Genomic DNA, 1,150,704 nt, shown 5'->3' with positions numbered 1-1,150,704 from the left:
CATCCTCCCCACAGGCAAAGGTCCCAGCAGACCCCAGAGAGCAGCCATGTTTGCTGGTACTGAGACAGACACCAGAGTGCAGTGAAATCTGATGCCAGCTGTGTGTTGTGGTTTGCCAAAATCTCAGAACCTCTGCCGGTGTGCAATTGCATGAACTTTTTCTGGGGCAAGCCAGCACCTGTCCATAGTCTCTGAACCTCTGCCGTAGCGTGATGACACAACATTCCCTGGGGCAAGCTGGCACCCAGCCATTGCTCAGCAAGACCCTCTCCCAGAGGGTCAGAATGGGGCCAAGCCGCAGGGTTCTCAGAAGTGAGGGCTTTGGAAACACGGCACCATCTGAGATAAAATTCAGGAAGGAGGTGCCACCTGGCAGGCTGATGGCTTGGACACAAACAGTGTAGAAGCAGGGAGTGGAAAGAAGCCTGAGACAAAGGAGGGGTGCTTGATTGTGGGTCGGTGAGAGCACAGAGTTCCAGTGCCAGAAACTAGGAAGCTGGGTGACACCATTTTCACATCTCCTGCACATGAACATACATACACATACATGTGCGTGCACACCACACTGATCTACCCTAGCTAAGCAGGGCCACCTAGAGGAGAACAGATCCATTACACCAAGCCCTGCCCAACTGCACCTTCTTAGCACATGCCCTACATGACCACCACAAGTCCCTCTTCCTGCTTAATGTATGGACTATAAAGTGCTTCATATTCATAGTTTAAGTTCCAGGGGAAACTGGATGTAACTTCATTTGGGTTTTATTCTGTTTGCTGGTCTATTTGTTTCTTTTTTTTTTTTTTTTTTCTCCTTTTTCTCGGATACAGAAAGAAAATTTTATTTTTATTTTCCTCTTTTTTAAAAAAAGTTTTAATTCTTTTTACTATGTTTTTTTTGTAAAATGTTTAATTCTGTTTCACTTTCTTCATCTCATTTTATTCTTTTATTACACATTTTTTTTAATTTTTAAAGTTTTTACTTTTTTCCTCTTCTTTCCCTTTTTTTCTTTCTATTCTATCAAGCTTCTTTCAACAACCAGACCAAAACACACCTAAGATATTGCTTCCTTTATTTTTGTTGTTGTTGTTTTTAATTTTTTAACTTTTCTTTTTTATTTTATTAATTATTTTTCTTCCTACAAAATGACAAAATGAAAAAATTCACCTCAGAAGAAAGAACAGGAAGATATGATAGCCAGGGGCTTAATCAACACATATATAAGTAAGATGTCTTAACTAGAATTTAGAACCACATAATAATACTAGCTGGGATTGAAAAAAGCATAGAATCCCTTTCTGCAGAGATCAAAGAAGTAAAATCTAATCAGGACAAGATTAAAAATGCTATAACTGAGATGCAATCTTGAATGGATGCCACAGTGGCAAGGATGGATGAAGCAGAGCAGCGAATCAGTGATATAGAAGACAAAATTACAGAGAATAATGAAGCAGAAAAAAAGAGGAAACTAAGGCAAAGACATGATATAAGAAATTAGAGAACTCAATGACTTATTTAAAAGGATAGCATCCAAATCATAGAGGAGTGCCAGAAGATGAAGAGAGAGAGAAAGCGGTACAACGTTTATGTGAGCAAATTATAGTGGAAAACTTTCCTAATCTGGGGAACAACACAGACATAAAAAAATCCAAGAAGCAGAGAGTACTCCCATTAGATTCAATAAAAAACATCCATCAACAGGGCATATCATAGTCAAATTCACCAAATACACAGACAAGGAAAGAATTAATGAAAGCAGCAAGGGAAAAAAGTCCTTAACCTACAAGGGAAGACCGTTAAGGTTCACAGCAGACCTATCTACAGAAACTTGGCAGGTCAGAAAGGAGTGGCAGGATATATTCAAATTGCTGAATCGGAAAAATATGCAGCCAAGAATTCCTTACCCAGCAAGGCTGTCATTCAAAATAGAAGGAGAAACTAAAAGTTTCCCAGACAAACAAAAATTAAAGGAGTTCATGACTACTAAACCAGCCCCATAAGAAATTTAAAGGGGTACTCCCTAAGGGTAGAAGAGACAAGAGAAAAAAAAAAATGACCAAAAGCAGCAAAGATCAGAAGGACCAAAGAACACCACCAGAAACTCCCAACTCTACAGGCAACACAATGGCAATAAATTCATATCTTTCAGTACTCATTCTAAATGTCAATGGACTAAATGCTCCAATCAAAAGACATAGGGTATCAGAATGGATAAGAAAACAGTCTCCATCTATATGTTGCTTACAAGAGACCCATTTTAGACCTACAGACACCTTCAGAGTGAAAGTAAGGGGATAGAGAACCATCTATCATGCTAATGGTCACCAAAAGAAAGCTGGAGTAGCCAGACTTAGACAAACTGGATTTTAAAATACTGTAACAAAAGATGAAGAAGGGCATTATATCATAATTAAGGGGTCTATCCACCAAGATCTAACAATTGTTAACATTTATGTCCCCAACGTGTAGCACCCAAATATATAAATCAATTAATCACTAACATAAAGAAACTCATTGATAATAGTACCATAATAGTAGGGGACTTCAACACCCCACTTACAGTAATGGACAGATCATCTAAGCAGAAAATCAACAAGGAAACAATGGCTTTGAATGACACACTGGACTGGACAAACTTAATATATATTCAGAACATTTCATCCTAAAGCAGCAGAAATACACATTCTTCTCAAGTGCACACAGAACATTCTCCAGAATAGATCACATACTGAGACACAATCAGCCCTCAACAAGTACAAAAAGATCAAGATCATACCATACATATTTTCATAGCACAATGCTATGAAACTTAAAATCAACCACAAGAAAAAATTTGGAAAGACCACGAATACTTGGAGATTACAGAACATCCTACTAGGGGCACCTGCGTGGCTCAATTGGTTGAGCGTCTGACTTCAGCTCAGGTCACGATCTCATGATTCATGAATTCGATCCCTGCATCAGGCTCTGTGCTGACAGCTTAGAGCCTGGAGTCTGCCTCAGATTCTGTGTCTCCCTCTCTCTCTGCCCCTCCCATGCTCATACTCTCTCTCTCAAAATGAATAAACATTAAAAACAATTTTTTAAAAAGAACACCCTACTAAAGAATGAATGGGTTAACCAGGCAATTAAAGAAGAAATTTAAAAATATATGGAAGCCAGTGAAAGTGATAACACGACAGCCCAAAACCTCTGGGATGCAGCAAAGGCAGTCCTAAGAGGGAAGTATATAGTAATCCAGGCCTTCCTAAAGAACGAAAAAAGGTATCAGATACACAACCTAACCTTACACCTTAAAGAGCTGGAAAAAGAACAGCAAAGCCCAAAACCAGCAGAAGACAGGAAAAAATAAGGTTAGAGCAGAAATCAATGATATTGAAATAAAAAAAAACAATAGAACACATCAATGAAACCAGGATCTGGTTATTTGAAAGAATCAACAAAATTGATAAACCCCTAGCCAAATTTATCAAAAAGAAGAAGGAAAGGACCCAAATAAAATCAACAAGGAAAGAGGAGGGATCACAAACAACACTGCAGAAATACAAACCATAATAAGAGAATATTACAAACAATTATATGCCAACAAATTGGGAGATCTGGAAGAAATGGACAAATTCTTAGAAACATATAAACTACCAAAAACTAAAACATAAATAAATAGGAAATGTGAAGAGACATATAACCAGTAAAGAAGTGGAATCAGTAATCAAAAATCTCCCAACAAACAAGAGTCTAGGACTGGCTGGCTCTCCAGGGGAATTCTACCAAACATTTAAAGAAGAGTTACACCTATTCTTTTGAAGCTATTTCAAAAAATAGAAATGGAAAGAAAACTTCCAAACTCATTCTACAAGGCCAGTATTACCTTGATTCCAAAGCCAGACAAAACCCCACTAAAGAGGATAACTATAGACCAATTTCCCCGATGAACATGGATGCAAAAATTCTCAAGATACTAGCCAACTGGATCCAACAATACATTAAAAGAATTATACACCACAGTCAAGAGGATTTATACCTAGGATGCAGAGCTGGTTCAATATCTGCAAATCAATCAATGTGATAAATCACTTAATAAAAGAAAGGATAAGAGCCACACGAGCCTCTCAATAGATGCTGAAAAAGCATTTGACAAAAGCATCCTTTCTTGATAAAAAACCTCAAGAAAAGTAGGGATAGGAGGATCATACATCAAGATCATAAAAGCCATATACAAAAGAGCCACCACTAATATCATCCTCAATGGGGAAAAACGGAGAGCTTTCCCCCTAAGGTCAGGAACACAACAAGGATGTCCACTCTCACCACTTCTATTCAACATAGTATTGGAAGTCTTAGCCTCAGCAATCAGACAACACAAAGAAATAAAAGGTATCCAAATCATCAAGGAAGAAGTCAAACTTTCACTCTTCGCAGATGACATGATATTCTATATGGAAAACCCAAAAGATTCCACCAAAACACTGCCATAACTGATCAATGAATTTAGCAAAGTCGCAGGATATAAAATCAATGCACAGAAATCAGTTGCATTCCTATACACCAATAATGAAACAGCAGAAAGAGAAATCAAGGCATCGATCCCATTTACAACTGCACCAAAAAACATAAAATACTTTGGAATAAACCTAACCAAAGAGGTGAAAATCTATACACTGAAAACTATGGAAAACTTATGAAATAAATTGAAGACGACACAAAAAATGGAAAAACATTCCATGCTCATGGATTGGAAGAATATTGTCAAAATGTCGACACTACTCAAAGCAATCTACATATTTAATGCAATCCCTATAAAAATAACACCAGCATTCTTCACAGAGCTAGAACAATCCTAAAATTTGTATGGAACCAGTAAAGATTCCAAATAGCCAAAGCAATCCTGAAAAAGAAAACCAAAGCTGGAAGCATCACAATCTGGGACTTCAAGACGTATTACAAAGCTATAATCATCTTAGGGGTGCCTTGGTGGCTCAGTTGGTTGAGCATCCAACTTCGGCTCAGGTCATGATCTCACAATTTGTGAGTTTGAGCCCCATTTCGGACTCTGTTGACAGCTTGGTGCCTGGAGTCTGCTTCAGATTCTGTGTGTGTGTGTGTGTGTGTGTGTGTGTGTGTGTGTGTGTCTTTGCCCATACCTCACTAGTACTCTGTCTCTCTCTCAAAAATAAATAAAAACATTAAAAAAAAATTTTAAGCTGTAATCATTAAGACAGTATGGTACTGGCACAAAAACAGACAGATCAATAGAACAGAACAGAGAACCCAGAAATGGACCCACAAACATATGGCCAACTAATCTTTGACAAAGCAGCAAAGAATATCCAGTGGAATAAAGACAATCTCTTCAGCAAATGGTGCTGGGAAAACTCGACAGCGACATGCAGGAAAATGAACCTGGACCACTTTCTTACACCATACACAAATATAAACTCAAAATGGATGAAAGACATAAACATAAGACAGGAAGCCATCACAATCCTAGAGAGAAAGCAGGCAAAAACCTCTTTAATCTCGGCTGCAGCATCTTCTTACTCAACACGTCTCTGGAGGCAAGAGAAACAGAGGTAAAAATGAACTATTAGGACCTCATCAAAATAAAAAGTTTCTGCACAGCAAAGGAATCATCAGAACTAAGGGGCAACTGATGGAATGAGAGAAGATATTTGCAAATGACATTTCAGACAAAGGGTTAGTATCCAAAATCTATAGAGAACTTATCAAACTCAATACCCAATAAAACAAGTAGTCCAGTGAAGAAATGGGCAAAAGACATGAATAGACACTTTTCCAAAGAAGACATCCAGATGGCTAACAGACACATGAAAAAATGTGCAACATCACTCATCATCAGGGAAATAAAAATCAAAACCACGATGAGATACCAACTCACACCTGTCAGAATGGCTAACCTTAACAACTCAGGCAACAACAGATGTTGGTAAGGATGTGGAGAAAGAGGATCTCTTTTGCACTGCTGGTGGGAATGCAAACTGGTGCAGCCACTCTGGAAAACAGTATGGAGTTTCCTCAAAAAACTAAAAATAGAACTACCCTACGACCCAGCAATTGCACTACTAGATATTTATCCAAAGATATAGGAGTGCTGTTTCAAAGGAGCACATGTACCCCAATGTTTATACCAGTGCTATCAACAATAGCCAAAGTATGGAAAGAGCCCAAATGTCCATCAACAGATGAATGGATAAAGAAGACATGGCACATATATACAATGGAGTATTACTCACCAATCACAAAGAAGGAAATCTTGCCATTTGCAACAACATGGATGGAACTAGAAGATACTATGCTAAGCAAAATTAGCCAGTCAGAGAAAGACAAATATCATAGGACTTCATTCATATGTAGAATTTAAGATACAAAACAGATGAACATAAGAGAAGGGAAGAAAAAAAATAATATAAAAACAGGGAGGGGGACAAAACATAAGAAACTCTTGAACAGAAAACAAACACTGGTGCTCAAGGGGGTTTGAGTGGGAAGATAAGCTAAATGGGCAAGGAGCACTGAGGAAGGTACTTGTTGGGATGAGCACTGGGTGTTATATGTAGGTGATGTATCATGGGATTCTACTCTTGAAATCATTATTGCACTGTATGCTAACTAACTTGGATGTAAATTTAAAAAATACATAAATTAAAAATTGAAAAAAGAAAATATAGGAGGGGCACCTGGGTGGCTCAGTTGGTTAAGCATCCAACTTCTGTCCAAGTCATGATCTCATGGTTCTTGAGTTTGAGCCCCACATTGGGCTCTGCACTGACAGTGTGGAACCTGGAGCCTGCTTTGGATTTTGTGTCTCCCTCTCTCTCTGCCCCTCCCCCACTTGAGCACACTCTCACACTCTCTCAAAAATAATAAATGAACATTAAAAAAGAAAAGAAAACATAGGAAAATGGGGCACCTGGGTGGCTCAGTCAGTTAAGCACCTGACTCTTGATTTTACCTCAGGTCATGATCTCATAGTTCATGAGACTGAGCTCCAGGTTGGGCTCTGTGCTGACAGCATGGAGCCTGCTTGGGGTTCTCTCTCTCCTTCTCTCTAAATAAACAAACAAACAAACATTAAATGAAAACAAGAAAATATAGGAAGAATCTTCTTGACATTAGCCTTCACACTGATTTCTTGGATATGACACCTACTACAAGCAAGTAAGAAAGCTTTTGCATAGCAAAAGAACAATCAACAAAATGAAAACGCAACCTATGGACCGGGAGAAAATATTTACAAGCCACATATCTGATATAGGGCTAATATGCAAAATATATAAAGAACTCCTACAACTCAATAGCAAGAAAACAAGCTGATTTTAAAAAATAGACAAAGAAATTAAATAGACATTTCTCCAAAGAAGAATAACCATCAAGTACACAAAAACATCACTGATCAGGGATAGGATATGCAAATCAAAAGCACAGTAAGGTATCACCTCATACTTCTTAGGATAGCTATCATCAAAGAAAAAAGATAAATATTGGTGAGGATATGGAGAAAAGAGAACCCTTGTACACTCTTGGTGGCAATGTAAATGGGTGAGACTGCTGCCAAAAACCATATAGGAACTACTGTTCCTATGTGATGCAGTGATCCCATTTCTAAGTATATATCCAAAGATAGTAGATTCAGGATCTTGAAGAGGTACTACACTCCCATGTTTCTTGCAGCATTACTCACAATAGCCAAGACATATGGACAACAAAAATGTCCATCAACAGATAAATGGGTAAATCCAACGTAGTATCATTCAGCCATAAAAAAAAAAAAGAGGAAAATCCTACAATTTATGACAACATCGATGAAACAGGAGGACTTTATGCTCACTGAAATAAGCCAGACACTGAAGACAAATACTACATGATGACAAAATACCACTTACAGGATGAATCTAAAATAGTCAAACCCATAGAAACAAGAGGGTAGAATGGTGGTTCCCAGAGGCTTGAGTGAGAGACAAAAGGAAGATATTAAAGAGTAAAGGTTTAGTTATATAAGATGAATAAGTCCTAGAAATTGACTTCATAGCACAGAACGAATACTTAACAATACTATATAATTAAAATTTTACAAAGGAAGATATTATGTTTTTTTTTAATGTTTATTTATTTTTGAGACAGAGACAGAGCATAAGCAGGGAAGGGGCAGAGAGAGAGGGAGACACAGAATCCAAAGCAAGCTCCAGGCTCTGAGCTGTCAACACAGAGCCCAACGCAGGGCTCAAACTCACGGACCACGATATCATGACCTGAGCTGAATTCAGATGCTTAACCAAGCCAGCCAGGTGCCCCTAGATCTTACGTTTTTAACATACTATGTATGTATATGTATATTTAAAGAAAATAGGAAACTTTTGAAGATTTATGGCATAGATTATGGGGAGTATTTTATATTTTCATAGGTGTATACCTATCTCCAAACTCATCAAATTATATACCAATGTAGAGCTTTTTGTATACCAATCATATCTCAATAAAATGGCTTAATAATAAAATCTAGGGAAACAGCCTGAGTTGGTAGTCACTGCTTGAGCAGTATCTTGAAAGAATTGCCTATACAGTTGACCCTTGAACAGCATGGGTTTGAATTTTGTGGGTCCACTTATACAGATTTTTTTTCAATAAATACAGTACTGAAAATGTGTTTTCTCTTCCCTGACTTTCTTAACACTTAAGCTTGTCTTACTGTAATAAAGTATATAATACATACAACATAAAATATGTTAATTATGTTATCTGTTAAGGTTTCCAATCAACAGTAGGCTATTAGTAGTTAAGTTCTGGGGGAGTTAAATTATACTCAATTTTCAACTGCAAAGAGGGTTGGCACCCCAACCTCTGTGTTGTTCAAAGGTCAATGGTATTTGCTGTTTTTACATACTTTCCTTTTTTCCTTACCCATTGTGGTCTTGGATGTACCTCTTAGATTATTCCACTTGGACTTCCATAACAAAATACCAAGGAATGGGTGGCCTAAACAACAGAGATTTATCTTCTCACAGTTCTGGAAGCTATAAGTTCCACATAAAGTGCCAGCAGATTGATTTCTGGTAAGAGGACTCTTTCTGGCTTGTAAACAGCCACCTTCCGAGCCTTCACTTGGCCTTTCCTCTATGCCCTCATGGGGAGAGCACTCTGTTATGTCTTGCTCTTTTATAAGAACAGTTCTACTAGATCAGGTACCCAGTCTTATGGTCTCTTTTAACTTTAATCTCTCCCTTAAAGATCCTATTCTCCAAATGTAGTCACACTGGGTGTTAGGACTTCAACATATGAAGCTTGGTATACAATTCAGTACAAAATATCCCTAGCAGTGCTCTTGCTAGGACCATCAGCGTTGCCATGGTTATCAAATCTAACAAATCCTTTCTCTCTCTCTCTTTTTTTTTTTTTTTTTTTTAGCATTTGACACTGTTGACCACTTTTTCATGAAAGATCCTTAGCAACAGATTTCATGACATTTTCCAGATGCTCTATCTCATTGGCTGCTCTTGCTTCCTCTCCCATGTAACTCTTGGCCTCAGTCCTTTAAATATCACTATTTCTCATAGTTGTGACTTAGACCTTCTCTTCACTCTTCTGTGTTCTCATTGACTTTTATGACCTTAAAGTATCAATACTCTGATGATGACAGCCCTGAATACTCTCCTGAGCCCTAGACTTTTTCACTTAGAATCCTGTGGGCATTCCACCATTCTATCCTGTTCTCAAGCAGGATACCCATCAGCATTTTTTTCATTCTAAAAATGGTGCCACGAACCACCTCAGTTCTGAGTCAGAAGCCTAGCCTGATCCCTCTCAGAAGCCCTCAGCTGCTCCTCCTGCGTGCTTCTCAATACCCAAAGCACGTATCACACTCTAAGGTGACTATTTCCTTGCCTGACTGCCCACTATCTGGAAACTTCCTGATGGCACAGACCATGTTCCCTGTTGTATCCTCAGCCTCCAACACTGAACGACAAATTGGTGTTCAATTTTATTGAATTGGTAGATTCTCCAGCTGGAACATGATTTTAAGTACCAGTTGCGCCACTTGTATCCATCCACTCAACCACCCCAGTACCAACCCCACCCATGCTGTTAGAAGGTGGAGGAGGGACAGTAAATTAGCCCCCAAAGCTGAGAAAGTACTTTGAAACCAAAAAACAAAGCAAGCAACACCATACTGTTTACAGAGTTTTACTTAGGGTGACTAACTGACAGGGGATCAAGTAAGGAAGGATCCAGGGAGCTACACAACTACTCTCCACAAAGTCCAGACCTCAGTCCACAGATTTTATAGTGTGAGGGGATGTACAGAGGGCACTGTAGTGAGGTCAAAGGCTCTAACATGTAGCAGACCTCATGACACAATCTGTGTGCTGGGGGGAGGGGTATAGAAAACTGTTATCTGTACTAGTTACCTAAAAAAATTAACTTCTTAATGGGGATATGCCCCAGAGGATATAGCAATTATCAGTGGCACAAAACATGTATGCCATGGTTCTAAGGTGCAACAAGTACGCCTGTTATTATACTTTATGTATAATACCATGAGATAACAGCACATTGGGTATACAAGCAGATAACCTTATCCAGCCGTGAGTGGGTACACAGGCCAGAGCTGGAGTTAAAGCAGTCCTGAGCTGGAAATTATGCAAACACATATCTTTACATAAAACTGCCCTTGGAAAACTACCTTTTGCTTGCCTCCACTATGATATCTACAGAAGTATTAGGTTAGTATAAGGAATTACAAATACAGGAAGTACATGTTCATAGAGCTTACCTTAGAGACAACACTGGATGGTACCATCCATGTATCCTCATATATGCCTATCTGGAGGCATTCTTGGTCACACATCAGTAAAATCCCACATCTGCAACACCATAGATGCTACCATGCCTTATTCTTTCAAAAGTTGGGAATATTCAGCCACATATATATCTTTTTTGATACCTACTCATATTTAACTTGCACCATTTATTGACAGAATATTGATTATAAGTTGACCAGATAGGTCCTATATTTTAAAAGCATTAAAAAAAATCATTTCCCTAAAGTTTCCTTTGTTTCAAGGAATACACTGGACATAACTACAGAACACACTACTCAAACCACATCTGGATATACACATCAGTGGACCTACTATATGCCCATTCTCCATTTATACAAAATGAATAAGGTATGGTCTCTATCCTCCGGTAGTTCCTATTTATGGGGAATCTTTTATCTATTTATTCTGTCCTCAGCTCTACCATACTTTTCCCCATATTTAAAAGTCCCTAGAGAGTATAAGACAGTAATATACATGGCAGGAATATTCCTGAATAACTCAACTCTATTGTTGGTGTTACTGATAATATGGCCATTTTTGGAGGAGAAGAAAATGTTGAGAATCACACACATAAGCAATTCAATTTATTTGCTATTTTATACCTTTTAATTCTGAAGGCTTTATAATATCACATTTTCTTGCTTCTAGTTATAATAGCTTTATTAGTTCAAATCAAGGGATAATCAGGTTCTAAACTGTCGTGGTGATGTAATTAGCTCTTCTATGTAGCTGGAACTCAGAAATTTCTTTCCTATGAAATAAAAATGACATAATACATTGTCTTAAATCAGTTGTATAACAGACTCAAGATATAGTGAGAGTCATTGCTAAGGTCTTAAGAGTCCATTTTAAGGATAAAGTCATGACATTTTTGCTTTTATCAGTCTTTACTTGATGACCACTGCAAGGCAGGAACAGCCAAGTCGAAGGGCCAATAACCTCTTGCTCCCCGACACCCCAGGGGTTGGGGGTTGAAGGTGTGGCAGGGATACTCAATGCAAGACTCAGTGTAAAGAGAAGCCTGTCATGCTCCTAGCCCCTTAAGGGAGAACCTGAACTTCCCAGTACCTAACTCTACCAGCTCTAAACTGGGACACTTTGAGTGAAACTACCAAGATAACTTACAAAATCCCATATAATCCAAATAGACTACCATTAACAGTACTGGGAATTAAATGTGGAAAACTGACATAATAATGACATTCCACAGGGGCACCTGGGTCAGTTAAGTGTCTGGCTCTTGATTTCAGCTCAGATCATGATCAATTGTTCCTGAGATCAAGCCCCACATCGGGCTCTGTGATGATGGTGCAAAGCCTATGTAGGATTCTCTCTGTCCCTCTCTCTCTGCCCCTCCTCTGCTCATGCTCTCTCTCAAATAAAAATTAATCATTCAAAAAAAAAAAAAAAAAAAGACATTCCACAGATTTGAAAGGCTTTGGCTCCAAACTACGTGTAAGTAAGGATCTATAGATACAGGTCTATTACCCAGTTAGAATGCTGCCATTTTTCACTGCCCACAAGCTGTGTTACTTTTAGAGGTTAGAATACACACTGAGTATGACACCCCAAACAAAGCCCTATCAATGAGACATCAAAACACACAATATAGATACCAACCTCTGTGCCTGCTGGCTGTTTCCTTAACTTTACAGCATCTGCATCAAATCTGTTTGAAACTTTGTAAGGTACTTTGGTTTTCCTTCTCTCACAGTTACCTGAGGGAAAAAATGATTCATACCATAACCCAAATTGCTTAAAAGCCAATGGAAAAAACAAATCAAAAGCACATCTTTCAAGAAAAATCTATTGTTCAAGATACTATCCTAGATCATTCTACATCCTTTGCCAGAAAAAATAAATCATTTGGCAAAAACAATAGTAAACATAATTTAGAGAATTCAGTTTGAAAATTACCATCTTGAATGCATATCCAAAAGTAAATTAAAGCTATCTTCTTCAGGTACACCTGGCTGGCTCAGTTGGTAAGCATTCGACTTCAGCTCAGGTTACATCTTGCAGTTCATGATTTCGAGCCCCATGTTGGGCTGTGTGCTGACAGCTCAGTGCCTGGAGCCTGCTTCAGATTCTGTGTCTCCCTCTCTCTCTACCCCTCCCCTACTCATATTCTCTTTCTCTCTCAAATATAAACATTAAAAAAAAAGTTGTCTTCTTCACAGGGCTGTGATAAGATGGAAAAAATGAATTCCTACACACTGAGGAGAGGCAAATGAGACCTTAAGAAGACTAAGGGCAAGATGGCCAGTGTTCTGGTTTAGGAGCTAAGACTGGAACTTAATTAAATTTTCTGGGGGCCCTTATACATCCCATTCTACCTTACCTGCTTCATTTCATTTTTGCACCCCACATATAATCATCCCCCAGGCTCTACTTTGGTCCTCGCACTCATATGAGCCCCCTCCCTAAACATACGGTGGACCAAATCCCACCTTCAACCAGGTGTGCATGACCTGCTGGTCCAGTCCTCCCACCAACAACCACACAGTAAAGCAAAATAACTTCCCTTCCCAAGTTTACTTTTCCACAGATGTTACCACTTTCACTAGTACTCAAGTTGGAACCCCAGATCTTAGATATATATCTTTTACTACCATGGGTGTTAAGACCCTCCTCACTTTATATCCAATGTTTACTTAAACTGACTTTATACAGGGGTTTCAGCCATATAGGCAGAGTTCAAATTCCTCCTACACTGTACTGCCAGCTGAAGATTCCTAGAGCATATTTCTTCCTGTCCTTTATTCAATTTGCTTTGGCACCTCCTTATTGCCTAGAGGAAAAACATCTAGAAAGGGAAATATCTACTACTTTAACCCATTCTGCTTAGACCTACCTTCTAAACTCATCACAGTTCTCCCCTCTGGCTGGCTGGTCTCACGCTCAATCCCTGGAACACACTTGACCTGCCCTGGCTGCCCATTTGATAAGCTCATGCTGCTGTCTCCATTCCCACTTCAAACCACAGTCCCCAAATTTGTATCACAATTCACTGCCTCCACTGGACTGCCCATTCTCAGCAACCACCTACCTCAATGTCCATCTCTCCTTTGCTCTCTCAACCCCACTGTCCTTTAAGACCAACCAGCTCTCCATCATCTGCTACAGCTCTTTATTTCAAATTACATTACAATTTCCTGGAATGCAGGACCTCAGACTTGGGATCTCTGCCAATCCTGCACACATGGGCATCTATAATTGTTTAAGAACATACTTTCAAAATGGAGAAATACTATTGATGTACGGCTGCCTTTGCCTCCAGGATGCAGTATGGAAACACCACAGACAACCAAATAGGATCAGCCCATTAGTCACTTACATTCCCATGACTTGTGAGAGGCTGTCTTAGACTCCAGTCCCTTCTGCATGGCCATCATACGTTCCCTTTGGATCCTGCCATCCTGTCCTGTCACCTCATACACCATAGGGATGCTCTCATATTCAACATGCTTTAACCTGTCCTTATTTCTGGTGGGCCAGACGATAAGTTGAGGAGGGAGAGACCACTCAGGTGGCATCCTGATTATCCTGCTGGCCTTGCAAAAAATCCTTCCTTTCAAGGAATTCACAGGGTCTGGTGGACTAACCTCTTCAAAGAGGCATTCCACCACATACATTTCATCTTCAACTTCCTCTTCCAATTCACAGTCTTCTAAATCCTCGGGAAGTACAGTGTTCAAGGTAGCATTTTTCTTCAATAAATATACTCTGTTACCACTTGAGGAGTTGTTCAGGGTTTTCTGCTTCCTGTCTTTCACAGTCTTTTTAATCTTGGCACACTTTTTGAAGTTCTCATGATACTCTTCCTCAATCTCATCATTCATGGTTACTTCTTCTTCATCTGTGTTCAATTTCCTATTCCTGATTGACTTTCTCTGTGATCCTTTAGCTCTGCAGTCTGGTGATGACTCTTCATCTTTGTAAGGCATTTGCTCAGGGGATTTCTCCAACTCTGCATCCTGCAACCAGATCATATCACACTGAATCCCTTCATCCATCCCTTTGCTGTACATCTGGGCCAACCTAGCAGGGCTAGGGACATACTTTGGGTAGCTGTCCCTCTCCACCACTTCATCTGATTTCCCACACCTGACTGACTTTTCTTGTGTTGCCTTTCTGCTTTCTGGTGAAGACTTGGGAGATTTATTGTGCTCTTCATCTTGCCATTGGCTCGTATCACACTGAATGCCTCCATCAGCCTGGTTGAACTGGGCCAGCAAGATAGGGGGAGGAACATAATTCTCAGGGGAGCTGTTGCTCTGTATCATGTCAACTTCATCCACATTCACAGGGAAGCCATGGCCCCCACTACCATTGTCACGCATGCTTTCCCCAATGCTAAGGGGACTCTGGGATTTGGACTGTAGGCTCAGGTCCTCAATGGCTTTATTGCTGGAACAGAGTGACCTTTCCTGCTGGAGCTTGTAGCCATCTCCAGAAGATGGGCACAGATTTGAGTTCAGGGTATTCTGGATTCTATCTCTGTCTTTTGCTTCATCTGGAGATTGGGGAGCGGTTGCATAGTTTTTTTCTTTACCCAAGTTCATATTCATGGTGGAGCCCAACTTTACCACATCATCATGTCTTACATCATGACACTGCTCCAACCAGACAGTGCTTTCTTCATCTTTACATGTAATGCCCTCTGTACCCTCATGAGGGAAAGTTCTACTTTCCCAAGAACTCTGTGAAATCCTATTGTGCTGCGCCATCTTCTCTGGCATGGCTTTACCATAAGCTAGGTCATACAAATGCATAGTTTCCTTCAAAGTCTTCCAGAACTGTGTTACAGGGGATCCTTTGCTCTGTTCTAGCCTCATTTTCTCTTTCTCACATGCGTAGCTTCCATGAGGTGATGTCCTATGCAGGCTGTTATTAGAAGGGCTCTTACCATGTAGCTCCCTCTTCTGGGCAACAGAAGACAAAACGCCATCTGTTTCTTCAGGAATGTCGTCCATTTCTATGTCAATATTAGAAGTAGGGATACTGGTCACCATATCACCTTCTGAGTGGGTGTCTTGTTTCTGAGTCATGTTCTCAGCCTGCTGAGGTTCAGTCTGAGTCTCTCTCGTTTTCATTTTCTTTCCATAGCCACTAGAGTGCTGGAACTGTGTCGTGCTATAAAACATAGGTCGTCGGTTAAGTGTAATGGGCAATGGTGACTGAGGAACAAGGAAGCCAGGATACTCACTGAGTACCACTGAATATGGAAAATACAGACTTCCATTTCTGAAACCTGGAAAGAGAATACAGTAGTCAGTGACTCTGTCTCCTGCAGCCGGTCCCAACATTCAGCCAGTACGTAGCCATGTGGCCACACCAATGATTAAAATATGGCTTCTTCCATGTCTTTTGGCAGCTAATGGCCCCACTTTCTCCCTGGATATCCTCAGGATTTTACAAGTGAAAGGGCAATGACCAGAACAGTGAGGCCTCCAGCACCCTCCTTCGCTACAATGGTGAGCATCTGATCTGACTGGTTGGTTGCCAGGCCATCAGATAGTGTATCATAAATCACCCCTACTTAGAGCAGCTCTTTTTCAAAGAGACCAAGCACCCACTAAGCATAATTCAGCATAGTCACTGCTGAAGAAAGAATATAATTCACTTCAGGTCTTACAGGGTAAAGAACAAAAGTCCTTTGTATGTATGAGCATTTCTAAACCTATTTATTCAGCACTATTCCCTCCCAGACACATCTTTCCCCATTTTCCATTCTACAGAAGTAAGCAGTGCAATGGTGCCAATAATGCCAGACACATTTCTCTTGTATAAATTCATTTTGGGAAAGGTATATACAATTGACAAATGAAGTTAAGATATAACCTCTAAAAAAAAAACTTCTAAATATATAAAAGCAATAGTTCTATTCAGATCAGCATTCACAAGGCAATTTATTCAATATGGTGAGATTGATCTTATGAACTCAATTTCACTGTTGTACTGCATCAAAATGCCTCTTGGACCTGGCCTAATGTATTTATACATTTTTATAATGTATGTTTATACATACAACCTTCATATAAGGGTTCTTCTCTTATTGAAAAGAAGCAGACAAGTCTCAGCTTGGAGTTCAAGATTGTCTACAGAGGTTTGAAGTCAACAGGATGAAGTTCATATACCTAAAGAGACAGATAACTTGCCACCATACATATTGTACTGTAGCATATGGTGGAACAAAATACCTTAATAGGACGTCCCTGCCACCAGAATCCACCACAGGAGTCACCCTTTGCAAAAACATAGATGTTAGAATTGGGTTTTTGTCTCCCAGTAATCAGTAAAATCTAAGTGATCTCCCACATTTTTACCTCAGTAACTACTAGTAACTTCCTTGACCCATCTCTTTGATATATTATCATAGATTTGTGATCCACACTACTACCAGAATTATTATTTTATAATTAAGTTTGTTTATTTATTGAGAGAGAAAGAGAACAGAGAGAGGGGCGGAGAGAGGGGCGGAGAGAGAGGAGAGAGAGAGAATCCCAAGCAGGCTCTGCACTGTCAGCATGAGCCCAATGTGGGGCTCAATCTCACAATCATGACCTGAGCTGAAATCAAGAGTCAGATGCTTAACCAACTGAGTCACCCAGGCGCCCATACCAGAATTATCTTTATGACTCAACTGTGATCCCTCCTCATTCCAGAGACAGTATTTGAAGGGCTTATCACTGCCAGTCAGGAGATGAGGAACAATGACCCCATCCCTTAGGATGCCATAAAGGCCCTCATTATCTGGTTTGTCACTGTATCATCTCAGTCTCCCACTAAGTCTATAGGCTCTAGCCATATGTGGGTTCCCCCTCAGGTCAACTACTCTTCCCTTTTCTGGGACATTCTCCTTCCACGTGCCTTTCCAACTGCCACCAAAATCTTGGAAGGAAGGAAAGAAAGATAGCGAGGAAAAGGAGGGGAGGGGAAGGGAAGGAAGGGAAAGAAGAAAAAGAAAGCCCACCATTCTGTAATAGACGGATCTTGAGGGCATTTTCTTAAGAGAAATTAGTTGGACAGAGAAAAACAAATGCTGTATATCTCCCTTAATATGTCAATTTAGTCCTCTATTTCAATTGTACAGCACTGTATACTACATATCTAATTAACATTAAAAGGTGGTAGACAGCACAACTTATATGGTTAACTAGTCTTCAAAAAAGCAGGAAAGAATATCCAATGGAAAAAAATGGTCTCTTCAACAAATGGTGTTGGGAAAACTGTACAGCAACATGCAGAACAGTGAAACTGTACTACTTTCTTAAACCATACACAAAAATAGGTTCAAAATGGATGGAAGACCTAAATGTGAGACAAGAAACCATTAAAAGCCTAGAGGAGAAGAAAGGCAGCAAAATCTTTGACCTCAGCCATAACTACTTCTTACTAGACACATCACCAGAGGCAAAGGAAACTAAAAACGAACTACTGGGATTTCATCAAGATAAAAAGCTTCTGCATAGTAAAGGAAATAATCAACAAAACTAAAAGGCAACCTATGGAATGGGAGAAGATATTTGCAAATGACATATCTGACAAAGGGTTATTAGTATCCCAAATCTATAAAGAACTTATCAAACTCAAAACCCAAAATACAATCCAGTGAAGAAACAGGCAGAACACATGAACAGACACTTTTCCAAAGAAGACATCCAGGTAGTGAACAGACACATGAAAAGATGCTCAACATCACTCATCATCAGGGAAATACAAATCAAAACCACAATGAGATACCACCTCACACCTGTCAGAGTGGCTAAAATTTACAACACATGAAAAACAGGCGCTGGTGAGGATGTGGAGAAATGGAAACCCTCTTGCACTGTTGGTGGGAATGCAAACTGGTGCAGCTGCTCTGTAGAGCAGTACGGAGGTTCCTCAAGAAACTAAAAATAGACCTACCCTACGATATAGCAATTGCACTACTAGGTATTTACCCAAAGGATACAAAAATACAGATTCAAAGGTGTACATGTACCCCAATGTTTACAGCAGCATTATTAACAATAGCCAAACTATGGATCGAGCCCAAATGTTCATCGACTGATGAATGGATAAAGAAGATGTGGTATATACATACAATGAAATAGTACTGAGCCATCAAAAAGAATGAAAGGTTGCCATTTGCAACAACATAAATGGAGCTAGAATGTATTATACTAAGCAAAATAAGTCAATCAGAAAGAGACAGATACCATATGATTTCACTCATATGTGGAATTTAAGAAACAAAACAGATGAACATATGGGAAGGGATGAAAAAAAGAGGAGAGAGGGAAAAAAACACAAAAGACTCTTAATGGTAGAACACAAACTGAGGTTTGATGGAGGGAGGTGGGTTGGGGATGGGCTAGATGAGTGATGGGTATTAATGAGCACCTGTTAATATATATATTGATATATATAATATATATAATGAGCGCCTGGGTGGCTCAGTCGGTTGTGCATCCGACTTCGGCTCAGGTCATGATCTCACAGTTCATGGGTTCAAGCCCTGCATCAGGCTCTGTGCTGACTGCTTGCTCAGAGCCTGGAGCCTGCTTCAGATTCTGTGTCTCCTTCTCTCTCTGCCCCTCCCCCACTCACACTTTGTCTCACTATTTCTCAAAAATAAATAAAAGTAAAAAAAATTTTTTTTTAATGAGCACTTGTTGGGATAAGCAATGGATAAGCACTTACATAAGCATCATGTAAGTGATGAAATCACTTGGTTCTACTCCTGAAACCAATACTGCACTGTATCTTAACTAAAATTTAAATTAAAAAAAGGTGGAAGACACCTGATTCTGGATGTGTAAGAAGGTTGGAAATCACTTACTCTGAACAAAATAAAAAAGCTGAACTGATAAACCAAGAACTCTTCTCAGATCCTTCACAGCAGTAGGTTATAGGACAAAGTACTATCCCCAATGCTGGAGAGAGATGTGAATGGAGATAACCACAATTTACAGGAACACAAATCCAATAGCTAAAAACTCTACAGAAACTAGTGATAGGGTAGGGAAACCTGAACTGTTATTGTCAATTTCAGGCTCAGTGTCAATACATCTGAGAGTTAAAAACTTCAAGGGGACCCTTTGCTTTTTTGAGTTTTATCTACAGTAGCTCAACCAGTTTCTCATGGTAAATCTAGGAGAAAAATTCTCTGTGCTTCCCCCAGGGAGAGTGGAAAAGAAGAGGCATTGTGACATATGCCAGGAAAACTCTACTCTTAGCAAGCCAGATCTCAGAACAAGCTAGTTAACCAGGGCCTAAATGACCAGGGGGTTAGGCAAATACTTATCTCAAACCCACCCTAGCCACCCTTCCTTACCCAATGGGAGGAGGAAGGTGAAGTATATGTGTAATTCATTGTCCAAAGGCACAAACCTAAAATCACAGTCCTTCTATAACTGTAAAACTATGATCTCTGTCCCATCTCCACAACTTAACACATCACTAAAGGCCTAAATTATTTAAGAGCACTACAACAGAATACCTACCAATCAAGAAAACATTACAAGACATACTAAAAGGCATAAACTGTGGTCTACAAAAAAATTCACATTAAATAAGAAGACAGGGATGAAAAGTAAACGCATGGAGAAAGATGTACTATACTAATACTAATTGAAAGAAATGGACAAGCTTTATTTCTTTCAGACAGAGCAGACTTCAGAACAAGGAAAGTGATCAGGAATAAAGAGTGGCATTATATGAAAGATCAATTCTTCACTGAAATTACTTCAGAAATAAGCAGAGTTATGGAGACAGTAAAATGACTAGTGGTTGCCAAGGGTTAGGGAGGATGGAGTCATTAACAGGCAGAGCAAAAAAGATTCTATTACCAGCTGGAAGCAATGACAAACTCAAAAGCACTCCTTGTCACACCAAATTTTCTACCTGGAAAACAAGTTGCATAAAGTACAGAACATGTTTTACGTATAGTATAGTAAACTGTGCTGCCTAAAGATCCCTCCCACCCTATAATGTATAGTAAACTGTGCTGCCTAAAGATCCCTCCCACCCTATAATGCATGAAATCCCAGATGTCTACCTTCCAAACTGCTAAGCCTCCTCATTCTTCTCCCAGAGTACTTTTTTGACCTCACATAAAAGCTTTTAGAATTTTTAGGCCTTGTTGAAAAAATTATAGGGACTAGGAGCTCTAAGGTACTTCTTCTACCAGACCGGTCTCATAACATAAAATTTTGGTTTGACTCCTGTGTAACTCTGGGCAAGTCCCAGACTCCGAGCCTCAGTTCCCCCATTTGTGAAACAAAGACAGCAATAATACCTAGTCCATCAGGTTGTTGAGGTCAAATGAGAGAACCTACGTCCAGTATTTAGCAGAATAACCGGCATATAGCTAGAAGTCAAATGTTACCTATTAAAATGGGGAACTTCAAACACTGCCCCTATGTGCTGCCATAATCTCTTCTGTGTCAGGACAGAGTGAGGAAAGGGAGATCATGGATTCAAGTATCAGAAAACCTCAGGCATTGCTTTAGGGGGTAGGGTCTCTAACCGCACTGAACTTCTTGGACTGCTTACCTGCCCCAGGAACAGAGAATGGATTATAGGTGGGACTCTGGCACCACGGACTCAGGTAAGGCTGCTGGCCCATGGCGTGCACATAAAAAAAGGGTCTGGCGTTACTGCCCTCGAAATGTGCGTTTTCTGAAGAGGCGTTCATGTCCTAGGCTGAAAGACAGGTGTTCATATTTAGGAAGGGGCAGTCGCACTCAAGTGTCATACACTACAGTTAACGGAGAAGTTCTCCTGTTTCCCTTCCAGAATTCCAAGTCTGGGTGGAAGGGTCCTCACCTCTTCTGGCTGGCCTGGGATCGCGGACACAGGGCTGCGCGGCGTTGGGGACCCGGGCAGCGTTGCCCACAAGCCCGGGCCGCATCTCGCACAAACAAGTCTCGGCTTCCCCAAGCAGCAGCAGCAGCAGCAGCACAGAGTGAAGACTGAGGCCAGGAGAGAACTTGCCGCAGCGCCTCGAACGTGACGGGCTGTGCCCAGGAGCTCCACTCCAGGGCCATCACTTAGGCCTGGCCTGCAGCGCCCTCGTCCTGTCTCTCGGGCGTGCCCACCGCGCCCCTTCCCCGGTCCAGAGGAACCCATCCCGGGGGACCCAGCCTCTCTTTACCTACGACTCACACCCCACTCCCTGTCCTGCAAGTCAGTCGCCTCCACTCCCTCGGCACCCAACCCCACCACTCACCGTGTTCGGTACGCCCACCTGCTCTAAGCCAACCTCCACAACCCGGAACGTCTCTGACACTGGGCCTTGGCTCCCACTTTTATGGGCTCCCACTTTTATGGGCTCCGCGCGCTGCGCGGGCCTCCCACAGATGGCTCACGCATGCGCCCTGGGCGAGGATCGGAGCCTGACTGCTCCTCCCAAGGACACCTGGAGAAGCCTTGGAGCAGTTTTCGGCACCATGCTCGCTCCGGCGCCTGGACGCCCTGGTGTTGGCGCTTCCAGAGGACGGGTCGGTTCCCTGTCCCACTCGCTCTCCCGGACTGTCCCTTCCATTTGAGTGTGTTCGGTGAAGACAGCTTGTCTCCCCTGCTCTGAGCCCCTGGTCTTCCTTCTTGGGCCTAACACCCCTGACACGAAGGAAGAGGAGCTGACGGAGGAGAAGGAGAGAGGAAGGAGGAGGCTAGCCTGGACCGTGGGGACCTGAAAGTAGGCGATTCATAAGGGAGGGGCGCTCCAGCCCCTACCGCTGCGGAGAGTAAAAGCAGGGGTGCAGAGGCTCTGGCAGTTAGGGCGCCATGGGTTGGGAGAGTGAGGAACAGAGGGCCTGGGGAAGTCGTCTGTGGGCTGGTACATGGGCAGTTGGAGAGAGAAGCTGGCACACACGGACTCCGCTTTTTTTGCATGGGAAAGAAAGGAAAGGCCTAGGATGGTAGTTAATGGGAGTCGTGGGGTTGTAAGGATTATTGTGAGTTTTTTGTTTTGTTTTTAAAGCGAGAGATTTAGGTATCTGTAAGGCCAGAATGGAGAGACAGGGAGATGTTACCTATAGTGGAGAGAGAAAGGATGTTAGGAGGCAGTTCTGAGGAAGCACAAGGTGAGGTTAGCTAAGCCTGGTTACAATGCTTTCCCTTGGACAGAAGAAAGTTACTGAGATAGGCGGGAAATGAAGTCCTGAAGGCAGGAATTTCGGTGCTTTAGCATCTGACGACCGTGATTTTTTTCAAAAGAGGGCAGGAATAAGACTTGCTGGGAGCATTGAAAATTTGGGATGACTGCATTACTTGGTAGAAATTGTGTTTCACAGAATTTGCCGTGGGTGAAACAGAAGAAAGATTTTCTTTCACATGAAGAACTCTGGAGGCAGACTGCTTGAGTGCTGGTTTGGTGGTGTCTTGGCATCACAAAGTACCCAATGTCTTCTCTTCCTACTCCAACTAAGTGCTAAGAATTTAGCACTGGTTTCCTTCTTCAACCTGCATCATGATCCAAGATTCCTGCTCCAAGTACAAAGGTAGGGAAGGTAACGGGAGAGGATAAAGAGCAGAGCAGATGGTGCACACAGCAACTTCTGCTCTGTCATTGATCTTTTTCTGAAGGAGTAATACTAGAAAACTCCTGCAGTTTCAGATCATTATCTCTCTCACTAGTTACCCACAGCTGAAAGGATTTTGAGGAGCTCTTATCTTTTAGCAGGGCATGTTGTCACTTATAATAAGGTGGGATGCTGTCACCAAGAACGAGGGGAGAATAGGTACTAATTAGGTAAATAACTGCTATATATTGCTTTAGTTAATGGAAGAATCAGTAATTTCCCACTTCCCTTCACTTATATGGAGTCCAATCATCATCATCCCTTCTTCCCTTCACAGCTAAATTTCTTTATAAAAGGTCATAAACACTCAGGCTTCTCCACCTCCTGCTCCTTCACTCACTGCAAATCTTGATTTTGTTACCACCGTGTTCACTCATCCACCCTCACCAAGAACACTAATGAACCCCTTGCTGCTAATGGCACGGAAACTTCAGTCCTCATGTCACTAAACCTTGCCTCTCAGGTACCAGCCCACCTCATTCTCCTTCCTCTCTGCTTGCCCTTCTTTTTTTTTTTTTTTTTTTTTTTTTTTTTTTTTTTCTTTTTTCCTGCTTGCCCTTCTTAAAGTCTTTTACTGGCTTCTCTTCTAAAATTTCTGTCTTCAGTGTTCACATCCTCTATGTTACGGTCCTTATGTTTCCTCTCTCTTATTCCACCTTCTCTCTCTGCATTTTCACACATCCTCAGGGCATCAAATACAACTAGCAGACTGCTCAATCCTAAATCTCAATCTCCACTGTATCTACCAGACCTTTACATCTCAGTAGAAGATTTTGTTATTGTTAGGACATGCACTAATGATGATTCTTGTTTACATCCTTGGGAGAAAGCAACATCCTAGCATACCGTTAACCTCCACACGTGGCATAGCAGTTGAGAAGCTTTTTTAGGTGTGTATGCGTAGGCAGTATGTTACCTAGATGGTTATATCCAACCCAGCCAAGGAGGTGGAGTTGTTGTAGGTTTGAAATTGTTTTCTGGCAGTATATCTGAGGTATAACTACTTTATGTTGCCAAATAGTTGGGGAACCATAATGTTTAACAATCATTAGGTATGGGGACAGGGTACCCAGTCCTTGAGAAACCGTATACTGTCTGAATAGAAGGCCTTTCCACCTTCTCTCGGTAGGAACTCAGAGTCCAAATTATACTTCAAAATAATGTATTAGGTGTTCAGTGCAGTTTAATCTCTCTTACTCTTCTTCTTTCCCTATTTAATTTTATTTTTTCAGTTTTCCCCCTAGATTCTGCTGTTTTCATTATAAACAAAAGAAATGGATGAGGAAAAACGGACTGTTTGTATATACATTGAACAATAGAGTTATCAGTTTGCTTTCTTAGTAGCCAGAGAGCTGTCTGGATTCAATCTAACTACTTTGAGCATTTTGAAAAAAAAAAACAAAAAACAAAAAACAAAACTTATGCCTGTAAATTTTAATAAAAAGCAAATACAAATTCTAAATAACAAGGATATAGAACTAAAATATTTTTATTATTTCTGGGGTGCTAGGTGGCTCAGTCAGTTAAGTGTCCACCTTTGGCTCAGCTTATGATCTTGCAGTTTGTGAGTTTGAGCCCCATGTTGGGCTCTGTGCTGACAGCTCAGAGCCTGGAGCCTGCTTGGGATTCTGTGTCTCCCTCTCTCTCTGCCCCTCCCCTGCTCCCTCTCCTTCTCTCTCTCAAAAATGAATAAACATTAAAAATTTTTTAATAAAATATTTTGATTGTTTTTAACTTATTTATTTCAAAGTTTGTTTATTTTGAGAGAGAGAGAGCAAGCAGGGAAGGAGCAGAGAGAGAGTGAGAGAGAGAATCCCAAGTAGACCCCATGCTGTCAATGCAGAGTTCAATCTTACTAACTGTGAGATCATCACCTGAGCTGAAATGAAGAGTCAGATGCTTAACCAACTGAGCCACCCAGGTGCCCCTATTTATTTATTTTTTTAAAGTAATCCTTACATCCAACATTGGGCTCAAACTTACGACACCAAGATCCAGAGTCACATACTCTTCCAACTGAGCCAGCCAGGTGCCCTAAGAACTAAAATATGTTAAAGATCAATTTTAAAACATAAAAAAATGCAGAAAAGATATTAAGTTGACTCATGTCCTCTTAAAATTCATGTTTTTTTTTTTTTAAGTTTATTTATTTTGAGACAGTGAGAAATAGAGGCCAGCAGGGAAGGGGCAGAGAGAGAGGGAGAGGGAGAATCCCAAGAAGGCTCTGCTGTCAGCGCAGAGCCCGAGGCAGGGTGCAGTCTCACAAACTGTGAGATCTTAACCTGAGCTGAGATCAAGAGTCAGATGCTTAATCAACTGAGACATCCAAGCGCCCCTTAAAATTCGTATGTTGAAGTCAAACCCCCAGGAGATCAGAATTTAACAATATTTAGAGATAGGACGTTTAATGAGGTAATTAAGGTAAAATGAGATCATTTGGGCGGGCCTTAATTCAGTATAGCTGGTGATCTAATAAAGACCCAGAGATATGAGGCAGAAAGAAAGTGTGAGGACATGGTGAGAAGGCAGCCATCTGCAGGTCATGGAGAGGCCACAAAAGAAACCAAACCTACCAAAACTTTGATCTTGGACATGTAGACACCAGAACTATGAGAAAATAAATTACTGTTATTTAAACTGCTCAATCTGTAGTATTCATTATGGCAGCCCTAGCAAACTGATGCAGAAGCAATTAGTATAAAAATAGGATAGTGTGTTGTATGTTGTTTTCAGTACAGTAATATGAAAAAGAAACAACTTTTATAGCCATCCAATAAGTCAGCATAATTCATGCTTTCTGGTATGATTGGTCCAACAAAAGGGAATATGATTATTCTTGTACAGTATTATGAAACAAAATTTCTTAATTCAAAATGTTTTTACTAGCTCTACCCTCACCAGATGTAGGTTTTTAACAAATTAAGCCAAACCTCATATTTTTCTTTGAATTCCAGCAAACTAATGTGTAAGAAGCGACACAAACCTATACCTCTCTCTAGAGAAGAGTAAGGTCCCTAGATAACTATAGGGTGAAAGCTGGTCACCAGAATGACCAAACAAGATTAGAGCTTTAAATTTCCCTCTCCACCTCCTGGCAGGGGGGAGGGGGAAGGTTGCTGAAGATTGAGTGGGAAAACAAAAACAAAAAACAAACTTGAACCAGGAGATTGAGAGAGCTTTGGGGTTGGTGTATCCTTTTTCCATTAAATTCGACTCTGTTCATAGTAGGCAAGAGAAATGATATGAAGAAAAATTGACTATTTGTATATATACTGATATGGCAGGAAGGTGATGCATCAAGAGAGGGCATGGACACTCTGTGCCATCCCCAAACCCCATACCTTTTCTTAGCTCTGTCTGCCATTTGGCTGTGTCCTTTATAATAAACTGGTAAATATGAGTAAAGTGCTTTACTGAGATCTGTGAGTTCTAGTGAATTTGCAAACCTGAGGAGGTGGTGGTAGGAACTACCAAATTGGTAGTTGGCTGGGCAGAAGTTTTGTGGCCTGGCCACCCCATTCAAAACTGGCATCTGAGTCAGGGCAGTCTTATGGGCTGTCTTACGGGTACTGCACTAACTCTGGGTGTTGTCAGAATTGAATTGTCCAATTCAATTGAACCCAGTTGGTGTAGAGAATTGGTTGTTGTTTCAAATATATATATTTGGGGGGTGTGTCTGGGTGGCTCAGGTCATGATCTCACAGTTTGTGGGTTTTGAGCCCCGCATCAGGCTCCACACTGGCGGCACGGGGTCTGCTTGGGATTCACTTTCTCTCCTTTTCTCTCCGCCCTCCTCCACTCACTCTCTCTCTTTCTCAAAATAAATAAATGAACTTAAAAAAAATTAAAATATACGTTTGGTGTTAAAAAAAGGTGAGATTCACTAGAACTTCCTTCACTTAGATAAACCTACAGTTTGGGAAGAGAATGCACAAAATGCCAGTGATGAGCCATCTTTGATTCCTGACTGACCATATGGTCACCTGTGGTACAGAACAGAGCTGTCCTGCTAAACTAAAAGGTACCAGTGGGATTTAGGGATGGACTCAATTTCCAGGGAGTTGGCTCACTTGATGCATAAGGAAATGAAGACTAATAAGAAAAATGCGAAATATATAATATCTTGGTTGTTGTCAGCTGTAATAGCTAAAATGAAAATAAAAGAGAATACTGGATTCGACCTTGATGCTGGACCAAGCTCAAATATTAGTTGGTCTCAGCTTAGTCCATAGGCTCAAAGCCATCCCCAAATAGAATAATTATTCTGGAACAACATAAAGTACTTCTTTTTTTTTTTTTTTTTTTTTAATGTTTATTTTTGAGAGCAAGAAAGAGTGCAAGCAGGGGAGAAGCAGAGAGAAAGGGAGACACAGAATCTGAAGCAGGCTCCAGGCTCTGAGCTGTCAGCAAAGAGCCCAACGCAGGGCTCGAATTCACAGATCATGACCTGAGCCTAAGTAGGACGCCTAGCCAACTGAGCCACCCACATGCCCCTAGAAAGTACTTCTAAAACCTCTGCTCACCAAGAAAGTAGTGCACACCGGAGGAGGGCAAAAAATGTAAATCATTGAAACCAGAGGGTTCCAAGTTATGAAAGTAATTGAAATTGACAAGTGGATATCCTTGTGTGTTTGCTTGTGGTGGCCACCTGGGTCAATGAGTGGGTGTTGAGGGGACTGCAGCAATGCAGAGATGGGCTGAATGTAGACCTATTCCTTCATGCCCTCTGAGGTATGAAATGTCAATGACTGTTCTGTTTGCCAACCAAGAGTCAGAGACTGCGGATAGCTATGTGGCAGATTCCCAATGGCAAGGCCTTGAGCATGGCTGACAAGTCAGACATGCCCAGCCCCCTGGGGCTACCGATGGGTCTTGATAAGAATGGACACTGTTTTGGGGCTGGACTTTGCTTAACCAGTGTTCAAAGCAAATGTATCAGAGTACTTTAATAGAATCTGAACAGAGGATATTACACCAAATTTGGACCACTGAATCATATTTTTTTTTTGAATCATATTTCTTCAGACCAAAGAAAATGCTTTACAGCCCATAATCTCTAAAATGGGCAAAGAGAGGGGCACTTACCTGGCTCAGTTGGTAGAGCATGCGACCCTTGATCTCGAGGTCATGAGTTCAAGCCCCACATTGGGTGTAGAGCTTACTTGCTTACTAAACATACAAATAATGAATAGAGAATTGGAATTCGCAATTGAACATTGGTTGTTTAAATCAGGGGGTGTGAAGGAAGATAGGCATGAGTGTGTGCTTACATTCAAAATGAAGGGGAGTATCCCTCCTAGATAGATTCCTTTGTCTTTCTGGTATATCTGGCTATGAGCATCTGAGGGAGGATGCTAGCAGGACTGTGCAATTCTTCCCAAGGCAAAAGACTAGAACTATATTTTTTTCATTATTGGGGTGCCTGGGTGGCTTAGTCAGTTAGGTGTCCAACTTCAGCTTAGGTCATGATATCACGGTTTACAAGTTTGAACCCCAAGTTGGGCTCTGTGCTGACAGCTCAGAGCCTGGAGCCTGCTTCAGATTCTGTGTCTCCCTCTCTCTCTGCCCCTCCCCTGCTCACATTGTCTCTCAAAAATAAAACCTTAAAAAAATTTTTTTAAAGTATTATGTTAGAATTCCTTAAGGGCCTGATAGGGGAGGATTGTGCTTTCATTCTGTCTGGCAAAATTAAGGTTAATAGTGAATGCAGCTATATTCCGTGGTGGTAAAAATAGTCCACCAGTTCTGTACCTATGTAACCCTACCTGTTACTGAAACCCAATTTCAACTGCCCTTCACTCAAAAAGCCAATACACAAGAGATTGATTGGAAAGAAATATGAGCTTTATTCAGGAGAGAATGGCTACCTGGAGAAAAGGCAGACCTGTCCAAATGCCAACTCTGAGGTTTCTGCCCAGCCCAGAGATTTTTTAAAGCGGTTAATCAGTTAAGGGAGTGCAGTGGTCTGTAACAATTCTTGATTATGTGCAGACTCGTGGTACCAGCTACAGATGTTATTGTGGTGCTCAGAGGTTGTGCAAGGGAGTCTGGTTCCTTGTTGCCCAGGAGTGGTACAACAGGGTCTGGTGATGTATAGAAGGTCTCTGTTCTTTTTTTTAGGAAAGAATGCATGATCTATAGATATAGAAAGAAAGGTTTAATTAGTCAATCATACAGGCTAAGGATGCTTACAAAAGCTAGTAAACTACTAGGTTGGCTGGAGGGCTCCAAGTGGCTTCATACCTTATGGTATGAATGGGGATGGACTGATGGGAGGTGCCTACCAAACTAGAACTGCTGCCTGCAGTACAGACTGGCACAGTGACCCAATCTAACTTTCAGAAGGTGGAAAAGTTTGGGTATAAATGGAGAGAAGGAGGAACAGTAGCTGAGGATAAATGAGTAAATGAGTTGTGTAAGTGAGGGAAATCCAATATTACATTAATACCTTGAAAGTAGATCAGAATAAAAGCTAACCTTGTCTCTTAGCTCCATTACACGTACTAGTTGCCTGAAAGGATGAAGCCGTTTATGGTTTTACAACAGTTAAGATCTAGAATGTGTGCCTATAAACCTGAGAAGCCTTGCCCTGGGAGACATTTTCATATGAAAGGATAATGGACTGGACGAATTATTAATTATTGAATGGACTCTAGTAATATGTTAGTATCTTTTCATTCTTATAATCTTTTTTGTTACAGATCCATGGCCTGTGGTATAAGAAAAACATACATGTTGTCTTTGTCTCTGGTTTCTGGCACAGAGCTCCTAAACACTCTAGTTATTTCCTTAGCGAAGAGTGTTTTTGTTATTCAAAACAAGCCCCTTTGAACCACACAAAAAGTGTATGCTAATGAAGTGGCTCAGGATAGAGCCTCTAGATAGTACAGATGAAGGCTAGTCACTAGAAAGACCAAATTGGTAATTAGAAAGTTGGAACTTTCAGTCCTACCGCACAGCCTCCAGGGAGGGGAGAAAAAGTAAGGCTGCAGATTGAGTTCAATAAAACTATTCAACCTGGCACTATTATGTACCCAATGAATGTTAATTCTTGATGCTATGTCCTTTTCATGGTTTTTCGAAAGCAACATTCAAGAAGAAAAAAAACAAAAACAAAGCCCAAATGCCCTTCAGTGTGTAACGGGTATATGGTGAAACTGGTATATCCATATCATGGAATACAAATCAGAAAAAAAAAAAAAAATGAAGCACTGATACACAGAAATTAGATGAAGCCTAAATAAGGACATTACACTGAATATATCAGTGGTTTCCAGGGGTTGGTTTTGGGTGAGAATGTGACTATAAAGTGGTCATATAAGGGAACTTCTTTGGGATGATGATGGATCCTGGTTCTGGATCCTGTTCTGGATCCTATCACCTGACAAAATTTCTTAGAACTGTATAACAACAACAAAAGAAAGTGCACGTGGAAACTGATGAGATCCAAGTAAGATGTGTAGAGTTTCTGCGTTGTACCAATGTCAACTTACTTTGTAATTGGGCTATAAGATATAGCTGTAAGATGGTATCACTGGGGAAAGCCTGTGTGAAAGGCACAAGGGAATTCTATGTACTATGTCTGCAACTTCTATGGGAGTCTAAAATTATTTCAAAATGAAAATTAAAAGAAAAAAACTGTAAAAAATGAAAGAAAAAAGGAAGGAAGGAAGTTTTTACTTCCAAGATACTTCCAACCAATGTCTTCTCTTTATGCTAAGAAGTAGAACTGAAGAAAAAATACATAGCAGATAAATAAATGTGAAATGAATATGAACATATATGGAAGAGTTTCTGAAAAACATTTGCATTGTTTATTATTGCTAATTGTGTTATATAACCATGCAGATCAGCAGATGATTAAACTTTCAGATCTTGGGGCGCCTGGGTGGCTCAGTCGGTTAAGCGTCCGACTTCACTCAGGTCACGATCTCGCGGTCTGTGAGTTCGAGCCCCACGTCGGGCTCTGGGCTGATGGCTCAGAGCCTGGAGCCTGCTTCCGATTCTGTGTCTCCCCCTCTCTCTTCCCCTCCCCCGTTCATGCTCTGTCTCTCTCTCTGTCTCAAAAATAAATAAACGTTTAAAAAAAAATAAAAAATAAAAAATAAACTTTCAGATCTGGCAGTGAGTCTTAAACAAATGCAATAAACCCTTAAAATACACCTTTATTGGGGCACCTGGGTGGCTCAGTCAGTCAAGTGTCCCACTTTTGATTTTGGCTGAGGTCATGATCTCACAGTTTGTGGGATCGAGCCCCACATAGGGCTCTGAGCTGACAGTGGATGAGCCTGCTTGGGATTCTCTCTCTCCCTCTCTCTCTCTCAAAATAAATAAACTTAAAAAAAAAAAAACTTAAAAAATACACCTTTACTGATCTTTTTAAGATCAACTACTTGAAAGAGAAGTACCAATATTTAATGTCCCCATATTCTCATTTGTGTACTCCAGATGCATAGGAACATTGTAATATGTGCTATTATTGGACCACCAAATATACATCATTCCCTTGCCACCCAGACCAGAATGTTCCCCAACTTTCCAGCCTGAAACATCTCCTAGCTCACTCTGAATCCTCTGATAACCCAGAATCAATGTTGATATTCTCATATTTTCCCTGGACCCACTTCAAATCACTTGGGCTCTTTTAGTGTAATTTAAAACTGAGATAGAATTACCAACCCCATTCCAACCAATGTTCAAGAGTCTTGCAGCAACCAAACTCCCAGTTCAAATGTATTCCATGACATTAGCCAGGGTAGATAAAAGAGTCATAAATAATGAAGCCATTAGAAAAAAGTAGGACAAGGCAGAAATTAGTGGAACTTAAAGTTGGCAAGGGAGATGAAATTTTAAGTCAACCTTCCTATTTACCCTATTTATATCATTATCTATGTTCCATCAGGCTACCAAATTACTTTTTTGGTGCACAGTTACTTTTGGTTTCATTCAGAAGCTAATTAACCCAATCAAAGACTACAATGGTAATTGTAGAAATAACAAAATCTCATTTGTTAAAAGATTTCATACCATTAATTTCCTTTTTAAAGAAACTGGTAGATTTAGGGGCACCTGCATGGCTCAGTCAGTTGGGCATCCAACTTCAGCTCAGGTCATGATCTCACGGCTCATGGGTTTGAGCCCGAATCAGGCTCTGGGCTGACAGCTCAGAGCCTGGAACCTGCCTCGAGCCTGGAACCTGCTTCGGATTCTCCGTCTCCCTCTCTCTCTCTGCCCCTACCCAGCTCACTCACTCTCTGTTTCTCAAAAATAAATAAATGTTATTAATAAATAAATAAATAAAACTACACTTAAAAGAAATTGGTAGATTTAAAAATCACAACATAGGGTGTCTGGCTGGCTCAGTCAGAGGAGCATGTGACTCTTGATCTTGGGGGCATGAGTTCAAGCCCCATGTTGGTTGTAGAGCTTACCTAATTAAAAATAATAACAATTTAAAAATTAAAAATCACAACATAGATTTCCCTTTTGGCTTCAAGATGGAACTGATAGTATATCTGAAAGACCTTACTTAAGGTTTCTGAATATCCTTGTCTTTAACAGGATTAATAAAGATCATTTGGTTCAAACAAAGCAAACACAAAACATTTTCCCTTTGTACACAAAAGGAAATTTTGGGTACAAATTTTGTGTGATTAAGAAATTAGTAATTCATTTTCTGAATCTTGGTCTTAAAATCAGCTAAATCAATCTAAACTGCTGTGATCCACAAAGTAGAGGGAAGTAGAAGCAATAATCCTATTGCAAGAAGGAATCATGAGGTATTAGTGTATGAATCCAACTTCATAGGCTGAAATTTGCTTTACCATTTGCTGGGGACTTGTTGAGTGTAGGTCACAGGGAAGGATGCTCAAGCAGCACATAACATTCTTAATGGAATACTTTAAAATTTGTGTCATCTTTTTCTCAGATATAGTTACAGGGTCTCACATATATTGTGCTTATATTAAAATGAACAAAAAGGCTAACATCCTTCCTAAGAAACTGATCACTCTATATCCCTCAAATCATTTTATGGCATCAGGGAATTAATCTTGCCCACAAAACAAGACATAGCACACTCGTGTACCTGATGTTTAATTCCAGACTTGCTTTCTTACCAGATGCCTGATCAGGTAGGCCCTCCTTTACATTTCTAAGAATGCTCTTCCCACAAATTGACCTTTAAGAACTCCTGCCGGGGTCCCAGATCAGGAATGGAGGGCACAGAAAAAAGCAACCTGTAGCTTCACTGCTCCCCCTTGTTTATTCCCCTACTCCAATTTGTTCCACGTCCCAGGCAAAAAAAAAGAGCTTCACCAGGCAGCACCACCAGCTCCAAAGAACCTCTCTGGATCCCTTCTGTGTCACCCATAGAGATCAGTAAAGGAAACTGCATCAGTCCCTTGCAAGAGACCAGGCAGGTGAGAATAAGTCCTGATGCTTACAAAGAGGATGAAATGATTTAAGAGGCAGTGAGTGGAATGTAGCAGAAAAGGACAGCAGAGGCGGACACTGCCTAACTTCAAACCATCTTTACCCTGTTGTCATTGCACATTTTTAAAAATTGTGCTATGAAACACATAAAATTTACCGATTTGTCCATATTAGAATATACAGTAGTGTTAACTATTTTTGTTTGTCTAAGGTCTCTAGAACCTTTTTCACCTTGCAAAACTGAAACTCAGTACTCAATTGAACAACTACCTCTCTTCTGCTTTCCCCAACCCCAGAACCACCATTCTACTTTCTAACCGTTTGACTATCTCATATAAGTAGAATAATGAAGTATTTGTCTTTTTGTGACTGGTTTATTTCACTTAGCATATGTGCCCAAGGTTCATCAGTATTGTTGAATACTGCAGAATGTCCTCCTTTTTAAAGGCTGAATAGCAAAGCATTCAATATATATACCACATTTTCTTTATTCATTCATCTGTTGATGGACATTTCAGTTGTTTCCACATTTTGGCTATTCTGAACAGTGCTGCAATGAACATGGGAGTGCTGATATTTGAGTACCTGCTTTCAATTCTTTTGGATATATATCCGCATTGCTGGATCATATGGTAATTCTATTCTTTTTTCCTAGTTTAAAATTTTGAGGAATGTCTGTGGTTTTCCATAGTAGCTGCACCAATTTACATTTCCAACAACAGTGTACAAGAGTTCCTATTCCTTCACATCCTCACCAACACTTGTAATTGTCTTTTGAAAAAAATAATGGTTACCCTAATGTGTGTGAAGTGGTATCTAATTGTAGTTTTGATTTGCATTTGCCTGGTGGTTAGTGATGTTGAGCATCTTTTCAATCTTTTGTCCCATTTTTAAAATTGAGTTTGTTGTTGAGAGAGGGAGTGCAGGGAGGGGAGGAAGGGCAGAGGGAGAGAATCTTAAGCAGGCTCCAGGCTCAGCTCTGAGCCTGAAGCAGGACTCCATCCCACAACCCTGGGATTATAATTTGGGCCAAAATCAAGAGTCGGATGCTCAAATGACTGAGCCATCCAGGCGCCCCTATAGGTGGCCTTTTTACTGTTTCTTTTGCTGTTCAGCAGTTTGTCATAGCACATACCACTGCTGAGGCCTTCTGGGGGCTGTAGTCCTAAGCGGCTGAGGAGGGCGGAAGGTAGAAGACTTTTTCTGCGTGGGTAGTGGTTAGAATCAGATTTCTACCGGACGGGCCTGGAGTGAACCACTTGCTGGTCCTCATTAGCAGAGATATAATTTATACCACTCCTTTTTCGGTCTTTGGATACTTCCTCAAACGGAGGCTCTGAGGAAAACCGACCCGGCGCCTCTGCTGGGGAAGCAGGCCACGCCCCTCCCAGCCTACCCGTCCCTGTGTCCGCTCACAGGGGCGGGGCTTTCCGCGGGGCGGAGCTCAGGCAGGAGGGGGCGGGGGCGGGGCTCCTGCAGAGAGGCGGGGCGGGGCGGGGCGTCCGGGCTTCTCTGCAGACCGCAGCCGCCCAGCGACCTCTTCTTTTCCGGCCGGGATAAGCAGGACACCCTGCTCATGGACCGGGCGGCCGTGGCGAGGATGGGCGCGGTGGCGAGCGCCAGTGTGTGCGCCCTGGTGGCGGGGGTGGTACTGGCCCAGTACATATTCACCTTGAAGAGGAAGACAGGGCGGAAGACCAAGATCATCGAGATGGTGAGTACGGGGGTTGGTGCGCCCAAGCGCTTGATGGGCCGCAGGGTGTTCCGTCCGGCCTTACCTTCCCGCGCTGGCGCTTCTGGAATGCACTGGGCACGCTGGGGACCCATTCACCCCACGAGCGGCCGCCCGAGGGCCAGTGACCCGGTCTGGACCCTCCGTGGTGTCACTCCTCTGGCCTTGGCTATGTCTCCATTTGAAACAGAAAGGCAGCAAATAGGTGATTCGGAAATAAGCCACCTCCTGCAGCCAAACCCGTTTCTCAAGAAATAAACTGAACGTTCTAGACTGGTTGGTTGTTCCCTAATTCCTGCAGCCAAACCGTTGTGACTGATCCAATTCGGACAGAGTTGTTTCTGCACCCTGGCTAGAATGACTTAGATTATGAAAAGGTGTAACTTCTCAGTGGTTGGAACAATGCCATTTAACCCAGTTGGAATTCAGAATAGTTTATTTTGTATTTGAGTGTTATTTCTTCTTGTCTCAAACTGCCAGGAAGTATCTTTGTGTTCGTTTTTCCCCAAAATCTCTTGCATAACATTTTTTTGGAAATTTATTTCCAATTTTATTGTAAGAGTGTTTCAAGATTGTACCTATTTAAGGTACATTATAAACAATATTTGCTTCAAAATTGGGGATGTTTTTAGAGTTTGTTTTTATTTAAAACCCATTCGTCAAGACAAGTTACTCACCAAATTGCGTTTTAACGTGCTTACTGGAGTGCATAATCCCATGTTTACTCACAATAATGTGCTATGCACATGAACATCTGGGGTCAAATATTCATGAAAAGTAAGTTGACAGTCTACCACCATATTAAGTAAGATCATTTTAGGTTCATATACTTGGAATACTTCAGCCTCAGTTACATGTTTTAATTGATTAAAGAAACTGTCCTGCTGGCCCCAGATTGAATTCAGAAATATTTTTCCATAACTAACATTATAAGATATGTCAATTCCCATGTCTCATATGCCACTAATATTGATAAGTTTTGTTTATTGCTACAATTAAATTATTTTTAATGTTTATTTATTTTTGAGAGAGAGACACACACATAGAGTGTGAGCTGGAGAGGAGCAGAGAGAGGTAGACACAGAATCTGAAGCGGGCTCCAGGCTCTGAGCTGTCAGCACAGAGCCCAATGCAGGGCTCAAACTCACCAACCATAAGATCATGACCTGAGCTGAAATCGGATGCTTAACTGACTGAGCCACCCAGGAACCCCTATTTTTTTTCTTCACCTCTATACCCAGCAAATATTTTTATTTCAGAAATTTCATTTTATTGTTGCTGTCCTGCTTATAGAACTGTGGGAGTTTCCTTTTGTTCCAAACCAAAAATTTATAACCCATGTGGTAGGGGAGGGGAACTAACTGCCACACACTTACTTGTGTGTACTTAAACTATGGATTGGTCTGTTATATCACTTCTCTAAACCAAGTAGAGTTAAAAATCAATGCTTTCATAAAATCCCACAGTGATACCATCCTAAGAACAGTTTGCTGTCTTTGTGAAAAATAATAAAAGCCCATCAGGCAGACCAACTTTACTTATGATTTGTAGTATAGAAATTAGTCTTTACATACACGTATGTATACATAATATGTTATATCAATTCAGAGTGTGATATATGTGCAGCTTGCTAGTAGCTTTTAAAAGGAAAACGTTGAAAGAGCTCTTTTTTTAATTTTTAATTTTAATAGGTTACTTTTTCAAAGGGAATAAACATTTGATTGGGATTCTGAAAATTTGGGTTCTTATCTTAGTTTTATCTCTTTGTAACAGCTGTGTTTTAGGGGTCATGTTCTGCCTATCCCCTGCCCCATCTTTCAAACCCCCACCCTAGAGAATCTGTACAAACCTGTGAATGTCTAGTGGACATAGCTTAAACTGGTCACAAATAATGGAACCAGCAGTAACTACCTAAGCAGGGTGGGCCTGTTAGCTGGTAGGTAAGCAAATGACTTCTGGCACTGGGCTTAGATTGTGCATTGCCTTAAGAATTTTTAACTAAAAGACACAAAGGTGTGGCTAGTGGGCTGAAACTGCTACAGCTGGAAGGTCCTTTAGGGCAGCGAGATAAATATACAGAGGAAGCCTGTCAGAAGACATGCTCAGGATGTTCAGAGTTCAGAGAGAAGAGAAACCATTTCTCATAGTCAATATACTTCATTATTAAATACTTATTTTAGAACAATTTTACATTAACAAAATAATTGAGCAAATAAGTAGAGTCCCAACCAGTTTCCCCTATTACTAACATTTTACATTAGTATGGTACATTTGTTGAAATTGATGAACAAATATTCATACATCTTTAAATATCCATACTTTGTTCAGATTTCCTTTGTTTTTACCTAATGTCCTTCTCTGTCCTAGAATTCCATCCAGGGCACCACATACATTTTGTCATCATGTGTCCTCATCTTGACTGTAACAGTTTCTCGGATTTTTCTTGTTTTATCTGTGATACAATAAGAAATATATATTTGGTGTTTGTCCCAGGTTCCTGCCACACAGCTCCTAAAACACTTGGACTCTGGGAAGCTTTAACAGTGTCTTTTCTATGCTAATGAGGTGGTCTGGTAGCTGGGGGCCCCCAAGATGGCTTCAAGATGTGGGCTGGTTGATTGAAAGATCAAGACATGATTAGAGCAGTAGAACTTTTAACCCCCTCTCCCTTCTGTGAGGAGAAGGGGTTGGAGTTCCTGGCCAATAATTTATTTAATCAAACCTACCTACATACCAACTGTCTATAAAGACCTCTAACTTTAAGTGTTTCATATTTTGCCCTATGCTTCTCTTTCATTTGGCTGTTCTGAGTTATATTCTTTATATTAAACCTGTAATAGTAATTAAGCACTCTCCTGAGTTCTGTGAGTTATTCTTGCAAATTATGGAACCTGAGGAGGTAGTTTTAAAAATCCTCAAATTTAGGGTGGGAGGGAGGGGAGAGTGGGTGATGGGTATTGAGGAGGGCACCTTTTGGGATGAGCATTGTCAAATTTATTTGACAATAAATTTCATATATTGAAAAAATAAATAAATAAATAAATAAATAAATAAAAATAAAAATCCTCAAATTTACACCCAATCCATCGGAAGTATGTTTGGCAACCTGGGACTCGTGACTGGCATCTGAAGTGGGGACAGACTTGTGGACTAAGTCCTTATCTCGTGGGATCAGACACTAACTCTAGATAGTATCAGAATTGTATTGAATTGTTGGAAGAGTTGGAAGATTGTTGGTGTGAGGAAGAGAACCCACACATTTGGGGTCAGAAGTGTTTATAAAAACTGATAAATGTAATTTAATAATATCCAACTCATGGTAACTGCTTAATAAGTAGTAGATGTAATTATTATACCAAAACACAGACTATCAGCCACTCTCATAGCCTACATTTTTTCCTTATGAACTCGATTAGGGCATAATTTCTAACCACTGGTATTATTTTCTATCTTTATCTCTCCTAAGCCTTCATTGTAAAAACTACTCTAATTATCCTCAGTAAGGATGGCTTGCAATTTTTATTAACTGGACTGAAAAGATTAAAGTTGCCAAGCATGTGTATAGAAGTTGATACATATGCAGTAGAATTTTGCACAAATGAAACTAGTATTGGTGATGAATTGTTTTAAGGAATGAATTCCCCCACCTCTCTTAAATTCTTGCAGGTTTCAAGTCCTTCCTCATTGCTATTGACCATCACTTACCACTTGCTACTGAGTTTTCACTCACTGTTCTAATCAAACATGCCTGCTCAGATAGGACCTGTTCTTTTTGCGGCCCTTTTGGTTACTCCTAATAAAAAAAAGATTCTGGAATAAAGCTTAAGTATTTATTGCTAGTTTCCTACCAGGCAGAGAAACCCATTCGAATGCAATGTTTAGGCTTTGATAGATATACTCTGAAGGAGGGAAATGTAAACATACATATATCTTTCATACAGGTTTTTTAAAAAAAAATTTTTTTTAACGTTTATTTATTTTTGAGACAGAGAGAGACAGAGCATGAACGGGGGAGGGCCAGAGAGAGAGGGAGACACAGAATCGGAAGCAGGCTCCAGGCTCTGAGCCATCAACCCAGAGCCCGACGCGGGGCTCGAACTCACGGACCGCAAGATCATGACCTGAGCTGAAGTCGGACGCTTAACCGACTGAGCCACCCAGGCGCCCCATACAGGTTTTTTTTATATACAACTTAAAAAAATTTTTTTTAATGTTTATTTTTTTTGAGAGAGAGACACACACAGAGCATGAGTGGGTGAGGGGTAGAGAGAGGGAGACACAGAATCCACAGCAGGCTCCAGGCACCAAGCTGTCAACACAGAGCCTAATGTGGGGCTCAAACCCACTAATCATGAGATCATGACCTGAGCAGAAGTTGGGTGCTTAACTTGACTGAGTCACCCAGGTGCCCCACAACTTTTTTTTTTTTTAATATTTATTCATTCTTGAGAGAGAGAGAGAGAGAAAGAGAGAGAGAGAGAGAGAGAGAGAGAGCGGGGGAGGGGGAGAAAGAGGGAGACCCAGCATCCGAAGCAGGCTCCATGCCCTGAGCTGTCAGCACAGAGCCTGACGCAGGGCCTGAACTCACAAACCATGAGATCATGACCTGAGCTTAAGTCAGTGAAGTGGGATGCTTACCGACTGAGCCACCCAGGCACCTCCATACAACTTTTTTAAATTGAATGATACATGATGGCTTTATTGTTTTTTACTTGATTGATTTTTATTCATGGTCATTGCTTCCATATTTTATTCTTTTCAGACAGCACTTACCTACTTTCATATTAATTTAGCGTAAGTATAAAAGCATTAACAATACACGTCTTCTTTGATTTACAATGGAGTTATGTTCCTATAAACCCATTGTTAAGTTGAAACTACAATAAGTCTGTAATGCATTTAATATAGCTACCAAACGTCATAGCTTAGCCTAACTTACCTTAAACATGCTCAGAACACTTACATCGGCTTACAGCTGGGCAAAATCATCTAACACAAAGCCTTTTTTATAGTGAAGTGTTGAATATCTAATATAATTTACTGAAAGTGAAAAACAAAATACTTGTATGAAACAGAATGGTTGTCAATGTAACAGTTGTTTATCCTTGTGACTACATGGCTGACGGAGCTGTGGCCACCGCCATTGCCCAACATTAGGAGAGAGTATTGTACCACACATTAGTAGCCCAGGAAAAGATGAAAATTCAAGGTATAGTTTCTACTAAATGCATATCACTCTCTCACCATAGTAAAGTCAGAGAATTACAAGTCAAAGCATTATAAGTTAAGGAATCTAATCAAATTTTAGGGAAATAGTAGGAACTGTAATTTTTGCTTTATAAAAGTAAAAAGTGCCTGGGTGGCTCAGTTGGTTAAGCATCCAACTTTGGCTCAGGTCATGATCTTGCAGTTAATTAGTTTAAGCCCCACATCAGGCTCTGTGCTGGCAGCTCAGAGACTGGGTCTGCTTCAGATTCTGTGTCTGCCCCTCCCCTACTCACCATCTCTCTCTCTCTCTCTCTCTCTCTCTCTCTCTGTCTCTCTCTCTCTCTCTCTGTCTCTCTCTGTCTCTGTCTCTCTCTCTCTCTCTCTCTCTCTCTCTCTCTCTCTGTGTCTCTCTCTCTGTGTCTCTCAAAAATAAGTAAACATTTAAAAATAAGTAAAAGTAAAACCCAGTGCTTGAAACTAAATAAAGCTAAGTGTTAGTGATTAAAAAAACAGCAGTGTACAAATTTAAGTGCTAAATGTGGCTTTTAAAAAAAGAGAATTTAAAAATATATGTGGTTAGCCATCAGGGCATTAGGGCAGCACCGATGAAACTCCTTACAAGATGCAGCCACTTTCAAATGACAATTATTTTAAAGTAAAAACATTTTAATCAGATGTATATATGTTTATATACACATACGCTGTTTTATAAGAATTCGTCTTCTTTCTGGATTATATTAGGAGAAATCTTGCAAGTGTTTTTACTAGTTATTCCTGAATGAATGCTAGCTTTCCTGTCCTACAGTGATCCACCACAGAACTTCCCTACAGTTTTAAGAATCTCAGAATCTCTGTTTTCCCCACTGTTCCTCTTTAGTCATCGTTCTTGTTAGATAGGTTAGCCAACAGTGTGGGTTTTATTTGCTTTTATAAAATTTTGCATTGAGCTGTCCAATACATTGATCTCTCAGTACAACAACTTAGGATTTGGTGTTCTGTTGTATTAATTGCAGAAACTAGTCCAGAAAATTTATTTAGTGTCATTGAGGACAGAAAATGTAATGCCCTTAATATATTGATAACAAATTGACCAACTTTTCAAATTATCAAAATACCATATATGTAATTTGTGGTTTTAAAGTTGTTTTAGAAAGCTGACTATATATATATATATATATATATATATATATATATATAATTTTTCAGAAATAGAATTTAGTGATTCATCACTTACATATAACACCCAGTGCTCCTCCCAGCAAGTGTCCTTCTTAATGCCCCTCCACCCATTTAGCCCATCCCCCCACCCAACATCCCTTCAGCAACCCTCAGTATGTTCTCTGTATTTAATAGTCTCTCTAGGGGTGCCTGGGTGGCTCAGTTGGTTAAGCATCGGACTTCAGCTCAGATCATGATCTCACAGCTCTTGAGTTTGAGCCCCACATCGGGCTCTGTGCTGACAGCTCAGAGCCTGGAGCCTACTAAAGATTCTGTGTCTCCCTCTCTCTCTACCCCTCCCCTGCTCACTCTCTGTCTGTCTCTCTGTGTCTCTCAAAAATAAACATTAAAAAAGGAAAAAGAGTCTCTTATGGTTTGTCTCCCTCTCTCTTTCTATATTGTTTTTGCTTCCCTTCCCATATGTTCATCTGTTTTGTTTCTTAAATTCCACATGAGTGAAATCATATGATATTTGTCTTCCTCTGACTGACTTATTTCACTTAGCATAATACACTCTAGTTCCATCCACCTTATTGCAAATGGCAAGATTTCATTCTTTTTCATAGCCGAGTAGTATTCCATTGTATATATATCTACCACATCTGTTTTATCCATTCATCATCAGTGGATGTTTGGGCTCTTTCCATACTTTGGCTATTGTCAGTAGTGTTGCTATAAACGTTGGGGTACATGTGCCCCTTCGAATCATCACTCCTATGTCCTTTGGATAAATACCTAGTAGTGCAATTGCTGGTTTGTAGGGTAGCTATTTTTAATTTTTTGAGGAACCTCCTTACTGTTTTCCAGAGTGGCTGCACCAGTTTGCATTCCCAACAGTGCAGAAGGGTTCCTCTTTTTCTGTATCCTCGCCAACATCTGTTGTTGCCTGAGTTGTTAATTTTAGCCCTTCTGACAGGTGTAAGGTGGTATCTCATTATGGTTTGGATTTGTATTTCCCTGATGATGAGTGATGTTGAGTATTTTTTCATGTGTTACATATATTTTTTTTAATGTTTTTTATTTTAAGAGAGAGAGAGAGAGACAGAGGTGAGCGGGAGAGGAGCAGAGAGAGAGGGAGATGCAGAATCTGAAGCAGGCTCCAGGCTCCAGCTGTCAGCACAGAGCCTGATGCAGGGCTTGAACTCATGGACCATGAGATCATGACTGAACTGATGTCAGATGCCTAACCAACTGAGCCACCCAGGTGCCCCTGTGTTATCTTTTAATCCAAAGTATTGAAAGACTGAAAACTGACTTTTTAATGATTATTATTCTCAAGTTAGCTACATGCTGTGTGTTCTTGGCTTCAGGGGTAGATTCCCGTGATTCATCACTAACATATAACACCCAGTGCCCATCCCAACAAGTGTTCTCCTCAGTGCCCATCATCCATATTCCCCAGCCCCCCCAAACCCCCACCCCTAACAACCCTCAGTTTTTTCTCATATTGGAAAGTCTCTTATGGTTTGCTTCCCTCTCTGTTTTTATCTTATTTTTCCTTCCCTTCCCCTATGGTCTTCTGTTAAGTTTCTCAAATTCCACATATGAGTGAAATCATATGATATCTGTCTTTCTCTGACTAGCATATTTCACTTAGCATAACACCCTCCAGTTCCATCCAAACAGCAAGATTTCATTCTTTTTCATAGCCGAGTAATATTCCATTGTATATATCTACCACATCTTCTTTATCCATTCATCAGTTGATGGACATTTGGGCTCTTTCCATAATTTGGCTATTGTTGAAAGCACTGCTATAAACATTGTGGTACATGTGCCCCTATGCATCAGCACTCCTGTATCCCTTGGATAAATTCCTAGTAGTGCTGTTGCTGGGTTGTAGGGATATTCTATCATTAGTTTTTTGAGGAACCTCCACACTGTTGAAAACTGACTTTAAAATTTAAGGCCTATCTTTTTGTGTTATTCTTCTATTTGCTATTAAAGTAAGTTGAAAACAGACCTTTCCTTGTAGAGTTTAAAAACTAAAATAAATTATGTTCTTGGAAGAGAACGGCTTCATTTGATTAGACTATTTAGTAAACAGAAAGAGCTGGCTAAGGAGACCAAACATTTCTAGCCTCACATATTTACTGAGGGAAATAGAATTATAATCTTTAAATTAGACAAAGATTAAAGGTTTTATTATGAAAAATGGAGTTAAATTTGATTTCTGTGATCTCTTCTAAAGATGTGATTGGCATGTGGACTATACATGATGCAAGGGATGTAAATAGAACATGCCTTTATTTTTCTTTCTTGTGGCCTCTTTCAGTAGTAATCTTTCTTGCCAGTGGTGAAAATGCTGATGAACCTATGATTTTTTGCTTACTCTCAGGTAAAAGACAGTCTTTTATTTAACAAAAAAAATAACCTTTTTTTTAATGTTTATTTTTGAGAGAAAGAGAGGCAGAGAAAGACAGAGACACAGAATCCAAAGCAAGCTCCAGGCTCTGAGCTGTCAGCACAGAGCCCGATGCAGGGCTCGAACTCGTGAACTGTGAGATCATGACCTGAGCCGAGGTCAGAGTCAGTTCCATTTCTGTAAATACAAGTGTCTAGTCATATAGTAGTCATGATTTCAATATTAATTCTGTGGTGAGACTTCTAAATGGACATTACTAGTATCACCGGTATTTTTAGTCTTCTCCCCTTTTTGCCTTTGGGCAAGCTTTGCTATTCTGGCCAATAGACTGTGTCTGGAGATGATATGGCTACTTCCAGGCCAGTATAGTTATGAACAGTTACACAGTTGTCCCTAGTCTTTCCTACTACTAGAGTAAACCCTGAAGCATCATGTTGACATGGAGACAACACAATATCAAAGCTGCCTGGACTACTGAGCCAATATGTGGAGGACAGCTGCCCTGGAGAGCCCTCTGAACCCATATTGGACTTTGTGTGAATGAAAAATCAACTTTTTTGTGTGGTAAGGAACTGAGATTTTTGTGTTGTTATAGCCCCATAACCTATCCTGACTAACACTTCTTCACTACCCCAAAGCGATGGCTCACTGCAGGTGGCTCCTCCCCTCCCTAGTTAATGGTGGCGAGTGATCTGAGATTGGATGGAAGGATGAAGTCACCCTCTCTGTTTCCCTGATGCTCTTCCTTCCCCCGCTAGCCATTGCTTCAGACTTTTGGGTTAATAGGGTAGGAGGAAGGCTGTCTTTTACTAGAAAGTAAAGAAATGTGAGTTCTTATTTGACTCGATAGGTTTGTGCTTTCTGGGCCTGCAAGATATTTAAAGTTGACTTCCTCGGGGCACCCGGCTGTCTCAGTTGGAAGAGTGTGTGACTCTTGATCTTGGGGGTCATGTTCCAGCCCCACATTAGGTGTAGAGATTACATAAATAAACTTTAAATAAAGTTGGCTTTTTCTTCTTCCACTGTAGCCCCATAATATGGGCAATTAATTTTTTTGGTACCCCACTCTACCTCAACCTGATTTTTTTTTAAGTGATCCATTCCATACAGGTTCATGCCTTTGAAGTCTCTCCCTCTCAGGTGGCTCTTGTGGGCTGGACATAAATAGGTTTCTGGCTGGTTCCCTCCTGCATTGTCTCTCTCCTAGTCTGTGGGAAACATTCACTTATCCCTGGCTCTGACAAACTCTAGGAGTACAGGCTATTACAACAAAGCCACTTTTTAACAATGTCAGCTTTACAGAGTTATGACTGACAAAATTATGAAATATTTGAAGTGTGCGTTGTGATTGGATATAATATACACTGTGGAAAGGATTCCCCCATCTAGTTAATTAATACACCCATCACCTTACCTATTTATCTTTGTGTGTGTGTGTGTGTTTGTGTGTGAGAACATCTAAGAACATTTGAGTTCTACTCTCAGCAAACTTCAATTATATAGTACAGTGTTAACTATAAAAAAGTTAGAATACTTGATGAATTCGCCATCATCCTTGTAACAGGGCCATGCTAATTTTCTTAGTGTTCCAAGTTTAGTATATGTGCTGCCAGTGGAGCATAGCAGAGCCCCTTCTGTCCCACTGAGTATCTTTTGTAGCTTGGGTCAGGTGGAAAACACATTTCAGGTTCTCCCAGAGACCCCACGAGAGTCCCCTGTTGCTTGGTGAGAAGGTAGCACTCCACCATCCCCATTCCCTTAGAAGCAGAGGGCACAGCAACAACTCTTCACTCTTTTCACTCTTTTGTATTCCTTAAGTGGGTGAGGGCCCAAGAGTCATCAAGCCAATTCTCCCCATTTTCCTCCCCTCACCTTGGTACGATACCTGTCACTGAATTGAACCGAAACAGGAAGATTCCTAAGTTAATATCCTATTACATAAGTTTAACATTCTGTGAATTTTTTTAGATGTTACTCATTGTTATGGGCTGAATTGTGACCCCTCAAAGGTTCTAACTGGACTAAGAATCAACAAGAAATCAATTGACAGATTAACAAGAGAAAATCAAATTTAATAGCGTACATATGGGGAATCCACCCAGACATGAAAATTCCAAAGACAGGCAAAATGAAGTGTACATGTCATTCTGAACTCAGAAGAAGGGAATAGGGGTCTGAGGCTTGAGAGGAATGCACTTCACAGGACAGAAGGAAGAGCAGCTGCATGGTAATTAGACGTTTGCCTTGCCACGTAGATGAGTCACTCACGTAAAATTTGTCTCCTTATTCTGGGAAGATCCCCCAATTTAGAGTTTTTCTATGTAGTTAAAGGATGGACAAAAGTTTCTCTTGAGCCCACAGGGTCTCGCTTGCCTTCAGCTCAAAATAATCTTCTCGCCAGAGTGGCCCATCTCGGGGCAGCCTGCCCTGGACTCCTACATGCTTTTGAATGATAAGCAAGCATTCCCATTTCTTGAGTCTAGGCTTATGTGTTCTGTGTCTTCCTTGGCTTGTTCAGCCTCCTTGGGTGATACAACCTCTCTCTAGTGTTCATTCTTTCATCTGGACTGACAAGATGGACACTGGCTTCCCCCTCACTAGAAGCTCCACAGCCAGTTAAAACTGTGATTTCTAATTTAAACACATCTCAACTATTTATGGCTTCCTTCTTGAAGTTTGTTTGTTGGTTGAGAGAGAGAGCATGCGGGAAAGGAGCAGAGAGAGAGAGAGAGAGTCTCTAGCAGTCTCCACACTGTCAGCTCAGATCCTGACTTGGGGCCCGAATCCACCAAACACGAGATCATGACTTGAGCTGAAATCAAGAATCCGATGCTTAACCGACTGAGCCACCCGGGCACCCCATTTATTCACGGCTTCCTTCTACACACCAACAATTACTCCTTAAATAGCTGGTGGTATTTTTGAAACTTGAGTGAGTTTCCTTCCTGGAGATAAACTTCTAACAAAAACTTCTTCCTTTCTTCTATTTTAAGGTAACATCAGATGTTCTCTGGGTACTATACTGAGTAAGTGTAAAGCCCACTATTGAATGTATATTTAGAAAAGGGAGAGGGCGGGGAATGAAGATTTAAACACAACTGCTTTAGTGGCTCAGCTGTTGCATAGGCTTTTGAAAATATCTTTATATCTCAACTTTTGTCTAATTTACATCAGTACACAGATTTATGACCTTTTAGGACCTATTTTGAATTAATGATTTGTTTTGTAAAGCATATTCCCTGAACTCCTGTGGTATTTCCTGATGATTTCTCATAAAGGAGCAATTTATACACTGTCTTGTATTGTTTACTGTTATGTGTGGTTTTTAAGGGTCTAGATTGGTCCATATTTGCCTTTTTTATTTGTTGCACCCAACTAAGAGAAACAGAGACCCCAAATCAGTGGCTTTAATAAACAATAAACATTTTATTTTTCTAATGTAAGAAGTCCAAAAAATAGGCAGTTGCTGGTGTTAATTAGGGGGCACATGGGTATCAAGACAGAGGTCTTTGAAATTCTCTTGGCTCTTCTCATGGTGACAAGATGGCTTCTGTAGTCCTGCCCAACATGTCCATCTTCCAGGGAGGAGAATGCTCATTTCAGTAAAGCAGAACTTTCTCCTCACTTGTCATTAGAGAGGACAGTGTCACATAGCCACCCTAATTGTGAAGCTGAGGAATTTTTTTGACTGAGAAATCACCCCCCCCCCAATAAAATTAAGATTCTATTAGTAAGAAAGAAAGGGAGGAATTAGGTAATAAGCAGTCTACCGTACTATACCATAGTCCCTATTCTTTTTCTGTATTACTTGCCATTCAGTAAATTGATTTAAAATTTGATCAAATATAAATGCATGTATATAATCTAGGGTTACTGGTGGTCAGTTGGCTGGTGGAAAAACAGAGCATTCCAACTGCTACAAGTCCTTGGCCATTCTGGACGGCAGTCCAGAATACAGACTCAGAATAGCTTTGCTCTTCTGTCTACCACAAGCATAAAGATTTATTCATTCATACCTGAAATACCTAGGTCTTCAGTAGTTCTGGAGATATCACACTGGGTTTATGCATGCTAAGATTTAGAAGCTAGTCTCCCAATTATGTGCCACAACTAGCTTAAAAGCTAGAGTCCTAACAGTACTTCTAGAATGAATAAATATAAATTTGTGAAAGAGATAGCAAGGAAAGGCTGTGTGGAATTCAAAGGAATAGGAGATTACATTGGGTAATGTTTTTTTTTTGTTTTTTTTTTTTTTTAATTTTTTTTTTTTTTTTTTTTCAACGTTTATTTACTTTTGGGACAGAGAGAGACAGAGCATGAATGGGGGAGGGACAGAGAGAGGGAGACACAGAATCGGAAACAGGCTCCAGGCTCTGAGCCATCAGCCCAGAGCCTGACGCGGGGCTCGAACTCACGGACCGTGAGATCGTGACCTGGCTGAAGTCGGACGCTTAACCGACTGCGCCACCCAGGCGCCCCTACATTGGGTAATGTTTGATGGATGTGGTGTTATTTGAAGAGTGACAATCATGATTGATCCAGTCTGAATAAAATATATATTGTAAAATAAGGGGAATATATTAAACCCTTGACATTGGCAAAGAATATGTCCAAGATCATTTTGAATCCCAAATTTGCAAGTGTGGAGATATTTGTACTAGGCATATGACTTTGTCTTTTCAAATCACATTTGCCATGTTACCTATGTGTTATCCTCATGTAGCAAGTTTCACCACATCAGCTTCAGCAAGTGTGAGCTCTAATCTAGTGAGCTGTTTTTATGTTAGTCAGAATACTTCCTGATACCATTGGAGTTTTTAATTCTTTTTGTTGTGAATTCATTTACACAACAGATGGAGCCACCCTTGAACCAGATACTATAATACTTTTCGGGTGTTTTTTTGTTTTTATATTTAAGTAAGGGCTAGGCCCATTGTGGGGCTTGAACTCACGACCCTGAGATCGAGAGTTACATGTTCTACCAATTGAGGCAGCCAGGAGCCCTGATACTTTAATATCCAAGAACTTTAATTATCCAAGAACCAATGATCTTTTCTAGCTAAAAACCATCATATCCGTAGATCTTTTTACTTTCTTTCTTTATTTTTTTTTAATTTTTTTTTAACATTTATTTATTTTTGAGACAGAGCATGAATGGGGGTGGGGGGGGCGCTCAGAGAGAGGGAGACACAGAATCTGAAACAGGCTCCAGGCTCTGAGCTGTCAGCACAGGGCCTGACACGGGGCTCGAATTCATGGACCGCGAGATCATGACCTGAGCCGAAGTCGGCCGCTTAACTGACTGAGCCACCCAGGCGCTCTTTACTTTCTTTAATAAGCCCTCCAGGTGATTCCAATGTGAGCTAAAGTTTGAGAATCATAGAAGTTAAAGAATTCAAATTTTTGTCCCCAGCAAAATTTCAAAGTTTACAAAATTTGTTAAAAAAAAAATCCAGTTTAATTGTTCACAAATAGTCACAATTAAGGGCTACCAAACAATTACCGTGTGGAAAGAGAAATCAGTGAGGAGCATTTAGAAAAATGAGCACTTTCATTTACTCTGTTGGAAATGATATATACACTGGTTAAATAAATTATAGTGCATTGGTTACTTGTGGGAAAGAAAGGCAAATGAAAAATTAAGTTTCCTTACTGCCTACAATGCATTGACAAGTCTTGAAACAGGCAGTGACATTCCTTTAAGAATTCAGCTGCCTCAATGATGACACTTTGCTCAAGGCAAAAGGCAATCTTAGCTTAACAGTATCCCAACTGCAGCTCCCCCACCCCCCACCCCAGGATCCTGTAAGTCTACTTTACATATAAAAATTCCTTTGGAACCCTCCTTTATAACCCATCCCCCCAAGATATATGATAGCAATCATGTGGCCCACTGATAATAAACATCTAAAGGGTCTCAAGACTGAATTTTTACTAAACAGTAATAAATGACCTTTTCCTAATAGCAGCTAGCCCCTTGAAGTCCTGGAAACCTTGTTTCCAAAATACCTTAGAGATTTATGCTATACCTAACACTCTCCCAACCTGAAGGTGTATAATCAGTCACTCTTCACAACCCCAGTGCAGCTCTTTCTGCCCACAGGTCCTGTCCCTGTACTCTAGTAAAATCACCTTTTTGGGGGTGCCTGAGTGGCTCAGTCGGTTAAGCGTCTGACTTCAGCTCACATTATGATCTCACAGCTCGTGGGTTCGAGCCCTGCATCAAGCTCTTTGCTGACAGCTTAGAGTCTGGAGCCTGCTTCGGATTCTGTGTCTCCCTTTCTCTCTGCCCCTCCCCTGCTTGCACTCTGTCTCTCTCAAAGATAAATAAGCATTAAAAAAAATTTTTTTTAATAAATAAAATCACCTTTTTGCGCCAAAGACGTCACAAGAATTCTTTCTTGACCATCAGCTCTGGACTCCCACCACTCCAAAATCAGTTACATTATGGTGCATTTGTATAATAAAATATTATTGCAGCTTAAAAAATAAGAAATCTGTATGAGTTAACATTTAAAAAAACTCGAAAGATAGTAACTAGGGAGAAAAGCATGTTCTAGAACAGTTGTGGTTCTGACAGAGATACACATGTATATGCTTGTATGTCACTTGAAATTCTTGAAAAACTGTACTAGAAGCTGTTTGCAGTTGTTACTAGTTATGGTGGAACTTGGGAGGATGAGACTGGGGAAGGAGATTTCTACTTTTTCATCCTTTAATGTTCGTAGTGTTTGAAGTAACATGACCATGTTTATTTTTTTAAGAACTGGTTAATTGAAAGAAACATTTTAAAACCTGTGTTGGGACCACAGTGTAGAAGCATCTTCATTATCAGTAGTAAGGTATTTGTAATTAATTTGCTGAAGAGCCTTTGCGTGTGTTATATTCATTTTAAATAATCAGTGGTAAGATCTGGAATGCATTTTAGTGTGCTTAATCTGGTAACTAAAGTATATGAAATTAGCATAACTAGAATCAAGAGATGAGCAGTGTGAGGAAAAGATAATTTTCCTTCTGCCTTTCTAAGTTCTGTGCTGGGACCCTATATCAAAAGTTAGAATTAACAAGAGAAAAACAAGTTTTATTAGCACATGTACATGAGAGATACCTTGGGAAAAATGAGTAACTCTCCTGGGTGCTTTAAAATTATACCATCTACAGCTAAAGACAAAAAGAGAAAAGGTCATGAAAGAGGCCTGTTGTGGGATGGGAGGAAGAAAAGTATGGTAAACTTGAGTAAGGGTTGATGTGCAGATTTAAGTGCATTCTCTCCATTGATTTGAGTTTGAGGTGCTTTCATCATCTTTCTCTTCCTTCTCTTTTGGTACCGAGATGGAGACACACACAGAAATGGAGATTTCCTTTATAAATGTACATTTCCCTTGCAAAACAGAACTTCTGCTCTTTTCAGAGCTTCTCCGGTGTCTACAGTTTCTCTGAAATTACCAGCTCAAAATAATCCTTGTGCCAAAGAGGCATATGTTGGGGCGATATTCTGTCACACTCAAGGAGCAGGAATTAAAATAAGCCTGGATTAAAGAGAATGAAGCCCGAGACTGCTATGGGCGTAGTAGTAAAAAGGGGACAGAAAATTGGTGGATTGCAGAGGTGAAATCTGTAGGATTTAAAAGGGAACAGGATTGGTAACCTCAAAATCTGCCGTCTTCTTTTTTTCTTTAACTCGAGATGGTATTGAAGATGGTGGTTTGGGCCATTTCAGGGAGTTACTTAGTTTTCCTGGGTATCTCCCATGTATACAGGAAGTATGCATGTTATTACGCTTGTGTTTGTTTTTCTCCTATTAATCTGTCTTTTTTTATAGGAGAGTTTTGGCCAAGAACCTAGAAGGGTATAGGCAAAATTATTTTTCCTCCCCCACAGACTTTATAATTTTTACAAAGTATCTTGGATTATCCTTAATTCATCGTAGCAGTTTGAATGTTTCCTACAATTTGTTAAATCATTTCCATATATTTCTTTTTTGTTTGCATTTAAAATAATTCAGACATCACTTTATTTAGAGGTACTGAATTAAGCCTATAAAGAACCTGAAATCCAGTTTTAATCCTTATTCTCTTTTAAATTAGGGATTGTAATTTGTCTCCTCAGTACAGTAAGTTATTTGAAATCCAGTGCCATGAACCTTATCTGAGGTTCCCCCCACCTTTAAAAATGTCAATCAAGGAAATCTACACAATTCCATTTTTGTGTCAGCAGGTGGCAGACTTCTCTCTGCTATGGCTTAGTGCTGGCTTTCTAAATTACCTTTCTTGTTGATACATTTTTATGTTTACTCTCTCATTGCTGCTTAAACCTAAAGGTTTGCCACCCCAAAATGTGCCACTTTGTCATGTGAATTATTGTGAACTGAAGCCAGTCAAGACCCAGAGGGGTCAGGAAAAGCTTTTTACTGCCCTTCTACCTGCCTAAAAGAATTTAGAAAGGGGCGTGTACCAGGAAGAGAGCTATTACCAGAGATTGCTTTTTTATCTGAGAGATTTACCTGCATGGAGGCAAATGTTGCTCTTCTCATTTTCCTGGAATTGCCTTCCTCCCCTTTGAAGCCCCAGACCTCTACCCCTTTCTCCTTAGCTCAGGATGGTTTATAAGCCTCAATTGCCTGACTGCTTTTAGGTCTCTTATCTTTGTGGGTTCCCATAGGTGTGAAATTAAGGATTTCTTTTCTGTTAATCTTTTTAGTTAATCTTTTTAGTGTGGGTGGTCTCAGCAAAGAACATAAAAGGGTAGAGGGAAAGTTATCGTTCTGCCCTTACAAACCATTAATCTATAAAATTTAAACCAACTGACACTCTTCTGCCATTATAGATGTAAATTCCATTGTCTATTTTTTTTCCATATATGTTGTTTATTTTCCTCATTTGCAAGGTGCTAGTAGATTACAGCGTTTTATTTAGTGGTTGATTGGAAGGTTGCTTAATTTGTTTGGCAAGTTCCTGCTTGTAAGTGGGTGGAAATAGATAGTCACATGTTTAACGTGATGTGGGTTCCCGCAAGATCCTTCCTGTCCCCATTTTATCTCTGAAGCCTTGTCATGGCACAGCCCTCTCGTTTATTTTACATCAAATGCCCCACTCAGAGCCTGGGTTCAAAACACCATCATCAAAAAAAACCAAAATTTATCTAGATTTCTCTGTGACACCATTAGTGTTGTAAGGTAATGAGACCCTCAGTCAATTTTGATGGAGGGAGATAGGAAAAGCGTGAGAACCTAAGCATAACAGCATAGTGAAAAGTGACAAAACAGAAACCCACTGAAGTTACTTCAAGAAAACAGGGGGCTACCCTGGGGCTAACACTAGAAAACACTTAGAAACTGATTCCCATTTGGGTTAGCTGGGCACCGCCCTATCATCCTGTGACCAGGAGAAAGGAACTAAGATTTGGGGGTGTCTACTTATGGTTAAATTCACTGTGCATGTTTACTTTATTTAATCCTTAAAAACACAGTCCAGCTAGTAATGTTGTCATAATATGTATTAATTTGCTTAGGAACTAGCTTAGTAAGTAGCAGACCAGCCCTCAGTATGCTTAAAGAAAGCCTGCTTCCCACTTGGGAATAAGAATTGCTTTAATGAAGTGTTGTGTTGCTGATCTTTAAAAATGTTATCTCTTTCCAGACGCCTGGGTGGCCCAGTTGGTTAAGCGTCTCACTTCTGCTCAGGTCATGATCTTGCGCTGGGCTCTATGCTAACAACTCAGAGCCTGGAGCCTGCTTCAAAGATTCTGTGTCTCCCTCTCTTCTCTGCCCCTTCCCTGCTCATGCTGTCTCTGTCTCTCACAAATAAATGTTTAAATTTTTTTTTTAATTTTTTCTCTTTCCAAGTTAAATACTTTATTCTATTTCATCTTTTTGATGGTTTTGTCACATGGCTTAGTTTTGGTAGGATGGGGAAATCTAGTGTTCCATAATTAATTCAGTTATTCTGTAATTTATAAGTATTGTATCTTATATAATAAAGATAAAATAATTTATTTAACAAGTTTCATAATTGCTGACTTGAACTCTAGAGTATCTGGTAAGGGAATGAAGTCATAACATATAATGTTTGAGAGTTTAGTAGTTGGTGAATCCTTGGGTCAGACTCAGCACTGCCACAATCTGATGGTTTAGCCTTGGAAAATTTTGTGGTTTTAAAAAAATGTTTATGTACTTTGAGAGAGACAGAAAGAGCATGAGTAGGGGAGGGGCAGAGAGAAGAAGAGAGAATCCCAAGCACGCTCCACATTCAGCTCAGAGCCCAATGTGGGGCTCAGTCTCACAACTGTGAGATCATGACCTGAGCCAAGACCAAGAGTCAGCTGCTTAATCGACTGAGCCACCCAGGCACCCCTAGCCTTGGACAATTTCTAAGTCTCAATTTCCAGTTCTCCAGAATGGAGAAGATTCACCTAAAAACTCCTCTGCCCCCTTGTTTCTTTCAGGGTATTATATTAAGAATATGTTCTGTCTTTGTGTTTGTATTGTTTATTTTACTTGGTATTTTAAATAATGCCTTTAGGAGAATTCCAACAGTGCATTCTAAATATCTACCCTGGGTTGTTAAGATTAAAAAGAGATGATATGCATATAGTGCCAAACTTTGTTTACCACATAGTAGTTATTCAATAAATGCTAATCCTCTTTTCTTCCTTCTTGAGGTAAAGCATTCTTTTCACAGCTGTCTTGTAGACATGATGTTCTCTTACAGGAGCTTCATATTAAGTAATGATTTAACAATTGTCTCTAAACAGTATTCTGTTTGAGCTCTCAGGCCTGGAGATAAAAGCAGAATGTCTAATTATATCATCATACATCTTTCTTAAAGTTATAAAGATTGGGAATGGAGGGGCACCTGGGTGGCTCAGTTGGTTAAGATCATGGCTCAGGTCATGATCTCATGGTTAGTGAGTTCGAGCCCCTTATCGGGCTCTGCACTGACAGTGCCACTGCAGAGCCTGCTTGGGATTCTCTCTCTCTCCTTCTCTCTCTGCCCCTCCCCATCTCTCAAAATAAATAAATAAAACTCAAAAGAAGAAAAAGAAAAAGATTCAGAATGGAGAGAGAATGTTGAGCAACAGTTTTTCACCTGAGTACCTAGCCCTCTAGGGCCTAATCCTTGCTGGCCTGCAATCATAATTTGTACGTGGTTAAATTGACCTGAGTAGCATACTTACAGGCTTGGCATATATAATTATAATATCATTTTCAGTTACTGAAATTTAATTTCACTAAAGTTGTATGAGAAACATGGGCTTTTATAAAGAATAAAGCTTCTACATGTATTTCACTAATTTTGAATCCCCTCTAATACACTAAAAACAAGCATATCATATGATAGAGTATAGATGTTTAAAAATTTATTCATGAAGTTCACATGTGTGGATTTCCAGTCATATGGCTCTGTTTTAGGGAAGTTTTAATAATTAAGGACTCATTAGTACCTGAATTAGATCCAGTTTTTTATAAAGAATTTCTCCCTTTTAATTTACCTGTTTTAAGCTTAATTTTCCCCTGATTATCTTTTTATTTTATATGATATAATGCATGCTGATATAAAAAAATTACTACATCTAGGTAAACAAAAAGAAGTAATCAGCAATTTTCACCAGCTTAAAAAAAAACAAACAGATTTTAGTATACTCCTTTGTTTTTCTATGCATGTAACTGTTGTCCTTTGTCTCAGCATGAGATTATATTGTAGCATTGTTTTTATTTTTATATTTTTAAGTTTACTTATTTATTTTGAGAGAGCTATAGCACTAGCAGGGAAGGGACAGAGAGAGAGGGAGAGAGAGAATCCCAAGCAGGCTCAGCACTATCAGTGCAGAGCCCAATGTAGCACTTGAACTCACCAACTATGACATCATGACCTGAGCTAAAATCAAGAGCCAGGCACTTAATGGACTGAGCCACCCAGGTGCCCCTGTAACATTGTTTTTAATAAGATTATTCATTTATTAATTTATTCCTTACCAGTTCTATACTTATTTTAGAGTATTATATTCCTTTATGTTATTATATCATAATTTATTTTAGCAAGTTCTTCATTGTTGAGCATTTAGATTGTTTTCCATTTTTCATTATGGTAAATAATGTATCAGTAAATATTCATGTAGCATCTTTGCAAATCAGTAACTGTTTAAGTAGAATGCTAGGTCAAAGGACATGCACAAATCTAAGGCTTTTGAATGTACTCTCGGGTTACCCCCTGAAAAGTTTGTACCAATTTACATTTCCACCAGCAGTATATACAAGTACCTAGCTCCCTGTTTTCCTGGGAAGAGGTGTCATTTTTTTTTTCTCATTTTTACCAAATAATATGTTTTTAAATATTCAGCTGAACCTTTAAAAATAATAGTGGCCATTTATTTTCTTCTTTTCTGAATTGTCTAAGTTATTTTTCTTGATTTGCAAGGGGTTTTATAATGATTTTAACCATGAGAGTATGTTAGGAATGTATTTTTCCAAGTCTTTTTGTTTCACTTCCATTTTTGAGTAGTCTAAGAGTGACCCTCCTTTCAAATCTTTAAATGTGTGCTATTGACTGCTGCTGCTTCTTTTTATTGAAGTGTAGTTGACATACAGTATTCTGTTAGTTTCAGGTGTATAACATAGTGATTCAACAGTTCATGCTCACCATGATAAGTGTAGTCGTCATCTTCACCATACAAGATTATACAGTGTTATTGACTATATTTCCTATGCCCTACTTTTCATCTCCGTGACTTTATTTCATAACTTCCAGTTGGTGTTTCTTTTTTTTTTTTAATGTTTATTTATTTTTGAGAGAGAGAAACAGAGCGTGAATGGGGGAGGGGCAGAGATAGAGGGAGACACAGAATCCAATGCAGGCTTCAGGCTCCGAGCTGTCAGCACAGCCCCGACATGGGCTTGAACCCACAAACCGTGAGATCATGACCTGAGCTGAAGTTGGACGCTTAACCGACTGAGCCACCCAGGCACTTTGTACTTCTTAATCCCCTTTATCTTTTTATCCCAATTCCCCACCCACCTAAATGCCTTCTTTAAACCAATGTACTAATTCTTTATAATGCTTTACTGAGCCTAATTTGTATATGACTCCTCATTTACACATTATGACTTCATTCGATATACAGAGTGGGAGGAGAATCTAACATAATGTTTAAATAGTTTGTGTAGCTTACTCATTAGTTTATCCTCCCAGCCAAAGAATGAGGAAGTTTTTCTTACTCCAGAAAAAGTAGTAAGGTAGGATTTTACCTCAATAGATAATTTTCATTTTACCTTCATAAATATGGCTTAACATATGGCATGTCCATTTTGTCCAAAGATGTAGTAGCATTATATGTATTTCTTAATTCTTACATTTTGCGACATGTAACTTTTTTTTATTAAAAAAAAAAAGTTTTTTAATGTTTATTCTTGAGAGAGAGAGAGAGAATGAGTTGGGGAGGGGCAGAGAGAGAGGGAGACACAGAATCCAAAGCAGGCTCCAGGCTCTGAGCTATCAGCAGAGAGGCCGACATGGGGCCCAAACTCACGAGCTGTGAGATCATGACCTGAGCTAAAGTCAGACACTTAACCAACTGAGCCACCCAGGCACCCCTAGAAAATTTTTTTTAATGTTTAATTTTATTTTTGGGACAGAGAGAGAGACAGTGTAGGTGAGGAGTGGCAGAGGAAGAGGGAGACACAGAATCCAAAGCAGGCTTCAGGCTCTGAGCCTCAGCACAGAGCCCAACTTGGGGCTTGAACTCATGAACCATGAGATCATGATCTGAGCTGAAGTCAGATGCTTAACCAACTGAGCCACCCAGGGCCCCAGGCCATGTAACTTTTTAAAAATAATATTTGTTTTCTTCTGGGCATAAGGTAGGTTCATTACAGAAAATTTAGAAAATACCAAAGAATATGAAGAAGAAAATACAGTCAGCTGTGATCCTTTATTCCTCTGTAATGACTGTTAATTGAGTTTTATGATATATTTGATTCAGCCATGTTGAGTGATTATCTATACTATTGAATTTAGCTTGTTACTGCATTATTATTTAGGACTGTTTTTTTACTTTTTTTTTTTTAATTTTTATTTATTTTTGAGAAAGAGAGATAGTGTACAAGTAGGGGAGGAATAGAAAGAGAGGGAGACACAGAGTCTGAAGCAGGTTCCAGGCTCTGAGCTGTCAGCACAGAGCCAGCCCTATGCGGGGCTCAAACCCACGAACTGCAAGTTCATGACCTGAGCTGAAGTCCGACGTTTAATGGACTGAGCCACCCAGGCGCCCCTAGGACTTTTGTATCTATATTCATATGTGAACTTAGGTTATGTATCCCCTTTTTGTACTACTTAAAAAAATTTTTTTTTAACGTTTTTTTTATTTTTGAGACAGAGAGAAACAGAGCATGAACGGGGGAGGGTCAGAGAGAGAGGGAGACACAGAATCTGAAACAGGCTCCAGGCTCTGAGCTGTCAGTACAGAGCCCGACGCGGGGCTCGAACTCACGGACCGCGAGATCATGACCTGAGCTGAAGTGAAACGCTTAACCGACTGAACCACCCAGGCGCCCCCCCCCCCCAAAATTTTTTTTTAATGTTTATTTATTTTTGAGGGAGAAAGAGACAGAGCATGAGCAGGGGAGGGACAGAGAAAGAGAGAGGGAGACATGGAATCCGAAGCAGGCTCCAGGCTCTGAGCTGTCAGCACAGAGCCTGACACAGGGCTTGAATCCACAGAGGTAAGATCATGACCTGAGCTGAAGTTGCAAGTTTAACTGACTGAGCCACCCAGGTACCCCCCCCCCTTTTTGTACTATTTTTGATAGGCTTTTGATTCAGGGTTTTATACTAGTTTCATAAATGGAATTGGATAGCTTAACCTCTTTTTTATGTGTTGTTAAGCAGTTTATATCTAGCATGGAGCCCTTTAAAAGTTTGAAAGAGATCACCAGTATGATGCCTGACTATAAAGTATAAAGCACTTTGAAGGCCATTCTCTGATAAACCTACTTTTATAAGTTCCATTCTGATGAACACATGTTCCATTGTTGAACATATGTTACCAAAACTTTTCATAGGTTAAATTAAGTACTTTGGTCTAACATACTGAGTTTATTAATATTTAAGGAAGTTTTTTTAGTCCTTTTAGGACTATATTTTGTGGTTTTTTCTATTTACATACTTTTAAAACTCAAGTTCTCATTCATCCTCCGTATAATTTCAAGTAATCCTTTGCTATAAGTTATTTATAAGTTTGAATCTCTTTCAAAATAAATTTCTTCATCATTTTCTTACCTTTCTATTTTTTAAATGAGTTTATCCTGCAGAGCAAAAAGAAGATAGTAAGTTTTTGTACTCTCCATTTAGAGGTATTGGATATAATAACATGAACAATAAAAGCATAAATAACATAACCATTTTTGCTATTTTTTTAGTATAACCCATACCAAAAGAACAATCTTAAACAATACTGTTTCTTTTCAACAGACAGAATACCAACTGTGTGATTGTGGAAGGAGTCCAAAATTAAAACAAAGTTTTTCTTCTTGTTCCATTTCAGGTACAGAGATCAGATATAATAAAATGGAAACAACAATTTCAGTGCTAAGCATCTTGGAATATTAGAACATAGTGCCTTTCAGAGGAGAGCCAGTGAAGACTCCCTTCATTAATGATACAGTATTACATCCAGTTTTCTTGAACTTTTTTTTTTTAATGTTTTTATTTATTTTTGAGAGAGAGAGATAGCAGGAACTGGGGAGGGGCAGAGAGGGAGACTCAGAATCCGAAACAGGCTCCAGGCTCGGAGGTGTCAGCACAGAGCCCAACAGGGGACCAAAGTCGGGTGCTCAACCAACTGAGCCACCCAGGTGCCCCCAATTTTCTTGAACTTGACCTACCTGTTGCAACATACATGTCATTTCCTCTAAAGGAGTTTAAACTACAGAATTTACTACTTTTTAAGTTAAAAAAGTTATAAACCATGTTTGAGAACTGCATTTGAGTTTCTGAAAATTAAGTTACTCAATCCTAGATTTTTGCAGAGTTTTTAAGAAATGCATTGAGATTAGAACCACAGGTTTTCCTCAGTTTGCATATATGCCTGTAAATTCATAAATGCAGCAGTCAACTTCACTAACAATCACCTAATAGGATAAGTTTTTGGAATGATTTTAAATGAGAAGAAACTTACAGAAGATCTTTACTTCCTGTTCATCCCAAAATGGAAGGATTCATTGTTCCATCTCTGATTTGGCTCCTTAAACATTTAAAATTGTATTCATATAAACATTAACAACATCTGTTTCAATTCTGTGTTGATCAGTCACAGTGTTGAAGTTAGTTGACTCTTGCCTTCTTTAGAGGAGTTATAAGAGAAGTCAAATGCTTAGATGGATGTTTTACATGTTTAAAAAATCATCTTTCTATATATATCATACAGCAATTACAGGAATTAGCAGGAACAAGTTTTGCAAGAATCCTTACAGAGAGTATTGCATCTCACCTCCTACTGAATGGTCTTTCTTATATGATTTTATTGTTTTGTTTGGAATACTTTCCTAGGGTGTCAGTCACATTCAGATTGGAGTTTAAAAATACATTCCATAGCCAAATTATAGGATCATGGTAAACTGAGTTAGTAGTTATGTCTTAGATTAAATAGTTGAGAAATAAAGTATACTTACTACAGGTTTTATGTAGAATTGTGAAAGGATTTCTTTCACATACAACTATGAAGTAATGGAGTACTTTTATTCCCTTTACTTCTCAGCCCCAAGATTAAAGGGAAAGTGAATCAATCAATAAATAAGTTATTAAGGTTTAAACAGATAGATTTGATTTTCTGTGGACTTTTTGTTTTTTCATTATTTCAAAATCTTGAGAAACTTTTTGATGGCAAATATGAAGTGATCATTTTTAGCTTTTCAAGTTGATTGAATAATTGACAGTATCTAAAAAGTTGTAACTAGTTACTCAGAAGTACAAATGCGTATCTTTTTTTCTCATTGATAAAGACAGCCAGTTTCAGTGTTATAAGGGGAGACAAATCTTCCACAGATTTGAGTCCTGTACGAGAAGTTCTGTGCTCTTTGGCATATCAATTACGAGCGTAGAGTTTCCTTTAGGAGCTTCATGAGTGATTTGTTTCTATGACCAGGAGTAAAGAAACTCCCAAGGCAACAGGGACCAGTCTTCGAGTCCACTACTGAATGGTCTTCATTGTGCTGCTAAAAAGCCTCCAACTTCTTACTTCTGAAACCTTTATATTCCCTTTCAAAAACAAAACATCGTATCTGAGAGCGATTTCAAACAAAATTCATTTTCTTTTTCTCTGTACTTTGATTGTGTTTGTGTTCTTGTTCTTTTTTTTTTTTTTTTTTTTTTGTGGCACAGTTTCAAAACATTATTCTTATTCACAGACATCTTTAGCCCTCTCGTGTGTTATGTGTATATTATTGCCTAGAAACAGCATGATGTAATAAGAGAAAAGTCACATAAGTAGTAAGTAACCCCTTCAGACCTTAGATTTCTTATCAACAATAAAGAGGGAATATTATCTTTTTTGTAAGGCTTTACTGAATACATTAAAATGGAACATGTTACCAGGGAGCAAGAATATCCTGTCCCCTCAAGGTCCTTTTCGCTAGGCTAAGAATCAAATTGACATGAGACAGATTAACAGGAGGAAAAATCAAACTTAATAGCATACATCTGGAGAACCCACAAAGACATGGAAATTCCAAAGACAGGCAGAATGAAGTATGTATGTCATTGTGAACAAGGAGAAGGGCTCTGGGTCTTCAAAGGGAAGGAATGCAAGCCTGAGGAAGAATAAACAAATACTTGCTGGGCCACTTAGAAATGGTGGGACAAAGAGAGAACTTGGATCAAAGAGGCCTTGCTAGGTTCCTCTCTGTCCACTCTACCTAATTTATAGTAGTGTAGTTATCTATGATGATAGCTGTCTTTCTGGAGAAGGTCTTTTATCTGAATTATTATAGGCAGTTGTAAGGGGTAGGAGGGTGGAGGTAAAGAGCTTTTCCTAAATCTGCTGGGTCTTGATTATTTTTAACTCAAAATAATCTTTATTCTAAAGTGGGCCATCTTAGGGTAGCCCCTGCCCTTGGTCCCACAATATATAAAAGGCCATTGCATGCTTCTGGGACTCTGACACACAAGGTAAGAAAGTGCTTGAAAAATGTTAGTCCCATTTGGAGGGATAGCCCACCAGACATCCCATCCAACCCCCAGTTCCTATACCCACTGGGTGGAATTAAACTGTGGGAAAAGTTCCCTGTAGTCAGGAAGCCGTACTCCTATTTCCTCTCTTCTCTCCTTTCCTTAGACTAGCAGGACAGAACACCAGGGCACCAAAGCTATCTTCTACCTCTTTGATAATATACTAGTCATCTTTCTTTTCATACTGTATTTTGTTTTATTTTTTTAAAAAAATTTTTTTAATGTTTATTTATTTTTGACAGAGACAGAGACAGAGTGCGAGTGGGTTAGGGGCAGAGAGAGAGGGAGACACAGAAGCAGAAGCAGACTCCAGGCTCTGAGGTGTCAGCACAGAGCCCGACACGGGGCTCGAACTCACGAGCTGTGAGATCATGACCTGAGCCGAAGTCGGACGCTCAATCGACTGAGCCACCCAGGCGCCCCTGTATTTTGTTTTATTTTAGAGCAAACTGGGTGAGTTCCTTGCTTTTGTCTCCCCATTAGAAATACTGTTTCACTAACTGACTTGTTTCGTTTAGCATAACACATTCTAGTTCCTCTACGTTGCAAATGGCAAGATTTCATTCTTTTTTTAACTTTATTTATTTATTTTGAGAGAGAAAGAGGAAGCATGCATGGGGGAGGGGCAGAGAGAGAGAGAGAGAGAGAGAGAGAGAGAGAGAGAATCCTAAGCAGGCTTTGGTCTATGAGTGCAGAGCCCGATGCAGGGCTCGAACTCAACAAACCCTGAGATCATGACCTGAGCTGCAATTAAGAGTCGGACACTCAACCAACTAAGCCACCCAAGCACCCCATGATTTCATTATTTCTGATCACTGAGTAATATTCCATTGCATATATATACCACATCTTCTTTATCCATTCATTATTTGATGGATATTTGGGCTCTTTCCATAATTTGACTATTGTTGATAGTGCTGCTATAAACATTGGGGTGCATGTGTCCTTTCGAATCAGCATTTTTGTATCCTTTGGATAAATACCTAGTAGCGCAATTGCTAGGTCATAGGGTAGCTGAATTTTTAATTTTTTGAGGAACTTCCGTACTGTTCTCCAGAGTGGCTGCACCAGTTTGCATTCCCACCAACAGCAGAAGTGTTCCCCTTTCTCCACATCCTCGCCAACATCTGTTTTTTCCTGAGTTGTTAATTTTAGCCATTCTGACAGGTGTGAAGTGGTATCTCACTGTGGTTTTGATTTGCATTTCCCTGATGATGAGTAATATTGGACATCTTTTCATGTGTCTGTTAGCCATCTGGATGTCTTCTTTGGAAAAGTGTCTATTCATGTCTTTTGCCCATTTCTTCACTGGATTATTTGTTTTTTGGGTGTTGAGTTTGATAAGTTCTTTATAGATTTTGGATACTAATATCATTGCATTGTCTGAAAATGCATTGCATTGTCTGAAATTTAATTTTGTCTGAAATGTCATTTGCAAATATCTTCTCCCATTCCTTCGGGTACCTTTTAGTTTTGCTGATCGTTTCCTTTGTTGTGCAGAAGCTGTTTATCTTGATGAGGTCCCAATAGTTCATTTTTGCTTTTGTTTCCCTTGCCCCCAGAGACATGTCAAGTCTGAACTTGTTGTGGCTGAGGTCCAAAGAGGTTGTTGACTGTTTTCTCCTCTAGGATTTTGATGGTTTCCTGTCTTATATTTAGGTCTTTCATCCATTTTGAATTTATTTTTATGTATGGTGTAAGAAAATGGTCTAGTTTCATTTATCTGCTTGGCTGTCCAGTTTTCCCAATACTATTTACTGAAGAGACTGTCTTTTTTCCATTGGATATTCTTTCCTGGTTTGTTGAAGATGAGTTGATTGTGATTTCATTCATATGTGGAATTTAAGAAACAAAACAGATGAATATAGGGGAAGGGAAAGAAAAATAAGATAAAAATAGGGAGGCAAACCATAAGAGACTCTTAAGTACAAAGAACAAATTGAGGATTGCTGGAGAGGTGTTGGATGGGGGGAATGGGCTAAATGGGTGATGGGCATTAAGGAAGGCACTTGTTAAGATGGGCACTGGGTTATGTAAGTGATGGATCACTAAATTCAATTCCTGGTACCCTTATTACACTATATGTTAACTAACTTGGATTTAAGTTAAAAAAAAGAAAGACAGAAAAGAAAACACTGTTTCAAATCATCTGTCCATGATATTGACTAGCTCCAGGTGTTTTTTTAATTTATTTTTTAACGTTCTTTTCTGATTATACACATTTGTGCTACTACTGTAACATTTTAAATCATTTTTTGTTCCCCATGAAATTCATTGTATAAAGCTCAGAAAAAAAAAAATGGTCCCATAATCCCATCACAGATACTGTCTTATGTGTTCTATTTTAGACTTTACTATGCTTGTGTAAAGAATTCCCCCCAAATTGGACTCTTGCTGTAGATATTCTCATAACTTTTTTCACTCAATAGTAGATCATGTACATCTCCATATTGATCTCATAGAGCAGTACTGTCCAGTGATTTACAGGCATGAATTCTGAAGTCAGAGACCTGAGTTTGAATCCATTTCTGTCACTTGCCAGCTATAGCCTTAATTAATTCACCTATCAAATGAAGATAATGATAACACATACATTATAGGGTTATGAGTATTATATGAGATGAAGTATGTCAAGGACTTAGAAGTATCTGACACATGGTAAACGTACAATAAATTTTAACAATAATGTTGGGAACTATAATCTTATATTTTATGTGTATACCACAGTGTATTCACCTCTTTTATATTAATGATAATTTAGATATTGGGCATTTAGGTTGTTTACAATTTCTCAGTATTATAAAACAAGTCTGTAGTATGTATCTTTGTGTACTAGATGGCAGCTGTATATCTTTGGCGACTAGATCTTTGTGTACTGCCTTATTTCCTTAGGATAAAATCCTTAGGGCATAAAATTGTTGTGTCAAAAGGAATGTATATTTCTAAAGTTTTTAATAGTATTTCTAAATAGCCCTCCAAAAAGGAACTCTGACTCCAGCATCCTGTATTGTTGTTGAGAATGACTTATCTTGAGTCATCTTTCTAAGTGGTGTCTTTAAAATTCTTATTATGGCTACCTATATTGATATATTGCAGGACAATTAAGTCATAATATTCATATATAATACAGAGTATTTTTAAAAAGGATCACCTGGTTGCCCTTGAGCCTCCATTAGTAGAGTATAAAAGATTTTCCTTGTAGAAGAATGTTTTGTTGTAAGTCTTCTCATCTTATTAAAATAAGATAGCTGTGCCAAGTTTTCAACCTTTGGTAGATACCAAGTTTGGATAATTTGTTAGTGGCCTTTTTAAAATTCGTTAACAAAAATTGGGAGTTTGTTTTTAATAGAGCATGCTACTTCACAAAATTTGATTACTGAAATGTTGCGTGAGTTCGATTTCTCTTGAACATAGAAAAGAGAGGGCAGATATAAAAATTTATTTACTAAAGTGTAGCTTCCTCATGTTCCTAATGATAAAGCTTCCCCGGGGGTAAGCATAACTTATCTATGAGGCCCTGACATATGGCATTAGCATATTGCAGTCCTGCTAGTCAAGTTAAAAACAAGACTTGTTCTCTTTAAAAGTTAAAAATATTTTTCTTCACAAAAGATTGACCACTTATTTCCAACAGGAAAGGCATGTTTTTCCATTTTTTAACAAAATTTTCAATGAAACTTAGTTTTCATTGTGTTCAAATTTTTTTTAGCAAATCTATGCATGGTCTTGATAAAATTTGCAGTATAGGCATATGAAGAAAAACATAAAAATAAAAATCACTTAAATCCCAGTGCCCTGTAGTAAAGGCTCATAACATTCTAGTGACCACTTAGCATGCATCATGTATTTTTTCATGTATCTTAAATGAGGTAATCTTTTAAAAATTGTGATAAAATACAACATCAAATTCACTATTTTAACTATTTTAAATATTTTTAACGTTTACTTATTTTTGAGAGAGAGAGAGAGAGAGAGAGAGACAAAGACTGAGCAGGAGAGGGGCAGAGGGGGAGACAGAACCTGAAGCAGGCTCCAGGCTCTGAGCTGTCAGCACAGAGAGCCCGGACACAGGGCTCGAACTCACAGACCACGAGATCACGACCTGCGCCGAAGTTGGATGCTTAACTGATCGAGCCACCGAGGCGCCCCTGTCTGTTTTAACTATTTTTAAGTGTACAGTTCAGTGGCATTAAATACACTGAGGTTGTGCAACCATCACCACCATCCATCTCTAGAACTCTTCATTTTCCAAATTGAAACTTTGTACTCATTGAGTCGTGGCTACCCATTCTCCTCTCCCCCAGTCCTTGGCAACCACAACCTAATTTTGTTTTACCTTCTGTTGCACTATAATTTCATACATAAAAATGCATATACCACAAGTACACTGGCAACCAAAAAACAGGATGAGGAAGGGAGTATTTGTAAGTGTTAATATGGAGGCTCTGTTTTTCTTTGCAGAGCAAGTTGCCAGCTCTAATAGTACAGATTTACCTTCTCTTAACTGTCACATTATTTCAGTTGATAATTTTCTGTTGACTGGCTGGGGACTAGCTCAGAGCTAGCAAGTGTCACCCAGAGCATAATAAAGCACTGTGTAGTAATGCGTCACAAGACTGTTTTTGCATAGAGCTTAGCCAAGACTTTTGGAACCGCCCTCAGTTGCACCTTGTGCTATATTAGTACTTCTCAGACAGGAAGAATTTTCTTTCGCTGGTGTAGCTGGTCCGGTTACATTCAGGGTAAGTGTGTACAGTTCATGGAAACAAATGAGTTTCTTTTGTTTAACTTTATCTTTTATTTGGTTCAGTATCTTGGTGAAATTTTAGGCATTTAAAAATACAAATTAGGGAAATAAAAATAGAATAAAGCAGTAAAATGCAAAACTTTAACATTTGCAAAGATATGAATATGTATAACCTTGCAGTGCCTTGGGTCTCAGAAATTACAATTTATAGGATCTAATTTTAAGAGCTTCTTGTTTCACATATAAATGTTAACTAAAAGCAAAGTACCCTCAGAAATCTCTTCTCAAAGGGGAAAAAAAAAACATTGTAAGATCCAATTTTGTTGTTCATTTAGTTGCTCTGTGACTTAATTTTGCTGATTGCTATGCTTTGTGTCCCTAGGATTAGGAAGCATTTATTATGGCTAGTAATAAAGATAATTTTTATTACGTGCCTGTGAGTTTTAGCCAAGATATCATGGAGTGTAATTATATTGGTGTGTTTTAGGAATTGATAAAAGCTGGATCACAATCTCTAAGGTTTATAACAAATTGTATATTGAAAATTAAGATTCAAACATATATTACTGTAAAAGCCTAGAATGTTGTGGTTAACTTAGATTTAAATAATTGAATTTACCTTATTTTTTATAGTTTTTTTTTTTCTTTTTTTTAATCAGGAAAATTAGGTAATACAGCACACCATTTCTTAAAGCAATTTACTTGGTTTTTATTGGCAGTGTATATCCAAGCCCTGCATCCCTGGATATTGCTTACCACCTATGCTGTTGTTCTAGGACAAATTCAAGGACAGAAGAACTCAGAGTACCGTTAGGGTAATCAGTATAAATTACTTAATTTCCATGTGCCTTGGTTTATTCCTCTTGAAAAATGCTATTAGATATTAAGGCAGTGGGGGTGGGAGGATATATGAATAAATTCTAAGCTCTGAAATTGTGCATTTTCTTAAGTGTCCATAAAAGTCTGACCGAGAAACCAAGTTTTACTATTTAAGGAAATTGGTATAAATTCCCAATTTTTAAATAACTAGCCTTTGAAATCTATTTTTCTTCTATCTCCTTCTCTTCCCTTCCCACCTTTTCCTATTCTGTTTCTTTTTTCTTTCCCCCAACAGGCTTAGGAAAGACCTGAGAATGTTCAGTTTCATTTTTCGTTTATGTCTGTATCGAGAAAGTTTCACTTTCTAGTTTGTATATATTTTTTTCACTGCTGCCTTGAAAATCTAATTAGGGAGAATTATTTAAATGCTTCATGAAACTGATTTACAATGCTACTGAAATAATAAACTTACAGTTTTATTCCGTGTCCTAAGAAAGTGTCATTATTAAAAACGTAAGCTATATCATAAGTAATACAGGTTGCTGGAAAAGTGTAGCAAAAATGGATTCATTTGGAAATTTAGTACTGTTGCTGATTGATACCCTGTCCATATTATAGTAATATGCATCTTATGTAAGTAGTGTGCAGTTTACCATTCAAACTTTCTTTACCTTATTCTTGTATAGTGTAAATGTTTCTGCAAGTATTACAATTAAAGCAGCCTCACAACTTTTTAAACCAATGTTAATGAATTTAATCTTGTTCACTTTTCCCGTAAGACAGAGTCAAGTAGGCCTTTAAAAAGTATTCAGTTTGCCTTCAGATACTTTAAAACTTGTATAAAGGCAAGTAAATTTTTTCATATAGATGTAGAAATTTTCAGTCATTGATTTGTAAATATCTTTTCAAGGTAAAGTTAATGATCTCAGAAGGAAATAACCATGATAGCTAATTCAGTTACCCAGTTTGTGCTATTCAAGCGAAGTTCTTACCTCTTGCTTCAGATTCTTTGTAATAAACACTGTTAGCGCAGAGACCTTAACCTCATAGTGAAGGCACACAAAGTAATTATTCCAATTTCCACATTTTACAGTCCACATTTAAAATTCCAAAGACTTTGAAACTTCAAAACTTCCCGTGAAGAGAGTTCATAGTTGCAGGGTAGTATTTTCTATTTTTGAACATGTCTTCTACACTTGATGTGTTTTTTCCAACAGCTCTTCTCTTGAAGCATCTGCAACAGATGACTGTTGGCAAAGTAAGCCAGAACATTATATACCAAGTATAGGCTTACAAGCCTATTGGTTTAAAAATACCCTGCCCTAATTTTCAATGTCTTCCTTAGAATAGTGCCAGAATGCTGGCATTTATGCCTTAGTCTTTACACTTTTGTAATGATAGAAACAATGGGGTGATTTTTGTATTAGGACAACAGTATCACTTTATGTGATATTATCTCTGAACAAGGATACATTCTGGTCAGATTGCCAGTGAGAATTGGGGAGAGCAAGGATGTTCAGTTGAAATTTACATGGTATCCATAAACTATTAGGTTTACTTATCAAAAATATGTCCTAAAATTGGCCATTGTCAAATTTCTGTTTGTGTTTTTTTTTTAATAAAATACGAAGAGACCATGAGAAAGACAGTTACTTTTTCGAATAACACTGGCTTTTTTTTCCTTTTCTTTTATTACTAAACGTAAATGCTCCAAAAAGAGCAAAATTGGGGGGTGGGGTGGTGAAGAGGAATGGGCTGCCTGGCTCTGTGTAACAAAAACATCTGAGATTCCCAGATATTAAAATGTATTCTGCACTGCTTGAATTCTCTTTTCCTTTGGGTTTTTCAGATGTTTCAGGGTACACGGTGTTTTTGTAAACTCTACGGTACTTTATTTTTTTTTAATGTTTGTTTATTTTGAGAGAGAGAGAGCATGTGTGCAAGCAGGGGAGGGGCAGAGAGAGAGAGGATCTCAAGCAGGCTCCACACTGTTAGTGTGGAGCCCGATGTGGCGCTTGAACTAATGAATCGTGAGATCATGACCTGAGCTGAAATCAAGAGTTGGATGCTTAACTGACTGAGCCACCCAGGCACCCCAACTCTACTGTACTTTAAATAGTGCTTTCAGACAAATGTAGACTCCTTTTCAATATTAAACATCAAAGGAAAACCATAAGCGTATTGTATGCTTTAGTTTCTATAAATGAAGAAACAGATTTGCAGGCAACTTCCGTGACATCTTCTTTGTTTATGAGAATTGACAGAAAGGAAGGGTTACTTCAGTTTGACCATGATCATCTAAAGACTACTAACCCCCAAACTACCATTACAATTACATTTTCAGGGTAGTGATCAAAGCTTTTATGAGTTATAGATACTTCTGCAGATAGTACATTATTTTTCACATGTGAAAAATTGGAAGTATCTTACTATTTGGAAATACTGTTTACTTAGCTCTAAGATGCCACCAATCATAAAACCATTAGCTTACAAACAACCTTTCGGGGAGGGGGGGGGGGCAGGAAATACCTTTTTATAAGACATTTCCTAATTTAATGCATTTAAAATGAAAGGGGGAGGAATGAATTTTAGAATTTGAGAAAATGCTACAATAAATTTTAATTATAAAGAACACATATATAATGTCCAACTTTTAAGAAAAAAGTTTTTTCCCCTTTTGATAAAGTTGCCCTTTTTATTTACTTTTTAATTTTTTTTAAGTTTTATTCATTTTGAGAGAGCGTGAGTGGGGGAGGGGCAAAGAGAGAGAATCCCAAGCAGGCTCTGCACAGTCAGAGCGCAGAGCTGAACATGAGGCTCAAACTCATGAACCATGAGATCATGACCTACGCAAAAACCAAGAGCTGGACACTCAACTGACTGAGCCACCCAGGCGCCCTTAACATTGGCCTTTTAAGTACTGCTTTTGTTAAAAATTTTTACTTACCTAAAGTAAAGTCATTGAGGAACAAAAGTATGTAAATGTCCCTAAGAGTGATACTGCAAAAATGAAAAAAAAAAAAAAAAGAATAATGATAAGTATTTTATTTTATTTTATTAAGAGATATTTAAAAAACCACTTTTTTTGGTTTAACAAACTGATATGTATAAATTCCACCCAAACCTGTAAAATGATCATTCAGTTAACAAACACTATCACATACTTATTCTGGGCCAGACACTGCTAGCTTCAGACACACCTCAGATATTAGTCACATCATTTCACAAAATTAAAGAGTTTAATATGGGACAATTAAAAAATAAACTTGACTTTTATGTATTATGTTTCTCCTTAAGTTCTATTCATATATTCCTTCATTGATTCAGTAATAGTAATGCATAATTTTCCCACAAACTTCATCTTTCTATGTAGAGACAATGTTGGTAAAATATTCTTGTAATAAAGCATTTTCTTGCAAATGTAGACTTTCACTTGAACTCTTTATTCAAATCTCATTAACACTATATAAGTCCTTATGGGAGAGCTACAAATTTTTCATACAGATTTTTAACTCCAGCCTTTGTGAGATAGAGAAAATCTTTGCTGAGCTTCTTAGGAAAGGAAAAAAGTTGCCTTCAGTAACTTGGTATTTAAATCAAACCAAAAGTACCACCCTACTATGTCATTAACATGCAGGAACAGCCTGAAATATATGTATGTCACGTGTACTTTTTTTCTCTCTCCTTTACTGTGACATCACCTGGGGAAATCCAGAAGATTGGATAACCAAGAAATGCCTAATCAAGACTCTGCTGTGCATGTGAAAATGGTGGGTATTTGAGTATTCCCAGTTCCATTTATTAATGGTGAATCTTCACCACTTTTACCTCTGTCTCTAACCAGATCATTAATTATGGGACTGTAACTTTATCCAGATCTCCCTTCACAATGTTTCACACACAATAGAACCTCAAGTATTTGTTGAATTGAATTTCACCTTACCTTTGAAAAAATGTTTGCTTGAAATATAATGTGTATTGTAGTGTTTCTCAGCATATGAAATGGTTACCCCATTCCTTTTTGTGCTAAATTTTCCTTGCTCAGCAAAAACACACTTAAAGCACACAGCATGAGTTATTTTATATTTAGCATCTGAATTAAAACAACAAATGTTTAAATTAAAAAAAAAAAACTTCTTGTGTCACAGTAGAGTTCATTGCATTGTAGACATTAGGAAAAGGAAGGAAAAATAAAGGTTTTGGAGTCAGAGCTGGCTTCAGATCTTAATGTAGTCCTTAAGAGCTGTGATACCCTTGAATGAGGGCAGCAGTCTCACCTTTAAGAAATGGTATGAAACCACCAAACTCTTGTTGTTTTATTCATATTCTTTCCCAGCTTTATTGAGATACAATAGACATTATATATAATTGTGAGATATTTAAAGTATACAATGTGATGATTTGAGATTTGATATACATTGTGAACCCATCTTGTTAATACATCTATCACCTCACATATTTACCCTTTGGGAGGTGGGGAGGAGAACATTGAAGTTCTACTCTCAGCAAATTTTAGTTATACAATAGAGTGTTATAAACTATAGTCACTGTAGCATACATTGGATTTTTAGACCTTATTCATCTTATAAATGAAATGTTCTTGTTTATATTTAATGGAAAAGTATGTAAAGTGCCTAATAGCATAAAGTAAGCACTCAGTAAATGTTAATTAACTATGTAAGTAGCATTTATTTGCATGTGTGGAAAAAATTATATCTTTTCCATATTCACCATGGTAAAATCCTAAAAATCAAAATTTCCCCCTCTCTTTTAAAGAGGACAACTGTCCCACGATCACCTTATATTTTCTTTTCTGTTTTGTTGTCCTTCTTCCTCTTCTCTATTTTTTTCTTCCTCTTTCTTTTTTTTTTATTTGAGTCTATAAACCAGAACATGACTTAGCATGCAAACAGCTTTGTGTCACAATTAATAAATCTCTATGTTCAGTTTAGCTGTCCTCATCCAGCGTGCAACACGAAGGGAAGGCTGCCTCAAAGTACTGATTAAGCTGCCATCGGTGTAGTTATTGCTATTAGGATAGAACATATGAAATTGCTGTGCTTTTGTATGTTGAAGAGTCCAACATGGGCAGTTTTGATTGGTTCAGCCAGATACATCATTCAGCATGGTCTTTGCTTCCATTGCCTGGTTAGCATTTGATTCTTTGCTATTGAATGTTTATGATATGTAGAATTAAGTCAGTCCAAACTTTTTTTTTTTTTGCTTGAGTTGATGTTTTTTAACCAAAATGAATACTAGTGATGTAGGAATGTCCTACCGTATAATGTGTTGTTACCTGGGTCCAAAACCCTCTAGCGTGTCTTCTTTGGAAGTAGCACTGTAGTCAACCCACAAAGAGACTGTTGAAGGAAAACAAGCCCAAAAACAGGTACATATTTATTTACTTTTTACTTTTCATTGCACTAATTTGCACAGTTTTTACCTTTGGTTTTGCTTTTCTAAAAATGTTGGTAACATCTTTTAGGTTGACAGCTCCTTTGGATGTTATTCTTAACTTCTTATGATCTGGCTCCAAATCTCTTTCCATACTTCACACACACACACACACACACACACACACACACACACACCTCCATGTACACTAAACTTCTAAACAGAGAGAGCTATTTATCTTTTTCCCACATTAGACCCTCCACTTTGACTCTTGATCTCAGCATATACAAGTCCTGCTTCTCTTTGAAAGCCTAGCTCAGTTGGTTCTTCTTTTGGCCCCAGCGGAAATAATCTCAGTGACTTCTGTTCCTCTTGCATTTTATCTGGACATCTGGGCAGTGGATTACTTATTTGGGCTCCTGTATTACAGACCATGTTAGAGAACATGCACTTGGAGCATAAAATGTTTATCTTACTAAAATTTTTGTATTTCTTACAGAGCTGCCTTGTACTTAATGATTAAATGGTGAATGAATCAAAGAATTTGGCCTACACTCCCTTAATATAGAGACAGGCCAAATATATGGTAGGCAGGGGGAGATGGCTATCACTATAATTTAGCAATGCATAATCTTCCAAATAAATCATAGAGTCATCTATGTATGAGGGTGAATGTACCAGTCTGAATAGGTGACTTTGGATCTAAACTTTCTATGTAGCTACATGAAAATTGTAGTGCCCCCTTCTTTGTATCAATGTAGCAATGAAATCTTTTGCTTGTACCCAATATGAACACTGGAAAACAAAAAATATTTCCCCTAAGAATTTTGGACAGAGATCTTTAAGTCATTTAAACTAATTTTTACTGGGCCATTTTCAGAAAATACAGGTAAAACTAGGACACTTTTGTAACTATACCATGTAGATCTCTGTTATATCTTGTCTCAGTGTATCTGCAAGATAAAGATAATATCAAATAATCAAATATTTCTGTAGAGTTGTGAATAAAACTGTATAGCTTTGAAATCAACTTCTTTAGAAATCACTGCTTTTTTGAGTGAGGAAGTAGACTAATGATTAGGAGATCATTTCATCTGTACAAATACATTTTATTAAAGATCAGCCAGAATACATGTATTTTAGGTTTTTATGAGGTCATCTTTAGCATTGATTCAGATTTGGCTCCAGTCAACCAAAATGCCCTGATTCTTGTCAGGAAAACTTTACTCTTTCAGCATTTTACATTATGGCCTTATGAAATGAATTTATTTTCTTTTGTTTGTAAGTAATGGACATTTTTAGCCACTTATTTATTTTCCATAAAATTAAGTTGAAAAGTTTTCAGACAATTCAAAATAACTCGCCTTTCAAATTTGAAGTATCATTATTTTAAGTGCTACCAAATAGGTGTGTTTTTGTTCAAGAGGAATATGGAAGAAGGGATTTGAGGAGGTACCAAAAGTGTGTGATGTATGATGAATGTATATTCCCGCAGTACACTTCTTAATGTTCTGGTATTCTGATATTCTTTGACACATTTCATATAGTATTTTAAAATTATATTTCTTAGGTTGAATTCTAAAATATTTGAGTAAAATGCCCAGTATCTCAAGTTCCTGAGAGATATTTATGATATACTTTGGTGACATTATATGTGTATCGTGGAACTGGGAGGGAGGGATGTAGGTATTATTGCCATATAACCCAAAGCAGAGATGTAATTATCATTTTAAAATTTCTTACACTTACACCCTCTTTCCTATTGTGTTCTTTGGAGAAAGTTGCTGCTCTTTCGTCTGTTTTCATCACTGTGATTTCACCTTGGTGCTATTTGGGTATTTCCTACTTATTTATCTGAAAACGAATGGCTGTGTGTTGCACAAAAGCAGGGATATCAATGCCTCCATCCTCTGGTTGTCTTTCTAATAGTTTTTAACCTGGCAGAAACTGGCTTCCTTTGAAGTAACCTTGGTACTTTTTTCCTATCCGTTATCTGAAACAGGTTATATTATCCTATTGGAAAAAAAATTGTTTTTTTAATTAATGTATTGTAGAATGTGATTTGCATGAGACAGGACATCTTTGTCAGTATGGACACACCGAAATGTTTAATTCTCTTGGTGAAAATATAGTTAGTGGCATATATCTGCTGTTGCTTTCATATCTTCTGTTTTCAGTAATGGGTTAGTTATTAAGTCAAACATGGGCTGACTACTACACATCTGCCAGTTAAGGCAGATGTAAGAGCAGAATTTAGTTGTTAGGAAGTGAACATACTAGTTGAGGTATTTGTAAGGGAGCTACAGAAGGGATGTTCCAAAACAGCAACAGTTTCTAAAACTCAGCGGGAAAGCAATAGCGTTGTAAGTACTGTTGATCATCATATCTCTGACATCTAGTGTCTGACACAAAGTAGATACAGGTAAATATTTGTTAAGCAAATTAAATGATTAACAAATGAAGAAAAGGAATGTAGGAATAAATGCCTATTTGCTTTTCTCATCTATTGAAAAATCACTATAAAATGAATATTTAGGTAACCTTTATTCTGTTGACACCTTTAACGTCCAATTAAGTTGAAGAATCTCAGTATGTAGGTTAGTTGCATTGCAGGTTATCCTATTCTATTTAAATATGGCTTTAAAAAAATTTTTTTAACATTTATTTATTATTGAAAGACACAGAGAGACATAGCATGTGCATGGGAGGGGCAGAGAGACAGGGGAGACCCAGAATCTGAAGCAGGCTCCAGGCTCTGAGCTGTCAGCACAGAGCCTGACGCGGGGCTCAAACTCACAAACCACAAGACCATGACCTAAGCGGAAGTCGGACGCCTTATCGACTGAGCCACCCAGGCGCCCCTAAATATGGATTTTTAAAATTAAGTATATTGTAGGATCTTTCATTAGTGGAAAAAAGTGTTAATGTTAGCATTTCTCTTTCCTGTGCACTTCTGCATTTATCTTTCAGTCTTAGGAAAACATTTTAGCCTTTTCTGATTTTCTAATTTTGGTCATTATGTAGAGAGAGCAGAGGACCTGAGAAACTTAACTGGTCACATGCTCTTGGAGCAGAGATGTAAGGTCTAGGGAATTTTTTATGACCATATCTGTGATACACATGACATATGCTACTATTGATGGTAACATACCCAGAATAATAGCATATGAAGTAAATAAAGGTTACTGGATACAACCCAGTATGGAACCTTGATTTGAGGTTCTCTTACTATCTTTTCATACTGTGGAGCTATTAACTGCCCCATAACCACAACCCCCCCCCCCCCCCCAACACACACACCCTGCATCTTCTTATACATGTGCTGTAAGAGCACTGTGCTTGTGCGTTTTACTCCGGTCAGTTTCATTCTCCCTGTGATAGGGTAGAAAAAAGAAACAATAATTAATGTTACATTGTTGAGCAACACTAAATCCTGAATAAACCGGCTTAGTAGCAACCTAAGCCCAGGTGGTCTAATATTTTTTTTTTTTTAAGTAGGCTCCACCCCCAACATAGGTCTTGAACTCTCCACACCAAGATCAAGAGTCTCCTGCTGGTGGTCTCATACCTTTTAGTAGTTGTCTTAACTTGAAATAAATACTTTGTAAAATTTAGGCCAAGAACAATGAAATTATTTAGGATTTAGCACAATAAAGGCACAAGATATTGAAGCACCTTTTCAAGTTAAATATATTTTAAAAACATTTTAGTTACCTATACAAAGGTACACTTGAGGACAATAATACTTTAACATTTGTTACCTTTCTGCTAAGATTTTTTTAATGTAAATATAAATAGAAGCTAAATCTTAAGCAGAAAGATCTTATAAGAAAACTATCATAAAGTTCAGATAGTCTCCATTCCATTCTGGAATTTTATTTTGATTAATGAACTCTGTGAAAAACATTTGTATAGCTGTTTATTAAATAATATTAATTTTAAAAAGCCAGATGCAAAAGTATATGAGAATGACATAAACTGTGCATATACATGCATGTTTGTAATCAAAGAAAATAATGAAAAATATATTTAAATGTTTACTAGCTTATCTTCAGGTTGTAGAATTCCAAACAATGTTTATTTTCTTTTTTATATTTTTTGTTATTTCTGTGGTAACCATGCACAACTTTTATAATTAGAAGAATTACACTTTCTGACAAACATAATTTTGTTTTAATCTTCCAGATGGAAACTGTTGATGTGCTTCAAAAAATTTTGTGTTTATAAATGGTAATTTGATATGATGATTTGCTTTTTTTTTTTTTTTTTTTAATAGTGCCTTACCGTTTTTATATCTTAATATAAGCTTCTGCTTGGTATCAAAAGAACCTGGGAAAAGGGGATTTAAAGGAGTTAATTAACTTCTTTTAATTTTTTAGATGCCAGAATTCCAGAGAAGTTCAGTTCGAATCAAGAACCCAGCAAGAGTAGAAGAAATTATCTGCGGTCTTATTAAGGGAGGAGCTGCCAAACTTCAGGTGAATAATTATCAAGAAGTCTTTACTATTAAACCTTTATTTTTAATGTTCAGGCACATGCGTTCATCTCATGTTTTGCTAAAATCTGGGTAATGCTAAGTACTAAGCTAATTAATGCTGTGCAAAAGTATTAAGCCATTTTTTAAAAATATTTATTTATTTTGGGGGAGAGCACAAGCAGGAGGGGGGCAGAGAGAGGGAGACAGAGGATCTGAAGCAGGCTCTGTGCTGACAGCTCAGAGCCTGGAGCCCCCTTTGGATTCTGTGTCCCACTCTCTCTCTGCCCCTTCCCTTCTCACACTTCATCTCACTCTCTCTCCCTCTCTCTCAAAACTAAACAAATATTAAAAAGCATTTTTTTAAAATAATGTGTATTTATTTTGAGAAGAGGGAGAGAGAGAGTGTCAAGAAGGCTCAGCGCTATCAGTGCAGAGCCCCATGCACGGCTCTATCTCACGAACTGTGAGATCATGACCTGAGCCGGTATCAAAAGTCAGATGTGTTAAATCGACTGAGCCACCCAGGCACTTCAGTTTCAAACCATTGTAAGAATAATACTCAAATTTCAAATCAAGTTCAAATTAAGATGTAACTTTATTAGTGAATAACTGATTTTTTTAATTCTTTGAAAAAAATTAATGTTTATTTTTGAGAGAGAGAGACAGACAGACAGAATGTGAGTGGGGAAGGAGCAGAGAGAGAGGGAGACACATAATTCGAAGCAGGCTCCAGGCTCTGAGCTGTCAGCACAGAGCCCGACGCAGGACTCGAACCCACGAACCGTGAGATCATGACCTGAGCCAAAGTCGGATGCTCCACTGACTGAGCCACCCAGGGGCCCCTCATTCTCTCTCTCTTTTTTTTTTTAATGTTTATTTATTTATTTATTTATTTTGAGATGGAGGAAGAGAAGGGGTGTGCAGAGAAGGGGCAGAGAGAGAGGGAGAGAGAGAATCCCAAGCAGTCTCCATGCTGTCAGCACAGAGCCGGGGCTTGATCTCACAAACTGTGATATCATGACCTGAGCCAAAATCAAGAGTTGGATGCTCAGCCAACAGCCACCCAGGTGCTCCCCCCCAAAATTTTTCCCTTTTTAAAACACTTCTGAAAAAGTATTTAACCCAGTCACCTAAGTTTCAAGAGCTGGTAAACTATCTCCATGTATCAGTATCATTCATTCATTGGTATGCTTTAACTACATAGCAAGTTAAATAAAAAATGTGATAGTAACAATAACTAAGAACTTCATTTTATTTATTTATTTATTTACTTATTTTGCACAAATAGTATATGCTTTTTATTATGGTAAAAAACACATTATATGAAATCTATTCTCTCAATAAATGTTTAAGTGTTCAGTACAGTATTGTTAACTCTATGTATATTGTTGTACAGCAGATCTCTCAAATCTCCTCATCCTGCCTGACTAAAACTCAATCCTCACAGGACAACAATTCCTCATTTCTTTCCCTCCCCACACCCCTCTCCTGCCAGCCATTGACAGCCACCATTCTTTTTCCACTTCTATGAGTTTGACTAATTTAAATACCTCACATAAGTGGAATCATGCAGTATTTGTCCTTCTGTAAGTGGCTTATTTCACTTAGCATAATGTCCCCTCAAGGTTCATCCATGTTGTATAGTATGACAGGATGTCCTTCTTTTTAGTTGAGAGCCTCATATAATTTAATTGCTTCCACTGAATTTTTGTACATTGACTAAGTAGTTTGAAATTTTGCAACATTTTATCTCTATCAAGAACAGTAGCCCAATCACCTGTAACTGAAGATTTCCCTACCAATTAATCAGATTTTATTTGGTGACAATGCTAGAGCACTGAAGGTATCACTCTGTGGTTAAGATAGCTCCCAGGACTTAACTGCACGGCAATACCTTCAGTGCCCTGGCATTGCCACCAAATAAAACCTGGTTAATCAGTACAGGGATCTGAGTTTGTAGGTGACGGGGCTGCTATTCTTGATCAAGAGCTGCAGTAGAAAGCAGAATGCAGCAAATAACCAATAGTGGATGTTAGGGACTGAGCACAGTCCCATGCCTCTAAGTGTAGTACATGTCTAGCCTTGGTGGCTGTATTTTCCATAATGCCTTTCCCCCCTTTTTTTTTACAGATAATAACAGACTTTGATATGACACTGAGTAGATTTTCCTACGAAGGGAAAAGATGCCCAACATGTCATTGTAAGTGTGGCGTTCATAAACAAATTTCATGAAAGTGATTCCGTTTTCAGATCCACTGTTATCTGTATTATCTATGAGATTGACTGCGGTTTGCTCTTCTTTTTGGACATTGAAAATAAGAGGACCTGCCTTTTTCTTCTTATATTTCGAGGGTTTGTTTTCCCCCATGTTATACAAATGGGTATTTTCAGGTATGGTTTTGGTTACAAAAGGAATGAAGACTTCTGAAATTTTTCTCCAAATGTGGTCTGTTCATTATTTAATCAAGAAATATTTAAATGGACTTTAAACTTTGGATTAACCTAGTATTTCTTAGAAATAGCATTTTTATCAACTACTGTTTTCTAAGAATGTCACTGAATTTTTGCAGTGTTGATTTATAAATTAAGTAAAAGAGTGACTAAATAAATATCAAGTTATGTGTTTTCCAAACTTGGCAGTCAGTGTTAAAAATAATCCTCTTCAACCTGACAAGCAGTGATACAAGTCCTCTCATTTACTGGCGCTGCATGTGTAGTTTGAGAAATTGTTTTGATAATTTATATTAAAACCACTAGAAATCATACCCTTTGGCCCACCGATTCTTGGAAAATTTTTAATGAAGTCCTTCTAAATGTAGGAAAAAAGCTTTAGATCCAAGGTTTGGATTTTAAAGCCATTGGATTCTCCAGCAATGTCACTTGTACCATAGCACTAAGACCAGAAGTTGTAATGACCATGCTAGTGGACTTGGCATTTAAACTTAAAAGTAGTGAGTTATTTAAAGTAGTGGTAGCATCAATCAGAATATTTCTTTTAATGCTAGTTTGCTTTCACTCTTCAGATGTCATTGACAACAGTAAGCTGGTTACAGATGAATGTCGGAAAAAGGTAAACACTAACAGTAATCCAGAGTTACTCAAAGACTTCATTAGCCTTTTTGCCTGAGAATTTCTTCAGGTTCATTCACACAAACAATGGATATAAAGTGCTTATCACCATACCTGGCACATAGTAAACACTGAATAAATGTTAGTTTTATTGTGTGGATTATACATACTCAACATTATTTTAAAGAAAAAATTAACTTTTTAACAAAGACAATAAAATTAACATGAGAAACTTTTAGTTGATTATCAAAATATTCTGATGTCCTTACATTAAGTGTACATTAAAACAAAAGTACTTTGATTTTGTGCAGATATTGCTCCTTTATTTATTTTTTTAAGTTTATTTATTTATTTTGAGAGAGAGAGAGAGAGAGAGAAGGGGAGAGACAGAGAGAAGGGGAGAGACAGAAAGAGAGAGAGAGAGAGAGAGAGGGAGAGAGAGAATCCCAAGCAGGCTCCTCACTGTTAGCACAGAGCCCGATGTGGGGCTTGATCCCACAAAACATGAAATCATGTCCTGAGCCAAAATAAAAAGTCAGATGCTAAACCAACTGAGCCACCCAGGCACCCCAGTTTTGCTCCTTTAAATTAATCAGGAAATTGCCTCAGTCCTCTGCTTTCCTTGAGTATGTGTCTATTGGTGTCTGTGTTAACAAAATAGGACTGCAGGTGTGAATCAAATTTAATACTTTGATATGAGAACAGAAGCTTTTTTGTAGTAATAATTCGATTATTAGTCGATTTCACTGAATTGCTGACCTGAAAGTACTTAAAAAAAGAAAGGTAGTTTTTTGCAGGTACATTTTGTTACATGTATAGCAAGGTCAACAAAGATCTTAGTTGATATATATATTAGCTAAGTACTCGTGATCTAATCTTTAACAGCCGTTTATAGCAAACATTTGTTGACATTGTTTTGCTTTCTATAAAACTATGCAATTTAATGACAATTCTGTCATCTTCATAATTAAGTTATTCATTTATTTCTAGTTAATGCAACTAAAGGAAAAATATTATGCTATTGAAATTGATCCTGTTCTTACCATGGAAGAGAAGTACCCCTATATGGTAGAATGGTAAGTATGTATCGGGTAAGGGGAGGTTTAAAAATATAATAACATAACACTGCAGTTACAACTAATGGCTTATTTTTTTCCCTATGGTGTATATAAATAGATTCATAAATTAAGGAGTTATAGCAGTGAATAAATACAACAAAATGAACCTAATTTTCTAATCACTGAGTGTAGAATTTGCTTTGTTCTGTTTGTTTGTTTTTTAATGGACAAAATGTGGGCTGCATGTGTAAAGAAAAAGAATTGGGATTTGAATTGACTCTGAACTCGTTTGGAGCCAGCAGGTGACATAGTTGGTAAGAAATGGGCCTCTTGATGTTGGCTGCGTTAATGGAAATGGAGCCTTCCAAGCTGACCACACAGAAAGCATTGTGTTGAGTCCTGAGAGAATGCTGTTAAGAGAAATGTTGAGAAACTTAGAGTGTGTCAGATGGGTCCACTAAGAAAATCACAGGAACTGGAGCCATCCCATTTGGGAAAGATTTCACTGAAGAGAGAAAGCTGTGATTTGAGAAGCAACAACTGTGGTTTTTGAATCTTAAGAGGACAGGAGTGATGTTCTTTACCTTCATTATCCTATGACCTAAACTGAATGCCTTGTACACTTAATCAATGTTTATGGTACAAAATGTTGAAAAGTTGGGCCTCTGTGGAAGCAGAACTGGAAGCAGACTTAGAAGGTTTAAGAAGACCAATTTCAGCCTGATGAAAGAAAGGACTAACTAGTAATTAGAATTTTCTAGCAATGATATAAGCTTCCCTGGAAGAATGAGCTCACCAACGTGATGGGAGCTGATCCAGAGTGGGGGGTCCCTTAGGAATATTGCACGATGATACTGGGTATCAGGTGGAGAGGTTCTAAAGGCCTGTTATGGAGATGCTTTGATTATAGGTACTTTGATATAATTTTAAATCATGTGTTTATCAAACTTGTCAAAACAAGGGTTTTCTGTTGTGTGTGCTAGAGAGCATCTTTAGTACTGAGGTATTTCACAACAATTTAGACTACAAACAGGTAAAACAAATGGCTTTGCACTAATTCTCATAATCAGAGAATGCCTCTCTCAGTTGGATTTAGTTCTTTGAAGACTGAGGAAAGGTGTACACGTAGTAGCCTTTCATTGTCTCATTAACACATTTAAACTAAAACTTTGGGGTGAACTGGGAAATACAATAAGAAGATGGTATATTGATTTGAGAACCATAGGGTACATGGTCATTAGTGATGAATTTAAATTTCTAAAATTTAAGTCCAAAATATGATGAATGAAATACTGCATTATCTGTCACTGAAAAATGCCTTTTAATAAAGATGATGGTTTTGATTTGCTTTAATTGATATTCTTTTTCTTTGGTCATGAACTCCAGGTATACTAAAGCACATGGCTTGCTTATTGAACAGGCTTTACCAAAAGCTAAACTTAAAGAAATCGTGGCAGAATCTGATGTTATGCTCAAGTAAGTTTCTAGGGTGTTTTTTGCTGTTAACTGTCTACAGACTTACATATGTACTCAAGTGTATATTTATATTAAAATAATCTATAACTATATTACTTATAAAAATGTAGCCAAAATATGCCACCTATCGCAAAATAATGATGAGGATTTAGAATGATATATTAGATGTTGGTGTAGGCAGTAAGAGCCTTATGAGATTTAAGTTCTAATCTACATTTCCTCTCTCTACATTAAAAATTTCAAGACTTGGGGTGCCTGGCTGGCTCAGTGGGAAGAATGTGCGACTCCTGATCTTGGGATTGTGAGTTCAAGCCCCCTGTTGGGTGTAGAGATTACTTAAAAAAAAAATACTTCAAAAATATTTTTTTAAGACTAACTTAGAAATTTATGAAACCAGGACCATTGTAGAGTTTTTTAGCAAAATTCTTTTGAAAGACATAAAATATAAAAGGAACATTTATAAATCAAGTTGAAAAGAAATTTTTTGCTCATACCCTGTTTATAAAGTTACATGAATCTACTTTCTGAATTCTCAAATTTCCTTGAAAACTATCTCTAGGAAAGGTGAATATGATTTAGCAAATGGTAAAAATATTTGTATTACATGAATGATAAGATAGAAACATTTTTAAGCTTCTTTTCAATACTGTTTACCACCTCTAAAAATTTTCAACTTATTAGGTAAATATGATGATGTCGTGGGGATTTTTTTGTTTCGTTTTTTAATGACCTACATTTTAAGGTGACCTACTTTTGTTGTCAGTTATTTATTTTGAGAGAGAGGGTGCGCACACAGTCAAGTGGGGAGGGGGCAGAGAGAGAGACAGACAGACAGAATTCCAAGCAGGCTCTGTGCTGTCAGCATGGAGCCCTTGCAAAGCTCCATCCCTTAAACTGTGAGATCATGACCTGAGCTGAAAATAAGAGTCAGGTGCTCAGGATGTTCAACCGACTAACTGAGCCACCCAGGCATGCCTCTAAGGTGATCTACCTCTAAGGAGGAAGGTATTAAATGTCAGAAAGAGTGTGAAGACAGCTAGTAAGCATTTCATTCCTTTGTAGGCAGCTTAACATATAGCCCAGGAAGAGTAAGGGAAGAAACTTAGATTAATAAGTTAAAAACATTACCTACAGCCACGCCTTAAGCAGGAGAGATGCCAGTTGTAAAGAGAATACATTCAGTTCCTGCCCCTCTGCTTTCCTGAGAGGAAATAGTTGAGCAGGATGGCAAGCGGGAAGTGTTTCAGCCCATTTCTCAATGGGTTTTCCAGGGTGTGCTTTTTTCCAGTTGTGGTTAATTATTTGCTGTTAAATGGTATACATTGTGAACTGTAGGCTTATGTCCATATTTAATGAGAGTCTAAAATCATCTAATTTGTATCATTAGAATTTATTAAAAGCAAGGCAAAGAGTGAACTGTTTGGAAAAACTTGTACTAAAGTTGTCATATACATCAGTAACCCTGCTCTGAGGCAGGATTCTGGAAAGGGAATATAAATGGGCCATGGAATTAGGTAGAAATGTTTTGCTTTTTTCATTTCTAGGTGAAAGGATATATATCTATATCTTGCTTTTTTAACAATCAGTTCCTACCTCCATCTTGCAGGGAAGGGTATGAGAATTTCTTTGATAAGCTCCAGCAATACGGTATCCCTGTGTTCATATTTTCGGCTGGTATCGGTGATATACTAGAGGAGGTGATCCATCAAGCTGGCGTTTATCACCCAAACATCACAGTAGTGTCCAACTTCATGGATTTTGATGACAATGTAAGAACATTTTTCATAATTACTTTTTAAATCTGAATATATCATTCTAAATAATTCTTCATAATTATTTTCTTCATAAGTAATTTTTCTTCATAATTACTTTTAAAATCTGAATATATTTTAATCATGTAAATGCAGTTGGTTTTTATCATTTAAGGTATATTACTTTATATATATATATATATATATACATACATACATATATATAAAACATATATAATATATAACGTATATTAAATTAGGTCAGGTCAATAGGCCTACTCTGAGGCTCATCTCCCAGTGTTCTATCTGTATCCATGTTTTAAAAATAATATGCCTTTCTTAAACTTTTGTTTCCCAACCTATAGACTAATATTAAAATTAAGAAAAGTTCTTTTAATGTAACTCAGTGCAGCAGCTCTGAAGACTTAATACCCATAGGTGGAAAAAAAGAAGTAAATTAGAACTGACTTTATTTGAATAAATTTTTGAATTCAAGACAATATATTGTGAAGTACATAAAATGGGACCTCTGGTTAGGAAACATGAAAAGTTAGAATTGGATGTTTAGCTCACTGTGTTTAACATTTAAAGTACCCTCTAGAAAGTCATTAACTTCTCAGAGCCCTTCTTACCTATCATGAATGTGAAAATAGAACAAACAGAATTTGCAGTTTGGAACCTACTGTTTCAAAGGATTTATGTTTTTATAGGGGGTGCTCAAAGGATTTAAAGGCGAACTAATTCATGTATTTAACAAACATGATGGCGCCTTGAAGAACACAGAATATTTCAATCGGCTAAAAGATAATAGCAATATAATTCTGCTGGGAGATTCCCAAGGAGATATAAGAATGGCAGATGGAGTAGCCAATGTTGAACACATCCTGAAAATTGGATATCTAAATGATAGAGTAAGTATACAGGTCTGTCATTTAATTTTCTTATAAGAAAAAATAAGGATGGAACTTAATAGGCAATTGTTACTAAAGGTACATGCAAAAGGAGTTAGATACAATTTGATTGCTCTTTATCCTTTTACTTTGGTGTGATTAAGGGAATTGGGATGTACATCTGTATGCCATCGGTATTAGGGTGGCTTCTCTGGCCTCTCCCTACCAGAAACCTTAGCACCCCCAAGTCATGAAAGTCAAAAATGTCCCCAGCATTGCCAGAGAGTTGCTTGGGCAGTCTCCCCAGTTGAGACCCACTGGACTAGAGAGAAGTGACTTTGGGAGTAAAGCCACCCTGTGGCTATGTTCATAAGTCTTCATTTCAAAAGTCTTATGAAAGTAAATTTGATTTACTTCATTTTAGCCCAAAAGATCGAATGTAATAATGAGATCCACACTGAAACAATTTACTTCTCCTCCCTGTATATCCTTTTAATTTTTCTGTTGTTGTTGATTAGGTGGATGAGCTTTTAGAAAAGTACATGGACTCTTACGATATTGTTCTAGTAAAAGATGAATCACTGGACGTAGCCAACTCTATCTTACAGAAGATTCTGTAAACAAGCATTCTTCAAGAAGACCTCTGTGCTGTGGGTGCAATTGATGCAGGAACTGCTCACCTGTTCATCTTGCTGAAAGACTTCTATTTATAATACATTCTTGCTCTTGAAGTTTTTTCTCTACGTTACTGAGGTATTTTCAGACATATTGAATCCATCAACTGGAAACTCCTTTTTTCCTCACCTCTCTCAACACACTCAACTATATTTTTTAACAGTTTAAAAAAAAAAAAAAAAACAAAAAACCTTAAAGGTAAAATTTGAAAAATAACTCCATGAATTAATTTCCAGAGTGAATTTTGTAGTTTAATGTTATCATGAGGTTTTTGAGGAAACTTTTTACTCTGGGAAAAAAGTCTGTATAAGTTTAAAAAGAAGTTTTATGAAATGGTGGAATAATGTGCATGATTTTAAGTGTTGCTGTTTTTGTCATGTGGGTGAATTATGCTGATGATATCACCATCTCCTGAAATTGTATTATGTTTGGTTATTTTGTTCTTGAAAGTCAGTATTTATCAGAAAATAATGGCACTTGGTGTTTGAAAAACCATTGGTATCCACATATCACTAATCATTACAAAATGTTCTATATTGATGCACTGATAATACACATGAAGTGAAAAGCCTTTTAAATTGTACTGTCAAGACCATTGTTGTTCATTTATTCAACAAATATTTATTAAGCTCTTGCAGTGTTTTTCTTGTGTGTGTGTGTGTGTGTGAGAGAGAGAGAGAGAGAGAGAGAGAGATGAATCCTATGTCATTGTTATAGTGGCTATTTAGATTGAATATTTTTAAATTTACGTATTATAAGTTTAAGGATGAAGGGATAGTTGCAGAGAAAATTTAATCAGCCCTTCAGAAAATACTGGGGACTGGGAAAATTGTTTTCCCTCATTGAAAATATCAGTAAAAGAGGGTACTTTGTTGGAGGTCTAATAGTTTCAGAAATAGCCACAGGCAGGGAACAAAGTGGAGCTGGGTCTCATGGTAACTGAAACCGAGTACTGCTGAGTTAAACTGACATTTGTCTTTGCACTCTGACTTCCTGTTCCAAATTTCTGCTGCCCCATAAATGGTTCATACAGAGTTTAGACTTGCCATTGTGATAAATCTGACCCTGGCTCTAACCATTCCACTCCAGAGTCTCCGAGCCACTAATTCCATAAAGCATCTGAGCTCAGATACACACAGAGCATGTTCCAGCTGGTTCCGGACACCCAGTGTGGTCGGCAATCTCTAGTCCCATTTGATGTGGCAGGTAGGTGAGGTCTTACAGTGAAAACCTTTTCCCTGGGGCTGCCCATCCTTACCCTCCACCACTACTCCTTTTTATAGTAAACAATGAAACAAAGTTTATAATGGCCAGAAGTACACTATTCTCTGTTGAAGTATTTCCAAAATCAAACTGGAAACCAAGCTTCCTTTTTTTTTTTTAATGTTCATTTATTTTTGAGAGAGAGGGAAGGAGAGTGCAAGTGGGGGAGGGGCAGAGAGCAAGGAAGACAGAGGATCCGAAGTGGGTTCCGCACTGACGGCAGTGAGCCTGATGCAGGGCTCAAACTCATGAACCATGAGATCATGACCTGAGCGGAAACCAAGAGTCGGACACTTAACTGACTGAGCCACCCAGGTGCCCCTCGAAACCAAGATTCTAAAAGAAAGAGAGAGAAAGAGAGGGAGGGAGGCACCCCTTGAAACCAAGATTCAGAAAGAGAAAGGAAGGAAGGAAGAAGAGAGGGAGGGAGGAAGAAGAAACCAAGCTTCTTGCTTTAAAGCAGATTAGCGTCACATGAGAGTATCAGAATTACCTGGAGGAGTTTTTCACACAGAAAAAAAGTTGGGCATTTCTGATCTAATCAGAACTTTTTATCCCATATTGCAGTTAGAGCTTGCCATATAGACTGTTTTCCAAGGAGTTTATAATATGCTTCTACAAATAAGCATAGTTCATGGTATAAATGTAAAGAATACTGAAGGTATGACCTCCATTCTAGTCTTGGCTCAGCCCTTTACTAAGACTATAGAAGTCAGGCACCTCCCCATCTAACAAAGGCCTTGAGGGCATGCAGTCTTTGTAGCCCCTTATAGCCACTATCAGGATAACTTGAATATCAAGCCAAGGCCCCTGCCTTTTCCACTGCATCCCTGGGACCCTATCACCTCTCACTGCCCCCTGTTCTACTGGTATTTGAAATAATTTGTTTTCAAGTTCCGTTTTCAGAGCAGTTTAATGTAGCCAATATAGAGTCAGACTGTTGTGATTTGGATCTTCCTTCTACCACTTAGTAGCTGTGTGACCAGAACAGATTATTTAACCTGTGCCCCAGTTTGCTCATCTGTAAAGTGAAGGTAATGATACGTCCTCCAGATACATCCCTGTGAGAATGAGATGTACTCATCTACATCTACGTATGCATTTAAATTTTGTATTTCCATTTAGAATGGCTTAGCGCAAGTATTCAGTATTGCTGGCTATTTGTCCGCAAGTGTGAGCACAGTCTGGGTGAACTGAAGAAACAAAGTTATTTTGTAGCCCTAGTGAACACCGGCAGTGTGGTAACTACCACATTTTCTTAAGAGTCTAGCATTAGCTGTTAAGAGTTTTGTTTTTTGTTTTTTATTTTGAATTTTACTTTAGGAGGTAAAGCAGTTTTGAGTGCCGAGATGAACAATTTTGATGAAACCGAAAAACAAAAACTGTCAGAGATACTACTTTGTTCCAGAGTGATTTCACAGGAACTCTGCTTTCCATGATATGTTTGATAAGACCAGAGTTAATTAGGTAGATTATTGAACACTTTTTTTTAACCAGACTTCAGGTTCAAGGCATACACCATGGAGAATCAGGAAATAAAAAAGGGGTGCCTGGGTGGCTCAGTCAGTTGGTTAAGCATCTGACTTTGGCTCAGGTTATGATCTCATGGTTCATGAGTTCAAGCCCCATGTCGGGCTCTGTACTAACAGCTCACAGTCTAAAGCCTGCTTTGATTCTCTGTCTCCCTCTCTCTCTGCCCCTGCCCCACTTGCACTCTCTCGCGTTCTCTCAAAAATAAATAAATAAATAAATAAATAAATATTTTTTTAAAAGGAAGAAAAAATTTCATGGGATCTTGAATAATTTGGAGACTTATCCAAGGTTACCTCAAGATTCACCAGTCCTGCTGTGTTTTATACTTATTTTTGTATTTCAGTACAAGTTTAATAGGTAAGATAAAGTGTGGCTGAGGTGTAAAGGGTACAGGCCTTCAAATCAGTCAAACCTGGATCTGAGTCTTAGATTCTAACTACAACACTTGGTAAGTTTCTAACTTTTCAAGGCCTTGGTTTCCTCATCTCTAAAATGGGGTATTAATTTGAGGTGAAGATTGATTCAATGAAGAGTCACTCATCCCACCAAAGATTGAAGTCCTTACTGTGGGCTAGGTTCTAGAGAAACAATTAACACACCAGACATGCTTCCTGCCCTCGTGTAGCCGAAGTCAGACGCTTAACCGACTGAGACACCCAGGTGCCCCTCAAACACTATTTTAATAAGCATGAAAGTGTGATATCTGCAACTAGCAATAAGTAACTGGGAACAGTATTCTTAGTTTATAAACAGACACCAGATCCCCAAGAAAGCCAAGGGAAAAAGACTTCAAAGAAAGCAACCTTGTTCCTAGAAACCTAAGACATTGAAGTGCTATATATAAGCACTTACGTGTAATTGCACTCAGGCCCACTCTGTTGCCAAAATGAAATGTTTTTTTCTGTCTTTTAAGTAATAATTTTGAAAGGTATTATAAATTCCTAAGTAATGAGAGATCAAAACTCACCAGGTTTCAACAAAATAATGCAGATTGCTTACGCTCGCAAGATAGCTTAAGTGGTGTTTCAAGCACACAGGTCACATGCATACTCAGATGTCATATTCTCTGAGATACTCTAATCTCCCACTGGGCATCAATGACCTACTTCATCTTTAGGGCCCAAAGTCCAAAATCTGCATGAGTCATAAGTTAGGTGATCCCAATCTACAGCCGATCCAAACTGCCTCAAGCAGCAACACAGAAAATGAGTATAAGATGTGATTGAGAAAAATGCTTTGTGGCATCCCTACCCTGTATTTGGCTCCCTAATGAGTACTCACAGTCTTGCCAACAGAGCTATAATCCTTAATCATAACGCAGATAGAAACAGGGTTGCAGCAGCATCATGAGGTGAGGCCATCTGAGCAGCTGGTTGAGCCAGAGATTAAAGCCTCTGTCATGGTCACAGATAATTGAATGCCTTCCTTAGCAGCAGGAAGAATCAAAGTGCCCCAGTAGTGCTCAACAACAAGCCAAAGGTTTAGAAAGATAAGTACTACACAGTATCATTTATATGTGGTATTAAAAAAAATAAGTTGAAGTTATAGAAATAGAGTAAAAAAAATGGTTACCAGGGGCAGGGGGATGAGAGAAACAGAGTTTGGTTAAACAGTACAAACTTCCAGCTATAAGATAAATAAGGTCTAAGGATTTAATACATAACATGGCAACCATAGTTGGTAACCCTGTATTGTATAGTTTTAAAATGCTAAGAGTAGAACTTAAATGTTTTCTCTCTCTCTCTCTCTCTCTCTCTCTCTGTCTCTCTCTCTCTCACACACACACACACGTGAAGTGATAGATGGAGAAATCCTTTCACAATGTAAACATGTACATATATCAAATCATCACATATGCATTAAGTATCTTAAAATTTTACTTGTTCATTACACCTCAGGAAAGAAAAAAAACACAACAGGTGGCAGGCTGGAGAACCAAGAAGAGCCAATATTTCCGTCTGAGTCTGAAGGCCAAAAAAGACCAAGGTTCCAGTTCAGCAGTCAGGCAGGCAGTTTAAAAACAAAAACAAGCTACCCAGCTCCCGGGTGGCTCAGTCAGTGGAGCACAAGACTCTTGATCTCAAGGTCGTGAGTTCAAGCTCCATGTTGGGTGTAGAGATTACTTTTAAAAAAAATTGGTTGAGGGGTGTCTGGGTGGCTCAGTTGATTAAGGGTCTTGATTTTGGCTCTGGTCATGATCTTTCGGTTCGTGAGATCAAGCCCCAAGTCAGGCTCTGTGCTGACAGCATAGAGCCTGGTTGGGATTCTCTCCCTCTCTCTCTGCCCTCCCGCACTAGTGCTATCTCTCTCTCTCTCTCTCTCTCTCTCTCTCTCTCTCTCAAAATAAATTTTAAAAACTTAAAAAAAAAAAATAAATGTTCCCTCTATTCTTGAAGCTCTAAGGCCCACAGTGCTTAATTTCCCCAGAGAAACATATCTTTTATTCAGCAAACCTGTCCACCACCAAAGAAAACAACCAGTGAAGAAATTCAGACAGGACCAACTAAAAACCTGGGACAGAATAAGCACAAGGTTTTTATCTTCATGAAGATGTGTAAGGATAATGAGGTGTTACAGATCAAGTGCATTCCAAAGGGCAATTCCATTTAGCAAAATTATTAACCTATCTCGTGCACTTAAGGAATTCTGTTAAAAAATCTTGAGTGACTATGTGCCAGGTAGAAGACGGTTAAGGAATGTTAGTTACCATGACAGCAACAGCCAGGAAGGCCATGGGCAGGCATCTCCTTTGCCTTCCAAAAGCATACAGAGTCCCTGAGATTGCTTCTGCAAAGAGTAAACTGTAACATTTGCTTTTTTTAAAAAATGTATTTTTCTCTATACATGTGCCAGTTATCCTCCATTTGCTCCCACTCCAATGCCTAGTCCTTCACCTTACTCTGCACCCCAAAAAGCTGACTCTGAGAATACCAGCCACTAAGCTCCTCTTCCTTTAGCTTCAGATTGGGTTCAGCGAATGGGAACGAGTCACAGGACAGAGAATGGGGTGTCTCTGCCCTCCTCTGCTGCAGCGCCAGCCACACTTCTGGGCGTGGCTGTGTCTCCCCTTTAACCTTTCAGCCCCAGGGGGGTAGAAGAGCCCCCTACTGCTGCTGGCCAACATCTATCATGGTACCTTGACATCCTAACTAGGTCTCTAGGCCCTGTCCACACATCTGTAAAGTCCTTTACATAGCTTCTCTTTGGAAGGCCCATATGTGGGTGTGTTTCCTGCCAGGACCCTGACTGACACACCCCCATACACTATCCGTCACACTCCTCCACCTTCAATGAGATGCAGCCCTCCTTGAGGTGATTCTCAATGGATAATCAAGACGTATTCTCATGGGATCCTCTCAGCCTTCAAATAAAACTCCACAACACTTGATATTATCATTCAATTTTTTTATATATGAAAAGTTCAGTTTTCCAACATTTATTCCATTGAAGGAGTGCACAGCATTTTCATGAACTATCTCAGGGCTACATCAGTACAAAACAGTTTAAATTAGTAAAAATAAAGCAGTTTCAAAAGGAAAATTACTGATTACTAAAGGGTGGACGCCACCACCACCTGGGAACAGAGGACATAAGGCAGCAAGGTTGTTGGTTACTGCATAACATGGGGGCAGGTTAACAGTGTCCTTGTTTTTCTACACAGAGAGAGGCCCATGGGCTTTAGGGCACCTCCCTCTCCAGGACACAAATGAGCAGAAATATGTCACCTTGTGTATGCTCATCTGTTGAGATGATACTTCCTATCTTGGTCACACACGCTGGAGCCTGGATTAGCCACAAGCCCTATACAAATCTATCTGATCAAAAGATTCAGGGAGGATAGAGCAATGGGAATAAGAAAGGGTGAAGCAGATAATCTTATGTGGCAAACATAGAATCAAATTCTCTACTCATAGTCCAAGATGCCTCTTGTTTGGTCCACTGATTTTCTTCTTAACTTCCAAGTCACCCAGCCAATTGGAAGACCACAACAGGTAGAGCATGATTAACTATCAAAGCACACATGTGCAAGTATGTGTGTGTGCATGTGCATGCGTGTGTGTGTGTGTGTGTGTGTGTGTGTGTAGCAGGAAAGTGGAAGCTGGGCATTATCAGAGCCTGTACGGGCCACTGACAAAAGGGCCCCATCCTGGGGCTTTTGGGGAAATACTGCTGGGGCATGCTGTTTGTCTTTTCTGCTCATCTGGAGAACACTTTTAAAACACCAGCAAGTTAAAAAAATTTTTTTAATGCTCTTTATGTAGATCTCCTGGACGCTTTTTCTTCTGTTCCCTCTAAAATGGTTATGACCTCTGTATGACACTATTTTCCTTTAATAACAAAACTACACAGAAGGCTCACAAAACAATGGTTGACAGTGCAGCTCTTCAATATTCTACACAGCCCCTGCTAAGGCACCTCACACTGATTTTCATATCACTGGCATTTGGCCTAAAATTCTCACCTTGTGTATCGACCCATCCCTGACATATGCCCCACGTACTATGTGACCATCTACTACTTGTGGACGATTCACCTTCTGAGAGACCCGCGGGCCTTCGCTTCACTTTCAGCCATGACCGGGGGCTTGGTATCACGCAGTTGGCCCAAGGCAGGTTTAGAGTTCATCATGTTTAGCCTCCTGGTCTTTGAGTTTGAATTCCTCTGCCGTGACCTTCCCATCTCCATTCCGGTCCTGGTTGGTGAACATATTCTTCACAATCATCTCAGCATCAAAACCAGGAGCGAGTTTCCCTTTGCCAGATGCCACCTGGGTATGAATGTATTCTGAGAACTGGAAAGAGAGGGGACAGGACAGACCATGAGATACAGCAGCCGAGCCAGGGTCTGAACAGAGCGTCCCGAGGGCAATGGGGCTGGAATTTGAGTCTAAGCTTGCAAAACAGACAAAATTTTGTGAGCTACACAACCTGCCTGGTGTTTCTCCCTCCAGATGCAGGTGTATAACCATAATGACTAGTGACTCCAGAAGTTCCTAGGCTCCATGCAGCAGTGACTGGAGCTATCCCTTCTCCCTAAATCAACACTTAGCTCTCCACCACAGGCTGATGCTCTAACCATCTTTGCCTCTGAGAACACTGCTGCCTCCCTCCCTCCCTTCTTTCCTTCATACAATGAAAACATAACCGTGCCCTTGTAATTCTAGCATATATCCTAGTGGGAAAGACACACAATTAGAAAAGAACATAAAAAATTAAGTAAGTCACATATTAAGTTCAAAAGTGCAATGCTCCAGAAAACAAAGGAGTGGAGTCAAGTAAGGAGGATCAAGAGTACAGGTCGGGGAGTGGGTTGAGGTCTCAATCCAGTGGTCAGGGTAAAACCCCAATGAAAAAGGGAGACCCGTGCAAAGGCTTGAAGGAAGGGAGGGAATGAGCCAAACAGTTATCCAGGGAAGTGTCTTCTGGGTGGAGGGACAGCTGGTGCAAAGGCCCAGCGTGTGCAATGCCTGGTAGAGAGGAGCAGCTGAAGAGGAAGTTACAGCAAGCAGGTCGTGGAGAACCTTCTTGGGGTCTTTGCAGGCCACTGTAAGGACTCTGGAAACAGAGGGGCTTCTGCAGGGTTCTGAGACAAAGCAAGCCATAATCCAATTGAAGTTTCAGAAGGATCACTCTGGCTGCCGTGAGGGGCAAGGCTGAAAAGCACAAAGACCTTCGTAGAGGTCCAAGCAAGACCAAGCAGACAGTGGGCCAAGATGCTACCGACTGGAGGTGGTGAGACGTAGATAAATTTTCAGGATAGAGCTAGGATGATTTCCTGGTGGGTTTACTATAGCCTATGTGAGAAAGAGAGGAGTCAAAGATTACTGAGTGCTCTCACCTGGCAACTGGAAGGACAGAGTTGCCATCAGAGGAGATGAGGAAGGCTTTGGGTGAGGCAAGTTCAGGAGAGGGAGGTAGCAGCATTCAAAAAATGAAGATGTCAGGTGGGCAATTAGATGTCTGAGTATGAGGTAGAGAGAGAAGACCAGACCAGAGCTACAAGTTTGGAAGTCATGGCATGTGGATGACAAAGCCACTGGACTGGTTGAGATCACCAAGGGAGTGACATGAGATGGAGGAGAGAACAAGCTCAGGACTCAGGCTGGGGACACTCCAACATGAAGAGAGGGAGAAGATTCCTGAGAAGGAGCTAGTGAGGTAGAAGGAACACCAAGAAAGTCTGGTCTGGAAGCGAGGGAAAGAAGGTGTCCTGCAAAGTAGTCAGCTGTGTCCAAGAGTGAGGACAGTGAGCAGTGACCACTGGCTGCAGCCACATAAAAGGCACTGGTCACCTTAGCAAGACCAGGTTCAGTGACACAGAAGGACAAATGTCTGACAGGAGTGGATTTAAAAGTTTTGACATTTTCGCTGTAAAGGGAGCAAAGAAACAAAATAAATGAGAAGATGCACCAAGAAAAGGGAAAATAATAGCATGTTTTTATGCTAATGTGAGCAATCCAGTAGCCAGGGAAATGTGGCTGATGTAAGAGAGAAAGGAGAGAAGGCTGGAGCCGTGTCCTTGAATAAGCAGATGTGGAACAGGCAGATACTGGAACTGAGGAGGGTGTGACAGGACAGCCGACTCTATTCTCCAGCTCCATGAAGGGGTGTCTGCTACAGAAGAATCCACTCAGGACCTAGATGATCAAGATGGAGATATGTACCATGGCTCAAACCACTAGGTAGCTCTGTGACCTCGGGCAAATCATTTATCTCGTCTGCGTACAGCTGCTGCTTCTGAAAAACGGGGATGATGATTACGTGGCTGCCACAAGGGCCAAGCAAGAGAATGTATATGAAAAACATTCAACATAATGCAGGCATACAGTGAGCACCCAGGAACTGAGAACCAAATCTAGATCTGTCAGCCCTAGGATCAAGCCCTGTACCTCTCAGGGCCTCAGTTTCTCCAGGGAGGAACTGTGAGCTTCAATTTAGAGAGTGTGTACAAAAGTGCGTCCTCCTCACTCTGAGAAGGCTTCACATCTGGAATGGATCCCCTGCCCCAATAAGGCTCCCCCCAGCTCATTTAGTCCCACTCTCTTTTGAAGGTCAGTTACCTCTTCGAGGAGGACTTCTCCATCACCATCCTTGTCGATTTCTTCGAACAGGTTGGGTGACACCTCGCCATTCCATATGAACATGTACCCCTCAGGCAGACCCGCCACGAGCTCCAGCAGCTCAATGTCAAACACCAAGACGGCACTGCCGGGTACTTCTCCATCTGCCTCACCAATAAGGGAGGAAACAGGGTTAGCACCACCAGGCAGCAGGCATGCCCATCTCAACCTCCCTCCCCCACCCAAGGTTCTAGCTGCCTCACAGATGGCAAGCATTTCCTGCTCAACACCAGGGGCACCTGAGTGGCTCAGTCAGTTAAGCATCCAACTCTTGATTTCAGCTCAGGTCATGATTTCAGGGTAGTAGGATCAAGCTGCTTGGGATTCTCTGTCTCCTTCTCTCTCTGCCCTTCTCCTGCTCGTGCTCTAAATAAATAAATAAACTAACTAAAAAAAAAAAAAATTCAAATAGTCCAGTGAAGAAATGGGCAAAAGACATGAATAGACACTCTCCAAAGAAGACATCCTGATGGCTAACAGACTATAATATAAACAAATGTTCAACATCATTTATCATCAGAGAAATACAAATTAAATCACAATAAGATGCCACCTCACACCTGTCGGAATGGCTAACATGAACAACTCAGGCAACAACAGGTGTTGGCAAGGATGCAGAGAAAGAGGATCTCTTTTGCATTGTTAGTGGGAATGCAAGCTGGTGCAGCCACTCTGGAAAACAGTATGGATGTTCCTCAAAAAACTAAAAATAGAACTACCCCACGACCCAGCAATTGCACTACTAGGTATTTATCCAAGGGATACAGGTGTGCTGTTTCGAAGGGGCACATGCAACCCCATGTTTATAGCAGCGCTATTGACAATAGCCAAAGTATGGAAAGAGCCCAAGTGTCCATCGATGGATGAATGGATAAAGAAGATGTGGTATATATATGCAATGGAGTATTACTCGACAGTCATAAAGAATGAAATCTTGCCATTTGCTACTACGTTGATGGAACTAGAGGGTATTCTGGTAAGTGAAATTAGTCAGTTAGAGAAAGACGAATATCGTATGACTTCACTCATATGAGGAACTTAAGATACAAAACAAATGAACATAAGGGAAGGGAAGCAAAAATAATATAAGAACAGGGCGAGGGACAAAACATAAGAGACTCTTAAATATAGAGAACCAACAGAGGGTTGCTGGAGGGTTTGTGGGAGGGGGGGATGGGCTAAATGTGTAAGTGGCATTAAAGAAGACACTTGTTGAGATGAGCACTGGGTGTTATATATAGAGGACGAATCACTGGAATCTACTCCTGAAATCATTACTGCACTACATGCTAACTAACTTAGATGTAAATTAAAAAATAAATTAAAAACAAAAAAGTTCAAAACCAGCAAGTGGTTTTTTTCCAAACTGTAAGTACTTACCATTAGTAAGTCATGAAATCTATTTACAGCATGGTGACCACCAATTTTTTAAATTCAGGAATAAAATAGATCAGGGTACACTGTCCATAGAAAGGATAGGTATGGTTTCATAAAACTTGAGTTTAAATTTTATATATAGAACTAATTGTGTATGAGTATATGTATAAATTGCCTGTTCATGTGTAACACAGATGGGGAGATAAAAAGTATTTCTTAACTCTATGTCTCGGTGAAAAAAGTTTGAAAAGCACTAGTAGAGACCACAATGGTAGAATTTTTGAATAAATCCTACAGCAGAACCTTAAAAATAAAACAGTATGCCTTAAAATCCTGACCTAAGATATGACTGTAAACACAAATTTGAGAACAGTATATATAGTATGGGCTCAAATGTAAGTATGTGAATATATATATGCATGTATATATAATATCTTTTTTAAAATTATTATGTTATAATTATTTATAATATATATCACAAGGTCTTCTAGGGTACCCATTTTTTGAAGTGTTTCTTCTTGGACTGGAGGAAGTAGCAGGCACTTTATGGTTTTTTTGTTTCTTTTTTAGTAAGTTCTACGCCCAACATGGGGCCTGAACTCATGATCCCAAGATCTAGAGTTGCATGCTCCACCAACTGAGCCAGCCAGGTGCCAGATTTTTTTTTTAATGTTTATTTACTTTTGAGACAGAGAGAGAGCCTGCACAACCAGAGGAGGGGCAGAAAGAGGGGACAGAGGATCTGAAGTGGGTTCTGCTGGTAGCAGTGAGCCCAATCCAGGGTTTGAACTGACAAACCATGAGGTCACAACCTGAGCCGAAGTCGGACACTCAACCAACTAAGCCACCCAGGTGCCCCTGATTCTTTGGGTTTTAAATGGAAGAAGCATATTGGGGCTCTAAATATGGTACCCCAAAAGCACAACACTCAGATTGTGAACGTGCCCCAAAACCCTTTAATGCTGGTGCTTACTCACCCACGCCAGCCTCCCCGTAGCCCAGGTGGGGTGGGATGATCACTGTCCGTTTCTCTCCAACACACATCTCTCGGAGACCCATATCCATTCCCAACACAACTTGTCCAGATCCCAAAACAATATTATACGTTTTGCCTAAATTCCACCTGAAAATGAAACAGAAGAGTCCCTCGTTAGGTCATCAACCCATTGATATTTGAAAGCGTTTTCATGAAAAGGACCATCTCTTCTGCCACAGACACAGAACCCCTATCTAATCAGGAAGAAACATCAGACAAGAGCAAACTGAGAACGATTCTGCAAAAAACGAACTTGTAATCTTCAAAAGTGTCAAGGTGAAAATCAAGGAAAGGCTGAGGAATCAGTCCAGAGTATTGGAGAATATGAAGTGTGATCATTTTGCTATAAAAGACCTTCTGGGAACAAGTGGCAAAACTTAGGTGGGGTCTGGGGATTAAAACGTGATAACGTATCAGTGTTAACTTTCTGGTTATAAAGTATGCGTTGAATTATGTAGGAGAATGTCGACATTTGTAGGAAATGGGTGATGGGACATCATGGTGGCAACCTATCCCCAGCGATTCGGGGAAAAAAGAAGTCCTTCCTTCGTACTGCTCTTACAACTTTTCTCTATATTTTAATAAATATCCTAGTAAGGAGTTTTCATGAGAATTTGAAAAATACATAACCCTGTGTTTTGGATTTATGTGTTTTGGATTTATCAAGACCTGACTCTGAATCTTGCTTCTGCCACTTGATTGGATGCTGAAAAATAAAATCTCTCAATTTCCTCATCTATAAACTGGTGATAATAATAGCTATCTCACAGGGATATTCTCAACAGTAAATAACTCATGATGCTGGCACGGAGGAGAACAAGTATAAAGAGCTCAAAAAATGGATGGCCTTGAGTATGCGAAGTGCTTGTGTCTGCATAGTTTTTGACTCTAAAAAAATGACCGAAAGTTTAACTTGAGCCACAGTTAAAGCATCCCTGATGTCCACGGTCCCTGAGACACCCACGTACAATAAAGTTGCCTCTATCACCTCACTCACTCCCGAAAATAAATCTAGTTCCAGAACGTATGGCGCTACCGCTTTCTTCTTCGATATCAAGGAAGAAAAACCTCCCCAGTATCTTAGGGCTCCCTTGATGCCCATTTCCGGATGGTGACAACATGGAGGGGACAGCCCCCTCGGGTCACATCCCCTTCTCAGGCTTCCCAGCTTCCCCTGGGTGCAGGGCTACTTTCTCTTCTCAAGCTGGTTCCCAGGGCCAGGCTGGCTCTCTGGCACCGACAAACCAAAACAGGGTTTGCCTTTGTCCTACCTGGGACGAAACCAAAACAAAGCCAGCTCTGGCACCAGATGCCTTGGCCCAAGGCCTGTGGGAGGGAGCAGGACATCCTCTGTCCTGCCCCACACACAATTCCTCCTTTGTCAGCAGCACAGAGGCACCTTCACCCTGCCTTTCTCCGGGGACCGCTGGGACCTCCCATGGGAATACTCTGTTTCAAAGTCTCCCGAATATTCAAAAACCTCATTTAGCTATCAAATAACAAATGTTTATTCTTCCTCTCTGAGGCCAGTTTAAACACACATGAAGAAAATCCTCCAAGCAAACATTTTGCTTTCACGTGTCATCTCTGAAAGCCCCACTAATTGTTTTTCCTCAGATCAACCGCTTGTTTAGTTATTTGTTTGTTTCCTGCCAGTTTTCCTCTGACATTCTTCTCATTCTTTCTGTGCATTCCTGGCTTCCCATCCACTGCAAGCTTCCTGCTTCCCACTTGTAGGCTGCCCTCTCTGGCTCTCCGCCCACGTTGCCCTCCATCCTCTCCACAGCCAGTTTCTCTCCGTGCTGATGAAAAAGCGCCCGCAGCAGCACCTGCCTCCTTGTTTACAACGCCCGTGGAAGGCTCGGGGTGGGACCAGGTCTTCCCTTCCTCTCCCACACACATCCCACCCTACATCCCATTTTCCCATTACTCTGAAGCTTACGCCCAGAACAGACCATCGGGGATGCCGGATGTTGCTCTTCATTGTAGATTTACACGTACCACAAACGACTCTCATGGTATAGAATGGAGTCTGATAAAAGGAAGGAGCCTCACATGGCTACCGGATGCTCTGTAGGAATGTTGTGAATCCACCAAACACATTAGAAGGCAGGAAGGCTGATTCTCCCCACCCTACATGAGAAGCATATCCTGAACCCACTGAGAAGGAATTCCTTTGTTCGTTTTCCACCCCCACTTCCCCTTCCCACCTACCCCCACCCAGCAGTCAGAGAACCAGACAAGAATATGAACATTAGCAAGACAATGACAGCAAGCCATTGACCTTCTAGACTACTCTAACCTTGTGGGCCATTTTCACGTGCATAAGCGTGCATAAACGTGCATAAGCGCGGGCTTAATCCCCCCAAACAACAAGGCATGCTTCTTTCCCACTGCCCTCCAAAGTCTTTTCATATTAATGCAATGAGGTTTGTTGTAAAGCAGGTCCGCGTAAATCTGCTCTCTGGAAGCTAGTATACACTTCACTGATTCTATAATGCACACATTTTCACATTTTAACATCTCTGTAATTGGGATACACTTCATAATTAACAGCATGTTAATTTGGGGGCATTTTTACTTTCTTAGAGATACATAACATGATGCTTCTAATAACCAATACGTTTTAGATTGCATGAAATACACGAAGTGCATTGGTATACGGGATCTCATAGCACCCAGAGAGAATGCTCTGAAGAGCACGTGTCCCTAGGGCTCTGTCTCCATGCCTGGCTCGCTCTCTCCAGCCACACACAATGTTGCCTGAAGCTAGAAGGCAGAGGGGCAGGTGCAAGGCAGAGAAGGCCTTCCTCATGCAGCATAAATGCAGCAACACATACTTATTTATGAAGCCCTTCTTTCTCCCCAAGCCCCAACTCAGGAGTCTAAGTCAGACTCGGTACAAAAATGGATAGATTTCTATGGAGATATAAAGAAAGGCTGAAAATGTTTCTTTCCCAGAGAATATTTTATTAACTTACAGCTATACCTAAAGATTCAGAAACATAAGAAGCAAAGCTCCTTTTACCAAAATTGGCAATGATATTAGATTATACTGTTGATTCCTATTAATAAAATTTCAGATTCATCTCAATCAGTTAACATTTATAAAATGCTCCCTTCGTGTTAAGACTCTGGGCTAGGTGTAAAGAATAAAAATGTAAATAAACATGCTGGGCATCTCTAAGGTATTCAGACCAGCAGCAGAGACAGAAACTAAAATAAATAATGAAAAATAAATAATTTTTGCTAATAAAAATAGTATCTTAAAAGATTATGAGACACAGAAGTGCGAGCAGTTGATTCTTCCTAGGAATTAAGGAAAGATTTTGTGAAAAGGGAGGACATTTTTGCCAGGGCAGAAGTTGGTCAGAAGGAAGGGTTTAAGCAGTACACATCTTGCGCCACTGCACATGGCAGCCCTAGAGGCAAAAGATGGGCCCTAACACAAGATAAGACCATTTAAGCAGAACAGAGCTGACAAAGAGGCTGATGTGCCAGACTGAGGAGTTTATAATGTAGCTGCGGGTTAATTTTTAAAGAAAGCAGTTATAAGATGATACCCGTTTTTCAGAAAGACAATTTCACAGGAGCAAGGTGAGACCATTCATAGGGAACTTATAGAATAATGCACCTGAGCAGTGATGTAGGCTAGCTCTCTGCAGTGGGGAAGCATGGAGAGAAAATCTCTCAACCAGTATCTGATGAAAGAAAAGGAGAATCATGGGGACCTATGGCTGTTATCCTCCAAGCTCCCTCCTCTACTGTCCCCAGTGGTCCTTACGTGGAATCCAGCAGAGTCCCATCCAGAAGGGAGGCATTGTAGTGATACTTGAGGTAATCCCCCTTCTTACTCAGCACTGAGCAGTCGGGGGGCTTGTAGTGGGAGGTGATGCTGATGGAGTCTGAAGGGTTGTGGAAGTCAATCACATGGATGTCAAACACCAGCACAGCCGAGCCAGGGATATTCCCTAAAGGACAGACAGAGGAAATTAACGAGCAAGCCCTCCAAGTGGCAGCACATGTGCCTCCCCAGCGTCACCAGGCACGTCCTCACAGACCTCCAGTGAGAAACACAGGGACCTAAATATGAAAATCTAGGGAATACTGGGAGAATGAATTGGAAGGGCGGTCAGAAGTAACCTAACCCTCATTCTATACATGGGGAAACTGAGGCAAAGATTTGCCCAGGGTCATGCAACCAGTTAAGAACACAGTTTGGAGGTGCGCCTGGGTGGCTCAGTTGGTAAGCGTCCAACTCTTGATTTCGGCTCAGGACATGATCTCACAGTTCCGGGGATGGAGCCCTGTGTCAGGCTCTGTGCTGACAGCTTGGAGCCTGCTTGGGATTTCTCTAAATAAACAAACAAACAAACAAACAAACTTTAAGAACACAGTTTGGACTATAATTCAAGATGATGAGCTACTGCCCCACGGAATCACTAAGCCTGAAAGATGCATGGCTAAGTTCATCACAAATGAGGAAACTAAGGCTTGCCTGGCTCCTACCAGAAGTAAGAGGTGAAGTGAGAACACCAGCCGTAGAGTGAAAAATCACTCCAGTCCTCTATCACTGTGCAGGAGGAGCTAAACTAACAGAAACTTCAGAGGGAAAAAAACACCCAGCCAAATTTGGCCCATACACACCCCTTGTGATAGGGCCTAACGGTTCACAAAGTACTTTTACAACACATCCTATCTGTTCTACACAAAATTATTAGTAAACTTTTCTTTTCCATTATCTCCACTTTTGAAAACATTACCTCACATCTGAATAATGTTTTACAGTCTACAATGTATTCTTCACATACACTATCTCATTAAATCCCTGCAACCGCTTTGTGGGGTATTACTATAAACCCAGCATTAGCAGATGCTCCATGAATTTAATGGCAGCTTCTCAGGAGGCTCGAGGGGGCCAGAGGGACACCTTAAACATACGCATTGTGGTTAAACACACCCCCAGATCATTTCAGAGAAGTTTATTTATTTATTTATATTTTTTAGAGAGAGAGAGAGAAAGAAAGGAGGGGGAGATGGAGGGAAGAGAGAGAATTTTAAGCTCAGCTCGGAGCCTGAAGCAGGGCTTGATCCCATGACGCTGGGATGGGATTGTGACCTGAGCCGAAATCAAGAGTCCACTGCTCAACCAACTGAGCCACCCAGGCACCCCTCATTTCAAAGAAGATTAAATGTAAAACTTTTGTAAATAGTACTACTTAGAATCAAGGATGTATAATACTTTCATTAGTGTTTTACAGGTAAGAAAACCAACTCAGATATAACTTGTTGAAGAAAATAACACAGCTATAGAAAGAATTCAAACAGAGATATGTGAACACCAATAGCCCCTCCCCCCATCCCTGCAATGGACTTTTCTGTGTCCATTTTTGGTTGCTCTCTATAACACACACACAGACACACGCACACACACAGACACACACAATGCTTATTAAGTACCAAACACTCTTCTACGTGCTTTATATGTAATTATTTAATTCTCATTATAATCCTATATTCCCAATCTAAGAGTACTTGGAAAGTAACCTGAAAGTTGGGGAACAGAAAATGAGGAAGTGATGGGGTGCCTGGGTGGCTCAGTCGGTTGAGAGTCCGACATCCACTCAGGCCATGATCTCGCGGTTTGTGAGTTTGAGCCCTGCGTCGGGCTCTGTGCTGACAGCTCAGAGCCTGGAGCCTGCTTCGGATTCTGTGTCTCCCTCTTTCTCTGCTCCTCCCCTGCTTGTGTTCTGTGTCTCTCAAAAATAAACATGAAAGAAAGAAAGAAAGAAAGAAAGAAAAGAGAAAGGAAGGAAGGAAGGAAGGAAATCAGGAAGTGATGCTTCCACAAGCCCTCAGGCAGAATCCATTCTTCCCTCCAGGGCTGCAAACATAGTCAAGCATCAAAAGTTCAGGGCTGACCCTGTGGAACAGAGCAGATAAGCAGAGAGGACCAGAGCCTTTCCAGAAGGCCTACTCCCTCCCCTCCACCAATCCTGCAGGGCAAAATGGCCTCAACAAAATGAAATGCCAAGAATGGAGCTGGAGAACCCCACAGAGGGCCCAGTATTTCATTCCTTCCACAAATACTTATTGAATGTTTACTATGTGCTTGTCCCCGTGGTATGTGATGAGGAAACCCCAAATTTCCTCTATGTCCTGACATCTTTCTTGGGTCAGTCCCTGAGGAATTAGCATTAGGCCCTATGCAAACATCACCAAGAGGCCAGGGAGATGCTATTCAAAAGAAGACAGAGGTGCTGCCCCCCTACCCCCTGCCCTTCTCCCCTGCCCCCATGCAAGAGCATGTAGACAGTACATATCTGAGTGCCCCTGCCCCACAGCAACATAGGATTTGGAATGAAGCAGTCTCATAACCACAGAATTTATGAGCCTTCCGATGATTTCCAGAGCCTTATATAATTCTTTGCAGAGCTCTGTCTCATACTTGATAGAAAGCCAAAAGGAAAAAAATACTTTAAGCAAATGTTTTCCATCAATATATTATTTTTAGAGAAACGAAGGATTAATCCTGAGGGCATAACAAAACATGAATACTCGGAAAGTATTTGTCTATTTCTGTATGTATCTGAACAGAATTTTACATGATACAAAACAACAGAGCATCAAGACACTTGACAAACAGGACAGGAAGCAAGATCTGTTGAACGTGTCTTAAGCTGTGACCTGGTATGACTTTATAAATCAGAAATTTAGGGGCACCTGGGTGGCTCAGTCAGTTAAGTGTCCGACTCTTGATTTTGGTTCAGGTCATGATCTCACGGTTGATGGGATCGAGTCCTACACTGGCCTCCATGCTGACAGCCCAGAGCCCGGAGCCTGGTTTGGTCCTGGGCATTTTTTTCTCTCTGCTCCTCCCCAACTCATGCTCTCTCTCTCTCTCTCCAAAATAAATAAACGTTAAAAAAAATTTTTTTAATAAAAAAAATAAAAAATAAAATAAACTTTAAAAAAGAAGAAAAGAAATTTAATGGGTGCCTGGATGGCTCAGTCAGTAGAGCATGTGACTTTTGATCTTGGGGTGGTGAGTCTGAGCCCTACATTGGGGGTAGAGTTTACTTTGAAAACAGGAACTTAAGTCCGGGAGAAAAAAAAGAAAGTTTCTCCATGGTACACTCTAGCTTCCAGCCAACCTGATACTTCATAGATCCTCTGAATAAACCCTACTAAGAAAATTCTGAAGATACATATTATCAGTAGTGGTTGGAAGAACAAAATTAATGTATACAGCCAGCCAAACCAGGCAGAATCCCACCAGCAAAAATAATACAAAAGCAAAATTAATACTGCATCCACTAGTCCTAAGCAGGTTAGCAAACAATGGTACAGGCATACCTCTAAGATACTGTGGGTCTGGTTCCAGCCCACAGCAATAAAGCAAATATCACAATAACACGAGTCAAATGAATGTTTTCGTTTCCCAGTGTGTATAAAAGCTTTGTCTGCACTATACTGCAGCCTATCAAGTGTGCAATTGCATTATGTCTATAAAAAACAATGCATATCTTAATTAAAAGTATTTTATTGCTAAAAAATGTAAGCCATCATCTGAGCTTTCAGAGTCGTAATCACCGATCACAGATCACCATGACAAATATAGTAACAATTAAAAAGTTTGAAATATTGCAGGAATTACTAAAATGTGACACAGAGACATGAAGTGAGCCAATGGTGCTGGGAATATGACACTGATAGACTTGTTGATGCAGGGTCGCCACAAACTTCAATTTGTTTAAAAAAAAAACCATAATACTATCTGTGGAATTCCATAAACCAAAGAGAAATAAAATGAAGTATGCCTATATATATGAGAAAAAACTTAAGAAGGAAAATATGGTTTGAAATACTATGCAATCATAAAAAAATACCTGTTGGCATAGATAGTTGTTTACAACAAATTAGGTGAAGAAGAGAAATTACAAATATGTATAGATAATCCCATTTAAAAAAATTTTTTTAATGTTTATTTTTGAGACAGAGCGTGAGTGGGGGAGGGGCAAAGAGAGAGGGAGACAGAATCTGAAGCAGGCTCCAGGCTCCGACTTGTCAGCACAGAGCCAGAGGCAGGGCTTGAACTCTCAAACCATGAGATCATGAACTGAGTCGAAGTCAGACGCTTAACTGACTGAGAAAGCCACCCTAAGCCTCCCAGGCGCTCTGATAATCCCATTTTTTAAGTTAATTTATTTTTTTTATTAATCTCTACACCCAACGTGGGGCTTGAACTCATAACATGGAGATTAAGAGTTGCACACCCCTCCGACAGAGCCAGCCAGGTGCCCCTAGGTAATCCCATTTTTGTTAGTATTTATTAGTTAGGTGGATATATATTTTCACTTCATGGTTGTTTCCTATTAGTTTCATTTGTTTCCTATTGTTACTATAACAAATTTCCACAAATTTGGTGGCTTAAAGCAATGCAGGTTTATTCTTATAACTCTGGAGGGTCAAAGGTCTAAATTCGAGGTATTGGCAGGGACTCATTCCTTTTGGAGGCTTTGGGGAAGAATCTGTTTCCTCGCCTTTTCCGGCTTTCTGTGGCTGCCCTTATTCCTTGACCTGTGACCCCTTCATCCAACTTCTAAGTCTGCAGCTGAGTATTTTCCCCTCTCTCTGACCTGCTTCCCTCTTACAAAAGCTCTTTTAAGTACATCAAGTCCACCTGTATGATCCAGGATAACCTCCCCATCTCAAGATCTTAATCACATCCCCATCTTAATCACATCCACAAAATCCCTTTTATCATGAAAGGTAACATATTCACAGGTTCTGGGGATAGCACAGGGACATCTTTGGGGCTGCTGTTCTGCCTACCACATTACAGTGTTATTCCTGCATGGTGAGATTGTGGGAGATTTTTGTTTTCTTTCTTTATCTGTATTTTCTTTTTTCTAAACTCAACATGTATCATTTGTATAATGTTCGAAAGGGGGTTTGCTATTAGAGTGACAAAAATGTTCTAAAATTAGATTAGATGGATGATGGTTACACAACTCACTACATTTACTAAAAGTCACTGAATTGTACACTTAAAATGGGTAAATTTTCGGGGCACCTGGGTGGCTCAGTTGGTTAAGGGTCCAACTTTGGCTCAGGTCATGATCTTGTGGTCTGTGGGTTCCAGCCCTCCATCAGGCTCTATGCTGACAGCTCAGAGCCTGGAGCCTCCTTCGGTTTCTGTGTCTCCCTCTCTAACCTTCCCCTGTTCATGCTCTCTCTCTCAAAAATAAATAAACATTAAAAAAAATTTTAATTAAAAAATGGGTAAATTTTAAGGCATATAAATTATACATCAATAAAATCGTTAAAAAACAAAAATCGATAAGGGGAGGTTTGCAATATATTTTCAAATGGCTCAACAACAACAACAAACAAACAAATGTGAGGAGAGAAAGAAAATAAACATAGCACGATGTTGGGGTACCTGGTGTTTCAATCGGTTAAGTGCCCAACTCTTGATTTCGGCTTAGGTCAGGATCTCAGGATTATGAGATCAAGCCCCAAGTTGTGCTCCATGCAAAGCACGGAGCCTGCTTGGAATTCTCCTTCCTCTCTCTCTCTCTCTGTCCCTCCCCCCATCATGCACACTCTTACCCTCTTTCTCTTTCTCGCTCTCAAAATAAATAAATACACTTTTAAAAAAAACATAGCAAGATGTTAACAATTGATGAATCTAAGAGTTCATCGCAAAGTTCTTCCAACTTTGGCATAACTAAGAATTTTCAGAGGGAAACTGGTAGCGGGGACAAGAGGAAAGAATAGCGCATGTCTAGAAACCAAAGCTATTTGGACATTTAAGTCTTTTTTTTTTTAAGTTTATTTATTTGGTTTGAGAGAGAGAGAGAATGCAAGTGGGGTAGAGGCAGAGAGAGAAACGGAGAGAGAGGGAATCCAAAGCAGGCTCTGCACTAACACTGCGGAGCCTAATGCAAGGCTCGAACTCATGAACTGTAAAATCATGACCTGAGCCAGAGTCGGAAGCTTAATTGACTGAGCCACCCAGGCGCCCCGACATTTAAGTCTTAAATGGGACTTCAGCTTCCATATTCTGGCTCTCAAGAAGCTCTGATTACTTGAAACCAGCCTAGAAGCAGCCAGCACTCACCTCTTCCTTCCTCTCCATAGCCGAGGTGAGGGGGAACCACAATCCTCCGCTTCTCTCCGATGCAAACACCAAGCAAACCTTCATCCATGCCAGCAATCACATAGCCCTGCCCAATGTATGTGTCAAAAGTGCGGTTCCGCGAGTAGCTGGAAAAGATGGAAGGGAAGAAAGAGGTTCCTCACGAGCGATACCACAGCAGCTGTGTGCATTTGTCAGTACCATGAGGCATCAGGAACGCAGAGGCCTCCAGACCCTGGAAAAGACCAAACCTTAGAATGTGAGGACACGGCCTGGAAACATGCTCCCCCGAGAACCCACACACAGCGTGGGAGCAGTCACGTACAGACACATTCCCAGGAACAAGCCCTCCAGCCCTCTGGGTTGGCCAGATTATGGATGAGATGCAAACACACAGAAATGCAGCTAACATAAGTTGGACTGTGCTTGGTAACCATGTGAAGTTAATGAAGAAAGCATCTTATTAGAAGCTAAGAATGTGTCACAAGGGCAATGTCTCCAGTTTCTAAAGAAGAGAATATCTGTATATGTCAGACATGAATACTTGGATTGCCTGAAAAGTAACATATAGAGAGTAATTTAACTCTGCAGTGTCTACCAGAGCCTGGATGAACCCTTCCTCCTGTAATTTCTGCTCACCAAGCTACCTTCTGATGAGTGCTTGGGTTTCCCAAGTGTCACTGGCAGGAGGCCCAAGCATTCTGCTCAGTGGAGAGATCCAGCCTTTGTATAAACTGCCAATTGAAGCCGATTACTGTGAGTTTGGTGAGGACAGGAATCAAGTCCTCACAGCCAGATGTTTCTAGGATAAAATAATAAAACTTCATCTGCCACGTCTACTACCAAAGTCTGAACCACGGTAATCTGCACTCATTACTCACCCCCACCCAGTGCAGATGTGGCAAAAAGTCTGTCCTGAAAGAGCCAGTCCGTTCCACCATTACCTCAAACATGATGACCACCTCAGAATAGATGGCCAGCCGAATGGTGCCAGGGGGATGAAAAGACCCTCTGTCAGGGGCTCTCCCTTCTCAATACCCCCAGAGACCAACCACAAAGTCAAGGGACATGAAAAAGGATAACAGACGATCCTCCTCACTCAGGAAGCAGATTATCTACATAACCCCTCAGAAGAGGCTATGGAGAAATACCCTTTTCCCCCCACACTGAGGAACTCCAGACTGCAGCCATTCACATGAGCCAGGAGGGCCAGGATGGGAACACAGCCATCAAGGAAGCCAGGCTTGGCTCCCTAGCATCCTCTAGCCATGAGCCAACCTCTCACCTTCCCCAGGTTACTACTCCCTAGCCAGTACTTGAGAGATCATCAGCAGAGAACAGCCACCACCAGGGATTCAGGGAAGAGGAGGACAACTGCCAGACAGGGTCCCTTATAAAGGGACACTAAGCAGTGGGAGCAGGAAGAGCCACTGGGTGGAACAGTCAGCAAAGGTTCCATGGGGGTGGGGGAGACAGTGGACACTGAGGAGGCAGGATCTGCACAGGGGAAAGGACTGGGGAAACAAAGAGGCCAAGGATGAGAGGCAGAAAAGAGCCTCAGAAGAAGAGAATGGATGAGCAGGGTGGCCATGACATGTAGAGAAATTCGAATATCTTTAAAAGAAGACTTAAATAAAAGCAGGGGGCAGGGGAGGGGCGCCTGGGTGGTTCAGTCAGGTAAGCATCCGACTTCGGCTCAGGTCATGATCTGACTTAGGTCACGATCTCGCAGTGCGTGAGTTCGAGCCCGCGTTGGGTTCTGTGCTGACAGCTCAGAGCCTGAAGCCTGCTTCGGATTCTGTGTCTTCCTTTCTCTCTGCCCTTCCCCTGCTCACACTCTGTCTGTCTGTCTGTCTGCCTGCCTGTCTGTCTCTGTCTCTCTCTCTCTCTCAAGAATAAATAAACATTTAAAAAAATTTTGTTTTAAAAAAGGGAAAGTACCATGTTTCCCCAATGGGAAAGTTGAGGACTAGAAAGTTGTCAATGCTCCCCCAAACTAATATATGAATTTTGAAACAATTTCAACCAAAATCTGAGTGGTGTGGGGGGAGGGGAAGAGGGACTCCAAAATTCATTTGTAAAAAGAAACTATTTAAAATGTTCTGAAGGTCCAGGATATAGCAAGTTCTCATTCCTGTAAAAAAATAAAATGGGAGAATGTGTATAAGTATTTCACTGTGTACATGTGGAGACCTATGAGGCTAAAAACACAGGCTCCCTGTGGAGAGGGGACCTGGGTGATTGAGGGACTGGATAGGAGGGAAATTTTTCATTGTACACCCTTTTGTACTTTTAGGATTTCGATCCACATCAATGTATCACTTAATTTTAAAAACCTGATATTTAAAAAGGAAAGAAGAGGGGCACTTAGGTGGCTCATTCGGTGGAGCGTCTGATTCTTGATATCAGCTCAGGTCATGATCCCAGGACTGTGGGATTGATTCCCCACATCAGGCTCAGCACTGAGTGTGGAGCCCGCTTAAGATTCTCTCTCTCCCTCTGCCCCTCTCCCCTGCCTGTGCTCTCTCTCTCTCTCAAATAAAATAATAAAAATAAAAATAAAAAGGAAAAAAGAATACTCTCTACCATACAAACTAACAAACAACAATAGTTAAAAGTGTGGTATTGGCCTATACATAGCTAGGTTAATAAAAAAGGGTAAAAATTTTAGACAAAGACCCAAAAGTATGTGTAAGAATTTAGTACATAATCAGGGTGCCTGGGTGGCTCAGTCGGTTGAGCATCTAACTCTTGATTTTGACTCAGGTCATGATCCCAGGGTTGTGGGATTGAGCCCCACATTGGGCTCTGGGTGGAGCCTACTTAGGATTCTCTCTCCCCTCCCTCAGTCCCTCTCCCCTGCTTGTCCTCTCTCTCTCTCTCTCTCTCTCTCTCTCTCTCTCAAAACAAAAAGAAAGGAAAAAAAAGAGAAGGAAAATAATTTAGTACACAATAAAAGTCACATTTTAGATGAGTGAGGGAAAGATAGCGTTTCTGGAAGAAATAAAGTTAGATTCTGACTGTCACACTGAATACCACAAAAAGTTCTGGATGGATTTAAGATTTAAACATGAAAGCATTTATGAGCATGGAGAGACACTGTGGAAGGCTATTAATATTTACCTCAGGTGGTAAAGGGGTTAATGGGAAATTACTACATTTTATTACACATCATTGTATTGTTTCACTTATACAATAAGAACATAATACTTTTTTTTAAGTAAGCTCTACATCCAACATGGGGCTTGAACTCACGACCCCAAGATCAAGAGTCATATACTCTACCAACTGAGCCAGCCAGATGCCCCAATAAGGAATATTTTAAAGGGTAAAACCTTAAAACCATTAAAAAGGCTTAAGGAAAATATAGACAAATGTTTATGTACTCCAGGGGAGGGGACAGATTCTTTATTTTTACCAAGCCCCCAAAGACAGAATATATAAGAATTTATGTAAGAGTAAAGGAAACCATAAAGAAGTTAAATGTATTTAACAACATAAAAAGTTTACATTTAAATAGGTCCAAAATCACAATAACAAAAATTAAAATGCAAAAAAATAAGGAATATTCCTTCAACAATATACAACCATAAAAGGGTTACTATCTTTAATGTATAGAGGTCTTCATATATTCAAACTGATAAGAAAAGGACAAATACCAGTATCTTTAACATAAAAACAGACAAAAGATACAAACAGGTAAATCATAAAAGAAGGTAACCAAATGGTCTAGTAATAAACATTTAAAACAATTTCAACCTCAGTAGCAATGAAGAAATACAGATGAAAACTATAAGGTTCCATTTTTTTCCTATGAACTGGCAAAGATTATTTAAAAATGATTCCCGGGGCGCCTGGAAGGCTCAGTCGGTTAAGTGTCCGACTTCAGCTCAGGTCACGATCTCACGGTCTGTGAGTTCGAGCCCCGTGTCGGGCTCTGGGCTGATGGCTCAGAGCCTGGAGCCTGCTTCGGATTCTGTGTCTCCCTCTCTCTCTGCCCCTCCCCCGTTCATGCTCTGTCTCTCTCTGTCTCAAAAATAAATAAACCTTAAAAAAAAATTTTAAAAAAATAAAATAAAAATGATTCTCAATGTCACTGAGTTTGAGGGAATGGGGCATTTTTAGATAGTGATGGTGAGTAAAGGCTTGGTGAGGAAAACTTAGTTGTGTATACAAAAACTATAACCCAGGGGTGCCTGGGTGGCTCAGTCGGTTAAGGGTCCAACTTCAGCTTAGGTCATGATCTCACCGTTCATGAGGTCAAGCCCCACACCGGGCTCTGCTCTAACAGCAGGAAGCCTGCTTGAGATCCTCTCTCTGCCCCTTCCCACATCTCTCTCTCAAAATAAATAAACTTAAAAAAATTCTTGAAAAAAAACCCCAAATACCTTTGTTCCAGAGATTCTTCTAGAAGTGTATCCCAAGGAAACAATCTTACACGTTAAGATTTAGCTGCAAAAATAATTACTGCAGCCCTACATAGAATGTCAAAAGGCAGGCACCTGGGTGGTTCAATCTGTTAAGCATCCAACCTGATTTTGGCTCAGGTCATGATCTCATGGTTCATGAGTTCGAGCCCCATGGCTCTGGGCTGACAGTGTGGAGCTTGCTTGGGATTCTCTCTCTCACTCTCTCTCTCAAAATAAATAAACCTTAAATTTAAAAAGAATATCAAAAGGTAGAAAGCAACAGATGGGACTATGATTATTGTGATGAGCACTGAGTAATATATGGAATTGTTGAATCATTATGTTGCACACCTGAAACTACACTGTACATTAATTATACTTCAGTAAAAGGTAGAAAACAATTGGGATTGATTACCTAAATTAAGGCAAATCCATATAAAGAATATTATGTAGCTATTAGGACAGACTAGATCCCAATGCACTGAAATGGAAAGCTTTTTTTTTTTTTTTTAATGTTTCTTTATCTATTTTGAGAGAGAGAGATACAGAGATAAAGCATGAGCAGGGGAGGGGCAGAGAGAGAGGGAGACAGAAAATGCCAAGCAGACTCCTCATTCACAAAACGCGAGATCATGACCTGAGCCAAAATCAAGAGCGAGATGCTTAAGTAATTGAGCCACCCAGTCACTCCAATGGAAAGCTTTTTTTAAATCTAATAAAATTATAGTTCTAATATGGAAAGAAATATGGTGTACAATAGAAAAAATGGTCTTAATTAGAAATATAATTCCAGAGGGGCTCCTGGGTGGCTCAGTCGGTTAAGTGTCTGACTCTTGATCTCAGCTCAGGTCTTGAGCCCCAGGGTTATGAATTCAAGCCCCATGTTGGGCTCCACACTGGGTGTGAAGCCTACTTAGAAAAAAAAGTATGTGTGTGTGTGTGTGTGTGTGTGTGTGTGTGTGTGTGTGTGTGTGTGTGTAGGACAGAACCAAGCTCATATAACAATAATACACACACACTGAATGTTTTCTGTAACAGAAAAAGACTAAAGACAACTCAAATGTTCATCAATAGGGGAATGTAACGTTAAGTAAGTTTGGAATATTCACTCAATGAAACCTAGGCAGACACAAAAAATAAATAATTTCTCTCTATGTATTAAATATGGAAAAAAAACAAGGTGAAAAAAAAAGCAAGAGGCAGAATAGTTGTATTTCTTTATATTTGCATTAGGAAAAAATCCACACACTGGAAGAATCAAATAGAAACTCATTAATAAAAGTGGGTGTCTTAGTTGAGCCTCCGACTCTTGATTTCAGCTCAGGTTGTGATCTCACAGTTTGTGGGATCAAACCCCATGTTGGGCTCCACCCTGTCAGCGAAGAGCCTCCTTGGGATTCTCCCTCTCTCTCTCTTTCTCTCTCTCTCACTCTGAAAGTAAATAAATAAACTTTTTAAAAAAAGTGGTTAATTCTAGGGGTGGCTGGCTGGCTCAGTCAGTAGAGTGGTAGAGTGTGCAACTCTTGATCTCAGGGTCGTGAGTTCAAGCCCCACATAGGGCATAGAGCTTACTTTAAAAAAAATAAATAAGTAAAAGTAGTTAATTCTAAGTGGCTGGAGGGGGGAGGGATATGTGAGGTAGGCAGGAGTAGGTAATAGGATATACCTTAATACATACTTTGTTTTAATTTTGAACCATGTAGCTATTACTTTTTCCAAAGAAATCAAATGAAAATTGTAAAAGAATAGGAAAGATAAATTATTCAAACAAAATAATACCATATAAGGAATACCATATAAAAATTCTTCTGTACTGTTTTTGGATGACTCAAGAAATTAGAAGCTTATTACCTCAGAGAGACAGGTAGATTGCTGTCACTACCTGTTTGCTCTACAGGAAGCTAGAGAGGTGGTTTCCAAAGAGCACATACCTACCACTTGAAAGAGCAAGACACAGCAACTGCCTGCTCCAGCCACTGGCACAACTGCAAGCTAAGCCCAATAAACAAAACAGGACTCTGAATAACAACAGAGGCATGGTAATTAGCCTCTGAAGCAACCAGAAGGAAGCTGAATGCACCCAACTGGCCTCCTGCAGTAGCCTTTGAAGTTCACAGAGCACTCTCACATCCCTTATCTCTTTAACCATCTCTGAGAAAGGTGCTAATAACAGGGAAAAAAACTGAAGTTCAGGGAAGCCAGACCATACACTGGGGCTAGAACCCAGATCTCCTGGCACCAAGTCTGTTCTCTCCTCCTCCTACCACCCAGACCTCAGTTCTGGCCACTTCCCATCCTGGATCCCATAGTTGGGTTCATACTGGATAGTCAAGAACACTATAGGGGGATGGTGGGAGTGTAAGCTGAGCCTCTCCTGTTTTCCTGTAGACTTCTATGCCCCAGGCCCCAAGAAGGAGACTGTTCCAACAGCCTCTGAAGGAATTCAGTGTCAGAAAACAGAAGTCTATACTGGAGATGAAAATACTAACTACAAATCAGCACTGACAGAGTATTCAGATCATGGTCCAGCCAGAGGTAGACTGTATTTAGTAAGTCATTCTGATGAGTAAAGGCTCCAGTTATTTCCTTACCTGGAATCAAAGAAGGTGCCATCCAGAAGTGTGCCATTGTAATGATACCTGAGAAAGTCCCCACTTTGACTTCGCCGCTCACAGTTTTCAGGCACTACCTTATTTTCAATGGAAATGCCATCCTTGGGGTTATGGAGGTCCAATAACGCAACGTCAAACACCAGAGATGCCTGTCCAGGAATGTCTTTCCCTAGAGGGGAATGGAGGAAGCTGATGAAATCAGGACACAAGATTTAGAAAGTATTTTTATTTTATTTTATTAAAAAAACATTTTTTTAATGTTTATTTATTCTTGAGAGAGAGACAGACAGAGACAGAGTGTGAGTGGGGAAGGGTCAGAGAAAGAGGGAGAAATAGAATCTGAAGCAGGCTCCAGGCTCTGAGCTGTCAGCACAGAGCCTGACACGGGGCTCGAACTCACAAACTGTGAGATCATAACCTGAGCTGAAGTCGGACACCTAACCGACTGAGCCACCCAGGCGCCCCTAGAAAGTACTTTTAACTACAACTCAATTCCCACTGTGTTGGTGTTACTCATTCCTTAAAGTTTTCAAGCCAAAGGAATAAATGTTCTTCTGCATGTTGGGTGGTCCTTCTGGTGTCCAACTATGTTCTGTCACCATTGTGTCCATGGTGCCCAACCATGGGCTGGCGGGTATATTTGAAGACTGACTTCTTCAGGAAAAGGAGCAAACCAATATTAATGACATGCGACACTACTACAACCATATTTTCTATGCTTGTGCTGACAAATCAAGGTGCTACGTGGGTGGTTATGCACCCACATGCAAACCCAAATGCTTCTGTGGGTCTCTGTTTGCATACAAATGCAAATCACAGACATTTGAAGGTATAAATTCCAAACCCTGGACCTGGTTCTGCAGAATATGACACAGACTTGTTCTTTGGAACCAACAGCCAATTTTTTGAAGCGGCAACATGCACAATTCAATGTATTAACTACATCTAAAACAAGATATAAATAAAACTAAAGCTAGCTAAGAGGGAAAAAAATGGCACCCACATTGCAAAATACAAATCCTCAAATCGCTTCCACCTCACTTCTGGATCATACTGCTTCTTTTGGATGTTCCCAGCAGTGGGGACTTACTGAGTATCTGCAAAATGATAATCTACACGAAGAGATTATTGGGCACTAACTCTTCCTGCAAAGATCAACATCAAGCAATAAATAACTCAATCCAGTACTTTGAGATAAAGGAAGTTAACTGACAAAAACCACCTACCTCCACACTCTTACTTGCCATTTGTTATACCTTGCAAAGGAGTAGGCCTGGGCAAGTGAGTAAGACAGTACACTATGACTGAGCTCCTTCAATGGCTCTGGCAGAGCCCACCCCTATTCCTTCCCCTCAGGGAAATCATGAAATCTTCTGAAAGCAGCTGCTGAGTCAGACTCTGGAATGCAAGGTGTGGTCAATCCCTGAAGTGTGTGTATGGGTGTGACAGAATATTAATCTTTTGTACTTTCCTGTATTTTTTAATTTAGTAGAAAAAAGAAAGCCTTAAATGTAACTCCAGAGTTTAAATTTTTCTAGCATTATCATGTACTAATTGCATCTATGTTTTTTTTTTAACAATAACTTTATCAAGATCTAATTTCCATACCATAGAATTCACCTATTTAAACTCATACCCAGGTAGTTGAGCACAGTATTAAAATACTAAATAATAACTATTTCAGTTTTTTTTAAATGTTTTCTTTATTTTTGAGAGAGAGAGTGAGTAGAGGGGGGCAGAGAGAGGGGGAGACACAGAATCCAAAGCAGGCTCCAGGCTCCGAGCTGTCAGCACAGAGCCCAATGTGGGACTCGAACTCATGAACTGTGAGATCATTCATGACCAGAGGTGAAGTCAGACGCTTAACTGACTGAACCACACAGGTACCCCTTCAGTATTTATTTAAAATAAATAAATAATACTCCTCAAATTAGGCCAGGCATCTAGTTTTACTATGTATGACATATGCACCTGGATGACGTCAAAAGGATTTGAGAGCCCTGGGAAATAAACTCCCCCTGGCTAAGGAGGAGACCATTTGAGTAATAAGAATAACAACATGTCTTGGAGACTGGAGAATTTGTATTTACAGATTACAATTATAGTTGTTTTCAAATTTTATTTTTCTTTTAGCATGGAATCCCTACCCCTGCTTTTTGAAGAGACTGTCTGCAGATCCCCAGCAATACAAGTAGAAGTGGACAGGAGAGAAGGCTGAGCCCCATTTCCTTCTCTCTCCTCCTGCTCTGTAGATATACAGAGCCAGGAAACACAGCTTAGAAAACATTATTTTAGGGTTATTATAAGTCAGGTACAACAGTCAGTAAACTCTTAGATGTATCATATTATCATTTCAATTCTTTGCTACGTATATCTACTTGATTAAAATGAAGTTTTAATGTTCATTATTTTTTTGAGAGAGAGAGAGAGAGAGTACACAAGTAGAAGAATAGGCAGAGAGAGAGGGAAACGGAGAAGTAGGCTCCGTGCTGTCAGCACAGAGCCTGATGCAGGGCCCAATCTCACAAACTGTGAGATCATGACCTGAGCCAATATCAGGAGTTGGACACTTAATGGACTGAGCCACCCAGGTGACCCTATATCTACTTGTTTAAATGCCGGGAGGTTGTCTTTGTTGTGTTAGCCTGCCAGGGTGATTAAATATGTCTGAAATTAAAATATGAGTAACTGTGAAATTCCATTTGCCAAACAATAGTCTGTTTTCTCTCTACAAAAAGGACACTAATTCAAATTAATGTTTTTTTTCTAACATGCTTTGCATCTGTCCACCTGGAACTAATGTCACAGGTAAAGCCCACTGTGAAGGAACAAATCAGGGGAAAAAATGGCAATTCTGGCATCATATACTAAATTTATACCTTGATATCTACAGTCTTTAGACTTTCCAGTTCATTTGTCATTTCACAGATGGGAAAATGTAGGCTGGAGAGGTTGGTGCCCAAGGTTACAGTTTATGGGGCAGTGGCAGATGCTTACTTATGAAAAGCCAATGACCATGAATAAGTGGAAGATTCTACAATTCAGTGATGAGACACTAGATGATTTAGACTAGCACTGCCCAACAGAACATTCTACAGTAATGGAAATGCTCTGTACCTGCACTGTCTAGGTACATGCAGCTCTTAAGTACATGCAGCAACATGCAGCTCTTAAGTACATGAAATGTGGCAGTGTAGCTAAAGAGCAGAATCTTAGATTTTATTTAGTTTTAATTTATTTTAAATGTAAATATAAATAGCCATATGGAGCTAGTGGCTACTATATTGGACAGTGCAAGTCTAGACCAAAAGGTCTGGCGGGTTTCATGTGGTAAATTGAATTAATCACTGCAATAAAAATAAGGAGAGATGAGAGTAGCTTAAAGAATGAGAAAGACTTACCATCTCCATCTTCTCCATAGGCCAGGAAAGGAGGTATGGTGATGATGCGCTTTTCCCCCACACACATCCCCAACAGCCCTTTATCCATTCCAGGAATCAACCAGCCAATGCCCACATATGTGTCATATGTTTTCATGCGATTATGACTGAAAACCAATGAGAAAGGGGAAAAGTTCCATGCTATGAGGGTGTTTCCAACTCATCCCTCAATAATGTTTTAGATACCCAATTATCAGCTAAATAGTGAACCTATACCCATCTCTGAAGAGGCATTTTTGGATCTTCACTCCCAAAGACAGCAGCAGTCTTCAAATTGAGAAATCATGTAATTAAACCACAGTGGTCTAATTGGCCTGCTATTCTATCTAACCAAATACACTGTAATGACAGGAAAGCCCAAAAGGTTCACTGTTTCTGGCTTAGCACCCTACTCTTGGCAGTTCTCCATAGCGTCACATACATTCAGGCTTCCCCTCTTCCTTCCACGGGAAAACTATTAAAATGGACCAAAAAATGCATCAACCTATTTGGAAATAGGGCTCTTCACTTATTGATGAGCTCTCAAGATACTGTTAATTTAGAGAAACACTGTTCTCACATTTCTGTAAAATATATTAAAGTTTTGATCTGGCTTTATGGAGCATGAAACATGTACCAAAAGCATTAAGGAAAGGGGTTGGTGCTGATGGAAGTTGGGAAGAGTCTGTCTTCTGGTTTCTTGATGGGCATAAAAAGCAGGTGAGACAGAAGGAAGTAAGGGGCATTTCACCAATGTTACCTTGAATGGCAGGACTTACCTTGAATCAAACAGTGTCCCATCCAAGAACGTTCCATTGTAGTGGTACCTTACAAAATCAGACACCTGGATGGTCCGAGGGCAACTGGGGGGTGTGAAGTAAGTGTGAATCTGAACTTGATCTTCAGAATTCCAAATATCCATTAGAAGTACATCAAAATGAAGAACTGAATCTGGGGGGATCACACCAGCTAAAAATTAAAGAGAATTCACACTGAGAAGTTGCTGCCTTTCGGGCCAGATGAATAAACACCTAGGATTCAAGGGGGTCGCTGAACAATTCTAAAATGGGCCATGCTCCCTCCCTCTTTCCTCCAAATGAAATAGAAAAGAGAAAAAAATGTTTTCCTCTCAACAAGGGTGACATTCAATATACCAGTGTTAATAACAACTTCTTTTATATTTAGAAAAAATTCACTGAAGATGAAATTTTAGTGCTGTGTGTGTATGTGTTCATTGCTTCTCATTTCCCCCCAATTTAAAGTCTCTGCAGATCCTCTGGTCTGCTTGACTGAACGCCCTTCAAATGTTCTGGTTGTATCTGCAGATACGTTTACAAATATGGAACAAAACTTACAAACTCCTTCACTTCCATAGGCAAGCTTTGGGGGGATCTTCACAAAGCGCCTCTCATTTACACACATCCCAACCAGAGCTTGGTCCATCCCTGCAATCAGTTGTCCTTTTCCCACAAACACGTTGAAAGTAGAGTCTCTGTCATAGCTGAAGACCCAAGAGGTAGAACAAGAATAAGAAAAGTACAAATTAATCCTTCCCTTAGTGAAGTCATCCAGTGAAAATGTACCCCTGGATAGAGTGAGGCCAATGCAACCCAAAATCAGCCTGTAGAGGAGTTACTGATACAGGAAACGTCTTCACCAATAGTACTTTCAGGGTTGGAGTTTTTTAATTATTGTGAATACTGCCAGTAAATCCAGTTAGATAAGCAGTGACATAACTCTCCCTAGAAAAAACATATATTATTTTTAATATATTATATTATTAAGTCTATTTTGCAAAAGAGCTATCAAGTCTTCCACTAAAAACAGTTTATTCAATTTCTATGCGATTGTTTAAATCTTTTTTTAATGTTTATTTATTTTGAGAGAGACAGAGACAGAGAGAGAGCATAAGTGGAGGAGGGACAGAGAGAGAGAGAGACACAGAATCCGAAGCAGGTTCCAGGCTCTGAGCTGTCAGCACAGAGTCCGATGAGGGGCTCAAACCCACAAACCATGAGATCATGACCTGACCCGAAGTCAGACGCTTAACCGACTGAGCCACCCAGTCGCCCCTGTGTGATTGTTTAAAAGCAACAACGTAGGGGCGCCTGGGTGGCTCAGTCGGTTAAGCGTCTGACTTCAGCTCAGGTCACGATCTCGCGGTCCGTGAGTTCGAGCCCTGCGTTGGGCTCTGGCCTGATGGCTCAGAGCCTGGAGCCTGCTTATGATTCTGTGCCTCCCTCTCTCTCTGCCCCTCCCCCTTTCATGCTCTGTCTCTCTCTGTCTCAAAAATAAATAAACATTTAAAAAAATTAAAAAAAAACAATAAAAGCAACAACGTAAGATACTAATGCTCCATTACCATATTTATCTGATTTTTCTTTTTTTAATTTTTTTTAACGTTTATTTATTTTTGAGACAGAGAGAGAGACAGAGCATGAACGGGGGAGGGGAAGAGAGAGAGGGAGACACAGAATCGGAAGCAGGCTCCAGGCTCTGAGCCATCAGCCCAGAGCCCGACGCGGGGCTCGAACTCACGGACCGCAAGATCGTGACCTGAGCTGAAGTCAGACGCTTAACCGACTGAGCCACCCAGGCACCCCTGATTTTTCTTTTTATCTTTAGGTCTGTAAGTTGGAGAAGTAGCATGATAGCATAAAGGATACTTAAACTCTCTTAACCGATTTCCTCCACCACAAAAATGGGAGTAACAATAATAGTCATCCCAAGATATATATGATATTACAATCGGTAACGTGCTCTGAAAACCTAAGAGTTATGCCAATATTGCTATAATTGTTACAGGTCATAGAAAGTCTGATACAGTCTAGGAATCACTAATACATGTGTTTTAAAGGCTGATTGGTGACGGCCTTAGGTTGGAAGATAAATAATGGAACCGTGACCAACATCTATGATCTCATCCTCTTTATGTCAAATTCTACAACCATCAAGGGTTTGCCTATTAGGAGACTGTGCTAGGTGCTTTGGGAGATATAAAAACATCCAAGGCATGGATTTTGCCTATTGCAAAAAAACCAGCAGAGATACCCAGAGAGTTTCAAATACTATGTTGAAGAAAACAACTACAGGGCTTGGTTTATAACAATGAAACACTGGAAATAAGAAGTTTCAAGGGTATGGCACTGATTGCATTTAAGGCAAGGTCGTGCAATAAAACGCTGTGTAGTCATTTAAAAATATCAGATTTATGTCCATTGGCACAGGAGGACATATACAGTAACAGAAAAGTACAGGCTATAGAGTCACAGCGTAAAAGGATTCCATTTTGAACTGACATAGATACATTCGAAATCCACAGGGTGACACATAAAAACATTACCAATGGTACTCTATGAGTACCATTTCAGGTGGCTTAACTTGTTTTCTCTTTAATTCTCTCTTAATTTTCAAAATGATGATGAAAGACACATGTAATAAAATATTAAGAGCTGTTAGAATTTACCTCATTGGGATGTGCTCTCTTCATTCGGTAAATTACTGCCACCTTTTCCTCATTTTCCTTAATGAACAATCTGGAGGAGCAGCACAGTCCACTTCCCCACCCATCAGGGCAGCTTCCTCAGACCCGCCCTTCTTATGCTTCCTCCTCCTGGTTTTACAACCCATTTTAATAACTTTCCTTTTGCAAGGTCGGTGAACAGAAAGCAAAATTCCAAGTTCAGGTCAGCAAGCCAAAGGACAAAAACACATGGTCAACTGTGTGCCCAAGACAGCTTTACACCTCCACCCTCTACCTCCAGGGACCAACAACCGCCCCCTGGAATGCCAGCTCTTTAATTTCACTTGGCTGGGGCCTTGCCATGCCCTGAACCATCATCCAACTGGCGGGTTTATATCAATAATGGACCAAAACTCGAAGCTTCAAAGACATCCCAGGTACAGAACATGTGCAAACAGCTACAATGCACAGGCTGGAAACTACCTTAGAAACAAGTTTTTCATCCATAGAACCTGAATATGGTTCCCAAATTTAATAAGAGTTTTTAATAATAATTACTATTTAGAGTGTTTATTATGTGTCAGGTACAGTGGCAAACTAAGCTTTTCCACATACTACCCCATGTAATCATCAGACAACACTTCAAGGTGGGTGCTGATACTCTGGCTCTCTGGAGGGGAAAGAATCTTCCAAGCTCACAGTTAGCCAACTGGGGAAAAAAAGCGAGAACACAGGTCTATCCGACCCTTAACCTCCTAGCATGGGGCCAGGCCCTAGATGATATATAAAAACAGTTGTTTCGGTGCCTGGGTGGCTCAGTCGGTTGAGCATCTGACTTTTGGCTTCAGCTCAGGTCATGATCCCAGGGTCATGAGATTGAGCCCCATGTCGGACTCCACACTGAGCATGGAGTCTGCTTAAGATTCTCTGTCTCTGTCTCTCTCTCCCTCTGCCTCTCTTCTTCACTTGTGCTCTCTCTGTCTCTCTCTCTCTCTCAAATTAAAAAAAAAAATTTTTTTAACTGTTGTTGCCTTGCAGTATTAATTTCTTCACTTGATGACTACCTAAGCAAAGTGCTAAAAACAAAAAACAAAAAAACTTTCTGAAGAAAAGTTTTAATTTACATATGTGAGAAATTAACAATGCAAGACTAGAATTATCTCCTGCTTAAAACTCTGACCATCTGGAAAAATAAAGTCTTTCTGAGTAAATCTGTGCTGATCAGCACAACTGGCACAAATTCACTTGCAGAGTCAAGCCCAGAAGTGGTTATGAAAATTACTTCTGCAAGCTCTGGAATAAGCACTTATATGGCCTGTCCCAGTATCTGACTGATTTACACCTTTTGCAGAAGTCCCAGTTGAGGTCCTGCGGGAAACAAATGATACACCCAAACTAGGCAGTTCCAGGAAAGTTTAATAAAGGGGCTGTGTGCAAAGGAGTGTGCAGAGTGCAGACAACCCAAGGGACAATGTAGTACCTCGGGGACAAGTATGGGGGTGCTGTTGTCAGACCTGGGCTTGAAGGATCCAGGTACAGAGAAGGTGATGGTTCAGGGCCACATGACAGAAGCTTAGCTAAGACCTCTGGTCCAGGGACACAAATGGTGGAGACCTACAGGCAGGGAGCCCAGGGAATAAATATCTCCACCTCACTCTCCTCCCTCTGATCTCCTGCTGATGCCCCACCGACTGAACCCAACCAGAAGCCAGGTGATGAGGGAGTCATTTATATAACCCATAGTATGCACACAGCAAAAAGCCAAGTGGAACAGAAGGACCTAGAAAGGCAAATGGAAATCATCTAGCACGTCCAAAATCCCCCTTTCCTCTCCATCAGCTTATTTTTCTCCTCTGCTCATTCGCTGCTATAGACCCTTTGATTGCTATCCCTGACACTTCTTTCTACTTTCCCTGCCCTGAAGGGGGGGGGTGGGGCTACAGCATCCTCCAGTGATGGTCTTCAAGTTTACCAGCCCAAGGATCACTAAAACAGGAGACATCACATAAAACCCATCATAACCAATTCATGAAACTGTCTACCCATGCACACACATGACTTGCAGGATATTCCTCAGGATAAGTAACTAACTCTGTGGCTGCATTCCTAAAGCATAAATACTGTGGCTCTATTTCTTTTTTTTTTTTTTTTTTTTGATGTTTATTTATTTTTGAGAGATAGAGCATGAGCAGGGAAGGGGCAGAGAGAGAGGGAGACACAGAATCCGAAGCAGGCTCCAGGCTTTGAGCTGTCAGCACAGAGCCCGACATGGGGCTCGAACCCACAAACCGCAAGATCATGACCTGAGCCGAAGTTGGACGCTTAACCAACTGAGCCATCCAGGCGCCCCACTGTGGCTCTATTTCTAAATGTAGGTTTCAATCTTCAATGAGGATGGACTTTCTTTTTAATGTTTATTTATTTATTTTGAGAGAAAGAGAAAGTGCAAACAAGGCAGGGGCAGAAAGAGAGGGAGAGAGAATCCCAAGCAGGCCATGCTGTCAGCACAGAGCCCGAGTCGGGGCTTGATCTCATGAACTGTGAGATTATGACCTGAGCCGAAATCAAGACTTGGATGCTTAATCGACTGAGCCACCCATGTGCCCCGAGGATGAACTGTTAAAAGAACATATGTTATGGAATGCCTGGCTGGTTCAGTCAGAAGAGCATTTGACTCTTGATCTTATGGTTGTGAGTTTGAGCCCTATGTTGGGTGTAGAAATTACTTAAATAAATATTTTTTTAAATAAATAAGTATTGGGGCGCCTGGGTGGCGCAGTCGGTTAAGCGTCCGACTTCAGCCAGGTCACGATCTCGCGGTCCGTGAGTTCGAGCCCCGCGTCAGGCTCTGGGCTGATGGCTCAGAGCCTGGAGCCTGATTCCGATTCTGTGTCTCCCTCTCTCTCTGCCCCTCCCCCGTTCATGCTCTGTCTCTCTCTGTCCCAAAAATAAATAAAAACCGTTGAAAAAAAAATTTAAAAAAAAAAATAAATAAATAAGTATTAAAAATAAATAAATAAAAGAACATATATCAAACTGAATGCACTCCCTCCCTAGAGTCCCCAAAGCCCATTCCCTCCCCAAGTTCCTACATTCTTCTTTGTGAAAAAACAAACAAACAAACAACAACTTAGGAAAAGGAGAGGAGACCATTGCTGTCAAGAGCTGGCAACAAAATTTTGGAAGACAGAAAGGGAACAGGTGTAGGATCTGACCTAGTAGGGAAGAAACAGAATCTAGGTGAAACAAAGGGGGATCTGGCCAAGCCCTGTGCATCCCAGAGTCTGCAGAGGTGAAGAGTGGCAGGTGGCAGGGCAGAAGGAAGCCTAGAGCTAAGTCTGCATCCAAAACTGCTACACCCCACCCTGAGCCCCTTCCCCACTCCTAGCAGCTTTGCAACTACAATTTTAAGCTTTATGGAATTATTTAACTGGTTTTAAAGACTCTGTGCATATGCAAAAATAATATATGATACTACTTTTTTTTAAGTTTATTTATTTTGAGAGAGACAGAGACAGCACAAGTTGGGGAGGGGCAGAGAGACAGGGAGACAGAGAATCCCAAGCAGGCTCTACACTGTCAGCTTGGAGCCTGATGTGGGGCTCGAACTCACGAAACCATGAGATCACGACCTGAGCCGAAACCAAGAGTCGGACGCTTAACCAACTGAGCCACCCAGGCACCCCTATATGATACTACTTTTAAAAATTTGGGGGGCGCCTGGGTGGCTCAGTCAGTTGAGCGTCCGACTTCAGCTCGGGTCATGATCTCGAGGTCTGTGGGTTCGAGCCCCACGTCGGGCTCTGTGCTGACAGCTCGGAGCCTGGAGCCTGCTTCTGATTCTGTGCCTCCCTCTCTCTCTGCTCCTCCCCTGCTCGCACTCTCTCTCTCAAAAATAAATAAAGATTAATTTAAAAAAAAATTGGGGGAGCCTGGGGGTGTCTGGGTGCCTCAGTTGGTTAAGCATCCACTTCGGCTCAGCTCATGATGTCACAGTTCGTGGTTCAAGCCCCATATTGGGCTCTACACTGACAATATTGAGCCTGCTTGGGATTCTCTCCCTCTCTCTCTGCCCCTACCCCTACCCCACCCTCACCCGCTGGCACGCTGTCTCTTTCAAAATAAATAAACTTTTAAATAAATAAATACAAATTAGGGGCACCTGGGTGGCTCGGTCGGTTGAATGTCCGACTTCGGCTCAGGTGATGATCTCATGGTTTGTGGGTTCGAGCCCCACATCAGGCTCTGTGTTGACAGCTCGGGGCCTGGAGCCTGCTTCAGATTCTGTGTCTTCCTCTCTCTCTGCCCCTCCCCTGCTTACACGCTGTCTCTCTCTCAAAAATAAACAATAAAAAAATTTTTTTACTAAATAAAATACAAATTAAATTAATTTTAAAACTATTGACAAAAATTTATATACACTTACACTACTTGTTGCTGAGATTATTTTTATCTCAGATGCAGAAAAAAAGGAAAAATGGCCATTACAAAAGGGAGAGAAAACCGCCCTCCGGTTAGAACTGAGGTCCTGATCAGCTATGACAGGACCAGTCAGCTGGCTCTGTATGCCAATTTTAGATTCAGCGTAGACAAATAAAAGCTGAATACGTTACTTCCCCTCCCATCTTCACTGATGTACAATTGCCAAATAAAAATTGCATACATTTAAAATGTATGATCGGATGTTTTGATGTACGTATACAATGTGAAATAATCGCCACAATCAAGCTAATTGATATATCCATCACCTCACACAGTTAACATTTTCTTTCTTTCTTTTTTGTGGTGAGAACACTTAAGGTTTACCCTGTCGGTAAATTTCAAGTGTAAATAAAGTATACTTTTAAATTTTAGTATACAATACAGTATTCTTAACTATATTCACAATACTATATATTAGACTGAATTCATTTCTTTGAACATTAAAGACACTACCATATTTTAAGAACTTGTAACTGGAGGGAAGCAAGATAATAAAGAGCCAGCCCACGGGGCATGGGAACCATGTTTTGGGTGCCTCAAAGTTGGTCCAGTCTCAGGCCAACTCAAGACGACTGGCTCATACAGGACCTGCCTGAAGAAGGGCTGTGGTCCTGCCAGAGCCATATGTGAATGGGATTGAAAAATGCATGAAATGCACAAAAGCAGACACCTCCCAGCTGTTAGCCTAGCTCTGGGATGAGCCAGGTAAGACCTTTCCCTGGCTGAGTTCCACCAAGGAGCCTGGGCCCCAGTGTAGACTTGAAAATGCAGGAAGCCATGGGGCACCTCGGTGGCTCAGTCAGTTAAGCGTTCAACTTCAGCTCAGGTCATGATCTTGCAGTTTGTGAGTCTGAGCCCACATAGGGCTCGGTGCTGACAGCTCAGAGCCTAGAGCCTGATTCAGATTCTGTGTCTCTCCCTCTCTCTGTCCCTCCCATGCTCATGCTGTCTCTCTCTGAATCTCAATAATAAACATTAAAAAAAAAAATAAAAAAAAAAAAAAGTGGGGGAAGCCAAGTCTGACTTTTCTGTCTCCCGTCTCTCTCCGCACACCATGTGCTTCCCAGACTCTTTGTCCAAGATTATTTCCCCCAAACAACTACCTCTACCAGCTGCTAATGAGCCGTGGCAGTGGGAAAAGGCAAGCCCTTAATGAACTGGCAAACCAGTTCCACTACCAGATGGAAAAATGAAGAACACTGCAATGGAGGAAGAGAGAGATGGTGAGGGACAAGAGAGGAAGGAGTAAGAGTGGAGAAGAGGGAAATGAGAAAGAACACATTCATTCTTACCTTCACAGAGGATCAGACCCTGAAATGTGAGCCGTTGGCCTGGATGATTTTTGGCACGCTAAAATATGATTAAGAGAAAACCTCTGCAAAGTGAAATCATTGCACTGCTCTTGCGGAGTTTTGTCTTTCAGCAACTGCTGAAGTTAAAATATTAGATCTCTATAAATCTTATTCTTAGTGAGTAAAATATAGCCAAATTAAATGATCAATATGCATGCACAGTCCCTCACAATGACTCACAAATGAAAGTTAAAAGCAATGTATCAAGGCTTTGCAGCTAAGTAAGCCTGCCAATGACCTCAGGAGATCCTAAGAAGAATTGCCTGGAGGGTAGGCTCTTTTCCTAAAGTCAGGAGAGCCACACTGGGCTAAGACTCCAGCAGCAGCTTCCCTTTCATCACGTGGCTTTTCCAGAGGAAGAGCTGCCATACAAATTCACACTTTAGGGGCACCTGGATGGCTCTATCTGTTAAGCTTCCCACTCTTGGTTTTGGCTCAGGTCATGATCTCACACTGACAGCAGGGAGTCTTCTTAGGATTCTCTCTCCTTCTCTCTCTCTCTCTCAAAATAAATAAATAAACTTTTTTTTTTTTTTAATTCAAACTTTTAAAATTTCCCTGCTTGGGGCGCCTGGGTGACTCAGTCAGTTAAGCATATGGCTCTTTTTTAAAATTTGTTTATTTATTTATTTTAGAGAGAGAGAAAGTGCCCGGAGTGGAGTGGGGGCAAGGGGCAGAGGGAAAGAGAGAATTGCAAGCAGGATCCATGCTCAGTACAGAGCCTGATGTAGGGCTCGATCCCACGACCCTGGGATCACAACCTGAGCCTAAATCGAGAGTTGGATGCTCAGCTGACTGAGCCACCTAGGTCCCCTGAGCGACCGACTCTTGATTTTGGCTCAGATCACCACCCCAGGGTCATGGGATCCAGCCCCATATCGGGCTCCACGCTGAGAGTGGAGCCTGCTTGGGATTCTCTCTCTCTCCCCTCCCTCCTCCCTCTACCCTTCTCCCCAACTCAGGCAGGAGAGCGCAGTTCCTCTCTCTCTGTCTCTCTCTCTCTGGGAAAATAAAAAGCTCCCTGCCTAAGTGAGCCTTGTCATGACCTGACTAGTCTCCCTGTCACTACTTAACTCCTCCAGTACACCTTGACACCATCTGGCGTGCTGCCCAGCTCCCTGGCTCTTCTCAGAACCAATCCTGCAGAGAAGGTGAGCCTTAACATCCCTTCACTCAATACCCACCAGGTGTTAACAGCAGGTACTCAATAAATATTTGTTGAGTGAATGGAATGAATAAATGAATGAATGAATATATAAAATTAATCTGATGTCTGTTAATAAGTCTTTGATTTTTTTAGAGCAATAGTTCTCTTTTATTTTTTTTTAATGTTTATTTATTTTTGAGAGACGGAGCATGAGTGGGGAGGGGCAGAAAGAGAGAGAGAGACAGACAGAATCTGAAGCAGGCTCCAGGCTCCTAGCTGTCAGCATAGAGCCCAATGCGGGGCTTGAACTCACGAACTGCGAGATTGTGACCTGAGCCGAAGTCGGCACTTAACCAACTCAGCCACCCAGGGTCCCCTAGAGCAATAGTTCTCAAAGTGTGGTCCTCAGACCAGCAGCAAAAGCATCACCTGTGCACTTAGAAAGGCAAATACATTCTCAGGCCCCACCCAGACCTAGTGATTCAGGAACTGTGTACAATAATCTCTTCAGATGATTGCGATGCAGGTACAGTTTGAACACCACTGCGTTAGAGCAGCCCACCCGACAGGACATGTGGTAGACACACGATAATATTTACTGAATATCGGGACCTTGAGTGTCTGCAGACAAGCCTGGAGGCTGTGAATGAACTGACGAGAGGCTAGCTTTGCCTGCTAACGATAACAGCAACATGGTAAATTTCAGTCTCCAGAAGGAAATCAGAGCAAAGAGACCATCCCCCTCACCTTTATTGCTAGGAATGCTATAGAACTTCTAAAAATGCTGAATCAGGAGTGGCTAACAAGGAGCTCCCAAGAGCTGGAAAGTGAGAGCAGGAGCCCCCTAAAAAGTGTAGCTGGGAAGCCGCTGTCGACTTCGATCTGGAGCTGCAGCCACAGGAACATATTAACAGGCCCACGGAGGCTCCAAAATAAAATGAAACCATGCCCGAGCCAGTGGCCCAGAGAAAGAAAGCTCTGTGGAAACAGAGGCCTTTGTGACTTACGACTCTGGTCAGGGTGACAGCCATTTTCTTCTGAGCAAAACCTCCAAATCAGTAGCCAGAACCCAAAACACCTTTGATTTCTCCTTCCCTAAGCTCGTTGGGCAGGAATAGCAAAGTTGTGCCTTAATACTTCATAAATTCCCAAAGGAATGGACGCCCTGGAGAAAAACTCACACTAATGAAACACCTACTATGCATCCTGCCCTTTCCACTCCACTGTCCACACAGCAACCACAGAAAAGTCTGACCCCTCACCCCCATGACTAAAATTCTTAAGTGGCTTTCCATTGTCCTAGACAAGTCCAAATTCAATAGCCAAGCAAAAAAGATCTCCCAAAGCTGGGCCCAGCCTTCCTCCCCAGACTCCTCTGGCCTTTTCTTTTCCCTCTCAGTCATTCCCCCACTGCCACTCCAAGCTGAGGCCACTGTGAACAGCTTTCACGTTCCCCTACACAACACTCCCACCGCCAAACCTCTGCATAGGCTCTTCCCTCCATCAGCCACACCCTCTCTTCTCTCCACAGCCCTCACCCCTCAGCTCAGCCCCGGTCAATTTTAATCATCCTCAGGTCTTATCTTTGCAATCCTAGAACTCCATCCCAACCACTCTCTCTCTTTCCATCCCCACATAACATACAGTTAAGCTTTCTGTGTGTTTTCCACAGCTCCTTGCCTTCTTTTCATTATATATATGCATAGACTACGGGCCATAGACTATATATACTGCCATAGACATTACACTGCCTAGGTTCAAAACCTCACTCTACCACTTAGTAGCCAGATCCCTTGAGCAAATTACTTGAACTTTCTGAGCCTCAGTTTCTTCGTTTGTTGTTGAGTTACCTACTTCACTGTTTGTGAGGTTAAATGAATTCATTTGACATTAAATGAATTCATATATCAAAAGGCATGTGGTAAGAACTGTGTGGACTCTACACGAGAAACAAAAGCGTATGCTATTATCCCTTCTGTACATATCACACTGTGTAATGGCCTGGACCATAAGCTGTAGGGACAGGGAAGGACACCTTCTTCAGGGGCAGACACTGCATATTGGCTGAAGGGATGGTAGTGCCTCTTTCCAATGTCTTCCATTGTCCCACACTGCCTCACAGTGGCTGCCAAGCTAGAGGGTAGAAAGTATCAGCTTGTTATAGTAGGAATTATTAATTATCATCAGCACAAGCAGGAAATTCTTCCTTCTTTTCTTTTTTTAAGTTTTATTTATTTATTTTGAGAGAGAGTGAGAGAGAGCAGAGGAGGAGCAGAGAGAAGGAGAGAGAGAGGATCCCAAGCAGGCTCTGCACTGTCAGCGCAGAGCCCAATGCAGGGCTCAATCTCAGGAACCATGAGCTCATGACCTGAGCTGAAATCAAGAGTCGGACGCTTAACTGACTAAGCCACCCAGGCACCCCTTCTTTATTTTCTAACTAAAAACGCAAATGAAAGAAGATATACAAATGACCAATAAACACATGAAAAGATGCTCAGCATCATTAGCCACTAGGGAAATGTGAACCAAAACCACGATGAGATACCACTTCACACCCCCTAGGAGAGCTAGAATAAAAAAGATAGACAATTACAGTTGTTGAGGAGAATGTGGACAACTAGGACCACTCATCCATTGCCAGGAGTGTAAAATAGTGAAACCACATTGGAAAACAGTATGGCAGTTCATCAAAAAGTTAAAGACAGTTACTACAGTACCCAGCAATTCCACTCCTAGGTATATATCCAAAAGAAAGAAAACCATATTTGCACACCAAACCCTGTTCACAAATGTTCATTAGCCAAAAAGTGTAAGCAATACAAATGACCCTTAACTAATGAATGGATAGGGGTGCCTAGATGGCTCAGTCCGTTAACTGTCTGACTTCAGCTCAGGTCATGATCTCGTGGTTGGTGAGTTTCAGCCCCGCATCGGGCTGTCTGCTATCAGCACAGAGCCTGCTTTGGATCCTCTGTCTCCCTCTGTCTCTGCACTTCCCCTGCTAATTCTACCTCTCCCACTCTCTCTCGAAATAAATAAATAAACTTAAAAAAAAAACCCAGTGGATGGATAAACAAAATGTGGAACCTCCGTAGAGTGGAATATTATACAACCATAAAAAAGAAATGGAGCACTGGTACATGCCACAACATGGATGAACCCTGAAGATATTACACTAAGTGAAAAAGCCAGATATAAATCACCACAAATTATATGATTCCACATAGATACAGAAAGTACATTAGTGGTTACCTAGGGCTGGAGGGGAGGGGAGTGACTGCTAATGAGTCCAGGATTTCTTTTCTAGAGTGATGAAAACGTTCTAGCTATCTAATGATAGCTGTGATGGTTGCACAACCCTGTGAATACACTAAAAACCACCAAATTGTATGCTTTAAATGGGTGGATTGTATGGTATGTGAATTATAGCTCAGTAAAGCTGTTAAAAATAAAAAGAAGCAACTGAAACAATAGTAAACATGACTATTTCTAAGCATTTGCTATGTGCCACTTGCATACTAAACAGCTTTTGTAAACGCACTCATTGTCTGGACTCATTGTCTTGACTCAAAGTCAAGAAAGGTAAGAGTATTTTTTTAAGATAACTTCTGGAATGAGCCTAGCACAGCCAAGGGCACACAGCAAATGCTCAACAAACAGTTCTCTTTGTCTCGTCTGGTGATTCACTGAGAGAAGTGCAGGCACAGACCTGGGTTTGGAACAATGTCTTGGGGAGGAGAGCTGACTGTAGCTGGAGGAAGAGACCTCTTAACCCTAAAGCTCAACTGGAGAGAAGCTGGGGGCAGGTATTGTGATCCCGGGGCAGAGTTAGAGGGAAGGAATCGTGGGCATGGTCCAGGGCCCCAGCGCAAAGCTGAGCGACCTGCTCTGGACTACCCCACACCCAGTAGCGGAGAAGGAAGGACAGTGGTAGCTTTATGCACAGACCCTGGCCTTGGACTGTCACTTGGTTTTCAGTTGGACTCCACTTAAGTTTCTTAGCCTCAGTGGCCTCAAGTAACCTCACTGGCAAAATAGTGGTAGCTACCTAAGAGAACTGTTGTTAAGAATTAAATGGGTTCATGATACGCAAAGCACTTAGAACTACCCTGGCACACAGTGTAATAGCTCCATATATGTAACGACTGCTATCGTCAGCTCATCATCATCATCATCATCATCATCATCAACTGCGAGAGACGTCGTCTGACTCAAGGGGCCTGCGGAAAGGCCAGTAAAGGGAGGTGGCAAGCAGACATCAACATTTACTCCTGGGGGGAGGGGGGGTCTACTTGCAGGGTGGCCATTTAACATAGATTTCGCGTTGTGTGAATGTGCTGGGAGGATGGGAACTGTTCCAACCCCTCTGTGCCAGGACCTATCCAAGGCTCCGGTCCCGGGCGGGCGGGCGGGCGGGCGAAGCGAGCTTTAGGGCGGGTGGACTTACCCCGCGGAGGACAGATTTAGGGTCGCGGAGCATTTGGGTAGGAGGAGGGAGAGGGAGGAGCGCGGGGATCGCTGGGCGGAGCTGGGGGAGGTCCGTCGGGAGGGAAAGGCCTGTCCGGAGAGAAGGAAACGGGAGAGTGGGCGCTGCAGCCTCGGAGGCCCGGCCGGGCGTCCAGGGCGCGGTACCTGGAGTCGAACTTCTGGCCGTCGGGGAATGTCCCCACGTAGTGGTAGCGCACGAAGTCGCCACTGCGCACGGTGCGCGGGCACTCGTCCGGCACGAAGCGCCGCTCGATCTGCAGCTCCGTGTCGAGGCCCAGGCCCGCCACGGGCGCCGCCTGCCCGGTCACCCAGAGCAGGAGCAGCAGGAGCGGCGGCGGCGGAGGCCTCCAGCCCCGGGCTCTGAATGCCATCAGGGGTGGCGAGGACAGCGGCGAGGGGCGGGCGCGGGGCGCAGCGTGGAGCCGGCGAGGGAGTGCGGAGCTCCGGCAGCGCGGGTCCGGGCTGGGCGCGCCGCGGCGTTTGCAAACGTGGAAAAGACTCCCGGCCCTCCCCGGGCGGCAGCCGCCACCCCCCTCTCCCACCCCCCGCCCCCCGGCCACATCCGAGCGAGGGGAGGAGCCGCAGCCGCGCGCCTTAGCTGGTGTGCTGCGCCCCGCGCTGCCCGGGTCTGGTCTGGCCCTGCCCTGCCCTGCCCCGCCCCACCTTGCCCTGTCCTGCGAACTGGCCCGCCCTGGGAAGAGCCTGGCAACTTCAGAGGGAACCTGTCCCCGAGGGAGAAACCGTGAACTCCTCGGGACGGGGCTCTGGCCCAAAGTTGGAAGAGAAAAGCATTTACTGCCCCGGCAGACTGGCCCGTCTCCGCCTGTCCCTGGAGACTCCCCAGATTTAGCGCCACCAGAAGCTCCTACGTGGCCGCGGATCCAATTACTTCTGGCTGCTTTGAGAAGGGAGGGAATCTTAGATGATTATGTTTTGTTTTTTACTTAGTTAAAAGAATGGATTCTACATGAAAAAGACTGAAACCATTCTTCAGGATTTTTTTTCAGGATTGTCTTTTATACTTAAAGAGAAAGGGAGAGGCATGTATTGTGATACTCCCCTGACAGCTGTCACGAGAAAGTTTCAAGTTACTGTGAGTGTTCCCGCAAGCCATTAGTGGATGCACTGTGAGCTGGTACTCAGTAGCAAACATCTCACGTGGCCCCACACACGTGACTAAGTTAGATTGGCCTTCACAATAGAGACCGAGAAGCCCCAAGAAATTCATTAGAGTACTTAAATGAATTCTTAGGATCGGTTGTTCTTATTTATTAAAATTTTGGACTAATGAGAGCAAATCACCAAGGGGTTCTCAGCTTCTTTTGGAAGTAAACAATCCTGATACCAAGATCTGGCCAACACAGGGGGAGACAGAGAGAGAAACTGGGCACCAATCTAATTTATAAATACAAGTACAAAATAATAAAATGTGAGCAAATTGAATTCATCAGTTTATTAAGGGAATAATACACCGTTATATGCACTACCTAGGTGACCTTCTGCAAATTAATAAACGGTCTCTGTGTGCTCTGTAAGATGAAGATAAAACATGGTAATTAGAAGATAATTATGGATTTCATTAGATCCCAGAATCTAATAAGAAACTACATGTAGTTCATTGTTCCCAACAGAGCTAACGCTATGGAAATAGAAAACCTATGAATATAATTCATCCTATTAACACTGGTTATCTGTAAGTGGTTGAATTTGGGGTGATGATTTGCTTTCTTCTTTGTACTTTTCAATGTTCCTTGTTGGTTTTTAATGACTGCATTACACGTTTATCAAAATAACCCAGTTTACACAGAAACAAACAGGAATCTTCCACCCCCTTCCTGTGACTGTGGGTGACACATGTCACCTGTCTGGGCCTCAGTTTCTTCTTCTGTAAAATGAAGTGGTTGATTTCTAAGACTTCCACCAATTCTAAAATCCTACGATAGTGTGAGAGAGCAAACACTCCAGGACAGAATAGAAGACAGATGTAGGAAGAGGTAGGCTAAGTGGTGACTGCCCCTTCCATTATGCCTTTTAGGGCTTCCTGGCGGTTTGATTTCTTGTCATTCCTTTAAAATTGTTAATTATCTAGGGGTGCCTGGGTGGCTTGGTTGAGCTTCCAACTCTCGGTTTCGGCTCAGGTGGTAATCTCACCAGTAGTGAGTTTGAGCCCCACATCGGGTTCTGTCTGCACTAACAGTGCCAGGCCTGCTTGGGATTCTCTGTCTCTCCTCTCTGTCCCTTACTTGCTCATGCTGTCTCTGTCTCAAAATAAATAAAATTTAAGAAAAAAACTTTATAAAAAGTTAATTATCTAATCAAACAGTATGTGCGCTTTTTAACATTGCTAAATCCCAACGTATATTCTTTGCATTGGATTTCTATAGCAATCTACCAAAGAGAAAATTTACCTCTTGGCTTTAGTGATAGCATTATCCTAAGAACTAATTAAAATCAAGCCGAAACTTTGTTTTAAACTGTTTATTTAAGTAATCTCTACCACCAACTTGGGGCTTGAAATCACAACTCCAAGATCAAGAGTTGCACGCTTACCTGACTGAGCCAGCCAGGTGCCCCCAAGCTGAAACTTAAAAAATATATATTTCCATTGAATTTCTGAGGGTGACTTTGTGAGGACTTCCCATGTCTCAAAACTGAATATATACTCAAGAAGAGTCAACAATGGGGTGCCTGTTGTGGCTTAGTTAAGCATCAGGCTCTTGGTTTCAGTTCAGGTCATGGTCTCACGGTTGGTAGGTTCGAGCCCTGTTCTGGGTTCCGTGCTGACAGTGTGGAGCCTATTTGGAATTCTCTCTCTCCTTCTCTCTCTGCCCCTCCCCTGCTCTCTAAATAAATAAATAAATAAATAAATAAATATTTAAATAAAGAAAAGGACAGAATAAGAGAAACATCCAAAAAGTCTGAGGTCAATGGAGGCATGGAACAGCAAAGAGAAGGAAGAAAAGGGACATCTGGCAAAGGGTTGGTCTGGATGAAAGTCAGAAAACTAGGTTCTGTTCTATCTCCTCTATACAGGAAGTTGATCGGGAAAATCAAGCTAGGCAATAAAGAGAGAATTCCACTTTTCATTGAGCCCGAAATAAAGAAGTCTCATGAATCAGATCTTCCAAGAGTAGTAAACCCTGGAGGCTAAGCTAAGTAAGCTGTTAACTTTAGCTTGGCACACACTAAGCAGGGATAAAGAAAAGGCCAGCATTAAGAAAAACATCACTGGAAAGTCCATCTGAGCTGGCCTGAGGCAAATGTGAAGCAGGAGAAACTCGCTTGCGGCAGCGCCCTCTCTCTTCCCTCCCCAAGAGCTTACAGCAAATTATCCCACCCGTTGTAATGACAACACTCCTGGAATTACCATATGCTCTGATGAAAAGCCCTAGACTAGAAATCAGATGCCCTTGGTTGTAGGGCCACCCATTCCCCTACTCTCTGAGCAATCAATTTTCTTATCTGTAAAATGTCTTGCCTACTTCCACAGAGTTTCTGTAAAGATCAACTGAAGCAGTTTATGAGGGTCAGAAGTCTGCAAAATACGATGTAAATGTGAGGAATCATATTTATCTATGAGTAATAGAAGACCCAACACAAAATCACTTAACCCAAAAAGAAATATACTGTCTCTCAGAATAGGAAAGCAGCTCCAGGACTGGTTATCAAATGTCTCTAAAACATCCTCAAGAGCTGAGTGGTCTCCTCTCCTCAGTCAGCCTGGGGTTTCACTGCTGTCCCCTCATGGCTGCCCCAGATCCAGCTACCACTTGCAAGGAGAACCATCCTGAGGGAGGAAGGATCATTTAGTATCATTCCAAGTATCATTTATTAAGATCAAGGAACTTTCTATAAAGCTTTCCTCGGACAAGACCGCCCCTCACGTCTCATTGGCTAAAATTGAATCTTGTGTCCATTGCTAAACCAATCAATGGAAGAGGAATAGGGTTACTACGTTTGCTTTAAGACTTATCAAGATTCACCTCCAAAAAGGATGGAAGGGGTCTCTACTCTCTAACCAGCCTCCCCTGAAGTAGACAGCTACCTTAGACTCCTGAACAAAATCAGAGTGCTTCCAGCAAGGAAGAAAAGGGGAAATGACAATTGGGTTGGCAACGAACAAGGTTTGGCACAGATTACCAATTACATTTGGTGTCTCCCCTTCTTCCCTCAGTCTTCTCTACTTGCAAGCCTCAAATAAAGCATATTGTCTGACATTCTTCCTGCAATCCGACTAGTTACTAAACTGTTACTGGAATACCAGTTAAAATTGTTAGAAATAATGCAGGGTCTCTCACATGTTTCCACTGTGCCGCAGAGAACTGTGAACATGTATTCCTGGGAGCTTACTGCCTACTTCACCAAGAGAATTCTTTGAAATCTGGTGTTTTTAATTTTTAAAAAGACAGATTTGCATCCTACCCTCTAAGCTAGCAGTGTTTCTTTAATATATAACAGAATGTGGTCTTTCTCTTTTACTCACCTTTTACCTTCCTCCATCTTCCCAGTGGAGAAAGGTCACTAGTAAGATAAAAACTAGAGAAATACACCTTGTGGACCACCACACCTCCAGCCAGCCCAAGTGCCTCCCTTCACCACTTTGCATTGGACCCCAAAATAGACCCAAACTCCTCCTGCCCCACCGGGGGCTCACACACCTGCACCAGCTCCTGCAAATGCACATCCTGTAGGAAGAGCTCCTGCTCCTGCTGCCCCACGGGCTGTGCCAAGTGTGCCCAGGGCTGCATCTGCAAAGGGGCATCTGACAAGGCAGCAGCTGTGCCTAACGTCAGGGAGAGCCTCCTCTCTGATGTAAATAGAGCAACATCTCCAAACCTGCAGGTTCTTTTCATACTACCCTGAACCTGTCGCTACATTCCTTTTTCTATGAATTATTTGAATGACAATACACTCATCTAGATTCTTCTGGCAAAAAATAGGTAGGTAAAATAATACACCTTGTGAGCAAAATAATGGTATCAAAGTTATGCTGCGAAAGGTGATCGATATAAGCAGGAGAAAGTCCAGTCTTTTTAACATCGTTCTAGTCTGGAAAGCTTAACACATAACCAGTAAAACAGAGTCAGCAGCCACCCCTCCACAATTGGGCCCACACTGAGGGCCTTTGGCTGGCCTTGAGAATGAATATGGTATCTTAGGATGGAGTAGTGGTTACAAAAAAACTGAGGCAGGGGGTACAGCAGGGAGGGAATACAAATAAAGCATCTCTCACCTGGGTTAAGTGCTTTAGTACAAAGTGAAGGCTGATTCCCTACATATTCATGGTTGGGCAATAATCACTTTACTCTCTTTCTGGAAAGAAACTGTACCTGCACACCCCTCCAGATTCTACAGGCACAAATAATGGGGGAAAGGTAAGAATAATGTTTTAGCATTATAAGCAATAGGGAAAGAATTCCTGTTTGTTTCCCTGGTTAATGAATGAGATGCTACTACATTGAGTCTATCATCACAACGAGGAAACGGGTCTGAGAGGTGGTGCTGTGTAATAAAGCATCTGACTCCAGTTTTGATGCTGACCACTGACAATTTTCAAGCCTCATCTCCACTTTCTGCTTCTGGCCCACATGTGGGTGAGCTGATAGGAAAGTCCAAGTGGCACCGGGGTGGGGGTGGGGAGTTCAAATTACACAAAGTCTTGGGCTGTGTGTGGGGTTGAACACTCACCCAGTTTCACCCCCTAAACACAATAAAACCCAGGGCCAGTCACCTTACTTTTGCTGAAGTCATTTTTGGACTAGCTTAGGTGTCTGAACTGCTCTTCCAGAAAGTATCAATATGTGAATAACAAATTTCTTCCTACTTTCTTGATGCATTTGTGGCATCATCAGTCTTGACAGTGAACCAGTTTTGGGTGGATGAGGGTCCATCAGGCCTTTGTGAAGTGACTGCAACACCCTGCATATCACACTGGGTTAATGACCAGGAAAATTCTGTCTGGTGTCAAAATACACAAAGAACCCAGACGCGCATAGAGGGAAGGATCAAAAGATTTTCACTGCTTTATAAGTTCTAACATGTTAATCATCAAACAGAGATGCCCAGAATGCAGACTAGGAGGTGGTATTGGGAGAGGCTGTCAGACTACCGAACTGTACATCTGCTATTTTTCCCTGTCCAGAATCCCTTTCCACTCCGTCTCTCTCTCTCTCTGTCTCTCTCTCCCTTGTTAACAGAACCTTGATTTCACTTTGAGGAACTCTCCTTCCCAGTCTGTTAATCCTGCCCCTGTGAATTAAGGTGGATGATACTGGTTTGGCCAGAGTACTACATCTCCTTGATCACAGTGACCGTTTCCATAAGAGCCACATAATCCTTACCAAGCCGATGAGTATAATACACGGACGTCTTATTGGAACTGAGAAAGTTTCTTTCATCTGGGGCTGCTAAGTTAGTGGCCATCTTTGCCCCCACAGTGAGAGAAACAACACAAAATTGAAGCAATACAAAAGAAACGTGAAGAGAGAGAAGCTGTTAATGATAGTATTTCAGCCCTTACATGCAGCCATTCCTGAAGTTCAACCCCATGACATTTGACATATATGATTCAATAAATTCCTTCATTTTTTTTTCCCCCTAAAACAGTTTGATTTGGATTTTGATCTGTTGGTATTTTCCAAAGAGTCTTGATTGATACTTGCTAAAGTGGCACTATCAATCCCTGGATCTTCTTGTATCCATCTCCCCTAGCACCACCTTACAGGGAGAGATCAAATCATTGTGTTAAGCAAATATTCGAATCGGTCGTGATTCCTTCGATTGCAAGTGACAGAAACCCAACCCAATTGGTTTCTGCATAGAAGTATATCCCAAGGTATTCAGATTATTTGCTGGATTGCTATAAGATCACCGGTTATGGTCGGAGAACATTTGATGTCTTTTATTTTTATCTTTTCCTTCTTCCTTCTTCTTCCTTTTTTTTTTTTTTTTTTTTTTAAATTTAGGAGCGTAGCTTGGCCATCAACAAGGCTTCTTGAGGAGGGGAGGAACAATTCTGCTTCAGCTTTGTTTGTTTGTTGGATTTACTCTGCTATGTACCATGGACTCATCTGACTAGGGTTTCGGGGTGGTTAGGCCACTGGGGTGTGGCCTAGCATTCCTCTGTTTATTGAGTCTCAAGATCGCTTCATGTGATCTCTCCTCATGAGTTAACTTGGGCTTCAGCACAGTATGGTGGCTTCAGGGCAGTTGAACAGCTTACGTTTCTTAAGGCTTTAGGGGCACATATTCAACGAGAACCAAGTGGAAACAATCGGATCTTTTCTGACCTAATCTTTACAATGATGAGGCATCACTTCCACTACTTTCTACTGGTTACAATCAAATCACTAAGGTTGGTCTAGATTCAAGAGAAGGGGCATAGACCCCACCTCTCCATGGGAAGAGTATCAAGGTCATTTGTAGAAAACAAGTGACATGGGAGAGATTATTGTAGGTGACTTGAATAATACCATTTGCCACAATAACTATAGTCATAAGATATTAAATTACAAATTGCAATGTCAAGTTATTGATCTACAGTAGAAGAACTACCTTTCTACTCACCCCAGTACTCAAATCTGACAAAAACACCTTTCTCCTCATATTAGGATCTGGTATAATACACTGTCAGGATGTTGTTGGGTGGGAATGGAATCAGAGCAGAGGAGCTTAGCTAGTCTTGAAAGGTTTTTCCCTAAGATAGGGCCAACTTTTGCAGCATTATTTACGACAACCAAGATATGGAAACAACCTGTCTCTATCCATAGATGAATGGATAAAGAAGATGTGTCACATACATACAGTGAAATCACTCAGCCATAAAAAGGAATGAAATCTTGCCATTTTCGACAACATGGATGGACTTAGAGGTATTATGCTAAGTGAAATAAGTGAGAGAGAAAAAGACAATACCATGATTTCTCGAACATGTGGAATCTAGAACACAAAAACCTAACAAACAGAAACAGTGTAATAGGGAACAGATTGGCGGTTGCTCGAGGGGAGTGATCGGGGGATGGGTGAGATAGGTGTAGGGGATTAAAAGGCACAAACTTCCAGCTATAAGTCACAGGGATGAAAAGTGCAGCACGCGGAATATTGTCAATAATATTGCCATAACTTTGCATGGTGACAGATGGTAACGAGTATCAAGATACACATTTTTAAAAAAATTTTTAGTGTTTATTTATTTTTGACAGAGAGAGAGAGACAGAGCATGAGCGGGGGAGGGAGAGAGAGACACACACAGAATCTGAAGCAGGCTCCAGGCTCCCAGCTGTCAGCCCAGAGCCCAAGAAGGGGCTTGAACTCACCGACTGCAAGATCATGACCTGAGCCAAGGTCAGACGCTCAACAGACTGAGCCACCCAGGTGCCCCTAAACATTTCTTAATGTACATAAACGTTGAGTCAATATGTTGTACTCCTGAAACTAATATAATAGCGTATGTGGACTACACTTCAACTAAAAAAAGAGATGAGGCCATGTTTGGTCAATTTCATGCCATATTCCAAATGATGGATATTTCTCCAGTGATCAGAACACTCATGTGTGTTTATATAATTTGTGTCTTTAGTGGACAATACTGGATAAACACCACCTGATTATTTTACCTTGGTTCTCTTTTCTAGGTTCTAGAGACCATCTTCCTTCTGTAACACGATTAAGTTACACTTTCTTTGTTTCTCAGTCACATCTCTTCCTTAGACAATATTCTTGACTAGATGAAGATGTCTTGCAAGGTATTTACAGGGTACTTATTGGGCCAGGTAGCTTACATCAACAGCTGGACTGGTTATATGTACCAGTTTTTCCCTCTCAAGGGAAACCTGATTTCCAAGTTATGGGACAAATGGACAAATCAGTGTAACATGTGTTTGTGTTCATAGCCTTTGTTTATTTGGATTTTCTCTAATAAATATGAAGGCACTCTTCATATATTTTCAGTATTAACTATATTGAACACCACATTTGAGGGATATATTCCCTATGCTGTTACTTTTACTTCCATTGTGGTTTCTTCCATTATGTTAAAGCTAAAACAATTATAACTTCACGTATCAGACACATTTTCAAAATGCAACCTAGTTAAGCACTTAACACTTTGCATCCTGGCTCCACGACTTATTGCCTGTGCATGTTATTTAACTCCCTGGGCTCCTTCCTATCTACAAGGGTAATAACAGCAATTGGTTTTTAAAGATTAAATCACCCGTTTTTAAGGGCTTAGCTCAATGACCAACACATAAAAAGCGCTCAGTATATACAGCTTTTCGCTCAGCACCCAAACGTCTAAATACACTGTACGCTATGTTTTCACCATGCTCCGGAAAATTAGAGAATTTCTATGGAGAGTCTTGCTTTCTTCAAAGCTGTTTGAATCCCAGCACCACGTAGCAGCAGCGCTCATAGTCTAATCCCACCCGGGACTACAAAGTCACCTCGCACCCGCTCCCAGGGTCCCGGGGGCGGGGCTTTCCGGCTGCCCCGCAGGCCTCCTCCGCCCGCCTGGCCGCCGCCTTCAGGGGTCGCGCGCGGAACTCCGGCACTGGCCGGCCAGGCGGCGGGCTCACGGAGCTCCGAGCGCCGACTTGGGGCCGCGGCCCGGGGAGGTGGCCGGCGGGCCTGGCGGGAGGCGGGGACCGGGAGGCCTCGGCGGAGACGGAGGGCGCTGCCCGGGCGGACGGCGGGAGGGGGCGCTGCGGGGCCGGCCCGGGCGCGGCGCGGCGCGGAGGAAGTGCCGTCTTCGCTGCCTCGGCCGCCTCAGGCGCGCCGCGGGTCGCCTCAGCCGCGCGGGCCGCGATGTCTTCCCGGCCCGGGCGTGACGACGCGCGAGCCGGAGGCGCGCGGCGGCCGCGGGAGTCGGCCGAGCAGGAGCTGCAGCGGCGCCGAGAGCAGAAGCGGCGGCGGCACGACGCGCAGCAGCTGCAGCAGCTCAAGCACCTGGAGTCCTTGTGAGTCCGCGCCGCCCGCGCTCCTCCGCGAGGCGTGCGGTCGGGGTGGCGCGGGGGCGCGTGAGGCTGGGTCCCCGGGGGACCCGGGCGCGGGCAGCGGGACCCCGGCCAAGCCGGCCGCCAGTTCCGGCCCCGCGCGGCGCGGCCACCCGACTTCCAGTGGCGCCTCCGCGGGGAGGGAAGGGCCGTTCCCCCCGCGCGCCGAGCGGCCGGGGCCGGCAGGGGAAGCGCGGGCTCTAGTTCCCCGCGCGAGGTCGGCGTGCGGCCGGGGCTCCGCGGGGCGGGTGCGGCGGATCCGGCGGCACTTAGTAAGCGCTCGGGCGCGATTTGGGGACTGAACGCGCGGCCAAGTGCAGTGAGCGCTGCGGTCGTGCCCTTTCACGGTGTCAGTTCAGAGGGCCCCCGGTGGACCGGGTCAAATCGCATTCTCTTCATCTGCTGCGAAGGAGGGACGAGAACCAGCCGTCCTGTACCGTTCGCGCGGCCCGGAGGGGAGGGCCGGAGAATGGGGTGACGGACTGTTCCTGAAGATTCCGAAGGTGGCTGTCAGGTGGAAGAGCGTGGAGACTTGTTCTCTTTAGTCCTGAGGATTTTGAGCAGCATGAAGGGTGGGGGCTACGAAGAGGCCGGTTCCAGCTGAGCAGAAAGAATGAGGACCGGGGTCTCCCGTTCCTGCTGGTCAACGTGGCCTGACTTCAAGAGGCCCCGTGCAAGGCCAGCTCCGGCGGGTTCGAGGAGAGTGCCCATGGCTGTGGGAGAAGGGCAGGTTGTAGAGGAGATGGAAACATCAGGCGGGAGGTGCATTTATGGCCTTTCGGTGCTTTTCTGTGATTGTCACTCTGTAATGAGCTCCAGAAGGCAAACGTAAGTTTGCTGTTCCCTGAGTTATTCAATAAATGACACGTTTTTCTTTCAGGCACTTCTGTTACCTGTACTAAGATGATCATGTAAAGAAAAGTCTTCAAAGGAGTCAAATCCTTTGTAATTAATCCTTTGACGCAAAATGCATTGCGTTGCTGGAGGCTGGCCTGCTCTTTTCAGTGGGACCCTTCAGCCATCAACTACCTTCCTTTAAATTTGTGAAAACAGTTGTAAATTGACTTTTTTAAGGGAATGTCATTGCTAATAATAGATTTCACAATGTGTAGTTCCATCACACTCCTTTTCATCTTGGCAATAACAATTACATATTTTTCAGGAATTTGGATTTGCGTTTGGCCATCTGTTGTTTTTGTACAACTCTTGTGGCTCAAAGGAGGTGTTACTGGATTATTGGGTTCATAGACTGTACCACCAAACTCCCTTTGGTCTCTTTTTTTTAAAATTTTTTTTTTAACGTTTATTTATTTTTGAGACAGAGAGAGACAGAGCATGAATGGGGAACGGTCAGAGAGAGAGGGAGACACAGAATCTGAAACAGGCTCCAGGCTCTGAGCGGCCAGCACAGAGCCCGACGCGGGGCTCAAACTCAGGGACTGCGAGATCATGACCTGAGCCAAAGTCAGACGCTCAACCACTGAGCCACCCAGGCTCCCCTGGTCTCTTTGCATCAATATTTCTAAAGAATGACTGCAGATGAACTGTATCATTTCCCCAGTTTGTGCAGATTTACATTGTTCTTGCTAGGTTATGCCACCACTTTGTGTTTGAAAATATTTTAAGCATTTGCTTTGGAAAATAACTGTAGCACACCTAAAAAGCTAAGTCTATTCATGCCTAGTTGTTTACTATGCAATCTTCATGGGGCAGATCCTCCTCTGTCTGCTCAGAAAAGCTCTAGAGTAGTCTTCTGGCATTTGTCATTTACCACCTGGCACGTTGTTTTCTTCTACCTCTGCTGGTCCAGATCTAGGCCTCTGTGATGCTAATGCTCCCTCCAGTCTTGAGGTGCCTCATGAAGCTCTTGAGAGCATGGACTTGTCTTCAACAGAAGGGACAAAAGCCAGCATTGTGAAGTGTATGGTGTGATATGTTCACCCATGTGGAAGTTGAGGCTCTGGGGATTAAGTAATGTGCCCTAAGTACACAGTGAGAATGAATCATAATTCAAAGGTTTTTACCTCCAAAGCCCGTGAAGTTTCTGCTCTGCCTTGCTTCACTTCTACAGGATTCTCATTCAACTGATTTGGAACTGAAAAATACTCCTACTAGAATTTGGGGTCTTATACTCCAAAAAGATAGACCATCTCCTTTTATCAGGGCAGTTATAAAGAGCTATTGATACTTATGAGAGTACTTTTCATTTTATGTGTTTCTTTGGATGTAACTAGTTACATCGTTATGCTCTTAGTTCTCCCTTCTAGTACCTAGCAACATGCCTGGGACAATAATTGATTGGTTACTTCGACAGGGAGCAAGTTTTTATGTTGAACACTTAATATTACCTGAATATCAAATTTAGTTTTGCCTATTGTGTACCTGCTCCCTTTTTGTGGGAGGAAACTATCAAGTTGGTTAGGGCTAGGGTGGGGATTATGTTCCTGAAACAATTACAGAAACAGCATTGTTAAAAGAGAAATGCAGCCTATATAACTCTATAGCTGATATGAACTCCTAATAGCATATTTTTGGCGCCATTTTTCTTTCTTAGTCCCAACTTATCTTTGGTTTTTCTCTCAGAGATACGTTAACCTGGGCTAATACCAACATTGCTGTAGATACCACTGATACCACTTTTCGTTTACAGTTAAAAAGCATTTTTTAGGTTGGTACATGTAGGTGTGAATACAGTGAAACACAGGTCTCTGCCATTAATGAACCTTAGTTCCTTTCCCTGGTTACAGGCAGGCATGTAACCAATTTCTTAGATATCCTTGTAGAGGTAACTTGGTGTGTGTGCATGCACATCGCTTGCACGTGGCCACATATAGTCTCCTTTTTCCCATACACACAAATAGAAGCTTACCAAATACACTGTTTTGTTCCCTCTGCCCTCCCCCTACCTTTTTTTTTTACTTAAAACTATAATGGAAATTGTTCCATATCAGTATCTAATTCACTCTTCTAAGATTTATCAGTGTTTATCGGTTGATAAAAGTAATACATATTCATTATAGAAAATTTAATTAGTCACCCTTGCTTCACCATCTGGGTGCAGCAATGTTAAAGCATTCACATTTACAACTTTCTGGAGTCTTCACGGTTTTAAACTAGCTAGCTGCTATGGCCAGATATCTTCAGTAAAATGTGCTTTGCAGGAGTTGAATAGACCCAGGATATTTGGTTATAATGTTTCTTTTTTTCATTCTTATTTTTGCTTTTGGTCCTATCAACATTCACAGTTAAAAGCCAAATAAATACCCACGCAGTGTGTGTTATAGCTAGTAGTGTGTCAGTACTTAAAAATGAACATGAGCATTTGGTGTTGATTTTCCAGATTTGGAATCCAGAACCCTTTTGGGGCACTTTGGCAGAGTGATAGGAAGTGAAAATGAATTGGGAGCAGACATGATGCGTATGTACCCTTAGGACCCTTGGGAGTCTGTGAGCTCCAAGGGAACGTACATTCCCACACATCATACATCTGCTTGCTCTAGCAGCATTCAGTAAAGTATGTCGTCCAGGCACCATGCAGGGGTCCTACACCCCGAGTCCAGTGAGGTCAGTATGGGCTCAGCGGGCTGTCAGAACTGAGGAATGGATGGCTCACTCTGCGGGCAGGGTGAGTGGGCAGGATTTGAACTGAGAGCTGCAGGGATATGGGAAAGGAAGCCTCTAGGACAGATCACCATTGCCTCCATCCCCTGCAACAGGCCCTTCCCTCCAGTTTTGTTCCTGCCCCCCTGCACTGCCTCCGTCCAGGTTAGAACAGATTCCTCAGCCTTCCCCACATGAGCCTCCATGCTGAGTAAGTGGAAGTTATGGTAGGTAAATAACCTGACAACCGTGACAGTCTGGAAGCATGATTAGCTCTTGGGTCTTCCCACACATTTCGCCTGCAATCTCTTGCTTTCTCTTCTTCGAAAATAAATTCATTGTGCTCAGACACCAAGTTAGTTACCATTTCAGTGAATTTTAGTTCTAGATCTCTGCAGGATGTGGTGTAGCATCAGTTTACTTATATAAGATCTCTGACTGCTGGGCATATTTTAATAACTGCTTTAGATCTAATGCAGTTTTAAGGTTTTACTAAAGATATTCTTTTCATTTTGACCTCTAGTTGCTTTTTGCTCATTAAAACGTATTGTGTTCCTGTTAACATGATTGACGGCAGTTTTTCTTTTCCTTTCTAGTTATGAGAAACCTCCTCCTGGGCTTATCAAGGTCAGTGTGAAGTTTGTACCTTTGGTTATTCTCTCAGACATATTTGACTCAGTGCTCAGACTCAGTAACTTGTTATGAAAAACTGTTATATAAGGTTTGGAACATCTTTTTCATAACCCTGCTTCTCCCTGCAGATGCCAGTCAGTCCATACACTTTGGGCTTTGTGTCTCCAGCCTGTGTCTTTGTAGCAATGTAATCAACCGTGTGACTGTTCCCTAAGAAACGGTGGCAGGCCCACGTGTTCCTCAGCGATCGGTCCCCTTCTCTGTCTCCTGCTGTGGCTGCATCTTCTCACTGCTCTGCTCCATCTCTGACTCACTCACTGCTGCTTTCCTGAGCGTCAGCTCAGAGAACAGTAGTCTGTGTGGAGACTGGAAGCTCCTCTAGTCCAGCCCCTGGTGTAGGAGACCCCCTACCACCTCCTGCCCACCTGGCCATGTTGTCCAGTGTCTGTGAGAGTGAGACTTAGAGGGCTCTTTAGAGGCCAGAGCAACCTTATGCATGCTCACTTTCAAATAAAAGAAAAGACTTTTAGGGGCACCTGGCTGGCTCAGTCAGTAGAGCATGAGACTCTTGATCTCAGGGTCAGGAGTTGAAGCTCCACGTTAGGGGTGGGGCCTACCTAAAATAAAAAATATATATTAAAAATTTTTAAATTAAAAGAAAAGAGGGGCGCCTGGGTGGCGCAGTCGGTTAAGCGTCCGACTTCAGCCAGGTCACGATCTCGCGGTCCGTGAGTTCGAGCCCCGCGTCAGGCTCTGGGCTGATGGCTCGGAGCCTGGAGCCTGTTTCCGATTCTGTGTCTCCCTCTCTCTCTGCCCCTCCCCCGTTCATGCTCTGTCTCTCTCTGTCCCAAAAATAAATAAAAAACGTTGAAAAAAAAATTAAAAAAAAATAAAAAATAAAAAAAAATAAATTAAAAGAAAAGAGTTTTAGAAAATGTTCTTCTGTTATAGATTAAATATTCATGGAAACTGAAAAAAAAACCCTCTTTAATTGTAAATGCATATATTCAGTGGTGAATATGCAACTCACACATATAGATAGCATGTGTGTGACTAGAAAACATGACAATGGTCTTCAAGTTATAATAAGCTATTTTAACATAACATTTTTATTCTAGATAATCCTGTTTTAATTCTTGAAATATATATGTATATACGCGTATATACATATGTTAAGTTTATTTATTTTCAGAGAGAGCGAGAGAGAGCACACACACAAGAACAGGGGAGGGACAAGGAGAGGGAGGATCCTAAGCAGGCTCCACGCTGTCAGCCCGGAGCCCGATGCAGGGCTTGAACCCACAAACCATTAGATCATGACCTGAGCCAAAACAAAGAGTCACATGCTTAAGCAAGTGAAACAGCCAGGCAAATTTATATTTTTTTAATTTAATTTTTTTCTTTTTAACATTTATTTATTTTTGAGAGGCGGCAGAGGGCAGAGAGAGGGGAGACAGAGGATCCGAGACAGGCTCTGTGCTGACAGCAGAGAGCTGAAACAGGGCTCGAACTCACAAACCGTGAGATCATGACCTGAACTGAAGTTGGATGCTTAAGTGACTGAGCCACCTAGATGCCCCTTAAATTTTGTTTTTAAGTAATCTCTACACTCAACGTGGGGCTCAAGCCTCAACCCCGAGATCAAGAGTTGCATGTTCCATCTCCTGAGCCAGCCAGGTGCCCCTACTTTAATTGTTATACCTTGCCTCATTTCACTAAGATTTTGTGGTCGTGGAACCTTTTTTTGATCTTTAAATCTAATTTACGTTAGAATTTGGAGCTCACAGATCATTCCTATATGAAGGGCAGATTTCTGCTTTACTAGTAACTTTTCTCTAAGAACAACTACTTTGTTTTCATGATATAGTCCTTCTGGTATATTTATTTCTGGTTTTTGTGTCAGGTATAATTTGTCTTTCTAGTACTGGAGAGGGTAACAGGATGACGTGGGCATTTCCAGCCCATGTGAAAGCCAGCAGTGCTGTGTTCTGAAGCAGGTAGGAGAGAATTCCAGTGCTCTTTTGCCACGTCGTGTACATGTTGTTTCCTTTTTTAGGAAGATGAGACTAAGCCAGAAGACTGTATACCAGATGTACCAGGCAACGAACATGCCAGGGAATTTCTGGCTCACGCACCAACTAAAGGACTTTGGATGCCACTCGGGAAAGAAGTCAAAGTTATGCAGTGTGAGTATGGGAGAGTTTCAGGTAACACTCCTCAGCACACACAAGTTATATACCACGACTTACAGAGCATGTTTACCTCTTTTTTTTTTTTCTCACCGAGACCTGTTAAGCCAAGGCGTGATGTCTGTTTCATAGTTAAGGAAGCCAAGCTGCGTATGTTAGTGAGTGTCTAAGAGGCAGAGCATGGCTTTGACTCCAGGGCTTCTGACTCCCAAGGGCAGTGGTTGCCCACAGGACCGTAGCTGCCTTTGGAGTACACTCCTTGGTAATATTCAAGTAACAGAAAGGATACTCTGTTGTAGAAATGCCACGAGGGACAAGGAGATACATTGGGATACATTGGAGGGGGCAGATCCCTTTGGGTCTTGCCTCAGTCCTTTGTACACCACCCCCCCCCCCCATCAGTGGTGTTAAGGTTTCATCCATGTGACCTGAGGTGGGGGGGGGGGTCCAGAGCAGGAGTGCTGTGTGTGCACGGCCCCACCCCACCAGAGCCGCAACACCTTCATCCAGCTTAAGTGGTATTTGGTATTTGAAGAAAGGGTACTGCTGCCTTTTAAACACGTTTGTTTGTATAAAGATTCTTCATGCACATAATTAAAATAGTTCCCAGTCTCTTTTTCTCCATTCCCACTTTTAGCTCTGTTAGTTGGTTATTTTGATATTTATCTTCATATGCCTAAGATCACATTTACATTGCATTGATTTTTCAGGTTTAGGTGGTATCTGTTAACATCATACAATGGAAGATGAGAATTTAGCTCTTACTACACATATGTACCCTTACTATATCACATCTTCCCCAAAATAGTTTTTTCATAATTTTGGTTAGATAATCCTGGGTACTTACTTTATTATAATTATGTCCAGAGCTGAGTCATGTAGTAAAGTGATTACTTTTCCTTTATGCATCCTGAATAATTACCTCTCCCTCCCGCCCCAGATTAACAGTTATCTTGTTTTTGGTGTGTGTTATGTGCATGTGTTTTGTTATTATTGTTTTTGGTTTCCATGTACTGATTTCTTTTTACTCAGTCTCAAATTGTTCTAAAGATTGAATCTTAAGACCTCTAAATGCCTGAGACATTGTATTAATTACATTCTTCTGAAAATGGTTGCTCCCATGCTTATCATCCAGGAATCTCCCTTCACTTTGTGTTGTTTGTTTGAGAGAGAGCGAACAGGGGAGAGGGAGAGAATCTTAAGCAGGGTCCACACCCAGTATGGAAGCTGACAAGGGCTCAATCTTAGGACCACGAGATCATGACCTGAGCTGAAATCAAGAGCCGTACGCTTAACCAACTGAGGCACTTAGGCACGCCTCACTTTGTGTTATGAATTGAATGTTTGTGTCCCTCCATAAATTCGTATGTTGAAGCCCTAATCCCCAATAGGATGGTATTTGGAGATAGGACCTTTGGGTGGTAATTAGGATTGGATAAAGTATTGAGGGTGCCTCTGATGATATGATTAGTTCCTTTTTTTTTTTTTTTTTGATGTTTATTTATCTTTGAAGGAGAGAGGGACACAGCGTGAGGGGGGAGGGGCAGAGAGAGAGGGAGACACAGAATCCAATGCAGGCTCCAGGCTCTGAGCTGTCAGCACAGAGCCCGACGCAGGGCTCAAACCCACAAACCACAAGATCACGACCTGAGTTGAAGTCGGAGGCTTAACTGAGCCACCCAGGTGCCCCTGATGAGTTCCTTTTAAGAGGAGACCAGAGAGCTTGCTCTCTTTCTGCTATGTAAGGACACACCATGAGAGGATACAGCTGTCTGCAAGCCAGGAGGACAGTAATCATCAGAAACCAACTCTTTTGGTACCCAGATTTTAGATCTCCAGTCCCTAGCCTATGAGAAAATCCTATTATGTAAGTGACCCACTCTATATTATGGGAGCCGGAACTAAGACACTCACTCTGCAGTTTCCCTTAGCTTCTTTCTTGTCTTGAATTTCCTGTTTTCCTATATGTTGACTCATCTTTGTTGTTTTAATTTCTTGTTTTGGTGGAGCCAAGACCATTAAATGGGGAAAGAGCAGTCTTTTAAAAAAAACTGGACATCCTCTTGCAAAAGAATGAAGTTGGGTCCTTATCTAATATCATACATAAAATTTAACTCTAAGTGGATCAAAGACTTAAATATAATACCTAAAACTATAAAATCTCTTAGAAGAAAACAGGGCAAAGCTGCACAAAATTGGATTTGGTAATGATTTTTTGGATGAAACACCAAAGGTACAGCCAACAAAAGAAAAAACAGACAAATTTGACTTCATGAAAACCACAAAATTTTGTGAATAAAAGACATTAACAAAAGAGTAAAAAGCCAACTAACAGAATGGGAAAAAATATTTGTAAATCATATATCTAATAAGGGATTATATCTATAATATATAGAGAACTCCTAAAAACAACAAAGAAACAACCTGATTAAAATTTGGCAAAGGACTTGAATAGACATTTCTCCAAAGAAGATATACAGGTATCCAGTAAGCCCATGAAAAGATTCTCAGCATCAGTAATTAGAGAAATACAACCTCATACCTGTTAGGATGGCTACTATCAAAAAAACGGGCACCTGGGTGGTTCAGTCAGCTAAGCATCCAAGTTTGGCTCAGGTCATGATCTCCCGGTTTGTGCATTCAAGCCCTGCATCAGGCTCTGTGCTGACAGCTCAAAGCGTGGAGCCTGCTTACGATTCTGTGTCTCTTTCGTTCTCTGCCCCTCCCCCATTCATGCACTATCTCTCTCAAGAATAAATAAAACATTTAAAAAACTTAAAAAGAAAAAAAAAAAACAAATGTTGGCACATGTGCACAGCCTTCTAGCTTCCCAGGATTGTGTCAGAATTTTTAAAAGCCCTCTGTGGACATCTCATTACCTGGATCATTAAAATCTTTAGCTCGGCTCTTATTTATCCATATCACAGCTGTTGGGAGCTGTGATATTAAACAATTGCAGGTAATTGTTTTCAACAAATATCCTGAGGGATTGGGCTTTTACTGTAAACTACATGACTGGTTAAATAGCAACAACACCCTGCCAGTGTGGCTCTGTGCTTTGGGGTTAGGGATTTTTGAGAGACTCAAAACCTGGCCTTACCCCATTGAGAGTGCAGGATTGCTGCTTTTCATAGTTGTCATGGTTGCACGGCTGCTAGTTTTCAAGATTATTCTGGCAATCAGGAAAGAGGGTTGGGAGAAGGCCTGGTTAAAATGCCAGAAACCCTTCTGTTCTTACCAAACTTCACTATCTTTTCTTGAATTAATGGTCCTCAGATTGTGGCAAACCTTTGATTAATTTACAGGGTTTCAAGTAAATTGATGTGGGAAAATTTGCAACTATTTTCAGTGCTTTTATGGAGGCTGTCACTTGGCCATTCTTGAAGTGCTTCTTGGCTTATTCCCCTTGGAAAGAATTCTCTTCATTTTCATTTTTATGACATGTCAGGAAGGGAATGAAAACAGGTAAATGTATTTAGTCTGTCATCTTTACCCAGAAGTCTACAGCTTTTTTTTTTTTTTTTAAGTTTGAATACCACTGCTCTCTTTTATGAGGTAGTTACTTACATTTCAATTACCATTTTATGGCTATGTACATTGACTTGGAAAATAAGTGTCAGAGTTGGGACCAGAGCCAGTTTGACTCACTTGTGATTTTCAAGGACCTGCAGAAGTTCCAGTGATGTGTTGATACGGTCATATGATTTTGCAAAATTTGCCAAGGCAAGGTATTTTTCTTTCTAAAGAGCCCCCTTCCACAAACACATAATTTAAGCTCAGGCCCCACAAAATTTGGACTCCTCCCAGACAGGATGAAAGACACATGTACATGTACATATTTTCATTGATTTTGTTGATTGTAGTGTTATCTAGAACAGTGGTTTTCAAACTTTAACATGTCTTTAAATCACCAGTTAATCTTTTAAAATTCTAATATGTGTCAGTATTTCTGGGGTGGACCTAACAGTATACATTTCTAACAATCTCCCATGTGTTGCTGATTTTGCTTGTCCATGACCACATTTTGAATAGCAAGAATCACCTTTCCTTTAATGATACGACAATTTTGAACACAAAAAAAGACTTTGGTTTGAAGGAGTATAATCCTTCTTTCCTGAATTTTAAATTAATTGGGAGAGTTAATGAAAGACAGGGACAGCTCGGAGGCAATCAATAAAGAATCTCCAAACTTCACTTTTTTCCAATGGTTTCCTGCCTCCAGCCCTCAAAATTAAAAAGGAAAAACTTCCCTTCTCATTCACTTCACGCTTTTAGTAGCTGTCAGCATGAAGCAAACCTGGCTGATCTTAGCTGTAATCCCTTTACCTGCTTCCTGACTTCCTTGGTTGGAGTTGCTTAATGTCCAAACATTTAACTCACTGTTCTCATATGACTTCCTGATTTACCTCAAATCTAGATGGTTCTAAGAGGACCAGGTGAGAGAAATAATAAGCATCTCACCCATTCCTGCTTTGTTCACCACTTCATTTTCCCTATATCTCAATGCCTGATGCCATGTCCATAGTCACTAAAATTCCACAAAGTTGTGTGCTTCCCTCTGTTGTCCTGGAACATGTGTATGTATTTTCTTACTGTGTTTCTTCCCCATTCCTCATCACGGCTGTCTGCTTCTAAATAATATACTTTTTACAAAGGACAATTTCCCTGTTCAGCAGGTGAAGCCATATTAGAGTGCTAATGAAATTAACATTTTAATTATTATTTTTTTAATGTTTATTTATTTTTGAGACAGGGAGAGGCAGAGCATGAACAGGGGAGGGTCAGAGAGAGAGGGAGACACAGAATCTGAAACAGGCTCCAGGCTCTGAGCTGTCAGCCCAGAGCCCGACGCGGGGCTCGAACTCACGGACCGCGAGATCATGACCTGAGCCGAAGTCGGACGCTTAACCGACTGAGCCACCCAGGCGCCCCAGAAATTAACATTTTAAGATAATTTGTGATTTGGTTTAATTAGAGGGGAGGGATTGTGCAGTTTTTGATTCAATCAGAGAAAGAAGCTATTTGCTCTGTGTCTGAAATTGTAAATGAGGATCAGAGTCACTTGATGAATAGAAAAGACCTTCTCTTTGAAAAATACAGTAAGCTACAGACAAAAAAAAATTCACTCTTCACAATACTTTTACACTGGATTGCTTAATACTTATCTGGTGAGGTAATATTTACTCCCAAAGCTACACGATTAAAGGATGCCTGGGAAGTAATCAGTTTCCCTTTATTTTCTAGGATTGTATATGATTCATCCAGTCATTGGATTTGCTTTTAGAATTGGAGTTTAATGAAGAAAAACTTTAATATGGTGTACTGATTCTTCATCTTCATTAAATGAAACTGTTACTTACAGAAATATTTCCTTTTTTCTTTGTTTTTAGGCTGGCGTTGTAAGCGGTATGGTCACCGAACAGGCGACAAAGAATGCCCTTTTTTTATCAAAGGCAACCAAAAATTAGAACAGTTCAGAGTAGTAAGTAGAACCCCACCTTGTCAATTTACATTTTTCAGAAGTAGTGAATATTAACAAACCAGGGAGTAATCGGTGAACTGGAAATTCACATAGAACACATTCTCAGAGATTTTTGGCCAGAATATCCGGTATTGACTACATCTCTTGTTAAATTACATTTGTGTGACAGATTAGTTAACAAAAAACTAACTTTTTATTAAAGTGTTATTTGTTTATACCTTGGGAATAGTGATTCTTTTTCTAAAGCAGACATTTTTATTTATTCAATCACTTGTTTTCAGTTATATATAACATCATAACTATAATTAGGGTTTTAGTTTCCCATTTTTTTTTTAATGTTTATTTATTTTTGAGACAGACGGACAGAGTGCGAGCAGGGGAGGGGCAGAGAGAGAGGGAGACACAGAATCCAAAGCAGGTTCCAGGCTCTGAGCTGTCAGCACAGAGCCCAATGCGGGGCTCAAACTCGTGAACCTTGAGATCATGACCTGAGCTGAAGTCAGATGCTTAACCAACTGAGCCACCCAGGCACCCCTCCCAGTTTTTAAAGAGTAGATGTCTTTATAAGCTATAAGTGTGTATATAAATTATATATGCTCTTTAGACAGTAAAATAGACTTATCATTTCTTCACTTTATTTTAATAGAGTCATCCCCTAAAGGTGTTAATTTACCATTCAGTAACTGCTTCTGCCAAGTGAAATATGCTACTGTCTGGATGTACTGAGGTTATCAGTATATGTCAAACTGGGGTCAACATTATTTAAGGTTTTAAGGAATTTAAGATGTTGTGTTATAATTTTAATAATCTGAAATAATTTCTTTTTGATCAATCATTCCACTTAAGTGGAATGTCGGTTTTTACAGATTGTAATAGAACATAGTTTGATGATAAATCTCAAAAACTTTGAACATATTCTTTTTCCTTTTTTTTGACCGGAAACCCCATTTCCAAGAATTTATTTTAAGGATATAAGAGAACATCAACATATACACTGTTTATGATTAAGGATATGTATGCATAATGATAACTCTCATAATTATATCATTGAAATGATGGAAACTGAAGAAAAATTGGAAACTTAATAGTCTAATATATCAACATAAATTTCTGTAACATACAAATGATTCAGTCATTAGGAATTATTATTTTAAGACTTTATTTTTAGAAAAAAAAAGGTTTTATTTTTAGGGGCACCTGGGTGGCTCAGTTGGTTAAGCATCTGACTCTTGATTTTGGCTCAGGTCATGATCTCACAGTCTGTGGGTTTGAGCCTTGTGATTGGCTCTGTACTGACAGCAGGAGCCTGCTTGGGATTCTCCATCTCCTTCTCTCTCTGCCCCTCCCCACTCACATGTGCATGCTTGCTCACTTGCTCTCTCTCTCTCTCTCTCTCTCTCTCTCAAAAATGAATAAAACATTAAAAAAAAAGATTTCATTTTTAAGTCATTTCTGCACCCAGTGTGGGCTTGAACTCACAACCCCCCCCAGATCATGAGTCACATGTTCTACCCACTGAGCTAGCCAGGTACCCCAGAAATTATGTTTTAGAAGACATCATGAAAAATGTTCATGAAGACACAAGTAAAAAATAATAGAGTTGTACATGTAATAGGATTAATAATTTTTCATAAATTTAATGATATTGATTGAAAGAAAGAGACCAAATATTAATAGTAATTATCCCCAGGTAAGAAGGTAATAGGTTTTTTTAACATAATTTTTTTTTAATATGAAATTTACTGTCAAATTGGTTTCCATATAACACCCAGTGCTCATCCCAACAGGTGCCCTCCTCAGTGCCCATCACCCACCCTCCCCTTCCTCCCACCCCCCCATCAACCCTCAGTTTATTCTGTTTTTACGAGTCTTTTATGGTTTGGCTCTCTCCCTCTCTCTTTTTTTTTTTCCTTCCCCTCCCCCAACATCCTCTGTTAAGTTTCTCAGGATCCACATAAGAGTGAAAACATATGGTATCTGTCTTTCTCTTTATGACTTATTTCACTTAGCGTAACACTCTCTAGTTCCATCCATGTTGCTACAAAAGGCCAGATTTCATTCTTTCTCACTGCCAAGTAGTCTTCCATTGTGTATATAAACCACAATTTCTTTATCCATTCATCAGTTGAAGGACATTTAGGCTCTTTCCATAATTTGGCTATTGTTGAAAGTGCTGCTATAAACATTGGGGTACAAGTGCCCCTATGCATCAGCACTCCTGTATCCCTTGGGTAAATTCCTAGCAGTGCTATTGCTGGGTCATAGGGTAGATCTATTTTTAATTTTTTGAGGAACCTCCACACTGTTTTCCAGAGGGGCTGCACCGGTTTGCATTCCCACCGACAGTGCAAGAGGGTTCCTGTTTCTCCACATCCTCTCCAGCATCTATAGTCTCCTGATTTGTTCATTTTAGCCACTCTGACTGGCGTGAGGTGGTATCTCAGTGTGGTTTTGATTTGTATTTCCCTGATGAGGAGTGGTGTTGAGCATCTTTTCATGTGCCTGTTGGCCATCTGGATGTCTTCTTTAGAGAAGTATCTATTCGTGTTTTCTGCCCATTTCTTCACTGGATTATTTGTTTTTCAGGTGTGGAGTTTGGTGAGTTCTTTATAGATTTTGGATACTAGCCTTTTGTCTGATAGGTCATTTGCAAGTATCTTCTCCCATTCCGTCGGTTGCCTTTTAGTTTTGTTGATTGTTTCCTTTGCGGTGCAGAAGCTTTTTATCTTCATGAGGGCCCAATAGTTCATTTTTGCTTTTAATTCCCTTGCCTTTGGTGATGTGTCAAGTCGGAAATTGCTGCGGCTGAGGTCAGAGAGGTTTTTTCCTGCTTTCTCCTCTAGGGTTTTGATGGTTTCTTGTCTTACATTCAGGTCCTTTATCCATTTTGAGTTTATTTTTGTGAATGGTGTAAGAAAGTGGTCTAGCTTCATTCTTCTGCATGTTGCTGTCCAGTTCTCCCAGCACCATTTATTAAAGAGACTGTCTTTTTTCCATTGGATATTCTTTCCTGCTTTGTCAAAGATGAGTTGGCCATACTTTTGTGGGTCTAATTCTGGAGTCTCTATTCTATTCCATTGGTCTGTGTGTCTGTTTTTGTGCCAATGCCATGCTGTCTTGATGATTACAGCTTTGTAGTAGAGGCTGAAGTCTGGGATTGTGATGCCTCCCGCTTTGGTCTTCTTCTTCAATATTACTTTGGCTATTCGGGGTCTTTTGTGGTGCCATACAAATTTTAGGATTGCTTGTTCTTGCTTCAAGAAGAATGCTGGTGCAATTTTGATTGGGATTGCATTGAATGTGTAGATAGCTTTGGATAATATTGACATTTTAACAGTATTTATTCTTCCAATCCATGAGCATGGAATGTTTTTTCATTTCTTTATATCTTCTTCAATTTCCTTCATAAGTTTTCTATAGTTTTCAGTATATAGGTCTTTTACATTTTTGGTTAGGTTTATTCCTAGGTATTTTATGACTCTTGGTGCAATTGTGAATGGGATCAGTTTATTTTGTCTTTCTATTGCTTCATTATTAGTGTATTAGAATGCAACTGATTTCTGTACATTAATTTTGTATCCTGCGACTTTGCTGAATTCACGTATCAGTTCTAGCAGACTTTTGGTGGAGTCTGTCGGGTTTTCCTTGTATAATATGTTATCTGCAAAAAGTGATAACTTGACTTCATCTTTGCCAATTTCGATGCCTTTGATTTCCTTTTGTTGTCTGATTGCTGATGCTAGAACTTCCAACACTATGTTAAATAACAGCGGTGAGAGTGAACATGGCTGTCGTGTTCCGGATCTCAGGGGGAAAGCTCTCAGTTTTTACCCATTGAGGATGATATTAGCTGTGGGCTTTTCATAAATGGCTTTTATGATGTTTAAGTATGTTCCTTCTATCCTGACTTTCTCAAAGGTTTTTATTAAAAAAGGATGCTGAATTTTGTCAAATGCTTTTTCTGCATTGATTGGCAGGATCATATGATTCTTTTCTTTTTTTTTCTTAATGTGATGTATCACATTGATTGATTTGCAAATGTTGAACCAGCCCTGCAGCCCAGGAATGAATCCCACTTGATCATGGTGAATAATTCTTTTTATATGCTGTTGAATTCGATTTGCTAGTATCTTATTGAGAATTTTTGCATCCATATTCATCAGGGATATGGGCTTGTAGTTTTCTTTTTTTGCTGGGTCTCTGTCTGGTTTAGGAATCAAAGTAATGCTGGCTTCATAGAATGAGTCTGGAAGTTTTCCTTCCCTTTCTGTTTTTTGGAACAGCTTGAGAAGGATAGGTATTATCTCTGCTTTAAATGTCTGGTAGAATTCCCCAGGGAAGCCATCTGGTCCTGGACTCTTATTTGTTGGGAGATTTTTGATAACTGATTCAATTTCTTCACTGGTTATGGGTCTGTTCAAGTTTTCTATTTCTTCCTGTTTGAGTTTTGGAAGTGTGTGGGTGCTTATGAATTTGTCCATTTCTTCCACGTTGTCCACTTGGTTGGCATATAATTTTTCATAGTATTCCCTGATAATTGCTTGTATTTCTGAGGGATTGGTTGTAATAATTCCATTTTCATTCATGATTTTATCTATTTGGGTCATCTCCCTTTTCTTTTTGAGAAGCCTGGCTAGAGGTTTATCAATTTTGTTTATGTTTTCAAAAAACCAACTCTTGGTTTCATTGATCTGCTCTACAGTTTTTTTAGATTCTATATTGTTTATTTCTGCTCTGATCTTTATTATTTCTCTTCTTCTTCTGGGTTTGGGGTGTCTTTGCTGTTCTGCTTCTATTTCCTTTAGGTGTGCTGTTAGATTTCGTATTTGGGATTTTTCTTGTTTCTTGAGATAGGCCTGGATTGCAATGTGTTTTCCTCTCAGGACTGCCTTCGTTGCATCCCAAAGCGTTTGAATTGTTGTATTTTCATTTTCATTTATTTCCATATATTTTTAAATTTCTTCTCTAATTGCCTGGTTGACACATTCATTCTTTAGTAGGGTGTTCTTTAACCTTCATGCTTTTGGAGGTTTTCCAGACTAACCCAGAAAACTGCCAGAAGACTAGCAGAATGGACTCTCCAGAGCCAAGCTTAACATGATTTTTTGGTAACATTTAAAATTTCTACAAATTAGATTTATTCTTTTTTAAAATTGAGATAGTTTACATACTGTAACATTCCTCCTACATGTATTCTTATTTTTTTTTTTAACATTTATTTATTTTTGAGACAGAGAGAGAGCATGAACAGGGGAGGGTCAGAGAAAGAGGGAGACACAATCTGAAACACGCTCCAGGCTCTGAGCTGTCAGCACAGAGCCCGACGCGGGGCCCGAACCCACGGACCGCGAGATCATGACCTGAGCCGAAGTCAGATGCTTAACCGACTGAGCCACCCAGGCGCCCCCATGTATTCTTATTTCAGTGAAATAGAGATTTAATTTTAATTTAACTAAACAGTCCATGAAGCCCTAATCCAACCTTACCCTTCTTTAACCCTCAAGGCACATGAAGATCCCATGTATGACATCATACGAGAGAATAAAAGACATGAAAAGGACATAAGGTGAGGTGGTCCTGGTGATAACAATACCCTCTTATATAAAGTTGGAAACATCCATCCCAGTATTAGATGAGTGGTTTGGTAAATATGGTACTTTAATTTAGTTGTGAAATGTGTGGAAGGCAGGAGAAATCACTGGAAAGGCCAGTATGTGGGGAATGAGCAGGCGAGCCTTGTTCTGTCTGGGTTGGCTTAAAGCAGTGGGCTTGGCCCAGCCTGCTCATACCACTGATAGTTGATGTTGGCAACCAACCGTAGTTTAGTTTATCTTCTCCAGTGTCTTTAAGGATTTGAGCTATTGTGAAAAATGATCCTTAGACATGAACAAAGATAGGGTGAAGAAACGGGAGAGTTTGTTTTTCCCAAAACTGGTGACGCCGAGTAATAATTGTTTTGAGGAGGTAGATTACTTGAGCAGCTGGGGGCGGTGAGTAAGGAAAGTAGGCATCTGTTAGAAGTTCTGTGGTAAGGACTCGAGAAACATGCAGAAATATTTAGGACAATGAAAAGAACACAGAATGGCTCATAAACTGGTTACAGTCCTGTCAAACAGGCATGGACGTGGACAAGAATGGGGAAGACATGCACAAATAAGTACCGTCTTTCGCAAGGTGGTTAATTCATGACATTTTTTACCCTCACTGCTGCTCTCACATCATTTTTATCTACAATTTTTTTTAAATATGGTTCTTTGGTCAAACTTCTGTTTAGGATACAGCAGTTAAAACAGTTACTGGAGGATTCCACCTCCGATGAAGATGGGAGCAGCTCCAGCTCCTCAGAATGTAAAGAGAAACACAAGAAAAAGAAGAAGAAAGAAAAGCATAAGAAAAGGAAAAAAGAAAAGAAGAAGAAAAAACGAAAGCATAAGTCTTCCAAGTCGAATGAGAGTTCAGACTCGGACTGACAAGGACTTGACCTATTCCATGTTCTCCTCTCAAAAATCAGACACCGTGGCCCCAGACCAGAGGGTGTGGAATCGGGGAGGACTTGGAGACCCCAAGAGAGCAGGGCATTCGGTGTCACGTGTATGAATTCTCACCTGCCTTCCAGCGAAGACGTGACCCCCGGAGGGTGAGTTGTGTCTTCCCTGGTGCTGGCTCTGGACAGCGGCTGATTTCAGGCAGGAAAGCGTGTTCATTGTCTTCCTCCCACTGATCCCTGCAGTTTGTGATTCCTTCCAGCTGCCACTGCCAGTGGAGTGAGACTGAGGGAATGAGTCTCTGAGGAAGCTACAGGTGCTACTTGCAGCCTTCCCCTCCCCCTGGGAGCGTTCCCAGAATTCCCAGAGACTCCAGGCATGGCTTTTCTCTGTTGTCGAGGATAATAAAAGCTCATTATTTATTTTTTAAGTGTAGTAATTTTTTATTTCTTAATAATGCATGCATGTGCTCCAAATTTAAAAGGTACATAAGGTTTTTAATCATGACAATTCTTCCTTTTCTCCCCCAGCCACTCAGTTCCCTTCCCCAGTGTCTAATGTTACCAATGTATTGTGAAGTCATCAGGAAATATTTATGTATCATAGAAAAAGTTTTTTCTCTCTTTAGCATAGTATGAACATTTGTCGGCACCAATTTTTTCATTTTTGAAAAAATGTTTGAGAGAGAGAGAACAGGACCAGGGGAGGGGCACAGAGAGGAGGAGACAGAGAATCCCAAGCAGCCTCTGCACTGTCAGTGAAGAGCCCCACTCGGGCCTCTAACTCACGAATCATGAGATCATGACCAGAGCCAAAAACCAAGAGTCAGATTCTTAACCGACTGAGCCCACCAGGTGCTCCCATTTTTTCATTTTTTAACTCAACAGTATAAAGCATGTTGGGCTTCGCTGCACTCAAAAGACCTATGCTCATAAACCCTGGCATGATTGCTTGAGGGTTTTTTGGAGGGGTGGGATACCCTGTAATAACATTGAAAAATTATGTATTTAACTTGCTTAGTTCTTACTGCTATTTTCCCACAACTATTATTATTTCTAGAATAGTAGATTCAGAAAAATTATAAGGTGATACAGATTACTGTACTGGGTCAGCTACCCACATCCTCAAATACATCCTCATCCTGTTGGCTAAGCACAGCCCACCTATGAACAGCTACAGCTGAGGCAGCTCAGCTGGTTGGGGTGGTGCCTGCAGCTAGGGGAGAGTGTCTGTTCTTTGCTGAGCCAAAGTGGGGCCAGATCTTGGTCATAAGCAAGTGTCCCTCCCTCTCCACTAGCATCTGTTGCTGCTCTCATCATTCAGGGTCCCTGGAACACATTATTCCTACTTTTTGCCACTTTCCCTGAGGTTTCCCCTCTCTAAAGAGTGGCTGATGCAGTCCAGGCTGGCTCCTTCTCTAGCTCCCTTCAGTAACTGTTCCTAGCCTTGGTCTTAGAAAGTTTATCTCAGTAACACAATTGGCCCAGATAAGAATGACCAGGATTTGTTATTTCTGAAAACTGTAAGGCCAGTTCATTCAGCTGTGTCTTACATTTACCCTAGGCATCCTAGCCGAGCATGCAATGGGAAAATTCTCCTTCCAGGAATTTTCTTTCTCCTGCTGGAAACCCATTCCTGATAAACATATTCTGTTACAATATGGGAGAATAATATCGATGATTCTTAAACTACGGAGCAGCAAAATCACCTGGAGTGGCTGTTGAAATAGATTCCTCTGTCCTGTTCCTAGAGTTTTAGAATTTCTGATTTACTAGGTCTGGAGTGGACTGGAGAGTTTGCAATTCTGACAAATGCCCAAAGGATGCTGACGCTGTTGGTTTGGGGGCCAGACTTGGAGAACCACTGCTCCAAATGTTAAACCTCTTCTTGAAGCCTTCTTCCACTTCCTGCTTTAACTGGAATCTTGCCATCCACTGCAGCCTTTGCAAGTTAATTCCTCCTCTCTCACTCCAGGTTTCTCTGTCTTCTGTTTCTGGCCTAGATTCTGTGGTCCTTTCCTTCAGTCTGTCATATCCCTTGACCTGTCTTTTTGCCCGGTTTACCCAGAAGAACCTCAAACTAACCTCTTCCTCCTCTGTTCCAATTCCCAGACAGCTGAGCCCATAAAGCTCATCAATCAAAAGTTCTTCATCCTGAAATCTCTCCCTTCAGACTCAGTACTCTCCAGTCCTATTTAGAAAATGAAGAGAAGTCACCAGAACTCCTTCTACCAAGGTATATGTCAACCTGTCATCATGGTTGTGGTAGGCAGAATTATAAAGTAACCTCCAAGATTTTTTGCCCAAATCTGTAGAACTTGTTACTATAATGGATTTTAATCCCATGATTAAATTATAATACACAATTGATCTTTTCGTAACTATGTGGATGGTCAGAACCAAATCACATGGTGTTTTTAAAACCAGAAGTTTTTAAATTTTCTGACAGGTAGCAAAGAGGAAGTCACATTCCGAGTTTGAGAAAGACACGATGTGCTGTTGGTGGATTTATTTTAAAATGAAGGGGTCCAGGCATCTGGCTGGCTCAGTCAGTAAAGCATGCAACTCTTGATCTTGGGGTTGTAAACTGAAACCCCACATTGGGTGTAGAGATTACTTAAAATCTTAAAAAAAAAAAAAAGTTAAAAAAAAGGAAGGGGCCATATAGCAAGGAAATGGGGCAGCTTCCAAGAGGTAAAAGCAATCGTAGTCAACAGCCAGCAAGGAAATGGTCACCTCAGTCCTACAGTACTTGCAGGGAACTCACTTCTGCTAAAAGTCAAAATGACCTTGGGCACATATTCTTCTCCACAGCCTTCAGGTAATAGCCTAGCCCTGCCCACACCTCATTTTGGCATTACAAAGTGCTAAGCTGAGAATCTATTCTACCCAGATTTCTGAACTACAGACCTATGAGATGATAAATGGGTGATGCTTTTATTTTTCATTTTTTAAAAAATTCAGACTTATTTTTTTCAGATCCATTTTAGGTTCACAATGGAAGTGAGCAGAAACTACAGAGATTACCCATATATTCTGTGTCCACAACCCCACCTCTCACATCAACACCAAAATGGTCCACTTGTTACATTCGATATCCTACCCTAGCGCACCTATCTCCCACAGAGGCTTCTGCTATGGGAAGTTGTGATTTTCCGTGTCTGCCTCTCTCTCCAATTTTTGGATCAGCGGTTTTGTCATGACCTCCATTCTTTGATGAATTTAGGGAGATTTGGTAATTTTTTAGTTCTTTTTACTTCTCAGGAAAGAGTGAAGACTCCCTTCTACTCCTGAAACCAATACTATCCTGTATATTAACTAACCTGAATCTAAATAAAAAGACTTCTTATCTCCTCATATGCTAGTCCAGAAACCGGAAGTCAACGGTTATTGTTTTAAGCCACTACGTTTGTTGAAATTAGTGACATGTCTGGAAGCTTCTTTTGGGCAGAGACCATCTTGTTTCATGTTCTAGTCTCAACTTTGTTTATTTTGAGAGAGAGTTGCATGTGCATGTTCGTGTGCAAGCAGGGCAGGGGCAGAGAGGGAGGGAGGGAGAGAGAGAGAGAGAGAGAGAGAGAGAGAGAGAGTGTCTCAAGAAGGCTCCATGCTGAGCATGGAACCCAACATGGGGCTCAATCTCATGACCATGGGATCATAACCTAAGCCAAAATCAAGAGTCAGACACTAAACTGACTGAGCCACCCAGGTGCACCTCTAGATTCAACTTCTTTTAAGTTTATTTCTTTTGAGAGAGAGAAAGCACAAGTTGGGGAGGGTCAGAGAGAGAGGAGAGAGAGAGAATTCCCAGCAGTCTCCACACTGCCAGCACAGAGCCCAATGTTCAAACTTCTGAGCCATGAGATCATGACCCGAGCTGGTCAGATGCTCAACCGACTGAGCCACCCAGGTGCCCCTAGACTTCTAACAGAATGTGAATTTATTAGAAGTACGGTTACATGCTCCAGTTGGAACCTGATTTGGAAGTTGTAGTGGATGCTTTGTTGTGCTACTGGTATCTGCCTAGTTCCCACTGCTGACTTTCGGACTAAAATATTTACCCTCCCACCTGCTGGGATGGCTAACAACTGACAACTTACAACTGACTTCCCCTATCCAGGGATTTGATCTTTCTTGAAGAAAGCCGCAGTACCCAAGGTCATGCTTCCTTTCTAAGGGTCATCCTGTATCAGTGACTGGTCAGTGCACAGGTATAGGGGTGTCCTCTTACCCCAGTTGAGAAAATTCTGCAGGATCATTGCAGCTCAGGAGCTCCCAATTGGATTGGCTGAGGTCTTTGTTGCTGCATCATATCCAAACTTCTTCCCTATGCTTAATCATTCTTTCTTTGCCCCTTCAGAGATTTTACTCCCCAAAGCACTCTCCATTAAAGCACTCCCTGCACACAAATCTTCATGTCAGAGTCTAAACCTAAGGAACTAAATGTGCCACGGGGTATAATAACCGCTTGGGAAAATGAAACGGAAGGTGGTATCAGGATGTACCCTTCATTTTGGACTCCAGTTTCCAAACCTATACTTGACTTCTCATCTGGCCTCTAGAATAAAGACTTCGAGAGGGATTACAAAGCAGGGAAGTGTTCATTGGAGTTGTCCTCTTTTTCTGTTTCCTCTTCCATATACCGGCATTACCATCTTTCCTAACTTCTAGGGTCCAATATCTTCCTACTAGCCAGAGAGCCCCAGTTATGGTCCATTTAAATGCCTTGAATTAGTTTACCCACACTTCAAACTCCTATTTCACAGGTGTCAAAAAAGCAATCAGATTCAACTCCTATTAACACATTAATGAAAAACCACACTCTTTAATCTTCTCATGGGGATTTATAGGTGAATGAATCAGACTGTTGGAATTTGAATGAACCAGAACTGTTGGTAGGGAGTTAGAGTAGTGGAATGCCTTCCTGTAGTTCCCAAATAAGCTCAGAAGTTGGATTATCTGGACTCAAGTGTTCCTTATTGTTCAGTTATTCCAGCCTTCCCATTTCAGTTATGTTCTGGGCTTGGAATGTTGGTGGGAACAGGGCCAAGGACAAAACTGTTCATTTAAATTGACACTAAGCCATTCATTCACAAATACTTGAGTGCATATGATGTTCCAGGCTCTATACTAACTATTCCATGGAGATAATCTACTGGAGACAATAACCTATAGCCCTAAGGAATACATGGTCTCAAGGTTGAAAACGTAACTCTCCTGTGATATGTCACATAATGGGCTATGAAAATGAAAATGCAGGTGTTACTAGAAGACACATAGCAGAGTCACATAATCCAGCCATGGGTGGGGATAGGGGTCACAGATATTCTCCTAGAATATCTACTCCATCTTTTAAATAGGAGTTAGGCAGGAAATAAGTCAGATCTTCTCATAAGACCAGCTTTAGAAACCATATCATCTTTTGCTTGCCTTTTTGCATCTCATCTGAAAACATGCAGTGCCATCACTTTTTACCATCTCCTTAATCCATCTTGAGAGATACTTTGTTACCATATGGAGTTAAAAATATAAAAATGTAGTAAAAAAAAAATATATATATATATATAGTTAAAATCACTGGACAACTTAGAGGCAATATTGAGTGGATCCATCCATATGTATCAAAATATTGTTGATACGATCACTCAGAGAGCCCTTCCAAGAGGTTACCCTAGCCTCTCCATATCTGCCAAATACCTATATCTTATAATTACTCTTAGGACAGCTTTCATCCACATGTAAACATTTTGGCACCTAGCCACAGACTTAACCTGTATCTTTTATTGGGAGAAGACTGGTTCCACAAATTTACCATCTAGGTCATAGGTTCTGAGTATAAGGAACTCTTGTTTGCCTAAAGTTTCCCTTGTTTCTACAAGTGTACACTGGAAGTAAGTAACATACTACAAACCACCATGGGACATACCCATCAGTGGACCTACCATATGCTTGGTTTCCATTTATAAAAAATGAAAAAGGTACCGTCTCTCTCTTCAGGGTAGTTCCTGTTCATGGGGAATCCATCTATTTAGTCTGTCCTCAACTCTGCCATCCTTTTCCCCATATTTAAAGGTCCCTGAGATTATAAGACAGTAATAGACATGGCAGAAGTATTCAGGAATGACCCAACTCTGTTGGTGTTACCAGTGATGTGGCCATTTTGAGACGGGAGCAAAATGCTTGAGAATCACACATACACAATTCAATTTATTTGCTGTTTTATATCTTTTAATTGCAAAGGCTTTACAATGTCATATTTTCTTGTTTGTTGGTGTAACAGCTTTATTAGATTAAATCAATGGATGATCACATGTTCTAAACCACCATAATGATGCAATATTTAGTTCTTTTATGGAGCTGGAACTCAGTATTTGTTTCCTGTAAAATAATAGAATAATACAGTTCCTTAAATCAGCTGTAAAACTCAAGATATCTTATACAAAGAATCATTACTAATATCTTTAATTTTCATCTTTAGGATAAAGCTAAAGGTCTTAACATTTTGCTGGAGCATGATTATCAATCTTTACTTTATGACTGCTGCAAGGCAGGAATGGCCCATTTAAAAAGCCAATAAGCACTTTCTCCCTGACACCCCAGGCCTAGGGGTTGAAGGTGTGGCAGGGATACTCAATGCCAAGACCCAGTGTGAAAAGAAGCCTGTCAAACTACTAGACCTTTAAGGGAGATCCTGAACTTTTAAGGGAGATCCTGAACTTCCAGTGCCCAGCTCTACTAGCTCTAACCTGGGACACTTTGAACCAGCAGGATAACTTACAAAATCCCATATAACATACAACACACTACCATAACAGCACTGGTGAATTAAATGTGGAAAACTGACATAAAAATGACACTCCACAGAATGAAAAGGCTTAGGCTCCAATCTGCTTGTGAGCAAGAATCTATATATTTTTTTTTTTTTTCAACATTTTTTATTTATTTTTGGGACAGAGAGAGACAGAGCATGAACGGGGGAGGGGCAGAGAGAGAGGGAGACACAGAATCGGAAACAGGCTCCAGGCTCCGAGCCATCAGCCCAGAGCCTGACGCGGGGCTCGAACTCACGGACCGCGAGATCGTGACCTGGCTGAAGTCGGACGCTTAACCGACTGCGCCACCCAGGCGCCCCAAGAATCTATATAGATACAGGTCTACTACCCAGTTAGAATGCTGCCATTTTTCACTGCCCACAAGCAGTGTTAGTTTTAGAGGACAGAACATGCACTGAGTAGGAAACCCGAAACAAAGCCCTAAAAGCTAATCATGACATTGAAAACTGGACACAGGATAGATACCAACTCTATACCTGCTGGCTGTTTCCTAAACTTTACAGCATATGCCTCAAATCTGTTTGAAACTTTGTAAGGTACCTTGCTTTTCCATCTCTCACAGTTACCTGAGGGAAGAAGTGATTCATACAGCAAATAACCCAAATTGCTTAAAAAAACAATGGCAAAAAATAAATAAATAAATAAACAAACAAATAAATAAATAAATAATACATCTTTCAAGAAAACCTATTTTTCAAGATCCTATTCTATATCATTCTACAGTCCTTAGCAATAAAAAAATGTAACAGACATAATCTAGAGGTTCACCCTGAAAATTACCATCTCCACTGCATAACCAAGAGTAAATTGAGGTTATCTTCTTCACAGGGCTGTGATAGGATGGAAAAAATGGATTCCTACACACTGATGAGAAATGACAGCAGAGGCAAATGAGACTTTAAGAAGACTAAAGGTAAGATGGCCAGTGTTCTGGTTTAGGAGCTAAGACTGAGCTTAATTAAATTTCCTGCAGGTCCTTATGCATCCCATTCATCCCTTACCTGCTTCATTTCACTTTTGCACCCCAGATATAATCATCCCCCAGGCTCTATTTTGGACCCTTCCCACTCGTTTGAGCCCCCTCCCTAAAAATACGGTGATCCAAACTCCAGCTTCAACCAGGTGTGCATGACCTGCTGGTCCAGTCCTCCCACTGACAGCCACACATAAAGCAAAACAAATTCCCTTCCCAAGTTTACTTTACCACAGATGTTACCATTTTTTCTAGGTACTCAAGTTCAAAACCCAGCCTTCTATTCTTAAGGAGTCAATTTCGTTAATGAATTCTCTGAGATGTAAAACTTTTACTCCCATGAGAGTTAAGACCCTCATCATTTTATATCCAAAGTTCACTTAAACTGACTTTATACAGGGGTTTTAGCCATATAGGCAGAGTTCAAATTCCTCCTACACTGTACTGCCAGCTGAAGATTCCTAGAGCATATTTCTTCCTGTCCTTTATTCAGTTTGCTTTGGCACCTCCTTATTGCCTAGAGGAAAAACATCTAGAAAGGAAAATATCTACTACTTTAGCCCATTCTGCTTAGACCTACCTTCTCAACTCAACATAGGTCTCCCCTCTGGCCGGCTGGTCTCAAGCTCAATCCCTGAAACACACTTGACCTGCTCTGGCTGCCCATTTGATAAGCTCAATGCTGCTGTCTCCATTCCCACTTCAAACCACAGTCCCCAAATTTGTATCACAATTCACTGCCTCCACATGGACTGCCCATTCTCAGCAACCACCTACCTCAATGTCCATCTCTCCTTTGCTCTCTCAACCCCACTGTCCTTTAAGACCAACCAGCTCTCCATCATCTGCTACAGCTCTTTATTTCAAATTACATTACAATTTCCTGGAATGCAGGACCTCAGACTTGGGATCTCTGCCAATCCTGCACACATGGGCATCTATAATTGTTTAAGAACATACTTTCAAAATGGAGAAATACTATTGATGTACGGCTGCCTTTGCCTCCAGGATGCAGTATGGAACCACCACAGACAACCAAATAGGATCAGCCCATTAGTCACTTACATTCCCATGACTTGTGAGAGGCTGTCTTAGACTCCAGTCCCTTCTGCATGGCCATCATACGTTCCCTTTGGATCCTGCCATCCTGTCCTGTCACTTCATACACCATAGGGATGCTCTCATATTCAACATGCTTTAACCTGTCCTTATTTCTGGTGGGCCAGACGATAAGTTGAGGAGGGAGAGACCACTCAGGTGGCATCCTGATTATCCTGCTGGCATTGCAATAAATCCTTCTTTTTGAGGAATTCATAGGGTCTGGTGGACTAACTTCTTCAAAGAGGCATTCTACCTCATACATTTCACCTTCAACTTCCTCTTCCAACTCACAGTCTTCTGAATCCTCGGGAAGAACAGTGTTCAAGGCAGCATTTTCTTCAACAAATACACTGTGTTACCACTTGAGAAGTTGCTCAGGGTTTTCTGCTTTCTGCCTTTCACAGTCTTTTTAATTTTGGCACACTTTTTGAAGTTCTCATGATACTCCTCAATCTCATCATTTATGGTCATTTTTTCTTCATTTGTGTTCAATTTCCTATTCCTGATTGACTTTCTCTGTGATCCCTTAGTTTTGTAGTCTGGTCATGACTCATCTTTGGAAAGCATTTGCTCAGGGGATTGCTCCAGCTCTGCATCCTGCCACCGGCTCATATCACACTGAATGCCTCCATCAGCCTGGTTGAACTTGGCCAGCGAGATAGGAGGAGGGACATAATTCTCAGGGTAGCTGTTGCTCTGTATCACTTCAACTTCATTCATGTTCACAGGGAAGCCATGGCCCCCACTACCATTGTCTAGCATGCTTTCCTCAATGCGAAGGGGACTCTGGGATTGGACTGTAGGCTCAGGTCCTCAATGGCTTTATTGCTGGAGCAGACCGGCCTTTCCTGCTGGAGCTTATTGCCATCTCCAGAAGACAGGCACAGATTTGAGTTCAGGGTATCCTGGATTCTATCTCTGTCTTTTGCCTCATCTGGAGAAGATAGGAATTGGGGAGCAGCTGCATAGCTTTTTTCTTTACCCAAGTTCATATTCATGATGGAGCCCAACTTTACCACATCATCATGTCTTACATCATGACACTGCTCCAACCAGACAGTGCTTTCTTCATCTTTACATGTAATGCCCTCTGTACCCTCATGAGGGAAAGTTCTATTTTCCCAAGAACTCTGTGAAATCCTATTGTCCTGCACCATCTTCTCTGGCATGGCTTTACCATAAGCTAGGTCATACAAACGCATAGTTTCCTTCAAAGTCTTCAAGAACTGCGTTACAAGGGATCCTTTGCTCTGTTCTAGCCTCATTTTCTCTTTCTCAGATGCATAGCTTCCTTGAGGTGATGTCCTATACAGGCTGTTATTAGAAGGGCTCTTACCGTGTAGCTCCCTCTTTTGGGCAACAGAAGACAAAACGCCATCTGTTTCTTCAGGAATGTCGTCCATTTCTATGTCAATATTAGAAGTAGGGATACTGGTCACCATATCACCTTCTGAGTGGGTGTCTTGTTTCTGAGTCATGTTCTCAGCCTGCTGAGGTTCAGTCTGAGTCTCTCTCGTTTTCTTTTTCTTTCCATAGCCACTACAGTGCTGGAAATGTACTGTGTTATAAAACATAGGTCGTCGGTTAAGTGTAGTGGGCAATGGTGACTGAGGAACAAGGAAGCCAGGATACTCACTGAGTACCACTGAATATGGAAAATGCAGACTTCCATTTCTGAAACCTGGAAAGAGAATACAGTAGTCACTCTGTCTCCTGCAGCTGGTCCCAACATTCAGCCAGTACACAGCCAAGTGGCCACACCAAGTGTTAAAATATGGCATTTCTTCCATGCTAGTTGGTAGCTAATGGCCCCCCACTTTCTCCCCTCAGGATTCAACAAGTGAAAGGGCAATGACCAGAACAGTGGGGCCTCCAGCACCCTCCTTCACTACAAGAGCAGGCATCTGTTCTGACTGGTTGCCAGACCATCAGATAACATATCATGAATCACCCCTACTTAGTAGTGGTGGTTTTTCAAAGAGACCAAGCACCCACTAAGCATAATTCCGGATTGTTGTGGCTGAAGAAAGAATAATTATGTCAGCTCTTATAGAGCAAAGGAGAACAAAAGTCCTTTGTATGTACAAGCCTTTCTAAACCTGTTCATTCAGCACTATTCATTCACACATACACACATCTTCCCCCATTTTCCACTCTTTAGGGGTAAACAGTGCAGTGGTGCCAGGAATGACAGACACATTTCTCTCATACAAATTCATTTAAGGAAAGGCATTTGCTTTTGCAAAACAGATGTATACGATTAACAAAGTTAAGATAAAACCTCTACTTAGTATATAAAAGCAGTAATTATACTCAGATCAGTGTTTATGAGGCAGTTTACTCAATATAGTGAAGTTGATCTTATGAACTCAATTTCACTGTTTGAGACTGCATCAAAATGCCTGTCGGACCTGGCCTGATGTATTTATACATACAAGCTCATGGGTTTCTTTCTGTATTGAAAGTAAACAGATAAGTCTCACGTTGGGAGTTCAACACTGTCTATAGAGGTTAGAAGCCAACAGAATGAAGTTCATGACTCAGATAACTTCCTACCATATGTTGTACCATATCATACAGTGGAACAAAATACCATAATAGCAGATCTCTGCCAGTAGAATCTACTACAGGACCCTATTCAGCCACTTACTGCAAAAACATAGGTGTTAAAGTTTTGTCACTCACTAATCAAAATCCATGGCTACTCTTTGTAATACCTTCCCTCTTCTACCATGCGAAGGACTTTGAAGTCCTCTCCTATGTTTTTACCTCAGTAACTACTAGTAACTTCCTTTACCCATCCCTCTGACATTCACAGGTCTGTAGTCCATACTACCTCCAGAATTATCTTTTTCTTTTCTTAAGTAATCTCTACACCCAACTGTAGAGATTACCCAACTGTGGGGCATGGGGCTCAAACTCATGACCCTGAGCATCAAGAGTCAGATGCTCCACCAACTGAGCCAGCCAGGTGCCCCCAGAATTTTATTTCTGACTCAACTGTGACCCCTCCTCACTCCAGACACAGTATTTGAAGGGCTTATCACTGCCATTCAGGAAATGAGGAACAATGACCCCATTCTTTAGGGTACCATAAAGGCCCTTATTATCTGATTTGTATCTGTATCATCTCCCTGTCCCACTAAGCCTGTAGGCTCTAGCCATATGTGGATTCCCCACAGGCCAACTTCTCTTCACTTTACTGGAAATCCCTCCTTCCCTACTTCTTCCAACTGCTACCAAAATCTTTTGTGTGTGTGTGTGTGTGTGTGTGTGTGTGTGTGTGTGTACAGATACATCTGTATCTGTATACAGCTGTATGTGTGTGTATAATATATATACATATATATATATACATATACATGCATACATATATATACATATATATACATACATATATATATATTATACACACATATGTATCTGTATACATATATATATACACACACACATTTTAAATAGGCTTCACACCCAGTACAAAGCCCAGTGCAGGACCTGAACTCACATCCTTGAGATTAAGACCTGAACTGAAATCAAGAGTCGATGTTTAACTGAGCCACCCAGGTGCCCTAAAACATTTCTTTCTTTTTTTTTTTTTTTTTTAACTTTTTAAATGTTTATTTATTTTTGAGAGAGAGAGATGAGTGGGAGAGGGGGCAGAGAGAGAGAGAGAGAGAGGGAGACACAGAATCCTTAGCAGGCTCCAGGCTCTGAGATGTCAGCACAGAGCCTGATGTAGGGCTCGAACCCACAAACTGTGAGATCATGACCTGAGCCAAAGTCAGACACTTAACCGACTGAGCCACCCATGCCCACTTGCTTTTTTTTTCTTAAAAATTTTTTAATGTTTATTTATTTTTGAGAGAGAAAGACAGAGAGAGAGGGCGCACGCGTGAGCTGGGGAGGGGCAGAGAGAGATACACACACACACAGAATCCAAAGCAGGCTCCAGGCTCTGAGCTGTCAGCACAGAGCCTGATGTGGGACTTGAACTCATGAACCATGAGATCATGACCTGAGCCAAAGTCAGATGCTTAACCCGCTGAGCCACCCAGGTGCCCCAACCTTTTGTTTTTTAAATGGAAATCTTGCCACTTGTGATAACAGATGGACCTTGAGGGCTTTTCCTAAGAGAAGTCAGTTCAATAAAGGAAGTCAAATGCCATATCATCTCACCTACATGTAAAATCTAGAAAAGATGAACTCAGAAACAGTAGAATGGTGGTTGCCAGGGGCTGGGTGGTGGGAGAAATGGGGAGATGTTGGCCAATGTCAAAAGAAAACTAATTCATCTTATTATACAAAGGAGGGAATGGATGCAAACAGAACTTAATATTGAATCAAAATCAGCCTATTTATAAAAGCATGAATTTGTCCCTCTATTTCAATTGCACACCTATGAGTACTGCATGTCTAATTAATATTAAAAGCTGGTAGAGTTTGATTCTGGATATGTAAGAAGTTTGGAAGTCATTTACTCCACACAAAGTAAAAAGGTGAACTGAAAAAATCAAGAATTCTTCCCAGACCCTTCATAGCAGTAGGTTATAGGCAAAGTGCTACCCCAGTGTTGGAGAGATATGTGAATGCAGATAAGTGCAACTTAGAGGGGTATAAACCCAAGAGATAAAAATTCCATGGGAATTAGTAGTGGGACAGGGAAGCCTGAACTATTGTTACTGACAAATTGCAGGCTCAAGGAGAACAAATCTGATTGTTAAAAACTTCAAGGGGATCCATTCATAGGGAATCCTCCCCCATCCCCTGCTGCCCTTTGCTTTTTTTGAATTTTATCTACAGTAGCTCAACCAGTTTCTTACATTAAATCTAGGAGAAAGATCCCACAGGAAGAGGAGAGAAGAGGAACCACTGTGACATACACAAGGAGAACTCCAGCCAACACTAACACCAGACCTCAGGACAAGCTAGTTGACCAGAGCCTAACTGATCAGGGTGTAAGCAAATACTTATCTCAAACCACCCTAACCACCCTTCCCTGCCCAATGGGAGAAGGCATAGTTCATAGTCCAAAGGCACAATCTCACTAAAAGACTGAGACCTAAAATCACAGTCCTTCTATAACCATAGCACCATGGTCCCTGTCCTACCTCCACAACTTACCATGTCACTAAAAGCCTATTTAGAGCACTTCCTTTTATGCAGTACAGAATGCCTGGCAATTAATAAAACATTACAAGACACCCTAAAAGGCAAAAACTGTATTGTCTACAAAAAAAAAAAAATTCACTTTAAATATGAAGACAGGAATGGAAAAAGATGTACCGTGTTAATACTAATCAAAAGAAAGGGGACAAGCTGTATTTCTTTCAGACAGAGCAGACTTCAGACCAAGGAAAGTGATCAGGGATAAAGAGTGGCATTACATGAAACATCAATTCTTCACTGAAACGTAACAATCCCTCCCTAAAGTGCATGCCCTTAACAGAGGGTGAAACTATGTGAGGCCAAAAGTGATAGAAATACATGGAGAAATAGAATGACCCACTATTACCACTAGGAGATTTTAATACTCCTGTATCAGAATAGGACAGATGTGGCAGGTGTACAAAATCAGTAAGGACAGCTGAACTCAACAGTACGCTTAACCAACTGGAAATAATGGACATCCACAGACTTCTTTATTCAACAGAATACACATCTCACACCCACATGGAGCACTCACCAAGACAGTACATACTGTGGGCCATAAAAAAACACTTTTACAAATTAAAAAGTATATTAATCATACAGTGTCTGCTCTTAGCCTACAACTGAATATAGAAAACAAGGATAGCTGTAAAATCACCTAATACTTTGAGATTAAATACTAAGTAACACTGAGTCAATGAAGAAATCTCAGGAGAAATTTAAAGATTTTGAGCTAGGGGTGCCGAGTGAGTCAGTCAGTTAAGCGTCCAACTCTTGGTCTCACCTCAGGTCTTGATCTCAGGGTCATGAGTGGCACTGGCACTGGGCTCTGTGATAAGCACAAAGCCTACTCAAAAAAAAAAAAAAAAAAAAAAAAAGGATTTTTGAACTAAATGAAATAGAACTTGTCAAAATTTGTTGGATGACATGGAAGTAATGATTAGAGGGAAATTTACAAAATTGAAAAGATTTGAAAATCAATTATATAGTCTCTATCTCAGAAACTAGAAAATAAAGAGCAAATTAAATTCAAAGAATAAGAAAATAAAAGTTAAAGCAGAATTAATGAAATTGACAACAGAATCAATAAAAAAATAAAATAAAAAAGCTGGTTCATTGAAAAGATCAATAAAGTTGATAAACCACCAGCCAGCTCACTGAGTGAAAAAGGGGAAGACACAAATGACTAGTATCAGAAATGAAAGAGGGTGCCACTTCAGATCCCATGGACATTAAAAAGATGGAAGGAATACTATGAACTCTATTACCACAGCTTTCATAACCTACACAAAATGGACCAATTCCTTGAAAGACAGAGTTTGCTAGACTCATACAAGTAGAAATGGACATCTACATAGACCTATATCTATTAAAGAAAAAAATCAACTGATAACCTTCTAGAACAAAAAGTACAGGCCCAGAAGGGCCCATTGAAGACTACCAAACACTTAAGAAGTTACCAACAGATCAATAGGATAGACTGGAGAGCCCACACCCAGACCTGTGTAATTAACCGATGTTTGACAAAGGAGCAAAGACAAAACAATGGAGCAAAGATGGTCTTTTCAATGAACCATCCTGGAACAACTGAACATACACGTGCAAAAAGTGATTCTAGAAAAAGACCTTAAACACCCTTCACAAAAATTAACTTAAAATGGACCACAAACCTCAATGTAAAATGCAGAAACTATAAGACCTAGAAGATAACAGAAAACCTGTATGTCCTTAAGTATAGTGATGACTTCTTATACAAAATACTAGTGGCATATATGATGCATGCAAGAAAGAACTGAAAGCTGACTTCATTAAAATTTAAAACTCTGCAAAAGATACTGATATTGTCAACTGAGTGAAAAGTCACAGACTGTGAGAAAATACTGATAAAGGACAGTTACCCAAAATATACAAAGAACCCTTAAAACATTAAGAAAATAACCCAATTAGGGGGTGCCTGGGTGGCTCAGCCAGTTAAACATCCATCTGACTCTTGATTTTGGCTCATCTCATGATCTTGTGGTTCATGAATTCAAGCCCCACATCAGGCTCTGTGCTGACAGTGTGGAGCCTGCTTGGGATTCTCTCCCCCACCCTGTCTGCCCCTCCCCTGCTCATGCTGCCTCTGTCTCTCTCAAAATAAATTAAAAAAAAAATAAAAATAAAAAAAAGAAAGAAAAAAGAAAAGAACCTGATTAAAAAAGAGGCTTCAGACCTTAACAGACATCTCACCAAAGAAAATACACAGATTAAACTTCCTAAATATACATATGAAAACATGCTTCACATCATCTGTCATCAAGGAAATGCAAATGTGTTTAATACACAATTTTATCCAGCTATTTGACAAGTTCTAATACATTCCTCTCATTTCCTACTTAACTAACTTTATCCAAAAATGATGTAAATTATCTTCAGTGAATCTATAGTCAACATTTATCTTTCCATACTGGCATCCATTCGTCTCTTGGCAATAGGCCCTTCAAGCTCCTTTGAAAATGGAGAGACCTTCTATGTCCAAATGGAATATGACTGGCTTATACACCTTCAACATGGGGCATATAACCTAGACTGATTAAGGAGACTGGTCCATATTCCTGGCTTGGTAAGTAGAACAAGGAGGGCATGTGACAAAGCCAGACCACTGACAGTGAGCTTTGGAACTCATTGAATCTACTGGAAGAGTGGGCTCTTCTCTGAGACCCCTAGCCATAAAATCATTACAGGCCTAGGAATGCTGTAACCATCTTTGCCACTTTGAAATGGCTAAGTATGAGATTAATACAGAGAAAGTCAAAACCTAGAAATAAAGGGAAATAAGTACTAATATGGATTATGTCTTTTGATTCCCTATTTAGCCAACCTGAAGTGGCTTCTTTCTTGCCGTTCTAGGTTACACAAGACAGTAATTCCTAAAATCTCTGAGTTTGATTGCAATTAAAACAAACAAGCAAATAAGCAAGATAAATCTGAGTCCTACTTCCAGTACTCACCACTTTAATTCTAAATCACAACTCTTAGGACAAATATTTTAAACCTGAAGGTGAAGGGCGCCTGAGTGACTCAGTTGGTTAGGTGTCTGACTCTTGATTTTGGCTCAGGTCATGATGTCACAGTTTGCCAGATCAAGCCTGCCTCCGGCTCTGCACTGACAGCATGGAGTCTGCTTGGGATTCTCTCTCTGCCGCTGTACTGCTTGTATGGGCACTCTCTCTCAAACTTTAAATAAATAAACAAACCTGAAAGTGAATCACATGAACAAACTGCACAAGTATGGAATCTCAGCCTTTTAATTCAAAGAAAGTTTAAGGTACAATATGCATTTCTTTTAGGAATTTCCCACCCTCTGACCTCAAGAGTTTTCCTCATATAATTCCTTCATCTACCATTCCAAAATCACATTTCAACATCTGTATTAATTAGGGGATCACCAGAGAAATAGAGCTAACGGAATGCTTATATATAAAAATTTCTTTAAGCTCATGTGGAGGTACAAGTCCAAAATATGTCAAGTGGGCCGTCTTGCTGGAGACAGTGAGGAGCTGAAGTCCGTAGACCATATGCTGGCAGAATTCCTTATTGCTCAGACTACAGCTATAAAACGGCTGCCACCAGGAGCTCCTTGGACTAAAAATTCTACTCATGTGGGATCAGTGACTGATGAACTCAAAAGAAATCCTTATCACACCTAGTTTTCTCCTTGGAAAACAGTTGCATAAGATACACAACATGCTTCATCTACAACAGGGTACACAGAAGAATAGGTTTAACATTATCTTTGCTACTGGAGGTGTGAGAAGGGAGAATCACCCCATGGATTCTCCTGCACTGCCTAAAGCCCTCTTCCACCCCGTAATGCATGAAATCCTAGATGTCCACCTCCCAAACATTTAAGTTTTGCCATACTTCTCCCAGAGTACTTTTTTTTTACCTTACCATAATAGCTCTTAGAATCTTTAGGCCTTGTTAAAAAAAAATTATAGGGACTAGGAGCTCTAGGTCCCTCTACTAGACTAGTTTAATAAAATTTTGGTTTGACTCCTGTGTAACTCTGGGCAAGTCCCAGACTCCGAGCCTCAGTTCTCCCATTTGTGAAACAAAGACAGCAATAATACCTAGTCCATCAGGTTGTTGAGGTCAAATGAGAGAACCTACGTCCAGTATTTAGCAGAATAACCGGCATATAGCTAGAAGTCAAATGTTACCTATTAAAATGGGGAACTTCAAACACTGCCCCTATGTGCTGCCATAATCTCTTCTGTGTCAGGACAGAGTGAGGAAAGGGAGATCATGGATTCAAGTATCAGAAAACCTCAGGCGTTGCTTTAGGGGGTAGGGTCTCTAACCGCACTGAACTTCTTGGACTGCTTACCTGCCCCAGGAACAGAGAATGGATTATAGGTGGGACTCTGGCACCACGGACTCAGGTAAGGCTGCTGGCCCATGGCGTGCACATAAAAAAAGGGTCTGGCGTTACTGCCCTCGAAATGTGCGTTTTCTGAAGAGGCGTTCATGTCCTAGGCTGAAAGACAGGTGTTCATATTTAGGAAGGGGCAGTCGCACTCAAGTGTCATACACTACAGTTAACGGAGAAGTTCTCCTGTTTCCCTTCCAGAATTCCAAGTCTGGGTGGAAGGGTCCTCACCTCTTCTGGCTGGCCTGGGATCGCGGACACAGGGCTGCGCGGCGTTGGGGACCCGGGCAGCGTTGCCCACAAGCCCGGGCCGCATCTCGCACAAACAAGTCTCGGCTTCCCCAAGCAGCAGCAGCAGCAGCAGCAGCAGCAGCAGCAGCAGCAGCAGCACAGAGTGAAGACTGAGGCCAGGAGAGAACTTGCCGCAGCGCCTCGAACGTGACGGGCTGTGCCCAGGAGCTCCACTCCAGGGCCATCACTTAGGCCTGGCCTGCAGCGCCCTCGTCCTCAGCCTCTCGGGCGTGCCCACCGCGCCCCTTCCCCGGTCCGGAGGAGCCCATCCCGGGGGACCCAGCCTCTCTTTACCCACGACTCACACCCCACTCCCTGTCCTGCAAGTCAGTCGCCTCCACTCCCTCGGCACCCAACCCCACCACTCACCGTGTTCGGTACGCCCACCTGCTCTAAGCCAACCTCCACAACCCGGAACGTCTCTGACACCTGGGCCTTGGCTCCCACTTTTATGGGCTCCGCGCGCTGCGCGGGCCTCCCACAGATGGCTCACGCATGCGCCCTGGGCGAGGATCGGAGCCTGACTGCTCCTCCCAAGGACACCCGGAGAAGCCTTGGAGCAGTTTTCGGCACCATGCTCGCTCCGGCGCCTGGACGCCCTGGTGTTGGCGCTTCCAGAGGACGGGTCGGTTCCCTGTCCCACTCGCTCTCCCGAACTGTCCCTTCCATTTGAGTGTGTTCGGTGAAGACAGCTTGTCTCCCCTGCTCTGAGCCCCTGGTCTTCCTTCTTGGGCCTAACACCCCTGACACGAAGGAAGAGGAGCTGACGGAGGAGAAGGAGAGAGGAAGGAGGAGGCTAGCCTGGACCGTGGGGACCTGAAAGTAGGCGATTCATAAGGGAGGGGCGCTCCAGCCCCTACCGCTGCGGAGAGTAAAAGCAGGGGTGCAGAGGCTCTGGCAGTTAGGGCGCCATGGGTTGGGAGAGTGAGGAACAGAGGGCCTGGGGAAGTCGTCTGTGGGCTGGTACATGGGCAGTTGGAGAGAGAAGCTGGCACACACGGACTCCGCTTTTTTTGCATGGGAAAGAAAGGAAAGGCCTAGGATCGTAGTTAATGGGAGTCGTGGGGTTGTAAGGATTATTGTGAGTTTTTTGTTTTGTTTTTAAAGCGAGAGATTTAGGTATCTGTAAGGCCAGAATGGAGAGACAGGGAGATGTTACCTATAGTGGAGAGAGAAAGGATGTTAGGAGGCAGTTCTGAGGAAGCACAAGGTGAGGTTAGCTAAGCCTGGTTACAATGCTTTCCCTTGGACAGAAGAAAGTTACTGAGATAGGCGGGAAATGAAGTCTTTGAGGGCAGGAGTTTCGGTGCTTTAGCATGTGATGACCTTGATATTTTTCTTTTTCTAAAGTTTTTTATTTTGAGAGAGAGAGTGTGTGTGTGTGTATGAGGGAGCAGGAGAGGAGAGAGGGAGAGAGAGAATCCCAAGCAGGCTCCTTGCTGTCAGCACAGTGGGGCTCAGTCTCACAAAACTGTGAGATCATGACCTGAGCTGAAACCAAGAGTCTGGCACTTAATTGACTTAATATGGCAGAATAAAGACTTTAAGGGAACACTGAAAATTTGGGATGACTGTCTGCATTACCAGGTAAAGTTGTGTTTGAGCAGAAATACTGGTGCCTGAAACTGGATAAAGTTTTTTTTTGTTTTGTTTTGTTTTTTTCACATAGAGATGGAGGTATTCCAGGGCAGGTCTGGAAGCTCCTTGCTGTCACAAAGAACCCAGTCTCCTTTTGTTTTGCTCTGCCATCCTTACAATGGCTTCCATCTTCAAAATGCCACTCGTTCCAAGATGCTTGTTCCAGGCAGAAAGCAGGGGGTTGAGAAGGGAAAGGGTAAAAAAGAGCACAACAGGTACACAGCAGCTTCTCTTCTGTCATCAGTATTGCTTTTAAGGAGCTTTACTAGAAGACCTACCCAACTTCAGTTTATACCACAATGGCTTCCCATGGCTGAAATGAAGTTGTCTTTTAGCTAGGCATATTGCCACTTGCAATAAATTGAGATGCTATGACTAAGGAAGAGAATGGGTATTAATTGAGCTGACAACTAACAATGTCTGCCATACTGCTGCAGGGAAGGGAAAAAACAGTGTTCTACAAACATGCAAAAGGATTGCTGGTAGAGTTGAGGGCTGACCTGGAATGAGGATCAGTACTTTGCATTTTCCTTCATCTGTAGTAGTGTATCACTTGCTCAGTCATATTCAGTTGCTTGGGAGAGACCTTGAATGATTGCATGAATCCAAACCAAGGACTGTGGTTTTACAGAGCTTGTGGACAGAAGAGCAAGGGTTCAAGAAAGTTCAGTGTCATGGTGAGAAATTAATACATCATGACACATAATGTATACCCTGTACTTGCATGACTGTGAACATGAGTGCCTCCTTAAAGTTTTACCCTAGGTGCCTCACCCCACCCTACTTAGTGGCCTAGTATATAGTCAGGAAGAGAAAGGAAGTAATGTCAGAGGGGAGCTGATCAAATGGAGAAAAAATTAATGGAAATCTTTTACATGACAGGGAGTTGTAGTCAGAGAATGGACAGTTTAAATTTAGGATTTCAGAGTTGGAACTGTTGCTAATTATAACAAGGTCCATCCGGTGATCAAGTAGTGCTTTGCTCAGATGCTGTGTGGTGAGAGTCATTGGCACTGAGGAAGGAAAAGATCTTGGAAGCTGGAGTTTTGGATGACTCACCCCCTCCTTCATATCGTGGTCATGTAGAGGTTTCCTATGTCCTCAATGAATGTGGCACAGTGACCCACAAGGTGAAAGACAGAAGTATCAGAAGATGTTTGTATTTATAATTTTATAATATTTTTCTTAAAGATAACCCCCAAAATTTATAATAGTCAGTCCCCAGAAAACTGGGATTTTCCACAAGCTAGTGGCCATATCTCAGTGCTGGGGTGCATGAACAGTGAAAGAAAGAAGAACCTCCTTACGAGGGCTGCTCAGAATAGGAGTGTCCTTGGGAGGAAACAAAGTTCAGCAACTATTCAGAAATAGGTTGAGGGATATAGTGGGTTGTGTTCAGCCAAACAGGGCTTCCAAGTTACATAATCGAGAGGGTTCGTAGGTAGATCAGCAGGGAGCAGGATTGGAATGAGAGTGTTCCAGAAATGCCAGCTAATTGGAAGCTTTGGATTTGAGGCTGTGCTGGAAGATGTCACAGATGAAACTACCCAGTTTTCTACTACTTGGTCTGTAGTGGTACTATCTGGCTCATAGATTCCACTAGACCTCTAATATAAAAATGTTTTTGTGCCAACTGAGGCATTTTGTGTGGGGTGGGGTGTCTGAGGTTAGGTGGTGGTTGCTATTTTTATGTTAAGGTCCAGTTAGTGAACTCTGTGTTCTCTGCTCAGGATTCCAAATGGGTATTATTATCATTGTCTCTATTTTAAGATGACGACACCTGAGATTCAGGGAGGTTAAGTAATCTAACCATATATATGAAGTTTCAATCCTAAATTGGAAGGAGATTGGGCTAAGGTCTTTGGATTCCCAGGCCCAGTGCCTTTTCTATTGCTTGGGCGGTCCCTGTTACTCTCCTTTTGACAGTCTGACAGTCTCTGTCTCATTAAAGCAGCCTGATTTATACTTTCCCCTCAGTTGACACACTGGATTTTATATTGAAAATTTAAACACCAAGTGTAATAATAATAATAGTCTTGTTTTCCATACCTTGAGCTTCCTCTTTAACATATTGGTGAGCTATAAACACATCATGGATGCTCAGCCTTACTAGTGAATCTTCATTCACTCATTTCCTCCACAGATATTTGAGTACATACAAAGGGACCAGCACAACTGTAACCCTAAGGAAACAGCAGGGAAGAAAAAATTATAATTCCTAGGGAGTCTACATTCTTTTGGGATTTGCAGTGAGATGCCATTTATAACTATCAGATGGTGGGGGTGGGGGGGGGTGGGGGGTGGGAATGTAACCAGTTTGACAACACGAGAGTTAAGGAGGAAGAAGTGAAGTGGTAGGAACATGTATAGACTGCTGCTGGTGATACTTCAAATCACTTTGGAGAGCAAGTTGACAATATCAAAAAGTTGAAAAAGGGTTGGGGCGTCTGGGTGGCTCAGTTGGTTAAGCGTCCACCTTCAGCTTGGGTCATGATCTCATGGTTTGTGGGTTCAAGCCCTGCATCGGGCTCTGTGCTGACAGCTTGTTGCTTGGAGCCTGGAGCCTGCTTCGGATTCTGTGTCTCCCACTCTCTCTCTGCCCCTCCCCCACTTGTGCTCTGTCTGTCTCTCTCTCAAAAATAAATAAAATGTAAAAAAAAAAAACAACTTTTTTTTAAGTTGAAAAAGGGTCATACTCCATAACTAGCAATTGTACATCTAGAAATATTCTGGAAAAAAATTCTGCATATGATCCCAAGGAGCCATCTATTAAAACTGTTTGTTGCAAGGGTGCCTGGGTGCTCAGTCAGTTAAGTGTTGGACTGAGGTCATGATCTCACAGTTTATGAGTTCAAGCCCTGCAGTTGGGCTCTGTGCTGACAGTTCAGAGCCTGGACCTACTTCAGATTCTGGGTCTCCCTCTCTCTCTGCCCCTCCTCCCACTCATGCTCTCTCTCTCTCTCTCTCTCTCTCAAAATAAATAAATATTAAAAAAAAAATCTTGTTGCAGTAGCATTGCTTGTAACATAAAAGAATTGAAAACCAGGGGCGCCTGGGTGGAGCAGTTGGTTAAGCGTCCGACTTCAGCCAGGTCACGATCTCGCGGTCCGTGAGTTCGAGCCCCGGGTCAGGCTCTGGGCTGATGGCTCGGAGCCTGGAGCCTGTTTCCGATTCTGTGTCTCCCTCTCTCTCTGCCCCTCCCCCGTTCATGCTCTGTCTCTCTCTGTACCAAAATAAATAAAAAAAAAAAAAAGTTGAAAAAAAAAATTAAAAAAAAAAAAAAAAAAAAAAGAATTGAAAACCACCCAAATGTCCATGAAACAAGAGAATACATAAATTATGGTGTAGTACACAGGAGTTAAATAAATGAACTAGGATCACATCTGTCTCCATGGATAAATCTCCTTTTTTTTTTTTTTAAAGTTTATTTATTTTGAGAGAGACAGAGACAGCATGAGCAGGGAAGGGGGAGAGAGAGAGACAGAGAGGGAGAGAGAGAGAGAGAGAGAGAGAATCCCAAGCAGGCTCTGCACTGTCAGCACAAAGCCTGACTCTGGGCTTGAACTCATGAGATCATGACCTGAGCCCAAACCAAGAGTCAGACGCTTAACTGACTGAACCACCCAGGCACTCATCCATGGATAAACCTTAAGTACAAGTTTCCAATTTATAATTTCCTTTATAAATATCTTTTAGAGTTATAAATTTCCTTGCTATTGAAAGTTAGTTCTTTCATTTAAATTACATTCTAACTGTATTGGTGGTATATAGGAATACTATTGACTTTTTTTTTTTTTTTTTTTAATTGAGTATAGTTGACACAGTGTTAGTTTCAGGTGTAAAACCTAGTGATTTGACAAATTGTTTTTTTTCTTAATGTTTATTTTTAAGAGAGAAAGAGAGTGTGGGAGGGGCAGAGAGAGAGAGTGAGAGAAAGAATCCCAAGTAGGCTCTGCACTGACAGCAACAAGCCCGACATGGGGCTCAATCTGAGCTGAAATCAAGAGTCAGATGCTTAACTGACTGATCCACCCAGGCGTCCCTTGACAAACTTATACGTTCACCACAAGTTCACCACAAGTGTAACTACTATCTGTCCCATTATATTGCTGTACAATACCATTGTATTCCTTATGCTCTGTTTTTATTCCCGTGATTTACTCATTCCATAACTGAAGGGCTGTATTTCCCTCTCCCCTTCACCCATTTTGCCCAACCTCCTGCCCCTTCCTCTCTGGCAACCATCAGTTTGTGTTTATAGTTCTGATTCTGCTCTTTGTTTATTCTTTTTTTTCCTTAACATTCCATTTATTAGTGGAATCACATAGTATTTCTTTCTCAGTCTGATTTAGTCACTTAACATAATACCCTCTAAGCCCATCTACTGATATTTTTATTCCAGCAACTTTGCTGAACTCTCATTAGTTTCAATTTTTGGTAGATTTGACCAGATTTTTTATGTGGACACTTGAATCATCTACAAATAATGGCAGTTTTACTTCTTTCTTTTCAATGAATGTATTCTCACATTTGTCTTAATCTTCTAAGACCTTCAGCACAATATTCAATTTTAAAAACTGATAACAGGGGCACTTAGGTAGCTCAGTAAGTTAAGCGTCTGACTCTTGATCTTGGCCCATGATCTTACAGTTCATGAGTTCAATCCCCCAGTCAGGCTCTATGCTGACAGTGAGGAGCCTACTTGGGATACTCTATCTCTGTCTCTGTCTCTCTGTTTCTCTCTCTCTCTCTCTCTCTCTGCCCTTCTCTCTCTCTCTTTCTCTATCTCAAAGAAAACATAAATAATTAAATTTAAAAATATTAAAAAAAAAAAAAGACTGATAGCAAACACTTCTTCATTTCTAATGATTTGCCATAAAGAATTATTGTAGGTTATTTTCTAGATACCCTTTATCAAGTTAGGAGAGTCTCTTTTATTCCAAATTGGCTGAAAATTTTTAAGTTTTAAAATTTTGAATGAATGTTGAGTTTTAGCAAATGGGTTTTCCTGAATCTATTGAAATAATCATATTTTTTCTCTTTCCCCTTTCTAACAAAGTAGATTCCTTAATAGGTTTTTCTTTCATTAAACAATCTTTGTATTGCTGGGATACACCCAACTTAGGCTTGATATTTAAATATACATTGTAGGATTCCATTTGCTGGTATTTTACTTAGAATTTTTAATCTAAGATTGTAAATGGAATTGTTTTACAATTTTCAATTCTTACATTGTCTTTTATTGGTTTCAAGATATCCCAGCCTCACAAAATAAGTTAGATAACTTATCTTTTTTTGTTGTTGTTGTTTTCTAGAACAGTTCCTGTAAGAGAAGTATTATTTACCTATTCCTTGAAAGTTAGGTAGAACTTCTCTGAAAGAGTGTGTTGTGTATTTTGTTTTGTAGGTACACTTGACTACTGATGCAGTTTATCCAATGTTCATAGGTTTGTTTGTTTTTTTTTCCATTTCTTGATTTAGTTTTGATAGCTTGATTTTTTCAAGGAAATTGTCCTTTTTGTTCATGTTACCCAATTCTTAGGTATAAAATTTTTCATAATTTTTGATTTTTAAAAATGCTTGTGATATCTGTAAATATGTCCTCATTTTGGTCTTTTTTTTTTTTTTAAGTATCTTCTACTCACAATGTGGAACTCAAACTCACAACCCCAAGACTGAGAGTGGCATGTTCTACCAAATGAGCCAGCCAAGTGGCTCATCATTTTGATTCTTTTTTTTTTTTAAGTTTTTATCTATCTATCTATCTAATCTATCTATCTATCTATCTATCTATCTATCTATCTATCTATGTAATCTTTATACCCAACATGGGGCTTAAACCCACAACCCTAGATCAAGAGCCATATGCTCCACAGGGGCGCCTGGGTGGCTCAGTCGGTTAAGCATCTGACTTCAGCTCAGGTCACGATCTCGCGGTCCGTGAGTTCGAGCCCCACGTCGGGCTCTGGGCTGATGGCTCAGAGCCTGGAGCCTGCTTCCGATTCTGTGTCTCCCTCTCTCTCTGCCCCTCCCCTGTTCATGCTCTCTCTCTGTCCCAAAAATAAATAAACGTTAAAAAAAAAAATTAAAAAAAAAAAAGAGCCATATGCTCCATCAACTGAGCCAGCCAGGCACCCCTCATTTTGACACTTAATATTTCTCCTCTTCTGTATTTTTTCTTGATCATTGTGCTCAAAAATATATCTGTTTAATTAGTCTTTCAAAGAATCAGTCTTTTGTTGTTCCTCTCATATTTTCTGTGTAATAAATTACTCTTCTTTTATTCCCGTCCTTAAATATTTTTGTACTTCTCTGTTGTTTGCTTTTCTAACTTCTTGAGTTGTACATTTAACTAATTAATTTTCCATATCCATATCCACATATATGTTTATTTTTATTTTATTTTTATTTGAGAGAGAGAACACACACATGAGTGGGGAGGGGCAGAGAGAAAGGGAGGCAGAGAGAAAGAGAGAGAGAGAATCTCAAGCACGTCTCGCCTGTCATCGCGGAGCCTGATGGGGGGTTCGAATCCACAAATGGCAAGATCATGACCTGAGCCAAAATCAAGAGTTGGATGTTTAGGGGTGCCTGGGTGGCTCAGTCGGTTGAGCCTCCGACTTCGGCTCAGGTCATGATCTCATGGTTCGTGAGTTCGAGCCCCGCGTCGGGCTCTGTGCTGACAGCTCAGAGCCTGGGGCCTGCTTCTGATTCTGTGTCTCCCTCTCTCTCTGACCCTCCGCCGTTCATGGTCTGTCTGTCTCTGTCTCAAAGATAAATAAACATTAAAAAAAAAAAAATTAAAAAAAAAAAAAAAGAGTTGGATGTTTGACTGAGACCCCGAGGAGCCCCCCATATATATGTTAAAGCTATAAATGTCCTTTTAAATACTATAGTTGTATTTCACAAGTTTTTCCTTTTTTTTTTTTTTTTTTAAGAGAGATAGCATGAACTGTAGAGAGAGAAAGAATCTTAAGCAGGCTACATGCTCAGCCCAGAGCCAGATGGTGGCCTTGATCTCATGACCCTGAGATCATGACCTGAGCCAAAATCAAGGGTTGGACACTTAACTGACTGAGCCACCCAAGTGCTCCACATTTGACAAATTTATTTGCTAATTACTTTAGATGTTCTTTATTTATAAATACCCCTTAGATCAAATTTTGTTCTGTTCAAATTCTCTATACCCTTATTAATTTTTGGTCTACTTAATTAACTGAGTGACATGTGTTTGAAATCTCCCATTATGAGACAGACTTCTCACTAGCAGGGGAGCGAGTTACAAATATGGAAAGGGGGATTGAACCCAGTGGTGTTAGATTTGAGTTAGAGAGTCTACGGCCATACCACCCTGATGCACCTGATCTCGTCTGATCTTGGAAGCTAAGCAGGGTCAGGCCTTGTTAGTACTTGGATGGGAGATTTGAGTTAGAGATATTAGTGTGAACTCATGTTTTTCACATATATGTACATGGACAGATATAGATATAATGTATGTTCATGTATACATGTGTGTGTGTGTGTGGATATAATTACATATTTTTCTGAGAGAGACTAAAGCAACAATACCTCAGGACCAAGGAGCACAGCCCTCAGATCTTCTTTCCAAATATCATTCTCCACTAAAAGGAATCAGAACTTGGAGAAATGGTTGATTCTAGGACAGGCTAATCCAGAGAATTATAATTTACAGGAGTAGAAACTCAAGAGTAGCAACCTTTGTGGAAACCAGGACCAAGTAAGGAAATCTGAATTATAACTGACAAATTGCTGGAGCCTCAGGGTTGACACATCTGAGAACCAAGAACTCCAGGGAGACCCAGTCATTGGCAGGGCCCCCAACCTTTAGGCAGTTTTGCCTTCTGCAGGTCTACCAGCTTCCAGTAAGTATATATTAGAGAATAATTCCTAGGTGCTTTCTGCAAGGGAAAAGGAACGATTTTTATTTTATTTTTTATTTTTTTATTTTAAAAAATGTTATTTAAATTCTAGTTAGCTAACATATAGTGTAATATTGGTTTCAGGAGTAGAATGTAGTGATTCATCACTTACATATGATACTGAGTCCTCAACACAACAAGTGCACACCTTAATACCCAGCACCCATTTAGCCCATCTCCCTCCCACTTCCCCTCCATCAACCCTCAGTTTGTTCTCTACAGTTAAGAGTCTCTTATGGTTTGTTTCCCTCTCTTTTATTTTCCCTTCCCCTATGTTCATCTGTTTTGTTTCTTAAATTCCACATGTGAGTGAAACCATATAGTATTTGTCTTTCTCTGACTGACTTATTTTGCTTAGCATAATAAACTCTAGCTTCATCCATGTCATTGCAAATAACAAGCTTTTATTCTTTTTGATGGTTGAGTAATATTTCATCACACACACTCACCACATCTTTATTCATTCATCAGTTGATGGGCATTTGATTTCTTTCCATAATTTGGCTATTGTTGATAATTTTTCTGTAAACACTGGGATGCATATGCCCCTTTGAATTTGTATTTTTGTATCAAAAAGGAACCATTTTTAAGTATACCTGCTCATTTTGGGGTGTTTGTTTGTTTGTTTGGACAATGTCTTCCTTCAGGAGAAACTATCTAACCAGTGCCTAATCTGCTGGAGTTTTATCAGAGCTTATAGTATCCTTGGGAAGGAAAATTCCCAACTCCAGCATGTGCTAGCTGTCCTATACCACCTAAAGGTTGGGGGTAGGGGAGGTATGTGTAAGACAAAGAAGCATGTGTGAAGTTCACCAGTGTTACAGCCTCACTAGAAGACTTAGACCTAATCATAGGACAATAGAATTCTTCCCTACCCTCACATTTTACTACTGCATTGCTAGTGGCCTATTTATAGCAGTTCTTCACCCAGGACCCATGATGTACTTTACCCAGTACATTTTGTCCAACTATCAAGAAAAAATTATAAGACACACTAAAAGACATAAAACAGTTTGAAGAGACAGAACAAGAATCAAAATCTGAATCCTATATAGCAGAGATCTTGGAATTGCCAAACTGGGAGTTTAAAACAACTATGATTAATATTCTAAGGACTCTAATACATAAAGTAGACAGCATGCAAGAACAGATGGGTAACATAAGCAGAGAGATGAAATTCTTAAGACAGAAATGCTAGAGATAAAAAAAAAAAACATTAAAAAATGAAGAATGCCTTTGATGAACTCATTGGTAGACTGGACGGAGCTGAGGAAAGAATCTCTGAGCTTGAGGATGTAACAATAGAGATTTGAAAAAGTGAGAAGCAAAGAGAAGAAAGAATGAAGGGGCGCCTGGGTGGCTCAGTTGGTTAAGCATCCAACTTCGGCTCAGGTCATGATCTCATGGTCCATGAGTTCGAGTCCCATATTGGGCTCTGTGCTGACAGCTCAGAGCCTGGAGCTGCTTTAGATTCTGTGTCTTCTTCTCTCTCTGCCCCTCCCCTGCTTGTGTTCTGTCTTTCTCTCTCTAAAATAGATAAACATTAAAAAAAATTAAAAAAAAAAAAGTAAATGGATGGAGAAAGATGTACTGTGCTAACACAAATCAAAAGAAAGCAGGAGTAGCCATATTTATTTCAGATAGAGCAGACTTCAGAGCAAGAAAAAATGATCAGGGATAAAGAGGGGCATTACATAATGATAGAAAACAAACAATCCTTAACATATATGTGTGTAACAGCAAACTGTCAAACTGTGTAAGGCAAAAACTAATAGAACTGTGAGGAGAAATAGATGAATCCGCTATTATAATTGAAGACTTCAATACCCCTCTAAATATAGCAGGGAGAAAATCATAAGGACATAGATAAACTCAACAACATTCTCAATCCCTGAATAAAATGTTTAACTATATACTACTTTATTCAACAACAGCAGAATACACAGCCTTTCCAAGCTTACATGGAACATTACATAGATAGTGGTGAGAAACATGAAGCTTTCCCACTAATATCTGCTACAAAGCAAGGATATCCCCTTTCACCACCACTTTTCAATGTCATATTGGAAGTCCTCGCTAAGCAATAAAATGAATAAAGGAAATTAAAAGTATACTAAATTAGAAGAAACACAACTGTCTTTGCAGATGACGTGATCTGCCATGTAGAAAATATGAAAGAATGGACAAGAAAACTCCTGGAACTAGTAAGTGATTATAGCAAGGTTACAGGATACAAGGTTATTCTGTAAGAGTCAATCACTTTCACATTTACCGGCAATTTAAAAGTTCACTTTGGGGCACCTGGGTGGCTCAGTCAGTTGGACATCTGACTTTGGTTCAGGTCATGATCTTGCAGTCTATGAATTCAAGCCCTGTGTCGGGCTCTGTGATGACAGCTCGGAGCCTGGAGCCTGCTTCAGATTCTGTGTGTGTGTCTCTCTCTGCCCCTCCCCTGCTCTCTCTCTGTCTCAAAAATAAATAAAACATTTAAAATAAAATAAAATAAAAGTTCACTTTGAAATTAAACACACATTACTATTTATATGAACATCTTCCCAAAATGAAATACTTAGGTATAAATCTGACAAATTATGTACAAAACTATAAAACTCTAATGAAAAGCATCAAAGAACTAAATTAATGGAGAGATGTTCTATGTTTATGGATAAGAAGACTCAATATTGTCAAGATGTCAATTTTTTCTCTCAAACTTTATGTATAGAACCAGTGCAAGGCCAGTCAAAATCCCAGGAAATTATTGTGTCTACAAACTGGTTCTTAAGTTTATATGGAGAGGCAAAGACCCAGAATAGTCAACTGATGTTGAAGGAGAACAACAAAGTTAGAGAAGTGACATTGACTTACTCCAAGATTTACTATAAAGCTACAGCAACCAAGACACTGTGGTATTGACAAATGAATAAACAAAAAGATCAATGGAACAGAGATTCCACAAAAATACCTACACAAATACAGTTAACTGATGTTTGACAAAGGAGCAAAGACAATAAAGTGAAGCAAAGATATGGTCCTGGAACAACTAGACATCTACATGCAAAAAAAAAGTGAATCTAGACACAGACTTTAGACCCTTCACAAACACTAAGTTAAAATCAATCTCAGACCTGAATGTAAAATGCAAACACTACAAAACTCCTAGAAGATCAGGGCTCCTGGGAAGCTCAGTTGGTTTAAGTGTCTGACTCTTGATTTTTGGCTCAGGTCATGATCTCACAGTTCTTGGGTTCGAGCCCTGAGTCAGCCTCTGTGCTGATGTCGAAGAGCCTGCTTGGGATTCTCTTTCCCTCTCTCTGCCCCTCCCACACATGCTCACTCTATCTCAAAATAAATAAACAAGAAAAAAAAAAACCTCCTAGAAGATAACACAAGACGGTATGGTGATGACTTTTTAGATGCCACACCAATGACACAATCCATATAAGAAAGAATTGATAAGCTTGACTTCATTAAAATTAAAAACTCTGTGAAAGACACAATCAAGTGAATGAAAAGACAACCACAGACTGGGGGAAACATTTGCAAAAGATATATCTGGTAACAGACTGTTACCAAAAGATACAAAGAACTCTTAACACTAAGAAAACAAACACCCCAATTAAAAAATAGTTTACAGGGGTGCCTGGGTAGCTCAGTTGGTTAAGTGTCTGACTCTTGGTTTTGACTCAGGTCATGATCTCAAAGTTTGCCAGCTCAAGCCCCGCATCAGGCTCCTCTCTGACAGTGCAGATCCTGCTTGGGATTCTTTCTCTCCTCTCTCTCTACTTCTCCCCTGCTTGTGCTGTCTCTCTCTCTCTCTCTCTCTCTCTCTCTCTCTCTCTCAATAAATAAACTCAAAAAAATAGTCTATAGACCTTAACAAATACCCCACCAAAGAAGATATACAGAAGGCAAATAAATGTAAAAATATGCTATACATCATTGTCATTAGGGAATTGCAAATTAAAAGAACGTGATACCACTATATACTTATTAGAATGGCTAAAAGCCTGAACACTGACCACACCAAAGCTTGGAGAGGATGTGGAGTAACAGGAATTCTCATTCATTCCTGCTGGGAATGCAAAATGGTATGCCTGCTTTGGAAGAAACTGTGACAATTTCTTATAAAACTAAACGTACTCCTAGCATACGATCCAGTCAAATTAAAAATGCACATTTTTGGGGCACCTGGGTGGCTCAGTTGATTAAGCATCTGACTTCGGCTCAGGTCATGATCTCATGGTCTGTGAGTTCGAGCCCCGTGTCGGGCTCTGTGCTGACAGCTCAGAGCCTGGATCCTGCTTCGGATTCTGTGTCTCCCTCTCTCTCTGCCCCTCATCTGCTCATGCTCTCTCTCTCTCTCTCTCTCTCTCTCTCTCTCTCTCACACACACACACACACACACACAAAATAAATAAATATTAAAAAAATTTTTTAAATGCACATTTTCTCTCTGCCATAGTAACAATTTTGCTAAGTAAAGTACTAAGGACTTTCACAAGTTTTAGAATTAGAATATTCTAGAATTAGAATTAGAATAGAATATTAGAATATTCCTTTGAGGGGCGCCTGGGTGGCTCAGTCGGTTAAGCGGCCGACTTCGGCTCAGGTCATGATCTCACGGTCCGTGAGTTCGAGCCCCGCGTCGGGCTCTGTGCTAACAGCTCAGAGCCTGGAGCCTGTTTCATATTCTGTGTCTCCCTCTCTCTGATCCTCCCCCATTCATGCTCTGTCTCTCTCTGTCTCAAAAATAAATAAACGTTAAAAAAAATTTTTTTTAAAAAGAATATTCCTTTGAAGCTAGGAAGAATTAAACTTAAGACAAAGTAGTACTTTACCAAGTCATCTCATTTTAATTGCGTGATAAACCTAGGAAGTAGGTACTATTATTTTTCCCATTCTATAGATGAGGAAACTGAGGCTTGAGTAGGTTATATAATTTGCCTCAGGTCACAGATCTAGTAAGTGACAAAGGCCTTTTTTCAATGTTTTCTTTTTGTTTTGTTTTTAACTTTTTTGGGGTAAAAATACATAACATGAAATTTGTCATTTGAACCACGTGAAGCATACAATCCAGTAGCATGAGGTACATTCACAATGTGGCACATCCACTGCCACTCTCCATATCCAGAACTTTTTATTAATCAGATCAGAATCTCTGTGTCCATTAAATAAGAACCTCACTCTTTCCTCCCCCCAGCGCTTGACAACCACCATTCTGCTTTTGTGTCTCTAAGAATTTGACTGCTCCATGTAGCTCATGTAAGTGGGGTTGTATAATGTTTGCCCTTTTGTGTCTATTATTTCACTGAGCATGATGTCTTCAAGCTTCTCCCATATTGTAGCATGTGTCAGAGTTTCTTTTTCCAGGCTGAATAATATTCTATTCTATTGCAATAATATTCCAGTGGTATATGTATGAATAATATTCTAATGTACACATGACATTTCATTCATCCATCAATGGACATTTGTTTCTACCTCTTGGCTCTTGCGAATAATTCTGTTATGTATGTACATGAGTGTACAAATATCTGCTTGAGTCCCTGCTTTCAGTTCTTTTGGGTATATACCTGGGAATGGAATTGATGTAATCATACGGTAATTTTATATTTAACATGTGGAAAGTAACATAACTTTAACAACTGTAACTTATTAAATGACAGTGTGCTAGGCACTTTGTATTGTCTTAAATTCTTATACAATCTTAAGGTATAGTATGCACAAGTTTTATATGAAGAAATAGGTTCAGAGAGGCTAAATAAGTTGCCGAGATCATGTAGCTACTGAACGGCAGATTGAGAATAGAATCCAGTCCAGTGCTCTTCCTGAAGTACACTCTCATTGACTGCATTGGTCTCATGGTTTGATTATGTTTGTGGCAGACATTGTTGGTGGTCTTACCAATGGGCTCATCCACTTATTCCTTGCTAAGAGAACTATCATTTGGTCCAGATAAAGAAAAGCAATGTACTCAGAGAAGGTGGAATTTTGCCCCTTCTGCTTCAACCCATGACTGGAAACCAATTATGGCAATCTGATTTTCCTGCCAAGAAGATGTAAGAGGAACTTTGCTGAACATTTTGGGAAATATTTTTATTGATAACCCAAGAGAAGGGAAAAGAAATATCACCTTCTTTTATTTCCTGTTCATACTACTTAAACCATGTTGCTGACATACTGGTAGTTCCTAATGTTTGAAGTGATCAAGGAAGCGATTGGCTAGGAGGAAAGAAAACAGAGTGGTTAATAGCATAGACTCTGGAGCCAGACAGCCTAGATTTTAATCCTAACTCTGTCAATTTATTACTAGTATAATCTAGAGTGAGTTAATTAATCTCTTTGCACCTCAGTCACTTCAACTGTAGAGACAATAACAGCAAATTCATATAGTTGTTGTGAGGACTAAATGAGTTAATATATATACAGTGTCTGCCACAAAGTAAGTACTCACCCACCAAGTGTTAGCTATTGTTTTGTCGTTGTTGTTGTTGCTGCTGTTGTTGTTGTTGTTGTTGTTGTTGTTATTGGGGCAAAACAAAATCCTTGGACACTCAGAGGCTGGTAGACATATAATCCCTAGAGTGGGATCTGCAATTATTAACAGCCTATCTTGTGTTCCTCTGGTAACATACAAACTACTCACATTGCATTTTGCCTCTTTGGAACATTGCTACATTTTGTATTGTTTATACTATCCTTTGTATTATCTTTCTGTAACCCAAAAGAAATCATCTTCTGCTGATAGTTTTCCATAACCTTTAGGATAGAGTCCAAACGTAATACATAAGACCCTTCATGATCTGTATCTATCTCTTGATTTCCTCTCTAGATATCCTGTCATTCCCCCACATTTACCCCCATGGCCAATGATCTCATTCATTCAACAAATAGTTATGAGTGCCTAGACAGGAACTATGTAAAGCACTGAAGAGTCAACAAGATATAAAAGTAGGGACCTGAGTGGCTCAGTTGGTTACGCATCCGACTTTTGATTTCGGCTCAGGTCATGATCTCATGGTTTGTGGGTTTGAGCCCTGCGTCAGTCTCTGTGCTGACAGTGCGATGCCTGCTTAGGATTCTCTTCCCCGGCCCCCCACTCCTCACCCCCGCTCACACTAGCACCTCTCTCTCTCTCTCTCTCTCTCAAAATAAATACATAAAATTAAAAAAAAGATATAGAAGTAGTTTCTGCCTTCACAGAGCTTTCATTACAAAACATTTAATTATAATCATTATAAGGGCTATGAGATTAAAAGTGCTCTGTGAAATGAAAACATGTAATAGTGAAACCTACCAGAGCTCATTTAAACCTCTATGCCTTGACCCATGCTGTGTTCCTTTGCTGGATCCCTTCTTTTTCCACCTACCCTGCTCTACTTTTTCTGAGAAGCCTTTCTTGACCTGCTTGTTCTTCAGATAGACTTTCCTAATACATATTGCTCTCATATACTGAAAGCATATTGCTTTCACAGAATTTATTCCACTCTTGGTTTGCTTGGGTCTTTTCGTACAACATTCCTCTTCCTCCATGAATCTTTTATCTCTGTACCCCAGGATACTAAAATAAATCTTTGTTGAACAAATGGTATCCACTTTTAAAAACTTTTTATCTTGAAATAATTATAGACTCAGAAGAAGTTGTAGAAATAATAGAATTCCTTGTGTACTAATCACCCAGCTTCCCCCAGTGGTAACATCTTAGATAACTATAGGACATTATAAAAAATAGGAGATTGACATTGGCACAATGAAATTAACTAGACTACAGACTTTACTCAGATTTTATCACCTTAATAGCTGTTTTATATATAGTTCTAATAAATGTTATCATATAGATAGATTCGTGATTATACCACAATCAAGATACAGAACTGTTCTGTTACCACAAAGAACTCCTTTGTACTCCCCTGTAATAATGATGTCCATTTTAACTAGATTTTCTCTCTATTATTACAGGGAAGCAAGATGGAGAGGATATATTGTATATTAGCTCTGGAATGCACTGTCCCCTTCAGAGATGGCCCTGGTAACTTCCTCTCCAAATCCAAGATTTTTAAATAGGTTAAAATGTTAAAATTAACATTAATAACATTTTAGATTACCTTACCATCTTAACTTATTATGATTTATAACATCCAGAAATGGTTGTTATAATAATGGTTTTCCATTATTTGTTTTCTAGAATCATAATGTTTCACATGCAGTCTTAAAAGGATACTGTTTCATGGTTTTTGGCATTTAGTTAGAAGAAAATGCCTTCTTAACTAAAAAGGAGAGCTTAAAACAATGTCATGTGCCTACTTTTGGATATAGATCACATGGGACCTGCTATACATTCCAAAAAAAGTTAGTGTAATTGCTAGAAATGCTGATTTATTATCTCCTTAAACTAGACACTGTAACTAGCTGTGATTGTTCAGTTTCCAAGCTGAGGGGCAGGATGTGTAAAAAAATGAAGGTGGTGTTGATACTAATAATGTCAAGTATCCTACAGTTGTATAATAGCAGCTGTAGACGGAAAGCTAAACAAGAAGTCAGCCTTCTCTGACTGCAGCAAGTCTCTTCTTGTTCTAATCCCCTCTGAGACTTAAAGGGATGGCAGCCTTGAGGGGAAAAAAAATGGCAAACAAGTAGAAATAATTTGAGGATAAATGTTCAACCTGTTCTTTTCCTAGCTAAAACACCAAAAAGATTGGACTTTTTTGAAACTCTAGAAACATCAATCCAGCCTGCTACCTCTGGTTAAATGTTAAAACTGATGCTTTAAGTAGTAACAAACTAGCAGACTGCTATTTGACCCAACATCCATTCCCAATGCTTGTCTGCCTTGTAGCCTCGTATTAGAGCTTGGAAAAACTAAGTCTTCACAGCTGCCGTTGGCCAAATTACAGTTCTGGAAAATGCGATGTATGTGAAGTCTGCTGAGATGGGGGTATGAGGTATTTATCTTGAGAAGGCTTCTACTTAGAAAAGAAAAGAAAAGAAAAGAAAAGAAAAAAACATAGATGGTTGAGGCCACTCCTTTCCCCATCTTCCTGCCTTCAACAAAGGTGTGAAGCTTACAACTGCTACAGCCAATCCTGCAACCAGAAATGTCAAGAGAATCACAGAAATTATGGCTCTGCTGTTTCTGAGCTGTTGAAATCAGGGTAACTGACCACCTACAGACTTAGGTGACCAAATAGACCCTTACTTAAGCCACTGCAATGGAATACTTTTTTTACTTGCAGCCAAATGTATTCCTACTGTACAGTTATTAAAACAAATTTTAGTCCTCTTTTTCATCCTCACAATTAGCTACTCTTCCTATAGTTACTGATATTGCTCTCTAATCACCCAGACTAGAAAACTCAGCCCTCTCTCACTTCTTATTTTCCCTCATCCTCTTAGTAAACAAGTGTTATTGACTCTATCTAGCTGGTTTCAAATCTATCTCTGCTTCACTATTCTCACTGCCACTAAATTAGTTTGGACACTCTCCCCATCTCCTACCTGGATTATTTTAACAGCCTTCTAACTAGTTTCCCCACTTTCCAGTCTGATTATCCACCATCCTTCAGAATTATTTTTCTAAAATCTTATCAAGATATTCTTCTTAAATATCTTAAATGACTCTGTTGTCTGCAGGATGAAACACAAACTCTAACCATAAGTATTGTTTGTTTGTGCTTTCTTGTCTGGCACTGAGTAGGTGCTCAAGCCTGCAAAGTGACTGAATCTTTGTTATAGCTTTTTTTGTTAATATCAAAACAGCATACGTGGCACTCAATAAAGATTTGTTGAATGAATCTATTTTCTAAATTCTACTGTAAAATCCTTTACCAGTATTCCCAAATACACACATCTTGGCGTGCATTCAGTTGATCTAACCTAGCCTACAGGAAGAAGCTCTTTGGTAACTTACATGCTTTTAGTTTATAATTAGTCATGTACATTTTCCAGATTGGGCTTGTGCCGAGAGTGTAAATTACGAAGGTAGGTGAAGTCTGTGTGGGCATTCCTGACAATTTTGCATCCATGAATAACTTCTATCAAATGAGAGAGCAAATCTACAACTTTCTGCTTGCTAGCAAGCTGTATGTACCAAGTTAACCAAACCAGCGTGGGCCACAGCCATCTGCTGCTACAAAAGCTTCGCTTGTGAGGCTAGAAGGCGCTCCTTTGGAACTTGCGGGGGGCGGGGTAGCAGGTAGCCGCCGCATTGCAGCACAAACCTATCTGAAGTCTTCGTATGCGGCTGCCTCCCCAACCCCGCACCCTGTAAACTGCTTCCTCCCCAGAACTGTGGGCCCTTTCAGGTGTTGCTTTTAGGTTTTCCTTGGCCTTGAAAGACGGACACGAAGCCTCTCTTGATGAGATCGGGAAAACCGAACAAGCTCTGAAAGTGGAAGGCGCGTTTGGAGAGCAGGGTCTGAGACAAAGCCCACTCAGCCAGTCACCCAACGTCTCCCCTTCTTCCTATGGTCTGATGTCTAGCCCTCCTCATTCTCAATTCCCGATCCAGCCTACAAATTTCTGTGTTTCAAGGGGGGAAAAACAGCCTCCGGCATAAAACTTGGTGCTTTGGGGTCTGGATTTCCTAGCATTGAATTTCTCGGGCCTCTCCTTTCGAGAGGCTAAGCCTGAGCCCCAAGCCCGCGCTTCTAGGAAGCGACCACCGCCTGGTCGCGCACGCGCCCTCCGCGGGCTATCCGCTGACCTTCTCCGGGAAACCCCTCCAAAAGCACCTCCCCGTCACCTCGCACCGCCCCCTCCCTTCCTCCTCTTTCCGCTTCCTTTTTTGCGCCTGCGCGGACCCAATTGTTTTGGCTTTCCGGTGGGATCCAGCAAAGGAAAAGGGCGGGGGAAGCTAGGGGAAGGGCGCGGGAAAGGGGTGGGGGTCTCAAGAACCCGGGAAACTGCAAAACTGCCGCTTGTGCCGCTAGGCGGGCGCAAGCGGCGGGAGTTAAAACCTGGCGAAGGCTGGCCCGCCGTCCGCTGCCCGCGCGTTCCCGGGCCGCGGAAGGGGCCCGCGAAGGGGGCGAGCGCGCGCCGCAGGGGCGGGGCGGGAGCGGCGAGCCGGGCGTCTCGCGGCCCGGCGGCGCGGCTCCCGGGGGAGGAGTCTGGCGGTGGTCGGGCCCTAAGGAGCGTGCGGCGGCGCCCGCAGAGGACGCTGCTTTCCGCGCAGGACGGACCGACCGAGGGAGGGCGCGAGGGAAAGCCGGAAGGAAGACGAGGCGACGGCGCCAGCCTTCCTCGGGGGAGGCGGAGGCGAGACCCCGGCCCTGGCCGCGGCGGGAGGGCCACGCCCCCGCCGCCGCGCCCGAGGGGCCCAGTGTTTTCGGGGCCGCCGGCCGCACCGGATCCCGATCCCTGGGACCTGGGGACACGGGTGAGCAGGCGTCTTCAACGCCGGGCGGGAGATAGGGGCGGGCGGGGGGAGCCCGCCAAGACCTGTGGAGGAATTGGGGAAGGAGGGCAGCAGTGGGAGGGGGCTCGGCCCTTTGTGGCTCTGCCGGCGCGGGGAGGGGGGGTGCGGGGGGCGGCGGCGGCGGCATCTTTCAAACCCGAGACGCTTCCGCCGCGGTAGGGGGAGGGGCGCGGGCAGCCGGCGCCGCCCTCCGCACCCCGCGGCGGCCCCTCCGCAGCCGGGCCGGTGTGTGGGGCTGGGGTGTGCGGGTGCGCCGCTCGCGGGGCCGTTTCCGGCCCCGGCCTCGGGGCGCCTCGCGGCCGCGGGGCTCCCAGGCGGCTCCCTGGCCCCGGCTGGCGCCCGCCTTTGCCAAAATAAAACCGTTTCCCTTAATGCCTCGCGACGTGTTCGCGAGGTGGTGGGCCGGAGAAGGGCAAGCCCTTCCTTGCATTTTTTTTCTTCCCAGTATATCTGAAGTAAGCAGGAGATGTGTAAATTAGCAGAGGTCCCATTATGATCTAACGATTTTAAAAAGAAAGCAGAAGCTGCCCTTTGAAACAAAATTGTGTACGTGTTTACTTTAGACTGTGAAATCGTTAACTTATTTGAACTCGACCACCTCCCTCTCCCTATGAATTGACAAACCGTGAAGTAGAAGAATATCCTTTGATTTGATTTGGAGCAGTTATTCCGGAGTTAACGTCTTTTGTATTCTAGTTTAGCAATCTAAGATCTCCTTTTACAGCGACCTTAAAGGGAGAGGAGTACATACTCCATGGGCTACAGATCCCTAGAATTGTCCGCTACCACTATGGTCCTTTCAAGTGAAAATAGAAGAAGAACCCAAATGTAAAATTAACTTTAAAAGGGCACGTTTGTATGCAGTATTTATCTTCTAGATCACTTAGCCTTATAAAAATGTAGGGTACAGGACTGGTCACGTGTTGTTTATACATGAATCTGTACGTCTGGCTCACTGAACATTCAGGCATCCAGAAACAAAACCCTATCAGTAATGTGGTCTGACCAAAATTACATTTTCTGTTATTGAAGCAACTAATTACCGGGGTGGTTTGTTTCTTCTCTTTTTGTTTTTTCCTTCCCTCTGAGTTGTGAATTTTTGCCTGAATTTGAGTATTCAAATCTCTTGGGTTGTGAGTGACTTAGTTAACCTTTGGTAACGTTTTTTCAGGAGGACTTTTTTTTTTCTGACCTGAAATAAATTGAAGAATCAAACTAGGCCGTTATTTTCTAGTTTTGGCCGTGTGATATTTGGTATTCTTCTCATCTGGTTGGTGACTAACGTTAAGCGTATTCTTCACACTTTGATCTTTTGTTCTACTGCTTGTTGAAAACCCTTTACATTGGGCCCTGAAATTCTCAAGAAGTTGTCTGTTGATCAGCTATACAGGACTGTAGCATTTCTGTTGTGCATGCTTTATCTTCCCACTCTGACACCTAGTGCTAATTTCTCTACGCGGAGTTTTGTAGGAAGGAGTTTTAAGTACAGTAACTTCTCCCCTTTTTGTTTGCTCTCATAGGAAGCGTTACCATAAATAAGATCTGTTAGCTTTAGTTATTCATGGGGCCTCTAAGGAGGTGGGTTGGAATAGCGGGTCATAGTGCTTAAGTCCACACAATTCTATAGATTCTCTTTCTCCTGGTTAATGGAAATGATGAACTGTTTCGTAGATTTTAAACATTGAACGTTGAATTCCTAGAAATTTGAATGCAGTCTGAAAAGCCAAGAGATTTTACACATTTATTTAGACAAGAGTTGTTTTTCTCATTGCCCACTTTTCTAAGGCCAGGAAAAAGGATTTGTCTTACTGTCCTAAAATATATGAATGAAAATATCAGAGTTCTTCATTATATATCAGCTTTATCGTTTTCACTTTTGTGCAGTTTGAATACAGCAAGTAACATTTAACTCAGTATAAAAAATGACAGGTTGATTGCAAGTAATTTTTTAAATATTTGAAGATTACTCCTGGTTCCTTTGCCCGGAATTTGCAGTACCTAGATTGTTCTCAGTGTGGGAGGAGAAGGGATTGTTGTGGAAGATTTGGAGAAAATATAATTTAATGAGAGAAGCTTTTAAAATTGTTCACTTTCTTTGCTCTACTTCCACACCTCTGACAAGTGGTGACATGGCGGTGGCTTCCATGGTAGGCAGAGGATTCTAAGTATTCCTCAGTTTATTTTTTGGGATATAAACTGAGAAACTTCAGTAGTCATAATCATAAACTGGCTGTGCCCTTAGTGACCTTATGAGTATGTTTGACTGTCTGGGAAATATTTTCTTCTGCTGTGATTGAAAAGATTTTTGACTTGATGGAAAGTGAAATCCTAGTGAAAAAGTTAAGGTCAGTTTTTCTTTAGCCTGTATTTCTCCAGCTTTCATCAGTCACTATGTAGAGCTGAGAGGAAAAATCGAAAAATGATATCCAAAGTACAAGGACATACTATACTCATATGATTATTCTATCACAGGTAGCATCTCCTTTGTGTTCTCGTTTAATATTTTGTTGTTCTTGTTTAATTTTTAAACAGTGAAGTAACTTACTAATCGTAATGTAGTATATAGGAGCTTATACTTGTGATCTGAATTTACTTAGGGTGCTGAGCATAATTGACTTGGTGGAGTCCTGTAGTCTTTTCATTGTGGTTGGAAAGGAATAGACCTGAGCTCTTAATTTGGTTAGAATAGGGGAAGCTATACTGAAATTTATCAAACTTTATAAAGTCTTTAAAAGGCAAGGTATTTTTTTTAATTGATGTTTGTCACGCCTCCAAAAAATACTGTTTGTGTAGTGGTTGACAATCAGTCTAAAGACCAAGCGGTCTTCCAAATATTCTCAACTGTCAGGATGGTTTTGTTAACTTGAAAGCAAGCTTCTTGGCACCAATCTTTTTTGTCCTCCCTGAGGAGAAATCTATTGCCTCATTGATACGAACAAAGTTTTGTTTTGTGACTGGTGCTTCCTGGTTCTCCTTTAGTTTTTTTGCACTGGCATCGGCCCTTTCAAGATTAGTCTTTGTTGAGCCAGTTTGTTCTGTGATTTGTACCATCAAAACACTCCCTAAATCTTTGAATGAATGTTTTTTAAGATCCCTTTCACCCCTGGTAAAAAGAGAACCGTGTTTGAGTACTGAGACTTTGTAATTGGGACGCCTGGACCTGTATAGGTGTGGAGATTCAGGAGTTGGGAAAGTGCCACAAAAAGCCTGGCCAGTGACTGCATTAATAATATAACTGCAGGTTTGTGTGGTAGGGTTCTGTGTCAAGCATCATCCGAAGATCTTTATGAAATTAATTTATTCAGCTCACTGAAAAGAGATTTGTTTTTATCTTCCATTTTACCAATTAGCATATTGTGGCACGGAAAGTAAATAACTTACAAAAGGTCACACAACTAGTTGAAGAATTGGGCTTTCACAGCTCCACAGTTCATGCTCTTAATTTTTTGGCAATACTTGACATTCAGAATGCCTTGGATCCTTTCCAAGAAGTCTTCAATCTTTTGTATTGGCATTTGTGGCATTGGAAGATGCAGCACCATCTAAGTTAAAAATATAAAACTGGAAAGTGCTTCATACATGATCTATAGTTCACTGCCCTTCCTCTCTATCATTATTTCATCCTTTATGTATTTTCTGTGTAGTCCTTGTTGGCAACCTCCTTCCATCTTTTAATTTCATTTAACATACACAGCTCACTTAATTGCTAATCAATCTCATTTTCACCTGCAGCAGGTATTTAATCCTTTATTCTTTCCTTTATCTTCTCGGTTTTGCCTGGTTAGCGTTGGAAAATGCTCTATTTGTGTTTCTTAGCTACTCAGTGGAAGGGTACTGCAAATGACACACCTGTGGGGTTGAAAACTAGGTTTCAGGGTGAAATTTGATACCTCCTCTCCCCCTAATAGAACCCTTAGCCATCAACCTCTGAAATCTTTTGAGTGTTTGGAGTTAACTTTTAAAATTTCAATATTTCAAGCCTTTCTCCAATTAATCTTGGTTTCTGTTCCTTTAAAGTCAATGTTCAGAATCTATACAATATAAATTGCTACTATTTCTTTCCAGTTTATTTATTTTGAGAGCGTAAGCAGGGGAGGAGCAGACAAGCAAGGGAGGGGCAGACGGCGGGGGTGGGGGGGGGCACAGAGGATCCAAAGTGGGCTCTGTGCTGACAGCACATATTGGAGGATGTGTGGCTCAAACTCACTCACTGTGAGATCATGACTTGAGCAGAAGTACTGAGCCACCCAGGCGCCCCTATTGTTACTGTTATCTCTTTAATTGTCATTATTACAGTGTGTACTTTGTGTAGGTTTTCTTTATAGATACATTTTGGGGCATATGTTGGCTTTTGGAGCCTCATGACTTAACCACCTTTTTTGTAGTACTGTTATTTTTTTAGGAAAATGAAGTGAGGATTTCAGACAACTAGATTAAACTTCTGGAGTACGAGTAATTTTAAAGTTGGATTTTCTATATTTCTGATTTAATGATGAAAGTGTAAAACAGGTTGGCTCTATGAAGATTTATTTTATAGTCATGTTGATTATTTGAGGAAAATCTGTTGAAATAATTTCTCATGAGGAGTTTCACATTTTTAAATAGAATTGTGTATATTAATATGGATTGCTGACTGATTTAATCCTGATGATCATGGAATAGCAGTGCTTGTTCCTTTTGAAACTATTTTGTGTGGTGGAATCCACTCAAAGTACCTTGGAAGCTTGGGTAGCCTAGAGAAAAAATGTATTAGAATCAAAACTTTTGCTTTTCTTTTTCTCTCTCAGTCACAATATAAATTTCCTACTTTTATAGGAAGTCCTTAGATTTAAGAATAAGTTGGACTTTGTCCCCTGATTTTGCAGAAAGTCCATGGGTAGAGAGTAGAAGAAAAGATCTCCTCCTGTACGTGGCATTCTAACATTATTCATTGTTGTTGTTCTCTGCTGTCAGGTAGATCACTGAAAAACGTTGAAATGAACCCATAAGTTAGGAAAAGAATTTAGAGGGGTGCCTGGGTGGTTCATTTGGTTAAGCGTTTGACTTTGGTTCAGGTCATGATCTTGCAGTTCGTGAGTTCGAGCCCTGCATCGGGTTCTGTGCTGACAGCTTGGAGCCTGGAGCCTCTTCAGATTCTGTGTGTGTGTGTGTGTGTGTGTGTGTGTGTGTGTGTGTGTGTGTGTGTGCGTGCGCGCGCGCGCGCGCGCGCACGTGTGTGTGCCCTTCCCCTGATTGCACTCTGTGTCTGTCTCTCTCAAAAGTAGACATTTAGGGGCGCCTGGGTGGCTCAGTCGGTTAAGCATCCGACTTCAGCTTAGGTCACGATCTCGCGGTCTGTGAGTTCGAGCCCAGCGTCGGGCTCTGGGCTGATGGCTCAGAGCCTGGAGCCTGCTTCCGATTCTGTGTCTCCCTCTCTCTCTGCCCCTCCCCCGTTCATGCTCTGTCTCAAAAATAAACGTTAAAAAAAAAATTTTTTTTTTAAAAATAGACATTTAAAGAAAATGTTAGAATATCCATAGTTTTTATGTCAAAGTACAGTGCACTTTAGTACATTCTGAATTTTTTTTATATCGTGTTTGTACAACTCCCATTTCTTACTCTCGTCATTTTTCGCTGTGGGATATTTCTTATGACTAGCTTTCAAACATAGGACTTTAAATTTTTTTTTTTTTTACGTTTATTTTTGAGAGACAGAGGGAGACAGAGCACAAGTGGGGGAGGGGCAGAGAGAAGGAGACACAGAATCCGAAGCAGGCTCCAGGCTCTGAGCTGTCAGCACAGAGCCTGATGCGGGGCTCGAACTCATGGACCGCGAGATCGTGACCTGAGCCCAAGTCAGGTGCTCAACCGACTGAGCCACCCAGGCGCCCCTCAAATATAGGACTTTAAAATATATCTCTTTACACAAAAATTATCTTGTATACATATTGTTTCTCAACTGCGTGTAGTTATTGTAGTTGATAAAATAGAAAATAAGTGATTTTGACTATATAGTTCTCACTGTGTTTTTTTCCTAGCAGATTATCTTGTAGACGAATGTACTTTATTTTTTATTTTTTTAATTTTTTTAAGTATTTATTTTTGAGAGAGCGAGAGCAAGGGAATGAGCAGGGGAGAGAGGGGTACAGAGTATCCAAAGCAGGCTCTATGCTGACAGGAGCACGCCTTATGCAGGGCTGGAAGTCTGGAACCATGAGATCGTGACCTGAGCTGAAGTCTCTTGCTTAACCAACTGAGCCACTCAGGTGCCCCTTGTTTGTTTTTAACCTTAATAAAGAGTACTCACACTGCATAAAAGAGAAAGTGTTTCAGAAATCCACTGAACCTGGGGAAAAGCAGGCGGGGAAAGCAGGTGTGTGTTAGGGAACAGATGTTAAAATATTTTCAATGAAGAGAAAGTGGAACATATACAGGTTAGATTACGAATTACATTTAATTCAACTTTTAAGCATTTAAGGTGTATGTTTTTCCCGTTATTGTGATGTAAAGGGAAGACCTTCTAGGAGATAACAACCTGAGTTATGTATTTTAATCACTGATTCTTAATATTTGATCAAGAAGCAGTCTGAAGCAGAGATTGGTACATGTGGTCTGCAGCCTGTTTTTGGAAATGAGTTTTATTGGAATAAAGTATGCCCATTTGTTTACATGCTGTCTTTTGCCACTTTGACACTACAAAAACACAGCTAAGCATTTGGGACAGAGGCTTTATAACTTACAAAGCCTCTGAAATATTTTGTCTTTGTGATAAGAGAAAGTAGTATACCCTTTAAAAGTTTTTTTTTTTCAAATTAGATAATCATTGCATATGTTAATAAACAGAAAGATTGAAAAAAGTCTTCACTAAGTTTTTTCCTCTTTCTGCAACATGAACCACTGTTAGTAGTGGAATCAAATGCCAACTACCTCCTTTGCTCATTTTACTTGTATTACAGTTTTTCTTATGGTAAAGAATAAAATTTCTTGTATTATCAGAAGTTTTGAAATGAAAGATCAAGACAGGTGGATTTTAAGAAAAGCGTTTCTTATACGCGGCTTGCTTTACCCATTTGCACCTTTTTAGCTTTTGTCTGCAATAACTGGTCTTTAAAACACCATTTTTTAAAATGATAATCATGGTTTTGGCTGTAATCTATAGTAAGAATAAATGCATATGGTATTTTGGAACTCTAGTGGTTGGCAACCCTCAGTCTGAGTACTTCTAGTACAATGACCAGCACTTAATAAATACTCAGTAAACATTTGTTGAGTTAAATTTAAGTAGCCATTGATTTGTGATAGAAAAATAATTCCCTGATACCTGGGAATTACTCGGTCTGTGGGTAACTAACTGCTAACTTCTTCAGATAACAAGATGTGTGACTTACTTTGAAGCTAATTTTAGGTATGACATAGAATGATACATGACACAATATATTTATTAAAAAGAAAATTCATAAAATATGTTAAATCACTGGTGAAATTAAGTAATACAATACAGGCTTTGTGAAATATTTTTAGGATATTGATTTCAAGTATTGTTTCTACGAGAAAAGGATTCTGTAAATATTCATGTTACGGGCGTTTGAAGGTTGTTGGTTGGTCATCTTAAACTTTGCAACTTTTCACATTTTTACATATTTTCACATATTTAAAGTCTCTGGTCTCAGAGAAGTTTTATTTTGAATTGTATTAGATACAGGTGTTCAAATTATTACACTTATTTAATATGATATCTAAATAACTTTTTCTGCCTATTTTACTTTATTTTTTAAAACATTTACTTATTTATTTATTTTGAGAGAGCACAAGCGAGCAGGTGAGGGGCAGAGAGTGGGAGGGAGAAAATCCCAAGCAGGCTCCGTGCTGCCAGTGCAGAGCCCAGCTTAGGACCCAAACTCAACAAAACCGTGAGATCATGATCTGAGCTACATCGAGTTGGGTACTTAACTGATTGAGTCACCTAGGTACCTCTTTTTTCTGCCTATTTTAATATTAAGATATCCTAAATAAAAAATGCCCTATCAGGAAGAAAATGTACTCCAGATTACAAAGTAAGGTGTGGGGACTAGGGGTGTATAATGCAGCCATACTGAGGCTTACATAAAGCTGGCTCATGGTGTAATTTTCTAAAAGCATCTTCAGTTGTTTTACTGTGGCATCATGCGTATGATTAAAAAAAAAATTACATCTAGTAAGAGACTTAACAAATCAGACCTAAAAAAGTCCTTTCAAAAAATCAAGTCACTACAAAAAAATCAAGTCATAATATGAAGTTAAAGAAATGACCAGAGTAAGTCTAGTCTGTACAGCTAGCCTGCAAGGAATTCTGGGGTCTAGCAGTGGGATCCAAATCCATCCTGGCCCAGACTGCCAGTTCTTGTCACCTGATTTAAATATGGATGAGGATGATTTTGGATCTTGCAGCTATGGTTAGGACTTTCAGTTTATCAATGCATGCATTTCTGTAAGATAAATTTCTAGAGGTAGAATTGATAGATTGGGGTAGTCAGCATTTACAATGCCAAATACTATGCTTTCTGTAATAGTTCACTTGCAGTTCTGAAATTCAGAAAGCTCTTAAAATCAAGTTTTAAGAAAAACTAGCAGAACTCAACCTGAAGTAACACCAGGCTATTTATAGTATTATTTTCACACTGTTCATATTTCCCACAGTAAAGATAGTAGTGTGTTCAATTATGGAGTGTTGTGCCAGACTCCTTGAGAGAGTCTTGTAATACATGATACATGTACCACGTTATCTCTATAAAACCTGAAAAATTCTAAATTCCAGAACATATCTAGCCCTAAGAGGTTTTTTTTTTTTAAATTTTTTTTAATGTTTATTTATTTTTGAGAGCAAGAGAATGCGTGCAGGAGAGGGGCAAAGAGGGAGACACAGAATCCACAGTAGGCTCCAGGCTCTGAGCTGTCAGCGTAGAGCCCAGTGCAGGGCTTGAACCCAAGAACCGCGAGATCATGACCTGAGCTGAAGACAGATGCTTAACCGACTGAGCCACCCAGGTGCCTCTCTAGCCCTAAGAGTTTTGAATAAGAGCTTGTAGGTATGACTTGACCTACACTTCTGTGTAAGAATGCTCATTTTCTCCATACCCTCACTGGGCCTTGCATTATTGATATGTGAAAATAGCCAGTGATTTTAGGTATTACTAGCTTTAGAGGTTATAGTAGTAGAACTTAGATTTATAGTGTAACTTTCAAATCTGGAAGAGCAAAGTCGTTACCTTAAATGACCCAAAGTCTCTCTCTGCCTTTGCACCTGTTTTAGTTACGTTCAGAGTTAAGTTGGCTGGAAATTTGACAGTGTATATCAAGTTAGCAGTTCGTGTAATAGTATAGTTTGGCAGGAAGTACAATGTGATCTTCTCTTTGACATATGGGAGATACTTTGTGAGAAAAAGTGTTAGTGGTTCCAATCACGGTATTATTTATAGGTTTCATGTCAATAGTACTTGATTTTTCTCATTATGGGAACTAAGAGTCATCTAATTAGAAAAGAAGTGATAGTTTTAGCTATTTAGTAATTCTGTGTGGGTTTTATCTCTTCTTTTCCTGATTTGTAATTCCTTTGCCAAAGTTAAATTTTAATTCAGTTGGAATTTCTTTTGATGAATGGTATGCAATAGGACTAAAATGTAGAGGTTTTTTTCCCCCCTCTTTCAAGTGGTTAGCCAGTTGTTCCAACATTATTTGTTGAAATAAGCCAGTTTTCCTATTTTAAAATGCCAGTGTTTAGCATATCTAATTTCTTATATTTACTTGGGTTTATTTTAGATTTTTAATACATTTTACTATTGACAAGAGTCACAAGGAAAAACTTGCCTTCCGTTCCCCTCAAATATCTTGGCAACTGCTGTGCATTCTTCCGGATGAATTTTCTGCAAATAGGATTTAGGTTGGATTTGTATTAAATTTATACATTTTGGAGAACGTTCATATTCGTATAATATAGAGTCTTCCATGTAGGAACACATGTCTCTTTATCATGTTTGGTTTCAAAAAGGGTTTTTTGTACCCCCCCCCCCCCCCGGAAAATTCTATATTTTTAAATAAAAGATTTCTAGGAAGGAACCACCACTGGACAAAGAGATATACTCCCTATGCTACCCTTACTGAACTGAACTACAGATTTAAAAAGTATATAGTTTTGGGGTGCCTGGGTGGCTCAGTCAAGTGTCGGACTCTTGGTTTTGGCTCAGATTATGATCTCACACTTTTGTGAGTTTGAGTCCCATAACGGGCAGCTTGGTGCCTGCTTGGGATATTCTCTCTCTCTCTCTCTCTCTCTCCCTCCCTCCCTCCCTCCCTCCCTCTGCCTCTCCCCTGCTCATGCTGTCTCTCTCAAAATAAATAAATAAACTTAAAATACACACGTATATATATATGTATGTGTGTATATATATATATGTGTATATATATATATATTTTGGAAATTAACAAATGGAATGTTTACCATATAGTTGATTTATATTAAATATAAAGCGTTTGTAAGTATATTTAGAATATATTTCCCAAAATGAGATTCTCCACGCAAGAGAAAGGGTTTCGTTTTGTTTTCTTTTTCTCTTAAATTATGGTCATGTATTGCCACTAAACAAATAACTAGTGTATTTGGCTTTGTTGGTAATTCTTTATTTTTAAGTAACTTTAAAATATATGCTTATTGATATGCTGCTTACTTTCTAGGATGTTTGTATTTTGTAGAGAAGACAAAAAGTTAATTTAAGAGTATAAATATTATTTTTTCCCAGTCTTTTTAATTTTAAATGTAATAGACTTTAAATATCCCTTTTCTCAAGGGGGCCCTGGGTGGCTCAGTTGGTTGAGCATCCAACTCTTGATTTTAGCTCAGGTCATAATCCCAGGGTCATGGGATCAAGCCCTGTGTTGGGCGTCGCACTGAGGATGGAACCTGCTTGAAATTCATTCTCTCCCTCTCTCCCTCCCCCTCCCTCTTTCTCCCTCTTTCTCTCTCTTTCGCTCTCCCTCTTTCTCTTTTTTGCTTTCTCTCTGCCCCCTCCCTGCTTGTGCTCCTGTGTGCAGTCTCTCTCTCTGAAAAAAAAAAAAAAAAAAACATCAACAAGAAATGTACCTTTTGTCATGTTTCGTTTTTATGGTAATGTTTGAAGTTGAACTTTGAATAAATATAATTTATATTTAAATCTGCTATTTTAAGCATTGTATTCTAAAAATGTACTGGCCTACATACTCTAACTGAACTTTTTTTTTTTTTTTTTTTTTTAGTTTCTCCAGAGGATCCACAAAACATAGGATGTCACCACAAAATCTACCTCGTGTGTTACTCTCTTTAACTCATGAGCTGCACAACAATTGTAAATTTGAGCAAGACGTCTGCAGACTGTTGGAAAACTGAAGAACCTAATTAACACAGGATGACCTAGGAGTGATTCTAAGCCTATAACAAGAAACTATTCATTAGTGAATGTGTCAGTCTTGATTCTGAATGCTACAGATAACAGCAAGCAGAGTTTCTCCTTTCTTTATTTCTGAAGCATTCACTTGACCTTCCATCAGTAAGACTGACTTTTCCAATCTGTTCCGGGAGATATTAATGGAATACAGTCATGTCCACTCAAGACGAGAGGCAGATCAATACTGAATATGCTGTGTCCTTGTTGGAACAGTTAAAACTGTTTTATGAACAGCAGTTGTTTACTGACATAGTGTTAATTGTTGAGGGCACTGAATTCCCTTGTCATAAGATGGTTCTTGCAACATGTAGCTCTTATTTTAGGTAAGTACTTAAATCTTGCTTGGCTTGTAATTTCAAATGTAGAATGTTAGCTTATTTTAATGTTTTAATGGGAATTCTTTTAAACGTTTCAGTTAAAAAAAAATGACATCTTAATGTTTTGCTTAAACTTTCTATTCCAATGGCATGGTGCTTGCCAAATCACTTCCTTGCATGTTTAAGTAAAGGACAGGAAAAAGAAGTTTTTGCAAAGGTTTAAATGCAAGAAATTTGTTGAAATTAACTCCGGTAAAGTTTTCATTGTGGGGAGGCAAAAAGATTCAGAATGCTGTTTTGCCATTAAAAGATAAAGAAAAATGAGGGGCGCCTGGGTGGCTCAGTCAGTTAAGTGTCCTACTTTAGCTCAGGTCATGATCTCAACAGTCCGTGAGTTCGAGCCCCGGATCGGGCTCTGTGCTGTCAGTTTGGGGCCTGGAGCTTGCTTCAGATTCTGTGTCTCTCTCTGGCCCTCCCCCACTCACGCTCTGTCTCTATCAAAAAATGAATAAACGTTAAAAAAATTTTTAAAAAGAAATGAATAATTTTTATTTACTGTTGAGATTTTAAAATATTCAGAAAAGAGTAGTCAGGGGCGCCTGGGTTAAGTTAAGGTCAATTAAGGGTCTGACTTCAGCTCAGGTCACGATCTCACACTCTGTGAGTTCAAGCCCCACGTCGGGCTCTGTGCTACAGCTCAGAGCCTGGAGCCTGCTTCGGATTCTGTGTCTCCCTCTCTCTCTGCCCTCTGCTCATGCTCTGTCTCTCTCACTCTCAAAAATGAATAAATGTTAAAAAAAAAATTAAAAAAAAAAAAACGAAAAGAGTAGTCCGTCATTGATGTAAGAGTTGTAGTAGGCTGAACGATAACTTTTCGAGGATAATTGTTGCTGTTTAGGTGTGTTAAGGACTTTATTTCCTTTGCAAAAATGTGTTTTTCTCACTCTTAGTTTACTATTATCATTTATGATCTCCATTTAGCCTTACCAGACTCCTTGCCAGATTTAAATATTTAGTAATTAATACTATTGTTCTCTATGCATCAAAATTTAGAAGCTGATTTATTTGTAATAGCAAGTAAATAAAGCTTAACTTTTCATTTTTATGATCTTCTGCAACTTTTAACCTTTTTAGTAGGTTTCTCTTTATTGTGTGTTTTGTGAGAAGAATGGAAGCAAAGTCATAGAAATTCTTTTATTTGTGTTTTGCCCTTAGGTTGAATTTTTACTTAATATTTGAAAGGGACAGGGTCAATAAAGATGAGTTAAATGTGGACCAGTATAATACTACCACAAATATTAGTAGTCATAAGTGGGGATCAGCTGTGAAAGTTAATTTCTGCTGTTCTTTAGTGTCAGCTATAGACAGGGCAGGTTTAATGTTGACTTTGTAAGGTTAACATACTTGAAGGTGTAGAAACTTCACATTTTTTTAATGTTTATTTATTTTGAGAGAGAGGGAAAATACCAAGCAGGCTCCACACTGCCAGTGCAAAGCCCAATGCAAGGTTTGATCTCACGAATTGTGAGATCATGACAGCTGAAATCAAGAGTTGGACTTCACCGATAGCCACCCAGGCGCCTCAGAACTTTACATTTCTTAATGTAGCACATCTCCTGATGATTCCCGAAGTTAAGGCCCAATGCTATTTATCTTTCCTGTGCCTGCGATTGTTTCAGGTTAAGCTGTGGATTTTTCATGCAATTTCAGACATTGATTTTCTTAGAAAGCTTAGCATATTTGCAAGCAGTGATTCTAAAACTTGGTTGATCATCAGAATCCTCAAGTGCTTCTACAAATAGAGGTTCTTGGATTTCAAACCTAGAAATTCTGATTCAGTGAGTCAGGGTTAGAGTTCAGGAATTTTTACATATTTAAAAACTTACTAAATGATTGTGATGGTCAGTGTTTTTTTTTCAGATCTGTTGGCTTAGTAGATGGTGTTAGAAATTTGAAGTTACAGATTCAGTCAATACCGAGAGTTATTAGCTGTCCCGTTTTAATGGCCATTAATTATAAATTGATTATCCATTATTAGAAAGAGTTTTATGCCTTAGTTGTGGATTTTCAGATTGATATTTTTAATCATAGAATAGAATCTTTTGTAAAGGTAATGACCTTAGCAGTCATCTAGTCTGATTTTTAAATCTGTGCAGAAATTCCATCATCTATAATACTCTCTGTATGGTCATCATCTTGATCAGGAAGTAAACTTGCGTTTTTGTAGATGTCTTCCCTTTTTTTTTTTTCCTTTCTCGTTAAGTTTATTTGTGATTGTATAGGTAACACACTGTTCTTTAAATTCTCTAGTCATGAGGCTGTTTATCTTTAACTAAGTGGGTTAGAATTGATTTTCCTGAAGACCAGGAGACTTAAATCTTTCAATAATGTTAGTCTTTAATTTTTTTTTAAATGTTTTTATTTATTTTTGAGACAGAACACGCGCGCATGAGAGGGGGAGGGGCAGAGAGAGAGGGAGACCCAGAATCCGAAGCAGGCTCCAGGTTCTGAGCTGTCAGTACAGAGCCCGACACGGGGCTCGAATTCACAGACCATGAGATAATGACCTGAGCTGAAGTCGGACACTCAACCGACTGAGCCACCCAGGCGCCCCTCAATAATGTTACAGTCTTAAAGACAACACAGTCTTCTTAAGGCTACTGTTATTTCCTTTTCAATGGCCAGTTCCCTTTTTTAGCATCCTTGGTCTTGTGAGAAAATATATTCTCTCTAAAGCAAATCAGATAATAAGTAGTAGAATTAAGTAGAAGTAATTATAAGTAGGAGGAATAGTCTGATACATATTTGTGATTAAAGCCACACATCTTTAAAATCCTGTGTCTGGGCTGCTTTTATAATCCCCAAGATGAAAACAGTCTTTTATATTTCTTCCTCCCATATATACCTTTCCTCTGGAGTGGGTAGATTATCCTATATTTCCACAATAATAATTTGATCTTTTCCCAAGTGTTCTTCAGTTGGATTCTTTCAGGTTCGTTGATTTTAGTATATCTTTATGTATAATACTAGTCAGTAGAAATTTACTATTGGAAATTCTTCCTTTTGGGTTACATACATCTTTCCTTGTAGTTTAAGTTACCAGTTACATCCCACCAAGAATCAGTAGAACCTCTGAAACAGTACGTCTTAGTAACATTTACAGTTCATTTTAGACCCCAAATGAGAGATTAACTTGAGAATTACTCAGCACCTCTTCCACTGTGGTACTTTTCCATATTTCATATATAATATGTAATTCAGTATTTACTCTTTCTTAAAAACGTTTAAAATTTTCATGTGGCGCCTGGGTAACTCAGTCGGTTAAGCTTACTCTTGGTTTCAGTTCTGGTCATGATCTCACTGTTTGTGAGATTGAGCCCCATGTCCGGCTCTGCAGTGATAGCCTGAGACTGCTTGAGATTCTCTCTCCCTGCTTCACCCCTGCTTGAGTGCTGTCTCTCAATCAATCAATCAATCAATAAACAAACAAACTTTAAAAAAGAAAATTTTTATAATCAGGTTGGCTAGGCTTCTATCTTTGGTCTTCAGCAAGCTTAGCTCCTTCACAGATGTCCATATTTCTGGTGTTATAAAACCATGATGTAGAAATAGCCAGTCTCAATGTTGTCTGTATAGTCAGCTGTTCTCTTGCCCTCTCTCTTTTCCAAAATTACTGCCTTCTGCTGGAATAGACATATAAACCACCTGATCCCTAGTCTTCCATTTTTACTCAGAGCTCTTACAGTTCTTTTTCAGGTTTCTTTTGGTTATCTCCCATTCTCATGTCAAACAGGTGAAGCCAGCTAGTTATAGGTGTTTTTAGGGGTGCCTGGGTGGCTGAGTCAATTGAACATCCCACTCTTGACTGTGGCTCAGGCTGTGATCTCATGGATCATGGGATTGAGCCACATGTTGGGCTCTGCACCAGCAGTGTAGAGCCTGCTTGTAATTCTCTCCCTCTCTCTGCCTTTCTTTCTCTCTCTCAAAATAAGTAAACATTAAATATATATATATATATGTGTGTGTGTATGTTTTTAAAGAGTTTGTTGTCATGTCTTGGATATTTTCTAAGAACACTTCCTCTTCTCCCGTACTCAGGTTTATTTATGCTCATCCTGTACTTTTGAGGAGGATGTCCTTAGCTACCCTGATTGGTTTTGTTTGTGCCACTCTTCCTCTCCTTCACTGCCTGAAGTTTAGCTGCTGTCCTTCCTCCTCATTCTGAGCTATACCATGAGAGCAATTAGGTAGTCACCAGTGACTTTGTGGTCCTTGATTCTAGTTTTTGACACCCCACCTCTCTTGTCCTAAAAAGCATGGTACTGGACTGATTTCTCTGATGAATCTTTTCTTGACCTTGTGTCATTCTTTTTTCTTTTTTTATCCTGATTGAACTTTACCTCAGGTTGGTCATTGGGATTCTGGATGCATTTTTCTTTTGAGTTTTTTAGTCACCCTCAGATACCTTATTCATCTTTAACACATGTCACTTTGTAGAGAATTCACAGCCCACCAATTTTTTTGTGTGCATTTTTAGAGAGAGAGCTTGCACAAGCAGGGGAGAGGGGCAGAGAGAGAGAGAGAGAGAGAGTCTTAAGCAGGCTCCATGCTCCATGTAGAGCCCAACATGGGGCTCAGTCTCACGACTTTGAGATCATGACCTGAGCTGAACTCAAGAGTTGGACGCTTAACCGACTGAACCACCATGCACCCCCACTGCTTACTGTATTAATTCCTGATCTTCCCCAGAGTTTCATTAATATTAAATACTTAACTGATTATTGTATTATTTCCATTTGACTCAATTGCCCTTACCTTAAATCCAAAATTTAACTCCCCCTTTTCCCAGGATTAACTTAACTTACAATTCTGTGATCTTAAAATTTTTCTCTCAGTGGCTAGCAGTTATTTTTTTAGGCAATTATTTGAAAATAAGTAGCTTTATTTCCCTATCTACTTCCTATTCTATTCCTTTCCCTATGTTCAGAAAAATCACCAGAACTTGATTCATTGTGATAGCTTTTGTATCCTTTTCTGCCACCCTGGGTCAGGTTCTTCTTACTCCTCATCTCGATTATTGCAGTAGACTCATAGCCCATTTGCCTGTCTCTACCCTTTGGCCACTTGAGGTCTGTCACTAGAGTATTCATTCTACAATACATTTTATTATGCTGATAAATTCATGCACAAAACCCTTCAGTGTTCTCACTATAAGAAAAATCTCAGACTCCTATGTCTCCATTTTTTATTTTGGAGAAAGAGTGTGAGCCAGGGAGAGGGGTAGGAGAGAGAGAATCTTAAGCAGGTTTCACGCTCAGCACAGAGTCTGATGCAGTCCTAGATCCCACGACCCTAGGATCATGTCTGAGCTGAAATCAAGAGTCAGGAATCTCAACCTACTGAGCCACCCAGGCACGCCCCTCCTAGGCCTCTAAAAGCCCTCTGTGATCTGACTGCCACTCATTTTTCCAGTTTGCTTTCCAGTCTCCTGCATGAACCCTTATGTTCAGCCATGCCCCTGGAAAAAACAGTTATGTTCTGCCCTCACTGTTTTATCCATTGTTGAAGGCCTTCCTCATCTTGTCCTTCAGGGGCCCAAGCTAGTGCTGTTGTCATCCCACTTTTGATCACCACAGACTTTTCTCTTTTATGCATACGGTAATACTCTTTGCATTGTTTTTTCATCTCTCACCTACGTTTGGGTGTTATGTTTTGTATTCTCTACAACACTGATTGCCTTTTGGCATTGTTTCCTGTGTATAATAGATTTTTTTCTTTTTTTTTTTTTTCTATAATTTATTTATTGTTTATAATTTACATCCAAGTTAGTTTGCACATGGTGCAACAATGATTTCAGGAGTAGATTCCTTAAGCCCCTTACCATTTAGCCCATCCCCCCTCCCACAACCCCTCTAGCAACCCTCTGTTTGCTCTCTTAAATATAAAGGGTCTCTTATGTTTTGTCTCCCTCCCTGTTTTTATATTATTTTTGCTTTCCTTCCCTTATCTTCATCTGTTTTGTATCTTAAAGTCCTCATATGAGTGAAGTCATATGATACTTGTCTTTCTCTGATTTCACTTAGCATAATACTCTCTAGTTCTATCCATGTAGTTGCAAATGGCAAGATTTCATTCTTTTTGATTGCCGAGTTATACTTCATTGTATATATTGTATATAATAGGTTTTTAGGAAATTGTCCCATATAGTTTTAGGAAATCAATTTGAGTAAATCACATTTTTAACAGCTTTATTGAGATACAATTTACATACCATAAAATCCCCCTATTTTAAGGGTATAATTAAATGCATTTTAGTGTATTTATAGAGATGCACAACCATTTCTACAATCTAACTTGAAACATTGCACTCACCTTGTGCCCATTTACAATGACTCACCATTCTTACCCATAGCCCTAGGTAACTACTAATTCCCTTTTGTCTCTGCATTTATTTGGGGGAGGGATATTTCATATAAATGGAATCATACAATATATGGTCTTTTGTATCTGGTTTCTTTCATTGAGCACGTATTTGAGGTTCATCTGTGTTATAATACATATCAATACTCCCTTTTTATTACTGAGTAGTATTCCATTGTATGAATATGAAGAATGAGTTTGATGTTTCCACTCAGATGGTGGAATAGTTATATCTTTGGCACTGAATTATTATGCTTTTCTCTTGTGTCCCTGAAAAGCTTTCCTTATAATGTGTCCATAGGCAAATACCCTAAATAAACATCCCATGTTATCTAGTTGTCCTTCTTAGGTCTACGCTGGTTTTACACTAAACCCATCAGCTTTGTTTCTCATTCTGATGTAGGGCCATGTTCATGAGTGGACTCAGTGAAAGCAAACAGACACACGTGCACCTGAGGAATGTGGATGCAGCCACCTTACAGATAATAATAGCATACGCATACACGGGTAACTTGGCAATAAATGACAGCACTGTCGAACAGCTTTATGAAACCGCTTGCTTCCTGCAGGTAAGTGGTTTTTCCTCTGTTATGTACATAAACTGGTTTATTTTGTCAAGAAACATTGTTTCATCAGTGATGTCTTCCATTGATGTAATTTTCTTATTGCAGATTTTAGAAGGTAAGTTTTCTCTTTATTTTTTATTTATTTATTTTTGAGACAGAGACAGAGCATGAATGGGGGAGGGTCAGAGAGAGAGGGAGACACAGGATCGGAAGCAGGCTCCAGGCTCTGAGCCGTCAGCACAGAGCCCGACGTGGGGCTCGAATTCACGGACCGTGAGATCATGACCCGAGCCGAAGTCGGATGCTCAACTGACCGAGCCACCCAGGCGCCCCAAGTTTTCTCTTTTTAAAGCATATAAGGGAGCTCCGCCTGGCTGGCTCAGTAGGAAGTGCAGATGGCTCTTGATCCTGGGATTCTGGGTTTGGGCCCCATGTTGGGTGTAGAGATTACTTAAATAAAACTTTTAAAAAATGTGTAAGGGGAAAAATAATAGGATTTGATTAGCCAATAAACTTTAGTTTTATGATGGGAACTTAATTAAAAAGATGGGTGAAAATTTCATACTGGTTTCATATTTTGCCTGGTTTACCTGAGAATTTAGATTTTAAGTAGAAGTAATTTTTAGAAGTGTTTATTAAATTTAAATGCCCTTTTTTTATTTTTGTAAAGCCTTAGAAAAGTAGGTACTTCATAAGTATGTGCTGAATGAGTATGAGTGACACTGAACATCAACATGGGTGAAATTCTGGGAACCAGAGTATAGTCCATGTCTTATGTAGCTTTCTTCCTTTTTTTATTCTGTACTCTTTTTTTCCTTAGAAAATTGTGCATTGTCCCACTGTACCTACATCTCTGGGGAAACTGAAGCCATAGTAGCTTCGTGGTGCCTTTTTTTTTTTTTTTTAAGTTTATTTCTTTTGAAAGAGGGAGAAAGTGTGAGCAAGGGAGGGTCAGAGAGAGAGAGAGAGAGAGGAAAGAGCAAGAATCCCAAGTGGGCTCTGCACCAACAGTGTGGAGCCTGATGTGGGGCTTGAACCCATGAACCGTGAGATCATGACCTGAGCCAAAGTCGGACACTCAACTGACTAAGCCACCCAGGGCGCCCACTGGTGCTTTAGAATCAAGGGCATTCATAACCTAGATCCAAACATGAAAGGGGGAAATGTTATAATATGTCCACTGTCTTTCTGTAGTTTGTAAGTTTTCAATACCTTTTTTAAAGCCAGGAATTTAAAAAATACGAATTTCAGAATACTTTATTACTGGAGGTAGGAACACTGTTCCTAACTTTTTCCCTAACATGTTAGTGAACTCATATGCATATGCTCACGAAATGAAAAACAGGACTCTTGTCTCTTTTACTGGGTTGCCCTGACAGGCCTGGGATGGGGCATTTTGTGACACCAACATGATCTTCATTATTAGACACAGGGAGTGGTAGTGTTTTTATATGCCACATACTGTTTTATCTAGGTTATGTATAATGTTTTAGATATATATCCTGCTTTATCTATATAGATGACATATAGATATCATCTAATCCTTACTGTGATCGTTGGTAAGGATCTCCCCATTGTATACAAGAGGAAGCTGAAGCTTGGAGAAGTAAAGCTCCCTAATACTATACAAGTACTGACCATCCAATCTTAGCAACCTGACTTCTCAGTCTAAGCTGCTTCTAGTTACCGTGCTGTGTGAATAGGTATAGTAGGTACCAGTTCTGATTCAGCCAAGATCTACTTCTCTTCCTTAAGAAAAAACAAATCTGAGAAACAGAATGGCTAAGGTGGGTCATTTAAATGTAGGTAATTTACAACGGCACATGAATGTGCTTATTGTACCTTTGGTTATGTTACCTCTCTAGATAAGAAAGGCAAATAGGTACTTAGTCATTGTGCGTGATTTTCTTGTTTTATAAATGACTATCTTGTCCATGTTGAGAAAACTAGATTCTGGTTCCTCAGTAATAACCATTTATGATGATAAATGATAATCATTTATGTACTATGATATATTTACATTGTTTTCCCTTTGGTTTTCTCAATCGTGTATTTTTTAAAGCCTAAACAATTATGCAGAAATTTTCCTTTCCTGTAAGGCTATTTTAAGAGCCTTTTTAATGTTACATTATTAGCTCTTAAATAGGGCACTTAAGTAGGCCACTGGACAAGAAGAAATACAAAACTATGCATAATCTTATAATTCTATTATTACTGGAAGGCATTATCTCTTAGCCCAAACATACATATCTAAAAACAAACTGTAGTATAGGGATCTGATTAATACACTTGTGTTTTACAATAAAAGTAAAATTTGTCTGTCCTGTCTTTATCAACATTTTGTTTCCTCCCATTTTAGGTAGAAGATGTATTACAGCGTTGTCGAGAATACTTAATTAAGAAAATCAATGCAGAGAATTGTGTGCGATTGTTGAGTTTTGCTGATCTGTTCAGTTGTGAAGAATTAAAGCAAAGTGCTAAAAGAATGGTAGAGCACAAGTTCACTGCTGTGTATCACCAGGAAGCATTCATGCAGCTGTCACATGACCTACTGATAGACATCCTCAGTAGTGACAATTTAAATGTTGAAAAGGAGGAGACAGTTCGCGAAGCTGCTATGCTGTGGCTAGAGTACAACACAGAATCACGATCCCAGTATTTGTCTTCAGTTCTTAGCCAAATCAGAATTGATGCACTTTCAGAAGTAACGCAGAGAGCTTGGTTCCAAGGCCTCCCACCCAATGACAAGTCTGTAGTGGTTCAAGGTCTGTATAAGTCTATGCCCAAGTTTTTCAAACCAAGACTTGGAATGACTAAAGAGGAGATGATGATTTTCATTGAGGCATCTTCAGAAAATCCTTGTAGTCTTTACTCTTCTGTCTGTTACAGCCCCCAAGCAGAAAAAGTTTACAAGCTGTGCAGCCCACCAGCTGATTTGCAGAAGGTTGGGACTGTTGTAACTCCTGATAATGACATCTATATAGCCGGTGGTCAAGTTCCTCTGAAAAACACAAAAACAAATCACAGTAAAACAAGCAAACTTCAGACTGCCTTCAGAACTGTGAATTGCTTTTATTGGTTTGATGCACAGCAAAATACCTGGTTTCCAAAGACCCCAATGCTTTTTGTCCGCATAAAGCCATCTTTGGTTTGCTGTGAAGGCTATATCTATGCAATTGGAGGAGACAGTGTAGGTGGAGAACTTAATCGGAGGACCGTGGAACGATACGATACTGAGAAGGATGAGTGGACAATGGTAAGCCCTTTGCCTTGTGCTTGGCAGTGGAGCGCAGCAGTTGTGGTTCATGACTGCATTTATGTGATGACACTGAACCTCATGTACTGTTATTTTCCAAGGTCTGATTCATGGGTGGAAATGGCCATGAGACAGACTACCAGGTCTTTTGCTTCAGCTGCAGCTTTTGGTGATAAAATTTTCTATATTGGAGGGTTGCACATTGCTACCAATTCTGGCATAAGACTCCCCTCTGGCACTGTCGATGGGTCTTCAGTAACTGTGGAAATTTACGATGTGAATAAAAACGAGTGGAAAATGGCAGCCAACATCCCTGCTAAGAGGTACTCAGACCCCTGCGTTAGAGCTGTTGTGATCTCAAATTCTCTTTGTGTGTTCATGCGAGAAACCCACTTAAATGAGAGAGCTAAATACGTCACCTACCAGTATGATCTGGAACTTGACCGGTGGTCTCTGCGGCAACATATATCTGAACGTGTACTGTGGGACTTAGGGAGAGATTTCCGGTGCACTGTGGGGAAACTTTATCCATCCTGCCTTGAAGAATCTCCATGGAAACCACCAACTTACCTTTTTTCACCGGATGGGACAGAGGAGTTTGAACTGGATGGAGAAATGGTTGCACTACCACCTGTATAGTTGGGGAGTTTAGGGAGTGCACGCCTGATTTATGTGCTTTGTCATTTTCTTTGCTAAACAAGAGAGGCTATGAAAGGACTAAATATGAGTACATAAAAATCTATCTTTGATAAATTTTATTTTTATGCCCTACTTAATATTTGCATCAGTATAATATATATCAGTGAGTCTTACAGAAAGATATGCTTCCATAATATGAAATAGATTATCCAATAATTGAGAAAGTTTTACATGTATCATGAGCGCATAAGAATCTGGATTATCTAACATCGTTAGCCCTGTGTTATGTACAGTTCAAAAAGTTCACTTATTAAAGTAGTTTCCTGTTCCTAGTGTGGTATATCACAGATTGTGCTGAGGTTATTTTTAGTATATGTATTTCATTCCCGTGCTTCTGTTCTGAAGTCCTGAAATACAGCTGTTTTTTCAGTGTAATTAATTCAGCTGCACTTAACACTAGTGTCCATGTTGGTATAGAAGTGTTGTCTAAATCCTATACTCTAGTTGAGGAAGATCTTCCATTTCACGGTATTGCACAGGGAGAGCTATGACTGCAGGATCAGTCTAACTATACTATTAGGTGCATGTACTCTCTTTTCACTAACTTATACTTGTCTATCTAGAACACAGGTCTTCCAATCAGCTGGTCATTTACCAGGTGTGGACTTAAGTTGCTGGGCTTGCAATAAGAATTGCTAGTCCCTTGTTGTGCGGGTCTGTGTGGAGCTTTAATCAATAAATGCCTCCACTCTCTGTATTACATTAACATTGGCTCATGCGTATAACTACCTGCTGCTGTTGTATTTCTCCATCTTAAAGATTTAGAGTGGGTTAACCAGGTCATTACATCTTAATTTAATAACAAGCATTACTGTAGAGTGATTGTGTATAGATATCCATTAGCTGTCAGGGTGTGTTTTTTTTTAACCTGTCGTGTGTGGGGGGGTGGGGTAGGATTAGAAAGGTGAACTGTTCAGGAATTCTCTGCACTAGCTGCAGGAGAGCAGACAACTAGTGCTGCTCTGGCATTAATCCCAGGAACCACTAGCAGTAGCGGGGGCGCCGCCAACCTAACATGAGCACAGGTGCTTCATGACGACATCACTAGCATGTTCAACTGCATCATGTTCTGGCACTGTATTTTGAATGACATTAATTTATTAAATAAATTGTATATATACGATATCTCTTGTGATGGCAACGGTGTGCTTTTAATTTTACTGGGGCAGTTTAACTTGTTACAAGTGTTTTTTTTTTTTTTCCCCCCAGAATTCTGACACACACACACACACACACACACATTTGGCTTTCCTTTATTGTCTGATTTGAACCTTACTGTATCAGCATCAACTTTAGAGACACAGAGCCAAGGCTTTAACCCTGGTCCCAGATTAGGATCATCTGGAGTACTTTTAAATTCAAGAGCCTCATCCCAAACAAAACAAACCACAATTTCTGGTGGGTGGACTCAAGGACCCAAGCAACAGTGTCTTTCAAAGCACTACAGGTGATTCGGGCAGTCACATCGAGAAAGAACCCTTGGTTTAGGCCTTAAATGAGGATCTCATTCTGGATTGCCAGTCTTCCTACAGCACATTGCCAATCAGGTTTACGAACTTTAACTGCCTCTCACTGCCTACTGAATAAAGTCCCAAATTCTTTAGCACTTTTAAGGCTCTCTGTAATTTGACTTTAAATTACTTTTACAGCCTTATCTTACATTGTTTTCCCCTATACTTTAACTCCTAATCGGGCTTTTGCTATACTTTCCTGCCTTTGCTTATGCTACTTGCTCTACTCACCGTGGTCTTTTTGTCTCTCTTCTGCCTGTACTGTCTTTCTGTAGTTAAGATCTACTTGGGGCAGGGTATTGTTTTGTGTTTTTTTTTTTTAATTCGAGTTAGTTAACATGTAGTGTAGTATTGGTTTCAGGAGAATTCAGTGATTCGTCATTTATGACACCCAATGCTCATCTCAAGTGTCCTCCTTAATGCCCATCACTCATTTTAGCCCATCCCCCCACCCAACACCCCTCCAGCAACCCTGTTTGTTCTCTGTATTCAAGAGTCTCTTACGGTTTGCCCCCTCCGTTTTTACCTTACTTGGCTTGGGGGCAGTTTCTAAATGAATGCTTCCCTAACCACCTCTTCCCCTGTGCTGGAAAGAGTCCCTTCTCACACGTCCTCAGTACCTTGTACCTTGACCTGTTAATTGTACCATTCTGTTGAGTGCTCTTACTGGCACTCTTCTACAAAACGATGTTTTTGAGGGGAGGGGTTTTCTTATGTACAGCTGCGTCCCCTTGCAGTGTAGCATAGTTGGTGATAAAAATGTTGAACAAAAGCTGATACATGTAAAGGGCCTTGAGTTTGAAATAGTCAAACCCAAATTATTCTCATCAGGAGTTCCACTAGTAGTCATCTCTTTTCTTCACTTAGCTCTCCATCCAGTTTAGGTCTGTCATAATGTTCCGGCCACTCTCTTGGCAATATCCCAAACTCCTTTGTTTTCCTGTCATTATTTTGTCACTGTGGGGCAAAACCTGAATCTTCGATGAGTTCAGCTCTCTCTGCCTCTGATTACCGTTGGGCTGCTGAGCACTGCCACAGGAAACCACATGATGGCACAGATTGGTGCCACTGTATCATCTGCGGTCACCATCCACAACCACTAGATCCTCAATAGTAGCAAGCTACCCTTCGTTATTCGAAGCAATTTGAAACCTCCAGTCTTAGGAAATCTTCACCTTCCCCAACTCTGTGAGCAGATTACTACTTCACAGGAAAATGATAGAGCGCAAACTTTCTGAACTGCATCGCTAAATCTGTACCTTCCTCCACTACAAGTTCTTCCTCTTCTGTTCAGAGAGAAAATAAAAGAGTCAAGGATCTGTATCAAAGATACCATCTTTTCCAAGCTTCTTGCAAAGTCTGCTCTATGATTACTCTGGCTTCCAAACTTGCTTATGCACCAGAATCTTGTCAAGATTAAATACAGATTCCCGGACTCTACCCAAACCTTAAGCTTGAAGCAATCCTCCCTGATTCTGAAGCTGCCTTCTCATCCCTTCACTGTCTTCAACTTCCCTAGTTGGCTCTTTTCCTTTCTCTTTAAACATGACCAAACCTTTTTGTAAAACAGTCTTTTCCTCCTCACCCCCTTCCTTCTTTCCCCCTTCAAAACCTAATTCCTTCCTGGAATTGCCTTTGACAAACCATATCTCACCATTTACCACTGAACCATGTGAGCCTGGTTTCTGCCACTATCACTCTACTGAAACTTGAACTTTGTTTTGTTTTGTTTGTTTTAAGTTTATTTTCAGAGAGCACGAGCATGCAAGTGAGCGGGAGAGAGGCAGAAGGAAAGGGAGAGAGCATCCCAAGCAGGCTCCATGCTGTCAGAACCCAACACGGGGCTTGAACTCAGGAACTGTGAGATCATGACCTGAGCTGAAATCGAGGGTTGGATACTTAACTGCCTGAGCCACCCAGGCGCCCCTCTTTTTCTTTCTTTCTTTCTCTTTTTTTTTTTTTTTTTTTTTTAAGTCCAGACTGGACTCTGCTGGTTTGCTTTGACACATAATAGCACTTTACACTGTTGAACACTTTATTTGAAAGACTCTAAACTGGACTTGTGACGTTACACTCGCCTGGTTTTCTTCCTACCTCTGGGGCCTTTCCTCAGAAGCTGACTTCACCTCTTTTACATCTTGATTTTGTATATTCACACATGCCTTAACCAGTACTGTTTACTTCAGTGACTCCTGTTGATTTCCTTCGGCCTAGACCTTCATCTGAGAGCCTGACTTGGATATTGTCTTAACTTGGGCTGCTATAACCAAGTGCCATAGACTGGGTGGCTTAGGAATTTGTTTCTCGCAGTTCTGGAGTCTGGAAGTCTGAGGTCAGAGTCAGATCATGGTCAGATTCTGATGAGGACCCTTTTCTGGGCTAATATAGACTGCTGACTTCTTGTATCCTCACGTGGCAAAAAAAAGATGGAGCAAGCCCTCTGGCCTCTTATAAGGGTACTAATGAGAGTCACGAAGGCTCCACACTCGTAACCTAATTACTTCCCAATGCCATCACACTGAGATTAGAGTTTCAGCAAATGAATTTTGGAGGGACACAAACAGTCCAAAACAAATCTCTAGCTTATTTCAGTTATCTCACACCCAACATGTCTTAAGATCTCCCCCCCACTCACACCTCACACATGCATCTGGTTCAGGTTCTTTCAGTAAACAGCACCATCATCCATCCTGCTGTTTAGGCCAGAATCTTGGGAGTTAATTGGACTTTCCTCTCTCCCTCATCTCCATATCCTGTGAGTCACAGGGCCTTCTAGTTTCTCTTAAATATCTCTTGAACTCATCTTCATTTCTAACACATCAATCTAAAGCCCCTATCCTTTCACCTTGAGAACTTAATTTCCTAAATCTTTTAAAAAACAAAACAGCTTTCTTGAGCTGTAATTCAAATAGCAAACACAATTACAAAACATTTCACGACTCCAAAAACCCATACATACTCTCCATTTCTCCCCAGATGATTGCTGCTGATCCCCTTTCTTTGTTCACACTTTTTCCACACCACAATCAACTTATCTTTTTCCAACAATTATGTCCTGACTTTGCTTTGAACTTTTACTGTCTTTGGAATACAGTGCTGCAGGTTCCTTTCTCGTTTACAAGGACTTTAGAATCTGATCTCTCCTTGCTTTTCAAGCCTAATTTTCTTCCTTACAGTTTATAAACTCACTAAATTGAGATTTTTTAGTTACTTTAATAGGCCTTGTCCTCTTTCACATAAAATTTTTTTCTCCCTCAAACACTCTTCCCCTTTGGTTAGATCTGAAATAACCATACATCCTGGTTTATACTTGTTCTCCCTTTGACTTTTAAAAATTCCTGTTTGGATGGTAAATGCTATGGTGATCCTGGTTAAATTCAATTCACATGTCAAGTAATTTCCTTTAGGTGGCGTAAAAAAATTCTATCTTGGGTTCCTTTTATTTAAATCTCAATTGTACCCAATATTGTACAGCATTCATCAAGCTATCTCATAACTTGTTTTGACTGTCTTCACCACTGCTGTGAGGGCAAGGGCTTGCATCTATCTACTCTATTTCTGTATCCTCAACATCTAAATGCCTAGCATGTAGTAGACACAAAATAAAAATCTATACAAAGGAGTGCAGAGGTCACAAAGGGAATTTGAATTCAGACCACTATTTTGGAATTGTAGTAGTTAGTCGTGGAGTATCTGACACTATGGAGAAAGGATTTATCAAATAAATTAACATCAAATGATTTGGCATTTAAAAAAGAAAAAAAATAACTCACCAACATATAAAAAGGATTTGGCCAAGGAGGTTTTATCCCAGGAATGAAAGGTTGGTATAACATCTGAAAACACATAATACACCATATTAGCAGAATAATGGAGAAAAATCATATGATCTCAGTAGGCATAGAAAAAATATTTGACAAAATCTGATACCCTTTTATGACAAAAACAGCAAATTAGGGAAGGAAATTTGCTCAATCTGATACTGAACATCTATGAAAAACATACAGCTAATGTCATGCTTAATAGTGAAAGACTGAAAACTTTCCCCCTAAGACCAGGAACTAGACAAGGATGTCTGCTTTCATCACTTCTATGTGGAATTGTACTAGCCACGGCAATAAGGCAAGAAAAGAAAAAGTCATACAGCTTAGAATTAAAGGGGGAAAAAACAGGCAACTAGAATGAATAAACTTAGCAAGCATCCTTAGGCAAGGATACAAGAACAATACATATAAACAAAAATCAGTTGTATTTTATATACTATCAATCATAAAAAAATCATTAACAATGACATAACAAAATTAGGAATAAATTTAACAAAAGATGTATAAGGCCTGTACACTGATAACTATACAACATTGCTGAGACAGATTAAAGACCTAAAGAAGTGCAGATAGAGCATGTTCATGGATTGAAAGAATATTGTTACGATAGCAATTCTGAGTTGTTCTACACATTTTTTTTTTCCAAATTTTTTTAACGTTTATTTTTGAGACAGAGACAGAGCATGAATGGGGGAGGGTCAGAGAGAGGGAGACACAGAATCTGAAACAGGCTCTGGGCTCTGAGCTGTTAGCACAGGGGCCCGATGCAGGGCTGGAACTCACGGACCGCGAGATCATGACCTGAGCCGAAGTCGGCGCTCAACCGACTGAGCAACCCAGGCGCCCCGAGTTGTTCTACACATTTAATGCAATCCCTATCAAAATGCCAGTACACTTTTTTTCTCAGAATTGAGCTGATTTTAACATTTTTTACAGAAAAGCAAAGGATCTGCAATAGCCAAAACCATTTTTACAAAAAGAACAAATTTAGAGCCCTTACACAAAAAATTTCAGGGGTGCCTGGCTGGCTTCAGTCGGTAGGGCACGTGACTCTTTGTCTCAGGGTTGTAGGTTTGAGCCCCATGTTGGGTGTAGAGATTAGTTAAAATCTTTTGGGGCACCTGTGTGGCTCAGTTGGCTAAGCATCCGATTTGGTATCAGGTCATGATCTCCCAGCCTTTGAGTTTGAGCCCCATATGGGGCTCTATGCTGACAGCTCAGAGCCTAGATCCTACTTTGGATTCTGTGTCTCCCTCACTCTACCCCTCCCCCACTCACTATCTTTCTCTCTCTCAAAAATAAACATTAAAAATTTTTTTTAATCTCAAAATTATACTATAATGAAGACAGTGTGGTACTACATGATGATGTAGATAGGCACAATATAGTAGAATCCAGAGACATATTTTCATGTGTTTATGATCAATTTTTTGACCAAAGTGCCAAGGTAATTCAATAGGGAAAGACAGTTTTTTCAACAAATGCTGCTTGAAAAATGTGTTCATGTTTTTATACATATGAATATTCATAGAATTACTAAAAGAAACATGGATGAGTTCCTCTATGTGATATTGTGACACCTGCTGGTATCTGAGAATATTTAAACTTGTTACTATCTTTGATATCTTTAAAGAGCTTTTAAAAATAAAAAGACCAAGGACTCTACAGGAAATCGATTCTGTGAGATAAACAATGAACAGGAAAAGAAATGGCTAACTGAAACATGCTCACCTCATTCATATTAAGTGAAACACACAAATAAAACCAACACTGAGATACTATTTCTTATATATTAAATTGGCAAAAATCTAAAAGATTGACATACTGTTGGTGGAGAAACAGGCACATTCGTACATTGTTAATGGTCCTGCAAATTATTATCATAGTTGTTGGGGATTTGGCCATACTGATAAAATTACCAGTCCTTTCAACCAGCAATCTCATATCTAGTGATCTCACCCCAAAACAAAATGACAAAATGTATTTTTCCACCTGGCAAAAAAAATATTTTTAACTGTAAATATGCACAAGGCTGTTACCCTTAGAACATTAATTGCAATAGCAAAAAAAAAAAAAAAAAAAGGAAGAAAGAAAAAAAAGGAAAAACAACAACAACAAAAAACCCAACCCAGAAACAACCCAAATGTCCATCAGGAGAGGATTGGTTAAATAATGTCAAATCCACAGAGATCTTCAAATTAATGAGCAAGGTAGAAAGTGTGTGTGTGTGTGTGTGTGTGTGTGTGTGTGTGTGTGTGTGGTAAAATATGTATTATTTTATCTATAATATTTGCTTATGTGTTTAAAGTAGAAAAAGAAATTACAAACATTTTTAAATGGTTAGAGGGAGAGGGAAGGAACAGAATGAGGGCCAAAAATAAAAGTCTTCTTCGACTTTGAATATATCTTGTTTGGTAAATCTGACTAGAACTAGGTAAACTTTTACATAATTATAAGGCAAAATTAAATTTTAAAAATTTAGGATGAAGCTAATGAATCTAAATTAGTATCCAGTGGGTGGCATAACCACACAAAAAATTACACACAGTAATTTGTGCATCCCTAATGGAACAAACCATAAGGAAAAAAAATCTTTCAGTGCTGTCAGTCACATTGTTAGTGGTAGTGTTGGTATCCGTATCCCGAGACATACTGTGTGTTCAAGCAAATGAATAATAATCTAATCTGTTATTACGAGAATCTCTTTAGAACTGGGATTCTCTGCGTGGGGGAAAGGAGAACCAGACGTAAAACAGAGGAGGGCAAGTAAAATCCCTGTGGTCCTGAGTTTGCAGTGCAAATATCTGTAGATACTCACCATACATCTTGAACAAAACATATGTTCCTCCTTTCTACTGAAAAGGCCTGGAAGCAATTACCAATCATGGCAGGGAGCATCCTAGCCCCTGGACTGTAGTTTTTGAGATAATATTTCCTAATAAAAGGAACCAAAGATTCTTGAAGAAAAGGCTGATTCTAGATATGAGGCAAGAAATGTACAAAGGAGGCTAGAAACACCTTACACCAGCTACCAAGGAAACTATCGAAGGCTGTTACAGTCACATCAAAAGACTTAGGAACCAACTAGCCAACATGAACCATTGGCCAGGCCTGACCAGGGCTCCGTCGGATGGGAAACATCTAAGATTCAAGATTGCTGGAAAGGCCCGAGGGCTCATATGGGGTGTGACAGTAATCACCATGCAAACCTTTTCCTCAATGGCTTAGTGCTATGGAACTGCTGGCCACAGGAATATGACCTGGTGGGTGAGGGCAGGCCCCATCCAACAGGCCAGGATGGCCCAATGCTTGAGGGAAGGTGCAGGGAGTAAATTGCACTACTGAGAGACGGCATGACTCAGCATCCAGGCTCCCTGGGATCAGTCCCCAGTCTGGCTTTGTAGGGACTGACAACATGCACAGAATTCTTTTAAAAAGAGAAAAAGGGCACCTGGGTGGTTCAGTCAGTTGAGCTTCTGACTCTTGCTTCTGGCTCAGGTCATGATCCCAGGGTCGTGGGATTGAGCTCTGCTCAGTGCAGAGCCTGCTTGGAATTCTCTCTAAAAAAATAAATAAATAGAATAAAATAAAAAAGAAAAGAACCATTGCAAAGAGAGGACAATGTGAGCAACAGTAAGAATAACTCCAAGAAGAAGATACACACGTTAATAATTTTTTGCGAATTAAAGCTTCTGAATCATAACACATCTCCCCTTCACTTATTGTGGTTAATTTTCGCTGCCTTTCGTCACTGTGCCAGAAGCAGTATTTTGGGCGGGGGATGGGGGTGGGGCAGTAAAATGCAAATATTAATATATGTATTTGAAAGTAGATCTTTTTCCAATACCAACCACATGTTGTGTCACATATCTTCTATGCTGAAAATATTCCTCTCTATGAGGGTGCCAGCTGTTTAATGGTACATAAAGGGACCTTAATTTTACCCTTAATCTACTGAACCTCCTAGTGGATACCACATAAAATAGGTCAATGCCTTTTTTTTTTCCTGGAAATGGTCTATTAAATATTTAACCTTTTTATCTTCTTCAAAAATAAAAACATTAGCATGAAAATTTTCAAAAACTCTCTTACTTTTATGTGGAAAAAGTGTACCCATTAGAATATTTGATTTATTAAACCCTAAATAAGAGGACTTTATGTCAAAAGAAATGTCATTAATCATCTAACATAATGAATGTCAAAAAATCTACTCATGTGTTCCTGCCAAAATATGGAAACTTACTATTTTTTAAAAATTTTTTAAATGTTTGTTTATTTTTAAGAGAGAGAGACAGAGCATGAGCGGGGGGAGGGCCAGAGAGAGGCAGACACAGAATCGGAAGCAGGCTCCAGGCTCTGAGCTGTCAGCACAGAGCCCAACGCGGGGCTCAAACCAGGAACCTTGAGAACATGACCTGAGCCGAAGTCAGATGCCCAACCGACTAAGCCACCCAGGTGCCCCTGGAAACTTATTTTGAGGGAAAAAAAAGAACTATTACAGAAAAACAAAATAACTCCAGTGGATTAGAATGTATTAAATACATTTAATCCACAAGTTCATTTTTTTTTTAATTTTTTTTAATGTTTGTTTATTTTTGAGACAGAGACAGAGCATGAGCAGGGGAGGGGCAGAGAGAGAGGGAGACACAGAATCCGAAGAAGGCTCCAGTCTTTGAGCTGTCAGCACAGAGCCTGACGCGGGGCTCAAACCCACAAACCCCGTGAGATCATGACCTGAGCCGAAGTCGGATGCTTAACTGACTGAGCCACCCAGGAGCCCCCACAAGTTCATTTTTAAAACCTACAAATAGTTGATCATTATTAGAGGGTAAAATAAAGGGAAAGAATCAAGCATTTTATCCTTCCTTTTATATGCAAATTGAATCATGTGATAATAAAAGAGGGGCAAATTTTTTCTTTATACATATTCTAGCTAACAGATAAAGAAGGAATGACCGAATGAGATATCACTACTTTTAAAAAAAAAATTTTTTTTAACATTTATTTATTTTTGAGAGACAGAGAGAGGCAGAGTATGAGCAGGGGAGGGGCAGAGAGACAGGGAGACACAGAATCCGAAGCAGGCTCCAGGCTCCGAGCTGTCAGCATGAGCCCGACGCGGGGCCCAAACTCACAAATCGCGAGATCATGACCTGAGCCGAAGTCAGACACTCAACCGACTGAGCCACCCAGGCGCCCGGAGATACCACTACTTCTTATTCCAAAATGGATCTAGGCAATAATCATTAATATCAAAATATCAGGAAAACAACAACAAAAAGAGAGAGAGAATTAGGTTGGTAGGATGACAGCCTACCTATAATCATCTTGCCTCTTCTCTCCATCAAGAAAACCTGATCACGACGTCTCTATACCCAGGTCCCAATTTATGAAACTATAGAAGTTAGAAGAACACGTTAAATTATGCAATCAACAAAATCCAGATCTTGGAAAACTGCACAGGACAAATGACTCCATTTCTTTAACAAATTGAAAAAATAAAGTTGTAGAAGGAGGAACCTATAATAGAGACTTAAAGGATTTATCCACTCATAGCATTATGTAGACTTTACTTTGGTCCTCATTCAACCAAAAATTAACATGGCTTCACACAGAAACTTGTACACAAATGTTCATAGCAACATTATTTATAATAGCCAAAAAGTGGATAAATAAAAATGTGGTATACCCATACAATGGAATTCAGCAGTAAAAAAAGATCCATGCTGCACTATAGATCAATCTTGAAAACTTTATGCTACGTGAAAGAAGTCAGACAGAAAACACCACATATGGTATTATTCCATTTATATGAAATGTACAAAATAGGCAAATCCATAGCGTGTATATTAGTGGTTGCCAAGGGATGAGTGGGAAATGGTAAGTGACTGCTATTGGATACAGGGTTTTCTATTTGGGATGATGGAATTAAGATAGTGATCATGACTGTACATCTTTGTGAAAATGCTATAAACCACTGAATTATACACTTTAAATGGATAAATTTTATGGGATGTGAATTGTATGTCAAAAAATATGGCATTCATGAGACAAATGGAAATTTAAATACTGATTTGTTACTTGATAATATTAAGTTATCAGCTTATAACATTACATCTTTGTTTTAGAGATACATCTTAAATATTTACAGATGAAATATACTGCTGGGGTTTGCTTCAAAAACAGTATAGGATATAGTTGGAAAACCGTTATTTTCCAGGTATCAGAGAAAGAACTGTATCAGGCAAGAATTATCAGTGGATGCTGTGATGATCCTAAAATATGTCCACAAATTCTTTGATAGTCTCCCTTCAAGAATTGGAGCTTGGGGAAAAAAAAAAAAAGTTTAGAGCTTATTGTTTCCTGTAATGTGGGTTGGACTTAGTCACTTAAAAAAAAATGTTTATTTATTTAGAGAAAGGGGGGGAGAGAGGGAGACAGAGAATCCCAAGCAGGCTCCATGCTGTCAACACAGAGTGTGATGTAGGGCTCGAACCCACAAACTGCGAGATCATGACCTGAGCTGAAACCAAGAGTCTGACGCTTAACCGACTGAGCCACCAGGCGCCCCTGGACTTAGTAACTCCTAATGAGTCCACTGTAGTGGAAGTGACAGTGTATGAGTCCCAAGAGTAGGTCACAAAAGGCATTGCTCTCTCAGGGATCACTTGCTCTAGAGGAAACCAGTCCATGCCACGAGGACACAGAAGCAACTCTAGAGAGAAGTTTGTGAAGCAAGGAACTGACAGTTTCAGCACAACTTGCCAGGTATATGAATGAACTGTCTTGGCAATGGATTCTCCAGCCCCAGGCAAGCCTTCAGATGATGGCAACTTCTGGCCAACACTGAAATGTAATCTCACCAGAGATCCTGAGGCAGAAACATCAAGCTAACCACTACCAATTTCCTGACCCACAGAAACTGAGATCATAAATACTGTTTTATTTTTATTTTTATTTAATTTTTTTTTTTTAGCGTTTATTTATTTTTGGGACAGAGAGAGACAGAGCATGAACAGGGGAGGGGCAGAGAGAGGGAGACACAGAATCGGAAGCAGGCTCCAGGCTCTGAGCCATCAGCCCAGAGCCCGACGCGGGGCTCGAACTCACGGACCGTGAGATCGTGACCTGAGCTGAAGTCGGATGCTTAGCCGACTGAGCCACCCAGGCGCCCCAATACTGTTTTAAACAACTAAGTTTTGACATATGTATTATGCAGCAACAGGTAAATACAGACGCTGAATCTAAGGGAAATGTTGCTGATAAGCAGATTATTTGCATGATCTTAAAGCATCTCCGCACAGACTGTTTCTTATTTGCAAGGGGGGAGGCAGTAACTGTAGAGTGATGCAATTGGGCAACAACCTTGACCAGTGATCAAGATCAACATCACCAATAAGGGGCAGATAGACATACGCCTCCACATGTGATATCCTGAGAGGAACACAACATAAACTAGGCGGTATTCTGGGCAAGAATGTGTATTTGGAATCTAATCATAAGAAAATGGTAGACAAATCCCCAGTGAGGACCATCTTATTAAAAAAAAAGGAAGAGGTATTTATTTTGCCAAAATGTCAATGCTATAAAAGAGAAAGTCTCTGGAAATGGAGGCTGACAACTGAATACAACACCTAGCCCTGAACTGGAAGAGAAAAAATGCTATAAAGAACATAATCACCAAAATTGGAATACAAAAGGTGGAACAGAGATATAATTGAGTCAGTGTTAAATTTACTGAAGTTGGTGACTGTACTATATGTAAGAGAATATCTTCATTTTAAAGAAATACATAATGAAGTATTTAAGGGTAAAGGGCTATGATATATGTAACTTGCCCTCAATAGGTGGAAAAAAAGTGTTTGGGGGAGGGTTGTGTGTGTGCGTGAGAGCGAGAGAGATGAAGGGATGAATCTGGGTAAAGGGTGATAGGTATTTGATTTTGTCTTACTATTTTCATTTTTTGTTCCTTACATGTATGCTTGAAATTATTTCCAAATAAAAATTTATTATTTTTTTTAAAGGTTTTGTTTTTTTTTGTTTTTGTTTCTTTTTTAACGTTTTATTTATTTTTGAGACAGAGAGACAAAGCATGAACGGGGGAGGGGCAGAGAGAAAGGGAGACACAGAATCGGAAGCAGGCTCCAGGCTCTGAGCCATCAGCCCAGAGCCTGACGCGGGGCTCGAACTCACGGACCGCGAGATCGTGACCTGAGCTGAAGTCGGACGCCTAACTGACTGAGCCACCCAGGCGCCCCCCAAATAAAAATTTAAAAGATAAAAATTCTGTGGGATTGAGGGGAAAAAGTAACGTTAAAAATGAAATAAAATTGGCTGTAAGCTGACAATTATCGAAGCTGAATGGTATATTGTAAAAGGAGGTTTACTAAACTCTTCTACTTTCGTATATATTTGAAATATTCCATAATAAACGGCGGTGAAGTGTAAGAGAACTGAAGTTAAAGATCCCAAGTGTCTCTTCCAGTGCCTAGTTCTATGGTCTTTTTAAATGCATTAAAAAAATTATTATTAAGGGGCGCCTGGGTGGCCCAGTTGGTTAAGCGGCCAACTCTTGATTTTGGCTCAGGTCACGATCTCATGGTTCATGAGTACGAGCCCCACGTGAGGCTCTGTGCTGACAGCGTGGAGCCTACTTCGGATACTTGGTCTCCCTCTCTCTGCCCCTCCCCTACTTATGCTCTCTCTCTTAAAAATAAGTGCTAAAAAATAAAAAAAAAAAAATTTTTTTTAGTGCATTCCCAATGTTACATAACCATCACCACCATCCATCTCCAGAACTTTTTATCTTGCAAAACTGAAACTCTGTGCCCAGTAAACACTATCTCCCCTCCCCACTCGCCCTCCTTCCAGCCTCTGGCAACCACCCCTCTACTTTCTGTCTCTATGACTAGGACTACTCCAGGTCCCTTATACAAGTGGAGTCACACAGTATTTGTCCTTTTGGGCCTGGCTCATTTCACTTAACAGTGACTTCACGGTTCATCCGTGCTGTAGCATGTGCCCGAATTTCCTTCCTTTCAAAGGCTGAATGATACTCCATTGTCTGTACACGGCACATTCTGTTTGTGGACACTTTGGTTGTTTCCACCCCCTGACTACTGTGAAAAATGCTGCTGTGACCATGGCGTACACAAGCTCGTTGAATCCCTGCTTTTAATTTCAAGCCTGGATTTTTACAATTTGTTAGGGAAAGAGAGTTATATTTTAAATTCCTCTTACCATCTGGGATCTAGTTTGTTTGATGTTTTTAAGTGATCTTCAAAGGGGTGATGATCATGCTTTTCCAGAGAAAGCACAGACGTGACTGGTCTTGACCGTTGCAGCTGAGCTCCAGTCTCATTTCAAACGAGTTCCTTCACGTGCAGTGCTATTCACGTGCCTATTTGACAGTTATTTCTGTTGGACGGATTGGATAATAGGAACCTTGTTTTCGGTTTTGGACACTGGGTAGGCACAGGGAAAAATGACCAAAGTTGGTCAAGTTCATGAGAAAGGGCTTGTGAGCCTGGCTTCTCTAGTAGCACAATCCCCTTCTTTGAGGCCTGAGTACTATTATTTTCTCACGGTTGCTTTTCCCCGTGTACCCCAGGATGGTGGCACTTCCTTCCCCTTTCCTAAAGGGTTACATAATTATGCAGACCAGCATCATGGGCCTTTTTCCACTTGGACAGTACTTTCTGGAACTGCTAGATTTCCAGATGAGAACTGTTTATTCTGGATCAGACTTAATTTGGTCAGCTGAATTCTCCTGGGTATGGAGAGTTTTTCTTACCCTTGGCCTACTTTTTGTGGTACTAAATATCCTTTTACAGTTTCACCAAGCACTTTGTAAAATAGAAATAGTTGAAAGTGCTGCTTTATTTTGCTTCCTTAGCTCCTTTTGCTGTTTCAGTACGTACATCAGTTACCCTGGGGCTGGTAAACTGTAACCAGAGAGGCTTGCACTGGAAGGGATGTCACAATATTCATCAAGTGCCTACTATGCACCAGCCCCTCCCCCGCACCATCCATTATAATACTAGATAGTTATTACCCCCAGAACATTAAGAGTGGTGATGGAGATGTGTTCAGGGCCTAATGGGAAAAAAAGAAAGACACAGGCAAAGCGAGAGGCTTTTACTTATGTGTAATGTCTTCCCTACCCTGATCACTGCTTGGATTGTCCCCTCCAACACATTACCATTCATTAGCAGAAGAAAATCACCGAAGTGTCATTGATCTCCAAAATCAACTCATTTTTCCATGTTCTCAAACCAGCATGGGAAAAACTGGGAAAAGACAAAGGAAGAAGAAGTGCAGAGGGAAACAAGTTGGGATTCCTGCCCTCCCGTGAACCGCCTGTATTCGTATAATCTTTTTTCTGTATCTTCCTCTTCTCTACATTACCTCACTTTTCAGTGATTAATAGCTAACATTACAAGTGAGCATCATACTTACTAGTATTAGTTTTTCTAAATGTTTATTTTATGTATTTTGAGGGGGAGAGGAGCAGAGAGAGGGAGAGAGAGAATCCCAAACAATTTCCATGCTACAAGCGCAGAGCCCATTGCACGTCTTGATCTCACAAACCGTGAGAATGTGACCTGAGCTGAAACCAAGAGTCGGACACTTTACTAAGCCACCCAGGTGCGCATTGTTAGTATTACTCTTAAGTGTCATAGCAATCCTTCTGTTGTTCCCAATTTTTCATTGTCCTTTACAGTGACATAAAACTCTATACACATACCTTTTTCCCCCTTTTGGATGACTTCCTTGATGTAAACCCTTAGGAATGGAATGTTGGCCAGGCTTAGGATGAGATTAAGTCCATTTAAAATGACTTCGATGCTCTCCCCTAATTAAGGCACAGGGCCATAAAAATGTTCATTCCTGTGTTAGTGACTGGGATCCTGCTTTTTAAAAGGGCACCTTTTAAAGCAATGAAACAAGTATTAGCTTAATGTTCAAACGCACTTGAAAAAACTGTTGGAATGCGTGAGCTTGCTAGACTACGGGAAGCATGGATACCCAACAAAGGAAGGAATAAATGGTCAAGTGCTGGAGGAGGGTGTCCACTTCTGTCAGAGTGGCCTTACTCATCATTCATCTGAGACTTTGAGCAGTTTCCCACCTCAGAGAGGAAGTTGGCCCCTGTCAGGTCCACTTATATGTGGGGTTTTTTGATATAGAACTGTAATATATATTTTCTCTTCCTTATGATTTTCCTCATAACATCATCTTCTTCTCCCTAGCTTACTTTATTGTAAGAATATCGTATTGAATCCATATAACACACAAAATATCCATCAATCGACTGTTTATGTTATCAGTAAGGCCAGTGGTCAACAGTAGGCTATTAGTAAAGTTCTGGGGGAGTCCAAAATTACACACACATTTTTGACTGCAAGGGTGCCCTTAATCCCGTTGTTCAAGGGTCAACTGCACTTCTTTTCTTTCATCTGCCGCTTGGGGTTTTCCCTCTCTTCACTGTCTTTTCCTTAAGCCTTGTATTCTCACCAAGAGTAACTCGGGGTGGTTGCTATGCATCTCAGGCTCCTTCTGGCTTTAGCATCTCCAGAGGTTCTTAGTTCTCTTCCATCATCACTCATCCCTTCCTAGAGCTTTACTCACTCTGAGCTTCTCCTTTTCTGCATCACAGGCGATGGGACCCCCTGAGGGTGGGCTAAAAATCTGCTCTCACCTTTACTGTCTCTATTCAGAATCTTACCTTCTTCACTCAAGAAACAGAGCAAATGCCACTTCCTCTGTTGGAGAAGTCAAGTACGCCAAAGATGGCCGACGGGGCTAAAACAAACTCTGGTCTCCAGCTTAGAGACCCCTCCTCTGGGTTCTTCTTCCTTTGTTTGCTGTGTGGGCAAACCCCCCCCTCCCCCCCAGATATGGAAGTTGTCGGCTATAAATTACCCTCCCGACTTGCATTCCGGGCTCAGACCTTTGGAGAAACAGTCTCCTCTGAGCCTGCCGGTGTAAAATAAATCTCCAATCCACCAAGATCTCCGAGTGCCGCTTGCTTCTTCCGCCATCGTTCCAGCCTGGTTCCATAACACCTCCAGGAAGCCTTCTCTGATTGTCCCAGCAGAAAGGACTGCCATGGCACTTTAGTGGACCTCTCAAGACACTCATCACTTTATATCAAATTTTAGAGGTCTCCTCTTGTCTTCTGGACTCCAGACAGGACCCTAGTAAGTTGGTTTGTGACTGAGTGCATCTTTACTTACTGCTGCTGGGGCTGCAGCCGAGGGGAGCTGTTTTTAGCCGTCAGGTTTTGGGGGGCTGCTACCCAGAGCATTTCGGTTCTCTAGCACCTTTATCCTGTTTTCATATATACGCTGTCTCTCTGACATGCAGGTTTCTATGAATGGAGACAGAGACCCCATAAACAACACTGTCCACAAGGAAACCCATTCCACATTCCCGAGGAATTGTGTTAGAAATTTTGGAAACACTGCCTGCTTTTCAAGGGAGAAAGGTCACAGGATTTAGCCTGATAACTTAGAAGGGAATAAAACACATATCTTCCAACCAGAGTAGTGGAGAGTATCCTTCATTTCCAACAAAGCGCCAAAAGAAAAATGCTAAGGATTCATTAAGCCCAGATGCTCAAAGGAGTGGAATTCATGGCACACAGAATAAAAATGTTTTAAACCTTGAGTCTCAAAACGAGGGAGCTATCACTAATACTTCAAAGGTGGGAAAATATGTAAGATGAAAAAATTCCAGTCCTGCTGGCCCTGTGATTTTGAACAACCATACAATGGGTGACACACACAAAATATTCATCTTTACCTGTGGAACTTAACCTGGGAATTTCCACTGTAAAAGCATTTAGTGACCTATTGAGGGCACGGAGGCATTGGTGTCTCATGGATGACCTTGCACAAAGGGCCAGTTCAGGGTCACTGCAGCTGAGGACGGTGTAGTTTAACTTCAGTCTCAGTGGTTTCTAGGAAGCGCTGCTGAGGGACCATCATCTAGGGCACAGCCAGGAGGGGCACGTGGAGAGGCTACTTTTCAAATCCTCTGCTATCCGACTTTGACCTAACCATTCCCCAGAGCAAAGCACTGCCTTCTGGGAAAGTTGATTGGGGGGTTAAAAAAAAAAAAAAAAAAAAAAAATCCATGGACTGGATCAAATAGAAATGAAAATCCAGATGATGACTGCAGATGGACTTTCTGAGCATACAAAGTACTCCCTGCCTGTCAAGTGTGTGAAGAAAAAGTGAGTTTTCTACACCGCGCTGGTGGGGCAGGTCTCCTGGGTCTTTACTTGGCCAGAAGAGTAACTGAGATGCTGGAGTGGCCCCCGTGCTCTCCCCAATCTCTCAGACTTGCTTTTCACTGACAAGCGCCGCTAAACTCTGGCAAAATCCATGGAAAACATGTTCTCACAGTGACCACTTTTTGACGGAGAGCGGCAGTCACAGTTTTGTTCTTGGGCCTATTGTTTGGGGCGAATGTGATTTAAAGTCGGCGGAAAGCTGGGAGACTGGACTGCTGAGGAAAGGGCAGGGTGGCTGCTGGGTTCCGATAAACATCACTGAATGTGTGGCCAAGGGCAGGGCGAAAGAGGGTGTGAGTCCTTCTCAACCAACTTTCTAATCCGCAGCACCCGACCCGCCTCGTGCCCGCAGCCAAGCCCTTCCAGGTATTCCCCTGCCTTCTCCGAGTCTATCCCCCTTCTACCGGCTGACAGGGCTCTCCCCATCCTGACCTAGCCGTGGAGGGCCCAGCCACACCGAAGACCATTCACCGCTTCCAAGTCTGCCTGTGCTGATCTCCCAGCCCCGGAGTCCTCTACAGCCTCTCCCATCACTGCACCTGACTCCCACCTCACCCCCAACGACTCTCACTTAGCCTTCAGGTCTCAACTTAGGCTCCCAGGGGAAGAGACTTTGACTCGTCCCTGTTCAGAAAGCAGCTGGCCACCTTGATGGGCTTAAACGCATCCTGGCCTTGGCCCTGGCCCTTTTTGCCCTCTGTGATAACTGCTCACCTGTCCCTGCTGAACAGCGGGCTCCAGAGGGCCAGGCACCACGTGTGTACATAGTAGGCCCTTAAATATTTGATGGGGAGCAGCTGGAGATTAAAATGCAGTATGAGGGACTTGGGTTAATCTTAAGAGGGGCTTCCCAGTGCGAGTAGCTAAAGAGGCACAAATCTTGGGTCTCTGGAGGCCAGTGTGTCTCTGATGTGTTAAAAGTCCTGAGAGTTTGTGGCTGCCTGGGAGAGTTCTGGAAAACACTGGACACTTATGTGATTTTTAGACTTGGGGAATGTCAGCCCTTCAGATTCAAAAAAATAAGGTTCCTTCATCCATCTCCATAAACCAGTGCACAGAACCTGTAACAAAATGAGAAAAATATAGACAAATTAATCAGTACAACTCAATTATTTGGTTTAAAGGATTCTCCTTTACTCTGACCCTATGCTCTTCTCTTGTTTGCATATTAAGATGTCTTTGTAAGAAGTGAGAGTCAGGGGGCGCCTGGGTGGCGCAGTCGGTTAAGCGTCCGACTTCAGCCAGGTCACGATCTCGCAGTCCGTGAGTTCGAGCCCCGCGTCAGGCTCTGGGCAGAGCCTGACGGCTCGGAGCCTGGAGCCTGTTTCCGATTCTGTGTCTCCCTCTCTCTCTGCCCCTCCCCCGTTCATGCTCTGTCTCTCTCTGTCCCAAAAATAAATAAAAAAACGTTGAAAAAAAAATTAAAAAAAAAATAATAAAAAAAGAAGTGAGAGTCAGAAGATGAAGTAGTTTATAGTAGTCCTTACATGGCAAAAGAAGAAATGTTAAAACTTTCTAGCCATGTCCGGGGGCTGGGGTAGTGGGAGGAATTTGACCTCTCTACTCTCTAGATCACCCTAAAAAGAAGTTCCAGGTGTCCAGGTGAATAAATATGAAAGGCAAAGCTTTAGAAACTCCTAGAAGATCATAGAGAATCTCATGACCTTGAGGTAGAGTAGTCTTATTTACAAATAAGACACAGAAAAATAGGATTTCCTCTAAGCCTAAGAGGAAAGACATATTTAACTACGTTAAGAATTCTAATCATTAAAACAGATCATAAAGAATGAAGATAAGTCACAGATTGAGATATTTGCAACACACATAAATGACAAATAGTATCTAGAATACAAACATATACATGCATATAAAAACTCATAGAATGCTCAAGCAAATAAACAGACAACCTAAAAGACAAATGAGTGAAAGACTTGGAACAGGCATTTAACAAAAGTAGAAATCTAGGGGCTCCTGGGTGGCTCAGTCAGTTAAGCGTCTGACTTCAGCTCAGGTCATGATCTCGCGGTTCACAGGGGTTCGAGCCCTGCCATCGGGCTCTGTGCTGACAGCTCACAGCCTGGAAACTGATTCAGATTCTGTGTCTCTGCCTCTCCTTCCTGTGCTCTCCCTCAATGGCTAATAAATAAATGAAAAGGCACTCAACCTTATTAGTATTCAGGGAAATGCAAATCAAAAGCCACAATCGGATACCATTTCACACCCACCCACCAGATTGGCAAAAATTAAATTCCTTGTGATACCTAAGCATTGGAGACAATGCGGAAAAACATCCAGCAGTTTCACTCTGGCATCTACACCCTGGAGAAACACATGCAGGTGCACTAGAATGGTCAGAGCAGCACCGCCATTCATGTCAGCCCTGAACGGGAACCGGCTAAGTCCACCTTTGGCAGACTGGATAAACTGTGGGATAGCTGTAGAACGGCACTGTATTAATAAAACAATGAAGGAGAATAATCTCCTAAAAACAAGAATTAAGCAGAAAAATACAAATGGTGATTCCACTTATTCAAGTTCAAAAATAGACACAAACTATGCAATTTGGGATACAAATGTAGGAACAAGGAGGTAAAATTATAAAGAAATAATTATCTCAAAAATGAGTATAAAATACTTCTGGAGGAGGAAGAATTATGACCATGGAGAGATACACGGAGTAGGGTTTTTAGGTGCTGGCTAATATGCTACTTCTTACCTGGGTCGTGGTTACATGAATGGTTGCTTTCGATTTATTTTAATGTATATTCCTTGCTCTTTTCTGTAGGTATATTTCACTTAAGTTGCCCATCTTTTTTTATTTTAGAGAGCAAGAGAAAGCATAAGCAAGGGAGGGGCAGAGAGAGAGAGAGAGAGAGAGAGAATATCTCAAGCAGGTTCCAAGCTCAGGGTGGAGCCTGACTCAGGGCTGGATCCCAAGAACTGTGAGATCATGACCTGAGCCAAAACCACTGACTGAGACACCCAAGCGCTGCCCCACACGTCTTCTTAAAAAAGTTTTACCAACTGCGAATCTCCAAGCCTAAGAAGCCCCTATATACGTGGTTCTCACTAAACCCTGAGTCCAATTGTTTTAGAAAGGACTCAAAGTAGCTCCAAGGCGGGGGGCACTTTAAGAAAGGAGAGAGGCTGGCGCTGGGTATTCAATTGTGGGTTCTCTCAGGAATGCTTCTCTGAACAATCAGGGGGTGGGAAAGTGAGGCACAGCAAAGGCTGCAGTCTGCCCCGGGGCTTGTGGAGACTAGGGCAGCAGTGGAGAAGCTAATGGGGCATGAGTTCCCATGTGGTGGACCTTGGGTGCCTGACTTAGGAAACTGGACTTAATTCTGTAGACAGTAAGTAGATATGGAGGGTTACCACGTAACAAAAATGCCATGTTTTGGGAAGATGTATCTGGGTGTGGGGGGTAGGGCTAGAAACGGAAACCGGTTAAGGGTCAGACGCACTGGGAATGTGGAAGCAGAGCTAGAAAGAGATGGAATGGAGACACATTACTGAGGAACAACAGTGAGAACTTCGTGACAGAGGAACACATTTTCCAAAAACTGATGAGCTGTCTTTTCCAGCCCTTCCACTGTAAAGCTAGCTCTAGGGGCATAAAGAGGAACTAAGAGAAATTCTGTTTTACAAGGACAGGTGGCTGGAACCACACATGGTCAGAATAGGACTGGCAGACACACTGACTTGATGCTGAGGGCCTGACCTGAATCTTTAAAATTCCCTACAGCTTTTGAGGAGAAATTGCCTGGGCGGGAATAAGCAGGAAAAGTAAAAGATGGTGGTCATAAGCCCAAACCAGAACGAGGAGTCTAATGAACCCCAACATCCTCATCACCTGGCTTCAACAACGATCCATATTTCATCATGTGGCTTTCGTCATTTTCCCACAGCTCTAGTCCAACATTCATGTGCTGCAGGAATGTAGCCGGATCCAGTGAAAGGTAAAACCCATACATTTAAATGGTTTGAATCTTGGTTCTTGTCCTATTGGGATGTCAGCAGTTCCAAATACAGGTGTTCACAGGTTATGCAAAGAGCATAACCATTCTGATCTCCTGCCCCAGGCTGCTCCCTGGCTTCTGACTCCATGATCATACAAAGTATGCTTAGTGTGGGGAGATTAAGTCCAGGCAGAGAAGACCTTCACGAAAGGCTATTCCTTGGAAAAAAAACTGGCCCCATAATCATACTCCTTCTAGATGTTACCAGATTCAATAATTGCAACTCCCATCTTATCGGAGTAAAAAACAGGCAGTTCTGACCTTGGAGAGGAGGGGGAACCATCACCCCACCACAGCAGAGCCTGACGCCCAGTTGGCAGAGGTCCTTGGAAAAGGCGAGAGGCCGGTGGCACCGAGCTCTACTGTGGCCAAGTACCTCATCAGCTCCGGGGTGTTAACGGTGCACGTCAGAGAACACTGGTACCTTAAATTAACCCTACACTCAAGTCAGCGCACGTTCCCATGGGGCAAAGAAATCTGTCTGCTTCTATGAAGCACATCACAAAGCTCATCTTTTGTACAACAGCTGTAAGAAAATCACCATACATGGAAATATATATGAAAATACGCCAGGAGCCCTCAGTGGAAATGCCAAGGGCTAGTCCGAAGCTTACCGGTCCAGATGGGAAAATGGGCTGCTTGCGACAATGTTCTATTCCCCTGGGGGTTTCTGTCAGTGAGCATGTGATATGACTGCACGACCAATCTCTGCTTGGTTATACTTTGTGCACTTAGCCTTCCACAGAAGCTAAGAGGCTCTTCCTGCAGAGGCCACCACCTTAAAAATAGAGGCACCACCATAAGCAACATCAACACGAGAGTTTAAAGGAGTAACGAGTCCTTTAGTTGGGTCTGTGTGCTGGTTTCTTACACGAAGTTGGCACTGCTGTCCAACCGTGGAGCGGGCCAGAGACCACACCGACAACATGAAGGGTATTTCTAGAAAGACAGGCCAAGTACAACTGTGTGCAGGACAAACAGGATAATTTTATTCTTATGTTTCCTTAAAATAAAAATACAGAACTTTTACAATTCACTATGATTAGACGTGATTTATATTTTAACATTTTTTTTTTTTTTAACAAATGACAACGGAAAGAAAGAACTAGTACAAATTATAAACCTACTGGAGCAAAGAGAAACTATCTTTCTGATCAAAACATGTGCCACAGCCAAACCTCCTCAGAAAACTTTCTAAGATTTCTTAGCTAAACTTTCTCAGAGGGTTTGCGGGAAGCCTTTAATCTCAAATATTTAAACTATTTTTGTGACCACTAAATGCCTTCACCAACTTGTTAATCAAACGCTTCCTACATTTAGGAAGCAATGACCAAGTGGCCTGAAACACATTAAGTCTTGATCCTAGTTTTCCAGCTATAAATTATTAATATTTCAAGAAAACAAAGTATTTTCTAAGCACAGAAGCTTTCTAAAAAACTTCAATTACCATTTCTGGCTCAGTACCTGACTGAAATGTTCAAATGTTTATATTGCACACAAAAAAATCTGAGCAGCATACTGTGTGTGTGTGTGTGAGAAGCTGATGAAAAAGACTGGGAAAAAACCCTAAATTGTGTCCCATTTACATGATTTAAATATATAGTTTCTATATCTTTAATTAATAGAAGTAAAAAGGTAAACTTTAGAACAGCACAGAAATACAAATCATTAGAGTTTTACAAAATATACTCAACCCCTATACGTGCACAATCTTTTTAATTCTGGAGTTACCATACAAGGGAGGAGCTAATTTCTTCCCCTTCATATGAAAGCAGGAAGTCACACGTACAAAGTTATTTATGTGAAAACAATAAAGATCCACATTCCTCTTCTTTGTCCTTGACAAATATTTATGGAATGTTGGAAATTATGAAAAAACAATTCCAATGTCACGAAGTCCAAAGACCTGGAATGAAATACTCCCAGTGGCACACTGCGTTGCACAGAATGACAATCCTCTTCTAGAAACCAGGGCTGCGCTCCCTGTCAGCTTTAATGGCTGCCCACCGACCTGGGTGGAAAGGCCACGAATGCTGGGCCACCTCTGGTGGCATGCAAATGTTGATGTCATCTCGAGTCCCAACCAGCTCCCTGATAAAATAATGGACAACATGTAGCAGCTACTGTCCTAACAGGCTACTCGCCCCAACCGCTGACAAGGATAAAAGTTCATGCGGTTCAAGATCAGTCCACTGCCCCTTCCAGAGCTGAACGCTCCCCAACTCGTCACCAGGCCCAGAGGGAAACACGGGCTGTAACTTCCACAAAACAAAGTAAGAACAAAACCTGCCTGCCGGGAAGATAATATTATAGCTTCATTTTCAAACTTGTAACCAGTAGATTAAAATCCTAACTTCTCTGTAAAAGAATTCTTGTAACTTTCAGCACATTAAATACTGTGTCCTCAGAATACCTTCATTCAGATTGTAAGTACCTTGTTCCTCAATTTTGTGACTTCTAACTTCTCTCCCTTCCAAATTTGCTTTCTTACGTTTCTAAAGTAAATTATCATAAAAAAAAAATCCAATGCTTAATATAGAACTGAGAAAGCAAGATAAGATTGAGGAAATCACGTCATATGCTCTGGTTTGCTGCCTGAGGATATTTCTGCTGTTTCTTAAAGCAAAAAGTAGCTAAGGATTGTTTTAGAGCTTGGGCACTAACTAGTAAATCACTAGGGGATCTGGAGATAGACTATTCATCCTGGTTATGTGAGCCAAATGCATACGCGAGATAACTCTGAGCCTCACTCTTGACATGCAACTTTTTCTCTTAACGCAGGTCGGGTAGCCTTAACTCTTTTCCTTCCCTATGTCAATTGTCATCACAATGCCTTAGTAGGAACTAAATGTCAGGGACTTTTCCCCAGCACTACTTTTAAGTTACCTAGATAGCAGTGAGGCCACCGCCAAGCTATAGATGCAGTCTGTGTGGCTGGCACACCCTGGAAAGGCCTGGCTGACCCTAGCTCCCCCAGGCCTACTTACCAATACTCAGTTCTTAGACACAAAGGGACTGGAGTAAGTGTGGCCAAAGCAGAACATCCACCTTTACCGGTGCTATGTCTAAAGATGGCCCCATGTTGGCTCCCGTGGCTCACAGAACCAGGAAGGCTACAGCTTCTGGGGCTGGCCACTCAGCTGAAGCCTGGAATCCAAGTCACAAGCACGTGGGCTCCCAGGACAAGGGGCCAAGCTTCCTGCCTTCAACTGTGCTGGCCGCCCTGGGGCCCCTGCCAACAACATATTAGCTTACGCTCCCTGAAAACTCCAATGCCTTCCAGAACCTGAAGGAAATATAGTTACAGTCTTTTGACTACTTCTCTGACAAAAGTTCTATCTTTTGAGATACTCACTTTATGCTGAAAGTCAGTTAAATGACCAGCTTAAGAGCTGAACTCTGAACTAGAAAAATTAATAGCAAGTTCATGTAAAGGTATATGTTAAAATGGGGAAAAAGTGATCTTAAAGCAAAGTTAAATTTCACGTAACCATTTTTATTTCAGTGGGATAGCAACGTGTAGATTGGCCTGCTTCTGAACAGTGAGAGATGAGAGTTTACCCCAAGCCTGCAACCCAAACAAACTGGAGGATGGACCAGCGGCGTGCCGGCCGGCCTCGCAGCTGCTCTTGGCGCTGTGAAGCTTGGGCAGTAGAGAGCTAACAACTGCACACTAACACTAGACACCCCGACTAATGATGCGGCCTCATGAAACAGGATGTTAGAATGAATTCTTTATAGTCTCAGTGCAACACTAATTAAAGTTACCTTTTAAGGTGTTGTTTGGTTATTACTTTCTTCTCTTCAAATAGTATTTCCTGAGAAGGCTAACTTCCCCAGCAGAAGTGGAGTTAATAGAGTTCTCACAATAAGCCCTTTCATTGATCATCACTGAATTCTTGAGTTATTGTGCTCAAAAGGAAGTGCGCTTTTACGTTTGTCAGACTTGTGTTAAAACACAAATAGGAGATTTTAGAGACATTTAGATTATATCCCTATGTCCATTTCACATGCCCTAGAAGAATTTACTTCTTACATCAACATTTTGTAAGGGATAATCAAATATAATCACGTGTTCTCCTTAATTAGATCCCTTATTTTCCCAACACCCTATCATATGTAGATCATACTCACAACATATTTGCCAAGTGTCCTTTGTTACTGAAAAAAGTCTGTCCCCTGTAAGTACTCCCTGAGAACACCCATCCAAAGTCCCCTTGAAAAGCAAATGAGAGCTGTGCATGGCAGATACGTGAGGTCCAGCTGTATAAAAATCTTCAGTACATAGCACACATGTGCATGTGTCTAAGGTGAAACCAGAGGTCCTTTGTGAAACAAGACTGATGTCACAGCTGTAGTTTTCTCCTCTTGCCTCTTGCTTTTCTAAACGTGAGTGAAGATGAGATTTCTATTTAATATTTATGGATCATCTCGTTTTTCTTTTATAAATAATTTTATAATGGGGTAGGGATTGATTACCGAAGGATTTTCCATCAGGGAAGTAGAAAGGCCAAGTGCCTTGAAAAGCTGTATGAAGATTAAGACTAAGAAAAAACCTGTTATGTCTGTAAACAGCCAATGGGAAACGGTTTAAAAGAAGAAATAGAAGGCACAAACTGCGGGTTAAAAAATGCTTGTAGAAGACTGCAAGATAACTAGAGTTGACAGAACTCACACCTAGGGCTTCTAAAGCCTTGCCCTAAATACACATTCTGGTTACACCACTCCAACACCACTGTGACATTCTCGATGCCTCAGAGCAAGTGCTTAGGACTGGGAAAGAATAAACTATAAACATAAAACAAAACACTTCATCCTCAGAACTACTGCCTCTGGCTTTCACGTTTCTGGGAGTCAGTGAATTGAGAAGTGTGTTTTGTGGGTAGAGAACCAACAAACAAAAAACCATCACATAATCAGCAAAATAACAACAAAGGGCTGGACTGTATGGCCCCTTAACTTTATAAGCACATTTTAGGGCCAACTTGAAATTAAAATAGTAAGATAACTTAATTTTACCACATATAAATTACAATGGCCACCTGGATATTCAAACAGCAAAAGAGAACAAAATTTACATAAGTAAAAACTTTTCTAAAGTAAACAAATGTAGAATATCAGGACTGAAAATTCATTAGAAGGTTCACTGTGTGTTTTAATCAGGCTCAGACTGAAATAAAAGTAGTCAATTTAAACCCCAACCTGGAAAGCCATCCCCTCTATGGCTGCGATTTCATCTCTCCAGCATCCTGTGAATTCGTTTAGACAGAGGGCAACCATCCATGTAAACAGTTCGACGTACTGGTCCCCTGCCATGGACCTGTGGCCAATGAAGAGGAACAGTCTGGGAACAGCAGACAGACAGGGAACACTTAAACTTAAGGAAGTGACCACGGCCTCTGGACACCTTGTCAGGGCTTCCCGTCGGGCGGCTCAGTGAGACTCTGGGGGGCGGGACTGGCGAAAGTGGAAAGCCAGGAAGACATAGCTGTCTTTGCACTGGAAAAAGCTCCTCCAACTGATTGGCCTGGAGGGAGAGGAGAGGAAAAACAAAAGGAAACATGTCTTCACTTTTGTTAGGAGATACTGAAAGACCAATGCTAATAAATGTTTATTTACTGTTACACATCAGTATGTTAATAGTTACTAAAACAGCATTAAAACATCTTTTTTAACGCTTATTTTTGAAAGAGACAGAGACACAGAGTGTGAGCAGGGGAGGGGCAGAGAGAAGGAGACACAGAATCCGAAGTAGGGTCCAGGCTCTGAGTAGTCAGCAAAGAGCCTGATGCAGGGCTCTAACTCACGAACTGCAAGACCATGATCTGAGCTGAAGTCGGACGCTTAACTGACTGAGCCACCCAGGCGCCCCACTAAAATACCGTTTAAGTTTCTAGGTTCAAAACAATCCCTTTCCATGGGCATATTTAGTAGGAAACTGGGTAACTTCTGGGTTAAGAGCCTACTCTCCTAAGCGTTCGTTCTGAAGGTGGTCAGCCAGTTCTTTCCTTTATATTTAGCATGCTAGGCCAGCGGTTCTCAGCACTGGCTGTGCATCAGAATCACCTGGGAGAGCTGAAAAAAAAAACAAAAAACAAACTATGTGCTCTCTCGGTGGCTCACATCCAAGTTGATAACTGATAACCACCTCCCCAGGCAAGAGTGGTTAGGCTGTTCTCAGGAAATGTGCTTTTGTCATCTGAGACACTGCTGCCAGGGGCGCCTGGGTGGCTCAGTTGGTTGGGTGTCCGACTTCGGCTCAGGTCATGATCTCACAGTTTGTGAGTTCGAGCCCTGTGTCGGGCTCTGTGCTGACAGCTCAGAGCCTGGAGCCTGCTTTGGATTCTGTGTCTCCATCTCTCTCTGTCCCTAACCCACTCACATTCTGTCTCTGTCTCTCTCAAAAATAAACAAACACTTAAAAAAAAAAAAATTTGAAACGCTGCTGCCATAAATGAAGATGCCGACTGCTCCATCTGCCTCAGGTCTGTCTGTTTTGTTTTAAAGAACCTTATCTCCAAAGCTGATGTACAAGTGAAATTACTGCAGTTAAATCATATACTCCCACTATTCTTAGACAGGGGAGTGGGGAAGAGAGCTGGCCTTAGCAGCACCATCACTAATAATGAAGTAACAATCGACATCATATACCTATATGAAGTAGAATTTTTCTATTAAAAAGAATTCAAAGTAAGTTAAATGCGTAATATTGTATGGAAATAAATGTTCACATCTTAAATTCCATTCCCTGCCATGAGACAGACCCACTGATGGGCTTTGTGCTCTATGTCTGTCTTTTAAAGGGTCCACACAGTACGTATGTAGCTCACTCACCCCGATTCTAGGTACACAGAATGTTAGAGCTCAGGCCTGCACAGAAATCACCTAATTCCAAGGCTTTTGAACTGTGTACAGGAAGGGTTAGTCAACCTTTCAAGGAAGCTAAGGAAGGAGATGGCACCTATTTTTACATATTGATGTGACAAAGCAAATATGGCAAAATGTAAATAACTGGTGAACCTGAGATAATTGGGAGCATGTACACTGTTGCACCATTCAAGTCTGAAATTATATAAAAAAAAAAGTTAAACATATAAAAAAGGAACGAGACTTTTTTTTAGAATGGATATGGAACAAACTGCAAAGTATTTTAAGTGAAGAACACTCTGCACAAGAATGTAATATGACACCATGCTACCATTTGACAGGCTTCAGTTCTCAGGGTAACGCTGGCCTCATTAGATGAACTGGGGAGGATCATATCCCATCCACTACATTCTGAAAGAGTTTGTATAAAATTAGTATTATTCCTGGGGTGTCTGGCTGGCTCAGTCAGTTAAGCGTCCAACTCTTGGTTTTGACTCAGGTCATGATCTCATGGTTTCATGAGTCTGAGTCCCGCATAGGGCTCTGTGCTTGGAATTCTCTTTCTCAAGCTCTCTCTCTCTGTCCCTCTCCTACTCACGCTGTCTCTCTCTCAAAAATAGATAAAACTTAAAAAAAAAATTCAGTATTATTTCTTAAACATTTGATAAAATTCATAAGTGAAGCCATCTTTACCTGGATTAAATAAAAAACCTTATGGCATGGTTTTTATTTTTAATTCAATTTATTTACTAGATATAGGGCTATTCAAATTCCTGACTACTTACTGCATCAATTTTGGCAATTTGAGGTTTTTTTTTTTTTTACTGTTTATTTTTGAGGTGGAGGGGCAGAGAGAGGGGAATAGAAGATCTGAAGCAGGCTCTGAGCTGACAGCAGAGAGCCTGATGCGGGGCCTGAACTCATGAACCATGAGATCATGACCTGAGCTGAAGTCAGACATTTAAGTGAGCCACCCAGGCACCGTGGCAATTTGAGTCTTTCAAATAATCTGCATATTTCATCTAAATTGTCAAAAAACTGGCATAAAGTTATTCACAATATTCCCTTATAATCTTTTTCATTTCTGTAAGATCTATAGTGATGTCCCCTCTTTCATTCCCAATACTGGTAACTTGTATTTTTTCTCTTATTAGTCTATGAAGGTTTTATTGATATTGTTGATCTTTTAAAAATCGCCTGTTCATTTCAGTGATTTTTTTTTACTGTATGTTAATACCTTAGAAGACAGCACTCTTAATGTCTGCTTTATTATGGTGTTCTACTACTTATACAAAAATGCAGGCAGCACAGGAAATGGGGACAAAACTCCAGTGAAATTTGAATCCTTGTAAGAGAACAGTGAATTCATCAGAAAATTGGTTTCTTTCCATCAGGTGTGGCAAAATTTGCTGAACTTTTGACATTACCTGATGTCACAAGAATTTTAACATTTTGTGAATATTTTCACAAAAACAACTTTTGTATTCAACACTCTTTTATTATAGGATACACAGATTTCTACAACTTTATGATTTTATCAATGACACACTGAGTACAGAGAAGAGATGTGTTATGATTCTAATCTGTTTCTGGCTAAGGGCATGTCTTACCAACAGCTTTTCCTGTTTGTACAACATTTCGGCTGGTTGTGACCATGACGTTTCCAATTTTTTTGCCACGTTCACTGTTTTGAACAGAACTGAGTAAAGCAAAGAAGTTTTAAGTACATTACAAAAATTCACACACAGCACCTTCTATAACCATCCCCCAAATTAGAATTGAGAAAAGAAGCTAAATTATTTGTTGTGCATCAATTAATTTAGTAAACTTTTAAGCATGTACATTTTCAGAAAATACTAAAATAACATGCAGATGAACCAAAAAAAAGGACATAAGGATGCATGGTTAATTCTCCCTACAGTTATGATTGGCTAAAGTTACTCCACCAGAATAAAAATGGCAACTCTGTTATTAGTTCACACCATTCTCTATGAGACAGCAGTGTTTTCACTCTGAAACATACACACTGCTGAGCTGAAGAATGTTATGCACATATTTGGTTACTATTTGAAGCACAAGTCTATCAAGTGGAGAAAAACAATTCCTAATTAGCAATGAAACACATGGCATAAACTCAGACATAAAAATTTTCCTAGTTTTTTTCTCTAAATACTCACTGTGAGAATCTTAACTTCATGTCTGACACTGAGTACTGGCCTTGAAAAGGATGACTGTAAAACAAAGTTTGAGTCTATTAGATTATAAGTATTTGACCAATAAAGCTGCAAAACAAAGCTGTCACAAGAAAGTATCAGTAAACCTTGCAGGGATGACTCAGCTGGGTGGTGGTGCTCTGCATGTGACAACAGGTCTTTGATCACAGCTCTCTATTTACAGTCTCGGGAGCCTCTCTGAGCTTAATTCCTCACTTGTAAAAAGGTGTTTTTTTTTTTTTTTTTTTTTTTTTCCTTGGAGTGCGGTGGGTGGTTTGTGTTAATGCTACACTAATGTTCTGATTTATTTGGTCTGGGGTTGGGCTAAGCATCAATGTTTATTTTTTTAAGTTTAGTTTTGAGGGAGACAGAGACAGCATGATTGGGGGAGAGGCAGAGGGAGGGAAAGACAATCCCAAGCAGGCTCCATGCGGTCAGCGCAGAGCGTGATGTGGGACTCGAACTCACAAACTGTGAGATCACGACCTGAGCTGAAACCAAGAGTCAGACAGACACTTAACCAACTGAGCCACCCAGGCGCCTGCCCCTATTTGCACATTTTTAAAACCACTGTCTTAGAATCCTTTAAAGCCCATTCCAGCTAAGCCTCTTATGAACCTGCATTAAAATCTGTAGAGTTGGTTCAGGGCACCTGGGTGGCTCAGTGGTTAAGCATCCGACTTCGGCTCAGGTTGTGATCTCACAGTATGTGAGTTCGAGCCCCACGTGGGGCTCTGTGCTGACAGCTCAGAGCCTGGAGCCTGCTTCAGATTCTGTGTCTCCTTCTCTCTTTGCCCCTCCCCAACTTGTGCCCTGTCTCTCTATGTCTCTGAAAAAATAAATAAATGTTAAAAAAAAAAAAAAAAAAAATCTGTAGAGTTGGTTCAAATTTGAGGCACCACAGCAAATGCAGAGACTGGATAAAGATCTGACCAGAAGGGGAGGAGACCAGATGGCCCTGCATGACACACTGCGGATGGTCGCAGTGGACCCCCCAAACCCCCCACCCCAGCACCACCACCACAGTGAGGGCCACCAGGCAAACAAACTCACATCTGTTTCCCTTCATCACTCTTGAAAATACAGGCCTTGTGGTTAGTGAGGGAAAATACTTTGAACTCTCAGCTCTTTCATTTAATACTATTAAGCTGTTTTTGCCTTTTAATTCTGTTTTTACCACATTCAAATGGCAACATAGGTTTCTGCTATAGCCCAGCGTGATGATTAAATCCACCAAAATCGTTGCTGAACCTAGTCATTTTTCTTGATAGATGATATAAAGGCTAACAGACATGTTCTTTACAACCCTGCTATACTTCATCCTTGCAGATGCTTCCCCAAGTTACTACGACATAAATATCTGGATTTTGGGGGGAGGGAGAGGGAATATTCTTCATAGCACCACTTATATCACATTCCCAGTCTAGTTAACTCTGGCTCCCAAATAATACAGTAGTCAGTACAAAGTTGATTTTTGTCTGACTCTGAGAAGTTTAAAATACAAATAAAAACAAACGTTCAGTGTACACCTGATAAACATTCTGTTCATCATTACAAAAACATTTTAATAGTTTAATTTAGAAAAGAAGTTCTCAGGATGTACAGTAGTTCCCCCTTATCTGCGGAGGATACACTCCGAGATCCCCAGTGGATGCCTGAAACCACAGACAGTACTGAATCCCATATAATCATTATGTTTTTTCCTGTACATACATACCTGCGATAAAGTTTAATTTATAAATTAGGCACAGCGAGATTAACAAAAATTAATGATAAAACAATTATAACACTACACTGCAATCAAAGTTATGTGAATGTGGTCTTTCTCTTTTCCTCTGAAAATCTCTTCTGGCACTACATTCACCCTTCCTCCTCTGGTGATGGGAGAGGATAAAATGCCTACGCGATGAGATAAAGTGAGGTGAAGGATGTTAAGTACTGTGATGGAGCGTTAGATTGCTACTGACCTGACAATACATCACAAAAAAGATCATTTGCTTCCAGACTGCGGGTGACCCGGAGTAACTGAAACCGGAAAGTGAAGCCACGGATAAGGGGGTACTACCGCACATGTTCTATCAATGGGTCTCCTTACACTCCTCTGTTCCATTCAAAGACAACCTCATGTCATAATGGCCCCACGCCACAGCATATTTAAATGTCTTTTATGCCTACGCGGATAAAGTCTGTCAACATTCAATACTGCGACAGGTATTAAATTTTGTAGGATTTTAGAACCTGCGGTGGAAGCTAGGCTTGAGCACACACCCAGGAGTTCAAATATCAACTTTAGCTTTTCCACACTTCATGTTTTAAAATAACCTCTCAGTGGTATTTCCTTCAAGGTTTCTACCTGGTTTGACCATTCAGCTAAAGTACAGATCCAGGGAAAGGGAGAGAAGAACTGTCATGCATCGAGTATCACCATGTGCCAAGATTTCCTCTTCTGAATTATGCCAAGATCTGGGAGAAATGCAAATCCTTCCAAAAATGTCTGGAGCATTTTGTGTAAGAAGAACAGGGAAGCAGTTTTCAGCTGCTTCTCTGTATCTGGGATTTTATAATTTACTTCAGGAGATTTTTGGAGATATTCACAATGTCCTCAAAGTTAAAATACAATCCTTCTTGACATTAGGGCATACTTAGTAAATCCACCATGTTACATTCTATCAACCTTCAGAGGACGTGCTTACTTTGGATTTATTTCTGCAAGTGCCGGATGCTTGTTGCTGTTCCACACCCTGTAGTTGTGAGTATTCTTCCATGCTGTAACAAAGGTTGTCCCATAGTCCGATAGTATCTTTTCGTTATCTGTCAATCAAATATTTGAAAGTTGAGCTGGACTGTAGCCAGTCAGGGATGTGAAAATTAACAACCAAAAAGGGTGAAGGAATGGCTTTGTCCCCTCCACCCCCCTGCTTTATAGGGGAGATAGCCTACCAGATATCAGGAAACTTGGGTCTAGTTCCAGAAATCCTGTTAAGAAGCTATGTGGCCTTTGGCAAGTCACTTAATCACTCAGAACTTCATTTTCCTAACCGGAAAATAAGAGGGTTGAGCCAGATATATTCTAAGGTTCCTTATAATTCCAAAATATTTCCACGTTCTCCTTACCAAGGTTAGGAGGCATAGTATTATTTAACAAAAACTGTAGGCTGGACAGTAACTGTACTGATGTATACATATGGAGTAGGCAATCAGAGCATCTTTCTGTCTTTTCACAAATTGTCATTTTTCTATTAAAAAATTAGAATGAATACATGAATTGGTTTTTTAGTCACTTTTTTCTTCTTTGCACTTTATCACACTATTTGGTGAAACTCATTCCTTAATTTCCAAGCATTTCACTGTTATTTTACTTAAAATAACAAAGGAATTTTCATATTTAATGTTGAAAACTTTTCAGTTCAAAAAAATTTTTTTTAATGTTTATTTTTGAGAGAGAGAGACAGAGAGAGAGAGAGACAGACAGACAGACCCCGACCCAGACTCTGAAGCAGGCTCAGGCTCTAAACTGTCAGCACAGAGCCCAACGCGGGGCTCGAACTCAGACTGCGAAACCATGACCTGAGCCAAAGTTGGACACTTAATCTTAACTGATGGAGCCACCCCAGGAGCCCCACGGCTTTTTCATTATCATGAGGAAGCTTTAAGAGAGCATTTGTTCTGCTTGGAAGAACAGAAAACGTTTGGAGAATGGATTCGAATGGCTTTTTCTTCACATACTAATTATAAGTTGCTTGCTTTGAAGGTGAAACGTGACTTTTGTGGCTGGGAAAAAGGAAGAGGATACACATGGCTCTAAATGCAAAATATACGGAACTTCTTTTAAGAACGTATTCCTCAAACAGTTCACTAGGCTGAATCTCCTTTAACAGCAGCATGGGCCTGAGTCAGATTATTTGAGTTTAAATCACAGCTCAGTCTCTACCAGATGGATGAGCAACCTATTTAACCTTTCTGTGTCTCACTGCCTCCCTGTAAAAAGATGACAGGGTATGTACCTCCAGGACTGTTGTGAGGTTGAAATTAGTTAGTAGACATAAGGTGCTCAAAATAAAACAGGTCCCCGCACGTATGAAATGTTCCAAAAGAAAAAGAAAAAGAAAAAAAGGCCAGTTACTACTATTATTCAGCACTTACAGCTATCGGGGCAAATATGTTTAAAAAGTAAATTACTCATGAAGCTAACATGACTGGTGGAGACTGGGGTTTTCTTACTAGATTACTGAATGATTCTGAACTTGAGCATTTAGTCTTGGGTGTCTCAGCCGCTAAATCTGTAGAAGAGGCAGATATCTAAAAATATCTCAAATAAGGACAGAGTGTTCCTTTATAAATGAAGCACACACCTGGAGCCTGGGTTCCAAATGTCACACACACTTCATGAACAACTAACCTGAGAGGTGACAGTGGTGGGTTGATTACAACATCTACTGACAGGACAATGTGAATGTACTTAATGTTACCACGGAACTACGTACTTCTACATGGCAAAGATGGTAAATTTTAGGTTATGTGTGTTGCACCACATTTTTAAAAACTTCCCCCAAACAGTGGTAGAGGTAATTGGAAAAAAAGGAAAAACAAAAGCTCAACACTCTTTTAACAACAACAAAAATCTACCAAATCTTTGCTACATATCCATGGTGGTAGGTGACCATGTTGCAAAAGCTCGTTGTGGAGCTTCACTTGCTTTTTATAGATTTTCTTCTCTATGGGGAATGAGATGGTTTTAGCACAGGGGTGAGTCTTTTAGCTGCTCCACCCTAACCATTTAGTAGGAATAGCTCTTAGAATGTGAAATTGGAAGGCTTAATCATTGGGAATGTGATTTCCACCTTTTATATTTCTCTTTTCTCCCTTCACAGATCTTAAAAACATGTAAGCAGTGTTTATAAATAGCCCCCACATCCTGACATGTCCTTCCTTCCATATGGCAGAGCACAAAGCAGCCACGTAAAAGCGATGAAGACCTGGATTTACCGTCTTGGAAAGTTTTGTTTTTTTTTTTAAATAAAGAAAAGCTAAGTTTCAAAAACTACTTGAAACGTGATCCACTTTTGTAAAAGGATCACCACAAATACCACAAAGCTAAAACCCAAAACATATAAACAGAAAAAGGTCTGGGAGGATATAAAGTACTCAAAATGCTAAGAGAAGTTATCTCTGTATGAGGGAGTAACAGATAAGGTTTCAAAATGAAAATGTATTTCTTATGCAATTCAAAACCTCACAAAGATTACAAAAGGAAAAACTGGCTATGTGCTCCTTACCTAACTGCAGCGTGGCAGCCAGCAGCGCGTGGATGTAGACTGCAAACTGGGCTCGGATCCATTCATCACCTCCTTCCCAGCCTGTGCCATCCAGGAAGACGTCATCTCGGTTCTCTGTCACGTGCCTCACTAGGTAATCTGCGAACCTGAGGTCTGCGGTGGTCGGGTTAAGCAGCTTCCTGAGTTCCGGATCGTGGATCTGGATCAGAGCTTCTTCCACCTAGAGGGTACCCGGGTACAAGTCAGAGTCTGGCCATTCACACAGATATCCATGTAACACTTTAAAGAGTCACTACTGGGAAGCTGAAGCTGGAAATAAGAAAATATGAATAACAGCATTCTCAAAAAGTGAGGCTAAGAGGTTTTTACACTGAAGTTTTTTCTTTACTTCGAAAATCCTCATTTTATGGTTTTAGAAAACAGATACATTAATATTTGATTCTGAGTTACAAAAGTAACACATGTTGATTCTAAATATATTAGAAAATGGAAATGTGCAGTAAAAATCACCTTTGTCACACAACCAAAAATAATTACAATTTGTAAGTACAGTTGCTAAAAATCCTTCGTTGAGTACATAGATCCTTTGGAATATTCTTATAATGTAATATTTGAGATACAAAGAGATATATATAACTTACAGGCTACTTTTGAAATTAACAATAAATCACATAACTATGAACCCACCAACCAACTTCAGAACCAGAACATAACCAGTAATATTGAAGCAACTCTGTCCTTCCATCTTTACCCTCTGCCTGGGTAGGTATGGACCTATTTTTTTTTCCCCTCAAAACTGGGACCCCCAAATTTTCATTTATCATACTATAAACATTTTCCCATGAAGCACGTTTTGGTACTTTGTATTAGATATTATATGGGGCACCTGGGTGGCTCAGTCAGTTAAGTGTCTGACTTGATTTCAGCTCAAGTCATAATCTCATAGTCATGAGATCCAGCCCTGGGTCGGGCTCTGTACTGGGCATAAAGCCTGCTCTCCCACTCTCTGCCCCACCCCACTCCTACTTTCTCTCAGACACAAAATAAACAAATATTTTAAAAAAGTTTTATTTTTGGGATGCCTAGGTGGCTCAGTCGGTTGAGCATCTGGCTTTGGCTCACATCATGATATCGTGGTTCGGTTCGTAAGTTCGAGCCCCATGTCGGGCTCTGTGCTGACAGCTCAGAGCCTGGAGCCTGCTTTGAGTCTGTGTTTCCCTTGCTCATGCTCTGTCTCTCCCTCTCTCAAAAATAAACATTAAAAAATTTTTTTTAAAGTTTTATTTTTAAAACAATTTTGAAATATTTTATGTTTATTTTTGAGAGAGAGAAAGGGAGGGAGGGAGGATGGTGGAGAGGCAGAGGAAGAGAATCCCAAGCAGGCTCTGTACTGCCAGCATAGAGCCCAATGTGGGGGCGCAAACTCACGAACCATGAGATCATGACCTGAGATGAGATCAGGAGTTGGACATCCAACCAACTGAGTCACCCAGGCGCCCCCCCCCCCAAAAAAGTTTTATTAAAAAACAAAACAAACAAAGTATAAAAATCCAGGCTGGGTGAAATTTTAAAAAATTACTTCAATTTAAAAAGTGAACACGTGATTTAAATTTCTCATATGTTGATGTCAAATATTTATCTGTAGCTACTTCCTCTTCATATCAGGAGCAAATTAAACAGGTTAGAAGTATTTAAATTATTTAAACAATAAACACATTTTAATTTGATATTGTAGTGGGACCAGACTGCCTGGCTTGCAATCCTGGGTCACTCCCACTTACCAGCCGTTTAATTTCCCTGCTCCTTATTTCCCAAACATGTTAAGATCTGGACAGCATCTTATATATCTCACAGATTGTTATGAGACTTAGATCACTTAATACACCCTAAGGTGTGCAGGATGCATGGGACAGCAATTTTTACCTTTATTAGTGTTATTCCCGTGCTGTTAGAATTCCAGTTAACAAAGAAACAGGACCAGCAGCGTCAGGGACATGTACTCATATGCAAACCCACCTCCACAATGGCATCACTGAGGTGCTTCTGTTGTCGGAAGAGGATGTTAGTAGCCCCGGCAACAAATCCGCGAACGGTGACGTCAGAGAGAAGGTGGTGCTGCTGCAATGCCATATATGGCAGACACAGATACCCCTACGAGTTACGAGAATAATAGACCACATCAGAAAATGATGGGGCAGCCACCTGTTTTCAAGCTGAGACAGCCAACAGCAGGAAAGGAAACTCCCAAACTTGTCCCACCGCCATACGGTCCCTAGCACAGTTGATCTCCGACTCACTACCTTACTTATTCCAGGGAACCCTCGGGTCTTGACTGCACAGAGTCCAGTTAGTCACTAACCTCTTCCATGTGTGCTGGTCTAACATGAAAATTGTCTTACTTGATCACTTTGTTCTCGGTTCAACTTAAAAGATTTCACGGTAACTAATGAAATGGATTTTTTCAGTTAGGAAATGAAATATTAAACCCATTAAAAAAGTATGTTGTTTAGTAGAAAGCTGTTAGTTCTTCCAGGAAAATTTGAAAACACATAACCAGTGACATACTGTTATGAGAACAGCAAAGCATTGCATATGGCATTTGTTTACTTGCCCTATTGTTAAAAATCATACGAAAATATTTCAAGATATTTGCTACATGTTTAAAGCAAAGAAAAAAAAAGACACTGGCAGTAGTTATATATTTAACTTCTGTTTGAACTGGTATTTGAAAATACTGCCCTGAAAATTATAGTCGAATTGCAAACCACAGCAGGCAGTTAAGTGTATAAAAGGCAGCATATTTCCTGAGAAATAAAGCTGTTAACACTGCAATGATGAAATGAAGGAGGATATGGCATTTCTGTTGGAAGACTATCAATCAAAATAGATATCCAACAAGTGGCACAATTTGTGTAATGAAGCCAGGAGGGCAGAATTGTTGAACCCCTGAACTTGTTTTCAATCTCAAGTCCTGTGACAGTTTTACTTTTTTTTTTTTTTTTTTTTCACTTCTCATCACTTTTTTTAAACAAACACTGAACTAGAGAGCATTCTCTGGATGATGTCTTATTTTTGAGGGCAGGAGACATCTCTTTTGCTACTTCATGTTCTTCACTGTGTCCTGCGATGTGCTTTGTACCTAACGGGTTGTTGTTAAATATCTTAATATGGGAGAGAAGACTTCCAAAAGTTGGAATATAGGTCCAGTAACCTACTTTTATTCTTTTTCTTCACAGTATCTTCCTCCATTTAATAAAATGCTGACCGATAGAAACAGCAGAAATAACCCATTTATGCATTAGAGATACTCAGTACAGCACTTCTCAACCCATGCCCCTCTTGGGACTAAAGGCTGGAAAGACCCCTGTTCCTCATTCAGAATGACTCAGCTGGTAAGGCTCAGGGTTCATGCTTTACTTTGTGAGCTCTGTATTTAAAAACAGACTCCCCCTGATCCCAAGTACCTGTTTCTAAACATAAACATTACAATATTGAACGCTCTTTATATATTACACCAGCATGAAAACAAAGAAGTAGGTTTTAAAAAATCAATAGTTCAGGGGCGCCTGGGTGGCTCAGTTGGTTGAGTATCCAACTTCGGCTCAGGTCACAATCTCGCAGTTGACGAGTTCGAGCCCCGCATCGGGCTCTGTGCTGACAGTTCAGAGCCTGGAGCCTGCTTCGATTCTGTGTTTCCCTCTCTCTGCCCTCCCCCACTCATGCTGTGTCTCTGTCTCAAAAATAAAATAAACATTAAAAAAATATTTTTAAAAATCAAGAGTTCAAAGCTTTTAGAAATATTAAAAAATTACATTCCTTAAAAAACTACATGTATGCTTCTTTGACCAGCATTCTACTTCTTATATTATCCTACAGATACACCTGCTCATATGTGAGATTTGTAAAGAGTTATTTATTGCAGCCTTGTTTTTTATAGCAGCAAAATATTCGAATCCTAACCATTCATGGGCAGGGAACTGAATAAATCATTTGTCTATACAATGGAACATCCTGCATTGATAAAGGATGCTCTATACAATGGAACATCCTGCACTGATAAAGGATGCAAGTCACTTCCAAGGAATAGTTGGTGAAAAAATATAAAAATGGGGTATAGGGGCGCGTGGGTGGCTCAGGTGGTTGAGCATCCGACTCAGGTAATGATCCCAGGGTTGTGAGATTAAGCCCTGTGTCAGGGCTCTGGGCTGAATGTGTGGCCTGCTTGAGATTCTCTCACTCTCTAAAATTAAAAAAAAAAGGGGGGGGGGGTTATCGTCTGGTACCATTTGTGTAAAAAAGGAGGGGAAAATATCTACACACTTATGCATATATAAAATACCCCCAGAGAAAACAAAAGACTAATAATGCTGGTTACCACTGTAACCATGCTTTGGAATCTTCTGAATACTGAACCATGTGAAAGTATTACATATTTATAAAATTAATTAAAATAGTTCAAAATAGTCTTAAAATTGTGTCACAGTTACTTTTAATAAATGATCTATTTTTCCCTAAATCTTTTAGAGCTCCTTATTGTACAGTGGCAACAAGAGCACAAATCCTTTCACATAAAGCAGCCTCCATACCCAAGCCCCCTCCTGGCTTTTTACTTTTCTAGGATACTTTAATTTCCGTATGTGGAGCTATAGAATAGTAAAAACAAAAATCCAGGGGCACCTGGGTGGCTCAGCCGGTTAAGCGCCGGACTTCAGCTCAGGTCATGATCCCAACAACTCAGAGCCTGAAGCCTGCTTCAGATTCTCTGTCTCCCTCTCTCTCTGCGCCCCCCCCCCCCCCTCACGCTCTGTCTCTCTCAAAAATAAACATTAAAAAAAAAATTCGAACAGTATTTGCACACCCATGTTCATAGCAGCATCATTCACAATAGCCAAAGCATGGAAGCAACTCAAATGTCCATTGACAGATGAACAGATAAAGTATGATATATGCATACAATGGAGTATTATTCAGCCTGAAAGGACAGAAATTGTGACGTATGTTACAGCATGGATGAACCTTGAGAATATTAAGTCAAACAGGCCAGTCACAAAAAGATAAATAATGTATGATTCATTTAGAGTAGTTAAAATCATAGGAACAGATGTATGGAAACCAATTTGACAATAAATTTCATATATTAAAAAAAAAAATCATAGGAACAGAAAGGGTGGTTGCCTAGGGTCAGGGGTAGGGGTAGGGGTAGGGGTAATGGGAGGTTATGGTTTAACGGGTATAGAGTTTCAGTTCAAGATGAGAAAGTTCTGGAGATCTATAGCACAAGGATGTGAATGGAACTTAACATTACTAAACTGTATGCTTAAAAATGCTTTAAAAAAACCAGATAAATACATATACATATATACATATACACACATATATATGTATATGTATATATTATATATTTTAACACAGTTAAGAACCAGACAAAACCCCTACATCTCTGCTTGGTAAATCTAGCAGAACTGTCATGAGCTAATAATCCATGAGCTAATAATCTGAGCTGAAAAAGCAGTGTGTCTTCTCTCTTGTGACTTAGAAAGTGCTATAGTATGATCAAGACTGTATGCCATCTTCTCACCTCTCCTTTGGTCAGGGATGATAAACATGTTCATGAATTGGAAGCCTCCCTGGTATAGGGATGTCCATTCTCTCCACAAACTCTTATCTAGAGTTTGAAGATAATCCTAAAATTGATGTGGAAATGCAAAGGACTAAGAAGCGCTTGAAGAACAATAATAAGAGGGGGAGAGCCTTTTCTCTGCCTGATAGGATATATGTACAGTGTGGGACCACCCCGGGGATAGATAAATATACCAATGGAAGAATAAGAGTCCAGAAAGACTCCTTCCTCAAACATACACAAACGAATTCCAGTTAATAATAACGAAATTGTGCAAGGCAAAACTATACAGCCTAAAATTTTTTTTATTATGTTTATTTATTTTGAGAGAGAGCGAGAGAGAGAGAGCGAACGAGTGCGAGTTGGGGAGGGACAGAGAGAGAGAGAGGGAGACACAGAATCTGAAGTAGGCTCCAGGCTCTGACTTATCAGTGCTGAACCCGACACCGGGCTCGAACTCACGAGTGTGAGATCATGACCTGAGCCGAAGTCAGACGCTCAACTGACTGAGCCACCCAGGTGCCCCAAAACTACAGAGCTTTGAAAGATAACCCAGGAAACTGTCTTCATGACCTCGAGGTGGGGGTGGGGGGGATGCTTAAATAAGATTCCCAAGGCACTAACCACAAAGTAAAAAAAATGATGAACAGAAAAGGTATTTAGAATATATTAAGTCCCACAAATCAGTGACAAGGAAGTTTTTAGTTTTTTAAAAATGTTTTTATTTATTTTTGAGAGACAGTGCGAGCATGAAGGTGGGAGGAGCAAAGAGAAAGGGGGACACAGATCTGAAGCAGGCTGCAGGCTCTGAGCTGTCAGCACAGAGCCCGATGCGGGGCTTGAACCCATGAACCTCGAGATCACGACCTAAGCCAAAGTTGGACGCTTAACTAACTGAGCCACTCAGGTGCCCCAAGGACGAGTTTTGAACACATACCACAAAGGATATGGAAAGATGCTCAGCCTCAAAAGTAATTACAAAAAAAAATGCAAACCAAGAGACACAAGATACTATCAGGTTGGCTAAGTGTTAAACTAAATATTAAAAAGGCTGGCAATACCAAGTGTTGGTGAGAATGAAGAGCAATGGGAACTCACACCCTGCCTTGGGAATGGAGGACATTGCCACACCACTTTAGCAAACAATTTGGAATTCTTCTAGTAAAGCTGAGGGCACCCATTCCACATAATCCAGTATTCTTGCTTTTAAGTACTGAATGCTACAGAAACTCTGGCATGTGTCTAGCAAGACTCCTGAGTAAGATTTTCATAGCAGCATTACTTATAGTAACCAGAAACCGGCAACAATGGAGATGTCCATCCACACATCTGATTAGTTGCAGAATAGCTGAAAATGGAAAACTACATAGAAATAACAACATGCAATGTCAGGCAAAAACACGGATGAAACTAAAAACAAGGTCAAGAGGAAAAAAAAAGTGTGGTTCCAGTTACTTAAATAAAAATTCATAAACATGCATCCAGGACTTTTTGGCTAGCCAATCAAGGTATTTGTAGATTCCCTAAATTTGAAAATGACAAGCAGAGTGCCTGGGTGGCTCAGTCGGTTGAGTGTCCGACTCTTAACTTCAGCTCAGGTCAAGATCCCAGAGTCGTGGGATTGAGCCCCATGTCGGGCTCTGCACCAAGTGTGGAGCCTGCTTAAGAGTCTTTCTCTTTCTCTCTCTCCTTCCCTCTGCCCCTCTGCTCTGCTCTACTCACACATGCTCTCTAAAATGAATGAATGAATGAATGTATGGATGAATAATGAAAGAAGAAAAGAAAGAGAAAGAAAACAAAATGACAAGCTGCAAGCAAGCAAACCAAATATAAGCTCAGAAGCAATAATTAAAGGAGGTTAATACATGTAGCAAAAAAAAAAAATCTAGTTTCCAACTATGTATGTTTTTAACTTTTTCATAAGTTTATCGTTTTACTAAAAAAGTTAAAATAAATTAGGAATTCAAAATCAAGTGATCTTCTGATGGAGGCAATATTTTAAAAGCCAAGGGTACCAAATAGATATAATTTAAAAACCTAAGTAACTGATCTCTGAAAAAAGACACAAAAGTCTCAAAAAGAATTTAGTGGCTGCCTAAAATTATCTTCCCTATTTCTTAGATACTAAAAATAAAAATCCCTTTTATTCAATTAGAGTTGCCTCAATTGAGGGGACTTTTCATCGGAATTCCATTTATGGAAAGACCTAATTTTTACCAAATAATAAATATTATCTCATACCTGGAGAAGAGGAGGCAGAAGTGGACTCATGACACTAAAACAAGTGGGAACCCTAACTCCCAGGGCCCCAGGCCTTCGGGCTGCCCCTAACCCTAACTGCTTTGTTCCAGTATGTAGACAATTCTAGTACTCTTTGTTTTTTTTTTTGTTTTTTTTTAAATGTTTATTTATTTTTGAGACAGAGAGAGACAGAGCATGAACGGGGGAGGGTCAGAGAGAGGGAGACACAGAATCTGAAACAGGCTCTGGGCTCTGAGCTGTCAGCACAGAGCCTGATGCGGGGCTCGAACTCACAGACCGCGAGATCATGACCTGAGCCGAAGTCGGCCGCTTAACCAACTGAGCCACCCAGGCGCCCCAAGTACTCTTTGAATAGTAAGGTAGGAAGATTTAAAATCAGGGAAAGACATAAGAAAAACCCTCAGGATGGTCTTCCACATCTGAAAATACTACCCCAACTTGTTTAGCTTTTTTCCATTTCCCTCATTCTCCTTCAACTTTTCTCTAGTTCTAAAGTGGTCTAGTCCAGCAGAGTGTATATATGATATAGGAGAATTCTCTAATTTTCCTCCTCCTTTGGTTCCCCTCATTCTTTCCCTTCACCTTATGGGTACTGTACCCAAACACTGCCTCTAATCCCATCTTCTCTCCCTCAGCACCCAGGTTTCTTCTCTACACTTCAGAAATCAACTCTCGGGACAGGTTCAAGCATATTTTAGCATCTGGGATAGATGGCAGTGATTCAGTAAGCCTCATTTCTGAGAGTGACATGAAAGGCATCATTCTCCAGCAATTTCAAGTACCAGAGAGAAGACTAGAAAGCTGGAGAGCTGAGGAATCTCTTCCAGACATAAATGTTTTTATTATGTAGAAATTTGTTTCTATTTATTCATATGCTAACTGAGTCAGGGGACTAGTCAGCTTATTATTCTCTTCAAAGCTCAATATCCTGGGGTGCCTGGGTGGCTCAGTCGGTTAAACTGCCGACTTCGGCTCAGGTCATGATCTCGCGGTCCGTGAGTTCGAGCCCCACATCGGGCTCTGCGCTGACAGCTCAGAGCCTGGAGCCTGTTTCAGATTCTGTGTCTCCCTCTCTCTGACCCTCCCCCGTTCATGCTCTGTCTCTCTCTGTCTCAAAAATAAATAAACGTTAAAAAAAAAAAAAAAAAAAAAAAAAAAGCTCAATATCCTACCTTCAGGAATATTCTGCAAGCTTCTCTCTGGCTATTTTTAAAATCACTTTTAAGAACTTTGGCTAACCTAATTCCTTCTGTATAATAAATCTTTCATAATCTTCAAGAGAAAAAAAAGCCTAAACACAATTCACTTTTAAGAATATTTCATGTCAACTATACTTCAACTAAAAAAAAGAATATTTCACACTCCAAAGTTACTGAAAGAAATCAGCGTTTGCATTTACAATTGTGATTAAATGACAAATTAATCAGTGCATAATAAAACATAAAACCAAAAAGAAAAATGATTTACCAGCATGATAGCAGTAAGCCCATCATACACTCAGTATTGGTATAATGCACACCAACAGACTATTCTGCCAAACATGGTTTATTGACAGCCCACAAAATATATGTTTATTTTGCTTTAATTCAGCAACCTCATGGACAAAAACAAAATCCCTCCCCAGTTAATCACCCTCTTGACATCTCCGCAATGATAAAAATTAGAGGGTCAGTGGGTAATGCAGCCACGTGAAGGCTTCAAAAATATAGGCAGTTCTTACACCCTCATGGGAGTTCAGAAAACCCACAACTGGTGGCTACTGACCATACCTAGTAGAGTGAGAACCCTGAGTTTTCTCCCCAGGTTCCTAAATCCCAGCTTTAGGAAACTGTGCATTAGTTTGATCATAAAATCAATTAAGGTAATTTCAGAATCCCCTAGCAGGCCACAAAATGAACAAAGCATTTCCCATTATCTATGCAGCATTACTAACACAGGGCAAATACTTATTTGTAAAGTTGGAGAAACCCAGGAAGAATTCATCCTAGAGGAAGAAATACATGTTCAAATCAATGCTACCCATCTTCCTTTTCCACATAAAGTTTTACTTCATAGATAAAGGATGCTATTTGGAGAAAATCATAAAATTTGCTGTAGTTACTAGAAAGGTGGATCTTGCAAGACACATGGATAGAAGAACTTAGAACCTAGTATGGTACCTGGCATATGTGACACTATGGTCAGAGACAACCACAGCACTATACATATGTATCTTACGGTTTTCAAGGAAAGTTTTCAGACCTGAAAATATGTTCAATACTGTAAGTTAAATTCCAAAAGGTTGTCAGTTTCTTTAAGGGCCTCAATAAGGAACACAAGCTTTACCTTTGTGAAGATGGCCAGGGGCATGCCATACTGGTCCTCTTCCAAACCAGAAATTAGCCCTGGTATCAGGACCACCTGGCCTGTATTAGCTTGAGGTTGTACAGTAATTGGAGGACTGTCCGAGGGCACAGACTCCTTTGGAAATGAGTTTGTCTGTTCTGACCCCGCCTGTTCCTTTTCTTTCAAGGTGGGGTCCTCCAAGACACTAGGATCCAAGGTCTCCCAGTCACTTTCTGAAGATTCTGGAGATGGGCGAGAAGGAGGTTTCAAATATTGACTGGTATCATTGGGTTCCTGTCCTTTGCTGCTGTCCTCTTCCGCTTGGAGCAAAGGTTCTTCAGTCTTGATGCCAGCATCTCCTCCATGGTTCCCTGTCATGATTTTCTTAACAGTTCCTGAGTTGGTATTTAACATTTCAGGCGCGGACATAGAAACCAAATCATCTGCAGGTGGATTACTTTCATGAAGCCCAGCATCTTCAGACATACTCTTTCGGGGTCTGTACTGAGAACAGTCACTGAGACCATGTTCAATCATGCCTACAACACACAATGTTGGAGAACATCTAGGCTTACAATAAGGTGGGAGAAAATAAGAGTTGCATATTCCATTTTAATTAGAACTAGAACTCTCCTATAAAAATTTTAATAAGTTATGCTTGCATATATTTTAATTAAAGGAAAAAAAAAAAAGACAAGAAAAATCTCGTACAAAAGAGAGAAACTCAGGGGTGCTTGGGTGGCTCAGTTGGTTGGATGGCTGACTTTTTATTTTAGCTCAGGTAATGATCTCGTAGTTCATGAGTCTGAGCCCCACACTCGGTTCTGTGCTGACAGGACTATAGATCCTGCATGGGATGTGTCTCCTCTCTCTGCCCCTCCCCTGCTTGTGCTCCCTCTCTCTTTTAAAAATAAACTTAGGGGCGCCTGGGTGGCTCAGTCGGTTAAGTGTCCGACTTTGGCTCAGGTCATGATCTTGCGGTTCGTGAGTTCAAGCCTCGCGTCGGGCTCCGTGCTGACAGCTCAGAACCTGGAGCCTGTTTCAGATTCTGTGTCTCCCTCTCTCTCTCTGACCCTCCCCAGTTCATGCTCTGTCTCTCTCTGTCTCAAAAATAAATAAACGTTAAAAAAAAAAAAAAAAGAAAACTATTTTTTATTTTTTTATTTTATTATTATTTTTTTTAATATATTTTTTTTTAACGTTTATTTATTTTTGAGACAGAGAGAGGCAGAGCATGAACGGGGGAGGGTCAGAGAGAGAGGGAGACACAGAATCGGAAGCAGGCTCCAGGCTCTGGGCCATCATCAGCCCAGAGCCCGACACGGGGCTCGAACTCACAGACCGTGAGATCGTGACCTGAGCTGAAGTCGGACGCTTAACCGACTGAGCCACCCAGGCGCCCCAAAAAGAAAACTATTTTAAAAAAATAAAAATAAAAAAATAAACTTAAAAAACAAAAAAAAAAAAGGGAGAGAAACCCACTGCCAAAAGAAAATCATGTTAAAATAGAAATATTTTCCCTAACAAGTTTATCCTTGAAAAATTTTTATCATTGAAAGTTCCAGTACAAGTTAAATAAAGAGTAGATACTGTTATCCTCTTACCTGGAAAAAGGGATAACACAGTCATCAGGGCACCCACCAATTTATTCACTGGAGAAATATAAAAGAGAACCTGAAATGGATTCAATCAAAATTAAATTAGAAAATCCTGGGTCTACAATATCAAAACAAAAAAGGTAGGGGGGAGTACAGAAGGGAAGATTCTTTACAGAAGAGTAACACCTAATAAATAAAACATTAATGAAAGAATCAAAAAAATCACCAAGCATCCATCATGATTCAGTTAAAAATTACCAGTGGGAGCTAAAACTATTGTGAAAGGTTGTTGGGCAAGGGGCTCTTCACATAGCTTCAAATTTATCATCCCACAGATTAGCTATTAGTTGCAAATAGAAACACAAGTACCTCACTATGAAGAAATCTGGCAACTACCACCTTAATCAAATGATTAAATTTCACATCACCAGCGATAGTACCAACAATTATGAGCCTCCTGGTGTGATAACTCTGTGGAGGACACACCACCACTTGTATAGTATCCTCGCTCAAAAAAGTTTAAGCTGCAACTAGCCACAAGAAAATAATCAGGCAAATATAATCTTAAACTTTAGCCTGGATTTGAGTGTTTGTTTATTTTTGAGAGAGAGAGTGCAAGCAGGGGAGGGGCAAACAGAGAGGGAGAGAATCCCAAGCAGACTCTGTGCTGTCAGTGCAGAGCCTGACGCAGGGTTTGACCTCATGAACCGTGAGATCAATGACCTGAGCCTAAATCAAGAGTCTGATACTTAACCAACTGAGCCACCCAGGTGCCCCTAGTCTGGATTCTTTGGGGGGGGGGGGGGGTAGGGGAGGGAAGCCAATGACACGAAAAACAAAAAGAAACAACAGCAAGGTGGTACAGCTGTTTGAGATTAAAGAGGACTACCATGCAGTACATGATTCTTAGTCCCCAAAGTGGAAACAGCAACTAGTTTATAGGACATTATTACAACAACTCAAGAATTTGAAAATGGACTGATTAGATGTCATTTATTGCATCAATGTTACAATTTCTTGAACGTGAAAATGGTATCTTATATGAGAATACACTTAGTCTTAAGAAAGAAATATATCCTAACGTATTTAGGGGTAAAGTACCATGATCTTAAAATTAGGATTCAGGGGGAAAAAATGAACCTATATAAAGCAATATAATGCAAAAGTGGCAAAATGTTAACAAATGGTAAATGCAGATCAAGGGTATAAAAGTTCATTATAGGATTCTATCAACTTTTCTGCACGTTTGACATTTTTCAGAATAAAAACTGAGAAAAAAATCACAAACAGGATTAGATATTGCATGAAATGTAACAATAGTCATCATTAAATTGGTTGGAAAAAAAACAAACAAAGATTTGCTTAGGTGAGTTTTTTTTTCCCCCATTACAAACAAATTATTTAGTGACACTCAAGTGCTATCTGACAGAGCACAGTACCCACAATTGTCTATGTTTTCCTTACAGAGTAATCTTGAGTGCTTTGCAAGTATGGAGAAACCAAATGTTGCATTAAAGGGCAGCCTGATTTCATCAAATCAGTATGAAAAGAGTATACCTGTGATTTGCCACATTACATAAAGATACATGATCATAAATGCCACTGCATGTAACTAGTTTAAGTTCTATTTTGCAAGACTGTTGTTTCAGATACGTACATCTATATGTGCTCTGGGTTGCAATGTAAAGCATTTTTTATTATGAATACCAAAGTTTGAAACCTACAACAACAAAAAACCTACAACCTGATCAAAAAATGGGCAAAGGACTTAAACAGACTTCAAGGAAGTCATACAAATGACCAATAAGCACATGAAAAGGTGATCAACATTACTAACCATTAGGGAATGCAAATTAAACCCAGGAGATACTACCTCATACCTATTAGAATGGCCACTATCAAAAAACTAAAAAATAGCAAATGTTGGTAAAGATGTAGAGACACTGGAACCCCTGTGCATTACTGGCAGGAATGTAAAATGGTGCAGCCACTATGGAAAACAGTATGGTGGTTCATCAAAAGAATTAAAAGTAGAATACCGTCTGGTCCAGCAATACCACTTCTGGGTATATACACAAAAGAATTGGAAGCAAGGTGTTGAAGAGATGTACACATACCATTCATGAGAGTCAGAAGGTGGAAGCAACCACCTTCAAATGTCCATCAAAGGACGAAGGGATAAACAAAATGTGGTATGTACAACAGATATTATTCAGCCTTAAAAAGGAAGGAAATTCTGACACATGGATCAGCCTTGAGGACATTATGCTTAGTAAAATAAGCCAGTCGCAAAAAGACATACTGAATGATTTCACTTATATAAGAACTTAGTGTAGCCAAATTCATAGAAACCGTAAGTAGAAGGGTCAGGGTCAGTGGGAATAAGAAAATGGGAAGTTATTTAAGGGATACAGTTTTAGTTTTGCACAATAAAGAGTTTGTGAGTGGATGATGATGATAGCACAACAATGTGAAGGTATGTAATGCCACTCAACTATACACTTAAATGGTTAAGATGGTAAATTATATGTTACGTGTATTTTACAACAATTAAAAATTTGGCTAAGAAGTTAAAAACATTGTTGGGGTACCAAATGAGCCACCCAGGCTCTCCAGGAATAAATACTTTTAAGGTAACAAACCATACTAGACTAAACCATACCAGCCATAAATGGCTGACTTTCAACAACTGTTCCACCCCTACTCTGCTTAGCACAGTAATATGGTATATAAAACTGGCCCCAGAGGTCCCTGAGTGGCTTAGCTGGTTAAGCATCCAACCTATTGATTTCGGCTCAGGTAATGATCTCCCCGTTTGTGAGATCTAGCCCCATGTCGGGCTCTGCACTGACAGCGAGGAGTCTGCTTGGGATTCTCTCTCCCTCTCTCTCTGCCCCACCCCCACTCAGGCTTGTGTGTGCTTGACTCTCTCAAAATAAATAAGTAAACTTAACACAATAACAAAAAACTGGCCCCAGACCCAAGGGTGGCTCCTGATTAGTCTCAACCAGAGGCGAAGCCAACGTTTTCTATAAAGGGTTATAAATAGTAAGAATTCTTCCTTTGTAGGCAATATGTATAGTCTCTGTCACAACAATTCAACTCTGCCACTGTAGTGCAAAAATACCCTTAGTGATAAGTAGATGAATGAGTATAACTGTGTTCCAATAAAACTTTATTTATAAAAACAGGGGTGGGCCAGATTTGGTAGAACCTTGGTTTGTAGAACCTTGGTCTAAAATCATAGCAATCCCATCTCTTTGTACTAGAGAGTGGTGTGGACCCCAAGTTAAAACCAATCAGTATATGTACTTCTTTGGCAACAATTTTTTATTCATTCTAGGCACATGGCCTCATGGGTCTAAACAAACTGAAAGGAAGATTCTTTTTAATGGTTTGGGAATAGGTATAGACCAGTTATCTGGCAATTAACTGGCAGTTAACCTACACTACAAGGGAAATCAGGCTCAGGATAAAGCTAGCACTGCAGACTGTAAAGCAAAGAGATGGAAAAAAATCTAGGTACTTAATTATACCGTAGAACCATTTAATCAACCAGTCCTGAAGTCTGCCATAAGCCAATACATATCCGTATTATTTAAGTCAGTTTAAAAAATTTTTTTTTAATGTTTATTTATTTTTGACAGAGAGACATAGCATTAGTGGGGGAGGGGCAGAGAGAGAGGGAGACACAGAATCCAAAGCAGGCTCCAGGCTCTGAGCTGTCAGCAGAGCCCGACGCAGGGCTCGATCTCACAAACCTCAAGATCATGACCTGAACCGAAGTCAAGATGCTTAACTGACTGAGCCACCCAGGCGCCCCTAAGTCAGTTTAAATTGTTTTTTATTTATTTATTTATTTTTTTACATTTATTTATCTTTGAGAGACAGAGTGAGACAAAGTTGAGAGTTGGGGAGAGGCAGAGAGGGAGGGAGACACAGGATTGGAAGCAGGCTCCAGGCTCCAAGCTGTCAGCACAGAGCCCGACGTGGGGCTCAAACTCACAAACTGTGAGATCATAACCTGAGCCGGAGTCGGACACTCAACCGACTGAGCCACCCAGGTACCCCTAAATTGGACTTTTATGTTCCCTGTAGTCAAAACTATTCTGATAACTGGATACTGTCAAATTGTCCCCAGAAAAGACTACACAAATTTATACTTCTATGGTAGTGAACAATAGGTGCTTCAGTATACCACAATTTGATAGACAAAAAAAGTCTTAATTTATAATTTACAATTAGGTTTTAAGTTTATATAGTATTTAAGAAATGCCAATAACTGTTAAATATTTCATTCCTTCAAATCTCACCTTTTTCTCAAGAAGAATTAGTTTAAACAGGATTAAGACCTAAAGAAAAAAAATACTATATTAAAATAAACTCATGCTTTTTATTTATTTCCCTTTTCCCTTCCTCAAACATAACCATAGATCATTTAATCAATAATATTAACTATAATGCTTAAAAATACACTGGAAATTATTAACTTATGCTGAAAAATAAAAAATTATGTGTCTTCTAAAAAATGTGAGAACCCCTTAAATCTCTAACAAATTGTGCTTTTTGGAAAGTTATGCATTTCTGCTTGAAATATTTGCAAGCTCCTTAAAGGGCAGGGACTATTCATTTATTTCTGGATGTCCAGGGCATTCACATAGCAGATACTCAATAAGTGTTTATTAAATGAATAATCAATGTGTATATGTCCCAGTCAGCATATACTTTAATAATAAAGATAAGTATAGATATTTTAAGGGAAAATGTTTCACTATGAGCAACATATAAAGTGTTCTGCAAGATTAAAACAGGTTTCTTTCTGCTCTAACTTCATGATATCTGAAATTACAAAGGCAACAGAAAAAAGTATCCTCTCCTGCACAGAAATAGACAGTATTCCTATGCAGTACTTTAAAAACTTTCTATCAGATAAGCACTAACACTACCAACACTTTCAACTTTTACCCTTATGAGTACTGTCTTAGAAGAACTAAAACCTAGTATGCCACAATCTCCATTTGACTTTGTAGCACATGGAATTTACTAAGTTAAATGAATACAACTTTAATACATCATAAGTTAAATAAGGTATCATACCTTATGTCGAAAATGAAGCACAAGATCTCGAGGAGACAGACCTACAATGTTAACAAGAAAGCTAATCTGTGATGACAACATATGGGTTTTGTTAAAGAAAGATTTTTCCCCATCAAAAGAAAGGCGGGTAAAAAACAGGAATGGTAAGAATATGCAAATATTAAAATACTTATGTAATATTCCATTATGTACACATATACTCAGGATTTAATCAAACAACTGGGGCACCTGGGTGGCTCAGTCAGTTAAATGTTGGACTCTTGACTTCAGCTCAGGTTATGATCTCACGGTTCATGAGGCTGAGCCCCGTGTCAGGTTCCGCACTGGAATTCTCACTCTCCCTCTCTGTCCTTCCCCAACACACATGCTCATGTGTGTGCACTCTCCCCCACCCCAAAATAAAAAACCCAAAACCAAAAAACAAAGAATTTCTCAAATAACTATTAACAGTCAAACACAGCATGGTCGAATGGAACTTTTTACAATGATGGAAATGTTCTACATCTGTCCTGTCCAATACAGTAGCCACATGTGGCCAATGAACATTTGAAATGTAGCCAAGTTGGGGTGTCTGGGTGGCTCCATCAGTTAAGTGTCCAACTTTTGGTTTCGGCTCAGCTCATGATCTTCAGGTTCATGAGTGCGAGCCTGGCACTGTCATTGCAGAGCTTGCCTGGGATTCTCTCTCCCTCTCTCTGCCCCTCCCCTACTTGCACACAGGTGCTCTCTCTAAAAATAAATTAAAAAAAAAAAAGAAATGTATCAAGTGTACTGACAGACTGACTTTTTAACTTTATTTAACTTTTACTAATTCTAATCCAAATGTAAATAGTCACATGAGGCTAATGGCTACTGCTCTGGGCAATGCAGCTCTACTGTTTCCTCCCCATTCTACAAGTATCTTACAAATCATACAAGTTTAGATATTACGAAGCTTATACTATAGTGGCAATCATTTAAATATGGTTTTTGTTCGCCACACTCCATGGCTATTATTTCTGCATCATAGTCTTCTCTGAACATCTGTCATAGGACTAGAGAAAATAATTCAGAGAAACATATATTCTTAGGAGTTTTGTGACCAGCTTACATTATACACAGGATTATAAAAGGGAACTACTACAGTTTAGCTGCTTCATGCTAAAATAGGAACCGAGTCAGTGAGCATAAATCACTGTGATGCAAATATTTTTTCTAATCATAAAAAGGATATTTATTGAGTGCCTATTGAGCAACATGGACACCAATGAATATCCTGGACTGTCAGAACAGTATAAATTAAAAAAAAACCCCTACTTGAAAAATCTTAGGATAAAAAGGAACTGAGCAGATCTCTCTCTCTCTCTTGCTCTCCCTGTCATGAAAGGGAATTGACTTGGCCAGCGTTACCATAAGGAAAAGAAAACACTTCCACTACTACTCTGAAAAGCAGAAATGTGATTTATACAGTAATAGTTCCAAATATCGCTACAATTACATTGTAACTCTTTTCAATACAAATACTAGTGAAGAAGATATTTAAGGAAACATCAAACACTGAAGAATTTAAGTTTAGATCACTTATAGAAAATTAATTTTGATTATGCAGTTTTACATGCAACTTGGTTTACCAAACAAAAAGAAATGAGGGCATTTCTTCTGATCTGTAGAAAAGCTACTTACCAAGATATACTTGGGATCCTTCTAATGAAGTTCCTCCCAAGGAACTATTCATATGTTCATAAAGCTCCTATAAAATATAGACTCAATTTAGAACATTTTACAATCATTTCAGACACTAAATTAGAGGTATGATGACCAGGAAAAACTTGGTTCTTTAACCTAGACAGTTTGTTTTGCCATACCCTAAATTTAGAAATAATCAAGGTCTCTCTGAAACCTTACCAGTTTCCAGCACTCCCTCCTTCTCTTCCTCTTCATTTAAGAGCTTAGTTCATTCACATGGTGGTATGGATTGTAGGCTAAGTTCCCTCTACTTCTTTGGTAAACACCTAATTGTCCTACACTCACTAGGATCCAGGAGAGATCCATGTTCTACACATTCATGGCAGCCCTGAGAAAAACATGTTATCCATCTTTAGTAAAATAGTCACGTAGTCTTTATTTATTTATTTATTTATTTATTGCTTTGGGAGATAGAAACCAGAAGACTAATATATAAACACACTGTGCAGTAAATAAAATAAGCAAGTTTAGAAAAGCAATGCCATAGCAAACGAGCTACTATCCATTAACAGAGGCACTTAATTGCACTTCTTTGTAGTCATTATTTAATAAAAGGCAGTATGATTAAATTTAATAAATATGATCTGTACATTTCGGGCAGATCCCTTGCCATTCTTAAGAAGAATGTCTTTCTTAAGCTAACAAAAGATTATCTTTACAATATTGTTGACAAGATTTACTTGATTCATGAAACAGTCTTCAGCCAAATACAGCTATAAAGGGATATAGTTACCTTTAGAATGGAAATTTGGGAAAAATCCTTCTCTTCAAAATATGCATGTGTAATGAGCTGAAGTTTTGCTTGAAGCAAGCCATAGAGAGGCTTAAAGAAGAAAAAATTACTATTAGTTTGGTAATAGGAAAAAATCAAACACCTTACAAACTTGTAATTGAAAGAGAACAGGGAGAAAAAGTAACTTCAACTTTAGTATCTTACTATTCACAGCTGAAAGCTGTTAAATAATCTGTTCTAGCTCTATGGCTGCTGTTGAAAAGCACCTGACCCTTGGAGTACAGTGGTTGAGCGTGTGTGGGCAGATGTCTTGGGTCTATTGCATCACTCAGCTACATGACCCTGGGCACCAAATTTCCCCACACCTGCTTGCTGATATGAACACCAGCATATGAAAAGACAGTACATCTTATGAGGTTGTTTCCAGAATTAATGTAACACAGGGTAAAAGCATTTAAACGGGGGCACCTGGGGGGCTCAGTTAAGCATCCGACTTGGGCCCAGGTCATGATCTTGTGGTTCATGGATTCAAGCCCAGCATCAGGCTCTGTGTTGACAGCTCAGAGCCTGGAGCCTGCTTCGGATTCTGTGTCTCCCTCTCTTTCTCTGCCCCTCCTCCGCTCATGTGCGCACATAGGCACGCGCTTTCTCTCTCAAAAATAAACATTGGAGAGATCCAACATGGTGGAGAAGTAGGGGAACCCAAAGTTCCCTTGTCCCTCAAACACAGCAGTGTTGAGGCCAAAGGACTTTGAATTCCAAGAGTCCAGGCTGCAGAGTGACAGAGCCTTCTCCAAGGGCCCACAGGGATAACCTGGAGGGCCACAGGTGCGTGACTGTGAACTGGGAGAGAGAAAATGGGCAGTGTAGGCAGGGATGGGTGGGATCCCCTTCTGCAGAGAGACAAAGGGAAGAGAAAGGCTGGGGAAGCATATCTGGACAAGAGAAAAACCACGGACTGAGAGGGACATAGATACAACCTCTAACTGCTGAGCTTTCCCCGGACTGGGGCCAGCTGCCCTGTTCGGGCACCTGGGGATGAGGGGAGCCAGCCCCAGGCTCAGTAAGTAGTTCAGAGGTGCAGTCCGCAGTGGGAGAAAGCAATCCTTCCCTGGAGTGCAGTGGGAAGAAGGTACATAACCGTTCAAAGGACAAAGACTGCCTGTGCCCGCTAGTCAGAGGCCATATATCGGTAGTATGGAGAGGCACTTCCCCAGAACTGGGGCATATTTAAGACATCAGGGTTTAAATCCAAGTCCAGCCTCAGGGAGGCACGGGAGTTGGCAGAGCAGGACAAACTGCCATATTCATGCCTGTGCCACTGTGAGGATGGCCTGAATAGACTGGTCTGGGACACCCAGTGCAGGTAAGAGAGACTGGGTTGTCACCATTTTTCTCCCCATCACCAACAAGGTAGGGCCTCAGGGAACAGACAGTGGGCCCACAGTGGAGGCGGGACCCACCTACACCAAACCACGCCCCTCCACACCTGGTAACTGTATCTACGGGAGCGGGATTGATGCTGATGAACTAGGCAGCCCCTCCTCCAGACCAATGCTGCCACGGGTTCCAAGGCACCCAGTGGTTTTGCATTTTCTGATTTAATTCCTGGACAATTCTTAGTATATACGTGTATATATATATTTTTTTTCTTCCTTTCCTGCTTTTTATTTCTTCCCTCCTCTAGTCTGATTATTTTGGTTGTTGGTTTAAGCAGACATATTTAATCTATTCTCTTTATACCTGTTCTGTATCTCCTTCTTTATTTTCCTCTTTTTCTCTCTGGATTAAGCTGTATAGTTTCTCTGGCTGGTATATTTTATTTTATTTTATTTTTCCCCCGCCCCTGTCATTTCTTTCTTTCTTTGTATGGGATAAGGCCTCTCACATCAACACTGCTCCCACCCCGATGTTTTGCTGTTGCTGGTGTTTATTTTTGTTTTGTTTTTTTGGTCTTTGTTTTTTGTTTGTTTTCTCTTCCAGGGCTACTTCAATGAACAAATCAAAGCACACCTGGTGGAAGGTCCAAAACATCATTATGAACAGGGAGATGAAGCAACCAGTCACAACAGAGAGCAAGTAATACACTCCAAAAAACACCTCCTGAAGGGCCAGGCCCTGGGCAGTGTATGACCCCTCTTTAATACAGTAGTGCTCACAGGTACAGGACACACAACAAGCTTTTTAAAACACATAAGGGACAGAAAACTAGCCAAAATGACGAAACAGAAGAATGCTCAAAAGAAATTCCAGGAAGAAATGATAGCTAAAGAATTGATCAAAACATATATAAATAATATAACTGAACAAGAATTGAATTTTTTAAAGTGTTTATTTTTGAGAGAGAGAGAGAGAGAGAGAGAGAGAGAGAGAGAGAGAGAGAGAGAGAATGCAAGTGGGTTAGGGGCAGAGAGAGAGAGGGAGACACAGAATCTGAAGCAGGCTTCAGGCTCCGAGTGGAGTCCAACACAGGGCTCAAACTCACGAGCTGTGAGATCATGACCTGAGCCTAAGTCGGATGCTTAACCAACTGAGCCACCCAGGTGCCCCTGAACAAGAATTTAGAATAACAGTCATAATATTAATCGCTAGGCTTGAAAAAAGCATAGAAGACAGCAGAGAATCTATTGCTGCAGAGATCAAGGAACTAAAAAATAGTCATGATGAATTAAATACTGTAAATGAGGTGCAAAATAAACGAGGGGCTGTGATAGCGAGGACCGAAGAGGCAGAAGGGAGAATAAGTGAAATAGAAGATAAAATTATGGAAAAAGATGAAGCTGAGAAAAAGAGAGATAAAAAAAATTCTAGACCATGAGGGGAGAATTAGAGAACTAAGTGATTCAATGAAACGTATTAATATCTGTATCACAGGAGTTGATAGAAAAGAGAAAGAAGAGAGAGAAAGGGGTGAAAATTGTACTTGAACAAATCATAGCTGAGAACTTCCCCAATCTGGAGAGGAAACAGACACTGAAATCCAGAGAATTCCCTTCAGACGTAATAGGAATTGATCTTCTGCATTGACATAACATAGTGAAACTGGCAAAATACAAAGATGAAGAGAGAATTCTGAAAGCAGCTAGGGACAGATGAGCCTCTACAAGGGCAGACACATAAGGGTAATAGCAGACCTATCTACTGAAGCTTGGCAGGCCCGAAGGGAGTGGCAGGAAAAACTCCAATGTACTGAATAGGAAAAATATGTAGCCAAGAATCCTTTATCCAGCAAGCCTGTCATTCAGAATAGGAGGGTTTTCCAAGACAAACAAAAACTGACGGAGTTCATCGCCACTAAACAAGAGCTCCTAAGGGGGACTCTGAGTGGAATGTTGCAAAGACCACAAAGGATCAGAGACATCGCTACAAGCATGAAACCTACAGATAACACAATGACTCTAAATCCATATCTTTCAATAACACTGAATGTAAATGGACTAAATGCTCCAATCAAAAGACATAGGGTATCAGAATGGATTAAAAAAAAAAACAACACAAAAAAACAAAACAAACCCAAGACCCATCTATTTGCTGTCTACAAGAGACCCATTTTAGACCTGAGGACACCTTCAGACTGAAAGTGAGGGGATGGAGAACCACTTATCATGCTATCAGACAAACTGGAGTTTAAAGGCTGTAACAAGAGATGAAAAAGGGCATTATACCATAATTATGGGGTCTATCTATCAAGAAGTGCTAACAATTATAAATGTTTATGCACCCAATTCAGTAGCATCCAAATATATAAAACAATCACAAATACAAACAATCTTATTGGGAAGAATGTGGTAATTGCAGGGGACTTTAATATACCACTTACAACAATGGACACATCATCTATGCAGAACATCAATAAAGAAACAATGGCCCTGAATCATACACTGGACCAGATGGACTTGACAGATCTATTCAGAACTTTTCATCCTAAAGCAGAATACACCTTATATTGAGTGCACATGGAACATTCTCCAAGATAGATCACACACAGTGGATCACAAAACAGCCCTCAATAAATATAAAAGAACTGAGATTATATCATGCACATTTTCAGATCACCATGCTATGAAACTTGAAATCAACCACAGGAAAAAGGTTGGAAAATCTCCAAATGCATTAAAGAACATCCTACTAAAGAAAGAATGGGTCAACCAGGCAATTAAAGAAGAAATTAAAAAATATATGCAAAGAAATGAAAATGAAAACACAACAGTCCAAACCCTTTTGGGATGCAGCAAAGGCAGTCCTAAGAGGAGAGGACATTGCAATCCAGGCCTATCTCAAGAAACAAGAAAAATCCCAAATGCAAAATCTAAGAGCACTCCTAAAGGAACTAGAAGCAGAACAGCAAAGAAACCCCAAGGCCAGCAGAAGAAGAGAAATAATAAAGATCAGAGCAGAAATCAACAATACAGAATAAAACAAAACAAAACAAAACAAAACCCAGAACAGATCAATGAAACTAAGCTGGTTTTTTGAAAAAATAAATAAAATTAATAAACCCCTAGCCAGACTTCTCAAAAAAAGAAAGGACCCAAACTGATAAGATCACGAATGAAAATGGACTTATCACAACCAATCCGTCAGAAACACAATTATCAGAGAATATTATGAAAAATCACATGCCAACAAATCGGACAACCTGGAAGAAATGGACAAATTCCTAGATACCCACACAATACCAAAACTCAAACGGGAAGAAATAAAAAATTTAAACAGATCCTTAACTAGTGAAGAAACTGAATCAGTTATCAAAAATCTCCCAAGAAGAGTCCTGCGCCAGATGGCTTCCCAGGGGAATTCTACCAGACATTTAAAGAAGAGTTAATACCTATCCTTCTCAAGCTGTTCCAAAAAACAAATAGAAGGAAAGTTTCTGGACTCATTCTATGAAGCCAGCGTTGCCTTGATTCTCAAACCAGAGACCCCACAAAGAAGGAGAATTACAGGCCAATATCCCTGATGAACATGGATGCAAAAATTCTCAACAAGATACTAGCAAATCGAATTCAACAGCATATAAAAAGACTTATTCACCAGGACCAAGTGGGATTCATTCCTGGGCTGCAGGGCTGGTTCAATATTCTCAAATCAATCAATGTATTTGCAAATACATCACATTAATAGAAGAAAGGATAAGAACCATATGATCCTGTCAATAGATGCAGAAAAAGCACTTGACAAAATACAGCATCCTCTGTTAATAAAAACCCTCAAGAAAGTCAGAACAGAAGGAACATACCTAAACATCATAAAAACCATATACGAAAAGCCCAAAGCTAATATCCTCAGTGGGGAAAAAACTGAGAGCCTTCCCCATGAGATAAGGAACACGACAGGGATGTCCACTCTCACCACTACTGTTTAACATAGTGTTGGAAGTCCTAGTATCAGCAGACAACAAAATGAAATAAAAGGTATCAAAATTGGCAAAGAAGAAGTCAAACTTTCACTTTTTGCAGATGACATGATACTCTACATGGAAAACCCAAAAGACGCCACCAAAAGGCTGCTAGAACTGATACATAAATTCAGCGAAGTCGCAGGGTATAAAATCAATGTACAGCAATCAGTTGCATTTCTATACACCAATAATGAAGCAACAGAAAGAGAATTCAAGAAATTGATCCCATTCACAATTGCACCAAGACCCGTAAAATACCTAGGAATAAACCTAACCAAAGATGTAAAAGATCTATATGCTGAAAACTACAGAAAACTTATGAAGAAAATTGAAGACACAAACAAATGGAAAAACATTCCATGCTCATGGACTGGAAGAATAAATATTGTTAAAATGTCAATACTACCCAAAGCGATCTCAATCAAAATTGCACCAGCATTCTTCTCAAAGCTAGAACAAATAATCCTAAAATTTGTATGGAACCACAGAAGACCCCAAATAGCCAAAGTAATATTGAAAAAGAAAACCAAAGAGGGAAGCATCACAATCCCAGACTTTAGCTTCTGCTACAAAGGTGTAATCATCAAGACAGTATGGTATTGGCACAAAAACAGACACACAGACCAATGGAATAGAGAACCCAGAATTGGACCCACAAAAGTATGGCCAACTAATGTTTAACAAAGCAGGAAAGACTATCCAATGGAAAAAAGACAGTCTCTTTAGCAAATGGTGCTGGGACAACCAGATAGCAACATGCAGAAGAATGAAACTAGACCACTTTCTTATACCATTCACAAAAATAAACTCAAAATGGATGAAAGACCAAAATGTGAGACAGCCATCAAAACCCTAGAGGAGAAAGCAGGAAAAAACCTCTCTGACCTCAGCCACAGCAATTTCTTGCTTGACACATCTCTAAAGGCAAGGGAATTAAAAGCAAAAATGAACCATTGGGACCTCATCAAGATAAAAAGCTTCTGGACTGCAAAGGAAACCATCAACAAAACTAAAAGGCAACCGACGGAATGGGAAAAGATATTTGCAAATGACATATCGGATAAAGGATTAGTATCCAAAATCTATGAAGAACTTACCAAACTCAACATCCAAAAAACAAATAATCCAGTGAAGAAATGGGCAAAAAGACATGAATAGACACTTTTCCAAAGAAGACATCCAGATGGCTAACAGACACATGAAACAATGCTCAACATCACTCATCATCAGGAAAATACAAATCAAAACTACAGTGAGATACCACCTCACATGGGTCACAGTGGCTAAAACTAACAACTTAGGAAACAACAGATGCTGGTGAGGATGTGGAGAAATGGGAACCCTCTTGCACTGTTGGTGGGAATACAAACTGGTACAGCTGCTCTGGAAAACAGAGTGGAGGTTCCTCAAAAATTAAAAATAGAACTACCCCATGACCCAGAAATAGCAATACTAGGAATTTACCCAAAGGATACTGGAGTGCTGATTCATAGGGGCACACGTACTCCAATGTTTATACCAGCACTTTTGACAAAAGCCAAATTATGGAAAGAGCCTAAATGTGCATCAACTGACGAATGGATAAAGATGTGGTTTATATATACAATGAAATACTACTTGGCAACGATAAAGAATGAAATCATGCCATTTGCAGCAATATGGATGGACTGGAAGGTATTATGCTAAATGAAATAAGTCAGAGAAAGACAGCATGTTTTCACTCATATGTGGATCTTGGAAAAACTTAACAGAAGACCATGAGGGAAGGGAAGGGGAAAAAAATAGTTACAGAGAGGGAGGGAGGCAAACCATAAGAGACTCTTAAACACAGAGAACAAACTGAGGGCTGATGGAGGGAGTGGGGGAGAGGAGAAAATGGGTGATGGGCATTGAGGAGGGCACTTGTTGGGATGAGCACTGGGTGTTTATGTAAGCGATGAACCACAGGAACCTACCCTCAAAACTAAGAGCACACTTTATACACTGTATGTTAACCAATTTGACAATAAATTATATTAAAAAAATCAATAAACGTTAAAAAAAATCTTAAAAAGGCACTTCAACATTAGTCATTATAAAAATTTCCATTTTTATTTATTTATTTTTATTTTATAACCAAGTTAGCATATAGTGCAATAATTTCAAGGGCAGTGACTCATCCCCCACATATAACCAGTCTTCATCCCAACAAGTGTCTTCCTTAATGCCCCTTGCCCATTTAGCCTATCCCCCAACACTCCACCAGCAACCCTCAGTTTGTTCTCTGTATTTAAGTCTCTTATGGTTTGTCTCCCTCTCTCTTTTTACGTTATTTTTGCTTCCCTTCCCTTATGTTCATCCGTTTTGCATCTTAAATTCTGCATGAGTGAAGTCATATATTTGTCTTTCTCTAATTTAGCTTAGAGTAATATACTCTATAGAGTTCCATCCATGTTGTTGCAAATAGTCATTATAAAATTTATGACATTTTAATTCTACAGTTACACTGGTTTGTGGTGACATTTAATCATCCTTATAATAGCCGGTTCTTATATCTAATTGAACATTCATGATTAAATTTAAGTTCATTTCCCTTTTTTGTCTTTTTTGGAGGCTTAGAACAACTGGTCTGTGTCCTTTATCAAAATATTCCTTTGTATGCTTCAACAAAATTATTCCTTAATTCTTACTTCTATTTAAGACCCTCTTATACCATTTCCATCCTTTTTATTTTCAATGTTATTTTCTAGATGTTTTCTGATTTCTATGTACTTCTTAGAATACAGAGACCAATGCTGTATATAATTATTATACAATTAGTTAATACAAGTAACACTGGAAGAGTCCCCTCCCACCACCAATATCCCTGTTACTATATCATTATTACCATCCAGAATATCTAAGTATAAAGTCATTATATTTTTATATAGAGACTACAATGCACTATGAACCATCAAACCTTTCTGCATAAGCTAGCTTTCCCTATTCCCTATGCTTAAAGACAGATAAAACCCGGATCTTCGCCCCAATTTTATCACTTAGTAGTTACACAGGTCTATGAGAGTTAGACATCTTTTCTCTATTCTACATGTTTCTTTGTAAAATGAAAGCAACAAATACTTAGATCTGTTTTTACATGAGGATTCAAATCACAATTATATCTAAAAAGTGTCTGGTATTGAATTAATACCTGACATATAGTCATCTGATAAATGACATTTATTATTATAATTGTTCTTTGAAGAAAGATTACTCAGGAAGCCTTTCAACATGTGTTTGCTTGAACATCTGGTACTCCTATGCTTTGGTTATCTGGCCCAGTATAAAAGAGTAATTCATCGATTTAAAAAAAAAAAAAAAGTAATTCATTGAAGTCTATTTTTCAGGCTACCATTTTAGAAACTGTGTACAATCTATTAATTTTCTGATATCAGGGTCTTTTACATCCATTCCTCTTTTTTTTTTTTTTTTTTTTTTTTTTTTTTTTAAAGGAGTCTATTCTTGCCCTCTATTTAAAACTAAGATCTTGGAAGAAATATCTGATCCTCAAAATCTTATTAAGGCTCACAGTATATTATTATTATTATTCAGGATTTTTTTTTAAAGCTTAGTACTGAAAAGTCAAAATAAATCCTATTTTACAAATCTTAACTTATATTAAGCAAACTACATTCAAATTGTCAGTGGATGTAAGAAACTGGACAATGTAGAAGACATAATGAAACAAAACCTACATACATTTGGTGACTAGGCAAATGAAATATTCTCCATTTTGATTTAGGTTAAATGCAGAAATGATTGTATTCAATAATCATATAGCTGTAAGATAATTAACATGATAGAGATCTGGATTTCTCCCCACAAAAGGTACTTGGGGGATAATATTTTATATGTAGAATTAGTCATTTGATGCTACCAGTAAAGGTGTTAATATCCTATTAGTAATAAAAATGGAATATTACAAATGATTTAATAGGGAACTATGGAAAATAAGAAGTGTTACACATTTCCTACTAAAAATAAAAAGTTAAAATAATTATACACCTGCATCTGATCAACTTGTACATGGATGAAACAACTGTAAAGCATTGCTATTGTACAATTATGTCATTTCCATTCCTCAAAAATCTTAAGTTTTAAAGAGCAAGTTAAGGGGCGCCTGGGTGGCTCAGTCGGTTGAGCATCTGGCTTCGGCTCAGGTCATGATCTCACAGTCCGTGAGTTCGAGCCCCACGTCGGGCTCTGTGCTGACAGCTCAGAGCCTGGAGCCTGTTTCGGATTCTATGTCTCCCCCTCTCTCTGCCCCTCCCCTGTTCATGCTCTGTCTCTGTCTCAAAAATAAATAAACGTTAAAAAAAAAATTTTTTTTTAAAAAGCAAGTTAAGGCTACCATTTTTCATAGCAAGAGTCATATACTTCTATATCAATACAATCTGAATGATTATGATATTCTGAGTTTTAGTAAAATATTATCCAAAGTCTTAAAAACAAAATAAAAAAGAATAAATGAAATATATCAGCTACTTCATTTTGGGCAAGTGTCAACCTCTTTCCCAAAAACCTATCTAGAAGATTTCCTTCCACTTATCTAGTTGTGGGTAATGGTGCAAATGAGAGTAAAACTGCTGAAAGGCAGAGAAAAAGCTGATGCACAAGAATAAAAAATGGGCCCCTGATGAATTTTAATCTATTACTGTCCATAAATCTCTCCTTTTTCTAATAATGCCTTATTCTCAACTAAAAATCTGCCATGGTTAACGAACACATTAACGAGTTATTTGGTTTCTTACCAACTTGCTTAGAACACAGACACTTTTCTGAACCGTCTCTCTGGTGATATCTGCTTGCCGCACTTTCAATGCCTATTATAAACAAAGAGTCATTATTAATATTTCATAGAAATATTTAAAAATCATTCTCTTTCAATGTAAAAATAGCAGTGAGATAGAAAAAAATTCTAACATTTAAATTCCAAATGTATTGAGAATCTCTGAAAATACCTATTGAATGAGTCAGCCAGGAAACTATGTGCCAGAATCTGGTAGGCACTGAGAATGTAACAGTGAGAGACAATTCCTACCCTCAAGGAATCTACCGTCTGAGAATACTTTTTGTGTAAGTTGCCACACCCATAATTCAAATCAAATGTCCTTGGTTCTGGTTTGAAAATGGGCACTCCGAGACTACTGTTTCTGGTGAGAAGGGCCTAGATTATACTGGAAAACTGGTATTATAGCCCAGCCCTGAGCCATAACTCATGCCTTGATGATTGTGAGAACGACCACGTTAAGAAGTCTACATTCTCTGCTAGTAAAGAACAAGCCTTGATTTAATCATCAGGTAACTCTAGGTAACTCTGTGAGCGAACTAAGAACTACTCTTCCCCTTTGTGGTATACAGCCTAACATCTCCTGGCACCTGTCCTGAGGACCAATGGGCCTCAGTGTCTTCAAGTGACTTACGACTGACGACTAGTCATTAAGTCAAGAATACAACCTTCCCTCAATCTGTTTTCTACCTCTCTGCCTTGACTGGATTCATCTGTCAGGTCTCACCCTCAGTCAAAGGGAATCAGTTTTTCTCCTAGGCTCTAGATCCTTCTCATATCTGTTATCAGGTGAGGATAGAAATATTTAGAGAAATGGGCAATGCCAATATACTGTGGAGTGGATCAGACCCAATGGGTAAGGGAGACAGATGGTATGAAATGCCATTTAAAGGCTACGTGAAGCATGAGAACTGTTGTTAATGTCGACAGTTTGAGGAAATAATTTTACTTGTGTCTGCGCAATCTATAGGGGACTAGAGTAAAAGGAACAGTCTCCAAGAAAGGGGAGCAATTCAGTTCATCTCATGTAAACATAGATTAAGGGTAATAGTATATGAGGCAATCAAATGCACAAAACTACCAAGCTAACTCTTACCCTCAGGTTTACCTTTAAATTCAGTTATTCATTCCATAGGTATTTACTGGGTGTGTCCTATATTTCAGGCCCTGTACATGAAGGACTATTTCACAGTAGTTAACAACTTTGGGTATGGTGGAATTTACACCTGCAATTTATTTCTAAATGGTTCAGGGAAAAAAGCAGACACACACTAAGCAAATGTGGTAGAATGCTGACTACTGTTGACTCTAGATGGTGGGTATATAGGTGTTCATTGTATAATTATTTTCATTTATCTGCATGTTTGAAATGGTCATTATAAAAAGCTAAAGAAAATTTTAGAAGATTTACTAACTTAATTATTCCCTGAGGAAGCCTTTTAAAACTTGGAGTTACCTAGGCTTACTCTCAGAGATTCTAATTTAGTAGAAGGAAAGGCCAGCTGTGCATTTAAAAAAAAAAAAAAAAAAAAAGGGTCTCCAGGTAACTCCAGTTAAAAAACACTGCGGTGGTTTGCAATCACCTGATAACCAGAACATTAAACCAGAATCTCTGGGGTTGGGACCCAGTCATCTCTAGTATTTAGAGGTCCCCAGGTGACTCCAATGTGCAGCCAAAGTTGAGAAACACTAGAGTATTAATGATCTAACGAAAGGCAAGAGATTTTTACTCAGAGTATCCTCACCACAAAAAACTGGTGAGACACAAAAAAAGTGCTGCTCAGAATCAAACCATGAAAGGGGAAGCTACCCATCTTGGCTTATTTGTATTAATTAGAGCTATTATAGTAATTCAGACATTAAGCTGGCAAGTAATTTAAGAATTAACAAAATCTGAGTTGTACATAATTAAGATAACATGCAAGTATTTCAAAGCGACTACAAGTACTTTCCACTAATTCTAAACAGCTGCTTAAAATACAACACACATTATCACTTAATTTTTCTAAATTACATACCAAACATTAGAAAAAGAAAATTCAAGGACACTGTAAAATTTAAATACAGCATTCTGAAGACAGATGGATAATTTAGGTACAACTATCTAGAGACAATGGATGCCTGGGTGGCTCAGTCGGTTAAGCACCTGACTTGGGCTCAGATCATGATCTCATGGTTTGTGAGTTCCAGCCCTGCATTGGGCTCTCCACTGTGAGCACAGAGCCCACTATGGATCCTCTGTCCCTCTCTCTCTCTGCCCCTCCTCCGCTCGTGCGCTCTCTCTCAAAAATAAACATTTAAAAAAAAAATGGACAAACTATTTTATGGCAATTATACTTACCATGTCAACTTACAAAAACATTCATGTGAATAAACTGGTACTACTGGGAAAACAACTTCAAATTGTTTATAAAAATTTTAAAAACACTATCAGTGTTTTTGTTGTTTTTCATTGTACTACCATACCTTGGCTTCAATTTGCCGATAGCAGGAGATACCATATACTGTAGCTCCATTTCCATTTCTGGGTGGCAAGTGAAAAAATACAGTATCTAAGAGACACACAGAAAAAATATAAATACCAAAGTGAATTACCCTTATTAATAAATAATGTAAATTGAAGTTATTATATACAGTTAATTAAAGCAAAAATGATGATGTAACAAGGAACCCATGTCATACTTAACACCTAGCATTGCAACCACTGGTTTCTTAGCATCCCTCTCACTGCCTGATTGTGTACATTCATTCAGGCATTCTCAAAAGACCAGGAGGCTGAACAGATTAAGTTGAAACTACAGTCACTTATCCCAGAAAATACTTTATTCCAGATTAAAAGTAGAGAATCATAAAAATGAAAGGCCACTCATGAATCTTGGATGGATCCAAGAAATTCTTGGAATAACTGGGGAAATTTGAACATGGATTAGATCTTAGATGATATTCTCGAATTACTGTTAAATCTCTTAGCTGTGATAATGGTACTGGAAGTTATCCTGAGGAATGATCTTATTCTTAGGAGTGCATACTGAAGTATTTAGAAGTAAACTGTCGTGATGTCTGCAACATGGTGCTAGACTTTCAGAGAGTAGGGCAAAACTGTACACACACATAAAGAAAACTTGTGGAATATTTGCTATACTATTTTTTCAAACTTTTTTTCTATTTAAAAACTTTCATGATAAAAAAGTACACCAAAATATTTGTAAGATTAAAAATAATGTATTTAGATTTTATGTTAAACTGCATAGTAACATTTTGTTTCATTTCATATGAAAATTATTAAATATTAGGAAAATAAGTAATTAAACCAAGTTTAATCTGGTGTTTTGGTAGAGCCCCTAATGCCATGATAAAACTTAGTTCTTTGTTAAGCCAGTCAAAACATGCATTTATAGGTAGGAGACTCAGTACTAACCTCACAGTGTTGCTTTCTCTGAGGATGTTAACATGCTTCTCTGACACATAAACTTTTATATTTTATTTTTTTAAGATTTTACTTTTAGGTAATCTCTACACCCGACATGGGGCTCAGATTTACAACCCCAAGATTGAGTCGCAAGCTCTACCAAATGAGCCAGCCAGGTGCCCCTTACACGCAACTTTAAGCAGAGCACGGCAATAGCAGTGGCTCTAGGGGTGGAGAAGCAATCCCAGGTGGACACAGGTGTACTAAGCTAGTTAAGTTTGCAGCTAGAGCCCCGAACAGTAGCTAGTATAGGTAAGCCCTGTAGCTTCCCTCTAAGAGGAGTCTCAAGAATAAATGCAGAAAAGTGCTACCAGTAACAGATGTCCTAATCTGGCCAAATACTTAATTTAGCCAGTGCTCCTGGCAAAAGAGTGGCCAATGTTCAACAACATTACCAACATAAAGCCCAGCACTCCTCTGGAAATCTTCCAGTGCCTGACTAGTCATCTCCAAACAAACACTTACGTGTTCTATAAATAGTTACAAGAAGCCAAAGGCCTTTCATTTACCAAAATATTTAGAATCTAAGATGTCTTGGTAAATTAAAAAGAAAAAAAGGGGGGGGGGCACCTAGTAATTGCTCCATTGTTTACATACCTTCCTGGTAGTTGTGTGCGCCATCTGGTAAGGCAAGGAAGGGCAAATATTTCCATTCTTCAGGTAAAGTGTGGCTGTCATGTCCATCTCCTGGAATCAGGGGTGGGTAAGAGAATTCAACCTAAAATAGTAAGCAATGGTAGCCAAAAGGTTGTTAATCAAAGGGAGCATTTTATCCTGATAGCCAAAAATAGTTTTAAACTCTACATACTTGTTGATGCCATTTGGCATTATCAGCAAACTTATGGTACACAAGAGGAAAAAGAAAAAAGGAGTAAAAGGAGGAAAGATTTTTAAGACCTTTCCCCTTTCTGACTTAAAGGTTTTTGGATTTTAATGTGCATAGGAGGAAAGGAGATAGTGGTGGTGGTAACTGGATTTACATTTGGAAACTGTCATCAAGAGATGGTAACTAAAGCCATGAAGCCCTGAGAAAAACCAACATCCTACTGAATTGAGCAGAAGAGGTCCAACAAAGAAGCCGAGAAGTATGAGCCAAGATCTAGGCTTGCTTCCATTCAACTGACTCCCTTGCTCACAATATGTGTAGCTTTGAGCTTTGTTTTTGCTGTGGGGTTGGTAGGAGGAGGAGTGGGCATTAATCAACATTTCAGGTTATTTTCTTTTAAGACTGAGAATTGGTCAGTGAAAAGTTCAATGAAATCTCTCCAACACCATGTCTTGTAGAAGTAACAAAGTTTCTAGTAAACACCCTCAGTTTCTGGTATTCTCCAAGTTTATCAGCATTTTCTCTGTTTCTATTTCTTTTTGTTATTTCAACGAGACTTGTGGAGAAGAAGGAAGAATTAAATGCATGAGACCTGGGGGGCACCTGGGTGGCTTAGTTGGTTAAATATTGGACTTTGGTTCAGGTCATGATCTCACAGTTTGTGAGTTCAAGTCCCACATCAGGTGAGCTGGAGCCCCACTTCAGGTAAAACACGAGCCGCGCTATGGGTGAGTCCCGCTTCTCTCTCTCTCACTCTGTCCCTCCCCTCATTCATTTGCACCCTCTCTCTCCCTCAAAAAAAAAAAAAAAAGAAAGAAAGAAAAGAAAAAAGAGAGAGAAAATCAAAGATATCTGAAGATGCTAAGGTTCAACATGCTTTGAAGGTTGAGGAACAGGCCAGGAGGCAAGGACTGCAGGTGACCTCTAAAAGCTGCAGAATGCCAGAAAATCGATTTTCCCTAAGTGTCCTGAAGAAACACAGCACTCCTTGATTTTAGCCCGGTGAAACCCATTTCTGACCTCCGGGACTTTCTATGTATTGTTTTAAGTCATTAAGTTTGTGGTAATTTATGATGCAGTAGAAAAGTAATACATCTGTTAAATAGAAGAAACAAGCAGAATATCAGTAAATGTAGTATAATTCTACTTATACTATGATTACATTTATGCAAAAAATTGTACTTCTATATCTTTGTAAATTAATTTTTTAATTCATCACTTGAAAAGATACAAGCTAACAGTTTACCTCTGTAGAGGTGAATAGGGTTGGGGACTGGAGATAAAGGAATATTCCTGTTAAGTTTTTTTTATCCCCATCTTCTTTTGGAAAAAAATTAAACTTACAGAAAAGTTGAAAGAACATAACCTTATAACCATCTATATTCACAAACTACTAATATTTTGGTCCCATGTGCTTTATCTGTGTTGCATGTATATTAGCACACACTTTTTCTGCATTACTTGACAATAAACTGAGATTATCGTTGACTTTTAAGTAAATGGGTATTTATTTCTAAATGGGTATGCATTACTTTTAGAGTAAAAAAAGGAGGGGGGCAAAAGATAACCACGAATAGTGACTGGCTTTCTAAGGAAATCTTATTTCCATTCTATCCTCTTGGACACAAAGGGAGATGTAGAAATCTATCTCCTTCTCTGAAGATTTAGTTAACAAATTACCAATAGTCAGACTTTAATATCTGATGCTTTGCTGTGTTCAATCTATTCTCCCAACTCCTCATTCTACTGAATGAAGATCTGTTTTGGACTCTAGTTGGAACTTAAAATGAAGTCAATTCATAAAATTGTTTTAAGTGTAGATGCTGCATATAATCCAAGAATTCCAAGGATAAAATTAAGTTGGCTTTAGGCTGAGCAGGGCCCAGAGTACTTACAATATTGTTTCTTTGAGGTGTTATAAGGAAACCCACAGGCCCAAAATGGAGCCACTTAAGCTAAGTCACCAAACAGGGCTTAATACCTAACCTAACCAGAGTTCCAACCCCCCTAGGAAATAACTCTTAACTGGTCAGTCAGGAACTTTCTGATTGGCACCAGATGAGGTAATCTGTCATATGGCGCTCTCCATCCCGCAAAGGAAGATGAGGTAACCCATGAACCCCCTTGCCCTTCTCATCACGGAAGAAAAAGGAGAAAAAGGGACAGTGCCTGGAACAATCCTTTTCTTTTGCTAATAACTTCCTCGCCCCACCCTCTTCCTATAAAACCCTTCCAAATTTTTGTACAACTCCTCGGAGCTCCCCACTACTTGCTAGATGGGATGCCACCTGATTCAACAAATCACTTAATAAGGCCAATTAGACCTTCACATTTATTCAGTTGAATTTTTGTTCCTTAACAGGGAGAATATATTCAAAATTTCAAGCAGCTAACTTTTGGAACACAACTTTTTCATAAATTATACACTGCCTGTGCTGTGTTGGCAGCTCTCTAGAATTCTTTTCTTATGTTGGTGTTATTTGCTACCAACAAATTGTTGCATTTGGAAACTGAAGATGTTAACCAAGTTCAAAACAGTTTACACAAATTCCTTTCTGTGCCTACATACACACAACAGTTTTAACAGTGATTTGGTATTGTTTCATTATTTAATCAATCTTCTACTGTTGAGCACTTTTTTTTTTTTCTAACATCTTTACAAACTATTCAGTACTATTCAAGTATGGTATAATAAAAAATATATTTGGTCTTTGTTCTTGGTCCTGGCCTAGAGCTCCTAAAGCCCTGGAAATTCCTGAGTGAAGGGAGTACCTTTTGTTATTTATAAGACAATTTCAACTGTACCTGAGTTTATTTAACAAGGGGACTTGGTAGTGGTGGGGCTACTAAATAGCGTTTGGATGGGGGCTGGTCACCAGAAAGGTGGACCTCCCAGGAAGGGAGAGGGGCTGGAGATTGAGTGCAATCACCAATAACTAATGACTTAATCCATCATGCCCATGTAATGAAAGTTCCATGAAATCCCCTAAATGATAGGGTTCAGGGTAATTCTAGGTTACTGAAGACAATGAGGTGCCAGGAGGGCAGCATGTCCACTGAGGACATGGAAGCTCTGTACCCCTTCACCACATCTGGTCCTACGCATCTCTTTCATTTTCCAGAGTTCTAGTTGTTCTAGCAAATTACAGAACCTGAGACAGGGGTGCGAGAACCCCCAAATTTGTGGCTAAATTGGACAGAAGTGCAGGTAGCCTGGGGACCCAGTACTGGCATCTACAGTGAAGGTGTCTTGTGGGACTGAGCCCTTAAACGTGTGGAGTTTGACACTAACTTTGGGTAGTTAGTGCAGAATAGGATTGACATACAGGATACCCAGGTTGGTGTCTGGGGACCAAAAAAAAAAAAAAAAAAAAACTAACAAGACTGTGTTATTTCCCAATCAATGGGATTTTAAAACCTTAAGTTGTATATTCTTCAAATTTTGAATACTGACTACTCTATATACTCCCCTTAGGATAAGTCCAAAACAATCCAGACAGACACAATTCCATGGCACAGAGGCTTAAAAGGAATTCTCATGGAAGTTACCAGAGTTTCTCAAATACTACTCAATTGAATCAAAAGGCAATTTGGACAAGAATGCCAATTAAACTAAGCAGTACCACAGAAAGTAAAGGTAGGGACAGCTGGCTGCCCCACTGCACAACTCCAGCAGAACCACCATCACTGCAGTTTACATGAAGGGCTCTTCCTGCAGCTACGCTGTGCAAAGTCTGTAGAGCTGTACATGGCAACCCTAAGTATATGTGAAAAATCATAGGCAAAAACCAAAGTCAATCTCCAAAGACTAAAAAGAAAAGAAACACTTAGAATGATTATCATCCAGTAGGGTTACTACTAAATAATGAAAGTCCCTACGGGCGCCTGGGTGGCTCAGTCGGTTAAGCGACCGACTTCAGCTCAGGTCATGATCTCACAGTTTGTGGGTTCGAGCCCTGCGTTAGGTTCTGTGCTGACAGCTCAGCCTGCTTTGGATTCTGGGTCTCCCTCTCTCTCTGTCCCTCCCCAGCTCGTACTCGGTCTCTCTCTCAAAAATAAATAAACGTTAAAAAATAAATAAAAACAAAAAAAGAAAGAAAAAAAAAGAAAGAAAATAATGGAAGTTCACAGCCCAAACTCTAACTTAAATTTGGGGATCAAATAAAGTGTCTGATAGGACATCAGTACATACAATGTACAACAGATATACCAAATGTCTCCCCAAAGGGTAATATTATTAATCCTGCAGATTTCAAATTTTTTTGTCAACTCATATTCATGTAACTGAATCTATCTTGATCCCAATTAGTAGTAATTTACATACTTATTTTTTAATTTTTATTTGAGAGAGAGGGGGAGGGAGGGAGGGAGAGAGAGAGAGAGAGAGAGAGAGAGAGAACATGCAAGCAGGGGAAAGGGGCAGAGGGAGGGAGAGAGAGCGCATCCCAAGCAGGCTCCACACTCAGCGCAGAGTCTCATGTGGGGGCTCGATTCATGACCCTGGGATTGAGACCTGAGCCTAAATCAAGTGTCAAGTGCTCAACCAAATGAGCCACCCAGGCGCCCCATACATACTTACATGATTACAACAGACGCAGAGGGAAAAACAATGGCTGATTTCTAAAATGTGAAAGCAGAATAAAGATGGTCTAATTATAAGGAAATAAAAGGCAACTTTTCTAAAGGCTAAGTGAACTATGTATGAAATGGTGACATATGTTTGTTCACCATGAATGGTAAAAATTACCACTCATTTTCAGAGTTTATAAATCAAATTGCAAAGGTGTGCTCTATAGGCGCCCTCTAGAGGTGCCTGGCTGGTTCAGTCCCCAGAGCATGTGACTCTTAATTTCTATGTCATTAGTTCGAGCCCCACATTGGGCCTGGAGCCTACTTTCTAAAACAAAACAAAACAAAAACAAAAGTGTCCCCCCAGTCAGACTGCATTTACTTGGTCCTCAGAAACAAAAAGTTGAAAAAACACAAAATAATAAGACAGTACCCTGGTGTAAACTCTGAGTGCTGTTCAAAAGTAGCCTTTGTTCACTTTCTAACAATGAAACATCCATTCCACTGTCAGAGAACAATAAAAGCCACCATGCCAAACAGCACATAAATTAAACACTAACACAGTGCTCACAGACACTGATGGCATAAGAGGTATGCCTCCTAGAGAAGCTGAGTCAGCTACTCTCTCTGCTCCCTTTCTAGGCCCCTCAGGGATTCCCCTGACCCTTCACTCAGAAGCATGGGTGCTTGTTTTCTTAATAGTCAAAGCATTTTAGGGACCAAAGTCAAGGCTCTGTCATGATGTTTTTCTCTTTGAAGAAAACCCTGGATATAGAAGGCAGGTCTTCTCAAAGTTATGTTTACTCGGCCAAATCTCTAGTCAACACTACAAGAGTACTGACACTCTATCTCTTTAGTCTCTTAAAAAGTTGGCAACAAATGACTATATTCATCAGCTGTTTATTTCTGTAATAGATTGTGCTTAATTCTCCTCTGTCTCAGCACCATACATTATTTTATAGTTTCACGAGTGCACTGGATGCCCAGAAAAATAAAGTGTGTACTGTAAAGGTGCAACGGTACTATTGAGACTTACCAGTTAAAACCAAGTTTTACTGTTTTTAATAAATGCAAACAAAGAAAACAAAAATTAAACAAAAGAAGTATCTTAGTTTAAAACATGTGCTTTTATATATTTAATTGAATAAAGACAGCTAGTTCTTTTTTTTTCTAGAATTAAATAACCATTTTACTATTCCACATTCCTTTTATTTAAGATGAGGTACTTGGGCCTTTTGGCTGGAACCACCATCTTCCAGTAATTCATCAAAATGATCAACACAAAGGAAAAGAGAAGAGGCACCCCCTATATTCTCTAGACCTCTTAGAAAACATGGAGTTTGTCCTTTGGCCACATACATGCAAATCTACAAGAAAGGTGATATTGCAGGCATCAAAGGAATGGGCATTGTTCAGAACAGAATGCCCAAATGTGGTCCCATGGCAAAACTCGAAGAGTCTACAGTGTTACCCAGGATGCTGTTGGCATTGTTGTAAACAAATAAGTTAAGGGCAAGATTCTTGCAAGACAGTTCATTTAAGTATTGAGCATATTAAGCACTCCAAGAGTCAAAATAGCTTGCTAAAGCGTGTGAAGGAAAATGATCAGAAAAAGAAGAAAGCCAACGAGAAAGGTACTTTCTGAAGTGTCAGCCTGTTCCACTCGGGCACATTTGTGAGAACCAATGGAAAGGAACCTGAAACTGCTGGAACCCATTCTCTATGAATTCATAGCATGGTAAGTGTAAAAAAAAAGACCTCAAGACTGTAAACAAAACAAAAAACAGATGAGGTACTCACATTATGAACAACAAAACAGATGACGTGTATTTTAATTTAAATACAGAATTTTTAGGGATTCCTGGCTGGTTCAGTCAGAAAAATATGCAACTCTTGATCTCAGGGTGGTGAGTTTGAAACCCATGCTGGGTTGAATTTTAAAAAATTAAATCAGCTCAGGTCGTGCATCATCTCATGGTTTGTGAGTTTGAGTCCCTTGGTCAGGCTTGTGCTGATAGCACAGAGCCTGCTTGGCATTCTCTCTTTCCCCCCCTCCCTGCCCTTCCTCCACGCTAGCTCTCTCTCTCAAAATAAACTTTAAAAAATCTTAAAAAAAAGTCATTATCCTGTTTTTCTACTTTAATTTTTTTGTTTTTAATCTTATTTTTGAGAGAGAGGGAGAGAGAGACAGAGTGCAAGCAAGGAAGAGGCACAGAGAGAGGAAGACAGAGAATCCAAAGCAGGCTCCAGGGTCTGAGCTGTCAGCACAGAGCCCAACACGGGGCTCAAACTCACAAGCTGTAAGATCATGACCTGAGCCGAAGTCGGACACTTAACTGACTTAGCCATCCAGGTGCCCCATGTTTTTCTACTTTAAAACCACTGAAATTCTGCATAAACATACATGTTCATTAACATGCAACTGTATACACACAGCTAATTAAAAGTCTGTAAGAGATTTTATAGAGCCATGCTCTTTTTAAAATTGTTTCTTCCAGGAAGGATAAATCTTTATTAATACATACGAATAGTGAAATTGAGAAACTCTACAAATATTCATCTCTATACATCTCAAAGATATCTGAGAATAAATAGTCCTATAAGGATTTGGCATTCATTAAGACAGTATTTGCAGATCTACAGCTCACAAATCAGAAATGCCATCAGCTATGGAGTCAATGCAGTTTGATTTGTGTTTCATATAAATAAGAAAATGCCATTTATTTCCAGTAATATCAGATTTGTTTTGTAGCACTACTTTATGTAAAGCTGGGTAAAGATAATTTCAAATGCATTTATTAATTACGAGCGCTTACTTAAAAGCAAAAAATAGTTTTGAAGGATCTTAAATGTATTGGGCTTTCTAGGATCTTTAATATTAAAAAAACTAAAACTCCTATATTATTTTAGGTCCCAAGTAAAATGAACACTTTGGTCACATAGCACAAATATGTATAAGTACATGGGGGAAAAATCCAACTTTCATAAACTTAATTTAAAAAAAAAAACACTTAAATTTCAAAGTAAAATGCTTTTTGTTATATTTGTAATAACCCAAAACTAGGAACAACTACTCATATGTCTCTTACCAGAAGAATGGGTCAATGATGGCATACAATTATAATACAGAAACTATAATATAATCAACAACATGGATCAATCTCAGACATAACACTGAGTGAAACAAGTCAGACACAAGAGACACAAATACATGGTGGCGTAGGTCAGAACAGTGGTAACCTTCAGGCAAGTAATGACCAGGAGGGGGCGCCTGCATGGATCTTCTGAAGTGCTGGAATTAATTCTGTATCAGGATGGTGGTTACAGGGGTGTATGTGTACGTAAAAATCAAGTCTCTCCCTTAAGTTGTGTGTACTTTATTGGTGATAAATTATACCTTAACTTAATAAAATACTTCTACACCTCAATTTCCTTATCTATAAAAGAGGGCTAATAAAACCTCAGTATGTTCATAGGAATGAGATAAACACACATCTAACAGTGCTCAGTATATAGAAAACATTTAATAAAGGGCAACTACTATTAATGCTAATAATATCTTCATAGAATAGCAATGATAAATTGCATGGTAACTAAACCTTATATTAGTACCACATAAATATAAATTATATAAATATAAATATTTAGGGCATACTTCATGGAGTTTAGAATATTTGCTGTAACTTGTTTACAAAGTGTAGAGACAAATCACTGTACTTAATGGAAATTTATGCTTTCAGCACGTAAGTTATATTAGCATCCAAGAGATGCCTGGGTTCTTGTATTAAACTATAGCTTCTATGTCTCCAAAGATATCATGCTTATTTAATACAACACATAAAGACAAAACATAAAAAATGAGCCACTGTTTCTTTGAGTTATTTTTGTCAATTAAATCCTTCTAAGGCTCAAAATTTAAAGAATACAGATGGAGAACTGTTGCTAAGCCCTAGCTATGCACAAGTAGGAGTTTAAACAAAGAAAATCATATGAATAGTTTTTGAAACAGCCCTTTCAAAAGTATTGAAGGATAAAGAATTTTGTGATTTGTTACAAGGAGAAAGGTTTAAAAAAAAACCTAGGATTTTATTTATTTATTTAGTTAGTTAGTTTGAAAATGAGAGAGAGGGAGAGAGAGAATCCCAAGCAGGCTCCGTACCATCAGCAGGAAGCCTGATGTGGGCTTGAAGTCGCAAACCATGAGATCATGACCTGAGCTGAAACTGGGCACTTAACCAACTAAGCCACCCAAGTGCCCTGAGATTTTTTTATTTTTGAGTAATCTCTATACCCAACATGGGATTCCAACGCAAAACCTTGAGATCAAGAGTTGCATGCTCTACAGACTGGAGCCAGCCAGGTGCCCCTAAAAAAGCACTTTTAAATTATTTAGACTTGGGGTGTTATTACAAGGTATGAAATGCAAAGATCTTAAATGTACAGAGTTCATAGGTTTTAATGATTTATATACAGCTGTGGGCAACCATTCTATTAAGACAGAATTATCATCATCCTAGAAAGTTTCTCCGTTCAGACTGCTACAACAAACACTATGTTCTGCCTGTTGAATTGAAGGGTATGTATCTGAACGTTGGCTCTGAGGATGGGTATTTAGCAAATGTGTGTTGATTTCATCTTATAATCATGCAAGTGAAGGGTGATCTTAGTAATCACCTATTTTAAAACCCTCATTTTACAGATGAAGAAACCAAAGTTCATAAACATTAGGCAATTTGCCCCAGGTTACACATCTAATAACCATTAGGGTCAAGCTAAAACTCAGATATCTTGATTACCAGATATCCTTTGTTATTATTCAAGCAGACAGTGGTAAAAGAGAATCTATCAGAGCTCCAAGTACAAAGGAATATTAGGAATACTGTATACAAAGTTCCTCTACAATGGAAGAGATAGGACAAGAATTTGTATAAAACATGGTAGAATGACGGAGACTGGTCTTTTGGATGAAATGGTACAATTAGAACACTGTTTATCTCTAGGTTATTGAAAATATATACAAAGATATCAAAATTTCAAAAACTATTTTCTTGCAGGAAAAAAATTAATTATTTCCTAACAAAAGATTGAAATCTATTTTAATGAACTCTACCTTAGCAATCTTTTATATTTAAATTTGTTTTTAACATTTTTATTTTTTGATTTTTAACATTTTAAAAAAGATTCCAATTTCTGGTAATGCACTATCTCCATCAGAGTCTAACAAGTTGCTAACATCACCAGCGAAAGCCATGGGGGCAGGAACAGATTTCATTAACAGCCCTGTTTGTCATTTCTTCATATACTCAATACACACTGTGACAACGAGCATCACTTGGGTGAAGAAAATTAAGTGCAGAGGCCATATATGAAATCGAGCCCAAACATAGTTTATTCAGAGATCAGACTTCTGACAATTACCTAGACCACTGCCAAAAACCAGAAATAAGCAAGAAAAGCATCTTTCAGCCTAGCCACCTGTCATAAAGCCCCTGATAATATTCCAAGGAGAAGGCTTTAGATTTTCTTTTAAAACGTCTAAGTCATTTTATTTCAAACACAGTTCTAATATATTTATAAGATGTGGTCTCCCAGTCTATGGAAGAAAAAGAAAGTAAGAAAGTAAGAAAGCAGGGAGGAGAAGCCAAAAACTACAACGCTGTGTTTGGGTCAACACCAAGAAGTACCTGCTAATTGCTCTGTCATCTCTTTCCGACTGGCTATCAAAAGCCCAACAACTGTCAGAAAGATATGTGAGAAATAATCTATGTTAAAATAAATTGAGAATGCCACTGTACAAGTGACAGTTCCTATAAAGGCAGAATCATCCAGGCTAACTTAAATTGTGTTCAGCACGTTCTGCTTCAAAATCCATTTTAAAAAGACCTCTGTGAAGAAAAAAGATGGCTTAAATGAAGTCTCCATACATAGGCAAAGAGGTGCAAAGATTTCATTGCAAGGATGTTATCTGTATCACTATTCAAAATAGCAAAAAATTGGGAGTACCAAAATTTTTAAAAAGCAGAGTTAAATATTTCCACAAACTACTGTTCAGCCATTTTAAAATGTTATAATTCAATATTTATTAATGTGGAAAGATATTAATGGCATAGACAAAAAGGCAGGCCATAAAAGTTGATTACAGTATAGTATGTTTTTGGGAAAAGGTATCCATATTTGTAAAAAAAAAAAAAAAAAGTAACTGGAGAGATATTCATCAAGGTCTTAAGAGCAGATTTCTTTAGGATATAGGATTTTAAGTGATAGTTTTTTTCTGTATTTTCTGGTTTTTACTAGTGAATACATATTATCCTGATCATTAAGAAATGTTATTTTTTAAAACAACTAGGGAGTGTCTGGGTGGCTCAGTCCATTGAGCATCTGGCTCTTGATTTTGGCTCAGGTCATGATCTCACGGTTTGTGAGATCCAGCCCTGTGTCAGGCTCTGGGAAAGAGCCTGCTTCGGATTCTCTCTCTCTCTCTCTCTCTCTCTCTCTCTCTCTCTCTCTCTCTCTCTGCCCCTCTCCCACTCAAACTCTCCTTCTTTCTCAAAAAATAAACTTAATAAAAAATAAAACAACTGGAATGATTTAAAAATTGCCCAAAGTACCAATTTAAATAGCATCCTCTAAAAATATCCTAGACACTAACTAAGGTTTTAATCTGATGGCATCTCAACCAAAGAATATAACAGGGCCAGGCGTGCTGGGCTCAGACACTTAAACAGCCGACTCTTGATTTTGGCTCAGGTCATGATCTCACAGTTCTGACAGCACAGAGCCTCCTTGGGATTCTCCCTCCCTCCCTCTTTCTCTCTCTCTCTCTCTCTCTCTCTCAAAAAAAAAAAAAAAAGAATATAATAGGGTCAGTCTTTCTCAAAATTATTAAGTAGGTAAAAACTCCTCTCCCTCTATGTGTTTATCTTCTTCTTGTAGTGCCCATCCCCAGTAGACCAGAGTTCTTCTGCAGTTTTCCCTTATCTAGAAAAATCCATGATCTGCAAAGGATCTGAATTATATTATATCATGAAGGAGAAGGTTACGAAACATAAGCATTTTACTAGGGAATCAAAGACTTAAGCCAAAGAAATAGGCACAATTAGGTACCTGGGGGGAATTATAGGAGGACAAAAGAATCTTCTAGTTATTTCTAAACTTCCCTTATACAGGTTGACACCCATCTTGCTTGGCTGTGATGCCAAGGCCTAAAAGAAAACTATCCCACTGCTCTGTTAAGGTTCCAGCCTTACAAAGCCAGAGATTTTCATCATTTCAGTATATAAAAAGCATGGCTAACATTAGGAAAAAACCTCCACCAAATGAAAGTGCCAGCAGAGGGCTAGAAAATATAATCTTGTTTCAGGACAGTTTCTCTGAGTAGCTAAAAAGAATCTTTAGACATTATTCTTCCCTAACCTCTAACTCCCCAAAACATTGTTCTTTCTGTTCCAAAAGACTTCTATTCCGACAAGAAGCACAAACAATACTCCACAGTCACCACATGATCGCATCAATAGCAGGTGCCAAAACTACATGCTTGTCAGGCAGCCATGTGTCACCAAAACCTGAATGGGTCAGGGTTTAACACTACCACCCTAACATAAATCAACCTCACCTATTTCCTCAGCCCAGCCCTGATTTTGCAATGCAACATTCTGCTACTACTGGAGATTTCCCCATGATCAGCCCACATGGACCAAGAGGAAAATATCCTTTTTCTCTTCAGTGCTTCATTTACTTTATTTACCTTGGAACTAGTGTAAACATGAGTTCTAGTTCTTTCATAATTCTACTTTTTAAAGTAGTATAGCCTGGTAAAACCAGTTTATTCAAGAACTTAAAACTGTTAGCTATGTACACAAAACTATAAATTCTATTAAAGCAGTAGTAAAAAATCAAGTAATAACTGCAGCTTTTTATGAGGTCACCTTGGAAAATAATGATTCTTTATTACTTTCAGTGTTAAAAAAAAGTCCAGTCTATTTATGAAAGAACCAAAAAGTTTGATATTCGCTTGTTTCACTAAAAACCATGCTTATCTGACAGTTTACGTATTTACAGCCACAAATAAGGACAAAAGTCTAGAGAACACATAATCTATAATAAGTAAACCAGGTGTCCATAAATTACATCACAAAGAGTTTTTGTCCTCTTATAATTTCCCCCAGGTATTGCACGTGAGGTTTTAAGGAAGAAGAGTCTTTTGCTAAATGCGAAATTTTAAAAAATTTCAGGGTGCACCTGGATGGCTCAGTCAGTTAGGTGTCCAACTCTTGATTTTGGCTCAGGTCATGATCTCATGGTTGGTGAATTCAGGCCTCGAGCTGACAGTGCTGCAGAGCCTGCTTGGGATTTTCTCTTTCTCTCCCTCTCTCTGCCCCTCTGGCAGGGTGCTCACACTCTCACTCTCTGCCTCAAAATAAATAAATAAACTTTAAAAAATTTTTCAGGAAAAGAGTTGACATGGATAAATATTTCAAAACTACTTTAAATGTCATGGTAGTACTTTCACTTAAAGTGACCTAATGTTAACTATATCAATAAACTAGAATAATCCATCACTAGAAACTAACCTGTTAACCTACAGAATTCATTACACAAATCAAAGTGAAAAAAATGATCAAGTGATAAAATTAAAGTTTCATCTTAATTTAAATGAAGGAGTTTTTCATTTAAGATACACCTGAAGGCTTCAAAGGTGCAAAAATGTAGGAAACAAGATGAATGACCATCTTCTATGTCTAGTTTGGGGACCCTCAACACAGCTGTGTTAGAAGATGGCTTTATGGCACAAAAACAGACACTCAGATCAATGGAACAGAATAGAGAACCCAGAAATGGACCCACAAACATATGGCCAACTCATCTTTGACAAAGCAGGAAAGAATATTCAATGGAATAAAAACAGTCTCTTCAGCAAGTGGTGCTGGGAAAACTGGACAGCGACATGCAGAAGAATGAATCTGGACTACTTTCTTACACCATATGCAAAAATAAACACAAAATGGATGAAAGACATAAATGTAAGACAGGAAGCCATCAAAACCCTCGAGAAGAAAGCAGGCAAAAACCTCTTTGATCTTGGCCGCAGTAACTTCTTACTCAACACATCTCCAGAGGCAAGGGAAACAAAAGCAAAAATGAACTATTGAGACCTCATCAAAATAAAAAGCTTCTGCACAGTGAAGGAAACAATCAGCAAAACTAAAAGGCAACCGACAGGATGGGAGAAGGTGTTTGCAAATGACATATCAGATAAAGTGTTAGTATCCAAAATCTATAAAAACTTACTGAACTCAATACCCCAAAAACAAATAATCCAGTGAAGAAATGTGCAAGAGACATGAATAGGCACTTCTCCAAAGATGACATCCAGAGGGCCAACCGACACATGAAAAAATGCTCAACATCACCAGGGAAATACAAATCAAAACCACAATGAGATACCACCTCACCCCTGTCAGAATGGCTAACATTAACAACTCAGGCAACAACAGATGTTGGCGAGTTTGCAGAGAAAGAGGATCTCTTTTGCACTGCTGGCGGGCATGCAAGCTGGTGCAGCCACTCTGGAGAACCGTATGGAGGTTCCTCAAAAAATTAAAAATAGAACTACCTTATGATCCAGCAACTGCACTACTAGGTATTTATCCAAGGGATACAGGGATGCTGTTTCGAAGGGACACATGCACCCCAATGTTTATAGTAGCCCTATCAACAATAGCCAAAGTATGGAAAAAGCCCAAATGTGCATCGATGGATGAATGGATAAAGAAGATGTGGTATGCACACACACACACACACACACACACACAGGGGTATTACTTGGCAATCATAAAGAATGAAACCTTGCCATTTGCAACTACGTGGATGGAACTAGAGGGTATTATGCTAAGCGGAGTTAGTCAGAGAAAGACTAAGTATCATATGACTGCGTTCATATGAGGACTTTAAGACAGAACAGATGAACACAAGAAAGGGAAGCAAAAATGATATAAAAGCAGGGAGGGAGGCAAAACCTAAGAGACTCTTAAATACGGAGAACAAACAGAGGGCTACTGGAGGGGTTGTGGGAGGGGGGGATGGGCTAAATGGGTAAGGGGCATTAAGGAATCTACTCCTGAAATCATTGTGGCACTATATGCTAACTAACTTGGATGTAAGTTAAAAAAAATAAAAGAAATTAAAAAAATAAAAGATGGCTTTAACCTGGTGGTTCATGTGAAACTACCTGATTCCTCTATCATAGCAGTACAGAACACCTTTGTAACAGAAGAGTTTACAAAGATTTAGTATATCCTCCCACGTAAAGTCATCATGCTAATTAACCCAGATGACTGCTGAAAGGCGTTACTTTTACACAAAGTTTTACTTTAACTCACTGCAATCTAAAAATTACAAACTACATGGGGCGCCTGGGTGGATCAGTTGATTAAGTCCTCAGGTCATAACCTCGAGGTTCCTGAGTTCAAGCCCGGAGTTGGACTCCGTGCTGGAGGTGCAGAGCCTGCTCTTTCTCTCTCTCTCTTCAAAATAAATAAACTTAAAACATAAATAAGTAAAATACAAATTACAAATGACAACCAAACATGGGAATTTTCACTATGCATAATAGAAAGTAATCAACAAGACCAGCAGAATTTTGAATACTTGGAAGAGCAGTTTAACAAAGTACCCTCACACAGCCTAAAATAATCTGAAGTCAGAATCACAATTCAATGAGCCATGCACTTTTAATCCTTTACACCTGGAATACAGTGGCTGATTAATCCATCCTGGGGGAAATTTTACATAATTAGTCTCTGAAACACTCAATATGCTGATTAAAGAAACAGCAGTCTCTAAAACATTCTTAAGAATTAACGCATGTTAACAAACTCACTTTCCAAAACAACTGGATTTTTAAACTCTGCTTAAGAAAGCAGAGTTGTAAGACATCTAAAAAGACACTGAGAAGCACCTGGCTGACTTAGTCAGAAGAGCATGCGACTCTTGATCCCAGGTTTGTGAGTTTGAGCCCCACGTTGGGTGTAGAGATTACCAAAAAAAAAAAAAACTTAAAAAAAAGAATTGGACATGTAAAAAAGATAAAAAATAAATAAAAAGACACTGATTTGTGGAAGTGAGGAACACTCTTAAGAACTAATATAACATACTGGAAATTTTAGTACACTTTATAATATTCCTCTCAAGAATTTGGCAAAACCAACATTCTTCTTGAAATTTTATAAAAACTAAGACAAAAAAAATAGGGCAGCCAAAAATGAAAAAAATATATAGTTGAACAAACTATTTTCCTATCTTTTCCAATACTATTACACATCCATTGGGCAAATTACATCTCTGACAAGTTTCATTGTTTTTGACAGAATTAACCTGTCAATTTTATCAACCAACTTAGTGGGAGAAAATTTTTCATTCATTTGTGCTGTTGTGTGAGTGCACTGGCTGTGTTAGCATGCCCTACATCCAACCTGGCTAACACCACAGAGGGTTTCCAATGAAGGTTTTTGGGATTATCCACTTATCCAACCATAACTCTCTCGAGTCCAGAAATCATAGTGTCATCTATCTAACCAACCTTCATCAGAGAAATAACAGAAAATTAACAAAAGATTAACAGTAAGCCAAAATTTTTCTGAGAAATAGTAAAAGTTCTACTAAAATTAAATGTTTGACTCTTGCAAGAGTTAGAAAATACTCTACATAAATATCTAAAAATCATTTTGCTCACTGTGCATTTTGATTTTGACTAAATATAGCAGTCTTTTTTCAAAAAAAAAAAAGTTTAAGGGGCGCCTGGGTGGCTTGGTCGGTTGAGCGTCCGACTTCGGCTCAGGTCATGATCTCACGGTCCGTGAGTTTGAGCCCCGAGTCGGGCTCTGTGCTGACAGCTCGGAGTCTGGAGCCTGTTTTGGATTCTGTGTCTCCCTCTCTCTCTGCCCCTCCCCTGTTCATGCTCTGTCTCTGTCTCAAAAAAAATAAATAAACGTTAAAAAAATAAAAAAATAAATAATAAATAAATAAATAAATAAATAGATAAATAAAAGTTTATTTATTTTGAGAGAGAGAAAGCATCCCTCTGCACTCACAGTGGAGAGCCCAATGTAGGGCTCAAACTCACCAACAGTGAGATCATGACCTGAGCTGAAATCAAGAGTCAACACTTAAGCGACGGAGGCACCTTTAAAAATAGCAAATTCTTGTTTGATTTGCAAAACCAAACAAGGTCTTCATTTTCTGTTATGAGAGGTAAGTATAATTTTTAAAAGCTGCTTTTAGTCAGCAGTAAGAAAATAATCCATTGGGAATGCAAACTGGTTCAGCCACTGTGGAAAACACTATGGGGAAAACAGTATGGAACTTCCTCAAAAAATTAAAAATAGAACTACCACACAATCCAGTAATCACATTACTGGGTATTTACTCCAAAAATACAAAAACACTAATTTGAAAGGATATATGCACACCTATGTTTACTGCAACATTATTTACAATAGCCAAATTATGTAAGTAGCATGGATAGATGAATGAATAAAGAATATGTGGTATGTATATAGTTGATATTATTCAGCCATAAAAACGAACAAAATCTTGCCATTTGCAAACATGGATGGAGGTAGAGAGTATAATGCTAGGAGAAAGAAGATTGAGAAAGACAAATACCATATGATTTCACTCATACGGAATTTAAGAATCAAAACAAAGGGGAAAAAAGAAAGCAAGAAACAGACTCTTAACTATAGGGAACTGATGCTTACTAGAGCAGAGGTGTATGGGGGTGTGAAATAGGTGATGGGATTTCACTATATCGTGCTATATTTGACTGTATTGAATATTGTATTGTATGTTAATTACATTGGAATTAAAATAAAAAACTTAAAAAATAGAAAAGAATCTATACTAGGTTTCTCATCTTTGAATGCACTGTGGCAGAATCCCTTGCATTTTCTTCCATTCTATCAGCAACCCAGACAACAGACACTACTAAACAAGTACATTTATTTGAAAATAATTGCCCTAGTCTGGGGCACCTGGGTGGCTCAGTTGGTTAAGCGTGGGACTTCAGCTCAGGTCATGATCTAGTAATTTGTGGGTCGGGCCCCAAATTGGGCTCTGCACTGACAGTGCAGAGCCTGCCTGCTTGGGATTCTCGCTCTCCCCTCTCTTCCCCTCCCCAGCTCACACTTTTTCTCTCAAAAAAAAAAAAAAAAAAAGAAAAAAAAGAAAGAAAAGAAAAAAAAAAATTGCCCTGGTCTCTGTGAAACATCATGTAGATTAAAAGATAAATAAAAAACAAGGTGTGTAGTTTCCCTTGCGACTAAGAGCCGACAACCTAAAAGTGCTCTTAAAAAAGAGATATGACTGGGGCTCCTGGGTGGCTGAGTTTGTTAAGCTTGGGTCGGGTCATGATTTTACCATTCTTTGGTTGGGGCCCCAAGTTGGGCTCCACGCCAACAGCTCAGAGCCCGTTCTGGACTCTCTCTCCCTCTCTCTCTGCCCCTCCCCAGCTTGTACACACTCTCTCTTCAAAAATAAACATTAAAATGGGGCGCCTGGGTGGCTCAGTCGGTTAAGCGTCCGACTTTGGCTCAGGTCATGATCCCATGGTTCGTGGGTTCGAGCCCCACATCGGGTTCTCTGCTCACAGCTCAGAGCCTGGAGCCTGCTTCAAATTCTGTGTCTCCCTCTCTCTCTCTCTGCTCCTCCCCTGATTATGCTCGGTCTCTCTCTCCTTCAAAAATAAATAAAAAGATTAAAAAAAAATTAAAAAATAAAATAAACATTAAAAAAATGTATGGTTGATAACAAAGACTAGGGACATCTGGGTTTCAATGTTAGTGCTAACAGTCTCTCAATCAAAATTTCGTCCGTCTCCTCAGAACTCTCTTTTCAACTAGGGCCTGACTTTTGGGCTTCCTTGTTCTTCTCTGCATTGTCTAATTTTAGCAAGAATCCTGTCAGCTGGGTTAAGCCAGAAGCCCCCCCCCCCCCCCCTTTACTCTTGATGTAGTAATTTTCCATCCATTGACTCCCCCGCCCCCACTCTGCTCCCTGGCTATAAACGTCTGCTTTTCCTTGATGTATTCAGAGTTGAGTCCAGTTCTATACCGAGGTCTGTTTTCCTCTATTGCAATAGTTTTTCTGAATGTTTTTATTGCATTAACTATTGTCCAGCTCTGGGTTTTCTGATATCATACTAAACTTTTTTTAAATGTTTATTTTTGAGAGAGAGAGAGAGAGAGAGAGCGTGCCAGCACATGAGTGGGGAGGGGCAGAGAGAGAGGGGGACAGAGGATCCCAAGCAGGCTCTGTGCTAACGAGAGAGAGCCAGACTAACTCGGGGCTCAAACTCATAAACCGTGAAATCATGACCTGAGCTGAAGCCATCAGATGCTTAACAAACTGAACCACCCAGGTGCCCTGCTAAGTATTCTTAAGTTGCTTAACCTTTCCGGGTTTCAGTAAACTTAAGGGAGACGGGAGTAGAATGATCTCCAGGGACCCTTGCCAGGTCTAAAATTCTCATGAAGAAATCTGGTAGAGGAAAAAATGTTACAGAAAAATTAAGTGATTTGGAATTGCTGGAGGTCATGAAGCTGTGAGGCCAGGATGTCATCCAGGTCTCCTGATTTCCAGCACAGTGTTTATTTAACAAAACCAGCTGCCACTACCTTAATGCTACAACCAAAAGCCTAACTAATCCAGTGAAATGCCAAGGCACCTAGTGTGCCACTTCAGCCCAAAGTGCCTCCTTCATGTCATAATCTGTTGTCCAGTTTCCTTCAATTTCTAAACAGCATTACATTTGTTTCCTAAAATAAATCATTTTTCCTTTCTGGGAATACAACTGATATTACTTTTGACAATAAAACTGGCATAAAACATAATTAATCTTGAATTTATAGGACAACAAAAAATTAAAAGATTCTATTCTTTCTCCTACCAATATTTCCTTTTTATTTTTAAAAGTCCCATTCAGTTTGGCTTGGGGTGCCTGGGTGCCTCAGTCGGTTAAGCATCCAACTTGAGCTCAGGTCATGATCTCACAGTTTGTGAGTTTGAGCCCCGCATCGGGCTCTGTGCTGACAGCTCAGAGCCTGGAACCTGCTTTGGATTCTGTGTCTCCACCTCTCTCTGCCCCTCCCATGCTCATGCCCTGTCTCTCAATAATAAATATTAAAAAAAATTTTTTTAAATAAATAAAAAAAAATCTTTAAGAAACAAATGAGCAAGGTATAAAAGACACAAACCTTTTTTAAAAAAGTCTCTTAACTATAGGAAACTGGTGGTTACCAGAGGTAGGTGGGAGGGGATGGGTGAAACAGGTGAAGGGGATTAAGATTATACCTATAGTGATGAGCACTGAGTAGAGAATTGTTGAATCATTGTATTATACATCTGAAACTAATATAACACTATGTCAAACTGGAATTAAAATTTGAAAAAGCATTAAAAGTCCAAAGAACACGGTTTGCATGCCATGGTACAATCTCAAATATCCATCCTTTTACTTGTAAATACACAGCCACATTAAAAAAAACCCAAAAAACAAAACTTCTGCTGCTGCCTGGACTTTTTTTAACACCACACTAAATAAGGCCACATCCTCGTTGGTATCTTTCTATGCTTTTCCCTGAGAGATAAAGAATACCTTCAAGTCAAGCAGTCGTTAGAACACATACAAACACAACCATCTTTTCACTCCACTTTCATCATCCTCTAACAAATTTAAATTTTGCCAGTAAGTCTTTCAAAATGTTACATTTTCTGTGAAACCCAAGAAACGAAATGCTACGTTACCTAGGAGTAGCAGTCAGTAGTTTTAATACTTCAAGCATTTCAATTTCCTGTTCACTAGCACATTATGACATCATTGCCTTCCAGTATTTGGGCTCATTAAATAATTCTGCTTCTATTTTGTTCCCTTGACTCCAAAACATATACTGCAAACGTTCCATTGTTCCTATTCACTATTTCAGTGAAGAAGCTTAAAAATAATTTTATATTTGCACATTTCTTTGCTAGATAAATACACTTTCTCTTACTGCAACTGAACTAGAAAGGTCAATCTCTCACCAAAAGGCAAGATTTGGACAAGATCAAATAGCAAAAGCAAGGCCCAATGGGAAGCGGGGGAGGAGTCAATACACCACCCAAACACGACGGATTCTAGGGCTTCCACAGATAAACAAAGAAGTGGATTTTCCCACGCCGCCGCCTGCTTCAAACAACCCGAGGCATTTGCGTGGAAGCCCACCGAGTTCATTACCTTGAAGACGCAGTCCAAGTGCTGAATTTTTCTAAAGCCTCCCATAATGGGTGTACATCCAGAAAGTCAACGGAGGCAGAAATGAATGAGGAACCGAATGGGGTTGACCTTCGATTCCTTCCTCCCACTCCACCAAAGAACCTAAACACCTACCACCCCAACATACCAACACGTAGCTCCTCGACTGCTCAAAACACAATTTTCAGGGCAGGAGAAATAGGGAGTGTGGGGGATGGGCTTCACGTGGGACAAGTGCCAGAGGAGGAATGGTATCAAGATCAGATGGGCCGAGCGCGCTTAAGGCAGCACGGAGGCGGGCTGAGGGAAGTGGGCGCCGGCTGAGCGCGACCGCACGAACCGCGGGAGGGGGGGGGGGGGAATTCAGGCCCCTTCCTCACCTGGCAGCCCTTCTTGTGATGAAAGCCAACCACCACGATGTGCAGTACAGGCCCCCGGGGGGCGCCATCGCCTCCCCGCCCGGACTTCTCCATGGGCGGCCGCCGCGGGCCCGCAAGACGACGACTTCAACCGCCAAGGGCGGCGGGCCAGGCGACCCCGCGGTCCCGAGGAGGACGGCGAGCGGCGGACTTCAGGTGTCAGCAGGGGCGCCGCATGAGGGCCGCGCAGTGGCCCGGAGGAGGCCGAAGCTCCTGCAGCTGCGCGCCGCCCCCCAGGGCCGGGGCCGCGCTTCCCTCATCCGCTTCCGCTGCTTCCGGGCTGTCACCTGACGCGGCCGCCGCCGCCGGCGAGGCAGGGCGGGGCAGGACCCTGAGGGAACCTGATGGGGCGGGGCCTGGTGCGGGGTGGGGGGGTGGGGGGCCCGAGGTTGGGGGCGGGGCTTGCGGGGTTATCAGGCTCTTCTATCCCCTACTGCTTGCGTTTGATCTTAACCCACTTTCTCCTCCTTTGCCCTCTCTCCTTCTCCTTAAAGTCTCCGCCCTTTCCCTCTTTCCTTGGCTTTCCTCCTTTTTTACTATCTTTTTTTTGTTTTCTCTCCATTATCCAATTCCTTCGTTCATTTCCTTCCCCTCTCTGGGATAACAGGGAGGCATATTAGTGGGACTCTATACCTGTGCATTTTACCTTTAAATTGCTTGCTCACCCAGGGTTTTTCTTTTGTTTCGTTATATATTTTTTCCTCTTTATTATGTATGGGAGTTTGGAAGCCTTTTAAAGCCTGAAGTAAGAGATCCTCGACAATAAAGGAAGTTTATAGGGAGACCTGTAAATGATTATTCCAGTACCGATATTTTAAAAAATACATATTTTCATTCTGTCTTTTTCTGGGTTTAGTACTCTGGTCAGTACAAAATATATATCATCTATTGTCACCAGGATTCTTAATTTCCTTACTGACTGTATTGTACTACTTAAATTTTATTTTTAAAAACTAAAGGATAGGTAGGGGCCTACTTCAAATAGAATTCGAGATTACTGCAATAATTGGCTGTGAAGTTTATCATTATTCGTGCATATCCTTAGTTTAGACAACGTTGGCAATTGATATTTTACACTCCTGACCTTGTAATTTAAGAACTTGCATTCTAATTGAAGTAAAGCTGAGAAAAACAGTAGGCTTCCTGTAATTAAGTTATTTTTCTATGATTCAGTACAAGTGTTTTAATGCTAATAAAAATACTATAGAGGGGCGCCTGGGTGGCTCAGTCGGTTGAGCCTCCGGCTTCGGCTCAGGTCATGATCTCACGGTCTGTGGGTTCGGGCCCGCATCGGGCTCTGTGCTGACAGCTCAGGAGCCTGGAGCCTGTTTCGGATTCTGTGTCTTCCTCTCTCTCTGCTCCTCCCCTGTTGGTGCTCAGTCTCTGTCTCTCAGAAGTAAATAAACATTAAAAAAAAAATACTATAGAAAGTTTTCATTTCTTTATTATATTGCAATATTCTTGGTGTTGGTTCAGAACTATGTGTAAAACTATATTATTCCTTGTATGCAGAATATATTACTGTTTTCTTTCATCTGTCTCTATTTTCCACAATTGGCATAGCCAAAATTAAACTCGAACAATCTTTTTTATTTTTTTAAAACATTTATTTATTTTTGAGAGAGACAGAGCATGAGTGGGGGAGGGGCAGGGTAAGAGAGAGAGAGAGAGAGAGAGAGAGAAACAATCTAAAGCAGGCCCCAGGCTCTGAGCTGCAGCCAACTTTGAGATCATGACCTGAGCCCAAGTCAGACACTTAACCGACTGAACCACCCAGGTGTCCCCAATTGAACAAACTTTTTAAAAAGATTGAAGGGCAGGGCATCTTAAAACTTTACACCTGGGGCACGTTGGTGGCTCAGTTAAACATCCGACTTCAGCTCGGTCATGATTTCACTGTCTGTGAGTTCGAGCCCTGCGTTGGGCTCTGTGCTGACAGCTCAGAGCCTGGAGCCTGCTTCAGATTCTGTGTGTCTCTCTCTCTGCCCCTCCCCTGTTCATGCTCTGTCTTTCTCTGTCTCAAAAATAAATAAAAAATATTTTTTAAAAAAATTTAAAAAAAAACCAAAAAACTTTACACCTGCAGTGAACACCAATTGTTCAATTCATCGTGCAGGAGACCCAGTAACAGCTTTATAAATATCACTTTGCATCCTAGACGGTCCAACTAAGATTACATCATCTATTCATAACTGTTTTGTTGCTTAAATGTTTAAAAAGTATGTTACTGGGAAATTCGGGAGAAAATGAGCAAGGGAATTTGCAGAATTTTTTTCCAACTCTAAATATACAGACTGGTCCGTCTAGAATAATAATTTTTAGGGGTGCCTAGGTGCTCAGTTAGTTGAGCGTCAACTTCGGATCAGGTCATGATTTCACAGTTCCAGAGTTTGAGCCCCACATCAGGTTCTGTGTTGATAGCTCCGAGCCTGGAGCCTGCTTTGGATTCTGTATCTCCCTCTCTCTTTGCCCCTCCCCTGCTTGCACTCTGTCTCTCTCCCCAACAAAACAAAACAAAAACAAAAACATTAAAAAAATTTAGAATAACTTTTACATTGTGTGTGGGGTTTTGTTGTTTTTTTTTTTTTTTTAAGAATGAGAGAGCAGTAGCTCACACAAACAGGGGAGGGGCAGAAGGAGAGGGAGTGAGAGAATCTTAAGCAGGTTCCACTTCCATCACAGAGCCAGATGTGGGGCTTGTTCTCACAACCATGAGATCATGACCTTAAGATCATGTCCTGAGCTGAAATCAAGAGTTGAATGCTTAACCAACTGAGCCAGCCAGGGGCCCTTTATATTGGTTTTTGAATAAGTTGTATTAATATAGAATGAATTCACTAACAAGATACTGTTTTTAAGGACAAATATCTATTGAGAAAAAAAACCAGAAATTTCTCTTATTTTAAAATTTTGGAAGAATAGTATCAAGATTGTGAGTAATTTGAGATAACAATACTTTCTGAACATTATTCTGAAAGGAAACTTTTGTTTGTATTTTTATGATAACATTTATCTAGAGGAGAAAAATTAGAAAAGTTTTTCTGAACATATAGTAAGTTGAAGAGCCTCTTTTGGTTATATATATTTTATGATGAATTATAGATTCTATTTTATGTTAGCTCTGTAAGTAAGGGCTAAGGGGAGAAAAACCCTGGAGACACAGAGCTATGACATGTTTTTAAGTTCATTAAAAATGAACTCTCCATCTGGAATTGGACTGTTGTTTCTTTTTGCCTCTTGCCTCAAGAGAGAACATGATAAAATAAAACCACTCTAAAGCAATCCCCATTAACTCTACTGTGTAAATGAACCATATTTCCTTTTTCAGAGTATAAAGAGACTTTATTCTTTATCAATAGTATTGAAGATTGCTAATGGAAACTTAAAGTATTGACTTTCTCAAAGCATATTTTTCCTGAATTGTAAACTTTATCACATAGGGACAATGTCTTGAATTTGGTCCCTATTCTCATTATGATATCGTGAAAACAAAACAAGGATAGAAATAGAAAAGAAAACCTGGGAAGGAACAGGATGTCACAAACAAATTTGGCATTCCTTTGTCTTTAGAATCCTATGAAGGTTAAGGAGGATATTGATGGGGATGAATAAATGGAATCAATTTAAAGAACATTCATTAGACCCTACAGTGTACCTGGAACTGTGGTAGGCACAGTGCATCAAAAGAAATTTAAAAAGAAATTTAAGGGGCACCTGGGTGGTTTGTCCGTTAAGTGTTGAACTCTAGATTTCAGCTCAGGTCATGATCTCATGGTTTGTGGGATCGAGCCCCAAGTGCGGCTGTGCTGACAGCATAGAGCCTGCTTGAGATTCTCTATCCCTCTTCCTCTGCCCCCCCCCCCCCCCCCATTGTCTATGTCTGGTTATAAAAACAAGATATATGTGAAGCCAGCCAGCAATGCTAGCGTTTGTAGCACTCACTCTAAGCCACCCATCATGTTAATAAGTATTAGGAAATAAAGATAAGCAATAATAGCTCACATTTAATGAATAAGCACTGTGTCCTCAGCTGGTCACTTCTCATCGATCATTTCATTTAATCTTCACAACAATCCTAAAGTAGATACTATCATCCTCATTTTTTTCCAGTGGGTAAATTGACACTTATGTTAAATAACTTGCTGAAGGTCAAATTAACTAGAAGGAATTGTGGTAGGGAAAGGATTTGAACCAAAGTCATGTAATTTCAGAACCAATGAGTTAAAAATATATATACATTTTTTGCATTTTATTTATTTGAGAGACAGAGAGAGCAGAACCCTAGGCTGAACCCTAGGAAGCTTTGAACTGAAGGACCCATCTGCTTCTGAACCCTTCTTGTTGATATTTGCCTTAAACCATACCAAGGATCTCTAGTTCTCTAGGATTTGCTTTATATATTTTTTATATTATATTGCTATAATTTAATTTGTATTAAATTTCTTGTGTCTTGTACATAATGTTTGTTAGTTATCTTCCTCCCCCATTCATCCTTAAGCTCCTACAAGGGAAGACCTTGTAATTCTGTTTTGTAAATTTTATACTCAGCGAAATGCCAACTAGTGTGTAACTAATGCACACTATTAATGATGGGTGCATCACAACTATCTGTTGTATGAATGAGTGATGTTCTTTCTGCTCTCTCCTGTTTAGACTCCTTGGCTTTAAGTTCCTGGGACACAAACAAAACAGACTTAAGGCAGAGAATTTGTCTGCTTTCTATTCTTTTCAAAACAAGTGCAGGGGTGCCTGGGTGGCTTAGGAGGTTAAGTGTCTGACTTAGGTTCAGGTCATGATCTCACCATTAGCGGATTCGAGCCCTGCATCCCGCTCTGTGCTGAATGCTTGCTCAGAGCCTGGAGCCTGCTTTAGACTCTTTGTCTCCTTCTCTCTTTGCCCCTCCTCCGCTTGCGCTCTCTCAAAAATAAATAAATGTAAAAAAAATTTTTTTTTCAAAACAAGTTAAAAAGCATTAAGGTTTTCTAGGTGTGATGGCCTTAACAAAGAGTGACATCTGGTGGTTGCTTGTTAGACAAAACAGTAAGTATCTGTTGAAAGTGAATACAAAGTCTAAAATAAATTAGACTCCTATAAATTAAATAAAGTAGCAGAAAGAAAAAGAAAACGTATTTTAAATTTCCACCCTAGAAAAGTTAAAAATAAATGCTGGTTGTGGGTTTTCAATTCACTGGACTTTTAAAAGCGGTTGATTCTTTAGAAAACAGTTTTTACAAAAATTGTAACACAGTGAATTGGTGGCGGGAAAAACGAATTGATTTGGTCCGACAAAAGATCCTGACTTGAGAGGAGATGCAACTTTATAGGATAAAATAAGACGACTCAAAGGTTTTCCTAATTTGCAAAACCTTTCAGGTTCAGGAAGAATTTATTCACAAGGCAGTACCTTTAAAGTCTGTCGGAAACTGCCTGGGGAATGCAGATATCTGCTGAGGCCGCACCACGTCCCTTGGACAGAAATACTTCCCGAGATTTCAGGACCGCGGAAAGAACTGACTGGGCTCGACTCGCGTGGACTGGCTGGATCGCATGTTCGGCCTCAGATTGGTAGAGCCTGGCCGGACTGCGCGGGTTGGGGGTGAGAGCGGAAGCGCGCTCTTTCAAACTCGCCGTCCTAACGTCGATGCACGCAGGCCACTTCCGGCGTAGCCATGGCGGCGAACGCTACTACTAACCCGTCGCAGCTGCTTCCTCTAGGTAATCGTTGTCCTGTATGGAGGGGGACTCGGAGAGCTCAATCTAAGCATTGGGAGCCGAGGGTCTGCAGCCGAAGTAGCCCTTAGCCAAGTGTTAGGGAATTGTGTCGGAACAACTGATTTACTTTTCCGGGGCTGGTTTCTAAGCTCCCAAGTCTCTGCTTTCCCCAACAGCTCATGCCTTTTAAGCGTGGTAGGAGTTTTTGAGGCGGGAATTTGTGATTCCCCAACGAAACCGTCACCCAAAAAGGTCCACAGTTAGTGAATGTGTCCTCGGCCTTCTTTGTTGTGGGCTCGCCTCTACAGTCATGGGTAGCCTACCCACTCCTCAACTTGGTATTTAGGCTCCGGATTAGACCCTGCAGTTAGTCTGGCTAGTTCTTGAGAGAAGCACTGGCGTCTGGAATGAGCCTAAAAGGGAGATCTGGAAACTAGTTTTGTCACTGAGCCTGTGTGCACTAGACGCAATGGCACTATTCGGGCACTATTCGGCAAATTTAAATCACATCCATTGGTTTCAAATAGCACATAGCACTGGAAGAGATAGAACACTGGACAAGTAAATAAACATCATGCCAAGTAATGCTAAGTCAGCTAAACTCAACTGCGTTCAGAGCACAGAAATAATGACAGGAAGAAATCTCTGGTAAAGACGGTTGTGCTTCTCTCTTCCAGTATTTTGTAGCTAAAGGGTTCATTTGAGTTATCCGAGGTGGCCATGATTTAAAAGTTTTCATTTCTTCTTTCGACAGACTCTCTTTGAATACTTAGTATATGTCAGGCATTGCCCATTGGGGAAATAGACATGCGAAAACGGGGTTTAGACTCTGAGGGGGAGGAGGTTCATAGGTTAATCAAACAACCTACAATAACATAAAACCACGACTGTGATAAATTTCAACAAAGGAGAGGTAAGTAGTGAATACAGAAAAATTTTCTGTTGATTATGCAACAGAGCTATGTAGTATAAGATGTACAATTTTTGAATGAATACTTTTCCCGGTTTATTTTTCACCGCATGCAAGGAACAAGTGCCAGTAGACAGTTAAATATTTGTTGAAGTAATGGTGAAATAATATTTTTTTTCTCTACCCCCTCTTTTTTTCTTTCTTCTTTCTTTCTTTTCTTTTTTTTTTTTAAATAAAGAACTTGTGGACAAATGTATAGGATCAAGAATTCACATTGTGATGAAGAGTGATAAAGAGATTGTTGGCACACTTTTGGGATTTGATGACTTTGTCAGTATCCTTTTAAAAGGTGGTGGTGGTGTGGGTTTTTCTTCAGTATTTAAGAACAGAAGTAAGAATATCAACAGTCAATTCTTACTGATTATTATAATAAAAATTTATTCTCAGGGAACTTGTGATAGTGTTTTAAGAGGTGCATATACTGAAAGAAGGTAAAGTTCCTACCACTGACATGTATTTTGCATTTGAGCTATTGTGTTAAACATTGTAACTAAAACTGAATAAAGGCAGAAGCCAGAGTAAATTCAACCTGGTATATTTATTTTCTTAACACCGAATTCCAGATATGGTACTGGAGGATGTCACTGAGTTGTGAGTAGTGTTAAAAATTAAAGAATTGGGGGAAATCTTTCTTTAAAGTAATTTTAGTATTAATGAGTTTAAAATGATTTGTGGGAAAACATTGCCTGTTAGAAATACCTTGAAGGTAGAAATTTTATCTACTGATAAAATTGGATGCTAGTAAAATTGGAACACAGTTATAACCATAATGTAATTATTAATGAATTGTTAGGAAGTTAATGGAGACAGAGCTTTAAAGTAAAAAATATTCGGGGCGCCTGGGTGGCTCAGTCAGTTAAGCGGCTGACTTCGGCTCAGGTCATGATCTCATGGTCCGTGAGTTCGAGCCCCGCGTCGGGCTCTGTGCTGACAGCTCAGAGCCTGGAGCCTGTTTCAGATTCTGTGTCTCCCTCTCTCTGACCCTCCCCCGTTCATGCTCTGTCTCTCTCTGTCTCAAAAATAAATAAACGTTAAAAAAAAAAAAATAAATAAAAAAATAAAAAATAAATAAAGTAAAAAATATTCAAAACTGCCAGGAATCTTTGGGCTCAAGCAAATCAAGGTACTGGTAATAAGAGCATTTAACTATGTATAGCATAAAACGTAAATGCTTGTTCCATTATATTAGTTACAAAGATCATGACTAGTAACTGCTTTCAAAATTGAATTGATTAAAGATTTGTTTAACAGATAGGGATTAGTGGTAAGTAATAGTAAAAAAAGTGAGGCTAGTAAATATTTCATTTCATATTTGATCTCTTTGGCAAGTTTCAGCTTTTATGAAGGTCAGTCCCAGTGAGTGTGGATCTTAAGCCAGTCAGTTCACTGTGTTGCCTTTGGGGAAGAATGTACATTATTCAGTCAATAACCATTGCCTCTTAAAACTACTTATGTAATTGCTTGACCTCACATTCATTTATATACAGGAAAAACCTTTTTAGGGGTCAAAATGTTGGCTTTGATTATCATTGTTTATCCTGACTCTATTTTATCTCTTCATTTAGTGAAATCACACCAGAAGGAAGAAGGATCACTAAATTAGATCAGATTTTGTTAAATGGAAATAATATAACAATGGTAAGACACAGTAAAGCTGTTTTATTTAGATGTTAGCGCATTTTTGTGGGGCAAGGATTACAGATTACCTTGCTTGGTGAGATGTTCATGTCTCGGTGGCGCTTAAGTTGGGAAGGAGATGCTCTCGTGATCAAGGCTCTAAAGCTGAGCTGCTGGAGATGACTTTAGGCTTAAAAGTTAGTTTGCTTGGGCTATTTAATCTTTTAGTTTGCCAAGAATCATTGTTTAGACTCTGAGTATTAATTGATGATGTTGGGAACTGTAAACAGAAGTGATGACCCGGAGAAAATGGGAATGTGAGGGAGGTGCAGAGAGGCGCAAGTGGCTTGGATTGATGAGGAAGGGTTTTTAGATGGTGCAGGTGGTGGTGTTATTAATAAACTCTTTTTCCTTCTATGCAGCTGGTTCCTGGAGGAGAAGGACCTGAAGTATGAATGGATTTCCTTGACTTAACTCTGTTTAGTTTTATAATGACAACAAAATAGAATTTTTTTTTTAACCTTTTAATGTTTGGATTCTGTAAATCTAAGTTTCCCGTTGAAGGGAAATGTTTTGAAGATGCATTGTAAATGCCCATTTTTGTAAGTTAATCATTATTATCTTGGAAAAAGAAGAACAGTTTGTTCTTTGAAGACGAAAATAAAAATGTTTTTGGTTAATTGTCATTTTATTTTTTGTACTGCAATAGCCAGTGTAACAAGTATTGTAGTTATTTTGTCACTTGCTTTCCTGTCATTTTATGTCCATTTTCTTACTCAGGTACGTGACCATTTGATTCTCAAAAATTGTTCCGAACAAAATGACACACTTTGATTTTGAACAGTTGTGTTTGAAAAACCTGAAATGATTACTTACAGAATTCCATTTAAACTCTTGATGCTTTGAAATGATTTTTCTATCGAACTTAAGTTCCATTAACTCCTGTTAAAAACAAGCAAACTGGGGCAGGCACCTGGGTGGCTCAGTCGTTTAAGGGTCTGACTCTTGATTTCAGCTCAAGTCATGATCTCATAGTTCCTGAGTCTGAGCCCTGCGTCGGGCTCTGCTCTGATAGGGTGGAGCCTGTTTGGGATTCTCTCTCTTGCTCCCTCTCTCTGCCCCTCATGCATGCGCTCACTCTCAAAAAAACACAAAACAACCCCCCACACCCCCCCAAAACAAGCAAACTTCTAGTTATAAAACAAATAAGTTACGGAGGTGGAAAGTAACAGCATAGGGAATATTGTCAATAATATTATAATAATATGATGACAGATGGTGTAGTCACTTATAGTGGTGAGCATAGTGTAATGTTTAGAATTGTTGAACCATTATGTTGTACACCTGAAACTAGTATAACTATTGTATATCAACTATACTTCAATAATAAAAAACAAAATATACAGGTAACATATGCACATTGTAGAAATGGAGATAAGGAAAAAGGAAAATATTCATTACACTTTGCTGTATACCTTCTTAGACTTTCTCAGTACACTCTCATACACATTATTTTTACAAAAACGTGCTCATCCTGAATACACCATTCTGTAGCCCCATTTAAGACTTCTTTAAAAAATTTAAGTGGTGCACATCTTTCCATGTCATTTCAGTAACATTAATGTTTGCACTGTATTTCATTAAATGATTTACCATAATTTAGCTGATTTTTATTATTGCCCATAGTAGTCTATATATATTTTTCTTTTCTATTTTTTAAAAAAAATGTCAGTGTTTGTTTTTGAGAGAGAGACAGAGAGTGAGTGAGGGAGGGGCAGAGAGAGAAGGAGACACAGCAGGCTCCAGGCTCTAAGCCATCAGCACAGAGCCCGAAGCAGAGCTCAAAATCATGAGCTGTGAGATCATGACCCAAGCCGAAGTCGGAGGCCCAACTGACTGAGCCACCCAGGTGCCCCTACATTTTTATTTTTCTTAGAAGAAATTCATAATGTGAGGTCAAAGGTTATAGTGTTGCCAACAAAAAGTTTGTACCATCCTACACTTTGCCAGCAGTTTTTCATGGTATTTTTTTCCGTAGTACTCTACGTACTTACCAATGTTGGCTATGCTCTACTATCTCGCTTTGCCACTGTGATGGGCAAAACCTAGTATGTTTAAAGTTTTCATTATTAATTTTGAACTCCTTTGTGTTTTGTGAATTACTTCTGAGGCTTTTGCCATTGAGATGCTTGTCTTTTTCTTACTAATTTGTAAGAATTGTTAAAGAGTTTACTCTTAGTCATGTATTTTGCAGGTAATTTCCCCGGTTTATAATTTGTCTATTTTTGGTACTTTTTTTTTTGGCGTAAATGTATTTTTATGTAGTCATGTGTTGATCTAATCCTTTATGATTTTTATCATCGGTACACATGGATTAGAAAGACCCTCTTTGCTATGATTAGATACAGTTTTGTTATTTTTGTTTCATTTAAATCTTGCATCCATCTTCAATTTTAGTGTTTCCACAACAAAAAAGGATCCACCTTTCTTTTTTTTTCTTAAAAAATTTCTTTTTAACATTTTATTTTTAAGTAATCCTTACACCCAAAGCGGGGCTCGAACTCACAACCCCGAGATCAAGAGTTGCATGCTCCACTGACTGAACCAGGCAGGTGCCCCTCTTTATTTTTCAATTCAAATTTATTTTCGAAAACAAAGCACTGCTTTGTGCCTCCCCCACCCTCACCCGGTATAAATACTCCTACTGTGGCTGATTTCAAGCTGCCAAGGGTTTAACCACAAGCTTGCAAACTTGATTTAGCAGTTGGTTCTCAGGAGCTGCTAGGAGTCTGTTGCCCCACCTCGCCACTTCTGACCCTTGTTGGGGAATGCTTTTCTCCTGTTATTTTTTCTCTTTGGAGTGGGGTCAAATGTAATAGTGCCCCCTTTTCACCCTTTTATTCACTATCCTATGAGAAATGGGTGGTCATACTCCACTCTTCATTTTTTTTCCCCCTGAGAATTAGCCTTCAAGGAGCACATGTTCTTAGTTCCAACATGCTAGGGGTTTTAGAGAAGCCTGACCTCACTTAGAGAGGCATACAATTACTTAGTCGGCAAGGTAGATGAGTCTATTTCTGGGGTTCAGTAACAGGAAGTTCACTAGCCTACGGGTAAATGATACCTCTTAATCTAGTCTTAACAGTAATAAAGATGATGGTAGGCCTCCCATCTGCTGCTGTTTTTGTCTTAATGCTGCAATTCGTTTAGAATGGGTACTACCCTAAATAAGGGTCTCGACATTTTTGGGTAACTCTTAGTTGTAGGGGCTGTCCTGTGTATTGTAGGATCTTTAGCAGCATCCCTGGCTCTATTCACTAGATCCCAGTAGCATCCTTCCTCTTCTTCCCTTTCCCCAGTTGTGACAAAAATGGCTCCAGATGGTGCCAGTTGTCATCTGAGAGCAAAATAATCATCCATAGTTAAGAACCACTGTTCTACAATAGAGATACTATTTATTGGGCCCTTTAAAATTCCCTCATGTTTGATGCATGGGTGAGGAGCACTGTGTCTAGACAATAAAATTGGGGAAGAAAATACTGTGAGTATTCCAGTAGAGTAGAATGGTTGGTTTGAAGCTGAAATGTTCTCGTGTTAGGTGTTGGCCATATAGGATTTTCACTTTGGCAGGTTGCTGGTGAGTGGCTGTTTTTACACAGGTGTTGTTTCCTCTCTGGAGACAGGGCTGCACGTGCTGGGCCCTAAAGTGATGGTGAGGCCTCAGCAAAAATGAGGGCAGCAAAGGCAGAAGCTATGCTGGCGTTGGTGACTTGTGTAAGTTTTTCTCAAATTTTGGTTTGAAAACTGCTATCAGAATCACTTGGAGAGCCAGTAAAGAACACAGAGGTCCAGGCTTATTGAAGTGGGATAGGGCCTTGGGCCTGTGTAGTTTTATGGAGTTCCCGAATTCCCCAGCTAATTCTAATCCTCATCAAAGCTTGAGACCCACAGCCTTAGTGTCGTAGACTCTAAAGTTCTCTCTTGTCTAGCAAGAGAGCGAAATGCAAGATGAAAAGCAAGAGATGGCTAATGTCTGGGAACAGAAAGAGCCCTGAATAAGGGTCCTTGCCCCATTTTTATTAGGATCAGAAGGCTTACAAACATGGCGATGGACGTGCACAAAGAGACAATGAATCTGTGAACATTAACTTGTGAACGTGAGGGAAAGGGGGTCTTGAAGATATTTGGGGTTAGGGGTTTGGGTTAATACAAAACAAAATCCAGGCACCGGGCAGTTGGGAGGAAGGTTGTTTACAGCAGATATGAGGCAGCACCTCTGTTTATCTTAGCTAGCCTAGGGGATGAGACAGATGGGGAAATGACCTCAGGGTGAATAAGGCACCTTTTCTTTGGTTAACCATCTCTGCTCTGGGCTGCTTTGCCTCCAGCACAGCGGTACAAAGTCCAATTCACCAATTTACCTAACCTGGCCCTATTCTGTGAAAACAGCTTTTCTGCTACAGTACTAAATTGGGGGTGCTTCCACCCTGGACATCTAATCTTGTTTATTTCATACACCTATGTATTGGGTACCTTTGCGCCTGTTCCTATTTTAGGTCTTTGCCTCTCTCTATGCTGGGGGCTCTGCACCCCTTCACTATTTTGGGGTGCCTTTGCACCGCCTATCCTTAGGGTGCCAATCTGGTTTACCCAAACTCAGGTGTGAGCATTTCATGAATTTGTATTTCTTTATGCCTTGTCAACCCATTGGTGTAAACCTGGGGGGTTCCTAAGCTTATCCCCACACCTTAGAGTGTAGATTGGTGCAGATACAGCTTTTAAAGCAGGTGTGACTAAAGCAAGGATCTGATGATAGAGAATCTGTATATGTTAGTGGTTGTGTTAGTGGAGAGAACAGTTTTTGCTGCATTTAAACTGCAAGGCAGCTAAGTTCCCTGTGTGCTATGGAGTACTGGTGGAGTTCTAGTTTACATTGTTAGTGCCAAGCCTTGGTAGGCAATGATTCGTCTGCTGCCTCAAATGTTGGACTTTGGACCAAGGAGGAATTTATCCATAGGTTTGGGGGTCACTTCCCATCCAGGTGGTCTCAATTTCATTCTTGAGCGTTGATTTGTTGATTACACAAGTTCTAATCATATCTTTAGATTTCAGGGCACAAAACTGCAGCTTCACCCACAGAGGTGTGGTAGATTTCTATCAGTTAAAAAAAAGGGGGGCCCTTATTGTAAAGGAAATATGAGATCTTCTAGGATTGAATGTGAGAAGAATGTTAGTGAAATTATTGTAAGTCAAAAGAGGGATGCCTATGCAGGGGGCTTTTTATTTTTCAAATTGTATTTTGTAAAATATACATTGTAAATATACACTTTACAAAACTGTATTTTGTAAAATAAAACCGTATTTTATAAAATATATATATTCAGACTCACTGAAGAAAAGTTGCAGGAATCAGAAACACTCAGACCTGACTCAACTTTCATCAGTTGCCGTAACAGTGTTCATGGCAAAAGGATCTAGGCCTGGATCATGTGCTGTATTCAGTTGTCACGTTCTCCAATCTCCTTCAATTTAACAGTTCTTCAGTCTTTCCTTAACTTTTATGACTCCGACATTTCTGAAGGTTGCAGACTAGCCATTGTAAAAGATTCCTCAAATTGGATTTGTTTGTTGTCTCCTCATGAGTAAGCTCAGAGTGTGCATTTCTGACGTGTGTCACAGGAGGAATGCTATCCTTCCGAGTGCATCTCATTGCACATTACATCGACTAGTTCCATTTCTAATGTTTTTAATCTTGAGCTTTGATATTTGCCAGCTTTTTCCGTTGTAAAGTTACATTTTCCTCCGTTTTTACTAAATATTTTATGTGGTGACTATCCAAGACCTGTTGCAAATATCCTGTTCATCCTTCCACTTTAACCCACAAGTTTTTGTATTCCTCAATGTTTCTTACTGAAATTAATTAACTAGTAATTGATTACTACTTAATAAGTAAGTCCTGTGTTAGACTAGCAGTCAGACTAATGGGAATAAGACAGAGGAAACTACTTGAAGGTGGTTGTTTCCAAGTATCAAAAACAGAATAAGGGCTAAATATTGAAACATTTTGACAGATTTAATTTACTTTTTTTTTTTTTAAATCTTTATTTATTTTTGAGAGAGAGAGAGACAGAGTGCGAGTGGAGGAGGAACAGAGAGAGGGAGACACAGAATCCAAAGCAGGCTCCAGGCTCTGAGCTGTCAGCACAGAGCCCGACGCAGGGCTCAAACTCATAGACCATGAGATCATGATCTGAGCCGAAGTCAGATGCTTAACCTACTGAGACACCCAGGCGCCCCAGATTTAATCTACTTTATCCAAGGTTGACCCTGACTGAATCTTTGGTTGTTGACAATCTCATTCTTAAATTTAGAAGTAACCATGAATGACACCAACTGGCCACCAGAGTGCATTGTGGAACAGGCAGTTTGTTGCTAAAGTCCAGGCTTTTGTGTTTTTCCCAAATCCAGCTTCAAAGTGAGGTTTCTGGGCTTCCACTCTGCTGTACTTACTGTTGAATCACACCACAAGGGTAGGTAAAGGGTTGAATTGTTATTATTTTACACTGATTTTTGACAAAGAGGAATCTGTTTTCATTCACATTTTCTACTTGAGGTGCCCTTTTTTTACTGTAAAAAACTTAAGTATAATGTAGATAAAAACAAGGGCTCCAGAATCAGATTTACCTGGACTCTAATCCCAATCAATCCTTTATTGTGTGAATTTAGGTGGCTACTTACTGTCTTTGGCCTCAATTCGCTCATTTGTAATTTGGGAAGAATAACCACCTCTTAGAATTGTAAAAATTAACGAAGATAATATATGTAAAGCATCCAGTATAGTTTCAATCATATAGTAAGTGCTCAATAAATGGCAGTAGTTATCACTACTATTTAAAGAGACTCTGGATCAACTTATTTTTTTATCATTTTTCCATCACAGCAATTCCATTTCAACAATTTAAGCTACCTGCCACTTAGTCCATAACATTTCCTCTGAGAATTGAGCTCTTAGTTATCTTTGAATTTTTTATCACAAAGCACCATGCTTGGGCAAAGGGACTCGAAAGATATTTGTTGAATTAAGTGGTGACAACAGAGTAGGAAGCTTTTTTATTTTTAGGATGAGACTGAGAAAGTGGCCTTTATTAATCAGAAAATGGCTGAACTTACAAAGCAATTAGTTTTAAGTTTGGAATGAAAGAAGCAGGGAGATTTCAAATTTTGTTCATAGTTATCATTAATTCATTAATAAAGCTAACATTTGTCGAGCACTTACTTTGTGTCTGCCTTTCGGAAGCTCCCTGCTTGGCCAGAAAGATAGGAGGGATCTCCTAAGTGTGATACAGTGTGATGAATACATTAGCTTTTGGAACATGTGGACAGGGGAGGGGGTGGGAGTGGGAAGCAAGGAAGCCATTTTGTCTCCTAATTGCTGCTCCTTGAGCCATGGGCCACATTAATACTTCCTCATGGCAACCCTATTATTTGTCATTAGTTATAGTCAGCCTCACCATCAACATCTCAAGAGGGTAGTAAGAAATGGGAAGGACCTTATTTTTGCCTCTACTGAATTGCCTGGAGAGCATCTCTTGGTGATTGCTGCTGGAAGTGTGACATTTAATTAGTGGAGAAAATTGAGTCAGGCAAGAGGCAACCTGTGCCAGCAAAGGGGTGAGAAAAGGACGGGGAAGAAGTGATATGCTCAGTGGGACGGTTTGGCCCAGGTTTTCTTCTAGATCCAGATTGGGTGCTCCCATTACTACAGGTGGAGATTGCAGAATCTTAAGGGATTTTCCATAGCTATGGGGACCACAAATGAGCCCCTATGGACAGCTAGAGGTGGAATGGAAAGAGGGGACTGTAGGTGCACAAAGGGAAGGGGAGAGTGATCACCTCCATTAGGAGGGGGTCAGGAAAGGCTTTCCAGAAAAGGTAATCATTGAGCTGAGTTTCAGTGGTTGTTTGCCCAGGAAGGGGAAAAGCATTCCAGGTAGTGGGGACAGACTATGCCAGGGCGCTGAAGTTTTCTAAAATGCCACCAAGGTGTTGTGCATAGTGTTTTAAAAGTTGCATGATGGACCTGTGAAAATACTGCCACACACACGTCACCCAGATTCTTTCCACTTAATAGGTGCTGAATTTCTGGGAACTGTCCCCCTAGAGGGAGGTCATGTAGCTTTCTGTCCTGTGGCCTGTTCCACAGCAGTTCCTCCTCATATAAACTCAAAGCAGCAAAAATAGCCTGATATGTAAAGGGCTTTGTGTTCAGTGGATGTGTATTAAAGAGTGGTTTATGTAGTTCAGGGGTCAGGTACAATTTCAGTATTAGTAAAAGATGTTTTGCTGGGCAATCAGGTTTATTTCACGCTAAGCTCTGGGAGAACTGGAGCTTTCTGAAGTTTTCAGGAATTATTTAAGCGGGGTCTCTTGATCTAGGGGAAATGTTTTTCCTGAGAGGTGAAGAGACTCTGGTTTCTCTTTATGTGTTAGGAGGAAAAGGCAGGAGGTTTTGGAGTTAAGCACACTTGGTTTGCTTGTTGGCATTGTCACTTTCTAGCCATTCGAGATGGAGTAAGTTACTTGTCTCTCCAGGTCTCAGTTTTCATATGTATATGTGTATGTGTATGGATATGTATACATATATAGAATTGGGAGGATATTATGTATGTCATAGGGCTGTTTTGAGCATCACCCTGAGTCTTTGTATGTATAGAATCTGGCCTATAGTGGGTATTTAACACATGTTAGGTCTTGTCCTTTCCTGAACTACTGCTGGGGGCTAGCCCAATGCACACTACGGGGAAACCACTCCCCACCCCATCACTGTTTCAATCCAGATAAAATCTAGTTAAAATAGACACCAAGAACATCTGAGAGAGGAGATTGTGGTTGAGTTGTGGAAGTTGAGGGGTCGGCCTGTAGAGTGGGTTCTGGGAACTGTAAAAGATGCTGTCAGTGCTCCCCGCAATAGCCCCTTGGACCACCATGGAGGTCACTTTTAACTTGGGTGGTCGGCTTCTGCGTCACATCAATTACCTACTCAAGCACATGATTCTGTTTGAAGGCTTTCTCTGGCCTCATGCACATGCTATGCCTGGAAGTTACTGCTCCCAAGAGTGACTCTTGACTAACGGGGACAGGAGCTGATGGATAAAAATTCCAGCTCTCTTGCTTCTAGGTAGGGGTAATTCTCAGGTGTGTTCTACTCAGTCTCCTGGAGGGATCTCAATGGGGTGGAGCCCTAGCTGTCATAGCAGCATTAACACATCCCTTCACATACTTCTCTGCTCCCCCACTTGCTTCCTGGGATGACCTCCAGAAGTACTATGTTCCCAAATAATTCTGTGCTTCCAGTAGCTGGGGCAGATCACATCACTACCGTGGGCCTACATGCTGCTCATCCAGGACTTCTTTGCCATCCCTGTGAGTGACTCACATGGGGAAACAAGAGAATATTGCCGACCAGAGGATGTGTGTTGTCATTTCTCCCAAAGCAGGAGGCTGCATCATTCATGGACAGACTGAATGTGGTGTTGGCCTTGGCACACAGAGAGAGAAGGAGAGCCATGGAGGTGGGTAGCATGATTCGGATTGGTGCTTAATTAAAGATCAAGTAGCCATCCTTGTGGACAACACATGCTATATACTGCAGTCAAGCCACTCTATCAAAGCCACTAAAGTTTATGCCATCTTTACTCACGGGATCTTCTCTGGGCCAGCTACTTCCAGAATTAATAATGCTGCCTCTGTAGCTATCAACATCACAGAGACCATTCTACAAGAGGACAAAACAAAACATTGCTCTAAGATGCAAGTTACGGGTGTTTCAATGATTTTGGCTGAGGCAATCAGAAGGGCAGACAATGGTGCGTGTCTCCTGCTTGTTTAGCCATGACCCTTCATATCTCCACGATATTATGATTTCATACTTGATATCTTGAATTAATTTTTTTTCACTTCAGAATTCAGTAAAATATAGAATGATGACTATTAAAGCATCAGATCTCTGTTTTAAGCCTTGGAACGGATCTTTGTGGTTTTAGGAAACAGTGGCTAGGGATACAGGAATGCTCTGGTTTTTAATTGAACTTGAATGAGAAATGTCAGTGTCAGAGCGCCTGAGTGGCTCAGTTGGTTAAACATCCAACTCTTGATTTCAGCCCAGGTCATGATCTCACAGTCGTGAGATTGAGCCCCACATTGGGCTAAGCACTGATTGAGCGGAGCCTGCTTGGGACTCTTTCTCTCTCTCTGTCTCTCTCTGCCCATCCCTTGTGTGCATGCTCTCTCTCACAAAATAAAAAAATAAACATTAAAACAACAAAAAAAGAAGTGTTGGTGCCATTTTGTCTTATTGTGACGGGGAACTTTTACCTTTGTTCTTACGATAGTCTTAGGCCACAATCATATAATTGCACAATTTTCTTATACAATATAATCCCCTTGAGAAAATTCATATTTTACATACTTCTGAGGTTGTCAAAGATAGCTTCCTATGAAAGCACTTTGTGTACTAGTTTACATGTAATAATAATATTATGAACATTCAAGTAAAGCCCAAATTAGCTCTCTCCTTTCAAGTGTACATTAGAAAATCATGAAATACCCCGAATGTTAACTTTCAGGGTTCAAATAAGCCAGTTAGCTATTTTGCTTAATTTAAACCGAATTTCATTTAGCTAAAAATGCAAGTGAATCATTTATTTTCTCATAGGAGTTAAACAAATCAGGCAATGTAGTCATAAATAAATGCAGTTTTATGAATTACCTCTAATCCAACCGGGACATCACCGCAATTTTTAAAACTACCACTTCTAAAAACACGTGGTAAGTACCCACACTTACTTCAACTTCTAAGTCTTAAAATACCAAAGTTCTGTCCAGCAATAGAGCTACTCTCTTCAAACTTATCAAATTGATGAGCAATTTCTGACTGCCTTAGTGGGTTGCAAATTGAAGCTGGAAGCTGTCCAGTATTTCTTAGTTTTTTGAGGTGTGCTCTAATATATGTATCATTTTTTCCTCAATCGTTTTACGTTGTGGATTTTCCTCAAAATAAAGACTACCTTAAATCCATTAACACTTATTCAGTCTGATCTTTTATTTTGGTTTTTGATATAAGAAGTAGATAAATTTGTTATGAGTGCTTCTAAAGGCATATTTAAACACTATCCCCTTTCTGTATTTATTTCATTCATATTAAATACCTATTTGCTTTTTGTATTCTGAAGCAGCAAGTCTGTTAAGCAAATGATTATTTTAACTGCAGATTTTGTCTGAAAGATATAGGTAAGAGAAAGTGAAGAAAAAGTATTAATAAGTAAACCTTAATTGTTCCATTGGGATAATGTTCAAAAATTGTCAAAAGAGAGGATGGAGAAAATCTCACTGAGGATTATGTGACCCACAGGCTGATAATATACAACAGTTCCCTAAGTGAGATGCTCTACTGCCACAGAGAAAAGTTGAACTTTAGATAAATATTGGCTGGAATATGCAACCTGAATAATTCAGATCAAAAAGAAAGGTGGGGATTTGCCTGACTAGACAAAGCCTGGGAACCTCCCTTCTGCTCTAATTTAATAAGGGAGACAGTATATCCTCTGATCTAAGTTCTGAATTAAAAATCCAAGCTAGTTAGCAAGGAGATTTGAATACCCTTTGCAGTTTTATTTATTTATTTATTTATTTATTTATTTATTTATTTTCAATGTTTATTTATTTTTGAGAGACAGAGAAACAGAGTGCAAGTGGAGGGAGGGGCGGAGAGAGAAGGAGACACAGAATCCGAAGCAGGCTCCAGGCTCTGAGCTTTCATCACAGAGCCTGACACGGGGCTCGAAGTCATGAACCGTGAGATCATGACCCTAGCTGAAGTTGAATGCTCAACCAACTGAGCCAACCAGGCGCCCCACCATTTGCAGTTTTAAAAATTTTTTTTTTCAACGTTTATTTATTTTTGGGACAGAGAGAGACAGAGCATGAACGGGGGAGGGACAGAGAAAGAGGGAGACACAGAATCGGAAACAGGCTCCAGGCTCTGAGCCATCAGCCCAGAGCCCGACGCGGGGCTCGAACTCACGGACCGTGAGATCGTGACCTGGCTGAAGTCGGACGCTCAACCGACTACGCCACCCAGGCGCCCCACCATTTGCAGTTTTAAACTCTGATATAGTAAGAGGTCAAAATTAAAGCTAGCAAGCAGCGTTTAGTTGTTATTGAAGACAAGGTGTGGAGCTTTCAAGTGAGAACTTTATTTAAATCTGACAAGCATTACAATGTAACAATGTATATTTGGAAATAATGGGTTTAGCATGATGAAAGGACCATGTTTTGAAGCCGTGTAGTATTTATTATTTTTGAGAAATACATGAATTCTGCATTTGAATATCTTTCCTTGGAGAAATGGAAATGTAGTTTTTGACCTGTTTATGAAGACATCTGACATGCCAATACAGACATGTTTTTTTTTTTTAATATAATTTATTGTCAAGGAGGAGTCAAGATGGCAGAACAGCATGGAAGTTTTTTGTGTGTCTCGTGTCCATGAAATACAGCCAGACCAACACTAAACCATCCTGCACACCGAGAAAACTGATCTGAAGATTCACACAACAATCTACACAACCTGAACCACAGAATTCAGCACGTACAAGGCGCAGAGAGGTAAACTGAGGGAGAGGGAAGCCGCGGAGGGCAGGGAGCCAATTTTGTGTGTGGAGAGAGGACGGAGATGGGGGTGGGGGGGGGACACAGGAAAAGCACGCCCCCAAAAAGCAGCTGGAGAGAAAGTGGAAAAGTGGAAACGGCCGCAGGGACTGAACTAAAAAGGGAGAAAGGAGAAAGGAGAGGGTTTAACTTCCATTAAGACTGTAAACAGGGGAGGGCAGAGTCTGAAATGCTGCAGCTCCATACCTGGCTGGCGGTGCTCTGGTGGGAAGGGTGAATCCCCAGGAGCAGAGTGGGGTCCGGGGTTCTTCAGGCCACATGGGGAGAGGCAGTTCCCCTGCTGGGAGGACACCTGGTAGCGACTGTGTGGGTCCCCCAAAGGCAAGACTCCAGTGGACCCGGGAGAACAGCCACATTCGCTGGTGCCGGAACAAGGTCGTTGTGGGTGAAGCCTGATGCCAGATGTGCATTGTGATTTTCCATAATCCCTGAAACGCTGCTGCTACACTGTCTCACGAACTTTTTCTGGGGCAGGCTGGCACCTGGCCACAGTCTCTGGACATTGGCAACAGCATGGACCTGCAAACGTTCCTGGGTGCGGCCGGCACACAGCCATTGCTTGGTGAGACCCTCTGCAGAGGGGCGGAAAGGGTCAAAACCATAGTCCCTCAGAAGTAAGGGGTCGGGAAAAACAGCCACATTGGAGACAAAACTCAGGAGGGAGGTGCTGCCTGGGGCTTTGTCACGGACTGTGTAAAAGGGGGGAGCAGATGAAGCCAGAGACAAAGGACGGGTGCGTGATTGTGGATCAGTGAGAACAGAGTTCCCATACTAGAGACTGGGTTGCTGGGTGACGCCATTTTCACCGCTCACGCACATGCGTATACGCACCTACAAGCATCACAACAAGCCGCCCCAGTAAGCTAAGCAGCGCCGTCTAGTGGAGAACAGAGCTGTTACACTAAGCCCCACCCAAGTGGGCCAACCTCACTTTTCAGGACCCCAAGTCTCTTCTGCCTCCTTTGTTTATGGACTATATAATGCTTCATAGTCTGATTTCTAGGGGAAAATGAAGTAATTTCAGTCATATTTCAGTCTGTTCGCTGGTCCATCTTTTCAATTTTCTTTCTTTCTTTTTTCTTTTTTCCTTTTCATTTATTTTCTTTTTTCTTGAATATGGAAAGAGAAAAAATTCATTTTTATTTTCAATTTTTATTAAAAATATTTTTCTTTAATTTTTTTCTACTATATTTTTTACTTTTGTGTAATTTTTTTCAAATTTTATTTTACTTCCATCATTTCATTTTAGTCTACTTCAGTGTATTCATTTTTTCAAATTTTCAAACGATTTATTTCTCATTATTTCTTTTTTCTTTCCTCTTTTTTTTTCCTAATCTATCAAGCCCCTTTCAACACCCAGACCAAAACACACCTAGGATCTAGCATAATTTATTCGATTTTGTGTGTGTGTGTTTGTTTTTAATTGTTTAATTTTAATGTTTTTTAAATTTTAATATTTTTAAATTTTAATTTTTTTAATTTTAATTTTTTACCTCATTAATTCTGTTTCTCCCTTCAAAATGGTGAAATGAAGGAATTCACCCCAAAAGAAAGAGCAGGAAGAAACAATAGCCAGGGACTTAACCAACACAGATACAAGCAAGATGTATGAACCAGAATTTAGAATCATGATGATAAGAATACTAGATGGAGTTGGAAATAGATTAGAATCCCTTTCTGTAGGGATAAAAGAAGTAAAAGCTAGTCAGGATGAAATAAAAAATGCTATAACTGAGCTGCAATCTCAAATGGAGGCCATGGCGGCAAGGATGGATGAGGCAGAACAGAGAATCAGTGATATAGAGGAAAAACTTATGGAGAATACTGAAGCAGGAAAAAAAAGAGGGAGATTAAGGCAAAAGAGCACGATTTAAGAATTAGAGAAATCAGTGACTCATTAAAAAGGAACATCAGAATCATAGAGGTCCCAGAAGAGGAAGAGAGAGAAATAGGGGTAGAAGGTTTATGTGAGCAAATCATAGCAGAAAACTTTCCTAACCTGGGGAAAGACACAGACATCAAAATCCAGGAAGCAGAGAGGACTCCCATTAGAGTCAACAAAAACCGACCATCAACAAGGCATATCATAGTCAAATTCACAAAATACTCAGGCAAGGAGAGAATCATGAAAGCAGCAAGGGAAAAAAAGTCCTTAACCTACAAGGGAAGACAGATCAGGGTTGCAGCAGACCTATCCACAGAAACCTGGCAGGCCAGAAAGGAGTGGCAGGATACATTCAATATGCTGAATCAGAAAAATATGCAGCCAAGAATTCTTTACACAGCAAGGCTGTCATTCAAAATAGAAGGAGAGATAAAAAGTTTTCCAGACAAACAAAAATGAAAGGAGTTTGTGACCACTAGACCAGCCCTGCAAGAAATTTTAAGGGGAACTCTCTGAGGGGAGAAAAGATGAAAAAAACAACAACAAATAAATAAAGACCCAAGGCAACAATAAAGACTAGAAATGACCAGAGAACACCAGCAGAAACTCCAACTCTACAAGCAACATAATGGCAATAAATTTATATCTTTCAGTACTCACTCTGTACGTCAATGGACTAAATGCTCCAATCAAAAGACATAGGGTAACTGAATGGATAAGAAAACAAGATCCATCTATATGCTGTTTACAAGAGACCCACTTTAGACCTAAAGACACCTTCAGATTGAAAGTAAGAGGATGGAGAACCATCTATCATGCTAATGGTCAACAAAAGAAAGCTGGAGTAACCATACTTATATCAGACGATCTAGACTCTAAAATAAAGACTGTATCCAGAGATGAAGAAGGACATTATATCATAATTAAGGGGTCTATCCACCAAGAAGACCTAACAATTGTAAACATTTATGCACTAAATGTGAAAGCACCCAAATATATAAATCAATCACAAACATAAAGAAACTCATTGATAGTAATACCATAATAGTAGGAGATTTCAACAATCTGTGCCCAGTCACAGCAATGGACAGATCATCTAATTAAAAAATCAACAAGGAAACAATGGCTTCGAATGACACACTGGACCAGATGGACTTAACAGATATATTCAGAACATTTCATCCTAAAGCAGCAGAATATACATTCTTCTTCAGTGCACATGGAATGTTCTGAGGAATAGACCACATGCTAGAATACAAATCAGCCCTCAACAAGTACAAAAAGATCGAGATCATACCGTGCATATTTTCAGACCACAACACTCTGAAACTCAAAATCAACCACAAGAAAAAATTTGGAAAGGTAACAAATACTTGGAGACTAAAGAACATCCTACTAAAGAATGAATGGTCTAACTAACAAGTTAAAGAGGAAATTAAAAAGTTCATGGAAGCCAATGAAAATGATAACACCACAACCTAAAACCTCTGGGATGCAGGAAAGGCGGTCATAAGAGGAAAGTATATAGCAATCCAGGCCTTCCTAAAGAAGGAAGAAAGATCTCAGATGCACAACCTAACCTTACACCTTAAAGAGCTGGAAAAAGAACAGCAAATTAAACCCAAAACCAGCAGAAGACAGGAAATAATAAAGATTAGAGCAGAAATTAATGCTATCGAAACCAAAAAACAGTAGAAGAGATCAATGAAACCAGAAGCTGGTTCTTTGAAAGAATTAACAAAATTGATAAACCACTAGCCAGTTTGATCAAAAAGGAAAGGACCCAAATAAATAAAATCAAGAATGAAAGAGGAGAGATCACAACCAACACAGCAGAAATAAAAACAATAAGAAGAGAACATTATGAGCAATTATATGCCAATAAAATGGGCAATCTGGAAGAAATGGACAAATTCCTAGACACATATACATGACCAAAACTGAAACAGGAAGAAACAGAAAATTTGAACAGACCCATAACTAGTAAAGAATCAAATTAGCAATCAAAAATCTCCCCCCAGACAAGAGTCCAGGGCCAGATGGTTTTCCAGGGGAATTCTACCAAACATTTAAGGAAGTGGTAACACCTATTCTCTTGAAGCTGTTCCAAAAAATAGAAATGGAAGGAAAACTTCGAAACTCTTTCTATGAAGCCAGCATTACCTTGATTCCAAAACCAGACAGAGACCCCACTAAAAAGGAGAACTACAGACCAATTTCCCTGATGAACATGGATGCAAAAATCCTCCACAAGATATTAGTCAACAGGATCCAACAATATATTAAAAAAATTATTCACCACGACCAAGTGGGATTTATACTTGGGACACAGGGCTGGTTCAATATCCGTAAAACAATCAATGTGATTCATCACATCAATAAAAGAAAGGACAAGAACCGTATGATCCTCTCAGTAGATGCAGAGAAAGCATTTGACAAAATACAACATCCTTTCTTGGTAAAAACCCTCAAGAAAGTAGGGGTAGAAGGATCATACCTTAAGATCATAAAAGCCATATATGAAAGACCCAATGCTAATATCATCCTCAATGGGGAAAAACTGAGAGCTTTCCCCCTAAGGTCAGGAACAAGACAGGGATGTCCACTCTCACCACCGTTATTCAACACATTATTGGAAGTCTTTGCCTCTGCAATCAGACAACACAAAGAAATAAAAGACATCCAAATCGGCCAGGAGGAGGTCAAACTTTCACTCTTCGTAGCTGACATGATACTCTATATGGAAAACCCAAAAGATTCCACCAAAAAAACTGCTAGAACTGATTCATGAATTCAGCAAAGTTGCAGGATATAAAATCAATGCACAGAAATCGGTTGCATTCCTATGCACCAGCAATGAATCGACAGAAAGAGAAATCAAGGAATCGATCCCATTTACAGTTGCACCAAAACCCATAAAATACCTAGGAATAAATCTAACCAAAGAGGTGAAAAATCTATACACTGAAAACTATAGAAAGCTGATGAAAGAAATTGAAGAAGACACAAAGAAATGGTAAAAGATTCCATGCTCGTGCATAGGAAGAACAAATATTGTTAAAATGTCGATACTACCCAAAGCAATCTACTTATTCAACGCGATCCCTATCAAAGGAACACCAGCATTCTTTACAGAGCTAGAACAAATAATCCTACAATTTGTATGGAACCAGAAAAGACCCCGAATAGCCAAAGCAATCTTGAAAAAGAAAACCAAAGCAGGAGGCATCACAATCCCAGACTTCAAGCTATACTACAAAGCTGTAATCATGAAGACAGTATGGTACTGGCACAAGAACAGACACTCAGATCAGTGGAATAGAATAGAGAACCCAGAATTGGACCCACAAACATATGGCCAACTCATCTTTGACAAAGAAGGAAAGAATATCCAATGGAATAAAGACAGTCTCTTCAGCAAGTGGTGCTGGGAAAACTGGACAGCGACATGCAGAAGAATGAACCTGGACCACTTTCTTACACCATACACAAAAATAAACTCAAAATGGATGAAAGACCTCAATGTAAGACAGGAAGCCATCAAATCCTCGAGAAGAAAGCAGGTAAAAACCTCTTTGATCTTGGCCGCAGTAACTTCTTACTCAACACGTCTCCAGAGGCAAGGGAAACAAAAGCAAAAATGAACTATTGGGTCCTCATCAAAATAAAAACTTCTGTACAGTGAAGGAAACAATCAGCAAAATAAAAGGCAACCGGCAGAATGGGAGAAGATGTTTGCAAATGACATATCAGATAAAGTGTTAGTATCCAAAATCTATAAAGAACTTATCCAACTCAACACCCAAAAAACAAATCCAGTGAAGAAATGGGCAAAAGACATGAATAGACACTTCTCCAAAGAAGACATCCAGATGGCCAAGCGACACATGAAAAAATGCTCAACATCACTCATCCTCAGGGAAATACAAATCAAAACCACAATGAGATACCACCTCACCCCTGTCAGAATGGCTAACATTAACAACTCAGGAAACAACAGATGTTGGTGAGGATGTGGAGAAAGAGGATCTCTTTTGCATTGCTGGTGGGAATGCAAGCTGGTGCAGGCACTCTGGAAAACAGTATGGAGGTTCCTCAAAAAATTGAAAATAGAACTACCCTACGACCCAGCAATTGCACTACTAGGTATTGATCCAAGGGATACAGGGATGCTGTTTTGAAGGGGCACATGCACCCCAATGTTTATAGCAGCACTATCAACAATAGCCAAAGCATGAAAAGAGCCCAAATGTCCATCGATGGATGAATGGATAAAGAAGTGGTATATACATACAATGAAGTATTACTCAGCAATAAAAAAGAATGAAATCTTGTCATTTGCAACTACATGGATAGAACTGGAGGGTACTATGCTAAGCAAAATTAGTCAGAGAAAGACAAATATCATATGACTTCACTCATACGAGGACTTTAAGACACAGAAAAGATGAACATAAGGGAAGGGAAGCAAAAATAATATAAAAGCAGGGAGGGGGACAAAACATAAGAGACTCTTAAATATGGAGATCAGACAGAGGACTACTGGAGGGGTTGTGAGAGGGGGGATGGGCTAAATGGGTGAGGGGAATTAAGGAATCTACTCCTGAAATCATCGTTGCACTATATGCTAACTAACTTGGATGTAAATTTAAAAAAAATTGTCAAATTGACTTACATACAACACCCAGTGCTTATCCCAACAAGTGCCCTCTCAATGCCCATCACTCATTTTCCCCTCTCCCCCACGCCCCTATCCACCCTCAGTTTGTTCGCAATACAGACATGTTGACATGGCTAAAACCAGTTGATTTAGAGATAAACATTTGACTTTGAGATATTTGGAGTCTAAGAATATACTGAACTAGTTTTACAATAATGATCCTCAGAAAGGAAACATGAGTTAGAAGTTTGCACTGTCTATCCCTGGCTTGAGAATGTATTGTTCTACCATTACTTAACATCACTTCTGTATTTTAAAGTATTTTATATACATTTGTGACTTAATTGGTATGAATTTGGCCATATTCAGGGGCCAAATTTTAAGATTTTCAGATTGCTACCCAACCAAGTTGATAAAGATCCTCTGTAATCAGTTGATCCCAGGCCTTCCCCAGCTCTTGCTCCCCATTGGTCCTAAAGACCAACCACATTTTCTGATCATGTCTAACTCTGTTGAATCAGGAGAGGCTCAGCCTCTATGTCGTCAAATAAAGGAGTCAGGGAAATAAGAACATGCAAAAGTCATTGAATCCCAAACTTAAATTATATAAAAACATTTACAGACATTCATATTAGACCATACTGTATGATGGCAATATCCAGGAATAGTGACACTCTGGTGTCTGTATGGAACACGATGTTTCTCAATACTGTGCTAAACATTTTCTTTAAAAAAAATTTTTTTTAAATGTTTATTTATTTTTGAGACAGAGAGAGACAGAGCATGAACGGGGGAGGGTTAGAGAGAGGGAGACACAGGCTCCAGGCTCTGAGCTGTCAGCACAGAGCCCGACGCGGGGCTCGAACTCACGTACCGCGAGATCATGACCTGAGCAGAAGTCGGCCGCTTAACCAACTGAGCCACCCAGGCGCCCCTATGCTAAACATTTTCAATAAAATCATGCAGTGAACTAAAAATGAGAAAAAAGAACATCCCTTTGTCCTTAAGAATATCTTGTTCCTTCTTGCTGAAGGTTTCATGGAAGTTGTTCCAGTCAAGCGTTCTTCATGAGCTGAAGGAGTGAAGAGGCATATCAAACACATTCTGGGATCCACATAGAAATATGTACAAGAATGTACATTACTCATTACTCATCATAGCAGCATTACTCATCATAATCAAAAGGTGAAAACAACCCAGGTGTCCACCAACAGCTGAATGGGTAGACAAATTGTGGTATATACACACAACGGAATACTATTCAGCCATAAAAAGGAATGGAGTTGTGATACATGCTACAACATGGATAAACCTTGAAAACATTACACTAGGTGAAAGCAGCCAGGCACAAAAGGTCACGTATGATTCCTTTCATATGATGCATCCAGAATGTGCAAATCCACTGAGCCAGAAAGCAGATTAGTGGTACCAGGGGATGTGGGTAAGGGCGAGTGAAGAATGACTTCTTAAATGGGTGCAAAGTGTTTTAATGGGGTGATGAGCGAGTTTTGAAACCACAGAGAGCTCATGGTTGCACAAAACTGTGTGGAAATACTGAATACAACTGATTGTCCACTTTAAAATAGCTAAATCTGGGAGTCTCCGTCAGTAAGCATCTAGCTGCTGAAAGCGCAGAGCCTCCTTGGGATTCTCTCTCTCTCCCTCTCTCTCTCTGCTCCTCCCCTGATCTCTTCTCTCTTTCAAAATAAATAAATTTTAAAAAATAGATAAAAAAATAAAATAGCTAATTGTATGTTATGTGATTTACCTCAATAAAAAAAAAATTAAAAAAACAAAACAAAACAAACACGGCTGGGAAGGTTTTCGAAAAACCTGAGCCTTGACCTTTCCCAGCCCACATTTGCCTCCTAGGGAGCATATTGACATGAAAGCTCACATTGTAAGGGATGTGAGGTGACTACCTAGCTAAGGGTGACTCATCACCATTTATTAAGCAACCTGGAGGCTTGAGAGCAGTGCATTTTGGGCAATTTGATGATTTCTTTAGGCAGTCTTAATGTTGGGCTCCGTGGGTAGCAAGAAATAGCATGTGATTAGAGCAGAAGCAGTTGCTCTTAGAAAAGCATCATTAATTTTAAAAGCTCTTGTCCTGAGCTATGTGGCTAAGTGGAAACAAATTAGGATGCTGTCTAGAGAAAAGAAAGTGAAGTTTTCCCCTCTTGAAGACAGAAGGGAAACCTAAAGTCATCTGTTCAAGTAGTTAATTCTTCCTCGGGGGTGGGAGTGGAAGGTTTGGGGGCTTGAGGGTGATTGGTGGTAGATTAGTCGTAGGAAGCCTAGGGTTTGCATCAGTTCTACTTTGAGCTGCTTCAGTCTTCTCAGCGATAAAAAGGAGCTGTTCACATTTCCCACTTGTTCCATCTTAGAGTCTTTCTGGGGTCTAATTAGTAAGGAGGAAAAGGCAGGGTACCATTCTCGAGAGACCTGGTTTCTCGGGTCTGTTCTGCGATCACCTTTGGGGGCCTTGCCCTTCAGTAAAGCAAAGCAAAGCAAGATCATCTCCCAGGTTCTTATTTAGGAACGGATCCTGAAATGCAAATTCTTACTACCAAGAATTCAAAGCCCTTGGACAGTGGGTACTTTTACTCTTCACTTCTGGAACCCCAGCCAGATGGGATGTAAAAAACAAACCAAACCTCAGTGAATGTCTCTCTGAGGCTTAAAATAATACATATTGAACAAATGATGTGTCCTAGACTTTATATTATGTTCTTTTATAAAGATTATGTCATTGAATGATATTTTGAGGCATTACCATACCCACCGTATAGATAAGAAAACTAAAGTCCAAAGAGATTGCATAGCAAACCCCAAATCTCGTAAGGAGGATCTGAATGCAAGGTTTGTGTGTTTTTTGTTTGTTTTGTTTTGCTTGTAGTCCAAATCCAGTGCTCTTTTTACATGATAATGTAGCTGGCTTTGCTTTGGGAAATGACTTAGCAGATATACTTACACTTTCTCTTTCCATCCTTCTCCCCTTTCTAGTTCTAAATTGAATTTCTACTCTTTGAAAAGAAAAAAACCACATCCAGCCTCTACAATTCTCTACCCCTTATTTCATTTTATAGCCCAGAATAAAATGACTTCTGCCTCTGTCTTTCCATGGAAACACTCTGCAAAATGTGGTTTCCAAAACATACGGGCGTATTTAATTCATATTCTTGCTGGACCTCTCCATGGTGGTTGCATTGTTGGCCAGTCCCTCCTGCTCTGATTGTCTTGTCTTGGTCCCTTCTGGTCCTTTTGCCTCTGCTGAATGTTCCTTCTCAGTCTCCTTTGAGGGCTCCTCTTTCATTCAGAATGATCACCAGTGGAAATGTCCTGGCACTCCAAGGGAAGTCCCACTGACACTCATAGTTACACAATGGTTGGACATCTGTGCATTTTCTAAAGTCTTGATGATTCAAGGTAGATAGCACACGTATAGTATAATTCCCAGGCTAGGCTGAGACCTTGTCTTTCTTCTTCACCTCTGAATCATTACTTCTTGGCCTATTATTGACGTAGAAGGAAGTATATGCTGAATAAATAGAAAGATGGGTATATTTCCAAATAGAGAGTGGGTCCATTCCATGCAGAGGGTACAGAAAGTGCACCAGAAATGTGAACAGAAGCACATGGGGCTTTCCTAGGCAGCTATGAGGAGCATAGTGTGGCAATAACATAGGGTGAAGGGCTGAGGAAACAGTTGATGATGAGGCTGGAAGGTATAAAAAAATGATCAGACTTTGAAATGGAAAAAAAGGAAAAAGAAAAGATTACTGGGTATCTTACAGAATGCTGGGCATTGTCCAGTGCACTCTTCCATATTATGTGGTTCTATAGTGATCTGTGCCTCCCACTGTCTGAGTTATTTACAACCCTGTAAGTTACACAACTCAAAGAGTAAGGCAAGTGATTCTTGTCTAGAGAAATGAAAATGAATTTTGTCAGGTGGAGGTATAGTTGATTCCCCACCTCCACCAACCCCAAGCCATACAGGTGGAAGGAAGCATTCTGTTTTGCTTCTGTTAAGAAATTAATTTCAGGGGCACATGGGTGGCTCAGTTGGTTAAGCATCCGACTGTTAGTCTCAGCTCAGGACGTGATCCAGCAGTTTGTGAGATCGAGCCCTGAGTCAGGCTTCCTGCTGACAGCACAGAGCCTGCTTGGGATCCTTTCTCCCTCTCTTTCTCTGCCCCCCTCTCAAAATAAATAAATAAACATTAAAAAAATAAATTCATTTCAGTATTCCTGAGTGTCTGTATATGTATCTGCTCTGCAGATACTCCTTCGAACTTGATCTTAACACCTTACCAGGTCCTTACTAATCAGTGGGCTAAATAAAATGTTCACTTCATATCTGAATGAGACAGGTGTTCGCTTCATATCTGTATGAGAGTCATGATTTTACTCTTTATAAAAAAGTACTTTTTAGTAGAAAATAGATGGGAGTTAGGTTCTGAGGGGTCTTGAAAGCCACTCTGGAAGGTTTAGATTTTGTACACTGCCAGAAGCTTTTGAAGCTGAAACAAAATGGGTTTAGTTTTGTGTTTTTGGACTTGGGAGCACATGGAGTTGGGATGGAGAGACCAGGTATTGGGCCATTGCTAGAATCCAGGTAGAGACGGTGAGAGATGGACTAGGGCTGAGCACAAATTCCTAGCGTGTAGAGTCATGCCTGATACTTCATGAACACTTACTGAAGGAATAAAGAAATGGATGAATTGAGTACTAACTTTAGAAAAGAGGCAGATCAGGGAAGCATGTCTGAAGACAAATTTCAATTAGGCACACTCATTACCTTCCAGACTCAATAATTTAAACCATCTGATTAAATTTGGGGGGTTTATGTTTTCACCGACCCTTTCTAATATGATTTTTTAAAGGTAACACCAAATAACAAATCTTCCTAAGACATATTCTGAAATCCTCTTTAACTCAATTCTATATTCACTGTTATTGAATTGCTTCTGGTGACTTAGAGTCTTCAGCCCATAGAGTCTCACAGTTGTCCTCCCTGAAGAGTATTATGTTCCCCAGAGGGGTAAATAGAGAAACTGGCACTTTGAGGCTGTGGTAGACAGTGAACCCAGTGAGCCACTTGTGGAGTCTCCTCCCACATCGGCCCTGTGGGGTTTTTTTGGCCAATGTGACATTAGTGAGCTTAAGATAGGCAGAGGCTAGATACACAGTTGCACACTGGGGCTTGTCCTCTGGACCACCCTTGCAACCCAAATACCATGCTGTGATGAAGTCAGGACTACCCTGTTAGAGGCAAGCCACAAGGGGAGATGCTAGAGTTGGAGATGTCACATAGAAAGAAAGACCATACGAAGGAGAAACAGGATCCCTAACTGAGCTTCCCGCTAAAAGCTGCATGAGTGACCCCAACTGGTCTCCCACAGACTTAGGAGAAATGATACATTGTTATAGTTTTAACCCACTGTGTTTTGGTGTGTGTGTGTGTGTGTGTGTGTGTGTGTGTGTGTTTCATCCAGCAATAGAAAACTGAAACAGGGTGAGAGAAGTTTGCCTGGAGTGCAACCAGAAAGAGTACTTCTGAGTGAAGTTTACTGTTTGAAAAAGTCTCAATCAGTGGTCTCAGTGATTCTGTTTAACCACTGTTCCTATCTCTAGTAAGGTAACAAGTGTACCTCCTTTGTGAGCTATTTCAGCTTCAGTTCTCAGCTGGTTAAGGTCAGTGGGTCTTTGAACACCTCACTTACTTGATCCCCAGTCTGTTTGGCCTACATCTCACTGGAGGGAAAGGTAACATGGCAAGCCCTTAGGTCCAGCGGATTCTAGAGGGATCCCAATAATTGGCTATGTCAGACAGACGTCTGTAAAATTGGTTTCACCACAGCAAGCTCTCAAGGGGTTTGGGGAATTGAGTCCATTTGGCTAATTATGCTTGATCTTTCTTTCTCTCTCTCTCTCTCTCTCACATGCACATGTGTGTGCGCGTGCACACACACACACAGTTTGAACATAAAATTAGAACTAATGAGAATGAGGTATGGCAACTTAAAGTCATTTGTCTTGTTCTTGCTTTGGGTATGTATTTCATCTCACAGAGACAGGAATTTGAATTGTAAGCTAGCTACTCTTGGGTGACCTAAAATGTGAATACCTGTCCCAAGATAAAACAATCAACACCCTGCTTCCAACATTCCCTATTAGAAATTACTCACTTTAATTCCTATGCTTTATTCCTTGCTCTCCTACTCACTCTATTTATCAACATCTATAATAGTGAATGATAATTTTAGTTGCTTTGCTTGAAGAATAATATTTGGTTGCAGATCCATGAACGGCCGTTGATCCTTTGGCCGAGTGGAAAAAGCAGGCTGAGGCAAGAGCAGACTACTTAGGGCAGTTTTTGTAGAGGATGTGTGAAGTAAGGGCAAAGAGGGAAAGTGAGGAGCTTCCAAAGTAGGTCTGAAAGTGTTATTCAAGGGAGACTTGTTGGGGTGATGACTCTGAGCTGAGCCTCTCCACTCCTCTGTTTCCATTTCCATGGAATCTTCACTAAAATACCCATGACTAGCAAATTTGTCATGAAATCAGTCTGTTTTGGAGTGTTCCAAAGTGCTGAGTCCCTGAGTGTAGGGTATAGCAGAAACTGCCCTGGGAGATCCACATTATCTGGGTGCCATGGGTAATGTTTGTGGTAAGAACTCCAGCGGTATAATTAGTAGAAATTGGTGCTCACACAATGTGCCTCCACACTCTTTGAGAAGAGCTCTCCTCTTTTCTTCTGTGAGCAGGCCAAAGGGATCGGATTCATCAAGGACCAGGTTCTTGGAGAGTGGAGAATAATGGGAGAGGGAGGGATAATGGGTAGGTTGGGAATAGGAGATGGAGCCACTGTTGCTTGTGTAATCTTTATTTAAAAAAATTTTTTTAACATTTATTTTTGAGAGACAGAGCACGAGCAGGGGAGGGGCAGAGAGAGGGAGACACAGAACCCGAAGCAGGCTCCAGGCTCTGAGCTGTCAGCACAGAGCCTGATGCAGGGTTCGAACCCATGAACTGGGGAGATCATGACCTGAGCCAAAGTCAGACACTCAACTGACTGAGCCACCCAGGCGCCCCATGTTGCTTGTGTAATCTTTAAAAGAAAACTGATTTTTTGGGAGGCAACCAGAAGCCCCAAGTTTGGCTTAAGCTAATCATGGAATCTCTCTCTCTCTCTCTCTCTCTTTTTGCTAGTGATGCAGTTTAGGGAACTGGGCATAGGACCTGGTTCTGGCCAGTGAGATGTAAAGGGGGCTGAGTTCTAGGGTACAATTTTCCTCCCTAATAAAAGAGAGATCTGTACAGAGAGGGCCCTTTCCCACTGGTCCTCTTCCTTTCTGCTTGGATTGCTATCGTGTGATGTTGCAATACTTGGAGTTTTGGCAGCCATCTTGTGACCCCAAGAAGAAGGTCAATACAATGGCAGAGAGGCTGAGAAACCTTGGAACCACCAATCTCCAGACATTTTGTTAGGTGAGATGCATAAATATGCTTGTGGTTAAGCTACTGTTGATCAAGTTTTCCATTATGTGCATTGGATACAGAACCCAAGTATTCCCCCCGACTTTTGTCATGGGCTGGATGAAATTGGATGCGTTGGTGTCCTCATCTTGAATGCAGAGTTGGAGTTTCCAAGTTGCAACCAGAGGCAGCTGAGGAATTGAGGTAGTGTCCTGGGGTTGGGAAGGGTTTGCTCTCCTTGCTAGGCAGCATACTGGGGTCTGGTCTCTACAGAGCTGGTGCCAATGTTCACTTTGGCACTTGCTTGCTTCTTCTCTCTCTCTCTTCCGGTTAGACTTGGGTGTGTCCCACTTTGTGTCTGGGATCCTTTCAACCTAGACAAGGCCCCACAATGTCCCCGTAGCTCATGGGCATAGATGCGGTGCACCGCAGGCAACTGCCGTGGGTCACTTCAGAGGAATGTTCCACTGTTGTGTCATCTGGCCCCTTCTTCCACTCCATGACGGTACTTAAGCTCCAGGACAAGTTCTAGCTACAGCCTTACTTAAAGGGGAAGTCATTTAACCTATTTATGTCGCAGTTTCCACATTGCCAGATTATTATACCTATATTTAATTGTTATTGTGGAGACCAGGGGAGGTGGAAATGTCCTGAACTCAGCCGGGCATTGCTGCTTCTCCTATTTTGACCCCCTGTACAGGTTAGGTTGCGACTGGACTCCCTGCTGGGACCCAGCCCCCTCCTCATACCCTTGACTTGTGACTCATCCCCTGTTTTTCAGGCCAGGGCTGGATAGTTTGTTGTGATCCTAGTTCTATTCTGAATGAATGGCTCTTTAGATAAACTGGCAAAAAAGTTCTCTAAAAGTTAAAAAATAGAATAAATGCACACAGATCCAAAACAATTCTGTCATTTTCAAGATGCTGCAGATTTGATAAATGGTGGGAGTTTGGCATAGCACAGTGGTTAAGAACATGCGTGGGTCTGAGTCAGAAAGACCTAGATTTGAACTTGCATAAACTTGGACAGGTAGCTGAACCTCGTTGAACTTGTTCCTTGACCATAAAATGGGATTAATACCATGCTGACCTTGCTGTGTCGTAGTGATGAGGTGAGATGATGTGTGCTAATGTGTTAATATTTGCTGTGGGCACGCACTTTATGCACAGCCAGCATCGTACAAATGAAGAACTTAAAGCATAGTATAGGTGAGATAATCCCCCAGCATTGTGCAGCTGGTGAATCACGGCACTGGGCTTTGAACCTAGGATCTTTGTCACCAGAGGTTCTGCTGTAAACCGTAAGCGAAGTGCCTCATCAACATCACCCAGCACATAGGAAGAGCTGAAGAAAGAATACCTTTGATTATTATTGTTTATAAATGCATATTAAGTCTGAAGTATCATTAGATGAATTTGTTTAAAATTCCTTAAAATGCTCCAAAGTTGGTAAAAGTAAGAATAATGCAAGCTGCAAGAACACTGAAAAGTGTTAAACATTAGTTTTAGTTTAAAATGTAATTTGTGGGGCGCCCGGGTGGCTCAGATGGTTAAGCATCCGGATGACTTCAGCTCAGGTCATGATCTCACGGTGGCTGTGAGTTCAAGCCGCGCGTCAGGCTCTGTGTTGACAGCTCAGAGACTGGAGCCTGCCTTGGGTTCTGCGTCCCCTTCTCTCTCTGCCCCTTCCCTGCTTGTGCTCTCTCTCTCTCTTTCTCTCAAAAATAAATAAACATAAAAAAATAAAAAAATGTAATTTGTAATCATCTGTAAATTATTTTAGACATACTGGGGAGAGTCCCACCTCCTATGGTCAGATGTGGCCTGCCTGCTTGTTGTTGTGTATACCACTTTTTCATAGTCTCCCTATTACCGTGTCACCGTGTCACTGTTTTTGCCTTCCTGCTGGGCCCCACTCATGCCCATGATGGAGGCTTCTAGACAGGCCCTGGGTGATGGGCTCCTCTCCCTGGCTGCTCTCTCCCAGGGCTGGTCACAGGGCCCAGCTCCTACAGGCTGCATGTAACGCCCCACCTGGTTTTGTTTGTCCCACTTTTGAGTTTCTGTTCTAATGCACATGGGCATGAATCTTAGTTTGCAGTTTTGAGAGCCAGTCTCTAATAAGCGAGTTTATTACGTGTAATTGTTAACTACTTCCCAGGCAGTAGCCCATTTAATTTGCACAATGAGATAGATACTATTATTAATTCTAATCTTAATATAGACCTTCAAACACTTTGTTTAAAATAAAAAAAAATCTAGCTAGAGTCAGGTTTTAAATAGCTTGTGCATGTGGAAGAAAATGAAAGTGCCATTAACTTTTTCTCCTGGCTTAAAGAAAATTTACAAATATTTTTATACTTCCCAGAAAACAAAGCTATCAATTTAGGTATCATCACCAAGGCAATACATTATTAGGAAAGATCGAGTAAAATTATAGACTTCAAGAAGTGAAAGCTTACTTTCACAGTCTAGCTGTCTTAGAAGACTCCTTTGTTAGAAAAGCCATTTGCAAGGGCAGTTTTGTGACATAGGCTCTTCGTTGCTTTTCTGAAGCTGGAGGGGTGGCCTATCTCGTGGAGATTTCTTTCATCAGCTGCTGGGAGGGCATTTGGTTTTCATAGCCGCGCCTGGTATTTTTCATTAGTTGGTACTGAGAGACATAAGGGCTGGCCTGAGAAGCCCAGAACCTACATTGAGGACAGGAAAAGGGTACAATAGGATTATTGACACCTTTATAGATGAGACCTTTTATTTAACTCTTGTTACGTTGTCCAGTTTGAGAGTGCCATCTGCTTCCTGCTTTACCCCAACTGATGAAAGACATGTAATGTTATTATCTCTATTTTGCAGATGAAAACAATGAAGGTCAGAGAAAGGTTATGTAACTTGCCCAGGATTTCATTGGTGTACACGATGAGAACTAGGGAACAAACCAACATCTGTCTATTCCAAAGCTCAGCTTACTACTATGCTGTGCTTTATTAATGAGCTTGAGGAGACTCAAAAGCTGGAGCTGTGGGACAAGTTACATGAACTTTATTGTTTATGCTTTTACATGAGTATGCAGAGGCAGAGACAGGTGCTGTGAGGTACATTATATCATTGGCCCTGATTCTTTCTCCTCCCTGTACTGGGGGCCTACTTCCCTGCCTTCTTGACTTGGATTTGGCCATCTGACTTGCTCTGGCCAATAGAATGAGTCAGAAGTGATGGATACCATTGATAAAACTCTGTGAGCACAGCAGGACTTGTAAGATCCAAGAAAGACAGATGAGTGGAGGAACCTGAAGTACAACAGGGAGGGAGAACCAGGCTACAGGTGGAAAATTGGGAGTTCTGCCTAATCGGATTGGGAAAGAGGGATATAATTGGGGTATAATAATTGCTACTTGACGGGTGCCGTTCAATATTCAAGAATATGTTTCTAAAAAAATCAACAAACTGGTTGTGGGAAGATGTTGCATCTTAGTTTAATCTATTTTTTATAGAGTTTTCACTCTTCTGGTTTGTAAGAGTATAAGTAACAGTGAATCAAAGAGATCCTATTGTGAGGATTTAAATTTAAAAACACATTAACAGGGGGGTTAGGTTAGGCGTCTGACTTTGGCTCAGGTCATGATCTTATGGTTTGTGAGTTTGAGCCCCGCATCGGGCTCTGTGCTGACAGCTCCGAGCCTGGAGCCTGCTTTGGATTCTGTGTCTCCTCGCTCTGCCCCTCCTCCACCTGTACTCTGTTTCTCTCTGTCTCTCGAAAATAAATAAATGTAAAAAAAAAATTTAAAAACACATTAAGAAATTCCATGAATTTATCTTTTTGCTGGGTAGGCTTTGAGAACATTGTCTTAAATGTCAGCAGGACAGATCTAAAAACAATTTCCTAAATCTAAGAGCCTGGCACTACCTTTGAAGGTGGTGGAGTCTCTTTGGGAAGGTTATGTGTCAACAGCTCTTTGTAGACAAGTTTTAATTCCATCTCTACAAGAGATAAGGGATAGACTGCCTTCCGTATAGATTTTGTATGTGCCTCCTTTCCCACAATGTAGGGCAGTGACGATGTCATCTTTATCTTTTATTCCTGGCATCTGATGTGGTTCCTGGCATATAGCTAGTGGTTGTGCAACGTTTGTGGCATTGAAGAGAACTGTAGCCTTTTGCATTTGAGAGACTAATATACAAACAACGATGAGACCATATATAAAAATACAACTTGGACCAGTTGTCTGCAGCAACCAGTCCAGGAAGCCAAACGATAACTCTTGTAGCGATTGGCCCCAAATTACCCGGACTTGATTAATAGCTGACAGCTTCCTTACTTTTTGCCCTCACTGCTAACTTGGGACCAACTGGAGAAAGCCAAATATGCTGCCCTAGCCAATCATGTGGGATACCCCGTTTCTTGTTAGTCTGCTTACAGCTTGTGCATGCCAACAGCCTCCAGTCAAGGCACGGCCACAACCTTCCCCTTTTTCTACTATAAAGCTTTACCATTCCTCTGCCTGCCTTTTGTCTCTCCAAGTGGAAGTCATGGTAGAGATGCCTTTGCTATCGCAAGCCCTGAATTAATTGCCTTTGTTTTTTTCTCATTTGGGTGCTCTTCGTTTATTTTCACACATTTGGAGCAACTGCTTCATTTAATGAATTGAAATAGGAAGAGTTAAACTATTTTAGCTAAATGCAACAAAAATTTATTGCATGCCTAGTATATGCCAGGTGCTAGGTGTTTCCTATTTAAAAAGGAAATGGTTATTATAATAATTTTTATTTAATAATTTCTAAAATTTAGAAAATTAAAATCATAATTAAAAGTTAAGAAATAGTTAACAATTTTAGTACAATAATCAATGTTTTTGTGACTTTGTGAAAAATTTAGACTGGTTTATCATTTATTAAGTTATTTTATATTAAGATCTACTATAATAGAAGTACATGGGTAGGAACAAACCCCAAATCACTTGAAATCTTACTTGCTTTTGGGTCCAAAATACAAGTTGCAATGCTAAATCTTTGAAAGAAACTATATCCTGGACATGATGACCACTACCCTTTAGTAAACTTTTTCCATAAATGGCCAGATAGTGAAAATTTTTGGCTTTGTGGGCCATATAGTCTCTGTCAAAAGACTCAACTCTGCTGTTGAATGCAAAAGCAAATATAGATAATATGTAATTGAGTATTGTTCTATTCTGATAAAACTTTATTTGTGGACCCTGAAATTTGAATTTCATGTACTTTTTATATTTTTTAATTTTATTTTTTTCAATATTTATTTATTTTTGAGAAAGAGAGAGAGACACACAGAGTGTGAGGGGAAGAGGGCAGAGAGCGAGAGAGGGAGACACAGAATCTGAAGCAGGCTCCAGGCTCTGAGCTGTGAGCACAGAGCCCAATGTGGGGCTTGAACTCACGAACCGCGAGATTGTGATCTGAGCTGAAGTTGGATATCTAATGGACTGAGCCACTCAGGTGCCCCTCATATTTTTATTTTTAAAATTCATTTATTTATTTTGAGAGACAGAGCGAGCAGGGGAGGGGCAGAGAGAGAAGGAGAGAGAGAATCCCTAGCAGGCTCTGCGTTGTCAGCACAGAGCCCAATGTGGGGGTTGATCTCACAAACTGAGATCATGATCTTAGCTGAAGTTGGACACTTAACTGACTGAAATATCCTTCTTCTTTTAATTTTTTCCCAACCATTTAAAAAATATAAAAAACATTCTTAGCTCACAGGCCACATAAAAACAGATGACAGGCCAGATTTGGGTCTGGGCCATCATTAGCTTTATATCATAAAGATAACACTGAATTTCTTTTAACTTAATAGGATACAGAAGATATTAAGATTAATCATTCCTTTCCCCATGTATTCCTACTATGATTTTATATGTCTTTATATATGGTATATGGTATAAGGTATCTGTCTCTCTTAGTACGGACTGATTTATATACATACACACATTTCATATAAAATTAAAAAATATTTTCACATACATATGTTTCATGTAATATTAAGTATAATTAAAAATATCATCATAATGTTTTCCTCTATCCTTTGGTTTCCTTTAGAATTGTGTTTCCTGTTTCTGATTAGACTCTGGCTCACAGTTGGGTGGGTGGGGATAAAACAGAATTATCAGCCCAGCACATGCAGATGTCCTTTGAAGTCTGAGGGAATTACAGACATTAGGTTTCCTTTTCTAGCTTTATTTCCTACTATAGGGTAGTGACAAATAAGAGCAATTGAAACACTCTTGCTAATAGCCTTTAGAGTTTGGTTATATGGCCTTTGGCAAAAATGCAACCACAGAAAAACCCATGGGTTTTTTTTTTTTTTTTTTTTTTTTGGCAAATTGGTGGCATACTTGCCTCTCTCTCTCTCTCTTTTTTAATGTTTTTTAAGAGCTCACTTTCTTAATTTTTTTTCTTTTTTAAAATTTACATCCAAATTAGCATATAGTGCCACAATGATTTCAGGAGTAGATTCCTTAGTGCCCCTTACCCATTTAGCCCATCCCCGCTCCCACAACCCCTCCAGTAACCCTCAGTTTGTTCTCCATATTTATGAGTCTCTTCTATTTTGTCCCCCTCCTTGTTTTTATATTATTTTTGTTTCCCTTCTCTTATGGTCGTCTGTCTTGTCTCTTAAAGTCCTCATATGAGTGAAGTCATATGATTTTTGTCTTCTCTGACTGACTAATTTCACATAGCATAATACCCTCCAGTTCCATCCACGTCGTTGCAAATGACAAGATTTCATTCTTTTTGATTGCCGAGTAATACTCCATTGTGTGTGTGTGTGTGTGTGTGTGTGTGTGTGTGTGTGTGTGTGTGCGTACCACATCTTTTTTATCCATTCATCCATCAATGGACATTTGGGCTCTTTCCATACTTTGGCTATTGTTGTTAGTGTTGCTATAAACATTGGGGTGCACATGCCCCTTCGAAACAGCATCCCTGTATCCCTTGGATAAATACCTAGGAGTGCAATTGCTGGGTCGTAGGGTAGTTCTATTTTTAGTTTTTTGAAGAACCTCCATACTGTTTTCCAGAGTGGCTGCACCAGCTTGCATTCCTAGCCTCTCTCTCTTTACCTCTGTCTTTGACAGACACCTTTAATCTTTTACCGCCCTCTTTCTTGCTCCACATGGATATGGCTCCATATTCCTGCTAAACACAGTGCGGCAGGCAGCCACCATCAGTCAAATACAGGCATACTAAATGAAACTGTTTTGCCGTGTCTGCTTTATTTTTGTCTCAATCTTAAATTTTTTTTTTTTTTTAATGATTACTTATTTTTGAGAGAGAGAGAGAAAGATAGAGCTTGAGCAGGGGAGGGGCAGAGAGAGAGACACGCACAGAATCCGAAGCAGGCTCCAGGCTCTGAGCTGTCAGCACAGAGTCCCACACAGGGCTAGGACCCGTGAACCACAAGAGCATGACCTGAGCTGAAGTCGGACACTTAGCCAACTGAGCCGCCCAGGCGCCCCTATTTTTGTCTCAATCTTGATCTAACAAAAGCTCAGTTGTTACAGTTTATGGTGTGAAGAATAGGGGAAGACACTGGGAAGGAAGAAGCTGGGAAGGAAGACTCTTGTCACTTTACAGATTTGGTCTTTTATATTCAGATCATGAAATCTAGTGTGTTCTTTTGTTTGTGTTTTGTAGGGTTTGTTTTTTTTTTCATGTTTTATTATTTACTTTTGAGAGAGAGACACACACACACACAGCACAAGCAGGGAAGGGGCAGAGAGAGAGGGAGACACAGAGTCAGAAGCAGGCTCTAGGCTCTGAGCTGTGAGCACAGAGACTGATGCGGGGCTCAAACTCACAAACCATGAGATCATGACCTGAGCCCAAGTTGGACACTTAATTGACTAAACCACCCAGGTGCCCCTGTAGGTTTTTTTGTTTGTTTTTTTTTTTTACTTCTTGGAAGTAGTTCCTTTCAATTTAATTTAACACAACTGGGGCAAAACATGAAATTAAATAGGAGTAGATTAAAAATTCTGCATTTAGGTTCAAAGGCCTATGTACCAAATGGGGGAAGCAGATTCCACAAAACAGGCCTGAGGTACGAGATATAACATTCTCAGAGCACGTTGTGGAAGGTTCAGGGTCTGCCACATCATAGGAAGGGACAATTCCAAAGTGTTCTATCCCGAGTAGACCACATCTGGATCATGGTCTTCAGCCTGGGAATTCAATTTTAAGAAAAACATTAAACAAAATAAACCCCACAACAACTAGAAGGTATTAGAAGGAGCACAATGGAGGAAAGCAAAGGGCCTGAACAGCCTGTCATATGGGGAAGAGCTGGTGAAGTGGAAAACAGTTGGCTTGAGTAAGAGAAGTCTGATGGAGCACAATGGCTGTCTTCTATATCTACAATTTTATCACCTAGAAGAAGGCACAGATTTGGTATTGCTCTGAAAGTCTTTCTTTCTTCTCAATAACTGAATTTAATAAAAACTGTGGTAAAATATGCATCAAATTTACCATCTTAGTCCATTAGAAGTATACAATTCAGTGGTATTAAATACATTCACGTGGTTGTGCACCCAATCTCCAGAACTTTTTTATCTGGCCAAACTGAAACAACTCCCCATGTCTCCTTCCTCCCGGGCCTTGGCAACTACCATTCTACTTTCTGTTCTATGAGTCTGACTATTCTAGGTTCCTCATACAAGTGAAATTATACAGTATTTGTCTTTTTGTAACTGACTTGTTTCCTTTAGCATAGTGTCCTCAAGGTTCACCCATGTTATAGCAGATGTAAGAATTTCCTTCTTTTTCAAGGCTAAGTAATATTCCATTGCCTATACATACCACATATGTTTTAATCTATTCATCTGTTAATGGTTAGGTTGCTTCCACCTTTTGGCTCTTGTGATTAATGCTATGAACACGGGTGTACAAATATCTCTTTGAGTCCCTGCTTTCAATTTTTTTTGCGCATATACTCAGAAGTGGGATTGCTGGATCAAATGTAATCCTATGTTTAACTGTCTGAGGAGCTGCCATACTGTTTTTTAGAGCAGCTATACCATTTTACTTCCTACCAACAGCGTACAAGGTTCCAATTTTTTCACATCTTTATCAGTACTTGTTATTTTCTGTTAGTTTTATTTGTTTTTGTTTTTAATGTTTATTTATTGAGAGAGAGAGAGAGAGAGAGAGAGAGAGAGAGAGAGAGAGAACGGGGGAGAGGCAGAGAAAGAGGGAGAGAGAGAATCCCAAGCAGACTCAATGCTCAGCCCAGAGCCCAACAAGGGACTCAGTCTCACTACCGGCTATGGGATCACGACCTGAACTGAAATGCTATTCAAAATAAATTGAATATCTAGTCCCCAAACAAATCTAAGCAATGGTAAATTTTAATGTGTTTTTACCGATCACACAGACTCCTGAAACCTCAGCAGCGTGATCTTCCTCCTTCCCACAATAAACCTTTCCGTTAGAAAATCTAGAGCAAAGGACAGGCCAAATCTAGCCTGCCCCCTGCTTTTGTATAGTCCTAGAGCTAAGAATGATTTTTACATTTTTCAATGGTTAGGGGAAAAAAATCAGAAGAAGAATATTTTGTGACAAGTGAAAATTGTATGAAACTCAAATTCTAGTATCCATAAATAAGGTTTTGTTGGGACATAGTCGTGCATATACACTTCTGTCTTGTGTATGGTTGTTTTTATGATCCAACTGCAGAGCTGAATAGTGTGACAGCAACTCTATGGCTTACAAAGCCAAAAATATTTACTATTTGGCTCCTTATAGAAAAGTTTGCAGACCTCTGCTCTAGAGAAATGTTTTCCAAAAAATTTGCACTATAATCTGGAGTATGAAATACAACTTATGTCGTGATCTGGGAAATGGACAAATACCACTCATACACACAGAATGAATGAAAAGATTCATGAAACAGTTCTTGACTTTACTTATTGTGATGCCCTCTAACTCTATTCTATTCTATTCTATTCTATTCTATTCTATTCTATTCCATATGAAACAAAGGTCAGTGGAGACCCACTGAATTCATTTCATGACCCAGTGGAGGATTACAACCACAGCTTGAACAGTTCTGCTCTAGACAATAGAACTAAAGCACAAAATGAAGTGAGACTGATTTCAGCAAAGTATTAAGACCAGCTTAAAAAAAACCTTTTTGTTATAGAAAATTTAAAACATAAAAAATAGAGAGAATGGGATAAATAACTCCCATGGACCATGGATAAATAACTTACCATGCTTCAATAATTACCCACTCGTGGCCAGTTTTGTTTCATCTCTATTCCCTCCATGCCTTCACCTGGGTTGTTCTGAAGCAAATCCCAGACCTATTGTTTCATCTGTGAATATTTCAGAAGGTGTCCTTAAAAGATAAGGACTGCTCATAAAAACTTAAGCATAAAATTTATTTAATCTAAAAAACTAATAGGGGCATCTGGGTGGCTCAGTTGGTTAAGCGTCCGACTTTGGCTCAGGTCATGATCTCACGGTTTGTGAATTTGAGCCCCACATCAGGATCTGTGCTGACAGCTCAGAGCCTGGAGCCTGCTTGGGATTCTGTCTCATTCACTCTCTGCTCCTCCCCTACTTGTGCTCTGTCTCTCTGTCTCTCAAAAGTAAATAAACATAAAACAAAAAATTTTTTAAATTAATAGTAGTTCCTAAACACCATCAAATAGCCAGATAGTTTTCATATTTTCCCGGTTGTCACATGAAGTTTTTTGGTAACTGTTTGCTTGAATCAAGATCCAAATAAAGTTCAGACATTACAATTGTTTGATATGCTTTTTAAATAGCTTTTATGTATAAGATTCCCCTCCACCTCTACTTCCAATGTACTTGTTGAAGAAATTAGTTGTTTGTCCTGTAAAATTTCAGAGTCTGGACTTTGCTGATTTAACTCTATGTTGTCATTTACCATGATCCTCTATCCCTTGTATTTCCAATAAATTGGTAGTAGATCTAGAATTCTGGTCAGATTCAGGTTTGATTTTTTGGCAAGACAACTTCTAGGTGGTGCTGTGAACTTACACCGGGAGGCATTGACTATTTGTTGGTCTTGTCTTTCTTGTGATATTAGGGGCCATTAAAGATTATTGCCTAGAAATATTGATAAGAACAACTTTTTTTTTTTTTTTAAGGTCTATTTATTTATTTTGAGAGAGACAGAGACAGCGTGAGTGGAGGAGGGGCAGAGAGAGGGAGACGGAGAATCCCAAGCAAGCTCTATACTTTCAGTGAGAGCCCAGTGCGGGGCTTGAACTCATGAAACCGTGAGATCAGGACCTGAGCCGAAACCGAGAGTCGGAGGCTTAACTGACTGAGCCGCCCAGACACCCCAGGAAGAACAGCTTTTTAAAACATTTGTGCTGCTTAATTGGTAAGTAGACTGTCTCAGAAAGCAATAATAAAAGCAAATTTATCAATTCTCCTTTGGCTAATCTGTAACATTGACTGTATTTCAAACAACATCTCATCTTTATAGGAGATGCTGAAAAGGTAAATCTAGAAAAAAATTTGTATAAGAAAATCCAAGGAGATTTTAGAAAGTGTTATTAAAACTTACTACAAAGTTGCAGTGAATAAACTATTTACATGAGCAGGCTAGTAGATTAATACTTATTCCATGTTATTTTTATGAAAGTGAAAAATGGAAACAACGTAAATGACAAACATTAGAGTAGAGGCTAAATAAGTTATAGTGATGTCAAGGAATGAACAAATATATCGCAGACATTTCAAGTCACATTTTATGACAAATGTAAATTAAATAAGACGATGATGTATTAAGGGAGAAAATCTGGTCCCAGGGTAGTATATAATATATGATCCTAATTTTGTAAAACATGGATATAATGGACTGGGTATTTATGATTAGATGGGTTTTTATGATTGGGAGACACTATTCCAAAAATAATATAGATTATGTCTTAGGTATCATCCTATGTAATACCACTAAAATAATCAACATAAACTTCATTTGTGTTTTAATAGCAAAAGGAAGATAAAGTGTGGTGGGGTTATTAGTGGTTTAAATTTTATTCTTTATGCTTTTTTGTAGTTTCCAAATTTTATCCCATGAAAATGTATCATTTTAATAATCACTGAAAGAATATATTATAAAAAGAAATGAACTCTCCATTACTGAGATATTAATTAGATGCCATAAGTTTTAATTTTACTTTTTTTTTTTTTGGCAGAGCCCTATAGAAGGAACTCCTACACTGGATGGTAAGTTGGAAAAGATAGACGGCCCAAAGATCCAACTTAAATTTTCTTTTTGATTTTTACAGTAGACAGAACATTTGTTGGAGTCAGAAGACATGAAAGCCAGAACTAGACTTGTATCTGTTCTTACCCCCACTTAGGTTTGGGCCATCCATTTCAGCTTTTAAATTTTTATTTTGTTTGGATATAGAATAGGGTGGATAATATATTTAACCTTTCTAATTTACTAGGATACGACAAAGGCAAATGAAACAGTGAAATTAGTGGGAAAACATCCTGTGTGTCATTGTTTTTAAGAACAATACTTGCCATGTTTATTCCTGTGTTGTACCCAGAGGCTTAGCAATGCCGTCACAGCGCCAGGGCTCCACATCCCAACCCTTCTCTGGCTCTCAGATTTCCCTGGAGCAGGTCATCCTCTGTGTTTTCAAGGTTGAGTTATAGGAGTTTTTCCTTTTACTTGCCAATGCCTGTGGTACAGCTCAGGTTTCCAGCATTGTATTATATTCCCATAGTCCCCAGCCCTGGGCAGAAGCCATGTTTAATCCTGTGTTTGGCTGACCATAACAAGCTGTTGGTACCCAATCGATGTTAAAGGAGCCTGACTGAATCGCTTCTTTGCTCCTGTGTGTTCTGACTTGACCTGAAATCATTCAGTCTCATTAGTTTGGGGTCTTTTCTGGAGACCCCTGAAGTTCCTTGGGAATTGTTTAGACCTCCTCAGCAGAGAGCAGTTAAAATAAGGTAGACGACAAGACTTCTGTGAAGCTGGTGAAAATGTTAACTGTGTTGTGTTGGGATGAGACAGTGGTTGGGGTGGAAGATTTGGGCTCTGCTGCCATTAACAAGCTGCCAGCTCTAGTTTCCCCAACATGACCAAGAAGGAGGCTAGACTCCGGGATCTTTAAGGTTCCTTGGGGGCTGTTGTCTGTGTAGAGCTGCTAATTCCAATTTAATGATCTAGGTTCCAGTCTGGCCTCTGCAGGGTATTCAGGAAATCATTTTACATTTCTGAGCCTCGGTGTTCTCATCTGTAAGATGAGGATAATAATACTTGTAAGATTGTGGTAAAGATTAAATGAGACAGGCGCCTGGGCAGCTCAGTCAGTTAAGCATCTGACTTCAGCTCAGGTCATGATCTCATAGTTCGTGAGTTCAAGCCCCACGTCAGGCTCTGTGCTGACAGCTCGGAGCCTGGAGCCTACTTTGGATTCTGTGTCTCCCTCTCTCTGACCCTCCCCTGCTCGTGCTCTGTCTCTCTCTGTCTCCAAAATAAATAAAACGTTAAAAAAAATTAAAAAAAAAAGATTAAATGAGACAAACCATATATATTATCTAGGGCTGTGTCTAGTGCCCTGTGGGTTCTCAAAATATTCTTGCCTGTCCTCTTCCTTTACTCAAACAGGGGTAAACGAATCTCAAAAAAACCCTTTAGCTAACTAAGGCTTGGAGTACTCTCTAATAGGGATACTTCTATTCTACAAGGGATTCTTTTTTTTTTTTTTTTTTTTTTTAAATTTTATTTATTTTTGAAACAGAGAGAGACAGAGCATGAACAGGGGAGGGTCAGAGAGAGGGAGACACAGAATCTGAAACAGGTTTCAGGCTCTGAGCTGTCAGCACAGAGCCCGACGCGGGGCTCGAACTCACGGACCGTGAGATCGTGACCTGAGCCGAAGTCGGACGCTTAACCGACTGAACCACCCAGGCGCCCCTCTACAAGGGATTCTTAAAGATGGTGCCAACGAAAACAAATCTGAACTTAGTAAGGAGAGGCTTTATTTGAAGGTTTGTTGCAAGGGGGGAGAGACTATTTTAATTGGGAGAATGCCCTGACCATGAGATCTGCAAGTGTCTAAAGAGTTAGGCAAAAAGGGGTCCCCTTTAATAGAAAGGAGTAAACAAAGCCAAAAAGAACTGCATGTGATGAAGTGGGATGAACGGGTTACAGGATCAGATAGCAGATCAGGGAATATTTTACCCTGAGCCCATCCGGTTCTCAGGAGGGCTTTGTGCTGGCTCAGTCTGAGGTTAGCCAAAGTTCAGGGGCCTGGAGGAAGGAGATAAGCTTAACTAAAGTTTAGTTAACAATCATTATATCCAGCTGATCAATGGGGATGAAATAGTTCAGCTAATCATTTATGAGGCAAAGAATGGAAGTTTGGAGGGAGGGTCAGTGTCCTAGCTCTGTCATAGATAAACAAAGGAGCATCCTTGAGTCTTACCTAAGTCATTTGATGAAGGGTGGTTTTTGTAGTAAGCTGTTTTCCAGAACATCATAGGGCAGGGGACTTCTCAACCTTCACGACTTTCCAGGAGTACAGGGCTCAGGTAAAATTCAACGTTGTCAGTGGTAAAACCTTCAGGATCCAAAGGCACCCAGTTGGTGACATCTTTGCAGGATGTTGATGGGTGAGTCAGAAGGTCTTTCCAATGCCCCTCAGTGAACACTTTGCTGAGCACCCACTGGTGGAAATCTGGAGGGAGCTCTCCTGTCCTTGATGGATGAGGTCAGAGGCCTGGAAGAAGAAAGGCAAGGGCCATGAGAATGTCACCAATAGCTAGCACATTCTCTAACATTTTCCTCTAAACTCTAGCTGACTGTACACAGCCGCATTTTTTGAAATGCAAGTGGAAAAGTGAGGATTATTTCAGTTTTCCAAGCTCATTTCTTCCCACTGACAAGAGAACTGGGAGATTCTGGCTATCAGCAGAAATGTCAACAACCAAGCCCAGTTGATCTCAACACGCTCCAAGAAAAGGGTGTGCATGTGTGTGTGTGTGTGTGTGTGTGTGTGTGTGTCCTGGGGCAAGGCCTGGATCGACTAGTATGGAGCAGGGGACTCTGGGGGCTTAGGGTAGCAGCTCTTTATCATCCCATTCAGAAATATTATGTTTATGTACTTTCACAATAGGTAGAGCCAAGTGGAATATGTCACACAGTCTAAGTCCAGAACATCTTACCTCTTTCTGTGCCCATCTTTATATTATTCCTAATGATGACTATGTCAGGTTTGCAAAGAAATCAAGTCAAGGTGCAAGGATAGGAAATGCCTACCCAGGGAGCTCCCTTTCTAAAAAGTCCTTTGCCCAGAGTGAGCATTTATACCAGGCTCTATTAATTCATCAGGTGAGCAAGGAAATAATGAAAAGTGATTAAAATTATTTATTTATTAAAAAAAATTTTTTTAATGTTTATTTATTTTTGAGAGAGACAGAGACAGAATGAGAGTGGGTTAGGGGCAGAGAGAGAGGGAGACACAGAATCCGAAGCAGGCTCCAGGCTCCGAGCTGGCAGCACAGAGCCCAACGCGGGGCTTGAACTCACGGACCGTGAGATCATGACCTGAGCCGAAGTTGGATGCTCAACCCACTGAGCCACCCAGGCGCCCCAAAGTGATTAAAATTATTAAGCAATTAATATAGCCATACAGATACCTGGATAGGTGGACCCTGTTGCATTCCTTTTGCCTGCTCTGAGAGGATGGGCTCATGATGTTGGCTGAGGTGAGAGGACACGGCATCATCCTTATATGGTAAGTGGATCACAAGTGTGTGTGGTGTGTGTTCTCTTAAATGGTAGAGGGTGGTGTAATGTTAGCTCAGGACCTATGATTTCTGCTTCTGCCCGCCTCACAGGAAACAATGCCAAGGACAGAGGGATGTGTTGGACCTGCAGCTGCCCCACCCAAGTTAATTCTGACTTGTCTTCTCTAAATACCCTTTGAGGATTTTAAGAACTTTTTTTTCTCTTTTCATCTTGGGGCTTGTTGATCTGGAAGCCACTTCCATGATAATACTACTTTACATATACTTATTTGTATGCCCCTTTACAGATGACAATGTCCAGTGTCATGCTGTCATAGAAAGGGCACTGAATGAGGAGGAAGGGAGGTTGTGTCCCAGGACAGCTGAGGAATCACTGATAAAGTCACTCTTTCTTCACAAACTCCAACCTTAGATATGCTGTGTATCACACAGTTGTTTCGCTTCACAATTCAATGCCTGAAAACCTTTGGAATGGGGAGCAGTGTGGTAGGAGGCTGCATCTAGAAAAAAGAGCCCCCCACACAAGACCCAAACCGACCACTTAACTGGCTGTGTAACCTTGGGCAAGGCCTAAAACCTATCTGGGCAACAGGATTTTAGCTGAAACATAATACCAGGCTGCCCTTCCTGATTCTAGAGACGTATTAGGCTTCACCACCCTCGCTTTGCAGTCAGAGAAAGGATGGGGCCGGCAGGGTAGGCCTATTAATAGGGCCCCTGGCTGCTCTGGCTTCCCGTCAGGAGAGCCTCCAGAGCCCGCTGGCGCCTGCCTCCCCGCATCCCTGCAGGGAATTAGCAGAGTGGTCTCCACTTGCACCTCCACCGCCACCTAAGGCCTAACCGTCCCACCCGCCCCCACAGGAAGGGTGGGCGGTAGTGGCTCCCATAGGGGGAGGCGCCCTGGGTGCGGGGCAAGGGCGGAGGCACGCTGGGGAGAGGGATTTACAAGTCTTCTTCAGGGACAGCTTCGATCCCTACTCCTAGGGAAAACACAACCCAAAAGGGTAGTGATATTGGCTCTAAGAAGAGTAATTGAGAAGGAAAAAAATGTAGGCTTCTCTTCCGCCCTCGCTAAATCCTCCATTCTCTCGCGGGACAAAGGAGAACTGGGAGTGTGGAGAGGAGGAGGAAGTACGTGCCAGACGCTTGGCCCCAGGCGAACCAAAGGCAGAAAGTAGAGAAAAAAAGTATCCCTAACTTAACGCCACACGTCTTCCTTCCCCCAACTCTCCAGTAGTCGCCAAACAACCTGTGTACGTCTCCCTCCCTCCAAGTGTCTCCATCCACCCAGGACTGTCGGACAGGAGCGGAGACGGCCCGGGTTGTCGTTGGTCCACTTGAGGTGGGCGCGCAGCCCTCTCTTCAGCTTCCTCCTCTTCCTCCACCAGGAGGGGCTGCAACCCGCAGGGTCAGAGGCGGAGCAGAGGCTGGGGGCGCTCCGGCGAGAAGAGGGAGTAAGTGTTTGGCAGGCAAGGAGTGTGGGTCTCCCGGGAAGACGTGGCCGCTCACCTGAGCCCAGCTTGGCCCGCTGAGATGGGCTCCTTCTCCTCCGCGCTGGCACGGTCCCGCAGCGCTGTGGTGCAGTTGGGCTCGTCTTCACCGCAGCTCGAGGAGCCACCGGCTGCTCCCGCTGCTCGAAGAGACCCGTTCGCCTTCCCCAAGACCCGGAGGCTAGGACCCGAGCGTGCGGAGACGCCAGACCCGCCGGCAGCCTGGGAGGCTCAGTCCGCCGCGGCGAGCCCGGAAGAGCGCGGGAAGTTAGAGAGTGTGGAGCTGTCCGCGGTGCTGAAGCGTGCAGAGAGTACGTCCCAGCCCTACTTGCCCCGGAGCGGTAGCGCCACGGGTGAGTCTTATCTTGCACAGGGATGTAGGAATCGCAGCGAGCTGCTGCCTGGAGACCTGTGGGGGGCTTCTTACCAGCAGAGGAAGAAATGAAGGCTCTGTTTCTCAACAGGATTTCAATTTCCTTGTTTTCTTGCCCATAACTTTTACAAGTTAAGATTCATTTCTGTCAATAGAGAGTTATTTCAGAAGGACCGTCTTTCACAGGGGTTTAAACAGTAGCAAGCAACGCAGTTTCCGCCATACGGATCCTTTCCCCCAGCTTTGTACTGGCGCTGGCACCAGGCAGCGAGGTCTCCCTTGTTGTCTTGGAAAGATAAGGATAAATGAGGTGCATCTTCCTATCTCCTCCCAGGGGAAATGGGAAAAGGGCAGGAGATTCCTGCTTGTCTAAGACCTTAGTTCCATGTGTGAAGAAGGAAACCAGTATTTGAACTAGTCTCTTCTGAAGGGGCTTGGGGTGTGTGTTTGGGAGAAGACATTGTTAAGGGAGGCAGCAAGGGAGAAGTGAAAAGAGCACACAGGATTCAGGACTTAGGTGGACCTAAGTCTCCACCTGCTGTTTTCATTGTGATTTTGGGCAGGATGCTGTCTTTGTGCCTCAATTTTATCATCTGTGACATAGGGATGATAATAACTTGAATCTCACTAGGTAGCTGGAAAATCTAACCAGACACAGTGCATATGGAGCTTTGAGCATATGGAGCATAGAGCTTTGAAACTCTAAAGTGCTGTGCAGATATTCAGTATTATGCCTGAACCTGATCTCTGAACCTCTTCAGCTAAAACTGAAGGGAATAGTGAAACTTTTCAATTTTTAGTTTGAAATATTCAAAGGCTCCATTTCATAAGGCAGGTCCTACTTTGTGTAAATGGGAAGAAAAGTCCTTCAGTTGGTACATGTAATTAAAAGAAAAATCTCTCACACTAGAAGTTACTAAATACATCAGCTGGCCTTTTGGTTTCACATGAATCCCCACTTTATCCCAGGCAAGGTTGTGATGGTCACTGCTATTGTCTGTTGAGTTTTCAAAAAGGACTCAATGGATCCAGTGCACAGTGTTGGTTCCCCTAAACAGAAAAAGATGAGGTTAGTGGAGAGGGAGATTGGCTTACACTTTGACTCATGAGAGGTAATTATACATGTATTCCTATTCCCTGGAGAATTTTTTTCTAAAAAATATTGTGAGTTTATCCATTAGCTTTTATTTGTTCTTGTGTTATTCAAACAACCTTCCTAAACAAAAATTAAAAGAAGATACATATACATTGCTCTTGCAAGAGGGGATTTATCACTGTAAAATATATTAGTTTTTTTTCCATTCATAGGACCTGTCTTTGTGGTATTAATGGAAAGAGAATGAGATTTGGAGTCAGGGAACCTGGGTTCTGCTAAGCTCTACATCCTAGGGCAGAAGACCTATATTTTCTAAGCCTGTACTATTTGCTCTTTAAAAATGAATCCAGGGGCGCCTGGATAGCTCAGTTGGTTAAACGGCTGACTTCAGCTCAGGTCGTGATCTCATGGTTCGTGAGTTCCAGCCCCGCTTCGGGCTCTGTGCTGACAGCTCAGAGCCTGGAGCCTGTTTCGGATTCTGTGTCTCCCTCTCTCTGACCCTCCCCTGTTCATGCTCTGTCTCTCCCTGTCTCAAAAATAAATAAATAAATAAAAACGTTAAAAAAAAAAAGTTTTTAAAAATGAGTCCAAATAGAGTTGTAACATCTCCTATGCCATGAAACTCAAAGGAAGTTATGGTGATAAAAGTGATTTGTAAACTGTAAGTACTCTACAAGGGTAAGGTATTATCAAAGTGTCTGGAAGCTTAATATTTTCTAATGTATAGGATACAAATTTAGTTTTTATATAATCTTATTATGATCTATCATAGTTACAGTGGATGGAATGTGGACTTCCTTTGTGAAACTCTTTAATATTAATTTGTGTGTGTGTATGTATGTGTGTGATATTAGTTGAATTACAAATATATATATCTACCTATGTATGTATGTATCTATCTATCTCCATGAAAGAATATTACCATATTTTTTTCTCACACTTTTGATGATGTGGGCAGAAGATTTGGATGTTGTGATTAATTCACACATTTACAATGCCTGGAGACCAATTCCTAGGAATTTGCATTCAGTTAGTTTCTGTTCTGGATTTGATGGACACACTTTTAAATGCTATTAACTTTAACTTTTTGAATGTATAAGAATTCATTTTTTCCATTCCTTCCATTTTATTTCATAAAGAAAATCACCAATTGAAAATGACATTCTGAGTTTTATATCACCTAGGATACATATGCAAAGTTATTTGATTTCTATATTTTGCTCTTTAAAAAAGTGGTATTTGAGCTTAAACCTTTGAAGTCTGATGAGTTTAGATACATGGAATTGCAGATCGGTCTCAGTTTTATCATCTTTAAAAATGAGGTTAGTTTCCTTTACCTGTGAAGCTGGGTGGCCCTTTCTTGGATTCGATTGGATTTCTCCAAATATTGGGTAGAACCAAACAGAACTGGTGAATCTGCAAGCAAAGTAACTGTGATGCACACTAAAACTTGAACTTTACAAGCCAAACTGATTGTGTGTGTGTGTGTGTGTGTGTGTGTGTGTGTGTGTGTATAAATAAGTGCTATGTGCCAGATGTTATTTTATGAGATGGTAGATGGATACTTTTATTATTATTTTACAGATGAAGATATTAAGACACAGAGGTAAAGGTTTATACACCAACTTAACAACAACAACAACAACAACAACAACAACAACAACAAAGAGGGGTAGTTCAGGGCTGCAGTGGGCAAGTATAGAAGGTTCTATTGTGCTTTCTGGATGCTAATAGGCAGCTAAATTTTCACAATTCCCAGTGCTAGGATCAGTCTTTTCTCACTCTGGAAACTCCCTCAAAGGAGGAGGGTCATCTGCAGCTGAACTTTTGGGAGGCTTTGCTTAAGTTTAGGTAATGTTTTTTTCTGTTGCTGCCAATCAGATATTTTTAGTTTAAAGCAAATTTTGTATAACTTTGGTGGGCTAATAATCTCTTCAGTATTATTTGCCTATGACTCAGTCCTCTTATATGTTAGCACCAGTGATTTTCAAATTTTGGTGTTTATCATAATCACCTGGAGAGCAAATCCCAGAAGCCCAGGCTCATGGGTATGGGATAAGGCCAGGGGTCTTAGTACTTTCTTTAATCAAATTTCCCAGGTGATTCTGTTACCACCAAATCGTGTATCACACTCACCTGGAGGCTTGTAAAACACAGAATCCTGGGCCGGAGGTGCCTGGGTGGATCAGGTTAAGCGTCTGACTTTGACTCAGGTCATGATCTCATGGTTCGTGAGTTTGAGCCCTGCGTCAGCAGCACAGAGCCTGCTTCAGATCCTCCTTTTCCTTCTCTCTCTGCCCTTCCCCCACTTGCACATACACTCTCTCTCTTTCTCTCTCTCTCTCTCTCAAAAATAAGTTAAAAAAAAAAAAAAGAATCCTGGGTTCCATCTCCAGAGTTTCTGATTAGCGAATCAGTCTGGCAAACAATATGAGAATTTCCGTTTCTAGCAAGTTCCCAGATGCTGCTAATGCTGCTGGTCAAGGGATCACACTTTGAAAACCACTGGTCAATGCATAGAAGCCACCTAGAAGGGACACTATTCTTAGGTGTATTTTATTAGCCATTATTGAGTTCTTGATTTTAGATCTTGGCAGATGCTATAGAGGAGAGAGACTCTGGATGCAAGGTAGCTTTTATTTACCTAATCTTTCTGCTTCATCTGCTTAACTCCGTAGGGCCACTTTCTTACAGTCAATTTCTAAAGTATCAAGATAATTATAATTCTTCAACAGTGATGCTTCCCCCCCCCCCCAATTTTTAATGTTTATTTATTTTTTGAGAGAGAAAGACAGAGTGCAAGTTGGGGAGGGACAAAAAAGAGAGGGAGACATGGAATCCAAAGCAGGCTCCAGTCTCTGAGCTGTCAGAATAGAGCTGGATGAGGGGCTTGAACCCACAAACCATGAGATCATGACCTGAGCTGAAGTTGGACACTTAACCGACTGAGCCACCCAGGCACCCCAACAGTGATGCTTCTAATTTGGGATTTTTTTTTTTTTTGAAAATTTTAGCTGAATTAAAAGGACTGAATTAAATTTTTTCCTTTACCTTCAAGATTCTTCTGGCTAGTCTGAAAATTAGATTGACATGAGACAGATTAACAGGAGAAAATCAAATTTAATTATGCATGTACAGGGAAGTCACATCAACATGAAAGTTTCCAAAGACAGTGGGGTAAAATGTGGTGTATATATATGTATATATATTTATGTATATGTATATGTATATGTATATGTATATGTATATGTATATGTATATGTATATATATGACTAAGGAGAGAAAGGGGTAAGGATTTGGGGCTACAAAGGAAAGGAAGGCAATTCACAGGAAAAATGAAAAGAGTAAATGTTTGGTATAAACAAATGTTTACTGGGCCATCTAGAAACAATGGGACATAGAGAGGAATGGTGATGGCTCCATTCCTGGAGCAGGTCCTCTGTCTAAATTCTTTTAGAAAGTAGCAGGGAGGCAAAAAAGAAAAACGTCTTGAGTCCTCTGTTTCTAAAAACTAATAGGCCTAAATTAATCCTCATGCCAAAAACACACATTTTGGGGGTGTCAAATTTTGCTCCCCTACAGACTGATTAATGCAAAAACAAAACAAAACTCTCATCATCTTAAAGGTCAGAGGGTGAATGGATGAAGTGGTGATGCCATTAGTGTCTTAATCTTCAACACTCACAGCATCTCTTAGGATATGTCCCTGTTCCAAATTAATTTAAACAGACACAAGCAGCCTTTTAAAAGCTTAGGTTAAAGACAGGGAATGGTGGTGCGCTGGGCAAGTACTGGGCCACTGTGGATTTGGCATTACCTCCAGGAACTGTCCTTTTCTGCCAAACTGTCTTTCTCTTAGAGAGGCAAACTGGAGTCCCAGTATTGTATCAAGGCTGAGAAGTTTCCAAACCACTTTCCTTTCATTTTCTTTACTGATAGTTACTAGAGGCATTGCTTCCAAAGACGGTCTCACCTTAGGGCAGAATTGAGACCTCTTTATCCCTGAGCCACCAGTATTTGCTCTTGCTGGGTGGAAGACTTGGGGAAGGATGCCTTATGTCTGGACAGCACTTTACAACTTAGAAAACCCTGAGAGAGTGTCTTTATCATTTGGTCTTCAGGACAGTTTTTTGAGATAGATGGAACAGATGGCCTTATTGTTCCCCTTTAATAAAGAAAGGGAATTGAAATGAATCAACTTTTTAATTTATTATTGATGACATGCTTTATCCTAGATCACTTGCAGTTAGTTAGATATTTAGGTAGTCCATTATTTTGTCCAGGAAGCATGGTGCCAGGGAAAGAGCCTCTGGAATCTTAATCCTTGACTCTCATACTTTCTGGCTACCTGAATTGAACATTCTCAGAGCCCACTTCCTTATGTAGAAATGGAAATAGAAATGGTATTAACCACATCTCTATAAGGTAATTTATGTAAGGCACTTAGCACATGCCTTGGGACATGATAATCATTTAGTAAATATTGGTTATCTATAAACAGGTCAGAGATGTAGGTATCTTTCCTGGAGTCCCAAAGTCAATGGACTGGCAGAGCTAGTGCAGAGACCTTTTAATTTCGAGTCCAGTTCTCTTTCCACAGTGCCATGTTGATTCTTCTGTGGAAATAAAACAATTAAGTGTAGTGAGGAAGGTAGGGAAGAGAAGGGTGTAGAACCAGAGAAGGATTGAAGGCAGAGGGGAAGCAAGCAAGAAAACACAAAGCAGTTCATTCGATGTTAGAGGATTAGAGCCCTAGCTCACTCATTTCTGGGATAAGGACATAGATCACATATATTTATGTTATCCTTGGTGTTATATTGTCTGTAATTTACTCACTGTTCAACCTAGATAGTGGGGTGTGTGTGTGTGTGTGAGAGAGAGAGAGAGAGAGAGAGAGAGAGGGTGTTTTAATCTGCCTTCTAGGGGTGAGCAGTTAACATTAGCACCCTGATCAGAAATACTCAATAAGAAGTATATTCCTACATTCTTCAATGATTCCTCTAACTGCTCCAGCTATGTTGTATCTAATTGCATTAAGGATTTTATTTTTTTTATTTTTTTTTAAATTTATTTTTTTTTTTTGAGACAGAGAGAGACAGAGCATGAACAGGGGAGGGTCAGCGAGAGGGAGACACAGAATCTGAAACAGGCTCCAGGCTCTGAGCTGTCAGCACAGAGCCCGATGCGGGGCTCGAACTCACAGACCGCGAGATCACGACCTGAGCCGAAGTCGGCCGCTTAACCGACTGAGCCACCCAGGCGCCCCAGGATTTTAAACAACATAAAGGTAATTAGAAATAATTTCTCACTGGTCAAAAAATATTCATTGGTAAGAAATATTGTCAGGCACTTCTGCCCTCTCATGAAGGAGGCATATGAACCTGGCGAGTCCAGAGATGTATACCAGCTCAAGTGGCACCCTACTCCTAGATTTCTGATTTGGTTCTGTACTTCACCTCTTAGCAGAAGATTTGGGGTTTGTTCCTGCTTGGATTGCTATCTGGTCCTCCTGATAGATGGCTCCATCTATGTGCAAGGGGCTGGATATGTAGTCTTCTGCATGTCTAGGAAGAGGAGCAGAACTGGAAATACTGTGAGCACTAGCAACATTAGCACATTTAGAGTTGATTTTCCTTGTTTTACAGCTGAGGAAACAGGCTCATGAAGGTCAAATGACTTGCCCAAGATCTCAGAGCTAGTCAATAGCAAAGCTAGGATTTAAACTTGAAATTGAGTTGGAGAGATGATATATCTAGTTTAAACAAAGGTGAACAGGGGCGCCTGGGTGGCTCAGTCGGTTGAGCATCTGACTTCAGCTCAGGTCATGGTCTCACAGTTCGTGAGTTTGAGCCCCACGTCCGGCTCTAACAAACAGCTCAGAGCCTGGAGCCTGCTTCAGATTCTGTATCTCTCTCTCTCTCTCTCCCCCTCCCCTGCTCATGCTCCCCCTCCCCTGCCTCTCTCTGTCTCTCAAAAATAAATAAATGTTAAAAAAAATTTAAAAAAAATAAAAGGCGAACAGTGCAAAATCGATTCTAACTGATTAAATTACATGGTATGCAACATAGCATACCATTTGGAAGTACATTTGGAAAACTCCTGACTCAGAATTACTTGGGGTTCTTGTTAAAATACATTCTCCTGGGCCCCTTCCTAGGCCTACTGAATCAGAATCTGACAGTGGGGTCCAGAAGTCTGCATTTTTACACACATACCTGGAGGATCTTACTTATACTAACTTTGAAAATTGCCTCCCTGCGGTGTTCTTGGCATTCTTTTGGGAGTCTAGGAGACTTGCTCATAGATAGAGGGGGGCCTAACTGGGACCCAATGAGATCTTGGCTGTTCAAGGGCTTATGACAGAATATGCATATGACAGACTTTGATTTGATTTTCATGGAATGGCTGAGACCGGGAAAATGGATGTGCATTTTGGGCCACAATTGGCAGCAATTGGATCTAATGAGCAAATATCACAGGAAACTGATGTGTGCTTTGTTCAGACTTGCCCTTCTCTGATGTCACGTCCACTTCAAAATCCCTGAACCTGAATAAAAGAAATAAAATCATCCTTAACCAGTTAGTGGTTTTAGTTTATAAAGGTTTTTTTTTTTTTTTTTTTTTTTTAAGTTTGTTTCTTTTGAGAGAGAGAGAAAGCACAAGTTAAGGAGGGGCAGAGAGAGAGGGAGAGAGCGAATCCCAAGCAGGCTCCACACTGCCAGTGCCTGGCCAGATGCAGGGCTCAAACCTCAAACCCACGAATGATGAGATCATGACCTGAGCCAAAGTCAGATGCTCAGCTAACTGAACCATCCAAACACCCCTGTTTTGTTTTGTTTTTAATCAAGATTGTACCTCTGAAGGAATGGAAGCTAACCTCCAGAAGATCGTTCCTGAGTAGGAAGGGAACTCTTAAAGGGGCTGGTCTTTTGCTCACTTGCTCTCTGTCATGTTTTCTCTCCATATCTACTATTTTTTTTTTAATTTTTTTTTCAACGTTTTTTATTTATTTTTGGACAGAGAGAGACAGAGCATGAACAGGGGAGGGGCAGAGAGAGAGGGAGACACAGAATCGGAAACAGGCTCCAGGCTCCGAGCCATCAGCCCAGAGCCTGATGCGGGGCTCGAACTCACAGACCGCGAGATCGTGACCTGGCTGAAGTCGGACGCTTAACCGACTGAGCCACCCAGGCGCCCCATCCATATCTACTATTTTTTGAGTATCCTTTTAACAAGATATATCTTACTAAACATTTGGAGGATACTAGAAAATTGTTAATTTGAACTATATATGAATTAAATTAGAAATCCAAATTCAGTGACAGACTCTTTCCTCCAAGTTCTGCTCCCCGGCACTCTCCACTCCTAGCTTACAGATTTCAGGAGGATTCCATCATGTTGCCATTTTTTCCCTGCCAGTTAGAGTGCTGGGCTTGTTACTGATATCACATCTTCCTAACAGACCTCAATAAAACTAAGACACGATGGGAAGAAAGGAACCATTAAATCAGTATGTGCCCAACGTATTCACTTAACCTTCTTTGTATAACGGGGAGATTTGCCAGTAGCTCAAATGCTCTAAGACTTGGGTGGACTTCATTTCCATGCTGTTTGAAGATTACGTGGCAGGGCTTTTTGGAAAAGGGTTTTTTTTTTTGTTTTTTTGTTTTGTTTTGTTTTGTTTTTTACTTCTCAAGCCATGTCTGGCTATTTATGTTGAATTAGTTTCTGGACTTTGACACCGTAACAATGAGCATTTTCTTTCAGTCCCGGAGGGAAGAAATGTTACTAATCTGAGAGCGCCCCTTCCAGAATAAAGCCTCTATTCTGAAGGAAAAACTGAAGCATAGTCTTTAATTAAAAATTTTTTTTTTTTTTAATTTTTTTTTTCAACGTTTTTTATTTATTTTTGGGACAGAGAGAGACAGAGCATGAACGGGGGAGGGGCAGAGAGAGAGGGAGACACAGAATCGGAAACAGGCTCCAGGCTCCGAGCCATCAGCCCAGAGCCTGACGCGGGGCTCGAACTCACGGACCGCGAGATCGTGACCTGGCTGAAGTCGGACGCTTAACCGACTGCGTCACCCAGGCGCCCCAATTAAAATTTTTTTAAATGTTTACTTACTTTTGAGAGAAAGAGAGAGACACAGTGTGAGCAGGGGAGGGGCAGAGAGAGGGAGACATAGAATCCCAAGCAGGCTCCAGGCTCTGAGCTGTCAGCACAGAGCCCAATTTGTGGCTTGAGCCCAGTAACCACAAGATCATGACCTGAGCCAAAGTCAGACACTCAATCGACTGAGCCACCCAGAAACTCCTGGAAGCACAGTCTTAAAATGTATATGTTGCTGTATCTTCCCATGTCTGAATCTTGTTATGTAATGGTGCTGCTCGGAAAGTAAACAGTGAGCTGGTTGTTGTTGTTGTTGTTAGTGATCATAAAAGTGTGGAGAAAAAATTAAATCATTATATTATATAGGAACAATAGAACTAACATTTATTGATCATTTACTGTGTGCTGAGAAACTATTCCATGCATTCTTTGTGTACCAGCATTACACCACGAGGTAAGTACTGTGTTATCTCCTTTTTTACCGATGAGGCACTGAGGCTAGGAGAATTATCCAAGGTCACGTATTTAATGAGTTCATACATCTGGTGAGCTCATACATGTAGTCAGTGCTGGGGATGGGATCTGAACCAAGGTCTTAAGCACTGTGCTAAACTGCCCATGGCACCAGCAGTTTGACGCTGATGAAAAAATTTGGGCAATTTGTTGCTGCCCAACAACAGCAACTATTTGTGGGGACAAATTGTATGTGAGGAAGGCAATAATGCTGTAAAAGTTTTCAGAAGAACATTTATCATTATCTTTCATTATTGTCAAGTTGTGGTCGAAATATAATGGTAAATATATTGAGAAGTTGACTATAGAAGTATTATTTCTGAATCAGATTATCTCTGGTTAAAGTTGAAATAGGAATATATATCTATATATCTTATAGATATATATTTTTGGTTGCAGTATAATAAAATTACAATATCTAGAAAAAGTTGAGATAAAAGAACAAGACTCCTAAAATATCATCTCCTTAATGAAACAGCTGTTTTGGCATCTATGTATACCTTCCCATTTTTTTTTTTTGTTTATATGCATAATATAATTTTTACCCAGTTGGGATTATAGTATTTTTAAAATTTTTCTCTGAGAGTCAATGTTATTTAGTAGCTAAAAGCCCAGGCCCTGGGGCGAGACAGATGGAGTTAAAGTCCTGGTCCTGCCCATTATTAACTGTGTAGTCTTGGGCAAGTTACTTAAACTCTTTGAAACTCAGACCCCTCATCTGTAAAATAGGGATGCAAACAACTGGCTTTACTGGGTTGTTTTGTGGGTGTAAGGACTTAAAGCAAAGCTACCACGGTGTCAGGCAGAGAGTCTGTGCTCAGTGGGCATTAGCTATTATTTTTATTATTACATGTAGTTAAAAAATTATTCTGATACTTACTAAAATAGTAAGGGAGACTTTACTCAGGACTACTGCAATAGGAATATTACAATCGGGGGTGGGCGCCTGGGTGGCTCAGTTGGTTGAGTCTGACTTCGGCTCGGTTCATGATCTCACAGGTAGTGGGTTTGAGCCCCGCATTGAGCTCTGTGCTGACAGCTCGGAGCCTGCTTCAGATTCTGTGTCTCCCCCTCTCTCTGCCCCTCCCCAGCTTGTGCTCTGTCTTTCCAAAAATAAACAAACTTAAAAAAAAAAAAAAGGAATATCACAATAGGGGAGAGAGTTCAGGCTCAGTTCTGAATACAGCAAAGATAAATGGGGATTTATAACTAACTAGCAGAGTCAGGGGATCAGTGACTAGAAATGACTAAATTTTACTAAATTACTAAAAGGGTAAGAGGAGTTTTGTTAAAGTGACCTAACAGGATTCTTGCTGAAGGCAGGAGAAGGACCTAGACATCAAGAAGAACTTGATCAGATATCAAGAGAGATCAGATGTTCAGGGTGGGAGGATTCTTGCTAGAACTGGGCTGTGTCTGGCAAGGACAAGAGGAACGGGCAAGGCCAAAGTTGAGGCCTAGTTGAGAGACTGAGAGGAGCGTCACCAAAGTTTGGTGAAGGAGAGGGTCTTCGTCAGGGTGTGATTTTATTAGACTACTAATAAAATTATACTAAGTAATGCATTTTTAGTATAACTTCCTTTTTTTTAAGCCTTCTTATTTTTTAGTGTTTATTTATTAAAAATTTTTTTTAAACGTTTTATTTATTTTTGAGAGACACAGAGAGACAGAGCATGAGCAGGGGAGGGGCAGAGAGAGAGGGAGACACAGAATCCGAAGCAGTTCTAGGCTCTGAGCTGTCAGCACAGAGTCCAACGCGGGACTTGAACCCACAGGCTGTGAGATCTTAACCTGAGCTGAAGTCGATCAACTGAGCCACCCAGGAACCCCTAGTATAACTTCCTTACAACCAGTACTAAGCGGTTGTCAGTGCTTAAAAAAGTGTCATTTTCTAAAGGAAACCAGTCAGAAGTAGGATTAACTCCTGCTCTGTACCAGCTTTGCTGGGTGCCTCCGAGCTTCTCTTCTTGCTGTTGGTGCCTGTGCCACAGAAGTGGTTATTCCGGTTGGGAGCCACTCAGCTCACCCAGAAAGCTTTGAGACTGAGTGGAGCAATAAAAGGCCCTGATGGGCGGGTGTCAGGCTTTACTCCTAATGTACTTGCTGCTCTTTAGAGGCCCAGAGACTGGGTCTTTTGCAGCTTTCAGGCCAGGTCAGTCTGCCCTGAGGCGGGGGCAGCAACATCTTCAAAAGTTCCTGTCCTCCTGACCTGGGGCAAAGTCTGCCAGCTGGGAGTGGGAGCGGAAGGCACGGATGGGGTGGGTGTTTCAGGCTAGCTCCCCTCTGTGGTTCTTCTCTGGGTCTATGTAGACTCACACAAAGCCAGTGGTTTCCCCTCCCCCTCCCCGGGTCACTCTCCGCACAGCTCCTCATTGTTGACAGTTCTTTCTCACTTACCCCCCACTAAACCTGTTATGATTTAGAGGAGTTCTGAGCCTGTCACCCAAAACCAGTTTTACCAAAGAATGCGCGCAGACCCCCACCCCAAGCCTGAGCCTCACCCCATCTCTCACCTTGATCCTGATGCTTGCTCATCCCCGGCAGCCTCCCTGAGCTTCAGCTTGTCATCCCATGCCCACTTTCCCTTACACTTAGAAGAAAATACAGGCTGAGTGAGGGTCAGGAATGGGGTGGGGCATGGGCAAGGGATGAGGCTAGCTGACTAAATTGTTCATATTTCTTAGTAACCCCAAGTTTCCAAAAACACCGGGCCACATCAATATAGCCGCATCAAAATGTCCAGCAAAGTGTCAGCTGGTTTCTTAGCAGGCAGTAACCACTTGGCCATATCCCTTTCTGGTTACATTTTGAGTTTCCTGGAGGAGCAGGGCAGGGATGTCTCCATATCTCTCTGCCTTCCAGACCATCTCTCTCCACTTCCAGGGAGTGCTCAGAGGCTCTTCTCACCGCTACCCCTGAATATAAATGTCCAAGTCACTCCCAAGCACACCCTGAGCCTCTGCATTGGAGAAGGAGGGAGAAAGGACAGGAGGAAGGGAGGAGGATGCTGGGAGGATCTTCTGATCTCAGACCAAAGATGCTCAGTGTGTCTTACCATCACTGCCCAGGGCTCCTTGTACATATCATCGTCCGTCAGTGTGAGTATCTGTACGCGCCCTGAAGGACTCCAGGCCTCAATCACTGGCAAGGCAGGTTGCCTCACAAGGCTCCTGGAGTGGAGTGGGCGGGCAGACTCCGCATCCGGGCCCTGGGCGCTGCTGTGGGTGGGGCGGGGATGGGTGAGGCCCAGCTCCGCTCTCTGGCCCCCCGCCCCCTTCTCCCCACCACCATCTAAGTCTCGGGTCACTTCCTTAAGGGCGGCCCCTGCCCAACTCAGGGGAAAGCTGCTCTGCGGTGGGTTTTCACCCACCACGTGGCCTTGGAGCTGACTAGCCTGTAAATCAGCCACCAAGACTTTTTTGCTTTTCCGCTCTGTCACTTTTTCCACAGCCACACTAATTGTGGGTTCCCCGGGGGAAAAGGAAAGGAGGCGCGTCCTCAGTTCCCCTGCCCTGCCCCGGCCTCCAGCCTTTCGCTTTGTTATCATCAGTCCTTGGATTCGGGCTTCACTGGGCCCGGAAAAAGAAGGTAGGAGTACCAGTTAAGTAGGGGCTCTAGACCTCTGCCTGCAGACCCCATACTGCTTCTCAAGCTGTCCTGTAATGAAATGACAAGGCGAGTACTCTTTTTCCTTTTGGAGAAAATGTGAAAAAAGATCTTTTTTTAAGTGGCTTCCTTTGAACACACACACTTTGAAGGGAGTAGAAAAACAAAGCCACATGTCTACTTTTAATACATATTTTTTGTTACTGTTGTTACACCTATTAAATATCAAGTTGGGGCACCTGGGTAGCTCAGTCCCTTAAGCATCTGACTCAGGTCATGATCTCATGGTTCGTGAGTTCCAGCTGTGTGGGGCTCGGCTCTGATAGTGCAGAGCCTGCTTGGGATTCTCTCTTTCTCTGCTCCTCCCCTGCTTGTGTCTTCTCTCTCTCTCTCTCTCTCTCTCTCTCTCTCAAAACAAACAAACCAAACCAAAACAAAAAACCAAACCCACAACCAAAAAAAAAAAAAGCCTTAAAAAATCTCAAGTAGCAGAAAATCATTAATTTAGAATATTACATTTTACACTCTTACATTTCCTAAAGCAAATTTTTGATGTTCATTTATTTATTTTGAGAGGGGAGGAGGGGCAGAGAAAGAGGGAGAGGGAGAGGGAGAGATAATCCCAGGCAGGCTCCCTGCTGTCAGCACAGAGCCCAACCAGGGGTTTGATCTCACCAACCCTGAACTCATGACCTGAGCGGAAATCAAGAGTTGGAGGCTTAACTACTGAGCTATCCAGGCACTCCTCGTAAAACAATTTTATTTAATCTTTTTACATGCATTTTTATCACTAGTATCATTGTCTTCACTAAAGCCATTTTGGGGTCATCTGACATTTTCCACAGCACATTATCTTCCCCATATCTAAGTTTGTACACCAGAACTCTTTGAAACTGTGAATTGTGCGGCCACTGGAAATTTTACAAGGAAGGCATTGACTGAGGTTTAGGTTTTAGCCATTCAGATTTGTCTCTCCTCCTCTTCTTGTGAAGTCTGAGTTCTAATCCACTGGAAAGGAGAGATTGGAGAATTCAAGTGTAAGTAAGTCTGTCTTTTTTGAGGGCTAATTTTGTACATACACAAACACCCAAACAAAACCCTTGTGTGATATAAGGGCATACACAGCATTAATGAATCTCTATAGCTGCAAGGGACCAAAAACATCGTCTGATAGTGGCTATTAATTTCTTCTAATGTCTCAGTATGATTTGAAAATGGCTTTATTATTTTTATAAAAATAATGCAATCTTTTGGCAAAAATGTGATAACGTAGAACAATACAAAGAATAAATCATCAACAAACTACTAGCCAAAGATAACTACTGTTTACATTTTGGTACACATCCTTCCAAATATCTCTTTAGGCATACACACAAAAACACACACATGCAAACATATATACATATTATATAAATGGGACTATATTACACATACTATTTTATAATGTAATGTTTTCCACTCAATATTTTGTGAGCATTTTTTATATCAATATAGTTATGCATCATTATTTTTAATGGGTGTTCTTCTGTGTACATAGTATAATTTACCTCTCACTCTCCAACTGATGGATTTTGGGGCTCCTTCCATTTTTCTTTGTTACCATCAATCCTGTGTCTTACTGAATTTTCCTGTTGATCATAGCAGTTTTTTTTGTCGATTCTCTTGTGGTTTCCAGATATATCACGTCACAGTAATAGTTTTATGTTGCTATTTCCAGTTTTTATACTTCTCATTTCTTTCTCTTGTGTAGTTAGGTTTATAATTATATTCATATTACTCCTGGGACCAGGTTAAGTTGTAATAGAGTGACCCTCTTGTTTCTGATTTTATTAGATTGCTGTCTTCAGAATAAGTGGATGTATGTGTACATATCATATATATGTATATGATATATACATACATATGAAAAATACTAAGGAATATATATCAAGGATATATGTATATGTGTATATGTATGTATATATGTTACCTATATACATATATGTACACATACCCACAGAATTATTCAAAGCTACTTATGTTATTTGGCTGTCATCTATTTATGTTTTTTTCTCCAAATTTTAATTTAAATCCAACCTAGTTAACATGCAGTTAATATTGGTTTCTGGTGTAGAATTCAGTGATTCATCACTTACATACAATACCCAGTGTTCATCACAAGTGCCCTCCTTAATACCCATCACCCATTTAAGCCATCCCTCTGCCCACCTCCCCTCTAGTAACCATCAGTTTGTTCACTCTCGTTAAGAATCTCTTTTGCTGCTTTTTTCTCCCTATGTTCATTTGTTTTGTTTCTTAAATTCCACATATGAGTGAAATCATATGGTATTTTTCTTTCTCTAACTTATTTCACTTGGCATAGTACTCTATAGCTTCATCCGTGTCATTGCAAATGGCAAGATTTCATTCATTTTGATGGTTGAATAATATTCCACTGTATGTGTGTTTGTATATATTTATATATAACCACATCTTCTTTATCCATTTATCAGTCAGTGGACATTTGGGCTCTTTCCATAATTTGGCTATTGTTGATGCTGCTGCTGTAAACATTAGGGTGTGTGTGTCTCTTTGAATCAGTATTTTTGTTTTCTTTGAGTAAATACCTAGTAATTCAACTGCTGCCTCGTAGGGTATTTGGCCTTTTTTTTTTTTTTTTAATCAAGACTAGGGGTAGAAGCTTATCAGATGCCATTTCATCCCCTAAGGAGTCATTATGACTTTTCTCCTTAGATCAATAAATATGAATAATATTATAATAATATATATAATATATACAATATAATATATATTATAATATAATAATTATATATATAATATAATTATATAATATAATATATAATATAATAATATAATATAATATAATATAATAATATAATAATAATTATGATTTCCTGATATGAAACCATCTCTGCCTTCCTAGAATCAACTTTACTTAGATAAGACATATTATTGTTTTGATGTGCTGTTGCTTTCTGTTGGTTAATATTTTATTTAGGATTTTTGCATAGATATGAAGTGAGATTTGTCTTTAGTTTTTACCATGTGTGAAACATTTACCAGGTTTTGATACCAATGTAATACTCTCTTTACAAAAAGAAGATTTTCTTTCTATACTCTAGACCAGTTTACATACCATTGAAATTACCTGCCCTTTGAAACCTTGGGCCTGCTGTTTTTGAGGTGTGTAGGGGGGCAAATTTTTGACAACTTGTTCTCTTTCTTCTCTAGAAACTGGATACCGCTCAAGATTTTTGGTTTCTTCTGAGGAATCTTTAGGCAAATTATATCTTCCTAGAAAATTCTCTCATCAGATTTTATAATGTATTTATTTAGGCTTGAGTGTTCTCTTATGTCTCTCTGAATTTTACTGAACGCTTAAGCAGGATGGGCTCGAGTCCCTCTACCAGGTTAACTAGTGGGCCATGCACAGTCCTCCCCACCACCCCAAGTTTCCAGTGTCCAGATTCTGTGGTGCTGTCTCTCCGTTTCTTCCCTCTGCCTGCTGTTGCCTGCACATCACCCCACGGCATCCCCACTGAACACAGCTCTGATTCCATGGTTTCCCAGAGTACCACTCACCCAAGATTGTGGGTGAAGCAGTTTATGGGCAGAGGAGGTGGGCAACATTGAGCTCAGCACAGCAAACAAGTTAAAATCGTACATTAAACTCCTCGGTTGTTTTCTTCACATTGTCTCTTGGCCTACCTCTTGTTGCTTTGCTCTTTTCTCTTTCTGACCTAGTATCACCTTCCCTGCCCCTCAAAAGTTTTCTTACTTTTTGTGGAAACTTTTTAGTTCCCTCAGTCCCACTTCCCCTCCAGCTAATGTGCTGCAGCTTACCTTTTACCTTATTCGTTAAATACAATAGAACCTGGCGATAATGGTGCCCTGGGATGATGAAATTCAGATGCAGCACAAAGTGACCATTTTTCCCTCCCTCTGCCCAGTTGGATTTTATTTAAAAAAAAAATTTTTTTTTAAATGTTTATTTATCTTTGAGAGAGAGAGCGCGCGAGCAGGAGAGGAGCAGAGAGAGGGAGACACAGAATCTAAAGCAGGTTCCAGGCTCTGAGCTGTCAGCACAGAGCCCGACAGGGGCTTGAACTCACAAAGCATGAGATTGTGATCTGAGCCAAGCTGGGACACTTAACTGACTAAGCCACCCTGGCACGCCTGCCCAGCTGGTTTTTAAATCCCATCACTTGTGGGGGTGGGGGGAATGTGGTGGAGGAATGTGATGGAGTGAGGGAGTGACTCCTTTGTGATCAGTTTAAAGCATTCCCGACTCCCATCAGGACACTGCCTGTCTTCCAGAGGAAGGAGGCCACGCCACGATCCTGGCTACACTAGTTGGTCAGTTAGAGTCTGGCACTTCCGTCTCTTCCCAATCAGCTCACAGGCGTCCTACACAGAGCTTTGACTGGAGGGTGTGTTTCCAGGCCTCCCTGTCTCAGTCAAGAAAACCAAACAGCTCTGAAGAGTGCTTCCACAGTCCCGCATGCATGCGCCTTGTACAGTAACTGAAAAGTATTGCTTTTCATTAACCTTGCAATAATGCAACTTCAGCATTCCATGCAATTGGATTTTCTGGATTTCATTTTTGGCATTATGGAGGGGTTTTACTGCAAACATCAATATGTTTTGCTGAACAAGAGGAAGTCTGCACCAGCTTCGAATAGCATTTTTTTTTTTTTTCCTTCGTATACTAGAAATAGAAGTCATCGATGGCATCTGGGCAAATTTGTGCTCTCCTCATTATTGTTCTCTCTACAGTTTGTACGTGAGTGTGTTGTACTTGAGGGTTTTACTTTATTTTCCCCTGCCAACCTAGGAGCCCCTAAGATGGGCTTTCTTTTCTTCAGTTTTTCAATCCCAGTGCCTGACTCTGGGTCTGGCTCACAGTAGGAGCTCAAGAAGTGGGGTGGAAGAATTCATGAGAGGCCAGGGGATCAGTCTGTGGCTGTGATAGCAGGCTGGTGGTGGAGGGGAAAGGCAGTGGGTGAAGCCAGGATGCTACTCCCAGTTTGCCTCCACTTTGCTTTTTGGCCCCTGTGAGGTAAGACACTTAGCTTCTCTCAGCATCTATTCCTTTTCTATAAAATGAAAATAATGATATTGTAGTATCTACCTTATGGACTTGTTGAGTTTACTGAAGAATATAATGGACCTGAAAGGCACTTTGGAAAGTATCCCGAGCTGCATAAACGTGATGACTTAATCATCCAATGCATGGAAGATGGATGTGCGTCTAATGGACACAACTATGCTAATAGGCTACTGACTTCCGTCTGATCTCCAGGGGTGGAGTAGGTATCCTGAAAAACTCATCTTATAAATTCCTAGAATAATTGATAAAGCACAGCAAACAGCTCTTTAAATGCAGAGCTGTTATTGCAGGAAATTAAGAGAACCTCTTAGGGGGCCGAAGAAGTGCAGTGGGGCTGCTGATCTCAGTAACCAGGTTTTACTTATTTATTTATTTTTATATATTTTTTTAATGTTTCATTTATTTTTGAGAGAGAGAGAGAGAGAGACAGAGGCAGAGACAGAGTACGAGTTGGGGAGGGGCAGAGAGAGAGGGAGACACAGAATCCAAAGCAGGCTCCAGGCTCTGAGCTGTCAGTACAGAGCCCGACATGGGGCTTGAACTCGTGAACGGAGAGATCATGAACTGAGCCGAAGTAGGATGCTCAACCAACTGAGCCACCCAGGAGCCCCTCAGTAACTGGGTTTTAAACACTGTGGCGGGGGGAGGTGGCAGGAGACCAGGCCTCAGACTTGGGTTAACTAGGGAATTGGAACTGAAACCCCTGCACAAAGCCAGGACCTTTGTGAATGAATGTGACAAAGGAAATTTTGTCTACCAGCAAGGAGAAAAAACAAAACAAAATGTTACTGGTTTTATCCTGGGTTCGGGCAGAGAAAAACAGAAATGTGTTTTAAGCCTTCATTTCTGAAGGTCTGCTATTGCTGGTGTTTGAGTTCCCAGTTCACATTACCGTCTGCTCTGGGACACTATAAAGTGAGCTTATAATAGTCAGCATAATATATAAATAGGTACATTTTTCTAATATACAATAGTGTACAAAATAAAGTTGACTTAGGTTGGTAGTTGCCCTGGGTTCCAGGCAAAGGAAATGTAAACGCTTGCTGGAGAGAGCTATCCTCAACCCAGGCCCCACAGGGCTCCCATAGATAAAGTCTTGCTGAAGTAAATGCTCCATTTAAAATTGTAAGTCCATGCTTATGAAGAAACCCACCTTCAGCTGAGATACTTCAAGTGAGAAAAGCAAGGTGGATAGAAATATATTATCATATGATTCCATTTTTAAGAAAGCAAACACTCTTTTGTCACATGTACACTCACACCCACCCCCTGTAAGTTTACATATGGTTAGATGGACATTAACAAAGTAAAGGATACATATCAGTTGTTAGCAAGGGTGATCTGGAGGGGGTATATAACGGGAAGAGGGGCAAGCGGCAAGCAAAAATGGAAAAGAGGTCTGCCCAATCCTGGCTCTTTGCTTCTTTCTTTTGCTCAAGTCATACCGCACTACGCAGGGTTTTGACTGGAGGGTGTATCTCCCTACTTCCTTGTCACAGCCAAGAAAAATGAGACAACTCCAAGGAGCACCCCTAGCCCCTCGCATATGGAGCAAATGGGCACGATGAATATGTAGAGTCATCAATGCCAGCGAACAAATAAATAACAGCTATTGGAAATGAAGTTAAACACTAGTGTGGATGCCGTAATTAACAGCACCCATTTATTGGCTGCTTGCTATGTGGTAGGCACTTTCTAAATCCTTTACATGTATAATTCCTTCAGCCCTCATAACATAAGGACCACCCTTGTTCCCATTTGATCCACAAGAAAAGAGAAGTGCACAGAGTCCAGAGAACTTGTCCGAGGTCTCTGGCCCACCTCCCTGACTGGCGGGGGGTGGGGTTGGGATTCAGCCCCCCACAGTTCACTCCTCAGTGCAGGTGCTTGGTCACTGGGCTAATAATTATGGATGCACACGGAGGGATGGATGCAATAGTGACAATTTTTGTGTTGAGGGTGGTAATGGTAACATGGGTAGGTTTTGAATTGTTGTAATTTAATTTTTCTTAACCTTGCTACCCTTAAAAATAGAAAATAAAAAAAAATGGAAAAAGGGCATCTGTCATCTTTTACAGCCCTCTCCCCATCCCCAGTCCCCAACACTGTGACTGGTACTGAGTAGAGTACTGCGAGCATTGTTGAACCTGTCGATGTAAAATGTGATTTAGGGAGCTCCCTGCCAAAGTGGAGGAGTAGAAGTGTTTATTGAATGGAATCAAACTGAATCATGGAGTGGTTTCCTGTTGACTGCAAATCAAATCAACAGCAAACAGTGAAGGGCAAACCAACCCAATAATCCTACAAATTTAGAGAGGACAGGGGTTTGGGGGTGCCTGGGTGGCTCAGTTGGTTAAGCACCAGCCTCTTGATTTTGGCTCAGCTCATAATCTCATGGTCCTTGAGATCAAATCCCAAGTGGGGCTCTGTGCTGACAGTGTGGAGCCTGCCTGGGATTCTCTCTCCCTCCCTCTCTTTCTGCCCCTCCCCCCCCACTCTCTCTAAATAAATAAACTTAAAGAGTGTGATTGTTGCAACCTTTATGTTTCCATACCTCAGGCTGCTTTTAATGATTAAAGTAATGAGTGATTTTAGTGCTAAGTTTATATTTATGATATGGCTTCTTCCTCCTGAGTATCTTCAAGCCTTAAAATAAACCCTGCTGGCTCTCACTGCTGGGGAGCAACGTTGATTGTTTTATAAGAGGGAAAGCTGTGGAACAGGGGTTTTAAGTGCCTCAGCTTTAGAACTTAGAAGAGGAAAAAGGGACCTTAGCAATTTGGGGAAGTGGAAGTCTATGGTAGAGAAATAGGGAAATAGATGATGCCTTGAAATCACACAGCTGTCCAGGCAGCGTGGGAGCCAGGTCCTTAGGCTTGTGATCTTTCTTCCACGTCTTGGAGTTTCAAAAGTGTCAATTTATTAATTTAGTTGCCCCGTTATAGAACATTAACGGTCAGTGAATTCTCTCCTCCATGGAGAGCTGAAATGCTTTCAGAAATTTGTGTATGACCGTGGAGTCAGGGAAGAAGTAGCTGATGATGTTAATCTGGAATCAGGTAGCTGGGAAGGTCCTAGGCTCCCACCTGCACTTCAGGTGGGTCTGGCAGGCAGCTCTGAAACCCCTGCCTTCAAGGCCACAGGAATAGGCAGGGCAGGGCACATACCCACACATTCTGGCCCTCTACTGGGCTACCTGCGGCTCCCTTCTTCCTAGCACCTTCTTTTGTCAGGGCTCAACGTGATTAACTTTCTACATATTCTTATTCTGATGACTTACCTTTGGCACCTTTTTGGGGACTTACCTGGGGGTGGGGGGGGGAGTCTAACAATTACTGCTAACATTTGTTGAGCCTAGGTGCTGTGCTCACATTATATAAATACTATTTATCTCCTCTTCGTAGATAAAACACCAGAGGCTCAGAGAGGGTGAGCATGAGAGGCAGTAGGGTGTGGTGCTCAGGAGTCAGGAATTTGGAGTGAGACAGATAGAGGTTTCATTTTAGGCAAATTCCATAGCGTTTTAGGGTCTTATTTTCCCCAAGTTATTAAATGGGGATAGTAATGTCTTCATTGCATGACAGATATAAGGATAAATAGGTTCTGTGTATCAAAATACTTAGCAGACTGCCTGACACCTAGTAAGTCCCTAAAAAAAAGAGAGATACTATTAGTACTAAATAGTATGTGCTCAAAGTCACATACCAGCAAGCTGATAAAACCAGAATTTGAAACGAGGTCCACTTCAAGTTAAAGTCCACTCTGCTGAAGTGCTTAACTGCTACAGGTTCTCCAATGAAGGCTAGTCACCCCTCTTGGAAGCAGGAATGGTCACGTTAGTAGAGCTCGTCCGCTCAGCTTGGGAGCCTGATGTAACCTCTACTTTCCCTTGTAACCCAAGGGCTGGTCTCCAAAGCAAGGGACATGCACACCGGGGGAGCCCAAGTTAACCTGCTGGGGGTTGTACGAAAACATTAGAATTTCTACTTCTGTTTATTTTGTTTCCTCACTTGATTTATGTTTATATTCTTCTGAGTTTAATAAAAGTCATATTAGAGGGGCGCCTGGGTGGCTCAGTCGGTTAAGCATCCTGCTTTGGCTCAGGTCATGATCTCACAGTTCGTGGGTTTGAGCCCCACGTCGGGCTCTGTGCTGACAGCTCAGGGCCTGAAGCCTGCTTCAGATTCTGTGTCTCCCTCTCTCTCTGCACTTCCCCCACTCATGCTCTGCCTCTCTCTCCTTCAAAAATAAATAAACATAAAAAAATTAATAAAAGCCATATTATATCAGGACAACAGAGCATGCCCATAATTTACAAATAAATGAATACGATAAATTGGGAGTGCACACCAAAATATTTTCCCAGGTTGATATGTACAATCAAAACACTTTGGAGGCTACTAGTTTAGATAATGGTGCAAGCAAGGTTATGACCATCAAATAGGTCAAGTCTATGGCAGTTTACAAAAGGTGAGAAAATGGGAAGTCTGTGTATACTAGGACCTCAGATGGAAAAAGTGATACATTTTACCCAGGAACCACTCAGGCAAAGTGAAGGTGGGTTCTGAATCACAGTGAAGAGCACAGGACATCTAGGTGACTCTGGCTTGCAAGGTACATGTAAGGGTGGGAACTTGCTCAGGAGTGACCCTATCAGGGATGTGTAAGGGGGAAGGGGACCTTCTGTATTATGACACTACAAATACAAATACCAACTAATAGCACATTCATGACCTCACTCTCTTAACATTTGTGATTTAATTTTCTTTCTTTTATTTTTTTTTAAAGAAATTTTTTTTAACGTTTATTTATTTTTGAGACAGAGAGAGACAGCATGAACGGGGGAGGGTCAGAGAGAGAGGGAGACACAGAATCTGAAACAGGCTCCGGGCTCTGAGCTGTCAGCACAGAGCCCGTCGCAGGGCTTGAACTCACGGACCACGAGATTGTACCTGAGCCGAAGTCGGACGCTTAACTGACTGAGCCACCCAGGCGCCCCTGTGATTTAATTTTCAACATCTAGCTTGAGTTTCAAATTCAGTTGGAGCTATTCTGTGACAAAATCATAAAACATCAGAGCACGAAAGAGCCTTGAACACCTTTCTAGTTCAGTATCCAATACTGAGAACAGGAAGATTTCCATGGACAAATGCATGTGGTAAGACAAAGTTAAACTGCTTTACTCACTGCTGGGCTTCTCAGATGCTTTGTTCTAGAAATGTGCTCTGTGACTCTAAGAGCAGAGTCCAACCTGATTTTTTCAATATTTTCCAACTGTCTTAATCACGCCCCCCCCCCCCCCCCCCCCCCCCCCCCCCCGCCCAGCCTTTTCTGTATAGAGCATGTCTTTGGGACATACTGGGGAAAAATGAAGGAGGACATTCAGATTTAGAGAAGGAGATTGCTTTGGCAAAGGTCAAGCCTTGAGTGAGAGGCAGATTGGGGTTAGAACTTAGGTTTCTTCATTTGTTCATTCATGCAATCCAAAAACCATTCTCTGTGATAGATACTTCTGTGTCAGTTACCATGGTATGAATGCGAGTAAGGCAGAGTCCTTTTCTCTTGAGGGCTCATACTCTTGTTGGAAAGACAATTATAAAACAGTGTCAGTTTAGAGACATACACAGCATGCTGTGTTCCTCAGAGACGGGAACAGGGAACTCTCCAGGTTTAGAGCTCTATGTATGATATCAGACTTTTCCAGGACTTTAAAAAAGAGTATCTTGTTCAGTATGTATAAGGATTCCACCAAAGTACTTGTGTTTAGTATTCCAATCATTCCACACCAATGAATTTAAGAATATAATGCAATATGGAGACAAGGCTTTAAGGAGAAGCAGCGGTGTGTTGGGGACGGCTTGTTGGCTTGTGAAAACTAAAATCCCAATCCCCCATTCAGTGGCTTTATGAAAGTAGCTTGAAAGCACCCATGCCAGAGTATTTATACCAGGGAAAACACTAGAAATCAAGGCCTCCTTCCCCAGTTGTTAAACATTTGCCAGCATGCCACTGAACAAAGGTGTTCACTGTTTATAATAGTCAAGAATTGGATACAAACTAAATGTCTGGGGAGAGGGCACTGTTAAATGATGTTGTGTTGTTTTATCCGAGGACAAAGGGTGCTTTTCCAGTTGTTCAAGTTAGGAGTGTTTTAAAGTTTTCCTCATAAAGATTTTTCTGGGAATCCTTTTTATTATCTCTCTAACAAGTTTTATTGTCTCTGTAACACATATCTCTGGCTGCTACTGGTGTTGATCAGTATTCTGCAAAACAACTTCCTGGTTTTGCAGTTCTAGCTAATTAAAATGTTTTTTCTTATATTGACCCAATATTTTTTCCCTATAATTTGTAACTTCACCCCAGGTTTTACTTTAGCTCCACTGAAATAGCATATAAGAACTATAATTTCCCTTCTCTGCTTGCCAATAAGAGTTTAAGCCCATCCTAATTGGCCTCTGTGCACCTGTTCACCTCCTGTATGACTGCCTCCTACCCTTACTCTGTACCCTCAATATGGAATCACTTATTTCCTCATACATCCCATCCCTTTTCATGCCTTTGTACCTCTTGCTCATGCCTCTTTCTGTAGTCTTTTTCCTCTTCATCTTTCTGGTAAACTTTGATTTCTTTCTCAGCTGAATAGCCACCTCCTCTAAGAAGGCTACCCTGATTTCCCATAGTGTATTTACTCTTACAGCACACTCTTCCCTGTACCTGTTTTGATTGCTGCACTTATTACATTGTGAGGTGATATGCTGTACATGTCTTTTCCTCCTTGATGCTGGTTTCTCCCTGTTCTTGTATTACTAGCATCTAATACAATTCCTGGCACAAATTATATACTCAAATGTTTGTTGAATAACTGAATAGTTATAGGCCAGGTTTATCACTTTTTCCATATAGCAGGCCTTCATATAGTTGGAAACCTCTATCCTGCCTCTCCTTCAGCCTTTTTTTCGTAGCCTTTTTTTTTTTTTTCCTAACAGTTTCTCCTCTGATGTACTTTCTGGATAATCTCTTACTGTTTGAAAAAAGCATTAACCAGAGAGACATTTCATAGTTTTCCACAACCTTTGCATCACTAGCAGACAATACACCTTAATTACCAAAACCCAGGGGTTCCAACGAAGCTTTTTGTGTACTTATTTCTCAACAATTAAAATTTCCACAAATAGCCTTGTATAACGACAGCTCTACACCGCGTCATTTCTGAGTCATTAGTAACCTGCATTTTTCCTTTTATTATTATTAAGCAAATCATAAGTTATACATTTCCCATAAATATTGAATTGTTTATGGCATTGAGAAAATATCTCATAAAACATTGGTTAAGGGAAGACATAAAATGGGGTGAGTGTTCATGATCTCCTGGCAACAGTAAGACAAAATAAATGATTTGAGTGTTGGCACAGATTCAGGCAAAATTGGCAGGGAATCTGAAGAGGTCTTCAAATAATTCAAGTAGCATAAGGTTATGTTTTTAGATTTTATGTCTAGATGTTCTAACCATTATTGAGAGTGGTATTGAATTCTCCTTCTACTATTGTTGAATTGTTGGTTTCCTCCTTCAGTTCTGTCAATTTTTGCTTCATGTATTTTAGGGCTTTGTTCTTATGTGTGTATGGTGTGTATATGTTTATAATGAAGATATCTTCTTGATGAATTGATCTTTTTATCATTATAAAATATTCTTTTTTGGCTATGGTAATATATATATTTAAATGTTTATTTTATATTATTTATATATTTATATTATTTATAAATTATTTATATATAAATTATAATATATATTATATATTTATTTTATATTATTTATATATAAATAATATATAAATATATATTTATATATTATATATTTATTTTATATTATTTATATATTTATATTATTTATATATTATATATTTATATTTTATATTTATATATAAAATATATATATATTTATATTTATATATTATATTATATATTCATTTTATATTTATATAATTTATATAATTTATATAATTTATATTTTATATATATATATATATAAATGTTTATTTTTGAGAGAGAGGGAGACAGCATGAGCATGGAAGGGCAGAGAGAGAGGGAGAGAGAATCCTAAGCAGGCCGCATGTTGTCCGGGCAGAGCCTGATGTGGGGCTCAGTCCCACAAACTGTGAGATCAAGACTGAGCTGAAATCAAGAGTTGGAGGCTTAGCCAACTGAGCCACCCAGGAGCCCTCAGCTTTTTTTATGACTACTGTTTGCAAGGTAATTCCTTTTCCTTTTTTATTTTTTTTTTCTTACCTTCAACTTATTTGTGTTGAAGGGGAGGAAGAAATTTTATTCCGTCCGAGGTTCTTCTAGCTGTACTAAGAATTAAATTTACTTTTCAAGATTTTTTTCTCTTTTAGTGTTTTACAGTTTGAATACAATGCATTTGGTATGATTTTCCTTTTGTTCACTCTGCATAGGATTTACTGGTCAACCTGGAACCACTTTAAACTAAATTTTTGACTTTGGGTTTTTCTGTCCCTACATGTAGTATAGATTCCAGTTCTGAATCCACGTGAGTGAAGCCTTGTGATTAAGAATTCTCTAGGGGGGCTCAGTCAGTAAAGCATCTGACTTCCACTCAGGTCATCATCTCATGGTTTGTGAGTTTGAACCCTGCATCGGGCTCTGTGCTGACAGCTCTGAGCCTGGAGCGTGCTTTGGATTCTGTGTTTCCCCCTCTCTCTGCCCATCCATGCTCATGCTCTATCTGTCTCTGCCTCTCAATAATAAATAAATGTAAAAAAAAAAAAAAAGAATTCTCTCTAGGGAGATTCCCTCCCCCCCACCCTCCCCATTTTTTTCATACTCTACTCAGAGTCAAGGTCAAAACATTTAATATCTCTGCTGTTTGCCCATACCATGGGGAAAGTTTTTTTAATTTTTTTATTAAAAAAAATTTTTTTTAATGTTTATTTACTTTTGAGAGACAGAGAGACAGAGTGTGAACTAGGGAGGGGCAGAGAGAGAGGGAGATACAGAATCCAAAACAGGCTCCAGACTTTGAGCTGTCAGCACAGAGCCTGATGTGGGGCTTGAACTCACAAACTGTGAGATCATGACCTGAGCCAAAGTGAGATGCTTAACCGACTGAGCCACCCAGGTGCCCCATAGGGAAGGTTTTTTTAAAAGATCTAGTTCATATAGTTGAGGATGGCACTTTTTTTTTGGAGATCCTAGTTTTTGGTGAGATCTCTATTTCAGCCTTCTACCTCATTCTGATTCCATCCTTTATTTCCTGTCCTCTTATGCTCATGAGGCCCATTAAAATCAGTCCCTAACCACTGGGGATGGGCAGATGCCTCCAGAGAGAATGTCAGTTTTAGTACTTGCTTATCTCTCTGGATTTATGGTTTCTCATTGTTTCTAACTTCTGAGCATGTCTTTTACTTTTCTGCCAGTTCAGCCATGTAGGTGGATTTAAAAATGTTTTACCAGCATTTAGGTGTCCTGTGCCAGGAGTGTTTTTTCCTTGAGAACCAAGTCAGTCATAGTGATGAAAATGAAAGTCAGTCTATTCATTCAGCAGACTCCGGCCATTGCATTTAGATGTTACCTTGCTATCATTCCAGTGCAGTAGCCATCTGGAGCTCACAATCTATTGAAGGAGGCACAGTATATATACACAATAAATTGATGTCGAGGATATGATGGTCTTCTATATCGAGTAAATGGGGACACCAAGGCAGGAGTGGAGGGTCCAGGGACGTCTTCTGGCAAAAGCTGACCTGAGCTAGATTTTGTAAGGAAAGGGTAGGGAGACAAAGGAAAGAATGGAGGGAGCTGTGTCAGTAAAGGTATGGATGTGTGAAATAGCATCTTTACAATTCCAGAACCAGAGCTACTTGGCCATTCTAGTCTCTGGAACAGGTCTCAGGCCTGATTTTGGGGTGTTAAGGGGCTCCAGGCTAGTAGCTTGGTGTGTCAACAAAGCAGCAACCTCACGCCTGGTTCCACAACTTTGTGCTATGATTTCCATAATTAGTCTGATGCACAAGGCCAGTTATCTCCTGGGAACTGGGAATATTTTTTATATTATTTTATTTAAAAAATTTAGCTATAATTGACATATAACGTTGTGTAAGTTTAAGGTATGTAAGGTATTGATTTGATTATATTGCAACATGATTACCATTGTAGCATTAGCTAATGCCTCTAGTATGCCATATAATTTTGTGTATGTGTGTGTGATGAGAACAGTTAAGATCTAGCCTCCTAACTACTTTGAAGTTTATTATACAGTATTGTTTACTAAAATCACTAGATATTCTTGACTTATTTATCTGCTAGTTCTCTGTCTGCACCCTTAAGCAACCTCTCCCCAATTACCTTATTGGTAATCTCCCTTATTACCCAGCCCGTGGTAACCACCGTTCTACTCCCTGTTTTTACAAGTTTAGTTTTATAAGATTCCACATATAGGTGATATCATACAGTACTTGTCTTTATCTGTCTGACTTACCTTTCTTAGCATAATACCCTCAAAGTCCATCCATGTTGTGCAAATGGCAGGATTTCCTTCTTTGTCGTGGCTGAATGATATTACATTGTATAACCACATCTTCTTTATCCATTCATCCTTTGATGGACACTTGGCTATTGTGAATAATGCTGCAATAAACATGGGAGTGTTGATATCTTTTTGATACCCTGTTTTCATTTCCTTTGGCTATATAGCCAGAAGTGGGATTGCTGAATCATATGGTAGTTCTATTTTTAAGTTTTTCAGAAAACTCCATACTGTTTTCCATAGTGGTTGAACCAATTTATATTGCTACCAGTAGTGCACAAGGGTTCCCTTTTCTCCACATCCTTGCCAACACTTGTTATCTCTTGTCTCCTTGATGATAGCATTCTAACTGGTGTAAGGTGATGTGTCGTTGTGGTTTTGATTTATATTTTGCTAGTGATTAGTAATGTTGAGCATCTTTTCATGTACCTGTTGGCCATTGGGATGTCTTCTTTGGAAAAATGTCTATTTAATTCCCCTACCCATTTTTTAAACAGATTGGGTTTTTCTGCTTACTGTTGTTTTGAGTTGTAGAAGTTCTTTATATATATATTGATATTAACTCCTTATCTGATATATGGTTTACAAGAATTTTCCCCCATTCGGTAGGCTGCCTTTTCATTTTGTTGATCATTTCTTTTGCTGTGCAGAAGCTTTTTAGTTTGATATAGTCCTATTTGTTGATTTTTGCTTTTGTTGCTGTCCTTTAGGTGTTTCATTAAAAAAATCATTGCCAAGACCAATGTCAAGGAGCTTCTTCCCTATGTTTTCTTTTAGGAATTTTATGATCAGATCTAATGTTTAAGTCTTTAATCCATGTCACATTAATTTTTGTGAGTCATGTAAGATAAGGGTCCAACTTCATTTTTCTGCATGTGGTTATCTAGTATTTGAAACACCGTTTGTTGAAGAGACTATTCTTTCCTTATTGAATATTTTTGGCTCTTTTGCCAAATGTTATTTGACCATAGATGCAGGAGTTCCTCCTGTATTTCTTGTTTCCCATGCTTGCTCCTCTCTGGAGCTTATCAGACCTCCTGGGATTTAAGTCCTGCCAAGTTCGTGCTGGCCCCTGGGCATGATACTGCATGTGACTATAACCTAGTTCCCTCTTTCCACTCTCTGCCAGGCATTGTGCCAGATATCCTTTGTAATCTTTCATTTCATTTTCTCAAATACTCTGTGAGGGAGATTGAGTTTGGATTTCAGTGGGGAGAAGCAGAGTCCCAAGATGAGCTTCCCACCAGGACTCTGTGAGGGAGCACTCTTCTTCCTGCACACCCCATTCATGTTTGCTTGTGGGGCATTGTGGGAGAGCAATGAATAGGCTCAAGAAGGGGAGTGCCATGGAGCTGCCTGCTTCCTGCTCCCTGCCCCTTGCATTGGAAGTACTTCAAAGGCTGTCAGAAGAAAGGAAATTGTATGGGGCGCCTGGGTGGCTCAGTCAGTTGAGTGTCTGACTTCAGCTCAGGTCATGATCTCATGGTGCGTGAATTCAATCCCTGCATCGGGTACTGTGCTGACAGCTCGGAGCCTGGAGCCTGCTTCAGATTCTGGGTCTCCCTCTCTCTCTGCCCCTCCCCTGCTTGTGCTCTGTCTCTCTCTGTCTCTCAACAATAAATAAATGTTAAAAAATATTAAAAAAGAAAAAGAAGAAAGGAAATTGTAGCCCTAGCTTCTTTGGCATTATAGAGAAGCAAAACTAAAAATCTACCTACTGATGGCTCCCAGATATGTCTTCAGTCTAGAATTGTCTTCTGAACTACAGTTCTGTATAGAACTACTCACTTGGTCTTTGTATTTTGCTGACAACTCAAAGCCTGCCTGGGATTCTCTCTCCCTCTCTCTCTGCCCCTTCCCTGCTTGTGTTCTCTCTCTCTCTCTCTCTCTCTCTCTCTCTCTCATAAATAAACAAACAAACTTAAAAAAAAAAAAGATGAATTCATCTTCTCACCCAAATTTGGTTTCTCCTTCTGGGTTCCAGTGTTGGTGAATGACACCTTGATTCACTCAGATGCCTAAGCCATGGACCAGAGCACCAACCTTGCCTTCTCCCCCAACAAATCCTGTAATATTCCATCTCTGCTCACCTATTTCTGTTCCCTTTGCCACTTCCTCAGCCCATTTCCTCACTATCGCTCATTCAGTTGGTGTATCTGCCTCCTTGGTCCTGCTATTTCCTCATCTGTTTTCCAAAACTGGTTGGAGTGACCACTCTAACATCTTGGTGCTCAAATCGTGGTCCATGAACATCATGTCCAATGACATCATCTGGGAGTTCATTAGAAATGCATGATTCTAGACTCCTAAAATCCTAGGTCCCACCCCAGATCTACTGAATCAGAATCTGCATTTAACAAAACCCTGAGGTAATACCTAAGTACATTAAGATTTAAGAACCATAGCTCTAAAATAAATATCTAATGATGTGTCTGCCTTTTAAAAGCCCTTAAAGGCTCCTTACTGCTCTCTGGAAAATCATGCCTCCTTACATGATCTTACAATGCCCTTTAAGAGTTACTCCACGTGTACCTGTGTAGATTTGTCTCTCACTGCTTATGACCTCTGAGCAACACTGAACTGCTCTCAGTTCTCTGATAGACTGAAATCTATGCTTTTCCTCTAGATTTGCATGTGATTTTTCCTTTGGAATATTCCTTCTCTGAAATATTTCTTCCTCAAGGAAGCTCTTGCAACCTTCCATGTCTAATTTGGTTTCCCTATTATGTGGTCCCATGGTACTCTGGATTTCCCTTTTCTTACTATTAATTTTTTTCTTTTCAAATAATATTTATACAGCACCTGTCTGCATTGTGCTGGGATGTAAACTGCTGAGAATACCTTGAATTGTAGATGCTGTTTTTATGTACTTCTTCCCCTCTCGACTTTGGGCTTGGTATGGATGGAAACCATGTTTATTCGCTTGTGAATACTTAGACCTAACACAACAGGATGCTCCATAGAAGCTTGTTAAATGAATGGGGAGCTCCAACTATACTGATGATGAGTATGGGATATAAAAGACCTATTTTGTGAGTTAAGAAGCTAATTTTGACTTTCTAGCAGTCCTGTGTGTGTACAAGCTTCTCAGATGTGTACATCTGTACAAGAATCTCAGATGTGTACAAGCTTCCTTTGATCTGAGTGTGGTCAAGTGGGTGTGTTCTTAGTCTTTGGCAAGCGGGGGAAATAGAGGTAGTAAGAACTATTATCTCATTTTAAAGATGCAGAAACTGAGGTTCGGGAGGTTAAACAACTTGCCAATGGTTGTAAGAGTTGGAGCTGGGACTCCAACCCAAGAGTGGCTGACTCCAAAGCTTGTGACTCTTTACAGAGTCAGGACTTGAGTAAAGGTTGGGTTGGCCATTTCTGTCCTGAATGAATGAATGAATGAATGAATAAATGCATGCATGCAGGCATTCATCATTCTGATAATTATTTTCACTAAATCAGGTATTTTACATTCAAAGGCCAACCATTTCTAACATAGAAGAGTCCTTCCTGGTCTTTCCCATGGACAGCCGACTCCCCAAAGAGACTTTCTTTTGGCCCCTACTGTGTGGGATCTGAAGCCTCTTTGTCTCTCTGTAGAATGCCAAATCTAGAGGAGACCTAGAAAGTCCAGTTGGTTCCATTCTCTCTTTTCACCAAGGCTCAGAGACACAGAGTAACTTACCCAAGATCACACAGCAGATAGGTAGCAGAACTGGGGTTCAAACCCGGACCTTTGAGTAGTCAATTCAGAGCCCTAGCCACTGGACTTTGCTACTTGGTGTGCAGTAGGGATCGAAAAAATGTTTGTGTCACAATGCTTGATAGTCTTGTGATTGTTGCTCACTGCTGGCAGCTCTTGCAGTGTATGTAATGACTCAGGCCTCAGTCATAGGCAAGTCCCCTATGATTTTTAGTAAGCAAAAGAGAAGTTCATGTCTTGAGCTGTAATTATCTGTTCAAATTCCTGCCATTAATGTCAAAGATAATAACTTGATAGTTATTATTAAATATAAATGTGGTTAGTCCTGAGATGCCCCAATGCAGCTGTCTATTAATTTTGAGTGGAGACATCAGCTGGCTGAGGCCTTGCCTCATGACTCCGTGCGCGCGCGCGCGTGTGTGTGTGTGTGTGTTTGAATGTAACAATTAGACAGCCAGGGGAATGTGTTTCAGAATTTTCTACCCCCTGTTGTCTTTGAGATGTATGAGGAACGAGCAGACACGTCTGCAGACTGGGAAAGGTCCGCCTGGTAATAACGAGGAAGAGTAGGGAGAACACAGGCGCTGGTGTCAGATGGGCTGGATCATGATCCTACCCTGACCTTGGGCAAATCTCTAAACTTTTAAAATTTGTAAAGTGGGTCTTAGAATACCTATCTCACAGGATTATATAAGGTAATGTGTGGGAAGTGCTATACACAGGGTCTGGCAAATTCTAAGTGACTTAGGAATGGTTAATGAACGGTGTACTAGTAACTAGTAAGGTTACCTGGTAGGGGCTTGTAGACAGGCTTCTTCCCAAAGCAGTTTTAGAGGCAGTTATTGGACTGCCAGCCATGTTCCTGACATGCCTGGACTGGGCTCTGTCCAGATAGTCTAGAGAGCTCCTGAAGGCTTCTCCATCTGTGACACACCTATAAGCCTACTTGTCTCTGGGGAGGGGTCTGGCAGGACCCACTTCTGGGGACAAGGATTATGGACAGGCAGGCCAAGTCAGAGACTTAGGACCCTTACCAAAGAGTAAAACAGAGATGAAGCAGAGATGAACCAGGATTAAGGCCCAGCTCTCAGCAGAGCAGAGCTCTGTAAGCAGAACTGGGGCCAAGGTCAGAGGTAAGGTGCTGAATGGTAAGTCCAGGCAGGATGAAGCCTTAAAAATTCCTCCAGATTGGGGGTGTCTGGATAGCTCAGTCAGTTAAGCATCCAACTTCAGCTCAGGTCATGATCCCATGGTTCTTGGGTTCGAGCCCCACATTGGGCTCTGTGCTGACAGCTCAGAGCCTAGAGGCTGCTTCGGATTCTGTGTCTCCCTCTCTCTGCCCCTCCCCTACTCGTGCTCTGTCTCTCTCTCTCAAAAATAAATAAATGTTAAAAAAAAAAAAAGTTCCTCCAGATTGGACTCTGAGCTCTTTAAGGGAGGTGTATTGTGGTGTGAGAAAGCAGGTGCTGGGGCCAGACTGCCTTCATTCAAATCCTGGTTCTGCCTTCTACTAGCTGTGTGATTTTGGGCAAGATATGCCACTTCTCTGTACTTCACTTTCTTCTGTGAAATGGGAGTGATAGTCATATTACTTATCTTGTAGTCTCTTTGGAGGATTAAATGAGTTCATTTATGTGAAGCACTCAAATCAGTGCTTGGCATATGGCAGTGCTCAGTAAAGATTTAGAGGGTCTCCTGTGTGCCAGGCACTGTTCCAGCCTCCAGGAACCAAACCAAGTCTCTTCTTCCAGTGGTGGGGGTGGTGGTAGGAGGGGTCAGACAGATAATAAATACACAAGTAAATTTATGCTGTTAAGGGATAATCTGCAGGGTGGGTAGGCAAGGCAAAAGGGTTGAAGAGGGGAGATATTTTGGATAAAGTCGTCAGGAAAAGCCTCTCTGGCTAGAAGACTTGAAAAGAGGCATTGATGATGGAGAGAATCACATGAATATTAGTGTTAGAACACTAAGAAAGAAACACTAAGAAGAAAGAGTAACCAGGCTGAAGAAAGAGTAACCAGGGCAGCCCTGAGTTGGGAGCATGCTTAGGCATCCAGATAACTGTAAGAAGGCTAGTGTAGCAGGAGTGGAAGGAGCCAGCAAGATGGCGGGGAGTGAGGTTGGAGAAGTAGTTGGGGCGAGTGTGCATAGACTCCGGGTGAGCCCCATTGAGGATATTGGACTTATTATAAGGGAGATGGAATGCCATGGGAGGGCAGGCAGTTGAGCAGAGCAGTGCAATTTCATGCGGGGTGCATTGGTAAGCCATCTCTCTGGTGCTGAGTGGACAGGAGACTGGTGGGGTGGGGAAGTGGGGCAACCTTTGATGCTATTGCAACAAAACAGGCAGAAAGAGTGGTGGCTTGGATGAGAAAAGAGTGGTTGGTGGTGAGCAGTAATCATATTCTACGTGTATTTTGAAGGTAGAGTGGATGTGGAGAAAGAACGGAGTCAAGGATGACTCCAACACCTATGGTCTGAGCGAAAAGAAAAATGGAGTTGCCATATCCCCTTGGATTTGAAGAAGATGGAGCAGGGGCAACAGAAGGTGTTGAGGGGAAAGCAGTCCTTCTGCTCCGAATGTGCTATGTTTGAGATGCCTATGAGACATCTAATTGAGTTTTTCCAGGAAGCTCATTTAGGGAAGAGTCTGGACCTGGAGATGTAAAACAGGGCATGTCAACATGTATGTGGGCAAGGTCACCTGGGCAGAGAGAGTAGAGAGAGAAGAGATTTCCAGGGATTCAGCCCAGGGGCACCCAGAAGTGGGAGGTCAGAAAGATGAGGACAATCCTCAAAGGAGGCTGGGAAGGAATGGACAGAGAGGAAAAACAGGAGCATGGTGTCTGGAAGGCAGAGGAGTGCATGTTTCCAGAAGGGGGTAGTGATCGAATGTGTCACAGGCTGCCGGAGGCTCAGTGAAATGAGGACTGAGGTTGGCCATTGATTTGGGAACAGAGTCACTGTTGAACTTGATAAGGGCAGTGCCAGTGGAGCAGGGGGGATGAGAGCCCAATCGGGGCAGGTTCAAGGGAGGATGGGAGGAGAGGAGAGGAGGCAATAATTATAGATTCATCTTTCAAGGAGTTTTATTATGAAAGGGAGCAGATAATTGGAGTAATATCGGGAAGAGTATGCAATCAATCAAGAGAATGTTTTCTTTTATGATGGAACAAATAACAAATTTGTGTGCTGATGAGAATGATCCAGGAAAGGGGATGCCGATAATGCAGGAGAGAGAGGGAAATTGGCAGGGGCCAAGTCCTTGAGTAGGCAACAGGGGTGGGCCTGCGTGCCCTGGGGAGGCGCTGGGGGTGGACACCAGCTCATGCCCCCAGCGGAGTCCCTGGCGCTGGCTGGGTGTTTCTTGGGCCAGGAGAGACAGCCGTGGCACAGTGAGTCCTGCAGAGAACGTTGAAAGTCTCATTCCAACGCTAAATTCTTTTTATAGCTTCAGATTTCTGGTTTTAGACATACAGTGAATTTGATGAACTTATTACCAGAAACCAGACAAGGCAGTCACTAATAGCAGCTGCAGAAAATCCTTGGCTCTCAAATTATGCAGTTGTCCATCAACAGCTCAATTAATGCTCACAGGAAGCAGTGGTTTGTCAACTGTGTTAGCATTAAAAAGAGGGAGAAACCCTCAGGAAAATGAATGAGATGAAAGTCCACCATGGGGCTGAGTTTTATTTATTCTGGGCAACTCTTGTAGGGGTGGAATCTCAGGCTGCTTTATTTCATCGTTCCTGGGAACTGACAGTCTGAGAGGGTGGCCCTTCAAATAACAGACAACTTCCTGAAGCTCATGGACAAAGATCCTACTTTTTATTTGAAGGCAGTTTATTTATTTATTTATTTTTCAGGAATCTTGAGTTGTAGGAAGTCTCTGTTTGCCAGCCCTAATTATGGTTTGTAACCTCTCAGTCCAGCTGAGATTGCTTGTGGTATTGCCTTCAAACAGGATGTTTGGAGATTTTGCTGTGGGTGAGAGTTTCTCTATGTTTCTGATATTGTTTTTTCTTTCTCATTGAAAGCCCAATCTTCCCTCTTTGTCCTTTTGGCTCGCAGCCCAAGGGATTGCCTTGGTTGGTGCCTCTGATCCTTGGGTCCTTGACTCAAGGGATCTCTACCTGTCGTGTTCTCAGCTGTGTCCTATCCTCTGGACTTGGGCCTCTGTCTGTCTTAGGCTCACTGTTGCTCTGTATGGCTGCTGAGTTTCTAGCTGCAAGTCCTATGATCTGATTGGCAATGGGATGGTGCTCCAAGCCCTACCTGCACCCTGAGGAGATCCATCTGACTGTCTGGACCAACCTCACACCTGTATTGAGACTCTACACTGCTTGACAGAGGGACCCAAAGATGACTGGGACATTCCCTCAGGGGGCTCACAGGACAGCGGGAAGACCAGCCACAGGGAGGAGTCAGAGGGCAAGATCCTTTTCAGGAATCTGCAAGTCCTGTGGTGCGGCTGGGGCTGAAGAGTGATGGAGCTGAAGCTGGGGAGGTAGTCAGGCCAAAGTCTGGACCTCTCGCTGAGGGCAGTAGAGAGCCCTCAGTTTTAAGTTTTAAGTTTTAAGAAGGCGAGTGACATGTCAGATTTGTATTTGAGATTTGCATGCAAGAATCTCTCTGGCTTTTGCTGCCTCCAGGGCTATGGACTGGATGGAACAGGAAGACTGGTGAGCAGCTTTTGTTCATCCTTGCCTCTGCCTGAGCCAGGGAGGTAGCAGAGGGGATGTGGGGGCTGACATCAAAGAATGTAATTACACTCAACTGGCAGGATCCCCACCTCGGCTTTAGAACACGATGCCCCTGAGGTAACTTGCACAAATCTGATTCATTTCAGCCCCCATACAAACCCCTTACTCTCCCAAACATATGGGCTGAGTAGTGGTATGACTTTAAATACTGCTTCTTCCTCCCAGAAATATTCTCTTCGTAGAGATTGGGGGAAGGGATTATCTGGTGGACTCTTGTGCACCGGAAATCACAGCCCCTTTTGTGGGCCGTTGAGACGGATCAGAAGATGAAACCCACATGCTGTTTTCCTTGGTAAGTGGGAGTAGATTATAGCGTTGGAGAGCATAAATTTTGTACCTAGACTACCTGGGTAGTGATTAGTGATTCTGGGTCAGTTACTTAACCTCCCTATGCCTCAGTTTCCCCATCTCTAAAAAAAAGATAATAATAGCAACCTATTTTATGATGTTACTGTGAAGAGTAAATGAAATAGTACCTGTAAAATAGAATAGAGCTTGGCAAGGTAGGATTTAATATCTCTTAGCTATTGTTAGTGGTGACTTGGAACATTTGAGGATGGGAGGGCAAGCCTGAAATGCTCCTCAATGTCAAAACTACTATAAAGAGACCCTCTAAAATTGTCCTTCCCAACTGGGGTACCAAAGAGGTAATGGCAGGGCCCAAAGACTATTTTATTATTTATTATTTATTTTTTTAATATTTATTTTTGAGAAAGAGAGAGAGAGAGACAGAGTGCAAGCAAGGGAGGGACAGAGAGAGAGGGAGGGACAGAGAGAGAGAGAGAGAGATACAGAATCCGTAGCAGGCTCCAGGTTCTGAGCTGTCAGCACGAACTATGAGATCATGACCTTAGCTGAAGTCCGACACTTAGCCGACTGAGCCACCCAGGCAAACCGCCCCCTGCCCACCCACAGACTATTTAAAAATAGCTAATAGAAAGTGCACATTAGTCTAAGGCAAGTATCACCAGCTAACCGTGATATTGCAGTGCACTGTGCTTATAATGGTGGTAGGAACAATGTGCTTTGGTGGGAGGGATGGGAGCAGGGAAGGAGGTTAATCAGGCTCCCACACTCCTTTCTGGTGATCTGCCTTGCACACTTGTGACTAGATGGGCCACCTCTGGGCAGCTCCTATTTTACTCAGCTATTGAATGTCCTGGGGTCATTATCTAATCCTTTCCATTTCACTCTCTAGATTGACTGGGAAGTGGAAAGGTAGGGGGAGAGATGGCTGCATCAAAGAGCCCAGTAATTTGTATCTGGGCCCATGAAGGGGTGCCCAAACTAGACAAATGCTTATAGGATCTTTGGAAAGGGGAAGTCATCATATTTTTATGTTCATACAAAGAGGCATGGGCTCAGGAAGCTCAAGCAAATGCTGATTTAGTTCATTAGATTAACTGCCATGGGGGATGCCCCATGGAAAGAGATGGCTTGAAAATTAGGGAGAGAGAAAGGGCAGAGAAGTCCCTGGCATGGTGGTTCTACCGAGAGCAGCAACCCTTCTAGGGGTACGGGGCTCGCCTGACCCTCCCAACAGCCCCAGCGGGCAGGGGAGAGTAGATGCAGAGGCATTGCATTTGATGAGAATGTGAAAAGCATGATATAAAATATTAACAAAATCTTACTTTATTCATGAAATTAATGTGATTCTCTCAAGTGTAAAAATCTATCAGGAGTCACGTAATTTCGAAGCTGGCTGGCAGATGAAATTACCAGTGGTGTTTATGCTAATGCCCCATGGCTGCATGGGTTCAGCTGGTAAACAGAACTGTCTGCCACTATTTGTAAGGATTGGTTTTGAATTATTCAAGGTTTAAATTATATCAAGTCTTCAAGAACACGTCCTTTGCACAAACAAGCACGGTCCTATGTTATCAAGATCCTAATCTGACAGATGTGAAAGAGGCTCAGGGAGGTTGTGTCACTGGTCCAAGACACAAAACTTCTGGCAGCACAGCAGGGGCTGGAAGTCAGGTTGCATGACCCCAATGCCAGGGCTTTTCTGAGGACACCCATAGCAAGGGTCCTCAGCCCGGGCACTCTTGATGTTTTGGGCTGGATTCTTTGATGTGGGATCTGTCCTGGGCATTACAGGATGTTTAGCAGCATTTCTGGCTTGTATCCACTAGATGCTTGTAGAACACAGACTCTCTCCCCACCTTCCACCGCCCCCTCCATTCCCTTTGAGCCCTCCTCAAATTATCCTTTTTATTATCTATTTCCTGACGAGACTCAGGAGACCCGAGGAATCTGGTAACCTAGTTCCTGGGAACTCAGTGATGCTTGTCTAGTATCAAGGATGATGTATGACTCACAGTTTTGCCTTGGCCTGAGTGGCACCATGGATGTGAAATCAGCTGAGAGCTAGGGTAAAACTGAGTTGATGTGAAGATGTGTGTGTGTGTGTGTGTGTGTGTATGTATACATACATACACACACATACACACACACACTGCGATATTAGCCATAAAAAAGAATAAAATCAGGCTATTTGCAACAACATGGATAGATCTAGGAGGGCATAATGCTGAGGTAAGTCAGTCAGAGAAAGACAAATACCATCTGATTTCAGTCATCTGTGAAATTTAAGAAGCAAAACAAATGAACAAAGAAAAAAGACAAACCAAAAAACAGACTCTAAACTGTACAGAACAAACTGATGGTTACCAGAGAGGAAGTGGGTGGGGACATGGGTGAAATGGGTGAAGGGGATTAAGAGTATAGTTATCATGATGAGCAATGAGTAACATATAGAATTGTTGAATCACTATATTGTATACCTGAAACTAATATAACACTGTACATTAACTATACTGGAATTAAAATGAAAATAAGATAAAAAACAAAGACTTGGTTTACAAAAAAAAAATTGAATTCACGGGATGTCAGGGATTCAGAAAGTTTTCTATTTTGCTCAAAACCTTAGATCAATAAAGTTTACCTTTTGGCATCTGTTCTGGGGACTAATTGCTGCATAACAAAGCACTCCCAAACTTAGTAGTTTAAAATGACAGCCATTTTATGTTTCGGTGGATCAGGAATTAGGGCAGACACAGTGGGCGTAGTCTGTCTCTGTCCCATGGTGTCCAAGGGCTGCCTCAGCAGGGAACACATGAAGGCAGGGTGACTCTTGGCCGGGGCTGGAGTCTTCTTGAGGCTCATTCACTCACACGTCCGATGCCTGGAATGACTGGAAGACAGACGGCCTCTCCACATGGTTTGGGCTCCAGCATGGTAACCTCAATGCGGCTGAGCTCTTACACAGTGACTCAGGACACCAAGTGTGCTCCCGCAAACTATCTTGCGCTGGAAGTCACATAATGTCACTCCTGTCACACCCTGTTAGCCAAAGGAATCACAAGTCCACCCAAATTCAAAAGGAGAGAACATTCTTCTTTTCCACACAAGGAGTGTCAAAGAGTTTTGTGGCCATTATCTGAGATACAATTCACACACTGAATAATTCACTCGCTTAAAATGTTCAATTCAGGGGTTTTTAGTGTATTCAGGAGTTGTGCAGTCACCACCACAGTCAACGTTAGACTGTTTTCATTACCTCAAAAAGAAATCCCTTATCCATTAGCAGTCACTCCCCATTTCATCCCAGTCCTCTCTCTCCTTGCCCTAAAGAGCCACTAATTTACTTTCTGTCTTTATAGAGTTGTCTGGTTTGGGCATCTCATGTAAATGGAATCATATATGTGGCCCTTTGTGACTGACTTCTTTCATAGCACAATGTTTTCAGGGCTCTTCTATGCTGTAGCACATATCAGTACTTCATTCCTTTTTATGGCTGAATAACATTCCGTTGTATGGATAGACTTCATTTTATTTATCCATTTGGTGCCGGTGAGAGCCTGCTTTCTGGTTCATAGACGGCCAGTTTCTTGCTGTGTCCTCATATGACAAAAGGAACAAGGGAACGCTCTGGGGTCTCTTTTATAAAAGTATTAATCCCATTCATGGGGGTTCTGCCTTCATGACTTGATCGCTTCCCAAAGGCCCCATTTCCTGCTACTATCACATGGAGAGTTAGGGTTTCAACATACAAATTTTGGGGGGACACAGACCTTCATCCATAGCAGCATCCATCCATGCCATTCGTTCAGTGAGTGTTGGCTGTGTGTGTACCATAGTCAGATACTCCACCAAGTACTGGGAATACAGAGGGCAGCAGAAACAGGCACAGTACCTGACTTCCTGGATATACAAACCAGGGGGGAGAACAGACATTAGTCAAATAGTGACTTAAATCGTGGTTATTCACCGACTGAGAAGTGCTATGAAGGAAACTCTTGGTTATTTTCAGGATGTATAAGAGGGAGGTTCAAGCTGGCTTGGGGGTATCTGGGAAGACTTCCCAGAGGAAGTGATATTTGAGTGGAGTTTGGAGGGAGGCACAGGATTTGGGTAGGCAAAAGCAAGGGATATTTTTGGGAGGAGGGAGATAGGGTAGAGGTTAGCGTTCAAGATAGAGGAAGCAGTGTAAATAAAGAATGAGAGACTTCAAGGAGCAGAGTGAGTGTGATGTGACGTAAAGTCCACGTGGGTGGAATGTAGAAATTGGGGGCAGTGTGTGTGATGTGAGACGAGTGGCGGGCAGTGCCTCACGGTGCCTCGGGAGCCAAGTTAAAGCGAGCATAGGTTTAAGAGTTCGGACGCCAAGTCCCAGATGTCACTTATAAGCTGTACAACCTTGAGCAAGTTGCTAGCCTTGTCCATGCCTCAGTTTCCTTATTTATAAAAATGAGAATGATACTACCATGGAGCCAGTAGGGTTGTTATGAGGAATAACTGGGTTAGTACATGTAAAACACATAGAGCAAATCCTGGGACACAGTAAGGACTCAGTACGTGGTGTCTGTTATTGCAGGGACTGTTAATTTTAAGAGAAATAGGTTTTTAGCAGGGAAGTGCTGATCTTGTTTTAGCAACTTTTAGGCAGCAGCTAGGTGTGAACAGCATTAGCCAACAGTGAACATACAAGTGTGTGTTTGCATGATGTTTTAGTTCCTTAATGAAACATTTTTAAGCACTTTATTTTTTATTTTTATTTTTTGCCCTGCCCCAACATTTTAAGCACTTTAGAAGTGTTCACTTAAATAAAATTGATAGGCCACTTATGCATCATGTTGATCCATTTGTTGGAAGAAAAGCCTCAAATACACTTATTTGAGTTAATACTCATAAAGCTCTGATAGTGTTTGTTGCTGCTGCTGTTATTATAGATCACTCTGTGGGTTTCCTATTGCCTTCTGTCTTCACATTTTCCACTCCTGAGCTCTGAGTTCAGAAACAGGATTAAAAAATTTTTGAGTGTTATCTATTTTTGAACGAGAGATAGAACACAAGCAGGGGAGGGGCAGAGAGAGAAGGAGACACTGAATCTGAAGCAGGCTCCAGGCTCTGAGCTGTCAGCACAGAGCCCGATGTGGGGCTTGAGCCCACGAACTGTGAGATCATGATCTGAGCTGAAGTCAGGTGCTTAGCTGATTGAACCACCCAGGCGCCCCTCAGAAATGGGATTTTATACCTTCAGAGAACAGAAGCCAATGTGCCTTTCTCTCTGTGTCCCCAGGGGTTTCCTCAGGACCGGCTTCATAAGCTACAGAACCCAATGCAAAATGAAAATGCAGGGTCCTTTGTTTGAAAATTAGTAAGCATATCAAGAGGAGGACAGTACAGCATTAATTGAAGTGCGGCCCCTTCTGAGGGCAGAGCCCTGTGTGATTGCACATGCTGCACACCCAGGAAGCTGGCCCTGGGTTTCTCCTTCTACAAAGCTCTTACTTCATAGCATTTGAATGCACAAGAGTCAGAATAGTGCTGAATTTTCTCCCGCTGCTTCCTGTTGAAGTCAAGTCAGATTACGCTGGTTTTCAAAATGAGACCTGCATGTTTGAGGAAGAGAGGGGGAAACTGCTATTGAGTTCAGTGTTGTGTTTCGTCCTCTCAGAATCCATTGGATATGTGTTGTTACTGCCTTTGGTAACACCATAGCAACAAATAGGGGTGGGCAGTTTGTTTTGGGCCTCTCATCTTACTGATCATATTCTGTGCCCAGACACCTTATAGATCACAAATAAAATTCACATTTAGTGGAAAACATAGAGGGCCCATTAATTGCTTCTCTTCATTCCAGATAGGTCAGCCCCCACGTTCTAGCACTGCCAGGCCAGGAAGGTGAGCTGAGCAGTTGGTCTTTTCCCTGTAAGTGATGGTCACCGAACACCTAGCGTGTGCCTGGTCCTTGCTATGCTCTGTGTGGGGGTTCAGAGTCAGGAAAGACATCGTCCTTGTCCCCACCAAGGATCTGCCATCAAGTAAGGAGACTCTACTTGATTAAAGAAATTAAATACCTAATTAGGGGCACCTGGGTGGCTCAGTTGGTTGAGTGTTCAATTTTGGCTCAGGTCATGATCTGGCAGTTTGTGAATTCGAGCCCCACATAGGGCTTGCTTGCTGCTGTCAGCGTGGAACCCTCTTTGGATCCTCTGTCCTTCTCTCTCTCTGCCCCTACCCTGCTCATGCTCTCTCCGTCTCAAAAAAAAAATATGTATATATATATATATATACACACATGGGGTTTGAGTTGACTTTGAAGTCTGGGTGGGTAGGATTTGGCTGGGTGCCAGGGAGGAAAGAAGGCATTTCAAGAAGGCATTGGCCATGAGCAAAGGCTCTGCAATGGGAAAGACACGGTTTTACTGGGGACAGTGAGGAAATGGAGCTGAGTGGAGCAGAATGGAACACAATGGTTTGGGTCAAAAAACATTTAATAACAATCCCTTACATTCGCAGAGTTTACATTTAAATAGCATAGAAAGAACAGCTATTCATAGAGAGGTAGTATAACAGTGGTTAAGAGTGTAAGCGTCGGGCTAGATTCTTTCATTAATTCATTAACTGTTACCTGAGCACTTATTTATTACATGCTTCCTGTTATAGGCATTGGAAATAAAAATGCAACAAAACAGGCAAAAGTTCCTGTCTTTATGGAATTTAAATCCTAGTGAGAGAGATAGATGGTAAATAAATAGGTATGTAATATATATAATATACATACATGTATGCATACACTTGTGCACAAACCTACGTGTAATATTGGATGATGACATATGCTATGGAGAAAAGTAAAGCAAGAGAGAGGGATCTAGTGTGCTGAATCTAAATCCCTCCTTTGCTACTTACCAACTGCATGATCTTGAGCAAATTACTTAACTTTCCAATACTCAGTTTCATCACCTGTAAAATGGGAGTAGTAATAGTTCTTACTCATACTGTGGTGAAGATTACATGAGTGCATGTGTTAGCACAGAGCCCTGCACCTGCTAATGCTCTATGAATGTTGGCTGTGCTATGTGTCTAGCTCTCTTCTTAGGCTCTGAGGGTGCAGAGGTCGTCTACAAGGACCCAAGCCAGTCTCTGTCCCCATGGATCCCTCAAGTCTAGTCTTTTTACAGAGCCTAGCAGTTCCTGATTTGATCCTCCCCACCCCCCCTGTGAAGGAAGAGTAGTCTGTACTATTAGCTCCCCTAGCTAATGAAGGCACTGCAACCTGAAGAGTAAGCACGCGCTAGAGCACTAGCTGGTCAGCGATAGGGGCTACGATTTGCAGCCATTTCTATCATGTGATGACATTGGGCTGCTACTCAGCATGCCAGAATTGTTCCTTTCCAATGTCCACTTTCTCTGGCCTTGGAAGTCAACATTAAATTTCAAAAGACAGAAATGCCTGCTGGGAACGTAGAAGAAAAGATGCTGCTGTATTTGGTTAGCTTGTTCTGGAGGGTGTTGGCAGTCCCTTGATTTGGTTTGGGGACGTCTGAAAGACACGTACTTTGGTGGCGGACAGACACTGAGTGGGATGTGAAGGAGGAAGAAAGAAAACAGAACATAGTATGACATAAAATAAGACGGGAGTTGTGTCAGGCAGCTTCTCCTAGGGATGCAGGAGGGCTCCGGTCAAGGGCATAAAGCCAGCTGACTCCTCCTGGGGCCACCGCCTGTTCCATATAAGTGCTTTGGCACAAATTTGAAAACTTTAGAATTGCTAATTAGAGGTAGAGAGCAAACCCATAATCACTGGAGGTCCCAGAGGGAGCTGGACACCTCTGACAGCTTGGGCTCTAGATGCGTATCTTCTCCCACGAGCAGGATGAAGAGCCTCTGCAGACAAATGCCAACATCACATCAATCGCACATTGCATGGAGAGGAGCAGTGGAAGTCCAGACTCCGGTGATCTGTATTATGACAGCGAAGGCATGTAATCCCCAGATGGCACTATAGGTAAAGAAATGCTGGTGTTAGAGCCTTGAAGTTCCGTCCGGGCAAGCAAAGGGAAGTAGGAGCTGGTTAAAGTGAATTTGAAGCAAGTATCTGCCGATCTTAGAACTTCCCCCCCCTAAGCTGGGCACCCAGGATGGTCCACCTAATTCTGTTAGAACACGCCCTTTCTGTTCAAGCGTTTCCCCACACTTTAATTCCCCAGAGTCCACTATGTCGTTTCCTCTTGAAAAGTTTCTATACTGAAGCCAGTCTCCAGAGTCAACGACAGAAAGATGATAATGCGTATTTTAAAAGATGGCTCAAATTTCAATTCAAGCATATGTTTTATTTTACATTTTCTCTAGATTATATACTGTTAAACTACATCACAGTCTCCTAAGGTTTTTCTACACAAATTATATGCTCAAAAGTGGAGACAGGCCTTTTTCAGATTAAGGTGTGTGTGTGTAGATTTTGAGAAAGGAGAGCATACCCCCTCTAGGACTCTCCATTCTGTGAGTCCTGTACTCTCCCTTGTCTAATCCAGGGAGGATTAGGTATGAAAAGGAGCCTAGATATTTGGTCAAACAAGTCCTCAGGTCTTTTGCCAGTATTCTCCTCATAGAACAGGAGACAGCTGATTGGCACAGCTATACCGAGACTATAGAAATGCAGGGCTTACAGCACATCTAGTGTCTTGGCTAATATGCATCAAAGGTCAGACAGGTAGAAGGCGAAGCTGTGTTAATGATTCTGATCCCAACCTATCTGATGGTTTATCAAGCAGTTTATTAAAGTCTCTCAAAATTCTCTTTCTCTGCCTCAGTCTCCTCATCTATAAAATAGGGATAATAACTTTACCTACCTTGTATGCTTGTTGAGACTATTAAATAAGGTAACCTATATAAACACACAATAAGTGCTCCTCAAGATTTGCTCTTACTATTTTCATTGTCAAAATCAATAAAGCACCATTTTAATCTGCACATGTGAGTTAAAAAAAGGAAAAATCCTCATCATAAAAAAATGAGCCTAGAATACACTTACTCATCATTTGTTTGTAAAGTCAATAAGTTTTATATGTGAAGTAGCAGGTGTAATGAATTCAATATAAATCTGGAAAAGCAAGGCTAGAATAGCAGAAGTAGATGATTAGGGAACCATGGCACATTAAATAAAGTAATTAACAAGCCATCAGCTAATTCACAGGGTGAGGATTCTCAACAAAGTGTACATGGTACTTCCGTTGTGGATTTCTTTTACGTTTTTACAATTTCCATGATGTTTTGTGAGTATACTCCTAGATTGTGCTCATCCAAACAAGATTCTGGATAATTTAAAACACTTAAGCACAAATGACTTCATTTCCCCCAGGGCCCATGTCCTCTGGCTTGTGTCCACTTTTAACAGCTCCCTAGTTAGCAAGGTTTTATTTCATTAAGCACCACTTATCTCTTAATGTCATCAAGGCAAGATCGTTGTAATTAACAAGGGACAGAACATTTTTATTCTTTGCTCTCCCAGTGCATGGGAAACACAAAGTTTCCCAGGGAGACATTCTGGGGTCTTTGGCAGCTCACCAGTGTCTTGGATGAGAATACCCCTGATTTCCTGGAGTTCTAAAGTCTGAGGGTTGGGTGAAGCCTTGGTGATCATCTGCTCCAGTGTCCCATCCCTGTCCTCCACAATGTCCCTGACAGACCATCCATCCACTCTGTGATGGAACACATCATTTTTTCCCCATCTGATCTTGGTTCCCCCCTTTGTCCATTCTGTGCATTGGTTACAGATCTTGTCATACAATCATCTTTCAAGATATTATTGATGAAATTCCTCTCAATGAGGAACACATTCCTGTGAAATAAAAAACGGCCATATAAAGTAGATTATACTTTACACTCAAGAGTATCATGGGGGGACTTCGGAAATAAATTTGCATCTTAGCTTAGATTGGACCTTTGAGAAAAACCAGCTCTACTGTTTGTAAAACCTTGAAGCTCCTTTAGGAAGTATTTATTTCATAAATTTGCAGTGATGAGAATGGGTGTAATTAAGTTTCGTTTTCATTCAGGTGATGTTTGTTTTTGCCAGACCCTGGGATCAACCAGGAGGCTGCTAAGATAGATAAATCACGGTCCCTCCCCTTGCATCTGCTTGGAACGTAGATGAATAAACAAATAACTGTAATACAGCACATTAGGAGATGTCTTAGAGGAACAAAGAGGGAAGGAAATTCTGATGAGAGAGCACTCATTCATCCAGGTGTGGAGAGTCCGGGAAGGCTAAGAGAAGTAGTGCAATTTATGCTGGAACTTGCTGGATCTTGACATGTGGGAGGCGCTGACCAGATCTGGTGAAGAAGCAGGAACAGAGGAAGAGAATTGGGACAGGGGTTGGGAAGGCAGAGTAGGAAAGAGAACAGCATTGTGATGCTGAATGCTGAGATGCCTTCTCTTTGTTTTCAGCAGAAATCTTTTCACCTTTTGAGGTGCTGCAGTTACTGTGAATCTGTGGTGAGGAGTAAGAGAGGCTTAGCTTGCTGCAAGACTGAGAAGACCCCAGCCATCTAGCCTTCCCTAGACTCTATTTAGTCAAAAGTTCAGAGCTTGCCTTATTAACTGCGAGTGCAGTTTTTTTGGTTCAGTCCCTGAACTTTCTGCCGTATCTAGAGATTCCCCCAGGAGGCCACAGGTCACCTTAAGGGCTACCTTTGTTGAGCCTCTCGGGAAAGGTCCTTGACACTTGAAAATAAATTTCAAGTAATCCCCTCTGAGGAGAGGGTTTACTGGTTGTTTCTTTGATCTCATGACGCCCCCTGGTGGTTCTGTTAGAATAGCTTCTACAAGGAGATGTCTTACAAGCTTTGGTTGTGTGGGAGAAAAGGATTTAGAATTCTTTGTCATAAGTTTGAGCTGCAACTGGTAGCTGTTGGTCACTTATTGCTGTTTAATGTAGGAGTGGACAGTACAAATGAGCCCACCTGCATATGACAGGGCCCATTTGGTGGTGTAATAAGAGCTTCAGGGAGTCACCGGCTTATGGTACCTGGCCTCCTAGGGAGCCCTCCTACCCCAGATATGAAAATGAAAATGGATCTATTGTCTGTGGAATGCCAGTGCTAAAATGCATACTCACATTTTGGATTAGGCAGAGGAGGAGTCTTCATATGGGTAAAGAATAAAGTAACATTTATTGAGCACCTATTGTGTGCCAGATAACTGTTCAAGGCCCTTTCACAGGTCTCATCTTTAGCCACCACCATCTCCCCCTCCCCCCCCTCCTCCTTTTTGTTTGCTGTGTTTGTGTCCCTTTATTAATGCCTATCCTTTTTTTAAAAAATATAATTTATTGTCAAGTTGGCTAACATATAGTGTATACAGTATGCTCTTGGTTTTGGGGGTAGATTCCCATGATTCATCACTACATATAACACTCAGTGCTCATCCCAACAAGTGCCCTCCTCAATGCTCATCACCCATTTCCCCCTCTCCCTGCCACTCCAACCCTCAGTTTGTTCTCTGCATTTAAGAGTCTCTTATGGTTTGCCTCCCTCTCTGTTTGCAACTATTTTTCCCCCTTCCCTTCCCCCATGGTCTTCTGTTAAATTTCTCAAGGTCCACATTTGAGTGAAAACATATGATATCTGTCTTTCTCTGACTGACTTATTTCGCTTAGCATAATACCCTCCAGTTCCATCCGTGTTGTTGCAAAGGCAGGATTTCATTCTTTCTCATTGCCAAGTAATATTCCATTGTATATATAAACCACATCTTCCTTATCTGTTCATCAGTTGATAGACCTTTGGGCTTTTCCATAATTTGGCTATGTTCAAAGTGCTACTATAAACATCGGAGTACATGTGCCCCTATGAATCAGCACTCCTGTATCCTTTGGATAAATTCCTAGTATTGCTATTCCTGGGTTGTAGGTTAGTTCTATTTTTAATGTTTTGAGGAACCTCCATACTGTTTTCCAGAGAGGTTGCACCAGTTTGCATCCCCACCAACAGTGCAAGAGGGTTTCCTGTTCTCCACGTCCTCGCCAGCATGTTGTTTCCTGAGTTGTTAATCTTAGCCACTCTGTTTAACCACCGATTCTGTTCTTCATGTGATAAAACTGAGCTCAGACCCAGTCCCATTTTCCTGTAAAGTCATGTGCAGTCATCAGACTATGAATGCTGATTTTTAGCTCAGTAAACACAGTTGCCACACTTACAGTCTACACCAGGAGCACAGCAGCTCAGGTGGTTTTATTAGATGTAATAATCTATCTTAGCTCTGGACAAAGTTAGGGATGCCTCTGTTGTGTGGCATCACACAAAGTGTATAGTGTTCAAGTGTATAGTCCAGAGTATAGTTTTCTCTTGTGTAATGAATCACCATAAACAGCACACATTTAGTATTTCCCAGTTTCAGTGAGTCGGGAGGTTGGCACAGCTTAGCTTCATCCTCTGCTGAGGATCTCACGAGGCTGCGGTCAAGATGTTGGCTGGACTGCATTCTCACCTGGAGAAGTGTCTGCTTCTAAGCTCATCTATGTTACTGGCAAAATTAATTTCCTTCTAGCTTTCTGAGGACTCTAGCATTTTGCTGCCTTTCAGCCAAAGGCTGCCCTCAGATCTTAGAGGCCACTCACAGTTCTTTGATATGTAGATTTCTTCAACATGGCAGCTTACTTAATCAAGCCAGCAAGGAGGATCCTTGACCTCAGGGAGGGGTATCACCTGATTAAGTCAGACCCACCCCAATAACCTCCCTTTTGATTAATTAGCTCAAAACCAATTGATATGGAATGCTAATTACATCTGTAAAATATCTTCATCCTTGTCATATTCTGTTGGCTAGAAGAAAGTCACGGATCCTACTTACACTCAAGGGAAGGAGATTATATAGGGCATGACCATGAAGGAGCAGGGATTCCTGAGGGCCATCTTAGAATTCTGCCTACCACAATGAAATTGTTCTTGATTCTTTCTTACTCCAATATCACAAAAACTGCCAGATCCATTAAGACAGAGACTGGTCTATAGAGTTCCACTCTTCTTCAATTGCTCAAAAAAATTTAATACCATGTGCTACCCGGGTATTAGCTTGGCAAGAGGCTACATTCTCATGAAGCTGGCCCTGATTCTACTCTGTGATGTATCATTTTGCTTATCCATTTGCCAGCTGATGGACATTTAAGTTTCTAGTTTTTGGTTTTATCAACATTTGCTTATGAGAGTCTTTGTGTGGACATATGTTTTCCTTTCTTTTGGGTGGATACCTGGGAGTGTAATTGCTGGGTCATTTGCTAAGTATGTGTTTAACTTTTTAAGGAACTGTCAAATTGTTTTCCAAAGTGGCTGTACCGTTTTACATTTCCATTTCTTCACATCCTCACCAACATATACTATCTACCTTTTTAAAATTTTAGCCTTTATGCTAGGGGGTGTGGTGGTATCTCGTTATGGTTTTGATTTGCATTTTCTCAATGACCAGTGACACTGAATATCTTTTCATGTGTTTATTTGCTATCCATATATTTTCTTTAGTGAAATATCTATTTACATCTTTGCCCACTTGTTTTAATTTTTTAATTTTATTATTTTTTAAAATGTTTATTTTTGAGAGAGAGAGAGAGAGAAAGTGAGAGCATGACCGGGGGAGGTGCAGAGAGAGGGGGACAGAGGATCAGAAGTGGGCTCCCTGCTGACAGCAGTGAGCCTGATGTGAGGCTTGAACTCACCAACTGTGAGATCATACAACCTGAGCTGTATGCTCAGCCATGAGCCACCCAGGTGCCCTGCCCATTTGTTTTTAAATGGGGTTGTTTGTCATCTCACTGAGTTGTAAGACGTTAAAAAATATATACCCTGGATACAAATCATTTCAGTTTTATGATTTGCAAATATTTTCTCCTGGTCTGTGACTTGTCTTTATTTACTTAATGGTATCTTTTGAAGAGCAAAAGTTTTTAATTTTAGTGAAGTCTAAGTTGTCAACTTTTTCTTTTATGGTTGGTATTTTCGATGTCATCTGGTTATTTTTTATTACTCTCCTCGGGGAAGAAATTGGGGGCCATGGTGACAGACAGTCACAACTCTTTTACTTCCTTTGGGGCATTGAGAGACAGATTTCTCTTGAGTGTATTATAGAAACACATAGAGAAAAATGAAAGTGGTTTTTAGATTCATAGGGGCTTTGTGGCCTCTCCACTCCTCCTTTTCATTGTGGACATGCATGTTATCTTGGGAGAGGCTCAGTGGCAGGCTTAGGGACGTTGGAGAAGAGTCACAGATCCACTCTATACATGAGAAGGGAAAACATGTGGGAATTTCAGGGATTGGGGGATCCTCAGGCTCTGGGTGAGGGATTTTTTCCAGAAGATATGGCTGTATGATCATGTTAGAAGGGGAATGATATGAGGCTGAAGCTCTAGTTATTCTCTGTTTCAAAATCTAAGCACCATTTGGGAAACCTGGGTGGCTCAGTGGATACGACTCTTGGTTTTCTGCTCCAGGTCATGATTTCATGGGGTTCGTCAGATTGAGGCCCATGGACAGTGCAGATCCTGCTTGGGATTCTCTCTCTGCCCCTCCCCAGCTTGTGTGTGTTCTCTCTCCCTCTCAAAATGAATAAATAAACAAAACTAAGCACCATTTAAGGCTGATGACTAAGCGCAACCTCTGTTGTAGCTAAAAATGCAAATGGGCAATAGATGCAATCCTCACAATTTTATTTATTTTTAACATTTTCTTTTTAATGTTTATTTATTTTTGAGAGAGAGACAGTGAAAGCCAGGGAGAGGCGGGGGGTGGGGGGGGGGGCGGGCAGAGACACAGAATCCAAAACAGGATCCTGGCTCCGAGCTGTCAGCACACAGCCTGATGCAGGGCTCGAACTCATGAACCGTGAGATGATGACCTGAGCTAAGTTGGACGCTTAACCGACTGAGCCACCCAGGCACCTGCAATCCTCACAATTTTAAATGATGGAGAGATGTGACTCAGGACATTTTAATATTTTGAATACCTTTCTGTTAGTTTAAAAAAACACTTATTGAACATCATACAGACCAGGCACTGTTCTAGGTCCCATGGATGCCTAATAGGACAAAGCAGACAAAAGTCTTTGCTCTTGTGGAGCTTATATTCCAGGAGGGGGAGACAGACAATACATAAAAAGTAAAGAAAATGACACAATGTGGTCGAGGTGATAAATGTTGTGGGAAAAGATAGCAGGGGATGGAGAATCAAGGATGCTGGAGGTATTTGATTTCATACAGGGTGGTCGGGGAAGAACACACTGAAGGGGTAGTATTTGAGGTAGGAAGTGATGTCTGGGGGAAAGAGCAAAAAAGGAAGAGACCAGGCACTGTAGAAGCCCCAAGACGGTGGTGTGCCTGGCATGTTCAAGGGCTGGTGCGGAGGTCAGAATAGAATGAGCCAAGAAGACAGGGGACAGTGAAGCAGGAGACAAGCCAGAGAGGAAACGGAGCCAGATATGTAGGTCTCATACACTGTTAAGACTTGAGCTCTGACAGAGAGTGAACTAGAACAAATTTTGTGCAACTATAGTATCTAAATTTCTATTCCATCCAGGTGTATAATAGTTACATTTTCTTCAAATGATTTCCCAAACAATACAAAAAAATTCATTATCATTGAGGAATAGTTGACTTTTTAAAAGGCCAAATGATACTGTGTGGATAACGACATACAACGTGGATCTAAAATGTTATTACAGGGGCACCTGGGTGGCTCAGTCGGCTAAGCGTCTGACTTCGGCTCAGGTCATGATCTCGTGGTTCGTCGGGCTCTGTGCTGACAGCTTGGAGCCTGGAGCCTGTTTCAGATTCTGTGTCTCCCTCTCTCTCTCTCTGACCCTCCCCCGTTCATGTTCTGTCTCTCTCTGTCTCAAAAGTTAATAAACGTTAAAAAAAATTAAAAAAAAATGTTATTACAGAGTTGCCAAAAAGATGAAAATACTGGCCTATGTACAAATGAATAAAATTTAAAGACAAAAATGCATCGATTTTCTTTGAAATGGGTTTTAAATGGATTAATTAAAACCAGAGACTTTGGGGGCACCTGGGTGGCTCAGTCCCTTGTGTCCCATCTTCAGCTCAGGTCATGATCTCACGGTTTGTGAGTTGAAGCCCCACATCAGGCTCACTGTCGTCAGCTCAGAGCCCACTTAGGATCCTCTGTCCCCCTCTATCTCTGCCCCTCCCCTGCTCACTCTCTCTCAAAAATAAATAAAACATTAAAAAAAAAAACCAGAGACTTTGGGAAATTACAAAAGATAATTTATTGCAAAGCAGGCTGTAAATGGGGAACCGCAGTGTTACAGTGGAGACAGGTTTAAAGAGCAACTCAGCAGAGTATGCAATTATTAGATACAAGTAAAATGTACACTTGAAGATATTTTTACATATACCTGAGTAATATGGAGTGATGTGGATGGTAATTCAAACACAATATCCTGTCGTGCACTGGGGGAAAAGAGGTGCAGCATGAACGCACTAACTTTCCTTACAGAGTTGGTAGGGCCCACTCTGGTGGCTTGTGAACCCAGCTCACCGTCTATGAGGAAGGAAAAGAGACTTGGAACAAGCTTGGTGTGGGGTATGTGGCTTAAAACTCAAATATTACCAATCATTTAAATCAGAAAGTTCTGTAAACCAGGGGTTCCTAAATTGCCAAAATTGGATCTTTAAATGTAAAGAAAAAAAACATGGGGCACCTGAGTAGCTCAATTGGTTAAGCATCCCACTTCTGCTCAGGTCATGATCTCATGGTTCGTGGGTTCGAGGTCCGCCCCCTGCGTGGGGCTTTGTGTTGATAGCTCAGAACCTGTTGCCTGCTTCAGATTCTGTCTCCCTCTCTGTCCCTTCCCTGCTTGCACTCTGTCTGTCTGTCTCTCTGTCAAAAATGAATGAATGAATGAATGATTAAATGTAAAGAAAATCTTGTTTTAGCCCGGCTGGAGTAGACCCAGAAGTAATTCTGGTGGATATTGATCTGTTTCTGTATTGCCTGACCGTCACCTTTGCACAGCTTTGTCAGAAACGCATTGTTGGCGCCCTCTGGTGGCAGGTTCAAGCTTCAGACTAGTGACCGAATTAACAATTCCTAACAGCCCTTATTTAATGAGAAAGGCCTGTACCAACTTATCTCATGTAAAATCTAGATTGTCCTTTGCTGAGGGTGCATATTACAGAGTTTGTAAAATCACTTGAATGCTAAATTGGGCTTAAAAATAAATAAGCGCAAAATAAGTACAAAAATTTTGGTGGAACATTTCTGTATGATAATAATAGCTAACACTACAGGTTCTAACTATTCCAAGTGCTTCATGTTTATTAACTCATTTAAGCCACACAACTCTATAAGGTGCTATTATATTCCCATTTTACAAAAGAGAAGCTGAGGCACAAAGAGGCCTCATTTGCATAAGGTCCCACAACTAGTGACTAGGAGAGCTGGGATTTAAACTCAGGAAGTCTGGGGGCGCCTGGGTGGCTCGGTCGGTTAAGCGGCCGACTTCAGCTCAGGTCATGATCTCGTGGTCCGTTAGTTCCAGCCCCGCGTCGGGCTCTGTGCTGACTGCTCAGAGCCTGGAGCCTGTTTCAGATTCTGTGTCTCCCTCTCTCTCTGCCCCTCCCCTGTTCATGCTCTGTCTCTCTCTGTCTCAAAAATAAATAAACGTTAAAAAAAAAATAAACTCAGGAAGTCTGTTCCAGACTCTGCTCCAAACCACCACACCTCCCCACACCATTGCTTTTGTGGCTGAGCATACAACTGGTTTTATGTGATGCCTGGTTCTCTAGAATTGACTATTGTTCTTCAAATACTTTTGCTTTTTATTTTTATTTAAAAAAATGTTTATTACTTATTTTTGAGAGACAGAGAGAGAGTGGGGAGGGGCAGAGAGCGAGGGAGACAGAGGATCTGAAGCGGGCTCTGTGCTGACAGCAGAGAGCCCGATGCGGGGCTTGAACTCATGAACCATGAGATCATGACCTGAGCTAAAATCAAGAGTCAGGTGCTTAACTGACTGAGCCACTCAGGCACCTGGGTGTTTTGCTTTTTAAAAGCAAAACAAGATGATGTATTTGTGTGTATACATATATATGTATGTACACTCATATATAAAACATTGAAATAAAATATATCACCTAAAGATAGACATATAAAAGGAAGAATTATATATATGAAGCAAGATAAACACATGACTTTGACTTTAGAAGAAAAGTATTTGAATGGTTTTTTTCTGGTGATGCATATATTCCAGTAATATTTGTTATCAGTTAATTGAAGTTGCTCTTCAGATTGGGGTTGAAAATGTAAAATTCTGCACGTCTTAATCTGTGTTAGTTTAAGCTTCTTGAGAGCAGAATGAGGGTATGATTTATCTCTGACTGCTAGTACTGGAGACCCTCAACATTTATTGAATGAATGAACAATGGAGTGGATGAATAAATATATCTGCTAAATTTTCTTCAAGGTCGTGAGTTATTCATAATATTGATTAGAAGTGGTCCTATAGTGTTTATGATTTATTACTTTCCTAACTACCTTATATATAGTGACTTGCCTTATCTATAGCAACCTGTGAGGTAGGTACTATTGTACTCATCATTTTACAGATAAAGAAAGTGAGGCAGAAACATTAAATAACTTGTTCCAGCTGAGAGCAGAGCTAAGACTCAAACTAGAAAGTTTGACTCTGGAGTCCGTGAACTCAACCATCGTGCTACATGGCTCATGCAAACAGGCTTCTGCTGGCCTTGGCCATGATGAGTGTGTTTACAGAGCTATAGGGGTTCACACTGAGGGGACTTTTTCTGTGCTTAGTCCTTTATGGAAAAAGTATTGGGCATGGACTCCCTTCAGCTCAGGAAACTCAGACTTCGCATCCTCCCCCCCTCCCCCGACCTCCCACCCCCAAACTGAACTGCTGTGCGCTTCCCCAAATCCTCAAATTCCCTCCTGTTCTGTGCTCTGTGTCTCAGCAAGTGGCAAACAGCGGATTCTTGACTGGCCTTTCTTTCTCCAGGGTTGCCCCTGTCCCATTCATGCTCCACACAGCATTTCAGAGTGATTAAAAAAAAAAAAAAAAAAAAAGACTTTAGTTTTTCAAGTAGTTTTATGTTCTAGCAAAATTGCCTAGAAAAACCCCACAACCTGGTTAAAGCTAGGTTAAAGTCACTAACTCTGCACCTGCTCCCCAAGCAGCTGTATTGCTGCTGGAGTAAGGGCCACCACCATGCCAGCGGGGCTCATTTCACCTAAAAGACGGCAGATCCCAAATGGCTACCCTAAACCCCTAGACAGTCCCATGATTCCCTGCGAACATTCTTTAACATTGCTCATCTTAACCCTGCCAACCTTGACCCCACATCCTCCTCCACCTGTGGCCTCATCTCTATGCTCTTGTTCAAAGTTAAAAAGTTTGAAAACGTTATGTATCTTTACTGGTGCTATTTCCTCACCCCCAGTCTCTCTCCTACCTTCATTTCCATCAGGCTTGTATAGCTCATTCTACTGAAATGGCTTTAACAAGTCTCCAGTGCCATATCTTATTACACACAGTTATTTAACCTGTCAGCAAAATGTACTACTTAAAAAAAAATTAAAGGGGCGCCTGGGTGGCTCAGTCGGTTGGGCGACCGACTTCGGCTCAGGTCATGATCTCGCGGTCTGTGAGTTCGAGCCCCGTGTCGGGCTCTGTGCTGACAGCTCAGAGCCTGGAGCCTGTTTCAGATTCTGTGTCTCCCTCTCTCTGACCCTCCCCTGTTCATGCTCTGTCTCTCTCTGTCTCAAAAATAAATAAATGTTTTAAAAAAAATTAAAATTAAAAAAATATTTTTAACTTTTTTATTTCTCAAAAATGTTTAAGATTTTGTTGAAATACACATAATACACAATTTATCATCTTTTTTTTATTTTAGAGAGAGAGTCCACGTGCGGGGGGAGGGGGAATGGGGAGAGAGAGAGAGAGAGAGAGAGAGAGAGAGAATGAATCTCAAGCAGGTTCTATGCTCAGCGCCGAGCCTGACATGGGGCCCAGTCCCCAAAATCAAGAGTTGGGCACTTAATCGAATGAGCCACCCAGGCATCCCTTAACCATTTAAAAATGCACAGCTCAGTAGTGTTAAGTACATTCACATTGTGCAACCCATCTCCAGAAACCTTTTCATTTTGCAAAACTGAAACTCTGTACCCGTTGTAGTTGAGTTGTATGACTTCTTTATATATTCTGGATTTATTTTGCCCCTTCTATATATTATGGACATTAACTTCTTATCAGATGTATGATTTGCAAATATTTTTTTACATTCTTTAGGTTGCCTTTTCACTCAATTCATTGTGTCCTTTGATGCACAGAAGTTTAACATGTTGATATAGTGTAGGGGCTCCTGGTGGCTCAGTCGGTTAAGCGTCTGACTCTTGGTTTCAGCTCAGGTCATGATCTCACAGTTCATGGGTTCAAGCCTGGTTCAGGCTCTGCGCTGACAGCATAGAGCCTGCTTGGGATTCTTTCTCCTCCTCTCTTTCTCTCTCTGCCCTTCCCTGGCCTGCTCTCTCTCTCTCTCTCTCTCTCTCTCTCTCTCCAAAAATAAACAAACATAAAATAATGAAAAAATAAATAAAACTAGAGGAAATCTGGCAGCAAAAAAAGAAAACATTAAAAAATGTTGATATAGTCCAATTTTTCTATTTTTGCTTTTGTTGCCTGTGCTTTTGTTGTCGTATCCAAGACATCATTGCCAAGTCCAATGTCATGAAGCTTTCCCCCTATGTTTTCTTCTGAGACTTTTTGTAGTTTTAGCTGTTATGTCTTTGATGCACTTTGACTTAATTGTTTTTTGTGTGTGGATATTGAGTTCATGTTTTTTGTGCATGGATATTCAGTTTTCCCAGCACCGTTTGTTGAAAAGACTTCATTCACTCCCTCAGTTTTGAAGTCTCCTCTTTTCCACTGCTCTGTGATTTCTCCTACGCTTGCTCTGCTTCTTAACTCATTGACTGTTTCTTCTTCATCCATTTTGCTGTTCCTCTTCTTTGTGACCTCTAAAAAATTGATATACATAGGCTTAGTACTTGTCTTTTCCCTCTGCTCACCTCTCCCCTCCTTAGGTGATCTCATCTAACACCATGACTTTAAATAGTGACCCCCCCCCCCCCCCCACCATATTCTTTATCTCCATCCTAGATCCTGGACTCTGGACTAACACATCCACATGCTTCTTTGATATCTTTATTCAGATGTCTAATAGACATCTTAGCCTCACATCTATTCATTACCTCATAGAATCTGCTCATTCCTATGTTTTACCCCCTTCTTCTTCACTGGTCCTCCCCCAAGAAAGAATATGTATGCAGTAAATGTTTTTTAATACCATTTTTTCCCCATTTTCCTTGCACTAGTTTGGGTCACCCAGCTGCCTGCTCTTACAGCACATGTTCTTTCCTATCAGGCACTCATAGTGCTAGTTTATTGTAGTTATTTGTTTCTAGCAATTGGCTATCTGTGCAACTAAACTATTACCTCCGGGGCGTGTGCCTGCTTTGTTTGAGGTTGAATCTCGAGTGCAATAGGGACTCAAAAAATACATATTAATTGAACAAATGAATTATTTGATGGTAGAGAATGGGGGTATAAAGGTTAGAAGACTAGAGTCAGGGAGCCCATTCAGGAGCTCTCTAAGGAAGAGCTAGGAAAGTAGGGGTGGAAAGGAAGAAATATATTTAAGAAACATGAAAACTGAATCTATGGAATATGAATGTCTGGGGATGGGGTTAGGAGGGACTGTGACTCTGGACTTGTACAGAAAGTAGGCTTCCATGGTGTGGCTAGGGACATTTATTTATTTATTTATTTATTTATTTATTTAATGAAGTTTATTGTCAAATTGGTTTCCATACAACACCCAGTGCTCATCCCAAAAGGTGCTCTCCTCAATACCCATCACCCACCCTCCCCTCCCTCCCAACCCCCATCAACCCTCAGTTTGTTCTCAGTTTTTAAGAGTCTCTTATGCTTTGGCTCTCTTAGGGACTTTTAAATCATGCTCACTGAATTGTTTGTTCCTGAGTTCCACTACAGAATTGTCTTCGTTTCTGTGGAAAGTTTCGTATAGGCAGTTCCTGGAAAAGGGTACAAATGTCAAATGTATGAAGGTTGCACAAGGTATTTAGATGTCGCAAGGGCAGCTCCATTCTCTGAGAGCTAAAATGCACTTTCCAACCCCAAGTTACATCTCATCTTTTAGGTCCAGTCTTTGATCATTTGGTTTTGGAGCTTAGTCTATGTTCTTTAGCTTTTCTTCTTTTTCCTTCACAGATGTATATGTAGCAGCTTAAGCTCAGTGAACTCCCAGTTGAGAGAGTCCCTGATTCAAGCCCACACTATAATTCCCATTTTTGCGTCAACTGTAGTAAGTGATGAGACTTCTGTTTCTAATCACTAGTTCCAGCCTGTCATTTTCCCACTTTCTACACATTTATTTGACATAATAAGGGCAAAATGCAGTAAAATATTCAAATAAGTGCATAAACAATCTCTCTTTAATGGATACAAGTGGGGGTGCTGCTAAAATTGAACTATGAGCTGGCAGCTGGCATGACAGCTTGAACGGGTTGCTTGTTGGATAATATACAAAAGATTCCCCACTTGGAGAGCAACTTTGCTAAGCAGCGCCCTGCTGCAAAAGGGTGTGAAGAAAATAGAACTCTACCTATCTTTTGGGAAATCTGTAGGTAGTTCCATACCGTATCTTTAATTGGACTCTTGCCTCTACCAGACCCATTCCTTGTTGGGAACTGAACTGTGTCCCCACCCCCCGTAAATTCATGTGTTGAAATCCTAACCCCTACTACCTCAGAATGTGACTGTGTTTGGAGATATGGCCTTTAAAGAAGTAATTAAGGGAAAATATGGTCATATGGATGGACCCCAATCCAATATGACTTATAAGAACAGGAGATGAGGACACAGACTTGCACAAAGGAAGTCTGCATGGAGACACAGAGAGGAGACTGCCATCTACAAGCCAAGGAGAGGGGCCCCAGAAGAAACCATCCCTGCCAACACCTTGACCTAGGACTTCTAGCCTCTGGAATGGTTTGAAAATAAATTTCTGTTGTTTAAGCCACCCAGTCTGTGGTACGTTGTTATGGTGGCCCTCACAAATGAACACAGAACTCTTTGACCAAATGCCACCAGCCTTGCTGGGGCTTCTTGGCCACTCTCTGAGTGTTACAGGGTTTCCTGCAAGGAGAGCAGGGCAAGTGGAAAGGCAGTCCCTGGAGGGCTCAAGTGAGGGACAGAGGTTGTGAGCAGCTGGATGACTTGTCCAGGGTCACACACCCAAGTATAGGCCAGACTGTAGACTTGAGTTCACTGTTCAACACATAGTCTCCATAAGAGATTTGGACATATCAATTTTTTGGTATATTTGAAGATAGACTATTCAAGGCTTAAAATCTTGAATGTGTCTGTGCAACCACTTAAGAACAGGTGCTTATTATTATTTTTTTAGATTACATGATGATGTTCATAAATGTTTCCCCAAAATGGTCAAAATGAAAGAAGGTATAAGGGAGAAGCAGTGATAGGGGAAGGAAGAATTTATAAATCTACCCTTGGATTTCTGCCAAGATGTAAAAATCATCAAAAAAGTAAAAGTCAGTTACAGATCATTTTTAAAGAGAAGATTATTTTCTTGTCTCATTATAAAAGTAATAGATATTTATGGTGTAAAATTTGAAAGGCAAAAGTTTAAAGAAATAAACATGTATCTCCTGCAATCCTGCCATTCAAAGATAATTCTTCTGAACATTTGAGTAGCTGTCTTTTCAAAATCAAGTTCTAAGGCTGTGTAAACATGTATATATCAAAAAAGTGATGTTATACACTGTACTTAATACTATTTCATAGCCCCTCTTTTTGCCATTTGGAAATATTTCATGAACATTTTCCCAATCATCAAATATTCTTTGAAAATACAGCTTTTATGCTTATATTTTAATGTCCATTATATAAAAGTGCCATGCTTTATTTAATCTATGAATATTCAGATAAAATGAGTTCATTTTCTTTTCTTTTTTTTAATGTTTATTTTTGAGAGAGAGAGAGAGAGAGAGAGAGAGAGAGAGAGAGAATAAGTGGGGGAGGGATAGAGAAAGAGGGAGACCCAGCATTCGAAGCAGGCTCCAGGACCTGAGCTGTCAGCTCAGAGCCTGACATGGGGCTCGAACCCACAAGCCACGAGATCATGACCTGAGCCAAAGTTGGATGCTTAGCTGACAGAACCACCTAGGCATCCCTAAGTTCATTTTCTAATATGAACCGTGGACAAAATGTTAGTGGGATTATGTTGAAAAAACATTTTTTAAAGGACATATTACATGTTCAGTTACCCAGAAATTAAGGATCTTTATTTAGACGATTGCAACTGAAGTTATTCTTTCTCAGTAATTATGTGTTGTCACTGGAGGTCATTTAGTTTTACTGAAAGAAATTTGATTAAAATATGAAGTGAAATGAAATGCATTTTATGACTTTTAATGTTTTTACTTTTTTTTTTCATTGATTCATTTATTGGTGGTTCATTTTATTTTTACTTTTAATGTGTGTACCTGAAAAGGTGTCTGTTCCATGAATTCAAGTGTAAGGTTCCGATGCCCTCCCTTCCTTATCTTTGCTTTTCTTTCTGAAATGACAGCGCCTGTCATATTTTTAAACATTTTTTTTTTGAAAATGTCCAGTCTATGAAGCAAGTTCAAAAGGCCTGACCTTTTGTTCTCATTAAATTATGGAGGAAATAGAGAAAGTTAATGTGTTTACTTTAAAATGAATAGAATCGCAAGATAAAAAAGTCTGCTGCATTGCTACAACTGTCTAGTATCTGTTAAGCGCTGACTTCGTACATGACAGGCATTTTCCTGTCAATGATTTTGTTCAGTGCTCCCCGTGGTCCGACAATTTAGGCCATATATCTTCCATTTTCTCTGGGCAGAAAACTGAATCAAAGAGGTTCAATCACTCGTCCGGGGACACATAGATGCTAAGTGGTGGGCTCCAAAGCATGTATTTTTTCCCATTATACAGCACAAATTGTTTTGGTGACCAGAACAGCTCCTCAAATAGTTTTTGGACTTCTTTAATGAGCATTCGGTGGCAAGAAGCATGCACACCCAGACCAGTTGTGATGATAATATACTCAGGCTCATTTTGTGGGTGGTTATGGGAATTGTTCTCATTGTTTTGTAGTCACGCATGTCTATTGTGTGCATACATATCCTTGTGAGTAGATGGGTATGTGCATGTATAGCATTTATGCACATACAGAAGACTACCCTGAAAGGGGTACAGTAATGCCTTTGCAAACCTTTAAAACACAGCCAAATCCTATAGCCAGAACAAAAGTTGGCGGCCAAATGCTATCATAATAATATATCAAGGCCTTAAAAATGCTCAGAAAATTAATATTTGAAGCTACAGTGATTTTGCTATTTATTATTATTTTTTTATCCATTCTCTTTGGACTTGATGCATGGCACTGACTGGCTGTGACCTTGGTTTACCTTGACTATGCGTTTGGTTATTTGTTGTAGCCGTATCACCTTTGACTGCCAGATGTTTTTAAAGTACGTTTTTGTTGACATATAAAACAAATATATTTAAATGTAGACAAATCACAAGGTACAGGCTGAGGGATTTTCATGAAATGGGGACCTGCCTGTGTAGCTGGCACCCAGATTAAGAAACAGGAGGGGCACCTGGGTGGCTCCGTTGGTTAAGTGTCTGACTTTGGCTCGGGTCATGATCTCACAGTTTGTGGGTTGGAGTCCCACATTGGGCTCTGTGCTGACAGCTCAGAGCCTGGACACTGCTTAGGATTCTGTGTGTGTGTCTCTCTCTGCCCTTCCCCTGCTCTCTCTCTCTCTCTCTCTCTCTTTCAACAATAAATAAACATTAAAAAAACAAAACAGGATGTCACTAACATCAGAGAAACCTTACACCCAGTTTTAGTCTTGATTGCCCTGCCCCGAATGGTTTCCACTGTCCTGACTTTTTATCACCAGAGATTAGTTTTGCCTGTTTTTGAAAGTCACATAAACTGAGTCATAGAGAATACTATTTTGCATTTGGTTTCGTTTTTCAACATGATGTTCGTGAAATCCAGTTTCCTCACTGTCATTTCTAGATAGCATTCATTCATATGAATATGTCACAATTTATTTTATCCATTCTCTTATGGATAGACGTTTGAGTTTTCCCCGTTGTTTGATTGTGATGAATAGTGCCCCTGAAAATATTCTCATACATGTTTTCTGGCACAAATATGTCCATATTTCTGCTGGATTAGTGCCTAGGGGTGGTTTGCCCCAAAGTTGTACCAATTTAAATTCCTACAAATAATATGTGAGTAATTTAGTTGCTCTGAATCTGCCACCACTTGGTATTGTTACTCTTTTTCATTTTAGCCATTGGGTGGGCATGCCGTGGCGTCTCAATATGGCTTTCTTTTGTGTTTCTCTAATGACTAATGAGGTCGCGCACCTTTTCATGTGTTTATTGGCAATTTGGATATCCTTTTTTGTGAAATGTCTTTTCAGATCTTTTGCTCATTTTCTATTGGGTTATTTATGTTTTGTTATTTATCTATTTATCGAATCATAATTGACATACAATATTGTGTGTTAACCAACTGAGCCACCCAGGTACCCCTCCTGTTTCTTAATCTGGGTGCCAGCTACACAGGCAGGTCCCCATTTCATGAAAATCCAAACTAATATTATATTAGTTTCAGGTGTACAACATAGTGATTTGATATTTCTATAACATTACAAAATCAGCACCATGATAGGTCTAGTTACCATCTGTTACCATACAAAATTATTACAATGTTATCTATTATATCACCTATGTGTATAGTACTGTCTATGCTTTTCTTATGATTATAGGAATTCTTTATTAATACATGCCCCAGATAATGTAGTGGCTGGACGCAGCATGGGAGTCCTGGGTTTCCAAAAGGTGTGGTATGGGGGCCGGAGGGGAAGAACAGAGAGGGAGGTTGTGGCATCAGAATAAAACCTCACTTTCTTCTCCTTTCAGCCCCGACAGGAGAAAGGTATTTTCGGTAGCAATTCCTTTAGTGCCTCTGGTGGCCCTGTGCTTAACTGAGAGGTAGGCTGGCTTACCTCTTGGCCTATGAATCTGGGTTTTGAAGTCTCATATTCTGGAATCTATTTGGTATTATAAACTCACAATTTCAGATGATCTTGTCCAGTCCCAAACTTGGGAGTCATCTCCTTTTCCTCACCTCTCCTCCAAGCCCTCATCTCTCCAGTCCCACCATGTCCTGTTGATTGTATGTCCAAAATACGCATCCGATTGGATCACTTCACTCTACTTCTACCCCTGGCTCAAGGCACCTGGCTCAAGGCACATCATTTCTCTCCTAGGCCAACGAGAGGGCTTCCAAATGGACTTCCAACTGCTACAGCGAGTTGTTTGAAAACATAGTTTGTCCCTCCTTACTACTTACTATTTCTTATTCTCCCTGTTATTATTCCTCACAATGCCTCTCTTTCCTTCATATACTTACCATGATTGGCAATTACATGTTTCCTTCTGCCTTTGTTTTCGTGTCTTTTCCACTGACCTGCCAATTCCATTAAGGGATGAGGCCTACTTTGTATATCAGTAAATAGTTGTTGAATTTGAACATGAGTGATCGAATTAATGTCTCATGTCAAATTTGAATCAGGCCCCCCGTGTTCCCTTCAAGCGGTCATCTAGCCTCTTCTGGCTCCTTCAAGGGATGGAGCTCTCACTACTCCTGAGGCCACCTATCCTATACTTGAAAGGAAAGCAATACACCCAACTTCAGCATTCAGAGAGGAGGCAACGTGTGTAAGTTGAAGGAAGGCCCAGGTCTCAGCAAGATTGAAAACAGGATAAATCTTCCCAAGGCACCAATGTCCATGCTTAATTGTTTTAGTTGGAAAATTCCCCTCTGTTAGCAGATGCAATTCCTGGCTCTTTGGCCCTAACTTCCCTCCCACCCATAGCGTTTCTAGGGAACTTGGTGCACTTCTGCTCTGGGGACAAAATAAGCTTGGGGGTCGATCCTGTTCCCATGCCCTGCCTCTGACCTCTTGCTGTGGGACTGAGGTCTAGAGTGGAATACATCGTGGTCTGGGGCTCTGGAATGGGCTTCACCCATCTCCCAGTGACTCAGCTCCTTACCCAAGTATGTATTTAACACACTCTCATCAAAGGTGCTGGCAGGGAGCTAGATATCCAAATGCATCACTGGAAACAGACAAGACTGCAGTTAGAAATTCTGACTGTATTGAGGCCACGTCCCCAGTGTTTAGCTAGTCTATTAAGTAGTAATCTAACTCTGTGATGATCTCAATTAATTTGATGTTTTCCCCAGTCCCCTTTCGATAGTCTGCACTCAGCACTGTGGGTTCACGAGCAATTTGAAATCCAGCACAGGAAAAGTCCTCTTCTGTTCTTCCTCCTTGTATTCCCACAGTTTAAGTCCAAGGTGCAAGCTCTCAGTGTCATTGAATAAGGTCTTGGAGCCAGAGAGATCTGGGTTCAAGCTAAATCCAGCCAGTTATTAAGTGGGGCCCTGGACAAGTCACTTATTTCATGGTGCCTCAACATCCTCATCCAAAATGGAGATAATGCTTATCTCTAGGGCCATTGTGAAGATTAAGTAAGTTACAGAAGGTGTCCAACATTGTAGATAGCAAGAATAGGTGTCCTGTAACAGGGTGGTTCTTTTCCCAATCTTCCATCTTCTAGGAATGATGGCCAAATATGGCTTCTGAATCTATTAGGTTCATATATCTATATAGGAGATACTATATTTACTCTTGATTCCAGAAAAGTGTTTGCTGAATTGCTGTTGGGACTACGAGGCTCTCCAGCATCCCTGATGGGGAGACAAAGGCAAGATTTGGAAGGTGATTTCAGCAAGTGAGCTGGAAACAGGTCCACACTGGCTTTTAATAATCTATCTCCAGTTTATTCCCAATTCATTTCTGCCAGTGTGGGCATAGAGGGCTTTAATTCCCTCCTACCCATAGTGCAAGCCTGAATAATTAGAATCCCCCAAATGCCCTACTTTATACAGTAGTTCCAGACATATTCTTACCTGAGCCTTTTGAACAACACTGACAGTAAAGGAAAAAAGAAAGAGCAAAGAGTTGGAGGAGATATGCTAATTTTTTTCCTGGGTAGTAGGAGGATAGATGGTTATTATTTTTCTCTTATCAATTGCCCACATTTTGTAGGTGATAATTTATTAGCATTACTATTTGAACCCCTCCCTCCTTACACATAAATTTTCTGAATTAAAACACTGGGTAAAGTAATTTAAATTTAAATTTAAATGTTACTGCACCTCTGAAGTATGGGTGAATCTACATAAAGTGGTCAGAAGTAGGAAGCAGGTGCTCAGGGCACCTTAGGGTCATCCATACTGGATTAAAAGTTTGTTGACAATTGAGAGGGAGTGCTGATATGGTTTTTGTTGCAAAATACATGGGGCTTATCATATTCATAGTAGGTGCTCAGTAAATAAGGGCTAGGCTGATGAATGATGCTTCTCTTCTGAACATCTCAGAACATTTTGCTTCATCTATTTTCCTCACCAAGGAAGGGCTTAGATCCTCCCAAGCAGGATACATTTATTAAATCCATCAGCTGATAAAAATTTATTGAGCTCCTATTATGTGCCAGGTGGTGGGTGTGCTGTAGTGACCAAAAGAGTCATGTTTTTGCCCTCGTGGACCTCATACACTAGTGGAGAAAATAGGATGTGAACAGGTAAATAAAGAAATAAGATGTGGAGGTGTGCAGGTGCTGCAGAGGAAATGAACTGTTGATAGGGAAGTCTGACAAGAGTTCTCATTAAGGAGGTGATTTGTAAATTGAGACCTGAAGAATTAATCTCACTTGGGCATGTAGGCAGTTGGGGTGGAGGATAGGGACGAGGGCTGCGTTCCAGCAGAGAGAACGACACAGAGATCCTCAAGTGGGAGAGGGCTCGGCTGGTTCGCAGGAGAGAAAGGAGGCTGGAGTGCCGGGAGCCCCATGGAAGACAGGGAGTGTGGTTGGCATGAGATGAAGCTGGACAGGTGGACAGAAGCCAGATCACGCAGGGACTTGCAGGCAGTGCTTACGAGTTTGGGTTCATTCTGAGTGCAGAGGGAGCCACTGGGATGTTTTAGGAAGGGGAATGGTGCGTTCCGATTTGTGTTTGGAAAGGATTTCTCTGGGTTTTATTTGGAGAGTGGATCAGAGGGAGGCAAAAGAGGAAGCAGGGAGATTAAAAGGCTATTTAACAGGAACCTCAATGAGGTGGCACCACACGCCACTAGAATGGCTAAAATGGCAAAAAGAGCACAATATCAAGAGTTGGCAAGGATGTGAGCAAGGGAACTCTTCTTTACTGTGATGAGAGTGTAGAGTGATAGAACCATTTTGGAAAGCTCTTTGGCAGTGTCTACTGAAGCTGAACGTGTACATCACTTATGAACCCACAATTCCACTTCCTGAGGATGTGCTGAATGTAAATGCCTGCATATGTGCCCCAAGAGATGTGAAAGAAATGTTCATGGCACACTATTTCTAATAGCCTCAAGTTGGAAACAATCCAAATATTCATTAGCAGTAGAATGGGTAAATAATTTGTGGCGTATTCTTCCAAAGGTATACAATTCAGCAAAGAGAAAGAATGAACTATCTGTACATGCAAACAACATGAATGAGTCTCACGAATAGAATCTTGAGTGGAAGAAACCAGATGCCAAAGAAGCCACACTGTACGATTCCATTTGCATACATTTTAAAATCGATAAAAGGAATCTGTAATTGCTGAAAGAAGTCCAGATTTTGGGATGCGGTTCCTGACAAACTCCTACTAGCCTCTCCTAGTCTGTTGGTCACCCTCCCTCAGTGTGCTCAGTCATATCACACTTTTGTGTCCTCTTCTATTCCATATCTGTCTTTTATTCATTTATTTTATTTTATGAGCTTCTGGAATGTGGGCTTGGAGAAGCAGCTATAGTGTAGTGACTAATTGCCAGGGTCCTAGAGCCAGGCTGTCTGGGCCCAAATTCTGGTTCCATCATTGATGATCTGAGTAATGCTAAGCAAGTTACTAAGTAACTCAGTTGACTTTATCTATAGAATTGGGGTAACAGTAGGACGTTCTTCATAGACAGCAAGGACTCAATAATTTAATATACACGAAAGCACCTAGAATAACATCTGCTCTTAGTAAGGATTCAGTGAAATCAGCTGTTGTTAGTAATCATGTTGTCTTCAAATCCCATCAGATATCTGGCACATGTCATATACGGTACATCGTTGATACATTTAATATGTATGTGAAGTGCTAATTATATGAGCAAAAGTGCAAATGGAGGTAGAGAAGAGAATAATCCCTGTGAGCTAGGGTAAAGGGATTTGAACAACCGATGAAGTTTGAAATGGGGCCTGAAGTGTCGGTAATGTGCATAGATAGGGAAGGTTAATTAATTCAGCAGGCATTCATAGAAAGAACCCTGTTCTCCCACAGTTAGGCCATTTGGTAAATATAGAAACTGAATGTGAAAAATAATTAGCATTAAGTTGATTTCATCTCAAGTTAGCAGACCTGCTATCAAAATTCCATTTCTCTCCTCCCCAGTGTCTGCTGAGGTGTTACTAAGTGTTTTGCTCTAGGAATATAATAGATTTTAATTATTGAATGATGCACTTGAGAAAGCAGAAAGAAGTCAGGAACATTCTGTAACTCTGGGGCATTTACTTTACGCATGCTGGAGAAATTAACATAATATGGTAAAGTTTCCACAGCCACCCAAAAGTAATTTTACGGTGATTTAGAGATTGCTTTCCTTCTCCCACATCCATTGTCACTTTGCCTTTTGTGAATTGTTTTTCCTTCTGGAACTCACCTATGCTGTCTCCTGGCGAATCAAAGCCAAGCTAACAATGCGTGGTTCTGCTCTGTGATTGTGTTAAAAGAAAGGCTGCTACACAAAAGAAGAGATATTAACTTGTCTTTTTTAGGATGTGGGTACCGATTGTGGTTGACATAATTCTCTTTGAGGTTCTTATCCTTTTGTCATTGAGCAATTGTTTCTTCAGCTAAGAGTAGATGAGGACCGCCTATAAGAGGGATCAGGACTGTTGTAAAATTTACCCTTCGTGCTCCCCACTCTGGGGCAAGACGGAATTGAGTTTGAATCAGGAGTCTGTCACTTGGTAGTGGTGCACCTTTGACTTTGAGCCTCACTTTCCTCTTCTGTAGACCGGGATTATACCTACCTAGTAGCGGGTGCGGGTTTCAGTGAGACTGGGCACTGTGGTGACAGTATGAGGCAGAGCCCAGGAGGCACGGTAGGTGCTTAAGAAATGCTTCCTTCCTTGCTCTCACTTTTCTTTCTTTCTTCTTCTTCTTCTTTTTAAAATTTTATTTTTTATTTTTTAAAAATTTACTTCCAAATTAGTTAGCATATAGTGGAACAATGATTTCAGGAGTAGATTCCTTAGTGCCCCTTACCCATTTAGCCCATCCCCCTTGCCACAACCCCTCCAGTAACCCTCAGTTTGTTCTCCATATTTATGAGTCTTTTCTGTTTTGTCCCCTCCCTTTTTTTTATATTATTTTTGTTTCCCTTCCCTTATGTTCATCTCTTCTGTCTCTTAAAGTCCTCATGTGTGTGAAGTCATATGATATTTGTCTTTCTCTGACTGACTAATTTCACTTAGCATAATACCCCCCAGTTCCATCCACGTAGTTACAAATGCAAGATTTCATTCTTTTTGATTGCTGAGTAATACTTTATTGTATATATAGACCACATCTTCTTTTTTTTTAAAAATTTTTTTAACATTTATTTATTTTTGAGACAGAGAGAGATCATGAACAGGGGAGGGTCAGAGAAAGAGGGAGACACAGGCTCCAGGCTCTGAGCTGTCAGCACAGAGCCGACGCGGGGCTCGAACCCACGGACCGCGAGATCATGACCTGAGCCGAAGTCGGATGCTTAACCGACTGAGCCACCCAGGTGCCCCCACATCTTCTTTACCCATTCATCCATCGATGGACATTTGGGCTCTTTCCATACTTTGGCTACTGTCGATAGTGCTGCTATAAACATGGGGGTGCATGTGTCCCTTTGAAACAGCACCCCTGTATCCCGTGGGTAAATGCCTAGTAGTGCAATTGCTGTGTCGTAGGCTAGTTCTATTTTTACTTTTTTGAGGAACCTCCATACTGTTTTCCAGAGTGGAGCTTGCATTCCCATCTTTCTTATTTTTTTTTAAAGTTAATTTACTACTTTATTTATTTTTTTAATAATCTCTTTCTCCCAGAAAGTGTGTTATGTGAACATATTTAAATTGACACAGAGGGGCGGTGCCTCAGTTGGTTAAGCATCCAACTCTTGATTTCGGCCCAGGTTATGATCTCATGATTCAAGCGATGGAGCCCCGCGTGTCAGGCTCTGCCCTGGCAACGTGGAGCCTGCTTGAGATTCTCTCGCACTCCCTCTCTCTCTGCCCTTTGCCAGTCACATGGGAGTGCTTTCTCTCTCTCTCTCTCTCTCTCTCTCTCTCTCTCTCTCTCTCAGAATAAATAAACATAAAAAAAGTGTTACTACAAACAAGGTGTAGTGAGTCAATAATCCATCAATTAGTAGGTTGAAGATTCTGTTTGGCAAATTGGCATTCACTGAATTGACCTTAAATCACCTTGCTTGCTCCCCTCCACCTCGACTTGGCTGGGTTGTATGCAGAGAAGCTTTGCTCTGTGTCTCAGGCTATGGCATTCTAGGGGGTCTTTTATGTACCGTGCTCATTTTGGATTTGGGGCTAATAAGATGTATAATTGTGTTTTATTTATCTATGCTCAGGAGGTATAAAAACTATACAAAACTGAGAGAAAACACTTTTAGTCATTGCAAAACACGTACGATTATGAGACTGACACCCTACCTACTGCACTAACGAGGCACCTTAAAATATGTGCAATTAAACACCACCTCAAGAAACATTTCTGTAGGAATATTTTCACTTTAGAATTGACTTCTTGCCTTTTCAGACTTTGAACCCACAGGGATGGCTGTGGGGGAAGAAGAAAGTACACCAGACCTGTTGAAGACTTGTGTTCAAATCCTGACCTTGTCACTTATGAGCTCTGCGACCTTGGGCCTTTTACTTAACCACTCTGGGTTTGTTTTTCCATTTGAAAAATGGGAGTCATTAGAACTACTCACAAGGTTGTGGCAAATGACATTCTACGGCAGAGTTTGGCCTGCTTTTCTGTTTCTGCCTCCTCTGGACCAGTGCTCTCAGGATGCAGGAATATTTCCCACTCCAGGGGTCTGGAGGAAACTCCCATCTCTTTTCCAGCTGGTCTCTTTTTCAGTGATAGCTTGCCCACTGTCCAGATGGCTCAGTCCTTTCATGTGGTGGCTGAAGAGATAGAAGTCAACAGCACCCAAGGGGACGGAGAGTGAGAATAAAAAGGAAGCCTGTAAGAGAACCCTTGGGAGCACCAATGTTTAAGGGGCAGAGAGAGGTTAGAGGGCCAGCTAGGAGGGAACAGGGATGGCAGTGCAGGAAAAACCAAAGTCAGAGGCCAGGCAGAGAAACTAGTCAACAGCATCAGGCACCCTGGACAGAGCACCCAGGATGTGGTCCTCTGGTTCAGGTGCCTGACAAGGCCTGTTTCTTTTCTGTGCTGACAGAAGCCAGGAGGGCAGCGGCTGCAGGGGAGTGCCATGGCCCGAAGGAAACCGTGGACAAACTCAAGGATGCAGGAGAACAAGGTAAGCCCCACTGTGCGCAGCTTCATCCCAAATTCTCCAGACCCTCTTCTTCTGCTCTAGAAACAGCTTGAGGGAGCACGAAAAGTACTATCAGTTCCATTGAAATGATGGGTAAACCGAGACTCAGATGCGAATGCCTTTTTCAGCCATGGTGGAGCTGGGATTTGAATCTAGGTGTCCTGTACCTTAGTCCTGAGCATTTTGACCGCACAGGCATGTCCTTCTGGAGCCTCCTAAGCGTTCCCAAGGAGCAAGGCAGCACTTCTGGCAGGTATCTCGGCCACACCGAAGGCCTGCCTGCAGGACCCTGTGCTCTTTTTGTGGGAAAATATCCAGGCAAATGTGGTCCATTTTAACGTTCTCATAGTCAGTCGTTTATTGGTTTCTCACCTTTACTTCTGCCCTTCAACGTGGTCATCTCTGCCAGGTAAGTGGGGGAGGGGAGGTCCTTCTGTCCAGGTGAGAAGAGACCCCTGGGCAGCCTAAGAAGGTACGTTCACCTTGGAGAAAAGGGAAGACCAATGCTTTCACATCGTTTCACTTGTTCTGGGTCCTTGGCTTTCCACCACTTTCTGTTCCTGCTGCCTTTCTGTTAAGTGACGAGGGTCCTGAGTCGTGCGGGGTGGAGTCTTGCCAACACTCAGACGCCCCCCAGCGGTGCTAGCGGCAAACACGCCTGTGTGGCTAGTGCCCCGGGTGGGGTGGGAGGGGTGGGTACGGGAAGGAAGAACCTGTGTTTTCTTTTTTTTTTCCGTTAAGTTCATCTCGTCCAGTGTGTCATTCAAAGCCATTGTTCACTTGTTGATTTTCTGTTCAGATAATCTGTCCACTCCTATAAGTGGGGTGTTGAAGACCCCTACTATTATGGTATTATTATCAATGAGTTTCTTTATATTTGTTATTAATTGATTTATATATTTGGGTGCTCTCACGTTTGGAGCATAAATATTTACAATTGTGAGATCTTCTTGGTGGGTAGCCCCTTAATTATGATATAATACTGTTCTTTATCTCTTGTTACAGTCTTAATTTTAAAATGTATATTGTCTGGGGCGCCTGGGTGGCTCAGTCGGTTAAGCGTCCGACTTCGGCTCAGGTCATGATGTCGCGGTCCATGAGTTCGAGCCCCGCGTGGGGCTCTGTGCTGACAGCTCAGAGCCTGGAGCCTGTTTCAGATTCTGTGTCTCCCTCTCTCTCTGACCCTCCCCCGTTCATGCTCTGTCTCTCTCTGTCTCAAAAATAAATAAACATTAAAATTAAAAAAATAAATAAATAAAAAAATAAAATGTATATTGTCTGATATAAGTATGGGTACCCCAGCTTTCTTTGGATGACCATTAGCATGATAGATGGATCTCCATCCCCTTATTTTCAATCTGAACGTGTCTTTAGGTCTAAAATGGGTCTCTTGTAAAGAGCATATCGATGGATTTTGTTTTCTTATCCATTACCCTAAGTCTTTTGATGGGAGCATCTAGTCCTTTGAAATTCAGAGTGAGTACTGAAAGATATGAATTTATTGCCATTATGCTGCTTGTAGAGTTGGAGTTTCTTTTTTTTTAATTTTATTTTTAATTTTTTAAAATTTATATCCAAATTAGTTAGCATATAGTGCAACAATGATTTCAGGAGTAGATTCCTTAGTGCCCCTTACCCATTTAGCACATCCCCCCTCCCACAGCCCCTCCAGTAACCCTCAGTTTGTCCTCCATATTTATGAGTCTCTTCTGTTTTGTTCCCCTCCCTTTTTAATATTATTTTTGTTTTCCTTACCTTATGTTCGTCTGTCTTGTCTTTTAAAGTCCTCATATGAGTGAAGTCATATGATATTTGTCTTTCTCTGACTGACTAATTTCACTTAGCATAATACCCTCCAGTTCCATCCACGTAGTTGCAAATGCAAGATTTCATTCTTTTTGATTGCCGAGTAATACTCCATTGTATATATATACCACATCTTCTTTATCCATTCATCCGTCGAGGGACATTTGGACTCTTTCCATACTTTGGCTATTGTTGATAGCGTTGCTATAAACATGGGGGTGCATGTGTCCCTTCGAAACAGCACCCCTGTATCCCGTGGGTAAATGCCTGGTAGTGCAATTGCTGTGTCGTAGGGTAGTTCTATTTTTACTTTTTTGAGGAACCTCCATACTGTTTTCCAGAGTGGCTGCACCAGCTTGCATTCCTAAGAACCTATGTTTTCTAAAACGAGGAACCTGTGTTTCCTGATGCTGCGGGTGGTGGTGGTTTGGGGAGTGTTGGACACAGGAACCCTGTGAAACCTTGGAGTGTGGAGGGATCTCATCAGAATTAGGAGACTCTGCTCAGATTCCAAAAATCCCCAAGTAAACCACAGGTGTGAGGTCCTCCGAGGTGTTAATGTTGCCAGTCACGTGGTCTCCTGGTGCCATTTCCCTCTTTGTTTATGTGAAAGAAGCGCTGGAGTCGTTAAAGTTTTAAAGGAAATTTCTTCAAGAGTTCAGGGTTTGTGAACCACTTATGAAGCGTGAAGTGTTGGAAATAACGTGGGCAATCGCAAGTCCTGGTGCGAGAACCACGCTAATTAGTTGTTTGGGCAGTCTATGCCCCTCTCTGACCCTGTCCTTTTACCTGTGACTTCCCACTCTTCACAGCTTCCTGGGTCAAAGAGACGTTGGGCAAAAGTGCAGTGAAATGCATGAGGCTTGAAAACAAAGACACAATGACAGCAGTAGCAGCAGCTCCTATTTATTGAGTGTTACTACATGCCAGACAGTGCTCTGAGCCCTGCTCGTGTATTAAGGCATGTAACTCTCACCACAGCCACAGGAGGTGCTGTGATCAGCCATGAGGAAACTGAGGCAGAACCCAGGGTCATATAGCCAATGAGAGCAGCTCCAGGGTTTCACTCTGGCTGTAAAGCTTGTGCTGTTCTCTGTGATGGTTTACTGAATTACTGTGTGTGCGGGTAGGACGCATGTGAAAATGGTTAGGGTGAAAGTGACACTAATAATCTAAAAAAAACCCCATCACTTTTGCTCCTGCCTTTTAATCACTCTTATTTCAAAAAAAGAGACTGGTGTTAATATTATCTCCTTCAGGAATTCCTGGGCTGGGCTAATAGTCTGTATGGTGCACCCCCTCCCCCATATTCCCTGTCTTAGCATCTTCAATTCACTCAAGGGTCAGCCCAACCAAACTGTGAGCTGCCTGAAGGTAGGGACCAAGGCAGGTGGACACTGGGCCTCTGGGCACTCTTGTAAATTTTCTCCACTTTCCCTCTTCCTTCCCACTCCTTAAGATAACTGGATGTCCCTCCCATCTCCCCAGAAGAGTCTCTGTTGAGAGGTTTCAAGGGTCCATCTGGGTATCAGGAAAGCAGGTCTGTAGTCCTTTGAGGGGGGTTTCTGGTTTCAAGGCAAGTCATCTTCACTGCATCTGGAGTTTTCTCCTTTCTTTTGGTGTAGCAGGAAGCTGCAGGTACTCAGTGCTGGGTGTCCGTGCCAGTGTTGTGGATGGGAACCAAGCCCACCTAAGATACTTGGAATTGGGGGGGTGGGGAAAGGCTTGAGAGGTGGCTAAAGTCTCCCTCCCCCAGGAACAGAAACCTCAAGGGCAGTTCAAGGGCAGTGAATCTTGGGGGCACAGTTCTATATTCCAGGCATGGGGATGGGAAAGGAATAAGGCTCTAACTGGCACCAGTCTCTTCCCTGCTTAGTTATTTCTTTAGACTTTCTTTAAAAAGGAGGAGGTTGAAAAAGTAACAGTGAGTACAGGGGCCATCAGATGGGAGTGTCTAGCACTTTACACCTCTCAGAACATGAAGAGAGGTGACCCAGCATGATGAATGGAGGCTTGGAGAGGAGTCACATTGGTCCCGATTTAGATCTCTCACCCACCTTGCTGTCACTGGCCTCGGTTTCTTCATGTATGAAATAGGAAATATTGTAAGGGCTAAATGCAATTCTGTCTGTGAAAGGGTCTAGTGCAGTGGCTTCCATAAACATGAGTTGAAATGAAGACAAGTTCTAGAAGGACCCATTGACTTTTCTCTTACTCCTTCCAGTTTAATCACTGAATTTTAACATGTTATTTTTACCCTTTCCCACCGCTTAGTGTTTCCAACATATGGTCTTGAATTTCTAGCACTCTTTGTTTTTCCTTGTGATGTTCTTCAGTCGCCACCCATTTTTAGTGGACCCCACAGCCATGTGCTGAGTGTAGGCTACATGTCAATGGCGATGCTTCGTGGTTTGCAGGATATCTTCAAAATCAGAGAGAGAATGAATGAAGCCAAGAGGCAAGTCATGTGAAAAGACGAAACCAAATCACCTCCATTCTTTCAAATGCCCTTGGCTGTCTAGAGAGGCATTTTGTTAAAAATCTGATTGCCAAATATATGTGCAAGAATTTATCACAATGAAAAAAATACCTTTTGGTAACTTAAATAGCTGACAAAAGCATCTCAGCATTAAATCATTAATACTCCCACCTGCTGCCAACTATAACTGTTCTCTTTTATCATGATAATATAGACTGACTCTCTGGTAGAGTTTTGGGGGCAGCAATGTAATCAACAGCTGGAAAAATTTGCTTGTGATTCTGAGATTTCAGTCATCTTGTCAATGTTGAGACTTTGTGCTTTCCCTGCCCATGAAGATTTATTTTAAATTCATGATCATGATTTAGAATTTCACCCACCCAAGTGTGTAATCTATTTCTTTTGGCATCAGCTTGCCTTCTGTAGTGAACATGCCTAATATTTTATAAAGTACCACTATATAAGGTGTTGTATTCCTGATGACGTGGTAGCAGGATTTTTCCATTAGGTCCTGCAATGAGGGAAGAATGAAATCCCTTCTGAGAAGAGGAGCCAGGAATTTTTGGGCAATGAGCAGGAATTCTTGTTTATGCAATCTGTGGTAAATGTGGGCCATCTTATCCTGATTCATGGAGGATGGGGAGAGCACATCTCTGACTTAAAAGGCTGACATGTCAATTTCCATATTTCTTCTTGAAGCTATTGGCAGAACCAGAATATTCATGTGTTCATTCAGCAAGTCTTAACTGCTTGCTAGGTGCTAAGTGTTGTTCTGGGTGTTTAGAATACATTAGTGAACGAAACAGACATTGCCCACGTGAAGCTTACAGTCTAGGGATGGGTCATTGATCTGGCCCAGGATAATTTAGTTTAATAGACATTTTAAATTATAAAATGTTTGAAACATGAAAATATAGGAATTAACATAGGTATCCATGTTTGTATTGACATGACTTCTAAAATGTTTATTTTTCTTTCTTTTGTAATTATGGGCATAGTAAAAAATTTGGAGGGCACATAAAATAAGAAACTAAATTTCACTCACATTCCTGGGTAGGAGGCCACCAGAGATGCAGCTAGCCTATGTCCATATGAACCAGGACAAGCCTGAACTCGCTGGCTGTGGGAAACCAAGTTACCTATAACCCCAGCACCGGAATATAATCACCATTACCATTTTGGTGTGTTTCCTTGCTGTCTGTCTGTCTGTCTGTCTTTCTTAATGTTTTATTTAGTTTTTGAGAGAGAGCGAGCGAGCATGAGTGGGGGAGGGGCAGAGAAAGAGGAGGACACAGGCTTGGAAGTGGGCTCCATCCTGATGCAGGACTCGAACTCATAAACTGTCAGATCACAACCTGAGCCGAAGTCAGCTGCTCAACCAGCTGAGCCACCCAGGTGCCCCTCCTTCCTGTCTTTCTAAGGTGTGTTTTCACAGGATTGCCATTGTACCGAATCCTACTTTGTAGTTTGCTCTTTTTTCTTAAATGTAGTTTATCTTTACCCTCACTGTGTTATTTTGTCATATTTTCTCCAAAACCTCAGCATTGTTACCATTATCATCACCAGCGGAGGCCACATCCAGGACACAAAAGTGGAGTGTGTGTGTATGCATTGCATGTGTGTGTAGCTAGCTGTGTGTATCTGTGTGGGTGTGTGTTTGCTGGTGACAAGGAACATGTTTGCTATCTGATTTGAGGTGAATCACTAAGCTGGAAGAAAGTATGAGATGAATTTAGCTGCCAGTGAACAACAGATGGAGGAGAATGTATTACAAGTCATTTTGGATTCGAATAGGTGGATCCACTTGGGTGTCAGAAATCCTTTTTTGGGCTGCCTGTCTGTTTTCTTTGGTTCCAGCATTCTTGGTGCTCTTGATAATTCTGTTGTCAAGGTTGCCCCTGAGAGGAGTTACCTTCTCCAGGGACTTTAGAACCGCAGTGAGAAACTCTAGCTCCATAGTGTATTCTTGTTATTGGAAGGCTTGAAATGAAATGTATGTGTGATATACTTAGAACAGAACCTGCCATACGGTGGCCTGACCCATTAGGTTAGACCCCTAAGAAACAATGCTCCCTTACCTACATCAACGTGCAGGTGTGAGCTAATTCTCCCTCTAAAGGGTTGTCCATTTGGGACCTATTGCTATGCAAGTTGTTACCTTGGATGCTTTGTATTTATTCTAATCCCCTATTCCCCAGAGCCTCATCAAGCATCTTTGATGTGGCAAATTTTCTGGCCTACTAAAGATCATTCACCAAACTTCTCTCTGCTATTCCTTTTGCCTCTTAACACACTGGCATTTTTGTATTTCTATATATTTATGTTTTCTAGTGACAGAAAGGAAAAAAAAGTCATCTGTCAGAAGAATGATGCAATTTTCAACTCCTAAATGAATTATACTTTTGGCTTACTTTCTAAAGTCAGAGCTATAATGTAATATTAAAATTATTTATACTCTTACATCTTCTGTAAGAGATAACACCAACAACAGACCACATGAAAAAGAGGTGTTATTTGTGGGGCAAAGCTTTAATTTATACCACGGTGGTGGGCCTGGTGCTTTGATCAAGTGAGCCTGGATTTAAGACCGAAAGGTTATAAGTCTGATTTGAGGGCAGATTTTTTCCTCAGCCCTAGCACACAGGTGTAAGCTATGTCTGCACCTGGTGAATTAGATGTCAGATTTGGTCAAAACAGTGGTAAGGATAGGGTTTCAAAGGATTTATGTTTACCAAACCTCTTTCTTTCTTAATTTCATTTCCCAGGCCCCCTCTTACAGTTTGGTGGGGCCATATGACTAATTTCTGGCTAATGGAATGTGGGAAGAAGGGATATGTGTTTCTTCCAGGCCTAGTCCCTAAAATTTTTCTTCATGGTTCTTTAACCTTTTTTTTTTTTTCTTCCTTCATCTTCCAGCTAGATGTAGAGTATCCAGTGGGGGACTGTAGGCAACTAGGGGTCAGTGGAGTGACCAGGTGCAAGGGTCTGGGTCCCTGAATAACTCCCCAGTCACTCATTTCCCCACCCCCTACTGGGCTTTGTAATGAGCAAGAAATTAATCTTTATTGTAATGTCAGGGCACCAAGACTTTAGATATTTGTTACAGATGTTACCTATGCAAACTAATTCAGGATTTAGCACATCATAGCTACACACGCACACACACACACACACACACACACACACATACACACACACACACACTTTCTGTTGGCTCCAAGGAAGCACAGAATGTCAGAACCCTCTCAAGGAAGTCTGAAATGAGAAGAGTTGATAGGGTGTATCTAAGTGAAGCCTTTGAGAGAAAGTCAGGAATCAAGAGGGAAGTCAAATACATTGCCATTGGCACATGGTGGGGTTTGCGACAGAAGACATGGCTTCGATCAGGAGCCAGTTGGAAACATCATGATGGAAACAGGTTGGAAATAGACCAGGAGTGTTTGGAATGAATACTGCAAACCATTAGTGGTTCTCATTCCTGGTGTCTCACTAGAATCATTTGGTGACCTTTAAAAAAAAATAGCCGTGCTTAGACCCCCCATTCCCAGTCAAGCCCAGTGAATCTGAACAGAATCTAAATCTGTTTTGGCGAGCCCTAGTGTCTATATGATTTACTAGTTCTGTAGGTGATTTCAGTGTGCTGTTGGTGTTGAGAGCCACTGTGGTTAAGTGGTGAAGCATCTGTGCCTTGCCTTTACTGAGTAGTGGGTACCCAAGCATACTTGGGTGGCCCAAAGGTACTGAGTAGTCTTGTGGCACACTAAATGAAGGTCAGAAATAGTTGCAGCCAGAAGAAACTATGGCTCAAACACACCGTTGCCCAAGACATCTGTGACTGTTTTTCCTGCAGAGATATAGAAGGTCAGCCCATGGGATTACCATGGTGCCTTTGAGTCCTGTTGGATCTGGGTGCTGTGGTCAGGGGACCTGACTTTTATTGCCCTTCCGTAGCTGTCATGAGCCATGTTCATGCTCTCTTGGGAAAGGATGGAGCTTCATGTCTGTGAGGCTGGCTTTGTGTAGAGACAAAACAGCAGGGAGTTAGTAGCCACTGTGGACAATGGGGCATAATTATAGTGACTGCTAATAAATAATCTGCTTTTAAGGGTGTGGGCAAGTTGGATGGAAGTCAGATTTAAAATGAATTTAGATACCTGCTATAATTTTGGGAAACCTTATTGAATTTAGTGCCACCTTATTAAAATTGTCAAGAGTATTAGTCTAGTGAGGAAGGTTGAAAGGCTGTGCTATAGGCAGAGGAATCGCCAACTCTCATTTGACTTTTCTTCTTTGGAAAACACTTTGTACTGTTGGAAGTCCACTTGGTACTGTGAACGTTGTATACTAATCATTCATTTCATTCATTCAACAACTCCTAATGGGGATTTACATGCCAGGCATCACGTAAGATGCCAAACAAGTGCGTAAGACATGGTCTCTACCTTCAAAGATCTTTTTGAATGCATTTTTGCTTGTAACACCGCAAGGCAACTCTGGGGGCAAAACAGGAAGATGAGGAGCTCAGATTTGGACGAGTTGAGGTTGTAGGGTATCTCCTTTTTCTTCTTTTTCTTCAGAAGGTTGGCCTGTCAGAGAGATACCCTATTGCTCAGGAAAGTGATCTGAACTGGAAATAGATACTGGAGAGTCATTAATGGAGTTATCAAGAATGAAGAGGATTGGTCTTTAGAGAGGGGATGGAGTGAGAAGATAAGAACTTCCAGGATGAGAGATTCCCTGGTTACACGACAGTAAAGGAATTAGCAAGAAAGCTAGGAGGCAAACCAGGAGCAAGCTGTGTCCTGGATGCCCAGGAGGAAAAAGGCATCCCAAGTGATGCAGCCATAGTCCTCAGAGTTAAATCTAGAAGATGGGAGCCACGACATGTCTGCCTAATGTGGTGATGCCCAGAAGACAGAAATATCGTGGAATGGGGAGGGCATTGGATGCTGGTGGAGGGAGGAGAGTAACTGAGCATTTCCTGAGGGTGCTAACTGAGCCACAGCCTGTCCAAAGTCTGGACTCTAGCTCTGTGGAAGCCTGTGAGTGTCCACAGCTCACCTGAGTGATGGAGGCCTAGAATCTCTGGCTCCATTGCTCATGGGGTGATTGATACTCTGGGGTTTGGACCCATGGGTGAGTGAGCCCTATGCCTTGCTCCTCTTACCTCTGAGTATGGATTATCTCAAGCACTCTATGTAGAAAACAAGCACAAAAGGGACCTAGTGTTCTAGTGATGATGGTGTTAAAAAAGTTTTATTGAAAGTTTACCATGGGTCAGGTTCAGGGTAAGTCTTTAACATGAATTATTGCATTGTAATTCACCTAGTCCCTATGAGATAGATATTACATCTCCATTTTACAGAAGAAAACACAGACTCAGAGAGGCCACACAGCTTGCTCAAGGTCACACAGCTAGCAAGTAGAGGAGCTTTTTGTTTTATTTTATTAATTTTAAATGCGGTTAACCTGTTTACTATGGAGCTATGCTTTGAACTGGGTACACAGCTCATCATAGGGGAAGATGGAGGATGAACGGAGGGAGGGATGCCTGAGAATGACTGTCTTGCTCCCATCACGTCACCTCTTGGCACGCAGCATTGCATGTTACATCTGTGTTCACTCTTCAGTTCATTAGATGTTGCAGTGAGGGCCTGCTCTGTGCCAGGCACCGTGCTGGGGCTGGGATGGAAGACCCATCCCTGCTGCCAACTGCTCATATCGTCATGGGGTGACCAGTGTGCAAACAAGCAGAATGAGTGCACATGATGGTTCTAGGATGGAGATGCAGAAGGGGCTTAGTGGAGTGGCTTCCTCCCTCTAGGAAGGTCAGGCAGGAAATGCTTTCTGGAAGACGTGGGACATCAGTGGAGACTTGAAGGTTGAGGAGGTCTCTAGGCAAACCAGGTGGTCTAAGGGGAAGAATATGCGAGGCTTGTATTCTGGATTATGTAAATAAATTCAAGATAGTCATCTTGTCTCTACTGCAGAGTGTGTCCAGTTCTCAAAATCTCCTCACTCCAAAGCCTATTGGGAAAGTTTCCCCAAATTCTCAGTGCAAAAAAACAGAAATTTAATTTACTCTAATTTGCTACTTCATGTTATGGGGAAAGCATTGGTCTGGGAATCGCTCAGGTAATATTTTTTGAGACCCTGAAGAATTATTTCTTAATGATTTATTATCAAGTTAGCTAACATACACTGTATGCAGTGTAGAGTCTTGGCTTCAGGAGTAGATTCCTGTGATTCATCACTTATATACAACACCCAGTGCTCATCCCAACAAGTGCCCTCCTCAATGCCTATCACCCATTTTCCCTGCCCCCCCACCCCCCACCCCCATCAACCCTCAGTTTGTTCTTTGTATTTAAGAGGCTCTTATGGTTTGCCTCCCTCTCTGTTTGTAACTTATTTTTCCTTGCCTTCCCCTGTGGCCTTCTGTTAAGTTTCTCAAATTCGACATATGAGTGAAAACATATGATACTGTCTTTATCTGACTGACTTATTTCACTTAGCATAATACCCTCCAGTTCTATCCACGTTGTTGCAAATGGCAAGATTTCATTCTTTTTCATCATTGGGTAGTATTCCATTGTGTGTCTGTCTATCTATCTATCTATCTATCTATCTATCTATCTATCTATCTATCTATCTATCATGTATCACATCTTCTTTATCCTTTCATCAGTTGATGGACATTTGGGCTCTTTCCATAATTTGGCTATTGTTGAAAGCGCTGCTATAAACATTGGGGTGCATGCGCCCTTTTGAATCAGCACTCCTATATCCTTTGGATAAATTCCTAGTAATGCTATTATTGCTGGGTCGTAGGGTAGTTCTATTTTTAATTTTTTGAGGAACCTTCACACTGTTTTCCAGAGTGGCTGCACCAGATTGCATTCCCACCAACAGTGCAAGAGGGTTGTCCTTTCTCCACATCCTCACCAACATCTGTTGTTTCCTGAGCTGTTAATTTTAGCCACTCTGAGTGGTGTGAGGTAGTCTCTCAATGTGGTTTAGATTTGTGTTTCCCTGATGATGAGTGATGTTGAGCATCTTTTCATGTGTCTGTTAGCCATCTGGATGTCTTCTTTGGAAAAGGAGACACTGAAGAAGAATTTTTTGAGATATTGAAGGTAGGTACTGAAAAATAGTCACTTTCACAAATGCACTATTAACATGTCAACTTAGAAAAAAGTTGAGCAGATGGGAGGCCATCCCTATCACAAAGAAAAATTGCCTCACTGTGCAAATAGAATTCTGTAATCTCCATCAGGGCCTTGCAGGCATCTTTCTGGTATCTCTCTTGGACCCTCAAGGGTGTAGGCACTTTGGTTTTATTCTCCCTGTTTATTTACATGGTCTGTATCATCCCTGGGCCTAATTAATATGAGAAGTAAAGAATGGGCTCTAGGGAAGCAATAACGTAGAAGCAAAATGAAACAGAGAGGGGTGTTAGTGACAGCTGAAGAGGAGTCGCCTCCTGAAGTGCAGACTCTCTAAGACTGCTCTCTCATCTGAATGCTCTATTCCAGAGATTGTCTGGGACTTACTCTTCATGTAAAGTCTTCAAAAGCAGGGACTGTTTCATGGTTAACACAATGCCTAACACTTAGTTGGCATTCAGTAATGTTAGCTTGATTCCTCTCTTTCTCTGTTCATTTTTTCTTCCTGTGTTCCCCCTTGAAGGGAGTATCTTTGGTGGACTAGTTAGGACTCCTGGTTGTGAAGCAAGAGAAGCTCCCTTATGCTGGGTCATTCACAAAGAGTGAATATTGTATAAGGCACAAGGGCATCTTATGGAATTTAGGAGGAGCCGATTTTCAGATACTGGCTGGAACGGGTCTGGAACGTACTGGAATTTTCTTTTCACCTCTCATAATACCTGTTCTCAGCAAAGATACTCATTGGCCCCATCTAGACCTTACCAATTGTAGCCAGAGGAGCAGGGTTGCAGTTCAGAAACTTCATTGCCTGCAGTCATTTCTCTGATCATGTGACTGTGAGGGGCCCTTCCCAGAATTTGAAGTGGTTGTCAGAGCCCAGAGGGTGTCCATGAGGGTTATGAACAATGCTCTCATTGGGGCAACTTGGGTTTACAATTCTTAGATCGTTGGCTATTGGGGGAATTCCAAAATGGTAGACAGCTTCCTACCTGAGAATGGTTGAAATGCATTAATGAAATGCTGAAGAGCTATTTTTCTTTGGTATGTCAAATAAAAAGTTATTTTCTTAGAAAGCTGGCTTTTTGATAACATATACTACATACAGTGTCTCATCTTTTTCTAGAAGTTTAAAAACCAGTGAGAAATAGATACATGCCATTGACACTCTTTCTCTTATATAGAAATGGGTATCACCCCCTTCACAGGGAATATCAAAGGATATGGCAGTAGCATCTGAGTCAGGGGAGTATCTTGCCAGATTTTTACTTTTTCATATGTAGTCGTTATATTTTGAAGGGCATTATTTCATCCATGAGCTATGAACTGATTTAGGTACTGAGTTCAGTTCCTACTCTACTTTCTTAGAATGAAGTAGGGTCATGTATTAACTCTTGGAAGAAATTAATCTTTTTTTAAAAAAAAATTTACGTGTTTATTTTTGAGACAGAGAGAGAGAGAGAGAGAGAGAGCGAGAGCATGAGTAAGGGAGGGGCAGAGAGAGAGGGAGACACAGAATCTGAAGCAGGCTCCAGGCTCCGAGCTGTCAGCACAGAGCCTGATGCGGGGCTCGAACTCACAGACTGCGAGATCATGACCTGAGCCAAAGTTGGACACTTAGCCGACTGAGCCACCCAGGCGCCCCTGATCCTTAATTAATATTGGCTAATGACTGGATCAAACTATTAATATGTATATTGTTTCTTCCTTCCTTTATCAAACATTTGTTGCTGTATATTCCTTGTTAGAAACTAACAGTGAAAAGAAGAATGATTCCTTTCCAAACTTATTTTAAAATATAATAAAACTAAAAGCTATCCAAGTCCAGACAGGTGTAAGGTATTTACTATAATCGAGGAGCAAATATTTTCTGAAAAGATCAGATAGTAAATATTTTTGGTTTTGCAGGTCATATGGTCTTGGGCATAAGTGCTCAACTCTGCCTTCTGATTTAAAAGTAGCCATAGACGATACGTACATAAATGAGTGTGTCTATGTTCCAATATTTGTAGATACTGAAATTTGAATTTCGTATATTTTTAACATGTCATAAGACATGGTCTTCTTTTGAATTTTTTTCAATCACTTAAAAAGCGAAAGCCATTCTAGGTGTGAAAACTACAAAAACAGGTGACAGGCTGGATTTGGCCTGCAGGCATTGGTTTGTTGACCCTTGCTCTGACACCAAGATCTGCTTAGCCGTTTTGCTTTAGTTTTCTTACTTCACAGGCATTCTTGACCGGGCATTTCTGAAAGAGCAAGCAAAAGCAATGCTTCTTTTGATCTTAGTCTCGAGCTCATTCCTTCTTGGCTTATGTAATGTTAGCATTCAGCCTCACTTGTTTTGGTGTGAGAGCTCCACACTGAGAAGGCTGCTTTAAGACTCTGCACTTGAAGCAATGCAGTTAGTGGTTCTGTAGGTGTGCAAACTCTAAAACCAGGGAGAGAGGTAATGATTCTGGGGAGAGGCAGTTTAAAAACAGTTCTAATTGTTCAGCCAAGTTATTTTTACCAGTCTTTAGGGGACAGATAAATGATCACATTGTTATTATTTTTATAGATTGTATTTCAGAAAGCTTTTCTGCTAAGAGTGATTAAGTACCAAGTTTTAATTTCACTTGCTCAAGGAAAAATTTCCATTGCATCAGGATATTTGTTTCTTGATAATTTACTATAGGAGACTATCACTCAGGGCTTTCAGGCTCCTCATTCCAGGATTTACTGTGACACAAAAGAAGGTATGTGTGTCTGCTAAAGGTTTAGGAAAGTGGGAAACATACAGGGGAATGGGAATTATTGGAAACTTTTGTTTGTTACTATATTGAAAAATATATACATAAAAATTTTACATATAACATTTTCTTTTTAAAAAATGTTTATTTATTTTGAGAGGGAGAGAGAGCATATACGAGTAGGGGAGGGGCAGAGAGACAGAGGGAGAGAGAGAATCCCAAGCAGGCTCTGCGCTAGAGCCTGACGTGGGTCTCGATCTCACAAACTGTGAGATCATGACCTGAGCTGAAATCAAGAGTCAGACACTTAACTGACTGAGCCACCAGGTGCCCCTAAAATTTTCATTATTTATAGAATTAGTGGCGATAACAATAACTAAAGTACATTGTTGTCATGGAGAAGAATTTTCCACTGTCTACATAATGAAAATTGGGAACCACCTGGTGATTGCAATCAGTGAATGCCCACTGTATGCCTAGGTTTCCTCCATTTTGTCTCACTTGACCCTCATTGTAAGATGAGGAAAGCAAGACTCAGGGAATTCTAGCATCTTTCTCAAGGTCACATAGCTGGTAAGTTGTGGAACCAGATTTCAGACCCACGTCTGTCGACAGAGCCCTTTTTACGCTTTCCCGTTATAACCATTTTCAGTCTCAAGGAGTACCTCAGGGTCTGAAGCATCCCCAGGCTTCCAAGCTGAGACATACCATTGTGTGTGAAGTGAGGTCCTTGTCACCTATTGCCTTGTGGACCAATTAATCTTGCTATTGACCTAAGCATGCTATCAACATGAGTGTGATTCTAGGTCTTTCCTGAGGGAATTTATAACTGAAGTTCCAACTACATCTGACATAAAAAAAAAAGAAATACCCATGTCTCTAAAAATATATGGTGATTTGAAAGAGACTCAATCCTGAGACATCCATTAACTTGCATTCCAGGGAGCTTGAGGGTGTTACGGGTCCTCTGAGTTGTATGTAGAATACTGTATATGTGTGTACGTGCCTTTTTTTGGAGAGGTCTCTAATTTTCATTAGGTTCTGAAGACCTGTCACTCTCCCTAAACCCCCTAACGTCAACTGGAACCAATTAGGAATATACCTGATTGACTCTCTAAATAAACTTGATTGACTCTCTGACAAGTGTATATCAATTGTTTCAAATGAGGTTAACGGCAGCCCACTAATAGCCTGAGCATAGCACTGTCATTCCACATGTGGCACTGGGTAGACTCCACCAAGGGACTCAGCTTTGGTCTATTCACATTCTCCGGAGTCCCTGACACAGAACAATGCAACTGTAAATCCTCAGCAACTGCTAGCTGGTCGGAGGGAATGATTTCTCCCCGTGTAAATTTTGCCCACCAGTCATTTTAGGTAATGGAAGAACCAATGATTGAGTTGGTGTCATAAAGTGAAATTACTATGTCTAAACGCTGCTGCTTTCCATCTATCTCTTATTTAAGCCTCTGTCGGCCTCAGTTTCCTCATCTATAACAAGAGGGTTGGCTGTCCGATTGGTAAGATCTCTCTTACCTCCCCAAACTCCAGGAGTCTAACGTTTGGCAAAACCATGTTGGAGAGAGCTGGGACCAGCCGTTAGGAATGGGCTAGAACGTGGTTGGGAGTTGCACACCTTCAAACCTCTGTGTGAAATCACACGCGTGGGTTGTTTTGATAATTATCTCTGGCGAGGGACTGTTGAGAAGAAGTAACCTTCTCAGGGATCCAGGCTAGTCGAGGGGACAGCTGCTGGGAGGAAGTGGGCGTGGCGATTTCCCCCGACTTCCTTGTTTGGAGTAAACTTTGGCAGCATCTGACCGGCTTACATGTTTGCTTCCATCTGTTGATGTGCTTTTTGGGAGCTCTCCTGCCTGCCAGAGAAAACAGCTAGAAGAAGCACGACGCCAGATCTTAGCCATTCCCTTGAGTCCCCAAACCCCACCAGCCTCCAGAGGGGGGAAGGCGAAGTTGAGATAGAAACCAGGCGTGCGCGCTGGCTTCAGCGCTCGAGGAGAGTAGGGTGGAAGGGATAGGGATTTCGGCATCCCCCTGAGCCCCGGTATACACGGGTATACACGCCCGGGCGGGCGCGCGTCGCCTCCCTGTCGCAGCGCTCCTCGCGTCCTACCTGGAACTTGGCACCGGGGATGGGGCAGTGGTGCCGCGCACTGACCGCGCCGCGCGCCTAGCGTCTCGGCTGCCTGGCGGCCCCCCAAACCCGCAGCCGGCGCACGGGGCGCACCGGGCTCGCGGCGGGCGGGCGGCGGGGCTGCGGGAGAGCGCGCCGCGCGGCTGGGGGAGGGGACGGGGCCGAGCGCGGGGCTGCGCGCTCCGCCGCGGGGAACCCCGGGACGCCGCCGGCCGAGCCATGACGGACGCCAGCAACAGGAAAGAGGGCTTCAAAAAATGCCGGAGCGCCACTTTCAGCATCGATGGCTACAGCTTCACCATCGGTGAGAACTTTCTGTCCTCCGTCCGACCCCTGGCTCGGGCAGACACCCTGGCCGGTGGCGGGGAGGGTCCTTTCTAACCGGGGGTGGGAGGCGGTCAGGGGTCGGGGCTGGGCCGCGGGGCGCTCGCGAGGGGAGCCCGGGGGAGGGGGGGGGAGCGGTGACAGTGGCCCGACGCGGGGCTGTCCCCGCGGCGCCCCTCCCGCCGCTCTGACCCGGCAGCCCGCTGAAAGCGGCTCTCAGGGTTACACCTTTCTGAACTGCTGTTTCCTCGCTGAGATTTTAGTAACGCAAACTGGAGAGGAGGGATAGAGACGGGGATGGAGGCAAAGAGATGGAGAGGTGGAGCTGGAAATGCTGAGAGAGGGAAGTCAGAAAGAGACATGGGAGAACTGAGAGAGATACACAGAGACATTCATTGGAAACACCTAGACATCAGGTCAGAAACACAGAGACAGAGATGCCAAGACAGAGACTAATAGAGAGAATGACAGAGTGGTGGAGATAGTGACAGAAACGAGATGCCGAAGTTGAGAGAGACAGACACAGAGATAGAGTCAGAGACAGATTGAACGATAGTTTTTACAAAAGTCGAAACAAGGAGAAAGGGACACAGAGAGAAAGGCAGGTGAGGGAAGTAGGGAGATGGAGAGAGAGAGCGAGCGAGCAAGAGAGCGAGAGTGTCAATCCAAGAAACCTAGAGACCAACAGGCACGGAATGCAGACAGGGAGAAATGTATCATGTTACTGAAATGTTTGAAAAAAAGCTGTCCCCCATCCTCCGGACCCCCTGTTTCCTTTCCTCCTCAAACCTTTTACCAAGTGGGGTACCAGAGGGATTATTAGAGGTAGCAGGACCACAGGGCTAAAACCCGTTGGAAGCTGAATGTGAAGAGATCAGTTCTTGATGCTCTCACTACTGGTTCTGTATTGTGCACTGTTTTGAAACAATTGGTCAGAGGCTGCCTCTTAATCTTCCCAGGAGGTGGGCAAAGCCAGGGAGGCTTCCTTTCTGGAACGTCAGAGTTTGGAAAACAACAGGGCAAAGCCAGGTGCCAAAGTGCTCTATTTCTGTGTATGCTCAGGTCACTGTGGCTTTAAATCTGAACTTAACCCCCAAACCTTTGGAGGGATGTGTTAATTTGCTTTTTGTTGGGCTGTACCGGCTTGCCCCAGGAGCAGGAAATTGCCAGGGGCAAGAAACCAGTGGAGAGGAATTCATCTTTAGACCACTTTTGTTCCTTCTAATGAAGTAGCCCAAGATTTCTGGGGCATGGACTGAACACGTTGCTTCCAGAATTAAGTCTCAACTCCTTAGCCTGCTTCCCAAGGCTCTCCTTTACTGTCCAGCTGTCACTTCAAATCTGTATCTCCTACATGCTTATTGTTTGCCCTTGCCCATGCCCCAGCCCTCTGAGCCTTTGCTCTGGCTATTTCCTCAGGCAGGAATGCTGTTTCCCTAACTCTGCATTGAGAAATCTTGTCTCTCCTGCCTCTCACTTGCCACCTCCTGTGCTCTCCTTCCCCATCAGAAATAAGTTCTCCCTCTGCACTCCCTTAGCCTCCTAGTCCTTTGTGAGAGCTCACACCCTGCCCTGAATCACTTATTTTGGACCTATGAAACTATGTCTAATTGATGTATCTTTCACCCTCTAATGGTGATGGTGGCTGTTTGGGGGTTTTTGTAGAAATGAATTAAATGTTGCCGAAGTCAAAAGTGATTCATTAAAAGGCCATTGTCATGTTAATATTAGTTTTTTGAATCTGGTAAGAATACATCTAAAAGTGATTTTTAAAGTTTTACCTGGTAGTTCTCTGTGAGATCTTCTAAAAAGTGTGGCTTCTAAAACCCAGGTTTATAGTGTCGTCCTGCCCCACCTAACTCCTTCTGTCCTTTTGCTCCTGTCCTCACAGGAAGAAATGATTTGGCACTATGGTCTGCTAGTTAGGAGGGACCTCAAAAGTGAGCTGGTGAGAGAGCTGCTAGCTTATTTCAGATCTCTAGACATTTATTCAATCATTCCTTTCCATCTGTCCTTCTTCTTCCCTCCTTCCTTCAACAACTGCTTATTGAATTTTACTACATTAAAAGAGACAATTTAACACAATGCCTGCCATATGGTGCACATTCAATAAATGACAATTGTTGTAATTTTTCAAGGCCCTAAGCTAATATCACAGGGTAGTGTATGAAGATAAATCAGACTTAGAATCTGGTATTCAAGGAATTTGTATTCTTGAGGTGATGTCATATGTCCATATATGTGACATATATGTACTAAGTGGAAACTAGTTAGTACTAAGTGGAAACTAGTTAGTACCTTAAGAGACATTTTAGGCATTTTGGGCCAATATAGACATTTTAGAAAATACAGATAATCAAAAAGGAAGAGAATCACTTGTAATTGTTGGCTATTTAGTGTCTTTTAATTTTTGCCACAATAATGAAGAAAGCCAATCTTTGAGAATATCCATAAAGACTTAAAATTTTTTAAATATAATTTTTTAAGTTTATTTATTTTGAGAGAGACAGAGACAGCATGAGCGAGGAGGCTCAGGGATGGGGAGAGAGAGAGAATCCCAAGCAGTCTCTGCACTGTCAGTGCAGAGCCCATGTGAGACTCAGGCTACAAAGTCATGAGATCATGATCTGAGCTGAAACCAAGAGTTGGATGCTTAACCGACTGAGCCACCCAGGAGCCCCTGAGGACATCCATAAATACTTGTGAAGATACATTTCTAGAAGTATAGCTGCTTGGTCCAATTCTATGTATATTTCTAAAGATTTTAAAACACACTGATTGTTCAACTCACCTCTGGAAATACCAGCTTATGTTCCCACCAGCAGTTTGTCAAGCTGCTCGTATTCTCCCATGAATCCAGACACTGTAATTTTAAAAAAAGTTGTTGGTTTGAGAAGTGGACAGAAGTATCTCAATTCCACATGTTATTTTACTTCTTTTGTAAAATTGTCTTTTTATGTCCTTGGCCTATATGTTTTTTCTCTGGGTGATTTTATTATTTATTTTAATTTGCAGTTACTCTTAAGGTACAGTATATAATACATGTTAATTATACATATAACTAATATATTAATTATATTATTAATTACATAACATTATACATAATAATATATTAATATACATACATTAATATATTAATTATAAATAATATATAATTGTAACACAGTATGTTAATTATGTAACTTACAATTACTTGATATTAATCACATAATTATATAATTAATATATATCGGTCATATATATTATATATGCACATGAACATATATGTCCTGTGTGTGTTTATATATACAGCTATATACATATCCAGGTGACCTTGAACAATACAGGTTTGAACTGCATTGGTCCACTTATATGCAGATTTTTTCCAGTAAATACAGTACAATACTGTTAAATGCATTTTTCCTTTTTTTTATGATTTTCCTAATAACATTTATTTTCTCTAGCTTACTTTATTGTAAGAATATAGTATATTGCACATATAACATACAAAATATGTGTTAATCAACATTTATATTATCAATATAGCTTCCAGTCAACAGCAGGCTATTAGTAGTTAAGTTTTTAGGGAATCTAAGTTCTATGTGGATTTTCAGTTGTGTGAGGCATTGGTGCCCCTAACCTCCATATATTCAAGGGCACCTCTCTCTTGCTGTCTTTCTGTCTCTCTCCCTCTGTCCCTCTGTCTCTCTGTCTCTCTCTCTCTCTCTCTATATATATATATGTAGTTTGTAAGTGCTGACTGTCATGTATGTTAACAATATTTCTTCCAAGTAGGAGGACTCATATTCCTACAACATCAATATGTGGCAATTAAGACTTACTTTGAAACATACAGATATCTTGTAGCCCTCACGCATGGTTACCAATGTTAGGGAGAAAAAAATTTTCTCTATCTTTGAAGGCTCTTCTAGTTGAACTAAGAATCAAACTGACATGAGACAGATGAGGAGAAGAAAATTAAACTTAATTATGTACATACTGGGAATCCACACAGACATGAGATTCCAAAGACAGACAGACAAAACGAGGTATATATGCCATCCTGAACTAAGGAGAAGGACATAGGGGTCCTTTCCTTCAAAGGGAAGGAAAGCAATTGACAGGAAGATGAAAAAAAGTAAATGTTTAGTAAACAAATGTTTGCTGGGCCATTCAGAATCAATGAGGCATAGAGAGCAATTTTAACAAACAGACTTCGTTAGGCTCCTCTCTGTCTACCACCCCTAGTTCATATCATACTGTAGTCATCTCTGTTGATGGCTCTCTTCCTGGAGCAAACTTTTAGGCAGTTAGGGGGAAGGTCAAAGTTTCTAAGTCTTTGGGCCTTGATTGTTTTCAGCTCAAAATAATCTGCATGCCAAAGTAACACATTTTGGGGCAACATGCCCTTAGCCCCTACACCAGCTACTTACATGGTTTCTGCAGGGCAGAGTAGGTAGACAGTCCCTCTCTTACCATGTGAGAGAAGAATCCTCATGAGATCCTGGTCCCTCCCAGATTGCTCCTTTTCTCAAGTGACTGACATTGTCAATAGGAAATATCTCCTGTTGTAGTCTAGATTAACAAATGCAAAATTTCTAGGTCAAAGGACTTTACTAAAGGAATTCATGTTATGGTACTGGTGATTCAAGAGATTTTTTTTTTAATATTTATTTTTGAGAGAGAGAGAGAGAGAGAGAGAGAGAGAGAGAGGAAGAAAGCATGTATGAGCAGGGGTGGGGCAGAGAGAGAGGGAGATCGAGAGAATCCCAAGCAGACTCCATGCTCAGTATGGAGCCCGACGCTCATACTCATGGCCTTGAGATCATGACCTGAGCTGAAATCAACAGTCAGACACTTAACTGACTGACCCACCCAGGCACCCGAAGACATTCTTAATAGGGGAAGCGGATGAGGTCATGGAGGTCTTGGGAGTTCTGCAGGAGGGGATATGTGACCCACCCTGTGTCAAGGTCAAGAATAAAGTTTGTTTGGAGGGCTCCTGAAAAAACTCTCTGTTGAATGGACATTTCTGGACTAAGGAGAGACATCCACTTCTGGTTCAGATTGGCAGGGAGAAGGCTTCAGCTATGCTTTTCACAGGGGTGATACACCCCAGAGGCTGTTTGGGCATACATGGTGCACTTTTGGTAGTTGGATGGTAGGGGGCTGTGGACAGGCTCTAAGACAGTGAGCAAAGCCCAGAGGAATTAAATTTTCTCCAGAGTAAGTAAGGTACAGTCCTGCACAATGAGGAATTTTCCTAAACACCAGTAACATCCCTATGGAGAAAAACTGTGAGGGTTCCCTCTTCCATGGAAGCCTGAAGCTCCTAAAGGAGCCTATGCCCTGGCTTCAGGGACTTTGGGATATTGACGGTCAAGGCTGACTGAGAACCAGTGCCGCCACATGTCATGTGTAGCTGTGCGGTTTGGACCGGGCTCTGAACTAGGTGCTTTACTCAGCTCGTTTGATCACCTTTCCAATTCTGAAAGTTATCTGTTATGACCCCGACTTTAGGAGAAGAAACTCCTAAGACTCTGAAAGGGAATGATTTGCTGGAAGTCACAAGCCAGGAAATAGTAGAGTGGGGTTCAAACCACATCTGCTCTGACCTGTCAGCCCAGGGTTTGCCTCGCACCATGCTGTCTCCCACTGTGTACTTTATTTCTGCCTGAGCCTGAGAACCCATCCATCATCCCGATGAAGAGAGGCCAGGGAGTTTGCCAGGTCTGTTGGGCCAGCACAGGCTGGGGCAACACAAAGTGTTGGAGCTTTGTCACAGGTGAGACTGGGCTGCTCCTGGGAGGAATATCAGGTTTGAAGAAACAAGGTCCGTTAGTCTGCTTCCCACCAGGGCTGCCTCATCAGTCTGATCATTCTCATATCCCAAGGCAAATGATTTTGTGTCCTTTTTACATAATTTTCTCAGGTCATGAAGTCAGGTATGTGGTCAAGAGGTCTTGGAAATAAGACGATGAAGGTGAACATGTGCCGTATCAGAAAGCACTGACTGTCATCCAGCATTTGTGATTTGAGTGTTCCATCCCTAGGAAACCATTGAATTTTCAGTTGTAGCAGGTCATTATAATGATTAGTATTAACTGAAGGCCGTATGTTGAAGTTCAAGTGTAATTGGACTCTGGTCAGGTACTTGTGAACTAGCATTTGAATATGGAACAAATGGATTTGGAGGGAGTTGCAGTATTCTTGTTTTCCAGAACTTTCCTTGTCTTCTGGGGCTTGGATATCTATTTGGGTTTGTATTAAGTGCATTCACAGATTTTTACTTTCTCCACAAGGCTGCCTGAAATATAAATACACAACCTTACCCCCAAAGTGAAATATGTTTGCAAAAAAGAAAAACACCTTTTTTTTTTTTTTTTTTTTTCAAACCACCTGAGTGGGCCTCACTTGATCTCTTTTGGTACTCCTCACTACTCATTCTACAGATGAGAAAATGGGGCTCCACGAGGGTTCTCACTTCCCTTCTCCCCTCAGTGATGACCTCTAGGGTGTCAGAAGGAAATGGGTGAAGCCATGGACTGGGAGGATGTGAAATGGTGGGGTGCATGGCAAAGAAGCTGCTTCCTTCAAAAATGAAAGTGGTAGTGTGGAAAATTCTAGGCCTGTACAGAAGCGGTGTTGGTAACAGAGGGATGCGTTTCCTGTAGCAACTGCCACTATCTCCTTCACCCTATGTTTCTCTCTGCGGGGTTGTCCCAGAGGAGGAAACACAAGGGGCCCCTAGACAGTAGAGGCCCAGGGGGCTGGAAGTGAGGGTTCCCTGCCACACCCTTGGATTGCAGGAGCTGGGAACCCAAGCTAAGTAGAGGAGGTCTGCTGGTGGATGCTCCTGTCACAGGGCAGGGCTCAGTGGTAAACTAGGCCAGGATGACTTGGCTGCAGGCACCGGGGGTGGGGTCCACTCTCCAGCCCAGGCATAGAAGCCCCTGATCTCCCTTGGTGCATATGGCTCAGAACTTTCTCAGTCCAGTCTGGTCTCAGTGCTGTCTTGGCTAAGTGTCCTGTCTGCCTTCTGTCAGCCTGCTCGTCTGTCTGGGTGGAGGCAAGACCTTTGGACATTGCCTACTTGGTTGGGAGTGATGTTAGGGAGCAAAGAATTGAATAAGGACCCAAGGCAAAATGTTCTGCAGCCACCTCCCAGTACCCACGGACCTAATTCCCTCCTCCTCCCATCTCTGAGAAGACTGGACAGAGTGAGGTGAAGCAGTGTGTGGAACGAAGGGGTCACGCCACCGAGGGCTTGCTATCTCTGCTCCGGTACCCATCTCCTGGACCCCATTCTGCATTTTGGGAAAATCACTTTCTGAGCCTCAGTTTCCTCATATGTGAAATGGGGAGTGTGAGTCTTACTTATGCAGCTGTGGTGAGGATCAGGTGAAGTTATGCATGAAAAGATTGCTTTAACTCTAAAATGCCGTTAAAATGCTTCTTATTATTAGGGAAGACTTCATACTGGTTAAAACTTGTGCCCCCTCTTCACAGCACTTGCACTTCAACAAAGGGAAGCTGTATCTTTAGCTTGAGGAATGAGGCTCTCCCAGTGGGGTTCTGATTGTCAGCCGGCTACTGGAGCACAGTTTTAGGGATATGTGTCAGCAGAGAGATTGCATTTGTGGTAAGAAACCCTGGGCTTTGGAGTCACGCAAGGGCTTATTGTGCTGGCCAGGCAAGTCAGCTAGCCTCTCTGAGCTTCGATTTCCTTCTCAGGACAAAGGAGGTAATACCACCTTCCTTGTGGGTAAGCCACAGCCTGAGGAGTGAAGTGCCACGCATAGCACCTGGCTGTCACACTGTGCCTCTTTTGCTCGGAGTGCCTTCCCTTCACCTGAAATCATGCCGTGACTAGAGCTAGCTCTGGCTGGGAGTGGGTGAGGGTTGGTGGCGTGATCCTGAGGGTTTGTGGGTATGCTCTGGAGCAGGCTCAGAGGTGGATCACTGTTGGCCTGTGCCGGTGTGGGGTGGTGGCCCCCAGGAAGCCCTGTACAACTGTGCTGGCCTCTGACACCAGATAGGAACAAGAGCAAAGTGTGCACTGGGCACTCTTCTGCCATCCATGGACTGATGTCCCTCCCTGGGCCACACAGTGTACCTGGAATGTCTACCCAACCTCCACTGACCTGGCAGAATCTACGTGGGGCTATGGAGAAGTTGGAGTAGTTCCATAATTACAGGAATGACCTTCTGAGCCAGGCTTACGAGTCCGTCCTGGGACATAGGGAGAAAAAGGGGATCAGGATGGTTAAATTGGACTCAGTAGAGTTTAGAATATAACAAGCTCTGGAGTGAGACACTTGGGGTTCATTTTCCGAACCCCATCTTCCTTTTGTTGTAATTTTGGAGAGGTGACATCACATGGCTAAGCTATAAGTGGACATAATAAGTAGTATCTACCTTGCTGAGTTGGGAAGTTAAATGAGATAAAATGCAAGTGGAGTTCCTAGGCATTGCCTCAGTCCATTCAGGGTGCGGTAACAGAATACCACAGACTAGGTGGCTTAAACAAGAGGAACTTATTTTTCACGGTTCTGAAGGCTGGGAAGGCACTAGCAGATTTGGTGTCTGGTGAGGGCCTGCTTCCTGCTTCATAGATGGCCATTTTCTCACTGTTTCCTCGTGTGACAGAAATATTGAGGGACCTCTCTAGGGTCTCTTTTAAAACGGTGCTAATCCTATTTATGAGGGCTCCATCCTCATGGCCTAGTTACCTCCCAAAGGCCCCACCTCCTAATATCATCACATTGGGGATTAGGGCTCAACGTATGAATTTTGGGGAGACAAACATTTAGTCTATAGCACCACAATCATTGGAAGTTAATAAACATTTGCTGACTATAGCACTGAACTAGGCACTGTGGAAAGGCAGGGGAACCATGGTGGGCAGGGGGAGAAATGCACAGTATGTTGGAAAACACATAGTGGACTCAGAATTGAGGGTTGGGGTTCGTTTCTTACTAACTTGCTCTTTAATGCTCATCAAGTCACTTAACATAGACATCACAGTTTCTCCATTTGCAAATGAACTGGTTGGTTAAGGATACCTCTGTAGTTCCTGCCTCTTGGGAAGGAGGTGAGCTTTGAGTCCTAAAGGCCACCATAGCTTTCGCAGAGTGGGAAGGCGCAGGGGAATGGCTAAATGAGATGCGCTGGGATTTCTGGTGAAAGATGCTTTGCAGAGTTCAGAGCAAAGCAGAGGTAAATTGGATGTAGGACTAGTGAAGAGTTGAAACTATTCTTGGAGTAAGTAGCCTAGATTGTGTGTATATAATTGTATATGATAATTCTCACTCAAGTGAGTTTGATAACCACTGAGCTAGACTCAAGGAAGGAACCAAAGGCAAGTGGCTGTGTAGCTGACTGGACCTTCCAGCCATTTCTCCTTTATGAGATCAAATCCTAGTGGGACATGGGTGGAGATTTCCAGGTGTCTGTCAGCAGGGTTGGGTCCATTCTGGTGGTATAGGAAGTCTTTACGGTTTCAATTCATGTTCCTAGATTTGCTTGTTATGAACAATAAATGTGTAATAGATAATATTTATGGGGGCACCTCGCATGGGTTCTGCCTAATAAATGCTTGCTGAATTTGAGAAGCAGTCTATATAGAGGTTAAGAACATAGATTCTGGAACTTGACTACCTTGGTTTGAATTTTGACTTCACAGTTTATTAGCTGTGTGATCTTGGACAAGTTACTTATCCTTTCTGTATCTCAATGGGCTCATCTGTTAAATGGAGATAATCATATTACCTGTCTCTTGGGTTGTTGGAGGATTAAAAGAGTTAATGTATATATCAAGCACTCTGAACAGCATGTGGTACATAGTAAGTTCTGTGTGAATGTTTGTTATAATAGTATTTTTGTGTTATTATTATATATATCCATATATGTATATATCCATAATATATCCATAATGATGACATATTTCTAAAATAACATTGTTATCATGAAGATAATAGTAATAAGCAACTCTGAGTCCTGCTTGATCAAATACTTGTATATACTGTTCTTTGAAAAGCTGTAATTATGACCTTAGTCTTCCACTTTCTGTTGTTCAAAATTGGCATTTCCTGCAAAAGACATTCACTTTTGTGTCCTTGGGCATTGGTGTCCTGATGCTGTACAGTTATTTGCGATGAATCCATGGAGGACCTACAAATGTTCCCATCTTTTCAACTAGTTTATCATCTTTAGGATTTAATGTGTCACTTATGATGGCTTTGCAAAGTGAGTCCCTAATGTCCAGGCCCTTTTTAGGTGGTTAGCTCTCCCAGGCCAGGATGGTAGGTGGAAAGGAAAGTGATGCAGGAGACGTGGGCACTAGGCCCAGTGCCAGCCTGTCCTGTCCCTGTGACTGTGGAAAAGAATCTGTTTGAACCTCACGTTCCTTATTTGTACATGGGATAACAATTTCTTCTTTGTTGTGTTGGGAGAGTTCAATAGGATGAGGAATGTAAGAAACTAGCTCACTCTAGGTGCCCAATAATTGGTAGCTGTTGGTTGTGATGATGGAGAGGCCCTGCAATCAGGGAGCGGGCAAGTCTCCCAGGCCCACAGCTGCTTCCCTGGATGGGGCTCACCAGCCTGCCCCCTGGCTGCCTCCCACAGACCCCCACCAGCCACTTATGTTGAGTGCTGGCAGGGCTGCAAGGCTGTCTTTGTTTTAGTATAGGATTTCCAACCAGGCCGGTATCTGGAGTGCCTGCCTTACCCCAGCCGAGTTCTTCCAGCAGGGTCTGGGTAATTGGTGCCAGCTGCTCTGGGGAGAGCTGGTTGGCACTTCCTGTGCTGTTTGGCAGGCAGGCTCTGGAGTGTGGTGGGAGCTTGGCCTGAGAACCAGGCCTTCCCCAAGGAGCCCTGGGAGAGGGGGGCTTGGAAGCAGAGTTACTGGAAGTCGGTTTATATTTATGGGAGCGCAGTATCTGCTGGACAAAGGTCCAAACCACTCAAAATTCCATCTAGGAGTATCAATCCTTACTGGCTCCTGCGGAGGTTTGTTTCTCTGGGAGGAAGTCATATTAATTGATTTGCTTTATCTTTCTGCTTCTTCAGACAGCGTGCTTTCTCTCTTCTTGGTGATGGCATAGAGTATCTCAGGTGTGATTCCATGAGCTTCGAGAAGAAAACAAGAGAAGGATCAGCTATCCTAGACTTGTGTCACTAATAACTACCAGCATTTGTCTAGCATTTAATAAAGGACCTTTAAGGTGGTCTCATCCGGCTTTTATAAGTGGGGTTGCAAACGGAGCAGTTCCTGATGAGTGAGGGTTTCAGTGCAGGTCTTCAGAGTCCGGTCCAGCGCTTTTTTCCTGTTTTGTTATTTTTTGGGTTGGAATGCTATGTTGGACCTGCTGAATTATATATTTTATTCATCAGACATTTTGACTATTGGAGATGATCATCTCAAAGACTCATTGTAGTGTATAAGGTAGGAAGAATATCCCTTCTTTTGGACAAATCAGAAGTTGAATTGATGAGCTCTGATGTTCATTCACTATTTATGAGGTGTCTGACTACTCTCTTTACCTTTCTGAACCTTGTAAAGTAAGAATAATAATATCTGTGTATAAATATGACATTTATAAAATGTTGGCCCAGTAATGATACCATCCCAAGTGTTTATAAATCTTAGTTACTTTGCCTTCCCTTTTCTTCTTCCTTAGTTCATGCCAAACCTGAAGGTATTTTGGCTGACTTAGATGCTGACCCTGTAGTCATAAAGTATGGCTCATTGTGTCTAGGGACTCATCTTTCTTAAACAGTTGGGAGTTACTTTACATTTTCAAATTTTGATAAGTTAGTCAGCATTGAAGGGGAATCCAACATCTCTTAAAGAGGGAGCCAGCAGGACTTTGTGCTGAAGCAGGTCCCCAACCTTTGCTGGGCCCCAGGGAAACCCAACCTTCCAAGATGCCTTTTCTTCCTTTCTCATCTGGGTCATTCATGAGGCCAACTATTTAAGACAGTGAAAAAAAGTTTAAAAGATGTAGAATTTAGGCCAGTTTTGTAAGACTCTCAGCCTAGTCTTAGTGATGATTTCAAGGAGGCTGTTTTTTGGGGGGTGATTATGCAGTTATTGTGCAAGTTATTGCCCCTGTGTTGATGATGATAAAAACAAGGTTTTACTATTTGTGAAATACTTTCCCAAGTATCAACTCATTTGATTTACCAGTAACCCTGCAGGAAAACTATGAGCAGCTCCATTTTGCAGGTGGAGAAACTGGGGCTTCAAGAAGTCAGAATGACTTCAGAACAAGTGATTCAAATCCAGTTTCTTCATTTCAGAAAGCTCAGGCACCTGAAGCAGTAATTTGGGAACCACTTTTCCTGTGTCCCCATTCTCCATCTCATCTAAGTAGCCATCAACTCCTGTTGATTTTCTTCTCTAAACTTTTTCCTATTCATTTTCCCCACCCCCACCTCCCCTGCAGTAGTTCATACCCTCTTCTTCTCTCACTGAGTCATTGCAATATTTCCAATGGTAGGAGGAGGTCTCCCTACCTCCCAACTGGCCTCCCTCCACACTCTTCTCAATACAGAAAATAGAATATTCTTTTGGAACATACAACTGATCTCTCTGCCCTCTAGTTTAAAACTGTCCAGTAGCAGACTTCTGGGGAAGATGGCAGGACTTCTGGGGAGGATGACAGAATAGGAAGATCCTAACCTCATTTGTCCCATGGATACAATTAGAAAACACCCACATCAATGTAAATAACCCAGAAAATGACCCAAAGACTGACAGAGAAGACTCTCCACAGCTAAATGTAGAGAAAAGCCACATCAAAGTGTACCCAGTTAGGAGCTGAATGGACCCATGGAGAGCGTCCATAGGAGGGAGAGGTGCTGTAGATGCAAAGAGAGGAGGGAAACAGACCCTCATATCAGGCACCCCAGACATGGGGAACTAGCATGGGGAAGATGAATCTCTTCATCACATTTAACTTTGAAAACCAGAAGGGCCAAATTTTGTGAAGTCCTATAATCAGCTGGGCTTAAAACCTAGAACTTTAAAAATCAGCGGGCTTGGCTCTTGGAGAGCTGGGAGGGGGATGGAAAACTGAGTCCCTGCCCTTAAAGAGACAGCACAACAGTCCTGTGGAGATACATCATAGAAGCCCCAGGTTGAAAAGCACCTGGGGTATATGGGAGGGCGATTTGTTTCCTAATCTCAGAGCATGTGTTGGAGGGACAAGGATCATTTGGAGACTCCTCCAGGAACAAAGCACCTGGTGGGCACCGTTTTGCTTCTTTGCCCTCCAGCATAGACACATAGACACCTGTGGGAACCAGCATGATGCCAAAAATCACTACCTAACTTGCTAATACTGCTTGCTGTGCCCCTGTGTGCTTCTGTGGATCTACCTCCTCCAACTCCCTACCTCCTGGGCCTTTCTGGCACATGCACCTTGCCTCCATGCTCTCCTAAGGACTGATGCCCTTCAGTCCTGTGGCAGGAGTTTTCTGGAACAGCTCCAGGTCTCCTCCAACAATAGACCTGTGCAGACCTAACTAACACTGTGTGCCCTGCCCCTGTGTTCTCCTGCTGTCCTTCCCCCTCCAATATGCTCTTGACTGGAGCCCATCCAAAGTGGTGCCACAAGCCTAGCAGTGTGTAAGCAGCTCTGACAGGGCCTGGTACCACTCCAAAGTGACTCCTGCCCTGAGCAGGTAACCACACACACCAGCTCAATTTCAGCCTTATCAGTGGGCTGGAGGAAGACATCTGATCTGATTACAGGCACCACCCCAAAATGAAGACTTCTCAAGAGACAACATGGAAAGCCTACATGGAAAACTACATGTCTTGTAGTTCAGTGCTACTGACAAATGCCTGGTCTGCCTCAAGTCAAGCCCAAGGCAGCCCCAGGCTGGCCCATTAGCAACACAGGGACCAAACCCTGTCCACAATAGGCAGAGGGCCATTGCAATCAACTGGACTAAAAGCAAATGAAACTCAGCCACAACAGTAGGGAGCACGCAATACACATAAGAGACATCCCTGAAGCACCAGGTTCTGGTGAACAGGGGATGTTACACTGCAAGGCACTACAAAACCTCTTTTTCATAAGGCCACTACTTTAAGAGCAGGAGAGGTAGCTAACTTTCCTAACAGAAACAGACACAGAGAGTTAAACAAAATGAAGAGACAGAAGAATGTGTCCCAAAGGAGAGAACAGGACACAATCACAGCAAGAGAGCTAAATGGAATGGAGATAAGTAACATGCCTGATAGTGAATTTAAAGTAATGGTCATAAAGATATTCATTGGACTTGAGTAGGGGGCTTCAGTGAGACCCTTGACAAAGAGATAGAAAACATAAAAAAGAACCCGAGATGAAGAACTCAATAACTGAAATTAAAAATACACTACATGGAATAAACAGTAGAGTAGAGGAAGCAGAAGAATGGAACAGGGACCTGGAGGACAGAGTAATGGAAAAACAATCAAGCTGAACAGGAGAGAGAAAAAATAATAATAAAAACTTAAAATAGACTTAAGGAACTTAGTGACACCATCAAGTGTAGTAAGATTCACATTATGGGTATCCTAGAAGGAGAAGAGAGAGAAAAGGGGGCAGAAAGTATATTTGAATAAATAATAGCTGAAAACTTCCTGAGTCTGGGGAAGAAACCAGAAATCCAGATCCAGGAGGCACAGAGAGCCCCCAGCAAAATCAACCCAAGGAGGTTCATACCAAGACAAAAAGTAGTGATAGAAAATTTTAAAAGCAGCAAGAGAAAAGACAACAGTTACTTACAAGGGAAACCTCATAAGGCTGTCAGGGGATTTTTCAGCAGAAACACTGCACACCAGAAGGGAGCAGCATGATATATTTAAAATGCTGAAAGAAAAAACCTGCAGCCAAGAATACTCTATCCAGCAAGGCTATCATTCAGAATAGAATGAGAGATGAAGACTTTCCTAGACAAACAAAAGTTAAAGGGACTCATGACCACTAAACCAACCCTATAAGAAATGTTAAAAAGGACTTTTTGAGTGTAAAGACCATAAATAGGAGTAAGAAAAGTAGGAAGCTCAAAAGCAGTAAAATCAAGTATATCTATAAATATCAGTCCAGGGACTCACAAAATACAAGGATATAAAGTATGACACCATATATCTAAAACTGGGCAGGGGGAGAAGAAGAGAAATAATGGATTCAGAGGGATGCCTGGGTGGCTCAGTTGGTTAAGGATCCAGCTCTTCGTTTCAGCTCAGGTCATGATCTCCCGGCTTTGTGGGTTTGAATCCTACTTTGGTCTCTGGGCTGGCAGTGTGGAGCCTGCTTGCGATTCTGTCTCTCTCTCTCTCTCTGCCTGTCCCCTACTCATGTTGTCTCTGTCTCTCTCAAAATAAATAAATCAACTTTTTTTTAAAAATAAAAGAATGGGTTCAGGGACGCTTGGATAGCTCAGTTGGTTAAGTGTCTGACTCTTGATTTTGGCTCAGGCTATGGTCTCACAGTTTGTGAGTTCATGCCCCATATCAGGCTCTTTGCTGTCAGAACCTGCTTGGGATTCTCTGTCTCCCTTTCTCTGTGCCCCTCCCCTGCTCTCTCTCTCTCAAAAATTAATAAATGAACATTAAAACGAAGAATGTGTTCAAATTTAAGCAGGCCATCAACTTAATATAGACTGCTAAAGTCACAAGATGTTATAAATAAACTGAATGGTAATTACAAATCAAAAACCAGTAATAGGCAAAAATAAAAAAAGAAAGGAAGCTAAGTGTATCACTGAAGAAAGCCAACAAACCATGAGAGAAAGAGCAAGAGAAGGAAGTAACAGAGAACTACAAAATCCACCATAAAACAAGTAACAAAATGGCAATAAAAACATACCTATCAATAATTACTTTGAATGTAAATGGACTAAATGGTCCAATCAAAAGACATCGATTTGTGGACTGTTTCCTTTGCTGTACAGAAGCTTTTTATCTTGATGAAGTCCCAGTAGTTCATGTTTGCTTTTGTTTCCCTTGCCTTTGGCAATGTGTCTAGTAAGAAGTTGCTCCAGCTGAGATCAACTAACTAAAATTTAAATTAAAAAAAGTTCATTAAAAAAAAGAAACGGACATAGAGTGAGGGGATGGAGAAAAAAACCAAAAAAACAAGACCCAATTATATGCTGCCTACTAGAGAGTCATTTCAGACCTAAAGGCACATGCAGATTGAAAGTGAAGGGGCAGTAAAGCATTTATTCATGCAAATGGAAGTGAAAAAAAAGCCAGGGTAGCAGTACTTATATCAGGCAAAATAGAATTCAAGATAAAAACTGAAACAAGAGATTAAGAAGGGCCCTATATATTCATAAAAGGAACAATCTGACAAGGAGATGTAACAATTTTAGATATTTATGCACTGAACTATGGGAGCACTCAAATACATAATGCAGCTATTAACAAACATCAAGGAAGTAACAGATAGCAATACAATAATAATAGGAGACTTTACAGCTCCATCTATCAATGGATAAGTGATCCAAACAGAAAACCAACAAGAAAACAGTGGCTTTGAATGACACATTGGACCAAATGGATCTAGCAGATATATTCAGAACATTTGATCCTGAAACTGCAGAATACACAGTCTTTTCAAGTGCACATGGAACATTCTCCAGATTAGATTACATGTTAGGCCACAAAACAAGTCTCAACAAATTGAAAAGATTGAATTCATACCATGCATCTTTTCTGATGACACTATGAAACTAGAAATCAATCACAAGAAAAAATATGGAAAGAACACAAATATGTGGATGTTAAGTAACACGCTACTAAACAATGAATGTGTCAATCAAGAAATCAAAGAGGAAATAAAAAAAATACATGGAGGCAAATGAAAATGAAAATACAACAGTAAAAAATCTTTGGGATGCAGCAAAAGCTGTTCTAAGAGGGAAATTTATAGTGATACAGGTCTACCTCAAGAAGCAAAAAACAAAACAAAACAAACAAACAAAAAACCTCAAATAAGCAATCTAACCTTACACTTAAAGGAGCTAGAAAAAGAAGAACCAGCAAAACTCCAAACCAGCAGAAGGAAGGAAATAATAAAGTTAGAGCAGAAATAAATGAACTAGAAACTAAGACAAAACTAATAGAATAGATCAATGAAACCAGGAGCTGGTTCTTTGAAAAGATAAACAAAATTGATAAACCTTTAGCTTGACTCATACAGAGAGAGACAGAGAGAGATAGCTCAAACAAAATCAGAAATGAATGACACCACAGAAATACAAAAGATTATAAGAGAATGTTATGAAAAATTATATGCCAACAAATTGGACAACCTAGAAGAAATAGATAAACTCCTAGAAACATAACCCTCCAAAGCTGAATCAGAAAGAAATAAAAAAAATTAAACAGACTGATTATCATCAATGAAATGGATCAGTAATCAAAATTCCCAACAAACAAAAGCCCAGGACCTGATAGCTTCACAGGTGAATTCTACCAAACATTTAAAGAAGAGTTAGTACCTATTCTTTTCAAACTATTTCAAAAAATAGAAGAGGAAGGAGAGCTTCCAAATTTATTCTATGAAGCCATAATTGCCCTCATACCAAAATGAGATAAAGACACTACCAAAAAAAGAGAGAGAGAGAGAGAGAGAGAGAGAGAGAGAGAGAGAGACACCCACAGGTCAATATGTCTGATGTACATAGATGTAAAAAAATTCCCAACAAAATATTTGTAAACTGAATCCAACAATACATTAAAAAAATCATTCACCATGATCACTTGAGATTTATTCCTGACATGCAAGGGTGGTTCAGTATTTGCAAATCCATCAAGGTGCTACATCACAGCAATAAGAGAAAGGTTAAAAACATAGGATCATTTCAATAGGTGTGGAAAAAGCATTTGGCTAAGTACAACATCCATTCATGATGAAAGCCCTCAACAAAGTAAGTTTAGAGGGGTCGGTCATACCTCAACATTATAAAGGCCATATGTGAAAAACCCATAGTTAGCATCATACTGAATGGTGAAAAACTGAGAGCTTTTCCTATAAGATCAGGAACAAGATAAGGATGTCCACTCTCATGACCATTAGTTAACATAGTACTGGAGGTCCTAGCCACAGCAATCAGATAAGAAAAAATACATAAAAGGCATCCACATTGGTAAGGAAGAAGTAAAACTTTCACTATTTGCGGATGACATGACATTATATGTAAAAGACCCTAAAGACTCCACCAAAACCTCCCAGAACTGATAGGTGAATTCAGTAAGGTCACAGGATACACAGTCCATATGCAGGAATCCATTGCATTTCTATACACTAATAGTGAAGAAGGAGAACAAGAAATTAAGAAAACAATCCTATTTACAATTGTACCTAAATTAATAAAATACCTAGGAATAAATTTAACCAAAGAGGTGAAAGACCCATACTCTGAAAACTATAAAACACTGATGAAAGAAATTGAAGGTGACACAAACAAATGGAAAGATATTCCATGCTTATGGATGGAAAGAACAAATATTATTAGAATGTTCATGCTACCCAAAGCAATCTGCAGATTTAATGTAATCCTATCAAAATACCAATAACATTTTTCACAAAAGTAGAACAAACAATCCTAAAATTTATATGGAACTACAAAAGACCCTGAATATCCAAAACACTCCTGAAAAAGAAGAACAAAACTGGAGACATCACAATCACAGATTTCAAGATATGCCACAAAGCTGTGGTAATCAAAATAGTATGGTACTGGCACAAAAATAGACACATAGATCAATAGAACAGAATAGAGAACCCAGAAATAAACCCATGGTTGTATGATCAATTAATCTTCCACAAAGGAGACAAGAATATGCAATGGGAAAAAGACAGTCTCTTCAATAAAAAACTGAACAGGTACATGCAAAAGAATGATATTGGACCTTTCTTACACCATACACAAAAATAGACTAAGAATGGATTAAGGACCTAAATGTGCAATTTGAAATCATAAAAATTCTAGAAGAGAGCACAGGAAATAATTTATCTGAGGTAAGCTGTAGCAACATTTTTCTAGATATGTCTCTTGAGGCAAGGGAAACAAAAGCAAAAATAAACTGTAGGGACTACATCAAAATAAAAAGCTTCTGCACAGCAAAGGAAATATCAAGAAAACTAAAAGACAACCTATTGAATGGGAGAAGATATTTGCAAATGACATATACAACAAAGGGTTAATATTCATGCTATATAAAGAACCTATACAAGTCAACACTACCCCCACCCCCCAAATAATCCAATTAAAAACGGGTAGAAGACATGAACAGATTATTTCTCCACAGAAGACAAATAGATGGCCAACAAATACATGAAAAGATGCTCAGCATCACTAATCAGGGAAATACACATTAAAACCACAATGAGATATTACCTCACATCTGTCAGAATGGCTAAAATCAAACACATAAGAAACAACAAATGTTGGCGAGGATGTGGAGAGAAAGAAATCCTTGTGCACTGTTGGTGGGAATGCAAACTTGTGCAGTGCAGAGGTTCTTCAAAAAATTAAAAATAGAATTACCAGGGGCTCCTGGGTGGCTCAGTCCATTAAGGGTCCGACTTTGGCTCAGGTCATGATCTCGCGGTCCGTGAGTTCGAGCCCCGCGTCGGGCTCTGTGCTGACAGCTCAGAGCCTGGAGCCTGTTTCAGACTCTGTGTCTCCCTCTCTCTGACCCTCCCCCATTCATGCTCTGTCTCTCTCTGTCTCAAAAATAAATAAACGTTAAAAAAAAATTAAAAAAAAATAGAATTACCATATGATTCAGTAATTCTTCCACTACTGGGTGCTTACCCAAAGAATATAAAAACACTAATTCAAAAAGATATATACACCTCTATGCTTATTTCAGCATTATTTATAATAGTCAAATTATGGAAGCAGGCCAAGTGTCTATTGATTGATGAATGGATAAAGAGGATGTGAGATATATATACATATATATATACATATATATAATATTACTATATATAATGTAATATTACTTAGTCATAAAAAAGAATGGACTCTTGCCATTTTAACAACATGGATGGATCTAGAGAGTATAATGCTAAGTGAAATAAGTCATAAATATATAATGTAATATTACTTAGTCATAAAAAAGAATGGACTCTTGCCATTTTAACAACATGGATGGATCTAGAGAGTATAATGCTAAGTGAAATAAGTCAGTCAGCGCAAGACAAACACCATGTGATTTCACTCATATGTGAAATTTAAGAAACAAAACAAATGAACAAGGAAAAAAAGAAACAAACAAACAAAAACAGACCCTTAACTATAGAGAACAAACTGATGGTTACCAGAGGGGAGGTGGGTGGGGGGATGGGTGAAATAGGTGAAGGCGGTTAAGAGTACAGTTACCGTGATGTGATGAGCACTGAGTAATGTATAGAATTGTTGAATCACTGTATTGTATACCTGAAGCTGATATGATATTGTGTGCTAACTATACTGGCATTTAAATAAAAACAAACAAATAAATAAATAAAATGAGTATAGGAGTTAAAAAAAAAATAAAACTGTCCAGTAGCTTCTCATTGCTTGCAGGATCAAGCCCACATTCCCAAGAGGACTCATAGACCTTCCACGATCTAATCTTTGCTTTTGTTTAGGCTCATATTTTGCAGTGTCCCCACCTGGCCATGGATTGTAATCATTCACTTAGGCTTTCTTTATGGAGTGCCCACCACACAACAGCTATTGTGTTAGACACTAGGGGTATAATGTGAGTAAAACCAACAGCCTGGTAGGGCCCATAGATGGTGGTATAACTGGGCTCCATCCTCTGACGAAATGGCCAGGGTGCTGTGACTGCCCATCAGTGGGATAGAACCTAGTCTGGGATATTGGTGTGGGCTTCCCTGATGAAGGTCAGGGGGCGGTGGGAGAGCATCCAAGTGGAGCGGATGGCCAGTGCAGAGGCCCTGTGGCTGGGGGGTGGGTAGAGGAGGAACATGGTTGAGAAGAGGCTGGAGAGGTGGGCAGAGGTTCTTGGATTTTGGTCTTTTTCCTCAAGAGCAGTAGGGGGCAACTGGTGGCTTTAAGCAGAAATGACATGATCAGATTTGTGTTCTCAAAAGCACACTGCCTCTACTGTGGTGAATCTGTTTGTTGAGTGTTGACTGGTCCTGCTATTTTGTTGTACCTAGTTAATACCGTGTGTGGGCATTCTTCCTCCTCTGTATCTGGGCCTTCCTGTCTCCTTCTGAGTATTCATTCTCTCTTCAGAACAAAGCAGGTAAACTTTTAGGCTGCCAGAGAGGCAGGTGGTCCATGGGGGCTGGAGGCTGTCTTTATTTTCCTAATTACTTAATTTAGCTTTTAACAAAATGAAGATAGGATTATTAATTTTATTTCCCTGTAAAAATAGTTAAGATTCATTTTAGGAACTCAGGAAAGAAAACCTTATTTTTTTTTTAAAGTTTATTTTTGAGAGAGAGAGAGAGAGAGCAAGAGAGTGCAGGAGAGGAGCAGAGAGAGAGAGGGAGACAGAATCCGAAGCAGGCTCAGCTCAGAGCCCGACGGAGGCTTAAACTGTGAGATCATGACCTGAGCCAAAATCAGATGCTTAACTGATTTAGCCACCCAGGCACCCCAGAAAGAAAATCTTATTATCCAGAGATGACCTTTGATAATATTTAGGTGAATCTGCTTCCATATTTCTCTCTTTTTAAAAAAAGTTTATTTATTTATTTTGAGAGAGAAAGAGTGCAAGTGGGGGAGGGTAGAGAGAGATAGAGATAGAGAGAGAGAATCCCAAACAGGCTCCACACTGTCAGCATGGACTTTGATGAGGGGCTCAAATCTGTGAACCGCAAGAGATCATGACCTGAGCTGAAGTCAGACACTTAACCCATAGAGCCACCCAGGTGCCTCTCCATATTTTTCTTTACCCTATGTTCACTTAATCCTCTATTGTAGTTCTATATTTAAATGGGATCATACATGTTGTTCTATTACTTGTTTTTTAAGACCTAATTGTATGTAAGGACATTTAAAATTACTCAGCTTACTCTCTCTTAGTACCTATGCCCTGTTTTGTGCTTATCTCAGTTTCCCTAATCCCCCACTTTGTGGTATCCCACAAGCCAGGTGAGACTTACCTGAGCATTTCACAGCATGACCTGTTTGGGTAGTAATGTTTCACTAGTTACACACACACATTCCATGTATATTTATTCTCTCTGTATATAATTGAGCATTTGCTATTTGCTAGGCATGATTCTAAGGGCTTTGAAAGTATCGGCTCATTTCATTCCCCATTTTCTGATGAGGAAAGGAAGCCAAGGCATTTGCCTGGGGAAGTGGAGAGACCAGGACTTGAGTCCAGGGTATTTGAAGCTACAGTGGTTGTGTGTGAGCCTGACTATGTGTGGGGGATGTCAGAGGAAGGGGCTCTTCCTACTCTTGTGGGACATACCTTTGGTAAAAATTCAAAGCAATTTTGGGACATCCAACATTTCCTCTTATCCCAATGAGAGGGTTTATGACCTTGTATGAGGAAGGTAAACTGGGTATTAAGCTTAGGACCAGAATGTTTCTTAATAGTTTATTTCAACGGAAAGCTCATTGGGTCACTCATTCCTTCATTGATTCTTTTACAAACATTTGCTAGGTGTCCATTGACTGCAACACATAAGGAGACATTAGACACTTTTCTCATTCTTGAAAAGTACGTGGGCTTATAGACTGATATTAAAAAATAACATTTCTGGACCAAGTATTATTTGAGGGATTTAGAAAGAATGGAGGTAACACAGGGGTAGGAAGGTCCTGTTGCTTGCAGGGGTCAGCAAAGGCTTCGACTCAGTTTTTCCCTATCTTGTCTTATCTTTTTTTTGATGTTTATTTTTGAGAGAGAGAGAGAGAGAGAAAGAACATGTGTGCATGCACATGAGCTGGGGAGGGGCAGAGAGAGAGAGTGAGAGAGAGAATCCCAACCAGGCCCCACTAGTGTGGGGTTTGAACCCACAAACTGTGAGATCAGGACCTGAGCCAGAATCAAGAGTTAGATGTTAAACTGACTGAGCCACCCAGTCACCCGTCTTGTCTTATCTTTTCTTCCCGTCCTTCATTCAGTTTTATTGAGGTGTAATTTACATACCATAAAATTTACCCAATTTAAAAGTACAATTCACGAGTTTTAGTAAATTTACAGAGTTGTGCAGTCATTCCCATGTATAACTACTCCATTGTTTTATTTTGAATAGTGCTCATTATATTGATATATACATTTGTGTATCTATTCTTCAGTTGATGGACACAGGTTATTTCTGTTTTTTGGCCATTATGAATAATGTTGCTATAAACATTCATATACAGATCTTTGTGTGGACATATGTTTTCATTCTCTTGGGTAGATTCCTAGAAGTGGAATTGCTGGGTTGTATGGTAAATTAATGTTTAACTTTTAAAGACTGTTTTCCAAAGTGGCTGTACCATTTTACAATCCTACCAGCAATGTTCGAGTCCTTAAACTGAGTTTTAAAGGAGTAGGAATTAGCCAGATCAGTGTTTTTCAAATACTGCAGGGGAAGGGCTGGCTGCATAAGAACCAAATGGGGAGCTTGTTAAAGATTTTTGGTACCCAGGATTTGGAGATTCTGATTCTGTAGTTATGTAGAGGGGCCCAGGCATGTGCATTTTAGAAAGCTTTCTAAGTAACTCTGATGTGTAATTTTGTTTGGGAATCACTGAATTGGATGGAGTTGAGGATGGGATGGGCAAGGGAGAGATTTAGGGAACTTTCTAGGCAGAAAAAATGGCATGCAGAAAACCATCATAATAAGTCATTTAATGGTTAGCAGTAGGAGTGGCCAGAGAGAAAGAGGTCAGTTAGGAGACTGTTGCATTGGTCCAGTCAAGACCTAAGGGGAGGGACCAATTAATTCATTGACCTATCCATCTAGTTTCATGTGAAAAAAAAAATTTAGGGGAGGTCCATCCATCCTCCCTCGCTTCTTTTCTTTTCTTTTCTTTTCTTTTCTTTTCTTTTCTTTTCTTTTCTTTTCTTTTCTTTCTTTCTTTCTTTCTTTCTTTCTTTCTTTCTTTCTTTCGCAGGTATAGGTACTAGGCTCAGAGCTTTATGTTTAATTTTCAACAACCCTTTTTTACTCATTGTCATTCTCAGTTTACAGGTGAAGAAACTCAGGCTCAGGAGATTAAGTAGGGAATAGAGCTGGGACTTGAAACCAGGTTGGTCTGGCTCTTTCCATGATAGCACTTTGCCCCTACTCTTTGCAGAGCACTGTGCGAGCAGGGTCTTGGGATTTCATACTCATTGTAGGAGAATTCATTTTACATTCTGATATTGCAATTGATTCTCTGGCTTGCTGTGCAACCACAGCTATTTGCTCTTCTTTTCTGTAGGTTGGAGGTGTATTAGGTTTTCTCTGAGGGAAATGGCAATAAACATTTTAGGGAGATGCAATTGATCTCTTAGTAAAATGCCTTGAAGCTTCAGTTTATATCTGCTTTGCTGCAAGTCCTCTGGCTGCTTCTTCCCTCCTGGTCCCTGTTGATGGAAGTTACATTTACTGACTGGGCTGACACTTGACCCTGGATCTCTGGTGGCTGTCGGTCTGAGCTCTGCAGAAGTGGGAGATTAGGGCCCTCTGTGAATCAGGAGTTGGAGTTCTGTGGTAGGGCTGTTTGCAGAGTTGGAGGCATGACGAGGGGAAACTTGTAGTAATTACTGAACAGATGCCCTTAATGAGGTCTCTGCTGGATTTCCAGCTGGCAGTGAGAGCGCCGCATTGGGACAGGAACATCACAGTCACTGGATCATTATGTGACATCACATCCTCTCCTTGTTGTCATAGCAGCTGTAATCATCCCACTGAAAGTGTCCCTCAGGGTGAGGGCAAACCACATCTTTTCCCATTAATGGGAATTCATGGTGCTTTCTTCCATGCTCAGGAGAAAAAGAACTAGTATGTTCATGCTTTTTGAAAGGAGAAAAAGCTTAACAATTTTCGGCATGATTTACCTGCTATTGTTGTTATTATTTTAACAATTATTATGCAATTTGTACATGTTGATTGTAGAGAAATTTATAAAATAAAGATTGGCCAAGAGAACACAAAATCCTACTTATAATAGCAATGTTTGCAGACAATCACTGTTTACATTTTGGTAAATATTTTTTTTTTTCCGTTTGAACTTTTTAAAATTTTTTTTAAAGTTTATTTATTTTGAGAGAGAGAGAGCACAAGCGGGGGAGGGTCAGAGAGAAGTAGAGACAGAATCCCAAGCAAGCTCTCCAACGTCAATGCAGAGCCCAGTGCGGGGCTTGAACTCACAAACTGTGAGATCATGACCTGAGCTGAGATCAAGATGCTTTACTGACTATGCCACCCAGGTGCCCCTGTTTGAGTTTTTTAAAAAAAATATTTATTTATTTTGAGAGAGGGAGGGAGGGAGGGAGGGAGAGAGAGAGAGAGAGAGAGAGAGAGAGAGAAAGAAAGAATGAGCGGGAGAGAGGCAGAGAGAGAGAGGGAGTGAGAGAATCCCAAGCACAGCACAGAGCCTGATGGAGGCTCCCATCCCATAAACTGTAAGATCATGACCTGAGCCAACATCAAGAGTCATATACTTAACGAACTGAGCCGCCCAGGTGCCCCTCTGCTTGAGTTTTAACACAGATGGACATTCATTGTTATTTTTTAAATACGAGACCATTACTGTATTGTTGTTTACTTCCCCCCCACCTGACAGTGTATAATTAATATCATTTCATATCAAAGTCTTCTTCGACAGAATTTCTAAGGTACCAGGTTTATTTAGCTGGTCTCTGCTGTTGGATATTTATGTGCTTTCTGCTTTCTTGCTGCCACAAATACCATTCAGTGACTATCATCATTTCTGCATCTTTGTAAATCTATTCTGCCTTAGGACACATTCTTCAGAGTAAAGCTGTTGAGTAGAACTATGTTTGAAGCTTTTGAAATATATAGTCTAACTCCCTCCCCCAATGTTGAACCAGTTTACAAATCCACACATAAAGTATGAGTTTGCCTGTTGACCTTTACTTATATTGGATCTCAACCTTTAAAAAAAGGTATACTCTGATACGTCAAATAATGGCATATAACTCTTCTGTAAATTTATTTGATTATTTGTGGGTTTGAGCCTTTCTTTCTCATGTTATTTCTTTTATAAATAGCATCTATATTTCATTTATAAATAGCATATTCATTTTTCTTTTGGCATGTGTTCTAAAATAAAGTTTTTTTTTTTATATTAAGGCTATTAAACTTTGGTGATATTTGCTACAAGTAATTTTCACCACTTGTACATATGCCTTTTAACTTTGATGTGCAGACATTACATTTTAAAATGAAACAATTTCTTCATTTATAGTTTATGTTTAGAAAAACCTTCTACAATAAAGAGATTATGAAAATTTGCATTCCTTATTTCTTCTAAGACTATATAGTTTTATTTTTATAAAATCTTTAATTGAAATCTCTGAATTCATCTAAAACTTATTTTGTAATAAGGCAGACATTTAATTTTGTTTCCCCTCCATAAAAAATTATCAATTTTTTCTGCACTGATTTAAAACATTAAATTCATAATATAATTATGTAACACATACATAGTTACACACATTTGAGTCTCCTTTTGGAATTTCTGTTCCATTCTTCTTTTAGTCTTTTCCTGTACTAGTGTGATGTTTTAAAATTATTGTAGTTCTGTGATGTATCTTAATATCCAATATGACAAAGCTACACTCATTCATCTTTTTCAAAATGTTCTTTGCTATTCTTGCTCATTTTTCTTCTTGATGAATGTTAAATGTTTAGTTTATAAGTCCATTTAAAAGTCCTTAAGATTTTTAATAGGTAGGTAAGAGCATGACTTAACTTCCTAGGTGGTCTAATTCTTTTTAATATTTTTTTGGTAATGTTTATTTTTGAGAGAGAGACAGAGACAGAGAGAGCTCGAGAGGGGAAGGGCCAGAGAGAGAGGGAAACACAGAATCTGAAGTAGGCTCCAGACTCTGAACTGTCAGCACAGAGTCCGATGCGGGGCTTGAACCCACGGATTGCGAGATCATGACCTGAGCCGAAGTCAGACGCTTAACCAACTGAGCCACCCAGGCGCCCCACTAAGTGGTCTAATTCTAAATAAACTTTAAAAAATGTTCCATGGGCACTGAGAAACAGAAGATATTTTCTGTTTTCATGTATATCACTAAATATATTTAATAAATTAATTTAATTATAATTGTATAATCCCAACCAATTATCCAGGTTAGTAATTATATTAGGACCATTATTCAGATCTTTATCTATTTTTTTGGCAGCTTGACCTGACGAAGACTACTTGTTTAGTAAAGCCTTATCATTATTATATCTTGTTCTTAGATATTTCTCTTTGTTTTTAGCTTTGTATATATTTAGGTACACTGTAATTTGTTTTGTAGATTAATGAGAATTACATATTCACTGTCAGTTTTTCTCTTTTTCAGTATAATGATTCTCTGGATATATACCACTAAGTGGTTTTACCATTTTCTTTCTTCAAATTTACAATATCTTTTGTATGTATGTGTGTATGTGTGTATGTGACTATTATATTCTCACCATTAAAAACTCAAGTTAACCAGTCCTCTCCCATTTGCTTTCCAAAAGCATTAAATTCTCCCTAAACCTACATCTAACATCTTGGTGAACACCCTTTACTCTATTGGTGCACATGAACACACATATTCATAATGTGCCATGTGATCATTCTGTACTTGCTGGTTGTAAACTACACTTTTTTCCCACTAAAAAATACATTTTCCTTGGTTGCAATAAACATAAAAAATAACCATTAAACATTTTTAAAAATGTTTATTTCATTTTTGAGAGAGAGAGAGAGAGAGAGAGAGAGAGAGTGAGAGAGAGAGTGGAGGAGGGGCAGAGAGTGGAAGCAGGCTCCAGGCTCTGAGCTGTCAGCACAGAGCCCAGCGTGGGACTTGAGCTCATGAACCTGAGATCATGACCTGAGCCGAAGTCAGCGTTTAACCAACTGAGCCACCCAGGAACCCCAAAATAACCATTTTTAAGTGAAGTTCTTCTTGGTTTGAAATGTCTGTATTTTTCATCAATCAAGAAATTAGGCTTCTCATTTTTTTTGTCCTTATCCTGTTTGTTTTACTGTGCACAATATTTTGGGTTTTTTTTTTCCAATTAGTTTTAACTTTTTAGATTGGGGAGATTAATATAATTATCATTATAATTGTTATATTTGCTCTTTCTGACATATTAACAATGTTTTCTACTGAAAAAAATGCCATGTTTCTTTTTTGGCATATGGACTGTATTTTCTTTACCTTTTGTTATTTCTGGTGTTTGGAAGACATATGTTGTGTTAGTCTTCTTTTCAGAAGACTTCTTTAATAATTTTTCAGAAGCTTTTTTAATCAATTCAGATTGTTGGAGTTTTCATTTTTCAGAAGCTTCTTTAATCAATTTTTTCAGGTTGTTGGAGTTAGGTGTGGCATGGCGCCTTTGGTGATAAGGTATCTATCACACTTTTACTCATTTTGCCCACTTCTTAGGCTGTGTTGATATAACCTTGGGCTTAAAAATCCAGATAGTTTTTACATAATTAAAAAAAATTTTTTTTTTACATTTATTTATTTTTGAGAGACAGAGAGAGAGAGAAAGAGAGAGAGAGATGGAGCACAAGTGGGGGGGGGGGGGCAGAGAGAGAAGGAGACAGAGAATCCAAAACAGGATCCAGGCTATGAGCTGTCAGCACAAAGCCCGACGCGGGGCTCAAACTCAGAAACCATGAGATCATGACCTGAGCCGAAGTCGGACGCCTAACCAACTGAGCCACCCAGGCGCCCCCTACACGATTCTTTTTAGCATTATAGATTTTTCTCTTTGGGTAAGTTTTATATTTGATTTTATTTTTTTAAAGAATGTGATGGTTAATTTTATATGTCAACTTGACTAGGCTAAAGATGCTCAGATAGCTGGTAAACATTATTTCTGGGTGTGTCTGTGAGGGTGTTTATAAGAGATTAGCATTTGAATTCAGGCGGAGCATAGATCACCCTTCCTAGGGCTGGTGGGCATCATCTAATTTGTTGCAGATAAGAGAACTTCTCACCTCCTTTGTTGTGCTGGCCTGTTCCTATAAGAAATCTCCTCTTACATGTGTCTCTCTATATATCTGGTTGGTTCTGAATCTCTGGAGAACTCTAACTAATACAAACAGTTTTATTGAGATGTAATATACCATACAATAACCTGCTTAAGTAAACAATAAAATCATTTTTACAGAATTGTGCCACTGTCATCACCATGCAATTTTTGAACATTTCCATTACCCCAGAAAGAACCCTTAAATCCTTTGACAGTCCCTGAATCCAGTTTATAGCCAGTTTTCGGCCACTTGTTTTTCTCTTTTAACTTTTTCTTTTTTTTTTATAACGTTTATTTATTTTTGAGACAGAGAGAGACAGAGCATGAACGGGGGAGGGCCAGAGAGAGGGAGACACAGAATCTGAAACAGGCTCCAGACTCTGAGCTGTCAGCACAGAGCCCAACGCGGGGCTCGAACTCACGGACCGCGAGATCATGACCTGAGCCGAAGTCGGCCGCTCAACCGACTGAGCCACCCAGGCGCCCCAAACTTTGTCTTTTTTAAAAAAATGTTTATTTATTTCTGAGAGAGAGAGAGAGAGAGAGGAGAGAGAGAAAAAGCAGAGGAGGGGCAGAGAGAGAGGGAGACAAAATCCCAAGCAGGCTTGGACTCCCAAACCTTAAGATCATGGCCTGAGCCAAGCGTGAGTCAGATGCTTAACCAACTGAGCCACTCAGGCAGGCACCCCAACTAATTTTATTTCTCCCTGCAAGCCACTTGTGTGCTTTTCTGAAAGTCTTGTCTTAATCTTCAGATTATTACTGCAAATTCAGGAAACTTTCTAGAAGCTCCTGTGTATCTTAAGAGCTCATGTATCTCAAAATACCTTTCTAACATGGCAGATAAATTGGTGGCATAAAATTGCTGGTGGTAACTATTTTCTTCTTCAAAATTCTGTAGGCATTGATTCAGTATCTCTTTGGATTTAGGCTAACATTGGAGAAATCTGAAGCCTGAGTTTTCATATTTTATAGGCAACCTGGTTAATCTTCCTGGGTGCTTGTAGTTCTGTTTGTTTGTTTGTTTGTTTGTTTTTAAATTTATCCTTGTAGTTAAATAGTTTTGTAAGCAGAGGGGTAGATGTGGGTCTCTCTTAATTGACTTTAGAGTCAAAGGGCCATTTGATATGCTTGTGCAGTTTTTCTTCAGGTTAGGAATGATTTATTCTGTCTTTGATTATTCTTTTCCATTTGTTCTGAAGTTTCTTTCAGGAACACCCATTATCCCTGTACTGACTTCCATTCTCTGTTTTCCACAACAAGAATCGCATTTTTATTTTCTCAGAATCCTTCTTTCTCTTCTGCATTTGTTTTCTTTGCAACTTTAATCGCATTTTAATTTCCATCTGCCCATGTTTATACTTTTTTTTTTTTTTTGCCATGTAGTCCAAACCCCTTATCATGTTAGTGTCATCATTCCCAGCCCAGTTTATTTCCATTAGACTTGATGAGTCCTGCTCCGGTGAAGTGGCATTTTTCCGTCTCCTCCCATTGCCTGATTCTCTGGCACTCTGAATGCGAACAGCCACAGCTATCGGTGTGCATTGTCATCAGGGCTCATCCTGATGGTGTATTGCCTTCATCTAAGAGGAAAATACTGTGCCGCTACCAGGTTGCTTGCCACCTGCATCAATGTTGTATTTTCTAGAATTTGTGGTTTCTGGTTAGATTTAAGAGGTAAGGAACGGGTGGAGGTGGGGATGACGAGGGAACAGAACCTAAGGCTGAGAGATGAAAGGGGAAGTTTGAAGCATCTTTATTTCTGTCAATCTCTCTCTCTCTTTGGTCTTGTGGTCTGTTTCATTCATCAAAGCCAGGCTGTGTCAAGAGCCTCGGCAGCTGTTGTTTTAATCCAGTGCCATCTATTTTATAATCCTCTTCAGTTGCTCCCAGGTTCTGGTATTGGGCTGTGGTCAGTTTTAGTTTTGTTATGACTTTTTAAATCTTTTTCTGTGTCTTCTTTGCTATTACATTTTTTTTTAATTTTTAAAAATTTTTATTTATTTTTGAAAGAGAGAGAGAGAGAGAGACAGAGTGCAAGCTGGGGAGAGGGCAGAGAGAGAGGGAGACGCAGAATCTGAAGCAGGCTCCAGGCTCCAGGCTGTCAGCCCAGAGCCTGATGCTGGGCTCAGAACCCATGAACCAGGAGTTCATGACCTGAACTGCAGTTGGACGCTTAACTGACTGAGTCACCCAGATGCCCCTAAAATTTTTTTTCCTAAGTTTATTTATTTTTTGAGAGAGAGAGAGAGAGAGAGAGAGAAAGAGAGCTGGGGAGGGGCAGAGAGAGAATTCCAAGCAGCCTCCACACTGTGAGCACGGTGCCCGATTGGGGGCTCAATCTCATGAACCGTGAGATCATGACCTGAGCTGAAACCAAGACGCTTAACTGACTGAGCCACCCAAGCGCCCCTCTTCTTTGCTATTAATGAGAACTCAGGAGTATTTGCATTGTGACTTTCTACCATTTGGGGCCAGAAGCATTAGCATTAGCATAGCTAATTTTCTAAGACTCTGCAAAACATTTTAAATAAATGCCTATTGGCAATTTGTGAAGATTTTATAAAAGTGAGGTTTACAGAGGATTAAAAAGATAACTATTCATTCTTTTTGAAATGTTGAGGGCAACTATTCATTTTTGAGTAGTCTCATATGTTGCTATTTGTGGGAAAACTGGGCATGTATGCAGTTTGTAAGCAATGTGGGGTCTAGGGACTTTTTATTTCCTTTAAGAATGAGTTCCAGGAGCAGAATAGTGAACAAACTGTTTTATAAAAGCCAGGATTTTGTTCTTTCTATGCTAATCAAAGTTTCACTTCCCAGTTTTTAGTGTCTCCAGTGGTGGTAGCAGTGGTTACAATAAAAGTAACTGATACATTGTTAAGTGGTTCTTGTGGACCAGGTTCTATCTTAAGGCTTCATGTGTAGTAGCTCATTTAATCTTCACAACAACACTGTGAGATCTTATTATTTCCGCAGAAAGGTTAAATGATTTGCTTAAGATCCTAGAACTAACAAGGGGCGGAGCTAGAGTTGGAATGTAGCCTGTCTTGCTGTGGAGCCCCAGTTCGTAACTGTCACATCAAAATACTATCTCTCAAAATACTATCTCTCAAAATAGCTGTGTTTCATGTAGTTACCCACCTCCTCCTAGATCCCAAGGTTCCATTTAACCCGTAACTCTGGGATTTAATGTCTGCTTGCTCTTGTGTTAAAATGCCTCTCATCTGTGTTAACAGAAGACCTGAAGATGATGTTTGGGATGTCTAAGCTTTTTCTCTTACTTGTTTTATGAGTCATGTTTAGATACCAATTAATATCTAGATAGGAAAAGACAAATGCTTATTTAAGTCCTGTTTGTTCTTGTTCTGTCCATTCTGATAACTTCTTTCTTGTCCCTGCCTCAGTTTACTTTCTATAAAGCGGGGCTGATAATAGTACCTATTTCTTAGGGTTACAGTGAAAATGAAAGAGTTCATGAATGTAGAGTACTTATACAAGTGCTTGGTACATGATAAGTGACAAACAAATTTAGCTATTGTTGACATTATTAGTCTTACTGCAATAAAATTTTCTGTTTTCATCATGGCCGTTTATATTCCAAGTAAATGAAAATATGTTTGCATTTTCACAAATTGGCCATCTTGCCATTTATGAATAAGGTTTTGCTAACTCAGTGAGCAGTCATCGATGGTGATAGGGACTTATTAAATGACCATGGTTAGGAATCATGTCATTATGTCAGTGAATTTGCTGGATGCTTTCACTCATGGCAAATGACTTCTTGTCTTAGACTTTCAGCAACACTCACGAACAAATGATTTACCAGCTGTCTGTGGTCGTGAGGTTTGAGAATGGGTGTGTAAGTGAACCACAAGGGGAGCTCTGCACTTAATTGCATTGCCCATTCCAGGAGCTGTTTTCAGGGGCAATCCAGGAAGGCTTGTGGCTTTTGTTTTATTTTCCCTGAAATTCCTGCCAACTTGCAGTGGGGATGTCTTAGGCTAGAGGCCAGGATACAGAGAGGGGGTTTGGAGAATTCTCATATGAGAGATGGCTATTGTCAAATTCAGCTGTTTGCCTGCTGCTGGTATTTGTTTGATGCTAAACTCTTACCCTGAAACATATTTTCAAGTTTACTGGCTTTCTCACCTTTGGTTCAGCGAGATTCATGGAGGAAGCACAAAGTCTGAGCCATGGAGAAAGAGGCTCAGTATGAGCGTGCAGATTATGTGCCTATAAGAGGAACTTGCGTGAACCCCACTGACGTCACTGGAAGCTGGGCGTGGGCATCCTGCAGAGAAGTTTTTATTTACAAGTGTTTTTTTTTTCCCTTCTCATTTTAAACTCTGAAATACATGTCAAGGTGTTCAAGGTCCTATCTGATGAAATATGTGAGCTTGCTTTCTTTGCTAGAAGTAATAAGTGTATCTAATGTGGAAGAGGAACAACTTTTCTTAGAACTATAGCATGCTTAGTGGAAGCGTGTTGGAACTTGGGGTAGAACATTCTGGATTTTAGTCCTAGAGATGCTCTTCTAACTGTATGACTTTGAGCAACAATCTTCCCAACCTGGCCTTAAATTCTTCATCTATGAAATCAAGGAATTTAATTTGATCAGTAGTTTTCAAGCAGTTTGGTAGAATCCTGGGGCCTGGGAAAGGTGCTGTAGGAATCAGGCAAATGTTTGATTTAAGTATCAGTTGTAAAATACATTTTTAACTTAAAAAAATTTACATATGTTCACTTTACATACGTTCTATCAAATATACCAATTTTCTTGAACACATCAGCAATTGTAAACATGTTCATTTATGTTGTAAGATTAGCTACTTTTCTAGTGGAACTTGGAATAAAGCTTCTTCTGTTATTTCAATTTATTTGAAAATTATCCTGAGATTACAGGGTGAGGAGAAAAGAAGTTTGTCCCTGCTTATAAGTACCAGTCTGATTTTTTTTGATCTTGTGTAACTAAAACAGTATATGACAGAGAAATATACTAGATGCTGAAGGTGATAATAATCTACAATCATTCTTAATCCCCAATTTGAAATTTTCACATCCAGCAAAACAGTGTCTAATTGATCTTGACCCACTTTATAATAAATACAAGAGTTTTCCCTTTTAAATAAAATTATGATAATTAAATACCTTTATATCTATATTGGGGTTCTGTGTGAAATTCCATTCGAATAAAAGGTTTACTGCTAAAAATGTTTGAGACATTGTACTAGATGTTTCTAAGTGTCCTATTCCAAAACCCTCTTAAGATTTAACTTTACTATAAGCCTTGCTGTTGTCCTTTGGTGTGTGTTCCTTAAGTACACAATCCTCCATAACCCTCTTCTGTAATGAGAATAGTACTCAGACCATGTTTGAGATATCTAGAAAAGAAAACAGTAGCATGAGTTGATATTCTAAGTATATTATTCTCCTCAAGAACTCAACAAAGCAGTGATACTAGGAATCAGTGTCTTTAGATTTGGGACACTTTCACATATGACTTCTGTGATCTAGGCTGCCACCACAATTACAGTGTTGAAGCAGCTGATTTTGTTAATGAGTTGATTGGCTTCATGCTGACTAGAGACATGGCTATAGCTTCAGTGCCCCCACAAATTGGTTGTACTTGTCTTTGAAGGCAACGTTTGAATCCCCTGGCTCTCAAGGATATCCACCATGCCCATCTGTTCTGCTGACTGAGCCTTGAGGTGAATTCCATCTTACTAATAAACAAACACAATGACCTGCAAAAGAGCTCTACTGGGTTCTGAAATCAAGTTCCAGTTCTCACTCTGATAACTCTGCGTCCACTGTGGCTAAGGAAATTGTTGTAGGATGACCTCTGGTATCACCCCAACATACTTTCAGAAGTACTGTAATTACAGGAAGTTCTTGGTTTATGTTTATACATTGGCTAAAAGCACAGGACCAAGACTTTATCAATTAATTTTTATGGACAGTTTTACTTGCCTTTAATATGTTTTGCAAAATGCTGATTGCTGACTTCCCTGGTTTATGGGACTCTCTGTGACAGGCTGTGCACCATCAACCTCGGAGTGGGCACCCTTTGCCCCATGTCTATTATTGCTGCTACTGCAGCTATTGTTCTTTTTTGCAACTAATGTTATTTGAGTGCTGTGCTGGAAGAGTCACTTCCTGGGTATGCTCCAAGCTAAGGTAGATTTCGTCATTGCCAGGTGTTAGGGCAGTTCCTGTTTAATAACCTAAAATACCCCAACCAAACCTCCATCTTGAAGCAGATGCTACAGAGGTTACTGATGAAGTATTCCATACCTAATAATATAGGGTTAGCTAAGCATATGGTAGATGCTTAATAAATACTTGTTGAAATTATATCATGGAGCTGCCCACTTTTGCCCAGTGTATTCTTTTATGCTGTCACATTTGACATGTATGCCCAATGAAAATAGCTTTGCATTTCTGTTTTTGTTCTCCAGCTCATTACTTAATGTGGCCATATGGGTGCATCAGCAGTTAGTTACTTCCTAAAATATCATTGGCTAGAACTGGGTCACATGCATACTCATAGACCAATCATTGGCTTCTTAGAAGGGCATTGTCATTATTGACTTAGACCAGTCATGAGTCAGTCCTTGGACTGAGTCCAAAGCACCCAAACATAATTAGGATTCTCTTTGCTAGGCTTTGAAGGGAGAATGGCTGTTGGTTAGAGAGTCAAAAGTGTCCCACACAGGCAACCTAACTGAATATTTTGCTAATTGAAAGTTAAGATTTTTTCCTGTGTAATAAATCTTACTGAAGGCCATGAACTTTGGGTTTAGAGACTCTTAATTTGTGCAAATAAGTGTTTAGAATTTTCAGAATTTACTTAAATGGGAGAATTTCATCTTCATTAGTTAAATGTGAAGTAACTTATGAACTTTCCTTGTGAAACAGGTAGCTGTCTATGTATATGATCTGGTCTGGTGGAATGTTTGGAATGTTTGTCCTGAATGTGTGAGAATGTAATCATTTCCTGATACAGCTGCATCCCCAGCGCAGGTCAGTTAAGCTGGGTTATGAGGTCTCCCAAAGATTCTGGGGCTTAGATGTGCCTCTTATTCACGGCTGGTCCTGCTGTTCTTTCTAACCTGTCTGGCTCGCCTCCATTCTCCTGGCTAATCACAAGGGGCAAAGAGAGCTATCCAAGTGTCAGTGTGCATTGCTCCATTCCCCAATCTGCTTACCCAAGCCAGTGAGCGTCTTCATTTCTCAGGCAAGGTCCCTCCCAGGCTGAGATGCAGCCAGGGTGAATAGGTAAGGCAGTTTATCGGCACTTGTGGCAGCTAAACCAGTGGAAGAAACGACAGGTCCTCAGCATCCAGACATTCTCCAGCAAGAAGGCCTGGTTTACCTTGTCAAATTCTTCCCTTCATTGCGCTGTCCTTTATTTGCAACAGAAAGTCACCCTAGGTGCTTTCCCCGTTGTTCTTCAAGGTGGAGCTAGAAAGACTACAAGAGGCTGTACCTCTGGTGTTCATTTCATTTGTAAGCATTATTCCATTTACTGTTATCCTACAGGTGGAGGCCTGTTGCCAAGTCAAGGGAAGGATGGTGTAAAACCTACGACAGGTGTGCCAGCTTCTTTCTGTTTTGCCTGTTTGTCAACAAGGTTTTGTGGGATTGTTAATTTTTAAAAATCATCACAAGTAATTTATTTAAGTTCAACTAATCTGATACTATAACTTCCTCCACTATAATGGGTTTCCTTCTGATGGGAATTACCTATTTTGCAGCATCATTCCTATTTGAGAAATGATTCTGTTCCTAGATAAAATATTTTCCAACTTTTTCTTTCATAAATGTTTCTTCAAAAACTGGTACCTCTTATTATTGATCTCTTCTGGAATATCATAGCATTCTATCCTCATACAAACTCACTCAGAGGAAGGAATGTGTACCCCGTTTAGCACAACAATATGTACTGAGGTTAAAAACAAAAAAATTCCTTCCCTAGGCACTAGCCCTGACAAGTTGATTAGATTGTCCATCGGGCTTACCACTTGGTAGACCGGCACTGTGGAAGGGACTTCTCAAAGTTCATCTCCTTTACCAATTCGTCCAAGTCCTGTTTGCACCTCTATGTTGCATGGGAGGAAACTGATACAGAGAAGTTAAGGGCCTCCTGCTAAATGGAAAAGCTGGAATTTAAATCTCGATTTCATCCACTCCAAAGCCTGTGCCCTCTGCACTGTGTATCCATCCCCAAGTACCATAAGATTGTTGAACAGGATTTCTAGGATCGTGGCATCCAGCCTGGGGGCACCTCAGGTCTTAAAGCCAGATGGCATCTTGGTTACTATTCCTAACCAGCTCCTTATTTGTGGAATTTCAGCTTGTCATTTCATAACATTTTTTCCTTAGGTCAAGCCATCGGAAACCAATCTCCTTTTCTAAAGGTCTTTGGGGCACCTTGATGGGTAGCATTGTCACATTTGAAATTAGCATGACTTTATATATATTCTTGCTTATTAATCTTGTGAGAAAGCATTTTCCTGGGCCTCATAACCTCTTGCAGATTTTTCCTTTCTTTTTTTTTTATTGCTCAAATGCTACTTGATTATTGTAAAAAGAAAAAAAAATTAGAAAATACAGTTGCACAAAAAGAAAAATTAATTAAAATCACTCTAAATTTCACCACCTGGAGATAAGTACTTTTAGATTTTGTAGTGTATTATTTTAGACTTTTTTACATGCAAAATTTGCATCTAAAATAGAATTGTTATATATATAGTTTTGTGCTCTGATTTTTAATCTTTTTAATTGGATAGCCTGCTTTTATTGCTTAACAGTATATCCTAAACTCCCTTCCGTATGAGTGTGTATAGATCCACATCATTTTTAACAAGTGCACATTATTCTAATATGTATTTATTATAGCTTAACCAAGGCCTAGCTACTCAAAGTGTGGTTTGTGGGCCACATCAGGAGGCTTGTTAGTAATGCAGAATTTTGCCCCTAGCCAAACCTACTGGCTCAGAATCTGCAGTTTAACCCCCCCCCCCCCCCCCCCCCAGGGATTTGAGTCACATTAAAGCTCACATTAAACCATGTGAAGTGCTGGTTTAACAAAGTCATCACTGTTAAGCATTTAGGTTGCTTTTAACATTTTAACTATAAACAACAACACGATGAACATTTAACAGGCACTTTTAAGGAGGTCTTTATATATTGCTACTGTCACAGCTGTGGTGACAACCTGAGTCCAGCCAGGTTGGGTTATTAGTGTTTTATAGTTCATTGCCTCTTTCAGAGTTCATGGGGAAGAATTCACAAGACATGAGAGGTTCTCTTCAAGTCAGAATTACTAACAGTTTGTTATCAGGGGTGCTAGCTGGTACTGCTGCCTCTCTTTCTCCTTCCCTGACCATCACTCAGGGATCCCTTCTATGCATGTGTTGAGGATATGGAGGGGGAGGGGGAGGGGGAGGAGGAGAAGGAGGGGGGAGAGGTCTAGTTCAATGCTATTAATTAGTGAAAGGCTGCGTTATTTGAAATATTACCTATTATCCTAAGCGCATTTAAATACTAGATTCATTTTTCTCCCTTGCAGTGAAAGGCTGGAATTCAAATCGTTAATATTAAAAACAACCTAATAAATTGCACTGTAGGCAAGTTTTCCTCAGTTTTTTTCTCCAGTCTCTCTGTGGGAGATCAAGCTCATTAGTATTTATTTTACATGTACCCAGTCAACAAATATTTATTGTGTACCAGCTGCCTTAACTGTCTTTTGGAACAAGGCAAGGTAGAAAGAAATAAAGAAATGTAAAGCCCCTGCCTTTAAAAAAAATTTCACGGTAGTGTATTTTTGTACCTTTTATATGCTGTGCTTTATATATGTTATTCAATCCTTTTATCACTCCAGAAAGAGAGGTATCATTAGTCTCATTTTCCAGTAGAGGAACTGAGATGGAGAGGTAGGTGATTTGCCCATAGCCATGGGGTCAGCATGTGGTGGGGCCAGGGCTTAAACCCAGGTCTATCCAAATTCCACTTCTTACTCCATCACCAGGCCATACTGAGCAAGGTACCCTCCTAAGCCTTTGGGAAAAATGTAGGGATGAACCATTTGGAGACATCAAGACTGGGCTGAACTTAAAATTCTCTGCATCAGGTCTTACCCTGAGTACCTCAGTGCTGGGTCTAGGAGTGGGTCTGCACAGCTTGGGCTCTTGACCTGGGGAGGCCTGCACACCCAGGCTGGCAGCCCTGGGAGAGTGTGCTCCTTTTCCAATCTCCCTGGGCCACCATGTCTGGTGTGCTTGTCCTGAGAGCGTGCTAGCTTGACTTCTTTTACCGACAGGCACACTGGCTTGCCTTTAGGACAGTTGTCCTCGCTAAGCCTTTCTGAGCCTCTGCTTCCATTTCTGTAAAATGGGGAGAATAATCTTTAATTCCTAGGGATGAATGTAAAGTGCCTGAGAGTTCCATAAATTGGAGGCATCATAATTGCTGTTTGTGGACAGCCCCTGTAGGGTAGAGAAATGAAGCTGTGATCAGGAGAAAAAGAAGCAATGTTGGAAGGAATTTCCTCCCACTGTGACATTATATCCCTCTTTAGGGGTGTGAGATGAGACCCCACTTCAGGTGGTTGGGGGTCATTGGCAGGAATGTTAGAGAGTGAGAGAGAAATAGAGAGGGAGAGCAGGGGTATTTTTCTGCAGTCTGAGGGGAAAAGGCCCTTTGGTTTCCTCCCCTTCTCCCCCAAGCCATCCCTGCCTCCAGTGCTTGATGGATCCTTCCCACCCCCCTTCTACCTGACTCTTTTCTCCACCTATTCTTACGTGGAAATGCCCCCAGGTTTGGATGTCAGCCAGCCCTCTCTTTTCACTGTACTTGCTCTGAGTGTTCCGTCCACTCTAAAGTGTTTGCTGCTACCTGTGTGCCAGACATTCCCAGAGTTTTCTCCAGAGCCCTGACTTCACTCTTGAGAGCCCTCCAAAGCAGTGCTCTCCACTGCCCACTTGACATCTCCATCCTAGTGTCCCCTAGACGTTTCCAGCTGAGTTTGCCCCAAACTGAACGGACCCTCAATTCCCCCCTTTGCCCTTAGATGAAAGAACTGCAGCCTGTGATCTGGCCTCTGCATCCCTTTCTGACCTCATCTCCGCACTGGGCCTTGCTCACAGGATTTTGGTGGGAAAGCCCTTGGATCTGTAACTACAGAGTGTAATTGACCAGGACTGCTCAGCTGTGCCTCCCAGGGCAGGGCTGGAGACCTGGGGCTCCTCTGACTGCTGTCTTAGGCTCAGTACTGCCCTGCCACATCTCCTTTAGATTCCTTGGTGCTCCAGGGTGCTTTCACCCCGCCTTCTCTTCCTCCCTCCTCCACTAGGTTGTGGTCAGATGGCTCTTTCAGTTTTTCCAGCACTCTACCCCATTTACTCACAAGCATCCCAACTTGTGACATTCTTGTCCATTTAATTTCTTGCACTGAGGACCCAGGCTAACACACTGTTTTTCGAGCTCATTCTCTCCTCAGGGTCTTTGCCCTTGTAGTACCCTCTGCCTTGAATGTTCATCCTCAAGGCCAGCCCCATGTCGTCATTCAGGACTCTGATCAAATGCCGTATCCCCAGAGGAGCCTGCCCTGACCATTCTGTCTAAAGAAGTCCGCTGATCATCCATGGCCCCGGACCTTATCTGTCACTTCACAGATTTTAATTCCTTCATAGCCATCAGAATTCCTTGTATTTGTTATACTTGTATTTTGTTGCTTACCGCTTTCTCTCAGCCATCAATTAGAATGTAAGCTGTAAAAAGGACAGGGGTTTTGTCTCTCGTTCCAGTGCAGGGAACAGTGCCTTGGCATATGGCAGGTTCTCAAAAATGATTTCTTGATTTGTTCTCCATGTCTTTTCTGCTTCTGCTAATGGTGTCACTTGCTCATGCTACTCTTCACCTTATCAGAAACTTGATTCCTCTTCTGGAGATTTTCTGTCTTTCATATTTTCCAATCCATCCATCTCCATTTCTACAGCCCTTTTCAGTCTGTGTTTCTCACCAGGATCATGGCTGTAGCCTCCTTTACTTGTCTGCATTGACAGATCTGTCTCTTGCACACTTTTGAGAGTGATCCTTTAAAAATGTAAATACCACCTTCAAACCCTCTGGTGGCTGGATTGGATATTGATTTGAACAAAAACAAATGTAAAAAGACACGTTGGGGTTGTTTCTAAGTTTTGTCAAAAAATATAGTACATTCTCCTTAATAAATTGTCTCTCTTAATACCTTATGTCAAGTTCATAAAACGCAGTTATCAGCTATAGCAGTGTTTTGATTGCCACAGTGGGCATGGTATTGTCTTAGACATTTGGGGCCACGTATATAAAAGTATATAAAATTTTTACCTACACGCAACATTTGAATATCGAAAAAATAATAGTGCACTCAATGGTTGAGCTGTTTTCATTTACAACCCTTCATTTTGTATTTATTTCGGTTTTTTTGTTTGTTTGGGTGTAGTTGACATACAGTGTTGTATTGGTGTCAGGTGTGCAACATAGTGATTTGAGAGTTTTGCATGTTGTGCAATGCTTGCTGTAACGGGTGTGCTTGCCGTCTGTCATCATGCAAACTTACTGCAACGTTATCAACTGTATTCCTGATGCTGTGCTTTTCGTACCCGTGACTTATTTTACAACTGGAACTTTGTACTTCTTAATATATTTATTTAGTTTTTATACAATAAATGCTGATTCTTTCCAGGTTAAAAAAAAAAAAAGACACTTTGGATGTAACTGAGAAATTGAGCACACAGACCGGGTGTTAGATATTATTAAGGAATTGTTAATTTTGTTGTGTGTAACAATGCTGTGGTAGTCCTGTTTAAAAAAAAGTTCTTTTCTGTTACAGATAGGTTTTGAAGATTTTATTGGTGAAAGGATGTCTGCAATTTTCTTCAAAATAATGCATGCCTTTGTTTCTCTTTCTTCTTCTGGCTGGGTAATGTTTCCCTTCTCTCTTGCCATTTCCCTCCTCCCTTTGGAGGGGAGGTTCTTCAGATGTTCCTACGTATCCATTAGGAGCTTGCTCAAATACCACCTCTTTCATGCAGCCTCTCCTGATTGTTCCACGAGAAGCGATGTCTTTTTTCTGTGAACACATATAATACTGTTCTTAATTTCTGTTCTTTATTTCTGACAGTACCATTCTGACCTATTTTTCAGTTATCTGGATATATCTATCTCTATTAGTCAGGATTTCTTGGGTTGTAAAGTGTCAACGTTAAACTGACTTTAGTGAAACACTTTACATTTTGACTCACAAAACAGAAAATACCAAAGAGTAACCTAGATTTAGGCATAGTTGGATTCAGTGGCTCAAATTATGTCCTCAGGCTTGGTCTCTGTCTCTGTCTCTTTTTATGTCTTGACTTTACTTTTCTGTGTGTTGGCTTTACCCTCAGACTAACTCTGCCCTGATGGTGGCTTTCAGGTATGTTATCCTTAAAACAAGAGAGAAAGAACATTCTTCTCTTTCCCTCTTATTCCAGCATAAGTCCTATGATAGAGTCTTCTTGGCCTGGATTGGGTCATGTTCCCATCTCTGAATGAATCAGTATGTCTGGGGACATTTGGATGCCCTGGTTGGCCAGCCTTAAATCATGCCTCCACCACTCAAGCTGAAGTATGAGGCCAACTTCATTCAAACTTCCACAACAGAGAGGAGTTTGGTGACTTGTTCATTAACCATTAGCAGCAATGTAATTATCTGGGCTAACGGACAGTGAGTGAGACAGAACAAAGGTGCTCATGAAATGAATTCCTTTCTCACTTGTTTCTTCCTTGCTAATCTTGCCCTCTCTGGAATGTTCATCTATTCTGTTTTGTTAACTGCTTAAATCCATTATTACTCTTAAAATTTTTTTAAATTAATTTTTTTATTGAGATATAATTGACATAACATTATATTAGTTTTGGGTGTACAACATCCATACTACTCTTAATTTTGTATATCTGAATGAATTCATCACGGACTGGACTATTGCCCTTGCTTCTTGGCAAAATCAACCCAGATTCCAAAGGAAAATGTAATGTGGATTAAAAAACAATAGGGGATATTGTAGTGTGAACTGGCAGAACAAGAAAGCATCTGTTTGGGCATTTTGGAAAAGCCTACTTGAAAAGGAAGGGAGAAGTGCAAAAGGCCTCTAGGCAGAACTTTTGTTAGTGCTGTATGGTGGTGGGTTTTCTTTTTTTTTTCTAGTTCCATGATAGGCCCAGAGAATGGGAGCTTGTGCAACTCTGCTTTATCAACCTCAGAACAGCTGGAAGAAGGATAGGATCAATATAGGCACTGAATCCAGTGGATGTATTTGAATAATTACTGGTGGCCCTCATCAGCCATTCCTTGAACACTACAGTGGACTACACCCGACCAAAGTCCTGGATGACGTGGGGTATTTTCTGAATGAGATCTCCCTCCCCAGTGGGTCAGTGTGATGAGAGACCTAAAGGCTTGGATCCATTTTGGAGGGAATCAGAAACTAGCTATGAAGGTGGCAGGGTATAAAAGGCATGGGCTTTTGAGTCAGATGGACCTACATTCAACTCAGTGTAGTCATTTAGGAGCTGTTTGACTCTGGGTGTGTTAGCTAAATCCTTGGAGCCTTAGTGTATTAATCTGTGAAAGAATAAAAATACCTAATTCAAAGGGTGGTCATGAAGGCTCATTGAGATCATGTATGTAAAGTGCTTGAAGATAGAGCTTGATAAATGTTGGCTTCTTTTCCTTCCTTGATAAACGTGAACAACATCTTTTATGACCCTTGTTCTTTGCACATTAGATCTTCAACACCTGCCAGTGTTTTGGGGGTTCTCTGTCTAGTGGTTCTCAACTGTTTGGAGTACAGAGGTACGCTAACAATCTGTGGAACATTTACAATCATCACTTTGCAAACATAGTAAAGTTTGGATCAGGCAAGAATTATCAGTGGATACTAAATCAAGAGAGTGGGTTGAATTTTGAGGAAGAGCAAAGTATTTGCATGGTCCTAAAGCATCTTGCAAGGGAAGAAATAAAACAGTAGGGATATTGAGAAAAATATGACATAACCTTTGATCAGGTGACCAAAAATAAAATGACTTGTGAGAGGCAGACGGACATTGTGTGCCTGCACATGTGAGACTGTGAGAAAGAAACATCATGTTGGGATGAGCACTAGGTGTTGGGTGGAAACCAATTTGACAATAAATTTCATATATTAAAAAAAAAAAGAAACATCATCTATGCAGTGGTCTGGCTGAGAATACAAACCCTCAGTCTAATCACAGGAAACATCAGACATACACAAAAAATGAGAAACATTCCCTCATACATTAAGAAAAAGTGTGGGAAGCACAGGGCTGTATTCTTCAAAAATGCCAACGTCATAAACGATAAGGAAAGGCTATTGGGAATGTACCAGATTCAAGAAGGTTAACAAGGCATTACAATTAAATGCAATGCCTCACCCCCAAATGGATCCTGTTCTGTCCTGTTCTGGAAGGGCAAAATGACATAAAGGGTGTTATGAGATCAACTGACAAAATTGGAATATGGACGGTGGAAAATACATAAAAGTGCTGCCAGTGTAAATTTATGAAGTTGATAAGTATATTGTGATTATCCCTATTAGGAAATACACCCTTAAGTATTTAGGGTAAGATGCCATAATCTATGTAACTTACTCCAAATGGTTCAGAAAAACAAGTTTATACATACATTCACAGCTATACCCCCACCAAACTGATAGCATGTATACGTGAACACACACACATGGAGTGGGGAGGGAGGAGGAGGAGAGAGAGGAGAGAATAAAGCAAATGGGGTAAAGTGCTAATAGTAGATGAATCTGGGTAAAGTATTTATGGGTGTTTTTGTACCATTTTTGCAACTTTTTATAAACTTGAAATTGTTCAAAAATGTTAAAAACAGTACATCATACCCTTCTCACCTTCCCTGCCCCCGAAGATCTGGGTTACTAGGGATGTTGTAGTGGTAGTAATGAATAGATGTGTAGTGAAAAAATTTTCAAGGTGATTCTGATACTTTCCCAACCATGCCTTATTGAAAGGAGGTAGCTGGATTCTGTGGTAGGAAACATATCTGACATCTTAATTCTTTAATTACAACTCAAAGGGGGTAAAACCAAGAATCATCATTTTGCAGAGTCTTGAATGAAATGATATTTGTGACTAAGGACTAAAGGATCCAGGAGGGCAAGAGAGACCTAAGACCTAATGGGTCAAGGAAAGCCTTTATGTGGAAATTCTCTCTCTCTCTCTCTCTCTCTGTCACACACACACACACACCTAGTTGTGCAAGACATATTATCTTTCTTAAAATCTATTTAAACTTTATTTCAAGCTTCCGTTCCAACTGATAGGCAGGAAGTTCAGAGTCATTACTGGGGCTCTCCCTCTCCAGATTTTAGGAGTAAGAGCATCACCAGTCACCACCGGGGACCACAGAGCTGCCTAGTCCCAGCCTGGTTCGCTGCAGGTCTGGTTGGTGGCTTTGCTGATTCTCCACCCTGTTCAGTACACAGGAGGTCTTTGGCCAGTTTGGAAACCTGTGTGCCAGGGGAGCTGCCATGCTGGGGGCCTCTTATAATCACTACCACCCTGGTGCAGTGCCACATAGTGGGGTGTGAACCACTGCCACTCGTGGGATCCCATCCGCAGTCTGATCTCCTATCTGGGGGACTGTCTCTCCTTTGCCTTCTTTAGAACCTTCAAAGTCACTTAGCCTATGTGCCATCCTCCCAGACCATCTGCCTCCCCCCCCCCCCCTTCCGCCCCACCAGCATAACTTTTTTCCAGTGAATTTAGGATTTTGCAAAGATAAGAGGGGGCCACAGACTCAGTTTCCTGGTTGCTTATTTGGAACCAGGTTGCTTATTGGATGTGAGGTGGAGGTGGGGACCATAGAAAATACAAATTAACATAAAAATTTATAAAATGAATGTCAAAAATTATCCTGACATAACTTTTTATCTCCTATGTATTGTCCAATTTAGAACTTAAAAAATTAAAAAATATCCTCATCAATATAGGCAAACCAGGGGAAGTTCTAGCTGGTCTTTGGCAGCTGTTTTCTCACACCCAAAATCATTAGATGTCCCATCTAAAACTCTCAGAGTGGCCCCAGGCGTGAGCCGCCTATCTCAGGCTCAGCACACAATCAAAAAAATACATTTTGGTGTTCAGAATGGAAGGCTCAGGATAATTTTGTCCACCTGTGTTTTTTTCTGCTTATGAACAATACTTTAAAACTGGTGGCATGCTAAAAGAAAAGTCTGCAAGCTGGAGATGTTGATCTGATGCTGAGGGAATACATGATTTCAAAATAGTGAATGACTTACACCCACTAAAATGTCTGTTGAGCTTTTCTGATTCTGATTGTTTAGCTGTCACATTAGTAGACACTTATGGGCAGGTTCACTGTGAAAATCAATTCATTAATTGACGAATTCTTGGCTGTTGAGTCAGGAGGCCAACAGTGAATTCATACAGCAGGGAGGGAACTCTCTCTGCCTTCTCTCAGCCTCTCAGGGGTGAAGAAGATGAGATCTCTTGACAGAGAAGACCCACAGTAGGCTGCCCTCTGTGGACTGACCACTCTGTTCACAAAACAAAGAACTGAGGAAAAAGTGACTTGTTTCATTGGGACCTTTTCCGCACCAGTTGTTTTGTCCGCATATCATCCCATAATGCTTGCGGTGGTCTTGAAAAGCATAGTTAGGGGCGCCTGGGTGGCTCAGTCGGTTGAGCGTCCGACTTCAGCTCAGGTTATGATCTCGCGGTCTGTGGGTTCAAGCCCCGCGTCGGGCTCTCGGCTGACAGCTCAGAGCCTGGAGCCTGTTTCGGATTCTATGTCTCCCTCTCTCTCTGACCCTCCCCTGCTCATGCTCTGTCTCTCTCTGTCTCAAAAATAAATAAATGTTAAAAAAAAAAAAAAAAGAAAAGCATAGTTAATCATCCATCTTCATTTTGCAAATGGGAAAACTGAGGTCCAGAAAAACTACCTAACTTTCCCAAGATTATGTAGCCAGTGAGGGGTGGAGCCAGGCCTTCTGTCCTTCCTACTGCTGATTGCTTTGTTCGGTCACTCTTCTCTTCATTGCCTCCCTCCCTGACCTTGACTCTGATTTTCACAGGCTTCCGGCTTTGTTTGAGTCAGACTTGAAACCAAAGTCCTAACCACTGAAGTCTTTTCTGGTGAGACAGCCCTCCTCAGTGGGCCTGGAAACAGAAAGAGCCACATAGTAGCTCTCTGAAGACTGGTTAGGCCCAGTCCTCAGGGTCTGATGACACTTTTTTGGGGAATAGCCCAGTGTTTAGGTGGAACAAAGAATTTCTGGCTGGGTGAAAGATAGGCTGTGCTGTGGGTCTGTGTTGTGTGTTTATGCAGTGACACTGACAGATGTGTGTAATGAAAGTTGTTGAAAAGTGAGCATGCAGAATAAACCGACTTATCCTCTTCATGGAGGCTGGAGGAGCCTGTTGGGGTGACAAGTGCCCTCTGTTAACAGTGTTCTCTTTCTCTAGATAAATTTGGTCCACTTCGGCTACTGTAGCAAGATCATAGGGTGGAAATGTGGTGATGTTTGCTTAAGGAATTTCCCTTGGGGTGGATGAGAGAACAAATAAAATTCTTCCTTAAGAGCAGTGTTTTGCTTGTTTGTTTGTTTTGCTTTTTAGAATTTCATCCCAGTGTAGTAGAAAACCATGAGACTTTATGTCAGATCCAGATTTGAGTCCAGGAATGCCTCATCATCCCTATGAGGACACATAGAGGTTTGGGAGCTTGCCCAAGGTTCCCCAGCTGTTGAGAGGCAGAGTTCAAGTTGAATCCACTTGTCCTGACTCCAAGGCAGTGTCCTGTCTAGAGCAGAGACTTGTCCTAGGCCCCAAGCACATGAGACATTGGTCCTGTGCCTTCTGGACAGTTGTCCAGCCATGCCCACGTATGCTAGCACTCAGGTAGAATTTGATGAAGCACTGATGAAAGAAGTGAGTCGGGGTCTCAGTGCTGCTCCTTGCCAGCCTTGGCCCTCCCTTTCTTCCCACTTAGAGTATGGGAAAGCAGTTTATCAAAACTTCTGTTTGGTAGAAAAATGCTGATAGCATCTCTAGGTCTGGGGAGTTGGGAAACACACACCATATGAAATATTAAAAAATCAGGCTTTAGAAGTATTTTCCTTTCGATAAACTCTTACCGACTGCCTACCATGGGCAGTGATCCACTGAGGTCCAAACTGTGGAGTGAGATGGGGAACCTGCAGAGAACCTGCCCTGTGCTGGCGGTGTGGCAGGTGTTACCTCTAGTCCTCAGAGTGGTGCCAAGAGGTAGATCCTGTGGTTTCCAATTCACAGATGAGTAGACTGGGGCTCAGAGCAGGGAACTGACTTGAACCTAGTAGGTTTTTCAAAACGCAAGAGCAAGAGCTGCTTTTTGGAAGGAGCTGAACCTTTTGAAGGATTCTTGAGAGTATGAGGACAGCTGTTCTTTGGCTTGAGTAAAAAAAAAAAAACAACACAGAGGGTTGTGAACTTGTCCAAAAGAAAGTTTCAGGAAGTTGACTGCCTTGCCCACTGGGTTTCTTGGAGCTTTATGAGCCAGTCCCAAGATTGAGGCACTTACACTTGTTGGCCTGGCTACTTTTTTTTTTTCTTTTTTTTTTTTTAACATGATGGTTCCTCAGGGACCCCAGAGTCTTGGATTACCTTGACTGGGCATGTGTACAGCTTGTTAATTGAGAATGCACCAGGGACGTGCCCTTGCCCTTGTCTGTCTGCACACCAGCCATCTCCAGGTCAGGCCATATGCAGGGGCCCAGCTCTCATGGGTGAGAAGGGAAGCACATGGAAAATGTATTGCTAAGAGAGACATTGTCAGGCTTTGTGTTTGGAAGGGGCAGGTTACCAGACAAGGGCTGATACTGATACCAGATTCAATAGAGGCTCCATTTCCCTTCACAGTTTGGAACACCTATGGTGGACTGGCCTTTGTGCTGGCATATGAGTTAATTCTGAGAAGTAGGTTTTATTATTCTCTTTATAGATGAGGACACATAGATTTAAGTGGTTCAGGAACTTTCCTGAGGTCCCCCAGCTGATGGGTGGCAGAGAGCAAATTTGAATTGAAAGGCATTTGTCCTGTACCTTTGGTGCACTTGTCAGTTCATCTGCTCTGTCTGGAAACTCTGCTCAGGGGCCTGAAGTCTTTGAATTTGCCCATATGGCTCCTTGGAGATTGTCCACCTGCCCGAGCAGGTAGATGGAATGGGCAGCCTGTAACCTTCTGTATCCATCCTCACGGCTGCGGAACAGCCCCTGTGAGAACTGGCGTCTGCCTGCCTCTCACAGAGGCATTGCCAGGATGCAGTGAGGATATTTTGTTCTGCTCCCAGACACAGAATGTGGCCATGCCAAGCTTTGCTGGTGCCTGGTTGCTTGAGAGCAGCTGCTGCGCTGGGGCTGCAGCCTCATCGGGAGCCTGTCCTGGGCTTGGGCAGTTGAGTGGCATGTGAACTTGTGTAGTGTTGTCTGTTCTGGTGCCCAGGAGAGAGCCACCACCTCTTCTGTTTCATGAGTATTTATGAATTGATAATAACAGTAGTAATAATAATAATCAGCAATGATAATAATAATAGTAATAGCACTCATAGACTGATTACAGGGTGCCAGCACCGTTCTAAGCATTTTACAGATATTAACTCATTTTAGTCTTTACAACAACACTCTAAAGCAGGTGCAATCAGGATTTCTTTTTTTGTAGATGAGAGTACCGAGGCACAGAGAAGTTGCATAATTTGCCTGTGATCACACAGTAAATGAGAGAGCTGGGATTTGAGTTTAGGGAGTTGGTTTCTGGCACCTGACTCAGGTGTGCATAAGTCTCATTGAGCCCCTACTCTCTCTCAGGCACCTGTCCAGGCCTAGAATAGAGGTGAAGCGGAAACAGACAGCCAAAACAGGTGGTGATAGTGCTGATGCCCAAAAAAGTTGCCGTTCCTCTTCCTCATTTGTTTTCCTCCTTGGCCTGTCTTTTCTCTAACTTCTCTAAATTCTTACATGTACTTTTTCTTCATCCTCACTCTTTCCTCACTTCTGCAATGGCACATGGTAGCTGGCTGTCAAACTTTGGTTGGGTGGCTTATCTGTGAGCTCCTGGAAGTCAGGAACTGTGTGCCCGATAATCCCAGCAGCTGCACAAAGCCTGATGCATGAAATATGGTCGACATGTGGGGCACCTGGGTGGCTCCATCGGTTGGGTGTCCGACTTCAGCTCAGGTCATGATCTCACAGTTCGTGAGTTCGAGCCCCACATCGGGTTCGCTCCTGTCAGCACAGAGCCTACTTCAGATCCTCTATCCCCTTCTCTCTGCCCCTCCCTCGCTTGCACTCTCTCAAAAATAAACAAATATGTATAAAAAATATGCTCAATATGTGATTGTAGAATGGAAAGATGGATGGATGGACAGGTGGACTGTTAAATTTCAGCCCTGCTACCCAGTGATAAACTTCAAAATGACCTTCCCTGGGTGAGCAAGGGGATGGGGACTGCCTAAAAGAATGTAGAGAAAAGCAAGAAACTGAAGCTAGAGTAGAAAGAATGGCAACACTTACTGACTTGCAGTTCATAAATCATTTTTATACACATTTATATATTTAATCCTCCCAATAGCACATATTAGAGGTAGAGCAGATGCTATTACTTCCATTTTACAGATGAGGAAACTGAGGCTGGGAGGAGAAGTGACTTGCCCATGGTAACATCACTGTGTGTTCAGTGGTCCTTCCAGTACTCCATGGGACTGACCCAGAGGAGGGCAGGGGAGCCCGGTGAGTGGCTAAGCAGCCCCTGGGGCCAGCTGAGCCTGAGTGGGTGACAGGAATTCCTTGGTTAGGCTGGAAGAGATATTAGCAGAGGGAACTGGCCGCTTTTGGGAGAAATACAGCCCCTGATGACTTGGATGCCATTAGGCCCTGGTGCTCACGCACTGGAGAAAGGGAAGCTAGGAGGTGGAGGCCCAGAGTTTTGCCTCCAGAAAGCTGGCTCTGCAGTCCCTCCTGGGATCTTCCATTCCAGTCACCTGGCATGACAGTCATTCAACCAAGCCTACAGTGGGAGCCCCTTCTCTGTAACTCCAAACAGGATGTCTACACCAAGCTTTTGGAAAACTCTGTTAAATAAGCTGCTTATACCTTATAACCACTTGACTGAAAACTGAGACATGTCTGATTATTCAAGTTCAGATACTCAGGTCTCTGAGCTGGATTCTTGATGTGAACCCTACCTTACATGAAGTGGCAAAACACATTGGAACTCATTTGGGCAATTCTTGTGAAAAGTCTTTTGATTTCTTTCCCTCATCTTCTTCCCTGTGAATCACTCTGGGTGAGACTTTTGCCACTTTTTGCCTCCTGAATGGCTTTTCTCCTTCTCCTTCTCCTCCTTCTTCTTCCTTCTGCCTCCTCCTCCTCCTCCTTCCTGCTCCTTCTTTTTTCTTTTCTTTTTTTTTTTTTTTTGAGAGAGAGAGATTGAGTAGTGGAGAGGCAGAGAGAGAGGGAGAGAGAGAATCCTAAGTAGGCTCCATGCTCAGCACGGAGCTCCTGGGATCCTGACCTGAGCCAAAATAAAGAATCAGAAGCTCAACTGACCGAGCCACCCAGGCGCCCCTGGTTTCCCTTCTTCTAAGCTTGATTCGCCAGTCCTCCTCCACAACTGCCACAGTGCTCTATCCAAAGCACAGGGATGGTTGTGTCGTGTCTCTGCCTCAACATTTTATGTGTCCTTGTTTCCCTTATGGGGGACTGCTCAGCATAGTCTGCTGGGCCCCTCGTGCATGTGATCTGGCCTCTGCCTCTCCTGTCCACACATACTTAACTCCAAGCCCACAGCAGTGCAGGCTGCTTCACTCCCCAGCTTGCCGTCCATTGTCCTGTGTCCGTGCTCTTTTTTCTGCTGGGGTGTTCTTTGCCCTCTTCTACTGTATCCTTCAGGGCTCACTGCAAATGCACCATTGTTGAAGCTTTTCAAACCCTTCCTTACAGGCAGGGCAAATATCCTTTCCTCTTACGTTCCCATAGCATTCACAGTATCTCCAATGTTATATGTAAAACAATGCATTTTAGCCATTTGTTTGTGTCTGGCTCCCCCAATTTTTTCAGTGGCAGGAGAGGGGGCCCGTTCAGCTCAGTCTCCAGCCAGCACAAACTGTGGCTCCATCTGCTGAACGTTCATGACTGATGGTAGTGAAGCCAGCTGTGACAGGGCATTCCCCTTAGCCACATTCTCTTTCCTTCTTCTCAAGAGCAACTGAACCTCCAGGAACCCAGAGAACTGATAATATTTTGAGTAGGAAATGGTGTGGGTATGTGTGTGTGCACGTGCAAATGTTTCTGAAATTTGGGTTTTGGGCCCCCAAGATTCTATTTGTATTACTGTCTTGGGAGCTTGTGGCTCTTTTAGTGCAAAACTCCAGATGCCATTTATCAAATGCTTCTTATGCCAGGCTGTAAAACAGGTTCTCTCCAGCACACTGCCCAGGGTGACTCTAGGTGACTCTAGGAGACAGGTGTTGCTATACTCATTGAAAAGATGAGGCAACTGAGGCCCAGGGAAGTTAGGTAACTTGGCAAAGGTCACGGAGGTAGTATGGGGTAGCCCCGGGCTGCCCAGAATATAGTTATAGGCTGGCTTCATTGGCCTCCCCTGGTAGCTTAGGCAAAATGCAGATTATCAGGTCTGCATCAGTCTCACTGAATCAGAAACTCTGGACATGTTTTAATAAGCTCTCCAGGTGGTTATGATGCACGCTCAAGTTTAAGAACTTTGAGTATGGTGTTCTCAAACTGAGCTCCATGCATCTCCAAGGCTCATGCTCATTCTACTCCTTCCTTAGTGAGAAGAGGGAAGGATGTGGGGCACGATACCTGGGCACAGAAATAAATCTGGGCAGTTATTTTGGTGTCTTCCATCTGAGTGGCCTTGAGTCCCATGAACTCATTAATGCTCTTAACAGCTTTGCAAGGTGATGTCAGCCACCTTGGGGTCATGCTCTGGGCTCTTGCCAACCTTTGGGACCTCTTGTTATCAATGTGGATGATTTCCAAAGCAGAGAGTCTTGGGATTCATAGCTCTTCTGGGAATCAGTTGGCAATGGGGAAGATTCAGTGTATCAGCCACTTTAGACTGGCTGCTTTCAATAGACTCCTGAAAAGAAATGGAAGTTTTTTGTTTTTTTTTTGTATTTCTTCCTAGTCAGATTTCGGGCTGTGTCTTTGACTTTCTAGGGAAGCCATTATCTCCTGAGAGAATTTCCTTAGCAGGAAAGGCCTTGTTGGAAGCATAGAGTTGATTGTAGGGTCCTAAGGCCCTCTCTAGGGCAGCCCTTCTTGGAAGTAGACAGCTCCTTCTAGCAGAGATCTCTGAGGTCTCTTCTGCCTTCTTCTCGCCTACCTGTGCGTATGCATACACACATGTGCATGTACATGCATGTTCACATGTGCACACACGCAGACATGCACGCAACATACTCACACACCACATTCACCCGTTCTGGATGGATTGCCCTAAGTTGGTGCTGTCTCTGATGAATAGTAGAGCAAAAGTCAGGATTTTTCTCTCTTTGTCATCTGCCTAGAAAATAGCATTTATTTATTGCTTTTAGAATATGGCGACACTAGTGAAGGAAGCCATTGGCTTTCTGGTTTTATTTTAAAGTTGGCAGGAAGGGAGTGGAGTTTTTCCCTGGTCTCTCAAGAGGTCTGGTAGAGAACAGTTGTTATTTTGCATCTTGGACCAACACCCAAAGGTTTGTGTCTTCTTGTGAACATGCAGAGGACTCGTTTCCTGAACCTGTCAGTACAAGTGAGGTCACAGTAGCAAATGTGACTGACTTTTGTCCCCACCTGCATAGCATAGGACTTCTAGCCTCCTCAGTGTCTTACTGTTGTTTCTGGAGGTATCCTCGAAAGAAGGTCAGATGCACACAACCACTTTTTTATTTTCTTTCCACAGTGGTAATGACAATAGTGACCCACACTAAAGTGCATCCTTGGAGTCTAGTCCAGCCCAGAACCTCAGATATGCTCTCTATGATCTCATTTCCTTGTTTCACTGGTGCACAAGGCCCTCTGTGGTTCCCTGTCCTGCCTTATACCCTTTCCCTTATTCCCATGTATTTTCTAAGCAGTGAGCTACCTGTGGTTTCCAAATGCATCGTGCTGATCCCTCTCCCTTGGATGATGTTCTTAGGCTTATATGCTTGGGGAAATTTTTTTGTCTGCTTTAAAAGATCAGCCACCACCTCATCCAGGAGTCCTTCCCTGACCCGCTGACCCCCTTCCCTGAGAGTGGACACTGCCTCTTCTGGGTGCTCCTGTGTATGTGTCTGTGCAGCATCGTGTTTACTGTGCAGCATTGCCTTTAATTCCTTACACTTCGTCTCCCAGCTCTGTGACCTCAGTGTCCAGTTCAATGCCTGGCACATTGCTTATGCCAGAAATGTTTGAATGACACTGAAACCACCTTTACCTCAGTCCTGCAAGTGAGCCAGAGCAGAAATTATTGGCTCCATTTTGTAGATGTGGAAACTAAGGTTTAGAGAGACTGCACAGTAAACACTGGGTCTTAGAGCCCAATGCGTGTATGATAGAGGGGTGTCACAGGCACTTTCTGCCTGCCAGCAAAGGGCTCTGCTCTTGCTGCTGAGCGGAGCTGCCTCCTGGCCTTCCCTGAACCCTTTCCTCCCCCAGCTGCATAAACTCAGTTGTCTTTTAAAAGTCATCAGGACTCATCGGAAATCCATCAGTTTAAGAGAGATGAGAAAATAGTAAAAAGAACATCCATGGGAAAGTAGTAAAAAGAACAGCCCATTATGAGCAGATTCTCATTCTACATCTGGGGTTTCATTCTTTGCAGGGCATTTGCATGAAGAATGGCGGCTGTGTTCTCTGGAGGGCTGGGTAATGCTGATGGGTCATCATGGGGTTTCAGTAAAGCCCACTTTGGCTGTGGATGGCATAGAAAGGCTATTTACAGAAAGAGTAAAAGGTTAAAAGGTCACCAGTAAGATGGCCCTAAGGATTGTATTTAAATAAGATTTTATAGAGTCTGGATTTACTAGGTTTTTGGAAATGTGAGTTCTACTTCCGGAGATGACCTTAAATCTCACTTAACAACCTGTTCATAGGTTGTTGCAAATGTTAAATATCATTCCCTTTAAGGTATATCGTTTCTCACAAAGATGCCTGCAGTGGCCCCAGTTGCCCTTCGCACCCCAAACCTGTTCCCCATACAATAGCCAGAGTGATCTATGAAAAACTCTATTTTTTTTTTTTTTTTTTTTAAATTTTTTTTTCCAACGTTTTTTATTTATTTTTGGGACAGAGAGAGACAGAGCATGAACGGGGGAGGGGCAGAGAGAGAGAGGGAGACACAGAATCGGAAACAGGCTCCAGGCTCCGAGCCATCAGCCCAGCGCCTGACGCGGGGCTCAGAGCCTGACGCGGGGCTCGAACTCACAGACCGTGAGATCGTGACCTGGCTGAAGTCGGACGCTTAACCGACTGCGCCACCCAGGCGCCCCTGAAAAACTCTATTTTGAATTTACCTTACCCATTCTTTTTTTTTTAAGTTAATTTTTTTTTAAATTGAGAGAGAGAGAGAGAGAGAGAGAGAGAGGCAGACACACACACACACACACACACACACACACACACACAATCTGAAGCAGGCCCCAGGTTCTGAGCTGTCAGCATAGCCCGACAAACCATGAGATCATGACCTGAACCAAAGTCGGATGCTTAACTGACTGAGCCCCACAGGCGCCCCTGCTTTACCCATTCTTAAAGTCCTTTGATGGCTTCATCACTAGAAATGTAGTCTGTGGATAGGTGCCCGTTTGTTACCAATAAGCCATGACAAAGGACACAAATTGAGAGCAAGCATTTAAAAATTTTATACTAACTGGCAGAATAATTTTATGTTTGTGTAGTAGTGAAAAAAAATGGGGCTCGTATTTTGTATGTCCTTTAATTTTAATTTTCTGGCAATACATTTTTATTGTATTTTGCAAAAGTATCCGTCCATGACACGTTGGAAATAAATAGTTCGAGCAGCACTGGCCTCTAAGACCTGAAGCCTCTGGCCCTGCCTGTCTCTCTAGATTTGGTTTTTGGTCATCTCACATCCTGCTTTGGCCTTCCCACATTCATTTTCCTTCCAGTGCAGCTTTGCGAATGCTGTTCCTGCTGCCTGAAATGCCTCTTCCCTGCCTGTCCTCACTATGGATTTAATTTCTGCTTGTCCTTCAGATCTCAGCTCACACCTCCATTTCCCAAAGAAGTCTTTTTTCTTTTTCCCTCCAGACTAACTGGGTATATGCGTTCTTTTTCCTGGTTCTTCTTAGTACTTTATAAGACCATCATCAAATAATTGATGGTGTAATTTGTTGTCTAAAGTCTATTTTTCCACTGGAATATGCTCTATGAGGGAAGGGGCTGTGCCTGCTTTGTGATTTGTGCCCTTTAAGTGTGAGACATTGCACGGTGCTAGGCATAGAGTAGACACTCAGTAAACAGTTACTGAATGAATGAAGAATCAATTGGAAAATGTGCTTGGTACATTGTTTATGTGTTTGTATTAGCTATAATTTTAAAACAAGAGAGCGGTTGCCTAAGAGTAGGCAAGTCAGAGAGGAGGGGACCTCCTGTATAACACATTATTAGATGCCCTGTCTAATTGGCATTTGCCTAAAAGATTCATCATCCCTAAGTATTCACTTTATAGGGAAATACAAAATGGAATCCTCCCTGTAGATATTAGCCATCAGTTGGGTTATCTCTTCAACCCTGGGGCTGAGATCCAATTGATACAGTCAATCAGATGAGTTCGCAACTAAAAGAACTTCATCTTGACCTGAGTGCAGAGAAGGATGAGGGAAGTAGAGATGACATACCTGGAGAGATGACTATGGCCAGCCTTTGTAAACAGTCACAAGGAGTTTGGACTTTATTTTAATAGCAAGGGGGAGCTGCAAAATTTTAAGGGGTGTGTGGTAGAGAATGGAGCATGGAGAAAGGGCAAGAGGTTATAAATATTTTAATTATGCCTTTATTATTCATGGGTTGATGGTTTAGTGTGTATACTACCCTCCTCTGAGCCAGGCAACTCCTCTGTGCAGGTGCTGAGAAGAGAGCAATCCATTGAGTGTAAGAGTCTTGAGGCTAGAGAGCAGTTAGGAACCTGCTACAGTGATCCCAAGAGGAAGCATGGTGCTAGAACAGGAAACCAGGAGCATCCTGGCAGTGCTGGGCTGGAAAGAGGCAGGCAGATGAGAGGTAGAACTGACAGCAGTTGGCAATGGATTTGATGTGGAAGGCGAGGGAAAAGGAAGGAAGGATGATGAATGCCCAGGTGCCCTGTCTGGAAAACTGGCTAGATGAGTCCGCCTTTCCCTGAGCTGAAGCTTCAGGCTGCTTTTGTTATGTTTAGATGGGGCCAACCCAGATTCAAATGTGAGGGCAGAGGTGGGCTGGAAGAGGGCCTAAGGAGCTTAGTCCTGTGCTGCCTGACTTAGCCCTAGGTCTGCCTGGACTGTGACATGCCAGCTGTAGGTGGGTGAATGCCAAGTATATCTAGCTGTTTGAGGCTAGGAACTGCAGAGGCCAGGGAACAGAAGTGGGCTGGTGGGGAATCTGCTACCACAATTTAAAGAATTTAGCATTAGCCGTGTGTGTTTGTGTGCGTGTGTGTGTGTGCTGATAATCCGTCATTTTCTTTATCTGCATCATGCTTCACTAAAGCACTTGACTTAATCCAGCTTGACTTGTACAAATGTCACCATCTGGCACTAGATCATGTGCCTTTTCAATCAAAAGGAGTGGAATGATTCTATTCAGAAATGCAAGTCCATGACTGGATGCCTCCATGGTGCATTATAGCCAAGAACTTGTAATCAGCCTTTGAGGTATTTTTTAAGTAAAAAGCTTATTTGGATTAACCATGAAAGAGATTTCATCAGGAAGAGGTCCCACAGTTTCAGGGGCTTTAGTCTGCCCGAATCATTAAAACAAACCCCAGGCAGCCAGGTGTGCTTATGGAGGGACTTGGGGCATGTTGCTTCAGAGATGAATGGTAAGCGGATATGGCTATAGCATTATCAGTCATATTCATCCTCGTCGAGCATTTTGTTAATAGCCCTCACGGCACTGGACAGGGAGCACTCACATGGTTTAGTGGAAAGTGCATGAAGCAGGGGAGTTAGAGCCTATAGCAGGGTTTCTCCACCTGTGGTCTGTGGACCATCTGCATCAGGATCCACTGGGAAGGGAGCTGGGACTCTGAGTCAGTTGGTCTGAGATGGACCTAGGAAACTCTACGTAAGAAAAAAATTTTTTTAATGTTTATCTATTTTTGAGAGAGAGAGAGAGACAGTAGAGGAGGGGCAGAGAGAGACAGAGAGTAGAGGAGGGGCAGAGAGAGAGCGAGACACAGAATCTGAAGCAGGCTCCAGGCTCTGAGCCATCAGCACAGAGCCCGATGCAGGGTTCAAGCTCGTGAGCTGTGAGATCATGACTTGAGCTGAAGTTGGACACTTAACCAACTGAGCCACCGAGGCATCCCAAGAAACTCTACTTTTAACAGGCTTTCTCCCCAGGTGATTGTGACACATGGATAATTGGAGAATGACTCCAAAAAGCCCATGTTTTTGAGTCAGAGAAACCCTGGCTTCCGCTCTGCTACATAGTGGCTGTGTATGTGACCCAGGGTTACCACTTTTATAGCCTTCCTCTATAAAATGGGGATAGTAGCAGTGTCTACCCCATAGATAGGTAGTTGAAAGGATTCAAAGAAGTGTTGAACACAGAGCTTGGCAGGTAAGTGCCAGTAAATGGGAGCTGTTGTGTCATTATTCATTTTCTGCGAGGCTAGCAGTTCATCTGTCCTAATTCAGTGCTACAGAGTCGAGTAAGCTGTGTGTATGGTGGAGTGGTAGCAAATGTTCATTTGACCCTCAAAAACTTACCTGTGCACCCTCACTTTTCTCTCTTTTATAGAATTTAAAACTCTCCAAGTTTATATTTTGCATATGTGTTCTTTATTCAACACTCTGTCTTACTGCATGCACTTATCTCGTGCACTGTTTAGGATTGTATACAGGCGACCAGAGACTGACTATACTTTACAGCTGACATAAGGGATTTTCAAAGGTAATCCTTGAGCACGTGTAAATTTTGCTTTCTGAGCTAACGTTAGAACCTCACTCCACTATACTTAAGACACAGTGATTGACTTATCTTTGTGCCTTTGAATCTTTTTATATGCAAAATGGAAATCATCTCACGGATTGTTGAGTGGATACATGAGAGAGCAGTTGTGAAAGGCACTTAGTTCTTAAAAAGAAAAAGCTTTAAATTAGTCCAAAGGAGAATTGATAAAAATAGTCACCATTGTGGTGGCATGGCCCTTTAAGAGCAACTCTAAGAAACTAGGATTTTCTATACCATATTTGATTCTGTTCCATAGCATCCCTGTGAAGAGTTTGTCTAGACCCCGCTTAGACAATTCCAGGGATGAAGGGGAACTTGTTATCCCCCATGGCAACCACTTCCTTCTGGATTTCTTTGAATATTGGACACCTTTTTTTTTTTTTTAATAGTGTTTTACAAAATATTTGACTCCCAAGACCTTTCATCCATTAGCACCTTAGAACATATATACAATCCCTCTTCTGTATGACAGCTGCATATATTTGAAGACTATGGATGCCCTTCTTCCTTACCAGAAACAACTTTGCTGATACTCTCACCTAACATGTCTCATGCCTGTTCTTCACATATGCAGTAGCATTTATGTACAATGCACAAAAAGCAAAGGGAAGCTGTTCACAAAGACTTTTCTCTCCGTACGTTCTGTTTTCCAAATGTTGGTGCCGTTCTGCCCATCAGTGTCATTAGAAGTTAATTATGGTGCAACATCTGGGTCAGAGAGTGTTTGCTGCAGCAGAGGGTCCTGGTTCATCTGTTTGATGAGAGGCTAGTACAGGCTGTTTGCAAGGGTTGTATTTTTCCTCTTGTAAATCTTACCTGTCCTTCTAGGTCTTGGTAGAGCTTACCTTCTCAGTAGGTCTTCTGTCAGTCTATTGTGTCCTTTGGCTTTTTATCTATGTAATTCACTGGATACACTTTCTTCCAGGTTCTGAAAAATCCCTTCTGGGGCTGAACCAAGCTGTTGTTTCAATTTTACATGTTTTCATTCTCCATATGTTTATTTCTCAACTCCTCTGCTACGTTTTAAGCTCATTTAGGGTCAGGACTCCGGCTTGTGCATTTTAAGCTTTTTAGTCCAGTGATTTTTCACATCCTTGGTGTTCAATGACTATGATACTGATTTGAAGAGGATTTGGTCTTCCCTTCAATACCAAATTCTCTCCCTTGCGGACCTCAGCCATTAGTTTCTGAGTAGTAGTTTCTGTATGGAGTCCTTCAGTGTCTCTATCAAACTCCAGTCTCATATGTCTCTTTGCCAAGTGGATCTCTCTCTGTTTATACACCCCATAGGAGCCTCAAACACAACATGCACAGTATTAACTAACTACCTTTCACACCCTCACTTGGACCAACCAAGCCTGTTCTGAGTGGCAACATATCTTACTTAAACTAACAGCCTGTGCCCACATAATATATTCAGTTATTGAATTGAATCAATACAACTTTGGAAATTCCTGTGAAATCCATTTCTTATTCTCTATTCCTGCTGTTACGCTTCCCCAGAAGTCTGCATTACTACCATTTAATGGACATGTTCCTTTTCCTGGGCTTTCTTTTTTGATAGTCACCATGAGCTCAGTGCCATCAATTTCAATTCTTGGTTTCTTCAAGTAATATCTTTCCCAAAAATCCTATGTGAACTCTTAATAACTTTGAAAATCTTGGATTCAGTGGTTTTTAGGCATTAAGCATGGATCAGAATCATATTGGGGTAGGGCCACTTAAATTAAAAAAAATTTAAGTATTTATTAGAGAGAGAGAGAGAGAGAGAGAGAGAGAGAGAACATGAACAGAAAAGGGGCAGAAAGAGAAGGAGACACAGATCTGAAGCAGATTCCAGGCTGTTAGCTGTCAGCACAGAGCCTGACATGGGGCTCGAACCCACGAACCATGAGATCATGATATGAACCGAAGTTGGATGCTTAACTGACTGAGCCACCCAGACACTCAGGGGGCCCCATTTAAAATGCAGATTCTTGGGACCCCACTCCCCCCAAATTCCATCCGAAGGTCTGGGTATGTCTGCGAATGTGTAAGCTTCTTGGGTGATTCCATTGCAGGAGGTGGGATGATGAAACACTGAGAAATATTTGCCCATTTCCATTTCCATTTCAATCCACAGTCTTCTTATTGATGTGATGTTTCTTAATCCATGGATTTATGGAAACACATGTTAGCTTTGGGGGAACTAGGTATAAAATACTTCTACTCACAGTGAGGTCTAAAATAGCCTCCAGAAGTTGGTTAATAGTTTTAGACAATTATGTGACAATCAGAGAGGAACCTTAAAATTGAGGTGATATTCATGATATCTTCTAAAATTCTCAGTTTAGCAATATTGCCAAACTTCCTCTCTTCCGAAGTCCTACAGCATCTTGTTTGTACCTCTTTCATGATGCCAACATCTTTAAACAACTATTACATTCTCCATGTGTATCTGTGGAATGAAAGGATGCAACTCTTCACTTTTGAAGTGTCCAGGTCTTTAACTTAGGTCTGTTTAGTGGGTGACTGGGCAATGAAACCATGTGAGCCCCATCTTTGAGGATCCCCAGGAGGACACAACTTCTGGGTGTGTGTTTCATGTATAGATGGGAAAAGAGTTTTCTAGTCATATACATCTTAAAATCGGGTTTCTTTACAGCAGAATATCATGAGCCTTTAATATGCCAATGTGCCCTGCATGTCTGTAGGATGGGGAGGTTGTTTGGAGGCTTAGGCCAGCATTTTCTGACAAAGCACTTTCCTGTATGGGATATCTTGCTGGTATTTCATAGAACACTCTTTGGAAAACAATGCCTCAGCCTGAGGGAGCTGGTGATTAGGTGAAAATACCAAATACCCACAAAGGAAAAAGGAACTAAAGTGGATTCCATTTTCCACATTCAATATCAGGACTCACAAACATCTGTTCTCCAAATGCTGCTTCAGTGCAAGACCAGCCAGGTCAGGACAGTTGGTTCTGGAATACTGAGAGTGCTCTGGAGGCCAGTTTTCATGCGTGAGTTTGGCTGCATGGCCTTTGGGTTTAAGAACCAGCCTGGCCTCCTGCCTTGTTTCTTGTTATCTAGCTCTACTACTTGTCCCAGGCCCAGTGGTTGGGTCCCCAACTGTCTCTGTGCCCCCTCCTGGGTCCCCATGTGGCCACTTTTTATGTCATTGTTCTTTCTCTTTCCTCATCGCTGCATGAAGGAAAAACACAACATTCATTCATTCCACAAATTGAGTGTGGGGGTTCTGCCTTCCTATCCTGCTTTTAGGCCCTTCCTCCTACCTTGCCATCATTTGTCAGAAGGCAGAAGGAACTCGCTGAGAGTAGGAGCGTGATGTTATCTTGTTTTTGTAAAGGGAGTGTGTATCATAGTAGCTTTTGTGAGATCAGTCTCCTTGGAAACACACTGGCACATAAATCCTCATCTTGAAAGGCTTTTGAGACCTGCTTCATTCTATAGCCACTTCAGAAAGAGACTCTTGTATCTTTAAGTATTCTTCCTGACCAGGAATACCAGTACTTTCTTGTCTTCTTATTCAAATCTGTATATCCCAGAATTCATGGCTTCTTTCTGCGAAAGAGGTGAGAAAGAAAACTAGCACTGATTTAGTACTAAAAGCTCCATAGACTTTGTTCTTTACAACTGCTCTCAGATGCTGGCATCATTATCCCCTACATTTACATGCAGAAGAACTAAAATTGGATAGATGACTACCCCCCAGGAAGGAGTCAGGATTTGAACCTGCCACTTCTCACCTCCAACTGTTTGATCCATTAGAAGGACTCTTCCAGGCCCCACTATCACCTACCCCAACCACGATGTTCTGAAAGACCTAACTTCCCTTCAGATCTGTGTGATGGGTGAAGGACTCTATTTTGGTATTTCTGGTGTGCAGTTTAAACCATTTTAAGTCCACCAGAGCCATTTCTCATGACATGTGGGACTGTGAAGGTGTAGATCATTAACAACCACAGATAATTTCCATATCCCATTTTAAACTAGTGTCACCGGCTGCCCCCTGCTCAAAAACATCACCCCAAACTGCTGAACTAGGAGGGCTCAAAGGACTAATCTGAGTATTCCCCATGCTTCCTGCCATGTAAACGGTGTGTGCATATCAGCCTAGGAAGGCAGGCACTGCCAGTGTGTGGAGCCACCTCTTAACAGTGTTCGTTTGTAGAAATCTCTTTGTCTCAGAGCCATTTCCCTAAGAAATACATCATGAAGGGGTACTTGGGTGGCTCAGCCGGTTAAGTGTGTCCAACTCGTGGTTTCAGCTCAGGTCACGATCTCGTGGTTTGAGAGTTTGACCCTCACATCGGGCTCCATACTGACAGTGCAGAATCTGCTTGGGATTCTCTCTCTCCCACTCTCTCTGCCCCTCCCCTGCTCGTTCTCTGTCTCTCTCTCAAAAATAAATAAACTTAAATAAATAAAGAAATACCTCATGCATATGTTCATTGTGCAAGTGTGTAATGCTTGTGTGATCCAGATAAACCTCGTTCTTTCTCTTCCTAACATTCCTCCTTCCTACCTCAATTGCCTAAAAGGTGGTCTCTCCACAGTGATCCACCAGGAGTAACTCATTTGTGTCAGGTATTCCGGGAGGCCAAGACCCTGAGTCATCCGTCACCATCTTCTAGACACTCATCTCCATATAGTTCTTTTATCCTTAAATTGTACTCAGGACCTCTCTTCTGCCTGGTTCCTTAAACCATCCACAGGGCCCAATGGAACCCTCATTCTCCTATTTGTAAAATCCCCTGTGTCCTCACTTTTTTCTCCTAGTGGCCACTTTTCCCTTTTGCTCCATCTAGAACTGGGCTATCTTTGGTGAACACTACTTCCACTGGATGTTTTCTTCTCCCTTGTCCCACCAGGCCCAGAGGTGCGTATATCAACTTTTTCTTTCTCATCGCGGCTTCAGGCCACTGTTCTTGCCTCCTAGGAAGCCCCTTGGTCTTTGGAAGCTCTGGCTTCAATATGTACTACCTGCAACTCCTTGTTATAACCATGTGGAAACCATCTCCAGTCTTTCTTTGAAGACTTTTTTTTTTTTTTTAATTAAAAAAAAATTTTTTTTTAACATTTATTTATTTTTGAGACAGAGAGAGACAGAGCATGAACGGGGGAGGGTCAGAGAGAGGGAGACACAGAATCTGAAACAGGCTCCGGGCTCTGAGCTGTCAGCACAGAGCCTGACGCGGGGCTTGAACTCCGGAGTGCGAGATCATGACCTGAGGTGAAGTCGGCCGCCCAACCCACTGAGCCACCCAGGCGCCCCTGAAGACTTTTTTTTTTTTTTTAAGGGAATAGTTGAATATTCATTTATTTTGCATTTCATAGCTAATAAAACCTTCACAACATGTCTCAATCTTCATCAGAGCCATGTAAGTGGGGACACCCCTACTTTACTGATTTAAAAACAAAGATACTGAGAGGAAATGTATCAGGTTACAGAAATGGTAAGTCAAATAATGGAACTTCGAATTCAAGTCTTCTATCTGAAGAGCCAGTGGGCCTTATGAGAACCAGGGGGATCTTCCTATGGGTTGAATGCCTGATCTTTCTATTTATCCATGTTCCCTCACTACTAAATGTAAGTGAAACCCAGAGTCCTTGAAATAAATACTTGCTTCTCTTCCTTCTGCACTTCTGTTGGGTTCATTGTGGATGAAAGCTGGGATAGAGGGGGAGTGGGGACAGGTATATGAACTAATTTAGAAAATCTTATCAAGGAAGAGATTTTTAAACATCAAAGGTTATATCTGCCTTAATTGCCATGTCATTACTTCAGTTACTGTTTATTCACATGGCATCATGTTATTTCTGATAATCTGACAAGCTATTTGTTAACCCCAATTCCAAGACAATCCCAAAATGTCTTCATTTTGTTTGTTTGTTTGTTTTTTTACAAATATAACGCAAGACTATTCTTCTGTGAGGGGCGCCTGGGTGGCTCAGTCAGTTGAGCATCTGACTTCAGCTCAGGTCATGATCTTGTTCATGTTCATGGGTTCAAGCTCTGCATCAGGCTCTGTGCTGACAGCTCAGAGCCTGGAGCCTGCTTTGGATTCTGGATCCCCCTCTCTCTCTGCCTGCTCCTCTCCTGCTTGTGCTCTGTCTCTCTCTGTCTCTCAAAAAATAAAATAAAATGTTAAAAAAATTAAAGAATAATCTTCTATGAGTGTTGGATCTACAAATTCTCTATTACTATTTTCTTTTTTTTAAATATAAATTTATTTTTTAAATTTTCTTGAAGACTTTTGTATCTGGTCTACTACTCTTGTCACAATTTTTGGTGGCTTTGATGTACAAGTGGTTGATCCTCCTAATATCTTGCTCTTTTTATTAATTTATTTCCTCATCTTCAGTGACCTTGTCCTCTCTTGGCCACTCACACTCATGAGGATACCCTAGGCTTTGTCATTGCTAATCACTGTATATCACCCCTCCCACCAAATCCCCGTTAATAATATTCTACTTCCTGACTAATCCTTTCTTTCCTTCCAGACCACTCCTAGGAGCAAGCTTACCTTCAACAATTATTCAACCCCTTGGGAACTCCAAACTGTTGACCCTACCTTCTTTTCACTGGCCAGCACCCCCTCAGGTCCTCTGTTCCCTCCTTACTCATCTTGTTTCCATGGGCCACCGTTATAATCACTCCTTTGAATACTTTTTGTACTCACCCTCCATTCTACTTGTTTGGCAACAACACATAGCCTGGAAAACCACCAACTCTGTCTACTCCCTGGCAGCTGAATGTGGCTGAGAAAAACATATAGACATGCTGACTATCTTATTTAAAAATTCATGACCATGAATTTCATACTAGACCCTTGTACTACCTGGCAAATCTTAATCAGTACCTTCCTTCCCTTTGAGAGACAACTATTTTATATCCTCTCTTGTCTCTTCAGAATTTTCACAAATCTTACACCTCCTCATTCTCTGAGGATGACCTTGTTTCTTATTTCCCTGAGAAAATAGAGGCAATCAGAAGAGAACGTCTATGTGGTCCCATTGCCACATCTTCTACCTTTCCTGCATCTGTACTCACATGCCCTGCATTCATACTTTACACTTGCTGTTTCTCCCTACATCTTCTGTCCTGGTACAGTAGATAGACTGTGTCTAAGGCCAACATCTCTACAGTGCAATGGACCCTATATTCTCTCACCTTCTTAAGAACTTTGCTTGCAATTATCCCTCCTCTACTACACCATCAATTTTTCTTTTTCTTTTGGATTATTTACACTATTATGCAATCATGCTCTAATCGCTTCTATCTCTAAAAAAAAATTCTGTATGGACAAAACATTCTCCTCCAGTGATTGCCCCATTTCTTGGATTTCCTTGGTAGGAAAATTTCTCAACATAATTTTTACACATGAGGGCTTAGTTTTTTTCTCTTCAATCTGTGTCAGACCCACACTCTGCCACAACTATGGTGGCATTGCTTTTGTCAAGATCAACACTTCCACATTGACCTCCACATTGGCCAAATCCAGCAGCCATTATATTTAATCCTTAGCAGCATTTGACACAGTTGCCCACTCCCTGTTTCTTAAAACTTTCTTTCACTTGGCTTTGAGATACGAACCTCTGTTCTTCAGTGGAGCCTTCTTCTGTGTTTGCTGTGCTGCCTCAGGGTTTAGTCTTTAGGTCTCTTCTCTGTCTACATTTACTTTGTGGATGAGCATATCAGTCCATGGCTTTAAATACCAGTGATGTATTGCTTACTGTAGTCTGAGCTTCTCCCCCTGAATTCCAGACTCATATGTCTAATTGCCTGTTTGATACAACCACTTGGATTTTTAACAGGCAGAACATGGCCCAAACCAAACTTCTGATCTGGTTTTCACCCCTTAGTCTGATCTTCCTCTAGTCTTTTCTACTCAGTTTATGGCATCTCCATTCTTGCAGTTGCTTGGGCCAAATGCTTTCTAGTCATCCTTTACCTGCCTCCCTTATATTACATATCCATCCCATCAGCAAATGCTGTCATATCTACCTCTAATCCTGAATTTATTTCTCCCTACCTCCGTCTCTTCCCTTTGACCAGGTTACCATTTCTTCTTCTTTAAAAAAAAATTTTTTTTAATGTTTATTTACTTTTGAGACAGAGAGAGACACAGCATGAGCAGGGAAGGGGCAGAGAGAGAGGGAGACACAGAATGTGAGGCAGGCTCCAGGCTCTGAGCTGTCAGCACAGAGCCCAACGCGGGGCTTGAACTCACGAACTGTGAGATCATGACCTGAGCCAAAGTCGGATGCTTAACCAGCTAAGCCACCCAGGCACCCCATGTTACCATTTCTTCTTGACTGAACCATTGCAGTAGCGCCCTAACTGGTCTCCCTGCTTCCACCTAACAAACTCTTAAAGGTTCTTCACACAGCAGCCAGATGATCCTTTTGAGGTATATCTCAGATCATAACCTTCTTTTACTCAAGGCTGTCTGATGGCCATCCATGGTCTAGAGGGCCCAATATAGTCTTGTTCCCAGATCTCTCATTCGGCTCCAGACACAGGACTTTCTTGCTGTTTTCCCCCCTCTCCTTTCCCCTCTCTTCCATCCCTGTACCCACCTTCTGCAAGTCTCTGTATTCTGGTCTCTGCTGAGAGATCTCTTTATTAGAGACTTTCCTGATCATGCTATTTAAAATAGTACTGTATTACTATCTCTTTAACTCTGCTTTATTTTTCATTATAGTAAATAATGACATTTGATTTATTAAATATGTATTAGTTTGTTTTCTGCTTCCCCTCTCTTAAGCTCCACAAAAACTTTGACTTTTTTGGACACTATTGAATCCTGAGCACCTAGAATAGTATCTGGTATATAGTAAGCCCTCAATTAATATTTATAGAATGAATGCATACATATTCTATACTTAACCTAGATAATGACTCATTGCCATAAAGTATGTCATAAAAATTATGAAATATTTTAGATCCATAAGATATAGTGTATAATACAATGAGCATCCACATACCTACCACCCAGTTAAAGGAATAAAATGCTACTGTGTCAGGATGGGCTAGTTTATGCTTCTGTAACAAACACATCTCAAATCTAAGTGGTGTAAAACAAAGAAATAAAGAAACAAACGGTGTTACCTCTCAACTCATGCTTTATGTCCATACATGGGTGGCAGAGGCCCACTCCAGGATCCAGGCTGCAGGCAAAGGGAAATAAAGATGACGAATTGCATATTTATTCAAAGGTTTCCACCCACAAGTGACACTTCTGCATGCATTTGCTTGACAAAAGCAAATCACACATACTTGCCTAGCTTAAAGCGAGGAGGAGGCAAGGAGGCTGGAGGTGCAGGGAATGCATTAGGAGAGGGGAGCTGAAATATTTGTGAGTAGGTCTAGTGACCTTCACAGTTACGTATTTGGTTAAAGCTCTTTGTGAACCGCTTCCTGGTCCCATTTCTTTCCCTGTCTCTAGAAAACATCACTATACTTAATTTGGTGAGATTTCATTGTGGTGTTAATTTTGATTTCTCTGATTATTATGAGATTGAGCATCTTTTTGTGTTTATTAACCATTTTGGTTTCCTCTTTTGTGAGTTACCTGTTTACATGATTTTTTTAATTTAAAAAATTATTACATTACTTGTTGCTTTTGTATTGATTTATTGGAGTTCTTTGTCTAGGTTGGATACTAGCCCTTTGTTGGTTATATGAATTATATTCTTTTGCTTGATGGTTTGTATTGCACTTTGTTTATAGAATCTTTAACATACAGAAGTTAAAAATTGTTTTTTAAAAATCTTTTTTTTTTTTTTTTTATGGTTTGTACTTTTTGCTTTTTGGTTGAGAAATCCTTTCTTGCCCTGAGGAACAAACATTTTCTTTTGAAAGTTTTGCTTTTCATGTTTAGGGCCTTATTTTACTTGGAGTTGAGAGTTGTAGATGGTGTGAATTAAGACTTTATTTTTCTCCAGTGTGGATCATAAACGGTTCCAGCATCCACTGATTGATAATACCTTTTCTGTCATGTATCAAGTGTCCATACAGCGAATATTTCAGGACTGTTTTTTCTATTCTATCCTTTGTGTCTCATTCTGGGCCAATAAAACATTCTTAATGGTTTCATAATTAAGTGCTAATATCTGGTGGAATGAAAATTATCTTTCCTCCCACTTCTGTTCTTCAAGATTGCTTTGGCTATTTTTGGACCTTTGTTCTGTTTTAAAAATTTTAGAACAAGCTTGTCAAGTTTCATAAAAACCTTGTTGGAATTTTGATTTATGTGTTCAACAACAATTATGTATCACCTATATGCCAGGCACTGTTCTAAATGCTTTGCAAATACTCAGTTAAAATGTATACTTTTATTTGGAGAGAGTTTATGCTGTTGAGTTTTCCCATTCATGAACATATCAAATATCTGGCCTTCTTAAATATCTTTTAATACAGTTTTATAATTTTTTTTATAATGGTCTTGATGTGTCAGCTAGATTTAGTCCTTGGCACCTTGCAAATTTTCAGTGCTGTTGTAGAAGAGATCATTTGAAAAACTACACTTCTTTTTTTTTTTTTTTAAATTTTTTTAACGTTTATTTATTTTTGAGACAGAAAGAGACAGAGCATGAACGGGGGAGGGGCAGAGAGAGAGGGAGACACAGAATCGGAAGCAGACTCCAGGCTCTGAGCCATCAGCCCAGAGCCTGATGCGGGGCTCGAACTCATGGACTGCGAGATCGTGACCTGAGCTGAAGTTGGACGCTTAACCGACTGAGCCACCCAGGCGCCCCTGAAAAATTACACCTCTTAATTGTACAATATTGGTGTAAAGGGATCCAGTATAGATTTTTATTGTTAACTTTAAATCCAGAAAGTTGCTTATCTCTCTTACTAGTTCTAATTATGTGTGTGTGAATTCTCTTGGACTTCCACTGGTACCACTGATCTCTTCTGTCACATAATTTAAGTCTTTCTGAGAATGCTACATGAATGGAATCATATAGTATATAGCCTCTTGAGTCTGGCTTTTTTCACTCCCCATAATGTCTGTGAGATGCATCCAAGTTACATGTATCAGAAGCTTGCTGCTTTGGATGGCTGAGCAGTTCTGTGGTACAGTCATTCCAGTGTGCTTATCCCTTTACTCACTGAGGACCATTTGGGTGGTTTCTGGTTTTGGGTGATTATGAATAGAGTTGCCATAAGGATTTGTGTACAGGTTTTTGTGTGATGTAAATTTTTATTCCTTTAGGATAAATTCCTGTAGTAAGCATATATGTAACTTTGTAAGAAACTGCCAAAATGTTCTCCGGAGTAGCTGTCCCGTTTTGCATTCTCACCAGCAATGTTTGAGAGTTTCAGTGTTCCGCGTCCTCACTAGCATTTGGTATTGTCAAAATTTTTTGAGTCATCCCACTCATCCTAAGAGGTGTGTGGTGGTATTTTTCATAGTAGTTTTAATTCGCATTTGCCTAATGCCTAATGATGTCGACCATCTTTTTTTGTGTGTGCTTTGTAAGCTTGCTGTATATCTTTTTTTTGTGAAATGTCTAAGTCTTTTGCGCAGTTTTTTATTGTGTTGTTCCTTTTCTTAATATCAAGTTTTAAAAATTGTGGTAAAATTTATATGCCATAAGATTTATTGTTTTAATAATTTTTTTCTTCAATTTTTTATTTAAATTCTGGTTATTTAACATATAGTGTAATATTGGTTTCAAGAGTAGAATTTAGTGATTCATCACTTACATGTAACACCCGGTGCTCATCATAACAAGTGCCCTCCTGAATACCCATCTCCCATCTATCCCATCCCCCCACCTCCACTCCAGCAACCCTCAGTTTGTTGTCTATAGTTAAGTGTCACTTACAGTTTGCCTTCCTCTCTCTCCCTTTTTTTTCCCCTCCCGCTAGGTTCATCTGTTTTGTTTCTTAAATTCCACATGTGAGTGAAATGATACCGTATTTGTCTTTCTCTGACTTATTTTGCTTAGCATAATATACTCTAGCTCTATCCATGTATGTTGTAAATGGCAATATTTCACTTTTTTTCATGGCTGAGTAATAATATCTGTTTGTCTATCTATCTATCTGTCCTACATCATATGCGTATATATGCCACATCTTCCTTATCTATTCATTAGTCGATGGACATTTGGGTTCTCTCCGTAGTTTGGCTATTGTTGATAATATTGCTATAAACATCAGGGTGCATGTACCCCTCTGAATCTGTATTTTTATATCCTTTGGGTAAAGAGTAGTGCAATTGCTGGGTGGTAGGGTAGTCTGTTTTTAGCTTTTTGAGGAACCCCCATACTAATTTACTTTTTAGTTCAGCTTTTAAGGTCTATGCTATTCTGTTTAGAGTCAAAGTCACACATGTACTGCTCAGAAGTGAGCCTAGAAGATCACATACCTTTTAGAGGTTTGTTTTCCTGAACCTTTTTTCTCCACAATCCCCCTCATACTTTATGGTTCTCTAATGCTCCCCTTTTAGGTCTCTGGCTAGAAAGCTGGGACTTCATTTAAGTTTCTCTCATATTTACTTCCCATGATTGTACCTGAATCCCAGGCCAAGGGGCAGGAAGATGGAGAGAGAAAAAGAATGCAGTGGAGGTTCACTCCACTCTCTTGGGACCATAGAGAAGAAGATACCCCTCCTTTAGTCGTAAGGGCTTGTGGGTGTCTAGGGGCTGACACACAAGAGAATACACAAAATGAGGAAAAAAAGATACATGGATATCCCCTACTCAAACTATTAGAAGACTCCTTTCCCACTCTTGTTCCAGACCTGGAAGTATTCACCTGGAGCTCTCTTTTTTCATGGTGATGTCTACTCTTTATTCATGCTGCTATCCTTGACTGCCTTGAGGCAAAGACAGAGGACAGTTGAAGAAAAACCAGAAAACTTACTACTGGTTTGGTGGTACTTTGAATTCTTGTCTTTTCTTTTAATCTGCCTGCTACTGTTTACTTTCAGCAACTCAAGTAGGTGTTCCACGCATTCTATCCAGGTTTTGTAGCTGCGTTCAGTGGGAGACCTAAGGTGGAGTGTGCTGATTCTATCTCATCTGGAAAGAGATCTCATCCTTTTTGTTTTGTTTTCATTTGTTTTCTTTTAATCACAAATAAGCCTTGAGTTTTTTTTCAAAGGCATTTCCTCCCTCTATTGAAATGATATTTTTATTTTCTTATATAATCTCTTAGTATTCTAAATTATATTATTAGATTAATAGATTCTCTAATATTATTCTTATACTTCTGTTATAAGCATAATTTGTTTAAGCTTTATAATAAAAAATACCTTTTTACTTTCAGTTTGCTAACTGGTGTTGGGTCTGGTGTTTAATTTACTATTATTTCACCTGTGTTCATGTTCATGGTGGTGACATTATATAAGTATGTAATTTTCCCATACTCTCTTTCTCTTTTAAATAGTTATTCCCACATAATTATTCCCACTCCTACATGTGGAGTAAGTAAGTAAGATTTACTTAGCTCCAGGGGCGCCTGGATGGCTCAGTCTGTTAAGCGTCCAACTTTGGCTCAGGTCACGATCTCATGGTTCGTGGGTTTGAGCCTTGCGTCGGGCTCTGTGCTGACAGCTTAGAGCCTGGAGCCTGCTTCGGATTCTGTGTGTCTCCCTCTCTCTCTGATCTTTCCCTGCTCTCTCTACTTCTCTCTCTCTCTCTCAAAAATAAATAAAAGATTAAAAAAAAAAAGATTTACTTAGCTCCTGTGAATGGTAAGTTAGTCTTTACTTTATAAAAATTGGGCTCTAAGTATGATGGAAGAGGCTAAACCAGAAGATAGCTGTGCGCAGAGATCTGATAGTGGTCGCTAGATCCCTTTTCCAGATGTTGTGTGACAGCTTCTTCCAGCACCGGTTTGCAGGTAATTCTGTGGTGTGTTTTTTCCTGGGCCATGCAGTGTTTGGAACCTGGGAGTCTGGAGTCCTGGATCTTCTTCCTGCATGGGTCCTAACCAGCTGTGTGCATTGGCAGTGGCAATGACTCATGCAGAAAAAAAGGGTGGACCAGGTGATATTTTCAGTGATTCTCAGTGATATTTAAAATGTCATCTCATGAATGCTTTTGGGCCAGGATGGACCAGCTGAGTGATTTTGGGCAGTCACCCTGTCTCCCTGCACTTCAGTGTCAAGGTGGGGGTCTCTGTGGCTCTAGAGGTCCTTAAAGGCCATCATAGCTTTGAGTCTGTTGTGCTCTATTGCCTGGAAAGGAAGCTGGGTGGGCCTTGGAGTGTGGGGCGGTCAGGAAGGGCTGTTGATGAGGCAGCCCAACAGGAACAAGGCTGAACAGCAGCCTCAGAAGGGTGGAACATTTTAATTGGCATCTTCCACAGAACAGCGAATTGAGTGCTCAGATTTCCTCCCTGTGTTCTTTCTCCCTGGGTTCTTGTCACCCTGGCTGGAGCCCAGGCAGAACTGAACGGCTGCCTGGGGGCCATCACCATGGTGTTCAGGGGCTCCCAGGGAGGCCTGTACAGAATCTGAGTTCTCCCTTCAAGGTGGATGCCAACTGCCAGGAAGGCCACCCGGGACGGCCTAGAAGCTTCCACTTAGCAACAGTTTCCCTCCCAGGACCTGACAGGCCTGCAGAGGAATGCACTTCTTGCCTATTCTGGAGAAACTTCTGAGCTATGGCCCTTTTAGCTCCTCCTTCCTTCCAACCTTTTTTGAAGCTTAGACTTCAGAAAGTTGTCTGGTGAGGGACACTTCCTTGAGACCCTTCCCTCACTGCCTCCACTTATAACTGATTTTGATGCAAAAAAGAGTTGAGACTACTAGCTTAGATAATATAGCTCTGACCGTCTCAGAGCCAGACCTACCTTCATCTGCATAGGATGCAAGTCCTAGCTGTGCCCTACCCAGCTGTGTATCTTGGGTAGCTCACTTCCCCTCTCTGGGCCTTCTATTCTTCTAATACAGAGGGAGGGTTTTGAGGTAGATTATTGATTGCCAACATCTTTTCCAGCTGGAATGGTCTAGAGGTCTGTGGCTCCATCTTTGCCAGTTGAACTGTGAAGAACTTGATATGGAAATGCTTGAAGCTATCCCAGGGAAGGTGTAGAGGTCTGGTGGAAAGAGCAAGGGCTTGGGAGTCAGACCTCATCTTTTTTTGATCAAACTGCTACTGACCAGCAGGTTGGTGGTTATCCAGTAGAACCATATGTGACTTTGTACAAATTAGAAAACCATACCCCTTCTGAAATCACTTTTTTCTGCTCCCTAGAATTGTGCAGTGCACAACCTGCCCAGCTATACACAACTGTTGTCTGTGTCCTTGGGTAATTTATTCAACCTGTTTGGTCTCTGTTTACTTATCTAGAAAAAGAGGATAGTGATGCCTATCTCACAGGGTAACAGTGAGGACAGAGATGTGTGTAAAAAACCCAGAGCTTGTACAGAGTAGTTTCCCTGGAAATATAAATTTCCCTTTAATTTTCCAGTCTTCTTGAGATGTGGTCTTCAGGGCCTAAGGCACCTCCCCCTTCCAAAGAGCAGCATCGTGGTGACCTAGTGTTTCCAAGGTGGGTTTTGAGCTTGGAATCACATTCTGTCAGTTTGCCTCAGATTCTGCTGCTGTCTTGGGAAATCATTCCAAGATGCCTTGGGATGCTGCCTCTGTTTGCCCTGCAGGAGGGAAGGGGGAGCCCCCAGTGGCAGGGTGATCACCTGGGGCACAGAGTAGCGTCACCGTTGCAAGGCAGTGGGGAGGCTCAAGGGAGCCAAGGCCAGAAAGGAAGAGTGGCATAGAATGTGAGGAATTTTTCCTGGCAGAAGGTGGTCCTGGAGAGAGAGGGACACAGACTGTTTGTGCCTAGCCCTATTCTACCTGGCAGGCAGAGCAGAAGCGTTGGGTCACCCACTGAGTCAGGGGAGCTGGGATGGAGGCTGCTGCGATCCCTGGTTGAGGAGTCGTGGAGCTCTTCTAACAGCTCTGGTGTTAATTCCTCCTGCACTTGAATTTTGGGACTGCCGCTTTTGTTCCCCCCAAATTCCTATGCACAGGCCCTAATGTGATGGTATTTGGAGGTGGGAGGTAATCAGGTCATGGGGGTGTAGCCCTCATGATTAAGTTAGTGTCCCTATAAGAAGAGGAAGAGAGCAGCTTAGCTAGGTGGGTTTTGGGCCACCGTCTCTTATGAGGTCACATTCAAGACGTCAGCCGGGCCTATAGTCATCTGAAGCCTTGACTGTGGTTGGGGGACCAGCTTCAGTGTGGCTTACATGACTGACTGGCCAGTTGATGTTCGCTTTTGGCAGAAGGCCTCAGTTCTTCACCATCTGAACCTCTCCATAGGGCCACTTGAGAATCCGCACAGCTTGACTTCCTGGTTCCCCCAGAGCAAGGGATCCACAAGAAAGCAAGGTGTGAGTAGCAATGCTTTATGAGCAGGACTTGAAAGTCGTACCACCCATTTACAGTGATCTGTTCATCGTATAGTCAGTCCTGACTTATTGTGGGAAGGGAGCACACAAGGGTGTGAGCCCTAGGAGACAAGGCTCATGGGAGCCGTCTTGGAGGCTGATATCACGTTTCCACAACAGAATTAAGTGTTCTGGTGTTAAGCAGCATTTGTTTATTTACGGTGTCTTTCTGTACCCCTGCCACATGCCAGCCGTGTGTTAGGTGCTGGGAATGTGGGTGTGAACAAGACAGACAGAGTCCCTGCCTCATGGGGCCCACAGTCTAGCAGAAGCGATAGATATTAATCCCCAAATCATTATTCCATTACAGTTTTCATAAATGGAAAACTTCATGAAGGGAGGAGGTTCAATGTGAACTTACGATGAGGGACTTCATGTGGTCTGGGTTGGCGATGGAAGGTGGGTTTCCCTGAGAATGTTCTCTCCCCTCTGCCTCCAGGGCACTCGTCACTGAGGTCCACCCTGCTGCTTCTTCGTCTGGGCTATCGTTATTTTGACCAGTTTTTTCTCCACTCCTAACTCCTCACCCAATAGTGAGCTCCTCAGGAGCAAAGATCTCACCTTGATGCAGCTCTGTGTCCCCAGTGCCTGGCCCGGAGCTGAGCGCACACGAGGGGCCCAGCACATGTGAGCTGAGTGACTGCATGATGTGCCTGCAGAGACCTCTTCCCCTCAGAGGCTGGGTTTGGGGGAGACGAGGCAGGCAAATGTGGAAGACGTAGGATCCAGCGGAGGATAAAACAGAGTGAATTTGCCACCCTCCTGTGTAAGTACTACTTCTTAACGGCCTCTGCCCCCATGTGGCTGTTTTCTGTAGCGGCATGAAAAGAGCCCCCAGAGCTGAATTCTGACAGGGCCCTAACTGTTGCAGTGCGTTGGGTTTCCTTGGCTTCGGCCCATCCACCAGTAGAAACTAGCTGTTTTGGCAGCAGTGAGAATGACAGTGATTATCACGTAGCTCCTGCTTATTGTGTGCTTATTATGTGCTGGGCACGGTAATGTGCATTCTCACCATCATGTTCCACCTCAGGGCCTTTGCATTTGCTGCCCCCCCAGCCTGCCTCTCTGGACGTCTCCACTTCCTGTGGCGGCCTGCTCAGATCTCATCAGAAGACCTGACCATCCTGTCTCAAGGTGCACCCCAGGCCCTTTTCGTCTTCTTACTTGGTTGCCCTTCTAATTCTAATCTTTATTGTACTGATCGTATCTACTCTTACGTTGTTTTAAATAATGAGCTCTGGTATCTTAGCTCCAGTTTCTATAACAAAAATACCATAGACCGGGGTGTTTAAACAACAAACACTTATTTCTCACAGTTCTGGAGGCTGGGAAGTCCCAAGAGCAAGGCACCACCCTCTTGGTGAGGGCCCAGTTCCTGGCTAGTAGGCTGTTGCCTTCGTGTATCCTCACGTGGCCGAGAAAGAGAGGGGGCTATGTGTCTTCCTCTTCTTATAAGGGCTCTAATCCTATCATGGGGGCTCCACTCCCATGACCCAGTCACCTCCCGAAAGCCCCACCTCCAAGTACCACCACATTAGGGCTTCAATGTATGAATTTTGGGGAAACACAAACATTCAGTTCATGGCTCCAAGAGATGAATAAAGGGATCGCCGTGTTTGTCCAGAGGAGTAAAACATAAAAATTCTCTGTATTCGTTGAGATATAAAATTGTACCGTGTGAACAGAAGTGCTGTTGGTAACCCTTATCTCCTTATAATTTACAGAGTGCTTATGAGGTAGCTCATTTAGCCCTTCCTTAGAACAACACTGTGAGGAAGACAGGACAGGTATCCTGCCTTTAATGCTGTTTTCTAGAAGCAGCTCAGGCCCGGAGAGGCTGAATGAGGGAGTCAGGGCCAGGCAGAGAGGCTGTCATTCACATCAAGCCCTGGAATCCTAAACCCTGTGTGTGTGTGTGTATGTGTGTGTGTGTGTGTGTGTGTGTGTGTGAAGTTCATTTATTTATTTTTGAGAGAGAGAAACAGAGAGAGAGGGAGACATAGAATTCTAAGCAGGCTCCGTGCTATCAGTGCAGAGCCCGATATGGGGCTCAAACCCACAAACCGTGAGATCATGACCTGAGCTGAAATCGAGAGTCAGAGGCTTAACTGACTGAGCCATCCAGGTGCCCCTGTGTTGCATTATAAGTGACAGACTTCAGTGGACATCAAGGTCTGCAATCACGTGGAAATACCTCTCCTAACCCAGCTTTGTTAACACCCTGCCCAAAGTGAGTAGAAACAACTGTTCCCACCGGATGTTTGTCTTTTGCCTTTCTTTCAAGTTCCCTTTTGCAGGGCTGCGCAGAGGTGTCCTGAGGGAATGGTGGAGACGCAAAGGCAGTGTAGGTTTTCAAATCTCACCATGAGCCTAAGTTTAATTTCCTCAGAGGGGCCTACTCTGCTCCCCGATCTAAAATATGCCCCCCTACCACCTTCCTCTTTCTGAGAGCACCCTGGACTTGTTCTGTTGTAGCACTCATTGCAATCCTTAGCTGTTAGACACTAAGCTCATTAGCAGAAAAACCTTCAGAGAGAGAAAACGAAAACTGCCATCGTCCTGCAGGCAGTGGGGGGATGTGAGGTCGTGTGTGCGCTTGGGAGAAAGAGAAGGGCTTGTGTAGAAACTGCAAAGGGAAATACAGAGGAACACGTGGCAGGCGTGTCCCATGAAGGTTTAGGATGCGCATTCCAGAAGCATGGAGGCTGCCTTTCCTCCCCTTAACACGACTGAGCTGCACGATGTCCTCTTTGTGGGGCTGCTGTGGGGGTGTAACTCATCCAGCCAGGTGGCCGGGATGTGATGAGCGATCACCCTCTCTGAGAATGGGTAATGATCACTTTGTCCCTACTGCTTCCTTTCTTGCTGGTTGCCCAGTAGACTCTGGTATATTTTACTGGTTTTTAATACAATTAAAAAAATTTTTTTAATGTCTTTATTTATTTTTGAGACACAGATAGAGCATGAGCAGGGGAGGGGCAGAGAGAGGGGGAGACACAGAATCTGAAGCAGGCTCCAGGCTCTGGGCTGTCAGCACAGAGCCCGACGTGGGGCTCGAACTCACAGAGTGTGAGATCATGACCTGAGCTGAAATCGGATGCTTAACTGACTGAGCCACCCAGGTGCCCCTAAAACAATTTTTAAATGTTTAGTTTTGAGAGAGAGAAAGAGAGTGCGAGCAGAGGAGGGCAGAGAGACAGGGAGACACAGAATTGGAAGCAGGCTCCAGGCTCTGAGCGGTCAGCACAGAGCCTGACGTGGGGCTTGAACTCATGAACTGCGAGGTCATGACCTGAGCCAAAGTCAGACGCTTAACCGACTGAGCCACCCAGGCGCCCCTAGTTTTTTTTCCTAATTAACAAAGCTGGCCACCCATGGCTAGCCCTCTGGGAGTGTTCTTTTTCTCCAGCTTGTCCTCTTCCACCTCCTCCCCGAAACCACAGCTGGGTCTTCCTTGCCCCCTTTTCTAAGTCAGCTTTTCTAACTTAAGATCAAAAGTCCTGAATGCACAGTTTTTGTCTGTCTCTCAGTTTCCCCCTTATTAGTAGTAAGATGAAAAGGACCAGAGCAAGAGCAAGGCTTTGACCTCCTGTGATCCCAGGGTTTTCTGGAAGCAGAATCCAAAGATGCCATTCATGCATTTCTGCAGTAGATGGTTACTGACATTCATGTGTCATGCATGCACGGAGCAGTTAAGACAAAAAGGGGCTTAAGAGAGTCTCCCTACTCTCATGGAACACACATATTGATGGGAAAGTAGACCCTAAAGAAATAACACTAACACCATCATCTACCTTTTGTCGAGCATCTCATCATGGCTGTGTGCTAAGATGGTGCTGAGTATTTCCCACATTTCATCACCCGCCCTGACACCCTTGAGAGGTAAGTATTGTGACTTAAATGTGCACGTGAGGAAAATGACTTGGAAAGGTTTGGTAACACAGCAGAGGAGCCAGGACTCCAGAAGAGGTCTGTCTGACTCGAAAGCCTGTGGTCTTTCTGTCTGCCATGACAGAAAACTGGTGTCAAGAGGACAGGAGTAGGATCACAGAGGGACTTGTTCTTTGGGGGTAGGTACGTTTGGTCCCTGATGTGTGAATGAGCATTCATTGGTTGGGAAAAGTGGAGAAGGCCATGGAGGTCAAAGGAGGGCGTGAATAAAGGCTTGGGGTGGGAAAGTGTCCAGAGTGGGACCCACAGGTAGAGAGTTCAGGATGCTTGGTATGCAGGGCTGTGGGGGGATGGGTGGGAGTCCAAGGCCAGAAGGGTGGCTGGGGCCACATTGTGCAGGGCCCTGGCATCTGGGCATAGACTCTGTGCTGTGGAGCAGGCCATGGGGAGACTACAGATAAGACTACAAGATAGGACAAGATGGAAGACTGAAAACTCAGACGCCTTCAGAGGCCAGGCAGTAACATAAACCAGGCCGTAGGCTGGTTCGTACTTGCTGAGGGTGCTTTGTGCCAGGCACTATTCTGAGTTCTGTAGCCTTCTGAGAATAAGGCTGCTGGAAGCTGCCTTCAGGGAGCTTATACCCTCTTGTGTCTGTGTTTGTGATGGAGAAGTGTGTCAACTCCAGATACTGACAGGTGCTTGAGAGAGGATGATGGTCAGGGTAGACTCTGGGGCCGTGCCATTTGGGTTGAGACCTGACAGGTGAGGGGGCTGCTGTGCCAGGGATGAGATCTGTAAGAGGCAGGGTATGTGGTGGTTCAAGGCAAGACGCTGGAACTAGACTGCCCAGTGAGGACTCTGGCTCTGCCATTTGCCAGCTGTGTGGCCTTGGGAATGTCACCTAACCTCTCTGTGCCTCAGATACCTTATCTATGAAGTGGGGATAACAGTAGCACTGCCCTTTAGGGTCATTAAGAGGACTGCATGAGTTATCACATGTAAAATGTTTAGACTGGTACCTGCACATGGAAGGGCCTGGAAGGGGAGCCACTGCTGTTGGAATCCTTGTTACCAGTTGTAGCACAGCATTCCAAGCAGGAGAAGCAAGTGACATGGGAATACCCTTTGGGAGGGAGAACGGAGGCTGGTGTAGCTAGATCTTAGTCAATTAGCAGATGCGAAGAGAAGGTGAGGTCAGACCAGGGAGGGATGTGTCGGCAGCGATTTGAACACCACGAGAAGTGCTGGAGGGTTTTAAGTGGGGAAGTCATGCAGTCTGATGGGCTGGTGGTGCACGGAGATCAGGGGCACGAGTGGAGTGGGAGACTCTGGGATGATGTTGGGGTCATCTAAACAGAAGGCCCTGGATGCTTGGGCTGGAGTTTTAGGTGAGAGGAGCTAGAAGGAGTGGTGGGAGTTAGGGTATGTTTTAGAGGTAAGGCCTATAGGGTTTATACGTTACTATTGTGTCCTGATCCACTGTGGTGCGGAAGGGAGGGTAGGGAAGGGTGGTGGCATTTGCTGAGATGGGCAAGCCTGGGGGAGAGCAGATTTCTGGCAGAAACACAATTCTGCTTGTACGGCTTGAGAGTCCTAATGCACTGGTCTCAGGTAGGCAGCTGGGACCAGGGCCATCTGGTGTGAGCAGCAGGGATCTGTGCAACTGTGAACTGTTCCAAGGGGATTCGGATCATTTAAACACTGTGCTTGCCAAGCTCAATACACCTGCCTCCAATTTGTGACCCCCAAATGGTTCCCAAACTTCCATCCAGCTGAGAAGATCAATTGCCAAGCTAAGAGCACGCCTTTAACTGGTTGGTAGCAGGGATCTTTGGCTCCTGCAGGGGACGGCTCCTAGCGGCAGGGGGGGTCTCTGTCCCAGGCCCTCTGTGGCTTCACGACTGGACCTGGCTGCCTCCACTCCTTCTCCAGTCCTTCACTCAGCAGCCCAGTATGCAGGCCGGAGGGAAATCCCACGGGAAGATGTCGGCTCTGCTGTGGGGAGCTGAGTCCAGTGGGCATGTGAGTTCCTTGCCCAAGGGTACAGTTTTTTCTGTGTCTAGTTTTATTTGTTTGATGCATTTGATCTGCTCAGCCTGCAGCCGGTCAGTAAAGACGCGATGATCTACGTTGCTGGACAGCATAGTGCGGTGGCGCACACCTGAACCACGCTTGGGAGGAGCCAGGCATGCGCACTAGCTATCTTGAGCTCAAGGTCCTGCAAGGAGCGTGCATGAAGACGGAGCCGCTCTAGTTCGTCCTGGCTGGGAGGTTCACTTCTTACCTCGGATCTGAGTAGCTCTTTGCTCATTTTGGGCTTTGCACCCTGCTGGTGGCACGCTCCGGGTGGGGAGTGATTTTCCAGTTCAGCTCTGTTCTTTTTCACGCCCACTGAGGCGGATGAGTTTCCCTCTCCCTCTCTGCTTGGGGACCTTCCTTCTCACATGCACACACTCTCAGAATCTGTCCTTAAGTACGTTTCAAGGTCCTGCTGTGAACAGTTCTTTCTCACAAAATTGCTGGGGGGAAAATCAATAACCAGGGAATTGGACGTTAACTTCCATTGTGTGCATTTTCAAAACCACACTGGGGCTTTCCAAGGGGCTCTCAGAAAGTGTGCTTGGCTATTTCTTTTCAAAGTGGGTTATGTCCTTTAACACTTCTCTATTCAGAGTGGGGTTTATTGGCCAGCACCAATGACATCACCTGGGAGCTTGTCTGAAATGCAAAGTTTCAGGCCCCACTCCTGCACTGGAACAAGATCCTCAAGTGATTTTTATGCACAGAAAAGTCTGAGGTGTGGTACTTCAGACAGCAGTCTTCTGGAAAACGCTCAGTCCGTTTGGATGATTCCTGATTATACAGTACAGAAAATGGTTCCCAGGTGCCCTTTGTCTCCTGGGAAGGTGGGGATTTGGCTTAGCCTGGAGATCATCGTGGAGGTGAATGTTGTTAAGCAGTGGGTTGCTGAGGCTTATTTAAAATGACACATATATTCTCTTCTTTTGGCAGTGATTTAAATGACTTGACTTTTGTGAGTGAAGACCTCTGGTTATTTTTGTCAAAGGAGGAGGGAACAGGGAGTGTCAGTCGGGGTCGAGGGGGCTCAAGGGTATGACAGTTGTCATCAAATGTTGAATGAGCCCTCAGATTTCATCATCATGAAGAAGAACCTTCTAAGGTTGTAGAACAGGTTAAAGGTGAAGGGGCCCGTCTCCAGAGGGGCAGTTGGATGTTGCAGGGGATCCAAGCAGGGCGTATGGGGTTGGATCAGACCTCTTTTTTAAAAAAATTATTATTCTTTTTAAATTTTTTAAATGTTTATTTATTTTTGAGAGAGAAAGAGCACAAACGGGAGGGGCAGGGAGAGAGACAGGGACAGAAGATCCGAAATGGGCTCTGCACTGACAGCAGAGAGCCCGACACGGGGCAAGAACTCATGAACCGTGAGATCATAACCTGAGCTCAATTCGAATGCTTAGCCAACGGAGCCACCCAGGCGCCCCAAGGATCAGACATCTTTTAATGCGTGTTCCAGCCGTGTGAACTGCAGAAGAGGGAAGGACTCATAGAACTGAGTTTCGAGCCCAGATTTCCCATTTACTGGCCCTGATTTGGGCAAGTTACTTCACTTTTCTAAAGCCTCAGTTCCCTCATCTGAAGATAGGGATGATAATACTTGCCTTTGTGGGATGGTGTGAAAATTAAATGAAAATTATGGATGTAAAGTTCCCATCAGGGCCTAACATGACATACGGGTGTAATGCATTTTTGTGTCCCTCCTCTTCTCCTGTATACTTTTCTTTGCCCTGTCTGGGGTGGACTGTAATTAGTTAACAGTTTGAGCAGCCAGCTTGATATTGGATTTTAATCTCATAAAGTTCTGATTCTTGTTCTTCTGTGAACAAGGACTTTCATTTAGCATTCAACAGAGTTTGGATCATGTCACATATTAATATTATGTTTCCCCAACTTGGCCTCGGGCTCTGTGAGGTCAGGGCCTGGTACCCTGGCCAGGTGGTTTCCGCAGAAATACCACACACCATGATACATCCTTATTGCAACAACTCCAATAATCTGTGTCAGAAAGCTCAGTGCCTGACCACTGGGTCTCAGCAGGACTCCTAGCCACCCAAGGGCCAGTAATGTCCATTCCTGCATCCACAGCAATGGGGAAGAGGGCGCTCAAGGGGGACTCAATAGAGGTTAATAAATTATTTGATCTATGTCACAGGAAGCTGTGGAAAGTCAGTTTGAAACCTGACAACTTGGAAAGAGGGATCAGGGAAAGGAAGCGAGGAAGTGATTGAAATAAGTAAATTTCACTTTTTTATTAATATCCCACTCTTTTCCATAAAGGATTGGTGCATATAGCAAAATAGGAAGCAATATATAATTTGTGGAATGAGGGAGGATATAGATAAATAAACAAATGTATAAAATCAGGACCAGAGAAGAAAGAAATACATTTCATGAGTCTTCCCATATGACCCAAATAAAAAAAAAAATAATAAATTCAAATTAAAAAAAAAAAAGACAATATGTTTTCCAAGTAATCTTCTCAGGTTGGCAAAGGTTTCTTTGATTTTTCTCTCTGTGTTTTTTTGTGCCCTGGTCTGAGTGAGTGGGTGAGCCATTCTGCCCTCTGGCAGGCAAGCCTTGCCCTCTGTAAGGGTTTGCGCATTACCGTAGGAAAGGAGGGTCTGGAAGGTGTGCTATCCCTGCCACTTTCAAGTTATCAGCCCTGATGAGTCATCACTACAAATTGGTTTTATTTTCTTTTGTGCAAGAGCTTGATTCAGAGTTGATTTGACAGCCAAATTGGCCTGGAAGGTATAATGAGGCAATGCTGAGCATCTCTGAATACAGAAGGGGAGAAAGGAACAGGCTGAGGTGTGGTGATATCTTTTATGTCATTGGGGCACAAATTCCACCTGGATTACAGAGCTCTGTTCCACCTAAGGAACCAGGAGAGCAGGGTGCCTTCCTTTGTGAGCTTTTAACTTGAGGCTACGTAGGGGGGAGACAAGGGGCTCTCCCGCTGGGTCTGGGTTTCTTGGCAGTAGGGCTCAGGAAATAGTATTAACATTTGGGGAAGTGTGATGGATAGCACAGGGGTTAAAAGCGCTGGCTCTGGAGTAAGGCAGCACTGGATTCAATTTCCAGACCTGCCGCTCGCTAGTCGTTTCATCTCAGGCAATTTACTTAAGTTCTCAAACACTCAGTTTCCACATCTGGAAAATGGGAAAATGATAGCAGTATCCTAAGAGAGTTGCTGTGAAGGTAAAATTAAGTATTTATGTGGAATTATACGGTATTATATAGCTAGCATTTCTCATTTTTAGCAACCCTAATGATGTATTTTACGTAAGTAATTAACTCTATTTGTGAATTATACATTTTGTGGCCCTATTCTTTTATGTGTCATCTAATCTGGTAGGGATTTTCCCATTTACCCATCTACCCATCCCCACCCCTCCTCCCCCAGCCTCCTCCACCCCCATCCCCGTGACAGGCTTTGAGGATACGTCAGACACCAGAAGCCTTCTCAACACAGCACTTGAGTCAGCCATCCTCAATTAGAGTTAAACATTTTTATGCTTAAAATGGATCCTGGAGTTGTCAGGCATTGATATTTATCAAACCCAGTGGGGGAAAAAGAAGCCAGACCCTTTACTTCACTCATGACCCATCACTGTGTGAGAGTTGAAGAGATTGACTTCATCCCTTTTTCTGAGAATGCTGGGCTTGGAGCTGGAGAAACAGATGATGTTTCTGACTCTGTTACTTGGCTTTGGACTGATCTTGGACAAGTTGCTTGATCTCTCGGAGTATCAGTTTCCTTACCTGTTGAAGAGAATAGGTCGTGCCTCCTGAGGCTGTTTTTCTAAGTTGTAGTGCTTCTCATGCTAACATGAATTCGATTGTTTCTATTCCCTTGTTACTACTTTCTACCTAGAGAGGGTTTAAGAGGGTTAGGGAGTGGGCTGGTAGCTGGGGCTCTGGCAGGAACATGGCATGAAGCTCCTTCCTTTGTACCTAGTGTCTCCCCCTTCTGGAGGCCATTGCTGTGAGTCCTCACTCCCGCACCCACCTCACAAAAGGATTCCTCTCTACTGACAATCTCCTGGGCCTTTGTCAGGTATGAGGTCCCAGGCAGGTGACCTCTTCCACTCTCTGCAGGCCAGTGTGTGGCTCTCACCAGGGCTAGAGGCATGAGGGAGAGGGGCAGGCCTTAGTAAGACTTTTTTTCTAGGTGTAGCCTTCTCTGGAGCATGGCTTCTATCTTCCTACCCTTCTTGGAAGGCAAAGAGGAAATGGGAAAGATGGAATGAACATGGGTTTCAGAGCCAGGTACACCTGGATTTGGATGGGAGTTCTGCCACACAATGGTGTGGTCTTAGAAAAGTTACCTGACAGTTCTGAATTCCAGTGGCCTGAATATTTATCAAATGGGAATGTCAGTCTTACTCAGTATGAAGGGCAGGGGCCATGTCTGGTTGTTCACAGCTTTACCTGATATCTACAGTTTAGTCAGTGCTTGATAAATATTTCTAAGTGCTGAATTGACACTTACAGGGCTTACTGTTTGCTAATGTCCTTGTGCCTTCCCCCTCCACTTCTCCTTCCAATTCTTGGCCCCCATTGCATTCTGCATGGTAGGTTGTTAGAAGGTTAGTCATTGATTCATACGATAAAAATTGTGTGCCAGGTGTTTAGGCACTGGGGATATAGTAGTTCTTTCACCGGCAGAGAATCATGCTCTGAGTTTGGGTCATGTCACCACGATCATGCGATCATGATCATGACCTTCTTTCCTGGTGCTTGTTCAGCGAATCCCTTATAGTGGAAGGAGAAGGGCGATAAGCCCAGTGAGTAAAGTACAGAACATATGAGAAGGTGACAGTGCTGTGGGGAGGACCAGAGCAGGGAAGGGGAATGGGGGCAGAGGAAGAGCGGGGAGTCAGGAGGTGTGGCCTTGGTAATGTAGTCATGGAGGGTCTTACTTAGAAGGTGATAATGGTGATCTTGGACCAAGTCTTTTTCCCCAGCATTCTATCCAGTTTCCTTTGCTGTTGCTTGGGTCTTTGCAAGTTGACGGCAATGTGAGGTGAGCAAACATCTGTGAGCAATTCTGAGCTTCACCTTTTACAGTAACTTGGGAACCTCATTCCAAGCCTCTCTTTTCTGGGAGTTCCTTGTGCCTGGCTTTCTAGCCCCTAGGCTTCCCAAAGGAATTCACCTTGAGAGGGTCCATGGGCCGGCCTCAGAGATTGTGGCAAAGCAGCAGATAGCCAATGCATCGGGCAGGTTTTCTTTCAGGAAGCCAGTCTCTGTTCCTGGCTTGCTTGCTCACTGTGTTTTCACCCGGGCACCCAGCACCCCAGCTGTGTTTATACACCCCCAGGTGCCAGAGCTTTCAAAACAAGGGTGGTAGTATTTTTGGTGCTAGTTTTGGTTACAAAGCAGTGTGCACCTGCCCAGGCCACCACCACAACTGCTTGGACCACCCTCCCTTCCTGTTCTCATGGGCTGGATTGTTTGTAGCTTAGCTGGGACATCAGTGCCACCTTCACTGCCTGGGGTTGGGGTACTCATTGTTCTGAGTTAACTTCCTGTCTCACTTGCCTCCCTTTCTCTGGTCTCCGTGGCAAACCCTTCCTTTAAGATTTGCTTCTGGCCATTTTTTGCAGGGAGGCAGGGGGGTATACAACAGACACACGACAGACATACCACAGACATAGCTTTTGAGGCAATTGATTAAAATCCATACTCCTGTCCCCACTTGCAGGGATTCTGATTCAGTGTTTCTGGGGTGGGACTAAGGAATCTGGATCATCGTCATCATCATTATCATCACGATTTTAAAGTCCATTCCTTAGCTCATCAGGCTGGGATAAACCCAGATTGAAAGGCATAGTTTGCTTCCCTAATTTATTTGTATGTGAAGGCTGAGAGTGAAATCTCTTGTTACAGTCCACTCAGAGTCTAGCCCAGTGCCAAGCTCACGGTTGGCGCACAGTATGCATGTGTTGAAGGTTGGAGGCAATCCTTCTATAAGAAACCTTCGCAATGTGAAGAGTTGCTCACTAATTGGTCCCCATAGTTATGTTTGCAATCTTAACAGTTGCTTTTTTTCTTAAAGCAGAGGTATGTCTCTGTTGAGGATTTTAATGACAAAACAAAAGCATCCTGAAAAGAACTGAAAAGCAGTAATTACTTTTTGAAGGAATTTGAGACACACCTTCCTCCCTAAAGGTTGCTTTGGTAAAGGTGTATGAAGTTACACCATTTATTAGTACTTCTCAGTTGCTCAGTGGAATCATCTGGGAGCTTAACAGGTATCCATGCTTGGGTCCCATCCCCAAGGTTCTGTTTAATTAGTCTGGGGTATGGCCTAGACATCAGGATTTTTAAAAGTTTCCTAGGTAGTTCTTTTTTTTAATTTTCATTTTTTAGCTTATTTATTTTGACAGAGACAGCACGGCGGGGTGGTATAGAGAGAGAGAGAAGGAGAGAGAGAATCCCAAGCAGGCTCTGTGCTGCCAGTGTGGAGCTCAAAGCGGGACTCAAACCCTGAAACTGTGTAATCACGATCTGAGCTGAAACCAAGAGCCAGATGCCAAACTGACTGAGCCACTTAGGTGCCCACCCCAACCCCAAATTCCCTGGGCAATTCTAATGTGCGACAAGGGTTGCAAATCCCTGATTTAGAAAGTGTGGAACTCCTTGGAGAGCAGATGGGAGATTCGTTTCTGGACTCTTTATAGGGAATCGTCTGGGACTAGAGATGGAAAGTCCCCTGGATTCTGTGATCCCAAACTCCTCTGGAATCTGAATCTAAAATGTAATTTATATAAATAGATAAATAGACATACACACACAATATCTAAAATTTTAATGTGTATCAAATAATAGACAACTTTTTCCTACCCCTTTAATAAGAACAGTTTTCCTGATTATAAACATGGTCCATGATTATCATAAACTGTTAGGTTTATGCAGAAAAGTATAAAATAGGTTAAAAGTCATCCCAAATGCTAGGATGCAGAAGAAATAACTGTTAATATATCTAGCGCACATCTTTCCACTCCTTTCTCTGTACCCATATAGACACGTAGCCTAGATATACAAGTCAACATCGTATGTACTGGTCTGTATGTTTTGCCCAACAGTATGATATGGATAAGTTTCCTTAAATCTACATAATTATTTTTATGAGATTTTGCCAAATTCAAGCTCTAATTGCATCTGATAAATGGAACATCTACTCTGTTGTTAAAGCTTGCTGTATATTTTTAAAAAAATAAAAGGCAAACAGCAGAGGACTCTTCCACTGGCCAAGAAGCCCCGGTGTGTCCCAACAGTCTGTGGAGGCTGCCTGGGCAGTTTGTGGGCTGGGGACAAAGGGCTCAGTGAGCTTGGCCACAACCACTTTTTGTAGTGCTGGTCTCTGTTGAGTTTTAGTTTCATTCAAAACAACTTTTATTTTCATTTGCCTTGTGGACCATGCAGAGAATATAGAAAGCCCAATCAGCAAAGAGCTGCCTCCTGAGCATGCAGGAGACAGAACCACCCATAGAGGGCGTCCCAGTGGTGAGCCATTACTGGCCGGTGGACTGGACAGCCTCTCAGTTATTCATAGAAGCCTACAATCTAAATTTTATATTTGAAATCTCTTGATTTTTAAATGTAGATGATTATTTAAAAATTTAAAACATTGTGGGGCCAAACAACACACGTGGGCCTTTTTATTATCCTCTGGAAGCCAGTCTTAGGTTTCTGGTCTACTAAGCCATCTGTGGCAGTGGTATGGATTCGGTCTACTTGATTTAGTTTAGTTTTTTTTTTTTTTAATGTTTATTTATTTTTGAGAGAGAGAGAGAGTGAGAGTGTGTGAGCAGGGGAGGGGCAGAGAGAGAAGGACACAACAGAATCTGAAGCAGGCTCCAGGCTCTGAGCTGTCAGTGCAGAGCCTGACGTGGGGCTCGAATTCACAAATGATGAGATCATGACCTGAGCTGAAGTCTGACACTTAACTGACTGAGCCACCCAGGCGCCCCTACTTGATTTAGTTCTGAAAACACTGACCGTATGTGTTATTCTGTGTGGCACTCACTCTGTGTTCAGAAGACTGAAAATACAAAGGTGCAAAGTTATGATCCTTGTCTTGGGTGGGGTAGGTTGTAGTTGAGAGGAGCTTTTCTCAAAATATGGTCCCCAGGCCAGCTCCTCAGTATCACCTGGGAACTTGTTAGAAATGCAGATTCTCACTGAGTCAGAATTTTTACTTTAACAAACCCTGCAGTCTATTCTAACTAACCTTCCTGCTTGTTCTGATGCCTGCTAAAGTTTGCTAACTACCGTCTGGGAAGGGAGTTGGGTGTATGCAGAGATCAATGGGATGGAGAAACTGTGATGAGCGTCAGGAAAGCTTTTCAGAAATGAATGTCTCCACCTGAATCTTGCAGGATGAGTGTGACTTGGCAGGTGAGGCAGTGGGGAGGGGTGTCCTGGGGAGGGAGGGTGTGTGTAGGGCGTGTTTAGGAATTTTCAGAGTATGTGACTGAAGGATGCTCTGGCAAATAGAGTGAGCTGAGAAGAATAGGTGAGGCCAGGTGTTCAATGACCAGGTCAGGTTAGCTGGATTGTGTCTTGTAAGTGTTGGGACATCGCTGGAGACCTTTAAGTAAGGGAGTGTGGCACTGGGTCTATGTTTAGGAAAATAATCCTGCTGGCATGGTTCAGATTCCTTCTGGGTAGAAACAAGTCTCTTGGTACTCCACTGGCCTAGATCTTGATTCCTGCCTCTCCTGGTCTGACTTGGATCTGGGTCAGCAATTCCCATCCTTGGAAAGGGTGGTGGGGAGAGGAGGTAAAAGCTCTGGAGTGAGGAAACAGCCATCGCTGCAGTGTAAAATGGTGACAGTATTGTCACTGCTCCTCTTCCTTCCCACAGGGAAGATGCTCACTCTCCAAGCTGAACATTTTTGTGGCTGCTGGTGTTCACAGCAATGGAAGTGGTTTTTGTTTTTCTACTTTAAAAGTAGCCCATCAGTTTCTGCAGCAAATATTTTGGGGGAAGAAACCCTTGCTCTGTTTCTTTAAAGAAGGATCTCTGGAGAGGAAACAGTTTGAACTCAAGGCCAGGGAGACTCATGTCAGTACCTAAGGAGGGCTTGCTCCTCTCTGCCTCTCTTACCCTCTTCCTTTTGGAAATGCTGGGGTGTGGGAGGTAACGGAGGCAGGTAATGTCACACCCCCCTCCCCCCCCGTTGTTTTTTTAATAACATCTTGTTTGTCATCCACAAAGAGAGTGAAGACAATGGGCCATGCAAATGACAGGAAAGTAGACTGAGTTTGGATCCATGAACTTTAAAAATCTGTCCACATGTAGTGAATTGTGAAATCTTTACCTTTGTGAGAGGGTGAAAAGAATTTTTTCACTCCTTCCATGCTTTGCAAAATTGATGCAATGTTTATGAAGTAGTTATTTCTTTTGTCCCGCTGCTGCATCTTTGCATACATTAATGATTACTTTAGCACCCCTTTTATTCTGCCTGTCTAGTGAGTGTTTTTTTCTAAGCTGAAATGAACAGGTTTTTCCAGTTGATTGCTTTGGGTGTTCTGTTCAAGTTGACCACAACTATCGTGCCTGTTTACTATGAATATATAAAACAAGCAAGCTATAATCCTTATGGGCATTAAAAGTGATATTTAAAGTGAATGAAACTTGTGTTTCCACTTAATGACTGATCTCATTTTTCTTCACAAAGGTGGTGTTCATAAATATAGGGGATATTAATTATGACTCTGTCCACATGACAAATTATTTAGACGCTTATCAGAGGAGGGTAAAGTGCCCTGCTGAGAAGCTTTAAGGGTAAGGTTTTCTAGAGCAGTTCTCTGAGGAATTTTCTTGATCCCCTCTTTTGAACTCCCTTGTTTGTTAGTGTCTAAAGTTAAATATCTTTCTTAATAAAAACTAACCCTGTTGTTACCTTCTGAAATCCTGTCTTGGCTTTGGCCCTATCCATCTGAGCATAGTGGTTTTATGTTAAGTGGTTGGGGTGCATTTATGTGTTTTAAGACAGCCTGATAAGTGGAAGCTTGAACCAAAAGGACGTACACAGGTTTGGAAGTCAGACATTCATGCCTCTTAATGTGTGGGTGCAAGCCACTTTCCACCTTGAGGCATAAGAAATTACAAATTGCTTAGGTCCTCTCCAGCTTTATTCAAATGCACTTAATCAAAATGATGAAGACATCTGTCCTCATTTAGACATTGAGAGCAGCAATGGAAATATAGACAGAGAATATAGGCAGAGTGAATATAGACAGAGTGAAGTTGCTTTTATTTTCTTACAAAGATCCTCAAACATAGTTTAATGTGAAATCCCCCAGAGGATTAGCTGTAGGTTGGACATATTCTGTGGACATATGTGCCTTGCTTTTATTGCATTGTCTGCTTTTCTTTTTCAGTCGCAAATGAAGCTGGAGACAAGCCTGCCAGACCACTTGCCCGCTTCTCTCGTGAGTAGATCTTGTTTCACTCCTTTCCTGGGCTCCTTCAGAGGCTTTATTGCCTGCGCAGTCCACACTTGTAATCCTGCCAGCTGTCAGTAAAACACTGTCGATAATAGAGTAATATAGGAAATGTCTTTAATGGGTTAATATTTCATTTGAGCCCCATCGTGGGTGAGCTATTCATTGCTATTGCCCTTTCAACCCTTAGAGCTGTAGTTTATCCAACTGTGCTTTAGGGTTTTGCTCTTCAAAGTGGGGTCCGTCCTGGGAGCAGGAGGATTGGCATTGCCTGGGGACTTTTAGAAATGCAGAGCCCCAGACCCACTGAATCAGTATCTGAATTTAACAAATCCCTAGGTGATTTCTGTGCACATTTGTGTTTGAGAACTGTTGCCCTGGGAGTCCTCTCAGAGAGTTCTGCACTCAGGGGCGGGCTTTTTATGACGACAGCATGAGGAAGAGTATGTAAAATGCTTGTAGTTGCCAAGGTCCACACATGTGTGAAAGCATCATCACCACCCACAGTGGATTTCTGGACTAGCTCCACTGGCTTTACCTTATTTAGGTGACATTTCGAAGCTTGTGTGAAATTTACCTCACTTAGGTGACATTTTGAAGTTTGTGTGAAATTTACCTCACTTAGGTGACATTTTGAAGCTTGTGTGAACATTGTGAAGATAGGTTGAATGCTTTTCCTTGGGCACAGGGATCCCTGTAAGGGCCTTGGAGCTCCCCATCAATTTCACTTGACTCTTTTGTCTGTAGGTCTTGATCATTAGTGGGAGAACGGGAGTCAAAAGCCTCTCAGTGTTTTCTGTGCCAGGGTGATCAGCAAACTATGCGGCAAGTGAATGCTCTCTCTGGAATGAAAACCCAGATTGCACCAAGGGAGCAGAAATACCAGAGGTTGAGCGGGGCTGGGTGGAGATGCTCCCCAAACCAGACAGGCATGGAGTGAAGAAATGGTGGAGCAGAAAATCAAAACAGGAGGATTTTTCTTTCCAGCACCAGCACGACTTGCTCTTTCACTTAGAGTAATTTCGCTGAAACTTTCTGGGCCTCAGTTTTCTCCCTCCGAAAAATAGGGAATCCATACCCATCTTCTCTCCTTTATAAAAAAAGGTTACCTTCTTTGGAAGTCATGGCACACAAATTCCCTGTCACGGCCTTATTTCCTAAGGTGGATCAAGTTTTGGGTGTGGATACCGCCATAGTAAGCCTTAATGTGTAGAATCAAAAGTATTTTTCTATTTAGAGGGCCTTCTTCTAAATTCTGCCTTCCAGTTCTTTTGGGAAGGCTTCAAAACTTTGGGATTGGTTCCTAGAAATGGCTTTTATAGAACTGTAATGATAGATGATAATGCGAGAGCATTAAGTGCTCACATTTTAGAAGGTGTGTAATAAAACACTCCTTTCTCACTTCCCTCCTACCTGGAACCATTACTTCCCAAAATAAGCATTTCATCCCACGGCTCAATGAAGATGATGAATATGCTTTTAGTCCCTTTGTTTCTTGATCTCCCAAGCAGTAGTCAGGCAAGTTAATAAGCTGAAATGGTAACCCAGCCACGCTGGGAACACTGTGCTGTGTGCATCTCCTCGGGAGTGCCTGAAGTTTTGATGCTCATCAGGAGATGTAGGAAGGGGAGGGGATGGGGGCCTTTCACCGTGAAGCCAGAATGAAACCTGGAGCAGCCGGTCCCTTCCCAGATAGAAGAGGGTGACTTCACTTGTAAATGGCTTCCACAACTTCTAAGTTGTGTGTCTGGGTTGAAAAGAGGATATGTCACTTGAAAGCTTATTAGTAGGAGATAAGTGAAGAGATGAAAGAAAAAATATCCTTTTAGGAAAAAAAGTAATTAGTGACAAACCAATTAAGTTGGGCTGATTCTGTGATTCTGGACCAAAAAAAAGGGAAAAAAATTCCTGCCAGTGCATTGTCCTGGAAAAAAAAAATTAGATGGCACATTAGCTACTAAATTTTTTTGTAGCAAATACTAGGTGGAAAATATGAGGTGGATTTTAGGAAGAAAAAATATTTTTAAAGTTTATTTCTTTATTTTTGAGAGAGAGAGAGAGAGAGAGAGAGAGAGAGAATCCCAAGCAGGCTCCAAGTTGTCAGCACAGAGCGTGACATGGGGCTTGATCCCAAAACCTGTGAAATCATGAGCTGAAATCAAGGGTTGGGTGCTTAACTGCCTGAGCCACCCAGGCACCCCATATATATAGTTTTTGGCAGAGGCTCTGGGGATTGAACAGGGCATAATGAAGAAAACAATTCTTAAAAAAAATTTTTTTTAAACGTTTATTTATTATTGAGAGACAGAGAGACACAGAGCATGAGCAGGGGAGGGGCACAGAGAGGGAGACACAGAATCCGAAGCAGGTTCCAGGCTCTGAGCTGTCAGCACAGAGCCTGACATGGGGCTTGAACTCACAAACCGCGAGATCATGACCTGAGCTGAAGTTGGACACTTAACCGACTGAGCCACCCAGGTGCCCCAAGAAAAAGATAACTCTTAATGTAGCATTGTCTAATTGAGACTTTACTTACCAAATTGAAAATGACCTTGAAGGTGTGCTATGGTGTGAATGGAATGTTCACTTTGGGAAGAGTGGAAGGATTTGGTTGACAGACTTTTCTTTGGAGGCCAGAAGATGAAATACTGTGACACTCTAATTTTGCCCCCACTGAGACACACAGAAAGCCCTGACAGTGTGCACCACCCAGCATGGATTTAGGCTAGATGGGAGTGGGCAATGAGAACATAGGTTGGAGATGCTCTGAAAGCTGGACTCAAGAGGTGGGGTGGTCAGCAGAAAGAGCTCAGGGTGGGAAGGAGGGGAGCTGGTCCACTGGCCTCCCAAGTCATCCCAGGGGTTTCATTCCCTTTGTGGGGTCTCACATTCTGATTCCTTATTCTTCTGGAATATGCTGCTCATTTCTCCAGAGATTTTGCCCATGCTTGAATCAATATACTTTTCTTGGCTTCCCCATATTGCAACAGAGGTGAACTGTGTTGATTATATTAAGAGATCCCAAAAGAGAAGCAGAGGGAAGTAGAGTGTAGAACTCATGAAAACATCTAGCATTTCCAAGGGCTGGTTTCTGATCATGCTTGACCAGTTGATTTGCCAGCCTTGCAGGCCTTATTCTGGTCACTTCTGCAATACAACCCATCCCCGGCTTTCTTCTTGGAACCTCTGTCTCTCAGAGGCTGACACCACCACCCAGAACCACTGAACCTTCCTCAAAGAAGTTGATGCCAAAGCCCATGGGTCAAGCTCAGTTCCTGTCACCTTTAGACTGGAGACACTTCATATGCCATGAAATAGCAGTGCTGTGGTTGTGGACTCTGTGGAGTGACTCCTGTGAGTCTCTGGATCCTATCATGGCCCCTTCATCACCCCGTCCCCATCATTTTATGCTTAACAGTGGCTTTTGACCTTAATCAGAGCATTTGACTAACAGCCACAGGCATGGAGAGTAACCAGAAAGTCATTCTTCTAGGAATGGAGGTGAGGAAGGAGAAGGAAGGAGACAGGGAGGTGGATGAGATTCCAAAGCAGTGGAGAATATTATCTTTCCCTCCAAAACCTACAGAAAAATGACAGTGTCCAAGAGAATGAGGAACTGAGGGTGACCCTGACTGTAAGGTACTGTATGAGTCCAAGGCACGTTGGCTTTGGGCCAGCAGATGGTTTAGAATGGCACCCATTATGAGGCTAGCTGTCCTGGGGCTGGAGGTCCTGTGTGTGGGGACTTCTTTCCCATGCATCAGAGCCAGGGTCAGGGTGGGGGCATGAGCCTGTAGAGCACCTCACCTTGGTCCTGCATGCAAAACTCTCTGACAACCAGTGTCTCCATTTTACAAATGAGGACAACAAAGTTGGGAGAAAACACTGAGAATTTCTCACTGATGGAATTCTAGGTCTCCTAACTCCAAATCCTGGCTGTTCCCAGTGCACATTACTTCTTGGTCTAAGGGCTGGGTTTGCCAGCTCTGTAGCTCAGAGACTAGGGGGTCTGCCTTCTTGGTAGTGGAGATGCTCAAACTTTAGCTCAGGGCAGGCATCCTAGATCTACACCATAGTGGCCGTCACTACAGTTGGTTCCATCTGGGTTGGGAAGACCTTTTCCTCAAACATCCCTTCCACCAGCTCACTGATATCAGGAATTCCCTCAAATAAGGGAATCACTTGAAGACTTGAAATGCAAATTCTCTCCAGAGTGAGGACACAGGGTTCATTCTTATTATGGTGAAAATGATTGATATCAGACCTTTTAACTTTTTCCCCCAGACACCTGAAAAAATATTCTCAGTGTGTAAACGGAACAAAAGAGAGGCAACCTGGGGTCAAGCCAAGAGGGGTCTTTGTACTAGCCTAAAGAGTGGACCCTGATTATGGGGAAGCCTTTGAAAGGTTTTCACACTTGGCTGGCAACTCAGCCTTCTGTTGGAGATGGAGGTGACCTCTGGGGACCATGGCTGTGCTGTGAAGAGCTGGACCTTCAGGTGAGGAGCTCCTGGGCCTCCCCTTAGGCTGGGGCTCCTGGACTTCTGGGATGAAGTCAGTTGGTTGTGGGGCTGGGTCCCCTGCTGGCCCAGACATCTGAGATGCTGGCATGGCTACCCTCCAGTGCCATCCTGGAGAGCTTTTACCTGGAGATGTCTGTCTTATGTGTATGTCAGTCTTTCCAGTAGACAGTAGGCTCCTGGAGGCCAAGGGCCCCACCTGGTTGAGCTGTGTACTAACCTTGCCTGGTGTAGGAATAACTGCTTGTTGAGTGAAGACAAAGTAAACTAGGACCCTCCAGCTCTGTTCCCCACTTCTCTTCCTCATCCTCATGTCATAAGCAGGGGAATGTTATCCCACTGCCAGTACACACACTCCTGAAACCACTCCAGAGCGTTTCCTCAAGGGTCTCCCACACACGAATGTCAAGGTGTTCAGAAGCTATTAAGGGCTCAGGCTCTGGTGTTAGGCCTGGGCTTGGGTTCTCTGTCCCGGAATTCTGAATTGTGTGAATTTGGGCAGGAAACTTACCCCTCTAAGTCACACTTTATGCATCTGCATTCCAGGACGATATTATAACTTATTTCCAGAGTGGTTGTGGTTGATCACATGCCAGGGTGAGTGATAAAATACTTAAAAACATGTGACAAGGTCCCCGATCTGTTAGAACAAATATTGGTCATTTGCTCTCTCTCCTCACCCCCTTCATTCTCTCCTTCCTTCCTCCCTCCCTTCCTTCCTTCCTTCCTTCCTTCCTTCCTTCCTTCCTTCCTTCCTTCCTTCCTTCCTTCTTTTCACATATGTTTATTGAAGACTTCTGTGCCGGGCCCTAGAGGCACACACGAGAGTAAGTTTGTTTTCAGAGAGCTCACAATCTGATCAGACAATGCAGAAGTCAGTGGCTCCAGTGTAGTGTGTAGAAGGAAATGCTAGAGATTGTACAAGGAACTTCATGAACCAGATGGAGAGAACTCATCTGACCTGGGATGGGAGTAGATTCAAGGGAGTCCTCCTGGAGGAGATAAGCATTAGCTGAGGTTTGGGGAGTGAGTGGAGGTTAACAGGTAGACAAGGTAACTTCTAATCTTAAAAAAAAAAAAAAAAAGGCTTCAAGGTCCATCCATGGTCATTATACTAAGTGAAACAAGTCATACAGAGAAAGACAAATATGTATGGTCTCACTTACATGTAAAATAATACCCACCCCTGCCCTACCACCAAAAAAGCTGAACTTGGAGACAGAGAACAGATTGGTGGTTGCCAGAGGTAGATAGGGGAGGGGATGTGGGGATGGGTGAAATGGGAGAAGGTGGTCAAAAGGTACAAATTTCCAGTTATAAATAAGTCCTGGGGATGTAATGTATAGCGTGGTGATGATAGTTAATAGAACTGTATAGTGTATTTGAAAGTTGTTAAGAGAATAGATCTTAAAAGTTCTTATCACAAGAAAAGAAAAAAAAATTGTAACTATGTATGGTGACAGACGTTAATTAGACTTTTTGTGGTGATAAGTTCACAATGTATACAAATAAATCATGTTGTTCACCTGAAACTAAGATGTTGTATGTCAATTATAGCTTAAAAAAAAAAAGAAAAAAAAAAAAAAAGGCAGTACTTTTCAGGGCTGCATGCAGTGTTCAGATATGGCCACAATGTGGCAGCAGAAGCCCAGAATTTGGTGTGCATCTCTACTCTAGGAGACTTAAAAGAGGCAGGCATTCAGTGCAGTGGACTTTTGTGGACTATCCAGTACATTGGAAGAGTCTGTGCAGAGGGAGGTGTTGGCCCCAAAACTTGTGTAGTTGGGAAACTCCATTCTAGAGTTTTTATTACTTCTCTAATTGAGGAGAGAATAATTTCTCCCCTGAGATGAGCAATGGTTGGAAAGAAAATAGTGGGATAAAAGCAGTAAGGAAATGGAGTCTTATTTGACCTCTTTTGCTTTTGGAGGTAAAAATCCAGATAGTGTTGAAAACAGATTATCCTATTGAAGAGCTGGAGTAATTTGGGTGGATGGATGTTAAAGCAAAGGGAGGGTCACTTGCTACATTTATATTGGGTATATAATGTGGGTGGGTGAATGATCCCCTTCCTTGGGCAGAGAATGGGCAGGGGCAGATAGGGGTGTACAGTGAGGGTGAGTTCTGTCTGGGGTTGGGATAGAGGGTGAGCCTGCACCTATTACATGGTGGTGCCCATTGTGGAACCCCAGGGCACACTGAAAATCCTGTCTGACAGAGTGCTAGAGTCCAGCCAGAGAACTTTTTGAAATTGCTGGCCACAGCCAGGGAGGCCTGTTGCAAGCATTAGGAGCTTGAGTTGGAGTTGGATGGGTTATGGAACCATAATGATGAGAAGAAGGAGGAGATAAAATGGGTGGGAAGAAGGGCCGAGAGATGCCGTGAGCAGTGGGCTGTGGCTGGTGGCTGGGTGTTCAGTGTTTTCAGGAGCATGTACTGGGAATGAGCTAGAGCTGTATAAAGGGCCCAGGACAGGGAAGGACCTGGATCTGGAGATTTTCTGATTTGTCTTAAACAAGTCTATTTCTAAAAAGTTCAGATCTTCTATAGAGCTCTAGGTCTCACCTTAACAGTATTTAAGGACTGAATATCTTCATTTCCCACTTGTTTCAGCAGAAACTGGAATTTTAGCTTCAACAATGCCAGTTCTAAAATTTCTATACATGAAGGGTAGTGATCTAGCTCAGTGGTCCTCAAAGTGGGGTCCCTGAAACTTGTTAGAAGTACAAATACTTGGACCCCTTACCAGATTTGCTGAATTGGAAACTCTTGGGGTGGGTCCCAGCAGATGCTAGTGGTGATTCTGATGTATGCCACTTTCAGAACCACTGCTTTAGTTGTGATGGTGGTGGTGAAGGTAGAGGTGGAATCATACAATTAGTATTATTAGCATTATTATTAGTATTTCTCTATAGCCACTTGTAATTAGATACACATACGACAGAGCAAATGTTAACTGCCCTTCTCAAAGAATAGTCTTTTGTTATTTTAAAATAAAAATAATTTTATTTTTATTAAAATAAAATTTTAATAAATTAAAATTTAATGGCTGAAGGTGAGTACGGGGAAGAGAGTCTAAATGTACCCCTACTCAACCCTTGGAACTGGCACTGCTCTGCATCATCTCTTGAATCAAATTCTCCTTCTCTTTCTAAAGCCATTTCCTGCCAACTCCTGGCCTTTCCCCCTTCACAACAAGGTCATTATAAGCCCTTTATTTTCTGGTCCACTGGCCTCTTGCTTGCACCTCCCAGTCACGTGTACCGTCATCCTGAAACTGCAGTTTTTGTCATGACATATTTGTGTTTCAGAACCATAGACAGTTACTCCCCAACGTTTGTTCACCCAAGATCCTTCTGCCTGGCCACAAGGGGTTCCAGATTGTATCTTACTCCTTTTCTCCATCTCTTTCATCAGATATAGTTATTATCAGCCAAGCAAACCTGTTTGGTTCAGTAAACAGATATATCAACCCATTATCTTACATTTGAACAATTTCAAGTTAGACTAGAACTTAAAAATTATCTAGTCCACCTCACCACCTCATGTAAAATCCAAATCCTCTTTATGGCATCCCCGTCAGGGTGTCATGAGCTCTCTGCAAGAACTGGTCTAATGGGGAAAACTCAGCTTGTCCTGGAAAGGGTTGATGGTTATGGTCATAGTGAAGGCTCGGAGTATAATTGTGTTTGGGGAACTGAGACTCACTTTGATTTTCTCTTTTTGAATGTGTATGGTTAGGTCTTTGAATATATCCACTGTATCACTTGGTCCCCAATATGTTGGCCATTGGTTCACCAGTGGACTCTCTGATGATGCTATAAGTAGCTTCCAGGAGCTTGTGGATGGTATGTAGCCCACACGTCAGCTGGAGGCTCTTGGCCCATTGAGATCTAGGTAAATAGGCCCAAATTGCTATTGTGTGCCCTTTGGAAGTTCAGAGTGCTCCTTCATGTTTCTGTGAATACCTGGGTTGACCTACTATTCTCCTTGACCTGATTTCCTACCTCTGTTGATTGTTTCCTTCTATATGCTCTGGCTGTCTTATCTGCTCTGACATAGACTCAGATGTGGAGCAAAGCCCCTTCTCTTCTTTTGGAGTAACCAAAGGCTGTTGGTCAAAGCAGAACTTGACTGAAGATGAGAGATCCACGAGAGAGATTATGATATGCCATTGCATGCAGACAATTATAATTCACAGTCCTGTTCTCAACAGCCCTTTCATCCATCCCACCACTGATGATTTTTTTAAAGACCACTTTGCCCATGTAGCTCCTGGCCTTCCACCCCTTAGTCCTTCGCCCTAGCCTCCTCCTTTCTTTGCCTGTATTTCCATTTCTCTCTTAGGAATTGAAAGGCCCTCCTCCCAGTTTCTCACACAGAGTAGCTTGATCATCACATTAATTGCATTGGTATCTGCTGACACTTTTGCCTTCAGCATTTCATCTCTACTCCTTTTGACTTTTTTTTCCCTTCATGCAGACTAATTTCGTTTTCCCTAGGGAGAATTGTAATCCAGCTTGTTGAGATAATAGCAAATATTTACTTCTTACTACATATGTACAGGTTTACACAATTTAAAAATCTTATTAGAAATTTTTTGTGTGCAATGCAACCTCAGGGAGGGTAAGGAAGATATGGGTTGGCTATTGCATGCCAAGAACCTCCTCCTTTCCGCTCTCAATGTATGCTCCTTTGAATAAAGTTAGGGTGAAGTTTCTGGTTTCAGCGAAAGGTGGACTAGGGTAGCCTGAAACCCCTCCATTTTTATAAGCATGTAGAGATACTGAGTAAAATATTTTTAAAAATACTTTAAAGTGCATAGTTAAATTTGTAATAAAGAAAGGGAACTCTGCAGGTGTAAATGAAGGAGGAATTTAATATTAGTACAGCAAGCTGTACACATGCCTGCTGATTCTGCAGCTATGCTGTGTGGCGGTGATGTTGCCAAGCCCATGGGATCTAGTAGTGTATATGTTGACATCCACATGGGGTAAGGATTTCAGGCCTTGGGCAGAGTGGGGAGTTGGATCTGAGACTTTTGCCTGACCTTGGACTCTTAAAACTTAGATGAAATGGATCATTTCCTTGAGAAACACAAGCCACTACAATTTGCCAGTTGTGAAATAGCCAACAGCTTTATAACTATTAAGAAAATTGAATTAGTAATTAAAAATTCCCCCAAAGAAATCTCCACACCCAGTTAGTTTAACTGGAAAGTTCTACTAAATTTTTAAAGAAAAATTAACACCAATTCTACATATTCCCTTCCAGAAAATAGGGAGGAGGAAATATTTCCCAATTCATTTTATGAAGTTAGTATTACTCTGATACCAAAACCAGAGAAAGACTATAGACCAATATCCTTATGAATGTAGATATAAAAGTTTAAACAAAATATTAACAAAATGATTCAACAATATAAAAAGAATTGTACATCATGCCTAGTGGGGTTGATTCTCTTTCATCATTGAAAATTAATGTAATTCACCATACTAACAGGCTAAAGAGGAAAAAAATCACATGATCATATCAATTGATGTCAAAAAAGCATTTGATGACGTTAAACAGTCATGATAAAAGCTCTTAGGGAAAGAGGAATATACGGGAACATCCTCAATTTGATAAAGAGCATCTACTACAAACCTACAGCTAACGTTATTCTAAGACTGATACTTTCCCCCTAAAATTGGGAACAAGATGAGGATATCTACTCACATTCTTTTATCAACATTGTGTTGAAAGTTGTAGCCAGTGCAATAAGGGAAGAAAATGAAATAAAATGCATACAGTTTAGAAAAGAAGAAATCAAATTGTCTCTGTTTGCAGAAGGCATGATTGTTTATCCAGAAAATTGTCAAGAATCTATCAAAAGCCTTCTAGAACTAATAAGTGAATTCAGCAAGCTTATAAGATATGAGATAAACATAAAATAATCAAAATTAAAAATAAAGTAGTATTTTCAATTGCTCAAAAAAAGTGAAATGTATAGGTATAAATCTAACAAAACATGTATATGAGACTTACACGTGGAAAACTACAATGGTGATGAAGTGTCAAAGAAAATCTAAATACATGGAAAGATAGACTGTATTCATGGATTGGAAGAGTCAACATAGTGAAGATGTCAGTCCTCCCTAAATTGATATACAAATTTAACACGATTCCTATGAAAATCCCAAGGAGAGTTTCTGTAGATATAGACAAGATCGTTTCACAATTTATATGGAAATCTCAAAGGAACTAGAGTTGCTAAAACAATTTTGGAAAAGAAGAATGAGGTGCAAGGAATCAGTGTATTCAATTTCAAGCTTAAAGTATACCTACAGTAATAAAGACTAGGTGGTACTGGTAAAAGGATAGATTCATAGGTCAATGGAACAGAATAGAGAAGCCAGAAATAGATTCGCACAAATATGCCCAACTGATTTTTGACAAAGGCATAAAAGCAATTTAATAGAGCTAAGATAGCCTTTTCAACAAATGGTGCCAGTGTATTTGGACATTCATAGGCAAAAATACAAACCTCAACCTAAGTCTCAAACTTTATACAAAAATTCACTCAAAGTGGGTTATGAACTTAAAGATAAAACCTTATGCTATGAAACTTTTAGAAAAAAAAAAAGAAACAGAAAAAAGTCACGGGATTATAAGGGTTGGCAAGAAAGACTTGGAACTAAGAGTATGATCCATAAAAGGAAAACATTGATAAATTGGACTTCACTAACACTAGAGAAACCTTTGTTCTGCAAAAGACCCTGTTAAGATGTTGAAAAGACAGGCTAGAAAGTGGGAGAAAATATTTGCAAATAATTATGCTATCTAACAGAGTTCTAGTATTATATAAAGAATTCTCAAAACTGAAAAGTAAAAAAGAAAACAAGCCATTCAGAGTATGGCCAAAAGACAGAAAGAGACATTTTACCAAAGCAGATACATAGATGATAAGTAAGTACTTGAAAAGATGTGCAACTTGATTGGCCATTAGGGAAATGCAAATTAAAACCACAGTGAGACACAACTACCAGAATAAAAAAATAGTGACCACATCAAATCCTGCAAGGATGCAGAGAACCAGCATCATTCATACATTGCTGGTGGCAACCCACTTTTAAAAAGTTTGGCTGTTTTTTCTTAAAAAGTAAACAATGCAACTACCACATGACCCAGGAATTGCACTTCTAGGCATTTATTCCAGAGACACAAAGACACAATAACCTGTACATGTGACACCTCACACCTGTTAGGATGGCTAGTGTAAAAGAAAAAAAAATAAAAGAAAACCCAAAAATATTGGCAAGGATATGGAGAGATTAGAACCCAGTGGGAATGTGGAGTCGTGTAGCCGCTATGGAAAACAGTTTGGTAGTTCTTCAAAAACTCAAAAATAGAATTACCGTTTGATCCAGCAATTCTGCTTCTGGGTGTGTACCCCAAAGAACTGGGTAAAGAACTGGGGTGTTATTCACAGTACCGCAGAGGTGGAATCAGCCCAGGTGGATGAATGGATGAACCAAATATCTACAGAAGAAAATGTACATACAGTAGAATGTTATTCAGCCTCAAACAAGCTACAGCATGGATGCATCTTGAGCCATTATGCTAAGTGCAATAAGCCAGTCACAGAAAGATAAGTACTGTATGATTCTACTTACTTGAGGTACTTAAGAGTAGCCAAATTTACAGAGACAGAAAGTAGCATCATGCTTACCAGGGGCTGAGAGGAGGGGACAGTTAGTTTCATGGGGACACAGCTCAGTTATGCAAGATGAGAAGAGTTTTGGGGGTGAAGGGGGATGGCGGTTGCACAACAACTTGAATGTATTTAATGCCACTGAACTTAGTTACACATAAACATGGTTAAGATGGTAAATTTCATATTATGTATATTTTACTACAATTAAAAAAAAAAACACCTGATGCGAATAGTTATAGAAGTTTAATTCATAATAGCCACAGATTGGAAACAACCTAGATTTATTTATCCAGTGTGTGGTTAAACAAACTATAGTGGTGTGTTCATACCACGGAATACTGCTCAGCAATAAAAAGAACAAGCTACTGATGCAACAACACACATGAATCTCCAGAGAATTATGCTGCATGAAAAAGTCAATCCCAAAAGGTTATACATATACTGTATGATTCCATGTACACAACATTATCGAAATGAAAAAATTCTAGAAATGGAGAACAGATCAGTGGTTGTCAGGAGTTAGGAGGGAGTGGGCTGGGAGGAAAGTGGTGTGGCTATAGATGGATAACCTGAAGGACCTTTGCCATGGCAATGTTCTGCCTCAGTGTCCACATCCTGGTTATTATGTTGTACTGTAGTGTTTCAAAATGTTTCTATTGGGGGAAACTGGGTACATGGGATCTTTGTATTATCTCTTACAAGTGCATGTGAATTTATCATTTTCTTAGAGTAAAAAGTTAAAAAAAACCCACACACCAGAAGATGATTTTCCATAGCCTATAAGTCAGAATCCTTGGCATATGACATAAGGCCCTTCAAATTCTGGCCCAAGATGACCTCTCTTCTAATGACCTAATTCATTATTTCAGCCTCAGAAAAATGAAATTAGTTGCCCTCCCATGCTGTTTTACTCTTCCATGCCTTTGTACATGTGGTTCTGCCTGAAATGTTCTATCCCTCTTATCACCAAGCCAACCCATTCATCTCTCAAAACTCTGGTCATAGGCCACCTTTTCTGTAAAGCCTAGCCTGACCCCTGGGACAAGATTATCACTTCCTTTGTTTGGTATCAGTATATTTCTACATAGTTGTATTATTACTTGCATCATACTGTATTATAAATATCTCTTTCACGACTATCTCCCTACTAGATTTTTGAGTTCCTTGAAAACAGAAACTGTGCCTTGCTTGTCAGTACATAGTAAATGTTCAGTAAATGTTCAATTGGGTTGAAAGCAGAGTGAATAGAAATGTTCCAGATCTGTAACAATTCCAAACAAGGTGATAAAGTCACTTACCACTTGGAGAATTCTTAGAGATTCATACTCAATTAACTTGCTTGAAAGAATTCAGATGTATTTTATCTTAGGAGACTCCCCTGACTTACCAGTCACAACTTCCCATGATACCTTCTTTTCAACAAATATTTATGGAGTGCCTATTGTGTGCCACACACTACGTTCCATCCCTCTGCCTTCCCCCCACTGACAGGCAGGTAGACTAAGGAGGTGTAGTGGTTCCTGCCATGGTGTGCATTAGGTCTTGGCTAAGCCTTGGGTTGAAGCCCAGGCTGGACACATCCGGTTTTGTAGGCTGTAATATGTGCACCTTCAGTGTTCATCAGCCTGCAGATTAAACTATGAACAACTCCCCTGTAGTTATGAAATAATGGGAGAAATTATCATGTTCAGAGCTGCACTTCTGGGAACCTATGAAAGAATTGCCTAGTTTCCAGGTCAGTAAACTTTATGAAGCCAGGTTCCCTGGTCCAATAGGGCAAGATAGGAAGAGAGGTCAAGGTGTGAAGCCATTTGCTAAGAAACTGAAGAAAACCCATGCATGATACATTTGAAGTACATGGAAGGAAGAAAAGACTGAGAAGTTTATTGAAGTTCCTTAGTGTGATTTCTACAGCCTCAGAAGCAGGTATCTTCGACACATGTGAATAACTTTGAAAGGACATTTTGGGTGCAGGAATATAAAAATGGGTAAGCCACAGTTCTTTTCCTAAAGGAGCTTACTACCAACAAACAGTCCATCGTTTTTATTCTATTACCAGCCACGGCTAGTTTGGGCCAGAATTTGAAAGAGCTCTTCTCTGTGACTAATATGTTACCTCAAAGTCTCTGTTTTTCTGGAACTCTTGATTAAAACACCAAATCTCCAAGCAATTCATTTCAAACACTTTTATTTTTGATCACAGTACACATACCATTTCAACATGTCTAGGATGAATGTGGCACATTCTTCCAAGTGCTCAGAGCACTTTCATACATACTGAATTCATTCCTACCAAGTTTTTATAATGAGGTTAAAAATCCGTGCTGGAACTTCCCAAAGGAATACTAGGCAGATTTACAAATGAATCATCCAGCAGATGGTAAAACTTGGATTTTTGCATGCTTTGCAGACATTAGCATATTTCAAGGTAGTTATGCATGGAAAAATTTTCACTTAATTATGGGGGTGGTGGTGTCTGAATTAGTGAAAAGTCTAAATTATGAGAAACTTAAAAGAATGCTATCTTTTTACTCTCAAGTAGCCAACTTACACTGACCATTAACAAAGTGTTTGTCAAGTAGATTTCATTCTCAACAGATAAACTTCTCTTTTAATTAGTATACTAAATGAATGCTGTCAAAGTTCTTGAAAACAGCCTCCCTTTAATCTTGTCTACATCATTACTCTGCTGAACAGACTCATTCTTCTGATGTATGACAAAGAGTAATCAAGACCTTTCCTCTTGGAATTGATGGTCTCACTATATAGTGATCTACTGTACCATATGAATTTCTAAATAGACTTTGAAAATTATGTGGGAGCTGTGCCCATCAATCGGGTAAAGACAGATGCAAGGCTTTATCTGAAGCAGGTTGGGCACCATGTTTTTGTGCTTACTCTTTAGGCTTGGGTTATGCATTGCTTATTATGGTAACTGTTTGGATATAAATGTCAATCTTACTCTTGGTTCTTTCTGCTGAATTTATCTGGCAGCCCAAGTAGACAATGAGTGAAACCTACAGTGACCTACATACCTTGCCTTTTGGAAAACAATAATCTCTGTATGAATCTTTTTGCATTCCAGAATGACTTACCTATGGCTACGTCCAAAATAAAACTCTAAACAACATAGGAAAAACTAAGGAAGTGAAATGCCATAATAAAAACATAGGGAAGTGGTAGCCTTCTGAAAACTGATTTAATGTAGAAGCCAAAAGAACACATGTAAATACTCTTTTGCATTCTGTATAAGGAGGAAGATATAGCATTTCTAAGATAGGATCAGGAAGCCATAAGAAAAGAAGCAGGTTGATTTTGATCTAAGATGCATAGAGAAACAATGAAAAGAAAGTAAATATGGGACATAGGAATGAAAATTCATGTTGAAATATACAATTGACCCTGAAAAATATAATCAATGATTGGAAGACAAACTGAAAGTGACGAGAAAAGATAATAGGAGGTCAGAGAAAGAACCAACACATGTAAATGAATCATAGATGTTCTGAGACTAAAGCCAAACAAAATAATTGGCGCAGAAGCAATAATAAAAGATAAAGTTGAAGGCAGTTTGCCTGAATGGAAGAAAGTAGGGCTTGAGTTTCCTTCCACATTGAAAGGGCTCATGGTGTTCCAGAAAAATAAATTTAAGAATCAGTAAAAATAACTCACAATTACATATATGCTAGCAAAATGTTTGAAATACAAAGATAAAGAAAAATGTTTGCCTACAAAAGAAAGAAAACCTATCAGACTTGGCTCCTAATTCTCTTCTATAGCATGTAAATAACAGAAGAGAATTAAGAAATATGTTGAGTTTAATGTAAATGTAAAAAATCTCTACTGAAGTTGTTGTTCATGTGTAACTCATTAACCTTGTCATTCCTGGAAAGAATTATTCAAGGGTATATATACTTCAGCCAATTGAAACATGAATCAAAATAAATTTTGTAGAACTGTGCTGTCCCATAAAACGTGACTCCTGAGCACTTGACATGTGACCAGTGCTGAGATGGGTTGTAAGTGTAAATTATTTGCTGGATTTTCAAAAACAAGAATACAAAATCTCATTAACGTTTTTATATTGATTACATGTTAAAATGATAATATTTTGGATTTATTGATTTAAAAAACATGGGATGCATGTATCTTTTCAAATTACTGTTTTCATTTTCTTTTTTCTTAAGTTTATTTACTTATTTTGAGAGAGAGAGAACATGCATGCAAGAGGGACAGAGAGAGAGGATCGAATTTTAGTAATTAAAAGTAATTTTAGTAATTTGGAGGTGGGGAATGCCTCGGTGGCTCAGTCGGTTAAGCATCTGACTTGGTTTTGGCTCAGGTCGTGCTCTTGCGGTTTGTGGGATTGAGCCTTGTGTTGGGCTTTGTGCTGACACTGAGGAGCCTGCTTGGGATTCTCTCTCTCCCTCTTTCTCTCTCTGCCCCTACCCTGCTTCTCTCTCTCTCTATCTCAAAATTAATAAATTAAACAAACAAACAAACAAACAAACTTAAAAAAATAGTGTGGGATGGAGCTTTGAGACAGTCTCATGCAGGCCTTAAAAGGCATGTGCATATGACATCTGGAGTATACATTAAAACACTTCATAATAGTGAAGTCACCTTGAATTACCGAAATAAATTCTATCTGGTCATGTTGTATTGTTATTGTTGTATATTTATACATTTGCTTTGCTAGAATTCTATTTAAAGCTTTTGCAATTATATTCATAAAGATTAGCCTTTACTTTCTTCTTCTATATAGTTGTCATCATAAGAATAACCTATTGCCTGATATTTTAATATAATTGCCTATAAAACTCTTGAGATCCAAAGTATTTTTAGCAAAGTAATTATTTCACAATTGTTTCAATGTCATCATATGCTATTGCTGAATTACAGGTATCTCTTTCTTTTGTTGTATTTTCCTTTAAAAATTGCCATTTTATTATTATTTTTTATTTTTGGGAGAGAGAGAACATGAGGAAGGCAGGGGCAGAGAGGGAGGCACAGAATCCGAAGCAGGCTCCAGGCTCTGAGCTGTCAGCACAGAACCTGACGTGGGGCTCAAACCCATGAACTGTGAGATCATGACCTGAGCTGAAGTCAGTCGCTTAACTTACTGAGCCACCCAGACTCCCCTAAAAATTGCCTTTTTATAGAGATATTCAAATTCATTACCATTCTATGCATTGTCTATTCTAATCTTCATCTATATATTAATAGTTTTGAATGTTTATTTTCTTTTCTGATTACTTTCTAGAGCTAGGCTATCCAATATAGTAGCCATTCATCTATTTAACAATTTAAAATTAATCAAAAAGAAGACATGTAAGGGGTGCCTAGGTGGCTCAGTTGGTTGAGTATCCAACTTTTGATCTTAGCTCAGGTCTTGATCTCAGGGTTGTGAGTTCAAGCCCCAAGTTGGGCTCTGCACTCAGTGTGGAGCCTACTTAAAAAAAAAAAAGACATGCAAATGGTCCACAGGTACATGTAAAGATGGTCAACATCACTAATTATCTGAGAAATGCAAATGAAAACCACAATGAGATACCACATCACACCTGTCACTATCAAAAAGACAAGAAATAACAAGTGTTGGCAAAGATATGGAGAAAAGAGAACGCTTGTACACTGTGGAAATGTAAATTGGTGCAGCCTCTTTAGAAAACATCATGGAAGTTCCTCCAAAAATTAAAAATAGAACTACCACAGGGGCGCCTGAATGGTTTCTCAGTTAAGCCTCTGACTTTGGCTCGGGTCATGATTTCATAGTTCGTGAGTTCAAGCCCCACATCAGGCTCTCTGCTGCCAGCACAGAGCCTGCTTTGGATCCTCTGTCCCCTCTCTCTCTGCCCCTCCTCTGCTCTCTCTCTCTCTCCCTCTCCCTCTCAAAAATAAACATAAAAAAAATAGAGCTACCATACTGTTCTGGAGAGGTGATTACATTGCAGTTCTACCCGGCATGTGACAAACATGGATATCAGGTTTATATGTTTTTGGAAAGTTCTTCAGTTACTGCTGTCAATTATGGTTGCATCTTGCAGCTGTCCTGAAGACTCTCTCTCCCCCACTTCTTTCCCCTTTTCTGTTCTTGCCTACCTCTAAATTATTTTCATTTTATGTGCAGAATAGCTTAACTTTTTCTTTTTAAAAAATATTTTAATGTTTATTTTTGAGAGAGAGAGAGAGAGGCAGAGTGTGAATGGGGGAGGGACAGAGAGAGAGGGGGGACACAGATCTGAAGCAGACTCCAGGCTCTGAGCCATCACACAGAGCCTGATGCGGTGCTCGAGCCCACGAACCACGAGATCATGACCTGAGCTGAAGTCAGATGTTTAATCGACTGAGCCACCCAGGTACCCCTGTAACTCTTTCTTTGTTGTCTTTTTTCAATCTATGCCTTTAGGGCTTTCACCTCCCCCCCCCCCCCCATCCCTTGTTTTATTAAAGTATTTTTCCAACAAAGTTCCTCTGAGGAAATTTGATTCTATCTGGAAAGTAAGTTTTTTTTCTTTTCCATTTTGCTATTAATATAACATGTCAATAGGTCAAAAGGAGAGGGAGAGAGAGAGAAAGAGAGAGGGTGGGGGGAACAATACATGATCATCTCAATATATGATAAAGCCATTATTACTGAATTGTGTGTTTTTTGGGATAATCAAAAACTCAGTTATAAGAGGGAAATTTATATTAAGGCTACAACAGAAAATTTTATAGACATTTCATAAATAGAAAATTAAGTGAAGCTAGCAAAATGATAAAATTGCTTGCTATTGCCAGCATGGTTTAAAATTCTTCTGAAAGTTTTAGCTGATGCAGTAAGACCAAACAGAAATAGGAGGCATAACAATTAGAAATGAGAAGGGAAAATTATTGTAGATGGCATATGTGCTTAGAAAGACTAAAACAAAGAAACAAGGAAATCCTTTAAAAGAGTTAAGAGTTTAGTAAGGAGACAGACCGTTAAGCAAATACACTAAATATCTATTTTATATCCCAGTAAAAATGATTTAGAAAATACAATCTAAAAATGTACTCTGTGAACAAGAGTGGACCAACATACACACTGCCCAGAAAAAAACCTACTAAGAATTGCCAGGACCAAAGAAAACTAAACTTTACTAAAGGAAATAAAAGTCTTGAATACATGGGAGGACGTTTCTGTTGGCAGGTGACAGAAACTCAGTACAAGCTATTTTAAGCTCAGAGTGGGATTTGCTGCAAGGATACCATAGTAGTTCACAGACCTATGGAAGAGCTGTAGGTCTGGGGATACGAGGGATTACAACCAGGGACATGCCACTCTCAGGATTCGTTTTGTGTGATTTCCTTAGGGTACTAGCTTCATTTTCTTAGGCTTATTCAGGTATTGGGATGTGGCAGCTTGCACTAGCAACCTACTAAGAAAGAAAAGGCTCTTCCTTTTAGTTTTGGGATGGAAAATACCAGGGAAGATCTGTGATTATCCAAGTTCGGGTCATATACCCACTACCTTGACTTATCGCTGAACCCAGAGCAGTAGAGAACATAGCTGAGAGCCTGTAAGATTCACATGGAATGGGTAACATGAGAGGAGATGTTCTCAAAATCAAGTGAGAGGTGCTGTTATAACTAGGGAGGAAAAGGTGCTTGAGAAAGTCAATACAACAAGTGTTCCACACAGAAAGGACCAGTCATCTACCTGGATGAGAGCATGATATACTGTTAAGATGATAATTCTTCTCCTTAAGTAATTAGTTATAGTTTTCTCAAGTACCATCTCAATATACATTCAAAAAGAAGAGTTCTCTTTAGAAATTGACAGTGATTAAAAAAATTTTTTTTATTTGAGAGAGACAGAGAGCAGGGGAGAGGGACAGAGAATCCTAAGCAGGCTCCGTGATCAGCATGGAGCCTGATGTAGTGCTTGATCCCACGACCCTGGGATCATAGCCTGAGCCAAAATCAAGAGTTGGCTGCTGAACCACCCAGGCGCCCTGACAAACAGATTTAACTGAAGTTTTCCTAGAGACTGAAGCAAGTAAGAATAGCCAAAAAGAGGAAAGAGGCGGTCTTGCCCTGTCAGATAATTAATAGATACTATGAAGCTATACTAAGTAAAATAATGTGATACAATCATTAAAAAAGCCAAGTTAAACTAAAGGGATAACTCAGAAATAAGCCCTAACATTTTTGAGAATTTAGAATATGTTATTACAAATCAAGTTGTATTCTTACATTTTGATAGAGGAGACCCTTTTACCTTCATGTGTATGATATTAGAAATAGAGTTCAATTTTAAAATCTTTAAAAAAATTTTTTTTAAATGTTTATTCATTTTTGAGAGAGACAGAGACAGGATGCGAGTGGGTTAAGGGCAGAGAGAGAGGGAGACACAGAATCTGAAGCAGGCTCTAGGCTCTGAGCTGTCAGCATAGAGCCCGATGCGGGGCTCGAACTCACGAGCTGTGAGATCATGACCTGAGCTGAAGTCGGATGCCCAACCGACTGAGCCACCCAGGCGCCTCAATTTTAAAATCTTTTTGAAATTGCCAGGAGACAAAATTTCTGAAAAGTTTCCAAAATCAAGGGTTAGTATATTCAAAGTAAAAGAATAGTGCCTATGTGACTGATTTAAAGATATTCAAAGCATTATTGATACTTATTTTTCCATTATTATTGTTACCATTATTGTTTTTAGTGAGCACAAAACTTTTCATCTGGGTTTTATTAGGTTCATTCCTGACCTCTGTGCTGCAGCCCCATTTTTCCTACCCTATAGGAACTTCAGGACCCTTATCTTCCCCAGAAGGGGGAGATACCTACAAACCCATGTCACAGATATTTTGAGAATCATTGATGTTTTCTAAGAATTTTTTTTTTTTTTTTACCTTTTTGGAGATTTAAATTTCCTCTTTCCTCTGTGCTTTTGCAAGACTCTAATTTCTCAGCCTTTTGCCAGTGTAATCTTTGTGTAATTTTTTTTTTTTTTAATCAGGAACCCAGTTGATAAGTCACTTGTCAGATTTAAATAGGATCACCACATCACCTTGGATTCCTCCTGCTAGCAGTTTATCAGACTGGCACCATTAGACACACTTCAGAATGAATCTGTAGCTATTTCTGATTTAGAACCTTCTCATCTCATTTTCTTTCTTAAGAAGTCTTTTCTCAACCCATTACACTTACCTTGCATTATTCATCTCCCCATGCAGCCCGAACTTTCTTCTTCTTTTTTTTAATTTTTAAATTTTTTTACATTTATTTATTTTTGAGAGACAGAGACAGAGCATGAGCAGGGGAGGGGCAGAGAGAGAGGGAGACACAGAATCCGAAGCAGGCTCCAGGCTCCGAGCTGTCAGCACAGAGCCCGACCCATGAACCGCGAGATCATGACCTGTGCCGAAGTCGGACGCTGAACTGACTGAGCCACCCAGGCACCCCCTGAACTTCCTTCTTTAAAGGAAGCTGCAAACTGCTTCCTGCAAGAGACTTAACAAGATCAAGGCTGTCCCCAGTTGCAGATAGGGTGTATCTTATTTCTTATGTAAAAGAATATTTGTTTCATAATAACAAGTGTGGAGCATTCTGCTTGAGCTACATTATGTGTATGTTTATTTACTCATAAATAAAATATAAACAGTGTGATATATCACCTGGAGGCCTGGATTAGGGGAGTGAGAATTTTGGGTCAAAGCAGTCTGTTGTTTTCTAACTCTGTGATCTAGGTTATTTGATCTCTTGGAGTCTTAATGCCCTAGCATTCGATAGTATTTTAATAGTATTTAATTTGAAGGGTTGATTTGACGGTTAATAACATCTTAATAACATCCAGCACATAGCAACCACTGAACAAATGTTTGTTACATCTGAATCTGAGGATTTGTTGTCTTGATAAACTCAGTGGTACAGATGCTGCTACCAGAGTTTATGAGTTTGTAAGATTTATAATCAATCTGGAGGGTTCATGGGGTATGTGAGAAGTTGTCTTTGTGAGGAGAAGGGAGAGGATTTATCACAGGGACAGAGGGGAAATAACAGAAAAGGAGAATGTAATAAGCTTCAAATGAGAGTCAGAAACAAGTCAAAGGAGACAGGAAAGCAGGGGTGGGGAGGGGAGGGGAGTGGGCAGAAGCAGATGACACTGAGTGGGCTGAGTGGAGTTGCTCATCTCCTGCACCTGAGCCACGTTATTTTTGGTATCCTGAAGGCTTAGTTTATCTCTGATTTCCCTCATGGGGTTTTTGATATTATTGAGAGAGACCTGTGTGACTCTATCTGTTTCCATATTTTTGCCTGTATTTAGTCAGAAACATTTCATGCTTTCAAAATCAGCTTAAAATAAATCAGAGCAGGGGAATTTCTTTTTTTCATTTTGTCAGAGCAGACCCTTCCAGTATCCCTGGAGAGTGCTCTGCCCACATTTGTGGAGAATCAGAGGAAGTGTTCTTTCCTGCTCTCAGAGTTCAACTCCAAAAGGCCCATATCACATTGCCTTGGGAAGAGCCACGGTAAAGGGCCGTTGTGATCCTTCTAAGGCAGGAATGAGTAGCAGATGGGGATTCAGGCTGTATTTTCTAGGATACTAAAACTGTGTGGGAACTCTGTGTATTAAGTACCTCTTGAGCCCAGCTTCACATCCTCTTGGCCCACTTTCTAAGCTCTAGCCTAATTGATTCTCTGGATTTATGTCGGGATTCTCTGATGATGTCCCACAGTCATGCATAGTGGACCCAGAAAGCCTAGAGAATTAATACCCTATGGGGTTATAATTATAATACCCTGTGGGGTTCTCGTCCCCGGGATGAGAACTTGCATATAAATATTCCCTTCTTCCATTCCTCAGGGGGATAATTCTGAGTATCACGCACAGCTCCTCTGAAGATCTCTGACAGCAATTTTACAAGGGACAGGAGGGAGGAATTAGGATTATTTTGTTATTATAAGGTACTCACCCTGGACTTGAAGTGGTATGGTAGTATATGAAAGTGGACTTGAATTAGCTGTAAATGTATGTTGTGAACTCTAGGGTGACTTTATTAAAACATTTAAAAAAAGAACTAAAACCAATATGCTAAGAAAGAGAGAAAATAGAATCGTGTAAGATAACCAGTTCAAATGACACAAGGCAGAAAAACAAGGGAAGACAAATATAGGAACAAAAAACAAAAGCAAAAATAGAAAACAGTGATGAATGTGGTAGATATTAATCCAGTTGTGTCAATAATCATTTGAATATCAAGGGTCTAAATGCACCAATTAAAGCAGAGATTGTCAGAGTGGATCAGAAAACAAGGCCCAACTATAATTGCCTACAAGAAACCCATTTTAAATATAAAAACTCATATAGATTAAAAGTAAATTGATGGAGAAGAATACACCATACTAGTACTAATCCATAGAAGGTGGGAATAGTTACAGTAATATCAAACAGAGCAGACTTCTAAGGAAAGGAAACAAGGAAAATTATCAAGGATAAGAGGGAATTGCATAATGAAACAGGGGTCAATTCTCCAAGAAGACCTAACAACCCTTAATGTGTATGTGCCTAACACGACAGAGTGTCAAACTATATGTGAGGCAAAAACTAATAGAACTTCAAAAAGAAATAGAATGAATTCACTATCACAGGTAGAGACTCTAACACCCTTCTCATAAATGGATGGATTTAGCAGGCAGAAAATCAGCAAGAACATAGTTGAATTCACTACAGCATCAATCTAGTGGAATGGAAAATCTGTCTCTGAATCAGAGGTATATATCTTTTTGTTTAAAAAAAATTTTTTTTAAACATTTATTTTTGAGACAGAGAGAGACAGACCATGAACAGGGGGAGGGTCAGAGAGAGAGGGAGACACAGTATCTGAAACAGGCTCCAGGCTCTGAGCTGTCAGCACAGAGCCCGACGTGGGGCTCGAACTCACAGACCGCGAGATCATGACCTGAGCTGAAGTTGGCCGCTTAACCGACTGAGCCACCCAGGTGCCCCGGTATATATCTTTTTGTATTGCATTATGGACCCAGTGAAGATCTAATAAAAATCTGAAACCTCCCCTCAGAAATAAACACAAAGTTTTTTAATCAAAAAGTTGCTATAAGTTTTTTTTTTTTACTCTCTAAAGTTTTTATCACAAATCAATTTTAATAGTAATGATCCTTATGAATGGATAGTTGTTTAGGTGCTAATATGGAAAAATATATGGAAATATTTTTTCCAAAGTATCATCATAAATCTTTAGAAGGATTTCCTCATCTCTGGGATTGGGTAGTGAGAGGGAATGTACCATAAAGTTATTGCAAGGAGCCTGGGAATGATCTGTATCCTGAACATATACTAACTCTTGTATGCATATAATACTCTTTATGTATATAGATGTTGTTTTAATGAATGAAATAAAATTTATTTGAAAAGGAAAAAAGACTTTACCATCAATCAACTGGATGTAATCAACATCTGTAGATTGCTTCATCCAACAATATCAGAATACACATTTTTCTCAAACTCACACAGAGCATTCACCAAATTAGACTACATTCTGGATCATAAAACACATCTTAACAAAAATTAAAAAGACTAGAAATCATGCAATGACTGTTCTCAGACCACAGTGGAATTAAAGCGGAGATCAATAACAGTCTCCCCTAATGGAGAGAGAGCTTAGGTCACCTGACCCTTCTGATGACCCTTCTGATTCACTCACTGAGAAAATGGTGAAAACCCTGTTATGAATTCATTAGTGCTTTACATGAGTTTGTAATTTATTAATCTCATCTCTATATACTTAAGAATTAGTCATAAGTCCATGTAAGACTTTATTTCATCTACAGATGATATGGATTCACCGACCTTTTCACGTGGCCATGCTATTCTTCACAAGTTCACCACTCCATAGTGTGCCAGTCTCTTTTCTCAAACATAGATATGGCCTTAGTTTTTTTTTGTTTGTTTGTTTTTGTTTTTGTTTTTGTTTTTTTTTTTTGTGTTTTGGTCTAAAGAAGACATTCTATTAAATGTCATCTGTGATTTTCTTTGGCTAATAAAATTATGGGCAATTAAAAAAAAAAGACATTCTAAATGACTAGCATTTTATTCAAGGCACTTTACAACTTGTCCAACCAGCCTTTGACCTTATCCCCTCTCACTTTGCTCCAGTGTTCACAAGCTACCTTGTTATCTTCTGAACCTCTGCACATACTGCTTGCCCTGAATGTTCTTTTCTCTGTTTCTCATCTGCTGAAGGTCTGTTCCTGCTTTAGAACCATATCAGATGTGATGTTCTCTGTGTAGATTTCCCCAGGGCCCTGAAGCAGAGTGGGTGAGCCCTTCTCTGCCTCCTAGAGTACTCATCTGCCCTTAGTTATGGTGCATTGCCCATTTATTGTGATTGCTTCTGGGTTCATCTTTCTATTTCTAGGGCCCAGAATGGAACCTGACATAGTGAGGGAATTAAACATGTGTATACTGAATGAATAAATAAAAGATTGAAGGGAAATGGGCTAGGAGTTTATTGTAAAGCCTTCATTTAGATCAAATTTAAGAAAACAGGCTGTTGCTGTTGTTCTTCCTCTTAGAACCAGACCTTAGTTAACATAGAACAGACCTTTATTAACATAGAACCAGACCTTCATTAATAGGACTGGATCTTGTTAAGATATTTGGTTAGGACTTCAGAAAAGCTGTCCTGCATTTCAAGAGTTGGAGGCATATGTTTCTTGGCACTAGTGTGCTTTAGTTTTCTCTTGATTCATACAAAAGTAATTTGCCTGTGGGACATCCTAAGGGGGTCAGTCATAGCTGTGGTTGTTGGAAGAGTTCTGTGCTGATCCATTTGTGTCCTTGGTAAAGGTTCAGGGATCTTTGTTGAGATGCTCTCCTTTGTGTGAAGTTCTTTTGGTCTTAGTGGCAAAGCTGTCCTTCAGGTGATTTCTTCTGTTGTGGGCTTCAGGTAGCTGGTTAGAGTCTTGGGGAGACATCCCCATGTGCATACAGACTTACTCTCTGCCCACCTATCACATGAATGTGCATTAGCTGGCAATGCTTTTTACCTCTCCACGCACACCCCCTTAGGCCCCATAAAGAGTCTTTGTGTGAATTAGATAAAGATACTCCATCTGCATGGATTGGGTAGAAAAAGCCAACCCCTTCTGGATGGACACAGCTCTATGGGTACATGACTTGGAAACCCAGTAGTATCTTTGTGCAAAGATAAAAACTTTCCTTCCTTTGGGAAGAGCATAACTGGCATAAGCCAGTGGTAATTGGGTAATAGTAATGGTAATACCATCAGGTTCCACTTAAAAAATTATTTTTGCTCATAGACTTCTTTTATAATAGCTATTTATTTATAGTATTTTATTTATTTGTATTTTTATAATAACTTTATTTTAGAACAGCTTTAGATTTATAGAAAATTTGCAAAGATAGTACTAGGAGTTCCTGCATACCCCATGCCAGTTTTCCCCTATTACTAATCTCACATTAATATTGTACATTTGTCACAATTAATGAAATAATAGTGATGAATTATTATTGACTAAAGTACATACGTCATTCAGATTTCCTTAGTTTTTACCTAATGTCCTTTTAAGTTTCATGATCCCATCAGGACACCACATTGTGTTTAGTCATCATGTCTTCTTAGTCTCCTCCTGACCGTGATGGTTTCTCAGACTTTCATTGTTCTTTGATAACCTCGATAGTTTAGAGGAGTATTGGTCAGGTGTTTGCAGAATGTCCTTCAGTTGGGATTTGTCTGATGTTTTCCCCATGACTAGACTGGGTACTTGGATAGGTTTTTATTGTTATTTAGGCATGGTAGGGCCAGCAAATCTGATGATGACTGCCATTGAAAAGATAGTTTTTTAATACCTGCAGGTCTCTGAAGAGGGGGTCCATGTCGCACCATGGAGGCCATGCTGAGAAGCATTGGGGCCAGTTATAAGGCAGAGCTAGGGTGGAGGAAAATGTGAGCAAGAGTCTTTATTGTGGTTTCTGTAGGGAGTCATGGGCAAGGCAGGGTAAGCAGGCCTAGGATTGGCTAGTTTGAATAGTTTCAGTGGGCTCTGGGGCATAGGGGCTGTCCCTAGTTTTCGGGTACCTGGGCTGGGGTGAGTTGGGCAAGTGAATAGTGGTCTAGAGTGCAAAAGCTCAGTGAGGGAGGTGTTGGAGGTATGGGCTCTGATTTGTTTGGTTTGTATTTGAAAAGCATGCCCCTGGAAGAAGGACTCCTCCTGAAGAGTTGAGGGGAGGGAGGAGGTGGGAGCTGAGGAGGCAGGAAGCCAAGACAAGGTGACTCAGATACAGTACTGAGTTGTCCTGAACAAAGAATGTATGGATGTAGGGCAGATGTTAAAGCATCAAGTTTATAGAAGCTAGAAGCATGCTTAATACACTGGGGCTATGTGTTTTGGGAAAGAAGACCACAGAGTTAAAGTGCCATTTTCATCACATCATATCAATTGTACGTAATATCAATGTAATTTATCCCTATTGATACTGACCTTGGTTGCCCTATTTTGTGACACTTCTTGCCACTTCATGTTTGCCTTTAACATTCATCTCATATGACTGAAGTGTTTGTCGGGTAAAGTATCAGTAAACATGCAGTATAGTTTTTCTTGGGTCTTGATCTTCTAGAAGATCAACCTGCCTAGAGTTCTGGTTTCTAAAGGTGGGGTCCTATGTGGGGTGGATGTCTCCACAGAATGGAGTCTTGAAACTTGGGCTTTAGGCAAGCTGAGTTCATAAGGGAGACTTGTGTCTTAACATCCTACTCTTCTCTAGAATGGTAGTCCTTTGTAAACTTCCAATTGCTGAATAAATATATAAGTAAATACCTATAGCTCTATTAGGAGTTGGAGTTGATCACCACTGAAATGAGACAAGATATATACCCTTAATATTTAGCTGTGGGTCAAAATATTCAGGGTATTAGCCTATTTTCTGCATATAAATTTAAGAAGTCCTGGTTACTCCCTAATTTGCCTGACCAATATCTCTTGGAACCCTCTGAATGTAGGAGATCATGAGAAATAGGGAAGTTTCCCTGCTTTGCTTCTGAAAATCCTGAGTTGGGTAAGGCAGGGCATGCTGTTGGTATGTAATTGACTGCACACTTTTTCCCCCCTCACACCTCAGGGTCTAAGTCGCAGAACTGTCTGTGGAACTCCCTCATTGACGGGCTCACGGGGAATGCCAAGGAAAAGCCACGGCCAACCATCGTCCATGACCCCCGACCACCAGAAGAAATCTTAGCTGATGAATTGCCTCAGCTCGACAGCCCAGAAGCCTTGGTGAAGACATCCTTCAGGTTTGGTGGATTGCAATCAATCTGTTCCTTCTTATTTGCTGCCGAGTTATTTCAATCCAGTTGGATGCATCGTCGGCGTGGCCAGAAAATTACCTCATTTTTTTGCACTGAGTAAATTAGAATTGATGAAGGAGTGTTGGAATTAATGCTAGCTGGACTTCTGGCTGGATTTCCTGAATGTAGCGCAGATCCCATCAGTAGTTAAGTTGCTGTTGGTATTTAATTGGTATTGGCATTTAAATGCTGAGGCAAAGGATTTACTGATGTTGGCAATTTGAATTGGATTAATGAGTCTTTTGCTTCAAAAGAGGATGACGCATGGAGATAAGTGCACAGAGAAAAAGCATGTGGTGGGAATGAATTCAGCCCTGTGTCTTTAGAGTCTCTGGCTGGGGGAGGGTTTCTAAGTGATAAGAGATGTGAGAGCTGCTGCCTCCTGAAAGGAAGCAAAGATCTTCCTTGTGTGTTTTCCCAGGTGGCTGCTGACTCTGATCTTGTTCATCATTTGGTCTCGACTCTTCTGCAGAGGCCTCTCGTGTTTTCTTCTTGTCTTGGGCTCCACTTCATCACGACTCTAGCACTTACCTTTCCTCCGTATCGCATAAAAATCAATCTGAGTACGGGACATGGTGTATAAAAGTGATTTCCTCCCCCCGAATGGGTCTTTCAAACTCACTTTTGAAATACACAGCAATGCTGGTTTCAGAAATTAAGGTTTAATTTTTTTTTTGCCATCCTGCCTTCCTCCCCTCCTTTCTCCCTGTTACCCTAATTTTACTTCTTCACTTTTCTTTTCGTTATATAAGGCTTTCCTGCTCTCCACATGGCCAGTAGGACATACAAACCTTGCTTTTCTTCTCCCATAAACCACTTAGACAACTCTTGGCATCCATGAAAAACGTACTCTTTTTTGCATCCAGGTGATGTGTGTAATCGCTCAGTAAAAGCCGTTTCATTGTGTGAAGGTTCTTAGTGTCGACTGAATTATAGATGAGCTCTGAAAAGCAGTGATGAATAGGGGTTTGGATTTCTTTATGTAGTGTGACTGATGCAGTGGCGGGACAAGAATTGCAAAGCAAATGCTTTTCTTATTCCTACTAAGGGTTTGGTGACTGCATTGTGAGGTTTTACATAAAATAAAACCCACTCAAGTAGAGAGAAATAACTTCCATGAACCTGCAATTCTCTGCACATGACTGGTGGGGGAGGGGAGGGTGAATGGCTTTCTTGGGCTGTGTGTTCTCATTTTGGAGCGTCTCTGGTAGAGTCACTCCTCACATGCCGTCTTCTTGTAGCTACTCCTTCTAGCCCAGACCAGGTTCATTGTCCTCTTCAGGGAACAGCTAAAGAGGCACTCTCATGAAAAGAACATCTCATTTGCTTGCCAACTCTATTACCATCATCTCTTCTCTTTGCATTCAATGCTCCTCAATAGAGAAAATGTATTGCTGACCACGAACTTCATTTGATCTGCTAGTTGTATTATGCATCAATGTCTGGGTTTCAGAAAAAAAATTCAATTATGTTTGTTAAGGTCGGGCTTTATTTTTAGTTCCTTGTTAACACTTGGTGCAGTAAGAAAAACACAGCAGGTGTAAATATGCCAACCCTTCAGCAATTGAAGCTAGAAATCCATTGGCATTGGTTATTCATTTATTTGTCTCCTTAATACAATCGTGTGTTATTCTGGCACCATCCTTTCTTCTGAAGAAGATAAGTGATTTCAATGGGAATGTTAGAGGGTAAATATTCTCTAATGCAATTGTTCTTAACTGTGGTAGTCACATCATTGTGAGATTCTGTGTACACAAGTGATCACAAGCCAAGTATTAACATGTGGAAACAGTTTATTTATCAAGAAATAATTAGAGCAGAATCAAGGTTACCCTTGTAATAATGCCACTTGTTTTCTATATGCTTTTTGGATTGCAAAGAAAGAGATGAGTTGTAGCTGGATTTTAAATAATGCCAATAGTAATATATCACTTATGTGTTCTCCCCCTCACCGGCCATTTCACTAGAGTGAAAAACCCTGAGAATTGCTGACTTCCCAGTATTAGTAACTCTGGGAAATCTGGGAAGATTTGGCAATTTTGGTTACTCCCTTCTCTTTCTCCTTGTTCACACTTGGAGGGCATTAGGAATCCTGGGCCATGAAATATGGTCATCAGCTTTTATTATCAAATAAGATCCAAACTGCAATGACAGTAAACCCAATGTGCCTAATTATTAGGAAGTCTAGTCTTGGGGCTCAGCTCCCTGACTGTCCCCAGGGACTCCAGGCTTAGTGACAGGCTTAAAGACTTAGCCCTTTGCCCGCTCTACCTCCTGCCACTTGCCAGGGCAATGGGGTCTCACGCTGAGTGTGGACTCTCTGATCTCAGTGAAGTTCTAAGTTGGTGTCCAGTCCACATCTCCTCTTTCTTGTGATACCTCCTCTGGCTGGCTTCTTTTGTTCTTTCCTGACACCCGGCTTCAGCACTACCACAATGTCTCAGACATATTCTAACGATGTGGATCCTCAGAAGGGAGGGATCAGATAGATGCTTCATATCACTTTCCCTAGAAATCGTTTCTAGTTCTTTGCAAGTGTGTGGTGATGATTGCATACAAGCCACTCCCAGGACAAAGAGTGTATGCTTGTTTTCTATTTGCATAATATTTCCATTCACGTAATTCCTTTTAGATTAAAGGGACAGTCTGCCCTAAAGGTAAATTCCAGTCTCTATTTCCAAAGAAATAAGGTAGGAAGTGTTCATACGTTTATGAATGGTAGGTGTTTTTCAAAAAAGTTTCAGAAATTTGTATGTTTAAAACTCCCCCTAGGCTCCCTGTTACAACAACAATAACAATAGGACTCTTATGTTGCCAGGCATGGGCCTAACCACCCAAAGATGATGCCCATTTTAGAAATAGAGAAACTGGCCCAGAGAGGTAGCGCCCATGGTTCTGATTAAATTCAAACACAAACTCATACGGACAATTGCTTGTCAGTTGGTGGTCACCAATGGCAGAAACAAGGGGTAGCTTGGGTAGACTTTAGGTCCTACCTAGTCTTTATCAGCCCCTGGAATCCCACCCCAAGTAAATATATCACGTATAAACGCACATAAAAAAGCATGCCTGTGATGCAAATGGGGCTTCAGGATAGCTCCCCTTCCAAATGACTTCCACTGGTGGTCAACACTCTCTGTTTATGTCAGTTAGCAATAATGTGAGAGGGTGTAGCAGAAAGTGAGAATTTGACACACAGATTTAGAAATAAGGATTTTAGAAAATGAGAGGCATGGCCTCTTTCCTCCAAGGCTTATAAGTTGATGGCTGAGGTGTGTGTAAATGCCGTCTCCATCCTGAATACGTTCCATGACACTCTCCCCTCTAGTCCTCCTCTTGGCTGGGCAGTGGTGATGACGCGGATGTTCCATGTCTCAGAGCATGTGGTTCAGCAGAGTCTCGAGGGAAAGATAGCAGTGCATGGAGGGAAGGGTCTCCTCATTTTTGTGCACTTTCAAATTCCAGCCAATATCGCTGGAAGATAGCATAGTTTTGTGCTGTTTTACTATGGACTTTAGTCTTTACTCCTCATGAAAGGGACATTCGAAGGTACCCAGTTAGGAAAATTCAACTTCTGAAAGTGACTGTCCTGGGCTTTAGTCTGGATTCTGTTACCAAGGCAAATAGCATCATCTCTTTGAGTGTCTGTTCTCTTAACTGTCACATCTGAGGGTAGACAAGAACAGTGGATCTCAAACATGGGTATGCATTACAGTTACTTGGAGGGTTATGGAAACAGATTGTTGGACTCATCCCCAGGTCTGGGTGGGGTCCTAGGATATACCTTTCTAATAAGGTGGTGCCAATGCTGCTGGTCCAGGGACCACAGTTAGAGAATCTCTGGACCATATGATATTGAATAATCCCTGGAGCTCAGAAATATTTTGCTGTGTTAACTTGAGCAGGTCATTTATCTAATCCGGTCTCAGTTTCTTCATCTTTGAAATAAGGATAAAGATGCCTACTTCCTGGGGTTGGAGGGAGGGTTTAAAGGAGCTAATATAAATGAGAGAGACAAGCCCAGTATCTGGCACCCAGAATGTGCTCTGGAAGTGCTAATCTCCTATTCCTACTCAGCTCTCACTGGAAACCTTACGTGCATTTGAGCATAAACACACAGAGCAAATAGGATCAGGTTGGGTGTTGTGGCTCCAGGTGCAGACCCCGTGGGGTCTGAAAATTTGCTAAGCCTCTGGCATGAAAATTCTGCTTTCAAGACCAGAGACTTTTGAAAAGAAAAATGTGGGAACATAAGAAAAAAAGCTTCAGTGTCTGGAAAATAGATACTCCTGGGAATTATACAGAGATGCCTGATTTCCTTCTTCTTCATGACCTGTCTCTTTGAGCCTGTTCTGCTCAGGTTTTTCTTAAAAGAGGTGAGAGAGAAAGCTGAATCTGGAGCTTGAGGAAGACGGACAAGCCCAACTAGTCTGATTAGTGATAGGACTCAGTACCTGCCACCTGAGGACCCAGAGAACAGGAAAGAACTGGCTGCTGGGAGCGTTTTCTGTCCCCAGCCTCTAGTGTGCACACTTGCAAAGGTGAGACCCAGTCCAGATTGCACTGGGAGGCAAAGAAACTGATGTTAATTGAGCATCTGCTATGGCCAGGAACTGTACATTCATTTGCTCATTTAATCTCCCAAGGTTACAAGTGAGTATTGTAATCCCAGTGGTACAGGTCAGGAAACAGGTTCAGAGAGATCAAACAGTTTACCCAAAGTCACTCAGCAGGTGGCAGAGCTAGAAATTTCAGCTCAGTCCACCTGACTCCAAAGCTATGACCTCTCCACCACCTTCTACTACTGCCACATCACCTTGGCTTCTGGGTTTGTTGTTGGTGAATAAGATAGCATCATTGGCTCTGCTAATTTGGATGTGGCAATTTGGATATATAGTTTGATGCTTCTCCTGTGAGACCTACCCTGTTCTTTTGTACTAAATCCTTTTTCTAGTTCAAATTTATGTTTTTAATCCACCCATGCTTTTGGATAGGACCGCTTTAAAGGCAGTGTTTCTCATACTTTATGAATGAATTCCTTTGGGGATCCTATTAAATTCAGATCCAGATTCAGTAAGTCTGTGTTGCAACCTGGGAATCTGCATTTCAAACAAACTCTCAAGAGATGTCATGGTCTGAGGACCACCCTCTGAGTAGAAAGCCATAGGTTTTGGAATACTACAGGTATGAGTTTGCAAATGCTCTTCTAACCTATGTGGTTTGAGTCATGGTTTTGAATCTCAATTTCCTCATTTTACAAATGGAAACCAAAATAGCAACATAGGACTGTTGCTAGGATTAAGAGAGCTAATGAATGTGACAGCCCTTAATTCCTTCTCTTCCAGTTTCCAAAAACCTGTTTAGGAGTGGATTGATCCTCCACACCTTGACCCCTTCTTATGTGACTGGGTTGTGCAATGAACCCCAGGGTGGGAATAGGAGCCCCATGGGTGCCTTATGAGTAAGGCTGTCCTGACCTGACCTCCTTAGACACTAGCAGAGATTCTGAAGCCATCCAGTGCATTGGCCATTTTTGTTACTTACCTTGAACTGTGTGACTTTCAACATGGGTTGAGTTACCAAGCTTTGATAATTTTGCATTTGGAAGAATAGCATGCTAAATCCCCAGAGAATCATTGGGGGCTTGATACGCCTCTCTTCCCACTTAGAATGGACTTATTTGGGCTTTGGCAAAAGTGTTCCTGATTCTATACATAGCTTACTAAGAATATGTTGCAGAGAGCAGAACCGCATTGAGCCAACGCCCTCAGCTATGGATGAGATTAAGGCCTTGTCAGATCCCATTTAACGGATTGTGTTTTCCATGCAGAATTAAATCGTTGAACTCATCCTCATTTTTGTTTTTGGCAGTCATTTTTCCACCAGGGGCTACTGCCAAGAAGCCAGTTTCTGACTTGATTACTTTCAGGAAATGTGCAATCTGGCTGATGATAGGGCATGGTGTGGGGTGGCGGCCCCTGCCGCTTCGGACCCCACCCCGGGATGAGTCATGGGTTAAAATTCCCAATTAGCTTGTGAGAAGTCTGGTCACACATCTTTCTCTATCACCGTATGTTGGTCACCCACTGGGACTTTTGGGGACACCTACTTCCCTGACTTAGTGCTGCCTCCCTGGAGTTGACATTTTCCCCTTCTGGTCTTTGCTAATACAAATTGTAGAGCCTTCCTCAAGTTTGCGAAGGGGAAAATGAAAGAATTAATTCTGAGTTTTTGTTTTTGTTTTTTTTTATAACTCAGAGGAGTTTGTATTGCAAAGTTGGCTTCCCATAAGGGAAATATTTGGGCTTCTTTTTGTAAGTAAGTTTTTATGGACAGAGTTTTTAGTGTTAGAAATTGACAAAGCATGTATCATACAGACACTATTTTTCTTGCATTATTCTTGGTCCTTCCCTGGTATTTTGGAGAAGAGGAGATTTATCCTTATGGCAGCCATGCACCTTTCACATCTCCAGCCACAGAGAGTATACTTGTCCCAAGGCTCCATGTTCTGTGTGAGAAATTTGTTTTGGTGATGGCTGAGGCTGTGTTTACCAAGTGTTCTCTCAGCCAGTGACTGAGAGCATCAGAGATGCTAAGACTGGCCATTCCTGGAAGACATGGGACTTCTCTAATGCTGACATTGGCTTGAAGACTCCATGATGGCCTTGCTGAACTTTCTTTGGAACTGCACTGTGGTCTAAGATACTTCTACTCAATATTCCTTCCTTCTCTCCTTCACTGGGTGTCAGACCTGTATCCCTACTCTCCCAGCCTCTCTGGTTTCTTCCCCATTTTCTCTTACAGATGTTCCCGCTGATAGATTTCTTGCATGTCTCGGTAACTGCCTCTCAGAGAAGACCTGGGCTAACACAGTCTCCCATCTCACTGTGATCCTCTGCTGGCTGATCACTGCTCGCTCTGTGCTGTGGGCACAGCTCCAAGGCTACTGGCCTAGAAAGCCTGGGCCAGTCTTTCTCTATTTGATTTTACATTTTGTAGTTGATGTTGTACCTTCCCCGTGGGCACTAGCGCTGGGGTAAATATGGGACAAGCCACAATTTCCTTTAGTATCTTGTACTTTCATTGCCTATAAGAGACTTTGCTGAAACATTTGGATCCACTAAAGAAACTACAATGTAAGAGCGGAGAATTTTAAATCATATCCAAAATACAGCTGTTCAAAAATGTTGAACATTGTACAGATGATTTGCTTATGGACACACTCCAGTTTCCAGCCAGTGGACTTGTCCCTAGGGCTGAGTTTCCCTAGAGAGTGCATCCTTCTTCAGACCTGACATGTTCTTACTGGGCTTTTGGAGAATCCATCTTTCCAGCCACAGGAATGGACTTTATCTGAGGTATCCTCAGTGTACATCCCTCAGAATAACTCCCAGAAGAACATTGTACACAAAGTGTAAGCGATTCATCCTAGAATAACCCTACAGGGAGGGTCAAGTAGCTTCAGTACTGTCATGTGGGGGAGGAGGGCTGGGACACTCTTGGAACCTCTATCTAAATTTCCTTGCCAGTGTGATGTGTGGATCAACCTTTTGTGCCTCCTGACTAGCAACAGGAACTTCTGCCCTAGGCCACACAGAGACCTCAAGTATGCAGGGAATCCCTGATGTTTTGTCTTAAGTGAAGGAAGGCCTCCCCACCCCCACCCCCACCCCTCCCCTGGCAGAGCTTTGGATCTATTGAGGCCTGGTTGTGATTCTGTTATGGTTCTGGGGGCGCTTGGGTGCCTCAACTGGTTAAGTGTCTGACTTTGGCTCAGGTCATGATCTCATGGTTTGTGAGTTTGAGCCCCGCGTTGGGCTCTGTGCTAACAGCTCAGAGCCTGGAGCCTGCTTCAGATTCTGTGTCTCCCTCTTTCTCTGCCCCTCCCCTGCTTGTGGTCTGTCTGTCTGTCTGTCTCTCTCTTAAAATTAAATAAACATTAAAAAATATTTAAAAAATTTAATATGGTTCTGAATCAGTTGGTCCAGCCTTCCGCCCTTGGCTACTTTGTCCCCATGTCGGCCTCACTGGCCAACTCTTCATCACCGTCTCAGGTCATTTCTGAGGTCTGGCCTCAGGAGCTCGTGGGAGCATCTGGGGCCTGGTCAAACCTCTCAGAACCTGAGAGACAACTTGGGAAAGATAAAACCTAGCCTCCCACTACCTAGCATTACTGGCCACTGTGTGTACTTGGATGTGGACCCTCTGGTTTGTGGGTAGATGTCCTTCTAGAGAGAGAAAAAGACATACAGATCTCACCCCTGTGCCTCTTCTGCCCCAGTTTCCCTTCTCCCTATAATTCTCTGAGCCAGAAAAGCTGGACCCTGGCTTTCCACTTCTCCTGCATTATATCCTTCATCTCCCCAGTTCCAGGCTTTGGGCTAAGTCTTAATAGCAGGTGAGGTAAAGAGATAGATTGGCTAACTGATATGGGACCCTGCACTGGGAAATTTCTCAAAAGCGCCATATGTTATTCCTTATAAATTTTCAGTGATGAATGACTTTACTGCATTTGTTTTTTTAAAGTCAAATTAAAGTACCTGAAGAAAAATAAAGAAAAGCCCTTTAAAACTGTGTCCAGTGATGATGCAAACTGTGATATCCTTTGATTGGTTATTGGTCCCTGCCCTTTGCAGTGCGGGGTTCCTGGTTACATTATCAACCTCATGATAATTGTGACCCTGTGTTTTACTCTATAGAAATTTTGTTCCCAGCATTAGGGCAGGGTTTTTGACTTTGCTAATTAGGGCAGTTTCTTTCTTATTAGAATCTCTCTAATGCCGGATGCTGTCTTTTCCCATTCAAGTGCCCACCCTTCAGTCACATCCTGTGCCATGCACTGGAGTCACATGGAGTGAACTAGACCAGGGCATGCTCCGCCCTCCTGGACTCCACATGGATTGATGAATATGATGAATAGCGCTTGGTGTAACCATGATATGGGCCACCCTGGACCACCCATTTATGGTGGACATAAGAGGGAAGCAAAAAGAACAGTGCGAGCCAAGGTCGGGAGGCAGGAAGACATGGCCAGTGTTGGAGGAGCTGCTGGATTTGTGTCTGAGGCTTGTGAAAGGGAGGCAGTGTTGGAAAGGTAAAGCTGGGACCAAATATGGAAGGGCCTTGTTACTGAGGGAGTAAGGTTCAGTTTTATTCCATAGGCAAAGATCTTTGGAGCTCTTGTAAAATCTCTGGAGTCGCAGAAAGAGACTACATTTTTCATTAAGTTACAAAACTAGGAATTATATTTCCATGCCTCAGTCCCCTATACAAAGAGCATCAAAACGAAGGTTTCTGGCCTTCAGCAGAGGTGGAATAATGGAGATAGAGAGTAGCATGGGGTCTGAGCACCTATGGTGCCTGGAGGAGGTACATGGGCAATTTGGGGAAGAAACCTGTGAAAATATGTTTTTCCACATGCTTTGGAACAGAGACCTTTTTTTTTTTTTTAATTTATTACTTCTAAATGCAGTAGTAGCTAATGGTTATTGAATAGACAGCCCCATATCTATAACCTAGCTGCTCCCCATTTATTGATTAGTGTTAAGTGCAGCCAGAAGTGAATTTGCTACAATAAATTACCTCCAGACCCTGGGGGTTAGCTTAGTTGGGGGAAGGATTGTTATTTGAACATGAGCTGCAGACACGCTTGTCCTCATTTGGAAGAGGTGATAATTCTGGCTATGGTGATGGGGCTCAAGTACTTGGAGGCAGGCACATTGCAAACTGCCAAGAGCATGACTTGAACCCTGTCTGCAAAGTCAAAAGCAGGAAGATGTGAATCAAATAACAGTCTTGGATTATGGATCCCAAACTTTGATCTGTTCATCATTTTCATTCTTAGAAAATGGTCCAGATTTAGAATTAGAGAAAGATGTATGAAGGGGGGTTGGATTATACTTGTTAAATTATGTGTTTCTTCAATGTTGGGCCACTTATTCTATCCTTGACTGACTGGCTATGTCAGGGTTGAGTTTCCATGGTTAAGTTTCCAAGGGTAGCACTGACCAAGTTTATCTTGTCTAACTCTAAGTCAATTTACAGGTCCCTGTATTTAAGAAATGTCTTTGCATTTGTTTTAAAAAAGGTGATTTTGACAAATTTTATACCTCCAAGAAATTTGCAAGACTAGTAAAATGAACAACTGTCAAACCTCTACCTGGAGTCACATTTGCTTACTTGCTATCAAATGTTTATCTCATCTCATCCCACCCCATCCCATGCCATCCCATGCCATCCCATGCCATCCCATCCCATCCCATCCCATCCCATCCCATCCCATCCCATCCCATCCCATCCCATCCCATCCCATTTCATATCAGAATCTATCTTTTTTTCTGAATTTCTTGACCCTAAGTTGTGGACATCATGACCTTTCAGTTTCAGTTTGAGTTTCTTTGGAAGAAACCTTTTTCTTACATGGCCACAGTAGAATTCTCAAACTCAGGAAGCTTAATATTAATATAATATGATTACTATATACTACTATATACAGCCGATATTCTAATTTCGCCAAATGTTCCCATAATGTCTTTTATGGCAATCTTTCCTTCTGGCCCAGGACCCATTCCTGAAGCACACGTTACATTGAATTGTCATGTCTCATTTATCTCCTTTAATTTGAAGCAGTTTCTCAGCCTTTCTTTGTCTTTCATGACATTAACATTTGGAAGCAAACAGGTCATGTGTTTTGTTTTGCAGAATGTTCCTCAGTTAGGGATTGCCTGATCATTGCCTTGTGGTTTGCTTCAGTTTATTCGCGTTGACAAGAATACTACATAAGTGATACTGTGTCCTTCTCAGGGCAGCAGTAGGGGAAAAGATTGCCTATTGCTTCCGTTACTGGTGATGTTAATCTTGAGCATTTGGTTGAGGTTGTTCCCCCATTTCTCCACTGTAAAGTTACCTTTCCCTTTGTGTAAGTAATAGGTTATCTGTGGGAAGATACTTTGAGACTATTTAGTGTAGCCTTTTCGCTAACAAACATTTATGCAGTGGTTTTAGCTCCACTTTGTGATTCTTGCCTGAGTTAATGGTGATTTCCAACTCTGTCATCCCTGCTCCACCGATGGAATGACCTTTGACTATGGACAAGAGCTTTCCCTTCCCTTCCCTTCCCTTTCTCCATCTCTGTCTAGATTTTAGTATCAATACAGACTCTGGATTCTTCTTTCACTCAATGTTTTATAAGCCATTGTGTCTTCATCACACCTGGAGCCCCGGGATTTAACTATGAGAGGAAAACCACAAAGGCCAAGCAGAGAGGTGGTATGAGTGGTCTTGCAGTCTCAAATGCGTTGACTCTAATGGGCAGAAATTAGCTTCACCTGGAATATGAAGATATGTATCAGAAAATCCAGAGTCTAAACCCCTACCCCGTTAGTAGAGCCTCTTTGGGGTCCTATGATATGGTGGCAGGCAATGTCTTTCTTTACCTGAACCTGTTGGTGCCACAAGAATTATGGGGAATTGCAGAGTGGAGAGAGTCATGTGGAGTAGGTTGGAAAGGTATTACTTAGCCAGAGAAAGGAGTTCCATATTATCTGGACTTTAAGCAGGGTCTCCAATTCTTTTCTCCTTATCTCTTCCTGCCATAACACACTACTCTCTGCTTCCTGCTCCTGCTGGCCGGTGTCTGATGACCGTGACAACCACCGGTCCAAAGAGTTGCCTGTATCTAATCAGTGAGGTATAGTGAGAATGTTTGAGCTCTGGTTTTAACTCAGCTTCACTCCTTGCCTGCTGTGTGACCTTGAACATGCAGTCTAAATTGAGGCTCAGTTTTTTCATCTCTTTAATGGGATTATATATTCTTTTCCTCATGGGATACCCATGGGGAGTCAAGGAAGGTTATACATGTTGAGCAATGAGCACAGTGTCTGGCATCAGCAGGTGCTTGATAATTAGTGGGTAATATGATTCAGCATTAACATCCTGTTTAATGCTCTTGGAATATGTATACTTTGCTCTAGGCCCTGTGTTGTATAAAGGAATTAACTTTATCTGACTTTAGTAGCCATGTTCACATGTCCTTTAGCACTGAGTTGCTGTTCTGACATCTAGGATCTTTGAGGTACCCCCTGCCTCTCTTTTGTTTCTAACATTTTCATTTTAATCCCTGCGTAGTCAAATTGTGCATAATAATAATAATAGCTACAGATGGAGAAATGGAAGCATAAAGCAGTTCACTGATCCCAGCTCATACCACTAGTCAGTAGGTCTGGGGTTTAAAGCCAGACAGTCTGGCTTTAGAACCCACATTTTAGTCACTAGGCCACATTGCTTTCTTAGTCTAGCACTGAGGAATGGGTCTGTGTCTTCCGGTTTTGTTGCTAGTGTGGACCTATTTTCTAGTTAGGCTCCTGCTGCCTGCCTCCCTGTCACCCTGATCCAATGCTAGGTGCCAACATCAGTCTGCTTACTTCATTTCCTGCCATTTCTTGGTGCTGAGTGTGGACTCTCACATCACCAACTGGCCTGCTGCCGTGGGTGCCTGCCTGCCCCTTCCTCCTGCCTTACTTTATTCAAAAGCTGCCTGTGAATGCAGCTTTAGTTGCTCATCTGGAGACCTAGAAAGTTCTTCTTAAGACTTCCTGCTCTCCTGGCCCGAGCCTACATACTTGCGAGGCCCGTGGGCTATCACCAGCGTCTCCCTGGGGTCTTGCTAGAGCCCTTTCTCTCTAGGGGCTGTGAACCACGGTGGTGTGCTCTGTGTAGTTCACAGACCTGGTAGAGGAAGGTAACATAGAACTGGAGCTTGGAATCAGACAAAGCCTTATTTCTGTCCCAACGATGTCACTCACCACCTCGGGAAAGTTACTCTTGGCCTCAGTTTTCTTTTCTGCAAAATGGAAGTAGTAATGATGGAAGGGTGGAATGAGAAAGTATATGTAAAAACAGCTAGCACAGGGGCGCCTGGGTGGCATGGTCGGTTGAGTGTCCGACTTCGGCTCAGGTCATGATCTCACAGTCCGTGAGTTCGAGCCCCGCGTCGGGCTCTGTGCTGACAGCTCAGAGCCTGGAGCCTGTTTCAGATTCTGTGTCTCCCTCTCTCTGTGACCCTCCCCCGTTCATGCTCTGTCTCTCTCTGTCTCAAAAATAAATACAAACGTTTAATAAAAAAAAAATAATAATTAAAAAAAATAAAAACAGCTAGCACAAAACACACTCCTGAAATCTGAGTGTGGTTGGAGTCCAGGGAATTGTACTGTGTCAATGTCAACCTCCTGGTTTTGATCATGTGTTGTCGTTGTGTGTGATGTTATTTGTGGAAACTGGATGATTGGTACGTAGGAATTCTCTGTACTATTTTTGCAACTTGTTTTGTATCTGCAATCATTTTTTAAACAGGTTAAATAGACTTAGTATAGTCCCTAATATCTATTAATTGTAGTTAAAAATTTTTTTTAATGTTTTTTTATTTTTGAGAGAGAGAGAAGAGTGAGCGCACATGGGGAAGGGGCAGAGAGAGAGCGGGAGATACAGAATCCGAAGCAGGCTCTAGGCTCTGAGCTGTTAGCACAGAGCCCAAGGTGGGGCTCGAACTCACGGGCTGTGAGATCATGACCTGAGCCAAAGTCAGATGCTTAAGCAACTAAGCCACCCAGGTGCCCTATTAATTGTAGTTTTAAAGCTTACAAAATGTTACCAGGAATTCTGATATTTGGCACTAACTCAACTTATTGAGGTGTGTGTGTGTGTGTGTGTGTGTGTGTGTGTGTGTGTGTGAGAGAGAGAGAGAGAGAGAGAGAGAGTCTACCTAAGAGAAAGTAGAGCAAATGAATTATAAAATTCTATCTCTTTTCTAACTTAATGAACAAAATCAATGGCGTCACCAGTAACCACAAGTGAATTCCCTCTGTGATGTAATTTCATCTTCTCCCAGTTGAAAACCTTGCCCTTTACCACACTCAGCGGTCTCTATTCTCTTCAGATTTATTATCTACCTTCTATTTCAGTGGGTCTTAATCCAGGCTGCACAGTATACTCACAAGTGATTAAACCGGCATCCCTGGCGTGGGGCCCTGGCAGCTGTAGGTTTTAAAAGCCTCTCTGGTTAAGCTGAGTTCAGCAGGGTGAGAACGACTGCTCTGCCTACACCACAGACTCCCTGGTCTTCCCTTCCTCCTCTATGTCCTCCCACAGCCACAGTACCTTGGTATTTTAAAATATTCCACAGGGCACCATTTTTCCAATGACCATGAAGGCCTTTCCTGACCACAGCTACCAGATAGACTTTGCTCCTTTCTTACAGTATGTTTCTGGAACGGGCGTCTTGAGTTTTGGAATGATCACAGAATGAGCTCTCCCACCCTTCGAGATGCCATATGTCCATGCCATTTTCGATAACTGAAGTGTCACCAAATGTTCCTTGTGTTGTCTTTCTCCAAAAGCCAATTCAACAGAATGCAGGCGAAGTGCATGTTTTCTTTTGGGAATGTGATACGTGGAAGTTTTCAGAAGCCTGCTAGGCACTGACTATTTTTACTTACTATTTCAGTGGCTGACATGTTTTCACCACCTTCGGGATAAACTGACTTTGAGACATTGCCTCAGTTTCTTAGTCACCAGCCCTCCTTTCTTCATCTTTCCAAAAGGAAATTTTGTCATAAAAATAATGTACTTACCTTGTAGAACATTTGATAAATGGTAAAAGAAGAAAAAAAAACCCCTCCTGAATATAATTTGTGCTATCATTTTGGCATCCTTCCTGAAGTCTATCTATGCCTTATTCTTATAGTTGCAGTTATGGTGTGGATACAATTTTGTATCCTGATTTTTTTTTTTCACTGAACATTTTATCTTAAGCATTTTTCTGTGTTGCCACATAATGTGTGTATGTGAATGTGTGTTGGACATTTAGGTTGTTCCCAGTTTTTCACTTTTTTTTTTAAATGTTTATTTTTGAGAGAGGGAGGGAGGGAGGGAGAGAGAGGGAGAAAGAAAGAGACAGAGAATGAGCGGAGGAGGGGCAGAGAGAGAGGGGGACAGAGGATCCGAAGTGGGCTTCATGCTGACAGCAGAGAGCTTGATGCAGTGCTTGAACCCTCGAACCTTGAGGTCATGACCTGCGCTGAAGTTGGACGCTTAACCAACTGAGCGGCCCAGGTTCCACCCTCCCCCCCCCCCCCGCAATTTTTCACTCATGAAAGGAATGTTATGATAAAAATCTTTGTGCATCTAGATATTGCTGTATCCTAAGGGTAGATAACTAGCAGTGGAAACACTGATTCAAAGGGCATCTTGATTCGAAAAACCACATCACAGAAGAGCCCTAAGTAATCTCTTCCGCTGGGGCTTCTTCCAGCAATTCCAATCAGCACTGAACCCCTTAGATTGAGTGTGACAGTGCTCATTTCTCCCAACTTGGAATTGAGTATTATTATTATTTTCAAGGTAACCTGCCCTTTCATTAAAGCCATATGGTGCCTATGCTGACGGTTTCTGTGTCTTTTGCTAGCATACTGCTCAGGGGAGTAATATAGTCATTTTTTGTTTTGCTCCTAGTAGGTATCATCCCTCTTTTACATATTAGCAAAGTAATGTTCAGAAAAAGTGAATGATTTGCCTATGGGCACACAGCTGAGAAAGAGCATAGCCAAGAGTTAAACCTGTAACGTTTTGGCCCCAGAGCCTTTGTGCCTTCCAGTCACTTGAGTCCCTAGCTAGAAGCAGGAGCACAGAGAACGGAGTCATAAATTGTTCTTGGGCAAGGAGTTGGGGGCAAAGGAGAAGAGGTAACATATGCCTAGGAAACACCTCATGAAGGTTCCTGTCTTCAAGGACCTTAGAGTTTAGTGGAAGAAATATAAAGGTAAATCAATGGTTACTGTATTTCTACCAACAGCTTTATTAAGATATAATTGGTATAGAAAAAAAACTGCACATGTTTAAATATTCAAATGGATGAGTTTGACATTTGTATACATCTGTGAAGCCAGTTGTTTTTTTTAATATAATTTATTGTCAAATTGGCTTACATACAACACCCAGTGCTCATCCCAACAAGTGCCCTCCTCAGTGCCCATCACTCATTTTTCCCTCTCCCACAACTCCCCATCAACCCTCAGTTTGTTCTCTGTATTTAAGAGTCTCTTATGGTTTGCCTCCCTCGCTCTCTGTTTGTAACTCTTTTTTTCCCCTTCCCTTCCCCCATGGTCTTCTGTTATGTTTTTCAAGATCCACATATGAGTGAAAACATAGACTATCTGTCTTCCTCTGACTGACTTATTTCACTTAGCATAATACCTTTCAGTTCCAACCATGTTGCCGCAAATGGCATGATTTCATTCTTTCTCATTGCCAAGTAGTATTCCATTATATATATAGACCACATCTTCTTTATCCATTCATCAGTTGATGGACATTTAGGCTCTTTCCATAATTTGGCTATTGTTGAAAGCACTGCTATAAACATTGCGGTACATGTGCCCCTATGCCTCAGCACTCCTGTATCCCTTGGGTGAATTCCTAGCAGTGCTATTGCTGGGTTGTAGGGTAGATCTATTTTTAATTTTGTGAGGAACCTCCACACTGTTTTCCAGAGTGGCTGCACCAATTTGCATTCCCACCTACAGTGCAAGACAGTTCCCGTTTCTCCACATCCTCTCCAGCATCTCTAGTTTCTTGATTTGTTCATTTTAGCCACTCTGACTGCTGTGAGATGGCATCTCAGTGTGGAAGCCAGTTGAGTTTGAATGGTTCCACCTGCCCCTCTGGATGCCCATCAGTAAGGTGTGAGATTTTGTTAGGAAAGGATTTTTGAAGGTAAGCATCCTGCTGTATTTTAGCCTTTGCTTATCCTTGGGAAATCCTACTGACTTTAGAACAAAGGTGGTCGATTTCATGGGCAAGGCAGGAGGGGAGCCTGGGAGAGTTCGGGAGCTATATTTGCCAGGCCCTGGCTTGCTGCAAGGACATTTCCTATTCCAGGCTCTTTATCACTGAGGACTTACTGTGGCTGACTCTTAGAATAGTGTGAACAACATCTCCCAGAACTGGGTGGCAATTATCCAAGTGTGTAAGGTGACCCCATGCTGATGGGGCCCAGTGTGAAGTGGGTCTACTGGAAGGCAGCCAGGGCACTTTAGAGAATATGAGCAGCTTTACTGTGACAGTTGAGTTGACTATATTGCCCGGACTCAGTTCTACAAAGCTGTGTGACCATGGGCATTGAGCTAGACTGTCGCTGAGCAGTTGCTATATCCTTCCAAAGGGTGATGATAGTTCTTGACCCACCCAGTAGCTTATATCAACAACTCAGAGAAAAGGATTATCTCCTTGATTCTGAGTGGAAGCTCATTTTCTAGACAGGAAGTAAGAGAAGCTTTTCCCTTACTTGGGCTTCATTACCCATGGTGGGGGGTGGGTAGGGGAGACATGAGCTGTGTTTGCCTGTTATTTGTTTCAAGGAAGTTTTAAATGCATATATTTCTATTTAAAAGTGATGCATGCTCATAGAAAAGGGAAGAGGAAAAATATCATCCAGTGTTCTTTCTTTTCCTATTGTTAAAACTTGATCGATTTCTTCTATGGATATGCTTAGCTTCTCTTTAATCACACAGTATCATATTCTAAAATTTAATATTATAAACCCACCCAACATTTCCTCACATTTAAACTTTCATGAGCATCAAAAAACTTTAGATGTCACTTAGTGGATACACCATAATTCAATCAACCTTTGTTCATATTTGGATGCTGAAGTTTTCCCAGTGTTTTTGCAAATGTAATATAAGCAACTCTGTGGCAGATATCTTTGTGTAAATAGATTTTTATAGATCTAGGATAATTTACTTGGGTTAGATTCTTGTATCCCAGGCAGAATTTGTGGAACTCCCCAGATAAGCAGTGTGTCTATGATCAGAGATGCTCTGGCTAATAGTGACTTTGTTGTCCTTCTTTGGACACTGTTCCAACCCTCCCTCAGTTGGTATTTTCTTATCAAACAGGTATTAATTGTAATCTCTTTAGTCTTAGAATGTTTTGCCTGGACTCTTTCTTTGACTGATGCATAGGGTCTATGTAATTTTGATATTCATGTTGTATATTGATATAGGACATTTCAGAAAATCCTTTCTCAGTTGTACTCAGCATATTTTGTGTTGTACTCTGCAGTGTTTAATTCAATTCCACATACATTTGTTGATCACTGAAGAGCAGCTGTGAGTCAGTTGAAGGAACTTTAACTGGGATTCAGAAAATCTAGCTTCAAAGTCTGGCTCTGTCCTTTACTAATGACCTTCCACACAGCTTTCTGAATCTTGTCATTTTGTTTTCCACCTGAAAAGTGGAAATAATATCTTTCTCAGTGGGTATTTGTGAAGATGAATAGATGATGAGCTTAGTAAACTATTTAGTGTTATGTAAATGAGAGGCACAATTATTGTCATATCTACAAACTGTTCTGTTGGATACTTAATGGTAACACTAAGATGAGCCACTTATTCATTTATTTGTTCAACAAACATTTATTGAGTAGCTACTGTGCACAAGGTAATGACCTGGGTGCTGGGTGTACAGTGGCTGAATAAGGCCCTGTAAGCCCTTGAAGAGTTTTAAATCTAGTAGTGTAGACTGTTGGGCTGTCCAATATGGTAGCTGTTTGCTACATGTGACTAGTGCCACCAAGCAACAGATTTTCAAATTTTATTTACTTTTAATGAATTTAAATATAAGCTTTAACACTGAGACCAATTCAGTTATTGGAAAACACCTACTGTTAAGAGTTATGTCTGGGGGCGCCTGAGTGGCTCAGTCAGTTAAGCATCCAACTTCGGCTCAGGTCATGATCTCGCAGTTCGTGGGTTCGAGCCCTGTGTTGGGCTCCGTGCTGATGGCTCAGAGCCTGGAGCCTGCTTTGGATTCTGTGTCTCCCTCTCTGTCTCTGCCCTCCCCTGCTCGTGCTCTGTCTCCCTCTCTCTCTCAAAAATAAACATTAAAAAAAAAAAAAAAAAGAGTTATGTCTTAAGAGTTTCCATTGAGAGTTATGTCTGGAACAACTTGAGTGTGTGAATCTATACTCTCAACTGTACACTTAATGAAATCTAAACACTAGCAAATATTTCCAATGAAAATTTAGCTTCCATATTAAGATGTGCTATAAGAGTAAATTACACCTGGTTTCTAGATACAAAAAATAAAATATTAACAATTTTAATATTGATTACATGTTAAAATAATATTTTGGATATTTTAGGTTAAGATGTATTATTAATTTGCTATATTTACCTTCTTAAATGTGGCTACTAGAAAAATTAGATATGTAGCTTGCACCATATTTCTACTGACAGTGCTGAAGTCAGTATAGAGATACGTGATCACAACGTGAAATTTAGTGCAGACTGAACTGAGGGGCAAATGCTCTGGGAATTCTGGTGTTGGGAGAGAATGAATCATTCCACCAGCATGGGGTTCAGCAGCGCTTCTTGGAGCCATCTCATTTGACTGAGCATTGAATACGTTGAAAATGATGGATAAGTTTTTAAAATTAATTAATTAGTTAATTAATTAAGAGAAAGAGAGCCCAAGCAGGGGAGGGGCAGAGAAGAGGGAGAGAGAGAGAATCTCAAGTAGGTTCTGTACTGTCAGTGCAGAGCCCGACGTGGGGCTCGAACTCTCGAACCGTGAGATCATGACCTGAGCTGAAACCACGAGTCAGACACCTAGCTGACTGAGCCACCCAGGTGCCTGGAGAGATAAGGTTTCTGGTTAGTTTCTGTGAGGGGATAGTAAGGGCCTGTGAGAGGAAGTAGCTTTCACAAAAGCATTGTGGTCAGAGAGTTTAGGGACTGTATTAGGAAATAAATGGTTTAATTTTTTTTACTTTTTATTATTATTTTTTTAACGACCATTCGTTTTAGCTCTGCCTTACCTGAAGCCTCAGAGGAGGTTCAAAGTCTTTTTGTGCCCAGGCTAGGCCCAGGTATCCTGCAGTATCATCCTGATCCCCCAGAGGGCAATAGAAAACACATGTGGGAATTTTGGTTGTCATAATGCCTGGAGGTGGGGGTAAGGGAAGATTTTAAGATCCTAAAATACAAAAGGCAGTCCAACACAAAGAGGAATTGTTTCGCCCCAAATGCCCATAACAACGCCATTGAGAACCTCCTGAGATAACCGATGGAATTGCTTTTGGGAATTGCTTTGTTTCTACTACCTCCAAACTCCTTACACATTTTCATTTCTGTCTACTTAAATTTTCTCCTTAACAGCTGAGTAAAAATCTAAAAGCTAGATGATAATCCAGTCTCAGATTGGGAATACAGTTTTTATTCATTCATTTTTACTGAAAATAATGAGTACTAAAATGAAGTGGAAAAATCATGGTCCTAGGTCAGAAACGTGGAGTTTTAACCTTTCCTCTGCCGTTTATTTGTTGTGTGATTTGGGGTATGTCACTCAGTCTGATAGCATTGTGAAAGGGGATCAACACCTGTTTCAGAACTATTGTGAAAATAAAATAAATGGAGTAAATAAATCTGTAAAGTGGTATAGCACTATAAAATGTTCACTATTTTGAACAGTTATTAGTAACAATATTTTTATGGTAATTAACAATTGCGGGCGCCTGGATGGCTCAGTCAGTTGAGTGCCTGACTTGGTTTTGGCTCAGGTTATGATCCCAGGGTTGTGGGATCAAGCCCCACGTCAGGCTCCATGCTGAACACAGAGCCTGCATGAGATTCTCTCCCTGCTGCTCTCCTGCTTGTACAAGCTCTCTTTCTAAAAACAAACAAACAAACAAACAAACAAACAAAAAACCAATTGCAGTTATGGGTATAATTAATGCCCACACAATCATTCATAACCACCTAAAAATCACCAATTTTTATTATGAATTATTCTATTATATTTTAAATTACAATCAATAAGAAGTTATGAAAAAAACACTCTTTATTGAAAATGTTTTTTATGGGGCGCCTGGGTGGCTCAGTCAGTTAAGTGTCCAACTTCGGCTCAGGTCATAATCTCACGGTCCGTGAGTTCGAGCCCTGCATCGGGCTCTGTGCTGACAGTGCAGAGCCTGGAGCCTGTTTCAGATTCTGCGTCTCCCTCTCTCTCTCTGACCTCCCCCCACTCATGCTCTGTGTCTCTCTGTTTCAAAAATAAATAAACGTTAAAAAAAATTTAAAAGAAATGTTTATTTATTTCTTGAGAGAGATAGAGATAGAGAGGGAGCATGAGCGGGGGTGGGGGGGCAGAGAGAGAGGGGGACAGAGGATCCAAAGCGGGCTCTGTGCTGACAGCAGGAGCCAATATGGGGCTTGACTCATAAACTGCAAGATCATGACCTGAGCTGAAGTTGGATGCTCAACCGACTGAGCCACTGAGGTGCCTGAAAAAAACGCTCCTTTAAACCCGAGAGTAAGAACTTTGCTTAGACGGGAGTTCTGACATCTGCGACCCCCACCAGTCATGTACTTTCTTCAGTGTGTAAATGTTAGCAGGCCCGGGAACAAAAGAGTTAATGGGAGGAGGGGGTGAAAATGCATGATTTGGGAGCTGTGAGTCAAACATGAAGCATCATGCTGTTCTCTGTTCATAGAGATCATGGCTATGATCATATGATCATAGAGATCATAGCATCATGCTGTGCTCTGATAGATAGAAGCATCATCTATCCTGTGCAATACCTCTGCAATTAGTTTCTCCTTTTTCATTCTCTTCAGCTATCAGTTTGGCTCAAGTCCTTGGCACCTCTCACCTTTCTATCATAATAGCCTCCCAACTGGCCTCTCTGCCTTTAGAATCTCCTCATCTAATCCATCCTATACTTAAAAACCTTCAGTGGCTCCTCATTGCCTACAACATCTGTGCTCAACTGAGGCACTGGGAGTCATTGTTGAATCAAAGTAATTTGTTACTACTAATAATTAGAGAGCAGAAGTCTGTGAATAATTTATTCTCTTTTTGTTTTACTCTTTAAAAACCAATTAGAGCAAGGTTCACTGTATCATTGCTGTCTAGTGTGAGAGAATGAGGGTAGAATTAGAGCTAATGCATGGAAAAAATCACAAATAACCCCCGGATATGCCTGCAGATGGTGTCATTCATCATTTATGTTGTGGGAGAAAATAGTTGAGAACCAGTAGTCTGAAGAATAAAATCCACATTCCTTTGCATATCATAAAAGGAATCCATGGTGTGGTCCTTATTTTGTTTTGATTCTCCCCTCCCATCACCTAACCCACTTCTGCCTTCCCTACCCTCTGTGCTGTTCCCCAGCCACTTCAGTTGTAGTGGCATTTGTTTCCTACCCAGCATGTATTCTTTCCTCTTGCAGGGCAGGGAAACTGTGTTTTTCTACTTAGAGCCCACATGGCTGGGGTGGGGCTGACCCCGCCTTCAACGTCCCAGGTTGGGTCTTGTATCCCAGGTCTGGTTGGTGGAAGTACAGGGTTGGAGATGGGGAGGTGCCTCTAGCCGTGTCAATCAGAACGAACCTTCGGTTTTGCAGGGATTGTTGGGAAGCTGGTGCCAGGCTGGTCGGATGTGTGCTGGTCTTCCCAGGGGCCATGTAGTCTCCATGGGAAAAGCCTACCAGGGTATGAAACTGATACAGAAGAGAGGAGCACTGAGAGATAGGTAGACACAAAGTCTTAGTAGTATCATTTGAGCCCCTGGATTCACTTGAAGCTAGATAAAGCTTGCTTTTATGAGCCACTACAGTGTCTGTCAGTCTGTCTTGATTAAATCAGTTTGAGTTCAGTTTCTGTCACCTTAAACCACGAGTCCTGACCAATATACTGGACTCCTTACCATTTCCAAACTTGGCAAGCCCTTTATCATGGTGTGTTTTGGCTCATGGTCTGAAGTGCCGCCCCCCCCCCCCCCCCCCCCACCACATCTCTCAACCCAGCAGTATTCTTTGTATATGTCTAGTCCCCAGTCAGATATCCTCACTGCCTTTCCATCCTACCTGGGCAGGATGAGTCTCCTCCTTGTGTTCCTGTAGTTCAAGGTCACACATGTCATTGCACTTTGTCTTACACTTAGCCACATGTGCATTGGAATTTCTGACCCCTTACTGTAGGATACTTATTTTCAGACATTTTCTTATCTAAATTTATATTCCTGACACTTTGTTCAGCTTTTTTTCAATAGACTACGAATATTTGTTGACTTGAATTTAGCACTAAAAGAGAAATACTGAAAGGAAGAAATAAAGAAAGAGAGAGAGAGAGAAAAAAAAAAACAAGCGCATTTTCCCCTTTACAACGTCAGTCTTGGACTTGGACTGTGGGTAAAGGAAGATGGGAACGAGTTGTTGAATAACAAGTTAAAGCTTTTTAATCTCTCTTTCTGGGAACTGTTTATAGCTGACAGCTGCAAAATATATGGTAGCCCTCGATGGGAGGGATTTAGCATAGCACAAGAGGATGGCAAGGAGAGATGAAGTGATGATTCTTTCTAAGTTACATAAAATCATGGTCAGTGATACTGTGTCCTGCACAGCTGCAAAGCCCTACCAGCTGATGGGATGCTAGCTCCTGGAAGGTCTCTAAGGACTCTTCCCTTCTCACTGTTCCCTAGTTCAGGCTGTCCTCACCAGCTACTCCAGTAGCGTTCTCCAAGGGCTCCCTGTTTTCACACCTAGTTCATTCTGTATTTTAGGTCAGAGTGACCCTGTAGATCTGCTCCTGTCACACCCTCACTTAAAAACCTTAAGTACCTAAGACAGCTCTTTAAAACACCACTTAGAGGGGGCGCCTGGGTGGCTCAGTCAGTTAGGCGTCCGACTCCGGCTCGGGTCATGATCTCGCGGTTTGTGGGTTCGAGCCCCTCGCTGGGCTCTGTGCTGACAGCTGGAGCCTGAAGCCTGCTCTGGATTCTGTGTCTCCCTCTCTCACTGCCTCTCCCCTACTTGTATTCTGTCTCTCTCTGTCTCTCAAAAAGTAAAAAATAATAAAAAAAATTTAAAACATCACTTAGAGCCTTGCTATGGAATGGCCTGAACTTTGTTTCACAGACTCATTTCCTAGCTCTTCCATCCTTCCCTGTAGTGTTTCAGCTAAAGTGAAGTGTTTGCCAGTCTGCTGTTGACCATACCCTGTTGTTTTGTTTTTTTTTTTAATTAAAAAAAATTTTTTTTAAATGTTGATTTATTTTTGACAGAGAGAGAGAGACAGAGCATGAGCAGGGGAGGGGCAGAGAGAGAGGGAGACACAGAATCCCAAGCAGACTCCAGGCTGTCAGCACAGAGCCCGACGTAGGGCTCGAACTCACAGACTGCGCGATCATGACCTGAGCTGAAGTCGGACACTCAATCAACTGAGCCACCCAGGTGCCCCATGTCATTTTCTGATTTGATAGTTCTCTTAGGGAGATCTTTCCACCTGGAATATTCAGTTCCCAACTCTGCAGCCCCAAAAGCTGCCATCCTTTGAGGCCACAGACTAATGCCAGCTCTTCCCCTTTCTACATTCTGAACTGCTCTATAATGTTTTGGTGTGTGTGTGTGTGTGTGTGTGTGTGTGTGTGTGTGTGTGTGTATTTTTTTCCTGTATTAGGATAGTCTAGCTGCTATATAACAAACAGACCTCAAATTTCAGCAACTTAACACAATAAAACTCTGTTTCTCACTTGCCACCTCCTATGAGTTTAAGCATCTTTTGTCTGGCCACCTCCGGTCAGAGACTCAGGAATCTGGGCATCTTCCATTATGTAGCTTTACCACCTCAGAGGCTTTAGTTTCCACCTGTCTTTCTAGAGAGCAAGAGAGAAAGAGAGAGTATGGTGACTAGTGTGAATTGTTCTAGAGGCTAGACTGGGAAGTGGTACATGTTGTTCTACATATGAATCACCAGATCTGAGTCATATGGCACCTGTCTAAAAGCAGGGATGGCTGGGAAATGTAGTTTTTCTCTGTGGGCCCTGGAAGAAGAAATGAGATTGGTGAGCCTCTGGCCGGTCACTGCCACCTCCCTACTGGAGAAGTTTGTCTCATCATATTAACACTCTGGCATTTCCGAACAAAGTATCCTAAACACATCAGGCATCGGTGAAATTGACATCCTGAGGACCTGTGTGTTTGACACTGTCTTTTGCTGTTGTAATTTACTTCCTTGTTACTGAGCAGGGACAAAACCTTGAGTGCCTTCCCCTTTTTCACCTTCTCTTCTACTTATCTTCCTTATTAAAGAAAAAAAAAAGGAAGTATAGTTGATACATTTTTCTTCTCTCTAATTTTTCCCTGCTTATCTAAATCTTTCCTGTTTTCTTTGCCTTCTCTTAACTTTTCATTCTCATTCAAAAGCCATGTGCAAAAGGCTGATGTGCACACAGAGTCAGGGATGGATCATGTATTTTCTGGGACAGTGGACAAAGAAGGAGCCCATTCCAGTTCCTTTTACTCTTTTTGGGGGGGTGGGTGGGAGAGGTGTTAAATAAACTTTTTATGTGGGAAAAATTTTGAATTTACAGAAAAGTTACAGATATGATACGGAGTATCTCCATATACCACTCACTTGGTTTCCCCTAATCTTACATTTCTGTGGTACTCTTGTCAAAACTAAGAAACACATAAGTATATTTCTTTTAACTGAACTCCAAACTTTATTTGTATTTTGCCAATTTTTCTACCAATGTCCTTTTTCTGTTCCAGAATCCCATCCAGGGCACTACATTGCGTTGGTTTTCATGGTTCCTTAAGTTTTTTCTGGTCTGTAGCAATTTTTGTCTTTCTTTGTTTTGGATGATTGGACGGTTTTGAAGAATATTGGTCAGATATTATGTAGAATGTCTCTCAGTTTGGGTTTGTTTGATGCTTTTCTTATGATTACTCTGGATTCTGGGTTTTTAGAGGAAAACCACAGAGGTGAACTTCTCTCTTCACATCATATCGGGGGATACGTGGTATCACTTATTATGATAAATCCGATACTTGTTTAAGGTAGTATTTGCCAGATTTCCTCACTGTCAAGATACTATTTTCTCCTTTCCATACTGTTATTCATTGGATACCAGTCACTAAGTCCATCCCATACTCAAGGGGGATGGGATTAAGCTCCACTTCCTGAAAGGGAGAGTATCTACTTAATATTATTTGGAGCATCCTATTCTTATGCTTCCTCACTTAAATGCTTTCAAAGTCCCTAAATAGATTTGAGTCTCAATGGCAAACATAAATCATGGCCCCAAAAGCTGTCTCCTTGAAAACTAAATGAAGAGCCTTGCAAATTTTTATTCCACAGGTAAGAGTGAGGTCCGTCCTGAGGAATCAAAACAAAGCAAGCAAATGAACCTATTAGCATATAATCATTCTGTGAAGTAGCACACCTTACAGTTGGCTAATAACTGAATAATGCTGCTTGACTCACTCACTGCCTTCATTATTCATGAATGCACATCCTTACTCTTGGGTAAAATCGTGAGGCACCTTGGCAGCGTTTCAGAATTAATCCCAACCTTTGTGACAGACCAAGGTGTTGAGATACTCTGTTAGTTGGTCAGGGAAGAGGGCAAGAGGGTGCATTTTGCTGTTGTAACAGCCACAGTCATGCCCCACCTAAGCAGCTAACAGCATCAAGAATGTTAGAGAGGAACCTGCAGAATGTCTGATGGGAGGTTGAGTTTCTCACTTCAAAGCCTGCTTTCTCAGCTGTCAGGAAAAGTACGAAGGGAATGCTTTTGAAATTAAAATTGAAATGAATCATTGCTCTAATTGTTTTCCATTTATAAGCATAGTTGGGTGAGATCATTTAGGTGGATCACTTTATTCTACATGTGAGAATCTACAGATGATGTGAAAAGTAATACATCTCAGTTGCAAGAGCAAGACCTCGTTAAGACTTACCTGCTAACTCACATCCTCACTGAGACATACAGTTTTGAGAGATAGGAGCTGGTAGGGAAGAATGTGGGTTTTGGCCTCAGGCACCCCTGAGCTTTGATCTAGACACTGCCATTTATTAGTCAAGTGACCTTTTCAATGTCATCTCGTTTGAATCTCACATTTCTCAGCTGCAAAATGGACTTAGTGAAATTTTCTTTGGATGGTTGTTGCAGGGATTAAAAGAGATAATTAATGGCTGTTAAATACCTACCTGGTACTTAACAGATGGAGGTTGCTTCAGAATGGTGCAAGTAACAGAAAATCCAACCCAAAGTGGTCAAAGAATCAAAAAATATTTCACATAAATAGAAGGAGTAGTAGGATTACTTCAGGATTTGTTGGTTCAGATGCTCAGGATTGTCATTAAAAGTCCAGGTTCTTTCCATCTTTCTGCTCTGTCATGCTCAGCAGGATGTGTTAGTAGTCAGAGTAGCTCCCCTCACAGTCATGATATTGCTGCTGAAGTTCCAGGCATCACATTAATAGATGACAAGCTTCAGGGGAACATGAGGTACCTCTTCCAGTATCTTTCTTAAGAGTGAGGAAAACATTTTCTTTTCTTTTCTTTTCTTTTCTTTTCTTTTCTTTTCTCTTTTCTTTTCTCTTTTCTTTCTTTCTTTCTTTCTTTCTTTCTTTCTTTCTTTCTTTCTTTCTTTTTTCAAATCTACACCTTTATTTATTTACTTTTCAGTTAGTTTTAGTTTAAATCCTTGAGGGGTACAGCATCACACGGATCCTGTGGCCAGTGGCTTTAGCAGGAAGGTGGCTTCAGAATTTGGCACGAACCATGCCGCTGTTTCCATGAGCATGAGTTACTTTTCCCCAGTTACTCCGATTTTATTTGGTTTGCCACCAGGAATCACTGTGTTGTTCTTTGCTTTGTACACATAAGCACATCTCTTGCCTAAATCGAATTCAGTTTCATCTCGAGTATAAACACCTTCAATTTTAAGGAGAAGTGTGTGTTCCTTCTGCTTCTGGAGACCCCTGCTTATAGCCAGCAGAAATGACTTTGGGCAACAACCTTTCAGACATATTTGTTGTTTCATGAGTCCTGTTCCCAGCAGGCCTCCACAGGTTCCAAGATGGTGGAAAGAGAAAAGCAAGGCCAAGGAAACCATTTCCTTTCCTTTCCTTTCCTTTCCTTTCCTTTCCTTTCCTTTCCTTTCCTTTCCTCTCCTCTCCTCTCCTCTCCTCTCCTCTCCTCTCCTCTCCTCTCCTCTCTTCTCTTCTCTTCTGTTCTTTTTTAAAGTTTATTTATTTTGACAGAGAAAGAGAAAGTGCAAGTAGGGGAGGGCCACAGAGAGAGGGAGAGAGAGAATCCCAAGCAGGTTCTGCACTGTTAGTGCAGAGCCTGACACGGGACTCGGACTCACAAACTGCGAGGTCATGACCTGAGCCAAAATCAAGAGTCAACTGCTTAAGTAACTAAGCCACTCAGATGCCCCAAGGAAACCGTTTTCAAAAGCAACCCCATCCCTTTCCACCCTTCTTTTCCCAGTTGACTATTCTTCCTGTCAACTGGGTTAATTTGAATTATATCACAGATTTGTGTCTAAATTGTGGGTTGCCGTAATTCACTTTGGGGCCAGTGTAATTGGTTTAGGCCAGTTAGGATCCACTCTTGAGGCAAAGGCTGGTTCAGCCTGCCTAAATCAATAGCCACACTTTTATTACCTGAAAAAAAAAAAAAAAAGAAAAAAAAAAGGTCTGGATTCTGTTGAGGAGGAGGAACATATGAATCTGTCAAAACTTTTGCAGATTCAGCAAACAAGGTTACTGAGATAATTCATGAGGTTGGTCATTGGCCTGATTGATTAAAATGTAGATATCTCTTCCTTCTCTTTAAATTGGTCATTTTGTTCATTTTTTATGAACAAATGAAATATAACTCAGCCATCAAAAAGGATGAAATCTTGCCATTTGCAATGATGTGGATACAGCTAGAGTGTATTCTGCTAAGTGAAGTAAGTCAGTCAGAGAAAGACAAATACCATATGATTTCACTCGTGTGTAATTTAAGAAACAAAACAGATGAACATATGGGAAGGGGGAAAGAAAAAAGAGAGAGGGAAATAAACTATGAGAGAGTCTTAATGATAGAGAACAAACTGAGGGTTGATGGAGGGAGGTGGGTGGGGGATGGGCTAGATGGGTGATGGGTACTAAGGAGGGCACTTGTGATGAGCAATGGGTGTTGTATGTAAGTGATGAATTGCTGAATTCTACTCCTGAAACCAATATTGCATTGTATGTTAAATAACCAGAATTCAAATAAAAATAAAAATAAAGAAAAAATAAAGAAATGTCTCTAAAATATACCTAAAGAATTGTTATTCCCTCTTCTTGAAGTCTTGAGTCTCTCCCTGAAGCATGGCTGAATGGCTTCTGGAGGACCAATCCTGAGGTTATATATTAAAGTGGTTATTTACACCAAAATTAATTGGAATTAAGTAAAATTACAAATTTAGCTCCTTAGTTGCACTAGGCACATTATAAATGTGTAATAGCCACATGTGGCTACTAGGTATTATATTGGACAGCACAAACTATATAACATTGCCATCACTGTAGAAAGTCCTAGTGGATGCCAGTGCCTTTGATTATTCTCCACATTTTTCCAGTTTTTTTTTTTTATGGTTCTTTAAAGATTTTCATTTCCTTTTCTTTTTTTTTTCAATATATGAAATTTATTGTCAAAATGGTTTCCATACAACACCCAGTGCTCATCCCAAAAGGTGCCCTCCTCAATACCCATCACCCCACATTTTTCCAGTTTTAAATTCTGAGTTAGAGACTCAGGACTACTAATGTCTATGTATAGATTTCATAATTTGATGGGTAAATTGATTGGTTGAAGAATAGAACACATCAAAATGATTTATGGGTCAACATTTAGAAATTCTTACCATAAGTTGTCAGTTGATCTATATAAACTGGAATTAATGATTCTCAATGTGCCTACATTTTCAATATGAGTTTTAATTAATTAGTACTTAACATATCTTTTATCTATTTATTTATGCTCACAAACCTCAACTCTTGGATATTCTGGAATGATAATCTCCGACCTTAGTATTTTCTTTCTTGCCTTGGTCTGCCCAGGACTCTGCATTTCCTAGCAATTAACACCTTCATCAATCAGAAGTTTGGAAAAGGAGAGTGCATTAAATTCAAATATTGGAAGATTATAGCTTGTGTCTTGGGTAAAGGTTTGGTGGGAGAACATTGGTCCAAATGAGTTTGGACCATCTGTTGATTTAATTATATACTGGTATTGGGGTGCCTGGGTGGCTCAGTTGGTTAAGCATCTGACTTCAGCTCAGGTCATGATCTCATGGTTTGTGGGTTCGAGCCCCACGTCAGGCTCTATGTGGACAGCTCAGAGCCTGGAGCCTGCTTCGGATTCTGTATCTCCCTGTTTTGCTGCCCTCCTCTGCTCATGCTTTCTCTCTCTCTCTCTCTCAAAACTAAATAAACATTAAAAATTTTTTCTAAAAATACTGATATTAATAATAGTACCTTATATTGGAATATCCCTTTCATATTTGTTACTCCATTTAATTTTCATGACAAATCTAGAAGTTACTGTAATATCCTCATATTTAGACAATAGATTACTACTGTGTAGTGTGGTACATTAGTTGAAGGTTAACACTTTTTAATAAAATAAGTATTTGGCTCAATAAAACTCTCACTTGAACATCCACAATGTGTGTTTCAAAAGATTTTAAAACTAGGGTTTGAACCCAGAACTCCTGATTCAAAATTCATTGCTATTTGTATTATCCTCAGTTACCTTTTTGTTGTTGTTGTTCTCTATTATATCTTAGTATCTTTTCCCTTTGTCAGAGATATTTAACAAATGACCATGCTAAACTCTCATAGGAAGTTGTGATATACAAAATAAATGGACTCAATTCTTCAGTAATCACTGAAGAGCTTGGGGATCTCAACATGAAAGATGTGCTAAATTATAATTATATAGAGTTATATAAATTATAATGGAATTTCCTTGATCAATCAGAGATATAAACACTTATGGATTGATATATGCCTCTTATTTACTGTAAGTAACCATTGCCATGTAAGTGTTGGGATGATGTCAAAGAGAGTGGAGAGTCGGAGTAAGAGATTGTGAGTTGAATGGACAGACACTTTGCCCTAATGTATTCCCTATTAATGTTGTTTCCAGAGAGGAAACACTCTTTCAACTGATGTAGACAAAACTTGAATAATAGGTTGAGTGAATTGAGTAACAAATATTGAAGTAGAAATGATTATTGGCTCTTTTCATCATTTAATCTGATGATGAACAGCCTTGGTCGCCGCTTCATCTGCTTCTTCTCCAGGGGACAGAGGAGATACAACAGCTGGCAATGAATCCATCCTTCACCTAGTTGATTATTCAATTTTTAGAGCCTTTATTTAACTGTGGCTGCTAATCAGCTTTTTTCCAGGCAGTCTTCACATTGCTTTTTAATAATGGTGACACCCAAGCAAAGCATATGACAGGAATTAATTTGATTGTGTTGTCCAGAAAGTGGAGCATGGGCTCAAAGGGTGCTGCAATTGCACAGCCCTTAAAGAACCAGGTGATGCTGACTTTTTTTTGATGGAGAGTGAAGATGGAAAGTGCTGGGGCTGGAGATGGACCCTGGTCTATTTTTAGATTGCTTTGGATTGCTTGCTATGCATCTTTGCTTGCAGCATGAAAACTGGTTTCTGGAAGCACACTTCCCTTCACAATACATACTATGTTTAGTGTTTTGTAGGGTCTTTATTGAACCAGACCCCTTAATTTATAAAAACAGTATGATATTCTTATGCCCCATCCTGGATTACTATATACAGGAATAAAATAAATGAATGAATCAATCAGTTAATGAATGAATACATGACACTGTAAAGGTGAACTACATTAAGAAAATACAGTGCTTTATAAATGGGTTTAAAAGGAAAGTGTTCTTGGTGTAATTGCTTCCTTCTTTTCTATTAAGGACTGCTAAATAAACAACACCAAACTACTTTCAATTAAACAAGTGAAATCTTCATGTCTTTTTCATATAAAGGCAACTTTTTGGAAAAAGAGGCACAGACTAGATTCTGTTAGGCCCAGACACTTCTGTTTAAATATGATTCAGTAGAGACTTTTTTAATTGAGGTATAATTGGCATATAACATTACATTAGTTTCAGGTGTACAAAATAATGACTAAATATTTGTATATGCATATTGTGAGTGACACAGTATAGATTTATCCTGGGTGCAAGGAACTGAGAGCTAAGGCTATCTCAACTTGGGTCGACATTTCAGCAACTTTGACCTTGCTGTTATTGCTATGTGCTTGTTTTGGCCCCTCTCTCTCTGTAACCAAATATGCATTTTTATCAGAAAGAGCCTTCTGATGAGATATAAAATCCAAGGGAGAAGTAAAATTGAGTTATTTTGAACCAATTCACTCTTTCAACAAATATTTTTGGGCATTTACTATATGCTGGGCACTTCTGGGAACAGAGGAAGCAAAAATGGATGCATGAATTAAAGTTACTGGTGTTGACCATAGAGGGTTGTGCTTTCTTCAAAACTTCCCATGAGATATCTCACTTCTCACCACCACTACTCCAAAAAGTTTTTCAAAGTTTTCTTTCCAACAACCTACAGGACTGGCTATGAGAAGAGTTTGGGGAACACATTTTTCTGCATTGCATTATATTTTCCTTGATGTTTTCGTGTTCCTTCTAGACTGGCAGGTTGGGAAGCAACACTCAATCCCCTTAATCTGCTGTGAACTCCTTCTCCTTCTCTTCCTCCTTCTCCCCTTTCTCCTTCTCCAACCCACCCCCCTTCCTCCTCTTCCTTTTTCTCTTTTTTCTTCTTCTTCTTTTCAGGACTTTAGGTTTCTCTATTAGAATGGTTTTTCTTAGGAGTAAGGCATAATGAATTTGGCAATTTAGAAGTTCTCTCTCATCAGAGTGAAGAATGAAGTCCTTGCCTTTCTTCTTTGCCTTCCTTTCTTTCCTTAACCTCTTTAGGCTCCTGAACTTTTTCTCTAACCTCTTCATTGGAACTGCTCTTGTCTAGGTTTTCACTGATTCTTGTGTTGCCAAATGTAATTGCTACTTCTTTGCCTTCATCTCACTCAGTCCATGCTACTGCATGCTGCACAGTTAACCATTTCCTTCTCAAAACACCTTTTCTCCTGGGTCATGTGATCACCACATTCCCCTGTGTGTGTGTGTGTGTGTGTGTGTGTATACACACACACCTCATTGGCTATTTTTTTCTCAGTCTCATCTACTGGCTCTTCACCCTCTACTTGACATCTCCATTTTAGAGAATCCTGTGGCTTAGTTTTCATCTTCTTCTTTGTTCTTACCTTAAGTGTTTTTATCTGTCCCAGGTCTTTGTCTTTTGTTTTAACACTTAGACTATGATGTACCTAGATCTAGTTTTCTTGAATGTGTTCTTTCCGAATCTATAAATTTTTCTGCTTGTGCTATTGTGTAAGTACTGCGTGCTGATTATGCCATGGCAGCTCCTTAATCTGTAATTTTTTGTCTTTTACTAAATTTGGGGAATTTTGGCCACTTTTTCTATTATTTTCTTCTGGCCAAATTTCTTTCTCTTTTCTTTCTGGGACCCAACTACCTTTATGGGAGACCTTTTGAAATTTCCTACAAGTCTTAAGGCTCTTTTAGTTTTTTTCAATATTTTTTTTCTCTGTTCTTTACATTACATTGATTTCTATGATATCTATCTTCAGATTCCCTGAATTTTCTTTGTCTAACCCTACTCTAAACTCTATGAAGTTAGGGTCCATGTCTGTCTTGTTCACTGCTGTCTCCACTGTCTACAATAGTACCTGAAAGTGCTAAATAAAGAATTATTGAATAAATAAAAGAAAGAGTGTGCAGTCATTTGGAAAGTAATGTCTGTGGTTTAGAGACTAGGAGAAGCTGAACTTGGGCAATGGCAATTAGGAGGAAGAGAAGACATACCCAGGAAGGTACGTTATCATGAATCATATTATCAGATCATTTTGAAATTAAATATAAGTAAATTATCTCGAGGCAGAGAGTGAATGAGTTAGAACTAATAGGACTCATTGACTCTAGTAGATAGCTTTACCAGGGCTACCTAAATTTAGGTCACTAATACATTAATGGGAGCTCAAGGGTCATCTCTGATGTACAAGTGACCAAGCATTTACTTCCTTCTAAACATTAAGGATTTAAAATTTTCATTTCATCCATCCAATGAATCAATCAATCAAGGAACAAATTATTATCCTTACTGAGAATTGGGTTGGGGGCCAGACCCTAGAGATACAGAGATGATTACATATATACCTTATGTTGTGAGACTAGTGGAGTCAGACATTCGAACGTCAGTGGCATTCAGCACAATAAAACTCTAATAAGGGGTGTGCTGGGGCTCTCACTTTGAGAATGAGTGTAAAAGATTCAGGGAACATTTTGAAAGGAGATGCTTGAGTTGTGATGGTTGAAGGACTGGTGACAGCCTTTCAGACACCAAGGGGAAGGCTTATGTGCAGATCCATGTGGGGAAATTAGTAAGAGGTTCATAAACTGTGGGAAAGTTCCAGCACCCTATGATGTAATGTAGCAACCTTGATCCACATAGATTTATCTTGACCTCCTCAACTTCAAGAGACTACACCTGAAACAGGGCTTAGAACACAAAATGCCCAATAAAAGTTAGCAACAGTAATGTACTTAATCATCATTGCCCATTGCTGGCGACTGGGCAGAGCATGAACTCAGGAGAAGCTTTTGTACTTCTTGTTATCAGTCGCTCATTTGGAAGGTAGTAAGGCGAGAGAGGCTATAATTTTTCAAGGTCTTTGCTCCTCTCATTTTCCTTGATATAATGAACATGGTGATGCTCCTTAAGTACTTCATAATTTCCTGTACCTGCATGGTATTCGTATCTTGACCAAATTTGTAATGAATTTTTGTAATGTCTTCTTTACTTACTTTCTATATTTTGTAATGGAGAAATATTAGTTCCCATTTCTTCCAGGAAAAAATCTATAATGTTTTTCCCTATAAAGGTGGATAGATAGCTTCTGCAGTGAAAGACAGAAAGACAGTTGTTTCAAATGTGAAAGAGACATCATTCTTGTTGGCTTTGCCTTTCCTATTTGCACACTTGGCACTATTTTCTGTAACAATAACAACAACCAGAAAATCTATACTATTAAAAAAATTAGTATAAGTAAGCAGTTAGATTGATTTTTGGGCTTTTGTATTGGAACCATGCTTCCATTATTATTGCGTGAGGTATGTTGTTTCTAGGTAACAGAGGAGGAAAATCTTGGAAGTTCGGAATCACAATTTTATAATTCTCTAACTTTGTAAGGTACCATATAAAAGAACTTCAGGCCTAATTATACCGGAACAACGTGTGCTCTATTTTAATCCTGAACTGAGATAACAGTCATCGGGAGGATTATTTCTGTCTTAACTCAGAAGAAGAAGAAATCTATAAGCCCATTAAAACAATTTATAGTCTTTGAATGAAAGCAGTAAAGAAGTTATACTATTACAAGATTATTTTTGTGTTATTTCACACTAATGTGGAGTGGCTTGAAGAGAGTAAATGCAAAAAGTTTTGAATCTGAGGAAAATTAATTAACTGCAAGGCAATTGAAAAAGCAAGAGTGATTCATTAGTGTCATTTTTTTTTCCTTTTGATCAATCACTACCAATGTAACATCTTGATAAAGAGAAATTTGAGAGCAATTTTCAATTGTATTTTAACAAAGTAAAAATAATTTTTTCCTGTTATAAAAGTGTTATTAATGTTTGTTTATTAATATACTGAATATATATACTTAATATAATATACTGTTTTATTAACGTTTATTAATATACTGAATTTGGGGCTCCTGGCTGGCTCAGTTGAAAGAGCATATGACTCGATCTTGGGGTCATGAGTTCAAGCCCCATGTTGGATGTAGAGATTATTAAAAAAAAAAGATGGGGCGCCTGGGTGGCTCAGTCGGTTAAGCGTCCGACTTCAGCTCAGGTCGCGATCTCACGGTTCATGAGTTCGAGCCCCGCGTCGGGCTCTGGGCTGATGGCTCAGAGCCTGGAGCCTGCTTCTGATTCTGTGTCTCCCTCTCTCTCTGCCCCTCCCCCATTTGTGCTCTGTCTCTCTCAGTCTCAAAAATAAATAAACATTAAAAAAAAAATTAAAAAAAAAGAAACAAACTTAAAAATAATATACTGAATTTGGTAAGCAAATAAGTATATATTAATATATTGAAATTAATGTAAAAATAATCAAAAAGAAGAAAAATTTAAAAATGTAATTTCAATACCCAGATATAACCATTGCTATATCTCTTTACTGTTGGTGTATGTGTTTCTCAAAAACAATTTTATAATTTTAAATTATAATTTAAACTATAATTAAATTAATTATAATTATAAATTTATTTAATTGAAGTGACAATTATAAAACAAATTATAATTTGCTTCCTGCATGAACACTGTTATCAGGAACATCTTTCCATGTCAGTAAATGTGTATCTTCAGTACATTGGTCTCAACCATTTTTTTTTTTTTAACTCCAGCACAATTGAGTGATTAAGCACAGTCTTCACAGTGATATTCAGTGTTGACCTTTATTTTTTTTTTAAGGAGTGAGAAAATAGGATGCACAGGAGGGAGCAAAGATGGTCAGTTATAGATAAAAAAAATTCACGTGCCAAATACTAATCTACAACATCACTTTTAATGATTTTGTAAATTCTAATGTTTTAAAAACAAATCCCCAGTTGTTGGACATTTAGCGTGTTGCTCATTTTTAACCACAACGTTTAATATTGTGAAAAACAGTTTTTAAATGTTTATCGGATTATTTCCTAACAATAAATTTCTAAATGTAGAGTTGCTTTACTAAAGAGCTTTTCCTGCACTAGTTATACATTGACTTTAAGCCATTGCTGTATTTTCCCCTGAAGTGTCATACACGTTGGTATTACTGTTATAACAGTTGAAGAGATTGTCCATGTTCTACAACTTAGGCCAAGATCATTTAAAGAAATCAATGTCAGTTTGATGGTAGAGAGACATTATCATTGTTTCGTTTACATTTTAGAACAATAACGAAGTTGAACATTTTTGTAATCTTCTACAGACCATTTGAATTCCTTCTCTTTGTGTCTGTCTCTTGATATCTATATCTATATCTATATATCTATATCTATACATCTTATTGAATTAATAAGAATTATGACATTACTCTATTTTTATCTCATGCATGTTATAGTTTCTCCCTTGTATGTTGTGTAGGTTTAATTTAATGTCATGTGTTGACACATAGGGATTCTTATAAAGTCAGATTTCTCGAATCTTTTCTTTATTTTTCATGCTTATAAAAATAAATTTTCTAAATAAAATTTCCATTTTCATATTTTATAAGTAGTTCTTTAGGCTGTAATTTAGCATTCATGTGGCTCCATTTTTAAAATTTGTATCTTTAATACACTCATGTTTATTTTGGTGTCTTGCATAAGATAGGCACTAAATTAATTTTTTTTTTTTTTACCTAAATTGCTATATAGCTCACAGAATACAAACTCTTAAAATTCTATCTTCACAAAAAGAAAGAAAGAAAGAGCCCTGCTCACGCTCTCACATGCTATGGGATGGATGATTGATGCAGGATGCTACAGCCTCTGGCCAGGGTGAACCTAGCCGTCCACTCAGTGCAGGGGGGCATGGCCTTGTCACCTTCCCCAACATGGCCGTAAAGGGACGGATGGCAATGGCAGGAAGCAGGACATGGGTGACATCCTCTATCACATGATGACCATCACCAGCCAGAGCTTGGATGTGGCACAAGCAAAGAAACATGCCCTGACAAGTCACAGAATGGAACCTGCACTCTTCAGCGTCCTGTGTGAGATCAAGGAGAAAACAGGTCTTAGTGTCAGAGGGGCGCAGAAGGAGGATCCTCCCGATGCCCAGCTAATGAGACTGGACAATATGCTTTTGGCAGAAGGGGTTTCAGGTCCTGAGAGAGGTTGGGGATCTGCGGCAGCAGCAGGGCGTCCTCTGGAGGTATTGAACACTCAGGTTATGGAGCCCGATTGACCCAGATCAGACAAATCTATCGCACAGAACTGCAGAAATAGGAACAGATCAGCAGCCACTACTCTCATAGTCCTGCACAAACCCTCTATTGCTCTTGTGTTACACTGAACTAACCAATTCTGAGGGCTGTGAGGGGTAGGTGTCAACAAAAAGAGCAAAATGAATAAGGTCAATGCAAAACTCCCCCCGCCCCCACCAATAAAATTTTATTTCTACCAGTGTTAAATGCCATCTGAAGTCTACTTCAGTTTTTTTTTTTTAACTTTCCAATTCGAATCCAATAATCTGCCTCTTTTTTTTTTTTTCTTTTTGCTTTAGCATTAACATTGTTCTATTTACTGTAGCTTTATAAAATATCTGTTAGGATCTGGTTGGGTAAGTTTCCTTTTAGTACCAGTTCTTTTTCCAAGAAACATCTTTTTTAAAAATTTTTTTTAACGTTTATTTATTTTTGAGACAGAGAGAGACAGAGCATGAACGGGGGAGGGTCAGCGAGAGAGGGAGACACAGAATCCGAAACAGGCTCCAGGCTCTGAGCGGTCAGCACAGAGCCCGACGCGGGGCTCGAACTCACAGACCGCGAGATCATGACCTGAGCCGAAGTCGGCCGCCCAACCGACTGAGCCACCCAGGCGCCCCTCCAAGAAACATCTTTTTTTAAAAAAAAAATTTTTTTTTTAACGTTTATTTATTTTTGAGACAGAGAGAGACAGAGCATGAATGGGGGAGGGTCACAGAGAGAGGGAGACACAGAATCTGAAGCAGGCTCCAGGCTCTGAGCTGTCAGCACAGAGCCCGACACGGGGCTGGAACCCACGGACTGTGAGATCATGACCTGAGCTGAAGTCGGATGCTTAACCGACCGAGCCACCCAGGCGCCCCAAGAAACATCTTAATCAATGTGTACATTTAATCTTTCAGGAAAAATTTAGAGTCTCTGACATGCATCCCCCAATCTTATTGAAATGGCATTAAATGTATAGATTACTTTAGGGATCATTTACATCTTTACAATATTGAATCTTTTAGTTCAGGAAGTACTCTCTAGTTATTCTAGTCCTCTTTTGTATTCTTCAAGAACATTTTATCAAAAATTTTTAAAACGTTTATTTGTTTTCGAGAGAGAGAGAGTGTGAGTAGGGGAGGGGCAGAGAGAGAGTAGGAGAGAATCTGAAGCAGGCTCCAAGCTCTGAGCTGTCAGCACAGAGACCAACATGGGGCTCAAACCCACAAACCGGAGATCATGACCTGAGATGAAGACAGGCACTTAACTGACTGAGCCACCCAGACACCCTATCAATTTTTATATGGTTCTTTGTTATGCTTATTTCTAGGCATTTTATATTTATTGTTGTTATTAGAAACCTCCTACCTTCCTTCCGCATTGTATTATCTTAACTGTTCTTGATGTATAGGAAAATTACTAGTTTTTGTAATGTATTTTGTTACTTTTCTTTCTGAGTTCTTATATGTTCTCTTTTGAGCTTTTCTGGTAGACAGTCATAGCATTTGCAGATCAAGCCAGAAAAGTTTTCTTCTATTATGCCTTTGATTATTACTCTTGTTTCATTGGTTCTGCTCTTTCTTTAGGAGCTCCTGTTATATTAAAGCACTTTCCTCAGTGTTTTTCTTTGCATGCTGAGGAGCTCTTAAGTTGATTTGCCACATTAATCCCTGTATCAGGGTTATCCAGACATACAGAACAAATAGAATGTATGTATAGATAGAGATTTTTTTTAAGGTAGAAGGTCTTCTTTTATTATATATATATTATATATATAATAAACATATAGTTTGATAGTTTGTGATCAGAATGTTTTTTTTTTTATTTTTTTAAAAATGCACATCCAAGTTAGTTAGCATATAGTGCAATAATGATTTTAGGAGTAGAATCCAGTGATTCATCCCCTACATATAATACCTAGTGCTCATCCCAACAGCAAGTGTCTTCCTTAATGCAACCCTTTGCCCATTTAGCCTACCCCCCCTGCCCCCCACAACCCCTCCAGCCACCCTCAGTTTGTTCTTTGTATTTAAGAGTTAGAGATTTTTTTATGAGGAATTGGCTCATGTGATTATGGAGGCTGATAAGTCCTAAGATCCGTAGTTGGCAAGTTGGTGACCCCAGAGAGTTGATGGTGTAGTTCCAGTTGAAATGCCAGCAGGCTTGAGACCCAGAAAGAACAGTTTGAGTATGAAGGCAGAGAAGAACTGATGTCCCAGCTGAAGCCAGTCAGGCGGAAGGAATTCCCTCTTACTCAAGGGACGGTCAATTTTAGGCTGTTATGGAAACTGGAGCATTTCCCATTAACACTGTTGCTTTTCTGAGACCCCCTCTAGCAGCTCCCAGTAGGAACCTTAATCTGGAGGTATGTTTAAGACTTTGGCTTAACCTGGGGTTTTTCACTGTCATTCTGTATGTTTCTAGATGACAGTTTTGGCTTAGTAGCTTGAGTGTTTGCAGTCTCCCTTTATTTCTTCCAGTTCCCTGAGAACCTCTTGAGCTTTTCATAGACTTGGAATTTTGGTGTAAACAGAGTATGTCCAAGTATATCTATGAATCAGTGTGGAAAGCAGGGATTCAGTGAGAGAGGGACAGAGGAGAAAATAAAAACTCGTTTTCAGCTTGCCATTAAATCTGGCACCTTTTAGCTCCCTGGTCTCCATGCCCTGGATACCCTCTCATATATTATCTGACTTGGCATTTGGTACTACTCTCCATCGTGGAGGAGTCCTTCTAGAAGCAGTTCTGGGTAGGATCTAAAGTCAGTCGTATCATCCTAGTATCACAAATAGCATACAGCAACCACAAAATGATACAAGATATGTCATGTTTTTTTTTTTTATTTTTCTAAATGAAATCAAACCTGGCTTTAAACTATACTAGCTATAGTTGGTAAAGAATTCTAATGTTCATTTTTATGGGGGTTCTCTTCTCTATGGAATCTTGCAAAGATATCAGTAATTGTGTGCGTCTTGGGAAATGAAGAAAGGACCTGACCTTAATTCTGTTGTGGTACCATCATTGCTATCTTTCCTTTTGTTTCTAGATGCTCCAGTTCAGACCTGGTTCTTTATGTCTGTCAGACTTTGCTTTTATGCTTGTCTGTGATGATGCCGCTAAGATCCCTCCTTGCAGGCTTGACCATGGTGATGACCCAAACATACTCACATGACTTCCCAGGTTCTAGAACTCTAACCCTTAGGGAAAGGGCAGGTCTCTCTTCCTGTTGTTGCATCTGTCCTCTCCTTGGAAATTTATCCTAAAGTATTGTCCTTTTCACTCTTCCCTGAGAGTAACAGAAACCAGCCTTCAAAGACATAGAGACCAGCTCCCTCTTGGGAGGGGAAGGGGATTCTCCCCATAAGACTTAATTCTTTTGGCTATTGAGTTCCCAACGTCCTACCCCCAAATTAAAAGCATGGTACCGGGGCGCCTGGGTGGCGCAGTCGGTTAAGCGTCCGACTTCAGCCAGGTCACGATCTCGCGGTCCGTGAGTTCGAGCCCCGCGTCGGGCTCTGGGCTGATGGCTCAGAGCCTGGAGCCTGATTCCGATTCTGTGTCTCCCTCTCTCTCTGCCCCTCCCCCGTTCATGCTCTGTCTCTCTCTGTCCCAAAAATAAATAAAAAACGTTGAAAAAAAAAAAATTAAAAAAAAAAAAAAAAAAAAAAAAAGCATGGTACCAATTTAATTTCTCAATAATTTATTCTATTCCAGAATTTCTATCGTCATTTAGGAGAAAAAGGTAAGCAGCAGATTTTGAACACTTGACTACAACCTACCATAAGAAATATACCTCTTGCCACACTGATCAAGAAAATAAGAGAGGAGACAAATGAGCAATATAAAGGAATGGAGGAGGGGACATCACTATGGATCTGGGAACATACATATGTATATGTGCCCATGTATGTACCCACATATGTGGTAAACTGACCAGTTGTTATAAGTTTGAAACACTTGAAGACACTAAGAGGTGAAGGAGTATTATACTGGAGTCGAAGGCTTAGGTTCTACTTACAGCTCTGGTAATAATTTTGAGCACATCTCTCAACTGCAGTGGGTCTCAGCTTTATTGTTTATAAAAGAGGAAATCAACCTGTACCTTAGACCCTGAGGCCCAAAGGGATCATGTACACAGAATCCCATACAAGTTATAAAGTCCCATTTACACATGAGATAGTTTTCCTATAATTATTATTATTAGCGAAGTTGGGTCAAATAGCTCTTGGTCAAATAGTTTGGAAAGCCTAGCCAGCCAAACTGCTTGAGATTAATATTTTTTTCTTGACCTTTAGAACAAAATCTGTCTGAAGGGTTGGGCAGGAAGAAGAATGATCATGTCAAGAGAGGTAGAAATTTCAAGGATGATTTCCCTCTGAGGGGCTTCCAGATGCATACCGAGCAAGGGTTTTGATTTCTATATCCTGCATCTGCGTGATCCCAGAAGCAGAGAAGCAGAGCTTTTCACTTGCATAGTTGAGTAATAACTTGCAAATAAAAATGCTTTTTGCCATATGGTTGAAGAAGTCACAGTGAGATGAGGAGTGTTAAGCACTCCCTTCAAATGCTTATCTTATTGCCATGGAATGGGTGATAGGGTGCTGTTGATGAACTTGTCCAGAGATGTGACTGAAGCTCTGGGAAGAAGTAACTATAGGGTTGTAAGGAGCATGAGTTTTGTAATTCTATAGTTTTGTAGTCCAAAGCAATAGCAAAAGAGGACACAAAATCACCTCATGGGGACTGTGGACTGAAAGGGCTTTCAGACCAACCTCTCTTGTTCTGGTTTCCTCTCATTCTCTAGCTCACTGCTCCCTCAGCTCCCAGCTTTCCAAGGTTACTGCACCTTCTGTGTTTCCCACAGCTCATCATCACTCTCACCCCAGGTGGTGGAATCTGGAGAGGAAAGTACAGGTGGCAGAAAAACTCTGGCACCTTCTCTTTTGCTGTTTTACATATGTATGTGTCTATTATGAGCAGCCCCCCTGCCATTTGGGGAGGTCATTAAGGTGTTTACTTGGAATAAATCTGACAAACTCTGCCTGTGTCTTGGTTATTATGATGCATCAGCTTTAATCAGAAGCAGCAAGGACACTCTACTCCCATCCCCTGAGAATAGCAGGTGCATTATCTTACGGGGTTTGCCGAGCACATTGGGAGTGTCCTTTGGCAATGTGGTAGGTATAGCTGTGTACTAGGAGAAAGAGAAGTACATCAGATCATCTACAAACTGAGTAGTGTATGAGCACCCCATAGTAAACCTAGGTACAGCAATAAAAGGGGGAATGGATTGACTACAGTAATGCAATCAAAACATCGCCTCAAGTTTCAAAACACCCTTCAGTTACTGCCCAGAGAAATGTCACATTTAAGGACAAAACTTTCTTGACTCACACCTCTGATATTTTAGGAACTTTAAGGGCTTGGGCTAAGAATCTTTTAAAAAATCCCTCCTTCTTTCATTTTAATGCTCCAAATCTCTTGGGATTTTCTTGCACTTTTACTTGAGCAGACCTATCTCATCCAGCCATTTTGTCCCTGCAATTTGGTTCCATAGTTACGTGCAGCTTTGCAAGATGAGCTTCTCACAAGTCACATCTTTCCACTGTGCAAAGCCTTCTGGGAGGTATAGTTCTTTCCTCTGATGGCTATTCTCTTCAGAAGTTGCCAATGCAACTTTCATCTTTTCACCTCAGAGAGCTGGGGACAAGGAAGAATCTGAGGGGGCAAAGGAATTGGAGAAATTCCATTTTATTCTTCATTCATTCATTCATTCATTCATTCATTCTACATTTATAAGTGTATCCTGTAATGATTAAATTATCACACTGTTGTTGACTGACCATTTGGCACATTGCCTAGGCTAGTTTTTTTTTTTTTTTTTGGATGATCTTTCCTTATTAGGAATATTTAGCTCCACAGAGTTTAGAAATTAGAAGATATAGTGAGCTCAACCTTGCAAATTTTGGTTATGATTTTTGGTAGAAATTACACTTCAAAGACAGCTAGTGGCCAGTCTGTTTTCTGAATATAGACATAAAAGTCTACAAACGTTATCAAATTGCATCTTACAGTATCATGATCAAGTAAAGTCTAAGCCAGATAAACTGATTTCAAAAGGCAACATCTATTTCTTTTTCTCCCCCTAAGTTATTTTATTGTGTAAGAACACTTAACATGAGAGCTACCTTCTTAGCAGATTTTTAAGTGTAATGTTAGCAATGTCCGTTTCTGAGTAAATCTCTTACAAAAGTAGAAATAGAAGAACAAATTATTTTTAGAAGGGAGGGTGTTCACTATTGGAACAATGGATTTATGAAGCTATAATGATTAAAACACTGTGTACAGATTCAACCATAGGTAAACATAAATGAAGAAAATAGAGTAAAAAGTCCATAAATGGACCCAAGTATATAAAAAAGTTTTATATGTAATAAAGAAGGCTTTTTAATTGGTGGGTAAAGGATGGCTGATTCAACAAAATGAGTTGGGACCCCTGGTGAAACATTTGTTAAGAATGAAGCTGGATCACTTCTGTCATTCATTCAATAAGCTTTAGAAGGAAGAGAATATGTGAAAAGAAGAGGAAGAGGAAAGAAGTTGAAGAAGCAGGAGAAGGAGGAAGAGGAGGAAAATAATATAAGAAAGTAGGAGAAAACATCATTTTGGAGGTGGAACGCTGAGTGGGGGGCTCTAGTATCTAGAATTGGGGGAAAACCTATGAGAGGACACATAACCACCTTGAGGGAGACACAATATTCAATACAGAGATTCCTTTATGATTCCCGAGGTGTTTAGAAAGTTTAGGTTCTGATGAGTCATCTTTTGGCAACAGAGAATTATGGGGTTTTTTTGGTTGAAAGATAATATTGTAACCATGAATGAGTGCAAGCAGTACTGGGTGAAGATACCAAAATGAGGTTGGGAGAACATCAAGGAAAACCAATTTTATTCATTTTCTTGTGGAGTTTTCCTGTTAAGTGGGCAGGCAAGTAACTTATAGGGGTCTATTGCTGAATCTTGTTTTGTCTACCTTTCTTCTGACATTGTGCCATTCTATGCTGACCAGCCCCCACAGAGTGGGGGTGCACCTCCCCCATTCCCAAGCTGTTCTTATTCTTATCTTGTCTTCTTAGCTCTGCACTTCTTTTCTTGTAGTTCTGGCTACTGCCTGAATATAGTCCAGAGGTCTCCTGGTCTGAACATAAGTTTCCCCAACAGACTTTGACTTCATGAGCTCATGGCTCCCAGCACTTCTATGGTTCCAGAAATACCCATTTGCCAACCATGGTTCCATAATCTCAGGCTAATTGGTTGTGACCAAGCCATCCTTTCTTGCCACCTCACTCCATCTCTGCTCCCTGCACTGTTTTGTACAATGGGGGTGAGGTTCTGACAAATTTAATATAATCAGTACCTTACACTCACAACTTTGTGTCTTTAAAATGCTACGAAGGTGCTGATAGTTTTTAGAAGATTTCAAGATCTATAATCAAACCTATTATCTTTGGTGTCTCTGAAACATCCTTATTGTCACTTCACACCTGCCCCTCTGCTCCAAGCTTAAAAATCTAAGGACTTTGATATGATATGTAATTTTAGTACTTTCTGGTTTCATTTGCTTACATTTTTGAGACTTTTAAAATATTTCATCCTTTTGAGTCTGATTCAGAGTGCTCTTGAGTTTGCTGTGGGACATAGAAGGGATGAGAAGAACCCCTTACTCTCAGAAGTCTTGTTCTACCATCTGGTTACAAACCCTGTTTCCCGCTGTGGTGTGTGTGCAAGGCCTCACTACGAGTGTAATTTGTGTCAGTCCACTGCCTCCCAACAGCACCCTCCAGCTTTGTTTGCTTAATGAGAGTACGTTCGACGTGAGATGTTTTATTTCTAGCAAATGTGTAGTTGTGCTTCAAGCCGCTCTGGAGTTTTTGAAATTTCTCTGGGGAGTTTGAAGAGATTTTTAGTTTCCTCTCAGGCAGTTAAAGTCATCTTCTAATAAGCTCAGTTGTTGTTTTCCACACCTGTTTCTGAGATCTTAAATGCAGTAGTTTGGAAAATACCACCCATCTATGGGGTTTAATCAGATGGCAGTCTCTGAAAGGCTGCTGGGTTGGTGGAAGCAGCACCATCTTGAGGGACGATGATTCATCAGCATCGTCGTTCCAGTGGTGTAGAGACTGAGGTTCATCTCTCACTTTAAATTGGGCAGAGAGAGAGGGAAAGGGTGGGAAGGGTAAGAGGTGATGACCAAAAGGGCCAGCAGAGTGGGGCTTGTGGGCCAAATGGGTAGCTGTAGTCTTCTTTTGGTTAGTCAAGGGAAAGACCCACTCTTGCTCAGGTGTTATGGTTTCTTCATGCAAGGCAGTAGGATTTGGTAATGAAAACAGTGCTGATATGAATATCTTTCTGTGTACTAGGCACTGTCCTAAGCTCTTGATAAATCATTTAGTAGAAAGTTCATGGGCTTTGAAGACACGCACCTGTATTTATACTTGTGTGTTGTAGTCCTGGGTGAGTGACTTCTCTAAACTTCAGTTTCTTCACATATAATCTGACCCTGAAGGGCAGTAAAAGAACCTGCTATAATAATGGCCCATGACATGCCCCTCATGACAATTTTCTTTCATGATCCTTCATTGATTTCTCTTGACATGGGTTTGGTATACCTCATCTCAGCCCCAGATATGGCCTTTTCATGCCCCTGTAAATTATACTTCCCCTTCTTTACACATGATCTAAACATATTACTCTCCTTGGTTTAATGGCTCTGTTTGGCTGCCCCTAATCCTGTGCACATCTACATGTCTATCTTGAAATGCAAACCCTTGTAGAGGGCAATGCCACTTCTTGTCTATAGGGTCAGCCTATGGCCAGGGAGAGTTAAGACAGCTTTGACAACTATCTCAATTTCCTAATGGAGATAGTGAGAATGTATGCATACTTTCCCAGTCAGAACTGGCTCTCTGTCAGTTGCCTCAAGAATTGTGGTGAGCATTGCATAACTTACAGAATTGTCGAATCACTGTGTTGTACACCAGAAACTACTATAACATTGCATGTCAACTATACTTCAAAAACATTTCAGTACAATAAAAAAAATCAATTCATATATATGCGTATATTGGGAGGAACATGTGTACCCATGGTGGTGAATTTGCATGCTGGATATTCAAGTATTTATTTAGAATGTTACATGTGCCAGGCATTGTTTTAGGTAGGCAAATAGCAGCGAACAAAACAGACAAAAGTCCCTTGCTCATATTTAGCTCATGTGCTATATATAGCAAGGGGTAAATAAGTTACACATAGAGCGTGTCACTAGGAGATGAGCTATAGAAGAGTCACATAGGGAAAAGGAATGCGTAGAGTGCTGGAGTGAGTTGAGGGGTTATAATTTCAATTAAGGCCTCCCTGAGAGGGCGACTCTGAGCAGAGTACTGAAAAGGTGAGGAAGTGAGACCTGCAGACATGTGAGAGGGAATTTCAGGCCAAGGGAAGGTCAAGTGCAAAGGCCTGGAGGAGTAACTTGGTTAAGAAATGTCAAAAAGGATGGTGGGCTGGAGCAGAGTGGGAAAGGCGGGATGGGGGAGGGGCGGGGGGGATAGACTATGGAGTTAGGTCATGTGGGGTCTTTGTACGCCCTTGTAAGATTTCGCCTTTTACTCAGTGATGGGGGCCACTTGATGATTTTGAGCAGGGGAGGGACATGATTCAACTTGTATTTTGAAAGGATCACTTTGACACCTGAGAAGAGATTGAGGAGGGGTGAAAGCAGAAGCAGGGAGACTAGTTAGGAACTATAGCTAGAGTCAGGGTAAGAGATGGTGTAATAGAAGCAGTGCACGTGGGAGATGTGGTCAAGTTCTGGATATATTTTCAAGGTAGAGATCTGTGGATGTGCAGTGAGAGAAAGCGAGGATGTCAAAGTGGGGAAGGGTAGGTAGAAATGTTGCCTGTTGCTCTAGAAGGCAGAAGTAGGGACAAAGAATGTCATAGAGGAGCTGGTTTCGGTCAAGAGTTAAAGAAACAACAACTCAAAACTGTCACTCAAAGCTGTCCAGTGAAGAAATGCGTTGCCCTTGCATTGGTGAAGCCTTGGTGCCTAGGTGCGTCCCAGCTGGGGCCGGTTGTCCTAGAGGAGATGCCCATGCATGGGAGGAGGGGTTAGTAAACTCCTTCTGTAAAGGGTCAGATGTTTTAGGCTTTGTGGGCCATATGGTCTCCGTGGCAACTACTCAGTTCTGCCAATGTAGCGTGAAAGCTGTCATAAATAGTACCGGTGGTTGGGTTCCCCAAAAACTTTAGTTCTAAAAACAGGTAATGGGCTGGTTTTAGCCAATGGCTGTAGTTTGCTTATCCCTGGACTAAAGGGTCACCAGAGGTCCCTTTCATCTCTTGAATTTTTAATGCCTAAATTTAAAAGATCATCTGTATTATGTGTGTATCTAAGTATAGACATTCAAGATCCGAGCACAGAAATTGTACGTTTCATTTTGATGTTATTAACAAACTCCATTGACCCAGGAGAGCTCTTTGTTTCAACTTGACTATGCAGTATTTTTAAAATATTAATAATTTCTTATGAAATACATGTTCATGTTATAAAAATTGGAAGATACCTCAGAAGTCTCCTTCCTTCTAAGAAGAAAAAAGAAATCACTTGTTATGTCACCAAGCGGAGACAGCCATGGTTAAGATTTATTGAATAGTAAATACCAAAATCTATACTGTGTACCCTTCCAGACTTCTTCATTTAGGGCAATGGTTCTTAACTGGGAACAGTTTTGATCACCCCCACCCCCTAGAACATTGGCAATGTCTGGAGACATTTTGAGTAGTTACAAGTGGGGGGTAGCTATTGGCACCTAGTGGGTAGAAGCCACAGATGCCGCTGAACATTCTACAATGCACAGACCAGCCCCAGTGATCTGGTCCAAAATGCCAATAGTACTGAGGTTGAGAAAGCCTTAGTTAGATCCATTAGACATGCTGTTTTAAAAAAAGTTTCCATGTAGTTGACATATAACATTAGTTTTAGCTGTAAAACACAGTGATTCAACATCTCTGTACATTATGCTATGCTCACAAGTATAGCTACCATCTGTCAGCATATAACACTATTACAATACCATTGACTATATTCCCTATGCTGTGCCTTTTATTCCCATGACTATGCATTCCATAACTGGAAGCCTGTATCTCCCACTCCCCTTCACTGATTTGGCCCATCCCCCACCCCCCGTCCCTCTGGCAACCATCCATTTGTTCTCTGTATTTATAGGTACAATTTTGCTTTCTGTTTGTTTATTCATTTGTTTTATAACTTTTCTTAAAAAACAAAAATGGAACCACAGGTATATACTATTTTGTAATATTTTCCCTGGCAGAGCAACAAACATCTATCCATCTATCCATGTATTTAAACTTCTGTTGTTATTGAAGCCTGTGTGATCCCTTCCTTCATATGGATGTATTAGGATTTTAAAAACCTCTTCCTTATTTTCAGATATTTAGGTTATTTGCTATTTTTTTGTTTTTGCTTTTGTGATTGTAAACAACGGTATGAAGAGAATTCTTGTACATTAGTATTTATGCATTTGGTAATTTTTATACCCCAGTGACCCATTGTGCCCAGGATAGGGAGGGTGCTTGATAAATGTACCCCAAGCCTGAACTTCCGTGTCTCTTTCACTCCTGTGCTCCTACAGTATTTGTGGCCAATTCCTTGCATGCTCCCTTGGCCAAGGAGCCTTATTTTACCTCAAGTCCTGGAATGTGGACCAGATAGAATATATGTGTGCCAGGAGTAAGGCTGAACTGAAGAGAAGGCACAAACATTGGAACAGAAGCATATGGTAGCCAGTGTACTGAATGAGTGACTCATTCCATTTAAAAATCTCCATGCTCTGGCCCAACCCACCAGCCTGGTTCTGTGGGCATGGACCAGGCCAGAAGAGACCTGGGTTGATATCTGACATTGTGGGATACAGGAAGAAACCATGGCCAGATTTTCTAACTTGTGAACATTTATGCTATGCATCCTATATGCTTATTAGAACAAGGAGGGGGAGCAATTTGATACAGTTTTAGAGCCAAATGTTGATGTTTGTCATGGTACTAGGAACATCATCAGTGCACAATAAATGCTTAGGGAAGGATTGAGTCTGAGGATCTTGCCTCTCTATAATTTTATTCTGAAATCATGACCTGAGCAAACCCTTTGAGCCTTCACTATCTCCTGGATTGATCCTCTAATTTTCTTATCTTTTCTATTTTTATGTGTTCTTATTTTCCTTTTTACTCTGTGGAAGAGTCCTTTAGAACCTATATTATGACACATTGAGTTTTTAATTGCTTTTTATCATATCTTTAATTTCCAAGAGTTGTTTCTTATTTCCTATCTCACTGAAGGTAAATATAAGAGTTTAGTTTTGTGTAGACAATGTGTAGCTGGGTTTTTTGTTTTGTTTTGTTTTGTTTAGTCATTATGATAGTCTTTGTCTTTGAATTGGTATACTTACCCATTCACATTTAAAGTAATTACTGCTATAGTTGGATTAATATCTACTATACTTACTACCGTTTTCTCTTCATTGTCCTTATTTTTAGTTTCTTTTTATTGTCTCCTAATTTTTCTACCTTCTCCAGTTTCAACTGGGCATTTTATATGATTGCATTTTCTCTTGTCTTTGTATATCAACTATATTTCTTTCAAAAATTTTCTTAGTGGCTGCTCTAGAGTTTGCAATATACGTTTACAATTAATTCAAGTCCACTTTTAAGTAACTGTATACTAGATCACAGGTAGTGCAGGCACCTTGTAACAAAGAATTCCCAATTCTTTATGACATCACTGTCATTTATTTTACTTACCCGTAAGCTATAATTATCAAGTACATGATTACTATTATTATTTTGTACAAATTGTTAGATCAATTAAAAACAAGAAAAAAGACTTTAGGGGCACCTGAGTGGCTCAGTCAGTTGAGCATCTGACTCTTGATTCTGGCTCAGGTCATGGTCCTAGGGTCACGGGATTAGACCCCACATTGGGCTCCACATGGAACTTGCTTGGAATTCTCTCTCCATCTGCCCCTCTCCCCCAACCACCCCTCTAAAATAAAGTTAAAAAGAAAAGAAAAAAAGGAAAAATGATTTTATTTTATTTCTATTTATTTCTCCTCGTGTGTGTGTGTGTGTGTGTGTGTGTGTTTGATTTTATGTATATCCAGGTTTCTGACCTGTGTCATTTTTCTTCTCTCTAAAGAATGTCTTTTAACATTTCTTGCAAGGCAGGTCTAGGTGACAAATTCTTTCAGTTATTGTTTGTCTCACAAAGTCTGTTTCTCCTTCACTTTTGAAGGATAATGTTGTTGGACCCAGAATTCTAGGTTGGTATTTTAGTTTTTGTTTGTCCATTTAGCCCCTTAGGTATTTCACTCTACTTTCTACTTGTTGCATGGTTTCTGAAGAGAAGTCCAGTGTAATTCTTATAGTTGTTTCTGTGTAGGTAGGTGGGATACCCCCTGCTTTGCTTCTTTCAAAATTTCCCCTTTGTCTTTGATTTTATGCAGTTTGAATATGATAAGTGTAAATGTGGATTTGGGGTATTTAGACTACTTGGTGTTCTTTGAGCATCCTGGATCTGTGGTTTGCTGTTTGTCATTATTTCTGGAAAATTCTCAGGCATTATTACTTAAAACATTTTTGCCCTTCTCTTTTTCTTCTTTCTGATATTTCTATTATGTATATATTAGACTTTCTGTACTTGTCCCACAGCTCTTGGATATTCTATTGTCTTTCTTTTTTCTATGTGCATTTAAGTTTTGGAAGTATCTCTTGACAGACATATATTCAAGATCATTGATTTTCCTCCTAGCCATGTCCAATTTACTGATAAGCTCATTAAAGGCATTCTTTATTCATGTTACAGTGATTTTAGTTTGGGGCATTTTCTTTTCGTCTTTGCTAGAGTTTCTATCTCTAAGGTTACATTATCCATCTGTTCTTGTATGTTGTCCACTTTTTCCATTAGAGCCCTTAGTATATTTATTACAGTTATTTTAACTTTTGTCATTTCAAGTAAACACTATACCACACATGGGGCTTGAACTCACCATCCCAAGAGCAAGAGTCACAGGCCGTACTGACTGAGCCAACCGGCACCTTATTATAGTTTCTTTAAATTCCCTGAGAATTCCAAAATGTGAATTTGGTTCTAATGCTTATTTTGTGTCTTCAGACTATGTTTTTTGCTTTTAGCATGACTTACAAGTTTTGTTAAAAGCCACATATTATGTATCAGGTAAAGGGAATGGAGGTAGATAAGTCTAATTCCTTTTTTTAAAAAAAATATTTATTTATTTATTTTGAGAGAGAGAGAGAGCAAGTGCGTGCATGGGGGAGGGGGAGGGGAAGAGAGACAGGGAGAGAGAGTTCCCAGCAGGCTCCCCAATGTCAGCGCAGAGCCCAGTAGAGAGGTGGGGGGGGTTCCATCTCACGAACCCCTAAGAATTGTAAGATCATAACCTGAGCCGAGGATGCTCAACTGACTGAGCCACCCACACACCCCAAGGCTAATTCTTTAGGAATTAGATCATGTTTACCATAGCTGTCATGTCAGAGGTGAACATTTCTTCTAGTGTCTTTGTTTTTGTCTCTTGTCTTTGGGTTCTTCTGATGGTTCCTTAAATGGAATCTGAGGCTTGCAGTTCTTTTAGCTGTAATCCCCTTTCATTGTATAGGAACCCTATTGATGTGGTGGCAAGGTATGTGTGGAGGGTGATAGTTTTTTTTTTTTTTTATTTTAAATTTTAATCTCCTTACAAATTCTTTTTTTCCTCTCAGTCTCTCTGCTGTTATTCCTAATCTTTTATGTTAGAGATATCCTTCAGATGTCTGATATCCCTGTATTGGTTGTTCATATTTAAGAAAAGGGCACTAAATGCCACGTTGATATTTGGGTGGGGACTGAGTGGTGAGGTGGTGCTTCTAGGTTGTAGACTTTACCATGATTGGTTGAATTGTTTGGGGGCGGGATCTCTGATATCAATATCTTGTTCTTTTCCTCTTCTCTTTTCTTCTCTTCTTTTTTCTTTTCTTTTCTTTTCTTTTCTTTTCTTTTCTTTTCTTTTCCTTTCTTCTTTGGCTGGTTCAGATTGCTCAGAAGAGAATCTTCCAATGTCTTGTCTAGAAGTTAAATGCTCATCTGCCAAAATGCCGTGAGCTAAAGAGGAAGAGGGCTGGGTATCCTCTCTCTCTCTAGAAATGTTCTGACTTACCCTCCCCAAAGACTAAATCTTTCAGACTTTTGGGGATGAAGGAATTGTATTATATATGGAGCATAGCAGGAAATCTTGAGATGTGATTCTTAGCCAGCTTTTCAACCAATTAGCTTATTTTATTCCTTTTTTGTACCAGAGGAATACTGCCAATTACTAAGCCTTTCTTGGGTCTCCTGAGGTGGTTACTGCTCATCTTATTGCTCTCCAGTTTTCAAAATATGTTTGCTCTTCTATTTTCTCTCATTTGCTTTGTCTTTGTATCCTCGTACCTTAAAAAACCCTCATGTCTCTTTTAGTAGAAATTTGGTAGAGAGAGGGAATAAGTGTGTATGTTTTGTCTATCACCTTAAGCTAGAAGCATACCTTCCTTCTCTATTTCCTGTCATCTCATTGGTCATGGCAATCATGGGGACTTTTGAACAGTCGTGCTTAGATCTTCCTTTGCAGTGTGACTCCTATTTGCACCAGCTTGGGAACAGTGGGGCTTTCAATAGCAATCTGAATGGGAGGACTTTGGCAGGTTCTTAGAGTATAAATTGGTACAGCCACTATAGAAAACAGTATGGAGGATCTGAAGAAAATTAAAAGATAAATGCACCGCTCCCACCCCCATATTCATTGTAGCATTATTTACAACGTTCAAGATATGGAAACAACCAAAGTGTCCCTTGGTGGATGAATGAATAAAGAAATTGTGATAGATACATACAATTAAGTATTATTCAGCCACAAAAAAGGAATGAAATCTTATCATTTGTGACAACACAGATGGATCTCAATGGCATTATGTTAAGTGAAATAAGTAAGGTAGATAAAGACAAATACTATATGTTCTCTCTTATATCCTAAAAAAAAGCAAAAAAAAAAAAACACCCAAAAAACCAAACAAGCTCATAGATACAGAAAACAGATTGGTGGTTGCCAGAGGCAGGAGATGGGGGTGGGAGAAATGGGTGAAGAGGCTTAAAAGGTAAAAAGAAAAAAAGATAATTGTGTGTTACTGAACAGCAATAATTAAATATTGGAAATAATTCAACTCCTAATGTTTAAAAATGGTTATTTAAATTCTGTCATATTCACTGAATATAATGTGCAATAAATAAAATTATTGTTAAAATTTCTCAGTTTTCTTAGACCACATTCCCATTTTTCCTTCCTCCCTCCTGTCAGTTTACTGTTTCTTTTGGCTCCATCACTAGTATTAAGTGTCTTTATTTTATCTTGATATGGGACCCAAGAAAAGGAAATCCAACTTAGGAAAGAAGTCAAGTTGAGCCGTGGGGGTATCATATCCTGTATAGCTGCCTGAGAAAAAGAATACATTTTTTTAAACCTCGCATGTCTGAAAATGTCTTTATTCTATTCTTATACTTGTTTGAAATTTTAGCTATGCTTAGTTTTAGGTTGAGGAAGATATTTTTTTCCAAAACAGTTGTCATTGTTTTATTGCCTTTAGGTTCTTGAGTTATAATTGAAAACTATGATGCTCCTTGATTCCAGTTCTTTTTGTGTGAACTGTGAGCTTACCCTCCTCCCTGAAGTTTTTAATATATGTTCTTTAGCCCTGCTGTTCTGAAATTTTATGATGATATACCTTGATATATGTCCTATTTCTCATTATGCTGGGCACTTTGAGCACCCTTTGAATCTATCTGGGAACTTGTGTCCAGTTCTGGGAAATGTTACTCTGTTAATTCCTCTCGTAATGTCGTCTTTCCATTTTCCTCTTTCCTCTATCTGGAAGTCTGCTCAGTCAGATGTTGGATATTCTAGATTGTGCTCTTATTTTTAAGGATCTTGTCTATGCTTTTCTATTTCTTTCTCTTTTTTACTTTATATTAGATTTTTCCAATCTTCTAATCCTTTGGGTTGATTCTTTTTATTTTTTCAAATATATATATATATATCATATTTAATATTTATTTTTTGACTCTTACCATGTTAAAAGATTTTCTTAAATACATGGCAACCATTGTCCATTCATATTTAAGACCACTGAAAGCTAATAGCAAGCCCTTTCTTTCTTTCTTTCTTTCTTTCTTTCTTTCTTTCTTTTTAATGTTTTTAATTACTTTTAAGACAGAGAGAGACAGAGCATGAGTGGGGATGGGGCAGAGAAAGAGGGAGACACAGAATCCGAAGCAGGCTCCAGGCTCCAGGCTCCAAGCTGTGAGCACAGAGCCCGAAGCGGGGCTCGAACCCAGGAACTGTGAGATCATGACCTGAGCCGAAGCTGGACGCTCAGCCAACTGAGCCACCCAGGCGCCCCTAATAGCAAGCCCTTTCTATGTGATTGGGCTTTTTAACCTATTGGGCTTTACTGCAGGGTAATTGGGTAGCTTTTTGGCTGGTCTCTTTGGGGAATCCCATGTTGGTATCTAGTCATATTTTCTCTGGAGTTCTTCAGTTTCTCAAGAATCTTCTAACCTCCTGCTGGGCAGGAATGGGTGGGAGATATCTGTCTGGTGGCCAGCACTATGGGGATAAGAGGCAGGCTAAGACCCCTGTCCTCAGCTCCATATTCATCTGTACCTTCCATTGACCTTGACTCCTCAGGTTTTGGGTTTTGGGATTCTGCAGGATGAATCGACACATTCCTCTTGTAGAGGAGTGATTGTAGTATTCTCTCCTTTGGTAGCACAGTCAGACTGTACTCTTTGATCTTTCTTGCTTTTAGATATCTGTTGGAATCTTTTACCATGTCTCCCCCACATTCTTTTTGTCCATTTTTACGATTATGGGTGGAGTATTACATGGGAGAGGTAGGATGATACAACCCTGAACATAATTGACTATATTTAACCAGCATCCCCTGGACCTGTACTTTTAGCCTAAGTAATTCTCTATACTTGTAAGTGGCAACTGAGTTTCAACAGGCTTAGGCAGGAACTTCTCTCCTTATTGAATAGGATATGGTTTTATGTGGGTTGTCACATGCTCCTCAGTCACCTGAAGAAACCCTTCAATTCTGATTTCTCTATGTGAAGCAATCCCACCATACCCAAGGGAGGGCTGAAAGGTCTCCATGGATGCATGTGCAAAGTGAAAAATGTCCATAATGAACCAGCTTTTCCATAGCCTGCCTTTGGCAGCAGTCTCCAGGAGACCACACCAGAAACATAATGGCTAAATATCAGTCACCTCAAAAGTCACTCTTTGCCCCTCTGTCTCCCTTTTGGTAGCATGCCATGCTGTGGGAGCAGTTGTCACTATAGACCTCTCAGGCCTGAGTACAGTTTTTCCTGAATTGTTGCCTCCTGCCAGATAGAAAAGGAAGGAGGGAAAGGAGTTGACATTGACTGAGGTAGGCAACATGCCAGGTGCTTTATATAGGCTTGCTAACCTCATTCTTGTAACAACCCTTTGAGAATAGTATTATTACCCTCATTTTGTAGAGAAGGAAGCTGAGATTCAGGGAGGTTAAATAGCTTGCCCAAGGCCATGGTGGCTAAGTGGCAGAATGGGTATCCAAACCCAAGTTTGTCAGGCTCAAAAACTAGTAGAGCATCAGTAGACTACTGTGGAAAAGGGTGACAAAGGGGGCCTCTGTTTCCAGGAAACCCCAAAGGAATCATGCTCTGTGTTAGGTACACACCCAGGATGTGCTCAGTAAATGTAGTCTGAGTGAACAAATGCAGTGGAAGAGTTCTCCTTTTCTAATTATTTAATAACTTTAAGAATATCTGGTATTATAGATCATCGTTTAGAAGAATCCAGAAATTTAGATATCCAACCAACTTTCAGTTGTCTTTGACCAGGAAATATATCTTGGGTATCTGAGAATACCCAAACCAAAGTTTTATCATTACTTTCCAGTAATTCCCTCTGTGGGGAATCCATTGTAAGAATAACTTTGTTGGTTGATATCACATCCATATGCTTAAGAAGCTGGTTGATCTCCTTTTGTGACAGTTTTTGAAAAGACATTTTAAAAAGTAACAAGGAACAAACAACTTATGTTCAGGGGCAAGAGAATTTGGATCTGGATCTTCTTAGTTTCTAGCACTATGGTTTTATGTTTAGCCAGGGATCCCAGTGTGAGGAGTAACAACAAGTGTGACATCAAGATATTCAGTTGATCTTATATATTGTGCCATGTGGGCGTTATATTACTTAGAGCAAGGTGATGTTGAATCATATCAACCAGTTCTGAAGGGTTTGAATCAGTTTGTCTTATTTTTTCCTTTTCTCCAGAACATTTATTCAAGTATTGGAGAGAACATAGGAACACCTGAGGTCTGTCCTCAGGAAGGGTTGTGGGTTGGGACTAAGTTGTTCAGCAAAGAGGTCAGGATCAGGATAACGTGTGTGTGTGTGTGTGTGTGTGTGTGTGTGTGTGCGCGCGCGTGCACGTGCGCATGCACATGTTTGTGCATGCATGTGTGATCATGTTGGGCATTACCTTAGATACTCTGGTGTTTTGGGCTCACCTTTCTTATTCTGGCAAGTAGGTGGGTCATGGATGGATCCGTCTAGATTAAAAGGGAAGGTCAATGTCTGACTCTGTAAGGCATTATATACTGCCTTAGCCAGGACTGAAGTATTTACGTGGCTTTCTGAAAAATTAAAATAAAACATCATCTTTACTTCTTCCTTAATTTAGTAGATATTTGGCATTTGTGCATGAGTGTGTAATTTAGGGCATAGTAGATTAATATGCCACCAGGCAGGAATTTAATTTATGGCATTGGATGACTAATGGGAGCAGCCAGAACTATGTATTTATTTTCCTACCAAAGCACAACAGAATTTATACCACCTATTTCCTCAAACAAGAATTTCTTCTTTAGGAATGCCATATTAAACCAGCCTAAAGTTTGATGGGACATACAGAAATGTTGCTTTCCTCCCTTCCTCCCTCCTTCCCCTTCTTCCTTCCTTTTGTTCTGTCCACATTAGCTGAGAAATGGCCATGTACCACCTGCTGTGCTAGGTGCCTGGGAGTGGAATGGAGTCTGAGGGGCTGCTGGCACAGACTCATTCACCAAGGAGACAGGCATATTCAAAAAGGTGCATTGTGAGTACAACTGGTAGTAGGAGGTGGAGAGTGGGGATGCATGCCCTTAACCAAACTTACGGTGGTCCTTTCTCATACTACCTACAAATGTCAAATCACTGTGTTGTACACCTAAAATAAATATAATGTTATATGTCAATTCTATCTCAATTATAAAACAAAGCAAAATGAAGAAAGAAAGGAACAACAACAACAAAAAACCCCAGGCAAACAAACAAAATGAAAGATGCAGGAAGTAGCAGAACTGCTTTGATGTTGGCGGTGATGATGATGAAGGGTGTGGGCATGAGAAGGTGAAGTGCCAAGAGGGGCTCCCTGGGGGGGTTCTAGTGAGCTGGATCAAAGGAAGGCTCAGAGTGAACCAGGGGAGAGTGTCCCCAGGTCGAAGATAGGTGCGAGGGGAGGGGAGGCAGAGCAGGGACCTCTGGCCAGGGGAGAGAACGTACTCAGAGGCACGGTGGACGCTACAGTTGAGAAAGGGGGAATGACTGTAGCCCGTCAAAGGTGGGAGAAACGGAAGAGGTGGTGGCTGGAGCAGAAGGCTCGCAGGGCCTTGTATGCGTGTTCAGGACTTAGACGGGATTTTGCCGACAAGAGGGATCCAGAAGAGGTTTTGTGGTTTTTGTCTTTTTAATTAGTCCATGTAGTATCTAGCTATCTGATAATAATGTACAAGGACTCCTATAAAACATGCAGAAGAATCCACAATTTATAAAATGTTAGAGTTGAAAAGGACCCAAGGTATCACTTTTCCACATTTTTCTTCCAGATGACAACATTAACATAGTGGAGGTGAAACACGTATGAACAGCACACAGTGATTTAGGGGAAATTTTTAGAAGCAAAGTCAGATGTAGTCCAGGGTTCTTTATAAGGCCACAGATGACATTTCCTCCCTTCAGGTACTTTTCTTCTACTGAAACCAAGGAATCTGTGTATAACTTTTTTTAAGACTTAAATCTTTTTTTTTTTTTTTTTTTTTTTTTGGTCTGGTGCATATAATATATTTTACTTCACTTTTTTTGTATATATGTAAAAATATTTGAGAATCGGTTTTTTTGTTCTGTTCCTTCTGTGTATTTTCAAGAGCAATTATTGCTGCTATAGGAATATATAGCAGAATAATTCAATCTTCCTCCCTTCCTTCTCTCCTTCCTTCCTTCCTTCCTTCCTTCCTTCCTTCCTTCCTTCTTCTCTCTCTCTCTCTCCTTTCTCTCTCTAATTCTATGTATAAAACATACATAAGTTTTATCATTTTAACTCTTTCAGAGTGTCAAATTTGGTGGTATTAACTACATTCACATCGTTGTTGAACTGTCACTACTACCCTCTCCATATAGATTTTAATTTGGATCTGATTTTTTTATCACCTTTTTTAAAGGGCATTTTATTTTATTTTATTTTTTAGAAAGAGAGTGTGTGAGCTGGGGAGAGGGGCAGAGGGAGAGAGAGAGAGAATCCTAAGCAGGCTTCACGTTTAGCGTGACATGGGGCTTGATCCCATGACCCTCGGATCATGACCTGAGCTGAAATCAAGAGTCGGTGCTCAACCATCTGAGCCAGCCAGGCACCCCTGAAACTGTCCCCCTCTCCCAGCCCCTGGCATTATACTGTCTCTATGAATCCTCAATATTTTTTAATGAAAAATTTTGAATAGATAGTTAAGGTGATAGAATTGTACAGAGAACATCATATATGCACCATTTTGATGCTGTAACTAACAATTGCTATATTTGCATTTCCACAGATCTGTCCATCTATTTTTCTATCATCCATCAATCCATATTATTCTTCCCCTATGTTTTTTTGATGCATTTCAAAGTACATTGCAGACATTCATATATTTCCCCCTAAATACTGCGGCATGCATCGCTTACAGAGAGTTCAATATTCATTTATGGCCATAAGTAGATGTTTTACATTTCAGTACCAGGAACCAACTTCTTCAGATAGTTTAGTGATTTAGAAAAAGAACTGTGGGCCCATGCAATAGGGGAGATAAAATGGGAGTAATCCTATAGGAAATTACTCAAAGGTTTATAACAGGCCCAAGGTATATAGATCTAGACTCGTCCTAGAAAATCCTGAAGGATGCTTAAACAGAGCAAAACAGCAGAACAAAAACCTAATTCAACCAAATATTCCCAACTTAATGAAGTAAAAGGAGTAAAAGCTTTGGAATCAGAGAAATCTGGATCATCCTTCCAGATGTCCTGTGTGTCCATCTTTCTACCCATCCTTCTTCTTCTTGGATTCATAAAGGATTTGGTGTGGCTTACAAGGGTGCAAGAAAAAAACCAGACATTAAATAAAATCTGTAAGCAAGGATTATGTTAAGATCATTTGAACTTGAGTTTCCTGGCATCTTTAACAAAGGGGCAAATACAATCATCTATATAATTCTCATTGTCCATGAGAAGAAAGACTCTCCAAGGTCAAGTCAGTTGGCTTGTGTGAACTCCAGTTCTCTCATCTATGAAATGGGAAAGTAAATGCATATCTGTATCAGGATTGTGGGTCATTGTCTTTAAAGGGCGTGGCACACTGCCTGGCACAACAATGCTCAGCAGTTGTTAGTCTCTCTCCCCTTTCATGCCTTGTTACTTTGCGACTTATGTTCCTGTTAAACATGGAGTGTGAAGAGTCCAGCAGAATGGAGGTTTTAGTTGCATTTAGTGCCTGTGGCAACTGTTTTTCTATTTATCCACATATTTCCCAGTGTAAGTCTCAGTGTATTCTTTAATTGTTCATTTTTTCAGTGTGGGCAGAAATTTGCTGGGGTGCTTCATTGGTTTTTCTTTTTCTTTTTTAATATACACCAACAGAGTAGAGTTATATGATTAAAAAACAAACCAAGAAAACATTGCTGTTGGCATGGGATGCTTTGTTTGATGGCTAAGAGCATTTTCTCTTTCATTTACATGACCCCAAATGTTGGTATTGAAGTTGGAGGCACGATCAGCTAATCTTTGGGAGTCATTCAGTGGGCAGCAGACACGATTGTTGAATAGTTCATTGTAGCTAGATTATTAAATAATTCCTTCAGTTATTTAGGTATCTTGGCACTAGAGTTTGATTGTCATTTGGCATTTCAGTTTGCTTCTTGGCATATTGGTCTCTGACAGCCCCAAATCCCAGATTTACTCAGTTAATTCAGTAGCTGTATTTAGATGTTGTGATGGTTAATTTTATGTTTCAACTTGATTGGACTGTGAGGTGGCCAGACATTTGGCCCAATATTATTCGGAGTTTGCCTGTGAAGATGTTTCTGGATGAGATTGGTATTTGAATCAGTAGACTGAGTAAAGTTGATTGCCCTCCATAATGTGGTGGTCTTCATCCAATCAGTTCAAGACCTGAATAGAGCAAAAAGGCTGAGTAAGAGGGAACTTCTTATGCCTTCTGTGCCTGGGAGCTGGGACATGGTCTTTTCTGGCCTTTGGACTTGGGTTGAAATATCTGTTTTTGGTTCTCAAGCCTGCTGGCTTTCAGACTGGGTCTCCAACTTAACAACTACATATCTAGGGATTTCTCAGTCTCCATAATCTTGTGAGCTAATGCCTTATAATACACACAGGGGTGCCTGGGTGGCTCAGTTGGTTAAGTGTCCAACTTTTGATTTCAGCTGAAGTCATGATCTCGTGGTTCATGAGATCAAGCCCTGTGTTGGCTCTGTGCTGACAGAGTGGAGCCTGCTCAGGATTCTCTCTCTCTCTCTCTCTCTCTCTCTCTCTTTCTCTCTCTCTCTCCCATTCCCCAGTATTCTCTCTCTGTCTCTCTCTCTCAAAATAAATAAGTAAACATTAAAAAAATAAGTACACACATACATAGTGTATATATATATATATATATATATATATATATATATACATATATATATACACACACACAATCATATCTGTACATGTATACATATACAGTTGATCCTTGAACAATGAATGTGAGGTTTGGGGCACTGACCCCTCGCATCATAGAAAATCTACATATAACTTTAGACTCCCCAAACTTAGCTACTAATAGCTAATTGACTGGGAGACTTACTAATAACATAATCAATTAACACACATTTTGTATGTTGTATGTATTGTATGCTGTATTGTTACAATAAAGCAAACTAGATAAAATGTTAAGAAAATCATAAGGAAGAGAAAAATACATTTACAGTACCGTACCATATTGAAAAGATCATGTATAAGTGGACCCATGCAGTTCAAACCTGTGTTGTTCAGGGCCAACTGTATATGCATAGATATATGATCCTTTATATATCCTATTGGTTCTGTTTCTCTGGAGAGTCTTTATTAATACAGATTCATCCTGTGCCAGGCCATAAAGCAGAGCTTGGAATAGAACCATCGCTTCTATAAAGAAAGAGCATAGGCTATTTGCACAGGACATATTGGGATCTTTTCCATATCATAGAAAAATAATAATGTTAAGGTGTGAATTAATTGCTTTTTGTTATGTGTGGGTATTCATTGTCTTCTGCAATTCTCACCACAGCTCTACAAGGCAGTCTAGAGCCAGTGAATAGGAGCAGAGCCAAGATTTGCATGCAGGTGGATCTAATTCCCAAGTCTGTGCTCTTTCTACCATGAAGAGAATCCTAAGATGTCAAGGGGAATAAATAGTTTATTCTCTTGGCAGGATTTGATGCTCTGTATGGCATTATGGCTTGGGATTAAAAATTTTTGTTTTGGAGATGTTTTAACATTTTCTGTTTAACATTCTGTTGTCTGACTTCACCCTGTATTTCCCTCTGATGAGGGCTTGAAAAAAAATCTTCCAAAACCATTAATGCTTCTTTCCTTGGCTTTGATTGAAATGCCTCACCTGCTCAGTGATTGAATGAATTCATGAGGCTAGAACTGGATTCTCAAAGTTACATTGGGAGAGTATCAGTGACTAAAGGTGATCCACCAAAGAAGGGAGTGAGAGTTTCCATGGTCCATTAAGTCTGGGGATCTCTACATACTATACCTCAGTTTGGAGGTTCATGATACACCTTAGCATAGTAAAGTTCTCAGATGCCCTCCAGTAAAGATACCCTCTTCATATTTGGTAACCTAGCATTTCTATAACTTATTTAACCAAAGGCTGGTTTTATGATGTCAGTTTAGAATTCCGTGCAACATAATATTATGGGAAATATTGGCCTAAGCATGGGATAGATGTTTGCACTTGGTACCTGTTGAGGCTGGAGAGGGGCCAGGTGTGAAGGACCTTGTGTTGTGCTATTCTGTAGGCACTTTACTTATAGCCTCGTTTGTAGCTGTAGAACTATGAAAATAAATGCTTGTGTCTTGTTTGGTATTCCCCCACCCAGTGTGATTCTGGCCAAGCCACATAACCTCTGCAGGTGCACACTGTGACACAGCCGCAAAGGGCACACCTGTCCTGCTGGGAGTGACACAGCTCCGATGCCACTGACTAGAAGGAAGAAACTGTCAGTGAAGGTGGGACTTGATGTACGCCCACACAGGATGCCAGATCTGTGTGTCCTGGGAACACAGTTTTTGATTGTTGTCTGACTTCAGCCTCATCAGAAATGCCACCACTGTCGGCTTTCTTTCCCAAGGAGATTGTCAGTCTTCAGGCAATCTGAGCATGCAGAAGTCTTTTTGAGCAGCAGGACTAGTTTTCTTAATGAAAGAACAAGATGATTTCAGCAGGCATTTATTAAAAATTGCCTATATGTTCTGGAGGATGAACTAGCCCAGTCCTTGCTCTCAAAGAGTTTATTTAGTTTAGAGGGAACAGAGTGTCTTTCAAAGAAATAAGGACAATAAATTAGTAGATATGCAGATGTTAGCTGGAGATGGTGGATGGCCGGAAAGGAGGTGTGTCCCCAATAGTGGACAGGTGGAAGGTACGACTTGAGGCCAGAGTTGGGAAAGAGCCGGTCATTTTACGGAAATCTCGAGTATTATGGCTGGAGTTTAGACAAGGTTGCAGGGCTAGTGAGGAGAGGTGGGATCAGAGCCAGATGGCCTCTATGCCATGCTACACACATATCTGGGACTTCATCCTGTGATTGATAGGGAGCCACTGAAAGAATTAAAACGGGGGACCCCCATCATCATACTACACTGTAGACAGAACCCTTGGACTCCTCTATGGGGAGATACAAACAGAAGAATAAATAATAAATAGGGCTTGGGACTCAGATGTAGTTGTTCGGTTGACGGTCTTACCCACTTGGAGGTGGTCTCCTTATCTGTTTAATGAGAACTACTTTCTCTGTTTGATGGCAGCTTTTTAAGTTGCACTGAAATAAAGCATGTGAAGTTGTTTAGCACTCGGGAAAGAAATTACTTGAAGCCGTAAAAATCCACACGCCCTCCACTGTAGTCAAGCAAAGTGTCATGCACTTCCCCCGTCCGCCTCTGTTTTTGGCCCTTCTTACAACAGCACAGTTGCTTTCACCCATCATTCAAGAATTGGAAGAGTGGAACCGAAGGAAGATAAGGCGTTGAGTTCTTGGTGTGAGGATTTGAGTGGTGGTGTGCTGGAGGCGGCTGTGAGCATTTCTTCCCAGCTCTGTGTTCAGTGACATCATGTTGGTAGCTTCAAATCGGCATGGTGGGAGTATTTACACCACAGACATCAGCCATGGTGGGAGTATTTACGCTGCAGAAATCAGCAAATGCTACAAAGAAGGGCTCCCCCTGTACCAGGTTAAACATATATGGGCACACCATTGCAATGGGGGAGACCTGCATAAGCAAGAGCAGAGATAAGCAGGGAGAAGAGACCCCTGCTAGAGAAGGAGGAGTCCCTCTCCATCTATTTCTGGGTCAGAGTGACACATTCAGCCTTCTTTGCCTTTTGGGCATTAGCCCTGAGATTCAGAGGTGAGCCAGAGATTGTGCCTTGCTGTGCTCCCAGCCTGTGGAGAAAGGTGTAAGGAAGGGCTCTTCTGCCCCTTGGGTTCCCGCTGCTAGTGGTGTCCAAAACACACAAGCTCATGTCGAGGGCTTCTGGCACCTCCGGGCTGGCTGCTCAAAGCTCACATGGCCAAGTGTGACAGTTCAACTATTCTGGCTTATTTTGATGCCTCAGTTTCTTTGATCAAGTCACTGGATGATAAAAAAGAGGATAGTGTCTTCTGTGTCATCTGCCCAGGACACCATGCCAATGAGACTCCTTGAAAAGGGAATCCTTTGCCAATTGATGAGTTGCTGGAAGATGACAGCACTAAGCCTGGCACAAAATTAGCACAAATGTCTGTGAAATGAGTGAGGGAGCAGTACTAGCAAATGCGGTAACCTGGGCTCTGGAGAAATAACACCACCTTTCTAAGCAGCTGAATCTTATCTCAGGTAGCTGAGTTCACTGATGTCCCCTTAGCAAGACATCGGGCCAGAGTCCTTGGGTAAATTGGTCAGGGGTATACATCATAATGACCCGAGCAAGAGATGCGGTTGACATTTTGCAGCAAGCAGATGCAAAAGGCAACTGGATTTGGGAACACTCACAACTGGCAAGTGTGCTTTGGGAGTCAGCTGGAGGACCGATTCTAGTGTGGAGTTGAATGTGTGGGAAATTGGGGATTAATGTTCTGCAGCAAATTCTCACCAAGGACTCACTCTTGTGATCGCAGAAGATTGGCTAAAAAGAAAAGAAAAGAAAAGAAAAGAAAAGAGAAAAGAAAAGAAAAGAAAAGAAAAGAAAAGAAAAGAAAAGAAAAAAGAAAAGAAAAGAAAAGAAACCTGCCTTTCTTAAAGGTGAGCCCCTTTGGAGCCCATATTTACCTTAAATAAGAGTGCACACTTTTAATTTTCTCAATGACGTTTTTTAAAGACTTAAATTATTCTACTGAATTTTCTAGATATTCATGAAATGGTTGCATTTTTTATGGGCATATTTTCGTTTCAAGAGGCAGCTAGAGTGACTCTCTCGTCCTGGTTTGCCTGAGAGCTTTCCTGCATTTCAAACTGAAAATCCTGCATCCTGAGAGCCCTCTCGGTCCCAGGCACATGGAGGACAGTCAGTCAGCCTACAGGCAGCTATGGTGGAAGCTATTCTTTGTAGTCAGACATCTGTACTGACTCGCTGGATCCCTTTGGGCCAGTTGCTTAACCTCTTTAACCTTTCCTTCTCTGAACAATGGAGAAAATAATGCTGGCTTCCCAGGATGTTGTGTGGAATTCAGCAAGATGGTAGTGCCATGCACTTAGTAGATGTGTAATACATTTTTCCTTACAAAAATGTAGTTTTCTTATCATCCTGGCTTTTCCACCGTAGCATTTTTTAAAAAGCAAACCCTAGATGGAAGTAAGTGGGAGACTTACCCTCTGCAAATCCTTCAGCACTTTTGCTTTAACCTTCTGTGGACTGTCTTCTTGGCTGAGCAGTGGGATCCGGAAGCGAGCTCCACATTCACTTTTGATTGTGTCCAGAGCTGATGGCTCAACATTTGCCTGGCAGCCTAGGCTAGCCAGGAATGTCTGTGTTTTTCATGGGAGCAGAGGGGACAGCCCTGGCTTCTCACTCCTGGTGTCAGATTCGGGTCACCTGGAAGTCAGCATCTGCCTAGAGCTCCCCATTTCAGAAAGCTCTTTGGAAGCACTGGTGTTTAGTGGACAGCGGGAGCACATTCCATTACCGACCTGGTGTGCCTCAGAGCAGGAGGGAAGGCCATGCAGCCTTAGATATGAAGGTAGGGAGTAAGACAAAGGAAACACTTTTCCAAAGCTTGCTTTCGAAAACTCGGAAGTGAAAAACATGCAATTTTTAAGGAAGTCCTTCCTTCCTCTTTTCTCACAAGGCTATACGCAAGAATATCTCTTTCATGGAAAAAAAAAGAAACGTATTTGAAGACTGTAAACATATTATTTCTCTCAGGTTGGTTTTGAGACCTTGAAAATAAGAGCAGGCTTTCAAGGCTTGCCTACCTAGAAGGCAGGGATGAGCCTGAACAGATGTCAGTTTTGTTTCTTGGGTCATCTTAACTCCTCCTCTCTTCTCTCACATGTCCAGAATATACTTCTCTCTATTTCACTGCTGCCATCCGGCCAAGCCACCATCATCTTTTGCCTGAAAACTGGATGTGGCCTCATACCTGGTCTCCCCACCCCTACCTTTTCCCCACCACCCTCGGTCTTCACGTCAACAGCCAAAGTGGTCTTTGTGAGATGAGGTCAGATCATGCCTCTGCCCCACTCCAGATCTTGCAGTGAGTTCCCATTCACCTTGAGTAAAAGCCAGAGTCCTTGCAATGACTGACACATGGCCTTTCCACAGCACCCCCATCGCCTCTCCAACCCCACCTTCTATGAGTCTCCCCCTGGTCTCCTGACTTGTTCCTTGAGCTACCAGGCATACTACCGGCCCAGGCTGTTCCCCTCCCCGGCATACTCCTCCACTTGGCACATCCTTTAATTTCCTCCCAGGCTCTGCTCAAATGTCATCTTTCACAGAGGCCACCACTGAGCACCCTGATCCATATTGCGACCTGCCCCAGCCCCTCCACATACTCCCAGCCCACCTACTCTGCTCTTCCTCTTTCCCACAACTCTTGCCACCAACAGAGCATATCATTTGTATACTATGTCTGGGTCTTTGCTTTAGTCCCTTATACCTAATGCTCATCAAGGCATAAGAGAAAGGGGACAGGCAGATCTGAGTTCAGCCCCGCCTCTATTAGCATTTATTCCCTGTCTGATTTAAGTTACTTAACCTCTCAGGGGCTCAGTTTCCTCATCTGCAAAAGAGTAATAATTAATTCATCCAGCAAGTAATTAAGGAGGACCAGAAGTGGGAAAGGCATTAGGGATGGAGAGGTGAATATGAAAGACACAGCCCTTGTTGCATGATTGTAAAGAGGATTAAATGCACATATGCGTATCATATACCTGGTAGAGAATTTGGCATGTATTTCGTGCTCATTAAACACAGTTCCCTTTTTGAAGAACTTGAATTATATTTTTTATTAGTTATCTTCTCTTTTTAGCTCATAGCATTTTCTTTTAGTGCTAAGAAGAACAAACTAGATTCACACACACACACACACACACACACACACACACACACACACATACATCTTTGAACCACAGTAGGATTTTTGGGAAAGGAGGCTGGATGAGCTCCAGGAGAGTCCAAGAGTCTCCTTGTATATGCAAATCGTAGTGTACACATTTTATTTAAATAGAATGAAAATCTGTAGCTTTTATCAGATTCTCAAAGAGTGTCCTTGATCCATAAAAGTTTAAAACCACTCTAAAACTCCATGATTGGTCTGCTATTCTGGGCTCTCTAAACAGAGATTTGTAATGGAAACTCTGAAATGATGATTAATTCCAGGGTGGAAGGTGGCTTTTGTCTGGTATTGGTGCTGAGCCCCCAGCTTCCTGGGTGGTGAGAGGAAAGCCTGTGTGTGTGTGTGTGTGTGTGTGTGTGTGTGTCAAGGTCATTGCCTTTTGTATCCCTGGTGCTGCTGGAATTTAAAGGCTTGCTCAGACGCAGATGAAACCAGCCTCGAGATGGCTGAGATGACAGTGTGAGAAGTGTAAGCACAGGTGTTATGAATGCTTCATTAATCTGAGTACAGATCACAGAGGGCAGAGTCCCTCCCTTCAGGCCCTCCGCCTAATTCCGTGTTTGGATTTGGGAAACCTGAGAAAAGGCAAGAAAAGGACTGTCCCAAAGGGAGATAAATGCAGAAGCGTTGCTGCTGTTATTATTAATACATTGCTGTTATTATTATGATTAACACCATTATTATTTGTGTTATCAACGAGGAGCCCGCTGGCTTGCTTAGCTCGGTGCATTATTTTCAGCTCTGTAACATTTCATCTCAGCTCCCACCAGTGCCTCTTCATTTGCATGTATCATTCCAGGAACACCTTTTCTTTTCATTTTTGCAACAGAAAAATTAGATGAAAGGAATGAGAGAGGCTTAAAAGGCAAGAAAATAGTACCAAGGAAGTATTTTGTCCTGCCTTAATGAAGCAAGCAAGCAAAATTTTTACTGGGGTCTCTCCTCTGGAGAGAAGGAAAAATGCTCCCAAGGCAAAAACGAGACAATGGAGTGGGTGATAGAGGGTTTCCTGGGTATGTGATATGTGGGGTTTCTTTCTGGAGTCCCAAACTGTGTGTTCCCTTTTGGTCATTGGAAACCCTTGGGAAGAGAGCATGCTTTCCCAGAAACCTGTGTGGCACATGGCACGGCTGTGCTGTGGCTTTCTAAAGGTAAGGGTCTATTTGTAGATCCTCAGATGAATGAGTGAAACAGTTCCCATGATGACAATTGTAGACTCTTCCCACCTCCCCCCCCCCCCCCAGCTTTACTGCAGTATAATTGACAAATAAAAATTGTATATATTTAAAGTGCACAATGTGATGGTTTTACACACACACACACACATATGTAAATATTGTGAGATTATTACTACAATAAAGCTAATTCACATACCTATCACTTCACATAGTTACCTTTTTTTTTTTTTTTTTGGTGGTCGTGGTGATAACGCTTAAGATTTACCCCCTTAGCAGTTGAACTCATAAAAGTGGAGAGTAGAATTGTGACTGCCAGGGATGGTGTGGGGGGCAGGGAAATGGGGAGATGTTGGTCAAAGGGTACACAGTTTTGGGTACACAGGATGAATGCTTTCTGGGGATCTAATGTGCAGCACGGTGGCTCTAGTTAATAATACTGTCTTGTATACTTGACATTTGCTAAGAGACTAGCTGCTAAGTTTCTCACTGCAGGGTCCTTTTCATTTCAGCATATTGCCACTGTTTGCAAGTGCGGTCTTGGGTTAGTGGTCACTTCCCCACTCTCCTCATTCTTGACTATAAAGCTGCTTAAAGTTGGCTTGCAGTGTTCTGCAATTGCAAAGTCATGGTACCATCGTCAGAGGGTTCTGGGTCAGAGAACTATTTGTTGATCAGACACATGGAATCAGCCTTCCACTTTACGCAAAAATACCTACTTCTGAGAGACACCATAGTGGTGGGGTAGGCCAGTGACAGGCTTCAGCTCAAATCCAGTTCTGCCACTTACGATATGACGTCGGGCAAGTTAAGTTTCCCTGTGGGGGTTTCAGGGGTTATCATGCTTGCAAAGAGGGTGGTACATACTACGTACAATTAAACAGTAGCTGTTGTTATTACTATACTGCTACTAGTACTGTTACTAACTCACATTGGCAGCAAATATTTATTTTGGGAAGGAGGAGAGATTGGATATGTCCTCTGGACACTATGCAGGGTTAAGACTGCGCTTTCAGTAACCGTGCTGGCTCTGTCCACACATGGCCTTTTAGAGCTATATTTTGACAACTGCTCAATTACCCAGATAGCCGAAAACTATGTCAGCCATGGTCCCGATGCATTATTGATGTTGGCCCTTTTCTTCCAGCTGCATTGCACGGTCCTTGTCAGTGGAGAACAGGAAGGGTATTCTCTCTCTTGTGTCCCTTGGAAGCAGGCCAGAGTGGAATCCTGCTCCAAAATGTTACTTCCCTTCAAAGGTGAAAAGCATGAGTCACATCTGGTCGTCCCCTGGGTTATTTCCGCGCCGCCCCTCCTCCGCCCGGTTTCCCCCCCTGCACCATTTCACGGGTGATTAAGGACAGGCAGGCACGCTCCGCTGGGAGTGAGGTCAGAGCCCGGGGTGCAAAGAGGGATTTTCCTTCGCTTAGCAAACACCGGGCGACGTCACGGAGCCTCGGGGGCGCTATCCATTGCTGCGGTGAAAGCGCCTTCTGACGGGATATTGATTTGGCGAGATGGTTAGCAGCAGCTGGGACAAATGGAGCCTCCTCGCCGCTGCGGGGTTCTGGCCGCCTTGGCGGACCTGGCCGACGAGAAAAGCGTGTCCCCAATGTTTGCAAATGCCAGGGAGATGGGCTCAGCCATAGCACGAAATGACGCGGCGCCAGGCTGCTGCCAAAATGCCCAGAATAATGCGTTCACATGTACTTTTGGAGAGCAAACTCTGGTAAGCTCTCAAATGTAAGCCCCTGCTTAATTGGGTTTAAAAAAGAGAAACAGAAAAGCCCCATCACTACATTTTCAGATTTTTTTTTTTTTTTTTACCGTTGAATTCCGTAGCTTTTTTAAGGAGTGGTTTTCTTTCCTTCCTCCCTCCCCCCACCTCCTTTCCTTTATGTTTTAAGTGGTTTATGATGATGCATTTATTAGTCGTGGTTTCCGGGGCTGGATAGTAACCGTGGGAGGTAGGCTATCATTGCAATTTTAATCAAATTTATAATCAGTTGAATGATGTAAGTCTCCCCGCCAATATTCTGACACAAGCACATTTTCATTTGATGAGAATGTTGTTTCTAAGAGCCATAGTTATCAAATAAAGCTAACGAGGTGACCAGTAGTAAATGACCAGCCCTCTGTCAATAAACCCTTAACCAAGTTTGACTTTGCTATGAGAGATGGAGGGATTTTGAAAAGGTCATGCATTAAAATTTCCTCTCTGACCGGCTGGTTCTAGCACATAGTTAGAGACAGATCAATCCTGCAATAAATGAATATGAAATGTGGTCCCAAGTCCCAGGCTATAGTAGCATGTTTAGGCATTGCTTGGAATTCGATCTGGCAGAATGGTTTCTGATAGATTGAGTCATATATAGAATAGGAGTATATGGGAAATTATTACTCTGATCATTAAAATTGGAACCTTCACGGCAAATGAGACTGATTTCTGCACAGGATGCAGAGGGTACTTCTGCTATGTTGTATGGACAGGTGAGGTGGGGACTGGTTTTCACAAATGCTCTTTGTGCTCGAGATGGAGACAGGAAGTATGAAAGGAAATCTTTGTTACCTAGAGACTGATGTGGAAGGCTGTGTTTGGTTTGCCCACAGTGAAGGCAGAATGGCTGCTAACAGCATCTTCACTGACTACATTGGAGCTATTTTCAAGGACTCAGCACCCTTTCTTTTCAATGCTTTGGTTTTAAATCCTCAAGTGCTTCTGAAATCCCACTGAGGAGAACAATTGTCATTTCTTCATTGACATTTAGCCCAAGCAGTGGAGAATCCATAGAACTATCTATACCTGTGGGAGTCTACCCAGTTCCGCGGGGGTACTGGTGGCACAAAGCTTTTAGAGTCTCTGGCTAAGATTTGCCTTGCATGCTAATTAATTTTAATTTGTGCCCATAAGTTTCCATTCCTCTCCATAAATCAGGTCCTACTCCCTGCTTATAGGAGTCTGTAACTCTCTCAGAAGTATCGAGGTAAGTGTATGCCAACTTCTGATGAGTCTGTCAGTTTGTACGTATGAAGGACTATGGGCCAAATCAAGGTGCCTTCGGGGTCTTTTTTATTAGCACAAATCTGTCAAAAGCATATGGGTGGAAGGCATTCATGGAGACATTATTCTTTTATTCTCCTGGGTCTTAAAAATCCTTTTACTTCTGGGAATCAGAAGTACTAGAATGGGCCATTTAGATATCCCAGAGAACAATTTTGAAGATACTGTCAGGAGTATTTCCCCTCATTCCGCTTGTATCCTTAATCACACAAAAGGTAACATTTCATTTATTTGGAAGTACAGCTGCTGGATAACTGAAAGTTAACCCTTTATGAACCAAAATGCAAGCTGGGCAGTGCCTTATTGGCCTTTCCCCAAACAACCCCAAATTAGCTTCTGGTCTAGTTGTTTGCATGTCTCAGATGTGCTCATTGACTATAGTTCATATGGCAGTAATCATCTTGGACCATAAATGAAATAAATTTCACAGTCCTTCTCTGAGAAGCTCAAGTTGGTCATGGGCCAGTTGGCCTGTTATGCCCTTGGGGACAGTGATGGACAGGATACTTGTGATCTCTGTCTTCTGGGATGCTAGTCTAGTAAATCCTGTAGGAATGCTACCAACAGGGAAGTTAGTTCATCATCACTGATTGAATTAGTTCAGTGTTGTCACTGTGGGTTTTGGATGTCGGAGCTCATTTCAGTCTCTCCTCAGTTCAGGTCACTTTTTCAAAAAAAATTTTTTTTAACGTTTATTTATTTTTGAGGGACAGAGAGAGACAGAGCATGAACAGGGGAGGGGCAGAGAGAGGGAGACACAGAATCCGAAGCAGGCTCCAGGCTCTGAGCCATCAGCACAGAGCCCGATGCAGGGCTTGAACCCACGAACAGCGAGATCATGACCTGAGCCGAAGTCGGACACCCAACCAACTGAGCCACCCAGTTCAGGTCACTTTTTGAGATTAGTTAGCATCTCTGATTAAGCCAGGGGACATTCTTATTCCTTTCCAGCCATTCTTCATGTAGCAACCAGAGTGACCCTTGACAAACATGTATCTCTTGGTATCCCTGAGTGATTTCTCCTTGTACTTCAAGTGAAAGCCAGCCTTTCAATCTGCCCTCAAGGCTCTGCTGTGGCCCCACCTGGCTGCCTCCGCCTCTCACCCCAGGCTCCTCTGCCCTTTGTCACATCCTTCAGCCACAACTTAACTGCCTTCCATTCCTTTACCACATCAAGCTTCTTCCTGCCTCAGAATCCTTGCATATGTTGTTCTCTCTTGTCAGAAATGTTTTCCTCCTTTCTGTTAGCTGGATGATTTCTTTTCTTCCTTCAGGTCTTGGCTCAGATGTTACCTGCTTACAGAGGCCATCCTTGACCACCTAGGTGGATTAAAGATGACTCTAAAATCTGTGTCACTTTCTTCCCTCTCCCTCCACCTTGGAAGGTAGAGTTTATTTCTCCTCCTGCCCTTGAATCAGAGCTAGCACTATGATTGCTTTAGGCAACCAAATGCAGCGGAAGTGATGCTGTGCCAGTTCTGGGCCCAGCCTTTGCGAGGGCTGGCAGCTTCTTCACCTCCTCCCTCTCAGAACGCTTGCTCTTACAAGCAAGTGAGTGAAACCATATTGGATATTATAGCTCCAATTGCATGAGAGACCCCAAACAAGACCCGTGGAAGAACTGCCTGGTCAACCCCCAAAATCACGAGGGGGCAAAAAATGGTTGCTGTTGTTCTAAACCACTAAATCCTAGAGGGTGGTATATTATATAGCAATAGTTGGCTGATACCAACCTATTTATAAATAGGCCCCACCCCTATTGTTTTCTGTACTGGACTCTGTTTATTTTCTTTTTAGCACTTTTCACAACTTATGATGATGTTGTGTTATCTGTTTCCCTATTTGCAGGGACTGGATTTTTTATTGACCACTGCATACTTACCATCACATAGTGCCTACCACATAGTAAGCACTCAGTGAGTGAATGAACTTTAAAAGTCCTAGCGTTTGTTTGTGAAATTGTGTCTGTGTTATCACCCCTCCCCTGCCCTGCTACAGAGATGAGAATCTGCAAATCTTTTTCTCTGGTGACAGTTCAAGAACAATTTTTGAGAAAAAGTTTTTTTTTTAAAGTTTATTTATTTGTTTTTGAAAGAGAGAGAAAGAGAGAGGTATGGGCAGAGAGAGAGAGGAAGAGAGAGAGAAGCCCAAGCAGGCTCTGTGCTGACAGTGCAGAGCCCCATGCAGGGTTTGATCTCACAAATCATGAGACTATGACCTGAGCCAAAATCAAGAGTCTGACACTCAGTGACTGAGCCAACGCAACGCCCCAGGAAAAAAATTTATCATTCTTTATAAATTGCCCTTGTTAAATCACAATTCTGCTTTGCATCTACCATACACCTTCTCAACAGATTTTAATGATTCCCTACTGGCAAGAGCATACAAGGACTAAGCTTTCATATGGGAGCCCTGGCCCACCTCAATCTGCATATCCAGCCTTTGCCTGTTGTCCCTTTCTTGACCCCCCCCCCCCCCCATACTGGTCACACCAGATTCCTTGTGTTATCAGGGCCACCACATGCAATTTCATGTTCCTGGAGTCTCTCTTCTCTAGCTTTTTCCTTCAGGAAGCCTTTGCCAATGGCTTATGCATTTAGTGGTCATTCCTTCTCCTTATCTGTGAACAAACTGTTGAACCAAGTCCTCGGATAGGAGCAGGAGCCATTCTTGAGATTCTGGAAGGAAACTCAGGGCTAGTGGAGCACCGGGACATGGCTTCTGGTCTCAGCTGTGCCACTACCAAGCACCGGGTCTGGTGGACAGTTATCTAACCTGCTTGGGCTGCTTGTTTCTGTCAATGTAATTAGCAACTTGGCTAAGAGGATTGCTAAGATCCTTTTCAGCGCTGAGGTTTTCCACATTCAAATTTGCTTTACAGTGATAGGAAGAACAACCCGCTGATTTATGTGCATTTGGGTCGGAATTTGGCTGACTGTAGCATCAGCAGTTTTACATGAGCAAAATTTTCAATTTCATTAGAACAGCCAAGTTAATTCTGCTGGGTTGGCAGTGTGTTCTGAGAGGCAGAGAGTGGCCACCAGGGCCAGGAGTCAGGAAGCCGTGTATTGTCATGCTACCTGGCCACTAGCTGGACGGTAGACCAGGGGAGGGAAGCCAACAGATCTTTTGGACCTCATCCGCCTCATGTCAAAACTTGAGATAAAAATAATGTGTTTCACTAACTTCAGGATTGTTTTGAAGAACTAATGTACATAATAATGGCAGTGCTTTGATAGGTTGTTACCAAACTGTTACTGAAATGAAATTATTGAGGTATCTCTTTGTCGAGATGATAAGTCTCCTTGTATTTACCTTGGGTGCCCTGCCCACTCCAAGGTACTGTACCATTTCCAGTTTCCTTCCGTTCATGTCCCGTTGGATGGATGAGATGGTGGAGGAGCTATACTATGTTATGAGAGCTTTCAGTGTTTAAGGTACTGGCAGTGTTTTTTTTTTTTGTTTTTTTTTTTTTTTTAAGCTCCTTACAAAAATCCTCTATGGGAGTTCTATTAGTTAGGATTTTTATGGTTGCCAGTGACAGAACTCTGATTCAAGTTAGCTCAAGTGAGAAAATATGGGGGGAGGGGACATTTGTTTGGTTCATATAACTTAAAAGTCCATGGGTAGCTCTGGCTTCAGCCATAGCAGGATCAAGGGGCTCAAAAAGATCCTGTAACATTTGTTTCTTGTTGTCTTTAGCTTTTCTCTCTGTTTTCCTCAAAATGTTTCCAAGCATTTTTCTGGTATATTTTCTCTACATGGTAACGATGTACCCGGGCCAAGATAACCTCAAGCTTTATAATGCTATCTCAAAGAAAAGACAGACCCTCTCTCTCTCTCTCTTTCCCAGTGGCCACATCAAATCTCTCATAAGGAACCAATATTAGATCTGCTTTAGTTATGTGGCTCCCTTAGACTGGTCACTTTGTTCAGAGATACAGGGTGGATGGCCTTGATTGGCCAACCTAAGTGATGTTTATTATAGTCAAATCTAGCCGGTGGTAGCACTCCAGTTTTCCTGTAGCTTTTTTTGGAGGGCCAAAAAAGCATGGTTGTGCCAGGCCAGGCTTGGGTTTCAGATGGGGGTATGTGAGAGCTAAGAAGGGATCCAGAGGTCACTGAGTCCAACCCAGCCATGGCCAGAGAAGAGAAGTTTCGTGTCCTAGGTCACATGTGATTCAGTGCTACACTTAGCCCTTCAGTTTGTCTGTACCACCTCCGGTGGAAGCATCACATGAACTTGTCCTGTCAGAGCAACTGAAGGATCCTGCCACAGAAAGGAGCAAACACTGGGCCACACGCAGGTTACATGAGACCACTCCTGGCCTGGGACTCCATCCTCTTTCTTCTCCTGTCTCCTCTCCCCCGCTCTCTGGGCCAAACTCTGGATGGTTGAGATGTTGGCTACTCAGAGCCCCATTTCAGATGGGCCTGAGAACGGGGGTCCTCTGTGCTTAGCAGTTCACTGCCTCTTCTTGCACTTTCTTTTTTCAGGTGGAGGTGGTTCCTGGGACAGAGTCTGACCCAAATTATAAAACCACAATGAGAGGACTTCAAAGGGAAAAGACAGTGTAACTGTCACCAAAGAGGCCCCTTGCCAGAAAGGGAAGCCAATGGGAGAGAAGACAGTGTGTCTTCTCTATTGTCTCCATTGACGATATGTCAATGTCTCTATTGACATTGTGTTATGTTCTGGCTTGAGTGGGAAAGAGGGGCTGATATGCCTGGTGGTGCTACTTCTGATATCCTTAATGCTTCTCTAGAATTCTCCCCCATCTCCCTACTGAGAGACTCTCTGGATGATGCCACTCCTGAGTCATGAAAACTGTAACAAGGGCTCTGGTTTGCTTCATGAAGGTCAAAGCAAGCGGTCCTAATCTTGTAGCTGGAAGACAGGGGTTCGTGGGAGACAGTGCTGTGCTTTTTCTGATTTTATCTTTTTTCTTTGTGCAACTCTTCGTTCTCCGTAGGCTGAGGAGCTTGTTTGTATTTGATAGCCAGATTCTTCTTATGGAGCCCTGGTGATCATTTGCCCCATGGTTGTTGCACACGCCCATGGTAGGTTCCTGGAGAGCTGACCTCCGTGTGTGCTGCATATTCAGGGCAGCGAGTACCCTTGACATGTAACCATGCCTTCCTCTGCCTTGAGCCACCCCCAGCTCTCCATCATCTGGAGAGAGACTGAGTTACTTCTGTGACCACAGAGTCTGGCGGACCCTTTCAGCATTTTCTCCTGCCTGTCTTAGTCATGCCCTTATAGTCAAGCCACATAAAAGTGTTTGTGAAGAACTGTACACTCTACACCTTCTCATGCTTCTGTGTTTCTTTTCAAGCAGTGTGCTCTTCCCAGAGTCACCTGCCTCCACCCATCTTCCACGTAAACAGCTTCTTCAGATCCATTTTCCTGATCCAGTTCGAATGTCACCTCTGCTATGTTGCCTTCCTAATTCCCCCACTGTATCAGTGACCCTTCACCTGTGATCCTGAAGCCCTACCCTTTTTACTATATACCCTTTTACTTGTCTTTATGTGTCTGCAAGGAGGTGGTATAACAAAGGGAAAAGAACAGGAGGTTTGCACTTGGTCTGGGGTTAAAGCCTGGCTCTGACACTTATTGACCGCATGTCTTTGCAAAAGTGAGCTGACCTTTGGGAGCCTTTTCTGTCTTTGCTTATAAATGGGCATGATGAACTCTTTTGAAGTGTTTTCTTGAGGAGGAAACAACCTGTGATGTGCTTAGCATGGCACTTGGCATTTAGTAGTGCTCAATAACTGGTAAGGGTAGTGGTTGTGGTTATTGTGATTATTGTTGGGTTATGAAATCTTAGAGATGAAAGGGACCCGAGGGGTAATTCTTATGCCTACAAAGCTTGATGCCTCCTCCCTTGTCTGATAGTCATCTGGCTTCTCCTTGAACTCTGCCACAGACAGGGAGCTCACTTTCTCTCTGATCTTATGATGCAGAGGGGCTTGCTAGTACTTAGGCTAAGTTACTCTATGTCTATTTGGGGAAATATTTTATTTTATTATTTTTTAAAATAATTTTTTAAGTTTACTTTGAGAGAGAGAGAGTGCAAACGAGGTAGGGGCAGAGAGAGAGGGGAGAGAGAGAATCTCAAGCAGACTCTGCACCATCAGCACAGACCCTGATGCGGGGCTGGAACTCATAAACCATGAGATTATGACCTGAGCCTTAACCAAGAGCCGGACACTTTACCGACTGAGCCACCCAGGTGCCCCTATTTGGGGAAATACTCTCATTTGGCAGTTATATTTATGTATATAAGTATGTATGTTTATGTACATTACATATTTACACATGTATGCATGTCTCTGTGTGTGTATATGTGTGTGTGTGTGTGTGTGTGTGTGTGTGTGTGTGTGTGTGTATTTAGTGATGTTTCACCATATAAGATTTCCTAAAACGTCTTACTGAAAAAGTCGGGTTAGGAAGTTACAATGGAAATTAACCTCCAAAGCAAAGTTTTGAGTGGCTTTGCATTTTCTTAGATTTTTTGTTTTTGGGTGGATTTGCATCTACTTATTGCTTGTCTCTGGGTGGAATGCCAGTGGAAATTGTGGCTTGTAATGCTGTTGCAACTATCAAGCATATCCTGCCTGTGATACATAAAGAGAATAAAGTCTGAGTGACATAATAACATGGTGCATCTAAAAGTAGTAATACTTTGTTGGCAGAGAGAAGACAACCTTTCATAATGTGCTTTAGAAACAACCCTGGATTAGGAGCAAGAAATCCTAAGGTAGTCTATGGTACTTTAGCCTCAGTTTTCTCATCTGTGAAGTGGGAGTATTTGCCACACAGGATGGGATATAGAGAAGGAAGAGGTGGACTCCGTCTCTGAGAACTAAGCACTCCCCACTCCCCTTCCCCATTCAACCAGAGCACCACTTTCTATAATCTTTAAATATGAGGTGTGCACTAGAGTCCCTTATAAAATGTTATTCTACATAAAATGTTCTGTTGCTTAAAAAATCTGTAAACTTCTACTAAACCAGATTATCTTTAAGGTCCCTCCCACTCCAAAAACTATATGGCTCTAAAATTAAAAAAAAAAAAGTGATAGATCTTTACTAATTTTCTAATGTACAGTTTTAAAAAGTTTTTAAAAATGAAACAAAATTACTTTTTAGAAACTTTTTAAAGGATTTTTTTTTTGTCTTCCCTTTCTGATGGGCTTAATTGTAGTGAACAATTATTCCTTTCCTTTTTCTTCCAAAATTCACTTTTCTCTGACTTAACCCAAATCCTACTCAGACAAGGAAAAGGTCATACATATGGTGGAGGGCAGGAAGATGAATATGCTTTATTATTCTCTTGTATCCTTTCATCCCAGGCCAGTCCTTGGAGAAACCATGCCATAATTAAAATATGTTTTCAGCCATGTGCATGTCCCTTTTCAGCAATTCCTTTCCCCAGTTCTCTCCAGATGACCTCATAGAATCATAAAGTTGGAACAGATGTAAAAAATCTTTATGCCTAAATTCTTTACATTAGCCAGGTGGAAAATGGGACCCTGTGAGGGGAACAGATTTGTACTGGATAGGGTAATGAGCCATAACTCAAACGCTTTTCCAGGTCAGTTCATTTTCCAGTGGGTCTGGATAACCTCTTTGTGCTTTAGCTCTCTTGTAAAATGGGGATGATCATAATAGTATTTGCGTCCTAGAGTTGTTGCCAGTGTTATGTGAGCATAGAACCTTAGAGCAGTGCTCAGACTAGAGACAGTTTGAGATACCTGTTTGCTGCTGTTATCATTGCTACATTTCCATATTCTGACAGCAGGCTGCCCAGAGTTCACAGAGATGGAAACCTCTCTGGGGACCATGCTGCCTCCCATCTTGCATCCCCAAAACAAGTGGTTAAAACAATGTCTTTTTTTTTTTTTTTTTTTTTAAGCATCCAGTTCTAGCAGGTCACTGCTTCCTGCTGGGTGACATTGGGTAGGTAATTGGTTCTTTTCAGATATATCAATTTCATGTTAACATGGTGGCTGCTTAATACTACCTTTGCCTGGTAGTAATGTGTTAACTCAGTGATAATGTATGTGGTTCCAGAAAATCCGTAAGGACTGACTTTAATGAGGTGACTTCAGATTGTGTGGCAGGTGAGTGTGTAAGTCCTTTTCAATCAAATAGATCTGTCATCTCACCTTGTGGAAGATACCTTCTTCCACTGGAATGAATGGGGCTAGCTGTGCCATCCCCACCACTGGATGGATGGAAACCTCTAATTTCTGGAAAGTAAATGCCAACCATCGAATGGGTGAACGTTTAGGATTTTGACACTATCATTTTATTTGTTTGTCAAGGTCACAATGAATGTAACTTTACTTGAGCAATGAAGAAACGTGAGTTCTTACCTTTAAGTCTCTCATTTTTGAGAAGCAGGTATGTAACTGATGGGTAGCCAAAGGACGCTGGGAGTGTGACTGAAAGAATCTAACTGCTTGTGAGGGAACTATGGTTACAGGGCAGGCTGCACTCAGAATCTCAGGAGCCCCGAGTCCCAGCTTTGAAATGGCCCAGGGAAGTGTTGGTGGCTTCTTCTAGATGGGAGTTTGACCACCAGTTCTGTGAGGTCAGTCAGGGCTGCAATCACCCGGAGCCAGGATCTTCTAGTGTTCTGTCTGTGGTCTCTCTCTTAATCCCACCGCGCTTCCCAGCTCCATAGCTGGTCCCATTCTTCCCAGAGCACACAGGGTGTTATTGACACTGTGAATGACCTAGGGGGAAACAGACGGTGCGTTGCCACTCTGTGGAGCTGAAACTCTTTGCCAGTCTCAACGTCTGCTCAGCCGTCGCCCCGCGGGGACCTCTTGAGTATGTGGAATCGGTGGAAACTCCTACCTCCTCACTGTTGGTTTCTATTTTCCTTTTCTCCGCACCATGGGTGGGGGGCGGGGGGGAGAAACGAAGACTCTCAAGAGCAGGAACGTAGCAGGACCTTCTAAGTGTGACGTGTGGTTACTTTAGTCCTTACCAATTGCTTTAATATTTCAAAATGGAAGCGGCTCAAGGGAGGACGAGTAGGTGAGCCATACCTGAGGGCTCCCCCCATAAACTCCGCGGAAGCTCGCCGCGCCCTTTGCTCCGCAGCCCCCCGGGGGGCCCGCAAGCCCGGGGTCCCTGGGCTCGCGCGTGGCGCCGCGGGCCTGGTCTTGTGTGCGCCGGGGCGGTGCGTGGCACGCGGGGCCCCGGGTCCGAGGCCAGAGCCTGGCGAGCCTGTGCCCCGCGGACCGCGCTGCCCGGCGCGCCCCTCCCTGCGCGCCCGCGGGTGTCACACCAGACGCCAGCCCCGGCGCGCTGACAGACGACTTTTCTCAGTTGTCACTTTTCTCGCTTGTCAGCGGAGCTGCTGGTAAGTGAAAGAAAACAGAGACGGGGCGCGAAGGCTGCGAGGCGGTGGGGTGGGGGGGAGAGAGGGGGCGGGACGGGAGGGGGGAGGCCGCGGGGCGCCCCCGGCTGGGGGCGCGGGCGGAGCCCCGTGCGCAGCCTCGGGGTCGGAGCACCCCGCCCGCCCCAGCTCCCCCTCGGCGCATCCCCTCCCCTCTCTCCCCTTCTCACTGTCTCTCCTCCACACTCGGTCCTCCTTCGCTCCCCCCAGTCCTTCAGCGGCCTCACGGTTCGCTTCTGTGGCTTTGTTAAAAAAAAAAAAAAAAAAAAAAAAATCCCATTAGGTCCAGGTGCTTTCTCCTTGAGCAGCTCGGGACCATGGCTGGTTCCCGCAGCCGCCTCCAGGAGGCACCTGGGCCGGGGGTCGCCGGCGCTGCGAGCCCCCTGTAAGTCCGGGTTTGGGGGGCCCAGAAGGAGGAGCGCGCGCAGAAAGTGACAGGCAAAGGCGCGCGGCGCACGGCTGGGGCTCGAGGGCCGGCCCGGCGAGGAGGCGGGGAGGGCCAGCCCAAACTCTCCCAGCCTCACTCCCACTGATAACCTGCAGCTATGGAGTCGCCGACCAAGGAGATTGAAGAATTTGAGAGCAACTCTCTGAAATACCTGCAACCCGAACAGATCGAGAAAATCTGGCTTCGGCTCCGAGGGCTGTAAGTAAATCCATTTACTTCTCTTGCCCCGTTTCTGTCTGCAGTCAGTATTTTACTACACAGCTACAGCCATGACTGCTCACCCTGTTCCCGCATGGCCCTTTAAGTACAGCCTAGAAGTTCCACAACTGCTTCTCTGTTAATTACAGTCACTGCTACCTCCCCCCCCCCCCCACCTTTTTTTTTTTTCAAAAGAGACTTTTCCGAGTGTTTTAGAATGCCTTGCTATTTCCAAAGCATACTTTCTTTGGGGGAAAGAGGAAATGTCCTTAGATTTCAGTTGTAGTAGCTCAGTACCCATGGAGATGTTTCTGGTCCTTTTGCCCAGGGAGAAAATTCTGGGGACTGTTAATCGAAGGAAGACTTATTCTCTGCAAAGTGCTTGCAAACATCTTGGCAGGTGGTCCAAGAACTTACCTTCCGTTCAAATTCTACATGCATTCTGGCTGCTAAATTTTCCTCTCGTTCTCCCCAGCCTAGTTCAACTTCTGATATTTTCTTAGGGTTCTTTCTCTCTTAAAATAGTCACCAGAAGGAAGGGGCTATTTTTGGAGAAAGTGGGGGTCAGAACCAACAGTGGAGTTTCCTCCCAGTATTTGAATAGTGAAATGGTGCATTTGCTTTCAATATAGTGGCCAGAATTCTAGTTGGACTGATGGACAGAGATCTCTGAATTTCATTCACTTCATTGGGTTCTGTCTGGTTTTGGGTACTGAGGATAGGTGACCTGAAAATACATGGTATTTTCTGTGAAAAGATTTTATAGATAATGAAGAGCTGGTTACCCCATTCAGGAAGCTCTAGTGATATCTGTGTATTTACATCTTGCTTCTCAGTTGACCAGGCAGATCCCAAAGACATCTTTCATAACTACCCGATACTCATTTCATTAGACATTTGGCATCAAATATCTAGTGCAGTTAAAAAAACAATTTTTTCTCCAAATATATTATCCAGACATTCTGTTCCTTATGAAGGACAAAGATGGGAATACCAGCTCCTTCCTTGGCAGTTTGTTTGTTTTGCTGTAGTTATTGTTTTTGAAAGCATGTGTGTGCGTGCGTGTACACACACACACACACACACACACACACACATCACATCCCAAAACAAAATCAAAACGGCACTGATCTAAGTTAGCTTCATCTTAGAGGAGACCACCTCCTGACCAGGGTATTCAGAGTTTCTAAAGGGAAGCAATAACGAAAGTGTATGTTTCTTTAAGGGGTCCCCTAAAGTGTAATTTATAAAAGCCCTTCCATTAATAATCTAAGTGAGTTTCATTGCCATTGATCTAAAGGGGAAACCATGCCAAATACTATGATTTTTGAGTTGTCTGGCTGCTGTAAGCAAGCAGAGGTGGTAAACTTGTGTGGAAATTTTGTCGTTTTGGTTGGCAGACTGTCCTGACAGTTGAGATGCGTGCAAGGCAGCACCTCTTTCAGAGCAGTGTTTACAATAAACTCATGTCATAGGTAATGAGCATTCAATCTGATCATACTGTGGTGCACACAGAGAGTTGTTGGCCTCTACAGTCTGGGTCCAAGGTATGCAGTGTAAAAGGGCAGTCAGGCTGGTCTCCTTGCCATCTCGGCTGGAGGGACTCATCTGCACACACTCAGGACTGCTCTCTGGCTGCTTTACAATTACAGCCAACTCCATGGAGCTACTCAGGCTAGAGAGGAGTGTTTGGGCAAATCAGCCAGGCTGAGAATGTGTGTAAAAAAGCATTTAGTGCTTACAACACACTGTCTTGTAGCTTTCTGCTTCATATCTTGTAGGCTTCTCTCCCCAAGGTGTTGGGGTGTGATATAACCACATTTTCGTTCTCTAGTCTCTCATATCTACTCAGCATCCGGTGCCTTTGAACATGAAAGGTGTGGGTTGATTCTTTTCCAAGTGTGTGTTTTTGAATTCCTCTCTTTACCCTTCTACTGAAACGCTCTGCCTAACAGCAATCCTAGGAGATCTGTTGCTTCATTTTCTGTTTCGAAAAGGACATGTTCCTACCGTAATTATGGCATAGTTTTTTACTACTGTTAATGGTTCTTACTGCCACTTAAAAAACCAAAACAGTAGTGCTGTGATAAGTTGCTAAAGACTCTGGAAACCAAAGGCATGCTTATTTATACCACTTGGAATAACACTTTCGCAGTTCACAAACTAGAAACCGTTAGGAGGTGGAAGGGTATGTTTCTATTTGTCCACACAACAGACTGTCAGTAAGAGAAAGGAAGCAGCCCTTTCATCATTTTATAAATACCCAATAGTCCTATTGGATTTTCAAGTAAATTTATTACCATGACTCCCTTATAGAAAGGGCTTTATAGGTGATCACAGATAGTCAGGAATTTAGTTCAGCTTGTTTGGGAACCATCTAAGTTCAGGACTTGATCATCTCATGCCTGGACTGTTCAGTGGTGTCTTCTTCTTGTCAGTATCTTTTCTATTCAATTTACTATTGAATTTTTCATCTCCTGTATTAGAGCATAATAAGTTCCTTGAGGACGGACACTTTGTGTGTCTTGCTTACTGCTGTACCTCCAGTGTACAGAGCAGGGTCTGGCATGTAGTAGGTGTTCAGTAAATAGGTGATTAAGGAAACATAAAGACCCAAATATGAACTTTATAATATTCAACATGAATGTATATATCCAAATATATTTGGATCAGCTTATAGGCCATGTGACGTATCAACACAGTATTCCATGAACTAGGTGGGAGGCAGGTTTTGTTAATATCATTACCCAGATCGGGCACAGAGATCTAAACTGAGGTAGGAACAGATGTGGCAAAGCCACAACCCAGGGCTGAATCCCACTCTTGTTTATCTAAGTTCTCTTTTTCCCTCCCCATATCCTCTTCCCTTCTGTGCACTGGCCTGGAGTGGTCTTTACCAGCAGTGAGAGGATTGTTGCTCCTGCTATTATTATCTGCCAAGAATCTAAAGCATAGGAGAATATAGGGAATGATCCTGTATACATTACAACCTCTACCCATCCCCCTTCCATGCTTTATTTTTTTCTCTTACACATCTCACCACCTGAATGCTAGGTATTTTTTTTTATTACGTTTATTGTCTGTCTTCTCTAACTAAAACATAAACTTCATGAGGACATAGTTTTTCTAGTCTGTTTTGATCACCGGTGTGTCCCCAGCACCTACAATACTACCTGGTGTATAGTATATTATCAATATGTATTTGAAACCTAGAGCTCATTCACATATTTCTCTGGGGAAAAAAATTGGGAAAAACTCTTAATCTAGCCTTGTAGCATCATCGCCATGCTCATAGTACATCGAATACTGGAAATGTGAATTTTAAACACTATGTACCCCAGCTGAGATGGCAAAACCCTGCAAGCGTTGATATTTACCATAATGACGACTCTTTTTCCTTGCGTGAGGTGCTGAATACCAATGTATAGAGACCAACTGTGATTTGAAGGTTGTGGTGTTCCTCATCCTCACTCTGCAGCTCTCAGACCCATGTTCATGTTCCTCTGTGCTGGGAGGGAACGATACTGACACCTGAGCTTTTTAATTATGTCTGTCAAAGGGATACTATCTGCTTACATTTCTGGGATGAGCCTCTTTTTTTTTTTAAACCCATTTTCGTTTCTGTAAACCTCGGTTTCCCCTCAGTGCTGTTGTCATACTTCTTTCCTCTGCAAAGAGGGTGGAATTTCTAAGGGCCCCTACCGATGGCTGTTTTGTTAGGGAATCTTCCAATCAGGGAAAATACGACAACGGCTGTACTTTATTCCTCTGGTGATGTGGGGGAGCCTCACGGCTGCATAGGTTTGAGTCATGACTTGTACCTTGGGTCCTGACCAAGGGTTTTTCTATTGCCAGACTGTTCTATGATGACAAAAAAGTGTTTCTATACCTTTTTTTTTTTTTTAGTTGAGAGCAAGTGAACAGGTTTCACTTATTCTGTTGTCAAAATTGTAATTAAGCTATAATGTGTTTATTTTTCCTTACTATGAGGTAGGCAGTATAATAAACTTTATGTTTATATAACACTTTCTATGAAGATGATGTGTTCTTTTGCATTATCTAAAATGATATCATGATATAAAGGGAGGTAAATAGCCATTAAGGTAACAGACTGGGACTATTGTCTATTCAGTGGGCTTTCCCATTCCCCAATGTGGTAATAGACCCTGCCTCCCTCCTGATTAGGGATGAGCTCAAGACCCAGGACTGGCAAATCTTAGAATTTGACCTTCGTGGCAAGAGTGGTAGGTAGGTCTCAGGTGTGGCATGGAACCGAGTGGTAAAGTCCTTTGTTGGCATTGCTCTCTTGGCCGCTGGAGAGTGCCGCTTTCCCTTCTTCTGGGTTTTCCTGGTGGCTGCCACTGGCTCAACTTCCCAATTCATGGGGAAGACCTTTCTGTGATAGGAGACAGTGAAGCCACCACTTAGGGAAAAGCAGAGGGGAGAATATGGAGTGGAAATCCCTGATCTGCTCCCAGAAGCCCCAGTTTCTGTACTCTGGCAGCTCTACCACCAGCCAGGCTGTTTCTGCTAAGGTTACTTTGAGTTTGACTTTTCTCAAAGGGTCTTCACTAATATCCCACTGAAGTACCGAGACCTTAAGTGATTCTTCCAAACTACACAGCAAAGATGTGAGGGAAAGCCATAGACAAAGAAGCTTGGATATCTGGTTTCATATTTCTTATTTAATGAAGCCCTCTGCTGCTGTATTTTCTCTGTACTCATCTGAAAGTTTTAATAGCGCCATCAATGTTCAGGCAACATTAGTTTACTCAGTTAACATTTACTGAGTGTCTGTTATATGCCGGGCACTTTCATAAGCTCTGGGTGTGCGAGAGTAGATAAAATACCTGCCCTTCAGCACTTCCAAAGCTGGCAGGAGAGACTGAAAGGAAAAGCCGGAAGTGTTGACTATAGTTACAGAGGGATACACAGAGAGCCACCTCTATCTGGGTTGACCAGAGAAGGTGTTGCGGACTGGCAGTCAGCTGCAGATTTATTCTAGCGGAGTCCTTAGAGTTACAAGGAAGAGACTTGCGCAGATCCTTTTCATTCATGTCAGCCTTGTGCAAAGATGCAAAGAAGTGTTTTGCAAAGATTTGAGGAAGCAAAGAGTCCTCTAGTCAGCCCAGAATAAATCAGCCCAGAATTATGAGCTGGTTTTATGGGCAACTGGGAAAGCTCTTCTACTTACTAGGGATAAAGCCTGAATCCTAGTGCCCTTCTCTATGCTCACTTCTCATTGATAATCTCCAAAAGGAGAGGGTGTGGTTGGGTCAATTTGCTATCATCCAATGTTGAACTACTGGACAGAAATCTCCCAGGTCACCTCAAAAGCACTTGGCCCCTGGGCGCCTGGGTAACCCAGTTGGTTAAGCGTCCGACTTCGGCTCAGGTTATGATCTCGCAGTTCATGAGTTTGAGCCTCCTGTGGGGCTCTGTGCTGACAGCTTGGAGCCTGGAGCCTGCTTCAGATTCTGTGTCTCCTGTCTCTCTGCCCCTCTCCTGCTCGCACTCTGTCTCTCTCTCTCTCTCTGTCAAAAATAAATTAACATTAAAAACAAAAGCACTTGGCCCCTAAATTGGTCCCTGGTTCCTTAGGGACCTCACAGGGTTACCTTTCCCTATAAATCAATTAATTCCCAAAAGCCTTAGTTACTTTCCTTGAAAGGTAGCTGTGTGATATCCTCTTGCAGCTTATCAAGTGCAATATTGAGGGATAGATGAAAGCTGATGAATGGAGGTAACAGAGTGTGCAGAGGTACAGAGGCATGGGAGATGGTGGCCCGTTGAGGAGGAGTGAGAGAGAATGTTGGAAAGGAAGGCATGCGCCAGGTAGTAATACATGGAATTTTAGGAGATTTGCTTTTTGTTTTATTCAAAACTGTACATGCTCATAGTTTAAGGAGGCAAATATTTGAACACATTTTGCTATATTACACACACACACACACACACACACACACACACACACACAAATGTGTTCCACTCTCCATTCATCCTACAGAGAATATTTTTTATTTTGTACAGGTAATTTTAAGGAGTTTTCATCTTATCTCTTACTTATAAGGAAGTGTTAAAAGGCTTTAAGCTGGAGAGTAACAAATTGAGATTTGAATTTTAGGATGGCTACTCTGGAAGAAGTGTAGAGGACAGACTGGTGATGGAATTTGAGGCCTGGCGACTGTTTGGAGAAGATTCTTGAATTTAGTGTAGTGCCAGTTAGTTTTGGAGCAGAGAGAGAAAGGGAAGTTGTCTTCCAAGTTTGTTTTGGCTTGGGTGTCTTAGTTTGGTGCCATTTGCCTTATTAGGGGCCATGGAGAGGAGAGCAGGCTGGGATAAAGCAGAGTGATAAACTTGGGTTTAGATATGTTGAAATGGAATGGCCTCTGGAAGATCCATGTAGGTGTTGGTGATAGTCTGGAACTATGCAGAGACCTTTGGCTTGGAGCAGTGGGTCTGAGAGTCATGGTTCTGAGGAAAAGCCTCGCAAACAGATGACCTAAGAAAGAGGAGCTTCACGTGAATCTCACTAATAAAGCAATGCCAAAAGAATAATCTAAAAAATTACTTATTTCCTCCAGATTATGTATTTTAGGGTATTAATTGGCCCTTCCAATCTGTCACGTAATTGGAATGGCTTGGCATATTTTTGTTGGTCTCCTATTCTATACCAGATACCAGGAGCTTCAGAGGAGATATAGAAAAACTCTGTTCTCAGGAAATTTAGAGTCTAGTTAGGGAGACAGTATAAATCTTTATACATGTGAAAAGTTAAAAAACAACAATAAAAGTATGTGCAATAATTAATTGCTAAATAAGTGATGTTGACACAATATCCTAGGATTCAGAGAAGGAAGACATTTGTATATGAGGGATTATTTTTGAGTCTTTCTTTTCCTAATAAAGATCAATAAAGTCTCACCTGAATAGGTTCTTAATGTATATTAAGAGGGAGAAAGAGGTAAATATATAAATGGTAAATGGATTTTTACATTTAGAGTGAAATTTTCTTTACTTGAATACTAATGCAGTATATTAGTACATCATCACTTGCTTAACATAATTTGGTTGTGCTGACTTATTAGCTAATTACAACTCACTATTTATCAAGCTAAGTATTTATTATTTTGACCAAGCTTTACAGCCTCTATTAGTTGGGATGCAGCCCTGAGTAGAGGGTATTTCTACATTTCTAGCTCGATTTTCTGTCTTTAGTTTTCTTTGGCTCATAGAAACTGCTTGGTTCCAGTTTTTCCATATGGAGGGAAAGCACTTACATGACCTGAGTTACGGCTTTTTGATTAGAGACTAAGAAAAATAATTGTTGAGTCTGAGGCCCATAAAGTAGTCTTTAACAGCTTGGAGAATGAGCATCACAACTTCTCATCAGCAATAAAAAGTGGATTCCCCGACAAATGGAACACTCTGTTTCTGGAGAAAGTATACTGAATCCATGTCAACTTTGGTATTCTTCAGACTTATTGAACTGTACTCTTTATTAAAGACCTTTTGACAGCTCTTATTAAATAAAATAAATGAGTCTTCATGAGTGTAAGAAAAGCCTAGATGTTTCTAGGTTGTGAAATAATGAAAAGCTTTAGAGAATAATTCAATTGAGAAGACATAATTTATGATTATAGGTAATGAATTTTATTGATATATCTGAACGACTACACGTACAACTATATGTAGGAAAGTAATCCATCACTCATTCACTAGGCAAACATTTCTCTGGCACTTACCATGCACCAGGCACCAGGCAGTGAGAAGCAAGATAAAGGCTCCCTCCTTTAGGGAACATTCAGTCTACTGGTAGAAGCAAATATTAAATATGTAATTCCACAAGTAATTATTTATATTGACGAGTGCTGCAGAAAAATATAATAGAGGGCCCAAACCTGGTGCAAAAATCAGGGAAGGCTTCTTCGAGGAAGTGAGATTTAAAATGAGCTATGAAGAACAAGTAGGTATTCGTTAAGTAAAGAGTTGAGGAAGAGTGTTCTAAGGTGTTCAGGGGCTGGGAAAACAGCATGTGCAAAAAAGCCAAAGGATCATGGCACCTCTGAAAAAACAGGAAGGCCACGTGGCTAGAGTCAAGATTGTATAGAGACAGGAGTCTCAAGACGTGGCTAGAGAGGGATTGGATCTTGCTTCTTTTTTATTTTATTTTATTTTATTTTATTTTATTTTATTTTATTTTATTTTATTTTATTTTATGTATTTCTTCAGCTAAGACAGCAGAAGAGATGATTTATTGTACATGTGCCACATTCAGCTACAAATGAAAACAGAATTAGTCCTGAAAGCCACAGGTCCAGGGCAAAGGACCAAAAGGGACTGTTTTGATATGAGCAAGGTGGGTCTCAAAGGTGGTCATTGTGATGAGATGGTGATGGATTTCTAGATCCATTGAATCAAGCTTTAGAGAGTAGACATGTACCAACAAATTGGTACTAGCATCCCGGACCTCTGGCTTTCCTGTTTCTGTTCCTGTGGTTTCCACGGGTGCAGAAGTTAGCAGTTTACTTGGACCTCTGCCTCAGCTTTCTTGTTTTACACTTTAGCCTGCACATTCACTGCTTCCCTTGCTTGGCTGTTATGGCACGGAGGTCTCCCAGACGATGGCCCTAAGGCTGAGAGGCTTCTTCTTTAGACCAGGGGTTTTACCAATGGGAAGCCATTGTAGGTCTATAGGGATGGATTTGAGAGATTTTCAGGAGGCAGACTCAACAGGATTTGGATGTGGGAAATGGGGAAGAGTGTGGAATCTAGGAAAACTCCTAGGTTTTTAGCTTCATTCCTAGATGCTATTTACTTAGATCAGGCCCACTGAGGTGGGGTGGGGGTTAATGTTGTAGGTTTGGTTGTGCATGGGAGCACAATGAATGGGGAGTAGAGATAATGAGTTCAGTTTTGGACATACTGAATATGAGGGGCCTATAAGATGTCCTTGAATAGATGTGGTGAAGCCATGAGCAGTTGGATAAATGAGTCTGGAGATAAATGGAAAAGCCTGGTTTGGAGGTATAATGTATAGTCCAACAAAGTAAGAAGAAAAATAAATTATATGTATGTATATACACAGGCACACACAGAGAATGCAGTTTAGTGTGACACCCTAAATAGTCTGACAGTAGGTGCCAGAAGACTGTAAGTTTATATATATTTTCTCATTGACATTTTCTTGTCCAACATATGGGTAAGGCCAGCTCATAATGTGTACATAGCTTTGCTTGGAACCTTTATATTGACTACTTGGTGCCATGCTCACCATAACATGGATTTGGAACAGAGACAAAAACCTGAGGGGGTGGGGAAGGCAGGATCATTCCCAGTATTCCAAGGGAAGAAAGAGACTATGACCCAAGAAGCCAAATGAAGTTGGGCCCCCACCATGGACCTTCTGGGAACTACAGAGCAAACATGAGCCAGGCAGTGAGACCCAAAGCGTGGAGCCCAAGCACCACAGCAGGGCCTCTTGAAGGTTGGCTGGGTAGACTCTCTAGATTCTGCAGGAGGTTGTCCTTTGTCTAGGCTTGCCCAGTGGTGCTCTGTGGAGTCACTGCTGCTCCTGAGGTGCCCTGTGATGGACACACCAGGCCTCTGTCTCTTGGGGCACTGCACAGGTCCTGGTGTAGCTCTCACCTTCCACACCATGTCTCCTCATTCATGGCCCTTTTCCTACTCTTTAAGGCCTTCCCCAAAGTGCTCTCCCTCCCTCCACTTTCATTCTCTTCCAGAGGTCTGTTGCAGCGACACACTATTCAATATTCTGCTGAAACAGCTTTCCTTTCCCTTAAGGCCACCAGAAGAGTGAAACCTTAAATAATCAACATAAGAATGCGTTGAATATTTTGGCCGAAAGTCACTATTGGACATCCAAAGAACATTAAGTTTTGTTTATCCAGATTCCAAACAACCAAAATGCTGAAATAACCAAGACTTTTCCTGCACTCTAGAGACGCTCTGAGTAAATCTAGTAGTGAAAGATTAGTTTTCTTTTAAGTTAATTTATCATTTATTTTGAGAGAGAGCGAGAACATGGTCTGGGGAGAGGCAGAGAGAGAGAAAGAGAGAATCTAAAGCAGGCACTGCCAGTGCTTAACTGACTGAGCCACCCAGGTGCCCCCTGAAGGATTAGTTTTTGAAATCTACTTCCATGTATGTTTTAGGAATAGTTCAAATTCAGACTAATATCTGACCCATTTTTTTCTCTATCTCTCTGATTCTTGTCTAAGGATGACTGTGATGGGTCTTATAATGCGTTTAAATTACCTATTTTTTATCTAGTATACTATTCCAGGAGGTTGTATTTGGAAGTCGAGTCTGCTAACTGTGAGGGACCACAAATACTTTCATGAATAGAGTTCTGTGTTGCTCATTTGTGACACAAAAGGATTAATTACCATAAATCGAAGCTCCATAAATATTGTTTAGAATTGTCATTCTTTCTACAAAACTATGGACTAAAATTAGTCATTGTTAAAAAAAATAAAGGAATTGTTCAAAGCACCCATTTCTGGGAGTCTTTGGATAGTTTCAGTGAAGGTAACTATAGGTAAACAGAATTTGGTTCAAATGTTCAACTGATTTCCATTGATAGTAGAGCTCAGAATGGTCCCTATGAGTGTATCTGCTAGTTAATTTTTTCCCTCTTTTTTTCTGTTTTTTGGATATTCCCATTATTTTTGCCATATTTAAATTGTTAAAATTTACAGAGCCTGTGTCCAGAGAAGAGTCTTCTGTGGATGATGTTACTGTTAGAGAATGTTTTGGAGGAAATAGGAAGGATCTCTGCTCCCCAGGAACTGTGTGTTGACTTAAAGTCACCTGGAGTTGTAAATGGCCAGTAGCTGCTTTCTGCCATGAGTAGGTTTGGATAAGAGTTGGGAGGAGGGTGGAAGAGAGGAGCGAGGGAAGGAATACTCCTAGAGTAGATAGGAAAGGCTTAGAAAGATTAGACTGGTCGCTGGAGTTAAACTTGGCAGAAGATACAGTTTTTGTTCTGGCTAAATACACATGGGGAAGAGCAAAGTAGAGACCTGGAGCAACTCTTTGGATAATTCAATTTAAAAAATTCTACTCCTCCCCTAATTACAGGGATACATCTGTGGAGAGTAAGATTTTGTCTTAATCCTTTGGATTTATCTCCACTTTGGCAGTGTTGCACGGATATTAAGAAATATTTTTGTTTTCAGCCTTTCTCATTGATGTTTATCTAAACAGGAGCCAGGCTCCTAAGAAGGAGGTCACAGAAATCTCTTCCATTCCCACCCACACCGTTTTGCTGTGCTTATAACACAGCAAGTGGTTGTAAATATGTGAATAGAGGGATAAATAATTTATGCAAAAAAGTACTACCTGAACTTCTACAAGCATGACATTTACTTTCTATTTTCTTTCTCTAAAAACCTTTCCATATTTTGTTGTTGGTGCCAGTGATTAGCTCACTGCCTAGCTTTAAGCAGGAGGGAAATAGTGCTTGGTCTGTTCAAAAAGCCTTGCTTTCCAGAAGAAGATTTCAGCTTTCTTTGGAGGGGGAGTCCCATTTGGGGGCCTGTTGGACAGTAATTTGAGTGCTGGAATTTTTAACCCAGGCCCAGGAGAGAAGCAGGCATGAACAAGAGATTTGGATTTCTATGTCTGGCCAGCTGTCTGCAGGCAGACAGGGGGCTGGGGAGGGAGAACAATGAAGAAACAGGCCTTCGGGAATATGGGAGCGTGGGGCACCGTGTGGATTGGCTGAGTGAATTGGTGCTGTTCCAGGTGGGGCTTCCTGTGGGGTTGTTTAGTTTGGATTAATTCTTAAAGATTTCTCCTCTTTCTAGTGCCCAGCCAGCACTAGATACAAACATATTTGCTTCTAGGAGTGAGTTAAAAATCGATGGTCTTATTTACAGCTCTGCTTCAGATTAGCGTTCTCTTATTCTTCGGGTTCACCTTCCTCGTCCCCAAACCTCACTTCTTCATTTGAATTTGATCTCATCACTTTGGGTGATGAGTACATATTGCAGGTTTGTGCCTTGGGAGTCGCTGACTCTGAATATGATCTTCCTTTTCTAACAAGGCTAAATGGAAGAGTGTGAGTCTGTGGGACAATCCCCACCCCCCCAAAAAGAAAGAACTAGCAGAAAAATTCTCTAGAAAATTTAAAGAAAAACAACCCTTTAGTAATTATTGGGTTATTCCAGGTGAAAGTGAGCTTATATCATTTTACTATTTTTCATTTTTTATATTGCTTTGGATCTTTGGCCATGAAAGAAAATAGAATCCTTGCCCATATGGATTTTCATTCTGTAGCTCATCAGTTAAGAAATATTTGAGCTAGTAACGGAAGAGAATCTCTCACATTCTCTAATATCTTCTCCCGCTCCCCAATACTCTTCCAGAAGGTGCCAGGAGACTGCAATTTATATACATTTTCTTAATGGCATTTACTTGTTCCAAATATGAGAAGTGCCATCAAGCAGTCAATATACACAAAGCTTTGCAAGTCTAGGTTTTAATGTATGCATCATGGAAATGAAATCACTGGTAGATTAAGAAGAAATGTACAAGGACCTTCCATTCTCAGCAACATGTAGAGTAGTTCATACAAATGATTTAAGACGTATTCAGAAGTTTCCAGAGATATCCGGTTCTCTTCAGCCTGTAACCCATATGCCAATGAAAAACAAAACTGGAGGATCAGATGATCATTCAGGTCCTTGCTCATTTCATGGGTATTTGGGACATTTTATTGTAGTCCACTTTCCCACAAGGGAGCTGAACTCCTGAGAACATGTAGTTAACTCCACTCAGTTAACTCTGTGCACTTTTTCTGAGTTTGCCCCCCAATCTCCTCTCCCTTTAGGAAACTGAGGGCCGAGAACCAAGATTTCCAAAGCTGTCTGTGTATCAGCAGCAGTAGTGACCTTGGTAGGGAAGGATGGAGACGGGATCTGGAGCAGAATGAGTCACCATTGCCTGGAAGTGCCGGCAAACACTGGAGGCCGAGAGCTAGAGTTCTCACTGTGCATGCGTAGTTGTTGCACATTCAACTTCCCACACCGGAAAACCCTCTTGTGCCCCACTGGGAGGTATCTTGCTGTCAACTTTGAAACTGAACACAAGTTTTTTTTTTTTTTTTTTTAAAGCCAGCTTGTTTGAATATTAAGCCTATTTATAAACCTCATTATTGTAGCACCCATATGGCTCTTACTCAAAGATACTCACTTAAAAAAAAACGAAAGACTGCCAGCCGCTTCGTAATTTAACATCAGTGCTTATTCAACCCTCACTTATCCGGGCTATCAGGAATGATTCCCAAATCATCTGTTTGACTTTGGAGTATGTGAAACTTACATTTATTTGATTGTGGGCATGCCTGGTACTTTGGGAACTCCAAGCCACCCAAAAAGCAAATAAAGCCCCTCAGAAGCATCCTTGCTCCTGCCTTGTTGTTTCTTGCTGTTCCCTTGCTGTTTGGGCTCTGTCCCCAAGTAGGTCCAGGTTTACTATGGACAGAATCACCCCTTTTATGCTTGCTTAATTTCATCCTTTTTCTCCCTGGCTGGGGCCAGGAGAGGTAAAATGAAGTTCAGTGTCTAGAAGCCTCTGCTAGATGACACAGCTATGGAGAACTTTCGGTAACTTTTTAAAATATTGGGGGTCAGTGCCCTTTGCTCTTTGGTGATGTTCTCATCTCAGTATTCACTTTTCAGAATGTGATCAGCTGGATATAAACGGATGGAAGCCTTTGAGGGGAAATTTTCCAGCTCCTCACTTCCTGTTCTATACACGTGCATGTACACATACACATACACATACATACACTGATGATAGTTCTTGGTCAATCCACAATTCCATAGAAACATTCCACATGAAACAGACATTGATTTTCAGTGAAGACCAGGAGGCTTTTAATTTGCCTAAGAGGTAAGTGGATACAGGTCAGTCAATGCTGGTTATAGTACATCATGTCTCTGCATTGAGTTAAAACTTCTGGTGGGTGCTTAGGGATTCTGTGTTAGCAACTCAATGGGCTTCAGTTTTTAGGGAGTGCTTGATAAAAAGAATCTTTATCAAAAGACAACTTTAAAGGGGCGCCTGGGTGGCTCAGTCAGTTAAGCAGCTGACTCTTGATTTTGGCTCAGGTCATGATCTCAGGGTCATAAAGATCGGGCCCTGTGTTAGGCTCCATGCTGGGTGTAGAGCCTGCTTAAGATTCTGTCTCCTTCTCTCTCTGCCCATCCCCTACACTCTCTCTTTTTCTCTCTGCCTCTCAAAACAAAGTAACTTGAGATATTTCTAAGGATTATTATGGCGTCTAGTTCATAAATACTCACTTTTACTTTTTTTCTCCTGCCTTCTCAACAATGGTCCTACTTCAACATTAGAAGGACGTGTGTACTTCTGCTAGGTTTACTGGGACCACAGCCAGAGTGTGTGGCACGGTATATAGCCTGCAGGGTCCTTCGGGCTTGGGGGTAAGCTGGACACGGTTTCGGTTCCTTTTCCTCTTAGCAACACTGAGGTTAGCACCTGCTTTATTCATGGTTCAAGTGTTCTAAGATAAGGAGAATTGCAAGTATTCAATTTTTTTTTTAACTTTTAGAAAACAATCTGCAGCCTTTTTTCTTTGCTTCTTTAATCAATGAAAAGCTTTTTTTTTCAAACAAAATTTGGAAACCTATTGAATTAAAATAACATTATTATTTATTCATTACTGTTATTAATATAGTAGCTGACTCTTAAACCCTTACTGAATACCCAGCACTGTGCTAAAGGCTTTACATTATTCTTACACTTGACTCTCACATCATCTTGTGCAGTGGGTGTTATTGTTAACCAGCTTTTACAGATGAGGAGACTGGTGGTTGGGAACGTGATAGAAGTTGCTTAAGGTCACGTAGCTTATTGGACACTCCAAGCTGGAGGAAGCTTTGAGTCCAGGCAAGTGATCAGCATAATGCTGTATTGCCTGTCCACAGAGTGAGGAGGGCAGAGCCCATTCTGGGGCACAGTTTGCAAAGTGCTGTTCTAGACCTTCGTGGATACAGTTCCCTTGGCCTGGCCTTGTGGAGATGACCGGCCTTCTGTCTGAGCATGAAGCCATGCCATCTCCATCTCCCATGCTGCCAGGGTTGCCAGATTTCAGAGCACAGCAGCCCCTGGTCATTCTCTACTTTTTGTATCGACTCATTCTAGCTGTGTGAATTTTGAGATTTGCAATGTATTGTTTCAGGTTTCAAAAAATTGTAAATTGGAAGTAAGTTTGAAAAAACAAAACAGAACATTTAAAAATATTCCTTTTGTCTTTCAGGTTATGAATCAGGGATAAATTCTGATGAAGTTCTTAAAAACAAAAGGCCAAAAATAAACTGGGTTCTTTTCCAGTTCATTTCCTGCGTTTGGAAGGAAAGGACCCAGTTTGTTTTATCGTTGTTGGTTTTGTTTATTTTTGTCTAGTGTCTAAGTTCCCTCTTGGCACCCTTTGATTTATTTGCATAATTTTCTTTGAAGCCTTCAGAGTTTGCTTTCTTTCTCAACTAGTTGAAGGTTTTGTATCCTTAGCTAAGTTACTTAACCTCTCTGAACCTCCCTTCCATCAAGTGAAAAGTGAGGTAGCCCTCCCAGGGTCTGTAGATGTCAAAGTGAGTTACTTTGTGTAATGGACATGGGACAGAGGAGATGCTCCACAACTGTGAGGCCCCCAGCCTTCTCTTACTACATTCCTCGTGTGTGTAGAAAACGATGGCTGTTGTAGGTGTCCTCACTGCTCATAGTAAGTCATTGCTGAACAGAAGGAAATGAGTAGAAAGAAAGAAGTTTTTGATCAGTTTCTTGATAAATTCACTTCTTCATTCCCCAGCAATATATTGAGTAACTGCCATTTGACAGTCACTGTGTTAAGAAAGAGAGAAACACCAGCAGGTAGCAGACAAGCTATCATTGCCATCAGCATAACAGATCCTAACTATCTGGAGTGACAAGTGCAATGATGTGGGTGAAGTCTGGACACCGTGGAACATACAAAAGGAGCACTGTCCAGTTTGGGAGACCCTAGAAGGTTTTCAGGAGGAAGTGATGTCTCAGCTGAGAGCTGAAGGATAAGTAGGGCTCATTCAGGCCTCACTGATCTTGCCCAGTCCAAATGATCTGTGAGTGGATCTTGAGTGGGGTAATTTCCATGGAAGTACATTTTCTCCAGTGTTTTAAGTGCTGACCTTTCAACTCCGGTATAAGATGACACTATTTGGATTGGATCTGTCTTGGTTCTGAAACTATCTGGGACAAGATGGGAAGAGAGAACTTCAGGTCTATGAAACCAAGGATGCATCTATGAGGGTGAGGAGTGAGTGTCAGGAGTGGATTATACTGAAAATCAGATTTTTGGTCTCTGTTTCTTTGGGTCTACCAAAAGCACAACCAGTATTTTGGTAAGTGTGAGTGGCAGCTTCAAATGACTCATTTATTTTGCCAACAAGCATGTTGTGTGCCACCCATGTGCTAGTTGATGTGCAAGCCCTTGGGAGTAGATACACAGATCTACATAATAGGATCCTTGACCTCAAGAGGCTCAAAATAGGGGCAAGGAGATGCAAAATTTTTAGAATGTCTATATGGCATACATGTACCTGGCTATGCCCTCTGAGATCATTCCTTCTATTTTACAGATGTGGACACTAAAGCTTGATTTAGCATAGAGCATACCTGAGGTCTCACGGCTGGGAGTGGGGGTAGTGGTTAGGTTTTGAGTCTGTCACATTCCAGAGCCCTATTGTCTTTCCACATACTTGGAGATGAGACAAGGCAATGCAAAAGGTGACCCCTTCTCCCAGGTATCATCTTTTAAAACAGGGTATAAATTATAATACTTTTCTTAACTTTGTCCTCAGCACTTTTTTGGCCTATCTCCTCCCATATCTGGCTAGGCTGGGCTGGGCTGGTTTGAGGTCGCTAGACATGCTCTCCTTACCTGTTTGTCTCATACTTTCGTATTTGTCCTTGCTGAAATCCCAGCCATCAGTCAAAACTACCTCCTTCACGAAGCTTTCTGAGCCACCCCCCTTGTATTGGTTGTTATCACAAAATAACACTTAAGGTACATGTCTTCATTTCTGTTTTTAGAATCCAGATTTCTTTCAGAGAGTGGATTTTAACAGTGGTATTGTGAGGATTAGCCATGTGTTTTGAGTGCTTGTTACTAGTGGGTGCTGGAAATGGAAGCTCTTCTAATTTTTGTTCATCTTTGTTTGTCTCGGCGCTCCCAGCATTTGCTTTGCATGTTTCTTGGCAAATGCTAGGAGAATTCTGTGGAAGCCAATAACAAAGGTTGTCTTCTTCTGACCTTTGAAGATACCCTCTGCTGATAGAATTAGTTGGGCTTCTGGGTAGAAGCCAGGAGCATCCATCTGGCCTGCCTGCCCAATTGTCTTTGGTTCTTGCACACTCTCAATGGATTATTATTATTATTATCTTGCCAGAGATTTCTTAACACAGTTTAGTAGACAACAGTCCTAACAAGGGCCAAGGGCATGGGCCACACCACAACTCATTGTGCTCTGTGCCTGTAGATGGAACCTCTGCCCTTGGCTACTGCCTGAAGAGTGATCTGTCACTGCTGATGGGGTCCATGAACAGCTTTTAGAGGGGGTGCAAGGTGCTGTTTTAGGCACTAGGTTACTGTGGGGAACCACACAAAGAATTTGCGTTTGTGAAACTGACATTCATGTGGGCGATCTCATTTATTTCTTATCACAAGGTCTTGGGAGAGGCTCTCTGATTATTCCCACATTATAAATGAAGAAACTGAGGCTCAGAGGAGTTGAAGAACTGGTCACATATTGTAGAGCTAAGTGCCAGAGCCAATATCAGAACAGTTTGTTCTAAAGTTCAAGCCTTAACCCACTCTGTTAGTTGACTTCCTCTCTTTATGTATGATAAAATTCAAATATGTAAATATCTTTATATATTCATATAGTCCTATATATCTGTATATGTGACTATATACAGGTATAGAATAATCGTAAAAATAGTAAATATAAAGGCAGTGATCGACTAATCCACTACCCTGTGGTCATGGTTTTCATTCTGGTGTTTCCTTTCAGATAGATATTTGGTACATTAGGCAAGATCATTCTGTAGGTTCCGCGTTGCATGCTGCTTTCTTCACTTAACACCTAACACCGTCATTCATTTTTTCATTTGAACAGAGATGTAACAGGTCATAGTGATTCTGAATTTGAAACATCTGTGCCCTTTTTAAAAAATGTGTGACATACAGCTCTATGAGCAAATCAGTGGCTTGGTTTCCTGGATGCAGTGACTGTAATGGGAGCGTAGGTGTGGAACTCCTTAGTTCTTTACAACTGGGAAGCATTGCACTTCCTGGAGATGCAGCAAGGAAGACACATTTTCCTCTCCCACCGCTTTCTTTCCTTGAATCCCCTCCAGTTAAGATCCTATTCAGACTCTTTTGAGAGACTTTAGAATCTGCAAAAACTGACATGAACATAAAAACCATTGAGATATTGGGATAGTAAACTTGATGGCCACTTTCCCCTTGGATGCCACCATGACCTGGGTGAGATAGCCAGGTCAGATATTATCTCCATTTGATAGATTAAGAAGCTCTATGCCCAGTAGATTTGCCCAAGGCTAAATAGCAGAGGTGCACTAGAACTCCAGCCATTTCTGCTCCTGCGGAAGTGTTCTTCTAGAAGACTAGCCCACAGCTGAGCCATTAGCAAGTTCCTACTGCTGCTCTTACCCCTTTGCTTCTAGACTTTCTCATTGTCCCTTTCCTCCCTTCTTCCTTCTGGGAAGAGCTTATGTCTGATCTTATGGTTTAGCGGAAAGACTCATTTTCATTGTAAAAGGCACATTCTTAAAGGGACTCCGGTGCTATATGGTGTAGGCAATAGTAATAATAGTTACAATACCAATAGCTAATAGTTATTGGGTGTTTAAAATGTGCCAGACAAAAGAAATGCTTTACAAGACCCTGCCCATTTACTCCTCACCAACCCCATGAACCTAACAAATAGAAAGGCTGGTATTTGAATCTGGGTCTTGTGGTCTTTAAAGCCTGACCTCACCCCAGATACTACACTGCCTTCAAAGGGGAAGGGGAAGGACATAAGAGGGCAGAGCCACTGAGCTCCTGGGAGGCTATTTGTAACTGTTAAGACTGCTTGTATGCATCTGAGCACAATATGACACAATAATCTGAAACTTTTAGCTGGTGTTGGAAACTCACAAGCTTCACAGAAAGAACCTTCCATGCCCATCCCTGCTGAAGTTCCTCTTCATACCCATCCCTGCTGAAGTTACCTTTTCTAATTCACTGCCTGCCACAAACCCTTTTCTGATGTGTGTTTATGCTTCTTTTCCTACAGGAGGAAATATAAGAAAACATCCCAGAGGTAAGAGTGTCTTTCTGAGAAAGGGGAGCTGGTTGGTTGAGTCATTAATGGTGCATCTCATCGCAAGTCTGGCTCATGGTGGACGTTCAGTGTAATGAACAGTCTCTTGGTTCCTTCTCAGTGAGGTCCCCACTTAATCTTTGGATCACTACTGCTGCTGGAATTAAAAATTGATTGCAGACATTTAGGGTGGCACTGTGAGTATATACCTTCCTGTGAGAATGGATCTGATGGATGAAAAGGCCTGTTAACTGCTGATCCACCTAATGACTTTACTAAAACTTTGACCGGAGAGGGGCTGGCCTGGGAGGTGCTGAAGGTTTGTGGATGGGAGTATAAAAGCATCTTTAAGTATACTTTTAGTGTTTGAATTTTCCTTTGCCTGCAGTTCCTACTTGCCTGATTCTCTGACAAAATGCTATTGAGCTCAAAATAGGTACAAATTCCTTCAAGGGCATTATTGGTCTTTTTTGGTTTAACCATGGAAAAGATAATTTAAAGTAGAATATCATTTTTTATCATCCTCCCTTACTTTGTTTTATTGAGAAGAGTTTGGAAAGCACATTCCAAAGAAATAGCGTTGCTCAGACCTTTTGTTTGCCAAGCATTAGAAGCCCGCAGTTCAGTCAAAAAGGCTAGTGTCTACTTTTCATCGATTAGATTTGATTTTGGTGTTATAACATTAAACAGATTACATTCAGATAAAAAAAAAATCACCAATGCAGTAGGTTTTAACAATGGTACTTTCGGATGACTACTTTACTCTTACCTTTTCTAATGAGCATCATCTCATGGTAGAGAGTCCTGTCCTGTGGTTTCCAAATAAAGTCGATAATCTAAAGTAGTGGTGTTACAATTTGATATGTGATTTAGAGGTGCACACATCGTTGAGAGAAGATAAACAAAACCTTAGGGCTTCTTGGAGGTTGCTATACTTTTCTAAATATAGTGAGCTTATACAGATGGCAAAATAATTCTGTCTTGTTCAAGTTCATCGGGTTCATGGTAGTAATTGCATGTGAACCACTGAACAGGATATAAATTAATCACTCAGATTAGAGGGCATAATAGTCTTCAGTAGTAAAAGGTAATTTATCATTTTTACTTGTGGTTAACCTGGGGCATGAGATATTTCAAAGTTGCTTCGATTTTATTTTAAGAAGGGATAAATAGGTTGGAGGGAGTTTTACAAGAGAGTGGCTCAAACCTGTCAAGTTTCAAATTACTATGTAGATTATTTTTGAAAGCATATTTTTGCATATCTTACATGAATGCTGTTGCATTTCTTATTATGTCGATGTAATAAAAAAATAGACTGTCTTGTGCCAGCTTCATTGAAGTCATGTAAAGTGCAAATTAATAGAGGGTTGGTTTGAGCTCTTCTATTTTTAATCATATACATATTTTCATGTGAAATAGATCCATGTCTACTAATCTGTCATTGATAACAAACCATCCCTAAACTTATGGCTTAAAACAACCATTTTATTCTGCTCACAGTGTTATGAATCAGGAATTCAGGAAGGACTTGGCTGAGTGGTTTGCACCTGACCCAGCTGGAGTGAGCTGGGGCTACTGGAGATGGAGGGTTCACTTTCAAGATTGTTTCTTTACTCACATGTGGGAAGACTTGGTGCTCCTTGTTTCTTTCTCTCTTTGCACATGGCTTTCACCTTCCAGCATAGAACTTGGGCTTCTCACTGCATGGTGGTCTCATGGTAGTTGCACTCTTTGCTGGCTTCCTAGGTCATGTGTTTCAACAGATTAGAAGCAGAAGATGCTGGTCTCTTAATTATACAGCCTGGGTCCAGAAACTGGTACAGTGTCACTTCTGTATTTTATTGGTCAAGATATCACAGAACCCACCCAGATTCAAGAGAAGGGCACATAGATTACATCTCTTGATGGAAAGCTGTTAAAGAATTTGAGACCTTCTTCATACACCAAACCTATAACTTTTTTCAGAATGATCTTGTTTGAGGACTTTTCCAGGGATCTGTAAATTTGGATTAAGTGAATACCTCATTTGATAAATGAGAGACACTTTTAAATATGTCTTGATACCTCTTTCAGATGCTGGTCTGTTTGAATGTATGCTTGTCTATTTGATGATTCATTTGTAGCTGTGATTCCTTTTTCATGTTAGGGACAAGCATCCTAGTGCGGACTCAGCTGGTTAGTTGCATGCTAAGTGTAGTTGTTTGGCCTCAGCTAATAATTAGTCAGATAAAGCTGATGGCTTCACGTAGGAAAACTAAATGACATAAATGTCATATGAAAAAGCTTTAGATCTCATAGGTTTGTTTTGGACATTAGGAGCCCAGGATACAAAAATAATCTACCTGTGTTTAAATTAGGACGAGAGTCCTAGGCTTCATTTCATTTCACTTATGTATTTATTTATCTTTCAAAGCCATGTTAAAGAAAAAGAAATCATGGGGCACCTTGGTGGCTCAGTCCTTTAAGCATCGACTTTGGCTTAGGTCATGATCTCATGGTTGGTGGGTTGGAGCCCCATGTCGGGCTCTGGGCTGACAGCTCAGAGCCTGGAGCCTGCTTCCGATTCTGTGTCTCCCTCTCTCCCTGTCCCTCCCCCGCTCATGCCCTGTCTCTTTGTCTCTCATAAATAAATAAACATTAAAAAGAATTAAAAAAAATCCTCTGGCTTTCAAAGTCATCATCATCCTACTACAACTTAACTGAAGTAGGTATCTTTTTAAAAATATTTTATCAAGGACCAGGCAGATCTTAGTAGCCCCAAAGAATGTTATGGTAGTGGTTTTACTGAATTTCACTTTTAATATTAAGGAAAATATACTCGTCTCTTCCAAGACCAGAATTTCAACCGAGGGAATGATGTTATAGGAACTCTTTACTGGCTTAGCAAGTACACCAGTAACTAGTAGGTAAGCTTCTCCCTGCACAGAAACCCTTATTGGATTAGGCCTTAAATCAACACAATTAAGGGGAACCATCCTTTCACCTTGTGAATGAATGAGTCTTGTCCACGAGGGCCAATCGTTCCAAGGGATTTGTTGAAGTGGTGACATGGTAATTTGACAGCTAGAGGGATTACTCAAGAGACCTGCTTACCCCGAAAATTCTCATCAGGTTGTTTTTAATACAGCTGCAGATTTAAGTTATCAGGTCTGGCTCTGAGAAGTTTGTATCTTTGAGAAAGTATGCCAGATCATGTATACAATCATCACAAATACCTAGAAATAATCTAATATTTCTCAGTTGCTACTAAAGAAAGGAATTGCTACCAGAGATGGTGTTATAAGCCGAATTCATGTTAGAAGTCCTTCTAACGCACACGTGCACCCACATGTGTGCACGTACTCACACCCCTATTTTAGTGTGCCTGGAAATGCTGTGATTGGTCCTCAGAATCAGAGGCAAAGGTACAAATGAGGACTTATCCACAGACCTCAGGGACCTCTGCAGACACATGTCCTGTTTTCATGTCTGGACTGTGGAAATAATTTGGTCAGACTGGTTAGGAGTTGGAATTTCAAGCCACATCAGATAGGGAAAACTTCATTAGCAAAAAGGTTTTTGTTGATTTGTTATTAATTGTAGCTTGGTTGCCTGGTTGGTTGGTTGCTTGATTATCAAATCTTAGCTCTGTTTAGATAATGTAAGAAGTTCTGGTTCTGACTATATCTGATTTACTCACTTTATAAATCTAGACATTTCTACGACCAAATAACTTTAGCCAAAGGTGGTCACTCTCATCTTTTTGGTCATCAAATTAGATTGATAGTCACATGCAAAGTACTTTACAAAAATCTTTCAATTTAACACATTTACTTAATACGATTGCCATACACTTAAATAAGTACTGGAAATAAAAACATATACAGTTGACCCTTGAACAGCATGGGGGGTAGGGACACCAATCTCTGTGCAGTTGAAAATCTGTGTATAAGTTTTGACTCCCCCCAAATTTAATCACTAATATGGTTTACTGTTGACTGTAAGCCTTACCAATAACATAAACAGTTATGTGTATGTATAATATACTGTATTCTTACAACAAACTTAGAAGAAAATGTTATTAAGAAAATCGTAAGGAAGGGAAAATACATTTAAAGTGCTGTGCTGTATGTGTGTGTGTGTGTGTGTGTGTGTGTGTGTGTGTGTGTGTGTGTATGTGTATATATATATAATCTTGTGTGTATGGACATGCACAGTTCAAACCTGTGTTTTTCTAGGTCAACAGTGTAAGAAATCGCCTCTATTAAGAGGTACGCAGACTTGTAGTTAAGGCACATGTGAACAAAATAATTAGAATATGGTAAGTGCTATTAGTATTGAAGGTCATTGGGAATAAGTCGGTCATTTGGGAAGATATTTCCATTATACATTACACTTGTCTCTCACTAGATCACAAATAATATTGCTTCTTATTCACGGTGCTTGGAAGTATGGGCATATTAAAGTCCAACAGGATAATTGAGAATTTTTTCTCTGTTTTCTTCATGTGTTCAGTTATCTTAAAAGTGGATGTTTTACTGATCCTTTAGGCTTTCTCTCAAAAAAGCAATTGTCTCACAAATATTCTGGACATTAGAAGGAAGAGAGCCCAGGATAAAAACGTATGGAGATAATCAGTAGAGTGGATATCTCACATGTAGATAATAGAGCCTATCTGTTGCAAGGCAAAACAAGGAACTATTTTTTTTCCTCCAACTGTCTTATGCCTTCTTTCGCTTGGAGTTTTATGTGGCTTAGTAATCACATTTGATGAGCCCAATAATTGATTAAATCCAGCAAATGATTCCCGTAGTCAGGTCTGCCTATGCTGTCACGAATCAGCATGCTTAATGAGTCATCAGCAGAACTGCCACCTTTGCTGTTAATAACAGATTGTCATGTGTGGGGGGTGGGAAGATGAGTGGATATCACCCTTTGGGAAGGCTACTTTCTAAGCACTTGTATCCTTGTGTGAGCAAGTGCATCTTCTGCTGAGCTGTGCCCCCTTTCTCATTCTGGGACATATAAAGGCTCATTGGTGAATTCTGAAGCTCTTTCAGTATCACAGACAGAGAATTAGTGGACTGTTGTTCTTACTTTTGCTGTGAAAAATGACAATCAAATAACTTTTGGAGAAAGTTGAAGGGGATATTGGATAAATCAATGCGCATAGTTTCACATACTTACGGATAATTTTGGATACCACTACTTAGTAGTATTGATATTTAGAGTCTAAATATTGGTGACATCAGGGACATGAGGATCTTCTAAGAGATAAAGTCCTTTGAAAAATATTTTCCAATATTTGTGATGACTAATACATTCTCAGAGTAGTAAGGACATGTGTATCAGCTGTGAGAATATGTCTAACTTACGTTCCAAGATTGCCAACTGAATCAAGTGACTTTACAGTGAATGGTAGCAGGTTAAGGTACACCAGAAAGAACAGCAAAATGGTTTGGTTAGAGCACAGATCACAGATGGACACGGAGATGCACAAAGGATAATGCCCAATGCAGTTAATTTCAGGTGAAGAAAGGAAGTGATGGAGGGTCTACATAGATAGTTTGGTCAGAGGTCAGAGTATCAGGCAACTACCACTCATTCATTCCTTTCTCATTCAGTTGCCCTCCTAATATAGCAGCAGGAGTCTGAGGAGCACAGGTGCAGGGATCTAGAGCCAGAGAGGTGGTGTAGCAGGAGTTAGGAACTGAGTGTGGTAAGAGAGGGTGCTGAGATACTGTAAGTAGCTCAGGCACTGAATCTGAGTAGTATATGTAGATACTAGTAGCAGTAATGACCTTGTCAGTGGGTTGCCATTTTCTGAGTCAAGAAGATCATCTAGGCACAATTCAGTCTTCATTTCTCTTCCATCTTTGTATATGATAATTATAATTATTACCATTTTCCTACTCACCCAGGATCAACAACACTTTTGAGTCACTTCATATGATCGTCTGTTGTGTGTGTTTCTTCAACTTTAATTTTTTGTTCTCCCCCTTTGCCCATGGTAGACAGGTTTCTAATAGGTTGTGGGCTTTTACTTCTCACTATTTTCATTCTCATGATCTTGGTCCAGTCTCATTACCCATTTCTTAGAGTATCCAATGAGTTTTCTTAACCCCTCTCTTTACTCTGGTTTCTTCATCTCATTCTGCATACCTATGTCTGATTACTTTTCCCACAGTGTCTCTGATTGGGCCATGTCAACAACAACAACAAACCTCCTTTGGCTTCCTTTTGGCTAATAAAGGCTGTCTTCTTGTGTAGGATTTTAAGGGTTTCTCATCCGCATCCACCTCACTTTCCTGCTTTGTCTCTGTTACCCCCTTCCATTCATCCTAAGTTCCAGTCAAGCTCTCCTCCTCACTGATTGCCATATTTACCTTGTGTTTTCTGTTATCCATTCCTCATTCATAATCTTTCTAGTATTTTGAATGTTTTCATTTTTACCTGTTGAAAGCCCATGTTTTCTTGAAGATCCAATTCAAATATTGCTTCTTTCTGTGAAGCCTTCTTAGATCTTTCCACATAAAAGAGATCTTGCTTATCCAGCTATGCTGCTCTAATTCCATGTGCAAGAAATAATAATGATGCATGTCATTCTTCTATGCATCAATGTGATTTTGTTGAGTAGGAAATATGCTCCTCAAAAGCATGGTGCATTGGATGTGATTGGTATTTGTTAAATGTGGGTTGAATGTATGAATGAATCAGATTGGGATCCTCCATATATTTTTTTACCCTAGGTCAGAACCAAAGTCAGAATTACCAAGTGGAACTGTGGGTAAACAAGCTCATATTGATAAATGACTCATACTTACAAATGGCTTTGCCGATCACCACATACTCCCACATCTCGTTTGGTCCTCCCACTGGTCAGGGTAGAGTCCTACGAGGTCAGCAAGCCAGATGGTCAAGAACCAGAAAGTGTGTAATTGTTTGGATCATTGACTCTGCTTTTCTGTTCTATTTAAGGTCTTTCAGTGTGGAACTTTAGCTTTGGGTAGAAACTCTGAGAGTATTTTTGCTCTATTACCAGGGCTTCAATCTTTTATCTTTTCTTGATTCAAACCATTAATTCTAGAGATGTTTAGGGCAATGTCAAATGTATTTGTTTGCAGTTCATTATTCTAAATATTTGATAACTGTATGGTGTACATCATTTGGCTGTTCTGTGGTGTTTGCCAAAGTGGTTTTGAGCATCATTTTCTTAGATTGCCCAGTAAGACTTAAGTGTGTCTTTAAGACTTCAGTAGCACTCATGCTGGATGTATCACTGTGCTTCACAAGTTAAGCCCAGACTTTAAATTGCCTGGGTAGACAAGTCTCTACTCCCTCCTAATCCTACTGGCCCTCAATACTAAAGAGTCAGAATTGACTTGATTGATTCCAAATTGAGGCCAAGTCCAATGCCCAACAACAGCAGCTTAAGAGGCAACTCTTGGAGTCTCTGGAGACACTGGATCCAACAGTGTAGATCAGTTTCTTAGCTTTGGCACTATTGCTGTTTCCATTGTGAGGATATCCTGTGCATCGTAGGATGTTTAGTAATATCTCTGGGCTCTACTCACTAAATGACAGTAGCAATCCCCATCCCTTGGTCGTGATGACCAAAAATGTCTCCTGGGTGGGGGTTGAGGTGGCCAAAATCACCTCTAGTTGAGAACCACTGGTGTAGATGAAAAGTTAAGAATCAGATTTGGATCCTGTCGCTAGCTTAGCTTTGCCAAATTACTCCTCTGTGGTCCTAGTGTCCTCATCTGTAAAGAGATTGAGGTTGAATATACGGCTTTCTCTGGTTCATTTGGCTCAAAAATGACTATTCTCATATTCTATTTACTGAGGTCCTTCCACTAGAAAGCCCAGGCCACCACAGTCTTTGCAGTGATGGCAAGCACTTGAGGACTTATAACTGCATCATGGGAGAGGAGCAGCATTGAGGCTGAGAATGGAGGTCAGTAAGCTGGTAGCATAGACTGGCCCCATACCGATGGCTCTTTGGCCACCAGCCAGATCACCCTAGGTTTAGATATTTCTGATTTCACCTAAATAATGTGAACTGACCATGATAAAGGCATGGAAAGACAATTGCCAACGCAGAATTTGGCAAAAATACAGGTATGTCTAAAAGGCACCCTGTTGGTTAAATTTATTGTGTATCTACTCTGTACTAGGTGTTTCACACTCATTATCTAGTTTGATCTTCATGGTGATCCTGTTTGACAGATGAGTAACTCAGAGAAAATGAGTAACTTGACTGAGGTCACAAAGCAGAAAAGTGGTTGGGATAGGGTTTAAAGGCAAGACTTTGAGATGCCAAAACCTTCTTGGGTTCTTTCTATTCAAGTGGTTTCATAATTTTTTACAGCTCAGGAACTCCCACACCCCGACCTCCAACCTCCCAAAGGAAGCAGCTTAAAGCTGAATATAATCAGAGTCAGAAAGAAATGTCTTTTGGAGTTCATTTCCCCTCTCCACCAATTGTTCTTTTTTTCATTGGGACATTTTACATTTGAAAAATTTCGTATTTGGCTTCAACCCACAGTTGAAGCTCTCAAGAAAGTTTAATGAAGCCTTAAAAAAAGAAACCTAACAAGCTATATTTAAATAATGTGATTGAAGGGGGAAAAATTCACCTCTACCACCAGGTTCTTTTTTTCAAAATCATTTATTTTAGTACAACAGCTTAAAGTACTTTGAAGTGATATAATCAGTCATACATGAATACGTAACTTTTTATGCATAAAAAGTAAATAACAAAAAGAGAATCAGATAAAAGAAAACTTGTTCTGTATTTTTCTATCCTCTGATTTAATAAGATAATTCCTTTTCAGAGTTCATGAGGTCACTGCCTGAATTTTTCCCTTTGTCTCTGCATGAGTGGACTCACCCTCCGCTCTGTTTTGTTTATTCCCATGACTTTGGGATATCGGGAGACGGGACCTGAAGGAACATTTTAAGCAAGTTGGAGGCAATAGACTAAGCAGAGAACATTCTTTGGAAGACATGTGTCTGTAGTCTTCGCTTATCCATGAAATCTGAGTCCTGGCAGGAATCCTGTGTAATGTTTGGGTAGGTTCCCCTACTTACCCAAACCTCAGTTTCCTCTTGGCCAATAACACATGGAAATAATAATACTTGCTTCCTAGGATTCTTGTGAGCTGAGAATGAAATAGTATATATGAAACACATAGGAAGTCTTTGGCACATGATGTGCTCAGTCACTGAGTGCTTGGGAGATCTCTCAGAGAGAAATCAGAATTCTGTGGCCACTTTGCCAAGGGCTTGCACTTTGAGTGCAGGCTCACCTGAGGAAGCGGGAAGTAGGAAGAAGATAGGCCCTGCTTTTTAGGGGCTCTGCGAAGGGTAGAGACTGTGTCTTTTTTACTGAAGGATGGAATCAGCATTAACAAGTGATGGGGCACATGTAACAGAACAGAAAGAAGGTTGGGGTAGATGGGGCAGGCGTGCAAGCTATGCCAAGTCAATAGCCATTGGAATATGGTCCTTAATTAGGAAATATAAGTGTGAAGTGGCTCAGTCTGGTGTGGTCAGGGAAGATCTTTCCATAGGAAGGCACCCATAGTTCATCCTCATATTTAGTTTTCAATTTTGAGGGGAAAGTTATGTTCTTTAAACTATGACAGAGTAAATAGCACTGTATTTTATTGGTTGGTAGCATGCTTTCTAGAATCAGCCTCCCTGGCTTCCCTGCTTTACCATTTCCTATGTACGACAGTTAGTAAATTGCTTAATTTCTCTAAGCTAGTGATTCTCAAGTGGTAGTGACTCCACAGCCCCCTCCCCACCACCGAGGACGTTTGGCAATGTCTGGAGATATTTTTGGCTGTCACATCTGAGAGGGGGGTATACTACTGGCATCTAGTAGATAGAGGCCAAGGATGCTGTTAAACTTCCTATAGTGCCCAGAACATCTCCACCTTAACAAAGAATTATCTGATTCATTAGGTGAGTAGTGTTGATGTTGAGAAACCTTTCTCTGAGCCTCACTTTCTTTGTCTGTACAAAGGGAATAATAATAGTTCTTACCTATAGGGTTGTTGTAAGGATTAAATAAGATAAAGATTGAAAACATTAAGTGTGCTTTCTAGCTTTTTGTAAGTGTAAAGAGTATTTTAGCTATTATTATTAATGTTACTATTTTGACCTATGATTCACTCTTTATGTAGCAGATTTATGAATTCTGTTTCATAGTTTATTTAGTTGACATGGAAAATTTTATAGTATATTAGATGCATTTAAATTTTATAAGAAAAAAATTTTAAAGTACTTTAAATCAGGCATTGAAAGAGATTTTGAAATTGTTTTGAAAAGATAATATTGTTTGGTTTATGTAAATATAGTATAGGCTGAAACAAATCACAAATCATAAGTTCTACATGCTATTATATTCTATTAACCCTGAGAAACATAAACTCACAGATTTTAAAAGAAACACTCTGATACTGTTGCGTATTGTTACACAGGAGGCAATAAAGCAAAACAAATTTACTGAGAAATGAAGTCCCATCTGTTTCATGAATTATCAGTAATTTCAGTGAAAACTAGTAGCTACAAAGTAAGCCCCAGTATAAATTGGAATGGATTCCTACTTATCCGCCAGACAACAAAAATGTCCCTTGAGGCTGATACAAGTCTTTCGCCAGTCGCGCAGGTCTGAAAACATGGCTCTGTGTAGAGTCACAGGGCTAGCCCCTGTCAGCAGCTGCGTTTGTGCGTCACAGGGCTTTGCCAGCAGAGCTGGGGTGTCCCGGTGGTCCTGATGCCTCCTGGGATAAATACAAATGAAGGATTTATGGGATGACTTTCCTACAATCAGTTCCTTAATCTTTAAGTTGCGTTTTATCATTTAGATCATAATCAGGAGTCTCTTAGGGCTGGCACAACAATTAAATAGCTTAAGAAATGAGCCTGATGTGTGCAATATGGACTGTGAGTTACACGATCATTCTCTACTGATATTCCAAATTGATAAGTCCAAGCAATTTTGCCATGATTTTGCAGTAATTTTTACTAATTTGAATGTACCGTGTTGTAATAGTAACAATTGTAATATATTTGCTAGTTGCCACTGTTCACTCATGACCCATTATCAAGAGAAAAAGGTTAGAAAATTAACCCTTTTGGTAATGCAAACAGTGCCTGTTTGATAGGTAAACAGAGGCCTCATTTCTTCAGGGATCATATTGCTGGGCAGGAGGGTAGTGGGTGGATGAAGGTACTGAATAATAACAATACTGTTGATGGTGATGGTGGTGACTGTGATGGTGACAGTGATGGTGTTCCTGGTGGCCCATGCAGATAGCTATTGATTAAGACTGTGGTTTATGCTCATTAGATCACACTGACTTCATACTTCCACCTGTTTGCTTTACATCTGTTTTTTTTTCCCCTGCTGACTTCTCTGTATTCAGAAATGTGTTCCGGTAGCATGATTTAACAGATGAGGTTCTGATGAAGCCATCACATGGCTTAAATATTAGTTTCCCATTTAACATCATTATTTTGAATGGAAAGAAAAAAATTTTAATTAGTTGCTTATTAATGAATCATGTTTAAAGGGTACTTTAGATCTTCAGATTGGTGGGGTGGATGATTCCCCTTCCTTGATTATCAGTGACTTCTGCCTTTGGTTTGTGCGGGATATTGTAGGCGCATAATTATACCAGAAGTCTATTAACAAGACAATGTAATATTGAGACTCAGGGCATAGATTTGGGGGTCTGAGGGGCCTAAATGTAAATCTCATCTCCACCCCTTCTTAATTTTGTGATATTTCAGCCTGTTAAGTGTGCATATTTTCAGGGTATGGGCTACTAAAAGTTCCTAATTCTTAAGGTTGTTGATAAGGTTTAAAATGAGACAATGTATGTATATGTATATGTATATGTATATGTATATGTATATGTATATATGATGATATGACATATGTATATGTATATATGACAATATATTTATGAGACAATGTATGTATGCATATGTATATGAATGTATATGACTCTGTTCTAGGTATGTGGTAAGTGATTAATAAATATTAGCTGTTAATATAATGCTCTCCTTCCCAGTAAAAATTAATGGCTATAGAATGCCATTTTCATCATAATAAAGAATGAGACCTTGCAAACTCTCTGCGATACTTGGCCTCCCACAAGGACTTACTCTGCTTGTGTAGGAGATTAATTCTTCAGGATCTCATTTGTCAGAGGAGTAGTTGGACCAGTGCCAACAAATTATGGGCAGAGGTGGGAGAATCTGCCTTGTGCTTCAGGCTGATTCATAAAGTTGTGGAGATAAAGTACAGGTCTCTAGAAAGAGCCTAAAAGAAGGAATCTGACTGTTTTAGCCAAAGATTTTAGGTATTATCTGTTCACTGCTATTCTCTTGGTCCCTATATTTATCTTTCAAGATGTCCTGCAATGCACAGGTCAGTGGCAGGGACCTACTGTACCCACCCAGGATTTAAAAGTCCGGGGGGAATCAGGCTGCAAAATGAAAGCCAGTCCACATAGTTTGCACTAACAATAACACTACTGAGAGATTGAACAAAGAGCAAATTAAAAGTATTTAGTTTTAAAAATGAGTTCTGCCAAAAGTATTGAGTAAAATGAAGTTAGTATGTTTTATTTATAGATGTAGATTTCAGCTTGTCTGACTTCATTCCCAGACTCTTCACTGCATATTTACTGGGAATCAGCTATGTGATGGTCATGCACTGTGAGATATTAAAAAATGAAAATAAAGAGTAAGGTGTGGTTTCTCAAAGAGCTAATGACACAATGGGAGACAGATAGGGACCCAGATACCTTATTTGAATATAAGATTTTTGATAGAGGTGCAGAGGCATAGCAGAGGGAGTGCTCTGCTTAGTCTAGGGGCTCTGAAAATCTTGCTGGAGGTGACTCTTGAGCTGAGACTTAAATAAGAGAAAATAGCCAGATGTGGAAAGTTTTTATGGGTATTTATTTAGAAGGAGTAACCTGAGTGGATACTTGATTTTAATCACTTTTGTTATCTGAGTCCCAGTCTCTCTGGCTCGAGTGGGTTTTGGTATGTAAGGGGAGGGCAGGATCACTGTGCTGTGGGTCTCCTAGCGGGTGTGCCATGAGCAGAGAGCTGCTGCGTAGAGAAGTAGGTAATCACTTCTCTAAGGGCTACAAGCAAAGGAAAGGAGACAATTAATTAAGACTTTTCTTAATTTGAAGGCGTGTACTGTGGCCACCCAGACCCTGTGGACCACTTGTCTGTCAGAATGGCTCATCCCAGGGGCGCCTGGGTGGCTCAGTCGGTTAAGTGGCCGACTTCAGCTCAGGTCATGATCTTGCGGTCCGTGGGTTCAAGCCCCGCGTTGGGCTCTGTGCTGACAGCTCAGAGCCTGGAGCCTGTTTCAGATTCTGTGTCTCCCTCTCTCTGACCCTCCCCCATTCATGCTCTGTCTCTCTCTGTCTCAAAAATAAATAAATGTTAAAAAAAAAAAAAGAATGGCTCATCCCAAAGAAACCAAGAACCACTTCAAAATAAAAAATAAAAAGGCAGATAAAAAGAATCTGCTACATTTTCCATAAGACAATAGAGATGAAAAGTAAATGATGAAGAAGTGTTCTGTCCTCTATTTTCTCAGTTTTTATAAGGCTGGTCTTTTTTTTTCCTGTTTTGAATATTTTTATTTGTTTTGATTATACAAATAATTTGTGAATACATTCTCATTGTAAAAAAAAAAAAAAAAGATTGTGGATAAAGCCAAAGTCTCTTTTAATCATTGGTTAATCCCATTCAGTACCCAAAAGGTAACCACAGTTATCAATGTTTTTATATTTCTTTCTTATATGTTTCATAGAATTCATCAGTGAAACTGTCTGGGTCTGGGTTTCTTGTGGGAAGAACACATTAAAACAGTTCTCCAATGATATCAGAAACACTAGGAAGGTCTGTTAAAACACAGCTTGCTGAGACTCATCTCCAGAATTCAGATTCCATAAATCTGGAGTGGAGCCTGAGGATTTACATTTCAGAGAGTTCCCGGGTGTTGCTCATGCTATTAGACTGGAGAACCACACTTGGATAACCATTGCCTTGCTAGGTATAGGACTATTCTGATTTTCTGTTTCTTCTTGTGTCATTCTTGGTAATTTGTGTTTGTCACAAAATTTGTTCATTTCATCTGTTATATTCACTGACATAATGTTGCTTACCATCTTTCAAATGTCTGTGAAATCTGCAGTGATATCCCTTCTTTCATTCCTGATATTGGTAATTTGTGCTTTCTCTCATCATTTTTGATCAGTCTTGCTACTTGCTTATTACTTTTATTAATGTTTTTTAAAACCTACCTTTTTTCTGTTACTTTTTCTGTTGATTAACACTTCATTGCTTTCCGCTCTTATTTTTATCATTTCCTTTTTTCTACTTAATTTGGGTTTAATTTTCTAACTTCTTAAGATGAAACTTAGAGTATTGATTTTAAACCTTTTGTCTTTTTAATATAAACATTTAACCTATACAGTTCCCTGTAAGCTATACAATCCCTCCTCTGTATCTCTGTGGTGTCTCGTTGGTACCTACGGTGTTTTAGTTGTTACACTGGATTCTTGTTTGTTTGTCTCCCTAACCATCCCAATAAGCTCCTTCTTAGGAAAGACCCCCTTACTCATTTTTGTTTCCCTAATAAACCCAGGATGACTGTGTCGGAGCAGGTGGATGAGTGAATATGGTTGACCTGGTGGCTTAGATGCCTCCTCCTTTGTCCTTGTTTCTTACATATGTGGTTCTCAGACAGAGGAACATCATTTATGGAAGGAGAAGTCATTTTTGAAGCAAACTATGTGGGAATGGAGAATTCCTTGATTTGAAAAACTGTTATAATAGGTGGCAGTAAGGCCAGCTTGGCACTCACAGAACATTATTCCACTGCCTAAGTTGGTTGAATTTTCTCTGAGTTGCCCCTTCTCTGGCATTTTCTTTGGTGGCCAGGCTGCCTTTTGTGCTCATTACCAAATGGGGTCAAGATGAGATTTCTCTCCCTTCAAATCGATTTCACAATTGACGAGGTACATTATAGCTGAAACGTGGGGTGGCTTTTCCCATTTCCACAGCAGCAGCTGATGTATGTGGCTGTCAGAGGCGAGAACTGCCCCCTGCTAACATACTCATATACTAGAACATGTAGGGACTGATCCCGTTGGAGTTTTGAGCTGCTGGGTCTTCAGAAATATAAACTCTCACATGCATAGATTTTCTGGCTTTTGACAACTTGTTTAAAGGGGGAAGCATTATGGTGTTTGTTTCCCCCGGGGCAAATGGGAAAGTCCCTGGAGGATTGAGTTTGGAGGCCCATCATTATGCAAGCCATTTACAATAACAATTATAACAAAATATCATTACTTTATGCTCATACTTTTAAGTCCATACCAGAGGTATAGATCTCAAAACAAATAAGCTAGTAATAATGTGATGGTAAAAATGTGATGGTAATAATAATAATAGCTATGATAATAGATGTAATACATGATAGTCATTGTGTTCCTGGTGCCAGGCTAAGTGCTTTCCACATTTATCTTATTTAATTTTTACCATAACCTGTGATGTAGGTACTTTTGTTGTTCCTATTTTATGGGTGAGGAAAACAGGGTTAGAGAACATGAACAACTTTCCCAGGTCAGAAAATAGTAGGGCTTTGTTTCACTTGAGCCGGTTTGGCTCTCTCTTTGACTCTGGGGATATTGGGCTATGGTGACAAAGTGGGGTAATAACTGTGTTTGCATTAAAATTCATCATCAGTGTTGATTACAGTCATTCTGATGCAGGTGATTTGGGCATTTGCGTAATCCCTCTATTTTGTTTTCCTGTGTGTTAGAGACTGAGCGTGACTGGGGGCTACTGTGAACATACCTAAGGGAGAAAAGGAAGATAATCTTTGTAGAGAATGAAGACCTTAAGGAAAACTGCCAAAGGAAAGGATCTCCAGATTGCTCAGCCTTTTCTTGTGCTGCTAAGGGGAGTCCACGTGCCAGACTGGCATCTCTGTCCCAGGCACAAATCTGTGTTGGCACAAATCAGTTCTTCCTTTTTGTGAGATCCCTGATGAGATGTGGCTTGTGATGGAGCCATACTTGGGGTGTGGGGGGTGAGCAAGGAAAGGGAGTGTCTAGAAGTTCCAGTCCCATTGGTGGGTCCACAAGAAGACTTGATTTTTCCCTCTGTCTGCTTTAGAAGCTCATTTAGAAACTGGTTTTTCCAGTTCTCTTTCCATGATTCCTCCCTTCTCTTTGTAGCAAAAGGCTGATTTCCAGGTGCCCTAAATCAGCAAGTGGTTTTCCCCGCTTACTGTGACCCACAATAAGAAACGATTGTACATGGTGACTCTGTGTGTGTGTGAACACACACACTGAACACACACACACACACACACACGCACAACTGAAATAAGAGTTTATCTTACTACGAGTAATTAAATCTGATATTTCATAGTCTATGCTATTTTATTAACATAGTAAACTGATTTTATTATCCACTGATGGATAGCAGACCATAATTTGAAAATTACTGGTGGTGATCAATGGGTGCTGAAAATAAGGGCATAAACTATATCCTCTTGTGGATATATTTGAGTGTCCAGGTCCAGCCTAAATGCATTAATAAATCCAGGTGCTGTATTTTTTCTCCCCTAGGGATAATTTAACACCCCTCCAGGAGTCTTTGAGTTTTCCTCTAACCTAAATTAGAAGCAAGTTGTTTGAATCTCTCTCAAGTCTGTGGATCCAATCAAAGGAAGTGACCCATAGAGAAAGAATGTGGTAGAGTTTCACCGTGAAGGCCCAGGGCCCTTGGCCTTTGCCTGCCTACGTGGTGCGGGGTAAAAGCACAAAGTAGTGGGAGCTGACTGGGTCTTGGGAATCACTTCTTGCTCTAATAAGCCCTTGAGAATCTGCATTCTTTGGGAATTGATAGTAGATACAGGAATAATGGAAAGCAGGTTTTTGGTTTTTTCCCTTCCAAAGTACTGACTGGAGGAAGGATATTTATCCCTTTAATAACAAAGGGAATTGGGCTTCTCTGATGCACAGGGCAGCATGAAATCCTTTCTGCTAATGTATTCCGTATTCTGTATGCGTTCTTCACCCTGCCTTCCAGACTGTAAGTTCATTAAAACTATTGAATGAATTCCAGGGTGAGGAAGATTAAGCTGTAATTTACTATATTTCATGGTTTGCTTCTCCCTTTTCTTTAAGCTCATTCATCTGTGGTTGAGTCACAGAGAGACAGCAAATTCACCACAGAGCATCCTGCATCCGAGGACAGCTTTGGGAACTGACATTCGATTCTGTAGGAATGCAGTCAAGTGACTGTTCACCCCTCCTCTCGTGCCTCTCCCTGCCTGTGGATTCACTCCTCATTTCACCATGGGAAGATGTTAGCGTTGTCAGTTGATCTCAGTTGAAGATGAGTTTTGAGAAGTCACCTTCTGAATTAATTGTGTTGGTAATAGAGCTTGTATTTTCCAGTTAAGGGACTGGTCTCTTCCCGTCTGCGTCTCTCTACTGACTTGTTAGTTCTTTGTATACACACGCGTTGCTGCTGCGTTACTCCTGGGAAATCTGCAAACAGCATTTGGGAACTTTACTGTGATCACCTTAAACATGTTGCTGTTAAAATGCAAATTCTGATCCAGTAGGTCTGGAGTGGGGCCCGAGACTCTGTGTTTCTATTGGGTGATTCTGATGCCTTTAGTCCCTGGCCCTTTGAATAGTGGGGCTCCATAGAGTGATGTGTATGTAGGTGGCTGAGAGGACACTGTGTGTGTGGATATTTATTGTGTTCTTAATACCCAGTGTGTGACTATGGGGTGGTGGACGTTACCCTATAATAAGAGAATCAGGAATCATTCATTCCTTCTAGGTAGAGTTGGTCTGTACCATCCAGTCTGACCTCTCTTCTCTGTGCATTCATCTTCTATTTTACATGTGCCTTTTGGGAATAAAGGTCTTGTTTCCTGTAAGGGGCTGTCTCCACACACCCTCAGCAGTGAATGGAGAATGGAGACCTTGATTGTTGCTTTGGAGTTGTGAGGACCAGGGTATGCCCAGGTGGCAAAGAAATGGGAAAACTTTAGAGTGTGAGAGATTCTTGATAGTGACACATGTAACTAGAAAAAAAGCAGCTGGGGCTTGTTGTGAAGTTCCCGCTGATCTGGGACACAGCCTGACAGTGGACTGACAATAAATGTAGCTTTGTTTTCCTCTTTGGGAAAACTCCTAACTAGTTGTGGCATTGTGGATTTCTGTTACACATGTGATTAGAACTCAGTATACTACCACGATCAGTTTAAGAGGGAGAATATCTGCTCTTTTGACATTGCTGTAGCTTTGGCCCTAGAAGGAATCTTAGATATCACCTTGTTCAGCCTCAGGCGAAGCTGCAAGCTCATATAGTAAAGGGTTGTGCCCAAGGTCGGACAGCCTCCATCTAATCTTGACTTCTGGCAAAGTAGAAAACTTATTTCAAAACCTCTTGATATTTTTCTACCAACCAGTGATGCTCCTGGATTACAAACCTATGATTTCTCCTTTCCAGTGCCCTGTGGCAATGTCTGGATATAGAGTCTCCCTGCCCTGCTTCCTCCTGCTCCCACCCCTACCTCCTATGGGCATGCCCATGGACCCTTGTGGTCAGAATACAACCCTTCCCCTGTTCTTCACGCCAAATATCCACACTGTGTCCTTGCCTCTGTTCCCTGTGTCCTGCCAACTCTGTTGATTCTACTTATCCATCAAGGCTTTGGTCATATTCAACTTCTTTCTTGAACCCAAGAGCACTACCCTGGATGTCAGGAGCCCTGGGTTCTAGTCCTTGCCCAAAATAAGCTATGCAACATGGGGAAAATCTTTATGCCTTTGTGCCTCAGTTCCCTCATATGACAAAGGAACTGGACCTTAATATTCTGTCATTTTTTGACATTCCAATTCCACACCAATTACTCCTTTCTCAGAATGTTGCACTTAAGACACTGTAGAGAGGGTATTAGCTAGACCTGAGTTAGATTTTCAGCTCTGCTATTAATCAGTGTGTGGCTTTAAGTACATTATTTAATCTCTCTCGGGCTCCATTTTCTCATTAGTAAAGGTGGGGTTGTTGGGAGGATTAAATGTATAGTAAAATTATCTAGCACATATTAAGCACTGTCAGGATACTTTTTTTTTTTTTTTAAAAAAGGTAAAATTATAATTCATTCACATGTAAAATGAATATGTGTTAAGGATTTTATTTAATTCATTATTAATGAGGGAACTGGTAAGACGTTACAAATAGTTCAAATGGCCATCCAAAGAACAGGCACATGTATAGATTAGAAATGTGCCAATGGGGAGGGCAGAACTTTTTCCACAGTGGAGGAGGGAAGTTGTCTGCCTCACACCAGGCAGAATGTATCTGCATGTCTATAGACAAGAATTATTTTGTATGATTATCGGTTAGTTACAATTTACAGAGTTGTGAAATGGCTCAAAGGAAGGGTTGTGGGTTTCATGGTGAGGACAGAAGCAAGAGAGAGAAACCACTCGGTCACCTTTAAAGCTTTTACTTCATTGTAGTGTAAATCATGACTTTGGGCAGAACAGTCTCATGGCCAAGTCCAACATCAGTGGGATGGAGTTTAGTCCTTCCGTAGGGGGAGAAGAGGTCCATATTAGCAAATGACAGTAGTATCCACTGCAGTTTGTTTGTTTTATAAATTCTTAATCAGGTTTATGATAAAGTCAGTCAAAGACAAAGAAGAACTGTGAATCACAGCTATAGTTTTGCATCAAGCTCAGCATCCAGTTTATTTCTCCATTTTATTTTATTTCATTATTTTTTAAAATGTTTATTTTATTTATTTTGAGAGAGAGAGAGAGAGAGAGAGAGAGAGCAAGCGCACATACACTAGCAGGGGAGGGGTAGAGAGGGAGAGAGAGAGAATCCCAAGCAATTTCTACACTGTCAGCACAGCCCTGACTTGGGGCTCAATCTCATGAACCGTGAGATCATGACCTGAGCTAAAATTAACTGTTGGATGCTTAAAATGACTGAGCCACCCAGACACCCCATTCATTTTATTTTTATTTCACAGTATCTCCAAGACCTCAGTTCATACACAAGTAAGTAGAAACATACTGAAGTATTCAGTTTTACATGAGAAGATTTGCAGAGATGTGAATTTTTAAAAATAAGCAATTCCAAGGAACTACTTTTTTGTATTCAGGGACACATCCCCACATTCAAATATCTACATAAATATGCTGGGAGAAGCTTTGTCTTTAGGTGAGCACAAACACCTAAGTGTGAGTGTGATGGCTTCCAATACGTTAAGATTGGATTTGGGATAAACACATTTGGGGGTGTGTCTTGTTTTAAAATTCTTTTTTTTAATATAAGTAAAATATGAATATATTTGCCCTATAAAAAATTGAAATATTCCTGAGAAGACTGAAGGGTCCAGTCTTCTTTGGCTCCCCCTCTGTCCCTTCAACCATCCTGATCCCAGGTTCCTCTTGAGATATTGTAACTATTATCAGTGTGGGGTATGTGTATTTTGCATAATATGTGTTTTTCTGCAACTTACTTTTTCATACGAGCATAAATTGGCAATTTTTACGTGTCAGCTCCTAAAAATGTATCTGTTTAAAAAATTAATAATATGACTTAAGTCATAATTAATTGAACTGCTTGCCTAATGATAGGCACTTGGTTGTTTCCAGTTCTTTGCTGTGATGAGTTTGCTGCAATGAAATAAGAAGGCCCATTATAGTGTTTATTAAGCGACTGTCTTTAAAATTCACAGTTGCAGTGGCTAAATTCTGTGTTTCTTGGTCTTTCAGAGGTATTGGTGCATGTAATTAATGTTCATAGCTTTGAAAATCCCTATTAAAAACATTTACACAATTTTTTAAACATAGGTCCCATTACCTGTTTGGGTGAAAGTCATTAAATGTGAAAATCTTGCTCTTAAACTCTTGATTCCTTGAGTTTATTTTTATGAAATGCTGTGATATCCCCCTCACCACCTTCTCTTCTCCATTCCTTCTTTCCTCTCCTCCCACTCCTCACCACACCTTCCTCCGCTTTTTTTTTTCAGGCGCCAAATAGCATTGCACATATTATTTCTTGATATATTCTACTTCTATAAAATCTGTAGATTATTGTTAAAACAGAACTATGTGCAACATTACTTTGAATCGTGAAGATAACCTTGGAATGAGAAATTCTTTGCTTTTCCAAACAGGAAGGGAAGGATATGAACTGGAAATAAAATTAGCAGCAAGAACAACAAAACTGAGATTGGTTGGTTTTCAGATTATCATAGATCTTAACCTTTTATTGATTTGCATGGATTGAAGGAGTGACCTGAGTGCTCTTCCTGCTTATTCAGCTGAACTTCTAATGGCAAGAATAATAAAATATTTTATTAGAGATAATAAATATTTAATAATAATTATTAATAATTTTATTAGAGATTTAATAAGTGTATTTGAATGAATAAATAAATATTTGAAAAGAGGGGAGGATGGGACCTTTTTAATTTACACAAAGTCAAAAATCTATGCTGTTTGGTACGGTAACCACTAGTCACAAGCCTCAGGCGGCTGTTGAGCCCTTGAAATGTGGCTACTACTGCCTCATGTTGAAATGGTAAACATTTAGATACCTTAAATAAATAGGTAAATAAAATACACTGTTAATATTAATTTGACCTGCTTATTTTTTAAAAATGTAGCTACTAGGAAGTTTTAAATGCCCATGTGATTTGCAGTACATTTCTGTTGGACAGCACTGCTCTAGCTAGGAGCCAGAGGAAGGCTCTCCCTAGCCAGCTTTGCTTTTGCATTCCCCTCTTTGGTAAGAACATACTTAAGTTCTGATCCTACTTTTAGTCTCTAAAGGTGATTAAATCAAAATCCCAAGAGGACTTGCTTGTGCTTTTTTTTCTGATTGGTTTTTGAAGATTGAATACGGTTTCAGTGTAAGACTTATTATATCAGAATTTTGCTGCCCTGAAAACATGAAGTGAAGAATTTGAGGAAATGGTAATCACCACATTAGCCTAACAGATAAAAATAATTTCTTTTTGAAGTTCTTATGCAGTAGATTGTAATGAAGTTCATAGCAGTGAGACTCATGTTCATAGCGATTCGCGTTGTGATTTTTGATTGATAAAAATTCCTTACTTTAGCCTCTTTACCATTTTTGATAGGCTTCTTTGTCTTGCAAAGAAAATTGAGGCAGTTACCATCATTTGTGGCATCTTTGGAGTCTTATCTTTTCCCATATTGGTAAAGACAGCATTTTTGGGGAATGTTCTGAGTTGGTATCTATTCAACACACACACACACACACACACACACACACACACACACACACACACACATACACACACGCACACACACACACACATACACACACACACAGGCACACTACCACTCATTTTGCATGTCAGTATATTTGGTTTGGCTTTTGTCATCTTCTGAAGATTTTTTTTTCTAATCAGTAACTCATTTTTTTGCTTTACCTTCACTGGAAAACTGAATGGAAAGTGCAGAGAATTCCCATGTACTCCTGCCCCTATATACCTACAGCCTTCCCCACTGTCAAGTTGATGAACCTACACTGACATATAAGTAGGTGATATTTATATTCGGGTGCAGAGTTTATAGCTTACGGTAGGTTTCACATTTGGCATTGTACTTTCTATGGGTTGGACAAATGCTTAATGACAGGTATCCGTCATTATGGTATTATATGGAGTGGTTTCCTTTCCCTAAAAATCCTCTGTGCTCCATCTTTTCATCCCTCTCTCCCCCCAACCTCTGGCAGCCACTGATCTTTTTACTGTTTCCATAGTATTGTCTTTGCCATAGTGTCATATGGTTGGAATCATAAAGTATGTAGCCTTCTCAAATTGACTTCTTCCACTTAGTAAGATGCGCTTAAGATTCCTGCATGTCTTTTCATGGCTTGACAGCTCACTTCTTTTAACACTGAGTAATATTCCATCCTCTGGATGTACCACAGTTTATCCATTTACCTACTGAAAGACATCTTGTTGCTTCCAAATTTTGGTCATTGTGCATAAAGCTTCTATAAACATCTGTGTGCAGGTTTTTCTGTGGACATAAGTTTCAGTTCATTTGGATAAATACCCAGGAGCATGGTTGTTGAATTATAAGGTAAGGAGTATGTTTAGTTTTGTAAAAAACTTCTAAACTGTCTTCCAAAGTGGCTGCACCATTTTGCATTATCATCAGCAATGCATGAGAGTTCCTGTTGCTCCTCATCCTTGCCAGCATTTGGTATTGTCAGCATTCTGGATTTTGCCTGTTCCGATAGATGTGTCATGATGGTGATTGCTTTAACATGCCCAGATCAGTGAGTAGTTCAGTTGGAATTCTCTTATCCCAGCAGAATGCTGTTCTTAGAGGACTGAGGTAGGTTCTTGATGTTCTGAGATGGTCAGCGAGTCTCTTCTGTGGTGGCTATTGAAGGATAAGAGGAGATGGCAGACCAGATGGGGCACCAACATTTCATCTAACACTGCAAGCTGTGGTCAGCTCTGCTCTGTGAGTGAACAGAAGTATAGCACAGGCTATGCACTTGGCAAGGAAAAAAGTGGGAACGCTCAATCTGAGCTGGAGGCAGCCTTTGTTCCATTTGGTGCCGGATTCATTCTAACCATAGTTTCTGAATTATATTGGGGGGAGTGTGTGTGTGTGTGTGTGTGTGTGCGCGTGTGTGCGCGTGCATGTGCATGCATGTGCACTTGCGTGCATGTGGGGGGAATATTGGTTACCTCAACATGTAGCTTTTGTTTTCTGAGAGCAGCTTGTGTAACCAGCTGTCAGATGGAGGGGCCTCATTAGCAGAGCAAATTCCTGGGAAGGTATTACAAGGAAACAGAAGCTGCCAGATCTTGGTTGGCCTGAAAAGCCACAGCTAGGTAGGTGTTCTGATCTTCTTCCTTAAGATCAAAAAGAGAATGTGCTCCCTCACGAACAGGGCAGTGGAGTGGGGGCCTGTATCCTGACTATGTGACCTTTAGCTGTAAGTACAGATTGGGAACTGCACCTACAACATGGATGCCGAATACGTAATTGTGGACAAGCCAATCTGCGTCAGCCCATAATTGACCTTAACTGTCCTCTGCCTGTTGGAGTGAAATCCCACCCATGGCAGATCTGTCTCATGGCTCTGCCTTATTTCTGACGCTGTTAGAATTGGCTCACCTAGAGCTGCTATTCCCACTCTTCCTGGCACTGCCCTTCTGCCTTCTGGTTGTCTGTCCTGTCTTGGAAGCCTCAGCCAGCCCTGCTGGGATCAGCTCCTCATGTTCTGAGTGGTAGCAGGCAGCTGTTTCAGTGATGTCTTCAAGCCGTGAATACATACATGCTTCTAATTACCATCTTCATGCCCCATTGCCCATTGGTTTCTGCTGACTCTCATTCCCCCACCCCATTGTTTCCTACCTCCACCTCCTATCCACCCCCACCTGGACCCTGGTCTTGGCTTTCAGGCTGTCCTTGTGCCTGACCTCTCTGATATACTATCTTTTTGGCGTCTGGCATACAAATGAATGTAAATATAGGTACATTTAGAGATGAGAAAAAGCTTTCTGAAAAAATGGTAACTTTATATGAAGATGACTTTTAGCATGCTGTCCATTTTTTGCCTTGTCTGCTTTGACCCTTGGGGTCAGTGAAGACCCATTGCATTCTGGGATACTTGCCTCTTCTAATAGCTGATTTTGGGACAGTTTCCTGCTTTATTGGTTTTTGGCCCGCTCATCTGTTCCATTTAAACCTCCTGGATGGATTCCCTCATTGGGCTGGTACTTGAAGACATCACTTTTCTAGTGGCCTGTTTGCCATCTGTCCAGGTCATTACATTTCACTAACAGGAACGAAAGGGGGGGATTATATTCACTGAGAGAAGTAGACTTGCAATTACCTTGGGATGGAGACCACAGTAGAAGGGTTGAGTGTTAAGTGTTCAGAGCAGGGATCTTGTTAAAGTGCTACATTTCAGCCCTGTGGCTGAACTGCGTATGGGATTCTGTGCTTCTGAGAGCTTACAGAGCTGTGCCTCAGTGCTGAAGTGATTAAACTTAGGCCTACTTAAAACAGATGCGCCTAGATGAAATAAGCTCTGATTTTATGCTTAATCTTTGCTGTATCTGACGGTTGTTGTTGGAGGAGGAAAAAATAATTTTTTCAAGAAGTAAGGTCATGCAATAAGTAAGGTCTCCAATAAGGAGAGAAGAATAAAATGATAGAGATTTTTTTCTTTTTCTTTTTTTGCTCATTGAAAAAAAATATAGTTGACCCTTGAGCAATATGGACGTTAGGGACACTGACCCATCCCGTGCAGATGAAAATCTGCATATAACTTTTGACTCCCCCCAAAACTTAACTGCTAATAGCCTACTGTTGACCAGAAGCTTTACTGATAACATAAGCAGTCAATCAATACGTATTTTATATATTATATGTATTATATTCTGTATTCTTACAATAAAGTAAGCTAGAGAAAGGAAAATGCTATTAAGAAAATCATAAAGGAGAGGAAATGCATTTACAGAATTGTACTGCATCTATAAAAAGAAATCTGTGTATAAGTGAACCTGAGCAATTCAAACCCGTGTTGTTCAAGGGTTGAGTGTACTTCTTGAGTCCCGGGCTTTTACTAAATATCATATATGTTTCTTTATTTTGTACAACTACTTTATTAAGTTGGTATAAATGTCCCCATTGTATGAAAGTGTATTGAAAGCTTAAGACAACTTTGTAACTTGTTCCCAGCATCAAGTTTTTATCAATTTTAGATTTAACTAGAGATGGTTGCACATCTTCCTCCCTTTTCTTTCTCACCAGTATTTTCTTCAAAAAAGCATGTATTTTATAGCTTATTCTGCACTCAGTATTGATATCTCAGTAGAGATAAATCTCATGACACATCCTGAGATGCACTGAGCATATATTTTAAGAACTTTTAATGTTTAAGTAATGGCAGATTCATAGGAGGTTATGGAGAAATGTACAAGGAAGTTCTGTGTATCCATCATCCAGTCTCTCCTAGTGGTAACATCTTACATGAGTTCAGTATGATCTCAAGACCAAGAAGTTAACATTAGTACAATCCATAGAATTTATTCAGATTTCATCAGTTATGCATATACTCACTTACATGTGGGTGACGCTCTGTGCAATTTTCACATGTGTAGCTTTGTCTAATGAGCCCCACAATCAAAAGACTCTGCCATTACCATGGGACACTTTCAAGTTTTTCTTTTATAGTCATACCCATCCCCTCTGTTCCATCCCTAATCCCTAGCAAACTCCTGATCTGTTCTTCATCTTTGTAATTTTGTTATTTCATGGGTGTTATGTAGGGGGAATCATACAGTTTATATCCTTTTAAGACTGGCTGTTTCTTCACTCAGCATAATTTCCTCAAGGTTCATCAAAGCTGTGCTTATCAATACTTCATTCGTTTTTATTGCTGAGTAGTAATCCATGGTATGGATATACCACAGTTTGACCATTAACTTATTGAAAGATATTTGGGTAGTTTCTAATTTGGGGCTCTTATACATCAAGCTGCTTTGAACATGTATTTACAAGTTCCTCCATGAAAAAGAGGTTAAGTTCTTCTGATGTATATTTAAAAATTCATTGGAGCTTAAGCATGAAAAAAACTCATCATATTGTATAGGAAGTTTGACAGCTATAGAGAGAAAACTCAATTAGAACTTACTAATAGGGGTTGAGGTTGTTTTTCAGCAAATCTAATCTTTAACAAACATCATGGGTCAGAAGAGATTTCAGCTATTGCAAGCCGTATGTTGAAGCTTTCACTAATCCCACTGGCTTTTATACTGATTTGCTGTATCCATCTTATTCTAGAGTTAACATTTCTGCTAGGACTAGTTGTGTGGCAGTATGTCCTATTTTTTTTTTTTTTTTTAGTTTTTTTTTTAATAGAAATAATTCAGCCATAAAAGCCAGCAGGAGAGTACTTTATTGACAAATTGGTTGGCCCGTCTTTGAGGTGTATCTGTATTAAATGATGAGGAATAAATAGGCAAGAGGAAGAGTAGGAACACTTTTTGGTTCACTTTTAAATGTTAAAAAAATATCAGAAGTAAAAAGAAAGGCAAGAAATGCAAACTCACACTAGATTATAGTATTGGTAATAGGAAAATTAGAATCTATTTCATATTGATTTCCCATATCCTTGGGATGAAAATAAAATTATATGCAAGCGCTATGAAACACTTAAAATTCTGTCCTTCATTTTTTTTTGTTCAAGTAGAATCAATTTAATGGAAGAAGACTTTCCCACAGATCCTTTATAAAGAGATAAAGGTGTAACTTGCAATTGACATCAGCAGATTGATAGTAGAAGCCGTATTCATGTTCTTTTATCTTTAAAGTGCCAGGCCTAAGCTAATTCATTTGTTCATTTATTCATTTATGTATTTACTTAAATGATCTCCTAAGTCATTACTAATACTTCTGCTGTATAATGATATGCCTGGCTATTGAAGGGGCCCCATCCCATTTGCATGCCCCCCTTAAACCACTTCATTTGCCATCACCCTGTGATTTCTCACATTCATGATTTCTTGGAATTACATTTGCCCCTTATGATCACTTGACTAAATTCTACCTGTTCTTCAAGGCCCACTTCAAATATCTCCTCTGTGACTTGCTCCTGGCTTTTCCTAGCTAGAAATTATATAACTCTCTTCTGACTTTCCTCAACATTTTATCTGTGGCCCTTTAATATTTTCTACTTTGTATTATGGTTGTTTTGTACATGTTTCATCTTTGTTACTCTGTTGTTAATTTCTTGAGTGCTGAGTTAATATTTGATCCTTCTTGGTATTTGTTTGGTTTCTCCTCCTCCCGTTTTCCTTTCTTCCTTCCTTCCTCCCTCCCTCTGGCTCTTTCTTTTACCTTCTTTTCCCTCTCTCCTGCTGTTCTTTTTTTTTTCTTTCTTTCTCTCCTGTAGGTATTTATTAAATATTTGCTGACCACCTGCTATGTGTCAGACACTGTATTAGGGGCTTTGGATAGAGAGTATAAAAACACAGGTCCCTGGGGTAGCTTGATTATATATTTAAGTTAAACATTAGGAATTAAAAAAATATATCTGATTATTAGATTGAGATACCAGAGACATCCTAAGAGAGAACGTATTTAATATTCCTCTTCAGAAATTTTAAAAGAAGGTGAGCTATTTTTTTCCTAAGAGTTGTGTAAGTACAATCTCCCTTAATGGCAGTAGATTGAATAGGACCCATTTCACTCCTAAATCCAGGATTCTGTGAATTCAAGAAAAATTATTATGTTCCTGAGTTTTGTTGATAGGCATCAAGTGAATGTCAGCTGATGATATAAACTGAAAATGTCAAATAAGGCATGACTAGAATTCAAATTAGGTGTTAAAATAACTTTTATTGGTGCACAAAATACTTCAGCCAAGCCTCTGGAAGCTCTGAAAATATAAAAAAGACATGCGGAAGTGGAGAAAAAGTATTTGGTTTGCTTATCACTTACCTATGCAGGATCTCATTTTGTATCTTGTCCCATGGCTGAGGTGCTTAATGAATAAATTGTGTCTATACAAGGTAGGATGTGTCTTCCTTATGCCATCCTCTAACTCTTGTCTACCTTTCTCGCTTCTCAAAAGTAATTATTGTGGAAAGAACACACTAAAAGCTGTGAACTTCTACTGAGCCTAGTTTGTTTAGAGAGTAGTCAACGCAGTAAGGATTTGTAGGGCAAAGTCTATGAAGCTGTCAGAAGGTCAGCGCCTTGGATTTTAAGTGAAAAATGTAAGGAGCTTGAAAAAAAAGGTCCATTTCCAAGCAACAGAATCTCTGAGAAGCATTCCTTTCAATGCAGTGCGAGGAAGGCCCACAGAAGTATGAATGTGGGAACATCAAGGACACGGGCTGAGAAAGTATAGAGTCAGGACAACCTTTAATAATGGGCTTCATTTGGGATAAAATCAATAGTGATGGCACCCAGTAAATTGATCAAAGTGCAAATTTGGAAAGCATATGGAAGGATGAATTGAGGACTCATTTCTAAAATTCACCTATATATCCTCCTCGGATGTTAGTTTTGCATTTTTCTCCTGTGCATAGTGCATTTCTATCCAGAGCAGAGCATTTGGCAGCAGAGAAATATGGCTGCCCCACCTGTGTCATGGCCGTAACGGTTTAACCAGACTGAGGGTATAGAAATTACTGCAATCCAAAACATGGCTTTGAAGTTTATGTTACTGGCGTTCTTGATGAAAACAAACACTATATGATCTGTGCTTTGTCAGGAAGATTTTGATTTGCTCCCCAGAGCAAAATTTTAGGTTTGTGTGAAATTTGTCTGATATAGACTGAACTCTTTTGGGCCGTGTTTGAATACAGTTTATCCTTGTACAAATTGCCAGGATTTGAGGCTCTAGTGTGCTTTTCAGAAAATATAACTGCAATTTCACACTAAATGTCTTTACTCTGTAAAACCAAGAATCTGTGGGTTTTTTTTTTTTTCTGTCTTGATTTTAAAGTATCTCTAAATTTCTCTGCTTCAGATCTATGGGATTTGACTTAAGTGCCCAATTTTGGGCAAGGGACCTATTAAAGTTTTGGTATTTTGGAAGCCCTTGTATCACTTTATGTGTTTGCTGTTTCAGAAAAACAAATTTAGAATTTATAAAATTAAACTACCCTCTGTCAACAAAATTTGGGAACACGGTTTTTCTTACATTCATAGAATCAGGGATCTGGGAGTGAAGTGGGTCCAAATCAATCTGCTGCCATTAAGGAAGTCTCCATCTACATACCCTTTTCTCAGGGGGAAAAAAAAATTACCTTCATTTAAAATTTCAGATGTAATGAAGAAATTCCAAGATTGTAAGTGTGTTGATAGGCAAACTACCTGGGAGCTTGGTCCCATTGGCGGGCAGAACTGCTCTTCCCATTACCAGTATTTGCTAAGAGTATATAAGCAGGTAGCAAAGTGATTACAAACTAACACTTGTATTGCACTTGTGAAAAGCACCCTGGTAAGTGGGACCTGGGATCTGATGCATGGATTAGAATTTTCTTTTTACTGCCTGCTTTTAAAAAACACAGACCTCATCAAACCACCTGCAACTGCATATACTTCAGGGATGTCCCCTGTCTTGGGGTAAAAGGATTTCTTCATCTGCACATTGAGCCACAGCCATTCTGAAGTACTTGCATCCCCAGATGTCCCTGGGCCTGTTTCACTTCTGTGTTTTTGATTTCTCTTTTTTTTTTTTTTAACACTCCCATTCTGGAAGCGCTCTCTGCTGGGGCCTGCCAATACTTCCTGAGTAGAATTGTGCTCTTCCCCGTGGGCGTGGCCTTACTAGAGCCATTTGCCACAGGGTCCTGATGTCACCTGCATTCTTTTTGAACCCCGCCCAACTAGGCTTTGTTAGGGCAGAGGATTTGTTGGCATTTTTATACCTCAGCACCCACGACAGTGCTTGGCACATAGACTTCCCTTGACATTTTTGGGATAAAAGCTCATTGAAGGTGCACAAAGGGCCTAGGATGCCTAGTGGCTAAGGAAAGAAGACCAAGTTCTTCAGTGATCAGACCCTAAGTGCCTGTGCTGACTGGGCTAACCATTGAGGGCAGAAGAGAGACCCTTGGAGGCTGAGGGAGCGTGGACTGGAGCTCCCATGGCCCTGGAATCAGTGTTCTCTGTGGTCTGCCCCAGGCCTTCTTCATGCTCTTCCCTGACAACTCAGCTTCTTCCAGAACTTCATCTAGTCTCTTCACACTTATGATTCCCTAATCCAACTCCCCCAGCCAGCTCTCTTTCCTGACCTTCAGACCTATATATCTAACCTTTGTCTTCACTAAGAAGTCTTATAGGCACCTTAATTTAGGAAGTCCAAATGAAATATGTTTAATATCTTCCATTCCAAATTTGCTGCTCTTGAATGTTCCTTATTTTGGCAAATGGCATCATTCATCCAGTTGCCAAAGCCACAGCTGGGGGTTGTCCTTCCTCTTCTCTGTCCCACATACAAAGTTGTGTCCCATCAATTTGTGAAATACCTCTTGGATCCAGCTGTCTTTCTTCTCCCACACCATCAATAGCACAGTGTGGGCTGCCATTTCTTACCTGGTAGTTTCCAAATTCAGGTATTTGCTTCTTGTCATATTCTCTTTGGATCATGTAAAGCCAGAGTAATCTTTCTAAACCTCCAACCACTAGTATTCTTGTGTACGTTTCCTATTTAATGGTTTTGCATTGCTTTCAAATTAATATCTGAACTCCTTAACATGGTACACCTGGCTTTTCATGAAGAACCCTACTTGCTTTTTACCACCATGGTTCACACTGTCTTCTCTGACCATATTGTATGTACCTCACTTTCCCCAGGCAACGCGGGAGCCTCCAGTCCCTTGCACAAGTTCCTTCTGCCTTGATTGATTCCTTCTTTCCCCAGCACTTTTGCTTGCCAACTCTAATTCATCCGCCAGTTTTCAATGTTGACATCACTGCTTCCATGATGCTTCCTTTTGCCAGCCTGCCACATGCTGCCAAGTACCCTATACTTTGACCATCTTGCGTTAATGTCACTTGTGGTGCCCCTCCACTCAATTGTAAACTTGATTAGGGTTTGATCACCTTTGTTTCCCATTACCTAGTGCTATGCCTGGCTTAGCACAGGTGCTCAAAAAGGAGTTAAGGAGTGAGTCACGGGGGAGGAGTTGGTCATGGGTGAATATGAAAAGGAAGTGCCTGAAGCCCTAACAGTTCAGTAGGAGATCTGTTTTTTTTTTTAAGGTTTATTTTTATTTATTTTTGAGAGAGAGATGGAAGCAAGCCAGGGAGGGGCAGAGAGAGAGGGAGAAAGAATCCCAAGCAGGCTCTGCAGTGTCAGAGCAGAGCCCGATGCGGGGCTTGAACTCACAATCTGTGAGATCATGACCTGAGCCGAAATCAAAAGTTGGATGCTCAACTGACTGAGCCACTCAGGTGCCCCGGTAGGAGATCTTTTTGAACTGTGTTCTTTTGCTTCCCTTATAAACTGCCAGAGGAGCACCTGGGTGGCTCATTTGGTTAAGCATCCAACTTTGGCTTATGTTATGATCTCATGGTTTGTGAGTTCAAGCCCCGTGTCAGGCTCTGTGTTGATAGCTCAGAGACTGGAGACTGCTTTGGATTCTGTGTCTCCCTCTCTCTCTGCCCATTCCCTGCTTGCACTCTGTCTCTCTCTTAAAACAAAACAAAAAACCCCCCAAAACAAAAAACATTAGGAAGTATATATATGTAAACTTTTGGTTCTTCCAAGGACATTCTTAGGAAGTCAAGCTCAGAGTTGTCAGAGAATTAGAAAAAAAAAATTAAACTTATATTGAGATGTAATTCAATACCAAAATGTTCACCCATTTAAAGTGTATAATCAAGGCGCTTGGGTGGCTCAATCTGACTCTTGATTTTGGCTCAGATCATGATCTCACAGTTCATGGGATCGAGCCCTGTTTTGGGCTCTGCACTATCAGTGCTTGGGATTCTCTCCTCTCTTTTGGCGCCTCCCCTGCTTGCTCTCTCTCTCTCTCTCAAAATAAAGAAACATTAAAAAATAAAGTGTACAATCAGTGTATTTCATGTATTCAGAATTGTGTGACCATTACCAAAATTTGTTTACAGCATTTTTATCAGTTGAAAGGGAAACATATCCATTTGTATTTATCCCTCATTCTTACCTGCCATTCTCCCTCAGCTCTAGGCAATCACTAATCTACTTTCTGCCTCTATATGTTTGCCTATTCCATACATTTTATATAAATGGAATCATATAATATGTGGTCTTTTGTGTTTGACTTCTTTCACTTAGCATGATTTTTTTGAGATTCATCCACGTTGTAGCATGTATCAGTATTTATACCTTTTAATTGTGAAATAGTATTTCATTGTATGAATATACTAGACTCCATTCCTCAGTTTATTGACCTTTGGGTTATTTCCACATTTTTGCTATTATGAATTATGCTGCTAATGAACATTCTTATGTAAGTTTTTGTATGGACATATGTTTAATGTTTTCATTTCTGTTGAGTATATACCTAAGTGTGGAATTGCTGAGCCATGTGGTAACTGTTTAACATTTTGAGGATTGCCAAATAATTTTCCAAAGCAGCTGTACCGTATTAAATTTTCACCAGGACTGAATGAAGGTTTCCATTTCTCAACATTGTCAGCAACACTTGTTATTATCTGTCTTTTGGATTATTGCCATCTTAGTGGATGTGAAATAATATCTCATTTGTGGTTTTGATTTCCTTAATGGATAATAATACTGAGCATCTTTTCATGTGCTTATGGCCATTATATATTTGGAGAAATGTCTATTCAGATCTTTTGGTCATTTTTAATTGGGTTATTTGTCTTTTTGATTATTAAGTTTTAGGAGTTCTTGATATGTTTTAGATACTAGTCTGTTATCAAATATATGCTTTGGAAATATTTTCTCCCATCTGTATGTTTGCTTTTTTTTTTTTTTTTTTTTTTTTTTTTTTTTTTTTTTGCTTCTTTGATGGTATTCTCTGAAGCAGAAAGGCTTTTCATTTTCATGTAGTCGTGTTTATCATTGTTTTCTTTTGTCATTTATATTTTTGGTGTCATATTTAAGAAAATATTGTCCAATACAACTTTACAAGATTTACCTTTATATTTTTTTCTAAGAGTTTTATAGTTTTAGCTCGTACAGTTAGGTCTATGATTCCTTTTGAGTTAATTTTTGTGTATGATGTAAGGAAGTATTCCTACTTCATTCTTTTGTGTACAGATATCTAGTTGCCTCAGAACCATTTGTTGAAAACACTATTACTTTTTCATTGAATTTTCTTGGCACCTTTCTCAGTGTCAAGGTGTTTTTGTACTAATTGTTTTCAGTATTATTATTATTATTATTTGAGAGAGAGAGAGAGAAAGCATGTGAGTGGGCAGAGGGAGAGAGAGTATCTTAAGCACACTGTGGAACCTGATGCAGGGCTTGACCCCACAACCCTGAGATCATGACCTGAGCCAAAATCAACAGTTGGATGCTCAGCCAACTGAGCCACCTGGGTGCCCAGTTTTCAATATTATTATTTTTATTTATCATATAAGTAGCACAAGTAGAAAATAATGATAATAATAATAATAATTAGCATTATTGGGTCTTTACTAGGAGCTGTGCACTGTTTTAGGAGATCTACCTTTTAGTACTCACAGTAACTCCCTATCTTATAGATAGGGCACTGTTATCATATTCATTTTATAGAAGGGAAGCAGAAGCCTGGAAAGGCTAAATAATTTGAAAAAGGACACACAGTTGATAAGTGTTGGAGCTGGGCTTCGAATTCAGACTGACTCTACAGCCTATTCTTAACAATTATTTATGTCTGATTGTGTCTTGTTCACAGGAAACACAAAAATTTAAAAACAGCCAAAATTCTACTTTCCAGAGAACTGTCAACATTTTCATATACACAGTCTTCCAAACTTTGTTCAGTGCAAAAGAAGGTTATAACAATGGGATTAGACTATACATTCTTGAAATGGCTTTATCCACTTTATTGATATATTAATGACTTTTCTTGTCCATAAATCTGCATCTAAAGAATTATTCTTAATGCCTGCATAATATTCTACCATATGTCTGCACCGCTATTGATTTAACCAACCCATTATTGTTGGACATTTAAGTTGTTTTGATTTTTCATTTTATAAACATGGTTCGTTTTTTTTTTTGTTTTTTTGTTTTTTGTTTTTTTTAGTGTTTATTCGTCATTGAGAAAGAGAGAGAGAGAGAGAGAGAGAGAGAGCGTAAGTTGGGGAAGGACACAGAGAGCAAGGGAGACACAAACTGCGAGATCATGACCTGAGCCGAAGTCAGACACTTAACTGACTAAGCAATCCAGGCGCCCCTATAAACACTGTTCTGATGCATGTATTCTTTTATGTACTTCTCCACTTTTTTCCCTAGGTAAGGACAAATCTATAAAGCTTTTAATACATATTGAAAAATTATTCTCTAAGAAATTCCTATATGCTCACCATTGATATTTTATATTTTATATCTGATAGATGACTCTGTGCATCTTGATTATCAGATTGAACATGTATCAACAATGATTATAATTTTTCTTTTGTGAATTACCTATGCACATTTTGTCTATATTTCCATCTAAGAACTGTTCATAAACTAAAAAGTATAAATCCTGTGTCTTTTTTTGCCTTCCCTCTAGTTTATCATTGCTTTAAAAATTTTTTTCTCATGACTTCTTTTGATGCATAGAAAACTACATTTTTCAGTAGCAAAATATATTAGCAAAACATATATCAGCCTTTTCTTTTATGGCATCTTTGTATTTAAAAATAAAAGGTCAAAATATTGTTGTCAGTACCTGGCTTCCATAAGCTGAAGGAGGATATAAAAAATAACAGTAATTTTCCTGTATGTTTCCCTGGCTTGTTTTATCTTAAACATCAGTTATCTGTATTTCTTTAGCTTACAGAGAAATAAAGCATCAATTTAACCATTTGGCATTAAAAATGTTAGTGGTGAGACAGGCTGGGTTGGAGAACTGGGTTGTCCTGTGAATTGTATGGTTTTTAGCAATACTTTCCTCTCCATGGTTTGTTCTGGTTTAAAATTTTTTATATGAAATTTATTGTCAAATTGGTTTCCATACGACACCCAATGCTCATTCCAACAGGTGCCCTCCTCAATGCCCATCACCCACTTTCCCCTCCCTCCCACCCCCCATCAACCCTCAGTGTTCTCATTTAAATTTGCTCCTCGCACTTAGACACAATATCTTAAATCTCAAACAACTAATTTATATGAAATAGTATGGACTTTTATAGAAACATTGGTTAGAAAAATAACATACTATCCAATCATGAACTTCATTCAAGTGCCTCTCAATACAACAGGGAGATTTGGGATTTTCTTCCTGAGCAAAGTGGTTATTCCTGAAGCTGTGGAACAATTTCTGGCCTTCTAGTCTGATTTGTTGAGATGACGATGGCAGCAGACTGATTTCACACAATTGATTTAGAAAGTGGATTTTTTTCTCATTTTTAATGTGGTTTTTCCATATGTATGAAATACATTTCTAATTTTGACTCCAGCTCCATTTCAGATTTGTTCTGTTTCAAAGGGGTTAGACAGAGGACTAGAAATGTGTTTGCCTTAATTAGAAGCTAATACTAAGTACTTTCTTTTGCAAAACACTGTGCTGAACACTTTATAAGCTTTATCTCATTTAATCCTCACAATAAAATATGCTATTTTTGTGCATATTTTACATAAGAGGAAACTGAGACTGAGTGAGATTAAGTAAGCTATCCAAGATCAAAGAAAGAGCTAGGAAATAGTTCTGCAGATTCAAACCCAGGTCTCAGACTATAGGGTTGTGCTAGAACACATTGCTCAGGAGAGAAAAGGAGTTAGAGAACTTTATTGACTTTTAGTTGAAACCTTACATATATAGAGATAAACCACAGCACCTGTACATATTGGAAACCATATTATTTATAAGTGTTACTACATTTGTAAACATCTACAAACTAGAGGGTCACCATTTATACTGTCAGTTAAGAATTTGATTCCTCATTTTTGGTCATTTGTTCAGTGATGTCTGTTTTGTCTTTTGCACATTCTAAGTATACACACCTTGAAAGCCACGGCTTCAGTAGCATACATGGAGTTGAGATTTCTATGCCTGACTGTAGATCCTGTCTCTTTCTGTGAACTTGGAAAATATGTGCTAGGAAATAAATGAGTACTTTCTAATTGTTTTAAAAAACTTTAATATATTTCTTAAAGATACAGTAAAGTAAAAGCTCTTGAAGGTGTTTGCTCCTAAATAAACCAGATCTGTAGGCATTAAAACAATGTCACTTTTTCACAAACCATTGCTGTGAGGGTGTGATCTTTTTTGAGTCAGATTATACCAGAAGTTTTTTGTGTCATTGGCTGTATAGGTTTTAAATGTTTTCAAACTATCTTCTTACTGACTTGACGTTTAATGCCTTTTGCATGTGAATTTTCCTTATTTCATTTTCCAAAGTCTCAGCAAAGTACTTGTGTTTCTTGCCTTTTACTAATTTTTGCAGTGCTTAAGGATATCTTTCCAGGCTTGGTCTTCCACTCCCACATTATAAGGATGCTACCCAGACCTGTCTCCTCTCTTTGCATAATCCTATAGGCCACCCATGTGGTCTCTGCAAAGAGACAAGAATTATTCATGCTTTCTTTCTTGAGGGTCTAAACCGCACACATATAAAAAGACTTTTAAGTTGAAAATTTTGAGGGGTGTGTGTGTGTGTGTGTGTGTGTGTGTGTGTGTGTGTGTAAAACTTGAAATGTAGTTTTGACAACACTGCAGTTAAGGAAGGATTATATATGTATAAAAAAGCATTATTTTGCTCAGGCTGTATAACTAAACCCATTGTGTTAATTGCAGGCTAGGTCACAACTCATATTTGAAAATGATTTTAAAGGATCAGAAAAACACATTTTGACTTTCTGCCAATTCCCTTTTTGATTTAGCAAAACTCATTTATGTTAGCACTGTCTGAAACACTAAATAAGAAAATGGAGAACACTCGGCTTTCTAGGTTCTGAAAATATGGATTGTATGTCTTGTCTTTTAAAAAGTAGAAATGAGTAACTTCATTATTGTTATTAATAATAGCTACAATATTGAGTATTTCTTATTTTCAGACACTGAGTTATCAGTTGGTATTTACAATATAATCCTGGGAAATAAGTGTTATGAATTACCATTTTGCAATCAGAGAATGTGAGCCTCAGAGATAACGTGCCTAAGATAACAAAGCTAAAAAGAGATAGAGCCAGAACTTGAAATAGAGGCCATCTGTATATGAAATGAGTATTTTGACATCAGCTTTATTCAGTATAATTCACATACAATAAATTGCCCTTATTTAAAGTGTATAAGTTTTAACATATGCATATAACCCGTGAACCCATTACCACATTCAAGATAAAGAGCATATCCATCACCTCCAAAACTCTGCTTATCACCCTTTTTAATGCCTCCCCCAGCTCTGCCTTAGCCTTCTCTATCCAAATTTCTAGTTATCTGCTTTCTAGCACTGTAGATTATTTTGGATTTTCTAGATTTTACATATGTGGATCCATACAGTGTGTACTGTTTTTGAACTGGCTTCTTTCATTTAGTGTAGCTGATTTTGGAGTCATCCATGTTGCTGCATGTGTCAGGGGTTCATTCCCTATACTGTGGAATATTATTCTACTCTACGGATTAAGTGCCATAATATTTTTCTTCAGAAAAGACAGGGTCTACAGTCTTGAGTAGAAACAAACAACAACTTGAGTTGTTTTCAGCTGGGGCTATTACAAATAAAGTTGCTAAGAATATTCATGGGCGAGTTTTTGTGTGAACATCGACTTTCACTTTTGTAGACTAAGTACCTAAAAGTGGAATGGCTAGATCACATAGTTACATGTTTAAAGTTTTAAGAAACTACCTGTTTTTCAAACGTGTGCCATTTTATGTTCCCACCAGAAGAATATGAGAATTCCAGTTGCTCCATATCCTTGAAGCACTTGGTGTAGTCAGTCTTTTTAATTTAGCTGTTCTAATAGATGCGCATTGCAGTTTTGTCTCATTGGATTTCAGTTTGTATTTCTGTATCATCTAATGATGTTGAACATTTTTTTAATATACTTATTTGCCACTTGTGTATCTTCTTTGGTAAAATATCTGTTTGAATCTGTTTCTCATTTTAAACTGTTAATTTGAGGCACCTGGATGGCTCAGTTGGTTAAGTGTCTGGCTGTTGATTTTGGCTCAGGTCATGATCTCATGGTTTGTGAGATACAGCCCCATGTTGGGCTCCATGCTAAGCGTGGGGCTTGGCTGGGGTTCTCTCTATCCCTCTCTCTCTGCTCCCCTTGCCCCCTCAAAATAAATAAACATTAAAAAAATAAAGTAAAATTGTTAATTTATTATTGTATTTTGAAGATCTTTGTATATTTTTGACACAAATTCTTTATCAGACATGTGATTTGAAAATATTTTCTTGCAGTCTGTGGCTTGCTCTTGATTTTCTTAACATTGTCTTTTGAAGAGTAGATGGTCTTAATTTTGATGGAGTTCAATTTATCATTTGTTGTTTTTATGGATTGTGATTTTGGTGTCTGTTATAGGTTGAATTATGTTCTCCCCCAAAAGATATGTCAGAGTACTAACTCTTTGTACCTCAGAATTTCACCTTATTTATTCCTGTAGGTTCTTAACAGAGGTAATCAAATTAAGATGAAGTCATTAGGGTGGACCGTAATCCGATATGACTGGCAGTATCCTTATAAAATGGGGACATTTGGATACAGAGACAGGTATACATATAGGGAAGATGATATATAGAGATACAGGGTAAACATGGCCACCTACCAGCCAGAGAGAGAGGACTTGGACAGATCTCAGCCCTCAGAAGAAACCAACCTGCTAACACCTTGATCTTGGACTTCTAGTCTCCAAAACTGTGATACAGTAAATTTCTATTAAGCTACCCAATTCATGGCATTTGATTTTGCCATAGCAAACTAATACAGTGTCACGAGGATTTTCTTTTAGAAGTTTTAGGATTTGTATTTAGGCCTATGGTCCATTTTGAGTTGATTTTTATATGTGGTGATAAGGATGGGCTGAAGCTTAGATTTTTGTGTATGAACGTCCAGTAGTTGCAGCCCCATTTGTTTAAAAGACCAGCCTTTCTCTAGTGAATTGCTATTCCATCTTTGTTGAGAATCAGTTTTCTATATATTTGTATGTCTATTTGAAGACTCTTATTCTGTTCTATTGCTCTATCTTGATACTAATGCCAAACTGTCTTTATAATAAGATGAGAAATCAGGTTGCACTTTCAAAGTTTTGAAAATCTTTTTCAAAGATTTGCTTTGCTACTTTAGGACTTTCACATTTCCATTTGAATTTTAGGATCAGTTTGTCAGTTTCTACAAAAAAATGCCTCTGTAACTTTGATTTGGATTGTGTTGAATCTATAGATAAATTTGGGGGAGATTTGGCATCTTAATATCGAGTTCTCTGACCCATAAACACAGTATATCTCACTATTATTTTAGGTTTCCTTTAATTTCTTTCCACAACATTTTGTGGTTTTTAGTATTCAGGATCTTAACAATCTCTTACCATATTTATTATTATTTCATATTTTGTATTATAATTGATATTATTTTTATTAAAAATTTTTTTCCTAAGTGTGCAAACACTCATGTATTGATGTAAGAAATTATTTTGATGATGGTTTATACACAGTGTAGTTTCAATGAGTGAAGCACAAGGCTAAACACTTCTATCTTAATGAAAGAAGGTGGTACTTGAAGTTCTTTCTTTTTTTAATTTTTTTTATTAAAAAAAATTTTTTTAACGTTTATTTATTTTTGAGACAGAGAGAGACAGAGCATGAACGGGGGAGGGACAGAGAGAGACACACACAGAATTGGAAGCAGGCTCCAGGCTCTGAGCCATCAGCCCAGAGCCCGACGCGGGGCTTGAACTCACGGACCGTGAGATCGTGACCTGAGCTGAAGTCAGACGCTTAACCGACTGAGCCACCCAGGCGCCCCGAAGTTCTTTCATATTAAATGGCATTATTTTTAAATTTCAACTTCTCATTGTTCATTTATAGTATATAGAGGTACAATTGGTTGTTGTATAATGATCTTGTATCCTGCAAGTTTGCTAGACTGATTTTTTTCTAGTAGCTTTTAGGTAGATTCCATCTGGTTTTCAACATAAAAGATCATGGTGCCTATAAATAAAGGCAGTTTTACTTCTCCCCTTCCTATCTGTATATCTTTTTCTTCTCTTGCTTTAATATATTGGATACAATCTCCAGAATAGTGTGGAATAGAAGTAGTGTCTTTTTCTTGATCTTAGAAGGAAAGCATTCTGTCTTTTACCACTGAGTATGATGTTAGTAAGGAGTTGGCAGTTTTTTTCTGTAAAGAGCCAAATAGTAAATTTTTGGCTTTGAGGGCCATATGGATGCTGTTGTAACTGCTCAACTATGCTGTTGCAGTACAAAAGCAGCCATATCTTCCCCACACATACGCACTAGCATTACTTACGTGTATACTCAGGTAGCATTCTCTGCAGATCTCTGATGTTTTCTCTTTGTGCAGTTCTTCCTTCTCAGGTAGTCTGTCCTGCACATTCTAGCTGCCTTTGTCTCTGTGGAATTTCAGCTTTCTCTTCTACCTCAGGGAGTCTGCCAGACTCCACCTGGGTTCCCATTCCCTGCACTGAATCCCGGAAACTTTCTTAAGACTGTAAGCTGTGATCCTAGAGCTCCCCTTGTTTGTTTTCCATGTCTCAGATACCACTCTTCATTGTCTAGTCTTTGTTGATGTCCAATGTCTTGAACACCACTAAATTATATATTTTGCCCATTTTTAGGTTGTTTTTCGCAGGAGGGTAAATCTGATCACTGACACTCCAGCTTGGTTGGAAGCATAATACCTCATATATTTTTCTCATAGCCTTACCTTGTACTGCATCTTTGTGAAGAGTCTGTTTATCATTATCCAACTTGTAGGAATCTACAGCCATGGAGTAAAAGAGCAGCTGGTTGGGAGCTAAGCCAGTAGAGCAGGGGCCTGGGCTATTGATCCAAATGGCACTAGACTATTCATAGTTGCCATTTTTTATGTCTGACAGGTTGTACATGGATAGGTCAGGCCTAAATAGCCCTAGAGTTTTGACAGACATCTGGAAAGGAGCTATTTTTACTAAGTATTTATTGAAAGGATTCTGAGAAGCAATATTAAGCCATACTGGAATTGCTATCAGAAGATTTAGTTTGTAAAGAACATGTTTCTACCATTTACCTTGGAAGGTTCTCTGAAACCCATTATTTAGTATTGTCATATTATATTAGCTTTTACTTCTCATGAACTTCTTTATAGGGAGAGAGAGTCTTAAAGAAATATTAGATCCACAATAGCCAAATTGTGGAAAGAGCCTAAATGTCCATCAACTGATGAATGGATAAAGAAACTGTGGTTTATATACACAATGGAGTACTATGTGTCAATGAGAAAGAATGAAATCTGGCCTTTTGTAGCAACATGGATGGAACTGGAGAGTGTGATGCTAAGTGAAATAAGCCATACAGAGAAAGACAGATACCATGTGTTTTCACTCTTATGTGGATCCTGAGAAACTTAACAGAAACCCATGGGGGAGGGGAAGGAAAAAAAAAAAAGAAGTTAGAGTGGGAGAGAGCCAAAGCATAAGAGATCTTAAAAACTGAGAACAAACTGAGGGTTGTTGGGGGGTGGAAGGGAGGGGAGGGTAGGTGATGGGTATTGAAGAGGGCATCTTTTGGGATGAGCACTGGGTGTTGTATGGAAACCAATTTGACAATAAATTTCACATATTAAAAAAAAAGAAATTAAAAAAAAAGAAATATTAGATCCAAACTGAATGTTAGATATTCAAATATTTTTGACTTTCTGCCCTGTGCCAGGTAGTGTTTGAGATATTGAGGGTATAGAGATGAAAGCAAAGTGATGATTTCTTTGAGCCTCCATTCTAGTGAAGCATAAAATAAAGTACATAAGTAACATACTATGGAACCAGCAGTGCTATGGAGAAAAATAAGGCTAGTCAAGACTGGTAATGGTGGTGTAAAAATAGTAAAATATAGTGCAAGTAAAAATAAAAGTACAAGTAAAAATAGTGAGGACAGGAGAGGCAAAAACCTGAAGAAGGTGATCATTATTTATAATACTAGCTATTTTTATTATTTATCTTAGGATAAATCTTCATGACACATGAAAAATAATAATTACAGACATTTTACAGTGGCCTCTTTTCCCCATATTCCTGGTGACGGCCAAGAGAATTAGTAATACGGCCGATCTGATTTACAATATTGTAAAACCCAGTGGACTGAAGCTTATGTTAGAAACAAAGTACATTTAGGAAACCAATATGGTAGGTGTGCTGAGGTGGCTCTTTGGGGGAAAAGAGTTAATTGGGGCATATGTGAGGGTAAAGTTGTTTCTTAGGACACAAGTCCTATGTACAGATGGAAGTATTGAACAGACAACAGCATGCAATTAACTCTGAGATAGGTAAGTTCTATTTTTAAAACCTCTCTGGATCCTAATAGAGTTAATTAGGCAAATTTAATGGAAAATAGGGTTGCTTAAGGGATTCCAAATTCTATACTCACTATTTTAGTCATGGTGCATGTAAAAATAAGGTAAACTTTGGAAGCTATAAGGCTTTGATTGCCCCAAGGATTATTATAGATAGTGAGTGGGGACGAGAGAAAGGAAGACCACTACCACTGAAATGTTGATGTGCCAAACACTGGACTCCTCCTATTCTTGTCCTGCCATATGGCAATAAAGCAGGAGAGTAGCAGAGCTGGGATTTAGGCCTGCCCAGGCTGACGCCATGGATAGAACACTTTGTATCATGATGGCCCTTCCCCCTAACCCCCCACCCTGGACCGCATATGGTTGCCCCAAGGGCTACAGTGTCTTTCTTTTTCTCATGTGTGTTGGCCATATGTGCACTTTATTGCCAGCATCAACCATATTTCTCTTTCCTACCCAACTTATCCATTTATGGAATTTCATCATATTTTTGTTTCCTGCTATGTACGTGAAAGAAAGAGAACATTCCAATATTGAGCTCTTATCCTTCTATGGAAAATGGCATCAATCTATCTTGTACTGCCAGCCCCGGCTGTAGGTGACAGGCCTAGCCGTGAAGCCCTCCTTGAACACCAGGCTTCTGATCCAGGACACCCATCTACTGGTGATGTCTGAAAGATCTGGGACCCAAGCCATGGTTTATTTCCCCTATAAATATCCACTACTGTGGAAACATTTCTTTTCTTTTACTCTTACATCCTTTACCCCCTTGAATTGTGTAGCATGGGAGAGGATTTTTTTTTTTTTTTTGAGAGAGAGGGAGAGAAAGGGAGAGAGAGGAAGAGCACAAGCGAGGGAGTGGCAGAGAGGAGGAGAGACAGAATCCCAAGCAGGCTGCATACACCATCAGTGCAGAAACCAATGCGGGGCTTGAACTCACAAACTGTGGGATCATGACTTGAGCTGAGATCAAGTGTCAGATGCTTAATCGACTGTGCCACCTAAGCACCCCACATGGGAGATGATTTTTTCTAAGTTAATTAATGTAGAGAATGTTAATTCTTCTGAGATCATTGTACCCCAAAAGTGAAACTGCTTCATCAATTTAATGTGCCAGAAGAATAGAGGTAAGTCACTTCAGGCACAGAGTAGAAATCAATTGTCTGTAAAAATTTTTTAATTCTTTTTTTAGGTGATTTAATTTCTAGATTAAATAAATGAAACCCCTGTGCCTTTTTTTTTTTTTTTTTTTTTTTTTACCTGATTGGCTTCAGTCAGAACCAGTGGAACCAAAAAAGGGACAATAGACCTATCATTGATCTGCCGAAAGAAAATGCCACTAAAGAAAGCCAGTAACAACATTTTAAAGAAGTGACTTTTGAAGAAAAGTTCTCACAAATACTTTAAGCTACCGCTTATTGTTATCCTGAAAAATTCTGATTTAAGTCTGGCTTGACTACTATTTCAGTGTGTCTGTGGTACTGACTGAATTGGTGCAAAATTTCTTTAAAATGACTGCATTCAGAGATGCCAAATCAGCAGTTGACTGAAAGCAATCCCAGAAATTCTGACTCTGTGCTTAGCGGCAAATGTAAAGCTCTGTTCTGAACTACACCTTTCAAATACACCAGCCAGTATGGTGCAGCTTCCTGCTAGTGTGATTGGAGGACCTCCTTCTTTTATGCTTTTATGAACAGGCCAGTGAGGGGGAGAGGCAGTCACTAATTAGGAGGTTTGGATGATTTCTCAGAATCTCAGCCTCCTTGTTCCGTTGTGAAGATGCAGTGAAATGACGTAAGGTTGGTTGGGCACTCAATAAAAAAAGACCACGTATGGGGCAGTGATGAGAGTTCATAAACTAAGGATTTGGATGAATCTAGTCTTTCTCTTTGCACCTGAAGTTCAGTGTTTTAAAAATGCTCTATATCTTAGAAAGCTCTACGGATTAGTAAAGCATTAATAACAGTGATAGATTATAGGATACATACTTTGAGGCCAGGGAAGCAACGTTTTATACATTTTCATCCTCTATGGAAGCTGGCACCAATGTGAAAACATAATATGTGCCAAATGAAGAATTATTGATTAATGGAAATCATAAGAGACATCATTTTTCTCTTTTAGCAATCTAGAGTTCTTTACAAATGGCTCTTTGGCTATATTGGGAAGTGTGTTAAGTTCTCAATAATTTAGTATTAAGGAAAACTTACCTGTGGTATGTATTTGTACTTTTTCTGTAGGATGTGATAGAAAACCTATCTTAAACTAATACAAGAAAAAAAGAAATAATTTATGAACCAATGAATTTAAGAACCTGAGAGTATGTTGGCTCTAGGTGTGGCTTGATCCAGGTGTTCAAATGAATGCATCTAGGCACAGTGTCTTACTTCACCTTCCCACCTTCCTGCTCCACAGAGGCTCTGTTCTCTACCAGGCTTAGCTGTTGCAGCTGTGCCTCACATACCTCTGGGTTCATTCCAGCAGAAAATAACCATTATATTTGCTAATTTTGGCACAGATCTCAGGGCTTACTTGGATAGAGAAGCTAGGGCCACATGCCCATTCTATAGCAAGTCCTATGGAGAAGGAGTGGATCAGTGTGCACGCTGGCCAGGTCCGGGTAAGACATTCCTTCCTGGAGCTGGCAGTGGGGTCCTCTCAACGCAGGAGAACTGAACGTAGGGATGAGAAAGAAAGGGGGCATGGACATCAGGTGATCAATTTATAGTAACTATTCATTCCATCTGTAGACCTCTTGGTTGCCCTCTCCAGGTCTTTGTAACTCACTCCTCCTCAATTAAGTTTAGAGAAGGGATATTACCCTTAATGACCTAATGACAATTCAAAATAAACTATTTTGTTATTTGAGTCCTATTTGTTTGAAGGTGTGTTGGGGGCCATTTGAACAACAGAGGCTTGCCCCAAGTGTCTAGATTATACTCAGAGGTCTGACAAGATCTCTCTAGGGATCTAGGGAATCTAGAGATTTTGGTGCATGGAGGTGAGTTCAAGTTTTCACGATCCATCTTAGCTGTGACTTTCTGGAAAACTGCACGTGTGGTCCTTCCACAGAGCTCCACAGAAGTATGAACAGAATAGCCAGATTAAGTTCTGTGCAAAGGGAAATGTTTGCATGGATGTCCCTTCCCATCATCCGTATTTCACCTCATCGAAAAGGCCTTCCTGATTCTTCTTAACAATACATCATTACCTGAAATGAGCTTTTGTTTAATTTTTTTGTCTGTCTCTTCTCACTAACTTTTTAAAAAATATTTATTTATTTGTTTTGAGAGAAAGAGAGCCTGTGCAAGTGGGAGGGGCAGAGAGTGAGGGAGGGCAGAGAGAATCCCAAGCAAGCTCTGTGCTGTCAGCTCAGAGCCTGACATGGCAATCAATCCCATGAACCATAAGATCATGACCTGAGCTGAAATCAAGAGTCAGATGCTTACCAACTGAACCACCCAGGCACCCCTTTTCTCACTAACATTTAACTCACTAACATTACTCCATAAGAGCAAAAAATTGTGTCCGATTTATTTTTTTTTTTGGTAGCCATAGTACCTGGAACAGTGTGTGGCCCAAAGTAGGCACTCAACAAACAAGTTACTAGGGAATAAATGAACGGCTCCAAGAACCAGTCTTCTGCCTCTCTAGAAACAAACTGTCCTTTGTAAACATAAGGTTGGCTTGAGTAACTATAGTAGCTGAGTCCAGCCATAGCTATGTTGTTATAATGCATGGGTCATGTAATGCAATGAAGTTATTAAACTCCTCAAATTTGTGCTTTATCCCAAAGACATATTACTGGCTTTAGTCAGGGAGTGAATCTGGCCTCCATGATAGATGGGACTTAACAGTTAATGACAGTAAACATTGTAGCATGGAGTGTTTTATCTTGAACCGCACAATTGCATCTGAGGACAAATGTGATTTCACTATATAGGAATGGAATAAGGTTTTTTTTTTTTTTTTTTTTTATTGGGGCATTCTTGGAGCTCACAGTCCTACAATCTGCTTGGCAGAGATATCTAAGTAGTTACCCAACTTACAGAAATCTGCCATAGTGCCTGGAAAAGAGTTAGAGTTTCCTTTGCCAGTACCTCCACACATGCCTCCCCTCTCCATCAAGCTGTGAGAAAGAGAACTGATTCAAGAGATGGCACATGTTAAAGGGGATCTGCCTGTCCCCATTGCGTAGACAACCTGTTGTTTGGATCTCTGTGTAGGTCTGTGGCAGCCTGAACTCTTTGATGAATTGTGTTCATTTGGTCAAATGTGTTGGCTTAAACTTCACAGAATGAAGTTGAATGAATATGAAGAGAAGCTGGAGGGCTGATGGCTTAGCACATTAATGGACCTCGGAGTGCAAGTTAGCTTTATTTATAGATACTGCTTTTATGGTGAATTATCTGAAAAGACATCCACAAAATGAAAAGAAACTGAGTTTCAATTTTCAGAATATTGCTTGCAGTTATCACTCTGTGAATCTAAATGATTCAAAATTTTTCATTCCACTTTGACATTTTTAACAAACACGTGTGAGCACTTTCCAAGTATTAAGCATTGAGGGTATAAAATTGAGTAAGATACAAACTGTTTTGATTTCAGAAAACACTCAGTCTAGGAGACAGATCTGCACACAACTAATTTTAGTATCTGTGATAAGTAGTGTGATAGAAGTCTGTGCAAAATACCATAGTGTGCAGTAAGTAATTATTGGGGTGGAGAAGAGTGTGTGTGGGGGTGGTGTTTATGCTCTGGCTATTCTAATAATAGTAGAAACACAACCAATGTTCATTGAGTACTTTTTAAGTCAGAAACTGTTCTAATTACTTAATACCTTTTATGTCATTTAATCTCTATGTGGTAGGTCCCCAGATCATTCTCATTTTGCAGATGGGGAGACTGAGGCTCACAGTAACTTGTCCAAGGTCATGTGGCAGAACCTATATTTACCTAGGTGACTATCGTCAGCTGCAGCTGCCCAGGACCACTGGGCTCCTGCTTCCATGCTGGTTGGCAGGACTCTCCTGAAAGTGCTCTCTGTGGATCATACCGGGGTATTTTCTTCCCCTACAGGTTACTCTCTTCCTGTTTGGAATCCATGCACATGTGCCTCTCAGGCAACTTTACTAGTGTGATGATTAATTTAATATGATAACTTCACCTGCCATGGGGTGTGAGATTAAACATTGTTTCTGGGTTTGTCTGTGAGGGTGTTTCTAGGTGAGGTGAGTGTTTGAATTGGTAGACTCAGTAGATTGCCCTCCCCCAGTAATTTATCAGTGTCACATGGGAAGTGGCTGCAGGGTCCCAGAGCTTTGGAACTGCACAGATTCCTGGTGCTTCTTCCAGGCTCTGCTGTGCTCAGCTGAGTATGGTTTATGCAGATCCCCTGGCCAGACCTGTGCAGAGCTGTGTGGTCCCTGAATGGGCATTTGGATGGAGTTGTGGCAGAGTGTGTCTGTTACTCCGGTTCATTACCCAAGTGCGTGTTGAATAGATGATACACCCTTATTGAAGAGCATATTTGCATATTAATATTCCTGCATTTTGATTCTGAGCCTTTTATTTCCTTAAGAGTAGCCTCTGAAGTTTGTGCTTAGGTCTGAGAATGTAAGTTCTTGCCATGCCTGTGTCTGATGTAACTGTCCCCTGGCACAGTACCAGGCACACAGTGAACAACCATAAATATTGAGTGAATGAATGGCTTTGCCTTTAGGGAGTAAGAAGGTTCTGGGTAGGAAAATAGTTTCTGAAAACCCTCCAAGTGTATTGGTTCCTCTGTTACTGGACTGCAACATTTCCTTCATGTTTCAGTACTTGGAAATGATTCGTGGTGTTTCTGACAGCACAGCCGTTAGGAAGTGGCATAGTAACCTTGGCTGTGACCTTCTTGGTTGCAGTAGCTTTTGCACAGAGAGTTGCTAAAATTAAACTGTTGCTTTGGCTTAGTGCTGTTGACCTGCTTTCATCATTTGAGAAAATGTGCAGATATTAGAGAACTTGCCAGGGGCTGGAATTTGGCTGTGGAAATGAATTTCGGATAATCCTTCCTTTAGCTAAAAGAACTTCTAGTATTACAATTTGCATATGTTGGCCAAATTGTTAATTGTGCACAAAGCAATGTATATGGCGACTAAATTACCATAATTTTGCTACTAATGGTCATTTTCTGCTTTAGTCTCTTTAATTGTATTGTGGGCCATATACATGATCCTTTAGCATTCTTTAGTTTAACAGTTCTTTTATGGATCATTAATACAAACTTATACTTGTACCTAGATGTGTATACGCATAATTGATGATAATAATCCGATGTATTACCTTTGTTCTCCTGCTGCTGGAATTAATTGAAATAATATACATGCAAGGACTAGCACAGAGTCAGACATATGGTAAAGTATCGCTAAGTATTTAGTCATCCATCTAATATGTGTACATCCACATTCCATCTGGTGATAATTCTATTAAAAATGTTTTTTAGCAGCCATATAAAAGTATTTTATCTTTTGTTTTTTTTTTTTTAAAGTAGGTGACATTTATTCTTATATATGTCAAGTTTAAATTATTGTGCCAGAGCTCTATGATACAGAGTTCTGGAATCCTAATTCATTTTGTCTAAGCATTTGACAGGTTCACAATGTGTGTTTTCTTTGAGACAAAGAATTGGCTTTGTCTATAATCATGCCTATAGCCAGTCCTCAATATGGAGGTGGGATGGCCCACTATCTGGGTGAGATGGTCAAAAAGTTGTTAATCCCACTGTTTGGCAATGAGTCCTACAGCAACTCCCTAATTGTGGTTGAGACCACTGTCAATCTAAGAGGCCAGCCACCATTCCTTCAGTTTCTTCAAGTTTTATTGTTGCATGTGGCTAGCGATTTGACCATCATAGTATCCACACTGTCAGTAGAATGCCTTCAAGAGCATTAGGTCTCTGACTTTTGTTCCACCCACATGAAGACCTGAATCCAAGTACTGTGAGTGGGGATGAGAAATGGTAAATGGAACCAACATTTCTTGTGCACCTGCTGGTCGGGTACTGTGCAAGATCCTTTACCTGTGTTATCTCATTTAACCCTCATGATGACCTTACAAGGTAGGTACCCTCACCTCCATTATAGAGATGAGGAATCAGAAGCTTTGTGTGCTTAAGTAACTTGACCAATGTCCTCATTATTAATTTGAACTCAGATTTGTCTGTTGAAAAATCCACACTCCAAACTTCTATGCTGATTTGCTTCATGAAACACTATTTGTTATTTTATGTTTTATTAATATTTGTCAATCCACCCATCTTTACATTTTCATGCAATGAATTACTCCTAAATTCAGTACCAGGAAGACCTATCTTTCTAAAAGCTCCCTTTTATTACATCATGTGCCTTATTTTACTTCTCATGATTTTCTTTTTGCTTAACTGGAGAGCCAGAGTGGGTGCTCAGTTGCAATAATCCTCCTCTCTGATTTCTGGTACTATTATCTCCCCCTTTCTATCTAGAATTTTACTGCTTTCTCTTCTCTTATTTTAACTGCCTTGTAAACTTCCACAATATTTCTTAAAGTCACGTGTAGTTTATAAAATCATCAAAACATTTAAACCGTTTACTCGTCTTGGACGTTCGCTTGATAATGTTCAGCAATTGGGAGACACTAGGTCCATTTAAGCAGTACGGTTTGTGTCTTGTCCTTCCACACACATGTGTATAGAAGTGCATGCAAGCACAGGCACACGCAAATATCAGGAGGGCATGGCCTGCGAGTCTCCTGCCCATGACCTGCATGTGTCTGTCTTGTGTGACATTAGGCTCACTGACTCTATTCTTTAATCACCTGATCTGACCAACCACACAGTGTAATGAAAGATCAACCATCCAAGGGACATTTCCCCTCTTACTCCCTCCAACTCCCGCATGTGAAAGTTGTTGTTAAAAAGGCATTCTCTGAGTGTTTGAAGACCTTACAGTGGATCTGTGACCTTGGAATTTAGTTTTGGACATCGTTGTAGATGATCTTTATTAAGTCTTTCAGTCTGTAAATGACTATTCTAGCATGAGGGCTGGGGCTGGTGGGGGCATGGACAGGGCGGGGAACTCTTTTTCTCTCATGCAGAGGCACGTCCAGATAGTGATCATGACGGTTCTTCACTATATGCTCCTTTAGCCTCTGCTGTGAGGTAGACATTTTATGTTGCCAGCTTCACTCTCCAACTAGGGTTTCATACCCAGTCAGTGCATGGACGAGTGTGTGTGTGTGTCCTGAGGCATAAGGAGGCAGATGGTTCTGAAGGCTGGCACAGAGTGGGAGCTTCCTGCTGAACAGATGTCCCTCTTGGGGTAATGCTGGCTGTCCAATAAACCTATGATTTTTGGCACCTACCCCCATTGCCAAGGGTTCTTTCACCCTTTGAATAGGCAACCTGTACCTCAAGTAGATGGGTGGGGAGGAGGGGCGGGGCATGGGCCAACCAGAAACTATGAACAGATACAAAAGTATTTGCTTGGCCTAGACGCTGGTGACAATTAAGTATTGATGCTTTTTGTTTGTTTGTTTTGGTCCTAAGATTTGGTGCTTTTTGTTAGGAAACCAGTTGGCCTATCAGTTGTAAGCAGCACCCTGTATAGATATAAAACTCCAGGAAGTTCTTTGGGGAATTACAAAGTTGGGTAAAAAAAAATCTATTCTTGTTTGTAAGAAACTGGTGATCCAGTCAGTTTTTTTCAATGCCAAAACCCAGATGATATGAAAAACAAACAAAAACCCCAAAACAGATCTTTGGTGCATAATTAGGAACGTAACATAATTTTGTTACAATTTTAAACATAATTTTATTTTAGTATTTATTTATTTTAAACGTTTATTTATTTTTGAGAGAGAGAGAGCACATGGGGCAGAGAGAGGGAGTCAGGGGATCTGAAGCAGAACACGGGGCTTGAACTCATGAACCACGAGATCATGACCTGAACCAAAGTCAGGTGCCTAACTGACTGAGCCTCCCAGGCTCCAGTAGACAGAATTTTAAAACGGCTTATTCTTAAATGGATTTAAATGCAGAGTTGGAAAAATGTAAAACTGTTGGGGAAATATTCTCTACTGTAGAACAAGGCTTCTGGGCATTGAAGTTGTGGTGGAGAATGAGTCACTAGAAGGTAGATATGTAAGTTTGTATTTTGGCTCCTTAAAAATTGCAAAATGGATTTACTTGTCTGTTAAGCATTCTACAAAATAGACTTCCAACCCAAAGGGGCCTCACTGGCTCTCTTTCTTCTCCTTACCTTCCTGCTATAATTTTAGGAAACCCTTGGGCAGTAGTTATACCTGTAACTTAAAGGGGATACTCAGGGAAATTTTTTTAGGATACAGGATGGAAAAACATTTCTAGATGCTTTATCGTGGTCCAGGGAGTCCTGCCAATGTGGGTTTTTGTTTCAGGTCCCAAATCATTACATACTGGCTTTTGCTACATTTTGATGGGACCAAGGATTTTGCTGTAATATGGAGCCCTTTGTAAACAAGTACTTGCTAAAGCTGTTGCTTTTAAATGGTTTTTTTTTTTTTAATGTTCACTTTTGAGAGACAGAGAAACAGAGTGTGAGCGGGGGAGGGGCAGAGAGACGGAGACACAGAATCTGAAGCAGAATCTGAGCTATCAGCACAGAGCCAATGGGGGCTCCAACCCATGAGCCAGGAGATTGCGACCTAAGCCAAAGTTGACCGCCTTACAGACTGAGTCAGTCAGGCGCCCCCAACACCATGGCTTTTACACGGTTGTTTTCCTGTTGTTTTACAAACCAGTTAAGAATGGTATTTAAGCAAGCTCTCACAACTGTCAGTTACTATTCCCAGATTTGCATAAAGCTTAGGTTGAATTCATTTCTTTTGTAGATGTTCTTTTACCTTCCCGGATCCTGAAGTTTCTTGATCCCTAATTGTTGGACCTGTAAAACTTAATGGCTGAAAGAGAGTGGAAAAATGGTTGGTTATTATGTTCCTTCTGATTGTAATGAGGCTATCAAGATCAGTTTTTTAATTTCCAAGTTCAGTGCACATTAAGCACCTTAGCTCTCAAAGCTAGTATGTTCTGTTCGGAAATGCTTTGATTATGAATAGGTCTAAAGTATTCCTTTTTTTAAAAAAATAATAAGGCAGTTTAGATAATATTAACACATAACTAGGTGAGAAAACTAAGGCATAAAGAAATTTGAGGGCTTGCTCTAGGCCATAAAGTGAAATCAGAGGTAGAACATCAAGAGATGGGGCACCTGAGTAGCTTAGTCTGTTAAGTGGGTGACATCTGTCTCTGTGTTGACAGCCTAGAGCCTGCTTGGGATTCTCTCTCTGCCCCTCTCCTGCTCTCTGTCTCTCTCAAAGTAAATAAATAAACTTAAAAAAAAGAGAATTGTGGCCCTTCTACCACACAAAGTAATTATTGTTTGCCTTGTATGCTGCTTCCTCTGAATTGGAGCTCTTGCTACTGCTTGTGATATTGAAGATATGCAGTAAAGGGGACCTGGGTATCAGACACCAACAGTGATTCAGCAACATCAGGGACTTTCCACTTTCTGGTTTCTCTTCCTTGGGGGGATTAATGATTTATTCCGTCTTCTACACAGGGCCGTTGGGAAAACATACTGATAAATTGGTTGTATGCTTTTCAGCATAAACACTGTCCAAAAAGGGAAAACTCAGGCCTATTATGTTTCGCCGGTTGTAAGAGGGTTTTTGTTTGTTTTTAAGAGATCAGGTTTGTCTATGATTTTCTTTTTACTGATGAGGAAAGAGATGGAGATGAAAAGACTTGTCATGGTCACAAATAAGTAAGTGTAAACTTTAGGGTCAAAACTTAGGCCTTCTAATTCTCTGTTCTATTCACTTTTCACTCTCTTACATCTTTTGCATATATTGGCATTCCAATTATTTATTATTTTAATGTTTCCTACTGTTTTGTAAGATTTTATGAGACTCCTCATTTCAAAATTTCTTCCTTTAATTTCCCATACCCAAAGCTTTTATATCTATAAACTATTATGTTGTATAATAGAGAAAAAAAATTAGACTTATAGAGGGTAACCACCCATTGATCACTTAGGACATGTGAACGTCTATGCCTGAGGCCCTATGTCTCCCTTTCTTGGTTTTCCTAAATCACTGTTACCAATACCTGCCAACTCGGCCCTCCGGACACTGTGTGCTCTCTTCCCCCAAGGCTAGCTCAGACTATGATCCTTTGCATATCCCGGAATGACTTTTGTATCAGCCAACTTGAGTGTTAGCCTGGAAAGCAGCGATTATCTGTTGGGTTAAACATTCATACTGGATGATCAGTAATGATTATGTTAGAGTTCCAACAGATAGTAAGGCCACAGCCATTCTCTATCTCAGACATAGCTGAGACATAGTCACAACATTGTTTTTAGCATCTCAGTGTGAGGCCACTTAAATATTAACAAGTATATATTGACTTGTATTGAAAGACAACCAAAGCATAATTATTGGATAAGAAAAGCTCCTCTCAGAGATGCTCCCAGAGCAACTGGCATAAACTAATTACAGTTGAACTATTGTAGGCAGTACACTAAGTAGGTGCTGATTTTATGGTCTGAAGATTAGCGATCAGAACTTGCGTGAGTTGTAGAATGGAACACAATAAAACCTCCACCGATCATAATTGATTATTTATACAGCGTCTTCCTCCCAAGATCCTGACAAGTGCTAGCAAGACATCTTTATCTGTTATCTCTGTGTGGCAACAAGCCATAACGGTTTAGCACATTTGCTTAAAAGAGGCACAGTTATTAATATTGGTGCCATATTATCTATTTATTTATTAAGTTTATTTTCGAGAGAGAGAGTGCACACGAGCACCCACATGTGGGGGAGGGTCAGAGAGAGAGGGAGAGAGAATACCAAGCAAGTTCCCCGTTGTGAACATAGAGCCCAGTGCGCAGCTCAATCTCATGAACTGTGAGATCGTGACCTGAGCCACAATCAAGAGTTGGATGCTTAACTGACTGAACAACCCAGTCACCCCAGTGTGCCATAATATTTAGAAACGGTATTATTTACACAGGTCATAATGTAACCATTTATTCTGTTCTGCTGTTAAGCCCTCCAGTCCCCCCAATGACTGTGAGGACTGCTGCCGACACGCCTCACTTCAGGGTGCTGGACGTCCTCCTCAGATGCACCCTTCTCTCTGTGCCCTCTTCAGATGTCCCCAGCCTGTGGATGTAGAATGAATTCCATTAAGGGAATTCACATGTTTCTGGCTTACATTGCCACTGAAGTCTCAGGACTACCTCCCTGCCCCCCAGCGAAGTCTTTCCTCTGTTGACTGGGAGCTCCTAGGGGTTTCTCATATGTGACGAAGCAGTTCTCTCATGGTTTGTCTCTCTGAAGACCTTCCTTCCCTGATGTCTTCAGTGCTTGAAGACACTGGGTACTAGTCCTTCATTCATCTTTGCCCTGTGACTGGGATCCTTTTTAGGAAAATGGCTTCCCTGAACTGGTGTAGATTCCCGATTCTCCTAAAAGTGCAAACCCTCTGATAGTCCCAGTGGGTGTTGTGGTTCCTTGGACGTCACTGAGCTGAAGCCACATGTGTTCTGTGCATACATGAGAAGGGTTTCTCTTCTCCACTTGCTCACAAGTGAGAGAAGTATCCCTGTGAAAATACTCTTGCAGCCTGTGAACACAGCCCTCTGGGACCCCTCGGGGGTGGGGGGAAAGGTATTCTTTCTGTCTTTGTACTCACCCCTGACCTCAGGGACTTTCTCAGCCCATGCAGATCAATTCATGGAAATAGATGTTTCTAGTCTTCACCCCTATGGCTTTTCCAGATAAACCCAGAGGTCTGGAACCAACTGGAAACCCTATAATATATTACCAGTCACAAAGACGATGACTTTGTGACTGGTAGAAGAAACACTGTGATTCACACTGCAGTGGCCCAGGGACAGAATGGTGAGCAAGAATTTATAGGCTGTGTCAGTGGGAAAGGAAGCAGGCTGTTCAGTATATTGCCTAGAGCTGGTGGAAAAATGAACCATTATTTACAGAATTTTTACTATTCGCTGGGCCATGTACTTAGTATTTACTGATTTTATGCACACCTATATGTATACACATAACACACACACACACACACACACACACACACATGCATGCATTTCATTTAGTTCTTTTTTTTTTTCAACCATACAGTGGAAGTCAATTTCTTCATAGTCCAGTACAGGTAACAGGCTCAGAAAGCAGAGGGAAGAATGGAAAGGAACTGGTATTCACTGAGTGCCTGCTTTGTGCCAGGCATCGGGAGGTACACTGCATGTGCTACCTTAGTTAATTCTCACAACCATTCCCATTTCGTAGATAAGGACATGAAGACACAGAGAATGTAATTTGTTGATGGCCACAAAGTTAGTAACTGATACACCTGAGATTTTGACTTTGGTCTGTGTGAGTTCAAAGCCTTAGCTCTCTCCTTTGTACAGCACAAGGGCCTCAGAGACCCCACTTAACTCTGTACCCACCATACCTGTTTCTAATCTTTGCCTCAGAGGTCCTAAACTTATTTACTTAATCAGAATCAGAACTATAGGCCTCTGAATTTGACTCTTATCCATACTTTCTCCATGGAGACGTTGTTTGATGTAGTGACCAGATGCTGTAGTGTAATAGACTTTTGAGGGCTAGCCTGGGAAGCTAGGCACTATTAGATAGCATTTCTATAGGGAAATGCATGTCACATTCCAATTAAATAGCTCACAAATAAACTTTGACTATGTAATACATATTTAAATACATATATGTGGATGTAATAAAAACTTTGGAAATGTATAAGTTGGGTATTCATAGCATAAACAGAGTTAAATCTATTAAAATATAAAAATGTTTTCATCAGTGTCCACAACCATCTTTCTTGGTCAAGTGAGAGGCCTACGGGACCTGGGAGCCTCATTTACTATCTGGAGGCAGCTCAGAGTTGCTGGTAAAAAACATGTAAGAGGCTCCTTGGTTGAAGGAGAAAACTATAGTGGTTTCAACATGAAATAAATATCCTAGTGAGATCGCGATAATGCACTGAATTTTTAAGTATGATTTTAATTTAAATTACTTTTCCCCCTGCATCTTGCTGCTCTAAGTGACTCTCCGGCAGAACGGTAATGTAATTTTGAAGCTGAATTAAGTTCAGTAGTCAGACTCACAAAGGAGATACTTTCTCTTTAAACCCAGTAAAATTCAAGTAAATCTATATTAATTTCAGTTGTGAAAAGGATCTCTCTGCTGTTGCAACTGTGACTGTTACTATTTCCATAATTCTAAAATCACCCAAATTATCGAGGGTGTTTCTTTATCCAACTCCAGCTTAGAGTTAGGGGCTTGGTTTAGTGATCCTTCTTCTGGGAAGTCTTCCTTCATGCACCATATTTGCCTTGCTGTTCCTCTGCACCCCTACACCCGACTGCAAACTCCTTGTGGGAGGGGCTGCTTCAGATTCACCTGCCTCCCTGTGCCCAGTCCTCAGTAAGTTATTACTGAAGGATCCAATCAGTGAATGACCAAATTTTTCCCATTTTTTTCTAGTTGAGGAAACAGAAATTGAATATGATTATGTAAGTAGTAAGTGGGGAGAAAGCATGAGAAGTGCTGAAGACAAAGACAGAGCTGGTCTCTGGTTACCATAGTTGGAGAGAGCAAAGGACAGTTCACCAGTCAGGGGCCAACAACGGCTGCAATGGGCAGCATCATTAAAGGGAAAAGGAACAAGGGAGAAAGTAAATTTTCTCTGGGTTAGCAGAGACACTGAAGTATAGGAATGTGTAAAGTGTTTCAAAAACTACTTGACAAAGGTGAAGACTTGTTTTATATCTATACCTATGGCTATGGCTATGCCTATGCCTGTGCCTATACCTATACCCTATACTCCCATACCCTATACACTATACCTATACCTATACCTACACCCTATACCTGTACCTGTGCCTATATCTATGTCTGTCTGTGTCTGTGTCTATATATCTATCAAAATAAAAGAGGAAGAGTTGGCTTATCAGGAAAATTTCATTGTAGGGTATGCATGTAGATATATTTACAATTTTTTTTAAGTTTACTTATTTTGAGAGAGAGAGAGAGAAAGCATGTACATGAGTGGAGGAGGGGCAGAGAGAGAGAGAGAGAGAGAGAGAGAGAGAGAGAGAATCTCAAGCAGGCTCCTGGAGCCTGACACAGGGCTCGACCCTACAAACTGTGAGATCATGACCTGAGCTGAAAATCAGATATACATACATATATCTGGTATGCATATTTATGAAAATTTTCTTGGTTTTATGCTAGGGAAATAATTGTAAATACCTGCCTGGCTAGAGTTTACAGGAGCAGCACACAGTGACTGTGTGTACTGTCAGTGAACTAGTTACTGGGTTGGGAGGAGACGTAAGAATTAGTACCATTCTGTCATTGATCTTAAGGAGTTATTAGCCAGAGGAGGATATGACCTGAACACAAATGAAAATGAAGAAGAATGAGAAAAATCCCGTACGTAAAGTCCAAAATAGTAAAACTAAAAAAAAAAAAAAAAAAAAAAAAAAAAAAGCCTAAATGTGGAATAAACTGGATGACGTTAGAAATTTGTTTAAGATAATTCTTGAAGGGTGGGAAGAATTTCAACAGGTAAAGGTGGAATGGAGAAAAGGCAGGTAAGGCGAAGTCATCTTTTTGAGTTGCTGTCATTACTTATATGGATTACATGGCCATATTTTAAATTGACTTACAGATGTTGGCATTATTATCAGTCATGGCTCTGGTTGGAACCAAGAGTTCAACTCAGGGCCACTTAATGAAGGTTCTTTTTATAGACAAATGGGCACAGTTAACAGAACCAGAAGGAATGATGAGACAGTCAGGGACTGGCAATGGCAGGAAGCTGTCACTAACTGGGGCTGATGGGGCAGGGGAGGGGTGAAATGACTGGGGGCTGGAGATAGCTCAGAAGAGTCTGAAAGGAATTGCCTTACCTGTCAATGTCAAAACAATAGTGATCTCAGGGTGGGTCGTGTCCTAAGTACCCCATCCACCCCAACTTCCTTCTCTTTCTACTCTCTGATCTTCCTCTGGTGCCTCCAACAGAAACCCAGTGGGGAGCAGAAGGCCACAGTGACTCTCCCAGGGGAGGCTCACAGAGAAGGGTGGAGAATGGATCTAAGCTGGCAGATAACCCATATATCTGCTCATTCCAGTTTTGTACTGAAAGTTCATTATAGAACTGTTCACATGAGAGGAAAATTCAGCAAAAGATAGCTCCATATTCAATGTCATTCAAAGGGATTTTATTACTGAAGTTACCAGAAATAAGCTCTTTTTTCAGTCCAGTTTGTATGCTAATGAAGCTATAACCAGGTTCTCTAGAAAAAAAATATAATGATGCTTCAATAAGTTTTTATTAAAGAAGGGGATATTTTGTTATCGAGGACCCTGTCCCTTCATCCGAGTATTTGCAGAGAGAGAACAAAGACCTTCTAGGAGATCCTAGCCGGAGATATTTTCTTAGTTTCAAAGCTGATTCTTTTCCCTTTAGGCCTGGGTGTGGTTTTCTCTTTAGGCAATTTAAAAAGTTTCAGAGCTCTGTAATATCTTCCTTCCACTGCTCCCGAAAAGGGACTGAGGGGGAGGTAAGATGAGCTCAGCTGGATGGGCCCACCCTATTCTGGTTCCTAAATGCCACTGGGAATAAATGCTTTGAATCGCACACTCTATTTGCATCGCGCTGTATACTTTTTATTATCCCCTCAAGAAATATCAAGGACAGGCTGTTTTTTTAGCAGGGATTTCCAGAAAAATAATTTAAACATCTCTCTTTTTTTAAAAACTGAACTAAATAAACAAGAATGAATGAATGGGTGGATGAATAAATAAATAAACAAACAAACAAACAAACATCTAGTAGCGTCATCTCAGTCCATCTGAGAATGTTTTCTTCCACATACCTGTTTAAGTCACAGATTCAATAAAACTTAAACTGTTGTGACTCATATTCCTTTGATTTAATCAGCGTTAACATTAAATTACATAGGTTTGAAGTTTGTCTTGAAACACATGCATTTCTCCTTAGTTTCTTTTTAACATTTTTTTTGGGGGGGGGGGACGGGGAATAGAAGCTCATAGAAGTGTCGCAATCATTCATCTTCATCAATGCTTCACCATCCCTCTCCCCCATTAGTTCCTGGGCTTCTCCAGCAAATTACCACAAGCTGCTGGTTTAAAACAATAGGAATGTTTTCTCTCACGGTTATGTTGCCCAGAAATCCGGAATCAAGATGTTGGTGGGCCATGCTCCCTCCGGTGGCTTTAGGGAAGAATCTTTCCTGGACTCTTCCAGCTTCTAATGGCTCCACATGTTCCTTGGTTTGGGACTGCAGGGCACCAATTCAGTATCAGCCTTCACTCTGTGTCTTCCCCACTTGTTATAAGGATAGTAGTCATTGGATTAAGGGCACACCCAAATCTGGTATGATCTCACCTTGATCCCTAACTAATTATATCTGCAAAGACCGTATTTCCAAGTAGGTCACTGTAGTGGGTTAAATCAGTCCGTCCCCCCCCCCCCCCCCCCCCCGCCACACACACACACACAAATTCATGTCTACCTAGAAACTCAGGATGTGACCTTATTTGGAAATAAGAGTCTTTGCAGATGTGATTAGTTAAATTAACATGGGGTCATACTAGATTAATGTGGGCCCTAAATCCATTGACTGGTGTCTTTATAAGAAGGGGATGGTACCCTGAGAGAAGTCATGTGAAGTAGGAGAGAGAGAGTGGAGTAGTGCAGCCCCAAACCAAGGAGCATGAGGATTGTTGGGAGCCACTAGAATCTAGGAGAAGACAAGGAAGGATTCTTCTCAAGAATCTGCAGAGTGAGGATGGTCCTGCCAACATCTTGATTTAGGATTTCTGGGCTACAGAACTGTGATAGAATAAATGTCTCGTCTTTAAAACCACTGAGTTTGTGGTAATTTGTTATGATGGTCTTAGAAAACGAATAGTCTCATTCTGGGTTTCCAGTTAGACATGAATTTTGAGGAGCATTGTTCAGTCCACTATCTCCCACCCTTCCCCCTACCCCTCTTCTTTTTTAAACATTTTTTAAACATTTACTGAATGTTTACTCTTGCCAGGCACTGTGCCAAGTGAAGTGCCTGAAAAAGCAAAATAAACACAGTCCCTGCCTTCGAGGGGATCTCAATCTAGTGAGGAGAAGAAAGTCATCTGAAGGAAAGGAAACTATTACAATGTCCTGGACCAAGTGCTATAATAGGGTAGAATGCAAGGAGGCATGGAAGAATGCAGGGATGCTATCACAAAAGGAGTGTTGGTGTGTATGTGTGTGCATGTACACACACACGTTAGGGAAGACTCTTGGAAGAAGTTGCACTGTAATCAATATCTAAACAGATCTGAAGAATGAATCCTGCTCAAAGAAACCAGGAAGCCAGAGCAGTGTATGAAGTGTAGGGATTCAGAGAGAGCCACTGGTAGAGGACAGGTGGGGACTTGGCTGGGGTCACACCCTTTGAGCTTTAGTGCAGCTACCCTAATTCAAAAGCCATCTTGCTGGTGAAGAGGGAGATCCTGGGGAGCATCTATAGCTGGACAAGGCAAGAATGGACAGGGACTGACAGACTTAGTCTGAGTGAGAAAAAGGAGGTCTTAGAACGTCTTGAATTAAAGTGAAGAATGTCCAATGTAATAATAGCAACATTTATTAGTAATTAGTTCACCTAGCTTAGAAAGAATTTCTATATAAAAGAGCCTCTTATTTGGCCCTTAAGACAACCTCATGGTGAGGCTTGTTGGCCAGTGTCGTTCTACCTATTATATAAATGGGGAGCAAGGTACTAAGGGAGGGTCGAGAGTAGGGACTAGATTTGACTTTATTTTGTAAATTGAAGTTCAAAATTCTTTTCTCTTGAGGATAAGAATTATCAAGGTTTCTGAGAAACCATTCCTTTGGGGTCAATCCTAAATTTAATTTACCCAGTTGTATAAACAGCCCTACTATTTAAAAAATGTGACCTAGGACCCTTTGTGTTTTAGTGGAGCAAAGGAGAATCATGAGAAAACTCATCCCTTCCTTGTGAAGATGTGGCATTTTATGATCGCTGTAGTACTGATTGACCAGTCTGCTTCCTCTTGGCGCTTGTCCCCGGACTGATAAATCTTTCCTTAGAAGAGAAATTATGCACTCATGGCTTATGGGTATCTCAACAGCAGTCTCCCAGGATTTTTTCTTTAAGCATTGATTTTTGGTCATTTCCTTACATTTCTGCTCTACTATTTTGTACTGAGGGCCATATTTCTTTCAGAGGAACCAAGGAATGGACTGGAGGGAGAGTGTTGAATGAACAACTGCTCTGAAGGACTATGTCTTGTTAACTTTCTGGATTTCTTGTCTGAGGCTTCCATATTGTAATTTGTTGATTTACTGGAATTTCTCAGAGAGAAAGTTTGTATTCCTCCATGACAAGATCCACTTATGTCAACATTTGATTTAGCACTCAGTGTTTTTATAAACCGAGGTTGTAGACAATCCACAAACTGAACCAATTTTTAAAAGATCATTGCACCAGAGGTGACCTTCTTTGGAAATTATTTTCCAGAACTCTCTGTCTAGACTGGTGAATCCCTAAATCTTGTAGGCAGGACCAGCTACATTAATAGGCAGGATCCGGTGCAAAATAAAAACACAGGGGCCCAATGTTCAAAAATTATTAAGAATTTCAAGACAGTGACATCAGAGCAGTAAGTCAAGTGCAGGGGCCCTTCTGAGTACAGGCTAATGAATCTTGCCCTGCTTCCAGGATGATCACCCAGGATAAAGTGGACAAGGTAGAGTGGAAGATACAGTTGAGATAGGGGAGGTCAAAGATGCTGAAAGCTGCCTAGAAGGAACAAGCAAAGTATAAGGCCAAAAAAAGAGGGGGTAATTAAAGGGTGGGGTAAGACAGTCAAAAGACAAGAAGGAAGAGTAACTGTCAGATGGTATGGGAGAGAAGGAGAGGGAATAGGCTAGATTGTTTGGGTGCAGTTTGCCCCCGACGTTGCCTCAAAGTTGTTGCCCTTGCTTTCTCTTTCTTGAGGATCCTTACACCATCTCCCAACCTGAGTATCTCTTTCTCTTCTTTGAAGAGTAGGTGCAGAGTTCCTCAACTCATAGAGACCTTTCCTGAGTTCCTGGGTTGAGTGTGAGAGAGCAAGCTGCTTTCAAGGCATTGCATGCAGATCATTCAGTGTTTGCACTTTGATTTTCAATTATGCCTCTGCTTAGCTAGACTTCCCTTCTCCACCCTCTCACCCTCATACTGTATTGCATTCTAACTGCTTGTCTATTATAAGGCGTACTGCCTCTCCAGGCTGGAAGGATGATTCTGGAAAACAGAATCTTTCTTCCATAGCAACCAGAACTTACCTTGGTTATAGTCCTTATCGATTGATGGGAAACTTCATCAGATAAGGCTATGTGTCCATGTGTTTTTTTGCTCTATTTCCAGTGCCTAGCAACACTGTGGTGGGTACATAGTAGGCATTCAATTAAATATCTGAGTATGCATGATAGAACACTTCAGATTATTATTGTTGGCTTACTCATATATTTACACTCTAGACTTTGAGTTTTTTCCTATAATGGTGACTATATCTTGTTTCTCCCCAAATTTATAGTGCATGCATGTATGAATGAGTGATTGATGAATTCATTGATAAGGGACCCCAGAATGTGAAAAAGAAAAGCAAGTCAGAAGATGTGGAGGGGAAAGGTGTTTCTAGAACAGTGATTCTCAACCTTGGCTGCACACTGTGAAAACTTAGGGAGCTTTTAGGAATCCCAGTGCTCAGGTTATACCCCAAAACTCTTAGATAGGAATCTCATGTATCACAATTTTTAGGGGTGCCTGGGTGGCTCAGTAGGTGAAACGTCTGACTTTGGGTCAGGTCATAATCTCATAATCTGTTAGTTCAAGCATCACATCAGGCTCTGCCCTGACAGTGGGGAGCCTGCTTGGGATTTTCTCTCTCTCCCTCTCATTCTCTGCCCCTCCCCCACTCGTGTGTGCATGAGCTCTCTCTCTCTCTCATAAAAATGAATGAATGAATGAATGAATGAACTTTAAAAAAAAAATCTCATCATCACAATTTTTAAAAACCTTCCAGGTAATTCAGGGGTGCCTGGATGACTCAGTTGGTTAGGCATCTGACTTCGGCTCAGGTCATGATCTCACGGTTTGTGGGTTTGAGCCCCACATCAGGCTCCGTACTGACAGTTGCGAGACTGGAACCTTCTTCAGATTCTGTGTCTCTTTCTCTCTCTCTGCCCTTCCCCGCTCATCCTCTGTCTGTTTCTCTCTCTCTCAAAAATAAATAAACATTAAAAAAAATTAAAACAAACAAAAAACCTTCCAGGTGATTCAAATATGAAGTCAAATTTGGGAACTGATGGTATTGACAATGACTCTGATCTCTTCAGGGAGGAAGGGGCTAAAACTTCATCTGATCACGTTATTGTAAAGATTTAATGAGTCATCATGTACAAATCACTTCACAATGTCTGCTATTCAATAACTCACTTGCATGTTATTCTTTACTGAATGTACACTTTCTTATGTATACTCGCGCATTTCTTCTTGCCCTGGTAGATAGGTGTTATCTCACTATAGGCAAAACAACAAAGCTCAGAAAGGTTTAATAACTTGCCCAAGGTTTCCTGGCTGGGTGGTGGCCCAGGTCAGTCTATTCCCAAGTTGCTGGTCTTTCTGTGACAGATACTGTTATTAACAAGTTGATAATCTCCAATTAATGTTTTTAAAAATTTTTTAAAATGTTTATTTTTGAGAGAGCGAGCAAGTGGGGCAGGGGCAGAGAGAGGGGGAGAGACAGAATCTGAAGTAGGCTCCAGGCTCTGAGCTGTCAGCATAGAGCCTGACACAGGGCTCGAACCCACAAACCGTGAGATCATGACCTGAGCCGAAGTCAGACGCTCCACCGACTGAGCCACACAGGCGCCTCCCCCAACCAATTAATGTTTTTATAGAGGGTTTCAGGTAATTTAGTTTTTAAAGCCTTGTATATGCACTGAATGCCTTCTTCAACTAAGCTTTGTTGGGTTAACTACTCACTGAAGATTCATCTGCTTGTTGAATATTTGTTTGCCAAGGGTAAGCAGGCCTCTTATCCTTTCTTTAGAACTCTCTGTATAGTTTCGTTACTAGTGCTATGTAGTTTGGTCACTAATTTCTAAAACAACTTTCTGTATGATTTGGTCATGAATTCCTGCCAGTATTATTTCTTTAGAACCAACTATATAGCCAGCTGGGATGGCCATGTACTGGGGTCTGAAGGTTGCCAGAAAGGAGCAAGCAAAATAGAAAGATGAAAATGGAAAGAAAAAATCCCAGAATAGGGGATTGTTAAAGCAGCCACAAGAGAAGGCAGTGTTTCTGAGAGGTGGGATAAGAGAGAAGGAAAAGGAAGAGGGAGATGTGTGGAGAAGGAAGTTTGGCACGCATAGTAATTCAGAGAAGTTCTTTTTACCTCTGCCCAGAGTTGCTTTTTTTTTTTTTTCTTAGTTGGTGTTACAAACAAAATAAATAAGGTGTTGGAATTATAGATCAGAGGGCTTTCTAATGTTTAAATTAACTCTCATGTGTAGTGGAAAAACTAGGAGGCATTTGTACTATGTTGTGGGACATTAGTTCTGTGATCATGACCACTTTTGATTCTCATTTCATTTTTTTTTTCAGGAGCGTTAGTTTCACTTTCTAGTAACAACAAAATATTTGGGTTGTCAAATGTGATGGTAAATGGAATTCATGTTTCAGTGTATTTGCTTTTGTACTATCTTCTGTGGTGTGTTAGGGAGTCATCCATAAATTGGTTTCTATCTCCTTCCTCTTGGACACTCTCCATCCTGGATCTCATTTCCTTTTTCTTGTGTAGAAGCTTCCATAAGACTCTTTTTGACTATTCATAATTTTGGGAAATTTAAATTCACCAAAGAGTGTGTAGGCATTAGAATGTTCATTGTACCCCAGTCTTTGAGTCTGTGTAACTAGGAGCACTTGGGAGATTTTTCTGTCATTGCTTAGCTCTGGGGCAGTTTGTACTGTGACTTAAAGACAGTGTGACAAGGACAGTTAAACCAAGAGGGGGATGGGTTTAGAATATTTAGTTGCTATTTTAGTATGGGTCAATATGACATGATCTGTAAAAGGAAATTTCTCCAAAGAATTGAACTCTACACCAGCCACATTTTGTTCATTCTGAAGAGGTATGAAACAATGTGGATTTCTATTTTCTCAGGTGGTAGATTTTATATAACTGTTTTTTTGGGTAGGGCTGTATATATATGAAACTGATTTGTGTGAATATGCCCCAAATTTATACAAATTTGTCAAATTCTAAATATTTTAAAAGTATCTTGTGAATTACTTTTTTATTTCACTTTTTTGTTTCCAACTATCGATTTTGAAATTTTCTTTAAACATAAAGTTAAACGATCAGTGTAATGAACACCCTTATGCCTACCACCTAGATTCAACAATTGTCCAGAGCCTGGAGTTGGTTCTTGACTTCAATTAGGCAATTTTTGTATGTGTGTTATCCTCAGGCCCATTTCAAAGTCTGTTGGTTCTGGCTTGTGTTCAGAATTATCCAAACTAAGAAGGACCCATTGATTTCTGCCTATATGTATGGGAGGGAAAAAAAAAAAAAGAAACATGGAGCCATCTATATGTAGTATCTTCAAAGTCGGGAATTTGTTACAGCTCTTGGTTCCACTGAAGTATTACTATTTTCTGTGAATTTTATTTATCATTATCCTTTCATCTTCCTTTGTATAGGCTACTGGGAGTTGACTATTATGCCTCACTGAACACAGGGTTTTGACATTAAAATCCTGGTTTGTAACTTACCCTAACCTCTCCCAGGACAAAACAGTTAGATGAATGTTGTACTGAACTGTTTTTCATTCTTTTGAATTCATACTGATGCGCCCATTGGCAAAGAGAGAGACCTCTTTTGAATTCATACTGATGCGCCCTCTAGCAAAGAGGTTCCACGCAGGAACCTCGGCGTGACCTCTGTTGGAAGTGCCACTTTTCCAGGACACCGTGCCTGAATGGCTGCCATGTCAGGGGTCAAGTTGAGAGCCATTTCCAGGGCTGCTTTAGTTCCTTGGAGGAGACACTTGACTTCCACATAACTCTGATTGGATATTTTCAAATAGAAAGAATAATATTCTGCTCTGTTCTTCAGGTGGAAAATTAGGCAAAACAGTGAATGAATTGTGTTGTACAGCTTAGAAGGGGGTTACGTAAGGCAATATAATAGGCTGTTTTTAAGACACTGACAAAAAATATGATGTATTTGAGAATGGTTGTTTGAGTAGAGCACCTAGAACAAGTCTCCAATGTGAAATGTGCTCAGAAAATGTTCTATTCTCATCTTCCAAGACATGAATTTCATCTGTAAGATTTGAAACTTTCTTTTTTTTCTGTTTCATTTTTAATTCTCAGATATAAAACTTTCTAAATTGCTTTGACATCACCAAAAGATAAAATATATGCAGCTAACACTTTCTCTGTTATCTCTTTTTTTATATATATGTGTATTGACACATACAACTATATATAGTAATGTGTGTGTGTCATCTACTCAAGCTAAGAAAGTAGGCATGACTATCTAGAAAAAGTGCTTGTAGGCAGATATAGTTTTAAAACTGAAGCAGCAATAAAATGTCATCACTTGAGGTAGTGGGGTAAACTGTAGATCATAGTTTGTAAAAATCTTTATTCTTGAGTAAAAGTATTACTGATCAAAATCCAGAGAGAAGACTTGCTTTATACTCATCATTATTGAAACATTTGAATATGAAGCACATTAATTTGAATTTTTGTCAGCAAAGAGTTTTATAGTTAAAGGATATGAAATGGACCCATTAAAGACAAGTGACATTATATTGTTAAAATTTACTTATAACCTTGTCTATCAAATCTCAATTATCCATAAATCCATAGGCATATAAATGCAGAAAAGCAGAACTTAAGATTTAACATTTTTTGCTATAATTTTTGTCCCCCTGTTTATATAGATGATATTATAATGGCATCATTCTTGGCTATAGTTTGACATAACTTATTATAACATTGAATTATTAGATATGTACAAGGTGGTGCATAGCTGCAAAAATGACTTAAAACTTGGTTACTTTTGACACTTAATGGCCTCATAGAGTAGAAGAAAAGACTTTATGACAGTATTAAGGATCAGTATGGTAGGTAGAATAATGCCCTTCTCCCAATTGTCCACATCCTAATCCTGAGATCTGTGAATGTATTACCCAACATGGTTAAGTTAAGGATCTGGGGATGGGACGATTATCTTGGATTATCCAGTGGGCTAAATGTAGTCACAAGTGTACTCATAAGAGGGAGACAGTGTCAGAGAGCAAGTGAGATTTGAAGATGCCACATGGCTGGCTGGCTTTAGAATGGAGGAAGGGGCCATAGGTCATGGAATACAGGCAGTCTCTGGAAGATGGAAGAGATGAGGAAATGGATTCTCCACTAGAGCCACCAGAAGAAGTATAACCCTGCTGATGTCTTGAGTTTAGGTCAGTGAAACCTGTGTTAGACTTCTGAACTCCAGAATTGCAAGATAAGCAATTTGTGTTATTTCAGGCCACTAAGTTTGTGGTAATTTGTTATAGCAGCAATAAGAAACTCATATAGTCAGGAAACAAGCTGGTCATAGGTACAAATATTTTTTGGCCAGTAAGGTGAAAACCTGCTCATGGCTCATTTCATAGAGTATCAATCCAAAGGTCTTATGAAATACAGAAAAAACTAATAATTTTGCTACCCAGGACTTGCCGAAGGCTTGGAATTCATCACCTAGGAGGTGTTAGGCAAATTCAAAGTACTTTTATCAAGACTAATCATCATAATTATATTAGTAGGTGGAAATTAAGCCAGAATTTAAATCATTCTGCACAGGATAAAGCTTTAATTTCCATACTTTTAAAAATCAAATATTATTTCTAAAAAATAATTACTTCCTGAAATCTTAATCCCTGATAATTAAGGACTCACTTTTTATCTGTGACTCACCTGAAACTTTGTGATGAAGTAGATCTGCCTAGCTTTGTGCTGGGGTACCAGGAGGATGCTAGATTGCATTTCTAGAAGCCAGCATCTGGCTGGCTGGAAAGCTCATCATCTGCAGAGGAGAGGAGAGCTGACAACTATGGGCTACTTCCTTCGTGAAATCTGAGCACACGTGAAAAAGGCTACTTTTTGTTAAAGGAGCTCTTTCCTGGAACATTTACTTAGGTCTCCATATCCCCATGGTGATTTATATGTTATTTCTCCACTACCATCTGGATGAGTACTTTGAGGTCTTATTATTTAAAAAGGGTCGGTACTACCTGTCACCTGTCAGGAAGATGGAGACCAACATCTGCTATAGTTGCTGACCTGTGGCAAAATAATTATATGGTACTTGGGTGTAGTCAGTTCTGTTGCTCGTATTTCTTCTTGGCTGATGTTTGGAGTAGTAAAATAATTCTTTGTATTTTTCTAGTAGCTTTCATATGGAGATTTCAAAGCAAAGCAGCACATATTTTGTACTCACTTTCACAAAACCTTAGCAGGAAGCTAATAAGCATGGAATTATCTTCTTAGTACATGTGGCGTATACGTGTATACTCTGGAGCCAGATTGCCTAGGTTTGAATTATGGCTCTGCTACTTACTGGCTGTGTGACCTTGAGCAAGTTACTTTACTTCTCTGTGTGCCTATTTGCCAAGAGGGGGATAAGGATAGTTTTTTTCTCAGATGATTATTTGAGGATTAGATAAATTAATATGTGAAAAGCACTTAGAGTAGTATCTAGCACTTCAAAAAAAAATAATGACTCTCTGCTTACTTGAATTGTTTAATCCCTACAACCTTCATATAATGAGTTAGGGACTATTTTTATTCCATTTGAGTGGTGGAAACCTGCGCACAGTAAGTGAAAGGAGCCAAGATATGTAACTTTGTTGCACTTCAGAGTGGTGCTCTTAACTGCCCATCTATGCTGCCTCTTCTACTTTATTTCCATAAATTACTCATGATAGGGAAGGCCCACCATTTCTGGAGTACTATTGTGATTGATGGATTAAGGATTCTAAGGCTGTGATTTATTAACGATATCTGCCATGACTCCTCAAGTCACGAAGGCGAATGATCAGCATATTCTCCTCTACAATATTAAATATCTTTAGCTGAAGATTTATTATTCCCACCCAATCATATAAGCAGATATGACTGGGTGTGTAGCATCATTTAGAGACGAGCACATATATTCCAAAAGCAATTTGGGGAATGAGATTTCACAATATGGAAATATGCCTAATCTTTCTGAATGCAGTGGAACCACTAAATGAAAATAAAGGAACAGTTTTGTTTAAGAAACCTCAGAGACATTGCCTCCTCTAGAAACCCATAGATGGATGATATTAGTGTGTCCCTTCAGGAGTAGGATCTCATTCATTTCTCCCAGTGCTTTCTGTTGAAAAAATGGAGTTTTAAGACTCAGTCTCAGTATCCCCAGCATCAGATTGTTGGTTAAGAAAACATTCCAGATTTCCTTCCTTTTTTAAGGCAGAACAATATTCCATTTTATGTACATACTACATTTTTTTAAATTGAAGTATAATTAACATGCAGTGTTACAATATAATGTAATATACAGGTGTACAATATAATGACTTAACAGTTCTATAAATGGAACTCAGTATTCCTCAAGATAAGTGTACTCTTAATCCCCTTTATTCTGTCCCTCTTTTACTCACCTTCCCTCTGGCAACCACCAGTTTGTTCTCTGTATTTGAGTGGTCTTTTGCTTATTTATTTGTCTCTTTTTCTTCCTTGTTCATTTGTTTTGCTTCTTAAATTCCACGTATGAGTGAAGAAGTGGTATTTATCTTTCTCTGACTTACTTATTTCACTTATCATTATACCCTGTAGATCCATCCATGTTATTACAAATGGCAAGATCTCATTCTTTATTATGGCTGAGTATTATTCCATTATATGCGCGCGCACACACACACACACACACACACACACACACACACTATCCATTATTCTTTATCCACATCTTCTTTATCCATTCCTTTATGGATGGATACTTGAGTCACCTCCATATCATGGCTGTTGTAAATAATGCTGTAATAAACAGAAGCATACATATCTTTTTAATTAGTGTTTTCATTTTCTTTGGGTAAATTCTCAGTAATAGAGCTACAGGATCATAAAATTTTATTTTTAATTTTTGGAGGAATCTCCATACTCTCTTTTACTGTGGCTGCACCAATTTGCATTCCCACCAATCACACACAAGGATCCTTTTTTTCTCCACATCCTTGCTAACACTTGTTGTTTCTTGTGTTTTTTAATTTAGGTATTCTGATAGGTATGAAGTGATATCTCATTGTGGTTTTGATTTACATTTCTCTGATGATGGGTGATGTTGAGCATCTTTTCATGTATCTGTGGGCCATCTGTATGTCTTCTTTTGTTTTTTTAAACAATAGTTTTAATGTTTTTTGTTTGTTTTGTTTTTGATTTCTTTTTTTTTTTTTTTTTTTTTTTTTGAGAAAGAGAGAGACAGAACACAAGTGGGGGAGGGGCAGAGAGAGAGAGGGACACAGAATCCAAAGCAGGCTCCAGGCTCTGAGCTGTCAGCACAGAGCCCAACGTGGGGCTCAAACCCACAAATGGTGAGATCATGACCTGAGCCGAAGTCGGACACTTAACCCGCTGAGTCACCCAGGCGCCCTGTATGTCTTCTTTAGAAAAATGTCTATTCAGGTATTCTGTCCATTTTTAAATTGGATTATTTGTGTTTTTTTGGTTTTGAGTTGTATAAGTTCTTTATATATTTTAGATATTAACCCCTTATTGGATATGCCATTTGCAAATATCTTCTCCCAGTCAGTAGATTGCCTTTTTGTTTTGTTGATGTTGTCCTTCACCGTGCAAAAACTTTTTCATTTGGTGTCTTCCCAGTAGCTTAGTTTTGCTTTTGTTTTTCTTGCTTAAGGAGACATGTCTAGAAAAATGTTGCTATGGCCAGTGTCAACGAAATTACTGTCAATGTTTTTGTCTAGGAGTTTTATGGTTTCAGGTCTCACATTTAAGTCTTTAGACTATTTTGAGTTTATTTTTATGTGTGGTGTAAGAAAGTGGTCTAGTTTCATTCTGTTGTATGTAGCTGTGCACTGTTCCCAACACCTTTTGTTGAAGAGACTGTCTTTTCTACGTTGTATATTTTTGCCTCCTTTGTGGTAGATTAATTGACCATATATGCATGGGTTTATTTTTGGGCTCTGTATTCTGTTCCATTTATCTATGTCTGTTTGTGTGCCAATCCTGTACTATTTGGATTACTACAGCTTTGTAGTATATCTTGAAATCTGGGATTGTGATAGCTCCAGCTTTATTCATCTTTCTCGAGATCACTATGGCTATTTGTATACCATATTTTCTTTATCTATTGATGGACACTTGGGTTGCTTCTACATCTTGGGTATTGTGAGTAGTGATGCCTTCAACATGGGAGTGCTTGTATCTCTTCAAGATCTAGATTTCAGTTCTTTTTGATATATACCTATAAGTGGGATTGCTAGAATACATGGTAGTCTAATTTTAAGTTTTTGAGGAACCGGCATCCTGTTTTCCCAAGTGGCTACACCTTTCTACATTTCCACCAACAATGTACAAGGTTTCCAATTTCAGCCATGCAAGATAAAAAATTCTAGAGACGGGCCATGCAACATTGTGGTTATGGTTAATGATAGTATACTGCACACTTGAAAGTTTGTTAAAAGCATAAATCTCATGTTTACATATAATATATACATATTAACAATGTAATGTAATACATAATTTAACCACAATAAAAACAAAGGAAAGAAAACACTCTGTTGTCCTGCATTCCAGTGCTGCATCTATAAGCTACTGAAAAGTCTTGGCAGGAGAATCCATTCTCTTTCTACCTCATCTGAAAGCTTTTAGCTCAGTCCTTCAGCCCCAGAGTCCAGGCCTCCTACTTTGTCTTGTTCTCTGGCAAAGCTGGGCTTCTTGCATTGATTTCAGAGTTAGAGGACCACCTCTGAGTAACCTGGCCTACTTAGTAAACACACATTTCTTCCATCCTGACCCACCTTCTGAAAAAGACCAATTTGGTCTGCCTTAATGTCTGCTTAATGCTTTCTAATTTGACACTAATCTTCTAAACATCTGTACTCAATTTGAGTCTTCTGAAATGTACATTCTCTAAGTATCCATCACTTAACGTTATAAATTCTTGAGGCTCAGATGACAGAATTGACTACCTCTCTGCCCAGCTTCCATATGTAGGAGATTTGACTTAGGAAGACTGTTTTTTCACTGAGGTGTCCCTGCAGGGAGACTGCTGAAGTCCATGTTGAAAATCTGTCCAGATACCTTTTTCAGCAGAGGCAGGATAGAGCCCTCACACACCTGAGCCTTGCGGCAGTGAGGAAGCCAGCCAGGAAGAGAGGTGGAGTCGCGCATCCCTGAGGCAGGTTCTACAAAGGTAGAGTGTTAACTTTAGGGTTAGCCTGGGTTTGAGCCCTGGTTCAGCAAATACCGGCTCTATAGTCTCAGGCAGTTTATGTAAGTTCTCTACATCTCAGTGTCTTTATCTCTAAAGTGGGGATAATGATATTTGTACCTCATTGAGCTCTAGGGAGAATTAAGGAAGAAGATGCCAGAAAAGATTTAACCGGGGGACTGGCTCATAATAAGCAGGCAATTTGGATACTTGTTATTAATCAGTATTGAGTCTTTATCACTATTATTATTCTAAGCTTATGTTAAATGGGTTATGCAGGGTTTATTCATTAATTTATTTTGTAGCTAGTGAGTAACTATTGTCTGCAACGCATTGGGCCCCAGTGGTTAATAAGACAGACAAGATCCTTTCTCTTAAGCATCTCTTAGGGAGCTCATATTTTAGTGTACAGACACAAAATCAACACACACATCAAATAAAAGTAAAATCAGTTCGGGCTAAGTGTTAAAATGGGAACAGTGACATATGATAAGAGAGTAGCTGGGGTCAGATGTAGTTTTTACATAGTTGATGGAGAAAGAAAGAATAGGAAACAGAGACCCAGTTTATATTTTCAAACAGGAAGCATCATATTCTTTATCTTTTCCTTTTAACAAAGCCACAAGTTGCTATCTCTTCAGAGGATGTTTTAATTCAGATTAATTTTAAATGCCTTTAAAATTTGCTAAGGAAACGACGTTCCCTGCTACCTTTTATCCTTTTCTTTTTTCTATTCTTTTCTTTTCTTTTTTCTTTTCTTTTCTTTCTTTCTTTTTTTTTTTTTATAGGTAATTTCACTTTTGAGCAGTCTGATTTGGCTCCCCTAGCAGTGCCTATGAGGGTGATATGTGCTGCTTCAAAATACATAGCTTTAAATAGTACACTCTGTAGATTACCCCTGTATATGCTGTATTGAAACAAAGCCCCATCAGTAAATTGCAATAGAAGGTGATTGTTACACGGAGATGACTACTGCACTTGGGGTCCATTTGCACCAGATTATTCTTTTTATTGTTATTATTACTTCCTATCTTCTCTGCTGTCTTGCTGCTGGACTTGCTGTTGGCCACTGGTGCAACACAGCGGGGATCTTTTGTTTTTTTAAATTTTTTAATGTTTATTTATTTCTTATTTTTGAGAGAGAGACAGAGCACAAGCAGGGGAGGGGCAGAGAGAGGGGGAGACACAGAATCCGAAGCAGGCTCCAAGCTCTGAGCTGTCAGCACAGAGCCTGATGCAGGGCTTGAACTCACAAACCATGAGGTCATGACCTGAGGTGAAGTCGGCTGCTTAACCAACTGAGCCACCCAGGAACACAGCGGGGATCTTAAGGAACATTGCAGCCTTCACTTTTTTTCTAGGGTAAGTGCCAATCACCATTCAATTCCATACTCAGATATCCTGGGTGGCTTTCTGGGTCTTTTGGGCCCATTCTGGACCCATTTCTTTTCAAACATTTGACGTAGATGTTATAAATTTACAGTTAGGATAATCAGCTAACTGGTCCCTTCCCCCAAAGAGGTTTAATAATTTAATTTGATAGATGTTTTCAAAGATTTACTCTGACTGCTGAAGTGAGGCCAGTTAGGAGGCTACCAGAATTGTCCATATTTAGGACTGCAGTGGCATGGGCCAGATTGGTGGCAGTGAAGTACACAGATTTAACATGCATTTCGCAGATGTATTTCCGTGCTTGCTGATAGTCTGGTTAAGGCTACAGGGAAAAAGTACTGGTTAAGATGACTTAACTAATATTGAATACTTAATGGAAATTCTGTGTCTGCTAAGAGATGTTTACTTAGATCATTTCCTATACTTGTGAACTTAATTATCACTGATCTTGAATCTTTTGTTCACTTTCTGAAATTAAAGGCCCAATAGCATTTCACATGTGCTCCTTTGTAGCATACATTCCATCCACAGAGCACAGGTTACCATCTTCTAGACTGCTTCTTTCATTATTTCATACATCATTTGTTCAGCAAATGCTTGAATGGTTGTTGAATGGTTAAGTTTCTCTTCCTACACTGGATTGCAAACACAGATCCCCATGATAATTCTTCCATTGAGGGAGGATGCAGTTATGTATTACTTAATTTCCCAGGTTTTAGGCTAATCCTTTATGTGCTAAAATGTTAATATTCCTTTGTAGGAAACTTGACTGTAGTCCATAGATACTTCGCTGCCTTCTTATGCAACGTTCTAAGCAGAAGTTAGCATTTTCTTGATATCTCATGGCCTGAAACAAACATCATTTATTGGAATAATCTCTACAGACATGTTTTAAAAGCAGATGGAGATGCTATGGGACATGAGACTGAATGTTCATCAGTCTCAGTTGTGATGCTTTTTTGGTTGAACTTAGGTCTTTGGCTCCAAAGCTTATGTTCTTTCTTTTTATATATGGCTGTTTTATATGTAAGTGAGTGAGTGTGTGTGTGTGTGTGTGTGTGTGTGTGTGTGTGTGTGTGTGAATACATTCTTTTCATTGCTGCTAACATAGTTCTTTGGCTTGTGTACAGCAATCTTTATTCTTTTGGCTCCTTTTCACAGTGGATCACTGCCTTGTTAGCCTCAATGTATCTGCCCATTATCTTTATAGGTCTGAGAAGGAAAGGATTGGTGCTAACCAACATTTTGATAGAATTGCAGATGTCTTTATCACCTGAAAGGAAAAAAAAATATTTATAGACATTGAACTACTGGGTGTCTTGGGGTTACACAAGAAGAAATGGCCAATTCTACCAAAAGGGTCAAGAAAGCTTCCTAGAATAGGAATTTGGTTGAGTTGTGTCTTTGACACCATTTGGTGTTTTTCAGGCAGCTGCAGTGAAGAAGACTGGAAGGCAGAAGGCAGAAGGCAAATGAGCAAAGTAAGCAGATACATGGGGGTGTAAAACCACCTCAGATTTGCTGGAAACTGCAGGTTGTGCAGTAGACAGAAGTGAGGTTGTGGGTCACAGGGCTAGGGAACTTGGGGTGAAAAAGATAAGAGGTGAGATAAGCAGGAGCCTTATCAAGGAATGCTTTCAGGAAATTGGGCTTTATTCCAAGGGCAGTGAGAAGATTTTTTGCAAAACAGATTTATTGAGGTGTAATTTACATATCATAAAATTCATCTAAGTGTACAATTTGGTCATTTTTAGTTAATTTATAGAGCTGTGCTTATCATCACCACAACAGTTTTAGAAATCACCCCCTTTCATGCCCATATACAGCCAGTTCTCACACTGCAGATTTATGAAGGCATTAGTTTGGCATTTAATTCAAGAATTCCAGGAGCAAGGTGGGAATTTGAGGGGGATAAGCCCAGAGCCTGGATCTCTCTCCTTCCCTTTCTTTCTCCCTTTTATCCATCAAGCTTGCATTTATTGAACACTTAGTATGTTCCAGTATATCCTAATGGCCCCCTCCAGTTCCAAGGTAAATGTCACTTATAAACAGTGCTGTTGCCTGCAGAGAGCATTAGTGTAGTTAAGTGTAACAAAAACACTTTAGTTTCCTTTTGGTTTACAGGAAACCACATTTCTGAAAATGGTTACATATTAGAACAAAAAGATAATGTTAGCCTGGAACTCCTATAAAAGACAGTTTTATCCTGAGACCTATACTATTTTCAAATTTGCAAAAGATTTTCATTGCTTGGTGTGCCTGTATTTGTTTAGCTGTCTAATTTCTTTGTGTATGTGTTTTCTGTTTTAATTAATAGAATTGTGAAGAGATCTGCTCTCCATATTTTAGAGTGTATATGTCTTAATAAAAATCATTGAGCACACTGGTATGATTTAAAAGATAACAGGTCTTTTACTGTATGAGTCTGGCTGAAAAAATACTGTTTTCACCAACTACAGCTTCAGGTTAGACTCAGTTCTGAACAATGAAAGTTATTAATATTTGGGCCTATGTAAGCCATGATGTCCAGCCCTAATATATAATTATTATTATATTTATATATATTTTAAACATTTAAAGAAAATGTTTAAAACAGATACCTGGAATAAAGTTCTGCATTATTTCTTGTCTCATTGTCTAGTTTTTAAAGACCTTGTACTTTTTGGTTATTGATTATACTACTAATTCTGTGCACATTGATAAAGAATACAAACTCTCAAACTGCCTGACTTTGAATCCTCAGCTCTGCCATTCCCTAGCTTTGTGACCCTGGGCAAGTTGATGAGGATAATAATACTTACCTAATAGGATTGTTCTGATAATTGAATGAGTTAGTATTTGTCAAAGGGCTCACGAGTACATGATACATTGTAAATGCTACATTGTATTACATTTATATCAATATCTATCTATATCTATATACCCCTTTGGCAGAAATTTATTTGCATTTTCAGTATGCAAAGACTTCTTGGTGTATACTGTCAACAAACTCTGACTTTCTAGATGTTAATCCTATTATGTCTTTTTGTCATTAGTTTTCAGAAGTTTAATTATGCTGTGTCTTAGTGTGGACTTCTTTGAATTTTTCCTGTTTGGTATTCTCTTGGTTTCTTGAATCTGTAGGTTCATCTTTCATCAGATTTGGGGAGTGTTCAGTAATTATTTGTTTGAATATGCTTTCAGGCCCTATCTCTTCTTCTTCTGGAACTCTAATGATATGACTATTAGATGTTTTGCTGTTGTCTCACCAATGTCTCTTTCTATTTTTCTGTCTTCAAGGTCACCTATTTTTTCTCTGTCTTATTAATTATGCTATGGAGCACATCCAGTGAGTTTTTAAACTTCAGTTATTTCAGGGGTGCCTGGGTGGCTCAGTAGGTTGGGCGTCCGACTTCGGCTCAGGTCATGATCTCGCGGTCCATGAGTTTGAGCCTCGCATTGGGCTCTGTGCTGACAGCTCAGAGCCTGGAGCCTGTTTCAGATTCTGTGTCTCCCTCTCTCTCTGCCCCTCCCTGTTCATGCTCTGTCTCTCTCTGTCTCAAAAATAAATAAACGTTAAAAAAAAAATAAAAAAAACTTCAGTTATTTCATTTTAAGTTCTGTAATTTCCACTGGGTTCTTTAATATCTTTTATTTTTGTGTGTGTCAGATTTTCTATTTTTTTACTTGTTTCAAAAGCATTTGTAATCTCTTTATTAAATTAAAAACTGAAGCATTTCTATGATGCCTGCTTTAAAATCCTTATCAGAATTCAAACATCAGATTCATCTCACTGTTGTCCTGGATTGATTGTCTTTTCTCATTCAAGTTGTGATTTTCCTGATTCTTGGTATGGTCTGTGGTTTTTAAAATTGTATCCTGGACATGTGGATATTATGTTAGGAGATTCTGGATTCTATTGTAGCAGGCAGTTGCTTTGTATAGACTTAGGATTGAATTGGTCTTCTTTTGCACATGACGCTAAGAATAAGAATTATTCAAATACCTTACATGTTTGTAGCACTTTCCTGATACTGTCATTTCATTTGGTCCCCAAAACAGGTTTGTGAAGTAGCAAAACCTGGAACTGTGTACCATGTCTCTCCTCCACCCCATCATAGAGGATGGCTCAAGACCCAGAAAGGGGAAGGGACTTTTGTTTAATCACACAGCCTGCAGAAGCAGGCAGCAGGGCTGGGGACTGAGCTAGGATTTTGACTGTAATCTGGTTCTGGCCCAGTGGGTTCATTTGGAGTGCCCCCTTCTTCATTTCCATAGTTCTGTAGTATAGGAGCTTTTTGAATTGGAAGATCTGAGGGTGTGTTAGTCTGCTCAGGCTGCCATAAAAAAATACCACACAGACTGGGTGGCTCATATACAGAAAGTTATTTTCTCACAGATATGGAGTCTAGAAGTTCAAGATCAAGGTGCCAGCAGTGCTGGTTTCCTGAGGCCTCTCTCCTTGGCTTGTGGATGGCTACCCTCTTGTTGTTTCTTTTCCTTGTCTTCCCTCTGTGCTCATGGCCCTGGTGTTTCTCTGTATATTCTAATCTCCTTATAAGGACACAAGTAAATTTGGATTAGGGCCCATGTTAACTGCCTTGTTTTAACTTAATCACCTCTTTAAAGAGCTTATCTCCCCCAAACAGTCACATTCTGAGGTACTGGAGGTTTAGATTTCAACATATGAATTTTGAAGGGACACAATCCAGCCCATGATGGGGGCAGGGGGCAAGGAGGCACACCTTGACAAATTTGAATCTACTAGACACCATTGTGCTCATCAGTGAACAGGTGCTGTGCAGAAAGAACTGGTAGGAGGGAATATTGGTTTTAAAAGTTTTGTTACTTTCTAATTCCTCCTTTTGCCATGAAATGATTCAACCTAGCTTCACTTTGGTCTTGCTCGTCCTCTGTTCTTTCTTCCCTACCCCTTTTCCAGTCTAGGGAGCCAGAAGCTCATTGTATGGTTGATTAGCTCTGTACCTTTTTCTAGTGAACAAAAAGGTCAGTGACCTCTGTGGGCCTGAATATCTCTTAGCTTTGGAAAGGTAGGGGCTGAATGCACTCCATTCACTATACTTTTATTCCAAATGGAAACAATTCCATGATTTTATTAACATCTCTATGCTAAATTTTTGGTTTTTATCCTTGTGTTTTGGCTTGGTACTATTGCTTAACTTTATCTGCTGTTCTTTCTAAAATGTAAATGACTTCTGTGGAAAAAGTTGACAAATGCATTTTAAATCACTAATATGGCACTCAGATAAAGATATAGCATTTGTTAAATTGCTCCTACTGACAATAGTGAGCATTTATTGAGCAATAATGACTCTATATGCCAGGTATGGTTCCTCTGTGGTGGTTGATTGCAATGGGTCAGACATGGATAATGCAAAGGTAGACAGGAAGGGGAGCTCCGTGAAGACAGGGTGGAGTCTCATGGTGTGCCTTTTTGAATAAGTCAATAGAAAACTGATGTTGCAGCTGGATAAGAGCAAAGCAGGACCCAAGCTTGTTGCTGTGGTTGAGGCAACAGGGATACTAAGTGGAGCCATAGGCTGGGTTCTCCATGTGTATGCAAAATCAGGTAGGGTCTGATGGGTGCAGGATGCTCATGACATTTGGCATGGAACAATGAGGGAGGGTTACTAATTAGATGGCCAAATGAACTATTTTGGGGCATCCAGGTGGACTAATTCATTCGTTCATCCATTCATTTACTCACTTACCCATTTATCAAGTATTTATTTTTTGCCCATGTTCTAGGCAATAACCTAAGAGCTAAGTAGGGGTTGGCAACAGGGAAGCTAAGTATAAATATAGAGCCTTGTGACAAGAGGGATAACTAGGCCTGGATGTATACAGTGTCATGCAAAGTGGAACAGATGCCAAGGAAGCATTCCTGAGGCTGCCTCTTTTTTCCTGGATTCACTGGACTCCAAAATACTCTTATGGCACTTCTCTCTAATAGGAAGAACTTTCATAAGCTGTCACTTAATCCTCAGTGAAATGGCCTAGCATCTGGGGCAAGACCCAGCAGTAGTGTGGCGGTGTGGTGCAGTGTACAGGACAGGAAACGGGTAAAAAGTCTGTTTGGCCGAATATAATTCTTGAACGTGGCGAGTCGCCAGGTTCTCAGAGCTTATACTCTGTGCTTGCCCTGCCGGTTTGGAGCTTGTTGATAACCAACAATTGTCAAGACTACTGTTTTATTGCTCCATTCCCAAATGGGAAATTCGCAATGATTCACTAATAATGTGGGGTCACTTATAAAATTGCTTCAAATCGTCAAAACTGATTACAGTCATGTGAAACACTGTGGCGCATTACTTTAAACATTTCATCTAAAGCGCCGAAGCTTCACACAGCAAATTGTGCACCAAAACAAAAGCTATAAAAAGATCCGCAGAAACAGCAAAAGGGAAACACTGAAGCAAACACAGATTTGAATCTTTGAAAACATACAGTACGCCTCTTTTGGGTATTGCATCCAATATCCCTTGAGCTTGGAGGGTACAAATAAATGCCCATATAATTACTCTTTAACTGAGTAATTACATGCTTATTCATGCCCCGTGGATTGATTAGCAATTACACTTGGAATTGCTAGGGAAAAAAATGAGACCTGCTAAAGTGGCTTCTGTCAAGTCCTAAATGAACATGGTTGAAATGATGGTTTGTAAAATGGCTCTGGTGGTATTTTGATAATGGTGGTTTCCAGAGTTTGAGGTTTGTAATAAACATTTTCAGAAGGACTGAGAAAAACTGTGCTGGCAACAGTTTGGGCATAGTTCTCTAAGTTTCTGTGAAGAGCGTTGGTCTTCTTTTTCTCAGAATAAAGCTAGACTGACATTTCTCAGAAGCAAGTTGAATTGTAGTTGGTATTATGTTCAGGATTGGGTTTGGACCAACCTGTGTAATTAGGGTGGAGCTTTTGATGAGATAGAGAACATTTTTAATTATTGTCAAAATAAGCACCAAATGTATTTTTTGGTAATTGCCAGATATACATTAGCAATGCTCCTCTTTCTTCTAAGAATGGCTACTTAATAATATTTGGTGGTAAACTTCTGCTTTAGTTTAAATTACCATTGGCAAGTGAGTGCTCTGTAAAGCACTGGCAATGGATCATAGTGGTGGCTGCTCCCTCATTTACTAATATATGATTTCTGAGTTTGGATATCAGTTAGGGTTTGGCAGGGAGCAGACTCCAACTCAGATGGTTCAAAAGATTTTAATGGAGGAACTACTTACCAATATGGTCCCAGGAGTAAGGGGATCACCTATGGGTGTTTTGGTACCTAGAGACTAGTAACAGTGGGAAGTTATTATTCCCTTTAGTTCTGAAGGCACAAGGGGAGGAATCAGCATCCCAGGAAGCCAGTAAGAACAGGAACTATGGAAGAAGGGTCTCTTAACAGGAGCTGGAGTCGTGGAGGGACACCATCATTACCAGAAAATGTAACTCAGAGGAAGAAGAGAGTGGAAATACCTGAACTTCTCTCCTTCTGACCTCTGACCTCTTGTTAGTGCTCCCATTGGTCTTATCCAACCAGAAGCCTACCAGTGAGGGAACTCTGGTAATGCATCTTTGGGAGGCAGTCTTGGGTCATAAAGCAGGGCAGAGAAGGCAGGAGCATAATCCAGAATTAATGGGGAAATAAACAGAAGAATTAGTCTTCAGAACCAATCTTAATAATCATGGCTGCTATTTATTACTAATAATAGCTTCCGCCTATTGGGTTCTTGCTATATGACAAGCACTGTGTTAAGTGCTCTAAAAACCTAATCCTCATAGTGCTCTATATACATAATTCTCACAGGGACTTTGAGGTTTAGAATAGTTATAACTGAGGCACATATACACAGGCTTGGGAATGCAAAGTGGGGTTCAAACACCAGCTCTGTGCTTGCAAAAAAAGAGTTTTCTCCCCATTTATTGATGAGGAAACTGAGTCTCAGAGTGATCAAATAGCTCACTCAAGATCATACAGCTGGTTGCTGGTAGGAATGCAAACTAGTGCAGCTGCTCTGGAAAACAGTATGGAGGTTCCTCAAAAAATTAAAAATAGAACTACCTTGCAGCCCAGCAATTGCACTACTAGGTACTTATCCAAGGGACACAGGTGTGCTGTTTCGAAGGGACACATACACCCCAATGTTTATAGCAGCACTATCGACAATAGGCGAAGTATGGAAAGAGCCCAAATGTCCATCGATGGATGAATGGATAAAGAAGATGTGGTATATATATACAATGGAGTATTAGTTGGCAGTCAAAAAGAATGAAATCTTGCCATTCACACCTACATGGAGGGAACTGGAGGGTATTATATTAAGTGAAATTAGTCAGTCAAAGACAAATATATGACTTCACCCATATGAGGACTTTAGGATACAAAACAGATGAACATAAGGGAAGGGAAGCAAAAATAATAAAAAACAGGGAAGGGGACAAAACATCAGAGACTTCTAAATATGGAGAACAAACAGAGGGTTACTGGAGGGGTTGTGGGCGGGGGATGGGCTAAATGGGTAAGGGGCATTAAGGAATCTACTCCTGAAATCATTGTTGCACCAAATGCTAACTAACTTGGATGTAAATTAAAAAATAAATTAAATAAGAATTAAAAAAAAAAAAAAGATCATACAGCTGGTAAGCAGTGGAGCTGGTATTTGAACCCTTCCCTTAAGTATCCAAGCCTGTATGTATAAACCCCAGTTATGCTGTAACTACACTAAGCCTCAGTTTTCAAGTTGTAAAATAGAGGTGATATACCTACTTGCAAAGGTCATTTTGAGGAGGGGGACCCTGTAACGTTGTGAGCACAGTCCCAGGCATATAGGAAATGCTGAATACTGACTCATTCCCTTCCCATCCCCCTCCCCCCCCTTAGGCATCTTCTTTCTAGATAAAAATGGGCAAAAATAAAGTGTGGTCTGCAGCACCATGTGTCTAGGATGCCTATTTTCCCAGTGGAGGTAGAGTGCTTTAAACAGTCTTTCCCTCTTCTTCCTTCAAGGATTCTAATCAAGACATTGGTTGAGATCTAGTGATGTGACTAAATAGAAGTGACTAAATAGAAATCCAATGCAGGGAGCAAAGTACTTAATAAATGTCAGTGAAAATAGATAGCTTTACAAGTTGTTTACTCAACAATGCAATTTTCATTTCTTAGGAAGGGTGAAACTACAATAAATTCTTAGCCAAAGAAAAGAGATTTGTGTCTAAAACAATTGAATAAATTAAGACTCAGGGAAGAAGGCAGCCCTATGCTTTTTGACTAACCCACATCTTAGCAACATGATTCAACAATGAGAAGCAATTTCATGGATTTGTTGTCCCCTTCTTCCTTATCCCCAGGATTTTTCAGCAGGATTATTATTGATTTCACTGTTTGAGGAGCTACAGTGAAAGAATTTAGTGGCTATTTGGAGCTCACCATAAAGATGTTATTCTCTATATTTATACTGACTTTTTATTTGCCAACTGCCCACTGACTCAATGATAATATAAGCTTTTTTATTTTGGTGGGATTTCTTTTACCATCTCAGCTTTCTAGACACTTTCTTAACACCTAGCACAGGTGAAGTCATGATACACAATTTAGTATTTACTATCTGTATAGGTGCTAACAGATTTTCATACATGAACTTACAATCTTCCACCCATTTTGTTAACTCTTATGTCAAGGTCAGTGGTTATAGAATTATTTTATAACCCCCTACTGTGTAATTCACCACCAGAACAAGTCAATAAATAGGTGCTCATTGATTACCCTATCAGCACTTAAGTTCTGTCTTTTGCAAGGAAAACAATTCAAATTAACTTCTAGTTACCACCCCCTTCCATTTCCCTATGTTTAAAAAAATTTTTTTTAATGTTTGTTTGTTTTTGAGAGGGAGACACAGAATCTGAAGCAGACTCCAGGCTCTGAGCTGTCAGTACAGAGCCTGGTGCAGGGCTTGAATCCACTAGTGGTGAGATCATGACCTGAGCTGAAGTCAGACGCTTAACTGACTGAGCCACCTGGGCATCCCTATTTCCCCATGGTTTTTAATCCTTATTAGAAAATATATTTTGGTTTTTTCTCAAATATGATGGATTACTCTCAAAATTACAGGGAATCCTGAATAAATATGCAAACAATAATATAATTGGGAGAAAAGAATCCCAGTCATAACTGCATCGAAACTAAACAATAAACTCAACAGGGTATGGGCAGAGCCTATATGAAGAACACTATAGTTCTTTACTGCCTGAAACTCTTAATAATTTGGGAAATATTCATGTTTCTGAATGGGAAGACTGTGGATTTTAATATGGAAATTATTTCATTGCTAAATAAATGCATCTATGCATAGCAAATAAACAAATATATGCTGAACAATATAACCTAGTGATTCAGCATGGCATGTGGTTTTAAATATCGATAAAAAAAATTGGTTTAACACTTTTTTCTTACCTTTTTTTAAAAACAAGTTTTAACGGTGAGATTAAATAAGGTAATATGTATAAAGTGCTTATTTGGGTGTCTAGCATGTAGTAATTGATCAATAAATATAGGCAGTTATTCTTATTACTCAGTTTTCATTCTTACTTATGTACCTAAATGGTTAATAATGTTTATCTCTATGGTGAGCATCTGGCTTGTTTTTTCTTATTCGTATTTTCTAATTTTTCTAATGCATTTTTTTTTGTAGTAAGAAGTTAACAGAAGTTGCTTTTAATAAGAAGGAAAAAGGAGAACCCAAAGACACCGAAAGCAATATATTCTTTAAAGGGGGCAAACTTAATGGTGGAATTGACCTGGCTAAGGGCGCTGGTCACAGGGCAGTTGGACCTGTCTTTTCAGAAGACCTTGGATGAGCTCATGCTCAACTTGTGGCCTGTCTTCATTCTTATGTTATTCCTGCTGACCTTGTATGTACCCAGCTCCTGACTTTATGTGTGGGTCTTAACTGGAGTGAAGATGGAGAGGTGTTAGATGGTACACGGATGTGTCAGTGCTGAATCATTTAGCTAAGACCAATCCTAGGGCGAAACTTTGCAGTTCTGGAACTCTCACGTTGGTTTGCTGGCCTCCCATTTGTAGCCACCTTCTCCTATAGGGCCCATCAAAATTAACTGTGTTATCTCTTCTTTCTTTTGTCTCCTGCTGAAGCCTTTTCTCTATTCTCTGACCAGAGGATTTTAAGGCCCCATTATTTTAGTTCTAATTTTGTGCCTCCTCCATCCTTCTCTGACCCCTTCCAGCCTAGCCCCACTCCCTCTGTAGCCCGTATGGAATACAGTTGAAGCAGAAGTGAGTCATTTCTCTCTGAGTGGAAAATGTGGCCCATAAGCCTATCCATCGCAGGATTTATTTTCTGTTTCCACAAAACTGCCACAAACTGGAAATCTTGGGTTTTCAACTATTACAAATAGCACCAAAGGACTCAGTTTTTTTGTGCAGCCTCTTGGGGGTTGTTGGCACTTACCAGCTAAGGTGCACTGGCTTTGAAAGATGGTTGCACTTAGGTGTTTACAAGGTAAGGAGATTGTAGGAGTATGACACTTTTGAAATATGATCTAGGCTCCTCTAGTTAGAATTGGTTTGCTTTCAGTAAAAGGCCCAAGAGGTCAGTAGGAACAAAGTGCCTCTTTATTTTGTGCTGTTTTGTTCAAAAGGTGTTGGAAAGCTTTTGAACATTTAGAAGGCAGCATTTGATTTCTAATTATGAAGCTCCAGGCATGATAGAAAGATAGTATATCAAGAATTTTCTTTTGACATTTACGTTAGATTTTTACAGGGATTGCTGGCTATAAGTTTTGTCTCTGAGTCTTGAAATTTGAACTGTCTCTGGATTAAGGATCATCTCAGCAACCTGAGGCAGGATTTGGTTTTACAAATATCCACTTTCTTTTATGCCCATATTCATTAACTCCTTTTGTTGAGAAGAGCAAGAGGAAATACACTGATTTCTGGAGATATTTTTATTGGTGTTGGTTTATGCTTGAGTTTGGGTGAAATGATATATGTATGTTAAGGTTATATATTGAGAGATCCTATTGAGAGAAAGAAAGAAGCAATCCAGAATTTGCAGCATTTGCAATATTTTGATCAATAGTACCTGGTAAGATTCTGGAAAATGATGTAGGCACTCCCATATTAAAAATTTTTTTTGATGTTTATTTATTTTTGAGAAAGAGAGACAGAGTGTGAGCTGGGGAGGGGCAGAGAGAGAGGGAGACACAGAATCTGAAGTAGGCTCCAGGCTCTGAGCTGTCAGCACAGAGCCCGATGTGGGGCTTGAACTCACAAACCACGAGATCATGACCTGGCCGAAGTTGGATACTTAAGTGACTGAGCCATTCAGACACCCCAGGCACTCCCATATTTTAATTTGACATGTAGATTTTATTTCATTTACTTTTTATTTTGAAATACAGACTCATGGAGAATTTAAAGAGTAGTACAAAGAACACTTAGATACCTTTCACCAAATTCACTGTTAATATTGTTGACATTTTGCCAGTTTTGCTTCTTTATTCATTATCTATCTATTGCCTATCTATCTATCTATCTATCTATCTATCTATCTATCTATGTATCTATCTAGTTTTTCCTTTGATCCATTTGAGGTTAAGTACTCTCTTATTCTTACATACTTCAGTGGATATTTCCAAAGAACAATGACATTTCCAACATAATCACGGTACAGTTACCCAAGTCAAGAAGTTTAATTGATAAAATGCTATGATCTCACTTACAGTTTTGTATTCAAATTTTACTGCTTGTCTTTATGCATAGCATTTACACCGAGTCCAGGATCACCTATTGTGGGAATCTAAAATAGTTCCTCCATCTTTCTTTGCTTTCATGACCTTGACATTTTGAAGAGTCAAGACTAGTTATTTTGTAGAATATCCCTTAGTTTGGGTTTGTCAGGAATTTCCCCATGATTAGATTCAGGTAATCCATCTATTGCAGGAATTTGCCAGAAGTGGTATTGTGTCCTTATCACTGTGACACATTAGGAGTCAGAGGACACCTGTTGCCCCATTGTTGGTCTGTTAACTTTGGTCACTTGGTTAAGATACTGTCCTTCAGATTCCTCCGTTGTAGTTATCATTTAATTTAGTAAGTTGAAAACTATGTTATTTCTTGTGTATTGTAAATATTGATAGTTTAAAATGAAACTCGAGGTACCTGGGTGGCTCAGTTGGTTAAGTGTCTGACTCTCAGGTTATGATTAAGCCCTGCATTGGGCTCTGTGCTGACATTGCAGAGCCTGCTTGGGATTCTCTCTCTCTCTCTCTCTCTCTCTCTCTCTCTCTCTGCCCCCCCCAAATAAATAAATAGACATTTTAAAAAAATAAAATGAAACTCTAACATCACTTCTTAAAGTATATAGAACAGAATGATTTAATTTGATACCTAATATCATCTTTAAAAAAAATGGGAAAAAGGTTTTTACCTCTTAACGCTGTTTTCATTCCCCATCTCCTAGAGAATATTATCCTGTGTTAGAACATTTCTTATTGATCACCCTATCATGGTGTCTTGAAAAAACATGAATATTAATAAAGCTGCATTTATTTTTAATGTCTTGTGACCATAAGTCTTTAAGTGTTAATTTTTCCCCCTCTGGATTGGGTTATGTTTATTTTTTTTAAGTTTATTTATTTCTTTTGAGAGAGAGAAAGAATGAACACAAGTGGTGGGGGAGGAACAGAGAGAGAGGAAGAGAGAGAATTCCAAGCAGGCTCTGTGCTGTCAGTGCAGAGGCTGACCCCTGGTTTGATCCCATGAACTGTGAGATCATGACCTGAACCGAAATCAAGAGTCAGTTGCTTATCTGACTGAGCCACTCAGGTACCCCTGGATTGGCTTATCTTTAGAATTATTCTTGATATAAAATGGTGAAAACTATGTGACAGAATTATAATTTTTAAAATAAATAATTGCTACATGTAAATAGCAAAGCTAGCAATATATCTCAATAATTTAGACCAAGGTGGTCATGGTGACTTGATTAAACAAGGCATTGAGGACTCCTATTTTGTCTTGTCTTTTTGTTTGTTGCTCCTTGGGTTTTTACAAGGGGAAAGGAGTGGTATGAAAGAGAACTGGCAGGAAGCCTCAGCTGCAGAAAGATTAGTTCTGGGAAAAACTACACGTAGAAGATCTGGAAATTGATTTCCCAAGTGACTAGTTCTCTGCTAGTTGATCCAATCCAAAGATTTCTCTAAAACTCAAAAATTCCATGGAGTCATCTAATATCTAAAAGGGAATGACTCTGTCCAAATTATTCCACGGTCAGAAACTTGTACATAGTGTTAGAAAATGTGTCTGGGCGCACTATGATTTATAGTAGATCATTTTGTGGATTTTCTGAAGCTGCGTTAAGCCAGAGCATTTATTGAATGACCACTGTTTGCCATGCGCTGTCCTAGGCACTTTTTGGATATGCTTGATATATGAAGATTGGGAGTTACAAAACAGATAAATCAGGGCTGGATGTTAACATTGCAAAAAGGAACTCTGCAAAAGAATTAGTCATAGACTTTCTGTAAATAATGAGTATTCTCTATTGCGTGAATTAAATTTCTGAATTAGGGGTGCATGGGTTGCTCAGCTGGTTAAGCTTACGACTTCGGCTAAGGTCACGATCTCATGGTTTGTGAGTTTGAGCCCTGTGTTGGGCTCTGTGCTGACAGCTCAGAGCTTGGAGCCTACCTCGAAATCTGTGTGTCTCTCTCTCTCTCTCTGCTCTTTTTCCACTTGCACTCTCTCTCTCTCTCTCAAAAATAAAACATTCAAAAAAAAGTTTATTTAAAACAAATAAATAAATTTCTCAGTAAAAAAATCAGTTTATAGATAGTTCTTTCAGAATATTTTTAAAAAATTTTTTGAATGTTTATTTACTTTTCAGAGAGCGAGAGAGAGAGAGAGAGAGAGAGAGACAGACAGAGCATGAGTGGGGGAGGGGCAGAGACAGAGGGAGACAGAATCTGAAGCGGGCTCCAGGCTCTGAGCTGTATGTCAGATTCACCTGAAGCAGCAAGTGTTTACAAAAGATAAAACATGTCTAAATATCACTGTAATTTTTAAGAGAAGCAATTACTAATGTTGATTGGAGGCTTATTATGGTAAGTTGATGAGATGCAGAAAAATGCATGAGCCTGAATGGGGAAACTGAGATCAAGCCCTCTTGTCTGTGTAACATAGCTTGGCTCTAGCATGAATGCAAGGTAATTTGCCCTGCAGATACTTGGATAAGCAAACATTGTTTGTATAACATCAGCTTTAAAACAATTTGTAAACCAAAAAAGACATTTCGTTTAATCACCGCAGTATATTCAAGGTTTAGAACACCTCAGTGAATGAAAAGGCAACTCACTGGCATATCCAGCATTGCAAGTGGGCCAAACTGTGGCGCCATGGTGGGAAACAGTGCTTTTCATAACACCTAGTTGGCTTTCAGAGTTACCTATCATTTGGAGAGCAACTCTTTAAAAAAATACAAAGCACATCAGGTCCTGGTGGCTGTTCAGTGGCTTGATGGGGATGATGTTTTTACCTGTTCTGCCATCACCCCCACCACTGCCAGCAGTAACTAAAGCCACAGCTGGGAGGTGAACTGCTGAGAAAATGCATCTTGGCTGAGCTACTCAGGAAGGGAACACCAGTATGTAATACTGCGTGAAAACTGTGGTTATGTGGCCAGTGTTCCCCATATTTTCAAAGTGACAGTGCTAATGAAGAATTCTCTTGTTAGATCTTACAGAAAACCAAACTAAACTTGCCAGTGATGTCGCAGTTCCCAAATGCTGAGTCACTTTCCTTTTATCCTCTTGCCCTGCATCTTGACTGTGTGAACCCAGTGCATCAGTTCAGTGGGGGTTAGGTGGTTTGTTCTGTCCATACAGGGGAGCTGTGTTTCTACAGCTGTTTTCAAGGATCACATAGAAAGACATTTTTGAATGACAGAATCGGGTGATGCCAGGTTTATAGGAAAAGGTTGATATTTGTGCCCGATCGCCACAAGTTAGCTAATGTCTCCAGTAGAAGAACAAATGGAAAACTGACATGTTACCCTTTTGCTTGAAATGCCAGACATTGAGTTGCATATTTACATAGACATATCTTTGTGTCTGTATCAGGGCAGTTAACCGAATTGCCTGTCTAGTGTGAAATGTATGACTGGCAAAAATCATATGTGTTTAAAACTTCTGTTAACACTATGTTAATAGCACTATGGTTTTAGTATGTGGCAATTTTTTTTTGTCTCTATAAAAAGATCATTAATGAATTTTCCCATTTTTATTTCTTAGTGTGCTTATTGGCCAATTTTACCTTGGGTGCTGGCATATGTTTAGATTATGATCTCTCTGCAGAGAAATTAGGTAGGCTTATTAGGAAGGATATTTTACTCCAGGAGAAAAATATCTTCTAATAGTTGGACATGCCAGTTTATAGAGGGGAAGCAGAGACCTGTGCAAACATAAATTGGTTTCATTGTTAATCTTCCCATGATTTTGACTTATTGCTGTTCGTTTGTGTGTGTGTGTGTGTGTGTGTGTGTGTGTGTGTGTGTGTGTGTCTGTGTATTTTTGAAAGACTCTTATAGTTGTGATAAAAGTTAGAAATTTTGGTTTGGTTGTTGAGTCTTTGTTACAAAACAAAGTGAGTTAGATTTTAATTTGAATTTTTGCTTGACTAACTAACGCATTCTGAATTTTGTTGTTCCTTGGTGGTTGTGGGTGATGGTAGGTTACACAGAAACAAATTTCAGAACAGGGAACCCAAAGGGTGAGCTGAGGTGATTTATCAGGTGACTCTGTGTTAAGAGCGAGAAAAACTTATTAATTACAAATCACTTCAATTCAAACCCCAGTCAACAAATTTCCACTTCACTTGTTTCAACCTACTGAGAGATTTAGATAGCCCATTCTCCTGGACAAGAGAGTTCCTGTACACCTGTGGAAGTTTATTTTATTTGTAAATCTGTTAATGGGTACATTCTGAGCATACATTAAATTCTCTGTTTTATGTATGAAAATATTAAAAGTATAAATATTAGAAAGTGTAAAAATCTTTCATCTTTTATGACTTGCCCTTGAAATCAAATTGATCATCTTCACTGTTGATGTGGCAAAACAAGCAAAGACAGGCAATATCAAACTCATTCACTTGGGAACGGTTCTTTAAGCAATCAAATTCATATCTAGAAGTAGGAAGAAGAGTTTTCTCCTTCCTTTCTGTCTTCTGCTTATTTGCACATGGGCACTTATATTTATCTGAGCTGCAGCATGGTTTTTGTGTTTGTTTGTTTGTTTTTACACCGGAATCCTCTTAATAGTGATCATATCCAGTCCAAAAAAAAAAAAAAAAAAAAAGTTGAGGCCACATTCAGTGTCAGTACTGAAGGCTCTATGGTTCTCCATCACCACCCTTGATGTGGGCGCTGTTTTTAATTCCATGTTACTAGAGAAGAAATTGAACTTCAGAGAGGTTAAGTGACTGGGTCAAGGTTACTTAGTTCATATCAGGCTGTGTGTGTGTGTGTCCCTAAAGCTCTTGGCTTAGACTGTATTGTCTCCAGAGGAAGGCAGTGCACACAGAAGGGGATTCTGCAGTGAGCCTCTGACATCAGTGTGACATGGAGGCAGGCAAGCAGACATCTCCTGGGCGTCCCATGGCAAATTAACATATTCCTTCACTGACTGTGGACAATTCACTGAATCTCCTGGGGCCTGAGTTTCCTTACTTTTGAAATAAGACAGTTGGACAGGGTGCTATCTGGACCTGATAACATTCTTAGAGTACCCCAGTATGTACTTCCATAGGTTAAAAGTACAATCTAGAGTATTGCATTTACATATCGGGGGTGGGGAGTTTTTCAATTTTCAGGCAATTACCTAGTATACTTCATACTGTCCTGCCTGATTTGGGGCACAAGAAAATTAATCGTTGAATGTACTCTATGGAAAGTGCCTCCTGAAGGCCAAACTTCTTGACTTTGTTGTTAAACTAGCTAATATTTAACTGATGTTTTAGCATTTGTTTTGATTTGAGGGTGAATAGCTTTACCAGTGAGAGTAAAACTTTAGTCTTATTTCCTTAATGCCAGAATAAGGAGGAGGAACGCACAGTGGTATCCATGGGTGTTCTGTTGCAGTGAGAATGATTTAATGAAATGGACAGAGTGGATTCTGTTTGATAAATCATATGTGACAAATGAACAGCCACATGAAATTATATGTAACATAATTCAAATTGGGGGCAGGGAGGATTGTCCAGATAGACTGTCCTGTATCATTTCACATTGTGGCTGCTTCCAGATGTGCTTCTTATCTGTTACATAAAATAAGATTCCTTAGTACCAGAACTATTGCCAAGCCTATTGGGGCAGTGATTTAAAATGGGCAGAAAGATATGTGTGAAGCTGTTTGAGACTGAATGAAAATTTATCTCTTTACATTTTGAGATGAGAGAATGAAATGTCAAATCAGAGGTAAAATGTGTTATTGTCCTTTTATAAAGGAAGAAACTGAGGCTTGGTGAAAATAAAGAATGTGTCCAGGGTTACCCATAATCAACATTCAAACTTGCATCTATGCCCCACACTACAACTCTGTTCTGTTATAATCACTTCCATCAAATAGTAGTATTTCAATATGATAAGCCAAGCAGCTACAGATAAATGGAGAAAAGTCTAGGTAACTATTTCAGTAAATCAGAGAGACAGATTCTTTATAGTACCCAAAAGCCAGGAATAGTTCAGAGAATCAAATTTTTGGTTAGAAAGGAATAGACCTATTACGAGAAAAACTGTATAATAGAAAACTGAAGCAGCAAATTGGACTAGTTAGGGTAATGCTAGCTGCTGTAACAAGCACCAAACTCTCAGTGACTTAGCATTACTGAAATTACTTCTTTACATGTTCCTAGTCACGCGGGTAGCCAACCTGCCAAGTGGTGACTTGGGTACCCATACTCTTTCTGTTTTGTGGCACAGCCTCTGAAACCTTTCCATTCAGTCAGAGAATGGAGAAAAAGAGTGAAGAAGGGATAATTGCTCCTTAAGATTCTTGGTCCTCAAGTGACACACATGCCTCCCACTCAAGAACTAGTCCCATGGCCTTACCTCAGTGAGGGGTGAGGAGATTGGGATAGGTAGCCCCTGATGGTGCAACTCTTCCTAGAAACAACCCTATACCTGGATGAGGGAGCATGAGTCTTTGGGAGATCTTCAGTCACTGGCTACACAAATAGGACCTTCTTTAGTCCTCTAGGCCTCACATTAATGAGTTTTGCTTATGTATCACAGAGGATAGAAGTGGAGAATATATTTGGGAAAAGAACAAGGAAAGGTGCTTAACTTCAAATGGTAAAGTTTCAAATCATCACAGTTTAAAATGTTACCATAAAAATATTGTGCACCAAGGTACTAAGATACCCTATTTCTGTAGTTTTACTTCTCCTATTTTGTTGTTGCTGTGTGTGTGTGTATTTTTTTTTTTTTTGCTTAATATTTTACAAACTCATAAGAACAGTATTTATTGAGTTATTTTTTCCTTTCTTTTTCATGCAAGATACCATGAAATGGTTTCTGAGTTGTAGCCCTCAAAAAGTGCGAAGAGTCTTTTCAGTGGTGTCATCTGAAATAGTTTCTACTGCTATTCTGATGTGTCAAATACATTGTCTTAGCATGGAACTCAGATGTCAAAGTACCTGATAGGATAAATCAATATTTTCTCTGGAGACACTGGTTTGAAACAAAAACAAAATCTGAGCTTAGAAAAGAAATCCAGAGGCACCGGGGTGGCTTAGTCCATTAAATGTCTGACTCTTGGGGGCGCCTGGGTGTCGCAGTCGGTTGGGCGTCCGACTTCGGCTCAGGTCATGATCTCGCGGTCCGTGAGTTCGAGCCCTGCGTCGGGCTCTGTGCTGACAGCTCAGAGTCTGGAGCCTGTTTCAGATTCTGTCTCCTTCTGTCTCTGACCCTCCCCCATTCATGCTCTGTCTCAAAAATAAATAAACATTAAAAAAAAAACCTTACAAGAATTAAAAAAAAAAAAAAAAAGAAAATGTCTGACTCTTGATTTCAGCTCAGGTCATTATGTCATGATTTGTGGGATTGAGCCCTGTGTTGGGCTCTGAACTACAGTGAAAAGCCTACTTGGGATTCTCTCTCTCTCTCTCTCTCTCTTTCTCTCTCTCTATCCCCCCTCCCTCTCTCCCTCTCTCTCTCTCTCAAAATAAATAAATAAGCTTAAAAAAAAAAAAAGAAGAAGAAAGAAAAGAAATCCAGCCAGTTAAGTCTCCCTAGTGAAGGTGTTCTTGTATGGAGCCTATGTTTTGGGTTTCTAGTTTTGACTCCTATACTTTCAGTAATTTTGCTGAGGATCTGTCCACATCAAACATACACAGGGGGACAAATTGTTTTGCATTTACTTGAGGACTAAAGCATCAAAACCTCTCTCTTCTCTCTCAAGGTTTCCCCTCTGCCTTTAGAATGGAGTATGGAAATAAGATGTTAAATGGTGGAGTCCATTATGCTGAGTTATGGATGGAACCTGCCGTGGCTACTAATTAAATCAGCATACCTGCAAACTTGTGTTCTTGTTGGCCCAAACAGATTCAGGCAGATTGGTCAGAGATAGAATTAGCAAACATTTGAATTCCCAGAAGAAATACACACTACAAATGACGTGAACATACCTAGTGTCTGAACTTGACCTCTTCTTAAGAATGTATGTTGAACAGATGTGTTGTATATTGTCTCAACTGTATTTTAAGCTCCTTGAGGTATTTGCTTCTTTATATCTTCCACAATGACATGATTACAGTAAATGTTCAATCAGTATTTTGAGTGAATGCTGACTTAATTTTTAAAAGCTATTTCAGTACAGGTACTATGAGCATATTTATCATAGGTGACCCTACATATATGAAGATCACTGACACGACTCACTAAAATGATACTTGGAGTTCTTTGCTTTGCAGCGGTGAATGATTGGGGGCTTCCCCATGGTAATGGGTACTATGAAGACCTGGCTGACTTTGGAGGGGTGCAGTGATGCTTTTGGAAGTGAAAGAGACCCAGCATAACTTGGCCTCAAAGGCCTGCCAGTTGTTAAAGGTTATCATTATTTTTTTTTACAGAGGTAAATCTTGGCTTTCATTCAAATATAATGTTGACCCATGTTGTGATGGTTAAATTTATATGTCAACTTGGTTAAATCACAGGACCCAGATATTTGATCAAACATTATTCTAGATGTTTCCTTTAAAGTATTTTTTTAGATGAGATTAACATTTAAATCACTAGACTTTGAGGGCAGCATATTACTCTTCATACAATGGGTAGGTTTCATCCATTGGGTTGATCCGATCAGTTGAAGACCTTAATAGAAAAAAGACTGACTTCTTTGGAGGAAGAGGGAGTTCTGCCAGCAGATTGCCTTTGACCTTTAGCTACAGCATTAACTCTTCCCTGGGTCTTCCACCTGCTGGCCCACCCTGCAGATTTTGGACTTGTTAGAGTCCACAGTCACATGAGCCAGTGCCTCTCTATGTCCATCTTTATCTACTATCTCTATCTCAATCTCTCTTCTTTTCTCTATCCCCACCTCTATCTCTATGTCCACCTCTCTCTATTTCTATCTCTATATAGACATAGATTTATTATATGTATATATAAAATATTTACAAGTGTTCTTCATATATATGATATTCTATCATACATATAGTATACCTCATTGGAAGGTTTTTTTTTTTTTTAATGTTTATTTTTTTTTTTTTATTTTTGATACAGAGAGAGACAGAGCATGAATGGGGGAGGGTCAGAGAGAGGGAGACACAGAATCTGAAACAGGCTCCAGGCTCTGAGCTGTCAGCCCAGAGCCCGACGCAGGGCTTGAACTCACGGACCGCGAGATCATGACCTGAGCTGAAGTCGGCCGCTTAACCGACTGAGCCACCCAGGCGCCCCTATCATACATATAGTATATATAGAGATATATATCTAATCAAAATTTTAAAAAACAAATATATTCTATCATCTGTCTATCCATCTATCTATCTACCCATCCATCCACTATTGGTTCTGTTTCTCTGGAGCCCTAACTAATACACATGTCAAATATATTGTTTAACTCATTTGTTAATGAGAGAACTAGTAAGATATTACAACTGGTTCAAAAGAGAAATCAAAGTAGCAAAACTTTGATAAACAAAGAATGTTTCAAGAAAAATTACATTATTATTTATGGATAATCTGGGCCTTGGAAAATGGTAAGATTAGTCATCCAATTTGAGAGATTTTATTTTGAAGTAAATTCCATTTGTGAGAGTGAGTGTGAATGTATGTTGTTGACACAGATTTAACGACTGAATGAAACTCTTTATCATATTTCCTTAGCACCAAGTCTCTCTAGACATTGCTGATATGGCCCCTAGGGCTATCCTACTTGAAAGAATTTTAAACTTCCATTTCCTGAAATTTGATTCTTCCTTATTTAAGCAACCAAATCTTTTTGGCCTTCCTAGAACTTAGCATTATACTTATACAGCTGAAGAATGTACCTATTTAAATAATTCGGGGCTGTAGGACTATAATTTTAGAAGTTCTTCTCCTGATCAGTTGATAAGATAGATTTCTAAATCCAGTTATAGAAGACATTATAAATCTTAATTTAAAAATATCAAATAATAGTGAAACATGAAAAGCAATAAAATGGTAAAATAATAAGCTAGTCAAATTCTAGTGTTTATGAAAACAATTCACAAAGAGCCAGGCAAAAGCCTGTAGTAAATATTAAAGAAAAGCAATTTATTACAGCTGTTATAAACAAATGCCACTGTATTAATTTTGTATTGTTAAATTACCACAGATTTAACGGCTTAAAACAACACAGTCATTTTCTTGCTGGCTGCTGGCCAGGGGTGGTGATTCTCAGCTTCTAGAAGCTGCCCATGTTCCTTAGTTTGCCATCCCCTTTCTCTGTCCTCAGAGCCAGCAGTGGTGGGCTGAATCCCTCTCATGCTTCAGATTTCTCCTGCCTTGTCTGCCACCTCATCTTCTGAGTGCAACAGGGAAGGGTTCTCAGCTTCCAAACACTCCTTTGAATAGATTTGATCCACCTGGAAAATCCAGGCTACTCCATTCTAAAGTTCCTAATCTTAATGTCTTTGCAAATTCTCTTTGTTATATTCAAGGATTTTGGGGATTAGCAAGTGGACATCTTTGGGAGGGAGAGTTACTCTGCCAACTCCTAGCCATGTTGTTAATCATGTGCCACATACTTGTTGACCTTAATATAGGTGAATGCTTGAGCCTAACAGTGATGGCAAGAGAAAACTGCCAAGGGCAGAGTAAGATGAGGAAGTTTTAAAAAACCTTGAAAGTGGAAAAGGATGCCTTTTAATGGGTCTTGTTCTGGTGATTTGAAAAGCATGGTTTCACCTAAGTGACATTTAAATACAAACAAAGCAAGGAGTTTGTTTAAATACAAAGTAAGGAATTGAGTGGAAGCCATTGGGACAGGAAACAGTGAGCTGTGGGGGGAGGGGCTGGCAGGCAATGTGGGCAGCTTCTGCCAGAGACTTCTGCTTGACCACAGGATATTGTGGTTGGGGTCACTGGTGAAGACTAAAAGAGACTTAACAGATATGAATTTTGTCCTACTTGATGTTGCTTGGTGAGATTCTTTGTTTTTTATCTAGCTATCCGTATCTTTAAGAAATAGTATTTTAGAGATTCCACTATAGTTTTTCTGAACGTACTGTTTTTCACTGGTAGGGAGTCAACAAAGTCTTCTAATCAGTTTTGATCCCAATATTTGAAAGTGTGATCCTATTCTTTTCTTTTCTTTTTTAAAAATGTTTATTTATTTGCTTTTGAGACTGAGAGAGATAGAGCATGAGCAGGGGAGGGCAGAGAGACAGAGACGGAGAATCCTAAGCAGGCTCCGCACTGTCAGTACAGAGGCCAACGTGGGGCTCAGAGTTGTCAACTGTGAGATCATGACCTGAGCCGAAATCAAGAGTCGGACACTTTACCCACTGAGCCATCCTCATGCCCCAAGTGTGATCCTATTCTAAAGAAATGTACAGTTTATCTTTCCTTGAGAGAAAGCCCTCATGCATATGCCTTTGGAAAGAAGATCACCTGTGTATACAGAAATTCTGGAGAATGAATGAAGTATGTTAGAAGAATTAGTTATTTATTTAGGGGCTTATATTCCTGGTCCTTGATGTTTATGTACTATTATTGGTGGACTTGCTTTCACCTCAAGATGTGAGTACCAATTTTAGGTTGGCAGAAAATGAGGAGCCTCATATCCCCATGTGTATTACTCTGGGTAACACAAATCAGTACTTATCTGTTACTTAAAACAATACAATATGGCTGAAAAATCAATATAGCTTTTTGTTGAACAAGACTTCCTTTGGAACCAATTCCCTGAAGTGGCTCCCATAGCCTTTCTGACCTCTAGATGTTTAGTGAGCAAATTCTGCAGGGCAGAGGTCAAATATGTGTTCTGAGCCGCTCCAGGCTAGACTTTAGATTTCCTTTTGACGTCGGGAGCTAGATCATAGACATATGGCTCTTAACTGTTACCTTACATGGAACTAATCGGCAACATTTGTTCTGCATTTAGAGCTCTTCCACATGGATCCTGTACCCCAAAGCTCAAACCTTTCCAAACTGCTGAAGGACAGGGTCTTTTTTAAAATAGCCTAACCAAGGGGCACACATAACATAGGGATTTTTCATGCTTTCGGGCATGAGAAATTTCCTTTATATGGGGGGCCTGGTCTTGGCCTGTCTCAGTGGCTACAGCTATATATTCTCCACCAGTCATGGCCAATTGTATTTTTTTTTTTTTTTTTTAGCATTATTAACGTCTTGCTCCTGTAATAGCCCACATAGTACTTAAAAAAATACATGTGCTTTTATTTTATTTTTTATTTTTTGTAACAGCTTTATTGAGATAATGGTTTCATGGGTTGATGCACATGTCCTAACTCACCAAATTATATACATTAAAAATGTGCAGTTTTTGTATATCAATAAGAACAATAACAATAACTGTGAATGGTTGTTTTAAAAAACCATCTTAGCGACAAGAACAAGATTGTGAGACTTATCAGCAGAAAAAAATTTCCTAGGCAGTTGAAATCTTTTGTTATCACATGTGAGATCAGCTCTACTGGCTGAAATTTAAATGAGGACAATACAGATTGTGTTTACTCTTCACATTTGTGCATGTCCTGAGGATGGCAATCAACCATACGATAGATGTAATCCAGGCAATACCATGCTTTCTTATTACTGCCTCTAGACAATAACTATCACTTGCCTCTCAAAATGAGTGCCTTCCAAGAAGAATGATCTCAAGTTACTATCTGAGATCCTTCTAATATTTTGCATTACCGCTTGCTTGAACAGCATCGTTTATTACCTATGAGACAAGCGGCAGCACACATCCATTTTAATAACCCCTTGGATCAATTTCAATTCACGTCATTTGTAGTGTGTATTTCTTCTGGGAATTCAAATGGCTTTGACGTCATTCTGCCAGGTTCATAAATTACTGAGGGACATAACTTTAAAAATGCACCCTTTTCTTGGGCAACTATGGGCGGCATGAGGGAATTGGGTTATGATAAATAGCTATTCGAAGGGCATAAATTGGGAGCTAGCAACCCTGAAACTCATACTGTTCCTGGAGAAGTTTGGAGAGGTTCATGATGCAGGTTGACACAAAACACGATGCTTGATACAGCTTATGATTTCCCTTCTGAACTTTGAAATGAGGTATTCACACTCTTTAGCTGGAGTCAATGTGAGGCATCCAGCTCTTATTACTGTGGTTTCCTCAGACTGCTCGGGAAGGGAAAAATGGGCTGTTCTTTTCTCCATTTTTAGAAAGATGTTTAGCTATTTTTTTACATTTACCTCTAAAATGTAAAAGGAAAACCCAAAAAGTTTAACTGCCTGCCCATGTATTAGCATGAGTAGAGATATCTGTTTCACAGATAGATATCTGACTCTCAGTGTTACTGGAAATATTATTTCTTGTTTTGTGCATCTTTCCTTTTTTATTTCAAGTATCAACAGTATTTACTGCATGGTTTTATCAAACAAAATCATTCAAAATACCACTATATTGTGATTAATAGTTTTTAAAGCACTTTCATATAATAGTCTTATTTGAGCTACGTAGGAACCCTGAGAGGCTCACATTATCATCATAAAATCACAGATGACAAACTCTTGATGTAAAAAGGTAAAGGATGTGCCCAGGTTACTGGTTAAAAGAGTGGTAGAGACAAAATTAGAAGCCAGATCCCCTGACTACTTTAGTCCAGTGTTCTTTTCCCAAAATGTTGAAAAGTCTTCCATTAGGAGTGACTAAGAGGAGGGGGGTGTTGGAAAGGTAACAGAATCCTTGTTATTTACATATTAATTTAGAGTACAGACATTGTCTTATACCTCCTCCCTGGATATGTCAAGATCTGGTTCAATTCCAGGAGCAAGGAGTGTGGCATGACTGATAACGGGAAATGCAGAAGGTTCCAAGGGAAAGAGAGGTTCCCTTTCTGGGCTCTCCATAGAAACTTCTATGCCTTTGGCAAAAGATTTTCTGTCATCATCTAGCATAGCACAATGGGTTTTGGATCATTGGAATTTGTACTAATATCTTCTGCAGGATGATTAGCTTATTCTAGTGGTAATGAACTTGACTCTAGAGTGGAAATAAGGTGGTAAGCAGGTCTTCTCTGTCCTTCAGCTCAGAGTCAGTGGGTTTCTTGTCCCTCGCTAGAGGAGGCTCCCTCTTTGCTTGCCCATTACCTCTACTTTTTAGGGTTCTACTAAGTGAATTTAGAGTACCATCTTAGGACTCAGTTTCTTTCCAAAGGCTCAGGATAGCCAGAGTTCAGATCACCTTTGCTCTGCTATGGAATGTCCTGATAACCTTGTGTCTTGGGAGGCTACTCTGTGCTTGGGTGGACAGTTTAGGTAAATGGCTGCTTAGTGTTTTTGAAATATCTGTGTTTCCATTCAGAAGATTGGGTATTTTGCTTATTCTTTGTCATATTGTAGAAATGGGGCTTTAGCTGGAATTAATTTTATATTTGCAATTGACCCAGAATTTGTGTGTGGGTGTGTAATATGGAAGGTGTATGCATGCTCTGTTCTTGTAAGGGGTGATAATAGTCAGGGCAATTTTACCTGGAAAGGAAGGAAAGATGGAAATGACCTGGTGGCCCACAGACAGTGACTGGTTTTCATTTACCTTGCATCCCCAATTCCATACCAGAATTAGTGCTTAGTAAATGAGGACCAGCAAGGGACCAAATAAGCGTTATGGAGCAGGTTCCTGTTCAGGTTACTGGACACAGTCCTTGTCGTCCTCCAGAGAAGTTCTGACTGACTCATAATTCCTATTCAGTGCCTCAAGTCATCTGTCTCCAAAGGGTTCTATGAGGTCCCTAGACTTCTCTGCCCCTGCTATTTCTCCTAGCCCCTCATCTCCTTCCCTCTCCTCAGGCTTTCCAGGCCAGCAATGCTGTACTATTTGAATGTTCTCTAGGGTTCCATTCTTTGTCTCAAGCAGAAGCCTTTTGCAAACGTTTTTTCCTAGTCTGGAAGAGGATGAGTCAACAACTCTGTGCACAGAAGAACTAGAAAGTCATCAGTGGGAAAGCCTGATGCAGGCCTCTTCCATCTCTTCTCCCAATTACTGCTTTCATCTTAGACAAGTCTGTATCTGCCTGAGAGTATGTCAGAGGAGAAAATATAGCGTAGACAACTCCATCTCCAACCCACAGCATGGTTGGTCAGGGATAGAAGGAGGTAGCTTGGCACAATAGAAAGGCCATGGTATTTGAAGTAAGATAGATGTGACTTCAAATCCTGTCTGTTATTTACTAGCAGGAGCCTTGGGCAAATAACCCCCCCCCCCGCCTTGATTCCCATCCTGCTCCCTGTGAAGTGCATGTGGTAATTCTTCCCTGGAAGGTGGTTGTGACAGTGTGTAAAATCCCTGACACGGTATTTGATAAGTATCTGGGATGATCATGATTAGTAGTAACCTCTCACCCTCCTGTAAGCCTGAGTTCTTTCAAACCCTTGGATCTATTTGATCCCATTTGTGCTTTGAAACTGAGAATCAGAACCACATCCCAGTCTCTGATCAGATATAGAGGGGTTATGAGACCACAGGCCAAGTCACCCAGAATGCTCAGTGCCCTGAGTGATCCACCAAAGAGCATGGGATGTGGGCCTTACAGAAACAGTACATAACGCAACTACTTGCTTCTGGGGCTTAAAAATGCAGACTAGGGATTTCCCCAGCCAACAGCTGGACATATCCCAGACAGTATTGGAGACCTAGACTGAGACTGTAGTGAAATTGGAGGAATAGGAAATGGTTGCTAGCCACCATTGTAGGAGCCCTTCATGGACTGGATCTTGTTTCAGTCCTCTGTACTTCTCTAGGTCTGAGCAAAGAAGTTGGAGAGATCAGGAACTCAATAAATGTTTGTTGACATTGGAGCTACCAGTGAATAGCCAAGAGATGAAATGTAATACTCATCTTTAAAGGCCTGTCATTAGAGAGAGAGAGTGTTGGTTTACAAAACATATGCTTGAAGTGGCAAGGGATCAGTGTTTTAAGAAAGGGTAAGCACACTTTTCACCACTTGACAAATAAGGAACTCAAGACCCAGAAAGAACAAATACAGACCTGGGAGAGGGACAGTGGTTTGCTGACTCTTACTTCTAAGCTCTCTTCCTAGAACCCAGTATCCAGTTTCCCAGGCAGAGGTGCCCCTCAGAGCAGCTATATCTTGCCCTTTCACAGTGGGTCTTCCTGTTGCATTCTGGGATGAGCGTTTCCCAAGAGAAAAGACATTGGTTTGAAAAATTGGGCTTCCCACCCACGGGGCCACCATTATGTGTCAGGGGTCTGACCTTTCCTACTTGAAAGAGGTGGTATCCCTTGTCCAAGGTTTTACCTTCCTCTGCTCTGCTTGTTGTAATTTCCTCTTTCTCAGATTAATTTCTTTTACTAACCTGGGAATTATTTCATTGATGGTCTGTGGAGGTAAATTCTCTAAAAGCTAGAAGGTTTGAAAAATGTGTATATATTTTTGCTAGTCTGATGGGAACCAATTCAAAATAACATCCTGTCCATACTCAAAGAGTGTGGTCCTTTCTCTCCTAGCACTCCAGTGTTGCCAATGAGAAATCTGATATCAATATGTACCGTTGTAGGTAATCTGTTATTTCTCTTTTCAAGCTTGTACTATTTTACTCCTCACTAACTTTGATGTTCTAAAATTTCACCACAGTATAGCAAATATAATTTAATTCATCTTGCTTGGCACTTGGGCCCTTTTCAATTTGAGACTTGTGTTTTTAGCTCTGGGATTTTTTTCCCCTAAGATTTCTTTACTTACTTTTGTCTCTCTGTGCTTTTTTTTTTTCTCCTTCCAAACACCTGTTAGACATATATTGAAATATCTTGATCCATCCTCCTTGTCTCTTAACTTTTTTTTCATATTTTGGAAGTCAGAATTTCCCTCTTTTTTTCCAGTTTCATTGAGAAATACTTGACATACATCACTGTACCAGTTTAAGTCATACAGCATGATGGTTTGATTTATATATATTGTGAAATGATTACTACAATAGGCTTAACTAACATCCATCATCTTGCATAGATACAACTTTTTCTTTTTTCTTTTTGTTAAAAGAAAGAAGAAAAAAAATTGTCCTTTTGATGAGACTTTTAGGATTTATTCACTTAACCACTTTCCCATATACCACATAGCAGTGTTAGCTACAGTCATCTCATTATGTCCCTATTACTTATTTGTCTTGTAACTGGAAGTTTGTACTTTTTGACCACCTTCCTCCTCCCCCAAACCTCTACCTCTGGTGAGTACAGGGCTGAATTCTCTTTCTAGGAGTTTGGTGTTTTTTTTCTTTTAATTTTATTTTTTTAAGGTTCCACATATTAGTGAGAACAAACAGTATTTGTCTTCCTCTGTCTTATTTCACTGAGCTTAATGCGCTCAGGGTCCACCTATGTAGTCACAAATGGTAGGATTTTTTTTTTTTTTTAATTTACATCCAGGTTAGCATATAGTGCAATAATGATTTTGGGGAGTAGATTCCTTAATGCCCCTTACCCACTTAGCCCATCCCCCCTCCCACAACCCCTCCAGTAACTCTCTGTTTGTTCTCCATATTTAAGAGTTTCTTATGTTTTGTCCCCCTCCCTGTTTTTATATTCTTCATGCTTCCCTTCCCTTGTGTTCATCTGTTCTGTGTCTTAACGTCCTCACATGAGTGAAGTCATAGATATTTGTCTTTCTCTGACTAATTTTACTTAGCATAATACCCTCTAGTTCCATCCACGTAGTTGCAAATGGCAAGATTTCATTCTTTTTGATTGCTGAGTAATACTCCAGTGTGTGTGTGTGTGTGTGTGTGTGTGTGTGTGTATGCACACATACCACATCTTCTTTATCCATTCATCCATTGATGGACATTTGGGCTCTTTCCATACTTTGGCTATTGTTGATAGTGCTGCTGTAAACATTGGGGTGCATGTGTCCCTTCGAAACAGCATACCTATATCCCTTGGATAAATACCTAGTAGTGCAATTGCTGGGTCGTAGGGTAGTTCTATTTTCAATTTTTTGAGGAACCTCCATACTGTTTTCCAGAGTGGCTGCACTAGTTTGCATTCCCACCAGTAGTGCAAAAGAGATCCTCTTTCTCCACATCCTCCCCAACATCTGTTGTTGCCTGAGTTGTTAATGTTAGCCATTCTGACAGGTGGGAGGTGGTATCTCATTGTGGTTTTGATTTGTATTTCCCTGATGATGAGTGATGTGTAGCACTTTTTCATGTGCCGGTTGGCCATCTGGATGTCTTCTTTGGAGAAGTGTCTATTCATGTCTTTTGCCCATTTCTTCACTGGGTTATTTGTTTCTTGGGTGTTGACTTTGGTAAGTTCTTTAGAGATTTTGGATACTAACCCTTTATCTGACATGTCGTTTGCAAATATCTTCTCCCATTCTGTCAGTTGCCTTTTAGTTTTGCTGATTCCTTCGCTGTGCAGAAGCTTTTTATTTTGATGAGGTCCCAATAGTTCATTTTTGCTTTTGTTTCCCTTGCCTCCAGAGATGTGTTGAGTAAGAAGTTGCTGTGGCCAAGGTCAGAAAGATTTTTGCCTCCTTTCTCCTTGAGGATTTTGATGGCTTCCTGTCTTAAATTTAGGTCTTTCATCCATTTTCAGTTTATTTTTGTGTATGGTGTAATAAAGTGGTCCAGGTTCATTCTTCTGCATGTCACTGTCCAGTTTTCCCAGCACCACTTGCTGAAGAGACTGTCTTTATTCCATTGGATATTCTTTCCTGCTTTGTCAAAGATTAGCTGGCCATACGTTTGTGGGTCCATTTCTAGGTTCTCTATGCTGTTCCATTGATCTGAGTGTCTGTTCTTGTGCCAGTACCATACTGTCTTGATGACTGTAGCTTTGTAGTATAGCTTGAAGTCTGGGATTGTGATGCCTCCAGCTTTGGTTTTCTTTTTCAAGATTGCTTTGGCTATTTGGGGTCTTTTCTGGTTCCATACAAATTATAGGATTATTTGTTCTAGCTCTGTGAAGAATGCTGGTGTTATTTTGATAGGGATTGTATTGAATATGTAGATTGCTTTGGTAATGGCAATTCTAATGAGCATGAGATGATATCTTACTGTGGTGTTAATTTTTATTTCCATAATGATTAGTGATGTTGAGCATCTTTTCATGTTAGTCTTTTAGAGGCTGAGTAATAATTCTATGGTATATAAATACCATGCCTTGTTTATCATTTTCAATCGTCCTCTGGGTTGCTTCTACCTCTTGGCTATTGTAAATAATGCTGCTATGAACATAGGTGTGCAAATTCCCAACAACAGTGCACAAAGGTAGAGTTTCACCATATCCTTACCAGCACTTATTTTTAGTTTCTGTTTTTGTTTTAGATAGCCATCCTAATAGATGGGATATCTCATTGTGGTTTTGGTTTGCATTTCTTTAATAATTAGTGATGTTGAACATCTTTTAATATGCTTGTTGACCATTTCTATATTTTCTTTAGAGAAATGCAAAGTCCATATATATATATATATATATACACATATATATATATATATATGTATGTTATTAATCCCTTATCAGATATATGATTTATAAATAGTTTCTCTTATTATGGGTCTTGGATGTTTTTTGATCAGCTTTTAATACATTGCCTATTGCAAGGCTACTAGATGTGACTTGTTTAGTCATTCATTTATTCACTCATTCACAGAACAAATATTTATAGTACCAGCACTGTTAATATGCCTAACTTAAGTAGTTTTTCTACCATCTTTCTATATTCTTTTCTCTAACCTGCTATGAGCTGTTAAACCAGAGAAGCAAAGTTTTTATACTTGCATGCAAAATATGAGTTCATGGGGCCTGTGAAGCTCTAAATGTCTTGCTTGTTATCATCACCTTCATGAAGTTTAGTACCCGAACCTACTGGGGAATTTTCTTGGACTTTCCTATTTGTGTACTTGCTCATGTATGTGTTTCTGATGCCTGTTAAGTTTGGGATGAATGAGGTGTAACTTTTCTCTCTTGAAAGGAATGGAACTAGAGTGCCATTAGTATAGTTTTTTTAGAGCATATTGTTGAGTTCCCTTCCTGTAGACTTTTATTTAAAATCTTCAGGAAAGAGAATTTAAATTTTTGTCAGCAACTGGCAAAACAAAAGAACAAAAAAACAAAAAACAACCTTCTACTTGTTTTTTGTTTGTTTGTTTGTTTGTTTGTAGCATCAGCATCCATGTAACTTGGGTATGCTGAAACTTGGTGAAACTTGTAACTCTCTATACCAGCACATGCAGTGAGCTTTACGGACCATTCCCTACTTCATCAAGGCTGTTTGTCAAGCATATGTGGTTCAGTCTTTGGCCTTTAAAAGTGTTTATATAAATATATCTAGTTTGAATTTGAAAAAAAAAAAAAAAACTTATGCCTTGACAGACCACATGTCTCATATTTTTGGTTTGCAGAATATGATCACTGTAGAAGTATATAATGAGAAGTGATTGAAACCTGGACAGAGGTTGCTGCCTATATCCCATGGAAGCTACTCTCTCCTCAGTTCCCCTCTGCCAAGTGGAGTGAAGTCCCCTCCCCTCTAATCAAGTGTGAGAAGTGGGGTTAATAGACCTTGTTGTCTTCACCTCTCCACAACCCATGCTCAGTGTACTGGGCATTGCAGAAGCTATCACTGTTAGAATTGTCTTTCTTCCCTACCAATTGCCTCTTGGTGGTGCTTTGACTTGGTAAATAAGAGGCCCTAGAGCCAGTGAAACTTTGGTGCAAAGGAGCCCAGAACACTGTTCTTGGGACTACCATCTCATTTTATTTATACTGCTCTTATTAGCACATGTGCTTGAACTTTAATTCATTTTATTCACCCTGACCAGATATTAAGCACCTTGAGCCAAGAAACTGAATAATATTTGTCATTACATCTGTCTCCAAGGCCTAGAACTAGGCCTGACACAGAGTGGTTGCTTGTGAATAAATAAATAAAAGAATGAATGTGCCCTCATATCATTGGTACCTTTCTCTCATCCTTGGCATTGCTGGCTTTTCATTTGTACTGAGAACTGATTTATAGGTTTTCCTTTCAGAGATAGAAACTTCAGTGTGAAAGGCAAAAGCCAGAGGAGAATGAACTTGTGCCCTTAAATCAGTAAGAGGGAACTTCTGTAAGAGAGAGAAGTATGGGCCTGGGGCGAGGGGCAGAGCTGAAATACCTTACTTGATTTGTTAAGGAAATAGAGAATGCCCAGGGCCCAGGGCTGACAGCCAAACATTTTTTTTTTTTTTTTTGAAGTATTGATTTCAATTAAACAAAGGAGTTTCGTGTCAGTATATGGACTTTTTATTCCTTTCCATCTACCCAGGATGCCTTTTCTTCACTATTTCAACAACTTGACATTTTAAAATTTATAGACCCACATAAAAATGATATCTTTATCCATTGGCTCTTATTAAAGAAGGCATTTGAGCTTTTGTTGCCTTTGTCATAAGGGAAGGTTGTATGGTAAAATGAACCCATTCATGTGACATTTTTATCTTCACATGTGTGCTCCAGAAATGAGATTTTTAGTTTAAAAATGCAGTATTATCTTTGCATTTTGAATATGAAATTGTACGCAACCACTTACTTTCTTCCTTTTTTGTCCCCCACCCCTGAAATCAAGTATTTGTATTATCGAAAAGGGAATTTAGTGTTTGAGGACTTTATTTCTTTTTTTTTTTATTTTTTTTAATGTTTATTTATTTTTGAGAGAGAGACAGAGCATGAGCAGGGGGAGAGCAGAGAGAGAGGGAGACACAGAATCCAAAACAGTCTCTGAGCTTTCAGCACAGAGCCCAACGCGGGGCTTGAACTCGCAAACCGTGAGATCATGACCTGAGCCGAAGCCAGATGCTCAACTGACTGAGCCACCCAGGTACCCCAGGACTTTATTTCTTACAGAGCTAGACCTTCCTAGTTTTCTGGCCCATGGTAATCCTGTTGAAGGAGCAGTAACAGAACCACTGCCCATCTCCTTGAATAAGGAAGGCATTAGAGCAAACAATATCACAGTGTCCTTCTTCTGAACCCTGCCTATATATAAACGTGGGGTCCCCAAAAGGAAGGAGCAGCTGCTGGATCAGTGGAGGAAATGAAGAGGCTCTTTACAGAGACCAGGTGTCTGTGGCTCCCGTTGAATTGTTGATCAAAGCTGTCTGAAATGCTGCAAGGCAGGGATTTATCAGTGCCAGTCATGTGCCTGCAGGCAACAAGCCAGTCCCTTCTGTTTCCTAGGTTGGAATCCAAAGGTGATCACATGGGAAGAATGAGAAATGCTTGTCAGCTTAGAGCATATCTTCTATTGAGCTTTGCTGCACATTGAAGGGGGTCTCTTTACTTGTTTTGGAGAGACCCTATATTACCCTCCTACTGAAAGTACCTAAAACAAACAGTGCTACCCAAGATGAAAGGAACCTTCCCATTTGGATTTTAAAACTCAGGTTTCTGTTGTGGACTTACTGTGGACTTACAGTAAGAGCTACGTACCAATGGGATTCTATGTAATAGAAAAAGTTCACTTTAGGAATTTGGGACCATCGGATTACACTGGCTGCTGAGAGAATACTTTGTTGAAAGCACTGGACTTGGGTGACCTCGCCTTGGCTTTCTTGAGACCAAGTCCACTTCTGATCTGCAAGGCACTAACTTTTCCATGTCTAAGCTTCTTGCTAGTATACTGTGCAGCACAAACATATATAGTTGACATAAAATATTTTCAGTTATTTATAAGCAAAATATTTTAATTTTACATACTACTAGCTGGTCTCTTCCATGTTACTTAGGAGAGAGAGAATTATCAACCATCATTTAATGAATTCTGACAGCTACTCACCCTGAACTAGGGGTTCTCAACTCTGGCTGCTCCTTAGAATTACTGGAGGAGCTTTTGAAAATGCTGGTACCTTGGGGCTACGCATCTACCCCCTACTCCCACCCCTTCCATAGATTCCAAATTAACTGGTCTGGCTGGGAACTGGGTACCCATAGTCTTTAAAAGTCCTCCAAATGATAATGTGCAGCCACTGTGTATGAATCAAACTGTGTGGCTCAAGTGAGAAGCAGCTCAAGCCAAAATCAGAAGGGCAATTCAGAGCATTTGCCACTGCAATTATTGATTTGGGGACTCACGTTTAAAATCTCTGTAGGCTTTCTCTGTTTAGAGAACCACAATGCGTATTGCAGGGGACCTCCCTGCTGTGTCTTCAGCGTCAGCTGCTCTGAGTACCCCTCCCACATCTCTCTGCCCAAGTCGATTCAGCATATGTCATTGGTCTATGTTTAGTCATGGCTTCCCAAATGTACACTCCAAATCTGATGAAAATGCACCCGAGCTGACAGAAACGTCTTTAGAGAGAGACACACACACACAGAAAGAAAGAAGGACAGAAGCTTCCAATTCTGGATCGGTGGACCCACTTTCGAATAGTCATTATAAATTGTATTGTCTTTTACATTCTTTCAAGGACCTTTGTAATGATTTTTTTTTACATAAAACTCATTCTTGACTCCACACTTTTATCTTGAAGATTAACATCCTTTTTTTCTCTTTTGCTTATAAACCATTGAGTGAATGATTTTATTTTCTTCAACTGTTTCTCTAAGCATAGCTGTCAGCCTATACAATTGTAAAAATGTCCCATAAACAGGATGCAGTTCATACATTTTGTCCACCCACATCGCTTTGTTATATCCTCATTTGCTTCAAATACCCAATGTAATTTGGTTAACTGTAAGAAAAAGATATTCCAGGGAAGTTTTATGACAGCCTCTGCTTAGATTAAAGCCTTTGGAATACATTTTACCTCCAAAATATGCTGCTTAAAGAAAATAAACATTTATACGTATTCAGTAAAATAGGCATACAGCAAAGTTATTAGGATTCCAGCCTCCAGACTGACATTTTTGGAATGTAAATTCAGAATTAAAACTCTATAAAAGCTGTATCGCTATGCAAATGATGGAGAAAAAAAGACTATTAAATTATAAGCAAAATCTGTCTCTAATTTCATAGAGCATTCTTGCCTAGGGCAATGAGATTTTATATTTTAAAAAGCTCAATGTTTTTGGTGTTTCCAGAGCACCAGAACTAGTTTGCCTAAGATTGTTATATAGCGTATACCCAAAATAATCTGAAGTATTTGTAAGACGGGTCATGGACATCACACAAAGTATTTAAAGAAAAGTTAAATAGAGGTGCCCGGGTGGCTCAGTCGGGTAAGCATCTACCTTTGGCTCAGGTCATGATCTCCTGGTCCGTGAGTTCCAGCCCCATGTAAGGCTCTGTGGTGACAGCTCAGAGCCTGGAGCCTGCTTTGGATTCCGTGTCTCCCTCTCTCTGCCCCTCCCCTGCTTGCCCTCTAGCTCTCTCAAAAGTGAATAAGCATTAAAAAAAAATTAAAAGATTGCAGTTTAAAAAAAAGAAAAGTTAAGTGTTATTAATGTAGACTGTCCTTTCATTCTTCATGCCATGGAATTTCGTAGGCATATTAAGGTAATATAATAAAGAAGTAAATAGGTGAACTTTGGAGGCTGACCAGATTCAGACTGTAGCTCTGTCACTTGTCAGCTGTGTGACTTTGGCAAATTATTTTAACCTCTCTTACTGCCAGTTTTTTCACTTCCTCATTGGGTATTGATAATACTTATCTCATATAGTTGTGAAGATTAAATGAGTTAATGTGTGTCATACATTTGGTATACTGCCTGATAGAAAATAAATGCTCAATAAATAGTATTATTTAAATAGCTAAATATTAAAATTATTCATAATAGAAGCAGATTGGTTCTCCTGATTCCACTGAGGAATGAAGAATAACCTTTCATCAAGAACAAATAAAACTCAGACTCTGGACCAAGATGGAGACAGAAGAGGCTTCTGAAGTTCCCTCCTCCCACACATGCACCAAATGTGTAGCTAAACATGGAGCAGTTGCCTCTGAAAGAAGTCTAGAAACTGGTTGAGTGACTCCTATACATCAGGCACTTGAAAAAATACTTACATCAAATTGGGTAGTAAAGACTGAAACACACTCTTGTCATAAATCCTACTACTGACACAGAATATACAGTAACAGAGAGGAAACATCCAGCCCCCAGCCCCTCCCTGAGGCACGAAGGGTTGGGACCACACATCTAGCACTTCAACTTTTAAGGTCACTACTGGAAAGGGACAGGCTCCCAAATCAGAAAGCTTTGAAAGCTAACAGGACTTGCATTGATGAATCCCATAGGACCTATGGCAAACAAAGAAGCTGCAGTTAACAGGGAGCAAGCATTCACAGTGGGGTATCCCCCCAGGGCTTAGCACAGAGGGAACAGATAAAAATGCCTGTGTCCTAGTCTTTCTCTGGAAGGGGTTTGATTGCACACTTTACAAGCTGCTGCCTGAGTGTCTGGCTTATAATTACCATGGTACTGACTGAGATCCTTCCTCAAGCCCAAAGAGCTGGTGGGCACTTCCCTTCACACTTGATCCAACAATAAAACAAAGTTGCCAGCATCTTTCTGGAAGGAGCTTGTCCACACATCTGGATTCCCCCAACTTTTATGGCTGCCACTCAAGGAATGGGCCCCCACTCACCCACCTCTGATAACCAATGGCACTTGCATTTATAAATCCCACAGGACCGTAGCAAACAAAGAAGCAGCTTTTAATTGGGTGCAGGAGCACCCGCTGTGGCTGTGCACCTAAGCTCAGTGCAGAGGGAGAAGGCAAAAATGTTCTTCTCCCAGTTTCTTCCTGGAAGAGGTTTCACTGTATAGTTTCAGCTGCTGCCTGAGGGTCTGGCTTCTGGTCAGTCAGTATCTAGGTGCTCACTTTGATTCTTCCCTTTGGGACACTGACAAATCTTGGCATATACTCAAGTACTGGGAGCCACTGGGAAAAAAGATGGTGGCTTGAGCAGTCACAAAAGTTTGAGAGCCAAATAGGAACTCAGGCTGGGCTGAGTGACAAGATTCATTTCCTACAGGAGATCACAATCTGTCAAGACTGTGAGAGATGACTGTTTTATCTAATTTACAACACAGAGAGTCAAGGAAAAGGAAGAAATGGGAATATGTTCCAAACAAAAGAGCAAGATAAATCTCCAGAAACCCTAATGAAGCAGACCTAAGTGATTTACAGAATAGAGAATTCAAAATAATGGTAACAAACGTGCTTACCAAAGTCAGGAACACAATGCATGAACAAAGATAAGAATGTGACAGAGATAGAAAATATAAAAGAGTGCTAAAAAAAAAAACCCAAAAGCACCGGAAATAAAAAAGATGAAGAGTACAATAATTGAACTGAAAATCTGAGTAAAGAGGTTCAATAGCAGGCTAGAGCAAGTGGTGGGAAGGACGTGATATTCTTTTCTCCGTATAATCTTTACTCCATCAACTGTACTCTTTTTACTCCACATATAACTGTCCTGTCTATTCAGGATTGTATGGGTTGTGCCCTGACACTATGACTCAATTATTTGTTTTCCTAAGTGTTACTCCCTATTTTTAATATGTTAACAAGAGTAAATCATTGGCTAGGTATTCAGGGTTGAACTTTGAGATTTATCTGTAAACCCCACCATAATATGTGCCTTACTTGCAGTAGTGCTGCCGATGATTATTAGTTGTGTATAACCAATTCCTTGGGGCCAGAGGAGCAAGAAATAAGAGAAGGAATGCCATTTACTGTTTTTAATGTTAGTCCCACCTTAGAAATCAGCCATTTTGGGTCAAAAAGATTTAGATTATAGTGGTATGCCAGGGTATAGAGGAGACTTTTGGCCAAATAGGGCAGACTAAACACACGTGTTTACCTCTGCTCCTTCATAAAACTCTTCCTTATGACAGCGAAGCAATGGAGAAGGCATAAATGTACAAGAACAGAAGGGGAGAGGAAATGACCAAAGAAAAGAGATGTCAACAGAAAAGCTGGAAATTGCATTAACTGCCATTTCTGAAAACTGAAAAGCTTTCAGAGAGGGAAGGCACAGAGAGGCAAGTTCATATTAGCTGTAGAACAACAAAAAGACTGTATGCAGGAACTGGGGGCCAGAAGAAGCTCTGAACGACTAGTTCACATTCTTCACAGGAACAGTCAGACCCCCAGGTCCCCTCTGCAACATTCACAACTAAGCATCTCCCTCTCCTTCTTCCCCTCTCCCTTTCTTCCTCTCCCTCTTCTTCTCCTCCCCCTCCCCTCTTCCTCTCCCTTTCCCTCCCTCTCTCCCCGCTTTCCCTTCCCCCTCCTTCCCCTTCTCTCCCCCTCTCCTTCTTTCCCTCTGTCCCCCTTTTCCTCTCTCCCTTCCCCTCCCTTTCCTTCTCTCCCTCTTTACTCTGGGATGAAGAAGTCATTTTGGTTTTCATGGGTCTGCAGAGCTGGCCTGGGCATATATGCATGATACATACACATACACAAATGAATAATATGTTGCCTCAGAGTTGGCAGTTTCACACAAGTTTTGTTTAGTGTTGGGTATTCTACTTCCAAAACTCTGAAGCTAGAATGGCATGGATTATGACACAAAATGTCCCCATCTTGCTTGAGTCCAGGACACTAAAACTACAGGTGAGGTGGGGGATTCTGATTAATATTTAATTGATGGCTGTCATTGAAATAGAAAATGACCATGTAAAAAAATCAGTAGTCACTTATGGATCTGTTTGATATAATAAATCAATAAATGTATTTATATTCTAATTAAGGAGGTCCAATCATCTTGACCTCTTATAAATCTCCTGGGGCTTAGTATTGGGAAGGGCTTCAACATTAAATATCTTTGATGGTCTTTGATATATGGTGTTGTGGGTAGCACTCAATTATTTATATTACTTATAGTATTATTTCCACCTGGTTTAAATCAGGGCAGTGATTTGAATCTAAACTACTCGATATATCATTTCTACCAGAGGCTTTCCCAGAGCAGAGGTATAGATATTTTTAACAGGCCCTTTGGCAAGGCTTCGATGTTTAATTATCAAACATGATTGAAGAGCATAGCTATTTGGGAGAAACAGAATTATGAAGAGTAGATCAATAGCTTGACAGGTCCTGAATGCAGGGTTTAATGTAGTAATTTGGGAAAAAAAGAACTTTATTGATTGATTTCTATGTTTTTTTATGTGTTTGTTATGGTTTTTTCCCCATTCAGTTGCTATATGAAAAAGCAACTTATCCAAACCCAATGTCAAGACAATTAATGTCATTAAGTAAAATATTTCTTCAGCAGGCTTATTCAGAAAACCAGTGAATTAAAACTACTCTACAAAGGCTTGGTTTTGGCAGTATAATTAACCATAATGCTTAGAAACTCATAGGTCTGACTCACTTATACTTAGGTTGACATTAATTTGCTTCAAAGAGCAATACCCATCTGTGGATTGTTGCATCGGTAAAAGGTCAGAAAATCTTGAAGGTGCCTCAAAACTCTTAAAATGAAATTGATGACTATAAAACTTTTCTTTTTTTTTAAAAAATAATCCCTGGGGTTTTAGAGCACATAGTGTGATATAGCATATCTGCTATTTGTAAAAAGAGAATTGTTCCTACCAAACGAATTCTCTGTTTATCTTGTGGTTGTGTTTGAGGTGGAAACCAGATCAGGATTGCGGCCATTTGCTTCTTTTCATGTGGCTGAATAGAAGTGATGCCTTTCCCATCCCAGGGAGCTTCCTCACTGTGAGCTGCTGGACTTCCCTAGGGCTGTTTAAGTTTCTGCCCATAACTGGTAATGGGGTTCTTCCTCAGGTTGGCTGTGAAGTGTAGACTTTTGGCATGAGGATTGGCAGCAGAATAACAATGTTACACCCCTCTCAGCATCAAATCAATACATTTCCCTTCACTGACCAGGTGTTGGAGAAAGCTGGTCCAGTGGCTCTGGAAAGGAATAAGAATAAATGGAACAGGAGCTGATCGTGTCACTGTAGGTGATTTAAGGGAACAGTCCCTCAATATTATGCTTCATACTTATCACAATTCAATATAAAATAATGTTTTTATTTTCTAAACCCTCTTCGCTTCCCCCCTGCCAAATGTAAGCTCCATGAGGCAATGCTTTATGTCCAATGTTCAGTAGTCTCCTTACACCTGAAACAGTCTGGCATGAGGTGGCTTAATAAATATATGAATGAATGAATGAATGAATGAGCATGCCCAAGGTACTCTATGCCATGGCCTTTCCCAAGGAGAAGTAAATCTAAATCATAAGGTCTGAGTAAATACATTGGTTCTTATATCAGGAAAACAGTATGGTATGAAGACCGTGCATGGAACCAGCAGTATGGGCTTTTGACTGTCTTGCATTTCTGGCTCTTATAGTGACTTTATGTCTTTAAGTAGGCAGTTTGATTTCTATGGTCTTACTTTCTACAGCTATATGATTGACATAATATTTCTAGGTATCTTTGGTAAGTACTTGGTAATTCAATTTTATTGGACAACCACTTATTGCCTAAGATATGTAAATCACCCTTTAGGTCTGAGGGGTTTTAAGAATAGAATAGACACAGTCTCCATCTTCAGGGATCCTGCAGCTTACTGGATTATATTATAAATTATATATGATTTATATATATAATATAATATAATATTATATTATATATAATATATATTATTAATAATATATATTATATATTATATATATTATATAATATAATATTATATTATATATAATATATATTATTAATAATATATATTATATATTATATATATTATATAATATAATATATATTATATATTATATAATATATATTATATTATATTATATTATATTATATTGTATAGATTATATATTTAATATAATAATATATATAAATTATATAATATATATAAATTTATATATATTATATAATATATAATATAATAATATATAATATAATTATATATATTATATAATTTAATCTTTATAGTATCCTTTGTGGTAGATGCTAACACTATCCCCCTTTTACCGAGAAGGAAATCAGAACACAGAGAAGTTAGTGTAGACATTTAAGGCTAACCATGCCCAGGCAAAAAGCCTGTAGATTCAATGAGATGTGAAGGATACATGGTTATCATTAATCCCCAAAATACATAAGTAGCATCAGTCTAGGCCAATTTTGTCAATATCAAAACTGGAGGCAGATTTTCATGATGAAGTAACTTGGCAGCAGACAACAGGCCTAGTGAGCAAGCAGGAGGTTTTAGGAAGATGTAACAATATCCAGCCAAGACCTAGGTGGAAGGGCTGTAACTTGGCAGCTGAACCTTGAATACTGATAATGCTGGAGTGCAAGGCCAAGGCTGGGTCACTGGCTCCTGGGGAGCATCTAGGTTGGGCTGTTATGACAGAGGTTGGCACCTGAAAGGACAATTCTCTTTGGGTAAGGCAGGGTCTTAATAAAGGACACAGGTTCCAAACCCACAGATCAGTCTACACAGCAAGAGGACTGACTTTTGATTAGATTCTTGGGGGACCTTAAATCTTACCTTGGGTTGCAAATGGATTGGATTTTTCAAGAAGTGAGTATTTGGATGAATGAATGAATGAATGAATGGATGGATGAACGAATATCATATTGGTGAGACTAAGCAAATAGAGCTAAATGAATTGGAGATACTTAGTGGCAGACAGACATATCATTGTTACATAAGTGGTCTTTTTCTGCGATAATGGATTTATTCTTGAGCAAATCCTCTCATAGCTTCAGAGGAATAGTGACTATCTTTAATGATTAAAATGGGGTGTTGTCTTCTGAACTCTTTTCAACTGGACCACAGTTTTTGTTATTATAGATGCTAAAAGGCAACATTTAAAATAGAAGAAAAACCTCGACATAACCGTGTTTATGTGGCATGAGCATCTTTTATCAAAGTTGTTCTTGAGGCAATTCTTTTTATGTATTTGGTAGCTTGGTATTCAACCTTGGTGATGATTGAAGAAGACAGCTTGATAATGGGGAGAGAGGAATTCATTTGTTTAATCCACATGTCCTTGCCTTGAAAACATGTATTTAGAGTTAGTTGACTGTAGTTTAAGAGGTATTATGTTAGGTCTACTCTTTGCCTTCCCTAGGTTCCTTTTATCATCAGGGCCAGTGTAAGCATCCCTATTTAACATAACAATAGAAAAAGCAAGTTATATGTTGACATTTGGGTGTAGATGGATCAGGTTGGATGTAGAATTGCTAAATTCTTCCCTGAACTCCTTGTCATCAAGCTTTTCTTTCCCACCTATGCTTATTTTTACACGTACAATCCAAACTATTATATTTATCTTGATGTGGTAAAGTTTTCCAGTGATATCTCTATATTCTCTAAATGATATTTTAACTAAGGTCTTAGCCTTGGACTTTTTTTTTTTATAGTTGTTTTGGTAATATTTGTGTAATTAATTCATACTTGGTATAGAACCAACTTTGAATCTGACTTGTAAATCAGATTGGAGCTGCTTAAAAATTATGTGAGTGATTTTGAGCCAGTTTGAGGTATGTTTATATGAATTTATTTTAGCCAGTATATAATTTTCTTTTTGTTTTTTCTTTGGACCTAAACCAGACTAACTGTATGGGGTGTCAGTGAGAGGAATGAGGATAATTGCTGGTTTAAAAATACAACTGCTGTGGATTTAACTGACATACAACCCTGAGATGTAGGCAAAAGGTAGCAAGCTGAAGGGTGATTAATGAAGTGGACTGTGCAGGTTCTTTTTGAAAAACTTTGCTCTTTGTTCTCATGAACAGAAATGGCAAACCAGCCCACAAATGCTGCTCAGTAGCTGCAGCCAAACTGAATTTATGAGGCGAGGATTGGAGAACTGTGTGTAAGGACGACTACTAGTTTGTGCTTGGTTCTTCAGAAGAGGTACCAGTGCCATCTCCTAAAATTATTTTAGACTGTTCTTGTCTTGGTCCCAGGTCACAAACCCCAGACTTGGTTTGATCACTTGGATTACCGTTATACCTCAAATCAGCTCACTCGTTGCCCTGTTCAGATTCTGGCATCTTGTCACCTATTCCCATGTTCATCCATAGTCACATCTCTGAGTTGACACCTGCTGGGTAACTTCTGCTCTTCTGATTCCAGGTTTTGGCTTTGTCATTCTGGCCCAGGGTTGATTGTTTCCATTAGCCTCCCTCCTCCTACGTGACCCAAATTGGCCACAACTTATTATTTATGATGTTTTATTTGCCCAGTTCACTCCCTAATAAAATGGAGCTGGACACAACTGTTGTATAGCATTGGCTTGTACCCTGGGGATTCCTTTTCTTTTAAGCAGTTTCAAAATTTCATTGAAAATTTTTATTGAAAATTCATGTGAATGGCTGTGTACCACGTAGAAAGCTAATGTGAAAGTTGAAAATAGGACTTCTGAATTGTAGATATTGTCAGACATTGGATAGCCTCAAAGGTGTGCATGCCCTGTGATGACAATGAACCCTTACACCTCCCCTCTTCAGGGGAGGAAGCTGAGGTCCATATGTTTGCATCCTTATTGTTATATGGTAAATCAACAGGGCTGCGAAGACATCTCAGTTGTTCACCGCTAATGTCTCTTGATCACCAAAACTACAGGTTGAAATATGAAACGTTTGGTCTAGCCAACCACTTGGGGTCAAGAAGATAGAAATCAAGTCCAACTATGAAGGCAAACATTTGAGTACTAATCTGTGAAACACAAGCATCCTCAGTGATTACCTGTTAAACATGTTTGTGTGAAATGAATTTTTTCCGTGTAATTTCTAGCCAGCTATCTCTGTTGTCTTTTTAAAAAACAACTTTATTGAACATATCCTGCTGTTTTGCAGGGAACACCCTGTCTCAAAGGCCAAAATAATTTTATTATCTATGTTTTAATACACCATGATATAAAAATAGTGGTTCCTCCCCCAAAGTAAATTTCATTTAGAAATACATGTTTACCCAAATGGAAAGACATCTGTATGTGAAGTCAAAATATTCTGAATATTTATGGTAATAACTGTCTGGCTATAGGACTATAAGATTAACTAGATTTGAGATAGGTTTCTTTCTTCTCATTTGCTGTTTCAGAATAAATAGGTTTTATTGATTTTTCTCCTTCTGATCATAGTGAAAAATATATAAGCAAATTGCTTACTTATATGCAGAGCAGGAAGATGGACTTAGACTATCATTTTAGATTTGATGTATGTATACACACACACACACACATATACATGAGTATATGTGTGTGCATGTATGTGTATACACATGTATGTGTATGTATATATATGTGTATATGTGTGTGCATGTGTATACACGTGTGTGTGTATATATCTATATATATATACATATATATACACACACATATATATATACCAAATCTAAAATGATAGTCTAAGTCCATCATCCTGCTCTGAATATAAGTAAGCAATTTGCTTATATATTTTTTCTGGTTTTACATTTAGTATTTGGATGTGAGTATCCTGTTTAAAAACTAGGCTGGAAACCAACCTATCAAGCTAAGCTGAAAACATACTTCAGCTGTTTTTAGTATTGGGTTACTAATGATCGCAAACACTTATCTGTTGTTTGCATAGACCAGGTGTTGTACTCTTCCAAGTGTTTGACAACAATTGTGTGAGGTAGGGGCTCTATTTTCCCTCTGAACAGAGGAAGACACTGAAGTAGGGGAAGATGGAGTAGCCCAAACTCACACAGTTTTTGAGCAGCAGAGCTGGGATTGAAACCTAGGCCATTAAGCTATATAGAAGCCATGCACTCACCCACCACATATATGGTCTCTCAACTTACAGGATTTTGAGAATAGAATGGTCTTCTCATCAGAACGTATTATAATCAAATTGTGTTCTTTAATTGCCTGGATTGCACGATGCTACCAGCCTTTGGAAAGCCTCTGCTAGATTTCCTCATTTGGCCAAGGCTGGAGCAAGCAAGTGGTTCCCATTACCTACCCCTAGGGTATGAGGTGGAGCCGGTAAAAGGCAGCAGGGAACTCTCCGCCTGCAAAAGGCTGGTGAAGGGATGGGGGTGGGGAGCAAGTGCCTTCAGCACCTCCAGAGGTGCTTCCAAACTGCAGTTCTCCATCTAAACTGAAAGTCAGAACTTAAGCGAACAGAAATAAGACGTGGCAAGAGGATGGAAAGAATACTGCTTGAAGGATTGTGCAGAATTAAAATGGGGGAGGGCAGTAAGAGCAGAGCAAAAATAAAAGAAATCAGGAGAAAGGACCATTGTATGGGAGAGAAGTTAAGCTAAGTAGTGTTTTTGATTTTTGGAGAGGACTCAACCTTTTTCTGGTTGTAGTGGAAGTCACCCTAGATATGTCTTCATATTTAGGAAAGAATATATATTGCACAGTGATTAAACATACTCTAGAGCAATGATTTTCAGTCAGGAGTGATTTTGCCCACCGGGCAACATTGACAATGTCAGGAGACATTTTTGGTTGTCACAACTTGGCGCTGGGTGCTACTGTCATCAAGTGGGTAGAGGCCAGGGATACTATTAAGTATCCTACAGTGCACAAGGCAGCCCTTAACAACAAAGAACTAGCCCAAAATGTTAATAGTGCCGATTTTGAGAAACTCGATTCTAGAGCCAGACTGCCAGGGTTCAAGTCCTGGCTCCACCCCTTCCTATTTCTGTGACCTTGGGAAAGGTACTTAGCCTCTGTGCATCAGTTTCTTCATCAGCAAAATTAACTGAAGACCCTATTTTATTTAAAATAAGATGCTGTCAGAGGTGCCTGGGTGGTTCAGTCAGTTAAGCATCTGGCTCTTGGTTTCGGCTCAGGTCATGATCTCATAGCTCGTGAGTTCAAGCCCTGCGTGACAGTGTGGAGCCTACTTGGAATTCTCTCTCTCTCCTTCTCTCTCTGCCCCTCTCCAACTCACGCTTGCTCTTACTCTCTCTCTAAAATAAATAAACTTAAAAAAAAATAAGATGCTGTCAATGTAAGGTACACCTTCATTTTATGGAAGATAAATCAATGCCAAATAAGTCATTCTATAGATTATACAATGTATGTCTGTTTAAGATATATTAAAATGTGGAAATAAATGTGTCTTAGAATTGATAATATATGGTATGTTCTGTTTAATAGGGTTTTAGGACTGCCCTTCCCCCCATTGCCTCCCAGAACCGTTTTGTTTCCCCGGGTCTCTTGCATGGGCACATGTTATTAAACTTCTGTTTGATTTTCTTCTGCTAAAAATAAAAATAATAGAGTTTTAGAAAGATTAAATGGATGGTGTTATTTCTTAGCTCATAGACGGTAGATACTCTATGAGCTTTAGGAACAATGGAGAACGAATAAGGGAGGTTTCCTTCTCCTTCCCTCTCTTTCCCTCATTGGTGTTGATGAACCTGAAAGAGCCAGTACCCCTGAGGCCTTATCTGTAACAGAACACATTCTGGATTTTGGTTATCAGCGCCAAGTGGAGCCAAATGAGGGAGCCAAATGCGAAGCCCAAAGAGTCCAGGCAGTTTATGGTCAAGGGAGTGATAGGAAAGGTGGCCAGACTCATTCCTCACATGATAGAGCATGTGAGGCCTTATTTAGAGAGTCTTATTTAGAGTTCCAGTGGCATGTTTTGATACTAGATATTCAAAGATCTGTGCATTCTCTGGTGATGATTTAATTAAATCGCTGATCACCACAGTGTAGAAATAGCTATAATGGCCAAAACCATATACTTACTTAGTTATGATTAGAAACTGACATCTGGGTAACCAACTAAGAGGACTCAGGCCCCAGTTTTTAGAAGTTTTTATCTTTGGCTCATTTTCCTATTTCTCGGTGATGATAAGCATGTTTCCATATTTCAGTGGTTAAGTCAGCGGAATTATTGGTGAGAGAGTTTACAGTTTGTGGGTGCAAAGTACTGTCTTAAAAATGGGAAATTCACATGGGACTTCTGAAGAATGAAAGCAATTATTTATCTGGATCTATAGTTTTTGTGCTAGGGTCTTATGTCCTTTATAGCCCACCCATTGCAAGTAAAGACTGAGAGAGCACAGGAAAACTGTCAGCTAAATCAATTCATTCATTCACTCACTCACTCATTTATTCACTTACAAGACGTGTGGAGCACCTACTATGTAATAGCCACTGGAGTTATGAATAAAAATTCAGGGTGTTTATTAAAAATTCATATGCCTCTGTTTTGCTCTTCTTTAAAATTTATTTTTTATTAAAGTGGTGATAAGAACTTCCAGCTATTGCTGAGTTTTATATTGCTTCCAAACCCTGTGTGTTTTTTGAGTAGAGGCTGATAAACTGACTAGAATCACTACAACTATTTGCCATGTAAGAATGCAAGAGTAATCCTGTCAGTCAGGCTTCAACTGGAAAAGTGGACCCCATGGAAGAGATACATGAAGAGAGTGATTGCTAGGAATGGGCTTACTTAGTTCTCAGCACTGCCAGGTAAAGCCCACACCTGCAGGGATGGCCATCAGGCAGGGCAGCTTGGAACTCTTAGGCATGAGTACAGCTGCTGTCCATGGGCAGGATTTCTTCTTCTGAGAAGCCTCAGTTCTGCTTCTAAGGGCTTTTGACGGGTCACTCAAATTGTCTAGTATAATCTCCTTGATTTGAAGTCTACTAATTATGAACTTGAATCACATCTACCTTCATAGTAACACCTAGATCAGTGTTCGTTGAATAACTGGGGACTAGCTTAGCTAAATTGACACATCAAAAAGACCATCCCAGGAATGTTTGAAAGAAATTTGTTTTAAACTGCATATTTTATTTTTTATTAAAAATTTTTGAAATGCTTATTATTTTTGACAGAGAGAGAGAGAAAGAGAGAGAGAGAGAGAACTCTAGTGGGGTAGGGGCAGAGAGAGAGGGAGACACAGAATCCTAAGCAGGCTCCAGGCTCTGAGCTGTCAGCACAGAGCCAGACGCAAGGCTCGAACTCTGAACTGTGAGATCATGATTTGATCCGAAGTCAGATGCTTAACTGACTGAGCCACCCAGGTACTAAACTGTATATTTTAATGGATAAGTAACGGCCAGATTAATTCAGTCCACTATTAATTTTCTAATAGTACTTTGACATTATTACAGTATGTGGGATGTATTTATAAAACATCACAATTAGTTGATAGAATCAATGAAATGAAAAAAAATCGAGGCATTTTGCATCAATTTGGTTAATTTATAAACTAAGATTTAGAATGTGTAATTAGTTGTGTTAGTCCTTTGAGGACACAATCTCTGGCTACTAATATTTCTTTTCATTGCTTTAGCTTATTCATCAAATGCCAGTGTCCATAGTACTGGGCATGGTCTTTGTGATCTAATTTTAACTTGGGAAATACACAATCCCAAATTTAAGAATATTCTATCTCAGGGTGCCTGGGTGCCTCAGTTAGTTGAGTGTTGGACTCTTGATTTCAGCTCAGGTCATGATCCCAGAGTCCTGGGATTAAGCCCCATGTTGGACTCCACACTGGGCCATGGAACCTGCTTAGGATTCCCTTTCTGTCTGTCTGTCTGTCTGTCTGTCTCTTCTTCTGCCCCTTCCTTGATTGCACATGTGTTCTCTATCTCAAAAAATAAATTAATTAATTAAAAAAAGAATGTTCTAAGAAAGTTGACAGACTGAATAGGAATATTTAACTTGTTTTAATGTCTTTTTTAAAAAATGCTTATTTATTTATTTTGAAAGAGAGAAAGAGAAGGAGGAGGGACAGAGTGAGAGTGGAGAGAGAATCCAAAGCAGGCTCAACACTCTCAGCATGGAGCCTGATGTGGGGCTTCAACTTATGGGTATCATGACCTGAGCCAAAATCAAGAGTCGGATGCTTAACTGACTGAGCCCCCCAGGTGCCACTGTTTTAATATGTCTTATTCATTTGTTTAGTCATCCAATAAACATCCAATCGATGTTACTTGTTGAATTACATAGTAGTTAAAAGGAGAGGCTCTGGGGGCGCCTGGGTGGCTCAGTCAGTTGAGCATCCAACTTCGGCCTAGGTCATGATATCGCGATTCATGGGTTCGAGCCCTGCATCAGGCTCTGTGCTGACAGCTCGGAGCCTGGAGTCTGCCTCAGATTCTGTGTCTCCCTCTCTCTCTGCCCCTCCCCTGCTCATCCTCTGTCTCTCTCTGTCTCTCAAAAATAAATAATGTTTAAAAAAAAAGAGAGAGAGAGAAAGGCTCTGGTGTCAAATGCCATCACTTTCTAGGTGTGTGACTGTAGAAAAGTTATATACACTGAGCCATTTTTTTTTCATTGTGAAATAGGAATAATAATATTGACTACCTCATAGATTTGTTTTGAGGACTAAATGAGATTGTCCTGCAAAGTCAGAGTGTTTACTTCTTGAAGTTGTAGACCTGATTTTGAGTCTCTGTGTGTCTGGGCACAGCACAGGGACTGACTGACAGAGGCCTACGCACTGACCATTAACAACACACAGTGTTGTAATGATATGCCCATTAATGGTAGATGTCCAGAGCATGACGGAAGCACACTGGAGTGAGAATACCTGCATATTCTCACTGTAGAGGGGTGTTTTGGCCATCCACTCCTCACACAGTGAACCTAAGCACCACCATCAAAACTGGGCATGGAGATTAATGACACCATAAAAGAGGAACTGTTCCATCAAGAAGCAGAAATTAAAGAGAGAAAATTATATTGAAATTTTTCATGGAAAGTCGGGTCCATGACCCCAAGAAGTAAATTTAAAGATCCTAAAGATAATTTCTAGGTTCTAGAGCAATACTACAAATGATTTAATATGAATTTCTTAGAGATTTACTTACTGAGAGTTGTCAAATGAAATCAAGATTACCAGCATCCTATAATTAAATCATTGTGTGGTTAGTGGGCCCATTTTAACTTTGTCTTTAAATTAGATGTAAATTAAATTTTAGGTCTTTCTCTTTTACCCGCCCTCCTTTTTTTCAGTACACTCATCTATTTCTCCCATAAGGTTTTATTTTGCTCTAGTTATTTGGCTGTGTATAACTACTTCCTGACTTGTAGGAGTAATTTTTACCTGTTCCCAGGTGATTGCTGACATTGAAAGTAAATGACTCTGCCAAATATATTTCTGAAGAACTTCTGTACAGAGAACTTAACTCACTTTATGAATGCCTTCATATAAGAGATATATTTTCCATCTTTGTATAATAAATCTGCTTATATCTTTGGGATATTTTTTCATATTCACAGATTTTATTGTTCTTTATTAGATTACTTTTCACCCTAAAATAAATTGCCTGCCAATGAGTTGCAATACATTAACTTTCAATGAAGAATGAAATGAAAGGGAGGAATATAAAGTTATAAATAGATGTATAAATGGCATTATCCTAACAACGGGAGACTTATCATAGTCTAGTTTGTGGGGCATGTGATTACATTTCCCATCATTGTTCACAGGCAGAACAACCTCACAATAGTTCATATAATCCTTTTGTTAGGCTCCTGTTCCAGAAAATGAGAGTCAAACACCTGCTTCCCATAAAGTTTTACAGGTTCTAATTTATTAAATACCTTTTATGCTTGCTGATTTTTCTTGGTGATAGTCTCTGTATAGAATGAGTTACGAGTCACAGTCGATCTCATCTATGGAGGCCTGTATGCTTTGGGAGGGAAGGAATGGTGCACAGGAATGCAGGTGAGGCTGAATACACATCTAATAGGACTTGGATGCCATTCTTCTTACTCTTTGCTTCCCTTGGACAAGGGTATTTATCTTGCTTCTACCTGTAGGCTCAGAACTTCCTACCCTGAGGTTAGTTCTGACTCTCGATGTACACACACATGCACACACAGGCATGCACATTCTCAAGACATATTAGGAGGTTGCTGGCTCATTCTCAAGATCTATTCTTGCTTGTCAGTTTAACTCTTTTTTATTTTTATTTTTTATTGTTTAAGTTTATTTATTTATTTTTGAGAGAGAGAGAGCAGGGGAGGGGCAGAGAGAGAAGAAGAGGGAGAATCCCAAGCAGGCTCCACACTGTCAGTGCAGAGCCCCACATGGGGCTCAAACTCAGGAACCGTGAGATCGTGACCTGAGCCAAAATCAAGAGTCAGACACTTAATCAGCTGAGCTACCCCAGTGCCCCTAACTCTCTTTTAAATATTATTTGCATCATTGTTATTTATATACCTAGCCGAATACCTGGCACAAAGTACACACATATGTGCATACGTACACATGGCAGCTGCTGAGGGTTTAAAAGCACTGTGTTAATTTCTCTACATCCATTATTTTATTTAATTTTTTATTTTAAAACTTTTTTGGTTAATTTCTGGCATTTTTTAAATCATTCTACATATATTATTTTATATAATTGTCACCAAACCTGTGAAGTAAATAGTCTTATCATCCCCATCTTACCAAAGGAGAAATGGAAAAATTTGTACAAGGTCATACAACTAGTAAATGAAAAAGCTAGGCTTTGGAACAGAAGGCTTTATACTCCAATGGCCACATGCTAGACTGCTGGGAGATCCCTTGTCTGTTCACTTATTTTTGCACAAATGAATGCCTGTGCCCCACCTGAACTGGAAGTTTCTTGCAACTTTTCTCTCAATAGCCCAAACAGCATCTGTACTCCACAACAACAAATGCTATTGACTCCACAGTGGATTTGGCCAAAGGCGTGGGGATTTCTGATCTACACCTCTTCCTATATCAAGACCAAACCAAGGGAAGTGTATTTCACTGTACAGCTAATTTATTTAAAACAAAGCAAAGATGGATCCAAAGAATGATCTATCATCCTTGTATTAGCTTACACTGTATTATAAAAAGTTAACACATGCTTGGGAATTATTAAGAAAAGTTGACATTTAAGAGATAATAACTGATTAGAATCTCATGATACTGACACTTTAAAGAGAGCCTGAAAAACTGAGAAAGAGTTGGGTAAGGATGAGTGAGATGATTAAAGGCGTTAAATGTGGTGTTTGTGAGGCAATGACTTGGGAATATTTAACATAAAGAGGAGAAGTTATAATAAGATAATGACTTCAAACATATGAAGATTTGGGGAGACGCATAATCATGATCCATTCAATTTACACATAAGAGAAAATGTACTTCAGTAAAAATATTTGGCTTGCCATTCATTTTCCATCCAACACCTTTACTTAATGTCCATTATGATCCTAGCGCTACAAATGAAACTTCAACCATAAGGACTTTAAAAGAAGACCAAAGTTTGCACACATTGAATTGTATATAGTCCCCACAGTCCAAGTGAAGTGACAGATTATTTCCTGGTTCTAAAATGTAGAAGGAATTTATTGCAAGATGATTTTGCAATAAAAGACATATTTTTTTTTTCAAATAGACATTTTCATCTCTAAAAATTTTCTAAAACCAGATGGCATAACATTTTATCTCAATTCAGTTGTTTTTTTCAGGAAGTGAAGATAACAAAAGTCCAGGTCTACTGATATCTGATTATATAATATAGTGATAACATTTAGTTAGTCTATTAGAGATGTTCTTTATTTGTATGTCTGAAACCAAATAAAATACTGTCAATTTGTGACCTATTTGCTTTCATTTCCTTGGGTCCAGAATAACGTGTAGCACATTGGCAGTCTTCAGATGTTTACTAAATTAAGTGCAAGCAATCATTTGGTATCTTGTAGTGAACTTGCACTGTTAGGCTATGAGCAATATGGGACCAAGGTCCATGTCAGATTCCTCTGTTGTTCTCCACAGCGTCTAACATAGTATCTAGTCTAGAGGAAGTATGTTCATCCAGTATATAAAAGAAGGAGGGGCGCCTGAGTGGCTCAGTCGGTTAAGCGTCCAACTCTTGGTTTCAGCTCAGGTTATGATCTCACGGTTTGTGGCACTGAGCCCCGAGTCAGGCTCTGCGCTGACAGCATGGAGCCTGCTTTGGATTCTCCCTCTCCCTCTCTCTCTGCCCCTCCTTTGCTCACTCTCTCTCAAAATAAGTTAAACTTAAAAAAAAAAGAATGAAATTAAAAAAAAAAAGTCTTAGCATAGTTTTTACCAGGTTTTTCTTTTTTTCTTTTTCTTTAAAATGTTATTTTTGAGAGGGAGAGACAGAGCATGAACGGGGCAGAGGCAGAGAGAGAGGGAGACACAGAATCCGAAGCAGGCTCCAGGCTCTGAGCTGTCAGCACAGAGCCCGACACGGGGCTCGAACCCACAAACCGTGAGATCATGACCTGAGCTGAAGTTGGACGCTTAACCCACTGAGCCACCCAGACACCCGAGCAGGTTTTTCAGCTGAATAATAATTAAGGTAACACATTCCAATTCTGGTTAAGATGCTCCTAGTTTATGATGGTAAAAATCATCTCATCAACAAATATGTTCAGTTAACAGAGCATCCAAACCATTTCCATAAGTTCTTTAAAGTGAATTATAGACATGAACCATATAGGATGGGATGCATAATTTACTGTAAAAAGATTAATTTTACTCACTCCAGTTGAGATGAGAGGTCTTTATTGAGTTGGTTCTTTCTCAAAAGAATGATGGAAATTCAGTGAATGTTGGAAAAAATTTTCATTCTTATCCATTCCTATAATAAGTTGAAGCAGTACTTAGCAGTTTTCAGTAGGAGAATAATTATACATAAAACCTGCTTTTTTCATATTTATGTGTTTGGACAAACTGAATTTAGATATTTTTAAAAAGTGAGTGGAGATGTGATATCTTCATTTAGGAGAATCTGAAGAATCTGAAAAATTAACAACTGTGGTAGGAGCCTAAATTTAAGACCCTTAAATTCAAGAGAAATTTCTTTAATTGTATACAGATGTTTTTACTTTCAGTGATTTTGCTTGCAAATTTCATATTGTAAATACAATGTCTCTGAATCCAGATTCATTGTTACCCCTAATGAGAAAAATGCTAAATAATCTCCCATTGAGATCTATTTGAATCCACTGTTGCTCTTAAATGTCTTTTAAATAATTTGAACTAGAAACCATCTATGCATGATTTCATCAAGGTTTCCTTGGAGTTATAAGTTCATTAAAATTTAAAGTTGTTTCTCTTTGCTTTTTCATTTTGTCCTGTGCTTCTCTTTGGTGCTTATAAAACCAAGAAATGAGATGGTTTATTTACTTTGCCCCGTCCTGCATCACTAAAGGCTGAATTCTGCTTCCCTCCTGGGTGGTTGTGGAGCTGAAAGGACAAGTTTTCCTTAAAAGACTACACATAGAGCCCTCTGTGTTCCTGTACACTGAGAAGGTTGCCATGAAATTCAGAACCTTCTCACTGAATTTTCTTTTGAGTATAAGTTCACTGCTCTACTTACATGTTTAAGTATTAATAGGGAAACCAAGGCTGAGGGTCAGAATAAGTTTAAGAGGGAAATGACCACTTACTATCTTGTCTTAATCTTGTTTTTCTAAATTATAGAGATAAGCAAAGAAGAACTGATTATTACAGAAGCATTAATGCTGGCCCTTTGATTAAAGTTGTAAATGTAATTTCCTAGATGTCCCATGGGCAGCTGTAAAACATGATTAGATTGTAATAATAAATGAGTTTGACCAATTGTTTTCCTGTTTGACTCAGGCTGCTATTTTTGGAGAAATCTCCCCTAAGGAAACAGTCTTCCCATTCCATGCTCTCATTTTGAAAACTTTGGCAAAAGAATGGACTCTCTTGATATTTGAATTCTTACTATTATTACATAATGTATAGACTCACTAGAGTATTTAGAGCTCAAAGATTGACAGGTTTTACAATGAATATTAATGCAGGAATTGATAAGAATCTGGCCTTTTGGTATTTGAGTGCCATTTACAATTCACTGGAGTACCGATGTATGAAAAATTGGTTTGCTCAAATTCCTTACCAACTAAATTAATTTATCAGTGTTGTACATAAGATTTAAATTTTTTCTTTGTATTTTATGGCATATTTATAAAAAGAGGACACCTCTGATGCCTATAGAAAATAAAATACAATTTATTAAGTTTCAGTTCATCACATGTATCTTCAGATATTTTTCTGTGCTCTATGGAAAGATTTATTTTAGTATTTTAAAACAATTTGTGGCATCCCATGATGCCAATATTTGCACAAATTTTACTTTCCTGTCAAAAAGTTATTTTTTTCTCGAAAAAATTTAAATGTTTTTGTTAGATATGGAATGGTTTCATAAAAAGCACTGTTCCTTATTAGTCCTTTAATTCCTTGCTAATGGTTACTTCCTTAAGGTTAGTTGTATAGCTTTGGCCTTATTACACTTTAGTTCATGAAGTTTATGTGTTCAAATGAAATATGGAATATTCCGATATGTAACAGAAATCAAAATGTAGCACTTTGATTTTACAATTAAGATATACTTGTTTGGTATTTTTGGTATTTAGTCTGGGAAGACTAAGAAAGGTCTCTTCTTATGTGGATTCTATAAGGAAACTGATAACTATGTATACTTACCCATTTCACTTAATATATGATGAACATTATAAATATATGAATAAATTTATTATAAATTTATAAATAATTATAAACATTATAAGTAATTATAAATAGTATAAGTAATTATGCTGTATATGATATAATTTAAAATTTTGTTTTATAACTATAATACATAATAATAAAAATTGAAGATATCCCAATTAATGGCACTATATTAATGTAATTAATCAATTCCCTATTAGTCGAAACTTTGTATTTCTTTGCCGTTATAAAGGAGCACACTGATGAGCATCTTTGTAAATGAATATTTCAGAATATCCTTATTTATTTTACTATGATGAATAAATGGAAGATAAATTGTTAAATGAAAGGATACCCACATTTTTCAAATTTCTGGCAAACATTGCCCAATTGCCCACTGAGAAGATCATATAATATATAGACCTATCAGTGACCTTGAGAGCAACCATTTCCCCTATGCTTCTCTGCACTTTTATTATTGTTTATGATTCTGCCCAATTTAATAAATAAATGGAATCTCAGTAAAATTTTAATTGCATTTCTGAGGCTCATCAATTTTTCTAAGCTTATTGGACATGTATATTTCATCTTTTGTAAATTATTTTTGCTCATTTCCTTTGCATATTCTCCCTAAAATGCATGTTTGTGTTTTTCATTGATTTCAAAAAATCTTTTAGAAACAATTCTTTGTTATAATATGTTATAAATAGACTTTTCTCATTTCATAATACTTTAACGTTTTTGTAGTTGTTTGGTCTATTGGTTTGTTACTTTTATGCTTGCAAACATTGATATGTTTAGAAAAGCCTATTCCCACTCCCAAATTATGCTAATATATCTCTTACATAGTTTTTGAGTGTACGCATGGGTTCATTTTCTACATTTAAATCTTCAGTCAATTTAGGAAACATTTTGGTATAAGGTACCATCTATCTTAATTTTTACAGTTGTTTAACAAATTTGTTATATACTATTTGTTCAATAATCCTAACTTTTACTGTTATAAAATAAATTTGTTATATATTGTTATTATAGGACTTATTATTTTTTCCTGGAAATTTTATTCTAAACTAAGATAAAAATCAAATTGTTTTTTCTACATTAACAAGAGTGCCATATTGTTTTTATTTTCAAACTTTATATTTTGATATCTGGTAGGGCAAAATATAAAATTGGTTTTCTTTTGAATTCCATTTTGTTTGAAGATTTCTGGCTATTTAAAAAAAATTAACCCTCTAGATTAATTGTGGAATAAACTCTTAAACCATATAACAAATTAATAGTTTATATTGTAATTTGAGAAGAAATTTATATCTTTAAAATATATGCTTTCCCATCAACATGGGATTAACATGATACAGATTTCAATTTAATATTTATTTGATATGCCTCAGTTGAATTTTTGTAGTTTTCTTCACATGGAGCCAGGATATTTCTTCTTATATTTATTTCTAGATATTACAGATTTTTAGTTGCTGTATTGAATTTCCTTTTAGCATTTATCAAAAGATCATATAGATGTTCTCTCCTGACTTATTAATTTGGTACATTATATTAACAGGTTTTAAAATATTGAGCCATCTTTGGTAATGGAAATTTTAAGAACTTACTAAACAATGGAGTCCGTGAAAAAGTTTCACTTTTCGATTTTTAAAACTGCAAGTCAGACTCTGAAATAGGAAATTCTAAAACCCTCAGGGTGTCAATAGGGTGCTATAGACAACACTTGTATTTTGTTGTGATATATCTGCAATATATTAATACATATATGATATATATATGATACTATATATATTCACATACATTTAGGTATATATTATGTTACTGTGCTTTTGTCTTTTTCACATAAAACATAGAATGTTGGGCAGACAATAGCACTTTCCTTACAGATGTTTTATTTGCATATTTATTAATTTATAGTTGTCATGTTTATATAGTAAATTTTACCCTAGTATGAATAAAAAAAAGATGAACTGTCTCTATAACTTAAACTTTGTTGGCACTTTCACAACTTCCATTAAAATATTGTATATTATAGTAAAAAAGAAAACAGGAAGAGAAAGCTAATGAATACTACCTAATCCTTTTTCTTGATTTCCAGAAGGTGTAACTTTAAGAACAATATACTTCAGATAAGAAAGAAAAAACATTTGATTAGAGAATGTGCTGAATATATGTGATTAATTCAACAGATGTTTAATAAAATAGTGTTATGAGAAAGAAAATGAAATTAAATTAGAAGTATATGTATTTTTATTGTTATATATAGTTTATGTAATAAAACAATTATTCAGTGGGTGGAAATTTTCAGCTATGCTAAAAGAATAAATTCTAGAGATCTGCTCCACAATACAGTGCCTATTGTTAATATGGTATTGTGTATTTTAGAATCTGTTAAGAGGATAGATTTCATGTTAAATTCTCTACCATTTACAACAAATCAAAAAGAAACAAAGCAAAGGGACACAATGAAACTGCGAGATATTGGATCTATCTGTTACCTTGGTGTGGTGAGAGTATCATGGGTGTTTGCATTTGTCCGAACTCATCAGATTATACACATTAAATATGTGCAGTTCTTTGCAAATCAGTTATACATTAATAAAGCTGTTACAAATAAAATAAACAAGAAAACCAATTAATTAAGTAGACATTTTCTAGGATCTGCTAGAGATTTTTTGTTATTTTTTGTAGCATTTTTTTTTTTTTTTAACTGAAGAAACAGACAATGGAATTCCTTTTCTCCATAAGAACAGATAACTAAACTTTTGTTTTCTTTGGAGCAAGGTTTCTCAACATTATTGACATTTCCAGTCAGATTACCGTTTGTTGTGGGGGCTGTCCTGTGCATTATATGGTTAGCAGCATCCCTGACCTCTAATACATGAGATGCCAGTAACACTCTCTTGTTATAAGCAACACGTCGCCAGACATTGCTAAATTTCCTGTGGGGGACAAAATCACCCCTGCTTGCGAATCACTGCCTGAGGATGAGACAGTTATGATGAACACATTCAAGACTCAGTTTAATCTAATGGAAGCCTTCAGGCAAAATGAAATATATTAACCTGCTTCCTTTCACTTGTTGATGGAAATACAAGAATGCTCATTTCTAAGGGTTGACACATTTTTGTCATCACTCCTTCCTCCCCTGCATCCGTCTTTCTTTGCCCACCCACCCACCCACCCACCTCCCTCTTTCTTTCCTCACTTTCCCCTTTCAGCCTCTTTTTCTTCTCTTTGTCCCAACACCTTTCTCACATAAGACATAACATCTGTAATGCTTTTTTTTTTTAATGCTTCTGGTAATAACTGGGCATTTAGAGATCTTCTGGGACTTGCAATGTTGGTTGCCACTTCTTGATGCTTTATTATCTACAGTCAGGACTGATTGATATAAATGGGACACCTGTGCTCTTGGTAAAGACAAGAGCCACAAACAATGCTATGCTAAGGGCACTCTAGCAGGAGGCTAGACTGCATGAATGATGGAAAGCTTCAGAGTTGCTAGGCAGAGAAGCCGGCCTTCTTTACTGTTTTATATTGGAAACATAAATAACTTCCTTCAGTTAAAATCTGGTTGGGATGGAGGGGAGCCATTCCAGTTAAAGGTGATCATCTTATATCAAGCCCTTTATTTTCCCCTTTTCTAAAATTTCCATTGAAATCCAAGGAATAAAAAAAAAGAGACAAAACATGTAGCTATGCAAATGTATTTCCATTGCCTTTCAAACAGTCTTACCAGTATTTATGAAGATCTGGAGAAGTGGGCATTCTTGTGTTCTGCGGGTGAAAAAGCAAAACAGTTTTTAGTAGGGAATTTAGCAACAGGCATCAAAAAGTTTAGAAATACTCGTTTCCTTTAATCCTGATATTGGAATTCTAAATTTTATCCTAATAAAAATAAGTGCCAAAAATATAGCTATAAAAATTTTGTTTAAATATATATCATAATAGCAAAAACTAGAAACAACCTGAATATCCAACATTAATGGACTGATTGTATAAGATATGGTATATATTTAGTGGCAAACTATGTTGTTAAAATTAGGTTGGAGAAAAACATTTTATAACATGGGAGGAAATTTATAGTGTATTAGGCTATAAAAAGCATTCTACCAAATAATTTGTGTAGGGAAGGCCAATAAATCATCACTTGAAAAATCTATTTGTGGATACATGATGAAATATTGTTCTCTAAAACAATTTGGTGTGATCTTTATTTTCTCTTATTTTCTAATAGATATTTTATAAATTTTCTGCAATGACCGTGTATTCTTTCTGAAATACAAATAAACAAAGATTTGTAAAATTTAAGAAAATCTAGCGGGGTACTCTACACAGAAATATCAATGACAAGTGTGTTTATCATTTGTGAAATACTTCATTTGGAATCTCCTATGATACCTTTTAAAGAATACAAACTAAAGAAAACTTTATTTTTATCCCATATGTGTATGTGTGTTATAGTATGTCCAAAACAAAACAAAACAAACCCTGAGTTAGTTAGAAGAATGTTAAGAAAAATTTAAATATGACCTGAAAAAAAAATTACTCACAAAAAAATTTCATTGTGTTGAAAATAGTCTGTGGTGGATAAGCAACTAATTATTGGTTTTCTGACTACTGGAAAAGAAAGAAGCAAAAAATTAATACATATCAGATTATTTGTAGTTTTGATCAGAAGTTCTTCTAACCAGAAGCTTCTGAATATGGGAGAATAGATAGGTTGTGGTGGTTCTGTTTATTTAGGGACAGTATTCCAAATGTGGAACAGTACAGTCCACTTGAGAACTGGTAATCATAACGATATGTCCATTTGTCCTTGTAAATTATGTTCACCAATTGTCAGAGAGTGTCCAGAGAGAGAAAGAAAAAATACTGGAGAAAAGTTGTAAGAGACAAAGGGAAAGAATTTTTAAAAATATTCTTCCATCGCAGAGGTAAACACGAACTTCATCAAAATATCTGAGACCACCCCTCGTTTAACTTAAGAAATCATTGATGAATCATGTAAAAATATCATAATACTGAAAAACAATGGAAGAAATATCCTTAAAATAGAAAATTGGTTGCAGGGACAGTCACATGTCGTGGTTTACTACTTTGCTTCCGTGAATGTATAGTCTTGCATGTGTTTTGTTCCGTATCTTTTTAGCTCAATATATAATCGAAAATTGTTAAGTGCATGAAAAGGAGGGAAACTGTCTTGTTTTATAATTATTTCATTTCAAGTGTGCCAGATCCCTTGCCTGTAATGACTGTACCTGCCCGTCTAAGGAGGCAGAGCTGGGGGGCTGCAGAGAAGTGTTCCCCAAATCCCATACACTATCACCTTTGAACGTTGAGGGATTTAAAAGAAACACACTAATCTTTTTTGTCAAGTCTAGTGGGGAAATGCTGTATACAACAGCCTTACCTCAGAGAGTCTGAGTGAGTGTCACATCAACAGGAAGAGATCTGAGAAGACAAATATCAAAGTTTGCTTAACTTTGTTTAACCTGGATTTCCACAACATTTCCGTCCAGAAAGGCTTTTCATTGGTAATGCCTCTTAACATCCTGTGGGCCAAGTGTTCTGTGGAATACAGTTCAGAAAGCACTGGTCAAGATTATTCAGACTTCACAAGATTTAATTATTCAGATTATTTGTCTGAAAGTGTTACCACCACTCTGCAAGGTCAGAATCATCAGCATGATTTTGTCATTTCATACTTTGGCCTAAAATCTGGGCTGGATTCCTATATTTTTAAAAGCTCACAGGAAATCAGAATTCAGTGTTGGCTTTGAGAATCATTGCACTAGAATCAATTTAGAATAATGCCAATACAATTACCAATATTACTATTACTGTGATAATGCTATTGCTATTACCTCTTCAAAACTCTTTTTCCCCTGCTTATCTCTTTGTCACTGCCTGTTGACTAGCTGCCATGGGAGCAAATATACCACAAAAACATGAAGGAAAGCATTCTGGACAGTATGTTCAACTGTCCAGTTCAAGGTCCAGTTAGCTGCTTTCATTCCTAGACAACAGTGATAGCAACAAATTCTTACCAAGTGGATCACAAGAGCTAGTAAGAAGCCTCTAAGAATAAGGAAACTTTCTGGTAGTCAACTAAATTGAGTAGGTGGGTGATCAATCCATCTTATCCTGCCTTCCCCATTTTTGTCCGTTCTCTGCTCTTGGCAGGTCCTGCTTGCACCCCACCCACCATCCTCCCTGTGGTCCAGGAGCAGACATCTCCCGCCTCCCTGCAGAAACCTCAGTATAGCAGTGATGCCCAGACACCTGCTCATCTAGCATCTGGACATTTCGGCTGGACCCAAACAGCCCTTTGGAAGGAATCCCTAAGAGACATTTAATGTCTTTCTGCCTTTGCACTCATCCCTGTGAAATGACCCCCAGCTTTGCCCCAGGGATATGTAGATTCATACCCTGTTTGAAATGACCAACAGAGAGTCGCTTTCCAAAGCAGGGATAGTCCTTCTTTCCCACCTCTGCCTCTACTCTTGAGATTCAGGTGGGACAGAAAAATGAAAATCACAAGAGCTGGCATATTTACTTGTGTTCTGTCCTTTTGGAATCCCTTCCCCTCTTACAGTCCACATTTTGGAGAAGAAACTTAAGGGAAAAAAAACTTCCTAACTTTTTCTTCCCCTGTGTTTTTATCTGTTTGAGACAGTGTCCACTGCTGCCCATAGGACGTCATCCTAAGTGGGCAGCACACTCCTTGCAGGCCTCCTCCCTTCCTCTCAGTCTGTGTGTATTGTTCTTCAGCCTTCTCTGGAAGGGGAACAGGGCTATTGGCTGGCAGATACACTGTTTACGCCCTAGGGAGACACAAGCAGTATACTGGACTCATAGTTCCTGCCTTTTCAAGTGGGACCAAAGGTATTATATTCCCAAATATGAAGGGAAGAAATTCAGGAAATGACTTGAAAATCATCTCATATGTCTCCCGTCCCCTCTTCCTCCCCCACCTCTTCTCATAATGCCTTATTTTAGTTTAGTTTAGTTTAGTTTAGTTTTAGAGAGATACCACAAGCCAGGAAGAGGGGCAGAGGGAGAGAGAGAGAGTCAGTCCCAAGGAGACTCCATGCAGAGCACGGAGCCCGAAGTGGGGCTCTATTCCATGACCCTGGGATCATGACCTGAGTCGAAATCAAGAGTCGGACTCAACCGACTGAGCCACCCAGGCACCCCAATATCTATTTTAAAGTACTATTTTGGGACATCTGGGTGGCTCAGCCAATTGAGCCGACAACTTTGGCTCAAGTCACAATCTCACAGTCCATGAGTTCAGGTCCCGCATCAGGCTCTGTGCTGGTGACTCAGAGCCTGGAGCCTGCTTCTGATTCTGTGTCTCCCTCTCACTCTGTTCCTCCCCACTCACTCTCTGTCTCTCTCTCAAAAAAAAAAAAAAGGTAAAACATTTAAAAAAATTAAAAATAAATAAATAAAGTACTATTTTATCCTAAACAGGAGATAGAGGGTTCAGTGAACTTTGCCACTGATTGCTTTCAACTTTGGGTTTCTTGGTGTTCTTTGGAAATTGAAGTTGACACATTCAAACTTTATCCTTTTTCCATAATGCCCAAGGCAGTCTATTTTAAGACTTAATGTCTTTTGTGGAATTTATCTCTTTGCGTCTGCCTCCCCTACCAGACTGTACCCTCAAGATGCATGGGCCCAGCACAGTAGCAAGCATATTATAAGGATGCATGAAATGCTTGTTAAATGGAACTGCTGAACCTCACTTGCATATCTACACCTGTGAGCCTTGTCCTACCTCTATCAGGAGTAATTTCCCTTTTCTGTGTACTCGAACAATATTTGGTTATAGCTGTCACAGGATTTGCCATAGAAAATAATGGTTGTTTTGCATTTACCTCCTCTGCCAGGTGTGAGTGCCATGGGAACAGGCTTGGCACCAAATCCATCTATTTCTCTTGTGTGCTGCCTGCCTCTGAGGAGTTGCTCAGTGCTTTGAATGTAGAAAGGCAGTCGTTTCTTCACAGCATACTGAAGATGTGCAAAGGAACTGTGGCTTCTTTACTTCCTGTGCATGATCTGATCTTCTTAAGCCTTACGCTGCTGGGTCTGTGTCTGTAATGGGGTGTTTTGTGTGTGTGTGTGTGTGTGTGTGTGTGTGTGTGTGTGTGAGAGAGAGAGAGAGAGAGAGAGAGAGAGAGAGAGAGATTGGTGAAAGTGGAAAGAAACTAATTATAATCCAATTTTTGAAACTCCACCTAATCTAATAATTTAAATATTTCTTTTTTTAATGTTTATTTATTTTTGAGAGAGAAAGAGAGTGAGAGCATGCACGAGTGGAGGAGGGGCAGAGAGAGAGAGGGAGATGGAGAATCCAAAGCAGGCTCCACACTGTCAGTGCAAAGCCCGACACGGGCTTGAACCCAAATTGTGAGATCATGACCTGGGCCGAAGTCAGATACTCAACCGAATGAGCCACCCAGGCACCCCCACCCGATCTAATAATTTAAATGGTCTTCTTAGGTAATTCATGTTTAAATATATTTAAGTGGGGCACCTGGGTGGCTCAGTCAGTTAAGCATCCAACTCTTGATTTCAGCTCAGGTCATGATCTCACAGTTCGTGAATTGGAGTGCTGACAGTGCAGAACCTGCTTCTCTCTCTCTTTCTCTCTCTTTCTCTCTTTTTTTTCTGTTCCTCCCCACTTGTTCTCTATCTCTCTCTCTCAAAGTGAATAAATAAATTAAAAACAATTTAAATAAACAAAAATATTTAAGTACGTAGACTTTCAGATTTCTGTATTTCTCTCCCTGTTACTCTCCAAGACAGCATGGGGCCTTGCATTATTGTTCTCTGACACCTCTTATCCCTCTTGTCCCTTTGGTCACTGAAAGTCTTAGTGACAGCTTTAGCTAAGGTCTGTATTTCTCCCCACTGTTTTGGCCCTGCTCAGCTCCCGTGGCACTGTCCTCTCATTGAGGTCTGTCTGTAACTCCCACTTGGCTCCTGGGTTGGGAATACGTCCCTGTAGCCCTCAGTCATGGCAGCATTCATGGTAATCCTGCCAGTCAGCTCTATCAGCTATCCCATGTCCTTCTGCAGGGCACAGGGCACCTGTGACACCTTCCTCCTTCGCACCTGGGGGGGCCAAGGGAGACTTGAGTGATGGGAACTGTCTCTCCCTCTGTCTAACTATCATATGGTAGCTGCTTGTATTGTGATGTCGCTGTGCTGGGTTGGTGTGAAAATGGCCTGGGAGTCCTCCTTGTTGAGTTCACGAAAAGCTAAGTTACTCAATTCTCTGTGTTCCCCTGATCCATTCAACAACCTCCCACCTCAGGACTTTGGACTAGGACACTACCCATGTCCAGACTCTTCTTTCTGCCACTTCCTGGAGATTTGTCATGGTCAGAAAGGCTGTTGACAGCAGTGGAGTTTATTGGCCGGGGTTGGGGGGGTGGGAGATGAAAACACAGCATGGTCTCTTTTGTTCCATACCAGCAAATTCGGGTAGTGGAATTCGCTGCATGAGGACAAACTAAGGTTTTAGGTGAGGGAAGTCTAAAGCAGTAGGTAACCTGGGCCACAGGTTTTAGCTTTTCACTTTTGATTTGATGGCATCTTTGTGGAGACAAATGTGAGAGTGCAAGGGCTGTGAGAAAAAGTGAAGCAGGAATCCACACCTGGTCCTCAGCAAGCGATAGTAAATAGCCCAGAGCCAAAGCACACTCAGAAGTGGCTGTTCACTGAACCATATGTGTGATTATCAATTTTAAGTACCAGTCGGTCTCCAACTCTAGTAGAGATGCTCATGATGTTCTTAGTTCACGCTGGCACTGGACCGAGCTCAGCCACTTCTCAGGTTCTGCAGGGAGACCTATAATCAGGTCTGGTTGGCCTTTGGTCCTGTGGACAGAGCAGGTGTCCCCTCTCCTGCTTGACCAGGTCATGGCATCAATCAATGAACCCCAGTTTTGCGGGTTTGCAGTCCCTTTGGGAGAAAGGAAAATTCCTCTCCAGAAACCCTCAATAGCGTAGGTGTGAAGGCACCACTGTTTCTCAAGATTTGACAGATCTCATGTACTCTTCCGAAGTCAGTATCCAAGTGTGGGACGTTTTATGATTCCGTTGGGGTCTCTGTTTTCTTTGACAGAGAATCATTGAATGGAACTGTTCCCTCCTCTTTCTAGTCCTGAGCCAGAGTCTGAAGCTTAATAAGGCTCTTCAGAAAAAAATTCTTTTCACATTCAATAACAGAACATATTACAACACCACAGAGGTTCAAATGTCGTTAAAAAAAAACTTACAGATTGTGTGCTGAGTTTTAGGAGGTTTTCAAAATGCTAAATGAGGAAGTCCTGGTGCCACGGAGGCTCACGCTGCTTGTGAGGGGAGAACTCCAAAGCACCAGACAGTATTTTTTAAATCGTAAAAATTACCATCCTGAACACTGAGGAATAATTTACTTGGCATAAGCAGAGGCTTTATCTATATTGATTCATCAATATGTGCTACGATTACTGCTAATTCCTTTGTAAATCAACCCTCCTTATAAATTCTGGTAGAAAATAGCTAACAGGGGATGGGTTGTGTTCCTAAATAGTTATGAGAGTTGGGTCCTGTATTAGCATTTACCTTGTTTAGTGACCTGAGCTACAGCAAGCTTGTGTTTCTAACCATAGAGAGGGTGGGGCACTATTTTAATAGAAGAGAAAGTGGAATAAATCCCAACCCTCAAGTACAAAGAGAAGTGGTGAGTGAGGTGATAATGCCTGAATAAAAAGTCCCCTTGACTCTTTTTTTTTCCTATTAATATAGCAGAAGAATGGAGGATCTTTTGGCTTTTGACACATTCCGCTATTAGATTGTGCTAGAGCAGTCAGACAATGAATGGTAATGCACCATGGGTCCAGATCTCTACCTGCCCCCTACCCCAAAGCTGTAACAGAATGATTTACGGTTGGCAGGAAATTGAAAGGTAATTAGGTTGAAAACAAACTTCAAATGTTAATAATATGCAAATTGGTTTCCTGTTTCATTGGTAAGGACTGTACAATACAACACAATCACCGTGACAGGTTCTTTCACACCCTTGCCTCCCTGTCGTCACCCCATCAGCCTCATGCCTAGCTCTGGATTTCCTTCTTCACAGACCCTTCGTGGCCAGCCTGCCTCAGGGAAATTACCTGTGAAATGAAACGGACTTCTGAGGATGAACTGGAAAGGGATAGCACAAATGCAAGGAGGGAAGGTGCCTCATACCTTAGAGCTCCGCAGGTGTCGTGGCCAGGAAAGGTGGGATCAGGGACCCCTTAGGAAAGTCACCCAGCAAGCCAAAGGAAAGTCACTTAGCAAGTCAACCATTTGCTAGCATCTCAGTTTCTTTAGCTGAGCCTGAGAATCTCCAGCCTGAAATAGCCTTGAGTCTTTGGTTCTTACCATGCTCCAAACATCACTGATTGTAAGCCCTTGTTGGATCCTCTCCAAGGCCATCGTACAGTTAACAGCTCACCCATAAACATTTCTCCCTTCCCCTGCTGAAACCAAGCAGAAGGATCTGGGAGGTAGATACTAAACAGGCCACATGAACAGAGAGGCCCCTGTAAAACCAGTCAGGGTGAGGACAACGTAAGTCCAACCTGTTATCAATATTCCATTGAGCTGTAGGGCTATGTCCTTTTTTCTAAATTAAAATTTTTCTTTCGAGATGGATTCAGATTATTGTTAGAAGTAATATGGAGAGAGTCCCACGTACTCTTTACCCAGTTCCCACAATGGAAGCATCTTGTAAAACTCTAGTGCAACCAGGATATTGACATGAGCACAATCCTCTTATCTTTCTCAGATTCCCCCAGTTTTATTGTACTCATGTGTGCATGTGTGTGCACATATGTTTAGTCCTGTGCAACTTTATTAGGCATGTTGGTTTGTGCATTGTTCCCACGGTCAGGATCCAGGATAGTGCCACCATCCCAAGCTCCCTTTTATGCTCCCATCTTTGTCCCACTCTCCTCCCCCTTCCTCTCCTGGCAGCCAGTAATCTGTCCTTCATATCACAATCCTGTCATTGTAAGAATGTGATATAAATGGAATCATATAATACGTAAATTTGGGATTGCCTTTTTTCACTCAGGATAGTCTCCTCGAGAACGATGTCATATTTGTCAGAAAGTTTGGGAAGTTATCCCGTAATCAGCATGATTATGATTCTCAGTTTAAAAAGATAATCAAGTTAACAAGCCCCCTTAATATACAGTTAGTATCCCATTTGACCTTCTCAACGGGGTAGAAACAAAAGGGTTAAAAGGAAAAACAAGTATAGATGACAGGATTCCATTTCCTAGCTGTGGCAGAGGTTGGCTGGCTCTCCAGCAAACCAGCTCCCTCGTCCTCCAGGGCATACAGCCAGACTACATCCTCCAGCTTCTCTCTTGGAAAGGTGTGGCCATGAACTGGGTTCTGAACAATGGGGAGTGACCAGAAGTGATGAGTTCCAATTGCAGCCTGGTTCATAAAACCCTCCCACATGTGTCCTTCCACATTCTCTTTCCTTCTGTGGCTGTCTTGGAACCTATGTCAAACTTAGTGGAGCCACAAGGTGAGACGAACAACCCTGATCGAACTTCCCCGAATCTCTTGACCTTTAGAGTTCTGAGTCACCAGAGGTGTGGGGGCGGCCACTGTGGATTTGGAGGCAGTGGAAGAGGGGAGGGAACAGTTACTGACTGTAACACTTCCTCTCCTACCATTTCCTCCCGGGACCTGGTGGGTCTGCTGCCTGTTCTGGTCCACGCACTGCTCTGTCCTCACACATGCAAAGCACCCTTGAGTCATGTTGGGAGTCTCTTACAGTTTTCTTTGAGTTTTTTTTGGTTTTTATTTCTACAATTCTTCTGGAATTAATCTTAAGGAAGGGAACTGTGCTAATTCAGCATCTTGTTAGCCATTCTTTGCAGGTTTTTACCCACGAATTAATTTTATTTGTATCTGTTATAAAAGAAAAAAAAACCCAAAAGTGGATTTATCTTATTAAAATATACTATGTTTCTAGTATGGTAGAATTTCTGTGATTTTGCTGGGCGAGTGAACTTTACTTAGCTTCTCTGGATAATCATTCCAACACAGTGCAATTCAGGTTGAACAAGGAACTGAATTCAGGAAGGAAAGTGAGGGAGCCATGGGGCTGGGCTGATTCTTAAGATGTAGAGAAATTTGTCCATGTGTGGTTTCAACCTGCCTAAATATTCCTGCAGATTTCCCTCCTATTTCCGCTCATCTTCCTTTTCTCATTACCACCATTCAAAGACATTTTTAGTCCTTCTCATTTCTTTGGTCTGTCCCAACAGATGTTTTTGAAGTGGCATGTTTATTAGCAGAGAAAAGTGATGGTGATTCTTTGCACATGAATAGCTGCAAATGAAAAATGGCTTCTGGAACTTACCTCTTGGTAGGCTGGCAGGATTTCGTCTCCATCTCCCTCCACAGCCCCCAGCATGGCCTGTGGTAGATTCTGAATGATGCTCTGAGTTTTCCTTTTCATTCTTTTTATTTCTTTTTCCTGAAGAAAGCTGGCCAATAAAGTGGGTTCTCACATTAGCACTCTGTTCTAATAAGCTCTGCCCACCTAGAGTCATACTTTAGAGAGACAATGTCTTCTTTCAGGAGTAAAGATTTTCCTGGCATAATTGTGTGTCTTGCACTTATTTTTTAATTTTTTTTTTTTTGCATTATCTCTTTTTAACAGAATATGTGAGGGGTGTCTGGGTAGCTCAGTGGGTTAGGCATCCGACTCTTGGGTCTTGGCTCATGTTCTCGTGGTTCGTGACACTGAGCCCCAGGTCGGGCTCCGTCCTGGGATTCTCTCTCTCCCTTTGTCTCTGCCCCTTCCCTCACTCAAAGTAAATAAATAAACTTAAAAAACAAAACAAAACCTAGAATGTGTGAGTTGAGTGACAGTGAAAACAAGTAAGGGATAAACTAGTATTAAAGAATTATTTCTCTAGAAGACCAAGAATGACTAGAGGGAACCCCCTTTCTAAATCAATACATTATATGATCATAAGAACTCCATAGGACAAAGTCAATATTATCAACTCAAAATGAATTGATACTTTAACCCTAGGTCATAATACCTCCTGGAATACCATAAAAATACAAGGCTTCTCCTGGTCTAAACAGGGCTTTCTGCCTGGTGTTGATAGTGAGTTTGCATGCATGTGCCCTCACATCCTCTCACTCTCTCACCCACAAACATGCATCCTGAAAGGAGATTTACTCTGTAGAACCGAAAGTAAGAGAAGACTGAATATTCAGGTATGTTCATGGTGTAGCTTCATGAAAACAAGAGGCATCAGAGAATCCACAGCAACCTAGAGAGTATGTAGTGATACCCTCAAGTGGGCATCCAAAGAATGGGCCCATGCTGATGGAATAGAACAGTCGCATGTAGACCAGGATCATTTAAAAGCAATTTATATTGAGCTGTTTTAGTTATGCTTGTAGCAGATTCCCTTGCCTACTTATGTTGTGTTTAAATTAATATAAAAGTACAGGTGCACATCCTTACACATGCCAGCTGGATATTGAGAGGAGAAGGCTAAAATAGCGACGTGGTTAAGGGACACAGGGCCAGAATTAAATGCTTTGTAGTAGTCTTCGTATTTAGGAGTATAATTTCTTCAGCTTTGTTCTTTTTTGTTCAAAAACAATATTTGGTATATTTGGTTGCATTTCCAAATAAATTTTAGCACCAGCCTGTCAATTTCTACCAAATGACCTGTGGACAATTTGTTTGGGATTACATGGAATCTATAGATGAATTTAGACAGAATTCCTATTTCTTAAATACTGAGTTTTAAATTTATGTACATGGATTATTCTTTAGGCCATTTAGACTTCTCTTAATAATACCTTACAGTTTTTTATAGAGTTCTTTTTTGTCTTTTATAAAGTTTATTTCTGGATACTTTCCTTTTTGATGCTTTTGTAATTATTTATTGCTGTTTATCCAGTGACCTTGCTAAATTCACCTTTTAATTATAATACTTGCAAATTCTTTTAGATATCCTGTCTATGTAGGATTTCATCTGTAGTACAGTTTTATTTTTCCTTTCCAGTATTTATGCCTTTTATTTCTTCTCCTTTCTTTCTTGAGCTGGTGAGAACTTCCCATATAGGCTTGAAGGGAAGTAGTGGTAATACATGTCCCCATATTAGCTAGTTCAACAGGAAAACTCACCATATTTCAGTATTATGTGTGATGATGTTTGCTGTAGTATTTTGTTTTAAAGACCCAGTGTCAGATTTAGGAAATTCACTTTGACTCCTTCTTTGTGAAGATATTTATCATGAATAGATGTTTTTTCAAATGCTTTTTCTAAACCTATTATGAAGAGTGTATGATTTTTTCTTTCATTTCTGTTAAAATAATACCATTTATTCATTGCTTTAAAATATTAAAGCAACCTTGCATTTTGCAAGTTTGCTTGGTGTTTGCTTTCCATTTTATTTATCTCTGGATTTAGTTTGCTAAAATTCTGTTTAGGATTTTTGCATCTATGTTTATGAGAGACTGATCTGTAATTCTGTTATTATAATTGTCTTGTTTAGTTTTGGATGCAAGATTATGCTGGCTTCACAAAATGAATTGGAAAATGTTTCTTCTTTTGCTTTTCTCTGGAAGATTGTGTTATGTTCTCTTTGGATGAATTCATTGATAAAATGATTTAGCACTGTCGTTTTCTTTGTGGTAAAATATTAAACTATGGATTCAGTTTCTTCAGTGGATACAGAAGTTTTTATATTTTATCTTTTTTCTTATAAATTTTTTTGATAAATTAAGTTGTCTGAAATTTAAAAATTTTATCTCAATTTTTAAATGTATCTGCAGAAAATTATTTATGTTATTTTTTTAGTATTTTTTAAAATGTCTCTGGGATCTGTAGTAATATTCTCTCTTTTATTATTGATATTTGGTTACTTGTGCCTTTTTTTTGTCTTTTTTTGTCTTTGTCTTGATCAGTCTTGTTTGGCTTAACCATTTCATTAAGCTTTTCAATTATTTGAATTATTGAATTCAATTATTAAGCTTTATTGATTTACCTAGCTTTTGGTTTTGGTGATTATTTTTTGTTATTATTTTGGCTTTATTTTTCCTAAGTAAACGTTTGTTTTCTACTTAAGTTTTGTTTATTGTGTTTATTTTTTTGCTATCTTTAACTTCTTCTGGATTAACTTGTTCTTTTTCTGTTTTCTTGAGATGGGTTAACTTACTTTTTCTAATGTCTTGAGATAGATAATGAGATCACTTATTTTCAGATGTTCTCCCTTTCTGATCTAGTTAGTTAAGACTATATATTTCCAGGGGCACCTGGGTGACCCAGTGGGTTAGGCATCTGACTTCGGCTTAGGTCATGGTCTCTCGGTCCATTAGTTCAAGCCCCACATCAGGCTCTGTGCTGACAGCTCAGAGCTTGGAGCCTGCCTCAAATTCTATGTGTCCCTCTCTCTCTGCCCTTCCCCCACACATGTTCTCTGTCTCTCAAAAATGAATAAATGTTAAAAAATTAAAAAATAAAAGACTATATATTTCCCTCTCAGCACTGCTTTACCTGAATGCCACAATTTTTGATGTATCATATTTTTATTGACATTAGAATGATTTTCTCATTTAATCTTTGACCCACGGTTATTTAGAAGTATATTCCTAAATTTTCAAACATTTAGAGTATTTCTATTCATTTTTTTTTGTTATTGACTTCAACCTGAGTTCCACTGTTATTGGAGAACATTATCTGGTTTCAATTATTTGAAATTTGTTGATATTTTTGCTATGACCCAGCATATAGTCAATTTTGATAAATGTTATAGGTGCATTTGAAGAGAACGTACTCTGCAACTGACTGTAGTGTTTATTCAGTACATGTTCAATTAGGTCAATTTTGTTAATAATGATATTTAAAGTCTTGTATAACATTATGTTTTTACTAGTCAATGACGTATATAGAGAGGTATGTAAAAATACAGAAATGCACCTAGGCACCCAGTTTTTTTTTTTAAGTGAAAGAATAATTCGAGCCCAATAATCTATTTAAATCTATTTGAACCTCTGCCTAAGCATGTTGGGAGCCATAGAAGCAAAATTCTCTTTTATTTAGGGCATTAACAAAAGGTAAAAGTTACGTAACTAGGCTATTCTTGCCAGTCATCATTTTTGTTGGTGTTCGTGCTTTTGGGGGTCGCTGTATCAGGATACCACGTGCTCCAAACAAGTCCTTTCCCAGAAATTATTAAAAACAACAATCCATACTACCACCAAACTCATGCAACACCTTATTTATCACTGTGCTCTCACAGGAGACATTATATTCCTACTGCACTGTTCAGGCTATTAGACAAGGCTAATTACAACAAAAATGTATAGAATTTTCCCACTTACTAAGTAACTGCACTCCTTTGCTCTGCTGCTAGATCTTTTAAAACGCTATTCTTTAGGACGCCTGGGTGTCTCAGTTGGTTAAGTGTCTGACTCTTGGTTTAGGCTAGGGTCATGGTCTCACGGGTTCATGAGTTTGAGCCCTGCATCTGGCTTCACACTGACAGTGTGGAGCCTGCTTGGAATCTCTCCCTCTCTTTCCGCACCTCCCCTGCTCACGCTCTCTCTCTCTCTCTCTCTCTCTCAATAATAAATAAACTTAAATTAAAAAATAAAATGAAAATCTTATCATGCCGCTCCCTACCCCATTTAAAAACTGTCCAGGGGAATCCACATTATCTCCAGGAGAAAATTAAATTTCTTTAGCTTGGCACAATAGTCCCGCCAGGGTCTGGCTTCTTTCTGCCTTCTAAAGTTTTATCTCTTCATATACCCCTAAGTTCCAGCTACCTATGGGAATTTCCTGAATGGATCACAGTCTTCTGGCTGCTCCCTTAGTCTAAAGTTTGCCAGTTTTTTGTTTTCTTTTGTTTTTTTTATCTCGCTTGCCTGGCTGATGCCTATCTGGCCTCCAGTGGCTCTGATGTCACCTCCTCAAGTGAGTGCCTTGTTATTTGTACATTCCCCTCCTTTTTGCTTTCTTAGCACCTTTGTCACCTCAGGGATCATGCTTGCCATGCTTCATGGCAGGTGCCTATTAGCTGTCCATCTTCCCTAATTAAGGAAAAGTTCTGCATTTTCTCCTTTGGATTGTAAGAGCCTGTCACAGTGCCTGCATACAGAAAGCACCCAGCAAATGCTGAATGAGTGTTACAAGTGCAGGCACCCTAATTAATTATAAAAACAAATCACCAGAAAAATACTCAGATGGCATTGGCAGATGACATTAAAACATAAATCTGAGGGTCACTTAGAGTATCCCATTTTAGGGCTGTTTTAGGAAGAATTGTTCTAATTTACTTTCTGTGGCATTTAGGTAAGTGGCAGGGGATGGGAGTGACATGGAGGAAACAGGTGTGTGAAAAGTACACAGAGATGTTTTTGCCTTACAAATACACGGATGTGATGAACTGAAACACTGAGTGTTTTACTCAAAAGAGTTTTTAGGACTCATGATTCCCTGGAACCTGCACGGGAAGTGTTTTAAAAGATCCAGTTCCCTTTTACATTCTTTCAAATTAAACAAAGCCTGTCTGAGATAACAGCCATCCTTGGCCCCAGTGGCATTTTTGTTGCTGCTTATCCATTCTCAAAGGGAATAACCTGGGGCAGAAAGGACCGATAATAAGAAACCGTATTTCCTGGCTTTTTATTCCAGTTTATTTTTGCTTGGTAGGCTTTTCTGATTTCATTGTAGTAGTGTCTAAAGCTCAACGAATATATGTGCTTTCAAAGCATAGTATAGGAGGGTTTTTAGGACGTCACCTGGGTGGGGAGTAGTGCTTAGTCCATTGTAGGGCAATTTTCTGGGTTATGAAATTGAGTCAAAAAGTTGTTTCCTAATAAAATCAACCCCATTGGTTCTAGAAAATTATCCATTCCAACAGCCTTTCAAATTCAAAAATATGGTGTTCGGCCTTTCCTCACTTAGTTCTCTCTTCTGATGCTTATATGCGTTTCAAATAATGGCATGGTCTCAAGGTAACTCAGCATCCAGGACTTGCTCTGGGCTTGAGGGCACGGGAAGCTAAGTAACACAGCATTTCATCATATGCCTTGTAGCTGGGAAGCCTGTGGAAAGCAGCTTCTGTAGAGAAGTGGAGGACTCGGGTAAAGATGCCGTGGTTCATCCACAATAAAATTATACCCTTCATAACAGAAAGGCATATTGCCAAAGTTTGAAAGCATAAGCTAGTCCTAAAATGGTGTTGCACTTCTATATTGGAACCATTATCTGGCAGCCATGGTGACAGAAATAAATGTAGTGCTGGAAACTATGAACATTCATGCAGAAGAGAAACTTTATTATTGGTATTGTTGTATATTTCCCTTTTCCCCCCCTCAGCTTTCTCCCTCTCTCCCTTCCTTTAGGTGCCTGGACCAAAATTTCTTATGAATAGTATTAAATAGCTAGTTATATAGAGTAGAGCTTACCTGGGATTGGTCCTTTGGGACCTTGGCTTTTAGGTGAAATGAATCCACATGGAAGAATACCCAGACAAATTTCACTAGGAAAACAAAGGAGGGCATCCGAGCCTTCCTCCTTTAGCTAGTCTTCTCCAAAGTTAACAAAAATACTTTATAAGTGGGTATGAGAGATCTTGGCTATTTTTAGACAACTCTTCTTAAGATGGATTCAAATCTAGGGATTTGGTGGCAGTGGTGAAAGAGCTAATTTGAAACTCTTCCATTCACGAAGCTACAGTTTCATGTGGTAGGTAGGGAAGGACAGGGCATCAGATTCCAAGAAGGATAAGGAGGAGAGGGTGTAGAGGGGGCCAGTGGAGAAACACCCACCTGAATGCTGTCTTAGAGCTCAACAATATTTGAAAATAAGGACATTTGGAATTTTCTAGGGTTTGTGTGGTGGCTGCATAAAGCATAAAGCTGGCAGCTATGTGGACAGAGACAGCTATGGCTTGTGTTTGATGGGTGCCAGTCCAAATAGGAGCTGGGCGTCTAAAAAGTTGGTCACCATTTACTTCTTTTTTTCTAAAAAAAAAAAAGTTTATATAGTCTTTCTATTGTCGTGTTTTGTTTCTTTTAAATTTCTTTTCCTGTCTCAATATGTTTGCTTTTTATTACATTATGATTTCCACTCTCACCTTTGTTTCACAGATCCATGTTTTCTTGAATTTTATTGAACACAAAGCAGATGTTCCCTAAAACTTACTTCTGTTGCCATTAGTGAATTTTATTTTTGAAAGTGAGTCCTTGCTCTTCATTTTGAGTGCTGTATTCTCTTTCTTTAATGCTGAATCTTTTCATTGATAGGTTTTATATATATTATATATATAATATTATATATTATATAAGTATATACATAAGTATATATATGATATATAATATATAATAATGTGTGTGTGTGTGTGTGTGTATATATATATATATATATATATATATATATATATATTTCTGTTTAGTTGTTCTTGAACAAAGAGAGGTGACTGTCAACTAGGTGCTCTCCATAAACACACTGAGTGTGTCCTAGGTTTCCTTTGTGTCCACCAGGGTGTAGGTAGAATCTTTTGCTCATCTTGTAAGCCAGGGAAATGGGAACAGATAAGAATTTTTAGTACTTCTTACGCACCCTAACGGTACTTTATTCTGTATTATTTCTTCTTTGGGTTTGTTGAAGTCACTCAGTTATGGGTTTGCTTCTGTTTACAACTTTGTCGTGTCAGACCTTCACAGCAGATACATAAATGTGGCTGTGCCCAATGTCTGACTGGCACGACTGGTGACTACATCAGGATGGAGCCCCACACTGTTGATTTTCGGCTACTTGTGGTACCAAGCCTGGGACTTTCCAGGGGAGATGATTTTCAGCACTCTAATCTGAACTGTGGAGTGGGATTCCAGGTGATGCTTTCCCTGGGAGCCCCACTCCTGTTCTGGCCTGTGGTCCTGGTGCGAGATCACAAGATGATACCCAACTCTTCTAGACTTGTATTGCCCCGATATTGTGCTTTCCTGGGAGTAGGGATCTTTAAGAATAGTGGATTTAAAGCAGTATTCCATATAATGTTCTTAATAATTTCAGTTGTTTTTGATGATTATAATTGCTTTTTGGTTCATAAAAGTGACATAGGAAGCCCTTCTACTAGGAACAGGAGCTTGTCTTGGGAGAAGACCTGTCAGTCATTTTTATATTTCCTTGGCCTTATATAATTAGGATTGTGTTTCATCTGCCATTTGTTAAAATCTTTGAAATTACTTGTGTATTTTGTAAAGACTGGCTTAGTTAAATCTAGGTCATGAATTCACAATCCATTTAATGGGAGAACCATGAATGTACTCCCACCCTTGAAAGATCACTGTCCTAGAGTATGCCTTCAAGTTTATTGTTTTTTTGTTTTGTTTTGGTTTTTTTGGAAAATCATATTAATGATGGATTTTTGAACTTATCCACACCTGAGAATATATTTGTAGGCAATTCTACTGTATAGATATAGACATAGATCTCTTGAATTATACCACATTATTCTTTAAAAAATGGTATTACTTTTAAATTGCTCTCTGGTATTTGGCATGGTAGAATTCTATGGCCAGCTACATTTCTATTTACTTTGTAAGTCATATATTTTATTTTCTCAAACGTTTTCAAGTTCTTTTCTCTATTCCTTGAAATGAAAAATTACAACAGCAAATGTTGGATGTTTTTATTTATTTTTTCCTGGTTTTATCTGATCCCTTTTCATCCTCTTACAAAAGGCTTTCTTCAGTCTAGGAAAACTTGTTTGACTAAAGCTGCTTCTGTTTGTTTATTTCTTATGGAAGCCCTATTGCAGGTAGACAGAATCATCTGGTCCTTACTTCTATTATTAGTCTTACGTTTTGTCTAGCCTTTTTTTTTTTTTTTTTTTTTTTTTTACTTTTGGTTCATTCCTCTTAGGTTTTGAGATTTGACATGGGTCCTATTAGAGATTCATGTCAATTCCTGGTGGAATCTTTAAACCCCAAATGAAGGGAGAAAATTAAAAAAAATTTTTTTTAAATTTACCCTCATTTGACTTTGTTGGTTGAGATTCCAGACATCTTGGGGGTAGTTGGGCCCCTGGAGGTGAGAGTCAAAATTAGAGGCAGACTTAGCCAGGAATGTGTTTTGCTAAAGAACTTCCATTCCTTATTTGGAATAGCTCTCAGGGCTCACAGCTACAACAATCTCCCCATTCTTTGGCAGGCTGGCTGTCCACTGTGTGTGAGTGACTGGTAAGCCCTCCATGCCAACTCCCTGTCCTGCTGCCCCTGAAATCCAGAACACTTCCTAGTGCTGCTAATGGGAGCCATAGGGTTGATCCTTACCTCTAAGCCCACAGAGGCCTCTGCTGGTTTCCTTTGCCTATTTTCCCATTACGTGCTGGAGATTCACAAGTCCAGTAGTGACCATCCTCAATCTAATTTCTTCTGTATTTTACATCACTGAAATTCCTGGGAATTTTCTTTTGTGTGGCTGAACTACTGTTTAAGGTTAATCCAGAACTTTTCCTCAGTATTTACAGGTGATCATTTTCATGTAGATCTGGAGGGGAGTAGTCTACACCTGGCCAAGAAGTGACCTATTATGTCTTATGATGGCAAATCTGAGGATATTTTGAAGTCAGGAACGTGGGCATAGCCTTGGGAAATGGAGACTTCATAATACTCTTAGGTATATTGCTAGAATGTTTCCTGTCTGGCTGCCTCTGATGATCAAGGTCACTGAATAACAGCAGCAATAATAGTAACAATTGCCTTCAGAAAAACAAAGAGGAAATGAGATGTTGGTCAAAGAATAGAGACTTTTAGTTATAAGATGAATAAGTTTTGGGGATCTAATGTGTTTTGGTGATTATAGCACCGTGATTATAGTTAGCAAGTATTAGTTTCAAGTATTGTATACTTGAAAGTTGCCAACAGAGTAAATCTTAAATGTCTTTGCCGCGCGCGCACACACACACACACACACACACACACACACACAAAAACAGGTTGTAAATATTTGAGATGATGAATGTGTTAACTAATCCTATTCTGGTAATCATTTTTGCAGTATATGCATGTGTCAAATCACTGTGTTGCACACCTTAAATTTATACAATGTGATGTGTTAATTATATTAAAGCTAGAAAAAATCCACATGATTGATGTGAACATATTAATATCAATTTGATTCAATCTTTATGTCAACTTAGAACATTTGGTGGTTGAATCTCCCTTTTTTTTTTTTTTTTTTTAGCTGACACTCAGAGAAGTTAAATAACTGGCCTGGTATAGCATAGCTAATATGTTGGGATATGGGGCTCAGACCCAAGGTTGTCCTCAAAGTTTCTGCTCTTTGCTTTACCTAGTGTCAAACAGCCCAAGGAGTTTGTTCAACCTCCATATCTCTGGTATTTACAGAGTTCTCAGTTACTGGACTTTGATCTGCTGTCATTTTATTGCTCTCATATATGCTAACTCCTTCTCTGTGGGGATAATGTTGATATAAATAAGAGAGCATATTTTATCATTTCTTTTACATTGTCTGGAATACTTGACCAGCAGTGGGGAAGGTCTTGTCTTCATTACCTTGATTTATCATCCAGCCTCTCCCCCCCCCACCCCTCCACCCCCACCCCCACCCCCCGCTTAGAGCTGGGGTATTAATCTGCAAGGAATTCCTCCTGTCCAGGAAAATAGTTTCTCTTCATGTATTCCTTATGTAGCCCTCTATGGGTATTTTGGTGGTCTGACTCTCCTTACCTATCCTGGAACACCTGTTGGCCATGAGGTTACCCATGCAGGCTCATGAAGCTGGTCACTGCTGAACAAACATAACATAGTCTTCAACACAGTGGAATCTCCAGTGGCATTTGGTGAATATTGGTGCTGCTCATGCTTTAATACGTCCAATTAGAACCAAAAAAATTGAAATCAGAGAAGCAGCAAAATCATTGGTAATTTAGGGAACTCTTAGATAAAAGATAGCTAGAAGTCTCGGGGGTGGTCAGTGCCTGGTGGATGAGAACATTTTTTGTTTTTGCTTCACATTGGCAAAAACGTATGTGTTTGTTTTATAACTTGCTCTTTTGAGAAATACTGGTCAACTCCATCACTAGATTTGTGTTTTCCTTTCAGGTATATTGGGATAAATAAAAATATTCAACGGCTGTAAAATGTGTCACTATAATTGTAAGATTGTTCTTTGTTTCCTCTATTCTAGTTTAGTCATGTCTTTTTTTCCCCCTAGGCTACGGTCTTTGGTCAAACAATTAGAAAGAGGAGAGGCTTCAGTGGTAGATCTTAAGAAGAATTTGGAATATGCAGCCACAGTACTTGAATCCGTGTACATTGATGAAACCAGGTAAGCTAGAAATGACAGAAGTTAGTGCACTGATGGGAAGTTTTCTGTCATGTGGTTTTCTGAAATGTCCCCCATGGCCTGTATGGGGTAGCAGTCAAATGACTGGTCATGGCACTTTAGTTTCCACAAAGGAATCAGGTAGATTTTCACCCTCACACATCCTCTGTACCTCCTCATCTAGAAAAGAAGCTACTTGAACTTCTCTCACATGGCCTTTATGACAATGAAGTGAGATAATGTAAGAGGAGAAGAAATGATTTTTAAAAATATGGTAAGATTTCTTATCAAGTGTAGAGTTCCACTGTAATTATTGCACATTGTCAGCCTCAGCCTAAAAATTATGTTCGTGTTTTAATTCACATCTGTCTCTAAGCGGAAACTCCTGAAGTGGTAGTGAAGCATTTATCCCCTTAAGCACCGAGAATTCCTCCTTCAATCTTACATGTTACTGATTTTCTTAATAGACTCATCCCACTTGAATTACCCAAAAGTATGAAAGCACTTCCAGTCACCAAATGCATTTGAAAATAGCAAAACGGCTTTTCTTTTGAAAAACGTTGACATGGTAAATATGAAAATGTTATCTTCTTTTTCCTAATTCAGACAGGCTCCTCTGTCAGTCTTACTTTCCTGTGCCAGATTCCAATCTGAAAGGATTTCCCCCTGATCTAAGAATTATGTATGTGGCTTAGTGTTTGGTGACATCCTTAGTTCCTAATTTAAGGAAATTTGATATTTTAGTTTTTCCCCAAATGTTTCATTTTCTCCCCTGCCCCCCAATTGATGTGTCTAAAGGGGGGGAAAAAGAACCTTTTTTAAAAAACCCTTTTTATGAACACCTGTTTATACTGCTTATTTTTAGCAGGGCTTAATATAAATATAAAATATAATTTTATTATAACTCAATACTATTTATGTTCTCTTCTGGTGGTCTGACCTATGAACAAGTTTGAAAAGTCAGGTAAGCACATCTGACTTACGTAACTGAGCTCAAATAAAGAACTGAATTATTTTGGAAATTTTTCTTGAATTTAGAATTTAAATTTCTATAATGTGCTATCAAACTAGAAAGCATATCAGTTGACATCATTTCAGATGTTTATTATTTCAGAGGACTGGGTTGATGTGATTTGGATAATATTTTACAAAGTAGTTCTTTTTCTCTTTTAAATTAAATTTTTAAAAAAATACTTATTTTATTTTAAACTTATTTTTATTAAAAATTTATTTATAATTGATGTATAACATTGGGTAACTTTCAGTTGTACAGTGGGTTGATTTATTATATGTTATATATTATAATATTACCGCCATAGTGTTAGCTAACACCTCTATCAGGTCACATAATCATCATTATTTTTTTGTGGTGGGAACAATTAAGATCTAGTCTCTTAGCAACTTCGGAGTTTGTGATACAGTATTATTGTCTATAGCAAAATCTTTAAATATTCTTTTTTTAAACCCAAAATAATGCCACATGGTCCATCTCTAAAATAAACCTCCCTGTGATTGCATGTTTAAGTGGAGGATTTATATCCCATTCAAATTCCACAAACCTAGGAATACAGATACTGGGTGCTCCTTAGTGCAGTGGGTCTGAGACCTACAGCCTGAGATGGAGTATATTTGACTTCCTCTGAGTTCTGTGTTTCTTTGTCCAGTCTGGTAGACAGAACCATCCTGAAACATAAATGGTGAGGTTTTACAAGCCTTACTAAAAACATGCTGTATTTTTTGTGGCCATTTTTATCTGGTTTCGTTGTACCTATGTATGCAGGTGGGGTAGAAAGAAGGAGCAGCTGTTTTGAACAGAGAGCTCTAACTTCAGATTTAATCTCAGTGTCCTGGTTGTATTTCCTCCGTTCAGGCGACTCCTGGATACAGAGGATGAACTCAGTGACATTCAGTCAGATGCAGTGCCTTCTGAGGTCCGAGACTGGCTGGCCTCCACCTTCACGAGGCAGATGGGGATGATGCTCAGAAGGAGCGAGGAGAAACCACGGTTCAAGAGCATTGTCCATGCAGTGCAGGCCGGGATATTTGTGGAGAGGTAAAGATAGCTGTCATTCAATGACCAAAGCAGCAAAAGGAACACCAGTTTCCAACAACTGAAAGCTTTTCTTTGATTTAATTTTGGTGTCTTTATAAACCAGAAAATTCTGGTGGAAACAGATAGTCTTGAATGAGGGATTGCCAAAACATATCTATTTAATCTCTGTAGCATCATTAGGACAAGCGTTTGCCTTTGCTCAGAATGCTTTCTGTTAACTAGAAAAGATCTGGTTTGAGTTTTAAAAAAGGCCATCATCTAATCCATCATCCTTTGACATATGTGGATAGTGCCTGCATTTGGAACAGGGCAAAGATGCCTTGAGGTTGTTGACCCACTGGGACCAGTTTGTTGAAAGGCTTTGAGTTCCCCATGACACTTTCCAATTTTGTTGGCCATTTTGCTCTTTAAGTTAAATTGCCCCCTTCCCCAGAAATAGATTGCAGTAATTGATTTCTTCTTCCTATAATCCTTACTGCACAAATCAATTTATTCTTCCTATGACCCTCATTACACAGTTACAGGTTTTAGAAATGCCACATTCAGTTCAGAGTTCACCTGGGACATTTTTCTTTTTGTTTCTGACAGTTCTAAAGAACAAGCTCTTCCAAATGGGTTGCCCATAGGAGTTCCTCATTCAGGTTAAAGTGCTACTTTGCATACTGTCTATGCTGTACTATAATTCACTTCTGGCAGAAGAAGTGACCCATTTTAATAATTGACTTTCCAATTTGGGGCACAGAGATTAATTTTTTTTTGTTTCTTTCCAATGGTTCACATATTTGGGATTGCTTTAATTTCTCTTGAATTTAACTCTTTCTTAGGCGACTTGAATGACTATGAAAAAGGTTGTAAAACACCATTACGTTTCTTGGTTCACCCAACGACATGACTTCTCATTATTTGTCAGCACTTAGTATAAGTGTGTGTCCTGCTAATTCCTGTTTGTAAGATATGACATTGCATTTCTCCCCTCTGACTTTGCCAGAATGTACAGACGGACATCAAACATGGTTGGACTGAGCTACCCACCAGCTGTTATTGAAGCATTAAAGGTAATACCAATGAAAAGATCTTACAGTGTACACGGTATCCTATAAAAAGTATAGTTACATTTGTTGTTAGAAAATGAGAGGCTTTCATGTGCAGGTTTCCCAGTCATTCTTGACTTCTTATTTTTCACTTATCTGTTCTTACAGTATCACAATCTTTTTGCCTTTGTCTTGCTAATTTTTTTCTTTCTTTCTGTTGTTTGTTTGTTTATTTATAAATGCTTATTTATTTATTTTAAGAGAGAGAGAGAGACAGGGGGAGAGAGAGAATGAGTAGGGTAGGGCCAGAGAGAGAAGGGGAGAGAAGAGAGAGAGAATCCCAAGTAGGCTCCATGCTCAGCAAGAGCCTGACACGGGGCTCAATCTCATGGTGGCGAGATCATGACTGTGAAATCATGACCTGAACTGAAATCAAGAGTCAGATATTTAACCAACTGAGCCACCCAGGCGCCCTGATAATTTTTTAAATCACACAGTGTGGGTTTCATATTTTTCTACATCACCATCAGAAGGATCTTTGCTGATCAAAGTGGTATCATTGTCTGATTATCTACTCTAAGCCCATTTTGTAGATGAAAAAACTGAGACTTAGTGAGATTTTTAAAAAGATACAGTTAATTACAGCCAGAGCTAAAGTTTGATACCAGAGTTCCAATCACATTGTAAGCTCTCAGTAACGTTTTACTGCATGAATGTATGCCCCCAGAACCCATGTATCCTACTGTTTACCCAAGACTCCCACTGAGCCCAAAAGTTCCATGAGAAGTTACATAGACATTTGAGTCTAAGTGTGCTAAGTCCTGGAGAATTATTTTGTCAGGCAAGCTCTTGGAATTGTATAGAATATCTCTAAAAGCCTCAAAGCGGATGTATTCCTCTAGATATGCATCCGTTCAGGTCCACTGGTTTGAGGTTATCCTGGCTGTACTAAAGCGGATCTGGCTTCTGGATTTGAGGGTGGGGCTGTGCTAAGGGCCAGATCACTTGGCTCCTTGAGATTGCATGATGTCTGTACATGGAATCATCCATTTGCTCAGGGACATCCTAGCATCATTACTATTGTTAAATGTATTGTTGTCTTTCTCTGAAACCTGAAACATGTATTACCTGATGATATTTTTGGAAGATAACTTAAATTACCTATTTATGGAATCAGGGATGGGAGTGCCTAATTCAATGTCAAGAGTGCGCCTTTTGGGGCCATTTTGATTATATATTTCATAGTCTCTTTCTCTTGCTGCAAGAACATTCACTAATTGAATTTGTGAGACCCTATATTCAGATTCTCAGTTCTCCATTTTCTGTCTCTTAGCTCATCCTAAGAACAGGAAAGATACTCAAGAAGGTTACAGCAAGAAGACACGTTTCCTGTCACTCCTTTTCAATCCCCCCACCAGTGCCCAATACATTGGTGAAATTCGTAGCGACATTTCTCATTTAATCAGTGAAATCGCTTCACGAGATCTGATGTTTCATAACACCCATTATGAAGCTGCATTGATTTTCTTAACTGAACCTGAAACATTCAATGAAAGCTTAGGGACATTAAAAGAAGCCTTTATCTTATAATTTCTTCTTTTATTGTGAACATCAACACAGGTGGTTATACCTGTGCTAAGAAATTTATGAAAATATTTCTTCTAAATTGGAGCATCTTTTCTATGCAAAATAACTGAAGAAAATGTGGAGCAACCTGGGATATCCATGAATTGTTATTTTTTAGCTTAGGGAAAAGTAATTCTCTGATGAGCACATGTTGTCTTTCTGAGGGGAAAGGAACCTAGATGATACAGCCCAAGAATAAGTACTAACTCTCCAAATTACTACCCTTCTCCACAAGTATTGCTGATAATGTGCATAAGGCTAAAGCTTCCCTTTGTCTTGATCCTGTCTGCTGTTTACTGGGGAAGTTCAAGATCTTTTTACAATGTAATATTTCTACCCCACCCCCCACCCCCACAAGACTTTGGTTTTATCTGCAGTGGATTGAAGGTGAGTTGGCAAGATCACACAGATATTCTTTTTTTTTTTCTTTCCTTTTTTTTTTTGTTTTGTTTTAGGTGGTGCCTGTTAGGAAAGGTTATTTCTACTTCATTGCCAGCAGTTTATATGGAACCACTATTGTTTCCTTCTATTATAGAAAATTTCCTGAAAGACTTATAAAATACAATTCAGTAAAATAACCATCATGCCACTGTCATGTTAACCTTTGTGATTAATGTAAGAACATGGCATAAAATCACACTTAAATAAGAGAATAATTAACCACCACCAATCTCTAAATTTGAAATTTTTGTTCTTTTAATTTTTTCTATCCAATATATGCTAGCTTCTCATTTGGGGAGTTTTCTCTCTAATCTTTTGAGGTGGGGTTATTGAAATTATAGAAGTGTTGTTATTGTTTAGAAGGCAGCTGTTGTGTAACTTAGAAAGAGACACCCTGGGCAGACTCCAGGTTTAAAGTGGGAGGAAATGAGGAGTTTCAGGCTATGTTAGACTGATAGGAAGTTCATGAAATTTTTCTTCGGGAATGGGCCTTGGGCCAAGTTTGGTAAGACAGGAAGAATGGCTTACGACAGTTAAAGTAGGTGCTTGTTAAAAATGGAGACTCCACGTCCCGCGGCAGGATTCTACAAATCCCTCACTCAAGAATCAGCATTTTTTTCCTGAGCACCTTGGGTGGTTCTGAAGAACATTAAATTTGGAGAATCACAACTACGGCCCTTTTAAAAATGAGTGGCAGACTCTGGAAAACAGTGTGGAGGTTCCTCAAAAAATTAAAAATAGATCTACCCTGTGACCCAGCAATAGCACTGCTAGGAATTTACCCAAGGGATACAGGAGTGCTGATACATAGGGGCACTTGTACCCCAATGTTTATAGCAGTACTTTCAACAATAGCCAAATTATGGAAAGAGCCTAAATCTCCATCAACTGACAAATGGATAAAGAAGTTGTGGTTTATATATACAATGGAATACTACTTGGCAATGAGAAAGAATGAAATATGGCCTTTTGTAGCAATGTGGATGGAACTGGAGAGTGTTATGCTAAGTGAAATAAGTCATACAAAGACAGATACCATATGTTTTCACTCTTATGTGGATCCTGAGAAACTTAACAGAAGACCATGGGGGAGGGGAAGGGGGAAAAAAAGGAGGGGGAGGGAGGCAAGCCATAAGAGACTCTTAAAAACTGAGAATAAACTGAGGGTTGATGAGGAGTGTGAGGGAGGGGAAAGTGGGTGATGGGCGTTGAGGAGGTCACCTGTTGGGAGGCGCACTGGGTGTTGTATGGAAACCAATTTGACAATAAATTTCATATTAAAAAAATAATAAACATATTCTTTATTTAAAAAAATAAATAAAAATGAGTGGCAGGAGAGAACATCCATCTCACTATTCACACTCTTCCTCCTGTTTCTCTAACTCCTAATATTCAGAATAAATAATGACTTCTTACTGTGATGATTTCTCAATTTTCAGTGACAGCCTTTCTCTTTTCTATTCATTTGAGAGAATAGGATTAAAAAATCACAAAATGTTTTCCCACCTACTGAGTTGTCTGTGGACTTTTCCTTAGGACTAATGGTCAGACGATGGATGGCATGACAATGGCAATTATGGTAGCTAAGGTGAAGCTTTAGGTCTTGGGTTATCTTAAATGGCCCCACTGTCTATGGCCTGGGCCCTGTTGGGCATTTGGGGCATAAGACCTCAGTCACAGCATATATTCACTGAGTTTACAATGCCATCTGTTGGCAGTGATATCATTGGGACTGTTACCTGGATCTGCCACCAAATGGCATTAGCCAATTCCTCTCGTCTTTCAGAGGTTGCCATCTGCAAAAGTGGGGAAAGTAACACCTATTTCTAGAGTTGTGAGGGCTAGCAAATGTACATTAACACTTCTCTCACTGAGCCTGGCACAGAAAATATGCTCAATACTTAGAGCTATTTCTTTAGTTGTTATAATGGAGGAGAAATTATAGAAGGCTGAGGTGAGGTTACCAGTAAGTGTCAGTTGAAACAATCCACTGAAACCCTTTTGGAAAAGTTTTGTTTTTCCTATATATGATTTAGTTTTCCTGTGCCCTGGCATCCAAGAGAGAGACTCTAGTGGCCTTAGGATGATCTTTGGTGGTTGGGATGTTTGAGACGGGACAGGATTGGAATAGCTGGCTGATGTTGGAATGCACTGAGGGCTGAGGTGAGAGCCACTTAGGTTAACAGTTCCAGGCCACCAGAGTCTCTTCCAGGGAAGCATCTGACACTTTACCTTGACTCAGCATGGTCTCACATGGGTCCTTATTGTCATGCTTATGGCAGGACACTGTCTTTACTGAAAGTTAACCCCTCCCCTTTTAAGTTTATTTATTTATTTATTTATGAGAGAGAGAGAGAGAGAGAGAGAGAGAGAGAGAGAGAATGCACAAGTGGGGAAGGGGCAGAGAGAAAAAGGGAAGGAGAGAGAATCCCAAGCAGGCTCTGTACCACCAGAGATCTGTACCACCACGAGATCATGACCTGAGCCAAGGTTGGAAGCTTAACTAACTGAGCCACCCAGGCACCCCTGAAAGTGAAACTCTTGACACAAGAAACCAAATAACTGTTGCTTTAACTATTGCTTAAACACACTTTTGTTTACTACATCCACAAGTGGCTGACTATAAGTCAAAGACACATCAGACAAGTTTACATATATCTTGGAGTCTATATCTTTATAGACACATAAGCCTTTGAACTTCAAGAATGGTGTGCGAGGAGTGCCTTCAGCTTAGGTCTTAGTTTTACTTTTTTTAGTAAAGTGACTTACAGATTTGAGGGCTAGGTTCTCAGATCAGTGACTCCAAAAGTGGTAGCATTTTTCTGTTTTGTGAAATGAAATCTTTCTCCACGGTTTTAGCTCAGCGGTTTGAACTGAAGTGACATATTACTTGTATTCTGTATCAGGCATTTTTCTGAAGATTTTAAGTGGGTTAGTGTTTTCAACTGTGGACTAAGGAAGTCCATAGGTAATAGTAAGGGACTGGGGAGAAGTTTGGAGGAGGGAAGCACCCTAGGTTGTTGTGAAGTGAATAAAAATGGGAAGTTCAGCGGTGCAGTGGACAGGCTCAATGGAAAGAGCTTGAGCTGAAGCATCTGTTGACTGTGTTTGTGTCCTCGCCCCCACTTGTGTCTATAACACTTCATTTGTGGTGTGTCTGAGGGAAATGCACTTCTCAGTTTTCTCATCTGTAAGATGTGACCAATACTGCCTACCACTTAGGGTTGTTTTCAGGACAAATCATGTATTTATCACACATCACAATGCCTAGCATGTGGTAGGCACTCCATAAATTAGAGCTGTTGTTACAAATAGTAAGACTACTTAAAATTATTTTATCAGTACATGCTACTTATGTATGCCAAATTGGAAAAAGTTTGAGGGCGGAAAGGGTGTTAGAGTTTTGGGCTGTGAAAATCCTGGGTGAGGGTTATGGGGTAACTCCCAAGTGGGGAGACTGGTAGCTGTGCAAGTGGCTATGGACTAAGGCATTCTTTCTCCCTGCCCTGCCATACAGGATGTGGACAAGTGGTCCTTTGATGTCTTTTCCCTCAATGAGGCCAGCGGGGATCATGCACTGAAATTCATTTTCTATGAATTACTCACACGCTATGATCTGATCAGCCGTTTCAAGGTCAGTGCCTACTTTTATTTATTTATTTAATTTATTTTAATTTATTTTAATGTTTATTTATTCTTGAGAGAGAGAGAGAGAGACAGAGCTTGAGCAGGGGAAGGGCAGAGAGAGAGGGAGACACAGACTCTGAAGCAGGCTCTAGGCTCTGAGGTGTCAGCACAGAGCCTGACGTGGGGCTCAAACTCACAGGCTGTGAGATCATGACCTGAGCTGAAGTCGGACGCCCAACCAACTGAGGGGCCACTCGGGAGCCCCACTGCCTACTTTTAAAATATGCATGCATTGTCCACCCTTGCATGACTTTTGGGCTAAGACCAAGAGGATCCTTTTAATATGGACTAAAAACTGCTGTGGGTGACTTGGGAAGCATCATCCAGACAGCCGCTTCCCTGAATTCTGCAGTGGGAACTTTTCCTTAAGCCCTTGTCCAGTGGGGCTCACGGCAGGCAAGAGGCTGGAGCCACACAGTTTGACCATAGTCTTCCTAGAAGTACAACCGGAAGTGTGGACTAGCAGAACTCCCCTACAACTCGGCCTGCGGGTCTCATTTCAGCCTGATTTCATGTATTGTCAAGCACTCCTGGCATGGAGACAGTAATGGAGACAGAGTGTGCATCTGCTGTCTCTGCAAACTTCTTTCCCCACCACTTGGCTCAGATTCAGACAAATGCTCTCACTTATCATCTGTGACAGATCATCGGTATTTCCCAGCCATTCATGCTTCAAATTAATTCTTCAACTTTAAGTAAAGAGCATGAATTGTTTTCAGTGTTCAAACCCCTCTGCTTTCTAATACCACAGACTCTAGAGGTGGGGCCAGGTTCCTCAGGAAATCTGTGCATTTGTCCAGTGACCTTTATTGTACCATGTTCCTTGCACTTCTCTCATCATACGGATGAACCTCTGGAAATCGCAAGGTTTTAGTTTTTTGTTTTTTTAATATAATGCCTTGATTTCTCTAGACAGTGCAGCTCTTTATCACTTTCCTAACACAGGTGGAGGTGTATTTCTTACATAGCCATAAATGCAGTGGTCCTCAATTACTTTTGTATCAAAAATCTGCTTGAAAACCTGGTGGATACTCAGTTCTTGTGCACATATGCACATCTTGTAACCTAACACTTCAGTGACTCATGGATCTCTCATGAACAGTCCAAAGAACCTAGGTTTATTGAATCTTCATCTTAAAAATGATAATGACTGAGTCCCTGACATATGAGAGGCAACGTTTACGTTTTTAAAAACCCACAAATGGTAAACATTGAAGGATGTGCCCAAGGAAGAATATGTAATGGATGCTCACAAAGCGTAATAGTAAAGCATTTTCCTTTTTTTTTTTTTTCCTTTCTAACGTGATGGTTAGTCTCCTGGAATACTGGAATACACACTCTCTCTTTTTTCCCCAGTGTTATATTTGATAATTTACTCTAAACCAAGGAATTTATCCAGAAAATAAATACAGTGAATGTTTCCAGGGGCCCCTTTTTTTTGTAGAAGTATTTTGCACTAGTCTTTATTTTCTGCCACACACACAAAAAGCACGTATGTATATTATACATATTTGAGACAGAAAAAGAATTAGGCTAATTGAAAATATTAATCCAAATTGCAATGCAACAATAATAAATTGCCAAGTAATAGAACATATTTTGTTGTGTTTTTTCCATGTGTCCAGGGCATACAATCACTCCTTCTAAAGGGCACAGTTTTCAGGAGGTGGCAGCCTAAGTTTATTTTGCAATGATTTTACAACTTGAGATCTCTATGTACTTTATGTTTCCCCCCCCCCCAAATAAATGATATATGCTACACAGCTTGTATTCATTTATTTCTCAAGAAATAAAAGACTTGACCCTTTGCTTGAGATATAAATGAACACCTACCTTTCTGCCCTAAATGTCTTTGAGATGATCCTGTTTCGTTCCCCCTGGAGCTAGAAACTGAGCACAAAAAGCAATTTGCAGGGCAGACTGTTCTTAAACCAGGGACTTCCCGGGAGATTTTTCAAATCAGCTGATAATTTGTTCAGTGATTTTTACTAATTTTGAAAAGTTCACGTTTCTTCACGTGGTATGTTATGCCTCCAGAAAGAGGCAGCTAGAGTGCCTTAGATTTCTGCTGCCTCACTTCAGGCTACCAAATCACTAGCTAATCCACCTTCCTGCTCTCTTTCAGATCCCCATTTCTGCTCTTGTCTCATTTGTGGAGGCCCTGGAAGTAGGATACAGCAAGCATAAAAATCCTTACCACAATTTAATGCATGCTGCTGACGTTACACAGACTGTGCATTACCTCCTTTATAAGACAGGAGTAGCGGTAAGTATGGACAGGAATTCTTAGATGACATGAAAAAATGTGACGATGATTTTTTTTTTATTGGAGGCACAAGAAGTGCACTGGTGCGTGGACTTCCTGCTCCCCCAAAATTGCCTAACCAGTCACTGAAGGTCTTGGGGTTCTTCATTGCCTCTGATATTTTCTCCATCCTGGACTTGATGAAATGAATATGAGATAGTGACTTGCATCTTTAGTAGGCTATGGCCAAATTAAATACAATTTCTAGAACGAAATCTGTATTTCCAGACATGGAGAGTAGTACTATTAACCTCTTGCTATGGCCAGTGACAGTGCTATCCATGTATACTGGAATTGTACCAATGTGCCTGGCACCCACATAACACACGGTTAGCTTTTGGTTTAAACCACTAGACCTTTTTCACAAGGACTATGGTTATTCTCATCCTATTTGTGTGTGTTTGATTTGTTTGGCCTAAGGGTCAATGTTACTTCTAACCATGTGAAACTTTTCTTGCTCGTTTTGGCCCAACATTTCAACTCTTTAGATGTTTTTGAATCTCTGTTCTATAATCCATTGTATGAACTGACCTGTTTAACTTGCTTATCTATGCCTTTTCCCATTTTGCTTTGATGGGAGCCATTAATTTGACAAGATATAGCTATTAGTGACAAACAGCTAGTTCTCTATGTTGGTTCTCTTGTGACTTTTTCCTTTGAAATCTTCTTCAGAGTTGACATCAAGGTAGACATTCTTCAGCTATGGTTATTAATTAGCCCATAAACTCAACACATTTGTTATTTTTTCCTCTGGGGCATGTTGAAAGACTTGGTCTAATGTCTCACTGAATTAAAAATGGAACACAGTGGGAAGAGTGTGGGCTTTGAAGCAAGATATAGTGGGACATAAATCCTTGAGTAATTACTTATTAGATTTTTGTGACCTATGATAAATTGCATAAATCTCTGAGTCAAGATTTCCTCATTCTTAAAATGGTGAAAAAATATTCCATCTTGTAGAAATACTGTGATGGTTAGGAATAAACTATGAAAAAGATGAAGTGCTCTATCTGCGTCATGAAGGAAGCTCAACAGTTAGGAATTGTTGTTAGTAAAACTTTGCTGGACTGCCCCCAAAAACCTCGTATCAATGTTCAGTTCTTTTTTGTTGTAAAACAGATTTTTAAAAAAAAACTTTAATATTTATTCATTTATTGAAATTTAAAAAAATGTTTATTTATTTTTGAGAGACAGAGCATGAATGGGAGAGGGGCAGAGAGAGAGTGAGACATAGAATCCGAAGCAGGCTCCAGGCTCTGAGCCATCAGTACAGAGCCTGATGCAGGGCTCAAACCCACAAACCATGAGATCATGACCTGAGCCATAGTCGGACGCTCAACCAACTGAGCCACCCAGTTGCCCCACGTTTATTTATTTTTTGAGAGAGACAGAGCACGAGTTGGGGAGGAGCAGAGAGAGAGGGAGACACAGAGTCCGAAGCAGGCTCTGAGCTGTCAGCACAGAGCCCAATGTGGGGCTCGAACCCATGGACCTGACTGCGAGATCATGACCTGAGCTGAAGTTGTATACTTAACTGACTGAGCCACCCATGCATAAAGGGGACCTGTTTAATGTGATAAAAGATTTTTGCCAGAAACATAGATCAGGCTTAGTTAATGGTGGTTCCATGAAGGCATGGAACAAAACAGGGATGCCCGCATTAATGTTGCCATTGAGCATTTTTCTGGAGGTCTCAGCCAATGCAGTATCGTATCTAAAAAAGTTGAGGAAGTATCGTGTGAAAATAATTTTACCATCTCGTGTAAAAAATCGCGAAAATCAACCAAAAATTATTACATCAAATGAAAGTCCTCAATAAGATCTAGATAAAGTAACTATCCTCTTGACTGGAAATTAACAAGTGTAATAGAAAAACACACATTCCTGAGAATTTTTTTAAAAAAATCAATAAATTGCTAATGAATAACTTTAAAAGTGATAAAAAGGAAACTGTAAAACTAAAGGGCAGAGAAACAACATTTAAATAAAAAAAGAAATACATTATATTTTTTAATGTAAATCTTCAGTGTTATATAGATGTCAGTTTTCCTCAAACTAATCTATAAATTCAAAGCAATACCAATGAAAATTAATGAAACATGATAAACTGAGTATGAAATATATGTAAAATAGATATTTCACAACTGTGGAAAAAACAGTTTTGAAAAAAATGTATGTGATAGTAGTTCTTATTCTACTAGGTATTAAAATAGATGCTGAAACTATAGTAATAAAAGTAAAGTAATATAATAAAGTAAAGTATAGTACTTTAGTAAAGTAAAGTATAGTAAAAGTAAAGTATAGTAATAAAAATAAAGACAGGGTGGTCAGGGCACCTGGGTGACTGAGTTAAGTGTCCAACTCTTGATTTTGGCTCAGGTCATGATCTCACTGTTTGTGAGATGGAGCTCCATGCTGACAGCATGGAGCCTGTTTGAGATTCTCTCTCTCTCTCTCTCTCTCTCTCTCTCTCTCTCTCTGCCCCTGTCCTCCTCTCTCTCTCTCTCAAAAATAAAATAAATAAAATAAAGTAAAATAAAATAAAACAAAATAAAATAAAGACAGGATGGTATTTGTGTAAAAATAGACAAATAGATGAATGAAATTGAGTAAAGTTTCAAAACAAAACCCAAATTTATTTATTGAGCACTTATTATGTACTAGGTATATTTTTACAGGATGAGGATACATTGCTGCTCTTACAGAATTTCTGTTCTAGTGGGAGGTTATAAATAGAAGACCAATGAAAAAATAAACAAAGAATATATCGTAGTGTTCTGTAAAGAATTAAAATAGGGCACCCACACAGACAAAACTGGGAATTTCATTGGACAGTTAGGAAAGGCCTCTTTCTGGAGGTAATATTTAATCTGAGATGGTCATGAGTTTTGGCTTGAGCCATGCCAAGGACTGAAGAAGAGTATGCCGGTAGAGTTAAGGTGGAACTAGCACATATCCCATCATGAGAGAACAGCTTTGCAGCATTCAAGGAGCAGAATATAAAAGTACATGAGGGGAACAGTGGTACAAGACAAGTTTGGAGAAGGTAGGAATCAAACCAAGTTTGGCTTTATAGGCCTGAGTAACAAGTTTAAGTATAGTTTCTAGGTGCAGAGTGAAGCCTCTAAAGGATTTCAGACCGGGGAGTGATGTGCTCTGATAAAGATTAGAAAAGTGTTACTGTGGAGGGTAGATTTTGAGGCAGCCTGGTGGAAGAGGTACTGTAGAAGTCTACCAGAGAGATAATGGTAGTTTGAACACGGAAGGACAATCCTGGGATACAGAGACAAAAACATCTGTCTTTGAGGTAGAGTTAAAAGGACTGGGTGGTAAGTAGAATTTAGAAATTTAAAAGAGTACATCTTACACCTTTGGTTTGATAAATGCGGTTGATGAGAGAGCCTGGTGGCAAAACAGGCTTTGGGAGAGGGGGAGTCAACAGTTTTGATTTAGATATGTTGAGTTTCAGATCCTTATTAGACATTAGTGTGGAAATGTCCAGCGGGAAGAGAATGAATGGAGTCTAGACCTCTGGAAAGAGGTCAGGGATTCTCATGTAGGTTAGGAAATCTACAGCATATCAATGTTATGCAAAAGGCATGGAATTAGATGAGATTATCTAAGGAGGGGGTGTGAATAGAGAAGTAGAAGGGGCTCTACAGTGAGTCCTGGAGGAGTCTAGAGTTTAAAATGAAGGTAAAGAATTAGAGCCACTAATGGTAACTAAAAAGGAGTGGTCAGTGACATGGAATAAAAACCAAGAGAGTACAGTGTCATGGAAGCCAAGGAAGGAAAGTGCTTCAAAAGAGAATAGTGAACTGTGTGACACATACCAAAATGTCCAGTAGGATGAGGATAGGCAAGTAACCACTGCCTTTGGCACATGGAAGTCATTTGTGTCCTTGGCTTGAGTGGTCTCAGTGCTTTGGTGAGGATGGAACACTGAGTAGAGGATAATGAAGAAAGATTGCAGGTGAGAAGGTAAGGATGTGTGTATAGATGACAACATTACAGGGAAAATGATTCAGTTCAACAAGTGTTTTGAGGACTGTTGTTCATTTGGGGGGAAAAAGAATGTTATTGTTCTACTTTAAATCATTTGCCAAATATCAGACAAATGAATTAAAGATGTGAATACAAAAATAAAAATCCGATCACATTAGAAGAAACTATGAAATGTACTTGAAAAAGGAAATTCTTTCTTTTTTTTTTTTTAATTTTTTTATTTTTTAATATATGAAATTTACTGTCAAATTGGTTTCCATACAATACCCAGTGCTCATCCCAAAAGGTGCCCTCCTCAATACCCATCACCCACCCTGCCCTCCCTCCCACCCCCCATCAACCCTCAGTTTGTTCTCAGTTTTTAACAGTCTCTTATGCTTTGGCTCTCTCCCACTCTAACCTCTTTTTTTTTTTTTTTTTTTTTTTTTTTCCCTTCCCCTCCCCCATGGGTTTCTGTTATGTTTCTCAGGATCCACATAAGAGTGAAACCATATGGTATCTGTCTTTCTCTGTATGGCTTATTTCACTTAGCATCACACTCTCCAGTTCCATCCATGTTGCTACAAAAGGCCATATTTCATTTTTTCTCATTGCCACGTAGTATTCCATTGTGTATATAAACCACAATTTCTTTATCCATTCATCAGTTGATGGACATTTAGGCTCTTTCCATAATTTGGCTATTGTTGAGAGTGCCGCTATAAACATTGGGGTACAGGTGCCCCTATGCATCAGTACTCCTGTATCCCTTGGATAAATTCCTAGCAGTGCTATTGCTGGGTCATAGGGTAGGTCTATTTTTAATTTTCTGAGGAACCTCCCCACTGCTTTCCAGAGCGGCTGCACCAATTTGCATTCCCACCAACAGTGCAAGAGGGTTCCTGTTTCTCCACATCCTCGCCAGCATCTATAGTCTCCTGATTTCTTCATTTTGGCCACTCTGACTGGCGCGAGGTGGTATCTGAGTGTGGTTTTGATTTGTATTTCCCTGATAAGGAGCGACGTTGAACATCTTTTCATGTGCCTGTTGGCCATCCGGATGTCTTCTTTAGAGAAGTGTCTATTCATGTTTTCTGCCCATTTCTTCACTGGGTTATTTGTTTTTTGGGTGTGGAGTTTGATGAGCTCTTTATAGATTTTGGATACTAGCCCTTTGTCCGATGTGTCATTTGCAAATATCTTTTCCCATTCCGTTGGTTGCCTTTTAGTTTTGTTGGTTGTTTCCTTTGCTGTGCAGAAGCTTTTTATCTTCATAAGGTCCCAGTAATTCACTTTTGCTTTTAATTCCCTTGCCTTTGGGGATGTGCCGAGTAAGAGATTGCTACGGCTGAGGTCAGAGAGGTCTTTTCCTGCTTTCTCCTCTAAGGTTTTGATGGTTTCCTGTCTCACATTCAGGTCCTTGATCCATTTTGAGTTTATTTTTGTGAATGGTGTGAGAAAGTGGTCTAGTTTCAACCTTCTGCATGTTGCTGTCCAGTTCTCCCAGCACCATTTGTTAAAGAGACTGTCTTTTTTCCATTGGATGTTCTTTCCTGCTTTGTCAAAGATGAGTTGGCCATACGTTTGTGGGTCTAGTTCTGGGGTTTCTATTGTAAGGAAATTCTTTCTTAAACACAAAAGTTATATAAAAATATTGATTAAGCTGAGTATATTAAAATTAAAACCTGTAGGGTAAAAAGAATCATCATAATGATGTAAGGAAAATATAGAGAGAGCAAGGATTAAGATCCAGGTTATAGAAAGGAATCAACAAGAAAAGACACAAATTCAGTAGAAAGTGGGAGGAAACCCATTCACAGAGTTACGATTGCCCTGTTATAAAGTCTCTGTCATAGGCAGACTTTGGTCTCCCCCCACCCTCCACTCCCCAGTTTATATTGTTGAAAGTCCTAATCTCCAGTGCTTCAGAATGTGACTATATTTGGAGATAAGATCTTTAAAGACATAATTTAGGTCACATAGGTGGGCCAATATGACTGTTGTCCTTATACAAAGAGGAGATTAAGATTGTAGATATGCATGTGCACATAGGAAAGGCCATGTGAGGCCACAACACAAAAGTGGCCATCTGCAACCTGAGAAGAGGGCTCTCACCACAAACCAACCCTGCCAATGCCTTGATCTTGGACTTCTAGCCTCTACAACTGAAAAAATACATTTCTCTTGTTTAAGCTGCCTAGTCGGTGGCCATTTTGTTATGGCAGCCCAAGCAAACAAATAGAGTAGCAGAGCCATGATTTGGTCCCAGGATTGACTTCTAACACCATGCATGTATGTACTTAGCTATACTTCTATAATACCTGTGGCCAAAATAGAAACATAAAAAAATAAGCCCCTGATATTCTTACACCTCAGTGTCCTCATGTGATCCCTGAAAGTATTGTGGTGAGGATCAAAATGGATGTAAAAACGTACTTTGGACGCATCTATTCAACATGTATTTAGTCGGTACTTTCTGCGTACGGTGTACAATGGAGATATAAAGGTGAATCATACGTAGCTTTTTTAGCCCTCGAGAAAAACTCCAAGTATTTATGCTAATGCAAGTTATCATTAACATGAATGTTATATCCTAGCAGCCAATGATCATGATGTGCTGCATACTGTTCTTAAATGAGCTCGTTTGCCATTGAATTTTCATTATCAATTCAGGCCATATTCAGAATCATTCTTAAATATAGAAACTACTTCCCGCCCACACTCTCTTGGAAATGCAGCTCAAAACAAATTTCTTTCATTGCAAGCTTACAAAAACAGTGGGGAGCATTCTGATGAATGGAGAGCATATTGTTACTCTAACCTTTCATTACAAACCAAGAGGGGGAAAACGCTTTAAATCATTTCAGTTTTATAAACTGTAAGACACGTAGGGAATCAAAACATCCTATTGATAAAGTGATGTCTGGGCTTCAACATCAACAGTATTACTCACTGTAATCTGTTTATATTACTCATTATTGCTTAACTTAGATTCTGAGGAGATGCTTGAATCCTTTCAGAATTATTTTGCCTACTTTTAAGAGAAAAATCCTTGAACAGAAGTAGACTGAAGAGTTGTTGATTGAATAAATATGAATTAGACTCCGAGCTCCAAAGTTTGATTTAGGTTTGATTTAAGAAAAGATTCCAAACTGCAAAGCCATCCCTTGGCCCCTTTCATTGCTTTTGTCAGGCAAGTGCCATTAATTTTCCTTTTGCTTATTTTTTTTTTAGAAGGGAGAAGCTGTATATCTTGTACTTTTGATCATATATTTTGTCATCATATAAAGGAAACACTAAGCACATATAAATGGTTAAAGAGTGCTAAATAATTTTATTAGTCTTTGTGGTCAACAGAATTTTTGCCCCCATGATTTGCCCTCTGCTGCAACACTAATGGTACCTTGGATGCCAAAACACGAATACAGTGAAGGTTCCATCAGGGTTCCATGAAGTAGGGAGATGAGCCCAGATTCTCCAGGAGGGCCCAATGTCCATGTGGGTCCTTGAAAGTCAAGAGGTGGCAGAGAAAGTGTGAGGACTCCACAAGCCGTTGCTAGCTTGAAGATGGAGGGGGCCAAGTGGAAAGCACAAGAAGGAAACGAATTCTGCCAATGCCCCGAATGTACCTGGAAACAGAGTTTTCCACAGAGCTTCCAGAGAAGTGCACAACCCTGCCAACACCTTGATTTCAGCCATTTGAGATTCTCACTGGAAAATCCAGCCACACTATGCTGCTTCTGACCTACAGAAGAACTGTTGACCAATAACTGGGAGGTGTTCTTTGAGCCTTAAGTTTGTGGTAATTTAAGGTAGCAATAGAAAACTAATATAGGGGTGGAAACATTACAGAGAAACTGTCATTCCCATATCAAAGCCATAACTTGCTAATAATGTCCCCTCTAGCAGTTTTGCCCATGTCGTTTTCCTTGAGGTGTCCACTGCCCTCCACCTGCCCGCATGCCCACACATACGGCGCTTGCTTCCTGAGTCACGCACTACAGAATTCGAGGTCCACTGCTGCCAGTTGTCACGGCATCCCTGTTATTGAATTAGTTGTGACACTCATATTTTATAGATAGGGAGATACTGATAGGATCTGTGGCTTGTCCCTTGTCACAGTTTGATAACTCTGGAATACAATTCATGTGGGACTTAAATTTCTTACTTTTGGGTTGTCATAAAAACTTCTGGGTTCACACTAATTAACTTGGAAAAGGCAAGAAGATCTGGACCATATTAAAATACGGAGGCCAGGGACTCCTGGGTGGCTCAGTCAGTCAAGCATCTGACTCTTGATTTTGGCTCAGGTTGTGATCTCACAGTTCGTTGGATCGAGCCCTGCGTTGGGCTCTGCACTGACACCATGGAGCCTGCTTGGAATTCTCTCTCCCTCTCTCTCTATCCCTTCCCCACTTGTGTGCTCGTACTCTCTTCTGTCTCTTAAAATAAATAAGTGAACCTAAAAAAATATGAAGCCTAATTTCCCTCAAAATAACTTCTTCCACCTTCTTTGTCTCTATTAATGATGCTATCTAATACCACCCATTATTTTGTTTTGTTTTGTTTTGTTTTGTATTTTTGTCACTTAGGCTAGTAATATTAGGACAATCTTTAATTCACTCTTATCCTTGACTACAACCTCTTCTGCCCACTTGCAGTCAGTTGACTGCTATGAGTTAGCCATGAATTCTACCTTCATACTATCTCTGCATCCTGTAAGGACTTTGCCATGCAGAAGTACTGTTCTTATTTCTCCCCCTCACTGGCGTGCTGACCGCGTTACCCTCTTGCATGTAAACTTCATTGCCTGTTGAATCTGGTTTGTGTTCCTCACTCTGGCTTCTAGTGCCAGGACTCTAAGTAGCCCAAACTAGCCACTCCTCTAAAGGGAATCATTTCCTTACTCATGATGAATCAGCTTTTGATGCTGGGACTGGCTCATTTCTTCATTCTTCTGAAAATGCCCTCTTCCATTTCTTGTTCTGTCCAATCTTCAAGGTCCATCTGTGAAGCTGTTTCTCACTCTTTTTTCTTTTCTTTTCTTTTCTTTTTTTCTTTTCTTTTCCTTTCTTTTCTTTTTTTTTTTTTTCTCTTCTCTTCTCTCTTCTCTGTTTCCTTCCCTCCCCTTCCCTTTCTCTTTTCCTTTTTTTCTCTTTTCCCTCCCTTCCTCTGTTCCTTTCTTCCTGTATCCTTCCTTCCTTCCTTTTGTGCCAGATACCATCTGTCCTTCTTAGCCTCAAGAAACAGAACTGATTTCTAAGCATCCACAGGGTATTTTGAAAAGCAAGGGTGTTAAAATGACTTTTAAAGGGTATGGTCTTATTTTTTTTGTTGTTGTTTGCTTATTTAAATCATTTGCTGGTTTTGGTTTATTAGAAGTATGATAAGATCTTGTTAGTGTATTTGGGCAAAGGGGAGAAGTTACACTGATATTTGTAATAGAACCATAATTATGTAGTTATTTAGAAGCCTGCTGTCTGGGCTGATGCTCTGTGATTCAGATTTGTTTAGATGGTGTACTGTCTCCCAGTCATAATCTTTTTATTGATTGACTTATTGATTTATTTATTTAACAATAGGGAAAAAACCCTACACTTATATTTATTTGTTTTCCCATGAGTTTAAATCCTTGAGGGGTAAAACATCACATGGGTTTGTGTCCAGTGGCCCTACCAGGAAGGTTGCTTTGGAATTTGGCATGAATCATGCCACTGTTTCCATGAGCATGAATTACCTTTCCTCAGAAAATCTGGTTTTGTTGGGTGTGCCACCAGGGGTCACCTTTTCTTTGTACACATGGACACTCTCCTGCCTAGAGAGAATTCAGTTTCACCTCTAGTGTAAATATTTTCTGTTTTAAGAAGAGCTGTGTGCTTCCAGGAACCCTGCTTATAGCCAATAGGAATAGCCTTGGACTACAGTGTTCCAGACATACTTGTCATTTTAGAAGCTCTGTTCCAAGCAGGGCTTGACAGGCTCCAAGATAGCCTCATGATCTTATTTTAAAATGTTAACTTTGGGGGCACCTGGCTGGCTCAGTTGGTTAAGTATGCAACTCTTGGTATTGGCTCAGGTCATGATTAGGATCAAACCCCATGTTGGGCTTTGCACTGACAGCATGGAGCCTGCTTGGAATTCTCTCTCTCCCTCTCTCTCTGCTCCTATACTGCTCACATGCTCTCTTTCTCTCTCAAAATAAATAAACAAACTTAATTAAAATAAAATGTTAACTTTGCATGAGTTTGGAGAAAGAGACACACTGGGGGATGAGATGGGTAGAGACAGTGAAGGCCATCGAGTGGGGACAGGGTGTTGGTGAAGAAAAGAAAGACATTGCCAAAATGAAAAAAATATATGTATGGAAAATAGCAAGAGCATGTGTAATATAAAATTATACCTATATAATTTTATGTAAAACTGAGTAAACACAGGAACAATGACCCAAAGGAAATGTGACAGAGATTCAGTGGGAATTCTGGAGACCTAGTATGTGGGTCTTCACATGGCTAGCTGTGTGACCTTGGGTAAGTCATCGAACCTCTCCCAGCTTCAGTTTTCTCATCTAGAAAATGGAGGCAACAACAGTACCTACCTTACGGAGTTGTGTGTATGGCATGAGTTTCTGTATGTGAAGCACCTGGAATACTGCCTGATGTAAAGTGAGCCCCTGTAGGCACTAGGCCCGATGAAAACGCCCCTCACTGCTTTCAGGGAGGACACTGCAACTTCAGTTCACTTGCAGTTCTTAATTATCTTAAATGTTAATTTCATTTTCTTGGTTTTTCATCTTAGTCTGTGTTTATGTCTTTCTGTTCCCTGTAGATCAGTTTGTATTTTTTTTAACTGTATTTATTTTGAGAGAGAAAGTACAAGAGCATAAATGGGGGAGGGTCAGGGCAGAGAGACAGGGAGGGAGAGAGAACCCCAAGAAGGCTCAACTCTGGTAGCGTGGGGCTCAAACTCATGAACCATGAGATCATGACCTGAGCCTAAATCAAGAGTCAGATGGACTCAATGGACTGAGCCACCCAGGCACTCTAGCTTGTATTTTTGAAGTGTAATCTATCAAAGATGCCAGAAAGTTTCCTGGCATTTCATGCTGAATTCTGCTAGAAATCATTTGCAAAAGTGTAACGTTTTTTTTTTTTTTCCCCCTGAGTATCTCTATGCTTATTCTTTTACAAACTGTAGGGTCTTTTTTCCCCCATAGGTTGTCTGTAGTTTATTTATTTTACCCTCAGTTATCCACAAAGAAGGTAATAATTCTCAAGAAGTTTTCAAGATGAATATCAAAATTAGTAGTTAATTGGGAAGAAAAAGCAGTTGAGGTGGGAATTATGAAAATGTATGTGTTAATTTTTAATCATTTTGTACTAACTTAAATCAAGTAAATATATTGTGTTCACTAATCTTTAATTCTGACTCCTGGCTCTTTTCTGAATTCTGCTGATGTGGGTACTCATATTTGTCTTGCTTTAACCCTGCTCCTATCTAAAATTTCTAGTTTCATTTCTTCAAAGGGAAATGGGAACTTAAAGATACTCATGAAACAAACTCAGGGCAGAATCCCTCTAAATTTTTATAGTTGTTTCCTTCTGTCTAGACACTTGCCACATTGTCTAAATCATTGAATTTAGGTACGATAGGTAAACAGTTATATTTTTGTGTTCCTATTTTATTGTTTTATATCATATTTAATTATGTAATCATAATAACAAGTGCAACTTGTCAAAACAGGGTTTGGGGTAAACCACACTGAAACTTGTGAGTATTGATTCAACTAGTAACAAAAGTGAGCTGAGGGTCCCAAAGGTTGGCTATCATGGATGTTCTGTCATGTGGGCATTGGGCAGTACGGTTTACAGAAGGGATGGGAAGCATCAGTGAATCTCAAGTTATTGAAATGGAAGTCAGTTAAGAGAGCTTCAAATATGCAGTGGCTATCAGATTCTAATATACATCAGAATTGTCCGGATTGCATGGTAAAACACAGATTGGTGGTAAAATCCAGAGTTTCTGGTTTGGGGTGATTGGGGTAGGATTTGTGTTTGTAACAAGCTGACAGGTGATGCTACCTCTGATGGTCCAGGGAACACGCTCTGAGAACCTTGGATTACAGCCAGTTTTGGTGGCGTGGATGGGGAGAGGTCTTCTCAAAGATCAGCACGCATAAGGTAGAAGGCCAGGTGTTACCTTTCCATCTGTCTACCTACCCACTTTCTAGTGGAGAGACATCAGGTTTTCTGTGTGTTCTCTGTGTGTTCTTGGTATTGCATTGAAATTTTTAATACATTTTTTTCTGTGTCTACCCAGAAACTTTATGTGGAATTTGGGGAAGAATACAATGAGGGCTTTTAAAGTCTTCATGTTTGTTGTTTTTTGCTTCCTGGAAAAAAAAAATAAAACTACTCGTTGGCTTTTTTTTAACCTTGCTGGGCATGCTGCTCTCAAATCACATGTCCCCCAGTCTCCTCGCAGGAAAAAAAAAATTCTGTCTGTCAGAAAACGTGTGTTTGGCAACAGCTTGCCAGCTGCAGGGCGGAAAGACAGCGATGTGGGTGTGTTGTCAGCAAGCTGAAGACTCTGTCTGAGAAAGAGACAGATTATCTGATTGCCCTGTAATCTCCCTTTCAGAACTGGCTGACGGAGCTGGAGATCTTTGCTATAATCTTCTCAGCTGCCATCCATGACTATGAGCACACCGGAACCACCAACAATTTCCACATTCAGACCCGGTGAGGATGTTGAATATTTGGAGAAGAGGCAGGAGGGGGCAGGGACCGAGATTGAGAAGTCAGAAAGGTGTTAGTCACCTTTCTTTTGCATGGTTGCTCTACCTTGCGTTTCTGAAAAAATCAACTTTTCAACAAGATATCAGCCTGGTCAACTTTGACCAAGATTTAGAATTTGAGAAGCCATCTGCTCCCAATTCTCATATTTTATTCACATCAAATATGGATATCCTTTTCTTCTCTATTCTGATGCTAGCTCTTTGTTTACTTATACAGGGACTATGCATACTATTTGTACTAGGCGGTAGAACAGTTCACATAAAGGTGAAGATGCCAAGTAGACTAAATCAGCGAGCATGGGCCAGGCTTGGGGTGTTTCTGTTGACATGAACAATACCTGAGCCTTCTTGCCCTATGATCTCCGGGATTCTGGGGAGGCTCTTCTTATCCTTCTCGATTTTATCCCTGCTCTGTTGAGTGCTTGCATTGCTCCCTCACATAGGGCCTGGGGAGCTAGGTTGTCTCATGTAGACCTCCTTGCTATAGACAACCTATGTACCCACTGTAATGAACCTCTGTGGGGAGTATTAAATATGGGTCCAAGTGCTCCACTCTGAACCTCTTTACTATAACAGATATTGCTAACTTTTTTTTTTTAAACGAAGCTTCACATTTTCCCTTAATATTGCTCTCAGCACAGAATTCCAGGCAAGCAGTCCCAGTCAATTGTCTTTTCCATTTAGGATGAAACCTTATCTGTCCTGTCCTGGCCCAAGAGCTCACCTTCTCTGAAGACAATTATATGGAACTCTGACAGTAGGGTTAATAGGGCCTTGGCATGGGAATCAAAAGAAGCTAGAATTTGGGGAAAGATGGCATGGCTAAGAGGAAGAACGTAGCAGGGAGAGATGAGAATTTAAACCAACTAAATACTTGCTGTTTCACTTGAAAAAGCAGGTGCACACTCCAGATAGGATTGTGTTCATTAAATCAATTGACGTGTATTTAATGAACCCAACACTTAATTATGGGGTACACAACAGAAGACAGTACTGTCTGATCTCTGTTCAGAAGGGGAATTGCAATAGATAGCAGCAGACAAAGGGACTTAAGCCATTAGCTTCATTGTCTACCTCCTGCTTCTTCACATAGAGGAGCCTCAGCTACTGGGAAGCAGCCTTTTGTGGTTCACTTGCAAGGTCTTTAAATATAGGGAATTCCTCAGAGCAGCTCTGCTTAGTGGATGTCTATGAGTGGAGCTTTGCTCTGAGGACAGAGGCTGTGGTGAATAGCACTTGCTGAAGGAAGAGAGGTGGGTGGACTGTACATGGGTCTTTGCTGGAGACCAGTGTTAAAACCAATCCCAACTCAGAGGAAATGGCTTAATTACAGCAGCTGGACATGAGCTTAATGTCACAAAATATACGTCAGTTAGAGCCTGACTTAAAAGATATAAGACCAGACCTTTCACCACGAGATTTGTATGTTTTGTGTTATCTCCATCGGAGTGGGGATATTCCAGTGGGTTCAGGTATACTTCGTTTAGAATAGAATTTAAACATTGGCTTCTTTAATAGAACTTTGTTCAAAGCATCTCAGCCCGTGTGATCCCTGCACAGAAAACTAAATCTGTGACCTGGTTCTTTGTCCTTTGATGGTATGTTAAGCCTAACACTTTAAAGGTATGCTAGATATATCCCAAAGTGTGGCCAACGACGTCAGCAGTTATTGTGGGGAGCAGTGGCTGAATTTTCAGAAGACCTTGCCTTTATCCCAACCCTGACACTTAGGTACTATGGGGCTCTGTGAAGTCACTTTAGATCACTGAGACTCGGCTTCCTTGATGAGCAACAAATAACCTGTAATAATCTAAGATTTCATTAAATTGAAGATATTGAAATAGTAAACACACAGCTCTGTGTTTGGTGCAATGGTCTGTAAGAAAGTGACTAAAAACTGTCGTATAATTCTTATCATCTTTACTCTCAATTTTACACGTATGACTTTGACACGGCAAATTTTAAGATCAAGGCACTACCAGAGGAACTTGGCACACTGTACCTATCAAGTGGTATGTGTTAAGAGAATTATAATGATAATAAACAAATTCTTTCATTGAATAAAATTTTTAAAAATTAACGTTATTCCAGAAGATACAAGGAAGTTTGAGTTGACCCATGTTTTATGAAATCACCTTTGCTACTAGTAGAGATAATTGAGATCTGGTTATAGAATAGTTTTCAGAGAATTGTCAGGTTGGATATCACATATTTCACATTCACATATTGACATTAAAATACCCTACATATATCTATTGATAATTTGTAGTGTTTGGTTTTAGCTTTTTGGTTGATATAAATGGCATGGGGCAAAGATAATTATTACATTTGGAAAAAAGATGATGCATTCTAGCTTGAGAGAGTTACCTGAAAAATCTCAGCCGTTTAACATCCTAAATTATTTTCTTGGCTTTCTATTCAGGTCTGACCCTGCTATTCTGTACAACGATAGGTCCGTATTAGAAAATCACCATTTAAGTGCAGCTTACCGCCTTCTGCAAGAGGATGAGGAAATGAATATTTTGATCAATCTCTCAAAGGACGACTGGAGGTAAGGATGAGGCAGGAGAGAGATTTGGAGGCCAAGAAAGGAACCGTGAGGAGAGATGAAATATGCTGCTTTTGGAGAAATAATACCACTTGAAATGTTTATGGCACCCTTTCTTCTGCTTACCCCCACCGCTCACCTCCCTCCCTTTGCTCTCTCTCTTCTCTTTCTCTCTCCCCCCCCCCCCCCCCCCGGTCTGTCTTTTGCTTAACACAAATATTCAAATATATTATAGGTACTTTGGAAATACTTGCTGTTTGTTACCTTAGGAAACTTGTGTTGCCTTTATCTTCTGCCCCTGCCCCCCCTCCCCACCCCGGGAGTAGAATTCAGTGATTCATCACTTGCATATAACACCCAGTGCTCAACACAAGTACCCTCCTTAATACCCATCACCCATTTAGCCCATCCCCCACCCACCTCCCTCCATCAACCCTCAGTTTGTTCTCTGTTGTAAAGAGTCTCTTATGGTTTGTTTCTCTCTCTTTTTCCCCCTTCCTATATGTTTCTTAAATTCCACATATGAGTGAAATCATGTGGTATTTGTCTTTTTCTGACTTATTTCACTTAGCATAATACACTCTAGCTCTATCCATGTCACTGCAAATGGCAAGACTTCATTCCTTTTGATGGCTGAGTAATATCTATATCTATCTATCTACATTGATATCAGTGCACACACACACACACACACACACACACACACACACACCCACACACACACCACATCTTTATCCATTCATCAATCAGTGGACATTTGGACTCTTTCCATAGTTTGGCTATTATTGATAATGAGGCTATAAACATTGGGGTACCTGTACCCCTACAAATCTATATTTTTGTACCCTTTGGGTAAATATCTAGCAGTACAATTCAGCAAATTCAGTAAAGTCACAGGATATAAAATCAATATATAGAAATCAGTTGCATTTCTGTATATCAATAATGAAGCAGCAGAACAAAAAATCAAGGAATTGATCCCATTTACAATTGCACCAAAACTAATTAAGATATCTAGGAATAAATATTAGCTTCTTAAAATCTGAGTTTTTTATTTAAAATATGTTTTTCACCTTCTATTTGATTTGAACTTTTCTTTAAAACTTTCAAAACTTCCTAAGAAAATTATTTTGACGCTCAAAAAAAAAATCGTGGATAACTAATTCTAGTGCCTAAATGACATTATGTGTCTTTGAATGAATTTAGGCACACCTGAGTTTGAATATGGACATGGCTACTAGCTATATGACATTTAGGAAGTTACTTAACCCCTTCACACTGTTGTAAAATTTATTTTCTAGAAAATAGATAATAAAGTTTATCTCTTGCTTTGGTTAATGTTATGACAAAGGATACAACCCATTTAAAATGCTTAGCACACTTTGTGATGTATATGGCAACCCTGCAAGTCATGTAAATGTAGGTCAGGTGTTTCAAAGATTAGAGGCAAAACCATTTATTTTATTTAAAGTTTATTTATTTTGAGAGAGAGAGCAAGTGGGGAGGAGCAGAGAGAGAGAGAGAGAGAGAGAGAGAGAAAGAATCCCAAGCAGGCTCTGCACTGTCAGCACAGAGCTGGACACAGAGCTGGACACAGAGCTCAAACCCATGAACTGTGAGATCATGACCTGAGCCGAAATCAAAAGTCCTATGTTTAACCAACTGAGCCACCCGGGTGCCACCAGAGGCAAAACTATTTGAATCCTTACAGAGTTCTGAATCTACGGTGATGCAAATAGTACTTATATTTTAATTAAACAGTCAGCTGTTTATCGAATATTTTTGTGCTGGCCATTATGCAAAGATTCAGTGAAATAAGCCATGCTGAATGATATGTATATTCCATGTGTCATATTCCTAATAAATGATTTCCTTAATCCTTACCCTTCACTTATTCCCCATTAAAAAAAGAAAAAAAAGCCCACCTAAAAGGCTCAAGTAGATTAGAAATGTCACAACTAATTAACTGGTTTTGCCTAGAAGTGGCAGAAAGTATAAACAAATTTTTGCTTTCCATTTTTTTACTTCTATGCTTCTCTCTCCACGGGGTGTCCCCGAAAGGGAGTTTCGGACCTTGGTAATTGAGATGGTGATGGCCACGGATATGTCCTGTCACTTCCAACAAATCAAAGCAATGAAGACTGCTCTGCAGCAGCCAGAAGCGTGAGTGCCCCTGTGACCTCATGTGTTTTTATGGGTGTCCGAAGAGGTGCTTGTCCACGTTGTAGCATCTTTGAAGAACACCTTCTTCAGAGAACGTTACTGAATAGTCTCATAAAGTGGGGATGTTTGGAGGAAAGAGCATGAGAATTGTACATATCACAGATAGATTTTCATCAGGTTTGAAATAATAGGACCAGTAACAATTTGCTCCAATTAGAATTTAAAATAATTCTTCGTGGGAAACTAAATCATCAAAGATTCACTCAGCGGAGAGGCCACAAAAGGCAGTGAGTGACTCTTGGGTTCTTGTCTTTTTGAACGATGCGGTCGTTCCAGAGATACTTTTGAGTCTATATGTGAGGTGTGCAGCTCAATAAACATGGAGACTCAGCTGATGACCAGCTCAGTTGCAGGATGAAATGTTGCTTTCCCCCAGTTCAGCTGAAGTGGGGTTTGAGATGGGAGAATAGAAGAGATAAAACAAAGCAATGATTTTTAAAAACTCTGAAAGTTTGATCCTCACGTGTTTGGGTCCTTTGGGTTGACAGAATTGAAAAGCCGAAAGCATTATCCCTGATGTTGCACACAGCAGACATTAGCCATCCAGCAAAAGCATGGGAGCTCCATCATCGCTGGACAATGTCACTCCTGGAGGAGTTCTTCAGACAGGTACCTTGTTGTGCTACTCCTCAGGGCTGTCATCAGTAGATATTTCTGAATTTTCTATTTCAGCAATGCTATAATAAGACTATAGGAACTGCAGTAATTTTCTTTGGGGAGTAAGGTTTCATAGCTTTTTGTTTGTTTGTTTTTTTGTTTTGTTTGGTTTTGTTTGTTTCTTGGTCATGTGATGTCTGACTCTTACCTAAATTTTGATTCTCAGAACATTATGGTGTCTCTATCCTATACATTTCTGTTTGGAAAAAGAAAAAAGTACTTGTTTTTGGCAGTCTTTTGTCAAAATGTCAACTGGTTACTTTCCTTTTTACTCTTTATTTTAATGGGTTGACCAAATGGTAGTTGCTTTTGCATTGTCCTGTAGGATTAGCATGTTAATCTTTAACTCATAAAAATTTAGCTGTTATAATTGGTTGGGTTGTTTCTTTTGAGCAGATAAGCCATGTTGTCAAATTCCAAAGTGAGGTGTGGCAATTTGTGGTCAGGAAATCACTAGATGCTGCTGCTTCAATTATATTTAAACTTACTACATCCTAAGACACAGGGTTGTGTTTTCTACAAGGGTAGCCAGAGTCTTTAGTGAGTAGGCAGTACTTTAAAATTAAATTTAAAAAGGGGCGCCTGGGTGGCTCAGTCAGTTGAGCGTCCGACTTCAGCTCAGGTCATGATCTCACAGCTTGTGAGTTCGAGCCCCGCATCGGGCTCTCTGCTGACAGCTCAGAGCCTGGAGCCTGCTTCAATTCTGTGTATCCTTCTTTCTCTGCCCCTACCCTGCTTGTGCTCATTCTTTCTCTCTCTCATAAATGAATAAATGTTAAAAAAATTTTTTTTAAATAATATTAAATTTTAAAAAAGGTACACAGAAGTAGAGAAATAGGGGAATAAGTGCATAGTACCAAAAACTGATGTCTTCTCTAGAAGAGCTGCCATTAAAACATCTGCTTTGAGATACGAGGTCCTGAGGTTGGAGGCAAGATGACATATGCAGACTGTGGGGCCTGAATTACAGCCAATTCACATCAGTACAGTTAATTCAGTTCTTGTTACTTCATGAAGGGTGGTTCATGTCATGGACTCAGACTTCTGACACTGCACAGAACATTTATGAAGGCCAGTTTCAACCTTGTCCCATGAACCGACAAGAGATAGGGTCTTTCACTGGTTACTTAATTTTTGGAAGCAAATTACTCCTATGATTACTCTTCTTCTGGGATTCTGGTTTGAATGGGAGAATTGTAGAAGGCATCTATATGTGTGTGTGTTTTCTTCTGAAACTGTACACAGTATCCAGTGATGAGGTGGGACTAGAGTTAACAGCATATTCAACGAAGTCCAGATGACTCTTCGTTGTTTTTTCTATTCCACCTGGTTCGTGGGACTAATCAAATCACTCTTCTAGTTCCTAATGGACTTATCTGAGATTTGTGTTTTAGGACATGGTAGTGGGGAGTGGATTTAGGGGAAGGTTGTACCAGATGTTTTCTTAGGGTCCTTCTGGCATTACATGGTCTACACTTCCTTCATACTGTCTAGGAGTTCACATCAGGATATGCATATACACACGCACCCCTCAGCTGTTATGTGAATACACCAGCAGGTACCCTATTCTGCATTTGGCTGTTTCCCTTTGCAAAGGCATTGGTTGGTCTCTCAGACTAGTTCTCACGGAGAACCTAGTGGTATGTGAGGAACTAGAGCTGTATAGGTGTGGCCTTATATATATAAGAATGACTCTGCAAATTCATCCTTAATCAAGGGCTAATTTTGAACCATTTTTCCAGAAGCTCTTTTCCTAATATTAGTGAGAGGATTTTCTGTAAATACCCCCTCTCCATTATCATATGCTTTCTTTAATATTGCTTGTGTAATAACACCCCTAATGGCTAGGAGTATTTAATTTGTAGCCAAAGGTCGGTGATAGTAACTCATGTAAGTTTGAGGGAATGAAATGATTCCTTCTTTTAATTGTGAGTGGATATGAGAAATTACTTAAACATGTGCACATTTTCCCCATGAAAGAAACCTTGTTTGCATACACATATGTTTGAATTGAATGAAAACGTGCTAGAGGCAATGTGAAAATAACCTTATTGAATTTCTTGCCCATTGGGAATGGAATGTTAGCTCACTGGACTGGAACTACTTTTTAGTAATTATGATTCAGTAAATTATTTTTATTGACTTAATATTTTAACCCAGATGCCATAAGCCATTGTAAGTAACCCATGTAGGAGAAATGTTGCCTCAGTTCTTAACTATAGATTTTAAATCAGACAGTTCAAATGGGAAATCTCAATGGGACTGTAGAGTCTTTGAAAGTATTACATTTGGAAGTTGGGTTATAATTCAAAATAAGGGCATAGCCTCAGTACTGAAAGACCAGACCTTCCATGCTTTGCTAAAAGAGTAAGTTATATCTTAAGTATTATAACCATATTTTACAAAATCTAAGCTACTGCTTCAGGGTGCTTCTCAATGAAATATTGACTTTAAAGAAGTATAAGTTTGCCTTTTTGGTAAATACATGCTATAAAAGTCTTGAGGTTCATTTCATTTATATTGTTGTTTATTTTTATATTTTGCAAATGTTCTCTACAATTCTTTTAATATCTTCTGTGTCTGTGGTTATTTCTCTGTTATTATTATTATTATTTTAAATGCTTATTTATTTATTTTGGGAGAGAGAGGGAAAAAGTGTGAGTGGGAGAGGGGCAGAGATGGAGAGAGAGAATCTCAAGCAGGCTCTGCACTGATAGCGAGGCTCCATCAATGTGGGGCTCAATCCTATGAAGTATGAGATCATGACCTGAGCCAAAGTCAAGAGTTGAATGCTTAGCTGACTGAGCCACCATATTTCCCCATTTTAATTTTTTTAATTTTTAATTTTTAAAGTTTATTTTACTGAGAGAGAGAGAGAGAGAGAGAGAGGGAGAGAGAGGGGGAGAGAGAGAGAGAGAGTGCACATGTGTGAGTGGAGGAGGAGCAGAGAGAGAGGGAGACAGAGAATCCCAAGCATCCTCTGCATTGTCAGTGCAGAGCCCTATGTAGGGCTCGAACTCGAACTTGCAAACTGTGAGATAGTGACCTGAGCCAAAATCAAGAATGGGATCCATAACTGACTGAGCCACCTAAGTGCCCTTGCAAACTGTGAGATAGTGACCTGAGCCAAAATCAAGAATGGGATCCACAACTGACTGAGCCACCTAAGTGCCCCTATTTCCTCATTTTTAATTTTCATTTCATATATTAGTGTTTGTGCCCTTTCTTCTCTATGAAATTAGCTAATCATTTGATTATTTTATTGTTTCTTTTTTATTTTATAATACCTTAATTGAGGTTTTCATTTGTACTAATTCATTTCTTCTGCTTGAGTTTACTTTGTTCTTTTGTTAACTTCCTGAGATGGATGCTTAATTCACTTATTTACATTCTGCCTGTTTAACATTACTAAGACTAGGAGTTTGTCTTTTTCTTATGAATCTTACCGATTCATATATGCAGTATGTTTACAGTCACTCCTTTCTAAATATTCTGGAATTTTGGTGTAGATTTTTCTTTTACCCAAGAGTTGCTTCTGATAGAAGTGTTTGTTTATATAATTTCCAGTGGTAGGGTCTTTTGCTTTCTAGTTTTGTAATTATTTGTGGGTTATTGAAATTAAATCACAGAAATTTTTCATTGTTTGGATTTTATTGTGAATCATTTGTCACCTACTGTATAATCAGTGTTGTGAGTATTCACTGCTCTTGAAAAATATATTTATTTTCTTCTTGCAGGATATAAAATTCAAAGAATACTGTATACACCTACCTTATCCATTATGTCATATAGGTATTTTATATATCATTAAAATTTTTTTGATCTTTTGTAGGATGACAAGTGTTTCTATTTTTTTTTTCTATGTAGTATGAAGGTTGATTCTATGTTACTTGGTTCTTGGATATTAATAACTATTAGACCATCATAATTTACTGTACCCCTTATCATTATAAAGCCTGCCTCTGTAGCTCATCTAATGCTTTTACCTAGAATTCAAATTTGACTCATTTTAAGAATATGACCCCTATATTTGCATAGATTTTTATGTTTCACCTTTCAGAAACACTTTGGTTTGGGTGTGCCTTTTAAACACTGTATATAGGGGCTTCTGGGTTGGCTCAGTTGGTTAAGTGTCCGACTTCGGCTCAGGTCATGATCTCGCAGTTTGTGGGTTCGACAGCTTAGAGCCGGGAGCCTGCTTCGAATTTTGTGTCTCTCTCCCTCTGCTTCTCTCCTGCTCACACTCCATCTCTCTCTCTGTCTCTCTGAAAAATAAACATTAAAAATAAATAAACACTGTACATAGTTGAAGTTTTTTTATGAGGTGATCTAAGATTCTTTTCTTTTATTATTTGAAATCAGCTATATTAACTGAATATCCATTGAAATGACAGAAATACTTGATCTTAGGTGCCATGACATTTTACATTATGCTTTCTGTTTTTATGGTTTCTTCTTAAATAGTTCACTGTATTGGCTATGCTGTCTGCTTTGTTATGTATTTACTTCTTCTGATGACTTGGAAGTTTTATATTATATTTTCAGTTTTTCCAGTGGCTAACTTGATAATAAAAAATTTTACATTCTCTATTTATTTCGATAGTATCTATTGCTTCCTTGTTATAAAAATTAGTAAACTTCTATTCCTCTCACCTCTTCCCTAGCACCTGTTTTTAGCTGGCTTTATTAACTGGTTTAATTATTGTAGTCTGTCTTTTATTATTTAAATTTAGTTATGTTTTTTTAATTATCAAGTTTAAATGATATGTTCTTTTTTTTTTTGTTTTGTTTTGTTTTGTTTTTAATATATGAAATTTATTGTCAAATTGGTTTCCATACAACACCCAGTGCTCATCCCAAAAGGTGCCCTCCTCAATACCCATCACCCACCCCCCATCAACCCTCAGTTTGTTCTCAGTTTTTAACAGTCTCTTATGCTTTGGCTCTCTCCCACTCTAACCTCTTTTTTTTTTTTCCTTCCCCTCCCCCATGGGTTTCTGTTACGTTTCTCAGAATCCACATAAGACTGAAAACATATGGTATCTGTCTTTCTCTGTGTGGCTTATTTCACTTAGCATCACACTCTCCAGTTCCATCCATGTTGCTACAAAAGGCCATATTTCATTCTTTCTCATTGCCACGTAGTATTCCATTGTGTATATAAACCACAATTTCTTTATCCATTCATCAGTTGATGGACATTTAGGCTCTTTCCATAATTTGGCTATTGTTGAGAGTGCTGCTATAAACATTGGGGTACAAGTGCCCCTGTGCATCAGTACTCCTGTATCCCTTGGGTAAATTCCTAGCAGTGCTATTGCTGGGTCATAGGGTAGGTCTATTTTTAATTTTCTGAGGAACCTCCCCACTGCTTTCCAGAGCGGCTGCACCAATTTGCATTCCCACCAACAGTGCAAGAGGGTTCCCGTTTCTCCACATCCTCGCCAGCATCTATAGTCTCCTGATTTGTTCATTTTGGCCACTCTGACTGGCGCGAGGTGATATCTGAGTGTGGTTTTGATTTGTATTTCCCTGATAAGGAGCGACGTTGAACATCTTTTCATGTGCCTGTTGGCCATCCGGATGTCTTCTTTAGAGAAGTGTCTATCCAAGTTTTCTGCCCATTTCTTCACTGGGTTATTTGTTTTTCAGGTGTGGAGTTTGGTGAGCTCTTTATAGATTTTGGATACTAGCCCTTTGTCCGATATGTCATTTGCAAATATCTTTTCCCATTCCGTTGGTTGCCTTTTAGTTTTGTTGGTTGTTTCCTTTGCTGTGCAGAAGCTTTTTATCTTCATAAGGTCCCAGTAGTTCATTTTTGCTTTTAATTCCCTTGCCTTTGGGGATGTGTCGAGTAAGAGATTGCTACAGCTGAGGTCAGAGAGGTCTTTTCCTGCTTTCTCCTCTAAGGTTTTGATGGTTTCCTGCACCAACACAGCGGTGAGATACCGGGGAGAGAGCTAAATGATATATTCTTACCCCCATCTACAACAGATAAGAAAGCCAGTGTTTATTCATTACCTTCCAATACCATTCCCCATTTTTTTTCATAACATAATTAACTCCTTATTGCTAGTTGTTGGCTATCATACTTCTAAATTGTCCTGAGTTTTTAAATGAGCATTCTCTGGCATGTACGACATGCTGTTTACAAAAGATAAACCTTAAACAATACGACTTGGAAAGGTGGAAAACATATCTGGCAAAAGCATAATTTTCTAGTTTGTTTTTGTCTTGGTTCTACTCACTGCTGGTACTTTAGCTCTGGTTGATCTTCCATCGGTTGGCCAAAGTTGTTCTTCAAGTGGTTTCTTTTAGAAGAACGAATGCAACACATTTTTGTGTACTTGCCAGTTTTTCTACTGCTATTATATTTGGGCCATAGTTTGCTTGCTTTTTTTTTTTCTTGGTGGGTGGTGGGCCAGGGGTGGAATCAAGCTTTCTTTCCCTGAAGACTTCTTTAGATTTCACTCAAATATGTTCTACCTGTGCATATTGCTATGGAGGGGTTGGAGGCCCTGCTGTAATTATTTTCATGTCTAGGTGATGTATCTTTTTGCTTATGTGCCCTAAAGGATCATTTCTTTACCTTTGAAGCCCACTGACAGAACTGGGATATATTTCAATAATGATTGTTCTGTAATAGCTTTTCTCGGGACCTGGTCTGTTCTTTTCCTCTATAGATTCAGGTTACATTGATTAAATCTTTGAATGCTTTCCTTTTCCATTTATTTATTTCTCTTTTTTAGGGAAAGCAGTTATTCATATGTTGTCTCTCTTTTGTTTCTCTTCCATGTCTATCACTTTTCTTTTAAACCTTCATTAACTCTTTGATCAGGGGTATTTGTGTGGCCTGCTTTTTACACTCCTGACCTCTATGCCCCTTACTGTGTTTCCATCGAGAAAAACTCTTGTTTGTGCAGCTTCGTATGCAATCTTCCTTTATGCAATGGTCTGTTTTTCTTTTCCGTTAGTTACAAAACTATCCTTTGTACTGAGGCTTTTGCCCTTCTTAAAAAATATTGATGTCTTCAGTAAAAAGGAAAGTGTTTGAATAATTCCACATGGGCCAGTAGTTATAGAACCATATAACATTGTTTCAATCAAGTTGAATTCACCAGAAGTACACCTTTCCACATTACTTTCTGCAAATTACTTTTTTTCCAATTCATAAATGTACCTGTCATCCAAAGGGAATTCAATGACCACTATTTTAAAATAGGGTTTTAATCGTTGAGCCTGCTCAGCTCAATTAAATCCAAAAGATGTATGTGATGTATAGATGTGGGTACAGACAAGTCCATGGGATAAGAAGTTGTTTTATAGCTTGTACTTTTTCAGTAATAAAATCCAAACTAATGCTTACGTCTTAATAGTCAAGTGGTTAGTGTTTCCCACCTCTTCTTCTAAACCACCCCCATTAAAATGTACCAAAAAACCAACTTGTATCCCTGCTTCATAGGGAATAAGAGTGGGTTTTACTTGTTTAAGCTGAGATATCCCACAGAACCATCTACACCACAACAGTTTATGTCATAAATCCTCTTCCTTCTTTTTATACTGCCCAAGAAGAAATAGCTCAGGGGTAAATTATTTTTATCATGTCAAGGAATACTCAGAAGCAGAGGAGCCATTGTGTCCCATGGGGTGTCTATCCAGGAAAGGGTGCAGAAGGAACTGAGCCACTTGAGGACTGTTCCTGAGACCCTTGGATGTCCCCAGCACCTATTGTGACCCCACCATTCAGCTTCCTCAGACGCCCATTCCTTTTCCTTCCTTTCCTTTTGTGTGTATGAACCAGCATCCTTTCTCTTCGATAACATGCCTTAGAAAGAAAACGTATTTAGTTTTTGAACTTGGCCTAGTTTTTGAATGACGTTGTTACTTTTCACGTACTATTAATTTATTGGTAGTATTTATTATAATCAGAGTGTATTTGAGATAATAAATTCACTAAATGTTCCTCAAATCTTGACTTAAATATTAGAGATATCTATTAGAAAACAATAATAGTTTTTTATTTATTTACATATATTTTCTCATTATTTAATCCTCATCATAACCTGATGAGATAAGTATTATTATCCATACTTTATAGAACATAAGACTGAAATGTAGAGAAGGAAAGTCAACTTCCTGTGATCATACAGCTAGAGGGAGAAAGGCCAGATTCAAGCCCAAATCAGTAGCCATTAACCTGAGCAAATTCTAGCCTTATAAAATGAATCAGCACACCTTCACTACTATAAGAAAGCTGTCATATTTTTCCTTTCCTCTAGGTGTGTGACTAAAGTCACACGGGTTTTAATTTTTTTTATTATTGTTTATTTGCTTTTGAGAGAGAGAGAAAGAGAGAGCGTGAGCAGGGGAGGGGCAGAGAGAGATAGAGACAGGGAATTCGAAGCAGGCTCCAGGCTCTGAACTATCAGCACAGAGCCCAATGCAGGGCCAGAACCCACGAGCTGTGAGATCATGACCTGAGCCAAAATTGGACGCTTAACCAACTGAGCCACCCAGGCGCCCCTGGTTCAGGTTTTAAAAAATCATCTCCCTCAATATTTAGACTCTCGATAGTACTCGCTTATTATAGTGATGGTTTTTTAGTGAGATTGAGAATATATTGGTCAGAAAATTATTATTGTCTAACTTGGTAAACACAAGCAGGTATTTACTCTGTTTCATTTTTTGGTCCACTGTTCATTATGGACTGAGCCCTGTGCTTAAGACCCCAGAGCACTTACCTCAGGTATGTGGCTTTAGGTAGCAACACTAGCAGAATAAATCCGATCAGTCTGGTTTGAATTTGTGTCTTGGCAGGGGTGGGAGGAAGAGGTTCACTGGCTCAAGAAAGGCCACACAGATTGATGAAAACTTGAGAACACACAGGAATTCTGGCTGCAGTTTTAGCTCTAGGCCACAGAACTCGTTGGCTTTTCTTTCCTCGGGCACCAATTGCCGCCCGATGAGGCTTTCTGTACAACAGCATGTGCCTTTGCAGTTGGATGGAATGATTGGACCCCAGAGGGTTTCAGCCTCTTGGTGTCTTTTATGCACAGGATCAGGCCCCAGAAGAACTTATTACATAATGTAATTGTAATAATTATAATAAAGACCAGTGGCCTTTGTGGCAATTGAAGTTGCTAAATAAAATCTGGGCAACTCCACCTACTGATCTTAATTTACTGTGACCTCCTATTTTTCCAGGGTGACAGAGAAGCAGAGCTGGGGCTGCCCTTTTCTCCTCTGTGCGACAGAAAGTCAACGATGGTTGCTCAGTCGCAAGTGGGTACGTGTTGACAGCCCTTTGGATGGAAAGGAAAAACGGACTGGGGTTGCCTGGAAGTAAGCGCAGATGCTCCCAGTGATACTTTGGCTGGGAATCTGGCTCCATTCTGCTGTGCCATGCTTAAGACTTTGGCTGATTGGGTTGTTAGAGCCCCTCTCCCCATCCTTGTCCCTGGAATGTGGCTGGTTCATAGGAAGATTAGACAGTGGTGCTCTGCTGTGTTTATCAGTCCCCACTAAGAGCAGAAAGAGCCTCAACTTTCCAACATGGTAAGAATCAGTGACAGGAAGCCCATTGTATTTCAACCTCTCCATTCTGCATGCAACACTGGAAGTCTCCCTGTCATTTCTCCCCAGTGATGCTTCCTTTGGCCCTGTTTCCAGGACAGTCCTATTTCCTGGATGACCTTAATTCCAGGAATGGCTCATTTTAAATGTTTCCTTCTTTTTAAAAACTTTTTAGCACATTTTTTTAAAATAAAGATAATTTTGTACTGCTAATAACCATAATATATATGAATTACAAAAATCCTTAGATATGAGGGTCCCAGTATCACACATTAATCAAATATCATCAGTGATCTCCACCTTGGAAGAGTCTGAAATTATTCAAAAAATAAATTCAACAAGGATTTACTGATTTTTTTCTACTTGTGTTTTGAATACTATTTTTCATAATTGTTTTCATACTATTGTGTTGAGTTTCTATTAGGCATGGGGCACTGCTGGACACTGTACTAGATGGTATAAAAAACAAATACAAATTATAAATGCTATCTGCTCCCAAAGACATTGAGCCAGTATTGGGTGGTAGGCAAGACTTTAGGAAAACAGTGTCTGTTTGAGTGTTACAGTGCTAAGATTGAGTTTTCTATGTGGTACATTCAGGCACAGAATAGTGTCTGTGGACCGTTAGACTCAGAAAGATTTGTTGAAGGGTAATGTTTGAGTTGGGGATTAAGAAAGAAGTAGGCAGTGTAGGCAAATGGTGTAGGTGAGAGGTGTGTAACAGGCACATACATGGAAGGGCATTCCAAACAAGGGATTAGCATATACAAAGCAGGGAAATTTAAAACAGCCTAGTATGGTCAAGGAATTACAAATAATTCCATATGGTTGGAGTAGTGGGCAGAGTGTACGATGAAGTGAGGGCCGTGTATGGAGAGAAAATCAGGGCGTATCCAAAGAGTTTTAAGTAAGATTTAAAAACATATAAATGGATGCTTTAGAATGAGAGTCAGCAAACTGTAGCTGTGGGCCATATATGGCCTACCACTCAGTGCTGTAAATAATTCCATTATAAGACAGCTAAGTGCGATATTTGAGTATTGTCTATGGCTACCTTTGTACTACAGTGTGAGAGTTACGTAGCTGTCCTAGATTTGGCCCGTAGAACCTAAAATATTTACTATTTGGCCCTTTACAGAAAAAGCTTGTCAATTACTATTATAGCAAGATTTCTCTATCGGTAGCTTGGAGGGTTTTGAGTAAGACTAGAGGCGAGGAAATCAGCTGGGTGCCTTCTGCAGGCTTACAGGGAAGAGATGATGAGTGTGAGAATTGAGGAAGCACATAGACTCTCCAGGAGAAAGGTGGCATATAACATATTAAGGATTCAGCTGGATGCAAACCTAAGGTAAAGGCAGCAATCCAGATTAAGTGGTTGGACCATGGTCCCATTTATGAGGGTTGGAGGGAAAGCTGATGAGTTAGTTCTGGTTTGGACATACTGAGTTTAACTTGTAAGAAAGCAAAAAGGTGAAATAGTATCATGAAACACTTAAGCTTCAGCTTAAACTAAAATTGTAAAAGTATACCTCAATTAACTATAACACAAATTTGGCCATTAGTGTTTCCTTATCAGGATACTATGGGCATTTGGGGCAATCCTTGTTTGGTCAATTGCATTATACGGTTTTCAGCATCCTTCATTGCTGGACATTAAATGCCAAGATCACCTGCACTTCAGTCATTATGAAAACCAAATAAGCATTTGTACCAAACACTGTATTTCCTTGGATTGGTATTTCATTTCCTTCTAACTTTCACATGGCTGCATTAAGGAATGGCGACCAATAGTTTCAGGTCATATAGTTTCTCCTAACGTGTCACAGAACACTCGGGTATTTTTGAGCCATTGACACAGTGACTCCAGCCTAACATCAACTGTCTCTCCAACATGGCCGTATCTCTAAGGTACAGTTCCAGATCTGACCCCTCTCCCAGTTTCCAGCCCAGTTTCTCCCAATTCTGTTTGCCCTCTGCCATCTGGATGTGTCCCCTGCACCTAATAGTCAGCACATCTAAGTCTGAGCCCATCATTTTTTTCCCCAGTCACGTTTTGTCCCCCCGCCATCATCCCTGTGTTCTCTGCTCTGCTGTGGGAGATCTCCTTGGAGACAGCACCACTACTGCAGCACGTGGACCTGTGCCTCCATCACACATCTGCCTTATGATGAATGACACTGGGTCTCCCCTCCCTTCCCTTCCTTTGGGCTATCTCGACAGCTTCTAAAATGATTTTCTCAGCCTCAGCCCCTCCTGCTCTCTCCCTTCCAATCCCTCTTGCCAAATTAACTTTCCCAAAGAACATTTAAAAAAATCTTAACTGTGATGGTGCCCAAACACGTCAAGGAGCGTACAGTACCCATCTAAGTCTCAGCTCCTTAGCTCCACCCTCAGGAGCCTCCTGCCCTGAGCAGGTGACTACCTGCCTTCCCAAGATTCCCCTTTCCAACTCCAAAAAAGTCTTTAAGCCTCAGTCATTCCTCAGACACATCCTGCCTTTTTCCTATCCTTGTCACTTTGCTTATTCCACTCCTTCCACCTAAAGTGAAGAGCCTTAGGTCTCAGCTCAAACACACAACTCCCCTAAAGCTATTCACAGACCTCTCGTGAGAGGGAAAATATCCTTCCTTCCTTACCTTCCCAGAGGCCTTATTTGGGCTTCCCCTTGGGCCCTTTCCATATCCCCTCAGGGCCATTTTTGTGCTCAGGTCATGTCTCCTGTAAACTCCTTGAGGGTAGGCAGGTTGTGTTCTACATCTTCATCTTTTATGCAGCACCAACCACAGATCTATGACACAGTGGAGGTTGGATATGAGTTTCTTAAGCACTTTATTGCACCATCTACTAAAAAGTCATGGGAAGTTACATAGGAGAGATGGAACTCACTCATGATATTCAACTCCAGGAATAGGTTAAATGAATAAGACCAACCTTCTCTCTCCTGATCTGATCTGGAGCTCCTCTGCAGATGAAGTTTAAAAAAAAGAGAAGGTTCATCAGTTTCCATAGGGAAATATGGAAGGGACCAGTTTATGTGTAGTTCCTCTGAAGCGTTGCTGTCTCTCTTCAGGTTTTATTGATTTCATCGTGGAACCCACCTTTACTGTGCTCACGGACATGACCGAAAAGATCGTGAGTCCTTTAATTGATGAAACCTCCCAAACTGGCGGGACAGGACAGAGGCGTTCAAGGTCAGTGCAGAAGCTTGAAGGGTGAGAGTCAGGTCGGTCTCTCCACAAGAACAGAGTCACTCCTTTGGGAGCGATGGGGGTTTTTCATAATGAGGTTTGCCCTCCCTCTCTTGTAAGACAGATGTCTGCCTCTTTCTTTTTCTCAGAGGAGTTGAAGCTGTACTGTCTGTACTCTCCAGGCTGGCCGGGAAGGGAATGACCAAGGTCCACACCGTGACCGGAGCATTCCCAGTACAGGTTTCCTACCACATTCTCTCTTTCGGTGCTTTTGCTCGTGGCAACATCCACCCTGGCACTTCGATTGCCTGAGCCCAGACAGTCCTTGCTTCCCATACTCCAAAAAGACAGTCCCGCTGATCAGAGTCATCCCAAGAAATGAAACTCACTTTCATTTCTAGGTTCAGGAAGGGAATGAAGTGGAGGAAGGAAAAAAACCTGCAAGTTTTAAGCCACCCTCTGGCACGGTTTCATTATATTGAGCATAGATTAGTGGCAGGTTCTGGAGTCAGATTCCAGGTTAAACATCCCAATCCCATTACGTTGTACCTGTGTCATCTCAGGCGAGTTTTCTTGATTTCCCATGTAGGTTGTAATACTCCTAGGCTGGGGGAAAGACGAAGTGAGTTATTCAGTCTACATAAAGCCCTTATAACAGGATCAAGCACAGAGGAAATGCTTGCACCATGGCTAGTATTCCTGCCCCTCCCCTGCTTGTCCATGTAAAACCTGGGGCTTTGTCATAAATGAGAAAGGGGGGAAATGGAATTAATGGGAAAAATAAGAAAAGAGCAAGAAGGAGAGAAGGTAAGAGGAATATTAGGACAGTGGGATCCCGAACACTCAAGGTGAATGAACCCAGTGACGGCTGCTAACAAGGAGGACGGAAGCCTTCTCCCCCCTGCCCCACGGGACTGGGCTGAAATGTATCCTGCTGGTCTAGTCAGCCAAGGTTGTCAGCGGGTGCGCATTTGTGTCAGTCACTGTGCAAGCCACCTGGAAGTGTATAATACCTTAAAGTTTCCCAGGAGGCTATACTTTCTATGTTTGCAAAAATGCCCGTGTTTCAAGCTTGAAGTAATATTCATTTTAAAAAATGTCTTTTGCATGTCTCATTTCCCACAATCTCTAAGGTGTCTGTGCCTTTTCAGCTTCCCCCGAGGATACAAGGAAATCATCTTACTCTGGCCTTGGGGATCCTGGGGTCAGAGGCACTCAAGTACAGGGGGAGGTGGACCTGGAGAGAAAGAGGAACAAGTGACTGGGTAACTTGGAAAAGTGGTCAGTGTAGAAGCAGGTGGAGGCACTGTGGAACTAAGTAGGAGCCTGATTTCAAATTAGTTAACTTCGGAGAGTTGAAGCCAGAAGACTCATATGAGGGAATTCTAGTCATATTGAATAAGAAGATACCAATCAACAGAGAAGAAATACAGGGGATATGGATACTCATGAGGCTGAAATCTTGATCTTTTTCTCCTGCTGAGAATACAGAATTTCCCATCTCTCACATATGGAAAGAGGAATTGCACCCCAATAACTTGAGGAGCATTGCTCACTCCTTTGTTGGGCTTGTTCACTGGGATATGTTTTTCAAACACTAACCGTCCTCTTGGGTATGACTTTTTGATCTCCAGTTTGAACAGCATCAGTTCGGCAGATGCGAAGCGATCGGGTGTCAAGAGCACTGGCTCAGAAGGAAGTGCGCCCGTCAACAGTTCTGTCATCCCTGTTGACTATAAGAGTTTTAAAGCCACGTGGACTGAGGTGGTGCACATCAATCGGGAGAGATGGAGGGCCAAGGTGCCCAAAGGTAACATGCTACTGGGGAACCTTCCTGGAGATCTGTCCAAATCCACTTAAAAAAACAAGGCATTGCCAACCCTGATTTCTAGGTATTGCAAATGAAGCACAATCTCAGGCTGTTTATCCAAATGGCGGAATGTTAGGCTCTACCGTCTTTTGCTGTTCATTGTACGTAATGCTCAGTACATGACAGAACGAGGCAGCCCACCGAGTCCCCATTTCAGCATGACTTTTGTGCTATATGACTAAATTCCTCTTTTTGGTATAAAGATTCTACAGAGGATGGGTGTTGTTATTTCTTGGTTTTTGCTGGACTACTTTCATTCTCATTTCGTGTCATGTGACACACTTGTGAGGCCTTAATTTCTTCCTTCCTCTAAGTAAAGCCTGGCCAATAGCCACCCCTGCCATTACGTTAGGACAGAGAGAGCTTTAATATCCTTGCATACGTTTTTATCTTCCTTTCATGTTCTCAACTTCTTTTCAGTCATAACTCAGACTGATCTTCTGAGATGAAGGTAACTTGTAGGTAAAATTCATTGAGGCCAACGTCAAAATTCATATCAGAAACATCATGACTCTTGGTACTGTAAATAAAAAAGACTGAAATCTGTGCGCTTCTTGAAAGCTGAAACCCATTTGCTCATACATGTATTTGTGTTTATTGAACACATACTACATGGTCCATACATACTACATGCTCATCTTGTAGTCTAGGGAGGAACACATACCTGAGATAAGGGCGTGATGCTGTGGTGCCTGATTCCAGGGAGGCACAAAAACATAGTTGGCTCTTGGGAGCTCAGCGAGGAGCTCGGTGTGAGGGCTGATCCCAGTAGGATTTGTGGAGGTGAGCCTTCAATAATAGTCAGTGCTTGTTAACATCTACTGAATGAATCCCTACTATGTCCCAGGCTCTGTGTTCTGTGCCAGGAGTGCAGAGGTGAATAACAGACATCCTCATCCTCAAAGCTCACAGTCTCTTGAGGGCAGGAGGCATTACCACAGAGTTTCTTTCAAAGAAAGAATGGAAGTTCACTGAAGGATTTGCACTTGTCACCAGCACTCACTGGCCCCTGTCGCCTGATCCTCATAACAAGGAAAGAGAGTTCTATCCTCAAACACAGCACTGACCCTTTCATCCACCAGTGCCCGCACAACACGTTGGAAGAAGTGCGGGAGTGGCTGGGCACAACACGTTCTGGCCCTGTTGGCCCCTCGTACTTCAGGGGGTGTTTCCAGTGTGGGAGAGAAGAGACCTCACTGCTGGAGTTAATCAGATGCCAGCCACTGTGGCTTGTCCACAGAATCCTGTCCAAGTGGCTGCTCATTTCATGTGGGGCAGAGGGTTTATATTTATATTTATGTTTATGGTGCTGTTAAGGCATAATTGGGCCCTTATCATTTCAGGACAGATGTTGCACCCTGAGCTACGGAGCCAACTTCTCTTCCGTACTTTAAGGGTAGCCTCTCACAGTGTATTCAGATGCTTTAAACATTTAAATTCTCCCTGTTGGCAGGCATTGCAAACAGCAGTGGCAGCTACTACCCCATCTCAAAAGAAGCACTCTCTTGTAATCAATTACACTCATTACGTTTGAAAATCCAATTCCTGACAACACACAGTCTAAAGAGGTACTTCAGAATAATTTGTTTGCAGTTATCTGGCATCCTTAAGTTACCTTCTGAAACTAATGACCTGGGGGAGCGTTAGTTTCTTTTCCAGGAGAAAACTGGCCCTTTAAGAATGACAGATAAATAAAAGCGGATAATTACAAAATGTTAGGTATGCTGATGGAGATATGGTTAAGCTATTTTGGAAGCATAAAGGGACGTTTCCCTAAACCTGCTTATTTGGGTATTTGGGAAGGCATCCTGTAGCCAGGACTTCAAGGATGCTTGAGGTTGAGTCCTGAAGGAGGTGCTATATTTAAAAATGGGGAACAAGGAGGGAGTGGACACAGGCACAAAGCCTGGATTATGTATGTTTTGTGGGAGAATAGTTTGAATATCAAAGCAAATTTCAGTTAGTGGGGAAATGGAGAATTGAATCCCTATTTGCACTGTGCTCTTTGGCAGATTCATGTAGATTTCTTGAGAAAATTACCTTCTGGGGATGATAATACACATCACAGAGCTGATGCAAAGAACAGAAATAATATATGAAAAGCACTGAGAACAGAGCCTGTGTGTGGTTAGTGCCTGATAACTCATAGCTGTTACTTTAAAAAATTGGAAAAGAAAGTTAGAGGTTTGAATGCAGAGTTATGAAGACGGTGGTAAAAATACTAACCTATATCTAATACTTTATTACATTTTCAGCTTCCTGGTAATGCTGTTGACTAGTTCACTGGTGTTAAGAAATTCAGTTTGCATCTCTTTTCCCTCTGGTGATCAGTTTGTACCAGATTATCCCAGGCTGTTTTGCCTATTGTTCTTTTCTATCAGAAAACCGTGATTTCAAGAAAGCCTGACCTGTATGGAGCACTTGAACCTATGTTGTTATTAAATGGATTAGAATGGGATCTAAAGTCTTGGTTTTACTGACCAACTTGATTTACAAAGCGAGCTAGACCAGAACCCATAGTTGTTAGAAAAGATTAAACCAATATTTCTTAACAGCTCTCAGGGCTGAAAATTATTGTTCCCAAACAAAGATGTGTAGCTATAACAATTTGCAAGTCTGATCGATATTGATCAATTGAAAATTTTTTTTAATGTTTGTTTTTGAGAGAGAGAGAGAGAGACAGAGAAAGACAGAGGGCAAATGGGGAAGGGCAGAGAGAGAGGGAGACACAGAATCTGAAGTAGACTCCAGGCTCTGAGCTGTCAGCACAGAGCCTGACGCAGGGCTTGAACTCACAAACCATGAGATCCTGACCTCAGCCGAAGTCGATGCTTAACCGACTGAGCCACCCAGGCTCAATATTGATCAATTTTTGTTTAGTATTTAATACTTTTTAAACATTTTTTTCTGGTGTAAGAATAATTTGTGTTTAGGTTACAGTGCTGACATATAAGTAAGATATATAAAGAAGAAAATAAAAATCACTTCAAACCTCTCCAACCAGACATAGCTATTAGTGAAATTCTGATGTATTCTTTTTTTCTTTTCTTTTTCTTCTCTTTTCTTTTTTTTAGTATGAAATTTATTGTCAAATTGGTTTCCATACAACACCCAGTGTTCATCCCAACAGGTGCTCTCCTCAATGCCCATCACCTACCCCCCCCCCCCCCCCCACATCAACCCTCAGTTTATTCTCAGTTTTAAGAGTCTCTTATTGTTTGGCTCTCTCCCTCTCTAACTTTTTTTTCCTTCCCCTCCCCCATGGTCTTCTTTTAAGTTTCTCAGGATCCGCATAAGAGTGAAAACGTATGGTATCTGTCTTTCTCTGTAGGACTTATTTCACTTAGCATAACACTCTCCAGTTCCATCCACATTGCTACAAAAGGCCAGATTTCATTCTTTCTCATTGCCAAGTAGTATTCCATTGTATGTATAAACCACAACTTCTTTATCCATTCATCAGTTGATGGACATTTAGGTTCTGTCCATAATTTGGCTATTGTTGAAAGTGTTACTATAAACATTGGAGTACAAGTGCCCCTATGCATCAGCACTCCTGTATCCCTTGGGTAAATTCCTAGCTGTGCTATTGCTGGTTTATTTTTATTTTTTAATGCTTATTTTTATTTTTGAGAGAGAGAGAGAGAGAGGGAGAGCAAATGAGTGCAAGCAGGGCAGGGGCAGAGAGAGCAAGACACGGAATCAGAAGCAGGCTCCAGGTTCTGAGCTGTCAGCACAGAGCCCTCTACATGGGGTTAGATCTCATGAACCGTGAGATCATGACCTGGGCTGAAGTCGGACCCTCAACCAACTGAACCATCCAGGTGCCCCCAATGTAATTCTTTTTAATTTTATTTATCATGCATATATATAAGTAAAAATTTTCCCCATACATTGTATTTCATTTAACTATTTCATTTTTAAACATTTTTTTTAAGTTTATTTATTTATTTTGGGAGAGACAGAGATAGTGTGAGTGGGGGAGGGGGAGAAAGAGAGGGAAAGAGAAAATCCCAAGCAGGCTCCGTGCTACCAGTGCAGAGCCTGACGTGGGGCTCAAATTCATGGAACTGCGAGATCGTAACCTAAGCCAAAACCAAGAGCTGGATGCTTACCTCACTGAGCTACCCAGGTGCCCCTCACTTTACTATTTCTATTTTAAGCACTTTATCTTCATACTAGTATTCTTGGAAAGTATGATTTAAATGTCTGCATTGTATGTGATACCATAGTTTAATCATTCCTCCATTTCTGCACATTTTGGTTTCCAATTCTTCATTATTGCATATCACAGTGTTAAAAACATGCAAGTTCAAAAGTCTTTGAGCCTACGTATGATTATTTATCTAGGATAAATTTCTAGGTGTGAAATTTCTTCTGTCAAAGTAGATGAAAAACTGTAAGGCTCTTGATATATATTATCAAATTTCTCTCTGGCAATTTTTTTCAACTAATATTATCTCCCAATAGAAGTGGGAAATATTTCCCTATATCCCCCCTTCATTTTTCCATTAAAATGTTTATATTTTTACTGTTGATTCATATTAACTCTTTATATGTTAAGGATGGTAATTCATCAGTTGACAAAGTATCTTGCAACTTCTGCCCTGCACTAGTTTGTCCTATGCCTTTTAATTTTATGTTCTTTTTTTCCCTGATAAGTATAGTCACGATCTCTGAACATATAACATTACTACAATATTTTCAGTAGGACTATATTTCCTGTGCTCTAGCTTTTATCTCCATGACTTATTTATTTGTAACTGGACTTTGTATCTTTTAATCCCCTTTATCTATTTAATCCATCTCCCTACCCCGCAGCTAACTTTATAAATGGTCTTTTAAAATATATCCTATTTTTATTTTACCAGAGATTTCCTTTACATTTTTATTGACCTATGTGTATCAATGTAAATAGGAAATGGTATGGCTGAGCTTGGGTGGCTTACTCTGTTAAAGCGTCCAACTTCGGCTCAGGTCATGATCTCATGGTTCGTGGGTTCAAGCTCCTCATCGGAATCTGTGCTGACAGCTCAGAGCCTGGAGCCTGCTTCAGATTCTGGGTCTCCCTCTTTCTCTGCCCCTCCCCTGCTTGCACTCTGTCTCTCTCTCAGAAATTAATAAAACATTTTAAAAAATTAAATTAAGTAATTGTATATAATGACACTCCTTTGCAAATGCTGATTTATGGAATTTTTATTTATTTCCTACATAATCACTGTTTTTGTTGAAATACTATGAGATTTTTAATCTAGGTGATTATAAGTAGATTATTATTTTATAATTAACTTAACCTTTAATATTATTTGTAATATTTGCATCAAGTTTTATATGTATTAAACAATTATTTCCATTGAACGCTAAGATTTACTAGTTTTATTGCACATCATTAATATATTTCCTTATTCTTAAGTTTCTAATATTAGTTGAATTTTTCTATCAGTTGGAGCACTTTTTGGCTTCAGTTTTTAAAAGGTGAAAGATTTATGCGATCTGAAGAGAAACCAGAGCATTTGGCTTCAGTTTTTAGAAAGATCCTGTGTGAACACCTTCTGGGTCCTTAGATAGCTGGAGATATTTTTCTGTTGTTTTTGTGTACAACTAAGAGTTAACTATTCAAAATTCATATAGTATTTTGGTTGTTTTTCAGTTTCCTTTTCTCTCTCTCTCTCTGTAGGTAGTTTAGGAAGGCAATTCAGAAAATTTTACCAAGGGATAACTACTGCAATACCATTTTTAACCAAGAGACTACAAACCATTATTCAGAAAGGGAGATGAAATGAAATCAATGTAGTTCTCCCAGAATGCATAGCATGCAGCGTGGGATAGGACCAGCTCTAAGGAGAAGCAAGATTTGTGGATCATGAGGGCCCTGCTCTGCTTTGCTCTACCTTTACTCATTAGCTGCTGGTTTGGGCCATTTTCATAATGAGTCAAATCCCCACAGATATCCTGAAATGGGAAGCAAAAGGAAATGCAGTTGAACTATGGCATTTGCTTCCTACTAGTCTAGAAGCCTATGAGTGCCATGGATGCTAAATCTAACACCTGACAAGTTAAATCTATATATATTATCGTTGGAACCTTATAGCACAAATTAATTGTGCGCTAGTCTACTTTTTCTCTTTGTAGGAAAGGCTTATGTATCTTGTATGTCTGAAAATATATGAGAATCTGTTTGCAGTGGCACAAACATACCTTCTGCTGATTTTTTTCTTAGTTATATGTTTGCTTGTTTTTGTCTACTTATTTTGAGTAGTATCGCTGGGTGCTGATAGCTGATCACACTAATTTCAGTTATTTCACAGAATCATTGAGAGATGGGAGTAGAGTAGTGAAGTGGAAGAACATGGCAAAGCCACGTGCTGGAACACAGTCGCCACAGGGACAGGAGTCATATAGTAGGGCGGGCTGCCTGGGATCTGATTGTAATGTCATAAGAGCTGCCATTCATTAATTCAAACATTAATTGACCGCTTTCAGCTGTAGTTGAGCAAACATGGATTTGTTTCTGAAATGGACCTTCTCCCCGTTTTTATTTTTCCTTGCTAGATTTCCATAGAAAATTGTTCTGACTCAGTTGTCAAATAAATTTTTCTTGCTCACATATTTTATGCTCTTCTGTAGCAAACCAGAATTTAACACCTTCAGTTTTTATCAGTTGCTTTTGACTTGTGGATATTTTGAATGTTGAAAGTTTGCCACAGATTCAGTGGGGATTCTGTGAGGGGACCATAAACTATTTAACCTGCTACCTGAATGTGAGTGAATTCCCCTCCCCCTCACTTTTCCTCTCTATATAGTAAGTACAGTCATCTTTTTTTTACTCACCTGTGTTTAGTGGTTAAGGAAACCAACATTTGTCAAATGGCTAACTCTTTCAAGATAGGACTTTAGAGTTTGTATGCTTTCTGTATTTTACACAGGTCTAGATTACAGATGGAATATGTACAAGTCAGGTTCATTGGCAGATTGGGCAAATCATACCCATTGTGTGCATTTTCACTTAGTTAACAAATACTCCATGAGCATCTTCTATGTGCCAGATGCTGCGAATTCAGTGATGGAGATGACATTTGACTTCTGTCTCTCGGGCACTATGCGAGGGTGAGAGGAAGTCTGGGCGAACATTCCAGGGGGCCTCCTGTGACCCTGTAGTCCACTGAGAATGCCATTTCACTATTTTCTGCAGGGGCATCTTCTTACTCTTTAGTTGTACTTTTCTGTAGAAGTCAGAAGAGATATCATACTCTATATGTGCATAATTAAGTTATTTTGTAAAGAAATCTTTCCTCGCCTTTTCATTGTAAAGTATAAGTGCATCCTCTTGGGAAGTAGAATGTCAGGAAATAGTGAATGGCAAACATTTAAAATTTAAATGAGTGCTCATCAATCCTGATTGCATGTTAGAATCATCTGGAGAGCATTTAAAATATCCTATTCTTGCCCCTCTCCCTCCAGAATACGATTTAATTTGTCTGGGGTGACACCAAGGCATTGAGTTGGATAGGTGGATAGATGAATCAATGAAAAGAGTAATAAAAACTTCATAATATATTAAGGAGGACATTGAAGCCAGGCAAATCTAGGGGCGGGAGAAGCCAAGTGAAGCCAGAGATCATCGACATCCACAAAATACAATACAGTTCAATGACAGGTGAACCTGGATCAGATTTGGGCTTTGTGCTCTTAACCAGGTAAAACAGGGGGAACAACCACTCTGGTGACCATTAGATTAAAAACAAACTTGTCGTCTGTGAAAGCTAGCTTTTTCAGGACCAACACTAACCAAGGGAAATCAAGAGGACCCCTGATAATAATGAGGTGTAGGATATTTTTAACACAACACATCTAGATTTAAAAAATGAAATAATGTTTTCTATAATGGATGGCACAATCTGGAAAGCCTTTTGAGTCAGTTGAATGCTAAACGGGGTGAGCCTCTACCCTAAGGGATGATTGGTCTCTGTTAGGTGTGTGTCACTTTCTGCAACCAAGTGCCACTTTATTGCCTCCAAGGCCCCCGCATGATCTCAATTCTGCATGTCCTTGGCCATTTGACCACATCATCGGTCACTAACCTCTTCTAAACTTGTGGTAGCCATACTGACTAACTCAATATCCCTTGAACATTCTACACTCATTCCTACCTCATGGCCTTGACATTTTTAAATTCCTCTGTCTTATATGCCATTTCCCCTAATTATTGCACAGCCAGCAATTCATGACAAAGAATCTGGTCAAATTGCACTTTCTTTACCTCCTGATGCAATGCCACCTCCCTCCTTTATGTTTATTGTGTTCCATCATATTATTTTGCTTCACCATTTTTATAAAACCCTTTCACCACCTGAAATTATCTTAGTGACTTGTTTACTTAATTATGATCTTTTCTATTTCATAATTCTTACGTGCTGCTACATTCCCAGCACCTAAAATGGTGCTTGACACTGTAGCTATTCAATAAACTATCAGTTGAATGAACCAATCTATCTTTTCATGTATACTTGACCATATGTAATTATGCCATGTTTTTGATGAAACACAGAGCCAGATCCTTTCATAGTAAGCAGAATTGGAAATACGGCTGACATCCTGTCACTAAAGGGGAAGATACAGACCAGGACACCTGGCCAAACTAAAGGCCACCTCTAATCTTGTGGACAGTTTGAAGACCTGTGTTTTGTAAGGCCTAATTATCCTCTTCCTACTTAAAAATTTTTTTTTAAATGTTTATTTATTTTTGAGAGAGACAGAGACAGAATGCGAGTAGGTTAGGGGCAGAGAGAGAGGGAGACACAGAATCCGAAGCAGGCTCCAGGCTCTGAGCTGTCAGCACAGAGCCTGGTGTGGGGCTTGAACTCACGAGCTGTGAGATCATAACCTGAGCCTAAGTCGGACGCTCAACCTACTGAGCCACCGAGGCGCCCCATCCTCATCCTACTTTTAAATTCACAAACAGTGACCTGAAACTGTATTGTTCTAGTGGCAATTATTTTTCCTGTCTTTCTGTTTTGTAATCAGTTGTTTATGTTTAAACTCCAGATCCTAAACAGATCTACATGAAACTCCAATTTTCACAGTGGCACAGGAGAGTTTTGTAATATACCTGAGCCTTGACTTCACTTCCATAAAATATGGTTTTAGTAATAATAGCTACTGCTTAAAGGTATTTTGAGAATGTAAGGAAGTATTCCTTGAAAAGCACTTAGCATAATACCTGGCATAGAGGACACACTCAAGAGAAGTCACTGATGATAATATTGAAATTGCCAATTATAATCTTGATTTATTCATTATCGTTATCCTTATTATTATTATTTTCTCCCTTCCCTCCCTTATAATCCACTGATTTCACAAATGACATCACCATGAACCAATTTTATTGGTTTCCTGAATATACACACTAATCTGATGTGAATTAACCAAAAATATACCCCAAACACTCAGTGCAAAGGCTTGGTTTTGTTCAAAGAGGCAATTTCCCTAATAGTGTGACCTCTTTTTATCTTTTCTGTGCCTTTCCTAACTTGCCCTGGGTACAGAGGAGAAGGCCAAGAAGGAAGCAGAGGAAAAAGCTCGCCTGGCCGCGGAGGAGAAGCAAAAGGAAATGGAAGCCAAAAGCCAGGCTGAAGAAGGCGCGGCTGGCAAAGCTGAGAAAAAGACATCTGGGGAAGCTAAGAATCAAGTCAATGGAACTCGCACAAACAAAAGCGACAACCCTCGTGGAAAAAATTCCAAAGCTGAGAAGTCCTCAGGAGAAAAACAACAGAATGGTGAGTACAGTTTCACCGGTGAAAGGCTCTTTTCGGGGTGCTGATGACGTGATGAATGGAAACTGGCCAACAGCCACACCCGTGAGGATGCCTCTCAGGATGGGGCTTCTGTGGTCTTCCAGCTGCTGCTGATCACACCTCACTGGGCTGTGGACCCCATTAGGATCCCATCAAAAGCAGCCAGAGGCTTGCTTGAGCCATTCTCTCTGGGGAGATTTATACCTTCCAGGCCTTTCCCAGCTGTTCTGGAGACTCTGGCCAGTGCCTGCCTATCCACTGAGGAAATACCTGTTAACAATCCCAGCACGTTCCTGAGGGCTTATTGCCCAGGTGGGTGGACCGGAAAATCAGTCTTCCATATGTACTATCCCTTTAGTAGGCAGGGCTGGGGCCCTGGTCTATCTAGGGTCTGTTCCTATAGTATGTGTCTGGCCATCTGTAGGTGAGTAAGTATATACATTAGGGTGACCACCCTGCCTGGGACTGAGGGGTTTCCTGCATGCAGAGCTTTAGGTTTAAAATTTTTTTTAATGTTTATTTTTGAGAGAGACCGCATGAATCAGGGAGGGGCAGAGAGAGAGAGACACAGAATCCAAAGCAGGCTCCAGGTTCTGAGCTGTCAGCACAGAGCCTGATGTGGGGCTCGAACTCGTGAACCACAAGATCATGACCTGAGCCGAAGTCAGATGCTCAACCGACTGGGCCACCCAGGTGCCCCAGAACTTTAGGTTTTAAGACCAGAAAAGTACCAGGATGATCTGGATGATTGTACTTACTGTTGATGATTTCTTAATATTTAAGGCAACAGATATTTATTGGTTAATAACTATGTGCGAAGCACTGTGCTTGGCACTGAGAATTTAGAAATGGAAAAGCCATAGGAAGTCCCCAATCTCATAGGGGTATGAACATCCTCAGAAGTGATTCCGAGCTAGTAACAGTAGTAGCATGGCTGATAAAATGCCCAAGGATCATGTCAAAAAAGAGACATTAGCTTTGTTGCATCTGGGGATTGTGGAATGGAGAAATGTCACAGAAAACTTCAGGAGGTGGTGATGCCTGAGCTTTGCTTTAAATGCTGAAGTTTGCTGGTCAGATGGGAGACTGGGACTTCTTAGACAGAGGGAGCAAGATGAGCTAAGGCACAAGGGCATAGAGTTGGTTACCTTCTTCAGGGAAGAGCAGGAAGTTCAGAGTCTCTGGAGCTGTCAAATGCCAGGTTGTGGCAAGGTAGTTTTGCAGTCAGACAGACCTGGATTCAAGTTACAGCTGTGCCTCTCACTTCTAAGTGGCCATGGCCAGGTTACTTAACCTTCTCCTGTCTCTGTAAAATGTGTGTAATAATATCTGCTCACAGCAAGGACCACTTGTGAGCTTCCAGTAATGATAATGATAGCAAAAAACAATTACAGCAATAGAACAAACTAGGATTTATTGACTATACACCAGATGCTGGTTTTTTTTTTAATGTTTATTTATTTTTGAGAGAGAGAAAGAGAGAGACAGAGAGTGTGCATGTGCACGAGCAGGGGAGGTGCAGAGAAAGAGAGACATAGAATCTGAAGCAGGCTCCAGGCTCTGAGCTGTCAGCACAGAACCCAACACGGGGCTCGAACCCACAAACCACGGAATTATGACCTGAGCCAAAGTCAGACACTTAACCGACTAAGCCACCCAGGTGCGCCTACATCAGATGCTGTGTTAAGTCCTCTCTTTATGTATGTATTCTCTTACCTGCTTCGTAGGGCCATACTATAGGTATTATGTATGCTACATAGCCTGAGTAAATGAGAAATATATAGAAGGTGCTTAGCACGATGCTCTCCGGTTATTTTTATAATGAACATATATAACATGTAGAATCAGAAAACAGTATTTTAATACATATGATAATGATGATATCTCATATCACGTTTCAAGAATTTTACATAAATTCCCTCAGGTAACCTCATGACCACCATAGGAGGTAGAGAAGGCCTTTATCCACTTGTCCAGACTCTTAGCAGCCTGGTTCTAGAGACTGCTCATAGCTCATTTGTTTTGTATTCAGGTGCATCATGGTCCAGAAAATATGTTCAGCTTTATAAGAATTTATGATATACCTGTTGGAGTTTTAGAGGGCAGTGCGAAAGACCCCATCTCATCCACTCCTGAGGTCAGAACCAACTAAGAGAGAGATACCAGAATCAAAAAGTCCATGATCAAAATATTAGCTCTACTGCAGCTAGAATTGAATTGGAAAATGTGACCTTGGTCTGCTGAGCACATGGGCTACGTCACACATCTGCCCTGAGCTGAGCTTAGCCAACCAGACACTGGCAGAGCAGGCGGGACTAGGACCACCACCCCTGCCTCCCGCCACCACCCCAGCATCCTAGCACCCCAGCAGGCTGCTTCTGGAGTGGGTGAAAAGGTGTATGTTTTGTGGAAAACACATCTCAAAGGGAGCTGGGAACCAGAGAAATGGGTGGCTGGGCCGAGCTTTGCATTCTCAAACTCCTCCTTCTAGACGAGTCTCTCCTTCCCAAAGGAGGAATATGTAAGGGCTCCTGAGAGAGGCAAGATGTATTTCTTCCCTATTTGTTTGTCTTTTAGGAAAGTGGGTAAAAAAATGGCTTTCCCTTAATCAACATAGTCATTGTAATATCTCTAACATTTAATGAATGCTTAACATCTGCCAGACATTGTACATGAGATTTTATCTACATTTAAAAATGCTAATAACTCTGGAGGTACATACTTCGTTCCCATTTTACAGATGAGGAAACTGAAACTCAGAGAGGTTAAATCACTTTCTTAAGGTCAAGAAACCACTAAGTAGAGATTTCAAGTCAAATTCAGGTCCGAGTCCAAATTTTATATTTCATAATCAGCATGTCCCTACTATTTGCAAGTTTTGGCACTACTGGGGAGAACAGGAAATCAGAAAAATATTGAGGCTCAGTGGAGGTCCACAAGAAGCTTATGATCTGTTTATTCCCGGGATTGGCACACTTTTTCTGTAAAAGACCAGATAGTGAATAGTGTAGGCTTTGGGAGCTATGCAGTCCCTGTTACAACTGCTTAACACTCCTGTTTTAGTGCAAGCAGCTACAGCTAACATATAAACAAATTGGCATGGCCATATTCCAATAAAACTTTATTTATGAAAATTCAAGTTTCAATCCTATACAATTTTCAAACATCATTAAATATTCTTCCATTTTTTCAACCATTTAATAATGTAAAAACTATTCTTAGTTTGTGAGCCATGTAAGACCAGGTACTGGGCCATTTTGGCCCATGGGCCATAGTTTACCAATCCCGGGTCTGGTCAGGGAGAGAAACCAATGAACATAAACATGCCAGTCATAGAAATGGTTATGAATTTTATGAAATGGGTACAAACAAATACCCAGAGAGGGCAAAGGTGGCAGTAATTTATTTTGAAGGCTGTAAGAGGGAGAGCCTGAAAGGAACAAACAGGAGCCCAAGTTTTCAGCTAGGCTGGGTTGGTTTCACAACTGTGTTTATTTCCCAAAGTAATCAACAGTCTACCATTTCCCTTAAAAATTAAGTATTAAATAAGAGATGGGAAAATAAGTCAATTTTGAGCAATAATAAGAAAGGCTAATGGTGGTTTGAGACTGTGTTACAGGAGCCTAATTAAAATGATTTATAACTGTGCAGAAAGGCTCTTTTGTTTCCCCTGTTTATTGAATAACAGCTCACATCAGCCATTACTCCATATACAACCCATGGGAAATTACCTAATGGGTTATGTTCAAGGAACATCATCAAACAAACATGTGTCACTTTCCCAGCACCCTTCTTTGTGGTCGCCCAAGATACTTCCAGGATAGAACTGAAGGATTTTGGTTAAGTGGGGTTCTGGAGGTGTGGTCCTCTTCAGCAACTATGAGATCCCCTAAGCTCTGGTCTCCATCAAGGTACTTTCTCTATCAGCCTCCCCAACCCTGACTGAGGAGAAGGCAGGCTGCCACAAGCTGCTGGCTAGAATCCAGCAAATTGAACCCCTCCTGCTGACTTCTGGAAGACATCCTGGTCTTTTGCTGCAGCTGTACCTAAATCTCCAGTCCAGGGAAACCCTGAAGGCATAAAGCATTGTGCATTAGGGGTGTGAAGGCTCATTTGGGAAAGGAATCCTCATTTTTCTTAAGATCCTTGAATCTATCTCTGGCATCCTTAAAACAGGAAGAAGCCAGTATTTGAACTGTTTCATGGAACCTCCAAAGGAATCCTCTCTTTGGCCATTAATGGTGGTAAAGGGTGGTGACCATTTCCTTCACTTGAACTCCTCCTGCTTACACTGTGGCTAGAGTTGACCTTTTTCCTCAATCCCTTCAGCCAGTTCATCCCATTCAGAATTAAGAGGAAACTTGGAGAATTTACTGACTCCCAACTTAACTTAGGATTTGTCGAATTTCATTGAAAAGACATTGTTAATGTATCACAACCCAAAATGGTCTTGAGTTTTCCTTATATAATCATTTCTTTATAAATCTGTAGACCAAAGGCATTTAGAAATGGCAACAGTGAACAGAAGCCCGAAATCAGAAAGTTAAACTTCATAGTGAAGTTGCAAGATACAGTAGTTGAGAGCTTAGCCTCTAGAATCAGACCCATCTATGTATACTGTAGTAAATTACTTTATCCGTGCCTTAGGTTCCAGAGCCATAAAATGGAGATGACAATATGAGTTTCATGTCAATTCTTCACAAGTCGGTTTAAACAAAATCACTTTGTAGAAAGATCAATTGGCCATTTATGCAAAAACTATTAGTCGAATGGCTTAAACCAGATCCACGGTAGCCAACAGGAGCAGTCGTGCTGCCAGAAGGAGACGCATATGCAAGGTTATGGGCATACACAGTGCACTGTGTTCAACAAAGCTGGACCAACCAGTGTATGACAGAGTGGCTGCAGGGAAGTTAGAAGAAAACTCAGACTTGGAAAATCTCTTCAATCATTTGATGAGTTTGTTATTCTGCAGATTGATCCTTTAGTGAATTCATCTTTGATGAATTTATCTACTTTCAATAGTAGTACCTTCATAATGGGGTTGTTACAAGAATTTAATGAAATGATGCATGCAAAGCATTTAGCACACTGCCTGGCACAAAGAAAGCAAAAAGAGATAGGACCCTGCTCACTTCTTCCTGGTTGTAATTATTCTTAGGGTCTTTTCCCTTCAATAGTACCAGTATTTTAGTTGTAATCTATTCTGGGTTTTATGCAGGCTACAACAGAAAGATGCCATCAGTAAGACTGTAAGAAAAAATTCCAAAACTTGAGAATAAGGCTGGGGGAAAGGGTGCCATGTCCTTTCAATGTCACACTGGCATACTGTTGAACACACATGCCCAGGGATTAATTATCTTAGACAGGGGTCAGCAGACTTTTTTTGCGTAGACCCAGCCAGTAACTATTCCTGGTTTTGCGTGTCTCTCTTGCAACCATACAGCTCCTACCACTATAGCATGAAAGCAGCCACAGACAATATATAAATGTTTCCAAAAAAACCTTTCTTTCCAGATTGGCCCACGAGCTATAGTTTGATGACCCTGGCTGTGGGAGAACATGACTATGTCTAACTTTGTCATTTACTGTTTGACTCAAGCCTAGGTGCTATGAAGTTATATGCTAACTTACAGATTTTTGACTGTTAGAGGAGATAACCCCCCAAAGGTTTTGATTTTATTGTACGACATAACCAGTTTTATTTCCAACACAACCGTCTTATTTTAACAGTTTTATAAAATGCCTATAAATACCCATTTCCTTAAATGCCCTTGAATACCATCCTCGCTGTCTCTCTGGTTCCTTCATAAATGAATTAAGTAAGTTTTTGACACGTGTTTATTGTACATTTGTTTGCGTAGTGTTTTTTAACATTTACGAATCATGTTTCAACAAGCTCATTACTTAGAATACTATTTATAGCTCTGTTTGACAGTAACAATTGTCATTGAGTGATGGGCTAGATGATTTATTCGATACCTTAAATACATTTGTCCTTATATTATGTCTATAAAGTAGTTATTATTATCCCCATTTTGCAGATAGGGAAACTGAAGCATATAGAAGTTAAATAGCTATTACCTGGTATAACTTACATTTGACTTAAGTTTTTCTTCACTCCACAGCCTAATAATAAAGCTGAACTGCCTTTCTTGGAAAATAAACATTCTTGGATTAAGCAAACATTGTTTAACAGGAGCTTTGTCTTAGTTTCTGTATTGTAATCTAATTTTTGAGGCCTAATATGTGGCTATAAAAGATATTTGCATTCAGACATGTACCCCCTCGTGACTAAACTTATGCACTTCGTTTTCCTCTACTTACCTTGACAAGTTTAAGGATATTTTTAACTTCCCTTTTAGCTATATACTGTTTGTCATGTTTATTACTTTCAGGTGACTTGAAAGATGGTAAAAATAAGACAGACAGGAAGGATCAATCCAATGTCGGAAATGATTCAAAGAAAACAGATGGTAAGAACATAATTTCCATTATACTTTTCCATAAAATGTGCAATTTAATGCAATTTGTTAGAATTACACCTAAAATTGAAATCATGGTTGTTAATATATTCTTATACCCTAAAAAAACCACTTCACTACATTTAAAGAGTAGTCTATCCCTTTTTCGATAATTTACAGATGATTGTTTTATCTCTTCCTCCCCACCATTCTTTCTTCATCATAAATACATTCTCTACTCTCGCTTTATCACTTGCCATTTTTTTCATTTTAACTTTAAAGTTGACTGTGGACTTGATGATTAGAATGGAATACAAGTCTTTGCGAATTGTGCAGCATAAATGGGAAATGTTCCATGTTTTCAGTTTTCATATTTTTTTCTTTTAATGAGGAATTACTAGTTTCAGTAAAAACAGATACCTGTTCAGTGTTATCACTATGTTGGGAAACCCACCTATTGGAGATCATACTGAGTGTAGAAAGCAGTTTGGTCAGCGAGAATAAGTCTTAAAGGCAAGCTTTGGATGGCAATCTCAACCAAACAGATTAGAATGAAGCTATCTTGTGATATGCTCCATGGATGCTGCTTTTACTTTTCACAAAGAGCATTCTACTCTTTCCAAAACCTGAAAGTTCAGATTATATTATCCTTCAGACTTTGTATTGTCCTACTGAGAAAACTGTTCTTGCCTTATATAGAAATCTACTATTTCAGTTGTGACATGGGCTTATTCCTCGTGGCTCCTTCATACATGTACGTGGTTTTGTTAGAGTCCCAGACTCTCTTTGATTCACACTTGCCTGCACCGAATGCTAACCTTGGTTCTAATGTCATTGAAGAATAAATACGGGTATTCAGCCTGAGAAATAAGAAGAAATTTGAACACAACTCCTCACATATCTATTAAAAAGGAAGCAACCTCTAGCTTTTGTCTCTAAATCACTGTGACAGGCTTTCTTTACTCGTATGTGTGAAATCAGTTCTCAAGTCTTTTCTTTTAAGTTCATTCAAATAATTCACTCCAGGTGTCTTATCGCATAATACCTAGGGAGCACCCATGTGCAGTTTTTCACCAGATTGTTTATGCAAATGGAAACCATGTACCTAATAAAAAATACCCTCCTTGAAGATTGTGACTAAGACATGAATTACATGGAGACAAAACAGAATTCAAAATGACTGTCTCTTAGTCAGACTCTGTTATGGGTACAGTTTGTTGCCACATATCATTAAACCCAAGTCAAGGTAACACTAGCCAGAAAGTGTGCAGTGGAGGAGAATGGTGGTAGATATTAACCCAGCACCTGGACACCAGGCCCATCCTGCGTCCAGGCACTAGCCCATGTGAACTCCTATAGTGTAAAACTGAAGAATAAACTAAGTCCCAAATCTTTCACATCAGGTCTTGTTGCATTTTTATATTGTGCTAAAATATCTGCTATGACCTTGTCATGCAGGCATTGTGAATTAAATTTTATTACCTGCAATAAGCCCTTCTATTTTACCTGTGTCCTTTATAACTGAATTGTCCCCAAGTATTTAAAATAACTAAACAGCTTTTTTAAAAGGAGGGTATGGGGGGAGGCACCTGGGTGGCTCAGTCAGTTGAGCATCCGACTTCAGCTCAGGTCATGATCTCTTGGTCTGTGAGTTCGAGCCCTGCATCCGGCTCTGTGCTGACAGCTCAGAGCCTGTAGCCTGCTTCGGATTCTGGGTCTCCCTCTCTGTCTCTCCCCCACTCATGCTCTGTCTCTCCCTCTGTCAAAAATAAATAAACATTAAAAAATTTTTTTGAAAAAGGAGGGTATGGGAAGGAGTGAATAGACACTATGTTCTATTGAACAAATAAATGTAAAACTTGATTTTTTAATGGATGGAATTCTTGAGCCCATAGCCCTAATTCAGTGAATAGGGTGAAGTAAGTGAAGAAGAGACATTTTCTGATATCTACCCCTTTTTCCCTCTATAACTCTTAACTTTCCACTGCTTCACATGGAGTCAGGTGTGTCCCTACACTAGCAAGTTTGTATACAAACCTGGACGTGAACAACTTTGTATTTTAATTTCATTGATGTGCTAGCATGACATCAGTCATTATCACTGCTTTGGTATCATAAGAACATAGATCTTTGGGTTTCAGTTACTTGTGCTATCTTAGCCAAAAATCTTTACCAGGACTAAAGCTCTTCTTGGTGGCATGAGTGTAAAATAAATTGATTGGTCTCATTTATCTCTTCCTCTTTGGTCATCAAAACTCTCTACTTTAGATTTTTTTAAAATGATAGGTAGATCAGTGGGTACATTGACTTTTAAAAACTAGCATACATTTTGAACATTTCTTTTTAATAGATCCTATTACATTTGATGACCAGAGGGAGTCAATTTAACTATTTTTAATGCCCCTACCCCTCATATAACCCCTGGGAACCGGTGGTGACAGCTCTAATTGTCGAGAAGTATCCAAGCACAATTCAGTGCACAGTATGATCAAACCCACTGTGGTTTGAAGTTTCAACATTGTACGCATTCAGAAAGAAACCTGATGAAAACTGGACCACAGTTGGTTAATCCCAAATGCTTTGAGCTGAGGCACACACAGAAGGAAGGGGTGTGTGCTGAAAGAGTAAATTACATCCTGGCATAGTGAACACATTGCAGTTGTACATTATCTCTGTCAGGCTGCTGAGGTACTATTTAGAATCCTGCAGCACTAATTTTCAAACTGACTTCAAAGAATGAATGTTCTTTGAAAATACCTTGTTTACCCTAAGGGAGAAATGTGCTAACATAAAAAGATCTGGGCCTCTGAGCCAAGATTCTCTCAGGGCCTAAACAGGGTCACTAGAAGAGTAGGATGCAAATGAATGAATGATTTTCAGTGTGTTTTTAGTCATGTTTGCAACAGCATAGCCTCTTGGGCCTGCCATAGTTTTTTATAGTTGCCCAGAAATATGAACTTGCCCTTAACTTTGTCTGATTACATTAACAGAGATATAAGAGATAGCCACCATTTGTGTCTCTCAAAAGATTGATTATAATTGGGCCCTACAGGGTTTTTTTGCCAAATTCCAGAAAAGGAGTTCAGCAGGAATTTCTCCTTCACTGAATGTTCTAGAAATTGGAATGTTTAAAGGTGTTCATGAAATTTAAAAATCAATTGTGTAGAGTGAGAAGTGTGGACAAAGACTATCTATGGACCTCTACTTCTGCCAAAGAGGACTAATAAGAATTAGATTTACCCTTTCACCTGAAATAATAATAATAATAATAATAATAATAATAATAATAAAAGACAACTTCTATGGAAGAATATGTTTTCAAGACACTGGACATCAAGAAATGAAGAACAGTGATCTCCAAGAAATAGGAAACAAATGAAATAAACCCTATGATTGTTCCAACTTACTCCTGAGAGGGTTTCCAGGCAGAATAAGGAGGGGGAACCCTGGCAGATGTGATGGATTCCTTGAGTTGAAGAGTTGAATAAAGGATCCAGGGAGAGCCATGGTGGCTAAAGTTAACAAGATAAAGTACCAGAGAGGAGAGAGCTGTAGAGATATAGAGCTCCAGAGATCTAAACAGTATACATCAAGGTACTGATTGACCAATAAAGATAGGAAGGTACCTGAGATCAGGAAAGAACCATTCAACTTAAGGATTAGAGGGAATGGTCCTGATGTTCATACTTCATATAATGCAGGAAAAGTGCCCATTCCCACTAGCCAGCCTTGAATATCTCATAATTTAAAGGGATTTGAGTAGAATACTCCTAATTGTCTTGTTTTATTAGTAGGGGAGTAATTAGCTGTAGGCTAAATGATGATTTGGTCTCACCTAACAAGCCTTGAAAATAAGACGTAAAAGAATCAAAGTGTTTTCAAATTACTGCATCCCAGAGTAAAGTTTATGGAAATATATAGGAATATAAAAATATACAGTACCCAAAAGGTAAAATCCACAATGTCCAATATCCAATAAAAAATTATTAGACATGCAAAGAAGCAAGAAAATATGAGAGAGACAGAAACAATTGGAACCAACCCAGAACTGAAACAAGTTACAATAGCAGACAAGAACATTAAAGCTGTTCTTATAACTATAGCCCATATGTATGGAAGTTGACTAGAGACATGGGAGATATAAAGAAGGCAAAATCAAACTTCTAGAGATGAACACTACAATGTTTGAGGTGGAAAACACACTGGATGGTATTGGCCAAATAACATTGGATGAGATTAGTAATAAATACAATGCATGAGATTAGACATTGCAGAAGAAAAGACTAGTGAAAAACTATCCAAAATGAGACAGCAAAAAAATTGTAAAGAGCACCAGTGAATTGTAGGACATCTTCAACAGCCTAATATATGTGTAACTGGAGTCCCTAACATAAAGAATAGAGAAAGGAGGGAAGAAAAATATTTGGTGAAGTAATGGCCAAAATTTTGCCAAATGATGAAAACTATAAATCCACAGACTCAAGAAGCTTGGTAAAGCCCAAGCACAAGAAAATATGAAGAAAATTACACCAAAACATGTCATAATCAAATTATTCAAAAGCAGTAACGAAGAGAAAATTAAAAAAAAAAAAACAGGTAGCGGAATAAAAAACTCATGTACAATTGAACAACGGTAAGAATAACTATAGATTTCTTATCAGAAACAATGCAAGTGAGAAGACAGTGGAGCAATGTCTTTAACATGCTGACAGAAAAAAAGAATTCAACTAAGAATTCTAAAACCAGCAAAAATACCTTTCATGTATAAAAGCTGAAAGAATTCACCAGTAGACCCACACTATAAGGAATGTTAATGAGAGGCAGTAGGATAACTATGTCAGTTACAAATATGAGCCTGAACGAAAGAATGAGGCACACAAAAAATGGTAACTAGATGGATAAATATACAAGATTTTTTCATATCATTTCAAGCTCTTAAAGATCATTGACTATTTGAACAAAATAATCAAATAATAATAACACCTTTGATATATAACATATACAAATGAAATGTATGACAACAGTAGCATAAAAAGCTGGGAAGGGAGAAATGGAAGTATACTATTGTGAAGTTCTAATATACATAAAGTGATGTAATATCATTTGAAGGTAGATTGAGATAAATTAAAAGACATACTATAAACTGTAAAGCAATTAAAATAACAAAACAAAGACATATAGATAGTAAGCCAACAAAAGAGATAAAATGGAATCATAAAAATATTTAATCCAGGAGAAGGTAAAAAAAAAAACTGTAAGAAGGGAACAAAGAACATATGAAATGAGTAGAAAACAAATAGCAAGATCATAGACTTAAAACTAAGCTGATATCAGGTATGACATTAAATGTGAATGGCCTATGCACCCCAGTAAAAAGGCAGAGATTTTCAGATTCTAAGACCCAATTATATTCTGTCTTTATATAAAAAAGACAAAATATCCCAAAGGTAAAAGGATGGAAATTGGTATACCAAGCTAACACTAAAAAAAATAAGTAAAATAAAAAAAAATTGAATGGCTGCATTAATATCTTACAAAACAGATTTAAAAAAATTATTTAAAAAAATTTTAATGTTTATTTATTTTTGAGAGACAGAGAGAGGGCATGAGTGGGGAAGGAGCAGAGAGACAGGGAGGCACAGAATCTGAAGCAGGCTCCGGGCTCTGAGCTGTCAGCACAGAGCCCGACGCGGGGCTTGAACTCCTGAACCGTAAGATCATGACCTGAGCTGAAGTCGGATGCTTAACTGACTGAGCCACCCAGGCACCCCCTAAAAAATTTATTTTTAAGAGAGTGCAAGCAGGAGAGGGGCAGAGAGAGGGGAGCAGAAGATCTGAAGCAGGCTCTGCACTGATATGTTGACAGAAGCAAGCCCGATGTGGGGCTTGAACTCACAAACTGCAAGATCGTGACCTGGGCCGAAGTCGGACACTCAACCCACTGAGCCACCTGGGTGCCCCTGACAAAGTAGATTTCTTGCAAACATTATCATCAGAGATCAAGAAGTTCATTGCATGATAAAGTTGTCCATTTATCAAGAGGATATTATAATCCTTTATACTTATGCACTAAAATACATAAAATGAACTGCAAAAAAATTTTAATCTATAATTTTATTTAGAGACATTATTATTCCTCTCAATTATTGATAGAATAAATAGATATAGAATCAGCAAGGAAAGGGAGATTTGAGCAACACTACCAACAAACTTTACCTAATTGGCATCCATAGAACACCCAACAATAGCGAATACACATTCTTTTCAAGTGAACACAGAACATTTATCAATATAGACCAGACTGTGAGTTATAAAACAAGTCCGAATAAATTGAAAAGGATCCAAGTCATGCAAAGTATGTTTACAGGTCATAGTGAAATTAAATAGGTGTATTTATGTTATTTTATTATCTTTTTTAATATTTGTGGAATATGTAATGACATAATCTATTTTTTTTATATTGGTAATTTGTTTATTTTTCTCTTTTTTCCCAGACCAGTCTGGCTAGAGGATAAGTTTTACTAATTATTGTCATTAATATTCCCCATTGTTATTCTGTTTTTATTTCATTGATTTCTTATCTTTATTATTTTTTTCTTCTGCTTACTTTTGGGTTGAGTTTGCCTTATTTTCTAGTTTCTTAAGGTGGAAATTAATGTCGCTGATTTGAGATCTTTTTTTTTTTCTGTAACGTAGGCATTAAGTGCTATAAATTTCTCTTCAAGTACCACTTTAGTAGTATGCCAAAAAGTTTTACATGTTGCATTTGTATTCACATTTAGTTCTAAATACTTTATAATTTCCATTCTGATTTCTACATTTATTTAAGAGCTATTTAGATGTGTACTCTTTAGTTCCAAATACTGGGGGGTTTTCTAGAGATAGTGGAAATGTAAGTCCTCTCCAAATTGTTTACAGATTAATGCAATCCCAATTAAAGTCCTAGCAGGTTTTTGTTTGTTTGTTTGTTTGTTTGGTAGAAATTGACAAGCCAATTCTAAAATTTACATGGAAAATGCAAAGCAGCCAAAGTAGACAAAGCAACTTGGAAAAAGAAGGGAAACGTTGAAGGACTAAAAAGGTAGACCTTGTTTCAAGACTTACAATAAAGCTATAGTAATTAAGGTAGCATAGTATTAGCATCAAGATAGACAAATGCGTGAATAGAATAGACTAGAGAGTCCAGAAATAGATCCACATGTATATGGACAACTTATTATTTCTCCATGGAGAAAGGTAGTCATTAACAAATGGTGATGGAACAATTATATATTCATATGCAAAGTAATTATCTCCTATATTTCACATCATATGCAAACATTAATTTAAAATAGATCATAAGCCCAAATTTAAAATATAAAACTGTAAAACTTATGGTTAAAAAAACAGGAGAAACTCTTTGTGATCTCAGGTTAGGCGAAGATTTCCTGGTTTGACAACAAAAGTACAAACCATAAAAGAACAAATTGATAAATTATACTTTATCAAGATTAAAAACTTCTGCTCTTCAGAAGCCTCTATTAAGAGAATGAAAAGATGGCCCACAGACGGAGGGAGAATATTTGCAAAGCCTATATGTGTTAAAGGGAGTTGTACCAAAATATATAAAGAAACTTCAAAGTTCAATAATAAGAAAATAAATAACTTAATGAAAAACATGCAAAAGATCTAAACATTTCACAAGAAGAGATGTACATCTAGCAAATAAGTACATTAGGAGATCATAGACACCAGTAGGAAATGTAAATTAAAAACCATATTGATAGGAAACAAACAAAACTTATATGTCGGGAGATGGTTTTACACTTGTATATTATATTCACCTAATAATTTCTTAGCTCTCCACTTTGCCGGTCAGGACACAACTTTGTCAGCTCATTGCCTTATAGCCATGTTCTTTGCGTATTTCTTAGGTTGTTCATATTCTCTTTATGATCTCAGTGCAGAAAATATAAAAGACAATAGAGCCAATATTCCTGTTTGTTTTTGTAGAACTACTACTTGTGATTAAAAAGTTTGTTGTGTACATTAAAGCAATTTGCCTGTGATTTGATTCTTCACAAGTCTGGTGTCTCATGACCTTGACTTGCTGCTGGGCTCACAAGAGTCAACTGAAGAAATGCATGTGTTTTTCCTGTTTTCTATCTAGCTGATCCTATCAAAGTAGTTTGGAAGTGGGTAAATAAATGGAACGCATGACTTTGACTTTGTTAGTTGTGTTTTGTTCTATTATAATAGAGGCAAATTATTAATAAATCAGAGGAAGGCTAGAGTCTGAACCTATACACTTGAGTTGCACTTGATGTTCTTATCTTTTAGCTAAAATTGGAATTTTTTTGTTAGTTGCCTTAAGGATGGGATGTGCTTTGCAGTGGAGTTGGTAATGAGAGATAGATGGGGCCTGTACAGGCCTGGAGGTGTGCCCTTCTCTGTAAATCTAGGGAGGAAACAGACAAACAGCAGGGTGCATGGAGAAGTGAGACACATGTCTGTCTTTACAACAGGGATAGTTTTTGACTTAAGTTCATATTAAGAAATTTGAGAAGCAAAAACACACTGGCACATATATCATTATTCAGGAAGCATGCATTTGTTGAGGCCAGTTTTAGAATCTGCATAGATACCTGGACCTCAGTATTCTCATCTCAGGGAATCATGCTCACTTCATTCTTTGTTCAAATATTTTTTCCCACACTACTCAGGACAGTGGTTGTTAGGTTGTCTTAATAACCCAGGATAAAGAAACTGTAGCTTGTGGTCAGTGCCTCATTTTATTGCCTCATTGTTCCCATCTATGCTTTTCTTCTCACAGGGCATCTTATTATCACTTGTAGCTGATGCTGGCTGTGCCTTGGCCCATGCAGAGCTTTAGAAACAATTGAACACATTTACTTATCTTCAGTACACTCATATTTGAATCAATCCCATATATGCTAGCCATGGGGGACTTTACAGGCATTTGTATTCATTTAATATTTCCCTCAATTTTTGACAGATTGCTTTGTTTCTAAGCAGCTTGTTAATATAATTTTATTCAGAATTCTAATGGGTTCACAATTCTTGGAGGGCAGTGGTCTTAATGGCCATCTTAGTTCAACTTCTATCCCAATTTGTATTGCAGAAGCTACAAATAAGACAATTGAGTAATAGAAGAGACTATGGAATCTTGAAAATTCTTGACATAGAATTCTTGAAGTGAAATCTGCTTTCTGGATTTTCATTAATTTTGTTCTGTATGTAAGAGCTATCTTTTTTTTTTTTTTTTTGAAGTTCTTATTTAACTCTGACAGAGAAAGAGAAGAGTCAGCTGCAGTGGGGCAGAGAGAGAGTAAGAGAGAATCCCAAGCAGGCTCCACACTGCTAGTGTGGAGCCCATTGTGGGGCTTGAACTTATGAACTGCAAGATCATGACCTGAGTTGAAATTTAGAGTCAGATGCTTAACACAAGAAGCACAGGAGTACTTCATGATCTGAGCATACCTCTTGATATGTGTAAAGTATATATATATATATATATATATATATATATATATATATATATATAAAATGTGGCATATATATATATATATATATATATATATATATTTTTTTTTTTTTCTTTCTCCATTCGTCTAATATTGAGGAAACTTCTTTGTTTTTAAGGCAGATGTCTCTTTTTCTTCCTCATTGTTTTTTATTCCCCACAATAGCCTACCACATTTTCATAAACTTTACACATATCCAGAGTTATGCTCAGATCATGAACTGTGGTGGATAAAAAAAGGCCAAGATGGTGAACAGTTCCAGTAACATTAGCTATTACCTTACCCTGTCCTTTTCTCTCACGTTCAAGATAGTGCTACCAAAACCATAAACTTGAATCCTTTCTGATTTGCTTGAAAAACAAAACCTGTAGAACTGCAGTATTTAACTGCTTTTAGGAATGAATGATTTGCAGTACACCTTGCTGTTGATCATGCCACTGAGGTCAACCGCTGCTGCCTTAAGGTAGTTTCTACAAATAGTTAATCCCAACCCTTGTTTTTTTTTGTTTTTTTTTTTTTTACTTTTTTCCTTCTCAGAGGATAACATTTTTTTTTCTTAGTTCTGGGAAGAGACTGCACTGTAGCCTTTTATGTATTGACAAAAAGTAGGCCTGTTTCTTTAATAAAGAAATTTCCTTCAATGTGAAAATACAGCATCCTTGTGAGTTATTTTCCATAAGTGTACAGGGACCAAACATCTGGAGTGCCCTGGGTCCCAGTCAAGATAAGTCATCATAACAACACATGTTCTGATTAATATCCCATTTCCCTTAGCCATTTGTCCATGAAAACTCCTGTGACCCATTTACGCAACAAATTTACGTGTATGTATTAACATGTGGAGCATGAATAATAAGTAAATGGTATGGTTTAGCAAGAAGGGCCGTGAAATATTTGTTTTTCAAAACATTTTACATTCTTATTTTCTCAAGTAGTGTGATAACCCGTGTCTAGACGCTGCACTCCAATGTCCCTGTCAAAGGAAAACTACAGAAAGTTGGTAAATGGAGGAGAGATTGGAATATTATTTTTTAGATGCCTGTTATTCTGACACATCTGGATAAAATCTCACTAGTTAGATTTAAAGGGTTTTGTTGATTAAACATTTTTTTTTTTTTTGAGAGAGAGGGCATAAGTGAGTGATGGGCAAAGAGGAAGAGTGAGAGAATCACATGAGGGGCAGAGAAGAAAAGAGAGAGGAGAGAGAGAGAGAGGTGGGGCTCACCCGATATAGGGCTTGAACTCACGAACCGTGAGATCATGACCGGAGCTGAAGTCCAGTGCTTAACCCACTGAGCCACCCAGGCACCCCTTGTTGTTTAAACATTTTGGTTGATATGCTTAAGTGTTATTTTCATGTTAATTTTAGAAGCTGTGCTGTCGGTTGACCCAACAAGAGTTACTGTGAGTTAAGCAATGCTGAAACCCAAAATAATTGTTTTTTGGATGGATTTTGGTGAAAATTATTAACCAATCCAGGATATGTGGGTAGGAAGTGGCCAAATGGGGTGGGCTTCAAAAATGTATCTGCTCCTTTTCGCTATAGACTTACACTCTTGAGAACATGGAAATACAAAGCCTTTTACTTACAAATGGTCCTAGGATCAATGAATCACAGTGAATCAGAACAGTTAGCTTTTTTGGTTACACCCATCTATTTCAAACCAATGTATTTTTATATACTTTTGGGTTTAGTGAATATCTTTATGCTTTTTTTTTTTTAATTTTTTTTTTTAACGTTTATTTATTTTTGAGACAGAGAGAGACAGAGCATGAACGGGGGAGGGCCAGAGAGAGAGGGAGACACAGAATCGGAAGCAGGCTCCAGGCTCTGAGCCATCAACCCAGAGCCCGACGCGGGGCTCGAATCATGGATCGTGAGATCGTGACCTGAGCTGAAGTCGGACGCTTAACCGACTGAGCCACCCAGGCGCCCCATCTTTATGCTTTTTAAGGAGCAGTGTATAATAGATATCCTCATGGTAGATTATAAAAGAACAGATGACATGCTACTACTCCTATACATTTTTGTGCTTTTAAAATTCACATTTGTAGTATCAAAACAGCAAGTGAAATATATATATGTATATACATATAAGATACATAAAATTTTGTAAATATATGTATATACAATATATGTATGTTGTGTATATATGCGATATTATCCAAATATTGTGATGTAAAATTGGTGGGTTTAAAATAATTAAGTTGTGTTATACTAAAGAAAACTTCTGAAATCAATTCATGCTTTTTTTTTTTTACATAGCCATTTAGATTCCAGTTTCTTACCAAATAGCCACATACTAGAAATGTCAAATGAAAGTATATTATGTACTCTTTGGTAATGACAAAATTAATCTTTTTAAACAACTTTCCCCTTGGAACTACTGGTATATAAGCTTTCATCGTTTCACTCTATCTTCTAGACATTTCGTTACACTCTTAATGTACCATTGTATTTTTAAAGGAATCCATTTTGACAGAAAGGATTATAATTTTGGAACTGTGGAAAATGTAATCTTTTCCCTTAATACTGATGTTTAGGATTTAAAAATAACTTCATAGTACTCATGAAATAAATATTTATCTGTTTTCCCCCTAGAAAAATTAGATTCTGTCAGATTCTACACAGATTAGAGAAACACAAGTAACAATGCATTTGTCTAAAGAAACTCTATTAACATTATAAAAATTCTTTAAAATAACAGCTTCCTTTGAAATAATGCCAGGAGCTAGCAAGTGTCTACATTGTTAATGCCACTTCTTTTCTAGACACACACATTCTAGGAGAACCATTAAAAAAGCAATATCAACCAAGTATTGAAGCTTCCTCTTTGTGTTTATTCTTAACATTCTCCACAGAAGGGCACCAATCTTCAAGTGATGACATCTGTATCTTCATAAGAATTAGCCCTCTATAATACATGCTATTTTTATCTTATATTCTGGAACCATAGTGAAAGCTTGAGAAAAAATATTTTTCTTTCACTTATTTTGAAACTTATATTCCTTTTCCTAAACTAATAAAATTGAGAAAAACATAAAGCAGTCATAATGTTTCAGGTATAAAATTCCAGCCTCATTTAACTTTCTGTGAAGGACTTTCTTGGTCTCTGTGGTCAGTCTCTGGTCTCTTTTGGCTTCAAAAATAGCAGATTCAAAGACTGATCAGAAACAAAACTCTTGTGTACAGACAACTCTACCCTCACCTGCACCAAAGAGTGGTCGGGGCTGCTGGTGCCTGACGTTTACTTACCTCTTCAGAGTGGGCCAGGCTCTGTAGCAGTTGAAGAATTGAATGTTTTCATTGTTCCCTTAGATGTTAAACTACTAAGTTCTTAATACAGAGAGTAACTGCAGTAAAATACCTTGGGCAGTGTGGTACAGAAGAGAGCGAGTTATTCACAAATTTTAAGTTTGGAAAGAAAGACCATGCTGTATGAAGTGGGAAAAAAGGCAGAAAAGTTACAGAATAAAAGTTTAATACCATCATTGTTCTCAGTTTATAGCACAGATGCCATGGATCAAAAAGAAAGAAAAAAAATTGGGCAAGTGTTAGAGCTAAGAACCACCATCTTTTGTACGTATTCTGTGTATTTAGATCAAATGAGTAAATTTTGACAGATCATCATGTAGGTATAGGCAGGGTTTCAGGAAGTTATATTCCTATAAATTTACTTACTTACTCTTGTCTGTTTATCTCTCCATCCATCCATCTATCCATCCGTCATCCATCCATCTACCCATCTGTCTTAGCAGGGCTATAGCATTAGTATTATATGCAGTGAAATTAACTTAGAACAATCATACTATAATCCTATCACTTATCATTTGGGGCAAGGAGAAAGCAGGTAATATATACTTTTGGATATTTAGTGATAACCATTTAAAATAACACTTATGACCTAAAACAGTGAAATCTGTGCCTGGATAAATTCTAACAGCTGTATTTAAAATAATGTTTGTTTGTTTGTTTGTTTGTTTATTTGTTTGTTTGGTTTTTAGCATTTCTTCATTATTAAAAAACAAAACAAAACCAGGACCCACTTATAAGCCCCACAGAAATTCTACTAGACATTTAAAATTGGGTTATGTTTTACCACCCTTGTTCTTTCCGTTGCTTACTGTATCATTTTGTCATTTTTGTAGAAAGTCGACTCCATAGGGAGGCAGCTATGATAGAGTTTCTGGAACCTGAAAATGTGGTTTGAATCCCAACTCTCTTCTCAGCCAACTCAGCTTATTTCATTAAGCTTGGATGATAGTTGAATCAGGCTGGAAAAAATCAAACCCAAGAAAAATGAAAAAGAAAAGTGTTTACAGTTGTTTTTCAAGCCTGGTGCCAGATTCCTGTGAGGGCTGCCTCATAGATGATCTAGGAATAAACATTATGACAGATAAACATATTTTTAGAGTCGAACCATGTTACATCAAAATTTAAGCCTCTTCTTAAAACAATTATCTTTAAAACAAGTGGCTTCATACAGCATCTCCACTTACCTGTAGGAGGAGTAGCGTGGGAAGGGTGGAATAAACAGGACCACACTGTTTTACATTTCCAGCTCCTTTTTCTCCAAATGAAGTTGCTGAAACATTCTTTGTTATTAATTTCTGTAGGGTAAGTATGTCTCTATGAGTTCATACAGCATGTCTTCAGGATTCAGAGCCTCCATGGCTACTCTTTTGTGAGACATAAGAAAAGTCTTTGGTTAAGGGGTGGGTGGACGGATGGCACTTACTTAGATATTTTCTTGAATCATCCCAAGTTAGGTGAAGATATTTTCCATTTCAGTTTATCAATCATTAAAAGGTGGGTGAGTTTAACTGCTCTTCATGGCTTCCAAAAAGCCAACATAGATTTGTAATCAATGGAATTCAAAGACCCTTTAACAAAAAATAATCCTTTATCTCAGTTAAATACAGAGTGGTCCCTTACATCTTGTCTCCAGGACCTTATTTTCATGATACTCTGTAGTCTTACCCAATTTTAGCTTAAAATGCTTATCCAATTTTAGTTTAAATTGAAAACAAAGACACAAAACCAAACCACAACAAAGCAAATATAAGGCACTCAAATTTCAGGGGAGGAAGTGTGGAGTGAGTGAGGAGCAAGCCTGATTTCCAGACCATGTCAAAGCTGCCCACACAGCAGGTGTCCCTTCTCTGGGAGATGAGTCTACATAATGGGGCAATTTCTTCAAAGGAAATATTTTTTTAAAATATTTTTTAAAATATTTAAAAAATGTTTATTATTTTGAGAGAGAGAAAGAGCAGGGAAGGAGTAGAGAGAAAGAGAAACAGAGAATCCCAAGCAGGCCGCACACTGTCAGCGCAGAGCCCAAAGTGGAGCTCAATCTCGTGAACCGTGAGATTGTGACTTGAGCCAAAATCAAGAGTCAGATGCTTAACTGACAGAGCCACTCAGGCACCCCAGGAAATATACATTTTTGACATATCACACCTTGCTATTGAATAAAGTATAAAATAAACGGATTTATGATTTCCTTTTTAGTTTTTACTTCATGCTATGAAAGTCCAGATTTCCAAAAATGTGGAGAATCTTACTCATCACTATGCTTCTGCATCTATTCCATCCACCTGATGCTTATTTAATTCACTTTCAATTAAAAAATGATGATTTGTTGGGGTGCCTGGGTGGCTCAGTCGGTTAAGTGTCCAACTCTTGATTTCAGCTCAGGTCGTGATCTCACAGTTCGTGAGTTCGAGCTTCACGTTGAGCTCTGCACTGATAGCGTAGGCCTGCTTGGGATTCTTTTTCTCTCTCTCCTTCCCCCTCCCCTGATCATGCTCTCTCTCAAAATAAATAAACTTAAAAAAATAAAAAAAAAAACCCACAATAATTGGTTGAGCATGTGCTATATGTCAGGCATTGTACTATATGCAAAAAAGAGTTACAAAGATAAATGATGTATTCTCTGCCATCAAGGAGTCTATCGTCTGGGTAGAACATCTTCTTGCAGATAGCTATGATATGAAGCACCTTACAGTAAGTGCCCTAAAAGATTCATAAACAGAAACTACTTTAGAGAGGGCATGTGTTCAGGAAGGCTATGGCAGTCATTCAGGTCACAGACCCAGCTACAGAGCATATGTCTCTTTTTCTTTTACTGTTGGCTGTACTTAATGAACACAGGTGCAGCTTAAACCCACATTTCCTTTATTTACCCCTCCCCTCCATCCCTGTGGAGGGGAGGGGTAAATAAAGACTGTGGAGGGGAGGATGGAGATTTACAGCCAGCCACTTCTCATCTCATTCATAAGCAATGAACAGAAAAGGAGAAAGGTCTTCTGTCAAAGGCCTGTGGGTTCCACTTAGACCCTAGATGGACTTCTTTCCATCTCTGGAACCCAGCAGACTGGACATCTGGCCACTGCTAACCCAGGCTGCATGAAATAAGACGTGCATCACTTCCCTGTTGGTTAATTGAGGCTCACTGGGTATAACAGGTGTCCTAGTCCCCAGCTGTCTGTCCCTAGCATTCTTCCAACCAATTGATCATTCATTAAAAACTCAAACTTATATCATCATTATAAAATTTGGTTTTGTATTTAAGGACCTGGGGACATCTCCTAAGATGGTTAGTGCTATGATGACTGTCTAAAAGGAGTCTCAATACATATGACCCCAAACTGATAATGGCAGGGCCAGAGCCCTAAGGAGGGGTCCTGTCTTGCAACTTCCACACAGAACAAATTGTGCATAGATAATTAGAATCAAGGGGGAAATTTTCAGCCCTTATTTCAGCTTTTTTTTTTTCACCCCTTTCCTTCACTGGCAGGTTCCAGAGAGGCAACTGGCAACTTCCCTCACTGACAGTGCTAGCTAGTATCAGAGTAAACTGATTGGCCAGAAGTATTTCTCCCAAATAAGTGAAGGTGCTAATGGAAGGTAAACATACAATGGACCGGAATGAAGAAAGAGGAATAATAGCAGTGCTAGATCAACGGCCCCTGGAAAATGGAGAGTTGATAGTAATTACAATAGATCAGATAGGGCTCTCCTATTTCTCGACTAGTTTGCTGTCTAATTTCAACCAAGTCTTATTTAGGAAAGTATCTCAGTCTTTAAAGTTGAATAGGAAATGTTCCTTACCCACTATTGACTCCTGACATTTCTGTAGGTGATGGTGTTATCCATAAAGCCTAAGCCACTGTACTCCTCTCCCACCTGGAGTCCTGCACAGGAGAGAACCCTGTCTAACTATAAGGCATGGTGGCTGGCAGACCATGCACCACTTAGGGGAAGCAATAACATAATGGTTTTGGTTTGTCTGTTTGCTTTTTAGAGTTTCCTTTCAAGCCCAGTGAGGTTGCATAGGGGTAGGGTATGCCAAATGAAAAAAAAAAAAAAACAACAAGTCCAGCATTGTCTGTTTCCATTAATTTAGTCCTGTTTCCATCTTTGTATTCTTCCTCCACCACCTCACTCTGGGCCCAGTAGAGAAGTCAGTTGATTTGCCCATCTGCACAATGATTTCAGCTGGGACCCATCTTGTTTTGAATCTTTTCTGGGAAGGTTCTAAGGGTAGGGCAAAAATTCTGAGAGGGAAACATTGCTTTTGGTATGGAAATGGCTGGGATTCAGTGAATCTGATTCCTTTCAGTCCCACTGACCCCTGAAGCATATTGGCCAAACAAGGCAGTCCCTGTCATCTTGGTCAAAAATAAAGTATCTTAGATCCATATCGAGGGAACCAAATGTTTGATAGTCAAGTTTAAAGTAACCAGTAAGATTTTGAGTGTAACCAGTGTTTAAAATTCTCCACTGAGAGTTTCCCTTTATGAACAGAACAAACTGTACTACAAAGGAGACAGCAATGACTAGTATGGAAATGTTTAATTGATACTTCTCCTTTTTTTTTGTTTTTGTTTTTGTTGTTGTTGTTGTTGTTCCTCAGATTTTTCTTCTCCTCAGACCTGGAGGGTGGAGAAGGTGGGGGAGGGGGGAAAGGCAGCATTGACACTTTTCTTTTTCTTTTTCTTTTTTTCAGATTCAGAAGAGTAAAACACACCTCACATACAATTAAAGAGGCTGCCATGTCTTGCATCATTTTAGCTGAGCTTCTTCATTCTCCTTCTCCTTCACAAAGACCCATATCTGGGGAAGGTGTACAACTTTCAGAAACAAGTCCCCCACACTTGGCCTTGCCTCATGCCATCTTCCAAGAGATGGCTCTCTGGGAGCTGGTTTGAGGTCTAAGAACTCTGGGGAAATCCTCCCCCAGACAAATAAAACAACTCGAGATTTTTGCACAAACAGAAACAAAACATGAAGGGACTTCCTCAGAATTCTTTGCCAATGCCCTGGCTTTCAAGGCACCTGTCTGGCCTGGATGGACATCCTGGATATGCTGAGGGAGGTCTGAAAAAGCCACATGCACAGTAATCGCCATTTTATTACTGTCGATGCTGTTACTTTAAATTGTTATTTTTGTACTGGCTGCTGATGGTGGAGACAGCCATGCTGGCCCTCCATCACAGCTAAGATGATGATTCCAGTCTCTGGTTGTTCCTTTCCTGAGTCAGGAACATTCTTTTTCTCCAACTTTCTTTCATACTTAAAAATTGTTCTGATGCTCGTCTTTCCATTTATATATGAGATTCTTTTTTTAAAAGAGATTATACTATAGGACTCTTTATTTGTAAGTACTTTATTTATCTTTGCATTCATTAATATAAACCTGAATGTTTCAGCTAATGACCATACTGTTTAGGTTGGAAACACATTGCTTTCATTGGTTACCATCCATAACTAAGTGCTTACTGAAATTTTTACCACTGGCCGGCCCTCTTCTTTTGCATATTTATGGTTTCACTTGATCACTCTTCTTTCTATTCAGGGAAGTGCTAAGGGAATTAGTATCAGGGAAATATGTCAGATAATTCTTCTCATTTTAGTGAGTCTTTAAAAATATCACACAAGAGACAATTTAGCACAAATCAAAAGTAAGAATCAGGGACATAGCATGGAAAAAGGATAAAGATACACTTCCTGAATCCAGGTCGAAATGGAATCCAGTGGAGTATAAGTGAAGTGTAATGTTGTGGGTCTAAATGCTTTGATCTGGATAAAACTGATGCTTAAAAATGGTTATGGTTCACAAAGGAATCTTTGAGTCCTTCCCAAGGGGAAACTCCATGAGCATACTGGTGATAGAGTGGGATTAGTAATAGGAAGAGAAAGAGCTAGATGGTAGGCTTAGGCGTATTCCCCGTTGCAGATTTAATTTCTACATTAAAAACACCAAAACATTTTAAAAATCTATTCCTAAGGCAAAATGTTGCTATTTCTTCAGACAGAAAGGAGACCCTGTATGTAGTCTACAGGGCCTCTTGCCTCTCTGAAATATTACCCAACAGAACGATCTGAATAGAATGACAGTTGTGTACTGACATTTAAACAGAGTTCTTTGGTCAGCTTTACATTTTGCATTGTAATGACACATATTTTTCTGTAGTTCCCTCTGCTTTCCTAACAGTGACCACAGTAAATAATGTGGTCACAAATCCAAAGCAGAGGCCTGATAGGTCAAGTACTTGAGTAAATCAAGCCATATAATATGTTCTTGCGATCAACGGCAGTTGACAGTAGCGAGGCAGTAAGGACAGGAGGGACTGTGAGGAACTGGAGTCATTTGTATGTTGGGGTGTGTGCCGTCGAAAGGGGGCAATTATTAGTCAGCTACAGGATTAGAGTTGCGTAGGAATGGGGATCCTAGATACTTTGGATTTTATGTAAACTTTCTCCAAATTTTCAAATATTGGCAATGAGTTCAGAAATTTCCAAAGACTATGTGGGTCCAAAAAAGCATGCCTGTGACCTGCATTCAATCCATGGGACATCAGTTTGCAAACTATGCTCTTTGAGGTGATATGGTTTTGTATAGGACTGAAATACAGCCAACCAGTGCATGTCCAATCTTTCATCTTGGAGCCTTTTACCTCATTTCTATTCTGTATTTTTGTATGTAGAGCTTTGCAGCCAGTCAAAATAGAAAGCTTACAATTTCCTTTTTATACTCTTAACAAGTAAGAATAAACAGTATCTGAGAAAGAAACAGGAATATAGCCATTTTTTCTAGCACCTATAAAGATGGAAATGTTTTTCATTTGCCTTGAGTCATTAATTAGCTAAAAAAGAATGGGAAGAGAATTGCTTTCAGTAGAGAACTCTGCTTGGAATTTGCTGTGTGGAAAAACAAAGCTCCATGTAACTCATTTTTAAATCCAGAAAAAGTATTTTGAAGGGACATTGAGTAAAAATGCAAAATTATTCTACTTTTTAAAAATAAAAATATATGTATTATTGTGGTATAAATTGATACTGGAGTAGATAAAACATTGATAAAACAAGTCAGTATTTCCAAAGCTCTAGCTCATTCTCTGTGGTGTTTTTGTTCTCTTGAAACAACTTCCAAAAGAACAGTGATAAGGGACACACATTCTTCCATTGCATGGAGTACGGCATCTTAGTGTTAGGCTGTCACATAGAAAGCAAGGGCTTACACACCTGAATTGACCAGTGTGTGGAGAAAGCAGTAGGGACATTTCCACCATGGACAAAACACAATTTCTACATATCCCTGGGTGGAACGCTTTCCAGTGCAGGTGGCCCTAACGTTTGGGTCCCTGTGTCACCAAATTGTCTACATCCAGGTTTTGATGATGTGGTATGTTTTGATGGCATAATGATCCATCCATAGGGAGATCTTTGTTCCATCTTTTATTCACTCCAACCTTTCTTAGGTTTTGAGCCCTAATAACTTATGGCAGCAGGCAAGAGACTCATTTCTAACTCATTAAATTCAAATGGATTTTCTTCCATTATCCATTTCATTCTTGGAGCTTTTAAAAACTATTGAACACATCTGACAGGATCCCATTAAGGACCTGATATACATAAACAGTAAAATAGTATCTAAACACCTAAGAGCCAAAGAACAATGGAGTGTACCTGTTTATTTCATTTGCTGAATTAAAGCCATTGTATTATATTTTTCACTTGGAACCACGCCTTTAGTAAATTTGAAAAGCGAAAAGTAAAGAGCAACATTATTACAGGACGTGAGACAGAATGTAGACAAATGGATGGAGACCAATTTTATAATCCATAGTTTGGGAGTAAGAATACTGGTCTTTTAGTATCACTTCTGTTATGGATCACTTTTGTTTAGATGATAGATAGATAGATAGAATATATATTTTCTTCTATTCTTAACCATTGGGCAGAGACTTAGATGTTAGAAATGATTTCATAATGTCCCCCATGGAGTATGGGGGAAAACAAGAAAAAAAAAAAGCACTAAATCTTTTTCTCATAATGAGATAGAGAAGATTCTGAGATTAAAGCCTATGTGTGCAGTATTATGTCCCAAATAAAGGGGATTTAAAGAATCCAGGCAACGTTTTTTTTTTCCAGTTGGAAACTTTGTTCTGATTCTGAGATTCCCACATATCCCATCAGGAGTTGCAGCAGCAGGGGGGGTCCCCACAGGGCCCGGCACACAGTCAGCTTTCAAGAAGTGCATACACAACTGTCCTGCTGCATTCCACCCTCCACCTGTGAGTGCAAACAAAGCTCAGATTTACCTGAACATTTATTCAGCAGCTCCTATATACCAAGCATATCACTAAAGGCTTAATTTCTAAGTATATGCAAACATAACCTAGAGACACAAATAGCTTATCATAAGGGATAGGAAATTGCAAGTAGTTTGGGGGAAATTGTCAGAGCCAAGTTTGTGAAAAAATAAAAAATAAAAACTTCTCTATGGCTCTAGGATTTAAGAAAAATAAAACAGGATTTCTCTGAAATTGTTCTTTTAAAAGGGATGATGACACCAATCTATATGAAATACCAGTGGATTTATATTTATAATCCAAGTTGAAATATTTAAAATCCAAAATAGACTCTCTGGGAGCAAACAGGAGATTCTGTATGTGCAGGGTGGGGAATCTGCCCAGTTTTGCTCTGCCGATATTACGGTTGGTACAGCATTGAACCACATAAAGTTGGACATTAAGGAACATAATGGTGCGATAACGATGTTATATTGGATCTTATGTATGAATAAATGGGAAGTAATACTTGTGATTCATCAGCAGTGCTCCATCGTTAAAGGCCTCATTATCACTTAGAAAATGAACTTAATGAAAAAAATGTAATGAACAACACAATATTTCTATGAAACATCCCTCTGAGAACCAGGGACACATTACCTGCCAAGACCAGATTTCAGTTGTTTAAGATTTCCTCTTGTCAAGACACTGAGCATTGAGGTGACACGAGAATTAGAATGGTAACAGAGCCACCTAGGACATTTGACAGAGTTAAGTTAATTTGGCTTCAGAGAGGTTAGAAAAATGGGAAGTAGTCCTCTGGGTATTCTCATTAGACATTTGCAAAAGACTAGGTCCTTTCCCAGGAAAGTCTGCATAATCAAGAATTGTTTCATTGAAAGAACACCTTGTTTTTACACTAAACAAGAGTGGGTACACGGTGGAAGGTCTGGACTGGAAAATTCATGAATGTCAGTTTAAACATTCTTAGTTCCTGGTTATTTTAACTAATCCCCACCACCATCTCACCCATTTTCCATTGAAATATTTCAGATGTATTTGAGATGAATTTACCTTTATTCTGGTTTCTGTTCCCAAGTGGAAGTGACTCAACGCTGGCAAAGGCTGGCTTCACTAAATGAACTTGGTGCCAGCCCACATTGCTTTCCACTGAGCCAGAAGAAGCAGGGGGTGGTGTGTGGGCCCTTTCAGCTCACTCAAGGCACACTTACTCACCCTCCCTTGGGAGGTAAATGCTGTCTGGAGCAGGCCATTCAGTACCATCATGGAGGCCCTCAGCGTTGGTCAGCTTCAGCCATGATCCCTGAACTTCACCCACGTATCTTCATAGGAGCTGGCTTCTGAACCTGCAGAAACATTTCTCTGTCAGGTTATGGTGCAGGATAATTCATTTAAAATAAAACCCATTAAAACCCAGTAGCTATGGATTGGCTTTTAAAAAGATTGCCCTGGAGGCACATTGTTGTATAGTCTTCGCTTCTCTGTCATGATCTATCTTGGGGTAGGTATCTGTATACTAATGTCCTTGTCTTTGAATGGCTATATGTGCGATAGTACAGAGATATAGTCACACACTGATATACTTAGATATATAGTAAAAATATACAGCCATAAGTATTGTCTAGTAACTGATTCTAGAGATAGAACTGTAGAATATACATTTTTCTTTTCTTGCTTTGATGATATTTTTATACAATTTTATATGCTGTACAAAATTTTTAAAAATATTTGCTATTTTCATTTGTAGAGCTCAGTTAGGTTTTTATCAGCTCCGGTGCCCACTGTACAGCCAGATTCCTCCCCCTACCTAATTTAAGTGTCTTCTCCCTTTTTCATACCTTTCTGTTACCTTTCCCTTCTTTTCTTCCCTCATTTTTCTACCTTTCATAAATTCCTTATTTTGCCTCTGTCCAGGCAAGCCATTCTGCTTGTAGTATCTTTAAGCACAAGGAAACACAAAATAATGGTGTGTGTGTTGGGGGGGGGGGTGGTAATTAACCCATCTTGTTCCAATGTAATTAACATGAGGACATGTTGGGAGCCAAGGGTGGGGTAGGTAGGTGGGGAGTAGGGAATAGACTGGGGAAAGGAAGCAGGAAAAAGGAAATTCTCATGGGAGACCAGTTACCCAAAGCAAGGTGAACCACTTTGAGGCTGATGTAATGCTGTTATATTCCCTCAGTGTAGAGCACACTTTGCTCTCACAGGGTTTTTCTCCTTAGGATGCCATACCCTCACTGTGGGTCTGTAGATCCTCTCCTGATATGGGCACTGGCCATATGTGAATGCATAACTCAGCTCATCTCCTTAGCCTTAGATTTTGCTGCTGTTCAGCTGGATTTGTGGGAGATGTCTAGATTAATACCAAGAATGTCTAAAAAGACTCAAAAGAGGGAGGCACGCAGAACCAAAACCCCAAACCTCCATCCAAATCATGCCAAATAAGTAGTTCTTTGGAGGGTTGAGGAAGAGATTTCTGGATATGTCCTGAGAATGCTCTTTCAAGAGGGAAGATGGTAACATGGACTTGTCTTTATTTTATGGCAGTGATAGAATGTACTTCCATAATGTAAAATATGTTTCTAGCAGATAAAATGCTGGTTGTGATTTGCATTTGTATATTGTAGGGCAAGAGAATGGTCATCCATTCTAAAGAAGAGTGTTTTGTTCCCTATGATGCTGGTTTGTACTAAAACAAACTATTCAAATGCCATAGCATCACATCTCCAAATGCAAAAATAATTCGTAAAGATTCATGTAAAACAGAAATGCTAAACTGCTCTCAATAAATTAAAGATGTGTTTATTGTAAATCTTTATTTCATGGATGAGGCCAACAGTCTGTCAATGTATAATTTCCCCCATCATCTAGTAATGAATAAGTACTTGTATGTTCTTCCGATTACCAAATAAAAACAATGAGTTCATCTCTCATTTGGAATTTGAAAACTGAAATGCTGTTTTTTCTTTCTTTTAATGTTTTCTTGCTGTTGTCTGTGTTCTGTCCCAGATATGGGGTTGTCCAAACTCACTCAACCATCTGTCTCTTTTGTATCCTTCTGAACACCACATAACACCTAGGTACCAAGTGCCTTTGCCTGCCCATTGGAAGATATACACAGTGCATCACATCTCATAATCTTTTTTGAGAGGTGAGGTGGATGGTTATCAGAAGCTCCTCAGGGCATAAGAAATGTCAGCATTCATGGAATTAAGCTGGCTTCCATATGTTCAGTTTTCTTCTGGATATGATGGCATGGTTTTCCAATCCTGTGATGCCAGTTTTCAAATTCCAGACTTTTTTTTCCTTTTCTTTTCTCTTGAAAGGCCTACCTGGCAATATTTTCTTTTTCTGCAGCAATGAACATCAGGAGCCTGACTAGGGAATAGTCATTACCCCTGTTTGTGGGCATACTAGTGGTTTACATACAGGATGGCTCTGAGCCTACCTCCTTCAAACCAGCCACTAAGAGGGACTTTCCTGGTGGCGAGGATATTACACAGACACCACCCTCTTATCTGGGCCACCTCTGTGTATTGTTCCTGCATAGTAACTCCACTGGATTATTACTTTAACAAAGGAGGCTGTGATGTTCATCCAAAGCGGCTGTGTTTGCTGTGCATTGAAACGTATTTTTAAATTTTTTTTTCTGAAAGCAAACGCAGACTTTACTCATTTTAAAAAATATAGAGAATGGGGCGCCTGGGTGGCTCAGTTGGTTAAGCGTCCGACTTCAGCTCAGGTCACGATCTTGCGGTCCACGAGTTTGAGCCCTGCGTCGGGCTCTGGGCTGATGGCTCAGAGCCTGGAGCTTGCTTCCGATTCTGTGTCGCCCTCTCTCTCTGCCCCTCCCCCATTCATGCTGTGTCTCTCTCTGTCTCAAAAATAAATAAACGTTATTTAAAAAAAATTTTTTTAAATAAAAAAAAATATAGAGAAGTATAATGAAATGAAATTCACTTGTAATGCCCTATCCAAAAATTATTCACTGTCACTTCCTTCCTCAATTCCTTATGGTTTTTGCTATTGTGTTTTACCCAATTGAGGCCATGGAGTGCAGTATGTTTACTTTTGTATTATGGCTTGTTCACATAACATTGGATTATCAGCATTGTCCCATTTAAAAAACGCTCTTTGTTAATGTGATTTCAATGACAACAGAATATTTCATTTCATGGCTTAGTCCAGTTTACTTAACCAACTCTCTGCTGTGGGACAATTAATTACCTGTTTTTATTTTATTTTATTTTATTTTATTTTATTTTATTTTAATTTTTTGGCAATTGTAAACAACATGACAATGGAGTTCTTTGTTCCTAGGCTTTATAGCATTTTTGAATATCTCCATTGGATGAATTCCTAGATGTATAGTTACTGGGTCAAGAGTTATGAACATTCGTTTGACTCGTCACTTGCAGGCCCAATTCCAAGGCACATTCAAATATTAAAACAGCCGTATTTAAATAGCATACAGTGTTGCGTATCTGAGTAGCTCTTGTGTTTTGGGGCATTGTTCTTTGTGATAAACAGAGATCAAGTTACAAAGAAGGCATTGTACTGATGGTGGTTGTAGGGGGGAGGAAAAGGGTTATTTAACTGTGACTGTGCAGCTCTAATTTATACGCTGTTGGAAGACAACTCTTTGGGAGGTATGGGTGGGTTGGAAGCAATGCAGCCTCCTTCAGTGATGCCACAGCCCTGAGCAGAACGTGGGCTTCTCTTGATGCTTTTGTCAAGGATGGGAAGAGGCAAAAATGATGATCTATTCTGAGGCCTCAGGCAATGGCTTGTTTGCCCTCTGCCACACCCCGGGTGAAACAAGGAGAAGGTGTTGGTGGATGTGCTTAGCAATAGAGATCAGAGGTTGTGCGTATCACAAAGGCAGACATTGTAAAATGCTAAAAGAAAGGGATTGAAAATGCCCTGTAGGTTGATAGACACTTTTTCTACTTCCGTTTTCAGCACCCACCTCTGCCTGTGGGATCCATCTGCTTGTGTTGTAACAACATTGCTGTTGTTGCACCATTACTAATGATGACACTTGATCTCAAGGGCTCTTAAAACACCCCTTCCCAGCGGGCTTGGCGGTACTCACCCTATTTTGCAGAAGGGGAATTGTGTGTTCAACATCAAGCTGCCTATCACTGGGGTTTACTGCTAGCCTCTTGTCCTGAGTCTTAGGTGTGTGTATCTGCCCCAAGGTTGGATGTCACTTCCATCAGTGTCTTCTTCTCCAGACTCTTGATGAATTGGATTCGTTGCCCGTTAGCTGAACCAATGAAGGACATTAATTTGAAATATCTGAAAGCTATTCGTTTGTCAAAAGATCCTTCCAGTCACACAAGCTGCAGTGATGACATTTCTGCCCCGAGCTGACTGATTGGGTTGTTTACTCTTTGAACATTCACATGCCGTGGGTCAAGGACGGTGTAATCTGTGACCTTAAAATGCTTATCTTCCAAAGATGACATATTAGCTACTTTACACACACTCAAGCACACACCCCTTTCTTTCGAGCGTAAACTAATAATAAACACTATATCACACTGCACAGTTTGCTAAGTACTCCCACATGTGCACCGTTACTTGATCCCCACAATTATATCTTGAAATCGATGGTTTTAAGTTTTTAGAGATGAGGAACATAAAGCTTGGCGATGTCAGCCCTGATGTGGTTGATTATTCATGTTTTCATTTTACCTACTTCATTTATAAAATATTTTGGAATTCTAAAATCATTAATCAATTTGTTTTTAAGATATTAAGAAAGCAAACTAAAACCAGAGGCAAAAAGTAGCTACTGTAGATGGAGCAAACCAGGACAAATGTTAGTAAGCAGTCACGCAGGCTGACGAGGCCTCCCCAGTTCCCAGCGTTATTTCATAAATTGGATCTGAGTTTCCTGGAAACCTAAATAAAAAATGAAAAGAAGCCATTTACAAGATTCCCATCATCCTTGAGGATAAAACACACCAGTTGTTCAGAAGAAAGAACGCTTCGCCTGATGGCCGAAAGAAATATCTTCTATAGGTATTCACTGAGTGTGTGCTTCTCATTCCTGGCTGTAGAGCAGGCTCAGCTGGGAACTTGAAAATTGCCCAGGCCTGGGCTCCACCCCAGGCCGATTGAACAGTATTTCTGGGGGAAGTGCCTGGGTTTTAGCATATTTTCTTTACAACTCCCCAGGTGATCCTAATGTGTAGCCAGGATGGAAAAGCTCTGACAGAGTGAATTCTGAATCACTCACAGAGCGTCATTCCCAAGTAGATTTCTACGATAAATCCTAGAGTTATATGTGTCCCAAGGTGTTCTGCTGGCATGGAACAGTAGGGCACAATTTGGAAGCTGATCCGGACCTAGATCTTCCAGCTCAGTTTCTGGTGTTTTCTCCGGCAACTGGAGCAAAGGAGGGGTGGGGTTTTAGAAATGAAACTTACATGAGTTGAGTATTATTCCCACAAATGGAACTGTGAGTAAAATGATAGGTAAGTTTGGTGGCTGTGGGATGGAAAATGATTTCAGGAATACAACCCCAGTTTACGGGGAGCCAGTAGGAGGTTGACTCAGAACTTAACCACCCACAATAGTCCATGATGCCATCTAAAGGGTGGGAGAAATCACAAACAGGTTTATTTTATGTGTCTCCACATGCTACCTGTTTGTGACTTATGATTAGGAGAGATGTGGATGATTGCTCCCTTCTCCTGGTACATTGGGCATTTCATCCAGCACACAGAAAAAATAACTCCATGTCTAGAGGGCTTGCGGTTCCACTTTTCCACTGACCCAAGGCTCCCAGAGGTCCCCATGTCACTCAGTGTCTGCAAAGACCATACCAAGGGGATGAAAACCTGTCCCAAGGAAAAGCCACCAAACTGCAGGGTTTCAAAAAAATCACAGTGAGTCATTTTTCTTTTAATTGCACCAAGCATTTGTATGAAATCACCTAGTACTAGCGAACGTTTCTACAGGTAATAACACTGAAGGCTTGTCATTCAGTGCCTTGCAGGTTTTCAAGGGCTCGCATAGGCAACGTTATGTTTGATCTCTCAAGTTCACAAGAGTAGCCGTGGAAAGCAGAGTGCCGTATTTTCCAGTAGTGAGACAACAACAAGGAAATTTCTATTGCAGAAAGTTTTCCAAGCCTGCGTGATGATCAGAATCACCTGGGGCAGTTGTGAAACTTCCAAGCCCTTCTGGAAATGCTGGCTCACCAGTGCTTGGTTGGGCCTGAAAATCTGGTTTTGTTTTTCCTTTTTGTTAAAATAATTGTTTAGGTTTTTCTTACCGTGAGGCAAATTTAGTATGACTGCACTTGAAGGGAGCCTGGATATTGAGTTAGTCAAAAAACAGCAAGAGTCACAGGGAAAAGTGTCTCTGGGTTTGAACTCTGAAGGATCTTGGCTTAAGTATTGCCCCACTCAGTAGCTTTGTGCAAAAGCTTTTGTCTCCAAATTCCATAATTCCATAAAATGGGAATTATTTTATCATCAGAGACTTACTATCAGAAAAGATAACTAATGTACATTTAATTATTTATAGCTAATATGGTACCTAGAACATAGTAACCACTTGATGTGCAACAGTGACTATTATTAATGACCAAGCGGTCAAATTGTGAACTACCACTCTGAATAAAAAACCTGAACCCAGTCTCCATCCTAAAGCAATGGTTCTCACCTGAGGGCAATTTTGCTCCTAGGGAACATTTGTCATTGTCCGGAGGCCATTTTTGAAGATCTCGATAGGGAGGTGCTACTGACACCTAGTGGTAGAGGCCAGGGATGCTGCTAAGCCTCCTACTAGGCACAGGACAGCCCGCTCCCACAGCCTGGGTGTTGTGCTGCTGTTGTAAACCCTACGGTAGAGGGACAGTGAGACAAGTAAGGTGTTTTGTGAGTGGAGGGATAAATGCTTTGAGTCATTGGCGCCCTGGTGTAGATGCAGATCAGTGGGACACAGAGGCATTTCTGGTGGACCAGAAGTGGCTCTGGACAAGAAGGTTAGAGGCATGGATTTGCATCCTGGTAGTACCCCTGATCAGAGCTGACTGTGCTACGCACAGGCCCACCATAGGATGCATTGTGAAGGGCACCCCCTGGAGTTGTGCAATGAGGCAGCCCTGGTCCTGACCCAGAGTTTCACTTTGGGCTTTTCACCTCAGGGTGTCTGTGACACCTCATGCTACCAGTGGTCATTAGACCCACCTGGGCAACTTGTTGACTTGCAGACATCTAGCTCCATTCCTTGGGTATTTCACTTTAGTAGGCTCAGGAAAGGGCCCTGGATGCCACATTTATAGAAATCACCTCAGGGGATTCTGAATCACCCTCAGAGCCGGGATTGGGCCCTCTGCATTCCCTGCCAACTCTGATATTCAGGGCACATATGAGACCTGAACCACAGGGACGTAAAGTTCTGCCCGATGTAGCTTCTCTCACCTCCTGCAAATTAACCGTTTCTGTGGCCCTGAGGTATTTGGATTCATTTGTGTTTTCTATTTTTCCTGTTGCTTCTCCTCCTCCTGTTAACACTACTGCCCCTACCACTGCCAGTAATAATAATAACAATAACACAGAATATCAGGGTGGTACCCTAGCCTGTAAGACTAAAATGAAACTTCTCAGACACCACCCCAAGTGTGTTTCTCCACATCTCACCTGCGATTCGGCGGGGGAGGGGGAAGTTTCCCCGCTCACTTCCGGCCCCAAGTTCCCTCTTCCTCTGATGAGAAGTCAACTGTGTTGACTCAGACAGTGATTTCTCAATGAACACAACCTCCGTACACATCAGTCCTCTGCGTGTAATGTAGACGTTACAGAAAGTTGGAGTAGGTTCAGGGGACTTGTAACAGAAATGACAGTGGATCATGTGTATCTTTTGTTTAAGAATTCTCTCCGCACATCTGCCAGCTCAGACTCCAGGCGTCTGCCGTGTTGCTGGATTCTGATGTCCAGGCCTCTTTTGCCCCACTCTGGATGACAAAATAAAGAAAGAGATGAATGAGTGGATAAATAACATTTCTATACACAATATATGTGAATGTGTATACCCATGCATGTCTGTGTGCATATGCATAAATATAATAAAAAATATATATACTTGTGTGTGTATACACTCACACACACACATACTTATTTATATGTTTATGTGAATGTTCTTTTGCACAACCACTCAGCCCTCCCTTTGTTTTCTCTCTCCTTCCTGATCCTCACTCTGGGGTCTGCCTTGTCGTTCCCTCGTGACCCACGAAACTGTTCATATGAACGAAGAGAGATAATCCCTTTCCCAGTGGGATGTTTTTGTTGTTGTTGTTATTTATTTATTTTGAGACAGAGAACATAGGAGCAGGGGAGGGACAGAGAGAGAGGGAGAGAGATTCCCAAGCAAGCTCTGCACTATCAACTCGGGACCGATGCAGGGCCCAAACCCACAATCCATGAGATCATGACCTGAGTTGAAATCAAGAGTCTCATGCTTAACTGAGCCACCCAGGTGCCCCATCCTGGTGGGAGTTTTGATGCCAGCTGCAGGGAGCCCATGGACCCCACTAACCGAGCATTAGTATGGTCTCCTGTACATGCACACACACCGTGGTCCCTTTCATACTCTCCAGAATACTTTGATGTCATTGTTATTTCCCTTATTTTTCAGAAGACCTGAGTTTCAGAAAAATCAAGTTAATTGTTTGAGGTTCCATAGCCTGTCAAGTCTCTGGGGACAAACCCCTGATTCCTTGATTCTAAATCTAGAACTTTCCCTTCCACAGCAGCAGTCTTCCACCCTGGATGCACATAAAATCATCTGGGGGACTTAAACATACTGATGCCAGAGTTCCACCCTAGTACAGTGAGAACAGAATCTCTGGGGGTGGCGCTCAGGCAACTGTGTATTTAGAAAACTTCCTTGGTGGTTCTAAAGTGTGGTCCTGCTCTGTGATGTGTTGGGGACAGGAAACTGAGAACCATCACACGCACAGAGGTAAAGGCTATGCTCCTGGTTCTTTTGGACCATGGAATACGTGCTGCTCCCACAACCTCACCCAACCTTCTCCCAAACGTTGTTTTAAGACCCAAATGTTTGGATTATTTGATAATGTTTCAGATGAGCATTTACCTGTCCTACAAGTCTGTCCGCAATCCTGCTTTTCCTTACCCCTTTTTTCCTCTTTCTAGGCACCAAGAAGCGCTCCCACGGCTCGCCAGCCCCAAGCACTAGCTCTGTGAGCCGCCTTACCTTGCCAGGTGGGTAGATGGCACAGCACCATGACCTTAGCAATCACAGGGGACAGAAAGGACTGGTTTCTCAGGAGTTGATTTTGACGGTTGATAAAATGGGAATCTGGTCCCTTATCTATCTAGTCCACCCCACATTATCAGAGAGCTTTGCCTCTGTCGTCAACATTTGTAACATTCCTTTTGGAATGCACATTATGTACACATATTTGGTTCACAATCTTTCCTGCTCACTGATGGAAAGAGTAGAATCGTGTTCTTCCTTGATGTCCATTGGGGCAGGCTATGGAAGAACTTCTTTGAGAGACAAATGGTACAGGGAAGGGAGTGTGAGTCTTTGTGAGAGGCTAGGGTTCAAATCCCAGCCTTGCCTTGTTCAAATTATGCAAGCTCACTACACTTATTCAGCTTCTTGGAACTCTGTTTCTCATCTGTCTGCATGATGGTAAGGATTAGAAATAATGCTTGAGAATTTAGCATAGAACTGACTCATAGCTAATCTCCACTATTGAGAGAGATGAAAGTCCTGTACGGTCTGTATTGGATACCATCTAACGTTTGCCACAAAATTTTAAGCATTCACGATGATCCTGTGTAATTGCTATGTAATATGAGGAACACCTATTGGTCATTCTGTCTCCATGCATAGGCTTACATTCTCTACCACAATCTAAGTTTTATAAGTAAAATCTGGCAAAACTTGTTTGGGAGGAAGGAGAGGTCATAAAAGGTAAATATGGACATTGGAAAATTTGAAAAATAATAAAATGTTTAAGAAGGAAAAATGTTAATAATGCTAGCACTTAGAGTTGACCAAGATTGCCGCTCCTTCCAGTCTATATTAGATGCTTTTTCCCCCTAGATTTGAATTATATTCTACAGAGAATTTTGTTTCTTCCCTTTTAAAATTTACTGTTATATTATATTTCCCCCATTATTAAATATTAAATAATATTTCAGTGACTGACTTACATTTCATATTATGCCACAATTTATGTATCTATTCATGGATAACTTTCACTTTTATGTTACTTTTGTTATTATAAATAATCTCACAGTCTTGTATCCAAATCTTCTGAGTCTGTAAGTGTGGATTTAGAATAGATTCTTTAGGTAGGATTACTAGCTCAAAGAATATGTACATATTTAGGTTCTTGACATATTATTGTCAAAATGATTTCCATAAAGGTAATATTATTTTAAACTTTTAGTGGTGAGTTTGCCTTTTACCATGCCCTTGCTAATGCTAACATTAATGCTTTACCAATTTGATTAGACAAAATTATTTTCACATTTACTTTGTATTTGTTTTATTTTTTTTTAAATCTGTTTTCCAATGTTAATTTATCTTTTATATTTCTTCTTTTGGGAATTGCCAAATTTCATCCACTCTGAGCAGGACATTGCCTTCCATTTTAGCCCCTCTACAATAGGAATGTTTTGCAATCAATGCTGTGTTATAATTTAGTGAGCAGCATTTTTTCTTGATTGTACATGAAATAATAGTTCACTTTACAACCAGTGGCATCTTAGAGTAGATGAAATATAATCCATATATATGTGCTTTTTCAACCTCAACTTCTGTAGCTTCCCTACCCCAGTCCAAAAACGGGACTCAGCGTCCACTGAATAGCCCTGAAACCTTCCTGCCACCATCAGTCTGCCTAGAACACTCTTTACCCTTTTCTCCTCCTGGATGATTTCTCTTGGTGGTCCTTCCAAATCATCTAGGTAGAATTAATACTGACTTACAATGATTTGCTTGTAAACGCCTTCACTCATTGATAGCGGCCTTTCCAAGAGTGGGGACTGTGTTTTTTTCTATCCCGGTGCCTTTCACACTGGGTGCTCATTAGTGTCTGTAAGACTGGGTGCTGGGTGTGTGAGTGAGAACTGTCCAGTTTCATTTATGACTGCAGAGAAAGAAACTGCCTTCAGAAAAAGACTCGTTTTCAAATTTGGATTTGCACTAACTCTACTAACTTTCTTTCTCTGTTGTCTCTGGAAGGCTCTTTCATCTCGTTCCTGCTTGTAGTTTTGGTGGTGTTAGGACTATAGGCATTAGGGGGGAAACAACTCCAAATCAAGCAACTCCAGTGTGCTGTGATAGTGTTTGCTTTTCTCTGTAAGGTTATGTCATTCCTGGGTCACATGGCACCTCTGACCTCATCCTGGACATCCACAATAATAGGCAGAGCTGACCTGGTTCCCACCTGCTGTGCTGGGGGCCTATTGCTGGCCTGCTAGTTTTCCAAGGCTTATGAGTCACCTTGTCTTTGCAGACACCTTGTCTTTGGCCTCAGTTTGGCAGTTTGAGCTGTCCTAAATTGTGCGTTGGGGGCTCTGAGTTCTGGCAATTCCAAGTGGTCAGAACTGGAGTTCTCAAAACATTTGACATAATTAACCATGCAACGTCCAGCAGGCACCCTTCACCTCACTCATTACAATGGCCAGCCCACGACTGTCCTACCTCAGGAATACCACGTTGCCTCCCTTGACTCAAATGCCTCTACCATAAACTCTTGGTGTCAAGCAACTTAAGATATCATGTTTAAGGGTGCTTGGGTGGCTGAGCTGGTTGAGCATCTGACTCTTGATTTTGGCTCAGGTCATGATCCCAGGGTCCTGGGATTGAGCCCCGTGTGTTAGGCTGTGCACTGAGCGTGGAGCCTGCTTAAGATTCTCTCTCTCTCTCTCTCTCTCTCTCTCTCTCTCTCTCTCTCTCCCTCTCTCTCTCTCTCACCCTTTGCCCCTCCCCATTTTTCTCTAATAAAGTAAAGTAAAACAAAGTAAAATACCATGTTTAAGGATACTCAAAAAGCCAAACAGAGGGAAAATAATCCTTGAAAACAATAAAATAAAATTGTACAGAAAAAAAAATAAGAACAGAGATATGCAAAAGAAGCAATTCAGAATCTGAAATTTTAAAAAGCCAACAAATTTATAGCCACTGGAATTTAAAAAGAGAAAGAAAAACAATGTGGAACACAGATGAAAAGAGAATTAATGTTGGAAGTTAGTCCTTAGGACCAGATACCAAACACAGTTTAGAGAGGGAACCATATCAAAAGTGAAAGAACATGAACTGTAAGACTTTTAGAAGGAGATATAGGGATAAACCCTTATGACCTTGGATTAGGCAGTGGTTTCTTACATATGACACCTAAAACCCAAAGAAAAAAATAGATAATATAGCTTCATTCCAACCAAAGACTTTTGTGCTTCAAGGGACACTATTAAGAAAGTGGAAAGGAAAATCCATAGAATGGAAGAACATATTTGAAAATCATATATCTGATCAGGGTCCAGTATCCAGAATATACGAAGAATTTTTACAACTCAACAAGAAGAAGATAAATAACCCAATTAATCAGAGGACAGAGGATTTAAAGAAGCATTTTTTCAAAAAAGATATACAGATGAACGTGAGAAGACGCTCACCAGCATGAGTCATTAGAGAAATGCAGGTCAAAACCACAGTCAGATCCGACTCAACATGGACGAAAATTGTGACAATAATAGCAAGCGTTGATGATGATGTGGAGAAATTACCAGCCTTCTACATCACTGGTGGGAATGTAAAATGGTGCAGCCACTTTGGAAAATGGCTTGGTAGTTTCTCAAAAAGTTCAATATACGGTGACCGTATGACACAGCAATTCCACGCCTAGGTGTATTCCCAAGAGAACTGAAAAGCTATGTGTACACAAAAACTTGTTCACAAATATTCATAGCATTATTATTTATAATAGCTAAAAGTGGAGAGAAACTAACTGTTCATCAAGTGATGAGTACATGAAACAAATGTTGGGCCGCCTGGGTGGCTCAGTTGATTAAGTGTCCAACTTTGGCTCAGGTCATGATCTCACAGTTCGTGGGTTTGAGCCCCGTGTCAGGCTCTGTGCTGACATCTCAGAGCCTGGAGCCTGCTTCGGATCCTGTGTCTCCCTCTCTCTCTGCCCCTCCCCTGCTTGCACTCAAAAATAAATAAACATTAAAAAAATTAAAAAAACAAATGTGCTATACCCATATAATAGATTATTATTGGGCCATACTAAAGTATTGAAGTATTGATACATTCTACAACATGGATGAACCTTAGAAACATTTTGCTAAGTGAAGGAAAGAAGTGAAATTGCTAGTAGATGCCAGAAGACAAAAGGCTACACATTATATGATTCTGTTTGTGTGAAATATCCAGAATAGGCTTATCTGTAGAAAGAGAAAGGAGATTAGGGATTGCTAGAAACTTGGGGAGAGAGAAAAATGGGGAGTGAATTCTCATGAATATGGGATTTCTTTTAGTAGTGATGGAATTGTTTTGGAATTAGATGCTGATGATGACTGCACAGCCTTGTGAATATGCTAACTGAACTATACCCTTTGAATGATGAATTTTATGGTATATGAATTATATCTCAACAAAAAATGAAAGAGCATGGAAGATAGTTAAATGGTTTGAGAGATTCAACGTAGGTGGAAAATGCACCTCAGTTGCCATACCTAAATAAAACCAAATGCATATCTAAAAATATTGTGTGAGATTGCCCAAAATTGCCTCAAGAATAGAAAATCTTAAATGCTATGAAAAGCTGGTTATATTCAAGGAGGCTGCAAGCATTTTGCCTATAATAAAATGACAACCAACTAGCAGCAAAATTTGCGTTCATAATAGTAGATGCCAGAGGACAATGAAAATGTATCTACCATGTGTTGTGGGAAAATAAACCAATATACTATAGCTAAAATAGCTCAACTATTAGTTATGAGTGAAGGCAAAGTAAAAAAAATTTCAGATATACAGTGACATGATTTATCAGTCACAGTCTTTATTAAAAGAATGATTAAGGGATATACTTCAATAAGAAGAAAAACAAACCCAAAGCAGGTGTGAGATACAAGAATAAATGGTGTATGCACAGGGAAATAAAACATATTGGTAAATCTGAGTAACTAGTGACCCTAAAAATAATGTCCAATTTTTGTATTAAAATGAGAAACAGAATCTATGGATGAAAGGAGGTTTGTTCAGTAGAAAGCTAAGGACTGCTAATACCTATTTTGTCTTTGGGCAGAACGTTGTAATTTTGTAACTTTTCAACACAAAGTATCATTAGTAAAATAGTGGAGATATAGCCTGTAACATCTAAATTGGGAACTGAACAATAACAAAAAAGGGGAATATAAAAACGTATCAACTTAATAGGAGGCAGAAGAAAAGGAAGCAAGGAATAAAGAATGATTACAAAATTAGATAGTAGAATCAAATTCAAAACAAAACCAAAATTAGGTAGTAGAATCAAGTCCAAAAATATCAGTAATAACAATAATTGCTAATGGTTTAAGAGATTATCTGATTAGATAAGGAAAACAAAATCCAGCTCTATCCTGCTTTTAAGTGCACACCTTTAAAAAAACCCACAGAAAGTTTGACAACATATGACAAAAGAAAATGATCCATTTTAACATTCGTATAGCAGTCCATTATATAAATGAGCCACAAGATATTTAATTATTCTCCTATTGATGGTTTTTTTTTTCCATTTTTTGCTGTTACAAACAATGCTTAACATAATATTGAACAAGAAAAGCAAGTTGCAACAAGATATATACCATCTAATACAATGTATATTATCTTTTAAAACAAGCTAAAATGTTAGATATTTAATAGATGCACACAAATTCAATAATTGAGTGAACATATGCAGAGGGCTAATGAATACCCAATTCTGTATGATGCTTTTTGCATGTGGCGGGGGGTTGGGGGAGAGAAGTATCATGGAACAGTGTACTAGGTACTTCAACCCTATTTGTGATATTTAATCTCTTTAAATAAATTTTTGAACCGAGGCGCCTGGGTGGCTCAGTCTGTTAAGTGTCTGACTCTTGATTTCGGCACAGGTCATGATCTCATCGTTCGGTAGATCAAGCCCCACATTGGGCTCTGTGTTGGCAGAACAGAGCCTGCTTGGGATTCTATCTCTCCCCCTCTTTCTGCCCATCGCTCTCTCTCTCTCTCTCTCTCTCTCAAAATAAATAAATAAACTTTAAAAAGTGAATACATTTTTGAACTGATATGCAAAATGTTAACATTTGATTAAATTGTATTGAGAATACATGGGAATTTGATACCTTTATCTATACTTTTCTGTCTGCTCAAAGTATTACATATTAAAGAATTTAAGTGAAAAATCTATGGTTGTCTTCCAAGACTGTTTTGTTTGGTTTCATCCATGTAAAACTTGATTTTAGATATATTGCAGAGAAATTTGATGTTTTCTCTTTCTAACATACTGGGGGAGGTACGAGGATTCAGATATGAAGAAAGTTCTGCTGGTACCATGCTTCAATCCAGAAGCCACCAGAGAACAACTCATTAAGGAACTGCTTGTGTGGTTTCCAAAGTTATCAAAGGAGTCCTCCTAAAACTCCAGCACCGGGAAACGCTTCTGGGGACATCACCTTGATTCTTGGCACATCTATCACAAAGTGACTCCTGTGTCATAAAGTAATAGCACCTGCAGCCGATTTTTTTCTAGAGCCAACTTCCACTGTGCCCCATGGGGTTTGTGAACCCAGTCAAGCTCCATGGTGGGCTGTAAATGATGGAGAGCTGAGGAGATGTTGGCTCTCACTGGAGGAGTGGCCCGGAGCTTCACCACTACTTAAAGTCATGACTGCTAATAATGAAGATTAGTCAGTGACTTACTTCTGAGGAGATTCCCCAGGGCGCCTCAGTCCCATCACTCTCCTGAAGTGGTCCCTAGATGGAAAGGTACAGTCCTGTCACCATTTGCTGATGCAGACAGCTGATTGCTTCTTTGTGTGTGCAGCTGCTGGCATGCACAGTAGTGTTGGCAATAGACGCAGCTCAGCTTCTAATCTCTGTGTCTGACGTAGAAAGAGCGCGTGTGTTGAGATGCCAGCTGGCTTGCAGTGACATTGTCTGTGTCCTATTCTAGGGGACTACGGATAAAACGTCCATCCGGAGGATTCCTCAGAAGAGACCTGACCAGCTCTGAGGTCTGAAGACATTTTAGGAAGTTTATGCTTTTTTTTTTTTTTTTAAAACCAGGACAAAACATTATGTGTATTATAAGTTATTGAGTGATGAACTTCAAAAAATAACTTCTGATCTCCCTAACACAGGTTTTTAACAATAAATACTTTGGTATGTATTGCACATCTATTAAATATCAGGGACAATGTTAGATTCTTAACATGTATTACCTCACTTGATCCTGGTAATGTTATCTTCATTTCACAAATCAGGAAACTGAGGCATAATTGGATAAGTAGCTTGCTCAAAGTTAGCAGGCAGCGAGGCAAGACAAGCCTATGCTTTTTGCTTGAGTTTCATTGCTAGTGGGTAAAGACAGACGTCAAATAGTCCACACTGTAACCGCCTTTCTTGCACACTTGTGCTCTGTCTGGGGATTAGGTCAATTACCCAGCTATGAGTGTGGAGGGACCCTGCCCTGTGTTTTGAGTGAAGATTCCAGTGAGTGCTCTTTCGTAATTCTTTTATGTTGAGTTCAGCTTGAGGGATGGAAGTTGTCATTCTTACACTGGTGTAGATCAAAGCTCACGTGTTATATTTTGATTTAGTACTTCAGAGCTCCAGACCCCTGGTGAAATTTAGCTTTGCAGTCTTCTCCAGGCATAGATCCTTGTTGGTATGAACAAAGGGCAGAGTTACTGACTGAGCCTTACACTTCCCATTTCATATGTGCATGTGGAAAACCATACACATTGATGGGAAAAAAAAAAACTCAGGAAAAATACTTGGCTTTTCTGCAAAATATTTTTCTCCTTTAAAACAGCATGGCTCACATACATTGGGCCTGCTGGGGCCAACAAAATGAAAACAAATAACTAAATTGAAGGTGATCCCTCCTTGAGGGAGGACTTCCTTGTTTTTTTTTTATTAATTGAAATAATAATTTTATTAAATGAAACCATTGATCATTAAATCTTCAGGTTGCAGTGCATTTAATAACTAGCCATTGTTTGAATAGGGAGAGGGGTTTGAAAACCATGCCTCAGTGCCTCTCCATACTCTAGTGTAGAAATGAGCTGAGGTTGTAGCATTTGTGTAAAGCAAACGTGTTCGGGCTTCAGACTTGAGACTTCAGGACGAAGGAACTTGCCGACACCCTTCTTGGAACAAATATGGGCAGCAAATCTAGACATCAAGACGTTGTTGAAGCAAGGGGGACCTATCAAGGTCTGTAGATTCCCATCATCTTTGCCAGCTGATGTGTTTTCTAAATGATTCATTTATTCTTTAGTAAATGCGAGATTTATGAAAGTTACTGAGTGTGGCAGAGTAGCTTACTCATTTGTTAAATATTTCTTAGCACCAACTGTTACCAGTTCTGTGATTAGGTTCTGGGGATGCAAGTGTGCATAACACCTTGTCCCTGTCCCCATGAGGTTTGTAGCCAGGATTAATGATCTGCAGGATAAAGCATAAAGAAGCATCTAAAAGACCAGGGCATCAGTGGTTTAAGAATGGCTTCCAATGAAGGTGACTTGAAGAATTATTATGCCTCAGCATAATAAATGCAGAGTCTTAAGAATCAAAAGTGCCCTTGTGATTTTCCTAATTACATCAAGATTAGAAATCAGTGACTGAAACTTCTTCCATTATGGTTGGTTGTCTAAACCATACTTCCCATCCCAGCCAGGATTTCCAGCACACCTTCACACTCATGGTTAGGTGTTGCCCAAAGTGATTGCACAAACATCCATATCTGTACATTGTATAAGTAGTTTAGAATGTGGGCTAGATGCTTTTGCTTTGGTTAGAATGGCACTTAGTTTCAGCAAAGTGGTTCCTTCAGGTAGCTGATATAGATTTCCATATATAAGTGTATGTATATATATATATATATATATATATATATATATATGCACTTTTTAGATAATTAGTCTTTTTTGAGTCAGAATGGTGTGTTCTCTGCCAAATGTTCATAAATAAATTAATCTCTTCATTGTTTGGTAAGGTCTTTGATGTAGTAGCATCTAGTTGTATAGGGAATTATATGACTTTTCTACACTATCATAAGAAATCCATCAGGGAGGGCGCCGTGAAAAGGCCCTCAGTGATGACCATTCATCCCCTATGCTCTGTAATAATAATGGTAGCCACATATCAAATATATACAACATACTGGGAGTCTTCAAGCTTGCAAAGTACTGTATATACGTTCTCATTTACACCCCCGTTAAAATCCTTATGGCACCATGCAAGGTAGTTACTATTCTTCCCATTTTACAGAAAAGCAGAAAACAAAACAAAACAAAAATACCTGAGTCCCAGAATAGTTCATCTCCTTAGAATCTTACAGCTAGTAATAGCTTAACCCAGTTAGGTGCTGTCCCAAACCCATGCTTCTCTTGTAATACCACACCACCTCCCTCCAAAGTAGGTTTTCAAGGGTTCGATTCTTGTCACAGATTTTAGCAGATGGCCAAGGGTTGGAAACTCCTGCATGCAATGACCAGATCCTGCCAGCTGCCCCAGATATTCCTTAATACCTAAGTATAAACTGACTTATTCTCAAAACGAACTTGGCACCTAAGCCAGTGTTTCTCAACCTGGCTACACGTTAGAATCACTGGACGTGACAAACATCCTGATGTTTGGGCTCCAACTTAAAATAATAGATCGTTTCAGAGACTTTTGAGAGTAGAGCTTGGGCATCAGTAAATTTTTTTTTTTAATTTTTTTTAACATTTATTTATTTTTGAGACAGAGAGAGACAGAGCATGAACAGGGGAGGGGCAGAGAGAGAGGGAGACACAGAATCCGAAGCAGGCTCCAGGCTCTGAGCTGTCAGCACAGAGCCCGACGCGGGGCTCGAACCCACGGACCGTGAGATCATGACCTGAGCCGAAGTCAGACGCTTAACTGACCGAGCCACCTAGGCGCCCCATCATCAGTAAATTTTAAAGCTCTCCAGGCAATCTGATGTGCAGCCAGGGTGGAGAACCGCAGGTGGAAGCAAACAACTTCAAGTTGGATGAAGGGCAACAAAACCAGGCGGGTTATCTTTACTCTATGGACATACGTTCCTCTGGGGACCTGAAAATGCTGGTTGGGTCATCATTCGATGCTAGGTAGTGGTTTGGCTCATGCAATGTCACCTCAGCTCCTTCTGGATAGCTTCTCAGAGGCAGGCTTCCTGTTTCTATGATCTTTACTCTGTGAAGTGAAAACAAGGAACCAGTGGATTATTTAGCATTCTCAGTTTCTTGAGGTAAAGTCCTTGGAGAGCCAGAGTCTTAAAATGTAGGTAATGGGTTTCATTATCTTAGTTTTAATATAAAACACACCTTGAGGAGTTTTAGAGTAGATCATCACCTTAGACAACACTACATCTAATGTGGGGCACTGAAGCCATGTGCCCGAGTCATACGCAGTAGAGACAGAACTGAATCTGGCCCCTTCCAAGGATGAGGGCAGCTGCGATGATGGGTGTGCAAACACCGAATAGTACATAAGACGGAGACCATGCTACTGGGTCTCCTTAAGCAGCCAAGCCTTGAGTTTGTAAAAGGTTGTTTTATTTTGCTTTCATTTTTTAAAACGTCTCATGGGAAGCCTAGGTAATGAACAAGAAGCCAGCCTGTTTTACTGCTGAAGCCAGTTAATATCTTCCACTTGCCCTTTAAGGAAAAGACCACCTTTGAAAGCCAGTCCAGCCGAACTGCTAGAGTTTTAAAGGGTGTGTTTCTGCCTTGGGAATAGGAAGAATCCTGCTTGATTCAGCCCTTTGTGGAGCTGATGCTAACATAGAGAAGAGTCTTTTGGCTGATTTTATGTTTTCTCCTGAGCTCACCTTCAAAATGCAACCGATTCCTGCCAAATTAGCTGATATGGCTGACTTGATCAGAATCAGACAAAAACCAGGTTTGGAATTCCAGATAATCTGAAAAGATGCCCCGAAAAGAAGATAGAAAGTGTCCAGAGAGAATACAAATCCAGAGGCATAAACTAACATCAGGCAGATTATCTCAAAAGGGCAGATTATCTCAAACCGAACAACACTATAACTATCAGCCCAAGATCAGTCCTACAGGGAATGGCAGTGCCCACCATGGAAGTCTTCTTGGCATTCTGTCTGTTCAGGGTTTTAGTCCCACTTTATCCACCAGGAGTTACCCTTGGACATGATCACTATCACTACAATGATAACAATAAAGAACCGAAGGCATTTTTTATTGCAGACGCCATAGTAAGTCCTTTATATGCCCAGTCTGGCTGAGTCCTCCCAGAAGCCCTGTGAAGTAGGCAACTGTTACGCTTGGGCTGGAGACGAGAAATGTGGAACTTACTTGGAGTTTACAGGAAAAGTGACTTGCCCAAGAAAAAAACAAGAGTGGTAGAGGCAGGCTTTAAAATTAATCTCTGCCTGGCAAGCTCTCACTCTTATCTTATCCTTCAGTCAGACATCAGGAATGTCCTCTTTGCTCTTATTCTTTGCTTTTCCAAGTGTTAGATTTATTTAGAAAATAATGGCTAATCTCAGGGTTGGTTCTTCTTGGTGTGGGTCTTCTTAGAGTTCTCAAATGATAGCATCACGAAGTTGCTTTCTCCGACAACAACAAAAATACCTTCTCATTTCTCAGAGCTTTTGTCTTCATGGTAGACCCAACAGAAGAACAAAACGTAGTGGACAGGAGAGAGAGACAGAGAGAGAGAGAGAGAGAGAGAGAGAGAGAGAGACAAAGCATAATTCTGAAGGCCACAAGCAACCTTAATAGATGCATAAAATACTCCTCCCTAGCAAGGCAGGATGTTATGATCAAAATATAGCAGCAACATTGGCTGGCTCTCTACAGTTTACAGAACACTTCCAGTGTGCAAAATATTATTACTATTGTTTCTTTTGTGAAGATAAGGAAGGAGACATTTGGAGAGACCAAAACAGTAGTTCTCAAACTCTGGCACAGTGGAATTATCTGAAGAGCTTTAAAAACTCTTGAAGTCTCAGACTAACCCCCCATAGATTCTACTTTAGTTGATCTGGGGTATGAGCTGAGCATGTGGATGTTTTAAATCTCCCATGGTGGTTCTCATATGCAGCCAGGGTGAGAACCACCTGGAGCTCAACCTAGCTTGGTTGCTCATCGATAGGGGCTGAGACTTTTGGAATTCCTGTTAACGTTCCAACCTGGCATAAGTGAAGGAAGAGACAAAAGCAGTTATCTAAGAGATCTGTTAGCTAAGACCTTTATATAATTCCTTCCCAAGTTATCACCACAAATTATATTAAGGGGGGGATGATTGGCTTTTGCTTTTGGGGAAGTGTAACTATAGCTGCTAACAAGGTATTCAAGAATCCCATATATTATACAGATTATATACTCAAATATTGATAGTGCAAATGAGATACAATTTTGACTCTTTCAACTTATTATGGTAGTTACTAAAACTTACTCTGAACTTTGGCCCAAGGTTATCTTAAACATTGGACTAAGGCTCTGAAGCTGAGCTGCTTGAAGGTGAATCCAGAATCCAGGCTCCCTGCATGCCATGTTGTGTAGGCTTTGGCAAGTTGCTTAAGTTCTCTAAGCTCCAGTTTTCTCACCCAAAAAGAGGGTGGTAACGGTGCTTGCTTCATAGGGTTGTAGAGTAGATTAAAGGCTAATTCTCGTTAAATTCTTAGCATCGTGCCTAGTACACAATATATGTCAGATATTATAACTATTTTACCATGGTGAAGCCTGAAATGAAAATCACAAGCTCAGGTTCTTTTATCATTCCGTCTTCAGTGGAGCTGATGTTAGCATTCGAATCCCTTGCAATTCAAAACTTGTGAAGGATTTTTGTAATTTTCATAAGGACTTTCCATCAGCTTTCAGGCAGATACCACAAGTAGACACTGATTTTAGAAATGGAATGTATGGAAGTGGGATTTTTATTCTTCACGTAAACCAATATTCCAGAGGCAGCAAGTGATTTTTTTATCTTGTTAGTTTAGTGTATGTGGGATGTGTGTGTGTGTGTGTGTGTGTGTGTGTGTGTGTGTGTGAATGCAGATAGAAAAGGTGTATAATGGAAATATTTTTTTCCAAAGGTCTTATCGTGGCATTCTCTTTGAAAGAGCAGAAAATACATGTATAACACTTCTTATTTTTAAAAGGTGCTAATATTTTTATATATATAAAATAATATATATATATATGGTTGGCATATATATATATGGTTGGGCGTCCAACTCTTGGTCTTGGCTCAGATCATGATCTCATGGTTCCTGGGATTGAGCTCCGAGTCAGGCTCTGTGCTGGCGGCATGGAGCCTGCTTGGGATTCTCTCTCTCTCCCTCTCTCTCTGCCGCTCCCTGACTCATGCTCTCTCTCTCTCTCTTTCAAATAAACATCAAAAAATAAAATAAAAAGGTGCTAATAATTAGAATTTATTCAGAAGCTAAGAATAGACCAAGTTGCTGCCATCACAGGTAGTGCTCTGCAACAGAGATTCAGTGTTAGTGGTTCCAGAAGATCACAATCAAGTCATAGTGGATCAGAAGAACAGAGACGGATTCTCACACAAATTGTTATTTAGCTTGAGATTAGGCAGGGCCAACATCAGGTGAGGACTAGTGACAGTTCTCTCTGACCTGCTCTCAGTGCAGAACAACAAGGTGTCCTGAGGTCGGGATTCATCATAGCATATGATATGATGCCATAAGGTAATGAATTAGCCCAGTTTTTCTGAAAGTGTTTTCTGCTGAACACTCTGTGAGAGGACCCTATAAAGGGAGTTCCTTAGCCTAAAAAGAAACAGGAAAGCTACATGCTATTGGCTGCTTTTAAGGATTCATTAATACATAGCCCTATTATTTAGGTGTCTGAGAAGATGGGGTACCATGAAGATGGTAATTTACCTTTAACCCAGTTAAATTTGACAAGGAATCTCCCAATCCCCTAACAATACCTATTACATTCGCAATTTTCTTGAAGGATACTTTGAGAAACAGTAGTCTAATATGATCTTAAAGAGCTTTAAAATTTTTTTTTAACATTTATTTATTTTTGAGAGACAGAGAGAGACAGACCATGAGCAGGGGAGGGGTGGAGAGAGAGGGAGACAGACTCTGAAGCAGGCTCCAGGCTCTGTGATCTTAAAGAGCTTTAAAAGCCCTCTTTCACATTGCAATGCCTGAATCCAACTAACAACCGTATGATTTTGACGTAGGACTAAGTCTGAATCTATTTTCTGAAAACTAGTTCTATAGACTCTTCTCCCACACCACAAGAAAAGTAGCCACCAAGCAAAATGGTCTTGATAGAGACAGGGACAGAGACAGAGAGGGTGTAACAGAGAGGTTGGTGGTGGCTGAGGAAGGGGAGAAGATCATAGACAATGGGAGAACCCTGGTGTTGATGAGTAAGATAAGGTGTAAACAGATGAGGATTAAAACCCCTCAAAGAGCATTGCTTTCATGAAAAACAAATATTGTGCATAACTGTGAAATGAAGGATGGTGATGGATCAACTTTTGTCATGCACGTTTCTTTTCCTAAGCACCTTTGAAAGTAATATAGATAATGACTTTCCCAAGTTCAGGCTCAGTGCAGAAATGTGACTTTGTCGAATCTTCATGAGCTAATTAGATCATTTCCTCCAAGTAAATTGCTCTAAGAGATGAGAGCCGACTTTGTAAATATGTCCCCAAGAGAAAAAAGGTCCAACTTGCTGATAATCAAGCATATGGAGGGGAGGGGATTCTGTTCCCAGTTTGGTTCTTCTCTACCCTGGTGGAAGGAGAGGTGGATTTTAACACTACTGATTGGGTTCAGCTGTGGGATGTGTGCAGTCATTGAAAGTGGAAGGATCAGATCCTCCTCCAGTATCTCCAGAATAGCCAGGAGATGAATGTAAGAGCCCTGGAGGCCAGGCGAGCATCCCAGAACAAAAGTCTCCATTAAATTCAAGATGGTGCCCTTATCCCTAGCTCTGCTGTTTTGCTCTGTCATCAAATCATGTTTCCCTGCAGAGTGGAGAGGCAATCAATGCATACAAAACAGCACTATATGAATTTTTCTTTTTTCCAACATTTTGAGTAAAGGTGACAGCAGGCATATAAGTATTTCCACAGTCTTGGTGGGGAGCCGATCTCTATCAGCGGGTTCAACTCTATTTGCAGCGACTCCAGTGGCAAGGGGAGTTTTTGTTCAGACAAAAAGAATTCCAGCAAACGGTAAATGTTTCTTCCTGCTGAGAAGTGGGAAATTCAATAATACTTTGGCTGGGTTCATGCTGAGTAGCGAAAATAGAATGAATATGGAGAGGGATTGTGACTTGAAGAGCAGTAAATCAGCTAGCCCAGACGCTTGCAACAATCAGCTTTTAATCTGAAACCCTCTCTTGTTTCTACACCGTTCTCCAGGGTAACGGGGTCGTTTTTACACTTGTTCCTAGAGTGTTTTGTGCTGCAATCCCTTGTTTACCCTAAGAAACAGAATTAAGCACTGTGAAGTCTGAAAAAATTCTCGATTCTTCTGCACATGTATTATTCTGTCACTACAGGACCATTTGCTAAACATCTTAGGAAAAGTTGGTGTGGGTGTTATGGTAGTAATAGCATCCCTTATTATGCCTGAATATGTTTTTCTTCTGTAAGTGAAGTCACAAATTTCAGCAGGGATCACTAGAATGGAAGTCCCATGAGGGCAGGGATTTCTATCTGTTTTGTTCACCGTTTTATCAGCAACACATAAGTGCTCTAAGACATCAGTGAATGAATATTAGTCTATAGACTGTGAAAAGTATACTCAGCTATGAGCTCTCTGAGATGTCTATAATATTAAATCCCAGAGTCACCCCCGTTTTTCTGGCTTTTTATTACGTATGATTTTGTAGAATAACTCTGATGTATGATTCTATGGAAGGAATTTTTAATAGCATGTTTATTTTTCAAAAGTTACGTCACCAAAACCTGATCATCATAGAAAAATTAGAAAATGTACACATCCAAAAAACAACAGCCATGTTTATACTACTTGGAGGTAATCACTGCTATGATTTAAATGTATGTTCTTTGGGATTTTCCTATGTGCATATTGATATGTTTTTATAGCGATGAGATTAGATTCTGTTTACTGCTTTTTTGATTTAACAGTATTACATGAACCTTTATTTTTATTAATAGACATCTATATCCTTTTTCCATAGTATCACAGTAGTATATTTTAAGAATGTACCGGAAGTTCACTAACCCCTATGATGGTATATTTAAGTTGTATGTTTAAGTTCTGATCTTTTGCATGATCATATTGGAAGAGGTATGTGAAACTGGTTTTCACAAAGGTAACCTCTTGTTTGGTAGATCTGTCCCCTAATCTTAGCCCTCCACGCTGACACAACTGTGTATTACCTTTCTTTGCTGGCCTTTTACATGTTAGTACAATCACCTCACTGAGAACTAGTGTTTGAGGAAATGGCTCAGCACCTGCTCTGTCCTTCATACCTTTTACCTGATTGTTCTATCTCATCTGTTTGTGATTATCATTTAACCTGGTTTTACCTTTATTCATTTTTACATGGTATCACAGAGTGCTCTCCAGTGGGACCGAGACAGAGAAGAGGTGGGGCGGGTGGTGGGGGGCAGAGCACAGGGGAGCAGAGGAGGAGGAATCACTTTAGTACTTTATGTCTTTATGTGTCTTGACTGCTCATTTCTTTTCATCACTGAATAATATCCCGTCGTGTAGATGGTCTACAACATGGACAGCCAGTTGAAGGAGTTCTTGGCTTACAGTCTGTGGCAATGATGAATAAACTTCTATAAAATTCATATGCAGGTTTTTATGTGGACACCGGTTTTCAAATCAGTGGGGTAAATACCCAGGAGCAGAATGTCTGGATCATGCGGTAAAACTATGTCTAGCTTCGAAAGAAGCTGTCAAACTGTCTTCCGAAGTGGCTCTGACACTTTGCATCCTCGCCAGCAGTGTCATCAGTTTTGTTTTGGATTTTGCCCATCCTAATAGGTGTGTGGTGTATATCATTGCTCTTGTAATGTGCAATTCCCTAATGGCATAAATTGTTGAGCCTCTTTTCCTGTGCCTTTTTTGCTATATGCATATTTTCCTCGGTGAGGAGTCAGTTCAGATCTTTTGCTCCGAGGTAAAGTGGGTTGTTTATTTCCTTTTGCTGGATTTTAAGAGTTCTCAAAAAACATTTTGGACACTAGACCTTTCTGTGTGTGTTTGGCAAATATTTTCCCCGTGATGTACTTTTTATTAGCGCTTCGAGATTGTTTGCCACTTTGCAAGCCTGGAAGCTTACACACAGTGCTAAATGCTGAATCATGGTATGACTCTGCTCACCTGTGTTTACTTTGCTGTTCCCCAAAGTGATACCACTGCTCCCACTCACTTCCTGAACTCCATTCGTTCGTTGTCAGAGAAGCTTTGTATTCCGGGATCCTCATTGTCTATCTCTAGGTTGTGTACATTGTCTATCTCTGGCCTCCTTGCTCCCGTTGTCTATCTCTTTATTTATTTTAAGTAAATGACGAGGGTGATAATGTTATTTATTCATCTACCTGCAGTAAGATTCCCAGTGAGGATCCAACTTGTTTGTTTCCTGGTTTTACAGAGAACAGACAGGTCTAGGGGAGAGCAAGTTGCCCACAGTAGTTAGGTTGTGCCGTGTCATTGGCGAGGCTAATGGTTGTCTGTCTTCCTTTGCATGGCCTCCAGTCATCAAGCCTCCTCTACGTCATTTTAAACGCCCTGCTTATGCGTCTAGCTCCTACGCACCTTCGGTCCCAAAGAAAACTGACGAGCATCCTGCGAGGTACAAGATGCTGGATCAGAGGATCAAAATGAAAAAGATTCAGAATATCTCACATAACTGGAACAGGAAATAGGTCAAGGGGAAGAGAGGGAGTGAAGGAGAGACCCACTCCCCTGCCTCTCAGCACTCACCGGCCACAGTGGGATGTGCTTCCAAGACCGCTGGAAGCCTTGGGGGCTGGTGCTTTCGTGGTTGACTCCACCGAGGCAAAGTGAAGCCTGTATGTGATTTTCCCCTTTGTTCTGTTATGGACCCAACCGTTACTGGATTTGGGAGTCAGTGGAGACTCCAGGAGTAAGAGGTTAGTCTCATGTGGCTTATATTTGTATAGATCTTTCAAAGTCTAAATAGAACCCAAATTAAAATAATGCCACCTCTTTAGAAAACATGGAATCCCTCCCACTGACACTTCTTTCATCCCTAGAAGTTGACTTGCCCCAGTAAGAATATTGGTTTAATAATCACTGTATTTAAGAAATGTAAGTCTTAAAACATCTTTTCCAATTTTAAATACAGTAGAAAAAGGTGTTTTTGCATATGCATTTCTTAAATATGGTGATTATTATAATATTTAAAATGTAGGTAAATATATAACTTCCAAAGGAAATGCATTAAAGATAAAAGTTGTGTTTCTGAACGTAACAATCACAGGCGGAAAAGAAGACCGATGAATAGAGTTCATAGGTAATTCTGAACAGAGGCTTCACAGAGAAGATACAAGTTAAAAATAAAGACGCATGCTTTGGTTTTCGTGGCATGCTCACACAGTCGCCTCGGTTCGTACCTTTTGAAATTTGAGAGTTTGCAGGAGATACATTTTGGCTGTACTTCTAATTTGTTACTTTCACTTACAGTTGACAATTCTAGAAATCAATGAGATGCCCATGCCTCAGAGACTCCAGGTTTGAGATCTAACCCAGGAGAAGTCTTGTGGTCCTGGGGCAGGAGGATGTAAATTGCTGAACCTAATTTAAATCCCTAATTTGCAGATTTTTCTCCATAAAGTTGGAGATACCTTTAAGTTAAATTTCGGATAATCTTCCCGGCAGACCATATAGCTGAGCCCTTTGGGATCTCAGTTGCTCTTAGCTCTTGGAGGAATGGAAGTCAATAACTCACCTCTCTTCATTGTGGCATTTTTAGCTCTTCTGAATCTCTCCTAGAGTTTTTACTTTGGGACTAAAATCACACAAAGTGGGAAGGAATCTTTCAAGGCCAGAAATAGCTTTTGATCCCTTTAGAAATGGTCTGGTGCAGTGGAAAACTTTAGGTTTGTTGTCAGGCAGTTCTGATCTCCAGTCCTATCCCGTCTATAACTAGTTGCATGCCTTGGTCTAACGGCATAATCTTTAAAAGCCTCAGTTTACTTAACTAGAAAGTGGGACTCATAATACCCACTCTGCCTTTTGTGGTGAACATTGAGGGTAATGTAGGTGTGGATTGTTATTGCTGAACTCAGTGAGTAATAGGAACAGAACAGATGTAATTACGAGCATTCCACATCCAAAAAAAAAAAAAAAAAAAAAAAAGAAAGAAAGAAAAGAAAAAGAAAAAGTAAAAAAAAACAAACAAACTCCCAGGCATCCATGCAAAGAAGAAGCTGTGTACTGATGGCCATAGCCTCTGGAGTCTGACTGCAAACGGTTTAGTGTTCTCTTCTCTCTTTCACCACAGTTCACTTCTAGTAAACCACAGTTATGCAAGTTGAGCCAGCTCCAGAGTTTAGTGCCCATCATGCTAGTGAGTAATTTATTTATAACATGGTTTACGATGGTGTTTCAGGGAAATTTAATTACTATACAAAAAGAAAAATCACTGTGACTTTTTGTTAGGAAAACAATTGTAATTCTTAACTCCCTGCTTGGTCCCTGAGCGAAGGGATCCTTCTGCAGGCTCAGAGCGTCTATTCTGCCTGAAGAAGGTTAGCTCAACAGGTACTTCCTCCCTGTTTGTATACAGATGCCTTAGTGCCTGCTTCACAGAGCCATTAAGCAAACAGTGAAACTGCCCATGGGGTACTGGCCTCCTTGCTCCCAGTGGATCATCGGTGATGTTTCTCATCTGTCCTTCAATACTTTCAGTCTTAGGCATTGAGATAGCAACGTGGCTGTGCTTTCTTGACTGTGCTTCTTGACGTTAGAAGCCGTGATCCTAGGGCAGAATTTTCTGTATTGTTTTATCCCAAGATGCTATTTTTCAGCTTTGGCTAATATTTTGATTGAATTCAGATACTGAGATTCCTCATTGCTTGTAAGATACCTACCATGTGTTTTTTTTGTTTTTGTTTTTGCGTGATGGATTGTATACAAATGCCAGATTATATTCTTACAGCAAATAAAAAGATGCTTTTCAAGGATTTTCTTGTATGAGTCACTTTTTTCATCTTCAGAATTCTGGGATTCATTTGAAAAGCATTAGATTTTCCCTATCCTTGACACTATTTAGTCCTGAATATCTTGTCAAGATGAATAGCATAATTTAAACTTTTCAATTGGCTTCCTGATTGTATAGGTGGTAGGGTTTTTTTAAACCCCCTTCTTCCTATACCACAAACCCAATCGATTAATTTGTTAATATGAGTAACCCGTAATACCAGCTAGTCTGTAGGTAAACACCTGTGTTATCAACTTGGTTTATATTATTCCAGGCTAAGCTGTATAGTTAGCAGTTCAGAACAGGCACTTTGGGGGTAGAAACACCTATCACAGTACCAGGGCTAAGCATATGGTAACGATATCAATAAATATTCTCTATTATTTCTTGGAGAAAGAGTGGAGTGTAGTAAAAAGAAGTTAGGCTTTTGAGTTTGAGAGCAATGTCCCTTACTAGTTTTATGACATCAGATAGGTTGTTCATATTCTCCACCTTCAGTAAAAAGATGTTAATGATTTAATTAGTGATGTTTACCCACCTGCCTGTTCTCCCAGGTACCAGTTTCTGCCTCACCCTGCATCTCAATCTTTAATATGCATTTCAACATTCACTTGGAAACCCGACAGCCCACCCTCATCCCATGCTCCCTTCACCTGTGTCTCCTGCACCCTTGGAGTTCTCGGGCTTCCGTCTTTTATCTGTCGTGGCTGCCTCTTGCTCTCATCTTGCACTTCGCTGAACCCTTGTTCACCCCTGGCCTCTTACTCCTACAGTTCTGTCTTTCGTCCCTTCCTGTTCACCCCATCTCTTTTCCCACACCCCATCCTTTTGTTTTTTCCAAGTTCCACCGATACAAGCCTACTGTGTAGAACGGACTTTCCCAGAAAGTTTAGGATGATGGCACAGCAGAAGGAAATACGTAAATTAAAAATCCAATAGCAGTATCAGCTTGTCTCCCTTTGTGGATGATTTTTCATGGCTGTTTCTTCCTTAGACACAGATTTGCTTGCATCTTCTTGGATTTCTCCTTCTACCAAGACCTCCCCCCCGCTCTTGAACTTTAAATTCCTATGAATGTACAGAGAAATCCATCTCTCTCACTCCCTACACCACACAAGTTCAAGGCACTTTTAAAGCTTATGAACTCACTTTGCCAAACAAAGTGCATTTATTCTGGGTCCTGCTTCTATAAGCACAAAGAACTGACAGAAGCTTCAGAATGGTATTTTTTTTCTTTGTAATATAATCTAATTCTTAGGCAGGACCAGTTCCTGTAAGAAAAGAGCAGTATAAATCTGCCTGTCCCTCCCTCTTCCCACCCCACTTCTGGCCAGAATAAGTCCCTAGGTATTGTTTTGTTTTTGTTTTTCCATCTAGTTGTAATACTAACCTCAGATGGGTAGGGGGCAGTGACTGTCACTAATAGGGGTTGAGAGAATACTAATTTCCTTCTCTTCCTACCTCTTTTTACCACAAGCCACTTAAGCCTTACCATGATCTTATCCATTGAGCTTTTGAAATAGGGAAGACACTCCAGCACTCTTACTGTTACGATTTCTAATCCCTGTGAGGTAGAGAGGAAAAGTGGAGATGGCTGATAACGACTATTTTTTAAGTATGGGATTTCCATAAAGATCCATGTCCTAAGACAGATGGAAGGCCACCTATTTATCTGCAAAGTTTAAATTCATTTTCCCATTGACTGCCAACTTCACTTCATCAATTACACCCTCTTTGATCCATTTTTAATTAAAAAAAACTGTTGGGTCGACATCTTGATTCATTGGGAGTCTGTCAAATTAAGTTAAATGTGAGGATGTGTTAGGACTGGGAGTTGGGGGTGGGTGAAAGATTAGTTACTTGGCCCCAGGCTTGACCCTGGCATAGCCTCGGGTGCCACAGCGAGGCCAGTTGGGGCCTGGGAAGATTCTGCTGTATCATAGATGTAGATAGTAGGCCTTTCCTGGTGGAATTGTTTAAAGACTCATTTAGGAGATTTATGAGCATTCATTATACTTTTGTTATATTTAAAGAAAATGAAAAACTGCTTTTGGGGAATGACAAGTGATAATAGCTACAGAATACTGTATTCAAGTGTGTATTTTAATGTTCTCTGGATTCTCTGCGAACGTTCTATGGCATACTTTGTTTTGTGCACCTGAGTAAGAGGTTCAGCTGACCAGTGCTTATAGAAGCACCTTGCCTAGAAACCAGCCATTATAGAAACAATTCATCTTTTATGACTCACTGGGTATAAGAAGATTCCAAACTTTAAGACCCAGTGGTAAAAGGATATTAAGTAAATGTAACAACAGAGACAAATATGTCCAATTATGGCTGCGAAAACCCGAAATTACATTATACTGCTCTAGTACAGTAGATTGTAAAATTTGGTTAGTATTTTTTAAGTACCCACTAGGTCTAAAGCACTTGAACATGTACTAATAATATATTTAACTCTTAATAAACCTGTGTGGAAAGACTTATTGTCCTTATTGCTAATCAATAAATTGAGATTCAAAGGGTTAAATTGTTACAGAACGTTTGCAGAGCTAGTGGAAAAGTGTAGAGAGGAGATTTAGTCGTGGTCCTTTGATTACAGGACTATATATTGTTTCCACATGCCATGTTGCTTGCAGACTTGCTGTACCTCTTTGTTGAGCCTGCTCTCCCGCATTATGCATCCTCTGTCCTTCAACGATGCTCTCATGTGGTTCCAGTACAGAATCCAGGACCAACAACGATAGCATGATTGTTCCCAACACAGACTGGTTGTGTCCCTCTCCATCTTGGGCCAGTGTTGTGTCCTTTATTGAAACTATGTCATGAAGCGTTGGTTAAGAGAAGCCCTACAACTGAGCTAACGTGACCACTCACACACCTGCAGATCAGCCTTTCAAGGACCGTTGCTCATTGAATGCATCTTCCTGACCTCTCATCAGTTAATCCAAATGGATGGCTCTTTCCTCAACTTCCTGCTTCCTTTTCCCCGTCCTCTCTACTGCAGCATTAAGAAAATACAGTCCATGGAGGAAAAGCATTCCTTAATTATTTTGCTTCTGATCTTTGTGGGTATCTGACTCTATGCCATCCTCTTATCCATCCCTGATATCTCAAAGGAAGATATAATTTCTCTTCCTCTGTAAAACCAACGGAACTGTATCCTTTTTCTACTGCCAGAACGTGCTTACATTTGATTTTCATAGAAAATCAGCGATGAAATTCAACAATCAAATAGATAGATATCCAAACTGCCTAAGCACAACGACATTTCCACAGGCTTGCTCCCTTTGAATTTTTTGGAGGCTTTCACATTGTTGCCCACACCGTTTCATCTAGAAACTCTCCTCCATTTGCCTATGAGCCCTGCATTCTCCTGATTTGTCTTTTATCTCTTTACTTAACTGCCTGACTAGTTGGCTACTCCTCCTCCTCATGGGACTTTTCCCCAAATCAAGCCATCAGCCTTCTTCTCCTCAGATTTCTTCCAATAAACTGTATCTTTTCTTAGGATTTTAAGCACCAACTCCATCAGCTTGATTTCTAACTCCACAAATCTGTCCCTATCACTTTCTCAAGCCTACACAAGCATTCCCAACTCTGAGATGGACTTCTCCATCCCAATGTCTTGAAGGTACCCTAAGCCTCACTCCCGGATTCTTTTGCAACTGTGATCTTCCTGATGTCTATATTTCTGTTATTGCTACTACCTCCATTTTTTTTAGTCACCCATTCTCAAAGTCATTTATCTTTTTTATTTCTCCAAATCAGTTTTCACACTCTTCTCACTGACACTTCTCTGGAATTCTGCTAACCAGTTCCAGATTTCTTCCTTAATAATTATGGCTTTTAGTAGCAGGAAATGATACTCCCTCGCATGTCAGACACCTCCTAGCTCCAGAAAAACTGACTTCTAATGGCCAGTGGTAGAGGCTTTATCAAGACAAACATGAAGAGCAAGTCTGCCATGAGCATACTCCCCTGTTGGAGTTTAATTGACTGTTGTCTCATCTAGTGGGCTCCTTATAGGCTGAGATTCAGTGCCTGTCCGTGACGGCTGACAAGTTTACAGAGACGTTTGGGTGTTCTAGTATCCTGTACAAGCTCTCCCTTTCCCTCCTTCTCCCCGGCCATAATCAGAGGTCAGATGAATGCCAAAGCATTTGAATTCAAGCATTCTAAGCCATAAAGGCATAAAGATATCACTGGGTGGTGATTCTGTTCAGTGAATGAATATGTGGAGAATATATTAATTGTGCCTTTTCCAGAAGACAAGCTCCTCATGAAGTGACATCTGTCACCTACACTCACCTTCACATGGAACTGTTTCCTGACTGAACCAGGCCTATTCTCCTGTATGTTCACATCATTCTTTTTATGTAACTCCTTCTACACCTATTGTCCTTATGAAAATCTTCGTTATTCAAGACCCAACAGAAAATGTCATCTTCTCTGGGTCATGTGCTGTGATCTCTTTGACTAGAATTGGTCTTTTGCCCTGGTTAACTCTCAGAATGATCTATTTTTGCTTCCTCGTGACACTTCAGTGATTCTGCCTCAAATTACATAGATCTTAATTATTTCTTACCATATGATCATTTTGGGGAGAGTAAAGACCACCCCCCTGCACACACTTTTTCATATTTGTGTTTGCTATGGCAACCAACACAGTGGTTCATATAAAATAGATCCTCAAAGGGGCGCCTGGGTGGCGCAGTCGGTTAAGCGTCCGACTTCAGCCAGGTCACGATCTCGCGGTCTGTGAGTTCGAGCCCCGCGTCAGGCTCTGGGCTGATGGCTCGGAGCCTGGAGCCTGTTTCCGATTCTGTGTCTCCCTCTCTCTCTGCCCCTCCCCCGTTCATGCTCTGTCTCTCTCTGTCCCAAAAATAAATAAAAAACGTTGAAAAAAAAATTTTTTTAAATAGATCCTCAAAAATGTAATGGCTAAAGATGGCACCGAACCAGAGTAAATAGAGATAGAAAATGTGTGGGGCACCTGGGTGGCTCAGTCGGTTAAGCGTCTGACTTCGGCTCAGGTCACGATCTCGCCGTCCATGAGTTCGAGCCCCGTGTCGGGCTCTGGGCTGATGGCTCGGAGCCTGGAGCCTGCTTCCAATTCTGTGTCTCCCTCTCTCTGCGCCCCTCCCCCGTTCATGCTCTGTCTCTCTCTGTCTCAAAAATAAATAAACGTTAAAAAAAATTAAAAAAAAAAAAGAAAAGAAAATGTGTCAGTATGTGACAAATATGTTACCACATCTCCTCTTTTCACTTACGACAGACATTACTAGTCAGTCAGTGCACCTCTTCTCACCAAGTCCAGACCCAGCCTGAAAAGCCTTCCCAACACAGAGCTCCATGCAATTGGTTGAAATCCGTTGGCATTTCTATTCTTTTAAAATCAGTGTATCATCCCTGGATGAAGAAATAACCTAGTTTTGCCTTTACTCTAATTCTCTGCTGATTCAATATCTTCTCAGATGTCAAAATCTCAGTTGATGCAGAAAAAGAAATGTACGTTTAAAGATTGAAGTATCGTTGTACCTTTCTAAAAAAGAAAAACACCCTACTTGGCTGTTCATATGTGTCTCTGTTTCACCTGCAGACTCAAAATTCCTAGAGAATAATGGAATATAGCTCTAGGCCTTAGAGTCTCACCCTCAAAAGTAGGTAGTTCACGTAGGCCATTCTGTTCCACAAACATCTCTGCCCGTGGAGCTCCCACGTGATCCAGAATTTTGGAAACAAATATCAGAGTGTGATCTCATCATTTCCTAAAACAGGCTAAGAATGCCAGGGGTGATGTGGTATCAGACAACACAGTTGTATTGTCAGTCAACAGTCTTCCAGCTGAAAAAGAATTTGCATGTTAATAACCAGATGAAACCCGTATCACTAAAAGCGCATCCTGCCTCGCTCATTTCTGGAAAGGAAGTCGAAGCCATGATGAACGGGTAGTCCAAGAAGCCAGGTAAGGCACACATTCAAAAATGGTACCGATTAATTTTGTGGAATCAGGTTACCAGACTGGAATCTACTCACTTCTTATGCTGCACTGCCACCCGGTGTCTGTTAGAGGCATGAGCTGTTTGCTGGGTTCCAGGGCATCTTTAGTGGGGATGGTTTTTAGCTGGATGAATTCTTAGATTCAAAAGGTCAAACTGCAGCAAATACCATTCTTGTTCTGATCGTGCTGCTACATTTCTGTATATGTTTATACTATTATCAAACACAAGGCTTAGATTCTTAAATAGCTTTATTGTTAGGACTATATATATTATATATAATTTATATATATAAAGCCTTAAATATGAAGAAAATGTAGTTGGAGGAAATATTGGGAGACAAATTGTAGAAATCCTGATAACTATAATAGAGACAGAGCTTGGGGAACGTGGGTGGCTTGGTCGGTTGAGCGTCTGACTTGAGCTCACGTCATGAGCTCGCGGTTTGTGAGTTTGAGCCCTGCGTTGGGCTCACTGCGATCAGCCTGTCAGCACAGAGCCTGTTATGGATCCTCTGCCCCTCCCCTGCTTGCTGTCTTCCCAAATAAATAAATATTAAAATAATAAAGATAGAACTCTAAGTTGACAATATCCATGACATTTATATATGAAAATAAATAACAATTTATTATTTATAGCGCCATTTCATTGCATTGCCATTTAATGACATCACCATTAATTTCTGTTTATTATCCCTAGTATGCTAGCATGCTGGCACCACCTTCGTTTCCAAGCCCTTTCCCCTCTATCTTTGCTACAGAAGCTGTGAAAGTTAACATTCAGTTGCCCAGTTTTCTTTAATTTAAGGGCAGTCAGGTGACAGGGTTTTTGCTGATGAAATATAAAGCTGCTTCTTCCAGTTCTTCTTTCCTGGAATACTGACTTTAGCTGGGAGGTACAGCAGCCATTTTGGGTCCGCGAGGCAATGGGGAGCATGGAAATAAAATCCGACATGCTGACCCTAAGGAATCAGAAAGATAGAAAGGGTCCGTGTTCCTGATGGTATCATTGAACCACTACACCATCCTTGGCCTGATTTCTTGAAACTTAACTGTTTTGTGAGAAAAATAAACTATTTCTCTGAATTACTGTTAAGTTACTATTTCTCTTGCTATTTCTGAAGCCTATTCCTAGCTAAATTAAAGACCCTGCTTCCCCGAAAGTTTCACCAAGGTGCTTAAATATTCGTTTTACTTTTTTGCAGGACAGAATTGTGTGTGTGTGTGTGTGTGTGTGTGTGTGTGCACGCACTGCATTCTCTAGGCAGTTGTCCAGGGCCAATATGATCTTTTCACTTCAGTTGTTGTCGCCATTAAAAACACAAGAAAACATTTCTGCTTACACTCTTGATGCCCCCTTCGTCTTACTTGCTGTAGGAGGGCAGTTGCAGGCACCTGACAGATAGGTAGGAATTAAGGAACTGAAGCAGGGTTGGGGGACACCTGGGTGGCTCAGTCAGCTAAGCGTCTGACTTTGGCTCAGGTCATGATCTCACGGCTCCGTGAGTTCGAGTCCCACATCTGGCTCTCTGCTGCCAGCATGGAGCCTGCTTCGGCTCCTGTCTCCCTCTCTCTCGCTCTCTCTCCCCTGCTCATGCTTTCTCTGTGTCTCAAAAATAAATAAAAACATCAAAAATTTTGAAGAAAATAAGAGACTTAAGAGTGGGTAGAAGAATGGAAAGTGCATAAACAGAAAGCATACACTTGGTGAAATGCAAAAAGGCCCATATTATAGGAGCACTGTGACCAATCGAGAGGCTGGCATGAGATGAACCTCTCTGAATAGGAAAGGGCTGAATCATGTAGTGGTCACAGAGGCAGATTGAGGATGTAGAGGAAGGAGGGAAGGTTTAAAATTTTTTTACCAAGTTTCCAGCAGGATAAAGTTCCTATTTGATAAAGATTGCTGTGGCTGGAGGATGGAGAATGAGTTGGGGTAAAGAGAAAAAACCAGAAAGCTAATAAGGAGACCGTAGAGATGGGAACTGAGGCCAGACTAGGAATGACATTGGAAACAGCAAGGTAGGTAGGGTTAATTCTGACTTGAAAAGTAGAATCAACAGAACAGGGATGGAGTGTTGAGGGAGGGCTATCTGCATGAGTGAGGGCAATGAAGGCAATGGTTGCTGAGGTGGAGAGTTCAAGGGCAGGATGGACGGGAGAGGTGAAGAGGAAGCATCTGGGGACAGAATGGAAACTGGTTGTTCCATTTTGTGCATGTGGTTTATAAGACACACAATTAACAGTTTGATTTGCTGGTCAGGAGCTCAGAAGCAAGTTTGCCTTAGAGCTAGACATTCCCGGAGGATCACATTACATAATTTTGAAATGTTCATGATCTACTTGCCCTTACCTTACTGCCCTTACTTGCCCTTACCTTACTGAAAGCAGTGTTTCAGTGAAGGAAGACTGGGAAGCATGTCTTGAATTCAGTTGAAATATAATCCCTAAAGTCCTGATTCATAAGACATTTGTAGTTATTAAAAGAACAGAAACTGTAGAGTCTAGAGAGCCATCATCAAGTAAGACCTTAGGAAGATGTTGGCTTCTTAGTTGATGTTAACAACCGATTGATAGCCACAGAGCAGCGGGACTTAGGGTTTTCCTGTGTAAACAGAAGTCCTGTGCCATGTTTGTTCTTTATTGATTTCTTAGTGGAATGTATGGGGGACATGCTCTCATTGTCCTGGAATGTACATACACACGCCATGCCACTTCCATTTTCTTTATTCATGCCTCTTGTTCCTGGCTTTGAGTACCATTCTTTCATTGTTTTATTGGACAATATTGATTGAATACCTTCACTGTGCTGTGTTCTGGGAATTTGCAACTCTGGCGGAGTCATAGTCCTTGGTCCCCAAGGAGCTCTCATCGGTGGGGAACGTAGCTTTATGACCAAATAACTACCAAACAATGTGATAAGTGAGGGCTGTGCTCCAGCTGTGAATAAAGTGTTTCCAGAATAGAAAGAGTTGTTAGCTCTGGGGAATGCTTTAGGCCCAGAATTGGGATATATATATATATATATATATATATATAACCTGTCCCCCTGCCCCCGCCTTCCTTTCCAGTATCCCTTGCAGCCATTTCCCACCCCAGATCCCTTTCTCTAGTCCTACCAAATTCTTAACAAATCCCTCATCATCCCTGGCTCAGCTCATTTCTTCTTGGTCCCTCTGACGAGCCACATCTGGAGGAATATAGGCACGACTGCCAAGAAGGAAGAGAAACTATTGCTGTTTGTGGGCTGCTGTAAAGCCAGTCACCGGCTAGAAGAATCTTAAAGACGAAAACGAATAACTGATGAAAATAACTGAAGATAAGCCTGAAGCTGAAGATTAAAAATAAGATACGAAGTAGTTAAAAATAGAGTAGAATAAAATTGAAGGGAAAACAAAACAAGAGCTTAACAGACCTTATTAATTTAAAAAATGAGAAAAATGATAATAGTGAGAAAATTGGATGAATTTAGGTTTAGAGCAGGAAAGGCTAAAACTTAAAAAAACAATAGAGGGTGAAAATATGGTAAGGGACTGAAAAATGATCAGGTAAGAGATATTATGGAACTCATAAGAGATGTAAAATTAAGACAAAACCATTTAATATAGTCACCACCACTTCATGTAAACTCTCCAAACTTCTCATAAATGATATCTAGGAAAGACAAAATACAAAGAAAGAAAAACCCAAAAGGTAAAAAGTCCCAGCACCACAAAATCTGAGATTAAAAGATATTTAATCACAAATTCTCATAGGGACTATGCTTAATGATGAGGATTATGTGAACTTATGATTACAACAAAATAGATCAAAACAACATAATTATATTATAAATTTTGGTAAAACATTATTAGTCATCAAATGTATAATTTTGATGGAAATGTGTTTCCTAATGAGACAGTGAGGTCTTTTTCCTCATTAGATTATGGATCCATTGATGGATGTTATTTATTGCTGGAATGATATACTCTCATTTTGGGCATTGAAACAAGTGTTTGAGGAAAACTGGTTCACAGAAATAAGGATATGGAAATAGACGAAGTTTTATTATAGTTATGTTCCTTAAATCTTTGAACCTCGTGTGGGTAATGTGCCAAAAATATACACTGGTAATCTAGCCCCAAAATAGTTATTCTGACAGTTTAAATAGGACCTATTTCAACTTTGTTGTCAGTGAAAAAGTGGAAATGATGTGGGTTGAAAAGGATCTCTAAGCCAGGCATTAGAGTCACTCACTGGCTCAATTTTTTCAGGTACACCAAGAAGTTTCACCTAGACTCATCAATGATGAGTCTACATGTTGGCCATTCACCACTTGGAAAAATAGAAACAACAATTACAGCATGCCTTTGTCGATATCATCCTTTTCTTGGGGCACATTAGAGAGAAGGGTGGTGGGTGACTTCGTTGCCTGCATCCCCTAAAGAAAGGGAGTTCCAAGAAAGCAACACAAAGGGAGTTCACATGCCTCGTTCTGACCTGTCACAGCAAAATGTTCAAGACAGAAGGCCTTGATTCACACTTAAATGAGGCTTCCACGGTTAACTCATGTTTTATGGTGGGCCTTCCCTCTGCAGAGTAAGGTGGAAAATGGAAATTCATGTAAACACGCAGACCAGTTCTCAGGCAGCTCAGTTTTAGGGGACAGAGTAGAGTTAAGCTGGGAAGATGAGTCATTTAAAGTGTCCTGCATCCATGTGCCTCTTGGAAAGTCTTTGCGATACACATGGTTGGCATGTCTCATCTTGAGGACTGCTTTTTGAAATTCTTAGCTGGAGCCTGCTTGGTCCTGTTTGGATGAGAATATCAATTCTAGGATTTTACATATTTAGTGGGGGGAGCTGAGGAGGGCCAGAGCAGACAGTTTGCCAAACCGGTTTCCTTTTCTGCTGGCCAGATGCTTAGACTTCCTTTCTCAGAATCCTTTGCAATCAAGTCGGTCATATGACCAATTTCTGGCCAATAGAATGCAGGGAAAGTGATGTATGTTTCTCCAACTCTTTCCCCAAACCTTCTGTACAATTCTCAACAATTTCTCTGTGGCCTCACCAGCTGCTGCATGCAGTGGGTGCAGTGGAGGGGCCTGAAGCCCTAGGGATTGGTGGAACCATGAGATGGAAGGAGCCTGAATGACTGAGTAGAGGTAGGAGTCTCCTCCCCCAGCAACCCACACGGCACTGTGGCGTCACAGGAAACAATCCTTTCCTGTAATAACCCACTGAGACTTGGGGCTGTCTATTTCAGAAGCTAGCACCCCCCTCAACAAACAATGTTTACTTTCAAGTTTCTGCCAACGGTGGGATCAAAAATGTGCAAAGTTTTACTTCCTGTTATATCTTGTGGATTCTGGTTGGTGATAAATTGACCCAAATGTATTATCAGAGTCTTTGCGCCTTAGGGTTTGTATTTTGGGGTGAAGGGAAGGGGCAAGTCTGCTGGTCTTTAGATGATGGATTCTGCTTCTTTCTAAAATACCTCTAGAGTTATGTTATGGTTTTTAATATTTTATTTTACTCCCTATCATTAATTGGATAAAACTTGATTTATATACAAAGACTTTACAAGAGGAAGGCATATCACTCACATATACACACATATCTATATTCACATGAAGATACACATTTCTTCTTAATCTTTGTGGGTGGTATTGCAAATAGTAAAATATGCCTTTAATATCGTAGAATTCATGGTGACTTTTTGTTATGCATTTTTTTCAAACAATGCTTTCCAAAAGTCTAAGTTTTCTTATATGAAAGTGGAACTTTTTAAATAATAATGCAGAGAACCATTGACTTAGAATAAACCTCTACTGTTTGTTCCCATTTATAAAATTCCCTAATTTCAGATAACTTTGTTCTTTTATTTATAGGTAAACTTATTACTTTCCATTCTATGACAACCCAGATGGAGAACCCACAACTCTTAACAAAGAGGAGAATGTTTTATTTTTTTTTTTTTATTTTTTTTTTTTTTTAACGTTTATTTATTTTTGAGACAGAGAGAGAGCATGAACGGGGGAGGGTCAGAGAGAGGGAGACACAGAGTCTGAAACAGGCTCCAGGCTCTGAGCTGTCAGCACAGAGCCTGACGCGGGGCTCGAACTCACAGACCGTGAGATCATGACCTGAGCCGAAGCCAGCCGCTCAACCGACTGAGCCACCCAGGCGCCCCGAGAATGTTTTATTTTTAAATCAACTCACAAATTGAGTTCCATTTCCCAAGATGAATGTTATTTGTATTTTATTACAGACTGTGTTAGACACCTAGAAGCAGTCTACCGGGTTAAGGAATAAATATATGGATTGATGGATAAAATTCAAAGTCATAGCCACTAAAACTACCAGAGAGATACTTTTCGTTACCAAGGTCATCAAGTCACTTCTCCTGCCTAAGAACTCCAGCTTCTCATTGCTTTCAGAACACTGTCTGAGTGCCTAAGAAGACCTTAGGTGCCTTCTGAGATCTGTGCCTGCCTGCCTCTTGCCTTGCCTTCATTCTTTGCCCCTCCCACACATGCTCCATGAGCAGCTGGAAATAACAACAGTCCTGGGGTTCCCGGCATTTGCATGCCTTGTTCCCTCTGCTTCGTTTGGGTCAGCTAGTAGCCAAGACCGGGGATAAGGTGGGGCAGGAACCCAGCAGGTAGGGGCAGCTTCTGGGTCATGGTCCTGGGTGGGCGGAGCTAGTTGGGATCTCACAACATCAGCAGAGGCTTGTGGTCACTGTAAGTCAAGATCACAACCCAAGAGCAACGCTGCACACTGAGACGAGGGAGATGAGGCAGGGTGGTCAGAGGGCTCAGAAGCCGTGCTGCACCGTGAGTGGGCTTTTAGGTTTACTTCTGGAGGACTCCTGTGAGTGCCTGGGCACCCTAGCACACCCCCATCATCAGACTTACTTCACAGGCCCTTGGTTTATTAGCTATATGACCTTTCAAACAACCCTTTCCTTATTGATTAAGTGAACATAATAGTGGCTGGAATGACATTATAAAATGCATGTAAAGCTCATGGCATAGTGCCTGGAACATGGTCAGTACTCAATAAATAGTTATTTATATTCCCATCAAGACTATGAGTGCTTCCAGGAGCCTTCTTAAAATAAGACCATTACCTCTCACCCATTACATAGATTTCTAGGGGCTTTGGGAAGGCCTTTTTGCTCCCTATCCTCTTCATAATTTTCCCCTGAGCTGGCTGATGCCTGAGTGAGGCTTTATGCTATTCATTTAAAGGTGCTATCATTATTAAAATTCCTTCTAGAAAGCCTGGTTTGTGTACGTGTGTGGTGTGTGTCTAAATTATTGCTCACATCAGTCAATAGTGTCTTAGTGAACAGGAAATCTTTGAGAATCCCACGAGATCTCAGTAGATGATTGTACATCATGCACACAAGGTTGCCACTGAGTTTGGAGGCCAAAGGTTTGAGGATGGGGGCTGGCAGGGGGGCATGTATAGGGGTGTGGATGAGGAGTTAGGGGGGTGAGATGAGGAAGGGCAGCTAGTGTTCTCCAAAGGGGACAAGCACATTTTGAGCATGTCCTATGAGAAGGTCTCTCTGGGACAGGCTTTCATATGTTAGTTCTTTATATCCTTACCACATCATAAGAATTATCGTTCCCATTCTAACAAGAGAAAATGGAGGCTAAGAGCATTCAGTGTCCTGCATGGGGCCACACAGCAGGTGACTGGGGAAGCTTGGGTTTGAACCCCAGTCTGCCTGAGTCCAAAGCCCTGCCTTCTTTAGCAGCTAACTACCTCCCCAAGGGACCGATGGGTCTGCTGCCCTCCTGACACCTCTGAAGGCCCCTTTTAAAGTGCTCGGTACTATAGAAACTAGGCCCCTTAGGGTGGCCTCTCCGAAACCCCTCCTCCCCTGTTTCTTTTTAGGCAACACCTGTTTTGAAATGAGATTGCGTTCATCCCTGCTTCTCCTTACCTCTTCTCAACTCACATAATCCCTCTTCCTGGCTCACCTGGCTGAACGCTAGGAGGTGTGAACTGATAACCCCCTAGGACCCATCCCATCACTCAGGGCATCTGTAGGACCTCAGTGATACAGACCGGGCGGGGGGGGGGGGGGGAGGGGAGGTGGGGCACAGATGGGAACTTGGGAGGGAAACTTGAGCCCAATGAGAAAACAAATGTTAGTTGAGCACCTACTATGTTTTCAGGCTTTATATTCTCTTATTCAACCTATGTAATAGTCCACTCAGGCAAGCGAGGCTTAAAATCTCCTGTTCATTTCTCTTCTTATTAATGATGACCAAAGTCACAGTGTTTGGGGATGGTTATTGTGGAAGAAACAGATACAAATTCAGGCTTTAGCTTCTCTGTACTATGACATCTTTGGAGTGGCGATATTTCATATGTGAGAGAATGAATAATGAATATTATTTGGGGAAGGTCAGTTTGAACTATTGAAAAGCTGTAATTCTTGATTCTAGGTTTCAAAAGTTATAGTTTTATTGTATATGAATACAAAGAGACCAAACTTGGTTAATGGCGGGTGTGTTCATTAATTGTTTTTCCTGCAGCTAAGGACAGAATCAGAGGAGTTGTTACAATGAGCTGTTACAATGAGTTGTAATTGGAACATCAACTTCCATTAAGTGGCCACTTCTTTTTTTTTTTTTAAGTAAACTCTACACCCAACATGGGGCTTGAACTCACAACCCTGTAATCAAGCATCTCATTACCGACTGAGCCAGCCAGCCAGGTGCCCCTAAATGGCCACTTTTAAAGTGCCTCAAGGCTGGCCCTCTCCTGTTCCTCTTGTGTCTTTTCATACCATTAACACACTTTGCCATGTTCCATTTCTTTACAGAGCTTCCCTCCATACAAGTTATTCTCATTAGTCATCCTGGTTCTCTCTCTCTCTCTCTCTCACACACACACACACTCATTTTTTGTGCACCAATTATTTTAACTCTATGACATTTTTATTTCTGATAAAAGAAATTACAAAGCAAAACTAAGCCTCAACCTGTCTAAAGGATCACAAAAACCTGAATATGCAGGTTCTAAATGAATGTTTGCAGGGTATTAAAGGCACTACCTTAGCGCTGCAATGTGAATTTTCTCCAGCAGGTGGCGGTGGTGTGTAGGAAGAAAAGCTGCACTCTGAGACCAGGGTCTCCAGGATAGACCAGAATAGACGCTGACTGGGAACGTTGCATTTGAGTCCGCAATCCTGTATTGAGCCGCTCTAGTCTCCGGGCACCGCCCTAAATGTGCAGCGGATCCAGTAGGAGTGAGGCAGTGTCACCCAGCTTGGGGACCTCACAGTCATAGGGGACAATGTGTCCTTGTCTATCAGGCAGGGTCATTCATTCTGCTTTTATTTTTTTTTTTTAAATTTTTTTTAAACGTTTATTTTTGAGACAGAGACAGAGCATGAACGGGGGAGGGTCAGAGAGAGAGGGAGACACAGAATCCGAAACAGGCTCCAGGCTCCAAGCCATCAGCCCAGAGCCCGACGCAGGGCTCGAACTCACGGATCGCGAGATCGTGACCTGAGCCGAAGTTGGCCGCTCAACCGACTGAGCCACCCAGGCGCCCCTCATTCTGCTTTTAGAGAAAAACCTTAAAAACAAATCCCACACCTTGTGGACTGCTGGTAGGAATGTAAAATGGTACAGCTGATGTGGAACACAGTACAGCAAGTCTTCAAAAAATTAAAAATATCTGATCCAGTTCCACTTCTGGGTATATCCTTAGAACAACCAAAAGCAGGAAGCAACCAAGCATCCATAGACAGATGAGCAAATAAGCAAAATGTCGTGTATCCGCAAAAAGGATGATTATTCAGCCTTGAAAAGAAAGGAAGTTCTGCCACGTGCTACAATGAATAAACCTTGAAGACATTATGCTGAGTGACATAAGCCAGTCATAAACAGGCGAATACTGTAAGATTGTATTTACATGAAGTACTTCAGAGTGGTCAAATTCATAGAGACAGAAAGTAGAAGGGTTGTTGCCAGAGGCTGGGGGAAGGGGGAGTGGGGAGTTCTCGCTTCATGGGTACAGAGTTCTAGTTTTAGAAGACGAAAAGAGTTCTGGACCCCAGTGATGATTGCACAACGTAATGCCACTGAACTGCACGTTTAAAAGTGGTTAACATGGTACTTATGTGTATTTTCCACACACACAAACACACACACACACACACACACACACACACCCCTCCATAACAAGTCCTCTGCCCCTGGGCCCCCTTGCAGTGTTTGCCCTCATTATAGAGACACAATAAAATTCCTAAGCAAACCTACACACATGTCCAGGCAGGGAGCCTGCAAACAAGACCTGGGAAGAGAGTGTGTTTTTAATTGCTTGCCAATTGTAGCAGTTGTGACCTTTCAAAGATACAAAAAAAAAGATAAATCTCCTGCCTGTGGCTCTAGCCACAGACCCAGGAAGCAAAAAGAAACAATTGTTTATTGACTACTCTGGGCCAGGCGGTCCACTTTATATTCTCTCTTATATTCTCTCGTTTAACTTTTATTACCACCTCAAAGAGCCAGGATAGGCCATTATTCTCACTTGACAGGTAAAGAAACAGAGGCTCAAAGTTCTCAATATTCCCCAAGATCCAGAGCTAGTAAGCGTCAGGGGTGGGGTCTGAATTCTGACTCCAGGGGATACTCTGATAAGGAGCCCGCAGGCCTAGGCTTTGCTTCTATTAAGGCAGAGCTTAAGGGTGAGGGGAGGGTATGAGGATCACCCGAGGCCCTTTCACCTGGTGAGAAATCAACTTCCCATCTGGATTTGGTAGAGGATTCTGCAATTCTAATGAGCTCCCAGGTGTCAGGGAAGGTGCTGGGCCACACTTGGAGTAGCAAGGCTTTAATCTGCAGACATTCCAGAACTTTCTGCGTCTCAGCAGCTTTGTCTCAGGACTCTAAGCCAAAAGAACTTCCTTTTCCAATTTTTACTTTGTTAGCTTCACACAACTTATTAGGCATTATGTTCTAACAACTTAGCAGCCATTTGAAAAGAATTATATGCATAAATTGAAAGAAAACTATGATACTTTAATTTTATTCTTAAACAACCACAATTACTTACCAATGAGATATATGCACACCCGAGGCCTGCACAGTTTCTCAAACCTTGGAATCACTGTGGACAGCAACACCCTCATTCACTGTTCTTTTTTTTTTTTTTTTTTTTTAATGTTTTATTTATTCTTGAGGGAGAGACAGAGCATGAGTGGGACGGGGCACAGAGAGAGGGAGACACAGAATCTGAAGCAGGCTCCAGGCTCTGAGCCATCAGCCCAGAGCTCGACGCGGGACTCGAACTCACGGACCATGAGATCATGACCTGAGCCAAAGTTGGATGCTCAACCGACTGAGCCACCCAGGCGCCCCCCCTCATTCACTGTTCTTTTTTGGTGTGTGTGTGTGTGTGTGTGTGTGTGTGAAACACTTGCTCTTTAGCACAGCAGCAGTCGAAAACTCAGCTTTGAAAAGATAGGACATGTTGACATATGAACTACCTGGAATCAGTAGTGAACACAAAATCCGACACATATCAAGTATTGATGTATTTCCCTCGAAATTTAAAGTATCCATAACACTCCAGGGTTCCTCAGTGCACGGTTTGGGAAGCATGGCTTTAAGACACTGATTTGTGTCAGAGAACAGCAGTAAGGAGCCTGGCCAGGGCTTTGGACCAGGAGCCAAGGGACTCTTTAAGTTACTTTGTGACCTCAGCAGGTTGCCAAGGTCTTGGGGTCATTTTCTGACCAGAGCAGGGACCACATGAACTAACTTTTAAGATCCTTCAGATAAAATATCTATGATTTTAATGGTCGCTGCACACGTCTCTGGGGCCGTGGCTTATCATCAAATCTCACAGTACTGTCTTCATAGGAGTTGCTCAATAAAGAGCTGTGCAATGAGCACTTTCTAAAAACATCTTAATTTCTGGTGGAATGGGGTGGGTGGAGATTTTATTACTTTTGAAATATCCAGAGCATTTTTAGGTGTGAAAGAAACTTTTCAGGGGCCAGTGTTTTACAAGTAATTTTGAAAGGATGCACACGTAGTGAAGCCATTTGTGTCATGGAATCCCGGAAGGGCAGGGATATTAATAAACAATGAACAAGGACTCAAAACTAAAGTCTGGGAGTGGCTGGGTGGCTCAGTCGGTTAAGCATCTGACTTCAGCTCAGGTGATGATCTCGCGGCTCATGAATTCTAGCCCCATGTCCAGCTCTGTGCGGACCACTTTGTGGGTTGAGAATCTTAGGCATCCATGGTCGCCTCACCAACCCATGTGCAGAGGGGTGACATGACTGTGTGCTACATTCAGCAAACGACATAGCTCCCAAAAGCCATAACTGGGAGGGAGCTCCCTGCCCTATTTTAATGCTAGGGCTCAGGTATAATCCAGGTAATTGAAAGAAACCATTGGGAGTGGACAAGGAGACACTCAATCTCTATCTGTTTGAGAGGTAAAAAATTAGGCATTGTAAGCCAATTTATTTAATGAATAACAAACACAGATCAGCAGAATGCCAGCCATTCTTATTCTTTTTTTGTGTGTGGAAACCCTATAAAATGACTTTCCATTTCAAATGGAAGTTCCAAACTCAGAGCCTGACACACATCCCTAAAACGACCTCACGTCAATATCAGGATGAATCACTGTTACCCCCCACCTAACTCAGCAATCCCCTCCCCTAATCATAAGGAGGCATCAGGGCTCTACCAAACCTATCTTTTGAGGATCAGATTAAAGAACATCCACCAATGAATCCTTCCTTGGTTTGCAGTTTACCGTTATTAATTTTAGTCGTATTGTTAACACAAATTGCGGGAATGAAGAGCTCTAAGTATGTGGGTGTGTAAGTCGGAGTTCTTTAGAGAAACAGAACCAATAACACAGAGAGAGAAAAATCTGAAGCATTGGCTCATGTGATTGGGGGTTTGCAAGTTTGAAATATGCAGGGCAGTCCAGCAAGCTGGAAACACAGGCAGGGTTTCTACGTTGCAGTCTTTTTTTAAAATGTTTATTTATTTTTTTGAGACAGACCGGGAAAGAGAGGGAATGAGTCGGGGAAAGGCAGAGAGGAGAGAGAGAGGGAGACACAGAATCTGAAGCAGGTTCCAGGCTCTGAGCTATCAGCACAGAGCCTGATGCCGGGCTCGAACCCACGAACTGAGAGAGCAGCCAAAGTCAGTCGCTTAACCGACTGAGCCACCCAGGTGCCCCACTCTGCAGGCTTGAGGTCAAATTTCTTCTTTGGGAAACTTCAGTTTTTGTTCTTAAGGCCTTCAAATGATTGCATGAGGCCTGCCTACATTGTGCTCTACCGACTTAAATGGGAATCACATCGTAATCATACTTTCTCAGCAACATCTATCCTGGTATTTGACCACCCAGTTGGCCACCAGAGGCTACCCAGGTGGACAAAATTCAGCATCACTGTTGGTGCCCAAAAATGACTGAGTCCCTCAAAAACAGCCTAAAATCAGCTATTTATCATAATTCAGTTGCTTCCACTTTGAGATGAATAAAACCTAGAGGGAGAAAACATTCAGGGTGGAGGATCTTTTCCAGGTAAATGTCTTAAGAAAATGAAATACTGAAGTTCCTCCCCCAACGCCCCATGTCTGGGCTTCCTGGCCCCACACAGTGAATGGGAACATCTGAGTGGGTGTGGGAACATCTGCATGTGCGTGATCACCACAAGGCAATCAATCTCTGGGTTGATGTACCCTTTACATCGACATTTCCTCCTCCGCCAGGGCAAGTCCCCTCGGAATAACACCCTGCTTTTTCAGATTCAGAATTGAATGGAGCTCTGGGAAAATAAACAAAGCGAAGGAATGCCCTCCATGCCCACCTCTCTCCTCTCTGGGCCGGAATAGGGGCCAGATCAACCCTGGTAAGAGGTAAACTTTGTGGAAGTTCGGCATTGTGCCTGGAGGATTGTGAAAAAAGGTGTGCCCGGAACAATTTTGTCTTAGCGTTTAGTGGGAAAATGCCATTTCCCCCCAAATATGTGGTCCTTAGATGTATGAAGAGGTGATTTGTAGCCACTGATTGGTGGGAGCTTCTGGGAAGAGCTAAGCTAGTCCCACCCATTGATCTTCAGGCTCCCTTTTCATCCTTAGGATCTTGTAGGTTCCTGTGAGCTTGCAGGAGCTGTGGTGCCTGATGCTCCTGCCGCCTCCCTCAGGCACTCCCCACCATGCAGCGACACAGACCGTTCAGTGTCATTCCTCCCTGTAAGGTCACCTAGAGGCTTCCCATCAACGGGTTGGGACGATGAAGGCCTGATTTCCTCTGCTGCCCTGCAAGGCCCTCCCTCATCTGCCTACCTGTACCTTTCCAGTTCATTACCCCGAAACTCCTTGCATTTTCTGATCTAGTCTTTAGGTGTTCAGACCCACCAGGCTACGTTAGGTCTTTCTTATTTGTCGCTTCCTTCCCCCGCTGTGTCATTTCCTCTTTTGTCCACCCTTCCTATCTGCTTTCATCGGTCCTCTCACCTTTAAGCTTTTTCTGGGCCCCTCATTTCCTTCCAAGCAAAGTAAACCCACTATTAGGTGTGACCTCTGCCCCTCGAATGGGTATCTGCATGTATTGCAGTGAATTGTATCTATTTATTCATATGTGTGTTTTCCCTTCCTCACTGAGGACAGAAATGATTCAACCTCTCTGCCTGCGGCAACTAATAAAGTGCTTGCCACAGAGGATGCGCACACGCTTCAGTCGAAAAACTGAAAATGAGGTCCTTAGCAAATGCTTATTTAACTGGGTTGACCTGGAAGCCCAGGTTTTCTTTCCCACACTGCAGGGGGGTAATTCCAGTTTGGAAGGGCTCACAGACTGAGATGAACCGTGTGTAGACAGTTGACAGCTCAGAGGTCAGAGAGGCAGAGCGGTGGTTGGGTGATGGTAAGAGGGGAAAGGGGCTGACATGGCCCTGGGGAGGACTGGGGGATGCTGGGGTAGGGGGGAGCTGGAAGCCTGGTAAAGGAGGTGAGGAGGAAGTCTAGCGGAGGGAGCAGAAATTGAATGCAAGAAGTGAGACTGGAGGTCAGTGATCCTGAAATATTTTCTGCAGAGATGAAAGCATCTGTGTGTGTGTGTGTGTGTGTGTGTGTGTGTGTTTTGAGTATGTACTCTTGTGCATGCACAGACACGTGTGAGTTTGTGCAGCACAGTATCTGTCGGTGAGGTCACAAACAGGAGAAAGCGGGGAAGAGAGCTGAACTAAGATTGAGTTAACCAGAGGAACCAGAGGCTTTAAGTGCAGGATCTCAATTACTTGTCCCATCAACACGGTAAGGAAGGTATAATAAGCAAACTGTTTTTACACATGAGAACACTGAAGCGAAGGGAGGCCAAGGAACCCGCCACCGAAGGCATAGCTGGTAAATGACCAAGCCGCCAGTCATACTGGGTCAAACCCCACAGGTGTAGTTCCAAAGCTCCCCATGTGGTTCATGTCCTCCCTGGATGAATATTTGTGCTCTCAAATTAGGTTTGCATGTTTTTTATACAGCATGGTCCCAACAGAAGTTTAAATTGTTTCATTTCCTCTCCTGGAATCAATCAGAAAAACTTGTTTTGTAGCAATTATGATCCTGGATTAAAGGGAGAAATCTCCTGGTATTTTTTCCCCATGCCCAAGAATCTCTCACTTACCTGATACTGTTCTTTTTACTGGACTGAGCTTGCGATCTGGAGCTGGCCTTCGGTCCATCTCCTTGGCAGGAATCCTTCGGGGTATAGCCCTGCCCTTCTCCAAGATCCCTTGTGTGAGAAGCTTTTCCTTGATGTAAAACAGAGAGTCAACTATCGGGTACAATGGATTCAGATTCGGAGGGTTTTACTGAGGTTAAATTTACTGCTACTATTAAACTTTAAAAGGGCCATGCAAGGGGCGCCTGGGTGGCTCAGTTGGTTAAGCGTCTGTCTTCGCTCAGGTCACGCTCAGGATCATGCTCAGGATCATGATCCCGCGGTTTGTGGGTTCGAGCCCCATGTTGGGCTTGTACTGACAGCTCAGAGCCTGGAGCCTGCTTCGGATTCTGTCTCCTTTTCTGCCCCTCCCCTGCTCATGCTCTGTCTCTCTCTCAAAAATAAATAGACATCAAAAAAAAAAAAAAAAAATTAAAAGGGTCATGCAAGAGGTAAAAATGTTAAAAAATGCAAAACCTCTTTTTTGTCTTACTGCCTCCTCACCAAATGGCTGCTCTGTGGTGTGTTAGGAGTTGAGGTTTTATGAAATTTGTCATTCATGCCAGAGCAAAGCCTCTGGTAAAGAGCAAATGAAATTCATTCATCCCGGGTTAATCCCAGACCAAGCCCATCAACCACGGTCTCTGGGCAGGGGCAGCCATATCTGAGGAAGGCCCAAGTGGAAGATTACCCTTATTCGGTGGAATGAACGAAGAAAATCGACGTTTACCAAAAAGCTTCTATCATTTGTTTTATGCCTCCTTTATGACACACCAGGTGCTAGAAATTTTCACATTTTTTTTCATTTAATCTTTACAAAAGCATAGCAAATCCGATTTATTTGTTTGTTTATTTATTTATGATGAGGAAGCATGACTCCAAAGAGGTCAAGACATAGGCCTAGAGTCAAATCCCAGGCCAGTGGTTTGGAGTCTGAAACTGAGCCAGGGCTACCTGATTACAACGTACAAAACCCAGGCTCCAGACGGGAAAGATTTATCACCAGAGAATGTGGACTATGTTCTTTGGCTTCTACCCCTCTTTGCTTTCACTTCAGTCCTTAGAACTGAAATTCTCACGTTTCATTCTCTCTTTCTCTAAGCAAGCTCAGATTTCACCCCCTCTGTTAATTCTTCTACGACCTCCCTGGCGGTACTTAGCCTCTCCTCTGACCCCAACTCTTCCAGGTTCCAGAACTGACATTTATCTAGCACTGCACGTAGTAAGTCATCAGCATTTGCTGATGGCTTCCTCTACGGTGGTATGAACTGAGAAAAGGCTGGGATGATGTCTTATTTTTTTTTAAGTTTATTTATTTATATTTTGAGAGAGAGAGAGAAAGAGAGAGAGCAGGGGAAAAACAGAGAGAGAGAGAGAGAGAGAGAGAGAGAGAGAGACAGAGAATCCCAAGCAGGCTCCACATTGTCAGCATGGAGCCTGATGCGGGGCTCGAACTCACGAACCGTGAGATCATGACCTGCACTGAAACCAAGAGTTGGATGCTTAACCGACTCAGCTACCCAGGTGCCCCGCTATCTCTGAACTATCAGTACTCAGAAAACAGTGGATGACCCATAAATACCCAAGGAATGGGGGGATAAATTAATATAACTTCCAGAACTTCCAAACAGAAAACTGACCATAAGAACTCTAACATAACTTCCAAAATGACACCATCAGACCCAGAGCCAGGTTCTCCCAGATTTCTGGGGAGACCTGCACCTGATTAACACACATATATCCTCCAGATCTCAGTGCAAACAAACGCTGTTCCTCCAGGGAAGACTTTTCTGACTGCCCCTCCGCCTCCAAGACGAGGCCAGGCTCCTTTGTTGTAAGTTCCCATAACCCTGATTTAGTCAATATAAATAATTGAATTATTTCTGTTTGAAACTATCCTACTGGTGGACTGTAGGCTTCCAGTGAGCAAGGTCCTTGTTTACCTTCCCATCACCATGTCTGGTGTTATGTCCAGTCCTGTGTTCAATAAGCGTTTATTGAGTGAATGTGGCTATTAAATTTCACACCAAAAGAAGAACACAGAACGTTGAGTCAAAGCCCAGAAGAGCAGTCATGTTGACAGACCTCGGGCTCAGGACAGACAGGTTGGAGTGAAGCCAGAGCGGCGTGCCTGCAGTAGCAGTTGAGGGTGTGGACTCTGGCGTTTGCAGGAGGGCTGGTGGGGAACCGAGGGTAGCTCGGCTCCTGGAGGGTGAGGCCAAAGCATGCTGGGAGGGGATGGGAAATCCAACGGTTGGGGGCAGGTGCAAAAGGAGCCTGCTAGAGGAAGTCTTTATCAGCAAAGAGACACAGCACCTTCTGAGGGGTTCCGGCGCAAATATGACAGGGCTCCAATCCCAGGGGTTATACTTATCATGTGAGCCTTGGGCTCTTACTTTTCTGGGACTCTTTCCCCTTCCTAGTGCCCATGAATGGGATTGTTGTGAGGTTGAAATGAGAATCCACTGGGGATAGCATCCTGCTCAGGGCAGTTATTCTGACCATCTCATCTCTCTCCACGCTCTCCCCTTTCAACTGAGCCTTCTTTGTGCAACCATGGCTGTGGTTGGACATCTAGCCTGGCTCTCTCAAGAGCAAAAGCATCTGAGTGTGTGTCTGTGGATTGGAGCTTCCTGGTCTAGAGTTTTCCCAAGCATTCCTGGAAATCTAACAAATTCCATTATTGGGGTTATTTAACATCGAACATTTAACTTGGAGTTTCCAAACCCTACTGTCTCTGCCACACGAGGATGTTAACATCTCTTTCAACTTAAAGTCACTTGCTTCTCTACACCCAACCCAACTGCTTGGATGGTTGATTCTATTTCCAACCACAGCATCCCAAATCAGATACGTTTACATTCCAAACGTTTGCTGCCCAATACAATAGGCACTACCCACATGTGACTATTAATATTTAAAGGAATGAAAATTAGATAAAATTAAATATTGAGGTCCCAAGTCTCCCCGGTCACATTTCAAGTGCTCAGGAGGCATAAGGTGGCAAGTGCCCACCATATTGGACATCACACACCTACAGCATTTCCATCATCGCAGGGAGTTCTGCCAGTCAGCGTTGTTCCGAATAAATGGATGTTCATCTCCTCATTTAGGCTCCGTGATAAAGGAGCCCTGTTGTTGAGAGCCAATCATGTCTGAATGGTAAACATAAACTCTGCTCTAGAATTCTCCTTCTGTTGACCTCTTGTCTTACTACTGCAGATTAAGGTTGAGCTTGCAATGAAATGGGCCACAGGATGTTCTGTCTTTTGCCAAGCATTGTGTGCTTGACATTGGTTTGAGAGAAGATTTGGGGTGAGATTTATATGCGTATGTTCACACACACACACACACACACACACACACACAAGCATGCAGTTGAGGGTTTTGTCGTGGAGCCTGTCTTTAAACCTCTCGTGACAAATCCAGAATACTCTCTTCTTCTCTAAAATTAATATCTGCGGCTGATAGGAATTTTGTTGCAGAGGCAGGGCTTGGTAAAACCAGGCCTTGATTTTCTGTAACTCCACTACATCGGAAGTAACGCTTTAAAGTACTAAAAAGTATAAATATTTGTACTGTTGGCAAATGTACATCGTTCCTTCACCAAATACCCAAATGGAGAAAAAAAAATAAAAGCTTCCTCTCTGTTTTGGGTCGTTAGAGCAAAGCTCTAGGAGGGGATTTATAACTACACAGTTACAAATTATGAATGTGCATTTGTTCAAGAACTACACCCTGTTGATTTGCTATTTAGTTTTTTTATTGCTGGCTTTTGCTTTGCTCTATAGGAGACCGGCTGCAGATTTGGCGGCTGCTCAGACTGAGGAATCACCAGGGACATTGTTCCTATTCAGAAATGCACGGGGTATATCAAAGACGGAGCTTGCAAACATGTATATTAAAACCCATACATTACCCACACGATGAAAACCTGCATCCCACTCAACATGGGAGGCTTGGGGCTGAGTGTGAATCGAGGACTCTCACATTGGAAGCGGCTGAAGGAATGCTTGGCCTCCCTAATTACCTAGTTCCTGTGCTTCCTAACTCTGCTCAGCAAAGTCCTCAGGGTTTCCTTAAAGGCCAGAGGAGGATGAGGGGAGGAGGGACGGCAGGGGAAACAGGGCGCTTCCCACCAAGCTCTCACTTAACACCTCTGCTTCTATGTGTTCTACATATCAGCCTTCCCAGTATCATCTCCTTTCAAAAGGATCCCTCAAACACTTGACAATGGAAGCAAGAAGCTTTCCTGTGGGATTAAGGGGTTTAAGGAAGAGCCGGATTGGCCATAGTGCTTGTTTTCTTTCTGAACAGAAGCCTCAGAGCAATGGGTGTGGACCAGGATGCCTCAAGCCCTTCACATAGATCTTGGCTCATTTCAGCAAATGTGTGGAATTTATTTTTGTCGCAACTACTGTCAGAAGGAACATAGAGGGGCGCCTGGGTGGCCCAGTCGGTTAAGAGTCCGACTTCAGGTCAGGTCACTATCTCGCGGTCCGTGAGTTCGAGCCCTGCGTCGGGCTCTGGGCTGATGGCTCAGAGCCTGGAGCCTGCTTCCGATTCTGTGTCTCCCTCTCTTTCTGCCCCTCCCTGTTCATGCTCTGTCTCTCTCTGTCTCAAAAGTAAATAAAAACGTTAAAAAAAAATTAAAAAAAAAAAAGAAGGAACATAGAGCCATGTGGTTATGCAATGGGATGGTGGGGGGCAACGTGTGACTGCGAAAGAATGAAGGGATCACGTCAAGGAAAGAGCTGTTTCCAAGAACACATGAGAACTTGACATCAGGAAATTGTGCTAGCATTGACCAGAGCAGTAAAGAGTTGAATCAGTCATGGGGCACCTGGGTGGCTCAGTTAATTGAGCATCCAGCTCTTGAACTCGGCTCAGGTCGTGATTTCACGGTTCATGACTCGGAGCCCTGCATCGTGCTCTGTGCTGACAGCGTGGAGTCTACTTGGGATTCTCTGTGTCCCCCTCTCTCTGCTCTTCCCTGGCTTGTGCATGCATGCTCTCTTTCTCTCTATATCAAAAATAAATGCATAAACATTTAGAAAAGGAGCTGTATCAGTCACTTAGCATTAAAGGACAACCTGGTCGGCACTGCAAGAACTGGGGAAGATGCCTTATCAAAATTTCCTGAAGCAGGTAGTCTTGTCTTAATAATGTTCGCCTTTTAATTTCATCAGTCATGCTGCTACAAGATCTGGTCAACGAAAGTGTGGAGAACATATGATATTTGAGTACCATTGCAAAAAAGGGTGAAAGAAACAGGTGCCCGCACTTGCCTAGGCTCATAGCAGCTCCCCTGTCCTTAGCACAGCCAGCGTCTGTCTCTTGGGTCCACTGAGGGCACACTGATTAAGTAGCGAATGAAGTTTAAGCTTTGCGGCCCTTTACTTGCAGGGCCTTCTTGAATGCTGGGGGTAGCTGGGAGCCATAGAGTGTTCAGGGAGGAGGGAAAGCCAGGCTGCCATCTGGAAGCATTTCTGGTAAATTGCAAAAGAAGCCACAGAAGACCCTGATATTCAAGATTCCAGAACTTGGATTTACCCCAGGGATCAACTCTCCCCACATCGACACCCTCCTAGTTTCACACATTTCTTTCAAACTGTCTCTCAACCTGCCTTTGCCTGCATCACTGCTGCTATTCGTGGCCCCCTGCTGGTAACCAAGGGTCAGTTTGGTATTCAGACTGGTTCTAGAACTACAGGAGGGCCCTGAACTTGACTATACTACCCTTAGAGGGTGTTTCACACATTTTCCCCTAGGGTGATCCCAGGACCCATGACAAGCCCGTAGGAGCTACCCTAGGTGCCTGGCAGCAGCTTTTAGCTGCAGAAGGTTGTATGCAGCAGTCATTCCTCTACACTCAGCTGCCAGGATCATAGCACAAGGTGGCAGTTGGTCCTTAGCTGTACAAAACTGTCAAAAGAGGGGTGCCTGGGTGGCTCAGTCAACTACGCATCCAACTGCAGGTCAGGTCATGATCTCACGGTTTGTGGGTTTGGGCCCCGCGTTGGGCTCTGTGCTGGCAGCTTGAGGCTGGAGGCAGCTTTGGATTCTGTGTCTCCCTCCCCCCCCCCCCCCCCCCCCCCCGCTCATGCTCAGTCTCTCTCTCTCTCTCTCTGTCTCAAAAATAAACATTAAAAAAATAAAAAAAATTAAAAAAATTAAAAAAAGTCAAAAGATTAGGACTTTTTTTGTAACAGTAGGTCCTGGAAAAGTTCATGGCAAATGTGATTTCTTCCAAGACTCAGGCACAGGCGGGCATGGGGTCTCAGGGTCTTTGAATCCACACGACAAGCTGACTCACCTAGAAGTCACCTGGAACAGCAGGGATGATTTGGGCCTCGATGGGTCTCAGAACTCCTCCTGTTTACCTCAGCCTGTGTAGGCATTGGGCGCACTAGAAGTCTCACGTTCTCAGGAGTATGACACACAGGACCTTGGGCTATAGACAATGGGATGGACCACAACTCTGCAGGCCGGAGGTCAAGGCTGATGGAAGGTATGTCTAACACTTCGGAGCTCCTAGCCTAAACTGTGCTGGGAAGCCAACAGACTGGAAAATGGACTGGAGGTACAGAGAATTCCTTCTGTGATTAGAAAAAAGAACAAAGATGCCTTCCACACGCAATTAATGAGAAGCTCAATTGCTCTTGCAATAATAATAATAATACATCTGAAAAAAAAACTGTTTCCGTAAATTATATGGTCAAACCAACATCTTAGATTTTCCCTTGTCATTTGTCTCAAATGTCAATCGATTGGTATTTTCTCCACGTACTATGTAATCACTAGGGTGAACACATATGATGATAATACAGCAGCTTAAAAAGCAGAAGCGTTAGGTGCCAGAGCACAGCGACTCTCTCCCTTCCCCTCGTGCTGGAAACCCCTCAACTCCAGCGTCTGTGAGGTCGTCACCTTGGCCGGCCATGGCACCCTTAAGCCATGACACTCACACCCTCAGGTTACTGGGCCACTGCCCCTCCCTCTGACTCCACCATTGATTCTGAGGGGAGAGGACTTGCTAACAGGAAACCCTGCTCACCGGCAGGTGGGCTGCTAATTGAGAGAACTCTCTGGTACCAACGGGAGGACCTGGGGTCCAGAACACAGACCAGCTTGCTGTGGCTATAGTGACTCTCCGGTCTACTGCAAGAGTTAGTAACCTTGTGTTCCTCCAGTTTGACAGATGGCATGGCAACCTTGCACTATCAGGTTTGGCATCTCACAAAGTTCGTTCCTTCGCCCATTCACTCAGAAATTCCGCTGGCATTTCTAGAGTGTTTACGTCATGCTAAATTCTATGCCAGGCGTAGGGTGTTAGTGGTGCAGAACCAGATGCAACCTCTGTATTCATGGGCGAGGAGACAAAGGTTAACCAGTTTTGCAAATGGACTGTCATGAAAGACAAGGACCATGAAGGAAGAGAACTTGGTGGTTGGAGAACATGTGAGTAATGGAGAAGCCCGACCTGGTCAAAGAGGTGAGGAAGGGGCACCTGGGTGGCTCAGTTGTTTAAGTGTGTGACTCTTGATTTCGGCTCAGGTCGTGATCTCACAGTTCGTGAGTTCGAGCCCTCTATTGGGCTCCACACACTCTGTGGTGAGGAGCCTTCTTAGGATTCTTTCTCTCTCCCTCTCTCTCTGCCCCTTTTCTGCTCCCCCCCCCCCCCCGCCAAAATAAATAAATAAGTTTAAAACAAGAAGTGGCTAGGAAGAGGTTCCTTGGGGAGGTGTCATTTTGCTGAGCTCTAAAGGCTGAGTGGACTTCGCCAAGTGTCCTGTGGCCCCGGGTGGGGGAGTGGGTGGGAGGGAGGGGAGAGGAGCATCCCTGGAAGCGGCAGGATGCTGCGGTAGAGGGAATGTTGCACACATTAGGAGTTATCAGGAGGCCAACACCCCTGGAGCACAGAGGAGGGTGAAGGGAGTAGTCCCAGGCTCTAGATGTTTGCCTTTATTCTAAGCCAGGAGAAGACACTAAGGCGAGGTCAGACATGGTCAGATTTGGGTTTTGGAAAAGATCAGTCTGGCCGTGAAGTGCAACAGAATGGATAATATGTGGGCTGGGGTGGAATGAGAAGATGAAGATAATCCGCTCACTTCCTTCAAGCATAGGGTCTGCTACTCACCATCAGATTCTGGGTGTCAGAAAGGTGAAAATGTTTATGTACTTAGGCAAACATGAGTCTCCTTAGAGAGGGTGGGGAAAAGTCACGAAAGGGAATCGTTTACATATTGCACTCCTTTCTGGATCACTGAAAAACCTCCCTCTTTAAGCTTCTCTGTCCTCCAGAACTGGCTTTTAGGGGGATTTTCAGGACAGTTTTGTAAAATACAAAGAGTGCTGGGCTAGGAGTTCAGAGACCTGAATTCCGGTCTTGGCCACTCCTTCAAGTCAATATCCCTGGCTAGTACGCGTTCCTACAATGGCTTCTGAGGATCCAGTGAGATGATATAGGAAAAAGATTGAACAAACACAAAGGCTCAGAGCATGCTGTTCCTTTCATGAAGGGCATTATTTAAGTAGCATTTAATAAATTTTAAATATAGTTTATAAATGATTTAGTTGATAAATATTGAAGTATATACTGCTCTTTTTTGTAAAAAATTTTTTAATGTTTTTATTTATTTTTGAGAGGCAGAGAGAGACAGAGCATGAGTCAGGGAGGGGCAGAGAGAGAGAGGGAGACACAGAATCTGAAGCAGGCTCCAGGCTTTGAGCTGTCAGCCCAGAGCCCGATGCGGGGCTTGAACCCACAGACCGTGAGATCATGACCTGAGCCAAAGTTGGATGCTTCACCAACTGAGCCACCCAGGCACCCCTATATATTGTTCTTCTGAAGCTCTCACATAATTATAAGGACAAGAAGATCTGTAGTTTGCTATCTTAGTCAACCTTGACGTTCACATTTGTCATCAGGAGGCAGAGTGACATTGGTTAGGATGAGCACAGTGGTATTCCATTTTCTATTTCTTCTCTGGGAGTCCCCTGAAAAACGAGGACTCTTATTTTGCTGGAAGGACCTGCTACCGTAGGTTAGGAAATTCCTACCCTTTTCTTCTTGCAAAAGGTAAGCTGATATCAGGGGCTCTTGAGGCAAGAGCTCCTTTCGAATAGTGCATTATTTTCCCTGCACATTTATCTATGAGCAGTCTCCTGCCCTGATTTTGTGGGTCAGGAATTATGGCCATCCTAGGGTTCTGAACCCTCTGTACAGATGATACTTCAAAGCCAGTTCAAAGCAATCTTGTGTCCAGGAGAACAGGAGGGGGATATTCTCAGCTCATGGGTTTCCTGTACAGTCATTCCCTGCCTTGGGGAGTTTTTGAGTAACCTTTTCACACTTAGAAATTACACGTGGAAAGGGAGCTTTAGTTCCACAAGATGACAGAGGCTCTACAAAATCCATTATGGAACTAGCCTCTTATTCTCAGCTAGGAAAAATAATTGCCTGACTAGCTTGTTTTCACAACCGCATGCTATCTCAATCTATCCTTGTTTTAAGAAACAACCTGGACAACACAGGCTTGGGAAGGAAAGTTCACTCAACTGAATTGAAAAGGAAACACGGCTTGAGTCCTTTATGATTCTATCCCTATCCTTCAGCACCTGCTCGGTTCTGCCTCCCCAAGTGATAATTAAACATGAGAAGTTGGCTGTGTGATCTCAGGCAACAGCTTTTAAAGAGGGTCTGGATCTAAAGAAAGGCAGCAGTCCTGTGTGGGCGTGTCTCACATCTGGTGCCTCCTCATCCAGGTAGCTTGGGGTTGGTAGATGCCTTCAGAAGGGACAAATGGCCAACTGGTTTGCCAGTTCTGTTGGGATGCCTTTACTTCGGGCCTTCTTTCTGAATAGGCTACCATATAATGCTTTTATTTTCTTAATTCTATTATGTGGCTGGAGGGAAGTTGTTCACAATGTACTAAGAGCTGTCTATGTTAATCAGAATGTATCCTCATTATGAAGCCTTTACTTAAGCTGCCCAGAAAAGGGCCATGTAGGTCAAAGGAAGTAAGGGAGATTAGATTTCAGTCCAAATCACCCCAGCGGTGTCCAGCATTGGTTGGATGTTTGACTGGCTTTGCCCCTCTGCATTCTGTGAACGTTCCTTTTCAGCGGAGATGGTGACGAAGGCCATTCCCAGAAGGAGGAGGGCTACTCTTTCAGTTAAGGCTGTGCAAGTGATGGGATCCCCTTATTGGAAGTCCTTTGTCAGGTGCTGTCATTGAATTCCGTATGATCGCTACCCATTTAATATCCAGGCAATGGAGATTTGGCAATAGAAGAGGTAGAGTCCTTGCTCTGAAAATGTCTTTAAAAGTATCCTGTGTTACATATCGATGTGGTTTTTTTTCATTCACAAAGCTCTTTGTCATACATGATCTCATTTCATTCTCAAACTATTAAGAAAGCCAAATAGGGATTCTTATTTTCATTTTTAAGAGAAAGAAACAGAGAGTTTCAGGGACTTGCTCAGGGTCGCACAGTTGGGAACCCAAGGCCTTTGTCTCTACAATAGCCAGTCTACTCTCCACACCATCTAGAAGTCAGAAATGGGTTGGGCTTTCCCTGAGCAGCCTGTGAGTCTATTGAGTAGACCCTGAAAGCGTGGCTACAGGAACACACCATGCTTATCAGCAAATCTGATAGCAGAAGACGGCATCTGTGTTTTTGTAGGGAGAACCCCTTGGTAAAAATTGCTGCTGGTAGTGATATAATCCTATTATGTACAGTAGTTGCCTTCAGTTTCTTAAAGAATTTATGGTGGCCCTGTTGCACCACTTAGGCCTAAACCAGCAGCCTGGCCACATCTATTCCCCTCCTCCCTGACCCCTGGGGTTGAGGCCATCAGAAGTGAAAAGGGAGTCCTGGGATCAAATTGGCAAGAGATCATTAGGAACACGAAGTGTGGGTCTTCACCAGCGACTCCAAACCCAAATGTGAAGGCTGGAGGGTAAAGTCAGCAGACGACATACTCCATGCGGGGCAGAGGGCGAGCTGGACAATGTGTGTTTGTAAAAGGGCATCCGGTGCCCAGCATCAGCTGACAGTTGCCATGCTTCTAATCAGGCCCGAGGTTGTCAGATCTTGAGGTGTTTTTCTAAGAGAATCTGCACATCTAGAATTTTAGGCTAATTCTCCTGATTGGATTGTGAAATATTAATGGCCAATTCAAATATTTTTAAACTTACGTGGGTCAAAAACAAACAGAATCAGTCCTGTAATTCTCTCCTGCAACCTCTTCTCTTGGTATTTGTAAGTAAATAATTTTTAGAAGAAATGCACCGGGCCATAAACATGTGGTTAGAAGCGTTTTTATTACCAGCAGTGTCCTATATCTTGTCCACGTTTGTGAGAAAGACAGCCTTTTGGAGGGTGTATATAGAGCCTCCACATTAGCCCTTTCAGGCGGGATCTGTTTGAATATCCACCTTTCTACTTTTGCACAACAGTTTTGCATCTCCTCACATCCATCACCTGGTGGATGAGGCCTTCACGCAAAGGTTTCCCACGGCACCCATAGCCAGCAGGCTGGGGCTGGGGTTATGTGTAGATCCCTGCTCAGTAGCTAACACCACATTTTTCCTTCCCATTCAAGAAAGCATATTGGAGTCTAAGTCAGAATGCTAAAAATATACAAACGCCTTCCATCGACCTTAATTAATTTTTTAAGGAGAAAATTCAACACGAACAATATTCTAGCTATCATGGTTCACTTGGGACACAGCTCACAAATTTCAGGATAACATGGTTAAGAGATGTTTTAAAAAATAAAAATAAATAAGAAATATTGCTAAGCTTCTCAGTAGACCAGCATGGTCAATTGGGTTGACTTGCCCAACTCATTCGCCTTTAGGGTATCAGTTACAAGGATCATAGAAAGGTCACCAGAGACACTTGGACTCTTGAGGAAAGATAAAGGACACAAAAGACCATGTTCTCCAAAGTAATCAGTGAGTCTGAACCAAGCCTTCTCACCTCCTTAACTGGCAACAGGGAGTCAGTCCCCCCTTGAGCTGCTATTTGGATAATGTGAAGTCAAGTCCTGGTCACCAGTGTAGACCAAGAAATAAAGCACTTCCATGCTATTCATATTCTTTGCTCCATGAATTGATCCAGAAGATGCAGAAGCTAACACTAGAGTTTTCCCTGTTACCTCCCACTGTGGAATGATCTGTTTCCTTTCCGCTGCATTAGAAAACGAAAATTCAAGAGGCGGGAACAGAAACCAGATTCAAGAAAGAAGAGAGAGTCAAAGAGGTGACTGGCAATCTGATATAGTATGTCTCCTGGGGGAAAGGTGTCTGGATCTTAAAGGCAGACTATGACAAAATGAGAGCAGAAGCAAGTCTATTTTTTTTCTAGGTCACCACAGGGAACCAATCTAACCTATTTACAAGGGTCTCAGGGGAACTCTGTTTAAATAGCTATTTTGTCACCATCCTTTTCGTCATCTTCCATGATCACTTTGGGTCTCTCGTCCCTGAGCAGTGTCATACCTGCAAAACAAAGCACCAATCTGCAATTAAGTGCCTCTAATTAAAATATTAGACAACCTTACAGCGTAGACACAGCACACAGGAGCATGACAACCCAAAAGCCCTTTAGCATCTGCAGAGCTAAGTGTTAAAGGTGCCAACAGAAAGAGGGAGCTGGGTGACCTTATTTGGGCTTCCCAGAGGAGCTGTGACTCAGGCAGGACACCGCTCTGGTTACCAGGAGACACTAACCTGGGAGTCAGAGGCAACTTTTACCCCCGTGTCTGTGTTCTGCATTTAAGCTCACAGCACAGTTGGATGCAAAGCAAACAGGTTTTGGAGTCCAACTGCTTCGGACCTCTCATTCTGTCACTCACTCGATCTGTGTTGGGCCCGTGAACACTTTCACACCTGAATTTTCTCGGGTGTAAAATGAGCACGCTGATACTGATGTGAAGGGCTATTGTGCCCATTGAACAAGAAGCTCGTCCAGTGCTGAGCACAGCACCATGCCTGTGAGCAGCTGAGTCCGCTTCTCCCTTTCTCTTATTTTATACATTTTTGTTTCATTTGTAAAGTTTATTTATTTTGAGAGGGAGAAAGAGCATGAGCAGGGGAGGGGCAGAGAGAATAGGAGAGAGAGCATCTCAAGCAGGCTCCGCACTGTCAGCACACAGCCCGATGCGGGGCTTGAACTCACAAACGGTGAGATCATGACTTGGGCCGGAACCAACAGTCAGACATGTAACCAGTTGAGCCACCCGGGCGCCCCATCCCTTCCTTTTACACTTGCTAGTTCACTTCTTTGCAAAGAACTGGTCAGCAGCATAAAGTCAAAGTCAACTACATTTTAACATCTAGGGGAAATATTGAGCAGAGGCTCTGAACATGCCATTTCTGTGTGTCAGTGCTGGTAGGCGCTAAACTTTACGTGGTTCAGAGCAAAATGAGAAACTCAAGAACGGGCAGTGAGTTTTTGTAAAGTTCTGTGACTACCATTTAAAAAAATTGTTCTTTATTTTGAGGTGACTCTTTTTCTCCTTTTGGGTATTAAAATATCCTTTCTTTTATGAAATTTTAGGCATGTCAGGTGGTTAGTTTTTTAGCATCTTACTAGGCAGAATCCAAAGGTGGTATCCCTATGTTGGGCTCCAATATATTTTCTTTTTCAAGAGTTTACTGAAATTCAGAAGCCTAAGCACAATTTTCTGGACTGATCAGACCAGTTAAGACCATCCAAGGAGATCTGGGTGGGTCTGCTCATCCTGTGAATTGTGAAGTAGGGTCATTTTAATAAAAACATAACGGAGGGTATGATTCAAGGCCAGTCCTCCGTGATTTCTGTCATCTCATCCCAGCCAACCACAGTGCCTTGCCCCACTCCCACCTTCTCATAATTAGAATCCTTTTGGTTCATTAAGCATTTCATAAAGATCTAAACATGAGGGTAGAAAGCTGTGCACCACAAGAGGCCTTTCTACAACACTGGACTCCATTCAACAGCGGCAAATTAATGAAAACTACGTGTTGATCTTAATGACTATTCATTTGATTCAGTTCCTAGTTTGTTCATATGGGTTCTTTACCAATTAGCTGATATTTATTGGAGGAGAAAAACAATTTCAGAAGTCTGGTTGAAAATGAGGATTTTGCATAAATCAGTTAGGAAACACAGTGGGAGATATTTTCTCTTATACCTGCTGCAAAGAGGTTTGGATTTTTACTTGGAATTAAGGCTATCATGGTAGGAGAACATACAGTTAACTATGCTAATCCCCCAAACTTTCCATCTTAATTTCCTTGATATCTTTTCACATCAAGCCAAATTTGAGTTGATTCAAAGTGGACAAGAGCGTTTAAATTCCCAGATCCCAGTCAACTTTCTGATTATTTGGGGTATCCTTGAAACCTAGTTGTACAAGCATCTGGGCAGGAAAAAAAAGTCTTGGGATTCCAGGGAAAGGAGGAGCCTGTTTAACCATCAAGGTCAGCCCTTCCCAAACTAGGCTAGGCTTTCCACAGGGACACAGGAGATAATTTCAAGTGGAAAGTGAACTAGCATTTATATTAATATAGTTAAGCCTTAAAATAATGTCTTACAATGAAAAATACATATTGTGGCTCATCAAAATCTTGATTTCATGGCTATCATTGTTTAGGATGAGCCTTAAATCAGTAACATCTATGTCATCACTGCATTCTGCTTGATGTTTCATATTGTCAGCTTTGTTCATTTGATGATGAATGAGGTTTGATAAACACTGGTCTGTGATTTAACCCAGTCCTGAGCCTATGTTCTCCCATGGGAAACAGAGGTATGTTATTGAAGAAATGTACTCTAGAGCCAGAAAGCTTTGTCCTGGTGGTCATTGAACTTTGAGCAAGTCATTTAACCTGTCTGAGCCTCAGTTTATTCATTTGCAAAACTGGAGAAAAAAATAAATCATATCTCCCTCAGGGGGTGACACCGCCAGGTAGATTTAGACGAACATTCTTTTATGCTTCAAGCACACTTTTACGTGAACCTCCATTAAAGCACTTTTCACATTGTAGGAATCTTGGACAATACATCCATCACCCCTACCCCCTACTGAACTCTCGGGTTCTTTTTTTTTTTTCTTTAAGTTTAATTTATTTATTTTGAGAGGGTGGAGAGGGGTGGAGATGGAAAGAGAGAGAATCCTGAGCAGGCTCTGCACTGTCAGCACAGAGCCTGATGAAGGGCTCAGACTCACGAACCATGAGATCGTGACCTGAGCTGAAATCCAGTCAGACGCTTAACCAACTGAGCCTGCCTGGCCAAGAACTGTGAGGTTCTTAAAGGATATCCTAGCATCTAGCAGGGGACTTGGGATACATTAGGGACTTAGAAAATATCAGTTCCTACCTTTCCATTCTCTGTGTAGGAGAGTTTAAGGAACTTGCCTGTTTGTTAGAAACTGGTATGTTTTTAAGGCCAAAGCTGTCAGTCCGAGGTCTCTAAGGGCCAACCAATTAGCCTTGCAACAAGCTGTTTTAGGCCATGATCCCACTCAGAGCTGGTCACCTGCATTACAGATGTATGCCTCTAATTCAAGGAAGCCAGGGCTGAGATGCCACCTGTCCTGGCAAATCACACCAGAGAGAACACTATTCCCAGAAAAACAGAAGAGGTGTCACTTTCAAAGGACATATCAGTCTCCTTTCTACAAGCACATTACCGAGCTTTGATCTCCAAATATTTACAGCTCGTGGGCCAATGTTCCAAGCGACTTCTCTTCAATGCTTCCAGCCTCGTTATTCTTTACTTTCCCTGGTTCCTTTTGCCACAAACCTTAGCTAAAGACTTCTTTTTCTTTTAAGCAGCTCTCGGCTATTAAGATCTTACTAATCACAGTCCTATGCACCCTGCCATGCAGTCACCAAGATGGGGGGCTCGGGCAAATGTGGGCCAAGTTGGGAACAGACCTGGGTTGGCAAGGAAGTCAGAGATGACTCCTCACTAAGGAGTTGTCTGGCAGTTGGAACCCAACAAATAAGCTCATTAACCTAGGGGAATGAAGGCAGTTAGCAAGAGATTTAGAAGAGAGAGATAATCCTTGTCCGGTCTTCACTTGCCAAGGGCTAATGAGAGGAGATGTCTCCAGAGTGCATTTGTCTGTGAGTTCCTCTCAACACCCTTATTAGAACCAATATGAGTCTCTCTGAACATCTGCCGAAGGCTCTATCCTTATCAGCTTAACTAGCATTTCGATTACTGCCAAATCTTTAGATACTAAAAGCCTCTTCAAAAATAAAGTGCTTCAGCTAATATGCTAATAAAAGCTAGAATCATAGAACACTATCTATAATTGCAAATACAACACAGAGATTTGCTGATCCTAGGAATTCCATAATGTGTGTAGAGTCCGTGGATATACAGCCTCTCTTTCCAGCTCTGTGTACTTTGCCCTGTTTGATAAACACTTTTAAAAAATTCAGCTTGGAAGCTGCTCTCCTAAGATGTAGATATTGGGATGTAGGCAGCATCCATTGCTTAAATAAACAGGGCTTAACATTTTAGGAAGTCCTTTGAATCAGTAGATTTATATGGAGAGGTAAAAACACTTGCAGCTAGGAAAATTCTCACTTTTAGAAATGGTTTGAATAATCTCAAGGAATATAAGATTGAAAAGAATGGAGGGGAACTCACATTTATTGAGGACTTTGAACAATCCAGGATCTGTGCTAAGTGCTTTATATACTTTATTTAATTTTGTTAACAATCCTGGGAAACAGATTTTTATGGTCCTCCATTCAGAAATGCATGAAATGAAGGAGGTTCTTTTGTTTGTGCTGGTTGCCCAGGCTCCCAAAGCTAGGATGAGCAGAACCAGAGATCAAACTTAGTCCTTTCTGATCGCAAAGCCCATGTTCAATGCCTCTGCTAAGGTGACTCTATGCCCATAAATATTTTGTTCCTCGATCAAGTCTTCCCCTAGAAGAACTTCAATAAAAACAAATATAGGAATAGGTAAAGAAATAAAATCTCCTAATAGAGAACTTGGAACTGCCAAGAATTGTGATTGGCAAATAGAATATCAAATCAACAGATCCTTATTGAGCACTGCTGTACAGAAGGGACTTGGCTAGACAGCAAGGTCAATACCAGCAACATAGAGCAATCACAGGCCAGTTCTCATGAATTCATCAAATTTAAGTCAATTGAAAGAAAAGCTACAAAAATAGCAGCAAGAACGATGAAAACTATACTGAAAGATGACAGTCTCAGTTTGCACGCCCATCTACTACAGAGTTAGTTATGGACAGAAAAGATCCATTTTGGACTCGGAGGGGTCTGTTAGCAGAGACTTTGATCTGGTTGAGTCTTGAAAGGTGACTAGAACTGGGACAGAGGCAGAGCTTGGGGGAAATGTGTGATGGGTTGGAGGTTCATTGCAGGCATGTGAGAACACGTTTGAGGCAGTTCAGAACCTGCCACTTGGTCCTTGGTCCACTTCTTCAGAGAAATGCCTCCTCAATGCTCCATGCATCCTTGCCTGGCTCTGCTCCACAGAGATCAGTGGCCTTGTCTGTATCCCTGACTGCCTATTTATGATGTCTTCTTCTGAGGTGTCTTTCAATTTTTTATTAAATAAAATAATGGGGAAACATAGTTCTATAGCAACAAAATCTCATCTCCTCCCTAAGGGTCCCTTCTGGATTGCCATAGAGCTGAAAGTCCCAACTATCCACCACAGTACGACGTAAGGCAGACCTGGATTAGAGCCCCAGCTCTGCTGCATCACCGCGTTTGATCTTGAGCATAATTTGATCCATTTATCTGTCCTCCTAATCATCCCATCTCAGTCCAACCAATCAACCAAGCAGCTACCTCTCCGTCAATGTCATCCACAGAAGACTTGAAGTTACATACATTCTCTTTCAGCTTTTTTATGTGAAGGGACCTAATAGCTCCTTTCTTGTGTTACTCAGCTGATTTAAACAAAATCCACAAACATACCGAACTCAGTACCTAACATTTAGTAGAGTCTCAATGGACATTAGTACATTTTCTTCTCTGCCACCCCCTCCAAATATCTGTGTAAAACACACACTCACACATGTGACTCACTCAGTCACATGTATAAGACTCTCTCAGTCTTATAACCTAATCGTGAATGTATATGTCTTTTTCCCCAACCTGCACTTAACATTCTCAGGGACAAGACTACACTTCATACATTAGCTGCCTTATATAGCCTGGGGTGGTGTACATAGTTCAGCAAGACTTTTTGGTTTGATTTGACACATATTAAGGTGGCTATCATTATTTCTGAATCTCCCTTTCTCTCCCTCTCCCTCTCTCTTTCTCTTGTTTTAAAGATTTGGTCAGTATATCCAGGCGTCTTGGGAGAATCAGTTATCAGTCATAGGATGCATGATTCATGGAAGACTAGGGAGGGGGATATTTCAACTCTTTTCAAGGACCCACTGACATTTCTATTTCATTGGCCCAGTGAATTTGACCAGTCCTGCTGAAGCATGAGTAATGCTCTGAACCTCCCCCAGCTCCAACTCAGCCCTGGGGGAGCTGCCGGGGAAGGTAAACGTGAAAGGCAGCAATAAATGCTCCTCTTCCCCAGAGCACTTCTGTGTGACACAGATTGCTGGGCCAGGACAAAGGCCATGCCCGTGGCAGTTCCAGATGGCAAGGCTCTTGACCTTTTCCCATCGCCCCCTGCAAATGCCTTGCACCAGCTCTTTTACCTGCTGCAAAGGGGGACACGTGCAGGGCAGGTGTGTCTTTTCTCCTTGGTTTTTTCTGTTCCAGGTCAGTGTTATGAAGAGCTGGACTCATTTTGCCCTTTGGATGTCTCTCTTGAACATCGTATCTTTGAATTAAATGTTCTGAAAGCACACCTGCATGGTTTGGGGAACAAATGGGGAAACAGGGTCAAACACATATATCCTAATACGTAAGGACTATGCCTTCATATTTGCACATATACCTAGTGATGGTAGTCAATATATCTTTTCAAACTTATTTTAAACAATCGTTTCAATATTAAGAATTGGTCTCTATTGAGGCAACACTAGCGAACATCCTCTAAGTAAAGGGTTTCACGTGCCTGATTTTATTTTAGCCTCAGAAAACACTGAGGAATTTCGTATTACCATCACCGTCACACGTCTGAGGAAAACGAGGCACCGAAATATACCCACAGCAGCCCAGCTCCCAGGGGTCAGGGCCAGGAATTGAGCCCAGGTTTGCCTGCCTCCCAGGGCCATCCTGGCTAGAGCAATGCATCATTTGTTGTTCTTCAGGCCACATGCTTCACTCTTCAGTGTCTTGCCTGCCTTCTCACCTCTCCCACATGTGAAATTTCTCTCCATCATTTAAAGACTCTCTGAAAGCGGCCTCTTCTAGGAAACTTTCCACAACCCCTTGCCCAGGCTGAGCTCCTGGAGTCTTTATGTAAGGACCTCATTACTTACATAAAGCAATTATTTTACTTTTACATAAGTAAACAACTTTTACATAAAGTTGTTATTTCTTCCTGCATATTTCAGCTATTTAGGTGCTTCTGTTTTGTCTTGTAAAACTGAAAGTTCCTTCCCAGGAAGCTGTGGCTTCTATTTGTTTTGTAGCCCTCCAAGTGGATCATGAGTGGAAAGAACACTAAATACATGACCCAGAGGGAAGGAGAAAAGGAAAGAAGACCAAACAAAACTGTTGGGAAACAGTGTCACACCTCACACACAAGGTTGTTAGAGAGACACGTTAGACAACGTGTTTGTCAAACCATTTTGCTTTTTCCTGGGCACACAGAGAGTCTACACTTCTCAGCCTCCCTTGTAGTCCGGTGAAGTTTGTGACTGAAGGACGCGAGGTGTGCCCCTTTTGGGCCTGCCAATCTTGCCCTCTGTTCTGCGCCCCTCCCCACTTCATCCCTGGGCCTGCTGGATGCTGAGGCTCACGGTGACTTTGAAAGCCATGTGCTGGTGATGTGCAAACTGCCACCGGCCAGAATCCTTGAATTACTGTTTGGAGCAGAACCTGCTTTTGCAACTTGCACTATTGATGAGTGAAAAAAAAAAAAAACAACCCAAAACTTGTGCCATTAACATTTTGTAATTCATTTGTTATAGCAGCTGGCCATATTGTCATGAAGACAGATGTAGGGATAGTACCAGTGATTTAAAAACACCCAAGTATTTAAGGAAACGTTGTAAGACCAATGTGATCTATGGCAGCGGTTCCCTTTTACAGATGTGCGAACTGAACTCATTGTCCGTTACCTGGTATGAAAGGCGGGATGTGCAACGCCGGTGTATCTTTTCTTCTTGGTTTTTTTTGGTCTGACTCAACATTCAGGGCAACCTGCACATTTTTTCCCTTTCTTGGCTTCTTTTTGAGATCACAGTCCTTAATGAACTGGTCTGAAAGGTCATCTGATATTGAGGGGATGCAAAATAAAAAAGAATGTGATGTGAATAAGGGTTGCTCACAAACTGGTTGGTTTCCAAGCACTTGCAGGAGCCATTTGGTCTGAAAAGGAAAATTATTTATATATTTTGGCCTAGTCTACATCAGACTTTAGGAGCCTTGCACAAATACACAGTAAAACAGAAAACTGGAATATTCTACAAAACGCCAAAGGGGATGGATAATCAAAGCAAAAGAGAACTTTAAAATATAATTAGGCAAGCCACAGAGTGGGTGTGAGTTAAATTTCTGATGGGAGAACAGGTTCTCTGTGCTAAATGCTCTTTCTTAACTTCTTTTCCTGAAGGCTTGCTCTCTTGAAGACTCCACGGGTCAGGATGGAGCCAGGCATGCTCTTCAGTCTTGTAGTAAAGTTCTCTGCAAATTCCTCACCCACCTCCATTTCTGTGGTCAGGTGGTCACCCGGATGATTCACACTTGCCTTCAGCATTGGTGTCTTGGTTCACTGCACACTGGCATTGCAATTCTCCCAGTTGCCCATCTCAACCCCAGGTCCTCCTGCCCTCTTACCCAGCTTTTTACCTTTGTCAGTGCCTGGAGCTTGTGAGGCTCTGCATCACATCCATCAGATGCCAGGGTACACAATTAATCCAGTCTGATCACTCCTCGCCCATTATTTTCTTTGCTCCATCTGACTCCTCAATGCTTTTGTTGATGGTGCACTCCTCTGAGCTTCTCTGTCATTGTTCTAGCGCCTGTTTATTCTACAATGGTTTCTCTCCTGCTCTAGAAAGAGGCTTCATGGAAATTAAGGATTATGTCCTTTTAATAATTTTATTCTTAGTTGCCTCTCCCTCCAATAAATGCATGTTGAATGGATAAGTGATGTTGGACTGATCCCAGTTCAATCGGGCCCTCACTTTCTAGGAACTTTGATATCGTCTCAAATTTTTAAATGGGGATAATATTAAATCAGTGTGTGTGTGTGTGTGTGTGTGTGTGTGTGTGTGTGACAAACAGACAGAGAAGACTACATTTGTTAATGTTGGTAAAGCAGTTGTTACATTTGATACATCTCAAATCCTCAAAAAAAATTGACTCTGGCCATTGCTCACTCCCTGACACCTTCTACAAGATCCAAAGAAAGCCCACCTCCCCACCCCATCTCTGTAAGTCTTTCCCAGTCTTGGGTATCCTTTCTCAGCTTCTGGGTAGCTGCAGGAGTTTTGCTCATGTAACACCTTTTCTGCATATATATTCTCTGCCGTCTTTGATGACAGGTATCTTGTGTTTTTATCTCCTTACAGCAATTAATAAATATTTGTCGGATGTATGCTTGAATGAATGAACTCAAACATGTTATATATAAGGAGATAGTCTGTTAGGGTTCAAAGAAGCCATAGACAGTGAAGAAATTCACTATGACCTGGATACAGTCTGGTTACATCTACGGCTGTGAATGAATTTGGGGAAATTCAGGTATTAATTGGATATTTTCAGCCCCTTCCTCTTTTCCTTCTTCCTTTTATTCTCCTTCCTTCCTTCCTTCTTTCCTTCCTCCCTTCTTTTTCTCTGTTTCTCTTTTATGAAAATATTCAGGTCAATGTCTTCAAAACACTGGGGGTTAAATGTGTCAAACCCGTTCACTTCAGTTTTGTGGGTCTAGATATAACCTGTGTCATTCATTCATGCATTTATTCAACAAACGTTGATCAAGTTCCTACTCTATGCCAGGTCTTGAGCAAGATTCTAGGGCTAAAAAGACAAGTAAGAAACGGTCCTTGTTTTCAAGTTGCTGTGATCTATTGGGCTTTATGTCTGGATGGGGTCCTTTGTTTTAGAAAATTCAATATGCACGAGAAACCTACCAGGAGAAATACTTAGTAACCATACATTATTATGCCTGCATCATCCAAAGATCACAGTATATAACCAAAAAATCAAATAGCATCATTCCCTTCAGCCATATTTAATAGTAACACATGTTTCCTTTCACCTAAAGGATTTGAATAATTCCATCCAATCATTTCAATTTAATAAATATTTATTGAGATCATATTATATGTAAGGCATTGCACTATTTGCTTTTAGGTTTACATATACAAAAAAAAAGAGGTGAGTGGGGAACTTTCCTGAGTACTGCTTATGTACGAGATAATTCCACATCCTTCTAGTGTGTGGGAATGACCAACACCTTCTCTGACTAATCAATTCCTGTGTCTTACCGGTTGTTAAATATTCATATCGTATCCCAAACACATTCTTTCATGTAGTCCTTACACCAAGCCCACAAGGAAGGCGTGCTATTATCTCCAATTTGCAGACGAGGAAACTGAAGTTGGGAAGGCCAGATGAAAAACTAAAGGTTACATTCCTGGCATGTTATGGCACCAAGAGTAAGCCGAGGTTCTTGGGACTATGTTTCATAAGGACTGAAATTACCGTTTTAAAAATTTGCTGCCACATAGCACAGTTAACCCCCCCCCGCCCCATATCATACATACCATAGGCATTTGTTGAATGAATGAATGTTGGTCAGAATGGGTGCTGCCCAGCGGTAGGGCCTCTGGAAGTACAGGCTGGATGTCGACCAGTCATGGGTCACCATTCAACCCCAGGATACGACTCAGTGCACAGTACAGAGAGCAAGACATTTGCTTCAATTTGGACTTTTACTTCCATTGCACTTTTTCCTACTTTTGGAGAAATCCTGAACATAAACTATCTTGATGGCAAATGGGGAGAGGGGAGAGGAAGGGGGACTCATAACCAGGCGAGACATAAACAAAGGCTATGAATATGCAAAAGGCCCATCCATCAAAAGTCTGAGTGTCTCATTTTTAGAAATGGGTAGAGGCAGAAATGTTTCTGGTATTTTCATTACAAAGGTTATGCAAAAAGTCAGTTCTGGAAAGGAAACAGATTGACAATAAAGCCGAAAAAGGCTATTTAAAATTCTGTCTTGATAGGCAAAGAGAGATATTTGAAATATTTTATTGCACTGCACATGGGGTGTAAGTGTGCCGGCAAATACTGGAAAGTGGGTCTTCTGCCACATTCCATTTATTGCCTCAGAAATGCTCTGTCTGGGACTCTGTCAGACCCAGAAAAGAGGACAATGCCTTTTCTCTCTTTCTGTAACTCTAATGAACTTCTCTCCAGTGCTTCGGCTAATATTTACATGGCAGACCCCACAGAGCCATGGCTATTTGCCTTTCCAGCTGGTGTTGGCTGTCACCAGAAGGTACAAACGATCAGGTTTCAGGGGGCCTCCCGCTGACTTGCCTGCAAACCGAATGGTGAGAGGATGGCAGAGACACCTCCTTTCTGACTCTCACTACTGACATGCACGCTGCAGCATTTACCTAAGTGCTCACGATGAGGGTCTAGCTTGTCCAGCCTGTCTTCTGAGAGCTCCAGTGGCTGCATTTGCTCAGTGGACATCATCGAAGGAGGTATATCTTCTCCAGCCCTACAGAAGTATAAGAAACAAGACCATTAGTGTGTCTTCTGTTCATTTGCTCACTTAGTAAATAAGCGTATTTACTGAGCACTTACTACGTTCTCAATTCAATCCCATTTTTTCAAGTCTGTTTCTTATGCTTAACTACTAGAAGCTCTAACTTAAGATTTAAGGTAAAATAGGGGCTCCTGGGTGCCTTAGTCAGTTAAGCATCCAACTCTTGATTTTGGCTCATGTCATGATCTCTTGATCGGATATCGAGCCCTGTATCAGGCTCCATGCTGACAGCGCAGAGACTGCTTGGGACTCTCTCTCTCTCTGCCCCTTCCCTGCTTGTATGCATGTGCGTGAATGTACGCTCTTTCTCTCTTTCTCTCAAAATAAATAAACATGAAAAAAGATTTAAGTCAAAATAAATGAAACACACACATACATGGATATAACTGCCATTCATCAAACGTTCAATATTTATTCCTCTTTCAGAAGCACTGTGGGAGTTTCTGAATGAATACTTGTCAATTCTGAATTCGAAATGAGTTAGCTGAGAGTTACAGAAATCTTGATTAAATCTTGTCTATATATTCTGTTGAGTTCTGCAAAGTAGGATTATGTCTACTTCATAGATGAAGAAAGCAAGAATCAGAAAACATAATTTCTTTAGTTATGCAATTCTTAAATAGCCAAGATCCAATTATTAAATAGCCTGGGTCCAAACCCAGTCCTGAAGATTTCCATTAGATACCCAAGACTCTTAAAACAGTGATTCCTTTGAACCCAAATTGAATCAGCCTTCTGGTTTTCTATCATGACATACTACAAAGTATAGCATGTAATGTATAAATGTATAGTATAAAGTAATTATAAGGTAATAAGATTTTTTTTCCCTGCCCGTATTATAAGGTGGTAAGAAAAAAATCTAGGTCTTGAAATGGATCTTTATTATTTTCTCCCTAGAGATTTCTGACATTAAAGCAAGTCTATTTCGCCCTCCCCCTCCCCCATTTTCTTAGACCACAAATCCATTGAACTTTCAGAGCTATTGTAGTCATTCTCCAGGAGTGGAAATCCAGAATGGACATATGTCAAGTCTGAATGAGAAATGCATTACTTGAGATTTATAGAATCTGCCTTGGTTCTATTTCTTTCTGAAAATTTATTTCTCACGTTCTATCACAACAAGAATACTTGCAGACAAAAAAGATTAAAGTGGCCCAAACTGATCCTCTGTTCTTGAGATTCCTGGATCACTGGCATGCAGACGAACACAGAGACCAGTTGTGTTAACATTTCAAGCTCATAGAATTAGTTCAACTCAGTTGTCTTCTGAGGAATAAGCCAGTTTTCTCCGGGAAGGCTGGAGGGCCTCTCCCCCTACAAGCTGAGATCATTGCATAGCAGATGGAGCTATTAACGGATTACTTGAACCCGGCTTTTAGTGTCATTCTGAGCAGACTGACTGTACTGAGTGACTTTAGCAGAAATCAATTCAGACCATTGTTTTAATGTTTGTATAAAGACTGCCAACTCCCTGGGACCATAAGGAAGTATGCTGTTAACTTGGGTGGTTACCGCCCACCTGCTCAAGTGGAGAGGAAAGCCATTGGACCATCAGTCGGGATGAGTGGGCTCAGTGCTGAGGTCTCGAGGGAAAGTTACAGCCTCAAATACGGCCTGTGCGCCTTAACCAATCCAATCTTACTTCACTCTGGGCAGAAAGTCACAGGCCCCATCATTGACTTGATGCTGAAAATCACCCCATTGAGGATCTAGTCCAGTGTTCATTTAGAAGGAGAACTGAGGCTTGAAGAGGTTGAAGGGACCTATCATTAGTTACACACTTAGAGTCAGAGCCGTCATTTGACCATAGGCTCCTACTCTCTGTTCTAGGTCTTATCTGGCAATGGTTCCCCTCTCCTTCTCTCCAGCCAGAGTAAGCTGTTCTTTTCTTTGTACTTGAATCATATGACTGCTCCTGTGTGCTCAATAGCTGGTTATTTAACTCGAATCTGAGCTTTCAAGTTCAAATGGATCTAGGCTGAATCTCAGCTCTTCAAAAAGAGGTATGACTTTGATTCAGTAGCTAAATCTTAATGAGGTAGTGGGGGTAAATGGAGCCCAAGTAACCATGTCATCATTTTTTCCCCTTTTTTCTACAAGCTACAGCTGCTATGATAGAATTAGCAAAGCCTAGCCTCTTTGGGGTGCACTGAGGGATGGGCCCCCGGGGTCACAGGTCCCTCTCTGTCCCCCTATCCCATTCTTACCCTCACTTTTCTTACCTGTAAAATAGAGGAAATAGTATCTACCTCATAGAGTTACTATAAAGGTTAAATGGAATAGCTCCCTGCTTTGCACATTGCAGGTACTGAGTGAATGGTAGTCACTGTTAGGTAACATCTCTACCACACCGGATGACTAGCTAATGAAGACCAGCTTGTTTAGCTAAAAAATTATCAAACCTTTCATTTTCATCTAGATGCTGAACCATGGGCGGGCTAGCCTTCATCTGAACAAAACGGCTCTCACAGTACTGGACGTGTGAGAGAGAAGCCTTCCCTTAGCAGGTGAATTGTCCAAGTGTTGGAAGTCCCTGGACAAGGTGAGGGCACCTGCTTCTTCCCCAAGATAGTACCTCGTGTCTGTAGGGGAAGCAACACTATTTTATTCATTCATATATTTATTTATTTATTTACTTACTTTAAACTTTAAACTTTTTTTTTTTTTAGAGAAAGAGAGAGAGAGAGAGAGTGCTAGCAGGGAGGGGCAGAAAGAGAAAGAGAGGGAGAGAGAAAGAGAGAGAGAGAATCCCAAGCAGGCTCCATGCCCAGCATGAGCGACTGAGTCACCCAGGCACCCCAGAAACACTGTTTTAAACCAGTGTGATTGCAAGCATGCAGTGCTGGGCCAGGCTGGCAAGCTTCTGTTTGCTATGGGGCTGAAAGATGGTTTTCAGATTTGGGGTTTTATGTCACAACAATAGCCTGTGCTGGGCAGGGTTGAGTTTTGCCCAGGGGATTAGAGGATACTGCTATCATGGATGATGTCATTAAGATCTTTTTGGCAGAAAACCTTCACACAAAGAAAGGAACAAGTACTCGAGGAGAGAAAAGTTTGGTTTAGTATCACCTTCTTGGTAACTGTCATTTTACCTGTCTGTTGAATGTTAGTATAAGATGACCCCCTCTCCCTACTCACTCGTCATTTCCCTCCCGGTGAATAAGGAGTGCTCTGTGTGATTGAGCCACTGTAAGACACGAGCCAGTCTAATGAATGAACTAAGAAATGATTTCTGCCCCTGCTCATGCTTTCTGTTCTTTAATTCAGCCTCCCCATCCCAAGCACCAGCGAAGGGACCCTGCGCTTGTCATGCTGCCCTGGAAGGTTGTATCATCTCCCTCAGCAGCTCACTGTAATTTGGGAATGTTCTTAGTGCTGCCTCTTTCTTTCATACCTAAATACCTGGCCCCTTGGGTGTTCAGATTCTAACCAAGGGACTAGGGCCTCATGAGATGCCTTGGGGGTATTACATAAACTGTTCTCTAGTACAAAGATTTTTCACCCTCTCACATTCTTCTTGCTGTTGATTGCACGTTCAGTGTCTCTGAATTTTAACACTCACACACAGTGTTGATTTGGATAATATCAAGCTGCCCACCCTCACCTGAAAAGCCTTTTTTTCTTCCCCCACAGAGAGACACTTGTAAATGCAAACACCACCTAGAGAAGAGATATATTAACCGACATCACATAAGACACAAGGGCGCCAGTGCATTTAATGATAAAAGTCACCTTCTCTTTTGAGAACAGGAACCGGAAGATCAGGGACCTGGGAAGGAAGCCCACCAAATTGCAGGAAGACAGCCAAGCCAGAGTGGGCTGCTGAAGCTGAGGACGCTGTGGGGGCGGGGGGCCTCCACCAGCCCAGAGCCGGTTCCTACTTTGGGGACAGTAGTGCTATTTCCTCATGTTAAAAAGATTCGTCAGTTCAGTTTGAGGTCAGAAGCAGGCCTGGGCATTTTGTCTTTTCTCTCAACACCGAGTAAGTTTCTTGGTTGGATGTTAGAATATGTAGTTTAACTCAAGGTCACTGACATCAAGCATTTGGCCCTGTGAGGCAATACGGGGTAGAAGCAAATGTTTGGTTACTTGTACTGGTCTCTAGCTGGGTCCACTTGGGGAAATTGTATGTCCTCCTGGAAACTTAGTTTCTGCATCTGTAAAATGGGTTGATGGTGGCTCTTTCTCCAGGGTTGAGGGTATTCACACAGCGTGTCTAAAGCTTCTAGCCCAGATCTCAGGGCACGCTGACACTTTAAAAAGTGTGCATTGCCTTGTTTGTTCTTTTCATCCTTATTAAATTGAACCGTTGGAAACGTCTCCTTGTCCCATCTTTGGCCTTATTTGAAGCTAATCACGAGATTAGAACAATCCAAGGTACAAATCAACACAGACACCCCTTTCCAAGTCTTGGGAATATGGTACTACTGATTCTCAGAAGCGAGCGGATGCAGCTTAACTGAGGAAATTCTAAAGAATTCTGAAGAATTTCCCCCAAAGTAATCATCCCTGGATTGATTTGATGGAATAAAAAGTTAGAAGGTTATGTCCACAGCCCAATGTGGTGTCTGATTATATAAAATCCGTATCCTTTGTCAAATCTCTTTTTAGCCTGAGGATTTAATTCAGGTCAATAAGTACTACGTTTTAAAATCAGGTTTGTTCATTAAAAGACTAAATTTGCAGTATTCCTCAAGGAGTGAGTCTTACTTGAAGTAGGGCATGGAAAGGTGTTTTTGGCAAGCGCAGCCTCCCCAGCCTTAGAAGATGAGCCTTCCCACAGTGTGCAAATATGTGGACATATCAGTGTTCATCTCGAAACTTAGCAATTTAGTTTGCGAGAATTCTGACTCTACAGAATTCAGAACTCCACCTCCTTTAGAAAAAATGTCTTGAAAATGATGACTTTTCCAGCTCCCCATCTAGCCCCAGCTTAGTCTTGCTCCAGAGCGCAAACCCCCGCCCCCGCCCCCTTCCCTGCCCCTTCACCACCAGCTGCTGCCTCCTTTGTCCCAGCGACCATCAAGAAGCAGTAACTGATTGAAAATTTGCTTTCCTTGCTGCAAAAGTTCTTGGAGTAAAAATCTGAAGCACTTACCAATCAGTGCAGGCTCTGGGATGAGAAGGCGAGAGAAGGGGAGGGCAAGCCTCCTCCCCAAGCTGGGCCGGCTTCTCTGCAGCAGTGGCTGCTGCTGGGCTCCAGCTCCTCTTATCAAGGGACCAGCTGCCGCTGTTGCCATGGGGATGCTCCGTTTCACAGGCGCCAGGGCAAGGGGGATGGAGAGGGGAAGACGATAATCTCGCTGCCACTGCTCCCACTGCAATAATTGTCCATTACAAAACACAATACAGAGTGGTACTTTGAGTTCCCAGTGTGCAAGGCTGGAGAAATCCAGACAAGCCAGCTAGACCCTCTAATCCCTGAAACAACCCGATGCAGTAGGGTTTTTTGGCCTGACTTTGCAAATACGGTAGCTGAGGCACAGTCAGTTTAGGTGACTTGCCCGAAAGGTGCTACAGCTAATTTTAATTCTCAAATCTACTTGAGTTTAAATACCACGAGGCACTTTCACTCACCACCGGGCCCCGGGTGAGAAGAATAGTAGCAATGGCTGACATTTCCATAAGGCTTCCCAGGTGACAGGCACTCTTCTTTACCCATATTGACTCATTTTATCTTCAGTACAGTCTTGCCAGATAAACTGCTGTCATCATCCCCCTCTCGCTGCTGGGGCACTGAGCTGATAAATCATCTGCCCAAGATCTCACTGCTCGTAAGTGGTAAGGCTAGAGCTTGAACTGGGCAATCAAATGTGGAATCCATGCTCTTAACCGGTTTGCAATACTGCTCATCATTCTGAGAGGACAGCACGTAGCGAAGAAAGCAGCCCTCCTTAGCTAGGTTGGGGTGTGGGGGCCAGGAAAAATTTGCTCCTCCAAAGGAACTAAACCAAATGTTCTAATACTAGGAATTCACATGCACTACAGGAAAGGGCAGGGGGAGCAAATGGTGTTGAAGCGAGGCTGGGTGTGATGTGCTGTCCTATGGAGAGGAAGGGTCTGTGTTGGGGGTAAGCTCACTGGAGGGAGTCCTGTGTTGACCAGAGGAGCAGTATCTAGTCGCTGGTCTGGGCATGAAGAGCAGGGAGGTTAGTCTGGGGGTTCGGGCAGAGACCAGCTTGAGACCTCTGGAGGGCAGCCAAGAGGCCACCCACCAATGACACCCAAGAGGTATGAATACAATCCACGCATGTTGTTTCCTCTCCTTCCAGAGGCTGCAAGCAGTGTGCATCCCTCAAAGCCCCTCATTGGCCTCAACTACCTGTTAGTCTTCAGTATTGAGTTGACTGATTCCCCCTTTCCATTTGCCAGTATCCCAAATAATAGGGCTGGAACCATAATAAACTCATCCCGACTCCTAGGGTTAGTTTATTCAGAGGCCATGGTAACAAATCAGCAGGGAGCAGCCTTCCTTGTTAGATCCGGTTTGTCTTAGTCCTTATTGGAATCTACTGGAAAGAAATGGAGGCTGCCACAAGGTAATCTCCTGGCTAGGAAGGGAGGCTCTGGATATTAAGAGAAAGTCCCTAGAGGCATCTCTCTGTTCCAAACTGCCTGCTTTATCTTCTTATCAACAGCCTTTTTGGCCAATGGGTTAGCAGTATCTTCATTTCCAAACTTGAGGGGAAAAAATACACTTTCTTCCTAAATTCTTCAATTCTTTTAAAAAATTAAACATTTTCTGAGATAATTTGGATTCACATATAGTTATAAGAAATAATGTGGGGTGCCTGGGTGGCTCAGTCGGTTCAGCATCCGACTTCAGCTCAGGTCATGATCTCGCAGTCCATGAGTTTGAGCCCCGCGTCGGGCTCTGTGCTGACAGCTCGGAGCCTGGAGCCTGTTTCAGATTCTGTGTCTGCCTCTCTCTCTGACCCTCACCCGTTCATGCTCTGTCTCTGTCTGTATCAAAAATAAATAAACTTTAAAAAAATTAAAAAAAAAAAAGAAATAATGCAGACAAGTCTCCTGCACCATTTAAGCAATTTCTTCCAGTGGTGCCATCTTGCAAAACTACATAGGACAGTATCTCAGCTGGTATATTGGTGTTGATACAGTCAAGATACAGAACAGCTCCATCACAAGAATCTCTCATGTTGTCCTTAGTCACACCCATCCCCCTCCCTTTTCTTTCCTCATTCTCCCTGCTCCTACTCACTGCTTAGCAGTCCCTCCAACCACTAATCTGTTCTCCGTTTCTATAATGTTGCTATTTTTAAAATGCTATATAGGGGAGCCAGGCTGGCCTAGTCAGTGGAGCATACGACTCTTGATCTTGGGGTTGTAAATTCGAGCTCCACAGTGGGTGTAGGGATTACTTAAAAAAATAATAAAATCTTTAAAAAATGCTATATAGGGGCACCTGGGTGGCTCAATCGGTTAAGCGTCCGACTTTGACTCAGGTCATGATCTTGCTGTCCATGAGATCAAGCCCCACATCAGGCTCTGTGCTGACAGCTCAGAGCCTGGAGTCTGCTTCAAATTCTGTGTCTCCTTCTCTCTCTCTCTCACCTCTTCTCTCTCTCTCAAAAATAAACATTAAAATTTTTTTAAAAAATGCTATATAAATGCCATCATACAGTATGAAACTTTATGGATTTGGCTTTTTTCTTTTTTAACTCAGCCTATTCCCAATGATTCATCCAAATTGTTCCATTCATCAATAATCTGTTCCTTTTTAATCACTGCCTAGTATTCCATGGTATATGCCAACATTTAACCTTACACATGTTGTAGGGCATTTGAATTGTTCCTAGTGTTTGGCTATTACAAATAAAGCTGTTCTAAAAATTCACGTACAGGATTTTGTGTGAACATAAGTATTCATTTCTCTGGGATAAATGCCCAGGAGTGCAATTGCTGGCTTGTATGGCAGTTGCATATTTAATAAGTAACGGCCAAACTGTTTTCCAAAATGGCTCTACCATTTTATATTTCCACCAGCCATTATGAGTGATCCAGTTTCTCTTCATAGTTGCCAGCATTCAGTGTTGTTGCAGTCAAAAAAATTTTTTTTAATGTTTATTTATTTTTGAGAAAAAGAGAGAGCGTGAGCAGGGGAATAGCAGAGAGAGAGGGAGACACAGAATCCGAAGCAGGCTCCAGGCTCTGAGCTGTCAGCACAGAGCCCAATGCGGGGCTCGAACTCACAAACTTCAAGATAATGACTTGAGCCAAAGTCAGATGCTTAACCGACTGAGACACCCAGGCACCCCTTTGTTGCAATTTTTTTAAAGTCATTCTTATAGGTGTGCAGTGGTACCTCATTGTGATTTTAATGTGTTTCTCTGTGGACTAATGATGTTAAACATCTTTTCATGCACTTACTTGCCATTTGTATGTTTCTTCGGTGAAATGTCTCTTCATATCTTTTGCCCATTTCTTAATTGGATTTTTTTTTTAACCATTGAGTGTTGTTGAAAACTTCTTTTTATTTTAGATACTAGTCCTCTATAAGAAATACGGTTTTGCAAATGTTTTCTCCCAGTTTATGGCTTGTCTTTGTCTTTTCTAACTCCTACCAGAGTCTTTCATGGAGCAAAAGTTTTAAATTTATATCAGGTCTCATTTATCAATAAATTAACTTTAAAACATATATAGTTGAGAATATTTCTGAAGCTCTTCAGGGAAGCTAAACGGTGTTAGGAATTTTAAAACACTCTTCTGTCACTGAATTTCCCCAATTCAAAAGGAATATTTCAAAGAAAGAAGAGAGTATGAATTCCTTATTTCCCCTTTGGATGGACATGTGTACTTATGCCAAGTTCAGGTTGTTGTTGTGGTGGTGTTTTTGTTTCTTTTTTTTTTTTTCCAGGGCTTTCTATGCACACTTTAATTGATTATGCCCAACCCCCCTTTTAAGGCAGATGTAAACAGCAACTGAGATGGCAGATGGTAATGTAAATCTATACCTCAGAGAGCTCTAAATAACAGCCACATATGTGCAGTGTTGAAGTCATAGACCCTTGGCCTACAGCGCTCCCAGCGTAAGTGCAAGGAGCCATTGTGCCCATGACATGATTTGTTGGTCCAAGAGCCTTCTGACGTGTGGCTCAATTGGCTTCTGGCTTCATTCCTGATGGATGCCTAATGGTAACTAGCTTTAAATGAATATATTTTCATTTTAATCACAAATATTCAATCTTTATGAATGAGAATGATCACAGTGATGAGCATTTCTAGACAATTTATTTTAGTCAATAGCCTATCGAGTGTGTACTTGAAATATTTGCTTTCCAGAATCAATCTAAGGCAGTTTCTGTGTTGAGGGGTGATGGGGCTTTCACAATCAAGGGAGAGAGAAAGAGCATAAGCAAATGCACTGAATATCTGTAGGCTGCTTTTATCCCAGACATCTTGCTGGGTCTCTTTGGTTGTCTCTTTCAGCCCTTAAAGAGGAGAAATAACTGTTTCAGATCAATATTTTCTGGTAAATAAGTGTCTGTGTTTTGCTTTGGGAAACTCTGAACACCTTTTAGTTCTTCATAACAGAGGACTATTTGAATTACCCAATAATAAGTTCTGATGTCATTTATTCTCATTTAATTAAAATTAAGATATAAAACAATTTAACATTTCAGAAATGAACTGTCAAATACTCAATAAGTGCTTATTGAAATAAAAGGTGGTGTCATTTGGGATAATTGTAGATACACACGAAATAATACAAAGAGGTAGATCCCTTCTATATTGTCTTTTGTGCTGTCATTTGTTGGTTTTACTATCTAATTAGTGCTGACCTTGTATAATTATTTGGGAATTATTCCTTTTTCTTTCATTTGCTGGAAGAAGCTATGATAAACTAGTGTTGTTCTATTCAGATGTTGAAACCATTGGGTAGAGACATTTCTTTTGGGAGACTTCAAGCCTTCAAAAATTCAACTTCTTTACTGATTCTAGGGCTATCTCATCTTCGTTAAATTTTGGTAGTTAGTGGTTTTCTAAGACTGGTCCATTTCTTCTAAGTTTGTCATGTATGAGCATAAAGTTGTTCCCTTGTTATCTTTTCAATGGCTGCAGGATATGTAGACATACCCCCTGGTGATTCGTGTCTTCTGTATTTGTCAGTCTTGCTAAAGGCTTATCAATTTTATTGATTCATTGATTTTCTCTATTGTATTCCTTTTTTCAATTTCATTGATTTCTGCTCTTATGTGTATTACTTCCCCTTTTCTGCTTGCTTTGGATTTATCTTGTCCTTCTTTTACTAGTTTCATGAGGTAGGAACTTAGGTTACTGATTTGAGACCTTTCTTCTGTTTGAATGTAAGCACTAATGATATAAATTTCCCTTTAGCGCTGTTTTAACTGCATTCCACATATTTTGATGTGTTGTAGTTTTATTATACACACACACACACACATATGAGAAAGAGTGCACACAGAGATGCACACACACACAAGTGTGAGCAGTGGAGGGGCAGAGGGAGAGAGAGAATGAGAGAGAGAGAGAGAGAGAGAGAGAGAGAGAAACTCAGCGTGGAGCTGGATGTGGGGCTCCAATCTCATGACTGTAAGATCATCACCTGTGCTATAAAGTCAAGAGTCAGACACTTAACTGACTGAGGCAGCCAGGTTTTATTTTTATTTAATTGTAGGTACTTAAAATTTTTTGAAGCTTCCTTTTTGACTCATAGGTTGTTTAAAAGTGTGTTATTTAATGTCCACATGTTTACAGATTTTTCTATTGTCTTTCTTTTATTGATTTCTAGTTTGATCCTATTATGGTTTGACAGTATACTTTGCATAATTTCAATTCTTTTAAATTTGTTGAGGGTTGTTTTATGGCCCACAATATAGTTTATCTTGGTGTCTGTTCTATGATTTCTTGAAAAAAATGTGTATGGAGTGTTCTATATTTTTCAATTAGATATTGATCGAATTGTTCAGATCGTCAATTTCTTTGATAAGTTCTTGTCTATTTGCAGAGATTGGGGTGTTGAAGTCCCCAACTTTAATTATAGATTTGTCTATTTCTCCTTTCAATTCCATTAGTTTTTTTATTTTTAATTTTATTGTTTTATTTTTTAAAATTTTATTTTTAATTTTATTGTTTTATTTTTTAAAATTTACTTCCAAATTAGTTAGCATATAGTGCAACAATGATTTCAGGAGTAGATTCCTTAGTGCCCCTTACCCATTTAGCCCATCCCCCCTCCCACACCCCCTCGAGTAACCCTCAGTTTGTTCTCCATATTTATGAGTCTCATGTTTTGTCCCCCTCCCTGTTTTTTTTATTAGTTTTGTTTCCCTTGCCTTATGTTCATCTGCTTTGTCTCTTAAAGTCCTCATATGAGTGAAATCATATGATTTTTGTCTTTCTCTGACTGACTAATTTCACTTAGCATTGTACCTTCCAGTTCCATCGACGTAGTTGTAAATGGCAAGATTTCATTCTTTTTGATTGTCGAGTAATACTCCATTGTGTATATATATATGTATATATATTTTCTTTATTCATTCATCCATTGATGGACATTTGGGCTCTTTCCATACTTTGGCTATTGTTGATAGTGCTGCTATAAACATGGGGGTGCATGTGTCCCTTCGAAACAGCACCCCTGTATCCCGTGGGTAAATGCCTAGTAGTGCAATTGCTGGGTCATAGGGTATTCTATTTTTAGTTTTTTGAGGAACCTCCATACTGTTTTCCAGAGTGGTTGCACCAGATTGCATTCCCACCAAAAAGAGGGGTCCTCTTTCTCCGCATCCTCGCCAACATCTGTTGTTGCCTGAGTTGTTCATATTAGCCATTCTGACAGGTATGAGGTGGTATCTCATTGTAGTTTTGATTTGTATTTCCCTGATGATGAGTGATGTGGAGCACTTTTTCATGTGTCGGTTGGCCATCTGGATGTCTTCTTTGGAGAAGTGTCTATTCATGTCTTATGCCCATTTCTTCACTGGATTATTTGTTTTTTGGATGCTGACTTTGATAAGTTCTTTATAGATTTTGGATACTAACCCTTTATCTGATAGGTCATTTGCAAATATCTTCTCCCCTTCTGTTGGTTGCCTTTTAGTTTTGCTGATTGTTTCCTTTGCTGTGCGGAAGGTTTTTATTTTGATGAGGTCCCAGTAGTTCATTTTTGTTTTTGTTTCCCTTCCCTCCGGAGACGTGTTGAGTAAGAAGTTGCTGTGGCCTAGATCAAAGAGGTTTTTTTTGCCTGCTTTCTCCTCGAGCATTTTGATGGATTCCTGTCTTATATTTAGGTCTTTCATCCATTTTGAGTTTATTTTTGTGTATGGTGTAAGACAGTAGTCCAGGTTCATTCTTCTACATGTCGCTGTCCAGTTTTCCCAGCACCACTTGCTGAAGAGACTGCCTTTATTCCATTGGATATTCTTTCCTGCCTTGTCAAAGATTAGTTGGCCATACGTTTGTGGGTCCATTTCTGGGTTCTCTATTCTGTTCCATTGATCTGAGTGTCTGTTCTTGTGCCAGTACCATACTGTCTTGATGATTACAGCTTTGTAGTATAGCTTGAAGTCTGGGATTGTGATGCCTCCTGCTTTGGTTTTCTTTTTCAAGATTGCTTTGGCTATTTGGGGTCTTTTCTGATTCCATAAAAATTTTAGGATTATTTGTTCTAGCTCTGTGAAGAATGCTGGTGTTATTTTGATAGGGATTGCATTGAATACGTAGTTTGCTTTCTGTAGTATCGACATTTTAGCAATATTTGTTCTTCCTATCCAGGAGCATGGAATCTTTTTTCCATTTTTTTGTGTCTTCTTCAATTTCTTTCATAAGCTTTCTATAGTTTTCAGTGTGTAGATTTTTCACCTCTTTGGTTAGATTTATTCCTAGGTATTTTATGGCTTTTTTGTGCAACTGTAAATGGATCGATTCCTTGATTTCTCTTTCTGTCGCTTCATTGTTGGTGTATAGGAATGCAACCGATTTCTGTGCATTGATTTTATATCTGCAACTTTGTTGAATTCGTGAATCAATCCTAGCAGTTTTTTTTTTTTTTGTGGAATCTTTTGGGTTTTCCATATGGAGTATCATGTCATCTGCGAAGAGTGAAAGTTTGACCTCCTCCTGGCCGATTTGGATGCCTTTTATTTCTTTGTGTTGTCTGATTGCTGAGGCTAAGACTTCCAATACTGTGTTAAATAACAGTGGCAAGAGTGGACATCCCTTTCTTGTTCCTGACCTTAGTGGGAGAGCTCTCAGTTTTCCCCCAATGAGGATGATATTAGTGTTTGGTCTTTCATATATGGCTTTTATGATCTTGAGGTATGTTTCTTCTATCCCTACTTTCTTGATGGTTTTTATCAAGAAACGATGCTGTATTTTGTCAAATGCTTTCTCTGCATCTGTTGAGAGGATCATATGGTTCTTGTCCTTTCTTTTATTGATGTGATGAATCACGTTGTTTTGCAGATATTGAACCAACCTTGCATCCTCAATTCTATTAGTTTTTGCTTTTTGTGTCTGAGATTGTCACTTGGTGCTTAGGCAGTTTTGACCATTATGTCTTCCTGGTATATTAATCCTGTTATTATTTGTAATGTTCTTCTTTGTTACTAGTAGGTTTGTTCTTGTGAATTCTATGTTGCCTTATATTAATATGGACACTCCTGCTTCTTAAAAATTGTTTGCAATGCATATCTTCTTTCATCCTTTTTCTTTCATCTTATCTGTATTGTTGAATTGGAAGTGAGTTTCTTGTAAGCAGCATATAGTTGAGTAGTGGTTTTTGTCCATTCTTCAGATCTCTGTTATTTGATATATTTAGACCATTTGCATTTAAGACAATTATTGATATATTAGCATTTAGCTCTGATATTTTATTATTTGTTTCCTTTTTGTTTCTTCTGATTCTTTTTTCTCTCTTTCTTTTTTCTTGCCTTCCTTCAAGTAAATTGAGCATTTTTTAGGATTCTACCTTCATTCATTTAGAGACTGTTTGAGTGTATCTCTGTAGTAGTCAGGGTTCTCCAGAGAACCAGAACCAATAGGAAGTGCATACATATAGAAAGAGGTTTATTTTAAGGAGTTGGCTCATGTGGTTATGAAGATTGGCATGTCCAAAATCTTCAGGGTGGGCTGTCAGACTAGAAACTCAGGCAGTTCAAGTCTGAAGGTGATCTGCCAGCATAATCTCCTTTCACTTGGGGAAGGTTAATTTTTGTTCTATTTGGGCCATCAACTGATTGGATATGGCCCATCCACATTACAGAAGGTAGTCTGGGTTAGTCAAAGTCCACCGCCTTAAATGTTAATCTCATCCATAAACACTCATAAAAACATCCAAAAACATTCAGAATATAACAGTCTATTGGTATCAACACTTTAGTGTTTCACATGCAGTGTGGAAACCTGAATTCCATTTAGGTCCCTTACCTTTCCTACTTTTAAACATTGTCTTGAATATCAAGTGGTATTCTAATTTTTGTTTTCATCATGAAATATTATTTTTAAAACTCATAAGCAAAAAGCTAGGCTCTTATAAGTGTGCATATTTCTAGTCTTCCAACTGTTCATTCTTCTTCCCTGATGCTCTGAGATTCTTTCTTATATCATTTCTTTTCTGTTAGAAGAAATTCCTTTGGTTAAATTTTAAAGAGTATATTTTCTAGCAACATATTCTTTTAGTTTTCCATTTACTGAGAATGTGTTTATTTCCCTTTAATTCCTGAAGGATAATATCACTAGATATAGATTTTGATGTTGATAGTTTTTTGTTTTTTGTTTTCTGTTTTTACTTTCAGCACTTGAAGAATATTATGCTACTTCTTCTGGCATCTTTGGTTTCAGATGAGGAATTCACTGTCATTTAAATTGGTGTTCCCCCATGTGTGATTTGTCATTTGTCTCTGGCTGCTGTCAATATTTTTCCTATGCCTTTAGTTTTCAAATTATAACTTGGTGTCATGACTGGTATGAAGTTAACCCCTGGTGAGGGAATTCAACACGTATAAGATATGGACCCTACCATTTAGGAGCTCATAATGTGGTAGAAATGAAAGGAGGTAGATACAGAAAGAATGATGGATACACTGTGTGATCTAGCAGATAGGAGCCAAGAGCTGTGGGATCATCAGAAAAGAAGCAAGGATCTGTTTTTTGGAAGAGGATTTGAGGTCTTTGAAGAAATGGAGGATTGATTTTGAATGAAACGCAAAGTCAATCCAGACAGAGAAACAATCCATCCATGCATCCATGCATCCAACTACCCATGCATCCAACTACCCATCCATCCATCCACCCATCCAACTGAACTTTGAGGAATTATGTGCAGGCAGTGTGTTAGGTACTGCAGATACAGTGGTAAATAAAATACAGTCTCATCACAATCTCAAAGTTCTTTGCATGAAATATGGCAGAGGATGACGGTCAAGGATAGCCAAATTTTGAAAGTTGACAGACTATAGCAGTTATTTACCTATCCTTCTGAGAAAGAATAAAAAGTTCCAATGTTTCTGTAGGGACAGTGTTATATGGTTTCAAGAACCATCAAATTTTAACTAAAACTTTGGATTTTCTGATATTTTGGCTATGATGATAATACCTTCCCACGAATACGGGTGAATTGTCTTTAAATGGGGTGGGTTGGTCGCTACTTTCTGATGTCATTTGGCTGCCTGAATGTCTCTGATGATGTGCCGCTCATCTATCAGGACATGACACTGAAGTCTTCTGATGCTTGACTGGGTATTTGATCTAAGCCGCATCCCCATTTTCCACACATACGCCATCTTTGATCTCTTTTTTATCTTTGCTTTAATTTTCTCTCATTTCCTGAAGCTGATTCAGTTCCAAGACTTGCCCCACTTAGTTGCATTTCTATCTAGTCTCCAGGTCCTGGCTTATATTGATTTGTCATATCCAATAGAGATTTAGAATTATGAGGTCCTTGAGCCTTATTCTGACCCAAAGGGCCATAGTCTCATTGACCTTGAGCAGCATTCTGACCCAATGGGACATAATCACACTGACTGATCTTGAGCATTATTCTGATCTAAACAGCATAGTCACTCTGACCTAGCTAGCTTTTTATTAAGTTCTTACTTCAATCTCCTGACTATATTCTGGTTAATTGTCATCACATCTGTATCAGGTATATGTTATTTTACGTTACAGATTTAAAAGCTGATTTTCAGGACCTAGATCACTTGTCAATGTTGAATAGCTACTCAAGGGCAAAGCAGTGATTTGAACCCAGTCTTTTCCTCTACAGGGTCAATGTTCTTCCCTCTACCTTTAATGAGTGTGACACTCATTAAATGAGTGTGACACTTCCCCTAGCTGCATTGGTGGTCTTTCCATGTTTCGTACTCTTCTATTGTCCTGCATCAATGAAACAGACAAATCAGACCCATCATTTGTTCCCTCCTGAAAATCAAGCTGATTTTATTCCTTTTGAGTAACATGTTCTCAAAACTGGACATCTGGCTACTGTATAAAATGGTGATCACCACTCAGCAGAACAGCAAGGGAGCCATGTGGCTTTTATTCAGTGACTAATCCAAAGCTTTGCTTGAATATTAATTCTATCATGGCTTCTCTGATGCTCGATTAAATAAGTGTACTAAAGATGAAAAACATGCTGCAAATATGCTGACTAATGCAGCTCTAAGTCATTAAGGGAACCTGAGTGCTCTCTGGTCACTGGTTACCTCTCATAGCACGTGAGAATGGATAGGCCTGCAGAGAATGAATTCATCGCCATTTCCATGCTCGCTTCTTTCAAGCTAAGCTGTTACGAGTTCCCCAAATCTGAGACTTGCCCGAATTCTGAGAAACCTCCACCAAGAGAGGCAGCACAATAAAGGAACTGAGCCTAATCCCCACTGCGTCACCAAAGCCTGTCAAATGTTACTGCAAATATAAGGCTGCCCTGTTGGAGGAAACCAGCGAGGGAATTGATGTCAGCTACCAGATGGTAATAGTGGCAGATACGACACACTGCTTATGGGGGCTTCTAAACAGAGGGAGCAAGCACATGTATTTTCCCAAAGGGCATGTAGAGTTTTAAGGTATGTGCAATGTAGTTTAAAGCTTCTGTTGCTCAGGGAGAAGTAGTTAAATGAAGGGTTATCATGTTTGAATTGTGCTACAAAAATATTAATAAGTTAAGTTCATTAACTCTGTGAGCATGAAGAAAAGTGTTGACTAAGGTTTTTACGATGTAGAATTTTTTTTTTTTAAGTTTCAGGACTTTGCTTCTTTAGTTTCAACTGCATGAAAAATGACACACCATTTAGGAAAATGTGAAAGCAAATTTTAAGCCCAGCGTGTATTTCAAATAACAGCTATAACTTCTGCACTTAATTTCAAGGAAATGATATGCCTCATATTACTATCCACATAAAGCCCAGTGGGAAACTCTCCAGCCTTTTGCCAGTGAGAAGGTCAGTGACCCGATTTCTGGCAAGGACTCTGGCCCCTCCTCTTGTCTGTCCAGTCTGCCTGGCTTGGTAGTGGCAGCTCTCGAATGCTTGCAGAGCAGAGGCCCCGGGGTGCACCCTGGTGGGAGGGAAGGTTGGAGGCTTGGCTTCTAAGCCACTTTTGCAAACAAGCACGTGGTTATCACTAGACTGTGTGTTCATTTGGGTTTGGATTGGTAGTGTACACAGTAGGGAAACTAAGTCAACCAGCTCTTGTCTCTGCGAATGTTTCCAGAAAACCTTTTCTTACCTTACCACCACCATCCAGGAAATTGAAATGATACCAATGGCCTTTGAGGTCAACTTCAAACATCTTTAACTAGAATCGAGGTTCATTGATCGATCTTACTTCTCCAACCTGGTCAGCCCCTACTGCCAACGTGATTTCCTCTTCATTCCCTGCCCCCTACATTCTTGTGTTGAGCATTTAATATACTGGGGAAGAAAGCACAGGATGTGAAATCTAGAAAACTGGGCTTGGATTCTATCCTGTCTAGTCACACTTGGGTGAACACGGGTAGTTTAGTTTCTGAGACCTCAGTCTCCCACCTGTAAAATGGAGGCAGTAATATCTGCCTTACAGGGTTGTGATCAGTAGTAAGAGAGAGAGGACCACAAACGTATCTGATACAGTGTGCGGCTTATAGCAGACACCTAATAAATGCTCATCCTCTTCCCTTTGCTTCATTTTTTATTCTCACATTGCCATTAATAATAAAATCCAGTTTAATTTGTCAAATAGGAATCTCCTGGATCAACTTAGACAAAAGCTATATTTGGAGGCTCAGTAGAACTTTGGAAATCATATGTGAGAACATGTTATAAGAGGTTATATTTCCATGACTATTCAAAGTCCATTCATTAAAATTAAAGGTGGGGAGAGACTTTTGCTGTCAGTTAGCATATAGGAAATTGCAAGGTCTTAACAATGAGAGCAAACAAGATAAACCACAAATATTATAGTTTTTTTAAACCTATCAGATTGTCGAAGATGCAAAGAAAGCTAAATCAGTTAAAAATTAGAGAAAATGATGAATTTTTCCTAGGAGAAAATAGAGGAATGATTGCCTTTATCACTGGGGAAGGGAGAGGCAAAAGAAGAATTCATTGTAGATGAAGAGAAATCTTAATGGCTGGGTATGAGCTGCAGGGCTCATTAGAACCCTGAAAAGCCCTGGCCAGAGAGAACTATATTTACTTGCTCTCACTGTCTCAAGGGTTTGCCTTGAGTGCAAGGGAGTAGGTAGTGTGCTGAGGGCTGGGGCAAGGCAGGAGGGCTGGAGGAAAACAAAGATATTCTCCTTGAGAGTCATAGCACCTTCTCCAAGTTAAATGTAGTGGTCCACTCCACTGAAAGCTGCGTGCAGGGCAAGAGAGCGAAGAAATTTTCCTTTAGGCACCCAGGCCATCACTTAGTGCAAGGCAGGAATCCATAGAATGCAAGGAACAGAGCAGGAAAATCAGGGGAAATCATGCCAGTGCACTTCAGGCCATCACCAAGTACACTTTAGAGACTGTGAACGGGTAGAATCGGGGCAGCAGGATGGAGAGAAATCTTACAGAAATGCACAAAACAAGAAGGACTGAAGGGCAAAGAGAAGCCCCCAATGACTCAAAAAGCTGAAAGCTGATAAGCAGAGAGAGCTATCCTAGGGTGCTGAAGGGGAGCAGCTGGACAGTGAATCTTTTTTTTAAAATATATTTTTAATATTTTTATTTATTTTTGAGACAGAGAGACAGAGCATGAGCAGGGGAGGGGCAGAAAGAGAAGGAGACACAGAATGTGAAGCAGGCTCCAGGCTCTGAGCTGTCAGCACAGAGCCTGTGCATGGGGCTCGAACTCACGGAGTGTGAGATCATGACCTGAGCTGAAGTCGGACGCTTAACCGACTGAGCCACCCAGGCGCCCCTGGACAGTGAATCTTAAAGAAATCTTGAAATCATTAATGCATCGAGCCCAAGTCCTAGTGAAGAGAAGGTCCTTATACCACCCTGAAAATACCTGGAGTCAGTGGTGAATTGAAGCTAATGAAAGCTGTAACAAAGCCCCAACCCAGCTTAATCTCAGATTCGATTTATTCAGGCCCCCATGCTAGTGTATGATAGAAGAAGAATAAGTGTGCCTTTTGCTCAGGGCAAATATTATTTGCCTCAGTCTCTACTGTTTTTTTTTTTTTTTTTTTTTTTTTGCCCATGATGTCTGTCATACAATAAAAAATTTGAGACATGCAAAGAAGCAAGAAAATACAACCCGTGGAAATAGTAAACATGTGAATAAAGATAAAATACCTTTAGTTTTTTCATCTCTTAATCTTTAAAGTGATAGTTGGATACTGAAAGCACAAAGAATAGCAATTTCTTATTGAGATTATATCACGTAGAAGTAAAATGTATGATTGTATGACAACAAAGGTTGGAAGGGAGGTAAAGGGAAGAATACTCTTGTAAGGTTTTTACATTATGTGTAAAATGACATAATATCACTTGAAGGTAGAGTGTAATACATTAAAGTTGTATATTATAAACCATGGAGCCACAGCTTAAAAAAAACCAAACTGGTGTGTCTGATAAATCAAGAGCACTGATAAAATGGAATCTCAAGAAATAATTAATTCAAAAGAAAGCAGGAATTGAGGGAAAGTGAAACAAAGAACAGAGGGGTTACTTAGCAAATATACAGATTGTAGACTTAAAATGGACAATATTTGTGATTAGAATGAAATGAACACTCAATTTAAAAAGCAGGGATTGTCCAATTGTATAAAAAAGAAACGCTAAGCTATTTATGGTTTATAAGACCCAGACTTTAAACATAAAGACACAAATATAATAAAAGCAAAAAAATGGGGAAAATGTGTCAGAGAGCAAGCTTAAGAAAGCGCAAGTTAGAATATTAATATCAGACAAAGTGGACTTGAGGACAAGAAACATTACCAGAGATAAAGAGGGACATTTCATAAGGACAAAGGGTCAATTAATCGAGAATACATATAAATGGTAAGTGTGTAGGTACCTAGTAGCAGGATTTAATGAAACAATAACTGTCAGAAGTAAAGGAAGAAATAGAGAAATCCACAATAATAGAGATTTTAACAACATAATTAGAGATTTAAATCTCTCTCAGTAATTGATAGTGCATGTGGAAAAACAATCAATAGCAATACAAAAGATTTAAAGAACAGTATCAACCAAGTTAAGTTATTTGACATTTTAAAACATTCCGCTCAACAACACATTCTTTTCGAGGGCATATAGAACATTACCAGTGTAGAATATATGCTGGGCCATAAACACACATACACACACACACACACACACACACCCTTGATTTCTAAGGATTGAAATAAAACAGTACATTTTCTGGCCACAGTGGAATGAAATTAGAAATAAAGAACTCAAAGTGTTTGGAAAATGCTCAAATATTTGATGATTAAGACACAAACTTCAAAATTATCCATTAGTCAAGAAATAAAAATCAAAGACAACTACTTTCAACTGACTGATAAAAATATAACATATCAAAAATTTGTAGAGTGTCATTAAAGCAACGTTTAGGGAACACAAATTACCAAAACGGATGCAAGGAAAAAAAAAAAAGAAAATCTGAATAGCCCTTCATTATAAGGAAATTTAATTCATAATTAAACTCTTGCACAAAGAAAACTTCCAGTCCAGATGGCTTCACTACTAAATTTACCAACATTTAAGATGGAAATAATACTGAGTTTACATAAAATCTTTCAGAAAATAGAAAGAAGGGAATACTTCCCCATTCTATAGGGCCAGCATAATTTTCATACAAAAACTGGGCAAGCACATGATAAGAAAAAAAAAAAAAAAACCTATCAACCAATATTGCAGCCAAGAGCATGTTCATGGATTGGATGACTTAGTATCATTAAGAAGCTCGTTTTCCCTTGTTTATCTAAAGATTCAATGCAATTCTCATTCAAAATTCTAGAGTTTGAATAACCAAAACAATTTTGAAATAGAAAAACAAAGTTGGAAGACTTACACTACTAGATTTTAAGACTTACTATAAAGCTATCATGATCAAGACAGTGTTATTATATTCGTGTAGACTGGTGTTTCTCAACCTTGGCACTATTTTATGTTTTGGGCTAGATAATTCCTTGTTGTGGGTATTGTCTCATGTACTGTAGGATGCTAAACACCATCTCTGGCCACTATTCATTATATGCCAGTAGCAGCCCCCTCTCTGAATTGTTACAAATAAACTTATCCACACATTGTCAAATGACTCCCTCCCTCTGTCCTTCCAGGGGTGGGGCAAAATCACTCGGGTTGAGAACCACTGACATAGAGATAGTGGAAAGAGATAAATTGATCAATGAAACCGACCAGAAAGACCCACATTTATATCACCAGGTGATTTTTGACAAGGCTGCCAAAGTAGTTCAATAAGACAAGTATTTTCAACAAATTTTCAATGACATCATTCATAAAAAACCCAAAGTAGAAACAACCCAAACGAGGAGCATCTGGGTGGCTCCATTGGTTAAACATCCGGACTCTTGATATCAGCTCAGGTCTTGATCTCAAGGTCATGAGTTTAAGCCCCACAATGGGCTCTGCACTGGGCACGAAGCCTACTTAAACAAACAAATAAACAAACAAAACCCAAATTCTATCAATAGGAAAATGGATAGATAAATTATGGCGTCCTTACACAGTGGAATGCTATGTTACAGTGGAAAGGAGTAAACAACTACACCCAAAATTATAAATTATCTCAAAACATTTTGTTGAGCAGAGAATTCAGATACATAGTGTATGATTATATTTTACATGAAATTCAAAAACAGGCAAACCTAATTTATGCTGAAAAAAAAATCAGGAAGTTCCTTATGGTAGGAAGGCTGGTAACTGAACATAGGACACATTCTGGGAGTGATGTAAATATTCTATATCTCATTTTGGAAAAGATTCATAGAAGTGACATGATTGGATCAAAGGGAAAATACATATGACATTGTGTTCTATATTACACTTTCTCCCCCATGTTTTAATTTAAACTCCAGTTAGTTAACATAAGTGTAATATTAATTCTAGGTGCAGAATTTAAGGATTCATCACTTAGATACAACACCCCGTACTCATCACAAAATGTGCACTCCTTAATCCCCATCACCTAATTCACTCACCCCTCTGCCCACCTCTTCTCCAGTAACCATCAGTTTGTTCTCTATAGTTAACAGTCTGTTTCTTGGTTTGCCTCTTTTCCCCTATTATGTTCATTTGTTTTGTTTCTTAAATTCTACATTATGAGAGAAATCGTATGGTATTTGTCTTTCTCTGACTGACTTATTTCAAAAAATATTTTTTCTGCACCTATGAATATAAAAATATAATTTTTCTCCTTAGCTTTATTGGTATGCTGAATTATTTTAAAAGGCATTCTAATATTTAACAAGCTTTCCATTTGTGGGAGGGGAGATCACTTAGGATATATATTTTTATTTTACTGGCTAATGTGGCTAATAGTTTAAGATGTTTTCATTGACGTTCATAACTGAGAGTGATGTAGTTTTCATTTTGGTATAATCTTTTTCAACTTTTGGTGTCAATCTACTTTCTTCACAACTGTGTTTGGAAGTTTTTCTTCTTTTACTGTGTTCTGGAATAGTTTAAGTCACATTACTATTATTTGACCTTTAAAAAGTTTGGTAAAATTTCCTTGTAAAACTTTCTGGTGCCGGTGCTTATTTGGGGGGAATCCATATAATTATTTTCTCTTTGTCTTCCATGGTAATTATCATATTTATACTTCCTGTCTCTGCTGTTAGTTTTGCTGCTGCATCTTTTACAAAATTATTCATTTCAATTTGGGTTTCCAAATTTATAGAGAGAGTTGTGCAGAATTGAGGTGACCATAAAAATCATTTTCCAACTGAGATCTAAAGTGTGTGATCACTGGAAGCAATGCTAGGACAACAGACATAATGTGTCCTAGGGAAGGTGGGACCAATGGTCACCCTCTGCAGTCATTTCTTATGATTCGTTAAGAAAATTCCTGATTGACGTTATGTCTTCATCATTTCCCCATCTTGCCTTTTTTTCTTTAATTAGTTGGCTAGTAGTTTGTCTATTTCATTTATTTTATTCAAAGAAAAACTTTGTATTTACCGAATAATTCTAGTATTTTCCTGTTTTTTAACTCATGAAGTTTTGTTTTTGTCTTATTTGTTCCTTCTTGTGGCTTTATTTTGGTTTACTATTTTTTTTCTTCTAGATTTTGGAATTGGTAGTTAATTCATATATATTGTACTTATATATGTATGTGCATTTGCATATATATACTTACTTATATACAATATATGTATGTAATTTTCTCTCTCATTAGTGCTTTGACTGTACGTCGTAGCTTCTGATGTGTAATGCTTTCATTTTTGTTATTTTAAAGAACTTCTGCAATTTTGTTTTGTATCTCCCCCATGACTTAGAAGTTAATAGTGTGTATGTACATGTGTGTGTGTGTTTATATTTCTTAAAATTACTATCATTTGCAATTAATTTCTAGTTTTATTTCATTGGAGTCAAAGAATGCTCTTTGTACCATATCCATACTTGGGAGTTTATTGAGGTTTTGTGACCTAAACTATGACCAATTTTCCTGAATGTTATATATGCATTTGAAAAGCAAATGTATTCTTTTATTGTCAGGTTTCAGAGTTTGCTTTGGATGTGGCTTTGACTCCGGCTCGCCCACCATTTTGCTCTGACCGTTGTTAACAGCTCTTGGCTCAGCTGCACTGGCGTATCTCTTGCTTTTTGCCCTGGGCTTTTCTACCATCTGAGCATCTGCAGAAGCCTGCTCAGCCATTCTGGCACATGTGCAAACCTGAAAGCATTGTGGTATTAACAAGGCACTAATATTTCCTGGGGCAACTCTGGAAGATGGGAGACTGGTGAAATATTCTCTTCCATGTCTCAGGCAGTAGATTCTGAGATACATTCATTATATGTAGTTCCTCAGATGGATACCTGGTCACTTGCTTTCTTGTAGATGTCAGTGGATTTTGGCTTTGCTATTCTGATGCCTTGTCTTGTCTTCTTTTTTTTTAATATTTATTTATTTTTGAGAGGGAGAGAGAGAGAACAAGCAGGCGAGGGCAGAGGGAGACACAGAATCTGAAGCAGGCTCCAGGCTCTGAGCTGTCAGTGCAGAGTCCAACGTGGGGCTCAAACTCACAAACCATGAAATCTTGACCTGATCCAAAGTCAGACGCTTAACCAACTGAGCCACCCAGGTGCCCCTGGTTTTATCTTTTTTTAATGGGTAATTTACAAGATTCAGAAACTACACCTCCCCTGCTGAAATTTCCCCATAGTTTGTCTTTATAGATTTAGCATATGTTTATATCCGTAACCAATATATTACTTTTTTTTTTAATTTTTTTTTTTTAACATTTATTTATTTTTGAGACAGAGAGAGACAGAGCATGAACGGGGGAGGGTCAGAGAGAGGGAGACACAGAATCCGAAACAGGCTCCAGGCTCTGAGCTGTCAGCACAGAGCCTGACGCGGGGCTTGAACTCACGGACCGCGAGATCATGACCTGAGCCGAAGTCGGCCGCTTAACCGACTGAGCCACCCAGGGGCCCCACCAATATATTACTTTTGCATACTTATGAAACCTATGTAATTATAATTATATTGTCGGTATTCTTCTGCAATTTGTTTTTTTTCTTTTTTTTTAAAAAAAGCTTTTTCAGATCCACTTGATATATGCAGTTGTGTGTATCAGTTAAGGATCAGAAAAAAAAATACCACTCTAGGTATGAAACAAAAGAAATGCAATAGAGGCATTGTTTCCATGGAGGTTCAAAGGCCTGAGAAGTAGAGAATGGTGAGGGAAGCCAGCTATTAGCATCAGCACAAAGACCCTGCCACCACGGGGGCTGGAAGAACTTAAGAGGTCCTGACCTTAGAACCAGGCCATCTGGTGAGACCTAGAACCATAGCAAGAGCTGGATCCATAGAGAAAAGAGTTGTCTGGTGGGAAATGGCAGAGATGTGGCCTATGCTGGAGGAAATCCACTACAACAGAGGAAAAAAGAGGGAGAAATATCCTAGATTTCTGCTCCCTCCAACTCCCCAGCCTCCGTCTTGTACATCTGATTGGCCAGGATACCCACCTAACCAGAAGTCAGTTGGCAAAGGACCCCAGAAAGTGTAGTTTGCAGTAGGGCGAGGAATAGATCTGAGAGTAAACAGGCAACAAGTAGCTATAATTCATTGTTGCATAGTAACTGAACGAATATTCTATGGTTCATTCATCTATGCTACTACTGATGAACATTTGGATTATTTCAGATTTTTTTCCATAGAAGCAAAGCTCCCAGAATCATTCTTACTCGTACCTCCTGATTCATATGTGTAAGAGTTTCTCAAACATATACTCCTGGCAATGAAATATCTGTGTGGTAGGACTCTTGTTGGACTCTTCCAAGTAATTATAGACTCTTTTTCAAAGTGGCTGTAGCAGAACACATTCTAATTAGTGGTGTTTTAGAATTATGGTTTTTCCATATCCAAGTATCACTGGATGATCCACTGTTTAAATGTTTACCAATCGGATGAGTTCGAATTTTGTATTGTGGATTTATTTTGCATTTTGTTGCTTCTCAGTAAAGCTAAGTATAATTTCACATGCTGATAGGATATTTGCACTTTCTCTTGTTCATGTATTTTGCCAAGTTTTAAACTTTCTCTCCCTTTTTTATTATTGATTCGTATTAATTTTTTTTAAAAAATCTAGTTAGGATTCTAATCTATACCAAGGATATATGTAGCAAGTATCGCCAACTATTTTGTGAGGTTTTATCTATTTATATTGTCTTTTTTCGAACAGAAGTCAAATGTGAATTACTTTGATTTATGACTTTTTTGATGTGTCCTGTTTAAGAAATACTTTCCTAGAGGCCATAAGGGTAGTTTCTAATCTTGCATGCTCTGTCAGTCAGGATTGAATGCAGGAAATATAACCAAGGTATTTCAATCTGAGCGGTTTAAAAGAGGGAGTTAATGCTGATGAAATCTGGATCTCGCATCTAAATAAAATCTATGATCCAGAATAAAAAATCCATACTCACAAAGCTGTCACAACCACCGTGTCAGCCATGTCTTGACAGCTCTGAAGCCGGTAACTGAAGCCTGGAACAGAATCCAGCCACTGCGGCCATCACAACTGTCCTTCCGCCAGTGAGGCTGCCTGCTGGATTCTCCTTGGACTTGCTTAAAGCCAAAAGCAACCTAAAGCAGCAGGTAGGTGGCCTTGGCCTCATTGCCACTTTCTAAATCTCATGTGAGTGTGCCTAATTGATTAGACCTAATTGTATCCTGTTCCTTAGTGGGAAGTGGAGAATTCTTTTTTTTTTTTTTTTTTTTTTTGGTAAGATTTCTGTAGTACAAGGATACACATCAGAGGAAAGTGGAAATAGATTCTGCACATCAGTAAACTACATTTTCAAAAACTTCCACAATCTTGCCTTCCCATTTAAGTCCATTTAATTCATCTGATATTACACTGTCAGAAAGGAATCTTATTTTATTTTTCCATGTGGATAAGCAATTGTCCAAGTACTGTTTCTTGAAAAAGTTATTCTTCGTCTATAGATCTGCAATGCTATTTCCATCGTAAATGAAGTTTCTGCATACATGTGGCTTATTTCTGGTTTCTCTATTCTATTCTATTGGTCAGTTTTTCTATCTCTGTACCAGCACCACACTATATTGATTAATATATCTTTATATATTTTTTGATATGTAGCAATATTTCCCTAATCTTGGTCTTTTTCAGAACTGTTTTAGCTCTTCTTTGATTTTTTTCTTTTCTTTTCTCTTTTTTAGCATTTTATTATGTGCATTTCCAAACAAAAACAGAGTTGAAAGCATTTTATAGGGAATATACATATACCCATTTTCCAGATTTTATCATTAACATTTTATTATACTTGCTTTATCATATAAATATCCATCTATTTATTCCTCTCTCCTTCGATCAACACATAGCATTTTTTTAAAGTTTTATTTATTTTTGAGAGACAGAGAGAGAGAGAGAGAGCAGGACAGAGGATCTGAAATGAGTTCCACACTGACAGGAGTGAGCCTGATTGTGGGGCTTGAACTCATGAACAATGAGATCATGACCTGAGCTGAAGTCATATGCTCAATTGACTGAGCCACCCAGGTGCCCCAATACATACTATTTTTGTTGCATTTCAAAATATGTTATAGACAATAACAGGCAAAACTAATGTATGATGGGAAAAAAATTAAGAGTAATGATTGTCTCTGTAGGAGGGGGAAGGGCTCACTAGGAAAGAACAGGTGGAAACTTCTGAGATTATTATGGTGTTCATTTTCTTTTTTTTTTTTTTAATTTTTTTTTAACGTTTATTTATTTTTGAGACAGAGAGAGACAAAGCATGAACAGGGGAGGGTCAGAGAGAGAGGGAGACAGAGAATCCGAAACAGGCTCCAGGCTCTGAGCTGTCAGCACAGAGCCCGACGCGGGGCTCAAACTCATGGACGGTGAGATCATGACCTGAGCCGAAGTCGGACGCTTAACCGACTGAGCCACCCAGGCGCCCCACATTTTCTTGATAATAGTTTGAGTTGCACTTTTTGTCAAAAGTCATTGAATGATGTATTTAAGATTTGTGCATTTCAGATACATTTAAAGGACACAAACTGTAAACACATAGTAAACTCTTACCAATGGCATACACACTCCTACCTCAGCAATTAGTTCCGGGTTTTCTTTGAAGTTTACTCCTTGCCCCACATTGGACTCTTAAAAGCTCTGTGAGATACTTCATAAGCTTAGACTTCAATTACAAATTCACGTGCAGATATTATAATCTCGTCAAACCAAAACTATTGTGGGAATCCATTGATGGGCAATGGATGCGTTTGTTAATAAATGTTGTTGAGGCAAAAGCCTATCAGTCCGGATAAAAGGAAAACTAGTCTTTACCACCCATCTTACACTAACATAAATTCTAAATATATTAAAACAAGAGTATAAGTATTAAAGAAAATACAGGTAAATACTTTATAATACTTGAATGTGAAAAATCTTTCCAAGCGAACTAAAGCAGAGGCTATGAAAATTAATAGTTTATATAATATTTAAAAACTGATATAACATAAACACTCTTCAACAAGTTCAGAATTCAAAATCAATTTGCAACACGTGTGTCCAGGAATGAGTCTCCTTATGTATAAAGAGTTCTAACGTATCAAAGAGAAAAAGACATCTTTCCCCTCTTGAAAATCTGGGTATACAAATGGACAATGGCTAGGTCACATATGAAAAAAGAACTCTGACCCATAACCTTTGCAGTAATCAGCCCCAAATGGCTGTGACTTGGTAATTACTGTCACTTTCCCTAATTTTTGCCCAGCTCCAACTCAGGGTCAAATATGTTCCCCAAACCAATCATATGGATGGCTCACTTGCACTTAATTCATTTCCAGCTTCACCATGCCAACAACTCCCACCCAGAGCATAGTTGAAGACTTCCCTTTATTTCACAATAAAGCTTTCCCCCTTCCCCGTCTGCCCTTGAATCATTGCCAAACACAAGCGATGGTGGCCGACTGCCTTGTTATAGGAGGCTCTGAAATGAATAGTCTTTGCTTGCTCTCATTTGAAAGCTCTTCATTTATTTCCACACTCCCAAACATGTACAAAGAATATGAATAGGCTATTAAAAACCAAAACAGAAAAAAACAGAGAAAAGAAGAAAAGGAAAAAAAGAGTCAAAAGTATATGCAAATCTGTTTGATTTCCATAATATTCAGATAAATGCAAACCGAACTCACATGCCCGGTTGACAGAGTTAAATAAATGATAGTGACTTATTATGAAAAGAGTATGGAGGAAGAGTAATTGTTGGGGGGTCTATGTGGAGAAAGGGATACTTTGGCCACATGTATCTAAAGCTTTAAAAATGTTAATATTTTGGCCCTGAAATTCCACTCTTATTAATTTAACCTACCAAAACTGTCTGTTCTGTGTAAAAAGATATCTATTTCATTGTTAATAAGAAGGAAATATGAGAAGCTAGCTGTATATCAATGGAAGGCATTAGTGTCATGAGCACACTACAAAGGCAAACACACGAGTTGTGTCTTTCTACAATGTCAGCTTTACTCAGCCATAAAGCAAGGTTAACATAATTATAAAGCAGGTTCAGGATCCCAAACTCAATGACATTTCACCATGTGATTAACTTGGCTTCTTACACAGCGCACAAAACAGAACACAAGACAAGTCACATAACAAACAAGATTAACACAGAAGGTAGGAAGTTAACGAATCAAACTCGAAGTCAGTCTGTGGGCACACAGTTGAGATAAAGCCTCAGTCTGGTTGGGGTCAGCTCTCAGCACTTGCTGTTTATTAAGTTCAAGCAGGCAAGGACCTCAGTTCTGTTCAGAGATGCATCAGGCAGCTGCCTTTTTGAAGTGGTCAGACATAGAGGGGACTATGTCTGAAGAGTCTGACAGTTTGCTGCAAAAATCCTTCCTTTTTAAAAAAGGGATTTGGCCCTTTGGGCTTCTGCAGACCTCCTCTGCTTCTGCTTGTTTTCAGTTCTGGGGTGTCGTCAGCTAGTGCTAGGCTCAGTGATATCTGGTAGCCATAGTACCCTTAACTGCTTGCATCATTGCTTGACACGGGCCCCTTCTTGACATGAGTGACTCCATCTTGTTCTCTATAAGCGGTATTGGAAAATGACTTGTAATTGCAATGTTCATGTTTGCAATTGTGTTTTGAAAGATCACACAATGTACTTTCTCATCTTGTTAAAATATATCTCCCTCCTCCTTTCCACCCAGCATTTTTTTACATTAATCTTTGGCCATGAATCAGAATTTTTGCCCCAGTAGAGGGAACTGATAATGCCTAGAACAAAAAGTAATAGCTCAGCTTTGAACATTTTGAAGTCCCCATCAAGATAAAAATTATAAAAACAGGGCTTTAGGAAAGAAGAGAAAAATATTAATTTTCTAGAAAATTCCCAGACTAGATTTTCACAAATTGAATCAATCCTTGGAGCATGAAATAGTGGGAGTTATGATACAAAGAACACTCCTATCACACATGTACAAAATTCCTCGTGGGGTTAGGGGTGGAAGAAGCTAGGAAAGAAATAAGAGGGGAAAAATAATTTAGTTTTAGTGTGGTTTTGTGCCCCACTTCTGGTTAGATCCCTGTTAGATCTCTGTGATTCCCTGATAGAGGTTTTGGAATCTCAGAGCTCAGGGGACTTACAGCTTGCTTCCCATTTGAGCTTCTGGTTGACTCACGACCATAGTTTTATATATCCTATGACTATATTGAGTGGGCACCACAGAAATGTCAGCATGGTAGTCTGAGATGGACAGAGGGTCTAAGACAGGGTCCCATGATTTCCCTCCATCTAGGCATGATGCTGAAGACAGTCAGACATTCCTGTGTGCCCCAGTTTGGTGATGAGGTGGTGATGGTGTAGAGTAGGGAAGTGGTGTAGAGCAGGTCCAGAGCCAGTGGACCTGTGAGGCTATCATCATGGCACAAGGCATCGAGTGACCAGTGAAACACAATTGGGCTTGTGGCCGAGGTGCTAAGATAGTCTCACAGCAGTTGATACACAGGGCCTGAGCTCAAACTTCTAAAGTTTCTCACAAGTCTACTTTAAAACATTGCTTCATCTCTCTAGAGTCCAAGTAATAATAAGACCAAAGTTATCAGAGAGATTAGGGCAAAACAAAGTTCACAGGGAAATGTGTAGGATCATAAAGGAGAGAAACTGGAGGAAAATTGCACTGAAAGCAGGGGCAGGTTTAGAACTCATAAACAGGCTCTAAAATGGTTATAATCACCAGTGTATGGGTGTAGCTTAATTTTATGGAGAAGTGGGCATGTGGTATATGGATGTTTGGAGCTGGCTGAAACACAAGGTGTCAAATCACTCATAATTTCAAGGTTGATTGGCTCTTGACATAGAAATATCTGGGTCAACTGGAGAGATGCCTTGGGACCTGTCACGGGATGGGAGGAGGGCTGGAGGAGTCCCAGGTGAGAGTCAGACATTCCAAGGTTGAACATAGTAATCTGCTAAGCAAACCTCCTTTAGGAGATAAATGGAAAAACTTGAAAGGCGGAGGTGGGGCTGGAGAAAAGAAGGGGTATTTTGTGTTCTTTCATTTTTAAATTACATTTGATAATCAAAATGTCTGTAGGCAGCAATTTAACCATGGGGAGAGTGCCCACTGAAAATTGTGTTGAATAGCAGACCTCAAATCTCATTACATGAGTAATGGTCTAACAAAGCCTGCCTAGTCTTTGCCACCCACTTGAGCTTGTACACTGCAAATAACCCCTTAGGCAAGAAGAGGAATCTAATGCAAATGTTGTTTTCTACAGATGCCTTATTGTTCCTTTTCCAAACATAACCCCGAAGACTGTAGTTTGTTTGTGATGTAGGGAAATCATTTGGCTGCGGTGAAGTAGGAAATTGGTGTGGAAAGAGTTGTCATAGCCACATGAAGTGGTCTATGTTTTACCGTGACAGTGCTGTTTGGAGTGAAAAGCAGGTTTTGATACTAAATTGGAATGTTACCTTTTTTTTTTTATAAGGACTAATTATATAAAAGGAGTCTAAATTTTTTCATTATTAATAGATTGTTCTCTTGTGACCGGTGACGTACAACCTGTTTGAGGTACTAAAGGTTAACAGAGGGTCAAATATTTTGGCTAGTGTCTTTTTCTGGGATCACTCATGAGAACTGTCCTGCTAAATATAAAGTGACCTTGTTTTTTTGTTTATGATGAAAAGAAGAGAAGCACAGGAAAGAAAAGATAAGGAAAAGAAAGGGAAAGGAAAGAAAAAAAGAAATCTATTACATTTCTAAGTGTTGCGCAAACTGCCATAATAGGTCTTGGCTGGCCTCCCTGTTTTCTTTTATATTCCTTGAGTCACTTACCCACAAAGTAGCCCGACTAATCTTAATATGCATCCCCTCCTGTCACTATCCTACTTCAAACCCTCCGATGGCTTCTTATCATACTCAGAATAAAATCCGAGTTTCCCATTAAGGCTTAATAGACTCTATCTGACCTGGTCTCTATTTGCTTCTCATTCCCCAACTAGCTCCAGCCTTACTTTCTCTCTGTTCCTTAAATAGACCAAATTTATTCCCAGCTCTCATGGCCATGCTCGCTGTTCCCTCCCTGGAAACACTCTGCCTCAGGTGTTTGCATAATTGCCTTATTATTTTTTAACACTTCATTGAGATATAGTTTACACTCAAGTGGACAATATAATGGCTCTTATTATATTTACAGAATTGTGCAACCATCACCCATGATCTAATTTCAGAATACTTTCATGGCCTCCAAAAGAAACCTTGTACCCATTGACAGTCACTTCCGTTACCTGCCTCATTCTCCAGCCCTAGAGAACTAATAATCTAAGTTCTGCCTCTGCAGATTTGATTATTCTGGACATTTTACATAAATGGATTCATAAAGCATATGGTCTCTTGTGGCTGGCTTCTCTCACTTAGTATGTTTTCAAGGTTCACTTATGTTGCATGTTGCAGCATGCATTATTAGTACTTCATTCTTTTTTTGTTGCTGAAGAGTTTCCCCTTGTATGGACGTACCACATTTTGTCTATCCATTCATCAGTCGATAGAAGCTTGTGCTGTTTTTACTTTTTGGCTCTTATGAACAGTGCTTCTGTGAACATTCATGCCCAAGCCTTTGTGTGGACATACAGTTTCATTTCCTTGGGTACACAGAAGTAGAATTGCTGGGTCAAACGGTAATTCTTTGTTTAGCATTTTGAACAATCGTTCTCCATTGTGGCTGTGCCATTTTACATTTCCACAAGCAATGTAAGAGAGCTCCAGTTTCTGTGCAACCTTGCCAACATTTGTTATCTGATTTGTTTTATTCCATTATTCTGGTCTGTACCCCAATGACAGAGCCGGTCCATCTTGGTGACCAGTACAATGTAACCTCTACAGTCACCATCATGTTGTTGTATTTATGGATTACATAAAAGCACTTACCATTATTGGAAATTTTGTTGTTTTTGTTGACTTGACTCTTGTTTATTTATCTCTGCCTTTACCCATTAGAATGTAAACCACGGAAAAGAAAAGATCTTGTCTGTCTTGTTTTGTATGTTTGAGACTCTACTATGGTGCCTGGTATATAATATGCACCAAATAGCTATTTATTGAATAAACCAACTATCTAAATTAGTAAAGCAACATATAATTATCAAAGCAAGTTTGGAAGAATTTCCTTCTATATTCCTTCAATATACATTGAGACAGGACAGAGTCCGCCTTTGACATAATCTGTGGAATGTCACAAGGGTTGTTTCATAAATGTATGTTTAATGTTATAAAAAAAACTGCTACACTGTTTTCAAAGCAGCTGCAGCAGTTTGCATTCCCACCAGGAATGTAGGAGACTTCCAGTTGCTCCACATCCTTGCTAGCATTGGGTTTTGGCAATTTATAATCAGTATCATTTTTATGGTTATTAGCATGATTCTTTTTTTTTTAAAGCTTATTTATTTATTTTGAGAGAGAGACTGTGTGCATGCGAGCAGGGGAGGGGCAGAGAGAGAGAAGGAGAGAGAGACTCCCAAGCAGGCTCTGTGCTGTTCCCGCAGAGTCTGACATGGTGTTCGATCCCATGAACCATGAGATCATGACCCGGGCCAGAATCAGGAGTTGGACACTGGGGAGCCTGGGTGGCTCAGTCGGGTTAAGCTTCTGACTCTTGATTTTGGCTCAGGTCATGATCTCACGATTCTTGGGATGAAGCCTTGCATTTCTTGGGATTCTCTCTCTGCCTCCCTCTCTGCCCCTCCCCTGCTTGCTTGCTCTCTCCCTCTCACAAAGTAAATAAAATAAACTTAAAAAAAAACAAAAAAGAGATGCTTAACTAACTGAGCCACCCAGGTGCCCCTAATATCATTCTAACAGATGTGTTCTGGTATATTGTTGTGTTTTTTTGTTATTTTTTTAATTGTGGTTTTAATTTGCCTTTTTAAGTGGCTAATAATTTGTGTCTCTTGTCATGTGCTTATTTGCCATCTATATGTTATTTACTTGAAGTATTTGTCTGAATCTTATGTGGGTTTTTTTTTTTTTCCCCATTTGGGCTCTTTTCTTATTATTGAGTCATGGCAGTGCTTTACATATTCTGAATGCCAGTTCTTTATTTGATATGTATTTTCTAAGTATTTTCTCCCCACCTACAGCGTATCTTTTCATTTTCTTTCTTCTTTTTAAAATTTGTTTATTTATATTTTTTTCAATTTGGTTTAGTTGTACATTGGTATTATTCTCTCTCTCTTTTTAAAAATCAACTTTCAGGGGCGCCTGGGTGGCTCAGTTGGTTAAGCGTCTGACTTCGGCTCAGGTCACGATCTCAGGGTCCGTGAGTTCGAGCCCCGCGTCAGGCTCTGGGCTGATGGCTCAGAGCCTGGAGCCTGCTTCCGATTCTGTGTCTCCCTGTCTCTCTGCCCCTGCCCCATTCATGCTCTGTCTCTCTCTGTCTCAAAAATAAATAAACATTAAAAAAATTAAAAAAAAAAAAAAAAAAGGGCGCCTGTGTGGCTCAGCCGGTTAAGCGTCTGACTTCAGCCCGGGTCACGATCTCGCGGTCCGTGAGTTCCAGCCCCGCGTCGGGCTCTGGGCTGATGGCTCGGAGCCTGGAGCCTGCTTCCGATTCCGTGTCTCCCTCTCTCTATGCCCCTCCCCCGTTCATGCTCTGTCTCTGTCTGAAAAATAAATAAAAACGTTAAAAAAAAAAAAAAATCAACTTTCATTTCTAGGAACATTTCGATTTACAGAAAAATTGTGAAGATGGTACAGAAGGTTCCTTCCTATGTGTTTGAACCCAGTTTCCTCTATTATTAACAGCTTACATTATTAGCACAGTGCATTTCTTACAATGAAAAAAACAATGTTGATACATTATTACCAACTGAAATCTATACTTTATTCCAGACTTTATTCAGAAGTCTGTATTTTAGGGGCACCTGGGTGGCTCAGTCAGTTAAGCTTCTGACTTTGACTCAGGTCATGATCTTGTAGTCTGTGAGTTCGAGTCCCGCATCGGACTCTGTGCTGACTACTCTCTCTCTCTCTCTCTCTCTCTCTCTCTCAGGATTAAATAAACATTAACAAAAAAAGAAGTCTATATATATTTTTGCTTAGTGTTCACCTGTTGTTCCCTTGTCCTTTCCAGCATCCCATTCAGTATACCACATTATAGGTAGTCTCCATCTTTCCATAAGCTCCTCTTGGCTGTGACAGTTTCTCAGACTTTCTTTGTTTTGATGTCCTTGACAGTTGTGAGAAACACTGGTCAGATATTTTGTAGAATTTCTCTAAATGCATTTTTCTGATGTTTTCCTCATGACTGGGCTGGGGTTATGTGTTCTTGGAAGGAATTGCCTGGGTCCCGTACTAGATTTTTATTATATGAAAATTTCTGGGTGTTTTTTTCTAGGCAACAGTAGCTTTTGTAATGGGCAGTCATATTCAAGAATCACCAGCTAGATGTTTTACCATAATCTGAAAAACCGACATAGACATGAGGTCCTAAAGATAAAGGAAACCTGTCCCTACTATAGTCTGCTTCAAAGCAGGCCCTTGGAAGAAAGTGCGTTTACAGTCATGGAGATTCAAAAACATTTTTTAACATGTTTACTCATTTTTGAGAGAGAGAGTGCACGTGAGCAGGGGAGGGGCAGAGACAGATAGGGAGACACAGAATCCAAAGCAGGCTCCAAGCTCTGAGCTGTCAGCACAGAGCTCCACGCAGGGAGGGCTTGAACCCACAGACCACGAGATCATGACCTGAGCTGAAGTCTGATGCTTAACTGACTTAGCCACCCAGGTGCCCCTACAAAGATGGGAACTCAGATAGCAAGTTCCATGTGCTGGAGAAGTAAGGGAGCAGAGGAGAAATCTCTGAGGTAGAGACTATAATATGCAGTTAGGTTTGTTACATTGCAACCAAGAGGAAAGTCCTCCAACTTAAAAGAAGATGTGACCCTGAAGCAAAAGTTAGAACACTGTAATTTGGGTTGCATTCACTTTATTAAAGACTTAACGTGTGACCTAATATTTTTTTCTAAACTTCTCCACTATCTGGTGAAAATGATGATCCCAGGCTCAGAAACCTCACTGTTGATGGGGAATTTTTGAAAGGTATAAACAAGGAAGTGACACAGACAGATTATTAGCTGTATGTGTTTTCTTCCCCAAACGAAAAATTCCTTGGTGGATTAGACTGTGCCTTATTTGTGTATATCCAATATTTATTAGTTAATTAATCTTCTTGTCCATGTACGCATCAAATTCTTTTACGAACATATTATGTGTCAGGCAGTGTTTTAGGCCTGCAGATAAAATACGGAAAGGCAACAGACAAGTCTCTTCCCCAGAAAGCTTATATTCTAGGAAGGGAGACAGCCACTGAGCAAATAAATGAAGCAATAAAAATCCAGATAATAAATGCATGAAGAAAACAAAGTAGGCTAAATGTATAGAGAATATATGGAGGTATATGCAGGAATAAGCCCTATTTTGGGTAGGGCTGTGAAGGGAAGCCTTTGTGAAAAAGTGGTATTTGAACAGAGAACCGAATGAGAAAGTACCACCTGTGTGAATGTCTGGGGAAAGTGGAATAGCAAATACAAAAAAGAAACAGCAAAGGAAATCCCTCCGAAGTGAGAATGGCCTCAATTTGTTCAGCAATTGGCAAGAAGGTCCATGAAGTTGGATCATAGAGAGAAAGGGAGAGAGTGGCATGAAATGAAGGCATAGGAGTGTGCAGGGCTGGGTCGTGCAGAGCCTTGTAGATCTGGGTGAGGAGTTGGGATTTAATTATACATGTACTGAAAAGCCACTGGGGACTCCTGTGCAGAGGAGCAACGTACCCGATTTGTTTTTAAGAGACCACTCTGGCTGTTGGGTGGCAAGTGGATAGCTTCAAGAAAGAATTGAATATTATTATGACACTCTGTTATGGGCATAAACGTCATGGTTACGTGAGGTAGATTGAGTGTTCCAAGATCACAGAATGGAAAAACATTCCATTCAGCCATATCTCTGGGATACCGTCATGATCCGAAAGGACTCAGTTAATCTCTTTGAAGGGAACAGTTCCTTTGAGACGCAATTCCTGTTGGATGACGTCCCATGTTGTTGGCAAGAGTCTGTAAAACACCTTTCCTTCAAACCATCTCAGACATGGTAGTCCAGGAGGACTCAGCTACTGCATCTTAATTGCTGTCATCATAAACAGTTGCATCTGGTTGCTGGAGTGACAGACACTAGAGTCCGTGTTCCATACCTGTGGTAACTGGAACATCATTTTCTATTATGTTCTATTTTGTGCTGACAGACAAATGATTAATTAGCACAATCAGCATCTCTCCTTGAAAATGGCCATGGATCAGTGTGTTCCTCTCCATCATGTAATTGAATCAGAGCCCACACACCTGTTTCCACTTCTTTTAAACAAACACCTGCCCAGTAACCAACACAAAGCAATAGTAAATCTCAACCTGCCTTGTGCATAAGTACATCTTTCAGCTTGACCTAATCAATGCTGAAAGCTATGAAAACACGGGTCCCAGAGAAGACTGCTGCCTGATCCTCACATGTAATCAGAGTGTCGGCAGCTCTGGCCCCATTCAGGCTGCGTGACAGGGCTGGCCATGGCTATACTGCAGACTGACTCAGAGTTTGGCTCTGGGGTCAGACCGGCCAGGAATTGCACTTGGTTTTCCAGTTGTGTGACATTGACCTAACATTCACCTAACCCCGTAAGTCTCCGTTTCCTCCTCTGTAAACTTGGGATAATGACGCTTACGACAAACGTTTGTTGTTTTCCTACATGTAAAAGGTTCAAGACAGTACTCACCACATAGTAAGCAAGTGTTAGCATTGTTTACCATGACAAAGGGATATTAGAAACAATTAGATTGGCAAATTTCGGTTCTGGTTAAGATGAAGAAACTGCATGCCACCCTATCGTTTCCCCTGATTACAACCCAAAGTCCTGAACAGAATACATGAAACAACTATCCGAAGACTCTGAAAAATATAGAAGAGCAAGCCAACAGGGGAGGAGAATAAAAAACTCAAAGGACACACCTTTCGAGAAGAGTCTCTGCTTCTTCTTTCCTCCCGTATTTGCTGGCATAGATTCCACGGCAGCCTGAATCTTGAAGCTGCGCAGTCAGGGCGAGCAGAAGATGCTGCAAGAAAAATTCTCTCTTGGGCCAGAAGGCTGGGAAAGGAGTCCCTGGGAAAGAGAGAGGTTTACCTCCTCAATCCCTACTTCGGGTGTGCCTGAGTAATGTAGTGGCATATCTGTGGCAGTGGCAATAAGCAGCAACAGTGGAGACGGCATAGGGGTAGCAGCCACAGCAACAGGTGGTTCGAAGGCTCTTTCCTCTTGCTACTTGGCTCCGAGGTAGACCTAGTTTCAGGAAGTTCATTATAGTGCATGGATGCTAAAACCATGGCTCTCCATGAAAAAGGGCTCCTAGGAGTCAGAGAATGTGGGGGATTCACAGAAAAGAGGTCGCTGAAGAAAGGGATCCTTTAAGTCTGCAAAGTCTTGGGCTCACCACGAGCCATGCACGCATAGAACTTGACCATAAGCAACACAGCAAACACTCCGAGAACTGACCTACAGTGTAGACCGCCATCCAGGTTTCAGACTGAGCCCTGGATGGTGCATGCACAGGGGAGGCCAGATAATACAGAAAGTTTGTCAATATTAAATTGATATTGGAGCCACAGCATGCGGGTGGGTCAGGACTGTGGTCTGAACTTAACTAGGTTGCAAACAAACAAACAAACAAAAAACAACACTCCCCAGAAAAATTTTAACCCAGAGTTAAGCCCAGAACCTAGAGTTTCATGGACATAATATGAAAATGCCTGGGATACATTCCAGAATTACTTGACATACAAAGAATCAGGGAAATGTTAGCAACCTTCAAGAGAAAACATATTCAACAAACACAAAGTCCAAGATGACCCAGATGTAGTAATAATCGGACACAGACTTTAAGAACCTCTTACAATGATGTGCATGAAGTAGGTGTGAACACTCCTGGAAAGACAGAAATTCTCAGCCAAAACACAGGAGGTGTATCAGGAACCAAATGGGAATTTTGAACTGAAAGATACTATAACAGAAGTAGAAAGTCCACTGTAGCACCACAAAAGCAGGATGGAGATGAGTAAGAAAAGAATCAATAATGGGACACCTGAGTGGCTCAGTTGGTTAACCATCTGACTCTTGATTTTGGCTCAGGTCATGATCTCATGGGTCATAAGTTTGAGCCCTGCATTGGGCTCTGCTCTGACAGTGCAGAGCCTGCTTGGGATTCTGTCTTTCTCTTTCTCTCTGTCCCTTTCCTGCTCTGTCTCTCTCTCAAAATAAATAAATAAGTTTAAAAAATACTTAAAAAAAAAAAGAATCCATAAACTTTATGGTAGATCAGTAAAAATTATCCAATCTGAAAAACACAGAAGAAAAAAAAAGTTTGATAAAATATGCACAGAGCCTCAAAGAGCTGTGGGACAGTATCAAAGCTTCTTTTTTTTTTAATATGAAATTTATTGTCAAATTGGTTTCCATATAACACCCAGTGCTCATCCCAACAGGTGCCCTCCTCAATGCCCATCACCCACCCTCCCCCTCCCTCCCAATCCCCATCAAACCTCAGTTTATTCTCAGTTTTTAAGAGTCTCTTATAGTTTGGCTCCCTCCCTCTCTAACTTTTTTTTTTCCCCTTCCTCTCCCCCATGGTCTTCTGTTAAGTTTCTCAGGATCCACATAAGAGTGAAAACATATGGTATCTGTCTTTCTCTGTATGACTTATTTCACTTAGCATAACACTCTCCAGTTCCATCCATGTTGCTACAAAAGGCCAGATTTCATTCTTTCTCATTGCCACGTAGTATTCTATTGTGCATAGAAACCACAGTTTCAAAGCTTCTTATTTTGATGTTGTTGCAATCCTGGAAGGTGAGGAGAAAGAAATGGTGCAGAAATATATTTGATGACATAATGGCTGAAAAACTTCCAGATTTGAAAAAGGACATGTATTTGCAGATGAAAGAAGTTCAGCAAACCTCACATAGGAAAAATTTGAAGAAAGCCGTTCTCTGATTCATCATAATCAAAGAACAGAGAAAACAAAGCCAAAAATCTTAAAAAGGCCAGATAAAAACAACACGTTACACATAAGGAATCAGTGATTCAAACGAGGGAAACTCTCTTATCAGAAACCATGGAGGCAAAGCAAAAACAAAAAAAGAAAACAGTGGAATAACATTTTAAAGCGTCATAAGAAAAATACCATCAGTGCTGATTTCCAAGCCCTCTGAAAATATCACTCGGGATTTTTTTCACCAAATGCCCCTATCATGTTCCAGGTATAGTGCTCTGTACAAACAATTTTACAAAATAAGGACTCAATACCCCTCTTCAAGAAACTTACTCTGGGCGGGGGGGTGGGGGGTGCGGGGGGGAGGGCGGTGGCGGCCTGGGTGGCTCAGTCAGTTAAGCGTCTGACTTCGGCTCAGGTCATGATCATTGTGGTTTGTGAGTCTGTCATTGGACTCTGTGATGACAGCTTGGAGCCTGGAGCCTACTTCAGATTCTGTGTTTCCCTCTCTCTCTGTCCCTCCCCTGCTTGCACTCTGTCTCTCTTAAAAATAAATAAACATTAAAAAAAATTTTTTTTTTTAAGAAACTTACTCTGAAGTCCAGGGGAAGGTGGGAATGTGAACAATTAAGTGCCATGTAGACTTTAGGTAAGGATAGAGTCCATGTGGGGTACCTATTATGTGGATACTTATTATGTTTCTTAATTCTTCTAAACTACACACCTGTAAAATAGCCCCCAATACTTTACATTTTAAAAAAGAAAAATGCAGATGTCCTGTGACTCATGTACATTGTCATCAACAAATAAGCAATTATTGAAGGATAATGGGAATAAAGAAAATGTAGGTGTAATTTAGGAATTGTTGTCTTTCCCTTCCATTTTCCTTTCCATTTTCCTGAGCTCTTAAAGTACCCCCAAAGGGAAAAGTCCTCAATAGGATTCAAATAAGAAACCACCTTCGATGCAGAGGGCTCTTCCTTTACTTAACTGAGGGCAGATTCAGAGAGGGCACATCCCATACTAAGCCTCTGGCCAACTAATGTTTTAAAATTAGACTATTAGAGACTGAGTTTGGTTAGAGAAAGATGCCATCTGTATTTTGGCTTCTGTTCATATTCTCTCAATTTTCAAAAAAGGTAATTTGACATCATTTTTAATAACCCACAATCCCTGCAAAGTATGGCTGTTGTTATTTTAATTATAATTTGAAATTAGATATGCAACCCACCAACCCACAATAAAACACTCTGAAGCTTTTCTTCTCAAAGGGAAGCTACTTTTAATCTTTAACCTCTGCACAAATGTCCCGTTTTATTTGACTAGTGTTATGCCACAGAAATGGATTACTTTCTCAACAAAGAAAAAACCCAAAGAAAATAGACCAGGTTTTCACATAATGAGAAAGTCTTCTCTCTTCTTTTTTTCTCAACAGAATTATTCCTTTTGAAGACAAAATAACTCTGGTCCTGTGGACAAAAATCCACATATAAGGGAAAATCTGTTAAATGAGATCTAATGGGATACTTTTGTGGGAAATGTTTATCTGTGGACCAAAAAAAAAGTACTTTCCTAGACAAAACTACATAGCCTATGCATATGCTGTGGTTTGAAGCAATCTTCAAGGTTTTATCTTTTTTTGTCTCTACCTTGCAACCTGGGTCTTCACTCATGCATAACAAAACCAAGGAAAATATGTGACTTGAGTTACCAATATTGTTTCTCAAGCCAGTCTTCTCTGTTCAAATCTTCGGCCTTGAATACAGAAACAGAATCTGGATAGAATGAAGTTAATACAGGGAAGCAACTCCTGTCCTTTGATATAGAAGAGGTTAAATTGTTTTCTTGCCAATTTCTAAATTTGAAAATAATCTGGTAGTATGGTTTGACCTTTTCCTTTTTTGCCAATGAAATGAAATGAAATGACTCCAACCCTGACTTGGGTTTCAAAATTAAAAAGCGTGTGCTATGTTTCTTAAAATTTTTTTCTTAATGTTTATTTATTTCTGAGAAAGAGAGAGCGAGCGAGCAGGGGAGGGGCAGAGAGAGAGGGAGACACAGAATCCGAAGCAGAGTCCAGGCTCTGAGCTGTCAGCACAGAGCCTGACGTGGGGCTTGAACCCACGAACCTTGAGATCATGACCTGAGCCGAAGTCGGACACTTAGCCAACTGAGTCACCCAGGTGCTGCGAGAGTTTGCTATGTTTTTAACTTCCTATAAATATTTTTGCAACGAACTCCTCTGTTTTTTAAATATGTGATCTGGGTTTTCCTGAATATAGTCAACTTGAATACAGTCAACATTCAAAGAAAGAGAATTCAGGATCTCGGGACTTGATGATAGAACAAAAAGACTCCCCAGAAAATCATTCAGAGACTGCAAAGGACCTGTTGCCCTTATTCCTGGCAGTGGGGCAAGTGGCAGTAAGCTAAGAGTTTTTGGATGGTAGGTTCTTGAGGGTTCCTGTGTGGTGGCAGTCATTTCCTTGTATGAAAGCAACTCAGAACCTGTATCTGAACGTATGAGTCATGTGTGATTAGCATAGTACAGCACTTTTCAAATTTTTCTGTAGAAACGAGATTTTTTTTTAAAGGAAAATCTCTATTAAAGCCCAATATGAAATGTAGTCAAAAGCAGGGCTACTCTGGCTGATTTGGATCCATCAGTGAGCTCCACATAAGCCCCAAGCCTTGGCAGAGCCACAAAGGGGAATCACTGGCAAAGCAGGGAATCAGAGAGTCAACTCAATCTCTTACCAGTTGCTGGAACTTAGACAATTTACAACCTTCTTGAGTATGTGTGTGTGTGTGTGTGTATGTGTGTGTGTGAGCTTGTGTTCATTCTCCTCTTTCAGGATTGTTGTAAAGATGAGTGAAAATACACACACAATATCTAGCCCAGTACCTTGCATGGAGTAGATATTAAAAAGTTGCTTCTATTCTCATTATTATCAACAGGATCCTAATCATACCGAGCCAGACTCAGTATGGAATCATACTGAACCATGTTCCAGGCTTGTTCTAAAGGGCATTAATGTATGCATTAATTCTGGTAATTTATAGATGGTGACACTGCGGCTTAGGGGGTTACAGTAGTTTACCCAACACAGAGATAAGTAGTCGAGTCGGATTTAAGCTTCAAACCCTGGATGTAACTCCAGAGCTTGAGTCCCTAACTCCAGCATGCCATTGTCTATTAATGATAAAGCAGAAGACTCAGTGTGTAGGTCCATCTCTCCAGATCTTCACTCCCTCACTGTTCAAATGGGGAATACTCCCCTCAGCACTGTGAGACTCAAACGAGATAAAGTTTGTCACACGCAAAAGACTCCTAGTTTTATATAAACAAATGGTGTCCTGCATGGTCAGTCCATTTTATCCGCTTTGATCATATCAGCTAATAACCACCAAATCTTAATTTCCATCTGTTTTCTGTGGAATCAACTCAAGACAAAAGCATGCTGAAATTTGTTAAAATACATCTGGACTCCAAAGTGGAATCTTATTTAGCTTTAAGCTAGGTTCTCAGGAAAAAAAAAATGTTTTCCAAGCCTAATGAGCAGTTTTGCTGTGAACCCACTTTTGAGAACAAGAGATTGTAATGTAAGTGCTTGGCATGGGACATCGTGTATCACACTGAAATAAAGACATAGGCCAGCAAGGTATGCCTGAAGATTCGAGGTGGAAGGCATTTTCTTTGCCGGGTAACTCCAGAAAACACTTTGACATCCTGTCCATACCCACAATGTTTTATGATATATTAAGTTGAGCAAATTGATACCAGAGTGATGCACTGTAGCAGCTATAAATACCATGATATGCACATGAATATGTTTGTTGTTTTTAACGTTTATTTATTTTTTTAAATATGAAATTTATTGTCAAATTGGTTTCCATACAACAGCCAGTGCTCCAGTGGTGCATTCAGTTAGCGCACGGTACTTATACACATGAATTTTCGAAGTTTATTTATGGAGAAGGTGGAAGAACGAAAGACAGGTGACATCATAAGGTCAGAGTTTTTGAGTTACCTGAGCGCTTGTTGTGGATTCTATCCTTGAGAGACTTGCTTCGTATCTTCGGGTGCTATAAATAATATTCAAACACCCAGCCTTGCATTTACTTTTAATGTTTACATTGTAAAGGAAAATTGCCTAATTGCTCACCTTCCTAGAATGTTTGTGTTGTATCCTCTGGGTGGAACAACTGTATACATTGAAAAGAAATTTCCATAATTTTTGTAATTGGCTACTTTATACAGACGTTTCCTGCAAGAGAATGAAGGTGTTCGATGGAGGAAACAAACAATCCTTACCCTGACCTACCTAATCAAATATGTATATTTAATCTGTTTCATCACATTTGGAATAGGACTTTTGGGAAAGGAAGGAAAACAGAACAAAGTCATCTGTTTACTGCTTCTCTATAAATAAAAATGAAACTGATGAGCAAGGTAGAAGTCAATGCTGTAAAAACAGAAATAAAGTCCACATGTCATTTTTTCTTTCTTTTCTCTCCTAATTTTGTTATTTAGTGACTGTCGCAACCAAATGGATTGTGAAAGCCTTCTTTAGCTGAGAGGGGTGGTATAGAAAGGAAAAGGGGAAATCAAAGAGTCCTTAGAAAACAGCAGGGAAAGATTGAATTGTAAGGTAGCCTCTCTGTCTAGAACAACAATTCTCAGTTTTAACTGCAAATCAGAATCATCTGAAGAACCTTAAAAATTTGTAGATACCTGGATCCCATCCCTGGGAATTCTTATTTAATTGATCTGGGGTGGGGCTTCAATGTCAGTATTTTTTAAAGCTCCCCAGTGAGTTTAAAGGGTATTCAAGATGGAGAACCACTGTGGACACCAGCAGTAATCCACAGATCCCCAGGTGGCCTGCGTTTCCAGAGGTCTCATGTCTATGAGAGGAAGGGCATGAGCTATGGAAGATATAGCATTGGCAATCAGGTCGTCGGGGGCTGAAGACAGTCATGGTTCTGGAGAGATGGGCAGCCTCTCCACATCCTGGTTCCCTGTTTGTGCTCTTTGTTGGAAAGTTAGGAGACTAAGTAAGGAAATGCCATGAGATGTTTAGCGATCCTTGGGGTTTCCATATGCTACCCTTCATCTGAAGGCAACAGGTCTCCTTTTCCTCCTCCATCATATCTGAAGTCATCTGGCTGATTATCCAGGCAGAAACCACAGCAAACTTTCCAAAGCCTACATTGGAGAAATAAAGATAAACCAGGGAGCCTGGAGTCTGACCCAGACAAAGAGGAAAAAGCTTAAAAATTTTAGAAAAAGACAATTTAGGGGGATATATATGCAATATAACAGGAGCCAAGTTGGGGCTGGAAGCTGAACCATCATGTAGGAGCCAAAACAGGGATGTACTAAAGGGAAATGAGGCAACGGGAGATACAGAGAGGGGCATAATAATGGCAAGACACAGAGTTTTTTTGGTGCAAGACTGCTCTGGGAAGTATGATCTTGTGACTTCTCTCTAAGTCTCTAGGATATCCTAAAAGTTCTTGCTGGGCCAGTGTAATTTGACCCAAGTGATGCATGAGGGAGACCAATTTGGCAGAGGCCAGTATAGCTCAGAGGGAAGGAAGCTAGAGGCAGTTAGGAGGCCCCTTTGTTGGGTCTTCACTGGGTAACAGGTTCTGAAGGGGCTTGTGGGAATGGCATTACGGCAGTAAACTCAGCAGTGATGTGTTCATTGATTCTGGGGGAAGAGAGTGAAGGAGGATGAGGCGACAACGTGAATTTGTGGTTCTGAGTCTGCATGTCAAGGAGAACAGTAATGCCATCAACAGAGAGTATCAGGAAGATGAACTGATTCGGGAAATAACAGGATAAGTGTTAGATGCTGAGTGAGACATACAGGCAGGTCTTCCGGGTGAAACTATCTGACAGAGAGTAGAAAGTGCTGGATAGGAATTCCAGAGAGGGCGGGAACTGGAGCTAAAGATGCTTGTAGACTGAGTGTGTATATTGGGGAAGTGGGTGTGGAGAGAGAAAAAGAAGAGACTGTGGGATGGTCCAGAGGGTAGGAGAGGTCTACTGAAGCCAAAGGTTTCTGAAAAGCAAGGAGGATGAAGCATGAGAAGGGCTAGGCGACCCATTCTGGTAGTGGGAGGTCTCAAAAGAATTAGCCTCCTAGTTTCTGTGCTAGGAAGTGACCTCCACTTGCCCATCTTATACAAATTATAACTTCTCTCAAGGGGTTACTTTTTCCATGAGGTTTTTCTGACGATTCCATTCCTCGATTATTCCCTGTTCCTTAGCATTCCTTCAGCACTTCAAGCCTGCCAATGCATCCTGCATTTCCCTGGGATGGCGGCCTCACACACCTCTCCGGCTGCACGGAAGCAGCTTGACACTTTCTCACCTCAGGGATTATACCAATGGTGTCATGACCGGAAGTGCTGCCCAGCTGCAAGTCCCCGGCAGTGTGTTCTCCACAGGCAGTCCGCGTGATTTTTAGATGTAACCCTGACTATATGACAATCCTGTTTAAAACCTGTAATGGCTTCCACATGGAAGAAGGATCTGCTCTCAGACTCTGGTGCACAATGGGTCCCGTGGACTTCGTCTCCCTCCGTGCTCCCATCACTCATGTGCTCAGTGACTCCGGCTGTTTTTGTCTCAGGGCCGTTAAGGTTCCCATTCCTTCTGCTTTAAAGGTTCTTTCCCCAGAATTTCACATGGCTTCCTCTTCCTCACTCTTTGGGTCTTAGTCAAATAGCCTCCTGTCAGCAAGGTCTTCCTTGTCACCCTCAGGAATGCCATATGCTTTTCTTCCACACCACCCCCTACGTTGTTCCCACACTATCCTCTCCGATGGCATTTGTCAATATTGAAATTATCTTACTCGTTTGTTGTTATTTTCTCTCTTTGTCTAACATCTTGGCTACCAAGATACATATTCCCTGTGCCAGGAACACAGTAGGTGCTCATTAATTCTGTATTGGATGAATATTGAAATATTGAGTTTCTCCTGGGTTCAACAACAGTAGAATATATGTATATTTAAGTAGGCTTCATGCCCCAATACGGGGCTTGAACTCATGACCCTGAGATCAAGACCTGAGCTGAGATCAAGAGTCAGAGGCCTAACTGACTGAGCTACCCAGTCATCCCCAGAGTAGAATATTTAAAAAAAAATTTTTTTTAATGTTCATTCATTTTCGAGAGAAAGACAGAGAATGAGCAGGGGAGGGGCAGAGAGAGAGAGAGAGACAGACAGACAGACAGAATCCAAAGGAGGCTCCAGGCTCTGAGCTGTCGGCACAGAGACTGATGCTGGGCTAAAACTCATGAACCCCAAGATCATGACCTGAGCCAAAGTCAGACACTTAACCGACTGAGCCCCCCAGCTGCCCCCCAGAGTAGAATGTTTTCAAAAATAGCTGAAGAAGAATTGATAGACACCTTTTGGGGGGAAATTTAGATTTCCTTGTCTGGTGAGAATGTGCTCTTATGTTTTGCAGGAAGGTCATCAAAACGGCTCTGATCTAGAGGAAGTCATTTGTATCCTTTTCTCCAATAGGACAGTTTGACAAAGGGACTGGACCTGACTCAGCCTGAGCTGGAGGAGATATCCTGGTGTTGCTCTTCCAGGTGGGTGGGGAACAGGCAGCTGTATGGGTCACGCTTGAGCCGGGAACCTGCTGGTATTCATCCAGAAGAAAGGCAACCCGGGAGGCCATGGCTGAGTGGATTTTAGCACACGAAGTCTGGCCATCGTTTTCTTCTGTCCAGTTACAGTGATGCAGATTTGTATAGTGTTTCCATTGTTCCTCTGTGAGAAGCTCAAACTGCTACAAGGAAAATAAGAAAAGAAAGAGAGGACAATTTACCATATTTGTGCCAAATAACTAAGCCAGACTTGTGGGAAAGGTACTCATGGGCAGGGAATTCTCTAGAGTGGGCTCTGTGAGCTAGCAGGAGCTTCTGGAAGTGACTAAGCCACACTAGCTCAAAAGCTGTGTTTCTTATTCTCTTTGGGGAAATGGCTAATAATATTTATCTCTTATTTACAAGGCAGGAGGAAAGATTGGCATAGGAATTAGATGACCTGAGTTCTAATCCTGCACTGCCATCAGCTAGGCAGCCACGTGGCCTTGGGCCAAGTGATGCACTTTTCTGGGCTTCAGTTTCTTTATATTTAAAATAGAGGCATTGGCACATAACCCTAGCATCTGAAATGAATGTGCAATCAGGTTTTGATTTAACGCATCCCTCCTATGGTGGGCAGGATGTGATCAATCTTCACACCCCACTGCCTCGTACCAATAGAATCTCGTCTTTGATTTGCCGAGCCCGGTCTCCTAACTGAAACTCCAGCTCCTCCACCTGCTGCCGCAGGGCCTGGCGTAGAGTCTGCAGTTGCTCTGCCTCTTCCCTGCATGGAAAGAATAGAAAATCACCGAATTTCACATCACCTCCAAGCGCAGTCCTCCATCGTCCCTCTCAAGATGGAGGTCACTCCTCTGACATTTCTTTTCTTTTCTCTTCTCTTCTTTTCTCTTCTCCTCTTTTCTTTTTTCTTTCCTTTTCTTTTCTTTTCAGTTTATTTATTTATTTAGAGAGAGAGAGAGAGAGAGAGAGAGAAGAATCCCAAGCAGGCTCCGCAAGGTCGGCGTGGAGCTCAAGGCAGGTCTCAAACCCACAAACCATGAGATCATGACCTGAGTTGAAACCGAGAGTCCGAAGCTTAACCGACTAGTCACCCAGGTGCCTCACTCCTCTGGCATTTCTTAAAAGGGAATGTCACCTTCTTTATTTGTATCAGTTGCAGACATAGGTATATTACCAGGGCAGGTTTTCTTTCTTTTAAAATGTTTTTTTTTTTTAATTTATTTATTTTTGATAGACAGAGCTTGAGCAGGGGAGGGGCAGAGAAAGAGAGAGACACAGGACCAGAAGCAGGCTCCAGGCTCTGAGCTGTCAGCGCAGAGCCCAACGCGGGGCTCGAACCTGCAAACCATGGGATCATGACCTGAGCTGAAGTCGGATGCTCAACCAACTGAGCCACCCAGGCGCCCCAGGTTTCCTTTCTTTTTTAAACAACTCTATTGCAGAATAATTTGCATCCCACAAAATTTACCTATTTTAACAGTATACTACAATGATTTTTAGTAAAGTTGCCAAGTGATATCTCTCACCACCAGGCAGTTTAGGAATGCTTCCATCTGCCCCATAAAAGCTGTGCCCCTTAACAGTTGAACCCTATTCCCACCCTTCAGGACCAGGCAATGGCTAATCTACTTTTGGGATATATGCTTGTAATCTATGTGAAAATAATGCAGATTTCCAACATTTACATTTGCATAAGTCCCATTGACATCAATTGAAGATATCCCGCTGGCCACCCCTCTTCCCAGCTGACTGCCCATCCTCTGACTTCAAATAGCCTTGGCCTTAAAGAGTAAGTGTCGCTATCTAGCAAATAGCTCTCACTGACTCCCACTGAGAAAGCAAAGGACAAGAACAGGAAAGCAAAGGAAAAGGACTCATTTCTCATTAATCCTGCTCCCTGGTGCTCATCTGTCCTGCCCTGATTACCTTTCCTTGCTCCAGGTGTGTGGGCTGCTACTTTTATGACTCTCTTCAATAATTACCTTTCCTCCTCTGACATGTCCCTGTAAAAGAGTGCCTGCTGTCCTGTAAGGTGCCGTTCAATTTCCTCTAAATGCTCCCGGAAACACTGGCACACCGTCTTCATGGCTTCCATCTCCTGGACTGTGCACTGAGAACAATTAGAAAAGAGCTGAGAAGGGAGTCCTTCCTGATTCACTGCAAGAGCTCACCATGGCCGAGCCTGCCTTCCCACCTGGGCTCCCTGGTCTGCAGTGGAGCCCTATTGCTAATGTGTGGGGGAGAAAAGAGGGAAAGGCCAGCCTTTGGCTTCTCCAGGCTAGTGGAGGCAATACTGGTCTGGGACAGAAGAGCAGCTGTTATAGGACGGCCCTTGGTGGCATCGTGTCCCAGAGACAGAAAGGCTGTCTGGAGGACTAGGTGATGTGGGGGTGCAAGGATGTAGATAAGGGAGAGCAGTAGACAAACGCCCAGAGCGAGGGCTTGTGCTTAGAAAAGTTGAGTCTTGTTAAATCTTGTTTAATTTGGGTGCTGAATACTGCCTCACTCTGAATCTCAATAACATTGAACACATCTGTCTGGATGGTATGTGTTTGATTAGAGAGAGTCTGCTTAGAATATTTTTTTATTAGTCTTAGCCCTGCTTAACCACAATCCCTGGTGGTGAAATCTGCAGGATCAGCTCCATGTAGCTAACAAGCTCATCTGGAGTAAGGCAGACATAGATGAGGCATCCTACTCTCTTCATGAAGTGAATCTAGAATTGAACTCTGTCTATTCTCCCTATCCTGCTCCTTATTGCTCCTGATGTGAATCGTTCTTTAAATCGTACTTTCTCTGCATGACTGTGCTTCTGCCTTGGTTTCCTAATTTATGTATCTTCCCGCAGCCCCGAAGCCCAGTCCATTTGTCAGGAACCTCACGATTTGCTGAATTTTTACTAGTTACCCGCCTAGTTTTCCAGCCCAGGTTGGATCATGCTTTGAATAGATGCATGATCCAGAACCCCAGCATCTCCATCCATCTGACTTTAAGTGACATTAATGCTTTTTAGGCTGTAATGCTCTCTCTCCCAGGCCTGGTAGAGCTTCTGGAAAGCTCTTTAATTTTTTTTTTTAATGTTTATTTATTTTTGAGATACCAAGAGAGACAGAGCATGAGGATGGGGGGCAGGCAGAGAGAGGAGATACAGAATCTGAAGCAGGCTTCAGGCTCTGAGCTGTCAGTACAGAGCCCATATGGGGCTTGAACTCACGAATGGTGAGATCATGACCTGAGCCGAAGTCGGATGCTGAACTGACTCAGCCACCCAGGCACCCCTGGAAAGCTCTTTAAAAGAAGCTGATTTTTATGGCAGCCCTCTTTCAACTTCCTCTTATTCCTTCCACAGAGACTGGTCTTACAACTGTGTTAATTCCTCTTAGCCCTGTTTTTAGGAAGTCTCAGATTTCTTACTCTTGTCCCCAAAACGCCATGGTCAAATCCTGGCAGCCTCATGGTTATTTTTACTGAAATTGTCATAATGGATATACTTTCCTTCAAGTGATGTTTTTCTACTGAAAACTCCTCATCATTTTGCTTTGAGAGTTCAGTTTTGATTCCGTCCTCTAATATTTTTATATGAAAAACATACTTTACATGGTAAAACTCTCAAATTACTTTGGCTTCAGTGTGAGTACATTCGAACCAGGTAGAGGAGTCTTTGAACTGTTATTGATGTTGACAAGCATGCTTGAAAGGTGACCTCAGTAGGGCTCTTGAAACCAGAAAAATCTTAGAGGTCACGGAGGGCTCTTATTATAGAGAAGTGCTCTGAAACGGAATGGCAAACTGACTTGTCCAAGGTCAAAAAAGGGCAGATTTCAAGCCCAGGTATCCTGATTCATTTATTCTCTTCTCAAGATCTAACTGAGTTATAGCAGGGATTATTAACTACAGTGTAGCTGGACACAGGGAGAAGTTATTCGTTTCTTAAGAGTGAGTTGTTTGAATGGTCCTAATTGACAAGTTCTAGGGATGGTGAGGCCAGGGGCATGGAAATATGGCGCTCAAGTAGGCTGAGCATTAGAGACATTAAATATTATGCTTCATCTAGTTATTTTAGGGTAACCCTTTGTGATTGGAAGGCATGCAGGGCTGGAATTTAGGAATAACTGATGGCCATTTGGTCCCTCAGAAGGGAGTGATGCGGAAGATTCTGAAACACTGCCATCTTCTGGTCATTTGGAAATACTAAAGCTACATTTCAGCTCTAGAACAGGTATAGAAGTAGTTTCAGAGAAAAGGAAAAATTTCGGCAAGGAAAACAAAAAAGAAGTTGTTTTGAACTCTTTTTTCCAATATAAGTGTTGGGTTGTAACCCAAGGTTAATTGAAGGTCTACTTTGACGACCCAAGCCCATTAAAACAGACTTTAACTTCAATAGTAAGAGCAACAGCACCAGAAAACATTGAAACTTCACTTTTGAGTTGGCTCTGATTACTTTCTACGTTCTGTGTATGCTTCCTTTTTATTTAAATCTAAATAATAAACATTATAGAAGCACTTTCTAATATCTAAAAATCTTTTTCAGATAATATCATTTTCTTTCCTGGAGAGTTTTTTTTAAATTAATAAATTATTATGAAGAATTCACACACATATATAAGAATTAATCATACCTACAAACCATTATTTTAGATGACCCACAGGACAACAAAAATGGAATCTGCCAATTAGTCAAATGAGTCTCTGCACAGTTGCATATTTCTCTGTAAGGGGATGAGATGGGGATTTTTCTGAGTCTTTTATCTAAAATTGCAGTTACTTTCAAAGCGCAGTTGGAACTTCCATTGACAGGTAAGAGATAGTACCTATCCCTGCCTATAATCTTCATGTGGTTCAAGATCCATTTTCCAGATAATTTTTTTTTATAAATAATTTTTGTAGTCCTAGCTAGCACTTAGCATCTGATTTAGAGACATTTTTCTCCAGAATATTTTTCAGGCCTTACAAACCCAGACTCACCCACCATAGATGGCTTTTCTCTTCATTCTTGAGTTTGTTCTTCAGTTTAAGTAGCCTCCTCTCATGGGTGAATGCATTCCCCCATTTTTACTTGCTTTTCTGCAAGTGTGTGTGTGTGCATGTGTGTATACCCGCACGTAAGTATAATAATGCACGTGTGTGTTGATTATTTTCTTTGAATGTATGTTTGTGGTTCCTTGAATCTAAATATGGAGAAATGCACTGTCATCTAATAAAACCTGACATGCTATGCATTTCAGGATGTATAATGTCAGATCAAGTTGTTGTAAAAATAGCATCAAAAAAATTTTTTTAATGTTTATTTTTGAAGGAGAAAGAGACAGTGTGAGCGGGAGAGGGACAGAGAGAGCGGGAGACGCAGAATCTGAAGCAGGCTCCAGGCTCCCAGCTGTCAGCACAGAGCCCGACATGGGGCTTGAACCCATGAGATCATCACCTGAGCTGAAGTTGGACTCTTAACTGACTGAGGCACCCAGGCGCCCCCTCATTGTTTTTTTGGATAATTGTGAATTCTAAGAGGAGAGCAGGCTAAGGTAATGTGAGACAAGGTTTTAGAAAACATGAGCTGGTTGTATGGACACTCTCATTTAAATGCCTACTCATTTGAAAGCCACACACAAGTCTAAAGATGGTCATTGTGCATAATGAGATGCAAAACCCCTGTATTTTCTGCAGAAGTGCTGATGTCTCATAGTGTCAAGTGAAGAGAAAGGTCTATTTCCAGTTGCCAGATCTCTCCACACAGCTGGGTCTACGTGGGCCCAAGGTCATCTGTTAACACCAGCTAGAGAAATGAGGAGGGCTCTGTCTGCATGGAGGGTCACTCACCCCTGGAGGTGGCCCAGGCTTAATCGGTGGTCCTCGTTCTAATCAGTGTCTTCCTGCCTGGCTTCCAGAGCCAGTCCTTATCCTGTACCTGGCTCTGAGCTTCCCCCCATGCTATGTCTCAGAAGCAGCCATACAATTAGCATTTTCTAGGGCTTTCTGTGTGCTGGGCACTGTTTTGAGTGCCTGAGTGTGCTGAGTGCTTCACAAGCAATCTCTCACTTAACCTAAAACAAGCCTGTGTTGGTGGCATGAACAGTCTCCCTATTTTACAAAACAGGCTCAGAGAGCGTTCATACCTTGTGCTAGATTATTCAGCTAAGTGAATTTAGGACGGAGAACTGTTCAGTCAGACTGAATTGGAGATGAGGTACAGATGCGTTACTGTTTATAACCTTACACATGACTTCATTGTTCTAGATCCCTCTGTAAATGGGGATTAATAATGAAATTTGCCTCCTTACTTCAGAAGGTGATTGATTGGACGCATCAGATAAGAAGAAATTTGAGGGCATATATGGTAAGCTATAAAACACTTTACAGAGGGGCGCCTGGGTGGCTCGGTCGGTTGAGCGTCCGACTTCGGCTCAGGTCATGATCTCACGGTCCACGAGTTCGAGCCCCGCATCAGGCTCTGTGCTGACCGCTCAGAGCCTGGAGCCTGTTTCGGATTCTGTGTCTCCCTCTCTTTCTGCCCCTCCCCTGTTCATGCTCTGTCTCTCTCTGTCTCAAAAATAAATAAACGTTAAAAAAAAAATTAAAAAAAAAAACACTTTACAGATACTACTCATGATCTGAGATAGAAAGGCATGCCCTCAGTGCCTGCATTCAGGAGGCCTGAACATTATCCCCAACGTGGTATCGCTCCATCTGTCTTCCCGTCTTTGCAGAGATGAATACTTACAGAACACAACTCCCTCACTGCAGTGTCCTGAAGGACGTTCAAAGTCTTCATGAACTGGGCCTCCAAATGATTATGGAAGCATGGGCAGTGCCTACAGGCTGAGGGCACAGGGTTGGGGCTCTGCCTCTCTGAGTGGCAGTGCGAACAGTGATGACAGCAGACACAGCAGTGAGCGGGTACGGCATGGCTGATGCCAGCTGGGTAGATACGAGGGAAGCCTGTGTCTAGAGAGGCAGATTTGGTGAGACTTGGGGCCGAACAGCAATGCCAGGGCCTAGGCTCACGTATATAGGTCTGAATGGAAACATCACTGCACTGTCTTGATTCTGTCTCCAGTCCTGGTTCTGTTGTGGGGACAGGGTCACACAGAGTGCATTCTAAAGTGGTTCCTTTAGAATCAGTCCCCAGAGCCACAGCATTCTGAGCAGCTGATGCCAGATTGGAGGACATCTGGACTGTCACAGCCTTGGAGCTCACAGTGTTTGAGTCAGCGTTTGGAGGAAGGTTTTCCATCTCAGGTTCTGCCCTAGGTGGTATTTGACCCAAAGCACTAAATGTTGGCTTTGCTTGGGGAGTATCTCCAGCCAGTGTGCCTAGGTGGGGAATGGACTTTTTGGATATCTGAATGAGGTCAACTGTATAGGGCATGATGTTACTGGGCCTGGGGACGTGCTGTGGTGGACTTTCTCCCATCGGTAAGATACTGTTGGTGTCAGAATGAGTTTTACTGCCTTCTTCTTCGGTTGGGGCCTCAGAGTCAACATGGAGGAACTTGTTGTGAGCAGGTTCAATTCCAGGTGATCTTTGGAACTCGCAGCAGTGGCTTTGCACATGTATTTCCCCAGGCCCCTCAGGCTTCAGCAACCCGTCCTTCATTTTTGCGATATGGGTCGCCATAAACCCCAGAGGACAATCACATGTAGAGGTGACTGTGCCCACCACAGTCTCACATTCAGTTGGGGGCATGGGTGGGGACTGCCTCACTTGGCTCCCTTTCCCCGAGCGCTCTCCCCCTCTGGTGGTCCTGTGAAGGGCACTATCTGGGGTCAGTGGCCGTGGTGGCTCCTCCATATCCTCAAACTGAGACTCTTTCTCTGCCATTTGTATCGAGGCCTTTTCTTCCAAGAGACTCCAGCCTTGATATGGAAAGGATGTGCCCACCGTACCCTTGTAATCAGACTCATCTGACTCTGGTTGGCAGCCCTGGGGTGAGACTGCATGCTGGCTCTGATCCCTCGGCTGTCTACATCCATCCTCAGCAGGACTCTGGCTGCTTGGCAAGGAAGGCATCTGTGTGAGAAACCAGGATAAAGGCAAATGGGTCGGGAGGGTGGTGGAAGCACTCGGTTTAAGAAGTGGGTGCATCTGGGGCACCTGGGTGGCTCAGTCTGTTAAGCGTCTGACTCTTCATCTTGGCTCAGGTCATGATCTCACAGTTCATGGGTTTGAGCCCCACCTCTGGCTCCGAGCTGCAGACCCTGCTTTAGATTTTCTCTCTTTCTCTCTCTCTCTCTCTCTCTCTCTGCCCCTCCTCAGCTCACACACGCGCGCTCTGTCTCTGTCTCTTGGGAAAAAAAAAAAATGTGTGTGTCGTTTCTTTATCATTACCATTGACTTAGGAGTCAGGAGATCAGGGTTACAAATTCAGGTTTATGTTAGTTTACTACTTTAACTGGGACCTTCTCTCTAGGAGGCTCACCTTCCTTATTTAGCAAAGTCAAAAGAAAAAAAAAAAGGAAAGGAATGCTAAGCTTTATGGCACCTTGCTTTTTTTTTTATTTGTTTAATGTTTATTTATTTTTGAGAGAGACAGAGTGTTGAGTGGGGGAGGGGTAGAGAGAGAGGGAGACACAGAATCTGAAGCAGGCTTGGAGCTGTCAGCAAGGAGCCCGAGGCAGGGCTCGAACTCAAGGACTGCTAGATCATGACCTGAGCTCAACTGGCTGAGCCCCCCAGGTGTCCCTATGGCACCTTGTTTATTGTGACTTCATCGTCCCCTGTCCCTTTGGTGCCTAGGGTGCATATCTTCTAAGGGCTGGTTGCTCTTTTCCAAATGTGGCAGCGTGTAATCTACTTATCTTTCTTTTTACTCCTATTCCAGCCCTCCAGGGACTTTCTACCTGCAGGGGCAGTGGTTCTGGTGGTTCATCCAGGAACCCGCTGCTGTCAGACTGGCAGCTGTTTTCTCTGTTCACTGTGGCACCTGTGGAAAGAAATAAAGAGGCCTGGAGTAAGTGAAGGGAAATAGGCTGTCAACAGGACTGAGATCAAACCCCCTCTGTGCCCGACATGCCGTAGATCCTCATAAATGCCCAATGCAGAAATGTAGATGAAGGAGGGAATTACAAGGATTTACTTTATCGATTGTCAGAGGGCCTATGGAAAATTGTGCCACTGGTTTCCTGATACAAGGAGTAAAAACATGAAATAAAGTAAAAAGAACTACCATCTCTTAAAACTAAATAACAAATGATTGTGATGCGTCTTGACTAAGGGGTAGAAAATCCAGCAGGAAATGGGTATATCTTAAATGCCACGCTGATAAAACAATAACAAACAAAATGTATATATCTGTGTGTATATATTTTGCAATGAACTGAATATTATGGCCCCCAAAAGTCATATGTTGAAATCCTAACCCCCACGGTGATGGTATTAAGAGGTGGGGCCTTCAGGAAGTGATCAGGAAATGAGAGCCGAGGTCTCATTAATAGAGTTAGTACCTTATAAAAAAGACCCCAGAGAGGAGAGCCCCCTTGTCCCTTCCACCATGCAGGAACACAGTGAGAAGGTGACCATCTGTGGACCAGGAAGTGGCTCTTCACCAGGCACTGAAATGGCCCAGCACCTTGATCTTGAACTTCTAGCCTCCAGAACTAGGAGAAATTCATTTCTGTTGTTTATAAGCCACTCAATGTGTGGTATTCTGTTATAGCAGCCCTAACTGACTAAGACATGTATATCTTCTTTATTTTTTTTTTTTTTAACGAAATGTTAGATAAGAACCTAGCTAGCTTCATCTGGACTCTCTATGACTACAAGTCTGTGCTCATGTTTTAGACTGCTTCTCTTGTCATTGCAATAGGCTGGAAGGGGCAGAGAAAGAACAGTGTTAAGTGAGGGCAGATAACAACTTTGTAAACATAAGCGTCTGGAAATTCTAAATCTATTTGAACTTTTTGCATAGATATGTTACATTAGCGGGGGTGGGGGATATGGGTGGCTACTAGAGGATCAACTTGCTAAAGATTAAATTGTAGGATTTTTTTGCTGCTCTTTAATAAGAAATGCTTTATGGGGTTAGAAGAGGAAGTCACCTGGGCAGAGGGCATTTGGAGAATAGCCCTTCTTCTACAAGAAGCAGAAAGAGGAGCCTCATTTGTCCTAGGAGAAAGGTTGGGTGTGGGTCTGGGGAGTGGGGTTGTTGATGGATGTCATGCTTGGCTATTTGGTATCTAAGTGAGAAACAGGGAATTTACCTTTGCTTGAAGCACTAGCTGCTGCAGAGGAGTTAAAAGCAAAAAGCACACAAACAAGCAGTCCAACCTCTGCTTAAGTGTTCTGGATCCAGCCCTCAAGGGAAGCCCTGCTAATAAGGGTAGCAGCACCTCATCTCCTTCTAGGACTCTCTCCCACCAGTCTTAACTGCCCATCTGTCTGAACAGAGATAATTGGTGGAGATGTGGTTCCAGAGGTGGTCGCCCCAACCCAAATTCTAACTATCCCATCCTGGGGTCAGAGTAAAGAGAAAGAAGCTTAGCTTTGTAGAATCTAAGTTTATAAACTCCATATTCTTTAATTCAGCCTCCATTAAAGTGAAAATCTAAAAATCAGAGACTGTAAGTTTTTTTTTTAATATGAAATTTATTGTCAAGTTGGTTTCCATAAAACACCCAGTGCTCATCCTAACAGGTGCCCTCCTCAATGCCCATTACCCACCCTCCCCTCCCTCCCACCCCCCATCAACCCTTAGTTTATTCTCAGTTTTTAACAGTCTCTTATGGCTTGCCTCCCTCCCTCTCTAACTTTTTTTTTCTTCCCCTCCCCCAAGGTCTTCTGTTAAGTTTCTCAGGATCCACATAAGAGTGAAAACATATGGCATCTATCCTTCTCTGTATGACTTATTTCACTTAGCATAACACTCTCCAGTTCCATCCACGTTGCTACAAAAGGCCAGATTTCATTCTTTCTCATTGCCAAGTAGTATTCCATTGTGCATATAAACCACAATTTCTTTATCCATTCATCAGTTGATGGATATTTAGGCTCTTTCCATAATTTGGCTATTGTTGAAAGTGCTGCTATAAACATTGGGGTACAGGTGCATCAGCACTCCTGTATCCCTTGGGTAAATTCCTAGCAGTGCTATTGCTGGGTCATAGGGTAGATCTATTTTTAATTTTTTGAAGAACCTCCACACTGTTTTCCAGAGGGGTTGCACCAGTTTGCATTCCTACCAACAGTGCAAGAGGGTTCCCATTTCTCCACATCCTCTCTAGCATCTATAGTCTCCTTATTTGTTCATTTTAGCCACTCTGACCAGCGAGAGGTGGTATCTCAGTGTGGTTTTGATTTGTATTTCCCTGCTGAGGAGTGATGTTGAGCATCTTTTCATGTGCTTATTGGCCATCTGGATGTCTTCTTTAGAGAAGTGTCTATTCATGTTTTCTTCCCATTTCTTCACTGGATTATTTGTTTTTTTGGGTGTGGAGTTTGGGGAGTTCTTTATAGATTTTGGATACTAGCCCTTTAATATGAGACTGTAAGTTTTTAATAGCTTAAACCTAGAGTGATGGGAGAAAATTTGAGAAAACAATGTCTTTGACCTTGCTGTTACCTCTTATTCTATAGTTAAGGGTAAAACATGGAAAATGGTTTCTGGTTATAGACTTAAAGAAGACTTCTGCTTCTGGCAAGCTGGAGTAATAAGAACTATATTTCCCTCCCCTGAAACAACTAAAAAACTGGACAAGGTATGTGAAAAAATGGTTTCAAGAGTACAGGCATCAGATAATTAAAAATGGCTGTAGCTGTCCCTGAAAGGCAGGAACAAATAATGTGGGCCCTATGATCACTCAGCTTCCTGCCTTGAGATGGTTTGCAGGCTGTGGTGTAGGGAGGGAGGGCAGACCCAGGCAGAACCTGGCAGACTCTCTAAGTTGAAAAGATAAAACTAAGAGTCTGGAATGGCTGAGCCAGCTGGAGTTTGCAGGGAAGAGTGGAAGAGAGGAGAGATCTTCACAAAGAGATGACTCACAGAAACCCCCCTTAGTATTTACCAGAGGGGCTGATCAGCTCCTGAGGAAACACCAAAGACTAGGGAAAGAATCACTGGAAAGGATTAGAAGACACAGTGCCTACCACTCATGCAGGCCTGGAATAGTGCAATGCTTCCATCAGCCAGATTCCCAAGCCTCACAATTCTCAGAGCACTGGTGAGGCAGAGTACTCAGAAGGTCTTACTTCAGGAGTGAGGACCAATTTCCCCCACATCACAAATCCTAAAAGTGAGAGTTGAAAGGATCAAACTGGTTCCCAGTAACTCAGCTGTGTCCCAGACCTAAGCTCAAGCATATTTATGGAAATAGAGTAATATCTAGCACCCACAAAGTAAAATCTACAATATCTGGCATCTAACAAAAAATATCAGGCATGTAAAGAAGCAGAAAAGTATGACCCATGTGAGGAAAACAACCCAATAAACTGAAACTGACACAGATGTTAGAATCACCTACCAGGATAATGGTCTGACTATGGTCCATATGTTTAAGAAGCTAGAAGAAAGATTAAATATGATAAGGAGGAGACTGCTAGATATTAAAAAATACCCAAATAGAAATTCCAAAAATGAAAACTACAATGTCTCAGGTAAAATACATATTGGGTGGAATTAACAGCATTTTAGAAATTGCCGGAGAAAAAATACATGAAATTGAAGACATAGCAGTAGAAAGTATCCCTAATACAAAATAGACATTATAGCTTTCAGCCTTTTGCTAAGATCAAGTGTAAAAAGCAGAGATTAAAGAAAAATTTCTTTAAATCAAAAGAGCATCTGTGAGCCATGGGACAAGCCAAGTAATGGAACATGTAGGTCATTGGAATATCCCAAAGAGGAGGGGGTGCACTGGAAGAAATGTTTCAAAAAAAAGTTTCTTTCAAGATGTTCAACAAACCCCAAGCACAAGAAATATATACCAAGAAGAAAACTGTACCAAGGTACATCAAAGTGAAATTTTCCAACACAAATGATGAAGAGAAAAGTCTTAAAATCAGCCAGAAACAAAAAGACACATTATACACAAAGGAAACAAAGTTAAGGAAGGCAGAGAGTTTCTCCCTGGAAACGATCTAAGTGAGAAGACAGTGGAGTGACATCATTACAGTGCTGCAAGAAAAAAAGGTGCAGGTAAGTTTTAAAGACTTTTTTTAATTCTCTAAATCTTTTAAAATAACAACTAACTCTTTAAACAAAACACACTAACAGTGTAGTGTGAGGTTTATAACAAAGACCTAGGAGAGTAAAACAAACGAACCAACAATCACCTGTTATAAAATTGAGTAGTTTATATGGAAGGAACTCCCTGTGAAGTTTCCCTTTAACTATGAGGTACAATCTTTACAGAGACCTTAGCCTGGGTAACAGAATACTTGTTTACTTGTTGACAAAGGAAATAGTGTATACCTGTTGTATATTTATTATAGGAAATTTACTTGTGTAATATTTACAGAATATGGTAGAATATTTAAGACTTCACTGCTCTTGTTATAATTAACTCAACCAATATTAAAACTCTTCTAGAGTTTTAGTTTTTTAGTCTTCTAGGCTCTTAGTTTTGTCTTTCAAATCACCTTTTTTTCTTCTTATATCAACTATGGGTATGAAATAAATGATGATTAGGGCAGAAACCTTTCAAACTCTCAATGCAGAATGTCAAATACTTTTTTGGTACCACCCAAGGGCCCTGATCACTTTGGCTGGGGCCTCTCCACTGACTAGCCCTCCAGAGTGGATGGCTGATCGTCAAGAGTTTTCTACACAAGACTCCTGTTCCAGTTTACATGCTTCGGGACCCACATTCTACTTAGCCCCCAGAACCACTTTGCAGTAGACAGAGCATGGGACAGGAGAAAGCAAGAAGGGACTGATTTTTACCGCTCACTCTCTGTCCTCATACCATGTAAACGTTAAAGGGCCCAGAGATATTCGATAGCTGGGTTGAACCTTGCTGAAGGACGGACAAAACAGTTGGAACCTCTTCCTCTTTCTATATGTTTTGGTGCAAGATTTGCACCGCAAGCTGTGAAGGACTCCAGGTACATCATTAGTCTTTGAACTTACTAGATAATCCCTAACCAATTACTATTATTGCGTATAAGCTTCATATAAAATGGTTGCTATTCCTCTTCTTACAAGTCTAAGATGAAATTGTGCATTCAAGTACTAGAACAAAATTCTATGTTGGGGTTCATTCCTCCATATGCTGGTTGGTCCATATCAATCTGGTCCAAATGGAAATAAACAACCACTAACATGAAGGGCCTCTAAAAGGTAAAAAGAGTAATTTCCTCTAAGATGGATGTTTAAAAATTATAACCGTTACCTTCAGTTAATTTAAAGCACAACAAACAAAAACAACAAAAATAACCTCTGAAACTCATTTAAGTGTATTTGTGAAACAACCAGATTTTGAGAGTTTTTCTTTGATGGTGAGATCAAATGGTGGAATTGGGCATAGTTCTCCCAGGAATAGAGGCTTGTTTATCTTGTATTTTAGAAGTCAAATATATGCATCTGAATCATTTAGAAAGAGTCACCAAGCAAAATGTGGGCCAGTTTACAGATGGTTTAGTTTCTTCAGAAAACTAAAAATCTTTCTTGCCTATAAACCACCTTTTCAGCAACTAGACAATAAACATCTTGAAATTGGGTTTGCAAAATTCTAAATATTCCCTTAAGGTTGTAGCAATTAAATGATACAAAGGGTGAGAAACTTCCCCACCCAGGGTGGCTACAATAGATCAATAGATGATGAAACAAACAGACAAATTCAAATGTGTTTGTTTGTTACTCCTATGTCCTCACACCTAATAAGTGATATGGAGAGCAAGACTTATGGGAAGACAGTTTGGCCTCTGGTGGGAGTGATGGAAGTACTACCAGCACCCCCAGGCCAACCCAGCTCAGTTGCTGAAACCATCTAGGCCAGGTTTGGGAGAACTTTAGAAGTCTCATCACCTACAATGGAATTTTCCACAGACTCTTAATATGCCCAAGAACTACAGCTCCTCCGTAATTCACTAGGTTGGGGCCTTGACTTCCCACCTTACCTCTACCTACCAGTCTTTTTCTCCTAGCTAGATCTTATTATTCAAACCCTCCACTACGGGAGGGATGCTGTTCCAAACCACCATCAGCCATCTTATGGGTTTGTCATGCCCCTTTTAGACTGCTGGGTCCCCCACTCTGCCAATCCCATAGCTCAAGGGGGCTAACTTCACTACATCATATGTTACTGAGATCCATACAGGTCCCATAACCGAGTCATTTAGAAAATCTGGAACCAGATCTACTAGATTCAGATTCTGACTCTCTCATTTATTAGCTGTGTGATCTAGGGCACGCCATTTATGCTCTCTGAATGTTTCATCATGGGAAAAAGAATAAATGTGGTAATGATAGATTACTTGTGGGTTGTGATGAGGGTAATATTTAATAATACATGTTGGATACACGAATACTTGAAGACTTTCTGTACATGTAAAAGATTATATATATATATATATATATATATATATATATATATATAAATTTTTGTGACAGAGTAACATTACCAATTAGAATTCTGTCACTATTAATATCATCAATAAATTATATTAATAAATCAATAATATTAATAAATATCATTAATATGTACCATTATTAATATTAATATTTGTTAGAAATTACTTTTTTCAGCACAGGACTGTCTTCACAGAGTTAGATTTTACCCTCCCAGGTGGGTGGACCCTGCCTGGGTAAGACTGCTTCACTGCCTAATAAGTTTGAAACATTTCTGCCCGCCAGGAGACAGATGCCTCAGGCACTTTGCCTGAATAATCAGCAGGTGGCAGCATTACACCAACCACAGAACAGAGGAGCCAGGGCCCCGCCCCGAGTCTCTGGAATGGCTAAAAGTAGTCAGAAAAGTCAACTCAAAGGGTTGCTTTTCTGAGCTGAGCTGATAATAACTTCTGAATCCTAAGTAGAGAGTTTTACTCTCAATGTAGTCTGAGTTCCTAGAGGCTCAGGAAAAAGGAAGTCTATGGAATTGGAACATAAATGAGGGAGGGAGGAAAAGAAAAGGAGTCTTTAGGGGGTGTACCATGTGCTGGAGTTGTATAGAGCAGAATAGTTCAGCCTTAAATTGGGGCTCACTGTCTACATGGATCTATTATACTTCACTGATTTCTTTGCCGTGTTCCCCTCCCTTCTGCCTCCTAGTGGGAGAAAATTCTGTGACAGCTCTGTGGTGAGGTTGAGTCACAGAGGCCAATTATCTTGGAACTGGACTGGACATTACAGACTATGCAAACTTAAATGCCTCAGGAGCTGGGCATGGCATAAGCTTGTGAAGCATCTAGAATGCAAGACAATAGGGACAGTGTGAAGTGTCTGGACTCCAGAGGCTGTGTTCCCCCAAAGGCATTTTAAAAATGAATTTTAAATGTTTTATAGAGCAAACAAAAGTCAGTTCTCCAGGTTGGAAGATAGAATGGTGTCACCTATCATCCAATGTGGGAATCCCTTCCAGAACATTCCTTACAGATGGCCATCTAGCTAGTGCTTACACGTTTGTGGTGACAGGGACCTACTTCTATCGAGTCAGAGCATATCATACCTTTTATAAAATGCTTCTTATATTGAGCTGAATCTGCTTTAGCATTTTCCATTTCTTGGTCATAGTTTGCTCTAGGGAGTAATACCGAACATGTTTAACCCCTTTTCCTCAAGACAGCTCTCTTGTACTCTCCAGGCCTTTCCTCCTCAGCTTAAATATCCCCAGATCCTTTAAATCAGCCCTCACAGGGCAGAGTTTTCAAGCCATTGTCTTGTACTTTTGAATAAGTATTACCCAGTAATGTTTGCTATACGATCCAGGACTCAGAACTAGATTCAGTAGGTGCGATGTGGTCTGACCAACATGGAGCACAGGAGGATTCCCCTTTGCCTACTTCTGAATATTTCACTCCTATCCACACAGCCCAAGGGTTAGTCTAGTCAGATGTTGGGTTCCCAGTTGAGTTATACTGAGATCAGTCTCTATTTTGTTTTCTTGTGAAATTTGGTCTGGCTAATCCTGTCGAGATGATTTTGATCTTCATTCTAAAATCTGTTGGTGTTACCTTTGGCTTTGAAACCCATTCTTGCTGTGGGCCAAGCCACTGAGAAGACTCTGAAGAGAAGAGGCCACGACACAGAGCCAGGGGGTGCTCTACTGCAAACCCTCATTCTTTCATTTCACAAATGTTCACTGGGCCCCTGCGGGATCCTACACTGTTCTAGAAACTCCTGCACAACATCAACAAAGGTACCCGCCCTCACAGAGCTTATATTTATCTTGACTGTGATCCTAGAACTGAAAAATGGCTGAGAACATTCGTGATTGTGGCAAATATTCCTGAAGCAATTTGATTCTTCCTTCTATGCCAGCAGGCTTAGATGGAGGAGTTTCTATCCTATCAAGATTTCTACATAAGGTTTTTATAACTTCCATGAGTGCCTTCTCGACATTTTTGTTTCAACCTCTTGCTACCTGGGAATTCTTCCTTCCTTTCTTTTTCTTTTCTCTCTTTCCCTTTCTTCCTTCTCTCTGTCTCTGTTCGTTTATTGCTCTAGGCTTAGCAGTCTTTCCTCTGTTCTTTGGTGAGAATGAACTTTCTTCATCATTACCAAAAAAAAAAAAAAAAAAAAAAGAGAGAGAGAGACAGAGACAGAGACAGAGATGCAGAGAGAGAGAAGCTGCTTCTCTAAGCTGCTTCTTTTGGCTTAATACCATTAGTTGTTTTTTAGCATTGCAGAAGTAGTACATGGTGGTGAAGAAAATTATGAAAATGAAAAAATGTCAATAAGAAAATAAAAATCACCTATACTCTAGCCATGCAGGAAAATTACTACAATATGTCTATAGGTCTTTAAATCCATCACAGTTTCTTTGTGCACCTGTCTTTGGGTGTATTTTGTGAAATTAAAATCATAACAGACACAATTTATAATCTGCTTCTTTTCACATAATATATGTGAGCCTTTTTCTTTCCAAAAATTCCTTATAATGTGTGTGTGCACATGTGTGTGGTTGTGAACACATGCATTTCTTTTTCAGACTGTGGTATAAGAATTGTGCCACTTGTGTGGAAAATAACTGGGTAGGTTTCTGTCTGTTTCTATGCCCTCAAGCAGCTTGGAGAGCTGATATTGTATTATTTCCTTAAACTTTTAAAAGAGCTCAGCCATAAAACCACTGACTATGGCACATTTTAAAAGATACAATTTTTTGATAATTTTTAATTTTGGCAATAGTTACTAATATTTCAGGATTTCTACCTCTTGGATTGATAGTAATTCTTACTTTTCTATTTTTATTTTTTATTAAAAAAAATTTTTTTTAACATTTATTAATTTTTGAGAGACAGGGAGAGACAGAGCACAAGTAGGGGTTGGGCAGAGAGAGAGAGAGAATGGAAGACACAGAATCCAAAGCAGGCTCCAGGCTCTGAGCTGTCAGCACAGAGCCCAATGCGGGCCTTGAACTCATGAACCGTGAGATCATGACCTGAGCTGAAGTCAGACATCTAACCGACTGAGCCACTCAGGAGCCCCAATTCTTATTTTTTAAAATTTATTTTCTAATGTCATTAGTCAGATAATTTATTTTCATTCTAATGTCTCTAAAAAGAGAAAAGACTATGTCTATGCCTCTTAAGATAGCTTTGGACTTATTTCATAAGTTTTTATATGGTCCCTCTTTTTTTTTAAAATTCCATAGTATCTAATAGTAATGCTGTCATTCCTGTTTTCTTTTTCTTTTTTGCATTGGCATACTTTGTGGTATATTTTTGCCCATTCATTTTTCTTTTAGGTTTTCTGTGATTCCTTATTTTAAATGTTGATAAATTTTTAAATGACTTTTGAGTCTTTTCCTTTGTTAGATGCACTATTCCGTCTATAACTACTTTCATAAGATATGCATTTGGTCTCAATGTTTGTAATTTTATGTTTTCTATTTTTATAACTGGAATTGATTCAGCAAATATGTGATATACTTGATGAAAATCTGAAAATAGGCATCACTTATAGTTCACGACAATCTCTTCTGCTGAGCTGGAATTCAGCCTTAGAATATTTAACAGTTCGACATTACCAATGGCTGATACAAATCAGTGAAAACTGGGATACAAGTTATAATGTGGATTTGCTATCCTACTGTTATATTAATAACCCCCAAACATCACATTTAAGTAGACCTGGTTTTGAACTGCACCATAAATAGCTATCTCAGAGACTTCAGTGAGGATTAAAGGCAATAATATAAAACACTTATCCTGGTTCCTGGCCTTAATATTTGGTAGTATTATTAATATAATTAAATTTTAATGTTTATTCTTTTGCCAAGTATACTATATTTTCATGATTGCTGTTTCCCCTCTGGTAATTCACAAAGCATGTAGAGTATTTTTAAATTAAATTGGTGATAACTTAAAATATGCAAACATTTCAAACTACAATTAGCAACATTAAGAATTAGCAGTATGTATTGACTCCCTAATTAATCTGTATTTGCTGAAAATTTTATTTTCTTCTACATTCAGCTTTCTATGATATGATTTGGGTTTTAGATCCAGGATATTGTTGTTGAATTATTTTGTCATGTTTCTTCTAAGAATTTTCATGGCATTTGCATTATGCCTATGTAATTTATAATTCCCGAGACTTTGTTTATCTGAAATGATGCCTTACTAAATATATGACAATTTGAAAGGGTATAGAATTCTTCAGCAACAAATTCCAATTTAAAATGTGCCTCCACTATCTTCTGGCATCTATTAAGAGGATGTTTGTTGAGAGGTTAAGTGAGCACGAAAACCCCTCTCTATTGGTCCCATGGTCTGACCATTGTATTTAAGAAAAAAATTTTTTTAACGTTTATTTATTTTTGAGACAGAGAGAGACAGAGCATGAACGGGGAAGGGGCAGAGAGAGAGGGAGACACAGAATCGGAAGCAGGCTTCAGGCTCTGAGCCATCAGCCCAGAGCCCGACGCGGGGCTCGAACTCACGGACCGCGAGATCGTGACCTGAGCTGAAGTCGGACGCTTAACCGACTGAGCCACTGTATTTTTAATACTGAGCCATTGTATTTTTAAATGCATTATTCACACTGCTTCCTCTGGCATCTCTTCAATACCATTTTCTTAAAAATCATCATATCAACAAATTACCTTGACAATTGTTGAAAAGGACACTATGGAGTAATATATTCACAGGGAGTGACTTGTGATGTTTTTCTCTGCTCCCTCCCCCCTCACAAGCTATGTTTCCACCCACAGAAGAAAAGAAGCCAGTGTGCCTGGAGCTAAGTGGAATAAAGTAATTAGGGGTTTGGTCATGCAGAATTTTGGAATGAAACAGGTTAGAATTCTAATTCAATTACATATTTCTAAAACAGAACATTTTTAAGAATCTATAAAGATTGTATTGTTTCAATTACATATCCTCTTTGTCTACATAGATTCTTATTTATTAGATATTCCTGAGACGAAAAAGAAGGGGCACAGATCCAATTTTTAATAGCAAACCTGAATTCATTATCCTGGAAGAATGTAATGACACATTTAAATTTAGATCCAGTGCTTATCCTATATTTGAAAATAGAAAATTAGAAGTTCCCAGGGTAAAATGAACAATGTCCCCATCACCATCTTAGGCAATGGGTGGATTGCAGATTTTGTAATGCTGATTTTTTTGTAGCTTTTAATTTCTGTACTGATTCGACTGCCACAGTTGTAGAGACAACCAGTCCAAATGTTTTTCGTTTTTTGTTTGCTCCAGTCTGGGAGCAAACATTATTCCTGCTTGAGTTATCCAGTTGATTGGCAGATGATTATGTCAAATCCTCAGATAGGAGCAAGTATCCCTTTTATGTGGCAGTCTACTTCATCAAAAGTAATAATCCAGTGTTCAAAAAGGAAAAAAAAAAAAACAAAACACCAAACATTTAGATTCACCAAGCTAGAGAACTAAGAGATTCTTCAAGAATCAGGCTTATGATTTTCATCTAGCTGCATTCTAGGGGACAGATGTGAGACTCATGGCTGCATTAGAGACAAAGGGGGCTCTCAGGGAAGCCAGCTGTGTGCTGGTGCTTTCCATTCACCCTTCCTTACTTTCACTGCCTCGCTCAGGTCATTCTCTGCCCCGTCTATGCTCCAAGCTTGCATTTGTGTTCCACTGATGGAAGGTGCTAAATAGAAGTAGGAGGTTGAAGGGCAGGGGAAATAATATGGAGTATTTATTCACCCACTTCCTTCAAGGTGCTTTTTGAAAATGGCTGCATTCCTTTTTTAGTAAGAGTCTTGGTGAGGTGTTCTCTTCTAAGGCTTCCACTTTGATCTGGCTCCAGTTACATGATTCTGTCTGTTTTTTCAGACATGGCCTTGTACTCTTGCTAGTCTTGGGGGTACTTCCCAATCTCTTACTGGTTCCTTCAATCCAGCCCACCATAGTAAATAATTTCTTTTCAAACTCTTTTTAGTCAAACGCTTTGATATACTTTCTCTTTCCTGTTTGAGTGATATACCCTATACAATCAACCCGACAACTAAAAATGCCTTGCCATGATTAGTTTTCTCATAGCATTATATTCTTTCATGTTAATTCTGATTAATATGCTTTTTAATAAAAAAGAGGTTTGGGTTTTTAGGGACCTCAACTCACTCAAGCTTGGAGAAAAGATGAACAGAGGATTGGGCATTGTCCTCCATATCTGTAATATTTACTCACTTCTCTTTGTCCTGTTTATGCTGATGATTCTCTAGAGAATATCTTCCATGTCAGCTTTTTCTTTTCTTTTCTTCTTTGCACTACTACTGTTCTGCTACCAAGCCTTTTTAAATTTTGGTAGAATTATTTTATATATATTCCCATTCATATAACAACAACCATTTACTGATTGGCTACTCTGTGCCAGGCACTGGATGGACAATGAGAATTGAAAGATGCAGCCCAGGCTTTGAAGAGCTAGTCTACTGGACAAGCCACACATTAAGGATAGCATAGATGCTAAAGAAAAATACTAAGAATGCTTTTCTATTTATTTTGATAGCAATGAAAAATATCTCGGAACATCTTTCCCAACATATGTTTTCTTTGAAACACACAATTCACAAGGTATGCCTCCTAAACAATAAAATAATCTTAAAACTGATGATTAGCTACCTTCTAGAAGAAGTTTGCTATATGTATTCATTCATTCCACAAACATTTATCTATTGAGTGCCTACTGTGTGCTAGACAATGTGCTAGATTCAGGGGATACATGGTGAATAGGATCATCCCTCTCCTTTCCAGAAGTTCACAGTGTAATGTTCTGAGAATGAACCTTGAGGATGCCAGTGGTCCTTACAAAGAATAAATGGTCTTATAACAAGAGTTTGGGGGCACATTTAAAACTAAGTCCCTTTACCTGAGGCCCCAACAGCACTGGCTTCTCTGATAGAGCATGGTTTCATGGACATGTGAAAACTGTTGGATTTAAATGCTAAAAGCTATTCAGAACAGAAATTTTGAATAACTACTACAGGGGGGAACTCAAATTAAGCTGCTGTATCCACCTTTGGGATGTTCATGATAGCAAAGGGAAACATGATAACAAAGGAAAAGGACAACTGCAGATCTGTAAATAGTGAAATACAAGCAAAAACATATTAGAAAAACTTATTTCTACCTAGTAGCATCAGATTAGGTGCTATTTAGGCAATTAGGCTAATTATGGTGATTTAAAATGTTATTCATGACAGGGGCACCTGGGTGGTTCAGTCAGTTAAGCGTCCAACTCTTGGTTTTGGCTCAGGTCATGATCTCACAGTTGGTGGGTTTGAGCCGCACATTGGGCTCTGTGCTGACAGTGTGGAGCCTACTTGGGATTCTCTCTCTCCCCCTCTCTCAGCCCCTCCCTGGCTCGTGCTGTCCTTCTCTCTCTCAAAATACATAAACTTACAATACAATACAATACAATACAATACAATACAATACAATACAATACAATGTTATTCATGGCAGTTCTGGGAACATAAGGTTATATACCCAAACTTGAAGTATAATTGCGGTGATAGGGTGGCCAACTACAAATTGACTTTTCAAAAGGAGTTATACAGTTGGTCTAATTTCAAACGAGCAATTTTTATGTTTTTAGTCACACAAAATATACTCCATTGCTTTATGTGTTGCTATGATTCTCTTTCCTGGACTTTGCTCATACAAAAGGAAAACCAGAAGATGCATGCACAGTAACAGATTTGGAGGCTGAATTCTTTTTTTTTTTTTTCTTGGCAGAACATGTTTTTGCCAAGATTACAACCCACTTGAACTTCTGTCTGTTCTTTGATTTTAGAATCAACTTGGGTTCCTTTTAACACTGGAAAAATCACAGATTGAGCCATACGTAGATAAAGAAGTCTTAGCAAAGTTTGCTGAAGGTTTTTTTTTTAATCATCATTAAATACCTGTAAATAAAGAACCTTCTTATTAACATTTAACGTAGCTGAATCTGAAATATAGTGTTATAATTTTGGGTGAGATCATTTTATTTTGATGAAGCATTTATAACATAACTTTATAAAGGAAAAGATTTTTAAAAAGATATCATATGATTTCACTCTTATTTGGAATTTGAGAAACTCAATCCATGAACAGAGGGGAAGGGAAGGAAAAATAAGATTAAAACAGAGAGGGAGGCAAACCATAAGAGACTCTTAAATACAAAGAACAAACTGAGGGTTGTTGGCGGTGGCGCGGGGGGGGGGGGATGAGTGGGCCAATGGGTTAAATGGGTGGTGATGGGCATTAAGGAGGGCACTTTTGGGATGACACTGGGGGGTCACATGTAACAGATGAATCACTGGGTTCTACTCCTGAAGCCAAGACAACACTGTATGTTAACTAGCTTGAATTTCAATTAAAAATAAATAAATAGATAAATTAAAAATCAGTAAAATATGCTGGGTTTCATCAAGAAAAAAAGACATCACAAGAAAAGCTTACTCTAATTTTTTAACTGTTTTTAAGAACATGATTTAAAAACCTATTTGGTCATCTGTTTCTTCAACATACATATTTTTGTGTGTTTCCCATGTGCCAGTCACTAAGGGAAATTCTAGGGATTGAAGAGAAATCAGAACTTATTCCTGACATCAGAATGCTGTGGTATAGTGGATTTACCTGCTTGAACTCAGCTCTACACATATGGTGTAAACAAAGAGTAAATTAGGAACATGTTACACAGAGAATTCGTTAATCAAAAAAAATCATCAGAATTGAAGATCAAAATGGAATCTTGGGTCTGGATTTGGCACTAATTATCACTGGCACTTGGAGCAAATTACTAACCTCAGGGGGCTTTCTTTCCTCATATGTAAAGTATGAGGGTTGGCCTAGAGATGTGGTCATAAGCCTTTGTTTTATAATGACAAAAATGTGATTGCCTGAAAATAACCATAACCCCAATCCCACCCCTAAATATCTAACATGAGTATACATATTGGCTCAACATGGTGCACTAAAGCCTCTGGAGACGGAGAAAGAATACCTCACGTGTATTTACAGATGAAGAAAAGGAGAGGGAGCTAAATCTATTTTTAACAACTAATAGAACATTATGGTTACTATATACAAATTAAAGACAGCATGGGTGTACTTTAGAAATTGGAAGAAGACAAAGGTAAAGACGGAGACAGGGAGTGGAGGGATTTCCTCTCTCAGACATGCTATATATAAGGCGATGGGCCGTCAGGTTGTACAGAGTGAATCCTGAAATGCTGTGTGTCGCCCACCCCCTGTGATATGTGGGACAAACCATCTTATCCATCTGGCTTCTGATAGAAAGCAGTCTGCATCAGCAAAGCGCATTTTATAATAAAGTTATTTAGAGCACGGGATCTGGGCAGAGTATGCCATTTGGAGTCAGAGAGTTCTGGGCTTTGTCCTGATGCCAACATTTGCCAGCTGGGTGAACTTGAGCAAATTACTTAACCTTTACGAGTATTGATTTCCTCATTCACAAAATAGGAATAATTGTAGGTGAGTCTTAATCCTCAACTATAATTATGGTGTTCTACATTGTAACCCAATTAAGGAAGCAAGTTTCTGAAAGTCTGCTTCTGGCCTTCTTTGGCTCCCTTTGGCTCTCTCTCTCCCTCTTTCTCTCTTTTTTAATGTTTATTTATTTTGAGAAAGAGAGAGACAGAGCATGAGTTGGGGAGGGGCAAAGAGAGGACACACAGAATCCAGAGCAGGCTCCAGGCTCTGAGCTGTCAGCAGAGAGCCTGATGCGGGGCTCAAACTCATTAACCTAGAGATCATGACCTGAGCTGAAGTTGGATGCTCAGCCGACTGAGCCACCCAGGCACCCCTCCCTTTGGCTATCTTGACTTAAAGCCTTTTTATTTTTCTTTTGAAGTGTATTTTTTGAGAGATAGATTGAGAGAGAGAGAAAGAGAGAGCACATGTGTGGGGGATGGGGGCAAAGAGAGAACCCTCAAACTCACCAACCGTGAGATCATGACCTGAGCTGAAATCAAGAGGTGGTGCCTTAACCGGCTGAGCCACCCAGGCGCCCCTTGACTGAAAACCTTTTTTAATGTCTTCTTTACCTTCTCTAAGGAGAAGAGCCTACTGGAGGCATTTTGTCTTAGGAGTGAGCTATGGATCAGAAAAGAAACATTCTGTGCCTTCCTGTTCTTGACCAAAAGTTTTGTGAAGCTTGGGTACCCAGAGGTGGCAGTACCCAGATGCCTCCAGCAGTGTTGTATATCAGAAGAAAAGGACATGAGATGAACTCCCAAAGAATTTGTAAACTTGCCCTCTTTGCATTTTCCCATGAGCAGCCTTAATTATTGGTTATGGGCTATTGGTCATGTTGTGGGGAAGGAGGGACAAATTGGGTAGTGACTAGAAAGATATACATAAAGCAGAAAAGTTCTTAAGTTTGGAGAAATATTTATATACTTTTGATCTGGATATGGACATCATAGCCCTTGCTTCTGTAACACTAATAGAATCAAGAAGGAAGGCAATTCCTAAAAGTCTATCAGGAAGATGGGCTGCTGCCTTCTCCAAGCTTCCTTAGGATTGTGGGGAGGCCACAACTATCAGGAAATGTCTGAAGAGCATGTAGAATTTCTTTAACAGCAATACATATAAGTGTGCTTCTGAAATTCTTTTCCCACCATTTCCCTTGCTAAAATAGAAAAGGGACTATATTTTCTTTTCCTGAAGTGATTTGTAGGGTTAGAAGTAAATGTAAGCACATTTCTTCTGAAGAACTCAAATTTTTGTTTTCTGAAATTCAAATATTGTATCTCTGTTCCCTCAACCAAATTAACTGATTATTTTAGGTAAAGTAGTGTCCCTCCCCTAAGAGCTGGAGGGAGGGACACAACCATGAACCAGAAAAATGACAAGAGAGTATGGTGATTTTTTTTTCTTTAGAAAATGAGACATTGCATTATTTAGAAGGTAAGGAACTTGTCTGGAGAATAACTGTTAATGGAGGTGACCAATTGGAATGTGTTTTCTCTGAAATAATGTTGTCTGAACTCTGTTATCTCTAGTCACAATGAAGTTTTCTTCACATAAAGCGTGATGGTTTTGATGTTATGCTGATAACACATCTTCTTTTAAGTAAATTGTTGGGTATATTTGGTTGCTATTTAAAATTTTTTTTAATGTTTCTTTTATTTTTGAGAGAGAGAGACAGACAGACAGAATGCAAGCGGGGGAAGGGCAGAGAGAGAGGGAGACACAGAATCAGAAGTAGGCTCCAGGCTCTGAGCTGTCAGCATGGAGCCCGATGCGGGGCTCGAATCCATGAACCACGAGATCATGACCTGAGCTGAAGTCAGACACTCACCCAACTGAGCCACCCAGGTACCCCTTGGGTGCTTTTTAATGCCCCTCTTGCTTAACTTAGAAATGCCTAATACTGCACGGAGGTATGATACCTGTGGGTAACCTGAACAGAAGGCTAATTTTATGATAGGTTATCAATGAATACTTCATATTGAGAAACCCCTTTACATTAATCACCCTCTCTGTAAAGGTCTATCACTTTTTAATTGTTGGTGTTATCTCCATCCTCAGGAGAGCAATGCTTCGAATCTGCTAAGGGTTTAGGAATGATCGTAAGATCTAGGCTTTTTCTCTAGGCTTTTCTTCCTGAAAGATGCCACAAGTTTTGAATATTGAACAAAGTTGATAGACAAATCGTACCAGGACGGCACACCTACCACTGATGTGCAACCATCTCTGGGGCAGCTCCCTCCAACTGTTTACCACCTCACAGTGATGCCCTGGAGCAGTTGGTTAAAAAGGAAAGAAGAATGCCACTCAGAGTATCAGCAACAGGAGGCTTGAGGAAGAGGAGATATAATTATCTAGATTGGAATACGACCAGGGCAACCACACCATATATACCAGCCATGAAGATTAAAATCACTCCATTGATCAATGGAGTGCTCAGGTGTGGAGAGGCAAAAGGAAGGCAGGAGAGGTTTGGGAGTCTGACGATTGTTTGAAAGACAACCTAATGCTTTCATGCTGCCAGCATATGCATTTTGGAAACCTTTTTGGTCTTGCGTGTTTTGTCTCATTCACTTGTGCATAATCCTCATGCTGTTTCTTGCTTTGGGCACAGAGGAAATCAGAAAAAAGCCATTGAAAACTATTCTTCCAGTTACCTGGGGAATGTACTGTGTGATTTAAGTTACTAGCTCTTTTCAAGGCTAAAATAACAGATAGTGCCTGTGGAACCAATGAGATGATGAAAAAATTAGACCTTTGTTGCTCTGTGGAAGGGTGCATTAAAAAGTATATTACCTCCTTCTCTTCACGGTCCCACTCCTCAGTCCCCCTATGTTAGTTAGTTTGTTTGTTTTTCTAGGAATACTTCCTAATAAATCACTCTAACACAAACCTTTCCCCAAGGTCAGTGTCAAAGACAAATGGTAGCGATGATTCATAACTGAACTCTGGAAACTACATGTTAAAAAATCTAACTATTGAAAGCAAAAAGCCCAGATATATAAACAGTCATCTCTAGGCCCTGAAGGGCTAACCATGAACTTGATAAATAAGAATATAAATGAACATTGATGCACCTTTTAAAAAATCAAGAAAAGCCACAATAGAAAGCCATGATCAATTAAAGATGATGTTACTAATATATTGATAACAAACCACAATTCTTGAAAATGGCAAGAATTCCAATAATTTACATGTTCGTGTGGAGAGTAGGCATCTTGTCATGCTTTCAAAGCATTGTCTAGCAGCCAGGCCCCTTAACAGAAGACTGAATTAGAAATCCCAGTAACCTCTACCATACAACTTGCATTGGTCCTTACTTCGATTCCTAGTATGTTACTCGTAACAGTCTTGATCATACCTGAAAATTAAAGTGTATGTAGTTACACATACTTTACTCCTAAGAATCAGAGAAAGGATTTCCATTTTTTAAAAGTTAATGTTTCATTTTCCTTAAAAGAGTACTAAGGACAATACACTGATAATCACTCATGTCTTTATATCTTTGTCCGTAGAAATAACAGAAGAGGATTTGCAAACGATCTGTGAGATGAATCCTTCTTGGTAACAATAGGGCTAATAGTTACCACTTACTGCTTGCCATTATTGCTTGTGATGTTCCGTACATGTCCCTCACGCTTACAACTCCAAGTTGGGTGAATTTTTTTTATATTAAATATAATTTATTGTCATATTGATTTCCATACAACACCCAGTGCTCATCCCAACAGGTGCCCTCCTCAATGCCCATCACCCAAGTTGGGTAAATGTTATCATGCCCATTGTGAAAATGGAAACATTGAGGTTTGTGGGCCTCAAATAACTTACTGCAGTTCACACGAATACTACATGTGATCGGACCTTTTTCCATTAACCTACATGTATCAAATCTTTGGCTTTTCTCCAGTTAGTCCTGTATCCATGCCTGAAGAACAAATGAGAATATATTGGCAGTATGTGTTTAATGAACCTTTGTCAGTTTGTTTTCTAAGGGTGAATTCTGGATTATGGTAACTTCTACCATTTTGCTAATCAATATATATGTCCTGAAGCCATCTTATCCTCCTTTAAAAAATTAGTATAAAGTTAACCTGAACTAAGTTACACTCTCAAGCCTACAGCTTATAGCTAAAAGGAAATATCCATTGAGTCCCTTGGCCGATGGAAAATATTAGCAATGGACCCCAGTGTGGTCTGGCATCCACCCCTGCCATTCTACTCTAGGGAACAAGAAAGGACATTTCAGGAGTCCTTGTGATCTGAAAGCATAAACATAGCTGCTAAGTCAGGAGTTTTCTCTGTGGTTGCTTCTGAAGTAGGTTTCAAAATATAAGCCATAACTTACTCTCAAGTCAGATGACAAGAGTGTCTGATACTCTCTCCTCAGGAAACCTTCCTTAATTATGCGGTATAATATAGCTCCCTGTGCCCAGACACTCTATACTACATTACCCCATTTTCTCTTTTTATAACCTTTAAAAATATCTGAAATTTCTTGTGAGTTAATTAATGCCATAAATATGTATTGAACACCAATTATGTACCAGGATATGCATATGTCCTAAGGATATGGGCATACAGTATTGAATGAAACAGAAAATCACGATAGTCAAGAGGCATATATACCTTTTACTTTGTATGTCACCTCTTCTTTTTGCAGAGGATTTGTCAGTATTATTTATAGCTCTGGACACATAATGGATGCTTAGTAAATATTTGTTAAGTTACTAGAAAAAGTACAAATCTGCAGACCTGCATGCAGAATTATTTTTCAGATAAGCTGATGAGCTCAAGTTAAGCCTCATAGTCCCGTTTATATTCTCCGCCCCTCCAAAAGCAAAGGTATTTAGCTCCAGCCTTCCCTTATAAAGCATAATTTATTGGAAACATTCATGGACTCACCTCCCCAGCCCCCTTATTTTAGATGCTTGAGAAAATCCTGGATGTTGTATAGGTACTTTAAGCATCAGATGGTTTGTATTAAACAACAATCAAAAACCTGGGATCCAGGCCACTGGATGGTATAGTGAAGAGGTCTCTAACCTTTAATGTAGGTGACCTGGATTCAACTCCTAACCTTGGTGCATATTAACTGGTTGTTCTCTGGCAAGTTACTTAACTCCTCCGAGCCAACGTCCAGCATCTAAAAAAGGTAATAAGCCTGACGGCTTGAGCTGTTGCACAGGTGACTGTGAGGAAAAAAACACATGAGCTAGAAAATATTGAAGCTCTTATTAATGACAAGAATGCCACAAATGTAACCTAATGTCCTTATGCTGTACAGAGAACAATAAAGAGTTCAAAATGATATGTGCATTTCTGAGGAGCCATTTCTCAAATTCAGGAATGTCCAGAGTGTTATTGGGTGTACAACATAAATATAAACATAACCACTGGATCTGGCTTCAGACCGAAATAAAACAGACTGCTGATCATATGGGAATTTAAAAGAAAGGTGGCCTTAACCAAGAATATCTTTCCTTCTGGTGTGTCTTACTACCTGATATTCTGCTAGCAGAAAATTTAAAATCCATTGTTCCTGAATAATAACATAAATGTAGGGTCTGGACCAAAATGCTAGAAGGAACACACATTTTTTTTCTTGCAAATATCCTACTACAGCTCCAGGAAAGAAATGTGTTTTATTACAAAGACATAAAGGGAGAGAGGTACTTCTAGAATAGTGGAAAAATAACCTCCAAACCCTCCTACTCCATAAAAACAACAGGAACACTGGCAAGAACTGTCAAAATTAACTCTTTCATAACTCTAGAACTAACCAAAGTCCTATAACAATCTAAGGAACATATAGTCAAGAAAAAAGTAGCTGGGGGCACCTGGGCGGCTCAGTCAGTTGAGCGTCCGACTTCGGCTCAGGTCATGATCTCGTGGTTCTTGAGTTCAAGCCCTGCATTGGGCTCTGTGGTGACAGCTCAGAGCCTGGAGCCTGCTTTGGATTCTGTGTCTCCCTCTCTCTCTGCCCCTCCCCCACTCATACTTTGTCTCTCAAAAATAAGTAAATGTTAAAAAAATTAAAAGGAAAAAAGTAGCTGGGTATACACAAGAACAGTGAACCTTTCCTGAATTCCATATCGTCGCCCCAGCACCTTGGAACAATGGTAGCTGGGAAAGCCAACAGCTCTGGCAGTTATTGGAGGAAGCAGAAAGGATTTGGAAGTCCCAGAAAAGCCCCATTCCTGGAGAATTGTCACTCTGTGACCTGTGTGACAGCTCTCTGGTAGGAGTGTAAAATGGCAGAGCTGCTTTGGAAAACAATTCGACAATTGTTCAAAATGTTAAACACAGAGCTGCCATATGACCCAGCAATCACACTCCTAAGTATATACCCAAGTGGAATAAAAACGTATGTCTACACAAAAACTTACACATAAATGTTCAAAGAAGCATTATTCATAATAGCCAAAATGTGGAAACTACCCAAACGTCTATCAACTCATGAATGGATAAATGAATTTATGTCACATCCATAAAACAGAATATTATTCATCAATAGAAAAAGGAATAAAGTATGGATACAGGCCACAATATAGATGAATCTCAAAAATGTCATGCTAAGTGAAAGAAGCCAGTCACAAGAGACCACAAATTGTACAATTCCATTGACATGAAATGGCCAGAATAGACATTGAAACAAAAAGTAGATTATCAATTTTCATAGGGAGAGAGAGGGCATCAGACATGAAGAAGTGAGTGATAATGGCATGGGGCTTATTTTTAGGGTGATGGAAATCTTCTAAAGTTAGCGATAATAGTTACACAACTGTGAATACACTAAAAATCCCTGAATTGGTACACATTATAAAAGTGAATTTTATGGTATATAAGTTGTATCTCAATAAAGTTATTATAAAAAATAAATGGAAGAATAAATAAAAATGCATGAGGGCAGAACTAGAAGGAGATGAAATCACCTGGTTTTAAGAACAGCATACTTCTTGGGAAGCTCCTAGAGATATTCCTCCATCAAAGTGAAGGCATCCATGAGACAGAGGAGAGAAGTACTCCAAAAATAGGGACTCCAACAAAGATTCAATCCAATTATAATCCAATTATTATATGTATATATATATACTGAGAAGGTATTGGAAAATGTAGAAAGAGTTGGCAATATGCACAAAGGAAAATAAACAGAAAGAAAAAAATGCTTTTCCAAAATACCTTGGTCCATATCTTTTATTCAGCATCTCCATATAAACCTTCAGTTTCTTCAATTTCCCTGACGAACACGTCAGTGAATACAGTATTTGATATAAATATTTGAAACTGATAGTCTGATGGACACAAAAAAATCTTTTTTTCCTCTTTAAATTCAAAGCTCTTTTTCCATATCAAGTCAGTTCAACAGAAATCTAGGATACTGGATTATATTATCTTTGCAAGGTTTTATCTATGTGACCTTGATTTCACTTAAGCCTCAGGGGATTGGCCACCTTGACTTTCTGTCTGTGTTGCAGACTTTTAGGGAGGAGCTTGATTGTCTGTGAATCATAGGCGGAACTACAGCTCCTGAGAAATCTTTGTTGATCTCATTCACCCATTGAACAGTTTTGAGCTTCTAATAGATGTCAGGTCCTACACTAGACACTAGGTAACCAGGGTATGCCTGTCAGGGGCTTCGGACTGTGAGGACGTAATAATTTGTCCTCACAAACTTTCCAGTTTTAACAAAGAGCAAATACTGGTGTCTGAAATAGTCTTATTTCTAAGAATTTATACTATCAATATTATCTATCAATATAATAGGAACAATAACGATAAAAAACAAACTTTGAAAGTCTCCATAGACCAACTCGACCCATTTTTAAAAGAAAGTCACTTCATGAAAATAGAGTATCTGTAAGTTCGTACCATGTTGTTATTTTATAAAATACATTTTAAAGCCTATTGGTTAATGCGTCAGACCCTGATCAAGGTTAAACCTGTGTGATTGCCATGCAGGTGGGCAAATTGCACATGCTGCAGGAAATAGACCATGTCAGATATGATCGTTGACGTCTGTGTGGGCACCAGAAGCCGACGAGAGCTGGCAGCGGGAGAAACCAATCAAAATCTCAGCTGCTCTGGCTCTGTGCCTCTCTCTAACCTCTCTTCCCAGGAAGAAGAATGAGCCTTACCTCTGGCTTCAACCTGCCCAGGGAAGGCTGAGGCTGGGAGGGGGAAATACCAACTCTCTTCCCAAGGTGAGGAGGGCAACCAGAATGAGATCCAGTTAGGAAAGGAAAAACCCTAATATTCAAAGCCTCTTACTAGCACCCGTTTTCCTCCCATTGGGATACCTTGTTTGCCCAACCTTTTCTAGAGCCTCGTGCTTCTCATAACAGGATGATGTTTGCTACACCAGACAAGAACCGGGAACTTCCTTCTGACAGATACTGAAAAAGGAGCTGGGAAGCGAAGATTTCCCCCTTGTGCTTTCTCAAGCCACTGATCTCCATACTACTTCACATTATGTGGGATTTTTGGCAAAAAAAAACCCTTTTAAATTAATGGCCTAGTTTCTTGATTAATGGCCTTGTTAATTAATGGTCTTGTTTCACCTTGAAAGGTTTTATACTAGCATTTGGCTAGTTATTAAAGGGTCATAGAAACCAGTGGGGTGGGGGGAGTGGGAGGGCTGAGCTGGGGCAAGAATAGGGGATAAAACACAAGATAAAGAGCATCTGAAATGGGTTGACTTTACTGCCCTTCCTTCCACTTTGGTGGCTTCCATCAACGACCTTGGCCACATCCTCCCTTCCTTGCATACTCTTCAATCCAGGATCAAAAAGATCAGTGAGAGATTGACTTTCTAATCCCCTACCCACAATCTCTCAGGCTAAAATGAAATAAAGGATTCTTGGTTTCATATCTGACATAAACTATCTTCTGAAAAAACTCTGAAACATATCTCTTTCTTATTAAACAAAAAGATTTTATAAGGACATGGCAGGGTAGGTCCTATTTATTTTCATGTCTAGCATAGTTCTGTGGGGATTTGAATAATAATATTATAATATTAATATCATAATGAAAATAATCATTATGTATCAAGTCTGAATTTAAATAAATTTAACTCCTGGTTAAGTCATAAACTTCAGTTTGGTCCCTGGTTTTTTTTGGTGTGGATGACTTCAGCTATATTAATATACTTTGATTTAATTAATATACTTTGATTTCCTTAGAAATATAGCAGTGTTTTCTCTGTTGAACGATGACTCTAGTTTTACCTACATTTTTATATTAGGGTAGTAACTTGGCTATTCTAACATAACAAGATTAAAATTTTACTAGGAAAATAGGGGAGTGTTTCAGCAACAATAAAAGCTTGGGGTCAGAATTCTAGAATTCTAAAATTCTGTGAATTCTAGCTCAGCCACTCACTAGCTGAGTTAGTTTGATACAAATTACTATCCTCTCTGAGCCTCAGTTTTCTCATCTAGGAAATGGGAGTAAAATCCACTTTTGGATTGTTTGGATCATTGTTTTGAGGATAAATGAAGAATGTAAAGTGCTTGGTATAGTCCCTGGCACACAGAATGCTCAATGAAGATTTATTCTGGTTCCTTAAACCCATTCCCCACGCTAACCCCTCTGTAGATGTGACGCCAACCTTTAGCTAAGAAGATGCACGGAACAAATCCTTAAAAGAAGTAACAATCTAGTTAGGGACATATGTCTTACACCAGCTAATGATAATTCAAGGCAAACTGTGTTAAGGCCTATAGTAAAGGCATATGTCAAAATTTATGGGAGCACTGAAGGTGTATCCCCAGGGAACAGGGTTCTTGGAAAAAGTGATAGAAAAGTAGTAACTGAACTGAGACACTGAAGGATGGGTGAGATTTGGCATGTGGAAAAGGAGATCAGAAGGATTCCATGAAAAAGCAGCAAGGTACTACAGAGACGGAAAAGTGGGGAATGATGGAGGACACTGAGCACCCCAATATATGCAGGGTAGGCTATGGGAGATGAAGCGAGACTGCCAGGATGGACTGGGGCCAGAATCAGACCATCCTTGAGTTCAATCCTAGGGAGATTCACATTCACATGTATAGACAATGAAGAGAAATAATTTTTAAAAATTATGAATAAACACTACAGCATGCTTATGGAGGTAAAAGCTACCAAACACGTGCCGGGCGTTGTATCTACAGAACTCAGCATCAAGCAACTGCCCCTTTCATTCCATAGTGGATAATACCAGGCTTCACGTTATTGGAACACACTCAGTCAATTAAGAAAAGTACTGATTGCCGGCTGCAAAATATCCCCATGGTGCCAAAATGTCTGTGGAGTGGGTGGGGAGGGGGAGGGAAGGTGTGATAATTAAAAGAATTGTTACTTGCGATGTCACGGGAGCCAATGTGCGAACTCTGCATGCTGGGAAGCTAGAGTGCTCCCAGCTGCCACGGGGAGGGAGGATGTGGTTTGATCCCTGGCACCGCTCCTTGGGACAAGATGAATCACAAATGTGTTAATAGTGAGGTTCCATGTCATAATGTGCCAGATGGAGGTGGTTACATCTCTGATTGATTGCCTCCTGGCCAAGACAGGGGTTTTCCAGAAGGCAAAATTTGGCATTGGAGCTCTAGGGATCAGCGGGTCTTTATTTTGGTCAACGTGGACCTGACATTCTCGACTTTATGAAGTGTGGCTACTCCCAAGACACGGGCAGCCAGAACAGTATGTGGACGAGGAAAGATGTGACGAGGGGGTGATATATGGAAGAAACAGCTTTGCCCCGGACAGAGTTCCTCTGGCTAAATGTGGCTGTTAAGGAATCCACGGGTGCCCTGGAAAGAAGGGGCTGGGGCTGGGTGGGGAGGTGCAGTAGACACCCTGCTTGTGAATGAATCAAATAACTAGAAAGAGAAAAAGAAAGTCAAGGAAGAGAATGAGCAAGAAGGAAATGCTTCCCAGCTTTGGACACCAGAACCCCACAGCAGCAGAGTCCGGATGCCAGGCCGAGGCCACCGGGCAGAAACACAGAGCAGAGCACTGCAGGGTGACCTTCCTGCCTGTTCCCTCCCACTCCCCCCAACTGTAACCACCCAGCTCTTTGTTGTGGTGGTTTTCTCCCCCAGCGCAAGCTTCCAACTCTAAACAGCCAACTACAAGGGCAATAACTGTGGCGTCCTACTGGGAACTAACGCAGTCTCTCGTGCAGGCGCTGGGTCCTAATACAGGACAGCGAATAAAGCTTCATTACAGAACAATGGAGTTAGCTGCCAGAGCCTACAGATTTGAATAAACAACAAATAAGCAACATCTGCTCCAGCATATGTGTATGGTAAAAAAAAAAAGTCACAAAATAAAAGAATTTGTAAATGCCAAAAGCAACACTAAACTGCCAGAGCTACTGTAGAGTGAATTTTTAATTGCACATGCAAAGAGGCAGGCTGTGGGTATTAGTCTCACATATGTCTTCTTGCTGCCAACCTGGGAGTATAGATGAATTTAATTAAATAAGGATTATCCCTTCTCCCCAGTACAATTACTTATTTATAACAATGATAAAATTGCCTAATAAAAAAATTGCAATATTTCAAAAACAAGCCTAGAAAACACCCTGCTTTCTGTGTAAGTCGTTCAGGGCTGTTTGAGTCTGAGTGTGTCTTTTAAAATTAAGTCTTTGCCTACTGCCAAGGAAGAAAAAACAAACAACAACTCTTATCATAAAGCCTGCTGCAGTTAAACAGCCAGAGACGGCATTACGGGGAAATATAAAGAAGATACAGAGCAGCCTGGGAATTGCCTTTCGTGGGGTGTGTAGAAAATTAAACAATTGGACTCAAATTGAGGCCAGGGGACGGAGCCAAGGGACAGGGCCACTGAGGCTTGGGCTTCGCCAGTGTCCTGCTCCTAGTCTGTTTTGTGAACAGGCAGTCGCAGGTGATCAGTTCCCTTTACTTCGCCTATCTCTCTTCCCTGTGTGCTAATTCCCTGAAAACAAATAACACTACCCAAACCAAACCAACAACAAAAGAGATGGGCACTCCAGCCCCTCTGCTCAGTGCCAGTGGGGTTCATTTCTTACCTCCAAGTTAGCAATCCCCATCATCAGGGAGGCCAGCGGTGATAATTCAAGTATGAAACTGTAGATGGCAAAGTAGATTCATGTGTAAATAACCACAGAAATCAGTATCTTCTGACTCTCGTGATCTAAGTTTATCTTTGAGCAATTTTGTTGTTTTAATTAATAGCTGTTCTGCACTAGAAGTTAAGGCAAGTGCTAAGAGCTTGTGACCAGGTGCATTCTCAAAATCAGTTCAGAAGCCAACTAGAAACAAAAGGCAGTCAGGGGCTCCGAGGTGTGTGGCTGGGGGCAGTTGCACAATTTCTCTACCTCAGTTTCCTCATCTGTTCAATGGGAATAGTAATGGTAGAATCCACCCCCCCCCCCCCCCCAAAGGAAGGATTCAATGAATTAATACACGTAAAGTGCCTGGAACGGCACCTGTCATGGAGTTAGCACTTAATAAATGTTGCCAAGAATTTAAAGGGATGCTTTAGCAAGGCACTCAAGTGTGTACTTGGCTCTTTCCTGGATGTTAGTAGCTTTCCATTTATCTTTTGCTTTTCCTTCATAACATTTACCACAGTAGTAATTCAGTAATTAGTTGGTTTCCCTGGTTATTCACGAGCTCTACAAGACTAAGTTCTGTTTTGCTTTCATTTGTGTCTCCAGCACCTAGATCAGGTTCTTATTTGTATAAGCGCTCATTAAATATTCACTGAATGAATGAATTCAGTATGGGAGGAGGACTAGATTTACATTCAAAAGATCCTGACTTGAATTTGGTCCTTCTTTTGCCAGCTATGTAAATTCAGGCAAGTTGCTTAATTTGTTGATGTCTTATCTCTAAAGAGGAAAGAATAGTATGGTGATTACATTAAATAATGTAATTGAAACTGCTCAGGACACTGCGAGTCTGGGTGTCAAATGTTAACTGTTAATTTAACAATGAATTGCTTCCTGGGGCACCTGGATGGCTCAGGTGGTTAAGCATCTGATTCTTGATTTTGGCTCAGGTCATGATCTCACAGTTCCTAAGTTAGAGCCCCACATCAGGCTTTGCGCTGACAGTGCAGAGCCTGCTTGGGATTCTCTCTCTCTCTCTTTCTTTGCCCCTCCCCTGCTCTCTCTTTCTCTCTTTCTCTCAAAATAAATAAATAAACTTTAAAAGCAACCAATAACCACCCCCCTCAAACCCAATGAATTGCTTCCTAATAATGATTATAATTGACTGGAATATAGAGTTAAGCAACAGATTCCATGTATATTCAGGTAAAACAACTTTCTGAGAGATGTTGCTGGAATGTGTGCAAACCTAAAATAAAGTAAGTCTACATCACTTAGGACTAAATGCAACATGCAAAAAGAAAGCACCAATCCGCTGATCTGAAAGGAATACACCTATTGGATGCAGTCCTAATTTACAAATACTGAAGTCCATGCCAATAAAATCATTAAAAATACCATGCGTTATATTTTAAGACAGTCATTATACTCTGCCCACAGAACACTGTTGCAACATTAAATCACCACTGTTGAATGAGAATGTAAACTCTTCTGGGGAAGGTAAGAGAAGCTTAGATGTTGCCATATACGGGGTTCCCTAATGGGTCAGGCACTGTGCTAGGTCTGGGGATGGTGGGTAGATTAGACAAGATTCCTAATCTCAAGCAGAACATAATTTAGCATAAGGGAGAGAGACATAAGCAAATGGTTAGTGTTTTTCCAGATGAGTCCTGTAGAGGTGTCATTGATCAAGGCTACTAATAGCATAAAGGGAGAGTTTACAGGTAGAGAAAAGAAAGGAGGAAGAATACATGGACTGTGGAATTTGTCTGCCTAAGAAGAGAATGGGGTGGGGGGATGGGCTAAATGGGGGATGGGCACTTGTTGGGACCAGCACTGGGGGTTCTATGTAAGTGATGAATCCCTGGGTTCTACTCCAGAAACCAATACTACACTGTATGTTAAGTAACTTGAATTTAAATAGATAAAATTTTAAAAAGAGAGAGAATGGGCTGTCTTTGGTGTTCTTAATCAGTACACCAGCCCCTTTGAAATAACAGAGAGATGAGAAGAGAGAGACATTGTGAAATCGAAAGAGACTAAACAGAATCTAGTTTAGTTTAGTGGTAACTGATCAGGAAGAAGACCAAAAGACCAACCAGGAGACAGGATATAAAAGGTACCTCTTCAAAGGTACCTTTTCCAATCTGCTTTGGAGCAAAAATCCTATCAGTAAAACCTTAATAATTTAGCTCTCGTTAAACCCCAAATATACTCAATTTGTAAAAAGTTACATTTAGCATTATCTTGGATGAATCACTATTTGTTCTGTTGTGGACAAATGAGCAAACACAGAGAAGCACAAGAAGGAAAAACCAGACGTCATTTATTATCTACCTTGCCATTGTCTACACTATGTACACTCATGCTTTCTCTATTTTGGTTTTTTGTGAGAGGGTTGAGGGTTAGAAACTTGTATTAAAATTTTTAACTTGAATTGTATAAAATACAAAGAAAGGAAAAATATTACCTGAAACCCATCACCATGAGATGGTCACCAAACTATTAAGTGTAGCTTAACTTATTTTTTAAGTGTATTATATAGATTATATATGTAATTTTATATAAGTGAATTGAGAAACACATTTTATTTTATGACTTGCTTTTATCTTTTAATTGTAAGTCTTTAACCACTGTGGCAAGAAATACCAGTTGTCATTTTTGATGACTAAATGATATTCCATTTAATTTTATTCCATTCCAAATAATCCTCTATATTGGACATTTAAGCTAGTTTTTCACACCTCTTTTATAATTGCCTTAGGATAACTTCCTAGAGGGTATATCCAGGTAGGAAGATAAACACAGTTGCAAAGTTTCTGATACATATTGTTATATATTGCCTTCCAGAAAGCAATATGTATTCTGGCCAACATTAGGTTATATGATTTCTTAAACCTCCATTGATTTAATAACTCATTTGCCTGTTTTAGTGTAATTTAATTCATATTTCTCAGATTACTACTGAGGTTGAAAATCGCTTCGTTTGCATTAGCTTGGTTAATAAAATTCCTACTGACACCTTTATTTTTTGTTCAATTTTCTTGCATTGGGAAATTTCAAACATGTACAAAAGTATAGAAAGTAGCATAATGTATATCTATTCCTTGTAACCACCTACAGTGGTATTAAAATTTAACATTTTTTCATAGTTACTTCAGATTTGTTTTAAAAAGGAACCATTACAGACACAGTAGTCTTATTTACCTGGGTTTATCCCTTCCTGAACTCATTTCCTCCCTCCTAACCTCCCAGAGTTAACCAGGATCCCGAATTTGGTGTTTATATTTCCCTTGTATATTTTTGTGCTTTTACTTTGTATATGCATTATTAATACATACCAACTATTGCTAAAGTAAATTTATTTTATATATTGTATGCATCTAACTGATTTACTTACTTCCACCTTGTACTCATGGTATTTTTCCATGTGGATAAGTTAACTTGTTTGTTTATTATCGTTGTGGTATATTATTCTACTCTATGATTATGTTATGATAGCATTAACCTTATTCTTATTGATTTGATTGCCCTTAGGTTGTTTTAAGTTTTTCACTATTTCAGTGTTGCAAAAAATGTTTTTATACGTTCATTCACATCTGCATACATGTAATGATTTCTCCGGGCCATATCCTATGAATGGAATGGCTGAGTCAAAGGGTCTGTGCTTCTTAAACTTTACTGGATTTTGCCAAACTGCTTTGCAAAATGGTTGTACCAATTTATAATCTCATCAGCTGTGTAAGATTTCTTCTTTGTCACCAATACTTGGTAGAATTAAATTTAAACATTTTTGTCAGTCTAAAATGGTATCTAATAATTTAAATTTATCTGTTCCTGATTATAATAGGGTAAAGCATATTTTCTTCTTTTAAAAAAAATTTAATGTTCATTTATTTTTGAGTGAGAGAGAGAGAGAGAGAGAGAGAGAGAGACAGCAGGGGAGGGGCAGAGAGAGAGGGAGACACAGAATTGGAAGCAGGCTCCAAGCTCTGTTAACTGACTGAGCCACCCAGGAACACCTCTTCTTCATTGGTTAATTTTTCTGTGAATTGTATACTTATTTACTGTGCATTTTAGGTTTAGTCATTTGCCTTTTTTTTTTTTTTTGGCTCACTTTTAGAAATTATATATTAATTCTGGAAACAAACATTTTGCTGTGCATAGGTTGTAGATATCTATTACTTTCTGACTTCGTTTATTTTTCAATTGTAATATAGTTGACCTGTGACTGGTCTTTGAACTTTGTTTATGCTGTCTTTGTTGAACCAATATTAACAATTGTAATGAAGTCATATTATCCATATTTCTTTTTATAGTGTGCTTTTGGGTGTCCTGTTTAAGAAATTGTGTCTTACTCTGAGGTCATAAGTATACCCTTCTTTATTTTCTTCTGTAAGTAGCAATGGTTTGCTTTTCACAGTTAGACCTTAGCTGTACTTGGATTTATCTTCGTTAATGGGACGAGCTAAGGGTGTAATTGTCTATCTTTTTCATATGGATAACCAATTCATTGTATCAATTGTGTTAATCCTTTCTCCACTGGTTTTGAAATGCTTTCTCTGACTTAGCATTTCTATACATGTAAGGGTCTGTTTCTGACCCCTATTTCACTGATCCATCATCTTTTTAAAGAAAAAAAAAATTTAACAGTGGTATAACACCTTAATTACAATTATGATATAAGTGTTGATTTCTAGGAACATAAACTTCTCCTCCATGATCTTCATTATTATCTTAGCTCTCCTTGGTCCTTTACTAGGACATAGGAATTTCAGGACCATCTTGCAGGTTCCACACAAAAACAAAACAAAACAAAGCAAATAACAGCCCTATCAGGATTTTATTGAAATTGTATTGTACATTTTATTATTGGTGGATATTTGGTTTCTTTATAATATTGAGCTTTCCCATTCTTGGGCATGACATAGTCTTGCTTTTATTTAGGTCTCATTAAGAGACATGGTAATATTTTATAGTTTTCCCAATAAATATCCTGAGTCTTCATTTAGGTATATTCAAAGGTACTCTTATAGATTTATTGTTGTTGGAATTGTGAGAGAAATCTTTTTTTTTTTTCTTTAATGTCTTCCTAATTGGTTATTGCTGATGCCTGGAGATAATACTGATTTTTGCATTTTGCTATTACATTCAACAAAGTTGCTAAACCTTATTATTCTATTAATATGCCTATTAGTTCTCTTGGGATTTCTATGCAGACAGTTATTTTGCCTGCGAATGTGAATAGTTTTTAAGTTTATATACATCTTACTTCATGGTGTTGTCATTCTGCTTTGACCTTGAGTTCAATGCTGAATAAAAGGAGTGTAGCAAGTTCTGTTCCTTGTTGAATGGGATTTCCTTGAAGGTTTCATTGTTAGGATTGATATTTGGCATGAAGATTTGATAGATGCCTCTCAGATTAAGAAAATTTCCTTCTGTTTCTACTTGCAAATAATTTTTCTCTGTTTTGATTTTTAATCATGAATCATGTTTACATTTTGCTGTCTTCTTTTTTCTGCATCTTTTGAGATTCCTAAATATTTTGAACTGTTGATAGAATATGCTTGAAGTGACTCTACCAACGTTGATCCACCCTCAAATTTATGGAAAAGCACCACTGTTAAGTTGTTAAATGTTTGTAATGGAAGAAATCTTTGTATAGCAAAAATCATAATCACTTATTGTTTATGATGACAATGTATACTCTCAGCTTGTCATTTACATTTCAATTTTTTATGATTGTTTTTCATACATACATAGGTATATTCAATGTTTAGTGAAAAATTGGGGGCACCTGCGTGGCTCAGTTAAGTGTCTGTCTCTTGGTTTTGGCTCAGGTCATGATCTCACGGTTTTGTGAGTTCAAACTGTCCATTGGGCTCTGTGCTGACAGCACAGAGACTGCTTGGGATTCTCTCTCTCCCTCTCTCTCTGCCCTTCCCCCATTTGTGCTGTCTTTGTTTCTCTCAAAATAAATCAACTTGAGAAAAGTCATGAAAAATTGATTAATTCAATTAGCCATTGCACTTTAATCAAGCTTTAAAAATAGGTTTCTGTTCCAAATTTATATAAAATTCATCTACATTTATACTATTAGCCCTTTTATAATTTGGGTGCCATTTTTTTATATTTAATTATCCATCTGAAATTTCATTCATCTGAGAGTCCTGTTGGTGAAGAGTGAAATATTTTATAAGCACACACATCTTTCTCATAATCCATCAAGTTGATCATATCATTTATTTCCTTTCATAATTTATCATAATAGTTGATAAATTATTTTAGTTTTTCAATTGTTGAAACATTGAAATCTTGGAATAAAAGTTAGTTTTCAAGGATTAGAATATTTCTGGTGCTTTACTACATTTAAATCATCATTTCTTTATTGAAAATGTTTAGGAGTGCCTGGGGGGCTCAGTTGGTTAAGCATCTGACTTTGGCTCAGGTCATGATCTCACAGTTGGTGAGTTTGAGCCCCGCGTCGGGCTCTGTGCTGACAGCTCAGAGCCTGGAACCTGCTTCAGATTCTGTGTCTCCCTCTTCCTCTGCCCCTCCCCCACTCTCACTCTGTCTCTCTCAAAAATAAAAGAAACATTAAAAAAAAAAAAAGAAAATTGTTACATCTGTATTCATAAGTAAAATTCATCAATTTTATGAGCCAATTTAGTCAATTTTGAAACCAAGTGTTGTTGTATTTTTTTAATCTAAGAGGAATTGGAAAGATTTACAAATGTTTACATTACCTGGAAAATTTATACAGAAGAGCAATTATCTCTTGAAAAACTGGAAGAGTCTACTCATGTAACACTTTTGGTTTGGTGTTGCTGTTGCGCATTGCTGTTCTTACAGGTTGCTTTTGATAAACTTAATTTTTGTTGGTTTATCCCTCTCTGGTATTAGTTTACTTAGGAGTTCTGCTATGTTATTTTGTTAATATTTTAGGTTTACAATAGATATGTATATTTAAATATGGCAACATAAATATAAAATTATATAAAATGTGGAAATATAAATACAGTAAAACCTTGGATTACAAGTAACTTGTTCTGCAAGTGTTCTGCAAGACAAGCAAACATTTCAAATAAATTTTACCTTGATAAATGAGCAACGTCTTGCAATAGGAGTAGTACATGACATCGAATGTCACGTGATCACAACTGAGCCAATGGTTCTCGAAGTTTGCTTTGATATACAAGTGTTTTGAATAGCAAGCATGTTTCTGGAATGAATTATGCTGGCAAACCAAGGTTTTACTATACATATATTTTCTGAAATATCCATGTTAATTATCCCTGTTTTTAATTATACCACTTGTATTTGTGTTCCTTTATAATTTTAGCATCAGTTTTTCACATGGTATAACTTCTATATCAGTGGTTCTGTCTTTTCTCTAATTTTATTTTGATTATCTGGTTTTGTTTGTATGCATTTCTCTCTTTTTATTGCTTGACAGCTTTGCCCACAAAAAAGCTAATGCTTTGATTTTACTTGTCAAATAACTTGTTTCTGCTTTCTCCACTATTAATTTCTAGTTCAATAATCTCTAACTTCCAAATATTTTTTTTATGATGGCTTCTTGAGGCAAATAATTCATTTTAGTTGTTACTTATTTGATAATGAAAGCGATTAAAGCTATGAATTTGCCTCAGATTACTGCTTCTGTTCCAATTCTTCAATTTTATATGAAATATTCATCATTATTACTTAAATGATCTGAACTTATAGTTTTACATGAGCATCTTCTGCACTTTTTTAAAGATGGAGAACTCAGTCCACAAGTCCTAGATTTAGTATTTTGTTTTGTTTGTTGGGAGGAGGAAGTATTGCTTATATTTTTATTATTGAATTCACATATTACTGCATTTATCCATGGCAAGGTAGCTCTTACATAATGTGTGCACGTGTAGCAAATCAATGAAATAATCTTTGCATTTACAAATTATTAGCCCTTCTAACAAAGTATATCAAGAACAATGATAAAGAATACTTATTTCAATATTTTTCTATTATGCTCATATTATCAATTATAATATTAATGTATTTTCTACCATCTTCTATTATGTCATGCTTGATCAGTAAAAGACTGAGAGGAATATTAAAATGTTTCCCAATTTTGGAAGAGATGTTGTTCAAAGGGTACAAAGCTACAGTTAAGTAAGGATAAGTCTAGAGATCTAAGAACCATGGTGACTATAGTCAATAATATTATATTGAATATTGAAAATTTGCTAAGAGAGTAGATTTCAGGTGCACTTATCACACTTATAAAATGGAAACTGTGAAGAGATGATATGTTAAGTCGTTTCACTACTGTAATCATTTCAGTATGTATGTGCATATACATCATGTTTCATACTTCAAACATATAATTTTGATTTAAAAATTAAAAAATACAAAATACAAAGCATACAAAAGTTTTGGACTGGTTGTCATGGGGAGCAGAGAATTAACAACAAAATCCCCCATTTTATTGTGTCAATTGCCTATAGTATTGCCAGAATTTTTTGCTAAGTAGTGTTATGAAAATAACATATGCACATGGTAACAAAAGAAAATTAAAAGATGCCAATTAATTTAAAACATGTTAGTTTTCCTTCTGTTAAGGTACTTCCATTAGCAGTTCCTGAGATATTCTTCCAGAAGCATTCTGTGCATACTTTCTCCCCTTCATAGAAATAGATAACTCTTTTAATAAAAAGAGGTGTCTATATAAAACCTTTGTACATATTTTTTTCTCATTTAACAACTGTATATCTCAGAGACCTTTTCATATCAACACAAAAATATCTGCTTCATTTTCCAAAATACTGTCTGAATAGATTTTAATGTAAAAATGTACCATAATTATTTAAAGCTAATTTATACTTTGGGGCACTCAGGCTGCCTCTAGCTGTTTATTATTATAAATATATTTTTGCAATCAAAAACCTTGTGTGTACATTGGAGTCTACTGATGGGTCAAATCCCAGAACTGGAATATTTGCATACATTTAAAATTGTGTGACATTGACAGATTATACTTCAGGTAATTATTATGATTTTAACTTACAACCAACAGTGGGTAAGTGTTTGTTTCACATTTTTACTGTCACTTGGTATTACTAAACCTTTAAATATTTGTGACTTAGAACCACAGTCGATTATTATCCGTCATGGTTCTGGGGGGTGACTCAGCTCAGCTACATGGTTGTCGCTTGGATTCTCTCACGTAGTGGCAGTCAGATGACATCTGAGCTGAAGTCATCTGAAAGTTTGACTGGATTGGACATCTTGGATGCCTTATTCACATGGAGGCTCATTCAAGTCTGTCCACCGGAGTGGACACTCCCATGTGGCTTGGGATTTTCAAAACATGAGGGCTGGGTTCTCATAGGGAATGTTCCAAGAACAAGTATCTCAAGAGCCAGGAAGCAGCCAGGTGGGTTAAAGGCAACACTCTACAAGTAGTAAAGCATCATTTCTGCCATATCCTATTGGTCAAAATAGTCCACACACCTTCATTTTTGAATGAAGTCATCTTTTTAACTTTGAGTCAAAATTCATTCATTTATATTCATATATAGAGAAATATAAATTCATCCATATATATAATTCATACATAAATGAATTCATTCAGTCATTCATATATAAATAAAAGCAATAATTTTCCCCTTTGCCTATTAATAGAAACAGAACTAGTTTTACTTATTTTTTTCTCAGTTCTATTTTTTCCTGGGTTTACGACAATGTTTTTGAAAGTAATAAATTACATTTGCTTTACTTTAATTCAGATTTTCTTCATTAGGCTAACCTTCCCCCATCTCATTTTGCTTTCTGAATTTGAAATGAAATGGAGATTGGTGCTTTTGCCTAACATCCTAAATCATTTTTTGGAATGATTGGGGTGACTTACATGATATCAGTAGACCTCTTAATTGAATGTCAAGGAAGGCAGTTCCTATTGGCACGGGGACCTCCAGCTTCACTGAGAAGCATTCAATTAGATGAAAAGCAGATGCTTATTTTTGTCTTATAAACCTCAATGCAGGTTATGTGGTAATTACTTCGAAGAGCAGGATAACAATTTATGTAATCAGCAGGACCCTATAATTACTAATGCATAATTTCTAAACAGCATTTAGCAAAATGAGGCCCATACATACAGTTTGTAATGAAAAAGATGTGTTTGACACCACACTAAATTAAATTAAAAATTTGCATATTTTCTTCCAGGAAATGCAGTAGCTTCATCTGCTTTATTTTGCTTCACTAATCCCTGTCTACTTTTAGCTCTGTTATAGGATCATGGAAATGCTGAATCACAATGATGGCTGAATGGGAGCAGAAGGATGAGGTATAGAGAAAGCCCTCCTTCTCTGCTGTCTAGGATTATGTAACATGATTCTGAGAGATTATTTGGAACGTTACATCTAGGCAACTTGTTTCCATGGAGAGTTTAATATGAAGGTCCTACAATCACTTAATTTAGAATGTAAGTGCTCGCAGAGAACTTAAAAATTACCTCCACTTGTCTGAGGCCCGGTAAAATGATGTGACTTTTAACATCAAGCAGTTGTCAGTAGGAGTAAGAAATGACTCATTCAGTTAGTCCCAGTCCTTTGTGGAATCCATTCCACTCCTGATTAAATCACACTGAGTTAATGTTGGACAAACCACATGTTGCATCAGCCCCAGGGACGTTGAACGTTTCTGCAGTAAGTCTTTTGAAATTTGCATGCACATTGGCATCACTAGTATGCCTTTAATAGTAGTAGGTGGAAATAGTGGTGGTAGTAAATGGCCGTAGTGGTGGCTATGATATCTCCTGAAGATAATTTAAGTTCTACATATTGAGAAAGTTGAGTGCTAGTTATTTACAGTTTCTCTCTGAAAGACCATCGATGAAATTGGACACCTGGAGAAATTCTTACCTGCAATTCCTGAAGTCATGTCAAGAGGATTACCCGTCTCTTCCTCAAAGCTCTGGACCTGAGACACCAAAATACATCAATCTCATTAGAAATGTTTCATAACGAATTCACTTTATTTATTTAATCAACATATAATGAGTGCCTACTGGCTACCGCTAAGAGGATTAACCATGATTTCTAAACTCAAAGAGCTTACACTGGGGGGCAGGCAGGTGGCATGGTACAAGCACTCGGGATAAAGATTCAAAGAACTAAAGATCAGGAGAGGGAAATGGGGGAATCACTTCCAGGTGGGAGGAATAGAGACCCTGTCTGGAAGATGTGGCATTTGAGCGAGACTGAAATAATAATAATAATATTATTCTAGATTTTTTTTTTTGCTCCTAAAGAGCTTTAAATATACTTGGAGAATGAGAGTTATTTCCTACATTTAATTTTATTTCTCTGAGGGATTTATTTATGACTTGGTAAATTTATGGAAAGCAATTCAGAAAATTCACAACTCAGTTGCTATACAGAGCTTAGATAGCTCAAAGAAAATTTGTTTTCCAAATTGATAGAGCAGAATTTATCGTTCAAGTTCTTTTCAGAAATTAATAAATACTACTCTACTGAGAATAAAATTATGGGTAAAACAAAATAATAAATATTTCTTTTAAGGGTGCCTGGGTGACTCAGTCCATTAAACATCTGGCTCTTGATTTCAGCTCAGGTCATGATCTCAGGGTTTTATGAGATGACACCTGAACTTGAAATTCTCTCTCTCCCTCTGCTCCTCCCTGCTCCTGTGCTCTTTCTCTCTCTCTCTCAAAAAAAAAAAAAAAAAAAAAAAAAAAAAAATTTCTTGAAAAGTAATAAGATAGAGTACTACAGAAACTTGATGAATAAAAAAAGTTAAAGAAGGTAAGAAAACAGTTCCTGTTGATATTTTAGAGTTCATTTTTGCAGGTTTCCCTTTTAATATGATGTTTTTGGACATCGTTGTGTAATCAAAAATTTTCACTCAAAACTTAGAAGGAGAGCTTCTTTCCCCACGTTGTGAAATTCCTTTGAAAACACCATTTTTCATGACTACAATAGGCCATATTTTGAAGGTACATTAATTTACTTAATGATTCTCCTAATGTTGGAATGTTTTCTAAATTTTGCAAATAAAAGTAATGGTGAGATGAATATCCTTATATATAAATCTTATTCTACATGTCATATTATCCATTTAGGTTCATATCTGAATAGTGAAAACTGAATCAAAGGACATTTAAACATTCCAGCACAAGTGGCCAGAAAGGGCCATAAACTCAGGAATAAAGAGAAGACCATGAGGTTACAGCTTAGCAGTGTAAGAAGAACTATTTATTCCCTCTTTTTAATCCTTCATCTGTTTTCTTTAAAGTTATTTTATACTTATGGTTCATTAGACATATTTCTTAACATTACTTTTATTGCTTTTGTAACTCAAACCAGCGTGCACCTTGTCTGTATACTGTACACATGTACCATGGACATTTTCAAGTATAATAAGAAAACTCTTCTGCTGAGATTATTATCATGGAGGAAAGTCCACTTTGTGTGATGTAAAGTACATGGTCATCTAGGGAAAAACAACCCCAGACAACAAAATCTCAACAATTTAAAACGGAAACCAGGTGTATTCCTGGGTTGTTTCCCCTGAGCCAAACTTATTAATAATTTTTTTAATTAAAAATAAAGGAACAGTTATAAACTTTGGAAACATTTTCCACCTACTCAGGATGCCAATTGGCATTGTTTAATAATAGGGTCAATGTTTCTTACATTTAGTTCTAGGAGCAGGATCTCTGTATGGAAGCGAGAGGAAGACTAAACATGTTTTATAGTGGCTATAAAGAAGCATCCTACCTTGACTTTACAATTGCAGATGCTTCATTAGGATTAAATTCTCTTAATATGTTTGGGAATTTAAAAAGAAAGGAACAGACTCAGTTTTACTAAGTAAAATTAAACAAAAAGTATGTTGATTTCTGCACTAAAAAAATCGATGCACAATTTTCTTGGAATCATAGTTTTGAAAAGTGAGCCAAATATTGTCAAATTCAGCCTGTAAGTAGGACTTTAGGGGAGCATCATAGATTGATCAGGAGGTAATTTTGGCCAATCACAGTTGAAATTATGATAGCTAGATATTTAAGTATATTGGCTCATGTTTTAAATGCCATGAAAATCTGCCAATTTCACACATATTTTTCATTTCTTATAATTGGATTCTTAAATTTGCCATTAAAAAATGACTATTAAATCTGGCATTAGTTCCTGTTTAAGATGCAACGTACCCAAGCTTCATTTACTCATCCACTGGTATTGAGTGAAACAAATATTTTTCTCCCAGACTGTGATGAGGACATAATATTTTAGGTATACGTTTTAGAAAAACAAAATTCAAGTAGTGAATTTCCTTTATATCATTTTGGGGGCTCTATGCCTAGGATACACATATAGACTGTCACACACACAAACCTGGGCAAATACTAAAGAAAGACCAGGGACAAAGTTGGTTATAAAGTTCAAGAGAGTATTCTGTTTTTCTATGGATGCCACCCAGACTAAATTAATATTATCAAATATTTTTGATGTTAATTTAATCATTCACAAATATTTATTGAGTCCCTAGTATGTGCCTAAAAACATATGAGCTTGGGGTACTTGGGTGGCTCAGTTGGTTGAGTGTCTGACTCTTGCTTTCAGCTCAGATTATGATCTCATGGTTCATGGGATTGGCCTTTCACACTCACAGTGAGGAGCCTGATTGGGATTCTGTCTTACCTCTCTCTCTGCCCCTCTCCCACTTACACTTGTTCTCTGTCTCTCTCAAAATAAATAAACATCCTTAAAAAAATAAAATAAAAATAAATTTATTTTAAAAACAAAGAAACAGGGGCACCTGGGTGGCCCAGTTGGTTAAGGGAACGACGTCAGCTCAAGTAATGATCTCGTGGTTCATGCGTTCAAGCCCCACCTCAGGCTCTTTGCTGACAGCTCAGAGCCTGGAGCCTGCTTCGGATCCTGTGTCTGTCTCTCTCTGCCCCTCCCCACTCATGCTCTGTCTCTCTCTCTCTCTCTCTCTCTCTCTCTCAAAGATAAATAAACATTAAAAAAATAAAAACAAACAAACACACAAAACATATGAACTTGTATTATTTTATTTTGGGGCCTGAGTGTCTTCCCACCTCCATACATACCACCAGAGAGCTTTGCCTTGAATAATTGCTATTTAAGAATATTTGAAAGTGTACCATGTAAGAACTGACACTCTGTTCTGAATCTTTTTTATCCTGAATGTAATATTATCTCTCCCTGTCCTCTCACATATAGATGGTGTCCAATGGACCTTATTTTCCTCTAAGTCAATCAAGCTTGAAGCATAAAAAAACTTTGTAAAGGGACAGTAGAGTCTGTGAGGCATCCCAACAGGCTGGGGATGGTGAAATTTCTTGTTTGGATCCTAAGTAATATAGCAGATGACAAATGGACTGCAGATTTTCTTGATATTCTTTATATTACTGTAAGTAGTACTCTGGTGATTAAGTAATCTTTGCAAGATTGAAATAAAAGAAAATTTTTCTTAGTGCTACCTCAGTTTATCTTCAAATCAGGGCACTAGATCAAAGGTCTCCTTTTTTCCTCCATTTATAATTAAAAAAAATTTTTTTAACATTTATTTATTGTTGAGAAACAGAGAGACAGAGCATGAGCAGGGAAGGGGCAGAGAGAGAGGGAGACACAGAATCAGAAGCAGGCTCCAGGCTCTGAGCTGTCAGCACAGAGCCTGATGTGGGGCTTAAACTCACAAACCGTGAGATCATGACCTGAGCTGAAGTTGGACGTTTAAGCGACTGAGCCACCCAGATGCCCCTCTCCATTTATAATTTTTATATATTTGCAGGCTATTGGTTTACATTCAGACTAATATTTTAAGGTTCTTATTTTTTAATATTTTAAGGTTCTTGAAATAATTTTTGACATAAGACATGTATACACATAAACATATATACATAGATATTAGGATCATCAACAGCTACATATTTTGAGGCAATTTTCATATCTTTGTGGGATAGGGAGGGCTACCAATAGGCATATTCACCTAATTCCTCTTCTTCTTTTAAGGCTATGGGTAAGTCTTACTTCCTGCAAGTTTCTTGATCCTCTCAGCCCCTTGGCTGTTTAAGAACCTATCTTCTTGGGGCGCCTGGATGGCTTAGTCAGTTAAGCATCCGACTTCAGCTCAGGTCATGATCTCACAGTTTGTGAGTTTGAGCCCTGCGTCGGGCTCTGTGCTGAGAGCTTGGAGCCTGGAGCCTGGAGCCTGCTTTGGATTCTGTGTCTCCCTCTCTCTCTGCCCCTCCCCCGCTCGCACTCTGTCTCTGTCTCTCTCTCAAAAATAAATGAACATTAAAAAAAAAGGAACCTATCTTTCTGCTCCCTAGATGTCCCAAACATGTCTACAGTGATATGAAAGTTTACCGGTAGAGCTGTTACTCTCCCTGCGTGTTACTGTGCCCACTCCTGCCATTGCACTGAGGTTCCCTTGCTGGCAGGTTCTGCACCCCAGAGACTATCAGAGCGCCTGGCTTGTAGAGGGCTTCTAAGAAAGGTGGTCCCACCTTGGGATTTGCATATAAATATTCTGCCCCACTTCTGGATGATTTACATGATGAAAGGGAAAAAATTTTGCTCTTCCTTTGTCATAATATTAAAGAATAGAGAAATGTGTGAAAACGTGTATATATTTTTTTTAAAAGACTGAGAAGTGCAAGTAAGGGTGTCATCTAGATGAGGGTGAAAATTAGCATGAGTGAGTGAAGGGGAAGATGAAGGAGCAGACTGTGAAATATGTGAAGATATACATACATGCACATATAGGACAAAAAATCTTTTGTTTACTGACATTCCTTAGCCCTTCTCCCAGTCAAGAAAGAGAAGTTTGAGGAGTTACCGGGCTCTGACCCTGGGTAGATGGGAAATAAATGATGTGGGGAGGAAACCAAATAGGCAGTGTGAAGAAGCAACAAGTGAGGAAAGAGTCTGTAAAAGTATAATCTTTTCCCCATCACATGTTTCACTCCTGTGTTTTAAGAACAAAATATAGGGTGATCAGCCTGCATAAGATGTGGTGAAAAGCATGAAAGCAAGCGGGCACTGATGTGTGAACTTCAGCCAAGCCACAGGACCCATGCCAAGAGGCTCTGTGCTGCGGTGCAGTCCAGGGAGAATCCAACAGTGAGATAACTATCAAATGCATTCATACTTTTCCTGAGTTGACTCATGGTGGCATAGACTGAGACTGATGCTGACAGCTGCGTGGTCACCAGAAGAAGGGGGGCCAGCCCCAGAAAGGTGTAGTGGCATAGGAATGAGGTTGGTCCTAAAAGTTCTTGGTAGACAGAGTTGTGAATAAATATGTATGAAATGGAGGTCGAGTTATGTGAATATCGATAAACTCCAAAGCAAACAAACAAATAAAATACTAGTCCTGCAAAATCAAAACCAAACCTGGGTCCCTACTTCTTTGTCCAAGGCCTTGCATTAGGTGTCACGGGGGACATATTTCCAAGATACATCTCCTTGTGGACAAAACCTGGTGGTCAAGGAGCTAACAGACTAGCAGGGGAGATGTCATTGAAACACATGTACAGTCTCTGCCATACAAGCTCTCCCTGCCAAGGCTGTGAGAATACAGAGTGGATGTGTGGGCAAGTTTCACTGAGTGGGAAGTAGCTGAACTGGCTCTCAAAGACCATTGGTGAAACAAGGAAAGTTAGAGTGGATGGAAGCATGCTAGAATGACCTTAAATGTTTTAGACTAAAAACAGGAATTTGGAACAATAAGATATAAAGCTGAGGGGTTGAAAGGTGAAGGGGGGGGGGGCGCCTGGGTGGCTCAGTCAGTTAAGCGTCCGACTTCAGCTCAGGTCACGATCTCGCGGTCCGCGAGTTCGAGCCCCGCGTCGGGCTCTGGGCTGATGGCTCAGAGCCTGGAGCCTGCTTCCGATTCTGTGTTTCCCTCTCTCTCTGCCCCTCCCCCATTCATGCTGTGTCTCTCTCTGTCTCAAAAATAAATAAACGTTAAAAAAATATTTTTTAGAAAGGTGAAGGGGTTAACTGAGGGTGGAAAGCAGAAGATGCCTTGGGAATGGTTACTTCCCTTAGAAGTTGAGTGTGTAGGTACAACACTGACCTCTTCCATTTCGAAGGAGTCTGGTACTTTGCCTGCAAGACGAGAGAAGCTCTTGAGCTTGTTAGCTTGGATCGAGTTCACCTTCTGAGTTCTGTCCTTGACTGACCACTCAGACATATAGGAAGGAGGAGCCCTCTTGGCCAGCGTGGATGGGTGAGGCCACTGCTTGCTCAGAAGAGCTTGGGGAGAATGACAAGGTACCAAGTCATCACAGGCTTGGAGAGACGAGTGTTCTGCTGAAGGACACAAATGACTTTGGTCATGGTTGTTTGTCACAGCTGCTAATTCTGCTCCATATTCTCCTGATTTTGCAGAGGCAATGGAAAATTTGCCCCTTATCTTCAATGACTCTGACACTTCTGAGCTGCAGTCCTTCGCAATACTCTGCTTTGAAGCTCTCCTAAAAAGTCCACCCGTTCTTCTTCGATGTTCTTGGGCCTCACTCACTGAGGTTCCTTGCACATTTCCCCCTCCATATTTCTCTTCAGCTTTATTCTGCAGGATGTTAACATCATTCAGCAAAGATGAGAAGGCATTGGCTACATGGTCCAGGATCTCTAGTTGTCGGAAACGACCTGAACGATACAAGAAACACACAATTTTTAGACTGGGTCTTTTCAATGAAGCTGCATGAATGTAGTAAAAACTAAACAGGCTGGTAACACATGTGATTTTCAAGATGGGAAGGACTTAAACTCTTGAAACTTAAGTTTTTCTCACTATGTGCCACTGGTTATTATGGTGGTGATTCCTCAACATAAGAAGATGCCACTGTGTCTTGGGGAAAGCTAATAGCTTTTATATTTAGTTAAATATGCATAGCTATATACACTCATATATGCCTGTAGTTTTTATGTGTAAATCCATAAAAACTATAGGCAAGGATCAATCTTAATATTGTATATTAAACTAAAGGTTAAAGAGTGAAGCTAGCTCTTTCATGTGAGGTGAACTTGAGTATTCTTCCGTAGCTTTAGGTGGCAGATACCATAATCATCACCTCCATCATCCCCACCTGTCCTGTCACCTACAGTGTGCAAAGATCATGGAATATGGACTCAGAAGGCCTGGATCCAAATCCCAGTTCAACCAATCATTGGGTGTGCGATGTCAGAGTAGATGAATTAATAGAAATATGGTGCTTAGTCTGTGCCAAGCACATAGTAAACAGTTTCTTCATCAGGAGAATGAGTGTAATAATACCCATCTTACGTATCTCTCACATCTGTTGTGAAAGCACAATGCTATACAGTAGTTAGAGTTATAAATATGTAAGACTCTAGAAGGCAATTTATCGTCCTCAGTTGTCCGAGGGAAGATAGTCATTAATGTGAAAATCCATTTGTCTTTTCAAATGAACCAGCTCCTCAACTTGTAAGTCCTTCTGGGTGGTGCATGTAGGCAATGTGCAATTATTGACTTAATTAGCATATGGAAGAGACCTAGTGTGGATAGGTTTGGGGACACATTGTCACTTTGAAAGAAAATGGTGAAGAACAGGTTTGGTATCTCCAGATCATAAAACCAAAAAGATGGAAACAGAACATGTTGTTTTTATTACACAACCTTTTCTCAACCCCAGTGATAACATGCAGGGTTGCATAGCTCAGCAAAGGTCAAAGGCCACGTTGGTGAGTAAGGATACTATCCTCTGTTCTGTTGCTTGCACCCTCAGGACTACCCACTCTTCCATGAGCACATCCTTGCATCTACCTGCTCCCTCTGCTTGAAAGGCAAAGACATTGACTACTGATCCTTCTACTTTAAAAAATGTGATGGGCTTTTCGTAGAGGATTATGATATTCTTTCAATATCTAAAGGAACTCTTGGGTTCTGGATATTTTCAGAAGCATTCTGATTACATTTTTCCTCTAAATTCAGCTTTAACTGAAACAAAATCTTTCTTTGTGAGCCCAAGGGTATGACTGAATCATAATTCTATTTTTATGATTGTCATCCATCCATCCTATAGCAGATTTTTATACTTAGACTAGGAATCTATCCATTTAACTGGATAAGTCAATTCAGAGAACAGTCTTACGGTGTTGGGTGAGTGGGTGTTTTGTGGTTTGTTTGTTTGTTTTGCCTTTGGTAGATTGAACAATGAACCAATTGATTCTCATCCCTTCACGTTTGAGCCTTTTTTTATTGATGTTGAATAAGACATACTTTTCCCTTCTGTTTTTGGACCAACCAACTAATTTTATTATTGCTTATTTTACATTCAACCTTCTCGGCTTTCTTGAATCAAAAGTGGTAAGTGTTGAGTGAGAATGGCTACAGTGTGTTATTAGCACAGTTTTGAGTGGTGGAAATGAGTGGGCACAATCACAGGAGCAGGGGCCAGCTCCCGGGTCTTTTATAATCTGTGTGTCAATTTCATCTATAAAATGTTTACTTTATAGCTCAAGTCAAACACTCCTCAAATACTGATAAGAGTTATTGTCTCCAAATAAAGAATTGATCAAAGAACTTGCATCTCCCTGCGGCTTGGAGAAGGAGACAGCAAAGAATGATACTAATTTCTTCCAAAATGTAAAGAAACATCTCCTAACAACATCTTCGGGGATACATCCTCTTTTTAAAAAACTGCATTGCTGAAATTTTGAGACCCATTTTACCCACATGAAAATGGGGGAAACAGAGACTAAAATGAAAAATCTAAGATATTTGTTTGAGAAAACCACTTTATCTCACTTGACTTTCATGAATTTATTTAAAGAACTTATTTCAGAAACAGCATTTTGGCATTTTCTCCAGTCTAGAATTCTGCAAACTCTATCCCATGGAGGAGATGTTCTTCAACGCTCCTCCAAGAGGGGTTTGATATTTAAATGATTTTGAAAAATCTGCACTGCATCCTCTCTGGGAGACTGAGAGTGCACTTCAACATACTAAACAAATCCTGAAGTAAATAAACCTGTTTAACTGCAAGGCATCTTTCCCCCAAATTATTTGAGCACACATTCCAAGAGCGTCCTAGTAACATCCTAGAGAAAATTCCATTGACCACCAGCTGGGGAAAAATAGCAGCATGTATGATAACTAAGAGGTTTAGGTACAGTTAATCCTCAAATCTGGATATCTGACAGCTTAATACCTACCACTCACGGCTCATGGTAGAATAAGTAACATTCTAAGCCTTATAGATGAGGAAATTAAGGTTTCACCTTGGACTTGTGATAAGCTTCGTGGTTTCTCTGCCTCCCCGGTAAGTGGCTATGGCATATATTAGTGCTTTCCACTGGTATTGCATTTTTTCTTCTGGACATATGGTAGGACTGCACATTCTCACCCCTTTGGAGTTAAGTGTGGTCATGTAACTGATTTTGGACAATGAAATCAATGAGTAAATTCTGAGCAGAAAGAGGTAAGAGTCAAGTATGATTCTCCATTTTCACCTTTTCTCTGTCATTGCAACCAGTGACTTCCAGGTGATGGGGCCAAGACTACATATGAAGACATATGCAACAGATCTTCCCCCAAACATGCACATGAAGCCACAGCAGACGCGTAGTGTAGAGTGATCAACATGTAAACGTTTCTGGTCTAAGCCACTGCAACACAGGGGTGACTGTCACTACACATACATCCCATACGGTCTCTCCTAATACTGTGGCTCACCTGGCCACCACCCCCATTGCTGAGATTCAGAAACCACGCAGTCCCCACTTACCATACAAGTCCGGGTTCTCAATGTCCATTCGCTGCTTCTGAGCTTCAAGAAAAACCTGGTTGTTGATTCCTCTGGCTGCTGAGCCACAATCCAGAAATCTGGCTGGGATTTGAGTGCAGATGTCTGGCTCATCTGCACCAAACCCCAGATCCAAGAGAATCTCCACTGGATCTTTTTCCCAAAATTCCAGCCATTCAGGAATGCTGTGGTAAAAATATGAATATCTTTATCCAGTAACAGTTCATTTAACAAGACCCATTTTTTTTTTCTAGTCACCTCACACACCCAATCTTCTAGAAATTGAATGGAAGAGGAATCTAAATAGGCAAATAGATGGTGCATTTATGAGAACTCACATATACTTACTTAAAGGATAGTCCATCAACCCCATTCAGGGACTGCTTGGCTGTACTTTCTGTGCAAGACCAATGAGTTTATTTATCTGTCTACTTCATAGTAAGCAAATGTTAAGTTAGAGACAGCAGGAAGACTGTGGGACAGAAACCAGAAGCGATGCACTGATAACCACAAAGAAATGGTAGTTCATGGCGATGTGAAAGAAAAAACAAAAACAAAACAAAACTGTGAACAGCAGAACTCAAAAAAGAACGTTTTTAACGAGAATCAGTCTGAGGGCATCCTCAGCTACACAAATCTGCTGAGGGTGTCATTAAATGCAGACTCCAAGGACTGATCTTTACAAATAATAATTTGTAGTCCCTAAAGCGGATTAAAATATATTCTGTATTTGTGTGTGTGTGTGTGTGTGTGTGTGTGTGTGTGTGACTTGGGTGAGAAATAAGAAGTGCTTTCTTCAAATCATTTTACTCAGCTTTGGCACTTAAAATTATAAACTCAGTTCTCTGGAAATTATATTTATGTATACTTACCACTTCCCAATCACTGACCTTCTCCTTGGTAACTGTGCTATTGACCTTTTTTTTAAAAACTCATGGATTACATGGGAAGCAGAACTTTTGAGGAGGTTTCCCTAGGTTTGCCTGGTTCTTTTGTTTCAGGTTTCTGTTTGCCTCTGCTTTACATGCAACACCAAGGAGCTTATTTGAGATAGTTTGGATGATTTACTTTCATGACTTCATCATTTAAATTGGGTTAATTACAATTCATGTATTTAGCCATTCACACATTTAATAACAGCCACCTGTAGTCTCGCTGGGCAGGCCCACTTACCACACATTACTCAACATCACGTTTACACTTTCTTATGTGACATAGAGATCTGGGGCTTTGCCTCCTGATTCGATCAAGGAAGAAAAGATAAGCCAAAAACTCTTACTGTGGGTCTTAAATGGTTCAGCTCAGATATCTTAATCATTGGAAAGAACTGAAGAACTGAGGATACCAATCTCTTGACACCCCCAAATAAAAATGTTTTGAGGGAGAAAAAAAATTCTTGGGAGAAATCTAACTTGTGTATGAAAGATTTAGTCTGTTATCATATTGTCCTCATGGTACAAATATTTATCTTGCCCATTTATACAAATATTTATTGAACATTTGTCATGTTCTAGGCCCTCTGCTAGGCACCCAAGGTGCAAAAAGGAATAAAGACATAGTTCTGCCTTCTAAAGGCTCACAATCTCATGTCTCAGAATGTATTGATTGATTGATTTGTCAGTAAACATTTTTAATATCATTAACTCTTCTTGTTTACATTTAATTATGTAAGAAATACATAAAATATATTCACATTGTCAAAACATTATATTACACATAAAGGTTTCTTTCCCCTTGGCCATTATCCCCACAAATCCTGACTCCCCTCCTACTAAATTTATCTGTATACTTCCATATATTTTTCTATATTACATATATGCTTTATAGTTTTCACTTGTTTGATCTATAAATAGTAGCATACCCTACTGCATATCTTTCTGCATCTTACTTTTTCCCCTCAAAAAGATGACTTGAAGATCGTTCTAAGCTAGTATATATAGTTCTTTCTGCCTATTCCTTTTATCACTGTATAGAATTCTATAAAATGGGTGGGCCATTAGTTTGTTGGACCATTTCCCCATTGGCAGATACTTAGCTTGATCTCCTTGACTCTTTTGCATCGTTCTTGTGAATCAGAGTTTTGAAATCCTTTATTCATTCTCTCATCCATTCATTCAACAGGTTATTTCTCAAATGCCTATTTATAATTTCATGAAATCCACAGCTGTACAGAATGATTTCTCTGGGTGAAAAGTGCCTGGAAATCACATACCTTTGTGGTATACTTGCAGTAGAATGGCAAGAGTTGAAACTGGTCCCTCTAGAAAGGGTGGGAGTTTCTGAAAACGGATGCAGAGATCTACAGTGGGGGAAAATACCAATGATGAGATGTGTTGATTTAGATAGTCCCCTGGGAGATCATTGTGAATCTTTCCCTTCCAGAGCAAACATTTGCATCTCCTCCTCATTTCTAATAATCCCTAATGGCTGCACCTTTGGAGAAGAGAGAGCATGCAGTGGAGAAGATGCTCCTGTTTCCAAGAGCGTTGTGTTACAGAAGGTGTGAGAATTTAAGTGTTAGGTGCCCGCTAGTGCTCATTATAAAGGTGACAGAATGTCTCACTTTTGACAGATGGCAAATCATTGGGGAACCTATCAGGAACACAGCTCGGCTAGGCACCAACTTTCCAAAGAAGTTAGAATTATGTGATGAAAGAGGTACGGCGAGCGGTTACTGAAGTGACTCCCTATTAATTCCCATAACGGTGACGGATTCCATAGTGCATGGTTAACAATCTCTAAATGCTGTCTCCTGTGGCCACCCATATGCAACAGTAACTGGCTCCTCCCCCACCACAAAAACCAATGACACTCTAGCTAAATGGGCCTGCGTTGCAAGTCATTTGAAAGCACTTCCAAACAGAATGAGCCCCTGTTATAATATAGTTCAGTTTTATATTGTTCTGATGTACCACTGATTCATTGAGCCTCAGTTGTAACAGCCAATTGGCACAAAATGGGAATTTATCCAAGAATACAATGTAGATCTCACTTTCCTTGGAAGACCAAGTTATCCTGAATTTTCCTTAGTCCTTGCCCAGATTTTGTCCTTTGCCTCTTTGTTCAATTGCTTCTCTGAGAAGAGAGCAAGAGAAGCAGTTAAGGCTGAGAACATGTATGTTTCTGAATAATAAAGACCCTGATTTTAACAGATGGTTGAACTTGCTGGAAGCCCTGGAGAGAGGCAAAAGATATCCTTTCATTTATTGCCTCACCTCAGTTTGTATTAAGCCTGCCATATTTCTGTTTCATTCGGGGTCTGTAAGCATTACTTTCCTTTATAATGCTCAGCAAAGCCACCCAGAAACTGCCCTGGCCTTGGATCCAGGAGAATCCATGTATAGTCACAGTTCTGATCAAGCCATGAGAGCAGGAGTGAGTCACTGACCTTGGCTTTCATTTTCCTCTTCAACAAAATGAGAAAGTTGTCTGAGAGATTTCTGGGGTCCTTTGTGGCTCTATGACTCTATAAGCAGCAAAAATAATCTGCTAAGAAGGAAAAACTACGACCAAATAGAAAAATTGTGAATTGGTAGGAGTCAGAGGGATATAGTATTGAGTATTTGGTTTTCAACTAGTTGGAATTATCTTGAAACACGCAAGGGTGGCTGAGGCATGGAAGCAGAGTTCTCAAAGTCAAAAAGCTCACCTTCTATACCACTGGCATAGGATACCTACACGAGGGTATTTCTCAGAATCCCCTGAAGGGCTTGCAAAAACACAGATTTCTGAACCCCACCTTGAGATTTTCTGATTCAGAGTGTCTGGGATTGGGCTTGAAAATTTGCAATTCTATTAAGTTCTGAGGTCATGCTGCTGCCACTGTTGAGCACTGCTTTGAGACCTAGTCTCTATTCTCATATTAAGATAATCTTACTGTTTTCTACTTAACATTGGAAATTTTATGTACAGTTAACCCCTGAACAACGTGAGGGTTAAGGGTGCTGACCCCCCGCACAATCAAAACTCCACAAATAACTTTTGGTGTTTTTTTAACGTTTATTTCTCTGTTGTGTTTTTGTGTTTGTTTGGTTTTTGTTTGTTTTGCTTTGTTTTTTGAGAGAGAGAGAGAGAGAGAGAATAGGGGAGGGGCAGAGAGAGGGGGAGAAAAAGAATCCAGAACAGGCTCCATGCTCAGCACACTCAGGTTTGATCTCATGTCAGTAAGATCACGACCTGAGCTGATATCAAGAGTCGGACACTTAAGTGACCCATCCACCCAGGTGCCTCTCCACATAGAACTTTTAACTCCCTTAAAACAGAATTACTTATAGCCTTCTGTTCACCGAAAACCTTACCGATAATAGTCAATTACATATTTTATATGTTATATATAATATATTGTGTTCTTACAATAAAGTAGCCTACAGGAAAAAAAAATGTTATTAAGCAAATCAAAAGCAAAACACATTTACAGTACTGTATTGTATTTAAAAAAAAAATCTGCATGGTGAAATCAGCCAAAGAAAGACAAATACCACATGATTTCATTCATGTGTGTAATTTAAGAAACAACACAAAGAAAAATTTTAAAAATTAAAAGAAATTTAATTTAATTTAATGAAGACAAATTAAATAAAAAACCCAACACACTCTTTAATACAGGGAACAAATTGGTGGTTGCCAAAGTGGAGGTGGGTGCTGGGATGGGGGAAATAGAATTAACAGTACGCTTATCATGACAAGCACTGAGAAATGTATGGAATTGTTGAATCTTTATGTTGTACACCTGAAACCAGCACTGTATGCTAATTATACTTGAATTAAAAAAAAAGTCTGCATATAGGTGGACCCACACAGTTCAAAGCCGTGTTGTTCAAAGGTCAACTGTATTATTGCCCAGCAAATAGCATGGTGACGACTAACATTGACAGTGTGAGAATACAGATGCAACTATTTCATGAACAGGTCCTTCTGAACACTCGTATTACAGTCAAATGTGTTTTATGCATATATTTTAATTAAATCCTCCCTCCAAGCCAGCATTTGTTCGTTTATTGTGCTCACTGCCTCATGACATTTAAAGAACCTCTATTTCTCTCAAGGCTAGTGAAAGTGTTCCAGGTGCTGTGGCTAAACCAGTGACAAAATCCCAAGATCCATGGCATTGTTAAGAAAGCTCCTCACTTCCCTTTCATTTATGAAAACTGTGGCTGTCAGACACTGGAACAGAGTGACACTGACACCTACCTCATGTAGTCCGTCACGGTCATGCACACCATCCCTTGTTCACGCACAGAAACTGCAACAAACAAAAGGGGACATGAGCTTAATCTCCTTTTGTCCCATAGGAGATTTTCTAGTCCTCAGAGAAATTAACATGGGATCGATTTCCATATCCGAGATTGTATGTGCATGAGGTACAAGGCATCTCTGTAGTGAACAAGACAGAATGTAATGAATGGCTAAATTGTGTGATGACCACTTGAAGAAATGTACTTGCTTGGTCGAGAGGGAAGTCAGTGGCAAATGGAGTAGTTGGCCAAGGTTTCATGGAGATACTATCTTGGATTTTTAAGAATGGGTAAAATTTGATGGATGGAAAGAGGTGTTGCCATGCACCAAGAGGGTCTGTAGCAAATGCAAAGCACAGCGATAGGGCTATTCAGAAGGGATCATAGGCTATTTTGGAATACTCTCTCATGGCCCACAAGGTCGAGGAGCAAGGGTGGGGACAGGCAAAAAAAAATACATGAAGGACCCAGCATTTGTTGACCATCTTCCATGCATTTGTATCTCTTAATCCTCACAACACTCTTAAAATTGAGGACCTATCCTTATTTTTCAGATAAGGAAACAGACTCACAGAAGTTGAGTAATGAGCCCTTGATCACACGTTCAAAAGTAGCAGATCCAGGAATTTATCATTACCTTTATTATTGATTATAGCAATAACAGTTACTATTTAACATTAAATAATAAATGAATGAGGCAGTGTGCTAAGCATGTTGCATGCAGCACCTCTTTTAATTCTTACAACATATCAAGGAAATAGGTATTATGAATCTCTCCTTAATAGAGAGCCAAATTGAGGCTCAGAGAGATTAAATAAATTTTCCGTGGCCAGCAGGATATCACAGCTTATTTTTATTTGTTGCTATTGTTGCTTTTCAAAACACCACACTGCCAGCAGAATGTCCTGTAACTTATTTGAAAAGCAGAAAGAGGAGTTTACCTGGAAAACCAGGGAAGATTTTTGAGCAAACAAATTAATGGGAGAGAGAGGATGCGGAAGGTCCATTTGCCTTGTTAGTGGTGCTGAGAGCAGAATAGGAGAGCTGATATTGGGAGGCGGAGGCCCGTTTAGGATGCGTTGTGGTTATGGTAAGCAGGAGTGATGATGTAATGCTGTGGCTGCTGGCTGCCCGGGCAACATTCAGAACTTGGGCTGGTGCTTCCAGAAGTTTACCAACCTTCTCATTTCCTCTCAGGGTGGTTCTCCCGGGTGCTTTCCCGAGTATGAACATGTGACACGTAACATACTGGAAATGTTGCCACTCAGCACTTCCATAAGAAAGTGAAGTTTTTCACCATAAGAAATATAATGCATGTGGGAGAAATTAAAAAAACAACAACAACAAACCTATATGATTGAAACATATGAAAAAAGAGCCTGAAATAATAAGGGCTCTTCAGTGTGGAGCCAGAGTACTTGTTTGGGGAGGAGACTAGAAACAGTTCTCAAGGTATCCACGAACTTGCCTCTGAATGCCAAATTTGATATATGGAGATAACACTTATAGTTTTCATCTGTTGTTACAAGGGCTCAGTGACCCTGCTGGATGGAAAAGGAACATACAGTCTCGGAAGGATAAGGACTCAAGGCATATCACTGAGGTGTGAGTGAACAGTGAGTTCTTAACTAAGCTCAGAATACACAACTACAATTTTGAAAGGTAGTGAGAGTATGGCTGCAATGAATGTCTGCCCTACAAAACAAATGTAACTCAGCCACATAAGTCATATGGGGTGAACAATATAAATCTACTCCATACCTCTCAAGCATTTGGAACCAGGCAGTTGAGAGACTAATGGGACAGTAAGAAACTATTATTCCTTGCCTATTGGAGGGTCTTTTTGGTTTTAGTTCAAGTATAGTTGTTGCTGTTGTTTTCCAGTTTGCTAATTTGCAAGATAAACTTCCTGGGCTTGTCAGGGTTCTTGTTCCCTTTGCCTATATTCAATAAGGAACCTGAACCGAGAGGCACAAGCTGGTAGCCCAGTTCTCCCCAGCACCGAGATTCCTAGAATTTCCTTAAAACTCAGAAGATACAGCAGTATCAATCCCAGATCTCTTCAGGGAGCGATCTGTTGGAGCCCACGTGTTCTGCGATTCTCCGCAGTCTCTCTCTGTCCTGCTTGCTTGGTTCATTAGCAGTTACCTGCCCAGCTCCCGGAAGCACTGGAGTCAGCTACCTCGGACCACAGCAAGAATTTGACACCTAGGGAATGCCATAATGGGACAAATTCCTGTTACCCTGCATTTCCTCAAGCTTCTGTAGGCACCATGCTTGAGGCTGCCCCAGCAGAAAACAAAACACTTATAGATGCGTCTGTATCTACCACGTAAATCCCTACTGGCTACGATCTCCTTAAATCCTTCTTTCTTCTCCAGTTGCTTTGTCTTGATATTTTCTCCAATTTATTTTTCTTTCTAGGATACCCTTATTAGGCTTTTTAAAAACCAGACTCTACTCTTTAAAAGCAACGGTGGATGAAGAAAGAAAGAAAAAGTAAGGTCCTACTCTCCCTAGGTTTTATAAGGGTTGATTTGGAAGAGAATTAAAGCAAGAAAAAGAGTTCTCTGCTCTACTCAATACATCCCATTGCATGGGTTAAACACCGGTTCTGATTCCCTTTTAGATACTTGAGTCTCCAGCCACCCTCCCTACTGTTAGGTGGACTTCTGCCATCTGAAGCAGCAGACATGCACTTAACCCTGCAAAATGTATTACTGGAGAAGATGTAGTGAGATATGCAGAAGGCACTAATTAGCACCTTTATTGGCTTAGAAAGCATTTTTTATTTTGGTTTTCCTAAGCATTTCTGACTGATTCATGGAAGACATTTGGTTCTTTGGAATATCGTCCAATAGACTAATCAAATTACATTTTCACAGGGCTCTAAAATAATAGCATTCTGCAGCTTTCTGTGTATTTAACTCCTGCATGCCCAAGACACTTGGTAGAGGCAGTCAGCGGGGTTGAGTTGTCTCAGTTTGCAAATAATCGCAGTCTATATGCTTACAAAATAAAAGGTTCTTCTTTCTCCCTGACATTCATGCTCAAAAACCTTAAAGCCAACTGTAATGCTTTGCTCTTCCTCACCCATGTATCTGCTTCTTCTCTGGATGCAGTTGACTCCCCCTCTCCATTCCACTGCTGACACACAGCCCACACCCTCATGACATCACCCCGAGTTCATGAGTTCACAACAGCATCTTCCCAAAGGGGGCAGGATAAACACTGGAATTTGTCATTTCTCTTCTCAGAAATCATGCATAACTCACTAGTGTAGAGATAGCACGTTTGTAACACGTGGACTTCAATTCCCCAGCACTGCACCTGTGGCAGCCATCACTAACTATTCATGACCAAAGATACGGTCCCCAAATCCTACACAATACAGACCCCAATTACAACTACCTCTCCTTTGGAACCTGAGATGATCTTAACACATCAAGTGTGATTCCTTCTTTCTGGATTTTAAGGCATTTATAACCTGATAACACCTTTTTTACCAGAAAAAATTTCCACCTTTGCTCCCCAGCATGAAACCATTTCTCTAATCTGACCACCTTTTCTATGTTTTCCTGCACACATTTGGTTTTCTTTTCATTCCGTGCCTTTGTTCAAGCTCCTTGAACCAAGTGGCATTGTCTTCCTTTGCCTCTTTGTTTTCTTCAAAAACATATTGCTCTTTGACTAGCCCAAGTCTCTCTTCCTTGAAAATTTCCCAATATGACTCACATCAGCTTCATTATGGACCAGTTTTACTAAGATCTTTTGTTGACTAGCTTTGGGGAAATCAGATGTGTTAGAGATAATTCCTACCTCAGTGGGATTTACAATTTTGTCAGTGAGTCCTCTCCCTAATAATTGGAGGCAGCACCAAGTGCCATACAGGCAGAACCCTTCATGGATGTGACCGGTGTTCAGACAAAAAATTGAGTCTTTTAATGCAGATGTCAGGAAGGGCCTTATAGAGAATACGGGACCTGAATCAGGACTTAAAAGAAGGGCAAGAGGAGAACAGAACAGGAAAGATTTTAGGACAGGAGGAATTAGATGAAGAAAGATAAAGAATTAGGATGGCAATGAGAGGGGCTGAGACGAGAGGGTCTTGTGAAAAGCTGGCCCAGGTTGTTTTCAGATTGCAATGGTCCTGGGAAGTCAGAGTAATATAAGTAAGAGCAGGAGCCATGCATTCTACATCTTTGCATTCTCCCCTAACTCAGTTCTTTGCTCTAAGTGCTTTTGTTTGATAAGCATTAGGGAGTATCTATTATGTTTAACTGGATTTACATTGACCTCATCTTATAGACCACAGGCTTTAGAATTTGACTCTGTAAGTTCTTATTTAATGAGTTCCTTCTGGAAAGGTGTAAGTTTATGCTTCAAAGATTTCTCTGGGGATTGGAGAAGTATCTAAATATTAAAAGGACAAATGAATTAACCACCCATCAAGTAATCGATGGTTCCAAGCAGATCTTTGACAAAAACTGTTTCTTTGCTGTAGGAGTTGGTTCTGGTTTTTTTTTCTTTTTTTCTTTTTCCCTCGCAGTTATTCTTGACTGTTTTGGTAAACAAGTGTACATTATATAATGTGGCACACGCATCAGTGTAGGTGTCTGTCCCCACAGGATAACGCCAATGCACTCTAACAGGGCGACGGTGCTGATGTCTAATTTGTTCTTCAGTGGTGGGAATGGGTTTACCAGAAACTAGCTCCTCTCCCCAGACTTTCTTATACACAGTTTTAATATGGAATCTGGGATTAAGAATGAGTCAGAAACCTGAGAAGAGAGACCTTAACAGTCATAACCATGTTTCTTTAGCACCCCAACTGACCCCAAAGAGGTTCTGAATGTCCTATTGTGTTTGTGGCTATAAGAAGGCAGGCCCATAGATCCTCACTGAGGGAAAACTGAGAATCAAACTTGTGTTTGTGTGCGCAGTTGGTGACCACGAAGAGGGGTTGATCTTCACCATCGGTGGAGGTTCTCAGACAGAAAAAAGACAAAAAAAATTGGGGGATTTCCATAAGGGTGTTCCCTGTAAGTTATCCATGTGCCTTGAGCAGACAATGCTCTGGAGATACTTAAAAAGAAGACTGCCAGACCCCTTAGCTAAAATGCCCAAATATTTGTCAGAAGACAGGGCAGACAGTGAGAGACCATTCTTCGTGAAGTGCTTTAATGAGACTTGGGAGGCAAGCAGCCAGCCTATCTTCATGTGGCTTTCCAGAGGAATTATTTGATGTGTCTTTTTTACTTTCAGATCCAGATATGGTTATTTTACGTTTCCGTAGATACTCGCTTGACTTCAAAAATTAGTTTTACTCTAAGACTTTTAAATTCTGGAGGACTGTGTTGTGGCTCTGAAGGCTGATGCACAAGAGCCAGAAGACCTGGAGAGAGAAGTAAATGTCGGTGACATTAGCCATGATGCTCACACTTTGATTTTTCTGGCAAGGACATTGATGCAGGGCTTTCCTCCCAGGGGTTTCCATGCATAGCACATATAGTAACAGTAAATCGAACCAGTCCTCTGGAGAGGCAACATGGCTACAGAGTCAGACAGATCCAAATTCAAATCTTGACCCTCCTGTCTACTGACTGGGCTACTTTGGGCAAGTTACTTAACCTTTCTGAGTCTCATTTTCTTCCTTGCAAAAGTTAGTCATGGTAATATTTACCTCAGAAGATGGTTGGGGAAAATGAGATAGCTTATGTAAAGTACCTAGCTGTGTGGCCTTCACATGTATTCATTTCTTTCCCCTCCCGGTTCTACTGATAAAGAGACGGAAGTGCCAAGGGCTAATGGCTTCACCTGGCGTAATGGTGTTCAACACGATGTGAAATGGGCCAGTCAGATTCCAGGTTAATAAAAATGAGACTTTGGGTAGACAAAGAGCAGCAGGAAAGCCCAAGAGTCACCATAAGAGGACAACACCCCATCTTGGTCATCTCAAAATTCAGAAGGAATTCAGCAATAGGTCCACTGAAGCCTTATGCCATCCCCTGTCCCATTTTATTTGGGGCTCAGTTTGAGACCTAGAGGCCCACCTGACTTCTCTGGGAGTCACTGGGTCACCTATAAGATGAGCAGGCACTTGAATCTTATTCCTACTTCAAAGTATAAAAGCCTCAGGGGTGACCAATGAAGGAAACAGCCTTAAAATAAATTCTACTTGTAGTGAGTTGAATTTAATTTCCGTATCTGATCTCTCATTTTAGAATGTGTTCTTTATTTGGAAATAGGGTTTTTGTAGATACAATTAGTAAAGATGAGGTCATACTGGATTAGGGTGGGTCCTAAGTGCAATGACTAATGTCCTTAAAAAAAGAGAAAAGAAGACCCACAGGGAAAAGTGGCCATGCGGGTATGGAGGCAGAGAATGGAAAGGATGTCACCACAAGCCAAGAAATGTCAAGGATTTCTGGGAGTCACCTAAAGTTAGGAAGGGGCAAGGGAGGATTCCTCTCTTGAACCTTTAGAGAGAGAATGACCTTGGCTGACACACCTTGATTTCAGACTTCAGCCTTTAGAACTTTGAGACAATAAATTTCTGTTTGAGGCTGTCAGGTGTGTGGTAATTTGTTAGAGCTGCCCCAGGAACTAATGTACCACTCTGCATCATACTAGGATTGCATGAGGGCGTTTTATCTATCTATCTATCTATCTATCTATCTATCTATCTATCTATCTATAATCTACCTATCTATCATCTATCTATCTACCTATTTATTTTTTATTTATTTATTTTTAATGGTTTATCTATTTTTGAGAGAGAGAGAGCACGCGCAGGGGAGAGGCAGAGAGAGAGGGAGACAGAAGATCCAAAGCAGGCTCTGTGCTGACAGCAGAGAGTTCAATGCGAGACTTGTACTCACGAACCAGGAGACCATGACCTGAGCAGAAGTCAGACACTTAACCCACCGAGTCGCCCAGGTGCCATAGGATTGCATGAGTTTTTATGGGATTTTGCCTCTAGTAGGGATTACTCTTCTCCCCTTTCAGTTTCTTTTCACCTTGCCACAGATTTTCTCCCTGCCACCCTCACCACGACCTTCACATGACCAGATTCTGATACCGTTTGTTTCCACATTTTTCAGTATGACTCTTGGCTTCCCTAAACTCCACGTTTATTGGTCTCATCATGGCTAAACCAGCCCACGGAGGGCTGATAGGATGCTGGACTTAATGCTCCTTTGCCCTCTTGTAACCAGCTGTGATCACCTTGTGGCCCAAATTCCTCACCTGCAAAGCTCAGATGAACACCAGCCTTGTTTCCACACAGGTGACTGAGTTTAAAATATGATAGATCATAAAGGGCTTTATGAAAATGAAGGCTCAATTAAACTTGTAATAAGCCCTTCCACTATTATTAAAAACCTCACTGAAGATAAAGGACTTGGCAAATGGGAACTGTGTGTTTCTGATCGCTATCCCTTCTTTCCTCCAGCTCTGCACCTCCTGTATGTGCCTTTACAGTTCATTGACTTGATTCAGAGGTGGAAGGGCCATGGTTGTCTTTAATTTCTAGGAAGTGAAGCTTTTTTTTTAAGTTTTTTTTTTTCTTAATGTTTTTATTTATTTTTGAGACAGAGAGAGACAGAGCATGAGCAGGGAAGGGGCAGAGAGAGAGGGAGACACAGAAACGGAAGCAGGCTCCAGGCTCTGAGCCATCAGCACAGAGCCCGATGCGGGGCTCGAACTCACAGACTGTGAGATCATGACCTGAGCCGAAGTCGGACGCTCAACCGACTGAGCCACCCAGGCGCCCCAGTGAAGCTTTTAATAAAACAGTTACTGGCAACTCCAGAGTGGGTTCCAGGCCTCCCACCATGACCCGGGTAAGATGAAACATCAGTGATATCTGACATCTCATGCTGGGTATAGTTCTTAAGTTCTTGCCTTTTCTTGATTCTGCACTATTGTAAACAGATACTTAAATTCGGTTTATTGGCAAACATCTTCAGAGATTTTGGGATCATGGAACTTTTATATTAAAAAAAAATAAAGCAGCTTGGAAAAGGAGGAAATTTCAATGATATACCTAGCTATTGTTACTGTATTATTTTGTTTTTATTAAGTAAAAAAGTCCCAAATTTAAACTGGTTTGTAACCAATGGTCAATCTTAACTGAAGATGTCAGTGGAGGAAATGAAATAATGAAAACCAGTCAAGTAAGTAACCATTAAACTAATAGTTTCCCCCTCTAATCATTAAACTCCTAATTTATGTCATTTTTTTACATACATTATTTATGGCACTTTGCCAATTTTAAAACACACTTTTTTTCACATTTTAACATCTATGAAATCAGAAAGTATCTTGTAGTCAGTGTTGCCTTTCATTTATAATTGCCAGGGCTTGTTTTCTATTCCTATCTGAGCAGCACTTAAAATGTGAGTGCATTTTATTTTATTTTTTTAAGATTTTATTTTTAAGTAATCTCCACACCCAACATGGAGTTCAAACTCCCAACCCTGAGATCAAGAATCGCATGCTCCACAGACTAACAGTCAGTTGGTGAGTGCATTTTATGATTGTATTTCTATGAAATACATTATTTCATTTAGAGAATATGGAAACTGTGAGATCTGCAATTAATTTTGTTTTCTTTTTATAATGTTCTTATCACGTCAATGTAACAGGTGTGATATATGTTCTGCATCAGAAATACATACTTGCACTGTTTGCTGTAGAATTCAATATTGTTCTTTTTGAGAACAAGTGCATCATTAGAAAGAGAGGATATAACTTTGAGACTGAAGAAGAGAAAGAAACTAGATTTAAACATAGAAGTACAATACAGCATGAGGAAAAGTTAAAGCAATTGCATTTCCATAATTATATCCTTACAAAATGTCTTCATAGGACCCAGTGAGTATTCTGGTAGAGTCTGAGCTAATGATGTGGCAAGAGTCCTGGTTTGCAGCCCCCAACCTGCTGCTGCTGGGTAACCCCCTATCCTTTCTGAGCCTCAGATTTATGTATCAAACAAAGCAATTGAGCTGGGTGGTTTTTGAGATCTGTTCCATTTCTAGTAAGCTCCGATAATCTCATTTTAAGAAGATTTATTCACACAGACATTTTAATAAATCTACTCAGGTCCACAAAGCTTAACTGCTTCTGGTTCTCTTGTCTTACCAGTGTGGTCGATGTCTTGCTGAAAGTTTTCATTTACAGAGACCCTATAAAGAAACAAAAATATTGCGAGTCAAACTATGTGCACAACTCAATTATACTAAATTGCAATTTAATTAAACAGATGAGAGTAAATGCAGAGCTAGGCTTTATTATGGGAGGGCTTTTTAAAACCAATCAACAGCCAGGAACTGGAACAGTATTCTATTGTGTACTTTAAAATTGATATATAACTTTTGTAATAATGGAGCCATCCTTCATGCACCCAGTTAAAATGAAAATCCCTACCTGTCACACCTTGCCCCAGCAGAGCTACCCACATTGTTTGCAAGGATCTTTGGAAGAGAAATGTGTAAGGGCACGAAGAAACACTTACGAGAATCCAGAGTCCAGCCACTGCTGAATACTTGCTTGTTTGGTATCTTCTACAGAAGAGAAAGAAACAGAGCAATGAAAGCATACCAGGTAAAATAATGCTACCTGTTACCCAGCCACCACCCATAGCTCTATTTCCTACATATTCAATCACAAGTTTCTATAAGCATATTCATTCATTTTCCCAAGGCAAAACTTCCTGCTTTTCATAATCAGCCTTTCCTGAGAACAAAGTATATAAACTTGCCAAATGACTGATTTGAAGAAATAAGAAAGAAGGAAAGAAGGAAAGGAAAGGAAAGGAAAGGAAAGGAAAGAAGGAAGGAAGGAAGGAAGGAAGGACGGAAGGAAGGAAAGAAGGAAGGAAAGAAGGAAGGCAAAGGAAAAAGAAAAGGAAAAGGAAAAGGAAAGGAAATGTGAAAAGGAAGAAAAACAAATCACCAAAGTGCAAGAGATGTTAGAATAATTTTTAAATTACCTGGTGTGAACATGAAGGGTGATTAAGCATACCAGACTTTTGTCTTTCTCCTGTCATATATAGATCACCATGGACCCTCTCCTTATTGAATCATATTTACCTGAGGAGGCTAGCCAGTGATGTTGATTTGCAAGGAGTTCTCTGCCAGGTTCTAAACCAAATTTGCATTCATTCCAGGGATATATTGCACTACAGTCTCGGATTGCCAAAGGCACCCTGTGTTAAAAAGCCACGGGTCTTTTAAGGTGGATTAACAAATAGTTAACAGGCAAAAAGGAGAGGGTAGAAAAGCAGCATTTCTCAGTAAATATTTCTTTCCTTTCTGGTCGGCTACAGGCTACTCTGGGCTGATTTTCTTTGACTTTGTCCCACCAAACTGTGAAGTACCTGACTTACCCACTCACAAGATGTCAGGTGGGCATGGAAGATGCTTATTTTTAAATTTAGGGATTCCAGAGAGGTAGAATGAATGAAGTGGTGGGCAAGGAAGAAAAGCCATCAAACAGCAACATCACTGTGGAGGGAGAAGTGTTTTCCTACTTATTACTCTTTAAACTATTAAAATTATTAGGGATGCTTCGTGCAAGACCCGGCATATAAGAGCCTTTCAATAAAATGTTTGGTGTTCTGAAGGAAGCCTCATGTCTCTGGCATGGACTCCAAGTCCATGGGGGACTTGGGATGAGAAGACCTCGGAGTAGAAAGGGAACAGTTGGTCTATTTCCATCAAGAAGGTGTGTGTTTTGAATGTCTGTGGGGAAAGTCAGAAGTGCCCGTTTCATAGATGCTTCTGGCACCAGGAACACTGGTATCTTCAAAGCCAAGCATTTGTTCCAAATCATTTGCCCCCAGCCAAGTCCCCACATCCCTTACCACCCACAGCAGGATGTTTTCATATAGCCCTGAGGGCCTGTTCTCACCCAGCAGGGGGATGGTGAGACCCTGGCTTTCCTCCTCAGAGCCAGGTGGCAGCTGCTGATCTAGGCGAGCCCATGCCCTCTTGGTGGACCTCAGGATCTCTCTCCTGCTCTTTTCTTGGCCTCCTGGGGAGTTGCTGGATCCATGTGACCTCTCTGCCATTGTAAGGGAGTAATTCGGCAAACTACAACATGCAGACAAACAAATCAGATGCAATGAGTCAGCTTTCGGGCTTGGTTCAGTGAGAAGGAGAAGCCAGAGTGCTCATACCACCAACATTTACAATCTTCCAGAGCCTGGCTCACCCACCAGAGCTGAGTTCCCTGTCCCAATGCAGAGAAGTGGTTGCCTCTTAAGTGGAGAGGCCACAGGAGGCTGGGACTAATGTGACTTCACTGGTCACCAGGCCACATCCACCCTCTGGTGGATCCAATCAGATGGACAGCGATGTGGATGCAAAGAAACTGTGGACTGGAGGGCACATCAGCCAGGAAGGAAGTTTAAAAGTATTGATTACATAATAAATACCCTTCCAATTTATCCAACAGTTACATCTATAAAAATATTTTTAGAGACTCAAAATGTAAAAAATAAGGGCTTTGGCAACAGATCAACCTGGATGAGTCTCATCTCTGCAACTTATTGGGTGGACTTGGGTAAATTATGTAATCTTTCTACATTCCCTTATTTTTTAATTGGGTGTAAATTGTACTGAGTTATAATAACTGTTGACTTCAGTGGAGTACTTATCATGTGCTAGACTCTATGCTGCATTCCATACATCTATTATTTAATTAAATTGCCAACCAAGGAGGCAATCTAATTGTCACAATTTTATAGTAGATTGAAGAGCAGAGAAAGGTGTTGTGTATCTAAAGTTGCACACCTAAAGCCACACAACAACCAACACTCAAACCGGGGCACCAGACTCCAAGCATATTCCCATAATTATTAAACCATACCATCAACCCTCTAGGATGATTGGGACAATTAGAATATTAGTAAGTATATTATGTATATGGCACAAGAAATACTGATTGTTATCTCACTTAACCTTTATTAACATCATTATGAGAGTTGCAGAGTAAGAGGTGGACACAGAGGCTTATAGCAGCTGAGTGAGTTGTTAAAACCCCCAGATTATCAGCACATTAAGAACAAGGGCCTGCCTCTTACTTGTTGACATGTCTACAGTATTTGACTATATTCCCAGCACATAGTAGGTGCTAAATAAATACATATAAAACTAAAGTGGCAAAGCTAGAATTCCAAAGCACTTTCTGACTAACTTCTTTCCATGACATCTACTTGAATTTGCAGTGTATTAGCCAAGTTTAGAGAAATGACCAAATAGTCAAATTTCTCTTTCAGCAGCACCCCTTACATCCTTAAACTCGTGCATAATCACCAACCATATGCTATAAACCATTGTTTCTAATCAGTGTTTTATCAAGGCAAAGTCATTCAAATTTACTGAAAACATTTGAATATTTTCATTTAAGTACATAGGTGAACATTGTTGGTGCAACTGGCAGTAAGAGTTTCCTTGCATGCTTTGTACATTAAAATTCTAGAATCCAGTCGAAGTATAAATATACATTTATTGTTGCAATAGTAAATTACTGCAAAAATTAATGACAATTGTGACGACTATTAATTTTATGCATAAAAAAACAATTACTAAGAAATTTCAATTATTTAAAAATTATAGCAAGGAGTGGACAGTTAAAATTTATATTTACGGGGAGCCTTTTAGTCAGCCAACCTCAGAAAGTTAACCTTTAGAATATCCTCTGGGAGCAAATAAATGTTAATAAAACTTTTGATGCTAACACAAGTCAAAAATAATACAGATAAGATTATATTTCTTTTTAAAAATGTTTTGAAATGTTTTATTTTATTTTTTGAGAGACAGAGAGAGACAGAGCATGAGCAGGGGAGGGGCAGAGAGAGAGAGGGAGACACAGAATCCAAAGCAGGCTCCAGGCTCTGAGCTGTCAGCACACAGCGTGATGTAGGGCTCCAATTCACGGACAGCGAGATCATGACCTGAGCTGAAGTTGGACACTCAACTGATTGAGCCACCCAGGCGCCCTGATATATATTTCTAAACTTTGTAGGGTTATCTGGTATACTAGAATTTATAACACAAGACAAACCATAGGAATTGAATTTAATTTCTAGTTATTAATTTTACACAAGCTTTGGTACTTTTGAATTAAAAAAGTTCTCTTTGGCAATGCTGTGCATCTTGGGCATGTGAATTATTATCAGAGCATCAACTCTGACAATGCAGAATTTCACAAGGAGGGAAAATCTCCCAAATCACGCTCAACAAGATTCGTGAAATATCAGACTCAGTACGTGCTCAGGGTTTGAAGAAAAGAATAATGTATTATGGGAAAATAAGATACCCCAAAATAGTCTTGCTCGTCCACCCACCTCAGCTGACAGTGAGGTCCTATTTAGCACAAAGGACTCTGCTCTGTAGTAGGAGCAGGGCCTGTCAAGCAGCTCACAGTCCTCAAATTGCGGCTCCTGTGCTCCAGTGTCAAATTTTAACTTAGCTACCACTTTCCCAAATACAACCCTGTAAAAATCATCAAAATTTTCAATAGAAGTGCTGCTTTATTGGTATGTCTCAGACTTCCTCTCTAAAACGGCATGTTTGACCTCAGCCACCAGGCTCGCACAACCAGTGAGGGTATGCTGCCTTCCAGCTCAGCTGTCGTTGGCTTGAGAGCAGTAAAAAGCTTGCCAAGGAAAGTGGGAACCCTTGCTAAAGGCTGGGGTCAGGGACTGGTCTGTAAAGAACAACTCTTTTGTTCAGCCGTTTTTCATGGATGCCTTTCTGATCAGTAAACAAATCTGCTTTGCATTCTCTGATGTTTGAATGACCCTCCTTTGGCATCCACGGACTTGACCCTGAGAGCAGTCCTTTGCAAAGGGACACAGATCGGGTGGTAGCCCTGAATTGCCCAGGGGACTGACAGAGCAGAAGTTGTAGGATGTGGTCTCTGCTGATTCCTCTGGTTAACTCTTTATCCCAAGGACCATTTGGATCCAAATTCTTGCTGATGCTGGCTTGGCCCAAAATGAATCTTCATCCTAGATTATGTTGTTTCCTGTGCCCGAGGGTCCCTTTCCTGTCTTCAGATCCTTTCTATTCCAATTACTATGTTATTAATCCTTATGTGTATAAAGAACTTCCATTAATGTGGGAAATTTCTCATATTATGTTTAATTTTAAAAAGATGATGCAAGGGGCGCCTGGGTGGCTCAGTCGGTTAAGCGTCCGACTTCAGCTCAGGTCACGATCTCATACTCCGTGAGTTCGAGCCCCGCGTCGGGCTCTGGGCTGATGGCTCAGAGCCTGGAGCCTGCTTCCGATTCTGTGTCTCCCTCTCTCTCTGACCCTCCCCCGTTCATGCTCTGTCTCAAAAATAAATAAAAAGATGATGCAAAATAATATATACACCGGAAACTCAATTTTGTAAAAACAAAACAAAACAACAAAGTATATTGAAAAGACAAAGAGTAATGTACTAAAATATTATCAAGCTTTCAAAATTTTTAAAAAGACCAAAATGAAAAAAAAATGGGGTTGTGACATTAATTTTCCATGACATTTTCTTCCTTGAGCAAATGCAACCATACCTGCTCCTCTTCACTGTGAGGACTTCAGCCCACAGTGAAATCATAGAATTTGATACTCATACTTAAAGCAGTGACAGTGGTTACGTTCTTGCCCTCTGGGGTTATTTAACTTTTTGCACCTCTGTGCAAACAGGTTATCTTGCCAAACAGGTTATTCATACTGGAGAATAGGGACTGTGCTTTATTTATCTCTGTGTTCCGTACAGATCCCAGCACAGAACTCTGCCCAGGGTAAAGAATCTGTAACTGCAAGTTGATTGCTTGGTTATTTGGGAAAGGAACACCAGCTGGTTTAGCCAGTATTCTTGGTTCTTATGTGGTTAAAAGAACAAGTGCTTTCAGGTCAGATAACTCCAGATTTTAATCTCAGCTCTGTTGCTTTTCTGACATCTCCTTAGGGAAATTTTCAAACATCTCTGATAATCTATTTCTTCATCTCTGTAATGAGTATGAAATAACCACTTCATATGGCTGTTGGAAAAAATTAATGAAAAATGTGTATAAAACAATCAATACCCACATTGGTCAGGTTTTTTGTTTTGTTTTGTTTTTTGTTTTTTTGTTTTGTTTCATTTTCCTTCTCTATGTTGCCTCTCTAGGTCATTTTCATGTCGAGAACTGTCCAGTAAAAAAGAATCACCAATCAGTGTAACAGTTCAGTTGTTTTTCCATAGGAGATAAATTTGACACTCATAGTTTGCCTATAAGCTGTGTCATTTTGAGATTACTTAGTTTGAATAATTGAGAAGATACATTTGGAGAGTACGAGAATAAAATATTTCTGTGACCATGAGAATGCATGTTTATTTGAGAACAGAGACACATATCAGAGCTTGGAAATTCCTTCAACTATGATCTTAATTTCAAGGTTATAATTGCAGACTATAGTTCTAGCCTTGGCTCCACTTCTGAAGGAGCCCTGTGGTCAAGAAGAAAACGTCACACAGGAAAAAAAATTCCACAGGAATTCGGAGTCTACGGGAATCTTACCATCTCTATGTCTCTTCTATGGATCCTCAGCACCACAGCCTCTGTTCAAGCCTTTCGTGAGATCTCAATGATATCCAGGCTTGCCTGGCTCCCCTCCACCTTCCATATACAACGACTTCCCCAGCAGAAAAATTTAGGAGAAGTCTACATAGAACCGTATGCTCCAGGAAGACCTGCCCCCTTCTCAACTATGACTTCATACACAGAAGTTTAAAAAAGAAGCCTTCACAGCCCCTCATGCTCTCAAAAAAATAATTATCATGACCCTTGATACAACTCCCTTGCCTCTACAGACTAAGAAACCAGTCCTGGGAGGCTGCCACTTTAAGAGAACTGATTCAAACATCATACTCTAAGAGATCATAGGACTAATTTTATCATGCCTTAGAGCCTTGCTCATGTGACAGTGGACATTGCCTCATCTGGCCCAATCTCTCACCCTTCTCAGGTGCTCCCAACACCTGTGCCCTCTGGTATTCACAGACTGTCAACCACCAGATCCTCTTTATCCTAAGCTCCTCATCGAATGTCCCTTCATCTCCTTTTTCTAATTGAAACCTGAACACAGCTTACTTTGTCACTCTCTGAGCTGAGTTTTTTCTTTTCACCCATTGAATCGGGACCCTAACCTTAGAGGTGATATCAATTTCTTCCATGCTCCTCATTGTTACTTTCAGATCTTATTTCCTCTGTCCTTTCAAGGCTACCAAACTAAGTTGTCATTAACACCCAGGACATATGGCCTCACTTACTGAAAATGGGATGGTATTTTTCTCATCCTCCTGAAAGATTTCATTGTCAATCTAGATGACCCGTCAACATCTGACTATTCAGTTCAGTTTTCTGCTGACTTTCAACACTCCTTTCTCTATTCAATTCCCAGGGTCATACTTCATCACTGTAAGTGAATATCCTCTAAACTCCCAATTTCAAACATCCCTTGTCACCTCTATTCTACTCATAGACGTTGCTTGGACACTGTTTTCCCTCCATACTGAATTGTTCCCTTTAGTTTACAACATGCTAAAATGTCTCTTATCTTAAAATGATCCTCCACTCATTGGTCATTGAATGACCCTTCAATCTCTCTCCAACTCCTACTCTAGTTTTCTAGATGATGATTCCCAAATTCACATTTCCAAATCTAGTCCAGATCCTTAGAATAGGGCCCCTGAGTTTCCAAATGGGCTATTCCCAATTACTTGATATCTTCACTTGGATAGTGACATTTCTAAGTTACTATGTGCCACACTGAATTCTTTATTCTTTCCTTGACTTCCACTTGACCCCCTATATCCCTGGCTTTATTCCAGCGTCCCCAATATTAATAAATGGTGCCACTATTTAGGCAGTTGCTCTGGCCAAGAACTTATGAGTCTTCCTTAATTCCTTTATTCCTTTTACACCTCACAACAGGTTACTTAGAAGAAAGTGAGAGAGGGGCCCTTAAAATATATCTCACACTGACCTCCTCTGCTTTTGTCAACCTTATTATGTGAATCAGAACTTGTAGTCTCATTTGGATCATAGCAAAAAGCTCCCATGTACAGCACCATCCACACCTCTCACTCTCTTTATAACCCACCCCAATCAGTATGCTAATGCTCAACTAACTGTCATTTCTTATCATTTTAGAATTTTCAGTAGTTGGGCACTTCCTCTTAATGGAAACAATCTGTTGGAAACAATGCTTTTTAATAATACGCTTTCTCAGATTTCTTCCTATCTCACTCAAGGCTTTTTTCTCAAGATCTTTTGCTGGTTTTTCTAAGTTTTTAGTGTTCTATACCTCAGTTCTCAACTCCCTCTTATCTTTTTTTTAATCTATATGCTTTCCCTATGTGAGTGTGGCTTTAATTGTTCCCTGTAATCCAATAGTTTAATGTAAATCACTACTAAAGTATTTTCACATTTTATAAGTGTGTGTTGATTGAAAGTGGGACTTTTTTTTGTCATCCTCCTGGAAGATTTCATTGTCAATCTAGATGACCCATCAACACCTGACCATTCAGTTCAGTAATCTGCCAACTTTCAACACTCCTTCTGTTTGTCCCACTGTGGGATTTTCTTCAGGACAGAGCTCTTAGTTCTCATATCATAATTGTATGAAAAAGGTACTCGATATATGTTTGCTGAATAAATTACTGTTTAAATGAATGCCAAAAAGGAATTGAGAAATATCGGTGCAAATTTGGTTATTAAACCATGAAGAAAAGTGTGGTATTCAACAATTAAACAATTTATGAGAAGGTGCAACTTGCCAGGAACAGGTATACGATACCAGGGAACAATGCAATTTGAATTAGAAAAGTGATCAGATTATATATGTTAATATATATTCAACTGTATAAATATATATTCTACCTTCATTTTGAAGCGAAATTTTCTGGCTAGTCACTTGATGTCTGTCCACTTCCACTATTTCAACCAAAGCTATCTGAGTAAATACCTTCTGTTACCTTCTCTTATGTGCCTTCCAACAGCATTAGCAGAGGAAAGATCTTAACTCATCACCAGGGAAACAAAAAGTATTTTATTTTAATTAATCAACAAATAGTTCATTGGTTGTATGACATTGGGCATGTGGTTTCAAGTTGTCTTGGAATGTAATTTCTTCTTGCATAATATGAGAGAATTGGATGTGATGAGATGATTCCATAAGATGGTTATTCTATTTCTGGCCTCCGCGTAGCCTATTGGTTGATGAGTGGAGCTCACATTTAAAACATATTTTAAAGTTATGTCCATCAAGACTATAAAAGGGCTGAGAATAAAACACCATTCCTATTACTTGGAAGACCACTCAAAAACTCAAACAACAAAGCCAAGCCAGGAATGCCCTTCTGCTCTTCCTCACTGTCCAAGTATCAAAGTCCCACAAATACATGTAAAGATTTCCAAGTGATTCAGTGAAGTAAAGGCAGATCTTAGAGAATAGAGTGTTCTGTCAATACTCTGCTAGGAGGAACAAGCAGTCTGTGATGACTTATTCTGTGGGTGGCTTCCTCCCACCATGAAATATGTGAAGGGTGCTCTCTCCTGACATTTAGGAGCAAGCTGGATTTAAAGACAAGGCAGTAGTGCCCAAGTTGGAACCCAAAGTCAGTTCTTTTAGACTTGGGGCTTTCATCTTTTGCTGGTGAAATAAGCAAAAGAGTACTAAGATTATGGTCAATAACCACATATACAGCTTCTTAGAAATTTGAAGTGCTGGTAAAATTGAATCAACTGACTCATCTACTTCTAGCCCTGTTCCAATCCTTCTCCAACTTTAAAGAGATTTTTCTTTCTCAATGATTCTCTCTTTCCTCATTATTTCTACTCTTGTCTTCTCAACATTTGCCTTGCCTCGTCCTGGGAAGGGAGAATGAGAGGATGTGTGGGTGTCTCCCATTCCCACGCATCCCAATCCAGGTGCCTGCATGTATATTGTATTCCGGATACACAGAACTACTTGTGTTCAACATGCCCTCCTCTCTGATGCTACTGGCTACAGATCCCTCTGCTAGTGCTGCCTTTCTCTTTCCTGGATACCATTTTACTGAGCTCAAAGAGAACTCACTTTATAGCACTTTCTCCCCTTACCGCCCTCCACTCCCGTCCTAGCCTGCTCCTGGCATTCACAGAAACCTTTGCAACTCCTTACAGTGGCACTTTTCATGCTCAAGGAGTTTATTTGCACTTCTGCCTTTCCCACTCAACTAAGTGGACTCCTTGGCAATTCCTTGGCAAGGACCATGACTTATTTATTTTTATATCCATGGCCATGGATGATAATAGGTGACCAGCCATGACTGTTAACTGAATGAATGATTACTCTCACGCTGGACTCTGTCTTTGCTCTCAGGAGGTGGGAAGTGTGACTTACTCATCTTTATAGTTTCTGTCACATCAGGGATAGTACTGTGCGTACTATATATATATAGTACGTATATATATACGTACTATATACGTACTATACGTACTATATACGACTATATATATATATATATATATATATATATAGTCGTACGCATGAACTATTAAGTAAATAAATGCAATAATATCATCTACTAATTCAATTCAATGAAATATTTTACTGTCTATTGTGTACAAAGAAACTTTGAGGAGCTTACAGTTGATTACAAAATATAGTACTTATTAACTATATACTGTGAAGTAGGACATAAAACACATTTTAAGAGAAGTATAAAATAACTGTTCTCAAATATTGAAGGAGGAAAATGATCATTTAGGGGCATAACAAAGGTTTCTTGGAAAGGGACGTATTGGCTCTGGCTCTTGAAGAAGGTTAATGGATAGGCAAACATTCCAGACAGGGGGATTAAAATGCATGTGAGCAATAATAGCATAAATTTCACCAAAGGGCTATTCAGCAGTGGATTTGTGACAATTAAACACATGCTCTTCAATGTTAGCTTACTGAAAGCACAACTCATCTTACCTGATGGTGTGATGATTAATTTTATGTGTCTACATGACTCAGCCATGGGGTGCCCAGATATCTGGCTAATCCTAATTTCTGGGGATGTCTATGAGGGTGTTTCCAGAATAGATTAACACTTGAATTGGTAGCCTGAAGTAAAGCAGACTGTTTTCCCCAGTGTGGACGGGAATTATTTAATCTGCTAAGGGCCTAAATAGAACAAAAGTGTGTAAATAAAATTCCCCTTTTCTCTGGCTGATTGTTGAGCTGGAACATCAGTCTCCTCGTGCTCTAGAACTCGGATTTACACAAGTGAATGCTCCCAGCTCTCAAGCTTCAGACTCAGCCTGTATCTACACCATCAGCTTTCCTGGGTCTCCAGCTTGCAGATGGCAGATCATGGAACCTCTAAGATTCCATAATTGTGTGAGAGAGAGATAGGTAGATAGATATAGATTTCTCTATCTATAATTAAATGTATGTAATTATATTATGTATTATATAATTATATATATACACATATATGTATATTACACACACACATATACATATACACATATATGTATACATACATATACACATATATGTATACATATACACATATGTATGTATGTATGTATGTGTATGTATATATATGTATACACACACACACACACACACACACACACACACACACACACACATAATCTCATGTCTCTGGAGAACCTTGACCAATGCAGATGACTATTTTTCTTAACAATACTTTTCACTGGGCTCTATCACACCTTCCTTCTATATATCTTTCCTAATACCTTTAAAAAGTGACTGGTCAAGCCATTTTCTTTAAGATTTTCAGATGCACACACCTCAAGTTTAAAAACATGCTGTTATACAATACAAATTGCATCATATTTCAGTCGAATAGGAAACCATCATAATGGTTAAGTTCTTAACTACAATAAGAAAGTGTTGCATCTAAAAACACACAGAAATAGCTGGTAGTGAGGAGAAGAGATCAAATTTTAAGCCAGCTCCTGGGTCTAAATCTCCTTTCCTACCTGGATTATTCACAAAGGCAAATTCTAGCATGTACTTTACTCCTCTGACATCAAAGATATCATCATCCTTCCTTTCTCACTATGATCATAACCATAAAATCTCAGGGAATGTGGAGAAAGAAACAGATAGTATTCCTTATGAGTGATTGTAAGAAACTATCCTGATGTCACAACTTTATACCTGTCGATGGCTGTCCCAGATAAAAATCTACATAGGCAGAAATAGGTTATCCATGTACTGTTGAAAAGATTTTTGCATTAAGGCAGGTAGACTTTGTATTATTTCTTAGAACTGTATGTGTGTTTCTAAATTTAAGTTTTCTAAATTTAAAATTTAATGAAAAAAAACACAAAGCAAAACAAAAAAGAGAGCCCTAAATAATTCATCAAAATAAATTTCAATAGTGTTAAGGATTTAATATGAGAAAAATGAAACAAAAATAGTCCTAGAGGTGCCTGGGTGGCTTAGTTGGTTAAGCATCAGATTCTTGATTTCAGCTCAGGTCATGATCTCATGGTTCATGAGATCAAGCTCTGCACTGGGCTCTGCACTGATGGCACAGAGCCTGCTTGGGATTCTCTCTCCCTCTCTCCCTCTCTCTCTCTTTCTCTCTCTCAAAATAAATAAATAAACTTAAAAAAATAGTCCTAGAATAAAATATTGGTAAACATTTTTCTAATCTTGAGGTGGTAAACACCTGTGGAGAAATGACACCAAAGGCGAAGAAGGGAAATCATGATGGATTTAACCAGTTAAGAATTTAAAATTTCCTATTGCAAAGATAATAAAAATGTCAAAATGTTAAAAAAAAAAACTAAAAATTTTGGTGGAATGTGTGAAATTAAAGGTTTTTATGTACTTACTATATGACATGCAATTATAAATCAATAAAAAAAGATACACAGAAGTAGCAGCAATGTAATCGGGCAATTAAAAAATAGGAAATCTAGAAATGGCTAAAAAATGTAAATGTAACGTACAAAGAAGTGAAGGCTAAAAAGACAATAGGTTACCATGTTAGATTCTCAGAAATTCATTAGTGTGAGAACATCTAGAAGGTGGGAAATTGACACTCATCACTGTGGAAATATTAAATAGTCAAACCTCCTGGAGAGAAGTCAGGTAATATGTACCAATGTCTAAAATCTGCAGACATGTGGGAGATGGAGAAGCTATTCTTTAGAGTAGAATGCCAACAAATAATGATAGAAGGAATGGCAGAGTTAGAAAATCATCTACTGAGCCACACTGCAGCAATAAACAATCAGTGAAAATGACACACAAGTCCCAATAGCTACAAAAGGAAGGAAAATATAATCTCTACATCTCATCTCAGGAACATTACTTGAAATGGTATTCAAACTTAGGGGAAATAAACCAAGAATCTTGAGTCTAGAGCATTCCCATCCCTTGTGTTTTTGACCTTTCCATGTTAATGGAGGCCACCCAGGCAGTCACAGGAGTGCTGAAATCATCTAGGCCAGGATCCATGACAATTAGATTGCTTACCTTACTGCTAATAGTCTTTCTTCCTGGGAAGCACCCGGTCACATAGCTGCAGGTAAAGAAGATTCAGAACATGCCACAGCTGCCCTTCCATTCCAACGGAGAGAAAATGAGAACAGAGGACTAATACCCTTCCCCCACAGGCGAGAAACAAACTAACAAATTATAGGAATTACTGTACCAGAGGAAAGGAATTTCAGCAGAGAAGTGGCCCTTGTAGCTTGCTGTAGTTGTTCTCAGAAAGTGTTTTTATTTGAACACCTTCCTGTCTCCTTGAGCATCACCGCTGCTAACACTAAAAAAGTCCTTGTGACCACAGAACTGTGACCAGGTTTCTATCTGCTCCTATTTCGAAGTTAGACATAGAAAGCCAGGATAGTCTGCTTGCCAAAATCTACAGTCAAATTGGGGATAAAGATACATGGTGATTCTCTCTACCCTTGCCTCCAAGAAAGCAGTTAGAAAGTAGTTAGAAATGGCAGAAGTTTTTAGTAACAAATTCTGGACTAAGGGGAGGAGTGTGGGAAATGAATACAATGGGTCCAGTTGTGTTTTTATTTCTCTGAACCCTCTGGCTGTTCCTTTAATGCCCTTGACTGTTGGCAGTAGCATCAGGTCTGAATGCAGGGCTGGAAAGTACTTTGCTGAGGAAGTAAAGCAAACTTGTCTTCATTTGGTTACCATGGTTATGGTGCTATGTGTTACCAACCCAACAATTTGCATTGCAAACCATCACTGCAAATGAGGACAGTAGAACTTGATATTCCAGGTGGAGAGATTCAATTCCCAGGAAGTTCTATTAGAAAGTTCAGAGGAAACAAAACATATACACACATATTCCCAAACCCATAAAGAAGGGGCCCAAATTGTCAGGGCTAATAGTTTTACTTTCCTAGGGATTTCAGTATCTATGAAGTATTTTCATTGAAAGATCAGACAGTTCCATTTCAGAAAGGTAAATAAGCACATTATCATCCTCATTTAAAAAAATTAAATTTCATGGTCACATTTACCACAGATCCTTAACAAAGGATACAATGCTAAAACACAACCTAACAATTATTCTATTCTTGAGTCATGCATGCCAACAATTGTCTTCATTTTGATAAACTGCATTATCAGAGTTTAGAATTATAGAAAAGACCATGTGCATTTCAAATGATATTTAACTTCAAAAAAACAGGAACCCCAGTATACAAAAGGGAAGGACTAAGGTTGTTTTAGCCTTAGTCTCTTAGTCTCTCTCTCTCTCTCTCTCTCTCTCTCTCTCTCTCTCTCTCACACACACACACACACACACACACACACACACACACACCCCTAGGGAGTTCCTCTGCAAACCTCCTAGTGTCTGTGAGCAAGATTTCAATAGCCCTATATAAAGTGGCCCTAAACCTATCCCTGGAGATGTCTCTTGTTTCTTAGGATTTCTCTCACTTCTTCACCACCAATGTCTGAAATCTCTACTCTCAGGAGTCCAAGTGTGTCTCAAGGCTAGGGGTAACACCACGTCCTTCTCCTCCTGTGGCATCCGTTGCCCACTTACCCTTGAGAAGACCAGGATCTCTGCACCACCCATTAGGATATGATGGTCTTGGACAAAGGTTAATTGATAAAATAAACTTTACTCAAAATATCATGTCCAGAACTAGACTTAGAAAATGAAGTCCTTTATTTTAACAGTTTTTATATCAGATGATTTTTTAAAGTGATTTTTTTAAAATAAAAATGAGCATGCAATTACATCTACAAAGAAACCCTCAATTACTCATATTTTGACTATTAATTACATATCTATTTATTAATGTAGCTCATTTAGTGAGAGATTGCAGTGCACATGCATTGAAATATGCATTAGGAATTAGGAGAACAGTCCTAGGAATTAGGACTGGAATTATCTAAACATAGCTCCTACTAGAATGGTCTTGGGAAAATCAATTCCTCTTCAGAGGCGTAGTTAATTCAGAAAAAGTAATGTGTACATCACTGAATACAAAAAAAAAAAGCTTTCTGCATGAAAATTAAAGAAGATACAATATATATGAAAGCCTGGTAAACAATGTGCAGTTGATAGCCAGTGCACTGATATTCTAAGAACAGTCTCCCAAATAGAACACTTCCTTGTAGGTCTGCCCCTCAGCTTTCAGAAGAACACACCTTAGCCACAAATCGGTACTTAAAGTAAAGTGACCTAGTTCACCGTCCAAGGGAGGAGGTAATAAAGTAGATCAAAATGACAAGTAGAGTTGCTAAGTTTTTTCTGGGGAAAAAGAGAAAGTTTTATGGGAAGTCATAAGTCGAGTTCTCAGCCCAGCTTTGAGGGTTTGGAAAAAACATCCTGGAAAATATCAAATTTAAACTTGATATTTTAGTTAGTTGAGGAGGTGAAGGAGAAGAGAAATAAACTAAAAGGTAGGGGTTGTCCAACTAGAAGGAAGGTGAGGGTAGAGCAAAAGTGAGACTAGAAAAGTGATGCCATGAATATTTTCAATAAGTATGCCATTCTCACAGTCTTGATCTCTTTGGGTTAACACAGAAATCTTGTAATAGAATGTTAAGGATAAGAAAAGTGAGACCCAGAAAAGCTAAGTGATTTCACAGTGTCACAAAATGAAATTTTGGTATATTCAGCACTAGAACTAAAGTCTCAGGAATCCCCTATGTAATGCTTCAACCATTAATGGGTTATCCTGGGAAACAGGCTAAAAGAAGCACAGTTTTAATGTCTTCCTGATCAAGTGATTTCACTTGTAATCTCTTTTGTCTGGGATAGCCTTCTTAAGGTGCCAGTAAGTAAAGGTAACCCCCCTATGCTCTACGTGGGTGGGAGGAAGGAGGGTGATCTAGGCAGAGGGAACAGCATGTGTAAAGGTCTTCAGGCAAGAGAAAGAATGGTCCACTTGAAGAATTGCAAGAATCTAGGTACGGCTACTGCATGACTTATGAAGAGTCAGTGTCAAATGATATAGCCAGAGATGAGAAGGAGTAACCAGATCATGAAAGATGTCATATGCTATTAAGAGGTTTACATTTTATTCTGAGGGTAGCAGGAAGTGACATGATCAAATTTATATTCTAAAAAGTTCCTCTTGCTTCAATATGGAGAGTGGAATGAGTGGAAAGAACAAAAACTCAAGGCAGGATGCTGAAAACCAGTTGAGATATAATGGTGGCTACAACCGGGGCCCCAAGATTAGAGAGAAAAATGTGAGTAATTTAGGACTACGTGGCAGAAAAAAATCAGTAGGTTTTACTGACTGTCCTCAATGTGGAGGGAGACAGTGGTCGAAGATTTTTCTCAGGTTACCAACTTGGGCAAGTGGACAATACCATTTCCTTTATTGGGCAGGGATTATAGAAGGAGGAGTAAGTTTATGGAGGGATCCAGTGTGTTTTGCTTTGCAAATGTAGTTTGAGGTTCCCCTGGAAACACTGAGGGGAAGTATCACAATGCAATTTGGATAGTGAGTCTAGAGTTCAGTAGTGAAGTCTGGACTAACATACATGTGCAGCCACAAAATAACTCCTAATTGAAGCCAGGGTGACAGATGAATTCACTCCAAGAGAGAGTCTGGAGTGAGAGGAGAATCTAGACCCAGAAGGAGGGCAAGATGAGGAAAAGGGTTAAGAATGCCAAAAGTTAAAGCAGACTTGTGAGCTCTAAAGAACTGAAACCTTTGACCTTCATGAGAAGCCAAATTTTAATCATCAGGTTGCTTGCATTCTGGAACAGAGTTGGATGCATTGTTGAAATATCTACTGGGAGTAAGTTATCATAGGGAGAGACAACAGACAGTTGAGACTTTTGGTTAAAGGGTTCTCAAACCTGAATGAGCATGTTTTTAGTCAGTCAATAGGTCTGGGGTGGGATGAGAAAATCTACATTTTTTCCCTCAAATTTTCCAAGACAACTCTTATGGAGTAAATCCCAACAAATCTCAGTATTTCAGAATCATTGTTTCTGGTTAGTGCATCCTCTCTCCTGATTGAACTCTGGTCAATTCTGCTTCTTGTCATTGTTCTTCTATACACACACTCACCTCCTATTATTAAATATTTAAAAAGACATATTGATTAGGATGGAAGAGTGCTACAATTCCCACTCAGACCCTCAGAAAACCTATCTTACAAAGAAGATGTGAATGATGATGGTAGTGATAGATTAATGATCAGAGACTGAGCCTGCAGTAGGGAGAGGAAGCTTCAGCCTCCCTAGAATCTTCTTCAGACCCTCATTGTTTACTAAGACCCATTGAAGTGTTTCCTATTTTAGGGAAAAGATTATGTCAACATACCTTTAAAGGTAAACCCACTCTCATTTCAAGGGAGTCCTCCCATATAGGAATTCTGTATTTAGTAATTGTGACAAAAATTAGATGATAAGGTGATGGTAACGATGGCCACCACTTATTATTGGCTTGTGCCAAATCCCACATGAAAAGTGTGACAACACTTTATTAATTGATCCCCCCAAGAAACTTAGGTGGAAGTCATTCTTTAAAAAACATTTTTTTGGGGGCGCCTGGGTGGCTCAGTCGGTTGAGCGGCTGACTTCGGCTCAGGTCAGGATCTCGCTGTCCGTGAGTTCAAGCCCCGCGTCGAGGCTAGGTTCAAATCTCTGTGTTGACAGCTCGGAGCCTGGAGCCTGTTTCGGATTCTGTGTCTCCCTCTCTCTGACCCTCACCCGTTCATGCTCTGTCTCTTTCTGTCTCAAAAATAAATAAACGTTAAAAAAAATTTGGTTTAAAAAAAAAAACACAAACAACATTTTTTTAACATTTATTTATTTTTGAGAGACAGAGCATGACTGGGGGAGGGAGGGGCAGATAAAGAGAAGACACAGAATCTGAAGCAGGCTGCAGGCTCTGAGCTGTCAGCACAGAGCCTGATGCGGGGCTTGAACCCACAAACCATGAGATCATGACCTGAGCCAAAGTTGGATGCTCAACCGACTGAGCCACTCAGGTGCCCTAGGTGGAAATCATTCTTATCCTCATCTTGTGGATGAGGAAACAGAGATTCACAGATATTAAAACAACTTGTCCTCAGTCATATAGTTCATATGGATAGAGGTAGGAGGTAGGCAAGTCTAGGTCTATCTGTCCCCCAAATCCATTCTCTTAATAATTATATATATTTCTAGAGATCATACAAAGAGTATGCAAACAGCTCCTATACATATTCCAAATGATTAATTCAGGGAAAGAAAGCATATATTTTCAGAGATGTCAGAGTCTTTTTCAGTTTTCCAGTGGTTCTGAATAGATGGGAAGTAGATTTAGGCCCGGGCTCATCAAGCTGTCATGTTTGTTGAGACAGTTTCTACACAGTTCCAAGAACCCTGGCTGAACAGGGACAAGAGCTAAAGGTAAGCTTTCCTTCCTTCCACATTTTGCAAAGACACTTTAATTCAATAGTTTTGAACATTCCCAATGAGCCAGAAACTTACTAGAAAATACAAACTCCATGTCCAGTACAATTAAATGATGATTGGGACTGATTTATGTTAGTAAGCTACAAAAATAAATTGGAGGCAATTCTTTCCTAAGTAATCTTTAGCAGATAATATGATAAATCTAGATGTTAAATGCATATCATGAGATTAAGTGACCCAAAATAGCTCTATGTTCCACTGGATGGATGTTAAGATGGTGTTTCATTTTAAGAAGACATTTAACAATGCTTATTATATTTTAGCCCTTAGAGTTAAATTTGGCACATCATGAATGCTCAACAAATATTTGTTATTCATTCTCATCACAATAAATCCTGCTAGGTCAATTCAATCTTTCTACAGTAAAAATTCAAATTAAATGCTGTTTCCACTGTGAAGGAGACCTCCCCAAATACCATTTTACCCTCATTTTATTTATGCTGGTCCCAGAGTACTTTGTGCCACATTGTGCCTACTGTTAGACCATTGGGTCTCAACTGTAACTGATTTTGCCAATGGGACCTTTGGCCATGCCTGGAGACATTTTTCTTGTCACAGTGGGGTGGGGGACGCTCCTAGAACCTAATGAATAGGGGCCAAGGATAATGGTAAACAAGCTATAATGCACAGAGCAGGCACCGTCTCCCAGCAGCAAAGAACTTTTCCGTTCCAAATACCAAAAGAGTGTTGAGATAGAAAAACCCCATGTTACACAAAAGAAAAGCATAAATTGCTTAGAACTTAGGACCCAGAGCTGGCTCCAGTGTGTACTACATGTGAGACATTGGGCAGATCTCAATTCTTGAATCTCAGTATTCTCACCAGTAAAATGCAAACATTTATTTTACAGATGCTCCCTTCACAGAATTATTGTAGGGATCACTGCAATAATGTATGAAGAATGGTCTTTAAACTTACTACAGTCATTTTAGATGCATTGTGATTTGTATGTATGATGACAATACTAATAATTGTGCAGGCAGCTTGGATACATAGGTTAGGTTTAGAGCTCAGTAATGAAAGAGGCCAGGTTCAAATCTCAATAGAATCTTATTAATTTCATCTCAACAAGTATTTATTGAACAATAGCTCTGGGCTAACTCTCTTCTAGGTACTACAGATGTAAAAATAAGATAGTCTCACTGAATTAAGGAGCTCTCTTTTTAGGATGGAAATAGAGTAATAAACAAAAAGTTGTAACGCTATGTGAAATAATCTAAGATAACAGAGGATAGGTGAATGAAGTTTTTTTTTAGAAGCAGAGCAATTCAAGATATATTTTAAAAGTTTATGGGCTGCATTATTACTGGCAACAACAACAACAAAACCCTTTCTTTAATGTCTCACTTAACTGATCCCCATGGGGGAAAATGTACATTCTTATGACTTAGATTACCCACTCTGCAGAATAATGAAAGTCGGTAAGAAGACCGAAATTGCTTTTTAACAATGAATGTGTTAAATCTGACCATATAGAAAAGTAACACAATGGAGGCAGCTCTCTAATCTTTACTCCTGAAATGGGACCACTAGCCAGGACTCAAAACAGCTGCATATTGCATATGCTGCAAATTGCTTATCACTGTAATTGAGGTATAAAATGCTTTCAGGATGCAAATGGATGGTATTTGGGGAAAGTTTTCTAGGACACTCCAGGCAGCTGGATCATATTCCCATTTACTGTGCTCATAGGAAATAAATAACTGTTCGGTAAATGTCTGATAAACTGAACCAATGGCACTGATTTTGTTCCTTTCTCTACTAAAGCCACTAAGCATGTTTAGTTGGAAGGGAGAGTGTCAATTATTCAGAGACATTTCATAAAAAATGGTACATGGACTCATCTGGCCTACACATTGTCTTGAGTACGGAAAAGTATCAGGATCATCGGAAAGTTGTTATATTAGTGATATATTATGCTTCCTACAATGTGCCTTGTCACATTCCTTTCCATGAGTGTTTTCAGTATTGTTCAATATAGTGGTTCTAAGCCATTTTAGTCTAGCTGGTTCTTCAGTGGTTCAAGAAGAACCATCACCCTTACAACTATCATTTTTGTCAACAAACTTCACATAGTAAGAAAAAAGCCCAGGTTTCTTTTCTTTTCTTTTTTTTAATGTTTTTTTTAAAATTTATGTTTGAAACAGAGAGAGAGAGACAGAGCATGAGCAAGGGAGGGGCAGAGAGAGAGGGAGACACAGAATCCGAAGCAGGCTCCAGGCTCCGAGCTGTCAGCACAGAGCCCAACACGGGGCTTGAACTCACCAACCGCGAGATCATGACCTGAGCTGAAGTCAGACACTCAACCGACTGAGCCACCCAGGTGCCCCTCTTTTTTTTTTTCACTTAAGCATTTTATTTTATGACACAATGAAAACTCATTAAGTTTCAAAGGAAACAGATTAAAAATTTACATGTCATTTTCCTTGTGATATTGAAAATATGAATTCAAATACACATTCACAAGTAAGATGTACAAAAAAATTTTCATGGCACTGAGGGATTCACAGATTGGTTTTTGTTAGAAACAACATGGAAATCAGCTTCCTTAAAGTTTAGGTTCTTTTCCATATGAAAATTTGACTCATTGCTCTCCAATAATTTAGAAACTAGAAAAAATCCTTCAAGATTTAAAGGAGAAGGTAGGGCAATAACGTCAACTACAACTGAAAAATAAAGTGTCAGTTTGAGGGGTGCCTGGGTGGCTCAGTCAGTTAAGTGCCCGACCTTGGCTCAGGTCATGATCTCACGGTTTGTGGGTTTGAGCCCTGTGTCGGGCTCTGTGTGGACAGCTCAGAGCCTGGAGCCTGCTTCAAATTCTGTGTCTCCTCTCTCTGTCCCTTTCCTGCTCACACTCTGTCTCTTAAAAATAAATAACCGTCTCTCTGTCTCTTAAAAATAAGTAAATGTTAACAAAATTTAAAAGTGTCAGTTTGAGAACAGACTATAATAAAAAATGTAGTATTATTTGTAATGTAGAATAACATTTTCTAAATCTAGATTGAAACCTGATACAATTCTAATGAAGGGTGGTATGTGAGTTACTATTTCACAACACAAACACATTGAATTTGACACAGTTTGAGAGCATCTACGATCCCTCATGGATACAATCCAGGACAATCTCTTACATTTTTGTGGGGTTTACCTCCAGGAAACCTACCAGGTCCTCACAGAGAAGATGAAGGAAAGATCCCTTCATGGCTCTGGGAAAGGGAGAGGAAAAGCATTGAAAGTATTATGAAATATGCTCAGATCCTTCTCCATAGTCTTTGGAGCTTTCCAAGGGAAAAAGACTTTGACAGACTCTTACTCCAATTGTAGAAGAGCTTTTCTCCTATACTAGACCATTTTAGCCTATGTCACCTATGGAGAAAACAAAACAAAACGTAGTCAACGGGGGTCGGGCTTTAAGGATATAGAGGGGAATGGTGCTACCAGGTGGGGCAATGTGGGCAGGAAGGAGAAGGCTATCCCACTAACCAAACAGTCTTTTCACAACAGAACTGTGAAAGTCACAACCCTAACATATAGGCCATTAAAGACGGAGATCTAATCGGAAGATTGTAGAATGCTTCCTCTCCCCAACATTTAACTAACATGCCAATGGGGTTTCAATATAATAAAAGGGGATTATAGCTGAAAGAGCTATAAGTCTCTGTCTGTGTCACTTTTTCTCAGAGGAGTTACTTAAAGAAAACCAAAGTCAAGATAGGAGCTATAAACAGGGACACTAGAGGAATTTGAAACTCTGGTACCTAGAGCTATAGCAAACATTAAACATAGCCCCATACCTAGTCAGATTAACATAAATTCTCACACTAAAGGCTACTTACCTCAGTTCCTATTACCTGATACAACACGTATGACTTTCAACAAAAATTTACAATACATATCAAAGGCAAGAAAAACATAGTCTGAAGAGACAAAACAATTGTTAGAACCAAACCCAGATATGACACAGATGTTGGAATGATCACATAAGGGATGTAAAATAACTGTGATTAATGTGTTAAAGGTATAATGGAAAAAGTAGACAGCATGTAAGAAAAAAAGAAGGGTAATGTAAGCAGAGAGAGGGAAACCTTAAGAAAAAATTGAAAGGAAAGTCTAGAAATGAAAAAATACTGCAACAAAACGAAGAACACTTTTGATGAAATCATTAGGAGACTCACACAGCCATGGGAAGAATCGATGAACTTAAAGATAGGCCAGTAGAAACTTCCCAAACTAAAAGTCAATGAGGAAAAAGAATGAAGTCTAAAACAGAACATCCAAGAACTGTGGGACAATTTTAAGATGCAGTATGTATAATTTTAATATCAGAAACACAAGAAAGAGAGCAGAGCAGAAAAGCATATTTAAATAATAGCCAGAAACTTTCCAAAATTAACGGCAGACTCCAAACCACAGATTTAGGAAATTTGAAAGCACCAGATAATATACATATGAGAAAATCATACCTAGTTATATTATTTTCAAACCATAGAAAACTAAAAACAAAGAGAAAATTTTGAAAGGAACCAGAGGAGGGGAAATGTACCTCCAAAGGAACAAATATAAGAATTACAGCAGACTTCTCACCAGAAGCCAAGCAAGCAAAATGAGAGTGAAGTGAAATATTTCGAGCATTGAATGAAAAAATTCCACCAAATTAGAATTTTCGATCCAGTGAAATTATTTTTCAAATGTAAAGAAAAATAGAGCCATTTCAGAAACACAAAAATTGAGAAAATTCATCATCAGTGGAATTGTCTGCCAACAAATGTGAAGAGAATTTCTTTACGCAGAAGGAAAATGATGCAGGTAAAAAATTTGGATCGATAAAAGAAAAGAGTATCATGGAAGAATAAATAAATACAGGTGAAGTAAAACATTTTGTTTTTCTTATTCCTAATTGATCTCAAGTATAACTGTTTGAAGTAACAATAATAACAATGTATTGAGTGATTAGAGCATATGGATCAGTGAAATGGGTAACAGTAATATCACCAGGGATGGGAAGGAGAAATTGGGTATCCATTTTAAGGTATCTGTACTACACCAGAAGTGGTATAGCGTTATTTAAAAGTGAATTTAGAATAGTTTAAAATGTGCATTGTAAACTCTAGGGAGATCGCTAAAAATGTTTTTAAATTAATAGAATTGACAAACTAAGCCAGGAAGTACAGAATCATATAAAATGCTCATTAAAAGCAGAAAGGGAGGGGAAAAAGTCAACAAAGGACAAGTGCAACCAAGAGAAAACAGTTACGAACATAGTAGATACTAATCCAGTTACATCAATAATCACTTAAAATGTGAATGGTCTAAACACAGCAGTCAAAAACCAAATACTGTAGGAGGGTATAAAAAAAAAAAAACCAGCCCTAATTTTATGCTGTCTATAAGAAATGCACTTAAATATAAGAACTCAGATAAATTAAAGATAAAAGGGATGGACAAAGATATACCACACTGATCGAAAGAAAGCTGAATTAGCTATATACACTTTAAACAAAGCTGACCTCAGAGCAAGGTAGATTATCAGGGATAGAGATGGGCATAATATAATTACATAAGAAGACATAACGGTCTTGTATATGCACCCAACAAAAAACATCCAAAAAATGACGTAAAAACGGGTAGAACTTAAAAGAGAAATAGACAAATTTACTATTATAGTTGGAGACTTCAACCCCCCTCTTTTAGAAACTGATACACAAAGTAGGCAGAAAATCAGTAAGCCTGAACAACACTATTAACTGGCTTGATCCAAATTACATTTATAGAAAACTGCATCGACCTGCTAAAGAATGTGCATTCTTCTCAAGCTAACATGGGACATTCAACAAGACTGACCACATTCTGGGCTAAAAAATACATTTACAAGACTGGACAAATGTGAAGATTTAATACGTTCTCATGCACAGTGGAATCAAAATAGAAATAAGTAATGGAAAAAAGCATGGGAAATTTCCAAATGGCATTAAACAACACAATTCTATACAACACAATGTGAGCTAAGAAATCTCAAGATAGTTTTTAAATATTTTGAACTCAATGAAAATGAAAACACAAAATTACAAAAGCAGCGCTCAGAAAGGAATTTATAGCACATGTTTTAGAAAGAAAAATAAAGTCTAAAATTGATCAACTAAGCTTCTACCTTAGGAAACTAGAGAAAGAAGAGCAACATAAGCCTAAAGCAAGTAGAAGAAAAGAAAAATAATAAAAATGAGAGCGAAAATCAATGACGTTGAAACAGGAAAGCACTAGAGAAAAATGAATGCAACTAAAGCCAGTTTTTCTAAAAGATTAATAGAAGGGATAAATCTCTGGCCAGGCTAACTGAGAATAAAAGGGCAAAGACACAAACGTAATGTGGGAGCCAGATTTCTCACAGTTGGAGTGGAAATTTATAAATAAGCAAAGGGAAGAGGCTACAGCGATCCAGGTGGTAATGGATTAGACTTGGGGACATCAGTACTAACTCATGATTAACTTAGTGTAGGTACAGATGGTTATATATGGACATATTTATAGGTATGTCTGTATATATACATGGGTCAGCATTATATATATATATATATATATATATATATATATATATATGTATATGTATATGCTTCTAGGCTCTCTCAGCTGACAGAAGAAATACATATATATGTATATATGTACATATGTATGAATAAAATATGTGTATATATGTGTGTATGTATATATATGTATGTATATATACACATAAAAATGTGTATATATACATACATATATATGTGTGTGTGTGTGTATATATACATATATATATATATATATATATATATATATATATATATGTATGTATATATATGCACACATTTCTTCTGTCAGCTGAGAGGGCCTAGAAGCAAAACACCCCACCGTTAATAAGCATGCCTTGGTTTCTAATACCTTTCTCCAATATAAGGAAGCAATGCTCCTTGAGAGATGGCTGATTATAGGTCTAGGGCAGGAAATATAAAACAGAAACTCATAGGTCCTGACAGCACCAGAAAGTAAGGAAGTGCTAAGCACACACACATACACATACACTGATGTGGTATGTCAGAGATACAAAATCCTGCTGAAAAAGTTCCTAATGGCCAAAGCTGGTACAATATGAGCATATAATAAATAAAACAGTATGAGATCATAACTAAAAATTTAAAATCAATATCCATGAGTCCTCAATGATCGTGGGGAAACAGACAAATCTCCCATGCAGAAAAATTCCAAATAATGTAGGTAGATACACCACCTTCTAACTTCCCACTCCGTGGATGTGGACGATGCGTAGTTACTTTCCTTCCAGAGAGTGCAGTATAAGGTGGGGGGTGGGGAGTAACTTTACAGTAGAGAAACCTGACAGTCCCTGAACCAAGCAATCAAGGTGAGCATCAACGGCGATGTCATGTTGATAGTCATGTACCCTTCATCCAGTATGAAGACAATGGTGCTTTACTTCTGTGATCTTCCTCCTACACACTCAGAACTTCGCTCTAATCATGAAGACAAACACCAGACAAATTCTGACTGAGGGGCAGTCTACAAAATACCTGATCAGTGTTTTTTGTTTTTGTTTTTTTAAATGTCAAAGCCATCAAAAACAAGGAAAATCTAAGAAACTGTGTCAGTCAAGAGGGGCTTAAGAAGAAGTGACAACAAAATGTAATGTGGTGTCCTGCATGGGACTGTAGAACAGAAAAAAAAAGAACATTTGGTAAAAACTAAGGAAATTTAAATGAAGTGTGCACTTTGGTTAATAATAATGTATCAGTATTGGTTCATTAATTACAACAAATGTACCACACTAATGTAAGATGTTAATAATAGGGACAAATGGACATGAGAAACTCTCTGTACTATCTTTGCAATTTTTCTATAAATCTAACACTATTAAAAAATAAAAAGTTTTATTCATGTAGAAATTGGCCTAGATGGCATTTAGTAGTACATCCTCTCCAACTCTGAGATTCAGTGACTTTAAAATTAAGATTTTTTTGTGATAGTGTGCTAAGTGACAGATAGGAATATATGTATTAAAATTATATATATATTCAGAGAGACAGTATTTTAAAAACAATTTACCAAGGGCATAATTATTTTTATAAACTAAAAAGAAGTGAATAGAAGTTTTATTTTTAAAATCAATAGATATCAATGGTTGATGCTCTTTTGGGCTGTGTGCCCCTCCTCTAAGCTCAACCAGTGCCTTGTGCTTACCTCTGTCATTGTATTTATAAGAAACCATTAAAAAATTAATTTTAATGTTTATTTATGTGGAGAGAGGGAGAGATAGTGTGAGTGGGGGAGGGTAAAAGAGAGAGGAGAGAGAGAATCCCAGACAGGCTCCACACTGTTAGCATGGAGCCCAATGTGGGGCTTGAACTCACAAAAACATGAGATCATGACCTGAGCCAACATCAAGAGTCAGATGTTTAATTGACTGAGCCATCCAGGCACCCCATACAAGAAACCATTTTATACATTTATGCTGTTTGTTTTGTCTGTCTTCTTCTTAAATTACAAAATTCTCAAGGAAAAAAAAATATTCTGCATTCCTACTACCTCGTACAGATCCTGGAATATTGTGCCTTTGGGGACACAGGCAGAGGGCAATGCAGTGTGAAATCTTGGACAAGTAACCGCTCTAGTTTCCTCACATGCAAAATGAAAAATTTGGGCCATTGCCACCTCTGGGGCGACTTCCAGATCTAAGATTCAAGATTCTTTTCCCATCTAAATGAATTGGGCATAATTTCACAAAATAAGAACTCTAGGGAGATTATATGGCTTGCCCAAATTCTTCTTTTGGATCTTCTGGAAGGTGATGGAAGGTTGAGATTCAGGAAATGTATGCTCTGTGGGAATTGGTTCAGAAAGTCTGTTTCTGTAAGTTTTAAATAATTTATTAATTATTTAACAAATGGTTAAAATATGAAAGGGTTGAATACAAGGATAATTATTTTGTAAGATCTTAGTTAAATTTTTTTTTTTTATTTTCTACAATCTGCAGAAAATATCCTGTGTGATAAAGTGAACATATTGCTATATGTATGTCACTCTAATTATGCTGTTTTTTCCTTGGGCCTGAGATTAAGGAAGAATGATGGAGAAGCACCCTTCACTGTCTACACATCTACAAGTCACACTCTGAGGCTCTTCCAACATCAAAGATTCTGCTCTGTCTTAATCAGCCATATTCTCCACAATCTCACTCCTGCTCCTCAGTGACACTGATTGCTTGAAACAACAAGTTCACCTAGAAAAACCTATCACAGTGGTATTAGTTTCCGAATGAGCTGTAACCAATTACTACAAACTTAGCTTCAAGACAACACACGTTTATTATCCTATAGTTCTGGAGGTCAGAGGTCAAAACTGGGTGTCACCGGGCTCAGATCAAGGTGTTAGGAAGGCTGCATGCCATTCTGGGAACTCTGGGGGAGAATCCATTTCCTTGACTTTCCCAGTTTCTAGAGGCCGCCCGCATTGCTTGGCTCATGGCTGCTTCCTCCAGCTTCAAAGCCAGCAGGGTGGCATCTTCAGATCTCTCTGATGGACCCTCTACCTGTGTTAACACATCTCCTCTCTCAGTCACTCCCCTGCCTCTCTCCAACAAGGACCCCTGTGCTCACCCTGGGTGCACCCAGATAGTTCAGGATAATCTTCCTATCACAAGACTCATAACTTAATCATCTCTATGAAGTCCTTAAAAAAATGTCTATTTATTTTTGAAAGACAGAGAGAGTACGAGCAGGGGAGGGGCAGAGAGAGAAGGAGACAGAGGGTCCGAAGCAGGCTGTGTGCTGATAGCAGATAGGCCAATGCAAGACTCGAACTCAAGAACTGTGACATCATGACCTGAGCAAAAGTTGGAAGCTTAACCGACTGAGCCACCCATGTGCCCTGAAGTCCTTTTTGATATGCAAGGAAATATATTGACATCTTTGCTATGGGAGCCATTATTCTGCCTAACATATATCCATCTTTCTTTTACTATCCAATGGAGTGGATACCTCTTGTGTGGAACACTATTTTCACAGCAACCTCTGGGTCAGGAACATTTGGTGCCAGTCACATCTTCTCCCAGAGAAGTCACTGCTTTAACAATTCTATAAAGATTGCCCTTTTAGAAAGTGTAAAAGGGTATGTGAGGCTCTAATTATAGCTATGTGAGCATATAATACTTTTGAATTAGGCAAAATTTATCTTTTTCTTAAGAGTATAGTTTTGGACTTAGATGTAAATCTGGGCTCCACCCTCCACTATCTCTGTCACTCCGAATGGGTGACTTACTTTTTCCTGAGCTTTGCTATCTCTGACTCAACCACAATTCCTGCCATCTTTATATACTATATCCCCACTATCCCTGAGTTTTCTCTATTGAGATTTGAAGGATAGCCAGGGTGTCTAAAATTATAGGGTAAAAGGCATAATTGGACTTCATAGACTTAATAGAAATAAATAAGAAAACAAACAAGATCGTATAATTTGGGTGGGCTTTTTACATGAAGTCTAAAGTTTGATTTATTGAATCTCTTCTTTGAAAATACTAAAAAAAATTTTTTTCTTTAACATTTATTTATTATTGAGAGACAGAGAGACATAGAGCATGAGCAGGGGAGGGGCAGAGAGAGAGGGAGACACAGAATCTCAAGTAGGCTCCAGGCTCTGAGCTGTCAGCACAGAGCCCAACGTGGGCTCAAACTCACAAACTGCGAGATCATGACCTGAGCTGAAGTTGGTCGCTTAACCAACTGAGCCACCCAGGTGCCCCTGAAAATATTTTCAATACTTATTTTCTAGAACCTATACATATGTACCAAAAAACCTTTGCACAATGACCTAAAGTTCCAATAAGACACTAAGGTGATGAAATATTGTGCATATTATAAAATATGATGTTTATAAAATGGGGTTTACTATTAATCTCTGGCCCCTCTCCTTTGCCCAACCCTGTGTCTCTGGGATTCTCTACAACTTGTTCAAGTTGTTTTGTGCACCCCATGGTTTAAAAGACAATTAAACTAAGCTTCCAAAGTACTCCCCTTCCTTCCTGAGTGCCCCCATTTATTAATATTATATTAAATTGGTTAAAAATTCAATGTTTAACTAGGAGCCCAGTATATTATTAGCAACATAACTTATTAAGGATTATTTAATACATATTTAGACTATGTCTTTTCCTAACACAATGTCTTTGGCCCCTTATAACATGAAATAGAAAATCATTAGTCCCTTCTGCAAAAGAGTACACCTTGATCACATTCTTGGGATTTGTGCCCTGATTTCTTCATTGTCTTTTCTCATTCTCTAATTCACACTCCCCTCCTTCGATTACTTGTTCTTTACATAAGAAACGTATCACTTTGGCTCATCACAAACATTTTAAACAAGACAATGTATGCAAAATGAAGTGAGAAAATGTTTCTATCTTTTCAGTCTTGTGAAGTAATCATCATAAAAACTGTTGTCAATTATAGTCCTCCAGCATTTTTCAACTATAAACACTTGCTGGACATCATGCCATGACCAAGCATGTATATCTGACTTATTTTTTAGTGGCCATATTGTTGTCCATTGTATGAACATATCATGATTGGTTTCTCTCTAGACTTCCCTTTACTGTTGTTGCAGAAAGCAGATTGTTTGTCTCATTGCATTTATCCCTCTATGTATTTTTCAACAGAGAAGTACAAAAAGGAATTAAAAAGCAGCCCTACAGCTATTTTCTTAAAAAAAAATCCTTTCCCCCAAACTCCCTCACTTCTTGATCTCCTGTTTTGGAGGAGTTGGGGGAGTGGCCAAGGAAAGTTATTATTTAGCAACATATCATCAAATATGAATAAACAATTACTAGAGACCATCCTGCTCTCCAGAGGGTACCCCCGTGATGGTGATTTTGGAACCAGGAGAAGTGAGAGGGACCCCTGCAGTGACTTTAGAAAAGTATCTACTGATAGTACAGTTACTTTTATTATATAATGAGACAGACACACATGTATCAAATAAAAGCAATTATATTTCTATATGTTGATATGGAAATATATATGTATAAATCTGCTCTATTATCCCATTGGAACATTCAATTTCATTAGTTTTAGCATGTTTCATTAATCAACAACTTATGTCTGTTAAAGCCATACTTTGTATCGCTACAAAGTACCAAAATATCATTCTGATTAGGGCATTCTGAGCATTGTTCTGAATGACATCCTCACACAAAAATATCACCATCTGGAAACCAGAAATGGAGCATCATGCTTATAAGTAGTTCTTACCTCTGGACTCTCCTCTCCTCTCCTCTCTCTCTCTCTCTCTCTCTGCCCCCCTCCTTTCTCCCCTCCTCTGCATTCAGCTAGGTCTCATGACCACACCATGTATTTGTCCTTTCTTAGCTACAGCTCTAGATTATTATCCTCTGTGATCTGCCCCCACCCACAGAGACTCAGACTTAATCCCCTTCCTCTGTCTCCTCCTCACTCCTCAGCCTCTGCATGATCGACAACATTTCACATTATTCTACTGGTTTCTAACAGCTGCAGTCTCATCAACATCCCCTGCATTCAACCCAAGCGTGTTAGCTTGGTCACAGTCAAAAGATACTAGGAAATACTTATAAATAAAAAGTACTTATAAATAGGAAGAGGGAAAGAGGGTACAGACTTTCTATGCCCCTTCTTTTAGTGATCAAGAAGAACATTCAGGTTGCTAAGGCAAAACTGATGAACAGTCTTACCTTGGCCCGTTGGAGTAGAAGTCAGGGGACAAGCAAAGCCCACCCCCTCAAGAAGCTGGTCATCACAACAGCTTCCATCGGCCCTCATCCACCTGCAACACAAACTCCACTCCTGAACTCTCTGGCAGTTGTGTACCTGGACAGTTCCTGAAGGAAACAGTGTAGCATTTGACTAATCTTGCATAACATTTTCATAATCCACACCCATTTGTCCCAGGGAAAAACCTGTTTTCCTGATCTTTTTGTATCAGGAAACATTCAAAACAGGGATCTGAAATAGTGGGGCTCCTTCAGACAAATGAGCCAAATTAGAGGAGACTTCCTGTATGCATGGGCACCACAAGATTTTTGGAGGTCTACCTTGTGCCAGACCCAGGGCTGGGGAAAGGAGACGTGAAGAACAAATCACTTTCCTCTCCCCAAGGATCTCACAGCCTTTTGGGGGCCACAACTAGTAACTTCCATGGAGAAATGTTGAGGACCCAGAGTGATAGAGGACATATTATCAACCAGGAATTTGGGAAGGCTTCACCAAGGAGTAGTGTCTGAAAGGAGTTTTGAAGCATGAGTAGGAGTTTTCCTGATGGATGAGGTTTGAGCTAGACTTGGGGTAGTGGGAAAGATGTTGAAAGTAGAATATCAAACAAAGGTAGAAAATTATTGAACAGGATGATCCATTTGGGGAACTGCAAAGTCATATGTATGGCTATAAAGTCATCTGTATGGCTATGTGGAGCCTCACCTTGGGGTATGATTTATGACTTAGAAAATAACAATTGTGAATTTGGGTACTATAATGATCCTACAAGTTACTGTATGAATTTAGCATACCATTTGTAATTGTAAGAAAACATTGAAGGGAGGCGTTGATGTATATTTAGTTACTCTGAGTGCTCAGAAAGTGGGTGGTCTGGTTGGTCAAATGACCTACCTTGAATTAGGTCACTGAATACCAACTTCCAAATAATTAGAATAATTAAATTTTATTAAATATTACAGCTGTCTTTGGTACATGTGAATATTCCCTTGGCACTTCAGAAGGATCTTCAAATCTTTAGAAAGGGTCGGGACTGTAATCAGCATGAGTACCACTCTCTGTGAGGTCCAAGGTGATTGCCAACAAGGTCTGCTAGGGGGGAGGTGAGCTTAGGGTTCTCCTATTTTAAAAATCACTTGCATTTTGAATATTTTTACACTTTATGTGCTGTGAAGCCTCCTGACAGATTGAATTTGGGCCAACATAATAAATGAAGCACTGCACTAATGTTAATGCAAACAAATAATCAGAACAAACCACATTTCCCCACGTGATCTAGTAAACATATGGTCTTGTGGTTGAAACTTGGCAAGTTAATTGTCATAAGAACCCTGAAAGGAAGGTGGAATGCATTGGTAATTCTATCCCTAGGTCAGATCTCTGTCCTTGATATTTCCTTGTTCCCACAGACTGGCAAACCCTTGAAACAGCAAGTACGTTCTGTTGTTAGCATTTCTTCCCCCGGTGAAATCACATTAGTGATTATAATTTGCTCCATTGGCTTTACAGCTTCATTAAATGCATCCATTATTTTACTTTGTTTCTAAAGACCTGTTGGATGCCCAGGCCAGGAAAGATATTTTTTGTTTTGTTTCTTTTTTTTTGTTTGTTTGTTTGTTTTATTTTTTCTCCTTCCATATGT

General features: G+C 40.4%; 10 protein-coding genes, 2 long non-coding RNA genes, 1 other non-coding gene and 1 pseudogene across 41 annotated transcripts; 7 read left to right on the top strand and 7 right to left on the bottom strand.

Moving 5' to 3' along the window:
- Positions 1–11,404: 11,404 nt before the first annotated feature.
- LOC132676904 (uncharacterized) lies at positions 11,405–22,113 on the bottom strand. The gene is made up of 5 exons (XM_078440683.2): positions 22,055–22,113; positions 21,379–21,528; positions 14,171–16,087; positions 12,454–12,551; positions 11,405–11,584 (listed from the first exon to the last, which is right to left on the bottom strand). The coding sequence occupies exons 2-5, from the start codon at positions 21,518–21,520 to the stop codon at positions 11,570–11,572; spliced, it is 2,172 nt and encodes a 723-aa protein (XP_078296809.2). The 5' UTR covers positions 21,521–21,528; positions 22,055–22,113; the 3' UTR covers positions 11,405–11,569.
- A 7-nt stretch (positions 22,114–22,120) lies between these two features.
- On the top strand, positions 22,121–30,141 carry LOC144614850 (uncharacterized). Its single transcript, XR_013553080.2, has 3 exons — positions 22,121–22,522; positions 23,121–23,327; positions 30,110–30,141. It is a non-coding gene; the product is annotated as an uncharacterized LOC144614850 (long non-coding RNA).
- On the bottom strand, positions 29,231–35,261 carry LOC132679369 (uncharacterized). The gene is made up of 2 exons (XR_009610112.2): positions 34,978–35,261; positions 29,231–29,543 (listed from the first exon to the last, which is right to left on the bottom strand). It is a non-coding gene; the product is annotated as an uncharacterized LOC132679369 (long non-coding RNA).
- Positions 35,262–35,342: 81 nt separating this feature from the next.
- Positions 35,343–87,571, top strand: NT5C3A (5'-nucleotidase, cytosolic IIIA). 6 transcript variants are annotated; one of them, XM_060632857.3, is made up of 12 exons: positions 67,198–67,325; positions 68,050–68,145; positions 71,865–71,919; positions 77,923–78,021; positions 80,151–80,220; positions 81,044–81,090; positions 82,080–82,165; positions 83,534–83,623; positions 83,868–83,924; positions 85,230–85,392; positions 86,085–86,285; positions 86,783–87,571. In XM_060632857.3, exons 3-12 carry the CDS (start codon positions 71,884–71,886, stop codon positions 86,882–86,884), a joined length of 951 nt encoding a protein of 316 aa, XP_060488840.1. In that variant the 5' UTR covers positions 67,198–67,325; positions 68,050–68,145; positions 71,865–71,883; the 3' UTR covers positions 86,885–87,571. The 6 variants fall into 6 exon arrangements, with proteins under 6 accessions (XP_060488838.1, XP_060488839.1, XP_060488842.1 ...); XM_060632859.3 differs by lacking the exons at positions 67,198–67,325; positions 68,050–68,145 and adding an exon at positions 35,442–35,556; XM_060632861.3 differs by lacking the exon at positions 83,868–83,924 and having other exon boundaries at positions 67,200–67,325.
- Positions 45,885–45,986, bottom strand: LOC132679967 (U6 spliceosomal RNA). The gene has a single exon (XR_009610447.1). It is a non-coding gene; the product is annotated as a U6 spliceosomal RNA (small nuclear RNA).
- Positions 87,572–93,125: 5,554 nt separating the features above from the next.
- FKBP9 (FKBP prolyl isomerase 9) lies at positions 93,126–135,320 on the bottom strand. Its single transcript, XM_060632854.3, has 10 exons — positions 134,929–135,320; positions 121,208–121,353; positions 120,632–120,821; positions 119,835–119,980; positions 116,413–116,602; positions 109,395–109,540; positions 103,053–103,239; positions 99,210–99,355; positions 96,796–96,959; positions 93,126–94,527 (listed from the first exon to the last, which is right to left on the bottom strand). Exons 1-10 carry the CDS (start codon positions 135,153–135,155, stop codon positions 94,351–94,353), a joined length of 1,719 nt encoding a protein of 572 aa, XP_060488837.1. The 5' UTR covers positions 135,156–135,320; the 3' UTR covers positions 93,126–94,350.
- Positions 135,321–144,515: 9,195 nt separating this feature from the next.
- On the top strand, positions 144,516–186,783 carry LOC144614862 (retinitis pigmentosa 9 protein-like). 4 transcript variants are annotated; one of them, XR_014137310.1, is made up of 9 exons: positions 144,516–144,740; positions 148,973–149,003; positions 151,066–151,195; positions 156,589–156,680; positions 162,185–162,246; positions 162,955–163,317; positions 165,277–165,400; positions 170,826–170,910; positions 176,903–178,134. XR_014137310.1 is itself a non-coding variant. In XM_078440757.2 (6 exons), exons 1-6 carry the CDS (start codon positions 144,589–144,591, stop codon positions 163,148–163,150), a joined length of 663 nt encoding a protein of 220 aa, XP_078296883.2. In that variant the 5' UTR covers positions 144,516–144,588; the 3' UTR covers positions 163,151–163,589. The 4 variants fall into 4 exon arrangements, 1 of the variants encoding a protein (XP_078296883.2); XR_013553096.2 differs by lacking the exons at positions 165,277–165,400; positions 176,903–178,134 and adding an exon at positions 181,832–186,783; XR_014137309.1 differs by lacking the exon at positions 165,277–165,400.
- A 15,976-nt stretch (positions 186,784–202,759) lies between these two features.
- On the top strand, positions 202,760–226,727 carry KBTBD2 (kelch repeat and BTB domain containing 2). Its single transcript, XM_060632853.3, has 4 exons — positions 202,760–202,873; positions 214,157–214,667; positions 221,485–221,650; positions 224,007–226,727. Exons 2-4 carry the CDS (start codon positions 214,498–214,500, stop codon positions 225,540–225,542), a joined length of 1,872 nt encoding a protein of 623 aa, XP_060488836.1. The 5' UTR covers positions 202,760–202,873; positions 214,157–214,497; the 3' UTR covers positions 225,543–226,727.
- On the bottom strand, positions 221,482–318,052 carry AVL9 (AVL9 cell migration associated). Of its 12 annotated transcripts, none has more exons than XR_014137306.1 (23): positions 317,713–318,049; positions 296,247–296,367; positions 294,647–294,732; positions 292,143–292,214; positions 281,973–282,062; positions 281,177–281,243; positions 279,515–279,555; positions 278,731–278,769; positions 274,424–274,493; positions 272,820–273,358; positions 264,629–264,763; positions 262,613–262,832; positions 260,030–260,147; positions 257,301–257,354; positions 256,734–256,822; positions 253,459–253,783; positions 246,499–249,034; positions 241,685–245,298; positions 241,139–241,226; positions 240,178–240,401; positions 234,389–234,497; positions 230,887–230,949; positions 221,482–224,648 (listed from the first exon to the last, which is right to left on the bottom strand). XR_014137306.1 is itself a non-coding variant. In XM_060632851.3 (16 exons), the coding sequence occupies exons 1-16, from the start codon at positions 317,803–317,805 to the stop codon at positions 253,668–253,670; spliced, it is 1,950 nt and encodes a 649-aa protein (XP_060488834.1). In that variant the 5' UTR covers positions 317,806–318,049; the 3' UTR covers positions 249,224–253,667. The 12 variants fall into 12 exon arrangements, 1 of the variants encoding a protein (XP_060488834.1); XR_014137307.1 differs by having other exon boundaries at positions 240,178–240,354; XR_014137304.1 differs by having other exon boundaries at positions 240,178–241,226.
- Positions 318,053–323,332: 5,280 nt separating this feature from the next.
- LSM5 (LSM5 homolog, U6 small nuclear RNA and mRNA degradation associated) lies at positions 323,333–326,730 on the top strand. Its single transcript, XM_060632850.3, has 5 exons — positions 323,333–323,466; positions 324,612–324,707; positions 324,997–325,024; positions 325,999–326,071; positions 326,473–326,730. The coding sequence occupies exons 1-5, from the start codon at positions 323,421–323,423 to the stop codon at positions 326,503–326,505; spliced, it is 276 nt and encodes a 91-aa protein (XP_060488833.1). The 5' UTR covers positions 323,333–323,420; the 3' UTR covers positions 326,506–326,730.
- A 7,907-nt stretch (positions 326,731–334,637) lies between these two features.
- Positions 334,638–335,955, top strand: LOC132674855 (ribose-phosphate pyrophosphokinase 2 pseudogene; annotated as a pseudogene).
- Positions 335,956–459,074: 123,119 nt separating this feature from the next.
- Positions 459,075–964,446, top strand: PDE1C (phosphodiesterase 1C). Of its 9 annotated transcripts, none has more exons than XR_014137301.1 (20): positions 459,076–459,673; positions 551,950–552,000; positions 580,349–580,520; positions 839,282–839,395; positions 841,263–841,445; positions 842,434–842,500; positions 848,061–848,177; positions 850,356–850,496; positions 863,157–863,257; positions 865,736–865,864; positions 867,923–868,024; positions 868,573–868,693; positions 877,946–878,027; positions 881,385–881,505; positions 883,137–883,312; positions 892,918–893,148; positions 899,565–899,642; positions 930,931–930,999; positions 933,766–937,765; positions 937,953–938,013. XR_014137301.1 is itself a non-coding variant. In XM_078440793.2 (20 exons), the coding sequence occupies exons 1-19, from the start codon at positions 459,589–459,591 to the stop codon at positions 937,964–937,966; spliced, it is 2,154 nt and encodes a 717-aa protein (XP_078296919.1). In that variant the 5' UTR covers positions 459,076–459,588; the 3' UTR covers positions 937,967–938,013; positions 948,711–948,822. The 9 variants fall into 9 exon arrangements, 8 of the variants coding, with proteins under 8 accessions (XP_078296912.1, XP_078296910.1, XP_078296919.1 ...); XM_078440793.2 differs by lacking the exon at positions 933,766–937,765 and adding an exon at positions 948,711–948,822; XM_078440786.2 differs by lacking the exons at positions 933,766–937,765; positions 937,953–938,013 and adding an exon at positions 963,431–964,446 and having other exon boundaries at positions 459,075–459,673.
- A 19,747-nt stretch (positions 964,447–984,193) lies between these two features.
- Positions 984,194–1,002,085, bottom strand: PPP1R17 (protein phosphatase 1 regulatory subunit 17). Its single transcript, XM_060632849.3, has 5 exons — positions 1,001,901–1,002,085; positions 996,648–996,754; positions 993,135–993,287; positions 991,602–991,754; positions 984,194–985,394 (listed from the first exon to the last, which is right to left on the bottom strand). Exons 2-5 carry the CDS (start codon positions 996,727–996,729, stop codon positions 985,315–985,317), a joined length of 468 nt encoding a protein of 155 aa, XP_060488832.1. The 5' UTR covers positions 996,730–996,754; positions 1,001,901–1,002,085; the 3' UTR covers positions 984,194–985,314.
- A 39,274-nt stretch (positions 1,002,086–1,041,359) lies between these two features.
- On the bottom strand, positions 1,041,360–1,149,158 carry ITPRID1 (ITPR interacting domain containing 1). 2 transcript variants are annotated; one of them, XM_081795052.1, is made up of 14 exons: positions 1,149,026–1,149,158; positions 1,119,238–1,119,419; positions 1,117,841–1,117,889; positions 1,117,468–1,117,511; positions 1,108,280–1,108,331; positions 1,105,302–1,105,388; positions 1,103,072–1,103,274; positions 1,099,396–1,099,970; positions 1,093,185–1,093,242; positions 1,053,977–1,054,059; positions 1,051,857–1,053,146; positions 1,047,124–1,047,251; positions 1,045,793–1,045,904; positions 1,041,360–1,045,320 (listed from the first exon to the last, which is right to left on the bottom strand). In XM_081795052.1, exons 2-14 carry the CDS (start codon positions 1,119,395–1,119,397, stop codon positions 1,045,015–1,045,017), a joined length of 3,147 nt encoding a protein of 1,048 aa, XP_081651178.1. In that variant the 5' UTR covers positions 1,119,398–1,119,419; positions 1,149,026–1,149,158; the 3' UTR covers positions 1,041,360–1,045,014. The 2 variants fall into 2 exon arrangements, with proteins under 2 accessions (XP_081651178.1, XP_060488831.3); XM_060632848.3 differs by having other exon boundaries at positions 1,041,360–1,045,317.
- Between the last annotated feature and the right edge of the window lie 1,546 nt (positions 1,149,159–1,150,704).

Source organism: Panthera onca, chromosome A2 (genome assembly GCF_046562875.1).
Source record: "Panthera onca isolate mPanOnc1 chromosome A2, mPanOnc1 haplotype 2, whole genome shotgun sequence".
Taxonomy (NCBI): domain Eukaryota; kingdom Metazoa; phylum Chordata; class Mammalia; order Carnivora; family Felidae; genus Panthera; species Panthera onca.
The sequence above is the reverse complement of the archived record's forward strand: the minus strand, read 5'-3'. Positions and strand labels throughout refer to the sequence as shown.

Excerpts from the sequence above, each read along its gene's own strand:
- KBTBD2 (XM_060632853.3), top strand. The coding sequence starts at position 214,498 with ATGTCCACTCAAGACGAGAGGCAGATCAATACTGAATATGCTGTGTCC. Across the intron at positions 214,668-221,484 it reads ACATGTAGCTCTTATTTTAG|GGCCATGTTCATGAGTGGAC; the intron begins GTAAGTACTTAA and ends ATTCTGATGTAG. Across the intron at positions 221,651-224,006 it reads AAACCGCTTGCTTCCTGCAG|GTAGAAGATGTATTACAGCG; the intron begins GTAAGTGGTTTT and ends CTCCCATTTTAG.
- LOC132676904 (XM_078440683.2), bottom strand. The coding sequence starts at position 21,520 with ATGAACGCCTCTTCAGAAAACGCACATTTCGAGGGCAGTAACGCCAGA. Across the intron at positions 16,088-21,378 it reads ATTCTCTGTTCCTGGGGCAG|GTTTCAGAAATGGAAGTCTG; the intron begins GTAAGCAGTCCA and ends TTCTCTTTCCAG. Across the intron at positions 12,552-14,170 it reads CTCTCACAAGTCATGGGAAT|GTAACTGTGAGAGAAGGAAA; the intron begins GTAAGTGACTAA and ends TTTTTCCCTCAG.
- LOC144614862 (XM_078440757.2), top strand. The coding sequence starts at position 144,589 with ATGTCTTCCCGGCCCGGGCGTGACGACGCGCGAGCCGGAGGCGCGCGG. Across the intron at positions 144,741-148,972 it reads CTCAAGCACCTGGAGTCCTT|TTATGAGAAACCTCCTCCTG; the intron begins GTGAGTCCGCGC and ends TTTCCTTTCTAG. Across the intron at positions 151,196-156,588 it reads AGAAGTCAAAGTTATGCAGT|GCTGGCGTTGTAAGCGGTAT; the intron begins GTGAGTATGGGA and ends CTTTGTTTTTAG.
- PDE1C (XM_078440784.2), top strand. The coding sequence starts at position 459,589 with ATGACGGACGCCAGCAACAGGAAAGAGGGCTTCAAAAAATGCCGGAGC. Across the intron at positions 839,396-841,262 it reads GTGTACATTGATGAAACCAG|GCGACTCCTGGATACAGAGG; the intron begins GTAAGCTAGAAA and ends TCCTCCGTTCAG. Across the intron at positions 893,149-899,564 it reads AGGAGAAAAACAACAGAATG|GTGACTTGAAAGATGGTAAA; the intron begins GTGAGTACAGTT and ends TATTACTTTCAG.
- FKBP9 (XM_060632854.3), bottom strand. The coding sequence starts at position 135,155 with ATGGCATTCAGAGCCCGGGGCTGGAGGCCTCCGCCGCCGCCGCTCCTG. Across the intron at positions 121,354-134,928 it reads GGCCAGAAGTTCGACTCCAG|CTATGACAGAGACTCTACTT; the intron begins GTACCGCGCCCT and ends TTGGGTCTTCAG. Across the intron at positions 99,356-103,052 it reads GGGACTCTGCTGGATTCCAC|GTGGAATTTAGGCAAAACGT; the intron begins GTAAGGACCACT and ends TTTCATTTTCAG.
- PPP1R17 (XM_060632849.3), bottom strand. The coding sequence starts at position 996,729 with ATGATGTCCACTGAGCAAATGCAGCCACTGGAGCTCTCAGAAGACAGG. Across the intron at positions 993,288-996,647 it reads CCCTCATCGTGAGCACTTAG|ATGACCTTTCAGACCAGTTC; the intron begins GTAAATGCTGCA and ends CCTCAATATCAG. Across the intron at positions 985,395-991,601 it reads CGTGTCCCCCTTTGCAGCAG|GTATGACACTGCTCAGGGAC; the intron begins GTAAAAGAGCTG and ends TTTGTTTTGCAG.
- NT5C3A (XM_060632855.3), top strand. The coding sequence starts at position 35,419 with ATGGACCGGGCGGCCGTGGCGAGGATGGGCGCGGTGGCGAGCGCCAGT. Across the intron at positions 35,557-77,922 it reads AGACCAAGATCATCGAGATG|ATGCCAGAATTCCAGAGAAG; the intron begins GTGAGTACGGGG and ends TTAATTTTTTAG. Across the intron at positions 83,925-85,229 it reads CGACTCCTGATCTTGGGATT|GGAAGGGTATGAGAATTTCT; the intron begins GTGAGTTCAAGC and ends TCCATCTTGCAG.
- ITPRID1 (XM_081795052.1), bottom strand. The coding sequence starts at position 1,119,397 with ATGGCAGAGAGGTCACATGGATCCAGCAACTCCCCAGGAGGCCAAGAA. Across the intron at positions 1,117,512-1,117,840 it reads TGGCTGGACTCTGGATTCTC|GGTCTCTGTAAATGAAAACT; the intron begins GTAAGTGTTTCT and ends GTTTCTTTATAG. Across the intron at positions 1,099,971-1,103,071 it reads TGAGAACCCGGACTTGTATG|GTCGTTTCCGACAACTAGAG; the intron begins GTAAGTGGGGAC and ends TGTATCGTTCAG.
- LSM5 (XM_060632850.3), top strand. The coding sequence starts at position 323,421 with ATGGCGGCGAACGCTACTACTAACCCGTCGCAGCTGCTTCCTCTAG. Across the intron at positions 323,467-324,611 it reads GTCGCAGCTGCTTCCTCTAG|AACTTGTGGACAAATGTATA; the intron begins GTAATCGTTGTC and ends TTTTAAATAAAG. Across the intron at positions 326,072-326,472 it reads ATGGAAATAATATAACAATG|CTGGTTCCTGGAGGAGAAGG; the intron begins GTAAGACACAGT and ends CCTTCTATGCAG.
- AVL9 (XM_060632851.3), bottom strand. The coding sequence starts at position 317,805 with ATGGAGAAGTCCGGGCGGGGAGGCGATGGCGCCCCCCGGGGGCCTGTA. Across the intron at positions 257,355-260,029 it reads CTTGCAGAAATAAATCCAAA|TCATCCTTTTCAAGGCCAGT; the intron begins GTAAGCACGTCC and ends TTTGTTTTACAG. Across the intron at positions 253,784-256,733 it reads ACAAACAGGAAAAGCTGTTG|GCCAATCAGTTGGAGGAGCT; the intron begins GTAAGACATGCC and ends CTCTCCCTCCAG.